Source organism: Alligator mississippiensis, chromosome 6 (genome assembly GCF_030867095.1).
Source record: "Alligator mississippiensis isolate rAllMis1 chromosome 6, rAllMis1, whole genome shotgun sequence".
Classification (NCBI taxonomy): Eukaryota; Metazoa; Chordata; order Crocodylia; family Alligatoridae; genus Alligator; species Alligator mississippiensis.
The window spans coordinates 13,931,008-15,084,440 of record NC_081829.1 but is presented as its reverse complement, the minus strand read 5'-3'; the positions used below and the strand labels follow the sequence as shown (position 1 = coordinate 15,084,440).

The following is a 1,153,433-nucleotide window of genomic DNA, read 5'->3' as shown; positions in this document are numbered from 1 at the left end:
AGGTTCAGGACTCAAAGTGCGTGGTGGAGGGAAGTCCCGAGAGAGAGAAAGAGAACATCATTGGAGAAGCGAGGGCTTGACTTGTGACTTCGCCATGACACCTACTGAAACCCTGATAGTTGAATTTCTTGTTATGAATATAATTATGTGTCTGTGTGTTGGTGCCGGCTATTATTTGATTCGATCCTTAGAGGATGAACTTATTTTGTTGTCTGAATTTATGTTTAACCGTTTAGCTTATGAACCAGTTGAGAGAGCTCGTAACGACCCAAACGACGTGCATGTGGTCTAAATTCCAGCTGTGCCATCGGCAAGGGGGCATGTCATAACCCAATGCTTTTTAGTGCCTCGGCACATTGGAATTTTCCCGCCACATGGAGCTTTCTTTGCACGGTGGATTTCTCAGCTGCAGAGAGAAAACCCCGGTGCAAAAGAGTTCCCGCCACACGTATGCAAATTTGTGTCCCACTATTGGTCAATTCTAAATTATTCCTATCTAGCGGCTAGTGATTGATTTGCTAGCCGTATAAAAGGTTAGAGCAGTTTCCGCCCAAGTTGGAGGACTCCACAACCATCTCGTGGGGAACTCTAAGTGCGCTGTGGAGCCTAGCAAACTCCGCGTGTGTCTTGGAGGAGAACTTAGGGGCCTGATCAGCCTCTAACCACTCCCCGTCATCGTGAAAATATTGACGTACCCCCATGTTGAGCGCTCGTGGAGTCGTACACCGATGACTCATCTCGGTTTGGTTCGAAGAGAGATCTCACCCCTGTGTGTTTGTGTGCAACTGTAATTCAAGCAAGTTTTCTTCCTGCACTGCGACCATCGGCAGTATAAGTAAAGCTTTCTTTATACAACCAATACGCTTCCGTGCCTAATTCTATTCCATCGTGGAAAATACCCACCTGACGGTCCGGGCTACTGACCATTGCCTTAGACCGCCCTCAGCTCTCACAGATTCAATTTGGCTGAATCCAAATCTGAAGATTCAATGCTGATTTGGAAAATGAGTGATTTGGACATAGACACAGCTTCCACATGCTTGGCAGCAAACCCAAAAGTGGACCGGAAGTAGTTCTGGTCCACTTCCGGGTCTGCTGGGGAGTGTGCTGGGGAGCCTTCCCGCACCTTCCCAGCTCAGCGATCGGCCATAGGGTGACCCCAGGTGCCCCTCCAGACCCAGGAGGCACTAGTCACTGGGCCGGGGGGGACGCGGGCCCCCCCCCCCACACACTCCCCAGTGGCCCCGGAAGTGGACCAAAAGTGTTTCTGATCCACTTCTGGATCTGCTGCCAAGCGCGCTGGGAGCCTCCTGTGCTTGTGTGGGATACTCCATGAGCCCCAGCATCGCAGCATTCACGAGCTGTCTGTTACCTAGAGGTATGTAGAAAAAAAACATTTAAAGCTGTGTCTATGTCCGAATCTCCAAATCTTTCTGAATTGATTCAGAGGGTTCCAATTCGACTCGGAGAGATTAAAGGGTCCTCCGATTCGATTTGGATTCAGAGATTTGGCCACCAAATCAGGCCGAATCTCCACCTAATTGAATCAGGGACCGAAGCTTCGCACAGACCTACTCAGCAGTCAGCATCTTGTGTAGATGTGCTCAGAGATAGGTAGAGAGAACCTCAAATTTAGGAAAACGGTCCAAAATTTTAAGAGTACAGATTTGCAGCCACTTGCTGAGGAATAGCAAGGAATCCTCTACCACTGGGAAATGTACACCCAGACTAGAAAAGATATTTCCTAGCTCAGCCACAAGCCTGAGCTCAGCAAAGAAGTGACATTGTCTGGCTTGTGTTACACAGGAGGTTAGACTAGATTATCCCAATCATCCAACGCAGGCCCTAAACTGTGAAATTAGAGCCTAAAATCTGCCCCTGTCTGCACCTATGTTCTTAACTGTGACTGTAACATGGATGAATATTAGGTGCTCACTAAAGGTTATGAAATGTTCACACATCAGCTGCAGTCAGTGAACCAGCTGGGGCTGAATTGAAGGGGGATGGGGTGAGGAGGAGGATAGAGAGAGAGAGAGAGAGAGATAGAGAAAGAGCGTGCGTGTCTTTCTACTTTACTGCCTAGTCCCTCTCTGTACAGGGTATACAGTACTAGTGAAGCTTGTCTCATATTTTTTCTTGGATGGAGCAAGTTGTGAAGGATGTACCAGCTGCATGAGGGTCATACGAGTTACAAGACACTGTCTGGTACAGATCACACTGGGTTGTCCTAACTCACACTCCCCCCTGACAACACACATGGAGCATGTAGCAATAGGCAACATGCAGAGTGCAGCCGTTCTTTCTTCTGGACTGAAGCTGCCGTACCCCAGCACACTCCCTATTCCACAGGTTGTGCAGCTTTACCTTTGCAGAGCTCCCTGCCGTGGCATTATCCACTGTGGGCATTACAGTAATCTTTAATATTCCTTTGCTTCGGCACAGCCACTAAAAAGGATCCACGGCGAGCTCTGAATTTAGCCGCCCGTCCTTAACTGATCAAGAACAGAAAAGAACTAAACTTAGAATACAACTGTGATTTACATGATTCCAGCAGAACCTCGCTAATCCGCACAGATTATAACTCCTGCTGCATGCATAGCCGCTGACTCCATTTCTTCAGGCACGGAGGAGTGGAGCGGGCTCTCTCCTGCTAGCAAGACAATACTATTCTTACAAGGAGCACTGCAGTGCATTTGCCAGCACATTATGCAAATTTTCATGAATAACCAAAGCCAGGCTGCACTTCACCAAATCTGTGAACAAGCTCCATTTTGGGAGGCAAAAGACTTGCTTTTTCTCATCATGTCTGTTCACTCACTAAATCATAATAAATACAGTCTGTCGTGATGAGCCTCCTAAACATAAATGGGAATTAGCAAGGCTCTTTTGCTTCTCTTTACTGAATGAAGAAAGACTTCAAACCCTTTGCAATGAGGCGCGCGCACACTCATGCACACACACTTTCGCTGCCCCCTCCCCCCAAGAATACATATGTGCTAGAAAATGCCAGCAGCTTAAGGGTTAATATTGTCATTTCCCCCTGTATCTGCAGCTCCTTTTCCTTTGTTGCCAGTTCACACAATCTCACCAGCAACTGAAGCCATTATTAGACTAAAATTACTTCATCTGTAGATTCTGCTTCCCCCTAGTGGAGTTAATGTTATCCCTGTAGAATTACAGCAGTTCCTGAGATTTATCAAAGATCACCTCGGCTTGCGCTTGTCTCACTTTTTAGCCTTTCGAGCAGCTTCCAAGATGCTCAGCTACAATGCCAATGAACTTGGAGGGCAAAGCAGATGCTCCCAAATGCACAAAGAGATTATTTGAAAAATAGATTTTCTTGAGGATAGACACTGGGAAGTTTTGAACAGAAAGTCATAGTTTGTTATTTACCCTCAGCGTCCAGCAAGACACTATGCAAAACTTGGAAGGATTACAGTGACTCTTAGGTTAAGCTTTGGTGGCTTTATACACCTGAATTTTTTTTAAGATTCAGGTCCTGAAGGACCTCTCAGGATCTTTTGCAGTTCTGAGGACACAATTAAATGGCGCACAATTAAATGGCACAGTACACAATTAAAATGGCATCATATTTTTTGGTATTAAAATAAATAAAGTCTCAGAAGAAGAGAGGGAGAGAATGCTTCCCTCTTTGATAAAAAAAATTTACTAGGTGTCCAGAAACAGTAGGTTGGTTTTCTTTCCATCGCAGCACCCCAAATTGGCTGTGCACAGATTAATGATTTCCTTGTGGAAGATTTCCCCATCTTGCTCAGCTTGACAAGATGTTCATGCCCAGGCCACTTTCCCAAATCGCAGCACACCTGTGGTTTTCTTGTTTCACAGGCTAGGGACAGGCATTACACATAAACCAGTTAAGTGATCAGAAACTGGTTTAAACCTGTAACAGAACAGATGTTCAGTGCACATAAACCAGTTTGAAAATGGCTGAAACTGGTTTGAGATACATCTGGTTGAATGTAGTATCAAACTTAACTGATTTAGGTCAAACCAGTGTATGCAATGTCTATCCCAGACCACAGTGTTTAAGAAGGTGAAGCTATATGGTTAGATCCTGTTGTAACCCTTCTGTAGGGCATTGGTAGGCAGCAGGAAGGGCCGGGTTCACATTTCGGGGTACCCAATGAATTATACCTGTGGCTCAAGCCCCAGCCAGAAATCTGGGAACATTTAATTTGACTGGAGTATTCCACACAGACAAATCCCCCTTCTTGCAAGCAGTATAAACCCAGAAATACAGATTTATTATCAAAACACAAAATATAAAAAAACAAAATCTTAAACACAATACGAACGTTATCGCTGCAACTACGGTGCATAAGCTGAACCTCTTTAGAGACACTTCACCCCAGCTCAGGCCCATCTGGGACTGGGGCTTCCCAAAGGGTTAGTTCCAGAGTCTACTACAAAGCTGTCTCACTATTGGGGTTCACCGCACATCGGGAAGCTGCTTGTGGTCAGCAGTTTGGTTGTGATGCCAGGGGCCCTTTGTTGCTACTGGAGAAGTGGTAGAGACCATACAGCCCTGATTTTTGCTCCCACAGAGAGGCTGAGGCTATGTGTTGGGGGTGGGGTGGGGTGGGGTGGGGTGGGAGGTAGGGCTGTGGCTCCAGCCAGCATACACACCCCACAAAATGTATGGGCTGGATTATGTGGCCTGCTGAGACAGAAACTGCAGGAAAAACTAAAAAGGGAGCCAGGTTAATTACTGGCTGCAGCTGGCCCAACCACATAGATGGGCTGGAGCAAAGGACCATCAAAAGAACAAAGGGAGAAAGCCAAGCCTATCCTCCAGGCCTGGGCTGCAGGTAGTCTGGGTCACACCGCTCCACTGGGAACATCAAACCTGCCCAAAACTGGCAGGATTAGAAACTCCCAGGTTTCTACCCTGTTTAAAAACTGCCAGGCCTAACTCCTGGGCAGTCAACCCAAGGAATCAATACCTTCTTCTCTAGTATTAATCCCTTAAAACCTCAGAAAAGGGGGGAAGATGAGGAGGAGGAAGGAGCTCCCAGACATTGAGACAATTTTTTTTTCTCTCTCTTTCTCCCTCCTCTACCCACTAGTGACGTGTAGTGAGTGCATGTGGGTGTGTGGCAGTGCACACGCTATGAAAAGGTCGCTGCTCACCACCCCGCTGCTGACACCACCAGTGGCATCTGCGGGCAGTCAGCAATCACAGCTGGCTGCTGCCGCTGTTGCCAGCCGTGTCTGCAGGTGATCGCTGACTCCTGATCGGCACACCTCACCCCCCTGCTGACGCCGCCAGCGGCATCTGTGGGAGCTCCTGCTTACCGCTGCCATGCTCCTCCCACAACCGTGCCCCAGCCCCAGCCCTCCCCCACTCCCTCCCTCCCTATGGGGACCTCAATCTACCCCCCACCAGACTTACCTGCTGGAGCTGCTCTCTGGACTGACTGACAGCCATGTGCACATACATGCACATGGCACCCCCTGTCCCACTGCCCTCCTCCTGCTCCCCACAGCCCCTTGCAGGCTGGAACTCTGCTAGTCTGCAGAGAGCTCTTCGTAAAAGTTGAAAATCTGCATGTTTCTCTGTTAAAATGAGAAATCTACATTTTTGTCAGTTAAAAGGGAATATCCACTATTTTTTCATTGTTCCATGAGAAGCAGAAATCCTGGATCCCTGGTTATCAGGTAGGATTGGCCTTCCTAAGTTGTCAAGAAAATTTACCAGTCCTGGAGCCTTATTCTTTATTCGCCTATTATGACAACAGTAGAAAGATAATATTCCCACTGCACAGCTGCAGGGCCCTGGTGGGGAGTGGGACAGAGCCAGGGATGCAGGGTAGAGCAGGGGAGGGAAACTCTTGCCGCTGCAAGCCCCACACTGCCCTGGTGAGGTGCCCCTTGCAGCAGGGTGGCAGCACAGAGTTGAGACTCTCTGCTGCTGGGTGGGCAGGGGGTGCCTCTCCAGGGCAGTGCAGGGCTTGCAGTGGCAAGGAGTTTCCCTGCTCTGCTCTGCTATGCCATGCTGGGTCCTGCCCACTGGGCTATGGAGGCCCTGTGGGGAGGGCAGCAGGGCGAGGAGCCCGAGCCTGCAGCGAGCACATCTGTACCCCCCCACCCTCCAGCTCTGCTCCAGCACTGCCGCCTGTTGGGGAGTGGGATCTGGGCTTTGTTCTCTGCTCCCTGTTGGGGCTGCAGCCTCCTGTGGGTGACAACCAGGGCTTAAACACTGCTGCAGGGGGCTGCGGACCTGGGCCCTTGGCAGTTGGGGTCCCCCTCCGGCAGGGCTTGTGGGGCAGGGGGCAAGTGTCACTAGCAGGCCTGGGGGGTGGGGCTGTGGGTGGGTAGTGAGGGGCCTGGATCTGAATCTTGGTGAGTGAAGGGGTCAGGGGGAGCTCTGATTTTCCATGATAAACCCCAAATCAAATATCAATATGTATAGCTATTTAGAATGTATTTTATTATAGTGATAGAGGCACTGGTAAGCTTCCAAATTGCTTTAAAATTGTAAATATATAAATAAAACATTGTGTTCAGTTGGTACTTATATATAGTGGTGTTTCATTTTAATTGCAGATTTGGGGTTTTTAATCGGAGAATTTGCAATTTTTATCAGAGAAACTAGGATCCCTGCTGATCACCCTGAGAGCAGTTAGCTCATCCACTTCCTTCTCAGGATTGCCCTTGTCTTACTACGTTCCTTTTTGGCAGTGGCCCTGTCAGCAAAATATTGAGCTGACCTTACAGCATACCGCAATGCCCCTCAGAACTTGTTTTAGATACAACGTGGCTTCTTTGACCAGGAAGGAAGTGAAGGCCACAACAACATGAGGATCAGAATCACAGGCTGCTAGATCATCAGTGATGAGCTAATACCAAAGATGTGGCTTCACAAGCCTAAATTAGCCAGCGTGGCTCAAGGGGTGCACAGAAGCAATGGAAAGTCCTAAAAGGGTAGCAAAGTTCCCTCACCTGGGTAGCAAGGCAAGCCAGCCCGGAGAAGAGGGCTGCAGCTGCCATTCTGGATTTGCTTTTATCTATGAAGCAAGTTGCCTACTGCTTTTGAAGCTTTACAAGTTTAGTTTTCTTAGAAACAGTCAGTGTGAGTAGCTACATCATGGAGACCTCAGACGCAGTATTCTGCCTCCTACTATTCTTCAATGTACTGAAGAAACCACACATTACAGCCACGCTCCATGTTCATCATTGTATAAAGGGGCACGATGGGATTTCCAGGCACAGAGGATATCTGCATGGGATAATCTAAATAGCTTTTATTTTAGATTAGAAAGAAAAGAACAAAACAAGAAGAAAAACGCCAGGCACACAAAATAGTGACATTTGCACAACAGACCACTCTGTGTGCAGCTCAGCTATGGCATGCTGCATGTTAATTTGACACCTAATGACAACTCCCTCCGACAACCTGCAGATTCCTAAAACTGAAAAGCTGCCATCTTCACATAAGGCATAAACACAGTGGTTGCAATGCTAAACATGGTGGGAAAGAGACAGAAGTAAAAGAGTTCCCTTCTTATTCCTGTACTGGATCAGCTCATGCTAAGAAGTATAAAAATGGACTGCTTAACAGATATAGCTCCCAGGACACTAATTAGTCAGAAAAATACATAACTCCCTGCTAAAATCCAGTGACAATGGTTCCTCTTTCCTCTCCTGGGCAGCAGTCTACAGTAGGAGGGAGGATTTCCTGTGGTCCATTTCTGATGATAGAGTGCCCGAGCCAAGCCCCCCTTGCAGATTCTCCAGTGCCTGCCATGGCTGTTCTTGCCATGCAATCTGCTGCTCAAACTATTTGGCCATGCTGCTGACCTGTTGGTCTCTGGGCCATTGTGCTCAGTGGCTCCTTTCTCTGCTTCCACTTCATTTGCTCCTCACTAGGCTTCCTACATTCTTCCCCAGATCTTTTCCTGCTCTCCCTTCTACCCCTATGGATTGACAAGCTTGTGCCCTCCAAATGTCTTAGCCCAGGGGCTGCCACCACCCTCCCTGAATCTCTTACAAATGCCATCTCAGACTCACCAGAGCTTCTGGTTTATCCTAAATCAGGCCCTCCTTCCAATTCCCTTCTTAAATCCATCTCATTATCCTACCTCACTTTTTTTCAGTCTCTGAGACTGACTTCTTATCTATTAGCACTGATCCCTAATTAGCACAGGGTACCAAGAGTCAGAATGCCTACATGCTCACCTCAGCTCTGCCACTGACTCCCTGTGGCAATATGAGCAAGTCACTTAACCTGAGTGAGTCTTAATTTACCCAGCTGAGGAATATCATTAATGTTATCTGCCTCAAAGGGTATTGCCAGGTTTAATTGCAGCTGGTACACTGCTTTAGGGTCTTTAAGTGGAAGTTGCTAGGTAAACACTGAGGATCATTAGCCACTATCACTTGTTTATTAGGGGTTGGGAGTGGCAGCCCTGGAAATAAGCACTGATAACACAGCCTTTCCCAGCAGGTGCTGCAGATTGACTAATCACAGCCCTGCCCCCACCCCCATCCTGTATTTACCAGCAGGTGTCACTGAAGTCTGCTCTGTATTTTGTTGAGGGTTTTTTTGACACAATTTCTCCTATGCTCCCTGTGTCTATTAAGAATCTAGAATCATAAAAACGCCCAAATTTTAACTCCAGCCACAGAGGCTTTGATAAATTATGGAGCACCATTGGACTCATGTCCCCAGTAAACCCCTGTGGGTGTACTGGTTGTGCAACTGAGAGGTGGATAGCAATAAAAAAAAAAAAAAAACAACATGTCAGGGGAGAGGATTGCAACTGAATCCGTATAGGCGGGACTTTCCACTACACATGGCCCTCCAGATACCTATCCATTTAGTCCCATGTGGTGATCCACACATCCAACCTGCTCATCACCAGCCATGCAGGAATAAATCCCAGTGTTTTATCTAATCAGATCATACACTGTAACAGTCTAGGAAAAAGAAGATGATGGGAAGAAGGGACTGGGATAAATTAGGAGAAATTGGGATTAGGAGTCTGTCCTCTGTCACAGTACACCCAGCTGTGCTCATCATGCTGCCTTTCCATCATCTGAGAAAAGAATTTGGTCTGATAACAACAGGATTTTACCAGGGTGGGGTCAGATTTACCTTCATGAACAGACCCCATAATCCTTAAACCTTTAGAAGTGCTAGAGTCTAAAAGCCCTTGAATGCTCCTTTTCATCTTGCTGCTTCAGAAGGGCTTTCAGGCTCCAGAGCTAACAACCTCAGCAATTCTTCTGTACCCCCTCAATTCAACTAGTCAGGGTCAAACCAATTCCCAGATTTAGGGTGAGGAAGGGATTTTTCCTCCAAGGATGGGTGCTGTGTGTGTGCTGGAGTGGAGAGTTGCCTTTCTTTGTAGTGCGAGGTATGATCCTTTTCCTCAGATCCTCTGAGCATATATTAATCAATTTTGTGTCACTGCAGTGGTAGGGCATGGCAGTGCCCACGTCTTCCCTGTTTTTGCTTGTGGCAGGTTCTAGGGTGTAATATGGAGGTGTAATATGTTCTGTGGTTCTGGTATTTGTGTAGGAAGGAAGGGTTTAAAGTGGACAATTTTTAGGATTTTTTGGGTAAATGATTACCTGCAAATGCAGAGGACAGGACTTGGTGACCCAGGAGGACCCTTCCAACCCTGAATTCCAATCCATCTAGTAAATAATGGGTAAGAGAATCACAGAACCATGGCTGGGCTGTTTGGGGCTAGCATCTCACAACCTAGGGGGAAAAAAAGCCAAAGGTACAGGTAAAAGAAATGGATCCTTTCCTTTTATGTGTCCAGGAAAGCAGTGACTGACCACTACCTCCAGAGGATGACTTTTGGCCACCAAAGTGACATGAATGTTTTGTAGTTTTACAGAGTTCAAGGCCAGAAAGGAGTTAAATTACCCACTCTGGCCTCTCAGTAAAACCAGTTATCAAGCACACACTATTACGATGTCATCTATCAATCCCAAAGGCTTGTGCTAGGACAAAAATACAGTGTGTGCCACAGGAAGAGAACAGGTAAGAAGATGTCTCCAAGGCCCCTAAAATGGTGGGGAATTGATTAGGTGAGATATGATCAGAGGACTCTCACAGTTGAACCATGGAAGACTACAAAGAGAGAAGTTTAAAGGGGCTGGGATAAATGGCATGTCAGACAATGGCATTCTAACTGTCCAGTTACGGGGTGCGAATGATGAAGTTTCCTGCCTCCAGGAGTAGAGGCAGACACTCAAAAAGCCTGAGCCTGAATTGATTCAGTCTTTGCAGGTTAGTCTAACGTGGTTAGGCTAAATCAGTTTTGTAACCAGACAAACATCCCAGAAATGCAGGCACATGCCTGCAGTAGCTCAGGCTAGAAGCCAGGGGATGCTAGAGCAGCCTTCCCTTCCCTTCCATAGGGCTGAGTTGAAGGGGGCATGGCCAGGCCCTGGCAGGATGCTATGATTAGGGAAGGGTTTCCCCCCATCCTGACCAGCCCACGTGGGAATGCTTATCACCCCTAATTCAGTGTTTATCACCCCATTAAGAAAACAACAACAGAGGGACATTACCAGCTACCTGTTGATTCTGCCTTCGTCCCATCTGCTACAGCTCGGAGGTAGCCAGCATGTGGTCTGCTAGCTAATGCTGAGAGGTGTCTGTGAGGGACAGGGGAATGCCTGCTTAACAGACAGTGGGGAGGGGGGCGAGGGAGCAGAAGCCAGGGGACACCTGCAGAGACTGCCAGAGCTGCAGCCAGGGAGCAGAGGGGAGGGACCAGCTCTGCTGGGGAGCAGAGAGCCCTACCCAGAAAGCATGCTAGGATGCTGGGGGAGTCTGATTTAATTTAAACCAACAAGGGGTCTGGGACAGATATAAACCGGTTTGCATAACCCGGTTTGAGCCAAATCACTTAAGTCTGATACTACATTCAACCAGGTTTATCTCATATTGGGGTTTCAGCCATTCTCAGACTGGTTTATGTGCACTGAACATCTGTTCTGTTATAGGTTTAAACCAGTTTCTGATCACTTAAACTGGTTTATGTATAATGTCTGTTTCTAGCCCAGGATGCAGAATGGAGAGTGGTTGGTTTGTTTCTTCCCATGCTTATGATCTTTGCTGGCTGCCACATGGGACAGGAAGGAATTTTTCTCCTCTTGTTGCCAACGCTGAGGGTTTTATTTATCTGTGCATTTATTTGCTTTCTTCAGAAGCAATGGGTATTGGGTGGGGATTTTGACTAGGCTGTGCAGATGGTCCTACTGGACTTAAAACCCAGAGGTTTCGGACTAGTGGGGGTCTTGCTCCTCTGCTCAGGGTCAGACTGATCACCCACCACATTAGGGATCAGGAAGAAATTTTACAGTGCTGTCAGGTTGGTATGGACTCTGGGGAGTTTTTGCCTTCCTCTGTAGCAGGGGCAGAGGTCCTCTTTGGATCTCTTGAGTGCATCAAAATGACTGCACACATGCAATATGTGGTGCTGGAGACCCATCTGCAAGGCTGCACACAGCACATGCACATGTTCCTCACACTGCATATTGCAGCACACACTGTCACCGCCACAAGATCCTAGACTCAGCCCGGGCCTTGGAGCAGCTCCCCGCCCAGCCACATTCCCTGCCAGCTCCATTCGGGCCGGTCTCGATGGAGACTCTGGCCCTGTGCTGTTATGGCCCTGTCACTCGTGGGGTCTTCACAGTGGAAGATCAGTGTGGGGGAGGAGGGGGTTATGGTCCCTGGGAGCCAGCCTGGGGAGGGTGCCGGCCAGGCCCTTCAGAGTTCAATACTTAAAGCAACATGACTTTAAGTATTTCTATGAGAGGGACAGGGGAAAAAGGGTGCAAATGCAAGCATTGGCCCCTGGGCACTGGAGACCCACGATACATCACTGGGTCTCCATTGAGACCTGCCAGAGCAACATAGGCAGGGGCTTCTGGGAAATGGAGTCTGGCCACCAACCAGATCCTTCATTTTGCTCAACCCTGGTATAGAAGGATCCTGATAGATTGTAAAGCTGGGCTAGAGCTAATGGGATGAAGTTCACTGCTGACAAATGCAAGGTGCTACACCTTGGAGTAATCAAGAACACAAACACAAAATAGGTGACAAGTGGCTGGAGGGCAATGCTAATGAAAAGGCTCCAGGAATCTTGGTGGATTACCAATGCTATATGAGTCTGCAACATGATGCAGGTGCACAAAAGGCAATTGTGGTTTTGGGCTGCATCAGTTGGAGCATTAGATAAAAGATGCAGGAGGTGATAGTGTCTCTTTACGTAGATAACTCTAGTTCGGCCTCATTTAGAGGACTGTGTGCAGTTATGGGGTCCATATTTTAAAGAGAATATGGAGAAGTTGGAGAGGGTCCAGAGGCCACTGACATAAATGGTAAGGGGCTTGGAAGGCATATGAGAATTTGAAAGAAACAGTCATGTTCAGCCTGTGGAAAAGGTTAAGAGGGGACATGGTAGCAGTCTTCATATATCTGCGAGGCTGCCAGAAAGAAGAGAGAGAACACCTTCCTAATTGCTGTAGAGACCAAACCATGGACCAATTGCTTGAAGTTGCAGAAAAGTGGGTTTAGAACGGGTATCAGGGAAAACTTTTTCACTGTTAGAACAGTGAGGCAGTGGAATAGAGCGTCTAGCTGTTGACCACCTCCAGCAATGGAGATTCAAGAAGCGACTGGACAAGTATTAGGCAGGGATGATCTATGAATAGCTGTGCTGGACTGTTCTAGAAAGAGTAACAATTGGAAGCCCAAGAGTGCCTTTCCTCTCCGAGGATCCCTGGGAAACAGTGAGAAGAGCTATGCAGCCTGAAGCAGGTGGATATTGGAGAGGACCATGCACTGCAGCATGAGAATGAAGCAGAAGTCCACAACTGGGTAAGTTATAAAAGAAGATTGAAGAAGCTGGATAAGTTTATGGAGAGGATACTGAAAGGGGAATTCTGGCTGTCCAGTTGGAGGAAGGTGTGTGGAGTTATGGTTGTTGTCCCTAAGTTGCAGAGCAGAATGGAGCGTGATTGTTTTTTCCATGCTTCTGGGCTTTACTGGTTGCTACATGGGGCTGAGAAGGATTTTTTTTTTTCCCTTCCTGTTGTCATGGGTTTTTATTTTTTTGCATTTCTTAGAAGCATTGTATGTTGGCTGCAGCCAAGGCTGGGGATTTTGTCTGGGGTGTGCCAATTCTCCTGCTGGGACTAAAACCAGGGTTTCCTGGCTAAAGGGTCTTGCCCCTCTACTCAGGATCAAACCCATTGCCATAAATGGGATCAAGAAGGAGCTTATCACATGGCTAGTGGGCACATCTACATGTGCAATTACTGCACACAGATACACTCTGGAGCTGATTGGTCTGAAGTGAATGTGTGCCTGGAAGCAAAAAAACCTTTGAGTATATTGAGCCCAATCGGAGTATATTGCACCCAGCTAGCAGCATCCCAGGGCTGCTCCAACCAAACTCATTGAGCTGTGGAGGGCCTGGCTGGGGCACGAGGGTGCTTCATCATGGGGCTAGCCAGCTGGTGGTCCCTCCACTGACGCACCCTCATGCCCCAGCCAGGGAGGCAGCACCCACATGCTGCCTGCTGGTGTGCCCCAGGGCTCAAAATGCCTGCATACTTTTACAGGCCTGAGGCAGGAGCTGCCATAGAGGCAGCCTAGCCCTGAGGCAGGAGCGGTGATACCTGTGTTTGCAGGTATCAAGTTTACTCAGGATCAAGGTTTTTTACTGCACAGTAAGCATGTGCACACGTGCACATGTGCGTGCTTAATGTGCAGTAAACTACACTACTGAGCAGTTAAGCGTATCGCGTAGACGTGCCCTCTGTGACTTGTTTAAAGCCAGAGATTCCCTGGCAGCGGCAGAATGAAAACCCGGGGTCAATGACTCCTTGATCCAGACAAGCCTTACTAAATGCAGAAATCTCTCAGAATAGCTGACCTGAACCTTCACCCAAATTTTAGAGTAATGGAAAGCACCTACTACACTCTTAAGGGTCAAGGCCTGTGAGTCAGTGTGAGCTGTGAAAGGTACTCACTATCTTGAAAGATCAGGTCCTGCAAGGTACAAACCTGGAAGAGACAAATTGGCTTAGAGTCTTTGGTGAAGTGGAACAAGGTTGATTTTGGCTGTGTTTACACTAGCAGTGGACTGTGCAGTTGTCACTCTGCAGTCATTTAGTACTTGGATACTTGCCTTACTGTTCAGTGCCATCACCATACAGGTTTTTTTCCTAATGCTACTATGCAGTAGCCTCTCATGTAGACACTTCCACTGAAGAGCTGGCCAACTGACTCTGATTTTGCACTGATACTAGTAGAAATCAGGTGTACTCCCACTAAGTCAGTGGAGCTACACTGGTATATGTGTAAGGTATGGGAGAACAGCTGAAAAGTGTATGCTGAAATTCTGACCTGGTCTGTGTAGTGTGCATGGCCCAGCACTGCTTGACTTGAGTTTATACCAGGCTTATAGTACTCTCACTTAAACACGCTTTAGATGAATGTGACTCTGTAGGGTTCACTTGAGTTACTCCAGCTATATTCCAGCATAAATTCTAAAGAGAGGCCACAGTTATTTAGTGCTCGCTAACAGATAGTACTATGGGACACGGTAGCATTTCCCAACGCATCTGCCTCAGCATGGTCTTGGTGCGATGTCAGACCTGGAAGAGCCTGATCTGTGTTTTTGATGAATTTGTAATTATGGTCCAGATGGCAGGAGTCAGACCTGGGTCACAACCCTAATAAAGCTGCAGGTGTAAGCAGCACGTAATGCACTCTTTTGACAGGAGCCAAAAAAAATTGCATCTGCTGCATTTGCTCTCTGCAGGTTATACTGAAAACGAGCATAGGTAAACGAGGTTAGAAGGTCAGTTTTTGCCTGTGTGAGCAGGGCACACACCTTAGCCTGCTAAACCCTACAGTGTCTTCTGCCCTTTCAGTGTGAAGCAGACTTCATCTTCCATGTCAAGGGTAGTGTTCCCCAGCAATTGGCTTCACTTCTGGCCGAGTCTCTTCAGTGAGCTGATCGGCCTCTTTGTCCCTGCTTCGGGAACAAAGTTCTCCAACAATCTCCTCATTCAAGGCTTCCAGGTGTGCATATAATGACATAGCATTGCCACCATGGGTAAATGAGTATCGTTAGAACAATTCCAAAACAGAGAGATTTTGTTGTTGTTTTTGGCCAAGTTATCTGATGTCTCCTGGGAAATTTGGGCACCCAACATCAAACCCTCTGGGCAGCTCGTACATATATCGTCTCATCAGCTTCTTTTACAATACAGGCCATTGAATTTCATCCAAGAATATTGTGTGTTTGATTAAAGCATATATTTTGGAAACATCTCAATCTTATGTACTTTTTATGGGTCAAACTCACGTTAACTTCCCACACAAAGAATCCCTGTGGCTTGTGTGATAGATAAACATATAGATAAAAACGGTAAATTCCCCCCAGCCTTTTTTTTTCTTCCTCTTGTACAACCATCAAAAAACTGGTGCCTGCCATGGTAGGTCTTGGCATTCTCTGTCTGTACCTCTTAAATTAAACAATGCAGCACTTCTTACTTATCAGCCTTGCTTTTATTGCTATCCAAGTATTGTGAGGGCTCTCTCTAGTGGTAAGATTAACACCTACTCTCCTAGTTTCTCCACAGGATGAGCATTTCACAGAAGAGGTTGCTTTTTCAGAACTGCTGAGGACACGCAGCTGCAGCTGCAGCTCCTGGGAACTGCATCTGCTCAGCAATTCTGAAAATCAAGACCACAGCATTTCTCCTTCATTGGTTTCCAAACACTTTGCAAGAATTTTAAGATCACTACACTGTTTATGTAGTTCAGCTGAACATGCGGGGGGGGGGGGGGTAGCTGTGGGGAGCTGGACAGTATTGCAGAGGCAAGGGTGTTATTTCCTAATCCAGGTAGCTGTCCTCACCCTCACTGTGATTCATTTCACTTTAACACAAGTTATTAGTCTTTCCTTTCCTCGACACAAATGCCGTCAGAGCAGTGCATCTGCTCCTGGGCGATGTAACTGTAATTCTAAAGCAGCTGAACTAAAACCAAAGGACAATTTATCTAATAGCAAGATTGCAATTAAGTGTACTAAAGGGAAACACTTACCCTTTCAGATCTAAATGGAATATAAAAGGGAAAGGCCGGGATGGGATTAGGAGAGGTCTCCTTCCTGGGTCTTCCTGCACCTTCCTCACAGAATCCAGGGGCCATGCTGAAAGTTTGGGACACCTTCCTACAATGTGGTGCCAAGAGCTCCCAGCAGTATCAAAAGCCCCGAGGTGGTGCTGAGCACTCGGACAGCTCTTCCCATACAGTGCCTCATACAGCATATATTGATTATGTCTCTGGATGTCCCATCATCCCACTGGTCACAGAGGACAGTAAGTTAACATATGGCAACCCCACAGCAGGACCATGTGAAGAAGGGGTTAAGTGCACAATTCCCCCTTTCTCTGAAAATAGATTTTTCTCTTCTCTGCCTGTAATACTGTTTATCAGCAATTGCAGGCTTTAAAATCCGTACTTTACAAGTGCAGCATAACCTGCCAGTTATAATTGGTTGAATTATGCCTCATCCCTGATGCAACTCTTGATGACTCTCAGCCAGAAAACTGATAGGAGACACCTTTATAGCTCTCTCAGAAAACACAATTATAAATGGCATTCATGCCACAGGCCCTAGGAAAGGTTAACTGTTTAGCTGCAGTTCTATAATAGGTGGGTTTTCACAGTCATTCCTCCATCTACAAAAAAAAGGCAGGGAGATCAAAAACCTTGCCAAATGAATTCAGCTGGTCACAGTAAAAAACTAAAGGTAGAATAAGATGAAGGTACTGGGCTTACTTTTTGATGGAGATCAGTTTTAGAAGCCTCTGGCCTGTAATGGTGCCTGGCAGCAAGCAGAAACTGCATTTACCCTGCTGGAGAGATGAAAGTTGGCTGTTGTGTCAATGGTAATCTGTACCACTGGCTGTAACAGGCCCATTGGGTTGGACAGCCTTGTAATATAAGGCTTTTGGGGCCTAGGGATTTGTCCCAGTTTCAGCCTCTGGTGTAGCTGCACCTGATGCAAATCTCTCATGTGGACAGGATGAAGTGCCCTGGGTTACAATTTGCATTGGTGCCACTCAGCCAATTTTCCAGCTCTTTTGCAGAGAGCAGCTTGTGTCTAAACCAGGACACAACTACAGCAGTGGTGGATGCTAGGGCAAATACAGACAAGGCCTAATAATAGAAGGAATGAAGAGTCATCGGCCCTCCCAGTGCAGAGCAACAGTTGGCACTGCGTGGGTCCTTGGGCCTCGTTTAGTCTTTGCACTTCTGTCTCGTTTCTTAGATTTTCCCTTTGAGACTGAAATGTTTTTATTAGAACCAGAAATAAACTGTGGAAGAGGCATTAACTAGTATAGAGTGAGTAAATCATTTATCCGTTGAGTGCTGTCCCAGGGGGAATATAACAGCCAGCCACTTCATCATTGCCAGAACGGGTGTCTTCAGTTCCTATGGCCTGAGCTTACCCTATACCTACTAATGGGCTCAGGTTCACTCTTAGCTAACAGCAGCCTCCACTCCATCCCTTTGGGGAAGCTGGAAGCCCAACTTGCATTTGAGGTGGGTCTGGCTTATATAACAGGCTGCCTTCAAGCTACAGTCCTGAGCACTGTTTCATAAGGTGAAGCTATCACCCAACCATACCTTATAACTACAAGTCATTCTGCATGTGGTTGGGAGATGCAAAGGGCCTGGGATGAAGGCAGATGCTAAAAGATGCAAAACCCACACAATGAAAACCAGTCAGGTTGAGTGCTAATGGTCATTTCAGCATTGTGCTTCGTCCTACATGGGGGCTGGTATCTGTCTCTTTTTCAAAATCTTTGGGTGTACCCTTGCTACTCCCTTCACTTGTGTGGTTTAAAACATGACTAGACTCAGGGCTGGAGTACAGACTCTAGGAACCGATCCTGATTTGGCCTGGAGGATGAACCAGCTGACTCAACAGGTCACCTCTACAATTTAGCAGAGAGCAGAACGTTTCAGAAGGGTGTGTTACAACCTGTTATGGGGAACAGTAGAAAATCCCCTTGTTGCCAGTGTCTTGAAGCAAAGGAAAATTATCTTTACAAAGTGCTTCAAAAATACACCTTATTGATTGGTCTGCTCTGATGGGCAAGTCGTAAATATAAATCTTTCCTGTGACATAGATTGGAGTAGGGAAGGAGCTGGCCAGTCATTAAACCCCACTGAAAGGTCTCCTTGTGACCATTATTGCTGCCAAGGAAACAGTACAGATGGAGCCCAATCTTCATCTAAACAAGACTATTATTGCTATGCCTTTTTTGACATGTGTTGTCCTGTTAGAGAAGTCTGGACTATCTGAGCAGCTGAAGGATGGGGGAGTCTTCCATTTGCTTTCCTATCTGGAAAAAGAGCTTCAGATACAGTCACAGGTTGCCATTGCTGGTGTTACTAGGCCTGTGTGAAACAGCTGGTATTCACTTTGGATTCAGATTTGGCCGATTCAGGGGACACTGATTTGATTTGGTGATTTGAATTACTGTCCTGAATCGATCCAGCTGAATCTGATTTGGATATCCAGCTGCTGCTGAATTGCTGAATCTCTGAATCACACAGGCCCCATCCCCCACCCGCTCTCAATGACTGTCCTGCCCACCCCAGCTCTCCGCTCTTTGAAAAAAGAAAGCATGGAGTCACTGACTCCTGCCTGGCTGGGGGTAATCCCTGCTGCCCCCCCCCCCCCACTGCCCCACGCCATGTGGGGGGGGCTCTACCATGAGCCCCCTAGCCCCCGCCCATTCTCCCAGCCCCACCAATGACTGCCCCACCTGCCCCAGCTGCCAGACCTTTAAACAAAAACAGAAACAAAAAAACCCTGGACTCACTGGCTGCTGCCAGGCAGGGGGGCGATCCTTGCTACCCCCCACTGCCCCACAGTGTGTGAAGGACTCTTCCATGAGCCCTCAGAAGCCCCCAGGCTGCTGCAGCAGCCAGTGAGTGGTGGCTTTTTTCTTTTTTTCACGGGGCCAGGAGCTGGGTCAGGCAGGGCAGCCACAGGGGAGGGGGACCTGGGACACTGGGCAGGGGTCCAACGGCTCATGGCAAAGCCCTTCATGCAGCGTGGGGCAGTGGGAGGTAGTGGGGATCACCCCCCCCCTCCCCACTTGGCAGCAGCTGGTGAGTGGGAGCTTCTTTAAAAGCAACTGGGAGCTGGAGCAGGCGGGGCAGCCATGGGAGGGGGTAGGAGAGCGGGCAGGAGTCCAGGGCACTGTGGGGGCTGGGGAAGCAGTCAGGGGATGGGGCCTGGCAGGGGTGCCCCCATGGTCTCCCCCACTTCCTTCAGCCCCCTCTTCCCCTGCCCCGTACTTACCAGCATGGATTCCTAGTCCAATTCCCTTCTGCAGCCAGGGGGGACTGCCCAAATCACTGATACTCTCCAAATGTTTTCCGAATCAATTTGGAGAGGTTCAAATCAATTCAGACTTTTTATTTGGTCCCCTGATTTGATTCAGATTTGGAAATTCATCACTGAATCAGGTCAAATCTCCTCCAAATCGAATCAGTACCTGAAGCTTTGCACAGCCCTACTATTCACCTGTATTCAGGGAGATGGCAGAGAAATACCTTGGGCTACTCTCCCCACAGTGGATGGAAGCCCCCATGTTTTGGCATGCTGCACTGCAGAGGGAGCAGGGGCCCTGTTCAAAACCCCTTGTTTTGAAAACATGAAAGCAACCAGCAATCTTCTTTGCACACTTTTAAAGGGACCGTGAGGACCCTGCATGCTTCACACCAAATCAGCAGGGGTGCTGATCCTTTGCCACTTCTGTGGGGTCAACAGAAGTGGCTGGTGTACCTTCCTCCCAAGATATTAGCTCCATTTACTTCTATGCTTGCTAGAGAGGCTTCTTTCATATTCCATGCAATGTAGTGGGAGTTTCTGCCTTCCAGTGTACGTATAGCTAGGTTGGCTTGGTACAACTACCAAACTTGTTAAAATTTAATTTTCCCATTCCACACTGGGATGAAAATGGATTTTTTTACAGAAAAAATAGCAAGCATAGAGGATCACCACGCACATGGGAAATCCAAGTCCTTGCTCCACCCAATTCAGAGTAGAGACTTGAACCTGGGTTTCCCACCCACCCACTATATTAACTACCAGGCTCTTAGCACTTCTGCAGCAATGGGCTGATCAGCAACTGCATTAACTGAACCTGGGCCATTCCTACAAATGATTTAGCTGTATGCAAACTAGCATTTTTGGTGAAAAAAACAGTTTTAAGAAATTCACAATCAGCTTTTCTTGCAGTCCCAAGTATCCTGGAGAGATGCCTGTCATTGGGTCATTCTTCCAGCCAAGGATATGCTATCATTGCAGCCAGCCTGTGAACATAAACAGTGTTATTCCTCTGGACTGTAGACTTCCACCTTTACTGCCTCCTTTCTTGTCCCTCCTTTACTCCCAGGTGCTGCTGACTCAGAGCACAGAGGCAGCTTGGAGCCAAACAAGCCCTGGTCTCCTCTTTTCAAACTCTCTAATATAGTCCCAGAAATGTTTATAGTCTCTCTTCTTATCCCTGACCTTCAGCTTTTATTTGCATATGTAAATTTTGTTTTATTCTAGAACTACAAGTTTCATATCAGGGCAGTTCAATCTTTATGAGGATAAAGTGTTTGCAGTGCTCTTAAGCTGCTTAACGTAAGCATGCATGTGAAAGATTAACAGCTTTATAAGTCAGAGTAGTTAAGTGACAATATAAAGAGGAAGGGAAGGGGAAAACATCATCAATCTGAAGCAGCAGTAGGACTATCTAGGACGAATTACTGAATGGAGCTTGCTGCCAAGTCCAAGGCAGGATCTCAGTCAGACCCACAAGTGACTGGTACAGGAGCCATCTCATGGGAATGAGGAAAGAGATCAGTTTAAAGGATTGCTTTCTCCAAAGTCCTTGAACTTCCAGGAAAAAGGAAACTTTCTAAATATCTATTGCTATCCTGTTCAAAGCAGACCACTGAGTGGAGGAAGGAAGGAAGGGAAAAAGGCTTTACAGAAGTAAACATATGCTTCCTAAGGCAGCTGCAAAGCCCTCTTAAATCAAAGGCAGCCCTCAGCCTGTGTGCACACCAGAAAGGTTAGCACCAAGTTGTCTTCCTCTGTACATAAATCATCTGTTGATGATGCCTAATGTCCCTTTCTCCTAATGCTATGGAATTTGCTTTTGAATGTTCTTACAGTAGACTTCATATTGAGCCAAATTCATTAAACCACCAATGGGCAGCTCAGCCAGCTTGAGAACTGAGGCAGCTTGAGAACTCCAGGGATGATGCAAAGGGAAGCAAATGCAAAGGTAGCCTGAGGATACCACTAAGGGCCATGGCACCATTTTTCATCTGGCTTACATTGTCTTCTTCTCCACTACAGTCAAAGCTACACTGAAGGTTTTAGTTGTAAAGTGTATACAAAGTATATATGGAGGAGAAGAAGGTCAGGCCAATTCTATCTAGTTTATATCTAGCATGAATTCTATCCAGTCTATCTAGCTTATTAACACAAAGGACGTATTGGACTCTATGCCTTTCACTGGACTAGAGTCATACAGCCCTCAGCAAGTTATGTAAATGTCTATGCTTCAATTTATATGCTATAGAGAGATATTAGTGCATTTTTATAGGGCAGGTGGCAGAGTATGTTATATGTGTTATTATAACATCAGAGATTCTCTGATGAAAGCATCTCTGTAAGTGTGAAATATTATGATGCAAGTGGAAATTGACCAATCAGCTCCAATCTGGCATCCCAGCCAGAAGGAACCTACCTAAATCGTGGTTTCATGGATTTCACAGTAACTGCAAAAAAAGGTGTTGTCTGCAATCTCTGCAAAATTTGGCATTGGCTGTGACTTTCTATGAAATCAACCCCCCAAAGAGCTGAAGTGAGGTAGAGAGAGAAGAGACAGCCTCTGCCAATAAGTGGTGAGGGGTGGGGCAAAGAAGGCAGTAGTGATGTAGACTGAGTGAAGGCGCCCTCTGCCAATCAGCAGTGTGGGGCAGGGCCACTGGGCAACCTTCACCAATCAGCAGTGAGGGGTAGGGCTGCCAGGAAATGCCTGCAAAATTGGCTCTGTGCACCATAAGCAGGCCTTGAAAAACCAATTGTGTCAGCACAACTTAGGTAGGTCCCTAACAATGCATCACAGCTGAACTATGTCCACAAAATAGGAAGTATGAGTCAGGGTAAAGCTCTTGAGAGCTGTTCTGGAGATGAATGAATAAAATGCAGCAACCATTTTTTGTCAATGCCAGAGCATGATGCATCTACCAGGCAGAGGAGATGGCCTTCACAATACACTCAGATGGAAACTGAGTCATCAAGCATACAATGCTTGAAAGTTGAGGATGCATTGTTCATTTAGCTATCAACTACAAGAAGCAGCTGGTGCACTTTGGCAGCCATATGGAATCCTCTATGCATTCGTCATGGATTTCCTTTCCTGGATATAAAAATCTCTCCATTGAGCTTGAAGTGAATATCAAAGGCCTCTCCTTCTGATCACAGATTATATCTTTCCCTAAAATTGTCATGCTTTTGCTAAATTAACATTTTCAGCAAAAAAAAAACCAAACAAAACATTGCTAGTTCCTACCTTTTCCTGATAATTTGCCCAAATTACCTAGAAGTCAGAGGTAAAAAAAAATACGGTCAGCTTCCTACTTCACTTAATGCACTCAAATGACACACAGCCAGCCATGTAATGGCAGTTTTTAGCACTTAATCCAAATACATTGTAGAGATTTTAGCATTCAGGTGTCTACTGATCATACTCAGTAGGTTATATTCTGTCCAGGTTTATAACATATTCACACACGTGGTTATGTTAAGCAGTTTAATGTAAGAGGCTGGGAGATGAGGGTTTGGTTGGCTCCAAGTTGCTTGCTTGGATTATTCACCTGCATATCATCCTGTAAAGCAGCAGGACTAGAGCTGGTTGAAATCTTTTTGACAGACTGTGGCAGTGCACCTTTGGCAAGTGCCAGGTAACTGATTGCAGCAGCCATTTTCAAACACAGGCCAGATATATAAAGAGGGAAGTTGGCTGCTAGTAAGGGAGGCAGTAACATCAGCTGACTGAGCTCCTGCTCAAGGACCTGGAGGTAAGGGAAGGGGCTATGGGGAGGTGGAGGCTCCTGTTGTCCTGGGCAAGACATGAAACTGCACCCTGCTGGGGAAGGGTTGCCTGGTAGGGCTCCTAGCAGTGTGGGAGCTCCCAGGAAATGCCAAGCTAGTTACCTCCCTGGTGAAAGGCAGGAAGGGGCACCTTATAACCCCAGCCTCACATCTCTGGTGGTGTTCCAGCAGAGCAGGGGGAGCCCAGGCTCGTTAGGAGCCCTGAGGCAGAGTCCAGGCCAGAGAATGGACTGGGAGCCATGCCCAGGCAGCAGGGTAAAGCCTGGGGGCATAAGCAGAGGTGCTGCGAGAGAGGGGAGATGGATAGAGAGGCCCTGAGAGCGGGTGAGTGAGCAGAGGCCCAGGGAGGGGCCAGGAGCAACGTAGGCTAACGGTTGTAGAGTTGCTCAGCAAACGTTCAGGTGAGGGCAGCAGGAGATGCCTGACAGACTGTGCCAGGACTGACTGAGGTGTGGAGAGACATGGCCGAAACTGGATGAGGCTGGGCAACATGAATGTGGCCCAGGAGAGAGGGCAGCATGAAAGAGGCTGGATGAGAGCCAGTGGAGTGAATGGGACCCTGGTGAGAATGGGGTGGTGTGAGAGTGGCCCTCCGGGGTAGTACGATAGAGCTATACCTGTGTGCTCAGTTTGCTCTGGACCTAGGCCAGAGAAGTAACACACAGTGCAACATCTGCAAGGCTTGGGGCACGTACATTATGGGAGAACTTCTTTTCATCCAAATCCAAGAAATTTGCAATACTTCCTTCTCCTACACTAGGTATTGGTATGTCCTCCTCAGATGAGTCTTAACTACCTCAGGGAGTCACCCTAGCAGGGAACTGCTAATCAGCCAAGGCCAGGGTTTCAAAAAACACTCTGCTCCCCATAGAGAGGCCAGAAGTGGTATGCATCAGATGGCTATCCTCAGACATTATTGAGGTGCCTGAATGGGAGGCCAACCTATCTGAAATATGGGCCCTGACCACCTTTGTATCCAGCCTGGGAAGCTACTGCATTCCTGCCCCTGGCTGGCTGCAAACCACTCCCCTGCTCCCATGCCCTGAAATCAAGCAGGAGCAAGTACAAATCAGAATTTTTTTTGTTCCTCATCTTTATTTTTTTTCATAATAAGCTGAATTGCAATCAATTCAATTGAGAAATCACAATAAAGCTAAAACAGTATATACATTTTTGTTTTACTCAACAATGCCATTGGTAGTCAACTGGTGAATACATTTTTTACAGTACAGCCATTGCCAGCAAATACAATACAATAGGATAAAACACCAATTCACAATATGATCCCAAGGTCCCTTGAGTAATCCCTTGATATTCCCCACAGTATTACTACTATCAAGCAACTGTTGTTGTATAATAAGTATGAGTATTCCCTTTCTCCAATCGCATGTAGTATGTCACTAGATGTGGGGTGGATGGAGGGCTGCATGGTGGGAGGGCAAGAGGGAGGGAGGCAGCCAGCCAGCCTTGTTACTGGCCCTTACTGCTAGGACAAGCCCAGTAACCAGGGTTTTGTTTTTGGTCTATATGGCATGCATGGCCAATGGGGGATGGGTGGGGTGGTTTTTTTGGAGAGCTGATCACTACACAACTTTTATAGAGTAATGGTATTACTGGAAAGTTGTAGGGTAGACTGTCCTCAGATGGAGGGAGGTCAAATGCTTGGCCAGTGCTAGTATGCAGCCAGCATTTCTTGCAAGAAAGAAGACTAAACAAACCAACTCTATAAAGACTTCAGCAATGCATTACATTGTTCTCCACCAGAAACTGGGTGGGTGGGTGGGGGAGAGGGAAGGAGGGAGGGAGGGAGGCAGGCATCCTGAGCCCCTTCCTGGTTACTGAACATGTTGCAGCAGGAAGATGGATGGGCAGGCATGGTCCCGAAGGGGACCCTTCAGGTGGGGAACCCCCAGGCATGGTCCCGAAGGGGCCCCCTCAGGTGGAGATGCATGTCCTGACTCAGCTGGCTGCCTGAGTTGGCCACACTAATATCCAGTACATAGTAACTTTCAAATTTTTGCTGGACACAAAGCTTAGGGAGGAAGGAATGCGGGAGAGGGAGAAAGAGGCAGGCAGGCAGCTACTGTTTTATGGAGGTTTTACAATATTTTATATTGTAAATGTGCAGGGGAGGAACCCCCTCCCCCCCTTCTGTTATACTACTTTCTGTTAACCTTATTTATTTAAAACCTTCCTTCCTTCCACAAGTCAGAGAAGAAACTCAAGGAGACAGAAACCTCAAGGAGACAAAGTGGCGGGTGGGTGGAAGTCAGAAGTCATGTACCCCAGACTGAATTTGTGGGGACATGGCCAGTAACCAGGAGGAGGTGAAGAAGACTATGAAATGGGCCTGCAGAACCATACTTGAGCTGATGCTTGGGCCAAAGCCAGTAAAGAAAACTTAGCCTCCTTTTGTGGCCAGGAACCATTCGAAAGTTACAGGGTGCTACAGAGAAGTGTAAGGTAGAGGTGGGCGAGTGGGGTGAAGAGCCCACAGGTATGGGCCTACTACGCGGACCCTGGGAGGGAATTTGCCAAAGGTCTTGGTCAGCAACCAAGAAGAAAGCCTCCACATTTGTGGCCAGCAACCATCCTCTAATTTCAATTCCATAATATGCTCATTAGCAAACAGAGCCAGCAACCAAGAGGAGGGCTAGAATAATATGAAATGGATCTGCAGAACTTGTGCAACTCTTTCTATACTCAAACTGAGACTCTGGCCAAAGCCTGCGAAGAAAGCCTCTGCAATTCAAGTAGTACACAGAAGAGAAGCCTCAGCAGTACTTGTGGACAGAAACCAGGAGGAGGGCAAGAATAATACGAAATGGACCTGAAGAACTTGTGCAACAATTCAAGTAGAAGAGAAGCCCTAGCAGTACTCATGGCCATAAACAATTCAAATATTAAAGTGTGCAAAGGCAAGTCATTATTATTAAGAATTATGAATTATTAAGAATGTCCGCATTTACTTTAGTACACATTCATTACACGTTTCTTTACGTGCTTATTTACAACAACCGTTGCTTGATAGTAGGCTAGTGAGGGAACTGTCACTTAATGAACATGAGTTCCCTCAATGATACACTTTATACTGCATAGTGTCCTATTGAAAATAGCCTCAGCTGCATTTGTGTCCTGGCCAGCAACAAAGGAGGAGGGAGAGAAGAAAGCCTTGCCCTCCTCCTGGAGCAGCATCAGGCTCAGAATTGGGTACTTTTCCAAAAGCCAGAAGGCCCAGCCACAGGAATAAAGGGACCTAGGGAAGAGCTTGCTCATTATTATGGCTAGTAACCAGGAGGTGGGCATCCCCCCTCGCTGCCTCCTTCTCCTGCTGAACCCCAATGCTGAGAGTCTCCACATCCAGCTTGTCACCTGCATCCTTAGAGAGAATGATGGACAGCTTGTTGTAGAAGGGAGTGATTGTGAGACCTGCCCCAGAATGAGAGTTTGCATCTTTTGCTCTGTAAAACACTATCTCCATCGTCACGTATTTCATCCTCATTCTCCATTTTGCTCCTCTCTGTCAGCAGTGGCTTCTCACCTGTCTGCACCAAGCAGGGGGGCAGGGACTGTATGGTGTTCTGTGGTCTGGAGCCTGGTGTAGCTGCTCTTTCAACACTTCACCATGGCATCCCAGGGCACTGGGTCTTTTGTACATCCTTTCATCCTGAGTTTAGCAGTCACTGGTGTTCTGATCTAATCAAGCTTGCAAACAAAAAAAACCTTGCCTACTCCTCTCCTGTTAGGCTACTCAAAACTTTTGCCACTTCAGGGAAAACAGGCTGTGCTTCTGCATTAAAATTATTTTGCACATGCAGGCAGGTAGGTATCAATCTTTGCAGCATTCTGGGCCATTGAGCAGCCATCCTAAAGTACAATGGCCTTATTTACTCCATCACTAGGTCTTTGTTGGTAAACTGGATGCTTCATCACCTTTGGGTGTTTTGACACTTACAGGTAATGACTTCACAATCCTTGGAATTTTCCCAGACCCTCTTGCAAGCCCAGCCTGAGTATAAAGGCGCCCCTCCCTCCCACCAAATTTTGCCAGCCCCCTCTCACAAATTGCTTGTGGTATTGGCCACAAACTGCTTCACCATGTCTCAGAAAGCAAAGGCCAGCAGTATGGAGCTGACGGCCCAGGAGGCTGATACCTCCAATGCCCATGGACCCAATTGGGCCCGGGAAGAACTGGAGGACTTAATAGACATTTGGTTGGAGCAAAGGATCATGGACAGGCTAGAAAGTAGGAGGAATAAGCCTGTTTATGTTGAGATGGGAAAAGGCATGCAGGTGTGAGGGCACAATCATGACTGGACCCAGGTCCAGTGCAAGATCAAGTCCCTGAGGTCAGCGTTTTACAGAGCCAAAGATGCAAACTCTCATTCTGGGGAAGGTCGCCCAATTGCAAGTATGATATCATTGGAGGTTGAAGTGGAGGCTGGTGGGGGAACAGCTGGAAACACTTCTGTTCCTCACAGAGAGAACAGTGGTAGAGAAGGGAGAAGACGAGATGAGTTGATATGATCCTTGGGCCTCCTACAGCGTTCTGGAAAAGAAAGTGGTTGGGCACCTGTTGGAGGGTCATGGAGACAGTTTGCTGAGAAGACAGGTGCAGGAAAGTTCATGGGAGGTTTCTGTGTAGACCTCATGGGAGGGGAAAATTTGCTCAAAGGCCTCAATAAGCAACATAGAGTCAAGGACTTCCTGGACTGGTGGGCAGGAGGCATGTCTACATGTATACTTATGCATGCCTAAACTTAATGCACCTTTACTTATGGTGCATTAAGGTGATTTAGGCATGCATCTACACATGGATGTGCTAATGCACATTAAGGAGCATTAAATCTGGCACAAATAGCTAAGTCACATTAACGCATGCACAGATGCACTAATGCACATTAATGCAGTGTCTAGCCATTGACAATGTTAATACGCATTAGCATGTCTACATGTGCACTAATGTAATTTAGCTATTCACACCTAAATTTGATACCTGCTTTATAAAGGTACCAAATTTAGGCTCATATAGATATATATAAAATTCACCATTATACATATAAAATTCACCATTTTAAAAGCACATTAAGGGTGCACAATATAGACATGTGCCTTAAAAATGGTGATTTTAGGCTAAGCCTACTTAAAGGGATGCACCCAGGGACAGAGAGAGTTGCAGAATGGGAGGGACAGCCTCCTCTGGCTCTAGCAATGCTGGTTGCTTTGGCTCTGTGTAATTTCTGTGTTTTTCCCCCAGCCTGAATTATGCAAGAACTTAGCTCCTCCCAACTGGCCTCCCCAGCTACTTCCCAAAGGTGGCTCCTTCAGCCTTTCCCAGCAGAGTTCTGGGGAGAAGCTCCTCCAACCTCCCTCTGCAGAAAGCAGCTTCACAGTTGGGATGGAGCATGCCACCTGCCTCCTGAAACCAGACACCTGAGGGATCACAGCATGGCTCTGGGACCTATCCACATGGGGCTGCCCGCCAGGCCTCTGCTTATTGCTGTGCTCATTCCAGGTGGTGTTTCTTTTAAACCTGTCATCATGAGACTTATGAGTCAAGTTAAATGTGTTATTGGTACTGTGTGCCTGGCTCTCTAGGAGCCTGCCTGCCCCGAGGTGGCAAGCTGCTGCTCCTTCCATTGGAGAGGATCCAAATTCACAGAATTACAATTTAATTAAATTACTCCAGCAGCTGGAGGAGAAGGAACAATACTGTGTGTGAAAAAGAAAAAATGGGATTGGCCTGCTCCTTCCTGGAAGGGTCCTTAGGAGGAAGGTGTTGGAGAGGTTTCCCTGAGGAGACTCCCTAGGTCACACAATAGGGTCAAACAAATTTCAGCGTCCTTCACCGTATTCCCTGAGCTCCTTGTAGATCTCTGTGGTAGCTTCCTACCCCTGCATGCTCCCCCAGGAGTAGGAGCCCTCCCCTACATGTGGAGGGATAAGCACAGTGGACTAATTGGGCAGTGGGCAGCTGCACTGCCCAAGGGGTAGCTTGGTGGAGATTGTCCCTTAGAGAGGATGATGGCATCCAGTGATTTGATGAGGATTCACATTTACACATCCCTGAAAGAACACCCTCACTTCCTTTATCGATGCTTCAGTGGACATGAAGCTACAAGTCCTCAGGGTAAGTCTGTTCTTATGTTCCTGCCTAGGGACAGAAGGCAAAGAGCCAGTTCCTCAACACAGCACTTGCATTTCTGAGCCCACAGTCTGTGGTCCTGATTTACTGCCTCACAGTCGCACTTGCAGGCCTGTACCACATGCACAATGGAGGCCCAATTTCAGTCTGTCTTTCAAAGTGAGAGAGAATCTGACCATGTTCTTTCCTTCCAGGTCGGTCGGTCGTGGCTCTGAATCCCACGTCTGTCCACGTTTCTTCACAGAAGTGCCAAAAGAAACACGATAAGCCTGATGTTACACACCATCTGAGGTTCTCAGACTGCCATCCTCATGGCATGTCCTCTCTGGAAGAACACAGCTGAACCCACCGGATTCTACAACTCTGGTCGATCCATCTCAGGTGGGCGCTCTCCAGGCTGCTGTGTTTGGTCCATCTCACTGGACCCATGTATTCTTAAGCCTCCCTTGGCCTAATTAGGTTAGAACAGGTGACTCTTTCCTTGCCATCTTTGGCACACTGCCTGAGCACAAGTTCTTTGGATTTTAGCCTGTCACAGAAATTAAACCTTACAACCAAGCTGCCGTAGGTCTCAGGATCAGTTCTGATCAGCCAGACTCCATAGTAACTGATACATACCCATCCCAGAGCTCTAGTTTGGTGGACACTCTTAGTTTACAATCCACATTTTAGGGACATGTGAAAGCATTCAGCAAGCCAAGCTCTGTAAGGCTTCCAAAACAAATCACTCCTTACTGTAGCTAGCATACAGATATACAGATAGATAGCACATAGATCTGTATACAATATAGGTGCCCAACTAAGTTCCTATTTCACTGTGTTCAAGTAGCTGAAAATCCATTAATGCATCTACTTTTGTAACACACTAGGAGCATCTACATGAGATGCTTTACTCGAGATTAGAGCAAATTACTGTGCAGCAAGCATCACTGTCTACACGTGCAGATGCTTACTGTGCAGTAATTTGCTCTAATCACAAGTAAATTTGCTACCTGTAAATACAAGTAGCATATTTACTCCTGATTACTTACTGTGCTATATGGCACATGTAGAGAGATGACTGGAAGCAAACTTGCTCCCAGTCAGCTGGGCAGTAAGGGGTGGGAGATTGTCCCCACCCAGGCTCTGGGGCCTTGGCAGCAAGCAGCTCCTCCAGGCAAGGAGCAATGTCCCCATGCCTTGGCAGCAGGGAACTTCCAGCCCCCACTTCCCGATCATGGAACGGAAGCTGCAGAGTGTTGCCAGCTGTAGCTCTGTGATTGCAATTGCAGAGATGGGGCTGGGAACAGGTTGGGAGCCTGAGAACAGGCTTTCCAGCCCCCAGCCCACAATCGCAGAGCAGGGGCTAGGAACTGTCTTGGTCAGGGGGAGATTCCAGTCCTGTGCCCAGGGTGCGGGGCTTTGAAAAAGCTGCAGCCAGGAGCTCACTGCTAGCTACCCCACTGGTGGATCGGGGCAGGGGTCTGGGACCTGACCCTCCCCTGCGTCTCTTTCCAAGTACTCTGTCCCCAGTCAGAGAGCTAGGACCAGGAGCTCCCTGATGCTAGGGCAGGGGGACATTGTCCCTGCCCAGGCTCCGGTGGTGGAACCCACCCTGGCAGCAGGCAGCCCCTCTGAGGGCAGGGAGCAATCACCCAGCCCCTGCCAGGAGATAGCTGTCTCCTGGCCCTGTGTTCCTTGCCAGGCTATTCAAGAGCCTGGTGATGCCATGTCACTGTCCACTCCCAAGATAACCCAGGCAAAAATGTCTGGTTTTGATGCCACTTTTGGTTTTATTTGTGAAAACTTAACAACTCTTTTTGCAATCAAAAATTCAAAACGTGTGAAATTTGTTGGGGTTTTGTTGGCAACCCAGAAACATCCCCCCCCCCCCCCAACCTAAATACAAAAATTAGCTAATTTAATTAAATTTTTCAGGGGAAAATTTTTCACCAGCCAAAATGGTTACATTTTCAGTTGCTGAAAAGCTAAACAGTCTCAGTTATGATGGGGGTTTTTACTATAATAATTGGAAAGAAATGTAAGCAATCTTTTCAGACAGTTTTACTGACCACACTCTGTGCAACTTCTGAAAAAAGGTAAACCTTGGATATGCTCGAAGTTCCATGGAAGCTTCTCCTATTATCCTTCCCATCTGCAGTGCATGATGCCTTGCCATGTGTTCACATCATTTACTCCAGTAACAAATGATGGGTCCTTAGGATGGAAGTTCATTTAGCTTCAGTGCTTCCTGCTGCAGAGTGGTGGAGGTTGGGGGAAGGGAAGGTGGGAGGGGGGCTTCATTTGTCTCTCTTGCTGCATAGTCTAAGGTAAGGTTATTTTGCCAGGCTGCAATGAAATTGAGATGAACAATTCAGCTTTTGTAGTTAGTCAGTGTGAAGTAAGACCCAACTGTCATAGAAATGTTACAAACTATACATTTAAAAATATGGAAAAGCCCATGTTAACATAGCATTTTGGCTGCACAAGTAGGATCACGCTGAGTAAATATAAAATTCAAGATTTCCATCACCACTGTTAACTCAGCCATCCTGCACTCCTTGCATTTTTTGGGATGCACAATGTAGAGCATAACTAGCAATATATCAAGCTACACAGTGACCCAGAAAATGGGAATAGAAAATACTGCAATATATAATGTGGCAAAGATAACAGTGCTGTCAGAGCTTTAACTTGTGCGGCTCTTGCAATAATACAACAAATTTCCCTGCATTTCTACAAACGAGAGAGAAAAATCACTTTCCCTTAATAACGGTAGCCTTGAAATAGCTTTAATTAGGCAGAGTGAGAATGAAAGAGCTGCTGCTATTGGGCCAGACAGTTTTAAGTAAGACTGGGTGAAAGGTCTACAACATGTGAATTGTATAGTGATGGGCAAAAATAGACAATTTTTAAATCAAAGTTTAGGAGTTTGTGAAATGCACCAAAACCCAGGGGGAAACTCTGAAAATCATTAGGCCTCAAACTTTGTTGTACCACAGAACAATCCTCAGAAGCCAGGTTTGGTGGAAGGGTTTTGCAGAGATATCTGCAATGTAGTCATGCAAATTTTCCCAGCAGCCTGTGTACAGTCTTCTTCCTAGTCAGGGAAAATATTAACTTGTCATAAAAGGGATGCAGCTGATTAGGAGATGACAACAACAATGCCCCAGAGCACTCGCTCAGGAGTGATTTTTCAAATTGCTTTTCTTTCTCCCAAGTAGACAATGTATACCCCTTCCCATGAGCAGGAAGCTGAATTAGAGTTAATGCCTTGTTCAGCAGGGTGGGGGAGGCAGGCAGTGCCCTTCCCCTGTCACACCATGACCCTTTACCACAAGAAATATGCTGGAAAAGGCATCCTTTTCTAAGAAGCGAGTAACCAGGATTTTGGAGAAAGGTGGAAATAGCAGTAGATGATCCATCTGAAAGCACTGCAGAACAGCTAACAGCCAAAACAATGTTCAGAACAGTCAACAAATAATGGGGGGGAGGTCTTGTATTTTAAGGTTACTCTGTGCAATGTCACACAATAATATACACTCCTACGATAAGGAATGTTAATAATACTCTGCTCTCTGCCAAGAATAGAGTCCCTATCTACAAACCCCACTCCTACTCAAGTGAAACAAAGGCAAATATATGAAAATAACAATCCCGGGAGCTCAGGAAGTATTTGAAGTCAGGAAAGACCAAATATTTAGCTTGCAAGGGCTAATGTATCCTGGAATGTATGGAACGCTCCAGGAGCAGCCGTCCATTGTCTAGAGGCTAGGTAGGTGGGGAATCCCTCCTACAATAGTCAGTATTCTCCCTAGCATACTCCACCACTGTCTGCCTGCACCTGGTGTATGAAGTCGAAAAATGCCCCTGTCTGGTTTCCCAGCAGCCAGGGAACACATAGCCAGGGAACTATGGTTACAGCCACAGTGTACATTCCAGGTATGAAAAGGGGGTACTCCACCTACAGGTAGGTATTAAAACCCTTGGCTCAGGTATTGCACATTCACATGGTAGCAAGCCAAGGTGTTACTGTTTTTACACCCAATAATGGCCTTGCTTGTCATGCAGTATATCTGAAGAGCTAGTAAGCCCCTCTGCACCCAGGTACACTTGCTAAGCTCACAGATCTCCACTGTGTATAAACCAATCTGGGTTCCACAAAGGCAGTAGGAAGAGAAGCTGGAACTTTATGCTATATAAAGTAGGCCTGTGCAGGCGGTTAGTATTTGGTTCGGATTCGGCAGACAGTGATTCGATTTGGTGATTCGAATCACTCCGGAATCAAATCAGCCAAATCTGCTTCAGAGATTTGGCTGCTGCTGAATCTCCAAAATAAGCCAGGCCCATGCCCTGCCCATTCTCCCAGCCAGGGTTTTTACCTCCTGCCTGCACTTATGGGTTGGGGCCTCCCATTCCTGGCTCAGGTCCTCCTAGAAGCATGCTTGGCTCTGTGGGGTCACTCCCCCAGCAGGCTTAAGCACCTCCAGAAGCTTACCTGGCCTACCCTGCTCTGATGGAAATATGGCCCACTCTAAGGTGAGGGCTGGGATTAAGGCACCTCTACTCACCTTTCACCGGGGTGGTAACTGGCCTGGCCTTTCCTGACATAACAGAATGGGCCTCAGCCAAGAAACTGAGCTCCAGATCTGGAGCGGCACATCACAGAATCCAGGGATGACTTCAGAGAGATGAGGTGGTTCATAATCATACATGAAGACCTAGTGAATGGGCTGTAGCCAATTTGGCTTTGCTCTTTCATGGGGGTGAAGATAAAATGTAGTCTCTCAGCTGGTGACTAAGAGACCGTGGTGCCTCTAGTGAACTCCATTCTCCCTTCTAGAAAGATCCTGCTTATGGGCTTGTTACAGGAGTTGTGTAATGCCACTGAACTTGTATCGCTTCCACTTGCATTAAGCAGGGAGGTCAGAGTGCAGAAGTCCTATGCCATGCTATTATTTACATCACACTTCTTTGCATAAGACTGGAATTAAATTTTCCAAAACCGAACTTGTGTTCATTTCAGTGCAGCTATTGTCAGTGAGGTTGACTGGTTCTGTTTGGTATGAGTTAAGTGCTGGCATAACAGCCTTAGCATCTGAAATCCTCAGTTTAGCTGCAACACAGGAGGAGACACTGCCAGTATTCCCCCACTCATGTCCCAGTAGGGTCAGGGCTGCCAACATCTGAACAAAACGTCCAAGCACAAGTCTTTAAATATGCTGGCAGTCTGATCTCAATGAGCAGTGGCTGGCATGTGTGGTTCCAACATTTGGCCTGTGGTTAAAACACCAGATTGGCAATCTGGATTCAGCTCCTGGCTCTCTTATAGACTCCTTGGATGACCTTGTTCAAAGTGCTGTCTCTCTGTGTCATAGTTCTCTCTCTGAAATGGGGGTAAAATCTTTCCTTTCTCTGTAGTGTCTACTTAGATGACAAGAACTGCCTCTCTCTGTGTGTCCAGCACCTCACATGAGGAGGAATTGAAGGGCTACTGTAATGCAAATAATATAACTAGATATGGCAGAATTTGATTTTTTTTACAAATTATTTTGCAGCTAGGGCTCTTCCCAGCCCGCAGTGGCCACTGTGTGTGTGTGTGTGTGTGTGTGTGTGTGTGTGCACGCGCACATGCGCGCACACGCATGTGGCACCCCCTGTCCCACATTTCCTTACCCCCCATCCTGGATTTTTTCTCCCTTACATTCCCTTTCTGTACATTTTGATGATTACCGATGGAAATATTTTTCCTTCGGTCTGTGAGTGTGCGGTGAAATCTATGTTTATTGATGTCTACCAATAAAAAGTGAATCCTGCCAAGCCTAAATATAGCATCTGTGTCACAACTGTGATCTCAGGAAATCAAAACTATGCATGAATATCTCTTCCATTACTAACCCCAATCCACAAAAGCCCATATTCTCTGCTCCACATATTTTCTCATGAAGTCACATCACTGCGAAACAATGTGAATCATGATAACAGAAGATAAATGTGCGTGCATGGATGTGCGTATGTGGGGGCATGTGTGAAAGGTGCATCAGAACGATAAAAACAAACATGGACCCAAGGATTAGACACTTGAACGGTTTTAGAGGTTGGGGGCAGTTAGGACAAACATTTTGATGTTTGCTTCAGCTAAGCTCTGTAGTAGCTGCGTGTTGACCCTGATGTTGAAAAAATGGTGTCTGGATACCAATCGCATGGAAACAAGGGGTGACATCTAGGCACCAGCTTGATAGGAGGAAACTACTGAACCTGCACCTCAACTCAGAGATGCAGGGCTATAAGAAATATGGGTGAATTGCTGGACTGAATCCCACAACAGTTCCATCTATTCTAATCTCTGGTGCCAAACAGGGGCCAACAGCAGATGCTCCAAAACAAAGTTCAGGAAGCTTGTCCTGGATGATTATGCTACAATATGCCTGTGGGTCTTCCAAGCCTTCCCCTGGCTTATGAATATATTTTTATAAAGAAAAAACAAACAACTCCCCATAGTAAGTGGAATAGATTTTGCCTGCTTTGCAAAAGTTCACCCATTGTTCAGGGCAAACTCCCCCATCCAATATAAACAATGACTCTTAAAAACATTCTCGTCCAAAACAATTGCCATGACTTTTGATGTTTTAATGGTCCTTGCTCTCCCCTACTGTTTGATCGTTATGTTTTACAATATTTTTTCCCCTTCCTAGGCAACCCTGTTCCTGCTGCCCCTGCTCTGGAATTCATGGCCTCATCATCCTCACTTCTGCATTCAATGACTTACAATGGAAAGAATTTCATGGGCTTTTATTTTGACTTAGTATTACTTCCCCCTCTTGCCTGTTTACATAGCTGCCTTTTCTTCACTAACACAACAGCTCCCCATGGAGGGTCACTGTCAGAGTTCACAGCTCACACCACAGCCACACTAAAAAAGCTCAACCCTAGTAGAGGTTACAGCCTCCCAATTAAGTGGAACATCCCTTTCCTTTCTAGGATTCCCCTTCAGAGTTTTCCGGTAGGTCACTTCTCCTCATTTGGCAATGATTGACTATGCAGCCACCCTTTTATTCGTTATTATTTTAGTAGTGCCTTCAGGCCTTCACTGGGTCAGAGCTCCATTGTGCTAGGCACTATCCACCCAGAAGGAGACAGCCCTGCACAAATGACTTGGCAATACACAAAGCAGATGGGAAAAGTTCAGCACAGAGCAGGGAAGAGACTTACCTCTAGTTGCAATTCAGGTTCTGCTGCTTCCCTAAGACATAGGCCAGTAACTTTTGAGTTTGACGTACAGCCTGTGCAATACATAGGCTATCAACACACAATTCTGCTTTAAGCGATCTTTGTAGCTCCTGGGTGACCTCTCTGGTATTGATGAGTCTGAGAGCCTATGTTTGCAGGACAGGAGAGAGGGGGTGTAGATTGGGATGAAACACTGGCATCTAAAGGGGATATAACTAGACATAAAACCACCTCAAAACCATTTCTCCTGATTTCTCCCTCTTCACCAGCATGTTTATGTAATCAGGATCTGGCTCATAACCAACCCCGTTTTCCAGACTAAGAATGCCAAAAGAAGTGTTACAAACCCCATATAGTGGTGGTTTTTTACATCCTTCAGTGGCAACACTTCAAGACAGTAGAAGATTAGTCCTGCTCTTTAGATCATCAGTACAGCATTGCCTAGAAGGCTATATTAAGTCCTGGACACCTCTAACTGAAAGGTACCAATACACTGAAAGCACCTTACAGAAAGCAAAAAAAGGGGTTGGGTTGGGAGGAAAGATTCGAAGTGGAGCTTGCCCAGTTCACAGCACTTCGTAGTCCAAATGGCAACACACTAACATTCAGGGCTGTTTGAAGCAAGTGTTCTGATTCAGTCTATCTGCAAAAGCCACAGTTAGTAGTTCACTTATGATCTAAATGTGTCCATGTCAGGAGAACTCACGTGGTTTTAATGCACCTTCCAAAATATTGGAAAAAGCTAATTAAACTATAAACATAGAACACTCCAATTTGGAATTTTCCTCTTTGCATTTTTTCTTTACCAGCTTTTGCTGATAAAGTTTTTTTATTTTTACCTGAAGACACTGAAGCTCCCAGTACACTTCCTCAGATGGAGTTCTACTCTGTACACTCTGCAGATAATGAACTTTGGAGATGCTTCCTTTAATTGATTAGGTTAGTCTAGGACCATTGGTTTAGCTTGTGTAATGGACTGTAATGTTGAATGTCATGTACTGTAATGTTGTGACATGAGCTACAGATCTCAGAAGCCTCCAGGGGACTGGAGGAAGGAACTGTAATGTGTACTACACGTCCCAGAAGACTTCAGGGGACAGGAGGAAGCAGAAAAGAAGTGACAGAGTCTGGGATGCCATGGGTGAGAGAGATGCATGGCTGGAGACTCAGAAGGAGCAAAAGAGCCAGGACTGCGAGCAGCAGCAATGAGGCTCAGCTCAAATATGGGAGCCCTGGCAGATGGCACTATAGTCGGGCCTCAATTTACATGGTTTACATTCTTGAAAAAACACCGTGCAAAAAGAAATCACGTAAAAAGATACCAAAGGTCTACGGGAAATCAGGGTTTAGCTTCCAGATGCGGATGATTTGGTGGATAAATGCCCATGCATGCGCGCAGCTGCAGTGCAACACCAGGCATTAAGGAGCAGAGCCCGGCAGCTTGGAGAGCTGTGTGCAGCTAGTAAGTCTGGTGTGGTCGAAAGGGACAGGGAGGGAAGGGGGGGGGGCAGATCAATGCCCCCCCCCCCCCCGCATGGTGAGGCAGGAGTGGAGCAGGAGTGGGATGGAGCTGTGGCTCATCTGGAGGGCATGGGGGTGGGGCAGCTCCCACTGCTGTGTGCACCCCAGGAGGGCATGGGGGGGGTGCAGCATGTGCTTCCACATGTGCATGGGGCAGGGTGGGCAGGCTGCAGCTGCAGGCTGGAGCCAGGGCTGCATCCAGCTTTTCTCGGTGGACGCTAGGCTCCGGGCGGCTGGTGGTGGTGTAGTGAGGGCACTATGTGGGGGGCTGCAGCCACCCCAAATTTTACCATAGCCCCTCCCCATAGCCCCGTTCCAGCACCACCGCCCCCCACCCTGAGCCAGCCCGCAACTGCAGCCTGCCCTGCCCCACCCTGCACAGTTCTGGGGGGCACATGCTGCCCCCATGCCCTCCCAGGGTTCACGCAGTGGTGGGAGCCACCCCCCTTGCACTCCTGGAAGAGCCACAGCTCTGTCCCGCACCCGCCCCACCCCAGCTGGGCAGCACCTGCCCCATCCCCTGCCCCTCTCCCTCCCTCACCACAGGGGACGTTGATCTTCCCTCCCCACACCCCTTTCCTATCCCCACCACTTCCACCACAACACATCACACTTACTGTCTACACAGAGCAGCGTGGTGGCGGGGGAGGTGAGAAGTGACCAGCTGATTCTAGACGCACCTGCGCATCTTTGCGACCATGCTGCACCATTTAAAAGTGAATCCGTACCATATACAAAAATATAGGGTCACAATTAATTGACTATACATAACTGAAACCGTGCAAAAAAAAAAAAATACTGAGTAAATTGAGGCCTAACTGTAAAGCATTTTTGGAACCAGAGGCTGGTTGGGAGTCCCTCCAGAGCTGTAGGAGGGCTTAAGGTTTCTCAAGTGTATATATCACAATATTAGTGTTCTCTACATGTTACCTGTTCTTGAGTGATTTCACCACAATGTCACTGTTTATTATTATCTGTTGCCTGGATCCTAAGTATATGTACCTTAATGTTAATGATTGTTTACCTGTGCCTGTCTTTTTCTCCCTAGCCCATTGGCTTGTGACTCTAATCCCCGGCATCCCCTGTATAAAAGTGTGATCTTCCCTTGTCAACTCCTTGTGCCAGTTCCTGAGGTTCTGGGGCTTAGTATGCTTGATAGCCATAAAGGGCATATCTATACATCGTGCACCAAGGCTGCTTTGCTGTGCTGTAATTACAGCACATTGGAGTAGATGTATATCAGCATCCTCATGTTGAAAAATGGCAGCAAGGGTGCTTTAACTAAAGCTCATTCAGTGAGCTTTAGTTAAAGTGCCCCTGCTGCCATTTTTTCAACGTGGGGACGCTGATACATGTGATGCTTAGTATGCTTTAATTACAGTGGCTCTTGGAGCTGCTGTAATTAAAGCACCACCCCCCTCCACCTCCTGGAGCACATGTATAAATGCCCAAAGAGATTCATTACTTCCTGTTTTCACTGCCTTGTGGAACTCACTAGGATTTTCTCTGGATAGATTCCCTTTTCACCACCACACTCAAACCTCCTGCCTCTGTTTACAGCTCACTGGGCGCATCTCCAGGAGACATTGGCTGCAGTTGACTAATTAACTGTGCAGTAAATGTCTCAGCATCTACACATGTGCCCTTATTAGGGCATATAAAACTAATAAACTCTGCACCCTCATGTGCAGTTTTTTCATGTGCAGCAGCACATGTGTAGATGCTGACCCAGCTGGCTGGGGCAAGAGGGTGTTTTAATGCCTGCTGGCTAGCCCCATGCTGAAGCACCAACATGCCTCAACCAGCTCCTCCATAGCCCATTAAGCCCAGTGGGAGAAGCCCCAGGTTGGCAGTCTGACCCTCTGGGCCCCCTGTCAGTCGGGGCTGCTGTAACCCAGCTCAGTGTGCTGTGGTCCAGGCGCACATGTAAACCATGCACCCTGGAGCTTCCTGGGAGCAATAAAGTATAGAGCAATCAACTCTGAAGTTTATTGCTGTACGTTAATGACATATGTAGACAAACTCACTGAATCTAGCCCCATTCCCACTGAAATTAAAGAACTGTTGTGCTAGGTGCTGTATACACATACCGGAAATAGGTTATTTCTGTCCCAAAAGCTTACAACCTTAGGATAACAGAGACAATAGGCAGATGCAGCAGATAGGTAAAAAAAGGAGAGGATTCTGGCCATCACAATAAACAATGCTCACAGCAAGCCAGCTGCCTAATTCTTCCAAAGCACAAACATTAACAGTAGTTAATGGCTCAGGATGAGGAAGCTGCAGTTTCTCTGTCTTATACACTCACCTAGTTCTGTTTTGTTGCATGCCAGTGACACTTGATTTAGACCCAACATCTCTTGTCCAATTCAACTCCAGGCAATGCAGCATTTTAAAGAAATATCCAGTGTTTCTGCTAATTGGGACAAAACAGGCCTGTGGGGCCTTTCCTTATTACGCTCCCTGAACAACGTTCACCGATCAGAACCAGAGATTCTACTAAGTACCTTGGGGTGGTAATTCACAAAGACAAAATAAGGAGTTTGCAGATAATTTGTCTTTTCTTCGATCCCGGAACTGTCCTGCTGAGCAACACTGGCTCTGTCCCTAATTGGCAACATTAATACAATTAAGACGATAATTTTGCCCTGATTTGCTTCTGTGTTACAAAGAATCACACTCTACATCCCTCAACGCATTTTTTCTGTGTTAAATTCTATCATTAATTCTTTCCTTTGGGCTACCAAGCAAGTCAAATCTCACCTTCAGACATCACAACCTTCTTCAGATCAGGATGCTCTCGCTCGTCCTGACTGTTACATTTTTCACACAGAAGAAGTAGAGGTCCTGGGAGAGGTAATGAAAACTATTATTTATTTGAATTTAAACACAGCATTAATGAATATCTGGTGAAAACACTGGGCATGTGGCTTCAATTAAAAACAGAATACAAAAAAGAATTACAATGTCAAAACAACATCTCATTTCTCCCTGCCCCATAGCAACCAAACACTCCAACCAGGACAAAAATTACAAATCTTGCATTCCCATTAACCAACCCCTCCTTCCTCCCCCACGGAGTCTCAGTTATCCTCTCTGGTCACCTGGTAAAACAGGTTGGGGGCTGTTGTGGGGAACTAGAATGGCTCTCCTGAGCCAATTTAGAAGGAGCCTGCAAAGAGAAAGGATGCAGTGGAGAGACTAGAATGGCACTGACAGACAGGGCCAAAGGAAGGGGGACTCAGTGATTCAGAGTAGAAGCCACATACAGAAGAGAAAGACAATCCTAAATATTGTCAAGGGCTCTGACCTAAGACCCAGAAGTGTTCAGGATTGGGATGGGAAGACATGGGGGGAGGCAGGTCAGAACTGGAACCAGGAAATATGTACAGATGGTTTATTGTATAATCTAGGTCTGCATAATTACTCGTGCCACCTGCAGTAGGCAGCGATTGCTTTTGAAATCTTTGAAATATGGGTGCTACAATTGTCCTGTGTCCCTGAAGAGGTGAGTTGAACCAGGGTGTTGATCAACCAGAGTTGATCCAGGGTGCCCACAAGGTTGGAAAGAGTTGGCTAAGCTAGTGGGGAACCAGCATTAGACTCAGGGCCTAGGCAGCCAGTATTTGGGGGTCTCAGGTTGCAGAATGGAGTGCTAGACAGAAACCAGCACTATGCTGCAGAGTCTATAGAAAGAGACAGGGTCAGAGCCTACTCAGACTCAGGAATCTTAAATCACATGAATCTAGTATGTAAGACCCAAACACAGCTGTCTGGTGAGGACACTAGTATATAGGGCTTTCCTAGAGCTGAGATGCCTGCCTTTATAGTTTGCAACATACATGAACAAGAAGGCACTATAGGCCAGAGTCTGCTACTTGTGTTAGGGACATGAGCAGACTTAATAGTGCCTGTACACGAGCCAGGAGGCCGCTCTGACACACTGTAATTACAGCCTGTCGGATAGGGTTGCCAACTCTGACTGAAGCTATTCTGGGAGATTTTTTTCCCCAACATGATGTAATGTGATTAATAGGGGTGCACCAATAGAGACTTTTTGGGCTGATACCAATGGTCAATAATTAACCAGCCATATCAGCCAATACCGATCCGATTGCTGATATGGCAGCTTGGAGAGCACGTCTGGCTGGTAAGTCTGTTGTGGGGGAAGGGGCGAGGGGGGAGGGAATGAGTTGGGAGGACAGATTGAGGCCCCTGCGATGAGGGAGGGAGTGGGGCTGGCACTGGGCCAGGGGCAGAAGAGGGCTAGGGCAGGGGCTGCAGCCACCCCAAAATTTGCTGTAGCCCCCCTCCCATCGCCACTGCTGCCTGCCCCGAGTGCAGCCCCAGCTCAATGCCCCCACTGGAAAGAGCCAGGAGCCGTTCCTGGCCCCAGCCCACAGTGGCAGCCCGCCCTCACCCCATGTGCAGATCCAGAGGCACACACATCCCATGCCTTCCCAGGGTGCATGCAGTGGCAGGAGCCACCACCCTCTCCCTGTGCCCCCTGGATGATCTGCTTGTGGCTCTGTCCTGTGCCCACCCCAGCTGTGCGGCAGCTGCCTCTGCCCTAGCCCCAGCCCCAGCCCCACTCCTTCCCTCACCACTGGGGCCTCAATGTGCCCTCCTCCCTATGCCCCTTCCCAGACAATAGACTTACCAGCCCGACCTGGCTGCTCTCCACGCTGCTGGGCTGCACTCCTGGCCACCTGCATGCTGCACTGTGGCTGTACACATGCACAGGGGATTTATCGGCAACGTTATTGGCCACATCAGCCAAAAAAAGCTGATTACTAATACTGTCAATTATCCTTATATTAGTGCCAATCCATTATGGGACCAATGTATCGAGCACCTCTAGTCATTAATTGTACTGTTCAACCTGTTCACAATATCAGTCTCCTGGATTGCTTTCAATAGTCACTTGGAGATCAATGCCAATTCTGGTAGACTCCCAGCCAATCTGAGAGGGTTGGCAACCCTAATGTTGGAGCAATCTTGATTAATCAAGCTTGCTGGAGATTGGTAATTACCATCCTCCAGCAGCCTCCACATCTTGTGTATCAGCATCTCTGTGTTTCAGAAAGGCAGCAGGGGGGCTTTAACTAAAGGCCATGTGATGAGCTTTAGATAAAGCACCCCGTCACCATTTTGAAGCCTGGGGATGCTGATACTTGAGATGCTCTGGGTGCTTTAATTAGAGCAGATCTCAGAGCTGAAGCATGTGTAAAAATGCCCAAAGTGCCTCAGTGCAACTCTATTCTACCCTGCTCGAGGCCCTGATAAACAGTTAATGCAAAAGGTGGGTGAGCCCTCCTCCTTCTCACTGCTTTTCTATGAGTCAATATTAAGGATCAAATGATGCTGTTACAAAAGTGGAAGCATCGATAGATTTTGAGGGGCATGAACATAACAGAACAGAATCACACTTGGGTACCTAAGTCCACTCATTTGCCTAATAGGTGGTATAGGATCTGGCCCTAAGTGATGCTGAAAAGCATTACATTCAAAATGGATCAAAGGAAATGTTTCTTTTTACATGATGACCAATTATCCTTCAAAACTCACTGCTATTAAGTATCGGGCAGGCCAAGAACTTGTCAAGATTAAAAAAACAGGTTAGACAGGCATATAGAAAATACAGACATTCAAGCTGGATTAGATAAAATGCAGCTAAGAAGGATCTGAATTCACCTGTTTCATGGCAATAGCTATGGGCTGCATGGGGTGGAAAAAAGCCTTTGTCTATTGGCTAAAGCCTGCCCATGAAGGCTAGTGTATTTTCTTCTGAAGCATCTGCTAGTGACCGCTGTTGGAGATATGTTAAGATGGACCCTGATCTGATCCACTATGACAATTCTTGGCCTTCAAAGGAAAGTGAATAGTTACTAAATGGTATGAACTGTCTGATAAATAAAAGTTCATGAACACTACTGATGTGTGAATTTTTCAGGAATGTCAGTGATTTCCCCAGTCATTCTTGAATGAAGAAAAGTCTGGCCGCAAACATCACACTTTAAGGCACAAAAATATTCACAGATGTTTTATTGTACACTCTGACCAGACCTATGCCTGGGTATTACTAGACCATGGGCCCAATTCTACACTCACATACACCAGTTTTGCATAAATATTCTGGCTTCAAAAAGAGCTATTCCTGATTACACCATTGTGTGAGGACGTTGGGATCCTGCATGTCAATTGTAACACTAACCACTAATATAGTATTTGCATTCAGTGCAGAAAAGCCTGTGATCTTGCATTGCATTGGAATTTGTCTCCTCCAAATCCCCCAGATAAAAATCTCAAAGAGAGGAAGCCATTGGTTTAGTTCTTCCGCCTGCCCAGCTATAACAATGATTTTCTGGAAGTCAAACAAAGGCAATGGAGATTGTCTGGAAAGATAAACATGGAACAGTCTGAACAACCAGGAAGCTTGGAGGAAATAAGTATTAAGCATGGCAAGTAAACAACACTATTTTCATTTCACATTGCAAAGGGCAAAACAAGATCCCCTTAGAGCTCCAGGAGCCTCCCGGGAGCCACCGTAACACCATTGATTGATTGTGTGGAGCCCAGCTGGAGAAAGTCCTTGGAACATTCTCTCTCCTCCTCATGCCCAAGCATTTGGCAGAGAGATTTTGCTCTCTGCTGACTATCTTCCTCATCCAGAAAGACTACTCTTTGTTGGGGGGGGTGTTGGCTAGTGATTAGACTGACAGGGAAAGAGACAATGCCATTGCACTGTATTTATTATTATTACTAAAGTAGCTCCTTGTGGCCTCAGTCAAGGATCAGGATTCTGACAGTCCCTATTCCAGAGAGCACACAATGAGAGATGTCCACAAGGCTCAATCATATGATTAACAGATCAGTGTTAAGGACTGGGGCATGGGTGGTTGGGGAGGGAAGATCACTTGATAATCAAGTTAAATCCAGGAACTGAGTTCACAGGAAGCCAGAGTTTCCAATAAGCAAGTCAAGAGGGATTAGAAGCAGGCACCAGAGTCTTTGCCCAGATAGCATACTGCTGGCTGGGGCCAGTTTTTAAAGGCTGGAGTGTGGCAGCCTGTTGCCTGTGGCTTCAAGGGACTAGTTACCCTGGCTGCCTAGTTAAGGCTGGCTGGGTCCAGGACATTGATCTGAGCTTGCTGTATGTAGGTAGGGCTTTTTTCCCTGCAACTTCACAGGATGGGTTGCCCTCATCATTCAATCAGGACTGGCTGGGCCCTCATCTGAGCTCATTACAATAAATAAAGTTAGCGGGAACAAGGTACCAGTAAAGGCATACATCTCTATATATGTAAGATGTCTCTGTGAGATAAACAGTCAGCTTATTTCCAGCCTTGCTGCTGTCTCCCATAAGTACATTCTTTTTTTTCCCCTATCTCCGTTTCTCATCTGTAAAACGAGGTTTATGATGCTCATCTTATTCATGTAACCAGAGTGCTTTGAGATCTTCACATAGGTATTACAAGACAAAGGTAGAATATGACTTCCATTTTGGGACTTTTCACAATCCTGGAGACCTGCATGATACACCCTGAGATCAACCCAGTCTGAATTGTTTATGATCAACTTCATATCCTGTGACAAGGTGCTTATTTTCTGTAAAGAGCTTGGTAATAAGAGTATTAAAAAGAAGAGGTCTTTTCCCTCTCTCCAGATGTTATCCCTGCTTTCAAGACTGGGAAGCTGAATGGTGCTGCTTTGCTCCTCTCCCATATCACAGCACAGCCAAAATACACAAGAAAGATTAAACCATTGAATGCACTGGTCTTCTGCCTTTTCTAGGCCAAATCCTATTCTTTCAGAACAAGTACCATCCCAAGCTCCCTTTCCATCTAGCTGACCTCCATGTAGCAATAGATTAAGTCAGCATGATTATGATCGCTTAAGAACTGTTTACATCATCTCCACTAAAACCCATTTCAGCATCTTTTACCCCACTCACCATGGACACAAGCGGTTTCATAGTTTCATAGCTGGTAGTGTCGGAAGGGACCTGAGCAGATCATCAAGTCCAACCCCCTGCCACAGCAGAAAAAAGTACTGGGGTCAAATGACACCCGTGAGGTGTTCATCTAACCTCCTCTTAAAGACCCCCAGGGTAGGAGCCAGAACCACTTCTCTTGGAAGTTGGTTCCAGGTCCTAGCCGCCCTGACTGTGAAGTAGTGCCTCCTGATATCTAGTCTGAATCTACCCTCTGCCAGCTTGTGACTGTTATTTCTTGTCACTCCTGGTAGTGCTCGGGGGAACAGGGACTCCCCCAATACCTGCTGGTCCCCTCTGACTAGTTTGTAACAGGCCACTAGATCCCACCTCAGCCTTCTCTTGTGGAGGCTGAACAGGTTCAGGTCCCATAGCCTCTCCTCGTAGGGCCTGTCCTGCTGTCCCCGGATCATGCAGGTGGCCCTCCTCTGGACCCTCTCCATGCTGTCAACATCTCTTCTGAAGTGCGGCGCCCAGAACTGGACGCAGTACTCCAACTGCAGCCTGACCAGTGCCACATAGAGGGGGAGGATCACCTCCTTAGACCTGCTCGAGATACATCTGTGGATGCATGACAAGGTGTGGTTGGCCTTCCTGACCACGTCCCCACACTGTCGGCCCATGTTCATTTCGGCATCAATAATGACTCCCAGATCCATTTCTGCCTCTGCACTGACGAGAAGGGAGTTCCCCAGCCTGTAGGTCTGCTGCTGGTTCTTCCTCCCCAGGTGCAGGACCTTGCACTTGTCAGTGTTGAAACCCATCCTGTTCTCATCCGCCCACCCCTGTAACCTGTCTAGGTCCAATTGCAGCCTATTCCTCCCTTCTAGCGTGCCCCCATCCCCCACATCTTAGTGTCATCAGCAGATTTGAATAGGGTGCTTTTTACCCCCTCGTCCAAGTCACTGATGAAGATGTTGAGCAGCGCGGGGCCGAGGACTGAGCCCCGGGGGACCCCACTGCCCACATCCCTCCAGGTCGAAAATGACCCGTCCACCACCAGTTGAACCCAAACCCATAAGAAGTCTCCATCTTCTCATAGCTGCCACTGTCAGAAGGTCTGAACACTGTCTTTCATCAGTGAATTTCAGCCTCACAACCAGAGCTAAATGAAAACAGGACTTTTCGGTTTATGGGAAATGTGGAGTGAGGGGAATGAGGAAGAGGTTTTCTTTTTTTTTATTGAAAATTTGGTTCTGGTCTCAATGAGACTAAAGCAATGTTTCTTCAGATTTCTAATGAAACTTCTTCGACTGCAGGTGTTTGGCAGAACAGTTACTTTCACTTCTGTGCTTAGCTGTAAAATTAACAAAAATGCTAATATCACAGGGCAGTTGTGAATGGCTTCCAGGATCTTCAGCTCTGAGGTAAGCCCACAAGCAGACCATCCCATGCCTGAAGACCTTGCAGCTTCCAGGATCCCTAGCTCTAAGACAGGCCCAAGAAGTCCATAGATCCTCAAGCCAGGGAACCCTTAGCTTCAATATCTGATCCCAGAGCAGAAACACCAAAAATGCAGGCCATCAGAATTGAATTCAACACAAGTTAATTGTATTCATGATATTTTGAATAAAACATTTTGGGCTCAATGAATCAGCATTTTCCAATAAAACTTTGTTTTATCAGAAAAGATTTTTAACCAGATCAGCTCACAGCATTCCTGGGAAACTTCATACCCATTTTACAGATGAGGAGCTGATGCACAAGGTCCATCCAGTGACTCCACTAATGGGACTCAGATCTGCTGGCTTCTACTCCAATGGTCTGGTCTCCTGATCATCTCACCCTGTCTACCCTGGCCATTGTTAACATGCATCTTGATGCAGCTTAGATCTTAAGGGCTCTTTGATGATTTAACACTAAAGAATAGAAAGACAGCTAAAAACTTATCACCCAAACCATGTGGAACGAGATGATTTCTGATACTAGAAGTGGTGTTGGTAGAGGGCTTTGTGCTACTCACACAGGGTATACATCTTGGGGTGCTATTTCAATGAAAGATCTGTGCTGCAAACAAATACTTCCTACATTAGGTCTGGGTATCTGGAAGCTGTTTTCTTAAAAATGGGCATATTTTACTGTAGAAAGAGACTGCCAAGAAGTTTGATGAACAGTGCAGACTGTTAAAGAATCACCCTGGCTCTGTGTAAAGAACTCATAGTCACAGACTAGTACAGAGAAAGAGCACCAAGAGTGGTGTTCTAGTCTTTCTTGGACATCTAAGTTACCATTTGTTGGATGACTACAGGGTATATATCATATTTGCACATCCAGGGTGTTTCTATTTCTGGACACACAGCTTGCCCATGTGGATGACTATATAGTTGTAACAGATGGCCATGCACAGTAGTAGCCATACCCCACCAGCGCATCTCTTGTGGATGCACAACAGACTTCAGCACCTGAAAAGGAAACCGACTCCACTCTGGATGCCTGCAGACATGCTGCAAGGCTTTTCCAATGCACTGTAATTACAGCCTGCTGGAGCATGGTAATTACCAAGCTGCAGCCAGCCTCCGCATCTTATGTATCAGCATCCCTGCATTTCAACATGGAGATGGGTGTACTTGAACTAAAAGTAGTGAGAAGGCTCCCTCCCACCATGCTACAGATCAGGCATGATGTGCCCTCTTTTCCTTTTAAATCTGAGCTACTAGCATAGTTCTTGAGAAAAAACAGATGGAAGGCAATGCAGAGAAGAAACTTCTACCCACTGGGAGAAAGGTCCCAGCTCAAACCCAGAGTGCCCAGCAGACAATCATGAAGCCACACCCTACATGGCTTCCTCGCTACCTTTTCATCTGATATATCTTCCACAAACCTCCCTGTTATGGCTGCCCAGCTTCAAAACAATCACCAGAAAAAGGACAGCATAATGTCTGACCTATGGCACGGTGAGTCAAGTGCTATGCTGGAAAGTCAATTTAGGGGCGGGGGGAGACTAGAACCCATAACCTCCAGCTTTCCTAGTTAAGGACTCTAGCTTTTTAGCAGGAAAAGGTAGACGCTCACACCCTTTTCATGTCATTGCTGTCAGTCTGCACACAAGGCTAGGCATCCAGAAATACAATCATGCTGGGCCCTGTAGATATCCAAATGCCCACTTAAGCAACCAGGAAAAAAATAGCATGCCATTCTAAAAGTACTGAGGGAGCATCTTATGCATTGTGAGTACCAGGGGGGATAGAGTTGATGGTGCTACCTATTAGAGAGAAGTGTAACTGTTTACATCCAGCTAAGACCATGACATCAACTCCTTGAATATCTTATTCGCAGCAAGGTGACCAGTGCCATGTTATGTCCCCTATAGCATTTTCACTCGTGGATTTTGATGGCAAAAGAACCGTTGAGATGGTCTCCTGACTGGTAAAAAAAAAATTGTGCTCTTTGTTTCTAGTCTGAATTTGTCCAGCTTCAAATTCCAACCATTGGCTTGTGTTCTGCTTCAGCTGGCTTGAAGGTCCTTCTGTTATGAATTCTCTGTTCCTTGCACTGGTACTTTCAGAGTTTAGAGTCTTCCGAAATTAGCCCTTCACCTTCTCTTTGATAAACTTGCTAAAGTAAGCTCGAGCATTTTACTGTAAGGCAAGCTTTTCAGTCTTTTAACTAAGACTGAAGAGTCTCCTGGCTGTTCTCTGAATCCCATCTAATTCATCAATATCTTCCTTGAAGTGTGGACACCAGCACTGGACATAATTTTCTGGTAGTAGCTGGAAAAACATAGCAGCAATATAGCCCTTCAACTCTTACTTGATAATCCTCTGTTTCTGCACCTAAGGATGGTATTCATGTTTTTGTCTACCACTGGGAATTCATCTTTAACTGAGTATCAGTATGACCCCTGTGCCTTTTTCAGGTTCTTGCTTCCCAAGAAAGAGTCTTCCACCCTGAAGAAATAGTCTACATGCTGTTCTAACACATGGGCCAGAATTTTGTTTCAGTTTAGGCACCCAAATGATAATTTACAGTCACATAAATGGCATTTTTGACACTTAAACACTTTGCTATTCTATTGCCACTGCAGTGCATAAGCATCCACATGGCTACTGACTATGAGCACAAGATACTCACTGGCAGGGTAGGTACGTGGCTATGTGAGCACCTATGATGGTTGTGAATAAGTCACAATATTTGGCACTTCAAAAATCTATGACTGATAGATATCAAGATACCAGACGAAGAACCTCCCATATTTTAACCCCAAGACATGAAGGATTAGGGCACTTTCACAAGAAGCAGGAGACCAAGGTTGTAGGCCTCCTTCACCCAGAACAGGTGACTATCAGACATACCAGCAAAGTACCCAATTTGGCAGGGCACAGGTCAATCATGACTGAGAGCAGGCTCTGGGTATCTTCTTGAAGCTGGCCTCCTGAGCAGCCAAGAGGGAGATATGAGGAAGAGACCATGTTAGCGTGTGGTTCCATGAGATGGATGCTGCTCGGCCACTGAGTAGCCTACAGCATACAGTCAGTAGGTGTGTGGACGCTTACACTGAATGGGTAATAGAATCACAGACTGTACAAAAGTGTCTCTTACACTGCTGGAAAACTGCCATTTGAGCACATAATGTGAAATAGGATTCTGCCCATATTATTTATTCCCATTGAATTTAGCAAGCAGATTGCTCTGTATCAGTGACCTGTCCCCTTCATTATTTATCACTCCTACAATGTTCATGCAAAATTAAAACATTTTCATGGGCATGTCTTTTTTCTAGGTCATTGAGAAAAGTGTGTAATACTATAGAGTCGAGAATCAATCCTTCTGGGACTAAAATAGAAATAAACCATCCAGATGAGCAGTTCTCATTGACAATTATATTTTGAGACCAATCTCATAGACACTTTCAAGCAAAAAAACACTTTATATAAAATCTCGGTTTTGTATTATTCCATGGTGTTAATTAATCACACTGCCATGCTGTACCAAATACTATATAGAATCATAGAAACATTGAAAAACGAACCGGGAGAGACCTGTAAGATCCTCAAGTCCGGTCCCCTGCCATGGGCAGGAGGTAATTGGGCTCAAACAAGCTCAACAATTTATTTGTCCAGCCTCCTCTTAAAGATCACCAGAGATGGTGACTGCACCACCTCTGCTGGAACTGTTTTCTAGATTCTAGTTTCCCAGACAGAAAATAAGTTTTTCCTTATGTCCAGCCAAAACTTTTCCTCAACCAGCTTGTATCCATTGCTCTGTGTCTTCTGAGGCGGGAAGGCAGGGCGGAGAGCTTTTCTGAAAAAATGTTCTCCTAGATCCTGGTGTTTTCCCTTGACATATTTGTAGGCAGCTACCAAGTCACCTCTCAGCCTTCTTTTTCTCAGGCTGAACAAACCCAGATCTTAAAGTTTCTCCTCATAGGACCCATCCCCCCAGCCCTTGATCACGCGGGTGGCCCTTCTCTGCACCCTTTCAAGCTTGTCCACAACCTTCTTGAAATGCAGTGCCCAGAACTGGACACAGTACTCCAGCTGTTGGCTCACCAACACCAAACTGAAGGGGATGAGCACTTCTCTGGATCTGTTGGCGACACATCTGCTGATGCACGCCAGAGTTTTATTTGCTCTATTGGGAACTTCATCACATTGCTGGCTCATAATCATCCTCTGGTCAATTGACACCCCTAGGTCCCTTTTGGATGCAATGCCAGCCAGTGGACCACCACCCATTAGTCTAAGTATACTTAGTACAGAATCTTAAAAAAAGATTTTAAAGGGAACTCAGGGTGTGATGTCATCTAGTCCAGCACCCTTCTCAGAGCAAGATCATCCTTGTCTAAACCAGTTTAGACAGTTTGTTTAATCTTCTCTTAAAACCCCCCATGACTGGAGACTTCAAAACCTCACTAGGTAATCTGTTACACTACAGCACCAGGATCTGGGGCAGAGAGCTCCCCATCTTCTGTGGCCCCCTGCTGCCTAGGCTAACCAGGAGCAAATTTGCTCCCAGTCAGCATCTACATGTGTGCTACTGCATAGTAGCTACTGTACTTACAGGTACTAGCTAATTGCTCAGTAGCCTAATTTACTGTGCAATAAGTGCCCCGCATATGTAAACTCTGACACATTACTGATCAGTAGATTAGTTTACTGTACAGTAAAGCAACTTGTGCAGATGTGCCCAGAGAGTAGTCTATCATTCTCTTCTCTATAACTTTTGGGCATTTAAAGATTGTTATCAAATCCTGCCTTCACTCTTCTCTCCTCCAAACTAAATAACCTGAGTTCTTCCAACCTTTCCTTGTAACTTATTTTTTTCTATACTTCTTAGCATTTTCATTGCTCTCCTTTGGATTCCAATTTCCAAATTGTCTAGATCTATCCTGAAATGCAGCCTTGCTCTGCCTGTAGAGTGCCTTCCCTTCTATCTCTCCTGCCATGCCTTGATGGAATACTAACAATATTAAGACAGAGGCTGTCCACAGGCCTTCACGTGAGCCCCAGTCTCACTGAACCCCAACTAGGGTTCCCTGGCACCCTACTGGTTCTCACTAATCCCCCAGGCCCCCTTGCTGGGCCTCACTCCTTAGCCATGCTGCCGCAGGGCATCTCAAGCCTTAGGGGCTAATTGCCTAGCTCTAATCCTTCCCTACACCACACCCCAACCCTCACAGGTGTTACAGTGATGATATTCTCCCTCCATCTACTGAGGGGAAGAGAATGACTCCCTCTACCAACAGTGTGGAGCCGTTTGCATATGGCTCGACCAGCTCCATGAGACAGAGATGGAGGTGACTTCCCCAAGGGAGAGCTGAGCAGGAGAGCCCCACAAGGAGGGAATCTGTTGGGATCACCTATGGTGACATGGATTAGAGAGGGAGAAGGGCAGTGGATTTTCTGTCTCACTATATGTGCAAGTGCTACATGGAAGTGGCCTGCTTACAGCTATGATTCAAAGATTTGAACCTTGATAACAAGAGAAATGGAGCCTGGGAGAGATAGGAGTGTGGTATGTCTTTTTTTTTTTTTTTTTTTGTCATAAAGCTGTTGGGTTTTATGGTCTGATAATAAAAGACATTTAAAACCTGGTGTTTTTCAGGACATTGCTGAGCTGGGTCATATTTTACTTTGCTTGATAGGGAGCAAAACACACACTCAAACATATGGCTACACATGAACAACTGTGTGCGTGGGATGCATGCATGCATGTGTGAATGCATACACAAACACAGCACGCACACAATCCATCTGTCTTTTAGAAGCTTCAGTTAGGAATCTTCTTGCAAGAATCACTGGCAGCCCCAGAGCATACCCCCACAATTTTAAAATTCCTGAGGTTTTAAAAATAATATGTAAGTCCTTTTTCTTTGCTCTCTGGTCTAGCAGGCTTTAAACGTCACATTACCATGCTTCCCAGGAAGGCTGAAAGCACAACTACACCACCCTCCAACCATGCTAGGGAACAGCCCCCTGCCCCCCACACTTCCCTCTACATGTACTATACCAGGAGTGCTAGGGGCCAGGTCTCATGTCAGCCCACCCACCTGTCTATGTAGGGCTGTCCACCCAGTCTCGCCTGCCACAACTTACTGTTTCTCAACCTGGTGTAAAATGTGGGAGGTTGCCCATTTAAGACCCCGATGCCTAGGGGTTTACACATGGCTCTTACCTTCCCTTACCATGTCCCATGCGTCACAGATGTCATCCAGTTTATTATTGCACCCTGGCTTCAGGCCAGGCCAAACTTGATTCACTGTTGGGCCTCTCACACACTGCCCCTTTCAGGGCCACATTCATACTGCCTTCCTCTCACTGAGGCCTCTTCCACTCTGCCCTCTTCCACAGGGCCCCTTGCACATTGCCCCTCACTGGGTCACTCCCAACCTGCCGTGCCCTGCTCGGCATTATTCCTAGTCCTGTCCCCTGTGATTATGGAGAAAAGCCCATCTCCATCCACTCTGTAATTGCCCTTCAGGAATTTGAAGACTGTTATCATATCCCCCTTAACCTTCTCTTCTTAATACTAAGTAACCCAAATTCTTTCAGCCTTTCTTAAGTCTTGCCTCCCAGACCCATGATCATCTTTGCTAGTCTGTGCTGGACTCTTTCCAAACTGTCCACATCCTTCTTGAAGTGTGGGGCTTCACCAGTGCTGAACAGAGTAGAAGAATCATATCCCTTTGCAAGTGACACTCCTGTTATTAAAACCCTGTATGTGCATCCCAAATGCAAGACTTTGCACTTTCGTATGCACTTCCACACCAAAGTAGTGTTTTGCTGTGGATCAGTGATACTCAACCAGTGTGCCATGGCACACTACGGCACTGAAGTAATTGGCTGAGCTAATTTCAGAGCCACTGGCTATCCTCTTTGAGAACTCATGGATATCATGTGAGATCATGGATGTTTAGAAAAGAGAAAACACATTTTTCCTTAAGGGAAACAAGGACGGTCTGCAGAATTACAGACCAGTCAGTTTGACCTTGCTACCTGGGAACATCATGGAGCAGGTTCTCAAGATATCTATTATGAAGTACCTGGAGCAGAACATGGTGATCAGGAACAGCCAGCATAGATTCACTAAGAGCAAGTCATGCTTGACCAACTTGATTTCCTGCTATGATAAAGGTGAAAAGTTCTGTGGAAGGGGGAAGACCAGTGGATGTGACAGACCTTTAGATTAGCAAGGCTTTTGACACTGGCATTCTCATTAACAAATTAAAGAAATAATGACAAGATGAGGATATATAACTGGTTAGATCATCATGCTCAGTGGACATGTCTACATGAGACTTTACTGTGGAGTTGCCTAATTAGCTGCACAGTAAAATGTCAGAGTCTACACATGTAGTGCTATTAAGACATAGTAAACTAATTAACTCTACCATAGGATAGTACTGTTAGATACAAGTACTATCCTACAGCAGTTATTTACTCCACCACAATGCACGTGTAGATGCTGACAGGGCTGCCTAGGGCATAAGAGTGCTTCAGTGTGGGGCTAGCCAGCAGGCACCTCCACACTGAAGCACACTCGTGCCCAAGCCAATCCCTCTACAGCATGCTGAGCTCAGGGTTGGAGCAGCCCTGGGCTTTCAGGCTCAACCCTGGCACCCCCTGCCAGCTGGGGCAGCTCCTCCCCAGCTCAGTGTGCTGCGGTCCTCGGAGCACATGTCGACGACACGCCCAGGAGAAATAAACTCCAGCATGAACTGTGCCAGAATTTATTCAGGTGCACTAATTACAAGTGTAGACACCCAGTGATCTATGCCTCAGTGGCCGCGTCTACATGAGACACTTACTGCACAGTAGCCTGATTCAAAAAGTCATTTGCCAGTACTACTGCACAATAAGTTGGGTTATGGCACATTTATTTAGTTTATACAAGTATTAAATAAATGCACAATAATAACTGCACAGTAGTGTCTTGTATAGATGCAGCCAGTATCTAGTTGGGACAAGGTATCAAGTAGGATTCCCCAGGGATCTGTCCTATATCTGGTATTGTTCAATATCATTAATGATTTGGACAATGGGATTGAGTTCACGCTTAGCAAATTTGCACATGACACCAAATTGGGTGGAGTTGTAGGCACTCTGGAGGGTAGAGGTAAAATTCAGAAGACCTGGACAAGCTAGAGAAATGTTCTTCAATCAACCAGATTAAATTTAAAAAAGACAAGTACAAAGTCCTGCACTTGAGATGGAATAATTGCATGCACAAATACAGGCTAGGGAATGATTGGCTGCAATACTGCAAAAATGGACCCCGTGGTAACAGCAGATCCTACAGTACAGCAAGTGAACAGGGGCAACAAACAGGGCAAGCAGCTCACAGGTCAGTTTGGCACCATCTCTTTGATGGGGAGCCGTTAAGGTAAGCTCTTTCTTTAATTAAGTGTAGCTAACCTACACATATTTAGTGTAAGTAGCTAAAAGTCAGCAGTTAGACCAATACTTGGGCGCTTGCTTAACTAGTCTCAAGCAAGGGAGAGTTCACTAGGCAGTGTGCTTGGAAACTCTCTCACCTTCCTTCACACTAACTTTGTGAAAGGAAGCAAGAAAAAGGGAACCATTTGTGACCAAAGAGCAGTAAACAGGCCAACTTACCGGGGAGTTTGCTACAGAAGTTCTGGTTGGAAAAGGAGCAGCAAGAGAAAGGTGGTGGATTAAGAAACCGAGAGGAATGACTGGAGGACGTTGCAATGCCAGAGCCACTGCCACTGCTGGCTATTCCTCTGCTTGCACCTGTGAGGTGTTTGTCCAGGCAACACCGCTCACTCTTGAGGCATCCAACCAGGTCCTGGTTTGGTGCTGTGGAGACTGCAGTTTGCAGCTTCCTTCCAGTGACAGCCAGATGGAGGACTGCCTGTGATGTGAGCAGTGCCTCATAGTGGTGTCCCCCAGGGACCAGGCAAGAGAGCTACAGGAGGAGATGGCAAGGCTCTGAAGCCTCCTCCACCATGAGGACTTCATCCATTCAATGCTAGAGGAGACCTCGAGGACTGTGGAGGAAGGACTGTCAGAGGTAGCACTAGAGAAGGAAAAGGACATGGACTCCCAGGAAGGCAGAATGTGGAAGCTTGTGACCTTTGGCAGCAAGCAGAAATTTTCATCTCCATTGCAGCAATTTTCCCTGAAGAACACATATGGAGCCCTGGCAACAGGGGAGAAGCAACAGGTGGTGGTGGTGTTTGGAGGCTCCTTTCTGCAGGGGATGGAGACATCCACCTGCCAGCCTGACCTGTTGTCTTGGGACATCTGTTGCTTGCCTGGAGCCTGGATCCAAGATATCATGGAAGGATTACTGAGACTCATCTGGCCCTTTGACTATTACCCCACACTGCTCATCCATGTGGCCACCAATTATACTGGCAGGGGAGACCATGGTTGAGCTTATTCAGGTCTTTTGATAATGCTTCAGGGGGTGGGTAGGGAACACATACCCCTTCTGTCTCCTTTCTTATTTGATAATATTTATGCAGGATGTGTTATACACAAAGAAAAGTTGTATGCTGATTATGACACCTCCTAAACCACACAGCAAGTTTGTTGTTCTTCAGAAGTTAATGGCATCAAGTTGTCACCCAGCTGTAAGATAGGAGGTGAAAGTGGAAAATGCAGTGAAAACAACACAAGAGCTGTTTTGCAGCACTCAGATGTAACATGGAACAAACCAAAATCCTTCAGTAAGAGTCCCCAAGAAATCATAAATAGCTAAGGTGGCATTTAGCACAGGGATCTGTCGGTGGGACAAGTTTTCAAGGCAAGTTTTCCTCATCCTTCTGGTGCTGAACCACAGAGAAATTAGATAAACTGAATATAAAACACTTCACCGTCATTCCATATCCATTCACTTTACATGAGGGTAAAGGTGACCCTAGACACAGAGCAGAAGATAATCAGGTTTAATAGATCAAATCTTCAGCAGAGGTAAATCAATATAGGGCCAGTCTACGGGGTATTTGGATAGACAGGGAGGGTCCTACTAAGGCCTTTAAAAAGCTCCCAGAAGAGTACGGAGGGAGAGGAGTATAAAACTCTGCATCCACCGAGCTCATTGGAATGGTGAGGCAGCGTCCTGCTGGGGCATAAAGATGTGAAAACCAGACAGGCACAGGCATTCAGCACTCTTTGATGAAGTTCACCTAAGCATCATGTTTGTTGTCATGCTCTTTTCCCCATCTTGGGATTGCTTACAGTAGCTGAGGGTCACAACTCAGAACAGGCACCTGGTTGGGGTCCAAAATGCAAACACCAAGGAAGGAGACAGCTGGTTGTTTGAACCATGGTGGTACCTGAAGTACTGGTTCAGTTTCACAGCTATTGTCTGGAACAGGTCCTTTCTGCACTGGTTTTCACAAGGACAGCTTGACAGTTCTTGCGATGCCTTGTCTTCAACCCAGTTTATCAAATCCATCACCTTGTTGTGTGCTTGGTGGATCACATTCTGCTGGCCTTCAAATCATGTCCGAAGCTCCATGAACTGGGTGGCATTGTCACTCTCAAACGTCACTTGATCTTGATTGTCGCCTCATCCTAAGAAATGGGGAAGTTTAAGCATGCACTGTGTTCTGGGTGTGATTTCCAGCTCCTCACTCACAAACTGCTGGTAGTGCTACATGTGTTGGTCTTGTAACGGATTATGTTGAACCATGAATTCCACCACGTAAGCACAGGCTTTGGTGGCAGTGGCACAGTGCCATGTGAGTCCCCACTTTGACTGGTGATGGACTCCCTGTACTGGACCTTACATCCTGGACAGTGCTGAAGGTTTTCTTGAAAGAAGACACCAGGCTATCCACATCAGGGAAGCGTGTGCCAGATGTCACTTACTAAGGACAGAATGTGCACATTGCAGGTGACATGAACCTCACTGCTAGCTGCCCCACCAGCTGATTGGGGCAGGGGACTGGGACCTACCCCACTCCTGCTGCCCTTTCCAAGTCCTGTGCCTCGACTGCCTGCTTGAGGCACAAGGCTGGGACCTGTCCCTGAACATGACAGTTCCCAGGCCCCACCCTGCACGCCGGGTGGAGGCTGGGCAGCTTGTTCCTTGCTCAGCTTTGCAAGCATGGAGCTGCAGGGGGAACAGGATGGGGGGCTTGTTCCCCACCCAACTCCATGCTCATGGAGCCAGGTGGAGAACAGGCTCCCCTACCCCTGCCAGCAGGGATCTCTCAGTGCCAGCTCCTTGACCATGGGGCCAGTGCTGGGAGACCCTTATCTCCCAGCCCATAGGCAACTGGCAGGGGGCGCACGGGGGTACACAGTTTCCCCCCTCCCCCCCCCCCCCCACAACGGGGCTGGTGCCCCCCCAGTGGCCGACACTGATGCTGTTGGTAGGGCTGTCGCTCCCCTGACAGGGCCACCACCGTTGGTGGCTTCTGCGGGTGCCCCCCCAGATTCAGGAGGCACCAGTCACTCATGTCCCAGCCAGAGCTCTGCGGTCATAGGGCTTGGGCTGGGAAACCCTTATTTCTCAGCATCAGCTCTATGACTGTGGAACGGTGTTGGGAGAGCCTTATCTTCCAGCCTGAGCTCCACAGTCGCAGGGTTGGGAGGCCCATATCTTCCAGCACTGGCTCCATATATTTACTTTGCAGTAAACTATGCTAATGCTAAGTTAAGCATCTCATGTAGATGTGCCCTTAGTGAAATCCAGAGCTATGCTGGATTTCCTCGACAAATCCAGAGTTACATTGCAGTTGGTATAGAAGAGTCTGCCTCCATCTGCATGCAAGGTCCCTGCAGGATACTTCCTTGTACAGTCCAGCACTGAAACATATTTGGCCATCTTGGAGGATTTCTTAATGTTCATCATCCCAGCTCCTCCTCAGGCTGCAGTATGCATGCCTGTGGGTGATTTGAAAGCTGGCCCCAAAACCCTCCCGCTTCCCTGGCAGGCCCCGGACAGGCCCCTGGACTGAGCCTACATCACCAGCTCAGCCCCTGATTTGCTCCCTCTCCCCTGCATCTCCTGCCTCCTCCTCCACTCCCTTTTCAGGGATCCAGGGCTTCCTACCCTTTTCTCTTCCTGCAACTTTGTTTTCCCTTAGCAAGCCTGCCAAAAGCACAGAGCCTGTCCTTATTTGTGGAGCCCACCATTTTTCACAGAGCCTGCCTGGAATCGCAGTTTCCACAAAATTGCACAATTGCAATTTCTGTAGGTCCCTACTCACCTGCTCAGACACTTTTATGCTCTGTTGCCAGCCCTTAATTGGGCTTTTCCTTGGTGCAATTAGGGGTTTGCATGTGTTCCAGCAGGTGGTGCTGGAGTGCAGAGACAGCCATGCATCTGCTGTCCCATGCTGGAGTCCAGATGATACACCTTCCATATCTATTAACTCCAAGAGCTGATGTGATTTCTGCCACAACAGCGTTGATTCTCAATTGTTTCCCTTAAAGCTGTTTTGTTTTGAAATGTGATTTATGATTTCTGAAGGGGAAGCACAGAGTAGGATACCCTCCTGCCAACTAGGGCAGAGGCAGCAATATACAGAACTATCAATTAGCCATCTGCAGAAGGGATGTAAACAAGCACTCAGCCATTGGGCAAGCACACAGCACCAGCTACCCAACCTAGTTTTGATCCACAGGGGCAGCATATGTATGCGGTTTTTAAATCACATTGCAGCACAGAGTGTGTAAATCTAGCTGAAGTGTTTCTTATCTCATTCAGATACTGAGGCCAAATTGGTTATACACATACACACACCCTTTGCGGGTACTCTTAATTCAATTTCAACCATATCTCTATCAGCATAATCTGCTGTCTTGATTGTGCAGCCTCAAGCTGAACTGATCTTATTAGTTTACATTACGAGACAAACCCTATTTCATTTTATGCACTTATCACTTACCTAAGTGGTGCACATAAGTGCTCATGTAACTACAGTTTTTGGTACTTATGCACTGTGTGCGATTCAGCACTACTCAACCGAGCGTGATGTTGTGTGAGAAAACAGCATTGTGCAGCTACACCTATAAGGTCAAGCAAATCCCAAAATTTTAGTGAAGCAAAGCCATAATTAGATGCTTGAGGAGAAGGGTCTTCCAACTTTTAGCACAATAACCTAATCCCTACTGGGAACTGCACCCGAAGCTCTCTAAAACTTGAGTCGCCTATTCTGTGCTGTCTTCTAGACACTCTTGTTCTTTTTTGCCCAGACCGTGGGAGAGCAACCTTCTAGGCCTCCTTGATGCATCAGCCTGCATCCTCTGCTTTCCCACGTCCAACAACCAGGCCTTGGACCAAGGCGTTGCTCAAGCCTCTCGTCAGTCCTCTTGAAAGCTGGCTCAGTAGGTAACCAAGAGAGATATGCAGGGTTAGGATGACAAGAACAAACCACAGGCTGCATGGCTCAGTGACATAGGTCCTGCCCTAGAAGGGACTAGGTTTTAGCTGGGTTCATACTCCCCATAAGACAGTATATTTACTGTTTACCAAGTTAACCTTTTGATACTCTTTACTTCAGTAAAGATTTTGATACTGTTTCCCATGGTATTCTCTAAAACAAACTGGAGGGTATATTTATTAATGACTTGGATGAGGGGGTGGAAGGCTCAATGATTAAGTTTGTGCATGATACCAAGCTGTGGGGAAATGCAGACACATCAGAAGATTGGGTTAAGATCCAGAATGACCTTGATAGATTGGATTCATGGGTGGCAAGGAATCAGATGGGGTTTAACAGGGAGAAGTGCAAGGTTCTTCTTCTGGGTAGGAAGAACCCTCACCATGATGACATGATGGGTGGTAGTCCACTGGCTGGCACAGCATCTGAACAAGACCTGGGGGTCACAATTGACTGGAAGATTAACATAAGCCAACAGTGCGATGAGGTTGCCAGACGGGCAAATAGAGCTCTGGCATGCATCAGCCAACGTGTGTCCAATAGAGCCAGGGAGGCGCTCCTTCCTCTCTGGTACTGGTGAGGCCTCAGCTGGAGTACTGTGTTCAGTTCTGGGCACTGCACTTCAAGAAGGATATGGATAAGCTTGAGAGGGTCCAAAGAAGGGTCACCCATATGATTAAGGGCCTGGAGGATAGGACCTGTGGGGAGAGACTCCGGGAACTGGGTCTGTTCAGTCTAAGTAAGAGAAGGCTGAGATTTGACTTGATACCTGCCTACAAGTACGTTAGGGGTGAGCATCAAGTTTTAGGGGAGCAACTCTTCAGGAAGGCACCTCAAGGGAGGATGAGGACCAATTGGCATAAGCTAATGAAGGGTAAATTCAGGCTGGACATAAGAAAAAACTTTTTCTCTGTAAGGGTCACCAGAATCTGGAACACGCTCCCAGCAGATGTGGTGCAGTCACCCTCATTGGAGGTGTTCAAGACACAGGCGGCTGGTAGGAGGGACATGGGGGGGGGGGCACGCTCCCCCCCTGAGATTGGCCCCCAACTTGGCACTGCTCTGGACAGGGCAGTTTTTTGCCGCACGGGCCGGCGACATGTTGGGGGGGGGGGGGGACGAGACTAAACTGTGGCACAGAAGTATAGGAGTGAATATGGGGCTTTTGGTCCACTCCCGAGTCCACTCCCAGGTCCAAAGATGAAGCCTTGGGGGACACCACTGGTCACAGAGCACCATGATGATTCGCTTCTGTTGGCCACCACTCTCTGAGTCTGGCCTCAGAGCCAATTCTCCAGCCATTGGACTGTGATGTAGCTGAGACCACAGTTGGCCAATTTTTCCAAGAGGAGATTGTGGGACACCAGATCAAAGGCCTTTTTGAAGTCCAGATATATGACATCAATCTCTTCTCCCTTGTCCAGGTGATAGGTCACCTGGTTGTAGAAGGAGATGAGATTGGTCAGGCAAGACCTACCTGCAACAAACTCATGTTGGCTGTCCCTCAGAAGTTTGCCATTAGACAGCTTGTCAAGAATGGGCTCTGATGATTTTTTTCCAGAATCTTACCTGGGATTGAGGTCAAGCTGATTGGCCTGTAGTTCCCTGGATCTACTTTCCTCCCTTTCTTGAACTGGGCACCACATTGGCCTTCTTCCAGTCTTCAGGTACTTCACTTGAGTGCTGAATTTTCAAAAATCTTGGCCAGTGGTTGGGCTATGACTCCTGACATAGCCCAACCACTCCTTAAGTACTCTGGAGTGCAATCCATCAGGGCCTGCTGACTTAAAGGCGTCCAGCCTCTCAAGGTGTTCCTTTACAAGGTCTATACTGATTCTGGTTATAATTTCACCCTCACCCTGGCCGTCCTGCATCTTGCTAGGCAAGGTGAACCCTTGGGGTTGATGAAAAACCGATGCAAAGTACCCATTAAGCAGGTTAGCTTTTTCCTGGGAATCGGTTGTCAGTTGTCTCATTTGGTTTAGCAGGGTTCCAATGTTACCCTTGCTTTTCTTCTGACACCCCAAATATCTAAAAAAGGACTTTTTATTGTCCTTGATATGTGTAGCCAGGTGGAGTTTGGTTGCAGCCTTGGCTTTCCTGGTTGTTCCCTACAGGTACGGACCAGTGCAGAGTAATCCTCCTTTCTGGTGATTCCTATCTTCCATCCTTTATAAGCCTCTCTTTTTTGATGTAGGAGGTCCACAAGTTCCCTGCTGAGCCAAGGGGGTTGCTGTGCCCTTTTGCTACCTTTCCTCCAAGATGGGATGGACATCCCTTGTGTTTCCAGGATTGCTCCCTGAGGAGTGACCACTCCTCTTGGACTCCTCTCCCTGCTGAGTCTTGGTCCCTTAGTGCCTCGACAACAAACCTCCTGAGCTTAACCAAGTCAGCTTTCCTAAAGTCGAGGCCTTCTGCATTGCTGACTGACTTGCCAGCTTTGTGATGGATAGTAAAAATGATCAGCTCATGGTCACTGTCACCCAGCTATCCATTGATTCTTAGGTCACTGACTAGGTCATCCCCTTTGACCAGTACCAGGTCCAGCAACACTTTACCTCTTGTCGGCCCATAGACTTCTTGAGTTAGGTAGAGTTCATCCACACATAAGAGGAAGCTCTGTGACTGTTCGGATTTGGCCAAGTGCTCTTCCCATGAAATGTCTGGGTAGTTGAAGTCTCCCATGACAACCAGGCACCAAGAGCATGTAGCCTCAGCCAGTTCCCTGGAGAATTCCTGGTCAATCTCTTGTTCCTGGTTAGGGGTTCTACAGTAGACTCCTACCATTGTGTACCCTGTGCCACATTCCCCATGTATTTTAACCCAGAAGGTCTCTAGTCACCCTCCCTGGGTGCCAATGTCAGCTTTCAGGGATGTGTAACTACCCTTGAAATAGAGAGCTACACCTCCACCCCTTTTATCTGCACAATCTCTCCTATACAAGGTATAGCCATCTATACCTGTGGCCCAGTCATAGGTAGAGTCCCACCAGGTCTCCATTATCCCTATGAGATCATAGTCTTTCTTGTTTAGTAGGAGGACCAGTTCATCCTGTTTCTTCCCTAAGCTCCTGGCATTGGTGTACAGACATGTAAGTGTCCCATTGGGAGTCCTAGGCTTCCTCACATTCCCAGGAGGACACCGTTCCAGGGCTGGGGTAGGAGTAGAATCCTTTGGGTGCCCTAGCCTGTTGGTTTTGTAGCAGTTGTCTAGTGGGCTTGCTTTGGTGGTTGTCCACCCATCCCCTGGCAGGCTTCGTTTAAAGCCCAGTTGAGCAGGTCAGCTATTCTGGCTGAGAAGAGCTTCCTCCCCAGTGAAGTGAGGTGAAGGCCATCTCTTCCCAGCAGATCGCTGCCTCTCCCACCAAAGAGCGGACTGTAATCGTGGAAGCTGAAGTCTTCACAATGACACCAGTGCTGCAGTCTTTGGTTGACTACCTCGATCCGTCTCTCCCTCCTCAGACCATGACCTGTAACCGGGAGGATAGAGGAAAAACCACCTGCTCCCCCAACCCCCTAAGCCCCACTCCCAGAGCCCTGTAACCATTCATGGGATTGCTCTGAGCCGTGTTATTCATGCCCACGGGGATAAGGAGCATACGGTAGTGGTCAGAGAGCTGGATAAGCTTGGGGATCCTTTCTGCCATGTCCCGGATGCAGGCTCCCAGGAGGCAGCAGACCTCCCAGGCTAGGGGGTTGGGGTGGCAGCTGCCCCCTTAGTCCCCCTCAGGAGGGAGTCTCCCACAATGACCACTCTACATTGCATCTTAAGGGGAGCAGGGATGGTAGCTATTAATGTGCCTTTCTTGACTGCAGGAGCTGACAACTCTGCAGGCTCTACTGAGGCTGCAAGAGGTGCGTCCCTAGTTGGTAGGGTAGGGTAGGGTCAGAAGGGACCTGAGCAGATCATCAAGTCTGACCCCCTGCCAGGGGCAGGAAAGAATGCTGGGGTCAAAGGACCCCAGCAAGTTGATTATCTAGCCTTCTTTTGAAGACCCCCCAGGGTAGGAGCAAGCACCACTTCTCTTGGAAGTTGGTTCCAGGTCCTAGCCACCCTGACTGTGGAGTAGTGCTTCCTGATGTCCAGACTGAACCTACTGTCCGTCAACTTATGGCCATTATTCTTAATTACTCCTGGTAGTGCTCGGAGGAACAGGGTATCTCCCGTTCCCCGCTGGTCCCCCTTGGTTAGTTTATAGATGAACATCAGATCCCCCGTCAGCCTTCTCTTGTGGAGGCTGAACAGGTTCAGGTCTCGTAGCTTCCACTCACAGGGCCTGCCTTGCTGCCCCCTGATCATGTGAGTGGCCCTCCTTTGGATCCTCTCAATGCTGTCCACATTCCTCTTGAAGTGCGGCGCCCAGAACTGGACACAGTACTCCAACTACGGCCAGACTAATGTCACATAGAGGGGGAGGATCACCTCCTTGGACCTGCTCATGATGCGTCTGTGGATGCATGACAAGGTGTGGTTGGCCCTACTGACCGCATCCTCACATTGGTGGCCTATGTTCATCTTGGAATCAATAATGACTCCAAGATCCTTTTCTGCCTCTGTGCAGATGAGAAGGGAGTTCCCCAGCCTGTAGGTCTGCTGCTGGTTCTTCCTCCCCAGGTGCACTACCTTGCACTTGTCAGTATTGACCTGTTGCAGAGCTCCAGAGGGGAGGGGACCTTGGTGAAGCAGGCCCTCGGGCCGTTGACCACCTTGATCCAACCTCCTGGCTGGACAGTGTGGGCGATCCTCAAGTCCTCCCTTATCCTGGGAGGTGATCATGGTAGACCCTCAGCCTTCACGGGGTGAAGTGACTGGGAGTAGGAATCAATCTCCTGCTTGCCATCCCTGATGGCACACAGTTTCTGGACTGTGGTCAGGAGCTCCTCAGTTTGGTGCCCTAGAGACTCCAAAGTGGAGCAGACCTCACAAGGGGAGGTGGCCATGCTCTCGGTCCCATGAGCCTGGAATCGTGCCAGGCAGCCCCTGCAGCCGACAGTCAGAGGCTCCATCTGCGTGGAGCCCAGACCATGGGTTCTGTCTGGGTGGAGGCCTCAGAAGTGCCAGAGGGGGAGGTCTCAGACTCCAAGGGGACCATTGGGGTGTGGTGTGTGCCCATCCACATTGTGCCACTGGTAGTTCAGCTACTGCCCTTGGGCCCTCCCACTCACCATCCTACACAAACTCCCGCACTGGGCCCAGAAGCGTGCCTATTTGCACGTCCTGTTTGTGAGGCTCTGGTCACATAGCTCCCTGGGGGGCTGGGTGAAGTTGGAGCCGGGGGAGGGGTGCGTGGCCCTCCTTGGCTCCACTCAGCTGCCTCCCCACAGCTGGGCTACATCCCTCCCACCATGGGCCCCTGCTTACCTCTGGTTAGGCTGGGGCTCATTGGGGGTCCTGGGGTCCTCTTGGGGAATCCTGGGCTCCCGGGGATCATGGGGGCACAAGAGGCTTCTGCCTGTGTGTCTCTCACCGGAGCCGGGGGCTGAAATGAGGTAGAGGTGATATCTTTTATTAGACCAACTAGATTTTTGAAAAAAAAAAAAAAAAATTGCAAGCTTTCAGGCACAAGCACCCTTCTTCAGGCATAGGAGAAAAGACTGTAAAAGTTCTCCTGGGTAGAAATTAAAGTTCATCATCACAGAGCCCAGAGACACTTCACCACGTAAGAAATTCCTGTGCAGAAGAGCATTCCACCCCTTTTCTCTTCTGTGAAATATGAAATATTATAACCAGAAGGAAATATGACTACATCCTGCTTGCCACCAAACAACTTCGAGGTAAACAGACTATTCCAACTTTTCCCTGAACCTAACCTGCATAAAATGAACTGTGCCAAACAGGAGATATTACCACACCTTTAACTCTCCTATGAAATACGAACTTTCATTCTACCTGGAAGAACTTTTACACTCTTTTCTTCTATGTCTGAAGATGGGTGCTTGTACCTGAAAGTTTGTAAATAAAGATTTTTTTTTTTTTTTTTTTTTTTTTTTTTGCAAAATTCTGATTCTGGGGTTTTCAACCTTTTTTGGTTGATGTGGTCGAGAAGCAGGGAGTCCCCTGGTGGCCAAGCAATGAGTGGGGGTGGGGAGGGGGAATTCCCCCAATGGGATGAGTGAAACCAGAAGTGCTGGTGGCAAAAGGGGAAGTGCTGGCAGCTTCTCCACACTGCTGCCACATACCCCCGGGGCCTTCCAAAGTACCTCCAAGAATAGGCAGTTGACAATCACCTGTACCATGAGACCTGATTCCTCTCTTTAGATGCACTTATTCACTGAACCTGGTGTGCACCTTTTGTAGTGGCCAATACCTGATGTTTGTGGAAAATACAATCCCAAGCCCCCACTTCCTCACCTGGCAAAATATATTATACAATACCTTCTCATGTCAGATCTATTCCCTGAGCTAGGATGGCAATTGGTCCATGCTCTAAAGCAGGAGAGACAGAGTTCTTGCCAGGTCTTTCTCTAAGCTGTTGTAATTACATATGTTATTCATTTATGACACTTTCAGCTCTCTGTTAATCTTAACTGAAGCTTACTGCTGCACTTGGCCTCAATCATATGTCACAGAAATGATTTCCACTGGTTAATTATACACTGCATGATAACAGGAATATAATGCTCATCCAAGGACAGGATTTCTTTTTATCCATTTTCTTACTTTCCAGTTAATGAAATGGGACTTAAGTAATTTCTAAACTCATTAAGCCACATGGTTTAAACTGTTATGACACCAGCAGAATAGAAAGCTGAAATCAGCCCCTCAAGTCACAGACATGCACCTGCACTCCAAACCATCAGTCTGATTTTCTGCAGCTGCGAATACCTGTCCAAGTTTCTACTCATGGTTCCCCAGGTCCCTGCAGTGAGCTGACCTGATTCTTCTCTCTGAACTCTTTTTTTCCCCCCTCAGAGATTTTCAGTAGAGGAAAGGCCATTCAGTCAAAGCAGATAATATTAGCTGCCTAAGGGCAGCAGTGGTAGATTTAGGACTTCTGCAGACATGGGAGAGGAGATGCAACTGCAAAGAAAAGGTGAAAACCATGTAGTGCAGGAGGCCTGAGTACCACACTAGTCAAAGGAGTGCACAGGCCTTGCAAGGACCCTCAAAGAGGAGATTCAGGGTGGGGAGAGCCATGCTCAATGTGACAGGGGAAAGACTTGGAGAAGGAGGACGACTTGGTAGCAGGACCAGGGCCAGCCCAAAAAGGCAAACAGACAAGACTAGAACAGTTTTGCTCTCTGACCACTTTCTTACCACGCCACATGGAGATGGTGAACTTGGCAGTGTTTGGTTGCTTGTGAAGCAAGGGCTGACAGCCATGCCTGACAGCCATGCCTATACTCTGCCTGTTCCTGGACTGACAGATCACTCCATCCTCAGAGCTAGATTGAGGGAAGCTGCAATGGAGGGGATCTTGTTTGGGTAGCCCTGTGCAACTACTCCCAGCAACCTGCCTTTTGGAGGTGGTACTTCTTGGGATGATGGTACCATCTGGCAGAGTGGTGTGAGCATGGCAATGCAGCCTGTATCAAACAAAAACAATGTTCATGCCTTCACACTTTCACCCAAACTCCAGCTCTTCCTAAAACAAGCCTCGTTCCAAAGCATTTGATGAACCTTTTGTTTATTTACAACCAAACTTTTCTAACATTAATAACCTCACAAGTTTGATTTTGTTACCTCCAGTTTTCCTAAGGCATCGGCAGTGAAATAAAGTGATGGACTGTTCTCACAACCCAACAGCAGAAGTAAGAAGTACTGGGAATTATTCTAATTATGCATATACACAAAGCATGCATCTCCTTCAGTCCAAATGACTTCTGTTTTCAATTATGGAAAAGAACAAATTAAGAAAGAGCAAGATGGAGTCTCTAGAAGACAGCACAGAACCAGCAACTCAAAGATTTTCAAGAGCTTCTGTTGCAGCCCCCAGCCCCTTCACAGACAGCCAAGCCATGGCACAAAGCAGGACATGACCTTTGCAAGAGAACACAGCATCTCAGGCGTAGAACTCAAATTCCCGAGCATGTCATGGAGTGTTGTATTTATTGGACCACAATGATTTCCATTGGCTGAGAGGAACTGGATTTCAAGGTTCATAACAGGAATCAGCTCCCATGGAGAATGAGACAGAAAAGGTGGTTTAACTCCCTGAAAATAAAATGTAGTCCCTGGGATATTTGGCTTCTTGCCAGCTTTTGGGATACCCAGTAACACTGACATCATGTTCCTCAAAGCAATAAACATGAGCCAAAATGCCTGGCTGATGCAGAGTGGGCCAGGGAATAGAAACATTAACTAATGGTCTTATTGGTGCCACTGCTCAGATCAGATAACACCTCTGAACACAAAGCATGAGGTATTTCCCAGCAGCATGATAGAATTTCACCTGAGTTACCCCTTCACCTCTGCCTCCTGCCAAAGAAGCTGTAGTCAGGTGTCAGACCCACCATTGTGTGCAACAACTGAAAAAATTCAGTGATATTTGCTTTCTCTTCCTGTTTTCTCAGAGCAATGCCTTTGTTTGCTAAGTTGTTTCTGACCTTTCCAAATGCTACCTCCATTTATGGGCTCCTGTTGGACTTGGCCTGCCTGGGGATTGATGCACATCAAAAACAAAGGCCTGGATGCTGCACTGGCTTCATTGTTAGTGAAAACTTTGCCAGCAAATAGAGGCAGTTTCAGTTACAACTGCTGGGTCAGCAGGAACTGGATGGTGCCTTGGAGTGCCTGTGGAGATGTGACGTTTCCAGCATATGCCCAGGGAGCTGTTTAATAAAGATCAATATGCCACTGTGTTATGCACAATGTCTGAGCAGATCTTTGTGGTTTTAGTGGTGCTTGCACTCCTGCTCTGATTTGCAGCTTCCAATGCCTTACAAAATGGGATTTACACAGTAATTCCCAAAGCCAGCTCTTTAGGCTCACATAGGAACGCAGCTCTGTGCAGAAGGAAACCTAATCTTTTACCAAATGGCAGCTGGGGTTTGCTGGCATCTTCCATATAACTGGATGCTGTGGCTGGAATGGAGAACATAACTGTAGGATTTAACGTGCAATGCATCACATTGGCATGATTCATGTCACTGGCTTGGACTGTGCTATTCGGTTGGGATTTCTGTGCTGTTGGGCAAGAGACCCGTTATCATTGGTTATTCCCATAGAAGGCGGCATTGGCTAGAGCAGTAGGGGGCTTAGGGCCAGAATTCCCGTTCTGTCCTTGGCTTTGCTCCTCAGTGAACAGGGCCAAGCAAAACATGAACTCCATGTCTCCTTGAGCGCCCTTCTGTGAAAGGGAGTGGCCATACCCACTGAGGACCTACGGTGCTTACAGAAGATACATTTTGCATGATGAAGCACCTGAAAGTGCTCCAAAGTCATAATATAACAAATGTTCATGGGTGCAGAGCACTTTTTAAATGGCCGATTATGCAACAAATAAACCCTCATTGAATGAGATATTACATGAAGGTGCTTTAGGGCAGAGCACCTTAGGGGACTTGTGTACAGGTTCCCTGCAAGGGGGCATTTTGAGCAATTCCACCCACATCCCATACACCTTTGCAGGGCTGTCACAGAGAGAAAGAGTCTTCTCCCCGCACCGCAGGGCAGGGAAGGGGGAGGAGGGAAGGAGATGCAGGATGTGGGAAGGCAGCCAGGACTGCTGTCAAGATGCTCATGCTGGGGACTGGGGACTTGGGGGGGATCCAAGCCTCTCCATCACATGTGTTCAACCCAGCTACCGCTGCTGGGGTCTTGTGGGGGAAGTCAGCCCAGGCCCATGTGGCAGAGGGGCTTGGATTCCCCACCTACTGCCCTAGCTCCTGGTGCAGCAGTCCAGGCTGCTATCAGCCAGCAGATACGTGATGAGGTGGTAGGGGTGCCCTGGCTGGCCTCCTCCAGCGAGGCACAGGAAAGACTGCAGCTTCCCTTCCCAACCAGCCTGGAGGCTGGGCAGGCCATCCCCATCCCCATGCCCTGCAAGACCATTTTGCTGGCTGTCTGCAGTGGGTCCCCATCCCCCTGTCCGAGCCCCACTACAGGAGGGAATCCCAGGGAGAGAGAACGCTCTCTCTGAGCAGGGAGGATGGGATGAGCCACTGGGCAAAGTTGGTAGACAGCTGGCAAAATTGCAATGTGGGGTGGGAGTATACTGGCCCAGGGAGCCTTTCAAGCACACTGTGAGGCATGTAACAGCACCCCTTACCTCCTGGCCTCTTCCTGTGCATGGAGGCTCAGAGCCCTCATCATCAAATGCTGAACATTTGTTAAGTTTGATCATGCTGTAACTTTAAGCACGTTGTGTGAAGCATAAACATTACGGTGTGATCAAAAGTGCCTTCCAATCACTTGTGTAAACCCTAATTATCTCAAGCTCCTTCGGATCCTTCTCTGCAAGGTGCCACTGCATAAAACACAAGGAATGGTCACTGAGGAAAATTACGCTTGTACAGAAGTAAACTCCTCCAGGTGAAGCACTGCTCTGAAATAAAGCCTGCACCTGAAGTTATGCTATCTTCATACTTGGAATATGCTACTGCAAGGGTGCTTACCCTAAAGGTCCCAAGCCAATAGGGTGGTCACAAGCACAGTATCTTTTCCCTATATTCGACAGAGATCCTTCATGGATACTGGCCAGGTAGGAGGATAATCTATGGGGTGAGGGGTTTTAGTGTGGACGAGGTGGTAAATCACCATTGCAATGTTTACTGGGATCATAGGTAAGCTACTGATTAATTCTGTGTTGACTTGAAACTAGCCCTAGAAGTGGTATCCTTACTGTCCCCATTCCTCTCCTTCACACCCTTCCTCAAAACCATCCTCCTGTCTGTTCACTTCAGTCTCTGGGCTCCCAATCCCATATAACAGTAGTTTTTAAACCTTTTTTGCCATTTCAAGTTTTCAAACCTTTGGCAAAATATTGCTGCTTGTACCCCTACATGCAACGTGTCTCTTTACATCCATTTCTTAGGAAGAGTGTTGACACTGACAGCTATGTGTGTCGACACCATTACTCACTGCACATTGACCGATCAGAAACTCTACCACTATTATTAACATTTAAGCACATACTCCTTGGCAAAGGGCTGCAAAGGTGAACCTCCATTTTAAAACCATTGCCTTCCAGCTAAAAATAATAATCAGAATGTAAATATACATGGTAGCAATATAATGACATCTATTGATTATCACAACTCCATTGTCTATTTTGCTCTCTTACCTGTTTAGTGTATCCATTTCCTTTTGTTGTATACTTTGAGTTTCATTCTTTATATACTTGTATTGTGTCTCTCACAACAGGTCTAGGTCCTGTAAGTGCTCCTGCAATACACATATGTCATTACCATTTTTGCTTAACCTGCTAGTTCTCTGTTCATATCTCCTCTAAGGTCTGTTAGGTCCATTTGCTACATATTTTTGATGTATGCTTTTTGATGGAGGGATTGTACTTCTTTTTATTTCTGTAAAGCATCATGACAAGTTATGGCGCTTTGTGTTCAGTCAGAGTCCTTGTACTGGTATGAATTAAGGTAAAATTCCTATTGACTATGCTGGAAGTTAGCTTCATTAAGTCTGCATATAAAATTAATAAGAACTAAAGGAAAATGTGTCCCAACAAGTAATGAAACCTAATGCAAACTCCTTGCCAACGTGACTTGGCTGGTATTTATTCCATTAGGAATATTCATTTTATTATGAATACATATTTATTTATTAGGGCTATTTATTTTATTAGGAATATCCTATGAAAAAGTAAAAACTTCCTTCTGCAGCTGCTCATAACATATGCAAACATCTAGTCCTGGAAGCTGGCAAATACTAACATACTGGGGATTGCACTGGACAGCATTGTGCTGCGAACTTTGTGAAATTGGTTGAGACTATCTGCAAAATGCAACGAATTTGCATATATAAATGGTGCCTTAAACTTGAAGCAACCCTTCACCCTGTTTCAGAACCTGGATTATATTTCAATGCCCAAGTGTCACTCCTCTGCAATCTAGATTCAGAGTTCCACACACTTACAAAGAAATCTCTCCAAATATCAGCCTGTTTGGATGGCTGAACCAATTGTGTTGGGCTTTGGAGGGAGCCCAGAAGACTTAGCAGATGACAGTGTGCAATATTAATGGCTATGCTGGGGTTAAGCAATGCATGCAAGGTGATATCCAAAGCAGTAGGAAGTTCTTTACCTGCAGCAACAGCCCTTCCATAAGAAACAGAACTAAAACCCTCTGGGGATGAAATCCAGCCCTAAGGAAAAGGCTAGTATAAACCCCATATACTACTAAGCCCTAGGTAAGCCTTAGAAGAATAGTAACTTGCTACTGAACTTATTTCTAGGCTCCCAGGTTAAATCCATCCCTGTCTGTAATGACTGAGAGCCATCTCAAACCTTTGAGGCTTCTTTCTTTGGATGAAATTCAATAGGCCTTGGTCCAATTCCTAGGAGCCAGATGTCCATAACAGCTGGAGCAAGGGTTTTCAACTTTTTTCTTCCTGAGGCCCCCCTAGCATGATATAAAAACTCCATGGTCCACCTTTGCCACAGCAACTGCCCAGCTCCCCAACCCACCTACAAAGCCCTGGGTGTATTAGCTGGGACTCAGCAGTGGGGAGCCTGCCCAGGCGGCCAAGGCAGCTCCTCTCCCTGCCAGGCTGGGCCAGATGGACCCCCTGAAACCTGCTTGTGTCCCTCCCGCAGGGGGCCATGGACTCCCTTAGAGGGATCAGTTGAGAACTGCTGATCTAGAGTACCATTACTGGATCCAGGTGTCAGGCTCAGTAGGCAGACTTTTCTCTCATATTTATTCTTCCGAAAAAAGAAAAAAACCCCAAAAAACCATATTGCAAGCTGTGCAGTGCCTATGGCTCACTGCTCTCTGGTGGACTGAATTTCTCTACTGCATATCATAGTCCTAATACTGCTGGCACCAGAGCAGAGGTTAGGTCTAGGACCTGCATTCGAACCTTCCTGCAGCTCTGATATTCTGAGCAACTTTTGTACCCAGCCTCATGGCTGTTATGGGTATAGAGTCAGAATCCTTCTTAGCACCAAGGTTTGGCATCCAGTCATTTAGCAATGTGATATATAATGAATTTGTCCCCAACCCAGCTGAGCTGGAAGGCAAGGATCATGTTAACAGAGGGCTTCCAAACCCTAAGCAGAGGGAAAGGTTCCTAGTCAAAGGGAATGGATCATGGGGCTCAGGAAGGAATGAGATGCTGCATGAGGACACTAGAGGCTGCCTGGGAGGAAAGGCCAAGCAGCAGGCAGCCTGGGGATCCACCTCAGAATTGCTGCTTTGAACATTATTGGAACTTTTTAAATGCATGCATAGCCTTTGCTATGGTAGCCTTTGGTAGCCCTACTAAAATCCTCATCACAACCCACAATTCTTACAGATGGCTCAACAAGGGCTAGTGTCCATGTGATCCAGTGCTGACAGCACCTCTTGAGCCTGTTTCTGAGTTGTGGAACACAGAGTTGAGACACCATTAGGAATGGCCTCACATCCTTCCTGGTTATACCCTTCAGGACAGGGGCCAGTTGTAGTATCATATACCTGGGTACTCTTTAGTAACACAGTCAACTGTAACTGCTGTACAGGAGCACACAGAGTCAGTTGGAATGAACTATATAGAGCAAATGGTGACATGAAATGGGCAGTCATGCCTCTTCCTGCTCCCTACCAAGCAAACTTGATCCCTTATCCAATATGCTATGCCATGGAGAGAAGAACCTTGGCCTCAATACTATTTGTACTTGCTCTGCTGCCCTGGATTTAGTTTGCTGATGTATTTATTGATACTAAATAGCATGTTCAGAAATCAAAAGCAAACACTCTCCAGAGTGTCCCACCCAAGTATTTACTAAGTATATGAACAGGCCAGATGCCAAGAAATGACAGAAAAAGATCATGGAGATAGGAGGATAGGAGGGAATAGAGGTCATGGGGGAGACCTGTTGTTCCTGGGCACTATGTTCAAACTAAAGTATGATACTGTTCTGCCTGAAAGGGTCAGCGGTCTGAAATAAGACTGGCACAGAAAACCAAAATGACCTGTCACAGGTCACACAGCAGTTGGTGACAGAGCCAAAGCTACAATCCAGGTGCCCTGTACCCTAAGCCAGTACCCTACTGACTGGGGCACACTGCCTTGTCTCTAGCTCATAAATGCTTTGGGCTACACACCAATTCTAACTCGGCATCTGGATAGGAGCTGGCACCTGGGGACCCTTGTTTTAGCTGGAGCTGCTACACAATAACAATTTTACTTTGTGGAAAGGACTTCCATGGATGTCAGAGGATTTTGGAAAGGCCCCTAGTGACTCAAGCTCTGATTTTGTGGCTTAGATCACATGCATGGTATGTATGTGAACACTGAGCCGAGGTAGTTTATTTATAAGGTAGAGGACACAGTACTGGACATGACTTGTCCTTCTCTATTCTGAACGGTAACCATCATGTTAGCTAGCTCATTCAGAGTTTAAACACAATGTGATTTCCTACTGAAAAATACCCCTAGAGACCATATGAGCACATTTGCACTATTATTGAGGACTCAAGATAAGGTCTCCAGTTCAAGAAAATAGCATTAATTTAACTTAGAGGGACTTCAGCAAGTAGGTCAATGCTTTCCTGAATCAGAGTCTAGGTAAGGACCAGCTAGCATGTATTTGCAGTCCATTTTTAGAGTTCCCTTTGTGTATTACAAGCCTGAGGTGCTCCTTGGTCAAGCTGCAAAAGTCAGCTAATTTTTCATTACTGTTATTCATTTAGATTATAGCAGTGTCTTACTCACAGTCATGGAGTACAAACCCATTGTAGTGGGTACTACACAAATGTAAAGATGGTCCCAGCTCGAAAGAGATTGCAATCTAATCAAAACACAGTAGACAACAAATGGGCACAAATAGATACACGGAGATAGTGAGATATTGTGGGTTAACATGATAGGCAGATGTCTCTGCACAGCAGCTACCTATCCATGGACAAGTAATTTCTGTAGTAATCATGGAGAGATTTAAAAAGGGGTCGAAGGAGGAGCATATAAGGGCTTTGCAGATATTTGTGAGATGTTTCTCCCCTGTGTGTGAGGCAGCACAGGAGAAAGCATAAAGCAGTGAGTTTGAAAATTGAACGATAGGATGATGCATGGGCTGATTGGAGCTGGAAGCTGTCCTCCCAGTACCAAAGAAGAGATGCTAAGTTGCGTGGGAATAAGATGTTAAGATAATTATTTTAGTGGTATACAGATAAAAAAAATCAGTAAAATGTTGGATAAAGATCTAAAACGAAGGATTCACTGAAGTGATTTATTGTGGGAATCCTAATGAAAGGGGGAATTTTTTTTTTAAATGTACCTAACATTTTCCATAACTTCAGCTTGCATGGGGTGGAGGCAACATTAGGTACCTCCCTTGTAATGAGATGTAGCTGACATGTAGGCATGTCTATGATTCCCTTTAATGACCTCTCAAGGCTATATTGGCTCCTCAGAGTTATGGCTTAGGGAAACTTAGGCTTTTTTTCTCAGGCAGTGAGCAAGGTGGTTTCAGAGGACAGGATAGGAATGGTTACAATTTGGCCAAAAGTCAAGGAGGATGACGCATATAATGTGCTTCTTATTAAATACACAAAACATTAAATCTGCATTCTTCTTAGTCACACTTCAGGTATCCCTTTATTTCCCAGGGCACATCTAACTGGGGACTGGCTCTTTAATTACATAGCAAATGTCATACAGATATCATCCATGCAGTAGCTAGGGCAGGTTCTTGCAAGTTACCTGGTAATTATCTTTCAACTTACAGAGTAATTCAGAGATGAATTATCATGTAATTTGCAGCCTGTAGATAGCACAATCAGGGTTCAGCTTGGAAAGCAGGCTCTATTCTTGTCTCACTGGTGCATGCAGGCAACTCTCAACAAATGCACACTTCAAAAGGAAAACAGCTCATAACCTAAGAGCTAGCCAACAGATAGGTGCTACGTAGATGAGCAGTATCTTCCAACTTACAACATGCTTCCTAATAGCAATTGCTATGTTTGGGTGCCAGCGCTCAAAGTCTTAGCTAAGAGCCAGACCATGGGAGGCTAGAGATGCACTTTGATTTTCCAGAGATGCTACCAGGCTGGAGGTAAAGAGAGGTTATACATCTTGACAGTGTGAACAGGGATATGCCTGAAAGTCATTGGGAAAAAAAAACTCTGCAGTGCAGAGTGTGAAGGAGTCACAGGGGACATGAAAAGGCTTCCACAAAAAGAGGAAGAGCAGTTTTGCAGACTCTGCCTACAGATACAAGTAGGAGTCTGCATGGAGAGTAGGTGAAAAGACAAGGACATAGAAGGCTTGCCTATACATGCATTTATGCTGACTTAAATTTACTGAGCAGTAAATTACTGCATAGTAAGTGAGAATAGGCTGGAGTCTACATGTGCAGCCATTAAAGCGCATTAATGCTGTGCATGGACTGATTTTGGATTAAAGTTAGTCCCAAATCAGTCGATACACACAATGCTACTGCTCAGTCAGTCATCTACATGTGCATTACTGCACAGTAACTAATCGGGCATAAATTTAGTAACTGCAGTATCATCTGGTATCAAATTTACACTCAAATCAGAGTAAGTCACCATATTTACTTTGCAGTACAGGTGTGCACGTGTAGATGCATGCCCATACTGTGCAGTAATTTTGGTTAATGCACAGTAAATACATACATGTAGATGTGCCCTGTATATTCTAAGTTAGTTCTTATTTGGGCATTAGGGATATATCCAACAAAGACTTAAATATTTAGGACAGGACTAAGGACCCTAACTTCACATTTCCAATGAGAAGTACCCCTGCTACTTAAACTTAGAGATGCCTAAACTCCTAAAGCACCTACTTGTTTAACTGTAATTTTCTTTTGGAATCCCTGTGATTCTCCCAGGAACTGCCCTAACTATAAGACTGCAGGCCAGGCTGACTGGAGGGGATAGGCAGTCACAATCCTCCTCTGGAAGCTGTGTCAGAGTACAGCAAAGAATTCAGGGTTCACTGGGCCAGAAAGATTGAAAGACTGCAGCCAAGTAGTTAGAGTGATCAGGTGGCAGTGGGGAGTCATGGGCTCTGGTCCCTGCTCACCACACTGTTTCTGTATTTTGCAAAAAAAAGTAATTGTTTTCCATGTGCAAAAAGTCTAAGGAGAAGGGACTAAAGATCAGGACTCCCTGTGTCCCAGCTGAATGCCCTAATCATTAAACTACAGAGTTCTTGGGGTCTCCCCCCATCCCTGAAATTAAGCTTGAATTATTTTCTGTGCAGTGCACAGCTCTAAGGGGATAAGTAGAGAATCTCCCCATACACACCAACCAGAGCCTTCAGCCTGCTGGCTAGGCGGCTCTCCTGAGCAGATGAGGTAGGCTTGCACCCCTTCAGGTTGAGGAGGGAGTTACATTTATGTCTCTTACCTGCAGACTGAGCGTGTAACTGGGTGAGGCACCATCAGCACCACCACCTCATCTGGCTGTAATTCATACTGAAAGAGAGCTCAGGGCTGTGGATTCTGAGTAGACAAAGTTGCCTAACTGCAGCCCTGACTTGGATAGTCAAGCCCAGGATAAGGGTGGAATTTAAAGCACAGCCCTGTTCTCCGGATTTCCTAAAGATGTATGCCTATGTTGTAATGCCAGAATAAACCATTGCAATCATCTAGCCTGGTTTCTTGTACAATACAGGCCCAGGAACATCACTCAGTGACTCCTGAATCAGGGCCTTGTGACACCTTACACTATAAATTGAACAAATGTTAATCAGTTTATTGTTGTTTGTCTTAGTGGAGCAGTCACACCTTAAGGCAAAAAAAAACATCTCTGGCTGTCTTTCACCTGTACAGCTGTGCCATGCCATTAGAGGCAAATTTGGTGAGCAGAGGCAGGACTAGGAGCTACGAGCAGGATGAGCTCACTGCTTGAGAACCAAGGGGCATAATCCTTTTTTTCCCATAGAACCAGGCTTTCACCGCTTGGCTGTCAATCATCTGGGCACTGCCTGAGTTCAAAGAAGGATCAGGCCCCTTGGCACCCAGGCAGTGCCTGGCCAGCCAGCAGTCCAGCTACCAGTGGTATGGGGGGGTGGGGAATGAGGGCGAGCTCTGGAAAAAAAAAAGTATTGGGCCTCCAGGACCCAGACACATGCCCCAGTGGAGTCAAGTAGCTGGACCAGAGCAGAACTTGGTGACTGCAGTACAAGGCTGGTTCCCACTGACCCCATGCTCTGCTGTACTATAGGTTCAGCCACTGGCTTCACACACCTGGCTACCCAGCAGTGGCCACGGTTGGCAGGCACCTAAAGTCCCTGAACCCCCCATAACATCTGGACAAGACTGGGCACAAGGCACAGGGTCAGCGCTTCCCATCTGGGTTGGGGATGCAGAGAGCAGGTTGGGAGGCTGGGCCACTCACAGTGGGGGCAGGAAGTCCCATCCCTGTATCTCTCCCACCCCCAAGGGTCACTGCTCCCCCTGGGCAGAGCCAGAGTTGCAGCCTTGGAGCTCACTCACTTTGTTGGGTCCTGGCAATTGAGAAACATGCCCTGGCATCCCCACTTGCCTAGACCCAGGAGGAGCCACTGCATTCTGGGATGTTGGAAGACTTCACAACTTGAGCAGAATAGCTGTCTGGACTGGCCACACCTTAATGGAACAGGAGCAAAATTAGGTGAATTAGAGATAATCCTGTCCTGGAGTGGCATCACTTTATAGTGAATAACAATTGCTTTAAATGACTTTAAGACAACTTAAAAGGTATCAACATGCAGCCAATCCAGGGGTTAAGAGGTCCAGAAGCTACCTAAACTTACTCTGTAAGGCCCTCAGTCCCATATTTTGTGGTTGATTTACAGTTACCCTCCATCATTCTGAAGAGAGTCTCAACTGGAAGGGAACTACCATGCTCACATTTGGTCCTCTACTGCTGATAACCTCAGGAGATGGGCATTGCTTCAGAGAAGGAAATACTGAAGTGAGAGCAGATAAGATAGATGCAGAAGAGAAAAAGAAACAGAGAAAAGGGAAGTGGTAAAGAGAGAAAGGCGTAAAGAAGTGGTGACCCAAAGGAACAATGAAGTGATAATGGTGACAAATGGAGTCTGCATGAGTAAAAAGTAATGAAGTCTAATTAGTACAAAAAGGCTCTATCTCCCCTTGATCTCTGTACAGCGCCATCGACAGGTTCCACAATGGATTGCGGGAAAATATGAAGTCCTGAATTTATATTCAAGCCCTGGACCATAATTAAACATCGAGTCCAGCCCTCACTTCTCAACAACTTTGGCCCACCCACGCTAGATTATGGACCTATTTATCAAGGGGACTGATGCCATGCAGATATGAATAATAGACCAGGTTAGGTTAGGCAGGGGTGGGCAAAGTCTGGTCCACAGGCTGGATCAGACCCACACTGGACTCCATTTCCCAGCAGCTGCTACACACATCACTGCAGCTGATTTCTATGGAGACGTGTGATGGTGCAGGGCCAGGGTTTCTATGGAGACCAGCCCCAGCAGTGCTGGTAGAGCAGAGAGCTGCTCTGAGGCTAGGATCTTGCAGCAGTAACAGCATGGTATGAAGCCAGGCCAAAGCTGTGATCCGCTCCCTGCATGCGTCAGGCAGGAGCATGCAGGCAGCAGATGGTGGCTTTGCCCTAGCTCTGGACCACAGTCACCACTGCAAGATCCCAGCCCCAGCCTGGAGCAATTCTCTGCCCAGCCATGCTCCTTACCAGTGCTGCTGGGGCCAGTCTCCATGAAAAACCCAACCCCACACTGTCCTGGCACTGCTGCTACTGGGGTCTGTATGGAAATCAGCCACAACAACACTGGCAAGTGCTGCTGAGTGCTGGGAAATGGAGTCTGGCTGCCAACTGGATCTGCCGTTTTGCCCACCCCTGGATTAGAGTAAAGAAACGTTAAGTTTGCTTGGTACTTTACACTACTACATCTGCTGTTCAGTTGGTGCCATATACATACAATGTAACCAAATTACACTTGCTGTGACTCCAGTCCATAGTTTAGCACTTCCCAGTGGCTGTCTTTATGTCCTCTTGTTTCATTGTAAGAATTTAATTTCACAGTGGTTAAGGCCAGAAGGGATCAATCAGACCCCCATCACAGGCCATTAGATTTCACCTAAATGCTGGTCAAGCAAGACTTTAATTCAACTTATTTTTTCTTAAAAAGCTAAATTGTGTGCTACAGGTAGAGAATAGGAGAGACCAAGGTGCCAGTTAGTTTATTTAAAAAGACATATCCAGGTGATACCAGCAGGTAAATGGCCTAAGCTGCAGAGGAAGGCAGAAAAAACAGCAAAGGCCCCTGATAATGTGACCTGGGGAGGGAGAAAAGGAGGGGCTTCCTTACTGACCCTAGGTCTGGCCATCAGCATGACACTCAGCCTGTGAACGAGATATTGCATACGGGTGTCAAATTTTCATGTGCCACTGTAATCTGAATGGTTTACCATTGAAAGAGTGCTACAGGCTAAATGGACCCTAGCTATTATATTACTGAAGTTGAAATTAGTATTAGAAAAAAGGGGTTGGGGCAAATTCATATGTGGGTTTTGTGGCCAGGCTTTGGCTGCAAGTGCCTATTGAATGACAGGCCTTATTCACACAGTGAAGAATTACCCTGTGGAATTTACTACCACAAATTTTTATCCAGGATAGGTGTTTGACAGGATTCAACAAAGGAGCATGTATGATCACAACAGCATCCAAAGTTGCAATAGGATGGAAGGAAGGAAAGGAAGGAAATAAAACAAGCAGACCAGGAATTTTGGAAGTGTATAAGATCTCTTGCATCAGGGCATAAATACAATTTGAATTAACCTTTTCTCTGCAGCAGCCTATCCTATTACTCCTGACTGAAGGATTTTTTGCAGCTCTCTCTGATGCAGTTTGGACTCGCCACCTTTGGACACAAGAGTGGACAGATCCCAGGTGGTCAGGGGGGTGTAACCACCCTACATTTCCCATAGCAATAATTTGGAATGGTCAGCTATAGATCGCAGCTAGATCCATAGTAGGCAGTCTCACTATAGGAAAGGTGTTCCCCAGATGGAAGTGGTTGAGAAACAGTTGAAGTGATTGAGACCTCAAGATGGAAGTGGTTGAGAACCATGAGTGCAAATGAACTGATTCATTTGAGATCTTCCATTAGCCAAGACTTTCCATCTGGGTCAGGAGTAATCATTGCTTCCTAACTGCTGGCTTTCTTGTATCCCCAAAGGGCTTTTGGGGATCACAGCTAATAATACTACAGACAAACTCTGGCTCTAGCTGTTCATTTAATTGTATAGTACAAAGCATCCCATAATTGCACCTTCTCTTTTTTTTCCCCTTGGGTACTTGTTTAAGTATGGAACAGCCCTTATATAAATAAAGCAGAGATTTTACTTTGTTGCAAGGGAGGGAACTATTAAGCCTGTCCAAATTACTGCATCATCAAACATGAAACTGATGGGACAAGTCTGGCCTGGTTTAGAGTGACATCATCTATCTGAGATTAGATTGGTAGTCACAGTGTCAATAGCAAAGTGTCTCTGCTGCTGTGTTGCAGACTGCTGGGGTTAATGAAGAGCCTGAGGTTTCTGTTTCCAGTGAGACAGGAGCTGTGTGTGACCTTCTGGATTTCTTTTCCTTGGCATCTGTGAAACAGGAATGGAGAGTCATTCTCCACTTGGAAATCCACCAGGCATCCTCCTACAATGTTCTGTCTAAACCTGCAAGCCCATGTCCTGACACATAAGGACAGATCAGTGGTTCATCAGCTGTGGTGGCCTTTCTACTCCCATCTGAAGCAGACCAAGTCTAATTGAGTAGCCTTCCTACAGCAATATCTAATGCTGGAACCATCCAAAAAGACTGATGCCGCAAAGAAATATGTTGGGAACGTGGCGAGGGATCACCTTTTATCCTGAGGCATAAGGATTGATGACTGGTCCTACATGGCTCAGATAACTGCACTGACTCTTCATAGACACACAACTGTTTAACCCTTCTTTAAACACAGTTAGCTGCCTGTCCCATATTAGTCCTGTAGTGGCCAAATGGATTCATAGATTCATAGATTCATAGATGTTAGGGTCGGAAGGGACCTCAATAGATCATCGAGTCCGACCCCCTGCATAGGCAGGAAAGAGTGCTGGGTTTAGATGACACTAGCTAGATGCCTATCTAACCTCCTCTTGAAGACCCCCAGGGTAGGGGAGAGCACCACCTCCCTTGGGAGCCCGTTCCAGACCTTGGCCACTCGAACTGTGAAGAAGTTCTTCCTAATGTCCAATCTAAATCTGCTCTCTGCTAGCTTGTGGCCATTATTTCTTGTAACCCCCAGAGGCGCCTTGGTGAGTAAAACCTCACCAATTCCCTTCTGTGCCCCCATGATGAACTTATAGGCAGCCCCAAGGTTGCCTCTCAACCTTCTCTTGCAGAGGCTGAAGAGGTCCAGGTGCCCTAGTTTCTCCTCATAGGGCTTCGCCTGCAAGCTCTTAACCATACGTGTGGCCCTTCTCTGGACCCTCTCCAGGTTATCCACATCCTTCTTGAAGTGCGGTGCCCAAAACTGCACGCAGTACTCCAACTGTGGTCTGACCAGCGCCACTAGGACTCCAGGATCCCTTTCCGCTTCCATGCCACCAAGCAGGTCATTTCCTAGGCAATAGGTGTGCTGGACATTTTTCCTCCCTAGGTGCAGCACTTTGCATTTCTCCTTGTTGAATTGCATTCTGTTATCTGCCCATATGTCCAACCTGTCCATGTCTGCTTGTAGTTGTTCCCTGCCCTCCGGTGTGCCCACTTCTCCCCATAGCTTTGTGTTGTCTGCAAACTTGGACAGAGTACACTTCACTCCCTCGTCCAAGTCACTGATGAAGACATTGAAGAGTATCAGTCCAAGGACCGAGCCCTGCGGGACCCCACTGCCCACACCCTTCCAGGTCGATACTGACCCATCCACTACAACTCTCTGGGTATGACCCTCTAGCCAATTTGCCACCCACCGGACTGTATAGTCATCCAAGTCACAGCCTCTTAACTTGTTCACCAGTATGGTGTGCGATACCGTATCGAAGGCCTTCCTGAAGTCTAAGTAGACAACGTCAACCCCTACTCCAGTGTCCAGGTGTTTTGTAACCTGGTCATAAAAAGAGACTATATTAGTCAGGCATGGAGTTTTGGTTATGTGACACAAAGTAACATTATGTATTTATCCATACTAAATGTGTTGCCTTTTCTTTTTTTAAGAGTTTTCTGTTGTTCTTGTGTTAATGGGAAGTGTAAATAGGACTACCAGGTTAGCATTCTTTATATCATTTTTTTATTTATGGTACTGAAAATATATCCTCACAGTTTTCCTCTCAAATTAACCAGTCCTAACCCTTTAAGCCTCTCTTTGTGTCCAGTTTCACTTCCATTAGATTGCTTAGAAACCTCTCACCTCCTTTGGACATTTTCCATTTCTGCCATTGTCCTTTTTGAGTTACGATAATTAATGCTGAGAACATAACATTGGTTCAGATAATGGCACTGCAATATTTTCTGTTTTCTTGTCTAGCCCTTTTAAATATAGTTTAACACTTGACTCATATTTTCCAGTTGCTGTATGTTGAGATGTATTCATTGACACCTCAGTATTTCCCTACATATATGATTAAATTAAAAGCTGGTGTGTTTCTCTAAGGTATCCTTTCTAGTTTAGCCACAGGTTATTGGCTTGATGCAGGAATCACTGGGCGACACTTTACAGACCGTGCCATGCAGGAACACTGAGTAAATAACCATGACATTCAAATCTGTGAGGGGGGCAGGCGCAACCCACAGGTGGGATGGGGGGTCAGACACAATGCGTGAGGGGTAGGGGGAGCAGGTATGACCTTCAAGTGGGGTGGGGGGAGCAGGCATGGCCCACAGGTGGGATGGGAGGGCAGACGCAACATGGGGGTGGGGCAGACATGACCCATGAGGGGTAGGAGGAGCAGACACAAGTGTAGTGTGGGGATCAGTGTGACCTGTGAGGGGTAGGAGGGGCAGACACAACTTGCAGGTGGGATAGGGGAAGCAGGCATGATCCATGAGGGGTGAGGAAAAAGGTACAACCTGCGAATGGGGTGGGGAGAGCAGCCATAAACTTTGATTGGGTTGGGGGGTGCAGGCATGACCCATGGGTGTAGGGACACGTGTGACACGAGGGGTAGGGGGAATAGGCATGACCCATGAGTTGTGTTGGGGGGAGCAGGTGCAACCCACGAGGGGTAGGCAGGTAGACACACCCATGGGTGGGGTGGGGGGGGCAGACATGACCCATAGGGGGTGGAGGTGTGACCATGAGGGATGGGGGGGGCAAGCGTGACCCACAAGTGGGATGGGGAGCAGGCATGACCTGCAGGTGGAGTAGAGGGGGCATGGCCCATGGGTGGGGTGGGATGGGGTGGTAGTGGTAGCGATCTGCCCCTCGCCTCTCTGGGACTTACTTGCTTGGCTCCAGCAGAAGTGAATGCTGATAAAAGTGGCTGCACCCAGAGTAGTTTGTGGGATGGGATTGAAACCATTGGCTGGGGGGGGAGCAAGAGGCCAGGGGGCAAAAAATAGACCAGTGCAAGAAGGAGCCAAGCAAGGGAAGGGGGGAGTCAAAAAAGCAGCACCAGGGCTGGGAACAGTGACTAGGTTTTCCCAACCCTGGGGCTGCACAGGGAAAGTGGACAGAAGTTCCATGCACTGGTTTGACCTAAATTGAATGAGTCTGATACTACATAGATCCAGGTTTATATTAAACTGGGTTCTGCAAATTTTAGACCAGTTTGTGTGCATGGAACTTCTGTACAGTTACAGGTTTAGACGGATTGCTGTTCACTGAAACTGGGTCTTTAAGTGCAAGGTCAGCACCAGGATGAGCTAAATTTAAACCAGGCAGCCATTTTGAATCTGATTTAACCTCCCAAATGTCTGTACTTAGCCCTACAGTTGAGATGTAATTCTTCAAAAATTTACTGCTATGCCAAACTTTACACATGTGCATAAATTCTGGTTGTACCAGTGCCCAAGTAAAATTCAGGGAATAAATTATTCACCCTGAATTATTCTTCAAGGTCCGATGTGTTTTATGAATGACTCTACCACTGCCCTGTTCACTGACTCAGGTCTACCATTTAGTTAATGTAACTGTTCCTGACACCAAAGACCAGGGTCCTTGACATATAACTTCCATATATACTGAAGAACAGTATTTTACCCTTTCCTTTGCATCTGCCCTATATAATAATAGAACTTTATCCTTCATCCTCTAATTAAGCATCCTTGACAGCATCTTGTAAGAGACTATAAGCAGCCTGTAGAAAGCACAAATAAATTATATTCTATGCTTTCTTTAATCTCTGTTTTAGTTTGTTAGCAACCAAAGAATTCAGACAACTTAAAGGGGCATCATTTACCATTGCTAAAGCCGCATTAGTTAATCACTGCTATATTCGTCTCTTCTAGGGAAGCACTTAAAAATGCTGTCTTTAATGATTTTCCCAGCTGTTTTTCCTTTTCCTGAACTTAGGTTCACTGGACTGTAATTTTTGAGATTATTCTTAGCATCTTTTTAAAACAGTTGTTTCAACACTGGCCACGTTTCAGTCCTCTGACATAAAAAGAGTAGTTGTTTTTAATTCTACATTTTATATATTTTATTCAGTAGCTCAGCTCTCTCTTTCAAATCCATGCTCCACTGTTCAACAGTACTTTGCCAGCCATACAAATAAAAGAATCCCCTTAGGGTAGGTATTTCCATTGTTCTTTGCAGTAAACAGGGAGACAAAGAGTATTTAATTTGTTTGAAATGGCTTTATTTTTAATTGAATGTTGAAATTATCTTGATATCATTATTCTAAGAGCTGAGGCTTCAAGGATAGACTCCAAATAATCCAAGGCTCAAAGTCCTAATAACTGTTCTCTTGGATTGTCCCTTAGACCCTCTATTACTGTATACTGACTCACTCCCTGGCTACCTGGTTTTGATTTTCTGAAAGGACATAGGTTCTTAGTGGTAGCAGATGGGTGCACACAGTGAGTGATTTTCAAGGACAGCTTTAAACTTTACTTTATACAAATTGTGAAAAAGAACCCATAAGACAATTCAGTGCTCAAGGCGAAGCAAGAGCCTGGAAAACCTTGCCATGTCTCTTCTTTCCTGGCCTCATTTTACAGGTAGTCACTAATGAGTAGTAGGATGTTGGAGCTGCAGACAAATCCCAGAGCTCTTTCAGCCAAATCCTACTTATACATCTAAATGCTACGTCTGCATCCAAATGTAGCTGCACAAGAAACATTTTTGACACTTACACAGATTTTAGATCCTATTTCCACCTGTGTGGCTATACTTGTCCATGTACACACCACTGTGATCATGTTCTGCCTGGATATGTCTGCAACTGCATACAAATCCTGAAAATTGTGGCCAGAGAAAAACCAAGACTAGCAACTGGTTGATGGAGGAGGGCTCTCCCACCTTCTTACCCAATAGTTACTAGGGAAGTTTCATGAAAACTGGAAATCACAGTTTCCTTGAATCTGTATCTCTCACTTCCCAGAGAAATTCTCTAACCACAAGACCACAGCTGAGTACTGTACAGGTATTGCTCAGGGTTCTCTTTACCCTTCCTCTTGAATCTGACCCACTAGGCAGGCAGAAGAGGAACAGATGTGGATAGAAGAGAGTCAGCTGGAAAGAGTGTAGTTCAGTGAGCCTGGCCCTGGTAGGGAGGGGGCAGCTCTGGGCTTCACCTGCAATGAGGTAGAAATTATCACACTGCTGTCTATCTACTATTAAATGCAAGTTGTAAAACAGCTATCAGCTTCTCTCTCCCACCTGCATGACAGAACAGGCTTGCTCTCTACAGCATGTTTTTAAGTGCTTTCTGCATCTGCTGGGGCATCTCTGGGGAACCCATTGCCCGGCTGCATTGCCAAGTCCTTCCCCAAACTCTTCTACTAAGTCCAGTATCATCTCCATGCCCATTATGCCCTAACACATCCCATGGACTCAGCAGTGGCCCTCTCTTGTAATATGTAATATAATATTTTCTTCCTTGCTTCACCACTTTTCATCTCCTCCCCAGTGGTAAAGCCCACTCCCTCTCCACCAACATCTCCTAAGCTTGTTGGTTCTTATTGTACTCAATACTCCAAAGGCCAATAGGGACAGTAAGTCCCAGTCTTATGGATCTTTCTGCTTTTATTCCATGGACTCAAGATAATGCTAGTGAGAGACCCATTTTTGTGTTCTCCTTCATAAACTAGCAGCAAAAGGAGCCACAGTCACTCTCGTATGTGACCATAATGACAGGGGTAGAATAGCAGCTGCTGTGACTAAATGAGACATTATCTATAAAGAATGGCAAATCGTCCTGTTATTGGCCATCTGCCCAGCCCTGAAGACTGGGAGGAGGAAATTCGCCAGCCATAAAAAGCAATTCATAGACAAGGGAGCCAAAATTATGCTCCTGTGCCTGTCAAAGCGCCAGATGCCCCATGTTACTACTCTGATGATGATGATTATTATTTAGAGTAGCACTCACAATGTGCTAGTAGCTTTCCAAACACTCAAGAAACACAATTCCTTCCCCAGTAAGCTCATAGTATAGGAAGAGGCGACAAACAGACAGAGGTTGGGTGAAAGAGAACAACTATAGCCAGTATATGAATTATGTATCTCAGTTCCATGTGGTCAATGAGCATGTTTACATGTGCTTTTACGTGTACCTAAACTTAAGGCACATTAGCCTAATGCTCATTAAGGTGATGTAGGCACACATCTACATGTGTATGCATTAAAGTGCACTAACGCGGGTGTGCAGACTGCCTTGGGATTATAGTTAGTCCCAAGTCAATGGAAACACACTGTGTTAATGCACATTAGCATGTCATAGATTTCATAGATTTCATAAACATTAGGGCTGGAAGGGACTTCAGATCATCGAGTCCAGCCGCCTGCCCAAAGGGCAGGAAGTCAGCTGGGGTCATAGGCTCCCAGCAAGATAAGCATCCAGTTTGCTCTTGAAGGTGTTCAATGTAGGCACTTGAACCACCTCTGGCGGCAGGCTGTTCCAGATCTTGGGGGCTCGGACAGTAAAGAAATTCTTCCTTATGTCCAGCCTGAAATGGTCTTGTAGTAGTTTATGACCATTCGACCTAGTCGTCATCCCTTGGGGCGCTCTGGTGAACAAACGTTCCCCCAGATACTGGTGGTCACCCCTGATAAACTTATAGGTGGCCATCAGATCACCCCTGAGCCTGCACTTTTCCAGGCTAAAGAGCCCCAGGGCTCTCAGCCTGTCATCATAGGGTCTGCTTCCCTGACCTCTGATCATGCGCGTGGCTCTTCTCTGGACTCTCTCAAGCTTCTCCACATCCTTTTTGAATTGTGGAGCCCAAAACTGGATGCAGTACTCCAGCTGCAGCCTCACTAAGGCTGAATACAAGGGGAGAATGACGTCCCAGGATTTGCTTGAGAAGCATCTATGGATGCAAGCCAGCGTTTTGGTCACTTTACTAGCTGCAGCATCGCACTGCAGGCTCATGTTCATCTTGTGGTCAATGATGACCCCCAAGTCTCTTTCTTCCTTAGTGCTAGCCAACATAGCACTGCCGAGCCTATAAGGATGCTGCGGGTTTTTCTTCCCAAGGTGGAGAACCTTGTGTTTATCGGCATTGAACACCATCAGATTCTCATCAGCCCACTTGCTGAGCCTGTCCAGGTCAGCCTGGATCACCCGCCTGTCTTCTGGTGTGGATGCTTTGCCCCAAAGTTTGGTGTCATCGGCGAACCTGGCCAGTCCGCTTCTGACTCCAGTGTCCACATCATTAATGAAGATGTTGAACAGTATGGGTCCAAGGACAGAGCCTTGGGGGACCCCACTGGTCACAGGACACCACGATGAGTGACTTCCATCAATTACTACCCTCTGGGTCTGACCACGGAGCCAATTTTCCAGCCAGTGGATCGTGGAGGACCCAAGGCGACAACTGGCTAGTTTCTCTAAGAGGCGATCATGGGATAACAGATAGAAGGCTTTTTTGAAGTCAAGATATATGACATCAATCTCTTCTCCCTTGTCCCGGTGATAGGTCACCTGGTCGTAGAAGGAAATGAGATTGGTCAAGCAAGACCTACTCGCAACAAACCCGTGCTGGCTATCTCTTAAGATGTTTGCGTCGGCCAGTCCATTAAGGATGGCCTCTTTAATAAACTTTTCTAAGATCTTCCCCGGGATAGAAGTCAGGCTAATGGGCCTATAGTTAGCCGGATCCACTTTCCTCCCTTTCTTGAAGATAGGCACCACATTGGCCTTCTTCCAGTCTTTGGGCACGACACCAGAGCGCCAAGAGTTTTCAAAGATCTGTGCTAGAGGCTGGGCTATGATGCTCACCAGCTCCTTGAGTACCCTGGGGTGAAGATTGTCAGGGCCGGCTGACTTGAAGGTATCCAGCTTCTCAAGATGTTCCTTCACGAAGTCAGCATTAATGGAGGGCAGGGGATCACCCTCACCCGGACTTCCCTGTCCCGTAGCGGGCATGGGCGTCCCATGGAACTGATGAAAGACTGACACAAAGTACCTATTTAATAGGTTAGCTTTTTCCTGGGCGTCAGTTGTCAGTTGCCCCATCTGGTTCAGCAGGGGTCCAATGTTGCCCCTGCTTTTCCTCCGGCTCCCCACATATCTGAAAAAGGACTTTTTATTGTCCTTGATGCTCAAAGCTAGCTGGAGTTCAGTTGCAGCCTTGGCTTTCCTGGTATGCTCCCTGCAGGACCAGACCAGTGCAGAATAATCCTCCTTGGAGGTGACTCCCATCCTCCATCCTTTGTAGGCCTTTCTTTTTAGCCTCAGGAGGTCTGCTAGGTCCCTGGAGAGCCAGGGGGGCTGCTGTGCCCTCTTGCTGCCTTTCCTCCGAGATGGAATAGACTTAGTTTGTGCATTGAGGATCGCTCCTTTGAGGAGCAACCACTCTTCTTGAACTCCCCTCTTCCTGTGGTCATGGTCCCTTAGGGCCTCACTGAAAAGTCTCCTGAGCTTGTCAAAGTCGGCTTTCCTGAAGTCAAGGACTTCCGTGTTGCTGACTGACTTGCCAGCTTTTCGGCGGATGGTGAAGGTGATCAGCTCGTTGTCGCTGTCACCCAGCTTCCCATCGATCACTAGGTCGCCGACTAGGTCATCCCCAGTAGCCAGTACCAGGTCGAGCCGCGCTTTGCCTCTCGTTGGCCCATAGACTTCTTGAGTCAGGTAGAGGTCATCCACGTACGAGAGGAAGCTTTGCGACCGCTCAGATTTAGCTGAGCGATCCTCCCATGAGATGTCCAGGTAATTGAAGTCACCCATGACAACCATGGTCCTGGAGCATGCGGCCTCAGCCAGTTCCTGGGCAAACTCCTGGTCAAGCGCAGGACTTTGGGTGGGAGGTCTGTAGTAGACTCCCACCATTGTGTCCCCTGAGCCGTGTTCCCCATGGATTTTAACCCAGAGGGTCTCCAGCCGTCCACCCTGGTCGCCAATATCGGCTTGCAGGGACGTGTAGCTTTTCTTAACATAGAGAGCTACACCCCCGCCCCTTTTATCTACATGATCCCTCCTGTACAGGGTATAGCCATCTATGCCCATGGTCCAGTCATGGGTGGAGTCCCACCAGGTCTCCGTTATCCCTATGACATCATAATTATTTGCATTGAGCAGGAGGATGAGCTCTTCCTGCTTATTCCCCAAGCTCCTGGCATTCGTGTACAAGCAGGCAAGTGTCCCCTGGGGGGCTCCTTCCTTGCCCACAGATTTTACCAGGGCTCCGGCAGGGGTGGGCTCCCTTAAGTGCCTTGAACTGCTGGCTTTGCAAGGATTGCTCAGTGGGCCAGCAGTGGCAGTAGTCCCCACCATGCCCCAGCGGGCTTAGTTTAAAGTCCGGTGGAGCAGGTCAGCCAGTCTGGCTGAGAAGAGCCTCCTCCCTAGGGAAGAGAGGTGGAGGCCATCTCTTCCCAGCTGCTCGCTGCCTCTCTCACCAAAGAGCGGGCTGTGGTCATGGAAGCCAAAGCCTTCCCGACGGCACCAGCACCGCAGTCTTTGGTTGACCACGTGGATCCTCCTGTCCCTTCTCAGCCCATAGCCTGAGACTGGGAGGATCAACGAGAACACCACCTGTGTCCCCAGACCCTTTAGCCCCGCTCTCAAATCCCTGTAGCACCTCATGACCCGGCTGGGAGTGCTCCGAGCCGTGTCATTGGTGCCCACATGAATAAGGATGTCTACACATTCGCTAATGAGATTTACTTATTTGCACATAAATTTGATATCTGCTTTATACAGGTATCAAATTTAGGCTTAAGTAGCCTAAAAACACCAATTTTAAGGCACATTAAGGGTGCACACATGTAGACATGCACCCTTAATTCACTTAAATTAATCAAATGCGCATTAAATGCTCATGTGTAGACATGCCCAGTATGGCTGATAAAGGACTTTAATGTACACATCTATCTATCTATCTATCTATCTATCTATCTATCTATCTATCTATCTATCTATCTATCTATCTATCTATATCTTATTTTGTTAAGTTATATAAGTGATATCTACCCTGTCTTCTGGGGATGGAGGCTGCCAATGATGGAATTAAGAGTACCTTTTTGAACTCTTTTTCACTTTTTTCCACATTCTATTCCATTTTAAAAGATCAACAACCAACAAATATGAGAATATACATACAAAAGGAGAATTTTGGGTGCAGTTTCAGACTATTTTGTTGACTGCAGTGTTTTACATTTGTTTTCTTCACTGTCTTCTTTTAATCAGATTTTACGGTTTCACTGTTTTTTGTTCATTAAGAACTCAAGGGTGTTTGTAGACAACATGGGGGTTTAATTCTCCCTAAACTGAAGTGGTGTTTTTTAGGACGAAGTAAACCACCCTGTCATGTATACCCATGTCAGAGCCTGATCCTTACCTGGGGAGAGTGTGCTGCTGGTGGGCAAAGCAGTCCCTGAGCTGCAGGGGAAGGAGGCTGGTGCTTCCCTCCGTGGCAGTGGCAGTCCCCACCCCGGCGGCACTGAATGTGCTTCAGAGGCTGGAATTAACGCTGAATACACGGCTGAATGCGCAAACAGCAATGCCATTAAAGCGGTGCAAAAGGCATTTAACCTACTTTAAACCCGCTAAAAAGTGTAGTCTACAAATGCCCCAAGAGGAAAACTGTGACATTACATGGAAAGGATAATTGTGATAGAATTAAAAAAAAAAAAAAATTATGAAGAAAGGATATTTTACCTTTTCACTGATATTTCACATATGCATACACAGACATATAGAGACAATTTTAGAAAGAAAAATCCTTAAGCTTTGACATTTGAAAATAGCCACACTATTTTTTTCTAAATTTGAAATAAATTCATCAGATTATTAAGATGTTAAATATTCAATTGATATTTAAATATTGATTCAATTGATATCAAATTCAACTGATATTTAACTATTCAGTTGATCAGATTATATAGGACTTTAAATATTCAATAAAAACACTTAGGGCTTTTCCTGTAGGATCTTTTTTTTTTTTCCATTGGAAGATATCAACCATTTCAAAGCAAAGAATTTTATTGAAATATGATGTTGACAGAAGTTCATTTTTAAAGGCAAAATGGGGAAAAAAGTACAGAATTTTGGAAAGAAAATATTGATTTTTGTTTTAGAATGACTTTGAATTTGAATGTTTTTATTTATATACTATAACATAAATTTTAAAATGTAGAAAGTTGAATGAAGTAATTTTGCTTTATCTAAATGAAATGTCCCCAAAATATTTGGGGAGAAAATGTTGTTTTCCTGTAACTTTCAATTTTTTATTCCATTTTGGAACAGAAAAGAGGAATACAGTAACTTTTCTTGAACCCCTCTAGCTTCTGCATCTGCATTTTTCAGACTCACTGGTATAAAGCCCCAAGGAAGTCAGTAGGTCTCTATGCAGACAGTGGTATTCTCCTACACTTAAGCAGTTGTAAACTAAAGACTTGATTTCTCTTGCCCCTGCCTCCCTCCCTCCTTCCCCTTTCCCTCCCTCCCCCTGCCCCCCAATTACCATTCTTTAGTATGCAGGTTTTAACTTGAATGTGAAAGAGCAACATTAACTGCAAGTTAGCAAACTATTGTTGTCTGTTAATTGATATATAGTCAAGTACAGAATCCTGGCTGGTTTTCTTCACCTGCACAATGGAAGAATCCCTTATTAATAGATTTAATTACTTATGTGCCTGCACTATAGACAATTTTTAGCATGCATGAATTGGCAAGAGCTAACTGGAGAGTAATTTTCTTGCAGAGAACTGTTGATCACAGAAAGTCTTCTCTTTCGTTATGTAAGAAGTATAAATGAATGTAGAAAAAAAAATAAAAATAAACTGGAGAAGCATTGGTTTTATGGCAGCAGAACCTCCCTGGCCTTCCAGTTTACATCAAACACAGAGCCCCGTCCTTTATTTTTCTAGAGCTGTGGCAGCGACCCAGAGAAGGTACTTGTGCTCTTCATCAAAATTCTTGTTCAGAAATTGAATATTTTACTATTCTAATTGAAGGTGGAATGTCCCTTTTCTTGACTGATAATTGTGGTCATAGACAGACAACTTTCTACCGCTTCTGCAAATTAATTATCCCTGCATTTGTACCAGTAGTGAGGAAATTTGACATTTTCTGGCAAAACAGAAGTTCCCAGCCTGAGAGCTGGTCTTTTGATAAAAGAATGTTGTGAGCAGAGTAAATTTTCTTTTCTCTTTATGCTGCAGGCATCCATCACTTTGCTTGTACACAAATACAAGAACACACACGGGTGAGAATATTTTTATATGACCACATTTGGTACTTTCACAGAATCTTAGAAGTTGGGAAGATAAAAACGTCTAATCCAGGGATGGATTGCCTGAGCCTCACTTGCCATAAGTGGTACAGGCAAGGCAGCCTCTGGGAATGGTATGTGGTAGATCACCGAGGGGGCAGGGACACTGCAGCAAATAGGGCAGGGAGCAAAAAGCAGAGCAGCAGATCAGGCAGAGGAAGGGGATTGGAGAAGCACTAGGGAGGGATGCAGGGCTTATCTTGTGGCATGGCTGCCAAAAAGATTGTCCCCCAGTGATCTAGACAGTGAATAGCAGCACCCAGTTTTGAAATGCATTCCCCCACCTTTTCTGTTCCTCCTACCTTGGACTGCTCTATGGCTTAAAATATCTTAGGAAGATTTGCTGTGAAAAAAAGGTGCTTAATAACTCATATATCTTTTATTAGACCAACTTAAATACTTGGAAAAACCATTTTTAAGCAAAGCTTTCGGGTTCAAAACCCTTTCATCAGGCTAAGGAAGTATCAGCAGTTGATGTGTGCTCTTCCTGGATGGAATGAAAAGTAAAGAAGCCAGGGGTTGGGCGGGTTTGCATACAAGATAGACTTCACTGACTGCCTATCTTGTACGCATACCAGCCTAGCCTCTGGCTTCTTTACTTTTCATTCCATACAGGAAGAGCACACATCAGATTCACCCAGAGAACCTTGTCTGCCTATGCCCTTAGACCAACACGGCTACGACCTACACCCCTTAATAACTCGGACACAAACCCTGCATTTACAGGGAGAAGGGCACATTTGCAGGTTTTCTACATATATGGGTTGTTTTTGTGTTCGTTTTGTTTTTCTCTGTTCTGTTCCTTTTACATATTTCATACTCTGTTGTTTTTCTGTATAGAAAACCAGTAAGAGCCAAACAAAACCTGCTGTGACGTAAAACTAACTTCACCTGACATTACTGGTAAAACCAACTTCACCACCTTACTGGTTGTGTGAGAAATCGGTAACTCCCTATCTAGTGCAATGCCTCTCTTACACAGCCAGTTCCTGTTCATCCTCTCTGTTTACTCTGGCTTATCTTTCCCTGTCTTTTCATCACTTTCTTGTTATGTTTGCTCAGTTAAGTCATTAGAACAAGTTCTCTTTCTCTCTCTCTTTCTATTCTTTTTAGCCCAAGGAGATCAACTAATCCTATGTAACCAATTTAGTATTTTGTTTGGTTAATACACCCTCCTTTCCTGTACAGGCAATGCTAAGATATTTCCATTTTAGGGTTGGTTTGCTGGAGAGGGAAGCTTAGCATTTCCAATCAGGACAGCAGCATTAGAAAGAGGAGGGAGGAAGATTTCCATTTAGGGCGCAGGCCCCCAGCTGAGGTACAGAGGTGAATAACAAATACTCCATTACCTATAACAGGCTGCCAGCACTGCCCATTATAAACATAGGGACATAGGACTGAAAGGCACCACCTGAGCTCTTAAGTTCACTCCACCAGGCCTGTACACATCTCCTGGAAACAGAGGCGTGGGGGACAGTTCTATCTGGCTGCAGCAATAGCCTGAACCTAAATCTGTGCAACTGCTTATCAACCAGCTGCCTCTCTAGGCTGTTGCACCACTGACCTCTTTTCAGGAGGTGCTTTCACAGATCAAGATCAGGAAGCAGTACTCCTGACTTCATTAGGTGGAATACCAGTTGAAAATCACTGGGTTAGACGTAGACTGTTCATCAGCTGTCCTCTTGAAACTAGCCCATTTCACCTTGTATTAACAACTCCAGAAAAGCTTGTCCCATTAAGAGGAGGGACACAGAATAGAACCAAAGACCTGCTCCTTTCAAGGGCAGCAGCTAGTCCTTTGAACCATACACCCACAAGCTTGAGCTCTTTCTCCTGGTCCTATGTTTCTCCTTCTCTTGCCCTGTCTGCAAGGGGAAGGGATGGTATAGTCAGGCAAGAGTGCTGTGAGAGAGGCCTACCACTGGGGAGCAGTTCTCTATTTTCTCTATAGAGTCAGGCCAAAACAAAGCACTTAACTATACACAAATTTATTGCTATACAAAATTAAATAAGAATAAGAGACATTAAATATCTACAGTAGAATTGGCATGTGACACCATATACAATAACATGCAATCAACACATTACACCACTTTGAGGGACTGCAAAACATAGAACAGGTGACTGGGAAGTCAGTACAGGTGATGCACAGTGCAGGCAACAATTAACCCCCCTGCGCAGATGAACATTAACACCCTGGAACAAGTAAGTCAAGGCATCAACACATTAACACATATGAGCATCAACTCAGATAAACCCAGGTAAGTTGAGATAACAATGCAACAGATGGACACAGGCAACAGTACAGGTAAGTTCATATAATAGACTGGAAACATATATAGGTAATGAGAACAGGTAAACCAATATAACCCTCCTTAAGAAATACCCATAACTATATTAACATCAACAGTATGAAGCAAACGTCAATCACAAAATATAAGGTGCACTCAGCACCCCACAGGGTGTTCCCTGGTGCCCCTCCCCTTTAGGGCCCTGGGATGTGAACATGCCCCCCCACAATGGTGGAGGGTGGAGGCTGCAGACCCTCCTTTACCAAGCTCATCTCCCCTGTGGGACCCACTTCCCCAGCAACTCATGCTCCTGCTCTGAAGCGGACAAGGCTTGGGCCCTGGTAGCCAGTCCTGCAAGGGCCTCTCTCTGGTGGTGCCTCTGGTTCCTCTCGGTGGCCTGGTGCCCCACTCTGGGCCTACCCAGCCTCCTGCTGGAGTATCCCCAATGGCCCTGTGCCTCGCACTGAGCACCCAGGGAGTTCCTACAGGAGCCGAGCCCTGACTGGTTCCGGTTCCCTGGCCTTATGCCAGGGGTCTTTTAGTTTAATGCTGAGCCAGACTGCAGGGCTCCAGCTACCCGGCCTAGAGCCAGGGCTAGTTTAAGCAGATTCAAGCTGCTCCCAGGGCCAGCTCTCCATGCGCCGATCTGTGCACTCTGTGAGGCCCCAGCAGCCTCCAACTGCTCCCAGGGCTGGCTCTCCATGCGCCAATCCATGCACTGTTAAGGCTCAGGCAGGGTCCCAATTACTGTCTTCTCTGGAGCTCCTCTCTCCTCACCATCTCTCTCCATGTCTGCCCAGCTGAGCATGCTGGGCTTTTATTTACACTGGAGACCCCACCCCGAAGTCCACTGGACCTGCAAAGCACAGTCTTCGGTCAGGTCCAGGGGCTCTTCATGCTCCCCCACCGAGCAGGGGAGGAGCAAGCCCCTCCAGGCTGTTACCTGATAGGTGGAAAAGTTCCAACAATCCGAAGTGTCCTTCTCCAAGCCTGGTTTGCCAGGCAAAAGCAGTGAGCCCACCACACTCGGTAGCAGGAGATAGAGGTTTGCCCTCCTTTCTAGGTCAGGTAGGCCTAGAACCTGTTTTGTGGTCTCTGAGAAGATATCCTAACACTAGACCTCTGGGTGAAAATGGGGGGGGGGGAGGGGGTGGCTTTTGTGTAGATAACATTTCAAGACTTACCTGGACTTAAACATGTACCCAGGCAATCCTTTTTCATCATGCAGCTTTTTTTTAGACTCATCTCAACCATATGACCAGAGCACAGGTCAACTAAGCATACTCAGTGGGAAACTGCACACTTGCATATCCAGAACTGAGACAAAACTGTGCATAAATGCCAAGAACAACAATTGCTGGATCATTCCACCCAAGCCAAGTACCCAGCCTACCACAGCCACACCTGAATGGATAGGCAGCTACTTGAGAAAGAGAAATCTAATGCACAAATGTAAGATGAAGACGGTCTGGCAAGACAGCAGTACACCAGGAAAGGTTCTTGAGGTTTGAGTGGAACACATAGTGAATGTGACTCTATAATTTGATGCTTTTACAAAAATGGTAAATCTTATTCTGAGCTGTGTTAAGATGTCTATCAAATGGAAGCAAGCAACAATATTTTTTCTACTCTACTTGGTCTGGTTTTGTGCACCACACTTTAAGAAAGATGTAGACAAATTCCAGAGTCCAAAGAAGATTAACAAGAATGATGAGATGTTTAGAGGGCGGGTTAAAGGAACTGAGTCTGTTTAGTCTAGAAAAAAGAAGAGTAAGGGGGCTGTGATAACACTCTTTCAGTAAGTAAAAAGGTATTATGAAGAGGAGAGTGATGTCTCACGGAGGTAAGACAAGAAGTTATCAACATCATTTATATCTAAAAATTTACTTTTATCACCATTATGCAGAATCCAGCAGGTCTGCACCAGGGACTTTTTACCAGATCTTTTCTTTAGTTGTACCAGGAATTGCAAACCAAATCCTAACCAACTCACGTTAAGTCATATATCTGCCCAACTCATATTAAGTCTTCCAAGATCCCAAGACATTTGGACTCACTTTACTTCTTCAGGAGAAGCAGAATAGGTTTCCATTTCCCCTTGATATTTATGCTTTATGCTGTGGAGCTTATCTGAAAATGCCTTTAAAGGGATTCTGAAGATGATATTTTTAAAAAGCAAACAAACAAAAGAAATCCCAGCTGAGCCCATTACACATTATTAAGTTAAATAACAAGGATTTTACACAGCCTGTAATTGGCTTGTAAATCTTGGTTCTAAACAGCTGCTGATCCCTGGAAAGCTTTGAAAAGCATTCTAGTCAGATGCAGTTCTGCTAATATATCACATGCATGGTGATCTTTATGCAATGAAGGGGTGTATCATAATTAATACTTCACATCTGAAGGAGGAATTAGCTGGTTATTTATCCTTGCAGATTATTTAAATTGTATGTAAACCTCCAACAAACCTGCCTGATGTGGCTAGAAATCTTTAATACCTTGTGACATTAGAAGCCTATTTCCAAGAAGGTCTTTATATGACTTTGACTATACTTGGAAGTTAATTCAGATTAAAGTAGGTTATGAATTTAAAGTAAAATAGGAGTTCCTAAATAATCACATAAAGGCATTATTACATGTTAATTTTGGGTGGTTCCTGGAGTTCTTAACCCCTGGACTGTCCCAACATAAAGACTTGAAACTAATTTTAAGCACTTGTTAGGCACCTTAAAGTTATGCTACTCCAGGGCAGGATTATCACTGATCCATGTTACCCATCTTGTGTTACACTAAGGTGTAGTCACTCTAGGTTACACTTCAGTGTAAAAACCCCACCTACTCCCTCCCTCATTGGCGCAGATTAGACCCACTGCCTGCCCCATCTCCCAGCCTCCCCAGCACCACAGATCCCCTCTTGCTGCCCCCTTGCCCACTTACTTGTGACTGACCATGCTCTCTGTCTCAGGGGAGCAGGCAGGGAAGGTTGAACCTGCGTGCTTGGCCACTGCTGCTGCTTTCTGGGCTGGGCTCAGCTCAGAGAAGAGCAGCAGCCTGGCAGTGGTATTAGTGGCCAGACAGACAGGTTAACCTTCCCTTCCTGCCCCCTGGAAAAGACAGCATGGACAACTACAAGTAAGGAGGTGGGGGTGAGGGGAGGGAAAGCCCCAGGGGTGGGGGGCAAGAAGGAAGCCTGGAATGGGAGGGGGGAGGGGGAATTCTTACCTTTCAGTCATCAAGACACCTGCTAGCTTGAACATGTGACTGGGTCAAATTCGAACTAGCACTAATACCGATCAACAGTTAAGCAGCTCACAGTGTGAAGAATAACAAGGCCCTAAACCTATCATTTGGGTTGCATATAGTACAATTTCTCTCCTTTGGTTTAATTGTTCTAGGTAGATATTACTGAATGAATCAATCAGTTATTTAACCTACTGAGCATGTAGAAGTGAAATTAACCTTTCAGGTAAGTGGGGAAGTGGGTCACCTGGAGGAAGCAGAAGCAAGATGGGGTAACAGGAGAGGCCTTCTATTCCTTCCTGAGAAAGTAGGGCACTCACCTAGTTACTTCAGGTGTCTGTACATGAATACATGGAGCCTGAGAAACAAGCAGGACGAATTGGAAGTTCTCACACAGTGCCAGAACTATGACTTGATTGGAATAACAGAGACTTGGTGGGAGCTTGCATGACTGGAGCACTGTCATGGATGGGTATAAACTGTCCAACAAGTACAGGCAGGGGAGAAGAGGAGGAGGAATTGTGCTTTATGTAAAAGAGCTGTATGGTTGCCCAGAGCTCCAGTATGAAACTGGAGACAGGCCGGTTGAAAGTCTCTGGGTTAAGGTCAGAGGGGAGAGCAACAAGGGTGATGTTGTTGTAGACTGCCAGAACAGGAGGAAGTGATGGATGAAGCTTTCTTCAAACAGCCAGTGGAAGTTTCCCAATCACAGGCCCTGATTTTCATGGGGGACTTCAAACACCATGAAATCTGCTGGGAGGGCAATACAGAGATGTATAGGCAATCAAGGAAGCTGGGGACAATTCCCTGGTGCAAGTGGTGGAGAGGTCAACTAGGGGGCTGTGATCTTAACCTGCTGCTCACAAATAGGGAAGACTAGGTGGAAAATGTAGAAGTGGTTGGCAATGTGGGCAGTAGTGACCATGAAATGATTGATTTCAGGATCCTGAGGAAAAGAAGGAAGAAAAGTGCAAAGTAAGGGCCCTGAACTTCAGAAAAGCAGATTTCTACTCACTCAGGGAATTGATGGGCAGGATTGCCTGGGAGGCCAGACTGAGGGGAAAAGGAGAGCTGGTTGTATTTTAAAGTAATCTTACCTCAGTTTTCACAGGCAAGATCAGCTCCCAGACTACTGCACGGAGCAGCACAGTTTGGAGAGAAGGTGAGCAGCCAACAGTGGTGAAATAACAGATTGCAAACTATTTAGGAAAGCTGGATGTGTATAAGTCTACGGGTCAGAATGTGATGCACCCAAAGGTGCTAAGGGAGTTTGTTGATGTGCTTGCAGAGCCACTGATCATTATCTTTGAAAACTCATAGCGATCCAGGAAGGTCATAGAGGATTGGAAAAAGGCAAGCATAGTGCTCACCTTCAAGAAAGGGAAGGAGGAGGATCTAAGAAGCTAAAGAGCGATCAAACTCACCTCAGTCCCTGGAAAAATCATAGAGCAGGTCCTCAAGGAAGTCATCTCTGAGCACTTGGAGGAGAAGGTGACTAGGAACAGTCAGCATGGATTCACCAAGGGCAAGTCATAGATTCATAGACTGTAGAGTCGGAAGGGACCACAGTGGATCATCGTGTCCAACACCCTGCCCCTGGCAGGAAAGAGGACTGAAGTCAGATGACCCCAGCCAGGTGACTATCTAGCCTCCTCTTGAAGACCTCCAAGCTAGGTGATAGCACCACCTCTCTTGGAAGCCCATTCCGGATCCTGCCCACCCTTACTGTGAAAAATGTCTTCCTAATATCTAACCTAAATCCACTCTCAACTAGTTTACACCCGTTATTCCTAGTCACTCCCTGGGGCGCCTTAGTAAACAGCGCTTCCCCTATTCCCCGTTGACTGAAGAGGCTGAAGAGATTCAGCTCTCTCAACCTCCCCTCATAAGGTCTATCATGAAGGCCACTAATCATGCGAGTGGCCCTCCTCTGGACCCTCTCGATATTCCCCGCACCCCTCTTGAAGTGCGGTACCCAAAACTGGACACAGTACTCCAACTGCGGCCTGACCAGTGCTGCATAGAGGGGGAGCATCACCTCCTTTGTTCTATTAGTCATGCACCTGCTAATGCACGACAAGGTGCGATTGGCCTTGTTGATGGCCTCATTACACTGCTGGCTCATGTTCATCTTGGAGTCAATTATGACTCCAAGATCCCTCTCTGGCTCCGAGCTGCTGAGAAGGACACTCCCCAACCTATAGGTGTGCTGGGGGTTTCTCCTTCCCAGGTGGAGTACCTTACATTTATCTTTATTAAACTGCATCCTAAGTCATGTCTTACCAACCTGATTACTTTCTACAATGAGATGACTGGCTCTGTGGATGCAGGGAGACCAGTGAATGTGATTTCCCTTGACTTTAACAAGTCTTTTGATACAGTCTCCCACAAAAGTCTCATAAGCAAGATAAGGGAGTACAGGTTGGATGAAAAGAGGATATAAAACTGTCTGGATCATCATGCTCAAAGGGTAGTAATCAATGGCTTGATGTCTAGTTGGCAGCTGGTATCAAGCGGAGTGCCCCAAGAGTCAGTCCTTGGGCCAGTTTTGTTCAATATTTTCATCAACAACCTGGAAGTTGGGATGCAGTGCACCCTTAGCAAGTTTGCAAATAACACCAAGTTAGAGGGAGTACTAAATATGCTGGAGGGTAGGGCTAGGATTCAGAGAGACCTCAACAAATTCAAGAATTGGACCGAAAAAAAAAAAATCATATGAGATTCAGTAAGGACAAGTTCGAAACTCTGCACTTATGACAGAAGAATCCCATGCACTGCTACAAGCTTGGGACTGACTGGCTAAGCAGAAGCCCTGCAGAAAAGGACTTGGGGGTTATAGTGGCCAATAAGTTGAATATGAGCCAACAGTGTGTCCTTGTTGCAAAGAAAGCTAGAGGCATACTGGGTTGTATTAGTACGAGTGTTGCCAGCAGGTTTAGGAAAGTGATCATTCCCTTCTATTCGGCACTGGTGAGGCCACATCTGGAGTACTGTGTCCAGTTTTGGGCCCCCCACTACAGAAAGGATGCAGACACATTGGAGAGACTCCAGAAAAGGGCAACAAAAATGGTTTGGGGCCTGGGGAACATGACTTCTAAGGAGAGGCTGAGGGAACTGGGCTTATTTAGTTTAGAGAAAAGAAGACTTAGAGGGGATTTAATAGCAGCCTTCAACTACCTGAAGGTTAGTTCTAAAGAGGATGGAACTAAACTGTTCTCAGTGGTGGCAGATGACAGAACAAGGGGCAATGGTCTCAAGTTGCAGCAAGAGAAGTTTAGATAAGATATTAGGAAATATTTTCTCATAAGGAGGATAGTAAAGCACAGGTTATACAGAGAAGTTGTGGAATCTCCTTCCTTGGAGGTTTTTAAGACCTCGCTAAACAAAGCCTTGGGTGGGATGATCTAGTTGGGACTGGTCCTGCTTTGAGTAGGTGGGTTGGACTAGATGACCTCCTGAGGTCCCTTCCAACCCTATTTTTCTATGGGGGCTTGTAGATGTGCCCGGAGACTGCTCAATTATGCTGTAATTACAGCACAACAAACCAGACTCGATTAAGTGAGTCTTCTGGAGCATGCTAATTAGCCAACTCCAGCCAGCCTCCAAATCCTGTGTATCAGCATCCCCATGCTTCAAAACGGTGGTGGGTGTGCTTTAAAGCTTGTTCGATGAGCTTTAGTTAAAGTGTCCCTGCTGCCATATTGAAGCACAGGGACACTGATACACGCAACACTGCAGGAGCTTTAATTAGAGCAGGTCTCAGAGCCACTCTAAGCACCCCCATCCCACCCCCAGACCACATGTAAAAAATGCCGTATTATTTTATTATATATGCATGAAAACCAATTTGTCATTGTTTGAAGCCTGAATTCTGTCTTTTAGGGTTATGTTTCTTGAAGGGCTGAAACCTGATTTCTCAGTCTGCAATGGACATTTGTTCACCTAAAAATATTCAGCAACTATTTATGAATAACTAATACATTCCTAAAAATAAGGATGAGTTAGCGAATGCCTAGCCTGTATACTGGGAAAGGAGTTAATTATGATTGGATCTGCTGAAGTGCTCTGTTAGTGGGTAAATAACCAAACAATGAAGAGCTAATTGGCCTATGTTGTCACATGAAGTGGACTCCCTGTTGTTGTGGGTGTTAAGGAGGTTCCTGAGAAAAAGACAATACACTTGGGAGAAGGTCCTGCAAAGGGAGATTCCCAAATACGTCCTGGCACAGCTGATCTGCTTCATTGGGTGAAACACACATTGCCCTGCGTTACTTCAGAACAACGGGTGACATCCTGGGATTTGGCGGGCCGGATTCTTTGTGCCCCAGGAATTCCCATGTAGGATCAGGAGGATCAGGGCCCTCAAGTCCCAGGGAGCACCTGCCAGGATTTCTGCCCTTACGGAGACACACCCAGAAAATATTGGGGCATGTCTCTATAAGCAGGGAAAGTCAGGGTTTCCCACGTACAGAGATGTGCCCCCAGGATTGCAAGAGTATGTCTCTTGCAAGTGGGGAAACCTCATTTTTTTTCTGCTTATGGAGACATGCCCCATACATTTCAGGGTGCATCTCTGGAAGCAGGAGACCCTGACTTTCCCTGCTTTCAGAGGCATGCCCCAAGAAACCCCAAGCACCTCTCTGTAAGCAAGGGAAGTTGGGCAAGCACTCCTAGGGCTTGAGGCACCCAATCCACCACAGAAATCCCTGGGGTGCACAGGATCAGGCCCCTCAAGCCACTGGAACACCTGCCCAAGGTGGCTGTAGAGTACAGGCAGCTCCAAGCTGCCCACACTTTCCCACCACAAGGCAAATAGACACCTGATGCTAAATAGTGGTGTAAATTAATATAATGTTTGTTGCAGCCACAAATTAGGGCATTTGTGATGCAACAAGGGGCATGGACATCTGTTTGCTTGGCCTTTATGCCTCCATAAAACATTTTACAGAAGCACAAAGGTGACAAAAGGTGACATCTATTTCCACCCTTAAGGATGGAGAGAAAGATAGGCAGGACAACAGCAGCCCAAGAGGCTTGAGAGAGAATGACCAGAGCTGTTTTATAGAACAGTCTGCTTGGGCTTCAGGTCAGGTGGACTCTGCCTTTTGTATGGCTTTGTACCAGTAAAGTTATTTTGTTCTAAGAAAAGCTGTCTGCTTTGCTTCCTGTGACTTTGGGTGTGTGCTGTCCTGTCAAAGAGGTACAGTCCCTCACTAGGAGCTGAACCAGAAGCTATCACTGTGAGGGGCCACAGATAACAAGGAGGGCTAGGGAAAACTCTCGTACATGCAGATATATTTAGAAGTCGCCCCCTGCAGCAGCCCCAGCCTTCCCAAAAGAATATTATAGGCATCTTTGGAATGGCATATAGAGACCTAGAGTCATCTTGGATGCCATACAAGGTGAGCAACAGGGAAGTGGCCAGGAGTTTTCATCTTGCAAATCAGAGACCTCATGCTTTTGGGTCTATTTTGGTATGATGGGACTGTCTCCAGGTTGAATGGATAGCTAGTCACAGGTAATGTTGGTATGATGGGACTGCTCCCAGGTTCAACAGGTTGCTAGTCACTGGGCGCAGCTACATATTCATTAATACACAGTAGTTAAGTTACTGTGACTTTAGTTTAGTACTTGCTTAATAAAGTACTAACTCAATGCACAGTAACTGTAGTTACTGTGCAGTAGCACTGGTGCACAGTTTTTCATCATGGCTACTGCGCAGTAGCCTAATAACACTGTGCAGTAGCTTATTAGTATGTTTTTTGACTGGCACACTACTGTGCAGTGTTACCACACAGTAAGTGTCTCGTGTAGACATGCCCACAGACAATTACAGAACCTAGTTCCAAGCCAAATGAGGTGCTCAGATACAGATAGCAGGCAGGTCACAGAGAGGTTACAGAAACACTAAGGGATTATTCAGGTTCCTTTAGGTAACTATAAGTAAGGGTATGAAACCTTGAAATATGGTACTAAATGTGTCACTGAAATGGCTGAATGACTACTGTAGGCTATATACTATGTTGAATTGTCTATTCTTGAATGTATAAGGCAAAGTAAATTCATTACAAAGAAGGTGTTAATAACCAGGCAGTAAAATAAGACATTACCAGTATTCAAACTTGTACAGTCCCAGTGGAGGATATGCACGGTACTATAGAGGAACCAAAAATGTAACAGGTTAGCCTGGGCACTGATGGACAAGGCAATGGCAGCTTCTTGCTGCTGACAATGGGGTGATACAGCCAGACAGCAGCAGCAACAGCTGTCTTTCCTCACCCCACCCCGCCCCACTTCCTTCTCCCTGCCCTTAGTTATGCTATTGAAAGAGCTACCTACTTCTGTTCTCTCCAACATGTCACCTGTGCCAGGAGATTAGCATATGACTGACACAGGAGCCAGCTTTATTGGCACTGAGCTAGCAAAGTCTTTGCCTACAGCCCATTTTATCCAGAATCTGGGTTCTTTGTGCCTCCTGAATAAAGCTGGGGAAGATTTTCCTGGTGAATACTAATGAACTGAAAAGAGCATTTTTGGAAAGAGAAAAAGTATTTATGAATTTGGGTCAATCTGACTCAAGAAAAATGTGGGGGAGGGGATCTTAAAAATTATGTTTTGTTTTGCTGTTTCCAAAAGGAAACATTTTGAACCTTTTGTTTCAATGTGGCATTTTTGTTTCCATGTGGAGCAACATTACTTTAACAAGGTTTAAGGAAGGTTAAGAAAACAAAAACAAGGAACCAAACACTTTGAGTTGATCCAAAATCCCCCCCCCCGCCTTTATTTTTTTTTTAATTTAGCGATTAAAGTACTGATGGGCAAAAGTGTGATGTGTAAGCAGGGTCTGTACCCTGGAGAGCAACAACAGCAGAGGCAGGAGCGGTGGCTGGGCTAATGGCCATGCCAGGCCAGCAGTCATTTTTGTGCCCTCTCTAAATCAATGCCTAGGGCTGATGCCCTGGTTGCCCAACCCTGAGCATGCTATTCCCGCTGAGCAACATAAAGGGTCTTGAGCAAGCATCAAAATCTGATCCAGCTGCTCTGGAGCTGGCCTCCTGCAGGAGAGGGTTGAAAATGCTTTGCACTGAGGAGTGGTAGAAAAGACATAGGGTACTTTACTTCAATTTACTCAGACTTATCAAGTCTCAAAAGAGATATAATTTATCTAGGAACCCATTTTAAACAAAGGAGATACACTGCCACTCACCACCCAGCTTCATTTAACAGGGAGTAGGTCACCATTTATCACCTCACACCACACCTTGAAGTAAGAGTATAAGGAAACAGGCCATGCTTCAGAAGTGTAAGGATAAGACATACAAGGATATATAGGGAATATAAGGATAGTAAAAAATGTTACCTCTAGTCCAACAGGACTACAGAGGTAATGGAGTAACTACTGAGTTAATGACATATGCAGGGGAGTTAAATCAGGACAGAATCTGCTGCAATACTTTAATTGCTAAATTCTCCCCTGCAAGACAAGAGAACTGCAAGGGTAGAGTAAAATACAGATAAAGTATGTCACAGAAAACATGTAAATCAGTGGTTCTTAGCCTTTTTAGATTGAAGGCACCCCTTTTTAGACTCAAGACCTTCCTCAGATAATGCCAACTCTAAACTTCCACTCATATCTTGACTATGGAAAAACAGTAGAGCAATTATTCTGTTGCAAAGAACTCAAAAAGACCACAATGGGTCAGAATATTTTTAACTCTATGGATTCCTAAATGTCTGGGTGTATCTTGTGAATCATAAGTATGCGTACACCTAAAAGGGTGCCTAATGGTGATAATATTAAGCATCACCCTGAATCACCCTTAAAAGGATCTCACAGGACTCTGGTTGAGAATCACTGATGTAGACACATCATGTGAAGGCTGGACTGTGATACCTCACTTGGGAGCCCTACTTCTGAGATGAAGAATCATGTATTTGGGTCCATCAGCCCAACATTAGCTGTTCTCTTGGCTGTGAAATGTACTGCTGTTGTGCTGATTCCCAGAGATTGTACTCAGCAATCAAATTATGGCTGGGATTCGGGGTGGCTAAGCGCCCCCATAAGAGATGAGAGTCCTCCCAGCAGCCGGGCAGAAACTGCTGTTCAGTGTGGGGGAAAAGCAGCCCCTTCCACTTGTGACTGCTGGGTGCTTTTTTCTGCAGCTGCCTGGAGCCCGCACCTGAGCTGCCCTGTGGCATCTGCCCACCGCTGCCGCTGCCATCACCACCTCCAACCCCCCACAAGAGTCAAAGTGTAATTTGAACTCTAATTATACAGTGGGAAAGAAACATGGTATCATTGCTGCTAAATGTAAAGACAAGACATTCAAGACAAGGCTACCCTCCCTGCAAGGAGCTGGGGTTTGCACAAGTCCTGAACTGCCCACTTCATAGTTTCATAGTTGGTAGGGTTGGAAGGGACCTGAGCAGATCAACAAGTCTGACCCACTGCCATGGCAGGAAAGACTACTGGGGTCAAACGACCCCAGCAAGGTGTTCATCTAGCCTCCTCTTAGAGACCCCCAGGGTAGGAGCCACTTAACCGATTGTATGCTAGAGTTGTACTAGACCCTTATGCTAACTACCCCTCCACCCGTGTGCACTTTGGGGATGTTAATCCCCAAAGGAATAAAAAGGAATAAAAACACCCATCTAAGCCATTGGGGCTGAGGTGCCAACTGGTACATACATGTGTGAGTGCTAGAGCACCCATCTGTTTCAATATAATGTTTTAGGACTACATGTAGCTATAGCATTTGTGGGTGAGGCATGTGCATTTGTGTACAAGCAGCTCTTTGTGACTATACTGTTGTCATGCATGTAAAATACATGTCTGCATTTGTTTCAATGTGGTATGTGTGTGCTTGTACTTCTGCAAACCCCTGTATAGGCGGGAGTGAAAGTACATGTTATCTATGCAGCCGAAACATGTGTTTGTTCATGTTTGTCTCAGTTTATAGATGGTAGGATATTGGCATGCTATTCGACTAGAACTTTAAATAACATTTGGAGTCTGTTCTCAGCAGCAGTTTCATTTTTATTAAACTTCAAGGTAAATACTGTTCACATATTGAAAAGCAGTCAAAAATGTCGCTGCCTGTAAAAAAAAGGAAATTTACCAGTAAAGGAGAGGGAAAAACATTGTTAAAAATAAATTAATATGTTGTTGTTGCTCTCCCTATGCTCCCTTTTTGGCTGTGTATTTCTACTCACTTCTTTCTAGGCAGTGAATATGGAACATAAGGCAATGTTTCCTCTGACTTTTAAAACGTCATTTGGATCTGCTGCTTGCTATCTGTGTTACACCCAGAGGTGTGCCAGGTGCTATGCGGTGCAGTCACAGAACATTGTCTCCGGGAACTTACAATCTAGAAGTCAGGCATGGCATGACAAAAATGGTTGAGAATATGAAGGAAATTGGGACTGGATAGGATCATACAATGATTTTCTTCACAATATACATCTTAGTGAACAATCTGGGTTCTTCGGGGGCGGGGGGAGGGCAGTGGTAGAGGAAATTTTGGTTAATGTATTAATCAATTCACTTCTTGGTTAACCATGTGATTGGGCTAAAAGTTGGGAGGGCCTTTTTCCTCCATCAAGTACCAGGTAGGTGCATAAAGGTGAAAAAAGGTTTGGCCCCTAGTTTCCACACTTGGTTCTGCTAAAGGGCAAGTTTAGCTTAGTGTAGAGATTAGTTTACTCCTCTGTAAGATAGAAGTAATGACCCCAACCCATCTCACACCTGTAATGAAAATTTCTGAAGCACTTTGAGACCATGTGGTGGAAAATGGGAGAAGGACAATACACACTTTTTGTTAACAAGGAAAGGGCTAAATTCTGCCTTGCCTTCTGGAGGAGCTCCCACACTCAATAACTCAAGGAGAATTTTTTTATAGTCTGGTATCCTATTGCTCACAAGAGTGCTAAGGAAGGATTGCATTCTGTTGTGCCATTTAGTCTTAAGGGGGCATGATTGCTTAGGAGGGGGACCGTGGCCTGTACTCAAGCTGGCATCCACAAGCATGCGCTTTACATCTTTTACTTCTTTTTGAGGTAGCAATAAGCAGAGCCTGAATTCATTGTTCACAAGAACCTTTGTGTCATATTGATTTGAAAAGACTTAGGAGATCTCCTTCCAGATTCTCTATCACAGCCAGCGGAGGAGGAAATATGGACCCCTGTAGCCAGATCTTAGATATTAGATGGAGAAGGAGCTGCTTTTCAGATGCTTTTAAGTTATATTTTTTGTGTGTTCATCATTCTTAGATGTATCTTTCCCAGATTTAGGAGGTCAAATAGCAGAAACGTGTATTTTAAAATAAATCTTTGTAAGTCACTCCAAGAAACAGTTCTACGGTTATTTCCTTTAGACACAGGGGAAGGGTTGATTTGATTTGAACGATATATGTTGGTATGCTTTGGGCAAGTGTCAGTATGGTCATAATCACAAACTGATAGCAGAGCATGGAATGGTATAATGCTGCTGTGCATTCACATGGTAAAACCTTTATTACACTACCTTGACTACGTACAGAGGGCAGAAAAAATAAAAATTGGATTCGTTTCGATGGTTAGGCTTCTTGTTTTTTCTGAATGATGAAAGCAAGTCTGGACACAATGATAACCTACATTTAGGTAGTAACTGACTTCCCAAAGGATTTCACTGTATCTTACAGTTTTGTATGCAAAGAAACCTCTTTATGTATCCATGAAATACTGGCATCTTGGGGGGGGGGGGGGGGCGGGCAAGACAGCTGTTTAAAAGTGTACAATGACATTACTCCAGAGTTTAGGACAAGCTCTGAAGAATAAAATCAACAGTGGCTGCATCTACACAAGAAACTCACTGTGCAGATTCTTACTGTGCAGTAGTGTTGCATGGCACAAAGGGTGATGCAACACTACTGCACAGTAGTAACAAGTTCCTGCACAGTCAGTGTCACCTAAAGGCTGTTTGGCGATGCTACTGTCACAGTAACGACTGTTCAGATTCTTCAGATTCGGATTCAGCCAAATCGAATTGAGGACATTGATCCGAATCAATTAATCGAATCACTGTCCCTGATTTGTGCTGAATCTGAATCTATGTAGAATGTGGCTCATTTTTCACACCTCTACTGCATATCTATTTGGGAATCAGACACGCCTATGTTCTCATGTGTCCTTTGCCACTGATTTTCTGTCTGAACATAAATGAAGCAATTCCTTATCTATAACATGAGGATACTGCTTTGTACACAATGAAGGTCAAGGGCTTGCCTATGAAGTCAAGAAGCAGTCTCATTTAGTCATGCCTTCATAGTTTTGAAGTCAGATTCATCTCCCCTAGTTAGCATTTTCTCCACTAGAGCAGTACTAAGAATAAACACATCTGCTTATATATGTAGCCTAGGTAGTACCTGGGTAAGTACTCCCCTCTCCAAATGAAGGGAGAGTTAGCAGGGCCAGTGTGCTGTGGAAGGAAACTGCAGGCTGAACCAGTTTCCCTCTGTTCCCAAAAGAGCCAGGCCAGGACTTGATAAAACTTAAATATGTACAGATTTATTATTATTACATTAAAAGATAAATATATACAATTATATAAACATTGGTACATATATTCACATATGCTATTAGCCTCAGAACCTTGTTAGATATAGATATAGATATAGATAACTGTCTATTACCCTAACAATACAAATAGGTTACAGGTAAATAGAAGGGAAGTGTCCCTTCTATTTGTGTGAGGGGGAGGTTGCATATGTGCAGGTGTTAGAAAGTAGTTCTATGTGCAAGGAGAAGGCAATCAGATATCTGTGTGGAGAGCAAAGTAGAAGGGAAAGGAGTATATGGGGGGTGGAGAAAATATGGGTAGGCACCTACCCAAATCACAATTTTTTTTTTTCACAGAAATCATAATTCAAGGCAGTTTCCACAAAAAGCAGTGCTCCCCGTGATTTTCAGTGGAATCTCTGAGGAAAAACAAACTTACTGAAAATTTAATTCTGGCTTTCAAGCGGAAGCCAGCAGTTCTCATGCTTGCTGGCACACAGAAAGGGAGCCAAGATAGCGGACACTGCCTCCTCCCTCCACTGCTGATTGGTAGAGATGGCTGTCTGCCATGTGGCCCCACCCCTCTCTACCAATCAGTGGCTAGGGTGGAACCACATGAACAGAAGCCCTCCCTGCCAATCAGTGGTGAGGTGTAGGGCCACCTGAAAGGCAGCCCTTTCAGCCAATCGGTGGCCGGGGGTGGGGTTGCTGCTGGACCCCCTCAGCCAATCAGTGGTGTGATGGGGTCTCGCCATGAAAAACCATGGAAGTGATGGCAGGTGCTATGATTGGCTCATTAAATCACCTGCCTGAATCCTCTATTTCAGTAGGTCCCTAATTATGGGTGATAGAGTCTGTGGGTAAAGGAAGAAGCTGTGCATGAAAGGGGGAGTGTGTCAGGAGGATGCATATGAAGGTGTGAGGCTGTCCATGTGACAGGGGCGGGTATATGGAGAGAGTGGGGTATATGAGGGAGCGGGTGCTATAAGGAAGAGTCAGAGTCAGAGCCTGTTAACTGTTTTCTTCTGCCCTTTCAGTCTGTCTTAGCATTTCCAGAGGGCCCCTTACCATGGTTTCTAGGCATCAAGGCCAACAGCAACCAGTGTCTCTAGGTTTTCTGTTGGATAAGAAGTCAGTCATGTCGCAATCAAATTGTGTAAATGGGTAGGCATGTTGACCCCCAGAGGTATTCTGAGAACAAAGAAAGGTTTGAAGAACCTTCCCATCAACATTAACAACTCAGAAACATAAAAGTGTAGGCAAATTTTAATAGTAAATTTAATAATGAGATACAGATAAGATATAAATGATTAAACAGCACAGGTAGGCATATCAAGCAAATGATTAAAAATCATAATATGTGCATTCTTTTAAAGAAATAATCTTATTAACTTTTGGGGGGAATTTAAAATTAATTTCTCTAAGTCCTGAAGTCTTAAAAAAACAAGTGTCCAGTCTATTAGAGAGAAGAATGTCTAACCTAGGTTTTAAATTAATTTTTACAAGAGCCCTTCTCTTGGTTCATCTTGGTTCATTTGAGCATGAACTGTAGCTTAAGGCTGCAGAGCTAAGTCTCCAAAGTAAACCCAGATTTTTATACTCTATTGCCTAGATCAATATCAATAAGCTTACACAGCCTGCAGCACAGGCCAGGTTGCAAGAAGTGGCTTGCAGCAGCAAAAGGTTGCCAACCCATGCGGTCTAAGGTGCATATACCCATTGCTTCTATCTAGACCAGTGAAAGCTCAGGGTGCACAGTATTTCTCTCAGGAGTCTTCCAGCATCCCACATGATCAGCCCTTACATGGCCAGAACAGGGATAGAATTATCTTTGTATTAAATTTCATAACCATTGGGCTGAACCATGTATAGCACATAGCACGTAGCTGTGTGTGTGACCAGGAGACTCATCCTGCCCTGATGACAGTATAGCAATGAAGTTATTAAGGTATAGGAGGTTAGCAGTAGGAATGAGGCCCAAGAATCCAGTGTGTGTAACTTAGAAATTCATTGGCATGATGCGAATCCTACTCAACTCTGACTTTTCATGCCCATCTATTCTTTGTGCACACTCAGCCCTATTTCACCCTGCATGCTTTAAAGGGGTGGCCTGGGAACACAGAGAACTTACCATAATGTGGAGGATAACCATTAGCATTGAGCTGTGCTTGTACCAACCCATCGCCTGTTTTCACACACACTGGTACCCCACAGCTTTGTGTTCCCTGCCCTCTACTGCAAAAGAAATATGCAGTTGCCATGGAAATGAAGGGATTCATTTTCAGTATTTGTCCAGCTTTTATTCCACCCGAAATGCCAATGTTTTCTGAGGTTTTTCATATCTGGCTTTTAATCCAGCTAGCCTGATAACTGAGCAAAGGTATAAATATGCATGACCTCGATCACAGCATTGCTTAGGAACCCTGTGGCATTCAGTTCTATAGGGGAGATATAATTGCCTCATAGATGAGGCTGTCCTTTCCTTTCTTGCAAACCTCTATGCATCTTCCCAAGGTTACAGCACATGAAGCAGGAATCAATGTTATTCACTTCACAGCCTTGAGTCATGCTCAGAACCAGTGCATTCTCTGCACTGAATGAGGAGGATGTCCTGTGGAACAAGATAATTTGTGGTCACATACATAAAGCCAGCACTGTAATGTGCACACACAAAGTGGCCTTAGTGATGGCATTTTCTGCCTGGCTTTGCATTCTTTATAATGTTCTTTCAAAATCTCTACATACTTGTGTAATATTTTAGGTTTTAAAAGAGAAAAATGAAAAAAAAAACAAACCCACTCCATTATGTAGCATCATAAACACACAAGCACATGCAACACATGCACACACCGTTCATCATCAGGTTGGAACTGTTAGATTCGTGGCACATCATTCTGCTACAAGAGCTAGCTGTATAACTGGTGGCAGTTTTAGGTTATCATCCTCTATGCATGCCAACGCAAGAGAGGAAAGGAATTTTTCCAGTAAATTTCACAAATATTTTCTACAATTTAGGAGTTATGAGACAGGACTCTTCAGTTTTGTTCCAGTGTCTAAAGAAGAGTATCTTCTAGTAGGCATAAAATCTTTTTCTTCAAAAATTATTTCCCTCTACCTCATCCACTTCAACTTGTCCCTCCCCTCTCTTTTCCACCCCTGGTTCCTCATCCTAGTCCCATTAATTTTAGATCTCAGTCTCCATTCTTCAGACTTTTCAACCCTAGGGCTGTATCAAGAAGCCCTAGTCTCATCCTTCTCAACTCCATGGGCTTTTCTCTTCCCACACTAGCACTTCAAGTGTCCTTGCTTAATTAGCCCCAACTACCTCCTGCCAGCTCCCAGTAAATGTCTCTTTTTCCCCTGCTGTATCCTCAACAGACACGTTTAACCACATTGCACGTGCCCCCTAGCTTCCAGGATTCCCGAGGAATTATTAGTAAAGCTGAGGAAGATGGGAATTAGTGGCAAAGTTTTAAACTGGATAAGAAACTCACTAAAGGAGAGATGATGAGTGGTGCAGTGAATTATTAGGCTGGAGGAAGGTTATTAGTGCGGATCAGTATTGTGATTATCCTGTAAAATATGAATGTCTTTGACATTAAAAAACAGGAGTATGCCAAAATTTGCTGATAGCACAACACTGGGAAACACCATCAAAACAGAAGAGGATTTGGATATCATACAGGAAGAACTGGATAGCCTTGAGGACAGACGTAATAGAAATGAGGTGAAATTCAATAGTATAAATTGCAACACCATGCATTTGGGGATTAAGAACAAAAGCTTGAGCTATAAATTAGCCAGTTAGCAACTGGAAACAGGTAAGGAGTAGGGCCTTGGTTTATTAGTTCATTACTGACTGACTATGAACCGCCTTTATGGTGTGTCTATGAAAGTTGCACACAATCCTAGGATGTATCATGTAAGGTATTTCCAGTAGCCGTAGGAAAGTACTGGTATTTTTGTACAAGATATTGGTGAGATTTCCTTTGGAATCCTATGCACAGTAGTAGTCACCATATTTAAGAAAGGTGAATTCAAAATGAATCTGGTGCAGAGAAGGGCTATGAGAATGATCAGGAGAATGGAGGATCTATCATAGGGGAGAAGACTAGAAAGGCATGACTTGTTTTGTTGAGAAAAATGAAGGCTGAGAGGAGACATGATTAAATGCAGCAGGGAGATAAGGACAGGAAAGGAGAAGATCTCCTTTGAGCTAAAGGACAATGTTGGCACAAGAATAAGCAAGTATAAACTGACCATGAATAAATTTGGTCTGGAAATTAAAAGAAAGTTCTTAACTATTACACCAGTGAAATTGTTTAACAGCCTCACAGAGAGAGAAGTAGGTCCTTGAAAACCTAAGTATATTCAAGATGAAGCTGGAGAAATGTATGAAGGGGATTATATGAGGCATTGCCTGCAATAGCAAGGGACTGGATTTGATGACAAGCAATTTACCCTATAATCCTTTCATAACTTTAAAAGAGATCATTCTAAGGTAGGAATAGACCTGTTTGTGCAGCCTGTGAGACTACAAAAATGCAAACTCCCTGGTGGAAGAAGCAATTGAAAAGACTGCAAAGCAGCATTGTACCAAGAGGATCAGCAGCCTACTAATGCTGTATGTCTTTCCACTTAAAATGGGGATCTGCGTTGATTCAAACCCACTTAGAGCACTGAAAAAAAGTCACAGTCTATTACCAACAACTGAGGACATTTTATCCAGGGCACATTATTTGTGGTGTCAAGAGCACATTCTGGCATACTGAGTGACAACCTTTGCCACAAATTTTCAGATACCAATGACTATGACTGTTTATGGGCAGCTGAGGTATTGTACTTGAAACAGAACCAGACACTAGAGGGATTCCCAGGTACCTAGTTTGTAGTTATAGAAGAAAGAGATGTCAAGGAGGAATCAGTTTGTGACCATGATACCAAGTGGTGACAACTCCTAAATAAGCAATTGAGCAATACAAAGGCTCAAGGGAGTGAAAGCAGCAGTAGGGTAGAAGCAAGTGCTAACAGTGCTAAAGCAGACTGAAAGATAGAAATTGCTTTGAAAGCCAGAACACTTGAAGGACTATAAGGTCTAACTGACTGCAATTGGCTGACAGCAAATGCCATTTAAGGTCAACAAATAGTAGCACAGAAAACAGGGCAGGGTGGCACCTTAGAAGTTAAGTTTAAAAAGATGAGTCCTGATTCTATTCCACCTACTTGGTGTGTAAGGGCCTTGTTACTCCTTATGCTGTAAGTGGAACAAATGTTAATCAGCTTAGTGTTGTTTGGCTTAGTGAAGTAGTCATACCTTAGGGCAAAAAACCATCTCTGACTGTCCTTCACCTGCACAGCTGTGACTTGCCACTAGAGCAGGATTAGGAGCTAGGGGAAGGATCAGCTCACTGCTTGAGTTCTGAAGGTCTTGATCCTTTTTTTCTCTGGAACCTGTTTCCCCCACACCAGCCCTGCCTGGGCTGCCAGCCAGCTGGGCACCACCTGAGGTCTGGAAAGAACTGGGCCCCTTGGAGGTCAGGCAGAGCCAGATTGCCTAGAAGACCAGCCAGCAGTGGGGTGGGTGGGGGTGGTGAGCTCCAGAGATAAAAAGTATCAGACCTCCAGGACACACCTGCGGCGTAGCAGCTCGAGGTTGGTTCCCACTGACCCCAGGCTCTGCCAGGCTGTGCAGTGTCTGGGGGTCAGCTCCCCTGAACTAGCTCACCTGGCAGTGGGCATGGTTGGCAGGCACTTGAAGCCCCTGAACCTCCTGTAGCAGTTGGGTGGCTCTGAGCATGGAGTGTGGGGCATGGCACTGCCCATCTGGCCTTGGGCTGCACAGAGCAGGCACAGAGGCTGCACCACCCACAGCTGCCTCCTAAGCCCAGTGGGGCAGGAAGTCCTGTCTCTGTACCCCTACCCTGGGGTAGTAGGGGGAGCTCAGGGGCTTCAGGTGCTTGCCAACCACAGCCACTACATGAGCCAGGCTGGGGGACCTGGCAGTGGGACTCTGCAAAGCCCAGCGCAGCATGGGGCCAGCAGGAATTGATCTCAAGCTACCACCTTGCAGCTGCTGAGCTCTGTCCTGCTCCAGCTACCCAGCACCAGGTCCAGGTCCAGGTCTTGGGGGCAGAGGCACCAAATAGGGGGCATGCTGTAGTGGAGCACAGGGCTGGGTGCAGGTTCAACTGTGGGCCAGCAGGAGGGGTGAGCACCAGCCTGCTGTCCCCCACAGACACTAAGGCCCGTGTCTGGCTGGGCATTTGAAGCAGCGAGTCAGTCTGGGAGGCACTGTGGCCACTAGGTGCTCCAGTACTGTGGTGCTGGATCTGCCCATTGGGAGCAAGAAAGCCGAGGTGCCGTGCCCAAACCTGCTGCACCCCAGTAACCCCACCCTGACTCAGGAGGGGCCACTGCATCCTGGAATATTGGAGGGCTTCAATTTGGGTGGAATAGCTGTGGAGAGTGGCCACACCTTTATGGAACAGGAGTAAAATTAGGCAGACTAGAGATAATCCTACCCTGGAGTGGTGGAATGAACGAATAATGAGTGCTTTAAGCCACTTAAAAAGTGTGAAAATGCAACTAAATGCAGAATCTGCCTAAAATGACCATGTAACAAGGCCCGAAGTAGACTTTTGCAAGAGACAAGAATCTCTGTGGGTGATATCTTGTATTGGAACAAGTTCATGGTTGGTATAGACATAGGCAAGCCAAGGAATAAACAGACTTAGATGCTCAACTGCAATTGTATGTCCTGCTCAGTTCCCTGAAAATCTATTTATGCATTTACTTTTGTAACACACCATCATCTGACCCTTTACATTTAGTCACAAAAAAAGAGGAGGAGGAACCCCCCCACACACTTTTTTTTTTTTTTTTTTTTTTTTGTATTAAGCTTTTGAGGAACTTGAGCAGGGTAGAACAGGATCACACTTAGGAACCTAAATCCACTTACGTGCCTAGCAGGTGGACTAGACTCTGGCCAACTGAGGCTCTTCCATGCCACTCTCCATCATATGCTACATTAAATACTCCCTCTGGCCACGAAAGGAATACATATCCCTAATGATCCACTTCTTTTTAATAATAATCCAAAAATTCCTAGACAACATTACACAAGACATTCTCTGAGATTCAAAGTGAATACAGATATTCCATGTATAGGGAAAGAGTGTGGAACAGAGAAATTGGATTCAAAAGCATTCTTATTGCTATTAGTTTGATGTTCACAAAGTGCTATGCAAGGCACAAAAGACAGTACCTTCCCCAGTGAGTTTATGTGGGCAGCTTTTGACATGAATAACACATGTAGATGCACCCATAGTCTAGGGCTGAGATAGCTTTCACAGGCCAGAGGCATCTCTCCCTGCAATGGCAGGAGCAGAGCAGGAGGAATGAAGCACTCCAGTTTCAGGAAGTGGGAGCTGAAAGAAAGGCAAAGCAGTAGATTCCCCCACCTGGAAGCATGAACTGCCCTTGTGTTCTTTATTAGTCTTATGTCATTAAATCTCCCATAAAAAAGGCTCTCCTTTCTAGGCTCTTAACTTGTTAAAATGCTGCCTGACAAAAGGGGTGATCCAGAGGGGGTGCAGCTGCCATGTAGCAGGAGCAGCTGCCAGGGGCTTTTTTAAGACCCCAAAGAAGGTAAGAATACCCTCCCTTCTATACTATGCTCAGAGGCCCATTCACTCCCTTCCCTTTCTGTCCCCTCCTATCCCTCCCTCTTCAGACTGACAATGCTACTGTTCCCACTGGTTCAAAGGTGATGAGAGCTCCTGTCCCACTCCAGCTGGGCTGCATGGAGGTTGGGCTCAGCCTGGGACAGCAGCAGCATTGGTGGTGGTGGGCAGGCAAGTTCCTCCTTCCTCCCTGGTCCCCCTGGGTGTTCCCTGCCAGCACAGGTGCAGCCAAGCGAGGAGGAACCCACCTGCTCACCACTGCTGCCACTGTTCCAGGCTGAACACAAGCCCCACACAAGTTGACTGGAGTAGTCCCTTCACCTCCAGGACACTGGGGACAGCAACAGCAGTAGGTAGGGAGGGGTGGTAAGGGGAGAGGAAGGGATGTGCCTCTGAGCAGGAAGGGGAAATAGGGGGAAGGAATTATACCTGATTTAGTAAGAAAACTGCTACTCCCATAGCATGGTCTGCCCATCTGGGTGTGATGGGGAGGGGGTGCAGCCTCCCCTGAAGTGCCACTTGCTGCTAACACCCCAGCCCCCCTTGTAAAATGCACAATTCACTTCTGTCTGCAAGTGAAATCATGAAGTGGTTAAGTGAGCTCGGACTGCTCTACACATCTTTTTCTGTTCCTCCTGTTTGCTAATTCAGAAAGTGCTGAGGGTCAAGGTCCTGGGTTCTATTCCCAGATCAGTCCCTGACTTGTTTATTTATGTCTCTGTGTCTCAATTTCCCCATCTATAAAGGGGGGCTGATAATATTTACCCACTTCAGCTGGAGAAGTACATTGAATAGGTTGTTGCATTTGTTTTTGTAATGCATTTAGAAAGTCTCAAATAAATAAATAGGAAAGGGAATTACTGCAATGCTCCCAGGAGGTCTTAACCAGCTGCAAAACTGGAGTAAGATGAAGGGAAAAGATGTGCCTACTTTCACGGTACTTCCTGTGTTCCTTTGACTCCAAGGGCAGGGCTCCTGGCCACTGTATGGCAAGAAAGATCTATGAAATGCAGTAGGAATGTAATAGGCCTGCCTGCTTTCACTGACTAAGGATTCATTTTTGGCAGGACATGGGTCTGATGACCTCAGAGGTGTTTTCCATCTGTCCTTTCTGCGGCTTCATGGTAGGATGAGACAAGAGACATTAAAAAGACATCTGAGAGAAGAACCTTTTCCATTACAGTAATAAAAAAACACTAGCTATAGCAGAGGAAAGGCTGCCAAGATTCCCCAGCTTGAAAGCCTTCATAAAACCTGCCTGTTGAGCAGCCAATATTCCCCTTACTTCAATATGTAAAGCTGCAAACATTGACAACTGTGGAACCTAATGGTTTCAGATGGGAAGCTTTGGCTTCACACCATCAACTTCTCTTCCAGAAACCTACAGAAGCATGGACAGAGGATATTAAAGTAGCCTGAACAATTCTCATGAAAAGCAGAATGGGGATGAAAACTGCAGGGGGTGGGGATCACTTTTTTTTGTCCTGGCCCTCTCCAGGAAACTTACCGTTCAGGAGCAGCTCCACTGTGCTTTATCAAAGGGGAGTAGACCACACCAGCACATCCCAGTTTTAACAATTAACCACTGATCTTTTTGTGATCATTAGACCTCTCTGCATCTATTTTTGTTCTAAGCACTCAAGGTAAAAATGTTTCCTTGAACTCACGTTCAGTTCTAGAGCAAGTCTTGACATGTTCTCAGACATTAGTGATCATTCATTTAATGTCCACATCAACATCAGTGAAAGGTCACTTGGACTTAGACCTGCCTTTGGTGCAGTTCTGTTACTGCCAACACAACAGATGTCCCAGCCCTCTTCCAAGGACAGATCCAGGATTGTGGCAAGAGGGGTGTGGGCACACCCCCTTTGACTGTGTGGCAAACATACACTGAAGAAAGCTCATGAACTTTAAGCTGACCAGCTGGTTCATGTGGGATATGGCCAGACATCCTACTTTTCATGGCTTCAGATCCCAAGGGATTAGAGGTGACGCCATTCACCTTCCTGTGGGGGCCGAGGGAGAATGGAGGATCAGGAGCCCTCGGGAGTGCTAGCTGGGGTTGCGGCTGCGATCCCGTGGCGGGCAGATGGGTACTTTCTACGCCGGAGCAGAATTAGGCACAGACGAGACACGTATCAATTGGAAAAACAGAGATGGAATTACTTACACTGTGGAGTCGTACACAGCGCAGGCAATCATATTTGCAACAATTCTAATCTCTAATCGCTAATCGAGGAGCTCTTGTAGACCGGGTAGCTCGGGTCTAACTCAGACATGCAACACGGAGGATATGTTGCAAGGCTTCGTCGACAGGGAGTCATTGGCAGGTGATCAAGCTGCCGGAGTTCCACTCCAGGGGGAATCGCGGAGTTCTCCAACTAGGGCAGAAACGCCCCTAACCTTTTATACGGCTAGCGATCCAATTGCCAGCCACCACGTGGGAAGAATTTAACATCAGCCAATCACATTATGCAAATCTGCATTTCCTTGCCGGGAACTCTATCCCCACTGGAACTCTTCACCATGCTGAGAATTCCCCTGCCTTGCCGTGCCTTGTGCTGGAAAGTTCCACTGTGTCGAGGCACTGATCCAAATCAGCTCTGACACTTCCTTGCTTCCCCTCTTCCCATCCCCCACAAATTTAGTAGTGGCAATAAAGAAGAGATGAGCTGCAGTGCTCAGCCCCTGCTTTCATGCAGCTCTGGAGCCCAGGGCTTGAGTGCCACTGCCACTCATCCTCTCTCTCCCTGTGCTCCTGAATTCAACAACGGGAGGGAGAGGGAAAGAGGAAGAAAGGGGAAGGGTGAACAGTAGCAGTGTTCACCCCCTGGGCTATGGAGCTGTGTGGAAGCAGGGGCTCTGGATAGACCCTGTACCATCCAGGTGTTGAGCTCAGAGCTCACAGCACATGAGGAGCTCTAGCAGCATCTGCACTAACATGCCACTGAGCTCAGGAAGCACAGCCAAAGTAGGGTGTAACTACTCCACTGCACCTCTATCTCTCTCAGTTCAGAGCCTCTGAATTGATTCAGAAAAAAATTGGAAAAGATTCAGAGATTTGGAAGGCCGTCTTTCAGGGGAACAGAAATTGAGAAGAGGGAGAAGGAGAGGGAGCAAGGTGGGAAAGACTGACATTTGTAGCTGGCCAGTGACTATGATCTTTCCCTGAGACCCCTTCCAGTTACAGTGCTCTGGGGGTGAGACATAGAAACAGCATATAAGCCTCTGTCTGCAGCCTTTCAGTCCCTTTTGTGAGCTGTTTCTGACTGAGAAACAGTGTCTGAAAGGTACTACTGGACTGTCTTGTTTTCCTAGTCAGTCTCCTGCTAGTTTCTGTTCTTGGAAAGGATTGGATACAACTTACTAAGTACCCTTGCCTAGAATCCATCTACCCCTCTATCCAATCCATTTATTTCAATTTATTCTTCTCCCCAAAACCTCTTATTTGTTCTTGTTATTTTTTCCCCACACACTTTAAAAGACAGCTGTATTTTCCCTGGCAGTGTGATTCATCACTGTGCAGGAAAGCACATACATTACACACGCACATACAGTAGACAGAAAAGAAGATATATTAATATTATTAATTACACACACATATACAGCAAACACAACAGAGAGGAAAAGACAGTACTAGTCAGACATACAATAATCACAGAAGAGATATTAGTTAGTTACACGCACAGAGAAAAGAAGAGATATTACAGCTGCACACACGCACATGCACGCGCGCGCACACACACACACACACACACACAGATACATTTTCCAGCACAGAAAAGATTAATATGAAGCATGCTGGAAAGGCAGGTGCCAAGTCTTCTGGCAGAGGAGGGAAAGGGGCTAGAGGACCTAGGGAGAGAGCTGCAAGTTCCCCTTCCCCCATCCAAACATAGACGCACCCTCTTTCCTGGCAGCCATGAGTCTTCTGCTACCAGTGGGAGCAAGGAGGTGGGAGCAGTACCTGCCCCTGAACCACCTCACCTAACACCAGAAATAGCCACTAGCACCAGAATTACAGTCTCCTCCACCCCAATTTCATCTCCAAGTGTAAGCCTCCCAGTGCCAGAGGAGGAGCTGGATATGGAAGCAGAAGACCTGAGTGCCCTAGCAAAAGAAACTCTGGGGAACAAGAGGGAGTCTGAGTTTGTTCTCCACACCCCTCAAAGTTCCCCTAGATCCAGGTCTCCTTCTCCAGATAGCACCTCAGAGGAGGTTGAGGTTGTGGAGGCAAGTGGCTCAGCTGAGTTGCTTCTCCTGTTGTTGTGCCTCAGCTTGCTGAGGAGGGGGATAAGGCAGGATCCACACCCTCAACCCAGAAGCGGGGTGGGTGGGTAGTGTAGTGTGGGGTCATTTTGAGGTGGCAGATGATCCCAAGTATGCTATCTGCCAGCACTGTCGAAGGCAGATCAGCCAGGGAAAGGAGGTGAAACACTTCACCACCACGGCGGTGCTGCTGCATCTCAGGAGGCAGCACACTCTTGCCCTTGCTCCTCTTCAGTGTGGTACCAGTGGGATTATGCCCAAAGAAAAGTCCCCTTCTTGCTCCAAAACCCCCATCCCCACAAAGCAGAGGCAGGACACCCTGGACTGGTGGGGGAAAGCTGAAGACAAAGCAGGGTGCATTGCAAGGCAAGTGAGGTCACCCAGAGCATTGGGGAGATGCTTGCTCTAGATGGCCAGCCCTTCTCCTTAGTTGAGTGGCCAGGGTTCAGGTGGTTCATAGCACTCATGGCCCCATCCTACCAAGTGCCTGCATGCACCACCTTTAGCAGGATGGTGGTGCCCTCCCTATATGAGGCATGAAGGGAGTACTTGAGGGAGGAGCTGCACAAGGCAGGGGTGCAGGTAGCCTTGTACTTCACCTTGGACATCTGGAGCAGCCGGGGTGGAGATCATGCCTACCTCTCCCTCACAGGGCACTGGTGTGATCTGTCAAGCCGTCAGTGGGCTCTCCTTCAAGTGGAGATGATAAATAAGTCCCACACAGTAAGGAAGACCATGGTGACCACGAAGGGCATGGTGCAGGGGTGTCTTGTTGGGCAGAGAGAGCTCACTCGCAGGGTTCATGGCCACCAACAACAGGGCCAATATGGTTGAAGTGGTCCATGATGCCAACTTTGTTGGCATCCACTGTGTGGCACACAAACTGCATCTCATAGTCAGGGACACCTTGGAGGGGGACAGGGCTGCTGGTGATGGTGCTGTCACTACTACCCAGGTTATTTCAAAATGCAGGAAGATGGCAGGCTACTTCCACTGGAGCATCAAGAGGGGCAAGATGTTGCAGGACAAACAGGCAGAGGTCAGCATCCCACATCACAAAATCATGCAGGATGTGAAGACTTGGTAGAACTCCACATAACAGATGCTGGAAAGGCTGGTGGTGCAACAGAAGGCCATCCATGAGATGGCCTTGGTCAGGGAGATTGGGAACAGCAACCCCCTTAAAGAAAAATTGGATACCATTTCCCAGATGTTGGTGATTCTCAAGCTCTTCCTTGAGGCCACTGAGACCCTCAGCACTGGCAATGCCCTCCTTAGCCAGGTGAAGTCAAATCAAGCAGCTTGAGACCAGCCATAGTCAAGCAGCTTGAGAACCAAATGGAGATGTTACAGGGGATCAATGTTCCTGGCTGGGGCAAGCTGCTTTCACCAGAGGAGCAGGCACTGGCGAAGTGGCTGAAGGAGGGCATAAAAATAATGTCTGGATCCCTTGCAGTCCAATATGGTCCAAGTGCTGGCAGGCATGTGCAACCCGAGGGTGCAGGGGAGTATATGCAGCACAAAAACCCTCAATCACTGGATGGAAGTGCTGGTGAACAGTCAGGGAGGTAGAAGGGCAGAGGCGAGGGGACATGGAAGAAGGGGATCCACTTTCCCATGACAGTACTCCCAGCACCAGCTAGTCTTCTCTACACCAGCCACTGCTAGTGTGGGCCAAGGGCATGGCTTCGATTTTGGGGTCCAGACGCACCAGACCCCAGCCTCAGGCAGGCAGTGCTGAGGCTTCAGTAGCTACCTATCTAGCCAAGGATGTGGAACTGCTGGACAGCAACCCCTTGGCCTATTGGGCAACACGCAGCCACATGTGGCAGGATCTAGCCACGGTTGCCCAGGAACACCTGCCCTGTCCACTGACTAGTGTTCCAAGTGAGAGGGTGTTCAGTATTGCTGGGGATGTTGTGACACCCCACCTCACCTCCTAGGATCCTGGTTTGGTAGAGCATCTGATGTTCCTCAAGGTGAACCTCCCACTGCTAGGGTTCTCCACACTCCACCTGCAGACCCTCCTCACTCCATCTGCTCTCAGAGCTGGAGGCAGCACTCACTTCATCACTAGCCAGCAGGGGAAGAACATGTCCCTGCTGAGCTCCCGTGCCAGGATGAACTTGGAGGTATGGGCTGGGGATGTGGGGAAGGAGAAGGCCCTAGGTCCTGGGCATGACCACTAAAATTGGACCCTGCCAGGTTCAGAAGGCCTGGTGTGACTGCCGGCAGTGCGACAGCCCCAGAAAATGCCAGGACTGAAGATTCACCTGGTGAAAGGTGCATAAGAAGTGCCTTATAACCTCCAGCCACCACATCCACACACAGTCCTGGCTGGGGAAAGCTCAGACCCCTAAGATCTTTGAGAGGCCTGAGGCTTGCTGGTTGCAGTAAAGTTGTGAGGCTCCAGGTGAGCTCAGATTAGCTACCTGGGATCCCATCTGCAACGCATGGGCTTTCAGGTTTAAAACCCTTCATCAGCCTGAGGAAGCATATAGTTTTGCTTTATTATGCTCTTCCTGGATGGAAGGAATAATAAAGAAACAAGAGGCTGGCATGCAATGCAGGCAAGAAAGCCAGTCAGTGAAAAAGGAGATGGAGATGGAGATGTCAGGGGGTGAGAGACATGCTGGGGGGGGGGATGTAGCAGTGCAGGTAAAAGTGGAGAACTACCTGGGGAGTCAGATGTTAGGCAGGTTGTAGTGTGTCATAAATCCAATGGCTATATTGAATCCATGAGTTTCTGTATGTTGGAGGTTGATGAAGTGAAGTTCGTAGGCCCATCGGTGAAAAGTGGTTTGTAAATTCCCTTTGAGTATCAGGACTGAGTACTGGAGACAGAGTGATTTTTTTGTGAGAAATGTGCCCCCACAGGTAGTTGGGTATTCTTGCCTTTGATAGATTCCGGTGCACAGTTTCTGGGGGTACTGGAGATATGTTGGCAGCTTTTGCATGTCTTGTCAGGGCATGGTCTGGATCCATTGGTGTGTTTTGGGCCATAGGAAGTTTGCTTCTGGTAATGAGGTTAGAGAGGTTTGGTGCTTGTTTGAATTTACAAACCACTTTTCACAGATGGGCCTATGAACTTCACTTCATCAACCTCCTAGATAAAGAAACTCATGGAATCAATATAGACATTGGATTTATGACACACTACAACCTGTCAGACATCTGACTCCCCAGGTACCTCTCCACTTTTACTTGCTACATCCCCATTCCCCCTGACCCCAGCCTGTCTCTCACCCCCTGACGCCTCCATTTCCAGTTTTACTGACTGGCTTCCTTGCCTGTATTACATGCCAGCCTCTGGCTTCTTTACTATTCCTTCCATCCAGGAAGAGCACACATACCAACTAGATGCTTCCTCATCCTGATGAAGGGTTTTTAAACCCAAAAGCATGCAGCAAAGAATTTCTCCAACTATTCCACTGGTCTAATAAAATATATCAGATTGACCTTAAGAGCCTTGTCTGGGCTATGTCCTTAGACCAACATAGCTACAACCTACACCCCTTAACACACACAAGTGACATGAGTTTTGCTTTCAGCAGTTTGAGGTGCAGTATTACAGAAACCCCTGCACCACTCTGGCACACCTGGCAGGTCTCCCTCACAAGGGGCGATGTATGTGGCAGGACAGGGTGGCCATTTAATGCCCCGGTCTCAGAGCTGAAGGCAACAGTTTAGTTTCTCACCAGACAGCAGGGGAAGAACATCTCCCTGCTGAGCTCCCATGCCAGGAAGTATAAGGGCTGGGGCTATATGGGGAGGAGGAGGCCCCACATCATCCTGGGCATGACCTAAAATTGCACCCTGCCAAGGTAGGGAGGAGGCCCAGGTGGTACTGCCAGTGGCACGCGAGCCCCAGGAAATGCCAGGACTATGAACCTCCCTGTTGAAAGGTGGGTAGGGGCAGGAGGCACCTGATATAACCTCCAGCCACCGCACAGTCCTGGCTGGGGAAACCCCAGACTTGTAAGATATTTGAGAGGCCCAGGGCTTACTGGTTGCATTGGAGTTGTGAAGGTGAGAACAGGGGCTACCATGCCTGCAGTTTTCACCCTGCTCTGCCTTAACACACAAATGCCTGCACCTAGCTCCTTGAAAATTGGCAGGCCTCATGCCCTCAAAAGCAGCTACCATCTTTCCTGTTTTCATCCAAATCTGCCAAAAGATGACAAAGTTATAGTTATTTAAGTGATTCCCCATTATAGTCTATGGCCGAATCTCCAAATTTCTCTGAATCAGCGCCAAATCTTCTAAAGCCAATTTGGCCAAACTGATTTGGGACAATGATCCCAATCTCTAAATTGAATCACTGTCCTCTGAATCAGCTGAATCCAAATCCGAATCAAATACTTCCCTATTTGCACAGGCCTAATAAGAAGTAGATGGGATAGGTAAGGTCACTGTCTTGTCCACTCCCTTCTCTTTAGCAGAGTGGAGAACCAGGCCAAGGGAGCTGGCCTCTCTCTTGTGAGCTCCCTTGCTGGGCAAGGCAGTGGCAAAAGTGTGGGGCACAAAAAGATTCCCTTCTTGCTTCTTTTCCAAAGGAAGGAAAGAAACCGAAGGTCAAAAGACCTGGCTTCTGGTCATGGCTTTGGCACTGAAATGCTAAGCAAACTTCATCCCTTCTGTGTGTTTCCTTCCCTAGCTGCAAATAGTGGCCAGCTCTGTGAAGTGCCATGAAGAGCTATGGAAGTTAACAGATAGGGTTTAATTTCATTATTTTTCAGGATCCCTTCTAGATCGAAAGTGTGGACTCACATACTAAGGTGCTTGAGAGAATGGGTATGCAGGAGGCAATTGGATCTGGAGCATTGGACACCCAAGATGGAAGTATAGACAGTCCTCGGACTTACGACACAATTGGTTTCTGAAAACCACGTCTTAAGTGGAAACGTTGTAACTCGGAACCAATTTTCTCACAAGAAACAATGTTATAAGTGGGGGATTGGTTCCTGAACCAAGGCCCAATACCCTGTTTTCACCAAAAATAACCCAGATTTTTGTACTCGATCAATTATAGATGAGTAATGTAGCAACATTAATGTACATATATTGTAAATAGCAATCATATTGATTTGGAAGGACTTTTTTGAGGTGACTTTGCTGGACTTTTTGAAAGGCTCTTGCTTGGACTTTTTGAAGGGTTCTTGGCTGGAGTCTTCTCAGGAGTCTTGGCTGCAGGCTTTTCTGGAGTCTTGCCTGCTTTCTTAAAGAAAGTGTCCAAGGAAGTTTGGACAGATGTTCTCCAGGGAGATGAGCGATGCAGCAAACTTGTTCGCTGGCATGGCGTTGCATCGGATCAAGTGTTGTAAAGTCGAAACTGATGTCATAAAGTTGAAACAGGGTGTCAATTTATAAACGTTGTAAGTGTGAAACATTGCAACTCAAAACGTTGTAAGTCGAGGACTACCTGTAATTACAATAGCACCAGTATTCAAAGGAGTGCAAGAAGACTGATGTCCCTATAGGAAAGGATGGGATCAGTAATGCCCCTACCATAATCCTGCTGTGTCAAGCATTCTGCAAGGAGAAAGTCATCAGCAGCTCTCCCTTCCTCCTCTCTGTTCTCTCCCCAGAGCAGAGCTTAGAGAGCAGTCACTTTTTCTACTTTTTCTTTGTAATTGTTCTTCACATGTTGTGATGATAAATCACAGTATGAAAAGATAGAAGAATGCCAGCTTTTTCTTGGGCAGCAAGGGTGCATCTAAACAAGACGCTTACTGTGCAGTAAACGCCTCAGCGTCCACACGAGTCCCTAGTCCCTATTACAGTGCATAAAACTACAAGTAAATACAAGTACTACCCTGCTGAGGAATGTTTTAATGTGCAGCAGCACATGTGTAAACGCAGTCCCAGGTGCCTGGGGCACAGGGTGCTTCAGTGCGGGGCTAGCTGGGCTGACAGGCTAACTTCCTGGGTCCCCTATCAGCCTGGACTGCTCTGACCAGGCTTCACATGCTGTGCATGAGCAATATGCTCCAGAGTTTTTGCTCCCAGGCACACATTCAAATCGCTTGACTGGGAGCAAAAAAACTCCAAAGCAAGAAGCACTGAGTTTATCTGTGTGCATTAATGGCACACTGTGAGAGGTAGATTGGCTCAGCAACTATCCCAACTCCATAGTTGATCCAATACGAGAGATCACCCTAAGAAATCCTTGCTTCTTGCATGTTATATCCATGGCAGCAGAGGCAAACTCAATAGGGTCCAGAGATAGGCTCTCCCCACCTTACAGACAATCCAGATACCCCCAAACAAAGCCTTGGTGTGGCCCTTCACAAATACTTATACGTCTCCACAGGCTTGTAGCGACCCTGTTCAATCTGGAGTTCACTGGCACGTGCAGCATGCATGATTATAAAACACATTGGCTTTTATTTTTTAAGAAGCCCTGAAGGCACCAGTGCTAATGGAAAAAACAGAACAAGAGGGAGGGCAGGGAGTGGCAGACAGATGGTCATCTCTGCAGCAGTGATGCACTTATTTGTCTAAGGGTTATGAGATCATTCTAAGAAAAATATTATCAACATAAAGGGAACAACCTCTGGCTTCTGTAATTCAGTTGAGCTGGTTTTAATTTGATTCCTCTGTTTTTTCCTTCTGTAAGTCTCTTTCTCTTTCCCACATACACATGCACATACACTCTCCCAGTCCCCTACCTCTCAGTATTCTGTAATCCTGGATAACAAACGGCATTTTGTACTGGGTTTGCATATTATGATTCCACCCAGTACTGGCATTCCCTGACCATATGGAAAAAACACATTTGTTTAGGGTGAACAGAGTGCTTCATGTATGACTCTTTATAAGAGTATTAGCTTTGTAGAGCAATAGAGGTCTGTTCAGGTTCAAGGGAAATACCATGCTTGATAAGGTGACTGCTCCATTGAATCAACTGGCTGGAAGTTGAAGTCAGTAAAGTTCAGTTTGGAAGTAAGCAACGCATTTTTAATAGGACTGGTGACTAACCACTGGTATGGATTCACAGATGTGAAGGCCACAAGGGACTGATTTGATCATCCAGTCTGAATTCCTGCATGACAGACACCAGAAAATTTCATCAAAGGATTTCTGAGACCAAGCTCATGTCTTGTGGTTGAGCTAGAATGCATCTTTCAGAAAAACACCCGGTCTCAATTCAAAGACTAACCGGGCATATCTACACATGCACTTCAATGTGCAGTAGCTTATTTTACTGTGCATTAAAGCATCACATCAAGAACACTGCTAATATGCTGACATACACTAGAATTAGTCTACTGCACATTAAGAATCACTAAAAAGGTATTCGCTTTTGCTACTGTGCATTAGGGCAGCAAATGCACCTTTATGTAGTACCTCATATTAGAGGTACTAAACTTAATGTGCAATAGCAAAAGCACATTAATGAATGTGTAGACATGCCTACTGATGGAGAATCGGTATCTCTGATTAAGATGATCCGCTGGCTAATTGTCACATGGAGTCTTTAAATCAAGACTGAATATCCTCCTAAAAACACACTATAGTTCAACCAGAAGGTGTTGGACTAGAATTAGGGATCACTGGGCACGTCTACACAAGACGTTACCGCACAGTCATTACTGTGTATTTATTTAGTACTTGTATAAGCAAGTACTAAATACATGTGCAGTAAATATAGTTACTGTACAGTAGCACTGGTGAAGGTCTTTTAAGTGATGCTACTGCACAGTCAGTGTCTCGTGTAGATGAGCCCTCTGTATTAAATGTTATACAGAATGTCAAAGATTATCATAATAGCACTTTATGGATTAAAATCTATATATCTTTTGTTTTGAGAGTGCCCACCCTAGATCTCAGGAGAAGGAGATAAGCATATTATATAGTCTGCTATGAAATTGGTCTCCCATACCCTTATATCTGCATTTAGAATCATAGAAAAATAGGGTTGGATGGGGCCTCAGGAGGTCATCTAATCCAACTGCATGCTCAAGCAGGATCATCCCTACTAAACCATCCCAGACAAGTGTTTGTCTAATCTGCTCTTTAAACTTCCAAGGATGTCGATTCTACTACCTCTCTAGGTAGTCTGTTCCTCTGCTTACTCACCCTCATGACGAGAAAGTTCTTCCTAATATTCAGCCGAAATCTGAAGATTAACATCAAATTCCCCCCTCAATCTTCTCTTTTACAGATTAAATAATCCCAGTTCCTCCCATCTTTCCTGACAGATCACATTTCCTAGGCCTTTAATAATGTTTATTGCTCTCTGATAGACTTTAATTTGCACACAGCTTTCCTGAAGTATCCTACCTAAAACTGGACACATGGCACATCTACACAAGACACTTTACTGCTCAGGAGACTAATCTACTGCACAATAAAGCACCAGAGTGGGGCATTTACTGTGCAGTAAATTAGGCTACTGTATTTACAGGTACTAGATTAACTGTGCAGTAACTACTGTTCAGTAGTAAACATGTAGGGTGAATCCAGATGAGCACGCACGTGCTCATTGTATTGTCTCAAAGCAGTTTGAGATGCTGCAAGAGTTACGCTGGAAAGAAGAAAAATGTTCCCTGCTCTGCATATTTGTAGTGCTGCCTGTACATTATATACCTGGAAATCCAGGTATAAAAAAAAAAAAAAAATGGGGAAAAAAAGCAGGGCAAGGCACAGTCCAGAAATGTGCCCTAAGGCAACCGGAGGTGGTATCCTCCACAGAGATGCTCCAGAGTGTCTATATGGTGCTCCTGTTGCCCCAGAATGCTCCCTCCACATGCAGGCCAACAGGAGTGCAGCAAGACTGCGGCATGACCTGGACCTGGCTGCCATCCGTGTAAGTAGGGACGTGGGGGTGAAGGGGCTCTGGGTGTGTGGGGGGATCGTGTGGGGATGGCGGGGCTGCTTGGGGGGCATGGGTCCCCCGCCCTGCCTCCCCCCCAGCAGCAACAACAGCGGCTGTTGGTCACTCAGGGCTACTGCTGGCAGAGCTCCCTGCAGTGTGGCATGGCTCCAGTTGCCTGGCACCCAGTGCCATCTGTGCTGCATGTTGCAGGTCAAGCCCAGCCTGACCCAGGGCCATGCACCTTGAGGCAGCACCTGGCCACTTGGGCTGTCAGTCAGGGCTTGGCACCACTCGAACAGGTTGTGCATTGCACAGCGCCAGGTCCTGCCTCCATGTGTTGGCTCCATGGAGGCAAGACCTGTCCCTGGCCAATGTTCAAGGTGCCAGGTCCCTGGGTGACAGCTTGAGAGGCCAGATCCTGCCGGAAGGCTCACAGCCCCGGGCTGGGCTAGGCCAGACTCACAACATGTGGCACAGATGGCACTGGGTACCAGGTGGCCAGAGCCATGTGGGGCTCTGCCAGCAGCAGCCCCAAGTGCCCAACAGCCACTGCTGCTGCAAGAGGGGTGGAGGTGCTGTATGCTGGGCAGGGGGGAAGGGGACCCATCCATCCTCAGCAGCCCCTCTACCCCCATACAGCCCCTCTACAATCCACCCCTAAACCTCACACCCCGAAACCACCCCCACAAACCCCTCACCCACATACCCAGCCCCATACCCCCTGCAACCTCACCCCCACAAACCCTACACCCACCCACACACCCCAGAGTTACTCCCAGTCAGCCTAGGCAGTAGGGGGAGTTGTTGTGCTTGGGTTCCCAGCCCCCACTCACTTTCTGGAATTCCCAACTCTGTGTGGCACAGAGCTGCTCTTGGGGGGCAGACGGGGGCTGGGAACCCAAAGCAGGGAAGTGCCCTGTGGCCCTCCCCACTCAGCAGGGGGGCTGGTCAGGAACTGTCCAGTGAGTGCAGCAGCTGCTGCTGAGTCCCTTGCCAAGTGAGGGGGCATGGAGCTCACTGGCAGCTGTCCAACTTGCAGGACAGCTCCTAGCAAGCACCCTGCCAAGCAGGGGACCACTTGGCAGGAAGCTCGTTGGCAGCTACGCCATGCTTGGCAGTGAACCCCCTGCTAGGCAGGGAAGCCCTGCCCAGAAGTTGTATGTCCAAATGTGCACAGGGTCAGGAGAGCTCTGCCAGCTGCAGTGGAGGCTGTCTCCCATCCTGTGCACTTCAGGTCTCATCCCAGTGTGCATGGGGCCAGGAGACAGCTGGTGCTGCAGCCAGCAGAGCTTTCCTGGCCCCATGCACATCCAGACCAGTCCTGTGTCCTTTGCCAACCCCTGGGCTAACAAACCAGGGAACCTGGAGCTTCCCTTGGCTGCTGCAGGCAGGGAGAACAGGGCAGGAGCAGCCCTATACTGAGCTGCTCCCACTGAGAGCAAATTTTCTGCCAACAGGGTGCATATGTAGACATGCTCATGGGAAAGGCTTACTGTGCAATATTTTACTATGCAGTAAGCCTAAGGCACATTAATAGCATGTGTAGACATGCCCACAGTGCTACAGGTGAGGCCTCAAAAGTGCAGCAGCCGAATCTCCAGATCAGATTCAGATGAATCAATTCAGGACAGTGATTCGAATCACCAAATCAAATCACTGTCCCCCGAATCAGCCGAATCCAAATCTGAAGCAAATACTAGCTGCTTCACATAGGCCTACTAAATAGAGAAAAAAAAAATCCCTTGATTTACAAATGAGATTCCTGCCAATGCAATCCAGTATGCTATTGGATTTTTTTTTCAAGGGCAAACTGTTGATGTATACTCAGTTTATGCTCTACTATATCTTTTCTCTAGAAGTTTTGGATATAATTTTAATGCCCTACAAAATTCCTTCTGCTTGTTAAAGTCATTTTTTAAGGACAGGGTAACAGGGGTCTAGATTTCTTGTTAGCATATTAGTTCTTTATAACTTCATATTTTTCCAAGTTATTCATATACTTACCTTGTCATCTCCATTATCCTTCCCTCTATTACATGTTATCCATGCTCAACTCTGACCTTTTCCCCAGGATGCTAATACTCTGCCAGGCTGTTGAGATAGTGACATGCTGTTTCTTGCCCAGCTGGTTCAGATGTGTTTCAATTCTGCTGCTCTATACCAATTCACTATTCATTGCTATACTCAGGCCTCCTATGTCCCTGTGATTAAATCATAGCTTATTTCTGAGACGGCACTAGTGCACCTTACCTCCTGGTTACTTTGGCCAGTCAGTTGAGATGCAAGCAATATCTTTGCACACATGTACAATTCTCAAAGTACATCAGGATTTATAGTTAGGCTATTTGGTGCTACTGTGGTAACATTAATTTCAACCTAAAACTACATTCCATTTTTTTCAGTCAGAATCTCTGCTTATTTTTTTTTGCGGCTTCAGGGTACTCTGTTTTAACTCAATAGATGCAATTCCTTCTCCCCAGGTGCAGTACTCTGCACTTGTTAAATTGCATCCTATTTGTTCTGCCCACTTTTCCAGCCTGTCCAAATCTACCTGCCCTTCTGTGTGTCTACTCTGCCCCATAATTTGGTGTAATCTTCAAATTTGGACAGTGTGCTCACCACATCGTAAAAATACCAAATTATTTTCTAAAAATCAAACATGTACTACAACATTCATTAATTTCATTAAAAAAAATATTTTGTCCTGATTTACACATGTTTCTGTAGTGTCCATAGAGGTGATAGAATAAAAGCTTAAAATGAAGTCTTACTCTTGTATAGTGTGGGAGGATGGGTATAGCTTTGTTGGTATGTGGGGTGCGGGGGAGGGTGTGGGTACCTGTATGGGATTTGTGGGGGGCGGATAGGTGTGGGGGTGCGGTTGTGTGGGGTGTGTGGATTTTGTAGGGGGCTGTGTGTGTGGAGGGAGAGTGGTTAGGGAGGGTTGTGGCTTGCATGGTGGGGGAGGGTTTGCCCACAGCCCACCTCCATGGCAGGCAGAGCCACCACCAGTCCTCCTGCAAGCCTGGGCTTCATGCTTCTGCTGGTCCTGGCCCCAGGGCACTGGCACGGGCCTCATGCTCCCACTCATGGTGCGGCCTGTCCGACTCCAGCAAACCTGAGGATTCTGCTAAATACCTTGTCACAAGGATGGAAGGACGGAAAGACAGAACCACCAGGGTACTGAGTCCGATTCCTGTATACCACAGGCCATTACACCTTGTCTGGTTATACCTATATTGAGACTTATCTTTTGCACTTGACTAAAGTATACTTTTGAACACATGAAAGCATAGAGGATCTTTTACTTCCTTTGGTTGTTTATGCCAGTGATTAATAACTTGCACTGGTAAAATTTACACCTGATTTCCCATTTGAATTTTTCTGGCTTCAGCTTTCAGACATTCGTTCTTTTATTGCTTTCCTCCTGTAATTTAAAGAGCCCTATAGTATCCTGTATCACTTGCCTGTGAAGATACATGTATAGTGCAGTTGAGTCACTTTTCAATCTAAAAAAACTAATAGAGTTCTGCAATTCTTGAGCTGCAAGGCATTTTCAACAGCCCTTTAATTACTTGGAGGCTCGCTCTCTATTCTCACAAATATTTTGGCATCCATTTGAAAATGTGAACACCAGAACTACAGGGAGTATTCTGGTATCCATCACACCAATGCTGAACACAGAAATCATTTCATAGATTCATAGATTGTAAGGCTGGAGGGGACCTCAGAAGATCATTGGGTCCAGCCCCCTGTACCAGACAGGAAAAATCCCATATTCACTACTATCCTATCTATGCAATCTGCAAAGCATTCCACTGGTAACTCACATGGGCTTATTTGTAATAACCCTAAATCCAAAATACTCCATCCTGCAGATACAATATACATTCTTGTTTTCAGATATACACATTTTTATTTGGCTAAATTAAATTAGATTATATTTGGATGTGTCCATCTTACCTACCAATTTGAATATCTCTATAAGCTTGCCCTCTCTTCATTAGTGCTTACTGGCAGGCTCATCTGTGTTGTCCACAAATCAGCAAGTATTAGTGATTTTATATTACCTATTATACAACAGGACAAATCTGAGCACTTTGGAAAATTTCCCCCCCACCACAGAGCCAGAGAAACCCACCCCAGAATAGCAACAGCCTAACAATGAGGGCATTTTCCCATTGTTTTCCCATTTTGTTTTAACTTGAATCTTGATCATCCATGTTGTCAATGGGTACTTTCTCTACTAGGCTATTTTAAGTGTTCTCTCAGTTATTTTGATTAGAACACGTCTTATCCTGAACCTGAAAAACCTTTTGAGTCAAAACTGGTACACTTTCTACAAAAAAAACCCCTTCAGTTTTGATTAATCAAAATGTTCAGGTTAGAATATTTTGGGGAAATCCCTACCAGGTATACTGTAGTCTCAAACTATTAACATGGTTTGTTTGGCAAAAATCCACTGCCCATAAAAACAGAAGATTTATATTGATTATACACCGATTCTTTATCAAATCTAATCACTATTACCCTTTTCATTATTTTTCCTGGGAGCAATGTCACAGTTAGATCATTAACATGGGTCTTGATGATATTCTTTTTAAGTATAGTGAGTTATGAGCAGTTTGTCACAAAGTATCTCATAAGTATCAGGATATCTTGTCTTCTTCACTCCAGAGTACAGCAATTAGAGAGCAGAATTCTATCTGACTTCTACTCTGTTATACTTGTACAGAGCTGTATGCTCACCCACCTAAAGTGGAGTGTGTCTAGGGAATTACTATAGACTTGATTTCTTTAAACTTTTGTATCAACACTGTCCTCTTCCAGGCAAATATGATGTGATATAGACACTGACTAGACCAAGAAATGTCAAGTGCTTATACTTGAAGCTTCCTTTACCTGGTAGAACAGCATTAGGGGTTTCTTAGAACTATAGATTATAACAGTTCTAAAAAGAGAGATTAGATACAAGTATTTCAGCAAGAAGGCCTGAACTTTTACTTAAGGAAAGAACATAAAAAGATTAGAAATAAAAAGGTTAAAAAAAAAAAAAAAAAGAAAAGAAGAAGATAAAGATTATGCCATAAGTCAGGGTAATATTTTTATATAATACACCAATAAATCTAAGTGCATACCTAAAGTTCAATAAAACAGTAAAAATACTGGGCCTGATTTTCCTCTCATTTAGAGCAGTGTAAATGACAAATAATTCCACTGAGACTAGTTTATATAAGTAGTGAATCAGTGAACCGCTAAATAAAGACTCACATCAGCAAAGGACCTTGCCCAATAATTATGAAGAAAGTCTAGTTCAAGGGCCAAAACTCCAAAAGGTCCTGATAAAAGTATCTTTATAGATGCAAGAACAAAAATGTTTGTGAGTTACATATGCAAGAGCCAGGAAAGTTGGGAAAATGCTGTTTTGCATAAAGTAGTGGTTCTCAACTTTTATGGGCTAAAGGTACCCCTCCAAAACTTGTCAAACTTTAGCATCATCCCATTTAAAAACAAATTTAAATATATTATGCATATTAAGCTATAGGCATTACTTTTTTGTATTACTAATTGATTGGGCATTATAATTATATTCACCCTGCTGTGCCATGCACCTCCTGGAGAGTCAGATCAGGAAGCAGATATGGTAGAAGCGTGCGCTTTTGCTGTAGTCCCTTTTGGTATGACTCTGTATGATGTCTCCCATGGCGCTCCCATGGAGGCAGATGGAATTGTCCCATGTGCCTCTGTTTTTAGGAAGCACGTTAGAGCTGGAGTAAGAATCAGCTGCAGAAAAAAGTTGCACTTGCTGACATTGTCTTATGTGGGCAGGTGGACCTGTTCTGCTGCAGGTCTTCCTGGTTTGGCGCTGACATGCCTCCTGAAAATGGAGGTAGACAGGCTAGTTCTACCTGGTGGCAGTAGCAGCCTGGAGATAAATCCTGCATCAGCACTGCTGATTCAACAGGCAGAATTATCCTGCATGCTGGGAAGAGCTGCAGCAGAAACAGCACTTAGTGAAGGCAGGTGGACCTGTCTGCTGCAGCTGCTTCTCAGCTCAACTAGGACATGCCTCCTGAAAATAAAGGTGCACAGGGTAATTTCAGTCTGTGGCAGCAGCAGTGCCAATGTTGCAGTACCCTGGTTGAGCACCAATGGCTTAAGGAATCAAGTCTAAATCTGCAACACCCGAAAGGGTCAGGTCATTCAGTCACAATCAATTGACTACTGAACCTAGTTTAAAGCTTGGAGTTTCTGGAGGATTGTGCCAACAGTAACAATAACATTTTTTTGGATTTTTTTCTGGCGATAAGACTTTGAAGACTGAAAAAGGGGAGTAGAACAATGTCTCCAACATGATTTTCTCAAGTGTTTTCAGGTTAAAAGTTTTAGCCTCCAGGATTTCAAACTTCAATTACTACTGAAGAACAGGGCATGTTTATACATGCAGTTAATGCACCTGAATTTTCTAGGCAGAAATCTCAGGCTCGCTGTGCTCCCAGTGGCACATCTACACCTGCCCTACTCTGCCCCACTGCAGCAGGCTGGGAAAGCTCCAGGCTCTCCTGGAGGCTGGCAGGAGACATCGGGGCTAGATCCGATCTCTACCAGGTGGGAAGAGCTGCACCAGCTTCAGGGGCACTTGTCTTCCCACCACATGGGGATCAGGACCAGTCCCGGAGGGGGGGGGGGGGGGCAGGGTGGTAAGCAGTGAGCGGTGACCATCCGCGGATGCTGGCGAGCGGTGACTGCCTGCGGACACCGGCATTGGCGGTAGCAGGTTTGAGAGGTGGTGAGCAGGGACCGCCCACAGATGCTGTGGCGGTGGCAGCAAGCAGTGATCGCCTGCAGATGCCAGTGGCAATGGCAAGGGCAACGGCGAAGGCAATGGCAGGGGGTGGCAAGCAGTGACTGCATGCAGAAGTCAGAGGTGGCATCGGCAGTGACCAATCTCTGGGCGGGGGGGCATGTGCCCTCTTGTGATGAGTTGCCTTCGTGGATTGGTACTTACAAATGGTTCATTAGACTAATTTAATGTGCAATAAGTCCTGCACATGTGTAGACAGTGTTGCTTTGTGGTGCGTTAGATTGTTCTGATGTACAGTAAAGTGTCTAGTACAGATGTGCCCATAGAGTAGGGAGTGAAATTCAAGTGTCATCTGGTCCAACTCCACGCAAAAAAGGGAATGCTAAACCATCTCAGAAAGATGCCTCTCTAGTATCTTCTGGGAAAGTTCCCATGAAAGAGAGTCTAAAACTTCCTGAAACAGCTTGTCCTGTTGCTCTGCTTTTCTTACACCTAGAAAGTTTTTCTTGAGAATTCATCTAAATTTGATTTGGGCCCTGCCCTCTGTGGCAAGGGAGAACAATGCTTGACAACTGGTAGCACATCCCTGCTTAATCTCCTTTGTCCCAAAATATACATACCTAGTTCCTTCACCCTTCCCTCATTTGGCTTGCATTGCAATCTCTTTATCCTCTTCATTACTTACCCCTGCACCCTCCCCAGTTTCTGTAATCTCTTTTTACATGGTGGCTAACACTGGAAACAATATTCCATTTGACACCTACAGCACTGAGCTGAATAGTAGTATCACCATCACCACCAAAATTATTATTTGCTTTTTTTAATGACAACTTCATATTGAGTCCATGATCCAACCTAACTACCCAATTGTTTGGGGCTGCACTATCAAGCCAATTCTTGTTCTTCTTCTTTACATGCAGCACCTTACAGATGTCTTTCTCAACTTTAATGTTGTGGTTTATAGCTCTATTCCTACAATTTATCAAGATCTCTTTGAATTTAATCCTGTGCTCCAAAGTGCTTGCAACTGTTCACAGTTTCATTTGTTGCTTTCAACAGTGGGGCAGGAAAACTAACCTTTCAGGGTCAAGATCTAAGTCCAAAACCCTCCCATGTTTGGAAATGTCCAGACATTCAGCCCATTACAAATACTGCATAATTTTCAGTACCTCTAACTGGGACCAGAGCATCAAAAGAGCTCAGTGCCCTGGAGCTGCCAAAACTCTGAATGAATTTAGCTGTTTCACTAAGTGCCAAGTAGAGTACTTTTAATAATCTCCCCTATAAATTCAGACACATAAGTGCAGAACAGCAATTCCACCCTTCTAGATGCTCTGAACATCAGTGCCTCTAACACATTCCCTCCAATTTCTAATCCATCCATTTATTAACATCAGTTGAGTAATTCATTTTTACAATTCTGGGAATTGTTGTCCTCACTAAGGAGATGTCATTGCTAGTTAATACCAAGCATCTTGGCTGCAATCTGTTTACAGATTAGTCAAGAGGATGCGAGTCTTACATTTCATACCAGACTTGGAGACAATTCTCACTGGAATTTTAGGGCACCCATACACATGATGGACCTGTACCCTGACATTGTGTGCTAATTAGCACACGTGGAACCAAACTTGATTATAAAACAATAATGGCATCTATACATGCTTTAATCTAAAGTCCTACTGCCATTTTGAAGTACAGGACACTGAATACATGTGATGCTGTAGGTGCTTTAATTAAGAGTGGCTCTCAAAGCTGCTCAAATTAAAGCCTCCCTCCCCACCTCCCTCCCCCAAGCATGTGTATAGATGCCCTTGTTGTTTGATAAGGATTTGCACAAAGCTTCCTTTGCAACATGGCTCCAGCATCTCAGAGACAATCCCTGTGTATATCCCCATAGCTGAAATCAGCTGGGGCTTGTAGGACTCAAGTGAGGTTTTTAAAGAATGACTAGCTAGTTTGGATCCATGTTGGGTGCTCAACCTGAGTGACTTGTTTTCATAGGTGAGTGGTCAGCACTTTCTATGAATCAGGCCCTTCAGAGTGTCTTAAATTTGATATTCCAAAGCAATTATGTTTTTTTAAATGTAGCCTACAACTCCAAATGCCAGAGCAGGGCATTTTCAGATTTTCAGTGAGGTAGTGTCAAGCAATCCAGTTCCTTCAATAGGAAGGAATTTATCACATCCTGAATTAGTTGACCTTCAGGACACAGGAGAAAATGAAAGTTGTTAGCAGCAAAAAGGCCTGTGCACAGTGAGCGGAGCATCTCAATCCACTTCCTACTGGGAAAGGTGCTGTCCTTGGAAGGGGCTCAGTAGCAGGACTGAGGCCCCAGGAGTGGCTATGTCCCCTATTGGGACACTTAGTTGGCTATGCCCACTTTAGCTCCTTGGGGTACCCTCCCTTTTATCTCACCTGACATGCCTTGATGTAACTAATGGTACTTAGGAAGGTTGCCCCAGGGCCCCAGTGTAAGCCTCAGTCTCTCACTACCTGTCAGCTCAAGCGCCTGGCTGGCACCCCTCTCGCTCCTCCAACAGAGTTGTGTCCCCCTGGCCTTATCTGTGCCCTAGAACAGAGATTCCCAGACTTCTTATTGCATACCCCCTTCCAGATGCCCATGTACCCCTACCAGCATACACTGTAACCCCTTAAATGCCAATTATTATTATTATAATGAAAGCCAAGACCACCATTACACAATTTCTCCCAAGCACCCCCCAGAGATGTCTTTCATACCCTCAAGAGGTACACATAGGACAGTTTGGGAACCTCTGCCCTAGAGCACAAGCCACCTTAGGGGAGATAATCATGACTTCCATCCTCCACTGTAGCCATGACCTTGCATCACGGGTGTTATTAAGACAACATCCTAGACCTTCCTAGGTGTGGTATATGGAATATACCTTTAAGAGGCCAGCAGTGGGATGACCCAGTCTCTCCCCTTGGTGCCTTTTGGGTGTGATGGTGGGTAGTTGTAGTTGTCCCTGCAAGCTGTGAGCACGTGAGTTGCCGAATCATGTTCCTAATAAAGATAAAGCTGTTTATCACCCCACTGGTCTCTGCTGAATGTTATCTCAAGCACAGACCCCAAAGGCATGGAGGTCTGAGTGAGTGCACCATCCCTGCAACCCAATGGCATAGAGTACACATTATACTAGGGCCTTCTGCCTCCTTGGCTTTTGCCCACTGTTATTCTTGCTGTCAGCCTCCAGCTATGGCCCACTTCTTCTGGCTTGGCTTTCTCAGCCTCAGCCCACTCCATATTCCATATGTCAGTCCCTGGGGCCTTGCCCTCCCCCAGTCTCTCATGTTCTCTGGGGCCCTGGCCCCTAGACTTGGGAAAGGCTGCTCCTTTTACTTGTCAGCTCCCTAACTTGATACAGCTGATTATGCACCCCTCAGTCTCCTGGGTCCCCAACTCAGATCAGGCAGTTCTGGGGCACCTTAGCCCCCTTATGATCTCTAATGCTTTCCCCTGATCCCCTGATCTCTACGGGGCTCTATGCAGGGTGCCTCTTGGGCACTCCTGTGGCCTCCATGCCACTCTTGTAGTCACAACTTGGTTTCCCAGTTTCAACTCAAATGCAACACAAACACAAGCAACTGCTTTCAACAAAAGTCTCCCCCCATTCTGGGTTTATGCCTCCCTGCAAGCCCAACCTCCCTGCCCTTCTGGCATGCATACCAAGATACCACTTTCAGTCCCTTTCTCTGAAGCTCTACTTCTGGAGCTGGGTTTATATGCTCTTAAGCACTCCCCCCTCTGGTCAGGTGACTCCCTAGTAAGGCACAGGGGTTTACCTTAGTCTTCATAGTCAGCCTGGCCCTCCCTGCTGCAGTTTAAACCAGCTACTTGAAGCCTTTACTCTCAGGCTACCTGGAATATGCCCCGCACAGCCAATTTGCTGTAGTGCAGCTGTTAGCAGCATGGCATGAAGAAACCGCGTTCTGGGTTGGACAAGACTCTGGTCAGGGATGTCCGGGGAAGTTCTCCGGTGCCACAGAGGCATGCTGTGGGGTGGCCCAAAAAGGATTTCCATTTCTAATCCCAGCCCAAAAAGTGTTCCTTATTCAAGCCATTGTCCTTAGTACAGTCACCGGGAGCGGTGTGAGGGGCAGGGCATGCTCTGAGTTGACAGCATGGCAGAGCCAAACCACGCTTTGGGCCAGACAATACTCTGGCCGGGGATGCCTGGGAGAATCTCCCAGTGTCACAGAGTCATAGAGTGGGATAGCCCAACAAGGACTTCCATTTCTAATCCCAGCCCAAAAAACAGTTCTTTATTTGAGCCATTATACTTAGAACAGTGGCTGGGGGGCTGTCAGATAGCAGCCAGGCACGGCCAAACCACATTTTGGGCTGGGCAAGTCTCTGGTCAAGGATGTCCATGACAGTCCTCTGGGGGCACAGAGGTATGCCATGGGGTGGCTGAAGAAGGATTTCTGGGTATAATCCCAACCCAAAATCCAGTTCCTTACTCAGGTCCATGTATTTAGCAGAGTGGCTAGGAGGGTGGCGTCAGTTGCCAACCTGGCACGGCCAAACCGCGCTTTCGGTCGGGCAAGTCTCTCATCAGAGATGTTCAGGAGCATTCCCCAGTGGCACAGAGACATGGGCTGGGGTGTAACAAGCAGGATTTGGGTATAATCCTAGCCCAAAATCCAGTTCCTTATTCGGGTCCATATATTTAGCACAGTGGCCGTGGTGCTGTCAGTTGGCAGCCTGGCACGGCCAAAAGGCGCTTTGGGACGGGTAAATCCCTGGTCAGAGATGTCCAGCAGAGTGCCCTGGTGGCACAGAGGTGTGTTCTGGGGTGACCCAAGCAGGATTTCTGGGTATAATCCCAGCCCCAAATCCAGTTCCTTATTTGGGCCACTTAGCACAGTGTCTGGGGGGCGGTTGACAACCTGGTGCAGCTAAACCAAGTTTTGGGCTGGGCAAGTCACTATTGAGAGATGTCCAGAAGCATCTTCCAGTGGCACAGAGACATGGTTTGGGGTGGCCCAAGAAGGGTTTCTGGGGATAATCCAAGCCCCAAACCCAGAATCCAGTTCCTTATTCGGGTCCATACACTTAGCACAGTGGCTGGGGTCCTGTCTGTTGGCAGCCTGGCACAGCTAAACCTCACTTTAGGCCAGGCAAGTCTCTGGCCACAGATGTCCAGGACAGTACCCCTGGTCTCTCAGAGGTATTCTGATGGGTGGCCCAAGCAGAATTTCTAGTCATAATCCCAGCCCGAAAGCCAGTTCCTTATTCAAACCATTGTATTTAGTAGAGTGGGCATAGGGGCTGTTAGCTGGCAGCCTGGCACAGCCAAACCGTGCTTTAGGCTGAGTAGGACTGTGGTCAGGGTTCTTCGGGACAGTCCCCCAGTGGCATCACCATGAAATTTGCGGTGGCCCAAGAAGTATTTTGCTTCATAATCCCATCCTAATCTGACCTTTGTTTAGGGCCGTGTACTTGATGTGGGATATTATTTTACATATTAAATAGTACATATGCAGAGCTAATGAAATTCTCTCTCTTTAGGATGTGGAATTCATTAATAACAAGTTTTTATTAGGTCTAGATTAGCTTTGAAAAAGGAACCGGGAACTGGGAATAAGGAATTGGGAATAAGGAACCAACTTCAGCCTCATCCCTCTTACAGGCTCTCACAGTCAGCCCTAATTAGCCCTTTATCAGCAATCTCAGCGCAGACCCCAGTTGAAGACTCATCAGATTCTTGGCTGGTGCAACTGTACAAAACTCAATTAAAATGAGCAAAGCTCAGGCCATGAGAATCCAGCCCCTAAATGCATGTCATAGCCTCTCCTCTTGCCATTAGCAGGGTCTTTGCAGAATAGAGTTCAAGCACAATGGCTTGGGATGTATACTGGATGCTTCCACTTCCATACTGACTGTGGTCGTACATGTTAAGTACCTAAATCAGTAGCTATATTGTGTGAACCCTTCATAATGACTAATTATTTATATGGCACCCTATTTTTGGGCACCTATGCTTTGAACCCAGGCCCAAATCCAGCCCTCTAGTTTGCTGAGTGGCAAAAGAGAAAGGAGGAGTAAGCACCTGTCTCGTGAGCCAACACGATTGCAGTAAGTGAGGCATCAGCTTTCTGAACATCTACAAGTGTGTCTATAGAGCCCAATACTTGAGTGACAGCCCCTTTCACATTTTATCACATTAAGTTTGTATCAAACAATCCCGATGGTAGTGTGGGGTTCTACCTAAGGTTTTGTCTTTCCTCTGCATGGTGGGCTCTTCTTTCCTCAAAACCCTTCATTCTATACTTAATAGACTGTTCTCAAGGACTTTGATCCTCAGAAATCTTCTCCCAAGCATTTGGCTCAGCGTTCATTACCTTCATATCTGTCTTGCAAACATCTTTGAACAGGAGGTAAGGATGTCTGTATGGTCTTCTTCCTGGAAAGAGATCTCCATACAAGAGATCCTCAGGTATGCAGTCATCATCCATTCTCTGCATATGACCAAAGCATCGAGGTACATACTGACTAAGAGGATGGCTACTCAGAATGTTGCCATGTTCCAAGACTTCAGGGGAGGCAACTTTGTCCCACCAGGAAATTCCTAAAATGTGGCAAAGGCAATGCAAGTAGAAGCTGCTGAAGCACTTTTCTTGAGTAGAGTACATGGTCCAGGATTTTCTGCAAGTATGATATACTTGGACCTTGGTCTTAACTGTCAGTTTGCTGTTAGTCCATAGTCACTTGCTCAGCTTGCTCATGATAGTGCAATAAGGCAAGTACAATAATACAATAAGGCCCTGTGCAATACTTTATTAGTAAATTCTTGCAGGAGGAACCACTCAAAAATCACAGAATTGTGGACCCAGGTATGAAACACTATTTAATCTAAGTGACAATATGCAGCCAGAGAACAGTTTGGAAGGTGTAATGACACTGGAAATCGCATACATCACTGTTCCTTGTGTAATTAGAAAAGTAAGGGAATAGTCTTTGATTTTGAATTGACATGAATCTGACTGTCTCTCTCAGGTCTGTGAAATGATAGTTTATTGCTAATTAAACTCCTACTGTTCTTCACCGTTACAAGGACGAGAAGCGGGATTTTTTTGTAATGTTTTATCTTCCATGGGTCTGGTTTGAAAAAGGTTATCTTGTGTCTGAAAGCTTGCCTAACATCTATCCCAGCTATATAGTCGGTCTTTAAAAGATATTACCAAACACATTTTACTCCTTGCATAGTCTCTGCACCACCATGGCTACAACCACACTACAGTACAGTGTTACTAGAAGTAAACACTGGTCTTATAGTATTTAGGTTCTTGAAAACATCCCAACCAGTCTAGCAACCAACTGGCAATGGTGTCTCAACTGGGCTGAATGTCCAACAATCATGTGCCAGGATTAACTTTCATATTAGAATAGAGCTCAATAGAGACAGGGGCCCCATGGTGTTTGGAGCTGTAAATACTCAGAGCAAAAGACTATCCCTGCTAGGATTATCCAATACACATGTATCATGACCCAAACGTCTGATTTTTTTTTGTGTGCTTCGGCACTAAGAATTATCCCCGTGGGTTTACAGCTTCATTGCACGGAGGAGTTCTGCTGCGCAGAGAACCCGCATGCAAAGGAGTGTTCCCGCCACTTTGCAGCTATCTTTGCAGGGTGCATTTCCCTTTGCAACACAGAAATGCACGGTGCAAAGATTTCCCGCTCGTCATATGCAAATTCGTGCCCCGCAATTGGCTAGTGCTAAATTATTCACACGTGGCGGCTAGCGATTGGCCTGCTAGCTGTATAAGAGGCTTGAGCAGTTTCCGCCCAAGCCGAAGAGGACTCCGCATCCATCTCGTGGGGACTCTGGGTGTGCGCGGCAGGGTAATAGAAACCCTGTGTGTCACTCAGAGGAGTTTGGCGGCCTGATCCACAGCCCACCTCTTCCCGTCTTCGAACGGAGCCTACTATAAGACGTAACGATGAGTCTAATGAGCGCTTGTCCTGGACATCCGGAGTTTGTCTGCGTGGAGCCTAGCAAGCTCCACGTGATTGTTCATGTTCTGTCTGCGTGGAGCCTTGCAACCTCCACGTGTGTTTGTGTTTTCTGTTGTAACCGCAACTCAAGCAAGTTCTCAGCCTACATCACGACCATCTCGGTGTAAGTAAACAATCTTAAAATCAACCGTTATGTGTCTGTGCCTAATTCTAGCTCGGCGACCTCCCTCTCTGACCCGGCCTGCCCGGGCTGCTGGCCACAGCCCGCGTGCAAAGCAACGAAAAGGGCCCGGGGTCTGACCCGGCCCGCACAACATGAATTCCATTTTACAAATTATTTCAAGATTTCAAGATTTAGTTTTGTTTTCATGAGGAACTGAGATTTTTGCAAGTCTTCCATGAAAACAAGTGAGTCACAGGGAAATGTGCAGTGATTAGAGCACTCATCTGAGGTATAGGGTGCAGATAGATGTGCAGATTCCTAATGTAACTAAGAACACTTTGCAGGAAGCGTTCTGAATTACAGCCATCTCCTGGAACAAACAGAAGTTCACTGTTGGCTCCAGGGGGGCAAGGAATCCAGCTGCTGCCTGCAGCCTGCAGCTGTTTTCCCCTAGCAAGGGCTCCTGCCAGACTGCAAAATTTTCAGAATGGGAGGGGGGAAAGGGAGTGGAGGGAGCTCATTCTAGGGGTTTCCCAGCCAGTGCTAGGGGGTGGAGTGGGTGAATTGGAGGGCACCCCCACCTCCGGGGTGGGGAGGGGGCTCCAAGACACATGCTCCACCCTTCAGTGGCAAATGAAAAACCCCCAAACCAAACTTCTTCCACTCCCTTCCCCCCTCCCATCCTGAAAACAGTTTGAGGCTGGGAGGCAGCACAGACAGAAGTTACAGAAGAGGCTCTATTTTGAAACACACAATAAGAGGTCATAGTTTCCCCCAAACAGCCATTTTTTAAATTGTCTGTAGCTGTATACTTGTGTTTGATCAAGGATATAATCTGCTTTCTGTGACCAGATCAGGCAAAAATTCTCATTTCTGTCTGCATCCTTAGGTTCAAGTCCATGCTTTGACTCCATGTTTCTTGCACCCTCAGTAAGCACCAGACTTTCAGCTGTTTTGGAATGGGTAACTCATTCTGTACCTTAACAGAAATCCCATCCTGGACCTGAGAAATATTTCTAACAAATAACATTTTTTTTTTAAACAATTGCTCAATTGAAAAATTCAAAACAGCTCCACTTGCTGTCCTAAAGACTAAGTAGACAAGGAGTGGGTAAAAGGAGCACAACTCATAACCTCATGCAAAAAGCCTGGGGCAGAGATGGTATCTTAACCACAGTGCCCCCTCTTGTTTCTAAGGGTTGAAACCTGATAAGCCTTCTGGGCTAGAAACATATGGTCTTCACTACCAGTGTGTAACCTGTCCTTTCTAATAATGAATAACAGGTTTCTGGGCTTGAGAGGGTTCACATATTAACAGCTTTTAAAGGCACCCATCTGTGCAGTATTCTGTACACCTAGAACAGTATTGCTTGTACTCCAGCCAGTATACCTGTGGTTTAGACACATTGCACATATTTGCCCATGAGCCATAAGGCAGGGGTGGGCAATTATTTGGTCCTGAGGGCCACATGAGTTTTGATGAGCTGTCGTGGGTGGGCTGAGTCAGCACCACCACCCCTATCTGCTACCATAACTCACCAAAACTCCCTAATGGGGCTGAGGTGGTTGGGTGGTTGAGGCTGGAATCAGGGGTTGGGTTGCTGGGCACAGACAGTTCTGCCACAGCCCCCCACTGCCTTACCAGGCTGGGGCCTGGGGCTCACTCTTTACATGCCCCTTACCTCTGGAGGGGGGTGGGGGTTTGCATGTGGTTGGGAGGACCTGTCTGGCGCTAGGTCCTGGAAGTCTACTGGGGTGAGAGGAGGAACTGCTCCCCCCTGCCTGTATCAGTGGCTCCTGCTCCTGCGTCTGCTGGGAAGGTGGCCAAGAGCTGAAACTAGAGCCTTATGCACTGGGGCAAGAGCCGCCTGGATGAAGCTGCCTGCCTGCCTGAAGTGACGCAGCATGGCAGGGGCAGGAGCAGCTTGCAGCGTGGCTGTTCCCAGTGAAGCTGCAGCCTCCAGCAGTGGTTCCTGCTCCTGCCCCTGCCTCACCGTGCCACACCACTCCTAGCAGGTGGATGGCCAGTTGTATCCAGACATGCATGCAGGGCTCTGGCTTGAGCTCCGCTTTCCACTGGAAGGCAGCCGGGAGCTGGAGTCAGAGCCCTGCATACTGGGGCAGAAGCTGACCATCTGTAGCTGCCCGCTTGCTCGCCCAGAGTGGCACAGTGCAGTATGGCAGAGGTAAGATCAGGAGCAGGAGCTGCTGCTGGAGGGTGGGGAGCAGAGCAGCATCCAGCCGCATATACGTACGCTGGCCAGGGCCAGGCTGTGGGTGCCAGCAGGAGCCCAGTGTGGGCTATTGCAGTGTGAGCTGGTGGGGCTTGGCCCCATGCCGAGTACTGTGGGGGCAGCCATGGGCCAGATCCAGACACATGGTTGGATCTGGCTTGCAGGCTGTATTTTGCCCACCCTTGTGATAAGGTAATATTTAGGTAATAAGGTACATCTGTTTAGGTAATAAGGTACATGCTTGGAACATGTGTTGCTCTCTCCTGCCTCTTTCTCTCTCAACACATCTGTCAGACTGCGTGCATGAAGTGAAATGGGAAAACAAATATTTTCCTCATTACAGAATGGGGAACACCTCAAAGCAGTATACATCAGGTGTTAGGACTTCCACTCTCATGCATCCAGAGGAAGAAGAGATCAGCCACTGTGGCAAGAGAACAGAATGGCTCTTTCAATGTGTTTTGAGCTTGAAACAGTGAAATAAAAAAAAAACACCCAAAAGGCTTCAAAATAAAACAAGGGCACTCAAAATGTTTTGAAAATTTCAAAACGTTTCGCGTTTTGAAGCCGGGCTTACTTGGCTTCAGCACTGGTCCCAGGCGGCAGTGGCAGCCTCCTTTTACCCGGCACGCAGATCTGGGGGCCTGCACCCCCAGGAGGGCTGCAGGGCTGTGCCAGACTCCTCCCAGGGGTGCAAGCCCTGGGATCTGAGAACTGGATGAGAGGAGGCTGCTGCTGCCACCTGGGACTGTCAGCAGCAGCAATCTTCCCTGGCACTTGGAGCGGGCTGTGCCCAGTGCCAGTCCCAGGCAGAAGCCTGAGCCTCGTCTCATACGGCGGGCTTGCACCCCTGGGAGGAGTCCAGCACAGCCTGGCAGCCCTCCTGGGGGTGAGAGTCCCCAGATCTGTGCCCTAGATGACAGGAAGCTCAGGCTGCCTCTCCCACCAGGGACCAGCGCTGGCCGTGGGCTGCGCCCAGGACCAGACAAGATTGCTGCTGCCACAGCCTGAGCCTCCTCTTACCTGACATACAAATCTGGGGGCCTGCACCCCCGGGAGGAGTCCAGAACATCCCCGCAGCCCTCCTGGGGGTGCGAGCCCCCAGATCTGTGCACCAGATGAGAGGAGGTTGCCGCTGCCGGCAAGTGTCAGGACTTTTGCTTTGAACAGTTTGAGGTGCAGTTTCCCAGAAACCTCTGTACCCATCTCCTTGAATCTTGGCAGGATTCATGCCCATAGAAGAGGCTACCATACCTGCAATTTTCATTCAAATCAGGAAAGAAATTACAAAGTTTTAGGCATTATCATGATTCCCCATTATAGCTTATGGGCAAAACTTGTCAAAATAGTAAAACAGTTTGGTGAACAGAGCCCAGCCCCATCCCCTGCAAGCAGCACTGGGCTCAGCACTCAGCTGGCATGGCCAGGCTCAGTGCTCGGCAGCACCACTTGCAGGGGATGGGGCTCGGCTCAGCACTTGGCTGGCATGTCCCAGGCAGGACCTCTTGCAGGAGATGGGGCTATGCGAGCTGAGAGTCAAGCCCGGCCCTAGTCCAGTCTCTTGCATGCAGCACTGGGCTCATTGCTCGGTTGGCTCGTCCCACATCCCAGGCAGCACCACTCACAGGGGATGGGGTTGTGCCAGCTGAGCACCACACCTGGTCCTGTCTGCTGCAAGCAGCGCTGCTGAGCGTTGAGCCCAGCCCTGTCCTCTGCAAGTGGCTCTGTGACATGTGTCCACTCCCTGACGTGCCCGGCCCACAGTGAGGGTGCACAACTCCTGCTTGAGAATGTAGAGAGCTGGACCCTGATAAACTGCAGTGATTCTAGGTTACTGAATGTTCCCCAGAGCACCCTTCCAGTTGAAGCCTCTCACCGATTGGGACTGCAGCAACCTACACAGTGGGAGGAAGAGGAGTAAAGAGTCACCCCTATCTCCTTCCTTCAATACGCTCAGTGCAAATAGGAATCCAGCCTCTAAAATAGAATCACTCAGCCGATTGCCAAGTATTGTCATTCACTTACAGCTCTGGTAAACTCCTGTATCTCCCTTAAACCATCCCAAATCTGCAGGTGGAGGTGGGCCTGGTCCTGTGCTGGATCTGGACCCCAGAGAGCTAGCTACTAGAAAGCAGGCAGACCCATAACAAAAGGATAGGGACTACCCCTGGGAAGTGACCATCTCAAGAGCTAGCTGCAAAGCAGCACAATGTGCAGGGGGGCAGACATCTAAGCAACCTAAAACGAAGAGCTAAACACAGGCGCACTAAGCCACGGAACAGAAGGGCAGGCTCGTCACCAAACCAAAATGGAAATTCATGTAGGTGGCTTGAGAACAACCAGACAAGAAGGGAATGGGATTTCCATCAAGACTACAAGAAAAACTACAGACCTTGATCCCTCCACTACCTAACCCGGGGACTTTTTACATGCTCTCTAAAATCCACAAACAAGGGAACCCTGGCAGACCTATCATATCCAACCATGGGACCCTAACTGAGGAAATATTAGGTTTTGTTGAACCAATCCTAAAACCACTCATCACCCACAGAGCAAGTTTTGTACAAGACACTACAGACTTTCTATGGAAACTTAAAAACATAGACCACCTTCCCAGCAACACACTCCTAGCCACCATGGACGTTACCAGCCTATATACCAATATCCCACACCAGGATGGCATCCAAGCCTGCCTTACATGTCTACAGGAACAAGATTACAACTCAGAATACAGACCCAAAGATATTACTGACCTTATACACTTCATCCTCACACACAATTTCACTTTTAATAATCACACTTCCTCCAGATGATGGGAACAGCTATGGGCACCAAAATGGCCCCACAGTATGCCAACCTTTTTATGAGCCACCTGGAAGAATACTTCCTCAGGAACTGCACCATCAAACCCTTGCTGTACTTAAGGTATATCGATGATATCTTCATCATTTGGACTGAAAACCTGCAATCTCTGATTGAGTTCCATCAGAAATTCAACAATCACCATCCCTCCATCCAACTTTCTCTAGAATACTCCAGCACCAGCATTTCCTTTTTGGACACAAGGATCAGTATCCAGAAGGGTAAAATACAGACCACAGTATACAAGAAATCCACAGACCAACATACATATCTGCACAGAACCAGCAATCACCCTAAACATACCAACAAAGCTGTGATATACAGCCAAGCCCTCAGATACCACCGCATCTGTACTGAAGAGAACACCCAGGATTTCCATCTCACCAATCTTAAAAAGGCTTTCACCCAACAAGGACACTCCTCCAGAGAGGTAGATCGCATGTTTGAAAGAGCCACCCAGATACCATGTGAAGAACAGCTGCAGTACAGAAGAAACCTCCCCACAATCGCACACCGCTGGTTATGACATATCACTCCTCCCTTTGAACCTGTACAGAAAATCCTCAAACAACTGCAACCCATACTAGAAAGAGACCCTATTCTTAAAAAGATCTTCCCAGAGCCACCCACCCTAGCCTTCAAACAAGCACTGAAGCTCGCTAACCTCATCACCAGAAGCAAACTTCCTCAAGCCCAGAACACACCAAAAGGATCCAGACCGTGCCAGGACAAGAAATGCAAAACCTGCCAACACATCTCCACCACCCCCACAATCACTACACCCCACAACAGAGCCATCAGCATCCCAGGATCTTACAGCTGCACCTCCAGAAATGTAATATATCTCATCCAATGCACCAAACGCCCTGATGGAAAATACGTAGGAGAGACCAAACAACAACTGTGCACCAGAATGAACGCACACCGGAAATCTATCAAAGACAGGAACACCCAATTACCGGTGGGGGCACATTTCTCACAAGAAAACCACTCTCTCTCCAATCTCTCAGTCCTGAGCCTCAAAGGAAACCTACAAAACACTTCCCAGAGACGAGCCTATGAACTCCACTTCATCAACCTCCTGGATACTAAAAATCATGGACTAAATAGACATTGGATTTATGACACATTATAACCTGCCTGACATCTGACTTCCCAGGTACTTCTCCATTATTCATCCCCTTTATCTCCCCCCCACCCAGCCTGTCTCTCACCCATTGACTCCTCAGTCTATATTTTCACTGGCTGCCTGTCTTGTATGCATACCAGCCCAGCCCCTGGCTTCTTTACTTTTCCTTCCATCCAGGAAGAGCACACACCAACTGCTGAAACTTCCTTAGCCTGATGATGGGTTTTTGAACCCGAAAGCTTGCTTAATAATTGTTTTCCAACTATTTAAGTTGATCTAATAAAAGATATCAGATTCACCCAAAGAACCTTGTCTGCCTGGGATTTGGGAGGCACACAAGATCAATTCCTGAACCCAGGCAGTCAGTCTGGCCCTGCAGGTAGTAGACATAGGCGTTCCTGAGTAGAATGGCTGTAGAGAGGGACTGACTGGCACCTGAGTTCCCCAGGAGATGGAAGTAAAGATCTAAGGGGGACTTACAACCTTCAAGGAAGTTATTGCCCAGTGTGAGGAGAGGTTTTTTTGTTATACAGCCAGTGGGCTCTTGTTTATGTTCAAATTAAGAACCAGAGGACGGGAGTGGCTGTAGGGGTGGAGGGAGCAATGAGTGCAGTACCACACAGGCAACCTCTACTGTAGGGCTAGGGTCCAGAGAGCTAGGGCCCAAATCAGCAGATGTGGGCTGAGGGGTCTGAGCTAGAGAAAAAAAGGGCTGAAGCTGAAAAGGCTGTAGTCTGAACAAGGTTTGAGGTCTGAGGGACCCAGCATTAGTTTGGTACACAGAAAGAGAAAGGGTGAATAGGAAAGTACCGAAAAGGGGCAGATGGGGAAGCATGGGTGTGGCTGTAGGGGGAGAAGGAGGACATGAATAGCCCTTAAGGTAATGGGTGCCCTTAGGCACTGATGGGGCTGGGGGGGGGGGGGGACGACTAGGGTTTGAAGAACAGGATGGGGGGTCACCTGGGTACAGGAGGGACCCACTGGCCACGGCAGGCTAGGGCTGCCTCTGGGGTCCTGGAGCAGCCTCCCTTCTATAATAACTGAATTCCAACCTGTCATGGCAGGTGAGAGGAAAAGGGAGGGTACCCCAAAAAAGCTGGGGTTGGGGCAGGAGCCGTGCAGCACCAAAGGACATCACAGCTGCCTCTGGGTCCAGGTCCTGCTACAGCGTGTAAACAGACATTTCATTTGTGGTGGTTCTGATTGTCCTGGGTTTTGACTTGGATCCAAACAAGAGTGACACAGCCCTTTACATAAGTAGCCCTTCTAAGCTGCTTTGATGCTCGTCTGCCAGTAGATGGCCAGAGAGCTGGCACATGGCCTGATGGGCTTGTCCCTGGAATGAATGTGAATTAATTTAAATGAGCTATGATTATCTTATAGATGCACATTTTCCAGCAATATTCTGGGAAAAGGGTTGGTACATTGTGTCCTGCATACTTCAGAGGTACATGAAGTGCAACAGTCGGTATGAATATCTATAGGATCCCAGACCAACATGCTTTCTCCTGAGAGAAATGCAACTTTTTACAGCCTTGAAGCCATTTCAGAGCTGTTAGGTTCAAATGGTTACCTGTGGATAAGGCCATCAAAGATACAAATGTAGGAAAAACACTCCAATTATAACAGCTCTTCATCCAGTTGTTACTTCATCAATCATTCTACACAGGAAGACTTCCAGTTTTTGCAGTCACTTGTATTTGATTCTTGTACTGAGTATTTAGATTGCTCTCTCCATTTATATATTACTCTGTGCATGTGCTTTCAAAGTATCTGATGAAGTGAACTTTTGCTTACAAAAGCTTATGCTGTGTATTTCTTATGCTATACATCTCTGATTTAGTCATGCTATAAGATGCAAATCTACCCTGACTTCTTCCTGACTTCAGATGAACATACTAACTAACGACCTCTTTCTTTCAGTTCTTGTGCCACCAAATCCAGAAGCCCATTTACCAGAAAAAACTGAGTAAATGTTAAGTCAAGTAGGAATCAAGTACAAATCCAGCCTGTATTTTGGTTATTTTGGAGAGGCAATGGCTACAGTTGAGGATAATAATCATGCAACATTTGGTAGTGTGTAGACAAGAAAGAAGACACCTAAAAAGATAATCACTTTCTCTGACTACTATTTATGTATAATGGTACATGGTAACACAGATGAATCTAGGATTTTGAAAGGGGGGTGCAGATGGTGTGGTTCACCATCACACATAAACACAGCACATTTTTTTTTTTTTCAGTTAGAAAGAAACTAGAACCTTTACCAATGTGCTAGGGGCGAGGATTACATTATTTAGTTTAAGATCGTAGTGAAAACAAATATATCTTTATTGGAATGTGCATTAATTTGCTACGTCATATCTTGTGTATAAAAAAGACCACAACTGTGACCCCATTGGGGAAAGGTGTGCGATGACCCACGTGTCTGCCCGCATAACCCTCTATGGGAGGTGTCCTTCATTTATCCTTTCCTCTTGTGTCTTAGGAATGTTTTCCCAAAAAGGGGAGGAAACAAAGCCCCTCTTCATTCAAACCTGAAAAGGGAGGCTCCAATAATGTAGGATCTCCTAACCTTTGGGAGATTCTCCTAGGTGTGTTTCCTGGGGCTCCACAAGGAGCTATGGTCTCAAGTTGCAGCAAGAGAAGTTTAGGTTAGGAAAAACTCTCACTAGGAGGGTGGTGAAGCACTGGAACAGCTTACCCAGAGGTTGTGGAATCTCCATCCTTGGAAGTTTTGAAGACCAAGCTAGACAATCTTGGCTGGGATGATATGATTGGGGATGGTCCAGATTTGATCGGGGGTTGGACTTGAGGACCTCCTGAGGTCCCTTCCATCCCTAATTTTCTATTATTTTATCTATAGGATAAACCACAGCAGCATGAACATGTTCTGAGCTTGAACAAAATGGCCCTGGAGTTATATCCTCCCAAGGGACCTAATCGATGCCAACTGTGGATGCATTATGACCTAATTCTTGAGATTCTGTAATACTTTGAGATATTGTAATAACTGATGATTCTGTTATTCCTTTGTCATATTAAGTAGCAGAACAATCGTTATTGGCATGCTGGTCACGTAGGTCTATGTTAAAGGGGCATTGGGCAAAACTGATTAATTAATGTAAATAGTGGACAGTTGAATCAAGCAAAAAAGGCTTTATCCCATACGCAAAAGCCTAATGGGCTGTGGTGGTATGAGAGCTAAGTCACAAAGTTGACATCCTAGAAGATGCAAATTCGAGGCCATGGCAGAAGCGCTCATGACGCAACCTGTCAGATTCCAATGAAATCTCTGAATTCTGCTAAATACCTTGTCACATGGACATGAAAAATGAAAGGAAAGCAAAGGCCTGGCTCTTCAGGTCATATGTCACATTATTCATGATGATGTGTTGAATAATATTAACTAGAAAGCTATAGGCACTGGAAAGGACAGCTAGTTTACACTCCAGCCGTGGAACTAACCTATGAAGTTGAGCAGGGTTCCTGCAGAAAAACTCTGCTGAATGATAGAGAGCTCTTTGATATTTAATTATGCCTTGTCCTTGAATTTGTCACAGGGACCTATCCTCTAGCATAGCCTGTCTTCTTGAGACATGCCTTCTTATCATTCTTTGAAACTTGCCATCTCTCTGCTGCACTGATTGACTTGACAACACTTCAGACAATATCCCACTGTCTGAGGGTGACAGCATCCTTTGAGAAAAGGAACTCCTTTGATGATAAGCTAGCATACAAACACTCCCTTGTTACTGCAGTGCATTAACAAAATCTCTACCCTTCAGGACTAGTGAAATAACAATTCCCTGAAGGCCTTAATATATACTCTTTAAAAATCATTGTCAGCTCTCACTGCATGGAAGATAGAATGAAAAAGGCTCTTGCAGACTAGACATTCGGCTCGAATTTTTCTACTCCTGCACACAACCAAAACAACATCTATGAAAGCAACCATCTAAAAAAGCTACATTGCCAAATCTTTCCAAGCATATTGGACATTTAGAATCTGTATATACACCTGTAGGAATTGCCTCATGTAGTTTATTTGTGCTAGTTATCAGAGAAATGTTGCTACCCATACTAAGCTTCATGGTCACAAGTGGCATGTTCTGAATAAAATAATAGAAAAGACACAAAGATCAATTTATCTTTGCTAAACTGTTTGCTAAACCCACTGGTACTGACGCTAAGGATTCACTTGAAGGACCCAGTGACTCCAGTAGGAATTGGAGTCAAAATACAAAGACTCAGCTGTCTGGAAAACAGCACCACCACTGCATAGTTTCATAGTTTTTTAGGGTCTGGAAAGGACCTTGCAGTTCATCGGGTCCTGCTTCCCTGCACTTGGTCAGGAAAGACTGCTGGGCCAGATAACCCCTGCAAGATGTCATTACGACATTTTTTGAAGATTGCTAGGGTGGGTGACTGTACCACCTCTGGAGGGAGCCTGTTTCAAACCCTTGGTACTCAACTTTTAAAGAAGTTTTTTCTTATGTCTAGTCTGAAGTGATCTTCAATCAGCTTGTGCCCATTATTTCTAGCCCTCCCCTGGCAGGGGGGCTTGGTGAATAGTTGGGTTTTTTTTCCCCCAGGCCCTGCTGTACTTCCCTGATATAGGCTGCCACCCAGTCCCCCCTTAGAGTCTTCTCTTCTCCAGGCTGAACATTCCTAGGTCTTTCAGCCTCTCCTCATATGACTTACTCTCTAGGCCTCTAATCATGTGTGTGGCCCTCCTTTGGACTCTCTTGAGCTTCTCCACATCCTTCCTGAAGTGTGGCACCCAGAATTGGATGCAGTACTCCAGCTGTGGACTCACCAAAGCCAAGTAAAGCAGGAGGATGACTTCTTTAGCCTTGTTCAAGATGCCTCGATAGATGCATGCCAGTGTTTGATTAGCTCTTCCTGCTACAGCATCATGTTGATGGCTCATGTTCATTTTTTATCTACCATGACACCCGGGTCTCGTTCAGTTGTGGTGCTGGCTAGCATAGCACTGCTGCGCCTGTAAGTGTGTTGTGGGTTATTTCTCCCCAGATGGACCACTTTGCATTTCTCTGTATTAAGCAACAACTGGTTAAGGTCTGCCCACCTCACAAGTCTGTCCAGGTCAACCTGTAGTGTTGATCTGTCCTGGAGCATGACCACCCTCCCCCATACTTTGGTATTGTCGGTGAACTTTACCAGTTCACATTTAATACCCGAATCCAAATCGTTGATGAATATGTTGAATAGTACTGGTCCAAATACTGAGCCCTGAGGGATGCCACTGGTCATCTCCCACTATGATGACTCAGTCCCGTCCATTGGTACTCTCGGTCATACCACAGAGCCAGTTTCCTAGTCACTGAACCATAAAGTAGCTGAGGATGCATTTTTCCAATTTAACCATGAGGACATCATAGAAGACCAGGTCAAAGGCCTTTTTGAAATCCAAGTATATGATATCAACCTCATTTCCCCTATCCAGATGGTGAGTTACCTGATCGTAGAAGGAGATGAGATTGGTCTGGCATAATCTGCTTGTAATAAAGCCATGTTGGCTATCTTTCAGAATACTACTTTGTTAGCCAGTTAGTGATGGACCCTGATTATTTTTTCCAGGATTTTACTTGGGATTGATGTCAAACTGATTGGCCTGTAATTCCTGTGGTCCTCCTTTCTCCCTTTCTTAAACACAGGCACAACACTGGCCTTCTTCCAGTCTTCTGGGACCTATTCTGAACACCATGAATCTTCAAATCATTTGGCTATAGGTTGTGCAATGACATTGGCTAGCTCTTTTAGCACTATTAGGTGTAGTTCATCTGGTCCTGCTGGTTTGTAGACATGTAGTTTTTATTATAGGTGCTCCCCCGCAAGATCTATGCTGTCACCATGATCATCCTACATCCTGTCAAGCAAGGTAGCGCCCTTGGATTGGTGGAAGACTGACATGAAGAATTCATTCAGGAGTTCGGTTTTGTCCTGAGTGCCAGTTATCAGCTGTCCCTTTTCAGTCATGAGGGGCCCTATGCTTTCCTTGTTTTTTCCCCTACTCCCTACATATCTAAAGAAGGACTTTTTGTTGTCCTTGATTTTGGTTGCCAGTTTGTATTCTGTTTGTGTTTTAGCTGTCCTGATCAGCTCCCTACAGGCACAGGTTATTGCTGTGTACTCCTTTTTGGTAGCTATTTCTGACTTCCATCACTTGTAGGCTTCTTGTTTTGATTTCAGGAGGTCCATGACTTATCTATTGAGCCAAGGGGATCTCCTAGCCCTTCTGCTGCTTTTCGTATGAAAGGGGATGGACTTCCTTAGAGTTTTTAAGGACACTTCCTTGAGGAATGAACACTCTCCTTGTACTCCTTCCTTTGTCAGACCATGGTCCCGCAGCACCTGACCAACCAATCGCCTAAGCCCATGGAAGTCAGCTTTCCTAAAATCAAGGATTTCTACTCTACTGGCCAATTTCCCTGATTTACGGTGGATGGAGAAAGTGATCATATCATGGTCACTGTCACCCGGTTTCCCTTCTATCTTTATATTGCTCACTAATTTGTCCCCTTTGGCCAGAACCAAGTCTAGGAGTGCCTTGCCCCTGATTGGCTCGTAAACTTCCTGAGTTAGATAGAGCTTCTCAATGCAATTGAGGAAGCTTTGTGAGTGACCAGATATTGCTGAGTGCTCATCCCATGAGATGTCTGGGTAGTCTTCCTAACAGGCTGCAGTCCCTGACATGCATGCCATGGTCAAAGAAGTCAAAGCCCTCACAATAGCACCATCACCAGAATCTTCTATTTACTTCTTTTATACATCTAGGACTGAGGAGAAAGCTACCTGCACCTCAGCTCCTTGAGCCCAGCCCCCAGAGCCCTGTAGTCTCTCATGACCCAGCTAGGGTTGTGTCATGACCATGTGGATGAGGAGCATGGGGTAGTGGTCAGAGGGCTGGACAGATTTTGGGATCATTTCAGCCACATCCCAGATGCAAGCCCCTGGGAAACAGCAGACCTCACAGGTTAGGGGATCAGGGTGGTAGATCATCCCTTCAGTCCCACAGAGGAGGGAGTCACCCACCACAACCACCTTATTTCTTTTCTTGGGGGGCAGGGGGCACGGCTGCCTACCTTCTTCCAGAGCTGGTGCTTCCACTGTTCAGGGCTGTCCCCAGGAGCAGGGCCTGCTTCTTGTTATCTTTACAGGATCCATCAAGCTGCTTTGCTTCTTCCTCAATAGCCCCTTCTTAGCAGAGAAGAAGCCAAACAGACTCTGAGGACCTCAGCTTCCCCTGGCCCAACCTACTGGTACATACCCAAGAACCAAGAAGGTTGCACAAATAGGCAGAAAGGAACTAAGAAGAAGCCAGGCTCTGCTGTGTCCCCCCTCTGCTACTTGGGCTCTGCTGACTTTCAAACTGTGTTGTGGATCCTGACTAGCTGGAACTGATGCCCGGAAACCTTCTGTGTCTGCTCCCACGGCAACAGAATCAGACCAGCTGGAATTCAGGGGATGTCCATGGAGACCCCACCTGCTCCTGAGAGGCACCCCAGCCCTTGTCCACCCCTGCCTTTGATCAAAGACATCAGCATTCCTTAAAACCTACTCTGATCTCAATCATCTTTCTTTCCTTCCCTACCCCTGACTGGCAGTACTACTCCACCATGCAGTCAGCCCCCACACTGAAGCACCCTCATGCCCCAGCCAGCTGGGTCAGTGTCTATATGTGCACTGCTATGTATTCTTTAGTCCGCAGCAGGGTAGTACTTGTATTTACAAGTACTGTGTTTAGAAGCACTACCCTGCTATAGAATGTATTACTTTCATGAGCCCTAATAGGACGCATGTGTAGACACTGAGATGAGTTAATTAGTTAACTATGCAGTAAATGTCTCATGTAGATGCAACCCAGGGCTCCTAATCTGGATCCATTTCCTCCCCCACTGCTGATCTTGTGCGGGCCGGGCCCCGAGCCCGCCCTCGTCGCCATGCGCGGCGGTGATTCCGATCCCATTCTGGCCGCCATGGGCAAGCCGGGGGCGAACTGGGGTCGTACCGGACCCATCTCCAGTGCACACGGGCTGTGGCCGTCAGCCCGGACATGCAGGGTGGGAGAAATCGCGGGATGATTTTGTGCACGCGAGTAGGAATTAGTCGCAGAGGCGTAACGGTTGATTGAAAAGATTGTTTACTTACACCCAAAGATGATATCTGTGTAGGCTGGATAAGTTTCCAGGCACAGCTCCTGCTTGAACCCTCATTGGAGGATTCTGGCAAAACGATTGCTCCCACGGAGTTTGCTAGGCTCCGCGGGTACGGTTAAGTTGGGTTCAAAAAATTTCCCCGGAGTTATTCAGGCTCCGCGGGTCCGATATGTTTTCCCCAGAGGTTGCTAGGCTCCGTGGGGTCCGAAATTATAAGAAAGGGATACGTCTAGGATAGCGCTCGGCGACGGGGAGAGGCGAGAAGTGAAAGCTCCATAGGCTCAGTTCATTGCCTCTCTTGCCTGCTTAGGGGAGGCGCGCTGGGTCTGCGAGGGTCCACAGTGCTTGGAGATCTTCACACAGAATCTCTCTCTCTTCCTCCCTCCTCCGGTGTTAGTGGAGTCTTCCAACTTGGGCGGAAACTACCCAAGCCTTATGTACGGCTAGCAAGCCAATCGCTAGCCGCCACGTGTGCCTAAATTAGGAGTCGGCCAATAACATGGCTTGGACCCTAATACAAATGGCGGGAACTTCTTTACAGCATGTATCACTACGATGCAAAAGAGATGCACACTGCAAGGAAGCTGTAATTTGGCGGGAAATCCCCAGTTGCACCAGAGCTCTCTCTAGCAGCAGAGAGCTCTACTATGCAAAGAAAGCGACAAATTTGGTGGGAAATAATTTAGCGGTGCCGAAGCACGCACACAAACAAAAAATCACAACTTTGGGTTGTGACAGATCTACGTCCACTTCTCTTAAGTTTTCGAATTTGCATCAGTTGGCAGCTCTTCTGCACTGCTTGGGTGCACCAAAAGGATGCTTATCAAGAGGAGGTTAGATAAGCATCTAGCTGGGTTCATCTAGACCCAGCACTCTTTCCTTCCTATGCAGGGGGTCGGACTCAATGATCTATTGAGGTCCCTTCCAACCCTAACATCTATGAATCTATGAAAAGGAGCATTAAGATACAGTTGCCTATTTTCAGTTCCTGTGATGGTGCCACAGCAACAAGGAGCAGTAACTGCAGGGAGAGTCCTGTCTTACCAGGCCCCTTGCAGGCCTGAACCATAGCATGCAAAGTACAAATTGAATTTTAGGTATTTCAGATGCCCAAATCTAACAAGTGTCTGCTAACAGAAATTCATATCCTGTTACATCTGTATTTCACCAGCACAGCAAGCAACATGTTCCCCCAGAAAGGCAGCAGCTCATCTTCAATAAAGGCAATTAATGGGGCAAAGGCCACGCAGCCAGGGGTTCTCTGTCCTCTTGAAAGGGTTAAGCAGTCCCTGTCTCCAACGTAGCCTGCACAATCCTAAGCACCCCCAAAACTAACTCACCTCTTTGTCTCCAGTCTGCATAGCCAGGAGTCCTAAAACTATTCCCCATTTAATCTCTATTCATTGTCATGTTTCTTTCTCTTCCCTGGACTCTCATGGATGACACCTGAAATCTTAGCTTTACTGAAGTGTCAACAAAGCTATTCAAGTCTCGATGATGGTGTTTAACACTGAAAAATGCAAGGTTCTCCACCTTGGGAGGAAAAACCTGCAGCATGCTTATAGGCCTGGCAGTGCTACACTGGTTAGCACTATAGATGAAAGGGACTTGTGGGTCATGATTGACCACAAGATGAACATGAGCCTGGCTTGCATCCATAAATGCTTCTCAAGCAAATTACGGGACATCATTCTGCCATTGTACTCGGCCTTGGTGAGGCTGCAGCTGGAGTACTGCGTCCAGTTTTGGGCTCCACAATTCAAAAAAGATGTGGAGAAGCTTGAGAGAGTCCAGAGAAGAGCCATGCACATGATCAGAGGTCAGGAAAACAGACCTTATGACGAGAGGCTGAGAGCCATGGGACTCTTCAGCCTGGAAAAGCATAGGCTCAGGGGCGATCTGGTGGCCACCTATAAGTTTATTAGGAGTGTTCACCAGGATCTGGGGGAATGTCTGTTCACCAAAGCGCCTCAAGGGATGTCAAGATCAAATGGTCACAAACTCCTTTGCAACCGTTTCAGACAAGACATAAGAAAGAACTTCTTTACTGTCCAAGCCCCCAAGGTTTGGAATAGACTGCCACTGGAGGTGGTTCAAGCACCCACTTTGAACACCTTCAAGAGAAATTTGGATGTTTATCTTGCTGGGATCCTATGATCCCTGCTGCCTTCCTGCCCCTGGCCAGGGGGTTGGACTCAATGATTCTCTGGGGTTCTTTCCAGCCTGAATGTCTATGAAATCTATGAAATCTTCCGCATTAACATTGTCCACACAAACACATCTCTGGGACTTCGCAGGGCCTCTATTGACCCTTCATTCTCCATACACAGGCTAATCAGGGAAACTGAGGCACGCAACAAACATAATTACAATGCAAATACATTTAAAACAAAAATATTGTAATAAAACCCATAATCTATCATCTCGCTCCTTTCTCTAAAAATGAACAAAGAAGGATCACTGGGAGCAGTGATCTAAGTTCAAGCTCCCGCTTCCATGACAAAGCACCAGCAACAACATTTGCATTGCCTTTCATGTGAATCAATTTTGTGAGAAGTGTGAATGTGTTGAACGAGGAGAGACTCTGGGAATTGGGCCTGTTTGGTCTGAGTAAGAGAGGACTGAGAGGTGACTCGGTAGCCTCCTACAAGTATGTTAGGGGTGAGCATCAAGATCTAGGGGAGCAACTCTTCAGGAAGGTACCTCAAGGGAATACAAGGACCAATGGGCATAAGCTAATAGAGGGAAAATTTAGGGTGGACATACAGATTATATTTTTCTATAAGGATTACCAGAATCTGGAACACGCTCCCAGCAGAGGTGGTGCAGTCACCATCCTGGGAGGTGGTCAAGATGAGGCTGGATAAGCACTTTGTTTAGCTTGTTTGAGCCCAATAATTTCCTGCCCATGGCAGGGGACCAGACTCGATGATCTTGCAGGTCCCTTCCGGTCCTTTGATTCTGTGATTCTATTTGAAGGAGTGAACCTAAAGTTATTTTCTGTTGAATCTGCTAATGCCAAGGCAGGTATATTTATATTTACAATATATTCTGCACTTTCCATTCTGGCAGCACATTTTTCCACACTTGTGGCTGGAGTCATTTATTTATGAATGCCTTGAACAAACATAGTAACTTCCTATAATCCTGGAGGGCCAGGTTACACCTTATCAGTGTGGTATTACTTTTCAGCTGATGTAACCAGTCCAGCGGCCAGTGATATAAGCTTAGGAATAAGATTTTAAAAAGCCAGCATCTCAAGCAGGGAGAAGCCTGAGTTAAACAAGTGGAAGCAGTGGTGTCAGGATAGGTGGATGAGTGGGGCATGAGCCTGGGTCACTGCCTAAGGTGGGGGAAATGAAGAAGGAAGGATGTCTCACCTGCTTGTCTCCAGCTCCCTTTCCCCCTGCATTTTCCAGTGGCAACAAGCAGGGCACAGGAGCACATGTCAGAGAGTAAAGTAAATTCTGGGAAACGCAGTTTTACTGAGCACTTGTGGGTCACAGCAGCAGGAGTTTGCTGCTTCTGGGGGAAGATGTCACTCATTTTTTGCATTAAAAAATAGGAGGTGCTTTTTGCCTGCTCAACGTGTGGCATCAGCAAAAAAATGAGGTGATATCTTTTGCTGCTAGATCCTAAAGTACCTCCTGAGGAGGCACCAGCTACTGGAGGGACTGCAGCACCTACCAAAAGGTGTGCAAGTGTCTACATGTACCTGGTGACAGTAGAAACCATACTGTGCTTAGCAGAGGTGGTTTAATTCTGCCAGTTCTGCTGCTGCAGAGGAGAGTTGGGTGTTGACACACTAAGTTCCGCCTGTAAAGCTCTGTAGGGTGGACTAAGCCGCAGTCATCCCTTTAGAGTGAAACCAAAATGTTCTTTTAAGGCATGACTGAAAGAGGATCTGAAAGTGGTCTCAGGCTGCCGGTTATGTAACAGCCTAGTAGTCAGAGCGGAGATGAGTAGTGCAGGGCTGGTTCATGGGCCAGGTTAATAGTGAAAGATTAGTCTGCACTCTAGATGGAGGCAACAGACCAGCCCTGCACACTAGATTTGGTGCATGGATTTAGTCCAACAAAGGCACTACACGCACCATGCTCTAGCCTGGGTCCACATGCAGCATGAAGAGTGCTTGCTGGACCAGCCCTATTCACCACAGGCAGCTCAGGTATCAGACCAGCTCTGTGTGCTATGCACAGACTAGTGAGCATCAGACTGGACTTGTGTGCTACTGGACTGACCCCACACATCACTTGTGGTGTACAAGACCAGTCCAAAATCTACTGATAGCACCATGAGCCAAATGATAGGGCTCTGCATGTCAGATTCAGTTTGTGGGCTGTATCATTGGCACACCTGAGTTAGAGGACTTGCCCAAAAAATGTCTGCTCTTGCTATCTTCTGGCTGAGGGGGCTCATAACCTCATCCTATTCCCTAGGAAAGTGTCAGATCATGAGCTAAGCTAGATGGGCATAATCTTCATGTTGAAACTGCATAGCAAAGAATGCAAGCTTGAGAGGAACTGAGAAAGGGAACAAGAGTCATCGTGCTCTCTTCTAAGTAAGGGCACTCTTCTGGGAATCCTGGCTCTCACTTTCTACTTTTAGGCCTATTTGTACATTGGGAAGTGGGAGGCTTAGATCTGAATCTGCAAAGGCCTATTTATCACCATAAGGGGCATGAACCTATGTCCACTAAGTAACTTACTGGCCTCTCTCAGGCAGGGAGGCTACAGGAAAGATGATAATTGATTCCTTGGGACTAATAATAATGAAAACAAAGACAAGAGTGGAGGTCAAAGGTTCATAACAAGAATGTCAAGGGGAGACACTGGGCAGAGCACACTGTACAGCACCCACTGGCCCTCAAATGAGTCCAAGGAGCCAGCTGACACTGCTCAGTGATACTCTGCTCAGAGACGGGAATGAACAAAGGCAAGGAAAGAGGCCCCGTGGTCGCTGGGAACCCTCCCAGCCAGAGCCTCCTTCCTGGTCAGATACATGGCCACTGACTCTGCTCAGACTGATCAGAAGAAAGTAGGGCTGAAAGAGACCTCACAAGGTCAATCAGTCTAGCCCCCTGCTCAAGGCAGGATCATCCCCAACTAAACCATCCCAGCCAAATATCTGTCTAACCTGCTCTTGAAAACTTCCAAGGAAGGAGATTGTACAGTTTCTATAGGTAGATTGTTCCAATGCTTGACCACCGTCATAGAGGTTCTAACAGTTCTGGGCACGTAGAAGTCATCGGGAGTGACATTGCTGGCAAAGATCTTAGTCACCTAAAAGTAAAAAATTAGTTAGGGGTTTAGTAGATTGAAGTTTAAGACTATGACTTAAATTCTGCCTTGGTTCTTTTATATCTACATATAATCCTTCTTGATTATTCAATATGTGGAAGTCCTAGCTCAAAGGTGGGTATTTATTTGGGTTGGCAGACCACTTAATGAGTTTTAATAACCATTGAGGGACACATTATTCTCTCCCCCTCTCCCTGTCCCTCTCTCCCAGGCATGCTACCAGTGTGAAAGTCTGAAGTCGCTCACAGCTTTAGCATGCCACCTCCCCACCCCACAGCTGGAGTCTACCCACCCGCAGCAGTAGTGCGTCCCAACTCCTCCTCCCTGACTGCTTGAGTCTGGACCCAGCAGCTACCAGCCATGGCCATAGCTGTACCAAGTGCAGTCAGCAGTATCCAGGTTAGGGCTCTAGGCATGGCAGAAGAGAGGTGAGGGGGGTGTGCTACAGCTGCAGGCTGCAACCAGCACAGAAGCCTGAACTCACCTGCAGCTGTAGCATGTCCCAACCCATGTGCCCAGAGCCCTGAGCCAGAAGATACCAGCTGTTTAGGTAGCTATGGTCTATAGTATATCAGAATATATATATTCAAGAGTAGCTTCAGTGTTAGACTTTTTACTCTGGTAGGGGGAGTTTTAGTACCTAGTTCTACCTGACACAGATACCTGCATTTGAACAGACAATAGATTCTCCCTTCTACATACAAGGAAACAGCAGTTGCTCAAGTGAATGCTGAATAAGAACAGGTGCACATCTGGTCAAATTGAGCCATACACTAGATTTAGGATCCATGTTAGGGAGCAGATTTCTACAGCTACACCAGAAAAGCAGGAAAATGTTTTTTACCGATTGTGACGGCCAGAACCAGAAGGATTAATAAGCAATAAATATGTGCTTCTTGGAGGCATTTGGTATTTTGTCTAACAGGTAATATTAGCTAATATAAAGCTTATAAGTTTGTAACCCACAAATGTAACTTGTCTGTCATAAGTTTAACCAAAATGAGAAAACTAACTGTTTGTATTAATCGTGAAACTGACTGGGCCCCAAACACGAAGCTGTAGCTGCAAGATTAGCTGACCTAACAGTTTTTGCTCAGGATTCACCCTTGATGATAAAAACTGGATTCAACTGCCTGGCACACCCAACACAATCCAGTAAAACACGTTCCAAGAAAGCATATTCAGAGAAACTTAAAAGGGTTGGGCTTAGTAATGCCAATTTCAAACCTAAAGATACTGTGTTGTAATTTGCTTATTGGATAAACCCGAGTCTAGGTAGTAACCTTTATGATAATTTTTAACACCTTTCAATCCCATAGGGTAACAGCTATAGGGCAAGATTGTAAGTGGCTCTAAAGCCAACAGATTAGCATAAGACTAGGTATAAAAAGTGCGTGCGTCAGGTGACCAGCAGGAAGGAGGGAACAGAACGGTCATTGCTGTTCCAAGCCTTGACTCTGGACTCCCGGTGTGAGTGAGGATCGGATCCTGATCAAGGGAACTTCCCCGGTAATCCCTCTAACAGCATCAGTTGGAAATGCCTGACTTCGCTGGAATCACTTGGCACGCACCTGGCATCGAGGGACTGTCGATAAGTTGCCAACCCATGTCTGTCTATCTGTTGTTTTAAACAGCCCAGTGGCTAATACCCTTGCAGTGCCCAGTTGGCCTGTGACAGAATTAATCCATCTATCTGTTATTATTATCTGTTATTATTTATTATTAGCTTTTTAATACTGCATTATTTGCTTATCACATTTATCTTACTGTTAACTGTTGTGTGTGTAAGCTACAATAAATTTGCCTTTGCTTCACGCCCAGCTTTGCCTCCTCGATTCGAAACTAAACTGAACAGCCTAGTGGCTTATACTCTCGCAGCACCCAGTTGGCCTGCAATAGAATTGATACACTCACAGTGCTCAGCTGGTCTGTGACAACAGATACAATCCTAAACCTTGACTACTCACCTGACTGTGTTACAAGAGCTCAGTGTTACTCCATATAATTCACCCTCCTGGGCAGTAAAGGGCTGGTGGGATCAGGACTGTTAAGGCTCCAGATCTGTATACAACTTTTGATCTCAACAGTATTATAAAATCTCTGCACTATCAAAAAGGTAAATTTACTGCTTGAGGAAGGGGAGCTCAAGTTGCTGGCAGAGAAAGAGCTCAAGGAGTAAGGTACAGTAGAGCAGACTACTTGCACATTCTGGCAAGAAATGTATTGTAGGAGCTGAAAATGGAGGATGAGCAACCGTTAGTGATGGGAGCAAGCTGGTTTTGCTGTCAAGCTGTTACCTCCTTGCTATTGTCATTTTATATCAAACCCAATAGTAATGTGGTGGGCACAACAGGCATAACCACTGTGATTTATCCTAAAGGAACTTCCCTGGAGAGAAATGTGAAGCACAGTGGTGAGTAGGCCAGCCTTGAAGAAGGGTTTTCTAAAGGAACAACTTGAGTCCTTGTATGCTGTGCATGTCCAGTCAGCACTGCTCCATGCTGCCTTCTCGCCCCATGGTCAAAAGTAGAAGAACAGCAGCACTGGAGAAGATCCCAAGTGCATCAGTCCTGTGAAATATTGATAGGTAAATTTTGGATTTACAGCCCTTCCCAACTATAAAAATGCCGGTGTAACAGTCATATAGTGTCATGTACTGTATCAGAACATCAATTGAACCCACTGGGGTTATCACATACTCCCATTTTAATGCAGCTACTTGAAACAAGGCATGAACAAAAAGCTATTCACCTAGTAAAAATACAATGTATCATTTCCCATTTTCTAAAAGGATAAAATGCTAAATTAATAAGAAACTGAAATTATTATGTTTTTACGGCAGTTGTTTAAATAAATGTGTATGGTGATAGTGTAACTTCAAAGTAGCAGAAAAAATTACTAAAACTACTGTAAATAGCTGACTGCATTTGGGCATCCATATAGTTGCAAATCTGTTCTAATAGGTATATCAAGTAATGAGAAAGCAGCCTGCTTTTGAAAATAACTGAAGTACAAGTGCAAAACTTGATTAAAATCAATTATTTAAATTGGTTCTTTCTACTCAGTGATTTAAAAAGCTGATTTAAATTGCCTTGATTTAAATCAATCCATCCTGGAAGAGATTAATCTTTGAAGAAAAATTACAATCCCAAATATGTTTAATTTCGATCAGTGACAGCTACAGGAGTGACTATTTCATAGCTGTATATCTTAAGTATCTGGTCAACACAGAAAAATAAAAATTAGGAGAATCTAAAGCGTATAAGCTTCTTGGGTATGAGTTATATTAGTCTAGAACAGTGTTTCTTAATCAGGCTGTTGTGTGGTGATGTGAGATTCTTATGGGAGCCACAGGTGCCATTCACTATTAGCTCTGTTAGGTGTGGATACATCCACACATAATTCAAAATATAAACCCGAAGATTTCAAATAGGAATCCATCGTGTCAAAAACATTCTGTTCTGTTGCGGTCTAAGTTCTTTACAACAGAAGAATTGCTCTGCTATTTTTCCATAGTGTAGAAATGAGTCAAAGCTAAGTGTTGGCATTTTTTGAGGGGGGTCTTGACTCCAATAAGAGGCCGTTGAGTCTAACAAAGTTGAAAACTACTGGTCTAGAATTTTGCTCAAGGGAAACAGTTAAAACTTTACTGTTTGGCTTTAAATACTAGACTAGATAAAATCAGGGGCGGGCAATGATTAGGTATTTGCATCACTAGCATAAAAGAAAGTCTCACCTCAGTAGAACCCCATCCATGGACAATGGTGCTCAGTCTTGCTGGTAGTCGAAGGATATAATTGGAGACACCCATTCTGCTCGCAGTATAGACCTTGTGAACTTCCGTTAGCTTGGAACCTTTTTAGAGATATCTGAGTGATGGGTTTCTTCCCGTGAAGCTTGCCATATATATATATATAGCCTACATGAGATGTTAACTATGCAGTATCCAAATAATACTACACAGTAGTGCATTGCAGCACAAACCGTGCTAATATGCTACTGCCCATTGTTATTAGGCTACTGATCACTAAAAGCGTCACTAAAAAGGGGTTCACCAGCACAACTGTGTGGTAACTATGGTTACTGAGCATTTATTTAGTACTTGATTATACAACTATTAAATAAATGTGCAGTAACCACTGTGCAGTAGCATCTCATGTAGACATGCCCACTGTGTACTTTTATTAAAAGCCAATTTATGCCAAACCTGTGTTGATCTCATAAATTCACCAAACCGCATTTCACAGGCCTGCCACATGCCATGCAGTTAATTTTGCAATGCAAATAAATCCCTTTTGAAAAAACAAAACAGAGCAACAAATGTAAGGGCCAGAACCCAATGGAGCTATACTGATTTAAAGTAGTTGAGTTTCTAGCTGGCCCATGTCTTTACAGATATAAAATTATAAGGAGATTAGAAATATTGCTATAAGTCCTCAAACATCAGAATTAAAGCCAACCACTGTCTGGAATTATGAAGACACTTCCATATTATGATTTGCAGTTATTCCATAACTCCTTTCTGAGGTATTTGGGTTCTTTCCCTGAAATATCTAGTATTGAACACTACGTAAAACATTATTCTGGCCTAGGTGGATCATTCTAGGATTTACAGGACCCACTGCAGGAAATAAATTGTTAGAGAGAAGGTTCAGGCTGGACATCAGGAGACATTACTTCACAGTTAGGGCTGCCAGGCTCTGGAATTACTACTCTCTCCTACCTTGGGGGTCTTCAAGAGTAGGCTGGACAGATGTTTGGTTGGGGTGATATGACCCTGGCAGCTGTTCCTGCCTTTGGCAGGGGGTTGGATCTGATGATCTGTTTAGGTCCCTTCTGACCCTAAGCACTATGATACTATGGTATGATACATAAAAAAAGTATTGAAATACTGGGGGAGGGGGGGGCGCATTACATCTTTCTTTTATTTGCTTGAGAAATTCAACCCCGGTAAGTCCCATAAGTGAGTTATGCTTAACGTTCCCTTCCCCTGGCAGCCTACTTCCATCTGACTTGACATGAACAACCCCCAAAGGGTACACTCCATCAGTGGGAATCAGTGCGCTTGTCTCTATGCAGCATCCCAACATATGACAAGTGACTGATCAAAGACAGTCTGATGAACGATTGCCAACCCAAGATTTACTACAACCTTTTTTTTCCTGACAAGAGTTTTTGCTATCAGTAATAAAAATAATAATCTGGGTTTGGCAGCCCTATATAACTGCAGCAATGGTTTTATACCCTGCTGCCCCCACCACAGGGGGGCACTACTCACCCCATATCTTAACACCCTCATTTGCACCCTGCAACATGTTAGCCTCCCATTTCACACCTCTCAACCCCCTTACCCCTGCTGGCCCTTTTCCTACTATCCTAGCAGTGACTTCCCAAAAAGCCTACCTGCAACCCAGGAGTATGGACAGAAAAGGGCACCAACAGAAGGTCTCCAGAGTGGGAGGGGTTCACAAACCACAGGGAGGCATCCTGCACGATGCTGTGCTACCCCTTGAGCACCATATGGCAATGCTCTGCTCTGTCTGTGCTTCAGTGAAGCTCCCAAAAACTAATCTCTTGCTTAGAGGGATCTTCATGGAGTAGCCAAAGCTGGACTGTTTTTATGGAGGGCTTAAATTTATTTATGGACTTTACAGACAGGCATTTTAGCCTGAATTTTTACTGGTTAGTGACTGGTGTACTGTCAAATTGCAGACCTAGTATTCTAGGCCCGAGACACAGAGACAATCCTTGTGTTAAATGGTTAACAAATAAGTCCTACACCTTTATTCATATTTTTAAACCTAATGCTGTGCTTTCACTTCCAATTTCCATTTCATCCATTGGCAAAAGAGTCCCAAACATAAACAATGCTCCTTCTGACAGAAAATGGGACTTATTTATGAAACATGGGTATGTGAACCATAGTACAAGTCGAAAGAAGATTCTTTTCTCTCCACTCCCATGACAAAAAGGAGGCATTGACCAGGGAGCAAAGCAAAGCATTGGTCTAGGCATCGGGATAGCTGGGTTCTGTTCCTAGATCTGTACCTTAGACAAGTTAATTTACCTCAACGTGCCTTTGAATTTTCACCTACCTCTTGTCTATTTAGACTGCAAGTTCTTCAGAGAAGGGAATGTCACTTGTTTTGTGTGTGTGTAATGCAGGGGTGGGCAAAATGGGGCTCGCAGGCTGCATTTGGCCCATGAAGCCATTCAATCTGGCCCATGGGGCCCCTAAAAAATTATAAAATTAATATTTCTCTGCTCTTGGTTCCTGTCAAAAATGACAGGCTGGCAGCGGGGCCGGGTTACAAGCTGGTGCTGAGCATGGGGAAAAGGGGCCCCTCGCTCGCCCCGTGGCCAGCGCCCCATGCTGTGGCCACTTGCAGCCCATGTGGGGATGCCTGTGCCTGCTCCAGACAGCCCCGTGTGCGCCTGCAGCAGGGAGTGCTGGCTGTGGCGTGGGTGATGGGCCATTTTCCCTGCACTCAGCACCAGCTTCTTCCCTGCCAGAGAGCAGGAGGTCAGGGCTGTGCGCTGCCCCCCACCTGTACCGTGGGGCTCAGGGGGTACTGGAAGTGAGTGGGCGGGGAGCCAGCGGGAGCACGAGGCCTGTACCGGTGTCCTGGGACCAGTGCCGGCGGGGCCCAGAGCAGGGCAGCAGGAGTACAGGGGTCCCGACCGGCAGGGGCTCTATGGAGCCGGGCCAGCTCCACCCTCTCCCTGCTGGTGCAGCCCCACGCAGCTCCACAGACCCCTGCCAGCCTGTGCCCCGCTCTGGGCCCCACTGGTGCTGGCCCTGGGACATTGGTCCCAAGATGGTGACCAGGGGGCAGGGCACCTGTCAAGGGGTGGGGCTACCCATGCAGCCCTCAACAGCCTGCCAAAACTGGGTAAGTGGCCCTCCGCCCAAAATAATCGCCTGCCCCGGTGTAATGTCTGGGTCAATGGAGCATGCATCTCAGTTACAACCCTTTACTGCACTAATAGTAATTAATTGTCTTCGTTGTGCAACAGTTGAGATAATGCCAGCTGTCAGATAAGAAGGATATTTTCCAGAAGACAACAGGAATTCTGATCACAAAGTCCAGTCTGGTCTTTTGCCATAGACACCATGCTATTACTTTAAGATAAAGTGTGCTGGATGTAGCTCCCAGTGGAATCAGTTACTCACTCTGTACATTTGCAACAAGCTGAAGGGAGTTATTACCCGTGGTAGGGCTCTACAGGGAAAAAGAGTGCTTCTGCACAGAAAAAAACCCCAACAACCCAAATCAAACACACAAAAGCCAGCCTCACTCTAGAATAGCCAACAGCAACCCCCTTTCCACCCCACCCCTCAAAAAAAAAAAAAATGCACCAGCAATTCTTTTTCGTTGCATGCATGGAGGTGGCAAGATATGAGGTGGTAAGATATGGAATAATAGCATTACCAACTATAGAATTAGATAATGAATGACATCGGTATACAGTGCCACTCCTCCAGATATACCAATAGCACTGAACAGTTTACTAACTGATTATAAAGCACTTTAGTCACCCGTGAAACACAGCAGCAGCTGGAGATGGATTTAGCAGTATTTAAAGAGAACACAGTATAGCGACACCCAGTTAAGGCTAACAGTAAATTTCTCAATTTGTCACAGGAAAAGAAAGCTAGCTAAGCAGAATGAACATACAGACATGACCCAACTAATTATAAAGTGACACGGTCACTACATGGTATTGGTAGCTACAGAGGGGAGCTGATTTCCAATGGTAGTGGGTACAAAAAAACATAATGAGATCCAAAGGCTGGAAGCCGAAGCTAGATAAATATAAATTAGACATGAAGATGCAATTTTGTGTTAGTGAGGTCAGTTAACTATTGAAACAACTAACTTAGCACTATAATGAATTCTTTCTCACTTTAAATATTAAAGTACAAGGCTAGATAACTTTCAAAAGCCTTAGCATAAGTTATGATCAGCGAAATTCTATAGCCTGTGTTATATAGTCAGAAGGCAGGGCACGTATGCACCTTTATAGAGTAACTAAATGAGAGATCCTTTCATGACCCCAAGTTTACTTCATCAAATGCTCTGTTAATCCAAATCACCATGGTTTTTCATGTGCTTAAAACCTATGAATGTGAAAATGGGATTTGTCCAGAACACAGCTCATTTCTTTACACCTGTATACCAACGCCACCAGTTTGATAATAATTTTCAAACTTGAATATTAAACCCAGCATAGAACACAGGGAGAGACGCAAAGCAGGGAAGGCTGAAGCAAAACTAAGGAAGTTATTCTTCCACTCTATGTTGGTGAGGCTGCAGCTGAAGTACTGAGCCCACTTCTGGTCACCACATTTCAAGAAGGATGTGGAGAAGCTTGAAAGAGTCCAGCGAAGAGCCACTTGTATGATTAGAAGCCTGAAGAGCAAGCCATACGAGAAAAGGCTGACAGATATGGGACTGTTCAGCCTAGAAAAGAGAAGACTTTGGGGGGATTTGGTGGCAGCTTACAAATATATCAGGGGAGAACATAAGAGGCCAGGTGAACAAGTATTCACCAAAGAGTCCCAGGGGAAAACCAGGAGCAAAGGTCATAAAATCCTAGAAGAAGGTTTCAGACTGGATATAAGGAAAAGCTTGTTTACAGTTTGTATGACCGGACTTTGGAATAGGCTCCCAAGAGGGGTGGTGCATGCACTTACCCTGGAGATCTTCAAAAGGAGACTGGATGCACATCTTGTTGGAGTTATTTGACCCCTGCAGTCTTTCCTATCCAGAGCGAGGGGGCTGGACCTGCTGACCTCACAAGGTCCCTTCCAGCCCTAAACTTGTGTGAGTCTGTGAAGGGGACACTAGGAAGCCCGTGTCCTCATGAATGGAACAATAGCTGCAGGTGCAGCATCTCTGTAGATGATTCTCTTCAAAAAGAGCCAATTCAGTTTTACATGCACAGAAGCCTTTTATGTTTTACCAAGTAAAAGGGTACATGAATCACTGAAGGCCAGCTTTTTTTCCACCTAATAGAAGTGTAAGTTGATTTAGGCATATAGGGTACCTGTACATAAGCAGGACACCTGCTCTGACCTGTTCTAATTAGAACGCATCAGAGCAGACTCAATTGATCAAGTCAAACAAGCTTTAGTTAAAGCATGCCCACCATCATTTTGAAATTTTATAGACATAGACATTAGGGCTGGAAGGGACCTCGGAAGATCATCGAGTCCAGCCCCCTGCCCAAAGGGCAGGAAGTCAGCTGGGGTCATAGGATCCCAGCAAGATAAGCATCCAGTTTGCTCTTGAAGGTGTTCAATGTAGGCGCTTGAACCACCTCTGGTGGCAGGCTGTTCCAGACCTTGGGGGCTCGGACAGTAAAGAAATTCTTCCTTATGTCCAGCCTGAAATGTTCTTGTAGTAGTTTATGACCATTCGACCTAGTCGTCATCCCTTGGGGCGCTCTGGTGAACAAACGTTCCCCCAGATACTGGTGGTCACCCCTGATAAACTTATAGGTGGCCATCAGATCACCCCTGAGCCTGCGCTTTTTCAGGCTAAAGAGCCCCAGGGCTCTCAGCCTGTCATCGTAGGGTCTGCTTCCCTGACCTCTGATCATGCGCGTGGCTCTTCTCTGGACTCTGTCAAGCTTCTCCACATCCTTTTTGAATTGTGGAGCCCAAAACTGGATGCAGTACTCCAGCTGCGGCCTCACTAAGGCCGAGTACAGGGGGAGAATGACGTCCTGGAATTTGCTTGAGAAGCATCTATGGATGCAAGCCAGTGTTTTGGTCACTTTACTAGCTGCAGCATCGCACTGCAGGCTCATGTTCATCTTGTGGTCAATGATGACCCCCAAGTCTCTTTCTTCCACAGTGCTAACCAACATAGCACTGCTGAGCCTATAAGGATGCTGCGGGTTTTTCTTCCCAAGGTGGAGAACCTTGCATTTATCGGCGTTGAACACCATCAGATTCTCGTCCGCCCACTTGCTGAGCCTGTCCAGGTCAGCCTGGATCACCCACCTGTCTTCTGGTGTGGATGCTTTTCCCCAAAGTTTGGTGTCATCGGCAAACTTGGTCAGTCCCCTTCTGACTCCAGTGTCCACATCATTAATGAAGATGTTGAACAGTATGGGTCCAAGGACAGAGCCTTGGGGGACCCCACTGGTCACAGGACACCACGATGAGTGACTTCCATCAATTACTACCCTCTGGGTCTGACCATGGAGCTAATTTTCCAGCCAGTGGATCGTGGAGGACCCAAGGTGACAATTGGCCAGTTTCTCCAAGAGGTGATCATGGGATATCAGATCGAAGGCTTTTTTGAAGTCAAGATATATGACATCAATCTCTTCTCCCTTGTCCAGGTGATAGGACACCTGGTCGTAGAAGGAAATGAGATTGGTCAAGCAAGACCTACCCGCAACAAACCCATGCTGGCTATCCCTTAAGATGTTGGCGTCAGCCAGTCCATTAAGGATGGCCTCTTTAATAAACTTTTCTAAGATCTTCCCCGGGATAGAAGTCAGGCTAATGGGCCTATAGTTAGCCGGATCCATTTTCCTCCTTTTCTTGAAGATAGGCACCACATTGGCCTTCTTCCAGTCTTCGGGCACTACACCAGAGCGCCAAGAGTTTTCAAAGATCCATGCTAGAGGCTGGGCTATGATGCTCGCCAGCTCCTTGAATACCCTGGGGTGAAGATTGTCAGGGCCGGCTGACTTGAAAGTATCCAGCTTCTCAAGATGTTCCTTCACAAAGTCAGCATCAATGGAGGGCAGGGGATCACCCTCACCTGGACTTCCCTGTCCCGTAGTGGGCATGAGCATCCCATGGGATTGATGAAAGACCGACGCAAAGTACCTATTTAATAGGTTGGCTTTTTCCTGGGCGTCAGTTGTCAGTTGCCCCATCTGGTTCAGCAGGGGTCCAACGTTGCCCCTGCTTTTCCTCCGGCTCCCCACATATCTGAAAAAGGACTTTTTATTGTCCTTGATGCTCAAAGCTAGTTGGAGTTCGGTTGCAGCCTTGGCTTTCCTGGTATGCTCCCTACAGGACTGGACCAGTGAAGAATAATCCTCCTTGGAGGTGACTCCCATACTCCATTCTTTGTAGGCCTTTCTTTTTAGCCTCAGGAGGTCTGCTAGGTCCCTGGAGAGCCAGGGGGGCTGCTGTGCCCTCTTGCTGCCTTTCCTCCGAGATGGAATAGACTTAGTTTGTGCATTGAGGATCGCTCCCTTGAGGAGCAACCACTCTTCTTGAACTCCCCTCTCCCCGTGGTCATGGTCACTTAGGGCCTCACTGACAAGCCTCCTGAGCTTGTCAAAGTTGGCTTTCCTGAAGTCAAGGATTTGCATGTTGCTGACTGACTTGCCAGCTTTTCGGTGGATGGTGAAGGTGATCAGCTCGTGGTAGCTGTCACCCAGCTTCCCATCGACCACTAGCTCGCCTACTAGGTCATCCCCAGTAGCCAGTACCAGGTCGAGCAGCGCTTTGCCTCTCGTTGGCCCATAGACTTCTTGAGTCAGGTAGAGGTCATCCATGCACGAGAGGAAGCTTTGCGACTGCTCAGATTTAGCTGAGCGATCCTCCCACGAGATGTCCGGGTAATTGAAGTCACCCTTGACAATCCATGACAACCATGGTCCTGGAGCATGCTGCCTCAGCCAGTTCCCGGGCAAATGGGGGGCACTGAATACACATGTTGGCATGTATGTATGTATGTGCAGGGGCCCTTCACATGTACATACACATGTACAGGCACCCATAAGTGTGATTCTATTCCACCCTGCTGACGTCTCTGAAAAAGTCAATGCAGAAGTTGAGTGAGTCCTCCTCTGATTTGTTGCTGCTTTGTGATTCAGTGTGAATGGTCAAATGACAATGTGTTACAAAAGCAGATGGATAATGGATTATTGTGGACTTAAACAGGATGGAATACAATTGCACTTTGGTGCATAAGCCCTCCACAGTGCAAGATGATGCTTGCCTAAACCATCCCAGGCACATGTTGCTTTAACCTACATTTGAAAGCTTCCAGTGAAGAAGATTCCACACTGCAAAATATAATACTTTGCCCTTTTTCTTATTGAATTTCATCCTTTTTTCTTCAAGATAATAGGTAATGGTTCTACAAACATTTCATCCAATATCTTGAGCACTCTAGAAGGACTCTCACCAGGGCCTGCTGATTTGAAAACATTCATCTTATCTAAATGATCTCCAATCTGTTCTTTCCCTGCTCTAGGCTGAGTATGTACCCCCTGTCCTTGTTAACTCAGCAGTTCATCTAGTAGTGCATTTTTGTGAAGACTGCAGTAAGAAAGTCATTAAACACTTTGTCTTTCTCTACAGCTTCCATTATTTTCTTTGCCTTTCTCATGCAATAAGGTACCTACATTTTCCTTGGTTTTCCTCTTACATCTAAGATACCTATTGAATGCTTTGTTCTTCCTTTTTTGTCCATTGCTAGCTCTATCTCAATTTGTGTCTTGGCCTTCCTAATTTTATCCCTAACCATAAACATATAGTTATCCATACACATATAGTTATCCATATAATAATCAAGCTTATGACATTTTATAAGATTACTTTTTAAATTTCAAGTTTTTGAAGAGCTCATTATTTAGCTAAGCAAATCTCCTATTATGCTGCCAGTCTTTCCATCACTTTGGGATAGCATGCTCTTGTATCCTTAATAATATCTAACAGACAACCAGCCCTTCAACAATTCAGAGGAAAAATCACTTTCTACTGAATCACTATTTCCAACAGTATTGCAGTATTCCTTACGTGGTCTTTCATCCAAACATATTCAACCAGTCCTGCTTTAGTTTATAACATTTGATAAGCCAGTTTCTTAATTAGACAACCAACCTGAGCCATTGCCTGGGATTAGGCAGGGAGAGAACTTCTTCTGAGTCACTGCATCCCATCCCTGGCCAGTGAAGGTTACTAAAAGTTCAGTCTGAATCAATAAATCTAGCTTGCTGTTAAATCTAAGCAATGTCCCTGATCCAGTGGGCTAGATCCTAGTTCACTTTCATTTGCCTAAATGGCACTTATGTAGTCATATAACAACAATTTGTGGTACTAATGTACAGTTTAAATTCTAGTTCCGCCTGTGGCAGGATACGATTGCCCTTCTGGACATGAGGAGGGACCTCAGGTCTTTTGGTCCAATCACTTGGTGGATAGGGCCACTTGTCCAAAGATCAGGAGACCCACTCCTCCAGAAAGGTTTAACCTTGCATCTCAGTGAAGTTCTCCAACCCTCAGGCCTTTATCTAGGCATTGAAACTGAAGCCTTTCTCCAACCCTTCAGAGGTGACATACTGCATCTTGAACAAACAACTATAAGATCATTTGCACTCTACTGACAACAGGGACCCAGGTTAGAAAACACAGTCTTCTCTCTTTCTCCTAGCCCTATTTATTTTTTCAATCTACCTGCACACTAGAACAGCTTCAATATGAGGGTTTAAGCTAGTTCATTGCCTGATAAATAGAGCATTTTGGTACGAGGCAGGAATATAGGCTCACACATCTTGTAAGTGAGGGGGGCATAGAACCTAGGTCTTCTTTTCACCTTCCTTTTCATCTGTCAAAGACCTACCAGTAGTACTTTTTCTACAATTGCAGTTTGGGGATTTTACCTAGCCTCTACATGTATGCTGGGTGATTCTACTCCCCTTGGCACTATACAGCCAGACCATGCTCAGAAGAGAAGTGTGGGATGAGCATGGCATGGAATCCTAACTCTTCATGTGTGCCAAAAATGCAAGTTATAGTTATGTAAGGGCTTCTCAGATGTGGGAAGATAGATTTAGATTTAGCCATGTAAGAGCAGGACTCTTCCCCACACCAGGCCTGTTACCTTTTTCTCCATACACAGACCTTCCAATAAAACCTATGCTCTCAGCAGCAGTCCTGAACCTACATATAGTAAAATCTCAGGTTGGAGAAAGAAGCCAGAGGGGCTACATCATTGAGGGGAGGGAACAATGACCACCCTTTATTCTCTCTACCATCCCATTCACTTGCCACACTATTTCCCCCTGCCTGTGCATTGAATGCTCCTGGGACATACATATACCGTAGCGTTGCCAAGCCTCCACAATTGCCCTAGGGTCTCCAGGAAGTAGAAATAATCTCCATGAGACTGCTGAGAGTCACCCAGGAGATAAATGATAGGGCATTCATTAAAATAAATATTAAATGTTGAACCAAATTTATACAGTAGTCCAGTGGGGCTTTAAAATGTATTAGCAACGTACATTTGCCTTCCTGAGTACAGTACAGTAGATCAGTCATTAATGTCAATACATCATGTGATGAAACCTCCCAGAATAGATTTAGAGTTGGCAACCCTACTACAGCGGCAGGGAGCTATGTCCCAAACCTCCAGGATGTGCAGGGGACAGAGAATGTAGCAGGGGACCCTGACCTCTACTACTGGAAGGAAGAGCAGTGGCCAGAGGCAGCCTGAGGGAGTGCAGTTTACAGGGAATACACTGCAAGGTGCAGGCTGCTCATAATTAGGTAAATGAGCAATCCCAATACAGCAAGAAAAAACCAACAGAGCAAAAGGAGTTTGCAGGGAGTCTAGCTGCAAAGAACAGCACAGCCAAAGAGCCTAAAAAGGGCCATGGGGCTGAGTCTGCAGGCAGGAGTAGATGAGATTGCTGATGCAGTAAGTAGCAACCTGGGCTGCTAACAGAAGGGCCAAGTCAGGTGACCAGAAGTGGGAGGAGAAAAGGTCCTATAAACCAGCCTGTGGACTGGATCTGGTTGGCTGTAGACTCTATTTCCCAGCTGCCCCTGCCCGCATGGCTTAGGCCACTCTCCACGGAGACCCCAGCACACCTGCATGGGAAAGCTCAGGATGGGGTTGCCATGGAGATCAGCCTCAGCTGCCCCAGCACCGTGCACAACAGAGCATCACAGGGGGCTGCTCCAGAGCCGCTGGGAACTTGGGATGAGGCAGCTTGCCCCGGAGCCAGGGCAGAGCCGCAACCTGTTTCCTGCATGCTCCAGGCAGGGGTGCACAGGCAGGGCATCACAGCACAGGAGGACATGATTAAAGCCAGTAGGGCCATGATTAATACCAGCTGCATGACTGATGCCCCCAAACCTGAGAGAGGCAGGGCTGATGGGCCTAGAGCAGAGATGGAAACGCCTTGGTTAGGCAGGGATTGGGGCCAGAATACGGGTGCCCGTGGAGCCCCCTAGGCTTGCTCTGCTCTCTGAGGGCAGCTTCCCATATCCATTAGCTGAATGTGAAAGCATGGCAGGCAAGCATAGGGAGGTGTCTTGAGAGACTAGAGGGTGTAGGACAGGGTTGGAGTGGCTGCCATGGGATGTAATGGCCATCCTCTGGAGGCAGACCCTGTCATGGGGAGACAAAGTGAGTTTTAGCAAGGCCTCCTGCATTGCTTCTGTTGCTCTGGGCAGCTGCTGCCGTCTTGCCTGGGGAGGGAGTGAATGGATGTAAGGATGCCTTGCACTACCTTCTGCATTACAATCTGTTATGTTTAACATATGAGTCAACCTGCCCAACCAGAAGGGCTGATAGACAGAGCTATGCAGAGCTCAAGCTGAGCTGCACACGGGGGAATTTCTGGGATTCATGCACTCATTAATGGGCTGTGCAGCCCTGACTAAGGAAAGCAGTCAGTAACTATGTCACAGAACTCATACTCTCTGCATGCTTGATTCCTACGTAGGCTGTCCTGGTTCACCTGAGGGCCCCCAGCTCCTGGACTTCCATGAAGGACCAGAGTTTCAGCTTCCAATACAAAAAGGTATGTGTCCCATACTAGCAGATGCAAAGAGAGTGAGTATAGTTGTAAGTACTTTCAGTTACTTGAATTGTAGTAGCATCTAGGGGCTCTTGTACACATGATGGTGGTTTAGTCCCCTAAATTGAAATAGTGGGTTTTTCATAATGACAATTAAAAACATGCTGTTTCAATGTAGAGGCTTCCATCACTGTTGAGGCAAGGGTCCCAATCTTTTTTTTTTCTCCACAGAGCCTGCCCGCCCCTGCTCTGGCCAGGGTGTGAGCTGCCAGCAGGCTGAGCAGCCCCTGAGCTGCTGGCGGGCCTAGTCCTTCCCTCTGTGGTAGTGGTACCCCCCAGTGCCACCCAGGTGGGCTACTAGTGGCCCAGGGGCTGCCCCAGATTGAGTATGGGGAACAGCTGGATCAAGCTGAGTGCTGCCTCTGAGCTGGGGCAACCCCTGGCCTGCTAGCAGCCTCTTGGTGCAGCCCCATGGGGTGCCACCACCACAGAGGGAAGGACCAGCCCCCGCTCCCCCCCTTCAGCTCAGGGGCCACTCGGCCTGCTGGCAGCTCACCCCCTGGCCACAGAAGAGGCAGGTAGGCTTTGAAGAAAAAAAAGAAGAAAAAGATTGGGCCCCCTACTGCTTCTGTCTTCATCCCACCTCTTCTGTAGCCAGAGGAGCAAACTGTCAGATTAAAGACTGCAATGTTACAAGTAGCTACATTGCAAACTACATTACATGGGGATGTGGTTTAATTTGCAGTGTAACAAACTCATCTAAAGCTCAAAAAAACCAACCAATGTGTGTAAAGCATGGCACAATTAAACCGCCAAAATGGGCAATTTTTGTCACATGTACAAGCACCCTAGGAGTCCCAGTCCTGCACATGGATCCCCTGGTGCTAGGGGTACAAAAGCAGCTCATAGACTGGATACCAGGAGCTGAATGAGACTTAATGTCTACCTAAGTCTTTAGGGATCCTCAAATAATAACTCTAAGAGGCATGGGTGTCCATGGTCCTAGTAGCTCTGCAATGTACTCCCACCCCAAGAAGGGCAGGCCCACAAGAAAGGGAGAGATCCAGAGAGCTCAAAACCCCAGACTGCTTTATTAAGTGTTCTTCCAGTGGATACCCTCTCCCCCTGTCACTTTCTGTCTCTTCTCCCGTTCTTTGCAGCAGACTGAAGCTTCCTGTGATGCGACAGCTATATGAAGAGAGCAGGCAGTAGCTGGAAAAAAAAAATCCTATATGTTGCAATCAGCCACAGCACATTCCATTGTGTTAAATCCTAGAAATGATACATTGCCGGGGAATGGGAAAGGAATGAATAAAGCCAGGTGCTGTTATGCAGTTACTCCCTGCAACCTGCCAGCTCCTGGCTCCCTTGCAGGTAATCAGACAGCATGGTAGACTGTTAGACCCAGCAGGGTCACCTCCTTGGTGGCACTGAAACAAGGACAAAATGAAGGGGATGAAGAGGAACTAGCAAGATTTCATAGCAAATGAGCCCTGGAACATCAAATCCCACAGTGAGGGAGAGCAACAAGGTTGTCAGCGTGGGCCTTGTTAGTGTTTATTCCCATGCAGCAGCCTGGCAACTGCTCAGTCCTGCCTTTCTTTAAGGCACGAGAAGCGCAGAGGTGCCCCTGAAAGTGCCCTATTTTTCCACTCTGATAACATGTCTAGCAGACAGGAGCACCGCTTTCACATATTTCCTACCTTCCTGGGATTGTAGCAAGAGAAGTAGCCAACCCAAAACCAAAGAAGGGCCTTGTCCCATCTGGCCCTTTAAATAACTTCCCTAGCTTCCAAACTGGTGCACAAATTGTGCATACCAGCACTCTTCAGGCAGCATGTCAATCATCAACCATGTACATCTCCTCTGAATCAGGCCCAAAAGAAGTGGGATCAGTCCTGCAAATCACATAAGAAGCCGGAGAGAACTACACTGACTTGTAAGCTTGAGGCCCGGTTGGGAGTTGGGGGTGTCATCCCCAGCCCACACATTCAGGACAGGTTGTCTGGCTCTGGATGTGCTCTGCCTCTGGATTCGGATTCAAGTCCTGTTTCAGAGGCTGCACCCCAAGAGTTTCACACCTGTGGAGAAGGTGGATGCTGCCCTCCTATTTTGTTCTCATCAGGAGAAAGCACTTGATGTTGCAGTCAGACCTCAGCCCCTCTAGTAGGACTTCTCCAAGGGATGTCATATGTGGATACAACAAATATGTCAAAGTTGAGAGGGGGGGGGAGGGATAGGAGGAGTAAGGAGGAGGTCAAAAATAGCTGCCATGGATACTGTTGTGTAAGGTACAGAAACTGCTTTTTGCACCTGCTCGTTTTCAGGCCATGACCCTTCCCTGGCCAGCATAAGCACTTTGAAGAGCTGAATCTGCTCTCTTTTAGCAGATGAGAGATATCATGTGCATGCACCATCCAACCTCTCACTAGGTGGGCATGACACCAACAGGAGCCTTCCTCTGTGTCTTCTGCACCCTGGAACAGCAATGCATTGTCTCAGCAGATACGTAACCAGACCTGCCTCTCCTACTTCGTTGGTGTAATGTAGCGTAGTTCCACTGGTGCAAGTGGAGGTATAATGGTATGAGTGAAAGAGATTCAAGGCTCTGGGACTTGGCTTGGGTTTGGAATGCACTGTGCATCGCTGGAGGCAAGTCCCCTAAGGTGCCTGGAGTTCTGTTGTGCTCCATTGCACAAAGACTTACCTGAACAGCACAGCAGCCTAGAAAGGGAGACTTCCCTCTGAAACAGGGTGTACAAGCCATTCTGCCATTCCTTCCAGTAAATCACATCCCCTTGGGCGATGTTTACGGGAAAAGAAAAAGGCCTTTTTCCCATCCCTCCCACACCATACCACCTTCGGCATTCTTTCACCTTCACAAAGGCACCAAGAATATTCCCTGTTCTGCCTGCTCAGCCTAGGATCTTTAAAGCACCAAGGAACCAAAAGAATAGTGGTTAGAGGAACTGTATCACTGAAGTACCTAATACTACAAGTCAGACACAACCCAAAGTGGGACTGAGAAGACTGAATCCATAGCTTCCTCCTCACAGAAGAGGGCCTGACCTGCCACACTACAGAATAGGCTGGATAGGCACCTTCTGTGAGTTTGGGCTATTTGACAGTCAAGTTTCATTGGGCTGGAAAGAGAAAAGCAAGCAAGAAAAAACATACCACTGTAGCCCAATGAGGAAGTCAGTCTCCTGGAAGGGGCAAATCCGGTGTTCTGTTCTTTGTTGCTATCAGGATTATTCCCTTTTTTAAACCAATGACTGTCTAATATAGTATCTATAAACAGCCCTGGTAGCAGGCACCTTAATTGTAGGCCTTGCAATTCCTAAGCGAAAGCATGTGCAAGGTAAGCTTTGATCTGTCTGTGACTTATCCAAAGACAAATAGGGGCATATGCAATGGCATGCTTACACCCACTTTTTGACCACCCCACAGAAGCAGCAGACAGGACTTTAAGCCCTCAAAGCAAGTAAGAAATTTCCCCTCTCCGCTTTCAGCACTGCCTCCTTTCCCCTTTGTGCTCAGCAGCACCAACCAACCCCTTCCATTCCCCCATCCCCTGCCTACTGCTGCTGCTGTCCCCGGTTGACCAAGCAGCAGGGGGAGCTCCAGAGTCACTTCTGTCCTGCTCCAGCTGGGCTACCTCAGAGTTGGGCTTAGTTGGCAACAGAGGCAGCAATGGGCAGGCTCTGCTTCTTTGCCCAGTCCACCTTAGCATTCCCTGCAAACTCAGGAGCAGGCTCAGGAAGCAGGAACTCACTCACTTCCACAGCCGTCCCTGGCCAAGCCCAGCTCCCTATGCAGCTGCTCCCTGCAGCCGTAGCTGGAACACGGCAGGAATGGCCAGGACAGAGGTAGGAGGCAAATCTCCCTAACCCCTTCCTCCACCCAGACATGTAGGTAGTAAAGGTGAGGGGCCTAGGAGGGACTCAGTTTATGGCACAAGCTGAGATTCCAGCCCTTACTTATGGATCAAACTTCTGGATCAAAATCTTTCTGCTGTAACTTTACTGAAGTCACTGTCTGCAACAGGCCCTGCATATAATCAGTTAGCTAGCTTCTTGCTGGAGTGAGAAGTTTTGAGGGAGACTGCAAGATTATAGGAGTGGACCTGGTGACCTAGCAGGTCCCTTCCAGTCCTATCTTCCTAAGAGGAATCTGACTATGGTGGCAGTGATACCTTTAGACCATGACTAAAGCCCATGGGAGTCCTTTTACTGATTTTAATAGGCTCTTTCTGAGGTTATCGCAGAAGAAAAAAATAATGGCTACTACTAGGCTGGCTGAACTATTTGGTTCCACAGTTTTGGGTGAAGGGGCACTTCAAATCACAGTTAACTCTCATCTGAATGATGAGCCCAGTTTCAGTTTCAACCACAGCAGTAGTCATTGGTGATGAAGCTTCCTATTTAAATTTTGCTGTGTCAGCAGCTAGCAACCTCCCCCAGAATTGGGGTACTTTGCAGGAACTCCTTCTATGGTTTCCCTTATACATTTCTGAGCTATGGGAGGGTAGGCTATATGCAAATAGATTTTCAAATGAATACTAAAAATGTCAGGCAAAAAAGACATTTCCGGAAAGAGTCTATGTTGACTAATACACAAGTCATGTCATATGAATGAGTTCTCCACCCAAGGGTTCATGGCACAACAGTCAGCAATGGAAAAATATACAAATAGTGGGAAGTAAGAGTGCAACCTCAGTGTCTGATTGCTTTTTGGGAACCATGAGGTCATCAACCCACATAAGTGTGCTAGGAGCCACATTTGAGGAGAACAAACAGTGATGGTTTCTGTGGAGTCAAGGGAACTTGTGTTTCAGTGGAATCTGATTTGTTGGGGTTTTTTTGCATCATCTCCATCCACATGAATTTTAAGGAGGGATCAGCATTTACAACCATGGCCAGATTCCATAAATAAATAAAGCTTGATACAATATGTGCATTAAAGACTGTGAGATGTTCAGATGCCATAGGAAAGGGAAGGGGGTGTATCTAAGACAGACAGACAGACATGGCGCTTGATGGGCAATTTTGAAAATCTCTCCCTTACCAGGCACCATGGGAGGTGCTGGGTGTTCAATGGGGCTTTACCAATATCCCACCTGGGGATCATTTGCCTCTGAATTCGGGTGTACCAGTGTCTCACACAAATATTAAACTCAATTCAGTGACTTCAGCGTTTGTCGCTAGGCTGTGAATGTTAAGAAGGAAACCCCATGAGTCACATACCTTTGCTTCCTCACACTTGACAGCTCAGTCTTTTCCAGCACCCGAGTCCAAACCTGTTGGTGTTGGTGTGTTTAGGCCTCTTTCTCACACTTTGTTAGATAAGTTTAGATTTACAGGGCCAGCAGGGCCCCTCAACAAATCAGAGGTGTGTATGTATGTGTGTGTGGGGGGGAGGAGGGGTGATAAGCTTGTGAACGTGGCAGCCAGCCCCAAGATCTGCCCGTGAAATCGGTCACCTGCCTCCTTGATTTGGGTCCCTAATTATTTACTCTCCCTCCTTTTTCAACCCTTTTAATAACTTGTCTCACATTGGACCAGACAACAGTAGCTCCTTAATACCTATGCATCACCACAACGAAGCAAGAGACAAATAAAGATGAAAGAAACACTTTCCTATTCCCACAGGCTTTTATGTACCAAATTTAAATCCACTTCAGTGAAGCGTAGGAAAGGTGGGACGGTCTGGAACAGGTGCAGCCAATTAGAAGAGTTCATTTATATAACTGTATCTCTTCACTGGGTGCATGAGGACATTGTAGTGATTATCAAAGCAATGAACTGATACATTAGAGAGACATAAATTATCAACTGGTGCCCTGTTTACTTCTCTTGCCAATGTATCTTCATCCAGACATACAGATCCTCATGGCAAGGCACCTCACTCCTGATACTCAGCTCCCACATGCCTACCCAAGCACAGACTATACCAGCATAGGCTACACTTTGTACACTTCTTTCACTGGGCTGGCATTTTGTTTCCCTTTGTGACCCTCTTCGATGCATGGGGAGCAGCCTGTGCCAAAGCTGCTGAAGGATCCTCACCATTTACCTTCTCCCCTGCAGCATTTCTGAGAGAGAGGGTACATCTCTGGATTTAGGCAATTCTAGGAAGTAAATTGTTTGCCCAACCCTAGCAGAGGCTGAACTTGAAATAGCCCAAGGAATGAAGTACAAAGAAGCTGCCTGCCGGTACTTGCTTTCCTCCTCCCCGTGCTATTGAGGTAGCAATGAAACAGGCAGGGCCCCAACATGGGAAAGCACTTGCATGATAAAATGTTGAAACACCTTTAGTTCCTTGTCTAATATTCATGGTTCATATCCACCCATACGGAAGCAGGACTGTTGACCAGAGCAGATACTCCATTGTGAATAGGATCTCTATAGGAAATAGTTATTGTAATGTATTTTCCCTTTTCAAGTGAGCTGCCAGATGGGACTCATCTTTCTGATTCAACTTTCAGAAATTGGTGAGTGCAGTTAACCTCACAAAATGTGTAGCTAGGCTGCTAGGGAGGGCTGTTGAGGAGCTAGCGGTCGTGGTCCATGTGGGTATCAATGACATGGCAAGGGTAGCAGAGCAGTCCTGGAAGCTAAATTTAGGCTGCTAGGCAGGAAGTTGAAGTTCAGGACCTCCATCATGGTAGCATTTTCAGAAATGCTTCCAGTGCCGTGCACAGGGCCAGGTAGACAGGCAAAGTTACAGAGTCTCAGTGTGTGGCTGAGACAATGGTGTAAGGAGCAAGGGTTTATTAGGAATTGGGGGACCTTTTGAAACAGGAGGATCCTGTAAAGGAGGGTTGGTCTCCACCTAAGTCAAAATGGCACCAAACTTCTAGCATGTAGCATTAAAAAGATGGTAGAGCACCTTTTAAACTGAAAATGGGGGGAATGCCAACGAGCGTGAAACAACACACAGTTCAGATTGACACACCCTACAGGGGTGAAACTATTAACAATGGGGATAAGAAACAGGGAGGGAGTGCTCAGGTCTAACACAGAGAAGACCAGCACAAACAAATACCTTTAATGACTAAAAGGCCACAGAAAAGTAGCCAACTAGGCAACAATAAAAAGTACATGTGCTTCTATACTAATGCTAGAAGTCTAAGATCAAAGGGAGGGGAACTTGAATGCTTACCAGTAAATAATGATATTGACATAACAGGCATCTGAAACATGGTGGAATGAGGAAAATCAATGGGATGATGTAATACCAGGATATAAATTATACTGGGATGATAGAATAGGTCGTATCGGTGGGGGAGTGGCATTTTACATCAGAGACAACATTGAATCATACTGGGTAAAATTTTAACCGATAAGAGAAATGCCATTTCTCTGTGGATAGAAATTCTGGGTCTCAATAGAAAAAAAATCCCCAAAACCGAAACTGTGCCTTGGGAACTATGCCTATTGACCCCCAGGCCAGGATGACATCAACAAGATCAACATGCTAAGGAGCTGAGAGAGGCTGCACCAGCAGAAAACACAGTAGTAATGGGGGACTTCAACTATCTACATATTGACTGGGTCAATCTAACATTAGGCCTGAATGGAAAGACCACGTTTCTTGACATTATAAAAGATTGCTTCCTGGAGCATTAGTTCTGGAACCTACAAGACAAAAGGCCATTCCTGACCTAGTCCTAAGTAGTACACAGAATTTGGTGCAAAGGGTAAGTGTTACTGAGCTGCTCTGCAATCGTGACCACAATGCAGTTGGGTTTGACATCCATATAGCAGGAAAGACAAGAAGAAAATCTACCACAGTAGCCTTTCACTTTAAAAATAAAGACTGCACCAAAATGAGGATGCTAGTTAGAAGTTAAAAGGGGCCCTAAGGAGGTGAAGAGTTTGCTAGCAACATGGGAATGGCTTAAGAACACTGTACTGGAGGGAAAAATCAAATGCATACCACAAATCAAAAAAAAAATGGAAAGTGGACCAAAAGAAAGTCAGCATGGTTTAATAGCAGAGTTGCAGAGGCAAGAAGTAGAAAAGGCTTCTCTCAAAGAATGTAAGTCAAATCCTAATGGGGAAAATAAAAAAGAGCATACATTCTGGCAAATCAAATATAACATTAATAAGACAAGCTAAGAAAGGGTTTGAGGAGAAGCTTGATAGAGACCAAAAGTAACAGTAAACATTTGTTTAAGTATATTAGAAGCCAAAAACCTGCCAGGGTGTCACTTGGGCCTTTAATGAGCAGAATATAAGGGCTCTAAAAGATGACAGGGCCACGGCTGAGAAAGTAAATGCATTCTTTGCATCGATCCTCACTGTAAAAGGTGTTAGGGAGATTCCCTCCTCTCAGATCCACTCCTCTCTGGGGACAAGTCAATGAGCAAAACCAAATTGAGGTTTCAGTAAATGAGGTTTTCTGAGGAAACTAATAAATTAAACAGCAGCAAACCACCAGGACCTGATGGCATTCACCATAGGGTCCTGAAGGAGCTAAGATTGGAAACTGCTGAACTCCTAAATGTACTATACAACCTATCACTAAAAAGAGCCTTGGTATCAAAGGACTAGAGGGTTGCCAATGTGCCTCATATTTAAAAAAAGACTCTAGAGGGGGTGCAGGGAACTACAGTCCAGTGAGCATAACTTCTGTTCCTAGAAACTGGTAGAAACAGTAATAAAAAAAAAAGAATTGCTCATCAAATGGATGAACATTACTTGCTGGGGAGGAATGAACATGGTTTTGCCAAAGGGAAATTGTGCTGTACCAATTTACTAGAGTTATTTGAGGGTTTCAGTAAGCAAGTGGTTTAGGACAATAGTGTTGGCATAATATATTTGGACTACCAAAAAGCCTTTGACATGATCCCCCATCAGAGCCTCTTAGTGAAGTTAGGTAGTTATGGAATTTCAGGGAATGTAGATAAGTGTAAAGTTATGAACATGGGCAAAAATAACCCAAAGTATACCTACACTTTGATGGGCTCTGTATTAGCCATGTTCCCACAGGAAAGAGATCTGAGGGTCATTGTGGCAGTTCACTAAAACTATCAGCTAAGTGTTTAACAGCTATTAAAAAGGCAAATAAAATGTTAGGAATTATTAAGAAAGGAATTATAAAGAAATTATTAAGAAAGGAATTGTTAAGAAATTATTAAGATTTATTAAGAAATTAATTTATTAAGAAATTATTAAGAAAGGAATTGTAAAGAAAACTGAAAGTATCATCATACCCTTTTATAAATCCATGGTGCATCCACACCTTGAACACTGTGCCCAGTTCTGGTCCCCACACCTCAAAAAGGATATAGAAAAACTAGAGAAGGCAAAGAGAAGGACAACAAGGATGATTAGTAGTATGAAATGGCTTCCCCGTGAGGAAAAACTAAAGAGGCTAAGCCTGTTCAATTTAGAAGAGATAGTTGAAGGGAGACCTGATACGGGTTTACAAAATACAAAATGTTGAAGAGAAAGTACATAGGGATTTATTAATTACTAGCTCACACAATACAAGAATCAGGGGTCACCAAATGAAACTAGTAGGCAGTGAGTTGAAAACTAAAAGGAAGTTTTTTTTTCATACCCTATTTAATTAAAGCACAGAACTCATTGCCACCAGATTTTGTGAAAACTGGCAGATTAGCCAGATTCAAAAAGGGTCTGGCCAAATTCTTGAGTCTGGGAGTTGGAGATGCAGCCTCTGAATCAGAACTTCCTAGTCCTTAAATCCGGGTAGCTGCAAGTAAGAGGGGAACAGTGGGAAAACCCTGGTCATACCCAGTTCACGCTCTCTTTCAGCAACCACTCTCTGCCACTGTCTGACACAGGATACTGAGCAAAATGGACCTATAGTCTGACCCAGTAAATGGCAATTCTTCTGGCATTTTTTTCTATGTGGTACCCACCTGGCATCCCATACAGTAGATATAATGCTTAGATTTGGTTATACCCAGACAAGCATAAGTGCAACTGATGTATGCCCAAGGGTGCTTGCACAGAAAATGCATGAGAACAGCAAATCTTTGGAGGGATCTTGTACAGAAGTAATAATGACCTGGAAAGCACCCCGGGGAAAATCACAGGAGGTCATTTAGGCCCCAAGGGAGTGGGTGTAGTCTTCAAGATGGCAGCAGGTTAAGCTGTTAAGCAGGCAGGATAGCTTGCTGGTGTGATTGTATGTGGTATGTTTATGCAAATGTAATAGGAGAAACATGTTTGAGCTGAGGGTGAGCTGTGTGATGAAGCCAAAGTTCCCAAACACAGGAGCAGTGAGTGGGGGAATCATTATGGACTCCTTCCAAAAGTGCAGATCAATGCAGAAAGCTCCTCCCAGTTACACTAAATGCTTCAGCCCTGATTCATCTGAAAAGCAGCCTTAGATTCAACGGCAATCACTATTGTCAAGGATTTTCATTTGAAAGGAATCCTTTCAAGACAGTGATGTGTTACAATGAGGAGATGATGCTTAGGTCCAGAGCTTGAATGATAGCAGTACTGCGGCCCCACCTCCAGTTTTTGCCAAGCTAAATAAGCTGTATTTCAAGGAGACACTGATTGTTCCCTTTTTCCCTGGTTGTAGTAGTATAGTTCCTGTAGCCATGATAAGCTTAGCATTTGAGAAAAAATAAATTTACAAGATGAGGTAATAGTTTCCATTTAATTAACTTTTATATAGTTGGGAGACTGAGGAGACAAGCTTTTGGGTTTCACTTGTGCTTCAGATCTGGAAAAGAAGCAATCAGGGTTAAAAAAACTACATGTTAGAACTTATCTTGAACTTGTACGTTACTGCAGCTGTGACTGGTTATTTCGCAGATCCAATTATTATTACTATTATTATTATTATTTAGATGTATATCCTGCCCTACCCACGCAGATTTAAAGCAGAATACAACAACAAACCGCTCATAGGATAAGACCAGAAAACTAAACCATCCCACCCATTCCCACTTCCCTGCCACCAGCAAACCCTCTAGCCCAGCGGTTCTGAACCTTTTTCAGTCGCCGTACCCCTTGGTCTCAGAGTGAGACTTCACATACTCGCTTTCATTGTCAAGACATTTTTTTAGGCCCTTCGACCTGTGTCAGACAATGTATGAAATATATCTCACCTACTCCCTGGGGGTACGTGTACCCCTGGTTCAGAACTGCTGCTCTAGCCCTTCCCAGGCAAGCTGCCCCACCCCTATTTGCATCTAGTTATACAAAACCTCTCCCACTAACTACCCCAGTCTGTGCACCCACTCCCACTCCTCTGCCTCATACCCAGAGCAGATTCCTCCTCCAAAGTCGCTGTGAAGTCCACATCCCCTCATCCTCTCAACAGGGTGTATGATTGTACCCAAAGCTCAACTCTGAACTCTATATTTTGAGCGATAAAATATTACTTCACCTCCTAAATCTTATTTCCTCCTTCCCCTTGTACTTTACATGCATTTCCTTGGCTTTCCATCTCTTCCTTACTATAAACTGGCCCAAGTTAAAATATGCAGGTGTAGATGAAGCCAGTTCTGAAAGACAATAAGCCAAGCAATTGTCACTCTGCAAGTGACAGTCTCTCCCTCCTGTTTCATAACCACTCCATGGCCTTGTGGTGGGGGAGGGAGTCAACATTGACATTGTAATGCAACAATAGCTTCAGGATAGCTGTGGTGAGGTCCATAGCACAAGGGAAATCTTTTAGGTGCAGGTTTCCTTCGCTTTATGCGGGTTCTGGATGTGCGAATTCGCTCTTATGCGATGACCCTTTTTATACCAAAAATTCGTTATATGCGAGGTAAATTCACTCTTATGCAATCAGTGTCGTGCAAGCCCGCAGTCAGCTGCTTTGTGTAGTGCACTGTGGGAATGATGCCATAGGTGGAAGAAGAAAAAATTATTTGGGGATGCTGAGGGGCTGAGTCAGGTGGTGATGCCCAAGCCAGGCTGCAGCGCTAGCCCTCATAGTGCGGCATCTCAGGAGCTGTGAGCCATGAAGCCGCCCGGTAGCAGTGCCTGCGGCCACTGCTCAGGGCAACTGGTGCCCGTACTTCTGGAGCTGCAGCTGGCCTGGGAACAGCGCAATGCCCCATCAGTACAGTTGAAGGGGTCAGTACACTCGAGGTCTTGGAACGTATCTCTATTTGTTACATTGTAAAATGGGTTGCCTTTACATGAATTTGAGTTACGAGACATTTTCCAGGAACCCATGTACGGCATTAAGTAAGGGAAACCTGTATTAGCAGTGTGCTATTACTAACAGCTCAGTTTGTGCCACCCATCCAGGTAGTGGACTAAGGCATAGCAGTCTCACTGTGCCAATTCCTTGAGTATAGACTCTGTTTTTTACTACTAACTCTGTCCTGGATGCCCTGCCATGGGCAATCTCTCACTCACTTCCACTCTGATGCTATGTGCATTAAAAATGGTACAGTGTATGCCACTTACAGGAAAAAGGCATAAATCTGCTCAGTTGCTTAATACCATGCAAACCCCAATGTTTTGCCCCTTGCTATTAGAAGCCTATAGTCCTGAAACAAAGTATATGTTACACTTAGCCCACACTAACACTGCTTAACATTGCACAGATGTAAAGTTAGATCATGCTGAGAGCAGTTGCCCATTAAATACCATTTCTTGCCTTCATTTGCTGCTAGAGGGCTGCTGTGAGAAGGGGTGTAGCTATGAGTCAGGACACATGGGATCTATCTATGATCTCAGTGGGGGAAGGAAGGCTGGGAGCAGTGTATCCTGGGATGCTGGAGGACTGCAAATTGCTCTTTAATCTCTGTGGAGAAGCTTGAAGTTACCCAAACATAGGCTAGGTAGCGTGGCCCAGACTTAGCCCTCTCCTGAAGTGCTTTGAGACACTCAGAGGGTGAGTCAATGAGCTTCAACGTGTGGATGTTTGTGTTTTAAATGCCCTTAGTATGGTCTAAGTATAATATGTAATTTCACCTTTAGAAGTTGTAATGTCATGGAAGCTAATGTTAGGTCTACTAATGCCACATCACCTGACAGCATTGTGTCCTTAATGAACAATATTACAAATAATGCTCGCTAGTTCTTGTCTTAGTGTACATTAAGTTCAGATAAGTGCACAGACTTTTTTCAGTCCCAAGGCTTTATACAGTGGAGTATGCTGTGTATGGTGCTGAACAGTGTCCTTGCCTCCAGAGATCTGCTTTCACAGAGGGGTTTTGTCTCTTTTCAGCTTTGTCTGGGCTTCACAACCCAACCATGCCATGCTGCAGTTCTGGTCAGCATGAACTCACCCCAGGCACATTTGGATCCATTTTCTTGCCTAACAAAAACAACAACATTTTATTATTTACAAACACTGAACTGCTTTTTGACCAAAATGTACTTGGTTGTGACATAAAGGAAATACAAATATAGCCTGACCCATGCTGTTCTTTCCTCTTGCTCCCCAGTAAAGGCCAGCAGAGAGCTCCTTTCCCTAAGGACACTCAATCCAACTGGGATTCTTAAGTAGTTCTGGGCCATGCTTCTCTGCAACAGTGATGCACAGGGATGCTGCGGGATGCTGATACATGAGATGTTGATACACAGGAAGCACAGGGACATTGATACATGAGACGCTCCGGGCCCTTTAATTAATGAAGCTCTTGGAGCCACTCTAATTAACGTGCACCCCCCACTCCTAGAGCATATGTATAAATGCCCTCTGGCAGCAATAACACCCTTAGTACATCAAGCACACTGGTTCATGTCTTTGCTTTCAGGATGTTCACTTCCATGTTGCCATAAGGCCTAGATTTTGGTACTTAAATTGTCTTTTTTCCACCTGTCATTAATATTTTTTTAATCAGTTAGCGAATCATGAATTTAGAGACAAATTCTCAGCAGCTAAGCAATCTATATAGGCATGGGGAAAAATTCCTTCTCTGTCACATCTGCAGCAGCTTCAGGGACATGGTCAGTCAGGCAGTCCCCGTGGCCTTCCTGGGGGGCTGGGAGAAGGCATGAAGGGAATCAGATCTTCTGGTCCCCACTACATGCAGGGAGCCCTGGGGGACCTGAACAATCTGCAGAGGTATGTAAGATGCCTAATACAGATTCAAAAAAACCCAGAGGTTCAAATATCAGCCCTTCCCTTGCAAGTCAAATTATCCCCAAACATTTCTCCTTGCTTCTGGGGGAAGACTGCCAGCACCTCCAGACCCCTCTGCAGTCTATTTACATCTCACGCTCCCATTTCCAGCAGCCCCTAAGTCTACATTTCCCAGGAAACCCTTCTAGTTGAGAGAACAAGGAGAGCAGGAGTGGATCACAGGTAGGTGAGGTGGTGTGCTCATACCCCTCCTTTGATTCCTGCCACAGGTGTAGGGAGGAAAGGCCAGGGTCCTTATCAGGGCAGGGTGGGGCAGCTGTGTGATAGAGCTGGCACAGCTCCCCTGGGCTTTCTCCAACTGGATTCTGGCCAGGCCTATGATGGCAGTGGCAGGGGGTCAAGAAGCAGTAGAATATGTGAAGGGTGAGTAGGGTGCGAACTCTGGGCACCAATTTGGAGGGGGTGCCAGACTGATGGCCCCTAGGGAACCTATGCCATGAAGGCTGCTGCAACCAGTGTATGGGAAACCTGTCCTTAGAGATTCCTGGAAGAGATTCCTGGCTGGAGGATCTTGCCCCTCCACTCAGGGTGAGAATGATTGCCATACTGGGATCAAGCAGGAACCTGACTCTATGGTCAGATTGGTATGGATTGTGGGGTTTTTTGCCTTCCTCTGTAGTGAGGAATGTGTCCCTTTCATTAGGCTCTCTCCAGTGTATTTTAACAACCTCTGCAGTCTGAAAGTTGGCTGTCATGGTCCCCCTGCTTTACCTGTGGCAGGTTAGGGTGTTATGTCTTTTGTATGAATTGACTGTATAGTTTTGCTAGGAGGATAGAAAATAAATGTGTATAGGATGGTTTGGATAAGGGTGATCTCTCCTCAGGGAGGGGGTTGGACTAGATGACCTCTAGAGGTCCCTTCCAGCCCTACTTCTCTTTGACTATGTTCTAGGCAGAATTTGGTGGGAATGGAAAGGAATATTATGCCTGCTGTGCCCAGGCCCACTGGAGAGCAGCACTGACTGCGTGACCTGACACAACTTGGCCTCCCCACACACCAGCTGCTGAGGCTGGGCTAGATGTGGATGCAGATTCTGGCTGTTCCTGCCAGGAAATGGATTCCCCACATACTGGTTGCAGCAGCCCCTGCATCACAGACTTCCCAGAGGCCACCAGTCCAATGCCCCATCCAGAGCAGCACATGAGCCGACATCCTGATCATCCCCTTAGTTACACTACTGCCCATCACCCTGCTACAGCACAAGCACCTAGAGAGTGGGGAGACCAAGCTGTGGCAGATAAGACTGCCACCTCTTTTACTGCTGTCTGGCAACTAGAAGATATTGCCCCCAGTCCACGCTGCCAGAACACAAAAGTAACTTGCTAAGTCTCTGCAGCTGCAAGCGGTGTTGGCATGTGAGGCCAGGGACACGTAGGCCCTCCCCAACTTCCTACTGGGAAAGTTAGGGAAGTGACTGCTCCATGCTCCCTCACCCACTGTTTCCACTCCTGTGGAGTGTCCTGGGTGTCTGAGCATAGGACTTATCCTGGACCTAAGGCAAGGAGCATGGACCTCCCTTTGGTGGATTGCTTTCCTGGCCCATCAGCAAAAAGTGGAGCGGGATTATGCCCTCTTTTTCAAAATCCTGAATCCACACATGGAAGAGACCAAATGCATACAGACATCTAATTCTCCTCTTCCATATTTCAGAGTTTAGTGCCTGTATTACACAGATTTTTCATTAAGATATTACACTCAGAATTGGTGTAGTATGGACCTGCAGTTTTCCCTCTTTAAAGGGGGCAGTGTATACCTTTTTAGGGTGCCCTCAGTTGGTCGGGAAACACCACACTAGTTCTGCTGCCAAGGGATCCTGTGTGGTCCAGCACTTGCCCTTTAGAAAAGATAACATTTCCCAGCTCAGCTCTTGCAGGTTACTCTCCTGGAGTGTGGAGGGAGTGGCAGCAATCTCTGCGGCAGGCTGACATTGATGGGAGCAACCTCAGACTTGTCAGAGTCATCTATATTTAGCTCCAAGCAGGTTGGAACAAAAAAGCAGGAGGACTCCTCTCATTCTCCCTTTCCCTTTGTGCTTGCCTCTGTCAAGCCTAACCTCATTTTACAGCTCCACTTAATCCTCTTCAGCCTCACAAGCTGACAGTGCATCCTCAGGAGGTGCATCAGGATAGATTTTAAACATCTGCTCATTAAAGAGATGCCAGGCTGCTGCCGAGTCACAATAATGCAAGCTGGTTGCTTTACTTTAGATGTACCTCACGGCTGTCTAGCTTCTGGGCAGCTGGGGGCCACATGCTGTGTGCATTACAGTCCTGGGAGCCACACAAGGTGCAGACTGCAGACACAGGCAGCTTGCCTTGCCAGCACCTCTCTCTCCCAGGCTCCCCCTTGCCATGCAAGAAGCTCAACATGCCCCCTAACCCCCACCACATGTACAGTGTGGGCAGCCTGGCTCCCCCCCCATTCTCAGCCCTGCATGCTGTATGGGCAGCCAACCCCATCCCCTGCAGCACAGGTATCCCAGCTTCCCCCTGCCATATGACCTCCAACCCACAAGCCCCTCCCCCCTCCCCCCCCTCGTAAAATGTAGGCAGCCCAGCTCCTACCTTTATTGCACACAGAGCAAGTAACCCAGCCCCCCCCCCCCCCCCCCGCCCCACACACACACACACAAATGTTCAGTACAGTCAGCCCGGCCCCCACTGTCACACAAGAAGCTGCAGGACCCCAGCTCCCTCCCACTCCACTGTCCCACCCCCAGGGGAAGGAAGCATCAGCTGCGGATGGAGGGGAGCCCAGGGGATTTTTGGAGTTGTTTCACACTCACTGGATGCATCTCCATGTGCATCTAAGCATAACTAAATGTAATGTACATTAAGCTAATGCGCATTAAGCAATATTGGCAGATGTCTACATGTGTAGGGACTTGGCACTAAAGTTAGTACACTTGGCACTAAAGTTAGTGCCAAGTCCCTACAGCCCTGTCATGTGCTCCTAGTAACTGGGCAAACCTGGTACTAAAGTTAATGCTACGTCACATCTATGCGTGCATTAATGTGCTTTAACTAATTGTGCCTAAATTTGATACCTGTATTTGATACCTGTATCAAATTTAGGCATGATTGGCCTAATTTCACCATTTTAAATCCACATTAAGGGTGTGTATGTATAGATGAGCACCTGTAATGTGCATTAAATTAAGCTAATGTGCATTAACTCATCTCATGTAGACACACCCACGAGCACTATAAAACCTACCTCATCTCATTTTAACCATCTCTATCATCCTTCCCTGGACCTTTTCCATCTCCAAAGAATGATAGTGACTAAATAAGACCACTGTCTTCTGGATGATGCTGTACTTATATATTTGTCAGAACATTGTTCTGATGCATCTGTGACAGGGACAAGCTTTCACACCCAGTGGAAGCACAGGTCAGCGGCCCATCTCACTCGTCTGCCACACCTTGATGTAATAGTAATAGGATGTTATTCAGGTGAAAAGCTCCCCATTTTGAACCCTGATATTTAGGGGGATATCCACAGCTCTGTTCCATCCCTACACTGTGGCCCATGCCTCACAGATGACATCCACCAGTGGTTTGCATTGGGTCTTTCATAACATATATACATGAACAGCCAAACAAACACATACTGGGCTCCACGCCCCTGGACCCCTCACTGGGACTCCACACATCGCCTCCTCACTGGGGCCTGCCAACCCCCTCTGGTTCAGGTGGCCATAGCCCTGCCTGGCCCCCTCTCAAGGTCCCTGCAGCCACAGGACCCATGCAGAGCCTGGGTACTGCTCCACGTCCCTCCAGTGACCTGGGCCCTGCCTCAGGACTCCCATGAGTCTGGGCTTCCCCTGTACCAGTTGAACCCACCAGGGATGTGGGGGCTGGGGTTATAAGGTGCCCCACACTTGTCTTTCACCAGGAAGGCGATTGGCCTGGCATTTCTTGGGGACTCTCCTGCCACAGGGAGTCCCACCACACCCCGCTTTGCCTGGTAGGGTGCAGTTTCATGTCTTACCCAGGACAAATGAGACCTCTTCCATCCCCATAGCCTCACTCTGTCCTCTGCAGTATTCCTGGCAGTGCTCAGCAGAGTGATTTTTCTCCTCTGGTGGCTGATCATGAACTACCCTCAGCTCAGGGAGCTGGGTCTTAAAATGGGCACCCTAATTAGGCACCTGCCCCTCCCTGGCCCAGTCCTTAAAGTGGCTGGCACCACCAGTGCCTTGCCACAACATCCCATTCTTTGATGTTATTATTCTCAGCTCCTCCTGTTTCTAGTATATACCATATTTTGTGGCATTGGCAGTTCAGATAAGGGGACTTGGCTTTCACTGCCAAGGTCATTCCAAAATTCAATAATACAATTTAGGCCAGTCTGAACATACATAAAATCTTGTCTGGATCTAAAAGTTCTATAAAGAATGCACCAAATGTCCTGGTTTTAAGGGAAAGGCTTTGTTGTCAGTTGTTCTGCAAGAGTCAAATGCTACATGATGATGTGCCATTGCTACTGTGCATTTAGTTTAGTACCTCTAATATGAGGTACTAACTAAATGCTCAGTAGCCGGGGCTACTGTACAGTAGTAAAAGTGCACAGTCGTTTTATAATGCCTAATGTGAAGTAGACTAATTCTACTGTGCATTAGAGCATTAACACAGCTTTTGCCATGACAAACTAATATGCAGTAGAACTAGTTTACTGTGCATTAAGCATCTCATTTAGACATGACCACTGAGGTGAATCTTTTTGGGTTAAGTACTGACTATGAATGAAATCTCTCCCCCAAGAGCCATGACATCAACAGTCCAGGCATCCCACATGATGATCAGGTCTTCAAGTAAAGCATGCTCCATATAAAATTTTATCTTATGGACTTTAAGGCTGTTTTATTCAAAAACACGTCTGAAGTCAAGGGAATTACTGCAGCATAAAAGAGATAAGGGGGGCAGAATAAGACCTTTGTATTAGAGAAGAAAAAGGCTGGAAGAAAATGAGGCAAGAGAGGATGGCAGCAAAGCAAGGCTGTCAGGCTGTGGGGGAAGGGTTTATAACCATTAACACTGCTGTCCAAACCAAGAAATGAACATAGGGCTCCTGAGTCGCTAGTACTATTCCTCAGCTGTCAGCAAATAGCTGTAAAACATGCAGATGAGCCCCATCTACTGGCAGGCCCACTGTGCTTGCTGCCAGGTGCTCCATTAGCTCAAGGGGCAGCAGTCTGTACTTTGAAGTCCCAGGGTCCTAGGCCTGACCAAAGTGAGGGTCGGGATGGCTCTAGGTGATGGCATATCTGCTTTGTCAATTTGCTTTGTAAGAGTATTAGGAAACTTCATACAGAAAAAAAGAACTTGAAGGTTCCAAGTTGGGAAATGTCACAATGAAGGGTTCCTGCAGAGCCCGAATTTAGCCTCCTTGTGCTCATGCACTATTATTTCATCACTATGATATCCATGATCACATGCTGTTTTTTTGCACAGAATCCCTGCTTGGTATCATGTTATTTGGCATAGTTATCTCTATACTGTGAGTAGTTTTATCTGGATCATTTCTTTTTTTACAGGTCATTTTCAGCCTATATCTCCCTTTCAGAAACATTCTTTCCTAGAAATATAGATACAGGTCAAGTGGGAGAAGTCTGGGTTTGGGAGGGGCAGAAGGCTGCCAAGGTAATTGTGTTTGCTCCCACCCTTATACTGCTATACACAGGCATTAAATAAAATAATAATGCAGCTCAAAAATATTCAATGTTAGCCTAATCCTCAGCAATCAGAAGAGCAGCCCCATAGAGATGTTCTCAAATTCCTTGGCAGGCCTCACACCCCCGGCTGGCTGTGTTGTGCTTTCATGTGCAGGCCAGGTACAATGTGATATGTGCTGGCAGGCACACTGCAGGGTGCTTGCTTGTCCTGGAGCTCCTCCCACCTGCCTAGTAAGATGCAAAGTAGTTTTCTCAGATGATGCTTGGGTCTGCCTGCTTTGTTCCCCACCCTGGGAGATGAAGTGGAACCAGCTGTTTCATTCCACATATGCAATGGGACTGAACCACATCTTGGTTTATAGGCTTGATAGGATGGGTGGGGGGGGAGGGGAAGGAGTGAGGTAGAAGCTATCTGAATTCACAAGGTTTCATTAGTCTCTTGTATGAAAAGGAAATCAAGTCCTAGACAAACTCTCCCATTCTCCCATGCTTAAAACTAAGCCATTCCTTACTTCTCAGCATTCTGAGTTTTGTCTCTGCCACGGGTAGCCATATTAATGTTTCTTTATGAGGTTTAGCTTTATCTGGTGTGGCACGCACTAAGTGATTATGGTTAATTTGCTACTTTTCCAAACTGCTGTATGAAATGAGTTGTTTAAAAATACCTGGCCCCCAGAAGTCTGAACAGTGCTCAATGAGACACAGTTGTGCAGCAAAATCCTTTAGAGCCTTCTAGCATCTCTGAGGATTTTTTCCAGTAATCTTAGGGCAGTGACAAAGACATTTTGTCACGTGATCAGACCCCTGAAAGTACAGCCATGCCCTGACAGAAGTGCATGGATGCAGAGTGCTTTAAAAATCCTTGGTCACATGAAAAATGAACCCTCATTTCATGAGGGTTCAGAAGAAGGTGCTCCAAAATGGAGCATCTTCATTAACTTCTGTCAGTGTGCACTGGGAGTGCAGTTGGGGTGATGCAGCCCAGCCCCACCCCCAGTGCTGTCTTCAAGGTGGGAAGAGGGGAAAGTAGGGGAGGGAGTTTGGTTTGGGGTTTTCCCAGTCTGTGCTGGAGGGTGAGGAGGATGGATTGGAACCCTCCCACCTTGGGGTGGGGGAGGGGGAGCTCCAATCCACCCATTCCCCTTACCCCAGGTTAGGCAAACCCCAGACCAAACTCCCACCACTCCCTTCCCCATTTCCACCCTAAAGATGGCACTGGAGCTGGGGGGGGGGGGGGGGGCAGCGGTAGCTGAGAGAGGCTGCAGACTGAAGCTCAATCCTACAACCCCTTTGTGCTCGCCTGGCCTTGAACAGCCCTTCACGCACTGCCTTGGCCCAAGTGGCCAGTGACAGACATACTGCTATCTCTTGTGGCCCCCGTGGTAGGTCTATAGCACCTCTTTGGCTGCCCCCAAACTCACCTGCCATGACTTTGAATGTACTACCAGTGGGGGGGTGAACTGCTGAAGGTTCCTCGGTGACTTATACTCTGTCTGACCACCGTCCATGGGGCTCCACCTTCCCTATACCCCAACCTCACGCCAACCTGCAGCGGGACACCAGGTCTTGTGGCGGCCATTCCTCCAATGCAGGTGTGTCCTCAACTCCGATGCCTGTCTTGGGTTCTGTGCACTGTGCATTCTGTCTGCGGGGGCCCGCAGACCTACTAGTTATGCCGTCCAGGCCTCAGCCCCCTCTGGGACCCCCGAGATAGGGGGAAACAAAAGAAAAAACATGAACATGGCAAAAGAAAGAAAAAAGGAAGGAAGCTACCATGCCAGCGCTCCTCTGCCTCATTCACCTCCCCATGCCAGGGGCCCCTTATAAAGCTAGGGGACTCAATTAATGCAGCCTGTGGTCCCATCACCATACTTCCTCCAACAGGGAGAAAAGGAAAAAATGGACCCGAACAAGATAAGGATATGGGTGGCCTATTGGGCTGTTCCACTGGCCCTACCACCCAGAGTCAATGGGGTCCCTTCATTGCCCCACCTTGGGAGTTTCTTTAGTTCTGCCACCACTAACCCGTCTTCCGCACCTGGTACCTGTGCCTGTTCAGGGAGATAACCCGTTGTCTCCCCTGGGTCTGCTACAGCCCCTACTTCTGGGTAGTCACTTTCTTCCTGCTGTTGAGTGCGGCTTGCAGTGCTGCTCTCCTTCAGCGTTGCCAGTAGTATCTTGCTCCCATCGCCCTTCGGTCCTTGGGGCTCAAGTCCTCCTCTGGTCTCACCGGAAGCCCCTGCCACTTCTATCACTGTTCCCCGTCTGGACTTTCCTATGCTCTGTAAGCACCGGCTATTGCCGGTGTGAAGAGCCTCTGCCGGCTCTCTTGCTTTCCCCACTCTTCCCACGGTGATCCTTTTTATTTCTGCCGGCCAGTGATTGCTTCTGACATCACCGGCTGGTCTCAGTTGAATAAAGGTGCGGCTTATAACCCACGCAGGTTCCCCTCTCTATTCCACCGGCACCATGCATCCTACTGCAGAAAAGCAAGTTTCTTGTTTCTGTGTTTTTACATCTGGCCCTTGTCACTGGAGCCCCCAGGGCATGGCTCCCCAGCCCTGTCTGCCTTCCACCTGTACCAGGCTTCAGCTCCCCTGTCAGACAGCCTTCAGGCTTTAGCCTGTTCTTCAGGCCTGAACCTATGGTGTCCTGAACCAAAGCCTCTAGCAAGGCTTAAAACATTGGTGTGCCCCTGGCATCCAGCTGTGAGTTAGCCCACAGTGCACCCCTCTGGTGCCCTGCCATAGCTTCCTCACACTCCCCTTTCAGCTATGCCCAAACTGCTGGTTGGAACTGTAACCACAGAGTAAACCCTCTGGCTAACACAAACTAAATCCCCTCTGGGTCCAAACATACACAATGCCTGCATAACAAGGCCCAGGTAATATTCCCCTTACCCAGGTAATATTCCCCTGTAGAGTAGCAGCACTATGTTTGCCTTCCTCAACATGCCCCGTTGCCAGCAATAAACTCTCCTGCAGTCCCCCTGCTCTGAAGCTCTTACCTCTGCAGCCTCCCAGGTGAAACTGACTGTGTAAGCTCAGGCTGTGAGCTTATATGCATACTAATCCCTGCCCCCTTCCGGGCAGGTGACTCAGAAACCACCACTGGCATGTTCATTCTGACCCTAAGGCCCTGTCTGCCTGCCCTTGAGGTTGCTTAGTTCTGTTTGCAGCTCTTCACCCACAAGCAGCCAAAGTGTCTGTCCCTTGTTCTTGTTACTGCTTGTGCAGGCCGAGAGTGATCCGCGGCCCTTTTAGTGCACGCAGGCTGTGGCCAGCAGCCCGGGCACGCAGGGTTGGAGAAAACGGGCTGGGAGCTATAATTAGTCATGGACGCTTAGTGGTTGATTTAAGATTGTTTACTTACACCAAAGATGGTCGTGGTGTAGGCTGGACAGTTTTCCAGGCACAGCTCCGCTTAAATCCTCGTTTGAGGATTACGACAAGTTCGCTCTCTCCCACGGAGTTGTTGAAGCTCCGCGGGTCCGTCTCCTATGGAGTTGTCGAAGCTCCGTGGGTTCATCTCTTTTTGCGCGCAGGGAGGGATACGTCTAGGAATCTATCGGCGACAGGGAGAGGCCAGAGGCTGATCAGACCTCTGTTGCCTGCTTGAAATGCGTTGGGTCTGTAAGGATCCGCAGCGCTTAGAGATCTTCACACAGTGTGAAGTCTCCTCCTGGTGTTCGTGGAGTCCTCCAACTTGGGCGGAAACCACACAAGCTCTTTATACGGCTAGCAAGCCAATCGCTAGCCGCCACATGTGCATAATTTCACACGAACCAATAATGTGGCTCGAATTTCAATACAAATGGCGGGAACTCTTTGCACCGAGCATTTCTTAGATGCAAAAAGAAATGCACCATGCAAAGAAAGCTACAAATTGGCGGGAATTCTCCTTCGCACCGGGGTTCTCTTCTGCAGCAGAAAACTCCACCGTGCAAAGAAGATGCAATTTAGCAGGAAAATAATTTAGCAGTGCCGAAGCACACACAAAAAACGACAAGCACAACTTTGGGTTGTGACACTGCTGACTTTTGGCTACAACTCAGCTAGTAGGTAGGTAGTTCCTTAGCTGCTAGCTTTCCCTAAGCCAGCTCACCTTGCTATAATTTACTGCCAAGTAACAGGAGACTTCTGGCTCCCTGGTATATCATCCCTATTCTATTATATGGGTGTGAAACTTGGATGACACACTGTAAACACCTGAAATCATTTCAATGGTTTCATAAGTAATGTCTTCAGAAAATCCTCCATATCAATTGGAAGGACAGAAGAACAAATATCAACATTCTGTCTCAAGTAAACACCACCAGCATTGAGGCCATGTCTGTATGGAACCAGTTTCATTGGACATGACAACCAGCTCCCAAAAAGGTGCTATACTCTCAACTTACTAATGGTTACCACTCTAAAGGTAGGCAAAAGAAAAGATTCAAGAACCTCAAAGGCCAATCTGAAGAAATGGAAAATTAACATTAATACATGGAAGACTCAATCACTGAATTGTCACCAATGACGCTATGATGTGCAACAAGGCACCAATCATTTCAAGTAAACTCCCTTCACTATGGAACATGAACGACGCTTGCTCTCAGTGGCTGTGGGGGCATGGCAGTGGCAGGAGCACGGCGGCGGGAGCGAGGCAGCGGTAAGCAGGAGCTCCCGCACATGCCGCTGTTGCTGTTGGTGGTGGAGGGGAGAGTGGCGAGCGACAACCAGGGGTCAGCAACCACCCACAGACACCGTTGGCAGTGTCTTTTTGTAGCGGGTGCACTGACATGCACAGGGGGTGCACGTGTACCTGCATGCACCCCCTATGCATCACCCCTGCTATGAAGGTGAATAGACAAGGGGACCAAAGGGAAAGATCTGTCACCAAACATTACCAGGATCTACTCCTTCCTCCCAGAACCAGTAGAACATGCAGATCTTGGATCAGCCTCCTCAAGTCATCAATGGGCTCACAATGTTTTCCCTATTTCTTGGAAGTCTGTCATCCTAGTACCAAGGGACTGCTGGTGATGAGCCACAAACTGTCTAGCTTGGATATCAGTAGTTTTATAACCACAACAGCACAGAGATCACCCTGGGTTCCAAAGCCACTTAAGTAAATACTCAGGTGCTTTTGTCCATGCTGAACATTGTGCTATCATGACTATACTACTAGCAATGTCAGATAAAAGCTGATCAAAGACAGATAAAAGCTGGATCAGCTATGTCTATATATGCCACAGTCATTGCACTGTAAACAAACCTTTAGCCAAGACCATACTGGATCTCTGGCAAAGCAAGGCATTGGACCCCACCGGAAGTCCACCAGTCTACCTACTAGATCTTTTTCTAATACTCCAGATGGAGGAGTAAAATGTCAGTCATCATTCAGAATGATGTATGGATCTTGAAGGTCATTGGGAAATCACAAGCCCTCAGCAGACTCTTAGTTGGATGCAAATTGCTGACTATGGTGGAAAGTAATTTGTACTGAATTACCACAGGAAACAATATGGTATTCTAGGAAGGCAATGATCACATAAATTAATTCCATGACTACCATGGTAATGATACTAAAATGTTCATATAGTAACTTTTGAGGATCCTAACACATGAATCACTCACTAACCCAGTGTTAAAATGTGGTTGCTTCTGGGTCAGAATGCAGCAGCTATAGAACAGACCATGGCAATACCATAAAAATTTAGGAGAGAAGGTTATTGTCAATGTGCTAGATCTTCTGCTGGTATAAACTGGCATAGCACCATTGTCTATTACTCTGACTTAAAATACCTTTAAAAACCTAACTTCTAGCAGCTAATTGAATTTCTAAGCAGAATTTTTGAAGGCAGACTGTAATTCCTGCTAGAATTTGGTTAAACACCATCATAATTTGGCACCCCCTCCTTCTAGAAACTACACCTAGGCTTCTTTAGGGACCATATGCAGCTTCTGTCTTTTTTCAGATGCAAGACACATTGACTTAGTTCTCATGTATAGGTGAGCATGCCATAGGACAAGTTCACACCCTGAAGGCTTGCTGCTTTCCTTGGTGGTCTTCCATCTAGGCACTGACCCAATTCAACCCTGGTTAATGTATAGGAGATGACAGACAGTTGGCTACAGCTACACAGATTCTTCTTGAATCTATTCTGAAATGCTGTGTTCAATGGCATCATGGTCTTGGTGTTTCCACATCCATTCAGAGGCTGCCTCACCCCAGCTCAGAATCCCAGAACCAGCCCAAATCAGAGTTGTCCCATTCTGAAAATTTCTCTGATGAAAAGCTTTCTCTGCCTCTAGAGGCCTTTCTTTATCATTCCTCTTCTTTCTGTTTGCCTCAAGTTGTTCACAGATGTATCCTCTTTTCCAGATTCAGCCAAGCCAGAGGCCTACTTTTCTTCAGAAGTCAGGGTAGATTTGCACCTTATAGACTAACTAAATCAGACATGCATAACATAAGCTTTTGTGAACACCACCTTCTGCCTAACTTTAGACTAACGTAGCTAACTATTTCCTTCTACTTTTCTTTAGAATCATGACTTGGGTCACAACTGCATAGGAACTATTGCACATCCCTGCAGATCAAATCACCATTGGCTGCTTGGTGGATGTCTAAGACCCACCTCATTGGATCATACATTCAGGCAGGTAATTCCATCCACAAATTGCTATGAAATCTCAAATAATAAAGAATATTGTGACACATCCAGAAAGCAGCTATCATCACCAGCAAACACTCCAGCCAGGCAGCCACAAATGGTCATAAGAAAAGAGTATGTTACAAGACAGATTTTCAGGTCCTGTTATAAAACTGGGACAAAAGCAGGAGGACAAAGATGAATTTCCAGATCTTGGGGCCACTGTAGCTCCAACTAGCTCCCACAATGCAAGTTAAAACGTTCTATCATGTACCAGCTCCTGTGACCCTAAGATGCTATTGCAGTAGCTGGGAATCAGTCAACCACAACTACTTCCTTCTCTAGGTGCTATGCAAGGGAAGAATCTGTTATGGGTGGCAAACATATAGTTGAATAAGATGTGCTATCTAAAAAAAGGCACTAGTCAGACCTATGCCCAACACTCAGGATATTCTTTGTCCTATATAGCCTATATCCATTATGGGAAATCCAGAGGAAAGAGACATTATTTGCAAATAATTCTGTCTGTTTTAGTTTTTTCTAAGCAAAGCCTAGTGCTTTTTAAGTCTACTGAACAGAGAACAATTAACTTGGCCACATGTGACTGTAACCTAGCAGAACGTTCCTGGACATGTAATGTCACATCTTAAACCTATTGTCTTAGGCCTCAAGAGTGGGAAGAGAGGGCATGTCACACTGGGAAAATGGGCATCTTTCCTCAAAAAAAATAAATGTTTCCCATATTGTCAACATCCTTAGCCCTTGTTTGAAGCAAGACCAGTTCCTGCCAATTCTGGGCCTTGGTCCATGTGGACTTGGGGGAGGAATTCTGTGTTTCAGTGCAGCTGGGGAAATATTTCTGGCTCAAGTTGTTTTAGAAACTGATGGTGATTAGTCGAAGCTGCTCAAGGCTGAAGAATGTAAGAGAGAATCCTGGATCGAGGGAATATTGGGTGGGGTGCAAATGAGGCAAAGGTGAGTGCTAGACCAATTTACGCTCATGTTATAAATTGCTTCACTTGTATACCTTTTGCCTCCTCTCCCGCACTTTGCCCAGCAATCCATCTCCTCCCAGATTTAACTCCAACATTTCAGACCCTAAAAGAGATTCAAGCAGCAGGCAATTTAATTTACTTTCTCGATTAGCCCATTAGAGAAACCGTTCCCTTCTTTCCCCACCTACCATCCCCTGAGTTGTTAACCTCCAGGCAGGGTGATATTTGGTTTGATGTCTCACAGCTCTTCAGTCAAAAACAGAAGCTTTATACTACTGGGAAGGGACTGAAGGGACACATAGCTCTTGCTCCCACCTTAAAATCTGCTTATACAGCCCTAGTAACCAAAGTATCTGAGCCTCTCCCCATCTTTTGTTAGCACATTTATCCTTACCTGCCTCTTTGAGGGCTATTATCCTCATTTAACCAGTGGGGAATGACCTACCTAGATCACACAGGAAGTCTGTGGAAAAAGGAGGAGATGCATTGAAGTCACTCAATTGTGTCTATGGCTGAATCACTGATTCTCTGAATCAGCAGTCAATCTTCAGATTTAGATTTGGCCGAATCAAATAAGGGACAGTGATACAAATCAACTAAACAAACCACTGTCCCCAATTCGGGCCAAATCCAAATCCAAATCAAATACGTCCCGCTTTGCGCACTCCTATTGTGAAGCTCTCTGATAAGGGTGGGCCTGATAAGGCCACAGAGTAGAGAATGCCCATTGCAGCACTGTAGTGTGGAAGTCAAGGAGCACCAATGTCATCTCCATAGAAGAGAGTGGACATAGCCTGTACAGGTGAAGTGAGGGGGAGGAACCACAAGCTGCCCCAAAGGGTTCTAGGATAATCTAAAACTAGACAACTTTTATGATCTCAGATAGTTATTGAAAAGTGCTTTGGAGAGTAACCCTTCTGGGGGAAGAGAAGGTTTTAGAACTGCCATGCCCTATTTTGGCTTGACTAGTCCTCAGCACAGGGAAAGATGATACAGATGAAAGATGACACAAATGAAAGATGACAAGAAAAGTATCGTGAGTTGGGGAAATGCTCTGCTTGGAGGTCAAGTGTTTCTAAAAGTCTCCAGCTGAGGTCTGCATAGCCAGTGTGGTGTTGTAAATGCTTTCCTATAATCCATATCCTATAATCCCATGTCCCATATGCCTGGAAACCCAATATATATTGTCCTTCTAGGTAAAGGGCAGCAAGCGCTCTATATTGCACCAGAAGAGATCCCTTACTGTCCATACATTTCTTTGGGGCAAATTGGCTCTCCTTTTTGAGCCTGTCAAAGAGGCTGCCTTGTATCTTTCCCTCTTTCATTATTATCTCATCTGTCTCTTCTTTCCCCACAGTCTGTTTCAAGTGGCAAAGGAACTCAGCAAATTCACATCTGATTCTACTCATCCAAACCCATAATGTCCAAGTGTGTTTAACCTTAAACTGCACAAGCTCTGATATTCTTGGATGCCTGGACTATGAACTCTGTAGCATTGTGTGCTACAGTTCCCTCAGATGTATGAGCTAAAAGAGATTAGACTTAGACACCACTTTCAAAGGAAGCTCTAGAAGAATCATAGAATCATAGGTTTGGAAGGGACCTCAGGAACTCATCTAGTCCAACCCCCTGCTCAAAGCAGGAACAGTCCTAACTATGTCATCCCAGCCAAGGTTTTGTCTAGCCAGGTCTTAAAAACCTCCAAGAATGGACTATTGCACCACCTCTCTGGGTAACCTGTTCCAGTGCATTACTACCCTCCTCATGAGGAAGTTCTTCATAATATCTAACCTAAACGTCCCTTGCTGCAACTTGAGACCATTGCTGTTTGTTCTGTCATTTGCCACCAATGAGAAAAGTTTAGCTCCATCCTCTTTGGCCTACCCTTCAGATAGCTGAAGGCTGCTATCAAATTCCCTCTCAGTCTTCTCATCTCCAGACTAAAAAAGCCCAGTTCCTTCAGCCTCTCCTCAGAAGTCATGTGCCCCTGCCTCTGGACCATTTTTGTTGCCCTCCACTGGACACTCTCTAATTTGTCCACATCCGTTCTGTAGTGGGGAGCCCAGAACTGGACACAGTACTCCAGATGTGGCCTCAACAGTGCTGAATAAAGGGAAATAATTACTTCCCTTGATATGGTAGCAACACTTCTAATAATGCAGCCCAGTATGCCATTAACCTTCTTGGCAACAAGGGCACACTGTTGTCTCATATTCAGCTCATTGTCCACTGTAACCCCTAGGTCCTTTTCTGCGAATCTGCTCTTAGCCAATCAGCCCCCAGCCTATACCGGTGCATGGGATTGTGCCATCCTAAGTACAGGATTTGTACACTTGTCCTTATGAACCTCACAAGATTTATTTTGGTCTAATCCTCCAATTTATTGAAGTCTTTCTGAAGTCCTACCCTCCAGCATATCCAAAACTCCCCCCAACTTGATGTAATTCGTGAACTTCCTGAGGGTGCACTCCATCCCTTTGTCCAGGTCATTGATGAGGCTATTGAACAAAATCAGCCCAAGGACTGACCTCTGGGGCACTCCATTGACTGACGACTCCACTCAGCTGACAACTAGACATCGAGCAATTGACTATTACTTTCTTAGTCCAATGATCTAGCCAGTTTTTATCCACATTACAGTTCACTGAGTCAACTTGCACTTTCTTAACTTGCTTGCAAGAATATTGTGGGAGACAGTATCAAAAGCCTTGCTAAAATCATGGTGTAGCATGTCCACTGCTCTCCCTGCACACAAAGAGATAGTCATCTGATCATAGAAGGCAATCAGGTTGGTCAGGCATGAATTGCCCTTGTTGAATCCATGCTGACTATTCTTAATCACCTTCTCCTCCTCCAAGTGCTTAGAAAAGGATTCCTTGAGGATCTGCTGTATGATTTTTTCTAAGGAATGATGTGTGGCTGGCTGAACTGTAGTTCTCTGGATCTTCCTTCCTCCCTTTCTTAAAAATGGGCACTGTATTTGCCCTTATCCAATCACCCAGGGCCTCTTGCAATCACCATGAGTTTTCAAAGATGATGGCCAGCAGCTCTTCAATCACATTGGCCCATAGGCCGCGGAACAGGGTGGGCCACCTGGGCTGTGGCCCAACCAACTTTTAGCATGTTAGTTTATATAACCCACAAATGCACAATTGTCATTCCTGTTAAAACTTTATAGCTATTTTTTAACTGCATAACTAGCTAAATTAATGTGCTAAACGTTAGTTGGGCCATAGCCCGGGTGGTCCACCCTGTTCCGCAGCTATGCATCGGCCAACTCTCTCAACACCATCAGGTGCATCCCATCTAGCCCCATGGACTTGTACACATCCAGGTCTTCTAAATAGTCCCTAACCTATTGTTTCACCACTGTTGGCTGCTCACCTCCTCCCCCAACTTTGCTGCCAGGTGCAGTTGTCTGGGAGGTGACCTTGCCTGTGAAGATTGAGGTGAAAAAGGTATTGAGTAGAGTCATAGTCATAGAGCCAATAGATCAGAAGGCACCTGTAAGATCATTGAGTCCAGTCCCCTGCCATAGGCAGAAGATTAAAGATCTCAAACTTCACCTCAATGAGGTGCTTATCCAGCCTCCTCTTGAACATTTCTAAGGATAGTGACTGCGCCACCTCTGCTGGGAGTGCATTTCAGGTTCTAGTTACCCTTATGGAGAAGAAGTTCTTCCTTATGTCCAGCCTAAATCTTCCCTGTATTAATTTGTGACCATTGGTCCTCATCCTCCCAAGGGGTGCCATCCTGAAGAGTTGCCCCCCCAGATCCTGGTGTTCCCCTCTGACATATTTGTAGGCAGCTAGCAAGTTTGCAGCCTCCTCTTACCAAGACTGAACAAGCCCAGCTCCTGGATTCTCTCCTCATAAGGTTTATCCTCCAGGTCCCTAATCATGCAGGTGGAGTACTTCAGCCTTTTCTGCATCCTCTGTCACTAGGTCACCACCCTCATTAAGTAAGGGACCCACACTTTCCCTGATCTTCCTCTTGTTGCTGACATACTTGTAGAAATCCTTTTTGTTACCTTTCATGTCCCTTGCTAGCTGCAGCTCCAGTTGTTTCATAGTTTCATAGTTTCATAGTTGGTAGGGTCGGAAGGGACCTGAGCAGATCATCAAGTCCGACCCCCTGCCATGGCCAGGAAAAAATGCTGGTGTCAAACGACCCCGGCAAGGTGTCTATCTAGCTTCCTTTTAAAGACCCCCAGGGTAGGAGCGAGCACCACTTCCCTTGGAAGTTGGTTCCGGATCCTACCTGCCCTGGCTGTGAAGTAATGCCTCCTGATATCTAGCCTGAATCTACTCTCCGCCAACTTATGGCCGTTATTCCTTGTTACTCCCAGTAGTGCTTGGGGGAACAGGAATCTCCCATGGCCTGCTGGTCTCCCTTGGCCAGTTTATAGATGGCCACCAGATCCCCTCTCAGCCTTGGAGGCTGAACAGGTTCAGGTCTCGTAGCCTCTCCTCGTAGGGCCTGCCTTGCTGCCCCCTGATCATGCGGGTGACCCTCCTCTGGACCCCCTTGATGTTGTCCACATCCCTCCTGAAGTGCGGCACCCAGAACTGGATGCAACACTCCAAAATTGGCCTGACCAATGTCAATTAGAGGGGGAGGATCACCTCCTTGGACCAGCTTGTGATGGATCTGTGTATGCATGACAAGGTGTGGTTAACCTTCCTGACTACATCCCCACATTGGCGACCCATCATGGTTCATCTTGGAGTCTATAATGACTCCAAGATCCTTTTCTGCCTCTGCACTGACGAAAAGGAAGTTCCCCAGCCTGTAGGTCTGCTGCTGGTTCTTTCTCCCTATGTTCAATGCTTTGCATTTGTCAGTATTGAATCCCACCTTGTTCTCATCCGCCCATCCCTCTAACCTGTTCAGATCAAATTGCAGCCTGTCCCTCCATTCTAGCTTGCCCACTTTTCCCCACATATTAGTGTCATCCCGAATTTGAACAAGGTGCTTTTCGCCCCCTCGTCCAAGTTGCTAATGAAGATGTTGAACAGTGCAGGGCCAAGGACTGAGCCCTGGGGGCCCCACTGCCCACATCCCTCCAGGTCGAAAATGCTCTATCCACCACCACTTTCTGGGTGCAGCCCTCCAACCAACTGGCGACCCATCTGACTGTGTAGGCAAAGACACTACAATCTCTTAATTTTTTAATGAGAATGTGGGGTGAGAGATATTGTTGAAGGCCTTCCTAAAGTCCAGAAAGACTACATCTACCTTTGGCTTTGGCCTTCCTGATTTCATCCACACATGCCCAAGCAATGCTCTTATACTTCTCCCTAGTTGTTGTACACATTCCCACTCCTTGTAAGCTTTCTTTTTGTATTTTAGCTCACTGAAGAGTTCCCTTCTAAGCCAATCTGGTCATCTGCCATACTTGTTTGTCTTCCTGTGCATTGGGATGGTTCATTACAGCGTCCTCAGTCAGGTTTCTTTAATGTACAGCTGGCTCTCCTGGACTTCTTTCCCACTTAGACTCACCTCTCAGGGGATCCTGCCCATCAGTTCCCTGAGGGAGTCAGTGTCTGCTTTTCTGAAGTCCAGGCTCTTTTCCCTTCCTTTCCTCAGGATCCTGAACTCAATAATTTTATGGTTGCTTCTGCCCAAGTTGCCATCTACTACTATATTCCCCACCAATTCTTCCCTATCTGTGAGCAGCAGGTCAAGAAAAATGCTGGGGTTCAGCGAGTTCCCTACGCCTGGGTCTAAGTGCCATGTAATGGACACTAAGCTTCCAGATCTACTTTTCTTCATATTATATATAAAATTAACAAACAACCTCATGCTCATTAATTTCTCATGTCACATTTCCCAAGAGGAAGGGTGACAGTGTTAATGCAGATTTCATCATGAGCAATTATATTTTCCTAAATAAATACCCCAGGGTGCATCTACACGAGACACTTTACTGCACATTAGACTAATCTAATGTGCAGTAAAGTGTCACCATCTACAAGTGTGTGAGATTTACTGTTCAGTAAATTAGGCTAATGTAACATTTGCTAGTTCAGGAAATACACATATTAAATTAATGGTGCACTAGCTAATGCACCATAGCAATTGTGTAGATGCTTACCATGAGCATTTTGCTCCTGGTCAGCCCGGGCAGCAGGGGGCCTACTGCTGAATGGCTAAGCTGTGATGTGGGGAGGAGCTGTGCTGGCTATAGGGCAGCTGTCTCCCCACCACGTAAGGATCAAGACCCATCCCAATCCCGATCCCCATGTGTCTGGGAGAACTGTCCCAGCAGCCAGGACTGCTGTGTTCAAGCCCCATGGAGATTGCATTGGGACTCAGTCTCTACATGGCCAGGAGAGCCATCCCCACTTGGTGGGGACACTGCCTACCAGCCACTTGGGGATGCCCACGTGGCTGGTAGGTAGCATCCCTGCTTAGTGGGATAGCTCCCCTGGCTATGTGGGGATTGGGACTGGTCCCTGTGCCCCATGCCAACCTGAGGGCTGGCATCTGGGAGAACCTGGACCTTGACATTTCCTGGAGTGTAGACGTGTGCGCTGGAGTGCTTTAATGAACCTGAATTTTCTGTGGAGAAATAGTACTCAGCTGCAAGTTCCTAGAGTAGAGCAGAGAACAAAAAATTGCTACTGTTACTTTAGAGCACTGTCGGGGCAATTTTCAAAGGTTCCTAAGTTACTGCAGAGTACAAAACCCATATTACAAATGATATAAACCCAAATACCACTGAATTTCAGTAAATGTTGAGCTTCAAGGTCCCTATCTTGTAGGTTACATAAGAGCTGGGACCTGAATACCTTTGAGGATCAGGGTTCAAGTGCCTTAGTCATTTTTTAAAATGAGAAATAAGCTCCCCTGTCACTTAGATGCATTTGAAAACATTTCCCTTTGTGTTTAATGTTTTCCTGAAGGTTTTCACAGTATTAGCAGTTGTATCTGTTTACACACAAACACATACCACACACACAAAATCTCAGATGCATACAATAATGAGAATAAACATGCGAAACAGTCACAACACTCAGTATCTGAGTACTTTTATCCTTGGTTTTGAAATGGGCTATTTTTTTTCATAACCTCCCTACTAAAATGAGTTAGTTTTCAAGCAAAGTCATGCCTGCCTAACATTACATGGTATCCTACATCTTGCTGCTGACTTACCATTCTCATGAACCTCGGTGAAAAATTGTGGAAGCTATAAAAATGAGCACAGCAGAATAATGCAAATCTTATGCAAAGCCCTACTATTTAAACCTCATAAATAATTACACAGCTCTCATGCACAATCTGCAAATTGTGCACCAGAAAGCCTTTCCAGTTTTCCAGCTGGTTGATACATTTGTCAAACCCTTGTGACAGGCAATGCAATTGGTTACCCATGCAAATTATATGATGACAGAAATTACAAGCATACTCAATGATAGTCTTTAATGTCCTTGCTCTCTTCTTAGAGGCCCACAGTTTGGTGTCTACCCGTCTTAGAAGTGTATACTGTGCCCATCACCATAGCGTCTGTTCTGCTTCTGTTCCCTTTCATAGTTGCAGGTACTGAAAGGGGTTTAATACCCTTCTGGGCTCAGCACTTCTCCACCATTTTACCTATAAAGTATTTAAGGTCATTGGCTATAGCAATACATATTTATAGTCATTAAGTTTTCAAGAAGCCTTTATTATTCATATGAGGGGAAATGAGAACAATGCAAAGTGTATTTGTATGTTGAGAATAAAAGTTATTGGCTTGTGGCCTGGTGAATGCTATTCATTTTCATATGTTCACCTCCTTTGGGTATGAAAAACAGTAGCTTGTAACTAACTGAAGCAGCAAGAGGTCTGAGGCAGCCTGCGTGCAGCTCCCATGATGCTGAACTGCAGCCTGCCCGGTGTATTTCCCTTTCCCTTCTTCAAGGCAGGAATTTGGAATCGTTAACCATTAACTTTGGGGTCAGCCAAAAACAAGAGCAAGAAAACAAGGGCAGTGCAGGAGAAGAGCTGGTTCTCCCTCCTCCTGCTGTGTTTATTTTCTGCTGTTAAATTTCCTCCTTTCTGAAGTGAGGCTATAGATCAGGCAGGATACTGGGGACCAGAAGAAATACAATCTACTTGGGAAAGTACTGGGGACCCACAAGAAAACCACCAGTTAATTTCAGGAATTAGAGTCAGGGTCTCTTCTTCATTAGTTCAGTGCTGGACTGAGAGAATGTCTCTTTAAGAGAATTTCCTTAACTTATTTGAAATGTAAAGGATGCATGAGCTTCAAGATATACACCTCTAAAAGATGCTGCGATACCACAGCAATGACAATATGAAGATAGACAGACGGACAGACACTGTTGTTGTTTGTGACAGTGGGCTGCCCACATTGTTTGCTCACAGACACAAGGTCACTGAGATCCTCTCCAGGATGGCTGATGTAATGGGATAGATAAATGTTAAGTAACTCCATGTTGCACCGATTGTATCAAGTTTCCATTTTCCAAGTTTGCGCGTCCCTCAGCCCACTGATTGCAAAGGCTAACAGGAGACTGCCATCCATGCGGTTGGGCTTTACCAGTGTGTCCACGAGAGTTTGTTGCACGCACAAGCCAAAACCTTTGTTTCTAGGTACAGACACTTGCCATTATCTTTTACTTTCCGGGTGAGGAGAGGTTGGGGGTGTGGGGGTGGGATCACACTGGGGGAGATCTTTAAAAAAGTAGGGCAAGCTCAGGCCGGTTTGAAACTCAGGAAATGAGCCCTCTGATGTTGATTTACATTCCTGAACAGCAGAGGTAGGATAACTCCTGGACCCACTACAACTCAGTATGAAGAAGAGAGAGTCTGAGGTGAGATACGTTATTTAATTGTAAGATGTCATAATGACAGGTTTCAAGCCAGGACATTCTATTATTATTCATACCACAGTCATGTGCACAGGCTGCACACACACAGTTACAGTCAACCCTGACCCAGACACGGGCTAAATAGACCAGATACAACAAAGCCTTGTCTTCAGTAAATTCCCTCTGCTACCAGAATTTCTACCAGCAGACAGCACCTACCACAGGGAAGCCACCAGAACACATTCACATCTGCACATCTTCTGGTGGCTCCACATAGGTCCTGCCAGCTCTGACAGAAGGAAAGTGCAAGCTAGGAAAACGCAAGGTGGCCTTTTACTCAGGGAGGTGATGGTACCCTGCTGTGGGGTTCTGCTGACAAAATGATGTAGTGCAGACCAAGCCAAAGAAAGGATGATTATTTCTGTTTTAAAGATGGGGAAGAGAGTGACAGATAAATGAAGCAATTTGCCCAGAGATGCACAAAGAATCTGTGTCAGAACTGGGAACTGAAACCGAATTGCCCCTGTCCCAGTTTAGGACCTTATACCCAGGCCCCCTTTTCATCAGTTGAACTTCAGGACTGAAGAGTTTTTTATTTATGCATATACACTTATCCTATTCTAATCTTCTGTCTTTCTTTATTATTATACTTTATAAAGAAAGTGTTTGTCAAACAAAAAGCAAAATAAGAGTATTTAAACAAACAAAAATAAACCATTGAAGAGGTTACTGGTATGTCTAAGGGCTGGAGTATCCATGTGAAATCAGCCAGAAGTCCTGAGTCCTGGAAACGTCTTGAACTTTCTGAGACTCTCAAGTGAGCTCCACAAATGACTAAGGAAGGCCTCAACATACTCCAGAAGAGAGAAACACAACAGGTTAAAAGCCACAATAAAAAATGGACTTTTGCAGCTTGTTTAATTAGTTTCTCTCCTGAACAAGCATGTGATTAGATCATTCCCTTCAAATCCACTGAAGGCAATAGCTCCGTAGGATATTTTTTTAGTATGATAATTAATTTAAGAAATAATTGCCCAACCTTGAATTTTTCTGAGTAATTAACAGCTTGTGTACCAACCAGGAATCATAATTTTCTAACCTGGCTAGGCTGAATCACTCTGTAACTGTACAGACATCCCAGATATGCTATAAGCTAAGGGGTGCTAGTGCAGCCCTCCCTTCCCTTGTAGGGTACTGAGCTGAGGGGTGTGTGACCAGGCCCAGGCAGGACACTCCGATTAGAGAGGGATTTCTCCCACTTCTGATCAGCCCAGCAGGGAATTGATAACACAGTGTTTATCACCCCTAACTCAGTGTTTACCACCCCGTTAAGAAAACAACAGAGGGACATTACCAGCTACCTGTTGATTCTTCCTTTGTCCTGTCTGCCACAGTATGCAGCGTAGCCAGCATGTGGTCTGCTAGCTAATGCTGTGTGCCTGTGTAAGCCAGAGGGGATGGGGAGGGGGTAGCAGGGATGTCTGTAGTCTGTGCCGAGATGCAGCCATGGAGCAGAGGGGAGGGGCCAGCCCTACTATGGAGCAGAAAGCCTTGCCCAGCCCAGAGAGCATGTTGGGATGCTAGGACTGTCTCATTTAACTTAAACCAGCAAGTGGTCTGGGACAGACATTGCATAAACTGTTTTGACCTGAATCAGTTAAGTCTGATACTACATTCAACCAGGTTTATCTCAAACTGGTTTATGTGCACTGAATATGTATTCTGTTACAGGTTTAAACCAGCTTCTGATCACTTAAACTGGTTTATGTGTATTGCCTGTCCCTAGCCAGGATGCTTTCACCTACAATATCTTCCTGAATCAATCACAACTTCTCCCCTTTCCTCTAAAAGGCTGCTTAGTCTCTACAAGGATTCTAATGAGTGCACTCAGTTTAACACTGTGAAGTTGAGGGTTGGCATACATGTAAATGATGATGCCAGAGCAAGAAAAGGGAGAGGACAGCATAGGAAGGAGGCAGAAAGTGATTTTAATTCCTTCTCATTGAAAGTGTGACTAATACCAGGTTGCTTACCCACTCTATGCCTTAGTTTACTCATCTGTATAACAGGTCAGTTCTGTTCTTTATTTTTGACGCAAACATTTCATAAACTATCTGTATAAAGTGCTTATAGGTCCTCCAGTTAAGGTTCTTTGCGTAAATCCAATAGCTTTTATGAAACCAACTATAATAGTTGGAAAAATTATTTGAAAGCTTTTGGGTACAAATACCCTTCATCACGCTGAGGAAGGATCTGCAGTTGGTCTGTGCTCTTCCTGGATGGAATATAAAAGAAGCCAGAGGCCAGGATGCATGGAAGAAAGTCAGTTGGTGAAAATGCAAATGGGTGAAAGACAGGTGGGAGAGAGGGGGAGGGAAATGTAGACCTGGTGATAAGTCTGGTGATAGCTGGTAAATAGTAAAGCAATTACTTGGGGTATCAGATGTCTGGCAGGTTATAATGTGTCATAAAACCAGCGCCTATGTTTAGTCCATGGTTTTTTGTATCCAGTAGGTTGATGAGGTGAAGTTCTTTGGCTCTTCTGCGAAAGGTGTTTTCTAAATTCCCTTATAGGTCTTCCAGTGCAAGATCAGCAAAAGCACCAGTTTAAGCCCCTACAACAAAGAAAAAACTCAGTATCAACTTGGAGCATTCACCTTCCCAGAGTCATAGAGCAGCTCTCGACATAGCTTAATCCATTCACTTGGGATTCAAAGCAGTCTTTGATATCACTGCTGGATATAGCTAACAGTCCTACTTCCATGCTTGTTATCAGATTGGTCCTTTGACACCGGTGTGATCCAATCTCCCTGTGCCCCTTCATTCAGCCTGCTCAGTCCCTCAGCTCCCTGCTCCACTTTGGAGCTGGTTTCCTTACTGCTACTAAATCAAGAACCTGCAACCCTATAGACACCTCTCTTTACCTCAGTGATTCCCCCTTCTATTCTGAAATGCAGCTCACCATCCCCTTCTGTTATGGTGCCTGCAACCAGCAGACTCCCAGCCAGCTCCCAGGCTGCCTTGGTGTTTACAAGCTTTATCAACTAAGTCCACCTTTTTAACTGATCACTCAGTACAAAATGCCACTAGCTAGTTTTATATGAATGATCTAATGACCCAATAAAATGTCAATAGACTGTGAGTTCCCAAGGTAGGGGCTGTGTCTTTAGTTAGGTTTTAAGGCACCATATATATCTGCAGTGCTGTCATTCTGCAGTGATAACATTATGGCATTCATGAAAGGAAATTGCATACGTAAGGTGACAGGCTATTTTTTATAATGCTATTATGGATGCCCTGCCTTATATCATGAAAAATTATTTGAAGCCAATGTCTAGCCTGATATTAGGATTTCACTTGAAAGGAAAGTGAGATGAGAGAATGACATTTCTGGAGTTCACTAAGCCAGGGGTCAGCAGCCTTTTGCCAGTGCAAAAGTGCCCAGTGGGCACTGAGGTCCGGAAGTCTCTGTTTCTTCTCCTCTGAGCACCTGGATGCTATATGCCTGATCGCTCTGCAACAAGGGTAAAATGCTGAGGAACAGCAGGCTCCATAGTGGAGGGGAGTGTTGCAGAGGAGCTGGACAGCATGACACAGCTCTGTGACACTGATCCCTCATGCTGCATTGGTCTTCTGCAGGCTATGTTAGACCTCGTCATGCTCTGCCAACCTGTGCATTAGGCTAATGTGTCTCAGACACACCAGCATGTCCCAGTGGCACAAAGAGGAGTAATGGCACTAGCATCACATGTAGCCACTCTGTAGATGTGATGCTAGCCACTCTGCATCACATCTAGCTCTGATGCCACTAGCATCACATGTAGCCACTCTGTATTTTGAGTACAACTGGATTGACTCAGAGCAGATTCAATAGGACTTAAGAGCAACATTTGAATGCAGGCCTCTGGAGCTGTAGCAAGATGACTCTGCCACTCTACCATCATACCCCTACCCAAGCCTGGGACTTCTCTGAATTAGTTCCTGGCTGAACTGGACTGTGTACATGGCAGTTTAGAACAGCATCCAACTGGATTTTAACACTGAAAATCAATTCCATCCCACCTGCCACAGACTTTTCCATCTGCATCATTCACATGCCCATCCCGCAGCTCTGTCCAACTGTTTCCCCTCCCTTTTATAAACAGTGGTCTATATTCAGTGTGTGTGTGTTGGAGGGCTAGGAGGAGTTTTGACATGACTACATTTTCCACCTATGTTGGGCTGCTTTGGCACAGGTATATATAAATGACATCACAGTGCGTGGCAAAGGTAAAGCAGACCTCTACCTCTCCCTACCATTCGCAGCTTTGCATCTTTCTTCACAGACTTGCTATGCCTGGGAGGCCTCCAGATCCTTCCTCAGCACCAGGTTCCCTTGCCATGCCCAGTTTCATTCACTACTTCTGGTTGTGAAGTCTGCATACAATACAAAAAGTCTTAAGACCATTGGTGTTAGTTCTTGGAGAAAAGGAGGAACTGAATAAATGAGTAACTTGCTGGTTTTTGCTGACCTTCACAATCCAGTTTTTGCTTTGAATACTTATGGGCAGAGGTTTTGTTTGTTTGTTTTGTTTCTTTTTGCTGGGTGAGGCCTCAACTACCTTTTGGGTAAAACAGTATTTGGCCCAGACTGGCCACCTTGCAGCAGGTTTATGTGGATTTGTACCACCATGGCATGCACTAGAGTTTGTCTTGCTGCAGACCTCTGCCTGGAAAATAAGCATATTTCTCTAACATGGGTGGATAAAGATGAAGATATTCATGTGTGAGAGGTGCTGAGATATTATAGTGATCCATTTAACAGGGCCATTAAAATCCCCCCCTAGGGCTAGATTCCAAGCTGATGTAAATTGTTGTCAGTCAGCATACATATCCTTAGAGTAATCTAATTTCAACTACTTGAATTGATGTTCTATGGAGAGAAAAAAATGGTTGAAACACATTTAAAATATGTTGGAGTATTGATCTTTGTTTAAAATAGCCTGGCAATGTAGAGTTAACAGAACCATTGTGAAAGTTGTTTCTTGTTTGTAGGCCAACCGTAAAGCTGCTTGAAATGTTTTGGAATTTAAGATTTCAACAAGAAAAACCTAGGAAAATTTTGTTGAGAAAAATGTCATGAAAGTTTTGCCCTAGTTCATGATTAGATCTGATACATTCTGTGTCTCCTGCATACACTCAGTGCTTTACTGCAGTAATTATAACATGAACCCTCCTGCAACACCTCAGGCAGCGTTGTCAGTTTTCATTCATTTCATTCAGTGCTGTGATGCTTTATCTTATAAGCAGATTCCCCCTTTCTGCCCCCATCTGCAACAAAAAAGATCACTATCTGCTAGTATACCCCATTTCCTGGGACAGTTATAGTGGAAATTGAGCCTGCTCTAGTTAACAGAATAAGGGTGTGTACAGAAGTGCTCCATGCACGTTTTACAGCACTGTAATTTAGAGCACTTTTTATAGCACTATAAAGTTACAGCGCTCTTAAATATGACAAAAGTGCAATGTTTGGTAGGGGGTGGGGAAGAGGGCCTCTAAGCCACCCTACACTTTCCAAGGTTAGGAGGCAGAGGGTATTCTGCAGCCTCCTGGGGCTTCTCCTCTAGTCAGAAATTTGACCAATGTATAGAAGTTATTTAAAGCACTGTAGAAGGCTAAAGTGCTGTAAAATACAGCATTTCAAATTTAAACATTTAACAAGGGTTAATTTAAAGCATTATACCAATTTTTAAGTGCTGTAAAGCCATGCATTTCTGTTAAGTCACGGCAATAAAGCACTTTAAATAGTTTTAAAAAGCAGTTTATGTACATGTATTATTTTTTGCTCAGTGCTGACATTGCACTTGAGATAACATCTGTCCCAAGATGTTACAGATAGGAAACAGTTATTCTTAGACTGACATGTCACTTCAAAGTAGCCCATCCCTATATAAAATGTGTATGCAAACTATTTCCCTTTAAACCTTCCCATTTTTCTTGGTAACATTTATCATTTAGCTCCTGATGTAGGAAAAAAACACCTATGTCAGAATCAATTTTGAGAACAGAGTTAAAACTTGATGTGGATTCTTAACACAAGCAGCCTAACTGGCTTACTCTGTCCATGTTAAAACATTCAAGCACTTGTACTCCAGATTTTGAAATCCCCATTTTCAAGGTTACTTTCATGCTGTTTAATAAACTCTTATCTTGTAAGCTAAAATAAGGTTGCAGGCCTGAATCCAATGCAATTGTGTTTGGGGGTTTCCTCAGCATTAGAACTGCCCTGGGACAGAACATTCAGGACCATACCCAGAGATATAATGAGGTGATGAAAACCAAGCTACTCTGAAAAACAGATTGAACCCATTTGTTTTTTTTTGTTAGTCTGCCTCCTATGACCCACAGCCCAGCTGGAGTCAAGCTGCTTTCATTCTTACTCCACTTGTGGTGTGCATCAAACACACACAAAAAAACAAGTCCAATCTCTAGCTCATATAATCTGGTATGTCAAAAGCCAATTGTATGTTATAAGCAGGAAATGTTATGGGTTTCTTGTGATTTCAATTTTTCCCTCTTCTTCAAGATGAACGTCAGATTTTTCAAAGTTTTTCATAGAAATAAACTCCCAAAAGATAAGACCATGGAATAGCCCAACTAAAGGCCTTATCACACCTTACACTGTGAGCCGCATAAATGTTAATTGTTGTTAGTATTAGCTTGGAGTTTAAAGCAGTTGTGCCCTTAATGTAGAAACTTTCTCTGATTGTCCTCCACCTGCATAGCTGTGAGTTGCCCCTAGAGGCCTGGTGATCAGGGGCAGGACTAGGATCTATAGCGGTGAGCTGCCTCTAGAGCAGTGGTTTTCAACCTGTGGTTCATGGACCCCTTAGGGTCCACAAAATATGTCTAAAGGGTCCGTGAAAGATTACTATGATCAATTGAATCAATGTGAATACCCACACTTAACATTCAAAAGGGTCCTCACCTCCATTCAAAATTTCCTAAGGAGCCCACACTTCCATTCAAATTTTTTTAGGAAATTGAAAAAAGGTTGAAAACCACTGCTTTAGAGTACTGGTAAGCCAGGACAGGCTTCTATTCCTCCTCTGTGGATGGGCATGTGAAAGATCCTGGGATACTGGAGGACTTCAACTTGGGTGACACATTTGTGGGGAGTGGCCATGCCTTAATGGGACAGAACCTGGGTAGTGCAGATCAGAGATAATCCTGTCTTGGAGTGGTGTAACTTTGAGCTGCATAACGAGTGCTTCAAACCACTTTAAGGTGTTAATATGTGGACAGTCCAAGCATTAAGAGGTCCAGAAGCTGCCCAGAATTGCTGTGCAATAAGACCCTAAATTTCTCCTGTGGAAAACAAAAATAATTCTCAGGGATTTCTCAGGAAACTTAACCAGGGTGGAATTTCTGGTCAGTGAAAGTACAGCCCCAGAGTAGCCAACAGCCTTCTGGTCTGAGCATCTAGGACATGGAAGAACCAGGTTCAGATCTGAAGTTGGCCTTCATTCTTACAAGTACATGCCCTGATTTATGAGCTATGTTCTGTTCTGAGGATGCTTGCTTTCTGGATTTCAAAATCTGGAGAAATTCTATCCTGGAGTCAAGAAATATTTCCTGATGAAAATGTCATTGAAGTTGGGTTGTTCCTCAGTTCAGATACACATTTCCCATTGAAAAACCATTTAGCTAGGAAATTCCCAGCCAGCTCTAGTAACCAATCCACACTTCTTTCTTTCAAACCAATTATTTCTGCTGGCTCCCCCTTCTGCACTGCATACCACATAATCATCTGGCTCTCACCTTCACAGCTCCCTGACCATTTATGTCCCTCTTCCTTACACAGTCCTTTGTCTCACCATATTATGATGCATGCAATTCCATGCACTTCTTCTTCCATCCCTTTCTATATAAGACACTTCCTTATTTTTCAATGCTGCTTCTAATGCTAGGAATATCTTCCTCAAAGCTATTTACATGGCCATTATCCAGAGCTCTTTCAAATGAATTCATTACACCCATAGCAAACTACCTACTGTCAATGGCCAAAACGGTTGCTTGTTAGTGATTCGGCAATATTGTTTCCCATATACTCTACAAAATGAGGCTTGTAAATTGTGTTTTTGGGCTGGATTTCCAAAAGAACTCAGAACCAGATTTTTAAGAGGTCACCTTCTACCATCTGTGAAATTCAAAAGCCCTATGCCAGCCATAGATGGGGTAGATATCACTTCACTCAGCACTGAAATGCTGGCCCGACTGGGGCAGAACAACAGAAGTATTTGACTCCTTAAAGCACCCATTCACAAGAATGTAGGGTGGGCACAGGCACCTCAGTATGAGCCAGGTTCCCAAAAGGTCCCTAAACCCAACAACAATCATTGTGACAATAGCAGTCACATTTGCAAAAAAAGTTCTTCACTGATGTGAGCAGCTCTTCTGGGAGTCTGGCCTCTTCTGTTTGGCACCGAGGCAGGATTGCAGTCTTTAGAAAATTCCAACCTGAGACAAGAGGATATACACCTAGTGTAGCTCTTGCCACCTTTGTTATCCTTCGTTCCTCCCACAAAGTGCCGATAGCTCATCCATAGGGACCTACTCAAATGCCTGAAAATGGCAGGTGGCCTCATGATCTGCCTGGAAAATTGGTTAGCCACCTCCTCAAGTTGGGTAGACCTCTACCCATCCATATCAGAATCTACAGTCCTTGGGACAGAGGATCTCTTTCATGTTATTTTTACAGCGCACCCAGCCTACCAGGGCCCTATATCTGATGAGACCCTCTGTGCATTACTGAAATAAAAATAACTCCTAATAGGAACAAACCCACACAGCCAGTGACAATCTAGGGTGGGAAGCCAGCATGCCAAGAATAGTGCTGGGATCTCAGTGTGTCTATTCCTTGGCAAGAATATTTGTGGGTGATCTCTTTTATTGGACCAAGTGTATGGTTGGTATAGACAAAAGCAAGCTTGCAGGTATCATGGGCCTCTTGGACAGAAGCAGACACAGCTGAGTTGAATAGTAAATGGGAAAAAAGTTTGTTAAGTCAGATCATTATCATCTGAAGTTCAGGGGTTTAGAAATATCAGGAAGTATCTAGGGGGCTGCAGAGGATGAGTCCCCTGGGATGATGTTTTTTTTTGCACTAGCTTAGGAAGATGTCACAGTGTGGTCTGTCTTCTTTTTTCTGTAGTTTGTAGATTTCCCACTGTAAGCTGCAAATTTAATTTTTTTTTTCCTTTGGGGAGTTTATTGGGCTATAAAAGTGAGTAAGGAAAGCCTGACCTTTACAATGAGCTGGTGACTTTCTGCCAAGACTGCTGGAGTGGCCACCCCTTCTTTTACAGCCAATGGGCCAGATCTTTGAAACCACCCCCTACTGTCCTCCTTGAAGCAATTCCTGAAAGTCCCCCAGTTATCAGAGAGAAGAGAGAGGGAGACTGGAAACATGATCTTCTTTGTTTAGTCTCAGTGAATGTGCAGCAGGAAAACACTGCCATCCTGTTTTCGAGGCGATAGCACGCAAATAAGAATGGAGGAAAAATACAGCAGCCTTCTGACAGACTATGATTAATTCTCATTGTGTCCTGAACTGAACAGATGCCAAAGGTACTGCTCAACTCTGCAGCCCGTTTCTCCCTCCCTAACTGCAAAAGGCCAGGCAGGCAGAGCCTTTTAGGGTGGTGACTGTGTGTGTCTGGAGAGGAGAGGGCATGTTCTGCGCAGCATATCCGTAAGTCACGCAAGGATGCAATCGAGGAACATGCCTGTTGCCGACTGGGCCCTTTGATTTTAAGGCCAAGGGCACACACACTGATGTAAGAGCTTTGTAAGAGGAGCTGTAGGCTGAGGAACAGTGGGGGAGGGAGCACCTGCAGGTTTTCTTCTTGAATGTTTATCCTGGTCAATACAAGGGAGCATGATTTACTTGCCTTTGTCCTACTGATAACTCTCTATACTCCCTCAGTGACAAAACCTTAGGGAATGGCTTTTCAGACCAAATTGTTCTCCTGTTGAAATATCTTCCAAGCCACTAAGGAAAACCTCACCTTGTCTGTGTAAAGTGGGTCAGACACAGAAAACTGCTCGGTCCACAGTGCAATCAGGATTCACCTGCTGGGCCCAGCCTGCATGTAAGCATCCAAGAGCACATAGAGCCACAGTGCAGCCCTCATGCACTGCTGCAAGAGGCTCTGGGAAGCAAGTCAACCCAAAAGTGGTGGAGAAGAGATGGGACCATTGGCCTGGCCCTCCCACCTCTACTTAAGAATGGCTAGAAAAGTACAGCCTGCTTCATCCTAAGGGGCAGCATTGGCAGATTCACCCCTCAAGATTTCCTGAGACAGCTTCTTCATTGTCCCTAGTGAGGGTCTGTGACCCATTTTGCACCAGGATCCCACATTTATGTTATAGCCTGGATTGCAGAGCATGGGTGCTGAACCAGAAGTAGGAGCATCTTGGGGATAAGGCACCATCTTGAGGGCCAGGAGAGGTCTGCTGTGTTCCCAGTTCCAAAAAAAAGCTTAAGGCCTCAAGAACTTGGAGGAGGTGCCTTTGCGCACCCCTAAACCGGTTTGCTAACACCTCAGGGGTGAGAGACCAAATTCTTTACAAGTCTCTGCTACTGTCTTCTGATCTTCAGCAGTTCCCCTTCCCTTCTTCCATTTGTATTCCCATTAGTAAAGTGATGACTATTTGTTCTGTTGTTTGTGCTTCCCTTATATGAATCCCTTACTCTCTCCTAGTCTCTCTTAGCTTACATGTTTTTTGGGGGGAAACTACTGTCATATGTGGTTCATCACAGTGTCTAGCACAGGGGGGCAGAGCAGAGCTGTTGGACGTAATTTGCATCCAGGAGTGCTTTAATGAGCCTGAAGTTTCTGTGGATAAGATTCAGACAAATAAATTGCACAGGTAGACATGCCTAGCATTTCCTAGCATGATTCAGTGGCTTAAAGGTGAAATCAATCAAGTTAAAGGTGTGCATGCTGAGCAATGAAGGTAGTTAGCATCAGACCAGCTCACTAGGGGCCCTGATTATAGTGGATCGGCCATCTCCTGGAGTATTTAAATCAAGCCTGGATACTTTTAAATAATGTATTCTGAGTCAGCCATACACTGTTGGCCACAGTGCAGGAACTACCAGATGACATTCCATTGCTATTGTTCTATGGAAGTTCAAGTGATTAATTATAATGGTCCCTTCTAGCCTTGAGAGCTATGAACTTTCATACCTCACTATCAGGATGCAAATGAATTGCCTGATGGCATGAGGAAAGAAACCTTCCATATCTCCTACTTGCTGTAGGAAACCCGACATTTCACAACCAGGTATGTACAATAACAATGTTTTTATCTTCCTTGGAAGTCTCAAGTATCAGTCATTAATGAATACTGCTGTAAAATGGAGGCAGATTAGATCCAGCCTGGTAGCCAGTGCTGTAGACTCTTATGTGAGTGTGCATTGGATAAAACTGTAAGTTCTAGCCTGTGAGTAAATTTACTGGGTATAAATTGGCCAGAATTAGAAACATGGAACTCACATTGTCTCCTGGTTTATATTTTGGTTTAGGAACGAGGATTTTGTAAACGGAGAATCACTCCCATCAAAAAAGATCTCTTTTACACATATAAATTCCACCAAGAAAAACAGTTAAAGGTGCACATGGGGGAACAGCCCTGTGTCATTATTACCATGTACACACACATGCAAATGCAGGAACAGCCTACCCCACTACTATCACACACACACACACAGAAACTTAAAGAGGAAACAGCCCACCACTACCGTCACCACCCACCCCTTCTATACCCTTAAGAGCAGGAAAATTTCCATTTTAAAGATCCTTCTTCTCACATTATATTTGCCACCTCTCACTAGTAGATTCCATCCCAATGTACTTCCCCAAGGCCATCACATTTTTACTATTGATTTTGATGTATTAAACTAAGAACTGAACATCTTACTGCAGTGAGCTGCCCTAAAACCAATCCTATTTAATTGCAAAGTATTTGAAACTGCACGCGTTTGTACCTCTCAATTATATTTGTGCATAGATTTGTTTTGTATGGTACATTGTATACAGAAAATTTGATTTTATTACATCACACTAAGTACATGGTAGAAAAATGATGCTGAGTGGGAACGTCTACACGAGGCGTTTACTGCATAATTGACTAATTAACTGGACAGTAAACATCACACATCTACACATGCTCCCCTATTAAACTGGAGTAAACTAATATACTCTGCTGCAGGATAGCACTTGTAAATACAAATGCTAACCTGCTGCAGAGTAAATAACTCTGCAGCAGAACACATGTAGATACTGCCCTAGCTGGCTGGGGCACAAGGGTGCTTCCATGTGGGGGCTGCCTGCATGCTAACTCTGCACTAAAGCACTCTTATGCCCCAGTCATCCCCTCCGCAGCACACTGAACCAGGGGGAGCAGCCTTGGGCTGGCAGGCTGACCCCTGCCCAGGACCCCTGCCAGTCAGGGCTGTTATGATCCAACTCAACATGCTATGCACGAATAAGCTGCGGAGCTTATTGCTCCCAAGTTTATTGCTCCTGGGCACACGTTCAAATGGTATGCTGAGGAGCAATAAACTCAGGAGCAATAAGCTCCACAGTTTATTCATGTGCATTAATTGCACATGTAGACGTGCCCAATATGTGCTAAATTTTGTGCTTCTTCTCTGTCTGGTGTATGGCTTAAAAAGGATGCTAAGATTGCAGTCCTAAGAAAATAATAGACATATTTAAAACCAGATTCTATTCCACCTATTAGATGACTATTAGATTTCCAGTCGCTGAATGATAGTTAATGCAAAAGGTGGGTGCCACCTCTTCCTCGCTGCTTTCTATGACTCAGTATTAAGGGTAACATTATAGAATCATAGAAAAATGGTGCTGGAAGGGACCCCCAGAGGTCATCTAGTCTAACCCCCTGCTTGAGGCAGGATCATCACTGTCGAAACCTTCCCATACAAATCCTTGTCTAATCCATTCCTAAAACTACACAAAAACCCTGATGCACAAGTATGAGTTATATTGCTGAAAGACACCAGAACCACCTTACCTGCCACAAGTAAAGCAGGTGGATGACAGCTGTCAGAATACTGCCACTTCAAGGGCTCAAATTTATTTGAGATATCTAAGGAAAAGAGCTATGTCTTCTATTACAGAGGAAGGAAACCCCCTCTACAGCCTGTAACCAAACCTGACCATGGGGTAAAATTCCTGCCTACCCCAAAATGTGGTGTTTGGTCTGACTGAAAAGAGATTAGGAATCTCTTGGTTTTAGTTCCAGTAGGAGCATTGGCATACCCCAGTCCAAATCCCCAGTCTTGGCTGCAGCCAATAACCAATACTTCTGAAGAAGGCAGAAACAACCCCGACACCAAATTCCTTCTTAGCTACATAGGACAACCAGAAAAGGCCAGAACAATGGGAAAAACCAAACACCCTCCATTCTGTTCTGCAACCTGGGAACAAGTATAACACACATCAAACCATCTAACTAGACAGCCAGAACTCTACTTTCTGTACCAGCTCCATATACTATCTTAGATAATGGTGTGTTACAAAAGTTGATTCATTAATGGATTTTCTGGGAATTGAGCTGGATGAAATAATATCCAATTTACATGCTAAATCCATTTAAATACTATATTGGGCATGTCTACACATGCATTTATGCTGGCTTCAATTTAGTGTGCAGTAAGTTACTATGCAATAAGGCATCTACATGTGTGTTACTGCGCAGTAACTAATTGAACATAAATTTTTACGCTCAAGTCGGCATAAGTCGCCATATTCACTGCACAGTATGAGTGCACATGTGTAGACGTGTACCCGTACTGCACACTAATTTAAGTTATTGAGCAGTAAATGCACACATGAAGATGTGCCCAATATGTGGAACAAAATCTGACCCTGAATTATTAAAAGATACAGAACTGGAGGTCAGGGTTAAGGTTAAATGACTTCAGTCCTTTGATATGGACACTGAGGGCAAGAAAAAGTTGTATGGTACATAAAGCAATTTGGGAGAGTGGAGAGTATTCTAGAGGCTGAGTGCATGTTGACAAAGAGCTAACGCCTAGAGACTGGCTTTGTGCTCAGTGTGACTGCAGCCTTACCTCACAATTTCCTTGCTTCTTAGTATTTGCACTGTTGTGAGGAAATCCACTCCAGCAAGCTTTATTTTAAGTTAGCAAACTTTGTGTAAGAGTATAAATAAATCCCTGAAACTCTCAGGGAGAGCAGGGGGAGAAACATGGGAGCATTAGTCAGCAGCACTCCAGGGGAGAGCCCTATGGCAAGAATCCGGACAGTCTCCTCCAGAGCTCATGGAAAATGCACTGTACAAAATATTTTCACAGAGCAGGAAAGTGTGGCATTCTTTACATAACAATGGCATTGTGTCACTGTCTGTGACCACAGCCGTGACTCAGGCTGTTGCTGGGGAGGAGAAGGGAGGGCATAGCAAGAAGCCTTGATGGTAGATCAGGGCTTCTGCTACTATTTGTACAATGCAGTCAGGAATTCCAAAGGAAACACAAGGCCATTGTTTTGGGTTTTTTTTTTTAAAGAACTGCTCCTGATTGATAGCCATGCAATGTAAATATTATTCCTGAGTCACGTGTGGGCAGCATGAGTGCAGAGGGCTTACATCCCGTAGCAGAGATGGATGTTTTGCCTGCCACAGCTTCTGAGGCACCTGTCTCTATGGCACTTAGCATGCAACATCTGGTTCCATTACACCATAAACTTCCCAGAGGATGATGTTCCACTGTTCTGCTCATGGGGAATTTGTAGCATCTGATCCCAAACATCATCACATACTTGAAATTAGGAAACATTGGCCATGTCTACACAAGATGATACTTTGCAGTACTTGTATAAACAAGTACTAAATAAATGTATAGTAACCCAGGTTACTGCTCAGTAGCTCCGGTGAATGCCTTTTTTGGTACTGTGCAGTCTAATACTACTGTACAGTACCATCACTTCACAGTTTTTGCCATGCGTTGCTACTGTGCAGTAGTATCAGGCTAGTGCACACTCAACGTCTCATGTAGATGCACCCATTAAGAAGCAGATCAAATGTGAACCTGTATAATTTGTGGGACAGTGAAAAGAGCCTACCTTTTTCCTGCCTTGATATCCCTGTGGAGGAGCTAAGTACATTTGATATACACAGACTCTCCTGATTATCTCCTATAACTCCTAGGATGCTGGCCACTCTCACAGAGTGGGTGTATAACACAGGGCTATCCTTGGCCCCTTTGCATGAACTGGCAGAGCTAGCCAGATATGGAGGATGAATGCTGCACTTTTGTAAGGCATGCTGAGAATGCACAATGGAAGGAAGAGTGCTACCAAAGCTTCTCCCAAGATGGTACACTGTGCTGTTATCAAGGAAAATCTATATGCTTAAGAGTTAAAGATATAATATGACACTAAATCTGAACCCCTGTGACCTATACAATTATGACAGTTTTTTTTGGGTGCAAAAAAGGACACAAGAGAAGTTGTGACTAAAACCCCTAGGGAGACAAATTAATATTAGACATCAGGAGGCATTTTGAGTAGATTGGTCAGGAGAGGGCAATAAACATAGTGGCCAATTTAGACTAGACAGTGCTTTGTGGGTGACAGCACAGTATGGTGGTAGTGGTTTACAGGGTAGATATTTGTTGGCCTAGGTTCAGCCCTGATTCTGTGAGTCTCATCTTGGGAGTTTGAGGATTCAAGGGGATGAAAACCTCTGGAGAAAGTGAAAATGGGAGAATTAAATACATCAAAGACATGAAAGGGACCAGATGAGACAGCTGCTCTTATATAGAAACAGATGGCAGAGTTTGAATATAAAAAATTAAAAGCAAGACTGATAAATATAAAATATGGACCTTGTTACACAATTTTAGAAAGCTCCTGGAGCTCTTAACCCCCGGATTTTCCACACATTAAAACCTGAAACTGTATAAGCACACTTTAGGTGGCTTACAGTTATGCTACTCCAGGGAAGGTTTATCTCTGAGCTCATTTTTATTAATGTGTGGCCACTCCCCACAGATAAGCTGCCCAAGTTACAGTCCTCCAGCATCCCAGGACACAGTGTCCCTTTCTCCACCCTCCTGTTCTGTGTGGACAGAATTTTCCACCCTGAAAACTATACTCCCTGGGGATGGTGTTTAGCACCAAGCAAAGTCCCCCTTCCACCCTGAGGGGTCTGACTTTTCCACCCCCAGGGATACAACCCCATATATACAGCCTTTAAAGTACATGCCAGCTAGCCAGATTGCAGGGTATGAATAGTTCCAGGAGTGAGGTCTAGGTCGGTGAATGTGGGGGACAAGATAGGGGGTCAGATTGTGTCCCCATGAGCTGGGACTTCCTTCTCAGGGCAAGAACAGTAGCTCCTCCAAAAATGCCTTCCCTCACCACTCCCAGCTCCCGCCTAAAGTGTGCTTAAAACTAGTTTCAGGTGTTAACCTAAGAAGAACAACCAGCACACCCCACACCACAATACCAATCCCAATTTATTAAAACATCAGACCTCCTTTCATTTATTTAAACTTTATTTATTTTTAATTCTTTTTTATTTTATCCTTCACTGGCTGACTTCCTTCATCTCCCCACCCATCCCCATTTCCTTTCCACCTCTCATTTCATTATCCATGCCCATCCTATTAACTCTCTTCCTCCTCGTTTTATGTTCTTGCCCCCACAACTTCACTTAAACCTCCCCACCTAGAGCAGGGATAGAAGCCTGTCCTGGCTCACCAGCTCTCTAGTGACAACTCACAGCTGTAGCTCCTAGTCCAATCTCTGCTCACCCGTCCTCTAGTGGCAAGTCACAGCTGTGCAGGTAGGGGAGAGTCAGAGAAGGTTTTTAGCTTTAAAATATAGCTGCTCTAAATTTGAGCTGGCTCTAACACTGATCAACATTTGAGCAGCTCGAAATGCAATGTGCAACAAGGCCCTGACTATTCAGGAAAAAAATATACCAATGAAAGGGGGATGCATTGCTAGAATTCAATACAGAAATAGAGCATGCAAACTCCCATTCATTGAGGCAAGTAAGGCAGTGAGAAGTTGGGGTCTAGCAGCTTGTGAGAAACTGAATTTAGTAAAGTGTATGCTTTCAGTAGATGAAGACACAAAGGCCATACTTCCTCATGACCCTCTTGGCCATCCTAGCCCAAATCTGGATAATCTTCATGGGAAGAAACTAAGAGCATCTATACATGTGCTCCGGGGTGGACAGGGAGCTTTAATTAGAACAGGTCTCAGAGCTGTTCTAATTAAGGCACCCACAATGTCACGTGTATACAGCATCCTGTGCTTCGAAATGGCAGTGGGAGGTCATTTGATGAGCTTTAGCTAAAGCCACCATTTTGAAACATGGGGACACTGAATACACAGGCACAGAGGCTGCTGGAGTATGCTAATTAGCACACTCCAGCAGACTCACAGCAGACTCGATTAGTCAAGTCTTCTCTGACGCATGCTAATTAGCACACATTGCAGCAGAGGTCCATCAAGCGTATAGTCTATCAAGGCATGGAGGAAAAGCTTCCCAGGAAAAAACAAATCAGAAACTGGATCTGATACTTTGGCAGTCAGAAAAAAAGTGAAACCTCTTGAACAACTCAGAGACTTACTAAAGGAGCTGCAGAAAAGAAGGAAATAGAAAAGTGAGTGGTAAAGCCTCATTTCAGAGAGACATGCTAGTAACCTCTTCTCTGTAGATGGGTATAGCTGATTTTTATATGAATTGATTTGTATACTTATTGTTGAGATGGAGAATGTAGCGATAGAAATTGGCTCATGGGTGCTAAACACCTGCTATTTTTTTCGGTGGGTGCTTGAACCCCAGAGCAGCCATGGAGTCAGTGCCTATGTTCCTAACTAAGGAGCCCGAGGAAGCTGGTGATTGGAAAGCAGTCCCTTAATTAAGTAGCTAGCTAGCTATGCTGAAGGACTGAAGAGGTTGGTTAGTGTTCCATAAATAAAGTGTGTTGTTTTCATTCTTCTCATTCATCTATACCTGAGTTTACTGAACCCAGTTATCACCACAGTAAGGATTTCACATTTATGGTAGATGAAGCAAATGCACTGGACATAATATACCTAGACTTTAGTAGGGCTTTTGATACTCCCACTGACATTCTCATAAGCAGGGATCCTGGTTTTCTCTTATTTAAACAAATCCCTAATTTTCGGTTAAAAAAAAGTAACCCCAAATCCACATTTTTCCATGATAAAATGAAACACAACTCCGTGTGTGCGTGCGTGCATGCATGCGTGCATGCGTGCGCGCGCGCATATATTTATATGTAATGGGGATTTGGGGTTACTTTTTTAAATAGATTTTTTTTAATAGAATCATAGAATCATAGAAGTAGGGTCGGAAGGGACCTTGTAGATCTTCAAGTCTGACCCCCTGCCTGGGCAGGAGGAAAACTGGCCTCAAATGACCCCAGCCAAGTAGGTATCGAGCCGCTTCTTAGAGACCCCCAGGGTAGGAGCCAGCACCACTTCCCTTGGAAGTTGGTTCCAGATCCTAGCCACCCCAACTGTGAAGTAGTTCTTACGGATGTCTAATCTGAACCTACTCTCCAACAACTTGTGGCTGTTACTCCTTGTTATCCCAGGGGGCGCTAGGGGAAACACGGTCTCCCCCAAACCCTTCTGGTCCCCCCTAGTGAATTTATAGATGGTCACCAGGTCCCCCCTCAGCCTTCTCTTGTGAAGGCTGAACAGGTTCAGGTCCCGTAGCCTCTCATTGTAGGGCCTGCCCTGCTGTCCCCAGATCATGCGGGTGGCCCCCCTCTGGACCTCTCAATGTTGTCCACACCCCTCTTGAAGTGGGGTGCCCAGAACTGGACACCGTACTCCAGCTGCGGCCTGACCAGTGTCGCATAGAGGGGGAGAATCACCTCCCTGGCCCTACTTGAGATGCACCTGTGGATGCACGATAAGGTCCGGTTAGCCCTGCCGACTGTGACCTCGCATTGTCGGCCCATGTTCATCTTGGAGTCAATGATGACTCCAAGATCCCTTTCTGCCTCCATGCTCTCAAGAAGGGAGTTTCCCATCTTATACCTGTGCTGCCGGTTACTACTGCCCAAGTGCAGCACCCTGCACTTGTCCGTATTGAAACGCATCCTGTTTTTGTTAGCCCACCCTTGCAACCTATCCAGGTCTTTCTGCAGTCTTTCCCTCCCTACTAGCATGCCCACCTCACCCCAGATTTTGGTATCATCAGCAAATTTGAACAGGTTGCTTTCCACCCCGTCGTCCAAATCACTGATAAAGAAACTGAACAGCGCCCAAGGACCGAGCCCTGGGGGACTCCACTGCCCACTTCCCCCCAGGTCGAATATGACCCGTCCACCACCACCCTCTGAGTATGACCCTTCAGCCAGTTTGCAATCCATCTGACTATGTAGGCATCGATGCCACAGTTGCCTAGTTTTTTAATGAGGATGGGGTGGGAGACAGTGTCAAAGGCCTTGCTGAAGTCCAGAAAGACTACGTCCACGGCGACACCTGCATCCAATGCTTTTGTGACCTGATTGTAAAAGGCAATCAGGTTGGTCTGACATGACCTGCCCCTAATGAAACCGTGCTGGTTCCCTTGAGCATCATCCCCGATGCCGGCCCATCACAGATGTGCTCCTTGATGATCTTCTCAAAGAGTTTCCCCAGGATTTTTTAAATAGATTTTATAGATTTTAGACTTTTTAAATAGATTTTTTTAATAGATTTTTTAAAATGAGAGAAAACCAGGAGCCCTGCTCATAAGTAAACTGGAGAAATTCGGCCAGATAGAATTATTGTTCAGTCATTACATAACTAGCCACATGGAGAGAGTAACTTTACATATCTCAGTGTCAAAATAGCAGGAGTTTTAAGGAGGTTTCTATTAAGGTTTACTTTGGATTTTATGTTTTGTAACATGTAGATTGATCACTTGGACACTGAAATAGATTGCTTTCTCTTCAAGTCGTGCATATGACACAAAACTAGAGTAGTGCGTGTGCTTCTGAACTACACATTTCCAGAAGGATTTAAGGAAATTGGAGAGGATCCAGGAGGTGAGTAACCAAGATGATAAAGGGGATGGAATGCAATCCACACAAAAAGGTTAAGGGAGCTAGGTATGTTTAGTTTGGAGAAAAAGAGATTAAAGGAGGAGGTATGATAGCAGTTTTCAAATATTTGAAAGACTGCCATAAAGAAGAGGGAGAATGAGTGTCATTATTCTTGTTGCAGACGGCAGGACATGATGCAGTGGGTTTAAACTGCAGCAAAGTAGATTGAGATTATATCTCAGAAAAAAAAGAAAACCTTCCTTAATGTGAGAACAGTAGGACAGTCTGCTTAAAGAAGTTGTAGAATCTCCTTCTTTGGAGGTTTTCAAGAAGACTGGATAGCCATCTATCCTGGGTGGTTTCAGAAGAGCGCATCCTGCATTTGTACAGGGGTTTGGATGAGATGACCTATGAGATCATGAGTCTAAAACACCTGAGAATTGAGCAGTACTCAGCCTCCTTGTATCCACATGGTGCACCCAACTGCATTTGTACTAGCATGAAATAGCCTTATATACACTTCACTCAGGGGCTTTTAATATCAAAGGTTTATGCTTATTAGCCTTTTTATTTTTAAAGTTTCATTAGAAAATATTTCTAGAGGGTGGCTGTTAGTGAAATGCAAAGGAAAATATTTGACTGGGTTTAGAACATGGTTATTAGAGTAAATTAGTAAAGAGGAGCGCAAAGGTAGAACAGTTAGGAACATTAACCTCCACTGTACCACGGGCTCAGAAATCAAGGCAGGAACTCACCAGCCCCCTGCATCAGAAGTAGCTGAAGCATGGTGCTGGAAGTTTGCAAGTTTATGCCACCATCTTCTTAGTTTTTATTCGTATGAGTTCACACCCAAGCTGGATTTCAAGTTCAAACTAATCCCAAACCTCACAGCAAAACACAAGCTAAACCAGAAAATATTTATTCTTAGTTACCTAACTGAAAAATAAATAAATAAAAGTGCTAGCAAATGTCCTAAGACTTTGGTAAGAAAAAAATCACGGCTTGAGAAACTCAGTCTAAGGCTCTGATGCTGCACACAGTTAAGCATACGCTTACTATATGGACATGAATAATTCCCTTAACCACAACAAATGTTTCGAATACTGGAATCTTAATCAGCAGAAAAGGTTTTCACTTATCTCCTGTTAGCTACCACATAGAGCAAAATCCAGACTGGCCTTTAGGCACCTCCAATTTAGGTTTGGATGATCAAAACAAGGTTAGATACTTTGGCTTCCTGCAGAGTTAATAGGAAAAATTATGTGCGTCAAAAGAGTGATGCAGAGTCCAGCCACTGAGCAAGGAGCTACATAAAGCTGATGAGGAGGAAATACAGATACAAGAAGGAGATGTCTGAATTCCTGCCCCTCTGGAGCTGATTTACCTGACTGAGGGCAGCAACCAGCCCTCTTTTGAGGATAGATGTCATGGCAGTGCAGCTGTTTACCTTTGTATAATACCATAGAGGTTACAGCACCCATGCAAGAAGAGGATACCTTACGCGGTTACATTTCTGTCCTGTGCACAAGTAGGTTTTTCCCTGCTATGGGTGCTCAGAAGAGTTCATTTATGCTATGTTATGATTCATCTCTGCCATGGAAGCACAGAAACACTGCGTAACCTTCCTCCTTCCCTCAAAAGTGTGATCAAGCAGAAGCCACACCCAGTAACTACTTGAAAGAGGTCGTGAATGCCCAGTGCTGCCTGCCCTTTTTCCTCAACACCCTAGTGGCAAGTACACCTACCCAGGATTAGTGAAGCCCAGCATCCAAGCCCACCTCCTTCAGAGTGGATTTGAATCTGATTTCCCATATCACAAGGCAACAACTTAATCACCTGGCCTCAGTCAAGGCAGTACCAAGAGCACTTTTCTGTTGAGGCCAGGCTACAGGGGGAATGAGGGAAAGGATCCTGGAAACAAAAGAAGAATAAGCAATAGGGTACCTGCTTCTATGGTTCAGGGAGACAGATGCTGTCTAGTAGTAAGGGAGTAAACCCTCGCTTCCAATACAGTTTGTGTATTTTGCATTGCATGGTCATTGGGAACATGATATAAACAGCACTGGGGGAGAGAGCAGGCTGCTTGCCATGTTGCCACACCTGCTTGAAACTACCTTCCCTATACGGAAAGGCCTCAGGGTTCCAGCTTCTTTGCTGTATGCAATTTAGAAAGTCTTGGGGTGGCAACCCACGTCTTCATGCAGAGGCCTCTTTGAAGACATGACCCAGAGTGCCTATGTGTGTCTGTGTTTAGAGAGAGGAAAACAAAGCCTAGAAGACTGGAAAGAACAAATTTCAAGGTCTTGGACTTCCCCTTCAGAATAGAAGAATGCCGACATTGGTGCGACACAGCCTTCTCCAGTGTTTTGTTACACTCCCACCTCACCTTCTAAGACACCATCTGACTTTCTCCACTGTCCAGTATCTACTGGATCCACACTTTTCTAGTGGCCTCTCTCACCACACATCCTGTTTAAACAGGAGAGTAGAGTGGATATACTAAACAATGAAATAAATTTGTTTTCAAGTGACCCAGGGCATTTTGACATGTGCTCCAAGGGTAGGGGGTGTGCTTTAATTAGAGCAGCTCTTAGACCTGCTCTAATTAAAGTGCCTGCAGTGTCTCATGTATCAGTGTCCCCAAGCTTCAAAATGATGGCAGAGGCACTTTAAAGCTTGTTGAACAAGCTTTATTTAAAGCGCCCCCACCGCTATTTTGAAGCACAGGGATGCTGATACACAAGACACAGAGGCTGGCTGGAGCACACTAATTAGCACGCTTCAGCTGAATCAATTAATTGAGTCTGCTCTGACACAATGTAATTACAGCATGTTGGAGCAGCCTCCCTGAACATGTACATGCAGACCCAGTGCCTAGCAAGTAAGACTTGCACTGATGCAATTCAACTGGATCATATCGTATCCCCTGTTCTAAAATGAAATCCTGAATAATGTTACGACTTACAGTGGTTTGACTCCAGATCTACATCTCTGTATGTGAGGCATTTGGCATTAAAAAATCATTGGGTAAAATGCATGAACTATATGAGCAGCACAGACCAGAGCCCAGAGTCCTCTCTCTTCCCAGGCAGGCCTTTTCTCCCCAGATTACACACTGATCATCCTCCTTGAGTAGTCTTCTTCTGGTCCTATGACTCTTTTCCTTTTGGCAATAAGTATCTAATCACAGGTACTTGAGGAGGACTCTTGGGTTGCTACCTGCATTGATGTCTAGTTTTCCAGGTCAGAGGAAGTCTTGCTCAGGACATGTGCCTTATGTGGCCAGAGAAAAGCAACTGGATGCTTCTTAGAACATGTTAAAATTCTTCACTGGATTGAATGGAGAGCCACATGCCTCCTGAATCACTGAGGATCACTCTTTGTAGTTATCTACGTGCTACCCATTGAAATGAATGGGAAAGCTGTGTGCACCTGCAGGGCAAAGCAAAACACACCGCTGTAAGCACATGAGCCATGTACTAGGTATCCAGTGAAAGTGCCTTTGAACTGCACATCTGCACAGACAAACAAAATGCTTTCCTGGTTCCATCAGGACCCTGCCAGCAGCTCTAATTAGATATCTACTGGGGGAAATAGAACTTAGCCCACAGTGGGTGCATCTACATGTGAACTTAACTGCACAGTAGACTAATTTGCTGTTGTGCAAAGTGTCACAGTCTACACATGCAACACTTTTAGACCACAGCAAACTAATTTGTGCCGCCATAAGATAGTACTGTTAGGGACAGTATTATCTTACTGCTGCAAAAATAACTGTGCTTAAATGCACGTGTAAATGCTGACCTGGGTGTACATTGCGCCCAGTCAGACCAGGCAGCAGGGACCAGACCCCTGCCTGCTACCTAGCTATAGGGCTCCACACACTGGGGCACTCCTGTGCCCAGCCAGCCCCTCTGCCACCCAACGCTGCCTCCTGAAGCCTGGAGCTAAACGCTTCCCTTCCCCATGCCCCACCCCCCTGGCCCTCTGCTAGCCTGGGGTTGCTCCACTTTGGCTCAAAGTGCTGCAGTCCTGGTGCAGCGTCTGCACATGTGCCCTGGACCACAGCAATATGAGCACCTATATGTACCATTAAGGCGCTGTTATAAACTCCACTGCAAACTGCACTAGAGTTTATCACATCACCTTAATGGTATGTGTAGATGCACCCAGTGTCTGATACATTCATAAAATAGTTAATTTGGAAAGCCAGCTAGAATCAGTGTTATTAGGTAAAAGGACTCTTTTTCCAACTTGGTGTTTAATTGGTTAAATGTGTTGTCTGTTTGGCAACCTGCTGAAAGTGTTGTGGGTATGGTGTCAGGTAGAAGATGCCACTGCTAGCCATTATTTTCAGTGCTTCTTAAATTTAATTGTTGTTTTTCTTATTTGTTTTCTGGTTCCTTTACTGTTATCAATCAAAGAAACTATCTCCTATGGTAAAAGATTCTGTATTTCAAAGATATCATTGTGCAATTAGCAATAAGTACTGCTTATTAAAAATACTTACCAGAAGAGTTCTGTGAATAATCTTTATTTGGTTCAGTGGCAAAACTGAAAAATCAAAATCAAAATCTGTCATTCCATATTTTCTCCCAAACTGCACAACACAGACTTCTAAAGAAACCATTCACAACAATAACCATGATCACCTGTAGTAAGTTTGGAACATCAGGCATTAAGATCAGTGATAACATGCTGAGAAAGTCTACATAAGCTAAGGCCATGAATAAGGGAAGTATATATAAGGGATACAGGTTTAGGAACCTGTTGTTGCTTTATTTTTATTTTGTTCAATTCTCTAGTTCTCTGGTGGAAGTTGTGAATTGAAGCACATAACAGACACATAAGTTTCCTAGATTCACATTGAAGCAGGCATTTAGTTCAAGGTATTCCACCATGTTGCATGGCTGAAAGATATTTTGATCGCTTGCATTATTTCCCTAGCAACAAACCCACAATTATGTGTGTATTGCTATCAGTCTTTCTCCTGACATCTTATTTCAAGGGTGAAATTAAGGTGGTTTGTTTGGAAAATTGGGTCTTAATGGGTCTTAATAGATGACAATGACCTTCTTTATCAGTAGCTGCAAATTCTACTGAAGACAAGTGCAAGCAGCTGTGTGTGGTAGCATGGGTATGTTGTCTATATGAATGTATGTTTGAGCGTGTAAATATTGTACTGTTTACCAGAATCTTTTAACTCCGACCTGCACTGCCAATGAGCTTATCTTATCTATAATGTTGATGTAAATAAATATATGTATCCAAACACGTCTGCGCCTGAGTAGCTTCTTATCAGAAGTACTTTCTTGTGCTGACCTAGTAAACCTATCAGTAATCTATTAATTTCCCAACCATAACATTTAAAAAAATAAATCCCCCCTTTTATTACCAGTGCAGTTTTGATCTGGTAAAACTTTAATTCCCAAGCATTTTTTTTTTTCCACAATGTATCTCACAAACACACCTGCCATTCTGGACTCTGCCCTCTGTGCCCAGTTATGTAATCAGATTGTATCTTCACCTGCACATACCTTTCCTAGCTAACTAGTACAAAGCCACTGAGAGACTGGAGAGAAAACAACACCAGCACAGCAGCATTTCCACTTCTCTGTACATACTTAAATTTGCAGCCAAAGGGAGGCTTACACCCGTCTGGCTTCTTAGTTCCTCCCAGCTCCTGCTCCTGCTGGTGTCTGGAGCCCTAGATGTCCCATGGAGCTGGGGTCTTTACCCTTCTGCAGGATGCAGAACATAAGGAAGTAGCCCCAGGCCCCACTTAGCCATGGCTGCCCCTCCATCCCAGTGCTAGTCAACCTAAAGAAACCATAAGAACCATGACAACATAAGAACTGCCATTTACTGGCTCACACCATAGGTTCATCTTGCCCAGTAGCCTGTGTCACACAGAGGCAGAATGGATATTGAATTGGAGAGGGGATTGGGTATGTCCAGGGTTGTTTCCATTGTTTTGCTCTCACTTGCAGCCTCCAGCACTGAAGCTAGGGACAGACATTCAAAAAGCCTGCGCTTGAATTGATTCAATCTTTGCAGGTTAGCCTAACCTGGCTAAGTTAAATCACTTTGTAACTGCATAGACATCCCAGACATGCAGGCACATGTCTGCAGAGGCTCAGGCTAGAAGCCAGGGGGTGCTAAAGCAGCTTTCCCTTCCATAATACTGAACTGAGGGGGGTGGGGAGGACATGGCCAGGCCCGGGGAGGAGGATCAGATTAGCCCAGCAGGGAAATGATACCAGTGTTTATCATCCCCTAACTCAGTGTTTACCATCCCATTAAAAAAAACAACAAAGGGACATTACCATCTACCTGTTGATTCTACCTGTTGATTCAGCATGGACCATAGCCAGCATGTGGTCTACTAGCTAATACACAGATACCTCTCACCAAGGTAGAGGGCAATTCCTGCTTAGCAGGGAGTAGTGAGGAGGGAGGAGGGGATGGGGGGGGAACAAACAGCTCTTCTTAAACAGCTTTTTCAAGGAATGACATTCAGTTACCTGTTGATCAGCTCCAAAAAGCAGGTCTGACTTGGCCATCTCCCACAGCATTAACTATAGCCAGCATGTGGTCTGCTAGTTAATGCTGAGGTGTCTGCATAAAGCAGAGGGGAGGGGGGAATAGTCCGTGCTTAGCAGGGAGAAGCCAAGCAGATGCTGCTGTACCTGCAAGTCTCTGTTGAGCTGGAGCCAGGGAGCAGAGGGGAGGGGCCAGCCCTGCTGTGGAACAGGGCCCCCCACCCAGCCCAGACAGTATGCCAGGATGCTGGGGGTGTCTGGTTTATCTTAAGGGTTTGGGACAGCCATTGCATAAACTGGTTTGAGCCAAATCAGTTAAGTCTGATACTACATTCAACCAGGTTTATCTCAAACCTGTTTCAGCCATTTTCAAACTGGTTTATGTTCACTGAATATCTGTTCTGTTATAGGTTTAAACCAGTTTCTGATCATTTAACTGGTTTATGTGTAATGTTGGTCCCTAGCCTTAAGGTCTAGGAAGTTCTGATTCAGAGGCTGTACCCCTACATCCCAGGTTCAATAGCTGCTGAGGCCCCTTTCTTCCAAAAATTTATGCAAGAATTTTTTAAATCTGACTGAACTGTCAACTTTCACAACATCCAGTGACAATGAGTTCCATACTTTAATTACACACTGGGTGTATCTACACAAGATGCTTTACTGTGTGGTAGACTAATTTACTGTGCAGTAAAGCATCACTTTGTAACTGTGCACAGGCTGTACTGTGCAGTAGATTAGCTTCATGCAGTTTTCTACTACCTGTAAATACAGGTAGATTTACCGTGCAGTAAGTATTGCACAGTTACATAGCTGATGGGGTGCAAATTGCTCCTGGTAAGCCTAGGCGGGGAGGGGAGGAGAACTCTCCCCTTCCCCAGCAGCTGCCTGCTGCCAGGGCTGGCTCTGATCATGGAAGAGTGGTGGGGAATATGTCCCCTGCCCTCACAGCAGGCAGCTCCTGGCATTCTGGGCATTAACTGCATGTATAGATACACCCAGTAGCCACATCTGCACAAGACACTATTGCCCAGTTGTTACTTGTATAAATTAGTACTAAATATATGCTCAGTAGCCCAAGTTACTGTGCAGTAACACTGGCATACACCTTTTTTTGTGATGCTACTGCACAGTAGCTTAATACTACTATGCAGTAGTGTCACATCACGGTTTTTGCCACATGACACTGCTGCGCAGTCAGCTTCTCATGTAGACATGCCCACTGTGTGAAAAAGATCTTCCTTTTAGTTTTAAACTCACTACCTATTAGTTTCATTTGGTGACCCCTGATTCTTGTATTCTGAGAGCTAGTAAATGATAAATCCTATTTACTTTCTCTTCGCCATTTAGTATTTTATAAACCTTTATCAGGTCTCTCCTCAAGCATCTATTTTCTAAACTGAATAGGCCTAGCCTCTTTAGTCTGTCCTCACATGGAAGCCCATCCATACCACGAATCATGTTTGTTGCCCTTCTCTTTATCTTCCCTAGTTCTTCTATATCTGTGGCATCCACTCTGCCACATCCACTCATCCACAGTGGCATCCGCTCTGCCACTGTGTGACACAGGCTACTTGGGCAAGATGGACCTATTACTGGTCTGACCCAGTAAGTGGCAGTTCTTATGTTCTTATGGTTTTTATGATCAGGTTGACTAGCACCGGGACGGAGGGGGAGCCCTGGCTAAGTGGAGCCTGTGGCTCCTTCCTCATGTTCTTTGGCTTGTAATGTAATAAATACAATTTTACTGTTACTTTTGTGTCTCTAACAAGTTTCTCCTCAATTTTTTTCTTAGCTTGTTTTATTACAGCTTTACATTTGATTTGCTAGAGTTGATGTTCTGTTTTATTTTCCTCTTCGGGAATTGACTTTCACCTTTGGAAAGAAGCTGTGTTTTCGTTTTTGTTTTTAACCTACTGCCTATGCAACTCTGCCATAAATCTTGCTGGGGTTTTTTGGTACACTTCCATTTTATTAATGCAAGAGAAACCCTAAAATAACCTATGGAGAAAAGAAATCCCTGCTTTATAATCTGTTCCAATAATCCCCTCCAGCTGATAGTAACCCAGAACTCATGGTTTAATGGGACAGAGCTATGAAAACACACTCTACTCACTAGCCAGTTGTGATACCAGCTAGAGGCCAGACCAGACTAGGCTTTGGAAAGCAGGAGACCTTCAAGCTATGTTCCTGGACAGCTGTGCAGAAAGCATCCCTGGTTCCATAGACTGCAGTGAAATTAAAAAGCTGGTTCCTATTTATAGTATACCTCAAAGGGCAAAATACACAGCAGGATTACACACCTTAGTCTAGAGATATGTAAATACCTTTGTTGAATACCAGATAAGATAGCAAAGTTCCTGTTCAAATAAAAGGTACCCTTTGGACATATAAACAGCCCCCAGATTTCCCTTTGCCTCACTTTTAAGAGACTTCCACAAATACAGAGCCCTTGTCAGAGTGCTACAGGAGGCCATCCTTACCATTCTGGGTGTTCTAGCTGTAACTTTTCCTACTTCTTTGTCTGTGGAAATAAGAATTTCTTTCTCATGATACCTTCTGGCAAGAGTTCAGCACTGAGAACCAAAAAAAGCAGCAAGACAACTCTTTTAGCATTCCATGTGAGGTCTTTTTCTTATAGATCCTGCTGGTGTCTGTCAGAGGGATTTCTCAGCTGTCCCTCTGCTCTCTCTCTCCAGTTGTCCACTGTATCAGCAGTGCAAAAGTGCCAGAATTAAGTGAAAGATAGTGGCCCATATTGTTCTTTGTAAATAGCTTTCCTAACTCTGGAAAAGATAAGGGCTTTTAATATCCGATCCACTTCTCTGTTTGCAAGAATGCAAAGTCCTCACCAGGCGCGTCTACAAGACATTTACTGTGCAGTTGATTAATTGACTGTGTAGTAAACGTTTTGATGTCTACACGTGTGCCCCTATTAGCGCACATGAAACTAATAAGCTTTGTAGCAGGGTGGGATTTGGAAAATACAAGTTCTGTCCTGCTGCGGAGTTTTTTTTTTTTTTTTGTGCATAGCACCATGTGTGTAAATGCTGAGCTGGGTGGCTGAGGCATAGGGTGCTTCAGTGCGGGGCTAGCCAGCAGGCAGTCCCTAAACTGAAGCACCCTCATGCCTCAGGTAGCCGCTCCACCACACATGAAGCCCAGTTGGAGCAGCCCTGGGATGGTGGGCTGACCCCTTGGGTCCCCTGCCAACCTGGGCTGCTGCAACCAGGCTCCACATGCTGCTCACAAATAAACTCCAGAGTACTATGCTTTGGAGTTCTCTGCTCCTGGGCTCATATTCAAACAGTGCACCCAGGAGCAAAAAACTCCAGAGCAATAAACTCCCAAGTTTATTTGTGTGCATTAATCACACATGTAGAGGTATCCACCAGGAAGAACTTGAGTGACCAAAGCTGTTCCTGCTAGTTTTTACTTCTAAGTATGTAAGCATTTACACACTGGGGGAATGAGCTTTAAAAACAAGCTGGCACACATTTGGAAGACGTAAACTAGGCACTTGTGAATTATGTATTTTTCAAAAGGAATTATTTATTTTGCAATGTTTGAACAGGAAAGGAGAGTGCACCAATTATGTGAGTGTGAACAAAGGAGTAAGACATCTAGGAGCGAGACATTTAGAAACAACAGAAGCCAGGGAAAAGAACCTGACAGTGACTTGGTCCCTTCATCATGATGAGGCAGAGCCAAGCTTTCACACAAGCTCCACATCAGTTGTTCACACTATCACTATCCACTTGTGGGGAGGATTTTCAAAACAGTTCTTTTCACAAAAACTGACTACATAATTTGGGGTCGAAATGGCAATTGAAAAAAAATACAGTGTTAAGTGTCACATGATACTCAAGTGCCTATATACTAATGCTAGGAGCATGGGAAACAAGCAGGATGAACTAGCGCTCCTGCTTGCAATAAACACCTATGACTTAGTGGGGCTAATGGAAACCTGGTGGGATTCATCCCACGACTGGGCAGTACATATTGAGGGTTATAGATTGTACAGAAAGGACAGGGTGGGGAAGAAAGGGGGAGGGGTTGCGCTCTATGTCAGTGAGCAATATACATCAACCCTCATCAAGACGGAATCCAAGGATGGGGAAGTAGAAGGATTGTGGGTTAGGCTACATGGGGGGCAAGGAGAAAGGGATTTGGTGGAAGGGTCTGCTACAGACCCCCACATCACGGGGAAGAAATAGATTTGGGGCTCCTGAGGCAACTCTCGGAGACCATAAAAGCTAAAGAGGCGGTAGTCATGGGGGACCTAAACTACCTGGACATCTGCTGGGAGTCACAGACAGCAAAGTCCCACCGCTCACGCAGGTTTCTAACCTGTGTACAGGACCTCCACCTGACACAGGAGGTACACAGTCCCACTATGGGGAATGCCATACTGGATCTGGTATTGGCAATGGGGGATGACATGGTAGGGGACCTACAGATCGGTAGCCATCTGGGGGACAGTGATCACCTACTAATAGAATTCACCATAAGACATTGAGTGGGTAAGGTAACTAGTAGGGTGAAAGTGCTAGACTTTAGGAAAGCTGATCTCAATGAACTCAGGCGATTAGTCAAGGACGCACTGCAGAGTAGGAGTTTTGAAGTGATGAGAGCCCAAGAAGGTTGGCTGTGCCTTAAGGAAACGATCCTTCGGGCACAAAGCAAGACGATCCCTGTGCAAGGAAAAAGAGAGAAAGGGGCCAGGAGGCTTCCCTGGCTGACCAGAAAAATCCAGGGCAGCCTAAGGGCCAAAAGGGGAGCACATAAAAAGTGGAAACAGGGAGAGATCACCAAAGATAAATATACCTCCTCTGCTCGTGCTTGTAGGGAGGCAGTTAGACTGGCCAAAGCTACCGTGGAGCTGAGGATGGCAACCCAAGTAAAAGACAACAAGAAATTGTTTTTTAGATATAATGGGAGTAAAAGGAAGGCCCAGGGAGGAATAGGACCCCTGCTAAATGGGCAGAAACAAATGGTGACAGACAGAGGGGACAAGGCTGAACTCCTCAACGAGTTCTTTGCCTCAGTGTTCCTAAGCGAGGGGCAAGACAAGTCTCTCACTGGGGTTGTAGAGAGGCAGCAGCAAGGCGCCAGACTTCCATGCATAGACCCTGAGATGGTGCAGAGTCACTTGGAAAAACTGGATGCCTTTAAGTCAGCAGGCCCGGATGAGCTCCATCCGAGGGTGCTGAAGGCACTGGCCGACATCATTGCAGAGCCACTGGCGGGAATATTTGAACGCTCGTGGCGCATGGGCCAAGTCCCGGAGGACTGGAAAAGGGCCAATGTGGTCCCCATTTTCAAGAAGGGGAGGAAGGAGGACCTGGGCAACTATAGGCCAGTCAGTCTCATCTCCATCCTTGGCAAAGTCTTTGAAAAAATTATCAAGGGTCACATTTGTGAGAGCCCGGCAGGACAAATTATGCTGAGGGGAAACCAGCACGGGTTCATGGCAGGCAGATCGTGCCTGACCAATCTAGTCTCTTTCTATGACCAGGTTATGAAATGCCTGGACACAGGAGGAGGGGTGGATGTCGTATACTTAGACTTCAGGAAGGCCTTCGATACGGTATCCCACCCCATACTGGTGAACAAGTTAAGAGGCTGTGACTTGGATGACTATACAGTCTGGTGGGTGGCGAATTGGCTGGAGGGTTGTACCCAGAGCGTCGTGGTGGATGGGTCAGTTTCGACCTGGAAGGGTGTGGGCAGTGGGGTCCCGCAGGGCTCGGTCCTTGGACCGATATTCTTTAATGTCTTCATCAGTGACTTGGATGAGGGAGTGAAATGTACTCTGTCCAAGTTTGCAGATAATACAAAGGTATGGGGAGAAGTGGACACGCCGGAGGTCAGGGAACAGCTGCAAGCAGACCTGGACAGGTTGGACAAGTGGGCAGAAAACAAGAGAATGCAGTTCAACAAGGAGAAATGCAAAGTGCTGCACCTAGGGAGGAAAAATGTCCAGCATACCTACAGCCTAGGGAATGAACTGCTGGGTGGCACGGAAGTGGAAAGGGATCTTGGAGTCCTAGTGGACTCCAAGATGAACATGAGTCGGCAGTGTGACGAAGCCATCAGAAAAGCCAATGGCACTTTATCGTGCATCAGCAGTTGCATGACGAATAGGTCCAAGGAGGTGATACTTCCCCTCTATTGGGCGCTGGTCAGACCACAGTTGGAGTACTGCGTGCAATTCTGGGCACCACACTTCAAGAAGGATGCAGATAACCTGGAGAGGGTCCAGAGAAGGGCCGTTCTTATGGTTAAGGTCCTACAGACCAAGCCCTATGAGGAGAGACTAGAGAAACTGGACCTTTTCAGCCTCCGCAAGAGAAGGTTGAGAGGCGACCTTGTGGCTGCCTATAAGTTCATCATGGGGGCACAGAAGGGAATTGGTGAGTATTTATTCACCAAGGTGCCCCCGGGGGTTACAAGAAATAATGGCCACAAGCTAGCAGAGAGCAGATTTAGATTGGACATTAGGAAGAACTTCATCACAGTTCGAGTGGCCAAGGTCTGGAACGGGCTCCCAAGGGAGGTGGTGCTCTCCCCTACCCTGGGGGTCTTCAAGAGGAGGTTAGATGAGTATCTAGCTGGGGTCATCTAGACCCAGCACTCTTTCCTGCTTATGCAGGGGGTTGGACTCAATGATCTATTGAGGTCCCTTCCGACCCTAACATCTATGAATCTATTAATCTATGATTAGTCTCTGCTCAGACCTAGATGTGGCCTATCAACATTTTTGCACAATGGTATTCTGCTTCTAAGGGAAATATTTCTGAATCCTCTTGTGAATTTTCTGCAACCCAGATGAATATCTTGTCATACACAGTGTGATACAATAGATGTTCCTGTGGAGGTTGGCCACATTTTTACATGAGGATTATCCTATACTGTAATTCTGTGCTCATGATAAAGGGCTATTTTGGGGACAATATAAAGAATGTTTATCTGTCACTTTGTATAAAGACATAAAGAATACCTTTCAACTCAGAGTCTCTTACTAGTAATCACTGATCCTGGATCCCCAGAGGATAGTTATCACCTGAATTCAAGACCTAACATTACTCCAATGGCCTAAAGTGAAAGACTTTTGATAGAAGGAAGTGGGATAGCATTCAAATACCAGCCTTGAATTCTAGTCTTACCTTTGCTACTAACATTTTTTGTCCTGAAGCTTCCCCCTTGTGCACTCTGAAGCGCAGTTTACCTTGTAAAATATGGATAACAATAATTGCCCAGAGTTAGTAAAGTGTTAATAAATCAGTGTCCATTAAGTGGCTTAAAATCACTTGAAGAGAGATCTCTTGTAACTGTAAGGCATTACTAATTATCGTATTGCAAAACATAATCTTGTTCTAATAAAAAAACCTGATCACACTAGGGTGTTCAAAGTTTAAAGTAAGAGAAGGACCTTCAGCTAGTCTAACCCTCCTTGTACTATAGAAGGGAACTGTTCAGATTGCTTCCATCTTGAGAAGGTCATAGTTTCATAGCTGGTAGGGTCAGAAGGGACCTAAGCAGATCATCAAGTCCAACCCCCTGCCACGGGCAGGAAAGAATGCTGGGGTCAAATGACCCCAGCCAGGTGATTATCTAGCCTCCTTTTGAAGACCCCCCAGGGTAGGGGTGAGCACCACTTCCCTTGGAAGTTGGTTCCAGATCCTAGCCGCCCTGACTGTGAAGTAGCGCCTCCTGATATCTAGCCTGAATCTACTCTCAGTCAACTTATAACCATTGTTCCTTGTCACTTCCAGTAGTGCTCGGAGGAACAGGGACTCTCCCTTTGCCTGCTGATCCCCCTTGGCAAGTTTATAGGTGGCCACCAGATCCCCTCTCAGCCTTCTTTTGTGGAATCTGAACAGGTTCAGGTCCTGTAGCCTCTCCCCATAGGGCCTACCCTGCTGCCTCCAGATCATGGGAGTGGCCCTCCTCTGGACCCTCTTGATGCTGTCCACATCTCTCCTGAAGTGCAGAGCCCAGAACTGGACGCAGTACTCCAACTGTAGCCTGACCAATGTTGCATAGAGGGAGAGGATCACCTCCTTGGACCTGCTCGTGATGCATCTGTGGATGCATGACAAGGTACAGTTAGCCTTCTTGACTGCATCCCCACATTGGCGGCCCATGTTCATCTTGGAATCAATAGTGACTCCAAGATCCTTTTCTGCCTCTGTGCTGACAAGAAGGGAGTTCCCCAGCCTGTAGGTATGCTTCTGGTTCTTTCTCCCCAGATGCAGTACCTTGCACTTGTCCATATTGAAACCCATCCTAGTCTCATCCACCCACCTCTGTAACCTGTCCAGATCTAGTTGTAGCCCGTCCCTCTCTTACAGCATGCTCACTTCTCCCCAAATCTTAGTGTCATCTGCGAACTTGAACAAGGTGCTTTTTACCCCCTCGTCCAAGCCACCAATGAAGATATTGATCAGTGCAGGCCTGAGGACCGAGCCCTGGGGGACCCCACTGCCCACATCCCTCCAAGTCAAAAATGACCCATCCACCAGCGCTCTCTGCGTGCGGCCCTCCAGCCAATTTGCAACCCATCTGACTGTGTAGGCATCGACACAACAGTCGCCTAATTTTTTAATGAGGATGGGGTGAGAGACAGTGTCGAACGCCTTCCTAAAGTCCAGAAAGACTATATCCACCGTGACATGTGTCCAAGGCTTTTGTGACCTGGTCGTAGAAGGCAACCAAGTTGGTCTGACAGGACCTGCCTCTAATGAACCCATGTTGATTGGCCCTAAGCATAATCTCCCCTGCTGGTCCCTTGCAGATGAGCTCCTGGATAATTTTCTCAAAAAGCTTCCCCAGGACCGAGGTAAGACTAACAGGCCTATAGTTTCCTGGGTCCTCCTTCCTCCCTTTTTTGAAAATGGGGACAACATTGGCCCTTTTCCAGTCCTCTGGCACCTCACCAGAGCACCATGAGTGCTCGTAAAGCTGTGCCGGGGTCCCGCAATGACCTCTGCCAATTCCCTAAACACTCTGGGGTGGAGATTGTCAGGACCTGCTGACTTGAGCATGTCTAGTCCCCTCGCTTCTGGGACCTCAGTGCCTCCCCAGCTAGACTCCTTACCTTATTGAAATCCACCCTCCTGAAGTCCAGGGCTGCTGCCTTGCTGCAGGCCTTTGACACCCTGCACTGGATGGTGAATTCCAGTAGGTGATAAGTGCTATTGTCCAGGTGGTCAAGCACCCGCAGTCCCCTCACTAGGTCATCGCCTGTGGCCAGGACCATGTCCAACAAGGCATTTCCCCTGTGCACATCCTGGGTTAGGTGGAGGTCCTGTAACACGGCTAGGAACCTACATGAGTGGTCAGACCTGGCTGACTGCTCTTCCCAGCAGATGTCTGGGTAGTTTAGGTCACCCATGATGACCACGTCCCTTGACTTAACTGCCTCCGCGAGGTGACCTGAGAATTCCCGGTCCAGCTCTTCCCCCGGTTAGGTGGCCTGTAGTAGACCCCCACTGTTAGGTCCCTTTCCCCCCAACCCCCTTGTATTCTGACCCAGGGTACCTCAGTCTGCCCTACCTCAGACCCAGTGTTGTTTGCTGAGGATGTGTATGAGGTCAGTGATACATTCTTGAACATGCTAAGTAGGGATATGGTGGTGGCTGGTGGCCACCCACATTGGGCTACCACTGAGGTCATAGGAAGAGAAGAAGAAGCTCTATCCTGGCAACCAAGATGGAGTGTGTGTGGATTTGGGTCCAGAGGGGTGTGTTTTGAGACTACTTTCTGTGAACAGCAGCAGGGTCACAGAGATTGTAATGGACTTTTCTATTTAAATCATTGACTGAACAGGGCTGGGGGAGCTCTGGATCCTGTTTGTAGAGAGGCATGCATCCTGCTCTGAGCACTAGCTGGGAGGAAGAAATGACACAAGCTCATTGGATCCATCCAAAGGCTACAGAGAAGGTGGATTTAATCTGTTGTGAGCCAGACTCTGAATACAAGGAGTATCAGGGATGGTGAAGCTAGTTAGCAGCTTATTCACTACCAAGGAGCAATACAATGTACATGTGTAAATATTGTGATTTCTAACATTTTCTTTGTAGGGTTTTCATTTGTAGCTTGTTGTTCATTTGATCTTGTATTTGTTATGATAGTAAAAAAATAAATTTGGATTTATTTCTTATTTTTCACTGGGGAAAATTTAATGCCAGGTATCCCACATTAGATGCTGCTGGTTTGTTTGTTTGTTTGCTTTTTATCTAATTTTTTAACATTAACATACATGAAATGAACCTAGAGCATTTGGGTATTAGGTCTTGCATAGTCACTTACAATAACCAAAGAATAATGAACTGAAGTGGCTGATAAAGCTCTGATGTAAAGAAAATAATAAAGACAGGCCAGTTTTACAGTGTAGCATGGATGGCTTGGTAAACTAAGCTTCCTTAAGCAGTGCACATTTTAATACAGCAAAATACGAAGTCATGCATCAAATAACAAAAGATCTGGGTTACTCTCACTATTCTAGTAAGGGACACTGAAAATAACTCAGGAGTCCTATCACATATATATTTTTTAAAATGTTATCAGCTATCCCTCAATATGAAGATAATGTTGTAATGTTGGGGGCGGGGGTACTGGTGAGTTTTAAGGTGGATGACGAGTCTAATCCATGCTCTGCAAGTTTTTTCACAGATATGACAAGTGGTGCCTTGGGGGAGGCACAACTGTTGGCCAGGATGTTGCATGCTTTCCTTCTTCCTCTGCCATTTCTTGATTTCCAGAGTGAGACAGTTCTCTTTGACATGGGCTGTGGCTTGATGTGTGGTGCACTCACATTGCACCTTCCTTGTACAATATAAGGGAACTGTTCAGATTGCTTCCACGGTGCACCCACATTGGGCTACCACTGAGGTCATGGGGAGAGAAGACCTGTTATCATCCAGCACTTCCTAATTTGTAGGGCTGATGCCACCCTTCTTACGGTATGCTTTCAGGGTGTCCTTGCAGCACTTCCTCTGTCCTCCACAGGTCCTCTTACCATGACTAAGTTGAGAGAAGAGGACTTGCTTTGGGAGACAAGTGTCAGCCATCTGCACACAGTGGCCAGCCCAGCAAAGTTGATGTTTCATGATCTTTGCCTCAATACTGGTTATGTTAGCTGCAGAGAAGATGCTTGCATCTGTACAGTGGTCTTCCCATCTAATGCAAAGTATCTTCCTGAGTCAAAACTGATGGAACCATTCCAGGTGCTTAAGATGGCTTTGATATTTCACCCATGTCTCACTCCAGTAGAGGAGTGTGGGGATAGTCACTACATTGTAGACTAGGATCTTAGTTTCCATCTGTGTATCTCAGTCAGCAAAGACACAGTGAAGCAGCTTTCTGAAGGATATGCTGGTACAGGAAATCCTATGTTCGATTTCTACATCAGGACTGACTGACTGGGAGAGATGACTGCCAAGGTATGGAAAATGCTTGACATTTTCCAGGGGTTCTCCACCAATGGTAAATTGTGGGGGGAGAGGGGAAGCTTGTGCTGGGGCAGGCTGATGGAGCACCTTGGTCTTCACAAAGTTAAGAGAGGCCATGATAGGCACCTGAGGAAAGGTCAGGGGTGGCCTGCAAATCGGTCTCAGTGTATGCAAGTATAACGCAGTCGTCAGAGTACTGAAGGTCAGTGATGCCAGTCTTAGTAACTTCTGCTTTGCTGTGAAGGTGCCTCAGGTTAAAAAGCTGAAAATTATTGTCCATTTGATACTCAACCCAAATTCTGGGAGGAAGACAGTCACAAATGAGAATCAAAATCACATCAAGATAGAAGGAGAAGGTACAGAGAGGTACAGAGGTTCCATCCTGAGAGGTACAGAAGGGCCCATCTGTCGCCAGGACCCTTCAGCACGAGAGGTATACTGCCTGCCCAAAGCAAAGATTCGGGATGTGACGGAGGTAATCCAGGCCAGGATCAAGCCCACCGATTAGTACCCCATGGTCCTAGTCCATGTGGGTACTAATGATGTGGCCAGGAGAACCCCCGATCACCTGATGGCGGACTACAGTGCTCTGGGCAGTGTGCTGAAGGAGTTCGGTGCACGGGTGGTATTCTCTTCCATCCTACCAGTGAACAGACGTGGAAGACGGCATGAGAACTGCATCCAAGAGACAAACTGGCGGCTTCGGCAGTGGTGTCTCGAGGCAGGCTTCGGCTTCCTGGACAATGACCCACACATTACGACAAGGGACATGCTCAGCTGGGATGGGCTTCACCTGTCCCCCAAAGGTAAGCGTGTGTTTTCTTCTAGGTTGGTGGATCTCCTCCGGCGGGCTTTAAACTAGGCTCATTGGGGGGAGGGGAAGATGAGGGCGGGGGAAGCTGTGGACCACCAAACCATGTGGCACCCACAAGGACAGCCCACCCTGAAGAAAGAGAGCATTGGGAACCTGAAAGACATGGGGAGGCCAGTACTACGGCACAGGTAAGAAACGAGAAGGTAAGAAACAATGGGCCCCTTGGGACTCGGAGCAGGGGGGCAGCAAAGGCACCAGTCGCAGGGCTCAAGTGCCTATATACTAATGCTAGGAGCATGGGGAACAAGCAGGATGAACTAGCTCTCCTGCTTGCACTAAACACCTATGACTTAGTGGGGCTAACGGAAACCTGGTGGGATTCATCCCACGACTGGGCAGTACATATTGAGGGTTATAGATTGTACAGAAAGGACAGGGTGGGGAAGAAAGGGGGAGGGGTTGCGCTCAATGTCAATGAGCAATATACGTCAACCCTCATCAAGACGGAATCCAAGGATGGGGAAGTAGAAGGATTGTGGGTTAGGCTACATGGGGGGCAAGGAGAAAGGGATTTGGTGGTAGGGGTCTGCTACAGACCCCCACATCAAGGGGAAGAAATAGATTTGGGGCTCCTGAGGCAACTCTCGGAGACCATAAAAGCTAAAGAGGCGGTAGTCATGGGGGACCTAAACTACCCGGACATCTGCTGGGAGACGCAGACAGCAAGGTCCCATCGCTCACGCAGGTTTCTAACCTGTATACAGGACCTCCACCTGACACAGGAGGTACACAGTCCCACTAGGGGGAATGCCATACTGGATCTGGTATTGGCAATGGGGGATGACATGGTAGGGGACCTACAGATCGGTAGCCATCTGGGGGACAGTGATCACTGTGGCGGCGAAGCGCCCCCACAGGCGAGTGAGGGGGAGAAGAGGGGACCAACAGACCCCAGACCCCGAGAGCAAGCCCCCAGAAGGGCATACGTACCGTCAGAGGGGCAGCAGGAGGAAGAGCCGCATCCGCGGCTGCAGCCGCGCGAGCCACCATTACGCTGGCTCTGGCAGCAGCTGTTCCCCGCGCGGCGAACAGCTGAGCCAATCCCAGCGGCCGGAGCGGCCACGGCGGGAGGATTTAAGAACGCCGGCAGAACAGGGAAGGCGCGGGAGCCAGGGAGAGAGAGCACATTTATGCTGCCCGTGCTGCAGGCTCTCGCACGGGGCAGCGAGGACCCCGCCTGCGGGTCTCAAGCAGGCAGTGTAGGCAGGAGCTGGAAGCCTGTCGCCGGCAGCCAAGCGAGAGGCAGTCAGAGGGTGCACGCCGAGGCACTCTCTCTGCGTCCTGAAGTGGCAAACGCACAGGAGGCAGGGGAGCGCCCTGCGGACGGGAGGAAAGGGGAGACAGCGGAGGCCCCAGAAGGGGGCTGGCACCAGGGGAAGCACCCACCAGCTCCCCCTGGTTCAGAGGAGTATTAACTTTAAGGAGGGAGAAAGGAGAAACCCCTCTCAGCAGGAGGGAGGACGACCGGAACCGGGGAACCGGTCAGGTGCGATCATATTGGGCCTGGCAACATCTGGACAACATCACCCAGCGGTTGGCGTGTGGACGGGGTGTAGGGGAGGCGGAGCCCCGTGGATCACCGTGTCTGGTAACCGTGAGTAACACCGTCTATCAGGAGGTCCCACCCAGGATAAAGATCTCTACTGGAGACCCCTCTGAAGGTAATCGAGTACATCCAAGTCATGGCAGGCGAGTTGAGGGGAGGGGCCACACCCCGATAGGCCACGCAGAGCGAGGCGCAGGCTCCACAATCACCTACTAATAGAATTCACCATAAGACGTCGGGTGGATAAGGTAACTAGTAGGGTGAAAGTGCTAGACTTTAGGAAAGCTGATCTCAATGAACTCAGGCGATTAGTCAAGGACACACTGCAGAGTAGGAGTTTTGAAGTGATGGGAGCCCAAGAAGGTTGGCTGTGCCTTAAGGAAATGATCCTTCGGTCACAAAGCAAGACTATCCCTGTGCGAGGTAAAAGAGGGAAAGGGGCCAGGAGGCTTCCCTGGCTGACCAGAGAAATCCAGGGCAGCCTAAGGGCCAAAAGGGGAGCACATAAAAAGTGGAAACAGGGAGAGATCACCAAAGACAAATATACCTCCTCTGCTCGTGCTTGTAGGGAGGCAGTTAGACTGGCCAAAGCTACCATGGAGCTGAGGATGGCAACCCAAGTAAAAGACAACAAGAAATTGTTTTTTAGATATATTGGGAGTAAAAGGAAGGCCCGGGGAGGAATAGGACCCCTGCTAAATGGGCAGAAACAATTGGTGACAGACATGGGGGACAAGGCTGAACTCCTCAACGAGTTCTTTGCCTCAGTGTTCCTAAGCGAGGGGCACGACAACTCTCTCACTGGGGTTGTAGAGAGGCAGCAGCAAGGCGCCAGACTTCCATGCGTAGACCCTGAGATGGTGCAGAATCAATTGGAAGAACTGGATGCCTTTAAGTCGGCAGGCCCAGATGAGCTCCATCCGAGGGTGCTGAAGGCACTGGCCGACATCATTACAGAGCCACTGGTGGGAATATTTGAACGCTCGTGGCGCATGGGCCAAGTCCCGGAGGACTGGAAAAGGGCCAATGTGGTCCCCATTTTCAAGAAGGGGAGGAAGGAGGACCTGGGCAACTATAGGCCAGTCAGTCTCACCTCCGTCCTTGGCAAAGTCTTTGAAAAAATTATCAAGGTTCACATTTGTGAGAGCCCGGCAGGACAAATTATGCTGAGGGGAAACCAGCACGGGTTCGTGGCAGGCAGATTGTGCCTGACCAATCTAGTCTCTTTTTATGACCAGGTTACGAAACGCCTGGACACAGGAGGAGGGGTGGATGTCGTATACTTAGACTTCAGGAAGGACTTTGATACGGTATCCCACCCCATACTGGTGAACAAGTTAAGAGGCTGTGATTTGGATGACTACACAGTCCGGTGGGTGGCGAATTGGCTGGAGGGTTGTACCCAGAGCGTCGTGGTAGATGGGTCGGTTTCGACCTGGAAGGGTGTGGGCAGTGGGGTCCCGCAGGGCTCGGTCCTTGGACTGATACTCTTTAATGTCTTCATCAGTGACTTGGACGAGGGAGTGAAATGTACTCTGTCCAAGTTTGCAGATGACACAAAGCTATGGGGAGAAGTGGACACGCCAGAGGGCAGGGAACAGCTGCAAGCAGACCTGGACAGGTTGGACAAGTGGGCAGAAAACAATAAAATGCAGTTCAACAAGGAGAAATGCAAAGTGCTGCACCTAGGGAAGAAAATGTCCAGCACACCTACAGCCTAGGGAATGACCTGCTGGGTGGCATGGAAGTGGAAAGGGATCTTGGAGTCCTAGTGGACTCCAAGATGAACATGAGTCGGCAGTGTGACGAAGCCATCAGAAAAGCCAATGGCACTTTATCGTGCATCAGCAGATGCATGACGAATAGGTCCAAGGAGGTGATACTTCCCCTCTATCGGGCGCTGGTCAGACCGCAGTTGGAGTACTGCATGCAATTCTGAGCACCACACTTCAAGAAGGATGCGGATAACCGGGAGAGGGTCCAGAGAAGGGCCACTCGTATGGTTAAGGGCCTGCAGACCAAGCCCTACGAGGAGAGACTAGAGAAACTGGACCTTTTCAGCCTCTGCAAGAGAAGGTTGAGAGGTGACCTTGTGGCTGCCTATAAGTTCATCACGGGGGCACAGAAGGGAATTGGTGAGTATTTATTCATCAAGGTGCCCCCGGGGGTTACAAGAAATAATGGCCACAAGCTAGCAGAGAGCAGATTTAGATTGGACATTAGGAAGAATTTCTTCACAGTTAGAGTGGCCAAGGTCTGGCACGGGCTCCCAAGGGAGGTGGTGCTCTCCCCTACCCTGGGGGTCTTCAAGAGGAGGTTAGATGAGTATCTAGCTGGGGTCATCTAGACCCAGCACTCTTTCCTGCTTATGCAGGGGGTAGGACTCGATGATCTATTGAGGTCCTTTCTGACCCTAGCATCTATGAATGAATCTATGAATGAGAAAAGTGTTGGGGCGATGATGCAGCCCTGCTTTACACTAGTACAGATGGTAAATGGGTCTGTCTCTGATCCATTGCAAAGGACTGTGGCAGTCATCCCATCATGGAGGACACTGATGAACTTCAGTGGAGAACCAAACCTAGCCAGCACCTTTCATAAGGCTTCACAATCGATGAAGTCGAAGGCCTTGGTTAGGCCAATGAAAGCCATAAACAGCTCCTGGTACTGCCTTCTACACTTCTCCTGGATTTGTCATGCAACAAAAAACATATTGGTGGTACCTAAGATGGTCTAAAGCCACACTGGGATTCTGGAAGGGTATCTTTGGCAAGGAGGAAGAGGTGATTCTGAAAGATGTGAATAAGAATCTTCCCAGCGATGAAAAGGAGGGTAATGATTTGTACTTCCCACACAGTGACTTGTCCCCTTTCTTGAAGATGGTCACAACTTTGGCATTCTTTAAGTCAGGTGAAACTTCCTTGTTAAACCATATTTTGATGAGAAGTTGGTGAAATTTTTATGCTAGTGCTGTTCCACCAGCTTTGAAGACCTCTGTGGGGATGCCATCTGGTCCTGGTGCCTTATTGTTCTTGGTCTGAGTGATGACACAGAAGACTTCTTTGAAGGGTGCAGGATCAGCAAGAAGTTCTATTACTGGGTGCTGAAGGATGCACTCAATGGTGGCAGCTGAGACCTCAGATTCACAACTGAGTAGAAATTTGAAGTGCTCCTTCCAGCGCTGCTTGATAGATACATTGACTGTGAGAAGGATGGAGCCATCCTGGGATCCCAAAGGGGGTTGGACCATTTTAACACGGCCTATGGATGGTTTTTATTGCTTGAAAGAAGCTTCTCATGTCGTGGTTGTCAGCAAAACTCCGTATCTCCAAGGCCTTCGCTTGCCACCCCTGGGTCTTGATGTCCTATAGCCTCTTCTGAACTACAGCTTTGAGCCAGGGGTAAGCCTCTCATTTTTGCTGGTTGGAGGTTTCATTTTGACAACTGCAGAATGCAGCTCTCTTCAGATGGATAAGTGCTAGGATTTTCTCATTGTTCCCATCAAACCAATCTTGGTGATGGTGAGTGGAGTATCCAATTGATTCAGTGCATGCCTTGTGAATAATTTTCTTAAGTTCCTCCCAATGTACCTGTATGTCCTTGATGTCATTGGGTAGGCCAGAGTCTCTCAGTAAGGTATTGCTGAAGAGCTTTGCATCTAGCTTAGTCTTAGAGTGCCTTGATCTTAAATCTCTTCTGCATACCTTTTGGTTGTTTACGGTGTTGTGGTGCAAGCTGCATGCCCATGATTAATCTGACTAAATGGTGGACCATTCAGCAGTCATCTGCACCTCTCAGGACTTGGGTGATATCGACATCAGTGTGATCACGGGTGCTGACAATAATATAGTCAAGAAGGTGCCAGTGATTGCAGTGTGGATGTTTCCAAGTGGTCTTATATTTGTCACTCTGTCTGAAGATTTCATAGACATTAGGGCTGGAAGGGATCTCAGAAGATCATCGAGTCCAGCCCCCTGCCCAAGGGGCAGGAAGTCAGCTGGGGTCATAGGATCCCAGCAAGATAAGCATCCAAATTTCTCTTGAAGGCATTCAATGTAGGTGCTTGAACCACCTCCAGTGGCAGGCTATTCCAGACCTTGGGGGCTCAGACAGTGAGGAAATTCTTCCTTATGTCCAGCCTGAAACGGTCTTGCAGAAGTTTATAACCATTCGGCCTTGTCATCCCTTGGGGCACTCTGGTGAACAATTGTTCCCCCAGATACTGGTGAACACCCCTGATAAACTTATAGGTGGCCATTAGCTCGCCCCTGAGCCTGCACTTTTCCAGGCTAAAGAGCCCCATAGCAATCAGCCTGTCGTCATAAGGTCCATTTTCCTGATCTCTGATCATGTGTGTGGCTCTTCTCTGGACTCTCTCAAGCTTCTCCACATCCTTTTTGAATTGTGGAGCCCAAAACTGGATGCAGTGGCAAGTGCACAAGATGGTATTCATGATGAGCAAGTCATGCTCTGCACATTTGCTGAGGAGGAAGATACCATTTGAGTTGACTTTTCCTACCCCGTCTTTCCCAATGGTGCCACTCCAGAGTTCAGTGTATGGTCCAACTCTTGTGTTGAAGTCACCTATGAGGATGAGCTTGTCTTCCTTGGCAGTGGCAGTCAGGACTGTGTCAAGAGCAGTATAGAACCATTCCTTGTTGACTTCTTCATTGCCAAGTGTGGGGGCATACACACTGATGACCGTAGCATACTGGTTGTTACTGAGTTTGAGGTGGAGAGTCATAAAGCATTTCTTAATGCCCACCGGGCATTCTGAAAGATGACTGGCAACCTTGTTCTTGATTGCAAAGTCAACCCCATGAATGCGCCTTTCCTCAGGTTACTTTTCTTTCCAAAAGAAGGTGTAGCCACCTCCTTCCTCTTTCAGCTGGCCTTCATCTGCCCAGCAGGTCTTGCTTAGGAAAGCAATATCAATGTCATATCTTGCAAGTTCTGTAGCTACTATGAGCATTCTTCTTTCAGGACACTCATTGTTCAGGGAAACCATGGGAGTGCGGACATGCCACGTGGCGAACTTCGGTACTTTATTTTGTTGGTTTTAGCCACAAGTAGAGTGATCCCGCTGGATGCATCAATCCGGCCACAGGGGTTTGAGACAGCCTATGTTTAGGGCACCTTTTCTAGACCCTTCCCCATTCAAGGTAAGCAGAGGGGATCCTAAAGAGGACTGCTCAATCACAGCCACAGCTGCTGAATTGTACAACTGTCTCAGGAAGTGCAAAATGACCATCACATGACAACCACGTACATGTAGATTTGTGACTAGGGACTCCCAGAAATGGCTGTTTGTGTCCCCACTGCAACTCATCTGTCATCACAGGACTTGGTTTGTAGGAGATGTTAACATCTGTGGCAGAGGCCTGCACATGATACTTTTTAACATGGGAAAGCCAGTGCACAAGTGACAACCACATAGGTTTGACAGGAGGGAGCCCTGAACCAAATGGCAAGGATATCCAAGACAACTGGAGACCTTCATCCCACTGCAGCCCTAACCCACCTTCACAGATGCAGAATACCATCAGGCAGAGGTGACCCAAGCAGGGTGCAGGGCCTAGGGCAAATCAGCCCATGCAGAGTCCCACCCCCACTCTGACCCTATGGGCCCTGAACCCAAAGAAGCTGCCACTGCAGCAACATCAGCAGCGGGGTTGGGGGGAGTAGCAAGTGGCTGGACATGGAGTCACTGCTCTGGCCGGCTCCGTGCCACCGCTGCTCCACCCCACCCTGCAGGGTCCCCCAAAGCGCAAGGCCCAGGGTGGTCACCCTGCTTCACGCCCCCTCCAGGGACAGCCCTGCCAGCAGGTCCTCAAAAACACCTGTTCTGCCATTGGGGTCTTCAGGAGTTTGGACCATGTTTAGTCTGGGGCTTCACCTCAAATTTATTCACCAGCAGAGACCCTACTAGGAGTACAAGACTCCATATGACATAGCTCCAAGGGTCATTGGAACACACAAGCCTCTCTACAACAATAAGGTTATGGTCCAAGTAGAGGATCATATACCTAATTCCCATTGTAAAGCTATTGCTTAGAGAGTGAATGTCATAATGAGATGTTTAAACAGCAGAATATCAGATAGCAATAAGGAGCATCATCTTTTCAAATGATGGATTTAATAAGACTATTACTAGCTACTGTACCTGAATCTGTTGTGCACACTTAAAAAAAATATGTTAAATGATTAAGAGGAGGTAAAGTGAGAAATTAAACTTTCAAACTATGTAGCTTATCCAAGACATGATATGGTCTATAAGTGTCTACAGAGAGAGAAGGTTCTGATAACAGGACTCTAACAGACAAAGACATAATGAAGTCTGGTGCTTGAAAGCTGAAGCTGGGCAAACTTTGACTATTTTTAAGAAGGTGCCCATTTTTTAGAAGGGGAGAAGGGATGAGCCAGATAACTTTAGGCCAGTCAGTCTTACCTCTATCCTTGGGAAAACACTGGAAAAAATCATTAAAGAGCGTATTTGTGAAGGCCCAGCAGGGGAAATGATGCTGAAAGGAAACTAGAATGGGTTCATCACAGGTAGATCCTACCTGACAAACATGGGTTTGTGGCGGGCAGATCGTGCCTGACCAACCTAGTCTCTTTCTATGACCAGGTTACGAAATGCCTGGACACAGGAGGAGGGGTGGATGTCGTATACTTAGACTTCAGGAAGGCCTTCGATACGGAATCCCACCCCATACTGGTGAACAAGTTAAGAGGCTGTGACATGGATGACTGCACAGTCCGGTGGGTGGCGAATTGGCTAGAGGGTCGCACCCAAAGAGTCGTGGTAGATGGGTCGGTCTCGACCTGGAAGGGTGTGGGCAGTGGGGTCCCGCAGGGTTCGGTCCTTGGACTGATACTCTTTAATGTCTTCATCAGCTACTTGGACAAGGGAGTCAAATGTACTCTGTCCAAGTTTGCAGATGACACAAAGCTATGGGGAGAAGTGGACACGCCGGAGGGCAGGGAACAGCTGCAGGCAGACCTGGATAGGTTGCACAAGTGGGCAGAAAACAACAGGATGCAGTTCAACAAGGAGAAATGCAAAGTGCTGCACCTAGGGAGGAAAAATGTCCAGCACACCTACAGCCTAGGGAATGACCTGCTGGGTGGCACAGAGGTGGAAAGGGATCTTGGAGTCCTAGTGGACTCCAAGATGAACATGAGCCGGCAGTGCGACGAAGCCATCAGAAAAGCCAATGGCACTTTATCGTGCATCAGCACATGCATGACGAATAGGTCCAGGGAGGTGATACTTCCCCTCTATCGGGCGCTGGTCAGACCGCAGTTAGAGTACTGCGTGCAATTCTGGGCGCCACACTTCAAGAAGGATGCGGATAACCTGGAGAGGGTACAGAGAAGGGCCACTCGTATGGTCAAGGGCCTGCAGACCAAGCCCTATGAGGAGAGACTAGAGAAACTGGACCTTTTCAGCCTCCGCAAGAGAAGGTTGAGAGGCGACCTTGTGGCTGCCTATAAGTTCATCACGGGGGCACAGAAGGGAATTGGTGAGTATTTATTCACCAAGGCGCCCCCGGGGGTTACAAGAAACAATGGCCACAAGCTAGCAGAGAGCAGATTTAGACTGGACATTAGGAAGAACTTCTTCACAGTCCGAGTGGCCAAGGTCTGGAACGGGCTCCCAAGGGAGGTGGTGCTCTCCCCTACCCTGGGGGTCTTCAAGAGGAGGTTAGACGAGTATCTAGCTGGGGTCATCTAGACCCAGCACTCTTTCCTGCTTATGCAGGGGGTCGGACTTGATGATCTATTGAGGTCCCTTCCGACCCTAACATCTATGAATCTATGAATCTATGAAACCTTATAGCTTTTTACGACCATGTCACACACTGCCTTGACATTGGAGCTGAGGCAGATATCATCAGCCGGACTGTAAGAAGGCCTTCGATACTGTTTTGCATCCTATTCTCATAGGGAAGCTAGCAGGCTGTAGAGTAGATGCTTACACGTCAGGTGGGTGGCAAACTGGCATAGGGATGGCACCCAAGAGTGGTGGTGGATGGGTTGTTTTCGAACTGGAAAGAGGTGGGCAGTGGTGTTCTGCAGGGGTCAGTCCTTGGACCGGTGTTATTTAATATCTTCATCAGCAATTTGGGAGAGGGTGTGGAGATCACCCTGTCCAAGTTCACAGATGACACCAAGTTATGAGACAAAGTTAACACACCAGAGGGCAGGGAGTGGATACAGGCTGATCTGGACAGGTTGAGTCAATGTGCAGAACAAAACAGGATGCAATTCAACAAAGACAAATGCAAGGTACGCCACCTAGGGAGAAGGAATCCCCAGCACACCTTTAGGTTGGGGGATGACCTCCTCAGCAGCTCAGTGGCTGAGAGGGATCTTGGAGTCATAGTTGACTCCAAGATGAACATGAGCTGACAGTGTAACGAAGCCATCAACAAAGCCAATCACACCTTATTGTACATTAGCAGATGCATGACCAATAGATAGAAGAAGGTGATGCTCACTCTCTATGCAGCATTGGTCAGGCAGCAGTTGGAGTACTGTGTCCAGTTCTGGGCATCACACTTCAAAAGGGATAAGGAAAATCTAGAGAAGGTCCAGAGGAGGGCCACTCACATGATTAGTGGCCTGCATACAAAACCCTATGAGGGGAGGTTGAGAGATCTGGATCTCTTCAGCTTTCACAAGAGACGTCTGAGGGGAGACCTTGTAGCAGCCTATAAGTTTATCAAGGGAGGACAACAGAGAGTTGGAGATACACTATTTACCAGGGCATCCCTAGGAGTAACTAGGAATAATGGGTACAAACTAGTGAAGAGTAGATTCAGGTTAGACATTAGGAAGAAATTTTTCACAGTAAGGGTGGCCAGAATCTGGAACGGGCTGCCAAGAGAGGTGGTACTATCACCTAATTTGGAGGTCTTCAGGAGGAGGCTTGATAGACAACTGGCTGGGGTCATCTGACCTTGGTCCTCTTTCCTGCCAGGGGCAGGGGGTTAGACAGGATGATCCTTTGGGGTCCCTTCCGACTCTACTATCTATGAATCTATGACTCTAGAAAGAAGTGAGTACTAAACAGTGAGGAAATTAAGCACTGGAACAAGAAAACTGCATTGCGCAGGGTAGACACCCTAAAATAGTTGTTCTTGTTGAATTTCATAGTTTCATAGTTTCATAGTTGGTAGGGTCGGAAGGGACATGAGCAGATCATGAAGTTTGACCCCCTGCCATGGCAGGAAAGAGTACTGGGGTCAAACGACCCCTGCAAGGTGTTCATCTAGCCTCCTCTTAAAGACCCCCAGGGTAGGAGCTAGCACCACTTCTCTTGGAAGTTGGTTCCAGATTCTAGCCACCCTGACCGTGAAGTAACGCCTCCTGATGTCTAGTCTGAATCTACCCTCTGCCAGCTTGTGACTGTTATTTCTAGTCACTCCTGGGAGTGCTTGGGGGAACAGGGACTCCCCCAGTGCCTGCTGGTCCCCTCTGACTAGTTTGTAAATGGCCACTAGATCCCCCCTCAGCCTTCTCTTGTGGAGGCTGAACAGGTTCAGGTCCCGTAGCCTCTCCTCATAGGGCCTGCCCTGCTGCCCCCTGATCACATGAGTGGCCCTCCTCTGGACCCACTCCATGCTATCCTCATCCCTCCTGAAGTGCAGTGCCCAGAACTGGATGCAGTACTCCAACTGCAGCCTGACCAATGTCGCATAGAGGGGGAGGATCACCTCCTTGAACCTGCTTGAGATGCATCTGTGGATGCATGACAAGGTACAATTTGCCTTCCTGACCGCGTCCCCACACTGTCGGCCCATGTTCATTTTGGCATCAATAATGACACCCAGATCCTTTTCTGCCTCTGCACTGACGAGAAGGGAGTTCCCCAGCCTGTAGGTCTGCTGCTGGTTCCTCCTTCCCAGGTGCAGCACCTTGCACTTGTCAGTGTTGAAACCCATCCTGTTCTCATCCGCCCACCCCTGTAACCTGTCCAGGTCCAATTGCAGCCTATTCCTCCTTTCTAGTGTGCCCACTTCTCCCCACATCTTAGTGTCATTTGCGAATTTGATATTGTGGGCTTAATATAGGAACCATTACAACAAAAAATGCTATCAGGGACTGTTTTTTGTTTTTGATTTTAATATCTGAGACTTTGTGATATCTTCCTTCCCTGACAAAAATTAGCTAGTCCTCTTGGAAAGGACGTGGAAACCTGTCTCTCCTAACTTCTTTTGTACTTCTGAAAAGCCTTGTTGGGTTTTGCATCTCTGCTTATGGGAGACAACCCAGACATTTCAGATTATTTATTCATTGGCAGTAGTGGTATTTATTGTGTTTACACAATAAATAGTAGTGGTATTTATAGCGTTACATGTATCATGATATAATATGATGATATCATAGGATCCAGAGTATAAAATTGGCACATTGCAACTTTGAAGTATGACTATAAATCACTTTGTCTCTTTCCTTCTTAGATGGAAAGTTGAGTTTAGGCCAAGGTATGTAAGAACTAGGCTGATCATGTGGTACTATCCCTTTACCAAAAAAAACCCAACCAAGCCCTTCCCCCTCAAAAAAACATCTGAAAGCACACCTTAATATTTTATGTACTTTCCTATTTGGTTTCTCTCTTTCATTGGTATTAAGGTCTTGAACCCACATTTTCAACGATATTTAGCTGTCTAACTTTCCCTTATTTAAGTGAGATTTAGGATTTGGTTCTGATTCAAAGCTCTCTGAAGGCAATGAAGAGATTCTCATTGACAACAAGGAAAGGCTTTTAAATCAGACATGAGTGAGAGTCAGCAATATTTTACGACTGGGCAGAAAGGGGCTTATTCTCCTATCTATTGCTTCATATACTGATATCAACAACATCATTCCTTCTGGTAACAAGGGCTTATTATCAGATATAGAGAGATAAATGAATAGTATATTATGTTTCTGGAATAATGCTGACCTTCATGGTGATGCGTATCTCAACAAAGCCTCCTAATAGTGGAATAATCTCTCAAAGGAAGTGTGAAAAGAACAAGTTTGGACATGTTTTATACTGAATTTGAAAAGTCAGAAGAGATAGTTATTTATTGTCTAAATGACAGAGATCAGAGCCATATTAGGCTAAGAGCAATGCAGACATATTCCCTGCCCCAAAGAGGTAACAGTCTACATGGTCAGGATAAGGTAGGGGAGAGGTAGAGGACCAAGAAAGGTATAGTATCTATTTTATAGAATCGGGTTTTACACAATATTTGTAATCTGATGAGTTAATATTCAGTAAGTCTTCTCTACCTCTAATCTCTAAGATCCTATAATTCAACAGAAAAGAGACTGATCCATCCCAAAGTGAAAAAGTATCAGTATTATAATTGTTGTTGGTCTTGTGAACAACATCAGACACGTAAAAGATGTGACATAGCTCACTCTATCAACTTGATGCAGGAATCACTCAGTGAAATTTTCTGATCTGTGCTCTGTAGGAAGGCAGATTATACTGGAGACTGGATTATCACTGCATTCCCTTCTGACCTTAAAGTGTCTGGGTACAAAAATACAATCAGAGAAAGGCCCAAATTACCATTTGCCTTTTCCACAGAAGGGTACCTACAAGAATATTCAACATGGCTACACAAATCAATTTTCTATATAAAACAGTCATCTTCTTGTCTCTCTATACCACGTTTGACCATTTTGTTAAATAGGCTTGTGCTCATTTATTGTCTTTGCAAGATCTTTCATTGTGCATGTGCCTTCGAGTACCAGGCATTGCAGCAGGTGTGGCATAGTCTGAGGCTCTGTGCCACAGTCACAGGTGTTTAAACTCCACTTCTCCATTGGAGTGTCTGACTCCAGGATGTAGGTGGCTGATCAAATAGTACCAGAGTTTTTCACATTAAAGTTGCAAAATAAGCTAAAATTAAGTCCAGGTCATCCTAATCAGGATGAAATTATAAGTGGCCAAATCCCCTGTCCAAATAAAAACAAAACTGCTTTTGGCAAAAATATATATACTTGGCCTAGGATTTTCAAATTAAGCTTAAGGGATTTAGGTACACAAATCCTATTAGGAGTCAGTGACTAGTGGGTGCCTAACTCCTTCTCATACCTTGAAAATTGTCATCTTAATTTTTTGTTTCACTTGCTCTTCATTTTCAGAGCCAGGCTGGTTTTATACCTCTTCCTTTGGAGCAACAGAGTGGCCCTGAGTATTAGCTCATTATTCAGAAGAGAAAGCATTGCCTAGTGATCAATCAATACCACTTCTTGCAACATCTACGTTCTCCTTGGAGGTCTTCCACTGAGGTAATAAACAGGCCCATCCTTGCTTAGTTCATGAGATTTGATAAGATCTTTGCTCAAGGTACTGTGGCTGCAGGCCAAAATTCAGTACCATTAAACCATTTTCTGCAGTATCACCTGTCTGGACTTGTCTTTATATAGAGAGTTAAGCAAAGCAATACACCCAGGTGCTAAAAAATGTATAAAAGATACTGATATTTGTCCAACACTCTCCCAAGCTCAGAAGCCCATCAATCTTCCTGGAAAGAAAGAACAGGGGCATGATTAAGAGAATGTGAAGCTCTATGAACTGATTCCTCTTCTGTTGCTGCCTCAGAAATTGAGCTTGTTGATGAAATGCTCCCCTATGTTCCCTCTAAACTACCAGTATTCCCACTGGTTCACTTTTTTCCCCACCCCAATCATCTGGAATGCAGGAGTCCGACACATACATTAATATAGATGATCAAAGAGAGAGGGAGAAAGAGGGCAGAAGTGACTAAGTTGGCAAAAGGTGGAATGCAAAAAAGCCAGCAGCAAGAACAAGGGAAGAGGCCCCAGAGAGTTTCATTTCCATCATTTCATTCCAACAGACACTCTGAAATACAGAATGTTTTCTGCCTCTGAAACTTAAAAAAAAAGAAAAAAAAAGAAAAGATAACTTACTGGCTGGCTACAATTTACAGTGACTGATCTAGGCTGTTTCCGGCGACTGAGAGATCCCATTGATGTCAGCACTGTGCCTTTTAGTTTACATCAGTTACCTCAGGACATGTCGTATTCTCCATGCAAATGAGACTCTGTGTACTGCCACAAGGATATGTCTTAATTGAACAGAACAGAGCTACCTTTCATGGTAAAAATAACCCATGTAAGACGCTAGCACTAAGGAAAGAATGTTTCCTGTTTTTAAGTAGCCAATATGTACAGCACGTGGTTTCTTGTGTTTATTCCCATCCAGGGAAATAGCTCTTACTCTTAAAGTATTTATTAAGGATGTCCTACCTACACATACACCAGGATGGGAAAGTGTTGACTGCGTGCCATATAGAAGACACCATGCAGTCGACATAAGACTGGATGTCCAGTACAGTTCATCGCAGTTGTGCAATTTTAGCCGCTTCCAATCCTCCACTGCAAGCCAAAGAGGACAAGAGTTCTGACGTGGCTGTGTTGAAATGACACTACAATGAATAGATGAGGACACTGACCTGTCCAAGATTTTCAGAGCCATGGGAAACTTGTCCTTTCCTTTATGGCACTCACAGCTCCTTGATGCTATAGAGGTCTCTTGTGCACCAATGCCTCAAAGAGCACCTTTCCATTTTACATTGTCTTCTCCCAATGACTACATCTTGCAAATATTGGCTGTGCTCCAGCAGAGGTGAGGCAAGCTCTGCTCCCTCCCACCAGAGGTTGATGACAAAAGGCAGAGTTCCACTGCATGGTAAGAGGCTACTGTTTAAGCCTGCAGAATGACCTCTCTGTTACTTACACACTGGAAACACAAGGAACAAGACTAGCTCCGTACAACAAACAAGGTTGGAAGTCTTTTTGCTTTCTCTCCACACCCTTGCACTGGTTACACACTAGTCTGAATGACTGGTGACTGAATGACTTTTTGCCTTAGACCTCAAAAAGTTCTTGAAAGAAACATAAAAGCAAGGAATTGCACAGAGATGAGATGCAGACACTAGGGAAGACAGGAGTGGGACTCTCTATGGAGAGGAAGGGTTCTTTAGGAATAAAAGAGACACTTAGCACCAACAAAGCCGGTTCTCCCTGTAATTTCCTGAACACACTTTCCTTTCATAGCCTGGACCAAGATTTTGGAATCACTGGAGCAGGAAAGAACCATTCCTATCTGCAAGTAATCTTTCAAAGTTTGCACGTAAAACCAAGTGCATGCTGGGACAAAACTTAGGTTGTTGTGGTCACAGCTATGAAAACTTGTGGCCAGGTAGGCAGTATTCAACAAGCTCTAATGCTGAATGACAGATTCGCAGACTCCTGTCCGGAGAAGCCTGCAAGGAAAATTTAACAGAGTGTATAGATTACCTTTAAATCATAGAGTTCCCATGTGATGAGTTGGCCAGGGCAGGTGTCCTGTTTCTATGAAGAAAAACAACTATCTCCTTTCATTCACAATGACCTTTATGTTAAATGGAAAGAACAAACAAGACAATAAAATCTTCAGAGGAGAGTGTGTGCATATGTGCGTCCCTTTCCAGAATTAGTACGCAATATTTGCCTGTTTCTGTAGAGGTCACTCTCCTTTGAAATTTAAAGCTGCATTCTCAGACAACAAAACTATATCTGCAGTAGTATAACTAGGGATGGGAAAGTAAGACACCAGCCCCAGGCCCAATTTAGAAGGAGCATCAGAATGGTAGGTAGCCCCCATGGAGCCTGTGCCACTGCAGCAGTAGCTTGGTTTGAAGGGATTTGCCTCTCCTCCCCCTCCTTCTCCTCCCTCTCCCAGAGAATGCCATCATTCCTAGTTTTTCTTCTGTTAAGTAGAAATATACTGCAGCATGATCTGTCCCAAGAATGTGTAAAGCTATATTTATTCAGCACCTACAAAGCCTGAACCCAAGGGCAGGGGAGTTAACCAGTTCATGCAGAGGCAAGAAGAGATGTTCAAGCCCTGAAGGGCTAGGCATATTCAAGTGTCCAGTTCATGCACATTTACATTCCTAACAGTAGGGTGTAATATAAATGAGGAAGATGGACAGACTGCTATGGATTGTAACTCAGCTACCAGCTGAAGTAGGCGTATACAGGAAGAAGAAGAGCTGCACCTGGATTCATCTGACTGCAATCTCCTTTACTTAGCCATGAATTGACACAAGATAATTATCAGCAGAAATGTCTATATGGTTCTATAATGCACTGAAAGGTTGGCCATACTAGGGAAGGGCATGCTTGGATTCACACGTAGAGAAATGTTCTGCGGCAGCAGCCATATTGGAATCTTTGCAAACTACAGGGCTCACAGTGTTAGTGGCTTCCAGTGAGCTGGGACATAAGCACCCAAAGTTGTTTCTATTTCCACACAAACAGGTCATTCCAGTCTCCGTTACTCACCTAGGATCTTAGTGTCCATAGCTTTGCAGATTGTGTTGTTAGTTGCTTCTGTATATATAGAAAGCATTGCAATGAGCATATCACACCCAGATGTAAATGAGAACATGAGCCACATGGCAAGAGATTACCAAGTTGGTGGTTTCTTTACTCCTACAAGAACTTCCATGTTCCAGTGTCGCTCTGTTGTTCTTCCTAGCTGATCAAGTCCCTTGCACTTCATCACTCCTTCAGAAGTAAATGGCCACTCTTGGAGCTGTGACCATCTTTTTGTTGTTTGTACAATACGGTGGGGTCCTGCTTGCTGTCTGTGGCTGACAGGTGCTACGTTAGCACGGACAACAATAACAACCCCATCCTTCTCTTGCATGACTGGACAAACAACCATTTGGAAATGATTAAGACATCAGAGCCTAGTTTTCTACATGTGGGGCACATCTACACATGCCTTTAAATGCAACTAAATTTAATGTGCATTAAGCTAATACATATTGAAAGATTTTTGGCAGGAGTCTAAAGGTGAAGGGATTTGGGACTAAAGTTAGTGCCAAGTCCCTGCAATCCTGCCATGTGCCTCTAGTGGCTGGGCAGACCTGGCATTAAAGTTAGTGCTAGTCATGTCTATGTGTGTGTTAATGCACTTTAATTAATCGTGCCTACATTTTTTAGCTGCATTTGTAGGTATCTAGTTTAGACTTGATTCACCTAATTTTACCATTTTTAATGTGCATTAAGGGTGTACACATGTAGACACGCGCTCATAATGCACATTAAATTAGGCTAATGCGCACTAACATGCCTTGTGTAAACATGCCTCATTGCCTAAAGTTCAGCTCATAAATTCCTGTTTAGGAATCCTATTAAGTATTTCACTTTCCCAAAGCTTAGAGTCCCTTGCAGTTATCTTGAATTTCAGAGAGAGCCTCAGGACACTCCAGATATTAGAGAATGAGGCTATTTGTAACTAATAAAGCTCCCAACCTTTAAAATCTTGCTCCAGGTACAGAGTATTATCTGTGGGGGGACACAGCCTGTGTATACTGGAAGGTGGGGGGCAGCCTCTGGTATATATGCCACAAGTGGCAGCCTTTGTCTATGGCACATGGCAGATCAGAGAGAGAACAGGCAGCACAGTGACAGACAGGGTAGAAAACTGAGCAGCTGATTGGGCAGGGAAAGGGAATCAGAGTGACACTTGGGGAGGGTGTGAGACTAATTTGTAGCATGCCTGCCAACAGTTTGGCCCCCACTGATCTGTACAAATCTTGCTTACGCATGAACAAACTATGATATATGTTAAGAAGGGGAATAAGACCTAAAAGAACAGAATAGAATGGAAGAAAGGAGATAAAATATAGGAGGAGAAAGAAAATGGGTGGGGGGATGGCAGTCCAAGAAAAGAAGGAAATGTGGTCTTCTGCATTATGCTGTGCGCCATGTCCAGGCTCCCTATTGCCCGTGCCTCTGCCCATGTTGGTTTAAGGCCTCAAGTGAAATCCAGTTTCCATGACTAGGCAGTTCCTTTCTGTTAAATCCAGGCAGTTTGGCTATTGGCTCCTCTTCTTTCCACCCTATTAGTGTTGTGAGTTAGCCTTTTGTGCTTTTTAGTAATATTCTGGATTGTGACCTGCTTCTCAGTTCTCAAAGCCTGTCACCAATCCCACCCAACAAGCACAGAGAGCCCCATAACTGGTTTGCAGTTCACCTAGATCAAATAAGAAGAACCCAAAACAGTTCAACACACCCAGGAGATTTGCTTCATGGAACCATAACAAAAATCCAATAAAAACATTAAGAGGGCAATAAACATTTATAACAGGGCAGCATTTTATTTCCCTATGGTCATCTACATGAGTGGCAGGTTTTTACTTGTCAACATAGCATTTCTGGCATTTATGTACAGGTAGCAATTCTGTTTCCTAACAATATGGATAGGTACCTATCAAATTTATGGTGGAAGTTGGCTGCACGGCAGCTCCTTTAATCTTGCTAACACTCCCCATGCACGCCTCCTTCCCTCCCCCTCCCCAACTCCCTCTTGATCTACAGGAAGGCAAAACCTGCTGTTTTAAATATGATGCCATTTTTGCCTCCTGGCTGGTCAGCAATGAGCAGCAGGGTCACCAGGGGCCCTCATCCAATGGGGGAGGGGTACATGGGGGAACCTGCAAGTTTAAAGGAGTTGTTACTTCCACCGTGAATTCGGTAGGTCCCTAAATTTGGACATGTTTGTGAGTGCACACACTATGTATGTAGAGTAGACTGCCCATGTGTAGTAGGCTATATAGTGGCTGCATACATGCCCAGTTAGATATGCATTGAGAAGAGATGCGCATACCAGTGTCCATGGCCCCAAAAGGTAGCAAACAGAAATACATGACTAGGGGGCCATTAGACTCCTATTTTATCTCCAATAGCTGAGTAGTTAATCCCCTAACTGGGAAGCCAGAGATCTGAATTCTAGGCCGTTTTTATCCAAATGGGGTTTAAGAACCAACATCTCTGACCTCTCATCACAGTGCTCTAAGCACCACACTACAGGTAGGACACTTTCTAGTGCCTTGTCCAGTCCTTCTTTGGAAGATTAGGCAATCAAGAGTGGTATGGAAATCTCTTCTATTAACCGCCAGATTGTCTACACTCCTTTATTTTATGGATTATCTTCCAAAGGGCTCTCTGAGCTACTGAAACCTGCCTTCTTGAAGGCTGTTGTCCTTATTCTGCTGCTCTTGAAATAGTGAACTCTGTCACATTACCCCTGCCAGGCCCCATCTCCTGCCTGTTCCCTCATCCCCCCCCCCCGAGCACCCTCTGAGCCCTGCCTGCCCCAGCTCCCAGCTCTTTCAAAAAAAAAAACCCCACTCACCGGTTGCTGCCAGATGGAGGAATGATTCCTGCTGCTCCCCACTGCCCCAAACCACATGGGGGCTCTGCCATGAGCCCCCCCCCCCCCCAATGGCTGCCCTGCCTGCCCCAGCTCCCAATTTAAAAAAAAAGCAAAGCCCCACACTCACTGGATGCTGCAGCAGCCTTGGGGCTTCTGGGGGCTTGTGGCAGAGCCCCCCACATAGCATGGAGCAGGGGGGACAGCGTGGATCACCCTCCCACCTGGCAGCAGCTGGTGAGTTGGAGCTTTTTTTTATAAAGAGCCAGGAGCTGGGGCTGGGAGAATGGGCAGGGGATGGGGACTTGTGACCGAGCCCCCCAAGCAGTGGGAGCCAGTGGGGGGCAGTGGGGATCACACCCCTCCTCCCCACCTGGCAGGGGCCAGTGAATACTGGGCTTTTTTTTTCAAAGGGCCAGGAGCTGGGGTCGGGCAGGGCAGCCATTGATGGGGCTGGGAGAGCAGGCAGGGGATGGGGCCGAATCAGAGATTCAGCCAGTTCGGCTGTGGTCAAATCTCTGAATTAGATTCGGCCAAATCAATTTGGAACAGTGATTTGAATCACCGTCCCCCGAATCATCTGAATCTGAAGTGAATACTAGCTGCTTTACACAGGCCTATTAAATGCTTTCACCCGCAGTACCCATGATAGAAAACAAAATCCTTAACTCCCTGCCTAAATGACTGGCAAGCTCAGCTAGCCAACAGTTTTGATCTACCAGAACCAGAGGCTGGCAACCTATGGCCCAGTGCCAGCTCCAGGTCATGGAGTGAGTGGATCCAGGCCAGAGCTGGGGAGCTTCACATTCATTATAGCTGGACAACTCAACAGTGCTGTGGCCAGGCAGCATGAAGAAGCATGGGTTGTGGGGACTGGGTCCTAGTACAAGCCCATCTCGAATTCGAGCTGGGTCAATCTGGCCTGCCAGCCAAAACCATTGCCAACCACTGTCTCACACCCTTGATCTCCCTAGCCATGTCTCTACTATATAAGGACTTCTTGTTTCCCCCCCTGACCCTAAATAAGAGAAGTGGTCAGTCAGGTATTGCTGCCCAATCAACCAGGTCCTCTGGAGGGGGTGCCTAGGCAGATCCTGTCTACCCACTGCTGTGTGGGTAACTTTAAGAGTATTATGTATAAATTGTTATGTTGGCCCAGGATTGCAGGAGGGACCAGCAGATCAGTAGGCTAAGAAGACTCTCTGAATAAACAAGCTTTATCATTCAAGAAGTTTAACTCCTCCGTCTTTTGAGAATAACACAACTGGTAACTGCAGCAGGGGTGGCAGACCTAGGTAATCTGCTGTTCTGAGGAGGCCAAAGTTCAATGGACAATAATTAGAGACAAGGCAGGGGGGTATCTGGACCCTGACATTAGCAAATCCAGTGATCCTGACCTGGTAGGGAGAGCATGTGAGTAAAAGCAGAGGATTTAGAGAAGCCCTGAGATGACAAAGGTTGGGGAGCTTTTGATACTAAAATTAGTCTTTCCTCACTAGTTTCTCTGGGCCCAACTAAGATGTCTGCAAAACCACCCACCTTGGACATTTCATCTTATCAAGGTCTCTGTGTTACTAAAATTAAAAAAGCAAGTGCAAGGGAAATAAGAGGGAAACAATCCCACATACTGTTTATGCTTGAGAAGCACAGCCTGAAACTCACCTTATCCCCAAACCAGCGATCATCTGCAAAGTGTTCCATCAGCGATAGGCAACTATCAATAAACATGCACTGCAGACAGTACTGTTGCTCTTTCCTAGAAATAGCTCATGATCCCAACTCAAAAGCCAAGGCTTATACTGAAGCAAGGGTAGGGCAGGGATGACTGAGATTGTTTTCAAAATGTTTAGGCATAAATAGCTGCTGCTGTTTTGCCAAAGTTACTAGAAGTAGATTGCAGAGGCATAGGTTGTAGCCATGCTGGTCTAAGGACATAACTAGAAGTAGATTGATAATTCGAGGAAAAAAATGGCTGAACTGCACCAGTATGTGTGAAGACAGAAGGGCAAGATGAACCTATGGTCTGACCCAATAAATGACAGTTTCTGTGTTCTTATTATGAGGCAGTAGCAGTGACAGTAATCAAAACCAGGAGTCCTGGGCCAGTTGCTTTCTTATACTTTCTTATACCTTCTACTGCAGCCATAAAGCAAAATTCATAAACTGCCCTAATATTGCATGTAAATTAGTTATAAATTTTCTGTTAAGTTTTGGAAGCTCTAACTAGGATTTGATAAGATTTTGGTTTATCAGACTCCAAATATAAGTGACATTTTGTGATATGGAGTGGGTTCTGTTTTGGGAACTGGTTGTAGAGTCATTAGGTATATAGGGTGTTTGTGTATGTGCTCCAGGAGTGGGGGGGGGGGGGGCATGCTTTAATTAGAGTGGCTCCAAGAGTTTCTGACTGTGCAGTATCCCAATCCTACTGTGCAGTACCATCGCATGGCACGATGCATGATGTGACACTATTGCCCAGTAGCATCACAAAAAGGGCGTTTGTCAGTGCCACTGCACATTAACTTGGGCTACTGCACAGTCATTTAGGACTTGTTTATAGGAGTACAGAGTCTTATGTAGGTGAATATGCTGTTCACTATGGCAGTGTGTGGATCCTGCAAGGGACAGTGAACTGGGTATGACCAGTTTTTTACACTGTTCCTCTCTCACTTACAGCCTCCAGCATTTAAAATCTGATTCAGATGCTGTATCCCTAACTCAATAGCCTCCTTGGGCAAATCAAACATGGAAAATGGAGTGCCTATAAAGAGCCAAGCTTTACCCAGGTCATATGAATAAAGTGTTTGAGGCACAAATGTATAAACCAAGATCCTGTCTGGATTGGATTTAGGCTTGACAGCATTTTTTCATTATCGAATGGCATATTCACTTATGCAAAAAATGTTATTTTTCTTGAGAAAATTTGCAAATTATTACGAAAGCAGGGGAACATCCATATTTTCATAAGGGCAAAAGTCACCCCTGTGCAGAGACTCCACCCGAAGTAATGGCTTAAGAGGCTGCAAATAAACTATGGAACACCAACACATACAGGTAGACTCCAGCAAACAAGAACTTTCTGAAAGACATACTTATTCTACCACAACCTGCAGTTCCTGTGTTATACTTGAGGTCAGACTGGGTGACTTCAACTCTTTCTGGATTTGAAACCTATGAAATATAAGAAAGTCCTATGCTTAATTCTTATTTAACTCAAGGAATTAAATATGGTGTAGACCTCATGGCTGGTTTCTGTACAGGAGTGAACTGCATCTATTTGTGAACTGGCTGAACAGACAATTCTTGACACGCAGAATATTTATTTTGAAATGTTCAAAGGAAGGAAAGAGAAACTTAGTCCAGTGCCTGCAGTTCCATGAAACCCAGACTCTGACATATAATAGAGCAGTTGATAAGAATTTCTTATTTTATTGCATGACATTCATTAACTCTGAATAACTATAAACAGTTTACAAAGCATCATTCAGAGATTGCTGTCATTGTTTCATATTTATCTTTCTGTGTCACCATAAAAATGTGTTGTGCTATAAAATAAACAGCTACATAGAGAATCACAACATAACAGGACTGTGCAGGTGGTTATTACAGGAGAATATTTCCAGCATCCCAACATGACAAGCTGTGCTATTGTGAGGTATGTAGCGCAACATAAGGGCAGATGCAGGTACTGAACCTGCATACCGTACCTTTTCCCATGACAACTCCCACTGACTTGCCCCACTCTAGCCTGGCTGCTCAGGGGCTGGGATCAGCCATTTATTGAAGTGCCAGTAAATGGACCTGATCATTATTATATGCTCTTTACTTGCACTGAGTATATGCTGAAGGAGAGATCACAGCAGTTGAGTGTCTTGCCAGGGAATGCAGTTGGAGCTCATGAAAATCTGGAATTTCTTCCTGAAAATGTTGGCATTTATTGAAGAAACAGCTCATCTAAGCAAGGGCAGATCCAGAGCAAGTGCTGTTGTGCAGTTGCACCCCGCTTTCAGACCACACTGCGGGAGCAACAGCCAAGGACTTTTTAAGTCCCTGAATCAGGTAATGATGGCAGCAGGCAGGTCCCTCCTCCCTGCATGGTCCCTCCAGATGTTCTTACCAGCCCAGGACAGTGAACCGACCTGCTGCCACCATTGCTACTACTCTCCCCAGCTGCCCCTGGATCTCCATGCAGCAATCTGGAGCTCCCCTTACCCCTGGGGTAGATGATGACAACAGCAACAGCGGATGAGGAAGGGGGGAAAAGGGATGGGAGTGGAGGAGAGAAGAGGCCCCACTGGGCATGGAGGGGAAGGAAAAGGGGCAGGGGTGGAGATGACCTGATTCAGGGACTTTCAAAAGTCCTTGGTTGCTGCTCTCACAGCATGGTCTGCCCATCCCGGTGGGGGAAGGGGAAGCTGGGAATTGGGGATGGGTGAAGCCACCTCTGCCACGCCAGTCACTGTTCCAGCCCCCAACTTTACAAAATCCTGGATCCACCCACACATCTAAATCTACTATGGAAAATTTCAGTTTTTCAGGAAAAATCAAGAAACTGAACTATTTCGGTCTAAATCCAACATATTTCCATTTGGAAATGCTGCTGTATAATACCTTGTGGGATATGTACTTAACATGCTTATCTTCCTATTCTTCTCTTTAGGTCAGGCTCCCTAGGAGGTCTACATCTCCCATGAGGCACCTTGGTCTCCCTTCTTGGAGAGCCTTTGGCCAGAATGTATCACAAGCCATCTGCCAGAAAGAGGAGAAGGTGAGGTCTACCACACAGAAAAAAAAAGAGACATGGAAACCAAACCACAATTTTGAGGCACCACAGCAATGATTCAAATAGAAATAATTAGTCTTAAATAAACTATCTTTAAAACATTCTGTCTTTTTTGCTGAAGAAGCAGTGTTTCCACAGAAAGTAGATACTTCTTATGAAAACAGAATAGTCAAAAACTCAAATTTTTGTTAGAAAAAAGTTTCAACCAAAATTTTTCAACCAGGCTGAAAGAAAATGCCATGCTATTAAATATTGTATTGGATAACATATAACTTAATAAAACAGTTCAAACTGCAATGCTAGACCCTGGCTCTCCTGCTTCCTAGATTAGTGCCTTAACCATCAGTTCTCAGGCTAATACAGGGGTATCAAACTCATTTTGACCCCATAGGCTGGATTTAGACTGCAAGGCTCCTTGTGGGCCAGATTTAGGCCGTGGGGCTCCTTGGGGTCCAGTGACCCACTTCCAGACCTGGCCCATAGGGCTTCTCACCACAGCTGCCAGATCATCTGTATGGGTACCAGCATCCAGAGAGTTATTGCTGGCACAGCTCATCCCCTGTCACTGCAGCTGACCTGCTTAAACAGCTGTTCAAGCAGCAGCAACGGTATAAAATCTGCTGCTAGCACCAGCGCCGAGAATGTTTCACTGCTAAGCAGCTGTGGCAAGAAGTCTCATGGGCTGAATGAACCACTCCATTTGCCATTTTTTTTACACCCCTGGGCTAATACATGAGTATGCCACCATTTTCTTTCAGCATTTAATACCTTGTTGTCATGGGGTTTTGCCTGACTACAATTTCAGAACTTGCACGGAAAAGTGCTGCAAACCTTCCTGCCCAGAGCACGCTCTGCTGAGTATGTTCAGTAGCCATGTGGACACTTGCATATCCACACTGCATATAAACTAGATTGCAAACTGCGTGTAAGTGCCAAAACCAGTAGTTACCCAGCTGCATAACTGCCATTTGGTCATGTAAAGTGAAATAGGATTCTGTCCTTTGTGTTTCTACTCTTTCATTGACCTATGATAGATCTCCCTGGACTTTTTCCCAGGCTTCTATGGTCTTGATTGACGTCAGTTCAATGTGCACCAGCAACCAAAAAAGCCAGTAAAATGTTGGGCATCATACAGAAGGAAACAGAACACAAAACAGAGAACATCTTCCCATTATCCAAATCTGTGGGGCATCCACATTTTGAATATTGTGATCTAGTCTCCATATCTCTTAAAGGGTACAGTAGAATTAGAAAAGGTACAGAGAAGGGCAAAAAAAATGATCAGAGATATGGAGCAATTGTCATACCAGAAAAGACTAAAGAGGGTAGGACTCTTCATTTTGGAAAGGAGAGGGCTGAGGGGGGATATGATAGAGGTCTATAAAATCATGAAGGGTGTGCACCATGTGAACAGGGAATTGTTGTGCACCAGGTCCCAGAACACTAGAAATAGGAAGCACCCACTGAAATTAGTAGGAGACAAGTTTAAAACTAATAAGGAAAAATACTTTTTTTTATGAAATACATAATTAACTTGTGGAAATCATTGTCACAGGAGGGAGTGGAGGCAGAGAGCATAGCCAGGTTAAAATATGGACTAGATAAATTCACAAATGATCAATCTATTAATAATAGCTGGTAAATGGAACAATTGCAGATGTGTCCTCTGGGAGGGTAATGGATAGGAGTAAGGTCACTCTAGATCACTGGTTCTCAATTTTTTTTTCATGGACCACTTGAAAATTGCTGAGGGTCTTAGCGGACCACTTAACCTCCATCATCAGAAAAAATAAATCAAGTGCAGGATCAAGTACAGATATTCTCGATTGTTTTGCAACCTTTCTGCAGACCACCTGAATGGAGCATGCAGACCAGTGGTGATCCGCAGACCACAGTTTGAGAACCTCTGCTCTAGATTTATCTGGTTCAAGTGTTCACTTCTGCCACTTGCAGAGCAGGATACTGCACTAGATGGACCATTCACCTGATCCTGCATGGCACTTCTTATATTCTAATGTAGGTCATTTTGTGCCACCTACAGATGTTGCTACCTCACTGTTCATTTCCTTTTCTAGCCAAATGCATGCCTATCAATATAGGAAGACTAAAAAGTGAAATTAGGTGCTTGACTAGCATTAAAAAGCCTGCTATTTTTATTGTATGTATTGTTTAAGTGTATTTCCCCCAGGAGTTGGAAGGACAAAAACAAATGAACCATTCTGTGGAGTTTTCACGTAGTATAAACAGCCATACACAAGACATGCCAAAGCAAGCATTGTGCTATGGGAGGGCAGAGTCAGTACATTCATGGATGGGTGCCCTGCTACTGTTTGCTTGAGCCATCTATCACAATTGTTTGCACTGCAAACCCTTAGAGCTTCTAGTCTCCTGACATTACTTTGGCAGGGCAGTGTGGAAGCATGGCAGATTGCATGTGCCATTTACTGTGGGACTTATACTGAGTATCAAGCAGTGTAACTAAATAACAAGCACTCTAAACCCATTTCCTAAACTGTTATCCACCACCACCAACTTCCAGTGTCATTTTTTTCTTCTCTGCAGTGCAAATTTGGAATATTATACATGTTACATGATTGTTCTGTCTTACAGCAGATTTTGTTATCAATCCTCAAGCCCATAACAGAGAAAGGAAAACTAGGATTCTCTCACTGGACATTTAGTTCCCATCCTACCTTTCCTGAAAGGAATTTTAGACAAGGGAGATGGGCACGTTGCGTTTGGAAGGGTTTGGAGCAGGCACCAGGAATGTAATGAGTGAACACATGGCTTGAATGCTAAGTGCAGGTGCAACGTATCTTAAAAGTCTCAAAAGTAATTCTCTCAAAGGACAGTCAGTTTAGTTTGACTCATATGGGATCCTTTCCTGCTATTACCCAGCATTCAGTACATGAAACACGTTGGCAGCACTCAGTCTACTGAGACCATAGCAAGGAAGACGTATGAAAAGCAAAGAGGTAGCATGGAAGGACATATACCACCAGGAATGCTGGATTTGCAGAGAAAAGCCTTTGCATGAACAGAGAAACCATGGAAGCAAGAACTGAGGTGGGTCACAAGTTTAACCATGCAGGATAAGGATGAGAAAATGAAAGGAAAACTTGTTTACTATCTCTTTGGTAAATAAAAGGACACAAGGTAGTGAGATACTGCTTCTAGGAATAATGACTGAATTACTGGAAGAGCTGATAAAAGGGTTGGATGTACACGATACAGAGATAATGCTCTTTTATAGGAAATCAAGAACCAAAATTGAAAATAGATATATTGACGGATAAATATCACTTAGATGCATGGGTACATCTAGGATTTTGAAAAGAAGGGTGCAGGTAGCGTGGTGCTTTATTGCATAACACAATTCTTATTGTCTCCAATTAAAAAGCAGCTAGAAGTTTTACTAATATGCTAAGTGCCTTGGGCTATATTATTCAGTTTTATGGTTCAAACAAAACCAAAATATAACTGCACTGTTGGCAGGGGCAGGGGGAGGCAGGGAATGACTGCTGTTTCCAGAGTGGAGCAGACACCTAGTGCCAGAGGGATTCAGCTTTTACTCTCAGGACTGACTGCAGGCAGAAAAGGTCCCCACACAAGACCCCCAGATGCTCCATCATGAACTCAAGTGATCCTCGCTGCTCTTTATTCATTGTCCCTGCCATCTCAAATGTGCCCTGGCTCCACTCTGTCCCCCATTATTTCACGTCCCCATGCTCAGTCTAGCTCCATTGTGCACCAAACCCATGAGACCCCACTGTCCCCCTCATGCCCCTCCGAGTCCAACCCTGCCCCCTCACTGCCCCCGTGAATCCACCACATCCTGCACAAACTTGTTCCTATCCATGTCTCAGCCCCCTGACCCCACGGCATCCCCTGCACACCCCTGTCCCTCACTGCAGCCCCTCACAGCCCCCTCGCCCATAGTCTCTCTTGCTCCCACCCCCCAAACCCAACTCTTCAACCTCACAACCCACCCCACCTAGCCCCAAGCCCCATCTGCCCCTCACACCTCCCTGCCCCCATGCTACCCCAGCACGTCCTCACCCTTCCCCCTCAGCCCCTTTCTCATGCAAAGCCACTTGGTGCCTCTGATCTCCCTCCCAGCCCCTCATAGCTCTCTCAAGCTCCTTCTCCTCAAACCCCCTCCCAAACAGTTCCCTGCCCTTCCCTCACAGCCCCTGACCCTGGCTCTCACTGCCCCCCATTGCTTCCCCCCTTCTCACAGTTTGCCCATAGCTGGGGTCCACTTCCCTCTACCATAACCACACAGAAACAACCAGTTAGGGTCAGGGAGGACTCCCTTTAGTCACTGTTAGTGCCCCTACCTGAGGAAAACCACCCTCTTCACCCACGCCTGCCCTCGGTGCACCACTGGTTCAGGCTCCCACAGCCTCCATCAGCTGCTGCAATGGAAGTCAAGGCAGCAACTTATCTCTTTGCCTCCCTCTGCAACTCCCTTCTGCCTCTGACTGCTTTATCACTGCACAGTTCAGGCTGTCTTCAACCCTACTCCTCTCCTCTTTGTCTCTGGTTTGTTATGGGCTCAAATCCCCTAGGAACAAAGCGACCCCATCCAGGCAGCACACCTTCATTGGACACACTGGGGGATGAGCAGAGAAACATCCCCAAGAGTAGCTAACAGACAAGATACTTGTAGAAGAAAGCGTAACTTGATTAGACAAGGTTCTTTGGGTAAACCCGATATCTTTTATTAGACCAACTCAAATAGTTGGAAAAGTTCTCCTGAGCAAGCTTTTGGGCACAAACATCCTTTGTCAGGTGAGGAAGGGTCTGCAGATAGTCAGGGCTTTTCCTGGATGGAGTGGTAAGCAGCCAGAGGCCAGCACTAAATATATACCACAGATGAGCCTATGAACTTCACTTCATCAATCTACCAGATACAAAAAAAATCACAGACTAAATATAGACATTAGATTTATGACACATTGTAACCTGCCTCACATCTGACTCCCCAGGTAAACCCTCTACATTTTACCTGCTATTCTCATTCTCATTCCCTTCCCCCACCCCATCCTTTGACTACAGGAATCAGGACTCAAGGGATAGGTGATATCTTTTATTAGACCAACTAGATTTTTGCAAAAAAATACATCTGCTTTCATTCCCCATTCCCCCACCCGCTCCTGTCTCTCACCTACTGACCACCTCCATTTATATTTTAATGAACTGGCTTTCTTGCATAGGTACTGGCCTCTGGCTGCTTTACCGCTCCATCCAGGAAGAGCACAGACCCTTCCTCAGCCTGACAAATGGTGTTTGTGCCCAAAAGCTTGCTAAGGAGAATTTTTCCAACTATTTGAGTTGGTCTAATAAAAGCTATCAGATTTACCCAAATAACCTTGTCTACCTATGTCCTTAGGCCAACACAGCTACAATCTACACCCCTGTTATTTGATTAGAGGCAGATCAAGGGTTGTTCACATCTATGCAGTGAAGAGATTAACAGAAATCAAGCAGATAATAATGAGCCATTAAGTCAATTAACTCCCTCAACTCCACCTGAATAGAAACGGGGCTGTCCCTGCCAGGCACGTTGCTTTAACCTTTCACTGGAGCAGGATTCAAAGGGAGATTTGACTGAACCTGCAAATTCCTCCTCCCCTCCCCCGCTTCTCCCTGACTTAGGTGACTTAGAGGTGAAATAGGATTTGGGCCTGAGATTGTGCTTGATATTTGCATATTTATTCAGGTGTATGAGGCTCGAAAACCCCTTAATACCATTTTGTAGGGACCAAAAAGTAGATCCAATGTTCTTCTGAGCACAGATACTAATTCTTGATAGGTCTACTTCACAGTTACGCCTGTTCTTCAAAAGTTATTCACAGCACCACGGCAGGTGCTCACCATAAGGCCTGCACACTGATAATGTCTGATGGACATTTTGAAACAAATGTTAATCCTACCTACAACAAAACAAATCAGGCAGCACAGATTAGAAATAATTAAGGAAGCACTTCCTACACAGAAGAGATACTAAAAAAAGAAACAAAATGACATAATGATTTCCTACTGAAAAATGAACATTTATAAAAATTTGAGTGCTTACAGGAGCAGGCTGATATTGCCAGATGCTTCTGATAAATCTATAGGTTTTATACTGATCATGCTGGAATAACTCTTTTTAAAATTTCTTTTTATGTTGACTTTTATATTAAAATGTCAATTTGAATATGTTATTATCTATTCACTGTGTATATACTGTAATAGAATTCAAAATAACATGATTGAACTGACACTATCAAAGTGAAAGGGCATAAGTCAGACAGGTCATTACGACTTGGCTCTCCTACCGCTACATAAACACCGAAGTCAGAAGGTTATTTGTCACGTCAAGGTATGCTACTGCTGACACAGTAGATATGTCTAGGGCGGTGTCCTGGAAGAGTGTAACCAAGCTGCACCCCAGCCAGCAGATTTAAGCAAGTACCACAGGAGTGCCCCCTGCATCTGTATAAAGGCTTAGTAAATACTTTTGCATGATTTATCCCTGATACCTCCCACTGACTCTGCCTGTTCCACTATATGCATATAAAAAGCGCTTGTCCAGGAAGCACCTGACTTTTATGTTGTTTGTTGCTCTGACTTCATAAGCCAGAGCTGAGCCCCAAATCTTTTTTGAAGTTGTAAAAAGTTTTATACCACAAAGCTCCAAACACCTATGCAACCTCCATGTAGGGGCACACACATTGTGCATGCACGCATGCCTGCAGGCTGTGAATGTGTATCCCAGGCACAGCTCCATACACCCGCACATTGCAGTTGAAATTCTGATGGGCAATACCTTATTGCTTCTGTAAGCTTACAGTCTAAGGAGTATTTACTGAACAACTGACTTGAGGTGCTCTGATTCCATCAGCTAAATCGGACCTGCCCTAGCAAGTCCTTGTCTCAGTGATCTCTCCTGGCCTATCAAAAACTTTGGTAAAAAATGGTGTTAATGACTCAGAAGGGGTTTCCTCACTGCTGCAGCAATTCAGTACACAATGCATTTGGACTTCTGCAGTGTCTGCTGAAAAAAAAGCCACTACAAGGTGGATAGACAACTGGCTCAACAGCTGCAAACAAAAAGTAATTATAAATGGATCCATGTCAGACTGGCAGGAGATTTTGAGTGGAGTCTCGCAGGAGTCTGTCCTGGGCCCAGTGTTGTTCAATGTGTTTTATAATGATTTGGATGCGGGAATAGAGACCTTCTTGAGAAGATTTGCCTTCTTGAGAAAATAGAGACCTTCTTGAGAAAAGATGACACAAAACTGGGAAGCACTGAGCCTGGTTATTTCTTTTCACCTATCTTTTAATGTGTCCTGTTTAGACCGTGAGGCCTTATTGAGCAGTTCATGGTCAGGTCCAGAAGTGCTCATTATGCCCATCTTGTCAGACCTCCTGCATAACCCTGGCCAAAGGTCTTCACCCAGTGATTTCTGTATCAAGGTCATGGTCTCTGTTTAAAGGAGCACACTAACAGCAGGACTGGACTCCTCTTCACAGGATCCTGGTTTTCATGTTTGTCTGTACAGTGCTACGGAAATAGAACAAAATGTTCATTTCAAAACAAAAATGAAAAAGGTCCCGAAAACCTGACACATTTCACTTTAATCAGTTCAAAACGAAGCCTTTCAACTTTTCAAATTAAAACTTTGTTTCATAATTATCTTCCATTCTATTTTTAAAAAATCAAAAACATATTAAAAATGGTCAAAATTGAAAAAAAAAACACCTATTTTTGTCCAAATTAAACATTGTTTGTTCCAAAAAGATTTTTTTAATTGCTAATTAATAGGAACATTTGGTTTTCCTTCAGCTCCATTTTAAACCTTCCTCTTAAACTTTCAAAACTGAGAGCTTCTCAGCACACCTTCCTTCAAAACTAAATCACCAGCCTCGGTGCCGAGGTAACTCAAGCATGTCCATTCTCAGGATATTTTCTGCACAATGCCTGACCTTTCCTCCACGCTCCCTCCTTTCTAATTTATAAACAGCACTTTAATTAGATATTTGGGTTTTTTTTTTCTTTTCTTTCCTCTAAGAACAGTCATTCAGATATGCTAGAATACAAGTGCTGCTACTTTTTTTTCCCCGCAAAGTAAAACTAATTCCAGATCACAGGGCTCAGATTTTGAAATTCACTCAGTGTCAGCAGGCAAAAGGCCTGAATCCTCACAGGTACTTCCTCCGACATCCCTAAACCAATAATAGCCTGAAAAGCACTTACATCTATTATTCTGAGCCTGCCAGAGTGATGGGAGCAAGGACCAGATGCCAGGACTCCCTAGATGAATGCCCGAACCAGCAGGCTATTGAATTTGGTCCCTTCCTGCCATCTCTCCTCTCAACTCTGTGAATCCTGAATCCATTCTCCACAGTTAAACAGGCTGGTAGTTAAATCATTCTCCCCAAAGAACCCAGGTCACCCTCTTCCTGCATGTCTGTTCCAACCATAGACTGTTACTGGGTGTTGACGCCTCCTTTTCTGCCTGTGTTTGGAAGGGAAAAGTGTGAAGCCAACACAGGGTGTGTACAGATGTGCTCTATGCACATTTTATAGCACTGCAATGTACAGGACTTTTTATAGCACTATAAAGTTACAGGGCTCTTAAACATGACAGAAGTGCAGTGTTTGGTGGGGGGTGGGGAGCTCTGAGCTTCCCTTCACTTTCCAGGCTAGGAGGTAGGGGGGCTCTCTGCAGGCTCCTAGGGCTGCAGGAGACTGCAGACAGCAGCAGACCAGTGGAGAAGGTGGAGCTGGGATGAGAGGCTTTCATCACTCAGCTTCTTATACTACCCCTGCCTCCCCCCTCCCTACCCCAGCCCTGGGAGTGGGCACCGCCTCTGCCATGAGCCAGGGCAGCAGCTCTCACCTAGCCCTGCTCAAAGCCTCTGGTCCCCAGCCACACAGGGTCTTGATGGAGGTGGGGGCAGGGGACATGTGTGTGCCTATGGATGCATGCATGCCAGGGAGCAGTAACCAAGCTCGCAAAGCCCAGGGGATACTGGCAGAACCTCCAGAAATCTGACCAGCATACTGACTTTATTTAAAACACTGTAGGTTGCTAAAGTGCTGTAAAATACAGCACTTCAAATTTAATACCTCATTTAGCAAGGGTTAATTTAAAGCACTATACTCACTTCTAAAGTGCTGTAAAACTGTACACTTCTATTAAGTCATGCCAATAAAGTACTTTAAATGGCAAAGACAACAAAACAAATCAAAAAACCTTCTGTACACACCCACAGTTTCTTGAAAAAGCAGCTGTAAATGCCCACCTCAGGAAGGGACTATAGGTTTTGGAAGCCCAATGTGTATCCTGGATTCCTGTGTTCAGCCTTTCCTTTGTCTCCCTCTAGATAGTTTTCTGCTGAACATCCAAGTCTAGACTAACACCTGATTTCAAGTTACGGCTTCCACTCTGGGATCCAAGCACCTAAAATTTAGGTGTGGCAGCACATAACAGGTAAGCAGCTAAATCTTTTATTAGGTCAAGCCCTAAGTGACTTAGTGACTGTCACATTCCAAAGTGACTTAGGCACCAGATTTTGAAAGGTATATAGAAGTCTAAAGAAAATCGGTCATTTTCATGGGAATTAGCTGCCTAGGAGGGTCTGAAAATCCCAGTAGATGCCAATGTCTTTTAAGTGCCTTTGAAAAATTGGCCCTTTATCTCTGTGTCTACATCAGAAGAAAGGGAGGTAACATTGATATGATTCCCAGTAGGAATTGGAAGAGTCAGTCCATTTAAGATGCCAAGGTGCTTGAATGCTGTAGTGATGGGCCCCTTAAGCATCCATGAGATACTGCAAATGAAGATAAATTGTGAGGTTTGGAGAAAATACAGATTCGGGAAAGATCCCTAGCAGATGTAAATCAATACTGAAGGTTTTGGAAATGGATCACTTTACACTGAGGATTTGACCCAGATGTGCACACAAGTTTTGTTTGGTTGGTTTTTTAATGAATTCTTTCCCACATGTTTTGAAGAGTGGAATTTAACAGCAATGGTTTATTTTTCTGTGGAGCTTATGGTAAAAGCCCAGTACAGCATGGGAGACACTCTGTGCCTTTTTAATGGGATGGGCAGGGCTGTAATATAAAACACTTCTTGGAAGTTTTCCACTAAGTACTCTAAGAAGTGGCTGCTGAAAAGATGTTTCCTGTATGCTCTACAGGGCCTGGGAACCTGTATGAGGGAAGGAGAGGAGACAACCAAGAAGGGGGAAGAAACAGCCAAAGGAGCGGTTCTTGAGGGGGTGTGTGTGTGTGTGTGTGTGTGTGTGTGATATAGCCCCCTGGGGATCTGATCCATGATTGGAGCACCTCCATCCAACTGCAGTGATGAGAAGGAGGGGGTTCTTCTTGGCACACCTGGCAATAGAAAAAAGTTGGGTCCAGTTTCCTAAGGATTCACTCTAACAAAACACAAGCTTGAGCCCCTACCCAAAAACCTGGGAGACTACATTATGTTATCCAGGCACCCTTGATAAACAATATTTCCCCACCCACAAGCAGTAAGTCTGAGATTGAAATCAAACAGACTTGTATTAAGGGAAAAGGGGGAAAGACTGTATAAATATGGAAAATGTAGATTAAAGATCAACAATCTTAGGTGAGACACCCTACTCCAGGGTGTCTTGGCCATACGTTTTAATATGAGTCTTTCTCTCACAGTTGAATGGGTTATCAGGAGGTAGTTAGCTAATACCCTAGCCCTTTTCACAGTAGGCTGTCCAGTCTGGAAGGAGTTCAGATTTCGGGCACTTTCCTATTTCATCCCTAAGGGACATGATGTTCCAAGGGACTCTCCCACCACCCTTAACTGAGTTTTTATTATAGCTGTTTTGTTGGGCAGTGAGGTCTTCACTGGAGCTGCTCAGCAAGGCTGTTGCTCTTCCACTTCATCTGAGCTCCCCACATCATCCCAAAGCTGCCTCTGCATCACCTTAGCTCCATGTGCTGCCTCCATGGAGCATTCAGAACCTCGCCAGGGTCTTTACTACAAAGAACGCATGTCTGGAAGGAATGCCCTTTCCCTTTCCTTGCCACGGGTCCTTTAATCTACCACTCCAGTCTGCACTGTGACTAAGGAAATGCCTTGCTCTATGCTCCAGTTCTCCTGTCTATTCATAATCCATTAGAGGTAACTATTTTAAATATATTTAAAATATAACGATACATCTCTTTTATGCCCAGAGCTGCCATATAAGTGAAACATGAGCATGGTCTATAATCCTTTACTCTCTTTCCCCACCAGATACTGGCAGAGTACCCCCTCCCACTTTTCCCAGTGGGTCCCAGTGGGACAGACTTTCACTGCATCTAGGGGACACCACCCTGAAAATCTCAGGCCCACTTGCTCCTACTACATGTGCACATGCTTAAAAATACCATGGGGCCACTTTCTGGTGCACACCCTGCCTGTTCCCAATGCCATCCTGAGGCTTTTAGGCACAAGGGTGCTCATGAAACCAGTGCTAGGTGTATGCCCAGCACTACTGTAATCAGAGGTACAAGACATTTTTTGGAACCAGTAGGTTGGGCATGTCAGTGGAAATGCCAAAATGAAGCACTATATGACCTTAGGAAAGATGAAAAGGGAGAGTGGGTGGCTAGCAGTAAATGGATGCTCTCCACTAGAAAAAAATAGCCTCTGTCTCACTGGGCTTCATCTGCTCATCTGCCCGATAGAGTTAATATACCCTCTTTTAGAAAGCAACTTGAGAACCTCCTTTGGAGGATGTATTATGAGCATTGTTGAAAAGACACTAGGTGTTGGGGACCCAGCAGATGCCAAGCTTCCTTTGAAGCAGCTGCTAAAGCCTGGCACTAGGGAGTATAGTGCTGGAAAGAGACAGAAATGGAGAACCAGGCATCTAACTAACTACATGGAGTCAGCAAAGACTACATGGAGTTATCATATCTGCAAAGAGCAGGATTGCTAGACCTCAGACCCTGTTCTCATGTTGGTAATCATACTTCGCAAACCTCTTCTCCCCCCTTCAGGTTGGGTGATAGGATGCCTTCCCCATTCCATGCCCTATTTTACATTGTTACTGTACTCCAGGACAGTGCCTTTCCCCTCAGAGCAAAGACTACTTTCTCCCAAAGCAGTTTTCACTCACTATAAGACAGCTTGTGCTAGTGGTGAAGTGCAGAAGTTAAAGCCTATTGCCACCTTCTCCCTGAACAGGACAAAAAAGGAGTAACAGAGAGAGGATGGGTAAAAATGAAAGCACTGCGGCTTTCCTAGAGATGGAAATAGCTTGAGGTGTTTCAGGGACCTATCTGACAGGGAATCCTTATTTCCTGTATCCCATGATGGGGTTCAACATTTTTGGCAGGTGTGCCCCGAGTGCCACCCGAATCCCCTTCCCCTACTTAATCTGCTTCTCTGCCCTGTGTCCCTGCCCTGTCTGTCATTCTGTTCCTGACTCCCTCCCTGATCTGCTGCATGCCACACACAGAAGCTGGATGTGGCACTTGTGGTAGATGCACTGTGGGCTGGCCACCTCTGCCTTACACAATGGAAAGGAGAAGGTATTTCAATTGGTAAAGATCCAGGTCAGACTTCAAAAGAAGTTGATGGACAGACTACAGTTCACTTTGATATCATTTGGAGCAGGTCCCAGATCCTCTGTAAATGTGGGTAGGGACTAAAAGAACAGGATCTAGCCAAAGCAAGTGAATCTCCTAGGTGAGAGAAGCAGCAGCAGACTTTGAATAGCTCAGATAAATGGCTCTTGCGATTCCTTTGCCATCAGCACCAGCTAAACTTGCCCAGCCATTCTTGTTCTAACAACTCTTTTTAGACACGGGGTGAGTCATCCCTACGTGTTTAGATACCTGCATAACTAAAGGCTAAAAAGGCAAGATGGTACACCACTGCCGTGCCAACACAAATGTCCAGGAATGAACGTCACATTCAAGAGGATGAGTAAGAGGACTCTGCAGAATAGCTTCTGAGAGCATCTCTTAGGCATTAACAGCATACTATTTTGTAACAGGGATGCATCCCTCCTCTGCCCCTGGCCACAGCTGCCTTGCCAAATATGGTGAGGATGAGGCAAAGCTGTAGAGGAAACCACAAATGTTCTAACCAACAACACCGATCTAGGGAGACTGTCCACATGTCTGTGGTGTCTCACTAGTGTGAGTTTCAGCAATACTTGTCAGCCAAGAGCCTCACAATGCTTTACCAGCATTGGTAACCAGAGCCCCACCAACCCTCAGTGTCCATGAGCACCATGACATTTAACTTATGGATGAACCAATTGAGCTAGGGACATGGCATTTGCTCAAGTGACTCAGAACTATGAATGATGCCCAGAAGTCCCCTGCTCTGACTAGGGAAACTCACTCTCTTCTCTTGAATAACAGGTGGCCCAAAGAAGAATCCAAAGGAAAGGACTTCCTTCCATCTTTCTCTTACCCCTAAACTCAGAGGGCAGCATGCGCCAGAACCACTCTGTGTTAGAGATCTCCACGTGGCTTATTTCAGAATAAGGAAAGCACCATAGAAATGGCAAATATAAAGTCTTGGCTACAGCAAAGGCTCCAAATTCAACTCAAGAAAAGAGGCACTTTGCAGCCCATTGATCATGGCCTCTTTCCATACTGGCCCAGTCCCCAGTACAATGTACAAGTGTCCTTTGTCCACTCTAACTTTTACCGAGTGGCATCATCCCAAGCAGGGGCTGCAATACCTGAGGAGTTTCAGAATACAGTGAACAGTGGCTGTATTCCCTGAGCCTAATGGATGATACAGGGCCCTAAGGATATCCCATTTCTGAGCCAACTTAAGGTGGTTTTGTGCTAGTGGTGAAGGGCAAAACAGCTTTAACATACAGGAGGATTTGCCATTTGTCTCCAAAACAGGGAGTGCTTAGTGACTCAGTACCATTCTGCACCAGAACTGGATACACAAAAAAGCAGTTGCCTCACAACTAACTGCCTACTCTTGAAAGCAGGATGTCTCCTCTGTGTTTAAAGGAGCAGTTGCTGGAGAAGAGAATGACAACATCACATTTCAGTTGCACTGCCGCAGTGTCCGCACCACACCCAGCACTTATCCTTAAGTAGCCTGGTAACCACTTCAAAAGGAAGACTGCCAGGCTCAATCCTAATACATTACAGGATTCAATCAATACTTACAGAACAAAACATACCTACTCACATCAGTTTCAGAGGCCAGAAGACACCATCAGTTCATCACACTTGACCTCCCCTGGGTCTCAGATCTGTCTAAATATCTTATAGCAGATCTGAGGACTTTAGTTAGGCCAAATTTTTATGTCCCCCAGAAGTCTAAAACTGTGCACCACAGGCAGTGAACAGGAGAAACTGAGGTGCTACCAATGCCCAGGGCCCCAGAATCAAGTGAGTCATGGTTAGAGGATCCCAGCAGGCAATCATGCACCATGTGGCAGGGCAAGGTGAAAACACAACAGAGCCCTGGTCTTGGCACAAGATACCTTCCAGCCCCATACTGGGTGATCAGCCTGACCCTAAGCATGTAAGCAGGACATACATGCCCACAAAGCACCTCCCTACACTACTTAGCATGGTGTCTCTAGCCATAGCTCATCTCCGATGCTTCAAGAAAGATTAAAAGAGAGCACAGAAGTGAAATTATGCATCAAAGAAGAGAATTCCTTCTTGACCCAATGAGCTGATTGACAGAAGCCCAGAAGCATGAGATTTTATTATAATGATTGTTTTATTGCAGAGTTGCAAATGTTATGAGCATGTTGAGATCTGAACAAGTAGTCCTGTTCTACCTGGGGCCCCACGCAGAAAGCTGATGAACAAGGAGAGACTCGGCATCTCTGCCCATCTACACAGTCTTTCTTTCAAAAGTTAATTAAATAAATGTGTTTTAGAAAGGTCTCCAACTTCACCTTCTAGTCTCCAGGTTAGCACAAGTCTACCCCCTCCCATGATTAAGTTGCTCAGTATTTGATCACCCTTGCATCTTATTTTAAGGTTGATTTTACCTAAGTTCCACTTCCAATTGTTGGATGTTGTCCTATTTTTGTTAACAACGCTGAAAAGCCCCCTGCTATTCACTATCTTCTCCATGTGTAAAAACCCAGGCACAGTATTAAGTCACCTCTGAACCTCTTCTTCAATAGGCTGAATAAGTGGAGTCTGTCATCATAAAACTTGTTTTCCAGCACCTTGATCATTTCTATCTTGCATATATGGATATAATACTTGTGTGAAACTCCAAAACTGAGGGGTTAATAATATTCCTCCTTCACCTGTCTCAGTAGCTCCTGATCCATGAACCCCATCTCCATAGAGACTAAATCTTATATCACACCTCAACAGCTTTTAGAGAACTGTTTTGTTTTGTTTTTTAAAACCTTCATTTCTCGAATTATAGTTCATTGGTCCTTATCTTAGGATAAACTCATTTAAATTCTAGTACAGTGACATCTGAGATCAAATAGCTCATAAACCATAAGTGATAGCAACATCTTCCATACTCTAGAACTTGCAAATCTACATTTCCAAGGATTCAGATTGCTGATTCTCAATTACAGAGTATTAACTGTAGGGGGAAAAAACCCTCCATGGGTCTCCAGGTCAGAATCACTCATCCTTGATCTGTGGGTAGCTGAGAGAATGATAGGTACCCAAACATTTTTTAAAGAACACAGATGATTGAGGATCACATGTGTCATTTTGTATACAACCTTGCAATGCTGAAAAGCAGAAATGAAGAAGTAGCATTTGCCATACTCCAGCATTTGCCATACTACATCAAATGCAGGAGTTGAACTCACAGGCAGCATATGCTATCCAGGTGCAAAGACTACTGTCTAGTCTCCTGCTCTACAAAGCAATCCCACTATCTAGTATTATACCGTATCCTCAGCAATGCTGTGACATGGTACATTAAATGTACTAATACTCGGATCTACGCAAAAGCTTGTTTTATAGTATATAATTTTAAGAGGTTTTAAAAATTATTTTAATGTTTTGTCTTCTCCACAGCTGGATTCATACTGTTAAAGGTAGCTTACCCTTACAGGCAGCAGGTTATAAAATAAAGTTCCAACCCATAGGTTTGAAATGCTCTAAAAATGTCTCAGACAGCTTTGCTTTAAAATATGTAGGCACAATACAAAATATATGCTGATATGGGGTGATATAGAAGTTTTATGGGCATTGGGCTGAGGATTAGTGCTTGGGCACAGAGGTTAAGATGGTGTATTTTACATATGTGTTTTATTTGCACATAGAGACAAAGAGCGTATAGACAGTCTGCACATGTATACAAAGAGAAATGGGCTGCAGGAAATTCCTTAAACCTCCAAACTTCATTTTAAAATTAAAAAAAAAAATGTACAGATTTTAGGGGGAAAGCAACACTTCAGTTATCATTCACCAGGAATTGGGCTGATATTTCAACCATGCTCCTTCCTTGATGTCATGATGGGTATTCAGGGAGTGATACTCATGCACATTAAATAATTTCCAAATATTCAAAAGAGAAATTAAAATGGGTGTGTGTATGTTAGGGGTGGGGGGAGGGAAGGAGTCAGATATTTATATATAGAAAAGAGTACTGGTTCAGCTCCATGTACAAGCTCCACTGTGAAACTTAGCCATAAAAAAACCAAAACAAAAGCAAAAAAAATTGAAAAACAAGCAAACATACTGTTTTCTTTCACAATTAGTCCACTGCTGGCTGCAAATGGGGCTTAAACCCAAGTCCTTCTGCTGAAGAGTAGAACAGCTGCCACTTGACATAGGAGTACTAGTGCTAGGTAGCAATCCTCTAATCCAGATAGATGCCTTCTCAGGTCAATGAAGCTGCCAAGGGTTTGAAGGGGCAGTAATAAATCATTTTCATTTTGGAAACAAACATAGTTACAAAATCAGTTTCAAATCACAGAAAATGTTAAACAACTGGTCACTGAGGAATTGTGGACGCATCTACACAAGACGTCAACTGTGCAGTAGCCGAAAAATACTATTATGCTACTGCACAGTACCATCACTTAAGAGATATTTACCAGCACTACTGTACAGTAACGCCAGTTACTTCACATTTATTTAGTACATGCAAATACAAGTACTAAATAAATGTGCACTAAAGACTGCACAGTAACATCTTGTGTAGACATGCCCAGTGATAACTGTTCTTCTCTCATCTGGATATTGTGGGATATCTACACCACTGCAATAGTGGTCCTTGCTCCAAGGGACTACAAGGCACTGCAACCACATCCTGCCCACATTGGCTGGAAAACTCTAAGACCAAAGTTCAGTAGCGAAGCTGCTCTGGGCTCATCTGTGGCAGGCGCTATCAAGTACACCAGAGATCAAGGGTTAAGAACAGGCACAGAGGGATAAGCCTGGAGTGGCCTCACTGCATGCATCTACAGGAGATGCTTAATGTGCAGAAGTCTAATTTTACTGCACATTAGTGCGGTGGGCAAAAGCCATGCTAATATATAGTAGATTGTCTAACGTACAATAGCATCACTAAAAAACCGTTCATCTGCACTAATGTGCAGTAGTGCTGATTACAGAGCATTAAGTTAGTACCTGTCATTACAGGTACTAAACACAATGCGCCATAATTATGGAACATTAATGAACATGTAGATGCACCCACTGATGCATTTCCAGATTTGGAGCAGGCCTTCAGATTCAGATGTAGGTGGAGTAGGGTCAGGACCTGCTGTCCCAATGATGTGAATGAGCCCTTTCATACTAAGTCAACTTCCTAAGCCAACAAAATAGCTACGTTAAAGGCAAAGGTTAAAATAGAATTTTGTAAATGGGAGCTGGTTGCAATTTTGTGTACAATGAATCTCAAATCATATTGATAGAAGGAATGAGCCCTGAAACTGTGTCCACTCTGACTCAAGACTAGAAGGCAATGCTAGGGGGACGGCCACTTACAACCCATAATTCGGGACTTACTGAAATTGCATTTTGCAGATTTCCCGTATGGCCCAGCTGCACAGTTCACCAAGGGGCAGGGGGAGGTGGGGGTATTCTGCCATACAGGCTAGCCCAAAACAGCTGCTGCTCCTGCCTCTCACTACTGATTGGCTGAAAGGGCTGCCTGTCATGCAGCGCCACCCCTCACCACCAATTGGTGACTGGTGAGGGGTGGGCCACATGACAGACAACTTTTGCAGTTAATCAACCGGGGGGGGGAAGGCAAGAAAGGGGGCAAGCCATGCAGCCATGTATGCATCCCTGAGTCTGTGGCCTGAGCCTCATGCAGCACCCAGCTACCCAGAAGTTGGACAGCCCTGGGCTAGAGGGGTGAGACTTTTTTTGTCTATACAGGCAATTCCCTCATGTTTGAAGCACATTGTGGCGGAGCACAGGGTGCTCCTGCCACTTTAAGGGCCTGGAGCTGGCAGCCTCCAGGTGCCTGATTGCGGCAGCCATTTTGAGGCCTATATAAACCAGGCAGTTTGGCTGCAAGAGGTTAGGCAGCAACATTGCCTGGCCTTAGGGCTGCTGTGAATGACCTGGAGGTAAGGGGGAGCTGCAAGGGGATGGTAGGTGGCTCCTGGTCCTGGGCATGACCTGAAACTGCACCCTGCCGGGAGTGGGTGGTCTGGTGGGGCTCTCGGTGGCGCGGGAGCCCCCAGGAAATGCCAGGCCAGTGATCACCCTGGTGAAAGGCGGGTCGGGGTGCCTTAACCCCTAGCTCCCACCACCACCGGGTGGGTGACCCCTGAGTTGGATGAGGGCCGAGAGGGCCAGTGTTAGGAGGGCCAAGAGGGCCTGTGTTTATGAGGGGCCCAGAGAGGGTGGACCCCGAGAGTGGGAGTACGGTGGGCGAGGTGCCGCGGTTGATCCTAGGAGGAAGGGAGTAGTGGCACAGTGAGGCCTGAGGAGTAGAGAGTGGCTAGAGAGACCCAGCCCGAAGGGGAGAGTCCCCTCGACTGGCCCATGCTGGGGCCAGGACCAGTGAGGGTCAAAAGGGCCGGGGCCCCACCGCGAGGGATGCCCAAGAGCTGGGGGCCTGGGGTCCCGACTGGCCTTGAGGTGGGCCAGGGCTAGGTAGCCGAAGGTTCCGGGGGAACCACACCCGAGAGGGGGACAAGGCTTCGGGAGGGTGAGGTAGCCCAGATGGCAGCGGAGTGGCCGCCTGTGTAGCGAAGATCATAGTGGGGTCTTGCATGGAAGACTCTGGGGCCCAGTGTGGGGCCGCTGAGGAAGAACACCATTGTGCCATCTGCGAGGCTTGGGCTGCGGTATTAGGGGAGGTCGGAGCCGCAGAGCGCCCCTGGGCATCGGGGCAGTCGAAGGGCAGCCTCCCGCTTAATTATCATCATAATTGAACTCCATTATCATCAAAGGCGTGGCAGGCGAGATGAGCGGGCAGTTGCCCAGAGACAGGTGGGCGGGCCATGAAGAGCTCGGCCCTGAGTAGGCCTGCTGTCACGGTGACAGGCGGACGGGCCACGGAGTTCGGCCCCAGGAGGCACCACCTGTCACACACATGAACACTGTAGGTAAAGCTTTAAATTGCTCTCTTCCCCAGTTGTGGTGGTCTTCTGGGGCCAGCTACTGTGTTGCCAGTTCAGCATTTCATGGGCAGTAACTTCAGTAAAAATTACAGAAGAAAATACTTAAAGGGCGGTGGCCATTGATAACACAGGGCAGAAACTTATCGTTTATCATCAGACAGCAAAGGCTTCCTTCAGCTGCTCGTGGTTGCTGTCCCTCAGCCACCAGACCTGCAGGCAGTGGGCATGTCTACATGTACAATTAATGAGCCTAATTTTTCTGTGCAGAAAATTCAGGTGCATTCAACTGCACCCAGGCACGTGTCTGAATGTGCAGCCACATAAGGCACATGCAGACAGGTGCAGCCATGCAGTATGCGGTGCTGCAAACATGTTTGCATCGCCACATACTGCACAGTCCAGTGTTCACTGAGCTTGCAAGGTTGTGCTCCCTGAGCGTGCACTGTGACTTTTTACCCTTGGATATCCAGGGGTCAAAAAAAAAGATAAAAAAGGCAAAAAAAAAAAAACAAAAAAAAACCTGACATGGCACATGCTCAGGCAGCATGTGCAACAGAAAAGCAGAGCTGGGCTTCCCAGAGCTGTGCTGTGGCTGCCAGCCAGGCTCCCCATGGCAGAATTGCCATGGCTGCAACCCCAGGAGGCCCCTAGGACCCCAGATAAATTTGCTGTGGCCAGCACCCAGGGCAACTTGCTGAACACATAGCACAAGTGTTCCCCAGTAGCTGTGATGGAAGGTGCCTTGGCTCTGGAGGGGTGGGGGAGGAGGAAATCTGTGGGCAGTTCCCTGTATGGCCCCTGGAGCACAGAGCTCTGCACAGCTCAGACCTGCTCCAGGGAGCAGGTGGGGAGCTGTCCCCAGCTTCCCACCCACCCCCCAGAGCTCAGGGCTAACCTGTAGTCCCTGCTGCCTGGGTTGATTGGGAGCAATTTGCTCCCAGTCAGCATCTACACATGTACTTCAGCACAGTCGTGTAATGTGCCATTTTCTATTAGTTCTATCTTCCAGTACAAAAACAACAGTGCATTAGACTAACATACTGTGCAGTAAGTCTTTGCATTTGTAGATGGTGACGCTTTACTGCCCATTTGATTAGTGTAATATGAAGTAAAGGGTCTTGTGTAGACACACCCTGTCAGAGTGCAAGCAAATCTGCGAAAACAACAACAACATTTAATTGCATTCTAGAGGCTAATTGGCTAAAATTCAAAGGTGACACAAAGAAATAGCTTTTACAGAAAGGACCAGACCTGGAGCTGCTGTTCTAACATGCCTGCTCCCTCCCAGTCTCTGCCGCTCTCTCCCTCCCTCCCCACCAAAAAGAAATAAAAATTCTGGCATGGCAGATTAAACCTAGTTTTAGACAGCAGGGTGTCAGGCTTCCAATACAGCAAAGCAGCCAAAAATGTGGAGCAAGCTAAAAGTTCTTATATGGAAAAGGCCAATCCCATGACTTGGAGAAAGCCTGACTCATGATTTTTTGACTGTTTAGTGTTGGCAGTCCTGGGAAACATAGCCAAAACCATGAAGGTAAACGGCTTTTTAGAACATTTGTGAATTGATAAAGCTTTTACAGTGTCCCCTTGTGTATGGGACCAAGTTTCACCTCTCCCCCATCTCCATGTCTTTCTCCATACTACAGCATTTATATGCAGTGAGGTCTCTTCATGCAGAGAGGTCCAGCTGTTTCTCACCCTGGAGCTCTCCCAGAGGCTCAGATCTTCTACAAAGCCCACAAAAGGCAAGTTTACAACAACCCCCCCACCCCCCCCCAGAAAACAAAAGCAGTTCAAAAAGGGGGGGGGGGGGGAATTAGGTGCTGCTTTCTTTTTCCCAGCATCATAATGGAACTAGTGAAGAACTTGATCACATCCTCGTTTAAGGACATACTGAACTCCTGCTAAACTACTTGCTGCAAGAAAACAAGATTTTCTTTGGGAAATGCCACAGAGGAGGTGCAGAAGCCACATCTGATTTTTGTTTGTATTTTGCAGCAAAAACATGGTGTCACTTCCCCTGGGCTGCCTCTGGCCCTAGGAAGAGCAGCAGGACCTTGACCTGGCAAATATTTCTATGCCCATTGCATATTTCTGACACACCCAAAATGCCTTGTAGACCAAGCCTCTGGGTGTGGTCAGGCCAGTTCTCAGCGTAAATGAAACTAGAGCAGTGTTAGACACACATGCGAGCGCCTGCACTTGAAGCAGATCAAATAAGAGTGGCACAAACTTGAGCCGGGGATTTTTGCCTCAGCACACGTGCCCAGACATGCACTTTAGTGTGGGGCAAGTTGTGTCAGTTGGGGCAAAATAAGCCTGCCCAGGTCCTCCTGGATCTGCAGCCAGGGGGGCACTAGAGCTTGGGGCCAGCACCTGTGCTGACTCCAACAGTAAACCCTCCAGAAACCTTGCCGGGTGAGCAGCTCAGGGCTACTTGCCCTCAGGAGCTTCTGAGGCCCAGCCAGTTGGCATCTGGGGACATTACCCCTTGTACCTGCTGGACTGCTGAAGCAGCCCTGATCTGGAGTAGCCCTTGCCCCCTCTATGCACTGTAGCAGTCTTGCAGTGTGGGCTGCTGCCTGGCTGTGACCTGCTGCCACACGTGACAGCATCTGCTTCCTTGGACCTGCCGTCCTATGGTTCCATGCCTGCCAGACCTGGATGGGGTGCTCCCGCTCTGCCATCTGGGCAGCTATCACCCAGAAGATGTACTCCTTGTGGTGGCCCACTCTGAACTGTCCAAGTGTGTCCTTTTGGCCCCAAATGGCCAACAGGTCAGCCACTTCATTTGCCCTCCAGCTGTGTCCCCATTGCTAGCCCTGGACAAACTCCTTTGCCTGGATCTCACCACTTGTCTCACCACCAGAGATCCTGGTGTTCCCTGTTAAAAAATTTGGCTGGACCAGATGATCTCTCAAGGTCCCTTCCTGCCCTAATGTCTATGAAATTTATGAAATCTATGAATTCATCACAGAATCAGTGCAGTTAGAGATAGAAAAGACTTGTTGGACCATCTAGTCTGTTCCTGCTGCCTCTGTTTGGCCATCATGGTGACTGTGGATGACAAGATGGCATAAAGTCACATCAAGTAAGGTTAAAGATTAGCAGTGTGGCCAGTGAACTATATGTATCTCTCATGTATACACACATACATAGTCATAGAAAAAGACACCTGCCACAGAAACATAAGTAAAAACCATGTACCCACCACGTACCACTAAACACACACCACCCAGGGATGTTAATCTGAAAAATCTTTTGAGTACAATGTTTTTTATGCATGAATGTTTCCAGCTCTGAAAAATCATAAGAAAAGAGCATTTATGACAAATCTACTTGGTAGGACCTCCCCTCTGTTGAATGTAAATGGATCTGCATGGTAGCTTCTAGTGCAAGAGATGCAGACATCTCCCCCTCATCTTCTCTCTTCTGCACACACAGAAGAACCCTGTGCAAGCAAAACAGAGAGATGAGCACAAGCTGGAGGACCCTGAATTCTAAAGGCACTAAAATGCAAGAGAGAGCAGGAAAGTCAGCCCAGAAGGAGGGTACAATACAGCACTGGCATTATCCAATCTAATACTTGTGCAGCTTGCAGTGTGCCCGAGTAGGTCTTCCTGGAACTGCATTTCCACGACCTCAGGGTTGCTGAATAACTGAAGTAAGAAACATTAGGAGTGAAGTCTCCTCCCCTGCTCTACTCTGAGAATTATATGTAGGCATTGAAAAGCCCCTAAAATTGACAGTTAATATTGCTTCTGGGATTTTCCTTGAGGACATGATCCTGCCAATGTCAGATGCAAGGCTTTGCAGGTGGAAGCTTAGGTTACAGACCAAGCCACGCATGGTTGGCTTGACACCCAGAATTTGGCTGTGGCCAGTGGTCAGCTAATATAATTTTAAATTGTAAATTCTCTAGAAACCCAAATCTCTCATTAAAATACCCAGAATAGTGTTCTTTAGCTATTAAAATGAAATGCCACTGTAGACAGATAAGTTGGGCAATGTTTGATTGATATTTTTTCAATGTTAAAGCACTTTAGAAGCCTACCAGTGCCTGTATCATCATAATAAAATTAATTCTAAATATTTATACACAAAGGGCAGGAAGTCATCTAGGGTCAGATGACCCCAGCAAGGTAAGCTTCTGGGCAATTCTTGAATGTATTCAGAGTAGGTGCTTGCACCACTGCTGGGGAGAGTCTATTCCAGACTCTGAAGACTTGGAAGGTAAGGAAGTTTTTCCTTATGTCCAGTCTAAAATGGTCTTCCAGCAGTTTGTGACTGTTGGGCCTTGTCTTCCCTCATGAACAGATATTCTCCCAGTTCCTGATGCACACCCCTTTGTACTTATAGGCTTCCATCAAGTGCCCCCTGAGCCTGCGCTTCTCCAGGATGAAGATTCCCATGGCTCTCAGCCTCTCCTCATGAAGCCTGTTCTCTTGCCCTCTGATCATGCGCGTGGCTCTCCTCTGAACTATCTCAAACTTCTCCACGTCCTTTCTAAAGTGTGGAGTCCAGAACTGGATGCAGTACTCCAGCTGCGGCCTCACCAAGGCTGAGTAAAGTGGGAGGATGACTTCTTGGGTCTTGCTTGAGATGCATCGTAGATGCAAGCCAAAGTATTATTTGCTTTGCTGGATACAGTATCGCATTGGTGGATCATGTTCATTTTGTGATCAATCATGACCCCTAAGTCTCTTTCGGATGTGATGCTAGCGAGTGTAGCATTGCCGAGCCTATAAGCATGATGTGGGGTTTTTCTCCAGAGGTGGAGCACCTTGCATTTCTCTGTGTTGAATGTCATCAGGTTTTGATCCACCCACCTTGCAAGCCTTTCTAGGTCATCCTGAATCCCCAGCCTATCCTCTAGCATGACTGCACTTCCCCATAATTTGGTGTCATCTGCAAACTTAGCCAGTCTGCTTTTGACACGTGGATCCAGGTAATTTATGAATATGATTCCAGTTCTGTGTATTATTTAGGCACTGATTAGACCTATCCAAATCATTTTTCCATATGTGGGGCTAGAATCCTCCAAATATTGTTGTAGCTGCTAAGCAGGAAGATCTTATCAAAGTAAATCAAGTAGGCATAAAAGTATCTGCTTCCTGACTGATGAGGTAGTAACCTCCTGTCAAATGTATCCTTAGAGTGGGTAATGTATAAACTTCTTACCTTTCATCCTTTCTCCAATGACTGCTGAGGCAGGTTCTTAGGGTGGGAGAATGAAGGATTTAGGTCTCTATCCAACTTGTATTTTGAAGTCCTTCAAATGCTATGTTTTTGGTCTGTCTCCCCAATAGATCGGAATTAAATTGAGTAAGGTTGATTCAGGCCAGTATTGCTGTTCCTGAATTCTCCTTTAAGAGCCTGCTGCAACTGCAGTATGTGAGCATCTCACTCATCATCATCCATCTGCCATATGACAGGTTGAATCTGAGGAGGTCTGGCTGATTGTTGGCTGTTTTAATCCTCAGGTTCCTTTGCATATGCTTCCTCCGTTTTGACCATGGGAGGCACAGCCCTATACCCAGGGTGGGAGGGGAGTGAATGAGGCACAATGAGCAGCCCCTGGGGACCCCATGCTGCTGCTTGTCCCCTCAGTTGCAGCAGCCTGAGCCCAGGCAGCTACAGGACAGTAGCATCTGCTACCTGAGTGCAGACAGCCCTAACAGGTCAGTCTTTGCTCCCCCTCCACTCCCTGCCTCCCTACCCCCACATTCCAGTTGTCAGCATAATTTCTGCCCACACACACACACACAAGCACTTGTGCCCTATCTGCTGAAAGAGCTTGCTAAGTCTCTTAAAGAAGGTCTGCTTTCATGGTTCAGGGTGCCCATGTCTCAGCTAATTGTACAGCTCTGCTCTGAACCCCTTCTAGAGTATCACCCCCTGTTTTAAAATGTAAACTCCATAACTGGACACAATAATGTTGTGTTAGGGGCTGAAAGAAGCAGTTGTGGCCAGATAGACTTAACATCATTTTCTTTTTTTGAAATGATATTTATTAACATCATTTTCTATAGGCCTAACCTGAGTCAGACTCAAAATAGTTAATGGAAACACATCTGTGTATATCCTGCCTGTGGGCCCTGTTACATGCTGCATTTTGAGCTGCTCAAATGTAGATCAGTGTTAGTGCTAGCTTGAGTCTGAAGCAGTAACACCTCAAGGCTAAAAACCTTCTTTGACTTTCCCCCATCCGCACAGATGGGACTTGCCACTGGAGGTCTGGTGAGCAGGGGCCTGACTAGGAACTACAGCTGTGAGTTCCCATCACGGTGCTGGTGGGCCAGGCTCTAGCTCTGTTTTAGGTGTGGGTATGTGAGAGATGGGTTGCAGTGGGTTGGGAACATGAAGCTGAGCAGCAGAGACTTGATGGGATGGGTAATGAAATGGGAGGTGGAAAGGAAAGGAAAAGAAAGGGGGTCAGGGAAGGGTGGAGAAAGGGTAGTGAAATGAAGGAAGTCAGCCACTGAAGGATAAAGTAAAAAGAAGTAAAAAAAAAGAAGGTGTTTTAAAAGAAATAAAAAGAAGTTAAAAAAGAAAAAAAGGTGTTTTGAAAGAAATAAAAAGGAAGTATATTAAAGAAGGTCTCATGTTTTAATAAATTGGGATTTGGGATTGGGGTGTGAGGGGTGCTGGTTATGCTTCCTGGGATGGCTGGGAAGTGGGAGTGTTGCGGGGAGGCACTTATGGGGGAGCTACTGCTCCTACCCCAGGAAGGAAGCCCCTGATCATGGGGACCTACCTTGTTTTCCCCCCAAATCTGACCTAAACCCCACTCTTGGCCCATGTGTGCCCTGTGTCCTGGCTAGCTGGCATGTGCTTTGCAGGCTATTTGCATGGGGTTGCATCCCTGGGGGTAGGAAGGGGTGGGGGAGGGAACACTGCATCCTGGGATGCTGGAGGACTGCAACTTGGGAGGCTTATCTATGGGGAGTGGCCAGACATTAATGAAAAATGAGCCGTAGTAACAGATCAGAGATAAACCTGCCCTGGAGTGGCATAATCTTAGCTGCCTTAAATGTTCTTAAAACTAGTTTCAGGTGTTAATATGTGGACAATCCAGGGGTTAGGAGCTCCAGGAACTTCCTAAAATTAATGTGTAACAAGTCCCTGTGTCTCTGGTCTAGCCTCACATCAGAGTGCAACATGGAGCCCTCTACTGTCCAGGGTCAGGACTTCAACCCCACAAATATTCCAGAGATGGTCTCAGTATCCTAGAAGTAATGGCTCTTTCCTGTTCAACCTAAGTAGTGTCCTGTTTGCACATGTACAGAGTGTTTGTCCACTTAGATTCAGCATTGCATTCAAAAACCCATGTCCATGTGGTTGCTACTGTGATCCCTAATTCCTTCTCAGAATTGATGCTTTGCCTCCATTTAACCTCCTTTCCAAGCTGTTCCCTTCCCCTTTTCACTGTTTGCCTGATTGCTAACATTTACTGCCAGACATCTCCCCCATTCTGTCTTCCTTTCATCCTCTCCACCCCAGCAGATTCTCTTTCAAATGAACAGGCCTTTGGGTCCAGTCCCATTTGCACACTGAGATTAGACTTTAGTCAGAATTTCTTGTAGAAACCACAAAATAGCAAGATAAGCTGGATGGGAGAGAGCTGCAGGTTGACTGGAACAGGCGGAAATGGGGAGGTCAGAATTGGTCAGAAAATTATGAGTGATAAAGGATCAGAAAAGGGAGAGGATCAGAGAAGAGAAATAAAGGGGATGGGAAGATCACTTGTAGGGATGGGAAGATCCAATGGCAAGCAGAGCAAGTTAGGCAAAAGCATAGCAGGACAGCCCCATGCCCTGCAGTGGTGCATAGGGCAGCATCAGCTTCTGTGTTGTCAGCTTCAGCAGCACGGCCAGCCACCAGCTTTGGCAGCAGCTATTTTTCTGCAACCTCCCCTGCTGCCTCCCCCACAAAAGGCAGTGCTTGGGGCTGCTGAGCCAGTCACCTTCTCTCAGTTATGCTACTGAAGCTGGGTAATCAATGGTTACCAGAAAGAAGGCTACACAGAGCAGGTCTAGGGAAGGCGGGCGGAAGTAGGCACATGAAGATTTGAATGGTAATGAGAGCCTGCCTGGGGAGTACATTAGCAGCTGGCCTGTCATGGGTGCTAATTTTCAGTAAAATTGGCCATGACAGAGCAAGTTCCAGAGTTAATTCTCTGATCAAACATCCTCCGAGATGTATTGCCAGGCCTGCCTGGCCTCTGTTCACATTTTGCAATTGTTTTATCACTAGGTGGGGGCTCACATATTTCCTGTCTCTCCAAATTTTTTCTTCCCTCATTACAGATATAAAAGAAAGGAGCCTCTGATCTCAAGCATTTTGGAGACAACAGTTATTTCAACACTCCTCACAGCATGCTTCCTCGAGAGGTGCAGTTAATGTAGTTGACTTCTATGCCACACTCCCCACTGCTCTCAGAAAGGCAGTGCCCAAGCACTCCCAGGGAAAGAATCGAGAAGGGCAAGAAAGAGTAATATAAGTACAGTAGGCTGTAGCTGTGCTTTACAGGTATGCATCTAGTGGTGAATGTCACCCTGGGAACCATACACAGGCAGTCCCTGAGCTCCTGTTCTCTTCCAACCTTTGCCAGGCCCAAGGCTGCCTGAGACAATCAGGGAGGTGTAGTTAACTCCCTCATGGCTCCTCCATGTCTGCTTAACTCATGTTCAGAAGGGAATGTGGCTCACACAGCACAAATTTAACAGACCGTGTTAGCTATCCAGAGCGAGGCGAGTGCTACCCCACGTGCTTGCTTGCACAGAGCTGCCCCTCTCTGCTTTGCTTACAGAGCTGGGAGCACAAAGGTGTATTCACAGCTGTGAAAAATAGCGTTCTGAAAAGGTGCAAGCCCTCCAGTAAAGCCGTGACACACATACACATGATTGCATTGCACCCTGAAGGGCTTGGAGTGAAAACCATGTTCATGAAAACCAGCTCCAACGGCTTTACCTGGAAAAAAAGAAGGGTTAGCTAATTAGCATGGCATGCAAATTGCTGCGTCGCTGGAATGTTCGAAGTTGGAGCTCATCTCAATGCCATGGGTGCAGAAGGAATGATTCGCCCCACCCTTATGAAACAGGGATGATATTGTTTCTAATGCATTTCAGTGGTTGGCTTTGTTCAGCCGTGTTGTTGCTATGCCCCTGAAGATCAGCGAGGGAACCTGGGACTGGATGGGAAGCGACACTGGTGAACAGGCTCCAAATCAGTGTTCTGGTTATGTTGTGTGTCACATACATACCTACATGAATCAACACTTGTTTATCTGGAGGTAAAAGGGCAATATGTTGCTGGTTATCTGCCATAGCAACAATTCTGTTGGGCCTACTACTCTTTGTGACAGCACTTAACCCAAAAACAAAACCAGGAAGAGACTAAGTGTTTCCACGCAACTTCCAGCACAATCAGCAGCTCTCCTCGAAAGCGGCTTTAAACAAGAAAGGGGAGAGGGGAAAAAACAATTAGCACAAAAGAGTTAAAAAAAGAGAGAGAGAGAATTCTTCCATTAATCAGGACCTTATCAGCAGAGAAAGATACAAAGCCAGGGTTTAATTGGAACTATGCAACTGTGTTTGTGCTGGTGTGCTATGCAACCAGGAATGCAGCCTGCATCCTGTTTTCTTTACTGATGAGGGAGGAATGCGTTCCATGATTCCTTGAAAAGCTGTGGTGTGTTTTCCAAAAGCTCCACGCTGGGTTTTTTAATTGTATTCAGGTTTCCTAGCTTCCTGGACAGCAGTACCATGCTTAAGGGGTTCATAAAATGCTTGCCCTGCTTAGGATATAAAAAAGGAAACTGTCTCTCCAAGGGCGACAAAAAATGCCGAGACTGTTTTTTGCACCAAAAGGTCACATTCATTTTATTTCCCTCTGTGTCTGGTTTGGTGTCTGAAGAAAAAATGGGCAGTTCCTGAAGAAGGAAGATTTACACCTCAAAAGCTGAGTCGTTCAGTATATGCTGGTCCTATACATGGCATCACATTGCCCACCTGGTTCTTGTTAGAAATGAAACGGGGGTAGCAGACACGCAAGTGCTTAATCTGGGGTCCCAATGTATTTTACAAGGTTTTAATCTCTTCATGAAGGGTGCTGAGCGCTCTCAACTCCATCCAAATTCAATATAAATTGAAGATGCTCAGCATTTTGCAGGCTCAGACCATTAGCTTATTCACTTATATCTCCAGTAGGTCATTTGGTCCGTCACAGACATAGTGTGTGCAAATTCTTTTTTCATCATCTTGCATCGGGGAAAGTCCTCTTTTGCAGCAGCTAGTTAAACCTTTATGATTTTTCTAATCTTTCCTCCTGCCTTGCAGTGATTCATTTATATTTTGGTACATCTGAATTACCCCTTCTCCCCAGTGTGGGGAAAGCTCCAAAGAGCCATTTTGTCCCGGCTCATGATCACGGCATTATATCATTACCCTTAGCATTACAAGAAAAATCTATCCAAGCTCTTCCCCCTGCATGTTCTTGATACTTTGAAGAAGTGGTTTTTTGGAGCTACTTTATTCTTTTCATTCACTTTAAAAGGATTCCTGATCACAATTTCATTTTGTCTTTTGTTATATATATGAGCAATAGTTCTTCAAGAGAGGGAGATTAACATTCTTCGACCAAATTCTGCAGGCTTTTCTTCATCCAAACTTCCATCAGCTTGTGAGGGAGTGGTGCCTGCACTTCAGGCCTGGAGCCAAAGATCTGTGAAGACCTTGCTGAGCAAAGACGTACCTTTTGTTTTATTAAGGCAAGGCCCAGGGTGCTAACCAAAGGTAGGCTGGGAGAGCTATGACAAATGCACTAGGCATTCCAGCCCAGAATAATTAAGCAGCATTCTTATTCACATCATCGCCTGGCTCTGGCATAGGTTTTATGATGCTAATTATGAAGACAGATATTACTTTTGGATTGACTCACTTGATGGGTTGATCAGCACTTTATTGTAGCCTCCAGTTATAGCACTTTTTATGACAAGCAGAAGAACTTAACTATTAGCACACTATTAGAAAATGCACTGGCAGCTGATTAAGTTGCTGAAGGTCAAAGATATTTCTCTCTATTGCTCCATGTGCACCCCCACTCCTTTGACAGAGCTGGAGGGAGATAATTCTGACTTAATAATAAAGTCACGGAGACACACCTGGCATTTGCCATCAAATCTCCCAAGACAGGGGGTTATTCTCTGTTTTAAGATCTTGTCTAAAGTGTTTTGGTCTCACTGTTGAAATGAACTCTTGGAGGTTTTCATGGGTGTATTGTAAACTACAACCCCCCCCCCCCCCAACCCATCAGGTTGATTTATTGAATCAGTTAACACATATTTCAAATAATGTGCTATTAAGGTCATAATAAACTGAATACATGGATGGGTAAGGGAAGCTCTGAGGTGCCTGTTTTTTTAAAAGCTCACTACAGTTTGAAGGGGAGCTGGGATGATTTTCTAGCCTTTGATGGTGTTACACCCTTTTCCAAGTGCCATGGTAAACCTGTCCTTTCAAAGACAAGGCATCCATGCTGTATCTCTGAGCAGCCTCATGTTTTTTTCTTTTGGAATGCACCAAGTGTGAAGTATTTTCCAATAAATTTCCAAAGGAAGGTCCCTTGATAAGGTATGTCTCAGTCTCTGTTTCCTAGTGCACAAACTAAACACTGGGCTGTGTTCTTAGCACGTGCAGAACATCTCGTAGGAACAAAGCTTGAACATTTTGAACATAAGCTCTTAAATGGGAGTTTGTTTGCCCAGTGGGGCTCCTTTGCTCCTTTTTGCCTGTGGTACTGAGAAAGATTTTTTTGTCTAAATGACAAAATGAATTAATTCCCCAATCAGTGCCCACTTCTCTTGGCAATGCATGTATCCCTGATTACATAGAGGTTATCATAAATTAAAATGGAATATGAGGCCCTGTGTCTGGAATACAGTATTATTGGCAAATAGGTTATTACCTGAGAAAAATTATAAGTTTGGAAAGCAACCAATCAGCAATCTAGGTTGGGTCCACAATTCTGAGCCATGACATAGATCTTTGCACAGCTCATTTCTTACACAGCCTATCATTATGACTACTTACTGCTGCCTCCTTTTAGCCCTCAAGGCCCCAGAACTACACTGGGGTCTATGCAGGGGCAAGGCTGCACTTTCATAGAGCTTACTTCATGGTTGGGGGTCTAAGTTTTTTTATCAGCAACAGGTAATGGATAAAAAATAGATTTTGTTATTATTTAATGTGATTGTTTAATGTGATTATACACATTTAATTTTTCTTTTCCAGTTTTCACCTTCTGAGCTTCTTATTCTCATTTATGACAAGAAGCTCAAGTGCCTAAAAACTATTTCCTTGCTAGCCTTCATCTGCCCAGACCTGGAAGGTAATGGAACTCTTATGGGCTTTCTAGCCTGAGCCAAGTGTATAGATGTTCACCTGGACTAAACCTCTGAACCATTTAAGTTTCATTGTTACCAATGTAAATTTAGGTGTGCTTAAACTGAGCGATCTTGTTGCAGATGTGCAAGGGAGGATCGGGGGGAGGGGGGTACTGTTGCACACCCCTTTGACTGTGTTGCACACATGCAATGAGCTCCTTGCCTCCAAGAGCGAGGGTGTCAGCTGCTTGTGTTTGCAGTTGGTCTCACATCCCCTACCATCTTGTTTCACATACTATCTGGGACATCTTCCTGGTCCAGCTCCTTTAATCAAAGCCCTTGTTGTAGGACTCATTTATTTGTGTAGCCTTGAAATGGTTCATACAAAATACAGTTCTAAATGTACTTTAGCACATTAATGTCCATGGGAGACATACTAGCATAGCCCTCACAGAAGAAGTCAAAGGCTGTCTTTTGAACCTCATTAAAGGCTGCAGGAAGGTTTGAAGAATGTCTGCACAGAGGTTTTCAGTCTATCCCAGTCCCTTCCTGGCTTGCTGTTCTAGTGTTATCTCCTCTAAAACCTTCTGCTGAACCAAAGTAGCCAAGTTGGAAGTGCAAATCATTTCTGATGCAGATTGAATAGTGTCTAAATAGAAGTACATATTCAGTTTCATTCCTACAGGTCTAGGTTCTAACTTCCTTGCTTCTACTGAATAGTCTCACTCCATCAGTAGCCTCACTGAAGGGAATATGGAACAAGGTGTTGGCCAACATGCATCAGGGGCTCCAAATCTGTCCTACAGTGCACATAATCCAAGTGTTTGTCAGCTAAGTAGAAACACCTTTGTTACTGAATCTTCTGCTGGAGAGAAACCAAGCGTTCTGTGCTAGGCAGAAATGTTAATAAATCATGGGGATCATTAATCATGAGAAACAACAGTTAGCCTAAAATGATACATTGGAAAACAACTCTGGCACTCTTCATCACAGTGACAAAAACAGCAGGCATCTGCTGCACTGGTCTTTTCTTTATGAAGTTTAATTATTTTGTCCCATTTCTTTTATTTTATGGATGGGAATTTTAAAATATCCTTTGGCCTTACTCATCCAATCTTGGTACTTTATGAATATTTAAATCAATAGCTCTTATCTCATCTCTTATGATTCTTACTGATACAGTCTAAAGCAGCTTTCCTTTCCTTTGCTTGTGGATATTGTGTATTAACTCTTGTTACTAACTAGGACCAAGAGCCAGATTCTCAGTAGACATTGTCATATCTCCACTGAAGTCAATGCAGCAATACTAATTTGCACTAGGAGACTGATCCAATGCCATTTGAAGTCAATGGGAGCCTTTAATGGTCATTAAAGCAGGTCCCAGAAGAGGATCTGGCCTTAGATTATTAAAAATAGCTCATGGTTTTAGGTTCCTCAGGTCTTGGATGCCCAACCTGAGGTATTTCCAGCCTGCTTTCCAAAAATGTTAACTGTCAAAGGTTCCTGTCAGAAGACTTGCTGTGCTGTATGAAGAACACTCTCTCAAGGAGATTTGCTACAGTTCAAATCCCATTGAGGTTTTCCCTGTCTATTAAATGATTTTAAGGTCAGAAGGAACCATTATTAACAAGCTAGTCTGCGCCCCGCACAAGTTGCATCAAGCCATCATCTTTCAGATGAGCCAAAACCCATTTTCAGAAATATTTAGAGCGAGAGGGGGACTCTTCCTTCCCATTATTAGCATTCATACTTACAAGACTTTGGGCTGTTCTGAAATTCTTGTTTCAATACAGGGAGGATGGGGAAGCAAGTCCACATTCAACCTAAGACCGTACTTCTGCTATGATTTATGACAGATAAATAAAAGGACAGGCCTGACAAATGCAGGCACAATAAACATTCCAAGTAATGTAGAAATCAGAAATCGTTCCAGGGGAATAAAAGAAACAAACTCATGTAGGCTTCAGCTTCCTCATTGAGCATACCTGAGGTAGGCACAGCAGAGACAGGAAGCAAAAGCAAGCCTGCCCCCCCCCATCTCCCCCTTTCGTTTCCCCCACTTTTCCTTTTCTGCTCCTCTTTTCAAGGTTATCGGGACAGCAATTTGAATGGAGAGTAGGAGAGAGGGTTACACTAGACAGGTTTGCACTAGTTTTATGTTCCTATAGATAATAGGTCTTCCATAGATAGATAGTTTCAGATGGTTGGGTGTCCTGGAATGGGAGGAGACTGGAAAGGACATGGATTATTCAAGTCTCATCAAACCTATTCCATGTCTACAGTGCTTTTTGGTCTCAGTTTCCTTGCTACAAGGCAGGGAAACAAGTAGTCTGGACCTTCACATGCAGAAATCCTGAATGTTGCACTCAGCTCAACCCAAATCTTGTGTTCTTGCTATTGCACTGTTCTGATGTGGAGAGACAAGCCTACTCCTCCTGAGGTTTCCCTGAACCACCCCAAGTATGTTTTTTCTACCCACCTCTACCAGTGAGCTGGGACCCACCTAGGACTGAAGCCTGCTCCATGACCTTTCACAAACACAGAAGTCACCCCTTATTCTTGTCTAATTTTACAGCTCCATTAGTTTCATGGTTGTAATAGGGCGGGGGGGGGGGGGGGGGCGGAGGGGAAAGGGTTCTTTTTTTTACCATTCTGCACTTTTCTGCCCCCATCACACCTTTCAGTCTTTCCCTACCGTTAAAGCCTGTCTGAGGGTTTTCCATTCCCACAAGAAATATCCATTCCCACAAGAAATGTCAACTTTTGTCATTATTTATTACAAATTAAGAATTTGCAAATTACTACCTAAAACAGAATAAAAAATAAATACACAGAACTGTTGAGATGCTACATATGATATGCAAGTGCAATAAATTATTACATTCTATGAAAGGACATTATAGACATACACAGTACTTTACAGCAGTAGTTATTTAACTGACAACATTAAACAGTGTGCAAAATTTTCCTTTGGAGAATATCCTTTCAGGATGATTTAAGCCTTCAGAAGGCCAAGAAAAGCTCTCTCTCTCCAGCTCTAGGAAGCTAATGACTTTTGTCATCATAAGTAAAACATGGAAGACGATTAATTGATCCCACTCCCCACCCCCCTTCTTTGTATGTTCAGTTGAGCCCAACTCCACACATACGCATCATCCCTTCCAAAATGGCTTGGTATCACACTGCAGTCATGCAACAATGTTTCCAGAAGTTGTTTCACATAAGTATTAACATCTGCCTTAACAAGATGCCCAGTTCATGTTCTACAGTAGAAGTTCAGCTGTGGAGGGGGAAATCTGAAGTGCACTTGAGATACAATTTCAGAGGCTTAACCTTATTTGTCTAAAAAGACAGTCTTCTAGACCATGGAAGCTAAGTTCCTCCCTTGCATCCCTCCACCACCAAGCATGGATGGACTTGGAATACTCCAGATCCAATTGTGGATTTGGTCCAAGCTGCTCTCTTCTTTAAGAGAAAGCTGATCCCTACACCAATTGCAGATATGGTGGCACATTCTTCTACTGAGCATTCATTTCACCTTATGGGCACCCACCTGGCTCCAACTTAAAAACACAAACCGCATCCAAGTTAGAATGAGGCAAAAAGTAAGCCTTTCCATGCAACTTCCCCAATAAAAGATAAAAAATAAAAATTTAAAAAGCACCTGTTGTCATTGTCCCTATCCCAGCCTCTCTTTTAATGTAGGATTTTATGCACATCAGAAGGCTGGGATTCTAGGTGAAGAGTTAAAGTTAAATGCATTTTAGTCAGCTAATTATATGCCTTGGGAGAAGAGACAGCATTTCCACCACTCAGCTTGTTCAGACGAGCAGCTTGGCTTTGCATCCAAATCCAACAGTTCCTCCCCTCCCCATGGAACTAACACAAGCCAGGGGTGACTTTATGCCTTACACACTTCTAGTGACAGACAAGATAGTAGACGAAATGCTGCTCTGCTTAAGCTTCCCCACCCATGTGCCTGAAGAGCCTGATCTGATGCACAAGGCACAGGTCCTTCTTGGATTGAAATGTGTGTTCAAAGTTAAAAGGGATCCTACTCCGTTTAAAACTTGAGCCACTCCCAGAAAATGGCCCACTTGTGACCTGCTTAGCAGCGAGGCCACAGGCTAGGTCCCTCCTCCAACCCATACCATTATACATATGAAGCCCACCCCGGCCCAAGACTTCCCATTTGTGTAGCCGCCATACTTCCCATAAATCATTTAAGAAAAGCACACAGCAATCCATATTTCACATGTATACCTTACTGTCTTTGCCAAGACAAAAGGGAATAGTGCTAAGACAAGAAACCCAAGTAGACAGTTTGTCCTCATCTACAATGGCCAGGCAAACCATGTTTGAATGCAGACAAGCTGGAACCATGTTCAAGCAGTTCAAAGGCACAATGGACCAGGCCTGTGATAAGACAGTTTTCAGTGCTGCCATATTCAGAATTGCACACCTATTTTCAGCGTCTCGACTACCCAGACAGGGCTGGCCATTTCTCTAGCAATCCAATGAAGCGTTGAGTTGGTACCTCATCAACCAGATTCCTTCTTGATCCAAGGAGCTGGATCACACCTTCACATCACATCCATGACCATGTGAAGAGAGACCCCATTTTCCCCTTTACAAGACTCTCTAGGAGTGCTGGTTTACTCAGCAGGTGTGCAGCCTCTTCTTTGCTTCTATCCCATCTCTCCTGCTTTTCCAGTTAGCCCCACTCGCTTCACACACCAGTCTCTCCTGCCACTCTTCCAGCTGCCCAGGGAGAAGCTAGTGGCACCCACAGCACTTCAAATACATCTGGTGAACAGGATTTGCACCTGTTCCTTATCTCTTTTTCTTCCAGATGCTTTTCTTCCAAGGCAACACAACTGGTTGAGCATCCTTCTGAGTGCTGTAGTGCCTTCTGGAAAGCTGGGAGTTTGAGACAGCAAGGTCCCTGCAAAGAGAAGGGACAAAACATTCAGCATCTCACTAACTGCCTCCTACAATTCAGCAACAGCCAGCACCCTTCGAGATTTGCATGGGATTTACTAGGTTCTTTTGTAAGGGAAAAAGAAATCTGGAGAAGTCTCTCATTCAATACCACTCCGGCTTTGTGCAGCTGCACATGGACAAGAGGGTGTTCTGTGTCCCCTTTCGTCTTTAGCATTACTATAAATCAGAGGTTTGCGCAGTGATTGACCAGGAGACAGAGGACAACAAAGGCAAGTACAAGTAGAAATTACTCAGGGGAGCTTTAAAATGTCATGAACTCAAATGGGTTAAGTGTGTATAAAGACAGTTACTTTATAAGAAGCCTTGCTACCCTGCTCTCAGTTACATTTTGCTCACTCCTTCTCACCTTAGTGCCTTTAGAAGATCAGACTGTGGATGTTTTGTGTCACTGCTGTGGGGGTTGTCTCCCAACTCTCCAGTACTTACTGGGAGTTTAAGGTTCCTCACAGACCTAGAAGGAAAGACACATGCATATTAACTTCTTGCTTTCGGCAGTAGGATGACACATGGAGTAACTGTTGCTTTAAAAACCACACACAAATCTAAGAGTCCAATGCATTTAAGAAAACCCCAGCAGTTAAAACCCCAACTATTTCCAATACCAGTTTACATAGTTTAGTTTCACTCAAAATTATTTCTTCCTTAACTCATGCAGTTACAAGGATTTCTCCTCATTTTTAAATTTTCCCATTTTTTTTTTTAATGGAAGCCCACTATTGTTAAATTTGCTATATACATTCTGCTTTCCACTCACTCTAAGTTAAGCACATTCTTACAATACTGTCCTACTTCAGCCTACCACAGTTACCAATTATACACTAGATATTATTTAGGTCGGGTGGGGTACTTAAAAACTAGCAGAAAGCTCCTGGGTTTTGAAACCCTGGCACCTAGTAGTACTGAGGTCTCTTTAAGAGTGTCTTTTTCTGTTATCGCAAAGCAAGCTTCATACCAAAGCAGCTGAAAGGACTGCAAATGTTTACCCCAGCCACCAGAATAACCAAGGACTGGATCTGCCAGCAAAAAATTAAGTAGTTTTTTTTGGCCTGTCAACCTTAGAGAGCTATCCAAGAGGAGGGGGAAGGAAGGAAGGTGTCTCTTCAAGAGAGGGCCATTCTGCCAACTGGTACTAGCTATTACCCCCATCACTACACAAGACAGTACTTCTTCACTTGGGCTGGGACCACAGGGGACAGAGGTAACATTGTTTCATACCAGCCAGCAAGAAGACTATTAAATGAGACTGTGCTTGTTGCAGGGGTGTAGGTTGTGCTTGTGACACTTTGCCAGGCTTTTTTGGAAAGGGTGAAAAAGCCACTAGACCAGTTCCACCTGGTTATAGGGCAGCCATCAGGGAGTCCACATGGGGACCTTACTCTAAGCCTTGTATCTCAGGCTGCCCCTTGTCTGGTAGTGGGCTGCAAGGGGATGCCACTGGTCCCAAAGTTTCCTAGAGACCCACTGGGCTTACCAAGGCTTTGCCTGGCAGAAAGTAGTGCAGATGCTGTCCTTGGAGTGCAGGCATTCACACCTGTTCAGCGATCGCTTGCGACGCCTTGGCGCGCGTCCCAAGCCGTAGGGAGCGGTGTGTCTGTTAAAAACAAAAGAAATCAAATAAGCAAGTATATTTTATTAGCAAATAGGTTTATAATGCAGTCTTGGGAAGCAGCCAAGCCAGCACTACAACAATAAAAAGCCATCTATAGACACAAGGTGAAAAAGCCAATGGTATGTCTAAAGCCTTTTAAATTCAGCTTATCTCCCCCACCTGCTACTATTCTCCAGCTCACCCCTTTGACAGGGACCATGCTATGCTTATAAAATCTAAAACAAATTAGCACATATTAGGCTGCAGGTTCAGTACTATAACCTAGGAACCTATGGACATGTTACTCGGCAATATTATAGGAACTAAGTTTCTAGTGGCATTTCCTCAAGCAGCAAGAGCTTAAAAACAAAGGACTTTCCTTTTCCCAGCATAGTTTTATATGCTTAGGAAACACTTTGGGGCCACAACAGGCTCTTTTGATCACACTACCCTTTGATATCAGTTTGAATGTGCATACATTCCCTTCCCATCTTTAAAATCACAATCCACCCTTAAAGTTCCTCCTGGAGAGCATGTGGGCATGGCGGAGACTGCCAGCTATTCTCAGAGCAAGCAGTTATTAATGATTGCACATTAGCCAGCATAATTATAGCCACACCTGAGTAAGTGTGCCTGTTTGGCTGGATATAAAGAGAGGGCTGAATGCTGCACTGAGTTTGGCTTTAATTTTTGAAGTGAGAACTCCCCAATGAAAAGACTTCAGTTCCAATTCAGCACAGCTCCAAAGATACTAGAGCTTTAAAAGGAGTGTTTGGAGTAACAGGTGCAAGCTGGGAAGCCTGCAGCAAGTTGGAGTAGTCACATTTGTTTTCTGGTTTTTAAACTACTGATCTGAAGTTTCGGCAGAATGATTGCTGGGGGAGAAACAAAGCCAGTCAAGGGGACAGCTTCCCAGCTGTCCCACTGCTTCCTTTGCAAAAACAAGGTGCTGCCAGAAGAGAGCAGCTCCAGCATCACCAAGGGACTGACACTTGCACTTCTAACTGGGGACACCAAGCAGCTTGCTGACCGAGGAGCACGGCACCCTCTCACTCTCCTCAACTCAGGCCCCACTTCAGCCAAAAGCAACCCTATGGTCGCCCCATACCACCGCGGTGCACATGCTCACCCGGGGGTGTTGACCCAGATTATATCCAGGTGACAGAAGTAGATACACTCCGTGTCCAGCCAGCTGTTGCAGGAGCATCTCTTGGTCCTCGGGTGCCCGCTGCTCGCGGCGGCCAGGTGGGACTCCCGGGGAGCCTGGCCCAGACCTGCAGCAGGGGAGAGAGGCGTGAGCCGCGGCGCCGGGCTGCGAGCTCCCTGCTCCGCCCGCGCCACAGGACGCTTCCCCCGGGGATGCAGCCGAGGTGACCCCAGGCCGGGGCGCGGGGGGCTCCCCGGGCTGCCTCCTCCCGCTCCCGCTCCCGCTCACCTCCGTGCAGCAGCGCGCCCAGGGCGACAGCCAGAGCCAAGCAGCCGGCGGGAGCCTGTGCCATCGCGGCGCCGTGCTGCGAGACGCTTCCCCGCCGCTGCCCGTGGCGCTGCTGGAGCCAGCCCGGCGCCTGGCAGGTGCTTTATAGCGCCGCGGCGTCACCCGGACACGCCCCGCCGCTCCGAGCCGCGGGGCGGGCGAAAGCAGCCGGCCACGCGGTTCCCGGGGCGTCTAGCCCATGCTGGGTCTGGAAGATGCAGGGACTGGAGCCTCAGGGCTCCGGACTCTTGAACCTCTTCGTTAACGATCTGGATCCGGGAGTCGGATGCGAACTGGGCAAATTCTGGGGGAGGGCGGTCACACCGCAGGGTTCAGGCGGTGGGCAGATCAAAACCGGAGGGCCTGCGATGCAGAGAAGTGTAAGGTGCTGCCCCTCGGTAGGAAGACCCCCAGGCTCGGCAGTGCCACGCTCGCTAGCACCACGGCCGGTCTTGATGGACCACAAGATGAACACGAGCCCTCAGTGCGATGCTGTGGCTGGCAAAGCAAACCAAACTCTGGCGTGCATCCACTGCTGCATTTCGAGCCAAACCAGGGAAGTCATCCTCCCGCTTTACTCGGCCTTAGTGAGGCTGCAGCTGGAGTGCTGCGTCCAGTTTTGGGCTCCCCACTTCAGGAAGGATGTGCACAAGCTTGAGAGAGTCCAGGGGAGAGCCACTTGCACAATCCAAGGCCTGGAGGAAAGGCTGTATGAGGAGAGGCTGAGGGACTTGGGACTCTTCAGTCTGGAAAAGAGAAGGCTCAGGGGTGACTTGGTGGCAGCCTGCAATTATATAAGAGGGGCACACCAGGACCTGGGAGAACAGCTGTTCACCAGAGCTCCCCAAGGGATAACAAAGTCTAACGGCCATAAACTCCAGCAAGGCCGCTTTAGATTAGACATAAGAAAAAAGTTCTTTGCGGTGCGAGTGTCCAGGGTCTGGAACAGACCCCTGCCCCAAGGTGGTGCAAGCATTTACTCTGGACTCATTCAAAAAACATGTGGCTGTCTTTCTTGCTGGGGTCACTTGATCCCAGCTGACTTCCTGCCTATGGCACAGAGGGAGGGATGGCCAGAGGGGTGGGGGTTGGACTCAGTGATCTCACGAGGTCCCTTCCAGCCCCTAATGTCTATGAAATCTATTAAATGACCATGCAACCCTCAGGAACATAAATGGGGAAGTGCGTGAAAATATATTCCCCTATATCCTGGATTGGTAACTGGTCAGAGCCTGGAGATGAAGCTGGGAGATGGCTTCTCCTTTTCACCATGCTGGTATATACCTAGCAAGGCTCTTTCTCTGCAGCAGGCTGGCTCAAGCATGTTGGTCCCCTCACACTCTCATTGCTCATTTGCATGCTTTGCGGGCACAGGCATGTGCGAACTGTGCAGCTACCCAGGTCTGGATAGAAAGGGGGCCTGGAAATGGTCATTTAAAAATTATTATTATCATTATCTCTGGTGAAGGGAGGCCCTATGCTGAAAGTTTGCCCAGGGCTGCCAGGAGTCTAGGTACGGTGCTGTTTGAAGCAAGGCAGAACATATATGATGAGCCACATTTGTCTCATGAATTTGCCATGTAATAACCACCACTTGTTAATTCTTCGAGGGCGGAAGGAATTTTGAACCCTCTCAAAACTCAGGTGGGAAAGAGCAAATGGTTACCAACACCCCTCAGCTATCAGTGAGACACAGCAACTTGCCATAAGGAAAAAAAGAGCGAGGAAGCTGGATGGCACCTGTGAATCAAGCTGTTCCTTAGGCATTGCCTTTAATCTGAAGTTCTTCGGTCACACACCAGAAAGCTAGAAAAAGGCTGGTCGCTTGAGGTGGGAAAGAGCTGACTTTATGCAAGATGACAATGGGTTAAAAACGCAGCCCCGTTCTGATATCTTATCTCAGCATCTGTTCAGACAAACTTTTCTTGATGTCAGTGTCTGAGTGACAACTAAGTGAGTCAACTGAGGCCTTGTCTGCCTGAGAGACATCCCCTACTTAACTTGGATAATTTCTAAGACAATTTAGTTAAATCATCACAAAAACACCCTTGTGGTCATGTAAGAAGTCTTCATTGCACTTGAGCATAACCCAGTTTCTACTGAATTTAAGATAAATTGGAATAAACCAGGCTTAAAGCAAATGTTGAGTTTCCACAAAGCCTTTCACATTGCTTTATCAATGTGAAATCAAATTTGAAATTACTCTCTAAGTAAACTCAGGACAGGTTTTTTTTGTTTTGTTTTTTGTTTGTTTTTTTTGGGGGGGGGGTTAATTTGTTTGTTTGGGGAGGTTGTGGGGGGGAGGGGTTGCTTGGGAAAGCCCTCTCCTTTTGTACCATGCCTTTCAGGATAAGCATCAAGTACTGACCACTGTGAAGGGTTGCATAATGCATGATGGATACAGGCTTTCAGGACCAAGCTTGCTACACTGTCTTAGTTGTCCCACTTAGCTTGGCAGTCCTGTGTTCCCAGATTTTAGGTTGCAGGCACTACTGGGAGTAGGCTTAACCCTAGAAACCAGGGCTAAACTCCTGCAGGACAGTTGGAGGAAGTCACACAGAACTTAGTCTAGAGTTCTCCAAGAAAGTATTTTTAAAAGCTTCTCAGGAAAGTAAATGGACTTTTTATCTGTTTATCCTGGGCTGTTTAGTTTGTATCGTTGTCATGGATCAAGAGCAAGCTGGTGCTGATAGGGTAAAACAGCATAGCCTTGCACATTAGCCAGCATAATTATAGCTACACAAAATGTAACAGCAGTAAAGCCCTTGCAACAAGATTCAAGGAAGAACAACGCAAGGCGGGAAGGGGAATTTATGGGGCAGTTGGTGTGAGCGTTAACGCCTGTTAGGTGCTGTAAGATATTTTCTGGAGGAAAAGGGAGTTTAAGGAATTCAAGCTTATTTTATGCATGCGTATGAACAAGCAAACTTCAAATTGGCTTTGTATAAGCATCATTTTGAATAAAGCTAATGCATGAGTATTCATGGGAAATGAACATAAAGCAGGTGTGGGCACAGCAGGAACAGATTTATGGTTAAATTCAAATAAATGTTTATGGGAAATAGTTGTGTCCTTGACTCAACAGTAGTGGGTGAGTGCATGATGAGAGGTGAACCACCATAGGTACTTAACAGAGCTGAATCTTTTGAGTTGGAGATGAAAAGATACGCAGATGAGGGGAAAATTGTATAGTGACCAGCAGAGGGAGGAAGGACAAAGCAGATGAGAGGGTAGCTAAATGGACAAGGAGGAAGGAGTGCTAAATAGGTGGCACCAGGGTTAGTGGGAACACAAATAAAAAAATAATGAAAATGCAAAAAGGGAAGGATAGAAGAAAACTCCAATGTGTAAGAAAAACAAGTGGAAGATCCTACAAAGGTAAAGGAGGGAAGTTTCTAAAATGACTAATCTCTACACAAATGAAGTAATCATTTTAAAGAGAATAAAGCAACACGATAGCGGCATTAAATGTTATTTACAGGCTATCGTGCCTGGTGGCCTAATAGCCATGTGATGTCAAGGTGAGGATACTATGTGAAATGACCTAATAGTTCTCCTTGGCTCTAATTTCCAGAATCCTGATTCTGCTCTCTAAAAGGAAATCTTGGAACAGGGAAGGTAAAGCCAGGGAGCCACAGCATGGCAGGTGTCTGTTCATGTTATATATCAATGTACAGAAAAGGCAATGAGGATAAATTACATCAGCGTTGTTTAAAAAACAAGAGGTTTAAGTATAGAGAACTGAGAAGGAAACAGTAGAGGCTAGAATGTGTTTGTATGAAATACAAGACTGAGCCATAGACTGAAAGCTTACCAGGGTTCAGTAACCAAAGAATCAACACGGGATTTCTTCACACCGAGACCCAGCTTGTCCCTTGGCAGAAAGGACAGTCTAAGGGCTTAAGGTGTTAAGCTGGGATGCAGAACATCTGGGCCCAGGTTTGTGCTTTGCCACAGGCTCCTGGTGTGACTTTGGGCAAGTCACTTAGAGCCAGATCCCACAGCCACAACATTCATTAGGTATCTAGATTCAGTCAAAGTCTACATTTTGGACAGCAAAGATCCCTACAGGCATGGCTACATATGCTATTAAGGGGCAGCAATGGAGTGACTGCAGCACATTGAGCTGGGTCACAGAAGCCCCGGCTGGCAGGGGGCCCTGGGAAGTCAGCCTGGCATTCTGGGACTGCTCTGGCCCCACTCAGTGTGCTGCAGAGGAGCTGACAGGGGCATGAGGGTGTTTTAGTATGAGGCTAGCAGGCAGGCATCCCCAACACTGAAGCACCCTTGTGCCCCAGCCAGCCAGTCAGCATCTACACATGTGTTGCTGTGCATGAAAAGCTCTGCAGCAGGGTAGTACTCGTATTACTTGGCCACCTTTGGCTAGGAACAAGGGTAGTGGCCAGGCAGAGGCCTGGTATGCTGCCTGGATTGATGCCAGAAGCACTGGGGGAACAGTGACAGAGCACTGGGATGGAGGAGGAATTCTTGGAGCCTGGAACAGCATCGGTGGTACTCTTGGAGAGGAGACTGACAGCTATGGAGGGGAATGTGGACCAAGAGATGAGAAGCAAATTTGAGAGCAGAAGTGAAGATTCAGAGTCTGATGGAAGATGGACGAAGGTGGGGAAGAAGAGATGAAAGAAGGAAGGAAAGAAATTTGTGGTGGGATCAGCAGTATTAGGGGAGGCTTAATTGAAGAAATCCACAATGGAAGAGTCTATTTGCCAGGAGAAGAGGAGGAGAGGAGGTCAGGAGGGAGAAATGAGGAATAAAACAGTAATTGAAAAGAAGAGGAAGACTAGTGGGAGGAATAAACCAGTTCTGAAACGAGAAAGAAGATGGGAGGAAGCAAGAGGTGGAGTGGCAGTTAATCTACACTTGAGAATAATAGCAGTTGCAACAGGGGAAGGAAAACAGAGAAGTTAAACAATGAATAGATATGAATTTATAGAAAAATATTGTTTGTAATTTTGGATGTTAAAGCAGAACATTTGAATAGCCTGGTTGCCTTTCATAACTGGCAGTCTTGGGAATTTTCATATTGGACCCGAGAAGGTTATGAGGATTTTTGGAAGACATGTAGCAGTAGAAGAACTGAAGGGGATAAATTTTATTGTGGGAGAAAAGACAAGAGAAAGGACAATAATTATTCAAATATACAAGGGCATGCTTGAGATGGGGGAGACAGAGAAATGGTTGGAGAATGATGTACAAAAATTATGTATGTTGAGAAGATACATGATAAATACTGTATATGGACAGGATCCTGGAGAGCTCAAGTGGTAGAGAAGTCCTGGTGGGATAATGCATTTGCTGCCAGTAATCCAAGCAGGGCCCAACTAGGGTTTACAACATATTTCAGACAGCCTAAACTCTGTAGCAAGTGTTGGCAGGAAGGATACCTGGCCACATACTGCTGATATACAACATGCTACAGATGTGAAGGGAAAGGGTACAGGGGGGCAGAATGCCAAAAAACACTGAAGTGTGTTATTTGCAGGAAAGAGGGGCACTTACAGCACTGATGCCCATGGCCCTTCTCAAATAAAGCTAGACCTACACAGAAGCAGCAGAGACAGGAAAGAGAAAGTGGGGAAGATGTATGAGTTGAGTCAGCATGCATGACAGTGGAGGAGACACCACAAGAAGGAAGAGCCAGGGAGGAAGAAAGCAACATTTCAGTAGGTGAAGTGGTACATCTGGCAACACAGGAGGGAGGAAAAGGAAAGATAAGTGTACCAAGTGACTGAGACAGAGGGGAGAGAAGGGAAGTGGAGAGAATGATACAGGAAGAAAAAGGAAGAGTGAGGATAGAGCAGGAGAAAGAAGAAGAGCGCCAAATTGGGAAAAAATAGAAATCACATCCTGTGAAGCTTAGAAAGAAGAAGGTGGACAAAGAGAGAGATGGGGAGGGAGATGAGCTGACGAAAAGCTCATCAGAGCTAATGTGGTCTGGGTCTAATGGAGATGGGAAGGGGGTGGGGAGTGAAAAGATGGGTGAGAGGGGAAAGGGGAACCTTTCTTAAATGTTACAGCAGTAAAACAACTGGCAAATACTATGGGGATGTGAAAAAGGGAAGGATTATAGCTGAAGGTGTCAAGCAGCAGCATAGAAGAATTGTAAAGTGGTAGAGATGTGAAATTTAATTGGACAAGCATGGCTTTATGTGTTTCATCTATAAATGTCAGAAGTGTGTTATCAGGGAACAAATGAGATAAGATTATGCCAATATTAAGTGGGGTAAAAGCAGACATAATATGTTTGCAGGAGTGTGGAGTCCCATGGGAGAGGGATTAAAAGCATTTTGTAAAGAAATGGGCATGGGGACCATCATGGCAGGCATGGTTGAATGCAAACAAAGTGAATGGAGTTGCCATTTTCATCAAGTATAAGGAAGCAGAAATGCGGCAAGTGTAAGTCATTGTGGAAAGGAGACTGTAGTGGGTGGTGGTGGAGTTTGGAAAGCAAGTATTAGAGATGTTTAATATAGACACACTAGCTGAAATAGAAGGAAGAATCACCCTGGTTAAGAAATTGGAGGTGTATGTAGGCGGAAGTAGGCAGTAAATTTTGGTGGGGGGTTTCAGTTGCATTTTTGAGGAGGGAGATAAGAGAGGGGATGGAGAGCTAGACAGCTTGTCTAGCTGAGTATCAAAGTACTGATCAATATAATAGGGAGGTTTAAAGGATGTATGAGCCACTGAGAAGGTAATTACAAGGATGGAACTGAGTGGGACACAGGTGTTAAGGACTGAATTTGTATTGACATCAAATGAGCTAAGGATTGAAAAGAAGGAGATGTTAGATGTGACCTTCAGTGATCACCAGATGCTGAGAATGGAAGTCAGTTTAGAAAAAATGAAGGCAGGAGAAAAGGGACATGGAAGTTAAATGTTCAATTATTACAAGATGAGACGACCTGTCAAGAATATATGGAACTGTATAAGGGATGGAGAACTCTGAAGAGATATTAGGAAAGCATATGGGAGTGGTGGACTATGGTAAAGAGAACAACAAGATAATTTTTTCAGAAATATTTGTCGAAGAGAAGTGAGAAAAGGGGAAGAGTTAGAAGAACTGCAGGCAAGGAAGCATGAGTTATTAAAGAAGATAGTAAGAGGAGTACAAATGAAAGAAGAACTGGAAAGCATAAAGCAATGGACTGCAGAATGGCTAAAAAGGAAAATGTATGAGGAAATATTTCTGATCAAACACCTTGCATGGAGAAGGGAAAAAGATGGCATAAGTATTTTTTGGTGTAACTGCGGAAAAGAAGGAAGGGACTGAAGGCAGCGAGAACTGAAGAAGGAATCTGAGTAGAAGAGAGTGTGAAGGTACTGGACATGATAGAGGAGTTTTATAAAGAGTTGTTAAAAAAAAGAGAAGTGGATGGTGGAAAAATGAAGGTGTTCCTGGAAGAGATAAAGGAAGGAATAGTAGAGGGAAGATCCAACAAGTGGAGGAGAAGTTAAGAATGAGAGAGGTGGAAGACTGCTTAAAAGCTTGCAAGAGAGGGCAGGTGCTGGGAAGAGATGGACATCTGGTGGAATTCTATGAAAAATGTTGGTAATGGCTAGGGACAAATATAATAGAGACATACTGGGAAATAATGTAGGGTGGGGAGATAGGGGAGGATTTTGCAGGTGTGGTAATTTTGATATTAAAGAAGGGAAAGGAAGATGTGTTAGGCCACTGGAGGCCAATAACACTTTTAAATGTAGACTATAAATTGGTGGTCAAAGTATTGTCCAAAAGAATGTGTGGCTGTTTAGTAGATGTCATACAAAAAGAACAAACATGTGCCATTCCTGAAAGAAGGATATACCAGACCCTATGGTTATTGAGAGACGTCATATCAGAGGAACATGAGAAGAAAAGAAACATGGCAATAGTTAATTTAGGCCTGGAAAAAACAACAACTTATAATAGGGTCGAACATGATTTCATGTCTGAAGTCTTGTGGAGGATGGGGTTTCCAGTGAAGATGACTGGATGGGTCAAAGTGCTATACAGTAAAGCAGGAGGTCAAGCACTGGTAAATGGGTATTTGAGTAAAGCATTCCCCATATAAACAGGGTCACCTGTCCTCCTATTATTTTGTGTGCATAATGGAGCCATTGGCACAGAGAATTCATGATGATAAGCTAATAAGTGGGGTGAAGATACAAGGAGGAGGAGAAGTTAAATGTGCATTATACGTGGATGATGCAAACATAGTGGCTCAAGACAATGTATCAAATGAGAGGGTATTGAAGCATACACAGGACTACAGTAAAGTGTCAGGGGTGAAATTAAATAAAATGAAAAGTATGTTGATGCATGTGGGGAATTAGGAGGATTTACAGAAGTTCAGACTGTAGGTGATAGAAGCTGTAATCAAGATCTTAGGTATCCTAATGGACACTGAAGGGAAAGGAACAAAGGTGTGGGAGACGTTAAGAGTGAGACAGATCATGGAGAGGTAGAAAATTATCTTTCAAGGGTAAAGTGGCTGCAGTGAAAACAGTATTCTTGCCAATCATCCTTTACACAGGAGTGGCATATTCACCATTGTGGCAACAGATAAGGAGGATACAGAGACAGATATGTGGAGTTTTTTTGGAGCGGAGGGAGTAAAAGAGAAAGGGTAGCCAAAATGGAGCTATACCAGGGGCAGGCAAAATAAGGCCTGTGGGCCACATCCGGTCTGCAGCACCCACTGATGGATTGTGGGGCAGCAGCAGCAGGTGGTGGGATTCAGGGCACCTGTGTCTGGTGCAGGCACTGGTGCCTGGCAGGGCATGGCTCTGGCCAGTGCTGTACATGGGAAAGGGAGGAGCACAGCCTACCTGGACACCTCTATTGTGGGGACTCTACACTGCACGCCTGCAGCTCACACACTTGCATTGGGAGAAGCCTTGTGCTGGAGTCAGCTGCCTTTCCCGCCCCTTGCCATGCAGGTCCCTGGACTCCAACAGGAGTGGAGGGAGCCCTGCTGCTTGCTTTCCTGCGGAGTTCAGTGCGTGGCTTCCCCTGATGCGAGTGTGGGAGCTCCAGGCATGCTGCACAGAGCCCCTGCAATAGAGGTGGCCGGACAGACTTTGCTCCTTGCCCCGTCCCACCTGCAGTGCTGGCCAGAGCCATGCCCCACCAGGCACCAGAGCCTGTGCCAGGCATGAGCACCCTGAGCACCCCCACCTGCTGCTGCTGCCAGCAGTGGGGCTGTGCACCAAGTGGGGGAGTGTGGCTGGGTTCCTACACCCCCCACCTTCCCTCACATCCTACAAACCTCACACACCCACACCCTGTCCCCACAGCCCCCATCAACATATACACACACCCCAACATACCCTATGCCCCTCACACACAGCCACACCCTCTCACAACTCCCCATACTTCCCCACCATACACCCCCCCGACCATTCATACACCCCTCCACCATACACACCCCCACCATCCACACACACACACCTCCCACCATCCACACACACAGAGTATACAAGAGTAAGGCTTTTTTGAGTTATTATGCAATCACCTCTATATAAACTATGTAAACACAAATCATTACACAATATTTTTTGTAATACATTTAACATATTTTATAGTAGGTGCTTGATTTTAGTGTATGATTTGGGGTTTTTTCTGGTTCTAAGATGGCAACCTCCTCCCTACCCACCCTCCCAGAAGGAGTATTTGGGTGGGTGGGGGTTGAGGGACTTCCAGTAGCAAAGATCAGGAGTTAGGGGGTGGAATTTTCAGTCCCAATATGGTGATCAGGGGCGAGGCAACTTTCAAGGGATGGGGCTACCCCTATGGCCCATAGCAGCCCACCAAAACTTGTTAAGCACACCTTCAGCTGAAATACTTGCCCACCCCTGAGCTATACAAAGCCAGGAAATTAGGAAAGTGTGGAATGCCAGATTTGGAACACTTTGTGTATACTTATTTTATAAGTATGTTCTGTAAAGAGATAATGGAGGGGGTGGGGAAGACTGCATGTTTCTGCTCTTACCTGGTGGAAAGAACAGTAAGAAGATGCGGCATGTACAGGGTAGAACAAACACCCCAGTGGCGTGGCAGCCACCAGCCCACTGTGCAAGGATGGACAGCTTCCTAAGGGTAAATAAAGTTGAGGGAGTGGAATTAGAGTGATTGAAAGACCATAAGGTGATTAATATGATAAGAAAGAAAAATAAGATAACAATAGTTAGGGATCTGATGGAAAGACAGATGGCAAATGTGTAGAAAGAAGTTGCAGGTCATATGAGGAGAGGCTGAAAGACTTCGGACTGTTCAGCCTGGAGAAGAGAAGACTTAGGGGGGACTTGGTGGCAGACTATAAGCATATCAGGGGAGTACATCAGGGCCTGGGGGAGCAACTGTTTACCAAGGCCCCCCAAGGGAGGACTAGAAATAATGGGTACAAACTGATTGAAAATCGCTTCAGGCTATACAAAAGGAAAACTTCTTTACAAGTTGAGTACTGAGAGTTTGGAACAGGCTCCCTCCAGAGGTGGTACAGTCACCCACCCTGGCAAACTTCAAAAAGCATCTTGATGCCCATCTTGCTGGGGTCATCTGACCCCAGAGGTCTTTTCTGCCCAAGTGCAGGAGCACAGGACCCAATATTCTGTAAGGTCCCTTCCACTTTCCACCCCTAATGAGTATGAAACTATGAAAGAAATATGGACTACATGAATGGACTGTAAGGTGGATAGAAAACTGTCTGAAGCATCAGGATCAGAGGGTGGTAATCAAGGGCTCGATGTCTAGTTGGCAGCTGGTATCAAGTGGAGTGCCCCAGGGGTCGGTACTGGAGCTGCTTTTGTTCAATACCTTGATCACTGACCTGGAAGATGGCAAAGAGTGCACCCTCAGCAAGTTTGCAGATGACACCAAGCTTGAGGGAGTAGTAGATACACTGAAGGGTAGGGTTAGGATAAGAGTGACCTAGAGAAATTGGAGGTTTGGGGCAAAAGAAATCTGATGAGGTTCAACAAGGATAACTGCAAAGTCCTGCACTTAGGACGGAACAAAACCCATGCACTGGTACAGGCTGGGGGCTGATTATTATTGTTTCACCACTGTTCGCTGCTCACCTCCTCCCCAAACTGTGTTGCCAGGTGCAACAGTCTGCAAGCTGACCTGCCTGTGAAGACTGAGGTGAAAAGGGCATTGAGAACTTCAGCTTTTTCTGCATCCTGTCACTGTGTTGCCTCCCCCGTTCAATAAGGGACCCACACTTCCCCGATCATCCACTTGTTGCTGACATACTTTCTGAAACCCTTCTTGCTACCCTTCACCTCCCTTGCTATCTGCAACTCCAGTTGCACTTTGGCCTTCCTAATTTCATCCCTGTATGCCCAAGCAATGTTCTTATATGCCTCCCTAGTTGTTTGTCCAAGTTTCCACTTACAAGCTTCCTTGTTGTGTTTTAGCTCACTGAAGAGTTCCCTGCTAAGCCAAACTGGTCTTCTGCCAGACTTGTTAGTCTTCCTGAGCATCAGAATGGTTTGTTCCTGCGCCCTCAGTAAGGTTTCTTTAAAGTACAGTCAGCTCTTCTGAATTCCTTTCCCTCTCAGACTGGCCTCCCAGGGGATCCTGCCCATCAGGTCCCTGACGAGTCAGTCTGCTTGTCTGAAGCCCAGGGTCCATACTCTGCTGCTCTCCTTCCTCCCCTTTACTCAGTAGTCTGAACTCAATCATCTTGTGCTTGCTACTGCCCAAGTAGCCATCCACTACTACATTCCCCACTGATTCCTCCGTTTGTGAGTAGCAAGTCAAGAAGAGCACGGCCCCTAGTTAGTCTCTCCAACACTTGCACCAGGAAGTTGTCCCCAACACTCCCAAAACTTCCTGGATTGCCTACTCACTGCTGTATTGCCCTCCCAGCAGATGTCAGAGTGATTGAAGTCCCCGTGAGAACCATCGCCTATGATTGGGAAACTTCTGCTAGCTGTTTAAATAAAGCCTCATCCACCACACCTTCTTGGTGCGGTAGTCTGTACACTCATCACATCACCCTTGGTGTTCTCCCCTCTGACTCTAACCCAGAAACTTTCAACAGGTCTGTCTCTGGTTTCATACTGGAGCTCTGAGCAATCATACTCCTCTTTTACATGAAGCACAACACTGTAGTCTTTTCATCACTCTTATTGCCACATCCAGTTCCCCAATTTAATCTGAATGTAAACGGAAGCCCACTGGTTGTATAATAATACTCTCATTAGACTGTGTCATGCTTCCCTTCAAGATACAAGTTCCTCATTTGCAGTTCACAAGGCATATCAATCCCCAAAGCCACCCTGCTCAACAGCTCCTCTCCCTGTCACATACAGGGCCAGACTGCCTGGCTGCCCCCCAAGCACTGGCTTTATATGCCTCTAAAGATCCACCCCTTCCTGTCAGGTGACTCTCCAGCCAGCTATATGTGTTTCCGTTTAGACCTAATGACTAGCCTGTCTTTTGCCATGGTGTCTTAGCTGAACTGCTTGCAGCTCTTTGCTCCTGGGCAGCCTAGAGGTCTACTCCCTGTGCAGCTTACTGCTGGTAGCTAGCTCTCTAGCAGTTAGTTTGCTTCCTAGCTGCTAGCCTCCATACAGCCAGCTTAGCCTGCTGCATCATCCTTTCAAGTAACAGGAGCCTCTGGCTACCTATTACACACAGCAATAGATGCAACTCATATACATCCAAGGGCACTAGTGAAACCTTGAAAGAGAAAATATTTGTCAGCCCCAACTGGCCAAACGAAAGAAAGACCAAAGGACTGTGGAGGCCATAGGGCTGGATGCTCTTCTCTTGCCTAAGGGGCTTAGGAATACTTTAATGGGGCAGTAGAAATAGGATTGCATTGTCCCACTGGGCAGCACTGTGCTGAACTAATTCAGCTCTGAGTGTCTCATCCATATCTGCAGAATTGAAGCTTTTCTTTGAAAAATTTGTTTTCTAACTTTTATGATTGCAAAGGACTACATCCAAATGGAGTAAAACATGACCTGGTGCAACATTGCTTATCTTAATGTAGTGCTGATTTTGAAATCCAAAGGTTAGTGATTGAATATTGAGCATTTTGGTACTTGATATTTAAGTATTAAGTATTTCCATTTTATTGTCCTGAGTATGCCAGGCTGATCTTGGGCTTTGAGCTGTAGCTTGGATTAAATTCCATAGAGTTTTTGACTCTTTAATACAAAGAAGCTTGCATTGCTGTCCCCATCTCTTTGGGACTTAGCAGGTATCTGGGCTGCCAATTTTTGGTATTGTTACTGGCACTAAAATCACTCAGAAAAGCATCTAAAAGAGTAGGGGAAGATATCCATGTCTCGCAACCACGGCTTCCCACAAGCCAAAGGAACAGGCACATGACAAAAAATGCTTCTGAGTTCCACATTTCAGTTTCGAGGTTGTACTGGGCCCTGCCTCATGCTGCTATTTTTCCTTTTGTTTTAACCATAAGGAGTATGTTTGTTGTTGCAAACAGCTTCAGGCAGACATGATGAACGGGACAAAGTGTCTTGAGAGAAGGGACGTCTCGTGCAGTTTTCATGATGTGCAGTGTTTAGAAGCAGGAGTGAACAAACAGGAAAATATTTTAACCATTGAGAGGAAGGATGCCGACACATACTTGACATTAGCAGAAACAATGGAATGATGTAACTGGACATAATTCTCCTAAGTAGGTGGACGCACAACATAGGACAGGACTGTAATTGCCTTTGGATATATTGGAAACATTTTTCCATAGTAAGCCAGCCCCCCCTCATCTCTCTGCCTCAACTCCCTGTTAGAAAGCACAGGAAAGCTACATTGTAAAATCAGATTTCCTTTTGGAGAACCTCCAGTGCCAACGGTCAACAATTGTAAATCACTCCTGCTCCACTGACTTCAAGAGACTTCAATGGAGCTGGATTAATTTACATCAGTTGAGGATCTGGAATCTGTACTATATACTATATAAAACAGATCACAAAAACTAGCTGTACATTTTGCATCCTCTTGTGCTCCCAGAAGTTCTGAAAAACCTCTCAAATGCCTCATTGGGGGTCCCAGTAATGTGTTCAGGGTCAAAGTGACTGCTAGGCTTGGGGTCAGGAAGGAGTTTTTTCCTCAAATTATATTGTGTGTGTGCATGGCAGAAGGCAAAGGTGTTGCCTCCCTCTCTAGCAGAGGTAATAGAGAAGTAATGGTTAAGCTGCCTCTGGATTTTGTGGTTCCAGCTCAGTGCTAGGCTCCATTTCTGCAGCAGACCCTCCCTCTCCCCCTGCCCCCCACCCCACAACTGTGATTGGATGAGGGGCCCCAGATGTCCCACCCCTCCCTGGAGATTAATAGATGGCCACCTGCCAATCTCCAGGGAGGGGCAAGACTTCCAGGGCCCCTTGGCCAATCCTCTCCTCCCTGTCTCCTCCCTTCTCCCCACTTCCCCACCCCTGGTGCTTCATGATGCCAGGGCTTCCTGCCTCTATTTGCAGCTCTTTATTATTTTCCTTGCTTACTTGCTTTTTTCATACTTTTTCGCAGGGAGAAGATTTTTTTCATGGTAGATCTCTCAAATTCACGGTTTTCACAGAAATCACAAAATCATGAATTTGGTAGATCCCTAGTAATAGTCATCTTCCTAGATTCATATGAGCTAGTTTCAGCCTACCACCAATGGGACTCTTTTCTCTCCTGCTGTCTCCCTATGGCCTATTACAGGGGATTCTTTTCTTTTTAGAAGGGGTACTTTGGGAGTCTGTTATGTAAGAGGGGTGGGGATGGATAATTTGGTTAATGTTTTAGATAAATGGCTGCTTGTGAACACAGGGGCTTGGACTTAATGGGAGTCTCCTTCCAATCCTATGTCCCTATATTTTTTATCTGTACAGGCAAATGTCCATTATCTGTCTCAGGTTTAGACCTGATTAAAAGCAGGTATAAGGCTTTGCATTTACAGGTTCAAAGGTGCTGAGCATGGCAGGAAGCTTGGAAGACCCCAGTTGTTCATGAACACCTATGTGACCAACTAGCTGTCGAATAACTTCTACCTAGTAGCCAATATAGGTCCTGAGAGTATGTACTTAACCCTCAATTCCTTAGACGTACCCATTCCCCACCTGTATCCCATTCTGCCCCAGTTTTGCAAAGAAGGGAGCAATCAGACTGGGTACTTTGGAGATTTACTTTTAGTCCCTGCAGTAAGAGCTTAACTTTGTACCTATATGCAGCTTCCATGTGCACTTTCACTGCAGCAACTTTGTGCATCCTGCAGCACACAATGAAAAGATGTGGCATCCAAATACCCATTAAATTTGCCGGCAAGGAAATTTTTTTGGCTCAGATCTACATGGTGTTTTTTTTTTTTTTTCCTGTGGTTTGCACGATCAGTTACTAAATATAGCATGAGGTGATGTTTACCTCTTTCCCAGCTTCAAAGCTTTTGTGCAGTTTTCCTTGTCTAGGAATTTTATTTAAAAATGTCCCTGTGCACTAGGGAGGCAGCATGGTCTAGTGATTTAGGCTGAGGAATTGGGAGAAAGAGTCTCTTGAGTTCCTATGGTGCGAACTTGCTGGGTGGCCTGGACACACATTTTTCTGTGCCAGGGTTTCGCCATCTGTTTTAATAAGGCTAATATTTGCCTAAACATCCTCCCTCTTGTGTTGTAAGGATTAATTAGCTCAAAATTGTACAGCATTTAGAGGAGTCAAATTGCTGCTGAAATAATAAGTATTACTCCTGCGATAGTGCAGCACTTCCATGACTGAAGCCTTCAGTTGATAGGTATCATCCAATGGCCAGTAAAGGGAAAAACTGTAATAGAGTGGTAGTTTCACTGTATTTCTCCATGTTAACCCACCTCATAGGTCCTGGTCTTGATGATAATTTGAATATGAGCAAATTTAACTGTGTTGTAATGCTGTTGAAATCACTTGAATGACCAGCAATGGACTTAGCTCAGAATAGCCATTGTAGAGAATGAGACATGTGTGGTACAAGATGACAGCTTGGCTGTCCTGAAAAACTGCATTTCCCATACAGACTGGGCACATCTACACACAACATTTACTGTGCAGTTGACTGATTAACTATATAGTAAACATCTCAGTGTCGCCCCGTGCATCCCTATTAGGATGTTGGGACACAGAGGCCTTCAGGCCTAGGTTTTGACATTTGTATTTAGCTTATGCTGCATGCTTAGCTTAGCTTGAATTATGGTCAAGACTTGCACCCAGTGAAAGAAGAAGACAGAAAAATCCTGCCCTGATTTAAAAGAAATGGGGAAGTTGGCTAACTAAATTGAATAAATATAGCCTGGGCGAAAGAGGAACTGTCAGAACAAAACCTACCCTCACCTAAGAATGAAAAAATTACATCAGAATACAAAATTCTTGTTAAGGGTAAGCATATTTGCAAACAGAAGCAAGATTATTAATATGCATTAGGAGGATGGCTTAAGCTAATTTATTTATTAAGAAAATGCAAGCTATGTGGCATAAACAGAGAGGTGAGAGAGCACACCCTTCAGAACCGACTCCTGAAAGATCCGGTCACCAATCGAAGATTCAGAACTCAGACAAAGGAGCCGAGAACCCAGGACAAGACCTCATGGACATCCAGTGATGTCGCATTTGTTAAATCTTGGAGTGGTGAGCATGTTGTCTTGCTTTTGACTAACTACAGTACTAGACTTGTAACTGCTTAGGTTATTTTGGCTTTTTTATTTAGAATTGTAGCTGTTAGGTTTTAATACATTAACATATAGTTAACAGCAACCATGCCTTAATCTCCATAGCTGGTGCAAGACCCATAATAGCATCAGGGGACATAACAGGTGCATAAAACTAATAAACTCCATGTGGCAGTGCACCTTCTGTGCCTGCCACTTTAATGGCTGGAGAAGGGAGTGGCCAGGTGGCTGATGAGGTTGGCCATTTTCAAACACAGGCAAGCTATATGAAGCCAGTAGTTGCTGCTTGCAGAGGAGAACAGCAGCGTCAGCTGGCCAAGCTACGGCTCGTGCAACACTGGAGGTAAGGGAGGGGCTGTGGGGAAGGTTGGAGGCTCCTGGTCCTGGGTAAGACCTAAAACTGCACCCTGCCAGGGAAGAGTGACCTGGTGGGGCTTCTAGTGGCATGGGAGCCCCCAGAAGATGCCAGACCAGTTACCTTTCTGGTGAAAGGTGAGTAGGGGTGCCTCATAATCCCAGCCTCACAGCCCTGGTGGTGTTCCAGCAGAGCAGGGGGAGCCCAGGCTTGGTAGGAGCCCTGAGGCAAAGCCCAGGCCAGAGGAGGGACCTGGGGCCACCCTGGGGTGTGCAGTGGGAACCAGGCAGTAGGCTCCAGAGTGGGGGCGAGGGACCCCAGAGGTCCCGAGAGTGGGCAGGAGCAAAGTAAGCTGATAGTTGAGGAATTGTTCAGCAAACACTCAGGTGAGGGTAGTGGGAGATGCTCAAAATACTACGCCAGGGCTGACTGAAGTGTGAGGAGATAAGCCCGAAGCCAGAAAGGTAGGGTGGTATGAGTGTGGCCCCAGAGAAAGGGCAGTTTGAAAGAGACTGGGTGAGAGCCGGTGGAATAAAAGGAACCCCAGTGAGAGAGGCATGAGAGTGGCCCTCTGGGGCAGCATGGAAGAGAGCTAACTGTGTGCCCAGTTTGCTCTGGACCTTGGACCAGAAAGGTAACACAAAGTAAGGGGCGATCAGAATGTGTACTAAAGTCCTAGTGATCAAGAGGGCATGAAAATGGGTAGCCTCCTGCTTAAATAACAACTGAACTTTATTTACATCAAGGTGTGGCAGGCAAGTGAAGCAACCAGGCAACCCAGAGACAGGGAGGACTGAAGGCAGAGACCAGACCATTGAGGTAACTCTGTTATACTCCACAGCAGGGTAGGACTTGTAAATACAAATAATATCCTGCTGTGGAGTTTTTTGTGTGTGCAGCAGTGCATGTGTAGGCACTGATCCAGTTGTCTGGGACATGAATGTGCTTCAGTGCTGGGGATGTCTGCCAGCTGACTCCATGCTGAAGCACACTCGTGCCCCAGCCAGCCCCTCTGCAGCACATTGAGCCCATTTGGAGCAGCCCCAGGCTGGTAGGCTGACCCCCTGGGGCCCATTCCAGCCAGGGCTTCTACAACCCGGCTCAATGTGCTGAGGTCTGGGTGCACTTGTAAACCATGTGCCCAATAACTTCCCAGGAGCAATAAGCTATGGAACAATAAACGTATTGCTCTGCAGTTTAGTGATGTGCATTAATGGCACGTGTAGATGCACCCACTGGGCACATCTACACATGTCCCTGTGGCACCACTGTTACTGCAGCATCATTTAGTACTTCCTTTTGGAAGTAAGAGTGCAGTAACAGCCCGTACTGTACCGTGCTAGCAGTGCACAGTTATTTTTAGGATAGCGAGGGAGCACATTGCTCTGGCGATGTAGGGTCACATGTAGACATGCCCACTAAGTACACAATGTGCGTCAGCATCAAAAGGCTGGTTTTGTGGAATTAGAGTAACACTTAAGGTAACACTAAGTGACACATTGCTGATATAAATGAGAAGTGAGAAGAGGAGCACTAACTGGCTCTGGGACCTCTCAAATCTATTGAATTTTCTGCTTTTGGTAGGTCTATGATCTCACCACCCAATTATGCTGAATGTCATTAGTTATTCAGTTAGTTAATTGGTTATGTAATAAAGTAAAACAAGAATCTTTTACCTTTGGTAAAAGGTCAGTACAATATTGCCATAGAGAATCCATCAAAATGATGTTGCAGCAACTCAGAACCTGTTATTTATTTATTTATTTATTTACTTTTAACCTCAGTGTTTTTACTGATGCTATCCTTGCCTAGGAGGACCCAGTTAAGCAAAATGACTGTGGAAACAGCTGTGTCATCTGAGCCCAGAAGGAACCATTTCTGAATGAAATACCAACTGAAGAGCCAGGTATTGGTTGAGCATCGTGAGCTTCCCTAGCACAGAGCTGCAGACTCTTTCCACAGCCAGCTCTGATTTCAGGAATAGACACAATTCTGCAAAAAAAAAAAATTCCAGCCCTCCAACACTTCAGACATTTGGTGAAACTTTCATCCTAAACAATTCCCCTCTCTCAAAATGCAAAGGCACCATGTTGCAGAGAGCCTAAGCTTCTAGCTTTTGCTTCACCATGAGCTAAATTCATGCTCACCTTTTTTTTCCATGGATGGAAAAGATGAGCCATAGGGAAATATTAATAGGTAAGAAAGTGTTTAGTAGAGTTAAACTGACTGTCAGTTACAGATCTATCCTGCGAGTCTGCCTGATTACATGTGCTTTCTGCCCAAAGGGCAAAAATAGTGGAGCATATGTTTAGACAAACCCTTGGAGACATTCCTTGTAAGTTGGGTGTTCGTTGGAACACTTTAATATGGATGTCTGACTACACTCCACCCTGTTTGCTGAGCTTCCGCAGACATCCAGAATGATGATTGACTTGGAATTTATAATTACAATAGGGTGTAATATAATTAATCACTACTGCTGAGCTGTCTTTTATCTCCAACTACTTTCTGATACCAAGTAAGTGCTTGAGAACAGCTTGTACACGGCAAAGAAAAAAGCAACTTCCAGCTGAAAAAAACCCTCAGCACTGTCCCAGTCAGGCAAACAGGTCCCTTTATGCTATCCTGGTATAACTACTTTTTGCAGATGAAGTCTCACATACAGCAACATTCAGCATTACAGACACAGAGGGCAGGACCAGCAGATGGCAGGTGTCCCCAGTAAGCATCCAGCTGCTGTCTGGCTACCAGCTTACATTTATTCATTTAAGTTTGCTTTTACATTTTTTGATCTGAGGATGTTTGTAGAAAATATTTGTGATCATGATATTTCAAAGATATGAGAAAGAAATCAGGCCCGCTTCAGGGGAAAAAATCAGAAAAAAGAAGATAGAAAATATATGTCACCTTTAACCCAGATTAACCCTAATTAAGGAATAGTCACCTACCTGGCTAATTATTATTTGTTTATTTAAAATGCCACCTAGATGTCAGGGCCCCAGTGTGCTACTCCCTAAAAAACTTAAGAGATAGTCCCTGCACTCACCAGCTGACTGGTAGAGCTGGAAGAAAACATTTGCATAAACCTTTTTTTCAGTGCACATTGAAGATTCAGCAACACTGAAAATGTTACTACTAAATGACTAACAAAGGGAGGCAGGCTAAGTATGTATGGTTGCTGTATAAATAAGTCGTACTATCTCAAAATAGCCTCTTCTCTGTTTACCAAGGCGTTTTACTCTGGAATGATTCATTCTGAGTCTGTTTTTTTTTTCTCCCTGTGCACTATTATCTGCAGGCCATGGTGTATCACCAGCTGATCGACCACACATAGCTGCAGTGGGGCCTCTCATACTGCCTGCAGAACGGGCTGCACTGGTGATTGGCTGTAACAGTGCATGTGCATGACAGCCTGCCCAAGAGTCTTGTCCCCACCTGCCTTTTGCATGTGTGAGACATGTTCAGAGAACACCTACCAGATCAAGCTCTGCACATGAGAAAAACTAGGGAATGCCTAGTTTGATATGCCATAGAAGGTTTGGGCACCACAGCTCCAAGCAGCTCAGCTGCATCAGGGCTCCTAAGGGCTAAATAAATAGAGGGACTTAGGCACCTAGGTACAACATTTAGGTACCCCTGAGATCCTCAAAACTCCAGTCACCTACTCATTAACACAATAGGTGACTAACAGTCTTTGACACTTAAATGTTCAGTGGCAGGTATGTGCAAAATCACCTATATCCCAGTAGATACATTAACACACATATTTTGCTCTACATTGCAAAGGTCACACATGATGTACACATCCCTGTGCTGTAAACATTTCCCATCATACTCAAACTGTACTCCTCCTTACTAAAACAATATAGATGTCCCCGTCATTTTATGACATTTAGTAAGAAATTCAGTAATGTGTTGAAGGACACATAACTGAGCAGGGACAAACACTGATAACATGGGCAAAATGGCAAACAGAGAGGGTATTTGAGAACTTCTGAATATAGACTACCACCCTCTGTTTAATTATAGGAAAACTGTATATAGTATACACCCAGAGGGTGTCTTCTCAGAAGTGTAAACTTTAGCTGGTATAATATATGTTTCTTCATACACGGTGGACAAGAGGTGCTTTTGGCTGAAAGGATTTTTATTGTAGTGTAAAAGAACAAAACAAGAAAAACAAAGGTAGTTTTCGTGAGAGAACTCTGTATGTGTCCTTTGTGACAATCTGTAATGAAATGAACACAATTTGACCTCCTGTGTCTCTAAACAGCATAGTCCTTGGAGTTTTAATCTTTTCATGTACAAAAAGAGCCATTATGCCTTTCTGGCAGCCATTCCTTCTAGATAGAGCAAAAGTGTGGAGATGGGTTATCTTTTGTGTGTGTGAAGTGAGGCATGCTAGAGGCAAATGTCTGGGAAAAGAAGGTAAGCAGAGATCTAGTGCTGCAGAAAATGCCCCAGTTGGTGGGCACTTCTCAGATTTAATATCATTGGGGAAAACTGGAATTAACTCCTGTTTCTGGTCCCACAAGCATCTTTCTTCCTTCATGTTCAAAACATGGAGCAAGGCCCACCACTTGGTTGGTGGGTGTATAAGATGTTAGATGTTGGCGGGTGTATAAGATCTCAGGTGTTAGGTGGGAATGGCAGTTAGAGGGTTTTTTTTCTCTCCAAGGGTCATTAACGATTCAGATGTGAGGAGGGTTGTTTTTCAGTGCTAGGCAGTATCCTACTTTTTTATCATTCATTACGCTTTCAACGATTTTGTTGGGCCTAAAAAGTTTAAAAAACTGGACTTCAGCTTTTTTTTTTTTTATAACAAATTATACTATCCTTGACTTTCAAGCAACTGGTGATTCAGGCTGCTTCAGTTTTAGAGCCCAGTCAGAGACTCTTCAGAGCATCTGAATATGCCACATGCTCATGGATTTAGGAAAACCAACCCAGGTAAAATGTCTCATGCTGGACAGCCAAGAACAAAAGTATCTAAAACCACCAATCCGCTTTAAAAATCTTGGCCTAATGTATGTATATTTAAGTGACCCTGAGAAAAGCCTTCAAAGTTGGCTTTGATCAGATGACCAACTATCCCTATTGCTGGAATTCAACTTTCAAAACTAGAGCCACTTCTCACTGTGTCTGCCATACCTTCACAAATAGCTGGGAATCAGCGGTCACTTTGGGTTGCTATCATCATGTCTCTAAGGCTAGGGACAGAAGTTACACATAAACCACTTGAAGTGTAGTCGATGGAAGTAGCCGATGGAAGCGAATCATTATGGTGCTCCGTGACCAGCGCTGTCCCCCAAGGCACTGTCCTTGGACCGGTTGTCTTTAACATCTTTATCAACTATGTGGACGTTGGTGTCAGAAGCACACTGGCCAAGTTCACCGATAACACTAAACTTTGGGACATAGTGTCCACACCTGAGGATAGGCTAGTGATCCAGACTGACTTGGATAAGCTTAGTAAGTGGGCAGATATAAGCCTGACAACATTATACCGAAAAATGCAAGGTATTCCACCTTGGGGAAAAAAAACCCCTGCAGCACGCTTATAGGCTCGGCAGTGCTACGCTTGCTAGCACCACTGCTGAAAGAGACTTGGGGGTCACGATTGACCACAAGATGAACATGAGCCACCAATGTGATGTCGCAGTTAGTATAGCAAGCAAAACTCTGACTTGCATCCATAGATATTTCTTGAGTAAGGCTCAGGATGTCATCCTCCCGCTGTACTCGGCCTTGTTGAGGCCACAGATGGAGTACTGCATCCAATTCTGGGCTCCACAATTCAAGAAGGATGGGGAGAAGCTTGAGATAGTCCAGAAGAGCCACACACATGATCAGAGGGCAAGAGAATAGGCCTTATGATGAGAGGCTGAAAGCCATGGGACTCTTCAACCTAGAAAAGCTCAGGCTCAGGGGTGACCTGGTGGCTGCCTATGAGTAGGTAAGGGGTGTGCATCAGGGTCTGGGGGAACATCTGTTCATCAGAGCGCCCCAAGGGATAACAAGGACCAATGGTCATAAACTCCTCCATGACCATTTTAGGCTGGCATAAGGAAAAACTTCTTTATTGTCCAAGCCCCCAAGGCCTGGAATAGACTCCCTTCAGCAGTGGTGCAAGCACATATTCTGGATTCCTGCAAGAAACATTTGGATGCTTATCTTGCTGGGATCCTATGACCCCAGTTGACTTCCTGCCCCTGGGGCAGGGGACTGGACTTGATGATTTTCAAGGTCCCTTCCAGCCCTAATGTCTATGAAATCTATGAAAGTGATCCATATGAAATCCATAACACAATACAAGTTCAGTGCACTTAAACCACTTTTAAAATGGCTGAAACTGGTTTAAGATAATCCTGGTTGGATGTAGTATCAGACTGAAGGAGGTGGTGGAGGAAACCCAGGTCTGGACTCCAGGGGGGTTTGCCTGGTGGGGGAAGCAGCCCCTCACAGGCTCTTCCCTACTGCCCACTGGAGCAGACAGCTGGGAGGGGGATGGCATAGCCAGGGGTTTAGACCCCATCCCTGACTCACACGGGACACCAGCCGGGATGAAGCAGCCCCTGCCAGTCTTTTCCCCCTGCTCTCCCTTTGGAGAGCAGGGGGCATGGCCAGGCCCCGGCTTGGGGCCGGCAAGTTAAGTTGGGGGAGGGGACATTTAAACCCCATCCCTGGCCCACACAGGACCCCAACTGCAATTTATACATGGGTCAGCATCTACATATGCATTACTGTGGGGTAAATAACTGCACAGTAGGATAGTACTTATTTACAAATACTTCCCTGCTGCAGAGTTAATTTCCTGCAACCTAATAGCATGAGGTGTTATCCATGGAGCTAACTAGAAAACTCCACAGTAAACATCTTGTGTAGACGTGCCCTGTGGTATACAGATACCTGCTGCTTGGAGCTAGGTCCAACTACCCATGTCCTGAAACCAAAAGGTTGACATTTTAACTCTGGAAGGATCCACAAATTCATTGTCCCTTGTCTGTCAGCCTTCGGGGGCTTGACTGACTGGCTGTGTCCTAAGAGCACCTAATGGATCAGGTACAACACATAGTGAAGCAGCAGGAATTGTGGGGTTTTTTTATAATGGAGACAATAAACATGCTCGGGGGCATGCGGAGTTCATGATTTGAGCTTTGGAAAAACTTCCTCTTGGACCAGAGTCATTTCCATGTCTGAGAGAGCAGATAGAAGGGAGTAGAGTAGACAAACAATGCAAAAGGGAAGAAAGTTCCTACCAGGCCAAGGGACTGAAAGTGACTGTGCCACCATCTGTGCCTGCAAGATAGGATGGTAAGCCTTGCAGCCACTGAAACTCTCAACGAAGTTCATAGTACGGGCCTAAAGTTGGGGCACTGTCTCTTTAAGAATAAATTGAGTTTAAGTTTTGCAGGCATGTCAGCAGCATTTGGGAAGAGGCTGCCATCTTCTGGAACTGCTTAGACTGAAAAACCCCATGCTTATTTGCCATTATCATCAATAATGATAAGCCATTTAGCTATTATCATAAACTCTCAAAACCATAAAAAGTGGGGCTGGAAGGGACCTCAAGAGGTCCTATAGGCCAACCCATTCCCCCCCCCTCCCTGAGGTAGTGCCAGATTATTTGCTAAATGCAGTTGTTTCAACTCTTGAGATTTCATTGCAAATGCCATGAAGCATGGTGCTATCCTGAGGCCATTTCCATGTGATAAACTCAGTGACAGCACCTTCAGCCACAGCGCACTTCCCTGGGTGGGCTGCCTCCTAAAGCCAAAACAGTATAGCACTATGACAGGGGTGAGCTAACTCGCACTGCTGAGTAACAGTACTAATTACACCCTCTGCACAGATGCACGGACACAGCTATATTACTTATGATTTAGAAAGCAGCTGACCTAGAGTAGTGCAGTGTGCTGGAGGGCACTGCCTCCGGAGACAGTAAGTATATCATGGTGGCATAACCTTAAAGATCTAACTCCTGAAGCCATATGCTGATGAAAGATCCATGCGTTTAAAAAGTAAGTTTCTAGGCTTTCTGATTGCAGAATAAAACATGAATCTCCAAGTTCCTGAATCTCCAAAGGGTAGACAGAAAAATACAGGGAGCGCCAAAAGTTCCGATTCTTAAAATGTTACAGCTTTTAAACCCATCTCAAAATGTTCAGAGAGTGCTAACTGGTGAACACGATTTGTGGTGATACAGTTAATGATTTATGGTGGTTTGTATTTTAATCTGGGATAAAAGCCTAACAACTGACTAGAGCAAGTGGATAGTTCTTGAGCTAGGCAAAATTAATCTTACACTATTCAAATTACCTCTTACCTGGCCCCCCTGTTTCATGTCTGTTGTTTTATACCTGCCTTGTGATCCAGACTTTTTTCTCCCATGGATGATACAAGGCTTGTGATAATTCAGTGCCTGCTTAAGAGCATTCTTGCATAATCTGCACATGCTTCTTTCATCTGTGATGTCCCTTGCAATAAAGAAATTACATCCCTTGGATGTAGCAAAAAGGATTCTTGCCTGAGCCTCCAAAGTTCCCCTGTAGTTGGAACCCCCCAGGATTTTTGCTGTACACTGGTACTAACTTGTCTATCTTAATCTTGGCCAAGATAGGTGACCATGCAATGAATCGCTCACTACACAACAGCCTTTGTGAAGGCTTGATGCTTGCCCTGTAGCACGTAGGGTTAGGAAAAGCCAAGGGGTGTTTTCACTGCTCCACATTCTGCTATCAAGGAGTAAATACTTCTATGTGGTCATTAAAAGAAAACAAAGTGTATTTTAACCTGCTGATATGCCAGTTTAGTTTGGCCTTGACATAAGTGTTGAGGGAGGAGAAAAGTTCTGGGGAGGACAGGCTAGATGGGAGGATTATCGCCATTGTTTTGGGAAAGGCTCTGACTCTGCAAACATTCCCTCACAGGATCGAACAAAAGCATTTTTTGTGGTAAATGCTGCTTGCCCTGAGATTCTCCTTGGCTAGCTGATATGCAAATTCACCACAGGCAGCTGGGCTGGAGGTTTGCGGTTGGCAACATTTCTGCACCAATTTTGGTTATACGTGACTCTGTGTGACTAAGCAGAAAGGAATTAGTGGGGACTCTTTGTTCTTGAAGCTCAGCTGAAATATGAACATGCTGGACTGACAAAAGCCATCTCTGCATAAAGGAAATAAGGAGATCTAGATGGTTAATGTGTGACATAATCAGCTCTCCGGGAAATGCACATCGGCAAAGTATGAAAACAATGTGCAATTGAGATAATGAATTACCATGTGCTGTGTTTACCTGGAGAAGCCTGGCATTCTCAGTGCATTGGTCTGGCACAGCTCAGTAGGGACTCAGTAGGGAACAAGGCAATGGCTTATAGCAAATCAAGCAGTACAAAACAACCAGGGGGATCACCAGAGACACTACACACAGGGTGATGATGTCCAGGGTAGAAAGAGAGTTATAGGAAGGGTGATGGTCAGGTAAGGTGACCACATATCCCACTTTCACTGGGACAGCCCAATTTAAAATACTTGTTTTGGGTATCCCATTAGTTTGATTAAATGATCACTTTTGTCCCATTTGCAGAAGGATCCCCAGGACATGTGTTTAAAAGGGACTGGTGAAAATGGGACCACCGCCACCTTCTCTCCAGAGCTGCATGCATGCCTTCTCTGCTCTCCGGCACTCCATACCTCACCCTTCCACACCCCGAATGATTCAGCATGCTCAGCTGAGACTGGAGCTCAGAGGTATGTAAGCATGTCAGAGAATGGGGGGAGTGTAGTGTCCCATTTTAACATTACACAAATATAGTCCCTCTATGGTAGGGTTAAGCTCGGGGGGGGGGGGGGGGAGGCAGGTGGAATCTGTTCCCAGAATGGTATTTTACATCTCACTCCCTCTCTACTTCTGGGAGCTTCTAGGTGTTAAGCAGTTCTTCTAGTCCAGTCCTTATTCAGGACACTAAATTGGCTGAACCATTCTGAAAATCTCATCAGGGTCATAGTTTAAAAAAAAAAAAATAGACCCTATATTCCTCCTACAACCATTCCCTGTGCAGGATACCATATTCTTCTCTTACACACCTAAGAACTATTGCTTTATGAAGATAAATAGCTGCCTTTTGTTGCCCCTGAGGGTATAGTGCAGGATGATGGGAAACCCAGCATTTCTACAGCTGGCTTACACGTTCTATCCAGCTGTTACAGGGCTTTTAGGGTCTTCAGCATCAATTAGAAATACACAGTAGTGCTATGATAGTACCAACAGTATGCTTGGCACTTCACAAACAGTAAGAAACAAGAGTTCCTACCATGACAAACTCAGTCTAACTATGGAAGGATGGCAGATGCTAGATAAACACCAAAAAATACTGCTATTTCCTGGGTTGTTTTTTTTTAAGTAGGAAGACAGCAAAGACAGCTTTTCCCACAGTATTTGGGAATTTTTGAATATGGATCAAGGGGCAGTTCCCAAAGGGGCTCTAATGCCTAAATCCAAAAATTACATCCTTAAATCCCCTACTCATTACTGTCTAACCTTGGAGGTGAGTAATTCCCTAGACTAGGGAAGTCAAAGTCATTTGTCCCTGTGGGCCAGATGTGGAACACATGGTCTGGTTAACCTGAGAGTGGCAGCAGAAGGGGTAATCCCTGTTGCTGCTGGAGCCTCTGTATTAGCAGAGCTCTGGAATTCAGGGGGTTAACACAGCTGCCCCCCCCCCCCCCTTTTCTCTTGCTGATTTTAGTTGTCAACATTAATTAAAAGACCCATATTTCATTGCAGATAAGGTGGGTGGGGTAGGAGACAAGCAGCAGTAATATTAACACCTGGGGTTCTGAAGCAGGGGTGGGCAAAATGTGGCCTGCAGGCCAGACGCGGCCCGCCATCCCATTCTATCCAACCCATGGGGCCCCTAAAAAATTTAGAAAATTAATATTTATCTGCCCCTGGGTGCATGTCATGCTGCCCGCAATGTCTTGCTAAAACTCAATATGCGGCCCTGCACCTGAAATACTTGCCTGCCCCTCTTCTGGAGCCACATCAATGTAGCAGCCTTGGCAGCTGCAGGAACAAGCACTGCAAACTGAATCTGACTCACAAAGACTCTTTGTCCAGTCCAGGATGTAGTGTTAGAAGTTATAATTTAGAGACACATTGTAATTTAGAAGGGTTGGGAATTGAAAGTTGGTCCCTTAGTTTGGTGGTAGCTGCTGCTTAGTTAAAAAGAGCCTAAGGGTCTGCTGACATTGCTTACTGTTCCACAATAAAGTTAGTTGTTTAGTTCTTCACATTCTTATATGTCTGTATTTATTGCACTTAGTGATCACCACACGTGAGAAGTGCCATGGGCTAGATGACCCACTTCCACAGGCCAGATTTAGCCTCTGGGCCGTGTGTTTGATGCCTCTGCTTTAGACACCTGTTTCCACCAGTAACCTCTCTGTGGACGTTCCTGTGCAGTTAATGTAACTGAATAAACTGTGGAGCAATTTGCTCTGTAGTAAACTATTTCCAGGCACAGTGTCTACATGTGCACCTGGGACAAAAGCAAATTGAGCCAGGGAAAAACAGTTTAGGCCAGGGCTGCCCCTGCCCAGCTTTGCCCCCTGCAGGCCCAGGTTCAAGCTGGTGATGGCACTGTGGTCTGGAGGTCTAGGGGGGCAGCCCAAATCTGGCATGAGGCACGGAGGTTCAGGCCCAGGCACTGGGTGACCATGTCAGGCAGTGAGGAGGTGGCGGGGCCATGAGGCTCTGCAGCTGCCAAGCCACATGGTTAGGCAGCAACAGGAATATAGCCCCCGTCTGGCTGGGCTGACGGCACAATTTATACTGGGGTCAGCATCTACATTTGTGTTATTAACTGTGTCTAAATGTGCAGTTGCTGTGGCACCAGTTCACTCACAAGTAAATTACGAGTAAATGGTACTGGGCAAGCATCTACACATGCAGGGAAGCTGGAGCAGATTTGCTGCCAATCTGTTCTTACATCCTAGGGCCCTGCAATGGACCCCTGCCACCACTGGGCGAGCTCCAGGCTCCAGCTGCAGCTGCCAGCCCTGCTTGCCACTTCCTGGCCAGGAGCAGTGTACCCAGCACAGGGACAGCACACGCTAGCACTCTCTTTGCTGCCTCTGCCTCCCGCCGCTCCAGGTCCTGCCCCTGGCAACAACAACCAGCACCCTGGGCTCCTGCTGGCCACCACACTGGCCCTGCTGGTCCTTCATCCTGACTGCCACCTGGCCCACAGCTGTCTTGCCCCTCCTGGCTCACCAATGTGCAGCAGTTATCTGGCAGGCAACCACACACCATCCCAGGACCGCTGCCACACACCTGCCACTGCAACCCTGTCTCCCTGGCTAGACCCCACCTCAGATGGTGGGGCACGGCAAGTGGATGCCCAGCTGGGGGCATGCCTTGGGGATGAGCTGGTGCTGCTGGCAGGTGGTGGTGTTATGGCCAGCCTTGCCTCATGGAAGGGGCTGGGGCTGTGGAGCTGGCACAGAAGGTGATGGCCAGGGTTCCCTGAGCTGCTGGTGGGGGTGCAGCCAGGGAGCTCAGTGGTTCGGGTTGGTGGATGCCCAAGGGACCCTCCCCCAGTGACATGTCACCATGGGAGCCAGGCTAGGGCAGGGGCTTGGGCAGGCCACCTGTGCTGCTGTAGACAGCATGGCTGTGGCCTGGGTCCCAGGATGCGAGGATGTCCATCAGTTGCTGTATAAAGGGCATGGACTTAAAGGGCACAGTGGGTGTCCATCACATTTTGGTTGGTGATGGCCACCCACTGTGCCCACAAGGCATTGACCTTTATGTGGCACTGCCACACCAACTGGTTTTAACCATGCTTCTGCATCTGAGCTGACAGCCCCTCACAGACATGGACATTGGAGCACCCATTCCACTCATACTGGCGCTACATCTCTGCTTCATCCCACAGCACTATGAGGTTGCCAGTCTTTTCCTGTAACCAGCTGAGAACCAGGTGGCTGGCACAGGTGTGGGCTTAGGCAAGGATCTTACCATCGTGGGTCCCACTATGGCTCTCTAGGCCTCTGCACAGCTATCCCGGTGCTGCCCAGCCAGGGAGCTGCCTGTAGCACCTAATGCAGGGGTCTAGCATGAGACTAGCAGCAGTGTGGCACAGGCAATGCCCTGCAGTAGCTACAGGATCCAGACAGGCTGCTAGGGGTGGAGCTGCAGGCAGGTGCAGCTCTCTGCAGCTGGGCCTGGTGGCTGGAGCCAGAGGCAGTCCAGCCCTGGGGTGAGAGAAGCTCCCACCCTGGAGCTCTGGGGCTAGCCTAAGAGTTACCCCCTAGTGGAAGGGCTGATCCAGGAGCAAATTTGCTCCTGGGTCACATCTACATGTGCATTACTGTACAGTAACTAATCGGGTGCAAATTTGCTACCTGCATTTGGAGGTAAAAGGGAGAAGGAGGGCTTGCTCAGCTTTTAACCCAATAGTCTAGTGCAGGGGCATCAAAGATACGGCCTGCAGGCTGGATGTGACTGGCAGAGCCCCAGCTTCCAGCCCCCAGTGATGCCTCTGGATCTCAGATTGATGTATACACCACACATGGTGCATGCTAAACCAGCCCTGATCTAAGAGCCAGCGATACAGGACACACATGGCCCCTACCCCAATCAGTCCAAAACATGTGCTGCATGCAGTGCCTGCTCCAGGACCCATGCTGCATGTGGCACCTACACTGGGCCAAACCAGAACACCCCCAGCATCCCAGATTTAGTGCCTGCAGCTCCTGGTTTAGCCAGTCCTGGGCTATGCTGCATACAGCACCTGCTCCAGCTGGTGTTGCATATGTGCTGCATGTGGCACCTGCTTTGGCAAGTTCTGTATGCACACTGCATGTGGCACTTGCGCTGGCCAGTCCAGGACATGTGTCACATGAAGCACCTACTCCAATTGACCCAGCGCAGACATCGCATGCAGCACAGCTCCTGGGCCAGCTGGAGTGGGGGCTGTTTGCAGCACAGTCCTGGACCCACCACAGCAGGTGCCATAGGTGCTGGATCTGGCACATGCAGGGTGTCCATGGGCCTGAACTGGCCTGTGAGGCTGGCCCTGCACCATCCATCTGTCCCATGGACCAGCTCCATGCCACTTATCTGACTTGGACACCCCAGGTCTAGTGGTTAGGCCACTTACCTGTATAACAACTTCCCAAGCAAGTATGATTTAGGCATTCCCTAGATCCTGTCCTTGATGTCGTTTGGCACCTTCCATTTAGTATTTCCTTGGTAAAATGGATATACAGTAGGGAGATAGTTTCTGCCCCACTGGGAGAAGTGACCAGAATCCACGCCCTCTCCCTTTTGGGGGGGGGGGGGTGGGGAGGGGTGTAGACAAGTCCTTAGTGAACCACAAGCCTCCTAGCTTGTAACAAAGTGGGAGTGATTAACTGAGACAATTGAATATTCACTCTGAACTGAGATGTTAAATGTTGTACCCCCTTGTGTTAGGGGGCTGCTGAGGGTAGGGAAAGCTCGACCTTGACCTTTCTGTGAAAGGTCACTAAATAGTCAGTAACCTAACACATTATAAATGCTCTTAGTTTTCACTGGCAAGATAGCCGTGATAAGTATAAGGCCTTTTCTCTGGGGACCTGAGGATATAAGCCCTATGGGACAGATTTTAGTCCAGAAAACTGTTGAGAAGAGTAAATGAAACATAGACAATGCTAGCAATACATAAGTCTACCCAAAGGCAAGTTGGTCCTCAGCTAGTAGCCATAGGTACAAGGATCTTTGGTCTAAGGACATAGGTAGATACGGTTCTTAGGTATAATTGGGTGTTTAAATAATAGGTGATACCCATGGTGGCTAATTATGGGTAAATATGCAGGAAGGTGGAACATGATTTTTGTACTCAGCTGGGTCTCAGGAAGACTGCAGTGGAATGATAGTAATGTGTGTACCAGGGACTAAGGTTTTTTTCACAAGGAATGTGTAATTCATAGATGTTAGGGTTGGAAGGGACTTCAGTAGGTCACCAAGTCCGACCTCCTGCCCTGGGCAGGAAAGAGTGCTGGGGTCAGACGACCCCAGCTAGGTGCTTGTCCAATCTCCTCTGGAAGACCCCCATTGTAGGGAAGAGCACCACCTCCCGTGGAAGCCAAATCCAGATTCTGGCAACCCTTACTGTGAAGAAGTTCTTTCTAATGTCCAACCTAAATCTGCTCTCCATCACTTGTGGCCATTGTTTCTACTTACTCCAGAGGGTGCCCTAGCATCTCCTATTCTCTGCTGCCCTCCCTTGATGAATTTATAGACAGCCACAAGATCACCTCTCAGTAATAGGGCAGCTTTGTTTTCTAAATGTATATTAATTGAATATTTTATGGCTGCACCCACAAAGGCTTGTTTCCTTCAATTATGCTGAGGTCACTGAAATATAGTGGTAAGCCTGATGCAGATTCAAACCTCCTTCCATTCTGGGGATCTTCAAACATGGGCCTTATTTCAGGCTAATAGCTAGAAAGAACAATAAGGACCTGCATGGGAGAGAGGCAGGATAGTCTTATGCTTATGGCATTAGATAGGGATTTTGAACCCCTAGGTTCATCTCCTAACTTTCCAGGAAGCTTCCTATATGACCTTGACCATATCACTAAGTCTCTGTGTCTCCATTTCCTATCTGCAAAATGGGAATGAGAGCAATGTCCTCTCACACAGTGGGGAGGGTTTGTGAGGTATGGTGAGGATGTGACCAGATAGGTGTCTAAACGGATGTTTTTGCTGGGGTAAGTTTTGGACTGGGCAGACACAGGGGAGGACAGTATAGAGAACCCAGTGGAGGTTTGCAAATAATTTTCCATTTAGCTCTAAGAAATGGCCTGCTGTGGCTAAACTGGTATAATCACGAACATGGATGTGTTCTTGCTCATGGGACTTCAGGTCCCCAACTGACTGAGTTCTCAGCCAGTGTCTTTGACGGTTGCCTGACGGACCCACATCCTGTCCTGCATGTCTATAAAGTGAGATCACTGTCTCTAGGTAACTACCAAATGACAACTTCTGTGTTTAGCAGCACATGCAGACCATTACCAGGTAGTTAATTTATATGAAATTAATATGAATGTGTCTCACTGGGAAAGTAAGAACATCTGAACAATTTCCCACCGAGTAAAAGGGGCAGGGCTTTCCCAGGCATCTGGTGTTCCCAGTATTTGCCCATGCATACACTCTTACTCAGCAGCAAGTGGAACCTAAACCATGGTAAATTAGTCCTCAGTGAAACAGTTTCCTTTTATCAGGAGGTAAAGCTCCAGGGTTACTAGGCAGTTACCCTGGAGGAGCCAATGTACAGAACTCTGTACCCCTTTATACTGTTCAGTAAATTGTTCTTATGTTTATATTCTCAGTCCTGGAGACAAGTTTCTGGATCACAAAAACTGTCATGACTGACAAACAAACTGACACTGAGCAAAGGCTTGATGGATGAAGACTGCACTATTTATTCTTAGGTGATAATAACTGGATTATTATGATAATCTTGTCTGCCTTTCTGTCTAACACAGACCAAGGGATCTCAGTGATTTCTGTAGTCAAGAATCTCCTATGGGTTGTCCCACCTGTGGGCACAGACAAGGCAGAAGACCTCTACACTACAGATGCTTTTGTTGGGCTCATCCTAGCCATGCAAGAAGCATTTTTAGCACTTACATAGTTTGAGATTTCATTACCCATACACTGGGCTTGTCTACAAGCATATCTGACTCCAGCACTCTTTCCTGCCTAGGCAGGGGGTCAGACTCAATGATTTGTTGAGGTCTCTTCTGACCCTGGCCTCTATGAAACTACTGTGCAGTAGTATATTAGCATGGTTTCTCCCCAGCACGCTACTGCGCAGCATTATGGTTGCTGTGCATCGTCTTGTGTAGACGTGCCCAGTATGGAGGTGTAAATGTCCTTACAGCTACTGGGCATGCTCAGTAGGACATGTACAGGCATCCACTTTCATTCATATCATAGAGAGGGAAGCCTTCCTGTGTTTTAGCACCAATAGCTGAAAGTCAGGGCACTCACCCAGATAGTAGGAGACCTGGGAGTTTTAACTTGCATCTCTCTAACACGCCTGTGTAGTGCTCCAATCAGTACACCATAGGTCAGGCATTATCCAGGCTCTTCTCCAGCCATCCTTCTGCATCCCTGTCAATTCAAGGACAGGTGAAAAGATTAGAAGAGGGGAGGAGCAGTAGTGGCACTCAGTCCAGAACTGCATGAAAGCAGTCAGATGCATACAACCGGCTGGCAGGCTCTGATCTCACTGGCATCCAGGATCTCTCTGAGGCAGATGTGCCATGCTCCCTTCAGCTGTGTAATGCATGTGCAATGAGCTGTCCTCACTGTGCATATACTATACCGCTGAAAAGCATTTGATCACACACTCCTTTCTGCAATTCTGACTTTACCCATGGCAAATCACAGTGGAAGTTAAAGCGGATTAAGCTGAATACGAGCCAGCAGTGTGCTTTTTTGTTTTGGGGTTTTTTTAGCAACAAAAGGCCAATAGCACAAGGGGCTGTAAAATTGGAGCATCACTCGCAAATCAAGGGAAGTGATTCTTGTACTCTATTAAGCACTCACTGGTGAGGTCTTAGCTGGAGTACCACATCGAGTTTTGGACTTTCCACTTCGGAAAAAGTGCAGACGAGTTAGAATCCAGTAGAGAGCAATAAAGGTGACTAGAGACCTGGGAACCATGACTTATGAGGAAAGGATGAAAGAACTAATATTATTTAGTAGGGAGTAGAAAAGAAGGAAGGGACTATTTGATAACAGCACATTTGATAATAGCCTAAAGGGTAACCACCATATGGAGGCTGAAGATAGACCGGTCTGTGGCCTCAGAGTACAGGATAAGGAGCAATAGTCTTTCATTGTGTGATGGGAAATTTAGGTTGGGTATTTAAATTCTGACTATAAGGGTGATAAGGCACTAGAACAGGCTGTGGGAGGTTTTTAAGAGCAGGTTAGACAGCCACTGGACAGAATGGTTTAGTCAGGATGATTCTTTCTTGAGCAGGGGGTTGGACTACATGACCTCCTGATGTCCCTTCCAGCTCTAGTAGTCTGTGATACTTCCACAGGTCACTCCTCACTACCCAGCATGCCTTTTTGTACCTTCAGCAGTCCCTTCTCTCCCAGGAGGCAGGTAAGGATAGTACCTTGCAGGTATGCAGTACTTTCTATATTTAAAGCACTACACAAACACTAAAGAACTCCTCCAGTACTCCAAACACAGAGGGAATGTAACATTATTGGTATTTAGATAGGTAAAAAGCAGATAAATGAAGCAACTTAGCCAAGGATACGCTGTGACTAGTGGCAGAACCAGGATTAAGACTCCCTGGATCACTAGCCAATGGTCTGAGCCACAAACAGTGAATAAGGGGCATCTGTAAATGCAGACATCACAGGGGCCTTCTAGACAGTTGGCAGACTACATGAATGTGCTGCACTGCCGCAATGTGGCTAATACAGAAACCTGTTCTTTAATACCATCCTGCACAGACATGCTTAGCACTGAGCTAGTGCCTGCCAGTCAAAGATTGTAAAACATTTTGCTGGCACTGATGAGCTAAGGCTCACACCAGGCTTGCTCAGTATTATTCACCTCCTTCGACAGATGGTGAAAGTGGGGCCCAGAGAGAGAAGTGTGCCAAAAATCCATTTCCCTTAAAACCATTGGGTGCCTATAGACATGCGGGGATGCTGCTCTGACATGCTGTAATTACGTTGGAGTAGCCTCAATTATTCAAGCCTGCTGCAGCGTGTTAATTAGTGTGCTCCAGCAGCTGCTGTGTCTCATAGTCAGTGTCCCCGCATTTCAAAATGACAGTGGGGACACTTTAACTAAAGTTTGTCAAACGAGCTTTCATTAAAGCACCCCTGCTGCCATTTTGAAGCACGGGACGTTGAATACACAAGACTGCAGGCACTTTGATGAGAGTGACTCTTGGAATCACTCTAATTAAAACCACCCCCTCCCCCCAGAGCATATGGAAAGATGCCCATTGTGAGTTTGGTCTTTGGCCTGTATGCCTTCTGGTTTATCCCAGGTCAAACTGCAGGACAGAATCCAAGTCAGAGCTAGAACCCAAATCTGCATAATACCAGGCCTGTGTTTCCACCAATAAATTATGCTTCCCTCCCTTCACAGGCTTCCTTGCAGAATCACAAAGTTCCCACATTCATGCCTACTACAATACCTACACAGTGAATTTTAGTTATCTCAGGCTTGGTGCATCTACTGCCTGTTAATGAGAACAATAATTGGACCCTCCTCATAGGCTCTGACAATGGCATTCATGCTCTTTCCATGTCTTCCAGCAGTGTCATATCTAGTGCCAAAGTCCTACACCTAGCTTTTCTTCAGCTCACTGAATTAGAGGAGGAGGAAGAAGCTTTTTCTACATTGAGAAAATGAGAGCATTTGGAGTCAAACTATTACTGGTCCCTGGGTCATGATGAGAAGCTAAGAGCAGAAACCAAAATGAAAGAATCTCAACAAGGTAAATTTTGGTCTCTAGGGAAAGGTGGGAAGCAGGAGCTCTATGGGATACTCATGTCTGCATGGCTGTTTGGCTTCTCATTCCCATTTACACTGCTCCATTGGGAACAATTTCTGTGCTTTGGATTGTAATAACACTTTGTTCTTCAAGCAAGCTGCCTTGTCTAGGTACTTCTCAGCACACTGTACCCTGCTTTGGCTCATCATGTGTGAAAGTGTGAGGCATCAGGAGGGACTGAAATGTATAAGCTGCACCTGAGAACCAAAGTATTCCACTATGAATTATAATGGGAATCATAGGCAAAGGGTCAGAAACAACAAAGTTCAACCCCAAGGCCCTTCCCATCTCTCCTTGGACTGGCTCCAGCCTCACACCTTCCAAATGTTCTGGACATATTTCATGCCAGTCTTCATCTGTATTTCCTTATCTCCGTCACTGCCCTGGGACATTCTCTCAGTGGGTCACCAATGGGAGTTTACTCTCAGTCATATATTGGCTGTCATTAAAATAATTTAATCTAATGTCCTTCAAGTCAGTTACAGATCATACACAGCCACCTTTAAAAAGAATATGCATGACTTTAGAATGAGGGTTATTAACCATTTGAACATCTTCACACGGCTTGTGGTCGAATCTTTAAAGCAGCCTGGGTGCATTTTTCTAAAAGTTCTGCTCTAGCTCACCTGAAAGTCATTGGGCCTAGTGCAATCAATAAATAAATAAATAACATTTTAAAAAAATTAAAAAGTCACTTTTTTAAGCAAGATTTAGAATTACCTTTTGTCACCTGTCCACATTTTTCATGCTTCTGCTGGACCTGATCTGTACATTGTAGCTAGTTCCTGTAGCTACAGCTCAGCTGGGGTTACCTAGATTGCCTATCAAAGACTCTTGACCTGCACTTGAGCTAGACTGCAATACTGCTTTTTGTACTCCTTCTTGAAGTTACATACTTAGGCTACTGGCTTAAAAAGATTCACTGAAGATATATATGGAGCCGCTAAACAGCATCTACAGTACACCTCAGTTGGGTTAAGGAGCTCAGTAAAGAGTTCACTGCATCACACTGTACTGTCTGTCTCCGAGTCCAGGTTGTGGAAACTATCCAAATATTTGTTGCTAGAATCTGCAGTGGAAGTGCCAAAAGAACAAGTCACTTCATGCAATGCATCTGTAGCATCAAAACAGAAGTCAGCCATCCATGCAGTGAAAACCTAAAGGGTCTGAAAGCCAAGACTCCAATTCCCTTCCTTGGAGAAACCTAACTATCCATCTAGCTTCTGTCCATCTCAAGTATCATAGGCCATGTGTAGACAAAACGAGAGGCGTGTGCGCACGACACTTGAAAGAGGGCTAAATGCTTTTGGACCATTTTAATGGTGTCGGTGTTTGCATGCCTCAGCAGCACATTGAGCATTAATTTCAGCCACTGTAGGAAAATCGGCAGTGTAATGAACCTTAAGTGACTTGGGGCACAGCAACTAACTTCAAGGAGTTTTAGTTTGTTGCCCCTACAGCCACGGAGCGAAGCACCGGGCTTCATGCAGCTCCACAGCTCTGCAGAAAGCCCCGCAAGCAGCCTGGCAGCTGCCTGGAAAAGCAGCTCCGCCCCAGAAAAGTGGCAAACCTGATCTTTTTTTTTTCCTTCCCCCTGGAGCCTGCCTGCCTGCACTGCATGAGGGCCCAGTGTTTCCCCCTGTGGCTGTGGTACCCTCCAGGATTGCCCGAGCCGAGTGCCTGTGGGCAGGTGCCACTGGGGAGGGTGTGGGGGGCACCATTGGCGCAGAGGAAAGCACCAGCCCCCCCTGCCCAGGGACCACTCCGCCCACCAGCAGCTCGCCCTCCCCTACCTACCAGAGAGGCAGACAAGTCAGCAAGGCATGTGCATCACATAGGGGTTTAATCAGCCCTAAATTGAAGCGGTGTTTTTTAAAATCCACCACTTCAATTTAGTGCCCCCCATTTCATCTACACATGCCCAGAGTATCCAAGGGCCCCAATTTAATGATATATTCTCACATGTCACCTGTGAGGGGGAACAGTGCTGTTACCTCCATTTGACATCCAGGGAACTGAGGCATAGAGGGGTAAATAACTTAACCAAGATCATGCAGGGGAATCACTACCTTGAGCCTTTTTGGGAAGGGTGGCTGCAACAGGACCAAGCCCCAGAAGTGGGGATCATGACTTTCTGATGGCCCTGTGGCTTCTGCTCTGCTTTGGCCCCAAGGTCCCTCCCTTTACTCCCATCCGCCATACCTCGATGTTCTTAAATTTAGAAAGGACGGCTGCCCTGGGACCCTAGCGTGAGCCCTAATCTCTCTTCCTGTCAGCATATCCTTCTCACTAAATTGGCCCTCCTAGCCCATATGTGCTGCTTGGGCAACAGTTACCTTATGGGCTAGGTTTATGGTCTCCAAAACTCCCCTGTAGCCAGGCCCAGGTGTCACCATTCAATCAGTTCAGTGGGCCTTTGGCCCTGGTCTCATTTCTGTCTTCTCAGGCTCTTAAGTTACTTATCAGTCTCTGCTCTTCTTGGGCTGCAGGCATCTAGCCCTAACTGCATCTCTCACAGGCACTGGGCCCTTGAACTTGTCTCGGTCTCTCTTCCTCTACTGCTAGGCCCCTGGCCCTGATTCTCACCATCTGGGCTACACTGCAGCTTGCACCTTGTCTCAGAAGCCTCAAGCCTCTCTGGCACTCTAGGACCTCCTAGTCCAGAGGTCCACTGGTTTTAACTATAACAAAAGAGTAAGCCCTCTGGCCAAAACATAAATTCGTTGCTGGGTCTGAACCCAAACCTCAGCCTCTCTGCTGACTCACAAACTTCCCCCTGCCCCAAGTCCTATTCCACTGCAAGTCGGTAGCATGCTAACTACATGGCCAGGAAAGCTCAAATGTTGCTCAGAAACTCCTCTATACTCCTGCTCTGGAGCTCTTTCTTTGGCCATTTCCAGGGTCAGGCCCTGGGTTTATATGCTTCCCCAAACCCTGCCACTTTTGGTCAGGTGCCTCCCACAGCCACCTGCAGGGGTTTCTCATTAAGGCCTGACAGCTGTTTTCCTTGGCAGCCTAAACTGCTGTTCTAGTAGCGCCCTTGTAGCCTGAACTAGGCTCTGTCCTACTGCAGAGCAGGTGGCTCTGCAACAAGCACTCATAGCCTTTGGCTTTTAGTGGTCTGTTCCCTTGAAGACAATCAGGTTATTCTGTGCAGTGTTCTCTTGATTGGCTACCGGTGTTCCTCTTCTCCTTAATGTGCCCAGGCAGAAGCTTTTCTTTGCTGCCTGTCCTCTTGCAACTAGCCTCTATTCAGCCGCCTGGGCTCCATCTGCCACAGTCTTTCCTCTTAAAGTAACAGAAACCCTAGGCTCCCTGTTAGAGTGGCATACAAATCTAAGAAGGAAGAAAAGAAAGAAAGAACTGTTTTTTTTCCCCATATATTAACAGCCTTGTTATTGCTACTCCCGCCCTTGGCCAAAGCGATAAGCCACCAGATGTTGGATTGTCAAATATTCTACTTTCACCCCTTTCTTGTATCCCTGAGGCTGCAGCAGCTTCTTTTGGAGACACAGAAGGAGGAATGTTCAGCAGGTTGAAGTGCTACTTCTGCTCAGGTGTCCTCTCATCATTAATCCTGCAAATGCCAGCATTGATGGGTCAACGCTAATGAAACCATGATGGATCTACTGCTGTAGGATAACCTCCCTATTGGCAGCCAGGTTATTAAGAATCAGGGATCATTGCCATCTAGCTGATGCTCCATACTCAATGAGTCTCATTTTGACCCATTGCAGGCATCACAAATCCCACTACAGCTTTCACTGACTGGTCTTCTTTTGCAGTCTCAGAAGAAGGGCCAAGAGCTGAATGAACCATTGGAAACTGAATTCCCGTCACCTGTTCAGAGGTTGCCTTTACAGATTAGGGCAAGGACCATGTGGGAAGAGAGTGCATAAGCACTGGTCCTTCTGTTTCTAGTACTGCCACTTAGAGAATTTTCATTGGCAATGAACCCATTTAAAGATATATTATAACATACATAAATAATTATACAAATCGCAGTTATTATGATATTTCAATAAAAACACATCTGTGCACAAGATGACAGCAACAACCCTGTCCTCCTTTATAAGCCCGTTCCCATATTTGACATTAGTGTTACTCTAATGGTATTTTTACGCACCCTCTGGGACTGAAGTGAGCAGGGAACTTTAATTAGCAGCTCTAATGAAAGCACCCAGAGCCTCTCATGTATCAGTATCCCTGCACTTCAAAATGGCAGCAGCTCATTAAATGAGCTTTAGTTAAAGCACCACTTTGAAGTATGGGAACGCTGATACATGAGAAACAGTCTGACTGGAGTGCAGTAATTACCAGGCTCCGGCAGATTCAATTAATTGAGTCTGCTTCAATGCGCTGTAATTACAGTGCATCAGAGCAGACTCTCAGCTTGTGCCTAGACACACTAACTGTTTAACTAATGGACTGATGAGTTTGGTAGGGTAAGCTCTCTGTCAAATGCTAGTAGTATATATCAAACGTTTTTGCTGAGGTATGAAATGATGAGATCAGGACTACTGACATTCACCCATGCCAAACTCCTTGTCAGTGGCCACATCTATACAGGGTGCTGACTGAGCAGTCATTACTCAGTACATCACAGCAGTACATTACAAGTACTATATGACTTCACAGTAACCCATTACTGCACAGTAGCACTGATGAATGGCTTTTTTATGACACTGACTGCGCGGCAACCAGAGAATACTGAGCAGTAGCATCGCATCACAGTTCCTGCTATGTGACACTACTGCACAGTAGTCTCTGGCTACCGCACAGTCACCATGTCCTGTAGACATGGCCAGTGAGTACTTGGGGGTTACATGTACCGGGTATGGGGAGCAAACAGGCCAGATTTTGATACCAACTATTCTAATGTGAATTGGGAGGAAAAACATTGTTTGCAGCGGGTTCAGCCTTGGGTAACTGAGTTCAGAATCTGGCCATAAGAATGCGTGACATCTGGTATTACAGATTGCGCTTGAGGCTGTGGTTTGGAGCAACTGACTCAGATGGCAACCGGCTGGCAGCCCATCAAGGAGGTTTTCTTTTGTCTTGTTTGTGGGAAGTGTAAATGAACAGAATGGAAACACTGAAGGTTTTCCTCTCCCACTTATTAGCTATCTCACTTCTATATATAGCTCCTGTTCAATTTACAACTAGTGAGCAAATAGAGTTGCATGTGGGTTATCACTCCTGTCACATTCACCTCTGATGATTACATGTTGAAATGCATTTTGTTTGTGTGCTTTATTACAGTCATGTAAGTCAAGCGTGAGGAAGGGCTGGAATGCCATACAGTTGAAACGCACAAGAGCTGAAGTGTCCGCTATCCAGTAAGGAGATACCTTGACTCATGTCAACAGTCCTGGCTACGTCAAGCAGCTACATGAATCCTAAATCACTCTTAGAACAGCAAAGCAGAACTCCAAACAAGGCATCGTGAGAAAGCACATACATACTGAGGGCTGATGTCCAACTGGTTCTGTAGGTGCCTCGGGCCAGATTCTGTTCCATCTATTAGGCATGTAAGTGGAATCACCTAAGTGTGACTCTATTCCACCCTGTTCAGGTCCCTGAAAATCTATTACTGCCTGTTTTTGTAATAAAGTATCATCTGACCCTGAAGCATGAGTCCAAAAAAGCAGTGAGAAGGAGAAGAACACACCTGCCTACCTTTAGTATTAACAGATTTTGAAGGACTCAAGCAGGATGGAATAGAATCACACTTAACTGTCTAAGGACGCTTGTACACGTGACGGGGATTTAATTCCCAAAGTTTTACTCTATTCCTCCTAAACTGAAACGGTGGGGCATAAAATAAAACCCTGAGGACTAAACCATTTAAATTATTTTCATCAAGTTACAGTGGGGGGCCTGATCCTTTTTTTTTGTCAGAGTCGGAGCCTGCTGATCGCTGGGGGGTGGGCTGGCAGTGGGCTGAGCTGCCCCTGAGCTGTGGGGGGCCCAGGTCCTTCCCTCCATGGTGGTGGCACCCCCTGGGGCTGTGTGGGTGGCTGTCTAGTGGGCCGGATGCTGCCCCAGACTGGAGGTAGCACTGAGCCTGCCCGGGGAGCGGCACCAGGCAGGCTTCCAGTGGACAGGATCAGGGATCAGTTGGATTGGGCCGAGTGTTGTCTCAGAGCTGGGGCAGCACCCGGCCCACTAGTAGCCCACTTGGGCAGCCCCACGGGATGCCACCACCACAGAGGGGAGGCCCAGGGCCCCCCAAAGCTCAGGCTGGAGCTGGAAGCCAACGGCATGCGGCAAACTTGTGGAGTGGTGGCGCACTCGGCATGGGGCATGGAGCCCCCCAAAGCACGGGGTCTGGGGCAGTTGCCCCAGTTTGCTCCCTGCCCAAGGGATGACTCTGCCTGGGGCCACCTGGGATAAGATGGCTTGTCCCTGGGGCAGCACAGAAAGATGGCAGAAGGTGGTGGGCATGGTGCATGGGGAGCTGGAAGCCCAGACCAGCTCAGGGAAACTCTGGCCCCTAAGAGTTGGGTATCTTGCACTAAAAGAGCATTCAATCTGACCACATTAAACACCCAGGATCCCTATGCGACCCATGCATACACTTTGGCAGTACTTACGAGCCACTGAGGTTCAGGTGGCTACATACCCTATAGAGTACAGACCTGTAGACACCTCCAAAAGGACATTTAGAAATTCCAAATGAAATACTAAATATAGTCCTGGTAAAAAGGACCAGAACCCCAATTCCCGCATCTCACTGGAGTGCCATAGCCCCTGGGCTACAAAAACATGTTCTCTGTTTCTTTTTTTGTTTTTTGCTTCAGCACTGTTTTTGATTTTTACATTCAATGGTTGTTAATTAAAAGAAAAAAGAAATAACTGGGAGAAGAGACTGAAACCCCTGACTTTCTTCCCAGTGGAGTGCCATAGCTTTTAGGCTACAGAGCCTGACCACTTTTTCCAACTGTCTTTTGGACCCCCGTGATTCTTGTAGTCTTGCCTGTACAGTGGTACACTTCTACAGGAGGGATGAAGGGTGTCCCCAACCAGTCTAGTCCTTTCATAGTCATTAGGCACTTCCCTGTAAAGTGAATTGTGGGTTTGAGGCCCCCTGTCACCAAGAGGGCCTTAAATTTAGCTGTTCTGATTTGGGGGCAAGTGTTCCAAACTGTAGTCTATTGGGCAAAAGGTAAGCACTGCTTCTGTCATTGCTTTATTATCTAAATTCAATGCTGTTGATGCAAGTCAGGCATGGTATAAACACGTATACCAGCAGGGGCCTCTTCAGAGACTTAGAGTCTGGTCCTTAAATTCCATCTATTCCACCTATTAAATGTGTAAGTGGACTTAGGCACTTACACCACCCTTTTCAAGTCCCTGAGAAACAGTTAATGCAAAAAGTAGTTAGATCCTCTTTCTCCTCATTGCTTTTTTGTGATTCAATATTAAGGGTGATGTAACTGTGTGTTATAAAACTATATGTATTCAGGGATTGTTAGGGAAATCACATTTAAGTTTACTTAGGGCCAGACTGTTTCCCACCTATTGGGTACATAATTGGATTTAGGCACCTAAGTATGATTCTATTCCAGACTGTTCTAGTCCCTGAAAATCCATTTTGCATCTGCTTTCTGCATCTGTCCCTTAAAACTGCGACACAGGCAGAGGCTGCTGGGAAATGGAGTCTTGCCGCAAGCTGGATCCACCATTTTGCCCACGCCTGCATTAGGCCCTATGCTCCACCTAGGTATAATACCTCAATCACTTCTGAGCATGTTCAGAAACCCCAGTATAGATGCCTCAGGAGCCCTGTGATCCAAAATGGAGGCAGCTAACAAATGTAGGTGCCTACTGAGTTTTGTGTCTTCTGGTGCAAGGCCATGATCTTTGTAATGTAGACTCTTAAACACTTCCCATCTCCTAATTAAGTATGGAGGGTCCAATTTGAATCTGACTGTCAGCCTTCACATTAATGCCTTTAACATGGTTCTGTCAGCAGGATATTTTGGGTTCTCAAGCTAGGTAACTGATGTGGTAAGAACGAGATACTAACAAAAGGTATCGGAGACTATAAACGAAACCTTTGTCTGTCTCTCAAGTCAAATCTACTCCTGGTCTTTTACTGAGGTTCCCAGAAGTTTTTTTTGTGTTTTCCTTTTATTTTTCATTTCTCTGAACTCTGGAGATGTCAATGAACCACAAAGGCTGTTCAAAGCCTTGGCACAGTAAAACCCATGGTAACCTTCTCCTATCAACCATTTACAAATGTGACCACTTAATGTCAGCTAAAAAGTCCTGCTCCATGAACCAAGCAACCCTTCCATTCAAGCTGTTCTTCCTCCTGAGCTTTTTGAGGAACCCCAAGTGCAACAGAACCTGGAACTGTGAACAGATTCCTTGTATGCTATACACATAGGTGAAAGCAACTGAAATAATAAGAAACTGCAGCTTTGGTACTAACAGCCTACTCCATCAGTGTCAATTAGGAGGAGCTACAATAAAGCCTATGGGTATGATTCAATATTGCCTCCTACTGTCTTATGCATCTGTGCAGAATAAAAGCAAAACACTGTCACATTGAATTTATAGTATTAAACCCTTGTTTCACACTTTTCAGTGGTGGGAAACCACTATGCCAAGAGCCCTAGAGCAATGGTCGTGTAAAAATACTGTGAAAGAAAAAGCAAGTTCATTGGTTTTAATACTCCTTCTTGGCTTATTTAATTTTCAGGCAAGGAGGTGGGGAATGGATTGGGATCAGTTCAAATCCTGCCTTCCCTTGGGATGACGAGACTGTCCTAGTGAATCAGAGAGATCCACATTAGATACATCTGTCCCTGCTGGAACAGAGGAACTCAAGCCTTTGCTTTGATAGAACCTAAGAGATTCAAGTGCCTGCATGCTTTAGCATGAATTTCCCTCTGTAAAAGAAGTAGGAACAATCCCTATTACTGCAGCATTTGGCAGTCGGCATCAATTAGAGCCCCACAACCTTGGTCTCTGCACTGTACCCATGAGGTGAAATAGCATGTGAGGTGATAGAGGGCAATATGGGCAGAGCCCCTGGGGGAGCAATTCACTAGGCCTGTGCAAAGCGGCTAGTATTTGCTTCGGATTTGGATTCAGCTGATTCGGGGGACAGTGATTCGATTCATTGATTCGAATCACTATCCTGAATTGATTCAGCTAAATCTGTGAATCAACCAGGCCCAACCCTGCCAGCCCGGCAATGGCTGCCTTGCCTGCCCCAGCTCCTGGCTCTTTGGAAAAAAAAAGCCCTGGGTCACTGGGTGCTGCCAGGTGGGGGGGGGGGGGAAGCATCCCGGCTTTCCCCCACTGCATGGGGGGCTTCCCTGGCCCCACCATGGGTGTCCTACCCGGACCAGCTCTGGCCCTTTAAGAAACAAAAAAACCCAACAAAAAAAAACAAGAAAAGCTGCACTCACTGTTCCTGCTGGTGGGGGGAGTGATGATCCCCGCTGGCCCCCACAGCCCTACGCCATGTGGGGGCTCTTTCATGAGCCTCCCAAAGTCCTGAGGCTGGTGCAGGAGTGGTGAGTCCTGGGGCTTTTCTCTGTTTTATTTTCTTAAATGGACAGAGCTGGCCTGGGTGGGGCACCTGTGTGGGGCTGGGGGAGTGAGGGGGACACCGGGGGCTCATGCAGAGCCCCTTATGCAGTGTGGGACAGTGGGGAGCTGGAGGAATTGCCCCCGCCCCCCAGCAGCATCTGGTGAGCACCGTGGCTTTTCTTTAAAGGGCCAGGAGCTGGGGCAGGTGGGGCAGCCATGGAGGGGGGGTGCTGGGGGAGTGGGTGGGGTTGGGGGGACTGGCAGGGGTCCCCCCATGGTCCCCCCCCCCCGTTCCTAGTACTTATCAGATCGGAGTCTATTCCAAAGATTCGGAGAGCTTTGAATTGATTCAGACCTTTAACTTGGTCCCCTGATTTGATTTAGATTCGGAGATTTGGCCACCGAATTGGGCCGAATCTCCTCCAAATGGAATCACCACCTGAAGCTTTGCACAGCCCTACAATTTACAGCATGTGGCCTGGCATGGCCCTAAGGGTCTTGTTACACCTTATTCTGTAAGCCAAACAAATATTAATCAGCTTAGTGTTGTTCGGCTTAGTGGAACAGTTGCACCTTAAGGTCACAAACCATTTCTGTCTGTCCTTCACCTGCACATCTGTGATTTGCCACTAGAGGCTTGGTAAACAGGGACAGGGCTAGGAGCTAGGTGCAGGACTGGAGCTTAAGCTCCAAGGGGCTTCCCCTGAGCCTGTCCCCCAACACCACCCCTGCCTAGGTTGCCAGCCAGCCAGCCAGGCGTTGTCTGAGCTTGAAAAAAGATTAAGCACCTCAGAGCTCAGGCAGTACCGAGCCAGCCACCAGCCCTGCCAACAAGGGAACAGGGGGGCAAGCTCTGGAAAAAAAGGCTTGGGCCCCCGGACCTGGACACACAGCTCAGTGGGGCGGGAGGCTGGAACACGATGGAGCTCACTGGATGTAGTACAGCAGCCGATGGCCAGTTCCTACTGATCCCATGCTCCTCTGGCTGTGAAGGGTCCAGCCGCCAGCTCCCCCAGCCTAGCTCACTCAGCAGCAGTCATGGTTAGCAGATGCCTGAAGCCCCTACATCCCCCATAGCAGCTGGGCAGCTCCAGGCATAGAGCATGGGGCTCAGTGATGCCTGTCTGGGCTGGGGTTGCATGGAGCAGGCAAGGATGCTGTTCCACTCACAGCTCCTTCCCGAGCCTGGTGGGGGTGGGAAGTCTCATCCCTGTACCCCCACCCCCTGAGGGGATCAGGGCCTTCAGGGGCCTTCCAGCTGTGGCCGTTGCTGGGTGGGATAGGTAGGGGGAGCCAGTGGCTGGATCCTGCACAGTTTAATGAAGCACGGGGTCAGTGGGAACTGGCTTCAGGTTGCCACACTACAGCTGCCGAGCTCTGCCATGCTTCAGCTTCCTGGCCCCACTGGGGAATATGTCCAGGTCTTAAGAGTACAAGTACAGGGCAGGATACATGCTGCAGTGGAACTGGATTGGGTACAGGTTCAACCATGGGTCAGTGGGAGGGGTGAACACCAGCCTGCTGCTCCCCAGCAGGCATCACAGCCCGCATCTGGCCCAAACATTTGGAGCAGTGGCCACTGGGTGGTCCAGAGCTGTGGCTCTGGCTCTGTCTGGCAGGAGCAGGGAGGCAGAGGCACCTTGCCGGCCTCTGCAGCATCCCAGTGTCCCCGCCCCAACTCAAGAGGGGCCACTGCATCCTGGGATGTTGGAGGATTTCAACTTGGGCGGAATAGCTATGGAGAGTGGCCACACCTTAATGGAACAGCAGCAAAATTAGGCAGACTACAGATAATTGTGCCCTGCAGTGGCATAACTTTAAAATCAAATAGTGAGTGCTTTAAGCCATTTAAAAGGTGTTAATGTGCAGCCAATCCAGGGGTTAGGAGCTCCAGAAGCTGCCTAAAATTACCATTTAACAAGGCCTTTAGCATAAATTCCTAATATTTGGTAAAGGTTTGGAGGGCAATCCAGATCCACATCCTTCATTAAATATATTCACTGTACAATCCTAGGGTAGAAGTCCCCTGAAAAGGGGCTGTCAGGTACTCCCTCACTCCAGCTGGGCTGAAGTTCACCAGATGTATTGTATCCTCTTGCTTTTTACACATGAGAACATAGTTGGAGGACAGCCTTCAAACAATAGAAACAGTTTTTCCTCCAGCCTCTGTTGAACCTCAAACCTAGTTTGGGGTTCGGTTCCTGTTTGCAAGCCATGGTTGTTCTCCCCAGAATGGGATCACCAAATCCTTGAATAGTCTGGCCTGTTTCTGACCTTCAGCTCAATCGTTCTGGTATGCGTGTGCGTGTGTGTTTCATCTGATTTGCTGTAATTCATCCATCAATGAATCCTCACCGCAAGTACTATCTCTGGCCTTATTTTCTGGATCAGCTTGCCACTCTACTTGGGCTCTCCCTGCTCATTTTTCCCTTTTAGGGGAAGAAGAGAGTGGCACTTTAAGTGTTTAATTTATTCCACATGAGTTCCCCTTCTCAATGAAGCTGATGATAATGATACTATTAACCTGTGCAGATAGGGGGAACCTAGCTGCATGCTGCATGTGTGACTCACCGCTGGCCAATAACAGCCATTGTTTTGGGCCTGCCAACAGTGCCTTAAAAGGCTGTTACCTGTGATTGTTGTGCTTGTTCTTAAACCGCAAGCCAGGAGTACTAAGGGTAAGGTGATATTACCAAGAGTCTAAAGAGGAGAAATGCTATTGTGATCTGAGGGTATCCTTGGGGCAAAGCGGTGAGTAATGGCTCCGGTACCTTCATTGCTGGGCCTTCAGCTCTTCATATTGTCTGAGACTTTTTGTCTAGGAGAGCCAGCTTGAAGAGTGAGATTCAGATCTGTATAAGGGTTAAACTGGGTTTGGTTTTGAGGTTTAATCAGATGGGCTATTGGCCAGGTACTAACATTTGAGACTCTGTCTTCTGGAACTTGCTATAAAATATGCTGTTCTTGGGATTTCTTGGCCACAGTCAAACCAGAAGCAGAGAAGTGGGCCCTTCTAGTTGTTGGATTGATACAGATCCACAGATTTAAATTAATAACACAACAAATTCCCTGTACGGCATTGGGTTGCCAGGGGCCCACGGCTGAATTTCTGGGTGTAGTCCCAACAGGCTATTCTTGTGCAGGGTGTGGGGGAAAAAGGTAGGTAGATAGAATAAACCAACCTCTCAGTTTTTTTGCATAGATCTTAATCGGGAAAACCTCCTACTGACCTCCCTGGGTGGTGATTTTGAGTAAGGAATGAGTAAAATGTGAGTAATGACCTCTAGGATTTGGCAGCCTGACAGATTTCATTGGAAATTCATAATAAATGGGAAAATCCTCAGTGAGTACACAAAGGAATAAATCCCAGCTTTCTAACTGGATTTTTTTATTATTATTATTTTATGGAAGGCATTTGGAAAATTGGTGGCAAACACTATCTTTTGCTGAATTTGCCATTTTTTATTTTATTTTTTTTAGTTTGGTATTGCTCGCTACTCTAAATGCTTTAGCCAAAACTACCCAACATATGAGCGTAGCGGCTTATTTGTCTGATCCGCAGTTGAATATTTAGCCAACCATGGTCTCCAATTTGATCAGAGTGACTTATTCTTATCAAGGATGTAAACCCGAATGACACGCTGGTATAACCCTGATTATATTATGCATGTTCAGCTATGGCAACAGTAACTATGTAGATCTTTCTACGCACACTCTCATTAGCATGCAGGTTCGGGGGGTACTTGTTTGTTTTCTCTGTTTGTGGGCTTGGGTTCACTGTTTGGGGTTAAGGTGCGCAATTGTGAAAGGCGGGCTGGTACGATTTTTGTGTCCACAGGCCCTCCATTCCAAAGCTGTGGAGTTTGTAAGGACACAAGTTACTAATAGAAAGTGATAAGATCACTGAAAGGTCAGCATTCATTGTGAAACGTGCAGAGATCTACAGTGGGTGGCTCAGCTTTTAGTACAGAAACATCCTTCGTTAATCTAAGGAACAGAAAAGACTGTGATCCATCCTTGGGTGGTTTTGTGCCTCATCATTTCTCCTTCTGACAGCAAAAGGAGATCCTGGCATATGCCTGGCTCCAGCGTGCCAGGCTGCAGCCCCTTCACCATCTCCTCGGGACCTTTCTACTGAGGGGCTGGCTGTATTTCTCCACACGCCTCTTCATTTATGTACTTCCTATCCATGGTCCCACCAAATCCCAGGACCTCCTGAATCAACCTCTTTCTTGCTCTAGCCAAGCTTGCCATCTGTTGGACCAGGAAGGAGGGTCTGGCCAGGAATCCCTGCGCCCAGTAACTATGAGACCATCATCCATCCTGTCCCTCCTCTGCACATCTCTCCGGGCAGTTTCACTGGGTGATGTCCACTGGCTCCTTGGCCTCACTTAAGGGCTAGTGAGTGCTGGCTCGTGGGCTCTGCTAGGTATCTTCCTCAGGGGATTTGTTACCAAACTTTGCTGGCTCCCATCCCCGTTTTCTTTTTAGTTGCCCCAAGATGTTAATTTGTTGCACATTTTAGTACCCTCACTCTAAAAACAAAGGAGAACTTCTAGGTTCTGAGTAGGCCTAGGCCCACTGCTGTTCATGTGTAACAAATAGGTTTGTGGCTCATCACTTTATTTAAAGGGTGCAACTCTATAAAGGTAGGTTCAGGGGAAGCCTGGTACTTGCTACAAGCTAAAAAGCTGACTGTGCATGTAGGTCAGGGTCCAAAAGAACTGGGAGGAAGAGCAGCAGCGACCCCTGGTGGGCAGTGGAGAATGCTGGCAACCCCTGGCAGCCAGAGCAGCAATCTCCGCAGCACCCTCCAGCATGTGAGTGGCAGCAACTTTGGTGCAGGTCTCCCTATGCAGCACTTTGTACTCTAACTGGTGTAGATACCTGGAGAAGAGTGGCAACCCCTGGTAGTGAAAAGCAGCAGGGTCCTTTGGGGTGGGCCTCTGTACCCAGCACCTGCCACTGTTGGCTAGCATAGGTGGTAGAGTCCCTGGACAGCAGCCCTGGGTTATTCTTCCTTCCCAATTGATTGACTTGTGTGACAGCTCCCCTAGGTTGGTTTGATTATGACTGAGACTTAACTCTTTTGGGATTCAGATAAATAATTAAGGTTGTGTGCTGGTTCTACTTTCCCCTGTGATTAAACCCCTGGCTTAATTGAACATTGCTTATGAAATTTGTTCACTTCAAAACGCCCGGTTAAATTTTTGTTTTTCTGTGTTTCTGGGTGAGGGCTCATGCCAGATTTAGAAAGCTGGTGTTAAGCCCCTGAATGTGAACGTGACCCATGTTGCTGACATCCAGGGCCTGGCATAAGGGTTACAATAGCATTACATCCTCTCTGTCAGGCCTGCAGCCTTGAGCCTAGGGCCTTGGCCTGATCAACACAGTACCTGCCACCCTTACTGCTGCTCCCAGGAGCTGGACTGGGCCTGCCTAAGACTATCAGTGTCCAGCGCTTTGCATACCCTGCCTCACCTCCTGGGACCTGATTATCTGGTTCACAAGACCCAACTAGAGGCTTGCCGTATTTAAAACCAGGAAAAGGGAGAGGAAGTGTCTAGGGCAGGGGAGGGCAAAATACAGCCTGCAGGCCAGATCCAGCCCTCTGGGCACCTTCGTCTGGCCCATGGTACCCACCAACAAACTGTATCCTGCCCAGCCCTTCTGCCCATGAAAGTGGGAGCAAGGCACCCGTGTATACACACACCTCCAACATACTATTTTGTGCCACACACTCACCCTCGTGGGCAAAAGGGCCCAGCCTGGCCAGCAGGCAGCTTCCATTCAGGGCTGCTACTGCCGCTGCTGCAGCCGCTGGGGATCTGCTTGGCTTCCCTGGCATCTTGCTTGCTCCAGGCAGCAGGCAGGGAAGCGGGGGCAGAGCTGCAGCTGAGCGGGAGCATGGGGATATGGCTGGTGGCAGAGTGGTGCCTGGGGGGGTGGCAGCACAGAGCTTGGGTGGGTAGTGGGGGGACGAGGTGTCAGGGAGGGTGTGGCGATCTCCCTCTGCCCCCCTGTACATACACTCCTCAGTGTGCAGGCCTGGCAGGTGGGGGCACTCGGGGCCTGGCAGCACGTAGCTCCAGCCAGCACTGCACATACAGTGAGTGCCCCCACTAGGCCATCTCTATTGCCAGTGCTCCCTGCCATTCACATGCAGCCCCTGCACTCGCATGGCATGGGGAGGAAGCCCCATGCACCTCTGGACCTGCATGGCAGGGGGCAAGGACGGCAGCTGACTCCAGCGCATGGAGCTTCCCTCCCAGGCAGCATGTGTGCACTGGGGAGCACCAGTGATAGAGACGGCCAGACAGGGACTGTGTCCCTCGCCACGATGTGCAGTGCTGGCCAGAGCTGCGTGCTCACTGGGTACCAACACTGGCATGAGTGCACTGAGCACCCCTGCCTGCTGCACCATGCAGGGCATGTGAGGGGCACCCTCCCCTTACACCCTACAAATGCCTCACACCCACAGCCTGCCCCCATGATCACCCACATATACACAATCCCCCATCTACTTAATGTCCCCACACACATAGCCACAACCCCCCCTCGCACCCTCACACACAATCTACAAGACTGAGTTATTATGTATGCACTTGCCTCTCTATATTGTATGCAAACACAAATAATGACAAAAAATTGTAATAAAATTAAAATATGTTATAGTAGTAGGTGTTTCTCTTTGTATGATTTGATTATTCTCCTCCCCCTTCCTAAGATGGCAACCCCACATCCCAAAAGGAGTATTTTCAGTGGGCAAGGGGAGGGATGTCCTGTGGCAAAGGTCTGCGGTTAGGTGTGGGACTTCCAGATCCAAGAGTGGGGAGGGGCTACTCATGAAGCCCTTGAAAGCTCACCTAACCTCATTACGTGGCCCTCCATCTGAAATAATTGCCCACCCCTGGTCTAGGCAATAGAGTTTCTCCTGAACTTCTGACTTTGGCACTGTAGCCCTCCAGGTTGGAACCTGGTAATCTTGATTCCCCAATCTGCTCCATGGGTCTTGCCATGCACATCCCAGCACTGAAGCTTCTCTCAAACAGAAGGGGGAAAAAGCATGCTTTTAACCTTTCCTAGCAACACAAAATTCCATAACTCAAGCCTGCTCTGTAACAGAAAAACATGTAGAAGGGAAGTGCAGTATAACATTGTATACTCCAAGACATGCTTGTTGTGAAGCTTTAGTTACTAATGCTTGTATAAATAAATAAAAATCCTTCCTAATGCTCTACTGAAAACTATGGCATCTCCTGGGCCAGATCTTTTAGGTAGCCCAGACACCTCTTTCAATAAGACAATGTTGATTAATACCAGGTAATATGCATTGAAGAAACCATATTGTTATCATTTAGCTTGCTTGGCTGCTTCACCTGAAGAAGCTCTCTTTCAGATTCAGTGAGAATACAATTAGAAATACATGTCTTGAAACCGAGACATCAGGAGTCAATGCCTGTTTAATTGTAGAAAGAAAGAACAGAAGGGACTTTTCAGATCATCAAGTATGGTCCCCTGCCATGGGCAGGAGGTAATTAGGCTCAAATGAGCTCAATGAGGTCTTTGTCCAGCCTCCTCTTGAACACCCCCAGGGATGGCAACTGCACCACCAACTGCAAGTGTGTTCGAGATTCTAGTTACCCATACAGAAAAGAAATTTTTCCGTATGTCTAGACTAAACTTTTCCTCAACTAGCTTGTGCCTTGGTCCTTGTCTTCCCAAGGGGTGCTTTTCTGAAAAGTTGCTCTCCTAGATCCTGGTGTTCTCCCTTAACATTTGTAGGAGGCTATAAAGTCACTCCTCAGCCTTTCACTCAGACTGAACAACCCAGATCCTGAAGTCCCTCCTCATAAGGCCTATTCTCCAGGCCCTTGATCATGCAGGTGGCCCTTCTCTGCACCCTTTCAAGCTTGTCCACATCCTTCTTGAAGTGCAGTGCCTAGAACTGGACGCAGTACTCCAGCTGTGGCCTCACCAACACCAAATAGAGGGGGATGAGCAGTTCTCTGGATCTGTTGGCTACACATCTGTTGATGCATGCCAGAGTTTTATTTGCTCTGTTGGCGACTTCATCACGCTGTTGGCTCATATTCATCCTCTGGTCAATTGACAGTTGCATCCCTTTCAGATGCAGTGCCAGCCAGGGGATCACTACCCGTTGTATAGATATGGTGAGGGTTCTTCCTACCCAGATGAAGGACCTGGCACTTGTCCTTATTGAACCTCATCTGATTGCATTCAGCCCATAGGACCAGCCTGTCAAGGTCACCCTGGATCTTTGTCCTGTCCTCAGATGTGCCTGTTTGTCCCCACAGCTTGGTATTATCCTCAAACTTACTCATTGCACTTCTTACTCCCTCATCCAGGTCATTGATAAAGATGTAAAAGAGCACAGGCCCAAGCACTGATCTCTGGGGGACACCACTGGAGAGAGCCCTCCAGGATGAGGCCACCCCATCAATTACCACTTACTGGGGTCGGCTGCTGAGCCAGTTGCCAATCTACCTCACTGTAGCCTGCTCTAAACCAGTACTTTCCATCTTAATTAAGAGGATTTTATAGGAAGCAGTATTAAAGGCCTTGCTGAAATCTAGGTAGATGACATCCACCTCCTGTCCCATGTCTAGTTGGTTAGTTACCTGCTCATAAAAGGACACCAGGTTTGTTGAGCATGACCTCCCATCCCCTTTAGTCCTACTCTCCAAGAACATTATTGGGTCATTAAAGCAACTGGTGTGTTCTGTAGGTGATCACTGGGAATATCTACACATGTATTTGATGCAGAACAAGTTTACTCATGAGTAAACTACTTGCAAGTGAATGGTCCCAGTCAGGCATCTACACATGCAGGAAAGTGGGAGCAGATTTCCTGCCAATGGCAGCAAGCTGCTACTGCTTCCTGGAGCCCTGTAATGGGCCCCTGCTGCAACCAGGAGGAGCTCTAGGTTCCCCTAGATATTAGCCCAGGGGCTGGAAGGGAGCACTGGGCCAGGAGATGGCTGTCTCCTGGCCAGGGCTGGGACACTGTACCATGCCTCCAGGGGCTGCCTGCTGCTGGGGCAGGGACAATGTCATCCTGCAAGGAGCTCCAAGGCCCCTGCTCTGGGATCACAGTTGGGGAGTGGAGACTGGGAGATCCTTGTCTCCCAAACCCCACTCCACCGTCATGATCAGGGGGTGGGGGACTGGGAAATGCTTATCTCCCAGCACCAGCCCCGGGACTATGGAGGTGGCATTGGGAGCTAAGGATCTCCCAATGCCAACCCCAGGGTACAGAGCTGGTGCTGGGGGCTCCCTGCTATTGGGGGCTGGGGAGTAGGGCGTGCGAAGCAGGCCCTACTCCATTTGGATTCAGCCTGAATCAGGGGCAGTGATTCGATTTTTTTGATTTGGATCACTGTCCCTGATTCGATTCGGCTGAATCTGAAGATTTGATGCTGATTCAGAGAATCAGCAATTTGGATACGGACACAGCTTTAAATGTATTTTCCACATACCTTGAAGTACCAGCGTGGCTTGTGAACGCTGCAATGCTGGGGCACGTGGAGTGTCCCACAGGGGTGCAGGGGGGCGGGGCCCTCCACATGCTCAGCAGAGAACCCAGAAGTGGACCAGAAGTGCTTCTGGTACACTTTCAGGTCTGCTGCCGAACACACTGGGGAGCCCCCTGCACTCCTGTTGGACACTGCATGTGCCCCAGCATCACAGCATTCATGAGCCGCCTGCTACCTAGAGGTATGTAGAAAAAACATTTAAAGCTGTCTCTATGTCCGGATCACTGGACATCTCTGAATCAATTTGGAGGGCTCCGATTCAATTTGGAGAGATTAAAGGGTCCTCTGATTCGATTCAGCGGCCGAATCTGAATCGGGTCGAATCTCCACCGAATCAAATTGGGGACTGAAGCTTCACACAGTCCTAATGTGTATATCTACATAGCTACACACTCAACACTGTGAAGCCTTTCTGTGATGCTCCTTGCTGTGGTATTAAGCCATGTCTTATTTATTCTAGCACAGCACTGTCATACATGGCCCTTTGCAGATAAGTTGAAAGCTGATGTCTCCACCCTAGGAACTTTTCTTTTAAATGGGAACTGTGCCAAGTAATAAAAGCAAACTATGCAAATAGGGAAAATGAAAAAAGAAATGGAAAGGGACTCTTGGGAGACTGCTAGTTACAAAAAAAAATTATGTTGGTTGCTTGGTTCTTTCTTTCTCTCTTTCTTACACCAGTGTACACACAACATAGTGGGCACATCTACACAAGACACTACTGCACAGTCATTACTGAGCATTTATTTTGTACTTTTATTTCATACTTGTTAATACATGCTCAGTAACTGGAGTTCCTGCACAGTAGCACCAGTGTATGTCTTTTAGGTGATGCTACTGCTCAGTAACTTAATAATTCTGTGCAATAGCATATTGGCACTGTCTGCTATGACACGCGATTGTGCAGTATTTTTCAGCTACTGCACAGTCAGCATCTCATGTAGATGTACCCACTAGTGCCCAAAGATACTATACCTTATTTTAGGAACATATGGTGGCTTTTAGAAAATACACAGTAAAATAAAATTCCACTAGATGGCACTTTGTAGACACACATTGCTCCCTAAGAGGCATCAGGTTTCTAGCCTCAGAAGTCCATATCACTTGAAGCACAAACCACAGGGACCTGAGGGAAATAATTCCATGGCAGGGAGCAATTAATGTCATAAACCTTGGGAGTGAAGGCTTGCTCTCTGACTTCAAGTTTTGTTTCTGTGTCATAAACCTACATGTGTCCTAAGATTGGTAAGTTGTAGTTTGCTCCCCTTCATCACTGCAGAAATGGACACTTTACTCCTCCAGCAGGTGTATCTACATGAGATGTTACTGTGGAGTAGACTAATGAGCCCCACAGTAAACATCTTGGGTCTACACATGCAGGCCTATTAGGCTGCAGGAAACTAATAAACTCCACAGCAGGATAATAATTGTAAATACAAGTACTACCCTCCTGCAGAGTGTTTTACTCCACAGCAGTGCATGTGTAGATGCTGCCATGGGTGAATGGAGCATGAGGGTGCTTCAGTGCAGGGGCTGCCTGCCATCCCTTCCACAGCATGTTGAGCTGAGTTGGAGCAGCCCTGGGCTGACAGGCTGACCCTCCTTTAGGACCTCTGGTAGCTGGGGCTGCTCTGACCTGACTCAAAGTCCTGCGGTCCTGGACTCACGTGTATATGCTATGCCCAGGAACAACACACTCCAGTGTGATAAGTGCCTGAGCTTATTGCTCTGTATTAATATGCATGTGTAAACATACCCTGTTACCTTTTGTCCCTGGATTGCGTACCGCTTTAGCAATGTCACAAACATCCTATCTGCAAAACAGATTAGCAGTATTATTTTGCCATTTTTTTTTTACAGTGGAAACCAGAGTGTGGAGAAGCAAAGGGACTGGTTCAAGTGAGACCATGGCAAGGGCTGGAAAGTCGGAGACCTTGTCTCCCATTGCAGTAAGCACTGGACCAGCATTTCAAGGGCCATGTGAATAGGGCTACTAAGAAGGTTGAGATTCTTGTTTAGCTTGCAGTTTAGCTTTACTGTGATAATTAAGACCTTGGGGTGATGATCATCCTGCTTTCACACTAGGGAGAATTATGAGGTGTCTGCCTCTTCAGAGCTGCTTCCATCCCAGAAGTTGGATGTGAGTACAGGCTCTGGAGAATAGAGAGGGATGCTGCTCCAGGCAGTATTTCTGGTGGTACCAGACTGGGGGATCCTCTGTTTCAATTTACTCCCAACACACCTTAGATCCCAAATGGAAAGATGCTTTTTCTCACCCCAGCCACTTCACTCAACATGACTTGCTGGCTTCTTGCCTGTCAGTCAAGCTTGTTGCAGGGGAGAGGTAACTCTCATGAGAGGGGGCCTGTCCCAGGCTGTCAGAGCTAGCAAAGAACAGAGGTCAGTATGGCAGTGGTTGCTGGTATATTTGAACGGTAGCATAAGGAGGGTAAGTTGAAGGTATCTTGGTGCATGTTCCTATGGGATGGAAGAAGTAGTCAGGGCTGAGTGTTCTCAGAAGTAATGTTATTCTGGACCTGCTACAGTCATGCAGAGAGGGCAGAAGGGAGGGAATGGGTGTTAGGAAAGCCTGTCTTCACCCTCTTCACATGCTTACAAGGCTGGGTTTGCACCAAGTAAAAACCAGACACGTCTCAACCTGATACTATCATGGCCATCTCTTTTCTTTGTTTCAACATCCCTGCTGGCAGGGAGAGGCCCTGCTGAGTTTACTCCCATCCCCGACATTGATGCACCATGAAACCGTGGACTGGTTCCTCTCACTTCCTTTAGCTGTGCTTCCTTTTCCCCATATGGAAGTGGGGGTGATAATAGCAATTTTAACTTCATTTTCAAGTGCCTGTGTGAAATGTTCACTTGTCCAGACGGCTGCTTTGGCAGCATGGCTGTAACTTCCCCTGTTTGACTGACAGCTTCCTGAGGCAATTTAATTAGAGAGACAAGAGAACTAGAAAAAAATATTAATGTATCTTTATACTAAATTGCTGAACAGCGCACCTTACTGGTACAGTGGTGTATTTGGGGGGGGGGGGGTGCTGCACTGCTGTGGTGATTGGTGATGCCCCCACAAACTCCCTGATCCAATCTTTTCATGTTTCATTCCTGCAAGCTCATTTTAATACCATCTGCCAGCAATCTGATCCTCTCTTATCACTCCTGTAATCCCATACATCTATTAGGCAGGCAGTGATGGAAGGGTCTCATAGCCACCTTCTCATATACAGTGCAAAACCCAGAGGGTATTCAGGCAAGGCCAGAGGGAATCTTTCCTTTAAAAACTATAATTCTGCTGGCATCAAAAATGTGCCTGGTGCACAAAAATGTCTAGGTTGGAGGGAATCAAGGCTCACATCGGGTTAGCTTCTTTTTCCTTTGCTAGGAGGAACAAAGGCTGGTGGTCATAGGAGGAGGAAGTCACCATGGTCACCTCTTAATCTGACCAAAAAGTGGAGAGTAACTGTTCTTGATCTGGATAAGTGTTCCAGGATCAGGGGACTGGGTAGGACCTCCACGTTGTTAGACTCAAGGCATCCCTCCGAAAGTGCCAGCGCTCACTTTTCACTCGTTCTTGACTACAGAAAAATAATAAAGGAATTCTTCTGTTAAAAAGGACATGGATCACAGCAGGTCAGAATGTTTTTAGTACTATGGATTCCTATTTGAAATCTTTGGGTTTATCTTGTGACTCATGTTTGCATACCTAACGGTGGTAGTATACCATGGCACCCCAGGAGACCCTTGAAAAGATCTCAAGACACCCCAGGGTGCCACTCCACCCTGGTTGAGCATCACCGGTATAGAAGAAAAGCACAGAAGCAGTACCAATTAACTGAGGAGAAAAGGGGGTGACCGAGATGGGACCTAAAGTGAAGAGAATCCCTGAGAGAAATGAAAAAAACTTCCTTGAGTTCGACTCACAGAGCCCCAACCTAGTGGTGTCCCAGGCAGGGCTGCAGCCATCCCGGAGACCCTACTAAACTAAGCACTCCCTTGCTGTGCCTACTAAATGCTGCTTTCTCTGAGTACTGCCCAGAAGCACTACAACAGAGAGCATGCAGCCTTGCAGACTGGGAATGAGAGATGGAGCCTGTTGCCATAGAAACCCACTTGGTGGGTCAGGAGTGGCTGAAACCTGGATGGTAAGGAGCAACAGGCTCGGAGCAGCTTGTGGGAGATACGCTAGGAATATCAGTGCCTTTCCCAAAGGCAGGAGTCCATGTCAGCAAAATCACTCCTGCTGTGCACACAATTTACATACCTTGTTTGCATCCTCAACAGGGAGGCCAGGAAGTAAAGAGGATAATCCAGTGGCCAAATGACAACCTTGAACTGCAGAGACTAACATTTCTTACCTTTTTTTCTGCCACAGACATTCTGTGGCCTTGGGCAAGTCACTTAGGGCTGGAGCCACAGAAGATTCAGAGGCTTAAATCCCAAATTGAGATCCAGGTCAGCTGACCTCTAAACCTCCTGTTTGCAAAATTCCCAAGGCAACTAAATGCCAGATGGTAGGCTTGCACAGAACTACCAAGTTCAGATACTGCTGAGCAAGTAAGGCCTCATACCTCAGCCAAGTGGATTCACCAGCTGTGTGTTTTCCCCCACTGAGGCTGGCTGCAAGACCCATTCCAGTAGGCATTCTTGACATGTGCCCAACTCCTAGGAAAGGTTGGAGTGAGACGGTAGTCCCTTTTCTGCAGCAGACCAGTTGACAAAGCAGCTACCTGCATGGAACAGACCTGGATACTCTCGGCGCAGCGGACTCTGAATCCACATCTCCACTGCATCCGAGCGGACCCTAACTACCAGGCTAGTCTCAGTCATGTGAGGGGGGTAGTTGCTCCTAAGTGAAATGCTGCGGCTTATTACATTTTTGGGAAAGGCCCAGGATTTCACATGAACATGGACATGACAGATGAGCAGTACATTTAAGCCTACCTTTGAGCCAACATCCCGGGGAAACACTTCTGATTTTTATGAGCTGATTGCATTTTGCTGCAGTGTTGATGGACATTTAATTTGGGCATCATGACCAGCAAGATCCAGCAGGTGGCACTGACTGATTGAGCTAAGATTTTTGTGTGCAGTTTTGGCTATTTTAATTATTCTATATTAGTCTTTAGTTCTTTGTACAGGTGTGCCTTTCTAGAAGTCAGGGGGTTTCAACCTTTTTAAGAAGTGTACTCATGGAGGCCGGATGTGGAGCAGGGGGGGATGAGCACAGGTGGTGCACAGCCAGATGCGGAGTGGCAGCTGTGCGGGGTAGTGGATGGTGGAGGCCACCGCCGCCACATGCAAGCTTCTCCCCATCCCCCACACATCTGACCAGCTGTGCGGCACCTGTACCCCCCATGGGGGGGGGGGGGTGCTGCTGCCCTGTGAGGCAGCAGTGTGGGGTGATGGGTGGTGGCACCCATGCATACCCCCTAGGGCCTTCCCATGTACCCCCCTGCTATAAATCATCTAGAGAGTATAAGTCAGCGGGCACATCTACACAAGACGCTTAATATGCAGAAGACTAATTCTACTGTGCATTAGCACAGGGGGCAAAACCCATGCTAATGCACAGTAGTATCACCAAAAAACTGTTCATCTGTGCTAATACACAGTAGTGCCAATTATGGAGCATTAAGTTAGTACCTGTTATTACAGATACTAAACTTAATGTTGCCTAATTATGGCGCATTAATGAATGTGTAGACATGCCCACTATGGGCTACATACCACACCTCTGTAAAAGCCATAACTGTCTCAAGCAAGCCCTGATGGGGCATTTGTACATGTGACGGGGGTTTAGTCCTCAGGGTTTTATTCTATGCCCCCTAAATTGAAGGTGGGTTTTTAATTTAGGAGCTTCTGTCACTGTTACAGTGAAGGACCTGATATCTTCTCCCTCTCCCCTCTCAGCTGAGCCTGCCCATGGCTGGGATGGGGGGTAGGGGGAGCAAGCTGCTGGCAGGCCGAGCAGCCCTTCAGCTGCAGGGGGTCCTGGTCCTTCTCTCCATGGTGGTGGTGCCCCCTGGGGCCACCCGAGCAGGCTGCTAGCAGGCCAGGTGCTGCCCCAGCTTGGCCACAGCACCCAGCCAGATCCATCTGTACTCTGAGCCTGCTGGGGCTGCCAGCACTGTGGACACTGTCCTCACCACTTCCCTGCTGCCTAGGACCATCCAGGAATGGGCTGGCTTGCCCCTGGGGCAGTGCATGGAGGTGGCAGGAGGGCAGCTGGGTGTGGTGGTGGCTGGAAAAGGTGGTGGGGATGATGCACAGGGTGCTGGAAGCCCACTGAGCCTGAGCTTCCGAGCCCACCCGGGCTTTCAGTACCCCATGTACCATCCCTGCCACCTTTTCCTTCTGCCAGCATACCCAGCCACCCTCCTGTTGCCTCCCTGAAGTGCCCTAGGGGCAAGTCAGCCCATTCCTGGGTGGTCCCAGGTGGTGGGAAGTCAGCAGGGACCGTGCACAGGGTCCTGGAAACCCCAGTGGGCTCAGGGAAGAGTTGGATCTGGCTGGGTGCTGTCTCTGAGCTGGGGTGCCCCAAAGGGAAGGACCAGGGCTCCCCACAGCTCTGTGGCCCCTTGGCCCACCAGCAGCTCAGCCCCCCCGCCCCCCAAGCTGTGGGAGAGGCAAGTAGGCTCTATCAAAAAAAAAAAAAAGGATCATGCTTTTTGCTGCTCCTGCCTTCAGCAACTGCCTGCACCCACCAGTCACCTGCTGCAGGGAGAAGCAGTGAGGGGCCCAATCCTTGTTTTTGGCAGAGCCTGACTGCCTCTCCTGTGGCTGAGGGGCGAGCTGTCAGATTAAAGGCTGCAATGTTACAACTGACAACATTGCAAACTAAACTAATAGGGTTGTGGTTTAGCGTGCAATGTTGCAAACTCATTTGAAACCCCAAACCTCATGCATGTGTAATGTGTGATGCTATTAAGCTACACAAAGGAAATTTGTCACGTGTACATGGTAACAATTGTCACATGTACAAGCACCCATGGTGTGTGGGAACAAGCTTGCCCTGCCAATTCATGTGCTCTGTAGGTTCCATAGATAAGAAGATGACTGTTCCCTGGACACATTTCCTCACATTCAACTAGCCAAGGGTACAATGAGACGGGCACATAGCTACATTCACAGAAACCCACACAACACACATGCAGAGTCAAAAGACACGTACACTCGCATGCTTGCACATTGTCACATAGAAGCACAGCCTCCCCTCACACGTGATGCTGCACATGATGGCACACAGACATGCAGGATAACCTGAAGTATCCCCTAGCTGTTAGGCTGCAAAGTATGGATTCAAGGGGTCCAATAACAGCACGGATGGTAACCAGTAATTGAGCTGGTGAGCAGGAGCAGTTGATAAGGAAACACATATAATGTTCTCTTCATTCACTTGATTTTTACTGGGTCAGTTGTATTTTTCTGTCACCCCTGAAGAAGGTCACTGTGATTGCTAAAAACATGCTTGATGTCTTCACAGTGCTACAGTAACTGGCATACCAGAATTATCTGCCAACAGCTGGTAAATGTGGGAAAGGAGTTTGAGGACGATTGTGATCATCTAGTCTGATCTCTTAGAAAAGGCTGGAAAATTTCATTCAGTGAACCCAAAAATATGGAGCTAGATTTTTGCAGTCCAGACATTCAACCAAATAGTCCCATGCACTGGTAAAGGCTGGGGACTGACTGGCCAAGCAGCAGCTCTGCAGGAAACAACCTGTGGGTTATAGTGGACAATAAGCTGAATATGAGACAATAGTGTGCCCCTGTTGAAAAGAAAGCTAACAGCATGCTGGGCTGCATTAGTAGGGGCATTGCCAGTAGATCAAGGGAAGTGATTATTCCCCTCTGTTCTGCACTGGTGAGGCTACACCTGGAGTACCATGTCCAATTCTGGGTTCCCCATTAGTGAAAAGATATGGACAGATTGGAGAGAGTCCAGCGGAAAGCAATGAAAGTGGTCAAGGGGCTGAGGAACATGACTTCTGGGGAGAGGCTGAGGGAACTGGGCTTATTTAGCTTGCAGAAGAGGAGACTGAAGGAGGATTTCATAGCAGACTTCAACTACGTGAAGGGAGATTAAAAAGAGGATGAGGCTAGACTCTTTTTAGTCATGGCAGATAACAAAACAAGGAGCAATGGTCTCAAGTTGCAGCAAGTGAAGTTTAGGTTAGATATAAAGAAGAACTCTCTCACTAGGAGGGTGGTAAAACACTAAAACAGGCTACCCAGAGAAGTGGTAGAATCTCCATCCTTCGAGGTTTTTAAGACCTGGCTAAACAAAGCCTTGGCTGGGATGATCTAGCTGCGGGTGTTCCTGCTTTGAGCAGGGAGTTGGACTAGATGACCCCTTGATGTCCCTTCCAACCCTGATTCTAAAGCTGATCCCCAATCTTCTCTGGTCCATGGGCAACAACTCTGGGCAACAGCCAGGACATGGGTGATATGCTTTGCACTCTCTGTCAACCTCTGTTTTCACTTTTAGTTGCTTATGGCTAGGTGGGTCTTGAGGGCACCGTAGTACCTGTGAGCCCTGGGCTAAAGAACTACTGATTTAGATTCCAAGCAGGTAGAATCAAGGGAGCCTTTGAGAAGTTCTTCCAGAGGTAAATTCCCCTCATGTTAAACTTTTCTACATTATTATTAGACATTCGCATTACTGTAGCACTGTGGTCTTCAACCTTTTTAAGTAGGAGATCACCTTTGGCATTTAAAAGCAACCCAAGATTTACCATGTGTCACTGCCATCCCACCCTCAACCCCACCCAGTAAGTAAAGCTGTGGGGAGAGAAGGGGGGTGGGAGGGGAGATCAAGGCAGACAGAGAAAAAAATATTTGGGAGCATGCCTCCCCAGCAGGTGAGTCCTACCTAGCCAGGGCCCCATTTGACTTACCCCTGCTCCAGCCTCTACAGCACTGTCCCTCATTGCAGGGGTCTCTATCTAGCCCCTGCCCCTCCCCTCCCCCATGGACTGACCTGCTGGGCTGTAGCACGTGCATTCATGCATGTGGGCACTCAGCCCCCTACCCCAGCCTCAGATCAACTCCAAAAGGCTCTGAGATCTACCAGTGGATCAAGATCCACTGGTTGGTAATCACTGCTGTAGCATGTAGGAGTGCCAGTGTGTTCATCTGTGTACAAATACAGAACAAAAATTGTGGCCCCTGCCCTGAAGAGCTTCCAGCCTTTCAGTCTGAGTTAGTCTGGCCTCACCCCCTGCCATCCAGTCTGGTGTTCCAGGTTAAAAAGCCTTCTACTCCCAGAAATTTTCCTGCATTTCGGTTGCAATGAGGTAGGCAACTGAGGCCAGGCAGGGGGTACAATGTACCGTCCCTTTCACATGCCAGGAATCAGAAGCCACTCGATCTACTACTTACTGTTAGACAGCAGAGTAAGGAGGAAACAGCTTTCTCTGATCTGGTTGTTAATATGATGTGAAAAGCACAGCAAATTTAAAACTTTTGGTTGACCAGTAGTTAGTGCCAGCCAGTGCAGACCAAGGCTGACCAGTAGTCTCCCTGGTTCCAGCCCTGGACTTCACATACACACAGCTCTGACAATTCAAGGGCAACTCCCTATATCCTTTCATCTCGTTCTTCCTTTCTGTCAAGGCCCCTCATTGCTAACATACAGTCACCACACTGTTCCTGTTCTGGACTCCCTACAAATGGCTATTCCGATGCATTTCATTATTGGCTGGTAGCACTCCACACTTTCACCTCCCCAACTCTTTCGGCATACCAGATGGCCTTATCATTCCTGTGGCAGGATACTAAGGAGAAACTGGCCTGCCAGAGGTGAAGTGAGACTTTACAGAGCTGACTTCTAGTTCAGCCTTCAGAAGCTGCTGAGATTGAAAAGGAGCTCTCTTCTGCCTCCTTTCTTATACATAGACTGCCTCTACGTGTAACTAGAGAGGCCTGTGAAGGAGGCTGCTGGACTTCAGTGATGACAGAACCACCACCAGATGGATTTAGAAGCAGTTACTGGCAGAGGTAAAGCAATTTGGAGGCTGAATACAACATGGTAAAAAGGGAGCTCCAGAGCTGCCACTAGTCAAGAGAACAGATAGGACCAGTGTAAGACTGAGCTACTCAAGATACATTAATACTGCAGCAGCTTGTCACTTTTTGTTCAACAGCTTCTCTCCACTCCGTACAACACGACTGGAGAGAGGGGTGGCAGGGGAGGCATGGTCAGAAAGAAACTGGTTTGCCAAGACACCAAAGACTCAGCAGGGCAAGCTGGTGTCCTACCTGCTGCTAGACAAACACAGCACTCTTGAAAAGTCTGACAGCTGCCTTTGGCCAGCAAATGGAGAAGTGGGCCAGGGAACCCACAGAAATAAACCCAAGCTGCTATAGCATGAGCTAACAACTCATAGCTTCTGTGCATTGGGCATAGAGAGGGCACTGTAATAATCTTTCAACAGGAGGATGCATGTGCTCAGTGAAGACCTCTTTCTTACAACTCTTACCTGCCTGCTGCATCAGTCACAAGTATTGAAATTTCCCCCTCTTACTCCTTTGCCTTGGATTGAGAGGAGTCTCTGCTCTGTTCCTTTCTTTTCCCTTTTCTCTCAAACTTCCTCTTCCTTCACCTATATTGCCAGTGGTGGATCAGAGTCCCCTCCATCCTCTTCACTGTTTGCATGGAGAGGGCTATGATTTTTGCTGTGATTCAGAAAACATTTTGAATGAGAAATCCAGCCCTTTTCCAATATGCTCTGGTTTCATGAAAACCAAGCAGAAGGCTAATTTGCCTTGGATGCTCTCAAAGACACCTGCTGGGAACAGCTCATAGGCCAGGAATATTGTTCTTCAGAGTACACACTAGGATTGTTTTTTATCTTCCTCCTTAAAAAGGGAGGAAAATGGACTGAATGTTTGTGACAGGGGAGTATGCTACAATTTTACTGGGATTTTCCTTTTCTGCAGAACCTCCTGACTAACAAAAGGACAGTGAAATATTGTGATGCTTTCAACACCGTAGTGGATATGTCTACACAAGACGTTTACTGCAGAGCTGACTATCTAGCTTCTCAGTACAGTGTCAGCATCTACATGTATGGCACTATTAGGCCAGAGTAAACTAGTTAACTCAGCCATATGATAGTGCTGCCCTATGCAAGTACTATCCTACAGTGGAATTATTTACTCCACCACGATGCAAGGCTAGATGGTGACCAGGGCTGGCTGGGGCACAAGAGTGTTATGTTTTGGGGCTGCCTGCCAGCTAACCCTTGCTGTTGCCCCCTCATGTCCCAGCCAGCCCCTCTGCAGCATGTTGAGCCAGGTCAGAGCAGTCCCAGGCTGGCAGGCTGATCCAACGGGGCCCTTGCCAGCCAGGGCTGCTCCACCCCAGCTCAGTGTGCTGTGGTCTCAGGGACATGTGTAAACACTGTGCCCAGGAGCAATAAAATCCAGTGCAAATTGCACCTCAATTCATTGCAGTTGAACTAATTTCATGTGTAAATGCACCCAGTGGGCACGTCTACATGTGACACTACATCACTGTATCAATATGCTAGGGTGATGTAGCATTCACAGGCAAAGCCTGTGATGCCACAGCTATGTTGCCATAGTGATGCGCTCCCCCATTATAGTGCACTGCTATGGTGACACACTGCATAAAAATAACCGTGTGCAACACATATGGTGCAGTATGGGTTGTTATTCCACTGTGTTTTAGTACTTCCACAAGGAAGTACTAAAAGATAGCACAGTAACAATGACACCATAGTGGCATGTATAGACACACCCATTATGTTTCAAATGGCAGTGCTAAAACCCAGAGGAGGAATAAGTCCAGAGGTGTAAAGGAAAGGAAGCGGGATATGTCTTCTCCCTTATGCCTCATTCAAGGATCTGGGTTTTCCATTTGTTGTGAAATGGTGTGAGTGGTAAAATGTGGATTAATTTTCTCCTTTAAGGAGAAAAACATGGGAAACCATGGGTTTCTCCTTGCAGGATGGCAGAGTTCCAGCATGTTGGAGCCACATGACAAACATGCCTCATATCTGGTCAGCAGCAAGGGGCAGGGCCACAGTGGGACCTCAGCCAATTAGAGGCAAGGGAGGCCCCCACCATAATCAGCCTGAGAAAATGGTGTCCATCCCTGCAATCTCCCCACAAATTCAGCCAGCCACCTCCTTGAGTTGGATAGATCCCTACTGATACATGTGTGTGTGGGGGGGGGGGGGGGGAGGGGGTGGAAATCCTCTCCCAGCCCCATAAAGCAACCAGCAAACTCCAAAAGCATAAGCAACAGCCATAGAAGAACAAAGCATAGTCTGACCAATGGAAAGATTTCACCCCCCCAAACACCGAGAAAAAGTGAGGGGGCAGAAGTGCTGCGTTCCCTTTGGAAGGACTCTCCTGGGCATTTCTTGTCCTAAAACACCACCTGGCAGTAAAGTAGGACTGAAAGGGCAGGAGGATAAAATTGTTCTGACGTGCCCTCTAGTGTATTTTACTAGTTTTAGCATAATAAGCCATTATGTGGTAAATCATGTCCACTTTACTTTTTTAGTCTTATCAGACACCTACCCTGGAGATCTTCAGAAGGAGACTGGGTGCACACCTTGCTGGGGTTATTTGACCCCAAGAGTCTTTCCTGCCTAGAGCAGGGGGGCTAGACCCAATGATCTCACGAGGTCCTAGTGTAGGGTTCTTCCAGCTCTAATCTTCTGTAAATTTGTGATTATGCTGCACCCCCCCCCCATAAGCATGCCACCAAAGACAGGAAGAGAAGCCAATAACTAACAAGGCTAACCCTGAGCACTAAAAAATGATGAGTCAGGCACCCCTAAAAATCATGAGATCATTTTAAAAGTTATGAGATTTTTGTTGTGTGTTTAAAGAATTTGATTTGCATTCTGTTTATTCACCGCCTTGATCCTGAGCCAGAAGTCATTCTTCGGTCACATTTTCTCTTGAGTCACAGTTCAAGCTTTTTTTTTTTTATTACTGCAATACAAAGGGCTGGAAAAATACTTTTTTTATTTGTTCAAGAGGTGTCAGCCAACATTCTTACATGATTGTGTTCCCAGGAACTTGGGCTTCACAAAATCAGTAAATATGAGACTCATTCTTAAAAATCACAGGATTTGGCATCACTGAAGTAAGTCTGCAGACATTTGTATGAGCACTTCCCTGCATGCCTTGATTTTTTACACATCAACCTTTCAATAGGGGGAGTGCCACAAAAAACCTTGTTATCTGCAGTTTGACAAGAGCTTGTCTACCAAGTTTTCATTGGTTATGATAGCTGGCTCCAAGGAATAGCAATGTTTCCTCTTTATATAATGTAATGAGCACATATAATGTAATTATAATGAGCATACAAGCCAATTCTGCCAGGGTAGAATATCATTTTTACAGGCTGAGCTGTGCTTTATTAGATTCTGTTCTTGTCCCCTTCAAGTACATGCTACTAGTGACAGTCTTCACTACCTTAATCTCTTTCTGGCTGGAACCAGGGGGTCCCACACCTTTTGGGTTGGGACTTTACTCTGCAGCCCCTCATTTACCTGCTATGATAACTAAATAGGTGGCAGGCCCAGCTGCTTTGGCAGCTGTAAGCTTTTGTTCTCAAGGAACCAGACTTAGAAACAGCTTGGGTATTTATTTGCCCAAAGGTATGCGGCAAGTAGAGTGAAGGGGTACAACAGCAAAATGCCTACACACCTGGGTCTTATTTAAGCTTTATTCCACTCAGCCCAGACCCCTTTTTCCAGACCTAGGACAGACGGTCAGCCCCTGTGCCACTGCCACCATCTATAGCTACGGCTGTCTGTTCCCCTCTCTTCCATTTTAGGCAGGAATCTTTAACAGTTTGTGTTACTCTGGTTCTAAGGTCTAGCTGATTGTTGGTCCCAGCCCCAGGACCACACTGGAGTCTTGAGCCAGCTCTGGTTACCCTGCCACACATTCAATTTAAGGTTTGATACAAACCAGCCACCAAAATGTTACATATTTTTTGTGGAATATTTTGTGGCTGGTTTCCCATTTTGTTGCTCCATCAGGGTTACTATTTATGAGGCCATTAACAAGGTGATCACATCTTAATCATAAGGTCTGCCAGAGTCCCAAGTGGCATGTAAGTGCAATTTTTTTGCTTAATTGCAATTCTAATTCCCCCTTTTTCTCTGGATTGCATCACCCATTTTATTTGTGTGTGTGTAAATTTCCTGCTATACTGTAAACATGTAAATTGGCCATGTGTCCACAGAGAAGCCTCACTCAAGCTATGTGCTATCTCCAGAGGAACATAGGTGCCCTCTACTCCCAGGAATTATTCTATTATCTGCACTCAGCCATCTAAACCCTGTACAGGCCCTGTATAGGCTGAAAAATGCAGTTATGGTTAGAACACAACCAGCTGGACTGGCTCTGGGTGTAACTGCTGACGTGCTTTGCAGCCTGCTCACCTGGAGCGCTTGTACTCATGATGAAAATTGCCTGTTTGTGTGATGTAATTGCATCATGCTTTACACATGTGGGTTTTTTGGTAATTTAAATTAATTTGTCATGTTGCAAACTAAACCACATCTCAATATTAGGGCTGTTCAAAGCTTTGGTCACTGATTTGATTCGGTGGAGATTCGGCCCAATTCGGCAGCTGAATCTCCAAATCCGAATAGAAGCAGGAGACCCTTTAATTTCTCCAATTTAGTCTGCTGCCGAACATGCACTCCCCCCCTCTCCCCCCCACCCTGCCCCAAATGCTCCTGTGGGATGCTCTATCTGCCCCAGCATTGCAGCATTCATGATCCATGCCTGGTACCTCGAGGTATGTAGAAAAAACAATTAAATCTGTGTCTATGGCCGAATCGCTGATTCTCTGAATCAGCATCACATCTTCAGATCTGGATTCATCCGAATTGAATCAGGACAGTGATTTGAATCAATTAATTGAATCACTGTCCCCAGTTTGGGCTGAATCTGAATCAAATATGGCCCATTTTGCACACCCCTACTCAATATATTTTAGTTTCCAACTACGCAAATAGCAACAATTCATCCATTAATCTGTCATGTGTATATGGTAATTTACTGAATGATATGTAATGAGTCCCTTTGTCCACCAGATGTTGCTACAGTTTTTGTGTAGCGAGCCACTTTGTCCACCAGAAGTCGTTTCTAATTGCAGGTACTTGTGTGCATTGGATGTTTTAGGATGTCAGGTATAGCTGCACAGACCAACATGAATCGGTATTCTGCTGGCCTGTTATTAGTATGTTATTAAATAAAGAATTCCAAGACATCGATCATTGGTTATTTTGCTTGTTGTGGTTGTTTTAAGGGCCCCAGGATGTGGTGGAGGGTTGAAGATTGGGATGTTCCCAGGCTCTTTTGGAGATCCATCAGTGTTGTTTGGATGTGTTCCGTTATGTTGGATACTGTGGTGTATGTTCTTAATTAATAACTGCTTGGCCACTGTAGCCCAGCTACACCCAGGGGTGTGCCTTGTCTGCAAGGAGAAAAGATGGTGTGGTCAGGCAAGAGTGCTACAAGAGGGGCCTGCCACTGTGGAATAGTTCCCTCTTGTCTCTATTGAGCCAGGCCAGGACAAAGCACTTAACTATATACAAATTTATTGCTATACAAAAATAAATATGAATAAGAGACATTAAATTTTTACAGTAGAATTGGTATGTGACACCATATACAATAACCTTCAATCAATACGCTGCACCACTTCAAGGGACTGCAAAACATAGAACAGGTAACTGGGAACTCAGTACAGGTGATCCTCAGGGCAGGCAATAATTAACCCACCTGAACAGATAAACATTAACACCCTGGAACAGCTAAGTCAAGGCATCAACACAGTAAACACATAGTTTCATAGTTGGTAGGGTCAGAAGGGACCTGAGGAGATCATCTAGTCCGACCCCCTGCCGTGGCAGAAAAGAATACTGGGATCAAACGACCCCGGCCAGATGTTCATCCAGCCTTCTTTTAAAGACCCCCAGGGTAGGAGCCAGCACCACTTCTTTTGGAAGTTGGTTCCAGGTCCTAGCCGCCCTGACAATGAAATAGCGCTTCCTAATGTCTAGCCTGAAACTACTCTCCGCTACCTTGTGTCCATTGTTTCTTGTAACTCCCGGGATTGCTCAGGGGAACAGGGACTCTCCCAATGCCTGCTGGTCCCCCTTGACTAGTTTGTAGACTGCCACTAGATCCCCTCTTGGCCTTCTCTTTTGGAGGCTGAGCAGGTTCAGGTCCCTCAGCCTCTGCTCATAGGGCCTGCCCTGCTGACCCCTGATCATGTAGGTGGCCCTCCTTTGGACCCTCTCCATATTGGCCACATCCCTCCTGAAGTGCGGTACTCAGAACTAGACGCAGTACTCTAGCTGTGGCCTGACCCGTGCCGCATAGAGGGGGAGGATCACCTCCTTGGACCTGCTTGAGATGCATCTCTGGATGCACGACAAGATATGGCTGGCCTTCCTGACTGCGTCCCCACACTGTCGGCCCATGTTCATTGTGGCATCAATGATGACTCCAAGATCCTTTCCTGTCTCAACATTGGTGAGAAGGGAGTTCCCCAGCCTGTAGGTGTGCTGCTGGTTCTTCCTCCCCAGGTGCACTACCCTGCACTTGTCAGTGTTGAACCCCATCCTATTCTCTTTGGCCAGCTCCTGTAACTGGTCTAGATCCACTCGCAGCCTGTTCCTTCCTACTAGCATACCCACTTCCCCCCACATCTTAGTATCATCTGTGAACTTGAACAGGGTGCTTTCTACCCCCTCGCCCAAGTCACTGATGAAGATGTTGAATAGTGCAAGCCCGAGGACTGAGCCCTGGGAACCCCACTGCCCACATTCCTCCAGGTCGAATAAGACTTATCCATCACCACCCTCTGGGTGCGGCCCTCCAGCCAGTTAGTGACCCATCTGACTGTGTAGGTGTCAACACCACTGTCTCCTAGTTTCTTACTGAGAATGCGGTGAAAGACAGTGTTGAAGGCCTTCCTGAAGCCTAGAAAGACTATCCACTGCAACACCTGCATCCAAGGACTTGGTGACCTGGTCATAGAAGGCCACCAGGTTGGTTTGATAAGACCTGGCCCTAATGAACCCATGCTGGTTGCCCCTGAGCATAACCTCCCCTGCTGGCCCTTCCCGGACATGTGCCAGGATAATTCTTTCAAAAATCTTCCCCAGGACCAAGGTAAGACTCATGGGCCTATAGTTTCCTGGGTCCTCCTTCCTCCCTTTTTTGAAGATGGAGACCACATTGGCCCTTTTCCAGTCCTCCGGCACATCACCCGAGCACCATGAGTGCTCGTAGATCTGTGCCAGAGGTCCCGCAATGACCCCTGCTAGTTCCTTCAGCACTCTGGGGTGGAGATCATCAGGACTTGCGGATTTAAATACATCTAGTCCCTCCAGAAGTTCCCTGATAAGGTCCTTATTAAACCTAGGCCTGGGTGTGCCACCCACAGGGCCCTCGGGGGGGGGGGGGCAGTGGGGGAGATATCCGGGTCCCTCCTCAGAAATACGGAGGCAATTAAATTGTTGAATATGTCAGCTTTACCGTCAGGTGAGATGACCAGATTTCCTAGCGTGTCCTGCAGAGGCCCCACATTACTTGGCACCTTCTTTTGACCTCCTATGTATTTGAAAAAGGACTTCTTGTTGTCCTTGATCTTGGTTGCTAGTCCCAGCTCCATTTCCGCCTTGGCCTTCCTGACCACCCCCCTACAATTCCATACAATGGCCTGCTGACCAGCACTTGCGTGCTGATGGTGGGGGGTGCTGTGCACTGCCCACCCACATCTCTCTCTGTCCCCTGCCTTCCATAATTCCTCAGCCTAAGACTCACTGAATACCTCCCCCCGGTCTCACAAATATTGTAGACCAGGCAGGCTGCCACAATGAAAGCCATTATGTCTCTGGCTCCACTTCAAGCCTCAAGTTCAGAGCCCTCCACCGTGCTTTTAGACAGCCAAAGGTGGATTCAAGTCATCCTGCATTTGCTGAGATGATAATTGAATGCCATCTTTTGTGGGTCAGTAACATGTCCCCCAGATGGCTTCATGAGCCAGGGCAGGACAGGCCGATCAGTCTGACCTCAGTCCTGGGTAAAATCTTTCAAAAATCTATTAAGGAGGCCATCATTTGCAAGCTGGAAACGGATAGGATGTTAAGAAGTAATCAGCATAGCTTTGTTGAGGGTAGATCATGCCTGACAAACCTTGTGTCCTTCTACAGTCACCTAACTAGCCAACTGGATGAGGGACACGTGGTGGCATGATTTATTTAAAGATGACTAAAGCCTTTGATTCTGTTTCTCATGGGATTCTCTCAAACAAGCTTGAGTGTGCTGGACTTGACCAGTCTACAGTGAGGTGGGTGGATAATTGTCTTAGAGGCCGCTCTCAGAGGGTGGTAATTGATAGGATGGCCTCATCCTAGAAGGCTGTCTCCAGTGGTATCCCCCAGGGATTGGTGCTTGGACCTGTGCTCTTTAATATATTCATTAATGACTTGGATGATGGGGTGGGAAGCTCAATGATTAAGTTTGAGGATGATAACAAGCTCTGGGGAAATGCAGGCACACTGGAGAATAGAGTCAAGATCCAGGATGACCTTGACAGGCTGAACTCATGGGCTAAATGGAATCAGATGAGGTTTACCAGGGATAAGTGCAAAGTCCTTCATCTGGGTAGGATGAACCCACACCACACCTATGATGGGTGGTGGCCCACTGGCTGGCACAGCATCTGAGCGAGACCTGGGGGTTACGATCAACCAGAAGATGACTGTAAGCCAGCAGTGCAATGAGGTTGCCAGGACAGCAAATAGAAATGTGGCGTGCATCAGCTGATGTGTGTCCAATAGATCCAGGGAGATGCTCCTACCTCAATATTTGGCACTGGTGAGGCCTCAGCTGGAGTACTGTGTCCAGTTCTGGGCGCCTTACTTCAAGAAGGACATGGATAAGCTCAAGAGGGTACAAAAAAGAGCCACCTGCATGGTCAAGGGCATGGAAGATAGGCCCTACAAGGAGAGACTTGGGGAACTGGGGCTGTTCAGTTTGTGTAAGAGAAGGCTGAGCGGTGACTTGATAGCCACCTACAAGTACATCAGGGGTGAACACCAAGGTTTGGGTGAGCAACTCTTCAGAAAGGCACCTCAAGGGAGAATGAGGACCAATGGACATAAGCTTATAGAGGGTAAGTGGGGGCACTGCAACACCCCAGATAACTGTATTGGGGACTCCGGGTGCATATTGTCCTTTCTCCATTGTGTCAGGCAGTGGCAAATTTCTAAAGACATGTACATCATGTGCACTGCCTGTCCAGCCTGTACAAATGTTAGTGAAACATCCCAAGTTATTAACTACGGCTTGGAATATCACCGAGGCAAATCCCTTCCTGTTGGTGAATAACCAGCTCATCTGTGATGGGGATAACACTGGAATGTGTGTGCTGTTCAATGCACCCATGCAGTTAGGGAACCCTGTGGCCTTGAAGCCTTCAGCAACTTCCATGGGGTTATGGAGGCAGATAAAGTTGTTTGCTGGAACATCCTGCATCAGCTGGCATGCCTTCTGTATCACCACTGTGGCCATACAGGGAACCAAGCCAAACTGGTTCCCAATGAAGTGAAGGCTGGTGGGGGTGGCCAGTTTCATGATGTCCATGGCCACCCCCTTGCCGGGTGCAATTGGGTGACGTATGACAGTCTGGTGCAATGGGGTGATGTATGACACAGTTTTCAGTGTCAGCATCAAGACTATGTTATTAAATGTGTCCCTGCTCATGTGGAACATCTCGAGTCACTGTTGATCACTCCAAGCCAACAATATGATTCACTCCCACCAGTCAGAGCTGCTCATATGGGCCCAGACCCTCTGGTTGTTGCTCTGTAGGTTGTTTCCACAGAGCCTTATCAGCTTTAATATCTGCAGCTACCTCTTGGTTCTCCCACACCACTACACTGACTATTGCTTGATATAGCCAGGCATGATTAGGTCCTTCACTGCCTTGGCAACTTCACAGAAGATTCACCATATCCTGCATTGCGGTCAGTAGCAGCATCTCTGCATTATCGAGTGCCTCTGTTCTGCAGTTAGACATCTCCAGGGCATCCAACAGCATGTGGTTCTCCTTGCTGGGGAGTTCATCAAAGCCATGCTGTTTTGCAGCATGCAACAGGGGGACTGTTTATCTCGCAGCACTACCAATGTGCATTAGGGGGGTTGGTTGAAGAGCTAGAGCTGTTGAATAGGATCATTAGCATCATAACAGCCATGCTATTTACACTTCAATTCCTACACAGCTTAGGAAGCTGTGGGCTGGTCGTAGGCTCAGCAGACTGGTTGACCAGCAGGGGGAAGCGGGTCATGTCGTGCCTGTCCTCTAAAAACTTGGGGTGTAGGATGACCCCAGAAAACCATCATATGCCCAGGGAGCAGATAATAGCATTTACCAGACCAAAGAATAGGCCCACCACAAAGTATCACCCCATTAATTTCCCCCACCCCAGAATGAGCCAGAGAAGAAATGCGGTGAGGTGCCGGTGCTATTTTTGAATAGCTCCCATTAGCACATCAACAACTATGCCAGGCATCGAGCACCAGAACCACCAAGTAATCTCGCACTCATAATGGTCTGAAATCACCCTACACCCAGTTTTGGAATAGGACAGCATTAACAGCTCTGCTCCATTTCAATGCCTAAACATACCAGGTTCCTGTAACTGGCCCTCCTCCAAAAATTTGGGGGTTTAGTGTGTTTGGTGGTACCTCCTAAAATCTGTCAAGTGCTCAGCAGTAAAAGGGGGGGGGGGGCACTGAGCAGAACACTGAATGGACAAACCCTGCTTTCTCCCTCCCTTCAGACCAAACCCACCCAGAACAGTTGAGCAATTGATAGGTGGGACAGTGTGGGGGGAGAGGGAGTGTATGTGAAGGGAGAGCTGCCAACCAAAGACTTTTGGGTGCAATTGGAAGAGAGCCATTATGATGTATTCTTCTGGACAATGGGAGACAATTTGGGGAAGGCTATAGATATCACTGGTGTTTTGTTAGAAAAGGTCATGAGCAGATTTCCATGACTGCTGGCAGTAAAACACAGTTCACACCTTAATAGTTATGCATATGTGAAATTTCAGAAAAAGGTTCTTTAAATGCATGTCTATATAATTGCTCTCAGGCTTTTCTAGACAGCATCTCATGACTCTGATCACTGCATAGCTAGGCCTGTCTTGGCTCATTTTGGCCATTAAAAAGTACTTGATGGCCATGCTGAAGAACAAGTCATGTCTGTAGGGTATGGAGTAGGAGCCAGACATATCTATAAACTGGGCCCCCAGCTGGTCCCGGAAAGAACTGAAAGATTTGATTGATATTTGGTCAGAAGAAAAGTTCCTGGAGCAGCTGGAAAATAGATTAAATAAGCCAGTCTATGCAGCCATTGCCAAGGACATGAAGGCACACAGGTTCAACTGGGATTGGACACAGTGCCACAGCAAGATCAAGGCCCTGAAATGTTGTCCTTGGCCCAATGGAAAGCACAACTCTTATTTTGGGTTAGGATGCACAATACCCCCATTTGATGACCAGCTCTCTGACATTCTTGCCAAGGATGCAGGCAAGGCTTGTCTCCATTCATTCAGGACAATGAGGGTTCTGGAGGCCACATCTAGCCAAGAGACCACAGACTGTCCTGCCACTCCCTTGGGAAACATGTCAGAGGTGGGGGGTGACTACTCACAGGAGCTGGTGGACAGGGGCAGCCAAGAAGAAGTTATCTTGACCATGCAACCAGTCTCCCTGATAAACTGGCTGCATAACACAGAGGAGGAGAAGGAGGAGGATGCATTGGATTCCTTGATGATACTGTCCCCCTTGGGCTCGTGTGACACAGCAGAAGTTCCAGAGACCCCAAGATTGGTGTCAGTGCCGGAGATGCCAGAGGATCCAAGCCTGGGGACTTGTAAGTTCCAGGGAAGGGGCACTATATTGATTGGGGAACTAGAGCAGGCATGCAATGTTTAGCTTACAATGGGGTGGATGCGCTGTGACTTATCTTAAAGTTACTTAGGTGGGTTAACTATTACTTAGTTTAGGGAGTGGGGATGACATCTTTGACCATGAACACTTTTTTTCCCCATTCCTGTTACCAGCTACAATGCCAGGTGGAAGCCAGGGACATGCATCCGAAGCGTGGACACAAGCTCACAGTGGAGCTGAGAAAATGTGTGAATTCTGCTGCAGGCAACAATGGTCCAGAGAGAGCAGATGGCGTCTTTGCTGGTGGCTGCGGAGTTGTGAGAGAATGCCGCAGATGAGTGGTAGGAGGAAATCAGGGAAGTGCTCAGAAAGTCTAAAGGAAGGGAGATGGAAAGCATGGCCAGCACAGGGGAATTCTGAAGGGATATCTTGGACAGCACAAATACATTCCTTGAGCTGGCCACATGGTGCCATGCCAATTCCAAGCAGAGCCACTAATCAGAGGGCATGATTAGAGAGGAGATCCTTAAATTCATGACCCTGGCCCCAGTCATAAGCGGCTCTGCCTTGGGACCAATCATGCTAAATCCACTAAGTTTGCCTCTATCCATGAGGTGACCCTCATTGAGACAAATATTCCTGATCAGTCCCTTGTAGCGACAACCTCAGAGACACCCACTGTTTCTGCGAGTGAGGGGTGCCCCAACTCCAGCAGGGCCAGGAGAATGCCACTACACTTCAGGGAATAAGAGGGGCATGGCCAGGAAAGAAGAGCATATCATGGGTGAGAGGTTCTTAGTTGTTACTGCTGCTGCATCCCGCATTATTTTGGTCCTGCTTAGGTTACTGTCAATAAAGTAAATGCTTTGTCCAAATTAAAATTAATTTTCATCCATTTCTGCATGCTGTAATAGGAAGGGTTGTACAGGCATGGGGAGATGGGTGATGTAAGCCAAGCCAAAGATACCCTGGCTTGCTTCAGACATTGCATTAATGAAAGAGGACACGTCTACCTCTGGACTGAAGATGGGGGTGTTTGCCCAGAATGTGAGGACCTCAAAGTACTGGGGGAGGGAGTCCATTCCACCCCCCAGGTGCCCACATGTCTCTCTGCTGGTCTCTCTTCCAGGGCGGGAGGGGTGGGACAGGGCTGTCCTGTACTTTCCCAGTGGTGTTGGTGCTGGCAGCTGACCACGGATAGCAGGGCATGGGAGCGTGGCCACCCGTGGTGCCTCCTGCCAACAGACATCCCTGGAAAGCCACCGTCACCTACAGGGACCACCATGCCTGCCCTGAATGGCTGCAGCCAGGATGCCCACCTGAGCCATGCTGCCCCTGGCTCCCCAGGGGGAGTCCGGATTGCCAGGTGCCGCATTGGCCCATAATCTGCCCCTGGTTAATGCAAGGAATATAAAACTGCTTGGCGGCTTTACACGGGCACCCAGGAGCAGTTTCATTTGCCATTAACAGCAAATGCTGGCCACCTGGTCCCAGGACTGCAGGTTCTACTCTGCAGGCAGCAGACAGCCCCAGGAAGCTGCTGCTGCCTGCAGCGATGCTCACACCCTCTCCAGATGGCTGCAGCCAGGAAGCCTGCCTGGGCCATGCTGCCTCTGGCTTCCCAGAGGGCCCCTGATTAGTGGTTTAATTTGCCTTTAAAAAGCAAATTGCAGGCACCCAGTCCCAGGACTGCAGGTTCTAGCCTGCAACATTTATTTTTGCATTCCCCCACCACAGACCCCCAGCTGACCTGCCATTTTACCAGGTTTTCTAGTTTTACCAGGTTTACTTGGCCCTCTGTGGTTCCCTGTGTCAGCTGCTGTTGATTTGGCAGTGAGAACAAAGCCATGCAGCCTAGGCTAAGTATCTGCTAATCACTCAAACTGAAAGACAGGAGTGCCCATCAAGCTTACACAAGTCCCTCCCCTAATCCCATACACTCAGAGAACATGAAGTCAAGCAAATAGAAACCTTTGTTTACATAATCAAACATAATTTCTATATTAATTATAATTTAGATAATTTAAAGAACCACAAAACAGCATTCAAATTTAAATGGCATAAGGGGATCAATTCAGCCATGGCAAGCTGAAAATAGAAGTTTCAATGGTGCAGGGTGGAGGGGAACAGTCGTTCCTCATGGTGGCTGGTTCCAGGCAAAGTCTTGGAGGATGTGCTCTGCAAAGCTATGTTTTTGTCTTTTCTTCTTTTGGAAATTTTTCGTGTTCCAAGCCAAATCAGCCAGATCAATTCTGAATCTGTGAGTCAGTTAAGAACCATAAGTGGCCCTACAACCGGCAAACATCTTCCACTCCACCTGGGGCATCAGATGTTTCCAAATCCTTTGGCAGGCATCCTATGTGCAGGCCCAAGCCTGGAGACTTGGGGTTCGGATGTCCCCAAGTTTTGCTTGCCCTCAGCTGTATAGCAAGCTAGGGAGAAGTCTCCATTTCCATAAAGTGGGCATAACGCCAAGATCTTCCCACTTGTGCAGCAAGTAGAAGGTTAACTATACATTATCTCCTCAGGTACTACCCCATGCCAGGAAAGTGGTTATCCCCCAAGTGCAACTAGGAAAACCACCTTGGTGGTCAGGGTGTTTTCCCTGCAATGTTCTGCAACTGTTGCAACTTCTGCTGGAGCCAGCAAGCCACATGTTCTGAATGGCTTGGCACCACTGGCTGGGGGGGTCTGGGGAGTTGCAATGAGGAAAACAACCTTTGGCAACCTCAGTGACCCAGACACGGTGACCCATTGACCCAGACACTGCTCCTAGGGGCCCCGTCCAACCAACCAACCAACCAACTCCCCAACCATCTGGGTCCCCATCTGTCCCTTCCCTGGCATTGGTACCAGGGTCCCTCTATCCTTGTAAGACACACTGTGCACAGGTGCCGAGCAGCTACCAGCCACAACTCCTAGCATAGTAAAGGCAATGCCCTTGGGAGACTACACTGGAGACTTGGCATGGGGTGGGGACCATGACCATCTCCTTGTCAGAGATGTTTCTTTCTGCAGTTGCTGAGAGCAGATCTGGGCTGTGAGCTGACTGCCAGGCACAAGCCTCAGGCTTAGCTCAAACCTGAAACCTCAGTTACCAGGGTGAACCAGGAAAAGCGTCTGCCCTGTTAAAACTGAAGGCCTGGTTGGGGGGAGTCCTTCACATTGGAAAAAAAATGTCATGATGTCTGCAGGCTAGAATCTGTAATCCTGGAATCAGACAGCCCCATACTGCTTTAAAAGGCAAATGAAACCATGCTCAGCAGCCCACTTGCCTGTGCAAATCAGGACTGAGGGTCAGCAGCAGGGATGCAGGGGCTGTGGCTTGGGACTAAGGGGCACCAGCATAGCCTGGGAATGAAGGGCACAGATAGAAGCCCTGGGTAAGCCAGGTATCAGCGGTGAGGGGCCAGATCCTCCTTTCAGTGGAGCCTACCGGCCTCGCCCTGCAGTTGGGGGATGAGCTGCCATAGGGCAGGGCAACCCTTGAGCTGCATAGGGGCCAGGTCCTTCCTCTGCGTGGCATAGGTTTAAAAATACTTGTAAAAAATAATGAACTTACTCAAGTGACACTTAATTACATTTATTAAATTAATTAATTAAATGCCACCAGTTTTGGTCAGCTGTACATGTCAGTGACCTGTGAGCTAGACCAGTCTTCCCAGGGAAGTGGTCCTCGCCCCTACCTTGGGCATATGCAAGAGGAGGTTGGATGATCACCTGTCTGGGGTCTTGTGAACCCAGCTTTCATTCCTGCCTGTGGCAGGGGGTCAGTCTAGATGATCTGTTCAGGTCCCTCCTGACCCTAACTACTATGAAACTATGAGGATTAGTGGTTTGGTGGTGCCCCCCATTCTAATTCAGTACCAGAGAGCTCAGTGGGGTGGATTGCTATGCAGTGGCCCCTGCAGTATTTTTCTGTGAATAGCGCACTGAAATGTACTCAGTTTAAGAGATGTCACTTGTACACAGTGACAGAATAAATTCAAACCCACCTCTTCAGTTCTGGGGGCACAGAATAAAAATGTGGGGCACTTGTACTTGTGATACCATTACTGTGTACACATGATGAAAATGTGCACCCAGCCCAATCCAACTCTTCTTTGACCCTGAGCAGCACCCAGCCCACTAGCAGCCTGGGGACCATGTTTCAGTGGCAGTGGGGTGAGCAATGGCTGCATTAACCCCTATGACTCCCTAGTACTGCTGGCCCCTCCCCTGCTGCCACTTACCCCACTGCCAGAGGTGGGTTCAAGTGAAGTAAAGGGGACCCCCCACAATCCAAATCAGGCCTGGTGGGGACAAATAGTGGACCACATAGGTCAGCTGGAATCCTAGGCAGGCAGTTTAACAATTCATTTTCTAGGCAGTGCTGTGACAGCATGGCTTCTGACCTGTGCTGGGAGTGAGTACTAGGGTCCCCCTATATGGGGCAAGGCGATGCATGGGTATCCTTGTAAGACACACTGTGCACAGGTGCTGGGCAGCTACCAGCCACAACTCCTAGCATATTAAAGACAATGCCGATGGGAGACTACACTGGAGACTTGGCATGGTGTAGGGATCATGACCATCTTCTTGTCAGAGATGTTTCTTTCTGCAGTTGCTGAGAGCAAATCTGGGCTGTGAGCTGACTGCCTGAGAGGAGAGAGGCTTAGTTATGCACTGAGTGGGCATTTTGTTACCGCTGTGGGAGGGCAAAAAATGTTTTAGCTTTGCCCTCCGTAGCCAAGGAGGTACCTACTAGTCATATAACAATGGCACTTATTTCCCCATGTTTGCTCCTCTGGGGTGAGAAGGAGGGGTGGCATGTAGTTCAGAGTTAGAGAACCAGCCTGGGGTCATGGCTTGGAAGGGGGAAAGTCTTAAAGAAAAAGACTGTTTGAAGTGAATGGGGAGGGAGGACAAGTAAGAGACTGGAAATTGAGAGATGTTCCCTAAGTTAAGCTAGTTAGTCAGAGACAGATGTAGGGGCTGCAGGGGGTAGCTTACTGCTCCTGATTAAAATCTGTTGTGTAGTTCTCCTCATCACACATGCCTGTGTTTACTGAACCCAGTGATCACTACAATTGTGAGTTATCAACATTTGTGAAACCATCAGGGCTTTGAGCCAGTCAGTTGACAGGAGGCTGAAGGCAGCATAAAGTTTTATCATGGCTGGAGCAGGAGCTGTAGAGGGATGAACATTATATGACAATGATGTGGCATGATCCTTGGCATTACACTTGACAAGTAGGACAATAACAAAAGTTCAGCCTTTCTGACAAATCCTTCTAGGCTTTTAGATCAGGGTAATTCCTTATGCAGAGCCACTCTCCTGCCAACACCCACCTATGCAGCTTCCATTCTACCTGCTTGTGATTTGTTTGATTTTAAATAGCAGTAAAAGCAACCTAGCAAAGCTACATGGTTCCTCATGCAACAGAGCTATTGACCAGTCAGACAAGACAACAGAGGTCCCCATCAGCCCCTTGACCAGTCACAGAACTTTGGTCGGCATCCCTGAGACCCCATCAAATAAAGGACTTGGACACTTTGCAAGGCCCGGAAATTTGAACCATAGCTGTGCCTGTTCCAGTGGCTCTGGCCTCCAGAGAAAACTGTGCCAGAGTCTCAGATGCAGGAACAACTGCAAGAGAGTTCCTGGACTTTTCTTCCCAATTACTCTCTCTTCTTTTCAACCCTTTTGCCCAATGAATGATGGATGAGATGGAAAGTGCTGGAGCAAGAGTCTCCACCAGGGGTTAATCTTCAGTGTCTCTGTTCTTGGCATGGAGCTGCTAGGCAGTGAAACCAGGGAGCCCAAGGAAGGGTTCCCTGGTCTTACCACAGTTGAGAGCTGAGCTGCTGGTGGTGAACTGGTGGTTAATCTCCCGGCAGCTCTGCTCACCAGGCAGTGAGACCAGGAATCCATGGAGAAGGACTTCCCTGGGCTCCCTGGACTTGCTGCAGGTAACTCCTGATGCCTCTGCTTCCAGGGCAGAGCCACTGCAAAGCAAAACTAGTAGACGTTTGGAGGGTAGGAAGGGGTAGAGAGTCTGGGAGCTGTGCAATCTGGGATGATAGAGGACTGCAAATTAAACATTTTATCTCCCCAGAGAAGATCGACAATACCCTGGAATGACCTGGGTAAAACAGATCAAAAATAACCCTCACCTGAACTGGCTTATTTTTAAAACATTTAATGGGTACATAGCATGGGTGAGTGCCCCTCTTTTACATTCCTTTATGATGGCTTAAAGGTAACCTGTAACATCAGCTTTACCCATACCAGTAGACTTGCGCACAATTACATTCCCTCAAGCCTGGCTGGTTTGGACCCCATGTCACTTCAGCGTTGTGGAGGATGCTGTTTGGCAGCATTGTCTCTGACAACTTGCTATTCAGAGTGAGGTGTAGGCAGCAGAAGGCCAGGTCTAATGGGGCTTAGTCCCCCCAAACGTTTTGTGGCAGTCAACAACAGCAGCAGCACTACGGTGCCACCGTCCCACAGCGCCTGATGCTGCTTGGTGTGTAGCCGCTCCTCCACCGCCACACACAGCACCAGCACGTGCCAGCCTCGCAACGGCCCCCCAAATAATATTTCTCCCCACCTCTTATGGAGCGAGGGACAAGCTGCTAGGCTTGGAGCTCATACTTGAGTTGTGGGGCAAAGAGACTGTCACCTTAGGACCCAAGTGTTTCAAAAGGAAATTTTAGAATCATTATGGGCAGAACTGATATGGAATTTCCTATAATACCATAACAACCCTTCCTTCCTTTGTGTGTCGATTGGTCACTGAGTTTCCCAGGAGAGACTATTCTGTTATATTAGCCAAAGAATTCTTAATATTTTGATGATAAGTTTGGCTTTGCAGAAGAGGAAATGTCTGGTCTCTGTGTCTAGAAAATAAAGGCTTTTTAGGGGGAAAGAATTTCATGGGACACCTGATTAATTTGAGCCACTCTGGAGATTTATGTAAACCAAATTGGTTCCAGGTTTTGGAAATTAATGGAGTTTAAGCTGCAGCTCTCTCCAGACAGCTCTGGCTGCCTTTAGTATATCTCTGTTTTTTAAGCATTGGAGAAATTGGGTTTCTTTCAAGGGGAAAATCATTTCTCCATCCAGTGGCTAAAGTACATACTGGAGGTGCTGGCAGTGTAGCTGGAATGTACACTGCTGCCCCCAGCCCCCAGCCAACACTTTCCTTCTTTAAGCTGTAAGAAGGGGAAAAAAGGTGTTACTGAGCTAACAAAGGCCTCAGTTTTCTTGCTATCATTTCTCTCAGACATGTCCTTGGACTCATTATCAGTAGGATCACTTGAGTGAATAGACCCATACAGGGCCTATGTATATTGTACTGCTTTGAGCTGTGCAGCTGAGGGTAGGAGGAATGCATCAGGGACCTAGGGGCACTTTTACACATGCTCAGAGGGGTGGGGGGGGGGGGTGCTTTAATAGGGGCAGCTCCGAGAACTGCTCTAATTAAAGCACCGCAGTGTCTTGTGTATCAGTGTCCCCATGCTTCAAAATGGCAGCGGGGGTATTGAACTCAAGTTTGTTGGATGAGCTTTAGATAGAGAGCCCCCACTGCCATTTTGAAGCGCAGGGGTGCTGATATACGATTCAGAGATTCAGAGATGCTAGGGTCGGAAGGGACCTCAATGGGTCATCGAGTCCGACACCCTGCCAGTGGCAGGAAAAAAATGCTGGGGTCATGTGACCTCAGCCAGGTGCTTGTCCAGGCTCTTCTTGGAAACCCCCAATGGTCTTCAAGAGATGCAGGAGGCTACTGACATGTAGTAATTGCCATGATCCAGCAGACTTGATTAATTTAGTCTGCTCCAAAGCACTGTAATTACAGCATGTCAGAGCAGCCTACACTTGTGTATAGGCACCCTTGGGGATGAAGCTGAGATGTGTCCCTGCACTAGCAGCATAAAGCCCAGCTGCTGAATCCCATAAATTATTGGAAAAACACTTGTAAACCTGCCATGCTATGAAAAAACTCACAAATCCAAACATCTTTTTAACTAAAGTGATGTCTAGCTCTTTTCATCTGGAAGTCTCAAAAGCATTCTGTAAAGGAGGGCAGTATCCTCTGCATTGACTAAAAATATAAAAGTGGAAAATGATTTCGAATGAAAGTGAGAATGAAATGATAGAGTTCATACTTTTGAGGACAGGGAGGTGTTAAACCAGCAGAATAATGATAATGGGCTTCATAAAAGCAGACTTAAAACAAAAACTAAAAAGCTCATCAACCTGGCAGGTATGATTTCTTGAGAAGATAATTTGAGGGGTAAAGAGTTCAGAAGGGTTGGCAGTTAAGGCAAGAGCCTATACTAAATGCACAACAGTAAACTGTAGGAGAAACACAGGAAGCACAGTAAGATGTCGTTATAATCTCATTAGGAACTTTTCAATTAGCTGAAATAATAACAATAATAATAATTATTAGCAGTATTATTAGTAATGATGATGATGATGTTAATAATAATAAAGCACACAAAAACTAGGCACATGGCTAAGGATGAGCATAAAGGAAAAGTACACGTAGGGGTAAAATCTGAAAGACTAAGGTGCAAAACGAATTTCAATTAGCAAGGAACAAAAAAAACCAAGAAGAGGTTCTATGCATATGTTAGAAGTAAGAGGGAAACAAAAGAAACATCCATTACTAAATGGGAAAGGAGAACAAATAATGGATGATGTTGAAACGGATGAATTAATTCAATGCCTTTTTTGTATCACTTCACAAAAAAAAGGAAGTTGGCAAAAAAGAAAGGTACTTAATATCATTAATTTTAACAAGGAAATGGGAATAGAGACTGGAGTGTGAAAAGAGCAGGGCAAAGAAGATTTAGCTTGTCTTTAGATGACCTGACCAAATTCAACCTAGAATGTTTAAGAAAGTAGTTGAAGTAATCTCTGAACCATTAGTGATAATGTTCACCAACTTGTAAAAGATGAGTGAGTTCCAGAGGTCAGAAACAGGACAAATATAGATATAGTACCTATTTTTAGAGAAGGGGAAATGGAAGACCTGAAGAATTATAGACCAGTCGGCCTAAGGTTAATTAAAAGATTTGGGAAGAAATTATTAAACAATCAGTTTGCAAGATACAAAACGAGGTGACTTGAAAACAACCAATGTGAGTTTGTCAAGACCAGATCATACCAAACCAAGTTAATTTCCTTCTTGGTAATCAGAAGGCAATCACCTTCAGATGTGGTAACTGGCTTAGTGGGTAAGAGGAAGCAATAGGTGGGATTTACCTTGATATTAGTACATGTTTGACATTGTCCCCTGCATAACAGTCTGTTGGCAAGCTAATGAGGTAATTCCCATAAGTGCGGTACACAGCTGGTTGAAAAAATCATTCTCAAAGAGCTGGGCCCAGTTCTGTAAAGCATTTTCATTATCACTTTTGATTATGGAATAATGAGTAGATTTATAAAATTAGCAGATGTTGCCAACCTGCAACAAAGGTGCGGGGCGAGGTGGAAACTGGAAGACTGGATCAGAATTTAAAATGATCTCAACAAATTGGAAAGATGGTCTGAAATCAATAATACAAAAGCCAATAAAGATAAGTGCCAAGTGTTAGGCTTTAAACGGAGAAAGCAAACACAGAATGGAGAGTATCTGGCTAGAGAGCAATGCAGGGGAAAAAAAGAGAAAAGAAAAGAAAAGGATCCAGAAGTTTTGTGGATACTAAATAGAAGTCAACAATACAATGTTGTTGCAAAACAAAAGCAGTTCTCATTTTGGGATTTATTAGCAGGAGACTCACATGTGAGTGACATGGGAAGTTCCTGTCTACTCAGTACTGGTGAGGCCTCCGCGAGAGTAATGTGCACCATTTTCAGGACCTCCCTAAAAAAGATATAGACTGGTAATTCCCAACCAGGGAGTCACATCATGAGATCCTTTTGAGGGTGCCACAATGGACGGCTCAATATTAGTACTTTTAGGTGCACAAATATTAGGGCTGTGCGAAATTTCGCCGCCAGTTTTGTTTCGACGCTATTTCGACTCATTTTGAGGTCAAAACAGCTAAATCGAAATGAAACAGATATAGTCAAAACAAAATGAGGCAAGTCGCAACTGTAACATCGATATTTCGATGTTTCGCCCATAATGGGCTATAATGGGGAAGGTCAAAACAGACTATACATTTGTCCTTTCTGGTCCAATTTGGATGAAACTTGCAGGAATGGTAGCTCCTGCAGAGGGCATGAAGCCTGCCAAATTTCAAGGAGATAGGTGCAGGGGGTTCAGGGAAACTGCACCCCAAAGTCTTGAAAGTAACTCATGTCTCGCATGTTAAGCCACAGCAAGGTCAAAACTGCAGGCATGCTAGCTCCTGCAGAGGCCACAAAGCCTGCCAAGTTTCAAGGAGGTAGGTGTAGAGGCTTGGGGGAAACTGCACCTCAAGCTGCAGACAAGCAAAACTCATGACATGGGTGATATTGTGTGTGTTAAGGTGCAGCAGGGTGAAAGCTGCAGGGATGGTAGCCCGTGCTGAGGCCACAAAGCCTGCCAGCTGTCAAGGAGATAGGTGCAGGGGCTTCTGGGTTCTGGAGCCCTGCACCTCTAGCTGCTGACAGGCAAAACCGTGTCATGGGTGCTTGTGCAAGTGACTGTGTCAGTTCTGACTGTCAGCAACTAGGGGTGGAGGCCCCAGAACCCCCCTGCACCAATCTCCTTAAAAGCTGGCAGGCTTTGTGGCCACAGCAGGCCTGTAGTTTTCACCCCCCTCTGCCCCAAGACAGACACAGTCCCAGGATTTTAAGCTACCTGTTGATTAGCTCCAAAAAAAATGTCTGCCTTGGTCATCTCCCACAGCATGGACTGTAGCCAGCATGTGGTCTGCTAGCTAATGCTGAGGTGTCTGCATAAAGCAGAGGGGAGTGGGGAATAATCCCTGCTTAGCAGGGAAAAGCCAGGCAGATGCTGCTGTGCCTGCAAGTCTCTGCTGAGCTGCAGTCAGGGAACAGAGAAAAGGGGCCAGCTCTGCTGTGGAGCAGAAAGCCCTGCCCAGCCCAGAGAGCATGCCAGGATGCTGAGGGTGTCTGATTTATCTTAAACCAGCAAAGGGTCTGGGACAGACAGTGCATAAACTGGTTTGAGACAAATCAGTTAAGTCTGATACTACATTCAACCAGGTTTATCTCAAACCAGTTGCAGCCATTTTCAAACTGGTTTATATGTACTGAACATCTGTCCTGTTATAGGTTTAAACCAGTTTCTGATCGCTTAAACCAGTTTATATACAATGTCTGTCCCTAGCCAGGGTGGTAAAACATTGGCACAAGCTTCTGTGAGATGTTGTTGAATCTCTTTCAATAGAGGTGCGCAAAAACAAGTTAGACAACATTCTCAGGGATGGTCTAGGGCAGAGGCTCCCAAACTTTTTTCTTATTGTGTACCCCCTTTCAGGTCTACAGGCTGCCCATGTACCCCTATCTGTATATGCTTTATACTTTAACCCCTTAAATGCCAATTATTATTATAATGACAATTAAATCCACCATTACACAATTTTCCCATGAACTCCCCAGAGATATCTTGCATACCCCAAGGGGTACATGTAACACAGTTTGGGAACCCCCATTCTAAGGAGACTTATTCCTTCCTGGGTTCAGGCTGTTGTACTAGTTTATCTCCTGAGATGCCGTCAAACCTCACAGGATCAAGATCTTCAACTTACAGATGAGAAACTGAGACACAGGTAGAGAAGGTACCTTGGCATCCCTCTCCCACACAGTAAAGTTCCCCACCACCCTCCTTCTAATCAGGGAAGTTATAAATAATTGGGGAAAGTTCCCAAGGAAAGGGATAAGAGAAGGTTAGTGGAGGTGCTCCACACTCCACATCCTCACACAAATAAATTGCACCAGAGAGTCATCCATGGACTGATGCCATTTCCCAGAGGCCTGATGCCACAGTACAAATTTTGATCTCTTTTGTTTGCAGAATTTGGAAAATGCCCTGATAGGGCTAAGCCAGTGAAGGGATTAATATCTGTGTATATTTAGGTTACACAGCAGACAGGAGGGTGCAGAGATATGGACTGGAGGGGCGGAGGGCAGCCTGGTCTACCATGAAGAAAACTAGTCCCCAGAACGCAGAGCTGTTTACTGCTGTAGTGCTAAATTAGGGACACAGGGAGATGTTCAGGAAGAACTTAAACCAGGTGCTTTAGTTTGGCCACTTTCCCACTGCACAACTTGCAAAGGGCTGTGACTGACTTAACTCCAGGAGTGAGCAAGGGTGAGGGTTGCCTCTTTGTTCTTACCTGGGAGGCCTTGAAAATCTCCATGCCTCATGGCAGGATGTTATTCTGTGTAGGGGGGCAGGGGGCTCATTTTCCTCCAGCTGCTTGATGCAGTATGGGAGTGAGGTTCAGACCTGTAAAAGGCCTCTCACAATCTCCTTGGCTAACAGCTCTGTTTGGAGCTGAGTGCTAGGGCTGTGCTGAGGCTTCAGACTGGGCTTCAGATCCGGAGAAGCTTTGGATGCTTCGGCATCCAAAGCAGCATGTACGGATTGAAGCGCTGGCTTCTTTAGGCTTTCCAAAGCAGTTCAGAGCTTCCGAACTGCTTCAGAAAAGCTTTGGAGCCTCTTTGGAGATCCAGCCATAGGGTATAGTGGGGAATCAATGAAATATCTATAACCTTGTTGTTTTTTGTCTGGTTTGGATTAAACTTTCAGGTGTGGTAGCCTCTGCTAATAGCATAAAGTTTGCCAAGTTTTAAGAAGTTCTGTGCAGGGGTTCTGGGGGGACTGCACCCCAAATTCTTGAAAGCAAAACTCATGTCATGTGTATGTGTTACATCACAGCGGGGTGAAAACTGCAGGGGTGGTAGCCCCTAATGAGGCCACAAAGCCCGCCAAGTTTCAAGAAGATAAGCGCAGCGGTTTGGGGGGAACTGCACCTCAAGCTACTGACAGGCAAAACTCGTGAGATTTCATAGATTTCATAGACATTAGGGCTGGAAGGGACCTCGGAAGATCTTCGAGTCCAGCCCCCCGCCCAAAGGGCAGGAAGTCAGCTGGGGTCATAGGATCCCAGCAAGATAAGCATCCAGTTTCATCTTGAAGGTGTTCAATGAAGGCGCTTGAACCAACTCCGGTGGCAGGCTGTTCCAGACCTTGGCAGCTCGGACAGTAAAGAAATTCTTCCTTATGTCCAGCCTGAAATGATCTTGAAGTAGTTTGTGACCATTCGACCTCGTCATCCCTTGGGGCGCTCTGGTGAACAAACGTTCCCCCAGATACTGGTGGTCACCCCTGATAAACGTATAGGTGGCCATCAGATCACCCCTGAGCCTGCGCTTTTCCAGGCTAAAGAGCCCCAGGGCTCTCAGCCTGTCATCGTAGGGTCTGCTTCCCTGATCTCTGATCATGCGCGTGGCTCTTCTCTGGACTCTCTCAAGCTTCTTCAAATCCTTTTTGAATTGTGGAACCCAAAACTAGACGCAGTACTCCAGCTGCGGCCTCATTAAGGCCGAGTACAGGGGGAGAATGATGTCCCGGGATTTGCTTGAGAAGCATCTATGGATGCAAGCCAGCGTTTTGGTCACCTTACTAGCCGCAGCATCGCACTGCAGGCTCATGTTCATCTTGTGGTCAATGATGACCCCCAAGTCTCTTTCTTCCATAGTGCTAACCAACATAGCACTGCCGAGCCTATAAGGATGCTGCGGGTTTTTCTTCCCAAGGTGGAGAACCTTGCATTTATCAGTGTTGAACACCATCAGATACTCGTCCGCCCACTTGCTGAGCCTGTCCAGGTCAGCCTGGATCACCCGCCTGTCTTCTGGTGTGGATGCTTTGCCCCAAAGTGTGGTGTCATCGGTGAACTTGGCCAGTCCGCTTCTGACTCCAGTGTCCACATCATTAATGAAGATGTTGAACAGTATGGGTCCAAGGACAGAGCCTTGGGGGACCCCACTGGTCACAGGACACCACGATGAGTGACTTCCATCAATTACTACCCTCTGGGTCTGACCCCGGAGCCAATTTTCCAGCCAGTGGATCGTGGAGGACCCAAGGCGACAATTGGCCAGATTCTCCAAGAGGCGATCATGGGACACCAGATTGAAGGCTTTTTTGAAGTCAAGATATACAACATCAATCTCTTCTCCCTTGTCCAGGTGATAGGTCATCTGGTTGTAGAAGGAAATTAGATTGGTCAAGCAAGACCTACCCGCAACAAATCCGTGCTGGCTATCCCTTAAGATGTTGACGTCGGCCGGTCCATTAAGGATGGATAATGATCCTGTGTGTGTTAAGGTGCAGCGGACTGAAAACTGCAGGGCTGGTGGCCCCTGCTAAGGCCATGAAGCCTGCCAGCTGTCAAGGAGATAGGTGTAGGGGGAGTCTGGCTTCTGGGGCCCTGCACCTCTGGCTGCTGACAGGCAAAACTCATGACATGGGTGACACTGTGTGTGTTAAGGCACAGTGGGGTGAAAACTGCAGGGGTGGTGGCCCCTTCTGCTGCCACGAAGCCTGCCAGGTGTTAAGGAGATGGTGCAGGGGGGTTCTGGGCCCCTGCACCCCTAGCTGCTGACAGACAAAACTCGTGACATGGGTGCTTGTGCAACTGACTGTGTCTGTCTGAGGGCAGTTGATTGTCTGTATTATTTCCTCTCCTTAGTCTGTGGTTTAGGTGTTAATCGTTGCTTATTAACTCGTTATGTAGTAGCTGGTCCCTCAGTGAATCATGATTAATTGGTAACTGGTAATACAGTAGCATTAGTAGTTGTCCCTCCCACCTCTCCCCATGCCCCAAGACAGACACAATTGCACAAGCTCCCATGTCACAAGTTTTGCCTGTCAACAGCCAGAGGTGCAGGGCCCCAGAACACAGAAGCCCTGCACCTATCTCCTTGACAGCCGTCAGGCTTCGTGGCTGCAGCAGGGGCCACCATCCCTGCAGCTGTCACCCTGCTGCGCCTTAACACACACAGGGTCATCTATGTCACAAGTTTTGCCTGTCAGCAGCTTGAGGTGTAGTTTCCCCCAAACCCCTGCACCAATCTTCTTGAAACTTGGCAGGCTTTGTGGCCTCACCAGGGGCTACCATCCCTGCAGTTTTGACTCCACTGTGGTGTAACACATACACGTGACATGAGTTTTGCTTTTAATAATTTGGGGTACAGTTTCCCCCAAACCCCTGCACCAATCTTCTTGAAACTTGACAGGTTTCATGCTCTCTCAGCAGAAGCTACCACATCTGCAAGTTTAATCCAAATGGGACAAAAAAACAACAAAGTTATATATATTTCATTGGTCCCCCATTATGCTCTATGGCTGGATCTCCGAGGTGGCTCTGAAGCTTCGGAGCCGCTTTGGTCGGATTGAAGCAGGAACCCAGTCCAGAGCTCCAGATCGGATCGCTGGCATCTGAAGCGACTGGATCCGAAGCCAGATCGAATAGCTGCCTACTTGCACAGGCCTACTGAGTGCCACAGACCGATTACAGCTGGACCATTTCCTAACTCTTTAGCTAAGGTACAGCTGAATGGGGAGGGATAAGGGCATTCAATAGAAGAAAGGCAGACATGCCCAGGATGAAGAGGAGCAACTCTCTAGAGCAGACTGAAAGCAAGCACAGAGGCAGTTGCACAGAACCTCAGCTGTTAAACTGGACATCAGGAAGGCAAACAGTTGATTTGACTTCCAAAGATGGGAAAACCACCAATGTATTATACAGAGGTTTAAACAAAGCCTCAGGCAATGCTCTGTGGGATCAGTCCTGGCCTGGCAATGGATTCAATTAGTTGATCCACTAGGCTTGTGTGTGCGCCAGATTCTGACTGTGCACCGTGCTTACCAGCAGCAGGAGTCTGCAGTGGGAGTTGACTACCCAGATTGTCTCTGCTAGCAAGTCCAGGAGAGAAGGCTCTCCAGAACCTGCCATGCCTGACACAACCGAGGGCAGAACATGGCATGGCCTGTGCATCTACATATGCAGGCAGGCACAAAAAAGCAAATTTCTCCTAGCTGGACTAGAATGTGCCTGAGAGCAGTGAGCACAGATTTATTTTTTAAAGATGTACCGATTGGTCAGATTAAAATGTTTCTGGCTGATTTGATAGGCCTAGAAAATGTAGTTTTTGGGCAGAGGGAGAGAATTTGCCTGGTTAAAAAAAAAAAAAAAGGCTGTAATATTGTCTAAGGCTTTCAAAACAAAAGTGGGACAGAGTTTTAAAATCAGAATGATTCATCATATTATCTTGTTCATATAGTGCATTTCTGCCACTAACCAAAAAGGGGGGAATCCCAGCCCCATTTAAGTCAAATGGGGTCTTATCATTCACTTCCATGTGGTCCAGATTTCATCCCTAGCATTTACCCTGTTGCAAAATTTTCACTCTACAACATCATTTCCAAAATTTCAAGTGCAAAATACTGAGAAATATGGTAGTAAAGCTGGTCTAAAGTGGTGCGGTAAAAACGCTTTGGGGATTTTTTAGTGCTGATCTCTCTGGGGTGTTGAGTGGCACTTCCATTACTTTATTCAGAATTTATTTGTTATTCTAGACCCCAAGTCTATAATTATATACAGGAAAAAATTAAAGACTGCCAGTCATGCAAATAGGGATATGTTGGGACTTTAAAATTTATTCCAACATGCTATTTTTTTAAAAATATGCTCAGACTGAGCAGACAGTCTGAGTTGTAGTAAAGGCAATATTATACTTGTAAAAACTTCTCATTCACAGTACAGATGTCATTTACAATAAGGGTCACAAACATCAAATACTGAGTATTTTTTCTTTTTTTTTTTTCTTCTTGTTTTTTTACATCAGACTCTGTGCTTTTTACCTGCATTTTTTGCACTGATATAACCATACAGACATTGCAAGATGCAAGTGTAGAAACTGGAGTTAAAATAAAATTACAGGCAAAACTAACAAATTACAGTGTATTCTGTACATATTTACAGTACCTTTTTTTTGGAATGTATTGCCATTTTAAGAACATATAGAAACTTTCTACAGACTATTCCACTTACAGAATACATACACCTTTTAGAAAAAAAGGCAAATATTTATCTTACATGAGACCATGTATATTAAATTTGTGTACACATTATTATTATTATTATTTTTACATTACATTTACTAAAGTGATCTTAAGTGCCATCATATTTCAGTAATGAAAGATTGGTTTTATGCCATCAGGACTGAATTTTTTTGTGTAAATAATTTACAATATTTGTATGTGTAAATACTGTGCAATAGATGGAGATTTTAAAAAGAGGGAAAACACACAATGAAACTATGTCATAAAATGAAAAAAAAATATCGCAAGAAGACAGTAAAAGGGCTAGATCAAATTGTACAAATTTTTTGTAGAAATAGAATTCAGTAATACCATGTGACCAAGTACATTGCTTGTTCAGATGCTATTTTTGAGGATTTATAACAAAATATTGTGACAAAGGGATCTAATTGCATCTACTTTTTGAAGATTTTCAAGTAAAATAAAATTAACTATAATGTGGCCATATGATCAAATCCCACTGCCTAGAGTTAAGAGTCCTTTGAGGCTGATTTTCAAAGGTCCAAATGTCAGTTAGCCACTTCATTCCTGTTTATTTTCTATGGGAGTTTGGTGTCTAAAAGCTATTTGAGTATTTAATGACCTCCCTATAAAGTTGTATTTAGTCAGCAAAACTGGTATGATTTTTAGTGGCATTGAGCACCTTCATCTCCTGCTGACTTTAACAGGAAATGGGAGATCTCAGTACCTTTAAATAACAGACTGTTTGCATCTAAATGCTTATCTATGGATTTAAAAGCATAGCAGAAAAGACACAGCTACTTCATCACTGTTTGAATTTCCCAATGTACTTCTTGAGTATCTGGTCAACATCCTGTACATAATTAGAGCTGATAGCTATCTACTGCAGGGCAGTATGATATATTTGGGAGCCAGAGGGCCCTTTGCTTCCATGCTGAAATGTGATGAACACTGCTCTAGCGAAGCTGGCATGTGCTTAGCTCTAAGCCCATTTAAGTTAGAGTGACTGCTCACATACATAAGTTAAGCTGATGCTTAAGTGCTGTACTAGATGAAGGCATAATGCTTGCCACTTTGCATGGTTATCCCTTAGAAGGCAAGGAAAGTCAAATTACTTTATAATGTGGACCACACCTTCCTTGAGAGATTGTCTCATGGGCACCTCCATACCACAGTGAGTAGCATTCATGGGCAGGTACAGCAATGGCTCACACGAAGCAAGAAACTCGGGGGAATATTCAGTCTGATTTATTAATGAGATAAAAAGGAAAGCCCACTGGTTGTCAGTAGGCCATTCTCCAATATCATAAATGATGCAGGAAGCTCTGAGACTTTTTTTTTTTTAAAAGTAAATTTGTTATTTTATTTTTTGACCTGGTAATGAAAAGGAAAAGTTGAATTTTGTGTTTTTAATGCACTGATTTGCATTATTAATACATTCCATCGAACATAATAGACTGAATTGCATTTGCAAAGTGCTTGTACAGATATTAACTAATTAATTCCTCAAAGTGTATGGAAGGTAAATCAAGAGCCATCATCTTACATTACAAATAGTAGGGCAGACCTAGTGGGCAATATTCAGAACATGAGCTTGCAAAGACTTCCTACTGAGTAAAGCAGTGATCGCTTAAGTTGGAAGTGCAGTACCCAATGTTTACAGGACAGGACCTTAATCTCTGATGTAGAAAGGAGCACCTCCATTTAAATCACTGGAGCTGATGGTCACATGGGCAGAATATGACCCAGAAAAGATAAGTGATTTGCTCAAGGGCACATTGTGGTTAAGAGCAGAGCTAGCATTAGACCTCGGGGATTCCAGCTGGCCAAACTAGTGCTGAAACCCAGAAGTCATGATGCCTCTCTGGGGATCCCTCTGTCCTTACTGGTCCAGAAGCTAATTAACTAACAATCATTTTGTTCTTAAATATTGCTAGGGTTCTTTTTCTGGTCCTGTTTGGGTATTTTTGCAGGCCAAAGGCACCTGCTGCATCTGGTAGAGGGAGCATGAAGCAGAGCTCCACCCCAGTTATACCTGTTGAGAGGCTGCTCTGTAAATTAATCACAATGGGAATTCAGGCCACTCTTAAGTGCTCTCAGTTTCTGCCTCTGCTTCTGATTTGTTGTACACACACACACACACACACACACACACACTCATCAGACACTGTGCAGATGAGTCCTTGGCATGGCTGGAATACTATGTGCATAGGACATAATAGCAGGGCAGGGTATGGGCACAACCATAATGCCACCCCTTTTGGCTGTGCATGTACACACACGCACACACACTGTCCATACTCTGCAGCACTGGCTGGTGGCTTATACATACGTTACAACAAAAAGGCAGAACATTCAACTCGCTCTGAGCTTATGAAAACCTAAAGGAATAAAATCACTATAAGCAACGAGCCAACAGGATCTGCATTGTTTCCATCCTGATGTGCGGACAGGTTAAGGGTTAAATTATGGTTTAAAAATAAAACAGTGTAAATTTGATCTAGCCCAAAAGGTGATGTCAAATGCACTTAATGCAACCACAATGCTGAGTGTGTAACTGCTGCATTTTTTCCTTATGTACACTTTCAATATAAAAAACAATTAAATACAAAAGATACCTTGCTGAAATAATGTTAAGACTGTGACAAAGGGGAAAGAGGAGAAAGACCCAGCAACGGCCAGGAAATTCAAAGGTGTCGCTCAACATGGAGGGACAGGATGGCTTCTTAAGACCCTGGCCATCCGTATTCTTCACAGCACATGAAAACATGTCTAACTCTCCTTATAAGACAATGATTTTGTCAAATTGAGATGCTTTTCTGAACTGGGTCCATAGGTCCTAGGCTTGACATGAGTCTGAAAGCAGGGCATGATTGCAGGATCAGGGTCACAGCTGTGCAAAAACTGGAGAGTGAAAAAGAAAATTAAATAATAGCACTAATCAGGAATGGAAGATTCAAGTACATTTTGGATTGTGGGCATTATTTTGGTCAGTGTCACAACCTTAATGTTATTTCTGTGATGTCTTCTCTTGTACTTAATTCCCTTTAAAAGGGAAGGAAAAAATTGCAGAAGATTATTAAAAAATCCATATTATTTGCCCGTGAGACGGGAACAGTTCATAGCTCATCAAGTCTGGCAAGGAAATATGTTCTCATTCAAGATTATATATATTTTTTGTAATTTTATTTTTTTTTAAAAAGTGTATTATGTACCCAATTCACTGGAACAGCTCTGAAAGAAGAAAGAACTGGTCCATATATATATATATATATATATATATATATATATATATATATATATATATATAAGGTTTTTTTGTTGTTGTTTTGTTTAAAAAATGTTTGTACAGATTCCATAGACCAGAAAACACTCTGAAATAGTAAAGAGCCTGCTGTCTATTAGGGCAAACATGGACCAAACAGTTCTGTTTAAAAAGTGTTTAACACGACAGAGTGGAATGGCTCTATCACATCTCTCCGCATTTGGTATCATATCTATTGGCAGTAGCAGCCATCACTCTGCTAGCGATGGTCATATTTAAAAATCTGCTATGGAAAACGTTACTGTGCATGCAAAACAAGCTGATTTTCAAGACATTAACCACTCAGCCATTTTCACTTTTTTTTATATGCAATACCAAAAAGGCCCCTCTACACAATATAGGCTATGAGTTTGAAACTGTTTTGTTTAAATAAATAAATAAAGTTAAACAAGACACAGAGCCACTTGTGAGTTACAAAGCCATAGGTGTGCAAATAAAACAAGCAGGAGCTAATATCTGCATCCTTTTAACTTACAAAAATGGGAGGGAGGGCAGACTGGAGTCATTTAGGCGGGGAAGATACGGCTCAGAAGAAAAAATAAACTCTGGAAGGAAATGGTTTGCAAGGCTGACATTTTACTTTCACTTTTACAACAGGAGAGGATGTTCATAGAGGGATTTTAAACCCCAGAAAATAGGGGTTTGTGGTGACACAGGCATGATTTTCGCTATAGTGGTGCAAAAGGCAGCACTATTATACTGTGCGCTTTAAGAGCAGCCCATTATGGAATGTCAATATTAAAGCAAGCACAAGAATGGCTCTTTTAAAACAATTAAACACCATTCCTAGCACTGGTTCTACATTCGATACATTCCTATTTTCTTGCAGTTAAAACTTTGAAGAAAAACTTTTTTTTTTTTGTCCCTTTTTAAAAAAGTGCTTTTTCTGGGCTCTGTGGAAGGGAGGTGTGTTTGAGAGATTTTTTTGTTTTTTTGGAGTGACATTTGCTTTCACTGCTAACAGGCCTCCCATCATAAAATAAGTGCTAGTTCTATTTACAATTGAGGGTAAACACATTTTCAAATGTAAAGCAGTTGCAACTGTTTAAAGCACAACGATAGGCAACCAGATGCAAGAAAAAAAACAAGCACTTTGCCAAAAATTAAATAAAGCATGTAATAAATATGAATCATCAACTACTGTACACAGGAGCAAGGGTTTGGTTTTTTTTAATCATTTAATCAATATAAAAAAGATTTTTTATTTTTGTTTTCAGTGCATCTTCTTCCCCCTTAAACTGCTTAACACTTTCCTTTCTGCATCTCTCAGGCCCATATTAACACACACACACCTAAATGGCAAAAAAGACAAGGTCTAACAAACCCCTTTCGAAAAAACTCTAAAAAAATATTCACAGCCTCAAACATTTTTGTACATTTCAAGCAACAAAAGGTATAGAAAAAGGCACAAGTAACTGCATACATGTGGAGATAATACCAGACTGGGACAAACAAAACCAGGAATTTTCCATGGGTTTGGTCATACACTAGAGTGCTTCTTATAAGCAATGATTATACTAAAGGAAATAGTGTTGAAAATGTCTGTTGATTTTACATAGGAAGCCTACAGGTGGAACAGATGGATGGAGGCTTAAGTACTTCCTGTATTCTCATCCACCTGTCTTTGACCTAAATCTGCGCGCTCTAAGTGTGGACTGTTTTTCCTACGGGTTCCCCCTTGATGACTTGGCTCTCCCGAGAGGTTCCTTCTCCTGACAGAGAACTGGTGGGAGTGTGAATGGCTCAACGAGGGCTCTGACAAACAGCCAGTGCTGCTACTTCTGTCCAACGTCTGTGTGGGGAAATCTGAGATGAAAGTGCAGGATGATTCAAAGTAAGTGCTTGAGCTGCCACATTGCTTCTTGCCCGTTTTTTTCAAGGGTTCTTCCCTACTTGCTGAAGGCTTTGGAGAGTGCTCATAATTTGTGCTGAGACTGTCTGTGGGAGCTGAGCAGCCTTCCTGCTCTGGGTGGCTGGGCTCAGCATACATTTTTACCCTGTATTCCTCCTGTTCTGTCTTTTGCTGAAGCTCACTAGTCCTCAATTTCTCTTCTGAGTAGCCACTGCTTTTAACCTCTGGGGACAGTGTGTATTTTGAAATCTTTGCAGCTGGGGATACCGATGTTGGTGAGGATTCTTGTGGGATCTGTGGTTCCTTTCCCCGTTCTTGAGCCTGGCTGAATTCTGTGAAGCTGCTGCTTCCATTGCCACCAGGTGCAAAATATCCTGCTTGCAGTGACACAACTGAATTGGGCACCAAACTGGAATGGGTACTTGGCCTTGCCTGGACCATCTGGATGCCCCCAATTGGAATCATAGGATATGGGGTCCTTGTTAGCTGCTGTGAATGCAACGGGAGATGGCTGAAGACATTCTCTTCCACTCGGCTCGGAGTGTGGACATGTATATCATGGGGCGCTTGCAAAGGTCTGGAGCAGACAGGCTGGGTGATGCCAGGTGAACATGTTGGGCTTCTTGGTTCTATCTTCTGCATTTGATAGGAAAAAAAAAGGGTTGGTCAGTGTGGTACAGCTGGCAGCATCAATCCACAGCATGAGTAACAAGTCACTGATTCTATTAACATCTTAGGCACCTGGCACGTTACATTTATTGTGGAATTAACAGGTTAATGGCATGATAACTTTAGACAGGCTACACATGCAAACTAATTATTGCACCAAAAAGAACGTCCAGCTACAAAAATGACCAACTAGATACAAAGATGTTGCTTGAAATATGTAAAACATTTTGTAGTTTGCAACTGAGAAAGTGACATGTTGGGTGATTGGTCTTTGCTTGGGTCCTTTGGTATCTCAAGGTGCACTGTTCCTTTGGCTGCCTCACCAGCCACTTATTTGCTGATGCTGACAATCAGCTGATTGTCAGCACTGTCATGTGGAGGGCGGGTCTCAACTTCAGGACTGAGATAGCCCCAGTCCTGATGTGAAAATGGGCTGTCAAGGGAATGGGTTGCAAGACTTGCCAGGCTCCCAGGGCCTGCTAGGAAGCTGGCAGCCTTTCCTAGGCCATAAGATTGTGGGTCACAGGGGAGCTCGGCTGAGCACATGTTTTTTATATGTTCTAGGGCAAAGAAACCCTAGGATGGGGGAGAAGTCCCTTGATCCTGGGGTCCTGGAGCCCTGGAACATCTGAAAACTACACATGTAGTTTGGTGGTCCTGGGGCTGCTGATTGTCAGACCCAGTCCCAGACAATCCGGGGTCTCAATCCTGACCTATGACTGTCTGGGTTGGGTCCAACAATCAGCTGATTGTCAGATCTGGCTCCAGAAAGCCTGGTGTCTTGAACCTGCTGGGGCAGTCTTGGGTCTATGACAATCTGTGGGATTGGGCTCGGGGTAGCTCTGTGGTTGTATGATTTGGATCAGAACAATTTTATGCCTCATTGCAAATATCATGCCTCCTGCCATGCCCATCTGGGATAAGGCATAAAATTCCTCTGATCCCAACTGCACCACTGTTTTAACATCTTCCAGGGAACTTATTGTTCTATAAAGAAATAAGCAAACCTCACACAACTGGGAGGTTCTGTTCAGAGAAAAGGGCAGCCAGAGCCACAGAATTTGGCTCTGCCAAAAACCTCCACCAGGGTTTTCATTCAGACATAGCTCTATATCAGTCTTCTCTGAAGCTCCCCATGTCATTTCTAGTACTTCCAGGTTGATTCAGATTAAAAAGACATTAGGAAGAACTATGCTTTCTATATTTCTGTATTTGAGCTTTGATGTGGCAGCGAACGAGTGACTTTTAAAAAAGTAACATATCTTAATAATCGCTACCTGCAATTAATTTTTGGATTGAGTTTCAGTTCCAAGTTATGAATTGGCTTACCTTGTGTTTTAATATATATGATATGAATATTTTATATGAATTAATTTGCATGTCCTTCACATTCAATAATTTAAAAAATCTACTATGTTCTTTTTTTCACCTCTCCATCTTTCTTTCATATACATTTCTAATTTATGCAAATGGAACAGATAAATTAGGGAGCAATAGCTGAACACTGAGAAGGGCTCCCAAGATGAGAAAGTAAAAAAAACCAACAAGTGATTCAAATAAAACATGGCCGGACATAGCATTTGAGAAGCCATTGTATGGAACAGATTCTCACTTTTGAATGACCTGTGGAGACCTGGGTGGTCCCAGGAGGTTCATTCTGTGAGAAGAGATGGGAGGGGAAGAGGGTAAAAAGGGAAAATGGGTAGCAAAAGCAGTTGATGTAAATGGACAAATAAATGTGCTGTAACACTAATGGCAGATAAAAGCCCAAATTCTTGGCCTACAAATTCTTGGTAATTTACTGCCAAGCTGCAACGTGGATTTAAAGAGAACATGAGTAGCAAAGGAGGTGTTCTGTGCAACAGCTAATAGGAGGAAAAATGATCCAGGTGGCTGCAACTGAGAGGGCAAAAGCCATGTGTAATAATCAGACCCTGGGCTCTGCAAGAAGCCTTGTGCACTAGTTAAGCTAAAACTCAGACCCTCCATTAAAGGCTTACAGTGTGGAACTTACTGGGGGGTGGGGGTGTGAGTAGAAAATCTCAGGCTACCAAGAAGGGCTGATCTAATGCAGCCCTGGTTGATCTAGGATGGATATTATATAATTGCCTGAGTCAAAGGGTGCCTTCCTTAAATTCTGGAGTTCTCACAGGTGGAACTAGGGTCTCAACTGTGGAATAAATGAAAGGAGCAGTTAACTAAGGAGATAACCAACCATTGCTGTTCTTTATCCTTAAAATGAGACATACCAACCAAAAGGAGTGTGTGTGTGTGTGTGTGTGTGTGTGCACAAATGCATGTGTGTACAATAAACCTGACCTGAAGGTTTGAGAATCCTAATTTAATTGCTTTGGGATCTTGGCACAGTAGGGGCTGCAATGGGATATTAGAAGAAGGGCTCAACTTTGTTCCATTTCCTTGTGTATGCAGTCTCTGAAGTCATAACATGGGCCATTACTTTGGATTTGAGAAAAGACAGAATGCGTTAGGTACCCTCTGAAGCATCACTTCTAGCCTATGTCTGTATAGCAAAGGGCAACTTGGTCTAAACAAGCACCCTTCAGACCTGGTTTTGTGTCTCTGTGTGTGTTTGAAGTGCCTAATATAATGAATGTTGATTATGACTAGAGCCTCTATATCAGACTGTAATAAAACTATTAACTAATGAAAACATTGGAAGAAATGATACAATGGGATTCTTTACTGCATTGCAGTGACTCCAGATTAAAGTAATTCAATGGACCATGTTTCTGACCATCACCTCTGGCAACTCCACCTCAGGTCTGAAAATCCAGCTCTATTCTTTCTGCTTTTTACTTCCTTACCAGAAAAAAAAAAAAAGATTCTGCTGCATGAACACAGGTTACAGTCTCTGTAATGACCTGCAAGAGGGAACAGGCTGTTGTTCAAATTCACGTAGCTGCTTTGGTTTGTCAGGGAAAGCAAGACCAAAAATATGTCTGTGTAGTGACCAGAGATAATGTGCAGGTGCACAAGAAGTAGACATATAGAAGAAAACAGGGTCACTTCTCAGATTATAAGCATATTTCTAGACCTTGGGTTATTATTTTGTTTGCTAAAAGCATTGTTACTCACTTAGGGCCCAATTCTGTTTTACCACTTAGACATTTAAGTGGGCTTAGGCACCTACAATGATCCTCTTCCATCCCGTTGGCTTGGGGCCAAGAAAAACAGATTATACATATGGTGGATGAGTCTTCCTCACAATCTCTGCTTTTTGTGAGATACGGCCAGATCATATTTACCCTTCACATGCCCACATGGTATATTTGTAGTAGTGCTGCATTTTGACCTTTATAAACAGTTTGAAGCTACCTTGTAGGTTGGCAGCATAGAAGAGGGAATGTGGAGCCAGAAGGAAGCACATAAGGCAGAAAGTGTATGGCTCAGTGAGTTGGGTATTATCGTGGAAAGGAGGTTGTCCTGGGCCCCTGCGCCCAATGAAAAAGAAACTTTCGCAGTGCTGTTTATCCATTTTCATCCATAAGAACTACATGCAAGGTATAATGGGCCAACTTCAGGAAGAGAGTTGTAGCCAATACTTAGCCCATAGACTGGTGGTCAGAGCACTTTGCTAGTATGCATACCTGGACAGCTGCACAGCCTGAGCACAGCCCTGCTGAGCATGTGCTTACTAGGCTAGTGTGGGCAATGATACATACCTAACATTGAGATGTGTGAGGGATAAAAAGAATCTGTCCTTTAGCCTTGAAGTCAAAGATGACAGTGCGTGCATCTACACAAGCCACTGAACAGTTGTTACTACTACACAGTTACTACTAGGCATAAGCAAGCACTAAAGGACTGTGCAGCAACCAGTGTTACTACGCAGTACCATCACCACATAGTTTTTGCCTGATGCTACTGTGCAGTAGCAACGAGCTACTGCACAGTAGCTTGGTATTACTGCACCGTATCATCGCCATGTGGTTAGTGCCTGGCAATGCTACTGTGCAGTAGCAATGAGCTACGGCACAGTATCTTGTTGCTATTGCACCATAGCGCCTCGTGTAGATGTGCCTGGTGTGTAACAAAAGCAGGCCTGTTCACATGTGTTTTTCAGGAACTTGAGCAGGTTGAAAAACAACTATAATAAAGGTGGAATAAGATCACACTTACATGCCTAAGTTCACTTAGGTATTTGACGTGTCGAATAGATGCTGGTATGTTGAATGTTGTCCTCTACTAGTTGCCCAGAGAGGCACATAGACATTTGTTATTAGTTCTAGCTATGGGAGGTTCTTTAAATGAATCCAAATTTGGGGATCTGAAGGACCAGGATGCTAATATCTGCTTTGTGGGTGCATGTCAGACTCATATAATAATTTATCTTGTTTCCTGTAGCACAAAGATTTGTCCTAAGATACTGTTCTGTAGCAGACTGAAATAGCTTTAAAGAGAGTGGAAGCTTGGGACTTAAACCTATTGACAGGGCTTACAGATATAAAAGAAAATGGAATAAAAGCCTAAATTTGTTTGAAAATGCCAGAAAGAAATAAGGTTATTGTTATCATACACATGGGTGGGGGGGAGAGGGGAACATGTTGAGGGAGGTGTTTCTTGTATCTGAGATCAGTTATTACAACAGCAGGTCTATAAGGCCTCTCTTCTTCCAGCACTGTCTTTACAGACTTGAGCTTTCTCTTACACCAGTTTCACAATAGCCAGTAGCATAATGTCTGATTTACACCAACGCAATTTATGGGGTAGTCAGATATATACTTGCTTTTATGGGAGGGTATGCTGGTAGGAATAGAGGTGGGAGATTCATCGACAAACCAAAAGATCTGATTGGTTTATGTCTCTGAAAGAAATATGCTAGCTTCCTTTACTCATGGGGTTGATGTGCTCAGGAAAGGCAAGACTAATTGTTGTGGGGACCAAATGGGGAAGGTATTAAGCTGTGCTGCAGGAGCAAGTAAGATGAAATCAGAGATATCTGAATAAATATTCCTCAACAGTTAACCAAGTGGACCTAGCTGGAAATCTGGTACTTAACAGTGGGACATCCAGACAACTATAGGCCAGTCAGTCTCACCTCCATCCTTGGCAAAGTCTTTGAAAAGATTATAAAGGCTCATATATGCAAGAGCCCAGCAGGAAAAATTATGCTGAGGGAAAACCAGCACGGGTTCATAGCAGGTAGATCATGCCTGACTAATCTAGTCTCTTTTTATGACCAGGTTTCAAAACACCTGGATGCAGGAGTAGGGGTTGGCAGCATCTACTTAGACTTCAGGAAGGCCTTAGATACGGTATCCCACCCCATACTGGTGAACAAGTTAAGAGGCTGTGACTTGGATGATTACACAGTCTGGTGGGTGGCAAATTGACTGAATCCAGACAGTGGTGGTCGACCTGGAAGGATGTGGGCAGCAGGGTCCTGCAGGGCTCGGTCCTTGGACCGATACCCTTCAATGTCTTCATCAGTGACTTGGACGAGGAAGTGAAGTGTACTCTGTCCAAGTCTGTGGATGATACAAAACTGTGGGGAGAAATGGACACACCGGAGGGCAGGGAACAACTACAGACAGACCTGGACAGGTTGGACAAATGGGCAGAAAACAATAGAATGCGATTTAACAAGGAGAAATGCAAAGTGCTGCACCTAGGGAGGAAAAATGGCCATAAGCTAGCAGAGAGCAGATTTAGACTGGACATTAGGAAGAACTTCTTCACAGTTAGAGTGGCCAAAATCTGGAACGGGCTCCCAAGGGAGGTGGTGTTCTCCCCTACCCTGGGGGTCTTCAAGAGGAGGGTAGATGGGCATCTGGCTGGGGTCATCTGACCCCAGCACTCTTTCCTGCCTATGCAGGGGGTCGGACTCAATGGTCTATTGAGGTCCCTTCCAACCCTAACATCTATGAATCTATGAATCTATAAATGGCAGCTATACACATGCAAGGAGGCTGCAGGGCATTGAAGCAGGTTCGATTAATCAAGTCTGCTGAAGCATGGAAATGAATGTGCTCCAGCAGTCTCCAGCATCACATGTATCAGCATCCCCATGCTGAAAAATGCTGGCAGCGCTTTAAACTAAAGCTCATTTGGTGAGCTTTAGTTCAAGCACCCCCCTCCACCATTTTTCAGCATGGGAGATGCACATGATGCTCCAGGTGCTTTAATTACTGTGGCTCTCAGATTAATTAAAGCACTCCCCTCCCCCCTGGCTCCCAAAGCATGTCTATAAATGCCCGAGGTCTTTTCATTGGTCCAAATCTGTTTAGATCAGTAGCAAATAAACGTGGTTAATCTCATGGCAGTTCCTGAGCATTAAGTTAGTGGTCTCAGATTCCCAAAGGACACGTGTCACTACCACAAAGCAACAACTGCCATCACCATTAAGTGGCCTCCATTAAGTGTCTCAGCAGAAAGGCCAAGGACTGATTAGGTCAAAAAGTGAAAAATCCTCCCACCCCCTCTGATGTCATCCCTTCATATGAAGTAGTAAATTTTTGCAGCCTGTCTTTTCCCCATCCTATATGTTAGGAAAGGACAACAGTTTTCAGAGCAGTCCACGTAGCGCCTCCCAGTGCATAGCATTCATTAAAAGCAATCAGAGAAAGAATTTACTAAAATGACCGTGGACTATGAACGCAGAAGAATAAGTAGTGCTTACCAATTTGGACTCATAGAGCTCTATGTTTTTGCCAAAGAACCTGTGAGGTAGAGGCATCAAAGATAACATTCCATGCTGGACTTTTAATGAGCTTTGAACCTTGTCATCTGCTGCAGATTTGCTACTACCAGGCAAGTCTTCTTTCCCTGGGGATGGATACCTAGACGGGGAATCTGAACAGCCTGGAGACAACATTTTCTTCAGTGATAAATATCTGACTGATGACATGTCTCTGCTTGGAGACAAATGCCTCACAGGAGAGACTTCTCTCTCTGGCGGGAGGTATGTTCTTGGGGATAAGTCTCTTCTTGGGGAAAGATGCCTGCTTGGAGACAGCTCAAGTCTTGGTGACACACATCTCAGTGGAGATGCCTCCCTCCTTGGGGACATGCGCTGACAAGGTGACATCCCTCTCCCTGGAGACAAGCACCTTAGTGAAGACATTTCTCCAGTGGGTGAAAAACGTTTAGGTGAAGTTTCATTTTTGGTTAACAAGTGCTTTCTGGCTAGCATTGGCCTGCTGCTGCCGCCACCACCACCAGATTCCTGGCCTGGAGACCACCTCTTTCTTGGGGAGGTGTCTTTTGAGGTTGACAGGTCCATAGCTAAGGACATCTGCTGTCTTGTGACAGATTCCCTTTCAGCAGAAGCCAGCTGTTCACTGGAGGTCAAAGCTGGCTTATGGAGACTCAAGAAGCTGTGGCAGACAACAATTCCACTGCTGTCTGCTGACCATTTTGTTTCCAGCCCTGAGGAAGAGGGTTGGTGGACCCCACCTACTTGCTGGCTGCTGGAGACAGTATCTTGTGTTAAAGACAATGCTGTCCCAGTATTTTCCTCGTGGGAAAATGGAGAGCCCCCTGAAGAGTGCATTGGAAGGGTGGTATGTTTTACTTCTGACAACTTTAAAGGTGGCTCATCTTGGCTCTCCTCTCCCTCCTCATCTTCATCATCTTCATTGTCATCATCATCATCAGATTCCTCCAAATCTGAAAACTGGTGCTCCTCAATTGGCTCAGATCCTTCCCTCCCTTCAGAATCATGGAATAGGTCTTCACTGGTTCCTGGGGGGGAAAAAAAACAGGAAAAGAACATATAAGCATGGAAAACATACACACACAGAAAATAAGTCAATTTAAATCTAAGGGCATAAAAGAGCTCTGAGTGAACTAGACAGAAAAAGGACACAACTACTGTCCAAGCTATAATCTTTGTGTCTTGATGCCTGCAACTTGACACCCTCCCCATTTGTCCCTTCAAAACATTACTGCTAAGATCATCTTTCTAGCTCATTAACCTCACACGCAGGGAAGATCCAAAGGGGGTGTGAGGTGCAGTTACACCCCCTTTCCACTGTGTAGTACACTGGGAGGCATATGGTCTTGTCACATGGGACACTTACTGGGTCAAACCATAGGTCCATCTTGCCCAGTAGCCTGTGTCACACACTGGCAGAGTAGATGCTGAAAGGCAGAGTGAACTGGCTATGATCAGAGTTTTTTCCACTTGCCTTTCTTATTTGCAGCCTCCAGCATTTAAGGGCTGGGAAATTCTGATTCAGAAGCTGTACCCCTAACTCCCAACCTCAATAGCTACTGGTGCTCAGTTCCTCCAAGAATCTGTCCAGTCCCTTTTTGAATCTGACTAATCTGTCAGCTTTCACAAAATCTGGTGGCAGTGAGTTCCACACTTGAATTACATGCTGTGTGAAAAAAGAATTTCCTTTTGTTAGTTTTAAATTTGATACCTACTAGTTTCATTTTGTAACCCTTGGTTCTTGTATTGTGTGAGAGAGTAAATAATACACCCCAATTTACTTTCTTTTTGCCATTTAGTATTTTGCAAACCCTTATCATGCTCCTCCCCCTCCCCCCTGCTGCCCCAAGCATCTCTTTTCTAAACTGAATAGGCCTAGCCTCTTCCATCTCTGCTCACTTTGAAGCTCCTCCATACTGCTAATCACCCTCGTTGCCCTTCTCTGGACCTTTTCTAGTTCTCCTAAATCCTTTTTGTGGTGTGGGGACCAGAGCTGGGTACAGTAATCAAGGTGTGGATGCACCATGGATTTATCAAAGGGCATAATGATACTTTCCATTTTGTTTACAAATCCCTAACATTTTGTCTGCCTTTTTGATGGCTGCTGAGCACTAAGCTGATGTTTTTAGCAAATTGCCCAAAATGACACCCAGATATCTTTCCTGTGTTGTAACAGCTAACATAGAGCCCATCGTAGTGTAGGTATTGTTTAGGTTATTTTTGCCCACGTGTATCACTTTACACTTATCTACATTGAAATTCACCTGCCATTTAATTTCCCACTCACTCAATGTCAGATCCTTCTGTAGTTCCTCATAGTCTGCCTTGGTCTTTATTACTTTGAATAATTTTGCGGCTGCAAGAGGGGCCAAGGCCCCTGGGGAGAGCAGCTGGCTGCGGCACAAAGCAGAGGCAGCTACTGCAACAAAGGAGGGCAAGCTGGCCATCAGGCCCAAGTGGAAATCCCTGCATGTGGCTGGGAAACCACAGGAGAGGAAGGGGTCAGGCTTTGGGGTACATACGCCCAGGGCCTGAGGTTGAGTGAGCAGTCTGTACCTGCTCCCTGAAGGGAAAGGAGTCATGGGGGGAAGGGTGGACACTACAAAGGGCAGACAGTGAGGTCAGTCTACCCTGGGGTCAGGGACTCTGAGGGCTGAAGGCTGGCCCAGAGTGCAGGAGAAAGAGGCCAGGGACCCAGAGTGCACAGGGGCCCAGAGCATGCAAGGGCAAGACAAAGCTGGAGCCTAGGAGCCAAGGTCCAGGGTAGTGGACCTGGGCTGAGGGGGACAGCCAGAATAAAAGGGCCAAGGCTGGGAAGGCTGAGGCCCAGACAGAGGTTCAAGGCTTGAAGTCCGAGAGCTGTGTTGGGGCCAGGGCGCCCCCTCCATTGAACATGGAATAACGTTTGCAAGGCATTTACAAGGCATGGGCATGGCTCCAGGGGGGGAAGGAGACCACAGATACAACCCATAAGGCAACTGGTGCTCTGAGGCACTGAGAGGGACAGAAGGCTATAACATAATGCCCAAGGGTTACCAGCCAGACAAGGTGAACAAGAGCTCACTTGGGGACCCTGGGGCAGCCTCCCTTAACAGCACAATACATCCAGCAAGGCGTGACAGACAAGGAAAAGGGAGGGCACCCCGAGGAGATGGAATGGGGAGGCAGGAGCCAGGTGGTCACTAGGGGGTGGCACGGCCACCCTTGGGGTGTGGTCCTGCTGCAGTGTCATCTGCAAATTTGGCCACCTCTCTACTCACCACCTTTTCCAGGCCATTTATGAATATGTTAAACAGCAGTGGTCCCAACACAGATCCCTGGGAGACACCACTGTTTACTTCTTTCCATCCTGAACACTGACCATTTATACTAACTCTTTGCTTTCCATCTTTGAGCCAATTTCTAATCCATGAGTGGATGTTCCCTGTAATTCTGTGACTACCTAACTTTGTTAAGACCCTCTGATGGAGGACTTTAAGAAGTCTGTATATACTAGGTCAACTGGATCACACTGAGCCAACTGCTTATTGACACCCTCAGAGAACTTTAGTAGCTTGGTGAGACATGACTTCCCATTGACAAAGCTGTGTCGATTCCTCCCCAGTAAGTAATGTTCATCCATGTGCAGAACAAATCTTTTTTTTTTTAATATCGTTTTCCCTGCATCCCCTCTAGAGCCTTTTTTTTAAATATGGGCGTGAGATTGGCAACCCTCCAGTCCTCTGGTACTGAGGCTGTTTTTAGTGATGGGTTGTATACTACAATTAGAAGTTTAGAGATTTCTGATCTGAGCTCCTTTCAGGACCCTAGGGTGAATGTCATCAGGTCGTGGTGATTTGCTACTGTTTAGGTTATCAATTGCCTCTACAATCTCATCTACAGAGACCCCAATTTAGGTCAGCTCCACTGACTTGTCCCTAGAGAGGAGGGATCTGTTGAGGGAATTTCCCAAACATCTTCCACAGTGAAGACAGATGAAAAAAATGGCAATGTCACCATCATCCTTTAGCCCCCCTTTAACACCAAACACTTTGATCCTCCAAAGGCCCAAGTGATTCCCTGGCAGGTCCACAGTTTCTAGTATACTTGAAGAAATTTTTACTGTTACCTTTGTGTCTCTAGCAAGTTTCTCCTCAAATTCTTTCTTAGCTTGTCTTACTGCAGTTTTACATTAGATTTGCCAGTGTTTAGGCTCTTTTTTTATTTTCCCCCTTAGGAACTGACTTACACCTTTTGAAATAGGCCTTTTTTCTGCTTATTGCCTCTTCAACTCTGCCATTAAATCATGCTGACTTTCTTTTGGTCCACTTTCCATTTTTTTAATTGCTGAATGCATTCGCTCTATGCCTCCCATATGTTGTTCTTAAGCTGTCCCCATGCAAGTTCTTCCCCATGCTTGCAAGTTCTTCACCTCCTTAGGGGCCTCTTTTGACTTCTAACTAGCTTCTTCATTTTGGTGTAGTCCCCCTTCTTAGAATTAAAGGCTACAGTAGTAGATTTTCTTGTCTCCCCTCCTACGTGGACATCAAACCTAATTCCACTGTGGTAACTGTCACCAAGCATCTCAGTAACACTTACACTTTGTGCCAAATCCTGTGCGCTACTTAGGACTAGGTCAGGAATGGCTTCTTCTCTCGTAGATTCCACAACTAACTGCTCAAGAAGTCTCTGCATCCCAACTTAATGCTAGATTCACCCAGTCTATCTGTGGACAGTTGAAGCCCCCATTATTACCATGTTTTCTGCTGTCACGGTCTCTCTCAACCCCATTAGCATTTCTCGCTCACTTCTGCTGTCCCAGTCTTGGGGTTGATAGTATACCCCCAAACATACTTTTTTTTTAATTGACACCTGGGATTTCTATCCATAAAGATTCCATGGTACTGCTCTTATCAGTTGAAAAATCAACCCTATTTGATTCAGTCCAGACTTTGATGTAGAATGCTACAGTATACTTTTCCTATAATAATATTCCTGTATAATTTGTATCCTGGTATTATAGCATCCCACTGACTTTCTTCATTCCACCAAGTTTCAGAGACACCTATTACATCAATACCATTATTTACTGCTAAGCATCCCAGTTCCCCCACCTTTGATCTTAGATTTCCAGCATTAATATTAAAGCATGTGTACTTTTTATTGTTGCCTGGTTGGGTACTTCTGTGTGAACTTTTATGCATTAAAGGTATTTCTTGTGTTTGTCTTCACCCTGTTTCTTATCCCCAAGGATCCAGGATCCTTCCTCCTGATGTGTGGCTTTCCTCATCCCATTGGAGGCTTGATACAGTAGAAGGGTCCCTGACTGATGTCATCATTGCTTATATTATATCTGTGGAGTAGTCTGGCAATAGTCAAACACACGTTACTAAATATGATTTGGAGATACTCCTTGTACAACAGATGGTAACTCTGCTAGGATGCAAGCACGCTAGCACATGCTTTACTGCTTCAGCATGAGGTCACTTGTGTTTTAAGTGCATTTAACACATACTGGGCACGTCTATATGTGATGCTACATAGCTCATGGCTACAGCAATGTAGTGTCAGCAGGCACAAACTGTGATACTAATGCTACGTCACCATAGTTATGAGCTACCTCATTATACTGCATTGCTATGGTAACATAGCATCTAAAAATAACTGTGTGCCACTGAGACAGTGCAGTAGTGAGTGTTACTGCGCCATCATTTGGTACTTCCAAAAGCAAGTACTAAATGATGGTGCTGTAACAACTGTGCCATGGGGGGCACGTGTAAATACACCCACTAAGTGTAATGTGTGACATGGTCCATACTGGTGGCTTCATCTCCCTGCAGCAGTGGATACCTGGGTCCCCTGTAGAAGCCATGTGGGAATTGAGCTTAGACCATGGGAGGCATGTAGGTGAGGCACAGCTGGAGCCCCTTAGCTGGTGGGGGACACCTAGGAAGAACGAAGCAAGTGCAGGAAGGGAGGACTTGCAAGCTGTCCCGTGGTTGGGGACAGCCCCAGGTGGGGATGTGGAGAGACCCAGGACCACTCATGCTCTCCTCCAGCAGGGGACTGTGGGGAGTAGATATTGGAGTGACATCCCCTGCTTTTGGCCAAGACAAAACCATCCTACAGCACCCCTGTACTCTGCCCCACCGCTCCTGCCCGTGCCTGGAGGGTACATACACATGGATGTACTCAGGCTGTGCAGCCTGAATTTCCCTGGCCTGGGGTCTGGGTGTTGCAGGGTGGGGAGAGAAGTAGCTCATTTTATAGTCCATGCCTTTTGCTGAGCCCTCCTGGAACAATGGCCAGTTTGCAGAGTGGCTCTGTGGCCAAGGCACCAGCTGATCTGGCAGGAGGAAAGAGGGCAGCTGGGGGAGCTGTTGGGCTATGGAGGGTGCAGGCTTTGGGTACCTGTGTGGAGGAGGGTCTGGGACAGTGGGAGACACTGGGACTTCCAACTCCAGCCAGAGTACCAGGCCATGCCTGGTGGAGCAGCTCAAGCTGGAGGCAGCCATGGCATGGATCAAGATTGCAGGGGGGACGCTGAACGCCTGAGAGTTTGCAGCTACCTCTGTGGTACCATTCACACCTATATACCCCCTCTTTTCAAAATCCTAGATCCACCTATGCTCACAACCCCGTCTTTTCACACCCCTATGCTGGTTCCCCATCTCCATTGCTTCAGATCCACATTTCTTCTCTTTATCTTTAAGATGGTCATGAATAAGCCCCATTTTACCTCCATGACCTAGTATTTTTGCCAAACGTGTTCTCTGTCATGAGCAGCTGCCAAATGATAAGCAAGAGATAAGCTACCTCCTTTATTTAGCCTACAACCACCCTTCTCCTCGCTGCCATTTATTTCCGATGTTGGGTTTGTCATATCTAGAGGCGGCTAACATTTGTCTTTAAAATTTTGATAGAATTTCAGATTTTACAATAAGAAAGCAAGGATTTCTCAAAAAAGACCTTTGCATTCCCACACACTCTCTCACCCCCCCCCCCATACCACTACCATCACTTTTATTTAATTTTTTTGAGATTTTGGGGTGTAGGGGCTTTTCCTGCATATCTGCAGAAGGCCTAGCACAATTAGTGCAGTAATCATTACTGTATTTTAGGTAGAGAATTATTTCAAATACAATCTACAGGTTGAAAACACCTAATCTTTATCTTCTGCTTTAACTAAAATCTGCCAGGTTGTTGCTATGTGCCCAGGTTTTGCACTATGTCGAGTAAATCTCTGCTGCATTCTAGGCTAAGCATGTCCTCACCCCTCCCTACATGATGGGAGTACAACATGCTTGCAGAAAGTGTAAGCTATATTCGGTGATGCCTGTAGGGAACAGCCGCTGGGTGTCACTAAAGCTCAACATGAATGCACCTAAGGTAGCAGTGGCTTAGTCATTAAAAGCTCATGCTCTTGAAGGGGGCTATTTGAATATCAACATTACAGGTTTCTCAGCCTCTATGGCAGGCTGCATGAAGAAAATTAACATGTTGTTGCTCACATATTTGCTAAACAACTTCAGTAGGTGAGTTCCCCGTGGTTAGTGCCTAGTGATTTCAGACACCTGCATGAAGTGCAGTGACTCAATTCAGCATTCCTGGCCTGCTTTTCCACTAGGTCAGATTAGGACACCCTGTTTCTCACCTGATGAACACCACATTCACTGAATATAGCTTTTCATTTAACGCTGCCACCCATCAACATATCAGAGCAACAGGAAAATAAAACAGAGCTAAATGTAAGGCTTGATTGTGCCTGCCTGCAGGAGACGGGGTGTTTTGTCAAAGCTGGATGTGGCCACACAGCAAGAAGCCTCCCTGCTCCAAGGAGAAAAATAACCTAATTCAGTTGATTCTGAGTCAGGGGGTCTTACTATCTGGTCACAAATATTCAGTGGGTGTCAAATACTGGGGTACAGTGGTGTGCATTTTAGTAAATATGATAATATCTCGAAAGAATCATACTGAGAAGTGCATAGTTTAAAAAGTACGGTAGTATTAGAGTGATGCTGTAGCCATAATGGTACAGGAATAATGAGAGAAGCAGGAGTGGTGCAAGGATTTTTGCCACCCCAGGCAAACTAAATGTTGTCACCCTCTCTTGTAATGTACCTGGGACCTGGCAAAGGTGAGCACAAGAGACAGCCCCATAGTGGCACTTATCCATGCTGTAGCTGCCCTGTTTGCTTCTGCACATGCCCAGATTCCTAAGGCAGCTCCCAGTGAGCATGCGTGTGGGGTCTGTGTAGTTTTTGCCTCCCTTTTTCCTCCCTACCTGTGCTACCTGGTCAGTAATCTGGTCCTGGCAAAAGGCAAGGATTTCTTAGGGTGATAGCTTTTATTGGACCCACTGTATGGTTGGAGCTAGATAAGCTTTCAAGTGCAAGACATTCTTCATCAGGTCTGAGAAATAAAAGCCAGCACAGCATAGTCTATGACTTTTACTGCTCAGACCTGATGAAGAATGTCTTGGCATGAGAAAGCTTGTCTGACTATCACAACTATGCAGTTGGCCTGATAAAAGATATCACCCTAATGAACCCAAATCCTTGTTTAAGAAGTTTCAGCTGTCTAACCAGAAAGCTTAACGATGATCATTTGACTTACATGACTAGTCACACAACATATGCACTGACTAGTTTAAATGAACAGCTTGTAACCAACAGGATGACTATTACAGAGTTAATCCTTAGAAGTACCAGTTGCGTTAGGAATCGATGGGGGAATTATGTGCAAACTCCTGAAGGCGTTCATAAAAAAGTAGTATTATAAATGAATAGTTCAACCAGTTCTAGTAAGAACCACATGAACTTCCTGCACTGAAAGGAAATCCATTCTGCAACCAGATCGGCGAGTTAATCACTTCATCTGTGGGAAGCTTTGTTATGGGGCAAAGCTTAAAACAGAAAAATGATGATAGCCAAAATGTGTCTCTGCTCATTAGCTTCCAATGGTTGTGAATCTTCACTCTATGCCATTTCGTTTCTTGGTCCTGAAAGCACAATAGATAGGCACAGACAGGAACAACAGCAAGGTCAGCATTTCAAAGCTAGAGTAACTCTAATCCATTCCCACATGGGAAGTAGTTTGGATTTGCTACACAGGGAACATTTCAACAAGTGGGACCTGGGACAGCCCCGCATGTATTTTACTGTGTCCTGCTGACATGTTCCTACTGTGTAGAAAAAAGCTTAAAGCTCAGCCAAGGGCCATTGCTTTTCATAACAGAAATCTGATTCACTGAGGGCTTTGGCACAAGTTCAATTTGTACCATTCCTAATCCATTTGCAGTGTTCCAAAGTGCAGACAGACGCATGTTCAAACCATTTGTGATGTTGCAGTTGTGAGCAACAAGTCAGAAAATTGTTCCCTTTTAGCTGAGGTTTATCTTAGGAGGGTGATGCCTTTTATAGTAACATATAACATGTGGGGTGTGCACTCCACAGAGACAATGCTACCCTCCAGCATCTCAGAAGGTACTATTCCCCAACTGCATTCACTGCTTTGGGGCAAAAATGAACACTTAAAAGACCCAACAAGCCATGAACTGGCCTATGTTGTTCAAAAGGACTTGGAGTCTATCCAGGGAAAGAGCAAGGTGGGGCCCTACCACCACCGATCTGGCTCCTCAAGCCTCAATTTAGCCACTCTGAGCCCTCCAGCCCCCCTGAGACTCAATCTCTCCCTGAGTGCTCCAGCCCCACCATGCCTGCATCCTTGGTAAGCCTGCCAGCCCTCCATGCCTCAGTTTCCCCCAGGAGCTAGGGGTGTGGGCAATGTCAGCCAGGCAGGCAATTAACACTTTCTTCTGCACTATGCTCAGAAATCAACCCAGAGAGGTGTGCTAGAACATCTGCTCAGTATCCCTCCAGTGGTGTAGTATGAGCAGTGCAGGCCCAGACTCAAAAACATGAACATGTGCCTGCTCCTGTTACCTCCCCACTTCGCTGCAGCACAACGTTTTACAAATGTAGAATGGCACCAATTGAACGTGCGCCAAGGCCCTGAATTAACTGAGACGGAGAAAGAGCAAAGGAGAAAGAGGAGGAGACGAGAAAAAGAAGACGAGAAAGGAAATGGGAACGGGAGGAGGGATATTCATGAAAATGTTTCTGGTTGGTGACACCGATCAGTGGATTTCACAGAAATATGAGCTTGGCTCTGCACTCTGTGGACACTTCTACACAAGACATTTACTGCACAGCTGCCAAATTAGCTCTGTAGTAAAGTCTTAACGTTTACATGTGCGGCCCCATTAGGCCGCAGGGCACTAATTAACTTCACCACAGGTTAGAACTGGTAAATACAAGTGCTATCATACAGCTAAGTCATTTAGTTTGCAGCAATGCACATGTAGACACTGATGGGGCTGGTTGGGGCACAAGGGTACTTCAGTGTGGGTCCTGCCTGCTGGTTAGCCTCACACTGGAGCATCCTTGTGCCCCAGCCAGCTGCTCCACAGCACATTGGGTCGGGTCAGAGCAGCCCCAAGCTGGCAGGATGAACCCCAGGGTCCCTTGCCAGCTGGGGATGCTCCAACCCAGCTCAATGTGCTGCAGTTCCAGGTGCACATTCAAACGCAGCACCGAGAAGCAATAAATTTCAATATGAACTGGATTTACTGCTCTGTGCGAATAGCACATGCAGCACCCTGTTATGCCCGCCTTATGCTAGTGTTACTCGACTGAATTCCAGGTAAAACCAAGATGAACGAGTGAAGGATCACGCTCAGATCTTCCTTTTATAGTAATGGGAAAAGTTCCCTTCTCTTGCCACGTAAGCAGAAATAAAACCATCAGGTAAAATACATCTTAAATTGAAAAATAAAATAATCCAGGTCGTTTTAGGAACTGGTGCCCTCCTGGCACCCACTTTCAAGAAAGTTCAGGGGGCTCCTCCTCACGTAGCTTGTTGCACTTGGAAGTGCTTGTTTGGAATGGGAAGAGCCCACGAAACGTCTCTCCTGATCTCTTCCTCATGCAGGAATGAATATAATCCAGGGGCGGGCAATTATTTCGGGCAGAGGGCCGCTTACTGAATTTTGGCAAGCCATCAAGGGCCGGATGACAGGCAGCCAGGGGCAGATTAATATTAATTTTCTAAATTTTATAGGGGCCCCAGGGGCCAGACAGAAGGGCCTGGTGGGCCGCATTTTGCCCACCCTTGATATAATCTCTGATTACACATGGAAAGACTCTTCTGATTCACTGCCCTGCCAGCAAGGATATTTAGGTTCTGGGATGGAGCTATGATCCTTGATTTCTCCTTAAGGCAGGTATTAAATACCTTCTGCGTTGTTTTTCCATCTCTCCATTTTTTCCCCATCTATGCACCTATCTACTCTCTCAGGACAAAAGATGGGGCTTAACTTCCTAGCTTTTTGTATGGATAAGTATCTTGGAATCCACTTAGCACTTTTGAGCACTGGGCCTCTTTAGCTGTGATGCAGAATGCTTTAACCTTGGGCAAAAGACCAGTAGCTGTTTGCTATTACTGTAATAAAGAAAAGCGGCGGGGGGGGGGGTGGCACTTTTGCATGTTCTGTCCCTGGACAGTCCCCTTCATACAAGCACAAATAGTCTTCCTCAATGTAAAGAAATGGGAACTGGATATTTTTTTGCAATTCTAAAATTACCCAGATTGCTTGCATAATGCAATAAACCCCAGACACCTAAATACATTCCAGCATGCAGCAGTGCTGCCAATATCAACAGCTGAAAAAGGACTCCATTCTGAAAGCTAATGGATTCCTACCCCTTTACTCTACTGAATTTAGGTAGGTCCTTTCCTTTACTGGGTTTAGCAGGTGTCCAAGTGTTCATTCCCAAATTGGAAGGGAGAAGTGATTTAATGGTTGGAGAAAAAGCATCCTAACAGAAACACACTCTAGCTTTCTCTGCTGACCATTCTCCCAGGTGACCCATGGGTGAAAGGCAGATTTTTAGCAGGGTTTTTTTTTTAATGCTATTTTTTTAAAAGGAGACGAAAAGCTTAGACAAACATAGCCTTCTCGTCTGCTTAGTATGTCCCTTTTCGCAAGCAAAATACCCCTGTCAGCTTACAGCCTTGAATGGCTTTAGAACCGCTCACAGGCTGTGAGGCTCACAATGCCTTACTATTAACCCTGTATGAATGCAGGAATGAATGACTGAATGAAATAATTAATGAAAGCGTTCCCTTGATTGTTTGAATTGAGCCCTTGCAGCTTACACTTATCTGTAGCATAAATAGGATTTCTGATTTGCACGTTTTCTAAAGCTGTGCCCCACTAATATGATTCATTAGTTCTCATTTACTATAATAGAAACATTTAAAATAATTTTTGAGCTTTCTGGTGTGTTGTGCAACCCAAATTTCAATAGCAACTATCCCCTTTCCGTATGTAGCTTTGATCTGAATAAGACTAGCCTACAGGTAATATAACAGCAGGGAGAGATTTTAAGACGCCATCAGCTAATCAATTATTCTAAGTGAGTTAAACTGAAGGAGGCCTCCCGCAACCTGACACTAGAGCAGACTTCTGCTGGCTGACACTTTTCCCCAGTGACTGTTGCTGGTAAATCCCCGATTGGATTTTTTTTCTAGGCATTCTCCCCACTCTTCCCTTTCCCTCTCTCTGCTTCCCTCCTCCTCCCACCCGCACCCAAAAAAAAAAAAAATACGGCAACACCCCTGCCAAATAAAGAATGAAACTGCATGATAGAAAGGCTGCTTTTTAAGACTATGACAAAAGTTGAAAGCATGGTCACATTTAAAAGAACGAAAACCATCCCCTTAGGCAACGTGACCTGCACTGCCACCAAAGGGATAAAACACCATTGTGCTTCCTCTGCTGATAGACCACCCCTTGGTACAAGGGAGAACAATGTACTTCCTTCATTAGAACGAATTGGCCTGTGTTACACTTTAAACCACATGAACAAACATCATAAGATTTCTTAAAATAAATCTCCAGGGAAAATCATCCATGTGGGGTTATTGAAATGCTCCCTTCCACCAACCCTCCACTATTTATCTACCTGGATGCTGGTCTCCTATGACAGAGATAACTGGAAATCCCTGGCTAATTGAGTCCTGTGTGTATACAGGAAGATGGATTCTGAATCTTCTTACTCTGGTGTAAATCTGCTGAAGCTAGTGGAGGTACTCGTGTAACTGGGATCAATATCTGGCCCTAGAACATGGAGGGAGTACTGGCAGAGCAGCTAAATGCATTCGGCACAAGCCAAGTAGCCAGGAACCATTAATCCCAGTTAAGAGGCTTACTCTGCATTTGACACTGGGTAGATCATGTACTCACCTATTTTCAGGATCATTTCAAACCTTAATTCATTAAACTGTGTGCAGCACTTTGAAGACAGAAAGCAGTGATCTACAGGGCAAGATATTTCAGGCACTAAGATTCTGCCACCTGAAGACATCTTTATGCTGAAATAAAATCCACCATCTCCACATAAAAAGTAAACGATAGCAATGTAGTGTCCTCAGTGCCAGTGTGAGAATGTGCATTGGGCCATAAGTGCTACAACTGCTTCATGATCCTTCAAGATGGAATGGGTTTCATTCTGCTTTAGAAAACACCATGGGTGGACTGACAGACTCTAGCTAGTGACTGAATACACCAGCCCAGAGCTGTATTTAACAGAAAAACTTCAGCACACATCCCTGCAAGAGTTAAAATTCACATGTTGTCTTTGTGACGAGTGGGTTCCCTGGGAGGTTCTGTTTCTTGACCCTTAAATAGCTCCTGTTTGGGGTAAAGTGCCAGCCAGGGCCCAGCCCCTGTGGTCTGACAATAACCACAGCAATGGTCAGATGACCTTTCTGCAAACTTAAATTCTGTTGGTTTTATGGAAGTAAGTTAGTAAACTAGCTATCTCTTTCAGAGTATCTTGGGAAAGGCATCTAGTTATTATGGGGATTGGTATTCTATAAATAGATGGATAGACAAATGTGAGGCCAAACTCTGTCTCCTTTTCTTGCTTCCTTGCAGCATAATTTTCAGCTTGCTGTATATGATTCTGAACTTACAAATAATACTGGAGGGAAACAAGCTGGGAAGCAAGAACATTTCTGGTAGCTACAGGTCCTCAGGGGATTGGGTTTGGTTACTTGCTGGCATTGCTCAGGTCCTTGCAAAGGATTTATCACTGGCAAGAAAACAGATGGACTATCTAGATCAAGGACTCCCAGGAGAGATCACAGCAACATTCAAGTATTATCCACTACAGGATGATGGGGGTGGGGGGGGAGAAAAGGGAAGGGGGCAAAAAGGTGAGTTGGCTCCATGATATGCTTGAACTGGATGTACTGTAATGCAGAGGCCAGCGTATGAAGTAATGGAGGAACATATGCATCAAGATGGTAGGAGTTACCAATACCTACCTGCTTTCAAAGGAGAACTTTAGCTTGTGGATTCATAAGAAGTACATTAAATACAACAGCTGTCTATCCTGCACTTTAAACCATGTGTGATGGGTTCAATGGGACATGCCTTCCACAAAGCAGGAGAAGATACAGACTGCAGGACTGCCCTCAGAGAACAAATACCATGTCTACTATAGGCCCGTGGAGAAATTTGCCTACTGCCTGCAAAATGGGAAGTAGGCACTACTTCCCATGCCCCAGAAATTCCCTACTCCCCTTCCAGGTAACGGTTTTGATGTCTCTGGGGAACTTGGTGTGAAGTCAATGCTAAGTTAACAATAGATTCAGACTAGACATCAGGAGGCGCTACTTCACTGTCAGGGCAGCTAGGATCTGGAACCAACTTCCAAGTGGTGCTGGCTCCTACCCTGGGGGTCTTTAAGAGGAGGTTAGATGAACACCTTGCTGGGGTCGTTTGACCCCAATAGTCTTTCCTGCCATGGCAGGGGGTCAGACTTGATGATCTGCTCAGGTCTCTTCTGACCCTACCAACTATGAAACTATGATTGGTTCACAGCATTGTCTCCAGAATTTAATCTGTTGACAACTGTTTTTATAAAAATAAAAGTGGCGCCATGTGTTTTATGAGGTTCATGTTAATCGATGGTCAGCAAACGCTTGTGGGCTGTGAGAAGCAGTCTCAATGACAGGAAAATCTAAATTGTTGGGGTAGGACAGGTGAACTGAAGGGGGAAAGGGAAAGAATACAGAGAAATAGTTGCGAGAGCTGCTTTAGTAAAGCAGGATGATTGGTGGCAGGAGGAAAAGATCCATGGTGGCACGTCACGACAGGAAAACAATATGAACGGAGAACGTCATGCTCAGCTATAACACTGGACTGAAGTACTGTTATCTACTCTAGAACAAAACCTCACCATGAAGGGAAATAGGTCTGATCTTAGAGCTTCTTCCCCTCTGCATTATAGATATTATTTATTATAGATGACAATCACAAACTTCCACAAGGAGTTTGAGAGATCTTCTGTCCCTAAAACCTTTTTCCCATTCAATCCTGCACTGAAGTATCAACCCCAAATTCTAAGGATATCACTATAGGGAATAGAACAATAATCACAACAGTATCTAACTGCTCCTGCAGTGCTTGTAATCTAACCCTCAGCAGCTGTCAGAGTTTAATCTCCAATAAGATGAGTAAAATATCTTCCTTTAGTGCCAATGGCTAAGGGCCTTGTTACATGTTATGCTGTGAGCCACACAAATGGTGACCACTTTACCGCTAGCTTGGAGTTTGGAGCAGTCATACATTTCTGGACATTTTCTTAACCCCTGGACAGTCTTCTCTGACTGTCCCCTACCTGCACAGCTGCGACTTGCCACTAGAGGCCTTATGAGCAGAGAAGTTTCTTCCAGCCCTACCTCTATGATTCTGTATCCGTCTAAAGCTGAGACTGGGAGGGCAAGTGCCTAGCTCCCCTGGGCACAGGGTGGGTGGGAGCAGACGGAGGTAAAAATCAAAGCAGCTCCCACAAAACCAAATTAGCAGCTGGCCCTTGGGACCATTTCCATGGGGCTAAAACTTGGCACTGTCTGCACTGGGGGGCCTAGTGCTCCCAGGCCTGCCAGGACAGCTGAGCTGCTCCAAGCTCCCCTTGGAGGTGGCTGTCCCTGTGATCTGGATCTGGAGCTGGTCTGTAGTTCATTGGCGGGCAGCTGCATCCACTCCAGTGTGGAGGGAGCGAAGGAAGGAGGGAAGAGGGAGCATTGCAGTGGCAGAAAGACTGGCCAAGGTGTGCCAACTCCCCCACAAGTTGCCTTCATTTCACAGCTTGGAACAGAATCGCTCCCATGTCCACACGGGCAGCAGCAGGGTCCTGTGTCTGCAGCCGAGATACACCTGCAGCCACCCTGCCCCAGAGCAGAGGCTTCTTGGCAACAAACTGTCCCCCAGCCTGCAGCAGGCACTAGTAGCTCTTGCTGTGCTACATCTGAATCAGGTGCATGGAGCAGAGCATTGCTGGAGCTGTGGGACTAGAGTTTGGGCTTTGCCGGAGCCTGGCTGGGTCTGGGGGCTCTCTAGGGCTGGTCATGCTGTCATCCACTCCTCAGGGGTTGGCAGGGAGGGAGTAGAGGGGACACAGGATCCAACAGTGGCTTCCTGCCCAGACAGGCTCAGCACTAGTGAGGAAAGGTGCCCCAGGCTACTGTTCCTGGAACTGGAGGGGTGGAGGCTGGGAAAAATAGAAAAGCTGCATCTCCAGTCTCTGGGCAGCTCCACTAAGCAGCTGGAGGTGTGAGAGCCTACAGAACAGGAGAATGGTGGAGTGACAACTGCATCCTAGGATACTGGAGGGCTTCAACTTGTGTGGCACGTCTATGGAGAGGTGGATGCCTACTAATGGAACAGCAGCTGGGCTGTGCAAATCAGAGATTATCCTGCCCTAGAGTGACCTAACTATGTGCTGCATAACAGGTGCTTAAAACCACTTTAAGGTGTTAATGTGCAGACAGTCTAGGGGTTAAGAGCTCCAGGAACACTCAAACTTGCCATGTAACAAGCCCATAAGTTTATATCAGGCTTCCTCTAGGGCCTTGTTACACCTTCTGTTGTAAGCTGCACAAATGTTAATCAGCTTAGTGGAGCAATCACACGTTAAGGCGGAAAACCAACTTGAGTGTCCCCCACTTACACAGCTTTGACTTACCACTAGAGGCTTGGTGAGCACTGGCAAGAGTAGGAGCTAGGTGCAGGGCTAGGACCTGCACACGGCCCCAGGCAGAGGCGGTACCCCATGGGAAGCAGGATGCCGGCTGAAAGCATCCTGGGCCATCCCAGGTGATACCGGGATCTGACTCGTGCAGGGGCGGGGGCACTGGGGGCTAGGAAGGGGTTGCTAGCCTTGGTGGGAGACCACATGCTTAGGGCAGGGAAGGGGCCTGGGGAACCTCCTCAGCCCAGATCCATCCTGGACTACTCCCCACAACTGTGGCAACAGCCCCCACCTTGGGGATCGTCTCCTAGCCAAATCCTGCCCGGCTACAGCACTACAACAGGGCATCCCCTCCTCAGCCAGCAGCCCCCTCCCCAGTACACCTCAGCCCCCTGCTCCAGGGGTGGGACACCTGGGGGGTGGAGGGGGATGATGGACTCCGTGCCTGTGCCCTTGCCCTGAGGGAAGGGGGTGCCTGGCATAGGGCATGGCAGAGCCTGGCTACAGAGGGAAGAGATGGAGGGAGACAGCCTCTGAGCAGGGGTATGGGAGGGTATACATGGGGGGGGGAGGGCTGGGATCTAGAGATCCCTAGTTCCCTCTGAGACCTCAAGGAAATCCCCCAGGTCCCTTGGAAACCTCCAGATCCCCAGAAGATCCCTGTAGGTCCCCAGATCTCTCTGCCGCTGGGCCCCAGCCAAGACCCCTGGTGCAGGGTCATATGGCAGTTGGTTAAAATATGGAAACTGAGATGAGCAGGCGCAGGTGCAGGTGCAGGCAGGCTCACCCAGCCTGGATGTGCCCCCCCAGAAGAGCTCCAGAAGCCACCTAAAATTCAATTGCAACAAGGCCCTTCAATCCTTTAGCTCCCTATTGGAGATTTTTCTTACCACATCCTAACATTTGTGATTCAATCACAACACAGCAGGTTTCTGATTGCAGCACCTTTCCCTGATGCCACCTTCCCCCACGGGAATGAGATCTGGTTGTCTGGGATGATTTCAATGACATTCAGCAGTAGGCACTTCAAGTCAGGACACAAACTGCTACACCAAAAGAAGCATCTGTAGTTTAGTGCGAAAATGAGAAGCTCCTGAAATGATAAGCTCTTTGAGAGGATCTCTGCATGTGTGTGTGGGTGTGTGTGGGGGGGAAGGATTGAGCACATGAGTGAGGCTAAATATGTAATTTTAAACACACTTCAGAAATGACAGAAGCAAGAAGTTTAAATGCCTGCTTCTCTGTTGAGATGTCTTGGGCACTGTCATTACTGACCCAGACTGTGCACTCTAGATTCACACCTGGAAAAGTTCTTCTACATGCACACTGGTACATCCCCTGCCATTAGTGGATCACTCATTGCCATGACACTCACCCCTGCCTCCCCTGACTTTGCAAAGACCACTCTCATGTTGGAGAGGCATGTGGAGACCAGAGAGGCCCAGTAGGAGGTTGACAACATGACCTAGGGATATATATTATTCTTCCTATAGAAATATGATAAATCTCCAAGAGTATTTTGGGAACAGCTACAGGAAAACCAAAAGAGCCATAAGTCTATCAGTCTATCAGTATTTTGGGAACAGCTACAGGAAAACCAAAAGAGCCATAAGTCTATCAGGTTCTGCAGCAAATGTGAACCTTGGGAGTCTGCATATTTGGCAATGGGTCATACATTTTCTACAGGAGAAAAATATATGCACCATAGGAAACAGAATGGGCAGATTCCTGCAAAGGAATCCTTGTAGACACTTCCTGTGTTGAGGTGACCTACCAACAGAAGAAAAGATCTGGAGCATTAACTACTAATATATTATCTTGTATTTTTATACTGCATCTCATCCCGCCTTCAAAGGCAATATTCTTAGGAGTCCCTTCACCAGGAGGAAAGCAACATTTGAAAACAGGAAGATGCTGTTATCTGGAAAATCACCAGAAGTTTATAAATGTCTGGGAAGGAAGATGTTTGTTATATGTCTCTCCCCAAAACTGAATGTGCAGCACCACGTCATCCAGCAATGCTGAAGAGCCCAGTGTTGAGACTGCAGATCAGTACTAAGAAAGAAAAGTGGAAGCACTGTATTCCATCAGAGGGTCAACTAATCCAGCATCCTACGTATGACTGTGACCAGCAATAGATATTACCACCAAAGGCAGTATGCAGATATGTAATAATCTAGAGCACCACAAAGTTCTTCTCCTAGAGCAACACTTCAGCTGAATGTTACAATCACCAAATGTCCCCTTTGAGCACTGCTGAGGCTAATACATCATTTACGGGCATTTTAGAGGACACAACTGCTGCCTGAATACCATGCATTTTGCAGCAGCAGTAGCAGGCCCCAATGTACTACAGAATCTGTACCTTCTTCAGCTTCCAGGTCCACCAGTGAAGATACCAACACACCCATCTCCTGACATTTTTTGCTGTGGGCTTTTGACTTCATATGTTTAGTCAGATTCCCTGAAATGAAACAGAACACAGGCTGGTCAGTATTTTTTTTTCTTTTTCTTTTGTAAGAGGTAACAAAACAAGTCAACAAATTTACTAGATCCTGCTGTCCGTGGTTCGGTTCTCTCTGCAGAGGCCTTACTCTCAAACAGTCCAATAGCTCATAACATGGGACTAAATCTGTTTAATTTCCTCACTACTGAATGGCACGAGTGATGAAGTCTCAAATGTGTGGCTTGCAGAGGAATTGGCATATGCTTTGCACTGTGGGCAAAAGAAACTTCCTGGGATGCTTTAGCATAGAAAAAATTAGGAAAAAATAAATAAAACAGGGAAAATAAAGGTTACTCATTAACCTAACACCTTGACCAAGCAATAATTGTTAATTCCAGCATGAGTGTCACCTGTCTGGAGACAAGATGCTGTCTGCTTTTAACATCAGGAGAGACTTGAGGTGGAGACAATTAAAGTGAAGATTCAAGGGGAAAGCTGAAAGGGGGGAAAAAAGGCACAAAGTCAAAACACAGCTGAACTGTAATGGGTTTTAGCTGACAACTATTTAGCAGCTGGATTCGACTATAGATAAAAGCGATTAGTAGATCTCACTTGGAAATGGAATTTGCATTCTGCAAAAACTTGAGGCAGGCTGCTGGGGACTAGTGGATCCCAGGGAGGTCAGCTCCGTGCTATGAGGACAGCTGGGCAGCCCAGGGAGCTGGCAGGAAAGCAGGCAGACCAACATATCTGTGGGCCTAATTCCCAATGAAAATTTAAGTTGAATCAAGATATTATACATTAGCATTTTCTGATAGAAAATTCTTCCACTGGAAAATCTCCAACCAGCTCCAGTATTTAGACAAGACTGTTGCCTGCCTCATGATGAGTGTGATCACTGTAACTGGGAATGGTTTGAGAGAAACCTAAATAGAAAAAAAAATCGGCCCCTCAACCCTGACATGGTGTCACAGTGGGCAGGACAGCTGAGATGTTCTGAGCACACTTACCTCAAAGCATGACGGTTCCCAGACTAAATCTCTAAAGTATTTTGCACCGGTGCTTAATGTTGAGAAAAATCATTAAGAAAATAGAATTTGTGCTGAATATTAGAAGAATTTGTGAAGGGTGAGATCTAGATTAGACTGTACAATGTCTTCTAAAAGGTACAATGGCTGTTGTCTGGTACATTGGAATATTTATTGCTAGCCCAGAGAAAGTTGGAATAGATATAGAATGGCAAAGAAATATATTAGAGGCCCTTTTCTGTCTCTGATTTATGTCATTCTATAAAATCACAACAATTTCCATCAGCTGATTCATGCAGCAGTTGACAGCCATACTTGCAGATAACGGAAACTCAGGAAAAGGGATTTTAGAAGGTAGGGAATGCAGATGTCAGAATAAGGAAAAGAGAATGAGAAGTGAGGTGAGAAATCATCAAGAAGAGCATTTTCCTCTTCCCCTTCTTTATTTCTGACCTTACTGATCTTCCCAACAGACTGAGCAGACTGATAGCAAGAAGGAAAAAGGTATGACCTTTCTGCATCTTCACTAAACCTTGCATAGATCTGCAGCATGAACCAATACCTAACTGTGCTTTCTAGGTTAATCGGAAAAAGAGGGCATAGCAAAGGCTCTCTCATTGGTAATACCCTACATTTAGATCAGTGACTCTCAATTTGTCAATTTGTTTTGGACCAGGACCCATTTGTAAACATCAACGGCCAGTCCCAACTCAGGGCCCTTCACTCTCTCACCCCCCCCCCCCCAGTGTGTGGGGAAGGGGGGGGGGGGGGCAAGCAGTCCCTCACAGGCTGGAACTCTGCCCGCCTGCAGGGGAAAAGCCACCGTTTCCCATGTTTTTCTCCTTTAAAGGAGAATCCATTTTTAAAGTTTGTTTGTGACCCTTTCATATTTTCTTCCAACCCACTTTGCAAGAAAGTTGAGAAAAACTGGTTTCGATCACAACAGGAACAAATTTTCTCATTTTGAGACTCTCTTCTAGATTTTGTAGTGAGGTTGGACTGTTGTAGTCATGATGGTCCAGGAAATATATGTGACAAAAAGAGTTTTGTTTCCCTTCTTCTAAATTTTGGAAATTATTTGCATTCCCTGTCAAGATAAATCTGAGAGCTTTCATTACTTTTTAATTAAAAATCACAGGGAGAGAGACACCCTCCATCCCATTATACCCAGGTACCTAATGCTTAGAACACTGACTAAGGAGGTAGGCGACCTGTTTTCAAATTCCCACGTTTGTTTTAAAGCAGGGACATGAACCCGGATCTACCACATCCTCTATGAAGCCCCTAACCACAGAGCTCTTAAGTATTCCTGGGCTCTCTTAAGCTCTCCTGTCGGAGCTTAAGCTGCGCCACTTTCTATAAAAAAATAAATACTGATTGGAGCAGAGACTTAAACCTAACTTTCCCACATCCCAGGTGAGTGCCAGCACCAACCAGCTGTAGACTCCGGCACTCTCTGGCCCAAAGAGTGTTTATTTTTACAAAGTGAAACAGCTCCTACAGAAGAGATTGAAAAAAAGAGACAGAGAAACTATAGAGTCTGGTAATTCTGGACCTTACCTAGAATGTGGGAGACATGAATTCAAGTTCCAGCTCCACTTAATATTTAATTATAGTGGAATGCCACCAGAAGGACAAATCTAAATACACTTATTCCCAACTACCCCGGAGCTTATTGGTTAGGGCATTCACTTAGGTTATGGGAAACTTGGATTCAAATCACTGCTCCAAAATTGACTGAGTGCAAATGATCTGAACCTGGGTCTCCAACATCACATGTGATTGCCTTTACCAACAAACTGCTGGCAAAAACTGAGCTTCTTCCGCTTGATGGCTTTGCCCAGAAATTTGGTTGTGAACTGGAAAAAAACCAGTTAGACAAAAGAGCTGTCCAAGACAGCCCATTCTTACAAACAGTTCCAGTGCCAAGAAATCAACATTTTCTGATGAGAACAGTTTTGTCCAATTTCCAACCTACCCCCTTTGCAAGCCAGGGTCTACAGCAGTGGTTCTCAAATGTGGTGCTGCCAAAGCCTTTCACGGTGCCATAGCATGGGCGCCACTGCTGTTGCAGTCAGCGTTGTTGCTGCCACAACTGCAACTCAGTGGAATTGTTCTATGGGCTCATGTGAAGCCAGACTGGGAAAGGGTGTGGCAAGAGCATGTGCTCCTGCCGGCATTAGGGTTATCTGATAAACCTAAAGCAACCAGGATCAGAGAGTCTGAGGCAGCCCCCACCCCACTCCCCCCCTGTCTGACCCTGCATGCTTGTCTTGGAAACAGAGATATAGCACAGCAGTGGTTCTCAACTAGGGTGAAGTCAAATATAAAAAAAAGTTAGAGACATACCCTAAATCTAGAAAAAGGCTCAGAACCACTGGTCTAGAGCAGTGGTTTTTCAACCTTTTTTTCATTTGCAGACCACCCTCCTCAAAAAAAAAAAAAAAATGAATGGAAGTGTAGGCTCCTTTGAATTGTAAGCATGGGTATTTACACACTGTTGATTGATCATAGCCATCTTTCATGGGCCCCTGAGACATAGCCTGTGGACCCAAGGGGTCCATGGACTACAGGTTGAAAACCACTGGTCTAGAGGATACTTTGGCACTATGGCTAGGGACAGACATTCAAAAAAACAAAGGCTCAATTGATTCAGTCTTTGCAGGTTAGTCTAACCTGGCTAGGCTAAATCAGTTTTGTAACCGGACCAATATCCCAGACATGCAGGCGCATATATGCAGCGGCTCAGGCTAGAAGCTGGGGGCGGGGGGGTGCAGTGCTAGAGCCACCTTCCCTTAGCTTCCACAATGCTGAACTGAGGGGGGTGTGGCCAGGTCCCAGCAGGACACTCTGATTCCCCCCCCCCCCCCCCCCCCACACACACACTTCTAAGCAGCCCAGCAGGGGCTGTTTATCACCCCTAACTCTGTGCTTATCAACTCATTGAGAAAATAAAGCCTCTCTCCATTAAGTAATGGAGCTCTTCTTAAACAGCTCTTCCAAGGAACAACATTAAGCTACCTGTTGATTAGCTCCAAAAAGCCTGTCTGCCTGTCGTCTCCCACAGCACAGACTGTAGCTAGCATGTGGTCTGCTAGCTAATGCAGGTGTCTGCGTAAGGCAGAGGGAAGGGGGGAATAATCCCTGTTTAGCAAGGAGAAACCAGGCAGATGCTCTGTGCCTGCAAGTCCCTGCTGGAGCTCTGGAGAGGGGAGGGGCCAGCCCTGCTGTGGAGCAGAGAGCCCTGCCCAGCCCAGAGAGCATGCTGGGATGCTGGGATTGTCTGGTTTAGCTTAAACCAGCAAAAGGTCGGGGACAGACATTGAATAAACTGGTTTGACACAAATCAGTTAAGTCTGATACTACATTCAACCAGGTTTATTTCAAACCAGTTCCAGCCATTTTCAAACTGGTTTATGTATACTAAACATCTGTTCTGTTACAGGTTTAAACCAGTTTCTGATCACTTAAACTGGCTTATGTGTTATGTCTGTCTCTAGCCTATGTAACCAATTTCAATAAAGTGACAATTTTCCTCCATAAATCAAACCTTGCTTGCTATTTTCAGTACAGTTTTTTCCAGGCTGAAAAAGTGACCCTGGAATGTTTAATTGCCATTGCAGTAACCCTACTTTGATTCCCTTGGTGGTTGGTTCACAGAGCAAATAACCTAGTATAAATATACAGTGTAAGCAATGGTTTGTTAGTAAGATTGCCTTCTGTGGTACCCCAGGAATTTGACAGGAATGCCAACCCTGGGCTGGAAGGAAGAGATGGAGCAGGAAACCTGACAAACATTTCACTGCCACCCTATTCCCACACTGGCTCCTGAATCCACTGTGTACACTTTCTGATAGAGACATCCAGCCTTTGCCCATAATGACAACCAGGAGACTGAAGGTTGCCATTTATTTTCATGGGATGGAGCAGACTGTAGTGACTTCCTAGCATTAATATGGAAGTGCAGATTGACATGCTCTCCATCTTTAATGTGGAGGTGCAGCCCTGGCAGTCAGGCTCCCAGGAGTGAGACTACTCCTTAGCCTGACATGTCTGTAGGCTGTATCTTGGCCACACAAGCTTTGCTTAGATCTTATTACCTGAAAGGCTAGATCAGCCAGTATGAGCTGCAGGTGCTTGTTACACCTGAAAAAACAGGGCTTCTATGGAGCCTAGTATTAGATACCCAGTATTGAAACTTCTAATTTAAATCTCTCCCTTTTTGCTATTCATTAATTCTCTTAGCATTTTTTATGAGGTAAAGGCAAATACGAACCAAAAAGTCTCTTCTATAGCTCACTGTAGTCACCTCAGGGTCTTATTTTATCTTTTTTAAACTCAGTGTCACCCCAGACAACACATTTTTGGCTGAGAAAAACTGCCTAACTCTTTTCTGAAACCATGCCATTTCATTAGTTGGGGGGATGCCACTGTCTTTGGCCACTGTCAGGTCATGCTCCCTGCACCCTCTCTCACACACTCTACTCTGCCAAGCCAAAGGTGAGACTTGGGCTGGGAGTTGAGATAAGCACTAGGATACTGCTCAGTTTTAAGACACTTCACACAATCAACTTTATATAAAATACAGAGGGGAACAACTAATATTGGATTTCATTTGCTGAGTTCCTTCTTTGTTCTTTCTTATTTTACTTTCCCCAGTCACTTCATTCTTCTTCTGCCAGACAGGGCCACACAGTGGCATAACTAGGGTTGGGGACCAGGGCAACTGCCCTGGGCACCAAGTTGGGTGAGGCAGGAAATGGCTGCTGCCCCTGTCCTATGACTGCATCAGCAACAGCACGAGCAACACTACCCTTGTGTGCCCAGGCATTCAGCCGGATCATTACACCCCCGGGGCCACATTCTGCAGCATGTACATGGGACTAAGATGTGTGCATGCAGGAATTTTGGCAATAATTTCTGAAAATGCAGCATATGGACAAATCATAGGGATTACATTTAATTGACTTTATTCTGAACACACTGGGAAGGGACTGGAACTTGTAACTTTACTGGACTATTTATTGCTAGCCCAGAAAACAGTTCTAATAGCTATGGAGTGGCAAAGGAATAGATTACATGCCCTCACAGGTCTTTTGTGTCTCCAGTTTCTATAATTCTACAAAATCATGGTTTCTATCAGCTGATTAATGTAGCACTCAATGACTGCAGTATGAGCTTGGTAGAGCAGTTGCATTGCTCTTTCTATTTGGCTCATCAGATGTTATTAGAGGTCATGCCACACTATAATAACTGATGTGCTCTCTCTTTCTTACTGCTATTCATGAGTTGAGAGAGGGGTAATTAGCAGTGTTAATCTGAAGTCAGGCAAAAGGCAGGACTGGGCGGCACCTTGATTAACCCATTCATGCTAGGAACAGTCACTGCATTTTTCCCTGGGTAAGTCGTGCCTGTGGTTTTTTTTCCCCAGAACAGAAATATACCAGGAATGGTGTGTACATATATTGCCCTTCTAATCAGTGTTTAGTGAGTGGCTGACTGCACTGTCACTCTGCCATTTTTTACCATCAATTTAATGATGCAATCCTGGGAAAACCATTTAGATGCATTTTGCCATGTCCTGGGATAAACTGTTATAGCTCTTATCCCATGAACCTTTTTAGGATTTATCCCAAGACAATGTACATGGATGTCTGAAGAACTGTGCTTTGTCCTGGGATAAAATGGCTTATCCTAGGACAAATGCAACATCTATTTGCAGACTCGGAAATGCATAAACTTTCATAGGTGACAGCCTACTTCATCAGACAATATGATGTTTAATATTATCTGTTGAAGTAGGCTGCCACCTACAAAAACTTATACATGTCTAAACAAATTAGTCTGTAAGGTGCCACTCTGTCCTTGTTTCTGCCTTTTTAACTGCTGTTGACCTAGTTCCTTGCAAGATGCTTTTTTGTCACTAGAAATAACTCAGTTGGGATAGTAGATAGGGCACAGAGAAGAAAAATATGTACGGTAATCTGACAAAATAGGAATCTATCTGATAAAATAGGGATCTATAAGCTAGGGATACTCCTAACTGGCCCATTGTCCTTCATGAGAACTGAGGGTACACTAAGAATTGCATTGCTATTAAAGGATACAACTTTAAAGGATATACAAGCTGTTGCGATACAACTGTTATATTTTCATGATTTTGTAGGGGTTTTGGTTGTAGTCATGTTGATCTAATGACACAGGCAGGCAAGGTTCTTTGAGTAGATGTGATATCTTTTATTAAACCAACTCAGCGATTTTGTAGGAATACACATGTAGAAAAACTACTTCAGCTTTGTCCCCGAGTCATTCAGTCAAAATTAGGGCAGTTTGGTTCACTTGTATCACTATAGGACAATGCAGATGTAACAATTGCAGCATAACAGTGGCTGCACACTACCAAACTGCTGCTTCTCCTCCAACCCCCTATTAAAGTGGCTAATACGTACAATGGTCCATGCCCTGGGACTCTTTGGGCCAGATTCTCAGTTTGTATAAACTAGCATAGCTCCTCTGAAGCCAACAGCTCTATGTTACTTTACACCAGTTGAGAACCTGGCTTGCTATCTTTGGCGCTATACGATAAATAATGAGATTTAGTTTTTCAAAGTTCTTGATGTTTGTTTGTTGTTTTAGGCAGCTGAAGTAATGCGGAAAGGACCAATGCTGAGGGCCCCAGACAGGCAAATTCCCAGTGAAATCTAAAGGAATTTGCCTGACCTACATGTCTGAGCAAACACTGAGTCACAGGAGAAGGGAATCACCCAGCCTGGGACACTTCCTGGCACAAAATACTCAGGTACCAGCATACTATTGCTTCTTTGGGAACAATCAAAATTAAATATGCAAAATTAAATTAAACTTAAGCATGCAAGTAGTCTTCACTGGGTGCAGCTACACATGAGAAGAGCACAACACAATAAAATCTGATATAGTTCATGCCAGAGTTTGTTGCTCCCAGGCACAGTGTTAACACATGCACCCAGGACTGCAGCACATGGAGCCAGGCAGCGCAACCCCAGCTGGCAGGGGGCCCAAGAGCTCAGCCCGTCAGCCCAGAGCTGCTCCGATCCGGCTCAGCATGCTGAGGAGGGGCTGGCTGGGGCACGAGGGTGCTACAATGAGGGGTAGCCGGCAGGCAGCATCCGCATGCACTGTAGCACCTCAATGCTTCAGCCAGCCCCGTCACCATCTACATGTGTATTGCAGTGGGATAAATAACTCTGCTGTAGGATAGTACTTATAATGGGCAGTACTAACCTATGGCACAGTTAATTTACTCCAGCCTAATTGCTCCACACATGTATATGGAGGTGCTTTACTGAGGAGCTAATTAAGCAACTCTGCAGTAAGCATCTTGTGTAGTTGCCTCCACTAAGGAATACTGGCCAACTCCAAATAAAGTAATGAATCATGGAAAATGTTCAAGCTGATATTATTGGTAAATCGGAGGTCTGACATATGGGAACACCAACAATGATTGACTCCACATACATTTACTTCAGTAAGTACCTCCTACACATTTTACTTTATTAGCTGCTTAAGACGTTATGCTGTTGCAAGGTCTTATTTCATACTTCAAGAAGCTTAAGTGCTTATTCTGCTTTAAGGCAGCTAAAACACTGGTGCTTCCTTAAATACTTTAAGCAGCTTAGCAGAGGGTGTAAGCTATTTCCTATTTAAAATAAAACTAAGAAATACATTCTATAAACTTCATTAATATAGAATTAAGGTTGTGGAACAGAAATAAAAATGTAGAAAATGAAAAAGTTAAAATTGCTAGAACAATATTAACTTGTCTGCAATGTGTGTGTGTATCTGTGTGTACACACACACAGACATGTGCATGCACATACACACATGTATAAATCTAAATCTCTACATCCACATTGCAGACAAGTTATTATTGTAACATGAACATATATTACAACATATAAACAATATTTTTACTTTTGTTAAATATAAACCTAAAATATTTCAAGGGTGGAAATCTATTTCCATTTACGTATCTAAATGGAAGTTTTCTAGCCATCTACATTCCCATTTTTGATCCGCTGTTTCTGCTTTGGCCATGAAAGCCTGAATGCCTAAACTAAGCACACTCAGTGGGGCTACAAGGTGTGCATATGTGCATACATAGCTCAAGTACACACATGGCTGAGCACAAGACCCAAAAGAAAAGTGATGCAAAAGGAGGAGGAGAAGGAGGGGAGGGAAGGGTAGCCCCAACCCCCACCATTTTAGTTCCAGGGCCTTTCTACACACCACAAAATTGGCCTTTAAAGCAGCTTAAATGCCCTTTTGCACCACTTTCATGGCATTGCTGTTTGCACTTTTGGCGGCGTATTCCGCTTTAATGGCATTGCTGTTTGCATGCTTGGCAGCATATTCCTCTTTAAATGACTTTGGTATGTAACAAGATAAAACACCTCTGAGGTGTTCTAGTTTGCTACCTAAGGCTGCTTGTACACACCACAGGGGTTTAATTTGGTTTAGTTCTCCCTAAATTGAAATGGTGGGTTTTTAAAAACACCACTTTGATTTAGGGAGAATTAAACTGAACTAAACCCTTGTGGCATGTACCTGATCCATACCTGCCTCTTTGGCCGGGGGCGGGGGGAGCTGCCGCTGGGCTGCGCAATCCCTGAGCTGAGCGGGGCTCCCCCAGGCAGCACCTGCCCACTGGCACCTGGCCCAGGTAGTCCCGGGGGGCGCCACAGCTATGGAAGGAAGCACTGTCCCCCCATGGAGGGAAGCATCAGGCCCCTGAACAGCTCAGGCAGACAGGCAGGCTCTGGGGAGGAAAAAAAAAAAAAAAGATCAGGCTCGCCGCTTTTATTTTATTTTATTTTTTCTTCAGTGCAGCCGGCCTGCATGGGCTGCCACTGGGTCCCACATCCCCTGAGCTGTGCAGGGCCTGCCAAGCCTTGAGCACGTCAGCTTCCAGCGCCCTGTGCAAGGGCTGTAGGACCTGGTGGGGGCCCATGCAGGCAGGATCCACTGAAGAAAAGAAAAAAAAAAGCGAAGAGCCTTATCTTTTTTTTCCTCCCCAGAGCCTGTCAGCCTGCCTGAGCTGTGCAGGGGCCTGGTACTTCCCTCTGCAGCTACAGGAGGGCCAGTGTTTCCCTCTGCAGATGCGGTGCCCCCCCAGGACTAACCAGGCCAGGTGCCAATGGATGGGTGCCACCTGGGGTGCCCCTGCGCAGCTCAGGGACTGCTTGGCCCAATGACAGCTGCCCCCCGGTGCCACCGAAGAGGCAGGTAAGGATCAGGTCTCCACCCTTGTGTACATGCCACAGTGGTTTAGTTCATTTTAATTCTCCCTAAATTGGAGCAGTGTTTTTAAAAACCCACCTTTTCAATTTAGCAAGAACTAAACCAAACGAAACCCCCCTGGTGTGTGCAAGCAGCCCCAGTAGCTGAGCGCTTAGGGCAATTGTCCAGGAGGCCGAAGACCCACATTCTAGGAATTCCACAGCTAGAAGGGATTTAAGTAGCAGCTCTTTGACTTCCAACTGTAGCAGATTAACTACCACACCACGGAGGAGGCAGGTTTCAGACTTTTTCTGGTGTTCATTTTTGAAGCTGAGCTGTTGCCCTTTTCCTCTAACAGTCATTGCATAAAATGGATAGAGGGCAGTGGAAAGGTTCTACCTCACCAGGAACAAGGGGTCTAAGCTAGATCTTTTCCCTTCCAGGTTAATAGCCATCTCGCTAAGCTTCCTCACCTCTGGGCTCCTTCCTCCTGACCCCAGCTTCCTCCCCTTCTTGGTTGCCTGGGGGAACAGCTTCAAAAGGAATGCCAAAAAGGGATCTGAATGATGCCTCAATTATGAGGTGCTACTTATATTACTGTGCTGAGAAGTCAGAGAGAAATACCCAAACCCCCTCTGGGGCATAGGGGAGGCTAGACCCTGGGGATTTCACTTCCTAGGTAAGTGCCCCAATCACTCAGCTCCAGAGGAAAATCTTATTCTTAAACCCTGAGTGTTTAACACTTGCTATTCTTTCCAGCCATCTACAGTTTCAAGCTGTAGATGAGTCTATGGCCACATATGAGCACAGTCAATTGAGCATGTTCAGTTTACACATACACTTTCTCTACCTGCATGCAATGGATATTTTTGGCACTTGTATCTAAAAAGCTGCCATTTCGGTGTACAAAGGAAAACAGAGTTCCATCCCAAGTGTGCAGTCCCAAGCATGCAACCTTAAGCCGTACAACATGACACTGTGCTAGGAGTCATAACTGTTTTTTTGGACTTCACGTTATTTTAATATTTCTATTATTGAAATAAATGCACATGGAGAATCATAATGATTCTACACCTAAAGGCACTCCCAAATGAAATCTACCAAGATCCAGAATACTCTCCACAAGGTAAGTCCATCCCATATATGCCATCAGAATAGGGGATATGTTCTGTGCCTTTAAGTGATGCCTGGGTCTCGCTATTATCTCTGCACAAGACTGAACATACTTCAAGCACTACTCTATTTTATATCATTGTACACTGCCTAGGATTTCAATTATTTTAAAAGCTTTGTTATTATTTTATAGAGTCATAGCTATTAAGACCGAAAGGACATTTAAGTCATCTCATCTCTCTTCCAGCGTAAGAGAGGTCATAAAATTTAATTCAGGTACTCTTGTGCAAAGTTCAATAATTGGTGTTTCATTAAAGCATGTGTTCCAGAAGGCATCACATTTGGATTTGAAAACTTCAAAATATGGGGAATCCATCACTTCCCATGGTAGTTAGTTTCTAAATTTAATATTTTTACTATTAAAAAGAAAACTGACTAGCTTCTAATTTAAATTAACCTGGCTTTCATTTCCTGCCACTGGGTTTTGTTCTGCTGTTCTCTGATAGATTAAGGGGCTTCTTAGTACCTGTTGTTCTTTCCCTATTTTTCATTTAGAAAGTTGGTTTTTTTTCACTGAAATTCTTTCATGGATTGGGGGTGATTTTCTGACTTCCAATGCCATGTGAACAACATTGCACAAGAGACTATAGATACATTTCCTCAGGATGACTTCATTTCTTAACTAACAGAACTTCTTAAACAGCGGGGAAAGGGGGTTTCATAAGAACATTGACATATTTTCCCAAACTCATAGAAAGTGCTTCAGTGTATTCAGGATGTTATGGCATCTTTTAAATCTATATATCAATCTGCTGTTTATAATTCCAGCTAATTCCTTCTTAGCTTCTAGCCAGCTGGATCTATTTTCTAGTTTCCAAGAGAGTATATAGCTGAGTCTTCTGGCCCAGTAACAATTTGTGTGATTATAACATTGCCTTTAATATTTTTTTGCACATTTCAAACATCAATACATTCAATAACTTCACTACCTGCCATGCTTTGATTTAAAGAACTGGAAACTATGGTAATTTATTAAGGGAATACTATGGCTGAGGACAAGAAGTAGTCCAGTGTCTGGAAAATGTGGATGGACTACACTATGAAATTAGCATTTTCAGATAACATGGAATTCATGTCTTTTATGAGAACACATTTTAAATTACCAAAAAGAATAGAAAATGGATGTAGAATGGAATTTTATCTGTACTGGGCCAAGCTTAGCTAATTAACATTAATCTATGATCCTGCAAAGGTTGCAGAGGGAAGGGTGGAGTGAAATGGCTGTCCCTCCACGAATGGACTTAGGGTCCTGATTCACCCCTCCGCCAATGGAGTTAGGGTCTTGATTCACATGGGAAGAAAGAAACAACTGTAGTTCCTCCATCCTCTTTTTGGAAACACATAGAGGAAAAGACTTTCCCAAACTCTCCTGTAAAAGAAAATGATCAGAGAGCAACTTCTTCTCATCTCCTTTGTGGCAAGAAAATAAATAAGAAGCTTGTTAACATCCTCCTAATAATACCCACAAAGACCATGGTAACACTTTTATTTAGTGCTTGCTAGCACCCTGAGGTACTAAATTCCCATACACTGTAAGTAAAGGTACCACATTAAAAGAAATATGTTCATCATTGGAGCAGAGGTAGACTATGTAAAATAAATCTTAAAACATCGTAAATGTAATAACATTGGTTTTGTGAATTAAAAAACAAAACACTTGTAAACTTTCTTTTAAACCAACAAGCATGCATTTCCCATGAAGGTCTGCAACCCAAGTGCAATAGCATTGGCTACATTGTCAAAAATGGAGAAAGTAAACAAATGGCACAAATAGTAAATAACTGGTACTATACCAGCTTTTATAATATAGCAAAAAACAAGTAAGCCAGAACAAACATAACAAACCACAAAAAAAACCCCACTCCCCTTACCCAAAGTCCCCCCAAATGAATTTTCTCTAGTGAGTGATTGTTATTTAAGAAAAAAAAAGGTAAAATGAACATGATTCCAAATGACTTGAGTTTTTTGAGAATTAGTTCATACTAGAGACACCTACAACAACTGAAATGAAGACAGGTCTATAGATATCCCTCTTGTGTTTACACTGAAAGCCAAAATTATGCTTGGAAACAGCTCCAACTCAGCTTGTATTTTTTCAGAGGCAATCAGGTAGCAAGCAGTCTAATAGCTGTGCCCTGCAATTAACTGAAGTCACAAAAACCGCATCTGAGAATAGAGGCTACTTATAAACCATGGCCCAGTGAGATTGGTTTAGAAGTCCAAAATGAGCTTTCTGACCATCACTTCTGCAACTTCCCCCCACCTCCTGCCGGCATCTGAAAGTCAAACTTTACTGCCCCAGACTTTTTAATTAGTCACAAAGATCTTTAAAACCTGAATGTATCTGTTGATTTAACTGCCAGCCCCCAAATCAGAGAAGAATCCGTTTTGATTTCCCATAAGTGTTTTAAAACCTCCACGTCTGCATCAGTACAGCAAGCAGCTGAGATCCAATGGTACACAACAAGTCGTTATACATAGTAAAACATTGCCCTTTTTTAGATAGCCTGTTCTCACTGTAACTTCACTTCCAGCAGAGACAATTTTCAAACAATTTCAAGGTCATTATCATGCAAATACTTTTCATAAGATTGCTGGTACACGTTCCAGCTCTTCACCTCTGTGATCTAGGCATTCATGGAAATAGAAGGGGATAGAGCAGTTTTACGTTCAGACCCACCACTTGTTTTTTATTTCGGAAGCAAGCACCTCTCTCGAAGATGAAGAAATGTTTAGACTGAGGAAAGAACTTCCAAGGTGATGTCCCATTAACAACAGCACGCTGGCATATTGTATACTGATGGTTTATACCTTTCGGAACAGCAGAGATGAAGGAAAGGAAGCTGCTGGAAAAATGGCAAGAACGATGGTTTGATCCTAGCACCCTCTGTGAAGAAAAGCCTGAGAGAAATGAGGTGGGCGATAAGAAGAGGAAGCGGCTAAAGAGAATGAGTGAATTCCCCTCTTATCCAAGGAAATCCTCAGAAAAGAACTAAAGTCAGCAGGAAGTGAAAGAAAGCAATGAATGAACAGAGAAGGAAGAGAGAGATGAGTGTGAAGAAAACCTGGGAGCTTTGCGTGCATAAGGGGAGAAGGAATTCACAGTTCAGATCTGCTGTGTACATCTGAGAGGAGAATTTGGCTTCAAATCCAGTATTTTAGCCTTCTGGAGATTAGCCATGACATTGTGCCCTACTGTCCTTACAAACAAGGCTATTAGTACTGGGTATTGTTCATTCACCATATTTAAATATTCAGGAATTTGATAGATGGGTGCACAATTGCATATTCAATTTACTGTGCTCGATTATATCCTAAACTTTGCTTGGTTGGTTATGTCTTCCAAATGAGCTACAGTTTTCTGGATATAATACAAAAGTAGCTGGAAAAGGTTACTGTTCTCTCCTAGCAGAATTGGGGAATCAGAATCAAAATCCCTAAAAAAACTGACTAATTTCTTTGTAAGGAAGAGTTTGTGGGTAACATTTTCAAAAAAAGCATTGAAGTGATTTAGGTACCTAACTCTATGGACTCCTCATGAGACTTAGCCACTTTTAAGATTGTACCATATGGGCTTGCACTGGCTCCAGTCATACAATGAAGAAGTGGAATTGGAGCTATACAGACTCTTGATGAACTGGTCACCTTCTCAGAGCACAACTGATTACAGCTGATCACATGAATCGTGATAATGATGGAGTCGGTGTGAGGGTTTGGTAGGAAAGCAGGGGGTGGGAAGGTTGTGAGTCCCTGTGTACTTCAATGAGAAGAATTTTTTAGAAAGCATGGTCTTTTGGAAAAGAGTCTATTAAGATGATGCATAATCCTCTGCAGATGCATGCAAGGAAGAAAGGCGATAATATTACAGCACAAATACTGGCTTTGAGAGCACTAGCATTAAGAGCCACCCAAAAATTATCTACAAAATGTTGGAGCCTATATTTTGAATCTCCAATCAAATGTGTTTCCTTACAGCCAGATGCTGTTGTTTTTTTAAATCACTGGCACTATTCTTCAGTCACTGTTGGAAATATGCTTCAGGACTTTTTCTTTCACAGAAAGGATGGCACAGCAGCTGTATTGCCGGCCAACTCTTCAGTGAAGTCACCACTTTATCGGCAGGACACATATGAGCTTAACTCAGTATTATTTCACTTAAAAAAATGTCAGTGAATTAGATTCCCCTTGCCCACCCCTCCAAATTGTAGGATTTTTCACAACCAGGGGAAGCCCCTTCCTTCCCTGCTACTAGTGCCCTCAGATAGATTTGACCAGTAAGCCAATGTGCTAAGAGGAGCCAGGAGCTGACTGTCTCTTACCTTTGGTTTTAAAAGCAAAGTTACAGTACTTGCAGACATATGGCCTGACGTCTGTGTGCGTGCGAATGTGTTTCTTCAGCATGCTGGGTTTCTTGCAGCGAATTCCACATTCCTCACAAACATACTTCCCTCTTCCACGGCCTCGCACATACACATACTCTTCGTTTGATTTGTACCTATGAGCAACAGGTGTCATGATAAAAAAAAAAGAATATTCCCACCTCAAAAGTTGTAACAACTTTCCTAAATTCATTCAGCACGTTATTGACACTAGAAGTGGAAGTGCTGAAGTAGCAGTATACCATTTGCCAACGATGAATAATTAGGCTAAGCATACAATACTCTGCAACTCTACAGCCCGCTTAAGTCAAAACTCCTGTCTCCCTCCTTGGAATAAGGGACTATTATCAACATCTGTCCTTGTCTCATATCCACTGAAGCAAATAGCCAGAAGTCCGAGATAAAGCCAGGTGACCTGCATCTCCTATTGCCCCCATTCACACAACCAGGCAAACATGGGGAGTCAGCGTAATCTAATTATGTGTATCACAGTCTATCACATATTCTGAAAAAATGTGAGGCATGCCACCTTCACCCATTTATTTGGCTATACCCAAAAATGTGCCCAATCTGTTACTACGTCAGCCAGAACACTGATCATAAGTGTCCTAAATAAATCTTGTTAAGATACCACCTTTGAATTTCCAAGGGACAGTGTTGAAGTCCACCTGAAAGTTACCAAGATACCATTCTGAAAACCTGCCTAGAACTGCAGAAGAGTTAGGGAAGGTGAAGACACAAGCTTATTAAAAGCATATTCAACACTTCTGCAATATTTCATGCTAATAAAGAAAATTAAAGTTCAGGGTTCCAGGTTATTTCCCCATGTGCTCAGCATCAGAAAACCAGGTGCTCCTGAAAGAATCTGATTGTACATCCTTCCTTCATATTACATATTTGTGTCTTTCCAGTCCACCCATTAGTACATAAAGGTAGCTACCATAATGGGGATTGGAGTTGTTTTTGAGAGTAATAGAAGTCATCTCCTTCCAGCAGTTCAAAAAATGGAGTTGTGTCATTTTCCATCCTCACAGCACAGGAAGTACATAGTACCATCTGACTGGTTTCATCAGATAAAAATCACCAAGAGACCACAATTTGAAAAGTGATGGATGATTTTAAGGTACCTCATTTAAGTCTCCAAAAAGGGGTCAGGTTTTCATGAAGTGCTGAACATCTGTTCTAAAAAGCAGACCCCTTAAAATGTCTGAAACTACAAACCTGAATGTGGAAAGTCCCTAGATCAGGAGTGTCAAACATACGGCCCACAGAGCTGCTTTAGTTGGCCCACCAATCTAACAGCGGGACAGGGAGTTTTGGGGCATGGCCAGCGGTGGATGGGCCCTGTTGCAGGATCTGGGGGCCCCGGAGGACATGGCCCTTAGCACTAGTAAGGCAAGGAAGGGACTGTGCAACATAAACGTCAGTTGTCCTGCAACTGTGTGCAGAGATCAACTTCAGTTACCCTCCTTTACTTGCCAGCCCCTGCCATGGCAAGTGACTGCCTGGCCAACAGTCGCTTGACCCCTGCAATCCACCAAAACATGATAGCTGCCATTGTAGCTGCTACAACCACTGCCACAGTAGCTGCGGCTGCAATAGCTGTGGTGGCTGCTGCCATGATTCCATGCTCTGGGCCAGGTCTGGACTGCATGGGACCCCTGTGATCTAGGTCTGGCACGGGCCTGAAGATGATTTGGACACCCCAGCCCTAGATCACTATTCATATTCTACCATCTTAGCCAGTAAAGCCTATTCTCAAAATTGTAACAGGAACATATTGTCAGCACTAAAGAAGAGCTGAACGGGAATGTCAGCCTGGAGTCACCTTGTCATAGATAGCTTGAGTGCTTAGATAAATGAAGGTGTGGTTAATCCTGAAAATAATATTAAATATAAAATACAGGATAATTCAAAACTGAGCAAGAAAATCATGGAAAGATCATTAATCCTTCACTGAAATAACCTTAAAATGATGGTTCAATGGCTAGGCTATTAGCTTGAAACTCCAAACGACATGGGTTTAATTCTCTGCTCTCTCACAGCCTTCTTGTGTGACCTTGGCGGAACAGGGTTAGATTCAATTTAGCTCATTATGTGCCTAGACTTAGGCCCTGGAATGCCTAAATATTAGACACCTTAAATCATGATGTTGACTGCTGGATCAAAGTAGGTACCGAGATCCCCATGAATTCAATAAAGAGACTTTAGAACTTTCTAGGTACTCTGCATAGAGAATGGGGAGCAGTAGGTGATTCAGAAAGTTGGAGGTGCCTAGGGGCATGTCTACATGAGACATTTGCCTAATTAGCTCTGCAGTAAACATCTCAGAGTCTGCATTTACAGTGCTATTAGGATGGAGTAAACTAATTCACTCGGCTGCAGGGTAGTACTTGTAAATACAATGACTATCCTACAGCAGAATGTTTTACTCCACAGCAACACACGTGTAGACCCATGTATAGGGCACAAGGGTTCTCCAGTGTGAGAGCTGCCTGCTGGCTAGCCCCACACTGGTGCCCCCTTGCAGCATGTTGAGCTGGGTTAGAGCAGCCCGGGGCTGGCAGGCTGACCACCTGGGACCTCCTACCAGCCAAGGCTTCTCTGACCCAGCTCAATGTGTTGCGGTCCCAAGTGCACATTCGAACACGGCTCCTGGGAGCAATAAACTCCAGTACAATGTGCTCCAGAGTTTATTGCTGTGCATTAATAGCATGTGTAGATGCGTCCTGGAGGGAGTGGAACAACTCTGAGCACAAAGTAGTATCTAAATTCCTGGCCCTCTCAGAAGCTTAAGTACCTGCCCCACGTGATGCATTGCAACACTGAATTATGCCTCTGAGGGCAGCTGCCTAATGGTTCCTGAGGACTGTTGTGCTGTCTACCTTCTGCAACACAGGACTAGAAAGACTTCCAGGGCCATAAAATAAAACGTATTTGTAGGTAGCCATTTAATCAAAGAACCTTTAACCTACTGGTTCAAACACTTGCCAAGCAAGTGAGTCTCCTAGATTATGGGCCTTCCTCAGCCTGAGGGGACTTAAATCTTACCTTTCTCAATTCCCAGGGGTGGTTAAGTACCCAACTATGCATTGGGCTGGTTGGGAGCAACTTCCACCCTGCTAGTTGAGGGCAAGCCACTAGGTAGCCAAGAGGCAAGATTTATGGGGTCAGATAGAGGGCCAGCAGGAAGGACCGTGTGTCTGTAGCATACTGGTTTTGGAACTGCTCTGGGATGGGTGCATTCTTGGTTCTGGCCCCTGCTGCTAAGAATGGTCATGCACTTTACAATAGAGTTACTGGTTAAAAAGCAAAAATAACCCTGGAAGGAACCAGAAGCCAGGATCCCCACCCCGAGGGGAGTTCCATAACCACTAGGCTACAAAGACATGCTGCCTCTTGCTTGCTCTCATGTTGAACCCTTGACTTATGCACTCTTGGCTGCCCTGTAGCCCGGCTTCAACAGAAGGGTTGTAGAGCTAAACTGTAGCTAAGTCCCATTTAGCTGCACAAGGAACAATTTCAATCTATCACTTAGTCTCTCTCCATCTCAATTTCCCCATCTGTAAAATGGAACTAACAAGAATTCCCTAAATCAGAGCTGTCTTATAAGTATATTAAATATGATGTATTCAGATATGTATTCAGATACCGACAGAACTATAGAAATAACTTAGATCCAGGATACACAAACTGAGGAGACAATAGGAAGGATGGGTGCCACAGAAACTCCAGTCTACTCCAGTCCATCCAGTTCTTGTAACCTAAAAGTTACTAGCAAGAAAAGGATAGGTAGTGAAATCCCACCACATGAGGCAGAATTTCATAGAGTAATTCTAATCATTCCAGTCCCATTTGCTTTAAAATGAACTGCCCGGTATGCTGAAACATGGTCTGATTCTGCAGGCCATGATCTCACCATACATTATTTTACAGGAGGTAGAAAAGGTTGGGGATATTTGGAAATGTCCCAGCTGCTTGTTTGAAACTGGGTCAAGGAGGGGTTACAGTCTTACGTGCTTTTCATTCAAAGTGCCCTACAGACATTCATTCTCATTTTTACGACATCTTTGAGATAGGTACTTAGATTGCCACTGAAATAATCACAAATACTTCTGTAAGCACTGAATGTCACCATGGTGTCTGAGGTGTAACCTACTTACTGTAAGCAATAATGGAGTAATGCCATCTACTGAGAAAGGAGACAGCACCAATAATTTTAATGGCAACAGTATATTTCAGCAGGTACTGAATCTCAGATTAGCTGGGACCTACATTAATTTTGTGCCCCCAGCATATGACACAACTGTCTCAAGTTGAGCACTCAAACTTTCAGCTGTTCACTCCACAGCTCAGAAGAGGAGCTGGGAATAAAACCCAGATGTGCTAGTCACTAGTCATTTGCTCTAACCCTTACTCCATGCTCCCTCCTGCTTTTTAGAGCGCTCTCTCTCGTTATTCTTTGGTAAGAATTCATAATATCATTTTAAAAAATGAGATTGGTCCTTATCAGCCTTGTTCTTGCACTATCCTTAATTATGGTCTCACATGGATCTGTCTGAGTGACTTCATTGTGTCCAGCAGCCCTTGTGTCAGCCTCATTAATGCTATCAAAGGCTGACTTCTCCTGGATAAAGTGACACATGATTTAATCTGAAATTACACATTACCGTTTATCTGACATTTGCTGAGGATGAGCCATTTTAGAAGAAAGCTCTTCCTCTTTGGCTGATTTACGCTCTGGGTAAAACATTTAAGGGAGGCACAGAAGGAGAAAAACAGGCATCCTAATGAAAAAAAACCAACCCTAAACATAAATCACGAAATAGCTTTGCTATAGAATGGGAAAATGATGCTCTGACCGCTTCTGAGGAAGTGATATGCTTGTGGAGATAATTGTTTCAATATGAGGCTGGTTTCTTTGCACATCTAATATGCTTGTGTGATTTGCATCAGAGAGACAAATCCATGACAAACCATTTCACTTAAAGGTTTACCCTGAACAAGGGGATGTATCTGCTCTGTAACATTTGCTGTAACCAGATTCTCTCACTATTCACACTTTAGGTTTGTGCTCCATATCCAGAATGCTGCGGAACTCATGATCAGACAAGTGACTTACATCTCCTATGGTGCCATGGTTTCAACGCTGTTCTGAGATGACTTGAAAAGAGTAAGGCTAACCTGCCACTATGCAATCTTAAGCTAATTACTGAAATAATCCTTTTAAATAAGCAAAGTGATAGATAAAGAACGAGATTACATAATGCAATTAAGAAAGTAACTCTTTCTAAAAATGTGTTTGCTAGATTCGTTTTGACTACCACAAATATGTCTCAAAACATTGGGATTTAAATAGCAATGGTATATGGTCCAGCATCATATCAATAATATGAGCCAGAAGGAGCTATTATGACCATCTGATCTGACTTACTGCAGAATTCAGACCAGACATTTCAGAGAAAGTTGCAAGAAGCCCTGCAGTGGGCACTTTTGAGATAGTATGCCCACCCATGGGAGAGCTTCCTAACCCTCCTAGCTAGATAACATAAATCATAAACATTTATGGACTTCCAGTTTTTCTGTTCAGTTTTTTAATTTTACTATTACACCTCTGGTTGTTTTTGTTAGCCGTATTAGTAGCTAATTGTTTTTGAAAAATTGATAACTCTTGGCATCAGTAATGTATTGTGCTAATGAATTCTGCAAGTTAATTGTGCATTGGGTGAAAAAGGTTTTTCTTGAATGGTTTTAAATTTGTTACCCTTTCATTTTGTTTGTTCTTTTGTACTACCTGACAGCAGTCAGAGATCTTCAAAGAATTGCCCACAATGATATTAGGTTCCTTTCCTGAGGTGATACAATTAGTTTAGAATAAAGTGAGCTGAAAAAATAATTCGAATTATTGCCTGCAGTGTACATTACTTTCCTTTTATCAACAATATATTTAATCTATCATGTTACCCATCCACCTGCCTCACTTAAGATTCCCCCTGAAGTCCTAATGTTAGTCTTTTTATGTCTTGACTAACCTAATTTATGATGTCCATTGCAAATTTTTGCCACATCACTGATCAAATCTATTTCCAGAGTTAATTAACTGAATAGGAAATGCACTACTATTATTACAATATTGAATACTAATTTGCACTTAGGAGCTCAAATCATTTAAAAATATTAATTAAGTCTTGCAACATCCTTGTATTGTTTCAATGTTACAACTGGGCACAGGAAGGCAAAAAAGACTTTCCCAAAAATCACACGGCACATCAGATTTTCCTCTTCTGTTATGTAAAACTATATGTCTCTTTTATACAGTTTTCTCTGACCTCCAATTATATTGCACAAGGAAAACGTCTCAGGTGTCACTCAGATTGGACAAGTCAAGAAAATCTTATAAATTCACAGTTACAGTTTTCTTTTGCTGGTTCTCAATTATGTCTTAGCCAGTCAAAAAAAGGCTTCAACATTAAAATAATCCCACTAGCAATGATGGACAACTCACAACTGACTCTTGTAAGACCCATTCCCCATCAGTAAGACAGAAGAGATTATAGTTACGTTCTCTTGCCCTTTAACTGTTGTTTACTTAATTTGTAAGCTTTTTTGGGCAGGGACTGTCCTCTATGTATTAGCTTACAGTCTCCAGGATCATAGGGTCCTCAATTTGACTGGGACCTCTAACTGCTACAGCAGGGGTTGTCAACCGGGGTACGTGTACTCTTGGGGTACTTTGAAAGGTCCCAGGGGGTATGTGGGGGCGGGCAGGGATGGAGCACCACCACCCCGTGCTGCTCACAGGCGCACGGCCCGGGCGGGGTGAGAGCAGGGCCACAAAGACACTGCGCTGCTGCCACTCCACCACTTGCCATGCCCCTGGTCCATGTCTGGCCATTCACCACACCCTTTGCCTCCCTCCCCCCACCACCCCGCTTGGTGTCTGGCTGCCCGCCCGCCACCCCCCTAGGGGTGCACTTACTAAAAAGGGGGTTGCCGAGGGTACACTTATTAAAAAAGGTTGAAAACCCCTGTGCTAAAGTCATAAAGAATCACATGTTCCAAAGTTGGGTAGTTGGTTTTGGCTCAAGGAGCTTCCCACAGACAGAGGAAAATTAAATCTTTCAGTAGGCTGTATTACAGCCACTAATATATCTTCAGAGCTCAGAAGCAAAATGTTTACGGAGAAAGGGCCAGTTGATACACCCATTAACCTCCTACCCCGCAAGCCAAGGCACAGGTTTCCAGTGGTTCTTACAGAAAGAAAGAAAGAAGGGGAAGCATTTGCTCTACAATGAACCCTTCTTTTGTGCTTCATATTGGGCATGGGTTTAAAATAGCAAAATGAGGCTTACTCTCTTGAGCACAACAGCGATGAGGCTCCTTAAATATTTCAGATCTTTGCCTGCTGACAATAATAGAATGGAAGAGGAGAGTGGAGACATAGCACAGAAAATGTGACAGATTGAACTTGAGACCTTGCAGCTATGACAGCATTTTTTTCAACACAAAAGATAATACAATCACTTGTAAAAACACACTTGAACTCACTATTGAAGCAGCCATTCCAAGGTTTTCATATGTACTGAAAACATACAGAACTGCATTCATAAATTTTTAAGAACTTCATGTTCCCTTGGTAGCATGGAACATTTTCTGGATGCCGGAATACTGCTTTATTCTTTCAGAATACAGTGAACTGATAAATTTGTTTGGTCCATCTACATGAAATGATAAAGCGTCGACTGCAGCTAGGGACAGACATTCCAAAAGCCTGAGCCTGAATTGATTCAATCTTTGCAGGCTAGTCTAACCTGACTAGGCTGAACTGGTTTGAAACTGGACAGACATCGTCCCTGGACTGAGGAAATTCAGGCACATGCCTGCAGTGGCTCAGGCTAGAAGCCAGGGGACACTAGAGCAGCCCTCCCTTCCCTTCTGCAGGGAGCAGAGCTGAGGGGGGTGTGGCCAGGCCCCGGCAGGACTCTTTCATTAGGGATGCCTGCCTGCACGGTCGCAGGCTTTTCCCCACTGGCTACTCATAGAGCGGGAGTGTTGCCAACCCCCAGCCCCATGCTAGCACTCTGAGGTAAGGGTGTGTGTGCAGTGCATGCATCTGTTGATGATACAGAGCTTTTCAATCTCCCTCCCTGCTTCATCATACTGTCTGCAGCAAACTGACAGGTGAGCAAGCCAGGCGGGGGGCTGATAACAGTCTTTATCACTTGATTAGCAAAACAATAGCCTCTCCCCACATTACTTCAAAATTCGTAAACAGTTTACCAAGAGACCCACTGGTTAGCTCCAAAAAGCCCTAAGCGGTCACTGTTCCGTCTGCCTATCCCAGTGACATTGGAGACACACACAGACACCTCTCAGCATTAGCTAGCACACCACATGCTGACCCGTGCTGTGGCAGAGAGGAGGAAGGAAACTGCGCTTAAGCAGTGAGGGACCGGGGGGAGGAGGGGAGCACGGGGAAGCCAGCACACCCTGCTATGCCTGCAAGTCTTGCGCTGAGCTCCAGCCCAGGAGCAGAGGGAAGGGGCCAGCCTTGCTGTGGAACAGAGAGCCCCGCCCAGACCAGAGAGCATGCTGGGATGCAGGGGGACTCTGATTTAACTTAAACCAGCAAGGAGTTTGGGACAGACATTGCATAAATCGGTTTGAGCGAAATCAGTTAAGTGTGATACTACATTCAACCAGGTTTATCTCAAACTGGTTAAAGCCATTTTCAAACTAGTTTGTGTGCACTGAACATCTGTTCTGCTACAGGTTTACTTCAATTTCTGATCACTTAAACTCGTTTATGTGTAATGTCTGTCCCTAGCCCAGAGGGCTGGGAGTCAGAAAATCCAGGTTAAATTAAATCTATTATACAGAGATGTACATTGTAAAAGAAAGTAGTGGAAACAACATGCTTAGGATAGTTAGAACAGATAGTTTAAAACAAATGAATGTGCAAAACAAAACAATTCTGTAGTGACTAGGTAGTAACAGGTCTCTTCCATCTCAATCCTAGTACTGTCCAATGGCAGAGCACTTTACTGTGCTGAAACACACATGTAGAGGATGACAGGGAGTAAATTGTGCCCAGTCAGCCCAGCCAGCCAGGGGTCTGTTCCACACTGACCTAAACTGCTGCTGTCCTGGGTGCACATGCAGACACTGTGCCTGGGAACAGTTTACTTTGGCCCGAACTGCTCCGAAGTTTATTGCATTGCATTAATTGTACATGTAGGCCACGTCCAGACATGCGTGGGTGCTTGATTCCCCGGGGATAAGTAGCAGCAGTGCACCTTGTGCTGCCAGTAGTCATCTCCGGGGAACACCTGTGCCACACATGCTCTGGCATGTGACAAATTACACCAGGTGCGTTGGGGGAGGTTGAGGCCAGCCATGGGCTAGCCCAGGCAGCCTTACCTGGGGTCCTGAGAGCCTCCCAGGGCTGCATTGTTCCTGCCATGCAGAACCTGGCTGGAAGTGGAGTCTGGCTCTGGCTAGCCAGGCTCTGGCTTTGGGTGGCGCATGCTACTACTAGGTGTGTCACTCCATCTTTTTTCAGAGCTTTTTTTGAACCCCTGGACTTCCAGGGGTCAAAAAAGCCCTCTGCACTGCTTCCTTGCAGTGCAGAGAACTAAATGTGTGGTATGTGGTGCTGCAGATGTGTCTGCCGTGCCACATATGACATGGCCATGGTCATCTGGGCACAGCCTTAGATGCACCCTTAGAGGTATTTCTATACATGAAAAATATGTTACTACCAGTGTTTCTCAGACTGCCAGGCTCTGCAGTGCCTCTAACTTTTTGTGGGGAAACCAGCTTAGGAGAAATAAAAAGGCAAGATTTATTATTTCACCTTGCTAGATTTTTTAAATTTAGTACTCAACAACTGTAGAGCAGTCTGATGCACTTTGATCATTTCACTGATAGGCCTGCTTTAGTTGAAATTTTCTGTTAAATATGTCCATGCAATAAAGAATCATGACTGTTGCCCTTAACCAGGGTAGTCCATATGGAGTACTTTCCTTTCCCTCCTACCCATGATCCACTGGAAAACATCCCATTCTAGAACATGTATCCTCATATGTGGAGGTTTAAGTAGTACTTTGCATTTAGGAGGAGCACCAGAATTGCTTTACAAGCTAAGAGTGGCCAAGTGGCATTTACTGAAACCACCAGTTGGTTTTCACATAAATCTCTGACTTAGGTTCACCATCCGTCTCTAAACACCAGTGACTTCCTGATCTCCCACGCTCATTAAAGCCATCACATGTCTCACAGCTAACTCAAACTCAGAAACAAAAACATAACCAAATTATCTTCCTTTTGGGACTCACTCCCTTGAAGTCCCCAAGCTCTCCTCTCTCCTTTTCTGTAGGGATCTCCTTCTCTGAGCCCAGCCTGGGCCAGACTGACTCCTCAGGCATGAACGCTGTTAATGTTCCTTTCCCGGCCCCACACCTTCTGGTCACCAGGCTCCTCTTCCCCAATGAGACAAAAGTGTTTTTCAATACTAATTAGCGGTGTTCCACCTCGTTGCCCACCTATCTCCAGCCTTCACCCAGAAGCTCAGCTAGTCAGTAACTCTGTTAAAGCCATTAAGGGCCCCTGTGAAAGCCTTCCAGTCAAGTCAGGTTCAGAAGAAAAAGTCTCACCATATGCATATGGCTGCTTTCCAGGTTCTTAGCAGTATAAACAATGTTTAATGCATACAACTGATAGAGCCGGGAAAAGATGCATCATAATATGCTACTAGTATTAACTTGCTCACACAAAAAAGTTCCAACATTATGTATGTGCCTTAGTGAACAGTAGTCTTGTTCTACACATTACTAATATTTCTGATGTGTTGCTATCTTGTATTAATTTACCAATCATGACGGGGAAGCCATAAATGTACATTAAAAAAGAAGATTATACTCAGGTGTTAGGTGTCACTGAGCAAGAAATATGACTAGTGTTTGAAAGCATTTCAAAATAATAGTATGATAGTATGAACAAACAGACCCCCTGCTAGATTACATCAGTATAGTTACCCAGTTAAGATATACTGGGTAGAATTATTTCACCTAGTGGACAGCCATACTACAAGTTGCAACCAACTCTAAGTTACCTGACCCAAGTGTAAGGGTGATCTGGACATGTAAGTGCTTGCATTATAGGAATAAGGAGATGTCTGTGCATCTCTGAAGGGTGATCCTATTGTAATGGTGGGGGTGGGACGGTGGTACTTATGAATCCTGAAAGCATAATAGAATGGCTTCTACACCTTAGTCAGTCAACACAGATTTGGTCATAAACTAAACATGGGTCATCCAGTACATGAAATACCATTTTTCTTGCTGCTGTTACACAAACAAATGCTGATAAATCTATGTTTGTCTAGAGGATGAACATGTAAAGTACTGAACAGGCACCAAATATTATTTCTACACTTGATGTTGCACTTTCATCCTGAAAGCTTCCACAATATTTTACATCAGAATAATTTTATCTACTAATGTACAGTCAATTCTGAGGTAGATGATAAATGTAATGCTATGCAACAATTTAAAAGAAGCATCTGAATGAAACCAGGAGAACGTTAGAGCCTTCTATGGAGTTCTTACATTTTAGCTTCATACATATATCTGTTTCCCGGGGCAGTCAAAGACTGTGTGTTAACCAGCAGGATAGTTAGCCATTTAGAAAATTACTAACATGGTGAAAGTATATGAAGTTATTTCTACCAGTTTAGAAAATCACATCAGCTGACAATTATGGGCTTACATTGATTAATGTCTACCATGTTGACTTTTCTAAATTTCCTTTCTCTATCATTTGCCATAATGCCAAAGGTAACTAGAATTAAGGAAGCTTGCTTTCTCTCGTGGGTGCGAGCATGGTAGAATGGGAAGGAATTTGATGACACTATAAAACACTGTTGCAAAAAACTGCAATAGCATAGGGGAAAAGCTACAGTACCTATGGCTTACACCATCATAGATAATTTCCTGCAAGCAGGAAATCACTATACATTTTTTTGCATTTCTTTGAACATGAAACAGTGAGAAGGAGGTACCACTACACTGTTCTATATGGTCACATACTTTTGCAGCAGCTGTCAGAGTGACCTGGGCTAAGGCTGAGTGGGTGCATACCAGCTACTTTGGAAGTGATACTATGAACCAACATGTGTGGGTAGGGCATTGTTTTAAAAGTAGATCAATGATTTCCCAGCACACTAGCAAAAATAAACAAATTAGAGGTGACAATGACACAGCTTGTACTTAGTTAAACCCCCCACTATAGCGGTTTGATAGTGTGAAATATGATATAGCAGCAGAACCAACATGCAAAAAACATTAAGTAAGGATCAGGAAACTATATCTGATCACAGCTTAAACACAGTATGCAGCTCTTTTCACTTCAAAGAGGTTGACAAACTCAAGAAAGTTGAGAAATAAAACAAGAACAACAATTAATGGATGGCAAGGATTGACTTCTGATGAAAGCTTAAAAGAACTGAAAGTCTGAAATGCTTACATTAACTAAGTGACAGTAAGAGGGTTGGGGATGTGCAAGTTGTTTGAAAACACTGAAAGAAAACTAAGGAGGGAGAGAAATTATTTATTATTTAGCACTGTATTAGGAATTGTGGGGTGAAAAACTAAGAAACAGAAAATTTAAGCTGAATATTGGAATACATCCTATTAGTAACATCTATTAGGCCTTTTCTTGACAGAGTTTTTGGTGCTGATTTAAGCTGTTCTGTCCTGATTTACACTAAAGATGCCCTATAGTAGAATAAGTTATTCCTGGAAAGTTATGGGTATAAACACCTGTACACCAGTATAGGAGTCTGTAGCAGAAGGCTGTATGTATGCCTTAACTCCATCGGTTTCAGATGGATATAGTGGAACTGTTCCAAAAAACCTGTGTGTAAATAAGCCAAATCTAACTTAGAAACTTCTTTGGTATATTAATTTTTCTTTTTTTTTTTTTTATGGCTATCCCTCAATATGAGGATATGTCTGCCCGGGGGGCGGGGGGGGGGGGGGATTACTGGTGAGTTTTAAGGTGGCTGAAGAGTCCAACCCTTGCCCTTCATGTTTTTCCACAGATATGACAAGTGGTGCCTTGGGTGGGGAGGGGGGCACAGCTGTTGGCCAGCATGTTGTGCGCTTTCCTTCCTCCTCTTCCATTTCTCAGGTTCCTGAGCAAGACGGATCTCTGTTAAGTGGGACGTGGCTTGATGTATGGTGCAGCACCATTCAGACCTGTTACTAGCCAGCTCTTCCCAATTTGTAGGGTTGATGCCACCCATCTTAAGGTATGTTTCAGGGTGTCCTTGTAGTGCTTCCTCTGTCCTCCACAGATCCTTTTACCATGCCCGAATTTAGAGAAGAAGACTCGCTTCAGGAAATAAGTGTCAGCCATCCTCACACAGTGGCCAGCCCAGTGGAGCTGATATTTCATGATCTTTGCCTCAATGTTGGTTATGTTAGCTGCAGAGAGGATGCTGGCATCTGTGCAGTGGTCTTCCCATCTAATATGGAGGATCTTCCTGAGTCAACACTGATGGAAACATTCCAGGTGCTTCAGCTGGCTTCAATATGTCACCCATGTCTCACACCCATAGAGGAGTGTGAGGATAATAACAGCATTGTAAATCAGGATCTTAGTTTCCATCTGCATATCTCGGTTGGCAAAGACACAGTGAAGCAGCTTTCCAAAGAATATGCTGGCACAGCAAACCCTATATTCAATTTCTACATCAAGACTGACTGACTAGGAGAGGTGACTGCCAAGGAATGGAAAATGCTTGACGTTTTCCAGGGGTTCTCCACCAATGGTAATTTGTCGGGGGAGGGGGTAAGCTTGTGCTGGGGCAGGCTGATGGAGCACCTTGGTCTTCCCAATGTTAAGGGAGAGTCCTAGGCTGTGATAAGCAACTGAGAAAAGGTCAAGCGTGCACTGCAGATCAGTCTCAGTGTGCGTGAGGATAATACAGTTGTCAGTTTACTGAAGGTCAGGGATACCAGTCTTGGTAACTTCTGTTTTGCTGTGAAGGTGCCAAAAGTTGAAAAGCTGATTCTCCATTCAATACTCAACCCCAATTCTTGGAGGAAGGCGGTCATGGATGAGAATCACAATCACAGCAAGATGGATGGAAAAAAAGTGTTGGGGCGATGACGCAGACCTGTGTGACACCAGTATGGATGGTAAATGGGTCTGTCTCTGATCCATTGCAAAGGACTATGGCAGTCATCCCATCATGGAGTAGCCTGAGGATACTGATGAACTTCAGTGGAGAACCAAGCCTAGCCAGCACCTTCCATAAGGCTTCACAATTGATGGAGTTGAAGGCCTTGGTTAGGTCAGTGAATGCCATAAACAGATTCTGGCAGTGTTCTCTACACTTCTCCTGGATCTGTCATGCAACAAAAATCATGTCAGTGGTACCCCAAGTTGGTCTGAAGCCACACTGGGATTCTGGAAGGACATCTTCAGCAAGGGGGAGGAGGCGATTCGGGTGCATATAAGCAAGAATCTTCCCAGTGACAAAGAGTTGGGCAATGCCTGGTAGTTCGTACACAGTGACCTGTCCCATTTCTTGAGGATGGTCACAATGTTGGCATTCTTAAGGTCAGGTGGGAATTCCTTGTTAACGCATATTTTGATGAGAAATTTTGGTGAAATTGTTGTGCTAGTGCTATTCCACCAGCTTTGAAACCCTCTGTGGGGATGCTGTCTGGGCCTGGCACTGTATTGTTCTTGGTCTGAGTGATGGCACACCAGACTTCCTTGAAGGATGGGGATCAGCATGAGGTTTTATTACTGGGCGTTGAGGGGTGTATTAATACTAGTTAGGGGTATGACTTTTTAGGATATTTTTTAACCAGCAAAAAACCCTGTAATATCAATACAATTATGCCAATATACAAATGCTGTTGGCAGTATACCTAATGTCACTCAGGAAGCAGGTACAGGATATATTAACAAAATAAAATTTGCTGCTGCAAGGTGTATCTGCCTATACCAGGAGAGTTCACAGAACAAATTTGCCAGAACAGCCATATCAGCTTTATCACAGACTTTATTAGCAAGCATTTTCTAGTATAGACTTAGCACTAGAATTTGTAGGTTTCCCAGGAAAGGCCCACTGATTAAGTTTATTCAAACTACAATGGACAAAGCAACAGCAAAAACGCAGTAAGAGAGCATCCTGGACTGGTCACCAAAAATAAACTACTTTTACCTTACAGGTGTTTCCTGCTTCTAACTGTTACATGTCAATTGAAAACTCCTTAATTCTCATCGTGACTTTCGGTAATGGCACCTGACCCTTTTATTTCATAGACAGATAGCAAGATGACAGTTATGCTCACACTGAATGTTTGGCATGCTATTATTACCACATTATGCAATTGCCACACCCTCAGTTAATTCATGTTTAATAGGCTGCTACTCTTCCATTGCAAAAGCATTAGGGCTGTGCAAAGCTTCGGGTGGTGATTCGATTTGGAGGAGATTCGGCCCGATTCAGTGGATGAATCTCGGAATCCGAATCGAATCAGGGTACCAATTTAAAAGTCGGAATCGATTCAAAGCTCCCCAAATCTTCGGCAAAGATTCAGAGAGTTTTGATGATTTGGGCAGTCCCTGGTGGCTGCAGCTCCCTGCTGCAGCCACTCCGAGCTGATAAGTACTAGGGGCAGGTGAGGGGGGACTGGCGGAGAGGAGAGGGGAGCATGGGGGAATCCCTGCCAGCCCCCCGACCCCTGCCCACTCCCCCAGCCCCCCCTGAACCCTTCCCGCTCCCCCAGCCCCCCATGGCTGCCCCCACCCGCCCCAGCTGTGTACTTTAAAAAGAACCCCCAGTGTTCACCGGGTGCTGCCGGGTCGGGGGGAGATCCCTGCTGCCCTCCACTGCCCCATGCTGCATGGGGGGCTCTGCATGAGCCCCCTTGCCCTGGCCCCTCTATGGGTGCCCCGCCTGCCAGGGTTCTGGCCCTTTAAGAGATAAAAAAAAGCTGAGAAAAGCCTGGGGACTCGCTGCTCCTGCAGAGCCCCCCACATGGTGCGGGGCAGCGGGGATCACTCCCTGCTCGCAGCAGCGCTAAGTCCCGGGGTTTCTTCAGGGTTTGTTTTTTTTCTTAAAGGGCCAGAGCTGGCCTGTGCAGGGCATTCATGAGGGGGGAGTTGTGGGGCTTGTGTAGAGTCCCCCATGCAGCATGGGTCAGTGTGGATTGCCCCCCACCCGGCAGCACTTGCTGATCCAGGGCTTTTTTCCCCTAAGTGCTGGGAGCTGGGGCGGGCAGGGCAGCTGTTGCTGGGCTGGGAGAGGGGCGGGGGACGGGCCTGGCCTGGCCTGGCTAGTTTGGAGATTCAGCTGCTGCCGAATCTCTGAATCAGATCTGGCCAGTTTGAATTAGGACAGTGATTCTAATCACCGAATTGAATCACTGTCCCCCAAATTGGCCGAATCTGAATCTGAAGCGAACACTAGCCGCTTTGCACAGGTCTAAAAAGCATCACATCAAACAGAAAAAAAATCAGAAAACAGGAAGAGATTAAATGCTTTCTGGATAACTACGTGGGCATTTGAAAGGGGACAAGTGATGGCATGGAGCCCATCAGCCCTGACTAGGAGACAGCCTTATACATAATAGAAGGCATTAACATATATTGAATTATAGCCTAACCAACAGTCTCAAAGCACCTCAGAACAGCAACAGGAGGGCCCCATTTATCCCAATAGCATCTTGTGTGATTCTATTAAAACCAATGGTTTGAAAGTTAGGGCATAATGTTATTTGATGACATTTTTCTCAAAACCTTTTGGTGAGGTGTGTATTACTTATTTGAATGTAACAGACTAGGAAAATGGGGCACAAGGTCTCAAATAAGTTCCCCAAAGTCTCATAATGATGTACTGCCAGGGCTGGAAATAGAACTCAGGAATCCTGACTTTCATTTTGCTGTTTGGATCACAGCACTTTCTAATGATAAAGCACAGTTTGAGACAAGGATTTCTTGAGCGTGAGCTCATTATATGATTAGCTGCAAGAAAAATTTCCTTCACTGAAATATGTTACTAATCCTAGTGGCCACATCTCTGGGATGTATTTCCATAGACGTGCCAGGTCTGTTAACAGTGACCAGTGCTATCGTTTAACTGTTTTTTCAAGGATCTTTAAAAACACCCCATTCAGAGAACTTTCATTAACTTCAATGTTACAGTACCAATTTACACCAGCTGAGGACCTGGCCTTATATTATTAAAACTTCCCCCGAAATGGAACCATACTGCAAAGCTCAAATTATGCTTTTTACAAGATGGATACGGTTTTAGCTTGTCAAATTTTCAGTGCAGCAGAAGTCCATGTATGCACATGTGAAATGCGCCTTCCTTCAGTTAAGAAAAATTGTAAATCCAGAGAGGTACTACAAATAACTCCACAGCATCCCACGCGTGTCTTTTATTCCTGATTTGCAGAAACGAAACCCACAAGCAACACCAAACACAAACTGGAAAATGACTCCAAAAACGTAGGATCTAAACACCTGACCAACCCCAAGGTGGCATTCACATAAGCATAAGCAAGGAACATTAAATAATTTAAACCGACAATTTCTGCAAAGACTGGGATTTAACCAAGGTGATACCTTTGCTTTCCCAAAACCCACATGCCACTTCATTCTGAGGATTTCCCCACTATGTAAATGTAATTAATTATAATAAACAAACAGTAATTAATGACGGAACTTTATTTCCTGACACCAGTCAGCTGGCTTGGATCGGAGTTACAAAAGTTAATACTCCTGTTACGTGACCAGGCCTGCATTCACTTATTCCATGGGTGTTGTTACACTGTCACATTTCTGCTTTAAATGTCAAATATAAATGCAAGAACATTTCAGGTAAGAACCACCAAAAATGAGTATAATCCATTCTCACAACATACACAGAGATCATCTAAGACTGAGATCAAGGTAGATAACCTATTTCCCTCCACCCCAAGAGATGAGATGATTTTTCTGGGCAGCTGTCACTAATTATCTCCTCTGAAACAAAATGACTCTCAGCATACATGGATGCTTCTAGTCCTCAAAACACTCCTGTCTGCAGTATGGTCTTCAGGTGCTGCAGGGAGGTAGATCCACCACCTGGAGCCTGAAAATGTCTTCTCTGAGGCTGGCTCTTGGTCGTCCTATAGGATTTATCATCACTGTGCAGAACTTGTTTGACGGCCTTGTTCAGATCTTTTGCATCTGTATGAACCTTTGTTTCATCTGGATTTATTACCATGACCACGCTGTCAGTGCACTCCTTTGGCTCCTGAATTACCTCAGTAATACTGAGTTTTACCATCCAGCCAAGTTTACTCACTCGCTGTGCCGACTGTATTTTGTACAATGCCTGTACTGGTGAAGGCACGCTGGAATCCATATTGATATGGCTAAGCATCTCCTTCCATATCTCAATCTATTCATCCCCTCATTAAATTCTTAAATACATTATTTTGTAGGTTGGTCAGCCTTGACTTCCTGTTTTGTTATTTCAAAATTTCCTGAGCACCATCAGTCACATATCTTCATTATGTGGCCAGTGTAGGAAGCAAATTTAAATGGTTATACTAACATTTTCTGACCTTTAATTTTACTGTATTTTGCAGAGATTACCTGAAATTTAGCTCCAGTGTCTAGTTCTTCCACCATCTACTTCCAACGTCACCCTTTTCCCCACCACATTTATAATAAGTTCCAGAGACGTGTGTTTCTCTATCAGGGTCATCATCTGCATTATGTTCTACAAGTCCAGGAATGTGGGGATGCGCTTTGATTTTATATTCCTTCACAACCTGTGCTCAACGCCAGCACTTTTGCCAAGTGTTAGCTTTTATTCCATGCATCATACCACACCCCTTGCGTTAGGCACTGTTATGTTATAATTACCTCCACATTTATTTCAAATAAGCTTTGTCCCTGCTGTTTAACTGGCTCTTAGATTTTAATCATCTGACTCTCTTACTTCTTTCAATGTTTGCCAACCTTTTGTTCACTTGGAAAGCACATTTTTCGGTAGCCTTGCACAACTTCATTTTTCTTAACAAAAACGGGTCCATTTCTCATGTCTACCTTGTTCTGAGCTGGTTATTGCTTATACAGGTAACACCAATAATTCAATCTTTAATTAGACCATCTAATAAGTGCTCAAATGCACATGTTAAGGCATTATTATTTAGGTTTGTGACACAACAGTCAAAGATCTCACCTGGTTGCTGATTTCTTGTAAAGAAATTGTGCCTTTCCCAAGTAACATTCTTGTTTGGCTCAAGACTTATTTGTGGGTGTCTTTATCTCTCAGGTTTCTGTCTTCTTCCTGCTTCCACAAGGATATATTGTGGATAGGCAATGTCCTGGGCATGACACAAGTAGCAGTGTCAAAGATTTCATTCTTTCTGATATTCTTACAATAGCACTTGCTGCCAGGACAATTAGAAAGTATTGTTTCCTCCTCCTCCATTTTTGTCCCAGCCTGAGGGATCCAGCTTGCTTCACTTATTCCTTTTTTGATGATTTTTTTTAAGGTTGCTCCAGACACCATGTCATAAAGGCGCAGCATTGTTATATGACTGTCCCCACTTACCTAACATGAGTCAATGTTTAAAAAAGTTTAATATCCCTGTCATGTGACAAGCTGAATAACCATTTACTCCAGTGACAACTTCTAAAGTAATGAACTCTCTCTTCTGTCACCACATCTGATACAAGGCTTGTCGGTCGCCAGCCTATTAAAAATGAATAAACATCCCATTTACAACTTACAACTCAGTGGAATATAAAAGTGGCTCTTGTGACGGGTACAAAGACAAGATGAGCAACACAAAGAATTAGAGTTGTTCTAATCACTCCTTTTACTATTTTAAATCATTTCTCTACTTTCAGTGTTTATAATCTCAAGTTAAATCACTCCATCTACAGTTGCTGACACTACTAGCGAACACAGCTAAAATGTTGCTTGTAGTCTGCTACAGCGGAGTTACAGCCCCAAAGCTATTTTCCATCTTTTCATTTTTTCAACACATGGGACTGGTGTGTGTGTCCACTATGTTCAGTCAGACCACATACTGCCTTTGGGGAGAGCACATGTAACTTGTACCCAGTGATATTTGTGGTAAGAAAACCATGTAACAGTTTTACCAAAGTATTGTCCTACTGAAACTGTCAAATTACCGTATGCAATAGAAAACAATAATTAAGACAAACACAGCCAAGGGAAACTGGAGGACCGTAGCTTAACAAAATGTGCTTTGCTGGCACTGCCACCGCTTAGGAGTTAAACAGAGCCAGAAGGCAGTTTCTGTGCCCTGCGTTGTAGCACTGCTTCGACTTGTGCAACGAGGGTACCAGCTGCTACCGGACCAAAATTGTGTGTTTTGAATCCACTTTGCATTTATATAAATGACTACAAAAGGGGCAAGATAACTGAAAATTAGGCCCACTGTACCTACTGTTGATTCACATTTTATTTAATTTACTCCAGTTGTTGAAAACAGTCTGATTGCAAGCATTGCTGGATACCACTATCTTAAACATCTACACAGACTAAATATTTGAGAAGCAGAGGCTTGATAATCCTTAGAATCATACAGGTTAAACTTGACATAGATGTATAAGCTAACCTTGTATTAATTTTATGATGAACGCAATAATACTTAAAAAAAAAATGAAATGCTGCTTTCTCCAATAGATCTCAGAACTCTTAACAAAGCTAAATAAGCAGTAGTATCATCATCATCAGCAGCAGCAGCACTAAAACAAATGCACCAAGACAGAGGTGAAGTGACTTAACCAAGTGGACATACTGAGTCAGTGTCAGAACTGGGTATAAAATCCAAACGGTCTTACTTCCAGACCTATACACTGTAGATATGGGTTGCTTTCAAAGGAAAACAGACCACAAACTCATATTAAAATAACTTGTTTTTAAACTAATGCATTCAAAAGTTAGGAAATGCCCGATGTAAGGTTGTCCATGAAATCAAAAATCTGATGTATTCACTTCACAACCAAAACAATACTCTTTTAATATATATGTAAAATTTCTACTAGGCACACCTGTAACAACCTCCCAACCCTGTACCCTTTATAATGGGTGATCCCTGAACGACCGTCCAGCTTTGCAACCAGACGAACAGCCTCTGCTACATAAACTACATAAACTATAGCTATTACACTACCCTTTGAACTTCCGTGTAGTGCTGGCAGATGCTTCTCTGGTTGCAATGCAGGCCTAGCTTTACAAAATGTTTCTGTTCATTTAATGTGTTGGAAGGTTGCCAAAACTTTCCAGAATATTGCAAGTGAAGAGAAGGGAAAAGGTGTATTTTAGGTGGTTATATTACAGCAAAAACTTTAAGGAACAAAGACAAGTAATTTTTTCTAAGGGAAGGACTTTCCTCCTGGAATTACAGGCCTGCCACAAATAATGGAGATGTCAGAGCTTTTCCGAAAAGGTTACAAGTATCTGAAAAATGCTAAGCAACCCCCACCGAAGAGTCATCACCAGCTCCCTCTATGATATCAAGCAACAGTTTAAATGATGACCTTGTTTCACTATACATTTTCACTAGATGAAATATGAAGAACTGACACCACCACAGAAATTAGTCATGTAAATAATGCAAACCAAATCCATCCCATTCATGGCTTGGCCTGGTTCATCAAGTCTGTCATCATCTCCTAAGATCTGATCCATTTTCCTACCTAGCTGTATAATGTTTTTAAAAAGGGCTTTGGATGAAAGGAAGGGATTATAATGATCTTCTAAATCCTCATTTCCACTTCCCAGATTGAAATGAATTTTGGGAGTGCTGGCAAAAGAACACAGAAAGACAAAAGTGTGGTCTAATTAAAAAAACAAATAAAGAAAACAATAACACTTCTTTTTATATTTGTCCATCATCTCCCTGAGAATTATTATATGGTAGAGGCAATTACATCTCGGGGCAACTCGGGTCATCTCTGCTTTTTCAGTCAGACTACACGGCACCAGCGCAGTAAGTGTCTTGCTGCAGTTCTAGACGTGATTTTGCTTTTCTCCTTTGGACATGCAAAAGGCTGCACCCTGATTAGAGGGTACCTGTTCATTAGGGCTGGGACTGAAGAGTAGTTGCATGTATGCTGTTGGCCATAGGAACCTCCGCCATGCTAGCTAGATGGCTTGATCGGCTCGGGCAGGACTTTGACACAGGTGTGGGGGTCTTCGGAGGAGGGTGCCGTTCTGTAGCTGGTTTGTTTTCCTTCTTAGCAGTAGAAAGCCAAGCAGTTTTGTTTTTTGTATTCCTTCAAATGCCTAAGACTTCCAGAAGCTCAAGCAAGAACACTGTGGGGAATACTGAACGTCCTTTGCTCCTTCACCAATTACATGAATACTTATCCATAAACTGCTGGAGCTATAAAAGCAATGTCCAACAGTGACTGCCATTGACAATAGTGCAAACCTCATTCAAATGGCAGCCCGGTTACGCTTTTAGAAAACATGTAGTGCCTTCATTTTAAATAATTTTGGAAATGAACCTGATACTGTGCACAGTATGAAATAACTTCTTCGGGACAAATGGTTGACTTCCAAATGTCTTCATGAGAAAGCCCAGACAACCCTATTGTCAATACCACTCAAAAAGTGAGAAGGAGGCCGGAAACTGTTTAGAGAGAGTAGTGTGTACTTATGGGGGAAACAGCCTTCCTCTGCCCCTCCCCAACATACACACGCATACACACATGCACTATTCACAGTCCTTTTAGGAAGACCTGAGAGAGTAGGAAATATGGATGTTGCCAGAATCACTAGATTTTGCATTCTTCTTTGTCGTATGCAATGCAGCAAATCATTGCAACTTGTATTTCCCCAAGCTAACCTATTACTGACCTCAAGACGTTTGGGTCTCTCTCTGTGCTATCAGAATCTTGAGAGTTTCTTCCCAGCAAACTGTTCTAAATTATACACCTTGGCTTGGAGCAGTGCTGACTTCGGGAAGACTGAGTGGAATATGTGCTGGTTCCAAAGAGTCTGACGCTTCCTTAAATGAGGCCCAACTCCCTAATGAAAAGTCAGGAATAGTAATGGCTGTAGTAGTACTATTACTACTACTGTTATTAATAATAATGGACCTGATTTATTTTTACTGCATCCCAAGCCAGGAAGCCTCCAGCTGTATAAAAAACTGCTAATAAAAATGAGCCTTAAAACACCCCGATGATAATGTGCTAGCCTAGTTCTGTCCAACTTCTAAATACAGCTCAAACTATTTGACCAGCTACGTGCCACTCACCTACAAGCCTATCAGACACATATTGTGTAGACTACATCTACGTAGATACATGCTGTGATATGTTAATTCTCCCCCAGAAACTTACTAAAGGCACCAGAGAGTCCAGAGGAGAGCCACCCGCATGATCAAAGGCCAAGAGAGCAAGCCTTACGAGTAGAGGCTGAGACACATAAGACTCTTCAACTTGGCGAAGAGAAGGCTCAGGGGGGACTTGGTGGCAGCTTATTAGTATATAAAGGGTGTGCACCAGGATCTGGGAAAACAGTTTTTCGTCAGGGCTCCCCAAGGGATAACAAGGTCTAATGGCCACAAACTTCTGGAAGGCCAATTTAGATTGGGCATGAGGAAAAACTTCTTTACAGTCCGAGTGTCCAGGGCCTGGAAAAGACTCCCGACAGGTGGTGCAAGCACCTACTCTGGACTCATTCAAAAAACTTTGGGATGCTTATCTTAGGATCATTTGACCCTAGCAGACTTCCTGCCTATGGTGGGGAGCTGGACTTGATGATTTCACAAGATCCCTTCCAGCCCCCAATGTCTATGAACCCCTTACAGCAATAGTGTCCCAGCACTGTGCCACAGGGCCCTCCCACTACAGTGTTGCAATGTGTGGATGCCCACTCCCCCACCACATAGCAGGTGCCCCAATGGTCCTCCTAGGCCCCCTGACCATGCTATGTCTCCCCACCCCCAGGGGTGGGAAGCAGAAGCAGGAGGAGGAGTCTAGAGATTCTGGCATTAGCAAGCAGGAGAGAAATGTATAGCACCTGAATCACAAGGCCAGGGACTTCAGGTTAACCCCTCAGGGGTTGAATGCAGCCCACAGACCAGCAGTTTGACAGTCCTGTGCCATCCTATGAAGGTCATGGAGGAGATGCATTTAAGAATAAACATCACTTTGCAGATGTAATATATACTAAAAAGCACTTTGTCCCAGTCTCTTTTTCTTCTTATGCTGCATGAATCAGACTGGGAACCATGATTCAAAATGCTCCTGATAGGATATCTGAGGACACTTATGAAATATTAAAATCATGGAAGGTGTAGTGGGTTGTCACTCATTTTTTATTTTTCCTGGGATTAACCGGTCCCCACAGGAAACAACATCAGTAATAAATCCAACAAATATACAAGCAACAATGAGTTAACTCAAAACCTGTGGTCCTTCCTTGGACCTGGAGAGGACAACCCCAGCTCTGTGATGCCTCCTTATCAACTCAGCCTTCCTGCTCTTCCCAGGTCCCCTCCCTGGGAGTTTTTAACTTCTTCTGGGGCCAGGCAATCATCCCCGTCAACTGGCCCTGTGCCCCTGAGCAGGCAGGCTACTACTCATTAACCTCCCCTCCCCTAACCTGCAGCTGGGCTCCTGCCTCTGAGCCATGTACCTGGCTACAGAAAGTCAAATGGCTTAATCTGCAGTCTGCGATTATCACATTCATCCATATTGCACTAGATAAGAAATAGGTAGTTTTATTATTCAATGCTCTTATTATCCTTTCTGAAGTTATACACGTAATAAGGATGGATGCGTGAAATAGCTCAAAAAAAAGATCAGTCCTACTTAAACACCAACCTTTTGTTCAATTTGGGAACTGGATGTGAGCCAAACCAATTCTTTAAACTCCCCAAAATATTAGTCATACTTTAATTATTTTTCATTTCCTGTGTTTCTGAGCTATTACTGAAGCTAGACAAGGAAATGGGAAATACCACCAAAAAAAAAATATTCCCGAGTTGGAGTGTTGTTGTAGCCACAGTCCAGGAAATGTACAAAAGGCAAGGATTTTTTGTTATATCTTTTTATTGGATTAATTGAATAGTTGGGAGAGCTGTTGGACAAGCTTTCAGGTACCAAGTGACCTTCCTTAGGTTAGAGACCTTCTCAAGCCAGAGACTTCCTAAATAACTTCAGCTCGGCTGGAAGGCAGAAGTACCAAAAATTGCATGATGAGGAACTCTATTCTCACCAGATTTTAGACCAAGTTCTATATAAGATATTTTAAAAGCTCAGGGAGGCTGCAGCAGAGCATCTGAACTCCTGTGGGTTTGTCTGCAACAATCCAAATTGGGAATCTTTAAGAACACTTAATACTAATAATATGTGAGTGCTGCCCTGAAATAACAGCCTTCTGTGAGGCATCAAGGGGCAGGCAGGGATTATAATGTGTACAGTGGCCACTAAATCTGAAAACCCTGAGGCTGTTGCCATTGATAGGATGTAGGTATTTTAGGGTTTTGTATAAGGACTTTTAAAACATGCAGCTTACAAGTCAGACGCCAGGGAGAGGATTCAAGTCTGAGATGAATGAGAGGTGAGTCTAGTCTTCAGCTCCTAGTACAGTTCCACTTACTTCAGCAGAACCGCACTAGCCACAATTTAGTCCTGCATGTCCTAAACACACACACATTACAGCTCACCAGCTTTCTCTTTCAGTCCAGATCATTTTATGAAGCTTGATATTTACCAGTGTTTTATATGTATAAAATAAAACAGGCACAAAGGATACCCTCTTAGAATTACCATATCTTAAGGAACCACCTTTCTTATGGATCCCCTGGGTTGCCAGAACAACTTCGTCTGATGTTTGATTACTTACTGTGACCCTGCGCAACTGAGTGAGTTTGTAAGGAATCAGCAGCCTTTGGATATTTAACTTCCTGACTGCACCTACACATGTTGCTAACTGAAGGTATAATTACATTATTTATTTGTTTGATTTCTATACTGCTGTCTCCAAAAAAGCTCAGGGTAGCTTACAGTAAAAACTCATAAAAGCAGATAAAATAATAAAACAATAAAACAGTTCCCCAAAGAATACTGCAAAACTTAACCCCACCTACTAACAGCTTGCCCAAATCAAAAATCTTACAAGCACTTTCAAAAGACGGCCAGGCTCAGGCTTTGGTGGACTTCAGCAGGGAGGGAGCTCCACAGCTGAGGAGAGACCACCAAGAACAACTTTCCAGGTCTTTTGGCCAGGCAAACTTGATGCACAGATGGTACCTGCAGGATGCTGTTCTTGGCTGACCTCAGGGATAAAAATTGAACATAAGGAAGGAAGTAGTCCCTTATGTATACAAGATCCAGTCCATGTAGGACTTTACAGGTCAAGACCATCACCTTGAATTACATTCAGAAAGCTATTAGAAACCAGTGCAGATTCTGGAACACTTAAATAAAATGCTCCCAGCTACCCACCCACTTCAGAAGGTGGGCCGCTGCATTCAGCACCAGCTGCAGTTTCCAGAAGGTCCTCAAGGGCAGCCCAACATAAATCACACTGCAGTAGTCTAGCCTGGAGGTTACAAAAGCATGGATGATGGCAGCCAGATCCAAATTTGAAAGACAAGGCTGCAGCCTTCCTGCCAGATGGAGTTGGTGAAGGCTGTAAAATAATGGTATATATTTAAAGGTGAAAGGTGTACAAGTAAATTTGAGAATCCATGTTCAAGAAAGGATTCAGGAGCTGTGGACCTGAGTGACTCAGGGAAAATAAACCCTATCCTCCCCAAGTCATGAGGTCTTCCAATCACCACCACCTCTGTCTTGTCTGGATATAGCTTCAGTTGGTTTCATGCACATGTAGAACTCAGGCACTGGGTAAAACCAAGACTGCAGGGCATCAGTCAGATGAAAAGAGGAGATAGAGCTGGGTCTTATTGGCATGCTGATGACACTCCCCTCTAGATCTCTGTCTGATCTCATTCAGCAACATAAGAAATACATTGAGCTCACCCATCACCACCCTTTGGGACTTCCCTATTCAGAAAGAATATCCCATATATATCCACCAGGTAACATAGATATGTTGTCAACAGTTTATGGTCAACTGTATCAAAGGCTACTGAAAGATCTCAAGGGTCAACAAGGTAAATTTTCCCATCAATCTCCAAGTGAAGATTATTGACCAAGGCCACAAGCATAGTCTCTGTGTGATGCACAGGAAGGAAGTTTTAAGGGCAGGTGGTGATCTGTGGGTCCTAAAATCCAACAGCATCCAGATAAGCCTGGAGTTGTCAGGTGACTGCCAATTAAATTACCTTTCCCAAATAGGAGGCTGTAGGCAGGGCAGGGAGTCAATATTAAGGATGCCTTTTTGGGCAGGGGCTGAACAGTTGCTGGACATCTGGCACCCAACTCTCCTGAATGGAGGCATTAAATGGACACCAGCAGTGGCCCTGGTCTCCCCCATCTGGCTTTTACAAACCAAGATGGGCATCAGTCCAATTCACAACTGGTTGCCTGCATCCCCGCTTCCCCTCCCCAAACACTTCCTCTGCGCTGGGGGGTGACAACAATTGGTCCATATGAACCAGACAAGACTGAGTTTCCCCAGCCCCAAATTCAGACTCTGCATCTAATTGGTGGTCCCCGAGCTATGCTGAATGCAAGTGTTTGTGTCTACAAAGTAGGTGGCAAACCTATTACAGTTGACTGTGGATGACTCAGTTTCCACATGGAATCCAAGTGGAGACTGTTGTCTATAATGCCAGAGACACTTTCCCCTCCTCTCCCCATCCCCCCCCCAAAATTAAGTGCTTAATGTACAACTACTTCAAATGTTCCCTGATTTCTGTGGCAGGATTTACCTGTGCTTTTGACAGGCTTTTTTGCACTTGTATAGTGATGGTTAAGGGATATTCAGTCAACAGATATTTACTCAGAAAATCTGTCTCTTATGTATATTCCATCACAACTTGTGACTTCAGTGACTGGAAAGGTTACTCTTACCCTTTTATCCTGCTTAGGAAGGTCCAATCAACTGTGCAAATGTAATGAAGTCAACAGGGCACTGCAAGTGTAACTTAAGGCAGAAACCTTATTACAAGTAAATCTGAGAAAATAAATGGCACCCAGGCTGTGCTTGTTCAAAACCCTCATCTTTTTTCTTGGAACTGGAAAGTACTGAAAATAAATCTGGAAAGCAGCCCCCAATGCTATTTTTCCAGTTACTTTTTTGCAGCTGAACTTGAAGACGGACCTCATAATCAGCAACTCCTTTTAGTTGGCACCTTGGATAGTTGCTGTCGAGAAGTTTCAATGTATAATAATATTTTAAAAATAAAATCCAAATATGCCATGAATTTGCTCTCATGTAACATAAGCAATATCTGTGCCTACGTTAAGAAAACGCTATTAGAAACTCCGAAAGACTCTTTAGTTATGGGTATTCTAACCTACAGGCTGCTAATTTTAGAAGCCATTTCTACAGATACAGTTTTATAATAACTTTAGATAATAGATCTGTGACATCACCATGTTTTCGTGAACTCGAGTGTTATGGCTAACGGTTCTCATGGGATTGCCATTTAACACAGATATCTCATACAGGTCTCACTCGCTTTGGTGGTTAACGCTCAATTTCTCAAAGATCTGCTCCCCCTCCTCCCCCTCCCCCCCACTTCAGTGCATTCCTGCTAGGGCCGCGGGATTGTGCTCGTCTGTCTGTTCCCAGACACTATGCCACACCCGCGGGTAAGATCAGAGACACATGCAGCAAAGCAGCAGGGGAGCTAAGAAGGAAGGGGTGAAACCTCTAAAACTCTTACTAGAAGGCACACCAGCAGCAAGAATTTGTCTCCAAGGAATGCTGAGTGGGTGGGAAGCAGAGACTGACTCCCTAGTTACTAATGGAAAATGCTTTGGGTTTGGCTTGAAAGAGACTGTGAAATGTTTCTCCTTGGAAAGTTTCCCATGGAAATCTCAGGGAGATAACACTAAGAGAAAAACTTTCCAATGCTAGTCTCTGAAAATGATGTAAGGCCATGGGACAACTTTAACCGAAAAAAAATGCTTTCAATGGCTCAGAGGTCTGATCATGAAACTCAGACTCTTTCATTTTTAGGTCCCCCATTCAAAATTCAGTGCAGATTGGGAATGACTGAAAGCTATTATCACAGATGCTGTTTGGATAATCCAAAGAAATGAGCTGGCAACCTCAGATGAGTTCCTAATAATTCAGTATCTATATGACATGCCTATCAACATAACTGGCACACCCTACTTGGATCATAGAGACTGAACTCCCTGCTACAATTTCTTTCTTGGTCATACTTGATGCACAATAGCAGGGCAGTGAGTTACCTCTCAGTGAGTTAGGCTGGAAACTACTTCATTTTTAAAGCCCTACTATTATACGTATTAACACAGTGCCACAGAGCCTTAGACATGAACCAGGACTGTTTTATGTCAGGCATTACACAAACACGGAACAAAAAGATGCAATCTAAGAAAATCCACAACAGCTGGATGAAGACATATAGGTGGGAAAATCAGTGAGAGGATACTGTTCACCAGAAGAGGCAGGGTAATAGCACAACAATAGCTTAACCACTGCCAAGTTCTTTTGTGGGCATCAGGACAGAAGTGAATTTAAGGAAGGTCCTGAAAAAGATAACAAGTGGTTAGTAGATGTTAAGGGGTGCTTTTCCCAAGCATTGAGACAACATAGGGGATAGCACAGATGAGCCTATCTGAAATGTAACAGTTGTGAAATGTGGATTGGCATCATAAGCTGATAAGAAGTGGGAGCTAACATTTCAGTAGTGAATGAGTCAATAGGTAGGGTGGAAATATATTGTGAAGGACCTTGGGAATGAAGATAAGCAGCTTATTTTGCTTCGCTAGAAAATGGGGAGGCTAAAGGGCACGGCAAAGGCTGACAGCCAAAGTAATCAACTAAGGTCTGATTCCACTCTACCTATTAGGGGCATAAGTGGATTTGGTTCTACCCTGCTCGAGCCCCTGTGAAAGAGTGAATGAAAAAGTTTGGCAGGTCCCCTTCCCCTGCAAAAGTAGGTACAGTAATGGATTTTCAGAATTTAAACAGGGTGGAAGAGAACTGAATATTGATGCCTGAGTCCACACAGACTGGATGTGATGACCAAGAGAAAGGCCCAATTTAAGGATGACATTCAGATGGTGACAGGATGATTGGGCAGGATGATTGTCCAGTATAACTAAGAAAATATGGTGAGGGAGAAGACCTCTGTGGCAAGATAGAGAACTGAGTTGTACTCAGACAGAAAGAATAGATTTCAGTTTGTAAAGCTTATTTTTAACAATATTTAATAACAACTTCCCAAATAATAGGTAAAATTCAGACATTTATGCATATTTTCAAGTCACTTCAGTCCTGAGTGCTTTTGGTTCACTAGGCATTCACAATTTTCCTTCATGATTTTAAGGATGAGGCATATGGATACAGGGCAGAATTCTATTTCCTTTGTGTGCCTAAATGGAAGTGTTTGAGACATGTTCATGGCCTTACCTCCACACAACGGACATGTAAGTGTGCACATGTAATTTGGGTTGCACAGTGGGTTCCATTTTGACCAGGTATATATGTATGCACCTTAGTATAAGTCCTAAAAAAAAGCAGAGGGGAAGCCTACCCATGTCTAGCATCAACAGCTGAGCGGGCAGGGTATTCACTCAAGAAGCAGAAGATCTGGGCTCCAGACCACTGTGGCAGGGCACCGTTTGTGCAGCAGCTGGCAGGTGCCTGATGCGGGCAGCCATTTGGGAGTCAGGGGCTGCTCATATAAACAGGGAAGTTCTGCTACTGAAGGCCAGGTAACAACACTGCCTGGGTGGAGGGCTGCTGATATCATCTGGAGGTAAGGGAGGAGCTGTAGGGGATGGTTAGGAGGTTCTTGGTCCTGGGTATGAGCTAAAACTGCACCCTGCCAGGAGTGGGTGGCCTGGTGGGGCCCTCAGTGGAGCGGGAACCCCCAGGAAATACCAGGCCAGTTACCACCCCAGTGAAAGGTGGGCTGGGGTGCCTTAACCCCTAGCCCCCATGACCAGGTGGGTTACCCCTTAGTTGGAGGGTTGGGAAGGTGGACCCCATGGCAAAAGAGTAAGGGCCATAGACTCAGGCCTGTCTGAGCTTCCCCTGACTGGCCCATGCTGGGGCTGGGACCAGAAGGGTCGAAGGGCCGGGGGCACGCCGCGAGGAACGCCCAAGAGCCGAAAGCCTGGGGTTCCGACCGGCCTGGAGGTGGGCCAGGGCTAGAGAGCTGAAGGTCCTGGTGGGGGGATCACACCCAAAGGGAGATCAGTTCGGGGAGCTATGGTGCCCAGTATGATGGCAGAAGAGGCCGTCTGAGGGGAGGAATCGAGGTGGGGTTCAATAGAAGGATTCTGGGGCCCAGTGTGGGGACCGGTGATAGTGGAAACATCGTGATGCCATCTGTGAGGCTTGGGCTGCGGTGTAGGAGAGGAACGGAGCTGCAGATAGTGCCTCCTGGCATCGGGGCATGAAATGGGCAGCCTCCTGCTTAATTAACATCTATTAATTAATTATAGCAACAAGGCGAGGTGGGCAAGAACGTGGGTGGTTGGCCCAGGAACAGGTGGGTGGGCCACAGCGAGATTGGCCATGAGCAGGCCCCGTTACAGCCACCTTACCCAGAGAGGGCTTGAAACTACACATCTGTGACTGCCTGGTGCAGTGCTTTAACCACTAGGCAACAGGTTAGACATTATCCAGGCTTTTCTCCAGACCTCTTTTTGAGCTGAGCCATTGCCCCTTGCATTTACAAGTCACTGGATAAAACATATGGAAGGGCATTAAGGGGGTCTGCCCCACTGGGGGCAAGGGCCCAGATTATATAACCCAGGCCTTCTCTCCAGTGACATATCCAGAGGATGCAGTGGTGTGGTTGCACTCCCTTTTCAGACTGGATCACACCGCAGGAGCCTCTGGGGATTTATATGAAGTCCTCAAAGCAGGTAAGAATCCCCCCTGCTCCTGCATGCTCAAAGGCATGTACCCTTCCCTCCCTTTCCATCACCCTGCTGCTGCTGCTTTTCTTGCTGTCCTGGAGGCAGGGTAAGCTTCAAATCTGTTCCTGCCTGCTCCAGCCAAGCCTCATAGGAGCTGGGCACAGCTTGGAGCAATGACAGCGGCAGCAGAGATGGGTAGGGGGGTTTCCCCCTCCCCAGAAACTGGCAGGGTGGGGGGAACCCATCACTGCTGCTGCTGTCGCTGAGCCCAGCCCCCAGGCAGCCTGGCTGCAACAAGCAGGAGTGACTTTGAAGCCTTCTTCAGCGTGGAAAGTAGCAGAGGCAGGTGCAGGGGTGTGGAAAAGAGAGGGAAGGATTATTCCTTGGGCACAGAAGGGAAGGCAGAGATGCTTACCTATTCTGGGAACTTTCAAAAAGTCCCTAGAGGCTCCCGTGGTGCAGTCTGTCCATACCAGTAGGCTAGAAAGGTAGGATGCTAGGAGAGCAGGTGCAGCCACCCTTGCAGTAGCGGGCTATTTCTGCACCCCACTTTGCTAAATCCTGGATCTACCCCTGCTTCTCCCTTCCTGAAGGATCCCTTCCTGAACGAGCAGCCATCTCTGTGATCTACAGGCACTCTGGCTTCCTCCTGGATACACATATCTTTGTCTCTTGGTTGCCCAGGGGGGACAACTGCAAAAGGTATGCTGAAAAAGGGTCAGGATAATGCTTAATCCAAAGCATGGTGGTTAGAGTGCTGTGCTGGGAAATCAGAGCTTGAAATTAAAGGCCTTTGCCAAGTCCCTAGCTACTCAGCTGTTCAGAGGCTTAGACATGGGAGTGCACTCCTCCTCTGATATCTAAACTAACGGGTTTCTGGCTGGTTACATTTTTGAGACTTACACCCACACACACATCCAGAATATGTATTGCACGTACAGCTGTATGACTGAGTGTGCATACTTAGTCTGTGTGTACATACTTATGTGTCTACTCTGCAAGGGAATAGGATTACAATTTGACATACTGGTAAGTGCCCTAAAGTCCACTTGGTGGCTAGAAAATTTCCATTTGTATACACAGAAGAAAACAGAATTCTGGTATCCTAATTATGATAAAATATACCTAGCTCTAAAACTCAAGTGCAACACTCTTGACAACACTAGCCTTGTGCTGGTATAAAAACTACAATAAGTGAATGGATAAACTAGCAATAAAAATGTCAAAGTCATTTTTATTAAGCACACATTTTTGCATTTAAAGTACCGGATTGCCAACAGAGTTGCTAATCTCAAAGAGACACATCACACTTGAGCTGAGAGGCCCTTAGCTGAGCTCCTATCTTCTAATGCAGTTATTTTTATGTGGTATAGTCAATCCTGTATTTCCTGAGAAACTTCCAGCTCAAATCCTTCAAGAGATTGGTCTAGGCATAAAGCACAGACCGCTCCCTGCAGCTCTGAGCCATCTTGAATGAAGCCTTCTTTCCCCTCTCATTCTCTATCAGTTTCACAACCTGGAATACCGTCTTACTCCAGTTCTGAGGATGTCTCAATTTATTGGTTCAACATGAACAGGTACCTGCAACCAGGAGGAAATTCTTTATCGGAGGGCAAACCTACTAGAAGTGCCCACATGAAAAGCATTTAGCAAGGAAATTAAAGGCTATTTCCAGGATGCTCAGGAAAATGTTCTTTGCATTAGCACATTTGGGGCAGAGAACATTCTTTAAAAAAATAGCTGATGATCAAATATCTCTGAAACTGCATGTACATTTCTGGTTTACGATCTCTCTTGCTGGATGCTGTGTGTGTATGAAAGAACCTGTCAAACATGCTGGCATATCGTGCCACAAGAATGAGGGGCAACTTGAAATGGTTTCCTAGTAAAGAATGACTTTTGAAAATAAGCATCCTCTGATTTTGTAGGTGACTGTTCACACCCACAAATAATTTACTTTTACAAAGCCAAAATTCTCTCAGACGTCCAAGACTCTTCCTCTTCAGAAATGAGAAAATGAACTCTAGGCATGTCTACATGTGCATTCATGCATCATTGCTACTGTATATTCAGTTTAGTACCTCTAAGATGAAGTACTAACTAGGGGTGTGTGAAGCGGGCCCTATTCGATTAGGATTTGGATTCTGCCCGAATCAGGGAAAGTGATTTGACTTTTTGATTCGGATCACTGTCCCCGATTTGATTCAGCCGAATCCAAATCTGAAGACTGGATGCTGATTTGGAGAATCAGTGATTAGGACATAGACAAAAGTTTTTTTCTACAGACCTTGAGGTACCAGCGCAGCTTGTGAATGCTGTGATGCTGGGGTGGATGGAGCATCCCACAGGAGTACGGGGCAGGGGCCTCCATGTGTTCAGTGGCGAATCCCAGAAGTAGACCGGAAGTACTTCCAGTCCACTTCTGGGTCCAGCAAGGAGCACTCTTGGGGGACCCCCCTACATTCCCCCCCTTCCCCACCCCCCCAGCAGCTCAGCAATCAGCCACGGGCAGACCCTGGGTGCCCCCACAGACCCAGGAGGCATGAGTTACTGAGCTGGGGGGAGGGGTTCTCCCTGGCAGACTGGGAAGTGGGCCGGAAGTGCTTCTGGTCCACTTCCGGGTCTGCTGTTGAGTGCACTGGGGAGTCCCCTGCACTTCTGTGGGACGCTCCATGCGCCCCAGCATTGCAGCATTCATGAGCCACCTGGTACCTTGAGTTATGTAGAAAAAACATTTAAAGCTGTGTTTATGTCCGAATCTCCGAATCGATTCGAAGGGTTGCAATTCAATTTGGAGAGATTAAATGATCCTCTGATTTGATTTGGATTTGGAGATTCAGCCAGTGAATCGGGCCAAATCTCAGCTGAATCGAATCGGGGATCAAAGCTTCGCAAAGCCCTAGTACTAACTAAATGCACAGTAACCAGCACTACTGCACAGTAGCACCAGCACATGGTTTTTTTCATGACACTTAATGCACAGTAGACTATTTCTACTGTGCATTAGCATGGCTTTTGCCATGAAACACTAATGCTCAGTGGAATTAGTCTACTGCGGATTAAGCATCTCATGTAGATGCACCCTCTTTCTCTGCTAAGAAAGCAGTACTTCAGGAGAAAACTCACTAAAACCTTTTGGCAAAAGTAGGGAAACGCACAGAACTTTTCTCTGGGTTTTTAGTCTTAATTTGTTAGATTTGTTTCTAAATGGGATTTTCTTAAAGTCAGGCTGATGTCTAAAGATAAGGAGACACTAACCCAACAAGAATCTGAGGCGTATCCTTCCCAGAAATCACTCTTCCTTCGCCTTAGACAAACATTTACTAGCAGAATGTTGCCAGAAACCACCAACACTTGTTGGATTGCCATGCAACTGGGAGTTCCCTTGATAGAGTCATCTGCAGCAGAGCTGGAAACCATAAAGCTGTAGACCATGAACCCATCACTCCAGATGTGACCCTCGGTACTACAGCAGCCAACAATTTCAGTGACACAACTCATACCCTTTTGAGAAAGAGCAAGAAAGCTACAGAGAATAGCTGTGAAAATAACCAGCTGCTGTTACTGCTGACATGTCATATGTCCTCCAGCATTTCTGGGACTGTGCAGGAAAGAAGGAATGTGATATTCCCTTTCGAAGCACAGGGTCTAAGTTTAAATTAGTTTAATCACTGTTATTTCAAATGGTAAAATATGTAACTCCCAAAATGTAATAATGCAAACTTTGGCAGGAGATCATTAGCTATATCATGGTTGTATAGTGCATGTAGCATGACGACAAAGTTCCCCATACAAGAAAAAGACCATATGTTTAATGTGTATCCTTATAATTTCCCCTCTGTAATTTCCCCCTTCATGCTACTGTAAGTCTGTTGTAAGTCTTGATCATTGTACATGCTTCAGTTTACTTCTATGAAGAACACAGCTGTTGTCACTGGACCTGTTTAGTTACATGTTTAGTAAATCCATGTGCAGGTGTCAACATGATCAGGGTCTCCAAAAGTAGCATAGCACTGATAATCAGGCATGCCTTCAAGGTGTCCTATATTGATAGGCTGCTGTCACCAGCACAGTACTTTTACTGCAGTCAGTTTTTGCTTTGATACTTTCATACTTCCATGGTATTGCAAAGTGATGCAAGTCATTTGCAGTGTATTAGCAGTTTCTCAATTTAATATAGGTTTGAATGGTGTAACTATATAGTAAGGCCAAAATTTTCAGTCATGGAAGCCTAAAGTGAGCTAGCTGTAGCTATCTGAAGGTACATAGATGTACCTAAATAAGAGGCCCAATTTTCAAAACTGCCAATGCCCACAATTTATTGACTTTCTGGTGGCTGTAAGTACTCAGCACTTCTCAAAATCGGGTCACTTCATTGCATGACCACCTATGAGATGAGTTGTACTAATTTCAGGCAAAGTTTGATATTTGTGTCTTTAGTCATAGTTCATTTGAATCATTATTATTAAGGGCACTTGGTAGTTACATGGCATGTTTCATATATAGAATTCAAAACAGTTTACAAATTAGGAAATATTGCAATTATTTTTTTTATTTGTACCATCATGATGTTCACAAAGAACGCAGATACAGACAGTCTCTTTGCAATCAAGAGCATTATTTCCTTTTGAAGAAGAAAGCTAGACACAGAGAAAAGCAAATTGAGAGCTGAATATAAAACCACATGTCTGTCCTACTACAGTAGAAATGGAATTCATCAGCAAGATCACTAGGCAATGAAGAAGTACTATTATCCTTTCGTAGCCCTGTGTTAAAATCTGACAGATGCTCTCTCTAACCAATTATCTTGCACTTGCATAAGATGCCACACCTCTATGAATCTTTTTGAAATCCCACCTGATATATTTATTTATCTCAGCTCTAATTATGATATGTTAGTACGTTTATCCTGCAACACAATGACCTAGTGCAGGTGATTTTTTTCCTCTAAATTGCTCACACAAATTGTACAGTTTGCTAAATTTTCCCCCTAAAGGAGTTCTCCCACAGCTCAAGTAGTAGAGCATATATATTTTTATACTGAAGGTCTTGCGTAAAAACATTTAAGGAAGGTGCTTATTTTATCTAAACTAACCTATGACTATGGGCTGCTCTGGCACTCTTCAGCCTAATGACCCAGGGTTTAGAAGCCCTCCTTCAGCCTTGTAAGGCACCTGGAACCAATACAGCTGAATCTCAAAAGAGAGGCATAAGTGCTTGGTCTCTTGTAACCTTTAAAACCACATAATTTCAGCCATTAAATAGTTTGTTTAAATAAGGATGGCAAGAAACTCACAAACACTGAAAACCGCTGGTTTTACTGCTGATCTGAAACATCTGCAAAAAATATTTAAGCTTTGAAAACTCAGCTACTGTGTTGCTAACCAAACCAAGAGTCACACAAACCAGTTCAATCATACAAGAGGCCCAGAAGAAACCAAACTAACCAACAAACAGATGATTTTATGGAAACTAGCAATACACCTCAAAATGTTTCCCCACAGTTCTCTACATGCTCAGGCAACTTTTCAGGCTCTAACTTGAATAACGTTTCTCAAGTTATATACCTGTTCCACATGAACAAATCTCCATTTGTACCCCAAAAATTCAGCTGCCATGTGCAGGAGTACTCACATAGATGCATATTCATTTGCACCCCTTCAAGAATCTGTCTGGGAGACTAGTTGGGCAGTGACCCTCATCCTCACAATGATAACTTAGGATCCCCGTTTCTAATTCATGGAAATGGAATTAAGTTTTTCATTACTTATGTGTGCATCCTTGGCCCTAGTTGATCAGGGAAGAGTAATGGTAAAGGTGCCCTCTTAGCAGAAAATTTTAGCCCCTGTGTTAGGTTTTGGACATAATGTTCCATGTATCTGTCATCATCTGTTTGGAATATTATATTTTATTGTATACGCTGAGAAAGGTGAAACTAAGGCGCAAGCTCCAGTTTATTCAGAAAATGACAGCCAAGATGATCAGTGGGACACGTCATCATGAGCACGTCCATATTTTAGTCCATTAATTAGGTCCTAATCCATTCCCTTTGCCGATTCAAAGTGCTTGACCTGATTTTTAGAGCCAAGGGGCTCAATTGCATCAAAAACTGTGTCTCCATCCAATGACTATGCAAAACAGCTAAACCACTCTGGTACAATACTTCCAACCAAAACAAAATGAGGACTAAGAATAAGATCTAAAGTATTATTAGTGAAGAGGCCTGTCAGGCCGACAGCCTTCAACTCAGAGCCTTGGTCTGACCAGTGAAGTGTCTACTCTAAACTGCTGTTGGTCCCAGATCCTGGATTGCGTCTGCCTTAAAGCTTCAGCAGTGCCCAAGGCTCTGCCCATTTCCTGATAACTAAGTGGCTGGCTCCTGTCACTTAACACTCTACTCCACCCTACATAAGACCAAGGAGAGGAACGGGAAGTGTCTGGACAGCAGGGCTTTTCCTGACTTTAGACTGCATCTCTGGTAGCTCTGCCTGCTTCCTGACATCCTGGTTTCCTGACTTGGCTTGCTTGTAAAGTTTGTTCTCTGTTTGACTTCTTGGTTTCCTAATTGTACAGTATCTGGCTTGTCCCTGAATTCTGCTTGCTTTCTCTGACTCTGGTTGGTACCCCTACCCATGGGTGAATCTAGGATTTTAAAAACTGGGGGAAGATGATGTAGTACACCATCACATATAGCACAATGCACTTTTTTTTTCTAGTTAAAGATAAACTAGATGCTTTACTAACATGCTAGGGGCTCAGAACTGTATTATTTAGTTTAAGATAAAAGCAAAAGCAAATATAACTATTGGAATGTGCACTCATTTGGTAGATTATATATAAAGTTTAAGAAAATACAACAAACTAGGCAGGAAATAGTCACAATAGTCAAACGATATTGTGCCATTAGTCCTGTAGTCATTATAATGTCTTTAGTCCTGTAGTCACTATAATTAAATGTATGTCTCTTATTCATATTCATAAAATAAAATCTAGCCTTCTGGAGCATCTTGGCAGTGCCTTCAATACTTCTCTCTCCGTCACTTCCATACCTAAATTAAGATTACTATACCTGAGTTAAGGGATTGAACTAGAGCTAAAAACAGTCTGCAGGGCTGTGGAATCAAAGAGAAACATTACTGTAATGGCTAACAGGCATCACAATTGCAAAAGAAAGGATGACTTGAGTAATGGAACATCAAGACCATTAAAAAGGTCACTGCTAGGACAGAAGAAGGGTAGGTCCAAACCCCGTGTAGCAGAGAACCATAGAAACCAGATCTCAAATACGCTGGGCAAGCGCTGGAAACAGCTGGCTATTTGAGGAGAAGGCTTGAGGCAGACACAGACATGGCCTTTGTCACCATAACTTATTTTTTGGTGGCACCAAACCCAAACAAACAGATCTCCATACCACTTGTTGCACCACAAATGCCCCAAATTTGGGGCTGCAACATAGGTGGTATTAATTTGTGTTGCCTTGCTGCAGCAAACATCTGTTAGGTTTATGGTGGGAGTGCGTGGTCAGCCTGAAGTTGCCTGTGCTCTCCAGCTGCCTCAGGCAGGTAGGTATTCCCTGGGCTTCAGGGGCCCAAATCCTGCACACTCTGGGAAGTCCCATTTCCTAGGAATGCAGGATAAGTGTCCTGAACCACCTGCCTGGGTTCCTCCACTTGCAATTCCCCAGGTGCCTGTCAATACAATATACAGAAATATACAATAGGTAAAAAACACAACAAAAAAATTAATGCGGCTCCATAGCGTCTTCTGAAACAACGAGTCACAAAATAACAGAGCTCTGGTTCTCTCCACATTCAAAGCTTGAGGAAAGAGCTTAACAGTCCCAGGTGTAATCCTCCTCATTACTATTAGTATGCTCACCTACCTTATTCTATCATTTTAGTATATGATCGCCTTTTGTAGGCAGGAAACTAAGCAAAAACAGGGTTTCCTTTTAAAAAAAATGCTTAAACAAATTAGGAACCTTAAACTGTGGTAAGCAGAAGAAAATGCTTTCTAACTCTAAGTTGTTACTTGTAATTTATTTTCAATGGTGTTTAGGCTCCTGGTTAAGTCAATTTATGAAAATGGGATTTAGGCACTTTTAATACATCACTCAGACCTCTACTGCTATATTAATGCAGAATTGATCCCCAGAATTTCACATCACATTTTGTTACTTGGGTTTCCTATTTTCTAACATTTTACCAACTATAACATCAAGTATTGAATTTTGGAAGATTAAAAAAAATGAAGCATTATATTAAAATTTCCCTTAGAATAGGTCAATCTCTTTATAAGCAATGTTTCCATCCTCCGAAAAGCAACAGGCCAGAGAAAGAAGTCCCATAAAAGTCAGTTCAGAACTACATTCTTAAAGTCCTCTTCCCCTTACTTAGGAGAGGGCCTAGCAGGATGTCAAGTTTCTAATTGATTGTACAGTACTCAGAATTTACCACATTAACTGGTACCTATAAATTACACTTCGTATTAGAACAGGCTGCCCTGATGTGCAGATGCTAAATTGGCTAATCCTAAATAAATCTGGTAAAAACCTTTGCCTTCTAAAATTTTCCACTAAATTTATTGTACAGACTGTCTCATTGAATTGATAATATGAGAAGCCTATAATTTTGATGTTTGCCCCAAGCACATGAAGCATTCTGCTAACATGGAGACCTTATTATTCCAGACATTTGGCTCATATTGAACAGACTCAAAATAAGACACAATCCATCAAGTCTGTGAATATAAAAAAAGTAGAACGACAGGCTGAGTGATCACAGACATACTAAAGCATTTAATAAGGATTCTTTTATATTTGTAGCTTTGAAAGTTTTCTTTTGACACGGGAGAGTGTCCAGCTAGTCTATTAACTTTTATTAAATGGAAACTTATATTAGCCTGGAAAAAACATTTATTCTTACCAAGGAGAAGGTGTGTGCAGGATAAGAAACACACACACATGCCCCAGTAACTCAAAACATGCATGGGTATGCATGGTTTCCATTGCCATGAACATATATACCACCGCTCTTTTTATCTTGGAGTCATCTTTAATTCTTCATTATTCTTTTCCCTTCACCTGCCAACATTTATCAATTCTTCTTCCTCATTTTGATCAAATATCTCACTGTCCTCTTCTGTTCTAACTAACCTGTCCCACCTTGATTGTTGCAACTTCCTCCATCTAATTCCTGCCTCTGTTCTCGTCTATGAAAAATATAGCTGCCAAAATTGTCTGCCCTGCTATTTTTTAATTTGAAATCCTAGATTGGTTTCCCCTAACACACGTTATCTGCTATATATTTCTAACGCTTGCCTTTGGGATCTTGTCCAACCCTACCCCAACTAACACCTTGAATCTCAGTGTTTGTCCTCCCCTACATGCTCTGCTTTACTCCACCAATGCCACTGGTCTAAGAACACTGTCCAGGTTCCAGTCCCTGCTGCCTACACTGGTTTATACATTTTGTTCAATGACTAAAATGCAAAATGCATAAATAATTCCTGAACTAGGACTCAGAACCACCCCCTGCCAGAGGAGGTCCCTCAGCATGGGCTACAGAGTCATGCTTCCTTTTGCTTGGCCTCTGTCTGGGCCCTGATTAGAGACAATGAAATCTAAGGGAACTGCATGAGGAGGATATATGTATTTGTGTGTGTGTGTGGGGGGGGGGGGTATATATAACAGCACACATGGCTACATCACATGGGATTAGAATTTTTTTTATATATAGTCAAGAATAAAAAAAACACTGCATGAAAATCAGCTGAGGTTACTAAGGAACTGCAATGCCAGACTTCAAATTTACAGAAAAGCCACATTCCTACATATATCATTTTTCTTGTGAGGTAAAGAAGCACCATTATCAGCATTTGTCAGTGGGGAACTGAGGCATGGAGAGGTTAAGAGATACATCAAAGGTCATAGCAAATTCGCAGCAGGGCAGGAACATGACTCCCCGTCTTCCAAGCTGTAGGCTAGTGCTCTCCTGCACATCTGCCAACCTGCTAGCAGTGAACAGGACTGACTTGTCCAGCATGCTGCGCCCCATTCTCCATTATTTCTGTGTTCCTTCTGACACCTCCCTTTTCAGACTCTGCATATCATGGAGCATGGTTTCCTTCTAGAGTGAGCTAAGCACCTGGGAGTGTCACCATCAACCCATACAGGGTAACTGGAACATCACATTCATATGCTTTGTTTTTATATTTGTAAATAATATAGTGTAGGAGAAAGGAGATTAATAGCCCTGGATACTAAAGCACCTACCCCCAGAACTGGAAGAGCAATGCAAGCTACCCTGCCAGCTACCAGTGTTTCCTAAGGAGTAACCTGGAGGCATCCCTTCTCATTCTATACTCATGGCCTCTTCTGTCTTTATTTTCTCCCATTTTAACCCAAAGCAAATACAGCCAGCTCCCTTTTCCATGGAAGAAAAAGGGCAAAATGCCACAAAGAACTGAAAGAAAAATTACTATAATCTTCCAGGCAGTGTTGCCTTTAGATGGAATTGTGCCTTCTTACCAGATAAGAAAGGCATACAGCCCCCAGGTCCCTCACATTTGCATCATACCAGGGAATTCCCATGAACAAATGGTATCGATTACAAAAGTGATTCAGCACCACAGTCACCATTCAGGATGAGAGAAATCCCTACAGATAAGGTGAGTATCTACTGCAAGGTCAGAGAGGAAACAGTAGATAATATTTTTATAAGAGATGGTTGTGGAAAATTAACATTGAGCTGCATTGTGGAATTGGGCCAAAGATGATGTATCAAGAAAGCAAACTGGCTGGACAGAGGAAACATTGTTAATGCATTAGAAAAGAGAAAGAAAAGAGGAAAGAAAACCAGACAATAACCCAGGCTAAATTCTTCTGCATTTGTCTAATTTCCTGGAGAAACAGGAATAAGCTCCAGACTGCTTTCCAATTGACATGTGAAAGGAGTTGCATAGTCAAGGCAGGAAATGTGGGGGGAGGAGGAGGCAATAAAAAGTCTTATTAAAGTGTATTAAGCTTTTTAAAAGACATTAAAAAACTGAGCTTTGTAGCCCATCTCTGCAGTTGGCAAGCATGTTTACCCTTATTTTACAGAGAGAGAAACTGAAACTTGGAAAATAGATTTGTCCAAAATCATGGTGAGTTATGAAGCAAGCACAGAATCCCAGATTCCTGAGTCACGGTTCTCTGCTCTAACCACTGTTGTACACTCTCTTGAGAACATGTTTAGGAACAAGGAACAACTTGTTCAGGACTACTCAGTAAAAACACAGTTGGTATTAAAGAAAAGCCTTCTTTAGCATCAGCAGCCATAGGCACATGGAGGCATTATTCACACTCAGAGCCAGAGAGGAGGCGGCAGAGGAAATGCCAAGCAACAAAGCACACAAGTCATGAATGACGTGTGTTTGTCTGCACTTGTGCATCCACCTGCATTAATGCTAGGAAGACTATTCAAAACAGTGTAAATTCCAACTGCTTAACAACACTATTCACAGAACAGCCAACAATGACATTAAAGCCAGAATGGTGTCAGCATTTAAGCTCCAAGCTCTAGCAGAAAGCAACAGTGTTTTGGAGTATGGAGGCTCAGTAATGGTTATGCAACATGCTGCTGCATCACAAATTAATAACTTGTTTTAAAAGTTAATAACCTGAGATTGTTTCTTAAATGAGTTCTTGACACACAGGCACCATCACCAAGTGAGTGGCAGTTCTGGTGAGTGACATTGTTACAGCTAGAGCTACCCCACAGTCTACCTGGAAATGAAAACCAGGGCCTTGTTGCACCTTATGCTGTCAGATGAATAAATATTAATTGGTTTAATTTTGTTCGGTTTAGTGGAGCAGTTACACCTTAAGTCGAAAAACCATCTCTGGGGAAAAAACAATTCACCTGCACAACTGTGACTTGCCACTAAAAGCGTGGTGAACAGGGACAGGACTAGGAGCTAAGGAGCTAAGGGCAGGACCAGCTCTTTTCCCAGCCAGCCAGCAGCAGCTCAGGGTAGTAAGTGGCAGAGAAAAAAAAGGATTGGGCTCCCAGGATGCAGACACATCCCAGCAGGGCTGGGTGACTGGAGCAGGGTAGAGCTTAGCCACTGCGGCACGGCCGTGCAAGTCTGGTTCCTGCTGACCCCAGTCTCCGCTAGGCTGTACAGGGTCCAGCCACTGGCTTCCTCTGCCTGGCTCATTGTGATTGGCAGTCACCTGATGCCCCTAAACTTGTAACAGACAGGAGGCTCTGGGCATGGAGCAAGAGGCTCGGCAGTGCCCGTTCAGGCATGGGCAGAACACAGCAGGCAGGGAGGCTGTGCCACTCACAGCCATCTCCCAAACTCGGTGGGGGTGGGAAGTCCTGTCCCTGTACCCCCCCCCGTCAGGCAAGCTAGGTGGGGGGAGCTGGTGGATGGAGACTGCAATGCCCAGCAGAGCACGAGGTCAGTGGGAACCAGGCTTGGGCTGCTGTGTTGCAGCCACTGAGCTCCACCCTGCTTCAGACACCTGGATCCATCAGGGCACGTGTCCAGGTTCTGGGGGTGCAGGCACCTGATGGATGACATGCTGCAGTGGAGTCCAGGGCTGGGTGCAGGTTCAACTGTGGGTCAGCAGGTGGGGTGAACACCAGCTTGCCAGTCAGGCCTAGGCATTCAGAGAAGGAAGCCAGTCCAGGAGGCACCACACTTGCTGAGCACTCCATAGCTGCGGTGCTGCCTCTGCCCAGCAGGATCAGTCAGGCAGAGGTGCCATGCCTGGCCCCGCTGCACCCCAGCATCCCCACTGTGACTCAGGATGGGGCCACTGCATCCTGGGATGGTGGTGGACTTCAACTTGGGCAGACTAGCTCTGAAGAGTTAATGGAACAGGAGCAAAATTAGGCAGAATGAAGGTAATTCTGCCCTGGAGTGGTATAACTTTAAGCTACTTAAAAGGTGTTAATATGCAGCCAGTCCAGAGGTTAAAAGCTCCAGAAGCCACCTAAAATTACTGTGTAACAAGGCCTCTAGTTACCTCTCCATGACAAAGGGCCTTGGCTACATGTTACTTTTAGACAGCTTCTGGGGGTCTTAAGCGCTGGACTGTCTGCACGTTAATACCATTAAGTAGCTTAAAACACTTGTTATGCAGCTCAAAGTTATGCTAATCCTGCCCTGGAGTATCTCTGATCCACACAATGCAGCTCCTGTTCCATTAATGTGCGGTCAGTCCTCACAGATGTGCCACCCAAGCTGAAGTCCTCCAGTATCCCAGGATGCAGTGGCCCCTTCCCACCCGCCCTGTTTTCTATGGACACCTCACCCCCACCCGCCAATCAGCCCACCACCACATGGGTGTTATGTGGCAGGGCTGATCCCTCTCTCTTCCCCAACCCACCATCTTCATCCCTGCAGGTCCCTCTCAACACCAGTCAAAAGGTAAGTGCAGCACTTTGCATTTTGCCTGCCAGACTTCCTGCAATCCCCACCATCCCCGTCTCCCATAAAAGTTCCTCTCCCTCCCTTCTTAGTGCTGACCCAGCCTTCTAGCTGGAGACTCTGAGCCACGCAGTGCACCGTTTTTAACGAGAGCTCATCCAAGCCGCACACACACCTGGCAATTGCTGATCCAACCTCTCCCACTCCTTTCCAAGCCTACCCATCTTCTCTCATTCTGCTGAGTGCCACCTGCTCTGATCGAGTTTCCCCTCTCAGCTGGTGGCCTTGGCAAGCATCAGGGATGTTCAGCCTGGCCAGGAGGCTGAAGTACCTGCCACCCCATCCCAGAGCAGCAGCTTCTCTGGCAGCAGGCTGCCCTCCACCCTGCAGCAGCCAGGTTGTGCATGAATCCAGTGCATGGAGGAGGGTGCTGCTGGAGCCATAGGGATGGAGCTCAGTAACTAGCAGGAAAGGAAAGGAGCAAGCTGTGGCCTTAGAAGCATAGGGAATCACTGAGAAGTAGGGCTGGAAGGAACCTCCCTGCTTACCAGGCCTCCAGTGGCAAGTCACGGCTGCGCAGCTAGGTAAAGTCCAAGAAGGTTTCTAGACTTAAAAGTGCGACTGCTCCAAACTCCAAGCTAGCACCAAGCTGATCAAAATTTGTGCAGCTCGAAGTAACATGTAACCAGGCCCAAAGAGATTTTCATCTAAGAAATCTAGTCAGCTACTCACAATGAACACACACACACGTGCACATGCACACACACTTAAATGTACAGAGCTGGATTTCCAAATTGGTTACATGTGTGGTTTTCTTTGTGTGTGCCCTCTAGCTCTCTCTGCACTTTCAGATTTCCCACTTTTCTCTTCTTTTTGTATTCTGCTTCCTGCCTTGTACTACATTGCCCTTGCTCCTGGAACTGACTTCCTGTACAGAGCTTTGTAAAAACAGACTGGGGGGGCAGTTCTGAATAACTGAAAATTTTAAGCAGAGCAGAGTTGTCAATATTTACTTGAGGTTAATATCTTGTTTAACCTAAAATGCTTCCCTTTTGAGCTTTAAAAGAAAGACTGAAATAAACAGAAATAAATTTCAAATGGAAAAGCTTGATATGACCTAATTTTTTTCACTTAAGTGCAAAGGATAAAAATCAAAAAATTTTTTGGTTGACCCCAGTCCTTATGCTGTATTTTCTGAATTCCTCCATCAAATACACCCTCTTGCTGCCTGCAAACCCACTGCTTCAAACAATCCCTCTTCTCTTCGGGTCAGTATATGCAAGTCACAGACTCTCTTCTCTTGTATTAGTGTCCTGTATCTTGTCTTATTTGGATTAGAAACGCCTTGGGCTTAAAAAATCCCTAGTTTATGTTCTGTAAGCACAGCATAAACTCATGATACTCAAAAGAGGCCTGAGAAATAACCATATGTCCTCCCTTACTGAATGGCATGCCTCCAGTCCCCACTATCCCAGCACTGTTCACAAGGTGAAATTGTAAGGAAGATTAGCGCTGTGATTGTTTAGGAGATGCCAAAACTTCTATTCGCTTTTATTAAAAGGGGAATTTACCAGAATCCTTTTAACAGAGAATAGGACATCACTTACTTATGCTAAGGTCCCCGAAGAGGCGTCAGTTTTGGATTAACTTGTTTTTTTGTAATGAGTAACAAACTGAAAAACAACAAACAAACAAACCGACAGAAACTCCCCCCCTTTCTCCCCACCACCCAAAAATACGAAGCTCAAGACTCCATAAAAACATTTCAGCACTGAGCAGAGTGTTGATATATTAATTCTTCCATTAATTCCAGCAGGTGGTGTGCATATACTTCCTCCAAAAATCTTAGGCAATGATAGGCAATGATAGCAAATCTCCTATTCTTCATATTTTAAGGTAAATTATCATTTGAAAGACACTAGCCATATCATTTTTGAGCAGCACCACCTCCTCAACACTTTTTCTGTTGCTTTCTTGTCTTTTAAGGAAACAGGCACAGCAAAACTTCTAAAAATAGCCCATCAAGAAGGATTACTGTTTGTGTACGAGGTGTTGTCTGAAACTCTAAAGCCCACATTTTCAAAAATGTTCACAATGACATATTTAAATCTAGATTTGCAGAGGTACTGAGCATTTACAGAGCTAATGAATGGAACATAGCCACGTAAGCTCAGCAACTCTGAAAGTCAGACTTTTCCCGAATCTGGTGGCAGCCAAAATTCATGAGCATTAATCGTTTGGATCATTTCCCTAACTGAAAAATTAAGCTCTCTACTCACAGGAACCTCTCCCCTCCTCCAGCGTAGTTTTCACATTAATTAAACTTAGAAAAGCCCGTTTCACCTAATATTTAGAATGCAAAATATTATAATAGGAATAACTCCCAGTGTATGCACATTACAAACAAATCAATAATTAACTTGCTCACCACTTCACAGATACGCAATACCTCATTCTAGCACTCGGCTGAGAAGTGGACTGAGACTGCTGAGTGAGATTTATCAGATTTGCAGAATGAGAATTAGCAATGTTCTCATGTGGATAGTAATTTCCCACGCACACAATAGTATTTTTGTGTGTTATACTGACGTCAGATGTGTCAGATTCCTCCTTCTCCGCGGATACATGGCTCATTATGTGCTCAAGCCAATGTCCCTGGGAAAACCACTCCTTTCAAAATAAACAGGGTAAATTCCTAGAACTCACCTAAGCAGCAAAGGAAACCCCCTGAGTGAATTGGATTCCATGTGCAGGGTTAGAGTTGCATATTGTGAAATTTGCTTACTTAAATGGGAGGTTTTCTCTGGGGTAATCAGATATGTGTATTGTTGTGCCAGGGATTTTCCATGAGGTGTGTGTCAGCCAGTATTGGAACTGCAGCTTTCACAGTCTGTCATATAACTGGGATGAGATCACCAAGGAGAGGCCAATCACAGATCCTAGGCCAATGCACAAAGGCAAGAAGTCACGGGGGTGGAGGGGCTTCTGAAAGGAATTTCTTTAAAATGAATGCATGAATTAGCAATGTTGAAATCTCATAAAACACCCTCAAGCTCTCCCCATTTTCCCTACAACAGAAAGATGTAGGCTGGGTTAGACAGATGTATGACCCCATCATAGTTACAATCCCATATTCAGTCTCATAACATGGGAGCTGGAAGACAGTGCTACAAAGCAGTGCTCTGCATTTCAACGGAGGGACTTTCTGCACAACTAAAAGTTTGACTCTCACCCAGACCTCTAATTACTTGTACTGCACAAGGATGAAAATGCTGTGGGCTGGGAATGAATTCTTCCAGGAAGACTTTTGCTTTTTCAAGGGAGCCCTGGGTGGGATAGCGTGTTTACAGGGAAATTATGACCTTGATTTAGAACTGATGACGCTACAGCCATCTGTTGTTTTACTGATGTGTTACTGTCCTAAGCAGACTGGATAAAGGAATTAAAATAGGAAAAACAGTGACCCTCAACAAGGACTTGAATCCTGACTTATACCAAATCAACTCACAAAATTTTGTAAGAGAAAGAACACAGACACCATTTCCTTGACAACTCAAGACACGGTAAACTAAAATGTGGTAGACTGACTCTTCTTCCACTAAAATCTATTTAAATCAAACTCCACTGAAGTTAATGGCATTACATTAGTGTAAATACTGGTTAGAAGAAAAAAAAAAGAGAGGAGAATATAATTAAATGTATCAAGTTAACACACACAGGTATATATTGGGAGTAGCTAAACCGAAGTCAAAGGAGCTGTGCATTTTGTTTTTAAGGGGTTCATATGAGAGGAGAATTAGGCCAAATATGCTAGCAAGTGGCTTTTCATAGGAGATAAAATAAAGGTTAAACTGTAACAATCAGATAACAGAAAAGCCAACGTTTGTCTTCACTGGGCGCATCTACATGTGCCCCCCACAGCACAATTGATACTGAGCCATCATTTAGTACTTGCTTTAGGAAGTACTAAAAGATGGCGCACGGTTATTTTTAGCAGCTACGGCGCCATAGCAATGCACTATAACAAGGTAGCTCGTCGCTACGGCAACATAGTGTCAGCATCACAGTTTGTGCCCTCTAATACTACATCACTATAGCAATGAGCTACGCTGCCATAGCACGTTGCTACAGCAATGTAGCATCTCATGTAGATGCGCCCCCTTTGTCCAGAATTCACCTCTATCTTCCTCTTTTATGAAGCATCCATTTTTATGTAATGTTCTTGTAGACATCTAAAATAAATGCTATCAGTTTTAACTTGCTTAGATCTCGGTATTATCCTCCCCAGTGCAATTGATCAGGTGCAATAAGCCAACTGATGGACACTAATAAAGTGCAGAGTAGTTGGTCATGAAACAGAAGACGATATATTGACCATAACTACTCCTAATAATATTAGATTTCATCTTGAAAACATTAATGCACAGTAAACAGGTAGGGTTTCTCTGACAAAATTATGATACCATCATAGATCTCACTTTCAAACCAAGTCGATATCTATCTACCGCTTCACGATGTAAGGTTTCAAAATGGGTAAGATGCCTCTGAAATACCAAAGTGTATTGAGGAAGGTGACACAGAACCACTGTGGCAACACAACAGTTCTTCCAAACTAACACTGGCCAGTTTGACCTTCAAAGATCATTTTTACAGTTCCAAACCACAAAAATATTCCTCAGTGAAAGACCACATGGATATTTCTATTAGCTCCTTATGGAGTACAAACTCTGAGCTGGCTGCTTCATGCAGCTGACTTCCAGTGACATTATATGAAGAGTAGTAACTGTGCAGGTAGCTAGTCTCTGCAGTCAAAATAGCATCAGCGGGGATGTCTACATGAGACGCTGACTGTTCAATAGGCTGATGCAGCTCCACAGACAACGTTGTATGGCAAAAACTGTGCCAAGATGCTACTGCACAGTAGTATTAGGCTACTGTGAAGTGGCATCACTGAAAAGGCATCCGCTGACGTTACTACACAATAACTTCAGTTAATATGCATTTATTTCGTATTTCCTCATACAAGTACTAAATAAATGTTTAGTAACCACTGCACAGTAGCATCTTGTGTAGATGCTCCCAGTATTACAGAAAGGCTCACACATAGAATATGCTTGCTTGTATGTTGGGTTGTTGTCATATGTACCTTTAACTATTTTAAATGAGGAAGGAATCATTGCTCAGGAGTAGGTATCATTTTCTCCACTATAAACATACATCAAACTGCTTCTATAGTGGTATAGGTGAGCTAAACTGTTGTAACTTTAACATTGTTTGAAATAGGGAAAAGTTACAATGGTTTCACTGAACTGAGTTCTTATTCTGACTGCTGATAACACTTCATGATACTGATTACTGTGCTGCTACTTATAGAGACGAAACTGAGACCAATCAGCTGTGTCCACACATGCAGGCAGGTACGGTTTGTGTCCACACATGCAGGCACAAACTTCTCTGTGGTGTCACAAACAGCATCTGTCACATGTTAAACCATGTGTGGCACTGCTAATTTGCAGTGCAGGGGAAAAATTCACTAGTGGGATTTCCCATTAGCAGAAAAATACCTTGGAAAAAAGGAGTGCAAAGCACACGGAAATAGCACGCGCCAGGACAAATGAGACCCCATACTGAGGCACACTGTGGCCCAGCAGTGTGCCCCAAGATGCAGGAGCAGGCAGCCCTGGGTTGGCTGTTCCCCTGCCTCCATTTGCCTCAGCATGGGGGCTGCACTACAGAGCTCCTGTGCTGAGGCACATGGAGATGGAGCAGCTGGGGAAGTCTGCTGGGTTGCCTACTCCTACTTTCCCACTGGCTGGGGCACAGGGTGCCACAGCACATCCCCCCTCCCAGCACAATGAGCCCAGCTGGGAGCAGAGAGTAGCTGGGAGCAGGCAGTTTACTCACAGCAGAACAATGTATCCTGCCACAAAGGGCATGTGCAGGGGCATGCACTGCAGCAAAAATTAGCGGCACAAATTTGTAGTGGCACAAATTTGTTCCGCTACTATTTGTGCTGCTGCTGCAAGCATACATCCCTACTCCTCTCGATTAGGCCATCATATCCCAAAAGGGCCATTTTTGGTCACTTCCAAGCTGATGTAAATCTGAAGGTGAACACTTACGCCCCCATATCTGGATTCTGAAACCAACTTTGAATACAGATTGAACGGGAGTATATGTCACTATACAAGATCCATAGAAAGTAGATTCTAAATCAGATGTTCTAGGTCAAGTAATGTAGAGCTCTCATTAGGAAACGTATGTGCTCAAAAAGTCCACCTGAGCATAAAGAACAAGCCAAGCAGCCCACCAATCTTTCAGATCAAATGGGGAGACATCTACGAATAAAGAGTGATACTTGAGGCAGGCAGAGCAGTCAACTCCAAGGGATCCCTTTTAGGGTGCGAGTCTAGTTAATTTTCTTGTCCTGTAAAACTGGCTAGTGGGTGGGATGGGAGCTGGAGTTTTGTCTTTTTTACCCCTGTTCGCTAGCCAGGCACTAAAATTCAAATTGGCTGGACACAGCAGTGAATACAACAGCAGAAGGGGAGCAGAGCTAGTAATGTCAACCTTGTCACAACGAAAAATGTAGTAAAGCTAAATGGCGAAGCCAGAGAGCATGGCAATACACAAGAGTGCTGGCAGCAGCAGTGAGAACGAGAAAGGATTTTAAGGAAGTCAAAAGACTGCTAAGAGAAACAGAGAGAGCTAGCAAGAGATGGATTAAGCTCAGTCTTTGCAGAAGCATTTGGAATTGCTTTGCTGTGAACTCCTCTGGCTGACCCAGAAGAAGCATAGAAACACTCCTAAAAGATCTAAAACCAACGAGACCTAGCCAGAAGGTTGGATCTGGCTCATACTCAGTCAGGCTGGGCTGAAGATGTGGGAGAACATGAATAACTTCTTAGGAATAGTTTTGTTTGTAACTAAATTCAGACAACTATTTTCCAGGAAGACAAGAAGGAGAGGTGTTCTGGCTGGTAAAATATCTTGTATAAAGTACTATGAACTAGTGGAGCTCTCTGGCAGGCTTGTCACTGCACTGACAGAAAGTGTTTTGAGAGAGGACAGATGGATACATCTTAAAGCCTGATGGGGCTAAATTGTTCAGTAGCTGTACCTGCTTTATAAGAGACACTGACCACCAGGTGCTTCCAGAGGTGGACTGCCTTCCTTTGTCTGAGCTCAGAGTGGTTCCTTTTCCATATCAATTGAGGGATAATATTTTAGTACCCCATTCTGATGTACTATTACATTACTGAACAGCTTTGATACTAAGCACCTGCCATTGTCTTTTCTACATGTAGTATAATCATTTCTTTTAAGTTAATTCTAGTGACATTTTTAAAAAAATGTAAGTTCAGGATAATATCATATTTTCTCACATAATGCATGCACCTTTTCCCCAAAAAACAAGTGCTGAAAATTAAAATGCACATTATATGTGAGAACTGTGGTAAGTGTAGGTTCTGCAGCTTACTGGATGAAACTGGAAGTAAAATCTGCAGCCATCCACAGGGAGCAGAACAATGAGCAGGACTTAGCTCCCTAGCTACTGCAACTCATTTGCTTCCTACAAGGAAAATCTTTTTGTCTTCATTTCTCCTTTGAAAAAAACAAAGTGCATATTATATTCTGGGACATGTTGCATGCAAGAAAATACAGTATATTCCTTGATGTTATATGCAGTTGAAAGTTTACTTTGTTTTGTGCTGTAAAGAATTTATAGTTAAGATCACATGGCTGAGAGAATCCATGTCATTTCGCCTGGTGAATGGAAAGGGACACTTGCAGTTCATTTCCCCTTTATTAGCAAAATGTTTTTCAGAGTGGAATCCTTTTGCAATAGGCCACACTGACAGAGTGCCTCCCACCCTGAATGGAGGAGGCGGCAGTGAGGAGACCATCTGAGCAGAATTCCTCTGTGCCGTTCCTTGCACAAACCTCATTGACTTTGTCTAATGCAAGGTGAACTTCAGACACTCAAACTTTGGCCCTACTTACTCATGAGAAGCAAGGAATCTAATTGCCAGGACTCTACATGCTCCTGTGCGGTATCTCCATTGCAGGAGGAAACAACATGTGGATAACGGAGGCTCTCCTTGGGATTAAGATAGTAAAATACAAGGATCGCACAGGCAGATGAACTTATTCACTACATAAGGATAATCCTAACATAAAGTACTCAATTCACCCACCGTTTTTCCTTTCCTGCTATACCTAGCCAGCCCCCTAATTCAGTGCTAGATAATAAAGTCTGTGCAAGTTACTATCCAGGGCACTCACCATTTCATAAGCAGAAAGATGTAGTTAGCAGTGTTAGGTCTGAAGTCCGGCAGAAGGTAGGGCAGAAATGGACCTTATATTTATTTAAGTCTGCAAGGTGAATCTCTACCCTTCCTTCATCATTACATGTATTATTTGTTTACTGTTCTGTTCTTTATCTGAATCTACCATTTGCTGTTGCTGCCTATAAGTATACAAGCTTCACTTGTAAATCTGAGTGAATACTTTGATCCAAGGGATATATTGTTCAGTCAGAGCATACTTTCATAAACCTCATTTTGTCTTTTTGATTTTAAATTTAGATCAAATTTAAATTTTTAAAAGACAAGAAAATATCTACAGGTAACAACAGGGAGAAAAAGGCACAAGCCCTGATGCAACAAAGTGATGTCCTACCAGAAAAACCCAAGAGAACTTACTGGTACTCAGAAGGTTTGCTATATTGTGCTCTGAATTTCTGAAGTATCTTTTTTTTCCCCTTGAAATATACAGGAAATAGGATCTGTAACTGTATCAATTTGATATACTATTTATTAATAACAGTTACAGATGTCAAGAGATGGAAATATTAATCCAGTGCAAGAATGATTGCTGAATCACCTTGAAGTAAGAGTACAATAAAGTAAAAATTTAGCACTTGCACTCTTTTGGTTGGAGTTACTTTAGTGAACTAATCAAACAGATGGATAGGAATAAAAACAAGTATATATAATGCAAGTATATAAAATGCAATCCATCCTTCCTCTTCCACCAAAAACATCCCGGAACCAAAAGAGATTATTCAGAATATTAGAAACCTTATTCTGAGTTGAAGGCTCTGAAAAGAACTAGTAAATATCCATCATCTTCTATAGAATAACAGCTGCAGGAAACATCTATGCTCTTCAGCTGTCTCCACTCAACCACCTGCAGAGAGGACCTAATGAGTTGCTTGCTAACTTGAAAGCAAACTCAGGAAAGAAATTTAATTCATCTTGAATTACATGCAGCTCTTTAGGGGTCACTTTAGTTAAAAGTGCCTGAGGTAAGGTAGAAGGAGAATGGCTGAAATCCATCTACGCTTGGCCATCCTGTGCTGAAAACAACATGATGACTTTACTGACTTGACTTTGTTTTTACTGATAGGTCTCATGCAACTGGCAGAAATGAATGTCTGAAAAAATATGAGATACTTACCCTCCTTCAAAGATCTTGATCCTGGCAGGCTCCCCTCTTTTGGTTATGGGAGCATCTTCCTCTGATTTTCCTCTTTTATCCTCTTCTTTCTCAGCTCTAGTTACATCTTTTCGACCTTCACTGGAAAGGAGTGAAGGCAAATGAACCTACCTCCCCGAAAGAGTAAAAGAATCAGTGATTACACATTTTCAATGGCTCTAGAAAAGTAAAAAAACATTCATACAGCAGGCTCCCACAGAAGGAAACCTACCATACATGCTGTTGACTACCATGACTAAAAGTTTGGTAATCAGGACTTACATTTTAAACATGGCCTCTGATTTTGGATCTTGCTCCTTGTTTTTTGTCATGCCTTATTTACACTGACCTCTTAAGAGCAGGGGATGTGGTGTAGATATTTTAAAAGTACCATATACATTAAGAGCAATATAAATGTTATAACAATAGTAATTAATTCACATTTAAGAATCATATTCCTCTTATAAGGTGGGTCAGTATGGGTATCCTCATTTTAACAACTGAGAGACTGAGGTATAGGAGACTAAGTGTTGTGTCTTGGGTCACACTACGAGTGTGTGGCACAGCCAAGGCTAGAATGCAGAACACTACACTTCTAGCTCATCCTTCTATCTTTAGAGTTACCTCCCACCCCCTCCATGGACTACACAAATTACTGGGAAAGATACACATGCAAATACATTTGAACTCAACCTCTAGTATTTTTCTTCAGAAACCTGCATTGTAGTCATATATACTTTTTCTTTATGAACCACTGTTTACTGAGAATTCTTAGGTGACTTCCCTTCCCCAAAAGCAATATTAAGCAAAGTCTCAGTACAAATGTTCACAAATGGGCCAGCAAAAACTGTTTGGCTCCCAAGTTCTTAGAGTGAAGCTTTCTTTTCTTTTCACTGACAAGTCTGTGCCCCTTTTGCTAAAAAAAAAAAAAAAATGAAAGGCAGACGCACACTGAGATGCTATGTAGCAAGACTTCATAATGTATGATGTTTATGCCATGCAGCCCTATGTCTGTCTGTACTAAGACAGTTAATCTCATCTAAGAAAAGCAAGACTGCATCTAGGATGAATGCAAGGAAATTAAATGAAATCTTAGTGACTAAACAGATAGGATCTCATGAAACAACTTGCTTCATATGACGCACACAGTTCTGAATGTGAAAATTTGAGTGTGGCTTTATCATTTATCCTCTGATGCAGCAGTTTGAGAAGGCTGAATTTTTGCATACTTTATTTAGAAGCTCAAAGGCCACCATCCATAGCAATGGAAGTCAGTAAGGGGAAAACACGACTTCAGGGAAAACTATTTCTACTAATACTCCCCTCTCCTACTCCATGGACTCAAAATATGCTCTTAAAGATCCACAGACAAGGTAACCCTGGAAGACCCATCATATCCAACTGTGGTACCTTCACTGAAAAGCTAACAGGATTCATTGCAACTATCCTGAAACTAGTTGTCACTTAAATAACATTTTTTCTGCAGGACACAATAGACTTCCTCAACACAATACAGATCCTTAGTCACCGCCCTCAGAAAACCATGTTTACAACTATCAATGTCACCAGCTTTTATACCAGCATCCCACACTGTGAAGGCACAGCTCCCTGCCTGAAATACCTATGAGAGTGTGGATCATACAAATCATCCACTTCATCCTCACCCACAACAACTTCATTTTCAACCACTGACGCTTCCTCCAAACCATAGGCACAGCAAACTATATGCACAAAGACAGCCCTTCAGTAAGCCACACTCTTCATGAGCTTCTCCATGAGTCTCCCCATTTGTAAAGGAGTGAAAAGTGCCACAAACCATGTTTTGGCTTCTTTGACTATGGGATGTTGTTCCAAGAAGGACTGCTAGGAAGAGATGGGATCCACCTGACAAAGAGAGGGAAGAACGTCTTCGCAGACAGGCTCCCTAACCTAATGAGGAGGGCTTTAAACTAGGTTTGCCAGGGGATGGAGGCCAAATCCCTGAGGTAAGTAAGTATGGAAATGGGTGACCTGGAGGAAACAAGCAAGAGGGGGCAACTAGGGGAGGCTTTCTCATTCTTCCTGAAAAAATAGGGCAATCAGCTAGTTACCTCAAATGTCTGTACACAGCCTGGGAAACAAGCAGGAAGAACTGGAAGTCCTTTCACAGTACCAGAACTATGATGTGACTTGAATAACAGAGACTTGGTGGGATAGTTTGCATGACTGGAGCGCTGTCACGGATGGGTATAAACTGTCCAAAACGTATAGGCAGGGGAGAAGTGGAGGGGGAGTTGTGTTTTCTGCAAACGAGCTGTATGATTGCTGAGAGCTCTAGTATGAAACTGGAGATAGGCCTGTTGAAAGTCTCTGGGTTAGAGTCAGAGGGGAGAGCAACAAGGGTGATGTCATGGTGGGTGTCTGCTATAGACCACTAGGTCAGGAGGATGAAGTAGATGAGGCTTTCTTCAAACAGCTAGCGCAAGTTTCCCAAATCACAGGTCATGGTTCCCATGGGGGACTTCAGTCACCCTGACATCTGCTGGGATGGCAATACAATAGTGCACAGGAAATCCAGACAGATTTTGGAGAGTGTTGGGGACAACTCCCTGGTGCAATTGTTGGAGAGGCCAACTAATGGCCATACTCTTCTTGACCTGCTTCTCACAAGCAAGGAAGAATAGGTGGGGACTGCAGTGGTGGATGACAACTTGGGCAATAGTGACCACAAGATAACTGAATTCATGATCCTGAGGAAAGGAAGGATGGAGAGCAGCAGAGTAAGGACCTTGGACTTCAGAAAAGCAGACTTTGACTTGCTCAGGGAACTGATCGGTAGGATCCCCTGGGAGGCCAGTCTGATGGGGAAAGGAGTCCAGGAAAGCTGGCTGAATTTTAAAGAAACCTTACTGGGGATACAGGAATGAACTATCCCGATGTGCAGGAAGACTAGCAAGTCTGGCAGAAGACAAGCTTGGCTTAGCAGGGAACTCTTCAGTGAGCTAAAATGGAAAAAAGGAAGTAGAAACTTGGACAAACAACTAGGGAGGAGTATCAGAGTCTCTCTCAAGCATACAGGGATGAAGTCAGGAAGGCCAGAGCACAATTGGAGTTGCAGCTAGCAACAGATGTGAAAGGTAACAAGAAGGGTTTGTACTTGTTGTCAGGCCTAGACAAACTGGAGGACTGGACTCAAAAAAAGGTCATGAAATTCAATAAGACAAGGTCAAAGTCCTGCACTTAAGATGAAACAATCCCATGCACCAGTACAGCCTGGGGACTGACTGGCTAAGAAAGGGACCTGGGGATGACAGTGGACAAGAAGCTGAATATGAGCCAACAGTGTGCCCTTATGAAGAAGGCTAGCAGCATATTGCATTAGTAGGACCACTCTTGCTGGTCCCATACTCTCAGCTTCTCAGTAGGCTCCTGGACCATTCCCTGGGTCTCTAGGAACCTCTTCCTCCCTTTAGTTCCTCCTCAACCCTCCTGATAGCTTCATTTGTCCTCTCTGTGGTGGTGCTCCACAGCTGCAGTCCTCCTGCAGCGGTGTTCTCAGCAGGCTTCAGATCTTACTGCTGGGCTTACCTGCTATAAGCCCAACCATCCTCTTGAGTCAGGTGACCCAACCTAGCCTCACCTGTGGGCTCCCTGGGTCAGCTGACTCATGATTAGCCCTGGCCCACACCTGCCAGCAGCTTCACAGGCTGCCTCACCCCTGCCACACTAAGCAGCTTTCTGAGTTGCCAGGAATACACTCCACCTTATCTTGACCAGTAACCTGGATATTAAAAGGCTAAACTTAAAATTTCACTTGCACTAAACACCTCATCAAAATCACTTATGTATTTGTCACTAGGTCAATGTATCTCCATTGAAATAATCCTAGTTTATTTGCACCAGTTAACTAAGCTAAGTTGTTTTCTAGGTGAATGATGCACTTACACCAGAAATGTAAATTTTACATAAAAATGTAAAATGCAAATGTATCTAAATTGTCATAAACTCCTTAATGTACATCTGGTCTTAATTTTTAAGGTCTCAGCTAAAAATGTTTTGAGTCTCTTTGGGGTAAACCATATGTAATGTACTGGTATACATGCTGGTATACCAACATGCAGGATTAAAACCTAAATAATTCTGTCTAGATTTTAACCTATGACTTCAGGGTTATAAATACTTTAAACCCCATACTGAGGTCATCCTCCTCAATGCAACCTAAAAGCACTACTAGGCATTCGTAAATGCCCACATCTCATATCAAATTCAGAAGAAGTGTGGATGCTCTACCTTTTTCAGAATGAAACCCACAATGTGTATAGCGCTTTTAACTATTATCCTTTGGGAGTAAAGATGAAATCTAAAATAATTATTATTATTATAATAGATACATAATTCTCTATCTCTTGATTCCCTGAAATGCCATCCTTGGGATATCTGCACTGAGTAGAAATAAAGACACACTGAAATACTGCATCTCTAATGTGGATTTCAAGGTATATTTATAAGGAGCAGCAGCAGAAATTATGATAAATTCAATACTCAGAGTTCACTTTGTGATTCAGAAATAAAATGAACAATCCATCAGTATAAATTGCCATGAAATGAGCAAAATTGCAAAATCTTTAGAGCAGTTCTGTTTGCTAATATACATGATCACGACCTGGGTTAAGAGGGATTTGTGTGGTTTTGCACCAATAAAAAACAGTAACAAGATCTGCTCTTACACACTTCCCAGCATCAAAACTAGGGGAAAAGCATCATGAAATAATCCATAGCATCTTCTCTAGAGCCTTGGGCCCATGTGGTAGCTCAAGGACTTTAATGGGGCCCTGCACAGGTAAAATAGCTGACAACCTTCTGGTATAATTCAATAAGAACTGAAAACTGCTGTCTTCTTTCCATTAACTCTCCAAACAGTGTAGAGCCACATGTGCAAAGGTTTTAAAGCCTCAAAATGAGATGGGTGCCTAGTGTAGCGGGATATACAAATGCAGCTGCATCAAGCACATAAATCCCTAGTTATAGACACTTCTGAAAATCCTAGTACATGTGTTTCTGCAACTTTAGGTGACTAAATACCTGTGTAATCTGGCCTTTAAAGCTATTAAGTGTTCAGCTCCCCTTTTGATAAATATAGGATAGGTAGATTATAGTCAGAATCTCATTATCTGAAACATCCCAGTTGATTTAGCGTCTTTTTTATTAATAATATGCAAAACATAAGGAATTCAATAAGCATTTATCTATAAAAGTGCTATTTCAGAAAGGCAAGTTTATGTGTAATTTTTGTGGCCAAGTATGTTCTTACATGAGGGTGATCACCAGATTAATAGAAACTGAACTATAGAAAAAATACTGTCATGCCATAGAGGAGTCTTGCATTCTTTTGTCTTATACTGTGTTTTATGTTTTCACTCAGGAAATCCCAGTAAGAGCAAGTACTCTGCAAAGTGATGCACCTAGCAGTCTTTACTAAACTAAATCCATTACTTGCTAATTCTTCCTTCTCCCGCCCTGACCCACACAAATATAATAGGAGAAAAATAAATCATTTTCTTACCTCAGTCATTTTTGGCTTCCTGGAGCTGGACGGTACGAGCCTGCCTGACTCTGGACGTGGAGCTGTAGCCATGGTGTAGGTTTCTTTGCTCACCTTCTGCTTGGACCTCAGGAGCGAGAGGGCTGCTTTAGTGGATATACCTGGTAGATTGGGATTATACAAGCTAATACACCAGCTGGCATACACTGAGGACCTTCGGTCAACTTGCTGGATATGATTTGGCTTTATGTAGTTTAAATAGCACCAACTGACATTAGTGGTTGTGTGGAGACTGGGGAACTGCAGTACCTTCTTCATGTCTGTACCTTCTTGAGACTTCATTGCACTTTGAGTTGCATCTGATTGAGGTGCAGGACTCGGAGGGTTTGGTGGGAGATGCTCCGCCAGCTCTTTGGAATCTTCCTTCTTTACTGTCTGCAAAGGGGCCTTGCTGCGGAGCTGCTTGCCACCTGGCTGCTTGTACTCCTCCAGTGCCTCAAAACTTGAAGCACCTGAATGGGGCAAGGCTGGCTGCAAATTACTTGGTATTTCCTTTGGCTCTGACTGCTCCAAGGATAAATTAGGTGGAGTTTCTACCTCGACTCTGCCTTGGCTCTCTGCCAGAAAGTGAGATGTGTCCTGCTTTTTTCCTTCCTCTATTGTACCAGGTGGTTTCACCACTTCTAGCTTTTCTTCCACTTCAGACACTTCTTCCTCTTTCACTCTTTTCTGCTGCTGTGTTTCCATTGTAAGCTCCAAGCTACCAGCTGGAGACAACATCCGCTTGCTTCCACTGACTGTTGATGGGCCCCCTTCTAATCCCAGGACACTTTCTGATGGGGATGTGAGTGGCATATAGCCTTTCCTTTCTGGCAATGGTAATGGCACTCTCAAGTATGGACTCTGGAAGATGCTCCTCTGATCCTCTGTGATCATCTGTGCCAAATCAAAACCTATTCCATGGACATCAGCACTGCAGACCAGAGTGCTCTTGGGCTGGCGATCATCAAATTTTGGAAGGACAATAGAAGATGAACTACACTGCGACTGGGTGACAAGGATCTGAGAGAGAGTTGTGTACATCGCGCTCCCATATGATGGCATGTTAGTCTGAATGCGAACAGGGACTACGAGCGATACCATAGGATCGACACGTGTGGGGACCACAAGCTGAGACGTGGAGGCTGACACTGAAGGGCTTGTCGTGCAGGTCAAAGGATGTAATCCAGTGTCAGGGCTGAACTGTGTGCATGGGGAAAGGCTGGAGGTCCCTGCTGGTGGAAATAAACTGGATTTGAGCTGTGGCAAATGGCTGCTGGCTTCCCCTGGCAACTGGAGGGCAAACTGAGACTGGAGAGGCAGAAAGAATGCAGAAGGGATTGGTGAGGAGCTGGGGTAATTCACAGGGAGGAATGAAGGGTGTTGCCTGAATGGCACCTCGGCTGGGTGTGCCATCAATGGAGGGGCAATGTGCAGCTGGCCTGGGTGGAGAAGAGCTTGCTGGAGAGGAAGCGGTGGTGTCTGAAATATAGAGGGAGGAATCTGAGGCATCGTAAATTGAGCAGAGAGGATGTCAGACATGGTTTGAGTGGCAAAGAGCTCTGCAGACTGCGCTGGCTGTGGCAGAATATGCTGGTAGGGGAAGAGAGAGACTTGAGGGGACATGTACTGTTTTTCATGCAGTGCTAGCTGTGGTACTGGATGATGGAGCACCTGCAGAGTTTCAGTGTACGGCTGGCTGTATGCTGGCGGAGGGCTGTCTTTTGGCTGACTCTTATCAGTTGAATAGCCACCGTGTGAGGATAAAGAGGATGAAGATGTAGGTTGATGGGGCAGACTTGTGGCAGGAGATTTACTGGAAGAAGGCAACGGTTCTTCTGTCTCTTGCCGTCCTTTTGGGGCTGGGTCTGGTTCATGCTCTGGATGCCTGGTGAGAGATGCTTGCCTAACCAGAAAACACTTCCTTCTCTCCTGTGGAGTTGAAGAGACTGAAGGACCAGGTGCTGACGCAGAAGTGGATGACAAGCTCCCATAGTCAAATGATTTACTGCGTGTCTCTGACATCTGTGAAGTGTGGGACACGTTAGGGGTCTGCTCGGAAGCAGATCTTCGCATTTCCCTGGAATGATGATGGTGGGTTGGTACCGTCAACATGTGAGAGCCTATGCCTAGAGGTTTCATATGGGATTCAGAGGACTGGCTGGTCATCTCTGACTTACTGTATTCTTCACGATCAAATGAAATGGAATGGGTGGAGCCATGGGATATACTGCTTTCCTGACTTGGGCTTCTTGTGAGAGATACTGACTCAAAACTGGACTCTCCAGAAGACTGAGCCATTTCTGCCAGCCGAAGCCTTTTCTTTTTCGGTGGAAGTTTTTCTGCAGGAAGTTGGGACAGTGTTTGGCTTCTCTGGGGCCACTGAAATTCTTCCGTTTTTTCCACCTCTTTAGGAGGAGGCTCAGGCTCATTTTCTGGTCTATCAGGCTCTTCAGTGACCAGAATTTCAGGGACCTGGATGTTGGGTTGGCGTACCAGCTTTGGCTGCAGGGAATGAGATGGTCGGCTGTGTTGTGGTGCTGACTGAGATGAGTACTGCGATAAAGGCTTTTCTTCTTCTAAGCCACTCAGCTGTTCTATAGAGTCTGACTTCTCAAAGGAACTTGTATGCTGGATGACAGATATCTCTTTTGAGGTTGTTCTTCTCTCTTTGCCTTCTGTACTAGAAGCTGTTTTTGTAGTCCTGGAGTGAAAGCCTGTGCTGACCTCAGAAGGTGGTATGGATTTACCTGGATCTGCTGGTGACTTGATAGATTCACGGGTTAAGTTCAAAGCAACATCAGATGATGCTCGACTTGCAAACTGACTTAATGATCCACTGCTGGAGGAGGGAGTTTCAGAAACCTCAAAAGCTGGGGGGTCCTCATCATCACCAAGACTCTTCTCTTTCCGTCTTTTTCTGAGTGGAGTGAGTTCCAAGCTGGTCCCTAGCTTGTAATGCATCATTTGTGGCCAGGAATCAGGATCCACAACATTTTTCTCAGTTTCTGAAGAGGTATGAGAGCTAGAAGAACGAGACTTGGAGATCTGAAGTTCTGAACAGTAATATTTTTTATGGGCTTCATAATTATCCCTTTTCTTGTACCGAGCACCACATATATTGCATTCATACATGAACCCTTTCACTTTCTGTCCCTTCCTTGACTTTTTGGTAACATCGCTTTCCTTGGATTCCTGTTCCTCAGCAGGTTTAGAAACAGTTTCTTTGCTTATTGAGCTAACTTCCTCTGAACCATATTCCACTCCCAGAGGTAGCTCAATAGCCGGCTGTCGTTTTAGCATTCGAGGGTGTGAAGAAAACACTTGGCTGCGACTTACGACATCAGGCTCCATGATGTGGTCATCAAATGAGTAACTACCTCTAAAAGTATGAGGGGAGCTTATAGTGCATGCAGCAGAAGGCATTGAGTGGCTTCTTAGAAGAGGCACTGTCTCTGTGGCACTGTGGGATTGCTGAAGTGATAACAATGATTGTTCAGGCTTAATTTTTTCACCATGGGATGCTAATGATTTTGATGCATCCAACTGGCTACTGGAACTAGACTTGATATCAAATTGAAATGGTTCTCTATATACACTAGACTTTGGAGATTCAATGCTGCTACGTCTAGATAATGAACTTCTTCTAGGCTTAACACTATCTATTTCACTGGTATCTACAACAGCTTCATTAATTGTGATTAGCTTAGTGATGTGTTCAATAACCTGTGTTCTAGGCACAGACAACGGTACCATGCTAGGTTTATCTTCAGTAGACAGGTGTGGAAACCCCGGGGTCGTAGTTGCAGATAACATTGCAGTCCTTTGTCCAATTCTCCCACATTTCCCAAAAATAATTTCTGCATAAGATTTTGCATTTGTATTTGGTGGGCTGATTTGCTGTTCTGCACTTTCTGATCGTGAGAAGTAGCCGGACTCTGTACTCCCTTTGCTCCCAGGGCTAAGAAAAGCCTGCTCATCTATCACCTTCTTCCTTTCACTTAATCGGAGTGCAAGCTTCTGTTTTATTGTATGTGTATCTTCAGATTTATGGCTCAAAGCATGGTCTGATGATGGCTCCACAAACTGGGTGCTGTCTTCAAGAGACTGAGACATACTGGAATGGGATAATGAACACCGGTCATGGCTCGAACCCTGACTTCCTGCACTGTACAAACTACTAGATAACAGAGTGTGCTTTTGCCTGGGAGATAGCTCTACTGAATGACCTGACATTGTACCTGTCTCATCTTCTGAATCTGTACTTTCTCCTTCAGTAGGCTCTTCAAATTCCTCCCCACCAATCCTTTCCATTTCCAAGCTGGAAGGATACATCTCTCCTCCCATTCCTGAAGCCAGCCCAGCTTTTATTCTATGCGCATGAGACTTCCTATGTTTATACAAATTACTCTTAGTCTTAAAAGAAAAGCCACATGGAATGCAAGGGTATGGGCGCTCACCCGTGTGCGACCTGATATGTTTTTGGAGCACACTTGGTTTTGCACAAGGTCTGCTGCAGTACTGGCAAATGTATTTGCCTGGCTTCTGAGGTTTCTTTTCCTTCTTGTGCACTTCCTCAGTTTGTTTTAAGGAAACTTGGGGAGGACGAGGAATAAAGACTTTCTGAATGGACGGCATGTCCTCTCCAGGAATGATTGGTGAATGGGAAGGTATGAGCTGACCAGGATGAGAATGAAGTCCAGTTGACGAAAAAGAGCTGGAGGGACCAGGTCTTGCTGGATCTACTAGCTGCCATGTGGGCCCTTCAAGGGCATGCTCTGGTTTTCCAGGAGACATAAATGCTGGTGACAGCGGATGCTGCTGAAGCTGTGAAACGTGGGAAGGATGTTCAAAAGAGGAAGGCTTGGGTTGTTTCTGATGTCCAGTTTTCTCCTGAGATTCCTCTCTTGGAATCGGCAAAGAACCAGAAAAGTGCTGCTGCGATATGATGTCACAGAGGGGGGGTCCTTGCGAAGAAGCAGAGCTGCCCTGATACGTAGCTGCAGATGTAATACTGGTTTGGAAAACCTCTCCTTTGGTAAGCCTCTTCCTTGGACTTTCTTCCGCCTTTTTTGTGCTCTTCTGGCTTTGTTCAGGATCCATGACCTTAAAAAGGGTCTCTGAATGCTATTTTGGGAAGGTTTTGGCAGGCTTCATTTACGAATAATAAAGGTCTCCTCTGTAGATTCCCTGCTTTGCCTGCATTTGCTATAAAACTGGAGCCACCAAGAGATGGTTGTTGATTTAAGATTTTACTAAAGTGTCACTAGTTGCTATTTGATTCAAAAAAAATGTTTCAGGGTCAATAAAGTTCACATTGGTAACACATGACAAACTACTTCAAAGAGAGAAAACTTTCCGAAACTTTTAGTCCAAATATTTTCCTTGTGAACTTGGTTAAGGCTTTAAACCTTGCCATTTTATTTCAGTTGACAGTGGCAAGCCTTCAAAGTCAAGAAGCAACCCACAATGTGTCTCTTGTTTGTTATGCAAACCTTTGAAAACTTGAGACTTTAGTGCTCATCTCATAATCATCTTTTTTCCTTTGCAAGGAAAATAACACTGAATGGTGTGTGTTCTTCTTGTCTTCGTGCTCCTCACTTTTGGGTTCAAAGGCCGCCAAAAAATATATCCCACATTTCTGTAATTACACCAACCAAGAAAAAGACACACACACAAAAATTACTGCAGCATTCATATTTAAAATAACTAGATAGTCATACTTGTAAAAGATAACAGTATACATTGCACACAAAAGAAAAATCATAGTATTTCATAGTCTAATAAAAGATATTGCATCCCAAAGAACCTTGCCTGCCTTGGTATTTCAACAAATTCTTACCAATTTTTGGACATAATATTTAGTAGTAATCTAAATGTTACTCTTGTGAAAACTGAAAGAGCTGTTCTGTTTTTAATATACCCAGGTCCAGGCCAAGTAACAATAAGTGAAAATGAGGGACACAAATAACCTGAAATCTAATCAGCTTTAAACAAATGGTTTAAAAGTCATTTCAGAACCTACATCTATCTGACCCCAGACCTCTGCCAGGCTTCATGGTGTTACAGTCATTTTCTGATCTAATTGGTAATAGAGAAGAAACCGTGAAATCAAACTATATACAAAGAGCTGCCAAATGCTACAAATAAATTGGCTTAAAAAAATCAAGAAAAATATCTTTATTTCTCAACTTCTAATAAGACGCAATAATTGTAGGTGTCCCTTGTAATGCCAGCAACTAAAAAAAGGCATATATGATGTTTTTACTAAGTGGATCAGGCTCTTTTAATTCCTTGAAATCATTTTCCTAAGGGATAACAAGGAAGGGTCATTCCCCATATGTCCCATAGGAGGTGCTCAAACTGGCATTTAGTGCCATACAGTGTAAATTCCAGACTGATGGACCTGCTGATATGAACATCTCATTGTAGACTGTGATAACATTGCTTAGCTTCTTACCCTTGAAAACTTAACTCTAGCAGACCATAATCTCATATCCATATACATTAACATAACTTATTTACATATAATGTTTTAAGAACTGTGGGCATATGAATGTGTAAACTAGCAGGGACACCTCACTTTAAGGTTCTTCATCATTCTTCTTGGCAAGTACACCCTATCAGTGCAATCCTTTTTATAGTCCTGGACATTTCCCAATCTCTCTGTTCTTTCAATAAGTACCGTAATTCACAATGACTTACATCCAAGTTTATTATAAAGTAATAGAAAGGCTTGTCTAACAGGCAGGAGTTCCATCTTTCTTCAGAAGTGAATGCCTGTACATGTCAGGATAAGGACAGAACTTGGCTCACTGAGTTTTCAGTAGGTCACAGGATACTAAGGACTAATTCAGCTCTTTTGGAGCATGCCTCCAAGAACCTTTCCCATCACTAGGGACAAGTGCACTGATGCTATTCCAGAACCTCCCCCCGACTCTAAATATTATGAATGGAAGATAAATCTCTCTCCCAATTTCAATATCTCTGTGTGGTTCATATTCTGAATCTGTGGGCTGCAATTTTTTTAACTTGAGTGTTTAAATTAGTCGCCTAGGTAAGAAGGCTGATTGTATACAAAAAGGAACCTTTTTAATATTAAACCTGAACATGAAACGACATTAACCTACTGAATTTGTTGACAGCTGAAAGTTAGCACTGAGGACATCTAAAGGCTGCTTTGAAATAGCAGAGTTTCTCAGAGAGATAGGAGAGAAAATACCCATGAAACATCCATGAAAAGCAGGAGCTGTCTGTCTTAGGACTTTGTTACACATTAATTTTAGGTGGCTCAGGGAGCTCTTAACCCCTGGAGTTAGTTGGGTTGGACATCTATTATGATATGTAAAGGATGGACATTGATTACGATGTGTAAACTAGTTTAAAGTACACTTTAGGCATCTTAAAGTTACACCACTGCAAGGCAGGTTTATCTCTCATCCGTGTTATCCAGCTCATGTTCGTTGAATGTGTAGGCACTCTCCAGAGATAAGCCACCCAAGTTTTAGTCCTCCAGCATCCCAGGATTCAGTGTTTCTTCCCCTCACCCTCCCATTCTGTGTGGACAATTCACAGCTGCAGCTCCTAATCAGGTCCCTGCTCACCAGCCCTCCAGTGGCAAGTCACAGCTGTACAGGTCAGAGACAGGTTTTTAGCCTGAATGTGCAACTACTCTAAACTCCAACTAACACTAACACTGGTCAGCATTTGAGAAGGTTAAAGAGTAATTTGTAACAAGGCCCTTAAGTAAAGGCAATTAGCACATACAATTTACAGTGACGTAGAATGGAAGCCCCTTTTCATTTCCATGTACTGCAATGCAAATCTTTCATCCTGAAGTAAACCTAAAATAATGTCTCATTACAAGGAGCTTCCATTTATTTTAATATGACATCTTAATCTGAATGTTGCTAAGTAAGAGTGATCCAGCCCGGGGCACATGGAACATGTTTGCATGCAAGTAAAGCATAAACAGTGCTGAGCTAGATGGGGGTTTCCATCTGCATTCCTGAGAGTATGGCCCACACCAGTCCTAAACTCACTGCTGAAAATGAGGCAGCAAAAGTTTGCTTAGCAGAAGATTGTGTATTAACTGAAGAGTGTATTAGTTAACATTAAAGGAAACACTTTTTCTCTAGACAGAACCTATGTGAAATGGCAACCAATGATTTCTAGCTTTTTACTGCTGTGCACACAGGATTACACTAACCATTTCTACCTCGTTTGCTGCCCATGCATTCTGCTCATACTTGAGTTAGAGTTTCACAAGCTTCCAGTGCATGCTTAGCACCATGGAAAATAATCTCAAACTGATAAGGATACTTAGATTTATTTAAAGGTTTGTTCCTCACATCTAAGTAAAACTGGCCACAGCTACACAAGATGCTGACTGTGCAGTCATTGCTGCACAGTCATCAAGTACTTGTATAAACACATACTAAATGATTGTGCAGTAACCCGAGTTACTACGCAATAGCGCCAATGAATGGCTTTTCTGTGACACTGATGGCACAGTAGACTAAGACTACTGCACAGTAACATCACATCACGGTTTCTGCCATGTGATGCTACTGCACAGTCAGCACCTTGTGTAAACATGGCCACTTACAAGTAAATGTAAGACTAAGACTGTCTATGCCCAGACCCTCCCATTAGTCAGCTCAGTCAGAAATCGCACAATTCTTAGAAGAGTTGAAGATTAACAATGGGATCTTTTCACATGTATCACCATTATCTGGAGTAATTTCTAACTTACACAAGTGTGTTTCAGTTTTGTCACAGCTGCCCCTCTGTGATGCCGTCATGCCAACAAATTCTGGGGGAACAGAACATTATTTTAGTCACCGACCTGTCAACAGGTTCACATTTGCAGTGCACAGATGCATCGTAAGAGTGTGAACGGAAAATGCTAAAAGTGAAAGTAACAGATGCAGGTCTCAGGCTTCCAAAAATCAGAATCAATTCCAAGGTGATTTCTATGCTTTAGTTAATACCCTGCATGCATTTCCAACACCAGTTGATGTCATTCTTCAGAATTAAAGAAAGTTCAATAACAGAAGCTATAACATGACCTTTTGTTTAAAATCAGTGCTCGATGCCCAGAATATCAGTACAGTTCAGTTTACTAAAAGAAAGTGATGAGTAAATTATCTCTTCCACTTGCTCAGACACATGCATTTAAAACTTTCCACCACAACATTTTGCAATAGGCCTGAAAAGCAAGTTAGAATTTTGTTTCTTTCTGTCTGCTGTGATCCACCTCTGTGCATAATGCCTTCCTTAGGATTGGGTGTAAGATTTAGAGATGATATAGTGTGTCGTTCCAAATATTTGGGCTACCACCTATTTCCCGTGATGAAAAAGGGTACACCAGTGGCTTAACCTTATTTCATCTGAAAGCACCTAAGTGATACATAATGGCATAAGAGCAGTTTTTGACACTTACACAGAGCTTGGATTCAATTTGCAATTGTGTTGCTGCGCTTGCCCTATGCTTCCCTTCTAAGTATGCTCAGAAGCCTCCACTCGGGCTGCACAGATTCCAAAGCAGAATAAAGTCAGCATGGGTTGCCCGTAATTCTGCGCAAGTCCCCAAAACATTAATATTAGAAAAATCATGGCTAGAAGGCACTTAGCATTAGAAAGAGCAGAGGGAATTTCCAACTTCACAGCTCAATATTTAGGCCTTAGAGTGATGTAGCCATGTTAGTCCAGGAATTATGTAAGAAGTAAGGATTTCTTAGGGTGATATCTTTTACTGGACCAACTGCATAGTTTGCATAGAATTAGACAAGCTTTTGATTGCAAAACATTCTTCATGTTGCACTCGAAAGTCTGTCTAACCCCATCCCAACTATGCAGTTAGTCCAGTAAGAGCTATAACCTTAAGAAACCCTTGCCTTTCAACATGGGCATATTCCCAGGGAGTGGAAGATATATACTCTATGCCCCCCTTGCCTAAAGAGAGTTTGTAACTGTAACTTTCTAGCAAGGTTCTTGAAACAGCAGGCCATAGTGTTTGTATACCCTCTTGCCCTCCTCTTAAAGCTGGCCCATTGTGCAGCCAAGAAGAGGAATATATGTGATGCCAGGAAGAGGAGAAGCCAGAGCGTGTGGTTCAGTGAGGCAGACACTGCTATGGAAGGGGGGAGACCTTAGGTTTGGGTCCTGTCCCTTATCGTCCATGTCCTGGGAATTACCCTACTGCTATTTATCCATTCAAGCCAATAATATTAAGTGCAAGTTGCAGAAAAGCTACTGGAGGCAGGGGCCCAAACCCTTTTTTCAGGACAGTATTCACCTCACTTCTCTCAGCCTTGCTCCTTGCCTCCTGGCCCCACAACTCTTGCCTTTTGGCTTCCTAATTGGTGAGCTTCAAGAGATTGGAGGCATGGACTTCCTAGGTGAGAGGTTCTCAATCTTTTCTTTACATGGGAGACCCCCCCCCCCTCCCAAATCTCTTTTGCAAATTGAGAGGCATCCCATTAAAAAAAAATAATTTATTATGGGGCTTATCTACTTGAAGATGGATTGGGGAAGAGGAGGAACAGCCAACAGAGAAGAGCCTGCACTGCAGTGAGTGGGGGCAGGAAGAGTGAGGAGGGAAGAGCCTGTGCTTAATTTATCTCCTCCCTGCCAGCAGCACCCTTCAAAGGCTGTCACAGCACCCCAGGGCTCCAGGGCACCTGGTTGAGAATCACTACCCATGGCTGGGTGATTCAAGCACTTTGCTGGGTGGTAAGAGAAACAGGTTCAAACCCCTTGTATGAAAGGGTGTGCTGATACCTGATACTAGGCAAGTATTGGGCTAAAAGGGGATTATTAAGAAGAGAATTGTAAACAAAACAGAAAGTTCATTATGCCCCTTTATAAATCCATGGTGCATCCACACCTTGAATACTGTGCCCAATTCTGGTCCCAGTACTTCTCAAAAAGTATATAGAAGAACTAGAGAAGGTCCAGAGAAGAGCAACAAGGGCAATTATCAATATAGAGGGGCTTCCATATGGGGAGAGACTGAAGAAACTAGGCCTATTCAGTTTAGAAAAGAGACACTTGAAAGGGAACATAATACAGGTTTACAAAATACTAAATGGTAAATAGAAAGTAAATGGGGATTTATTATTTACTATCTCTCACACAACGCAAGAACAATGAAAAAAGGAACAAGAATATGTTAGATACAATTTTCTAACATACAGCAGCATCAGAGGCTTTCCCTCAACCTCAATTCCTTTTTGCTTTAGGAAAGGGTGAAACAGAGGGGACGTACCATCAACATTACATTATATCAGTGGAGGACAGGTGTAACAAGTCTTGTTTCTTTATCTTTCCATCTTCAGCTAACAAGTGCTTTGTGCATTACGTTTCATTTCTTCTTCTTTGTCCTCCCTGACATAGCATTTATTCTGTACCACTTTCTGGAATAATTAACAAACATTACATCACTGTGGATGCATCTACATGAGATACTGACTGCACAGAAGCCAAAAAATAGTGTGCAGTAGCATGACACAGCACAGACGGTGCTAATACGCTACTGCAAAGTATTATTAGGCTACTGCACAGTAGCATCACCTAAAAGACATTCGCCAGTGCTAGTGCACAGTATCTCCAGTTACTGCACATTTATTTAGTACTTGCAAATACACCAGCACTAAATAAATGCGCAGTAATGACTGCGCAGTAGTGTCTCATGTAGATGTGCCCTGAGAAGCAGAACACTAGCAATACAACTTCAGCAGACCTTTAAGAAACCTTGATGGTTTTAAGACAACTGTGTCCCAGCAGCAACATAGCTAATGTTGCGTTTTTGTGGGCAAATCTGAAATACAGCTATATTATTTTGTTTAGTTTCGAAGCCTTATTGGCTATATGGGTGTTTTGTAACTTTCTCAAAAAGCAACTTCTGGGAAGTTCATTTGAAGCAGGATAGAGTACATCTGAACAGAACCAAACTTTTCCATTAACAATCACAAATATAAAGGATGACATTCTGGTCCCAGTGAAATCCACGGCAAAATTTCCATTGATTTCAACAGGATCAGATGTTTGCTCAAAAGTTTAAAAAAATACTTTGAAATGATCTTCTAAATAGCTTTGTGCACAGTTTGTATTCAAAACTCCCTCACAATGACTCAAATTCATCCCTTTGTTGGGGATAGGAGTCCTTTAGCTGTCTTCAAACTTGCCTAGGCCCTGAAAAACAGGGTCTAGGAAGGATTCATATAACGCTATGCCTCATGCTTACTCCTCCAAAGGGAAGAACGTTACTGTAACCACACATGCAAACAAGCTGCTGGCCACATTGCTTTGGGGCTGAAACCCATGGTGAGCATGACAAGAAGTGCTAGAGGCTGCAAGTCCCGGCTGTCAGCTTGATCATCAGGATGGGAATTCCATTGAAAATACACTTAAAGGCACCAGGGCTTTTTCCGTTTCCTTTTTTGCCTCCAGAATTTATTTCTTAAAAGGGGTTCCTGAAAACCTGTGACCGCTGACATTTTGTCCGTTGTTTTCAGTTCAGATTGAAAACACAGACACCTAATTAAACTCTTTCTTCAAAACACTGGAGATGGCAAAACTCCGGTTGCAGGAATGCACAGAGGGGAGGAATATTTTTTTCATATATTAGGTCCTGTTTCAATTACACCAAGACCCATCCTGATTAGTAGGCGGTTCTCCCAGTGGAAACAGGGCCTCTGCTATATGTATTCCAGTGGAGCATTCATAATAAGCAAGCATTGCTTCTGAATAAAGTTCACAGGTCAAGGAGAGAATTTTATTCTCCCCTCCCAATATAATAAAGTAAATTGAAAGCACACACTTTCTCATTTTTATGACACCTTAGATGATATTTTCATACAAACATGATATAGAAGCTATGAATAAAGGATATGGAAATGCAATTGCAGGATCTGTCATTACTTTCATTGCATATCCCTTGTAATTGTTGCCTGCTTGTACTTTGGCTGATGGGAAATGTGCTACCTTAGACTTTCAAAATAAAGTGTGTGTGACAGAGAGAGATTTAAAATCTACACAGTGATCAGTGTCTCATAGTGCAACTCCTATCTTTACTTTCTGTACCAGGACTCAATAGTTTGAGTTAAACAAACCTGCATAGTGTTAAATTAGTTACAACATTGATAGTACTTATCAGGTAAATGTTTCCCAAATATCAGTTTGAAATCTCGGACAAAAAAAAAAAAGTTCCCCACCAAAGAGAAGTCCTATTGTCAGCTCATGGTATCTTGTGCAGGGTGGAAAATACATCCAATATAAATCATGAAGGGAAAACAAGGATTACTTACAGTGGGTTTAATCTTCTGTAATGTTGACGGTATGTCTCCTTTATTTGTCCAGGATTTAATTCAGTCTGCAAAAAGAACACCACACTGTAACCTTTAAACAAATATATTAAAATGCCATCTCAGCAGTGTTAGCATAGGACTTACATCAGGTGTCCTGATGCAACGGATTGCCTGGTAACAGAAACAGTACACAAACCCAGTCCCAACAGCTGGAGAAGTCCTTAGTGACTTAGTTAACCTCACTCAGCAAGTTCATTATGATGGTGACGGGCATGTTCATTGTAAAGTGCATCACTATGGATTATTTCTTCTGCCTGTGTGAGGGGAAGCAGTATAGTTGGCATCAGCCATAGGCATGAGGCAGATCACAGCTCCAGGCAGATGCAGCAGAGATGAGCTGGAAGCCTGCGACATTCCAATGTGGATTTGCATTCTGTTCAGATCACGGTTATTCAGTTCCTGGATTCGGGTTCCACAGCTATCCCCTAAGGCTAAGGATGTCTAGGTCTGGGGTTTTGTTTCGAGGTCACTTCTAACTCTGAGTAAACTGAGTCAATCTCCATCTGATTCATTCTTGAGTACTCATACTACTCCCAGAATGAATGTACTGATTTATACCACTTATTTTCAAGGATCATACTTAGACAAAGGAAAGAAAGGCTTAAAATGCACTCCCCTTCAGAAAACTGGATGCAAAAATGGCATAAGGAGGCTCTAAATAGGTTCTGCATGTTGATAAAAAAAAAAAAAAATCTTCGCAAAAACTAGCACTGCAATTTCCCCCTGGGGTTGAGGTTCTTAGTCCATACATCACTACTGAGATCACATGCCAACTTCTCCCTCAGTGACTTCTAAATACCCCCATCACCCTCAAATTCTTGCCTCAGCTTTACCTGTGCAAGAGGATGGAAATTTTGGAGCTGAGTTTGCAGAATTATAAACTACATGCAAGTCAAAATGATATATAGATCCCTCTCCCATAAGTTCTGCATAACTAAAAGAAGAAAATAATAATGCTTTTGTTTAGTAAGCCAATATACCATATATAACTAATTACATGTAGATATTGGCCATGTCTACATGAGACACTGACTGCACAGTAGCCTGAGCCTACTGAATAAAAGTGTCACATGGCAGCAACCATGATCCAACGCTACTGTGCAGTATCTCAGGCTACTGCACAGTCAGTGTCACAAAAAAGCTGTTCATTGATGCTACTGTGCAGTAACTCAGATTACTGCACAATCATTTAATACTTGTTTATACAACTACTAAATGACTGTGCACTAATGACTATGCAATCAGTGTCTCCTGTAGACACGACCTCTGACCAAGATTTTGGTCCCCCTAATTTTCATGCATCCAATTTAAGAAATTGCAAAAGCTTAGCATTTGAATAGCTTATCCCTAGTTTAGCACTCAAATGTTGAAGCCAACACTTGAAAGTCTTGGTTGGAGAGAATAATCCTACATACAGGTACACAAGTGATACAACCACTAAAGGCAAAGGGTAGCTGGGGGGGCAGCAGAACAACAAGCAAGTTTAACAAACAGCTCAACAGCTCAACAAGCAAGTTTAACAAACGAGGACTTATTTGGCTAAGGAGGGTTGTTTTTTTTATAGTCACTTTTCAAAGAACCATAGATTAAAGATAAAGATTTTCCCTTAACTGCTTTGGCTATTCCTACAATAAATTTTCCTATTTCCTACTATCATCCCACTCAGAAATCCCAAACGACATAAGAGGAAATTAAACAGAACCACCTCAAAAGTCATTATAAAAAAAATAAAATAAAGCAGTTGTCTGACGTGTTCCCATCTGACAACTCAGAACCATGCCCCAGAGACTTTTTCTAAGGCATCTTCTTGTATTTAAACTTCTCAGCCAGTTAGCAAAAGGAGCTATCAGTATGTTGTCAGTAAAGGAGTTGTCATTCTTTTATGAATGGAAATAACCAAAACTGAGACTAGGCAATAAACTACACTCAGCACTGAAGAAATAAATTACCTTGAATATTGAATTAATTTGCTAATTACATTTACAAATATTTTCTTGAATTGTTATTCATGCTGGTTAAAAGGTTTGAAATGTTTATTTCCTTTCTCAAAGTCAAACTGCAGACATCATTGTCTGCTACAAGCATAGCTTCAAGGAATTCCCACATCTCTATAACAACAGAATAATAAACTGTTATATCACATTTTACTTCTTAAAAACTGGACAATAAATAATGGTATATGGATAATATGATCTGCATTTGTGTACCATATATTGGCAGATCAAAGATATAAAAATCCTTGATACAGTCTAATCACATACCGCATCTTGGGCATATCTACATGTGGTTACTGCACATTTATTTAGTACTTGTATAATCAAGTACTAAATAAATGTGCAGTAACTGGAGTTGCTGCACAACAGTGCTGGCAAATGCCTTTAGGCTACTTCAGGTAGCCTAATAATATTACACAGTAACGTATTAGTACTGTTGGAGCTGTGACGCACTACTGTTCAGTCAGCATCTCATATAGATGCGCCCCCTGAGGACTAAACACTGCTTTCTAACTTATGTAGTGGCTTTGACTTAAGATCTCAAAGTATCTGATACATAGCAATAAAACTTCAAAGCAACTTTCCTAGTCTAGCTAACCCTTACTGTCTCTGTCTCTGCTTGACAGATGATGGAACTGAGACATGGAAATACCAAATGATCTGGCTCAGTGTTGCACAGTGCGTTAACAGGAGAATCAAGAACAGAGCTTAAAACTCATGACTCCTTGTGCTGTGCTTCAACTTGAGACTCTGGTGCCTCCATGCTTGCCCACTGAAAGACTGCAGCTAGCACAAATCACTGTCTTTCTCTGGGCTACAAAAATCCCAAGGCACTTAATCCCTTGCATCCCTAAAGGGACAGTACATATTCATACACAACTAGCAATACCCACATTGTTGGCCTTCACTTAATGGTGCACAAATGACTTCTTTTTTAAATGAATAGCAAAATCAATACTGGCCTACTAGGGAGTATTTATGTGGTGCAGAAAAGTGCCATGCTCATACCTTGCGCTTTTACGGTATTACATGTAAACCAATAGGATCTCCTCTGTCCAGATGCAAACCACACTTTCTGGTTGAGTGTCCCAGCACAGTGCTGCCTTATGCCATATAAATTGACCCTTTGATACCTCTAACTCAGGTTTTGATAAGCCTAACAATTAGGCCCCAGACCCCAGAAAGATGATTCAAAGAAACAGAGTTAGGTTCCCAGGCTGCCCAAACAGTCAGGTAACTGCCTCCAAAGTGTGATTCAGAGAGTTCACACAATTCAGAGAGCCATGGGAGAAGCCCCCATGGATGCCCTGCCCAGTCTCATCCCCCACTCAGCCCCAGCCTAGTATCAGCACTGTTAAAAAAAGAAAAAGCCCCACACTCAGCGGCAGTGGCAGTGGCGGTGGCGGCTCTGGGGTCACGTGGCACAGCCCCCCAGCACAGGCCCCACTCCCTGCTCCCCCCCACCATGGCTGCCCCTCCCAGCCCCAGCATCCTGGCAATTAAAAAAAACCAAACCCAGCTCCACACTCACCAGCAGCAGGATTAGTGATTGGGGCCTCTGGGTGCTCGTGGCAGAGCCTCCTGTGCAGCGCGGATTGGCAGGGATTGCCCCCGCCGCCTGGCACCCGCGCAGCAACTGCCCCATGGTGCAGGTGCAGCATGGCTCCGCAGGGTGCACTGCCTGGGAGCTGGGGCCACTGGGGCTGAGCGCTGCCGGGCTCCAGCTGATATGTGCAGCCACCCCAGCTCTCAGACAGCATGCGGCGCTCTGCTGAGCAGCACTGCACACGCGTCATTCGGCAGCTGCCACGTGGGTGCCAAGTGGAGGTTGGGGAGATCCCCACTGCCCCACACTATTGGGGGGGGGGGGGGGGGCTCTGCCACAAGTGCCCAGTGGTCCCAATTGCTACTCTGCCAGACCTGGGGAGTGCAGGGCTTTATTTTTTTTTTTTTTTTTTTTTTTTAAATGCCAAGAGGCTGGGCCAGGCAGGGGATGGGGCTGGGCAGGGCAGCCATGGGGGCTTCTCCCATGGATCCTCCAGCTGTGCCTGTCTCTGCTCCAGAGGAGGGAGCCGCGGGGGCTCTGCCTTGCTGCTGCTTGCCCAGCTGAAGGTAGCTGTCAGCTGCCTGTTTAGTCTATGGCCGAATTGCCAGTTCAGCCAAAGCTTTTCCAAAGATTTTCCAAATTGATTCAGACGCTTCGAATCAATTCAGAGCTTTTACTTGGTCTCCCCATTCGATTCGGATTCAGAGATTCAGTCCCCAAATCGGGCCGAATCTCCTCCGAATCGAATCAGCTACTGAAGCGTCACATAGCCCTACTAGTCTGTTCTGGAGTTTATTAGTAGATAAGGGCACATGTGTGGACACTGAGATTTTTACTACAGAGCTAATTAGACAGCTCTGCAGTAAGCATCTCATGTAGATGCACCCACTAAGAACTTTTTTTTTTATCCATAAAGTGCCATATTTGTGTAGCACCTTGCCATAGATTGGTTTACAGGACTTGGTTGGGGGCCTGTATTTCTGGACTCTGTATTTAGTGACTGCAAAGTTATGAATAAGAGAAAAGATTAGATAAATATTATTTCTTGGTTCTACATAGGATTGCTGAGCTATGGCACCCTAAATAAAAGAGTAAGAAACAAGCAGAAGTAACTATGTCCTCTGTTGCCATAAATGGCAAAGGGAAAAATATAAGTGCAATAATCCACTGACCCATGCACAAATTGAGTGTATTGATTTGAAGGTTGAAGTAAAGCCAAAAAATGTTCCTTCCCCTCCCTCTAACCTCTTTTAAAAGTGTTACCAGTTGGTTCTAGGGCTTCCCATACGCTGCTTACCACAAACACATGTTTTCTGTTTCTCTTAGAAAGAAGCGGCACTGTGAGAAGACTGGAGGCAGGGAGGGGAATGGATCAGAGTTGTGTGGGAAAAGGCTCTGGACGTGAAAGAGCTCCATAATACTCTGTCAGACAGTCATGTGAAGATAGGGTGTAAAATTACAAATACAGGGATCTCTATCCCAGGCAAGCACCCACGACAATACATGCAGGCAGGAAGCTCAACACAGCAGGAAGCTTCTTGACATGCTACTCAGGGCCAGTCAACGTACTCTATACATCAGATCTTCACCGCCATGTGACCTGAGCTATGCATTCAGACTGCCGTCGTCCTCAAGTGTGGCTTTCAGATCTCACTTTTATCCAGAGAATCAGAGACCTGCATATTCGTTTAGGCTTTATCCTTTATTTTTGATGTTTGAATGTTAGAAAATAAAAATGGAAGTTTATGAACTGCTTTTCAATTTTTTTTTTTAACATGGCAAGTCGGTACATATGTTAAAACCACAAATTTAAGAATTCAAAGCACTTCAAATAAGGCTTGATTCTTCTCTCTACCAATTTCACATTAATGCAACTTCTATTGAGTTACAAAGTCTTTATAAAATTGAGGTAAAAAATAAGGAATTAAGCAATAGAGATTTGGGTTTAATCTCCCACTCAGCTACCAAGTTTCTAGCATAAACTGGGGCAAATCATTTAGGACCATAACCTATTTCACTTTTTAGGTATCTAGATGGACCTAGGTGACTAAGTGCAATTTTATTCCACCCTGTTTAAGTTTCTGAGAATCCATTAATGTATTATTTTTGTAACTCACCATCATCTGACCCTTCTTTCCCATGTCCTTGTTCTTGTGACAAGGCATTGAGCAGAATTTGCAGATTCACTGGAATCTGACATGGGTCACACTGTAAGCACTTAAGCTACGGCCTCAAACTTGCCACCTCTGGGCTGTCAACCATGCACCTTAGCACCCCGACAACCCCAGACCCCATCTGACACTTCAGACTGAATCAAAAAAGGTAGTGACAAAGAGGAGGAACCACCTACCTTTTGTATATACAGTTTTTCAGGAATTTGAGCTACCATAGACCACTTACGTACCCAATAGGTGGAACAAAACCTGACCCATAAACTGTTCACTGCTTCAGATCACCCTTTGTAATAAGAGGACAATACATCCCTATTTTACAGGTGTGTTTTGTGCATAAAAATACATTAATGAGCGAGATGTACTGCAGACACAACAGTGAAGGTGGCCATACGAACACAGATTTGGTGGACTAAATGCTTCCTAAAAGTCTCTTTTCTATGTAAGCAATTCTTGTAGTTGTCAAAATAGTGTGATGGGAGATGAAATGGTCTTTGTAATCATGAATGGAAGGAAAGAGGTCCAGGATGTAATGACAGAAATTGTAATTTGGAGACATTCCCTTACTTGGAAGACTACATAGGCTAGGACTTGGGAGATGGTTCCTTGGGGCAGAGATTGAAGGACTGCAGAAGCTTGCTACCTGCTCAACAAATAAAACTTGCTTTTTGGGCCTCATTCATGTTTACTGAACATGAATTTACTGTGTTTACTGAACCCAGTGATCAACATACAGGAGATACTCTATTCAAATACAGCTCCTCCCTGACTGTAATAAGATAAGTTTTTCCTGTTATTGAAAGCAAACTTTTCCTCATTTTTTACTCAGATTCAATGTGAGCTCTTTAACTTCCTTTCTCACCTCTCCACAAAATGAATGGTTTAGCAGTTTCCACTGCCACATGACCAGATAGAAGGAAAGCAAATTTGCATTTTGCCAGTATGACACATACAAATGGTTATCCTGCTTTCATAACTTAGAGCAACTTTTCCAAACACAGAAGCCTTTCGGTCCAAACAGACTAATTGTAGCAAAATATGCATTTTTCAAGTCAAAGATGCCAAGAAATATAACCAATTGAAATAGAAGAACAAAGAAACAAATTCATAGCAGCCACACAATTGTCACATCATGGTTGCACAAGCATAAAATACAAGCTGTCTCCCCAGTAAAACTCAGATATAGGAGTAGTGCTAGGAGATACCTTTTTTTAATATGTTCTTATCAGAACAACAGAGATGACTTGTCAGGTTAGATCCAGTCTTAATACCAGGCCACAGTTTTGGCTCATTCACCTCATTGTTAAAATGCAGTACTCGCGGGTCACAGCTACATAAAATGCTTTGCTGTTCATTAGACTAATCTAATGCACAGTAAAGTGTCACTGTCTACACATGCATGGGACTTACTGCACAGTAAATTAGGCTAGTGCACTATTTGCTAGTACCAACAAGTAAAGGTATTAGATTAACTGTTCATTAGCTACTATTCACTAGCACAAGCGTAGATGCTGATTGTAAGCAATTTGCTACCAGTCAGCCCAGGACATGAAGAATACATGCCCCCCGGTGGCTGGGGGGGTATGGCAGTGGTGGGAGCGTGGCAGCAGTGGCAGGAGCATGATGACAGTGGCAGGAGCTCCTGCAGATGCCACCAGCACTGTCAGCAGGGGTAGAGAGTGCCCACCAGCGGTGTTGGCGGGGCGGGGGGAGTGACGAGCAGCACCCTTTTTGTAGGGGGTGCACCACCACACTCGGGGTGCACATGCACCCGCATGCACCTCCTACGTGTCACCTGTGGCCCAGGCAGCAGGGGGCCCACTGCTGCCTGGCTAAGCTCCAATGCTGGAGGAGCTGTGCTGGCTGTAGGTACAGCTGTCTCCCTACCACATGGGGATCAGGACCCACCCCAATCCCCAAGTGGCCAGTAGAGCTGTCCTGGCAGCCAGGATTGCTGAGTCCCAGCCACATGGAGATTGGGTCAGAACCTGATCCCCTCGTGGCATGGACAGCCATTCTCACTCTGCGGGGATGCTGCTTGCCCGCCACATGGATCCCCATGTGACACTCCCTGTTCCCACATGACTGGCAGGTGGCATCCCCAACAAACAGGAATGGCTCACCCAGCCAGAACCAGCCCCTGTGCCCCCTGCCAGCTTCAGGGCTGGTACCTGGGGAACCTGGAGCTCCCCCTGGCTGCTGCAGGGGGGCAGAGCAGGGCAGAAGCAGCCCTGGACTGCCCCTACAGCAGTAAGGCGCAATTTGCTCTCAAGGAGATTGCATGTGTAGACATGTGCCTTGGAGCATCTTAATGAGCCTGAATTGTCTGTGAAGAAAATTCAGGTGTATTTTAATTGCACGTGTAGAGATGCCCACTCTGTGTTTCTGTCAGAGACACCTCAGTGTGCTATCAACACACCAGGAGCTCAGCGTACTTTAGCAGGACCCCCTCAAAACTGGCGCAGTTGTGTACATATACTCTCAGGGGAACAGAAGGCTCCCTTAATGTACTTTCCTCACTAGGATTTGAACTCCTGCTTCTGCAGAAGGGAAAAGAAATGCAGTGCACCAGTCATTTTATGCTCCAAGATGAATTCTTCTTAGGTATAATGAACCTAATTGTGGTTCTTTGCAAGCAACGCTAAAGAAAATCAAGTTCGCTAGTGTTTTATAAGATGACCCTCAAGAAGGCTTATGGCTGTGAAGCAGGATTATTTTGTGCGTCTCAGAGGCTCCTCCAGATTACTGTTAAAAATGTTGCCACTTTCACTTCCTATGCACAGACATGAGATTTCATTTACTCACTGGAGTGAAAAGTGATTAGCAAACTAATATTTTGGAAGTACTGCTGAGTAATGACACTTTCAGAATTCATCAGAATTAAAATCTCCAGCCCTGCCAAAGCCAACAGCCCTCACCAAAACTAGCTACTGGTGAGATGATGACTCTTTCTAAGCTAATGTGTCTTGCATACATCTAAAGCAATAATTGCCTTTCCCTGATAATAATATATTCTCCCCTGCTGAGACTTATGGTTATCCTCATGTATTGTGAAACCTTCCAAAATGTTTTCATATAGTTTCAAACCGCAGGAGTGAAAAAAGAACAGGACAACAACAGTTCAGATAGAGTTTAGGATTTCTGTTAGATCTCTTAATTGCAGGGTGAATCAGCAGGGAGTGAGGTTTTAGTCAATACTATGGTCCCTGTTTGTATGGATAGCAAGATTTGGAAAGATCAGCTAAAAATGGTTTTTCTTCACCCTTTCCTGACATATCAGTGAACCTACCCTCAAATATTATTTTTCCTTTCTTAGACAAAAATATATTTTATACAAAAATTCTTCTAGAGACCTTCCTTAGATCAAAGGTCCTTCAACACAGCTTTCTACCTTCTACTTTTCACACTGTATATACCAGTGTTATATCCCAGTTCACTGCTGACAAGTGAACTGGGATGTAACAAACATTTGTTTTTTGAATCAAAGCCCCAGACTGTACAAAATTATGAGATATAAAAGAGTCAGTGGCCAGTGGGCAGGTCAGTAGCAGCAAAAAGTAATAATAATTTCTCTGTTCTTTGCCAAATATTTTCCAGTAGTTTGCTCATGTCTATTTAATGGTCTCCAGTGATGAGCTGCCCATTCAAGCAGCATAAAACTTATAAAGATGATGCAGAGAAGGCTGAAGTATTTAATGACTTTCTTACTTCAGTCTTCACAAATAGGGGTAGTTACCAGATGATAAGTGCAGTTGGCAGCAAAGACAGTGAAGGAGTCAAAACACCTAGAGTAACAGCAAAACAGGCTATGGATTACTTAGAAAAACTAGATGCTTTCAAGTTGGTGGGGCTGGATGGGATGCATATTAGGGTACTGAAGGAATTGGCTGAGGTAATTTCAGAGACATTACCTTTCCCCTTGAGAACTTTTGGAGGACAGGTGAGGTCCCAGATGATTGGAAAAGGACAAATGTAGTACCTATCTTTAAAGATGGAAAGGAGGAGCTCGGGAATCTCAGACCAATCAATCTGACCTTGATACCTAGAAAGATCATGGAGCAGGTCCTCAAGGAATATATTGTGAAGCACCTTGAGGAGAAAAACGTGATTAGGAACAGCTAGCATGGATTCACCAAGAGCAAGTCATTCCTGAACAAACTGATTTCCTTCCATAAAAGGTGACAGGCTCCTAGATGGGGGAGAACAGTGGATGTGATGTACTGTGTCTCACAAAATTCTCATTAACAAGCTAAGGAAATACTGACTAGGTAAAGTACTGTAATGTGGATATGTAACTGGTTGGATCACTACTCAACAAGTAGTCCTCAATGTCTCAATGTCTAGTTAGGATGAGATATGAAGAGGTTTGTCCCGGGTCCAGTTGTGCTCAAGATCTTTATTAGTTATATGGATGATGGGAATGACTGCATGCTTAGCAAACCTGAGGATGAGACCAACTTGGGTGGAGTTGCAGATACTCTGGAGGGCAGGGCTAGGATCCAAAATTAATTGGCCATACTGGAAAAATGATCCACAATCAACCAAATAAAATTCAACGAGGACAAGTACAAAATCCTGCGCTTGGGATGGAATAACTGCAGGCATAAATACAGACTGGGGAATGACTGGCTAAGCTGTAGTCTGCAGACAAAGACCTGGAAGGTAACAGTTGACCATAAGATGAGTATAAGCCAACAGTTTGCTCTTGTTGCAAAAAAGACGAACAGTATACTGGGTTGTATTAACAGGAGTGTCACTTGGAAATAAAGGGAAGTGATTCTACTGCTCTATTCAGCAATGGTGAGACTTCACCTGGAACACTGTATCCACTTTTGGGCCCCACACTTCAAGAAGGATGTGGACAAACTGGAAAGAGTTCAATGGAAAAAAGCAAAAATTATCTGAGGCCTGGGCAGCACGATTTATGAGGAAAGGTTGAAAGAAGGAGTGTTATTTAGTCTAGAAAAGAGAAGACTGTGGGGGACATTTTATAACAGTGTTCAAGTACCTGAAGGGTAATTCCAAAAAGGATGGAGATATCTCTGTGGCCATAGGAGAAACAACTAATATCAAGAGCTTCAGCAGGGGAAATTTAGGTTGGAGATTAGGTGGAACTTTCTGACTTGATGGTCAAACACTGGAATATATTACCTGGTGAATCTATGGACTTTCCATCCCTGGAAATTTTCAAAAGCAGGTGGGACAGATACTTGCATGGAATGGTTTAGTCGGGGACAATACTGCTTTGAGCAGGGGGCTGGACAAGGTCGTATTGTGAGGTCCTTTCCAGCCCTACATTCCTATGATCCTAAGATAGTGAGAGGCAGGGATTTCTATGGGTGAATTCTTTTCTTGGACCAATTGCATGGTTGGGACAGACTTAGACAAGCTTATGAATGCAATGCAGATGGTCCAGTAAAACATATCACCCACAAAAATCCTTGCCTCACATATTTCCTGGACCTTCATGGCTACAACATCATTCAACACTACCATAAGGCCTCCAAGGTTTTCCTGCACATGGATATAGAGCAATCTCTGCAAGTAGATTTAAATTGGCTGTTTTCAAATTTTTTGATGGAACCAACTGGCTTAGCCTTCTCCAGTTCTGCACATCAGGGGCAGCACTGGACAGACGTCTACATGAACTAACTTCTTGCATGCCATTCATCAGCTGAGTTAGTATCTCTAATTTCCTTTTCATTTGATTTTGCATTCCATGGACTTCCTGGGAGCAGTGAGCAGTATTCTCTACAGGCTTTGTCAGTGCTTGTTAGCTGTATTGTTTTATTCAGCCTTTAATTTTCCTACACTCAGTTGCTGAAGTGGTTTAGGCAGATCAGTAAAATCAGTAGAGTCAGTAAAATGAGAAATCTTGGCACGCTTAATAAAAATGAAAAAACAAGTCTGCATGTAGCTGGTTCCAGTACTGATTTGAAATGTAAGCCAGGAGCATTCAAATAATGCGGTACTGGTTGACCAGATGATAATGCAGGCCAGGTGTCATTCTGTCCCTTAGCAGGGTTTGTCACTCTTCAGTCAAAGATATGACTCAGTTTACACCAATGATGAATTTTGGGACCTATTAGGGGGTCATTACTGTAGCCTCCAGGGCACAGCAAGTTGAGTGGACTGAACAAAAAGAAAGGGGTATTTGGAGACCATGAAAATGGTTTAAAAAAAAGTTTAAAATTCAAATTCCAACTCTGTTTCTTGATAATTTCGTTCTGCAAGCTATTATACAGACTGTTTTCTGTCTCATTAACAACAAAACATAAGCAATTAGGCAAAACGCAATAAAACTTAAGCAAAATAAAATTAAAACAGTCTCCAAGATTATTTTATAACCGCACTAAAATGACAAATTTCTCTCTCAAGCAGAAATCACAAAACACTGCAGGTTTCCTATGTATAGAGATATTACCATATTTACTCAAATATAAGACAGTCCAATTTATTAGATTCTATATATGGAAAATGCATACATTTGTTATAATTTTCCAGGTATAGAATCTACTTATTGGAGGCTTTCCTTGAATTTGTTCCCCTCCCACTGCTATAACATGGAATATAAATCTGGGGGGGGTCAGGTAGCTCTCCTGTCCTCTGCTTCCCCTCCCAACTTCTCTTTATTGTCAGACCATGTTCTCCCTGAGCACATGGAAGTGAAGGGCAAATTTGAAAACATTGACCTTGCCTACCTGAGGCTTCTCTGTGGCCTCCACCCAGACAGAGGTCATGGGGTGGCTGGAGTCCCCCTGCCCCCCGGCCTGCGGGGGATGCCCCACAGGGCCGGGGGGCAGGGATTGGGGGTCCCCATACCTGTCCTGAAGGCGCCCGTCTTAGGGCCCTGGAGGCGCAGGTGAGGGAGCTCCAGGAGGAGGTTAGCAGGCTGAGGGGAATCAGGGAGACGGAGGATGAAATTGATGGTTATTTCCTTTCCCTGCAGGGCCATGCACCCAAGGAAGAAGCACCCCGGGAGGTGTCCTCCACTGCAGAGTGGCAGACGGTCACATCCAGAACCAGGGCTGCTCGCAGCAAAGCAGTACCGGTTCCTCCAGTCCAGCTGGAGAACAGATACGAGGCCCTGGCAACACTGCACGAGAAGGGAGGAGGGGAGGAAACCTCCAGAGAGGAGGCAACTCCACACTCTTCATGCTCCGAACAGGATGAAGGAGCTAAGCAGACCTGGAGGAGAAAACGTCGAGTGATCGTCGTAGGCGACTCCATCCTGAGGGGTACGGAGGGTCCCATCTGTCACCAGGACCCCTCAACATGTGATGTCTACTGCCTGCCCAGAGCAAAGATTCAGGATGTGATGGGGATGATCCAGGCCATGATCCAGCCCACCAATTACTACCCCAAGGTCCTAATCCATGTGGGTACTAATGATGCGGCCAGGAGAAGCCGTGATCACCTGATGATGGACTACCATGCTCTGAGGGATGTGCTGAGGGAGATAGGGGCACAGGTGGTATTCTCCTCTGTCCTACCAGTGAGCGGACATGGAAGACGACATGAGACCTGCATCAGAGGGACCAACTGGTGGTTTCGGGAATGGTGTCTCAAGGCAGGCTTTGGCTTCCTAGACAACGACCCACACATCATGATGAGAGACATGCTCGGGTGGGATGGGCTTCACTTTTCTCCCAAAGGTAGGCGTGTTCTCTTCTAGGTTAGTGGATCTCCTCCCTCGGGTTTTAAACTAGGCTTGTTGAGGGAAGGGGAAGATGAGGGTAGAGGAAGACTTGGACCACTAAACCAAGCGACACCCACAAGAACAGCCTAGCCTAGACCAACAACAAACAGAACAAATACCCAGGTAAGCAACAGGGGCCCAGGCAGTAATGAGATTAGGGGGCAGTGCACACATCTTCAGGAGGCCTCAAATGCCTCTACACAAATGCTCGTAGTATGGGGAACAAGCAGGAGGAACTTATCCTCCTGCTAGCTGACACCAAGCCAGACATAGTGGGGCTCACAGAAACGTGGTAGGACCCAATGCACGACTGGGCGGTGAATATCAAGGGCTATAGGCTGTACAGGAGGGACAGGACAGGGAAGAAATGTAGGGGTGTGGTGCTCTACATCAAGGAGGAATACACATCCTCATCAAGTAGCACAAGGTCAGATGAGGGGCACACTGAAGTGCTCTGGGTTAGATACAAGGAAGTCAAGGGGAAAGGGTCTTAACGGTGGGGGTCTACTACAGACCACCCAACCAAGGGTAAGAGCTAGACTGGGAATTCTTAAGTCAGCTCACAGAGGTAGTCAGGTCAAAAGACGTGGTCATCATGGGTGACCTGAACTTTCCAGGCATCTGCTGGGAAGAACAGTCAGCCAGGTCTGACCGCTCGCGTAGGTTCCTAGCCAAAATACAAGACCTCCATCTAACCCAGGAGGTGCACAGCCCCACCAGGGAAGACGCCTTGTTGGACCTGGTCCTGGCCACAGGCAACGACCTCATGAGGGAGCTGCAGGTGCTCGACCACCTGGGCGACAGCGATCATCGCCTGCTAGAATTCACCATCCAGCGCAAGGTGGCAAAAGCCGGCAGCAAGGAAGCAGCTCTGGACTTAAGGAGGGTGGACTTCAATGAGGTAAGGAGAATAGTCAGGGAGGTACTGAGCTCCCGGAGGGGAGGGGAATCGGGTGTCCAAGAAGAGTGGTCGTTCCTTAAGGAGACGATCCTCTAAGCCCAAAGGGAGGTAATCCCAACACAGATCAAAGGGGGCAAGAGAGCGCAAAAGCCCCCGTGGCTCACCAAAAGCATACCAGAACATCTCCTAGCTAAATGGGAGGTGTACACCCAATGGAAGGGAGGGGCCATCACCAGGGAGGACTATACCTCAGTTGCTCGGGACTGTATGGGGGGCAGTCAGGAAGGCCAAAGCGGAGATGGAACTGGGACTAGCTACCCAGATGAAGGACAAAAAGAAGTCCTTTTTTAAATACACAGGGGGCAAAAAGAAGGTACTGGCTAATGTGGGGCCTCTGCAAGACACGCTAGGAAATCTGGTCGTCGCACCAGACGACAAAGCTGACCTATTTAACAATTTCTTTGCGTCCATTTTCCTGAGCAGGTACCAGATCAGCCCACCCACCGGGACCCGCTCAGGCCCCAGGGGAGGTGCACCCAGGCCTAGGGTCAGTGAGGATCTAGTCAAGGAACTTCTGGAGGGACTGGATCTATTTAAATCAGCTGGTCCTGACGATCTCCACCCCAGAGTGCTGCAGGAATTAGCAGAGGTCATTATGGGACCCCTGGTACAGCTTTATGAGCACTCGTGGTGCTCTGGTGTGGTGCCAGAGGACTGCAAAAGGGCCAATGTGGTTCCCATTTTCAAAAAAGGGAGGAAGGAGGACCCAGGAAACTATAGGCCAGTTAGTCTCACCTTGATCCTGGGTAAACTTTTTGTGAGAATTATCTTGGCGCATGTCCGTGAGGGGCCAGCAGAGGAGGTTATGCTTAGGGGCAACCAACATGGGTTCATCAGAGGCAGGCCCTATCAGACCAACCTGGTGGCCTTCTATGACCAGGTCACAAAATCCTTAGACGCAGGGGTAGCAGTGGACGTAGTCTTTCTAGACTTTAGGAAGGCCTTCGACACTGTCTCTCACCCCATTCTCATTAAAAAACTAGGGACTGTGGCATCGACACCTACACAGTCAAATGGGTCACTAACTGGCTGGAGGGCTGCACCCAGACGGTGGTGGTGGATGAGTCATTTTCGACCTGGAGGGATGTGGGCCATGGGGTCCCCCAGGGCTTGGTCCTCGGACCCGCACTGTTCAACATCTTCATCAGTGACTTGGATGAGGGGGTAAAAAGCACCCTGTTCAAATTTGCTGACGACACTAAGATGTGGGGGGATGTGAGCACACTAGAAGGGAGGAATAGGCTGCAATCAGACCTAGACAGGTTACAGGAGTGGGCGGATGAGAACAGGATGGGTTTCAACATTGACAAGTGCAAGGTGCTGCACCTGGGGAGGAAGAACCAGCAGCAGACCTACAGGCTGGGGAACTCCCTTCTGTCAGTGCAGAGGCAGAAACGGATCTGGGAGTCATTATTGATGCCAAAATGAACATTGGCCAACAGTGTGGGGACGCAGTCAGGAAGGCCAACCACACCTTGTCATGCACCCACAGATGCATCTCGAGCAGGTCCAAGGAGGTGATCCTCCCCCTCTATGTGGCACTGGTCAGGCTGCAGTTGGAGTACTGCGTCCAGTTCTGGACGCTGCACTTCAGGAGGGATGTGGACAACTTGGAGTGGGTCCAGAGGAGGGCCACTTGCATGATCAGAGGGCAGTAAGGCAGGCCCTATGAAGAGAGGCTACAGGACCTGAACCTGTTCAGCCTCCACAAGAAAAGGCTGAGGGGGGATCTAGTGGCCATTTACACACTAGTCAGGGGGGACCAGCAGGTACTGGGGGAGTTCCTGTTCCCCTAAGCACTCCCAGGAGCGACAAGGAATAACGGTCACAAGCTGGCAGAGGGTAATTCAGACTAGACATCAGGAGGTGCTACTTCACTGTCAGGGCAGCTAGGATCTGGAACCAACTTCCAAGAAGTGGTGCTGGCTCCTACCTTGGGGGTCTTTAAGAGGAGGCTAGATGAACACCTTGCTGGGGTCGTTTGACCCCACTACTTTTTCCTGCCATGGCAGGGGGTCAGACTTGATGATGTGCTCAGGTCCCTTCCTACACTACCAACTATGAAATAAACTTACTCATAGTAATTTGCTTTACAGGTATCCATCAACTTAGTTCATCCAGAATTGATGTATTTTTCCTGTTTTGAAACTGCTGCAAGTTTTAGCATATGTACTTCATAAATATACTTTTAAGCAGCACTTTTGTATCTATTTATATGTGGTACAAATTATGCAAGATATTAGCCCAAAGCCAAATGTTCACAATTTACCATACAGTTCCTTGGGCTGAGCCCCAGAAAAAGATCAACAGTTTCAAGCCATGGTGACCCTACAACTCAGCATGTGTGTGTATTCCAGATACCCACCACAAAGTTTCCATGTGCTCATTAGCCTCAACTCATGACAGCAACCAGGTGTTTTTGTCATGAGTCCTGGGATCCCCCACAAATATATATGAAGATAAGGTACAGAGCAACCTGGTCCCACTTCACCTCACAGAGGGAAGGGCCACACTAATTTTATGCAACAGGCTGAGAGACGGGGCATTCTGGGTGAACTGTTTCAGGCCTCTTTGGTGATGTTTGACAGACAGTTAAGGCTGGTGAAGAAAAAGGAATCACTGAAAATGGGAAAGAAAGGTACAGCTCAACTGTGGGAATGAAGCAGAAGTGTAGTTAGTGTAGTCAATCACCAAGACTTGGAAAAGATTCAGTACTGAGGGGAACTGCACAAAATAAACAGTAGCATTTTCAGATGGGTTTCGTTAGCCTATACTTATGGTAGAAATCTGCTACCTTAACATCAGAGAAAGAGATCAACAAAGCATCAGGATGGCAGGAGTGAAGGAGGGAAACCCAAAGCTGAAAACAATGGCAGTGGTCGATCACTACCAGAAACTACAAAGAGAAATCATAGAATCACAAAAAATTAGGGTTGGAAAGGACCTCAGGAGGTCATCTAGTCCAACCCCCTGCTCAAAGCAAGACCATCCCCAACTAGATCATGTTTATAAAAGCTTTGTCTAGCCTCTAGCCGGGTCTTAAAAACCTCCAAGGATGGAGCTTGCATCACCTCTCTGGGTAACCTGTTCCAGTGTTTTACTATCCTCCTAGAGAAAAAAAAAATGTTCCTAATATCTAACATAAACTTTCCTTGGTGCAACTTCAGCCCATAGCTCCTTGCTCTGTCATCTGCCACTCCTGAGAACAGTCCAGCTCCATCCTCTTTTGAACCACCCTTCAGGTAGTTGAAGGCAGCTATTGAATCCCCTCTCAGTCTTCTCTTCTCCAGACTAAATAAGCCCAATTCCCTCAGCCTATCCTCAGAAGTCATGTCCCTCAGCCCCCTCACCATTTGTGTTACCTTCTGCTGGACTCTCTCCAATTTGTCCATATCCCTTCTGTAGTGGGAGGCCCAAAACTGAACACAGTACTCCAGATCTGGCCTCACCAGTGCTGAAGAGAGGGGAAGAATCTTCCCCTTGACCTACTGGCAGCACACCTACCAATGCAGCCCAGAATGCCATTAGATTTGGCAACAAGGGCACACTGTTGGCTCATATTCAGCTTAATGTCCACTATAACCCCCAGGTCCTGAAGAGCAAAATAAAGGTCTAGACACAGAAGGATGGTGGATAAAGGTAGACAAATGGAGAGAAAAGAATACAGCAAAGATACAGACAGAAGCACCACCAGAGACAGCAACAGAGGCAGCAGCAAAGAAGGTGGAGGTGAGAGAGACAAGGCCAGAGGAGCAGAGGAGAGTGGGAGGGAGAGTGGGAGCAGCTGGAGAAGGATCATCGAGAGAGTGATGAAAGTTCAGCTCACTAGGAACAGCATGGTGAGAAGATATGGAAGAGACACTGCGAGATGCCAGTCTGGAGTGGAGACTATGGATAATGGCAACATTAACCAGTTATGGGGTGCAGAAGGAATCGACAATGAACAGATATGGTTTTGTGAAGATTTTGTGAAGAAGGTACTTTCTGAGATACTGGGAGGTGCAGGCAGAACATCTCACTAGCATGGTCACTTCCTCCAACTGAAAGACATGGCAACTGATTTATTGGAACAAAGAAGTGTAGGACAAATATGAAGAGAAATATGGAGAGGAAGGGGGGAGGCAGGAATTAAAAGGATTAAAGTTCGTAGCAGCAGAACAGTCAAGGGAAAGAGTGATCATTGTCTGAATGCATACAGATGTATTTGAAGCAGAAGACACAGAAAGAGGTGTGGAAAAATATGTGCAAAGAGTTCTGTGGGTAAAGAAAGTGAGGGACGAATATGGTATTTGGATGGGATCTTGGAGGACTCAAGCAGTGTTTAAAAAAAGAACAAATTGGAGCCCAGGTGGGGTGTAGCACCTCCTGTCAGTGGCCCAGATAGAGCCAGATTGGGATTGTACAATATACCATGGGCAACCAAAGCTATCTAGCAGATGCATGAAGGAAGGGCACCTGGATACACACTGTCCCCTCACAGTGTTATAGGTTTGAAGGGATGGGACACAGAGCAGCAGAGTGCCAGGGGTTCATAAAATGTACCATTTTCTGGGGGTGGAGGGGACAGACACTTGTACTGTACGTACCCAACAGCTTTTGCAACCAAAATCAGATCCCTGAGCAACTACAAGAATCAGAAAGGGACAGCATAGAACAGGAAAAGGGAAAGACCAAGATAAAAATGGTAGAGAAGGCTCCACAGCAGGTGAGGCAGAGATGGGGGGAAGTGGATTCTCTCTAATAGAGACTGCACAAGAGAGAACCGGGGACAAATGGAAGGGGAGGAGGGAACAGTAAACAAAGGATCAAAATGCATGGAAGTGTGGGAAGGGAAGAAGGAAGAAACTTGGCAGACAGCAGAAGTGGAGATAGAGTAAGCAAAAGAGCCAAAGGGACAGGCAGGGAATGAAAGAAAGTGCAAGGACGGAAATTTGATGAAGAGGGAGGCAAGTTGGAGTCAGAGGTAGAGAGTAGCTTCCTGCCATTAACTCCCCTGGGCTCCAGGCCAAAGTGAGGGTGTGTGGAAAGGGGGGAGTGGTGGAGAGGTGGGAAAACAAGTAAAGGCAGACACAATCTCCCTACAAGAATGTGGGATACCAGGAGAAAGGGATTATAAGTGCTTTGGGGTGAAAAAAAGGTGGAGATGGGACCTGTCCTCATGGTCAGGGACAAGTGAAAACAAAGTAGTTGGAGTCGCAATACTATTCAAGAAACCAGAGGTGAAAGTAAAGCAGGTGGAAAACATCATGAGTGGCAAACTGCAGAGAATTGTATTATCAGTCAGTGGAACAGAATTAGAAGTTTTCAACGTATATGAACCCCTAGAGTGGGAAGGAAGGGAAGTTCTGCCTAGAAAGCAGGCAGCTGATGTTGTCAGAGGGAGATCGCAGATAATAGCAGGGGACTTCAATTGCGTAATAGAAGCAGGTGACAGAACAGGAGCAGTGGAAGATGGAACTTTAGACAGTTCATACAGATTTTTAACAAATATAATTAAAGAAGAGTCACTAAGAGATGTGTAAGCAGGGAAGAAAGTTTTCACTAGAACTGACCCCAGTGGAAAGAAACAATCACAAATGAGCTTTGTATTTGTATCAAAAGGAACAGAGATTAGGAAGAAAGAAACCATAAGTGTGGCATTTAGTGATCACTCAATGCTGAAGGTAGAAATGAGTCTTGGTAAGAGCCCCATAAGGGGAAGAGGAATGTGGAAGTTAAATGTGTGATTAGTGCAAGATGAGATGTGCCAAGCATACATAAGACATTAAGAGCAGAGTACCAGTAAATGGAGGATGATGGTGAAGAAGAGGAAGGAAGAATTCTTCAGAAAGGAAGGTCGAAGAACCATGGGAAAAAAGAGCAAAAGATCTTACAGAACTGCAAAGAAAGATGCAGAAGCTGCTAAAGGAAGCCACAGAAGGAAGACAGGTACAAGAAAAACTAGAAGAAACAAGGCAAGAAATAGAAAGCTGGTTTAAAAAAAGGTGAGGGAAAAATATTTTTAGTGCAAGCACCCTGGCTGGCAGAAAACAAAGAGTGCTTACTTTTCAGCTACAGAAAAGAAGCTGACAGGGGAATTAGAAGTGGTGTGGGAAGAAGGTGGTACCCAGGTGGAAAAGCAGGAGGAGGTGTGAGAGGCAATGCGAAGAACAAGTGAAGATGGTGTGGGGAGTGGCAGTGGGTAAACAACTAAAACATACTGACCTAGCATGGATGGGTGTAAGAAATATCTTGCTGGTGAGAGAGGTTCAACACAGACGGGGCTTGATGAGTCCATCAAGGTGCCCAAAGGAGAGGTATATGGAAGAAGAAACTGTGGGATGTGCTTTGGGAGTGTACATATGCAAAGGTGGTGTGGGAAACGGTCTGATGCTTTATGAATGTCACCAAAATAAACCTGTTAATGGGGGAGATGGTACTATATGGACTCATACAAAAGAAACCAAAGGAAATCTTAATAAGGACTTTATTAGCATGTTTTAAAAGTAGTTGATGGAAAGTAAGAAACCTCTTGGTTTTTAAGGGATTGGCTTTCACTGAAAGAGAGTGCCTGAAACTGGGGCTGCATGAACTGAAATACGACAGTGATCATATTATATGTTATATGAAGGATCCTCTCCATGGACTGCTGCCTTGATGGGGTGGAGAGGCTTGCATGTCCTGATGACCCTAAGAGCAACACCGTCAGGAGCCTTATGCTCCTGGTAGGGTCACCGATGGTGGTAAGTCAAAGGTGAAGTATCAGATAAAGAGCAGTCCAACACAACAGAAAGACCTCAACGGTGGAGCAGGTGGATGGAGAAGGCATACTTCTTAACACCTGCAAAAGTGGATAAAGGCTGTAATGAAAGTGTAACCCCAGTAGTCTTGGATCTCCAAGCCACTGAACACAGGTTTCACCTCCACTAAGATTCATGTGGTTGCCAATGTGCAACACTCTCCTCATGTAAAACAAGTTGCACGCAGGCTTCTCCCACTGGTCCAACATGTACTACAATACGGACTCATCTACAACCCTTTGACCTGTGGGAGTGATCAATGATCATCCTCAACCTTGAGGGATTGCCAATGACAATTTCAGTAAGTGTAGAATGAAGTGTGATGTGTGTTCTTAATAAAATTTGTAAATTAAAAAAAAAGGTTCCCATCAATATGTTTGCCCAATATGGGCCATATGTTTTATAGTCATGCTCAGTATTGACTGTATTTAATCAACTTGATAGTTGGTTTCCATTACTGAGTACATGCTGCTTTTAGCGCAAGGTTTATTGTAAACAATTCATTTAATAAGGTTTCCTTGTGTTCAAATATAAGACAAAGGGCTTTTTTCCCCCATTCTGAAGGGGAAAAACCCTTGTCTTGTATTCTAGTAAATATATCTGGTATTTGAGTAACTACGGTAGTATGAGGAAGGGCACAGAATGTGTCCATGTAAAATAGTGGATCATAATTGGGGTGTGGTTCTCCATTGACCTGAACCTTGTTTTGTCATCTAGCCTAGTGTAAAAGAAGTATAAATCACCACTTTTCTGATTTGTTAAACTCTCCTAGTTTGGCTATAAAAAAACTTTGCAAAGTAAATAACAATGTCTTTGTCAACTGGGCTCCACACTTTAGAAAAGACATGGAAAAGCTTGAGAGCGTCCAGAGGAGAGCCATGTGCATGATTAGAGGTTAAGAAGCTGAGCAGCATGGGACTCTTCAGCCTGGAGAAGAAAAGGCTCGGGGGGACTTGGTGGCAGCCTATAAGTACAAAGGGGTGTGCATCAGGAACTGGGAGACATCTGTTTATCAGAGCACCCCAAGGGAAGACAAGGCCTAACCATCACAAACTGCTGGAAGACTGTTTTAGACTGGACATTAGGAAAAACTTCTTTACCATCTGAGTCTCCAAAGTCTGGAATAGACTCCCTGCAGAAGTGGTTCAAGCACTTATTTTGGATACCTTCAAGAAATGTTTGGATGCTTATCTTTCTGGGGTCATCTGACCCCAGGTGACTTCCTGCCCTTTGGGGCAGATCATTGGGGCTGGAACCAATGATCTCACAAGGTCTCTTCCAGCCCTAATATCTATGAAATCTATGAAAATTAGGGCCTAAATGTATCTGCTTGTGCATATATTATACACTAGGCCTGTGCAAAGTGGCTAGTATTTGCTTCGGATTTGACCGATTTGGAGGACAGGGATTCGATCTGATGATTCGAATCACTGTCCTGAATCAATCTGGCCAAATCTGATCCAGACATTTGGCCGCCATCATATCAGCCCAATCTTTGAATTGAACAGGCCCCATCACCCACCCGCTCTCCCAGCCCCATCAGTGGCTGCTCTACCTGGCCCCAGCATCCCGGCACTTTAAAAAAAAAATAAAAAGTTACTCACCAGCTGCTGTCAGGTGGGGGGGCGATTCCTGCTCACCCCCACTGCCCTGCACTGTGTGGGAGGCCCTGCCACAAGCCCTCAGAGGCCCTGCTGGCTGCTGCAGCAGCCAGTGAGTGTGGGGCTTTTTTTTTTTTTTTTTTTTTTTTAAGCACCAGGATGCTGAGGCCGGGCAGGGCGACCATGGACAGGGCTGGGAAAGCGGGCAAGGGTCGGGGGATGGGACCTGGTGGGGGTCCCCCCATGGTCCCTTTGCCCCGCCCCCGACTTACCAACACGGAGTCCAGGTCCAGCTCCCTGCAACGGCAAGTGGGGGCTGCCCAAACTGCCAAATCTCTGAAGCTTTTCCAAATCAATTTGGAGGCTTCTAATAGATTTGGACCTTTTTATTGGTCTCCTGATTCAATTCGGATTCAAAGATTCAGCCACCAAAACAGGCCAAATCTCCTCCAGATCAAATTGGCCACCCAAGCTTCACACAGACCTATAATACACACACCAGTATTGAATGAAACTCAAAACATTCAGTTTCAGTTGACTAAGTATCCAAAAGTGTGTAACTACCTTCAGCTACAAATTTGGGATCCGATCCCAAAATGTGGGTCCACAATGAAGGGGGTTTGTAGGATTGTGCCCCGCTGGTCCGCAAATTTGGGGACATGAATTTTCATGTAAAACATCTCACCTCCTTGCTTCCAGCTAGGGGGAAGAGAAAGGGTGAAAATACTTAACAAATGGAAAATTCAAAGTAGGACCCAAATATTAAGTAAAGGCACAATGACCTTTTTGCTTCTCCAAACTATTTTATCCACTCTTCCTTTAAAATATTTTCCCTTTCCAAGTCAGGGCTGATAAAAGGACATCCTTGCATCACTACCTACAATTCACTGCTTTTAGAACTTGTAATGTCCAATTTTGGCCAACACATGGGTAATTAAACCAGGGGAGTCCAGAACTCAGAGCATAAGATCTTACAGCTGGAGCTAATAGAAAGCTCTGCAGTTGCCGGCTATAAAAGCCTACAATCTGTATGAATGGGCAAAAAGGAGGACCGGTAATTCATAATAGAAGGGTATGTTTTCATAATATTATATTAGTGGCCTAACTTTATTTCAATTAGCCCACACACATGTATTTTTCCCTTTAGAATTTTTTGCTTTACATATATTATTAAAGAAAATATATCTGATAAAACCCAAATACCCATAGGTCCTTGTCATTTTATCCCTTTGATGAAAAAAGTAAAACATTTTTTGCAAACTCTTTAAGATCACAAAGGCATTTGTTTGGCCAGATCTGAAATGCCAGCGACTGGCAAAGGTGAGAGTCACCTGAAAACCAGATTGGAAAATGTAAAGCATTCTGTTAGAAATGTAGGTTACTGAAATGAAAAAAAATGAAAATTGTGCATTTGCTGCTCTGCTCATGCAAGCCACAGTCGACTTGGCTCCTTGCAGAGATGACTGACTGGCCTGCTCACCACAGCATTCCTTAGCAGCTTAGGCAAAACCAACATGAGCCCTGCTGAAAGTTTCCATAGAAAATAATATTAAAAGCATTCCTTCTTTGGGCTTGATGCTTTCTTCTTGGGGGGAACAGGGAAAGGGAAATAGAGAAGGCAGGTGCTGCAAACTTCCACATACCTCCCGCTGGAAATGAGAGATTATCTTTTTTACTGCCTGGCTTCTACAAAATTCATTCCCTTGCCATAGAGCTAACACTTAGATCAGCTAGAGGCAGAACCATCTATCATACCAGCTCTCCTCGGGGAAAACTACCACTACAGCCAATGGGGTCTTGCCAGAGTGAGGACTGAATAACTGAGAGGAGAAAAGTGAGAGGATAAAACCACAAAGCCTCAAGAAAGGAGGCCAGGAAGAGAACGATTAGCCAGCAAACCTGGGACTACAATTCTGGTTCCTTTATTTCCAGAACCTGACCCCTAACACTTGAACTAAGAGATCTACGACGCCAGCAATACAAGCAATCTCTTTTTCCTCTTTATGATGGCGCCATTACAACCATCCCTAATTATGCATGTCTATATGCAGGAGCGGTGAAATAGTCATTTTCTTCCATGAGGTAGTGTTGCTATCTCTCTTTCCAACTTTTTTTTATAATTATTATTTCCAAAATTACTGGTGTGATCTATTTGGTCTACATAAGTACACCTAGGCTAGAAAGTTCGAGCCAGAGCAAAACAGTTGGCTTATTTTCTCCACAGAAAAAAAAAAAAAATACTCTCATATTTTCCCCTCACTTTTACAGACCACTCAGCAGAGCACAGAGCCCTCAAAGTGGATAATCTCCTGCTGCTGTGGACTGTCTACAATCATTCATACCACTCCAACCAGGCCTCAGGAGCTAAGCAGGGTTAGATGGGAGGTCAGTATTTTGCTAGTGGCCCTTAAGGAAATCTGGGTGATGTAGAATTAGGAAACAGTTTTCCTAAGCTGAGGGAAAGATATACTCATACCAACAGGATGGTTAGGTTGCTGGAAGTGCTGTCTTTTGACTGTTAAGGTTTCCATTTCCCTTTTCATAAACTGTGGATATTAACCTTAGCGTAATGTTTCAATTCTACTTCAGTCAACCACAGTCTGCAATTTCCATCACACTTTCTGTTGGATGGGTGATTTTTCCTTACTTCATATCTTAAAACAATGTTTAATACAGTTACATGCTCAATACAGTGGCCATCTTTCATAGATTTATAAATGTTAGGGGCTGGAAGGGACCTTCCAAGATCGGGGCCAGCCCCCTTGCACCTGGGCAGGAAAAACTGCTGGGGTTTGATGACCCCAGCAAAGTGAACGTCAAGACACTTTTTGAAGATCACCAGGGTGGGTGACTGTACTACCTCTGAGGAGAGTCTGTTCCAGACACTTGGCACTTGACTTGTAAAGAAGTTTTTCCTCGTGTCCAATCCGAAGCGATCTTCAATCAGTTTGTGCCCATTGTATCTTGTCCTCCCCTGGGATGCCTTGATGTACAGATGCTCCCCCAGGCCATGATGTGTTCCCCTAAAATACTTATAGTCTGCCACTAAGTCTCCTCTGAGTCTTCTCTTCTCCAGGCTGAACAGTCCCAAGTCTTTCAGCTTCTCCTTGTATGATTTGCTCTCCAGACCTCTGATAATGTGTGTAGCCCTCCTTTGGACTCTCTCAAGCTTCTCTACATCCTTCCTAAAGTGCGGCACCCAAAACTGGATGCAGTACTCCAGCTGCGGTTTCACCAAGGCCGAGCAGAGCAGGAGGATGACATCCTTAGTCTTGCTCAAGATGCATCAGTAGATGCATGTCAGTGTTTGATTAACTCTGCCAGCTACGGCATTGCATTTGTGGTACATGTTCATTCTGTGGTCTATCGTGACACCCAAGTCTTGTTCAATTGTGGTGCTGGCAAGCGGAGCACTGCCAAGCCTGTAAGTGTGTTGCAGATTATTTCTTTCCAGACGGAGCACTTTATATTTCTCCATGTTACACATCATCAGGTTAAGATCCTCCCACCTTGTGAGCCTGTCCAGATCAGCCTGTATTGCTACCCTGTCCTCGAGCATGACCACACACCCCCATAATCTGGTGTCCTCCATGAACTTTGCCAGTTTGCTTTAAATCCCTGAATCCAAATCATTGATCAACATATTGAAAAGCACCGGTCTGAGTACTGAACCCTGAGGGATGCCACTGGTCAGTGGCAGCAGCACTATGAGGATGGGGAGTACTGATGGTGGCTGCATGGCTCCAGCTCCAGTGCCAGAGCGGGCAGCGGCAGCAGTGGTGTCTGAGGTGGAAAAAGCCTCACTCAGAGCTAAGCTCCATTAGCACAGCACTGCTGCAAAATGTTGCTGACCCCTGGTCTAGTGCTATAGTAATTCATACTTGCAAGGTAAAAATATTACTTTTTAATGGCAGCAACAATAACAAAGTATGGTGTTGTGCAAGTACAAGGAGATTTTGGATCTTGTGTAAGCACCAGGACAGTGTAAAACCCTGCAATCTCACTCAGAATTATCCAACAAAGAAAGCTTTTCCACTGAATCATGCTGCAGACAATACAGTTCTTCCTGGCCTGGCTGGGGAAAAAAAGGGGGGGAAAAAAGACAGAAAAAGCAAAATAGGGAGGAAAATGGTCCTATTATTCCCCAAAGGCAATAGAGAGACTCTAATCCCAACACCAGGCTGGCAAACCTCTATTTACAGAAACAGTCTTGGCTTGTTAAAGTCTTGGCTTGTTAAAAGCACACCTTTTACATTTATCTTTATTTGGTCACATAACAGAACTGGAAAAAAAACACAAAAACCATGCTGTACTTGGGAGCAAGTGCTTGCTTGTCCCCAGTGCCAGTCCATGTCTTGAAAAGCTTCCTTGATAAAATCTTCACCATGTTTTCACTTCCTAGTGGGGGAATTGGTACAGGAATCAGTTTAATTAAGCAAACTTTTCTCAAGATAAATATTTTTTAAGTCAATCTGGGGTTGTTGAAAAGTGCTGGATTGACAGCTCTGAAGACTGAAGTTCCACTACAGATCAGGTACATACATCATACAGCACAGACAGAAATGACATTTTTGCCTGATCTGGCCCCTGAAAGTGCTCTACAGCTGTGACCAAACAGAAGTGCACAGCTGCAAAGCATTTTAAAAGCATCTGATCCTGCGGAAATCTGAACCCTTCACTTTGGGACACACACGCACACACACACACACACACACACACTCCAATCCACCCACCCCACTCTCCAGCGCTAACTGAGGAACCCCTACAACTATCTCCCCTCTGCTTCCTTCCCCCCTCCCATTCTGAAAACAGCAACCCAGCTGGGAGGGAGGAGGGGTCATTGCTAGGGGAAGCAAGCTTCAGGGTGGCAGTCAGCAGCTGGATTCCACAGCAGCACCCTGTCCCCCTCGTCCCCCCCCCGATCCAACAGTGAACTTCTGTCTGGCCCAGGGAACCACTTTAACTCAGAACGCTTTCTGCAACTCATTGCGAGCTACAGCAGGGAGCTGCTCTCCTGTCTGCCCCCAGGGACAGCAATCCTCCACCTACTGTGTTCCTCAAATCTTCTTTTGGAGGGACTAAATGTATTCGACATATACACATTTTGAACCCTAACAACATTGCTGTTGATAAAGAGTGTATTGCAATTCACAGGTAAGACACAATGTGTAGAGAATATACCTCTTATTACAGTCAAGTGCTGGTCCTGCTATAGTTCAAAGCAATGGCACTTAGTTAAGAAGGCAATTATCACATTTAAGATTCAAAATCAGAATAAAAAAGGCTGAGCCAAGTCACAAAAAGGTAGGAATAATTTTAAAGTAAGCAAAATATATGTTTCTTCAAAAAAGAAAAAACACAACTGAGTTTCAAGGTAATGTTGTTAACTTCGTAGGAAGAAAAGAATCAAGTCTGAACTGTGTTTTTCGCCCCCTTGTCATCACAAATTCTACAAAACTCTCTTGTACGTGGACACAAAAATACACCTTGTGCGAGTGAAATGGAGCAGTATTTAATGAAAAACAGAATGTATTTTGGTTAATTTCCAGGTGATTGGTCTCCTATTAACAGATACTTCTTGTAGACGAATGAAAATATTTATGTAGAGACCCCATCAGCAGTGTGTCCACCTCTTCCTGTTTTTGTTCCTCATAAACCAGTCCCCAGAGGAACCTGCAGTACCACCACTCGTTGCGGAAATGAAGGAAAATACATGGCAGTTTTTGCTATATTTTCACCACCCTAGTCAGAATTGTACCTGAATCACAGAGTTTTCATTCATTAGATGAAATATTGATCAGAACTCTCCTGTCCCCACACCCTAACTCCTAGACAATGCTCAATTCAGAAATGCAGTTACATAAAGTACCGCACTATACACCTGCAGGTTTCAACAGGTTGGCACACATCTATTTGTATTTCTCATTTGTATCAAACTCTCTTTTCAAAGTAATGCCTGGGATCTGCAATATTTTGCCAATAAGCATTTACTGCTTGTTTTTGTTTTTTTCATAAGACAGTTAACTCTCCATCATACAATATCAAGCAGAGCTAAGCCACACGCACACTGACATCACACATTCCTTTTCCTGATGAGCTGCCCAATAGGGCTATGCGAAGCTTTGGTCCCCGATTCAATTCGGTAGAGATTTGGCCCGATTCAGTGGCCAAATCTCTGAATCCCAATTGAATCAGAGGACCCTTTAATCTCTCCAAATCAAATCGGAATCCTCCAAATCGATTCAGAGAGATTCGGAAAGATCCGGGGATTCGGACAGAGAGACAGCTTTAATTGATTTTTCTACATAACTCCAGGTAGCAGGCAGCTCGTGAACATTGCGATGCTGGGGCACATGGAGCATCCCACAGGAGTGTGGGGGGCTCCCCAGCGTGCTCAGCAGCAGACCCAGAAGTGGACCAGAAGCACTTCCGGCCCACTTCAGGTCTGCTGGGGAGCGTGCTGGGGGCCCCCCCTGCCCTCTCCCTGGCTCGGCAACTGATGCCTCCTGGGTCAGGGTGGGCGGGCACCCAGGGTCCCCTCGTGGCTGATCACTGAGCTGGAGGAGCACGGGGTGGGGGGGGTGGGGAGGGGAGGGGAGGGGAGGGCATGCATGCTCCCCTGCGGACCTGGAAGTGGACCAGAAGTACTTCTGGTTCACTTCCAGGTTTGCCATGAAGCACATGGAGGCCCCCCCCCACACACACACACACCTGTGGGGTACTCCGTGTGCCTCAGTATCACAGAGTTCACAAGCCATGCCTGTTACCTCAAGGTATGTAAAAAAAACTTTTAAAGCTGTCTATGGCCGAATCGCTGATTCTCCAAATCAGCATCGACTCTTCAGATTCAGATTTGGTTGAATGAAATCAGAGGTGGTGATCCGAAACAATTAATCAAATCACTGTCCCCGATTCAGGAGCAATCAAAATTGAATAGGGCCCGCTTCACACACCCCTACTGCCCAACTATTTGTGAAAATCATTTTCTTGACTTGCGCTGGCATTTCAATGAACAATTAAATGTGCACAGTGAAGGAATCTGTGGAAGGAAAGGAAAGCTGGGCAGTATCTAAATTAATGTGCCATCAAATTACAGATGGGGAGTCCTAGCTCTGCAAATCAAAAGGGAAAATGGTCTTCCCATGATCTCAACATCAACTAGCAACAAGATGAAAAAAGCAGAGTTACTTTCGTATACCAAGAACTGCTGTATCATGATGATTTTAGCTAAGCTATCAGGAAAATCAGACCATAACACACATTTGGAGAATCTCACCTTTCCACTGATGTGCAGCCCTGCTTTCATTCCTAATAAACTAGATAGAATTTACTTATAACTGCTAATGGATCAAGATCTAGTATACACTCTTATTAAGAAAAGAGCTTTTACTAGAGATCATAGTGATTCACATCTCCAAAGTGTCATAGCACTTCACAACTGATCCAATCAGTATGCTGGGTAAGAATAACTCTGAGGCAATATAGGTTACACATTTTAAAAATACTGAGACACTTGAACCTCTAAAAAATCTGGCCCCTAAATCCTAAGGAGGTGGCAGATATCACTGAGGGTATAGTCATCAAAGAAATCTGATGGCCTTAACTCTGTGTTAGGCTGCTGACTCTCTGTGAAGTTTACCCAGTGTTGGTTTGGTTTGGTTTTTTTTAAGTAGAATTAAAATGTATCCAACAGAAATAATTGAAGGGATTCTTAAGAACACTTTAGAGTTGGCTGCAGTTGCTAGGAGTTGGTTGGCCAGTAGGGTTCCCCCCCGCCTTTTTTTTTTTACATTTAAATGGAAACAAATTTCCCTTTTCCAAATGGATTCAGAATGTAGTTCTAGAAGCTGCAGGGGGTCTAGAGCTTTAGGATTACTGCCTGTAATGGCACCTCCTGCTTTGCAACAATTTCAAAGACTGGAATGTCTTGAAAACCCACTTAAGGTGATATCTCCTATGGCTTAAATTGCCAACAGATTACCAGAGCCATTATCTTAATGGAAACAACAAACATTTTGCTCAGGGACTATAAAGCTCACCAAGAGCCTCACACTTAACTTTCCTGGGGGAAAAAAAAAAAAAAAAAACTAAACTAAAAAATAGAAAAAAAAAAAGCAAGCTATACCTTTGTGTAAAAAGAGGATATATTTCATGAGCAATAATTTCCTTTTACAAATATGCATAATCTGGATGAGAAGCAAGGAGAAAAGCCCCCCCACCTCCCCCTTTTCTTCCTTAAGGGATGGGCGGGATGCCTGGGGCCCCTTAACCAATCGGAGGCATTGGAGGCCCTCTTGCCCCTCCCTGGAGATTGACAGATGGCCATCTATCAATCTCCTGGGAGGAGAGGGACTTCCAGGCCCCCTCAGCCACAGGCATGGGGGGGCCCACTGCATTCCATTGCAAAAATGGTAACTGGTGCCATGCTTGAACTGAGAAACAAGGGGCAGCCATTGCAAATTAGATAGGTCCCTACCTATAACCCAACTCAAAGCTAAGGCACCAGCTTGCCAGTATGTGGTGCTGTAGGAGCGATGTAGATACCAGCATAGTCAATGCCCCTAGTCTGGTCCTAAAGACCACACTTGACAATATTGCGCCTTTAGCCAGAGCACCATTATCTCAGAAACCTACAGTTATGTGATCCAGTGCTGTCATCCTTTACCCACCCAATATGGTAAAAAATAAAATAAAATAAAATAAAAATAAAAATAAAATAAAAGGAGAATATTTAATCAATCCATTAATCATCTGAGTAAAAAATAAACCACTTGTGAAGAAACGGTTGCAATTGTGACCTCCATTATTTACAAAAAGATGACTACACCTCCCTATTTTACAGAGTTTTTCCACATTCACTCACAACCGTGCAGGGCTAAGAAAGAAGAAAGTGCCAAATATATGTGACCTTTGATTAGAGAGAAGGCATTCCCAGAGGTGAGCAATGATTTGATAACGCAGGTGGAAGCGAGAAATGGGCAAGTACTTTCTACAATTAACTTGGCAAAGACTGAACTGTAGTGCAGCAAAGAGAAGTCACGCAACCCAGCACAACCAAAGATTACAAGACTTCCCATAATGAAATTTTAACCAAGAAGGATGAAGACCCCAGTACATGGCACAAATGTGTTACAACTTTCATATTAAAAACAAAAGCAAAGCAGGGGCCCTGAATGCTTAGATAAATGCAAATGCATATCCTTCTGAAAAACCTCTCAGGCCCTCCCTAGCCAAGTGCCAAGGTCTGCTGAATCTTCCTATATGCCATCTGGGCTTCAGGTACATACTAGAGAAAAATAAGCTATTGATAGTGGGAGAATTTGACAATCTTTGCATTTTCCTATGCCTGAGGAAGGGTGAGGGTACCCAAAAGCTTGCAAATATATCAAATATTTTGTTGGTCTAAGAAAAGATATCACCTCTGCCATGAATTCCGATTCCTCTAGCTCCTGACAGTAACATGCATCTGGGGTAGCTCGGCTCACATATACCAGGTTGACGCTGAATCAGAATTAGTGATCACATAAGACAATTAGTATCCTGAACTTCTCGGGAATAGCCATTTACACAGAGATTAAAAGGAAAGTTTTCAAAATGTGATTGCATTATATCATGGGGAATTCATAGATTAATAGCAGATATCATAATCGTGCAGTCTGACCTCTTGCATAACACAGACCACAGAATCCCTCCTACTAGTTTCTACATCTAAGTATCAAAATCCTTTAGTGACAGGACCACAGTATGAGCTCCTGTTCAATGTATTATTTACTATTCACCCACATCATGTACAATAACAATGCACTTAGATACATTTATCCACCATATAAAATGTGACCTACATTCTTATTTCCTAGATCCATGACCTTGTGTTTGGCGGTATTAAAACATGTTGCAGAGAAAAATGCAATTTACCAAATGTTATAGATTGGTCTGTATAACTGACCTTTCCTTATTATAATATGTTTGTCACCTGCAAACTTTATCAGAAATAAAACACTCTTTTTTCCAGATTATCGATTATTGAATAGTACTGGGTTGAGAAGAGATCCCTACAAACACTCCTATCTGATGATTACCACTTGAAATTTATTTGCGATCACAGAAATATATTTTAACTCAAGTGACTTAAACTGACCTAAGGACAAGGCGTTCTGTGAAAAGTAATTTCTATTCAGTCATCCTTCAGAACATCTAACACAGACTTCCCAGCTGCAATTGTTTTGGGGACAATCAACAACTATGACATGGTGGAGTAGCTACCCCTGAGCAACAGTCATCAGAGGCCAGAAACCATACTGATTCTTTCCAGTCTTTTAGTCCTCTTATACTGAGGATTGCACCAGTAAGGCATATATTTAAAACTCAGCCCCTGTTTCTGGGTGACATTAGAGTACTGCATTTCCAAATGGCCTATCAAGGTTCGTTTTTATTATTTTTTTCCTGCAGACCGTAACTTTTTAAATGATTATCTTTAAAATTCCTTTCAGTAGAGAAGCTCTTCTTATCAGGCATGATAATCACAGATTGTGAAACGCTTGAGGCCAAAGACTGCAGCAATGCAAACCTCAGCAGAGGGCTTCTCTAGCCTCCTTATTAGCTCCTGTATGCCTACGAGTCCAAACCTTGGAATGGTGTGCAGGGCGTTCTGTTTTCAAATCTATGTTCCAGTTACTTAAAGAAACAATAAATTTGCAAGAATATTATTGTAGTAATAGAATGAATCTAAGTCAAAGAAAACAAATTTGGTAGTTTAACATTCAATGCAGCTGGTCTGTACTCACTATTTTAAAAGGTACTTATGAAAAGCTGAATGTAGATGGAGTAGCAGAAGCAGTTCCAGAGCTGTTTTACTCAACAGTTACTAGGAACTGTTTTACTAGAAGACACTGTATAAATATTTTGCTAAACTGAAAAAGGAGGAAACTAACCCGGCCTTGGGCTGACATATGTCGTGATCGGTTCCCAGGCACAATGCTCAATGAGTGCTATTATGTGAAAGGGTGTTTATTTCACATTGCAAAGCAGTTGCCAGAACACACAACCACCCATCTTACCCAATGGCCCTGAAGGCTGCCACAGAGAAACTCCTCTTAGAAAGAGAATGAGATGACTATGTGAAAATTAACTCTTTGATGGGAAGAGGGGATCTTCCCCGTGACCCTCAGCATCCAACACAAGAAGCCTGTGGAGCAGAACTATATCCATCTAAAGTTAAGGAGATTTGCAAAATGATACCTTGGGTATCCCAATGGAGCCAATCTAAAGTAGTTTAATTCTACCGACTCTGAGGAAAAGGGCAGACAAAGCCCTAGCGCTACCTGGTCTAACATTCACACAGCTTGGCTAGAGGTGCTCCTTGTACTCTGCTGCTGCGGAAAACCAGGAACATGCCCATAAACAGACACTCAGACCCCACAGTCAAGGACTGTATTAAAATGGGGCCGAGCGAAATGTAATGGTACTACAGGAAGACAGAAGAGGACAATGGGAAAGAAATGGCAGAGATCATCTGATGGAGAGGGGTCTGGCATAGACTTTTTCAATAGCAGACCCTCTGAGAAAGGCAGTGGCTAGGGGTACAGGTATAGAGATATGTGCGTGGCATGCAGTTGCGCAGTGCAAACTGTGTAATGGGTTTTTAGTGTGCTTTGAGCTGCCAAGTGAACCATAAGGGTCACTTGGTAGAGTGTTGGAGGTGGATTTAGATATATATGTATATATTTTATTTTAATTTCTTTTTTGAAAAAAAAAAAAAAGATGCTCTGCTGATATTCTCATTCCATATATTGCCGAATGATGTACTACATAAAGATGTTGGAAATGTCAACATAATAACATGGAACTGATTTAGCAAAACTCAGCATCTTGTGGGGCGGGGGCGGGGGCGGGGGGAGAGTTAGCTTTCACTCCAGTTGTCATTTTCTTCATGAAGGGAAATGAAGGCTGTATCAGGATAAATTAGGGGGAAAAAATCCTTAACTTAGAGAACTCTGTATTTAATACAGTTTTAAACAATACAAAGAAAGGGCCAAATGAAACGTCAAGAAAACAAGAGCTATGTAGATTATGAGAACTATTATGAGTGTACTTAGCTGGATTTACACCAGTGTAGCTACTATCTTTAATGCAATTTTTCAGCTTTATATAGCTGTAAGTAGTCAGAATCAGGACCAAGAATAACCTTGATTCTGGACTTTACTTGTTCATTTATACAGCAGTTTTAATGTCAGAATTTGAAAGCACTCTTCAAATATGAACTGATCCTCAACAACCCAGTGAAGTAGGTATATTCCCCCTCCCCCACATTACAGATGGAAAACCTAAAGCAGAGAAAGGTGAAGTAATTGGCCTAGCACCATAGTGAGCTGGTATGAGAGCACAAAGCAAAGCTCCCAGGATCTTATTCTGTCTGCCTTTATTGCAGTCTTTCCATTGTAAGAATCACACTGCAAATGAGCAATACACCTCCTCACCCAACCTGCTTATGCCCCATCTCTCATACAGTGTCTTTTCCTGTGGATACATGATTAAGCAATGTGTCCCATGGGAAGAAAAGTTTAGAACCTAGCAATTGTTAGCTTCTACAAAAAACGGTGAAAAGATCAGTTTCCTTCAATAGAAAATACAGAACAGCAATACCGAATACAGAGTCCTAGCAACAGAGGAGGAGCACATTACATTGGTGGAAGACACCATGCCAAGCCTCCCCAAGGTTGGGAGGATTGAAACCACTGCTTTCAAGAGAAAGAGATGGGTGATGGTTGTTGGAGACTCCCGTCTGGGGTTACAGATGTATATCCAACTCCCAGCCCGACCTTTTGTCTAGGGAGGTCTGCTGCTTGCCTGAAGCCCAGATCTGAGATGTCACAGAAGAATTACTGACGCTCATCTGGCCCTCTGACTATTACCCCATGCTGCTCATCCATGTGGGCACTAATGATACTGCCAGGGATGACCCTGAGCAAGATCAAAAGTGACTACAGGGCTCTGGGTGCAAAGCTGAATGGGGCAGGAGCTCAGGTGGTGTTGTCCTTGATCCTTCCAGTCAAGGGGAAGGGTGTGAGCAGATCAATGTATGGCTGCACAGATGGTGTCACCAGCAGGGCTTTGGCTTCTTCAACCATGGGATGCTGTTCCAAGAAGAAGGATTACTAGGAAGAGATGGGATCCAACTGACAAAGACAGGGAAGAGCATCCTCACTAACCTAATAAAGAGGGCTTTAAACTAGGTTCACCGTAGGATGGAGACCAAAGCCCTGAGGTAAGTGGGGAAGTGGGAGACCTGGAGGAAGCACAAACAGGAGGGGGCAACAGAGGAAGCCTTTTCATTCTTCCTGAGAAAGAAGGGCAATTAGCTAACTACCTCAGGTGTATGTACTCAAAGGCGCAGAGCCTGGGAAACAAACAGGAAGAACTGGAAGTCCTTGCACAGTCATGGCACTATGATGTGACTGGAGTAACAGAGACTTGGGATAGCAGCTCACATGACTGGGGCACTGACATGGACGAGTATAAAATGTTCAGGAAGAACAGGCAGGGGAGAAGAAGAGGAGGAGTTTCGCTTCGTGCAAAAGAGCTGTATGATTGCTCAGAGCTCTAGTATGAAACTGGAGATAGGCCTGTTGAGAGTCTCTGGGTTAGGGTCAGAGGGGAGAGCAACAAGGGTGATGACATGGTGCAGGTCTGCTATAGACCCCCAGTCCAAGAGGATGAGGTAGATGAGGCTTTCTTCAAACAGCTAATGAAAAATCATGGAGCAGGTCCTCAAGGCATCTATAGCTAAGTACCTGAAGCAGAAGAAGGTGACTGATTAGAAACAGTCAGCATGGATTCACCAAGGACCTTCTATTTTGAGTGACTGGTTGTGTGAATGCAGGAAGAGCAGTGGATGTAATATGAAAGCCTTGCTAAGCCCTAGGTATATGACTTGGGGTTCTCGAAACCCACAACAATCTCAAAAGCGACCTAAGGAAGTATGGGTTGGATGGGCAGACTGTAAGGTGGATAGAAAACTGGCTGGATCATCCAGCTCAGACGTGAGCAGTCAATGGTTTGATTTCTATTGGGCAGCCAGTATCAAATGGAGAGCCCCAGGCATCAGTCCTGGAATTGGTTTTGTTCAATTTCTTCATCAATGACCTGGAAGATGGGATGGAGTGAACATTCAGCAAGTTTGCAGATGGCACCAAGCTGTGGGGAGCTGTAGATACACTGGAAGGTAGGACTAGGATTCAGAATGACTTAGACAAATTGGAGGATTGGGCCAAAAGAATCTCATGAGGTTCAACAAGGACAAATGCAAAGTCCTGCACTTAGGACAGAACAATCCCATGCACCAGTACAGGCTGGGGGCTGACTGGCTGGGCAGCAGCTCTGTAGAAAAGGACCTGGGGTTTACAGACAAAGTAAGCAGTTCCTGAAACAGGGGGTCAGAGCACGTGAAAGTCCTAGGTCATCAGCCCCACAAAAATGCAGTGATAATGGGTGAATTCAGACCCAGAAGTGGGGTCACTGCAAAAAAAGATATATTAGTAGCAGTATGTCTTACAAAATTGTGGGACTTGCAGTCGCTGTCACTGAGATAACAACACTCTACAATAGACATAAAAGACCAACAGCAACTGATTGCTATTATACTAGTCCAGTAAGGACACTGGAGATACCATAGCTTCTTTAATTCCACTCCTCCCCAGTTTCCCTGTTTTATTTCACTCTCAACCTCCTTATCTGCAACTGCCCAGTATGTCCTATCTGACTACATGGTCTTTGCACCCTATTGCCCGTATTTTTTCACAGTGACCAAATTCTGCATCTGAGCTTCACTGTTAGTCGTTTATGTGGGGCTGATGGAAAACTGCATAACCTGGACTGAGGGCAGAGAGCAGGCTTCTCTGCAGGGTGCTCCACCTGCTTGAAACTCCCTCCCTGTGGGGCTGGAATAGATATCCAGGCTGTGCTATTTGCAACGAAGTGTAAAACAGACTTGGACAGCCCTAGTACAATACTATCACTTCCAAGCATACCAAGTAGGGACAACTTAGTTGTATAGAACTGAACTGTAGCCCCAAAGGCAAATATTTAGCCAGGTACATGAGATTGATGCTGTTACGTGAGGTGCCACAGAATGTCACTGGGTGACTTTTACACCTTAAGACTGCATAAGTGTGACTTACATATCTTAGCAGTAAAATAGAATTGTGCCCAGAAAGTCTGCTATTGTGCTCTCTTCCCCTAATGTCTGTGGAAAAAGGCTGATGGTACTAACAATTAACCTACCTGGTATATGCTTAGCCATTCACCTAAGTGTTTGGTTTTGGTTTTTTTTCCTGGGCTCTACAAGGAAAGTTCAATTTCTTTTTATGAATCATATTAAGAAAAAAGTTCTAATTTAAAAAAAATGATGTCACGATACAAATGTGTGCAGGAACTTATTTTAAGAAGCAGCTTTAAATAGTGCATTTGTTCCCTTGCTAAAAACATTGCTTCTCTATTTTGGTAAAAGGATGACATCAGAGCAATGACACTCATGAGGAGAAGTACTTGGTATTCTGTACTGGGACTCCAACACACAGGTGAGCAAGGGGGACAAAATCTGGCTGGAAAAGCAAAGGAAGGAAACCTGCAATTGGTGTTAACACTTCATTCCCAATGTAATGAGAGATCAAGCTTCATAGAGAAGAAGAGGAAGGAGAAGGGGTGAGAGAGACAGAGATGCTTTTGGAAATAATAAAGCTCCTCCCACTAAAATGTGCAAGGGAAAACCTGTGTAAAACTTTGGGAAAAGAACTTCAAGGTACATGACAGTTATCACTGAATGGGAGATGTAAGTTCATGAAGAATAGACGTGTGATTTAAAATCCCACTTGATACTGGAAAACTAGTCCTTTATGCACAGGATTTTGATTCGTGTAGCAGTGGTGTACTTTGCCATACCCATAAGGTTACTAAAAGTAAAAAGAAAATAAAAAAGCAGCTATAGATGCTAGTACATTCACTTACAAACACATGCACACACACCGTCAACATGATGGAAGTGTTCTCTGTTCTGAATTTCAAACTGATTTCTAATCAGTTCAGGTTACAAGTGCATGATAGCTCACATATAATTTTTTTTTAGATATCTACTGAAAACTAGTCAAGACTAAGGGCCTCATGAAATCTCTCCTTCACGGTTACTAAATGAAGACAAACCAAGACAGTTATTTTTTTTACTGATAATATGAAAACTTTAGACTGACATCCAAATTGACGTGTTTTTACTGATACGTATTTTACATAATTGAAATGTTTTTGCCAGGCTCTGAACAATGACCAGTTTCAAATTCAGGGATTAACATCAACCATAGTAAAAAAGTTTGGGCGACAGTAAAAAGTACGTAGATTTATATTAAAAACAAAAACAAAAATCTTGGGTGGGCAACCTTGTTTGACTGCACAAATGATGTTACACCATGCTATCCAAAACCCAGGAGTCCCCTATTCACCTTATACTCTGATACCCCCAAATGTACCTCATATTGCAGTACTACCCCTTCCATTTCCCAGCCTTACCCCTTCCATCCTCTCCCTCCCTGCTTTGGCCCAGACCTCCCCAAAGAAGGACTACTGTATGCCTCCCTGCAACAGTAGTGTTACAGGCAGGTGACAGGATGCAGGGGCAGAAGCGCGTAGCCAGGGTAGGGCATCTACAACAACTCCGGTGAACTACCAAGCCCTGAGAGAGTGCGCCCTGAAGAGTGCTGTGCTTCTATTCAGGCACCATGTAGCACTGCTCTGCTCTATCTCGGTCTGTCCATCAAACTCCTGGTTGCTTAGTTTTTTGTTTTTGGGTTTGTTTGTTTGTTTGTTTTTTTTACAAACAGCTCCATCTTTTTTTTACTGACTTTACAGCAAGGTATTTTTAGCCTTGGTTTTTAAATTTATGGACAGCTGGCAACCCTGATACCATCTGGCATGGGTATATGTATTCAGTTTGGTGACAACTGTGTGCTTTGCCCTGCCAGTAAAGCTATTCACCTGAAAATTGAGGAGGGAAATGCTCTTGAGACCAATTTTACAATATAGAATAGCGGGAGACACTGGGCATATCTACACATGCAATTAATGCCCCCCCCCCCAACTGCCCCGCACATAAACAAACATCTGAACGTGCACCTGTCAGAAGCAAACTGGCTCCCATTCGAAGTGCTTAAGTCTACAGCTGCTCCTGCCCTGGTGTACCCCCCTGCAGCAGCCAGGGGGATCTCCAGGCTCTGCCGGGTGCCAGCCCCAATCTAGCAGGAAGCATAGGGGCTGGTCCTGATCTCCCTAGGGTAGGAGAAGAGCTGATGTGTCCCAATCTCCATGTGGCTGGCAGGCAGCATCCTGCAAGGCTAGGACACCTCTCCCTGCCACCTGTGGCCCCCTGCTGCCTAGGCTGACTGAGAGCAATCTGCATTAGCATTAGTTTAATGCAATGATTTCTAGTACCTGTATCTATAGGTACTAGAAAATGGTGCATTAGACTAATCTACTACACTGTAATTGTTGCACATGTGTAGATGGTGATGCTTCACATTAGATTAGTCTAATACACAGTAAAGCATGTCATGTAGACACACCCACTGACTTCTAACAGGAAAATCCAAAGGATTATGTTTCAGTGGGTGCATCTACATGTGCAATTCATTCACAGTAGGATTACTGCACAGTAAAATAAGGTGCCATAAGATGTGGCAGAGAGCACATCTACATGTGTGCTCTATTAGGTGCAGATTTCCACCCAACAGGAGCAGCCCTGGGCTGCTCCTGCCTTGCTTTGCCCCCTTGCACCAGTCAGTGGCAGCTCCTGGCTCCTCTAGGTGCCAGCCTGAGGGCTGGCAGAGGGCATGGAGGCCAGTCCTAATGTACATGGGGCCAGAAGACATCTGCCCCTGCAGCCAGCACAACTCTTCTGGCACAGGACAGGAGACAGCTGCACCTGCAGCCAGGACATCTCTCTCAGCCCTGTGCAAATTGGGATCCTCCCAGTGTGAATGGGCTGGGAGACAGCTGCACCTGCAACTGGCACAGCTCCCTCCCTCCCCACCATAGCTGGCACAGCCCCCCCGCATCAGGACTTAGCCAGAGAGCAGTGGCCCCCTGATGCCTGGGCTGACTAGGAGCAAAACTGCTCCTGATCAGCATCTACATATGCGCTACTGTGCATTACCTAATGCACTGTTTATCTAGGACCTGTATGTGTTGTTACTAGCAAACAGTGCATTGGATTAATTTAATGTGCAGTAAATCTAGCACACAATTAAATGGTTAATCTTTACCATGCCTTGGATCAGTCTAATGCATAGTAAAGCATCTTGTGTAGATGTGCCCAGCAATACCAGCATTTTGCAGTATTGTGAAGCCAGGTTAAGGAAGGAGAAATTAAATTATTAGATAGACAAAGAGTCACAGTAAGCTTGACAAGCAACCAGGGAAAAAAAAACAAAAACAAAACTGTGAAGGGGGCAGTTCACTACTTCACAAGGCTGTTGCCAGTTGGTCTATGGCATAAAAGATTCAAAGCAAATTCCTAGTGGTTAGCATCTACACATGTGCTACTGTGCAGTAAATAATGTGCCATTAATCTAGTACCTGTATTTGTTGGTACTAGCAAATGGCACATTAGCCTAATTTACTGTGTAGTAAGTCCCAATACATGTGTAGATGCTGACATTTTACTGTGCATTAAATTAGTCTAATGCACAACAAAGCATCTCATGCACCCCCTGAAGTCTAATGCCTGTTAGTAGGACAAAGCTAGGACTGGTGACTAGAAATGAGGCCTGTTTGAAAGGATTAGTATATGGGCAGTTGACACATCTGCACTTGGTGGTGAAGGATAGATTTGCAGGCACAGAAAATACGAGAGAAGATAAAGAATTAAAGGTTATCATTGATTGTAATAGCAAATGCTGTATATTTCATATTGAAACTAAAATCAGTCAATTATGTAAAACAGGATACAACTATTACTAAAATGTTAAAGATTTTAAACAAAATTCTTTAGCCAGTATAACTTTGTTCTACATAACAACAGTCAGATAGACACTTCATCACAATTAATCTGATTAGCACTAATGCACAGGTAAAGGCTCTTTACTGGTAAAAACACTTTCCTTTGCCACCCCTAGAAGAATTCCCAGCATGCAGACATCCAAGCTGTTTGATACCTCCTCTCTACAGAGCCCAGCTAGGAAGCCCACATAATCCAATTATGCCTGGAAGTGAATTTTAACAACTCTTTAATTTCCATATGCTAAATCCATTTCAAAAGGCAATGAATAAATACAAAATCATTTAAAGTTAAGTACTCCCTGGAAGGATGCTTGTAACTTCTTTCCTCTTGCCACCCTGCCTTCATGTAGTTGGATTCCTTCCAACTGCTGATATCTGTGCTTTGATTGCATGGACTCTGATTGATTAGCAAGCTTCTGTAATGTTAGGGAGCTCTATTGAGACAGAACCAAGAGGTCTTGGTTTTATAGCAAAATTTCTTTCCGACTCACTTCTAAGCATTGGGAAGGTTCTGCCTCTTTCTCTCTAAGTGGGGGTATGGTACTCTTGACCGCATGGCACAGGCAGGCTGGAAGGCCTATTGTGTTTTTGTTGATAAAACCCTTTGAGATTCCCAGATGAAAGAAAACTTATTGTTACTACCTAGGATCAAATTTCCAGAAATGGTGGATTTCAGCTGGGATTAATTTTATATATTTAGGTGCACTTATTTATTTTTTAAAATTCTGCTAACATGATGCCTTCCATGAGAGAGAAGCAGGAAACTGTTTGCTGTGTTCACCTGCAATTGATTAATTTTGGGCTCGCTCTGCAGTTTGGTTATTATTCCTTATTTTTTAAGCACTGACTGTTACATAGAAAAAAAACTGAGACAGTGTACAGTATTTTTTTTTTTCTCTGTGGCCAGTATCTGGCCCCCGCCCCACTGCATCATGAAGTAGAAACTTGACCCATAAAGCTTTGTTTGTGAAACCCCATGGAAAATCATAAATCTTGAAAAATTACATCCTTCAGCCTCTCTGCCAAAATGAACTTGCATGACGCTCTGCTGACATTCAGAGACGTGTCTGAGCCAAGAAAAAGACACAAATCTTCTCATAATGAAATGGATGATGAATATTCACTGCAAAGCCCCACCCAATCAAACACCTTCCCACCATCACTCAAAACCACCATTGCGTTTTACAGCCTACAAAAGACATTGCATTTGGCTGTGCCCCAAATACTAAGATTCACTAATAAACCTGGAAGGGTGGTTTCTAATTTTTTTAAAAAAGGAAGGAAAACTGAAACAAATAACCAATGTCAGCTTGCTGGTTTCTCCAAAAAGGCACTGTTGCTATCCACTGAAATGCCCGGCTTTATGCAGATTTCATATTTTCACTGACTGTTTAGATCAGGGCTATCAAAGATCCGGGTCATGAAGCCGTGACATCTAGCCCCTGGGGCTCTTGAAGGGACCTGAAATTCAGGGGCAAGGTAAGTGTGAACAAAGCCCACTGCTGAAATCCATGGTATGTAGTGTACTGGGGATCCATTTTCATGGTGGCGGGGCAAGAAACAGTTGTATTAATCCCCGTGGCTCCCTGAGCTAATATAACACTGTTCACTTCACCATTGCAGCTGCTTGTCCCACTGCCAGAAGTGGGTCCAGATCTAGTTTGTCTGGATCCAGGCTGTAGAGAGCCCTACAGCCTGGATCTAGCCTGGGGGCCAAGCCTTGGTCCAGTCTTGCCTGCCTGAGGCACAATACTGGCTTAAAAAGACCAGAGGTTTTGACAACACCTAGATTTTTTGACAATGAGTAAATATCTCTATTATGACACCATCTTGAAGTCTCAACAGAAGCTGTGTCACCACTATGCTAGGTACTTAGTAAGAGACAGAAAAACTTACAGACAAGACAGAAGAAGGAAGTATTACTGTAGCAAAGATATACATGGGAACTGAAGACCTGAGAAATTAACTTGCCAAGGCCATACAGAGAACCTGTGGAGGAACTCAAAAGTGAAACAAGATTGCCCAAGCCACAGACTAATGCTGTACCCTCAAGACAATCCTTTCACCCACAAGGACAAAACCACTGCTCTGAAGAATGAAATATCAACAGGGTGGAGGTGTAAGTGAAACATTAGAGCACATTTCACTTCCATGGAGTGCAGCAGTATGTACAAAAGGGTATCCATCCCATTTTATTTTTAAACAAATCTGCCTTCCTACACTGCATACAAAATATTCCCTTGTTATCTCTAGGTGAGAGATTGGAATGTAAATGATCAGAGAACTAATTTCTCATTAAAAGTAACAAATAATGATGTACAGAATAACGATGGGGCTGGAGGGCGTGAGTTTGTCTCTAATCACAGTAAATGTGGGAAGTTTGATGGCTCATGAGTGAGTATAAATATTTTTAGCATTTTGCCTGAGTATAAAAATAAATATAAAATAATGTACTCTTCCAATTGTCCCTCTTGTTGACAGCCTCAGCACAGAGGCCTTAGCTGGGTCCTTACCTGGTCTGGCAACAAACACCTCAGCTTCCTCCCAGTGGTCAGTTGTCAATCGGATATAGCTTTCCCACTAAACCAGACAAGCCTCTCTTTCCTGGATAAAACAAAAAAACAAAAAATCAATCTCAAGTCTGTGTAACCTTCTTCCCAAATTCCAGGACACTGAAAGGGGCTTCCTTCCTCTATCTTTCCTGGGAAAGCCTAACCATAACCCAGTGCCCACTCCAAATCTCAAGCTCACACTACTAGTGTTGTCCCAGATACTGCCTATTGTGTCAAAAACTAGCAGTAATTCCGTCCCAGGGCAGTCAATACAGATGCTTTCATCAAAATTAAATTTGCATTTAAAAAGGGAAGAGAAGATAAAGCATACAATATTTCAGAAGAGTACGTCACTGTGCCCCATAACAATGCCAGATAATGCTTACACTAGTTTATCAGGGCATGTCAGTTCGTGCTAGGAAGCACTGCCGTGAACATGCATTTGTCCCGCCTACTAGCCCCTACACCATGAGTGCTAAATGCCTTTTAAAAAAAAAGTTATACAATCACATGCTGGTATGTGCCCAGGTGCACCCACTGTCGCTCTACGGGAGGCAATGTGACATATTAGATAGAGTGTGTTTTCATGACAGCAAGCTTTCGGGTTCAAATACCCGAAAGCTTGCTTAATAACTATTCTCCAACTATTTGGGTTGGTCTAATAAAAGATATCAAATTCACCCAAGGAACTTTGTCTGCCTATGTCCTTAGCCCAACATGGCTACAACCTAAACCCCTGTTTTCATGACAGTACACTTGGCACCATATGACAGTGCATACTGGGTTCATCTCTCCAAGCATACACTGGCTCCTATGCCAATGCCAGCTACTCCTTCCCTGCTGTAGGACAAACCCCTACAGTTCACAAACAACTGCTCAGCCTCTCAAAAAACACTTCTAATCACAAAGAAACCACTAGAATACCAACCAAATAAAAGCTGTAAATACTGAATCTATGATTCTTAAAAGCAACCCCCCTCCCCCCCCCCCCCCCCAAAAAAAAAACAGGACTAGATGGACCTCCTGCGTCACTGAGTCCAGCCCCCATCTGATCAGCTTTCCTTTCATGCTATCTTGGACACCCTGGGATCTCAATCCTTATATTGTTTTATTTAGGGATCATCCTGTGAAATAATAGGCAAGTTTCTACTCATAAATCACACCAGCCTCACAAGAAAGGCATCTGCCCCACCTGAGATTTGAACCAGGAACTACAGATAAAAAGGCAGCATCCACCCAAAACACTAGAGATAAAGGAGTTATTATCTTTTTTTTCCCTAGAAGACTGTAACAACGCCTTCCATCTTTTGGCAATGACACTATGAAAGGAGTCTGAACATCAAATAAAAATATATAGCAGGGCAAGACCATCTCAGATGAGCCAGGGAGATGGTGTAGCCTCCTGAAACCTTACACCTCTTCTCCCAGAATAAATTAGCATTTGCAGCTACTCCAGACAGCTCACTGTACTGGCCGCGTGTTCTTCGGGAATTTGGAACAGAGATTTTTGAATACCTCTAGTTTTAGAAATAACATGCAAAGGGGACCTGTGTGTGATGCTCATGGCCAAAAAGCAGGGGCAGAACCAAGCAGGTGCAGTGGTGCAGACTCCCTTTTCCACCATTGCTGCTGCTGTTCCTGGCTGGTCCGAGAGCGGGTAGAGGCCCAGAACCACTTTTGTCTTGCTTCAGCCACAGGCTGCTGCTATGCAGGGTGCCAGGCTTGGCAGAGGTTTCTCCTTCCAGGAGCTGCTTCCTGCCCTCCCCTCCTCCCATAGGTATCCCCCACTGGCTGGGAGCAGGCCCTGGAAGGAGAAATCTACACACCACCGCTGCTGTCCCTGCTGATGCAGGCATGAGGGGAGCTGCAGAACCACTCCTGACCTGGTCCTGCCCCGTGCTGAGGGGGAGCAGCTCTTGGGCTCCACTGGGGACAGTGGCAGCAGTGTGCAGGTTATTCCTTTCAGCACCTGCTCCCAACCAGAGGGGAGCACCGCAGGGAAGGGGGAGCTGAGCATGGAACGGGTGCTTGAAGGAGGATATTGCATGCTACTACCACACCTCCAGCCAAGCCTGATTCCCCAGCTGGAGCAGATTGGGAATGGCTCCGTTTCCTCCCACCTTCCCACTCAGCCGGTGACAGCAGCAGCGATGTCGGCAGGCGGCAGGCCCCCGTCTTCATGCACCTGCTCCCTGCCCAGCTCCCTGATGTCCTGCACCAACTTGGGGACTCCAGCCACATTTCACCCCATCCCTCCTTGAGCTTCACCACCACTCCTTAGCAAATCCTGGATCCATCCATATCAACAGAAGAGAAGAGCTGTTATAATAAAACAGCATTCACTTTGTTGTGCTGCTTTTACCAAACAGGGCTTTTTAGTAATCATTTTATTGTCTTTGTTCATTTGATTTATCTTCCAAGTGGCAAGCAGTAGCCTATGCACTGCTAGAAGCTCCACAGGTTAGAGATCCCTCACAAACCCAAGATGCCAGCTGTGGTGTGACAAATGAGATTTTGGGCCTGATGCTGATAACTTTACCCAAGGTACAGGATTCCCATTGATTTTAGTCAGAATTTAGCTGCACCGGGAATACAGGCTGTCTTTGAAACAATTATATTAATGATATAAATGAAAGCAAGTAATAGAGACATTTATCTGGCTCAATACATGAAACAGGAGATGAGACTGCTATCTTTGCAAGTGGACAATGCCACTAGCAAATCGCTACCAGAGTGCAGACAGAGGTAATGATTATATTGATACAGACCACCCTATAGCAATACCCATGTGGCAAAACCTTTCTAACCAGCTCTGCTTCCTTCATGGTTAAAGTTACAGATATTTAATTCACTGTATTGCTACAGGAGTGTGCAGACATAGCAGTCACATCCTAACAGTTGCTGTGCTCTCTCAAAAGGCAACTCCCCTGTCCTTTTAAAAAGGTTAAAAGTTACATCTGGTCAGCCTCAGACTATGTAGCATAGACAGAACAAACGCATGTTGTCAGTCCTGGCAAAGTGGCATTGTTAATGATACAGTTATTCTTTAAAAAATGTACTAACAATTAAAACTAGGAATTATAAAGCGGTGCTAACTGATGTTTCACCTTTTTTGCAATTTGCTGCCTGCTTATACTTAATTCAGTTTGGGGACTATATCCATGATATTCCTGCCATACCCTTGGACAAATTAGCACAAGTCAAGAAGCAGTGAAAGCAGATCAAAAATATTCCAAGTTTCTTTCAACAGAAAACTTCGATTTGTGGAAACTGAAACTGTTTGTGAAAAGGGGGCAGTTTCAACAAGTCTCTCAATTTGAAAAATAGTTTTATAAAGGCTGACATTACAGAAGTGACTTGTTTTGATATTTTCCAAATGGGGAAAAAAAAATCCTTTTTAAATTGAAAATACCTTTTTTACTCAAACTCAGGACAAGGTTTTCTTTCCCATTTAACATAAGGAAAAATGCCCCTCATCTTGGAGGACACAGAAAACTGGACAAGAAAGAGCAAACCCATAGAACGCATCCAGACAAGCGTACACATAAGATTTGTGGCACCACAGACCCATCGGCGGTGCCACGAATTGCACTTGCCACACATTGCATGTGCCGCACATGCAGGTGTTCATCACGCTGCTAATTTGCAGCACAGTGGGTTTTTTGACACCCACTGAATTTCTGCCAGAGAAAAGTGGCATGGCACATATGGCAGCAGCATGTGCCACCCAAAACCAGAGCCTGGTCAGCTAGAGCCATGCTCTGGCTGCCAGCCAGGCTCAACATGCCTGGATTGCTACGGCTGGAGCCCCAGGAGGCAATCAAAACCCCAGGTGAGGCTGCTGGAGCCAGCACGGGTACTGGCCTCAGCCTCAACTACCCCACCCAGGGCAACTTGCCACACACCAGAGCGCACGTGGAGGGGCATTCTCCAAGGACAAGTAGCAACAGCACAAATATGTGCCACTGCCATTTGTCCCCGGGAACATGTTCCTGCTCATCTAGACGCGCCCTCTGGGTCTTTGGCAGCAGTTCCTAGCCCTTGGTAAAGACAGGGGCTAAGCTAATGTATCACCAAATCATGCAATAGAGCAGTGGCTCTCAGTCAGGATGTTGGGGCAGTGAGAGGTGCCACCAGATCCTCTGAAGGGTGCCTCAAGCTGGGAGAAGATAAGCAAGTAAGTGCAGGCTCAGGCTTGTCCCTGCCTGGATGATTTCCCCCCTCCCCACTGTCCAACCACTCTGCAAGGAGGTAAGTGGTGTAATATATAAATTATTTTGTGAATCAAGTGGCATCCAATTACAATCTAAAAAGACTGAGAATTACTGCAGCAGCAGTTTGCCTAAGAAGGAAAAAAAATCCTTTCCACTCATACATGTGCTATTTCATCCTACTGACAGAAGGGAACTGGAAAGGAAAAAGCCATCCTGAGCATAATTATATCAGTACATGTAGGGTTATGGAAAAAAGCATCTCATGAACCTAAAACAAGAACATTAAATATTATAAAGTAGCAAGAACATAACAGATACATCGAGATGAGCACAGATGTGCAGTATGCCACGCCACAGTCCTGTCTGCAGCACTGCACATGCCACATATGCAGGTGTTCCCCACACTGCTAATTTCCAGTGGGGTTGACACTGGGAGATCCCGGTGTCAAACCCCCCCCCCGCACCTTAGAAAACCAGGGCAGCACACATGACAGCAGCGTGCGCTGCCCAAAACTGGAGCCTGGCCAGCTGGAGCCACACAGACTCCAACTGCTGGCCAGGCTCCCTGCTCTGGATTGTTGCGGCTACAGCCCCTGGAGGCCCTCAGGACCCCAGATAAGGCTGCTGGGCCAGCACAATTGCTGGCTCTACCCAATTCAGGGCAACATGCTGTACACCAGAGCGCATGTGCAGTTGTTTCCTGGGAACAAGCAGCAGTGGCATATATTGTGCCACTGCTGTTTGCCCCCAGGGAAACGCACGTTCCTGCTCATGGGGACATGCCCAACATCTTCAAAGCTCTTTTCCCCCTCTCCTTAGTATAATAGCAGACGCATATTCCAGCATATTTTTTTGTGCAATTTTTGACTGGCTTTATAGTTTGATAAAAAATGAATCAGAACTAATTAACATCAGTATCAAGATTAAAACCATGTCGAACCAAGATTCTGTTGCCTTGTATGGAATTATACTAAACCCTACATAATGAATGATTGACTAAAACTATCATATGGCTCCAAGAGCTTGACTGTATTGGGTTAGGGGGTTCAAAAATAAGTCCTGCTCTCGAAAGCAGAGTTTGACATTTACTACCAGTCCTATCCCACTGTAGCACCTAAACAACCCCTGTAAGCTGCTTCTCAGTTTTAGGCAGGCCAATTAAAAGTTTGTCATCATTCAGCTATATTTTTTTAAGTTCCTAGAAGGGAAACAAGCTACAAAAAAAGCTTGAAAAGCTTTGGTATATGGCAAGTGAGGTATATTTTTAAGAAGCGATATTGCAATCCACAGAAACATCTAAAGAGAAAAAATAAGCGTGAAAAAGCATGGAGCTCTAACACTAGAAGTAGAATTGAGAGAGAAGTTTATCTCCTTTTTCTTTCACACATAAATCACTGTCCTTATCAGCCTTAAAATTCCTAGGCATTTGCTCACAATTTCGAAACTAATAATTATCAAGTATGTGTTTTTTTCTGTATGGCCAAGAAGAGTGGGACTCTCTCTTTCTCATCCTCTGGGAATTTGCTTAGCAGGCTCCTGCAAGCTCTTGTCAAGTTTCTCAGTGAACGGAGAGGTTTACAAATCTGTTAATCATCCTACTGTGGGGGGTAACTGGCATCTCCTAGACCAGAAACTCTTGAGTCTTTCCAGCCTGGCAGAAATCCATAAATCTGACTCTTTAGTCTAGACTACATAGGAAATAACTGCAGTGTAACAAATAAGGACCCTGTCTGAGGTCCCTCACAAAAGCAGCAATCCCATTTAAGCATTCACCCACCAACAAGTTTTATATGCTCTTTTAAAATGGCAAAATTGCAAATGCAACGTGTAACATGTTTGGATGGAAATAAGTGATAGAATCCATGAAAGGGGCAGTTAGTAGGCCTGTGCGAGTAGGCAGCTATTCGATCCGGCCGGTTTGGGTGCCAGTGATCCGATCTGGAGCTCTGGACCGGGTTTCCGCTTCGATCCAGGAACTCACTGAGTTGGTGGTTATGCCCTCTTCTAGAAGGGTAAAGAGTCTCCTTGTTCTCTGAGCTGCCGACCTCCTGCTCATGGGGTCTCGCTCAGTGGACCGACATCAATATTGTGTCACCTGAGTTCCTGAGCCACAACTGCAGTGTGGTAGTCTGTGCATTCACTATTAGGATTATCCATGAGGGATCTGATGTTCCAGGTCCTGAAACTGTGTGTTTCCATTGATTTTGACCAAAGTAAAAGTGATCCCTTTGGATGCAATTATCCAGTCAGGAAAAAGGTAAGCAGATTATGTTTCGATAAGCAAAGTGAACCCTGAAGAGGGTTTCTCAGTCACAGTTACCATTGCCGAATCACACTCCTACCTCATCTAAGTGCTAAATGACCTTTTTAAAATTGCTGTCTTCATGCCAGTTCATGACTAAGAGCTTCCAGGATATCGCAATCCTGCTCCTGTCGTCACTAGCTAGTTGTCAAAGGGCTTGAAAAATGTGCTGGAAAAGCCACTTTCGTGGAAGATTCCTGCGTGTGATTTCTTTTGCCACGGGGAAGCCACTGCACATCAACTTCTATATGGCTCTTGACGGAACAGGACCTTGATCCAATGGCAAGAAGGCCAAGACAACTGGAGATCTTGTTCTGCTGCAGCCTTTGTCCGCATTCGCAGCTGTTGAGATCCTAACATCTTTTTCCGCCAGCTTCGCTGTTGAGAGCATATAGACCCATGGCTGGGGGCTGAATAGGCTTATTATAATGGTGACCTGTACTCACCATGTCATAACACCATCAAAGGAGAAATGTGGCTTTCCAGGAGGGAAAGCATTGCCATCTGTTATCCCCACCATATCCTGGTGGTGCTGCCACTGTTTGGTCCATGAGTGCTTATTCTTCAGAATTACCCCTGCTTATTCTGCTGCTAACCTTCCCTGGAGGTCATTCCACTCTCCGCCACCTGTGGATATGTTGGATAGCAGTACAGCTCTGACACCTGAAGGGGATTCCAGAGAAGACGGAGCTAAACACTTCTCAGTGGTGGCAGATAACATAACAAGGAGCAATGGTCTCAAATTGCAGCAAGGAAAGTTTAATTAGATATTATGAAAAACTCTCTCACCGGGAGGGTAGTGAAGCACTGGAACAGGCTACGTTGTGGAATCTCCATCTTTAGAGGTTTTTAAGACCTGGGTAGACAAAGCCTTGGCTGGGATGATCTAGTTGGGGATGGTCCTGCTTTAAGCAGGGGTTGGACTAGATGACTTCCTGGGATCCCATCCAAACCTAATTTTCTATGATTCTATGAATCTCCAGCATTTGCCTTCATTATCTATTTTCAGTAGCATCCATAATATTCTAGAAGGATTTTAAACATACAAGAAAGGGTGATCCTCACCCTAAAGAGGTCACTATCTAAGAATAGATGGACAGATAGTTGAACAAAGCTTAGGAAAAGGGAGTATCTTATGTAATTTAGTCTTTTTTACTCTCCTTCAAACAAATTAAAAGTACCCTTCTGAATCAGAAGGAACAGGGCAAGGATATCTTATGAGTCTGGATGAGTACTCCACTGGATATAAAAATGCATTTACTTGCAACCTAATTATTGAAAGAGAAGTCTTAAAAAGGGAGAATAATCCTTGAGCCCCTGCTGCTGAAGAACTAAGACTATTGTTAAGGTAGTCATTTAAACTGTAGAGTAAAAAGGTCATTAATCAGATGCACTGAGTAGTTTATTAGCCTAAAATGCTTTACTTACCTTCCCAGTAGTCCCATCTGGAAGATTTCAACCTGCATACTAAGAAATCTTCCATACTTAAAGTGACCATGAGAAAGCTAACAAGAGACTTCCTGTCACACTAGCAATATGACTGAAGAGATCACAAATTTTACAAACTACTGGAAAATGCTGTGCATTAGCACTTGGAGCACAGAAGATCTACTCTTTTATTTTCATAGGTAATAGAACTAGAAATATGTGGAATTACCTCACCCATGCAGTCTGTGCCTCTAACATTTGCAAGACTGCTCCTTACCATTTTTCCAGGTTTACCAACCCAGGGCTGCTCCAACGCACCTCCACCTGCTGTGGAGTGGCTGGCGGGGACACAAAGGTGCCTGCTGGCTGAACCACTCTCGTGCCCCAGCCAGCCCCATCACCATCTACACATGTGTTGCAGTGCATGAACCAATGCTGCCGTAGTACTTGTATTTAACTGGACTACCCTGTGGCAGCATCTGTCTACTGTGGCCTAATAGGGTAACACATGTAGACAGTGCTGTTTTACTGAAGAGCTAATGAGTCAGCTCTGCAGTAAATGTCTTGTATAGATACACCCTCCTGGTCCTAGTTGAGTATGCTGAACATAAATCCCTTAATCTGTTTGGCCTAAAAATAAGGTTTGTCACAATTAATAGTCTGATAACTCAAACTCCTGAGTTGTACTGGACATAACTGGTGAATAAATTTGACAAGTTATGGAAGTATTGAAAGTATGGAAGTAAATGAAAGCCACACTTCAGCACTGAATATCATGATATATCATAATTTCTTGACTCTCTTTTCAGAGCAACTTCAGATGTTAGCAATCACTATGCCAGGCACATTCCTTTAGTTTTTTTACCTGAAGAACTACAAAAAAAAATTATTGTTCAAATAAAGCATTAGGAAATTACCGAAAGGTTTAAATTTAAACCATGACAAGGAACCATCAGACAATTTGTACAGAGCACAGTTGTTATTTGTACGCACCAGAGTAAAGCAGTAATTCCCTTCAGCACAGAGAAATTCTGCTGCGCTTTTGCTGGATGACACACAAAGGAACCACAAATGCACACCCTGAAGCAGACAAATAGCTGATGCAAACAGAAAACAATGCAGAAAAGGAAGTTATTCTGTAGGGCAATTACTTTGTTCTTACAGGGGCGTTTTTGGTACCTCTTTCCATAGAACGTTTCCACTCCTGTTATTTAAATTAAACTTAACATGCATTTCTGTCTCAAGCCCATGAAGCTATTCGGCAAGTGCTCTGCTGAAAATCAGTACAATGAAAATAACACTGTGTTCAGTTCCAGGTATCTGGTACCAGAAAGATTGCAAAGAATTAAGAGAAATAGAGTCAGTGAGTTTAATTTATGAGGGAATATGGAAAGAGCTAAAAACATGTAGAGTAACTTTGCTAAATAATGACTATTAGAGGCTGGCTAATATCTGAAGAATGAAGGCACTAAGCAGAAAGAAGAAATATCCCAGGCTATCTATTGCAGATATATCTAGGCCTAATGGGGTAATACTGAGTAAAGCAAAATGGGCGATGAATATCAGGAAAAACCTTAACAAAGCTTCTAGCAGGTGGTTGCAGCCCCATCATTTGAGACTACACTAGACAAAGTGCTACCTACTGTGCAATGGCAAACTCTCCTTTTGTGAGGCAGGTATATTTCAATGACACTTTCTTCAATTTCTAGCGTCTGTGATCACAATCCTAAAGACTGTAATCCGAAAAACCCCTCCCAAGGAAGGTTTATCATTTGGGTTAGAAGATCAGAACTGAAATCTGTGAATATTCAAAATCTCTCTGCCCTCTGTGCGCTCATGCAAGCCTTACCCACAGGTGGCTGAAAGTTAAGGAAACTTTCACTTGCTGGAACAGCAAACCAAAGGGTGCAAAGCATAGAAAATATACTTCCTGTTTGATATTTACCATCTACCTTCAAATACACTAAAGGGGTTACATTTTACATGCTTCAAAATTCTTGTGGAAAAATGACTCATAGGAGGACAGCAAGCATGCATCACTATAAAATATTGAACATAATTGGCCTGTCTGCTACAGACTGAAAAATATAAAAAACAAGCTAACTGAACCAATGTTTTTCTCTTGATTCAGAAAGTCACTATTGGCCATTTGGTGAACAGATGTCAACAATGTAATTCAGGTACTACATTTAATTCTCTGCAAATTATTAAGTGGTATTTAATTCTATTTTTATTGTGGTGGTTCCCATCAATTCCCTCCCATCAGCCCAACTGGGCTGAGCAGAATAATGTGTATTTTGAGCAAACAAAGCGTATGAAGCTAAAGCTACAACTTTTAAAAAGGAAGAGAAAAACAAATAGCAAAATATTTAATTATTTTCAAACAATGCTCAAGATTTTGGTCCTGTGGGCCAGATGAATGGCATGGGGCCCATCTGTGAGACAGACTAGGCCACATGCTGCCACCTTCACCCCAGGATTGGGCCCTGGGATCCCATGCTATCCCTGCCTGGCACTGCATGCCAGGATTAGGCCCCAAAGCCCCACAACACTCCCTCCCGGTCCTGCATGCCAGGATTGGGCTTTGGGCCCTGCGCTGCTCCCACCTGGCCCTGTGTGCCAGGATCAGGTCCTGAGCTGCTCTGTGCATTTGATCTAGTGCATAGGGTCATGGCCTACAGGGTTCCCCCAAGACTTGAGGGGAGCTCTGTGAGCCAGATGACACACCACTGGGGACCAGAACTGGTCCATAGGCCAAGGATTGAGCACTCCTGGATTAAAATGTTATCGCTCTACAGTTGGTCTCGTGTATTTACCCTGCCATTGACAGAAATAAACCTAAAACTAAACCCAAAAGTCTGAAATTAACTTTGGGGCCTTTTTTGAGTTACAGCTCTGACTCTTTCAGCCCAGACTTCTCTTAACCTAATACACAGCCCTCTTAGAAATGGAGTGGAGGAGTAGAGTGAAAAGTCCAAAAAGGCAATAGCCCCATTCCTTGGGAACAAAATTTTAAATGGACAAAATATTTCTCTTGGAGTGCCTTGTCTACTAGTAAAACAGCCTTTTTTTTTTTTTTTTGCAAATGATGCCAACCTTCAATTTTAAATGAATCAGGGCTCATGGTAGAGGTGATATCTTTTATTACGGCAAGAAAATTTTTGCAAAAACATGTCTTTAATTGCAAGCTTTCGGCCACAAAACACCCTTGATCAGGCATCGGAGAAAAGATTGTAAAAGTTCTCCTGGGTAGAAATGAAAGTTCCATGTTAAATGACCCTTTTATCCAAAGGAAGATTGATCATCAGCATTTGTCCCTATTACTGTTGTCCTTCACATCTAATTCCTTTTTTCCATACTTTGGAAAGCTTGATGTAAAAGATGAGCAAATATTATTTTTTTCCCCAATATACAGGTGGTAAAATGTTGGGGAAATGATTTACTCGAAATCACCCAATGAACTAGGATTATAAAGGCAGATTGCTGTATCCCAGACCATTTCTCTAATTGCCAGGCCAGACATGACTCTAGAGGTGTTTCATATGTTCACAGAATTTGAGGCCAAGAAGGTCCATTTTACTATCTAGTCTGATGTCCTGAACACTGCAGGCCATTTAATTTCACAAAGCTACCCCAAAACAAACCTGGCAACTTTTTTGTGAAACCAAAGCATTTCAGTGTTTAGGAAACTAAACCACTACATGTGCTAGTCAGAAGAGACTAAGCAGCTGTTAATCCCTAAGGCATCCCCAGTGGTAGGGAATTTATTAGGTGAAAAATGTCCCAAGAGCTAGAGAAAGCCCAAGTATCAGAGCCTGAATCTGAGGAATTGTGAACACTTGAAAAAACCAAGGAGTTCACTGGGCATTGCAGATGCTCATAACCATCTGATTATGGCCAGAGCTGGGATTTAAAAAGTTAACAATCAGAATCCTTCAAACGGCCCTTGATATAGGCCAGCAAATGGCCATTCCTTATCTGTGTGTCGATACTTCCTTTCCCAGCACAACCAAGTACTCTAGGAAATCACAGGAAACAAAACCAGTGATGGACTCTAAATTAAAAGCTCAATAAATAATTAAATGCTACAGGTCAGTGCATTGTATGAATATGTCAATGCTATTTTCCTCCCTTCTGTTAATCAGAGGAGGCTCTGTTTCAATGGTGGATGAAGTGATTGTGTAAGACTCATATTTCATACTACTGCCTTGATGCCCATATTGGGTGCTATGTAAATCAATAATAATAAATCATTTGTAGCACACTGTAAAGACATTAAGAGTGTTAAGCAAACAGAATGTCTCCAGAGATCTGAAAACAAAATAAGAAGCTGGTCTGAGTAACTTATTAAAGCATTTATTAAAATGCATACTCGCAAAACATCAAATATGTATAGCACAGATGAAACCTCCTTTCCTCTTTCCGGTATCAGCCTCTCCACAATTTCCAGTAAGAAAAAGCACTCTTGAGCACCATATAGAAAATACACACTACAAGCAAAGCAACCCAGCTTATCTGGCTATTGTAACTCTTTGTCTTCCCCTGCCTATATGCTTCCTTCCCTTTGATCTCCATCTCTGATTGCAATCTCTGTTTTCATTTCTCTGTACAGCCCCTCATACTCTCTGGATTCTATGCAGATCATAACTAGCAAATAAATGGTAATGATAGCAAAAGAGCAGTAAGTAGGCTATGAACAACTTTCTCCTATATCTAGTAAGGCTGTGCAAAGCTTTGGTCCCTAATTTGATTCAGCGGAGATTTGGCCCAATTCGGTGGGCAAATCTCTGAATCTGAAACGAATCAGAGGACCCTTTAATCTCTCCAAATAGAATCTGAACCCTCCGAATTGATTCAGAGAGAGTTGGAAAGATTCGGTGATTTGGACATAGACACAGCTTTAAATGTTTTTTCTACATACCTCTAGGCAGCAGGGGCTTGTAAATGCCGTGATGCTGGGGTGCATGGAGCATCTCACAGGAGTGCGGGTGGCTCCCCAGCATCCTCGGCAGCAGACCCAGAAGCGGACTAGAAGCACTTCTGGTCCACTTCTAGGTTCGCCGCTGAGCACGCGGGGGTCCCCCCATACTCCTGTGGGCCACTCCATCTGTCCCAGCATCACAGCATTCTCGAGCTATGCCTGGTACTTCGAGGTATGTAGAAAAGACATTTAAAGTTGTGTCTATGTCTGAATCGCTGATTTTCCAAATCAGTATCGAATCTTCAGATCTGGATTCAGCTGAATCGAATCGGGGACAGTGATCTGAATCAACAAATCGAATCACTGTCCATTCGGGCCGAATTCAAATCCATTTCACACGCACCTAATATCTAGCCACTAGGAGTTTCTTGTGCCTTCCTCTGATACCCATGTTCTTTCACAGCATCTGATGAAGAAAGCTGTGGCTCACAAAAATGTATTCATCTCCAATTCAGTTAGTCTATAATGTGTGCCTCTACCTTGTCTTCTGTCTGGTACATCTGAAAAGTGATCATTGCCAGAGATGGGATACTAACCTAGAGGAATCCCTGGTCTGATCCAGCCTCTCACTTTCTTCCTATGTTCTTAAAAAAAAAGATAGAATATAACCAACCTCTAGGGTGGTCCTTGGCAACTGCATGACAGGGCATAACAATATCACAAAATAGGTTAAGACAGGAAGAAAAGATGCACCTTTATACAGGAGGAAATACAGAAATGATCTTGCTCAGACTATTTGAACCAGGGCTAACATCTGTCACTTGTGAGAAGTATCAGGGTTCATCAACGCTGTAGTGGCCCCAAGTAAGTGGGCGAGACTGCTGTTTTATGTTATTTCTGTAAAACTGGTTTTGAAGTTCCTTGGAACACTTCCTGATTTGAAAATGGAATCCTGCCAGCTTTATCACTAGAAAGAAGCTGAGCTACAGGTTACACCAGAGGTAGCCAACCTGTGGCACGGGTAGCCGGTGTGTGTGGCACATGGCAAACTGGGCAGAGAGTAGAAAGAAGAGCAGCAGTCTGAGCAGGGTAGGGGGCATCAGAATGGCACATGGGGATGCTATGACTTAATTTGTGGCACATCTGCCAAAGAAGTTGGCCCCCATCGAGTTACACTCTGTACTGAAGGTGTCAGCAGCACTTATTATTACTTGTGATACCCCTGCTGTTCTGATGAGAAAAGCCACCAGCGCAGCATGCAATGGGTATTCCTCCTGACATAGACATTGTGAAAAAGAAGCAGGAGTGCCCAGCAGAGAGACTGACTGTGATAGGAGCCAGCAGATTGCACCCATCAGGAATCAACAGAAGCAGTAGAATGAATAGTTAGCCTGCTTTGAACTTTTGGCATGTGAATTTGCAATGAACCGGCTTTCGAGTTAAATCAACCAGATACTAGCGTATATAACTGCACACCTAGTTTATATCCTGGTCCTTTTTTCTATATGTTTATTGATTTAAAAGCATTATACAAGTAGCAAAACCCTGGCCACAGCGGAAAACTTATGTATGTATGCCATACACGAGTGAGTCTGTCCAGAGCTAAGATGGAGACAATAATCTTCTCCATGTCAAGGCTCAGGAGCAACAACAGAGTCACAAATGATGCATGCTCCTGGTGGCTGGGAGGGGCGCAGAGGGAGGGAGTGCAGCAGCGGTAAGTGGGAACTCCCGCAGATGCCACTGGTGTGGGAAGGGGTGGGAGGGGTGGTCGGCAACCACCCACAGATGCTGCTGGCAGTGTTGGCAGCAGGGGGGAAGGGGGTGGCAAGCAGTGATTGCCCGCAGGTCCCGCTGGCAGTGCCTTTTTGTAGGGTGTGGACCGCTATGCTCAGGAGGTGCATGTGCACCTGTGTGCACCCCCTACGCATCGCCCTTGAATAGAGTCATTCTTTTACTATGCAAGCATAGGCAGAGGGAGAAAAAATTATTTGGGAGGGCTGAGCCCAAAGGCCCCCCTGATCTGTGTGTGGGGCAGAGGCGGCTGCAGCTGCGTGCTATGCTTTGCACCCCACTGGAGCTGTCCAAAGTGTGGTGTGATGCCACGTGTGTCCCACTGCTCAGCAGGCAGGGGGTGTGCCACAGCCCAGTGGTGGCTGCCTTCACCCCACACACAGATAGGGGGGTAACGTGCCCCCCAGGCCTCCACCAGGGCTTGCACAGCAGCAGGAGCCCCCTGCATCGCTGGACAAGCCGCCCGGGCTCCAACTGTCCCACTACCTGGCACGGCCGGGACCCTATTCACCCCAGCCCCTGCCCCTGTCTCGTTCCCTTCCCTACTGCGAGAGCCTCAATCTGCCCCCCCCCCCCCCCATTCCCCTTCACAGACTTGACTGGTATTTGCCAGCCATGCTGTGCAGACAGTGATCCATGTGCCAGGCTGCAATCCTGGCTGTGTATGCGCCCCTCCCCACCCCTGCTGCAGCTGCCCAGCACCTGCATCTGGGCTGCCTTGTAGTCCTACCCACTGCCCCGCATTGGGAGGACTGAGCTCTGGCCTTCCACCACCTATGGTTGCAAGCTCACAACAATGGACTCCATGGACATGGAATAAATGCTTGATGGCTCATGCACTGGCTCCGCCCTGCCTGCCAATCCTTGCTGCACAGTGGCAGACACAAAGTATTCTGGGAGCTGAGTATCACAGCATGCAGCCTTCCTAGATCTGGCCATCCCCTACAAAGTGAAACCATGCTCCTTCTATCCCACTAAGGCCACTGGTGGTTACAGCTGGGCAGGACATTCACCCCTCTAGCCCACCAGACATACAGGGCGCACCTACAAAGTGCTAATTTAAGGCACATTACCATTTTTAAGGTGCATTAAGGGCATAAGTCTACACGTGAGAGCCCTTAATGTGCCTTAAAAATGGTGATTTTAGGCTATTTGTGCCTAAATTTGATACCTGCAAGAGCAGGTATCAAATTTAGGTGCAAATACTAAAGCACTTTAATGCATGTGTAGACGTGCTAAGGCACATTAACGCTGTGTAGGTCAGTTTGCACACTGCATTAATGCATCTTAATGTTTGCATGTGTAGGCAAATGTGCATTAAGTTTAGACACGTGTAAAAGCACATGTGGACACGCTCACAGTGGCCTAAGCTAATAGAGCCTAAAGTAATACTTTGATTAAAATCTTTAAAAGCCTGTAAATCCTAGTATTTCCCTAATTTAAGACTGAATGTGTCACTTTTTTGCATATGACTTTAGATATATAAACTTTTTCCTTTCTTCTTTTAGCTATCAGTTAGAAGATTCCACATCCCCCTTCCCATCTTATCTTAGTGTTTCAGAACGTTTAAGTAACAGCACAGCACTGACGAGTCCAAACACAAAACAGCCCCTTTCTAATCCATTTGGGTGCTTTTGGATGCTATTTCCTATCAGTGACTTAGCTGTTTCTTGATTCCATTATAAATGCAGCCATGAAAAATCTCCTGAAAACACTGTTCCCAATTAACATTAGCCCCTCTGAAATCAGTATCATGGCCACTTGCTTAACATATTTCTCCCTAGAAGAACTTACAGTGTTTTTTTTTTTATAACAGTTTCCACAGTAATTATAGGAAAAGCAGCAGTGCCAGAAATAGTACTGTTAAATGGAAAACATCCCCTGCACTTGCTTTCACACACACACAAACCCTCTTACATACAGATCAAACAGCTACTCTCCAACACCAGGATCCATCATTTTGAAGCCTTGGAATAGCACAGGCACTGGTGCCTACACTTGGCAAAGAAAGAGCCCCCACATCAATCCCTTGTCCATCCCTTACATGCCAGGTATAAACTGAATTACTGATCTGTAGTGGATTCTAAGTGTGTATACATATGTATAAACACACACATATATACATACAAACACATGTGTGAACTTAAGTGTAATGGGTCACCAATAACAGTCTTTCAACAGCAGTTTCCCACACATTATAGACAATCTATTTCACCAAACAGGTATGGACCAAAGCACCAATGTGAAGGGCATTTTGTCCCCGACATAAAACTGCCATGGAAGCAGTACATATCCAAGAACTACAAAAAAAGAAAAAGAAAAAGAACTCTCCCTCAGCAATTTAATTTATTTAAGTATTTGAATCTTATAACACACAGAGCTGCAGTTTCCTTTCTGATGAAGACACTCCCAGATGAAATGATGCCTGCATTTTTGGCACATTCCAGGTGCAGACAGAAGTAACAATTTTCTCCTGATCTGACTCCTGAAAGTGCTCTAAAGCCATGACCAAACACAAGTGCATGGCTGCACAGTGCTTTAAAAGTGCCCAATCCTGTGACAATGAGGGTTCAGATGAAGGCGCTCCAAAGTGGAGCATCTTCATTAACTTCTGTCTGAACTACACCAGGAGCAGGGCTCAGCTGATGCAGCCCAGCGCTGCTCCCAGCACTGTTTCCAGAATGGAAGGGGCGGGGGGCAAAGGAAGCTTGTTCTGGGGGTTGCCCAGCTGGCACTGGAGGGTGGGGCAGGTAGATTGGACCCTCCACTCCTCCCCCCACACACACACCAACACATCTGGACACAACCTTGGGTGTGTGGAGGGGGCTCCAATCCACCTAAAACCCCACTCCAGCGTGGCTGGGGAAACCCCAGAATAGACCTCCCTTCCCTGCCTTCTCCCACTCCCTTCCTGAGGCATAGGAGACATAACAGGAGCTGGGGGTGGGGGAGAGGGTTAAGCCAGGAGATGAGGTTGAAGAGAAGAAGCTGCCTCTCTCCCTGGATCAGCTCCAAATTGAATCTCAATCCTCCACCCTCCCAACCCAACAGCTAACGTCTGTTGGGTCAGAAGGATGAGTCTAACACGTAGCACTTTCTGTGAAATGCCACGAGTTAGACCCAGGAGCTGTACTTCTGTCAGAGCTTTCTCTCACTCGCATGCATATGCACATGCAGTAACTCCCTCACAACTCCTTGCTGCAGGTACTGTAGCTCTGTTAATACAAATGAACAGAGCCTGGGGGTGCAGATATGCCTGTTACAGCCAGCAGTTCTGTGCATAAAGCAAAGTTTCTCATTTTTAGTGTTTATATACCAAAAATAAAAGATAATTTTCAGCAAATACTTTTTCAGGTTCAGTGAATACCCTTACCATGTTTAAAGTGTCCTACTGATTAATTTCTCCCATAAAGGCTGATAAAAAGAAAATAAATCCACTTTTCAAATTTAAATTAGATTTTTGCTTGCTGAGATCTCTCCTAGTCACCTCCAGATCAGTATTATGTGCTTTCTTGTTTCACTCTCTCACACCTGTTGCACTTCTTTAACTCTCTTGTAAGGCCCTCTAGACAGAAACCTTCTCTATTTGCTCTGAAAGCCGCGTGAGCCACTTTTGGTCACCCTACTGAAAACGGAAGCTGAGTCTGACACCTTTAATATTCATATCACTGGCACTTTCCCTCAACTTCTTTAAAGATCTAAGACCTACATAATATATAATAAAACCAAAAAAGCAGACTTTTCCCTGGCAAAAGTGAGCAGCAAAGCATTACCTTTGGGGTTATAACAATTGGGCAATAATGGTGTCAGCCTTCAATCCTTCACCATATCTGAGTATAACATCATCTATTTATGGTGAACATGAAGAACACTGAGGATATATATTTAATAAGTCTCTACTGAATAAACATTCCTGTTTCACAACAATGCAAAACACAGCAATGTCACTTCAGGGCACTGCACTGTTTGTGATGCAACACGGTTATATTTTAAGGGCCAGTGTGTGCCACTGAAATACAAACTGCCCGGAGGCAGGGGGTTGGAGGGGGAGAGAAGGGGGGCAGGGATTGCCTTGCATCCTGCTGCAGCTCCTGGGGTGGCTTACATGCAGATGCTAAAAAGAAACAGTCCCTGCATTCTGGAGCGCTCGTGAACGACAATTCAGGCTAGTTCGTGCACAGGGAGTGTAGGGAAAAGGCTGCTCCTGGCCTTCTCCATACTGCGTGCATCCATGGAACTGCCAGCTGCAACTAGGCCCTGAATTAGGAAATTAAATTTAGCATCTTTTTCCAAACTGTTTGCCGCAGTTAGTTGCTGTTGCACACTGTAAAACAACATAAAAATAAGTACAGCCTGGGACTGCAGTACTTTACAAGCTGTTGTGAATGAAGCCTGGCTTCCCCGTGTGGAAGTTGAGGCACAGACTTTGTCTCCCTGGGGAAGCCGACTGGAGGAGGTTTTACAGAAAACCCATTCCAGAATAACGCCCACTATGGACATCCTGTTCCAGAATTAAAACAACTCCTATTTCAGCAAAAAGTGTTTACTTACTGGACCCACTCTGGCCAATTTTCCCATGTTCATAAAGTCGGAGTGGGGAAATGACTTACCCACATTCACACTACAAGTCTCTGGCACACAAGCTCAACCAAAACATGTTAGTTTAATGCTGGAAATCCTCTGGCCTGATTTAAATAAGAGATAAGACTAGATGGATATATATGCAGGTCCCTTTTGGTCTTGAACTCTTTGAGCTAGGAAAAATGATAAAGATCTTTTGAAGCTTATGTCCTTGCCATACCCATATCATGCCAAAGTCTGTCTTAAAGCACCTGCACTTTCCCATCTCCCTTGATCTTCAGCCAGGGAAAAGCAAATTTCTCTCAGGGTTTTATTCCTTCAGCTCTGAGAAAGAAACAAAAGAAATACTTGAGTGTTATGAGCAGACTGGTGGGAAATACCTGAACCCAAATGCCTTTCTGTGCTTAGGAAAGTGCCACATTTTCTATAATCTGGTGTTTGCTCTTGGTTCTTGTTTGACCTTCCATTGCACTATTTTATTCAAAGGTCTCTAGTTTTTCAAAAGAGGAACTGCATTTTAAAAGGCAACAAATAAGCCAATAAAACCTAATTTTTGTCTCTACAACCTATAAAGCCTATTATATTTGAGCAGAAAAACATCATGTAAATCTAAACAAATAAATGTACAGTGCTAAGTTGCTGGCTCAGGTTCAATTAAAGACTTCCAGCACCTGTTTCCCCTTGTACAAAAAACAAAACAAAACAAAAAAACCCTCCTCTCCTAACACAAGCCTTCCCAGGAGAACCCAGTCTGGCGGTGCTTAGTCTAGTGGATCATTCTTTTCCCTAAATAGTGGGATTCCCAGACACGAGGACAGTTAACAGTACTATTTTTTTTTTCCTTTTCTGTTTTAAAGGACAGGTGACAGATCCACAGCTGGTGTAAACAGCCACAGTACTTGTAATGTGAAGGGAGCTCTGCAGATTTACACCAGCTGAGAATCTAGCCCTCTATCAACTCTAATCCTCCTGCATTAGACATGATGCTGTCTTGGATGCACTAACCAGTGACTGAGTGCTAGTTTGGCTGTGATTATCTAGCTGAAAAGAAGAGAGAAACTGTAGGGTGTTTTGTTTTATTTAGATACTGTTTTCTTCCTAGCAATTATTTTAGGAAGCCTATGAGCTTTGCAAAAACATTTTTTATTTGAACTCCTGAATTTTCTCATTTTTGTCTTATCTTTACTTTTTCTACTTTATTTTTTTTTCCAATTAAGATTACTGTGTTTCCTCAGAAGGAAACAAAAACAAGAAAATAGAATAAAGGGCAGGAGGAAGTGAATGAAACCTGTGGGTAGCTATTTAAAGAGTCTGTGATGCCTCATGGAAAACCATGAAACACATTCCATCTACCAGCGGTTCTGTTGCTCCAGCCTTGGCTCCGTTTTTTGCTTCCCTTGGATTATTTCTTGTGAGAGCTATGGGTCTAGAAACAAGCTCTCTATTTCCTGATTGTCCATCCTTTCATACGGCTCTTTCCCCAACTGTTGCTGGGATCTGTTTTGTAATGTGAAGTAATTTCCATAGCTCCTGCAAGAGATGGCACTACCAGGCTGGAATTTCAGCATTTTGGGGCTTGGTGAAAGGTAAATAGAGACCAATAAGAAACAGAGACGCAGTCTGCAAGGAAGACTACAGAGTGAGACAGCAAAATGCAGAACCCTGGAGCTTTGACAGACCTGCCAAGTGTCAAGCCTGCATTGCACGTGACACTCGCTTTTGGCAGCTCTACCTGCATAGCTGGTAAGCAAAGTTTATGAGAGATACACCCCCTCCTGCAGCCTAGAAAAGAAGCAATGGGCCCTAAGCCAGGTGACCAAGGTCATGTCCAGATGTGCATGGACATTTTGTTCCCTGGGGACAGCTAGTGGTGGCACACTTTGCACTACCACTAGCTATCCCCAGGATTTGCCTGTGCCACGCAGCAAGTTACTCCGGGTGGGGTAGGGGAGGCTAGGGCCAACACTGGGCTGGCCCCAGTAGCCTTATCTGGGGTCCTGGGGGCCTCCTGGGACTACAGCAGCAGCTATCCTGCCGTGCGGAGCCTGCCTGGCCGTGGAGCTTGGCTCCAGCCAGCCAGGTTCCAGCTTTGGGTGGCACACAGTGCTGCCAAGTGCGCTGCTCCGCTTTCTTTTTCGGCAGGTTTTTTTGACCACTGGATATCTGGGGGTCAAAAAACATTTCTATACTGCTCCCTTGCAGCACAGAGAACAACTGAACATAATGCACAGCCATGCTCGTCTGGACACGGCCCAGAAGTCCTACTTCTAGCTCATCTCCTGAATGCTATTAATAACTCTTTGTATTTCACAGCCTATACTACTAAACAAATCCTTGCATCTCTACCATATTAGGCCAGTATCTTTCCTGTATTTTGCAAATGAGATAAGTAAGAAATTATGCAGGCTTACTTCTGGTAAGGGGTGAGGCAGAACCAAGGTTAAATCCAAATCTTACTTTGCCACACTACCAAATCATGCACTTGCCTAGCCTGCCTTTAACCACAAGACCACACTTAGAGCCAAGAACATAACTCTAGGCTCCTGGTACCTGCTGCCTCATAAATAGTTGTACAAACCACTGTTAAAGTATATGTCACTCATTCTCTATAGCTAAACCCACTTAGAAAATAACTGCCTGTTTCATCATCAAGTTACTCCTGTAGTGGCAAAAAAATAAGGGTTTGCTCTGGCTCTAAGGTTCAAGATCTATTTACAATTCTCATGGAAAATAATATGAAACTGTATACTTAGCAATTCCTCCTGAGGTCTGCAAGTGAGCTACTTATCCTGCGATACAGACTTGCCAAGAAACACAAGAGTGGTACTTCCCTCTGGTGCTCCCTACCAGGTATGTGGCAATAGAGGTTCCTGGCTGGATGTAGGAGCATGGTAAAAAGAGCTTATTGAGCTAGTATATTTAAAATCTGGGTTCCTGGGGAAACATCCACTTCGCATTGACTTGGATTCTGCTAATTTTCTTTGATTTCACTCAAAGTCTGCTCACAGAACACCAGGCACACTCTGATCTTGCTGCTTCCTGGGGTAACATATTAAAAATTCAAATGTAACATCTAGATCCTGCTAGACCCAGCCAATCTGTGGCTACAACTCCAAGAATCCCAGAGCCTGCAAATCTAGTTGCTTTCAGTCCGCCAAATTAATATGGACCCCAGCATTTCAGAACAAACATGGTGCAATCCTGGATTGCGGAAATTTTTCTAGATCTTTTAAGGTCTGCAGGAGGGGCAGGAAAAGGGCCAGATGACGTTGGCAGAAGAGAAGACTCGGAGCTACAAGTCATGGAGCTGCCGGAACTGGTCACATTTGCCCAGAAACATATCCTCCCCCTCTTCCCTGCCAACCTGCCTCCCCCTTTAAAGTTTACTATAAGGTTAAAGACAGCATTTCCTGAACTCACAGTTTGCCACTTACACTGATGTACTTGTGCTCTTTAAAACTCCAAGCCAGATTCTCCCCTGCCTTGCATCTCATCTCATTATTTACATCTGTGCAAAGTGAATGTAAAATGCTACCTCACTCACCCACACCAGCCATAGCATTTTACATTCACTCTGCCCAGAAGTGAGTGACTGCACAAGCTGCAAGACAGCATGGAATGAGGATCCTGATGCTCAACGAATGCCCATTTTTGAAGTGTGGGTACAACTTGATCTTGCTAATATTTTCCTTCAACTGACCCCTGTATGAAAGCTGCTGAATGGTTTTCACTCACACTCTCCAAAAGAAAAGCACCTCAATTCAGAAAGCTTTGTGCAACACCAAAGAGGGAGTTAGAAAGAATATATTTAGACAGTCTTAGCTAGATTCGTTATTATTGCTCCTGCTCAGGAAAAAGCTTCTCAGAAATTTTCCATATAACATGGCTGGCTCTGAACACTAAAAAAAAAAAATATATCTTCTGCTCATCTTCCTCTGCCATGCAGAGATCAGTCTCTGCCCTGAAGAGCACATAAACCTGTTTGCGCAAGGACAGCTTGCTCACACTGTGGCTATGGAAAGTTTTGTGCATAGAGAAATGGGACAGCATGCTGAGGGCATGGTTAGGTTCAAGTACCTGGGAAAGCCAATACTATGCTATCTGCATCTGGCCTGGACTTAAGGGGGGGTGGGGAAGGGTGGTTTGGGATACTGTCAGTACCTTTCTAGCAGAAATGGTAAGAGGTGGTAGGGAGCGAAGGTTTGCTGCACATTTATTCTCATGAGTGCTTTTGATTGGGTGAAAAAATCTCCCAGTCTCTTTAACATGTGCTCTTCCTAACACACAAGGCTTTCTTTGACTCGTGTTAAAAGACTCGTTTATGCAGAGATGCAATTAGAGCAGGGTTGGATACAAATCTTCTGATTACTGTAATGATTATACTGACTGAAATCCTGATTAGCAGGCAAAGGGAATGACTGGCTGGTTAATTCTCATTTGCGCAGCAGTGAGAAGGTTGATAGCAACCTCTTACAAGGTGGTCTCAGCAGGAGAGCTTAGCCCAGGAGAGGGAGGACACATGAGGAATCTTTCACTCCAACAGGGCCAGGCTAACAAACTAAAGGTAGGAAAAACTCAGCGAGCGTGCGGAGTAGAACAGAGGAAAAGAATAAACAAGGCCCCCCAGCATCATAACTGCCTTAGCTGACTGCAGATCCCAGCAGAGCCATAAAGAGCTGCTAAAAAGCAACCTTTTTAGGCTAAGGACAGACAGACAAAAAAACCCGAGGCTAAATCAACTAAATCTTTGCAGGTTAGTCTAAATTGCATAGATTGAACTGATAAGCAAGTGAACAGGATTTACTTTTGATTCCAGAAATGCATACACATGCCTGCAGTGGCTCAAACCAGAAGCTGGGGGGCACTAGAGCATGCCTCCCTGCTCAGCTGAAGGCTAGCCCACCCACCCTTCGAGGAAGGGGCTTGCAGGGGAGGTGTAAAGCATCCTGGGATGCTGGGGAACTGGGAGTTAACTTGAGTCTCGATGGGATCTGGGACAGAAGTTCAGTAAACTGATTTAACCTAAATCAGTTTGATACTACATCCATCCAGATTTATCTTAAATCGGTTTTGACCATTTTGAAAGTGGTTTAAGCATGCTGAACTTGTGTTGTGTTACAGATTGGAACTGGCTTCTGATCATTTATATCAGTTTGTGTGTAATTTCTGTCCCTAGTCTCAATGCTGGATAAAAACAGTGTTTAAATTTAAAAAAATACTTACTTTCCTTTTCAGAATGTATTTTAAGTGTGAGCCCATTTTTAAGAAAGCAACCACTAGAAGACGATTTAGAAATGACAAATCCACCAAAATACAATTTGAATTCAACAGGTGCAGCCAGACATAACCAGGAGTTATAAAGGCAATACTCCTCTGAGTACAGAGTCAGCAAGAACTTGAAGACTGGAGCATCGAAGAAATTAAAAGTAAATGAGCTATTTCAGTGCAAAAGGACTTTGCCCAACATAACCATGGGAATTCACCAGAGACATGCTGCAGGGAGTTCCCAGGAGTCCCTGCTAAAGATCGGCCACTAAACTAAAGGGATGGTTTGGGTGATTTCCCAAACCCTGAGAAATCCTTACACTCTCTGGTTACTGCTAAAAGTATCCAAGATAGAGATGCTTTAATCCTGTGAGCTCAGAAAATATTTCTCAGTTGCGCTTTTTTAGTTTTTATGTTTGAAATAAAAGTTAGGTATTTCAAAATGTTTTCTCAGTGGACTCATTCCTATATATCCCCCAGAAGTCCTATATGCATGATCTCACATATGCACACACACACACGTGTGCGCACACACCCGCGCACACACTGCAAACTACACATGCTGAACACTGTGCTATTCTCCTGAAAGCCTCTGTATATTTTTCAAGAGTAAACTCCAAACATTTCTGAGTTTGTCTGCCCCACAATTCTGCCTCCCTCCTTGGTTATGGCCATGAGAACGTGATTTTGCCTACATGGGAAAACAAACGAGCAGTGTCTGCAGTCCCTTTCTCCATTTTGTCTGTCACAAAAACAGCTGGGACAGATTTAAGGAGCGAGGAAAGAAATGTCGTGGGAGCTCCCTGTTAAAATATGGAGAATACAAGAGATGCAGCAGTGGCCAAGAGTATATCTGTATACAAACCTTTCTTAAATATATTATAAATGTCACTGAGACATCAGAAATATACCCGCTGTAGATTAAGATTATTTTAATCTGTAACAGTGGATGTAATGTAATTCAATCCACTTTCTTTACACTTCGGCCAATCGGCATGGAAATAAATGTGTGTTCAACAGGTGCAGAACATTTTCTAATAGAGGAGGCTGGGGAAGCACCAATATATATGAGAGTGTCTGAGGACATGTAGAAAATTGCTGCAAGGACAACTGTAACTTGCTTGCACTTTCACCAGCACTGTACTTAATTAAGAATTGAAATGCTAGCTTTCCATTTTTGATACACAAATAGAGATTCCCTGTTAATGTCCCCTGTCCCAGTCACCCCCCCCCCCACACACACACACACTTTCCTTAATAATGACGAAAGTGAATTTTGTGGTGAAGGAAGAGGCCATGTCACAAGCCTTGTAGAAAGAAGACCTCTATTCACAGAAGAGAGACAGCGAAGAGAGCACAGAGGATGGAGATATACATTTCCCTTATGCATCACTGCTAGGGCTGAGAAGGGAATTTGATCCTGCTGGCTAGGCCCACTCGGTCCTGAGCCTGTCTGCTGAGGCTGCCAACTGGGTGGGGGTTACAATTAATGTTACTATTGTGGTTTTTGTTTCTCCACCCATCCAGTCAGATGATAACTGAGATGCTTCCATTCTCCCATTATGTTTCTACACAAACTGCTGTTGTATTCCTATAGGGAGTCTGAATTCTGACCATACTGCATATATGTGGGAAACAGAATGTAAAGTTTCTAAACTGTTGAGGATGTGTAAACAAAGCCCAACACAACAGCCTCCAATGAACATTAACAGGCCTTTTCTGCTTCATGCTCTCAAGGGAACCCAAAAAACCTAGCAAGAGGAATCAGGACAAGAGGCACAGGGATATCAAAGTATCTGGTGGCCTGCTTTCCAGATGCTGAAGACTAAAAGTGTCCCTGCCTACTGACACTAGTAATTTTCAGATACCTGTCCAGTAAAAGCTAGCAAGCCATGAGTTTGAATTCTGTTGGTCACACTACACATTTTTATGTCAACTGCCACAATCATTTTCACGTGCCAGAGTATAACTTGGCAGAATTGCCAAAACGCTCTCCTGATAGCTGCACAGTGAATTCCAAACCTCAATGGCTAAAAAATTTGAGAAGATACACAGCCCTTTCCAGCAACCTCTTACATGAAATAAAAAAGCATACATTTGCATGCAGGAACTCAATTCATGTCTGCAGTTCAGATCACACCTCTGGGTATATCACAGACATTATTAATTTCCATCAAGAAGGATTAAGAAACTTAAATCATTAGTGTTCATTTTCTCAGTCTTAATGCATTCTAAAACTGCCTTATTTAATGCTGATGTGCAGATGTTAATCTGCAATGAAACACTTAAAAAGATAAAACACCCAACTGGTTACCCCAGTTAAAGGCCCACCTATCTTGCAGATATCTCTGCACGTATTGTCCCAATCTAGCAGGGTTTTTCCTTCTCTTTTTTTATACTCTAATCTTAGAAAGTCAGTCTGATGCAAAGCTGTCCTCCAGCACCTTGTTAAAAGAGCCTGCACACAACCATCAGATGTCACACAACAACATCCTTATCGTGTCCCACTTCTACTAATAAAGAAGAAAATAAAAGCCATTCTGGATCAATGTCTCCTAAAACAACCAGTGACCCTCCCAGTGCCACCAGTGCCAGTCCCAAGCAGAACTCCTCGAGAACATCAATTAAAGATACACTGCCATTAACATTCAAACTGCAGCTTATTTATCTGCCAGCACTGGTGCCTGGGCTGCCTGGCGAAGAATCAAGAGAAACAAGCTCTTCGTGTATACAGTATACAGTAGTCCTACATCCAGTAACTCCTGGTTACTCATTAGAGTGACCTCATCAGGGAGACATGCCTGAGTGGTACAAGTGCCCTTAATTGACTCTGGCCTAATTTGCTGTGCTTCCCCCCGCCCGCCCCTCTCTGTTTTGATCATAGCTGATAAGAAGAGAAAAACACCACTGTATGTTCATTGTTCAGAAGGAAGCAATCGGGATTTCATTACCTGCAGAGACTCTGTTCCCATGCCCCCTGTACTGCAGCCTTCTTTCTCTCATGACTCTGTCTTGTAAGAGGTAGGAACCCTGAGACTTCAGGGGGATGTTCTGACTGGCTGTAATAGAAAAGGTTATTTTTAAAGCTCCTTATTTGGGCAGTGATGTAAAGGGAAGTTGTTCAGTCAGCACCACCCACTTTTTTCCATTCACTACACATTGTTTCCTGTTGTCAAGCAGCTGCTGTAGCTTTCAGTACAGACAAGGGAATCCTTCAGCCCTTGGCTGGCTGTCAGGCATTGCACAACTTAATAGTGTGTTATTGAGACACTCCTCTCCGGGGCCAAAGTGCTTATGTTCTTATCAGACATGTCTTCCTTTAAAACTATCGCTAACAACTCTTTCCGGCTTGACCATAGACATTGGGATAAAAATGTCAGGCGGTCTTTCCCTTTCTCTTTCTCTCTCCCTCCGTCAGAACGGCTTCCTTCTCCTCTGCCGGGCCGAGCGCGGACGCGAACCTGCCCTCGTGTCCCCAGAGCCGGGCGCGAGGCGGGGGAGGATGAGGTTTCCTCTCACTCAAAGCCTCTCCGTGCTTCCGAGCTGCGCGGTGGGTGTGAGCTAACAGGACAGCGCGCGGGGCTGCAGAGTTTCCCAGCACCAATCGCTCGCCAAAGCAAGCAGCTCCCACAGCTGTGGGGCCGGGGCAGCTCCTGCCAGGGGACCCCGTGACACAACCCCTGCGGGCGGCGGCATCGCTCCCCGGCGCGGGGCGGAGCGCTCGGCTCGTGCGCCCGCCTGCCCCACGCACCCGCCCGGGGGACGCGGCTGGCAGCCCGCAGCAGGCCCCGGGCCGGGCTGTGCAGCGCCCCGCAGCCGCTCCCCTCCTCCTCCTCCTCCTCCTCCTCCTCCTCCGCCGGCGGCACATGATGCCGCTCTCGCCCTGGCTCTTTCCCCTCCGGCGCAGCCCAGCCTGCAGCCGCGATGAGCTCCGGGCGCCGGGACTGACCGAGACCGAGACCGCTCCGCTCCCGGCTCCCGCGCCGCCGCCGCCGCGCGCTGGGCTCGGCTCGGCTCGGCTCGGCTCAGCCCGGCCGGCCCGGCCCGGCCCGGGGAAGTGACTCACTGCCCCGCGGGGGCGGGGAAGCGGCGCCAACCACGCGGCTTGCGGGCACTGCTGGCTGCCCCGCGAGGACCTGCCCTGTGCCCCCCGCCCGCTCCTTCTCCAGCAGGTGGGGAGGTGTGCGGGGGTGACAGTGCCCCGCACACCTTTTACTGGTGTGCGTGGGAATGCCCCTGGGGTAGGCTCGTGCATGAAGTTGTGCTCCTGGCCCGGGCTGGCATGGAGCGGGCACAGGTTTCTGAACAACCCGAGTGAGGCGGGCCCTCCTGGGTGTGCAGGTCCACGCTAAAGCCCATCTTTAACTGTGCGGAGTAGGGCAAGGGCCTCGCCGTGGGCCCCCTCCACTTTGCTTTGCACCTAGGCATTCGTGTCATGGGTAACGGCAAGATGAAGGTCACTGCCCCTCTCCTACACAACCTGCATTGGTCCCTTCGCTCTTTGAGGGACTGGGGACAGAGTTTCTTCTGAGCCGGTGTAACTGGATAGGCCTCTGGACTCCTCCTCAGAGGGAGGGAGAGGAAGGTTACAGGGATCATTTGCATCAAGACTGACCATTTCATTCTCCAGGTGAAAGGCAACACACACATTCCTGAGTTCACAGCACGGCACCTGCACTGTTGGGACCATAGGGACATTACCTGCCTCAAAGGACGACTTTTCACCTCCACATCCTAGCTCATGACACATACAGTTTATTGTTGGGCAATGCAGCAAGGGAACTTGTACCAGTCTCCAGCGTCCCACTGCTGAACTGCACAAGTAACTCAAGCTGAATTGCTTGCTCTGTACTTTGTTTAGCTGGTGTTTACCCTCAAGTGGGCTAAATGCCAGGTCCATAGGGTAAGCACGGACGCCTAATTCTGTAACATTGGGAGGCACCATGAGGCTGTGACAGGTTTCGCTCCTTCTCGATGAATCAGGGAGGGGAAGAGCCTCTTGGGAGGAGCCCAAGTCTGAAGCAATTAACATTTGGTCACGTTGGTCCTGAAACTACATTCGCTGCAGCCAGCAATGCTGCTGGCAGTGCTGTCAGCCCTGAGCATTCAATGAGAGCACTATGCTCCTTGTAAAAGCAGAGCAGCAACCTCTTGGGCTTCAAGTATCAGAATATTGCTAGCGCATCGTGATCGCACATCTGCTTTGGCGGAGGCAAGACAGCCTTAATCTAGTCAGACTTCCAGTTTCATTTTCAGTTAGAATTTATCTGTTAAAGCTTTCACAGCCGTGACACAGCGATGACACCAATTTAGTTCTTCCACAGAATTTCTGAATGGAAACGTTAGCTTGTGAAAAATGCCGGGTGTAATCCACATATCAAAACTGCGGGATACATGCTTGGCTGATTTTACTGTGAGCCCGTAGTCCATGCTCAGCAAACCACTCGGCCTGGATTTGAGGCATGTAATGAGTAATGTCCAAACTCACCTCTATTCCTGGCTCAACACTGCAGTGCCTTGGGGTTTATTAATGAGTCTAAAATACTAGCACAACATAAACTATAGCCTAAGCTTCCTCCCCAGCATAGGGAGTTCCTAAAGTTCCCACCCCCTGCCACTGCAGAGTGGCCAAGGTGCAAAAACCACAGCATTAATTGCCTCTCAGCCACTCGGAAATGGGGGAGTGTGGGGGGGAGGATGCACAGTTTAAAGAGTAAGATTAAATGTGCAGCTGTGCCTTGAACTTCAGCCATGATTTAGGTAGGTCCCTACCTATAAGGGGTTTAAGCCTGCATCTCTCCAACTTCCCAAAATAGTGCTCTAACCATCAGACCACAGATTAGATGCTAGCTACTAGTTCCTCCTCCTACCTCTAACACTTGTTACTCTCAGATTTTGCCTGGCTACAATGTTGGGACCTGCTGGTACACTTGCACAGTACTTGCTCACTCATGTATATTCATATAGAGTTGGGTACCTGCCTGGCCAGAGTGCAGCTCATGTTCAGGAGCCACCTGGACACTTGTGCGTCCATACTGCATGGGGAATAGCATTGCAAACTGTGCATGAGTGGTACAAATGGCAGTTATATGGTAAGTGCCAGCTGGGTACATAAAGTGTAATATGATTTTGCCGTAAGTGTTACTTTGCTATGAGAGATGTGCCTGTAAGACAAGCAAGATCTGCACAAGCAGTGTTTGTTTGGTGATGGCAATGGTTTTTCAGGGATTGTTTTTATTTGCTCCTGAACAATGTCAGGTTTCCAATATGGTGGATATCATGTATGGACTCAAACCTCTGAATGATTTCAGAGGACAAAACAAGACAACTTAGTTTGAATCCAGGCAGCTGTAGGGAAGGTGCATTTTTTGTTTTGTTTTTTGTTTGGTTGGTTTTATGTTTCCCCTCAAACAACAGGACTAGTTTTGCCTCCAGTGCAGGATCTAGACTGTGGGTACAATAATACTGCTGGTTAGGGGTGTGGGGCTTTTTTTTAATGATAGCTTTATGCTGGTAAAACCCATTATGGACACACTTTCACCAACTTGTTTCTGTCAGTGTAATTTGTATTGTTCCAGGACTTAGTATATGGTTCACTGGCAAAAACATTCCTCTTTTGGTGTCTGTTCCATTTACATGAAGGAGGTTTCCTAACATGGCTATGCCAGTAGAGCTTCACTGGAAAACCTTTCCTACTGTAGTCAAGGCTAAACAAAGTAGCCTTACTTAAAAAAAAATACTTGCCAAGTTTGAGTTTACATCACCCCCATACTTCATACCACTGGAGTATAACCAAGAAGTCACCTACCAGTAATGAAGATATGTGAGGTCCCTATGATGGAAAGAATGACTCTGACAAGCAGAGGAGGAACTTAACAGGATGTGCTTGTCTGAGTGAATGTCAACAGAGTTGTAGTTGAACTCAGTAAACATAGAGCTGCTTTTCAAGAGAGGTAATGACTGGAAACCTGCTACCAAAACATCAGTTTGGCCTGTCTCCAATCCAACACAGAATAACTTCATACATAATGGGTGTGTCTACACATGCTATTCGTGTGAATGAACAAACTCTGGAGCTTATTGCTCCCACATGCTACATCAGGTGCTGTCCAAGAGTGTAGCATGTTGAACCGGGTCAGAGCAGCCCTGGCTGGCAGGAGGCCTGGGAGTTACCAGCCATCCCGGGATGCTCCCATCAGCTCAGCATGCTGCAGAGGGGCTGGCCAGGGCACAAAGGTGCTTCAGTGTGGGGCTGGCTGGCAGCCCCTGAACTGAAGCACCCTTATGCCCCAGCCAGCTGGGGCAGGATCTACACATGCACTGCCATGGAGTTTTTTGCTCTGCAATGCCCCCCCCCCCCCCCAAAAAAAACAACAAAAAAACAAGAATAAAACAAACATTTTTTTTAGTTTAAACAGTTTACTCTGGCCTCATAGGAGTGCACATGTAGATGTGCAATGTTTACTGTGCAGCTAATTAGTCAACAGTGCAGTAAATGTGTTGTGTAGGTGTGTCCAATGAATCCCTACCACACCTCAGTACTGGAAAAGATAAAACAGCAGCCACTGTATAGTATAAATATACTTTCTATATGTGTCCTATTTCCTCAGTAATCCTGTCTCAGACTCTGAATTTCAAATTAGCTTCTCTCAGCCCTAGCAGGCATAGCCTTCAAGATACAGGTGGTTCATGCTTCATTTACATATGGTGCCCTCTCTGTTTCTCAAATGGATTCACACGTGGTACAGTGACTTCGTGAGAATTGCATATATTTACTAATACAACACATTCACTTCATTTGTCTCCTCAAAGAGGGGTAATTGGCAAAGCCACTTTCATTTGCATCATACGGCTCGAGCCAGAAAAACACTAAAGATAGTAAAATAAAAAGGAAACTACTGTTCAGCACGTGATTTGGTAAACGGTAAAAACCGCACGTCTTTTTCCTTCTATTGCTTTTTCTATATCAAACTGGCTCCCTTTGCGGGTCAAACGATTATTTTTCCCAGTAGCCACAGTTGCAAACACCACCTGGTAGCTGAACGTCCATCTCTGTATATTAAAATCACTTTAAAAAAAGAGATTGCATCTTGAACTTAGTTGGAGTTCATATCGCTCTGTGCTAGAACAGAAACCAGATCACTCCCCCAGAGCTAACACAGGCCTGCAAAGGCAATAGGAATAAGAATCTATGTATGGCAGTGGAAGTAGTAGCCCAATGTATACATTCCTAATTTGTATACTAATACAATGTATTAGTAGCCCTATACCCCAAGGGGGCAGAGAGAGCAGAGATGGTCAGCAGTCCCTCCTCCAACTCTAACTGCACATTAGTATTTGGATATGCACAGAATAAATGTGATGCAGCTCACAAGAGTATATATAAAATTATGAGGGCACATGAGAAAAGCAGATATAATGGTCAACACATTGTACTGTGGACCCCTAGGCAGCACATGAAAACTAAGTTGTATCCCTGTCACTTTGTAAATGTCTCAGGTTTCATGGTAATGCAGCTAGTAGAAATAATTTAATTAAATAAGATACCATATTTACTCAATATAAGACAAGGCTTTCTTCCCATCAATAAACATAGGGGAAAAAAGGCCCTCATCTTATATTTGCACACAAGGAAACCTCATTAAAGACATTGTCTATCATTAAATTGATGCCAAAGGCAGTATGTGCTCATGAAATGGAAACTACCTATGAACCTGATTGAATGCAGCCAACATTAAACATGACTATAAAACTCATGGCCCATATTGGGCAAACATATTGATGGGAACCTTTTTTTTATTTACAAAATGTTATTAAAAGCACACTTATCACCCTACACTTACAAATCTTCACATATTGAGCCTCCTTGTTTTATCAACACTTCATACAAAATACAACATATCAAAAACACACAACTACATATATCAAGCCCTTAAACAACACAGCTCAACTTCCTACAAAAAAAACCTTTTGCAGAACTCTTTTTTTCATACAGAAACCTATGAAAAACTATTACCCCAGTAACCACCTGAAACTCTCCATCCTTCCCATCAGTCCTCTCTGTTGGTTCAGTAAAACAAGTGTATCCATTCCTTTTTCCTCCACTTCTTCTCCACCTCTTACTCTCTGATCTCCTTGTCCCAGTAAATGTAGTATTTCAGTTCATGCAGCCCCATCTTTAGGCATTCTCTTTCAATGAAATCAGACTCCTTCAAAACCCAGAGGTTTCTTACTTTCTATAGTTTTAAAACATGCTAATAAAGTTCTTAATAATGTTTCCTCTGGTCCCTTTGGTATGAGTGCATATAGTACCACCTCCTGCGCTAGCTGCAACAGGTTCATTTTGGTGACATTCAGAAAGGAGCACAACCTTTCCCACACACATTTTGCATATGTACACTCCCAAAACGCCTAGTCCACCCTTTCTTCTTCCCTGCATCTCTCCCTTGGGCACCTAGATAAGCTCGCCAAGCCCCATCTGCATTGCACCTCTCTCACCGACACAATATATCTTACAATAATCCAGCATGTTCCCCTTTTAGTTGTTTACTCGCCACCGCTCCCCATACCTTCTTCACTTATCCTTCTATGAAGTTTCCCATCAACTCTATCCTTTCTGTCTCCCTTACCACTTTCACAAATTTCTTATGAACTTTCAGGATGCCCAGCCCTACCTTCCCTATTTTATACCTCTGCATGAAACCTTCAATCCTGATATAATGAATCAGCAGTTGCCATGCCCATGGACTCTTCAGAGGGGTTTGATATACTCCCCATTTCCTCAAAATTGCAGCTGCACGAAATCAGGTGATATGCGCTGCTTTCCCTTCTCCATCTGTTACAGCCTTGCATACTGCACTCACATATTTCACATAGACAAACAATCCCAAGTCTGGCAGTCCCCATCCCCACAATCTCTCTTGCTTTGTACAGTTCAGATGTAGCCAACCTTTCTCTTTTGGCAGTCCAGATGAACACGCATATTTCCCTCTGTACTTTTGCTATCTGCTGCCACATCGGTGGGAATACATTTCCTGTATATTGAATAATTGACAGTAGCACAGTCTTAAGTGCCACTACTTTTCCGGTAAAAGACAGTGTTTTTCAGACCATAACCAAACTACTTCCTGTATACTTGCCCTCACCTTTTCTCATGCTGTATTACCTTTCCCTTGGCATGCATAGGCACCCCTAGTACTTTAATTTCTCTCTCTCTCATTTGAAGGCTTAATTTCTCCAAGTCCCTCCAGTTCCCCACTCCCGTTATGGTGACTTTTGATCTATTTATTTTAGCCCCTGTTGCTTCTCCATACTCTGATGTATGCTTTAGCACCCAAAAGTCTCTCTCTAACTACTACATTTATATCATACTTTTACATTCGTTTTACCTCTCCCCCTCCTTGCATCTCTATTCTGCTTATGACCTCATCTTTTCTTATTGTTTGTGCTAATGGTTCCATTTCACACATAATAGTCGTGGCAACAGGCGGCACCCTGTATGGATTTTAAAGGTCCCGCTTAGGTGCCCATTAATTTGGACTTGACTCTCTGCTTCACTATACAATAAACTTATCCAACATACATATTTCTTTGGGAACCCCATTTTTCCTAACACCTCAAATATATAATTGTGATCCACTTTGTCATATGCTTGTTCTAAATCTAGGTTTGCTATAACTGTGTTTGTTTTCCATTTGGCTGGGATGATGTAGTTGGGAACGGTCCTGCTTTGAGCATGGGTTTGGACACTGGGACCTCCTGAGGTCCCTTCCAACCCTCATTTTCTATGATTCTATGGTTCTCTCTTGGATGTGGGACAGTGTATCTTTGATGGCTTTGGAGATCCTTCTACCTGGTATTGCACTTACTTGGTCTTCATGTATTATCTTCTGGAGGTTTTTCCTCATCCTCAAAGTCAGCATCTTGGCCATTAACTTACAGTCCATATTAAGGAGTGCAATTAGTCTCCAATTTCTCAAGAGTTCCTTCTCCCCTTTTTTGAAAAGTAAGATCACAATGCTTTTTGTAAAATCTTTCCCTGCTTATCCTGGTTCCACAATTTCCTCGAACACTTCCACTATAACCCTACCTATCCATGTCCAAAACTTCTATTAAAATGCCATAGGTAGTTTGTCTGCTTCTGGTGAGTTCCCTCTTTTAAAAGTTTCTAAGTGCTTCCCCAGCTTCCCTTTTAAGCTGATCTTTTCTTTCATCTACTTTGCTTCCTTCTCCCGTACTTTCTCTTTAATCTCTTCCATGAAATCCTTCATCTTCTTGGTGCCTGTTTCCTTTTTCTGGTATAGTTCTTCATAACATCTTCTCATTGCTTGCAACACCTCTTCCTGCTTTTCTACTAAAGCACTGCCTTCTTCTGCACTGCTTTAATCTCTCCTTTTGCCACCTTCACTCTGGTCAAAAAGCACCAGGACCACTCTTCATTTTCTCCCACCCACGGTGCTTGTGCTAAAAAATATTTTCTCTCCATCTTCCTTTTAAACCTTTCTAACTCTTGACTTGTTTCTTCTAGCTCTTCTCATACCTGTCTTCCTTCTGTGGCTTCCTTTAGCAGTCCCTGCATCTTTTGTTGCAGGTCTCTCAGCTCTTTCATTCTTTTCCTTTCAGTTTTTGGCCTTGCTTCCTGAAGAATTTTCTCGTCCTCTTCTTCACCATCATCCCATCACCATCTCTTCACCACCATCACCATTTCTTTTCATCTTGTAACAGCCACACATGTAACTTCCACAGTCCCTTCCCTCTCATGGGGCTCTTACTAAGACTCATTTCCACCTTCAGCATCTGGTGGTGACTAAAAGCCACATGTATGGTCTTTCTTCCTTATCCCTATTCCTTTTTATACAAACACAAAGTTAATTCTTGATTGTTTCTTTCCTGTGGAGTCTGTTCTAGTGAAAACTTTCTCCCCTGCCCACACATCCTAGTGACTCTTCTTTTATTATATTTGTTAACAGTCTAGATGAGCTGTTTAAAGCTCCATTTCCTCCTTTCCCTGCTCTGTCACCCACGTCGATTATACAATTGAAATCCCCTGCTATTATACAGTCTCCCTCTGACCATGTAAACGGCTAGATTTCTAAACAGTGCATTCCTTCCCTCCCTCTCTGGTGGTGCATATACACTGAACATTTCTAATTCTGTTCTCCTGACTAATAGTATCATTCATTGCAATATGCCACTGGTGACTTCTACCTGCTTTGCTCTCAGCTCTGAGTCCTTGAAAAATTTTGCTACCCCCGCTGCTTTGTTCTCATTTGTCCCTAGCCACCAAGATGATCCCATCTCCACCTTTTCTCAAAGTGTTTATAATCCCTTTTCCCTGGTATACCATATTCTTACAGGCAGACTATGTCTGCCCTTACTTGGTTCAACACTGGTTCAATCTGTTCCCATCTTTCCCTTGCTGAGATACTCCTGACGTTAAGCAAAACTATTGTCAATGCTATCTATTCTTGTTTTAAAATGAGTGTGCCTGTCCCTCTAAGGCTCACCTGTGCTACTGCTCAGGATGGTCGATTCCTCCCCCTCCCTCACTCGCACTCCTGACCTTTGCAAGCTGCTGGATTGCTCTTGCATTTAGGAAGGCTTCCATACTCTCGCATCCCTGCCACTGCCCACCCTCTGCTCTCCACTCTAGGCTGAAGCCCAGAGCCCGTAGCAGCAGGAAACTACTCTCTGGCTCTTCCTCTGACTCACCTCCCTCATTATCAGGTTTCTTATTCCTGGTCTTCAACCCCTGAGTTTTCTTTCTTTTCTTGGCCTGTCTCTCTGGTTCTTTCTCTTGCTCCATCTCCATTTCTGTTGTCTGTGGGCTGTCTTCTCTCTTCCCCAACCTCACCTCCATGTCTGAGCTGTTTGTTATTCCCACCTTCCATCCCACGTCATCTTCTATCTCCTCTTGCACTGCCTCAATCACAGAAAATTTCCCCCCCCCCCCTTCTCTTTTTCACCCACCTGCAGGGTTTCTTCTACCAGTTCTACCTCAGTGTCCAACCCCTCCTCTCCTCCTCCCAGTTGTGCTGTTCCTCAGGGTGTCTGACTATACTTGCAAGGGCTTTGGGCACCTACAATAAACTGTCTCTCCCCCTTAAAGTAGTGCATTTTAGGGACTCCTGGCACTCTGCTGCTCTATGCCCCATTCCTTCACATCTGTAGCACGCTGTGAGGGGACAGTGTGTGGACAGGTTCCCCTCTTTCCACATTTGCTACACTATTTTGGTTGCCCATGGTATATTATCAAACCCCAGTGTGCCCTGATCTGGATCAATGACAGGAGGTGCAGTACCCCATCCTGGCTCCACTAGTCTGATTGTGCCCTCCAAGACACCTTCCAGATACGATATTTGTCCCTTACTTTCTCTACTGACATGACCGTTTGGACATACTTTTCCATCCACCTTTCTGTCTTCTGCCTCTAGTAAATCCATGTAGATTCAAATTATAACCACTCTCTCTTTTAACTTTTCCCCTGCTGTGAACTTTATCCCTCCTAATTCCTCCCTCCCACATTTCTCTTTATATTTCTTCCAAAAGTTCTCATACCCTTCTTCATCGCAATAAGTCAATTCCCAAGTCTTTCAGTTGAAGAAAGCAATCAGGCTGGTCAGTTGTTCCGCCTGCATCTCCAAAACCTCAAACAGTACCTTTTTCAGGAAATCATATCTGTTCCTTGTTGATCCCGTCTCCTTCCCATTGCCAGTTAAAGTTGCCTTTGTCCACAGCTCTGCTCCTCTCTAGCTTCTCTTAGTGTCTCTTCTGTGTTTTCCTGTTGTGCCAGTCCTGGTGGGCCAGCCTGCTGTCATGCTCCTGCCATCCTGTGCTTCTCACACATGTACCTTCTCCGGCTTTGCCTCCTGCTCTCCTCTGCTCCTGCCTTCCTTCTTGTGTTGTCACTCTCATCGTTGCTGCCTCTGCCACTGCTCCCATTGTTACCTTCTTTCTTCTTTTCTTCTCCACCTTCATCCACTCTCCATCCGTCTCCAGATCTTCATTTCCACTCTTCAACTCTTTTTTCACCTCCTTCTTGCTTGCCACCACTGTCACTGTTTTGAGCTTCAGGTCTCCCTCTTCCATTCCTTATACCACAATGCTTTGTTGATCTCTGTCTCTGCCTGCAAGGCACAGTTCAGGCTTTCAAGGCTGATGGGAATTATTTTTAAAGCATTTTTTTGTGGTCCAAGCCAAATCAGCCAAATCAACTCCAAAGCCATGAGTCAGTTCAGAACATACATGGCCCTACAACTGGCAAACATCCTCTACCCCCATCAGGGGCTTCAGATGTTTCCAATGTCTTTTGGTGGGCATCCTATGTGCAGGCCCAAGCCTGGAGACTTGGGGTTTGGATGCCCCCGAGTTTTGCTTGCCCTCAGTCATATGGTCGCAGGAGCAAGCTAGGGAGGAGCCTCCCATTTCAATAAAGTGGGCTTAAACCCCAACACCTCGGTGGGTACTAAACCACACCAGAAGAGCAGTTACCCCCTGGGCGCTTATGGAAACATAGCCAAATGGGGCAAACATCACCAAATGAGGCCCAAACAGTTCACACAGAATGCCCTCTCTCTCAGCCTATCACATATCATTAGTGTGCCCCAGCCCTCCAATGAGGTGGTCCCAGACCAGGCTGCCCAGCACCTCATCTGCATATACATTTTTGCAGGATCCCAGGACTCAGGATGAGAAGAACTGGTTGCCATCATGACTGGAGGGCTAGTTAGCACATAGACTCTTTGTGGGGGTGTATCTGGAGCACACACAGGCAAGGTGCATCAGTTCTAGATTAACTAAATCTATGGGTACCTGTAAAGTAAATTACTACAGGTAGGTTTATTTCAAGGTAAATGTTTTCAAAGTTTCCCCTCGTTTCCATGTACTTGAGGAAATCAGGGTCTGACAGTAAGGAGGGTGATAAGGGGCTTCAGGGGGGAGAATCTAGGTGGGGGAGCAGAGGGCAACGGGACTACTTGACCCCCCCCCAGTTTTATTTTCCATGCTGTAGCAGTAGGAGGGGGACAAAATCAAGGTAAACCTCCAATAACTGAGATTGTATGCCCAGAAAATTATAAGAATGATACGAATGTTCATACATAGAATCTAATTATCTGGGGGTCATTTTATATTTTAATAAATACAGTAGGTAGACAGACAAACCAAAAATATCTCTTTGAAGGAGATAAGGTTCTATTTTCCTTTCTTGCGCATAGGAATATGCTGAAAGTGGGCTGTTGGGAACCGCTTGTTAAAATTCCACGTCCTAGTAGGAGTAATCTCTTTGCTTCTGATGGGAATCATCACCCCTCCTATGATATATCATCCCAACCTGAGAGGACTTAACCCAGCAATGCATAAAAATGGTAGCAAAAAGCTAACTGTTGTCCCTAGAACGCACCACTCTGCACAAGGCATCAGCTCCTTTCAAAACATTCTCCAGGGGAAGATACTATAGATTGTCTCTAGCAAATATTATTCTCCCTTTCCAAGTTGTCTAAATGGATCTTTGTGCTATACCGTCCATATAATTCAGTATATTTTTCAGTTCAATGGTATAAATATCCCCACTGAACTGCAATTAATACAAATGTGTTTGCCCAGTGGCCATGGCTTTGCCTCTTCCTTGGCAGGGAGAAAATATTTTTGTTTAAAATGGAAAAATAAATGGAAAGATTTCCCAATGACTCTCCTCTCCTGTCTGCAACATAAAGGACACATTGAGTTTAATTCAGGTTAAAGGTGAACAGTGTTGTGGGAGCTCCATTAAAACACCGGCACCACTCCTCGTCCTCTAAGAAGAAAATCATCCACAATTAACTATTACAGTTAAAATAATCACATTTATTTCATGTTTGATTGATAATTTTGTTTCCCTTTAAACTTTTTAACCAGTTGATCAGTTGAGCTACCTGTCCAGGAGATATCTCCACATGCCCTTAGCATAGGGGTGGGCAAAGTCTGACCCACGAGCCAGATCGGGCCTGCAGCAGACTCCATTCCCAGCAGCCCCTGCCCATGTCACTGCAGCCAGTTTCCATGGAGAACCCAGGAGCAGTGGGGCCATCACAGTACGGGGCCAGGGTTTCCATGGAGACCGGCCCCAGCAGTGCTGGAGGGGTGCATGGCTGGGCGGGGAGCTGTTCTGGGGTCGGGATCTTGCGGTGGTGGCAGCGTGGTCCAGGGCAGGGCACGCAGGCAGCAGATTGTGGCTGTGCCCTGGTAAGGCATGCAGGCAGTGGATTGCAGCTCTGCCCCAGCTCCAGACCACGCTGCCACTGCTCCGCTGCAAGATCCCTGCCCCGGTCCCAGAGCAGCTCCCCACCCACTCACGCTCCCTGCCAGTGCTGCTGGGGCCAGTCTCCATAGAAACCTTGGCCCCACGCTGTCATGACCCCACCACTCCTGGGGTCTCCATGGAAACTGGCCGCAGCGATGTGGGCAGGGGCTGCTGGGAAATGGAGTCTGGCCTCTGGCCAGATCCACCATTTTGCCTACCCCTGCCTTAGCCAGTCCTGCTCTCCTCACCCCCACCCAGGAAGTACCCCCACAAAAAAACCCAAATTGGCTTGCAGACCTTTTTAAAGCTCTTTACAATGTGTCAAGTTGCATTTTACCTCTTCCATTTTGAGCCTCTGCAAATTTTTCCTAGATCTATGATCTAGTGCAGTATGATTGCAAGCCAATTTCCAAAATTGTTGTCTACAGAAGCACATTCTGGTGCCTTGCACAGTTCTGATTGGTCACATGCTTCTAAGTAGGAAAAGCAGTTTCCAACTGCTAAATTACTTTAACAGAAGTTAAACATACATCAGTACATTATTAATGTTACTTTTCCATATGAGCAATTGCTGCAGTTGCCACTGGAATGCCCTGATATTTGGAACAGGAAAAGAAATTTCCAAAAGATAATGCCTTCAGTAAGGCTTGGGACCTCCTGGGTTTTCTTTTTAGCTCTTCCACTAATCCACCGTGCACCTTTGAACAAGTATCTTAATTTCTTTATGTGTCATGGTTTCCTGTATGCAAAACAGGTCTAATACTAGTAGCACAGCTAGGGAAGGGCAAGCAGGCATGAGCCCTGGCATTGACTTAGAGGAAGATGCCCTCAAGGTCCCCTCTCCTGGCCTGCTCCACTTCCCAAACCCGGTGGGAACTCTCAGGGCTGTGTTGCATGAGGCACTTAGTACATAATAAAGTTAGAACATGTTAAAGTTTGAATCTGCTCTGAGTAGTAGCCTGGTAATGCTTACTACAATCTCATAATATGCACAGCTCACACGTGGTGCAAGCAGTGAATGTTTTGTTTCAATTACTGAATCCTGCCAGTGCCCTGCATCAGAGCCACTTAGACTTGGTCCAGGGCTTGGACCAACACTCAGCTGATTTTCAGTGGCCGCCTTGGGACCACACTGGCGTCAACTGAAAAATCCTGTTTCAACCTGGGGCTGGGATTCACAATCTGTGGATTATGGGTCTCAGCCCCAGGACCACAACTGATTGTAGTGTCTTTGTAGAACAATCTGACGTTAGCTCAACACATGTTACTTAACATAATTTGGAGACACTCCTCACTGGAAAAGGTGTAACTTTGCTATGATGTGATACAAGTGCACTTAGCACATGTTATCCTGCTTGAATGCACAGACACTTGCATTTTAAGTACATTTAACACATGCTGAGTGTCATGTGGACATGGCCTTAATACCTCCTAATGTTCCCCTCTCTCTGTTGCTCCATCCATACTCCTTGCCCTGCAGCCTTGTGTTACTGTTTTTTTCCCACTTTAAAACATTTTTTTTTTTTCCCTCCTTCTCTTTTGGGACTCTGTCACTCACTTAGTCCCACTACTGAATTTGGCTCTGTAAATTGTCTCTTAGCCTGCATATTCCATGCAGAGAGAGTGAGAAAGTAGCCCTCAGCAGAGAGCAGGAAGGACTATGGTCCTGCGGAGTGGGAGAGAAAGAGAACACAACACTGGAAAAAACAGAAGTGTCCACTGGGAGAGAGGGAGAGGTGCGGGCATGCCTGCCAAGTTGCTCAGGCTGCAAATGTTACTAGTTATGCTTTTGTCTAATACAATTTAGTGATCTCTGAGAGATTTATGGAGGCTTTGATTGTAAGGATGCCTTTTGGTCTTCAGAAGGGATCATCCAAGTTCAGGCTATCACAACAATGTTTCCAAGCTGGAAGAGAAGACTAAAACTCAGGGCTTCAATCCTATATTCCTAGTTTGGGGAAGTTTGGGAGACTGGTAGGAATCAGAATCAGAGGTGAACATTTTAAAACCCACCTAAGTGGCTAATAGGGACTGGATTTTTAAAGGTATTTCGGCACCTGAACTTAAAGATAGGTGGCTGGTGGGATTTTCAGAAGTACCAAACTACTCAACTCCCAGTCAATAAACTCATCTAGAGCACCCAGATCCTTTTGAAAATATCACTAGTCACCTATCTCCATCTCTAAATGTCTAAACACCTTTAAAAATCTTGCTGAAGAAGTTTCATTTTCAGCTACTTTTGAAAACTGGTGTTTGATGCCTAAGATGCCTTTTAAAATTTTACTTTAGGTCTCCTGGATTTTATTCTCAGTTCTAATACAGAATTGCTATATGATCTTAGGCAAACCATGACCTTGCTCGGTCTCAGTCTGTTCATCTCTAGAATGGGAATAATGATGTCACCTGTATACCAAGGGTGATCTAATAATTAATACTTTGAAGTACTCAGAATTTCCAATTAAAAATGTCACTGCAAAGTATTACTATTCCAATGCTTACATTAGAAGACACACGTCCTGGTTAGTAACAGGCAGGAGGAGTCATTATGCTAATTTTAGACATAGCATCTGCTCAATGTTAACGCTGAAACTTTGTCTCAAAAATAATTTAAATGATTTTTCTTCTGAATTGGTCTTTATCAGACAAGATGTTCAGAGTAGAAATGATAGCAAATGTCTTTTGTACCAGAGTAACTAAAGTGAATACAGGTGTTATGCTATGGTGAAAAATATTACCTTCCAGAGGTTACTGCATTTTATCAAAAGAACTAATGCTGAGTAAAATATCCAAACTGATAATCTTGCTGCCTCATTGGCATTTTTCCAGCTGTCAGGTGTTATAGACTAGCTACACTTTTGTCTCCTCTCTGGTTTTTCTTTCTGAGTGCATCCCCTGTCAAGTGTCAGACCCTCTGCCTTTTCCTATCCTAGGAGTGGGGTCATAACATTCACCCACTCCTAGGCTGGGTTCCAAATATCAACCAAGTTCACCCGGCCAGCCCAACTGAATTTGAAACCCACTGCTCTCCCTTTCTGGAATCTGCAATCAGTAATATATATAATGATCAGGCAGCCTTTTTAAACCCAAGCAATTTTTTTAACCGTAAAAAAAATTAAGTACAAAGTAGTTAAAAAACAACAGGCTATACTCTGATCTATCTTACCCAGAGCCCTACCATCCTCTGATGGAGCCCAGAGCATACTGCATTCTTCAGATACACTAGTAACCGCCTGTGTCAGTCTGATTGCCTTGAACAGTTACATAAATAGCTTCCCCCTTTTGGAGGGAAAGTCTTTATAAATCCATTGATCTGGTTCCTGGGTCTTGTTCCTGCTTGCCAAGAGCAGTTCTGTAAATTAGGTAAACCCAGTAAACAGAATCTTCAAAGCTGTTATTTTGGGCATTAACCCTTACCTACACATAAATATTTAATGGTGTTAGACCAGTCTTCTTTCCTTCCTGCTTGTTTTCCTTATTAACCCTCCTATTAAACCAAATCAACATATTCATATGGTAAAAATCTTAATCATCAGGTCAGCAAATAGATTTTTCCATAAATTATTATAGAACAGGGCAGTGCACAACAAGCACAAGGATTTTTCTCCCTTGCAATGTTTATTTTGCCACAATAAATTGGATTATTCTGTTTACTGGGAATTCATAATAGAAATATTCAGAATAGTGAGGCATTTTTCTAGCAGGAGCTTGAAGAATTCTACAGAATACTAACAACTGAAACTTAGTAGTTAAATTCAAAATCTGACCTAACTTAAACTTGTTGAAGTAAAATTGAGCAGAGAAAATCCTTAAAGACCTGTACTAAAGATAGATAGATAGATAGATAGATAGATAGATAGATAGATAGATAGATAGATAGATAGATAGATAGATAGATAGATAGATAGATAGATAGATAGATAGATAGCATGCTGGCATCCTTTAAGATAAAGCATGCTGAAGAACTAGGCATTATTAAAAAATATAACATTGCTTACACAGCCAGTTTGCCTAATGCTGATACTGTCCATAGTTTTCAAATAATTATTTATGACATTGAAGTCACTACTTGTCTTCAGTGTGTCTCCTGCTTAAATTCACTTCACCATAAAAAAATACATGTTCAGAAATCCTGATCTGGATGCCAGGGACTAGACACAAGGCAGGGGATGCTGCTATTATGAATTTAGGAGTCCTCAGAACAGCAGAAGGATAACTCTTACCAAAACTGCAACATATTCTCTATAGCCAAACCATTCCCTGAACCCATCGGACAGAGCAGACTACAAATAACCCATACAAATCAACTGTAATTATTATAAAGCATTAAAGCACAAAGGCCTCAGCATCAATAAGCAATAAAAAGAAAGAAACAATAACTAACAATAAAAATCCTCCTATGAAATTCTCAATGCACAGGGGAAGCAACAGCAAAAATTTTCCTCCCCCAGAAACTAGTGGAATTAGAAAGAAACAAAGGGCTTGACCTGACACCAGTCTCAATGCATTTGCTCACAGTGTATATCAGAGCAAATGAGAACAGAATAAGGGTCCACAATGTTGCACTTTGGTTTTACCTGGTAGAGCTTACCACCTGGCCAACAACCAGCATCAACAAGTAGTCCAGGCAGAGCTGCCTGATCCAGAACGCCCATGCCTACCAGAAGGAACTCAATGCTGCAAGGCTGAACTGGTCGAGCGAGCAAAATCAAAATGAATTCTGTAGTGCTGTACATGCTGTTTAAACTCAGAGGGGCACACAGTGATGGGATTGTATTATACTGAATACTATACTCAATAAGAACAATACAAGGTTGAATATACAATTGGGTTTACCCTTTTAATAGGCTTGAGGTGAAACCATCAACCCAGGACCTTTACACAGAAGCAAAGTGGCCAGCTTCCAGTACCATTAGTACTTCTATGGTTTCTAATTCATTTATATGTAAGTCTGTATGCTATTTGTTTCCAATAGCCAGACATTTATTGGACAGTTTCAGTAAAATATGAGGGCAACATTTTCTGTTTGCGTATACTAGTGTATTTATTTATGCCCCAGAGACAAGATTAAATTGACCAAATGTGATCACCTAATGGTAAGACCTCAGCAAACAATCATCTACTTTCTCCATCAGCAGAGACAACATACTGCCATATTTGCAGTTATGGGGGGAAGGGGGTGCCTGATGTGAGCTCCTCCTGGTATAAAGGAAAAGAGCGAGCTACCTCCTTTGGCTGGGCATTGCAAGTTAAGACCTTTAACTTCTGGTACTTGCTTCCATCCTATATCCAGAAAAGCTCAAGTTTGTCAGCCTCAGGTCAAGCTGGAAGTTGTGTCCTTTCTTCCTGGCCTGTGGGGAGTTGGGATTGGGTTGAGGGACTTGGAAAAGTATGCATGCAGGGTAGGTTAATTTCCCTTATATTTATGCTGTTGATCAATTATTTGATTTGGCTGAACTGCCAAGTTGTTTTATTTGTTTAGTGTATTTTTAAGAGAGTACCACAGCCATTGGATAAGTATTCTTGTATTATATTTTGTAAATAAATAAATATGGATGGCAACTCTACTGACAATGTGTCTGTTGGTTTCCACTGAGTACTTTGGGATCGAACTTGGTCCAATGTTCCCTAATGAATTTAAATAGGATATAGATTAAAGAACAATTTGTCTAGAAGAGAAACGCAAATAATTAACAGCAGCAGCAGCAATTACTGTTACACCTTCCTTCCAAAGTGCTGGGAAGAATGGGCGTAAGTCATGGATTGTCTGAAGCTAAGTTGATCTCATGTCTACCCCACTAGAATCCAAGATGCTGAGAAACCTACAATCACCAATCTGGTTCTTCCAAATCCAATCAGATACAATCAGAAACTGTAAACTGCTGAAACCACAGGCATCAGCAATATGTGTTTAGACTGGAACTCTGCAAACAGCTGTACTGTGAAACTATCTGCTAACAAACTGGAAATTTGGGGGGGAGAATATTATAGTTATGAACAGAACGGTGACATACACGCTACTGTCGTTTGCATTCATTACTGTACATTAGTTCGTTTATCCTTTCATGTTCTAGAGAAACTTGCAGCATTTTCATTTCAGTGTCTCTTTGGGCTCAGAATTAGCTATTTAAAATTTATTAGCAAATTGTGCCCTTTTAATGAATTTCAGTAACACACAAAGCATTGAAGGTGCTGCATACTGCAGCTAAATGGAACAGGACTTTGGGGGGAGCACAAGACCACTAAAAGTGCTAGTGGCTATTGATGGGATGAAGGAGGTTTAGGACAAAGTGAGCCAAGTTTTCAAAACATATTAAGTGACCTCAGCAACAGTTCAGCAACACAGAGCGAAGCATGCATATTGCAAAATAATTCAGGTAACTCTAGTATATAGAGGGTGGCAAAATACAGAAACATCCTTCTGAATTCAATTAAGGATTAGCAAAATAGAACAAATAACTTCTGGAGGCATCAAGCATTATTCTAAAGTTAGGCTGAGTTGGGTTTTGCATTTTTTTTAAAAGAAAGGATTCAAAATTTTTGCAATATATAAAAATCCACAACACCCTCTCCCAGTTTACAGCATTTAATTTTTTGGTATGAAAAGAATTTTCTGATAATTTTACAGCTGTTAATTAGCTGTTGCGTTTAAATCAATTGTAGGATCAGTTCCATTTAATATATCAGTCTCTTCTTTATTCCAACTACTCTATTATTAAAGTAATATATATTTTTCAGCCTTTCTGTATAGGTAAACTTCAGTGAAAGTGTGTACATAAGTTATATGGGGGAGGGGCGGGGGGTATAATTAACCAGTCATTAACGGGGGTTGTCTCTATCTGTTATGTTTTTATAGGCTACTCAGGGTCAGGTCAACAGCTCAGGTAACTTGTAAGTGGGGTCACTGTGATATGACATTAGAAATAAATCAACCAGTCACTGGCTATAACGAATCAGTGGCACAAAGAAGACTGATTTTTTTAAAGGTTCTGGACAGCCACAATAGCTTGAGCAAAAGTGGTTGAAATGCTTTTAAGGCACTGCTGTCTCAGCTGATTCTACTGTTCAATGACAGCACTGCAGTGCAGATTCAGACAGGGGCAAAAGGGAAACCCTTAAAGTCCTAAATCAAAAGGGTTTGGGAATTGGTCTTCCTGTAGCTCTCTTTTCCCAGATTCCTTGTCTCTGGATCACAGACCTCTACGGTAATAAGACATTTATGAATTATGGACTAGGTTGAGCAGTACATTGGCTACTTTGCATTGTTCTAATATGCTAGGGATTTCTCCTTAGAAAATCATTTTGTTAAAAAAAGGTTGATTTTAAATATTTTCAAATAGAGATATCACATGGAAGCATTCTATGGGCTTATTGCATCTTGCTTATATATATGTGTAAGTTTCTTCATTAGATAGCTAGATAGACAGATAGACAGCTTGCTAGATGGATAATGAAGAAACTTACAGGAAAAAGTAAACCTGTATTTTGAAGCAGTGAAACCTGGGAGTAGCCATTAGTAAATTAAGGATAAAAAAAAATACAGGGATGTTGTAACCAAGCATTATAAACCCAGGAAATTAAGAGTTCAGGTTATACTTAAAAAATCTGAACATAGAAACATGCAGGGAAGGCACTCACAAAGCCTCAACTCCAACCTTTATTGATGCCATGTAATAAACATGCAATTATAATTTTAGATTTTGTGGTTCTAGGTTAAACATACAGAAGGGAAAGAAGAGGAAGAATAAGGCAACACCAAGAGAGTTAACCTAGCAACTCTGCAGAACATCCTTGGTAGTAATCATGGAAAGTTAGAATGACAAACAGCTTAAAACAGTCACGCCACCTGATAGTTTAAATGCCGGTGCTGATTAACTGAAATGCTCATATAAGGCTACATGTTCTCCTTGCAACATCTAGTACCACGCTGGTTAACATGTCTGGTTCTCAAATACTTGGAAGCAGGATTTTTTCATTTAATCTTCAGATTCCCAGAGATCCATTACTTTTCAATCTCAATGGCTAGAATTTGACAAGATGATCAAAGAGTTAACCCTGCAGTACAGAACAGGGCTGTGCAACTGGCAGCCTCTGAGCTGAATCCAGCCTGTGAAGGGTTAATATGTGGCCTGTGGGCTCCCACCCAGTTGCCACTCCCCACGTTGCTCCAGCTGCTATGGAGCAGTAGGTGGGCTCTCAGGTATAGGAAAGAACACCGGAGGCCCAGTGAGTTTGCTGCCACATGGCAAGACCAACAGAGGTAATTGGTCAGGGGCTTCCACTCCCAGTAGTGGGGGCGGTATTGCCTTGTGGTGGTGCCAGTGCAAAGGAGGACTCATGCTGCTCATGTGGCAGTGGTTGCGGGGGTGGGGAGTATTGCTTGTGCAATGGTAGAGATGGAGGGAAGGGTTCGCCTACATGGTGGTGGCAGCAGGACGGGGCCACAAGGCAGTAGCAATGTGGAGCTTGTGCTCCTTGTGTGATGGGGGAGCTGTGGGCAGAGGAGGTCCTGGGGAACTTGTGCAGCTGCCATGGCAAACAGTCTGTGTGGTGTGCAGCCAGCAGCCTGTGACCTGTGTGGCATTTGGCCCCAGCTTCTCTGTAGTTGGACACCTCTGATATAGAAGATTTCAATGATTTGTAAAAGATTGCACTTCGTCACTGGGTAGCATTTGACAGTAACATTTCAACTGACTATTTCTTATACTATAAGCTGCACAAATGTTAATCAGCTTAGTGTTGTTCAGCTTAGCAGAGCAGTCACACCCAAAGGTGAAAAACTATCTCTGACTGTCTATCACCTGCACAGCTATAACTTGCAACTAGAGCAATGGTTCCTAACCTTTTTTTACTGTGGCCCGCTGCTGGAAGCGAAGTGCAGCAGCAGCAGCAGTGGCAACAGCCCTGGGGGCGGGAGAGCTCCCGGCATGCCGTGTGGCTCGTCCTTTGCGTGCGGCACTGCCGGCATTGCCCCGCGTCCCTCATTTGGATCATGACACGAGGTTGGGAACTGCTGTACTAGAGGACTGGTGAACAGGGGCATGACTAGGAGCCTATGGACACTTTTACATATGCGCCAGGAGTGAGGGGGTGGTGCTTTAATTAGAGTGGCTCTGAGAGCTGCTCTAATTAAAATGACACAGTATTTCATATATCAGCATCCGCATGCTTCAAAATGGCAGTGGGGACACTCAAACTAAAGCTCATTCAATGAGCTTAATTTCAAGCAACCTTGCTACCATGTTGAAGTGCAAAGACCCTCATTGTCAGAATAGCCCGCAGGTCAGGGTACTCAGCTAAAATGTGGAGCAGTTGGTTTCTAGTGCCTTCTCTGTCTGATTCAAGCCAGGGACTATCCAAGAGTCCTCAAAAACACTCTTCTGGACACAAACTTATGCCAAAAATGGCAAGTTATTCCAAAAAGTTCACATTTCAGTAAACTGACTTTTTTCTACCTAAATATGAACCCCATATTCCAGTGCCAAACAAAGATCTGTCATGACTCTCTGGGCCACAGAGTGGGTTAGGATTTCAGAAAGACTGATGGATCCTCAAACAACATGTGTTCCTTTCTGAACTGGGAGTGATGCTGATGTGACCACCAGAATGAATCTGTTACTGAGGTTTTAGCAGTAGTCTGTGAGCCTGGGAGAATAATTTGGATCTCATTCACTGATCTGAGCCCTGTGGACGTCCTCTATGCACAGTCCAGGTGAGTCGGCTGGGAATGGGATTTGAAGTGGAGATATCAAACCAAGGCAGATGCAAAAATAGTACAAGTAAACTCATATTTTAAGAAGTTGGGAAGGAACTGAGTTTAGCGGGTGCTATCATTGTCACTAATCCACCTTACCTTGGTGTTTCAGTCACTCAGGGGGTTCCCCTGCATAGGCTCCACCTCTGATGGCTCATTCACTAGCATTTGAACTATATGAGGATGCTGTTCTTATCTTGCATTGTAGAAATCTCATGTTAATTCTCAGGTTAATTCTTCATGTATGAAACTTCAGTTCTTTTCCAAGATGCCAGTTCATAATGTGCTTACTTTGTATACATTTTTTACTGCTGCTTTAATTTTATTGCTCAGTTTAACCTTGTGTCAAGGTCATACATTTCAATAATATACTGCATTCAGTTATTTTATTGAGGGAGGAAGGGAAATGAATTACATCTTAGCCTTTTTTTTTCTGCCTCTCAAATTGCCTTTTCTGTCCCAAAAGGTAAGAAGAACAAGCTTTGATGTTTTGCTTTAGTTCAGACTTCTCCAGGGTTGCTATACAATTGAAAGTGAAGAACATTTATCTGCATCAGTGCAATGACACCCAAGGCCAATGATCCAACATGAGACTTGGAGATTTCTGACCGACAAAGCTTCTGGGTCATGCATTTACCAGTTACTATTAAATTAAATACAGTTTTAGGACCCAGAACTCATATATCCACACATGCACACAGCCAATTTTGGAGGATAGTGCATTTAAAACACTCTTGCTCAGAGTTATGCTAAGGTTCCCATAAAAGCTCTCAAGCACAATGGGCACAACTACATGTTGCCCTATGGTGATGTTGCTATGGCACCATGCTTTAGGACTTCCTTTTTGAAGTCCTAAAGCATGGTGCAGCATAGGTGGTTACTGCGCTGTGCGCACAGTTCATGGCTAGATCTCACTGCTGTGTCACTGTAGCAGAAGCATGCCACTTCGGCGACATAGCTGGCAATCACGTGCAGACCCACGTGATTGCTATGTTGCCATCTCCCATTGCTACGTTGCCATAGGGCGATGCGTAGGTGGGCCAATGTTATTTTATTCTGAAAACCTTTTGTAATCTCCTCCTGTAATACCTTAGACACCCCAACCATGACGCATCACATGGTCTAAATATAAAATCAATGCTTCAAACTCAGGAGGCCGGGAGAAGAGATTCAGAAAGGCAAGATTGTCTGAAAATACATATTTGAGCTGTCAAGCACATATGGTGACCAAGTGAAAGAGCACATTTCTGAAGCACTTGATTTATTTCTAGATACAAAGAGACAGGAGAGGCACACAGTGGATTTTAAGATGGAAAGGTATTACGATATATCAGGTTTTCATTTTGCCTATCTCCTGAAAGGAAAAGAATCCCAGTGAGGTTAATTTAAATAGTAAGTTATATTTCCCATTCTCTCAATTTCCCCTTCTCCCTTATGGCTGGATGGCAGATGCTATACTGACACTTACCTCTGAGCTAGGAGAATGGAGAAGGGGCTTCTATTGGAGACAAGCCAGAGTCATACTCTGGGGAGGACTAGGCAAAGGAGAGTGAAATTTTGGGAGCTTTTTGATTTTCTTCTACAAAGATTCATAGATATTTTAAACTAGAAAATGCAGTTCCTAATGCGTAGGAAGACCCAGCACAAGATAAAGAATAGACTATAAAAATCTATTCCTCCCCCTGTGCCTTAGCCTTCCCTTCTTACTGTCCAAGGTTGTGTTAAAAACACCGTTTCTAGTTGATACAAAACAATGGCTCCTGGGTTATAAGGCTGAATAAATAGTAAGTGTATCTGGCAAATGGTGTGTTTTTAAAGCCAGATAACACCTGTGAGAACTATATATTAAAAAATAGCCCATTTATAGCCTCCATTCAGGAGTTTCCACTCCAGATAACTGTGCATCCAGCTTAGCAAATGCTTAGGTGATAGCAAACATTCCCAACTCTCTGTAGATGTTTAAAAGATTAGCTAGAAACAGGGATTTTTTATGTTTTCAATTCAGCAGGGAAAGAACTCCTAAATTTTTCCTTCAAGGGCTTAAATCTCAGTAATTATAGGATACAGTCATACAGTGTATGCTGGCTGGAATATCTACCCTCGCTGCCAGGAAAGCAGGTCAATTACCAGTAATGTACCACATCACCGAGAGAGAAGGCTGGTTTGAATTCTGCTCAATTAGTGCTAAACCTCTTTTGGAACAGAAAGGTAAACTGAGCTAATACAGCTATGCAAGACTTAATATTTCAGCACTGAGCTTAGGCAGCAAAGGTTTAGTTGCTGAAAAAGCAGAGATCAATATAGTTTTGGCCCCAAAGCAACTTCACTTTAGGCCAACCTAGTAGAGTGCTCAGCCCTCTCTGCTCCCACTTAAGACCCAGATTCAGAAAAAAAAACCTCCATATCTATTTAAGAATAGGCTTAACGTTCATCATGCCTTCATGTGCTATCCAGGTTTGAGGCTTGTAAGGGGTTATGGATTCCTGCCATTCACATGACTATTTTAACGAGTGAGGTATAAAAAGAAACGCGGAGCCAGTGCTACCAGAGCTGCAAAGGTCTGTGGAGGCTAATGCCTGGTATTTAAAATCCTTAGTTCTGGTTTTGAGTTAGTATTGCTGGAAACAACCTGTAGTTGTGACTTTGTTTGCCCAGGTGGGAAGTCTGCCCAGCAGCTCCCAGGACCCAAATCAGAGGGAGGTGGGAGAATGAAGCCTCTCTTTCAGTTAGTGTTATTTGCTATAAATATCAATACATAAAAAAGAGTTTACAATCTAGACTGACAGAGTACCTAAAAGGAGGATGCTGCAATACAGGCAAAGGTAAGAGAAAGATGATACTGAGAGGACAAGATGAACAGGCTACATGCCCTGGGAGACTAGAGCAAATGTCCAGAAGGAAGCTAAGAAATACTGGCTCGATCCTCTCCTGCATGAGGAACCAGTTAGTGCAAGCAGGGGTGCTGTCAATGAACTGGTCACAGCCACCTGATACTCAAGCTGTCCTGGCCTCTACCCTAGCAGAATTCAGAGTAGAAAACAACCTGTTATGGTCCCTAGGAGCCTATACACCAGTAGACAATTGGTAGAGTCCAGATCACCCTGCCCTAGCCTAGATGTACCCCTTCAAACCCCTTATGTGCCCTGTATGCCAAAGTGCATGGAGCGAATTGACACAAGAGACAATTACATTGCTTGAGAGCTCCCTTATGCCAGGGGGAATTCTCAGTGGCTAGTTGGATCCAGTTCTGTCATTGTGCACCACCTAGCAGCACAAAGAGCACTGTATCAACAGAGCATATCTGGTTCATAGTATTTATTACAGTATGTGATTGGGTGGTTTTTATGCTACCATAATCCAGGCAAATATGTTACCTTTCTCTCCTTTTGCTGTGTGGATTCAGTTGAATGTTGGAGCTAAGAGACTAGTTTTATTAAACAAAGACGGAGATTGGAACGTAGACACAACTGAGGCCATCATTTCTCTGGGATGTGCTCTCACAAAGGCCCCCGTTGGGAGCTATAAGCAATTTTAGAACCCAGGAAGAGCACATGTATATCCATGCACTTCAGGTGTTTCTCTCTCTCTGAAAACAATCATAGAATCACAGAAAATTAGGGCTGGAAGGGACCTCAAGAGGTCATCTAGTCCAACCCTCTTCTCAAAGCAGGGCCCCCACCAACTAAATCATCCCAACCAAAGCTTTGTCTAGCTGGGTCTTGAAAACCTCCAAGGATGGAGCTTGCATCACCTTTCTGGGTAACTTGGTCCAGTGTTTTACTACCCTCCTAGTGAGAAAATGCTTCCTAGTATCTAACCTAAACTTCCCTTGTAACCTGAGACCAGTGAGAACAGTCTAGCTCCATCCTCTTTCAAACCCCTCTGTAGGTAGTTGAAGGCTGTTACTAAATCCCTTATTAGTCTTCTCTTCTTCAAAGTAAATAAGCCCAATTCCCACAGCTACTCCTCATAAGTCATGTCCCCCAGGCTTCTCATCATTTTTGTTGCCCCCCTCTGGACTCTCTCCAATTTGTTCACATCCTGTCTGTAGTGGGGGCTCCAAAACTGAACATAGTACTTCAGTCGTGGCCTCACCAGTGCTGAATAGAGGGGAGGCATCACTTTCCTTGACCTTCTGGAAACACTCCTACCAATGCAGCCCAGTAGCCATTAGCCTTCTTCACAACAGGGGCACACTGCTGGCCCATATTTAACTTACTGTCCACCGTAACCCCCAGGTCCATTTTAGCAGACCTGCTGCCCATCCAGTCAGCCCCCAGCCTCTACTGGTGCATGGGATTGTTCTGTCATAGGTGTAGGACTTTGCACTTGTCCTTGTTGAACCTCATGAAATTTCTTTTGGCCCAGTCCTCCAATTTGTCTAGGGCACTGAATCCTAGCCCTACCCACCAGTGTATCTACCACTCCCTCCAGCTCAGTGTCATCTGCAAACTTGCTGAGGGTGCACTTCATTCCATCTTCCAGGTAATTAATGAAGATATTGAACAAAACCAGCCCCAGGGCGGATCCCCAGGGCACTCCACTTGATACCAGCTGCCAACTAGATATCGAGCCATTGACTACTACTCTCTGAGCCCAATGCTCCAGCCAATTTCTATCCACCTTACAGTCTATTCATCCAGCCCATACTTCCTTAGCTTGCCTGCAAGAATGTTGTGGGAGACTATCAAAGCCTTGCTAAAATCAAGGTACACCACATCCACTGGCCTCCCTGTGTCCACAGAGCCAGTCATCTTATCATAGAAGGCAATGATATGATAAGATGGTCAGGTTGGTCAGGCATGACTTGCCTTGGTGATTCCATGCAGGTTGTTCCTAATCAACTTCTTCTCCAAGTACTTAGAAATGGATTCCTTGAGGATCTGCTCCATGATTTCTCCAGGGACTGAGGTGAGGTTGACTGGTCTGCAGTTCCCTGGATTCTCCTTTTTCTCTTTCTTAAATATGGGCACTATATTTGCCCTTTTCCAATCATCTGGGACCTCTCCCAATTGCCAGGAGCTTTCAAAGATGATTGCCACTGGCTCTGCAGTCACATCAGCCAATTCCCTCAGTACCCTTAGGTGCATCCCATCTGGCCGTATGGACTTCTGTATGTCCAGATTTTCTGAATAGTCCCTAACCAAATCATTTTTAAATAGAGCAGGACAGCATAATGTCTGAGCTTTCAAAGCAATGCACTGTCAAGTATTCATATGCATCTCACCAGGTGCCAAAGCAGCATAAATAAAACCCACAAGCAGCATGTTTGCTTACCTTTCACCACTGCCAGAATTTACGGTGGCATAGAATTGATTAAAGTGAGAGAAGAATCAAATTCAAATTCTGCTTGGATCCAGAATATAAATACAAGGCAGCTTTTTAGTTAGAGAATGATCATCCCTTTTTCTTTTCCTCTTTGGGTTTCACTGGGGTGAACTCTAACACTAAGCAGGGATTGTGAAATCCCAGGAAGACTGTGAGGTCTTTGGCAGCCAGCTTTCTTGGCTGGCTCACTTCTCTAGCCTTTCTTATAAAGGTCAAGAGCAAAGCAGCTGAAGGCCAGAAACTGAGTGATTTGCAAAGCTCTGGGTTCAGATGTTCACAGATAGACCACTGCAAAAACTCTGGGTACAGCTCTGAAAGTACCCAAAAGTTGACACATTCTTCCACTTTGCTAGATACCATATGAATGGCATGGTGAGCTTAAATGTCACAATTACTCTTAGAAATGCCTCAGTTGACTTGCTACTAGCGAAAATATGTCTACAGCCGTACTGCTGCATGTAGGATATCAAAACTGCCATAATGAACCAGGCCATTCGTTCTGCAACTGTTTTCAACAGTAATTAGTACCAGATGACTCAGAGGAACATGCAAACCCAAAATGTATTAGCAGGAATAAGAGAGAGGTTTCTTCCTACCCATAGGCAGCTGCATCGTGTCCTGAAATCTGAGGTTGATATTTCTTATGCATGGCCTCTTTTGGTGCTTTGGGAAAGGAGTAAAAAGAGCTTGTCCTCCTATTCATTTCAATTCTGTGCTCACCTACATGCATCTTTTTTCTCTGAAATGGTAAAGTAGTTACGCTGACTACTGCAAGCATTTCAAAGTGAGTCATTTTTTAAATGTTTCATTGATTTCATAGAGTTCCTCCATTGCATCTAAATTAATATTGACAAAAACTCAAATGCTCCACACACATCAATCTCTGTAGTGTCTCAAGAACAGTTTTGGGGAGACTCTGAATTTACATGCTGAAGAAATTCTTCACATGCAGGTTTCACATAGGCTACTATGCTGCCACAATGAATGGACTACGAGGTGTTGTGGCCTTTGGAACATGAAAGGATAGGTCCAATCATAATAGCAAGACTCTACACAGCTGTTTTCAGACACACTCACCCCATTAGTGTAATACTGGAATTATACATATGTGGGCGGTTTCCCACTGGCTCCCTCTTATTAGAATGGCAGGACAATACAGAGTATGTTTCACATCAAGGCTAATCATGAGCAACTGATTTCACTACGGATCTCTTATTACCATAATGGAAAGATTGCATATATGTGTTGTTTAAAATCAGCTCTCTCAATCAATTCTATTGGCTATCCAAGTGCACTTCTGGTTTCATAGTAGCCTCCCCTGCTAATGTTCAAAGTTTAAAAATCACTTCTATTTTTCACTCAATACATTTAAATACAAGTATTAATTTAAAAAAGGAACATTTAAAACACAAAGCCTACTTAATATGAAATAAGGTGGTTGAATTCCATTTTTAAAGTAACATTTTTTTATACATATTACTGCAGAACTGTCCAGCAGGCAACCTGAGGGCTACGTGTGGCCTCCATGGGGTTAAGTTCAGGCACCCTGGCTCTTGCCTGGCCACTGCTCCCCCTATCACTGGCTGCAACAGCACTCCTCCTCAAGTCCCTGGGCACTCCTCCTCTCCCCTGGCTCCTGCTTCCTGCCCCTGCCCCAGCCATGGGGGTTCCCCACAGCATGAAGCCTACGGGCCAGCAGCGTTCCCTGGTGCAGCATGTGTGGCATGCAGCTCCTGTTGGTATGGCCCACATGACATGTGCCCCCAGCCACTTAAAAGTTAGACAGCCCTGTATTACAGCAAGAAATACATTTACATGGAATTAAAAGGGGTTCAACTATTGAAATGCCATTAAACTTTTTTCTGCCAACTCTAAGCAACACAGAACAAACAGCTGACTTACTCTGACCAACCCACCCCTGAAGACATTTATAGGAATCTTTGAGTTCAGATATTAGTGTTTGCAGTATGCATATAGAAGTGTACATTTTGACCTTAATCTGTAGTGTACAGCATATTCTTGTACACATTTCCAGTGAGCTCACTTCTAAAGGACTTCAGTAGTTTCTCCTGCTGAAGTTTCCGCTGAAACATTTTGTACACTATCAATAAGACTTGGTCTGTTGTGACCTAATATTTCTCAGAATACCATATTTTCCTCACATATAGAATGCTCCTTCCCACCAAATATTAGGGTACCAGGGCCATGTGTATTAAGTGGGGAAGCTGATTTTCTGCTTGGGGTTGATTCCTGCTGTACAATGCAGCAGGTTTGGTATTACTGTTCAGGCAGCTGAGGAATACATTTGACTTAATGGATCATTGCTCTTCACTCTACAGGTATTAACAGTTGTCTCTCCTCTTTAATGTTCTTGATGTTCCATTACTCAAACTACTCTTTCTTTGTGCAATTTTTCTGTCTGCTAGCTGCTCCTGGTCTCTCTCTTCACAGCCCCTTTACATTCTTTTTCTCAGACTCTTCAGCTGTCCAGCACAGACTCTTTAGCTCTTTTTCAAAATCATAATCCATCCATAGAGACCAGTCTTCTGCACCTAGGAATTCAGCTTTAGTTATGTAGGAAAGAGAGGATGAATCAACTAAAGTTTAGCTTTTGAATAACTGGAAAAATCCTTTTGCTCATTCTGCCTTTCAAAAACAAGGGTCATTTAATGTTTGGGGGCATGCTGTGTGAGGGAAAAAATACAGTATTTTTATAAGCATATAAAGCATAAGCATATAACCACTATAGGCAGAATCATGGTTGCTCTGGTTTTATTATTGTTTTTCAGTGCATGTGAATGTATTTATTGACTTTTATGTATGAAAGTAACTACGTGTTAAGGAAAAAATCTGATAGAGTTTCCATTCACAATTTCCTACATTTTTGCTGCTTCTGGGTTTGGTTGGGTTTTTCTTGCTTTTGTTTATGTTTTGTTTGTTTTGAGTGGGAGTGGAACTCTGTATGCATAGAGTTCATCAAGTTTAAATTCATGTTAACATAATATACACTAGCAAATTGCCTGTCAAGAATGATGGGTGGCAGGGACACAAGCCCACATCTTGTTCCCCCCAGCCTTTGGGTCCAGGCCCATTGCACCCCTCTCTGGTTCAGATCCAGGCCCATTCCCCCACCTCCCTCCTGCCAATTTGGGTCTGAGCCTATTCTCCCCCTCGCCCCCACCACTAGTTTGGGTCTGGGCCCGTTCCCCCTCCTCCCCCATGCTGCACCCCTAGAGGAGCTGCTCGGCTCCGATTGTGCCAAAACCTGGCATAGCCAGGGCCCCAGTCACTGTGAATGGGGCCCCGGCTGAGCTGGATCATGGGAAAATCAGAGCGCCATGGCTCATCCAGGGGTGCGGCCCATGGAACCCATCTGGGCATGGGGCAAGGGTGGGCTGCAGCTGCAGGCTGCGCTCAGCCTCTGCTCCGTGCATCACAGCTGCTGCATTGACAGCCATGCAGTGCAGCGCCATGTGCCTTGCTGTCCAGCCCACCCAGCAGTGGGACTCATGTGGTGCCGCACCACTGCGAATGCAGTGGCAGCCAGGCACAGAGCAGAGGCTGCATGCAGTCTGCAGCTGCATCCTGCTCTTGCCCCATGCACAGACTGAGAGGCCATGGGCCCCCCCTTGGCTCCCCAATGCCACCCCAGACGGGCTGCCAGGCTCTGATTGCCCCATGACCCAGCCCATCTGGGGTCCAGTCACTGTGAATGGGGCCCCAGCTGGGTCGGGTCATAAGGCAATCAAACCCAGTGGCTTATCTAGGGGCACAGCATGGGAGAGCCAAAGGGGGGCATGTGCCCCACTCCCCTGCTTCCTCCCATGTCAAGCCAAATGCACTCCCCTCCCACACACACACCCCTCTCGCTGCTCCACCCTGCTCCAGCTCCCAGGAAGAGGGGCAAAGAAGCTTGCACATGGTGGCTGTAGCCACCACTTCATGCCCCAATATATACCTCTTTAGTTTGAAGGTCTGAATATACATTAACATGCACCTTTATTGGCTTGTAACAACTTACAAAAGCTCAAGAAACAATGAGATGATAAGACCACAGAGGTATGTACAACTGAAACTGTATCTTATTTTTCCCTGATGAGCCTTCTTAGCAAAGTGATTTGCTGATTTTTGCTAGTTTAGGTTCCAATGGATCTTCACTGGCTAAAGGCCAAAAAGACAAAGACTAAAAATGCCAAAGTACATTCTGAAGTTACTGTGTGTTTTAGTATTATGATGAATCACCATTATAATATCATTAGTTTAGCTGTAGTAGTTAGAATCAGACCAAATAAAAGAAGACCCCCTCAGTGCAAGCAGATGTTCTGCTGTCTATGTGAAATATTGCTCCTCCAACTCAGTTCTAAGTGTTGGACTTATAAATCTCACAGAAACTCAGGATGCAGCCTGATATACTGTGCACAGCCAGAAAATTCATGTAAAAGAGCTGATAAATTTAGAAGAAAATAATCCTTTGGAATGTTTTCTGCACTAATATACATTTTAACTTTCCAAACCCCTGGGAGAGGTTTGTACATAAACTTGCTGAGCTGCTCAGTGCAATATGAGTTGGCATCTTGGGAAAGGCTGCTAAAAATAGGTCCTTGGGTCACCACAGCAAAATACTCAGCTAGGCACGAAACTATTTTAGAGCTAGTGGAATCTGAACCCCATTCTTATCCCCCAAATCCTTGTCCTGGTATTTCAACAGACAGATGGATGCAAACCTTTGCATTAGAAATTTGATGAATTTTCCTTCTTCCATCCTCATGTCTCCTTTCTACCCCACTTCAAAATCTTTTTCCTTCCCTATGCCTTTTTCTTCAACTCAGTCAAACAGGTCTCTTTGTAGTTCTGATCCCATTCATAACAAAGGTGCCCACCCTTCAGTCAAATCCACAGGGCAGACCTCTGGGCTTTGGTTGTACCTAATAGTTCAGAGCAAAGAATAGTATTAATTATTAGGATTGTGTGAAATTTTGGTCCCTGATTTGATTCAGTGGAGATTTAACCCCCAATTCGATGGCTGAATCTCCAAATCTGAATCGAATCAGAAGGCCCTTTAATCTCTCCAAATCAAATCAGAACCCTCCAAATTGATTTGGAGAGATTCGGAAAGATTTAGCAATTCGGACATAGACACAGGTTTAAATGATTTTTCTACATACCTCTAGGTAACAGGCGGCTCATGAATGCTGTGATTCTGGGGTGCATGGAGTGTCCCACAGGAGCATGGCGGGGGGGGGGGGGGGGGGGGGGGGGGGGGGGGCAGCACGCTCAGCAGCAGACCCAGAAGTGGACCAGAAGCACTTCCGGTCCACTGAGGAGCGAGCTAGTACCTTGAGGTATGTAGAAAAAACATTTAAAGCTGTGTCTATGTCCAAATTGATGAATCAGCATCGAATCTTCAGATTTGGATTCAGCTGAATAGAATTGGGGACGGTGATCTAAATCAACAAATTGGGTCACTGTCCCCAATTCAGGCCGAACCTGAATCAAAAAGGGCCCATTTTGCACACCCCTATTAATTATATGCTGCCATTTAGAGATTCAAAAATACTAAGTAAACCTCACAAATTCCCTGTGAAAAAGGTATTATCAGTAGTCTGTTTATAGAAAATTTAGCAACTATTGGCTGAGCCAATGAGGATGGCAGGAGAAATTGCTACTTAGGAAGGTAGGACTAGATTCAAAAAGACATGAGGTAAGGCAGCCTTCATCAAAAAATATATGCTTATAACAAAATCTCTGACCAAGAGGTTAGCATTGGCTTAAGGAAGTGGCACGTCATTTTAAAAACATTATGCATCTACCGTGATGAACAATGGTGTCTTTGAAGAACAGTTCTAGGCCACCCTCGAGAGGTTTGTCTAGAGTCTCAGCTGCACATGCTCAGTAGTTATGTGCACACACCTAGAATAGGATCGCAAACTCTGTAAAGATGCCAAAAATGGCAACTACATGGTTAGGTAAAATAGTATCTAGCACTGTACATGCCTATGATGAACATGCCCTCACTATGGTCTAGATTCTGCGTTGCACTCAAGTGAGCCCACTCAAGTCAATGGGATCCCATTTGAGGGGAGGGGGTTACAACAGCACATTCTTGACCTATGTTACATTTAAGAAACAAGACTTCAGGTTTCAGAGGTGGGTGACAAAAATAATAAGGATTTAGAAGTCAAGACATATGAAGAGAGGTTGATGGAAATAGGCATATTCAGGTTATGGAAAAGGCACTTAAGAGGGGACATGATAGCAGTGAGAGCAGAACATGGACCAATGGCTTGAAGTTGCAATAAAGTAGGTTTAGATTTAGGCTGACCATTTAGAAATCTTGGAAATTCAGGACACTGCCTTCTCCCCTCTCCCTCACACTCTCACAAGTTGGCAGGGGCAGGGTTGCAAGTTGGGCAGGCAGCAGTCCCTGCTTGTCTGCCTGCAAAGTGCTCTGCTCCAACTCTTGGCCAGACTGTGCACCATGCCCCTGCATTTATGGGATCCCCATTTTAATTCTCAGCAGCTGGCCAGTACCAGCCTCTGAAATCTGGGACTGTCCCAGCTAAATCAGGAAATACGGTCACTCTGTTTACACTGAATATCACTGAATATAAACTTCTTCACTGTTAGAAAACAGTGGAATAGAAGCAGATTGCCCAGGGAAGTTGTGGAATCTCTGTCATGGAGGACGTTCACAAAGAAGCTACATAAGCCTTGGTCAGGGAAGATCTAGGACTAGCTACGTCTATCCTCTACCCTAGATATTTCCCATGTTTCTGAGCTTTGCTGATCATCATCTAGAGCTGGAAATTATTTTTTCCCCCTCCTTTTCCTACACATGTCAGGGTTTTGTGTTTTTTTCAGTATTTCTTTTTTTTGCCTTCCTTAGAAGTAATGGGTGAGGCAGCAGCCAAGGCTGGAGATTTTGACTGGGATGCACCAATACTTCTGCTAAAACTAAAACCCAGAGTTTCCTGGCTAGATGGTCTTGCTCTTCCACTCAGAGTCAGATCAGTCACCACATTTGCAGCCAGGAAGGAATTTTTCCCTATGGTCAGATTGGTTTGGACTGTTGGGGTTTTGCCTTCCTCCGCTGTGAAGGGTATTGCCCTCTTCATTGGATCTCTTAGGTATATTTTAACAACCCTTGAAGCAGCAGGACACTGGTTACTAGGGCTGTGTGAACAGGGAAGCATTTGATTCAGATTCAGCCAATTTGGATGACAGTGATTCAATTTGGTGATTCAGAGATTCGGCACTGCCCGGCCCCATCCTCCTGGCACTTTGAAAAAAGAAGAAGAAAAAAAAAAAAGCCCTGCATTCACTGACTGCAGCAATGAGGATCAGGGCCTCTGAGGGCTTGTGATAGAGCCCCTTGTGCAGTGCAGGGAAGTGGGGGGCAGCGAAGATCTCCCTCCCCACCCCTGCCTGACACCCATGTGGCAGCTACCCCATGGCACGGGTGCAGCGCAGCTCGGCAGAGCACTGTGCAGTGTCTGGGAGCTGCATACTGTCTGGGAGCTGGGACCACTGGGGCTAAGCGGTGCTGGGCTCTGGCTGACTGCGGGAGCCACCCCAGCTCCCAGACAGTGAACGGCACCCTGACAAGCTGCACTGTACTCACACCATGTGACAGCTGCTGCATGGGTGCCAGGTGTGGGGGGGTGATCCCCGTTGCCCCCCACTGCCCTGTGCTGCATGAAGGGGCACTACCATGAGCCCTTAGAGGCCCCAATCACTGCTGCAGCCGATGAGTGTGGGGCTGGGCCTGGGTGGGGCTGGGCAGGACAGCCATGGGGGCCTCTCTTGCAGCTCCCCCTGCCTGGGAGGAGGCAAGGACAGCTGGAGGAGCCATGGGAGAACCCTAGCTGCCCGGCTGTGCCTGCTTCTCCTTGGCTGATCCAAATCTCCGAATGTCTCCAAATCTTTTCCAAATCGATTCAGAGGCTTCAGATTTGACTTGGACCTTTTAATGTGTCTCCCGATTCAATTCAGATTTGGAGATTCAGTCGTTGAATCGGGCTGAATCGCCTCCAAATTGAATCGGCGACTGAAGCTTCGCACAGCCCTACTGGTTACTGTTGACCCTCTGCTTTACCTCTGAAAGGTTAGTGTGCTATGCCTTGTGGTTGTGTGACAGGATAGACTGCGTAGTTTTAGTAACAGGTTAGACAAGGATTTGCATGCAATGATTTTGATAGTGATGACCCTGCCTAAGGCAGGAGGTTGGACTAGATGACCTCCAGAGCTTCCTTCCAGTCTTACTTGTCTGTTATTCTATAAGATGGTCTTCTCCAGGCTGGCTCTGAGCTCATCTGCAGAAGAGATTTTCTGAAAGCTGAAGGCATTTATAAGACCTTACCTGAATAAGACCTTGACTGTGGGCAGATGCTATATATCTAGACGTACCTCTCTCGTATGGTTACATGGAACCTATGGTCACTAAGGCTTATGTCTGCAAAGGGTCATAATGGCAAGAGCTGCCAGTCCCAGTACACTTATAATATATGAGCTCTGGACTGAAATGAGTAGAGAGGTGCATAGGAGGGGAGCACTCACAGATTTAATCTGCAAACAACATGCCAGAAGCTACAAATTTAACTCCAGAAAATGTTACAAGAAAAATCTCAATGATTACTTACTTAGTCCTCACACAAAATTAAAGGCAGTCCAGTAAAAACACAACCTTATCCCGGTAAGAAATCATCCACACATTTTAATGTGCCACCTGCATATACTGCTCAAATCTACAAGGTCCTGAATATAAACAGACAGCCCTTTCCTGGCTGTTAAAAGGAACACTACCTCAGCTTGTTCTCAGAGCAAGCCAAAATTATAGCTGTTCGGAGATCAGAAGCATTTTAGGGTGGGACGCTTTTTCCCCTCTCTTCTTTTTACAGTGTTTGTAGCTTTTATGAATAAGGCCTTCATTGTACCCAGACCCCAGAAACGACAGCCTCAGAGGATAGGCTAAAATTAGTATTAAGTATGCTCTTGAAGCTGTCAGAAAAAAAAAAGATTCCTGTGTGTTACAAATTCTGTATGAACAGCAGCATCCCTGGAAAGGCTCTGCTCTTTGCTGAACCTTTTGTTACAGGGTTAATTGCTTTGTATATATGCACCATACACATTTGGTTCCTTGTCTGCAGGATTACCTATTCCTGCAGGGTGCTGCATGTTAACGGGCTCCAGCACGCACCTTTCTGACCAGATTGCTCTCTGTACGCCAAGAAAATTTCACGAAGCAATTGTTTGAGTAATTAATATCCTGCATTTACATCTCGAAAAGTCCCAAAGCCTTCTAAAGGGAGAAAATACAGAATTTACATCTCCTGTTAACCAAAAGCCGCTGTGCCAGGAGAGGAGGGGTGACATGTAGCACAGGCCCATGGGAATGCCAGGTGAAAATTCTTCTTTCTTCCTAGATAAAGACAGTGAGTGTCAGGAACAGGTGCACATGCATACTTCACCCAGAACACAATGAAGACCGATCCACGGCATGTCTATTTTGTCACTGCTTTGCCCAGGTTCCTGATATTTGGTTCTCTTTTATTTGTGACAGGTGGACACATAGCCTCAGCTGATATGTCACAAAGTCATGGCCTTTTTGTGACCTGAGAAAGAGTTAGGCAAGACTCTAGACAGGAGGTATATGCATCCCACTAAGCTCTTCAGCAAGCAGAGGCTGGACTGAAGCACAGTAACCAGTTACAATGTCCAGGTGCTCAAAAAACCAAATGACCAAGATAACAGCTGGATAGACTACGCACACACAATGCAGTCTGAAAAGCTCAGGGCTATACTCCAGGCAGCCCAACTAAAAGCTCTTCTAAGAGCGCCGTGGTGAGCGCTGTGGGTATTTAACCAATAAAAATGAAGGATGGCAGCAACAATGAAAACCAGCTGCTATACAAGCCCTCCTTCCCCTTCCCAACTTTTACTTACATTTCATCTAGTTTGCTTTGATTCCAGGGTTTAATAAAATTTAATCCCAGCATGTCTGGTATTAATTAATTAGATCTCATTCCAGGCTACAGTGCCAATTTCTACAAATATACTTGTACTTACAGAAGGGTTCAGAGACGAACTGTATCTATACCACAAGCAGGACTGGCTCCAATCCCCATCAGAAAGCAAAAAGGCCAATTCCACTGCATGGAAAGATTTATTTTAAAGATATTTTAATGAATCTGTCTCTTTAATTTCCTTTGCCCTCCTCCCTCTACCCACCCCCCAAGAAAGGCCTCTACAGCTAAAACTGGGTGTACTCTGTATATCACAAACTCAACCTTTTTCTAAAGTCTGTTATACTCTGAAGTAGTCCCAAAGATCCAACAATGAAACAATAATCAAAAAAGTGGACAAAGGAGGAGCTATAGTTATCCTCAACCATGAAGACCACATCAATGAGGCCAACAGACAATTCTCTGACACCAACTACTGTGAAGAATTCAGGAAGGACACCACACCAATATTCACTCTGGAACTGGAAAATACTATTCAGCCTCACCACTGGACTAAGTTAGATTTCAAGTCAAGCAGACCCTTTCTTTACCTTGCTGCAATAGGAGCCTCTATAGCTTTGCTCAGTTCTGGCATAGCAGTTAGGCTATTGACAGGAAAATCCTCACGTGCATACCATGGTCTCTGTATGTGCTGATTGTACATTTAGGTCAGTCTAAAAGACTTTCCTTTCAGTCCATTAAAGTCTACTCCAATTGCTGGTTCTCAACCAGATGTAATATTCCAGCATGCAAAGCTGATGCCCAGACTGAATATCACAAAGCACCTAACGAACCGAGAGGGGCTGTTTATAACCTACAAGTGAGTATAAACTTTGCACAAGAGTTTAATCTTATTATATCCTCCTCTTTGAGATGCAAAACAATATTTATAAAATCCATCTAAAACTATAACATAAATATTTCAAACAGAAATTAGCCGGTTTCCTCATGTAGTCTAATTCCATGTGGATACACAGACCATGCTGGCTTGTCAGACTAAAGCAAGATCCAGTGACAACAGCAGGGCTGGACTTCATGGGGATTGTTAAAAGACTGGTTTAAAGTAGTTTAATCTCTTGGAAAGTGCCCATACAAATAGCACTGGGGGTAACCACATCACAATATTTATTGTCTCCACATTTCTTTAACTCTGTTGCATTCAAACGCCGGGTAAAACAACTAAACAAAAAACTGCCAGATTACAAAGTTCCCCTGAGATCTAACATGCAAGCTGAGTTTTTTCCCTCTTGCATATCAATACCAGCAATAAAAGTCTTGCAGGTAAAATAATGCCCTCCGTGATACAGCTGCTACCCCAGAGCACATCTACATGAGATGTTTAATGTGGAGCTTCCTGATTAACTCCCCAGTAAAGTCTGTCTACACGTGCAGCTCTAGTAGGCTGTAGAAAGCTAATAAATGCCACCATAGGTTAGTACTTGTAAATACAAGTACTATCCTGCAGCAGTGTTATTTACTGCACAACAATGCACGTGTAGACACTGATGGGGCTGGCTGGGGCATGGAGGTGCTTCAGTGCAGGGGGGCTGCTTTCCAGCTAGTTTCTCACTGAAGCACCCTCATTCCCCATCCAGTCCCTCTGTAGCATGTTGAGCCAGGGGGGAGCAACCTGGGGCTGACAGGCTAACCTCCCCCTCCACCCCCCAGCTAGTCGGGGCTGCTCTGACCCAGCTCAATGTGCTCTGGTCCTGGGCTCACATGTAAATGTGGCACTTAGCAGTGCAATAGCACTGGAGTTTATTGTTTTGCATTAATTGCATGTGTAGATGCACCTCCAGTCTCCTTATTGGGTTTGTACAGTTTTAACTGTCTTAATTATTTCTATGGATGACACACAAGGGAGGACAGACTCCACCACTTTTTCCCCTGAGTACTTGTTCTGGCTCTGAAGTGCCAGCAGGAAGAAGCAGCATGAAAAATGTATTTTTTTGTCATTAAAGTTAGAAGTACTCCAAGTTGTAGTAGGGTTGGAGTGCTATTGTAGCCATGATGGTCCAGGAAACATCTGAGAGTTGTGGCGTTCTGAGATCTTTTACTGGACCAATTGTATAGTTGTGGGAGCTGCTGAACATGTTTTTATTCATCAAGTGCCCTTCCTCAAGTCTCCAGGGGCAGATCTGCTGAGTAGAAAAGAGCAAGGTTCACTGCTAGAAGAATTCTCTTCCTCTAGTGGGTGTGCAAAGTGCAGCTTGTGAAAAATTCTGAGTTACCCAAGAAAGGTGTAGGAACGATGCTATTACCCCCAATGGGCCTAAGTTGCCCCATTACAGGAATAGGGAGACATCTGCATGTCTCCAGAGGATGATCATATCCTTATGTACCCTGTGGGGGTAATAAAATCACTCCTATGCTTAAGCCAAGCAACTCAAGGTGGTTGTCCACCAAGTGAAAGAGAATTCTGCCCTTAGTGACCGCATTCTAATGTGATGCCGTCCTGGCTACTCAACCTCTTAGCATGCCTATCGTAAGGCTTCATTTTGTAACTTTAAGCTATTCCAGTTGTGTCCTTTTCCTTAGCAACTCACCTTAACACAGAGATTCACCCAGTATATGCCTGGGGACTAAACCCTACTAAATGGTACCACTCAATGCAGGAATTCATATTCCTTGAAGCTGATTAGTGATGCCTTAGTGCAGGTAAGATCCCAAGGTGGATTTCATATATTCTGCAATGCAGCTGCAGACCCTGAGGATTAATAAGAGATCTAGACAACACTGGATTGTTTGCTTGTGGGAATGATGATCCAACAAAAAACAGAAAGATTTGCTGCTGTCCCTGATGAATCTGGTTAGTGGGAGGCAGAGGAGGAACTTACTCCTACAGCTTCCCTGGCACATTTTGCACAGACTGCAGCATCTGCCCTGTCTCACAATCATAGATAGGAAATCATGTTCCATGTTATCTAATCCACCCCTGCCAATGTGAGACCGTACCTTGCAGTACATTTTCTTCCAGAGCTTCAGCATCTGCCTCTCCTGCTTATGCTCCTAGTGTAACTGCAGCACCTTCCCATGTATTGGCTGCTGGTAATGCTAACATTAACTGCACCATCTGCCTCAGCCCTGCCGGCTTCTCACCCACCTCTGCTATGAGTACAACATGTATGCAGCTATTAAATGGAAGAAGTCAAGCACTCTCTTAGGTGTAGTTAGAGGGTAGTCTTTTTCTGTCATCCATTTTACCTTAACCATTGCCCTTTATCTCTTCCTTTTCACTGATGAGCAAATTAACCCTCCCTCTGAGTCTCCCTCCAACCCCAAAAGGATGAAGTTCCTTTTGGTCCAAAGTAAATAGTCACCAAGGGTAATCTTAACCAAGATTAGGCTTTTTCCTCTCCGGTTCACTTTCTCCTCAATCTCATTTCTAATAAGCACGACACAATGCTGATTATTCTCCAAACCATGACAAAGCCAGAAGAATGAGACTTTTTACTTTCATCTCTCCCCAACCTCTCCTTTCTCTATGAACAATTCAGAGAAGGGTATGCTGAAGGGCTCATCTGAGAAAGCGATGGACACAGTTGTAAAAAAAACGGGTAGAAATAGAGAGCCGGAGCTCCTAGGAAATGGAGGATATATTCTGATATACCACTGTTTGTTCTACATCACTCCATGTGTAGTTATTTAAGGCCGATGTCATAAACTTCTCATTAGTTTTGCCCACTGTGCAAGGTAGGGACAATAATAAAATACAGGTGTTTACAAAACAGGTTCAAGTTTATGCAATTCCCCTTATTTCTCTCTCCACCTGCCAATTACTTTTTTTACTTGGGTCCCAGATCAAAAATAAAAAGGAAGGATTGCAGAAAAGGATGGAAATGGACGTGTAGACAGAGAGATGGATAGATGGATAGACAGAACAGCAGATGAATACATTAACCTGTCACCATTGGGAACTGATTTCTGAATCCAGAGACGGCTGAAGAAATACATCAGTCTTAGACACTTCTTAAATTAAAGAAGTGATATAATGAGCTATAAGCTCTAGTGGAATGAGAGGATATCTACTGATGAAGTCTGCCCTATGCTCATGCTGGAGAGATACACCTGCTGCTTGTAGAGTGAAAAATCTGTCCTCTTCAATTATTGCTCATTGACAAGACAAAAAGACTTAGCATGCCTCAGTCACTAAACCAGTACAGCATGGAGCTGCTATGCTTCTAGGAAAAGCAACACTCTTGCTCTGACCACAGTCACATTGCTTCCAGGCCAAAGGCTTCTCTCCAAGAAAGATTGCTGCTTTCGCTTCTTCTTCAGCAACAATTACAGACAGCCTGTGTCTTTTTCTCCCCCAACCTTAACCTTCTAAATGGCTTTCAGTGTTATCCACTCAGCCTGAAAATGATACCTCACTGCCCATCCAATACCATCTCTTTTTAACAATGAAAGGAAACTAAGGTTGTGGAACTACAAAATACTGTTATCTCTCTGATACCCACACCTTGGCTCCAAAGACACCAGTAAATTGCCAGGGACATACATCTCTGCAGCTAAACCATATGTTTCAAAATGATGAGCAATTAACAGCATTTGTCTTTCAAGGACCCAGTTAATCTTTCTTGTATGAGCCAAGTAATTCAAATTCATTAAAAACATAAGAGTACAAAATCCATTGGGGATGTTCTCCCAATTGAAAAAAAAAAGGTGTTTGTGGCCAGTATTAATGTTGCGTTCCATGAAGCCTTCCCATGATAAGGATCTATAAGGACATTATACAATGAATTCATTTTTATGAATGGAAGTTAGGCAAGCATTGCCACTGTTTTATAGATGGGGAAACTGAGGTATAGAGAAACTCAATGGTTTTGTACAGTTGCACTATGAGTTAACAAGAGTTAACAAGAGAACATTGTTTTCCTGAGTCCCTATCCCTTGTTCTGACCCTATACCCACTATTCCCTTCCCTTCACCTAAGAAAGAGCAAGCTCTCTATTTATAGAAAGATTTAAAAAAAGGATGTTCCCACCTCCCATGCACTGATTGTACAAGTGGGCTTTCAGTCATCTTTACTGCTTCAGACAAAGAACGTACTTGTTAGCTCTGGATACAAGCCGACAACTTCAGCGCTGTGAAATACTCTGCTGAAAAATCCAAACATCCCCCTTACCGCAGCTAGAGAAAATTATATCTTCCATTGGTTACAAAACTATGTGGTGTAAGATGGGGGAATCATAGACTTGACCATTATGCTCTAATATTTTCTCATTCCATTTCCAAACTTTAGGCAACTTATAAGCAGGTTAAACCTGTGGGAAGATCTGAGGAGCCCATATAGTTAGACTTCCTAGACAACTTCTGCTGTCTGTGAGAGATGCAGTGTCTACCGTTTTCATTTTTAATTTGAATCTCTGCAGCAATTTCTGGGAAAACACCAGGTCACCCATTGCTATATTCCAGTCTAATCTCACAGACTCAGGAGGAAGATATCCAACACCACCTTTATCTTTATTGGAGCAGTCACAAGCATACAAAACCCAAAGGCAAGAAATTAAAAATTCAAACAGGAAATAAGGATCTAATTGTAACAGTAAAAGTCATTAACTGTTGGAACAACTTCCTGAGGGCTGAGCTGGATTCTCCATCACTTGAGGTCTTTAAATTGAGATTGGATGTCATTCTAAAAGATTGTAGAGATGTAAGAGCAGATTACCATAATGTGGCATTACAGCCTTAAAATGTGTGATTCTTTGGCGCTAGAGAGCTAATGCAATAGAGGCTCCCATTTCACTCTATTGTAGGGGCTAACGCTTTGGCCCTAATCAGTAGCAGGTGGTCTACTCTCGCTCTCATGCCTGACATTGTGTAGTTATTTCTGGTTACAGAAAAGTCAAAATGAAGGGGAAAATACTAGCTGGCTTTTCAGTACATTCCCAGGGCTTTGCCTGAACTCACAGCTACATACATTGCTTTCTGCTTCCAGATCACAAAGAGTGATGGGGTAGCCACGATTATATTGCTAAAAAGAAGCAGACTGACTGCTGTGACTGCTATACGGGACAATGAGTAAATCTAACCTACATCACTGAAAGCACTCTTCGAGCTAAGCACCACTCTCCTCAGCTCCCAGGTAGGTACAGAGTGATACCAGCAGTTTCTCTAGAATTAAGGCTGCTAACTGGGTGCTCCCCACCTCATCTTATTCCACTAGATTTTGGCCTGAAATGTCCCTGTTTTGGAACAGATATTCTTGGATAGGAAGTAAAAGGGAAAAAAAAAAAGTCTTAAATAAATTGGATGAACCAGCTCTGGGTATGGGACTTAGAAAAATTACAAGTTTTTTATATTAGGGAAGAGTTCTGATCTTTGCCCACCTATAACTCTAAAAACGCTCCCGTTCAAAGATGTTAATGCGAGCTAACACATAACAACAGTTTGTCAAACTTTTGTTTAAAAAATAAAAGACTGTTTTAGGTCAAAGTTCTAAGTATTATATGAACTTCATGAACCATTGCTGGCAAAGGTTACAATCCATCCTAAGACTGCAAGAAGTACAAGGAGGCTATAACAAGCACCCTTTTAAAAAGCAGTCCTTCTGCCCAGAGACCTAAAAGAGTTGTGCCCGGGCTGGCTAGGATGGGATATGCATAAAAATAAACCGGGGGATAAGGACATTAGCAAAAAATGGTGGTTCAGGATAAAGAAGAAAGGTAAAACCCAACGAGAATGGAGGCCTGATTCCTTAGTACACAAGGAATCTTTTCCCAAAAAAACCAAACCCAAACACCCTTACTGATACCTCCTCCTGGAATTAAAAGTCCTCCAGCATTCAGCGTCACAAGATATCAGTGAAGACAAAGCTACAACCAGTTGGGGCAGACACCAGAAACCCTCATGTAACAACATCAGGAAACAACCACATAGGTTCTTGGCCTCAGACAGATGCACTCCTATAGTATACTGAATGCTTTCTTAGAAACCCTGCTGCTTGACCCTAGAATGAGATGTCTGACTGATTTATTCAGTTTTTCCAACCCAGAAGAGCAGATCCACAATGTTATTTACCCAGCGTCATTATTGTGGAAAGATACAAGCTCACACAAAGCATGCAACAGTCCAAATGACCTCCAAGTCTCTTACCTGTAGAAATACAGCTACTTATTCATTTCTTTGAAGTTTCAGTAATACTCCGGCATCAATATTGTGATTTATGAAAGGAAGTCTGCAGGGAGAAGCAAGAGAGAAGTCAAAATGTAGCTTCCCTTTGAATCAGAAAATAACACATGTGAGTGAACCATGTTAAAATCACCAACATACATACACTGTCCACACATCCGTGCTAGTTACTTCGGCCACTCACACACCTTCACTGAACCCGTCACCTCCAGTGTGCCATACGCTTTTTCTTCCTCCCTCCACCGTGCTTTTTTCACTCACTTCTGTCTTTTTTTTTTCATTCTGCTCAATTTTTTCCTTACTTTTTCAGTGGATTATTTCCCTGCCCCATAGTCTCTCCATGTGGAACATGAATTCAGTAGCATTTCAGGTAGCACTGAACTTTTGAAACTTCACTGTTTGAGGGAGTATTAAATGAGGCTACCCAAGCCTACCTGCACCTAGTCTGAAGGCTCATTCTGATTCTGTTATTGTAGGGTTCTGTTTTTTTTCATGGGGTCAGAAATATTTGATCTGAAATATGTTTAAAGAATGTCATAGAGATCCAGACATTTTATTTATGTTTAAAATGATTCATTTGCAGCCATGGAAAGATAGGATGAAACCTCTGGAAAAAAACTGAGCAAGAACAAAGAACAAGGTGGTAATAGGCTTTTGCCTCATCTAAAAAAGGTGATGGTTTCCTGTAGCTGGTAGAGCACCTATAGTGCAGCTTGCAGTGAAGATGTAACCACTGTGACCTGTATAGCACGTTAAGGTGGAGAGATGAGGACTAGGGCGATATCTGCACATCTCCAGAGAGCAATCCCATTCCTTCAATGGGGGCCTTTACATGCCCAGAGGATGTAACAGAATAATTTCTATACTTTAAACGAGAAACTCAGAGTTGGTCTCAAGCTGAACTTTTGTTGTCCATTAGGTAAAAGAGAAGTCTGCCCTTTGTGTGTAAGTATAGACGTTGGGTGGAAGTTTGGGAGAGGAGAGGAATCCAGTTTGTTAGAAAGAGGCACAGGAAAAGCAAGAGACTTGTCGGTTTGCATTACCTTAGTGTTATGCACTTGTTTGTTCCCCTCATTATAAGGATTACTTAAAATCAGGCAATTATTCAAGACTAAGGAGCTAAACTTGAATAGAAAACAGTTATGAAAACGTACACAAGAAAATAGCTTTCCAAAGGCTTTTAAGGACAGATGCTAAATACAGATCTACAATGCAATATGGTTTCAAGAAAAAAAGCAGCACAAGAAAGCTTCTGACAGCTGCTATTGTGTAATGTGAATAAGAGCGCCTTCTGACAGCCTCTGCAGAAGAGCACTGTTGCAGCAGCATACTAAACCTGCCAGGCAGTGTCACATCAGCTGGATTTGCACTCTAGCATAGCCACGCTTGTTAGAGCAGATGTGGTGTTGCTCTAACCAACACTGATAATCTTCAGGAAAGGTGGAGCAGAGATTGGAGAAGTGTACAGGAAAGCAGTTTCACAGGCGTGTGTGTGAATGAAAGACAGAAAGAGATTGTAACCAGTAGAAATCTATAAAAAATGTCAGAGGCAACGTAAGATTTGCCCTTGTACAACTCCTATTATCTTAGGATTTCTGCTCTCTTTATAGGTATTCATTCTCACAAGCCTCTGTGAAGCAGGCAAATTATATCTGCTTTATGGATGTGGAAACTGAGGAACAAAACGCTACAGTATCTTACCTAAGGTCAGACAAGAGGACTGAGCTAGAGCCAAAAATAAAACCTAGTATTTTTAACCTTAGGTCTTATGTTCTGATTTTTTCATTGTTCTTTATAGGTGCTTCTCTACCACTCACCATCTTGAAAATAGATTAAAGGACCTATTGGACACTGAATGCTCTTTCTTTATTCGAAGGTTTTTTTTCCACAGTGTATATGTCCATGCACAAATACAGGGGCATTAGCATGTTGTTAAGAAGTATGCACAATGGTCATCACAAACATACTCAAACACACTTACTTGACAGAGCTAAACACAAGCATTGAAAATATATTTTAAGCCACCATGAGCAAAGAACTGAGACATTTGTTTTGAAGGAAAATGCTACCATAAAAGAATAACAAAAGGGGAACAAGTTAAAAAGAGATTACAGTATTTAATCTTGCAACTGTCTCTTAAGGAAAAGTTCTACTCAATTTAACATGGATGAAAACAAGAGGATTATTTTACTAAACATGTTAACAAGCCATAGGCCTTATGTAAAATGAGATCTTTTAAAACTGTTTTAAAATCATCCTTTGGAATTCTGTATCACAAATAAGATTCTCGTAAAATATATAGAAAATCCCAAAAAATCCCACCTAGAAAGTACCCACTTTTTGTTAAATTCTATCAGACTTCATTTGTCCCTTTCATTAAAATAAGTATACCCAAAGGTCTTACAATTATTTAGGAGGAAATCAAATCTCTATAGTGTTCTACACTTAATAACATTCCCACCCACAACAACTCTGTTCTTAGAGAACTATCAGTATGCATGAAATGCCAGAAAATATTTATTGAAAAAAAAGTGTTGATCTACTACAAGCAGTGAAAAGTGTATTGAATATAATAAATGAAAATATAAAACTTGTGCTTTCCTCAAGTACAATAGTTTTGTTTCCAGAAGTCTTAAGAGGTTTGTTTCTTAAATGTCCCAGACGAAATTCAGATTGTTCCTTTTATTTACAGTTAACAGTTAAGTCCTTTCACTTGGGACAGAATCCTGTTCTCAAAGTAAATCTAATATTCTATATTTTTCTCTGTTCATATGAAGGATAAAGGTCTATCTAAGTGATTCAGACACTATCAATGCCATTGTGAAGGACACACTTACAAAAATTAGAAACCAAACTACAGATGCAGATGTATGAGCCTGCACAGGGACACTCAGACCTCAATATGCTTGCAGAATATAATATCAGATAGAAGACAAATACTAAAGCCATCCAAAGTTTAAGCAGAAAGCTTTCTGTGTTTTATCTTATAGTGCTGCGTACTGACAAGAAGTCTCATGAATAAAATTACCAGTGCATTACATCTCAATGGGACTTTTACAGTAATTTTTAAAAGGCTCTTAGTGAAAGCAGTTAACAACAACAGTAACAACAATTCTGCTACTGCTATTAGTAATACTTTGTGGCATGGTTGTATAATGCCAAGCATCTGATCATCTGAAACCAGTTCCAAAACACTATTTAGCCTTACAGTGCAGCTGTGAAGTAAACATTATTATACCAGACATACCGAAAACTAAGCTAAGACAATACTGAAAGAATAAGTGACTTGCCAAAGAGTTCATGGCAATTCATTGGCAGAAAAGAGAAGAATTAAGGAACTCCTGGTCTAACTATCTGATCATATCCCCTGTGAATGTATGGACCAGAATCTGTGATTATTGGTTTTCATGCTCCACTGGCCTAAATACGAAATACCAAGGAATGAATGTTCAGCTCATCTGATAACTTGATTGGCTTGACTCTGACCATGGACATGAGAGCTCAGCCATATGAAACACTCATAACAATGGAGGGTTCCATTAAGGCCGTATAGGAGATGAAAAAATGCATTTAGTTTTTAATTACATTCCTGAGCAGTTTGTAACTATCTCCAATTTCCTTCCCCGTTTGGATAGGGCACTTTGGAGAGGGGCTATGGGCCTTCAGATATCAGGAAGAGATGTAACCTCTTGTCTGAGTTCTTGCAGAGACCATACCTGGCACAGATGATACTCATAAATGGAGTAGGAATTATATGTTAAAGGAGTCCCTCATGGCTTGCTTTGCTCTGTTGTTCTGTGCACATAAAACTTGACTTTAGTGCACACACAGACAACCAGCCATTCAAAGGTAAGCAGCAATACTTGGCACTTACCTAGTATTATGTACCTGTCAACTTTCCAAAGAGAAAACAACAAGATATCTGCCAGAGCCTCCCTGCTAAAGCTGGCATCACTGGCAGGTATTTTTTCCTAGAATCAGGCACAGCTAAACTCAGCAAGAGATGGAAAATATTCAACATTTCTCCTTAACAGCCCTGTCCCAAGCCATCTTTGTTTTCTTTCCTTCTGTCCCTTCTTTCTCCTCCAAGCAGTTTAGTCCAGTGGAGAGGAACCTACGGCGGAAGCAGATGAGTTGGGTTATGCTCCCAGCTTTCTCCCTTTTCCATGACATGGACTTAGTGACTTCCCCTCATTGGATATGTCAATGTTGTTCAATGTTTCAGTTTATTTCTGTCTTGTGTGTGCCTGGGTTGTGTGATCTCTCTCCCCATAGCCCTCCCTCCACTGCAGGTCAACCACCTTGGTCCTCTCCATTTTCCTTCCAATTATGATTTTAGGAACATATGGCGTCATGAGCCCTAGTGCAGGAGTTCACTACAATTATTATCCCCATTTTAGACCTAAGGGGTCTTTGACACAGGCCGAAGTATGACTCGCCCAAGCCCACGCAAGGTGTCAGTGCTGCACCAGAGTTAGATCACTGGTTCAATGCAGTACCTCTATTGCAACTGGTGCATTTAATTCCATGAATGTTGTGCAATACATGCAAGCTGAGACAGGCACTGTTTAGGAAGCGCATGGAAAATCTGGCTCTAGTACAGTGTTGTTCTATTTTACCTTCTTTACTGCTTGAAAAACATTTGGCCGTTACTAAAGGGAGCAAGGCTAGACACATGCATTACAGTGTGTTCCAGAAATAGCACAAACTGGCTTGCACAATTTTGAAACTAAAAAGCTTCCTTTTAGCTTGGCAGCCTATCTCTTTCCATGGAGCAGCTCTGCAGAGGGCAAACTGGCTTTGGGACTCTGGCTTTGTATGAATCATCATAGGAAGATTTCCTGATTTTGAATGCAAGTGATTCAAGTGCAAGGGGTTTCATACCCTTTCACTAGCTGCCAAGCTTTGTACATCTTATGCAAACTATTTAATTAGCTAGCTACATTTATACTGGAAAACATGGGTTTAGGGTGTAACAAAAGTAGAGCAGTCTCTGTGGCTGGTGCTGTTCTTGACCCCTGTGTAAGTATATAGTGGTTAGTAAAATGTGTGCTATTCAGTTTGTGTTGATAAAAGCCACCACAAGTTTGATATGGGAAAAAAACCCTCATAATATAGACAGGATTCAAACAGGATGCCTATGCATTCAAAATCTGTACTTCCTTAGCTATGCTTTCAGGACTGTAGACTGCCATAAGGATTGTTACACCTCTAGGAATGAGGTGGCTTTCTGGAAGAGTACATTTATTAATTCAAGTTCTGCAGTTTACACAAATGGGATCTTCTACTCTGGACACTGGAGAAAAAAAACAGCAAACTCTCTCTGGTGTGACTCTCACCAGCACTCAAGTTTATGAACTGCACAGCAACAGCACAGAGCAGAATAGCTGAGATGAGAACCTGTGGTCTCCCAGCACCACATCTTGTCCTAGGCCAAATTTTCCTTTCAGTGACCTTCATGCCCACTCTTTAGTTAAGTGTCCCATGCCTGTTAAAAGGATAGATGCCATTGGTCTAAACACAAACATGGAAAATGTTCCTATTAATCAAAAAAGTATAGCATTCTAAATTCATTGCTTACAGATATGTAACTATTTTAAGAAATAACATTATTGAAGACCCCTTGCACTAATTTAGAAGTGGGATCTATATGAATAGTAACTATCTACAAATAGAACGACCTGTTTTTTTTTTCCAAAAAGGTAAGGTTACAAATGAAAACACTCAAGCTTTAGGAAATGCCAGAACTAAGCTTGCCCACAAAGCTACAGATCAGCCCCTGCATTGACTACAAGCTATAATTACATGATCACATACTATTTCCTTGCCTTACCTGTAGTCAGCACAGCTTGAACTGAGGGTAAGGTGAGGCAGCACAGACTCCCATTGATAGCAAAGTTGGCAGGTTAGCTGCTAGGCAGACCAACAGCTTCAGGGTGACATGGCATACGTTGTGCTGGGGAGTCATGGAGCTATTGGTGAAGAACCACTGTAATGGTGGATATCCAGTTTATGGATCCGGCTTCTGCCTCTGATACCACAATGCGGTCTAGGGATCAGAGCAATGTTCTGAATGGTTGACACTACTTTCTGACTTACTAGGTACTTAACCTCTATTCCCAAATCTGCCAGAAGCAACCTTCAAGAACCTCTCACATTTCATTATTTGAAATGAAACAGAAAGGAGCAAAAGCAAACCAACTCTCGGAAGGTGATGTGACTCTCACCAGCACTCAAGTTTATGAACTGCACAGCAACAGCACAGAGCAGAATAGCTGAGATGAGAACCTATGGTATCCCAGCACCACACCTTGTCCTAGGCTAAAGCTTGCTTTAGAGGGAAGGCACACAAACTCCCTCTATAGCTCTCTCACAGACCTACATTCATGGAAGATGCAAACAGGGGTGAAAGAATTAGCAAGCATACAGATGCCCTGCAAAACGCAGGATTTGGCAGGTCTGCCTCTTTTCGTTCCAGCAGCCTTGGCAACAGAACCATGGAAATTCCCCTCCTTTGAGTCAGAGGTGTAATCATAGCCCCTCTATCTTTTAAGCCAAAAGGGAGGGGAAGATCCAACGTAGAACAGGAGTTCAATCTACAACTGCAGCCAAACACTCCTGATTAGGAATCACAGTACAAGTGAATTCACCAAAGCCACTCTAATCTTTACAGCTAGAAGGCAAGCCTTTCTCACTTTCAAGACCCACCTGTGCCTAGCTCTGTTTTTAGACAATATCAGATTTTTGCCTTGCAAGCTACCATAGGCAATCCTTTTAGGCCCTATTGTTCTCCGGCAAGACTTTTTATCAAATTGGGTTATGGGCTCCAGGTCACACGAGTCATCATCTGTGATTTATAATTTATCAGTATCTGGTGATGTCATAGGTTTTTTCTGGTGCTGTTGTTTAACTCCGTTGTTTCTGTGTCAGTGAAGAAATGGGACATGGGTGGGGACAAGAAAAGCAATATTTAAATTTGAGCCTTTTCACCATCTTCGCTGAAGTATCAAGGCAGAATGAGATGGGTCGCTTCAGACATCAAAAGAACAGATGAAGCCTTAGATGCAGCCCTGTGTACCTCTCCTCAGGGGGGATTTACTGTCCCTTCTCATATAATGAATCCAGACATTTTCCCTAAGAGACTTGCTTTGGAGCCTTTTGCACAAGAGATCAAAAGCACCCGCTTGCCTCCTGGACAGCAGTACAACTTTGCTGTTTCGCGATCTGAAAAAACGACTTCTACAGTTAAAAAATAAATAAATAAATAAATAAATAATATATATATATATATATATATATATATAGGGCGGTTGTTATAGTAACAAAGGTTTCACCATGTATATATGTTTTATAGACTCCAAACTAGGTTGTCATAGGCAACCAGTCTCAGTGCTGAAGTTTAACTCAAGTTTCCTTCTTGCCCAGTGTTTTTTGAGCCATCAGCAGGCAGCAGAGATGGAGATGGGACACCAGTACACGTCCTGATATTTACTTTTGGTGACAGTTCCTGACTGATTGAATACTCAGAGCAGTCATGCACAACTGATTCTGCTCCTTAAGAGGAGGGTAATTTTCTTTATCCCATCGGTTCTGTCCTCCTCACAGGTTGCCATAGCACCTTACCCCAGCTGGGTAACACTAGTCCATGGCTCCCTCCCAAACAGATGGCTTTATGGAAGGTCCAAAAATAATTTAATCCACTTGCTTATGAGCTTTTAGTCTCCTTTGCTGATTGGCAGACTCTCCAGGGACCACCAGCAGAAGCAGATGGTCCAGACATGAGATCAGAGCAGGAGGCTGAGGCAGTTGATCGATTGATTTGAGTGTAAGGCTCAGTAACCTCATTTGGTATAAGCATGTCCATCAGTACTTGCCAAGCAGGGACACACAGTGACAGCAGTGCAGGTGTTTGAGTGGAAAGGCTAAGGAAAGATAAAAAGTTTGGCTCCATTTTTTAATACACATTTCCCAGTCCTGCCAGATTATAAGATTTACTACCCTTGCATTGTTCTGTGTGTGCCAGGTGGCTGCTGGGTTGTGTGTCTGCTCCATGGGAGAATCCAGGATTTTATAAAGGAGCTGCAGGGGCAGTGACTGGCACTTTGGGGGTGGCTGCACGCCAGCTCCGACCCACCAGAACAAGCTGACCATGCCAGGGTGCAGCAGGCAGGGACTTTTTATGTACCCAAATAGGGTAAGAACACCCCTCACCTCATCACCCACTCCTTTCCCCTCTGTGGTCAGTGGTACCTTTCCTCCCTTCTCCTCTCGCCCTTCCCCTCCCTCACCCATCATTGCTGCTTTCCCCATTGTCTGCAGCTGCCCCAGGGCTGGAGGAAGCTCTAAAGCCAGCCCTGCCCCATTCCAGCCAGTCGGTATGGGAAGCCAGGCTCAGCCAGGGACACCAGCAGCAGCAGTGTTGGCAGGGGTCCCCCTCCCCGAGCCTTCTCCGGAGTGGTGGGGAACACCCAGGGGGACTGGGCAGGGAGGAGGAACCATCTTGCCACCACTGCTGTGCCCAGCTGAGCCTGGCTTCCTGTGCAGCCCAATTAAAGAGAGACAGGAGTGGCTCTGGGGCTCCCCTTGCCCCAGAAACAATAGGGCCAGCCAGAGACAGTGACAGGGGCAGTAGCAGGCAGGGGAGGGGGGCGATGGGAAGGGAAGGGAAGGGAGAGAAGGAAAGGTATTGTTGATGGGACAGGAGGTATGGGGATACCAAGGCAGGGGGGATTCTCACCTAGTTCAGGGACTTAAAGCAGTCCCTGGCTGCTGCTTCCATGGTGTGGTCTGAAACGGGTGAGTGACTGCACTGGTGCAACCCCTCTGGATCCACCCCTGGCCAATTAATCCCCCTAACAAACTCAGAGGCAGGAAGTGGTAAAGCAGAACAATTTAGCAACCACTACTGGAAGAAAGAAAAAGAGAAGCTCATAGGAAATCAAATGACAAATGCACTTCTGGCAGATTCCTTAAGTGATAGTACCGCATACAAATAAATCTGTGGTTCTCTGTGGCTGCCAAGCTAACACAGCTTGTCCCGTTCCCCATGAACAAAACGCCAGATAAAAGGCAGGGGCAGGCTTATTTCCCGTCTCCATTCCTGTAAGCCTGCATGGTTTAGACAAGCTGATCCTGTTCAGTGTACATCAGTAAAAAAGAAAATAGGAGGCAATAGGCATGTTTACATGTGCATTAATGTGTCAGTGCTACTGTGCATTAAGTTTAGTACCTCTAATATCAGGTACTACATAAATGTGCAGTAGCTGGCAGTAATGCACAGTAGCAACTGTGCACAGTCTTTTTTGTGATAATTAATGCACAGTAGACTAATTTGCTATGCATTAGCACATTAGCACATTTTTTGCTATGATGAGCTAATGGGCATAGAAGTAGTCTACTGAGCATTAAGCATCTCATGTAGATGCCCCCAAGTAAAAAAAGTAACTAAAACTGAAGGGAGTAAACACCCACGTGGGGAGGAATTACTTTGAGGATAGGAGGAATGAAACTACGTAAGTGAATATTTAGACCAAATATTAAGAAAACTTCCTTCAACTGAGATCTCTGACATTATAGAAAGAAACCCTGAGGGAAGTGGTGGGAGACACATTAGCACATTTAACACTGGACTGGACAAAACAACAGAAAATGTACTGTGTGAATCAACTGAGCATTAGCCCCAGAGATACCAGGTAGATCACACATTATATGCCTCTCCATTTCTAATTGCTGTGATTCTATTATCTCTTTTCCACAGCATTCTTTACAACAAAGCTGATTTTTCATTCTCATTTATTTCTAGAGGTAACCCTATCTTCACCAACAATGTTAGCAAATAAACACTGAAGAAGTGTAAGCTCAAACTTCTTTTCCCCTTGCTTTTATGTCTGTCCATTCTAAGGCAGGTCCTTTGATGGTATAAACTGGTATATCTCCACTTGTGCCAGTAGAGTCTAAAGCTGTTTTATACCAGCTCAGGCTTACTTTCTATTTTAAATGTGTCTTGAATTTCCTTTTTGCTTTTTCTTGATGCATTTACTGTTGGTGAAAGGTGCTGCATTGACACCCGCTTGCCACTGCTGCTGCCTCTGCTGTCTCAGGGGCAGGTGGATCTCCAGAGTTACTTCTGCCCTGCTCCAGGTAGGCTCCATGGGGAGCCTGGCTCATCCAGGGACAGCAGCAGCAGGTGGGTTACCCCTCCATGAGCCTACCGTCAGGCTGATGGGGAATACCAGGGGGTAGCAGGCAGGCAGGCCCTCCAACATTGCTGTCCTAGACTGAGTCCATTCCCTGCACAGCCCAGCTGGAGGGAGAGCAGGAGCAGCTTTGGAGCTCCCCCAGGCCCTGGGGCAGCTGGGGACAACAGCAGTGGAGGGCAAGGGAAAGGGAGGGGAGGTACCACTGAGCACAGAGAGGAAGCAAGGGAGGAATTCTTATCTGCTTCAGGTATTTAAAAATATTCTCTGGTTGCTGCTCCTGTGGCATGGTCTGAAAGGGGAGGGGTTCTACCATGCCACTGCACCCACCCTGGATCTGTCCCTGGGTTGGGACTGCAGTCACAGGTGTGATTGTAGCATGAACAGACATGTTCAAACTAGCTTAGCCTAAAACCAATAGCAGTGTAGCCGTGGTAGCATAGATTTCAGCACAGGCCATCTCAGGAGGTAAGCCGGGGTTCCTGAGGAGCTTGTACAGCCTGCACTGAAGCTCATGACATTGTGGCTGCAGTACTGTTGTCATCAGAGCAAGCTAAATTACAGCTACCTTAGATGAATTTCCATGTGGTGCAATTACACCTCAGGATTGCAGTGTAGACGTACCCATGGACAGCTGTGGAGTGAGAAACAAGCTGAAACTCACTCGCCCATTTCCCCTCCCCTCCCTTGCCCTCTGCTCATCATCCCAAACCACCAGCTCCCAACCTCCAAGAAGTGAAGAGCAACTTGCTAGCAAAATAACATCTGGAACAGTTGACTCTTCAGATGTGCTTCCCCGAAGCTGTGAATTACTCCAGCATGCATGCGTACACGCGCGTATGTGTGCGTGTATGTGTACATAGCTTGTAAAATATTAGGACAATATTTTGTTCTTTCTAGCTATGGAAATAACAAGGCTGTTGGCCTAGAGTAGACAGATTTTACATTTATTACCTGTGCCCTGAACCAGTCATTTCTCTCTTCCAATACTCATTATTTTTCTTAAGGTTCAAAATGGAATATTTTCCCAGCACAGCATTACTAAAAGAACGAATGCTGGGCAGCACATGCACATACATATTTGGAGAGTTGTCTGAGAACAGGTACTTAATCAAACTTTCAGGCATGTGCCCATGTATATATGCACCTGCACGCATATACACAGGTGCGTGCACGTGTACGCACACACACACACACACACACACATTCGAGTAATTCACAGCTTTGGAGAAGTGTATCTGAAGAGACAACTGTTTAAGGTGTTATTTTGCTAACAAGTTGCTGTTCACTTCTTGGAGGTTGGGAGCTGGTGGTATGGGAGGATTAGCAGAGGATAAGGGATGGGATGGGATACTGCACACCTGTCAACGCTAATTTACAGGTGGCAATTTGTGGCGTGCAGCTCAGCTATTCAGCTTCCTGCTTTTGCTTTTGGCTGAATTAATGGTCTAGGAGCAGCAAACAGTGCTCGGTCAGAGAGGGTAGTAGCAGCCTTGCTTACTGTTGGATTTACAACATGGTTTGTTTACGACTATTCTGGGATGCACTGTGGGTAACAGGAGAAGCCAAAAGGATGACGACTTATATTTTTGTCTGAGCCTTTTTTTAAGGACTTATTCTTGTCCTCTCATAAAAATAAACTGGCAGGTAGTAAATGTACTAGGCAATCCTTAGAAGTACAGTGTGGAACCTTTTAGACCCTGTATCTGCTGTAATAAGGTATAATCCCTAAAACAGTTTTCATTAGGAACTAGACTGGTTATTGCATGTAGTTGATACGGACTGGGTAATTTTAGCAATTCATGAAGTGCCAGAGGATGACAACATTTTTGAAGCAGAGATGTCTGAACAAATGGATGGATGTTGCCAGTTACCTCTTTCCTCACTGGACAGCGCAGACATAATGGCAGCAAAATGCATTACCATGTGTTCATAAACTAAAATTCCTTTAGTTATGTGTAGTACTTAGAGTTTTTTACAAATAAAACGGTCATGAAAGTGTTCATAACATTAGTTGTTCTGCTCCTTTATTTTTTAATCCGCAGAGCAGCGGCGCTATAAGAAATGGAATACTTGAGCATTAAGTGTGTGTTACAATGCTGTTTTATACAGCAGCAAAGTGATTAATTAAAATTTACAAGAGTAATCCAAATGCCTAAGCATGTTTCTTGGCAGCTGTCCCTGTTGCCCAGTGCCAATAACATCTTAAACTAATAACAACCTCAAAGTTGACCTTTGGGAGCTGCAAAGAGTCTCCCTTAAAACCCTCTGTAACCGGAGAAGAAAGGAGATAGCCAATTCTTCAGGAAAAATAAAACACATAAATATAGCAATAACTAGGATCTTTGGGCTCCACTGGGAATAGTGCTTTCCTCAGTCACAAAAAAATCCAGCCAAAAACCCTGTATTATTACCTATTGTGCTGCATTACTGAAAGCACAGTGTGAGAGAGTAAGAAAGACACAGACTAGTTCATATCCAGTATCTGAACTCTGAGATGCTGGCAACTTTCAACTACCATTACAGTTAAAGTTGTATCAGGCATCTTCTAGAAGTAAGATAGTGGCTAAATATTTCTTCAAAAAGTCCAAAGGGATGCTTGCATTGATTATGCTGTGCCTCCTCTCAGACCTAAAATCCATTGCAAAAAATTATTCAATAACTTTTAAAACTTCAGGCCATTTTTTGAAAAATAAAATAACAAATTTTTAAGGGCCATAGTCAGATCTAGTCAGTCACTAGGGTAAATCTGGAATATGTCTATTAACTTAAAACAAGCTGATCCAGAATAAATCCATAGTTATGCCAGACATACATGGGTATCATTGATCAGAATCCTATTCCACCTTTCTGCATCTAAAGGCTCCTATTATACATGCACGTGAAGCCTGCTCTGACATGCTAGAAATCCAGCACACCAGAGCAGACTCAATTAATGCAGTCTGCTGGAGCACAAAAACTGATGTGTTTCAGCAGCCTTACACATCAAGTGTATCAGTGCCACCACGCATCTCCAGGCTGAAAAAAAGGCAGCGGGGCACTTTGAAATAAAACATGTTCAATGAGCTTTAGCTCAAAGCACCCCACTGCAATTTTTTTCAGTGTGGGCACATGTGGCGATGCTGATACATGTGATGCATGGGCGCTTTTAATCAGTGCAGCTCATTTATTAAAGCACCCGGTACCCGTCCTACAGCACATGTAAAAGTGCCCTAATTGACTTTTAGATTTAATTTCTACCTGCAGCAGAGTAGGATTGCCCAGATATGTGCACAAACCAGAGTTCTCTCCGTTCCGGGACAATGAACACATCACTGAGTTACATACTTCCAGAGATGTGGGTTTTCTGGAAAATTTTGAATCGGAAAATTTTCTGGAAATTTTTCCAAAGCCCTAAATAGAGCGTGATCTGATTTAGCATGTTTATTTGACTTACATTTAGTAAGCAAAACTAAAAAATTACTCCGTGTTAATTTTATGTCCCAATAGCCGCAGGTATTTGAACTGAAGTATTTGATTAGGAAAAAAATTAAATAAACACACTTAATGTGGCTTAAATGTTATGTTCAAACAAATTCAAAGCTTTATGTGGAAAGAAATTATTTTTATTTAAAAATGTAAAGACAATACACAACAGGATGTGCTTCCCTTAAATTGCTTGTTTAAATTTAAAAAAAAAGGGAGGCACTGAAAACTGTTGGCACATTAATTTTCTCACACTTAAAGAACTGTGCATGATATGCCATGCTTTGGTTTTGATTTGACCTGCACAGCCAATTAAGTGAATTCATAACTTGATTTTTGGTTTGGATTATTATGTGAGTGCATTTACCCTCCTGTTTACAAATCAATAAAACATATATGTACTCTCTCGCACATTTCCTAGGGATAATCACCTGAAAAACATTCATTACAACTTTGAAATTGCCAAGCTTGCCTAATATTGTATTGGCATCCATTCATTGTTACTAATGAATTTTATGAAACAATTTATAGAAATGGAAAATTTCCCATGGAAAAATAAAGCACTGGAAAATTTTCCAGAAAATTTTCCGCCCCACACCTCTGCATACTTCCTCTGGTTGGATGCCTTCCTCACTGTCTCAGATATCTTTAGCTCTTAAAAGCTCACTTGGCCAGCTTTAAGAGGATGTCCAGAGCATCTTCTGAATAATGCTTAGCTCATAACTGGGTAGCTAGGGCACTTTTATGGAAAAAGGAAGATGTAGGTTCAAAAACCCTATAGGTTACTGGGGCTTAGAGCCTAGGTCTCTAATTCCCTATGTAAATGCCCTAACCACAAGGTTATAGGACCAATATGCGAGGGCCCATAGCCTTTAGTCACTAATTGTGACTAAGGGTTTCTAGAATCTCCCCAGAACCCATGCAGCCTCTTGGGCACAGCAGTCACAGCTGCTATACATGTGGAAACAGGATCTAAACTCTGTTAGCGCCAAAATTGCATTTAGGTGGCTATCTAAGTGCCACTCAAACACAGAAAGGTAGAAAAGGATTTCACCCTCTGTCTACAAATCCTTCCTTCTTTTCAAAGCCAATGTGAAATGATTAATCCTGGTTAATTTTGTATATATTCTTGTATCCACAGTATTTAATTCTGCAGATATTGCACTAAATGTGACATTAATTGAAGTCCATGGCTTGTGAAAGATCATTAAAAATAGAGGATAACATTTTCAAACCGTGATATGTAAAGATAGACATTTTTTGGTGTGGATTTGACTTCAGTAGGAGCAGTGAATGCTTTTCACCTCTTATAATCAGGCCATTTAGTTACAGAATTACATGGATAAAGGCTTGCAAAATAGAGTGCCCAAAACTGAACTCCTAGCTCATTATAGGGTCATCTATTTCAAAAGTGAAGACAATAACAAGTGAAATTTGGTAGGAAATTTGCTCCATGTTCCCATCGGTACATTTACTGACTGTCAGTAAAAAAATCAGGCTAAAATGGCTGTCAGTAAAGTCCATAATAAACTTCATCTGTCAATAAAAACACTAAGCAGTTGTAGCTTGATTAAAGCCTCAACGGATAGAGCTTATCAGCATCATCTGGTGTCTGAGCAGGGATGCAGCACCCTTCAAGGAGCCTTCTTTCACCAGTGTGCTGCTGTTGCATCTCAGGCTGCCTGTAATGCTGCTAGGTTACAGATAGGCTTCTTTGCAGGGGTCGTGCTGGGATAGGGAAAGTGGGGTTGGCAGGGGTAAGCCTGGAGGATGGGCTATGGGGGGAAGCATGGTGCAGAGTGCAGTTAAGGCATCAATGTGTGGGCGTAAGTGCGGTACCCCAGGTAGGAGGAAGGTTCAGCACAAAATAAAACCATTGCTGCAGCCAGGGAAGGCCAACCCAAGAAAATGTTTTTTTTACTGGAAACTTATATTGACAACCAAACTTATTTTTTTTTCCTATGGTTCATGTTAATACCCTAAATTTGAACCCAGCCCCTCTAACTGGTGCCTGGCAGTAGGGCAGGGCTTGGCAGAAGAGTTACATTAACATTAGGTAAAACATTTATCAGTAAAAACATGTACAAGTAAAAAAAGTTTGGCTGTCAGTAAAAAGCTTACAGATTATCATAATTTTTTTGCTTCCTTGGATTGGCAACCCCGGTCACATCTCTCTCTAGTGGTGGACTCACATAAAGGATTACAACCTGCTTTGTATTACCTCTGTGGGCACATCTACACATGCATAAATGTGCTGTGGTTACTGCAGGTAATAGCAGGTACTAACTAAATATGCAGTAACCGGTGCTACTATGCAGTACCACTGGCTCACACCTTTTAAGTGATGCTAACGGAGCATTAAACTAATTCCACTGCACTGTAGTGCAATAGCATGATTTTTAGCATGACACGCTAACGTGTGGTAGAATTAGTCTACTATGCATTTAATGTGTCTTGTAGACGCACCCTGTATGTGGTAGAAACCTGCACCTAGAGTCTAAAGCTGTTGGTTTTACAGTCCTACTCTTTTGCCTTTATAAACTCCTTGGGAAATGATATTCAAACCCCTACAATTAAAGAATGTGTATGTTGCTAAGTTAAGAAATGCCAGCATTATGGGTGGCTGCACACTTCTAATTTGGTCCCCTAGCATGTAAGCATTATGATATTTTGTTTACCCGATTCCACACTATTTCATCCTATACTATAGGATCCTTGCCTTATTTAGCATGTCAAAATATGTTTGAGAGGAGGAGGGAAGAAGGGAAATCTAGTAAAAACATTTTTGTGATGTTCAAGATCAGTCTAACAGCTAGAAAGTAGGGCTGTGCAAAGCTTCGATCCATGATTCAATCTGGCGGAGATTCGGCCCAATTCAGCGGCCAAAACTCCAAATCCAAATTGAATCGGAGGACTCTTTAATCTCTCTGAGTTGAATCAGAACCCTCCAAATTGATTTGGAGAGATTGGGAAAGATTCAGACATAGAGACAGCTTTATTTATTTTTTTGCTACATCCCTCTAGATAGCAGGTAGGTCATGAGTGCCTGTGATGCTGGCGCACAAGGAGTGTCCCACAGAAGCACGGGGAGGCTCCCCAGCCTGCTCGGCAGCAGACCCAGAAATGGACTAGAAGCACTTCAGGTCCACTTCCGGATCCACCAGGGAGCATGTGGGAGGCCCCCCTGCACCCTCCTGTTTGAGTGACTGATGCCTCCTGGGTCTGGGGGGGCACCTGGGGTCCCCCTGCGGCCCATCACCAAGACAGGGAAGGTGTAGGGGGATCCACAGCATGCTCCCCAGCAGACGTGGAAGTGGACCAGAAGTACTTATTCCACACTCCTGTGGGACGCTCCATCCGCCCCAGCATCGCAGTGATCACGAGCTGCGCCTGCTACCTCAAGGTATGTAGAAAAAACTTTTAGAGCTGTGTCTATGTCCAAATTGCTGATTCTCTGAATCAGCATTGAATCTTCAGATTTGGATTTGGCCTAATCGAAGCAGGGACAGTGTCAAATCAAACCACTGTCCCTGATTCAGGCTGAATCCAAAATAAATAGGGCTTGCTTTGCACACCCCTACTAGAAAGGTCAAGGCAGGGTAGAAGAGCACTTTATAGACTAACTGTATCACAGGTAAGCCACAGTTTAGTATCTGCTTAGAGGTGAGCTGTGGCTCACAAAGTTATCTATCTCTGTTATATAACAGTTAACCTATACAGTGCACCTTTACCCTGCCTTCTGCCTGACTTCAGACTAACACAGCTAACTACGTCTCTCAGCTAGAAGGTTCTGATGTTCTTTAAAAGTGTTTTTTAAATATAATAATATATAAATCGCTAGTCTAATCCAAAATTGATCTTCCTTACTAATCAACTGTAGAGTGTTTTTAAAGGCATAAAACATGGGATGTGTTGAGCAAAAGGGGTTGACCCCTGGCCAAATACAGGCTTTTCCCTTGTGGGGTTTTAACTCTTTCCCTGCCACTCATAAGCTATGGCTGTATTACAAGTGATATTTTTGCAAAGGTAATGTAGCAGAGACATGGTCTTCTCAGAGTTCAGGTTTTGTCCATAATTTCCCCAACTGAAGGAGGAGTGTGTGGCTCAGTGAGGTGGATATAACCCTGACAGGGGGAGGGGCCTTGTCCCTGCCTCAGTGACTTTTCTGCACCTTGCATTTAACATTTAACAAGTAAACAGCAGTAGGAGATTTTCTGTCCAACTGAGAAGCGGCCACTATCCACACACTCCTCTGTTCCATAGCAGCATCCCTCTCCTGGGCTACCCTCCCTCTGGCTTGTGTGGCTCCTCAGCCTCCTCATATCTTCTCATTCTGGTTGACCAATGGTCAACTTCAAGAGAAGGACTGAAGGATGCTCCAGGCGGTGCCTGGCCAATAGCCTGGTGGTTACAGAACTTTTCTGTGAAATGGGAGATACAGGTTCAAACTCTCTCTGAACGGGGGAGTAAGAGCTAGAACCTGAACCTCCCGTGCCTCGAGTAGATGCCTAACAATTATGCTAAAAGATGGGACACTTCCCAACACCCCAGGTATCAAAGGTTGCGGTTTTTTTAACTAATGTTTTGAGGACTTGAGTGCATGCCTGAATGCCTGGAGCTGTGTAACTGCTACTTAAGTTCACAAAAAGAGTAATAGGGTTTGGCATTCTAAGTGGAAGTTGCAATAATATTTATTTCATAATACAAGCAAACAAACAGTCTGTCTGGAACATAGACAGTCCCTGCCACCCGGGCATGTTAATAAGATTCACAAACATGGATTTAACTAAACATATTTCTCCCAGAGGCTACCAAAGTTTTTTACACTGGTGGTCAACAATATTTTCTGACAGTGGGATGAAAAGGTCCAGATCAGGTCCAAGGTAGGCTGGCACTAGGACTTAGCTGCAGACACCACTCCCACTTTCCCATGTCTGGGTGAACCCCACAGTTGCCAAATACCTCTAAAGCTACAGCTTTATCGGCAGGATCCAATAGCTCCACCAGATGAATCGGGCCTCCAGGTCATAGCTTGCTGACCCATTTTACACAGTGATGCTGAAATACATTAACACCATCAATCTGTACTGTCTTATTGTAACAGGGAGCCTGGGGCTTCTGTTACTTTAAGGAGAGAAATGGAAGCAGATGGAGCCCAGAGAGCTGAACAGGGGCTAGCCAGGAGTGGGAAGGCAGCAAAGAAACACTGTTGCCTGGGCAGGGAGCTGCCCATTAGAGTGAGAGCCAGTTAGGAGAGCTGGTTGCAAGGGAATAGGCAGTTAAGGACACATGGCTATGACTGCCAATTGCAAAGCTAGCTGCTCTGCAATAGGACACTAAGTCAGAGCCTGGCCTGGGGCAGCAAGGGGTTGCTAGAGCAGAGGTGGTAAGCTGCCATGATAACCAGCCATCAAGCCCTAATGAGAAAATCCTGCAAGGCAGGAGCATCATCTGACTGGAAGAGGCAGGGCTTAGGCAGTATAAAAGCCTAGGACCTGAGCCAGGGTAGTCAGTATGGCCCTGCAAGCAAAACAGTTCCTGGTCAGGAAGACTGCAGGAGGATGCCTAGCTGACTCCTGAGTTGCCCTGGGCCTGGCAGTAAGAAGCTGATGGATTATAATGGAATACTACCCATAGCAAGGGGAAGCCCTGCTACATACAGGCAGTAAGCCACTGTTGATGTTTGCACTTGGTGCGGGCTTAGTTTGTGTTACAGTCAGTGGGCTTGTTCTTTCATTGCAGTTTATGCTGGTGGTTTGAGTTTCATAGATTCATAGATTGTAGAGTCTGAAGGGACCACAATGGATCATCGTGTTTCACCCCCTGCCTCTGGCAGGAAAGGGGACTGAGGTCAAACGACCCCAGCCAGATGCCTATCAAGCCTCCTCTTGAAGACCTCCAAGTTAGGTGATAGCACCACCTCTCTTGGAAGCCCATTCCATTCTGGCCATCCTTACTGAGTTGGGTCTATTAGGGGTGGTACAGAGGTCCCAATAGTGCCTGTGGGCATGAAAGCATTTTGAGCCCCACCAAAGCTGGAGGCCCAGGGCACAGGGCAGGCAAAGCCAAAGCAGGTTTACTGTCCAGGCCAGGGAGGAGATGGGGCCAGGGGCTCCCAACAGAGCCAAAGCAGGCTCAGTGCCCCAAGACAAGGCAGAGATGGGGCCAGGAGGCCCAGGACTAAAGTATATGAGACAAGAATTGGAGACCAGAAGCCAGGTCCAGCAGTGGGCTCGGGTTAGGAGGCCCAGCTAGAGAAAAGGGGCAGAAACTGAGAAAGCAGAGGCCTCAACAAGGGACTGATTGTACAGCAACCTCTGCGAGGTGTGGGCATAGCCATAGGGGAGGTAAGAGGCTATAAGTAGCCTTTAAGGTGACAGGTGCCCTGGTGGGCAAGCACAGGTCAGGAGAGCCCACTTAACCAGAGAGGGGCAGAACTGAGACTAGCAGGGTTTGGGAGGGATCCACTGGCAGCCAGAAAAATTGGGCTCACTCTAGGACCCTTAGGCAGCTGACCTGTTGATCAAACAAATGCATGGGGATGTGGCAGGTAAGTGAGAAGGGGAAGAAACCCTAGAACTTGAGCAGAGCAAGGATTTTGTGGTCACTGGAAGGTGTCACGGCCGCCCCTGGAACCTGAACCTTGCTACACCTATGTTGAATCTTTTTCTTATTTCACTCTGCTACTAGACCTTACCTGGACAAAGGCATAACTAACTAGTAATTTTTGTGCTCTGGGAAGAGATGCAGGGTGTGTGGAGGGGGTGACTGTATCAGACCCCTGAGGGCTGGCAGTGGGGAGGAAGGGTGGAAAAGGCAATGAGTGCCTGAGGGTGGTACCTGATAGCTGCTGCTGCTCCTGTCAGAGCTGGCAACAGCCTGGCTTCAACTGAAGATGGGGCTGCACAGCTGCCAGGCTAGGGCTAGGACCAGCTCTATACAGCCTACCAGGCTGGGGCTGCAGGGGTGTGGGCTCTCCAGGGGCCACCATTCTGGCACCCCCCACCCTTACATTGGTGCCTAGGGTCCATCCCCATAGCTATATTGCTGCAACTGGCCCCCCTACTTCCAGCTGAAGTTCTCTAATCTTATCCTCAGATCTTCTATCTATGTGTACTTTACTAGTTTACCACAAATTATCTTTTCCCCGCATCTTTAATATTTGAAATAAACTGAACACAAAGCCAATCTCTTCACAACATTCAAACGTTTTCATTTCCTGCCCTCTTCCACTGAACCCCAGATCATAAATAAGAAACACTATTGCACTGGGCACACTAGGATTGCTGTAGATGCACATTAAAACCCCACTCCGCACTAGCTCAGTAGCTGATGGCTGCCTGTACCCTCTTTGCTGCAATTACAGGTACAAGTACTATTGTTGGTATTTATCACTCTGTTACTGTTACAAGGGCATTGTGTCAGGAGACCCATTTAAGCTCTATTATAACTCCTTTTGACTGACAGGCAGAGAGTAATAAGTGTCACTGCCTGTGGAAGGCCAGACACAAGGGAAGCTCTAAATAGACCTGTCAGGGAGATGCTAAAGAGACTAATACATCAACCAAATCAGTGCCCAATATATTAAATTGTTTTATCTACCAACTCTTCAATTATAAATATTTACCAAAGCCTGACAACTGTAATGTTAGTAGGTAATAGGCTTATTCTTCATGTATTCTTCATAATTAATTATAATGACCAGTCAAAGTGGTCTGATTTCCTGGATTTTATTTTGGGGGGGAGGAAAAGCAGCAGAGTGGTCCCAGGGCTCTAAATACTTTGGTAGCTGACAAAGGACTAGAGAATTTGAGTTGCTTTCCAAAGGAAAGAAGAGTGCTTTGGAGCGATGAATTTGTGTGTTGTTATGGGAACTAGCAACACAGACGATGCCCCAAAGGAGCACTGAAGAATGTCTATGGAAGGATTATAAAGTAGCACGGACAAAGGCATTTGTAATAGGTAAGGATTTCGCCAAAACTGTATGACAATCGGTAATACAACCGTCATAGTGAACAGTCTATGGGCCAGCCAGAATCCATATTGTATGCAACACATCAGACCTAATTTATGTGACTAGAATCCTTGAATTAGGCAGCACTGTCCTGCATCCTCAGCCTTCAGTCTATCAGGGGGCCCTCTCATTGTGTATTTATTTTGACAACAAACCTTCTTCAGTTTTCACTGTTCTAAAACTTCTAGTTTCACTGTGCTGAACACTTCTTGTGAGCAGAGCACCTGGAGGTGCTGACATCTGGGCTGGACACATTTGAGAGTTTGGCACACACAAATGTGCAAGAGTCAGTGTTATTTTTGGAAGGCAATCAAAGTGTTTGGTTCTGCAAAGGGACATGTCCCCTGTACTCAACTCCTTGCTGCACCATGGCTGATGGAACTTCAGTTTAGAAGACGGGGGGTTAAAATCCTCATTCCCTCCTTGGGCTAATCTTGCAAAAAATTAACTGCCTTGTTTTTACCCCAAACTACTACATCCATCAATGTCTGAGAAGCAAATTGGATCGCTATTTCAGAGGAATGGACCTGCATCATAGTTAACTAACTGTGCTGTAATGGCCAGAGCCATTCGCATCTCTCAGAACTGCTAGTTTAGGCTGTCTGCAGACTCAGGCAGGCAATACTACTGCAACAGTTCTATATATTAGAGGTTTTCTTGGCATCCATGAGGAATAGACACCTATTTATTTTAAATAGAAAGATTACATTTAGGATTGGTAATATCATCCAAAATTTCATGGTGGTGTTTTTTGTATGGCAATGTACAGAACTGACTAAGCAAAAAGAGCTATTGTACTCTTTATCATATTACCATATTTTCTTGAATATAGCTGGAACTATTTATTTTATTTATTTATTTACAGCTGCTGAAAATTGGTGTGTTTTAGGGAAGGAAATGTGATGATAGTAGTTTCTGCAGCTTGAGCCTCTGCACATGCAGCATAGGGGGCAGGATGGGGTAGGGAGGGGCTGGGGGGGTTCCCTAGCTGCTGGCTGTAGGCACTTTTTATTTTCCCTGGGAAAGGATAAGGCTGCAGAAGCTGCTACTGACTCAGCAGGAGCCTCTGTATTTCTAAAACTGCTGGGGCAGAAGCTTCTGCTAAATCAGCTGGACAGGCCCTCTGCTGACCTAGTAGGCACTACAAGCTGCCCATCTAGCTTGCCTCAAGAAGATAAGAGGTGACAGGTGATTTGGCTCAGCCAGCAACATCTGTGTCATCCTGCAGCTAGGGGTTTAACAGCCAGCTACAATGTTTTGCTCCTCTCCCCTCCTTTCCACCCCCCATTGCAGCTCCCTGTGTTTTCCCTGGGAAAATAACATGCTTACCAGTATTTTCAAGGAATGATCTTCCCTCCCTCCCCACTTTTATTGTGCCTTGCAAAAACAAGGTGCATATGTTATTTGGGGGCAAGTTTATATACAAGAAAACATGGTGTATGCTATACAGATCATAAGAGAAACACAGACATAACTGATGCTAGAACAATTTATAGTTTAGAAAAAGGAAGGGAGGGGTCTGAAAGTCTCAAGTGATGCTGAAGAACTCTAGCAGATATATTTTACTGACTAAACGGGGGATATGATATATTGATCATGTTGGCCAAAAACTGTTCCAAGAATCTGGACAGATGTATTCCGTCAGAGAGAATCTAGCATGGATGCAGATCACAACAGATCAGGGCAAGTAAATGACCAGTCAAAAAGGGGAAGAAGTTTCATGTTTTCTCACATGCTGCCCTTCGTGTTTGGAAGCTCCCATAAATATTCCAAGCTACCTCCTTGTCCACCTTCAAATCACACTTCAAAATTCTTCTTTGCCATGATACGCTTGCAAAAATCTTAACAGCAGCATGCCACTAGTAAACTGAAAGGCAGATTTTTCTATTTCCCTATCTGTGGGTCCACCAGTTGTTTCTTGTCTCATCTAGATTGTAAACTCTCTGGGGCAGAGAACATTTTTATTCTGTGTTTGTACAACTTATAGTATAGTGGAGTCCTGCTAAAGCATTTTAATAGTTCCAGTGCTAATGAATGCAGTTCTCCTGTGTTCTGTTTTTGTCTTTCTCACGGAGGAGTTGTGTATTGATTCTTGAGAAAGAAGGTGTTACAACCTTAATGAGCTGCTAGTCTAGGGATGCATCTGAATGTAATTTCATTCCTTCTCAGGGTTTCTTCATCTTGATTTCTGTTTGAAAGAAAAGAGCTTTAAGAATTATAGAGCAAATTTGCATGACTGGCTTCTGTTACTATCTAGAAGTCCTCTCCTAGTTTAGACTAGAATGACATTTGTTTTAACTTGTAACCTTCAACATGCCAAAAACTTACATGGCTATATATGGGTGTGCAAAGTGGGCCCTATTTGATTCAGATTCAGCCTGAATCGGGGACAGTGATTTGATTAACTGATTTGGATCATACTCCCTGATTTGATTCAGCCAAATCTGAATCTGAAGATTCGATGCCGATTCAGAGACTCAGCGATTTGGACACAGACATAGCTTTAAATGTTTTTTCTACATACCTTGAGGTACCAGCACAGCTTGTGAATGTTGTGATGCTGGAGCACATGGAGTGTCTCACAGGAGTGCAGGGAGGCCCTCCACATGCTCAGCAGTGAACCTGAAAGTGGACCAGAAGTACTTTCAGGTCTGCTGGGGAGTGTGCTGGGCTTCCCTGCCCACCCTCCCAGCTTGGTGATCAGCCACAGGGTGACCCTGGGTGCCCCCTCAGACCCAGGAGGCACCAGTCACTAGGGCAGGGGGGCATGGGGAGACCCCCAGTGTGCTCCCCAGCAGACCCAGAAGCGGACTGAAAGTACTTCTGGTCCACTTCCAGGTCTGCTGCCGAGTGTGCTGAGGACGCCCCCATGCTTCTGTGGTCCACTCCATACACCTCAGCATTGCAGCATTCATGAGCCACCTGCTACCTAGAGGTATGTAGAAAAAACATCTAAAGCTGTGTCTGTCTGAATATCTCCAAATTGATTTGGAGGGTTCTGATTCAATTCAGATTCGGAGATTTGGCTGCCGAAGTCGGCTGAATCTCTGCCAAATCAAATCGGAGACCAAAGCTTCACACAATCCTAATGGCTGCATAGACTTAACAAGATGTGGAGCATTCTCTGCAATAAAATGTATCAGCAGCAGCCCCTCAGAAAGCCTATTTACCTGTAAATAAAGTAGAAGTGTAGGATGATGAACAAATATTTTCCATTATAAATTATCCTCACTAGAGCTTGGAATATACAGTGAAGCATCATGGGGTTGTAACATAGTACTTTCGTTTTGCATTTACTAGTGTTTCCCTGGAACATCTTACCTAGACTCTATCTGTGTATTACTTCAGATGGTAATACAAACCCTGTGCTGTACTTTCTCTCCAGAAATGCTTACAGTGTACAGAAGTTTTGTTCTCAGCTTCATGTTAGCTTGAAACAGTTTATCTAAGTTATTCTCATCTTTCTCATCCAAGATGCTGGGCCTCTATCTTTCTCTTAGGCTTCTTCCTGATGCTCCTAGTTTTACCATTGATGGATAAGCATAGAAACTTAGTCAGGAAGCAAGAGTGGAAGCCTTAGCAAAGTTCTCAGGAAGAAGATGGGACAGTAAGTTAGATACCTAAAGTGTTTATATACTAATGTAAGAAGAATGGGGAACAAATAGGAAGAACCAGCAAACTTAGGGTGTTTATAGATTTGTTCCAGAAGCCAGGGGGATAGGGGGGAGCACTTCAATTAGCACAGCTCTGAGAGTCGCGCTAATTAAAAGCTCCAGTAGCATCATTTGTATCACTGTCCCTGTGCTGAAAAATGGTGGCAGTGAACTTTGAACTAAAGCTCGTCAAATGAGCTTCAGTTTAAAGTGTCCTGCTGCCATTTTTTCACCGCAGGGATGCTGATGCATGGGACTCTCTAGGAGCTTTTAATTAGTGCAGCTCTCAGAACTAAAGCTCATCAAATGAGCTTTAGTTTAAAGCGCCCCACAGCCAGTTTTTAGTGTGGGGGCACTGATACACATGACACTGGAATCTGCTGGAGCACAGTAATTGCCATGATCCAGCAGACTCGATTAATCAAATCTTCTCCAATGCACTGGAATTCCAGCATGTCTGAGCAGCCTCCCTGTATGTGTATAGGAGGTGTTAGGGTTCTAGTACAATCACAGAATTATGCTGTAATTAGGATTACAGAGACATAGTGGACTAATTAATATGACTGGAGTAGGGTCATGAATGGGAACATAAAGATGGGGGGGGGGAAAGGAACTGTTGCCCTATATATAAAGGTGATGTACACATGTTCTGAGGTGCAGCATGAAGTGGAAGGTAGGCCTGTTGAAAGGTCAGAGGGGAGAGCTGCAGGGGTGGGCGATGTCATGGTGGATATCTGCTATGAGCCTCTAAATCAAGAGGAGGTGGATGAGGCCTTCTTTAAACAACTGATGGAACTGCCAAATCACAGGACTTGATTCTCATCTGCTGGAAGGGAAACACAGGAGTGCACAATCAATCCAGCAGATACTTGGAGTGTGTTGGGGATACATTTTTTTGATACAGATGATAGACAGGCCAACTAGGGTGAAAGCTCTTACCGATTAATTGCTCAAAAAACAGGGAAAAAATCTATTGAGAATGTGAAGGTGTAAGGCAACTTGAGTGAAACAATCACAAACTGACCGAGTTGAAGATCCTAAGGGGGGAAGGAAGGAGAGGAGCAGAATAAATCACTGGAATTTAGAAAAGCAAACTTGGAACTAGTGGGCAATATCCCCTGAGAAGCAACTCTGAGGTAAAGAAGAGCAGAGGAAGTGACATACCTTGACTTTAGCAAGGCTTTTAACACATTGTCCCATGACATTCTCGTTAAGAAGCTAACGAGACGGACCAGACAAAAGTACCATAATGTGGATACATAACTGGTTTGATCATTGTTCTCAATGAGTAATCATAAAGACTTCAATGTCTAGTTGAGAGTAGGTATTAAGTGGGGTTCCCCAGGGGTCTGTCCTGGGTCTGGTACCATTTAATATCATTAATTATTTGGATGACGGGACAGAGTGCATATCTATCTAGCAAATCTGTAGATGATACAAAGTTGGGTGGAGTTGCATACACTGTCACAAGCAGGGCTAGGATCAAGGATGACTTGGACAGACTGGAAAAATGGTCTGCAGTCAACAAGATGAGACAAGTAAAAAGTCCTGCACTTGGGACAGAATAGTTGTATGCACAAATACAGACCATGGAGTGATTGGCTAGGCTGCACTACTACAGAGAAGGACCTTAGTGTTAGAGTGAAGCATAAATTGAATAAGAGCCAACAGCATGCTCTTCATAGTTTCATAGTAGTTAGGGGTCAGAAGCGACCTGAACAGATCATCTAGTCTGACCCCCCCCCCCCCCCGCCACTGGCAGGAGCACATGCTGGGATCACACGACCCTAGACAGGTGTTTGTCCAACTTCTTTTTGAATTTACCCAAGGTAGGAGCGAGGACCACCTCCCTAGGAAGGTGGTTCCAGATCCTAGCCACCCTAACAGTGAAATAGTGCCTCCTAATCTCTAACCGGAACCTATTCTCCAGCAGCTTCTGGCCATTGTTCCTTGTCACTCCAGGTGCTGCTGGGGGGAATAGGGCCCTTCCTATTTGCTGCTGATCTCCACTAACGAGTTTGTAGGCAGCCACCAAATCCCACCTCAGCCTCCGCTTACTGAGGCTGAACAGGTTCAGGTCCCTCAGCCACTCCTCATAGGGCCTGCCCTGTTGCCCTCCAACCAAGTGGGTGGCCCTCCTCTGAACCCTCTCAAGGCAAGCCACATCCTTCTTAAAGTGCGGTGCCCAGAACTGGACGCAGTACTCCAATTGTGGCCTGACCAGTGTTGCATAGAAGGGGAGTATCGCCTCTCTGGACTGGCTTGAGATTCATCTTTGGATGCACGACAAGGTGCGGTTGGCTTTGCTGGCTGCGGTCTGGCATTGGCGGCTCATGTTCAACTTGGAGTCAATAATGACTCCAAGATCTCTTTCTGCTTCTGTGCTCACAAGGGGGGAGCTCCCCAGCTTGTATGTATGCTATGGATTCCTTCTCCCCAGATGCAGCACCCTGCATTTATCTACATTCAACCCCATCCTATTACCATCTCCCCACTTCTATAGTCTGTCTAAATCTAATTGCAGCCTCTCTCTCCCTTCAAGCATGCCTACCTCTCCCCACATCTTGGTGTCATCGGCAAACTTGGACAACGTGTTTTCCACCCCTTCGTCCAAGTTGCTGATGAAGATGTTGAACAGTGTAGGCCCCAGGACCGAGCCCTGGGGGACCCCAATATTCACATCCGGCCAGGTCAAGTATGACCCGTCCACCACCACCACTCTCTGGGTGTGCCCCATCAGCCAATTTTTGACCCATCCAACTGTGTAGGCATCAATGCCACAGTCGCTCAATTTATTAATGAGAATGGGGTGAGAGACAGTGTCAAAGGCCTTCTTAAAATCCAGAAAGACTACATCCATGGCAACACCATCATCCAGGGATTTAGTTACCTGGTCATAAAAGGCCATCAGGTTGGTGTGGCAGGACCTGCCTTTGAACCCATGTTGATTTCCCCTGGGCATGATCTCTCCTGCTGGCCCCTCACAGATGTGATCCTTGATAATTATTTCAAGGATTTTCCCAAAGACTGATGTGAGGCTTATGGGCCTATAGTTTCCCAGGTCCTCCTTTCTCCCTTTCTTATAAATGGGGACCACATTAGCTAGTTTCCAATCTTCGGGCACCTCTTGGTTCAGGAGAAAAAAAGCGAACAGAATACTTGGCTCTATCAGTAGGAATCTTAATGGCAAATCAAGGGGAGTGATTCAGCACTACTGAGGCCTCACCTGGAGCAATTTGTCCATTCCTCGTGAAGTGTGGGGCCAAAAACTGGACAGATTGAAGAGAGTTCAGCACAGTGACAAAAGTTGTCAGGGGTTTAGGAAGCAAGGATTATGAGAAAAGGCTGAAAGACCTAGGGTTATTTAGTCTGGAGAAAAGAAGACTGAGGCGGATTTGATAACAGTCTTCAAATTTACCTGAAGGTTGATTATAGAGAAGATGGGGGTGGGATTTTTCTCAGTGGCCATAAGGGACATAACTAGGAGCAATGGTTTCAAAGGGCAGCAGATTAAATCTAGGTTGCAGATTAGGAGGAACTTTCTGATTATGGGGGTGGTCATGTATGGGAAGAGCCTACCTCAAGAATCTCCTTTTTTGGAAATTTGCAAGAGCAGGTTGCATAGACACTTGGCACAAATGGTTTAGTGACGGACAATCCTGCCTCGAGTAGGTGGCTAAACTTGACCTTGTGAAGTCCTTTCCAGCTTTACTTTTCTATGATCCTAAGCATGTGCTGTATATGTTGTACTGCAAGTATTTTCCACAGCTCCCTCCCTTTCCTTACACAAAGCTAGAGCTCCCACATAGCCAAATTGCTCATGAGCTCCAGCCTGACTTTCTCAGTCAGCTGTCAGGACCTGAGTATCTCCTTACCTAGCTCCATTCTCCACGTCCCCGTATTATTGGAGCTTCCTCTAAATGAAGCTCTCATCGCCTGTGCTTCTTATAACTCTCCTCTACTCCAACCACCCAAATAAAAAGATGGAGGACACTGCCTCCTTTGTTTCCACAAAGCATCCGCCTTAAAACTATGAGTGTGTTTTGTTAGGGGAAACCCCCAAGTATGTCCTTACCTATCTGCCCATGCACATGTGCATCAAGACCAAAAATTGATCTTTGAGTTTGCAACCCCAGTGGCCTCCTTAAAGCACTTTGGAGACTGATGCCTTGAGGGCAATGCCCCCAGAGCAGCCTCACAGACTCAGTTCTGGGTTTGGCATGAGCAAGTGGGAACAGGTGGGTAGAGCGTGCCCTGTAGCATCTCTTCCAGGGCTCATTGCAGTACAGACATATCCTATGTACTTTGTAAGAGTTCAAAACCATCACAGATGGGGACAACTAACTGAAGCTGCATAAATTCTTCTCACATATTCCACAGGAGTGGGCCTCCTTTCTGACTTGAGGTGGTGACTGCAATTGTTCATTATCCATGTCTTATTCTTAGCCTCCCTATTATTGTCATTAAGTTATCCGGTTCTCCTCAGTTTCAATGGGGTTCTTTTCTGATGTGAATACTTGTCCTGGGAGCCAGACCATTACTCAGTGGTTGATGAAACGATGACAGTGCTGAACAGCTACAGCTCACAAGCAAGTTGAACTAGATTACAAACCAATGACAGTGAAAGTCCCTATAGTGACTTACCAATTCCCTGAGCATGCACCAAGACAAGTTTCCTAAAAGGCCAAATTCACTTCTGCAGAGAGGAATGGCATCCATCTATATTTTACTCCCTCTTGCACTCCTAACCCGTTATTAGGCCGTCCAATCGGTGAGACCCAAGGTGCTTGTGTGTGTGTGTGTGTGTGTGTGTGTGTGTGTGTGTGTGTGTGTGTGTGTGTGTAAAAGCACGCAGCCTGCTTCTTTTACCCCTGTTCCTCGGAGCCTCTCAAGGTTGTTTCCACAGCCCTCGGGTCTCTGCAAGTGCCTCCTTCTCCTGCTGTTTTTGAAGTTTTAAAAATAAGTGTAATACCTCACTGCTGTCTCCTTGGAAACTTGAAATTAAAATATGTTCCTTTCCAAGGTAGCTTTCAGTGTGTTTTGGGCATGCATAGGTTTATTTCACTGGTTTGTTAATTCAGACTGGCTCAGTAGCACCTGCTTGTTACTATAGATTGCTTGTGAGTGCCACTTCTTTATTGCATGTATACTCATGAGTGTTGCACTGGGGACAAAGGACTTTTTCTTATTATATGAAGGATTTTAAAGAAATGCCTAGAAGTAAAGAAGTGTTAGGGCTATGATAGAGGAGGTAACTTTGGCTGGCCAATATCAACTGTGCTCCACAGTAATATTTTGTTTTTGCCAGGTACTTTTAGCCCAAGAAAATACATTGCAATTTTTTTAAAACTCCATAGTTAATATTTAGAGAGACAAATGCGAGTAAAAGGTACGAACTGTTACACTCTTGTTAGCAGTATCTTAGTTCGGAAGAAAAAACAAGAGTCTTCAGTCTAGTCCTTGTGAGTAGAACAGCTGTCAGGAAACTTGAGTGCTTTCTCTTGAACAGGCTTCAGGTTGCGCTGAACAGGACAGTAAGGTGTCACTTTTGGCATTGATTCCATCTTGATTCGAACCATTACACCGTAGTAAAACTGAACCACTGTGGACGTAGGTAATAAACTACTCTCTTTGACACAGCAGGTACTGTGAATGAAGGAGACCAAAAGAACAACATAAGCCTGCCCAAGATATTATTTGCACTGATCAATATCTGCAAGGATCTGAAGCACAACTTTGATTTTCTCTTTTTAATGATGAACAAGCAGAAGCTGCCAGCACGCATTCCTTGTCCTGCGGTTGATCCCCATCTGACTGAAAAGTCAAGCAATCCACACTTAGTAAATATAGCAATGCCCCTTTTGTTTCCAAACCAGGTTTGTATTTATTCCAAAAACACAAAACAAAAGGAATGAAAGACAGACAGGGGTCCATCTGACTTTTTGGCAATCCCTGGATGAAGGAGGCACTTCCAACGCTGCCTTTCTAAAGCAACCCTTTGTAAAGACTGGAGGATGGGAAAAATAAGTTGTAATTAGAGTCTAATGAATCAGCACCAGTTGTCTAGCCAACAGTGCATCAGCTCCCTCCCATGTGCTATTTAATGGCTCAGTAGTCTTTTCGTCATGCAAGGGCAGCACACGGGGGAATTCATGCTCGCTGCCCCCACAGATGTTTTCCCTTACTCTTGCTGCCTAGGATTAGCCTCAGTTCCTCTCTAGACACAGCCAAAACTGGACACAAGGTTACCAGCCAGGACAGTCCAGGAAATCAATAAAATCTAGTAGTTTTCTGCAATCAGTTCACCTGGAAATAGAATAAAGTCCCTCTATAGACGCCATCTAACACAGCTGTAACAGCCTATTGAAGTCCTGAGGGGGACTTTAAAAGTAGGGCATACTTCCAGGGTGTGACCAGATTCAGTGGAAACAGTTCCATGACAACCATTTGAACCATACAGGGCAGTATTCATTTATCAAATTTCCAAGAAATACAACCATTCCTTCTGCAAACACCCAAAGCATTGCTCCATGAAACTTGGTCCCGTTAAACCAGGGAGCCAACTTCTGTGGCATGGGGCAAATTCTATGGCTAATTGCACAGCTGCAGACTCATGGAATATTTGGGCAGTGTTTATAGGGAGAACACCAGATACAAATGACTCTTCACATTAGCAGTATGTCTGCTAACTTGCACTACGAGGGCTGTTGTAGTTGTTCTGGTAGGAATGGCGAGCAGATGAGATGTATCCAGTAATCTGACAAAATTACTGGTGTTTCATAATGGGAGTAAAGGGCCTCTTGATGACCCCCAATCATATTTTCTAGGTTTGTAAGGAATAAACTGCCTGTTGTAGCAGCCAAAACTTCACATCTGAGTGTCAAGCACATCAGTGATTAAAGCTTCACAGGCCAAATTATACATTAAACTTGTGCAACTCCCCGGGTTCAAACAGTTCTTATGTGAAATAGGGATAAATGACTTGAAACTAGTACACAACTAATTGAATTTGGGTTCATTTTTATTTTATTTTATGGTGGATACACAAGGCCAGGAAGTTTTTATCAACAACTATAGTGGAAGCAGTTTGTTTTGCTTTTCTTTAACATTAAAAACCACAAGGATATCCAGCCTTGTCATCCTTCTTTTGATGTAGATCACGTTGGACTAGAAGAGAAATGGAGGAGGAAATTTCTTAGTGCTTAAACGAAGGGGCAAGGGTATGTTAAAACTTTAACAAAGGCAACAATTTTCCTAAATCTCTGTCTAGCCTTTAAGTTAAATTGGTATTGACAGAATACAAACCAAATACAAAGAGATTTAAACAGTCTGAATAAAAGACACTTATTCAGGTTTCCCTTTCTCTTTAATCTTACTAGTTTTCCAGTCATCTGTAGATTCTTTCAGGAAAAAAAACCAAAACAGGGCAGACAAAACTTGTATTTATGCAAAAATGTGCAGATTTAAATATGGTGCACAGACATGTCAAACATTTAGGACACATTTATATATCATCAAGAAAAGCCACCAAATGCAGTTTTGAAACTTTGCAAGTTATCCTGGCATGAAGCAATTTGCAGATGCATGAAACCACTATCATAATATAATCAAAGTAGCTCCTCCCAAGCGGTCTAAACAAACTTCTTACTGGTTCTCAAGTCCATCTGTTTGGGCATGAGCATGAGCGAAAAAGATGCTATCAGTCACACTTATTTAATAAGATGCAATAATGAGAAATCAGGCTTGTTTAGCTGAGTTCTCAAGGGGCACTGCAGAAGCTACTGAAAAGCCCAGAAATGAGCACCACTGCTTATTTCATCCCATTAACATTCCACACCAGAAGAACTCTGCTGCAGGGAAAATGAAGCAAGCATGAAATGGCACAAAGCAGAATATTCAGCAATGTCAGGGGAAGGAGCACTTCATTTGTCAGTCTTCCTTTGTTTTATTCGTAGATTTACTCAGAGATCATTGGAAACTACCCTGTGTGCAAATCTCAGGACCTGGGACTATTCTTGTTCTGTCCTGAAAAACTTTCTGACCTGATATTGCAGATTCATATTTTCCTATTAAATGTCCATTATTCTGGGAAGGGGAGCAGGAGAGACAGAAAGCAATGCTGGAATAATGGGCATGTGGATTCAGGGTCCAGAACAGTGCAGAGTATTAAACCCATACTTTCTGCAAGCTAATTTTTTTTTTAGTGCTTGTTATCATTTTACATCATTGTGGCCATGCCTACATGAGATGCTGACTGCACAGTTACTACTGTGCTTCGTTTAATACTTGTATAAGCAAGTACTAAATGACAGCACAGTAACTTGAGTTACCATGCAGTAGTGCCAACGAATGTCTTTTGTGACACTACTGTGCTGTAGCCCAAGACTACTGTACAGTAACATTAAGTCGCAGATTCTGCCACATAACACTACTGTGCAGTAGTCTCGGGGTACTGTGCAGTTAGCGTCTCATGTAGACACAGCCTGTCACTCCAGTAACTGGCGGAATTACTTTTTATTTACAGCAGCACAATTCACATAAGAATCAGGCTAATGAAATTTGGTGTCAATTATTGCATGCATCTTTCTGTGCTCTCGACATTTTAAAGACCTATTTTATCTATATCACAAAATTGTGTGTAAAATATTATCTAGCATGGCACATTATGCAATGCACTAGATCTAGCTGACCAAAGGGCACAAGATCCATGTCATTTTTTTCATCTATTAATATTCTCAAGTATACAACGGGACTAACACAGAGGAGGGTTTGCTTTGATTTCATGGCCCATCATGTATTTTGTACTATTCTGAGAACTGGTCAGAAGAAGGAAGATTACAATGAGGGTTTCTTTGTCACAGCAAGCTTTTTGGAAGGAGATTAGGACATGTAACACCTAAAGTGGGTTGGAATCAGAGAGGGGATGAATTCTCCTTTCTGTTCCCTTCCTTTTTTTTGATCCATCATCTTTTAGTCCCAGCTTGCTGCAGTATAAGGGAGGTGACCTGAGAATCATGCACCGGAGGTGTGCAGATCTCTCCTTAGTACTAGCATGGGGCATGTACATGCTTAGAGGGGGCAAGAGAATTGCTTCTACACTTTAACTGGGTAAATCAGTCACTTGCAAACTGGACTTTGCTCACACACTAGGTAAAAGATAAGTATGCCTTTATTCTACAACATTTCCTATTAACATATATGAGTGTACATGTAAAAGGAGGTGCTACTCTACATGAGTAACAATATCATAATCTGGCCCTTAATTGGGGGGACAGTAAAAAAATTGGGAAAATATTGATATTACCTTTTATGGATATTATATGCGAGTCTGTTAGCCTGCTCAGTTGCATAGTGTGGACTGCCTGATGGCAGCATTAATCTAAAGAAAACTGTAAAAGGTTGTTAAAGCAGCTAACAGGAAAGATAAAGCAATGTTACAAGCAAAAGAGCAAGTATTCAGCTTCAAATGCAGTTATACAGCAAGGCTGGACTAGCAACTAGGTGCAGAAGTTCTCTGTCAGGATACAGTTACTCTTCCCAAAGCTGATTTGGGGGTAAAAAGAAGCATCAGGGCTCACATTAAAAATGGAAAAGAAGCAGGGTTGTCATAAACTAGGCAAAGCTGACAGGCTGCACAAAAATGCGCACACATGCTCCCAAAAATTCTTGCATAGTCCACACTCAGTTGGACATGCTGAATCAATCACAGGCTGTTATCAACTCAATGGGTTTGCTAACAGTTTCTGGTGCAAGTGTGAGGGACTTGCACAATTACATGCCAAAATACGTCAGTATTTTGAGAATACATGAGAAGTGCCCAGTTAGCTTCACAAAAGGACTGTGGTGCAGCCAGCCCTGTAGTCATATCAGGGGTTTGTGCAGATGTCACTTTTTCATATGTCACACCATTTTTATAATTTATTAATCCAATCTGCTGTACTTGAGTGCCCTGCAGTTATAATATGGCAAATGAAGTATTATTAATCATAACAATGATAACAAAAGTAATAATAATAGTAATCATAATTATAATAATAAAAAAGTAGAAGTAGAAGCCACAACGGCAATAACATTCTGTTGTAATAATAAAGGTAACATAAGGCTAGGACCCTGCGTCCTTCGAGGGCTTTGACAGTACTTTGCTCCCCTTGAAGATATTGATGTAATATTATTTTCTAACACCCTTAATTTCCTTTCAATTCATTGTTCATGGGAGCAAGCCCATTTTTCCCATAAAAACACAAGAAAAGCTCAGTGACAGGAGGATGAAGGAAGTCTGTGCTATTCACCATCCACCCAGCCACCCACATGCTATCTTAATTCATCAGCAGACAAAGCCAGCTCTTTGTCTTTGCAGCTCCCTCTATGCCATTCATTCATGGTGAGATATCGCTCCCAGTAATCAGAGCCTGCCTATGGGGGGTGGGGGGGGGAGAAAAACATCTAATCAGGCTTTAGACTTAGTCCCATTGTCAAAAAGACAGCTCTTTTTTCAAAAAGATTTATATATGTAATGATGGTTGACATAGATCTCTGTTAAGCATGCTTCCTATGCAAAGCTAAAGGGATCTAATGTAATAGATAGCATGATTTTTAATTTATTTGTAAATTATCTCTTGCTCCTGTAATGCATCTTATAGCAAATTATATAATACATAGGAAAAAGGGACTACCAAGTACCATAATTTAACTCTTGTTGTAATCCCTGCACCATTGTTTAATGCTAGTTTTAATCCCTGCACTTCTGAGTACTTTGCTCTCCTATGCACAATGAACCATGTATGTGACTTGTAACAGTTAAGGGGTTAATTGCTAACCAGTATTCTAATATACTTAATAATAGCAGGTGGTTATTAAGAATTCCAGACATCTTTTTACCTGCTTAGCCTAGAATGATGTTAATTATGATGATAAACTTGCTATATTCACTAGTTGCCTTCTCTTGACATCTGTAGAGTTCTGCAAATTACTCTTTGCATCAAGCTTTTAATTGCAATTATAATAAAAACAGCAGTGGTGGTGAAATCATTCATCTCTGTTTTAGAAACAAGCCAAACTTAAACTCTTCCTAAAACTTACTTATTTGTTCATAGTTAAGTTTGTGGGACTCCATCCCCTATCTTATGGGGGGAAATGTTTGCATGGACTCTGGCATTGGCACTAAAGCCAGGACATCATAGATACAGACCTGAAAAAGACTTACTGGCCTCAATCCTTGGCAGAAGCCAAAGAATACACTCCACAAATCAGGAAGAAGCTGCAAAAATAATTTTAAGTCACCTTTGATCCTGAGTCAGTTTTGTGCCAGCTAGACCCACAACCTAAATAAGAGTAGGCAAAATACACTTTAAGTTATACCAGTTTCCAAAGGTCTGAAATGGCAGCCAGAATTTTTGGGGCACAGGAAACCGCGGCCATAATCACCAGTGTCAACCACAGGAAGAGATGTGATGTAAGGGCCATTATACTGGCCCTGTGCCACTGGAAGGTCCCCTTCAAAGGACAATCTTGCAACATAGCATACCTCCTTTAAAGTTTCTTTCAGCCAGGTGTTAATGCAAAGCAGTTCTAACAAAGCCAAGGATCAGGTTATTAGATTTTTAAAAGAACAACAATCTTAGCACACAGGAATAAGAGCAGCTGATATAATATAGCCAATCCTGGCCTACTCCGAGGCATGCTTAACTGTTATACGATGTATGCACAACACTGAGAGGCTTTTAGTACATATAGTCATTTAAGTCATTGTTACCTACAGCACATTTTCTAGCATTCTTGTTTTAATTGGATCAAGCACTGGGACTTCCACCATTTCCTGTGGAAGACTATTCCACAGTCTAGTAGAAATCAGTGCCAGAGCACATTTGTCTGACAACACTTGCCAGAGGGAGCATTTGGGAATAGGAGGAGGTATCTAGTAAACTTTCACAAGGATCAACTATTATTATATTATTATTATTTCTACCAGGAGTAGTAGTATTACAAAAAATAAATAGGGTTAATGACAGTTAAGCCAGCTACTGTACACATCCCAGAAGTTCAAAAATGTAACAGCTTCCAAATAAGAATTTAAAGGGAAAACATGCTGAGAAGTAAGAAATTGTATAATGGAAGACAAATAACAGTGATAATAGAATCGTGTGTCCAGTTTTTGACCCCACACTTCAAGAGAGATCTGGACAGATTGGAAAGAGTTCAGCACAGAGGAAAAAAATTACTAAGGGCCTTCCAAGCAAGACTTATGAGGAGAGGCTGAAAGAACTAAGGTTGTTTAGTCTAGAGAAGAGAAGACTGACAGGGGATTTGATAACAGTCTTCAAATGCCTAGTGGGTGACTACAGAGAGGATAGAGATTGGCTTTTCTCTGTGGCCACAGGGGACAGGAATAAGAGCAATGGACTCAAGATGCAGCAGAAAAATATTAGGCTGTAGATTAAGAGGAACTTTCTGTCTATGAGGGTGGTCAACCATTAAAACAAGCTATCCAGAGAAGCTGTGGAATTTCCACCCTTGGAAACTATCAAGAGCAGGCTGGATAGATACTTGGCCGGGATAATTTAGTCAGGGATGATCCTGCCTTGAGCAGGGGCCTGGACTAGATGGCTTCATGAGGTCCTATCTGGTCCTACTTTCCAATGACCCTAAAAAGGGATATCTAATTCTAAGCAGTGTTGTTCTACTTACCAGATACATAGTCACATGCGAGACATAATTCATGTCCTATAAGCTTATCGTCTTCGTGTTACAAAAGACTCAAAAGTGCTTTAGACACTTCATTCATGATTTTTAAAAGTAGGCATTCTGATTTCTTATTATTTGATAAGAATAAGGGCAATCTGAACCAACTAAATATGAAAAAAATGAGGTATCATGTCAGTTTAATTTTGGTTTTGTATTTTGCCAACACCTTTTAGTAATAAGGTTTAAAACTTCCACCACAATAAAACTAATAAAAAACCAGCAAAAAATAAACTAAAATTTAAAAAAAAATCAAACAACTCTGCCATGCCTAGATCAATACTGTCTTTACATGCAAGAATGAGTAACTGTATTATGATAGGGTTATACAACTGAACTGATGTCTAGGTTATGGTTGATGATGGAGAGAATCCAGTGGAGGGCAACAAAAATGGTTAGAGGGCTGAGGCACATGACTTATGAGGAGAGGCTGAGGGAATGAGGCATATTTAGTCTGGAAAAGAAAAGTCTGAGGTGGGGTATGGCAGTGCACCTTTGGTGCCTGCCGCTTAAAGTGCTGGGAGCAGGAAGCCAGCAGGTGCTTGATGACGGTGGCCATTTTAGAGCCCTGCTGTCAGGGCTGGTGGCAGCAGTCTGCTGCCAGCAGCTGGGGAGGTAACATCTGACTGAGCTGCTCCTGGAACATCTTGGAAGCAAGGGTAGGAGCTATGGGGATGGCAGGAGGCTCCTGATCCTGGGCATGACTTGAAACTGCACCCTGCCAGGAAGCGGGGTCTGGCAGGTCTGTTTGTGGTGGGACATCCCCTAAGAAATACCAGATCAGTTACCCCCCTTCCCCCACAGTGAAAGGTGGGTAGGGGCGCCTTAATCCCAGCCTCCACCAACCGGTGGGTTATTGTAAGAGCAGGGTGGGGCCAGGTGCACCTATGGAGAGGCATCTGAGACCAGTAGGGGTGTAGGACCCCGGAGGCCCCAGAGTGGGGATAAAAGTTGTGTCAGGCCCACCCAGAGTAGGATGCCTGAAGGACTGGGCATTGGAGGGTGCAGAGTAGGGCTGCTGAGGGTGGCTTGAGGGGCTGCATTGGGAGGCGTACTGAGTAGGGCTGCAAGGGCAGTTTGAAGGGCAGTAAATGGGCCAACCCCCATGAGTGAGACTAGGAACAAGTTGCCCGGTGAAGGGGCAGAGTCAGCCTAGTGTTAGGCACAAGGAAAGGCCACAGAGCAGGAGAGCTTGAGTGAAGTGAAGCTGCTGTGTGTGCCATGCCAGAGTGAGATGAGCCAAGCCTGATGGTCCAAAGGGGGTTGCTCAAGGAAGCAGGGCAGTAGAGAGTGACCCAGTGATGAATAGAGTGCTAGAGGCCCCTGTGAGAGAGGGGCACAGTGAGTAGGAGTATGTAAGAGGCCCAACAGTGGAATTAGTTTGCCCTGGCCTGAAGCCAGGGAGTAATACCAACCTGGATGCCATCTGTGAGGCATGGGCCACAGTGTGGTGGAGGTATGAAACCATGGATATTGCCCCCTGGCATTGGGCCAAGGAATGGGAAGCCTCCTGCTTATGTTACCAACTAGAACATCAAGTCGTGGCAGGAGAGATGGGGCAGACTGCCCTAGACAGGTGGGTAGGCTGGCATGAGACCTGGCTCTGGGGCAGCCCCCTGTCACAGGGGGATTTAATAGCAGCCTTCAAATACCTGAAGGTTGGTTCCAAAGAGGATGGAGCTAGACTGCTCTCAGTGGTGGAAGATGACAGAACAAGGAGCAACACTCTCAAACTGCAGCAAAGGAAGTTTAGATTATATATTAGGAAAAAAACTCTCTCACTAGGAGGGTAGTAAAGCACTGGAACAAGTTACCCAGAGAGGTTGTGGGATCTCCATCCTTGGAGTTTTTTAAGACCTGGCTAGACAAAGCCTTGCCTGGAATGATCTAGATGAGGATGGTCCTACTTTGAGCAGGAGGTTGGACTAGATGACCTCCTGAGGTCCCTTCCAATGCTAATTTTCTATTATGCTAAGATTCTATGATTCTATGTACCCTACATTAATTAAAGTCCTATATGCAAGTACCTATTACTTCCTGGGGAAAAGAAAGGATTCTTTCAGAAAAAAAATGTGGGTGAGTGAGACAGGTTATTTTTAGTCAAAAGGGGTTTTTTTTGCATCTAGTTATGCAAGTGTCCTTATAAGTGTTATCCTTATCTTTCCTTCAAAGTCTCAGCTGATTGCAGTCTGGCTTGGTTGACTCCCATCCCATCCATTTCAGTAGTGGCTGGGTGATTTTCCTTTATGCCTCAGATATTTGAGCCATCCTTCATTGGGCATGTCTACATGTGTGCTTTAATCCACAGTAGTTTATTTTATTGAGCATTAAAGTGGCATGTAGAAAACCATGCTATTACGCTAATGCACAGTAAAATAAACTACTGAGCATTAAGCATCACCTAGAAAACATGCGCTTGAGCTAGGGGATGCACATTCATTTAGTACCTCAGGCTTCCTGTACAGAAGCAGGGAGACTGTTCAGACATGCTGGAATTCTACCATGTTTGAGCACTCTATTAATCAAGTCTTCTAGAGCATGGCAATTACTTTGTTCCAGCAGCCTCCTGCGTCTTGTGCATCAGCATTCCAGCTCTTAAAAATGGCAGAAGCACTTTAAACTAAAGCTTATCCAATGAGTTTAGTTCAAGCACTCTGCTGCCATTTTTAAGCACTGAGACACTGATACATGAGACATGGAGGCACGTTAATTAGAGCAGCCCTCAGAGCACCCTCTCCACTGCCGAAAGATATGTAAAAGTGCCCTCACATTGGAGGTATTAAATTTAATGCGCATTAGGAAAAGTGCATTAATGCATGTGTAGATGTGTCCATTGAATCACGTAACTTCCTTTCCAAAACCAAATTAAACTAGGACTTTTGGGCCAGGTTGTTAAAGCTGTTAGTTAATTTCTACACCAATGCAGGTTCCAGATGAGAGTAAAGGTTTGGTAAGGAATGTCCTCAAGTAACTCCCAAAGCCTCATGGGAACATGAAATAGCTTGTTTTTCATGTCCCTTTTCTAAGGATTGGATTTCCCTGGTGGCACTTTTGAGACGCTCTCATTGAATCAGAAATCATTTGCAATTAGAGGCCCTTTGATAAAACAAAGTAATGCCTAACTATTTTCTTTAATCTCACTACTGCTATAATCTGCTGGATTCTGGATTCAGAATTAGCATGGCGTCTAAACCACAGATGGATTCCTCATACCCATAGAATAAATCGGGTAAGAATGTCACAGCGTCCACCTTTTGATATATGCTTTAATGTGGCAATTGAGCACTACCATCATGGCATCATGTAGGTCAGAGAAGAAATAAAAGTGTACACCCCCCATATGCCAGTACCTCTACTCTTTAAGTGCAGTTGTCCTCTGAAAATGGATTATAAACACGGCTAGTGAAAATTAAAATCCAGCTTAGTGTCTTAAAGACCAGCTGGGATTTTCTTCTAGCCTATTGCTCATCACCAGTAGTAGAGGTTCTGCCCTCAGTGTCATAAGAACGATCCAAATCTCTTGAGATTCTTCACTCAGTCACACTTGCACAGCTCTTTTACTTCAGTATGGTTACCTAGGTGAAACTGAGGATAGAAAATCATCTTGCACCTGGAAATGCTAAACAGTGCTGTTGGATGACGGAGCCAGGATGGAATCTACTTTGTTCTCCTTTATCTGTGTTGATTCAGCAGATCTAACAACAGTAAATTGTTCTAAAAAATGTCCTTTTGGCAGTAAAGAAACAACATGTGACTTGGATCACCCAGGAAGCAGGTCCGTTGAGTAAGAAAGTAGTCATTTAACATAGCCAACTCTGAGAGTGGAACTAGACTTTAAAATATATTCTCCGTATTCTTCTCTAGTTGTGATTCAAATAAATCAGAAGAAAGGGCTTCCATCACTTCCTTTGAGAGACTATTAATTAGTTAATAGGACTTATTGCTAGACTGCTCTTCCTGGTATCTGATTCAAAATTTACTTTCATTTAATTTCTTGTGATATCAAGACAATTCTCTTTTCTTGCTGGTTTTACAAACAAACCCACAAACATGGTGAAATTAAGTGGTGAAAAGTGGAAATAACTTACTCTGGGTTCCTTCTACAGTCTATAACAATGAACTTGCAGCTTGACAAGCTGCTTACACCCTGCAGTACTTCACATGCAAACTAAACATGTGCATTGTGCTCATTTTTGAGCACTTGATGCTTTTATAGATTGTATCATGTAATATAGGGTTGTGCAAAGCTTCAGATGGTGATTCGATTTGGAGGAGATTCGGCCTGATTTGGTGGCTGAATCTCCAAATATGAATCAAATTAAGGGACCAATTAAAAAGTCTGAATAGATTCATAGTTCTCTGAATCTTCAGAAAAGATTCAGAGAGCTTTGATGATTTGGGCAGTCCCTGGTGGGGGCAGCAGGGAGCTGCAGCTGATTCCAAGCTGGTAAGTATTAGGGGCAGGGGAGGGGGAAGGGGACCATGCAGGGACCCCTGCCAGCCCCCCTTCCCCAGCACCCCCACTCCCCCCTCCCCCAGTCCCCCAACAGCTGCTCCCCCTCCACCCCCTGAAGCTCCCAGTGCTTTAAAGAAAAGCTCCGGTGCTCATCAGGTGCTGCTGGGTGGTGGTGGTGGGGGGAGGAGTGATCCCCACTACCCTCCACTGCCCCATGCCACACTGGAGGCTCTGCACGAGCCCCCCAATGCCCCCCCCTCCAGCCCCCCCCACGGCTGTCCCGTCCGAGCCAGCTCTGGCCCTTTAAGAAAAACAAAAAAAAAGAGAAAAGCCCCAGGACTCACCACTCCTGCAGCGGCCTTGGCCTTGAGGCTCTAGGGGGCTCATGCAGAGCCTCCCACATAGTGTGGGGCAATGTGGGCCAGTGGAGATAGTATCCTGCTGGCATGAGCAGGATGCAATCCTTAAAGGGTTGGGGGTGGCCTGGGCCGGGTACCTGTGGGGGGCTGGGGATGTAAGGGGGGTTGAGGGGCTGACAGAGTTCCCCCATGCAGTGTGGGCCAGTGGGAGGAAGCAGGGATGCCCCCCCCCTCCCCCCCCGCCCAGCAGCACCCAGTGAGCTGGGGCTTTTTTTTCCCCAAAGAGCTGGGGCAGATGGGGCAGCCATTGCTGGGCTGGGGGGGGATGGGCCTGGCTGCTTCAGAGATTCAGCAGTAGCCAAATCTCCAAATCAGATTTGGGACAGTGATTTGAATCACCGAATTGAATCACTGTCCCCCGAACTGGCCGAATCCGAAGCGAATACTAGCTGCTTCGCACAAGCCTAATGTAATACTAGTATTCAGTAGACAGGAGGAAAAAGAAAATAGGAGAAGCCTGGAGTAAGAAAAATGTATAGCAGTTTGAAAAAACTAAAACCCTGTTGTGCCAAAAGTGTTGATTTTCTGCTACATGGCAGAAAACAATAATTTAAAATTCAGACAGAAAGAATTTGTTCTGGGTAGTTTAACATACAGTGCTAAATCCATTCCCAATGTCCAGCTTGACTTAATTTGAGGTACAACAGGGCCCATGCCTATAATTAATTCACATTCATTTTAGATTTCTTTGTTGGTTATGAATATTGTTGCATTGAAAGACATTATTGGATACCATTTAGCTACAGTAGCCACATCAGCAAAAGAAATGACCTAAATACTATGCAAATGTGAAATACACTTTAGTAAATCAATGATACTATTAAATCTACCCAGGGGGTGCATCTACATGTGCGCTTTAATGCACAGTAGCCTATATAACTGCACATTAAAGCATCACGTAAAAAAGCATGCTAATACGCTAATATGCAATAAAAATACACTACTTTGCATTAAGCATCACTAAAAAAGCATGCACTTTTGCTACTGTGGATTAGGGCAGCTTAATGCACATTTATTTAGTACCTCACATTAGAGGTGCCTGCAAATCCATGCCCTTTATGTGGCAGCTGACTGACATCCTTGCACCTCAGAACCCAGGCCACACTCATGCTATGTACTACAGCATGGGCGGGCCTGCCTGAACTCCTGCTCCAGCCTGGCACCTGTGGTGACATGTCACTGGGGAGGGCCCCTCAGGCCACCAGCAGCCCATCCTACTGAGCTCCCCACCCCCAGCCTCCACCAGCAGCTCAGGGCTTGGGCCAGCACCTGTCCGAACATCTGCATGACCTCAGCCCCAGTCATGAGGCAGCCAGCCATGTCACCCCCAGCCACCAGCAGCACTAGCTCCTCTCCAGGGGGAGCCCCTGCCTGGGTACCTACATGCCACACCCCATCACCTGACAAGTCTGCAGGGATCTGCATGCCAGGGCACAGAGAAGGCATGGGGAGGGACTGGCCCATGGTGCTCCCCTGGAGAGGTCCTTCAAGGAGGGCAGGAACACAGGCAGTTCCTCATCCGAGTCATCCAGGAGCTCTGTGTCCCCTAAGCCTGAGCACCATAGGTTTGGAAGCAGCACAGGAGACAGGCTGCCTGCAGGAGAAGGGAGGTGTGTCAAGTCTGGAGCCATGTTAGCAGGTGCTGCCAGGAGACTGGCCTGGCCTGGCCTAGCAAGGGGATGGGGGCAACAGGGTGCCTGTGGCTAGCACCCAGTGGCCTACCAAACCCAGAGGAGCAAGCAGAGATGTGAGACTTGGCCAGTTGCCACCTGGGCCCAGACAACTTACCATGGTCCCTGGGCACCCATGCATGCATGACCCCCAATCTGCACATGGGACCCTGGTACAGAGAATCTTAACTCGGAAGTGTTACACTCTCAAAAAGAGCTGCTTTCTTATGGCTCTGCAAGCCCTGCAGCTGCATGCAGGGGAGAGGCCACAGTTAGCAGCCAGGATGTGGCCTCAGGGTCATTGCCATCCATGGATGTGGCCCTACGGATGTCCCAGGTCAGCAGGAGGAGGACCGAGGGCCGGATCCTCCTCTTGGGCCGGCTTGTGACACCTGCAGAGGACTGGTTTGAAGACATGCAGATGTGGCAAGCAGAGAACATCATTCACCAGGACACCAGGTGATGGGTGGAGGACATTGCCCATGAGGATGCATGGGATTGAGTGGACCAAGAGTTCAGGGCACAGCTTCTGCCCCTGAAGCAGAAGCATGTGGAGGCCCTCTGGGAAAAGGGTGTTCTTGTGATCAGGGCACTGGAGGCCATGGAGGAGGACCACCAGGTGCTGGACACCATCCTGGCCCTGCCAGTCACTTTCATGCTGTCCACTGCCCTGCCCCTGACCATAGATCTGTTTCCCCTGGCAGCTGGCCATCACCCAGCAGCAGTCCCCCCTGTGGGCCTGGGAAGAGGTCCAGCACTGCCTCCACTGGCCAGGAGCCAATGCCCTGGCCTCCACCTGAGGTCCCCCACCACTCAGCCCCTATGCCTGGGCCCAGGCCCACCATTCATCCTGGCTCCACGTAGGTGCAGAGCCAGAGCTGCCTGCAATGGGGCCAGGACTGTGCACTGGCCTTGCTGGATCTGGCTACCAGCTGCCAGAGGAGAACTGCCTGCACCAGGGGACCAGCAGTGAGCCCCCTGTCCACCAGGCTTGCTGTAGCATGTGCACCCATAGATGAACAGCCAGAGGCCAGGGTGCTGGCTGCTTGTCCCTAGGCTCTGTCCTCTAGGCACCCCCACCCCATGGCTACCCACCCCAAGAGGGCATGCACACACAGGCCAATTGGTATATAGTTCACAGGGGGAAGAGGGTATTTTATTGTTGGTGGGTAGGACGGGTGATGGCTTTGGAGTTGGAGATGGCGAGGGGAAAGGGGGGTCTGTTGTGAAGGCAATAAAGTGTTTTTCTGAGAACTGTCTGCAGTGAGTGTGGTGCTGGGAGTGGGAGGTGGGAGGTGGGTCTGTGGATGGCTATCCAGTTGGGCTACAGTGGGGAGTGCAGGAAGAGGTGGTCAGCCAGTGCCTCTCATACTCGGTGTCATGGCCCCCACTGGCAGCTGTGCAGTTTGCCCAGGGCCTTGGTGGCAGAGGCCAGCAACATGTCCAGCAGGAGCCCAGGGCACTGGGTATTCCTGCCAGGGTCAGGGGCTGGAGCAGGTATGGTACAGGGAGCTAGAGGCCCTGGCCTCTGCATGCTGCTCCTGGCCAGAAAAGCCGCTGGCCAGGGAGCAGGGCTGCCTTTTAAAGATGGCTGCTGGTAGGTGCAGCCAGAGCCTCAAGCTCCCCCTGGTGGCAGCAGGTGCCCATTGTAGGGCCCCAGAAAGCAGGAGCAGTTTGTTGCAAATCTGCTCCCAGGTGCTTGTGTGTGTAGATGCTTGCCCAGGAGCATTTACTTGTAGTTTACTCACAAGTAAACTGGTCCCAGATCAAATGCATGTGTAGATGCACCCACTCTTCACACATCCTACAATTTTCTTTCCTTTTTTTTTAAAACCTGTACTATGTACTGAATAGAAGGTTTTACTAAAATGTGAATAGTGATATCTAACCTTAGGAGTTAAAGTTTATTTAAAATCCAGTTAGTACGTAAGGATAGTTCAAATTGCCCTATTAGTATATAATAATTAGTATATATCAATGAATACAAGAGGACCCTCCAATAATTAGATTCTATATATGGAAAATGTATACATTTGTTATAATTTTCCAGGCATAGAATCTAATTATTGAAAGTTTGCCTTGAATCTGTACCTCTCTACAGCAGAGAAAATACATCTAGGGGTCAGATAACTCCCTTGCCCCCTGCCCCCACCAACTTTATCTCCCCTGCAGCTCCTTCTCCCTCCTTTTCTGTGAGACATTGCTTTCCCTAAGAACATGGAAGTGAGGGGCACATTTGAAAACATTCCCCTTGAGATAAATTTATATTTAGTAATTTGCTTTACAAGCATCTGTAGACTTAGCTCATCCAGAAATTATGGATTTTGCCTTTTTTGAAATGGCTGCAAGTTTTAGCACAGGTATTCCGTAATTATACTTTTAAGCAGTGTTTTTGTACCTACTTATGTATGATACAAACTATGCATCTTATTAGCCAAAACCAAGAGGCTCATGATTTATCATATTGTTCACCAGGCTGTGCCCCTACAGAGTCTACGATGTTTCAAGCCATGGTGACCCCACATCTCAGTGCTACTCAGTATATATGTATGTACACCAGATGCTCCTAAGAAAGGATCCATGTGCTAAATACCTCCTCCCCCCCAATCATGACTGAGAGTCTTGGGATTCTCTAAAAATGTGTATGCAGATGAGGCATAAGGCAATTTAGTCTGGCTCTACCTCATTGGAGGATAGAGACACACTAATCATTTACAATAGACTAAGAGAGGGGGCATTCTGTGTGACCTGTTTGAAGCTGATTTGGTGATGCTTACCAGATGTTTAAAGGCTAATGAAGAAACAGAAACTGTTTAAAATGGGAAAGAAAGGTGCAGATCATCTGTGAAGTGAAGAGGAAGTAAAAGTGTATGCAATGTAGTGGCTCACCATAAGGAGTTGGCACTGAAATGCACTGTGCATAATGGGCACTAGCATACATCTTCTTCAGATGACTTGCCTTAACTTATCCTTGGGGTAGGTTTCCATCAGCAGCATAGCTTGTCAGCCACTTTTGGCTAAGATCAAGTGAAGGCTATGAGGATTTTGGAAGATGTATATGGTAGTAGATAAGAGAGAAGAACTGAAGGGGATAAGATTTATTGTGGGAGAAAAAACAAGAGAAAGGACAATAATTATTTGAATGGACACGGGCATGCTTGAGATGGGGAGATAGAGAAATAGTTGGAGAATTATGTAAAAAAAGTTATGTATGTTGAGAAAATACATGGTAAATACTGTATATGGACACGATCATGGAGAGCTCAAGTGGTAATGAGGGCAGATGAGAGGAGTCCTGGTGGCATAATGCATTTACCACCAGTCATCCAAGTAGGGCCACACTGTGAGTTTACAGTATATTTTGAACAGCCTAAACTCTGTAGCAAGGGTGGGCAGGAAGGACACCTGGCCTCATACCACTGGTATACAATATGCTACAGATGTGAAGAAAGAGGTCACAGAGCGGCAAGGTGACAAGAAATACTGAAGTGTGTTATTTGTATGCAAGAAGGACACTTATGGTGGCAATGCCCATGGTCCTTCTCAAATAAAGCTAGATCTACAGAGAAGCAGCAGAGACAAGAAAGGGAAAGTGGGGAAGAAGATATTAGAACACATGACAATGGAGGAGATGCCATAAGAAGGAAGAGCCAGGGAGGAAGAGAGTGAAATGTCAGTAGGTGAAGTGGCACAGCTGGCAACAGAGGAGGGAAAAGAAGGAAAGATAAGTGGAACAAGTGACTTTGAGACAGAGGAAAGACAAGGGAAAGAGGTGAGAACAATATAAGAAGCAGCAGCAGGAGTGAGGATAGAACAGGAGAAAAAAAAAAGAGCGCCAAATTGGGAAAAGAAAGAAATCACCTGCCATGAAGCTTAGAAAAAAGAAAGAAAACAGAGAGGGGGGAAATGAGATGAGTTGACAAAAAAGTTCATCGGAGCTAATATGGTCTGGGACTAAGGGAGAGGGGAAAGGGGAGGAGAGGGAAGTGGAAAGATGTGAGAGAAGGGAAATGGGAACCTTTCTTTAATGTTAAAGTGATAAGAACAACTAGCAAAGGCTATAGGGATGCAAAGAGGGGGAGGATTAGAACTGACGGTGTCAAGCAGCAGCATGGAAGAATCATAAAGTGGTAGAGATGGGAAATTTAAATGGACAAGCATGACTTTGCATATTGCATCTATAAATGTTAGAAGTGTGTTATGAAGGAAGAGGTAGGATGAGATTATGCCAATATTGAGTGGGGTAAAAAAGGACATAATATAGTTACAGAACTGTAGAATCCCATGGTAGAGGAATTAAAAGCGTTTTGTAAAGAGATGGGGATGGGGACCATCATGATGGGCATGGCCGGATGCAAAAAAAAGCAGCTGGAGTCACGATTTTGCTCAAAATGGAGTGTGAAAAGAAAGTGCTAGATATTTTTAATATACATGCATCGGCTGAAAAACAAGGAAGGATCACCCTGTTTAAGAAGTTAGAGGTGTACGTAGAAGGAGGTGGGCAGCAAATTCCTTGTGGAAGATATCAATTGCATTATCAAGGAGGGGGATGGAGGAGAGGGAGAGCTAGACAGCTTGTCCAAAGTACTGATTAATATAATGAGAGAGAGAGGTTTAAAGGAAGTATGAGCCAGTGGGAAGGTGATTATGAGGATGGAACCAATTGGGAGACAGGTGTGAAGAACTGATTTTATATTAACATCAAATGGGCTAGGGACGGGAAAGAAGGAGATCTTAGATGTGACCTTCAGCAATCACCGGATGCTGAGAATGGCAGTGAGTTTAGAAAAAAGCAAAGGCAGGGGGAAAGGGATGTGAAAGTTAAATATTCAATTATTACAAGATGAGAATACCTGTCATGAATATGTGAAACTGTATAAAGGATGGAGGACTCTGAGGAGATACTACAAACATGTCTGGGAGTGGTAGACTAAGATAAAAAGAAGAACAAGAGAATTTTTCAGAAATATGAGAAAAAAGTAAGAGAAGCAAGGAAGAGGTTGGAATAGTTAGAAGAACTGCAAGCAAGGAAGCAGGAATTATTAAAGGAGGCAGTAAGAGGAATATAAGTGAAAGAAGAACTGAAAAACATAAAGCAATGGACTGCAGAATGGTTGACAAGGAAAACAGATGAGAAAAACTTTCTGACCAGAGCAACTTGGGTGGAGAAGGGGGGAGGATGGTATAAGTATTTTTCTGTGAAATTGAGGAAAAGAAAGGAGGAACTGAAAGCAATGAGGCCTGAAGAAGAAATCTGCGTGAAAGACAGGGTGGAAGTGTTGGATGTGGCGGCAGAGTTTTATAAAAAGCTGTACAAAAGAGGTGGAGAGGATGGAAGAAAAATGAAGGTGTTCCTTGAGGAGATAGAGGAAGGAATAGAGGATGGAAAGAAACAAAAATTGGAGAAGCTAAGTATGAGAGAAGTAGAGGACAGCTTAAAAGTTTGCAAGAGCGGCAACGTGCTGGGAAGAGATGGATTTCCGGTGGAATTTTATGAAAATATTTGGCAATGGCCGAGGACAAATATAATAGAGACATACACAGAAATAATGTAGGGTAGAGAGACAGGGAAGGATTCTGCAGAAGGTGTGGTAATTTTGATATTTAAGAAAAGAAAAGAAGATGTGTTAGGCAACTGGAGGCTAATAACTCTTTAAAATGTGAACTACAAAGTGATGGCAAAAGTATTGGCCTAAAGAATTCATAGATTCATAGATGTTAGGGCTGGAAGGGACCTCAAAGATCATCAAGTCTAGCCCCCTGCCCCAGGGGCAGGAAGTCAGCTAGGGTCAAAGGATCCCAGCCAGATAAGCATTCAAGCGTTTCGTGAATGAGTCCAGAGTAGGTGCCTGGCACCACTTCTGGAGGGAGTCTATTCCAGGTCTTGGGGGCTTGGACAGCAAAGAATTTTTTTCTTATGTCCAGCCTAAAATGGTCTTAGAGGAATTTATGACCTTTGGTCCTTGTTTTTCCTTGGGGCGCTCTGGTGAACAGATGTTCTCCCAGGTCCTGATATACACCCCGGATATACTTATAAGCAGCCACCAGGCCACCTCTGAGCCTGCACTTTTCCAGGCTGAAGAGTCCCATGGCTCTCAGCCTCTCTTCATAAGCTCTGTTTTCCTGACCTCTAATCATGTGTGTGGCTCTCCTCTGGACTCTCTCAAGCTTCTCGACATCCTTCTTGAATTGTAGAGCCCAGAACTGGAGGCAGTATTCCAGCTGTAACCTCACCGAGGCCGAGTACAGCGGGAGGATGACATCCTGAGATATACTTGAGAAGCATCTATGGATGCAAGCCAGAGTTTTGTTTGCTTTACCAGCCACATCATTGCATTGGTGGCTCATGTTCATCTTGTGGTCAATCATGATCCCCTAGTCTCTTTCAGCAGTGGTGCTAGCAAGCATATCAGTGCCGAGCCTGTAAGTATGCTGCGGGATTTGTTTTTGCTGAGGTGGAGTACCTTACATTTATCAGTATTGAATGGCATCAGGTTTGTATCCGCCCACTTACAAAGTTTATCCAAGTCAGCCTGGATCACTAGCCTGTCCTCAGGTGTGGACGCTATGCCCCAAAGTTTAGTGTCATCAGCAAACTTAGCCAGTGTGCTTCTGACACCAATGTCCACATTATTGATAAAGATGTTAAAGAGAACCGGTTCAAGGACAGAGCTTTGGGGGATGCCACTGGTCATGGAGCACCATAATGATTCGCAACCATCGATCACTAATCTCTGGGTCTGACCTCAGAGCCAATTTCCCAGCCATTGGACTGTGGTGTAGCCAAGGCCACAGTTGGCCAATTTTTCCATGAGGAGGTCATGGGACACCAGATCAAAAGCTTTTTTAAAGACCAGATATATGATGTCAATCTCTTCTCCCTTGTCCGGGTGATATGTCAGCTGGTCATTGAAGGAGATGAGATTGGTCAGGCAAGACCTACCCACAACAAACCTGTGCTGGCTGTCCCTCAGGATGTTGCCCTCAGCCAGCTTATCCAGAATGGTCTCCTTGATAATTTTCTCCAGAATCTTACCGGCGATTGAGGTCAAGTTGATTGGCCTGTAATTCCTGGGATCTACTTTCCGTCCTTTCTTGAAGATGGGTGCCACATTGGCCTTCTTCCAGTCTTCAGGTACTTCACCTGAGTGCCACGAGTTTTCAAATATTTTTGCCAATGATTAGGCTATGACACCTGCCAGCTCCTTGAGTACTCTAGGGTGTAATCTGTCAGGACCACCTGACTTGAAGGTGTCCAGCCTGTCAAGGTGATCCTTTACTAGATCAACACCGATGCTGGGTATAAATACATCCTCACCCTGGCTGTCCTGCATCTTGCTAGGCAGGGCGGTACCATTGGACTGATGAAAGACTGATGCAGAGTACCCATTAAGCAGATTGGCCTTTTCCTGGGTGTTGGTTACCAGCTGTCCCATTTGGTTCAGCAGGGGTCCAATGTTGCCCTTGCTTTTTTTCTGACTCCCTACATATCTGAAAAAGGACTTTTTGTTATCCTTGATATGTGAAGCCAGATGGAGCAGCCTTGGCTTTCCTGATCTGCTCCCTGCAGGTACGGACCAGTGCTGAGTACTCCTCCTTTGTGGTAATTCTAGTCTTCTATCCTTTAGAAGTCTCTCTTTTGAGGCGTAGGAGGTCCTCAATTTCCCTGCTGAGCCAAGGGGGTTGCTGCACCGTTTTGCTACCCTTCCTCCGAGATGGGATGGCCATCCCTTGTGCTGTCAGGATCGCTCCCTTGGGGAGTGACCACTCCTCTTCCTGTTGAGTCATGGTCCCTTAGGGCCTCAACAACGAGCCTCCTAAGCTTGTCAAAGGCAACTTTCCTGAAGTCGAGGACTTCTGTATTGCTGACCAACTTGCCAGCTTTGTGATGGAAAGTAAAGGTGATCAGCTTGTGGTCACTATCACCCAGCTTTCCATCAATTCTTAGGTCACTGACTAGGTCATCCCCTTTGGCCAGTACCAGGTCCAGAAACACTTTACCTCTTGTCGGCCCATAGACTTCTTGAATCAGGTAGAGCTCATCCATGCACGTGAGGAAGCTTTGCAACTGATCAGATTTGGCCGAGTGCTCTTCCCATGAGATGTCTGGGTAGTTAAAGTCTCCCATGACAACCATGCACTGAGAGCATGCAGCCTCAGCCAGTTCTCTGGAGAATTCCTGGTCTAGGTCTTGTTTCTGGTTAGGAAGTCTGTGGTAGACTCCTACCATGATGTCCTCTGTGCCACATTCCCCATGTACTTTAACCCAGAGCGACTCCAGTTGTCCTTCCTGGGTGCCACTGTCAATTTGGAGGGACATGTAGCTGTTCTTGACATAGAGAGCTACACCCCCACCCCTTTTATCTGTATGATCTCACCTGTAGAGGGAATAGCCATCTATACCTGTGGCCCAGTCATATGTGGAATCCCACCAGGTCTCCGTTATTCCTATGAGATCATAGTCATTCTTGTTTAGCAGGAGGACCAGTTCCTCCTGTTTATTCCCCAAGCTCCTGGCACTGGTGTACAGGCAGGTAAGTATCCCATTGGGGGCCCCTGCCTTCCCTACAGATTGTTCTGGGGCTAAGGTACAGATTGTTCTGGGGCTAAGGTAGAGGTGAGTTCCTTTAAGTGCCTTAGCTTGTGCGATTTACAAAGGTTGCCCAGTGGACTTGCAGTGGAAGTAATGTGTGACTGTTTACCAGATGTGATGCAAAAAGAAGAAACAGTGTGCCATTTCTGAGTGGAGGATATCCCCACCCTATGGTAAATGAGAGATGTTATATCAGATGTGTAAGAGAGGGAAAAATATGGTAATGACGACTCTAGACTTGGAAAAATCTTATGATAGAGTTGAACATGGTTTCATGTTTGAAGTATTGTGGAGGATGGGGTTTCCGGTGACGATGATCAGGTGCGTCAAAGTGGTATACAGTAAAGCAGGAAGTCAAGTACTGGTAAATAGGTACTTGAGCAAACCATTCCCCAAATAGGGGTAAGACTGATTTGCCCACTGTCCCCCTATCTTTTTGTGTACACGATAGAGCCATTGGCACAGAGAATTCATGATGGTAAGTGGTGTGAAGATACCAGGAGGGGGAAGAAATTAAATATACATTATACACGGTGAACATAGTGGCTCAGGACAATGCATCAATCGAAAGGGTATTGAAGCATACTGAGGACTAGAGTGAAGTGTCAGGGGTGAAATTAAATAAGATGAAAAGTATGTTGATGAGTGTGGGGAATTGGGAGAATTGACAGAAGTTTGGGCTGTGAGTGGTAGAAGGTATAATCAAGATCTTGAGAATCTCTATGGACACCGAAGGGAAAGGAACAAAGGCATAGGAGAAATTTGAGAAAAGTGAGAGATTTTAGGATTGTGGAGTGGTAGAAAGTTATCTTTCAAAGGTAAAGTGGCTGTAGTGAAAACAGTGCTCTTGCTGATCATCCTTTACATGGGAGTGGTGTATCCGCCACTGGCATCAGACAAGGAGAGTAGAGGCAGATATGTGGGGGGGAGGGGAGAAAATAAAAGAGAAAGGGTAGCCAGAATAGAGCTGTTCAAAGCCAGGGAATTAGGAAGTTGTGGAATGCCAGATTTGGAAAGCTTTGTGTGTACTTACTGTATATGTGTGTTCTGCAAAGAGATAATGGAGGGGGTGAGGGAGACCACATGTTTCTGCTGTTACCTGGCAGGAAGATTTTTAGAAGATGGGGCATGTATGGGGGAGAATGGAAAAAGTCACGGGCATGGTGGCCACTGGCCCGCTATTTGAACCTTGAGAGAGTGGGATTAGAGTGCTTGAAAGATTCCAGGAAGGTGATTAATGTGATAAGAAAGAAAGATAAAATGACAATAGTTGAGGACCAGACAGAAAGGCATATGGCAAATGTGTGGAAAGAAGTGAAAGGAGAACATTTGGTTAATATATGGATGATGATACAGAGCATTCTTTCTGTCAGGGGCATTCAGTATCAGTAGGGTTTGGTAAGATGGGCAATGTGTCCAAGAGAGGGATGTGGGGCTGAGGAATCTGTACTGCATGTATTTTGGAACTGCCCTTTTGTGCAAGGGGTATAGGAGGGGGTATGTTGATTTTTGAGGCAATTGATATGAACTGTGACAACATAGGAAATGGTGTTGTATGGGTTTATGCCCAAAGGTCTGGAGACACAGAGACTGAGAACCAGACTACTTTGTGTGACAGTAGCAATATGGAAGGTGACAAACCTTCTGTTGGTCAAGGGACTGGCTTTCACCAGAAGAGATGACACGGAGTTAACAATATATGAATTGAAATACTATGTGGATCAAGATATGGACAAGATGGGGAAGCAGAAGGAAGAGAAGAGATGGAGGAAAGAAGCATGGTGGTGTTTCTTCCAAAGGAACAAAGGGACAGAGTGAAAGTTATTACTCCTTCCTGGTTTGAGGAGTTGTGGGAGAGGTTAGCGTGTTAATGGTGAAAAGGGGTATAATAAGAACAAGGTATAGCTGTAGGGGAGGTTATCAAGTTTTGTGTTAATGTAGTTTCTTTTAGTTGTTTTGTAATAATTTTAAAAAAAGGTTCCCATCCGCATCTCGGCCTTTTGGCTAAGATCAAACATTTTTTTGGCACTAAGGGGAGGGTATTAGGTAGGGTGGCCATCATAGAGGACATTCTGGTTTTCTGCTCTTCTGTTCTCTATTATACAAAACCTGACACATAAAGGAGTCCGGTTTCGTATCAGTAGAGGACAGAGGACAACCGGACTGCCCTCTATGATGGCCACCCTGGTGTCAGGGCTGGCTCTGGCCCTCCCAGTGCCATCCTGGTATCGCAGTACCTCCAGGTCTGGTGCCAGTTCCCTTTGGAGGAGAAACCTGCCCATTTTTTCAGGTGATTTGGTGATGCTTACCAGACATTTCCATATACAGTATTTATATACCATCCATATATAGTATTTATCATGTATTTTCTCAATATACATAACTTTTTGTACATAATTCTCCAACTATTTCTCTATCTCCCCATCTCAAGCATGTCCATTCAAAAAAAAAGTTCCTCTTAGTATGTTTGCCCCATATGGGCCATGTGTTGTATATAGTCATACTCAGTGTTAGCTGCATTTAATCAACTTCATAGTTGTTTTCTGTTACTCAGCACATACTGCTTTTGGTAGCAGTTTAATGATAGACAGTATATTTAATGAGGTTTCCTTGTAGGCAGATATAAGATAAGGGGCCTTTTTCCCCTATGGGGGAAAAATAAATCTCATTTTCTATTTGAGTAAATATTGTACTGTTTTACACTTCTCTAAAAATAATTTAATTTACTAACATACTACCCAATTGTCTACACTTAGCAGGTCCTTCTGAAGTTACATTCTAATATGGACTTGATTAACCTAAAGAAATTTATTGATCATTAAATCGTTACTCAAAGCTCGCTCTTACACACACACACACACACACACACACACACCATTTCTTATCTGCATCCTTTTGGAACCCCAAGATAAACTTTTTTTCAGTTTAGGAAATCGACTATTTATTCCTAATTCTTATTTTCTACTCTTTTCCAACTTTCTCATGATGTTACTTAATTTCCTTATAGTTTTAGTCTGAGAAACTCACCATATCACAGGCTTTTGGAAGACCACAAATTCTAATCTAGTGGTTCCCCTTTATCTACAAGTATGCTGATTTCTTAACAAAATTTAAAAATATTAGACAAAAATAGACTAAAGTCATCTGGGTTTCTCTCTGTCAAGGCAGACTCATCCACATGGTTTGTAATTTTATCTTTAATTACTTTTTCAACTAATTTATGTGACCGACTCTCTGGTCCATAATTTGGGATCATCTCCTCGAACTCTTTTAAAGAGAGTTACCAAATGTGCTACCTTCCAGTTCTCCAGTACAGAATGGCAGAAATTGTATATTTGTGTTAATAGCTCAGCCACTGCTTTCTTTAAATGACTTCAGGATTCTTGGATGAATACCATAGTCCTGCTGACTAATTTCAGTTGAAATCATCATTTTGTTCCAACACCTCCTCTTCAGATATCTCAATGTCTGACAGACCCTAATCTTCATTATCTACAAGGAAAAGCTCTGGGGGAGTAGGTATCTCTGGCTTGTCCTCTGAAACTAAAATAACGTTTAAACATTTCAGATGGGTTTTCCTGTGCTACTAATTACTATTTCAATATAAACTTATTTTGACTTGTGATATTTAAGGTCGGTATTTGGTTCAAATGACTCATTAGGAGAAATGCATCAGCCAGGCAAAGCAGAGGTTACATTCTCATTTTTTATCAACTGTACAAGTTTCTACCCACAGTGATATTCTGGGTTGCATGCGCAAGGAGAAATTAGAAGTCCACAGGAGCAAGGAGATCAGAACATGCAGTGGAGAACCACAATGTAGACCACAAAGAAGAGAATTTTAGTCAGCTATTGATTGCTCTGAAATGTAAAGGGTGTGCACTGATAAGACTAATACACTTGATAGATGAGTTTATAAGCCTAGTTTATAAGGCTAATACACTTGATATATTTCAGTGCCAGATGCTCAGAGAAAAAGAACGGATCATTCCTCTGTCATTATCATGTATCTATAGAAAACCTAGCTACAGCCTCCCAATTTTTTAACAGTACAGTATATTACTATCATTACGAAGTACGTATAGAGTCTGTATCTGTGCTTCTTTAATAAACATATATACACACAGTTTGCTTGCTTTGGCATCTAAAAACCATTTCTGAGAAAAAGCTGATTCAGAGAACAGAGGAAGGTCTTGATGATTTCATCTGAGATCAGGCTTGCTGTGTATTGCAAAACACATTACTACTGGAAGATACATTCTGTACCTCCCTTAACAGCATAGCTCTCTGGTGTTTAGAGTAAGCATTTCCCAACAGTAAATACTTATGAGAAAAATGTTCAGGACTAGTTATTGAATCCCCAGATTGACAAACACAATTTTGCAGGAAGGCTGCCTCCTAGAAAATAAAATGCACACCTTAGTCCAATAGTAACAGCATTGTACAGTGTCATAATCACATGCTCCACAAACATTTTCTGAAAATGAAGTCATTTCCATTGCCGAAAAGCACATGAGACATCTGTTCCCATAAGTTTAGCATGAATTTTGTGCTGCACTAAGAAACTTGGAAGAGGGGTACTATTCTAGTTATGACTTTTGAGGACGGATACTAGCTTTCTCTGTCTCAAAACACAAATTCTCTGATAAAACCAGTTCTCAGATTAAAACCCCCTAAATCCATGTTTTTCTGCCATTAAAATGAAACACCACTATATATATATATATATATATATATATATATACACACACACACACACACACACACATATATATACACGCACACACACATATACATGCACACACACATCAGTTGAACACACTGTTTTATTGATATATTTATAATTTTAAAACAATTTGGAAGCCTACCAGTTCCTCAGTCATTACATTAAAAACATTCTAAATACCAATATATTTTGGTGTTTGATTGTGCTTTTTTTCCCCCCCAATCATGAAAAGTCCATGTTCCCCCTGCCTCCTTCACTCACCAGGACATGGGTCCAGCTATGGCTTTCCCCACTGCTGCTTTGTAGCACTGAGAAACCCTGATATGCCAGTGTCCTACCCCTACCCGTGCCATTACCTTCGACTCCCAGGCCACAGCCCACTCCTGGGCCTGTAACTCCCTACCCATAGCCTCTCAAACCCCAGCCCTGCTGGTGCATCTCACTCCCTACCTGCAGCCCCCTGTCCCTGCTGGTGCCCCTCACTCCTAAGCCACAGCCCCCTGCCCCGCCCCCCACCCTGCCAGAGGGGGTCCCCAGCTGCCAAGGCTATGGGACCATCCTGTCCATTCCCTGCTCTGTGGGCATCAGCCACAGCCAGTCAGCTGTGCCCAAGCCCCGGATGCCATGTGTGTGGGAGGCCCCTCCCCGCTCTGCCCGTGGGTGGCACAACCAGAGCAGAGCGGAGCTTGTATTGGGTGGAGGAAGGATACGGGGCTCCCTGCCTTACTGCCCTTCCTCTGGGGGTCTCCTGGACCCTGCGTGGGAGGGTGGAGCAAGGGAGGAAGACTCAGGGCTGCTGCTGCCACTACTACCTCCAGGAGCCTCATGCCAGCTGTGCTGCTATGGTGAGGTGTCCCCTGCCCACTCAGCAGCAGTGTGGGGACACAACTCTAAGTCTCTGCTGCCACCCCTGGTGCTGCTGGGCAGGCAGGGGGTCCCTGGACATGGCAGTGTGGTTGGCATAGGGATCCCAGCAGCAGTGGCACCAGTGAGCCTCCCAACCCTGCACATCCCTCCCATACTGGGTCCTGCCTGTTGGGCCACGGAGGTAGCCAGGCTGCAGTCCCATGCTCCACTGTAGTCACACCAATCGGGGGGGGCGGGGGGGCATGTGCCCCCAACATGTTGTGGGGAGCCGGCCACTCCACCAGCCCCTGTCACTCCATACCAATCCCCAGCCAGGCCCTACAGCTGCACATTCCCAACCCAGCCCTGGGCAACATCCTGGCTGGGCAGAGCCTCTAGCCCCAGCCCCAACCGCCAACCCTGCCCCACTCCCTCCCTTACCATGTCTGCCGGTGCCTCAATCTGCTCACCCACTCCCCACATTACCTATGTGTGCCCCTCCCCTGGCCATGCATCGCCTCTGCTCTCTGCCCCCTAGACTCGCCTGCGGGAGCTGCTCTCCACTGCTGCCTGGGGCTGTGTGTGTGTATACATGCAAGTGGTGCCCCAGCGTCCCACTCCCCCCAACACCACGTAGGCTGGAACTCTGTCAGCCTACAAGAGGAAACCTATGATTTCCTGCATTTTTCACCTTTAAATGAGAACATTCATGATTTTCTTCTTTAAAGGAGAAAATCCACATTTTTCACAGCAAATGGAAAACTCCAGATCCTTTCTTATTAGAGACCAAGTTCAAAGACAAAGGTGAGAAAATATATTCTATCATTCCTTTCCATGAAGGAGTATTCCTTACTTTGAAGAGTAAAACCTATATAATTACTCTGTATAAATTAACTGCCACATCAGTTTTTTTTTTCTCTTAAAGAGGACTTTTTAACAAGAAAAAAGCTTTCAAATGTACTAGATGTGAAACAAAATGGTATTTATTAAGGGTATGTGAAGTAGGCCCTATTCGATTTGGATTCGGCCCGAATCAGGGACAGTGATTCGATTCGTTGTTTTGGATCACTGTCCCCGATTCGATTCGGCTGGATCCAAATCTGAAGACTCAATGCTGATTTGGAGAATCAATGATTCAGCCATAGACACGTTTTTTCTACATACCTTGAGGTACCAGCGTATCTTGTCAACACTGTGATGCTGGGGTGGATGGAGCGTCCCACAGGGGTGTGGGGGAGCCCTCCATGGGCTCAGCACAGAACCCGAAAGTGGACCAGAAATACTTCTGGTCCACTTCCGGGTCAACCAGGAAGTGTGCTGGGGGCCCCCCCAACCCCTCCCCCGACTCAGCGATCAGCCATGGGGGGACCCCAGGTGCCCCCCAGACCCAGGAAGCACCAGCCGCTAAGCTGGGGAATGCAGGGGGGGCCCCCAGTGTGTCCCCATGGCAGACCCAGAAGTGCTTCTGGTTCACCTCTGGGTCTACTGCTGAGTGCGCTGGGGAGCTCCCCACACTTCTTTGGGACACTCCATGCACCCCAGCATCACAGACACTCATGACCTACCTGCTACCTAGAGGTATGTAGAAGAGACATTTAAAGCTGGATCTATGTCCAAATCACTGAATCTTTCTGAATCTCTCCGATTCGATTCAGATTCAGAGATTTGGCCACTGAGTTGGGCTGCATCTCCACCAAATCAAATCAGGGAGCGAAGCTTTGCACAGCCCTAGTATTTATTCTCTGGACTTGTAAAAGAGCCCATCCAAATGAACCCATCCAAAATATATCATCCAAAATATATCATCTCAAGCAGCTTCTTGACATATCCCATCATTTTCACAATTAGCTTATGGTACAGTTAAAGGCTCACTTTCAATAGTAAAAACCTGCAAAAACTACTGCAGATCTTTGCTTTATACAGAGAAATTAGAGGAGTTTTAAAGGTCAACACAGGTTCCATCAGACCAAGATACAAGCAAGTCCCAGAGCTATAGGTTCCCTGACAAGAGATTTTTAGCTAGGGGCTACTAGCTATTGTGCCTGTAAGAATCATAACGGATAGAAATACAGACATGAATGTGAATGTACTGAAAAAGCTACAGCCTATGTTTTCCTGACAACCTTCCTAATGGCCTCTTACACAGCTGGTGGAAGGGGGACAAGGCAGAAATGTGCATCAGAGAGTTCTTGGAGGAGAGGAGCACTGCACTCCCTTTCTGGGATCTGAGGCAGCAAGTCCAAAAACCCATCATCCCCTACGAGAGACTGCAAAACTCCTGTGTTATCAAATGCAGCCAATCGATCTATATGACCAGCACAGACACAGCTGATCAAACATAAAAGTTGCTATACTAGCTGGTGTTCTTATCCTGCTTTGTACTGCAGTGAAGACACAAGGAAGATCCCTACAGAGCATCTTGCAAGATCCCTGCTGCCTGATCTGAAAAATATCTCAATCTGGACTCAACTGACCCCACGAAGAGAGGGTTTTTTGCATGCAGTGTCATTTGTGAATCACAATCACGCTCATGGCAACAGGCTGTTATAATTAAAAAAAAAAAAAAATCAGAATGACAACGTCACCACAAGCCTCAGTAGGATGAAAATAACTTGGGTTGCAAGAGAAACCTATTCAGAGAAAGCGTGAGCCCTAAAAGGGAACTTTAAATAAGTGACAATATAAATAGCTTTATAAATGTTCCTCCCCCCACACTCCCATGTGGTTTCCACTGGGTGATAGCTGCTCTATAAGAAACTTCATATTAGCTCAATGCAGCAGCATCTCACTTGTAAATCTTCCTTACTTGCTTTTTAAAAATCAAGGAAAGCTGCCACCAAAAGGTTACCATAAGGTCAGACTGCCCAATGGCCATCCTGGATGCAGAGACCATCTCGGCACTTGCTAATCTCCTGCACCCTCTGCCTGTATTGTGACATTTATAACCTCCACAGTCTCTGTTCTCCACTGACAACACCAGGCAGATAATTAGAATAAAAGGCTAAGCTGCAGTAAAAAGCATTTTAAACACTAAAAAAGCAGTTAAAGGCTTTCTGTGCTATATATCACCACTCATCTGCAGTATCAGTATGTCAGCGTCTGTCTGCCACAAACATTAGTCCACAAAAAACAAAGGAGTAAATCAATGGACTTGTACACCCAGGCATATTATCTCTGAGAACACTACATGGATACAAAGCCCCCTCTTCATTTGTTCAGCCAAATCCAATCACTCTGCTTACATGGCAATGTTATAGGATGAATTATCTTGCAAGGACCTCCGTATATCATCCTATAATCTTGTATACATATGACAGCAGTTATCATATATCTTGGCATCCAAGCAGTTTGCTGCCCTGGTTATTGGCAATTTTCATATTCATTTATTTTTAAATGCCCAATATTTCTTCCTGCTGCATCTCCCACCTTTAGAAGTATTTGTTTGAATTTACCTCCCTGCTGTGATGTCCATTTTGGTTGCTATTAGTGGCACTGAGAGCATGACACTGTATCACTTTAAACCTAATTGGATAAGAGGTCACTGAACTCATTCCCAAAAGATAACTGTACAAACACTCATGTCCTTGGGCTCTGACAGACATTGATGCGTAGCATATTTAGAACGGAGAGGGTAGCAATTTCTCTAAAACCATCTCATAGCTTTTACCCTGTGAACCTGCTTTCACTCTGGATGCCAGGTAAGTAGCCAGGTTAAATGAGTCTCTGCTAACTGTTTTTAATATGCTCTTCAGCTGAATAATCTATGCTCCAATGTTTTTCTGAATGGGTACAGCCCTTACCGATAACTAGCCTCCATTTCACTCACCTTCACTTCAGAGCATCCCTCAGAAACAATGCAACACAGCAAAGAGCCGTTAATTCCACCCCTTTCACTTGACACCATTTTTTTTAATGTCAGGGACCAATCAGGGATCACTACATTTATTACCATTTTTATTTGAATATAAACCAAACTCTAAGGTTACGCGTTAGTAATTAGTCCTGACCTACGCTGTGGTTAATCGCCTTTATATGGCAAACTTCCCATTGACAGAAGCTAAGCTGCCGGAATTTAACTGATCACAGAAAAACCCACTTATGCTTTGGAGGGAATTCACTGGTGTTCATTTTTTCACCACTTCCAAAGAAACTAAGCTATTTTTTTTTTTTTTTGTGATTCTATTTACCCTGTCTGAATTCACTCAAAGATAAGTCCAGAGATACAACTGAAAGCTTTGTTTTATTTCCAATTTTTCATCTTTACATGCACACACCCACCCACGTGTGTTCGAGAGTCCTATTTAGAGAAAGGTGAATGAAAAGAATGAGTTTTACATAATGACGTGTGAGGGGAGAAAAAGGAAGTTGGACTCGCTAAAATTAGAAAGTGCTTACGCCCCCAAAGGCGGCTGCTTCAGCCCACGCATTTCATCATGAGTAGGCGCTCAGCTATATTTAACTTCTGCAAGAAATGTTTGACTTGAGTTGGGACACAGAAAACCCCACCAGGATGTGGTCAAAGAGAAGGGAAGTTCACAAGATGTGATCTCTAACTGACATCACTTGAAGCACAACTGAAACTCATATGCTTTATGTTTTTTTATGTATAAAGTTCCTCAAAAAAAAAAAAAAGGTAGTTCTTACAAAGTAGTTCTTACACAACTATCTGAATCAATACGGCAACAGTAAATTCAGTTCTGCAGCTGATTTAGCTTCTAAATGACTATGGCCAAATCCTGTACCGTATGCTTGTTCAGAGTGTCTCCATAAAGAAGTAGGATAAGGAGATTAAACGAAGGAACAGCAGCCACTCTGGAAGCATCAAGGCAATATGCTTTACATGGACTTGCCAACTCCATGTGGTAGAAATGACTGGTGCCAGAATCCAGGCACAGATCTGCCTACCTTGCATCCAGCCTCCCTCCCTGCATAGAAAAGAGCCCCAGAAGAGGTGAGTTCTGCTTTGTGCAGGGCAGAGAGCATGGACTCCAGGAAATCTGCTCATTTCCCCAGTGAAATGGAAGCACACAAGATGCAAAGCAGCCACACTTCTCTAAACTCAAGAGAAAATAGTGATCAGGTTTAGCCCCTCTGCTCTAACAGACATAAATGTGTCATGCACAGACCAGCTCTGTGTAGGAGTGGAGTATGAGTATCAGTTTTAACAAACTTTTTTTTTTTTTCCCCATGTGGGGAGAAACAGCCCATAAAGAAACCCTGATAACCAAATGAGTGATCTCTAAAGTTAATTAGAGATGACATAAGTGGAGGAAAGGCACAGTAAGACTTAGGAAGTGGGGGAGTATTGGCCGGTTTCGCAAGTGTCACAGTTCTCCAACAGAATGACCAATGGACTCCAAAGGAAAGAGGAACCAAGACAGAGTCAGGTGACTCGAACCAAAATCTTGGCAGGGAGAATACTAATAAAAACATTCAGTCTTTTACTTGAAAATTGAAAAATGCTTTACTAATATCCTTGAAAGAAGCCTCATAACATTCTTATAAAGTGGACATTTATCATCAGGGATCCTAGTTTTCTCCGAATAAAAAACAAAACAACACCCCCTCCCCCCCCCCCCCCGGGCAATTTTCAGTTAAAAAAAGTAACCCTAAATCCACATTTTCCCATGATTTGAGCGAAACACCACTAATATATATATATATATATATATATATATATATATATATATATACACACACATATATAAAGAAAAAGATGGCAGGCTACTGAAAAGGTAAGTCTGAGATCACAGCCTGAGACCTTTTCAATTTGCTGTCCCTTTATTGCTTGGAAAAGGAGAATGTGCAACAGCAAAAGTCACTGAAAATCCATTCTCAGAGCATAGATAACCTCCCTGCCCTGCATCTCTGGAAACCTGAGTGCGTACTCCATCCTATCTTAACGTGCCTCTTCTGTGTCGTGGAAGAGCTAGCTCCAGGGAAAAAAAAATATGCTTTTTCTCATGGAATCACTTTAGGCCTCTCTGTTGAGAGGAATTAGACAGTCAGTGGTGATGTTGGCTTTTGTGATATGGGCACCAACCTCTGAATCTGAAGTCAGTATCTTTTGACAAATGTGACTGAACAACTATCAGATGATAATGTCTTTAGATGACTACTGAACAAGATACATGTCTAATTGACAGCTTAAGCTTAGAAGCCTAAAAAAGAGCTATTAATCCTCTTTACTCACCTCTGCAAGCCAGCCCAGCTGCTCCTTATCCTCCTCATTTCTCTATCACTGGCTACAAATAGACATTATTTTTGCTGTAGGATCAGTTGTGCCAGGATGTGTCCTGGCACAGCTGATCCAGTTGGCTGGCAGGTACAGATGTTGCCCAGGGCCACTGTGCAGCAGGATCAGGCCCCTGCTGCTCCTGGGAGCTTCATGGGCCTGGTCTTGTGGGACAATGGCCCCGGGTGCTTGACCTCAACCTGGGGTACATGTCTGCAAGCACGGAGCAGGGAATCCCAAGGGATGAAATGCATCCCCCCAGAATCACCTGTCCGGGCCCGCAGGAGAACATAGGGCAACGGGGGATCACATAACTAAACAGACATTCAGTGTGATAAAGCAGCACAGACTGTTAATAGGAATCATCACTTACATTTTTGGGCACTTGGGATGTTACAAAAGGCAAGGATGTCTGTTTGCTCACATTTTGTGTCGCCATCATTTTTTTATTGAATGATAAAGGCAACATCTGTTTCCAGCCACTGTAGGCAACATCATTATCCTGCCTGTCCCACAGACTTGGCATCAGCTTTGATTCAGACTTTTCTCTAGGTCCTTGCATCCAGGCTGTAACTGAACCTGGCGGATACTCTATGCCATCTGAGTCTTTCCTAAGCATGCATATAGCTAAAACTCTCACTTAAGCTCTCATCATCTCAAGCCTCAATTACTGAAAGATCCTTTTCTCAGCCGTTGAAAAAAGTAAACTTGTCCTGCCACACATCTAGAATGGGGCTGCCAAGGCCATTTTCTTAACATGTCACTTTGACTATATCACCCCTTTCTTTACATCCCTCCAGGGGTGGCCCCAGCCTCTTCCCGATGGGGGAGCTAAGGTGGGCTAGACAGAAAACTGGGGGTGGGGCCGTGCTATACATTGTTCAGCCAAATTTACCTATTCATTTTTTTAACAATACCCACTTAAGGCACTGTACCTCTGTGGACTGCGGGCAGAAGCAGGGTGGGCTCAGCTGTGCAGGGTAGGCAGCAGCAGCCCAGGGGGAGAAGCAGGGGGCTTGGGCAGAGGCAGTGCTGGGAAGGGTTGCTAGGGGGGACTAAGGTGAATTTTGGTGTGAACATAGCCTCCCTAAGGCCCCCCCCAGCTCCAACAGCACCCCTGCTTCCCTCCATGCCTCCCTCTCCTCAATCACTTCTAACATACACTGCTTGTCTTCACTTTGAAGACCCACCTCAGCAAATACCCACCCCGCCCATTATCATTGTTCAAATCTCAGTTCCTGCCTCTGCACCATGATACCAACTACTATCAGTCACTCACTTGTCAAACAAGCATCTTTAAGATTAATACTTCCTACACTTGACAATAATTAAAAACATTAATAATAATATTACCAGTAGCACCATGAGCGATCCAATCTCCATGCATGACTGAGGTAAGTGCTTACCTACCTATGTGCAGAGCTGCTCCCTGTTCTTGAAGGCTATGTTGAAGAATACATAGCACACAAGATTCTCAAAGTGCAGTATGCAGTGGCATCATTCCCCTGACAAATGGGTAAGACTATTTATCCCATTTTATAGTGAAAGGAAAGAAGGGCTGTGATGTTTAAAAGACATAAATGAAAGACAGTGGCTGCATCTACATGTGCACTTTACAGTGGAATAGACTAACGAGTTGAAAAGTAAAGTGCCACCATCTACACATGCACCAGTATTTGTCCAGGACAGTACTATCTGATGGTGCAGTAATAAACTAGGATTAAACATATGTGTGGATGCTGACTGCAGGTGTAAATTGTGACCGGTCATCCCACCACCAGAGGGCCAGACTCCTGCCTGCTGAATAGCCACATGGCTCCATATTTTCAGCACCTTTGTGCCCGAGCCAGCACTTCCGCCACCTGCCACCACCCAGAGCCCAGGGCAGAGCAGGGTCTATGAAGGTAAGTTCATTTGAATAGAAGCTTCATGTACAAAGGAGGCTGCCAGATTAATTCCTGGGTTCCTAGTTTAAGTATTTCCAATTATTCACTATGAGCATAATTCTATTTCATACAGTGGATGACCAAAGTGCATTCAATGACCAGCTCTAAGTTGCCCAACCAAGGCCGACTCCCTGAGCAAGTGCCCTAGGATAAAATATGTAATGGCTCACCTCCACCTTCATCATACTTTGGCAAGTTATGAGTGCATTTGGTTGATCCTGTTCTGCCAGAGATGGAACCAGAATGGTAGTTCTCAAACTTTTTAGACACAAGGCACTCATTGGAAAATGCCACCTCTTAGTTTTCACTTGATTTTTACTACAGAAATATATTGAAGCAATTTCTTCTACTGAAAAGAATTCAGAAAGATGACAACAGGTCAGAATGCTTTTAACACTATGGATTCTATTTGAAATCTCTCTTGTGAATCATGTTTGCACATCTAACAATGCTAACATTGCACAGCACCCTGCAGCACCCCTGAAAGATTTCAAGGCACACCAGGGTGCCCTGGCATCCTGGTTCAGAATCACTGAACTAGAATGTATAATCCACCAAAGTGCCAATAATTACACTTACAGGGATGTGTAAGTGGCACTTAGGTGCAAAATAGGATTAAACCCTACTTTTCTCTATCTGCAATTCACAACACTTAGTCTCACTTCAGAAGGTAGCTGCAGCATAGGTTTCTGAAGACAGGCCCTCTTTCTTCTGTTGGCCCACACAGTAGTGATTAGAGCACTCCCCTAGGAAATGAAGACCCCTCAGCTCAATCTTGTTTTCTAGGAGCATATCCTAATGACCTAAAAATAGGTTTGGGAAATGCAAGGTTGTAAATGTCATGGGCCCTGAAGGAGAGCAAGCAAGATGAAGTCAGTTTCTTTAGCTAGCTTGGAGATAAAGGGACTGCCTGGAGAGGAGGGAGTCACGTCTCAATGGTCTCAAGTTGCAGCCAGGGAAGTTTAGGTTAGATATTACGACAAATTTTCTTAGTAGAAGGGTAGTAAAACACTGGAAAAGGTTACCCAGAGAGGTGGTGGAAGCTCTATACTTGGGGGGTTTCAAAACACAGCTAGACAAAGCTTTGGCCTGGATGATCTAGTGGGGATGGTCCTCTTTGAGCAGGGGGTTGGACTCGAGGACCTCCTGAGGTCTCTGCCAACCCTACCTTTCTATGATTCTATGTTTTTATGTGTTTTAGTCCCTGTTTCCTGCACTGTCTATATATTACACAATACACAGACACTGGTTGAAAGACAGAAATAAGTTTGGCAGGAGGATAAAAACGCTGACCTGCCCCCCTCACTGGGGACTGCCTAACTAAGAGTCTACAGAAGACTGGTTCTTGCTTGTTCCCAGCTTTGTTGGTATATTTTGCACTACATAGTCATTGGTTGCAAAACGAACTTCAGAGAAAAGACTTGAAACCTGGGCTCCACCCTCCCAGAGGAAGTTAGCTAACCACTAGGCTCCAGAGGAAGTGTCTTAAGCTGGTTGTGCATTTTGCAGCCTACCGTCACTGGCTGAAAAACAGAAATAAGCCTGGCTGGAACTCAGAATCCCCGCACCCGAGGAAATGCCCTAACCACTAGGCTCTAGAGGGAGGCCCCTTCTCGATTGTTCTCTTTCTGGCCACGTGACATGTGAACATGTCTGTGGACAGTGGCTCATCTCTGACAGGAAGGGTGCTCTTGCCAAACCAGCCTTGTGGTTAGGGCAGTCTCTTGGGGAATAGGGAATTTAGGGTCTTGTTCCTTGCTGGGGGTGGGGAGGAGGAGGCAGTCTAGAAAGTAGGTCTCCCCTTGTTTTAGAGAAGTGCCTTAACCATTAGGTCATTGGTGGGCAGCATGGCTGCTACCATACTGTTGATCTAACTGATTTGTGGGCTTTTCCAGTGTATCAGCAGGGCCCTCTCTAGGGGATCTGGCAGCATTTGTCTGCCTCCTGGGGCCAATCTGAATCACTCCAGAGCCTAGAGGGAGTTAGCTGCCAAAGCGTATGCTTTGGTTTGCTTCTGATCAGGTTTATATGTCTAAGTGTGGTCACTCAGGGACCCCTTCAGTCCCAAAAGGGAGGTGGAAAGTTGTTTTGGGTTCATAAGGAGTTTCTAGGGTGCTGGTGTCAGGCCAGTTGGTATCTTTCCTTAGGTTTCCACTAAAATGACTACTGCAGTGGTTCTCAGCCTTTTTAGACTCCAGGCACCCCTCCTATGACTCAAGGCAACCCTTGGAAAAGGCCACTCATTTCCTGACTACAGAAAAAGTAACAGAGCAATTCTTCTGATGCAAGAAATTCAGAAGGACCACAACAGGGTAGAATGGTTTTTAGCACAATGGATTCCTACTTGAACTCTCTGGGTGTGTCCAGACAAGCGTGCATGTTCAGGGGCGTGTGTTTCCTGCAGCACAAATAGCAACGGCACATATTTTTGTCACTGCTATTTGTCCCAGGACATGACCCAAAACATGGGCTCTGGCATGTGGCAAATTGACCCAGGTGGGGTAGGGGAGGCTGAAGCCAGTACCTATGCTGGCCCCAGCAGCCTTACCTGGGGTCCTTGGGACCTCCTATGGCAGCAGTGGTGCTGATCCAGTCACTTAGAGCCCGTCCAGCAGCCAGAGCATGCCTCTGGCTGGCCAGGCTCCATTTCTGGAGGCACATACTGCTGCCATGTGTGTCATATTGCTTTTTTAGTGGTGGTTTTTTGTTGTTTTTTTTTACACTAGGATCTCCTGGTGTCAGATTTTGGCACCACACTGCAAATTACCACTACAGCAAACAGGTGCACATGAACCGCATGTGGCACCTCCAACAAATTTGAGGCACCGCAAACTGCATGTGCACACTCATCTGGACGTGCCCTTTGGGTTTATCTTGTGAGTTGCATAGGTGGCTGCACACACCTAATACAGCACAGCACAGCACACTGTGGCACCTGTAAAAGGATCTTATGCCACCCGAGGGTGTGGTAACACACTGGTTAAGAATCATTGGACTACTAAAATAATTTGAGCCTGACCCCAACTGCACACAAGGGAAGTGAGTTTGTGTGCACTTCATAGCCTGTATTGTTGAGCAAGACTTCACATCTCTCTTAGCTGGGCATGATGGATTTCATGGGGTTTTTTTTCATTTTGGATTTTAAACAACTATTTCATTTAATTCACAGAACAAGAATGTATTCTGATTAGGATTTACAGTTAAAAACCTTGCAAAATGCCAATTTTGAGGCAACATGCAATAATGTACAAGTGTTCGAAGTTTTGCTCATTTATTATACATTTTAACATTAAGCATCAGTGGTAACTGATATGGGCAGATGGTTGAGAAAACCTGTAAAACTTTATTCTCTAAGTATTTAAACTCTGTAAGGGAGTGAACTGAAGTCTTAAAGATAGAACTGTGTCCTTGAACAATGAATGAACTTACCAGCTAACTTGGACTGAAGAAGTTTGGGGGACACTTTAAGTTTTAGTTCTTGATACAGTCTTATCTGTTGCCAGAAAACAAGGAATAAGCTTCAAAACTATTCAGTTTCACATTGACAAACCTGACCTGTGCATAAGACTGTTTTACAAAATCTGGAGTAAAGCAAAAATGGTGTTTCTAAGCTAAGCTGTTTCTGAAAAGTCAATTGACAAAATAGGGTAGGGGAAAAAAACTTTAAAGAAACCACCTCTTGTTTGCTAGTGACATGTTTGTAAATTATGTAGCCTATATACACAATCTAAATTTGGACACCATTATCTCCTGATCAAACACTTTACATGGGGGGAAAATGTACACAAAAACTTTCCTGAAGTGTTCAGAAGTGAGGCAGGATGCATGTGGTAAAATCAGATTAATAATGGAAAGCTGCAAACTTAACCTCAGAGAGACCTAGACTCTTAAAAGTTGTCTTCTCAGAGAGGAAAACTAATCTGTTTCAGCCTCGTATTCTTTCTAGCTCTTTTAAATTGAATTATTCACTCAAGGCCAAAAATATGTTCTGGTTTTTGCCAGAGCTATGGGTTTTTACCAATATTATGTTCCAATGAAAACCAGAGCCATTACCTCATAAATGTTTCCACAGCTGCTCATGATGTCTGCTGAATTAAACAAGGTCATGTATAAGACACCAGTGCACCTTATTCCTTGGATAGTCTCAAAATAAAATGAGAATTTCTTTAGGGCGCTATAGGTTTTTTCCGTGTCACTGATACTCCTAGTCCTCTTTTGTCCTGTAGTTTGGAGATGATTTGACCTTTCCAAAATTACCTCTTGATTTTGTATATTCTGATTCTTCCTTCTGACTGTTTCCATCATGCTTCTGTTGTGAAATGGTAGGAGAATTGGGGAGGAAGCATCTGGTTTCTTTCAGTGGTGACTAGGAGAGCTCCTCCGCCAATTGCTGTAATTGGGAGATATGCTGTGGTTGCTTCTGAACAACCAGAGCCCTGCTCTGGTCTCATTCTAACACTGATAATTGGAGCAGACATTGCAAAAATCAGCAATGAGCTAGAATCCTAGAAAAGAAGTCATGTCCCGTCCTTCACTTCAAGTCATGTAGCTTCAGTGTGGGACAGATTTAGGTGGTGGCCCTACAACTGTGTGTTTTGGGGGATATCCAGAAGTCCACGAACTGTTGTTGTTGAACTTTTTTGACCAATTCTAAATTAACTGCAAAAAAATAAATAAATAAAAAGGACCCCCTCCCAAAAAAACGACCACCCCAAAACCAAACCAAACAAAAAAGAACAATCTTACAGAAATGTGGGGAAGAGAAGTGGAAGGGGAAAACTGACAGACAGTTATACTGCACCCAAATCAGATATGGGGAAATATAAGCTAATAGCCTCTCAATGACCTGAAAAGATGATTAGAAATAAAATAATTGAAACAAAGGAGAAAGATAGATAGAAGAAGCACAGATGAACAAATGATTTTTGATAAAGTCCAAGCCCATTTTCAAGGCTAGATCGCACCGGGGTGGGAGTCAGCCCAGCTGCATTGACTTCCAATCCCCCATGCTAGATCAGGCCGGGGGCACGGAGTCAGCCCAGCTGGGCTGACTTCCCATCCCCAGCAAAACATCAAAACAGCTTCAAAACAGCCTTTCTGTTTTCACAGAATGGAACGGAACAGCTGTTTTGAATCGAAATGAAATTTGCAACAAAACGCTTTTCCGTCAAACCATCAAAATGAAATGGTGCCATTTTGCACAGCCCTATTTATTTGTAACCACACTTTCAGGTTGTGCTATATTTCTCAGTTATCTGACTTCTGCAGTGGTAGATCAAATGTAGCCTTCTGTCAGCTTCTCTCCCCTCCATCCTACATTTCCCTAATTTCTTGATTGAAAGAAACTTTACCTAAGACAAAAAAAATATACAATATTTGAAGGCAAAACCATATACTGCTCACCAGCAGGCACCTTGCATAAAATCCTAATCCTACTGAAGTCAATTGTATTTTTACCATTGACTTTGATGGGGGTGAGAATTTTAACATGCTGTTATTGCTATCAACTAAGGCTTTGCCTCAGTCTATCTGAAATAATAAGTAATAGCAAATTGTAAGTCTCTATGGATTACTGATGGTGGTGGGGAAATAGTGTGGGGCAGCCATACTCAATCCCAAGCATATTCATGATTGTGTGAACAATCAGGCTGGCATTGATTTACTACTTATCTCCATCCTGAATGGATATAATTTTGGGTACATACGTCAAATCCTTATAGGGCGTGTTGTTTTTCAAAGTCAATCAATAAGACTAACTGGCTATTTTGTCACACTAAAGCAGCTGGATTACATGTGGAAAAGCAGGAATCTCAAGATTCTCATTATGTTATCTATTTCACAGGTAAGTATCGAGTCTTACCTAATTTAGCTCCTATCCACTTCCCTGTAAAATAAAATGCTGTGATGCCAAGATAGAATCTGTGTGCATTCTAATCTTAATTTTCTCTTGTAAAATCACTAAAGGTGACCCTTATCTATGGTATAAAACTGAAATTGAGCATTCTTCAGTTCATCCAAAGATTTGAATATTTTTATGCCCTTTAAGAATTTGCTGTACTGATCGGACCTCTAAAAGTAAAAGATAACGGATTCTTTGCAATAGTATCTGGGCAAAGGATTCCCAGAAAGTAGTTTCCAGACCTTGAGACATAACTATACAATCACCATTCGAAGAGCCAGTACTTTGTGAAGGGTGAAAATGTTCCCGCTTTCCGAATAATCAAGTGGGTTATTCATATTATGTAGAAACATATGCTGAAAATAAAAATGTAAAAACTAAAAGTTTTCCACATGATCAATGAATTCACCACTATGCAGTTTAACTTGTTTAATCAAATTAGGAAAACACCCTTATAAAGGTATCTGATAATACCAATTATTATTATTACACCCCAACAAAAAGCAAAGTTAGAGTTGAAGATACATACCAGGAGTTTGTGAGTATATACTGACTTTCTAAAATGCTAAAATAAAAAAAAGAAAAAAAAAGAAAATCCAGAATGAAGGTTGAACTTCTCAAACATGAACTAACTCAGACATGTATGACAACTATGACTTTAACTGTCTCCCCTTTTAATATCAAACATACAGTTTGCCCAAATAAAGTATGATGAATGCAAATAATAAGCTTCGGAAATTTTTTTTAAATTAAAGTTGCCTTTATAAATGTGCTTTAGTTTGTTGTTTAGAGGTATTTAAGACCCAGATAGACAAAGCCTTAGCTGGGTTGATCTAGTTGGGGATGGAGGGGGCTGAACTAGATGGCCTCCTGAGGTCTTTTCCAATCCTAATTTTCTCTGATTCTATGGTATCTGTGCTTTGGTAGGGTCTGGCATTTAAGTAAGGATCCATAATTTTTTCTGTCTTTGGTTCTTCAAAAAGCCAACACAGCAGATACTTTTTTTAAAACAGTTGTCATCTGCCTGAAGGATTAGGATGGAAACCAATTTTAGGTATTTATAAGCAAAGCAAATTGCATCAGAATGTAATGTGCTGTAAATTACTCATGCCCCATTGCTAGTGTAACTTAAAACTGGCCTATTTGCATATTATAGCCAGTTTGCAAAACAAAATAATGCTACTGATATGAACAACTAGTAACGTTGTGCCTCTCCTTTCTTGGGGGTCTCTTGTCTTGGTCCTCTTTCTTGGCACAGTTTTTGACGTATGCAGGACAGGTAATTTACTGCTTCAGATTTCAGGAAATCTGGATGGGCAGGGTCTGCAGAGAACAAGGGGCTTGATGAGGAAGGATATTAGGGCAGGAGCTGTCTCCTTTCTGACAAGCCTTCAGAAATCTGCAGGCATGAGGAACCTCTGATAAGCTCAAAGAGGCATATGCCCCTTTCTGCAGAGCCTAGATTTCCTAGCCTTAGGCTGGAAAAAATGTCTGTAGTCCATTGGTAATCTTCCCCTTTCAGTACACTTCAAGATCTCTCTCTGGGAGCTACAGAATTAGCATTGGAATTAGATGAGGGTCATATTTAGTCTGCTAAGATGTCTAATAGGGCTGTGCAAAATTTCGCCGGCTGATTCGTTTCAACACTGTTTCAACTCATTTCAAGCTTGAAACAGCGAAATCGAAATGAAACAAAGGGCTTTGAAACAGCATCAAAACAAAACGAGGCTAGTCGAAATGTTTTAAGTTTTGAAGCAGCCAGTAGCCGGGTAGTGGGAGACAGGAGAGAACCAGGGCTGAGCTCCCAGTAGCTCTGGAGCCCCACGTGGCTCAGCGGTGTGGGGAGCACAGCCCTGGCTCTCCCCACCTCCTGCGGCTGCACTGCGGGAAGACAGGCTGCGGGAAGCTGACGGCAGCACAGGAGAAGGGAACTGAGCCCAGGCTCAGTTCCCCTCCCCAGTGCTGTGATCGGGTTGGGGAAGGAAGCTGAACCCGATCACTCAGTTCCCCTCCCCAGCCCTACAGCTGGGCTGGGGAAAGGGACTCAGCTCAGCTGGGCTCAGTTCCCTTGCCCAGCTCCCCGTCCCAGGCGGCAGCACCCAGCTTCCCTCCCTCATCTTGCAGTCAGATCGGGGCCTGCAACCCCGGGATGACTGGCGCAGCCCCCGCAGCCCTCCAGGGGTTGCAGACCCCCGATCTGCCTGCCAGATGAGAGGCTGTTTCGAGCTTCCCCATTATAACCTATGGGCAAAACTGAAAACAGCGTCAAAACGGCATCACCATTTCGACAAAACGAAACGGAACAGCAGTTTCGAATCTAAATGAAATTTGAAACGAAATGTTGTTCTGTCAAAACCTCGAAATGGCAGTCAAACTGGAATGGTACCGTTTCGTACAGCTCTAATGTCTAAGGGGCACCTGCACAGTTTTAGAGGACCAAATTCTATTCCACCTTTACGTGACCGAATTGTATTTACATAGCTGCTCGAGTTCAACTTTTGGTATTTACAAAGAGTTTATATTTTTATTTCTACCTGCGTAGCTATGCTTGTCCTGTGATACCCTTTTAAGAATACTCACGACTGTGCAGACTCCAAGGTAGAAGGGAATCACATGCGTTTGTGTGGGACTCCCTAGAATTTAATTGGAGAAAACCTGTATTTCATATGGCCATGGATTAGGGCCTAAGGGCATGTGTAGATGAAAAGGGGGCCCTAAATTGAAGCAGTGAGTTTTTAAAAATACCGCCTCAATTTAGGGTGAAGTAAACCCCTATATTGTGTACACCTGTGTCTTACCTGCCTCTCCGGCGGTCAGGAGGGGAGGACGAGCTGCCGGTGGGCAGAGCAGTCCCTGGGCTGTGGGGGAGGTGCTTCCCTGCACAGGCTGCCTGCACAGTCTCTGAGCTGCGCAGAGCCCAGTGCTTTGCTCCGTGGCTGTAGGGCAGGAAACTAAAACTCCTCGGGGGTGTTTTAATTTGCTGCACCCCAAAGTCATTTAAGGTACATTATTCCACTGAATGTGCTACAGTGGCTAGAATTAATGTGCAATATGCTGCCGATACATGCAAACACCAGCACCATTAAAGTGATGCAAAAGCATTTAACCCACTTTAAAGTGTTACGCACACATGCCCCTCGTTTTGTCTACACATGACCTAAGGCCCTGGCTCCTGCCTCTAGTGAGGCACAAACTTCTGTCTATCCATTTTATACAAAAAAAAAAAGCCACTGAGGGCACTTCCCTTCCAGGGCAGTATTTCTTTCATGGAAACACGTTTGTTCTTCAAACCCAGGCCCCACATATCTGCCCCTCTTGGCTATCCTGGGAGCCAGCTTCAAGAGGAGGGATGGAGCATTCTCTGGGCAATACTTAGTCCATAGTTTGCTGATTTAAACACTTTGCAGGAAGTGGAAAGTTCAAATTCAAACAACACTGGACAAGGGGGCCTAAAACCTTGCTTTTATACAGCAACTTAAGTGGCACTAAGGTGCATATGGGTGAGATGGGATTTGGATTTAGGGGTCTAAATCATCAAATATGATTCTAAATTCCTCTGCATTTTATCCAGCAAATATTCAATGTCAAAATATGTAAAGAACCTTGTGGGCAGAGGCCAAAAACTCTCCCCCCCCCAGAAGTGCCTTTCTCACTGGGCAACAGAGGCAGGCTCCCTCTGGTATGCTCTCCTTCTGGCTCCACAACTCTTGCATTCCTTTCTGCAAGTGCTCCAGATTTAACAGGATGCATCAAGGATGTCCTCAACCTTGCCTAACCCAAAGCCTGATGTTTAGGGCAATTTTCTGCAAAGCAAGAGATATAGGTTCACATTCCTTCATCTCAAATTAGGCTGCCTTCCATTTTCTGGACCAGTACCCTGCCACTAGCCCATCAGACAAATAGCATAAAATGGGTGTTTATTCCTTCTCACTTTACATGGAAGTCTATGTTCCTGTCATTGGTATGAGTTCAGGCACTTACCCCATGTGATCTAATAATGAAGCCCTGGTGCTTGGAAAAAATCAGCGAATACATTATCAATTAGTTCAAATGGGCTGGGATTTTACTTGTAGTATTATCTTTAAAACCAAAAGATTAGACATCCAGTGTTCCTTTGATACTATGTCCTCAGGTCTCCAGAATCCGTTTCATAGTGGCATGCCACACATAGAAGTTAATTTTTGTAATTAGTTTTTAAGCAGATACTTTTTTATCTTAGAGACAGAATCCCAGCTAAATATGTCTAGTGATTGTATTCTGATCTCTGCTATTTTCTCTGTTTGGCAAAGAGTAGGGAAAATGTAAAAATCTTTTTGATCTCTGGTGAAGACCTCTGTGTGTATAACCAAGTAATTTAGGAAGCTCTTATCCAGTATACTTAATAATTTGACGAACTGTTTTACCTTGGTTCCAGACATAATCTATACATTTTAAAGCTAATCTGAATTTTCAATTAAATATTACATGAGAGGTTTGAATCTGGGCCTATAAAGCAAACTCAGAAGTCTATTTTCATATTTCACAAGATAAACCAGCAGTAACTCATTGTAAGAAAGAGCAACCACTTGCTTGTGTGCTGAAGCTGAGGTCAGGATACTATTCTTCAATCTACTTCCATTCCTCATGTTAGAAGGTCTCCTCGTGCTTGGCACAGTTCTGAAAACATTTTTTCTAGGATCAATTACTGTACTGCCTACAGGTCAGATTTTCTGTACTACTTTCCCATTTTCAGATCAACAAGAATATTTGCACCCCTTTTCTCATTCAACACTTTGGAGGCAGACTCATCATAACTCGTTACTACAGACATGAGTGTGACACCATGGAAGATAATGACTACCATCCAAATGGAATTTGCTAGGTGCAGTTAAAAAGTTACTTAAAATAGGTGCGAGTTTGTTGCATCGCACTGGCCCTAGTTCAGCTTTACTACATTTATAAGTACAAAAAGCAGCTATTTTTTCCCTGTCCCTCCTGTAAATGTAACAAGCAATAGGAGAATGAGACCAGGATCTTTGTGGCCAATACCTCACCACTTTACAATGAAGACTCTACACAGTAAATTCTGCTCTTGTGTAATCTGAATTGTCTTTGAAGGGGCTTCTGGTATAAGGACTCCTGGTATTTAACTGAGGACAAAAGTTGGTCCAGCAATGAGAGCTTGTGCCCTGATTGTCAAACTTGGCTCTCTCTCTTCTCCCATTTGATTCAATAGGTCTTGAGAGGGCTTGGCACCTGTGAACACCATGAAGCACAAAACAGAACAATATCTGGCTGAATCCCCCAGAAGTGCTCTGGATCTGAGAGCCTAACAGGAATTAATATTAGTGCAGTGGGGACCCACCTTTTTCACAGGTGTGCCATAAATTAGCCCCGCACTTTCCCCAAGTCCCACTCTCATCCCCTTCAGGCCCAATCCTCTGTTCTGCTTTTTGCTGTTAGCCCTGTGCTCCCTCGAGGCTGGCCACTCCTGCATTAGTGAAACTTATTTTGATTGCCAAAGTCAGTAGATCTGATTCTGAACACTCTCAGAATCTGAAGAGCAAGAATGTGCCATGTTACAAAATCTATCAAACCTTAGAGCACCTATAATGAAACAAGGCTCTCCATAGCATTACTAGACCTTCATTACATATGATGGGGATATGGCTTTAGGGGATACAAAAACCACCACAAGCACTTTTATCCAGATGCTCTACTACTTGGAGAAACTTAATAAAAATATAAGGGTCACTGCATCCTATATTCAATGTGACATAACAAAACTTCAGATTAGATTATTCCAGTGCTCTTTGGTGTCACTATCTGAAAAGACTGCCTCAAACATATTACTGATTACTAGCTAAGCCCATAATCTGCCACCCTTATTCATTCTGGACATGTATACATGAGACGTTTACTGCAGAGCTGGCTAATTAGCTCCACAGTAAATATCTTGCATCTATAGATGCAGTGCTAATAGGCAGAAGTAAACTAATTAACTCCGCAGCAGGATAGTACTTGTAAATACTGTATCTATTTACACTTGTAAATAAAAGTACTATCCTGTATCCTCCAATTCATGTGCAGTAGGGCTGTGCAAAGCTTTGGGTGCTGATTCAATTTGGAGGAGATACGGCCCGATTCAGTAACTGAATCTCCAAATCTGAATCAAATCAGGGGACCAATAAAAAGGTCCAAATCAATTCAAAGCACAATGATTCAGGCAGTCCCCGCCTTCTGCATCAGGGAGCTGGAGCCAGACTCGCAGCTGGGAGGAAGGAACCATGGCGGGACCCCTGCCAGGCCCCATCCCCTTCCTGCTCCCCCAGACCACTGCCCAAGCCCCCCCATGGCTGCCCTGCCTGCCCCAGCTCCCAGTGCTTTAAAAAATAGTCCCTACTCATCAGGTGCCACTTGGCAGGGGCACGATCCCCCGCTGCTCCATGCTGCATGGGGGGCTCTACACGAGGCCCCCCAACTACCCTCCTGCTGTTCCAGCCCCCCCCCCCCCCCATGGCTGCCCTGCCCACCCCAGCTCTGGACCTTTAAGAACCCCCCTCACCAAAAAAACCCTGGGACTTTCCAGCTTCTGCAGCGGCCTCAGGACTTGGTCAGCCAATGGAAGAGCCCCCACATGGTGCAGGGCAGTGGGGGGCAGTGGGGATTATGCCCCCACCCAGCAGCATCCGGTGAGTCAGGGCTATTTTTTTCTCCAAAGTGCCGGGAGCTGGGGCAGGCGGGACAGTCATTGCCGGGCTGGGAGAGTGAGTGGGGGATGTGCCTGGGTGATTCAGAGATTCAGCATCAGCAGACACTGGGCAGGCTGTCTGGGGCATGAGGGTGCTTCAGTGTGGGGGCTGAGTGCTGGCTAACCCCGCAATGGAGAACCCTTGTGTCCCAGCCAGCCCCGTTGCAGCACGTTGAGCTGGGTCAGAGGATCCCTGGGCTGGCAAGCTGCCACCCCAGTTTCCCTGCCAGCATGGGCTGCTCCAACATGGCTTTATGTGCTGTGCTCCCAGGAGCACATGCAAATGCAGTATCTGGGGAAGCAATAAACTCCAGCGCAAAAAGCGCTGGAGTTTATTGCTTCAATTTAATTGCACGTATAGATGCGCCCACCTAGTAGAGCAGCTCTAGGTGTTCCACCAGAAATACGTGGGCTGCTCTTGAAGTAAACCACTAAATCTGAGTAAAGGTGACAGAATCTGGTCAGGTGTAATTGAGCAGTTGGCCATATCCACAGTTTGTGCATCCTTGCTATGTAGCATGTATTACCTCCCACAACTTATTCACATTTTGGTACTAGATTTTAACTTGTATCCTGTACTCCAAACCCTTGCTTTCCCATTGAGCCTTGGGAGATGAAGACATGGGCACACCAAAATGTAGATTATTTTACTGAACATGTGGAACACACACAATCACTTCCAGGAAGCCTGTTGGCCTATGTGTACTATGGTGAAAAACAAGAACAAAGATAGAAACACATATGACACTAGCATTTTTATCATCAAAGTTTGCCATGGGCATTGCACCTAGTAGAGAGGCTTAGCTTACTTGTTAATATGGCTGTAAATTGGAACGATTTGGGCAGTTTGCCACTTTGCATGAAAAAAAATCTGACAAAGATGCCCTTGTGTATATTTGCTTATTCCTATCCTATTTATAACATTTGCTATGAATGGAGTAGCCAGTGTATGGTCTCTGGGGAGTTGTTTGATGGTTATAAGAGATATTTTTAGATGAAAATTTAGACTCACAAGGGATAAAGTGGCCCCTCAGGTTGGCACTCCCTCTTGTCACTCACCCTTTCATGAGTCTTACAACTCCCACCTGATTTCTGCAAGACACCATCCTTGAATTCTTTGGCAGCTTTAAAAAAAAATACTTCCCTTTGTTGCAGGGCAAGGTAGAGGGGCCCCTTAGAGACTAACTTGTTCAGAGAGGCATACGTTTTTATAGGCAATGGCCTGTTTCACCTTACTTGTGAGGTGCCACCCTACCCTGCCTTCTACTTGATTTCAGATTAAGATGGCTAACTACCTTTTTATGTGCCTGTTGCAACTACATTCATGATTTTTTTGGAGAAGGGGGAAGAGAACTGCATGAAACTGTAGAGAGTAGTTCTACTCCAACCCTTTCCTTTTACATGAACCTCCCAAAAAAACTAGTTGAATTCAAAAGGCTTGGGGGGGGGGGGGGGAAACGCAACATATTTGAAGGGGTACCTGGTTATACTGTCTCAGACTAAACAAGAAAAAACATGTTAATCTAGTACATGGAGAGCCTGAATGGACAGGGGGACATGTGGAGCACATGACCTTCAAGAGGCAGAGAGTATAGCACCACCTTGCATACCTATAAGTTTCACTAAAAGATGGCTTCAATTTCCATTTTCAAATAAACAAACATTTTCACAATTTCCAGTCCCCAAATTTACTTCATACCAAATTGAATATGGCCACCAGATTCCAAATACTGCATGTGTTGGCTGCGAAAATTGTCTTCCTGTCAACATTTCCTGGAAAATAAATTCTGCTTTGTGTAGTGGCATGGAAGAAAATTAAGATTTTGGACACTTTCTGAATTTCTTGTAATTTTTGCCAACAAATTTTGCACCCAGAGAACCTCCCCTCAGCTCCCCAAACAAATATACATCTACAAGGAGTTTCATTAGTAACAGATACAAAATTTAACAATGAAGTGGCCTGATCCTTTGGTCATTTAAGAGGACGTTTCCATTAAGATGAGTGGTGAAAAAAAAACAGACTACCTGCCACAAAAATTACGTGGTGCTATTGTAAAGAAGGAACTTTCTTCTACTTCACTGCCCTTCTGCATGTGCTGCCCATTACAAGATCACATTTTTGTCTCCTTTTCAGGCGTGACTTCAGTTTTGTAAGACAAAATAAAAGGATATCACCTACTGTTCTTTGGTCAAGTTGGTCACCTGATACCCTTCAAGACTAGTAGAGTACCAGAGTGCTTTGTAAAAATTGTAGTCTTTGCCTGTCACCAGGTTACAGTTTGAAGAATGCACTTTGCTACTCATAGGAATGTTTCTGGAAGAGGAGTCTCTCTCCTTTTTTATTATTAATTGTGTTTCCAGTGTTGAGCAGTACTAGCAGACTGTTCTCTCTCCAAGTGTGCTGGGTTTGCAACTATATACGAATGCTGTCAGTGCTATGACATGGATGGCCATAGGATCTGGGCAAAAGCCAGAGGTAGAGAGGACAAACCAATTCCACGGACGAGCCCAATCAGGAAAGGAGGGAGTCAAGTGAAGTCTACAAGTAAGCCAAGCCAGAAAACCAGTCAGTCAAGAAGCAAGCAAGTTGACAGAATCTAGGATCAGGAAAAACTATGTTCTCCAGACACTTGCTTCCTTTTCTGGTCTTATTTCCATGGTCTTTTCCCCCTGGTCTTATGTAAGGGAAGGGGAAGGTCAGGTGACAGGAACCAGCTGCACAGATATCAGGCAGTGGGCAGCATCTTGGGCGCTGATGGATGCTTAAGGCAGGCCCCATTCAACTTCTGGAAATAGAAACAGGGTGGCAGGATGGGGTGTATGGCTGTGCTGGTCAGGGCAAGGCCCTGGGATAAAGACTACAAACCTAACAGTTTGTGTGTGCTCCTGCTCCCAGTAAAATCCATGGAGAAATTGCATTGATTTCAATGGGAGTTGGTTAGACCCAGCAAGTCTAAAAATACCTCTGTGAGTTAAGTATTATCATTCCCATTTTCCAGATGGAGAATCTAGATCACAGACTGAGTAAATGACTAGCACCAATGCGTAATGTAAATATGTGACAGAACTACACATAACAGCTACTTCCTGTTTCTACAATCTAGTGTAAAAAGCATCTCTTTCACTATTTGCTCACAGTCAAATACAGAGAATCAAGTTTCTGGAAAGTCAATTAACCAGAGGTTTTGTATTAAAAAAAACAAACAATTAGCTTGGGGTTGGGTTTTGCTTGTTGAGTTTCGGAAGACTACAGAGTACTATATGTTCATTTCTTGTTGGGTTTTTCTACTATTTGGTGTACAGTAGAGTAATTAAAATATAGTTTTCAGCACTTAATACTGTGGCACTTGATTATGTAGAAAAATTGATTATTCAATAATGGCACTAATTATTTTGGCTAATCAATGTTAAATAAATAGAAAATATTATTTTCCCTCTTCCAACCACACAAACACCACACAAAATTCTCTTTTTTTTTTTTTTTTCTTTTTTTGTAAAGTGCTAAGAGAGGGCCTTGGTTCTTGGCCATGATTCCAGTTATTATTGAAACACAAGTATGTAATAACAATAGAATGGTCTATAAATGTAAATAATAATAATAAAAATAACAGCAATATCATTATTTGTCATCAATATCATTATTATGAGTAATCATAAAATAAGATCATCTAGTATGGGTAGAAATACATGAGCAATTTCATGATGGATCACCAAGGCACAGAACACAGATTTGAAGTAGATTCTTGGTAATCAGCTAGTTTGCGAAATATTCAAACCTTGTGAGCAAAACTTAAACTCAGGCATATTTATTTTTAATCACAAACTTATAAACCACGAGAAATGTATCTGAAAGTAAAACTCCTAGTCAAGAAGTCTTAATCTGTCACAGAAAATCTGTCACCCCTGTGTCCCCAAAATAGGATCAAAATAAACAAACAAGTAACCATAATGGTCTCTTTAAGGGAGTGCCACTCAGTACAACTATGGCACCCATGCAACCCCAGCATAATGAAGGCTTGGGACATGTCCTTTTCTTTTCCTTTGTGCACTGTACAAAGAGTGTTGTATAACTAATAGCAAATTTAGTTAATAGATCTCAGAAGGATAAAATGAAATCATTGTACCGAGCATTGAAGATAATGCCTGTGGGTGTGTTTGAGACACATTTCTACTGCATTTAGTCCAGCAGTGAGCAGTACACTGAGTAGGCATCACACAGAAGAAAAGCATGAGTGGCCTGCAGAAACAGAATACAGCAATGTATTATACCTTTTTTCCATAAGTGAGAAAAATAGCCTCTCTGTCTAAATACTAGAAAACATATCTCACAATAGACTGTAAGGACAACCAGAGCAAATTTCAAGTCATAAACTAGATATTGCTGAGCCCTTTCAATTCCTATTGAAATCATAGAATCATAGAAAATTAGGGTTGGAAGGGACCTCAGGAGGTCATCTAGTCCAAATTCCTGCTCAAAGCAGGACCATCCCCAACTAGAGCATCCCAGCCAAAGCTTTGTCTAGCTGGGTCTTAAAAACCTCCAAAGATGGAGATTCCATAACCTCATTGGGTAACCTATTACTGTGTTTTACTGCCTCCCCACACCCCAAGTGAGAAAATTCTTCCTAATATCTAACCTAAAGTTCCCTTGCTGCAACTTGAGACCATTGCTCCTTGTTCAGTCATCTGCCACCACTGAGAACAGTCTAACTCCATCCTCTTTTGAACCCCCTTCAGGTAGTTGAAGGCTACTATTAAATCCCCTCTCAGTCTTCTCTTCTTCAGACTAAGAAAGTCTAGTTCCCTCAACCTCTCCTCGTAAGTCATGTGTCCCAGCCTCCTCACCATTTTTGTTGCCCTCCACTGGACTCTCTCCAATTTGTCAACATCCTTTCTATAGTGGGAGGCCCAAAACTGAACACAGTACTCCAGATGTGGCTTCACCAGGGCTGAAAAGAGGGGAATAATCACTTCCATTGACCTACTGACCTATACCTACAAATGCAGCCCAGTATGCCATTAGCCTTTTTTGCAACAAGGGCACACTGTTGACTCATATTCAGCTTATTGTCTAGTATAACTCTCAGGTCCCTTTCTGCAGAGTTGCTGCCCAACCAGTCAGCCCCCAGCCTATACTGGTGCATGGGATTGTTCTGTCCTAAAGTTCAGGACTTTGCACTTGTCCTTGTTCAGCCTCAGGAGATTTATTTTGGCCCAATCCTCCAATTTGTCTAAGTCACTCTGAATCACAGCCCTACCCACCAGTGTATCTACTACCCCCCACCAACTTGGTGTCATCTGTAAACTTGTTGAGGGTGCACTCTATGCCATTTTTCAGGTCGTTGATGAAGATATTGAACAAAACTGGCCCTAGGACCAACCCCTGTATCACTACTCTTGATACCAGCTGCCAACTAGATATAGAGTCATTGATTAATACCCTCTGAGCCTGATGCTCCAGCCAGTTTTCTATCCACCTTACAGTCCATCCATCCCATGCTTCCCTAGCTTGCTTGTAAGAATGGACTTCAGCAAGGCCTTTGACACTGTCGACCACCCCATCCTCATTAAAAAACTAGGCGACTGTGGCATCGATGCCTACACAGTCAGATGGATTGCTAATTGGCTGAAGGGTTGTACTCAGAGGGTGGTGGTGGACGGGTCATATTCGACCTGGGAGGAAGTGGGCAGTGGAGCCTGCCAGGGCTCGGTCCTTGGGCCCGCACTGTTCAATTTCTTTATCAGCGATTTGGACGATGGGGTGAAAAGCAACCTGTTCAAATTTGCTGACGATACCAAAATTTGGGGTGAGATGGGCACGCTAGTAGGGAGGGAAAGACTGCAGAAAGACCTGGATAGGTTGCAAGGGTGGGCTAACAAAAACAGGATGCATTTCAATACGGACAAGTGTAGGGTGCTGCACTTGGGCAGTAGTAACTGGCAGCACACTTATAAGATGGGAAACTCCCTTCTTGAGAGCATGGAGGCAGAAAGGGATCTTGGAGTCATCATTGACTCCAAGATGAACGTGGGCCGACAATGCGAGGTCACGGTCGGCAGGGCTAACCGGACCTTATCATGCATCCACAGGTGCATCTCAAGTAGGGCCAGGGAGGTGATCCTCCCCCTCTACGTGACACTGGTCAGGCCACAGCTGGAGTACTGTGTCCAGTTCTGGGCACCCCACTTCAAGAGGGATGTGGACAACATTGAGAGGGTCCAGAGGAGGGCCACCCGTATGATCCAGGGACAGCAGGGCAGACCCTACACTGAGAGGCTACGGGACCTGAACCTATTCAGCCTTCACAAGAGAAGGCTGAGGGGGGACCTTGTGACCGTCTATAAACTCACTAGGGGGGACCAGAAGGGGTTGGGGGAGACCTTGTTTCCCCTAGCGCCCCCTGGGATAACAAGGAATAACGGCCACAAGTTGTTGGAGAGTAGGTTCAGATTAGACATCTGTAGGAACTACTTCACAGTCAGGGTGGCTAGGATCTGGAACCAACTTCCAAGGGAAGTGGTGCTGGCTCCTACCCTGGGGGTCTTTAAGAAGCGGCTCGATGCCTACCTGGCTGAGTTCACTTGAGCCCAGTTTCCCTCCTGCCCAGGCAGGGGGTCAGACTTGAAGATCTACAAGGTCCCTTCCGAACCTACTTCTATGATTCTATGATGTTCTGGAAGACCATATCAAAAGCTTTTCTAAAATCAAGGTACAGCACATCCACTGGTCTCCCCACATCCACAGTGTCAAACATCTCAACATAGAAGGCAATCAGGCTGGTCAGGCATGACTTGCCCTTGGTGAATCCATGCTGGCTGTTCCTAATCACCTTCTTCTCCTCCAAGTGCTTAGAAATGGATTCTTTGAGGATCTGTTCCATGATCTTTCCAGGACCTGAGGTGAGGCCTTCAAATCTGAAGTTCCCTGGATCCTCCTTCTTGCCTTTTTTAAAGATGGGCATTATGTTTGCCCTTTTCCAATCATCCAGGCTCTCTCCTGATTTCCATGAGTTTTCAGAGATGATGGCCAGTGGCTCTGCAATCTCATCACCCAACTCTCTCAGCACCCTTATGCATATCCCACCTGGCCCCATGGACTTGTATATGTCTCTTCTAAACAGCTCCTAACCTGTTCTTTGTCTGCAGTTGGCTGCTCACCTCCTCCCCTCTGCCCAGTGCAGTAGTCTGGGAGCTGACCTTGCCTGTGAAGACTGAAAGGAAATAGGCACTGAGCACTTCAGCCTTTTCTGCATCCTCTGTCCCAAGTTTGCCTCCCCCATTCAGTAAGGGACCCATACTTTCCCTGATCTTCCCCTTTCTTCTCCATCCTTCCTTTCTTCAGGATCCTGAACTCAATCATCTCATGGTCACTGCTGCCCAAGATGACTTACACTACTATATTCCCCACCAATTAACCCCTATTTGTGAGTAGCAGGTCAAGAGTAGCACGGCCCCTAGTTGGCTGCTTCAGCACTTGCACCAGGAAGTTGTCCCCAACACTTTCTAAAAACTTCCTGGACTGTCTGCACACTGCTGTATTGTTTTCCCAGTAGAAGTCAGGATGATCTAAGTGCTCCATAAGAACCAGGGCTTGTGACTGGAAAACTTCCACTAGCTGTTCAAAGAAAGCTTCATCCACCACTTCCTCCTGGACTGGTGGTCTATAGCACACACCCACTATAATAGCACATTGGAGCAGCCTCACTGCTGATGTATAGGCACCCTTAGTCTAGGAACTATGTCCAACTGTCTCCCACCTACACAGCTGTGACTTGCACCTAGCGGTCTGGTGAGTTGTGGGGGTGGAGGGGCAGGACTAGGAGCTGTAGCTGTGAATTGCCACTAGAGGGCTGGTGAGCCAAGACAGGCTCGTATCTATGCTCTACAGGTGGGGTGTGAAAGATCCTGGGATAATGAAGGACTTCAACTTGGGGGACACATCTGCGGGTAGCATGGATCAAAGATAATCCTGCCCTGGCGTGGCGTAGGTTCGAGCTGCACAATGAGTGCTTAAAACCACCTGAAGGTGTTAATGTGCAGACCATCCAGGGGTTAAGAGTTCCAGCAGCCACCCAAAATTACTGTGTAACAAGGCCCAAAGGTTCTCAGCACCTTGCTGAATCAGTTTCAATTCCAAAAATACATTTTGTATAAATCTATGGGCAGAACTTAAAGGGCTGAACTGTAAGATTAGTTTAATACTGTGGGACAGAAGTGGGTAACTTTTTTGCCACTGTGGGTTGCTGTTTGCAACCCAGCTCCTACCATAGCCTGCACCCCTACACCTCTCTGGTGATCAGTAGATGTTGTGAAGAGAACAGACAGAAAAAGGTAGGTGCTAGGACCTTGGAGATGCCACCTCTGCTGCACCAAAGAGAACAAATGGAATGTAGCAGCAATAGGACCCTGAGGATGCCTCCTTTGCAGCCATGGCTGGACCCTGCTGTTGATTTCCTGAGCTGCTGCAGGAAGGATCCAGTTTCTTCACAAGCTGGATCTAGCCCATGGGCTACAGGGTGCCAACCCATGCTATAGGAAATACAATCCTCACCTTTTTATTTGAGCCCCTCATCCAAACCTACTTTATTCATGAAACATCTAAAAAATAATCCAGAGTCAATAATCCAGGGAGTTATGTCAAAATATATATATCTTATATATTAGTTATATTAAAAAACTTTCATGTTAGGAGGCTGTGCCTTTTCCCTGTGCATAATATCTGACCTACAATATCCTTGGAGATGGGGCAGTTTCTCTACAGTATCCTGGGTGGGGGGTATACTTGTAAGAAATGAACTGAGAGTTCCTTAAGGACAAGGACCATCTTCCTTTAGATCTATACAGCGCCAAGTATAGTGACAAATGCTTGAAAAGGAATATCATTGGGCAAATCTACATGAGACATTTATTGCACAGTTGACTAATTCGCTGCACAGCAACTGTCTTGGTGCGCACACGTGTGCTCCTATTAGGCTGCAGTAAACTAATTACTCTGCAGCGTGAAAGTACTAGTAAATACATACTATCCTGCTGATGAGTGAAAAATTCCACAGCAGTGCAAATGTAGACACCGCCTGGCTGGCTGGGGCACAAGGGTGCTTCAGTGCCCCTCTGCAGCACACTGAGCTGGAGGGAGCAGCTCCAGGCTGGCAGGCTGACCTCCAGGGCATCTTGCCAGCCAGAGCTGCCCTGCCCACGCTTCCTGTGCTGTGCCTGAGTTAACTGTGAAGCTTATTGCTCCAGAATTAATTACTTCCAGGCACACATTCAAACTGTACCCAGGAGCAATTAACTCCGGAGCAATAAACTGTTATTCAGGTGCCATAATTACACGTGTAGACACACCTAATGACCAGCAAACAAATGCTGTGGATAATTCTGAATGGTTTGTGTCATCCATGAATCCCTTAGGGCCCTTAAAAGATGACCTCATCCCTTCCCCCCCCCCCCCCCCCCCCCGACCACGAAAGCACTGAATTTTGTCTGCTTGACAAAGTCAGACAAATCAAACAGAACTCAGGAAAAATTCCCAAGTATGCCCACAGAGTTCATCAGCAGAGTGACGCTTACAAGAAGTAGCATAGCACCAACCTTCGAAATGAGTATAAAACAAAATATTTAACACTTAAGTGATTCTTGGCTTAGCTTCCAAAGGAGCTCTGGCTACTGCCTCCCCTGTGGCATGGTAGCTACTCCACTGTGCTGGAAAGTCAGGGAGGTGGAAGCACAATCCCCTTCAGCAGTGTGGCTTCCTGCTGCCCTTCGAATAGCACTGGATTCCCTAGTGCTGTTCTGCTGCCCATGAAACAGCAGTGGGGAACCTGGTGCTATTCAAAGTGTGGTGGGAAGCAGAGCTGTTCTTGGGGGCCCCGAGGCCAGAATACTGGTGCTTGCAGGAGTGGGGCTTCTCCCGGGGTGATCAGATCATGGGCAAGAGCTGATTGGCAGGACGGGGCAGGGAGTAGCCCCTAGGGCAGGGGTGGGCAAAATGCAGCCTGGGGGCTGGATGCAGCCCGCCAGGCCATTCTATCTGGCCCATGGGGCTCCAAAAAAATTTAGAAAATTAATATTTATCTGCCCCTGGCTGCCTGTCATGCAGCCCTCGATGGCTTGCTAAAACTGAGTAAGCACCCTCCGCCCGAAATAATTGCCCACCCCTGCCCTAGGGCCTGGACACAGACACCCCCTGCCCAGTCCCCCTGATCTGGGACCAGGAAGGAAGTAGCAGACCTGGGCACACTGACAATTTGCTGGTCAGGCTGTGAGGAAGCCAGACACTCTCTGCCTCCAGACTGCAGGACACTGGGGGGTCCTAGGGACCCCTCTTACACCACAGGTAAGCATACAGGCATTTCACACGGCACTGGAAAACTTTCCATATCAGGGAAGTTGCTCTTAGAAAAATACAGCAGGTTATGGCAGAAGTATTAGGTTTATCCTGCCACAAACTACATGATTATCTGTATAATACTCCTGGCACCAGGAAAACGGCAGTTTCCCCAGCATAAATGTAACCCTGGTCCACGGCCTTGGTCTACTTATGCCTCAAATAGAAGGAAAAGGATCTGGCCCCTGTTGAACAGTTAAGTTGCATATTATGTTTTTATTCCCAGCTGCATGAATGTAACCCTTAGAAATACGTTTCCAGTGAGAATGCCTACGATCCTTCCTTTGAAATTTTCTCTTTGGGAAAATTCTTCAGTATCTGATTACAAATTCCGTTCTCCGACCATTCTACAAGTCAATCCATTTTCTGTGATAGTCACAGGAGGGCAAGCCTAAAAGGTCATGAACATTTAAACATTCAAACCAATATTTATTCAAAAATGTTTGTCAATATTCACCTTGCTCTGTAATTTTCCTTTTCATAGTTGTGCAGTTTAGTTAATGCAAGGAACATGTGTTCAGAATCTCAGGGCAAAAAGGCTGTATATGACAAAATATTATTACTGCTATTAATATATGCCTCCTTATTGATCAACATCAAGAAAAGTTGGAGCCAGCTGACTTGGGTTCCAGTTTAGTTGGATTCATACTTATACTGCAAGTCATTTGCCCGAATTAGAACGACAGGGTTTGACCCACCAGGTGGAACCTCCATGGGTCACCAACATTTTAATATTCTACAACAAATGAAGTGTATATCATTCCTACCTGCCAGTCCTCTGAGTTTGCTGAATACTCTGTGTCATAACATGTGGGAGGAAGCAAACAGACAATAAAAGACAAGAAATGTATGTGTTAGGAGCTAAAATTGTATAGTAAAAGTAAGGAGTGGAACAGAGACTTTATGGTAATTGGAAGACTAGCTTTCACTAGCATTTCATTTCAACTCCAGCTGCCAAATACAAGTCAGGCTAGGTTAGTCTAGGTTAGTGATCCACAGTATAGTAATTTATAGTTTTAGTCATTCACAATGTAACAAGGGTACCTTCCCACACATTTCATTCAGTATTATATAAGGACCATAGCCACTTCTCTTGTAAAGCAACCCAGCTGAAGGACAAAATGGCTCTTTTCTTCTTTGCTCACCACTGTGAATTTTGAATACAGTGTGCTCAATTGAGGCACACAGACTTGGGACTGGGAAAAGACCGTGCACATACCCAAACTTATTGTAAACAATCGATGCTTATCAAGCAGCCTGCGCTGTAGGGACTGTGGGATCAGCATTGCTGAAACAAACCAGCTCCTTCAATATCAGAAACCTGGCACATGAAACTGCTCTAAAATACCTTGAAAGTGAGGGGAACTGACTCGCTCCTGTCATTTTCAAGGCATCTAATCACAGGCCTTTCACAGCTGCTTCCTCTTCACTGTTGCTGGTGAAGTTAAACTGAAAGCAATTAGTTACAAAACAGCCAGTTACCACAGTGTATAGTTAAGAAGAATACATGGAAATTACAAAGCATGCAGCAGAGATGAAAAATACTATGTACTTAAGTCAGGGGTGCACAATCTCTAGCCTGTGGGCCAGAACCTGCCCACAGAGCCATGTCATTCAGCCCACAGAGCTCTTCACAGGTCTGGAAATATGGTGGCAAGGGAGTGGTGGCAGCATTAATTATTATGCTGCTCTCCTTCTGCCAACATTTCCAGACTCATGGGGAGCCCTGTAGACCAAATAAAGTGGTCCTACCCCAGAGCACAGAGTGGCTGTGGCCAGATCCCAGAGCATAGGGTCAGGCCAGCACATGGCTGGATCTAAATGTGTGAGGTCTTGCTGGTGCATGGCTGCTCCTGGGCCTGCAGAGTTGGGCTGATGTACAGCTGGTTGTACTTTCATGTGACCACACGAACTGTGTCAGGTTGGTGCACCCATGGACTGTCTCCACATGCCAACCCTGAATACAATTCAGGCCTCAGACCAACTCCACACCACTCATTTGGCTTGGGCATCACTGACTTAAGTGGTTAATGCAGTCAATTGATAAGCAGATAACTGGACTTTATCACAATGTAAACCAGCAGCAGCAGCCTGAAACAATCTGGTACAGGTTTGAGATGGGCCTGTGGTCTGACCCAGCCACCATCACTCCTGCGACTTTCCCCTGCTGCCACTTCTCGCCACCCGCTGTCTCTGGCATGGGTACAACTCCCAGTCTCATGGCCTTAGTGCAGGTTCTCGCTATCCAGCCCCAGCACAAGTGCAGGTGAAACCCCTCTACCACCAAAGCACTCTGGTTCCACAGGCCTGATCCAGTGGCCCATATCTTAGTAATCCCTGATGTAAGGGCTAGGCAATAAATTGGGACTGGCTGGGCACATTTACACAAGATACTATGTCACCGTAGCAATGCAGTACTGTGATGTAATATTGGCTGGCACAAACTGTGATGCCACAGCTATATCACCATAGCAACACACTACCTCGCTATAGCACATTGTTTAAAGCACAATAGCGGTTAAAAATAAGAGTGCGCTGCAGGCATGGCACAGCACAGGCTGTTACTGTGCCATCATTTAGCAGTTGCAAAAGGAACTACTAAAATGATGGTGCAGTAACAACAGCGCCATGGGGCACGTGTAGACACACCTGCTTTGTATTTGTGTTACTCAGTTAAACAAATTATGTATGAATCCAGGATGCATGTAAATTAAATACACTGTATTAGCTAAATGAAAGGACTGGGAATGCAGGATATGCATTCTTTTTTTCTAGTGCTGCCTCAGACTCACAGTGAGGTAGCACTGGAAAAATAAAATAACTTTGTATTCCCAGTCCTTTTCCAGTTTATTTCTACAATAGCTGTCCAGTGGCACCACTATTTATGTACCTCTCAGAGATGTTGAGATTTCATTAATTAGGGCATATAAGTTCCTGATAGTATATCAGGAAAGGTGCAAGAGAGTACCGAAGATATTTTTCTTCTGTAAGAGTACAAAATAATTACCCTCCCTGCTCTACTGTAATGGGACCAGCAATGCATTGACCACAATACAAACATTATATTCCATACTAGACTTACACAGCCTGCCACCCAAGTAGATCTATTATGCTACCTATGTGTACAGCTGAGGCATCTATCCCCTTCCTTATTGAGTAAAAGCATCATTTCACCAGCATATCTGTCCTGCTGAACGTATCTGATCGGTTCTTCTTAAGAGATAATAGTCCAATATCAATAGAGAAGTGACCCCAATAAAACTCGCTTTCCTCAGGCCACCAGAACGAACATGAAAAACTATCCTAAAAATACAAGTCAAACACTGCAAGCAATGAGGGCACCTAAGCCTACTGGCACCTGTCCTAGTAAATCTGACTATACTGTAAGTATTAACAGGAAAGTTCCCTGATCTACATTTTTGCCTCTGCGGTAGCTAAAGTAAATAAATACATAAAAACATAATGTTTATTTTAACTTAACAGTTCAGGAGAGATAGGGGGAAAAAGGAAGCTAAGTTTCTGTAGTTTCACTGGAAATAAATCAAACCAAATTTTAAAGTCTGATCCAAAGAAAACTTGGAGTTTAAGCTATACTGAATACTCCAAACAAACGGACAATATTCTGAATGGAATGCAGATGTGCTTCTGCCTACCTTTTCTGAAGAAGTAAAAAATAGTTTTTATTTTACTGTACTCAAGATTTAGTATTTGGGAAGGTATTTTGCTTCTTTTGCTCTTGTCTCAACCTGTTTACTGAACTGACATCAAGTTAAATATTTGTAGGCGTTTTATAGATTTAAAATCATGGAAAACCCCTTAGCTGCGATATGTTTTCTTTGGCCATCTTGCTGACTGGCATCTTCTGCATAGATCAGGTGCAACTGGTAGATTTGAGGTTTTGCTCTTGCCATCCTTTTTAAATGATGGATTTAGGGCTGATTTAGAACCGTGTAATCCCAAAGTAAACTGAAAGTTAATGTCCCATGAGTACCAACCTGATTGATAGAGCACTGGGGGCACACATCCACACTCATTGTTCAGAGCTGGACATGAAGACTTTACTGCTATGGGAAGAGTTGCAGGTGGGAATGCATACACACACGTTTCTGGGCGAGGCCTGGCACCTGCAAGCCTGATAGTGCCAGATGTATATAAATCTCCCCTGAGCTACACTCTTCTGTCTGGTTTTACTCTAAAACCAGATGGTGACAAACACTGTCCATCATCATCTGCACTTCTACCCCACATACACATGCTCTTCTCCACCCCCCTCACTATGCCCTCATTCCCAGCTAAGCATTAAAAAAAAAAAGGCTAGGAAATGTATACACAACAAACTTGCTTGTAAAGCAATTCATGCTGTTATACACACAAAAGATTTGACATAAATCCACAAAAAGAAGGAAAGAAAATGTCAAGCCATCTAACAGTACAAACCTACTTCTCTGCCCATAAGCACATAATTTATTATTACCATAACTTTTGAACAGCAACAGCCCACAGTTCTTCTGCCTAAATCCATCTACCAGGGATGTGGTTTATTTTCTGCCAACATAAATAACTGCCACATCAAATATCTGCATTGATTAGTACTAAGGAAAAATAATCCCATAGTAGGTATGCAGAAAGCGCAAAGATGAGTGATGAATGAGTAAGACCTTTATTGTACACCTCTCCTTCATATAATCCATAAAGGCTATGAGAAAAAAAATATACTACAAATGTTTTAGATAACTTTTTAAACTTTTCATGAGCTATTTTTTGTATTTGTTAGCATGAAAACTTAGCTCACATTAACTCAAATACACTGTGCAGTGTTGAAAGACAAATAGAATTAATTCATGTAAAACAGCCCTATATTACCTAAAACAGAATTGATAGGCCTGATAGCTTGAGCCCTTTCAGGGCCAGAAGTAAATACTGTGTGTCCACTGGGAAGCTAGAAAATTCACCCTTCCCTCTTTACAGTTCAAAGCACCTATATTTCTTTAAATAGTCCCAGGTTTCACTGCACTGGTGTTTTTTTATACAAAGAAAACCTGATGTTGGCCAGTACTGAATCTTACCCAAGATGGACCACAAGCTGGGTTAATTTGGCAGGAGAAGAAAAACGTTTCTCTGGCAATTGATTTGAAAAACACCCAGTGGCTATCTCAAAATGCCAGAATCAGTCCTAGGGAGACAGATGAGTGGGCAAGTGATATGGTCATAGGTAAGTGATAAATGGCATCTAGAAACCAAGTTAATGTTCAATTCCTGTAGTCTACTCACCTGTTAGTTAGCAACAACTGAAATACTTTCTATGTGCAATTCTCTATCCTCCATTAAGTTACTTCTGCCATCAAAACAGCATTATCCACTATTTTTATTTAAGTGTCTATTGTTTGTGATGTTTCCTTAAACTCTTAAAAAAACATTTTTTTTTTCATACAAATGTTGCACTTTTAGATTTACCAAAAGCTAGATCCTTTAATCAGTGAATAATTTTACTGACATAAAACAGCACGGCTTAAAGGATCAGGCCCTTTCATCTTTTCCCCTTGGAAAATGTGGATTTTCCTTGTTTTAGGGGAGTGGGGGCAGGGGAGGTTGTTTCTATTATGTTTTCAAAATGAGGAAGTGGCCTATTTTACTGAAAAGAGAGGTCATAAGTCTATTGGAATATTTTTCTTATTCAGAAGCAGCAGCTATTGGGAACCAAGTGTGGTCCGAGTATTAAATCAAGTGTAGCATAAACAAAGGAAAAAGGAAAAGAAAAAAGAAAAACAATCTGCTAGCCCAGCGCCCCCAGGATCACATCATACTGGGACTGACACGCGAGAATGCACCCCCCCAGCCAGTCGCAGTGACCCAACAGGTACAAGTCCAGAGCTTCGTCGGCTATGGGAAACACGGGGATCTCAGACCCACAGGAACAGCCTGATTAAAACAAGAGGAAAAGGCTGGCCCAGACTGACAGATGAGGAGCCTGAGAAGAGAAAAGGGACCGGCCCATCTCAGGAGGACTTATTTCCATAAGATAAACAGGGAAATAGCAAAGGAGACATCAGAGAACTTTGTTCATATACCCAAGGGTTCAGAAATCCCTTGAAAGGCAAAATAAATGCTCAACAGCTGCAGTTTTTGTGGTAAAACAACAGGAAGGTTATACCAACACTTTGTGAGGACACAGGAGGAATAAAATCAATACAACTCAAGAGCTTTATAAAGGGGATGCTTAATTATTCCATCTTGCACACAGGTTTGCTCCTCAGAGATCAATGCACACTAGCAACTTTGGAGATGTCAGCATAATTCACAACAATAGGAACAGGGCTGTGGGTTCATATCCTGAGACAGGCCAGTAGGGGGAACTCCCTTATTGGATTTCAGATATGTCATACCAAAAGTAAGTGGAGGGCCAGGACTTTCTGTTGGCAGGAATAACATAACAGTGCTTAGAAAAGGACAGACAAAGAGGTATATTGTCCTCTCCAAAGGGAAACTCCCCACTGTTTTTCTATGCAGAATAGAGCAGATGGGCACTGATAACACCCACTAGGCCTGAGGAAATTCACACCATGAAGTAAGCCATCTGTGCTTTATCTTACCATGGCACCACCTCCATCCCCTCTCAGATGCAGTGCATTTATATGTTTTGAATGGATGTGTGGCTTAGCAAGAGACAGGAGGACTTGAGCCACATGGATTATTTCCACATAAAGTAATGCTGTTCAGGCCAGCAATAAATGCACCTGACTAGAGATGATGGGGTGTGGGAGACCGAGGGAAGAAATGACAGGCTGCTCAGACATGAAGGGGGCTGTCTGTCTAGCTTTGAATGACCAATCTGGAAAAATAAACTAGGATTAATTAATATGTATATACCAGAAACACCCAGAGTTTCCATTCAAGGTATTCCATAAGAAGATTTGCTGCCTAGCCAACATCACTTGCAAGCAAAACAGAAATAAGGGGACTAAGGGATGCAATAAGATACAAACACACACACACACATGCACACGCAAAAGCAAGAGGCACTAGATAGTATGGCACCTGGAGCTCTATCTGTACATCAGCTGTCATCGGTGATGCTGTAGCTATGGGATTCACCTCTGTGTGCAGGACTGACTGAGTCTAAAATTCAAGGTTATGGAGTAACCTTGAAACTGTGATGCACATCACAGAGGTGGGCAAAATACAGCTTATGGACCAAATCTGGCCCACCAACTGATTCCATCTGGCCCGTAGTGGGACCCGCAGCCCCACCTGGCCCAAGCATGGAAGGCAGCTCAACTTGTGGCCTGTGCACCCAGTCCTGCTGCCCCCAGGCACATGGCAGAATGGGGGCAGCAGTGGTCAGGTTTGGCTTCCTGTCAGCACCTACGACAGCAGCTCACTCTGCCTGGCTGCCAGTGCCAGCCCACCCTGCACCCACCAGCAGGGATACTGTATGGAGTGGGTGGGAGGGCAGGAGACAAGTCTGGGACCCGCACGGGCTGGACATGGTAGATGTGATATTGCTACGGGTGGGAAGTGACATCTGGGAAGAGGACAGGTGAAGCTGGGGCTAAGATCATGGGGTGGTGACAGCCCAGGACCAGGGCCTGGTGGCCAAACCACGATCCACTCCCTGTACACCTCTGCTCATTGAACCTGCTCCTGCCACAGGGACGTGCAGAGAGTGGATACCAGTCCCAGCCTGCCCATGGCCCCATCCCTTCCGCCCAGCCAAGAATGTCCTGCCCACAGGAGTCCCAGGCCTGTCTCCAAAGAGACCCAGCCAGCCCGCCTGCACACTTCTCCTGGCACTCCCAGCCCAGGACACAGGGCAGATGGGCCCAGGGCTGAAAACAATCAATTCTCCCCACCGAGTCTGGGTCAGGACACCCTCCCTGCTGCACCAGGCCAAGTCAGCAGCCCACCTCCCCTCCAGTTCCCCAGCACACAGCAGCTTACCAAAGCTCCTTAAGTGGCCCTCCAGCACAAGTAATTGTTGGCTCCTGGTGTAAACTGATCCAACCATATCTGTCTGAGTTTGTAGAGAGCCTGAAGCAATACTGCTAAGGGATAAGATCTACCCCATTACACTTAGTCAGGGCTCAGCAGATTCGGTGACACACAACCAGGTCCACTATACTTCATTGTGTTTCCTAGCCAGTCAAGGATCTGCCGGCAGTTACTTTTGTTCTAAAGCTTTCTCCATGAGCAGTTAATTTTATTACAGTACAATGTTCCATGCAGCCAGGGAGCAGAGGGTTGGAGAGGAAAAAAAGTCAAACTTGTATTCAGAGAACAAGAGCTGGCTGGAGGCCAGCACACCACGATTAGGCCCAAGCAGCTAGAGATATGCTACTGATTCTAACTCCAGGTTTTCTCACTTCCTTGGCAAACACGTTGAGGAAGATTATGAGCAAGACCACCTGAATAATGTCTTTTGATCTGAGGCTTGGGAAATGAAGCTGAGCCCCCTAGGGAGCAAAAGGACATAACATTGTGGAAAAAAAAAAAATCAATCATTCTCGAAAATAATCACTGGCTTATTTAACATCAGTGAGTATCTTCCATTATAACCCACTGAAACACCTTCCTGCCTGCAGGGGCCAGAATGGGGAGACACTATTTTTGGTGGTAGTATAACTTAATGGTACTGAATTTAGTCCTAGTGTGCCATGAAGAACATGGGGCCTTGACTACAGGTAAAGTAAAATGAGACGGAGAAAGGTTCCTGAAAAATCAATACAAAATAAAGCATATTTACCTTAGAAGGCAAAACCACTCTAAAGAACAAAAGAAGCTGGAATCCAATAGTGTGCAGTTTGGAATCAGTTTCTCCCATATCTGGACACAAACTGAAAAAAAAAGTGGGAAAGGGAACCTTGAAGAATCAAGTCAGAAAAAAGCCTGTATCTGGTCATGCATGATGTAGTTATAGGATAGCTTACTAGAGTTTACATCTCTTGTCTTAATGCAGATTTACATTAAATATAATGAACTTCATGATAGGTGATACCTGATGCAGTTGTGATACTAACACTATAAATATTGATGCATCAGCAGCACACCCATGATACAGTTATTGAGATTACTTTAAAAAAATTAATAAAATGAATTCCTGAGAGGGGATGGGTTAAAGTATGCCCATTTGTGTTTAAATATTTCACTAAGACATGATTTCCAAACTAAAATATTTTTTTAAAGGCAAAATATGCCCCAGTATGACTGTGGTGACTTCAGTGTTTACATTAGGAGTGTAGACCATTATTCTTATGGAAGCAGAGACTCCCTATGCCCGAAGAAGGGTGATTACGCCTGAAAGCTTGCAAAGAACTTTTTTCCAACTACTCAGTTGATCTAATAAAAAAAAGATCACATCTACCCAAAGAACCTTGCCTGCATTATTTCTTTTTAAATTCTTTTTGTTCTTACTTCTTTTTATTTTATTCTTAAGTGGCTGACTTCCTTCATTTTACCACCCGTCCCTCATCCCAACTGCCTCTCCACCTCCCAGTTCATTACCTACACCTATTCCATTAACTCCCTGCCTCTCAGCTTCATGTTCCTGCCCCCACCAATTCATCCCAACCTAAAGCAGGAATAGACTGCTCTGGCAACTCACAGCTATAGCTGCTCATCAACAGGGATCCGGGTTTTCTGTTCCCCGCAGAAAAACTGGAGTAAACCATGGATTTTACCTTTTACAAGAGAAAAATGCAGATTTCTCATTTTATTACCGAACCCCAGGGTTTTTGCAGTTTTGGGACGAGCCCTCTGTAGACCGGCAGATTTTCAGCCTGCAGGGTGCTGGGAGGGAGCGGGAGGAGGGCGATCAGGCAGGGGCCGCCATGTGCACATACATGTATGTGGCCCTAGGCTGTCTCAAGAGCAGCCCCCACAGGTAAGCGGGGGTGGGGAAATTGAGCTCCTGTAGGGAGGGAGTGGGGCAGGGATGGGGCTGGGATTGGGGCTGCTGGCCAACTAGGCAGCGCATGGGGCTTGGGACCCAGAGCCACAATGAGTGGCTGCAGGGCCCCAGGGGGGTGCAGGATGGGGCTGCGGGTGGCTTGTTTGGGGGGTGGGTCTGGCTCCCCGCCCCTGTGTGCACTCCCAGGGGGAAAGGGGGACCCGTGCCCTCAAAATCTGTGTGCATGGTGGGCATGGGCTGCAGACACAGGCTCCCCACTACTGTCCTCACCCATGGCCTCCACGACCCAGCACAGCAGGGAACAGCAGAGCCACACAGAGAAGCTGCTTGTCACTGCGAGCTCTGCGCTGCCCTGGTGATGCCCCTCTGTGCACAGGGCAGATTTGAGGGGCTGCCCCCACTGCAGCCACATGCACATGGGGCACATCGCCAGGGCAGCACAGAGCTCACAGTGACAAGCAGCTTCTTCATGCAGGTCCACTGTTCCCTGCCACCCCGAGTCATACCCACCAGGCTGCGGAGGCCCCAGGTGTGGGCAACAGCAGGGAGCCCAAGCCCACAGCCTGCTCCTGCCCCCACCCCCACCCATTGCACAGGTCTGGTGGGGTGCTGCCAACATGGGTCCCTGGCCCTGTAGCCCTATAGGCCTGGCAGCTGGGCCCCCCCTCCAGCAGTGCTGGGGTGGGGGCAGAGGGTTGTGGGGGGGCGAGAGGCACCAGCAGGGCTGGGGGGCATGTGGGAGGAGGGAGTGAGGGGCACCAGCAGGGCCAAGGGGATGGGGTTGGGGGGGGGGGGAGAGTGAGGGGCACCAACAGGGCCGGGGGCTGTGGGAAATCTTTAATTTTAATCACAGATTTGGGGGGGGGTGTTATCAGAGAATCTGCAATTTTTTAATCAAGGAAAACCAGGATCCCGGCTCATCCGGCCCCCACGCATCAGCCCTCTAGTGGCAAATTGCAGCTGTGCAGGTGGGAGACTTTCAGAGGTTTTTAGCCTTTAACATGCAGCTGTTCTTAACTCGAGCTAGCACCAACACGGATCAACATTTGAGCAGCTCAAAGTGCAATATGTAACAAGGCCGTCAGGAAGGTTTCCATTCTGTTTACCCTCATGTGTAATGTGCATGTGATGCTCCTGGCAGAGGCAGAAGGCAGACTGCAATATCATCAGGGTCTGGCTGAGCTACAGACTTGGATAAGAACCAGCCAGCTGATGCTCAGTCTAAGCAAGATGGAGACAATACTGACTAGATCATCTGGAAACTGGTCTGTCCTCAGGTTTTTAAAGGAAATTCAGTCTTTGCCTCTTCATAGCATTAGAAGATGCATTAGTGGTCAGAAACATTTTATCCTTTAACAAGTAGTTCTATTGCAGACCCTATGCCTCCTCCTCTTTCACTCTATGACTGTAATATGTAGTAACAGTCAATGAGGTGTTTCGTAACTTTAAATCCCTGTACAACTATTTTGAATCTCAGTTCATCACACTCTGACACCCAAAGAAAAGGACACAATGCTCCATTATACAAAGAGAAGTTGTTTTTATCTCTTCCTGTCCAAGGAAGCTTGAAATGTGATGCACCAAACATCTAAAACCAAGAAGGCGGCAAAATAGAAAACTATATTTCACTCACAAGATGTCTAATGCAAAGTTGCCAGCAAACTTCAGATATACATAGCCAGGGTCAGGGAGACATTCAACTCTACACGTGTAGATACGTAGCTCTGCACATGAGTGCACTTGATCGAGCCCCTGATGCCAAGGTGTTTATGCATATTACACAATAACTCTTTAATATTACACATTAACTTAATATCAAATGCACCACAAACACTGATGTATTTCTGGAGCCATGGCATTTTAAGTCTTTCTAGATGGCATGTTAGAAGTAGGCGGTAGGATATGGCCCTTGAGAGATGTATTACTGCAAATGGGAGGAAATTTTGGCCTGGGGTGGACTGAAAACAAATGGTTCCCAAATCTTTAGCTTGCCCAGTCCATCCTCCTGTGTAAGGTGGGTATGTGGTGAAATGTGCACAGGAGGAGTTCGACCTCAGTGGAAAGTCAGCTTCTCTCCACAAGGTGGAGTGGACTAGTGAGAGAGGGCTGGAGACTGCTGAATATTTTACATGCATGAACTTTGAGATTTGCTACTACCAACCCAGCAGAGTTTCTTTTCCTTTCTCTAAATGCGGGCATGTACTCCTTCCTGTTACAGATTCCAACTTACGTCTTACAAAAATAAGGAAATCTGGGACACTGACACCCTGCCCCCCCACCCACCTAGATCAAACCCAGGCAGAAGGAGTAATGCCCAGCTCAGCTTGTCCCCTGCCTCCAGCCACTGCTCAGGAGGACTCCAAAGGGTAACAAAATACAAGTTCACTTGGGTGGTGCCACACACACACACACACACACACACACACACACACACACGGGCAGCCTGCACTGACAGTAGCACTCCCACCCCACCCTACCCCAGCTGGTCCCCTCCGCAGGCAGGAAGAATGGTGCTCAGCCCAGCCTGCCCCCTGCCTCCAGCCACTACTCAAGTGGAGGCAGCCAAGCAGTGCAGACAGGGTGGCACCAATCCAGTATTTTTGTTTCCATTTTCACCAACCAGCTGGGATGCCGGGATGGCCTAAGAAATCGAGAACTGTCCCAGCCAAACCAGGACGTATGATCATGCTACTCAAAAGACTTTCTTATATGAAGAAATACTGTAATGAGGATTGCTACTCCAAGGCTTTCCAAACAGTGCAGTTTAGACATCTATTGCAGCCCCACACAGAGGGAGTTTCAAACGTATGGGACATCATGGGAAGAAGCTTGCTCTCTGCCTCCAGTGCTATTTATGCAGGTTTCCCGACAGCAGTAACATGCACATAGACTGGTGGAGAGAGGGGCTTGCTTTCCCCCAGCCAGGGCAGCAGTCGCATTGAAGCTAGGCAACCACCTAGCCAGGGTCGTTTGACCCCAGCATCCTTTCCTGCCCATGGCAGGGGGTTGGACTTGATGATCTGCTTAGGTCCCTCCTGACCCTACCAACTATGAAACTTTCCTGAATGACAGTCCCGTTTGCTTGTTCCCCTTCTGTCCTCATTATTCTCTCTCTCTCTCTCTCTCTCTCTCTCTCTCTCTCTCTCATCACAGCTCAATGGACAGGACTAGGAGCTCTCACTCTTCCTAGACTTGTGGTCTAGTGACCTGGGCACTGCCCTGCATAATGAGAGATCAGGTCCCATCCTTCAAAAAGAGAAGGCGGGTCTAGGACCTGGGTTTCCTAGGCGCCTGACCTTCTAGGCAAAAGGCAGGCACCACTGCTGTTCCCAGAAGTAGTGTTTGCTTGATGCAGAGTAGGAAACTGTCATTAGTTGCAGCTTCTAGCCATCAACAATTTAAGAAGTTTGTGCCGCCTTACTGTGCAATCCAGGTTGGCATCAAGTGACTGGAACCCAAATGGAATTGCATGCCTTTGAAACTCCTTCCAAGTATCCAGAATAATTGCATAGAGTGAAAATGTAGTCAGCGTAAGGCAGGCATTTTAGCAGGGTTTAGGCTACTATAGAAAGCGAAGTCAAATATCCTTGGTAACTTAGGTACCTAAGAACTGCATGTCACTCCCATATTTAAGGAGAAATCTGCCCTTAAACTACAACTTAAATTCTAGCTCTTGAGGAACTCTATCCATATCTATTCTGTATATTCTGTGATGTAGGGATACCCGAGCTAGCCATAAACAAGCTAGCCCAAGTACTGGAAACAATCTAGCAATGGCTGCAGGGAACTGTGGGCTAATTTACATAGTTTCTCAGCAGCCTATGCAAAGTTTCATGTTGCTGTAGCTAGATGGTTTCCAGTAACCAAGCTAAGTCATTTACAGCTCATTTGGGTGTCAATGCTATAAAATTATCTGCAGCATTAGCATAATCTAAAAAGAAATCCTAGCATACACTACAGAAAATGTCACCTTCGCAATTTGTGCTATAGTCCTTTTTTTTTTTTTTGTATTCTCCAATTAATAACACAAACAAGACATTTAAGTATTGTGGAATAAAAGGGAGCTGGAAGAGTAAGGTTTCTCTCTGACAAATCTATAATCCTCTCCTTCACCTTGGCTTTACTGACTTGAGTCAGCCTTGGGAGCTTGCCTTAAAAATGGCATAATTCCAAGTATTTCCATCATCCAAAAGAAGACTTTACATTTTAAAAAAGTCCAAAAGATCAACAAAGAACGGGGTAGTGACTTTCCAAGCCAATGTGTGTAGGAACAAATGTATGTAAGACTTCAACATTTAAACTACATTTCTCACATGGCCCTTTCTCACTACATCCAAAGTAATCAAGGATAGGTAATTAAGGAATGGTATTACTTGGAACTGGATCTTACACGCAGTTGAGGAGCATAGCAGAACACACTGCTGCCTGGAGTGGATTGCACAAGTCCACAGATTCACCGCTGTTAGTAAAAACAACGGAGAAGAAAACTAACAATATTTTTCAGTGGAAATCCAGGGCATTTGCTAGTTAGGGCTTCCAGTGGCCTAGGTCCAAATCACAAGCTACTCAGCACGAAACTGTCAATAGTTAGGAATAGATTATTTGTCCTCACCTCATGCTACAGTGTCCTTGGGATTTCTCCAAGTGCCCCAAAAGCAGAGGTAACCGCCTGAATAGCTCTGTTCCAAGTCGTTTTCAATTTTCGTTCCTTCTTTTTTCAAACTACTATTCATGCATGGGTCAGTAGCCACTGAAAGTTACGGACAGGTGATAGCTTTTCTTTAAGTCCTGCATGATTATCTCAATCCAGTTCCCATTAACCTGGCGCTCAGAAACCCAGCAGTCTCACCAGAGGGCAAAGAAGGAACTCCATGACCCCTACAGGTGGACACACGGGGATCAATTTGGACACTAACAGATAAGACAAGATGTGTGACAGTCTTATGTTACTGTTGCCCCTTCTGTCTGTCTCTCTGCTAAGGAAGTCTGGCAACTTTTACCAGCTCTCAGCAAAAATACAAAGAGAAAGCAGTGAGTAATGCCCTGAATAGTCACTGTAGTCCCTCTAACAACTACAAGTTATAAAAAGAAATGCAAGCCAGAAGACATCTAACACAGCAAACAACAGCAGCAAATATTATTCATTAGTCACCCTGGCTCACTTTACAATGTAATGCTCAGTAACCTCTGTGCTGGCAGGTAATCAGAGCTCCAATTTGAAAGAGGTTGCTGCAACTGTGATGCAGAAATAATAAGGCACAATGTCATCTTAGTAGCCCACTTGAAGACAGGAAGTGTGTGGGGTCTGGAATGCACCACAGGTACAAAATGCAGACACCCACGAGTTTTGCAATAAACAGGAAACCATATAACCAGTATAAAAAAAAACAGAAGAGACAGAAAAAAATAAAACGTCGAAAAACCCAGTCGCTCAGATTTTTCTGCCTGCCTCTTCGATGCTGAGCATTTCATAAGTTGTTGTTTTCCCATTGTTGAAGATTGTTTTTTTCTAAGAAAGTTCACGGCCACTTCCTCTCATCACCAAGGAACAAGCTCGTTTGCTTGGCAAATCTGGCATTCATTAGCAGTTGAAGAGTCTTTATCTTTCTCAGTGCCACTAGCCATTTAATTCGGTCTGCAGCATCAGACTGGAGGAGGAGAGTTTCTTGGTCTGAACAGCATTTTCCAGTGTACATCACTGTGCACTTGATCTAAAACACATATCAGCAACTGCATCAAAACTGCTGAACAACAAGCTGGACATTAAAGACCTGAGACAGCAGAAAATCTTTTTAGTGCTTTGTGCTTCACAACACCCTGTTCTAGTAGAAGTCACGCAGGTTAAGAGGCATGGAAAGAAAGGCTAGAGAAACTCATGCTCCTGAATTGCAAAATCAGGTATACTTCTGGGATACCCTAGTCTCTCTCAATTTTGCAAAAGGACTTTTGCTGCTCCTCTTCTCATTTGCTATTTCATTTGCTTTTGAGGGAGTGCTGGGAATGCACCTAGAAATATTGAGTCCATTTTGTGTTTCCCTCTTTACCCATCAAGCGCAGTCAGTCAAATGGCCACTGCCAGGCTACAATACTTCTTTAAAAAAATTCCAATGGTGACAACAACTAAAAACAGGAAAAAAACACATGTTTCTCATGTCAGGATAGCAGAGCTTGCAACAAGCACATTTACAGCATTGCCTGAAGATATTTCCGTAAGTTGGATGCTGTATGGAGTCTGCGTCTTCTCTGCTGAGACAGCACAGCAGTAGCTTAAGGGGCAGCAGAAAATTGCACCTGCTAGCAAGAAAGACGCAGCCCCTCAAAATAGGAAGCAACCAAAAGGCAGCAAAGTACTCTAATGAAGCTTCTTCAGAGACCTTACACTTTTCCACCCCATTAACATCTGAACAACTTGAAATGTATTTGTTTTACTTTTATTTTTCCTCTCACGTCGACTTAAGAAAAAAGTTCTCATGGGCAACATACCATGCCTGCAAAAGTTCCTACTTTTCCTTCTACACATCATCATGCTTCCAGGCTGATTTCAACTACCAGCTGTAGGATTGCTGGTTAAGGTAGGATTACTGGCCAGGGCTGACCCTAGGGGATGCGGGGCCCCTTTAACACCATGGGGGGCCAATGGGACTCCTGCAAAGGCATGGCATTGGCTGTTGTCTCCCCCAAGCCTGGTGGGTGGGGGGTCTTCATTCTTTGTCTGTGGCTCAGGGTAGAGCCACCACCACCAGGCAGACCCCATGGGAGAGGCCTCAGCCACTCCTCCTGGCTCTGCGGGGCCCCCCAGTGCATGGGGCCTGGGACCTGGGGTAGACGCCCCCATTCGCTGTACCCTAGGGATGACCCTGAGGTAGGCCATAGTTACACTAAACTACAGTAAGTTAATGGGCTGAAAAAAAGTCTAAGAGAAAGGGGGCTCGTGACTGCTGAATGAACCAATAAGAAATTCAAAGAAGGGAGTAAAAAAACAGCAGGTGAAAAACCTGAGGACAAATGTAAAGAGTAAGAACTCACTAATGAGGGAGAAATAACAAGAAAATGAAGTGCAGATGTGTAAATTTGTAAAAGAAACAAGTAGAGATGAACATCTTGATAGAGAGAGACAAGAATTGGTATGAACCAGGAAGGCGGGAGACGCGGAGCAGTACTCCAGTGTCAATACAGGGGGTCGTGAGACCTGTCCGTCGAAGTGACTTAAAGAAGCATGGGCTGCACGTCATGAGTCACAACATGTCAAGGGCAAGCTTCTTAAGCTGGATGGACTATTAATCAGACCAACTGGTGTACTGTCCAAGGACGATAAACCTTTCTGAGCTTTTGTCACTGAACTCGGATTCCAGATTTTCTTTTCTGCATCACCTTTTGGCATCTGGGAGACTGCTTGCTAGCGTCAGCCTTCCAGAACACGCAGACCTCAGCAGCCTGCGTACTGAACACGACAAGAACAAGATACCACCTGAGAAAACACTCCTTATGCCCCAAAATAATACCAGTTATTCCTGCAGAAAGGTATAAATCAGATTGCTGCACAGTGGCCATGTCTACGAAACACTGACAGCACAGTCATTACTGCGGAGTCATTTTATACTGTGTTTATGCAAGTACTAAATGTCTACGCAGCAACCAGAGTTACTGCTCAGTAGCATCACTGAACGGCTTTTTCGTGATGCTGACTGGGCAGTACCCCAAGACGACTGTGCAGTAGTGTTGTGTCACGCTTTCTGCCACGTGACACTACTGCACAAGCACCATGGGCTATTGCACAGTTAGTGTCACATGTAGACCCTGCCAGTGTCATACAAATGATACCACACTGGATTTTGTTTCTTTTCTGATTTAGCACCAAGCTCTAGAATGTTTGGTCCACGAAATAAGATGGAAAGTTAGGAAATAAAGACTGAAATAATTCCTAGATGTGGCACAACAGTGAGGGAAGCACATGCAATCCCTATTTCTCATCTGCAGCTTTTCCCCTGTCCTGCCCTCAACCAAACTGCCCCATCTGCTGTAGGACTTTTTTCAAGTTTAGGCTGAATTTTGGTTGGGGTGGGTGGAGTGTAATTCTGCAATTCCTATGTGTGTTTTAAACAAGGAAGCGGCGTGCTCAGTAAGACCCTGTTCTATTCAAATGCACCAAAGGTTTGATAAACATGGTTTTCCTGAAAAGCAACATATTGCATATAGCAAGCAAAAGAAAGGGATCACACTGAGTTTGAATAGTGCAGGATCCAGGGTCTCATCAAGGACTGGAATATTTTACACTGCAAATGCACCCTCCACCCCCAATTTGTGCACAGTAGTATTTCTAAACAAAAATTCCCAGATCCCAGCCTCTTAGAAGGACTTTTGAAGAGTAGTAGCCACATGCTTCTATCTCCCTATCTCATTCAACATTATTATTACCTTCATACAGCTCTCAAAAGCATGCTTGAGACTCTATAGAACAAATATAAAGACAAAATTTCTGCTCCAAAGAATTTATAGTCTAAGAAGCAGATTCACTAATTTGTTTCAGCCACTTTGTGCTACTCCATAGACACACAGCAGTCATAAACCTAACTCAGTCCATAGTTGTTTTGTGTTACCAATATACAAAGCAACTAGAGCACGCGTGAATCTTTGAGAAGCAGTCCATATAAATAACATTCATCACTGGGTGCATCTACACATGCACTTTAATGCACAGAATATTATACTGAACATTAAAACATCACATTCATCAAAAATCATGGCATTACACTAATGTGCAGTAAAATAGTCTACTGAGCACTAAGCGTCACTAAAAAGCCTGCAAATGAACTACTGTGCATTAGCGCAGCCTAATGCACATTCATTTTGTACCTCACACTGGAGTAACAACTGAGCAGTCAGCATCTCATGTAGAAACGGCCCCTGCGTTGCAAACTGATACTAGGTGGAAAATATCTTTGAGGTTCCACTGCAAATCATGCTTTAAGGTGAACAAGGAATTTCAACTTACTTAGCTTCTGGATGAAACTTATGTTGAACTTCTGTGTATTTGCCAAAAGTTATAAGGAGTAGAAGAGCCACATCATAGTGAACAGACTCTATGATAACCAGGGATCCTGGTTTTTGGTTATTTAAAGAAATCCCCAATTTTCAGTTAAAAAAGTAACCCCAAATCCACATTTTTCTGTGATTTAAATGAAATACCACTAATATAGACATAGATATGAGAGATATATAAAGAGATCTGTATATATAGATATATATCTGTGTATAGATATACATAGATATCTATATATTAGTGATGTTTCATTTAAATATCATAAAAAAAATGTGAATTTGGGGTTATTTTTTTTTAATAAAAAAAATTGGGTATTTTTGTAAATCAGAGAAAACCGGGATCAGTGATAACCCCTCAGAGGATCACCCCTCTCACCAGCCAAAAATCTAGGTAAACTGCAGTACAAACCATGGTGTTTGAGAGAATCTCAGAAAAAGAAGTGTATACCGCCCATTGCCACCTTGCCATGAAGAATCAGGAGGGGCACAGCCAGGAGGGAAGTGGGGAGCAAATATTGAAATTCCCTGCTCTGAATAGGCAGGGAGTGGGTTTTGGAGGAGGTTGCCAGACCTATGGGAAAGCAGGGGGAAATCACTGGCCCAGGAGCAGATAAAAGGAATGGAGGCTGCATTAAGAGAAAAGTCAAGAGCAGAGCAGAGGGAAGCAGGCTATCCATGTCCATGTTCATTTTTTCTTAACAAATGAAGGATAAACTATTATGACACTGTACATGATATCTACTGTCCATTGCCAAATGTCACGAAGACTCAGCAGGAAATCAGGCACTGAAGAATCAGTGCTGACATTCAATGTCATAAGGACCTTACAGATAGGTTTCTCTTGATAATCCTGCTTGGAGCTCTTCATTAACGTTGTTTGTACTATGACAACATGCTATGTATTAAGCAATGTGCAGACCTGCCCCTTGCCTGAAGATCTAATAACGTCAAATGACAAAAACAATCAAGGCAGGTACACAGCATGCAAGCAGAGTGGTTACAGCCTGCCATTGCATGCAGTTGGTTAATTCCAGGTCCACAAACTTTTCAGGGTGAGAACTATATCCTCCTTTGGATGCAGGTGCCCAGTGCACTGAGGGCAATAGTTGCATACCAGAAACCTCGACAATACAGTGCTGTTATTAGTTTCTGATTCACCTCTTGGCTGGAAACCCAAATTGTTAACTAGTGTGTACATCTATACATGCACTTTGATGCGCAGTAGCCTATTTTTACTGCGCATTAAAGTGTCACGTCAAAAACCACGCTAATACGCTAGTGATAATACGGCATTTTAAGAGTCACTAAAAAAAAAAAAGTGTGCTTTCTCTACAGTGCATTAGGGCATCCTAACGTGCATTTATTTGGTATCTCACATTAGAGGTACTAAATTTAATGTGCAGTAGCAAAAGCACATTAATGAATGTGTAGACGCACCCAGTGATTTTTATATTCTGTCTTTAAGTTCATTCAAATCTTGGAAAAGCCTATTCTGTTAATGAGCATCTCTACTGCCACTGTCCTCTATTAGTCCAGCCTTTTGCCTTGAATACCCTTCACACGTCCTGCTTCCCTTTACATACACTGCTATTCTAACAGCAAATAGGAATTCAAGCAGATTACTGAGGTGGCAGAGACCCTACCTATCCCAGTTTCCACCTGAACTGACAGTCACAAAGATTTCCAGAGATTTCTGGACTTGTAGTAGGTGGCACTCCCAACCCCAATGATTTAGCCATCTAGGTTTTTTCAGTCCTTTCCCTTACCTGATCCTTCAATCAATTAATCCATTTTCTAAGAAGCCTCCCTCTATAACAGTCTGTACTGCTCCTTCCTCCTGCCCCTGGTGCTGTTCTCTTCTCCTTTCGGGGGGAAAAAAATGAATGCTCCCCAACCCCTAAATCTGGTTCTTTCTTAAAGAGACACTCCACCTAGGAAAAAGCACAGAGGGCTCCAGTCTAGACAATACTCCTGGGATGGGAGGAGAGGTTGTGGAGACACCATGGGACCCCAAAATGCCTTTTAACTTAAGTCCAGCTTCTCTGGTTTCTAATTTGATCTTTTAGTGACAGCACAATTGGCGTGAAAGCTGTTCTGTCTGGGACAGGTTACGTTTGGGAGTTTAATTAGGTCCTTTCTTGCCAGATGAGTGGGAGACTTGCCCACGAAGCCTCTGGCTGCCCTGGCAATACACCTCTCTTTCTATCTGCACGTTCTGTGTGAGCGAATCCTTCTGTCAAACGTAACACAGATTGGTAACTGCCAATTTGTTTACTTAATCAGATGCAGAGTGATTCTGCGGCTGTGGAAAGGTTTCTATTCCAAGCAGTCAGACAGTAATTAAACGGCATGACCCACACACCCTCAATTACAGCAAGTCTACACAAGGGTCTGTTTACCAGGTCAGTTAACCAGCAATTATGGAACCTTTCACTGAGGACTCAAACCAGCAACACTCTTCAGAAATATTTTCTTTTCTTTTGGAAGTAAGAAAGGCGTATTCTGTTACTGTCCCAGTTTGTTAAAGGGCCACTGCCAAACTTAGGAAAATGATCCTAATATTTTATCCAAATCATCTCAAAGCACCTGTATTCTGTATCATTTCACCTATTTCACCTTGAACATGAAAACTGTAAAGTCTTACAACATAAAAGAGAATGAGCCAGCCCTTTATTTGATTGGGAAGCCTCCAAGGATTCCTGCCATTACAGGGCTATCAAACTGGTGGCCCATGAGCCAAGTCCAGACCATGAAGGGTTAACTTGTGACACACACACACACACACACACACACACACACACACACACACACACACACACACTTTCTCTCTCTCCCCCTCTTCTCCAGCCCCTGGGCTCCCAGTCCAGGTACCTCTCTTCCTATTGTTCTCCTGCTGCTCTTGCTGAGGTTCACAGGCTCTTCCATCCACAGGTGGGACAATATAGTCAATGTGGTGGTGGGGAGGTGCCTGCTGCACAGCATGCCACACCAGTGGCCAACAGGAGAAGAATGTCTGCTCGCACATGTTGTAAGGCCCAGGGGACATGTGACCCCTTGCAGCTTAGAAGTTGGACAGCCCTTGTCAGGGACTCTGAGCAATCAGGCCAACCTGAACCAAATTCTGCAGCAGCCACACCTGCAGCAAGCCCCAGGTATTTAACTCTGCCCCAGTTTAGGAGCAGCAAGCATCCTCATTGGCTGCTGGGAGCACTACCTATCCATTTAGCACCAGCTAGGATCCTGCATCTGCAGGTCAGTCAACAGTTCTTCTGTGGCAGCCTCCTGCTTCCTGACCCTGGTTTTCAATTTTGGACTTTGCCCCATGGATTGCTGTCCAGATTCATTCTCAGTATCTGACCCCCATATCCTGACCCTGGACTGTATCTTGGACTCTCCTTCTGGATCTGTCACCTGCTCTTTGACCCAGCCCCAAGCCCTTCCATCCCTTGATGGCCTAACAATTATGCCAGACTGCCTGAACCCCGGTGCCTTATCCTCCTGACCTATGATATGTCAGAAAGCGGCCTTGTAATAGCAGGGGTGCTCTCTCTCTGCTGAGCCAATGCTTCATCACGTTGCTGGGAAGCACCTTCCTGATTGGGGTACAATTTAGACTTTGTAAATCCTAGATCTCTTGAGCTTGGTATAATACTACCCTATATCACCATTACTAGTGGAATGAGCCAGGAAGCTTAAAACAATAGTCCCTAGATTTAAATCCATGAATATAGTGACCAAAAGTCAGTAGAGCTATAGAGCTAAATCCTGATTCAGCCACTAGATGTCTAACACACAACTGTTGGAAAAGCCTTGATGCTTATTAGAATATGGGGCCTCTGACACATTTATTGTGCAATTAATTGGTTAAAAGTGGTCAATCAGCCACAAAGATGTTGCCTGAAAACTGTAAAACATTTGTAAGCTAGTTTCTATGAAGCTTACGTGTGGCATGTCACTCATAAGGTGATAGTGTTTGGCCAGGTTCTCCAGCACCCTAGGGTAGACTGCTCTCCATCCTTATCCATGCACCCCTTCCTGCAAAGGGGCTCTCTGTGACTCATGATGGACTCTGCTGCCCCAGGGTACCTCAGCAAGAAATATTATAACTCACCACCCCTCCCTTTCCCCAACCAGCCTTCATAGCCACTACTTTAAAGAACCTTTATCACCTCTCACGTGAAGCAAAGTGTAAATAGATACTCAACATGACATAGATTCATAGATGTTAGGGTTGGAAGGGACCTCAAAAGATCATCGAGTCCGACCCCCTGCATAGGCAGGAAAGAGTGCTGGGTCTAGATGACCCCAGCTAGATGCCTATCCAACCTCCTCTTGAAGACCCCCAGGGTAGGGGAGAGCACCACCTCCCTTGGGAGCCCGTTCCAGACCTTGGCCACTCGAACTGTGAAGAAGTTCTTCCTAATGTCCAGTCTAAATCTGCTCTATGCTAGCTTGTGGCCATTATTTCTTGTAACCCCCGGGGGCGCCTTGGTGAATAAAACCTCGCCAATTCCCTTCTGTGCCCCCGTGATGAACTTATAGGCAGCCACAAGGTCACCTCTCAACCTTCTCTTGCGGAGGCTGAAAGGGTCCAGGTTCTCTAGTCTCTCCTCATAGGGCTTGGCCTGCAAGCCCTTAACTATATGAGTGGCCCTTCTCTGGACCCTCTCCAGGTTATCCGCATCCCTCTTGAAGTGCGGTGCCCAGAATTGCACGCAGTACACCAACTGCGGTCTGACCAGCGCCCGATAGAGGGGAAGTATCACCTCCTTGGACCTATTTGTCATGCATCTGCTGATGCACGATTAAGTGCCATTAGCTTTTCTGATGGCTTCGTCACACTGCCGACTCATGTTCATCTTGGAGTCCACATGCTTTACTTACTCGCAGTAGTAATCTAAGAGAGGAAGAATGATTTTCTTGGAAAGCTCCATGTGGGAACAAGTTGGGGAGCAAGGAAAAACACATGCAAAAAAGCATTTCTAGGAGAGTTCAAGGCCCACTGCTCCTGACCCACTCTTTGGTGTCCAAGACCAGGGGCACTTTGATTGTATGCCCTGTTCTGCCCCAGGATCTTTAGACTCACACATCATAGGCATTTATACACATACATTTGTGTCCTGTGACATGCCAGAGATCCACTGCTTCAGAGCAGATTCAATTAATCAAGTATGCTCCGCACGCGAGCTGACGTGCACTGCGCTGCATTGCATTCAGTTGTATAAGTGGTGAAATGCATGTCAGCGCACAAAAAAAGGCAGCGGTGCATTTTTTTAACTAAAGCACCTTCTATGTGTTTTAGTTTAAAACCGCGCCACCACCATTTTCTCAGCACTGACATGCATTTCACCTTTAATACAGCTACATGCATCACAGTGCCCGGCACTTTTCAAAGTGCCCGGTGCTACGATACTCACTTGTGTAAAAATGCCCATCAAACCAGAGTGCCTGAAGCTGAAAGCTATGTAGAAGATATGATTGTGAGGACCTTGCATTCCCTTCTTCTTGAAGCTGGCCCACTAGGCAAACAAGAGAAGAAGACTCACAGGCTAAGAAGGAAAGCAAGCAACGGGGATCTTTAGCCCAGGAAAAAAGGGAAGAAACCTTTCATTTTTGCCCTTTCCTCCAAGGGTATTTATGCATTTTACCCAATGACTCTTTAGTGCCAAGTTACAACAGACACTGACATCTACCTGGAGTTCTACCACTGTAAAACCTGGAAACAGTCTGGATTACATTTTAGTAACAGAGGGCAGGATCTGCCTCAAGAGATTGGCACCAGTACAAGTGGGAGGGGACTCTAACTTGCAGGCCCCAGGTGATCTGAAACAAACGGAACCCAATCCAGGTGTGCAAGCCAGGTGTGCAGTGAGAGATATCAAAGGGGAAGTGTGATTTCATGAGAGAGTTGATAATGCAGTGAGACAATCAGTGTCCCATTTCAAGAGGTAGACTGGTGACAGAGGGCTGAAAACTGCTCATGATTGTACACATGCGGGCTCTCTTATTTCTGAAAGAAAAAGTCAACAGTCTTGAGGTTTGGTACAACCAATCACCCGGGCTTCCTTTTCCCTCATTATGAATTTAGGCACATGCTCCTTTCTGTTAGAGGACTGTGCCGTGTCTTCCAAGAGGCCTCTCCTTCATGAAGTACTGTAATGAGGACTGCCACTCAAATGATTTCCAAACAACACAGTCCGTATCCATAAGGGTTATGGAACGACTTAGACACATAATGATCGTGTGAGTTCAACTGACATTTCTTAGCAGTAAAAGAGAATTTTGTCCACAGCATCTTGACCTTGGGGCACAGGGTGCTTTTCTGTAACTTGACTGAAGGCTGCTGTTTGGATGGAGTGACCATTTTGGAGGGCTATGCAGCCGTGATTAAATATGATGCATATGCCCTGAGGCTGGCAAAGACGACACATTTTTAAAAATGAGATGCAGAAATGTCTGCATGTATAATACCCATGCTGGACTAAAAAGCCTGGAGACAGAGGGCCGCAGTTGCAGATGCTACAAGTATCTGTAATTGCCACCAATGCCACAGCAACATTCATAGTGGGGTTCGCAGAACCACCAGCAATTGCAGAGCTGGAGCCAGAAGCTGCCTGCTGCTGGAGCAGAGGGACATTGTCCCAGCTGGGCTTTGAAGCTTGGAGCCCGCCCTTAGGTCTATCATTCATTTATATGTGTGGAACTCAGCTTTTCAACAGAACTGAGGAATACTGATGAGGCTGTTAGGACAATGTCGGTATTTAAACCCATGGCTGTATGGAAGCCAGGGATGCAATTCAGGCACTTGTATCTCTCTGACACCATAGCCAATTTTTATAAAATATGAATTAAATGCAGAGTGGACCCATGACAGTAAGAGGAATCGATGAAAGACACATTCATTCACAGGGCTTCAACACTACATACTGAGTTGGAAAGGAACATGTTGACATTTTTGAGCTGAAATTGTCACAAAAAATGCTGATAATATTAAAGCATGAGATGATAGGGGGTTAGCCATCCAAATGCACTACTTTCACTAATACAGTGTCACAATTAAGCCCTTTTAGCCGTCAGCTGCAAATATTACATTAAGTTTAAATATTACACTAACCTGGCAGGCAGAGAGCCAGAAAGATCAACAGATATATTAGTTAGGCAGGCAGACATATGAACATCTTTGGTGTAAAAAAAATGTGTCTGCAAAGTAACAGATGTGGGGACCAAAGTCCATAACAATACAACAGCCAAATTACACTAATGACTTGAAGGTCATTCAAACAGTCACAGGAAACAAATTATATCCACATGCCAATGGTGCCTGGCCAGTCAGGAAACCAGAGACGATGCTAACCTTTTCTATTCTCCTCCTTCTGGAACAGTCCTCTCCCAAGAATTTTTTTAAGTTACATTTAGAAAAACTTTCCATACATCTTATACCAGAAAAGTCCAAAAAACAGGTAACTGCCATGGAAACAACTATATATGAATAATACCACCCCCCCCCCCCCATCCCAACCCTGCAGATGTGGATTTAAATGTATTCTAAGATTACAGCAGGCCAAACTCTTATAGATATTCTGATGCTAAAGAGAAATAGGGTGAGTTATTTTACTAATAAAAGGTCTCATTGCATATGGGGGAATAGAGTAGCTAACCAGGAATCGAGACACCTAGACACTGTTTTCATATCTTCCACTGTTTCATTATTTAACATTTGGCAAGTAATTGCCTACCTATCTCAGTTGCCCCATCTTTAAAAAAAGGATAATGATACTCACCCACCTTTGTGATCCACTTTGAGATCAATGGATGAAAAATGCTAATTACTATTAATATTTATAGTAGTGGAACCAAACGCTGTAATTATATAACATTCTGGAGCAAAGCTCTAAAACAATGCAGCTATATAACAGTATCTTATCGTTGTCTATATCTCTGTGTGTCTGGATCTTTTTATATACATGTGGCTCTATTTCAAGATACCTGTCAATGAAAAAAAAAAAGGATAGGGAGTTGCACCAAAATTCTGACAAGGCATTAAATAAAAGACAGGTATGGCAGGATCCACCGATTGCTAAATAAATCTATTCTACCAGGGTTTCCAGTAGTGCCTGTATTACTACATCCCCCCCCCCCCCCCCCACACACACACACAAATGCATTCACTTTTCTCAAAACTAACTGTACAAATGACTCAGTGCCAAAGAAAAAAGAAAAGTGCTCTTTATTTGTGGCATCTTGCATCAATGGGCACTTTATATTAAAACCAAGGCACATGCTTTCCAAACTTAGAAGCTGCGGGGAAAAAAAAGTCTTCGTCCTTTATTCGGTAACACTTTGATAACCTCTCTGAGTTGGCCAAAAGACCCTGCTGGACCACTTGGGGAATGACAGGTGAGGAAATATTCTCTACAAATGAGCTTGTCTAGAAAGGGTCAAATTGAGATAGTTTCTTAACCAGGAGACTAAATAAACTTGCATAACAGCAAACCAAAGTGCTACTACTATAAAGTTCAATCCTACACCACCCCAATGCTGGGGAGTTTAGTGGGAGAGGGAAGGAATTTGTGTTATATAATCAATGACACTGTTGTAGTTTGGACCTGAGATTCAACTTTCCTACTATTGTTTGAGCTATGTGATGAATGGTCTTCAAAATTCTAAGAGCCACTTTTTCAGAGGATTTGGCCACAAAAAATCTAAATATACTGACAACACAGACAAAAATCTTTGATTATCAAGTTTCTTAGAGCAGATCTAAACACAGAAAAAAATCATAATTTATAAGAATACAGAGTTTAATGGGGTGGGAGGGCACAGAGTATGATGACCATTGCAGACCAGAGAGAAGCAGGGAAAACCAGATATAGGTAAGGAGAAAAGGCTTACCTTCCCAGGGTACTGCTGCCACTGCTGTAGCCACTTCCGCAGCTGCAACCTTGTGGCTGGGTTCCATGCGAGCTGGTGCCCTGTTCACTGCCTTCCCCTCTACCCCATATACATATATTGGACATAAGGCTGCAAGGCTCCTGGGGGTATGGGAATAGCACCCTTCTGCTCACTCCACTTGCCTCCCTCCCTCTAGATCAAGAGTAGGCAACCCCCAACATGCGTGCCAGAGCATGGCATGCAAAGGCACTTTGTTTTGCATGCACACCTCAGGACAGATCACAGGGGAGCTGTGAGGGGCCCAAGTCTTGTTATTATAGGGCAGCCTAGCCCCTTCCCCACTATCTGCCTAGAGGCACATGTGCATCCACCAGCAGCAGTGACCTGAGCTGGGGTGCCACACACCCTGGTGCAGCTACTTGCAGCCTCCATGAGGCCTGTTGTGAGTAACCTGGGCTCCATGGCCAGCACGTGCACCTTGGGGCAGACAGTGGGGAAAGATTCAGGGTTGCATTGCCACAACAAGGATAAGGCCCTTTGCAGCTCCTCTGCCATCTGCCCCTGGCATGCCAGCATCTTACAAGTTGAGTTTGCAGGTATCTTTGTCACTCTGTCCAAAAATGTTTATAACCCCTTCTCTAGATATACACTTGGTGTGACACTGCCTCCTGTGGCTGGGCAGAAGCAGCACAGGACTGCCACTGTAATGGCAAAGACTCCTAGCAGGGTGATATCCCCGTTCCCCCTCTTAATGCCCCAGGTGAGTATGCATATTCCACATGGCAAAGGAGTCTTCAATCCAGTGTGAAGTTAGAAAATATATCCATACATTTTAAATACCTTCAACTCTTTGATGAGCAAAACAAATACAATAATAGGATCAGATCTTCCCAACACTGGCTAATAGATATACAGTATAATAGGTTACAACAATAAGTGTTCCCTTTGACTTAAGTAGGAAGGATTGTAGTTACATCTATTATAACCAATAGCAAATATTTCCCAGGTCAAGAACTTACAGTGTTAAGTTGGTTTTGCTGTTTGGTTTCTCAAGACCTCTGAGTTGATTTTCAGTGGTTTACCTTCCTACTATTTGTTTGCAGTGTTTGAATACTTCCTTCCCTACCATCTTTGCCATTTTTCAGTTTGGCAAATGATGCTTACTGCTTTTCATCCACCTGTTTCAACTATTTCTCCTGATACTCATCAGCTCTTCAAAATGAGAAACCTTATAGAAGAGGGAATATCAGTCAAGTGTTGCTCTGTGCACTTGGTACACAGCACAGGGTAACGTAGCTTTGTGCAATGCTCTTCTCCCATGACACAAGTGTCAGTGCAGATGTCCCTGATCATGCCACCACAGTTCTGGGAAGACGTTTCTTAAAGGACTTTGACTGGTCTGTGATTCTGTAGCTGCAGACCAGTTATACTGAAGGTCTGTATCAAAGAATGGCAAGTGCCTTTCCATGTAATGTAAACCTGAAGGCACTCATCTTCTCAGCTGGTGTACCTTTAATATTAATTTGTTTTCTAAATAAATAACCCCTGTTTGTACTAGGTCTGCCTCCTAATTTACTGATTATACCTGAATATAAGCTTACCCTGATTACAAGAAGACCTGTTCCCCCCCCTCCCCCCCAATAATTAGATTCTATATTTGGAAGGTTTATAAATTTGATTTAATTTTCCAGGTATGGAATCTAAATATTGGAGGTTTGTTTTGAATTGGTCTCCCTCCCACTGCTACAGCAGGGAAAATGAATCTGGGGGTCAGGTAGCCCCTTCACCATCTGTTCCCACCAATTACTTCCCCTTGCATTGGTAGGTCTGTTGCCACCAGGTCAAGGGAAGTGATTATTCCCCTCTATTCAGCACTGGTGAGGCCACAGCTGCAGTTCTGTGCAGCTACAGAACTGTGGTCAGTTCACCTCCACCCCAGCTAGAGAAAGGATGTGGACAAATTGGAGAGGATCCAGCAGAAGGCAACAAAATTGGGGAGGGGATGGGTGGACATGACTTAAGAGGAAAGGCTGAGGGAATTGGGCTTATTTAGTATGGAGAAGAGAAGACTGAGGAGGGATTTCATAGCAGCCTTCAACTACCTGAAGCAGGGTTCAAAAGAAGATGGAGCTGAACTGTGCTCAGTGGTGACAGATGACAGAACAAGGAGCAATGGTTTCAAGTTGCAGCAAGGGGACTTTAGGTTACATATCAGGAAGAATTTTTCTCACTAGGAGGGTAGTAAAACACTGGAACAGGTTACCCACAGGTAGTGCACTTTCCGTCTTTGGAGGTTTTCAAGACTGAACTACACAGAGCTTTGGCTAGGATGATCTGGCTGGGGCTGCTCATGCTTTGAGCAGGGAATTGGACTAGATGACCTCCTGAGGATTCTTCCAACCCTAATTTTCTATGATACCCCCCCTTAACTGTCAGATCCTGGTCTCCCTAAGCACATGGAAGGAAGAGCAAATTTGGAAGAAAAAAAAACAACAACCTTGAAATAAACATAGCTGCAGTAATTTGCATATAGTACCCATATACTTTAGCACCTCTAATATGAAGTACTAACTAGGGCCGTGCAAAGCAGGCCCTATTCAATTTGCATTCGCATTCAGCCTGAATCAGGGAAAGTGATTCAATTTATTGATTCGGACCACTGTCCCTGATTCAATTCAGACAAATTCTATTCTGAAGATTCAATGCTGATTTAGAAAATCAGCGATTCAGACATAGTTACAGCTTTAAAATTTTTTTCTACATACCTCAAGGTACCAGCGCAGCTTGTGATCACTGTGATGCTGGGGCAGAGGGAGCGTCCCACAGGAGCATGTGGGGGCCCTCCACATAATAAGTGCTGAACCCAGAAGTGGACCACTGTACTTCAAGTCCACTTCCGGGTCCACCGGGGGACGCCCTGGGGACCCCCCCATCCCCCCGCACCTCCCTGGCTTGGCAATCAGCCATGGGGGGGACCCCGGGTGGCCCCCCCGCAGACCCAGGAGGCACCAGTCACTGAGCCAAGGGTGCACGGGGGTCCCCCCAGCACACTCCCCGGCAGACCCAGAAGTGGACTGGAAGTGCTTCTGGTCCACTTTCGGGTCTGCTGCTAAGTGTGCTGGAGAGCCCCCGTGGCAGTCCCTTCTGACTGCCGCTGCCACTGGCCCCAGCACCATGGTACTGGTGGGGACCCAGGCACACAGCCCTCACCCCAGCCTGCCCTGTGCCCACACCAGATTCAACCTGGTGGAGTGGACAAGCTTCAAACCAGCCAGAACCTACACGCACAGCCCCAACCCCAGCCTGCCCTGTGCTTGCTCCAGACTTGCCCACCCATGCTGAGCAGTGGCAGTGGCAACAGCCACGCAGAAGCTGCTGTTCACTGTGGGGGAAGAGCAGCCCCTCCCATTCACCACAGCTGGAGCCTTCTTCAGCCTTCTCCCATTCATCCTTCTTGCTGGAGCCACCCAGAGCCTGCACCTGGGCTGCCCTTTGGCTCCTCTGCACTGCCACTGCTGCCCCACTGGGTGGCCTGGAGGCAGCGGTGGCAGTGCTGAGGAGCCACAGGGCAGCCTACATGTGGGCTCCAGGTAGCTGCAGCAAGAAGGGCCCAGCAGCGATGAAGGGGAGGGGCCGCTTTCCTCCAAACTGAACAGCAGCTTTTGCCTGGCTGCCACCACCACCACTGCTGCTGCTCAGTGTGGGTGGGAGAGTCTGGAGCAGGCACAGCATGGACCAGGTCGGGGCTGTGCTTATGGGTTCCAGTTGGTTTTGAGCTGGTCCGTTCTGCTGGGTCAAGTCCGGGACAGGTGCACAGTAACCTGCTGTCAAAGCTGTGTGCCCGGATCCCTACCAGTGCCAAAGGGCCAGGACCAGAGTCAATGGAAGCTGGAAAGAGGCACTACTACCTGGGCTGTCTAGAAAGGCAGTCCAGCTGCAGAGTTGCCCCAGCCCTGCTGTGTGCCCAGGGGGTAGTGGGTCGTGCCATGGGCCAGACAGCATCCAGGCCAGGTGGGACTAAGGGACCCACCATGGACAAAGCAAAGTCTGTCCATGGGCAGGATCTGGCCCATGGGCCATACTTTTCCCACTCCTGTACTATATGGACTCATAGCAAAGGGACCAGAGGAAACATTATGAACGTTATTAGCATGTTTTAAAACAAGTTTATGGAAAGTAAGAAACCTCTGGTTTTGAAAGAGAATGCCTGAAGTTGGGGTTGCGCGGTAGGGCTCTTGTGGTACCTGCCACGTTAAGAGGTCAGGCAGCCTGTGAAGCCACCAGCAAGCGTAGGCCAGGGTTGATTGGGAGTCAGCTGACCAAGGGAGCCTGCAGGTGAGGCTAGGCCTAATAAAGGGAGTCATCTGCAGGGATCCTGGTTTTCTCTGATTTAAAAACGCTCAAATTTTCGGTTAAAAAAAGTAATCCCAAATCCATTAAATGAAACACCACTAACATATATATATTAGTGGCATTTCATTTAAAAAAATCACAAGAAATGTAGATTTGGGGTTCCTTTTTTTTTTTTTAAACCAAAAAATGGGATTTTTTTTTTTTTAAAAATCAGAGACAACCAGTATCCCTGGTCATCTGACTCAGGAGGAGGACTGGTAAAAGCCCAGGCCCTGCTTATAAAGCAGGTATAAGCCCAGGCCCTGTGAGAAGCAGTAAGATCTGGAGCCTGCTGAAAAAACACCACCTCCACAGAAGGACTACAGCTCTGGAGCACCACCACCGAGAGGACAGCTGAAGCAGTCTGGAGGGTTGAGGAGGAACTAAGGGGCTGCAAGAGGTTCCTAGGGACCTGAGCTAAGGGCTAGGATCATAAGATCTATTGTGAGGCCTGGGGGAGCACAGATTAAGGAGCTCAGCACAGAAGACCTACTGTGGGTCCAGGTTACGCCCAGGCAGAGGGGATCAGTATAAGAGACCTACTGAGGGACCCAAGAGAGTAGACCTTTGAGTGAGCGTGGGCTAGCAGGATGGAGGGCCAATCCTAGCAGAATCTCACTGGCCTGGCAACAGGGCTAGAGTCCAGGGAAGGGCCAACAGGTTCAACAACTACCACCCTTTGATCAGATTCTGATAGGGTAGGAGTTCTAGTCTAGTCCCAAGATGATGGCCGGGGAGGTGGGGGTGGGGAAAGGGTACTTGTCAAGAGCCAGGACTTAACAGTTTGACAAAAGGCATACCCTTGAGGCCCTTAACAGCTCACCAAAACTTGTTAAGTGGCCCTCCAGCCAAAATAATTGCCCACCCCTGTTTTAGAGAGAAGCTTTGACCACAATTTTTATGGAATCACATAAGGCTGAAAATTCAGTTTGGAAGCCTCCATTCATACTCTCTTCAGCCCGACATTCCTCTGGTGTCCTTACCCACCTTGTCTTCCTCCGAATCCTCACAGACCCTGTTATCACTCCTGTTTGTATCGCACCTCATTCCCCTGCTCCATTTCCAGTCCCTAACCTTTACTGTCCCGTCTCCTGTCCCCACTCCCTTCCCTGCTTCCACAAAGCTTCTTGTTCGCTTGCAGTCTTCTACCACATCTCTTCCTTTCTTCGCAGTGCTAGCATCTGTCGCTCATTCTCCATCCTTCTGCCAAATCCAGTTTTCTTTACCAGTCCCCACACCTCCTTGCTCCCAATTTTTCCTTCTTATCCCAGAAGTATCCTACAACTCACCACATTTTCTTATCTCTCAACTCACCACATTTTCTCTTGCCTTCTATTTTTCTCTCTGGCCCCAACTTCCCTGCATTATCAGCACCATTCTCCATCTTTCATATTCTTACACTTCCATGGCTTCCCCTATTCTAACCCTCATTTACCCTTGCTCTAATCTCTGTCCTTATCCCCCTCCATATTCCATTGTCTAGTCTACATCGTGTGACTGCTCAGGAAACAGTGTGATGGGGTTGAAGTGGAGGTAAGAGTCAAAGACTGCTGCTGATCTGAAAGCAGCTGTGAAAGGGTTAATCCCAGGATTCCCTCCCTCCTGCTTGTCAGCTTCTCTATGGAACATCAAGCCTCTTGCAGCATGGCCTGGATACATATACATATGCTATTAGCCTGGAGCAATAAACTCCACGGCATATCGTGCTGGGGTTATTGCTCCCAGGCACTGTGTTTACACGTACACCTGGGACTGCAGTACTTTGAGCTGGGTCACAACATCCCCAGCTAGCACAGGACTAAGGGAGTGAGCCCAACAGCCTGGGGCTGCTTCAACCTGGCTCAACATGCTGCAGAGGAACTGGCTGTGGCACAGGGGTGCTCCAGTGTGGGGCTAGCTGGCAGACAACCTCTGTACTGAAACACCCTCATGCCCTAGCCAGCCCTGTCAGCATCTACGCATATGTTGCTGCACACTGAAGAACTACAAGTGGCAAGATAGCACTTGTATTTATAAGTACTAATCTGTGGCAGAATGAATTAGTTTCCTGCAGCCTGATAGGGCTGCACATGTAGACAGTGCAACGTTACTGCAGGGCTAATTAGGCAGCTTTGCGGTAAACGTCATATGTACATACACCACCTGTCCAAGAAAAAGCCAGACCTAGGCCAGATCTCAGCTACACAGTTCATCCAGTAAAAGATATTGCAAAAATCCTTGCTTCTTGCAAAACTCATAATAATGTCTTATGAACTGATAGCTCCCTTTTTTCTTCTGGCAGGGAATAATTCCACTCTTTTGGTTTTGTTTAGATTCTGGGTGCAACGCTCATTTTCCATTAGTTTGTAATAATTTTTTTAAAAGGTGATGAAAAACTTTAGGTAAAAAACAACAACGATCACTTTAACAATAATTATTTTAAACATTTCCCTCGCTGTATGCTACTGAATCAAGCAATTGATAACTCCCAAGTATGAAATCTAATACAGGTCTGTGTTCAACTCATATTTCTATACAACAGATCATTACAAAAAATGGTCTCTGCATGGTAGTTGTTCATGGGATAACCTCATTTTGCAATCATCCAAGGCCAGTCCACAGGGTCAGAAAACTATTTAATTACACATTGGTTTATATAAAAATGCTGAAGAAATTTTTTTTTTAAATCTGCTACTCCCACTAAAACAGCACGTTTCTGGACAGATCCTGCAGTCCATTTAGTTACTATTGTATCCAAAGCCAAGCCAGCAAATAAAAACCAAGGCTCTTTTACTAAGATCTGGCAGCAAGACAAAGACTTACTCAAAAAATAATCATGTTACAATATTAACCTTTGATTTTGTACTCAATCAGCAACAAAAACTATTATTATTACATTATTATTACTACTACTACATTATTATGCTTGATATTGCCTACAGCAATTATATTATTAAAACAAAGTCAGATTGTAAGGCATGGCAAGAGAAGTTTAGTGAAAATATCTGTATTTGCACAGGCTATCAAAGCAGTAAAAAGGTAACCCTATAGGAAAGACATACATTCATTTCTAAGATTCAGCATTCTTCAGTTAGGTTAACAGCAGGTAAATGTCTATAAAGAAAACAAAAATCATCCTCAGCTGCAAATAAGACAAAGGAAATGGTGTAATCATACATCCTTAGTTAATTTTAGGATAACATCATGAGACATCTCACAAACACTACAGCTATAAGCCCATTTCATGTGTCAAACTTACCCTGCTCCCACCCCCCAAAAGTCAAATCTGGACCACAGGGCTCCTTGTAGGCTGGATCCAGATGTACCATTGGGGTAAATGAGAGGGTGAGCAGCCACAACAGCAGAGGTGGTGGTGGTAGCAAGGCAAGCAACAGAGGGGTTAAATGTAGCTACAGCTACCTCTTCATCAGCAGCAAATGTGCCCAATGGAATTTCATGCCCTGGGGTTGAACCTGTATCTTGCTGACTTCCTAGCATAGCTAATGATTATGCAGCTGCCTCTCCAGCCCTATAAAGCTAAACTGCTACACCAATGGATGGAGTGCAAGGGGGGGATGTTCAGGACCACTGCGAACAAAGGTCCAGGTTCGAATCCAAGGACACTGCCCTTCCACAGAAGCAACCCTCTCACTGAGCCACACACCCTCCAACTTGCTCTCTTTCTCCTGGCCCCACATATCCCCCTCTCTCTTGGCTGCCAAGAAGGTCACTTTCAAAAAGAGGTCTGGAGATGGGACTGGAGAGTGACTGAATTGTGTCCTCTTGGTTAAAGCACAGTGCTAAAAGCAGAAGTTACGGGCTCAAATCCCCTCTGATTTAGGGGGGGTTTAGAAACAAGGTCTCCAAATTCTTGGATGAGAGCTCTAACTGCAAGGCCATTGGGATAAAACACTGGAGGACCCCCTCTAGCATCTAACAAAGGCTGGGGATAGATTTTTTTCCCCAATTACATTTCTGGGGATAATGCTCAGGCCTGTTTGTGCAAATGAAATCACATGCCTGCCCAACAAGAGCACAGCCAAGGGCGGTGATTCTCAATCAGGGTGCCATGGCACCTCAGGGTGCTGTGAGACCATTCCAAAGATGCTGCAGCACCCAGTCCCTGTGCCAGAAAGAAAATGGTATATCCTCTCCCTGCCTGGTGCCGAGTGCCCCAAGATACTAAGGAAAAGTGGCATCCACAGCTGCTCCCTGCCCCACAGCAGCCTCCACCCAGGTCACACCTCTATTTCCAGGAGCACACTCTTCTGTACACCCACCCACACACACACCGAGGCAGATACAGAGCCACACTTTTCAGCCAAGCTCATGCCCAGATGCTCCCATGCTTTTGGGATCAGCAGAAAAGGCTGTCAGGGCATTTGGCTCTGGTCACTAGCATGAGAATCATTGGAACAGCAGCTGCAGCAGCAGGGGGCCATGATTGCCCCCTCAGGTGCAGATCCAGGGAAAAGAAGAGGCCCACATGTAAATAAAGCAGGGCATGGTGGGATGCAGTCCTGCCCTTGCCACCTTCACCTGGAACCATCCTAATTTTAGCTGTTTCTCCACAGGGTGCTACTATATTCCAGAATGTATTTATTTATTTTTGGGGGGGAGGGCAGAGGGGGGGAATCATGAGGTTAAAAGGGTTGAGAACCACTGGCCTCATGCATATACTCAGTAGTCATGTGCACATTTGTGCATCTATACTGTTCATGAAGTAGGACTGCAAATGGTTCATAAATGCCAGCAGTGGCCATTATGTTGTTGAGTAACTTGTTTGATCATGTAAAGTACAATTAGGATTCTGCCCTGCATGGTTTTTTTAGGGAACTAAACACATGCAACTCTAACCTATTTTTAAAAGGCAATTGTGAGTGATCATGGTCTCCGAAAGTGTTTTCCAGTTTTTCTCAATTTTAGAGATCTGAAAAAAAGAAAAAAAAAAGTGTACATCCAATGGAAAAATGGTTTGGGATCCAGAGAAGAGTATGCTCATGAGGCCAGGATCAGTAAACACAAGACAAGGAAAGCCAAGGCATCCATGGAAGTCAAGCTGGTGACTGAAATTAAAGATGACAAAAAAAATCCTTTTATAGGTACATAGGGAGGAAGAAAAAAAAAATCAAGCTCCACTGTGGCACCCCTATAGAACAGAGGGGAAACCCACATTTGACCCCCGTGAAAAGGCAGAGCTCCTCAACAATTACTTTGCATCAGTATTCCTGAAACCAGGTGAGAACTGGTTGCCAGACCAGGAGCACAGAGAATACGGCAATGACAGCGGTCCTCATAAAGCCAGTCCAGAACAGGTAAAGATACTAGGAGATCAATTAGACATTTTCAAGTTAGCTGGTCCAGACGACCTTCACCCGAGAGTGCTGATAGATCTGACTGAGCTCATAGAGGTGCCTCTGGCAAGGCTGTTCAAGGAATCATGGAACTCAGGTGTTGTCCCTAATGACTGGAAGAAGGCAAACATGGTACCCATCTTTAAAAAGGGAAACAGGGATAACTTTGCCAACTATAGACCAGTCAGTCTGACTTCAGTCCTGGGGAAAAATCTTTGAAAAAAAATTGTCAAGGAGAACATCACCCACAAACTTACATCTGGTGGGGTACTGAGAAGTACCAGGCATAACTTTGTAGAGGGGAGGTCATGCCTAAACAACCTGGTACCTGACCATGTAACTAACCACCTGGTTATGGGACAGGAGGTGGATGTCATCTACCTAGATTTCAGCAAGGTCTTTGATGCTGTTTCCTCTCAGTTAAGTTGGAGAGTTCTGGCCTAGACCAGGTTACAGTGAGGTGGGTTGGGAACTGGCTCAGCGGCCAATCACAATGAGCCTTGATTGATGGGGTGGCCTCATCCTGGAAGGTCATCTCCAGTGGTGTACCCCAGGGATCAGTGCTCGGACCCGTGCTCTTTAATATCTTTATTAATGACTTGGATGAGGGAGTGAAAAGAGCAATGATTAAGTTTGCGGATAATACCCAACTGTGGGGACAAGAGAACAGGTCAAGGATTCAGGAAGACCTAAACAGGCTGGTCCTATGGGCTGAACAAAACCAAATGAGGTTCAATAGGGACAAATGCTGAGTCCTTCATCTGGGTAGGAAGAACCCTCACCATATCTATACAATGGGTGGTGGACCACTGGCTGGCACTGCATCCAAAAGGGACCTGGGGGTATCAATTGACCAGAAGACGAATATGAGCTCAGTGCGATGAAGTCATCAACAGAGCAAACAAAACTCTGGCATGCAGCAGCCAATGTCTCCTCAACAGATCCATAGAGGTTCTCCTCCCCCTCTATTCAGTGTGGGTGAGGCCACAGCTGGAGTACTGCATCCAGTTCTTGGCACCACACTTCAAAAAGGATGTGGACAAGCTTGAAAGGGTGCAGAGAAGGGCAACCCACATGGTCAAGGGCCTGGGGGACAGGCCCTATGAGCAGAGACTTTGGGATCTAGGACTGTTCAGCCTGAGCAGAAGAAGGCTGAGAGGTGACTTGATAGCTGCCTATAAATATGTCAAGGGAGAACACCAGGACCTAAGTGAACAACTTTTCAGAACTCCTCCTCCCACCCAGGAAGATGCAGACCAAGGGGCACAAGCTAGTTGAGGAAAAGTTTCAGCTGGATATAAGAAAAAATTATTTTCTGTATGGGTAACTAGAATCTGGAACACACTTCCAGCAGAGGTGGAACCCTTAATATGCATCACAGACACCAACAAGGGGAACAGCAGCCGACCAGTGGTCTGTGCCAATATGGTAAAAGGACACTTGGAGGGACTGGACGTATTCAAATCACTGGGACCAGAGGGACTCCACCCATGGGTAATGAAGGAGTTGGTGAGTGTCATAGCTGAATCACTGGCAAGGATATATGGGCACTCATGGTGCTCAGGTCAGGTCCCAGAGGATTGGAAGAGGGCCAGTGTCATCCCAATCTTTAAGAAGGGGAGGAAGAAGGATCCAGGGACCTATAGACCGGTCAGCCTTACCTCTATCCCAGGGAAAATCCTAGAAAAAAATATCAAGGAACACATCTGTGGAAGCCCGCTGGCTAATGTGATGTGAAGGGGTAACCAACACGGGCTTGTTTAGTCAGGCAGGACCTGCCTGCTATTAGTTTCTTTTTATAAGGCCACCAAATGTTTAGATGCAGGAGTCAAGGTGGATGCTATCTATCTGGACTTCAAGAAGGCCTTTGACATGGTATCCCATACCATCCTTATTAATAAACTGAGATTTGCCTTGGATGATTATACAGTAGAACGGGTAGCAAACTGACTCAGGGGTCACACTCAGAAGGTGGTGGTGGATGGGTCAGTGTCAACCTGGAAAGGTGTGTGCGGTGGAGCCCCACAGGGCTCAGTTCTGGAGCCGATGCTGTTCAACATCTTCATCAGTGATCTGGACAAGGGGGTGGGAAGCATTCTGTCCAAATTTGTGGAAAATGACACAAAATTTTGGGGTGAAGCTAACACCCTGGAGAGGAGGAACCAGATCCAGGCTGACCTCAACAGGTTGGGGAAGTGGGCAGAGAGAAACAGGATGCAATTCAATATGGACAAGTGCAAGGTGCTGTATCTAGGGAGAAAAAACTGCCATCGTACCTATAAGCTGGGGGGTGACCTTCTCAGCATCACTGAGGCAGGAAAATATCTTGGAGTCACTGTTGACTCCAGGATGAACATGAGTCACCAATGTGATGAAATAATCAGCAAAGCAAATCGCACCTTGTCGTGCATCCGTAGGCGCTTCACAAACAGGTCCGGGGAGGTGATTCTCCCTCTCTATGCAGCACTGGTCAGACCACAGCTGGAGTAGTGTGTCTAATGCTGGACACCGCAGTTCGAGTGGGATGTGGACAACCTGGAGAGGGTCCAAAGAAGAGCTACTTGTCTGATTGGAGGCCTGCAGGGAAGGCCCTACAAGGAAAGGCTAAGGGACCTTAACCTTTTCAGCCTCTCCAAGAGAAGGTTGAGAGGGGACCTTGTGGCAGCGTAAAAAAAAAAAACTCATAAGGGAGGAGCAACACGAAGTAAGCGATGATCTGTTTACCAGGGCACCCCCTGGAACAACAAGGAACAGTGGCCATAAGCTATTGGAGAGTAGGTTTAGACTGGACATTAGAAAAAACTTCTTCACATTCAGGGTTGCCAGGATCTGGAGTGGGCTTCCAAGGGAGGCAGTGCTTGCCCCATCCTTGGGGGGTCTTCAAGAGGAGACTGGACAGACACCTGGCTGGGATCACACGACCCCAGGTTTGGTGAGCCTTTTCTTGCCTGCCAGCAGCAGGGGGTTGAAATAAATGGCCCACTGAGGTCCCTTCTGACCCTAGAATCGATGAATCAAAGGCATCAAGTGTTTTAAAGCAGTGTTTTTTCAGTCTTTATTTATTAGAAAACGTTTGGGCTGTTTGTTTCTTACTACGGGTATCAGAAGCATTGCTGCTCTAAAACAATGGGCTCTTAGTTAACATGAAAATATCTAAGTGAACTTCTCTACCTGGCCTCTAGCAAACACCAGTCTAAGAATCTCTTTAAGACTGGTGGGCATTCAGGTAAAAGAGACGCTACCCCCCCCCCCCATTAATAAAAATGTATTAGAAGAACAAACTTCCAAGACCCTTACCTACCAGAATTTAATTCATTTAAAGTAGCCCTTTTTGCAGGAATCATCTGATAACTATGTCCAGCTCTGTTTAAAATATGAGATACGTCACTTTTAACAAAATCTGTGAGAAGGAGAGAAAGATTATTTGGTTTGGTTTGTTAGGGGCAGATGTATAATATTTATAGGAAAGTTAAAACCACAGAACTCCTCATTCACACTGAAGTACAGGTGTCAGAAATGCAATGGGTCAAAGGCCAAATAGAGTAATAACTGTCACTTCATCAAGTCATAGCAGAAATATGCCAGAGCCCCTGCCCAGACACAAGCCATAGAGAAATGCCAGGGTATGAGAAAGATGAAGATACACATTTAATTAAATGCTGTCCTTCCCAGGCAAGGAGAGCTAACATCCCATAATCATTCCACACACCAATGAGTCTGAAATGGGCTCTCAAGGGAAAGGTTTAAATACACAGCACAGGTTTCTTTATTAACCAGAAGGAAAAATAGATTCTTAAAGTGTGTTTTTAATGAGTAAAGTTTCCAGTTTAATTTCCAACATGGACTTGCAACATCACTCTGAGATAATCCAATCTAATTTGTAAGACTACCTCTAATGACCCACAGAACTCACTCTGATCAATGAGGATTGCTAACTACACAGCAAGCCTACATACTGCAGGTCCCATTACTTTATATTTTGGACAGCAAACCATATAATTTTTTTTTTTGCAAGTATTCCTTCCCACCTATAAATAATCCACCAAATCAACATCTCTCTGTCAGCTTTTTTAAAAACACAGTTCATTCTGGTGGCTAGATACAGAGAGCCTGTCTACCCAGTGGCAGGCAAAATTAAAGCTTCTCTCACTGCCTGGCCCATGTACCACAGACTTGGCATAGAAGGTGTGTGCAGGGTTCAGTCTCAGGGTCCCAGTCCGTGGTTGCCAAGTAGGGAGTCAGCTTCAGCTGTGATGACTTTTTGTAATGCACGTGGTTCCCCCAGGAAGCACAGAGACATCAAAAACTCATTCCACAAAAGGCCAAAATGATGAGTTTCTAGTACTTTATCAAGCTGGGACAATAAATAATCAATATTTAAAGACTTAATAAGTACACACACAGGGAGCACCTTACACTTACAATATAAGCATTAAAATAGGAGTGTTATTGCATATATTGCAGTAGGAGGAATATCAAGGCTCTAGCTATATTAAATGGATCAATCAATCAATCAATCAATCAATCCTCACAACACAGCTATTATCCAGATGTTTTACAAGATTCAGAACAGTTGAATGATTTGCCTAACAGCACAATTTAAATTTTTTAGGGGTCCACACATGAAAACATGTTGAAAACCCCTGTCCTAGTGAATTGTCCCAGTGTAGGAAAGAGCTCATGCTAGCTTACATGCCCAGAGTAAATCCTGCCTGCCACTTCTGCAAAAGTGCAGCAGCTGCCACAATCAGGGCCTTAGACCATAAGATCTTCAATTGAAGACTGCACAGCATCCAGCACATATTTGAGTGTTGAAGAAAATAAATAAATAAATCAAAATCACTGTCCCCACTACCACCCAAGATGAGAACATCTTTCTACAAACAGATGGCCTATTCAGAAATCATATAAAGATCTCTGCTAAATGTTAATAAAGATATTTCTATTTGGGGAAACAGCACAGCTTTCCTCTCTGACTTGCTCACCTGGCACTGTGAGACCCCCTCTGCACACTGAGCAGCAAACAGAACTGGAAATAACTCAGCCTAAGCAAATGCATTTGAAAAACAGCCTTTGAATAATTATCATGGAATCAGAAACATTAGAGATGAAAAAGCTAGTCTTCCCGCTGGTCAAAGAATTTATCTGATTAGTGAGGAATTTATCCGGTTACTGATTTCCTGCTAAAGAACCCTCTAAGTCCAATATATTTAGTGGGAAATTTTTAAGGAAAAAAAAAACAAAAAAGAAGAAGAAAAAGAGAAAGCCATCAATACAAGAGGCAGATTCCTGGCTCACAGCCTGACTCCCTGGGGACACACAGCTGGTGGTTACCACTGTCTTGATTCTCCTGTCTGGATCCAGGAGGAATATCTGATCCTGAACAGCTGGGGGATTCTTTCCTAGACTGAGAGGACTGGGTTGGACTTGCAGCCTTGTACAACATCACATCCTGCTCCGTTCAGGAAACGACAAGGCTTTGTCTCCCGAGAAAGCACAGACAGAAGTTGGCTGACACTCTTCACTGCAAGAGAAAGTTCCAAGGAAGTTAGCTTCTTTCCTAGCTTCCTGACATTTTGGCAGTTAATTTCCTTTATACAGAAAAGAACAAACCAGCAGGAGGTTTCTGTTCAGTCGCAGTAGCTTTTCCACATAGCAAAATGTGTTCAAGCCCCAGCAGACATTGTAACCTCAGGCAGCACACAGCATGCTGTCCTCCGAAGGTCACCCCTGACATCAGTCACAGCTGCTCCCGTTTCAGGACTCAGTTGACTCTGAAATGTAGAAACTGTGGGCTCCTCCTACTGTTGAGACACAGAAGCTTCTTCTGTCTTCCCCTTTCTTCCGACGTGTGTGCATTGCAGAGCCCTTGCACTAGGCTGTGCAGGTATAGAAGTCTCACTCCATCCCCCACCCTTCAGCGCTCTCCCACGCATACACTGGCCCTCCAGATCCACTTGCCGGAGGATCAGGAGGAAAGACCAAACTCCAGGCCTGCTACATTGTGTAGACTCCAGACAGCAAAGCCATCTCACAGCCAGTGTAGCACTGACACTCTTCCATCTGCTGCTTGTGATGAGCACTTCAGAAGATGCCAGGATTTTTATCAGCACCTGTTCCAGCTGAGTGCTATACAAAGTAGAACAGCTTAGGAAACAACACATCTCTGCTGTGCAAAGAGAAGAAGAAACAGGAAGGTTAAAAAAAAAACAAAACTGGAGCAGCAGTTCCAAGACAGGCTGTGTTACCTTGAAGCAATTTTTAAAAATCCTGCAAAATGTATTTTCTAAACCCAGTGCCGTGCTGTGATCTTCTCTTTCATTTTTCTCCACAGGCTTAAACATTCAAGACATAACTAAAGAGTGATGCAAGGTCTTTGTGTATGAGGCTGCCTGTGCGTATCTGTTCCAGCTCAGAAGTGAGAAAACTTGGACATAAAGATGGTTGATGATCTCAAGGCAGCGTTATGGCAGTTAGGTGTCCAAACTACAACAGAGCTAGTAGGAATTGGCAGTTCTGCTAACAGACTCAGAAGAGAGGCCAGTTTCAGGGAACATGAATTCCCATATCCTCTCCAAACCAGGAGTACAGAGTATGTTAAGAACATAATTCCCTGGGGAGAAACTTAAAAAGGCTATTATTGCACCAGAATATCAGTTTAACCTGTGACATCTGAAAGCATCTGTGTTTAACAACATTGTTAAACCTTCCCTTCCCCGCCCCACACATTTTTGTACTAGGAAAAAAAAAAAAAAGTTTTCATCCAGGAAGTTGTACCAATATATAGTGATTTAAATATATTGGCATGATTATAAGTAGAACATTTTCTGATACAGAAAAAAGTTTATTAAAAGAACTAGGGTGTCCCCAGCTTTCTCAAACAGAGGATTTATCAACCAGCTATTTTTGTCCACTACAACTTTACCATACCTTCTTATCTAACCACTACTTCCCCAAAAACTGTAATGCACAGGTCAGTTTGAAGGGGAATAAAGCTGCATCTGGAATACATCCAGTGTCTACATAGGTCTGTGGTGTTAATGTCAATAAATGGGCCTCAAAAGTCAAAGTTGTTAATAGGGCCCTGTCACTGTACAATACTAAACAGGTAAACATGATTGGGTATTTTGACTTTGGCCTGCTTAGTACAATGGCAACACTCACCATTAGCTATTTCACTACCTTTCAATAAAGTTACATAAAACGATAGAAAAATTAAGTTATTTGATATCCAGAGGATTAAAGGAACAACAATCCTTTTCACTGCTAATACATGATACTTATTATGACAGCACATAATACATGTAAGTGTCACATAGGTGTATAAGTCATTCACTACTGTTCTACTTTGCTTTACAACCGAGTCTGAATCACATATAGACCCTAATATCTCAGATAGTTGCAATTTCACTCTGCATGGCTAAGTCTGTCCCTATTGCTCATTTTCAGAGGCAATTCAGTCCTGTGCCAGATATATCTAACTGCATTGCAGTTAGACACATCTTCATTGCAGTTCAGGTTTACCATGGATAAACAGATGTTCTTTGTAAACACTTGGAACTGGAGGCAATCAAAAGGTAGGACTATAGACCACCTAGTGGCCTGCTCACTTACAGGAGAACCATGTACCGACGAGACCCTTGCTAAGGCTACAAATCAAACAATAGTATGTGTCTGTTTTTTAACTCAAATTTGAACATGGTGACAGGACATGAAGCTGAAGGAGGAGGAGCTATGACTAGTGGCTGTTTGATGTTGGGGTTTGCATTTTACACTGGCCAGCATCCCAGTCGTTGAAGCACCTACCTAGGACTGGAAATTCTAGAAGAAACTAGGACTTAGACTCACCTTTCCTAAGATGATTTTAACTCTTACTTCTTAAATCATGAGAAAATAACCAAGCCAAAAGGTAAGGCAGGACTGAAGGCATCTTCCTGTTGAACATAGGCCATTGGACAACCAAGAGGCACAACCCTAATGAGATATACATGGCTGCAGTTTGGGAGGCATTTGTATCCCATTGAAAATACAACCATGTCTACATACTAAAGTAAATTACCTCTCTGATTATCATTGTGTAAGCTAGGATTTTGCCAGAAATTATACATTAGGGGCTAAATTCTGTATCGCCTTTATGTGCACAAGTGGCTCTTGCATAGTCACATAACTGAATTTTTGGCATATACACAGCTTTTAGATTCTGTTTCAACCCGTGGCAAACTAAGAACCTCCAAGTATTTGTGGAATTGCCCAAAGTAAAAACAGAGGAGGAGGGCTCTTTCATCATTTAGCCAGATAGCATAGTGAGTCATGCATTTAACAAGGGACTGGGAAATCTGGGTTTTAGCACCCGTGCCTCCAAGGTGGTTTGAACCTACATGCCTCACTTCCCAATGAAGTGCTCTAACTACCATGCTTATGGATTGCACTGAGTATCCATGCTCCAGCCCTCTGCTTGAAGCCATCTCAATGGGCAGTCAAGATGGAAAGATATGCAGGGCTAACGAGGAGGACAAAAGTAAGTCAGAGGTAGTATGTGGCTCAGTGATGTCCATACTGTCCTGCAAAGTGTATGTGAGGGGAGCTTTGTTGTCTAGCCCTTGCTCCTTAGTTGGTGAAACTCTCCCACTGCTGTCTATCCATCTTATGCAGCAAATATGAGAAGAAAGTGCAAAAAACTACTGATGTCACACAGTCATTCCTTATAGTTTTTCTTCAACTAAAATTTTGGGGACTTACCCACTGTTGTACATATACCAAGGAAATTATATTCTACCCTGGACCGTACACAGCTCGAGCAAGACCTTCTGAGCATTTCAGAAAGAAAGTGCAAGGTGAGGGTAGGTATGTAGGTAGAAACAGAATCTAAACTCTGAATAAGTGCCAACATAGCGTAACTGGCTATGTAAGTGCCAATTCAGCAAGAAAGGTGAAATAAGATTTGGCATCAGCTGTCTAGAGGGTGAGACAGAATTTAAAATTTGTTAAAACTGAACATTTTAAGGATAATATTTTTTAACAGCATCTCTTTCTCTTTACTCCCTGAGAGCCTTTATGAGGAAAGCCCCTTGTTTACCAATATTTCAGCTGATGTTAAAGTTGATAATTACTTCCCTTTTGGGGGAAATGAAAAAGATTTAGTTGACATAGGGTAGATATATTTTTTGTTGTCATTGTTGTTAAGTCTGGTCTACTTCCTTGAAGACAAAACAAGATAAACACACAAAAAAGGGAAGGGGAAAGAACAGCAAATATAGAAAATGCAGTTTCTGTCTTTGATGTTGACTCTTCTTCCAGCCTCATTCCTGTAAAAATATGGGCCCAGTACATGGTTCTTTTCTCTGGGTGCATCTACACATGTGCTTTACTGAGGCCTTGACTAATTAACTCCTCAGTAAAGCATCACTGTTTACATGTGTGCTGGCATTAGGGCGCAATAAAATAATTAACTCTGCCAGGAACAGTATTACCTTATGGCGGAGTAACTAACTGTACTGGAAAACACACGTAGATGGGGACAGGGGCTGGCTGGGGCACAAGGGTGCTAAAGTGCAGAGGCTGCCTGCCACCAGCCACATAGCTCCTCAGGTTCTGCACCCTTGTGCCTCTCAGCTGGGCACCCTGCTACTTAACACTGCCACCCAAAACCCAAGGAAGATCCCACCCATATCCTCTGCCAGCCTAGGGCTGCTCCATCCTGGCTCAAACTGCTGCAGTCCTGGAGGCACGTGTAGACTCTTTGCCCGGGAGCAGTTAACTCCAGTGCAAACAGCTCCAGAGTTGATTGTGTCATATTAATTTTGCAAGGTGATGCACCCAGTGAGACCGAGAATTCTTACACCAACATCTGGCTGTTTGAAGCTTTGTTTTTAACTACTGCTCTGGTAACTGGCTCATAACAGTGTTGCATAAGGTCAGTCTTGCCTGGATAGACCATACTCTTATTAAAGAGAAGCAAACATAGAAAAATAAGAAAGAAGAAATAAGGCAAGGAAGGAAAAAAGATATTTGAGGGGAAGGGGACAGCAGTTATTTAAGACTCACACTCCAGGTTCTCTCACTACTAAGCCAAAGCTCATGACCCTTAAAATGTCATCTACATTCCTTTCTCTGGCCCAGCCTTATTGGAACATTTTGCAGAATCTGAATGGGTAAAACCCAGCTGTGTTGCAGTGGTTCCTGAGGTCCCAAATACCACGGGGGTGGCAGCCTTGACAGTGACACTTGCTCCTTTTAGTTTTCCTATTTCCACACAAAAAGTGTGGAATGATGGTTGAAATATTCCCTCTCTTCATTATTTGTCTCATCAGATAGGCCAAATTTCTAATACATCAATTTAGGTCCATTCTCTCACTTTGTTTAGCAGTCATGATCTTAAAACCATCTTCAGGTAGTGTTAGCAGACCTTTGTGTTTGGATCATACTAGTCTATCTGCCTTGAAATTTTGTTGACTTGTATAAAGTGTTATGTAGTGGGGTGAATTGGAGTTTGATTGCCTTGAATAAATTAGAAGATAGGTCTCTGCACAACACGCCTCTGTAGGACTAATATATGCCTAAGTCAGTATACCAATATACATATATCAATACCAATATGTGCTTATGTCATATAAGCTACTGACACTACTAGAAATAAGGCTCAGAAAACAAAATTTAATGACTGCATAACATAAAAGAGCACCACTTAATCTAGTGGCAATGTATTGTAGACAAGTCATGGATACAGGAAATGGATCAGTGGTAAGAAAGATTAGATTCAATGACTCCACGTGGCAGGAAGTGAACACTGATAAAATATGCCATTCCCATATAGACATTTCAAATGTGTTGACTGACTGAAAGCACTGCTACAGAAAAGAGAATAGCCCCGAAGTCCATATCAGCTACAAAGCCAGCATGGCAGTAAGAGTAATATTCTTTTAAACAAGAAGGGGGATGCTAAGGGTGGCTTGCTAAAGACCATCTTTTCTTCCCACGGTCAAGAAATGTGCCCTAGAAAGAAAAAAACCCTCTCACACATGTCTCTTTCAACACACCTCTCGGCAGATGTGCAAAACTGTGTTGTTCATGTGCATACTCAAAATAACCTGAACAGTGATTTTCATCTTCACTGTTCTGTGCAAAGAACTCTTGAAGAAGATTCTGTCCTGAAGGTTTGGAACATTACTAGTTAAAATATGCCTATTACTGCTATTATTTAAAATCATCTTGTTCACTGAGAAAACTTAAAACTCCCTGCATCTATCAAAATATCAAAGCAAATTTAAATCCCAAATCACCAAACTTGAAAAAATGGACCTCCCCACTCCTAAAACTCTAAATCATGTTCTTTATATCCAGTGAAAACTTGGCCCTTCTGATAGTTTCTAAATTTTGCTTCAGACACTGTCCCAAGAAACTACAGGCCAACACTGACAGCTAACTGGAATGGGTTTACATACATGCATTTGTGGAGGATTGTTTTATCTGTTCACATGTCCATCCCAGATTAGTTTTTACAGTTAATCTGCAAGTGATTTCCACCCCTCCCCCTAGCAGACTATATCAGTATCACATCATGGTAATGTTGTAGTAGGTGTCTGCTACAGACCACCAGACTACAAGAATGAGGCTTTTTTGAAAAAGCTAGCAGAATTTTCCTGATCACAGGCCCTGGTTACCATGGGGGACTTCAATCACCCTGACATCTGCTGGGAGGGCAACACAACAGCGAACAGGAAGCTTTTGGAGTGTGTTGGGGATGACTTCCTGGCACAAGTGTTGGAGAGACCAACTAGGGGTCATGCTCTTCTTGACCTGATGCTCACAACCAGAGAAGAACTGGTGGGGAATGTAGTAATGGATGGCAACTTGGGCAGCAGTGACCATGAAATGATAGAGTTAATTGAGGAAAGGACAATGTTCAATGTTCAATGACAGGACCTTGAGGAAAGGAAGGATGGCGAGTAGCAGAGTAAGGACCCTTGACTACAGAAAAGCAGACTTTGACTCATCCAGGGAACTGATGTGCAGGATCCCCTAGCAGGCCAGACTGAGGGGGAAAGAAGTCCAGGAGAGCAGGGTGTACTTCAAAGAAACCTTACTGAGGGCACAGGAATAAAACATCTCAATGTGAAGGAAGATTAGCAAGTATGGCAAGTGACCAGCTGGGCTTAGCAGGGAACTCTTCACTAAGCTAAAACACAAAAAGGAAGCTTACAAGTAGAAACTTGGACAAACAACTAGGGAGGAGTACAAGAGTACAACTGGAGTTGTAGCTAGCAAGGGACATGAAGGGTAACAAGAAGGATTTCTACAAGTATGTCAGCAACAAGAAGATCAGAGAAAGTGTAGGTTCCTTACTGAATGGGGAAGGCAACCCAGGGGCAGATGATGCGGAAAAGGCTGAAGTACTCAATGCCTTTTTTACCTCATTCTTCATAAGAAAAGTCAGTTTGGGGAGGAGGCGAGCAGCCAACAGTGGCAAAAGAAAAGGTTAGGGACTATTTAGAAAGGGTTTATGTGTACAAGTCCATGGGACCAGACATGATGCACCTGAGAGTGCCTAGGTTGTTGGCCAATGTGATTGCAGTGCCACTGGCAATTATCTTTGAAAAGTTGTGTTGACTGGGACAGGTCAACAGTCAACTGGAAAAGGGCAAATATAGTGCCCATCTTTAAGAAAGGCAAGAAGAAGGATCTGGGGAGCTACAGACTGGTCAGCCTTACCTCATTCCCTGAAAAAATCATGGAGCAGGTCCTCAAGAAGTCCTTTTCTAAGCACTTGGAGTAGAAAAAGGTGATGAGGATAAGTCAGTATGGATTGAGCAAGGGCAAGTAATGCCTGACCAACCTGACTGCCTTCTATGATGAGGTGCCTGGCTCTATGGATGTGGGAACAGCAGTGGATGTGAGATACCTTGACTTTAGCAAGGTTTTTGATATGCTCTCCCACAACATTCTTACAAGTGAGCTAAGGAAGTCTGGGTTGGAAGAGTGGACTGCAAGGTGGATAGAAAACTGGATGGATCATCAAAATGAAACAGTAATAATCAATGGTTCAATATCTAGTTGGCTGCTAGTATCTAGTGGAGTGCCTTAGGGGTTGGTCCTGGGACTGATTTTTTTTCTATATCTTCATCAATTGCATGGAAGATGGGACGGAGAGCACCTTCAGCATGTTGGTGGGAATAGTAGATATGCTGAAGAGTAGGGCTAGATGACAGAAAGACTTCAACAATTTGGAGAATTGAACCAAAAGAAATGTCTTGAGGTTTAATAAGGGCATGTGCAAAGTCCTGCACTTAGGATGAAACAATCCCATACACTTGTACAGGCCGGGGACTGCCTGGCTAAGCAGCAGCTCTGCAGAAAAGGACCTGGGGGTTACAGTAAACAATAAGTTGAATATGAGCCAAATGGTGTTTACTTGTTGCAAAGAAGTCTAAAATAATACAGGGCTGCTTTAGTAGGAGTGTTGCCAGCAGATGGAGGGAAGTGATTGTTTCCATCTATTCAGCACTGTTGAGTCCACATCTGGAGAACTGGATCTAGTTTTGGGTCCCCTGCTACAAAAAGGATATGGACAAATAGGAGACAGTTCAGCAGAAGGCAATGAAAATGTGACTGAAGAGGAGAGGATGAGGGAGCTGGGCTTATTTAGACTGGAGAAGAGAAGACTGAGAGGGGATTTAATAGTAGCCTTCAACTACCTAAAGGGGGGTTCAAAAGAGGATGGGGCTGGACTGTTCCCAGTAGTGGCAGATGACAGAACAAGGAGCAGTGGTCTCAAGTTGCAGCAAGGGAGTTTTAAGTTAGATATTAAGAAAACCTCTCTCACTAGAAGAGTAGTAAAGCACTGGAACATGTTACCCAGAGAGGTGATGGAGACTCCATCCTTGGAGGTTTTTAAGACCTGGGTAGACAAAGCCTTGGCTGGGATGATCTTGTTTGGGATGGTCCTGCTTTGAGGACCCTAATTTTCAATGATTCTCCTATCTATAAGCAATATTCTTATAGACCATTATAACTTCAATTTTCTCCCTTTCATCCCATTATTATTAGTTATACAAATCTGAATAACCCTGAATACTTCTTTCCTCTGGATATATATCCATCTAAATAAACATAACATCTTAAAACAGTACCTATTGCGCATTTACAAAAATGTAACTATTTTATCTTTTGAATCTTTTGTTATTAGTATCTAATTATTTTATCTAATTGTTTTTATCTTAACTATTTTGCTGCCATATCAATCTATGTCTAACTTATTTTCTGCTGTCCTTCCTAGGTCTATGTTTGTGATACTGTTTTTACCTTCTACTGAAAAAACTGTTTTCAATTATTTTCTCTCTCAGATACATTGCTGTTTACTTTTTCTTAATGCATCTTGCTGTTTTCTACCCATATTTCGAAGTATCTAGATTCCATTGCATAATTTCCTTGTCATCACTGTTGTTTTTTAATATTTCCTAGCTTGGTGTCAGTAGGAGCTTAAATTAATGTGCCATTTATCCCTTCTTGTAGACCCTTAATCATGTTGCTAAATAAATCAGTAATTAAACTGTTCATGTAAAGTTAAATCTGAATGCTAAGTACAATGTGAATTTCTTCAAATGACATGTTTAAAACCTTGCCTTATTGCATGCATAATTGCTTCATAGACAGTAGTTAACATTTTCCTCCCTTCTTCAAAATTTACATTGGAAAACACAATAAATGGGAAAAAAAAATAAACAGGTCAAAGTTATATTAAATGTTCTTCTACTTTTATTAAAACAAACTGAGAGGCTGCTAGCTTGACACCACTCATATATGTGTTGTGTGAATGAAATTTTAGTATTCCTGCCACTGTATATATAATAATTAATAGTTCACAGTGGTTTGCTAAAAAAATAAAGAAAAAATAGGAGGAGTAGAATTTAAAGAGATTAGAAGAATGGCTTCTTGATTTTAGGAAGTCTTGTTCGAAGACAGCCTGCATTCTCAGTGCAGCTCAAATTCCCTTTTCTTTAACTGTGTTTGGGATATACATGGGTATTTCAGAAACTAATGGCAGAATGGCTACCCATGGTGAATGTCTGTGACAAAGTGGGAAGCGACACAGCAGCGGTGAACACCGATAGTAGGACTGTCAAACACACCCATTGTTTATGACTACGTAGAGAAGTGACATGGCTCAGTACATGATCACTACACGGAAAATAATTCTAATTTCAAAATTGCTGATACTTTCTGAAACACTTTTGTATATGTTCTAAGGTGAACTTTGAAAGCTTGGTTTTGGGGCCTCTTGTATATAAATAGGCATAAAACACTGTTGATATCATAAGTGGATTAGTTAGGAACTCTAGGCCTCCCATTACAACATTTTTGGAAGCTTTGAACAGAAAAAAAAAGTTGTTGAAACTGTTAGAGTGTTTTACAAGATAGGAAGCTATGCTGTACTGACAGTCATATTGCAGGTCTCCCTGTTACTAGGTGTGGTGCCATGCATTACAGTAAATGGCATTAACTCACATGCAGTGCTTTCTAAGGACCCCAGCAGACATTATGTTTGTCATGGTCTATATGCCAGTTTCCAACAACATAAAGTAAACAGCCAGAAGTTCCAGCTATTCGTTGTTGGATAAAAATGGAAGGTCTGCCCTCAGAATGACCAAGCCCATGTTCTGATAGCCACAGCAAGAAGCCCCATTCCTTCCACTAGAACACAGGCAAGAGCCACCTGCCCCATAGGAAGACCTGGAGCAGCCCTGATCCCTGCAGGGTGGGTGGCAACTACTAAAGCTACCTCTGCCCTGTAGGAACCCTGCGAACAAGGGTTGTTCCTGGGTGTCCCACAGGGCAGGGGACCACTTTTCTCTGCAGCAGCATTCACAGTCTCAGGCTGCCTGGGTCTGCGTTTACACATGCATTAACATGCTTTAGTTAATGCACATTAAATTTAGTGCCTCAAGGTGCCTATACACAAGAAGGGAGGCTGCTCCAACATGCTGTAATTCCAGCACATCACAGCAACTCAATTAGTTGAGTCTGCTGGAGTGTGGCAATTACCAGGCCCCAGCAGCCTCCTGCATCTCATGTATCAGTGTCCCCATGCTTCAAAATGGTGACAGGGACACTTTATCTAAAACTTGTCAAACAGTCTCCGAGAGCCACTGTAATTAAGACCCTGCTCCCCTCCACCACCACTCCTGGAGCACAAGTATAAATGCCCTCCATTGTGAGGTACCAGGAAAATGTGCATTCACCTATCTTAATGTGCATTAGCTAAAGAGCACACTTTTTAGTGATGCTTAATGCACATTAGCCTATTTTAATGTGCATTAACTAAATAGCACAGGTTTTTCTAGTGATGCTTTAATGCACATTAAAATAGATCAATGCACATTAAAACATATGTGTAGCCTTGTCCTGGGAGGCCTTTAAACGTGTGGAACAACAGGCAGCGTGAGACCAGAGAACACCACCCCAGGGGAACTGCCTGACAGCCGGGAACTTTAAAGTGCTACCAAGCAGCCCAAGACCAGCTCAGGCAAGCTGCCAGGAGCCAGGAACTTTAAAGGGCTCATGGTCAGTCCAAAACCAGGGAATAATGATAAAGTAGTGGTCTCTGGTCTCGACCAGCTGGTGCCACAGCACCAACAGCTTATCAGGCAAGCCTACAAATGAGCTTGTCCTTCTAAGGAACTGAAGAGCAGCTCTCCATCACCCCCTTGGCTGGAGAAGCCACCTTTGTGGCAGCTTTGTTGCACTCCAGACAGGGGCCATGCATGTGCACATAGCCCTCTATTTTCTGTAGTGCTACAAACAAAATTAACATCCCTCAAAGGCCTAAGTAAGCATTATAGGTATACAGCAGTAAACTATGACTAGACGGGTGTATTTGCATGAGATGCTATGTCTCCATAGCAATGCACTATGGCAACATAGTGTCAGCAGGCACAAACCATGACAGCACAGATACATGGCTGTAGCAACACATTCCCTTGCTGTAGCACATCGCTACAGCGATGTAGCAGCTAAAAATAACCATGCACCGCTGGCACGGTGCAGTAACAACTGTTTCATAGATTCATAGATGTTAGGATTGGAAGGGACCTCAATAGATCATCGAGTCTGACACCCTGAATAGGTAGGAAAGAGTGCTGGGTTTAGATGACCCCAGCTAGATGCCTATCTAACCTCCTGAAGACCCCTAGGGTAGGGGAGAGCACCACCTCCCTTGGGAGCCCGTTCCAGACCTTGACCACTCGAACTGTGAAGAAGTTCTTCCTAATGTCCAGTCTAAATCTGCTCTCTGCTAGCTTGTGGCCATTATTTCTTGTAACCCCCAGGGGCGCCTTGGTGAGTAAAGCCTCACCAATTCCCTTCTGTGCCCCCATGATTAACTTATAGCAGCCACAAGGTCGCCTCTCAACCTTCTCTTGCAGAGGCTGAAGAGGTCCAGGTGCCCTAGTCTCTCCTCATAAGGCTTCGCCTGCAAGCCCTTAACCATACGAGTGGCCCTTCTCTGGGCCTTCTCCAGGTTATCCACATCTCTCTTGAAGTGTGGCACCCAAAACTGCACGCAGTATTCCAACTGCAGTCTGCCCAGCGCCCAATAGAGGGGAATCATCACCTCCTTGGATCTGTTCATCATGCAGCTGCTGATGCACGATAAAGTGCCATTAGCTTTTCTGATGACTTCGTCACACTGATGACTCAAGTTCATCTTGGAGTCCACTAGGACTCCAAGATCCCTTTCTGCTTCCGTGCCTCCAAGCAGGTCATTTCCTAGGCAGTAGGTATGCTAGACATTTTTCCTCCCTAGGTGCAGCACTTTGCATTTCTCCTTGTTGAACTGCATTCTGTTGTTTTCCGCCCATTTGTCCAACCTGTCCAGGTCTGCTTGTAGATGTTCCCTGCCCTCTGGCATGTCCACTTCTCCCCACAGTTTTGTGTCATCCACAAACTTGGACAGAGTACACTTCACTCCCTCGTCCAAGTAGCTGATGAAGACATTGAAGAGTATCGGTCCAAGGACTGAGCCCTACAGGACCCCACTGCCCACACCCTTCCAGGTCGATACCGACCCATCCACCACAACTCTGGGTATGACCCTCTAGCCAATTCGCCACCCACCGGACTGTGTAGTCATCCAAGTCACAGCCTCTTAACTTGTTCACCAGTATGGTGTGGGATACCGTATCGAAGGCCTTCCTGAAGTCTAAGTAAACGACATCAACCCCTACTCCAGCATCCAGGTGTTTTGTAACCTGGTCATAAAAAGAGACTAGATTAGTCAGGCATGATCTACCTGCTAGGAACCCGTGCTGGTTTCCCCACAGCATAATTTTTCCTGCCGGGCAAAATGTGATCCTTGATAATTTTTTCAAAGACTTTGCCAAGGATGGAGGTGAGACTGACTGGCCTATAGTTGCCTGGGTCCTCCTTCCTCCCCTTCTTGAAAATGGCCCTTTTCCAGTCTTCTGGGACCTGGCCCATGTGCCACGAGTGTTCAAATATTCCCGCCAGTGGCTGCGCAATGACATCAGCCAGTGCCTTCAGTACCCTCAGATGGAGCTCATCTGGGCCTGCCAACTTAAACGCATCCAGTTCCTCCAAGTGCCTCTGCACCATCTCAGGGTCTACGCCTGGTAGTCTGGCATCCTGCTGCTGCCTCTCTACAATCCCAGTGAGAGCCTTGTCTTGCCCCTCACTTAGGAACACTGAGGCAAATAACTCATTGAGGAGTTCAGCCTTGTCCCCCCTGTCTGTTACCAATTGCTTCTGCCCATTTAGTAGAGGTCCTATTCCACCCTGGGCCTTCCTTTTACTCCCTATATATCTAACGAACAATTTTTTTGTCATCCTTAACTTGGGATGCCATCCTCAGCTCCATGGTAGCTTTGGCCTGTCTAACTGCCTCCCTACAAGCACGAGCAGAGGAGGTATACTCCTCTTTAGTAATCTCTCCCTGTTTCCACTTTTTATATGCCCCCCTTTTAGCCCGTAGACTGCTCTGTTATTGCACCATCATTTAGTACTTCCTAAAAGAAGTATTAAACTTCCTAAAGAAATGACGACGCAGTAACAACGGTACCGTAGGGGCACAAATGGATGCTGCGAATTCCAAAAGTATAAAAAATGTCCTTCTCTACAACTTGGATTTGATTACCATTTCAAAAACTCAACATAGAGTTCAGAATATTTTGTCCTACCAGAAACTTTCATTTCCACTTGTGCCCTGGGCTAATGTGGGGTTGTAGGATTTGCCCTTCCCGGCAGCAGGTGAAAACCAGTCAAGCCCATTTCCCTTCAGTTTGAGGCATTCCACAGCCCTCAGACAAGCGAGGTGTACTCAACATACTCTGAGCTAAAGAAAAACCGAATCAGAGTGGCTAGAACAACCACAGAGAAACCAATTTCTCCCAGCATCACGCTCATATATGCCAAGTAGGACTAGAAAGGACTCCCAGTTTAGTGCAGGAGGACAATCATGAACAATATGGGCAGACTAAAGCACCATTCTTCACACAAAGTGGGTGCCTGTCCAGCCCAGAAAGGTGCGGCTTTAAAAAAAAAACATGTGGAGAGCTCGTTACAGAAGTCAATAACCATTCATGGTGAAGAACTATAGTCCGTCTTAGAGATATTGTTTGTGAATGCCTCCCTTCACCAAATTGTCCCTTCACCAACCCTTTTAGTGTTGCTTAGCATTTATGAATGTAACCCATTTCTGAAGTGACTAAGAGGGGAGAGCAGAGAATATGAAATACTGATTGGTGAATACCAGGTAAATTCAGCACTCCTCTTTTTTTCTTCCTCATAATACAAGGGAAAGTTGTTATCCAATAAACCTTATAAAACATATTTCAAACCAATTTTAAAAATCCTTTTAAAATATTTTCATAACACATGACCAACATACGGAACTCACTGTCACAGCATAACGTTAAAACAAAGAATTCAGAAAAAAAAATCAAAACAGGATTATTGGAATAATTATTATAATAATCCCATACTTATATGGGAAAAGAAAACACCTCCAATTACACTATGCCAGAGGACATTAGCTAGCCACTAGATGACAGTATCCTATTGTATAAACTGTCCAATCTGGGGCTTCTTGCATTTTCATCTTCCTCTGAAGCATCTTTTACTAACCAGTTTTGAAGACAGGATATTGGATAAAACAAATCACATCAGTGTGCTCCAGTATGGGACTGGGTATAACATATAGGGTGCATCTGCACAAGATGATTTGCTGTGCATCAGATTACTCTAGCACGCAATAAAGCGTCACTGTCTATACATGTGTGGCACTTACTGCGCAGTAAATTAACCTAATGGGCTATTTGCTAGTACTAACACATACAGGTACTGGATAAATGGTGCGTTAAGTGCCCCGCCCCTGCAGGCATGTGACAGCCAACACTGACACCAGAACCCTCAGCTCCAGCTGACCGTCCAAGGCCCCTGGCAGCAGCTCCCATGGCAGGCTCCCTGACACCAGAGACAGTGTCCTGGGGCCCCAACTGGACAGAGCAGGAGACCCAGACCTCATTGTGATCTGGGCACTGCAGAGGTCCATAGGGAGTTTGGCCAGGTCACCAGGGCAAATACCCACATCTACCTCAGCCATGTCAGATGACGTGCAGGAGCTCAGCCACCAGTGCTCTGGCCTTCAGTGCCACATGAAGGTCAAGGCCCTGCGGGCCCACTGAGTCTGAATCATGGACCAATTATTGGTCCAGGGCTGCCTGCAGGTCAATGCTCTTCATGCAACAGCTGAACCAGATGCTGGCCCTGGGGGACCCTGGCAAGGCCTGCCATATGTATTCCAACACAGGTGGGCTGACACAGCCTACACCATGGCCTAGCAAGGAGGAGGACTCAGCAGGGAAGGACTCTTCAGGGCACCAGCTCCAGGTCCTGGCATGCTCCCCAGCCACAACCTCACCTGGCAGCTCAGGCAGCCTGTGCCATTACTTCCCTGGCTACTCCACCAGTGGACCCCGAGAGAAGGACAGGCCAAGGATGGTCCCAGCAGCAAGCACCTCCATCTCCTCCCTGGATGGGGCCACTGCCCAGGCAGCCAAGCGCAATGCCTCTGCATCCTGGGACACAGCAGGAAGCTTTACCACCTAGCCACCACCAGGGAGGGTCAGACCACTGGGACTGCCTGCCATGCCCATCCAGTAAGCCCTGCAGAGGGAGAAAGGTCAGGAGGAAAAGGGGGTGACACAGCCACCAGTGCCCACACCAGTTCACTCACACACCTACAGCCTGCACATCTGGAGCCAGGGGCCCTGCACAGGGGGATGCCCCTCCTCCCCTTTCACCCTGGCTGACCAAGCTCCAGCCCTGCCCACTGGACCACCCCCCATCCCACAACACATAGGGAGGCAGGCCAGGACTTTCTTGGTGAGTGGCCAGCAGCTTCCCAGCTAGGCAGCCAAGGGCCTGTCACATGCAGAAAAACTCGCCAATGGCAACGGCAAGCCCCTCAGCCACAGGGGTCAGGCACCCATAGCACAGGGAGAGAGACCACTCCAGGTGTCAGCACATGTTGTGGAGAAGCACAAGCTTGTCTGGGGCACTGTTGAAGCTCAGGGTCTCACACCATGTTCTCACCTGTCCCCGGGGCACCATGGTGATCAGCAGCAGCAGGGCATAATGGGTTGAGCACCCTTCAGTGAGCTCAGACATCTCACTGTGGTGCCCCTGGGGGACTCTGACCAAGGACATGCTCAGGGCACAGGTCACATGTGGCAGGGGCCCTGGCCTGGGGTGCCTCTCCAGAGAAGGCTACCAAGGAGAGGGGGTGGGCATCACCAACTCTGCATCCCAGCTGTGGGCCAGGCAGCATGGAAGCAAACTGCCTGCCCTGTAGGAAGGAGAAGTGGGGAGAGTTGGTCTGGATCCACTATGCCAGCTGCCAGCAGGAGTCAGCCCTGGTCCAGCCTGGGTAGCAGACAGGGAAGACAGGTTGCCTACAGCAAGTGGCAAACATCCCACTTGCCCTGCACTGTGGAAGCAGAGACAGAGGGCTCAGATGGTGGCCACCTGTGGAAGGGCCCGCTTGGCCTGTGCAAGCAGAACCGCCAAACTGAAGGCAGAAAGCACATAGCCCCTCAGTACACTGCATGTTCTCTCTGAAATGTTGCATATGCACACAAAGAGTCTCTCTGTGCTTGCTCTGAAGCCCTAACAGCTGCGCACAAGGGAGAACCACCAGCTGCTGGCAGAGATGCGGCTTCAAGGACACCACCATGTTGTGGAGGGGAAGAAAAAAAAATTGGTGTTTGGAAACTGTCCAGTCTGCATGGTCTTGGGAGCAACTGTGGACCTTGGGTTTATGGGCAGCTGACCAGGTGATTTATTGTGTGGGGTGGATTAGATGATCCACCAGTGCTTCATGCACAGTGCCCTGGCCTCTGCTGCCAGGTGTGCAGCTTGCCCAGGGTCTTAGGGGGTGAAGGGCATCATGGGTACTGCTGCCGTAGCTAGCACTCCCAGTGCCAGGCATCCTTTGCTCACTGTGCCTCCATGCAGGCCTCAAGGAAGTTCTCCTTCCAGGCCTCTCAGATGTTGTGCGGCATGCAGGCTGCAACAATGATCATGGGGATGTTGGGCTCAATAAACTCTAGGCAGGTGGTAAGGGTGCATCCAGCATCTCCTGAGGTGACTGAAGGTGCAGTCAACCAGTGCGTGACTCTGGCCAAGATACCAATTGAAGTGTGCCTGGTATGCCCAGTGTAGGGGTACAAGTCCCATGACAGTAGCAGGTAGGTAAGGCTTCTGATGAGGAGGGACAGGATGGTCATGTCATCCAGCTGCAGGCCTAGAACACTGGGCGAGAAAGCTGTCAGTGCAGAGTTCTGGAAAATCTGCGTGTCATGGGTCCTGCCAGCTCAGCTGGTGCAGATATTTGTGAAGGTATCTCAGTGGTCCACCAAGGCCTGCAGCACAATGGAGTGGAAGCCCCGCCGGCTCTACTAGGGGTGGTCCACCCAAGGTGGGCAGGTGACAGGGATGTGTGGACCATTCAGGGCCCCAGTGCATCATGGGAAGCTGAGGGCTCTGAAGCCCACCACAACCTCCAGCAGGTCAATGACCCAGAGCACACAGCATGACCCAGAACATCCTGGAGGGTGCCGCAAATATCCAGGATGGTTCATCTCCCTGGTGGTCACCTTGCCCACCCCAAAAAAGTAGCCAACACACTGAAGGCTGGCAGGTGTGATGAGCTTGAGGAGGGTGATGGCCACCCAGGTCTCCGGCAGGTGCAGGGTGGTGGGCTGGTACTCCAGATGCAGGCTGAGCTGCTGCATGATCTCCTGGAACATGGCCAAGGTTATCCAGAATAAATCCAGTCACTGGTTGTCATCCCAGGTGTGCTGGATGATGCGATGCCACCAGTCCCAGCTGCTGGGGCCAAAGCCCGAGTACCTCATCGATGGCAGCCACAGCAGCATCCATGTCAATATCATCCGTGTCCCTGCCACAGTCCAGGAGGTGGCTCGGGGGCTGGTTGCTGATAGCACAGGGGTGGCAGGGCACAGGGTGAGCCCTGTGCCCAGGTGCATAGCTGCATACCAGGGTGGGGCAGATTGCAGCTGCAATGACCATCACCTTTCCCTAGTGGGCTGCAATGCCGAGTGTGGCAAGCACAGTGAACACCGCAATAAGCAAAAGCCCGTGGTGCTGGTTGTTGCTGCTGGGTTCGAGGTGAGAACCAGCCATGGTATGCTGGGCCCGGGCTCTAAGAGGACAGCACCCTGGAGGACAGTATCAGCAGGTTGCAGACTGCTCCAAGCCAAAGAAGCATGTGGCCAGGGAACAAGGCATGGGGTAGCCTCTTAAAGAGTGCCCCTAGCACCTGGGCAGCTGTGGCCAGGGCCTGGAGTTCCCTCTGGCTGCTACAGGGGGGCAGAGCAGGGCAGGAGCAACCCTGGACGCGACTACTCCAATTGGGTGCAAATCTGTGCCTGCCGGAAAGGCTATGTGAAGCTTTGGTCCTTGATTCGATTCGACGGAGATTCGGCCATATTCGATTGCCGAATCTGAATCGAATCACCGGACCCTTTAATCTCTCTGAATCGAATTGGAACCCTCTGAAATGATTCGGACAGATTTGGAGATTCAGAATAGACACAGCTTTAAATGTTTTTTCTACATACCTCTAGGTAGCAGGTGGCTTGTGAATGCTGTTATGTTGAGGCAGATGGAGTGTCCCACAGGAGTGCGGGGGGCTCTCCAGCACGCTTGACAGAAGACCCGGAAGTGGATCAGAAGCACTTCCAAACCACTTCAGGTCCATTGTGGATTGCACAGGGCCCCCCTCCCTCTGCATCCCCCTGGCTCGGTGACTGGTGTCTCCTGGGTCTGGGTGGGGGGCACCTGGGGTCCCCCTGTGGCTGATCGCTGAGCCAGGAGGGGTGTGGAGGGCCCCTCAGCATGCTCCTTGGCAGACCTGGAAGTACTTCCAGTCCACCTTCAGGATTGCCGCCGAGCACGTGCCCCCCACTGCGCTCCTGTGGGATGCTCCATCTGCCCCACCATCGCAGCATTCATGAGCTGCGCCCAATACCTAGAGGCATGTAGAGAGAAAAAAAAAAAAAAAAAGTTTAAAGCCATGTTTATTGCTGAATTGCTTATTGTCTGAATCAGCATCTAATCTTCAGATTCAGCCTAACTGAAATCAGGGACAGTGATCTGAATCAACGAATGAGACATTAGGAAGAACTTCTTCACAGTTCGAGTGGCCAAGGTCTGGAACGGGCTCCCAAGGGAGGTGGTGCTCTCCCCTACCCTGGGGGTCTTCAAAAGGAGGTTAGACGAGTATCTAGCTGGGGTCATTTAGACCCAACACTCTTTCCTGCTTATGCAGGGGGTCGGACTTGATGATCTATTGAGGTCCCTTCCGACCCTAACATCTATGAATCTATGAATCTATGAATCAAATTCAGGGTGAATCTGAATCAATTACGGCCAGTTTCACACATCCCTACTGACGGGTATACATGTAGATGCATCCCAAGATTAATATGTTTGAATTTACTGTGCAGTAACGTTCAGGTGCATTAACTGCATGTATAGATGCACCCAGAATCGATACGTCCAGTGTCGATTGTTAGAATGAGCTTACCTAGTCATTTATGCTGCAAAAGCTGAAAAATGTTTAACTGTACTCTCACTTATAAAGCCAATAACTGATCTTCAAAAGAATGTAGTGGTGTATCAGGCAATGGCAAACCAGAGCTCAAGAGAACCTTTCATCATTGCATTAACTAGATTAGCCTTATTTATAGAATCATAGAAAAATAGGGCTGGAAAGACCTCAGGAGGTCTAGTCCAACGCCCCGTTCAATGCAGGACCCTGGTCTAAACTGACCTAGACAAATGTTTGTCTAAAATCTTGCTCTCAAAAAAGGCCAAGTATGGAAATTCCACAGCCTCTCTAGGTAGTCTGTTCCAAAGATGAACCACTCTCATAGTTTTCTTCCTAATATCCAATCTAACTTTCCCTAGTTGCAATTTAAGACCACTGCTCTGTTCTATGCCGTGCAAGCAAAAGAAGAGTCCACTACCATCTTCTTAATAACAACCCTTGAGGTATTTCAAGACTGTTATCAAATGCCCTCAACAACTTTTTCTTTTCCAAACTAAATTGTCCTGGTTCTCTCAGCCCTTCTCCCAAGTCATGTTTCCCAGACTTCTACCTGACCCATCCCAATTTGTCCATTTCCTTCTTGAAGTGTGGAACACAAAACTGGACCTGGTACTCCAGGTAAGGCCTCACCAATGTGGAATAGAGCATAAAAAAAAAAAAAAAATCCACTTCACTTGACTTGTAAAGCGACAGTCCTTTTGATGCAGCCCAGTATGCCATTGGCATTTTTTTGTTGCTGTTGCAATGAACGCAACATTGACTCATATTCAGTTCATGGCCCACTATAAGAATCCCACATCCTTTTCTGTTGTATTGCAGTCTAGCCACTTGTTCCCCAGTTTGCATTTGTGCACGTGATTGTCCTGCACTAAGTGCAAGACTTTGCATGTGTCCTTGTTGAATTTAATTTAAATAATTTTGGACTATTTTCCAGATTATCAAAGTCATTATGACTCTTAATCCTATACTTTAAAGTATCTACACTTCCACCCAGTTTGGTGTCATCCGCAGATCTGTTATAAATGACTTTTCCATCTTTTCCTAAGATGCTGCTAATAACAAAGTGCTACAGTATTTTTATTTTAAAAAAATTGTAATAAAATGTATTCATACATTCCAATTCATACTAAAGCACTTCCTAGCTCCCTCAACCTTGTTAAATTGTTCTCAAGGAAACCAGGCTTCATTGATTCTTCTACCAGACTATATTCTTACTAGGAATGAATTTAGATAACTTAGTCTTATGGTCCCGAGGTATTGCTATAAACAGCACAAGTCAATCTTGCTTCCTTGTTGATAAACTGCAAGGATGGTTACTAGGGCTGTGCAAAGCTTCAGGTGGCAATTCGAGTCCGAGGAGATTCAGCCTGATTTGGTGGCCAAATCTCCAAATCTGAATTGAATCAGGGGACCAATTTAAAGCTCCGAATTGATTCAAAGCTCCCCAAATGTTCAGCAAAAATTCAGAGAGTTTTGATGATTCAGGCAGTCACTGGTGGCTGCAGCAGGGAGCTACAGTCACTCCAAGCTAGTAAGTACTAGGGGTGGGACCCCTGCCAGCCCCGCAACACCCGCCTGCTCCCCAGCCTCCCCCCGGCCCCCATGGTTGCCCTGCCTGCCCCAGCTCGGTACCTTAAAGAAAAGCCCCAGTGCTCACCAAGTGGGGGGCAATCCCCACTGCATGGGGGGCTCTGCAAGTTAATAACAACAGCAACAACAACAGACTGCTGCAGTATTCGTAACTAAATTTGTGGTTATTAAATACCAATTACTAGAAATACATAGTAATCTTCCAACATGCTACAATCAAAGGGCTCGAAGTTTCTCAAAGAAAATGGCTAAACAATATGTTGCAAAGCATTGCAATAAAAGGTCTGATGTTGTATATCACGCCCAAGATGCACACTGAAGTCTACAGAGTTTTGCCTGAGTAATGATGCCCAAAGCAAGGAACCACAGAACAGAGGCAAACAAACCATGGTGACACTTGAACACCTTCACCACCAACCACAGCATTATAATGGGGGGAAAAAAAAACAAGCCATCAGCCATTTAAGAAGGGGGATATTTCAAGAGGGCAGTAACTGTTACATTCAATTTTTGTGTGTGGACAAGCCAGGGATGATACAAGTATAGCAAAACTACTCCAACTTTAAAGCTTGGTGAAAGAGTGTTATAAAGTTGGAGCAGTTATACTACACTTGTATCATCCTGGGCTTGTCCACACGCAACACTTAGAACATAAAATTTCTTGCTCTTTTAAAATGTTCCCCTTTTGAAACAGCTTCAAATGTATGTGTCAAAACCCAGAGATATACTTTGGGATATCTGGAAGAGAGGGAGAAGTTCCATAGTGATCCTCCTTGCAGAGATATGAAAGCCAAAAAGAAAACTTTGTAATAGAAATGGGAACACTGAGGTTGCAGTGAACTGTCACCACCTGCTGGCTGAAAAACAACTATCCTGACCCTTTGAATTGGCCCAGGGAGCAATACAGAACAGGGTGGGCAACCTATGGACCATGAAGACTTTGGCTCTGGCCCACAGAGCTGTGCCTTTGGTAGCATTCAGCTACAGGAGGCTCTCCTTCACCATACTGTACTGCAGTCAGGTGCCCAAGGCTTAGGTAGGGAGCTCTGCCATTGTCATGCTGCAGTCAGGTGGCATGGGCTCTGATGGAAGGGGCTTTTACTACACTGCACTGTAGCTGGACAGCAGAGAGATGCAGTAGCCACAGCTACTTCCTGGTATCCACCTGTCTAGCTCAAGCTAAGTCATAGCAGCCCCCCACCAAAAAACACTGCAGACTTTGTTATTTTTGACCATGTAACTATTTGCAAGAAGCTCTCCATGGATTCAAAATAATCTAGAGAGGCTGCCAAGCAGCCAGGGATAAATTATTCATGAATGGCCTGATTTTACATGTGTAGTGCATATAGCTCAACAGTTCAACATATATCACTGAGCAGTTGTTTTGTAAAGAAAGCAAAATAGTCACAGAATAAAAGTTTAAAAATGAAGTAAAATACATTCTACTGTATGTCAAAAATGAACAAACAAGCAAGCAACCTTGTATCAATCATGCCTGTGCTCCCCACAAACTTCAGCAGCAATGCCTCTTCTGACAAGTAATTTATCTTTATGCAACTTTCTTCAGATTGGCTTCTTCTCCCTTTGCAATTCCCAGCCTTTTCTGATACTCTTGGAAACCCATCTGATTTCACTCCCTTTCTGTACATCAGGGTCTGGAACCTGCATTAATTTTATTTTGGCAACAGGTTTCATATTAACATATTAAAGATAAAATAATATTTTGCAAATTGCTCTTTCTGGTTGCTCAAGAAATCCCACCAACACTCCATAAGAGTGAAAGTTACTATTTAAAAACCACTACTGACAAATATTACCAGCAGCCCAGTTAAATAACAAAAGTTTATAAAAGACCTTACCTAGTTAGGGTTAACATGCTCCTTCACTGCTAAATCCCATTCAGAGGGAAACACAAGAAAAAGAAAGAACCAATTTAAGGAAGCAGAGCCCCCCAAGAATAGTGCTCAGGAGAGCAGAGTTTGACAGATCTGTAGCCTTTACAAATATGCTAGTAGAGGGGTACTCCACCCTCAGCCCGCCGGCCAGATCCAGCCCCCAGCATCATAACATCCAGCCTGCACAGCTCCACACAGATCCAAAAATTTGGCAGTGGGGGAATAGTGGAACCACTCCCATCACTGACAAATTTCTGGACTCATAAGGAGCCCCTGGGCTGGATAATCTAGCTCTGTATGCTATACTGGGTGCACAGGGCAGCATGGAGCCCAATTCCAGAACACAGGACCCACTCCTGATACATGGGATCAAAGCAGGGCCCAATCCTGGCACTTGGGGCTCTGCAACACCCCTGTCTGGATCACAGACACAACCCTGGTGTGTGGGGATTGGGCTCCATGTGGCCTTAGCTAATCTAGGCATGTGTGGAAACAGCACAGAGCCCAAACCTGGTGTCTGGGGCCCAATCCAGCCTGTGGACCAGCCCTGCATCACTATTCTAGGAAACTGGATTGAAGTGAAATTTTCCTGTTAATGCAAATGGTACCAATGTGATAAGACTAGAAACTGAAGTTCCCTTCCTGAGGGGTTCCAATCATGGTTTCTGAGTAAGGCATGAAAGCAATATTCCAATATTGGCTCCACCTTGAAAAGTGACCCTAAAAAAAACACCTACCATGGGAACTCCATACATATTGCCTCTCACTGCCTGTGAATCAAATGTATTCAAGTTAAAGGCAAATTTTAAAAATAAGGTAAAGTATTAAACAAGGGTAAACATGATTTCTTTAGTCAATACAGTAAGTATACAAGTGTCTAAATTTACAGAAGAGGCAATATTTACCCCAGTGCAGAGGGCAGCATAAACTTTAAGTACTGCTTAAATCCCCCTTCAATCCTCAAAGGGGCAAATTTAACCCCCAAAGCAGATATTTTAAGAAATTAGTGGCCATTTCCTCAATCTCTTTTCAGAGAAGGGCACTTAAGTTTGATTCTACACTTGCTTACATATTAATTGCATTAATGTTAATGGGCTTACTCCTAAATGTACACCTTTACAAGAGGACAATCAGGCCTTTATTCTTTATAGACTTAATTTTTCTGAAAATTTAGCTAGAGGAAAGATATAATGAACCTAGTGGTAGCAAAAGCTGTTGCCTCATGTGCCCACCAGTGAGCATAAAGCCCACCTGAAAATACCACCATGGTTTCTCTGCTTCTTCTGCCAGCGCGTTTGTTTGTCATCAAGGGGCATCACCTTTGGAAACCATTCAGGCCTGATTTGACCACACTGAAAAGCAACTCCTGGCTACACTAATATAGCTGTGTCAGGAAAGCCTCCAGAGGGAAAAAAAAATGTTTTTGCTAACTTGGCTATACTTTCTCCAAGAAGACAAAGCTAAACCAACAGAAGTCTCTGATATTTTCCCACCCCAAGATGGCACAGCTATACTGACATGACTTTGCAGCAAATGTCAAACCCTACTAGCATCAACAGAAGCACGCTAGTTTTAACCCAAGAATACTTAAACTGGCTTTTCAGTAAAAGCTGGTCATATTCTACAACCAGTTCTCATAGGAAGCAGCAGTTACTCATGCAAGGAGACCCAATGAAATCAATAAGGTCAAGGGGCTTCAAATGACAATGAAGAGGTTGGCATCTGGCTCAGTAGAATTACTTACATTAGCAACTGCTATTCAGACAAAATAAAGGATGCCAGAAATGAATTTCAATACAGGGAACATTTGAATACTATGTATATAAACCATTGTCCCACTGTTACTCCAACAGCCCGCAAAAATACATTAGGAAAATGACAAAAGTATTGTTGACAAGCGCCATACAGGTAAGCACAGACTGCTACAATATATTAGGTTGCCGCTGTTTTTGCTTGGCAAATAAATACTGCTCTTACGAGAGATCAGGAAAGACATCACACACACATTTCTAGAAAACTCCTGAAGGGGCAACTCTTTGGTGCCTGTTTCTACAAGCTGAAGAACTATAAAAAACTGGACGAAAATATCACTAGGGAAACATGACATTGTTCATTGTGTCACTTCAAGTTCATTGAACAACAGATGCTATCAAACACAGGCTACAACACTGAGCGCCTTATATTGTTGCTACTGCACATAACTGGGTTTAAAAAAAAACAAGACATGCTCAATGAATACAAGGAAGAAAACTGTCCAACAAGGGTTACTACTCTAGCGGCTTTCAAACATTAATGCAGATATGTCAAATTCTCAACTTTGTAAACAGTGCTGATGTGAGCATATCTGAGACTACAAGGAAGCAGATTCAAATCAAATGCAAATAGGAGTCAGAGGCAATGCATTCTGAAAAAAAAATAAATAAATGTCAGTGTGGGGCTCAGTTAAACTTTGAAAAATGTGGATTCCATTGGACCATGCAGGATTCCATACAAGGAGGTCAGTGTGCTCCTCCAAAGCATTGTAATGCTGGATGAGTGGCTTAAATCAACAATTCTTAACCAGGGTACCACAGGACCCTGGCATGCCATGAGATCTTTTTAAGGGTAAAGGCATGCTGCACAATTTTAGCACCGTTAGGGGTTCAAAACCTATAGATGATTCACAAGATAAACCGAGAGATTTCAAATAGGAATCTATCTGTCGTGTCAAAACCATTCTGGGTAGTTGTGGTCTTTCCAAGTTCTTTGCAACAGAAGAATTGCTGTATTATTTTTCCATAGTCAAGAAATGAGTGAGAGTTAAGAGCTGGCATTTTTCAAGGGGTGTCTTTTGTCTAAACAGGGAGGATTTGAGTCTAAAAACGCTGAGAACAAATGAACTAAGTGCTCCTCACTTATTTTGCAGGAGTCCTTGATGTGTTCTTGTATTTGAGTGGAGAGGTTGCCTGTTCATTTAGGTTCCCAAAGCACCTGAAACTAGCATTGTTGCTCAAGTGTATATACATACTGGGCAGACTTCTTTTTTCACTCAGCTCTCCAATTTGCATGTCTACAATCCCACCACTATCTGTAACTTTCTGATCATATCTACAACACTGTGCAAGAAAACGTGGGGCCATTTTTTTTCTCATTTTATATAAGTACTAAATATATTGCTATGCAATTGCAGTTCCTGTGTAAACAGGAACAACAGATTAAATAATAACTATGCATCAAGTTATTAAAAGTGAATATACCAAGAAGAAAATAAACCCACTACTATGAGTCAGGACAGCAGGCAGGTTAAATTGTTCTAAGCCGACTCCTGTTACTGAGTGGGCCTGGCTGCCAGTGACCTAACTACCATCAGGACTGGGCAAAATACAGCCACTGGGCAGATCCAGCCTGAGGGGGGATTTTATCTGGCCTGTGGCAAGTCCCTACCAGGAGCAGGCAATTATTTTGGGCAGAGGGCTGCTTACTGAGTTTTGGCAAGCCATTGAAGACTGCATGACAGGCAGCTCAGGGCAGATTAATATTAATTTTCTAAATTTTTTAGGGGCCCTGTGGGCTGGATAGAATGGCCTGGTGGGCCACATTCGGCCCTTGGGCCGCATTTTGCCCACCCCTGTGGCCTAAGCCCTGCCCAGCCCAGGCGCAAAGGGCAACCTAGGCTATGGTGTGGGTGGCCGGTCCTGCTGTCCCAGGACACATAGTGGAGCTGGGGTGGCACAGCATAGCGGCTGGACTCTGCTTCCACTCTTTCTGACTGGCACTGCCAGTGTTACTGCCACCACTGGACCCAGATCTGCTACCCAGGCACTCAGGCCTATCCACCATGCACTCACTGCTGGAGGCACTGGGCAGGTGGGCAGGGTCTCCATGGAGATTGGCCTAGGATCCCCACAGGCAGGGTATGCTCAGCCAGAGGGATGGGACAGTGCTGAAGGTGGGCCAGGAGCACCATCCGGGAACAGGATAAATCTGTGGGGCTAGGGCAGGGCCCAGGGGCATACCTGGTCTAGAACAGCTCACCAAAACTCTCTATGTGGCCCTCCAGCCCAAATAATGTCTCACCTTTGTCCTAGGTGGTCCCAGCTGTCTGCAAGAGTGTGGCTTCCTACTTATAAACATGGCCCACGTTACTTTCTGTGTTCCTGATCCCCTGGGTTGTAACCTTCTAGGGCCAAGTTCCAACCACCTATGTCCTGTTTGTACCCCTGACATCCAATACAAGACTGGTGTGAGGTTTTAAATGGTCCTAAATCACAGCCACAAAGGTATAATCAAGGGAAGTTATTATTTATTTCCTTCTATTCAGCACTGGTGAGGCCAAATCCGGAGCACTGTGTTCAGTTTTGGGCTGCACACTACAAAAATGATGTGGACAAATTGGAGAGAGAGTCTAGCAGAGGGCGAGGGGGCTGGGGCACATGAATTATGAAGGAAGACTGGGGGAACTGGGCTTATTTAGTCTAGAGAAGAGGAGACTTAATAGCAGTCTTCAACTACCGGAAGGGGCTTCTAAGGAGGCTGGATCTGGACTGTTCTCAGTGGTGGCAGATAACAGAACAAGGAGCAATGGTCACAAGTTGCAGCAAGGGAACTTTAGATTAGACATTAGGAAAAACCTTCTGACTAGGAGGGTAGTAAAGCACTGGAACAGGTTACCCAGAGAGGTTGTGGGATCTCCATCCTTGGAGGTTTTTAAAAGTTGGCTAGACAAAGCTTTGGCTGGGATGATCTAGATGAGGATAGTCCTGCTTTGAGCAGGAGGTTGGACTAGATGACCTTGTGAGGTCCCTTCCAACTCTAACTTCCTGTGATTCTAGATCCTCCTCTGCCCTGGCAGTGCTGTTCTCAACTGAGTGGAGCTGGTCTGGCTTCAGAAGATCTCTGAACAGGAAAATGACTCCATTTTCTTTCATAGTGTACCTCAAATAAGACATGCACCTTTGTTTTTGCAAAGTGGAATGAAAACAAAAAACATCTTCCTTTATAAATACTGGTAGCAATGGTGTTTTTGCAGGGAAAACACTGGCATTGCGATGGCAGGGAAAAAAAAAAAAAATCTGTGGTTCCTCTCTTAAACCCTTAGCTCATGGTCATGGTGCCCACCCTGCTTGAAAAGTGGGGGCCAGGCAGTTCAGCTGCAGCAGAGTTGGACCCTCAGCTGACTGCCACTGGCTGAGCTAACTGCTCAGCTCCATGCATTGAGCTGGGTGGGCAAGAAGCAGTACCTGCCAAGTGAGCTGAAGACCCACCATGCTCAAAAAACAGGGTGAGGAAATTTAGCTGGTGCAAGATCAGGCCCTCTGCTTCCTGTGCTTCCTTATTTAAGACACATACCCCTAGCAGCTAATGGTGTATGTTGTGCACAAGTAAATACAGTATCAAATGATATAGAACTTCTATAGTGATCTCTACATCACATGTGAAAATAGTAACTCCTAAGTTTTACAGCCCAGCCATAGCATAGGAAAGATGTCATGGCACCAAGGTAGTTAATGGCTTCATTCGTTATCTCAGTTTGTATGGAGTGCTCCCTGGTCATGAACAAGAAACACAGCAGATGCAGCTTTTGTCTGGAGTGCTGTTTAAGGTTGTTTGGACTCGCAGAACCCTCTGTGTTTTGCATTCTGGCTACCTTAGAGATTTGCAGCCACCCAACTTAATGGATACACTCTATTTCCACTTGGCTCTGTGAGGTTTGGTGACATGAGTTTAGACAGACTTAATGTATCGGTATCAAAGGTGATATCAAACAAACTGTTACAATAACTGAACTACAGAAATTCAGGTCTAAAAAAGGGACCTCAGGAGGTCATCTAATCCAACCCTCTGGTCAGGGCAGGACCATCTGCAACTAGGTCATCCCAGCCAAAGCTTAGTCTCCTCCAAGGATGGAGACTGCACAACCTCTCTGGATAGTCTGTTCCAGTGCTTCACTTTCCTCCTAGTGAGAACATGTTTTTCTAATATCTAACCTAAACCTCCCTTGCTGCAACTGGAGCCCATTGCTCCTTGTTCTGTTATCTGCCACCACTGAGAAAAGTCCAGCTTCATCCTCTTTGGAACCGCCCTTCAGGTAGTTGAAGGGGTCTATTCCATCTTCTCTCAGGCATCTCTTCTCAAGACTTAATAAGTCTAGTTTTTATTTCTTTTCTTCCATTTTCCCCTCATCATCTCCTTCTTTCTTCTCCCCTTCTCCCCCACAATGAACCTGTTACATCTGCATGATTCTGTGGCAATACAATCACAGGAACAATCAATTCAATTTTAAACCCCGCTTCATTTAGGGGGATTTAGCTTGCTTGTATTGCTACAGGATCATGCAAATATAATCATTAAAGCATAACAGATGCTGCGTGCTCCTGAAAGCAGCTCCTCAACCCCTTTTAAAGAGACTAAAATGTATGTTTTTTCATACTCTGAAATAGAAGCTCTGGCTCTTACTCCTAAGGGGATGGAGTACTTTCAACTCCCGTTGTCTCCAGCAGGAATTGTAACCATACAGCAACTCCTGAGGTCAGTCTGTTAATGACTGCTTTAGGTAGACATCCCAATTGAATTAGATAGACAGGCTACAGCAGGCTCACCTCTGAATCTCTCTCTCTCATTTGAAAAATCAAAACATTGGCAAGTCTGTGGGTTTTAGTACAAAAATATGACTCCACGCAAAAATAAAAGATTAATAATAATTATGGGGATAAATAACATTTTCTTTCCATGAGAAGGGAGTTACCTGTGCAGCACCACTGAACAGTACCATGTTCAACCTCCCCACACACGATTGAGCATTAACTCCAAAATTGATTTCCCACCTAAACAGATGAAGGTGTTGCAATGCTTTCCCCCCCCCCCCCCTTCTCCTTCTTCTTCTCTTTAATACATAAAAGCTGGTTGTTAAGTACTCTTCAAAGGAAGCTTAAACCACCACAGAAATGACTAATATGTTTTCTCATGTTGAGGTCAAGATTCACATTGGGAGAGCTTGTGAAAAATTACATTAAAATAAGATGCGCTACGAACAGCATTAAAGAGCAGAAAAAATGTAGTAAAATATATCACTGCCAGCATGATGCATTTTTTTATTTTAAAATAATATTGAAACAAATACATTGTCAATATTTTGTTTTGGCTTTTGATAAAAATATGCTATTACATGTGGCAATAATAAGTTCTGCTTCTAGTAAGTGAGGAAACTAATGAGTTAGACCCTGAACAAGAGCTGAAACAACATGAGACCACTTGCCATCTCTGCTATAGATTTGGGGTGCAGACAGAAGTTACATTTGTTGCATGACTGGCCCCCTGAAAGCACACTACAGCCATACTATGGCATGCATGCATGGCTGCAGAGCACTTTTAAAGCCCCCCGCCCAAGCTGTCCGCAGTAAGGGAGAGGTGAGGGGGGAGGAGGATTGAGCTGTTGGCTAGTGTTTGCCCAACCTGAGCTGGGTGCAGGGGGTACTGCCCGGCCTAAGCTGGAGTGGGGGGTGGACTGGCCCACACCTCCAAGCCCCCTCCTCTAGTCCAGGCCAGGCAAACCCCCTGCAGCAACTTGCTCCCTCTCCCCTGCTCTTTCTGGAGACAGCCCAAAGCCAGGGGGTGGGGGAGAGAAGTGGCTCCTCAGCTGTAGGCAGGCTCCTGCAGGCAGGTTCAATCCTCCTTCTCATCCCCGACCCAACAGGCAAACATCTGCTGGGTCATGGTGGGGGTGCCCTAACTCAGGGTGCTTTATGTAAAGTAAGAGCCTGTACATCTGTCAGCACTATCTGTTCCTTGTTTATAGCCTGTCTAGGGATAATCTGTTTCCAACTTTCACTGCCTTCAGTGAGCCTGGAGGGCATTTACCACCTTGGTGGATGAGGATGTCAGCATAGCGATCTGTTTGTATTGCAACAATGCTAACAGGGCACCAATTTATGAGCATCTAGTACAAAACCTGTCCTTGATCTAAATAGTTTGCAATCCACAGTAAGACAAGAAACAGGTAAATGAAATAAACAGATGAAGGGACACGTGCAAGAGGCAAGCAGGTTATCCTACAGTAAGCAGTGGGTTCAGCCCAACAGCTCTCCAGTCATTAAGTTGAGGCTTACAACATTAGAGCCCAGAAGATTTATTTTTCAACAACTTGATTTTTTTTTTAATTGGCTGCCTGGCTACAGTCCACTGAGGTCAGCTGGGTACAAGAGTAGCAGTGACAGAAAGGGGGGTGACCACGCTGCCTCCCCTCCTTCCCCCACATCTGCCCCCCGGTGCATTTAGTCTAGCAGGGATGCATGGCTGATCTGTTCTTAACCTACTAGAGAGTTAAGAACCAACCTAGTCTGGGATAGTGTTAACAATATGCTATGATAAAGAGAATACTGAGAGAAATAGGTATAATTTTAGGTTGAGAAGCTAGTTAGGAAAAAACAGAATAACTTGCTTCAGTTCTCTCTCTCTCTTTTTCCATGAAATGTCCCAGGATCTCAAACATGCAAGGCTTCTCATGATGTATCAGTTTTAAACACCTGGATGCCTGAGAGGCTGGCTCTTCCTCCACCTCTCCCCATACTGTCCTGTTTTGCATCTGCAGGGACAAACAAGAGGAGACTAATATCTAGACTTGTGAAACACCTGCTGCTCTGGAAATCGGGATTCGATCTGCTTTCACCAAGAAAGAAAAAAGGAAAAGAATACAGGAAAAAATGAAAGAAACAAGGCACATCAGGGAGCAGCAAGAAATAACTGCTAAGAAATGGAGAGGATGGCAGCATATTGACCATGTAACTACAAATGAGAAATTTGTAAGAGTCCCTCCTTTCTAAAGGCCACCTCCCAACATCCTTGCAAATTGTTTTTTTACATTAATCCCTAATATATTATCTCACTGGAAAGAACACCTATGATGAGTATCTCAGCAATTCCCCTTAGGTAACACTATAGCATACAAAGTTAAAGGATCCAGAATATGGGCCAACAGGCAAAGGGCAAAACCTAATCTCTTCTCAAGAAACTGATATCAAAGAGCCAAAGGGTCTTGGATGGTTTCCTCCAAGTAGGGGCTTGCAAGTGGGTTAGCATGTCTGCTGCTGTGCAGGTGAGCTTTTCTCCATCCATAAATGGGCTTAGGATTCTGCAGCCTCACTGTTTGCCTCTGCTCCTTTGACAGCCTCTCAGTCCATCCTCATAGCACAAAATAATACTTCTTGGTCCAAATAAACAAATAAATGCATAAAGCAAGCCTTTAGCCTTTCCTCAGGCACCAGGAAGGGGCCCTTCACCTCTAGCCTTTCCTAAAGCTGAGCTCTACTGGATTTCAATCTGTTCCCTGTCCACAAACTTCTCCTTTCCCCAGCTCAAACTCCTTGCTCTCTCCCCCTTTGGGCTCTTAACTGCCAGCTAATTCCCCACAGCTGGGCTTGTACTCCAAGGCTGTTTGCTTCCCTTAACAAGGCCAAACTGCCTGTTACAGCAAAACAAAATAAAAGGTTGCATGTGTAGGAGAGGCTCTAGCATAGACAGGCCAGGAATCACAGTAGTGGAAATGGAGTTCTGTATTAGACTGTCAAACTTCAAGGATTTCTTAATGCACGTTTACTAGAGATTCAAATATTCAATGAATGTCCTACTTTCATTGTTAGGCTTGCCCAAAGAGCACCACAAAGAAAGTCACATGAAAAGAAAGTTGCAGCCAAAATGGCAGGATCTGAGTGTTTGGACAGACTCTGAAATATTTCCAAGTGAGGTACTTCAGAAAGGAAACATTTCAGGCAAGGGGCACATGTACGCTCTTCTCTGCAGGAATGCTTACAAATGTTGTAGCCTCCTCTAGTGCCAAGTCTGGGAAGTTGAGGGGATGGGAGAGGGGAGAGGTAAGTAGGGGTAGAAGCAATCAAGGGAACAGCAGGGCTAGGAGCTTCCACATCTCTTTTCTCCCCTTTGGAAGGGACAGTTTGAGGGGATTGGGGCTGTAGAGCCTTGCTCTTGCTCTGGTCTCAGGCCCAACTCCAACTCCCAAGCATTGTTCTCTTACTCCTGTGTGCTGTCACTTGTGATTTTGGAAGTGTTTCACTTGTAGTGTCTCATTTAAATATTTTGCAATGTTTGGGCCATTTTTGGAGTTTCAAAGGTCTTATACCATATACAACTGGGCTTTGAAATATCTTGAAGGTGCTTGGAAGAATATGGACACATGTAACAAAACCTAAGAGACAGAATCAACCCAACACATAAGATTCTTGGCTTCCAAACCATGGTTTAGGCTGCACTGAGTGAAGAGTTGAGTTTTCCATTCTACCTAATTTACTGTGCAAAACAATCCTTCAGTGACCACTGGGAAGCAATGGATAAAGGGAGCGAGCAGGGGCAGCAAACAGGGCTGTTTGCAAGCAGTTTGCTGGGAGCAAGAGGAAGAAGGGAAAGAGGAAGACAAACCAGGCACCACATCCTGCTCCAAGAAGGTCAACGATTCAGGCCTGCTTCTGTGTTTGGTTTGGGGGGATGCGTTTTTGAGTATGTGTTTTGAGCAGCTAGGAGCGTTCCTAGTTGGTTGATCGATGCCCATTTCTGACAAAAGCTGTAACAATGGGACAGAGCCAGTCCAGACCCAGGAGGGTATAAAAGGAGACACCCTGAACAACCAGGGAGCACATGAACAGGGGCAGCAAACAGGGCAGGTCACAAGCAAGTTTGCTGCCCCCGTCTTTGAAGGGTAAACCTTAAAGTAAGTTTTTTTTTAAATGAAGAGTAACTAACCTACATATGTTTAGTGTGAGTAGCTAAAACTCAGCAGTTAGACCAATACTTAAGCCCCTTGTTTAACTAGAGCCAAGAGTGAGTGGGAGTTCAATAGGGAGTTTGCCTGAAAACCTCTCTTTCACCTTCCTTCACTGTAAGCTTGGTAAAAGAAATGGTAAGGATGATGCAATGCCAGAGTCATTGCCACTGCCTACTCTTTTCTCCATTTGCACCTTTGAGGTGTCTGTGCAGGCAGGCTTCCACCCACATCCTGGTTTGGCATGGTAGACACTGTGGCTTGCAAGTTCTTTCCAGTGACAGCCAGGTGGGGGAGTGCCTGTGGTGTGAGTATTTCCTCCTGGCGGTGTCCCTCAAGAAGCAGGCAAGAGAGCTACAGGAGGAAGTGGCAAGGCTCTGAAGCATCCTTCGCCTTGAGGACTTCATCAATTTGGTGGTGGAGGAGACCTCTAAGGACTTCAGAGGAAGAACCACCAGAGAAAATGCTGGAGAAGGAAGAGCACATGGACTCCCAAGAAGCTAGAAGCTTTTGACTTCTGACAGCAAGCAGAAGTCTTCATCTCTACCTGCAGCAGTCTGCCTGGAGAATAAATATAGAGCCCTAGCAACAAAGGAAAAGGAGCATGGTCTAATGGTGGAAGAGGCCAGGCTAGGACTCCCCAAGGTTGGAAGGGCTGAAACAACTATTAAAAATAGGAATCATTGGGTGGGGGTGGTTGGAGTCTCCCTTCTGTGCAGGATGGAGGCATTCATCTTCGGGTCTGACCTGTTGTCTCAGGAGGTCTACTGCTTTCCTGGGGCCCAAATCTGAGATGTCACAGAAGGATTACTGAGACTTATCCAACCCTCTGACTACTACCCTATGCTACTCATCCATGTGGGCACCAATGATGCTGCCAGAAGTGACCCTGATGAGATTGAAAAGTGACTACAGGGTTTTGGGTGCAAGGGTGAAGGGGACAGGGGCTTAGGAGGCGTTCTTCTTAATCTTTCCAGTCAAGGGGAAGGACCCAAGCAGGAGCAGACATCCTGCAGATCAGTGCATGGCTACACAGATGGTGTTGCTGGAGGGGTTTTGGCTTCTTGGACCATGGGATGTTGTTCCAAGGATTGTCAGGAAGAGATGGGATACACCTGATGAAAAGAGGAAAGAGCATCTTCATAGGCAGGATCGCTAACCTAATGCAGGAGGGCTTTAAACTCGCTTCATCATGGGAAGGAAGACCAAAGCCCTGAGGTAAGTGGGAAAGCAGGTGACCTGGCAGAAGCACAAGCAAGAATGGGCAACAGGGGAGGCCTTCTCAGTCTTCCTGAGAAATCAGGGCAATTGGCTGGTTACCGCAGGTGTCTGTACATGAATGCACTGTCCCTGGGAAACAAGCAGGAAGGACTGGAACTCCTACCACAGTCCCAGAACTATGATACGACTGGAATAACAAAGACATGATGGGAGCTCATGTGACTGGAGCACCATCATGGATGGGTATAAACTGTTCAAAGAAAGCGGTTGCTCTTCATGTATAAGAGCTGTATGATTGCTAACAGCTCTAGTATGAAACTGGAAAAAGACCTGTGGAAAGTCTCTGAGTTAGGGTCAGAGGGGAGAGCAACAAGGCTGGTGCCTGCTATAGGCCACCAGACCAGACCAGGAAGCACAGAAAGTTAGGATTGGAAGGGACCTCAGGAGATCATCTAGTCCAACCCTCTGCTCCAAGCAGGACCATCTCCAACTAGATCGTCCCATCCAAAGCTTTGTCTAGCCAGGTCTTAAAAACCTCCAATGATGGAAATTCCATCACGTGCCTGTGTAACCTGCTCCAGTGTTTTACTAGCCTCCTAGTGAGAAAGTTCTTCCTAATATCTAATCTAAATATCCCTTGCTGCAACTTGAGATCATTGCTCCTTGTTCTGCCACTCCTTTGTAGTATGGGGGCTAAAAGGAACACAGTACTCCAGATGTGGCCTCACCAGTACTGAATAGAGGGGAAGAATCACTTCCCTTGACCTACTGGCATCACACCTACCAATGCAGCCCAGTATGCCATTAGCCTTCTTGGCAACAAGGGCACACTGTTGGCTCATATTTAGCTAATTGTCCACTGAAACCCCCAGGTCCTTTTCTGCAGAGCTGCTGCCCAGCCAGTCAGCCCCCAGCCTGTACTGGTGCATGGGATTGTTCTGCCCTAAGCGCAGGACTTTGCACTTGTCCTTGTTGAACCTCATGAGATTTTTTTTGGCCCAATCCTCCAGTTGGTCTAAGTCACTCTGAATCCTCCAACGTATCTACTGCTCTCCCCAGCTTGGTATCATCTGTAAACTTGCTGAGGGTGCACTCTAAGCCATCTTCCAGGTTGTTGATGAAGACATTGAACAAAACTAGCCCCAGGACCAACCCCTGGGGCACTCCATTTGATACCAGCTGCCAACTAGACATCAAGCCATTTATTACTATTCTCTGAGTCTGATGCTCCAGCCAAATTTAATAAATAGAAAATGTATAATTCCTAATGTTTTTATAGACTCATTAATCTCATTACTTTTTCCAAATTAGAAAACAATTAAAAAAATTGTACAAAATCGTTTAGTGCTTTCAGGTTTCTTTCCTGACAATCGTGTTTTTGGTACTTTTGTGACAAAATATATCACTGTGTGTACCCAAACAGCACTTACCTAGCCACATAACTGCTGATTTTGTACTTACACATAGTTTGCAATCCTATTCTGCCTGCAGTGTGGATCCACAAGCATCCATGCAATGTGGATCTGCAAGCATTTATCTGGCTACTCAGTAAGCTGCACTTTGGCCTGGCAGGTGTGCAGCTGAATATACATGTACCTGAATGAGTATAAGTCTTGAAATTGTGAGTGGGCAAAAAAAATGAACAGATGAAGACAAGCTGATTGAGAAAGTCCTATTTGCCCATGATTCTGGGAGCCTAAGGTCTAAAACAACACATAGCAATCAAAAAAGAAGAGAAAAATGTAAACCACTTCTTTTTGCATTTCACACAAAGGTAGTCCCAGATTATGCTGTGGTCACTAGGACACCAATCCATGTACGTCTGCTCATTCTCTAGTTCCATGAGACATCTGTCCCGTGCACTCTTGATGACACCTATAATTTTGTTTCTTTAATAAATCCGGCATAAAATGCCTTAGGCAGGACTAGGTCAAGCATGTTCCTGGATCCCTGCAAGCCCGTTCACTTGGGCCTCCCTTCTAGTTTTGATCATTTGCTCTCCACTGATGAAAATCAGCTATATATGGCTTTCCAAGTTGTGAAAAACCTTAGAAGGGTGTTTTCATATCCAGTTACTGTTTTCAGAGTGCTTCAGATGCAAAATGCGAAGCACTCTAACTAAATACAGACAGTCAAAAAGCCCAAAGCTGAATCGATTCAATCTTTGCATGTTAGTCTAAGCTGCACAGATTGAACTGATAAGTGAGTGAACAGACATTCACTTTTGATTCCAGAAATGCAGCCACATATCTGTAGTGGCCCAGGCCAGAAGCCGGGGAAGTGCTAGAGCACACCTCCCTGCTCGGCTGGAGCAGACAGCTTGGACCAAGGCTAGCACACCCACCCTGTGAAGGGGTTTGTGGGGGAGGTGCAAAGCATCCTGGGATGCTCGGGGACTGTGAGTTCATTTGAATCTGGAGGGAATCTGGGACAGACGTTCAATAAACTGATTTAACCTAAATCAGTTACGTCTGATACTACATCCATCCAGGTTAATCTTAAACGGATTTCAGCCGTTTTGAAAGTGGTTTATGTGCACTGAACTTCTGTTGTATTACAAATTTGAACTGGTTTCTAATTACAGTGGAGTCGCATCATATGCGCATTTAACTTACGCAAATTCAACTATATGCGGGGTGGGAGGCGGGGCAGGGGCTTAAGTTTGCAAGCAGTGCTGCTGCTTACCTGGAGGCCCATTATAGCGGTGATGGCCACTGCTTCCAAAACCTCCCGCCGTCAACCTGGAGCCGTGCCCGAAGCTGTGTGGCCGGCCGCTGGGCAGCAGCAGCAGCATGGTGGTGGCCGGGTGGCACGTAGTCATCCCCAACACCACCCCACGCTGCACCGCTGCCACTGGCTACACAGCTCCAAGCACGGCTCCATGGCAGCGGCGGGAGGTTTTGGAGGCAGAGGCAGTCACCGCTGGCACGGTAATTTTGACTATACGCGATTTTCGCCTTACGCGCCGACTTTAGAATCTAACCCCCGCTTAAGATGTGACTCCGCTGTAGTCATACTGCAAGGTGTAATTTCTGTCCCCAGCCTCTGAAAACAAAATGTCGAGGCCTAACTAACATCACAACTAGAAGAGCTGTAATATTATATAGAAGATATTAGAGCGGTTTGGTTTGGTTTGGTTTGGTTAAAGACGGAAAGAAAAGGAAGCTGCCTTCCTGGGATGAAAATACAACCAAACCCCAATGATATAAACCCAAATGATATTTAAAACTTGTAAGACATTTCACACCCACTAATCATTCTAGCAAAGAGAGAGGGAAAATACTGGTACCTTACTAGTTATTATATTTTGCACTTTTGGGCAGTATTCCAAAATGCTGAATGTAGGTCACTCATGTTACAGGTTTTAAAATGCTGTTGCAAACACTAGGCACATACAACTCAAGTGATAATGCCTGCATTTAACCAGAGTACACAAACTATGACAAGCTTTTCTGGACATATTGCCTATTTTAATGGAACTTAGAGCTTTCTTCAGTCTGGCTCCAGTCCTCCAGCATCAGTCTAATACCCTCTCCACACCCCACCCCTCCTTTAGCTATAACTCCTAGTAGGATTGTAATGACCAGGCTTTTGATTCCTCCCTCCAGCCAAACCAAGAACTCCTTGACACAGCTCCTATTTTCATTAATACCCCCAAAAGAGATGAAGAAAATGATCATCTGATTTGTTTCCTCACTAATTATTAAATACATGGAAAAGTTACACAATTGAAATCCCAATTATTCTGGCACTCCCTTTCCTGCTGTCCACAGTACAAAGCCTGAGAGAAAAGCATGTATGAGGCATTCTCTGCTCAATGCTAGTGAGGGACTATGCTGAGGTAGCAGGGTCAACATAGAGCATTGGGGAGCTTTCCACTTTGCCCCTTCTTCATATGCTTTGTGCAGTGCACTCCCTCGACGCAGGCTAGCATATCCCCAGGGCACTGAGAGGATAAAGGAGCTATGTAAAATGACAGCTATTATGCTCTACATCTCCCTAATTATTCATCTGATATGTTCATGCTGCATGACTAAACACCTCCCAGAACTGTTATGTCTAACTCCTTTTAAGGTTGGTTTTATTTATTTGTTTTGGTTAAATGTGCTCATCCATAGCTCTGGAAAAATGGAAAATATATAATAATGAAAGAAACATGCATGTAAACAGTATGCAAGAAACATGGATGAATGATAAAAAAAAGATAGGCACACAGATCTGTAAAGCATGATTTTTAATAATGTCCAGCACTAAGGGCTTGCTTTTACAGCATTGTTGGCTCAAGGCAGGACTTGAGTTTTGCAGCTAGCTTCTGCCTGCCATCCATGCAAAAAAATTACGACTCAAGTAAAGTGGAGCTTTCAGCTTCTGCCAGCTAGCCAGCTTATTGGAGAATGAGTCAAAGTTTAAATGAGGCTGATGCTTAGGCTAATAATGCATCAACTAGGCTTACAATTCATCAGCTGCTAATCCAATCCGTGTGTAGCTCACATGTTGATTCACAGTACAGGCTAGTTTGAGTGCAATAATCCACTACCGTGAAGTTAAGTCCCACAAGACCTTCTAAACCCCATAAACTATTCCATCTAAAACACACTCACCCTCCACTCATTGTCTCATAGCTCACAGTGCCCACCGCACAAAGTCAAGAAAATCCCTAGGACAACAAAGAGGTTCTCAAACACTGCTTTAGAACAATGTCTACAGCAATTCCAATATCTGGAGCTCAACACACACTGTAAGGCTTCAGCTTTGGACAAATTGAACTTAACTGCTTTAAAAGGGTGATGGGGAACTGACTTTGGGAAGGTCACATCAACAGTTACAATACAAGTTTTCCATCTGTAAGATCAGGCAGCCATGCAGCGAGCTAAATCCCTGTAACTAACACAGAAAGAAACAGGTTTTACCTACTGGTACCACTACAGAAGCACACAGATGTAATAGTTACACGGTAACAGTTTATATCAGTGTCTTCTGATATTGATACAGTTGCTATTCAAAGATACTCTGGACTCCTAAGAATGCAAATAGCCACAAAATGGGATTTTCAAAAGTCTCTAAGCAAGTTAGGCAGCTAACTTGCCTGGGCACTTAAAAATTCCTCTAGGAGCTTCTTCGCATCTGTAGACACCCTTGAAAATATGGATCTAAATGACTTGCCCAAGAAGCTAGTGGCAGTACTGAATAAAGCCCGACGCTCACTCCCTGTGCTAACCACTAAACAATGTACCTTTGTGCTTTCACTAACTACCCTTCCAGAGGCACTTTCAAGCCAATCTACCAAGTATTTTCAGAGAAGATGGCTCTGACTTTGGTATTCTATTGAATGAAAGAGCCTCTTTCTGCCCAGGTCATCTAGAGTTAAGGGTCCATAAAGATCATGGAGTTCCCAATTCAAAGAACCAAATAAAGAAATACATAAATGAAATCTAGAGACACTCTCTGAAACTATTAAATATAGCCAGCTTCCTGTAATCCTCCAAGAAGTGTAAATAACTATACCAATAGTAGTTCAGATGGTCCTTTTGTAAGACAGCTCTGTTAAATGTTACTCGTATCTTCACTTTCTAGATTTAAAACTTCTGGTGGTTCTAACATGCGCAGAGAGCAAAGGGAAGGAAGCAACTGGAAGTTGCTCACCGTATAAGAATTTCTGTCCTTTTTAACAAAGCTTCTCCCATCTATCTGCTCTTTCTTGGAAACCTACAATTAAAATGCTATCAGGATAATTTTGAAGAGCAACAGGAAAGTAGAATCCATCAACACAAAATTCACTCTTGACCAGCGGAAAAAAGATCGTCCTTTCATCCCCAGCCACTTCCACTTGCTCCCCATCTATTTCAGAGCCCAATTCAGAACTATACTTCTTGGTTTTAAAGTCCTCCAGGAAACTGCTCCCACTAACTTGACAGAACTGCCCTCTCCCTACTCCTCTCATCTGGCACTTGCCTCTGTTCTGTCCCTCTGTATGCTCTCGGCACCATTAGCACCTCTATTTTGCAGCTCCCACCATTTGGGCAGCATCTCTATATCTATGCATCTCAATGCCTTACCTGGAATAATCTGATTTCTGAATCAGTATTTATTCTTTGTAATAGAAAAGTGATATTCAATACAACACCATTCAGCAAGGTTCATCCCAGATTACAGCTACCAATCCAATGGCATATAACATCAAAGCAAAGATGCATTTAGATTCATAGATGCTAGCGATTGGAAGGGACCTCATGAGATCATCAGGCCCAGACCCCCTGAGCTTGGGCAGGAAAGACTGCTGGCATCAGATGACCCCAGCAAGGTGAGCGTCCAGATGTTTTTTTGAAGATTTACAGAGTAGATGATTGTACCACCTCTGGGGGGAGTCCGTTCCAGACCCTGGACACTTGAACCATAAAGAAGATTTTCCATATGTTCAATCTAAAGCAATCCTTTAGCAATTTATGATCATTATTCCTTGTCTTCTCCTGGGGTGAACAGATGCTCCCCCAGGCCCTGATGTGTGCCCCTTATATACTTATAGGCTGCCACCAATTCCCCTCCAAGTCTTCTCTTCTCCAGGCTGAACTCTCCCCAGCAGCTCTTCCTAAGCCCCCTCCTTCCAGTAGGGGAGCCAGGGCCAGGAGCTCTCAGTGGTGGAGCCTGCCCCAGCAGCAGGCAGCTTCTGGGGGCAGGAAACAATCTCCCAGTCCCCAGCAGGAGACAGCTGCCTCCTGGCTCTGTGCTGTCTGCCACCCCTTGGGCTAGCACCCAGGGGGAGCCTAGAGCTCTCCCTGGCTGCTGCAGGAGGCTGGTACAGGGCCGGTGGGGGTGGGAGCAGACTGCTGCCATGAGCAGCAAATTTGTTTTCACATCCCTGCACGTGTAGACACCTGCCTGGAGTGAATTTACTCTAAAAGTAAATTACTCTAGAGTAAACCCACCCTGGAGCATTTGCACGTGTAGACTGAAAATCTACATCTTTGTCTCATACATTGGTCATGGCCTGCTGCTTATGCCTGGTGCTTACTGTTACATCAGGCATAGAACTTCCTACTCCACAAACGGACTATTCCTTGAGGTCCAATTCAGCAACCATTACATGCAATGACACTTACTCATTAGAGTAGTCCCAGTGAATTTAGTTGATGAATATCTATTACCTAAATATTCTCCATAATAAGACACTTAGCCACAACTTAGTGCAGTTAGCCACCTTATCTGTTAAAAAAAAAAAGGATGTTTCAGTTGGTATATTAATATGTAAAAGGAGTAGTAGTAATAGTGTTAAAAAGCAACCACTTATGCCTTAAGGTTGAATTGAATTTTGCACTTAAAAGCAGGGATTATATTTCATTGTTATGCATAAAAATACAGCATCTCCTCCTCAAAGTTTGAAGTGCTTACTCTTTGAATACCAAATAATTTTATGAGACTGTATAACTCAATATGTTTATTCGTTTGAATTCTAATTACTTTTTTAAATGGTTATAGGTCAGATGTCATAAAAATGTGTAGGGATGTTATCCCAGGGATTTTCTGCCTGGCCAAATAAACTTAGACCTCAGGCTTATAAGTGCCACCCAAACTTTTCAAATTCTACCAATATAATGCATTGCTGGGAGGAAGGTGTGTGTGGGGGGGGGGGGGGGGGCAAGGCGAGGCAGAATGAATGATACAAGATTTACTACATCATATTGCAGAAAGGCATTAAATATTAAAATAAAAGACTATTTTTGTTTCTCTACCAAAGTCACTAGAATCTGTAGCCAAGCTAACCATATCACATGAAATAGTAATTGAATGAGATAACTTACAAAACTTTTCTGCTTTTCTCAATACAGTTTCTAATTTCTCTCTTTAAAATATATGAACAAATCCCAGTGGTGTACAACTAGAGAGACTGCATTCAAATCACCATTTCACAGCATATGTGCCTTTTCAGAAAATTGCATGCATATACGCGATAGCACATTTGTAAAGTGATAATTAGTGACAGACTTGTTATGAATATTCCAAATAACATTTCTCTCCAAAACAGCCTATGTCAACAAAGGGCAACATTTTGAAGAGCCAGGAATAATTAGGAAGCATTTATGGGGAAAAAATTAGCAAATGGCAGCAAAAAACTTAAATAAGTTAAACTAACCAAAATACCATCCTTTAGAAATGCACAGCCATGCATCTGTCAGAGGCAGGTGCCACCCACAAGGGATGCACCACCATGCTCAGGGCGTGCACATGCACCCACATGCACTCCCTAAGCGTGGCCAATGCTCCTGAGAGATGCTTGTGGCCCTGTAATTGGGGCTAGATCCAACAAAAAATTTAAGCACCTATACATAATGTGCTACAATACACCTAACATTTAGGCACCTGCTCCATGGAGACAAGGCTAGATGCCCAGCTATGAATGGTGAAAGTTAAATGCCTCAGAGGTGATATCCAAACCTGCATGCTGAATGGGCAGCCAACTTGAGGTCGTCAACAGGAAAATGCTAAACACTATGGTGCATCTGGACTCCCTCCCCTCTCTAGAGCTTAGGCACCTTGGATGGTTTTACACATGGGAGCACTTCAATTAGAGTGGCTTTCTTAATTAAAACACCCACAGCATCTCATGTATCAGCGCCCCTGTGTTTCAAAATACTGGCAAGGGCGCTTTAACTTAATCTTTAACAAGCTTTAGTTAAAGTGCCCCCGCCACCATTTGGAAGTGTGGGGACACTGATACATGAGATACAGAGGTTGCTGGATTGCACTACTTAGCATGCTCCAGCAGACTTGATTGAGTCTGCTCCAACATGCTCCAATTACAGCACATAGGAACAACCTCCCCACGCATCTACAGACACATCTTAGGCTCTCTGTCTTGAACTTGAGTACAAGCATGGTAGGGAGGTAGGTGAATGCTGCAACTTTTGTCCTGACCTGGAATCAGGGTTGGATGTGCAGCTGCTAGATACCTGCCCTTCCCTCCCTTTTGATGTCTCTCCCCCTGCTATAGTCTCTGTTCCTCCACCACCTTCCCCACAGCTGCCTCTGCCCTCCCTTCCCTACCGCTGCCCCCCACATGAGGCCCCCACTGCTTCTACCCACCCCCCAGCCTACCTCCCCACCACTTCTGTATCTCCGTCTCCTCCCCACTGCTTATCTTCTGGCTCTGGCCCTGGCCCTGTTACAGTCTACGGCACAAAGCACATATTTGCTCTGGCCCCAGGCCAGCCATGCAGCAACCAAAGCTGGAGCTGCTGCTGCCTCAACCACTGCTGTATGGCCAGGCTGGGGCCAGAGCATCTATGTGCACTGTGCTTCAGGCTAGAGGAAGCAGAGCCAGAGGGTAAGCAGCAGCAAGGAGGCAGGGGGAGGTTCAGTGGCTGGCAGTGGGTGGGGTTGAGAAGGCAGCAGCAGGGTAGCAGGTGGCAGAGGTGGCAGGGGGCAAAAATTTTGGGGGGAAGAGGCAGCACAGAGAGGAGGCAGCAGAGAGGCCCAGATAGGGGGGCAGCCACAAGGGGTTGCAGGCATGACAGAGCATGCACTGGGGCATGCAGGTACTGGGGCAGGGTGATATTGGGAGGAGGGATAGGCAGCAGGGACAAGGGGCAGGGGGGGTCAGGCCACTTGACTCCCAAGCTGCCTGTCCCCCTGCTACTGCTTGCATTAGTGTGGGGGATGGATTTAAGATGACCTTCCAATAATTAGAGGCTGTACATGGAAAATAGTAACAAAGTTGTACATTTTTCATGTATAGCATGTAATTATTGAGGAAGTCTTCTTAAATTCATAACCATCTTGGATTTGAGTAAATATAGTAATCCTCATCTCCCAGTTCCTGTGTGAGTCCATAAACTATTAGAGAGGCAAGGAATTTTAAGTCTCTTTTATTGTCAGAACCACGTAAGTGGAAGAGCTGTTGGACAAGCTTTCAGGTATTAAGCTTGTCCCAGCTATAAAGCTGGTTCAATAAAAGAGATCACAAAAATATCCTCAACTCTCATACATTTCCTGGGTGACCACAACTGCAATGGTACTCCAGCCATTCTAAACCATTAGACTACCCTCTAAAAGTCTGGCAGTAGTACCTCCCCCTCTTGTTATGTTTTAAAAATAAGGTTATTAAATTGCATTTTAAGAGGGGCCGGATCCAGTCAGCGTGTGTTAAACTGAGGCTTCTGAGCAGGTATTTTGCAGATTATAATGTTTAAATTAGGTGCTTGTAGAACACTTAGGTCTTGTTTAGGTACCGATGCCCCTTCTTGGATCTGACGCCATATCTCACTTGGGTGCATCTACATAAGACGCTTACTGAAGAGTAGACTAATTAGCTCTGTAGTAAGGATTACATGTCTACAACCCTTATTAGACTGGAGTAAACTAATTAATTGTGCAGCAGGATAGTGCTTGTAAATACACACATGTAGACTGCTGACTAACCCTACCCTGGGGCATCCTCATGTCCCAGCCAGCCCCTCTGCAGCACATTGAGCTGCGGAGTGAGCACCCCAGGTTGGTAGGCTGAGCCCTGTGGATGCTCTGACCTGGCTCAACATGTTGTGGTCCCAGGCACGTGTTCAAACAACATGCCCAGGAGCAATAAACTAATGCATAATAAGTGCTGGAGTGTTTTGCTTTGTATTAATTGCACGTGTAGATGCACCCATTTACTTGCAGATTACTTCTTTTATTCCATGATATTGCAACTTTAAAAATGAGATAGGGTACTCAAGCCCATTCATTTAATCAGGTAAGGTATTTGGGTAGAATTCCTGACTCTGGAATCCACTCTCCAGCTCGACGCAACACAGCCCATTATTGTGATCATACTGATTCTGTTTGAAAAACATTGTTCTTCCAGGATTTTTTAAGATGTTTGGGTGGGGAAAAAAAAAGCAGGAAATAGGTTATTATGATAAAGGCTGCGGTATTCTCCATGTTGATGATCAGAAAGGCTTATCTCATAGGAAGTCTGGTGTTGAAAGGTAATGATGCATTTTGCATTATGATATGATTTTTGGTTTTAATTGTATGCCACTTAGGAAGGTACAATTAAAAGCTGGGGGCGGGGGAACAAGTAGAAGGAAAAAAAACCCTTTGGGACTGGAAGAAGCTTGAGTTGTTGGGGAAGGGAGAGGCAGACTAGCTTGGCAGGAGACATCCTCTTACTCTCATGGCAGATTAACATTTGTGGGGAATGTATTAATATTTATCAGAAATGGCCTTAAAACTGAAGTTCAAAAACCTCAATCATATTTTATAATCCAAATGACTATACTGAGCACAGTATGGCCGTAACATATTCTTTCCCCACCCTATCACACCCCACCTATTTTTTTTTTTTTATTCTCACAGAGTAATTGAAAGGAAGTTGAGGCTTTGGCTTTACCCACAGCAGACAAATGATGCATTCTGAAATCAAAAGTAAAGGAGCTGGAAAAGACTGAGCAGGCTTCTTGCTATTCATGTCAGGTGAGACGAGTCATTTCTGCCATAAAACATTAGAAAAAAAAATCTTTTAAGGATTCATAAAAATACTAAACATGCATTAAAGGCTGTTAAAAGCAGAGGTTTGCAATTAGCAGTTTTAGGGTATTACTAATGTGTAGCTATAATGAAACCACCATGGATTTTAAGCATTATTTTTTTCAGCTATACTGGTAATTTTCTACTTTAAAGTTAAAACTGAGTGTGTTGGTAGTAACAGAGAAAACTGACTAGGAAGGCATAACACAATCTGCAAATTCCTGAGCCAGATGGTACAACTTTGCTCCAGATCAATTGCTGTCCCTTGTTATCCTCAAATGCCCCCAAAACTCAAATGTATATCAAGAGATAAATGCATTATCATATTTTTTAATTTTGTAGAAACTGCTTATATTCCATTATTAAAAGTCCCCCCCCCAAATCAGGACAGTTAAAAGGACTACAGAGAATGTTACTAGGAATAGCAGCAAAATGTCCCACTGGGTTCAGATGTTGATTGTACTGTACTAAGTTGTTATGGAATAAAGAGAATGACTTCAGAAATTAAAACTGTTTTACTTCTGCAGTGACTGCAAAACTATGCAATCATTTAATTCAGTATTCCTCACCTGGACAGGGAAGGGTGGTATGAATCTTTAAGATGTGCCATGCAGGGCAGGAGCAGGCTCCGAGTAATAAACTTTCTCCCCTCTCATCCTCTTGTGGGACAATGTCCTCAGTTTGGGTTTTTTTGGTTGGTTGGTTGTTTCTTTTTTAAACTCAGGCTGCTGAAAACCACCCACTGTTATATTCTCTATTTTCTCGCTACTTCTGCACTCTTTCCAGTGCTCATTATTGACCATAACCTCTTCTAATCCTAAGAGGCAACTAAACTATTATTCACCTATTTAGTAATAAAGCATCTTAGGACTTTGCAAGTCATTTCAGGTAGACAGAAGGCACGGCAGATTTGCACCTTATAGACTAACTAAACCAAAGCTGCATAAGCGTTTGTAAGCAGCATTAAGCTGCTGCTTATGAAAATGTATGCATTTTTTTATTTAGCTGGTGTATAAGGTACAAATCTGCACTGGTTTCTTCCTGACTTCAGACTAATATGGCTAACTACTTCTCTCTGCTCAATTCAGGCAGAACCATAAATAGAACCTAGCTAGCCGAGATACAGAGCCTTTTGAAATTAATGTGCCAAATCTGTGCTAACTACAACCACTGTTCTAATTTCAAGACCATACTCGTCTCTCACAGTCAGGAACTGAACCCCGAATCCAGCATCACACTACTGAGAGAAACAGAATGAAGGCTGTAAGCATTAATTCTGGCATTCCTAGAATATTTAACCTTGTAACCATAATGTCTTTTAATCCATTGCAACAGATATACAAGGCCTCTTCACATTAGCACTAACTAGGGGCCTAGAAGCCTCAAATTAATGTTAATATTTGAGTCCCACCTAGGTCCATTGATTTTCAAAGTTGTCCCTATTTAGTGGAAGTTTGGTGGGCTTTAAAATTAAGGGAATTTTTGTGATTCTCACTTCCTGATTTTGCCCCTCAAACTTTCTACCATGTTTTGAAAAAAATCGACAAACTTAGCGTAGTGCTAAAGAAATGCCTGAGCTCTTGGAAAAGCCATACTAGTGACTCTAAAGCAGAAATGTCAAAGATAGAGCCCCTGGAGCCACATCATCTGGCCTGTAATGGCTCCTACAGGGTAGGGACAGACATTACACAAGCTGGTTTAAGTGATTAGAAACTGGTTAACCTGTAACAGAACAGATGTTCAGTGCACATAAACCAGCTTGAAAATGGCTGAAATTGGTTTGAGATAAACCTGGTCAAATGTAATATCAGACTTAATCTGGTCTGATCCAAAATCAGTTATGCAATGTCTGTCCCAGACCCTTTGCTGGTTTAAGCTAAACAAGACACCCCCAGCATCCCAGCATGCTCTTTGGACTGGGTAGGGCTCTCTGCTCCACAGCAGGACTTGCCCCTCCCCTCCACTCCCTGGCCAGAGCTCTGGCAGAGACTTGCAGGCACAGTAAGGTCTGCTGGCTCAGACCTTAAAGTGGCAGGCACCAACAGTGCCCTGCCACACTGTCCCTGATTCAATTAGGCCAAAGCCAAATCTGAAACTTCGATGCTGATTTGGAGAAGCAGCGATTCAAACATAGACACAACTTTAAAAGTTTTTTCTACATACCTTGAGGTAGCTCGTGATCGCTGTGATGCTGGGGTGCATGGAGCTCCCACAGGAGTGCAGGCCCCCCCCTCACTTCTGTGGGACACTCTACATGCCCCAGCATTGCAGCAATCATGAGCCATGCATGCTACCTCAAGGTGCATAGAAAAAGAAATGTTTAAAGCTATGTCTATGTCCGAATCTCCAAATCTTTCTGAATTGATTCAGAAAGTTCTGATTTGATTTGGAGAGATTAAAGGGTCCTCTGATCGACTCAGATTCAGAGATTTGGCCACCGCTTAGGGCTTTTTGGAGGTAATCAACAGCTCAGATGGTAATGTTCCTGCATTCCTTCCTTTAGAAAAAAGCTGTTTAAAAAGAGCTTGTAATGAGTGAGGCTTTGTTTTCTGATGGGGTGTTAAATGCTGTTAGCAGAGCTGATAAATGCTCTGTTATCAAGGGGAGTGGGGGACCCTTCGCTAATCACAGCATCCTGCCGGGGTTTGGCCATGCCCTCCTCAGCTCAGCTCAGCCCTGTGCAAAGGGAGGGAGGCCTGCTCTAGCACCCTTTGGTTTCTAGCCTGAGCCACTGCAGGCATGCGCCTACACTTATGCGATATCCGTTTGGTTACAAAACTGACTTATCCTAGCCAGGTTAGACTAACTTGCAAAGATTGACTCAATTCAGGCTCAGGCTTTTTGAATGTCTGTCCCTAGCCACAAGGGCCAGGAACTGTGGGGTAGATTGAACAAAGGTAGGGCCCAAAGCCAAATTCTGGCATACAAAGTCCTGTTGGGGTTGCATGTCAATAGGGCAACTGAAGGCTGTATTAACCCCCAACATGGAAATATAATTAGCTGTATATGCCTGAAGTCAAGTAGAAGGCAGGGTAGCATTGTACCTTATAAACTAACTAAATCAGAGATGCATAAGATTTCATCAGCAGCAGCTTAACTCATCAGATGCTTAACCCTCATAGCTCCCAGACATTGCTCAGCCCACTACTGCAATCACTCACTGCAGCTCCAGAGGTGGGTCCAGATTTGGCCTGTGAGAAGCCCCATGCTCTGGATCTGACCTGAGGAAGCCAAGGGAGTTTGACATCCCTGCTCTAGAGGATGTTCTCTCAGATCTAGGATGAGACATACTGGGGGAGGGGAGAATTTTCAGTGCAAGTAAGCAGAGAGTTTTATTCCCTAGTTCATTCGAAAATACATCTACAGGTATTGCATTTTCCTCTGTGAAGTAAAGTTTATGGTCACATGAAAACGTAATAGGAATGCCAACTAATTCAATGATTTCACACATATAGCATGATGTTATGCATTGCAGCACCAGACACTGTGAACCACAAGGATTTCTTGGACTTTAGTAAATGAAGATCAAGTAACACTTGTCCAAGCTCTCCAGCCTTACAAGGTTAGGAAAATAAAACTAGTTTGATTTAATAGTTCAAGATGATATTGATCTGTAAGTGATATAAACAGTTTTCCCCAAAGTATTAAATCTTCAATTATCCAATTGTATTTAGACTGCCACCTCTCATTAACCGAACTCTCAGAAATAAAATCCCCTTCTGAGAAGGATCCACTCTTATAAGCCCATTTGCTGTCTAAATCTATACCATCAGCAAGTATTGACTCCAAAGCATAAGCCCATACCATGCAAATCCTAAGAGACCCTACTTTAGGTAACAGGCACCATGCCGTGCAGTCACTTGCATAACTATTTAATGGCCCCACCTCTGAGAAATTCCAGATGGATTGTCTTAGTTTTGACAAAATCAACATCATGCTTTTCACAAGGAACTAACCATGAGCTCTTTAAAAACAGCATTTTCTGTTTACAAACCACCATACAAATTAGTTAGTTATTTCTCCAGGAACTTCTGTGAAATGGATCCATGTCATCTCCATGACACACAGTCCAGTGAAATTAAGTGGCTACCAGGAAGGCAGTATGCATCTCAGCATTTCATCATATATAAACTGAGATAGTGACTATACATGAAATCTGAAATCATGCAGAATTAAACGATGCCCATAGGTGGAAAGTGGAAGGTAGTTGAGTCACATTATCTGCATTGTGTGCAGATATTTAAAGCAAAACACAGAGGTTTCATAGTTCTGTAGTTGTTAGGGGCTGGAAGGGACCTTACAGATCATTGGGTCCAGCTTCCCTACACTTGGGCAGGAAAGACTGCTGGGATCAGATGACTCCAGCAAGATGGGCATCAAGAAGTTTTTGAAGATCGCCAGGGTGGGTGACTGTACCACTTTTTGGGAGGAGCCTGTTCCAAACCCTCAGTACTCAACTTATAAAGTTCTTCCTTTTGTCTAGCCTGAAGCAATCCTCAATCAGCTTGTGCCCATTATTTCTTGTCCTCCCCTGTGGGGCTTTTGTGAACAGATGCTCCCCCAGGCCCTAATTTACATCCTTGATATACTTGTAGGCTGCCAACAAGTCCTCTCTGAAACTTCTCTTCTCCAGGCTGAACAGTCCCAAGTCTTTCAGCCTCTCCTCGTATTACCTGATCTCTAGGCCTCTACTCATGTGTGTGGCCCTCCTTTGGACTCTCCTGAGCTTCTCCACATCCTTTCTGAAGTGTGACACCCAGAACTGGATGCAGTACTCCAGCTGTGGACTCACCAAGGCCAAGTAGAAATGGAGGATGACATCCTTAGCCTTGCTCAAGATGCCTCGATAGATGCATGCCAGTGTTTGATTAGCTCTGCCACCTACAACATTGCATCGGTGGCTCGTGTTCATTTTGTTGTGCATCACCCAGGTCTCGTTCAGATGTGGTGCTAGCAAGCATAGTACTGCTGAGACTGTAAGTGTGTTGTGGACTATTTCTCCCCAAATGGAGCACTTTACATTTCTCTGTTTTAACATCAGGTTGAGGTCCACTCACCTTGCAAGCTGTTCTAGGTCAGCCTGTAGTGCCAGCCTGTCCTGGAGCGTGACCATGCTCCCCCATAGTTTGATGTCATCAGTGAACTTTGCCAGTTCACTCTTAATACCCGAATGCAAATCGTTGATGAACGTTGAAAACAGGTTAAGGGACACATTAAAGACACCTCAGTTTTTGGCTGCCCAAACCGGAAAGCCTGAAGATCAAGCCCATTGGTGTGTAATTTTTGGGTACTCAGAGACTGACACACACAAAATCATAAGTAACTTTTGAAATTCCCAGAGTTTGCTATTATGGGCATTAGTTTCTATATCTTATAATGTGGTCAGTATAATTAGTATGTTCCTATTGTACTACATAGGAATGCCGTGATGTTTTTATAGATACTGTTTAATTTTTCATTATACAAAATACAGATAATTACTAAAGTTATTTAGTCATATAGAGGAGGGAAATATATTTTGGGACCTCCTGGCTCCCAACCCTGTGTTTAATCTACTATACTATATAACTTTTGGAGCACTTGTAAGAAAGCTTAATGCAAATTTCCAGGCCTAGGGACTGGCACTACAGTGACTTACCTTCTGGACAGTTGTTACAAAGGCTGCAGAGGCCATGTGTGCTTCCTAAATACTGCACTATAGTAAAGCATTTAGGAAGTGTTCATCAGACTGATACAAGCTTTTCACAGTCAGTGCGCCGTGATGTTCGCAATATAAACAGAGCCTTTGATAACTAACTTTCTTGTCAGTTGTCACAACACTGGTTAAAGGTACAGTCCTCACCAAAGCCAGCTGAAGTTTCTAGCCCAATCATTCTCAACCAGGGTGCCATGTCACCCTGGACTTCTATGAGACCCTTCTCAGGGTTGTGTGATACCATGCAATATAAACACTGTTTAGGTGAACAAACACCTAAAGATGACTCACAAGATAAACTTGGAGATTTGAAATAGGAATCCATAGGGTCAAAAACGTTCTGACCTCTTGTGGTCTGAGTTCTTTGCAACAGAAGCATTGTACAATTATTTTTCCACAGACAAAACATGAGAGCACTCTAAGAGCTGGCATTGTCTGAAGAGCGTCGGGAGTCTAAACAAGTTGTGAATGACTGTTCTAGGCCAAACTGCTTTGGAGTTGGGTTGTATTAGGACAATTCCCAAAGCGAGCACCTCATATTTTTAATCCCAGCGTAGCTCTAAATACTTCGTCTCCTTTATGCTTTCCTGAAAAAATTCCCATGAAAAATTATGATAGATAGAGATATTTTCCTAGCAGCAAAGTATTCCTTTTGTTGATTTACTAAAAAAGTTCATTTTTGCTGTCTAATAGCCCAGCCCAGCTTGCAATTCTGCCCTGGTCTGGGCAAGTTATGGGAAAATCAACTGCAATAATCTCTGTGCTCCTGTCCCTCTCAGCACTTCAACAGAGCATATTTCTTTTTAGTCATAAGGATTTGAATAAAATAGGCAATTCAGTGGAGCCTACGCACACAGTTCACTGGGAGTTCATTTTAACTCATCTGAACTGCTTTACCTGTCATGTGAAACAGAAGAATAAGAAAAAAAGGAAACAAACATGTTACAGTGAGCTTTTTTTCCCCCCCCGGTGTGTTTATCAAAGCATTCTGTATGGGCCCTAATATGCCCCTCATTGGGTCTCTTCCCTTTCCCGAATAAAAGAATAGTGCAGAAAGCCATAGGAAAGAATGCTTTATAGGCAAAATAATGTGTTTTTCCTCCCCTCCATCATTGTCCACTAGCAAAAAGAGAAAACAAGGTGAGCAAACACATCTCAACTGTAATGTGTCTTGTACCATGTTCATGAGAGCTGGCATAGCAATGTCAGTCACCCTCTCCTGGCACCAGGAAAAAATTCACTGCCACCCAGCGAGAAGTCCTTTTGAAGGAACAATGTCATTGCCTTTCTTAGGATTCCTTCAGAGAGAAGCAGCTTTACATCTTTGTTGGAGGGCCTGTGGGCAGGAGTCACTCTGGGGAAAGAAATACTGAATTTGTACAGCCCCTGACCAGTGCCATCCCAGCTGATACCCTTGCCAGGGCCTGACCCCCTAGAGACACATTCCCGAGGAAGGTCACTCTCTTTTCTGCTACAATAACTTCCATCTTTGATACTGCACACGGTGAAATAAGATTCTGCCCTACCGGACCAGAAAGCCCATGCTCTTTATTCACAGGGCAGCAGCATACATGGCAACACTACATGCAAGATAGTGAAGAACAGACATATATATAAACCCAGGCCAAAAGTCTCTCTCAGAGGCTTTCCTGACTCATTATCCCCTCTCCAAGAAGCCTGCATAAAAGACCCAGAAGTTCTCAGCTACATTTGAAAGCAAAGCTACTTTGTACACTGTCAGATATCCCAAACTGTAATTTTGAATTTACTATAAACTATCAGACCGACCCTCAGCTCTACCAATATTTCCAGAAGACAGAGGTAAAATCCTGACAGGTGAGCATCATTGAATACAATGGAAAGAGGTCACATTAATGAGTCATTTAGATGTCATGCTAAAATATACTATCACCAAATATCTTCCTCTGGGTTTCACACAGACCCCCACATTTATAAAGAGACAATTAATTTTAGTTTTTAAATTAATGGTGCAAACCCTCAAGATTTTACCATGACTATCCCAATATTACATGTTTTCTTGGCAGCGCAGGTACTAGAGTCCTGTGATTATGTGAGAATTTCAGGTTTCACTGGGAGAGGAGAAAAGCCTGAAAACTTCTACCCTAAGTGTTGTAAAAACATAAGGCAAGTCATAAGTTTCCAAAATTTATTATTATTTAAAAGCTGATGCTTTTCGAGGTAACGTCATGATTCAAGGGGATCTGACTAGCGATTATTTTAATGCTGGAGACCGGCAATGCTGTTAAGCATTGAGGTACAGAAAAGCAATTGAGATGAATTTTGGAAGTGCAGAATGAAATGAGAGGAAAGAAACTCTAGGTGAGATAATCTTCTGAGAACTGATTTCACGGATGTAGCCAGTGCAGCACAAGTACTATCATTTCTAAGTAGCGCAAAGCAGGTTGTAAGTGGCTGTGACATATTAACATTTAAAAACACAAAGTGCACTCCTAATCATCACAGTATCCGAAAAGCATCAGCAAACTGGGATAATTCAAGGCAGAACAACATAAACAATGCTGAGGCCAGAGAAGCTGGTTTAAGAGAGGAAATTATGAGCTAAATGCAAATAATATTCATGAATGAGCCAAAACAATCTTAGCCAAGAATGCTTGTCTCTGCAGGGTCTAATTTCCATCTCTGGATGTGGTAGGGGAATTTCCTTCCATATTTTTGAAGATAGTGATATATTCAAAAGTTTGGGACCGCCCAATAGAAAGTAACATTTTGAGTAGCTCTATTTAAAGGAATTGGTTGTTTACCTGCTATACTTTCTTTAATACCTCATCTCCTCTCCAGTCGGTGAAGTCTCTGCCCTCCAGTTTTCTTGTGCATCCTAGCTGTTTACTGCACAGTGCTTCTTTTCTCTTCTTTTCCCTTCCCTTGGTACGCTCTTCTGTTACCTCTCTTCTTTTCTTCCATTCTCTCCCACCTGGATCCTCCTTTCTTTAATGACTCCTCTCTAATGGGGTTGGTTCTTCCTGGTTTGGTGCCATGCAGGGAAGCAGTGTGAAACATGCCTTTGCCTGACCTCACCATTACCCACTCACAGCAGTGCGACTGGGGGTTGGGGAGTGAGACGTGAGACATGAGACCCAGGTGTGAATTTAGAGGGGGTGCCAGAATAGCAGCCCTTGGGAAACCCACTTTGTAGCATTAATATTCAGGGTCTTTGAGTCGGCAGTGAAAACCATGTGGGGGTGAGTGGGGTATGAGCCTGAGCTGCTAAGAGGGCTCCTGGAAGGGAGTTATTAGGGCTTGAAGCTTTGGTCATGAGAAGCTGGGGCAGGAGCCCCCCCTCTCTACTTGGAGAGATGCTGCTGCTGGTGTGGCCACCAGCCAAGCTGTTAATTTGGCTGGGTGCAGAGACCCTTGACATCCCCACATCCACTTTTCTTACTGCTGCTTTCAGCATTTCAAGTCACTGCTATGGACAGTAATTGGCAGTGGTAGCAGCTGCAGCAGAGGGTGAAAGCAGGTTCATAAAGCTGGCAGCTGTGACATTCACCACGTATCACCTGACTGTGCCAACACCTCCCCCTGCAGAAGTAACTATTTCTTGCTGGCCCAGGACAAAACCTACTAGTTACACCTCTGCTTTGAATCTCCAGGGTCAGGCAATGCTCTCTCTCTAGGTACTCCTCCTCGTCCCCCCCCCTCTAGCATCTTTGCCCAGGGCACTAAAATTGCTTCTTACACCTCTATTCGCTAGTTGGCCCCTCCAGTGCATTATTTAAGTCCATTACCATTTCCAAGAGTTTTGCACAGGGAGAGGTAATGTGCGTATCCAGAACTTAACCAAAATTAAGAAGGCCAAGAAAAATAATCACATTTTCACTGAGATCCAAGCTTGCAATGATTTAAATGCACAGTCAGAAAATAAATATTAGTCTTCCCCTTTCAACAGCCCCTCACCTCCAACCCAATAAATATGTACATCAGAATCAGACAGAATTGGGTTGATTCCTGCTTTTCCACCAACAGCTGGTACTTCTAATTTTGACATTAAGCAGCATGGCTCAAGGGATCAATCCCACCAGGGGAATGAGCCCCTTCAGTTCTCACTAACTTTGATGGGAGTTTTGGTGTCAGGCCATAGCTACACTGCCTTTAAAGATACATATCTCCAAGTATCTAAAGACTATACACACTGAAAAGGGAAGAGCACGATTTAGAATTGGGTTGGGGTAGTAATTTTTATTCACAGTTAAGTGCTAACTTTGCTAAACATTGTACCTAAGCAGTTAGTACTGCTCTCCTCTTCACTGTGGTATTTTTAAGGTGCATACCTTAAAAAAATTCATATCCATGGGCTCTATGCCCCCAGGTTTACAAAATTAAATTAAAACAGGAAAATGTGGGCTGAATATCAGGTAGTGAGATATATTAATTAATTTCCAAAGAGCAACAGTGGAAACTCCATTCTGTGAATCACTTAAAACCAAACAGGACAAAATATTTGAACTTAAGCTGCAGGGACACCAACCTTGGTGGGGGGCAAAGGATGACCTAATAGTTCTTTTTTCATCTCTAAACTTTTACTGTGCTTTCCATTTTCTACTGATTACACATCGATGACATTCTTATTCCCATTGCCCTTTTTCAGTGATTTCATCACAAACGGTTATTCAGTACTTCTGACACAGGAAACTGAGGATAAATGAAAACTCATCCTCTTATGCCACTTCAGCAAAGAAACAGTTGCACAAAATTCTTCCCTTTTCCAAAAGAGACACAGAAGCTGAGGCAATAGATTGAAATGTATAACAAATGTCTCTACTAGGGTCACTACTAGACTTCTTGGACAGGGTTACGAAGACAGCATAGGACATACATGTGTGTGCATGCAGAATAATGACTTGGAAGACATTTCTATTTTGGGTTTTTTGTTAATTTTTATATTTATTTTGGACTGTACATTACTGTTTATGAATCTATAAATAACCACCATGGGAGTTTACTTTCCCAGCTGCCCCAGACATTATCAGGTTGTGTGTAGTTTCCACACAACCAGGCAAACAACCTGTTTTTGGTCAGCACAACCCTTCACAATTACTCTCCACCAGCTTGCTTATTTGGGCTCAGTTCCACTCCTTTCCCTGACTTAGCCATTCACTTTTCTCTCTCTGCTAAAGAGGAGATTGTTCCTAAGAAATTTGCAAGAACATTTACTTTCTCCAAAAACAAACCTGCCAAAATTTCCACAATACTCGCTCATTAAGTATGTTTCCATTTTTAACAAACTGTCAGAGCTCCCATCAAAACATTATTCCTATTCACAATAGGAACAATAGGATGAATAGCTCAGAAGCCACTGAAGACAAGATGTGCTCATGATAACTAAGGGCCTTGTTACATACTAGTTTTAGGAAGCTCCTGGAGCTCTTAATCCTTAGATTGTCCACACATTAACACCTGAAACTAGTTAGAAGCATGCTTTAGGTGGCTTAAAGCTATGCCACTCTCCACAGATGAGCTGCTCAAGTTGCAGACCTCCAGCATCCCAGGATGCAGTCCCTCCTCCCCTTCTCTTCTGTTCTATGTGGACAAACTTTCCATCCCCTGAATTCTGCTGCCCAGTGGGCAGTTCTGGCACCAAGCCAATGCCACTGGGGATGTGACCCCTGCCACACCTCCCCCCAGGGTCCTTCCATGCAAACAGCCTGCAGAATACATGCTATGCCAGCTGCTGGGCACAGAGGGGTCCAGGAGTGGGGTTTAGCAGGGTGGAAGGGCAACAAGGTAGCAAGGAAGATGAGGTCCCCATGAGATTATGCTTCCTTCCCAGGGTAGAGGCAATTGCTCTACCAAAAGTGCCTTCCCTCACTGCTCCCACCTCCCAGCCACCCCAGGAAGCACAACCAGCACTCCCACACCCCAATTCCAAATCTGAATTTATTAAAACATGAGATCTTCTTTATTTTCTCTTTTGAATTTTTTTCCTTCTTTTTACTTTGATCTTCAGCTGCTGACCTCCTTCATTTTACCACCCTTCCCCCACCCCCATTTCCTTTCCAGCTCCTATTTTATTACCCACCCCAATCCCATTAACTCTCTGCCCCCTAGCTTCATGCCCCCCAACTCATCTCTCATACACCCCCACCTACAGCACTGGTAAAAGCTTGTCCTCCTTGTTCATCATCCCTGTAGTGGCAACTCACAGCTGTAGGCCATGTGTAGACGAAACGAGAGGCGCGTTTGCACAACACTTTCAAGTGGGCAACATGCTTTTGCACTGCTTTAATGGTGTCAGTGTTTGCACACCTCAGCAGTGTATTGCACATTAATTCCAGCTGCTGTAGGAAATTTGGTGGTGTAATGCACCTTAAAGGACTTGGGCTGTAGCAAACTAAAACTCTGCTGCCTCTACAGCCATGGAACAAAGCATCAGGCTCTGTGCAGCTCCATGGCCCTGCAGGAAGCCCTGCAGACAACCTAGCAGCAGCCCAGGAAAGCAGCTCCACCCCAGAAAAGTGGTGAGCCTGATCTTCCCCCACCCAACCCTGCCTGCCTGAGCTGCACGGGGGCCCAGTGCTTCCCTCCACAGCTGTGGTGCCCCCCCAGAATTGCCTGAGCCAAGTGCCTGTGGGTGGGTGCCACCTGGGTGGGGGGTGCAGCTGCTGTGGAGGGAAGCACTGCCCACCCCTGCATCCCAGGGACTGCTCCACCTGCCAGCAGCTCATCCTCCCCTCCCCACCAGAGAGGCAGGTAAGTCAGCAGGGTGTGTGCACAACATGGAGGTTTAATCAGCTCTAAATTGAAGCGGTGTTTTTTAAAACTCACCACTTTAATTTAGGGCCCCTGTTTCATCTACATATGCCTGTAGGTCCTAGTTAGGCCCCAAAGCTCCAGCTGTCTAGTGGCAAGTCACAGCTATGGAGGTGGGGGACAGTCAGAAAAGGTTTTTAGCCTTAAGGTATGACTGCTGCAAACTCAAACTAGTGCTAGCATCCCTCAACATTTGAGCAGCTCAAAGTGCAACATGTAACCAAATCAGAAGTCAGCGAGGAGGTCAAAATTTGAATCTACCAGTTGGGAATTTTCACTTGGTCCATAACATGGTAAAACAATTTTCATGGGGGCTATTGTTGCTGTTTGGAAGGGCATGCTGAATACAGCTGGAGAACTCAGGATTTGCAGAGATGTGGGAATTGCAGGGTATCAAAGACATTGGACTGTTTGGGAAATGAGTTTCAGATAACTGAGGTTCAAGTAAAAAGAAACTGTTTTCCACCAATTGTGTTGTACTGGGTTTTGATTCCTAGGCCAAAAACAATTTTCATTTACTGTTGAGAAATTCATTAAAAACAGTGTCATGTGCCAGTAAGCTGCCTTCCTACCTCTGCTGTTTGATCCTATAGTCACAAAGTTTGATGTTTTTAAATATGCAGCCAACATCCAGTTTCAGACTAAGCATTCAGGGTTTCGGGCAGGACTAAGATAAGAGCATGAAATGACACCAGTGAAGTGGGTCCTAATATTTTTTTCCTCAGTGACAGAAACTGCTGCCAGAACTGCTTTCACTGTTGAATGTCACAGCTTAGAAGACAAGAACTGAATAGATACTTAACTCCTGTCTTCTTCCTAGATGTGACTGATCCCTGTAAATTGGGGCCATCGTGCATTTTGGACACCACGGAGAAGCCCATTTTGCCCATGCTACAGCTGTTTTTCCAAGGGAGGACTTCAGCTCACAAACCAGTATTTGGATCACAGTAAAAATAAGGCTGACTTAGTTCTGCTGTCAAAGAGGAAACGAGAGAGAAAGCTTTCTGTCATTCCAAGTCAATTTTTAAAAGCTCACAAAAAATATGATGTGGGGTCCTTTTGTAGCCTTACTGCCTTTTTTCAGACAAAAATTCTAGTTACTAACCTACCAAAAGACAGCTGCAAATCCGGCTTGACTTCCTGTGAAGTGGGAGCCGAGCAATTTTACCTGTGTACAGCTAATATTCTCTGCAACAGGCTACAGGCAGGAGGAAGTATGTACAAATTAATTACCTGCCTGAGGCAACCTGATATTTTTCTTAACTAGGTCATATAAACTGTAGCAAACCACTCTCTGTCTCCCTCTCCCCTTGAAAAAATACCAAGTTGCAAGCTTAATGAACTCAGATTTCTTCCAAAAATAGTTTTCTTAGGTCTAGTCTACAGCTTCCACTGTCATCTAAGACACTTGTTTTGGCTGTAAAAAAGGGACAATGTCAAGTGTGTTTAGGTCCAATACATGACTAACCTTAAATTGTTCTAAGTGATAAAGAATAGGGATTATTAGATCCTTTGATGGATTAGCAGCCAGCTCCAGAGCTCTTTCATTTCAAGGTCACAAATTTGTTGTCAGGCCCAGCTAATTTTTATTACCATGTGAGTCTGATCATTTAAACCTGTTTTTTTCAGAGCTTGGCACCATATATTATTTTGCAACAGTGCAAAGTGGGAATAAAACTGTACTAAATCATAATGAAATAATTTTATCTTCACTTCCTAAGTGAGGAAATAATGACAAATGGTGCAAAGCAGTGGGAAATCAAATGCTTAGGGTGTGTCCCCACCAGCACACACATTTCCCTGGGGACAAACAGCAGCAGCAAATGTGTGTGTGTGCCACTGCTATTTGTCCCCATGCACACCCTTGGATGCATGCTGTGTTGCATGGCAAATTGCCCTGGGTGCTGGCCCCAGCAACTTTACCTGGAGTCCCAGGGGCCTCCTTGGGCTGCAGAGGTGGTGATCCAGGTGCACAAAGCCTGGCTGGCAGCTTCTGGAGAGCCTGGTTTTTGTTTTGGACAGAGCATGCTGCTAGCACATGTGCTGCCTCACTCTTTGGGGCACATTTGTTTTAGATGCTAGGATTTCCTGGTATCTAATATTGCTCCCATGCAGCAAACGTGCACCATGGTGAATAGATTAATACGTGCTGTGTGCATTTTGCAGCATCTCAAAAGACTTTAAACACACACACGTTAAAATGTCAAGTCAGTGTCTCAGTGATAGTGGTAGTAGCATTTGACTTTACAGCCGCTTGAATAAGGTGAAGACTCCTCAGCTGGAACTCTTCTGCCTCCCTCAGTGCACCAGAGCATCAGCTTGATAACTTCTAGACATGCTGAGAACCTCAATCTTTTTTGTCTTAGGCTTTTGGGAAGAGGGTTATTTGCTTTCCTAGAATAATGAATTTCTGGCCCATGATCAGGTTGTGAGTTTGGCTTTAAGTGGCTCAGTGTGCTTTTTTAAAATTAATGTGGATTTTAAATCTGAAAGGAGCCACCTTGGGATGGGCCCTTCAGCTCTGTATTTCATCAGCTGAAATAAGCAAAATAAAAAATCTAGCAGGGGCAGGGTATGTTTTATAAACCTGAGAAAGGAATGCCTCATACTAATCAACCAGACACTATGAGTGATGATTAATCAGAGGAAACTTGACAGATTCCCAGGCCAACAAATATTGACAATAGTGACTGTAATGTGATTTCTCAAATATAGTGCCAGGGCTATACACCAGGAGGTTGGGAAGAAATCATTCCAAGGTCCCTCAAGACCTCATTGTGAAAAAGTCACAAGGGTAAAAAACGGCATGAAGAATGTCATTCTCTGGTATAATCTCATACCAAGTGTCAGACCTGCCACGTATCACTCATTTGGAGATTCGCTCACCCATTCCGGATCTGTTTGAAGACATTATGTTCTTTAGAGTTTTGCTTGGATCCAAGAGGCATTGAAAATAGCCATCCTTGACTGACTGTTGCAAAGTCTCATACACTGCATTTCTCATAATTTGGGGAGTACTGAAGGGTTCTGTCCAAAAGACAGGATACCTCATAAATGCATAGGACACTAATGCAGCCAACTACAGTATATACACACCTTACTTAATACTCTTCTAAAAGAAGGCTGCACAGAGTTTGCTCTTCGTAAATAGATTTGTGAAATCTTTACTCGCTCATGCAAACGTGCACTTGCTCGCTCTCTGTTACACCACTGCCCTCTGCAGGGTGGAATCAGAAATTATTAGTTGTGTGTCATGTCAGCCAAACAAAAATCTTCTTATAGCTTGAGAGGTAAGGGCACAAGATAGGGTGAAGAAGAATCTAAATTTTATCTTTAATAATAAAGTTCAAGTGACAAAAGACAAGACAAGTGACAACAAGGCATATAGCATTAAAACAAGTTGCTAGTAAAGTCACTAGTAACTACAGTTTTGTTATACTGTCCAAGTTATAAGTCCTTTTATGTTTGTTTTATGGCAGTAAGGATGTTGTCAAGAGTTCTTGAAGGAAATTATGAGAGTTGATGACAAGGGAAGACAGAAGAATGTGAAAAATGAAGCAATTATCTTATCATTAAGAAAAATGTAAATATACTGCCTGTTATAGTTAGTTGTCTTGGATCAAAACTGAAAATAGTTACCAGGAGGCAAGCTAGATGTCAGTTCATCAAAGTCAACAGCTGTTAATAATATCACTGAGGCTTTATGAACTCGCCCTCCAAAAACTGCCGGATTTCCTCTTTTCAACAAGAGGTCCTGTTAGGTCAAATTTGAGTATAATCCTTGCACGATTTTTGAGTTGTACAAGGGCAATACACAAGCACTGTGCATTTGATTGTGTCTCCCTCTAATGGCTAGTCTGAATACCAATACCAACTTGCTGTTTACTCACAGATAACTGAGTTAACATTTTAGTTTAAATGCAAGATGCTTGTGCTTTTAGAAATTCACAATTTAAATCTCCACTGATTAGAATCATATAAAATTAGGGTCGGAAGGGACCTCAGGAGGTCATCTAGTCCAACCATTAGAAATGGTGCCAACCTGCATATGGTGACAAGTCTGCTAGACAAGCGCAAAAAAACCTAGAAATCGATAAAGTGAGCTTTTTTTCTATTACAAAAATACAGTTGAACCAACTTTTCCCAATGTTTTATATCAAATTCACCTTCAGGCTTCATCAAAAAAGACTGGTTAGGAAGTTAAGTGCGGCTGAAAATAAGGGGTTAGGGAAGAGCTACAAGGTTCATTTCTGACAACTGCTATAATTTAACAAAAAAAAAAAGAAAAGTCCCCTTGAATGCGTAAATGTACTTCAAATTTATCTTTAATTGAAAAAGAGCTTGAATGAAAACTAGCTGCTTAACAATAGTTAATAACTATGTTTTCTACCAATCAGCACAGAGCGCTCCATCAGCCTGGTAAATGCATGTTTGGCAAGAAGTAATTTTTCATAATTTTCAAAATGACAGTCTGAGGAGGTATCCGTTCCCAAGAAAGACCATCAGTAAGGCATCTAAACAAAAGCCCTTTTTAAGGAAATGGCTTTCTAAGGAAATACAGCAGACATGCAAGTCATGACTTGTAGTTGCATCTAGTTGTGGTAGTTGCACGCACACGGGATAATTAAGGGCAGGAAAAGACCTATGCAGCACTTAGGCCCAGAGTGTTGGTCCACCCCAGGTAACAAAACATAGGAGCCTATCCCTATTGACTTACCATGACAATTAAGTTCTTTTGGCCTTACGATATTGGACAAACCAACTCTTACACACATTTAAAAATCTGGGTCTGAAGACCAATAGTGAGGCTGTGTATTAAAGCCATATGTAGTATGACAGAGAGCTGGGCAAATTGTTTTTATCTCATCTATTTTATGAATGACACCATATGCTTTTTTAAAAAAGATTCATTTTGGATTAAACAGATACAATTTTTTTTTCAGCCCAGCAAACATTCTGAAGAAACTGAGGTTTGAGTCACCCTGAAATCAATTGTATTTCAGTTCAGTCCTATATATATATAAATAAATCTTTCACAGTTCTAGCAACTCCCAGGGGGTGTCACTTTGTGCTACGCAGGTCACACAAAACAATTCTTGGGTAGTATGAAGTGGGTCCATGCATGGGCAGATCCAGGGGGATGTGGGAACAGCAACTGGCACTGCATGGGTAGCTGCACTCCTGCTCCCAGCTTTCTCTCCCTATAACCACGATGGGCAACCCAGGCTGAAGAAGCCTTGTCTAATCCCCCAGGGGGTCACTGCCAGTGCAGGAGCAATGTTAGGGAGAAGGAACCTGCCCCACACTGTCCACAGCTGAGTCCAGCTCTCCATGGAGCAGGGCAGGAGTGGCTCTGGCGCTCACCCCCAGAGTAGCCAAAGACAGTAGGAACAGATGTATTGGTGAGCACAGGAGGGAGAGATGTGGAGGAGAGGCGAGGTGCCACAAAGCATGCAGGAGACAGGAGGGAAGGGAATGCTGAGGGAGTTCTTACCTATTTCAGGAACTTTATAAAACTTCCCAGTTGCTGCTGTCATTGTCAGCGGCCCTAAGCAGCAGCCCAGCCAGGACTAATTGCCTAGTTGGCAAACCTGCCTGAAACTCTAACCCTGGTTCATTAGCCCCGCACTGGCTGATCAAACAGCTGGCCACCCTTAGGGCTTCCTACTGAGTGCTGAGGAGAGCAGCCTCCCAACTTAAGTCCACCTGTGGCAGCAGACTGCAAGCTAGCCCACAATTCTGTCCAAATGTGTGCTGTAGGAAGCCTCCCTAAATCATTGCTCAGACGCTTGTCAGCTGAAATCAGGTGCACACTTGATCTCTGCCAGAGAGGCTGGGGAGGGATCCTCAGCATCTATAGTAAGGGGCAATGGAGGAGGAAACAGCAGCAGCAGCATTCTGGATATGCATCCCTCCTCCTCACCCCCCCAGGCAGGGGGAGCATGTCCAGCAGCTTGGCAGATGGAAATGGACATGACATTGGCAAATGAGGGGCAAGAAATGGTAGCAGATGACCCTGGGCTAGATGATGAATGGAGGTAGTGAATTAACAGCTGGCGATGACAAAGGATGAGGAATGGCGGTGGATCAACAGACAGCGGCAATTGGAAGACAGTCCATGGCAGGACATGAGTGACCCATGGCAAATGGAGGATGGAACATGTCAGGTAGAGAGCAATTTTTAGCTGACAGAGGATGGAGCATGGCAGGAGGAGAGTCTATGGTGGGGAGTAGCAGACAGTGAACAATTTTGGGAAAGATACCAAGAGTAACAAAACAGACGGGAACTAAAGTGGACAAAGTCTATGCGTTCAGAGAATGTGAGAGAATGGGCGGTCATGATCAGAATATTCTCTGACCTAGTTCAAGTGGCAGATGTGGAAACAGGGTTAGAAATGTGTTGTGAGGATGGATTTTGTGGACAAAGTGCAGGACATTTTTGGCATATGGACAGGAACATAGGGCTCATTTGACGAGCTTTATGGGGAGGCTGCTGGAGTATGCCAGTTAATCAAGTCTGCTCCAATGCACCATAATTACAGCACATTGGAGTAGCATCCCCACACATCTACCGGCATCCTTGGAGGGTGAGGTGTTACTGGACGCAGACCCAGTGAACACAGGAGGGGTCCAACATTTGCCCGTGATGATCACACTAAGCATACATCGCAGATATGTGATTTACTTTGGGCAACCCAAAGTATGCAGCAAATGCAGGGAGACAAGATACCTGGCACTCTAGTGCCATCACACCATCTATGTGAGGAGAAAGGGCACATGGCAGGGGAGTGCCAGGGTAAAATGAAATGTAATTTGTGTGGGGTAAAGGTATGTATTTCAGATATATCTCAAGTCCTATGGGAAGAGGACAAGACTCCCAAAGGCAGCACAAAAAGAGGAACTGAGGACAGAAAAAAGGAAGAAGAGACAAAGCTGGTGGAAGGGACCACTAAGGAGAAGGAAACAGCCTTGCTTGAGGTCAACATAAAAGAAAGGTGGCTCAAAGAGTGCAAAAGCTGGGGGAGGAAATAGAAATAGAAGATATCGGTGGAGTAGAAAACAATGAGGGGAGTGAAACCAGGAAGAAGGGTGAGCAAGAGCAGAAGAGGGAAGCGATGGAAGTGGGAGAGTCAGAGGAGGAGTGGGAAGAAATAGCAAAACAGGCAGGAAAGAGGAAGAAAAAGAGGGAAAAGGGAAGAAACCCAAGAGAAGCAGAGATGGGAATGGAGAAGGAGGTTGCAGGGGGAAGCAAGAGATGTCATCTGTTTCCATCCCTGAATTCGCGGCAGAGATGCAGGAGAAGGAGAGCACTAACGAAGTGGAAGTGTTTTTAGATAACTGAGGAGTCAAATACTTTGAGGTAGCAGTGGAAATATCATTAATAGAGGAACAGAATAGCTCAAATCAGTAGGGATATTATATTGCATTTTTAGTGATGCCTGTAACAGTGTCATCACTGAATGTGAGAAGTGTTTGTAGTCAGAAGCAGTAGGACCAGGTGGAGCCCATCCTGGCCCAAGTGAAAGCAGATGTCTTGTGCTTGCAAGAGTACATACTGCCGGGTAACCCAGCCTATGGCAGTTTTGAGAGGAGGTAGAAGTGAGAGACCCCATGGTGGTCAGAAACCCAGAGGAATATTATGGATTGGTAATTTTAATCTATGCCCCCAGGTGAAAATGGTGAAAGTGGAGGAAGTCATTAGTGGCCAACTGTTGCATATGCTGGTGGAAGAAAGGGGGAAAAGAAATAGAAAATTTTAATGTCTACCTCTGTCTGGAAAGAGGGGTCAGGTGTCAGCTCTTTAGGAAACTGGCAATTTGTATGATGAGTGAAAGGTCCCAGATGGCAGCAGGGGATATTAACTGTAAAACTGAGATGAGGGATGGAGAAAAAGGAGGAGGGGCTTGGATCGTTATGATTGTTGCTTATTAATATTTTAAAAGAGGAAGTTTTAAAAGATAGTCAGGAGAGAGAAACAGTGGCAACAAGTAGATCCTATAATGCAGGTATGCTCTCACATTGATTTTGCTTCTTTCTCAAAGGATTTTAAAGTGGCAAAAAGAAGGGGGGCAAAGCAGCATGAGGGGTGGGAGCCATGGAAATTAAATATGCAGTTGTTGGAGAAGGTGTGTGAGGATTTTGGAGAACTGTATGGGGTTGGCAAATGCTTAAAATCTGTTTTAAAACTCAGTGGGAATGGTGGCAGTCAGTAAAACAGAAAGCAAGTGAACTTTTTTTTATGGTCGAGGGGCATGGAAGGAGGATTTTAAAAGACTGCAGCGTAGGCTACAGTATCTTTTTGAACAGACAGAGCTGGGATGGGACATGAAGGAAGAACTGGATGCCTTGAGAAGGGTCTTGAAGGAGTGGTTTTTTAACTAAAGAAAAGAAGTGTTTAGCAGGTATTCAATGAGTGAAGAAGGGAAAAGGCTGGTCCTACTACTTCATCCAGGTGAAGAAGAGCGGAGGGGACCTGACTGCTATGATAGGAAAGTGGGGAGCAGGAATAGAAAGCCAGGAGGAGGGGATGGAGGTGGCCCAAAAGTTTTATGCTTGATTGTACTACAGGAGGGAAGAGGAGGAGGTGCAATTGCAGAGTTTTATGATGGAGGTAGAGATGAAAGTGATGAAGGAGGATTTTAATAAAAGCAGGAGAATGCTTGAAGAATGCTTTTAAGAAGGGTAAACCCCAGGGGCAGATGGCCTGCCAGCTGAATTTTACCTAAGGTTTTGAAACTTGGTATGGCCAGACCTGACTGAAGTCTTAAGGAGGTCTTATGAGACAGGACAGTGAGCACGAATTTTAACATGGGAGTGGCTGTTTGTTTTATTATGTGGGGACTCTCTGTCTTGCTCTTTGTATAAATGGAGACCCATAATGCTTTTAAATGCCAATTACAGGAGTTTAGAACAAGTGCTACCTTTATGGATATAAAAGGATTGGCAGACGTTATACATGAAGATCAGACATGCGTAGTGCTAGGGCAGTATACTGCACATTCATTAAGAAAGATAAAAATGCTGCAACTTATTGTAAGGATATAAAGTTGAACATAGCCCTTATGAATTTAGCATAGGCATATGATACACTGGCACTCGAGCTTTTAATTAAGGTTTGGACATGATGGGTTTCCCTAGCAGGTGGGTGAGTTGGATCAAGATTTTATATATTGACTAGCAAAATGCCCATCATGAATGACAGGAGGGGGTAGCATGCTCTCCATCCCACTCCGGGTTGTGCCCTGCTCCATCCCCTGTCCCCACCACTCTGCATGAGGGGTGGTGGCATGTGCTTGCATGGTGTGGCGCAGGGAGTGGCCACAGTGCGGGGCGTGGCTGCAGGTTGTGGTGCAGGGCACGCCGGGGGGGGGGGGGAGCCTGGTACATGGCTGCGTGGGGGGCAGTAGTGTGTGGCTGTGGGGGATGGTGCAGGAAGCAGCCACAGCACTGGGGTGTGGGGAATGCCCACCAGCTGTGGCCTCATGGCAGCCCCAGGGTGTGGTGTGGGGCATGTAGCACATGGGGGGGCATGGTGCTTGGCCACAGGGCATAGTGTGGGGAGTGTCCATGGCACAGGGGATGCCCGCAGGCAGCGCCCACGTGGTGTGAGGAGCGGCCCCACGGTGTGGCACAGGGGGGCATGGCACATGGGGGCATGGCATGTGGCAGGTGGGTGCAGGGAAGGATGGCGAGGGGCTGCAGGTCATGGCTTGGGGAGCGCCTGCCAGCTGTGGCCATGTGGCATGGGCAGTGATGCCGGGGTGTGGTGCAGGGCATTGGTGGGGCGTGGCGTGTGGCTGAGTGGTGGGGGTGGCACGCAGCCAAGGGGAGTGGCATGGCATGGGGAGCACCCGCCAGCTGCGTGTCATGGGGCACAGCCCTGGGGTGTAGTGCAGGGCACGTGTGGGGGCATTATGCACTGCCACAGGATGCTGCACACCATGCCCCTCCCTCCCCATGCCCAGTGCACCTTCTGGCCACAGCAGCAGTCTCTCTCCCGGGGTTGGGGGGCAGGGAAGGATGCGGTCACAGAGTGCTGTGTGGGGAGCAGGTGTGGGGGCGCACCCCATGGCCATGTGCTGTAGCTAGCGGGCACTGCCCACGCACCCCCACACTGGCTCCCCTTGCACCCACATGCCATGCCCTACATCCACCCCCCCCCACCCCCCCAATGCTTGTGGCTGCAGTACAGGTGGCAGCCAAGGAAATTAAACTTTTGGGGATTTTATTTGACAGAAGGATGACAGGAGACTAGGAATGGGAAAAGATCTGAAAGAGAGTTTGATAGGTACTGTGTCTGTGGTCAGAGGGAGTTTTATCGTGTGGGGGATGGATGGCAGCAGTTAAAGCCATGGTATTTTATTATTTATAAAGCCAATTATTTTATATGGAGGCATAGTATTCCCCCCAGTGTGGAAACAGGCCACAAAGATTCAAAGGGAGATCTGCTTGTTTTTAGGAAGGTCATGAGAAACTGGTTGGCATGGTTGAAACTTTTTAAATAGAGCCTGGTGAGAGGATAACAACTCCTGGGTTCAGACCTATTTGTGCCTGCAAATTATATGAGTGCATTTTTCTGAGCTATGGTTGAAGGGGACATGAAGTCTAGATGTCTTATTCAATATTGTGAGGGTTTGCCCAGGATGTAGGTGACTGGGCCTGCAGATGGACCCTGAGGCATAACTAGGGGGTCAGCAGGACAAGGGCATGGACTACTGGAGCACTGTGTTGGGGCCTGAGTCGGCAGAGCAAGGAGCATGGGACCCAGTTCCTGGAAAGCCAAGATGGGGGATACGTAACCTGAGGTCAGGAGTCAGAGAGCTGGTGTCAAGTTCCAAGCAAAATCTGAGGTCAGGATCAAGGAAGTCAAGCTGAGTTGGGATACCAGGAAAACCAGAGATAAAAAGCCAGCACCGAGTTTCAGGGGAGATCCAAGATCAGGGTCAGGAAAGCCAAAGCCAGGGTCAGAAGTCAGGAGAACCAGGGAGAACCATGAAAGCGAGGCTTGCCGGAACAGACTGCAGCTGTGTCAAAGTGTGCGAGAGAGCATGTTAAAGTACTTCTCCCTAATGTAGCCACTTCTTCCCCTTCACTTATAAACCAGGTGCATAGAGTTAAAACCCAGTAGGGGAAGATCATGGTGAACCATTTTAAAGCTTGTTTAAAATAAAAATACATTATTAGAAGACCTTATCCTGGAATCAGACCTGAAGACATCTATTCCTGCACATAAATGAACTCCAGTAGTCCATGCCCGTCCTGCTGACCCCCTAGTTATGCCTCAGGGTCCATCTGCAGGCCCAGTCACCTATGAATCTATAAAGGAATCCAATTGCAGGCTGGAGATCTTAGGCCACAGACATAAAAAGATTGGAAGGGACTTCCAGTTGCACTGCAACTTTTGTACTTTACACAAGTGCTAATGTTACAGGGCGATCAAACATAACAGACTTTCGGGGTTCAGTGGTTGGGATTCAGAGTTTTCATGCAATAGTCCATGCACTTGCAGCATGCTCTGCAGACTCCCCTAGGCTACAGGAGAGTGCCCAGAAAGGCTAGCCATATCCCTGCCCCCAGGCTGTCAGTGACAGCCTTTCATCTGAGCCCCACATCCTGGCTTGGGAGAGGGAAGCGAGGGGAGGAGGTCTCTACCAGGTAGCAAGAAGCCACATTCCCAGCTGGGATTTCCATGTGCATGTGTGTGTTTAGGGGGGGGCTCTCTCAGGGTGGAGGCACCCACCCCAGAGTGCCATCTGTCACTGGGGACACACTGGTAGAGACCCTCACACCCCCAATCGCTAGGCTGTCAATATTAGAAAAGAAAGTGTGTCCCATTTAACATGCTGGTGTATTATTTTTAAAATCCCATTCAAGATCTCTCATATGAAAGACACATATGCTCCTGTAGTCCTAGCCTTTTAATAGCACTGCCTGTCCCAACAGGAGCTCAGTAATATTCAGTGGAATTCACCCTGCAGGGTGAGAAATGCTTCATTAGACAGGAAGAAAATTAAAAAGACAATACTCTAAATATAAGGGGAAGAAGTTTTAGGCAGGGATGCAAGCTGACAGTCAAGCGGCACGTCTACACATACAATTAATTTGAAGCAATAAACTCTGGTACTTATTGCACCGGAGTTGATTGCTGCCAAGCACCATTTCCATGTGCACGCAGGACCGCATCACATTGAGCTGGGTCAGCGTAGCCCCAGCTAGCAGGGAGCCTGGGTGAACCTGCCAGCCTGGGGCTGCTATGACCCAGCTCAATGTGGTGTGGAGGGGCTGGGTCACAGAGGTGTTCCAGTACAGGGCTAGCTGGCAGGCAGTCCCTTCACTGAAGTACCCTCAGGCCTCAGCTAGCCACATCAGCATCTACAGATGCACTGCTGCAGAGTAAAAAACTCCATAGCAGGATATTACTTGTATTTACAAGTACTACCCTGCTGCAAAGTTAATTAGTTTTCTGTGGTCTAATCAGGCTGCATGTGCAGACATGAGATTTTTACTGTGGAACTGATTAGTTTACTTTGAAGTAGAGGTCTCGTGTAGATGAGCTGAGTATTTAAAGCAAGGCCTCAAACGTTGCATGTTTTGAAGGGCAGGGGAAATTCATCCCATTGGTATTAACCTGCATCCAGGATTATAAATATTCTTCCTGATACCGAAGTACTGAAATGAGAGATTTCAGAGTTCTGTCCCCAGATCTTTCTGCTGCTCAGTGTAGTATAACAGGACCACTGAGGGTTTCTTCCCTAACCTCATTATTACCTTCCATTTTTCTATACTAAATGGCCTAAGCCTCTTATCTGCCCCATGCTCTGAGCCTATGCAAATAGGACTAATAAAAGCAAGGGATTCTCATTATGGTACTAATCTCTTCTTAAAACATGGTTGCAGATTTTTTTTTTTTCTCATTCTGAGCACCAGGGAACAGCCTGGGAAGAGAGAGTTGTGCATCCTGAAAGGTGAAGGCGGAAACGTGTTGGCCAACAAAAAAACAGCCAGCAGAACCTCTCTCAAACTCTTGGAGGTCACCAGCTTCATCTAGCCCATCCAAAGCCAATGCTAAGAGGTATTTTCAGGGGAGCCAAATAAACATGCCTTGCATCTTTGGCCTGTATAGATCTACAAACCAGAATTCAAGTTTCAGCTTTTAATGACCCTAAAGCAAATCTCAGCTTAAAAACACTATGTCACACTAGGCTCTATGTGCAAACAGTGGGGAAACCCAGTTTCAATCCGGTTTCTAAGAAAAAATCATAAATAAGTCCTGGGTCACCCTTCTAATACTCCAACTCCACATCAGGATAACTTCTCAAAGCTTCTGTGCTGACCACTTGACCTATGGTACATCTTGCTGTGAGTCAGTCTAGCAGTATAGCTTTACACTGCTCACCCAACAAACTATGGGGAATTCTACTGTGTAGCTTGATGAATGCTGAACTGGACAACACTGGTGTTTTAAAACTGCTTTCTCTAACAGGTCAGATGTAGCCAATATGGGTACATCCACACATGCAAGCATGTGCGCTTGAAGTGTCCCAAAGGGGTTTGAGACGCTGCAAGAGGCACGTGCAGGCTCGTCTGGATGCACCCTATGGTAGTAAAAACATTAGTGGCACACTTTTTTTGTTTTTTTTTTACCTAGTGTTACTAACATCAGTTGTGAATTATAAGTCTGAAGCTTGCAAGTTTCAGTAAGAAAATATGTGACAGTGGATCTTAGGCCTGCACTAAGATGACCCAGTTCAAAGGGACATAGTTGAAAATAGTCCTTCAACCTGCATATCTCTATATATGACCATAAGTAATCTCATTTGTTTTATATATAAACTATACATTATTAATGTTTATTAGCAGATGGGTTATTGGAATGGATGTTGAGGATTTCTGATCCAATGGTTAAAGCAGGTGGAACTGGGAGTCTCAATCCCCAAGTTCTGTTCCCAGGTCTTCCACTGAGTGACTGCAGGCATGCCATTTCACCTCACTATATCTGGGGTTCCCTATGTGTGTATGTCAGTTATTATATAGACCTTGCACATAACAGGGTTGTGAGACTTCAGGCTTGTTAATGCCTTTGAAGTTCTTGATTTAAAAAAAAAAAAAAAAGTTACTGTGGTGCAAAACCAAAACCTTTATTTTACTAATAAAAGCTTGAGATAAAGAATGTATTTTCATGTAACTTAGTCAACTTGCTTCTGATCTCCTGAGATTGTAACAATGTTATTCATGTTCCTCTATTTATGTAGTAAAGACTGATCTTTTCAATGTAATTGTTTGGTTCAAGCTATCTAATATGCAGAGGGAGTTTCTTTTCTCTCCCCTAACCACTTTCTCCTCCTACCCCCAACCCACACACACACTTAAAAAAAAAAAAAAATCTGACAGCAAGCATATAGATACAAGAGGCAGTCTGAAGAAGTCCCATTTATCCTTGAACCTGGCTCTGTAATGCAGAAATTTTGAGCTGCCAGCTAAAATAGATCAGATCTAGCGCATTTTAAACAGAACTGTCTTTTTACACAGAGTTCTCAATATACATTGCCATGCACTGCTGCACCTACAGGGCCAGACGTTTGCCACATTCGCTGCCCATCAATCAGTATTTTGATAATCAGATAATGATACACTTCAAATAACTACTTAATCTGGTTCCTAGGAAAGTTTTACATAGATTAAGAAGGACACAACATCTCCTTGTCCAGTTACAGGGGACAGCTAGATCTGTGGCTAATGTGCCAAACCCTCCTCCTTATTTGTCCGTGATTCAAACCCTAACCTGAACACAGTAAAACTGGGCAAGATCTTTCACCTAAGTCTAGACCAAATTTAGCTTGTGCTATTGCTCAGTCTCAACTGAACCTGGTATTGACTGGAACCTATGCATTTAAGTTCCACTGAAGGGCATATGGGTATTAAGTAAGTGCAGTCCATTTATCAATCTGGAAAACTTGGGGTAATCAATCGGGTAAACCAGCTTTAACACATCTGTAAATTGTGCAAAGATGCACTGCATACGTAAGAATAACCAAGAAATAGGTGATTTTCGATGGGTCAGGGCCAGTTTTGGCATGCCATAAGAATGTATTTTTTAATCATGTTTTCATTTTCAGTAGTCAAGCAGAAAACAGTTAGTAAAAAACCTATGACAACAGCAAGATGGGCCCCAAATCTACAATTTCTCTTCACTTGCATACAGCCTCACTGACAGCGAGTACTGAGAGAGATTCAGCTCCCCAATCTAACTCATGGTGCTTTACAGAAAGTGCCACAAGTTAAATCACTCCTCCCCCGCAACCCAACAGAGAACATTTGAGGTGGGCAGAGTGGATTGGGGCCCCCCTTCCAAGGTGCGGGGCTCCAATCCACCCCCCCCCCCACACACACACCTCTACTGCAGGCTGGGCAAACCCCAGCCCAAGCTCCCTCTCCTTTTTCTCCCCTCCTCCCATTGTGTAGACAGCACTGGAACTGTGGCTGGGCTGATCGGCCCAGCTGCCCAGGCAGACAGAAGTTAATGAAGGTACTCTGCTTTGGAATGCCCTCATCTGAACCAACATATAATGAAGGTTAATTTGTCATGCGACTGGGGACTTTTAAAGTACTCTGCAGCCATGCACTTCTGTCAGGGCACAGCTGTACTGCACTTTCAAAAGACCAATTATGCAACAAATATCACTTCTGTCTGCGCCCAATAAACCTGTGCACACATACATGCAGGAATGGGGCCTTATTTATTAAGAATCATTCATTTTTAAACTTTAAATAAAAAGTTTAAAGATTTTATTTTTATAATAGTGGCACCTTTCTAGGTCAAACCATTTTTTCAGTCAATCTTGAAACATTCAAATAAAAATGTAAATGAAATTATATCTAACACTACTACAAAAACCTCTGTATTTTCCATTTTTATTTAGATGTTTTTCTATCTTTCTCCCATTTTCAGGTGTTGAGAGGGATATATCATTTCTCTTTCAGCAATAAAATTTCAGAGAGAGCCAACTTTTCCACTTCACTCAAGGCAATTATAACTTTCTGTTCACCAAAACAGGGCTGAGGCTTCTATACAAGAAGCATGCAGGATGTGTGTCATAGAATCACAGAAAGTTAGGGTTGGAAGGAACCTCAAGAGGTCATTTAGTCCAACCCCCTGCTCAAAGCAGGACCATCCCCAACTAGATCATCCCAGTCAAAGCTTTGTTCAGCCGAGTTTTGAAACCTCTAAGATGGAGCTTCCACCACCTCTCCGGGTAACCTGTTCCAGTGTTTTACTAGCTTTCTAGTGAGAAAATTCTTACTAATATCTACCCTAAAGTCCCCTTGCTGCAACTTGAGACCATTGCTCCTTGTTCTGTCATCTGTGACCACTGAGAAAAGTCTAGCTCCATCCTCTTTTGAACCCCCCTTCAGGTAGTTGAAGGCTGCTATTAAATCCCCTCTAAGTCTTCCCTTCTCTAGACTAAATAAGCCCAGTTCCCTCAGTCTTTCCTCGTAAGTCATACACGCCAGCCCACTCATCATTTTTGTTGTTCTCCACTGGACTCTCTCCAGTTTGTCCACATCCTTTCTGTAGTGAGGGGAGGCGGGGGGGGGGGGGGGGGGTTGGGAAGGACCAAGCACAGTACTGCAATGATCTGGATGTGTGGGTGAGAAGCACAATAGCAAAGTTCATTGATGACAATAAGATGTAGGGAAATGCGACCATGCATCAAGGTAGGCTGATGATTCAGGTGGACCTAGACAGATTAATTAGATGGATGGACCAGAACCAGATGCTGTTCAACACTGAGAAGTGTAAAGGGCTCTATCTGGGGAGAAAAAAACTGCAACAAATTTACAGGCTTGGTGGTACTACACTACTTAGCATCATATCTGAAAGGGATCTGGGGATCATAATTGACCATAAAATGAATATGAGCCACCAGTGTGATGCTACAGGTAGCAGAGCAAACGATACTCTGGTATGCATCAACCTATTAATCTCAAGCAAAACTAGAGAAGTTATTTGTCCACTCTACTCAGCATTGGTGAGGCTGCAGCTGGAGTACTGCATCCAGTTCTGGGAGCCACACTTCAAGAAGGATGGGGACAAGCTTGAGAGAGTCCAAAGAAGAGCCACTGATATGATTAGAGGCCTGAAGAGCAAGCCATATGAGTAAAAGCTGACAAATATCAAATAAAGTCTTTTCTGTTCATCCTAGAAAAGAGAAGACTTTAGGGAGATTTGTGGCAGCTTACAAATATATCAAGGGTAAGCATCAGCAGCTAAGTGAACAACTATGCACTGAAGCATCCCAGAGAAAAAAACAGAAGTAACAGTCATAAACTCCTAGAAGGTTTCAGACTGGATATAAGGAGAAACTTCTTCATGGTTCATGTAACCAGACTCTGGAATAGACTCTCAGCAGGAGTGGTGCAGACACCTACCCTGGAGATCTTCAAAAGGACACTGGATGCACACCTTGCTGGTGTTATTGAACCGCAGCAGTCTTTCCTGCCCAGAGCAGGGGGGCTGGACCCAATGATATCACAAGGTCCCTTCCAGCCCTAAACTTCTGTGAATCTGAAATGTGGCCTCACCAGTATTGAATAGAAGGGGATAGCCACTACTGGCAACACACCTATCAATGCAGCCCAGAATGCCATTAGCCTTCTTGGCAGCAAGGGCACACTGCTGGTTTATATTCAGCTTATTGTTCGCTGTACCCCCCAGGTCTTTGTCTGCAGAGCTGATGCCCAGACAGTCAGTCCGCAGCCTGTACTGGTGCATGGGATTGTTCCATCCTCAGTGCAGGACATTGTACTTGTCTTTGTTGAACCTCATGAGAATTTTTTTGGCCCAATCCTCCAATTTGTCTAGTCACTCTAAATCCCAGCCCTCACCTCCAGCGTATCTACTACCCCCCCCCCCATTGGGTGTCATTTGCAAACTTGCTGAGGCTGCGCTCTAGGCCTCTGCAAAGTGGCTAGTATTCACTTCAGATTCAGATTCGGCCGATTTGGGGGACAGTAATTTGATTTGAATCACTGTTCCTATTCGATTCTGCTTAATCTGATTTGAAGATTCGGCTGCTGCTGAATCTCCGAATCAGCCAAGCCAGGCCCATCCCCCACCCCTTTCCCAGCCCAGCAATGGCTGCCCCACCTGCCCCAGCTCCCCACACTTGTTAAAAATAAGTCCCAACTCAGCAGGTCCTGCCAGGCAGGGGGCGATCCCCACTGCCCGACACTGCATGGGGGGCTCTGCATGAGCCCCCTGCCCCCCCATGGGTGGACCACCTAGGCCAGCTCCAGCCCTTCAAGAAAAAGAAAACCCCCCAAAAACCCCAAACTCACTGCTCCTGCCAGTGGGGAGTGATCCTTGCTGCCTCCCCCTGCCCCACACCACATGAGGGGCTCTGCATGAGCCCCCAAAGCATGAGGCTGGAGCGGTGAGTCCCGGGGTTCTTCTTGGGTTTTTTTTTTTCCTTAAAGGGCCAAAGCTGGCCCTGGCAGGGTACCCATGGGGGGGTTGGGGGAGCAGGGGGGTTCAGGGGGCTTGTGCAGAGCCCCCATGCAACATGGGGCAGTGGGGGCAGCAGGGATTGCTCCCTTGCCTGGCAGCACCCAGTGAGCACTGGGGCTTTTTTTTAGAGCTGGGAGCTGGGGTGACCAGGGGCAACCACTTGGGGGCTGGGGCAGCAGGCAGGGGTTGGGGGGATTGGGGGAGTGATAGGGGCTGAGGGGGCTGGCAGGGGTCCCCCCATGGTCTCCTCCCCCAGCCCCCACCTACCTTGCCCCTAGTACTTACTAGGTCAGAGTCTGGGGACTACCCGAGTAATCAAAGCTCTCCAAATCTTTTCCGAAGATTCGGAGAGCTTTGAATCAATTTGGACCTTTATATTGGTCCCGATTCAATTTGGATTCGGTGATTCGGCCACCAAATTGGACCAAATCTCCTCCGAGTTGAATCACCACCCAAAGTTTCGCACAGCCCTAGTGCACTCTTTAACATCTTCCAGGCTGTTGATGAAGACATTAAACAAAACCAGCCCAAGGACTGATCCCTGGGGCACTTGATACCGGCTGCCAACAAGCCATTATTTACTATTCCCTGAGCCTGATGCTCCAGCCAGTTTTCTATCCACCTTACAGATCATTCATCCAGCACATACTTCTTTAACTTGCCTGTGAGAATAGTTTCCTAGTTTATCAAAAACCTTGCTAAAATCAAGCTACAGCACATCCACCCGTCTCCCCGCATCCACAGAGCCAGTCACCTCGTCATAGAAGGTTCATAGAAGGGTTGGTCAGGCATGACTTGCCCCTGGTGAATCCATGATGCCTCTTCCTAATCACCTTTTTCTCTTCCAAGTACTTAGCAATGGATTCCTTGAGGATCTGCTCCATGATTTTTCCAGGAACTGAAGGGAGGCTGATTGGCCTGTAGTTCCCCAGATCCTCCTTTTTCGCTTTCTTAAATATGGGCACTATGTTTGCCTTTTTCCTATCATCTGGGGCCTCTCCTGATCACCATGAGTTTTCCAAGATGATGGCCAATAGCCCTGCAATCACACCAGCCAATTCCCTCAGCACCCTTGGGTGCATCCCATCCATCCCCATGGACTTGTACATGTCAAGCTTTTCTAAATATTCCCTAACCTGTTCTTTCAGCACTGAGGGATGCTCACCTCCTCCCCAAACTGTGCTGCCGAGTTTCTTCTACTTGTAGAAACCTTTATTGTTACCCATCTTGTCCCTTGCTAGCTATAACTCCAGTTGCTCTTTGGCCTTCCTGACTTCATCTCTGCATGCCCGAGCAATGCTCTTACACTCCTCCCTAGATATTTGTCCAAGTTTCCACTTCTTATAAGCTTCCTTTTTGTGATTTAGTTTATTGAAGAGTTTCCTGCTAAGCCAAGCTGGTCTTCTGCCATACACGCTAATCTTCCTGCGCATCAGGATGGTTTGTTCCTGCACTCTCAGTAAGGCTTCTTTGAAGCACAGACAGCTCTCCTGGATTCCTCTCCTCCTCAGACTGGCTTCCCAGGGGATCCTGTCCATGAGTTCCCTGAGCAAGTTGAAGTCTGCTTTTCTGAAGTCCAGGGTCCTTACTCTACTGCTCGTCATACTTCCTTTCCTCAGGATCCTGAACTGTATCGTTTCATGATCACTACTGCCCAAATTGCCATCCGCTGTGTCCCAGGGGAGCGGGGATGCCGGGAGAACCCCGTGGCGGCAAAGGGGTCCGCTTACCTCCCGCAGGGCCGGAGGAGCCGAAGGGAGTCCACGCGCCGGCACAGCCGGCACGGGTCATCAGCCGGGCGTTTATCTGGCTGCGGCTGAGCAGCAGGGGCAGGGCACGCCTGCCAGGAGAAACAAAAGGCAGCCCCGCCGAGGCAATGGGGTGGCTGAGAGGAGAAAGCTGGAGCACAGAGCCCCAGCGAGTTGGGGATCAGCCGCCGCCCGCAGAGTGCGGGACAGCACAAGGAGAAGGCAGAGACGTCTGCGAGCAATGAGGCGGAGAAACCGGGAGCAGCACGAGGAGGGGAGGAGTCAGCTCCGTAAGTTGGAACACAGCCAGCGGGGAAGCGGGCAACCGAGGCGGCAGCAGGGTCGGCAGCAGCGCCCAGAGAGGGGCCGACTGCACCCCGCACCACAGAGTCGACGGCGAGGGTAACCGCGGCGTAAGCTATTGGAGCAGCAAAGAGGCCAGCCACATCCCAGGGAAGGAGGGATCAAGTCAGCATCCCTACTGGGGGTATACCCGGTCCGAAGACCGCTGTTGATGGCCACGTGGAGTGAGGCAAGAGAGGACAAGCCAAGAACGGGTTAGAGGCCAGAATAGGAAGACCCTAAGGTGGTGAATGGCTGGGGTGTAGGGGAGGACAGAGCCCCGAGAGTACCCGCGGAGGAGCGCGCCGGCGCCGGGGTACACCCCAAGGGAAGACCCCCCACTGAAGGCGTCATCAAAGTCGTGGCAGGTGAGTTCTGGGGTCCCCCTTGATACCAGTTGGGGTAAACTCCGGGGCGCACTAGCAAAGCCTGGGTGCGCGAGATCTTGGGCCCGGGCGAAGGCGGCGCGTGAACTCCTGGTGGAACTGAGGTGGGTACACACTGCTACACTGTTTGTGAGCAACAGGTCAAGAAGAGCATGGCCCCTAGTTGGTCTCTCCAGCACTTGTACCAGGAAGTCGTCCCCAACACTCTCCAAAAACTTTCTAGATTGCCTGCTCACTGCTGTATTGCCCTCCCAGCAGATGTCAGGGTGATTGAAGTCCCCCATGAGAACCAGAATTGGGAAACTTCCACTGTCTGTTTGAAGAAAGCCTCATCTACTACCTCCTCTTGGTCTGGTGGCCTATAGCAAACCCCTACCATGACATCACCCTTGTTGCTCTCCCCTCTGAGAGCAACAATCATGTTGCTGTCCAAACAGTCATGATGCCACAGACTAGATCACATAAGTATTCCAAAGTATATGTGAATACATATTAAATCGTATGCTGGATAAAGAGAAACACCACTAATATAAAACTCCCACTTAATCAGAAATTCTCTGTTTAAAAGTACTGAGCTTTCCTTTCACAAAACAAATTTACCAGCATTTCCTGGGTATTTTTTAAATATTATTAGTCTGTGACTGTTCAAAAAGAATTTTCCACACTTTGAACACATGCTGTGTTTAAAGGCTTGGAGACCCTTTTTAATTTGAAAAGGGCACTACCAGAAAACAGAGACACTTGAAAGGAGCAGCACACAGGAGATATTAAAATGAAAGTGGTGGATTGCCTTTGAAGGGCTCTAATATTTTCAAATCTGCACATGCCTTGATAGACAATGGCAGGTCAGTCAGGATGTGTGGCTTGACATTTCTGTTGGCCACAGATGACTTCTTTTATCCAGTTTTTTTTTTAAACTTGGCAGAAGGCAGGGTAGATTTGAACCTTATAAACTAACTAAATCAGAGATACACAAGCTTATGTAAGCAACAGCTTACTTCTTCAGATGTTATCTGATGCTATTAAAACTGTACAGTGATTTCAGATGCAGAAACCTCTTAACATCTATAAATATTACAATTGTCTACTTCAAAACACTCCATTTTTCAACAAATTTGTATGCAAAACATTCTGAGACCTTGACATTTACTATATCTAATCTGCCAAGCTGTCTTTTCCTCTCTCTCCTTGTGTAAGACATTCTGGGGCATGTCTTCTTTGCAAGAAAAACTTCTGTTTTCAAGGCTGCTTTGCGAAGACTTTCCAAATAGCACAGTCTGGGAATCCACATTGCATTTGAATGCATCTATAATGCAGCTGAATTGCAATGGATTGTAAGAGGAGTTGGACACCTCCCAGACAACAGTGAATCACTTCCGAACATATGTAGTAGAGACACAGTTCCTTGTACAGAATCAAACTGCAGCCATGTGCTTGTGATTCAGGCTGCTACATGAAGCAAAACAGAATGACATTGGGTGGCTTAGCTATCTAGAAACTGTACCACATATGCACCTTAGCACTGAAACAGAATTTTGCCCATAATGAACATGTTAATCAGGACCTCATTCTAAACTTGGCACCTTCTGCAGCACATGGAATCATCAAAAAGTTGGGCTGGAAGAGATCTCCATAGGTCATTCAGTCTAATCCCCTATATGCGGCAGGATCATCTCTATCTAAACTATCCAAACTATCCCATTCAAGTCCTTGCCCAACCTATTCTTAAAGGTATGCAATCAACCCTGTTGCACAACCACAAGACATATTGCCCAAAGGCAACTAAAGCACCTTACTCTACCACAGGTAAAGCAGGAAGACAAGGGTGGTATGTGTCCCGCTGCCAAAAGCATTATTAAAATGCAGTTGAGAGATGAAAGCGAAAACTCCCATAGTCTGTATCGTTCTGACTATGGGATAAAATTCCTTCCTGATCCCAAATGTGGTGATTGGTTGGACCCTGAATTATTGGAGGGCAAGACCCTTTAACCAGAAACCTCCAGGATTTAGTCCCAGAAAAAAAAAATTGGCACACTCCAGTCAAAATCCTCAGTGTTGGCTGCAGCCAACATCCAGTGCTTCTAAGGAAGGCAAAATGAACATCCTGACTGTTGTAGCAACATTTTCTTCCTGGCCCTACATGGCAACCAGCAAGGCCCAGAAGCATAGGTAAACCAAATCCCCTCCATTCTGCTCCACAACCTGGGGACAGCAGGCATGACTCCATACATTACACTCCCTTACTGAAAAGCCAGAACTCCTCTTTCTGTACTCCCTCCATAAACTTATCCCAGCTCCTTCAATCATCTTTCATAACTAAACCAGTTGTGGACTTCAGTTTTATCCTCCTGCTGCTGCGCATAGACCTCTACAATATGCACCTACTTTAGGCTGCAGAGCTCTTGTTATCTCCCAGAAATCTGTGGGGGGAGAGGAGGGGCAGAGGGAGTTCCTGAGCTTCTAACTGTTGCTCTTTACAGAGCACTCCAGGCATAACTATTAGAACTATGTGAAGCTTCGGTCTCTGATTCGATTTGGCGGAGATTCGGCCCGATTCAGGGACCGAATCTCTGAATCCGAATTGAATCAGAGCCCCCTTTAATCTCTCTGAATTGAATCGGAACCCTCTGAATCGATTCAGAGAGGTTCGGAAAGATTCGGAGATTCAGGCATAGACACAGCTTTAAATGATTTTTCTACATACCTCTAGGCATCAGGGGCTGTGAGTGCTGCGATGCTGGGGCGCATGGAGCATCCCACAGAAGCATGGGGGGGTCCCCAGCGTGATCACCAGCAGACCCTCCTCCTGCTGTCCCCCGGCTCAGTGACTGGTGCCTCCTGGGTCGGGCGGGGGGGGGGCATCTGTAGTCCCCCTGGGGCCGATTGCCAAGCTGGGGGGACACGGGCGCCCCCCCTGCATGCTCCATGGCGGACCCAGAAGCAGACTGGAAGTATTTCTGGTCCACTTCTGGGTTTGCCGCTGAGCACATGGGGGCCCCTCGCTCTTCTGTGGGACGCTCCATCCGCCCCAGCATCTCAGTGTTCACGAGCCACGCCTGGTACCTCAAGGTATGTAGAAAAAACATTTAAAGCTGTGTCTGTGTTCGAATCGCTGATTCTGTGAATCAGCGTCGAATCTTCAGATGCAGATTCAGCTGAATCGAATCGGGGACAGTGATCTGAATCAACAAATCGAATCACTGTCCCTGATTCGGGCTGAATCCAAATCCTAATCGAATATGGCCCATTTTGCACACCCCTAATAACTATTACTAGATCATCCCTGATTAATGCTTATTCAAACTCTTCTTGAAAACCTCCAGTGACGGCGATTCTAGAACTTCCCCAGGCATCTAGTTCACCACCACACTGTTCTAACACTGAGGAAGTTTTCTCTGATATTCCTTTCAAACATTTTGCAGCAAGTGTTTCCTAGTGAGTTATCTTCCCTGCTTTCCTGAAACAACAGGGATTGCCCTAAACGTATTTTATTCAAGTGCTGACTTAGCCTAATGCTTCTTTAGTTTACAAGATCAGACAAGATTATAGTCTGTAGTTGCATTGTATCTGATGGCTCCACAGTAACCAGAGGAAGAGTTAGGCTGAAAAAAGCTGAGACTTTCTTTTATTCAAAAATTCATCGAAGATTTAAAATGCCTTTGTGGGAGATCATGCAGAATTTGTAGGGCTCAGTTTCTTCAGCAGTGGGTGTATCCCACATAATACTTTGCAACCTTTTTCATGGTTCATCCTTAAAACACCACCATGAATACTTTTCTGACATTTAAATTTTGAAGCCATTACTTTGTATTAGCTACTTTTAAGGTATTTTTAAGAGTCCCGTTAAAAAAAAAATAGTGGCACCTCCTAACGAGTCTTAGTGAAGAGGAATAATTAAAGATTTATCATCAAACATTTGCAAAGTATAAGAATAAATGCTATTTCTCAGTCTCAGAAAAAAAACTGCAATAGTCATATGAGCATTGTATATACTAAATTAACACAAGTCATCCAGATATGATGAAGGAGATGCCCAGGTCTTGGCCTTTCCTAAAACCCTTCTGAGTCCCAAACCAGATCTGCACAGCATGTTAAGACCTTACTACTCCAAACACCAGCAATGGAATTTCTAAGTAAAAGAATACACTGTTTTAATGTTGCTTTATGTTGTGTTAATTCAGGCAGAAAAAATGCATAATACTAGTATAAATGTCAACAAGGATCAGATATTAGAACAGTAAGGTTGATAAGAATAACTGGGATTTATGTAGATATAGAGGATGTCTAAAAAATAAAGAAATATATTATACATAGGGAGAGCAAAGGAAAATAAATGATCTCTGTAAGGGAAAGCACACCAGAAATAGTATGGGATGAATTCAACGATATAGAATCCAAAACAGGATATTCACACATTATTCAAGCAGCATGACTGTTTGTTTCAATGACAGAATATATTTCAAAGACACATAAACAGCAGATACATTATTTCCCATAAAAAAAACAAAGACAAAGCAATTTATTTTTGAACAAGAAAGACAAATGAATCTGCTTTCTGAATATGCAAAATGTATTTGCAAACTTCTATTAAGAATTACTTATCAGATCCAAATGCTATCAATATATTTGGCACTCTAGACATGTAAATAACAAAACCATATTAATATCTTGCATATAAATATCTTTGGTTCCTTAATTAATATGACATCTATAAGGACATGGAATGTGGTTGATGATAAGACAGATCAGAAGATTGCTGGTATATACAATCCCTTCTTCAGTACCTGATTATTCACCAAAACATACTGCAAATCAAAACCATACCTTTACAGGTGTCTTCAATGTAAGGACAAAGTAGGCATAGACAAAAGAAGCCATGCTGATCCCCTGGCAAGGGGAAGTAAATCTGTTACAGAGTTCATAGCATTACTAATGACTTATGGGACCATTCTTGTCTTGCAGAAGTCAATATGTAAGCAATGGAGTCCAACATGCAGGGCACTAGGTCAGGAAGCAAGAGACATGGATTTTATTCCACGTTTTGCCACTAACCAACCATGAAACCCAGTTCCCCTCTCAGAGCTTCCTATAACTCTCCCATGTTTGCCCTGTCTATTCAGATTGTAAATTCTCCAGGACAGGAAGACTGATATATAGCCTCTAAAGGCATTGTTACACTTTCCCACATGTTAAATGCTTTTAAAACAGGAGTGTCCACATGTTAACGCAGAAAAAGATGAGCTAAGTGCCCTCTGAACATCTCAAAGATATAGATATCTTCAAGGGAGAATTATCTCCAAATGATGTTAAGCAGCTCGTGTCGTAGTAATGTCAGACTGCTCCATGGGGCTAGTAACAATTTGCAGTCCTCGGTCTCCCAGGATGCACTGCTCCCAGGTCCCTGGGATCCCTGATGTGGATGAAATATCATTCAGAACTCTGCTCCCTCAGATTGGCAGAAAGCCAGGGAGAGCAAGGCAGCCACAGGTGAGTGGGGAGCCATGTGGAGGCAGAGGGAAGTGAGTGGGGAGCTGCCGGAGAGTCGTGAGTTAGCTGTGAGGGGAGGGAGGCAGGTGAGTGGGGAGCTGGTGGGGCAGCCAGGTCATCTGGGAGCTACCAGGGTGCTGCAGGATGCCAGGGGGAGATGCAGGTGAGCAGGGAGCCACTGGAGAGCCAGAGAGCTGGGCATCCCTGGCAGGTGGCAGCTCCTACCAACACCCCCACTCACCAGCCCCCAGTGTGCATGTTACAGAAGGTATTATCACTTAACAGGTGATTGCTTACAGAATGTGCTAACTATAATACTGCCTAACATTCCTTGGAGTTAGCACATGTAACAACACCCTTCTGCCTGTCTTCAGATTAACACAGCTAACTACCACACTTTACTACGTGTGTGCACTATGAGTATGAAGCCTTTAGGCACTGTTGTCATAAGAACAATAATTCAAGGCAGATCCAGGATTTTGTAAATGGAGGTTTGGGAGCAGTGACTGGTGCTGCAGAGGTAGCTTCCCCCCCACTTCCAGCTTTCCCCCAACACTCATACGGGCAGACCATGCTATAAAAGCAGCAACTGGGGACTTTTTATAACAGTGGTGACACATAGGGGGTACACGGGGTGCATGTGCACCCCCTGAGAGCGCCAGGGCACCCCCTGGCTGGCTGTGCTTGCCGCTCAGGTGATGGTTGGGGGGTGGGGACAGGCGGGAGGGCTGGTGCCCCCCAGCGAGCGCTGGCTGGGGAATGGGAATTCTGCAACCACTTTGCAACTGGCTGCAGGCCCCCCGCCCCTCTCCCATCAGTGAGATTGGCCGCAGGGGTACCTCACCCCTAGTCACTGACTGGTTGCCCATGTTTTATAAGTCCCTGAATAAGGTAAGGATCTCCTTCTGTACTTTCAGCACCCCATCTCATTGCTTCCCCCTGTCTCCAGCTGCCCCAAAGATAGAGAGAACTCCAGAGCTGCTGCTGCCCCACTCCATTTGGGCTGTGCAGGGAGCCAGGCTCAGCTGGGGACAGTGGCAGTGGTGGCAGGCAGATATCCCCTGAACCTACTCCTGGGCTAGCAGTGAATACCCCAGGCAGGGCCAGATTATGACATGCTGGGGCCCTAAGCTAGGGGTTCCCAATTTTTCAGTTCAGCAAACTGTGGAGCCCCATGGCTGAAATTTCTGGCCAGAACACAGGTAAAGATACTTCCAAGCCCCAGGCAGGGGGGTGGACCCAAACCTCAACCATAGCTGCCACAGGCCTTGTGGGAAGAGTCATGGCCTCTCCACCCTGCTCTGCTAAGCTGCAGTTTGCTTGTCCACAGTCACTTCCGGTCCGGCAGTGGAACCTTTGCAGCCCAGGGGTTGGCTTATAGGCATAATGTGAGGTCCTAAGCTGAAGCTTTTGTAGCTTATGCCTAAATCTGGCACTGACCCCAGGGATAGGGCAGGGAGGAGGAGGCTGCCCCATGCCACCACTGCTGCTGTCCCCAACTGAGCCCAGCTCCCTGCACAACCCTGCTAGAATGGAGCAGGGGTTGCTCTAGAGCTCGCCCTGCCCCCAGGGCAGCCAAACAGTGACGACAGAGGCAGAAGCAGGTGAGGGAAGGGTGTAAGGGTAATGAAAGTGCTGCTGAGCATGGAGGGGATGGGAAACAAGGGGGCGCTAAGAGGGGGACAGGGGTTCTTACCTGATTTGGGTACTTAAAAAAATCTCTGGATGCTGCTCCCACCGCTTAGTCTGAAAAAGGAGTGTAACTATGCCACTAAACCCCGCCTCTGGATCCAGCTCTAGAAACATCCCATCAAAGTGATAACATTCTTCCTTTGCCTCCAATGCAGCAAATTGATGTGGAGCAAGTTGATCACATAGCCCTGCTAAATACCCTATAATCAGTGTGCTGAATAATCTGTTCTAGGTAAAGGGCTTAGGACCTCAGCAGGAATGCCAACATGCCAAGCTATTAATGACTTAAGATCTTAAAAAGTGACCCAAGCATTCATGCAGTTGTCATTTGTGCATTGCTTTGCTTAAATTCAAGGAACCAGGGCTGTGCATAGTACTTTGCAGAACTGGGCAAAGCCTAACTAACTAATCTGCCAGTGTATGGAATAAACAAGCCAAGCTGCTATGTGATCAACAAGAATTCTCAGAAGCTTCTTACAAATATCACTGATAAAGCTATCAAGCTGGCAGACAGATTGTGGCACCAAAATGCTAAATAAAATCTTTTAACGGAATGACGTGTTAACCAGCAAATTTCCAGCTTTCTTTAGAAAAGAGAAATAGAGAAGTATGATGAGATAACTGGCTCTGTGGATGTAGGGAAAGCAGTGGATGTGATATACCTTGACTTTAGCAAGGCTTTTGATATGGTCTCCCACAGCATTCTTACAAGCAAGCTAAGGAAGTATGGGTTGCATGAATGGACTGTAAGGTGCTAGAAAGCTGGCTGGATCAACGGGCTCAATGGGTAGTGAATAGGGGCTCATTGTCTAGTTGGTAGCTGGTATCATGTATAGTGCCCCAGGGGTTGGTCCCAGGGCTCATTTTTTTATTAACTATATTTTTATTAACTATCTAGAAAGTAGCATAGAGTGCACCCTCAGCTAGTTCATGGATTACACCAAGCTGGGGGAAGTAGTAGATACGCTGGAGGGTAGGGTTAGGATTCAGAGTGACCTAGACAAATTGGAGAATTGAGACAAGAAAAATCTCATGAAGTTCAACAAGGACAAGGGAGGACTCAGTAGTCTCCCATGCTGTCCAGCCAGGGGGTTGGATCAAGGTGGTCAAGGGCCCCAAGGCCTGCCACACCAAGGTCCCCGCCCCGCTGGAGTTTTGCAACAGGTACGAACCTCTTGCAGCCCCAGCAGAGCCTGCTAAGTTGCCAGCTCATGCAGGCAACATAGGCTCAACTGTAGCTACTGCCCCTGTTCTCCCTAAGACAAAATGCTAAGTGTTTTTCGTGGGAGACTGCATCCTGAGGGGGACTGAGGGGGCAATCTGCTGCCCCGACCCCTTAGCTTAGGATGTCTGCTTCCCGGAAGCCTGTACATGAGACATTGCAGAGAAGATCCCTTAGCCCCTCCGGCCCACTGACTACTACCCTATGCTCCTGATCCATGTGGGCACAAATTGCATGGCTTGGAGCACTCCCAGCCAGGTCATGAAGTGCTACAGGGATTTGAGAGCGGGGCTAGAGTGGTTGGGGGTGCAGGTGGTGTTTCTTCAATCCTCCCAGTCTCGGGCTACAGGCTGAGAAGGGAGAGGAGGATTGAGATAGTAAACCAAAGACTGTGGCACTGGTGTCATCGGGAAGGCTTCAGCTTCCATGACCACAGTCTGCTCTTTGGTGAGAGAGGGAGTGAGCTGCTGGGAAGGGACAGCCTCAAAAGGGCCCCAAAAGGAACACTTGCCTGCCTGTACACAAATGCCAGGAGCTTGGGGAATAAACAGGAGGAACTTGTCCTCCTGCTTAACGCAAATAATTATGATGTCATAGGGATAATGGAGACCTGGTGGGACTCCACTCATGACTGGGCCACAGGTATAGATGGCTATACCCTGTACAGGAGAGAGTGAGGGGACAAAAGGGGCGGGGGTATAGCTCCTTATGTCAAGGAAAGCTATGCATCCCTGCAAGCCAATATTGGTACCCAGGGTGGACAACTGGAGACCCTCTGGGTTAAAATCCATGGGGAACACCGCACAGGGGACACAATGGTGGGAGTCAGACCTGCTACCCAGGATCAAGAGCTTGATCAGGAGTTCACCAGGGAATTGGCTGAGGCCGCATGATCCTGGTGCATGGTTGTCATGGGAGACTTCAACTATCCAGACATCTCATGGGAAGAGCACTTGGCCAAATCTGAATGGTCGCAAAGCTTTCTCTCATGCGTGGATGAGCTCTATCTGACGCAAGAAGTCTACGGGCCAATGAGAGGTAAAGCGCTGCTCGACCTGGTTCTGGCAACAGGGGACGACCTAATCAGTGACCTAACAATCGAAAGGAAGCTGGGTGACCGTGACCACAAGCTGATCACCTTCACCATCCACCATAAAGCTGGCAAGTCAGTCAGCAATACAGAAGTCCTCAACTTCAGGAAAGCTGATTTGACAAGTTCAGAAGGCTTGTCAGAGAGGCCCTGAGGGACCACGACCCAAAGAGGAGGGGAGTTCAGGAAGAGTTGTTGCTTCTCAAGGAAGTGATCCTGGATGCACAAGCTAAGTCTATTCTGTCTCGGAGGAACGGCAGCAAAAGGGCACAGCAGCCCCCTTGGCTCTGCAGGGAACTAGCGGACCTCCTGCATCTAAAAAGAAAGACCTACAAAGAATGGAGGACTGGATCCAACTCCAAGGAGGAATACTCTGCACTGATCCGGGCCTGCAGGGAGTGAACCAGGAAAGCCAAGGCTGCGATGGAACTCCAACTAGCTACAAGTATCAAAAACAATAAAAAGTCCTTTTTTAGATATGTGGGGAGCCAGAGGAAAAGCAAGGGTAACATTGGACCCCTGCTAAACCAGATGGGACAACTGACAACCAATGCCCAGGAAAAAGCCAACTTGCTAGATGGGTACTTTGCATTGGTTTTTCACCAGTCCCAAGGGACACCCCTGCCAATTACAGGATGGGAACACCTGGGTGAGGGTGATTCTTTACCCTCCATCAATGCTGACCTTGTGAAGGAACACCTTTAGAGGCTGGACACCTTGAAGTCAGCTGGTCTGAGAACTCCTGGAGCTCTGGTGAGGTGCCCAAAGATTGGAAGAAGGCCACTTTGGTGCCTATCTTTAAGAAAAGGAAGAAAGTGGATCCGGCAAACTACAGGCCTATCAGCCTGACCTCTACCCCGGGGAAAGTCTTAGAAAAGATGATCAAAGAGGCCATTCTTAACGGACTGGCCAATGGCAACATCCTGAGGGATAGCCAGCATGGGTTTGTTGTGGGTAGGTCTTGCTTGACTAATCTTATTTCCTTTTACAACCAGGTGACCTATCACCTGGCCAAGGGTGAAGAGATTGATGTTGTATATCTTGACTTTAAAAAAGCCTTCGATCTGGTATCCCATGATCACCTCTTGGCAAAACTGGATAACTGTGGCCTCGGCTTCATCACATTCCGCTGGCTGGGGAATTGGCTCCGTGGTCAGACTCAGGGGATGATGGTTGACGGAAGTCAATCATCGTGGTGCCCTGTAACCAGCGGGGTCCCCCAAGGCTCTGTCCTTGGGCCAACACTATTCAACATCTTCATTAATGATGTGAACATTGGTGTCAGAAGTGGACTGGCCAAGTTCGCTGATGACACCAAACTTTGGGGTAAAGCATCCACACCAGATGACAGAAGGGCAATCCAGGCTGACCTTGACAAGCTCAGGAAATGGGCAGATGAGAACCTGATGGTGTTTAACACCGATAAATGCAAGGTTCTCCACCTTGGGAAGAAAAACCTGTAGCATGCTCATAGGCTTGGCAGTGCTACGCTGGCTAGCACTATGGACGAAAAGGACTTGGGTGTCATGACTGACCACAAGATGAACATGAGCCATCAATGTGATGCTGCAGCTAGTAAAGCAAGCAAAATGCTGGCTTGCATCCATAGATGCTTCTCAAGCAAATCCCAGGATATTACTCTCCCGTTGTACTCGGCCTTGGTGAGGCTGCAGCTGGAGTACTGTGTCCAGTTTTGGGCTCCACAATTCAAAAAGGATGTGGAGAAGCTCAAGAGAGTCCAGAGGAGAGCCACACACATGATCAGAGGTCAAGAAAACAGACCTTATGATGAGAGGCTCAGAGCTATAGGACTCTTCAGCCTGAAAAAGTGCAGGCTCAGGTGATCTGGTGGCTGCCTATAAATTTATAAGGGGTGTTCACCAGGATCTGGTGAAATGTCTGTTCACCAGAGCGCCCCAAGGGGTGACAAGGTTGAATGGTCACAAACTCCTCCATGATCGTTCAGGCTGGACAGAAAGAGGAACTTCTTTACTGTCCAAGCCCCCAAGGCCTGGAATAGACTGCCGCCGTAGGTGGTTCAAGCACCTACTTTGAATGCCTTGAAGAGAAATTTGGATGTTTATCTTGCTGGGATCTTAAGACCCCTGCTGACTTCCTGCCCCTGGGGCAGAGGGCTGAACTTGATGGTCTTCTGAGGTCCCTTACAGCCCTAATGTCTATGAATCTATGAATCTAAGTGCAAAGTCCTGCACTTCGGACTGAAGAATCCTATGCACCAGTACAGGCTTGGTACCAACTAGATAAGCAGCAGCTCTGCAAAAAAGGACCTACGGGTTACAACGGAAAAGAAGCTGGATGTGAGTCAACAGTATGCACTTGCTGCCAAGAGGGCTAACAGCATACTGGGCTGCATTTGTAGGAGTGTTGCCAACAGATTGAGGGACATAAATATTCCTCTCTATTCTGCGCTGGTGAGGCCACATCTTGAGTACTGTGTCCAGTTTTGGGCCCCCTACTACAGAAAGGATGTGGACAAGTTGGAGAGAGTCTAGTGGAAGGCAACAAAAGCGGTTAGGGGGTGGGCCACATAACTTACGAGGAGAGGCTGAGGAAAATGGGCTTATTTAGTCTGCAGAAGAGAAGACTGAGGGGGATTTGATAGTAGCCTTTAACTACCTGAAGGGTGGTTCCAAAAAGGGGGGACCTAGACTGTTCTCAGTGATGGCAGATAACAGAACAGGGAGCGATGGTCTCAAGTTGCAGCAAGGGAGATTTAAATTGGATATTAGGAAAAGCTTTCTCACTAGGAGGATGATGAAGCACTGGAATGGACTGCCTAGAGAGGTGGTAGAGTATCCAACCTTGGAGGTTTTGAAGGCGTAACTTGACAAAGTCCTGGCTCTGGGGATGGCTTTGCTTTGAGCAAGGGGTTGGACTAGATGACCTCCAGAGATTCCTTCCAGCCCTAATTTTTCTATGATTCTATGATTTCTTAGTAGATTAAGGAAAGGCTGAAAATGAGAATAGAATCATACATGGAAAGCCTTTTAAAAAAATGCTTAGCAAAGCCTATCAAATGTCTGCAATATTTATAGAAATAATGTTTAATGGCAGACTGTAACAGGGCACCCACTATGGTACCTGTTACTGGGAAAAAATGGATACAGCACCCAGAAAGAGAAGAAACCTTACCTGGATCTGGACCAAGGCGGGACTGCATGGATCATTGGAAACACAGGTGTTCCCAATGGAGTTCTGCCCAGGCTCTGGCAAAGGAGCATTTGGGAGCCAGGCCAGGGTGGACTGACTCCCAGGGGAGGAGCTGGAAGGTAAAAGGGGCATGGGTGGGGAAGACCAGGCTCCCTGGGGCAGGGAACTGCTGGGGCAACAGGGACCATGCCAAATGGTGGAGAGGGAACCAGAGCTATATCTGGCCAGAAAACTGAAACAGAATCGAGTATGCAGGTACTTACCTAAGGTTGGGAGGTGGCGACAATGCCCTTGGCAAGGAAGTGAGCAGCTGCATTTGTAAGTGACAAATCAAGGAGGGGCGTCTCCTGCGGAAAGTAAAGACAGAAGAAGCCAGTTCACAGAGCAGAGGGGATAGGGATCATTCCCCTCCCTCTCTGAAGGAGTCCTGGGAAGGGTGGACTCCATGAGGAATGGTAATTAAGAAGGTGTAGGTCCACATTGAGAGGGGCGGGTGGATGCTGGGACCCTGAAGACACAAAGGCCAGTCATTAAGAACCACTGTTGAACAGCTGGCTGCTCACTAGTAATCATGGAGGGCTGTGAAGAGAACAACCCGAACCCAAGGGAAAGCAGAGGAATGCAATCCCACTATAGGCAACAGAGGCAAGCCAGTTAAAGAGATAGCTGGAAGGTTGCAATCTCAGGATCAATCAGAGGAAGAGAGAGAGAGAGAGAAAGAGAGAGTGCCCAGAGAGGCACAGATGCCTGGAACATCATAGATGTGATCAGGACAGGGTGAAGGGGATGGAGGAGCCCTGTGAAGAAACCCATGGTCACTACCCAGATACTTACTAGGAAGGTCACCTCCCAATCTCTGTTCTTTCTATATATGTATCTATTTTCCATCAAGGTATGGCAGGTGAGTAAAGAAGGACAGCAGAACTAAAAGCCAGATAGCAACTATGACACCAGGGATACCAGCACGACTTGTACACAGACACTCAATTAAGGGGATATTTTGCTGCTTTAAAATGCCTGCTGTTTTTGTTATCTTCTGGGACTAACTTTTTCACTTGGCATAAAATGATAGAAGTCTAAAAAAGTTTAGTGAAAAGTGCATTCAGAACTTCCCTTGTTAAGAATTACAAATGTTTATTGGCATTTCTCCTGTTTCCAGATTGAAGAAACCAGTTTTTGCATACTTGTTTATCTGCTAATCTGAATATTCAAAAGAGGCAAGGATGTCTTCATAGTTTCATTTCTGCTTGAAATGAGGATTTTGGACATGCAAGTTTGATCCCCAGTTGGACAAGATCATCCCTTGATCTCTCCCTCCCAGCCTTATTTCTGTCTATAATAAGACATCCTCTTATGAAAAAATAGACATCCTCTTATGAAAAAAAGCATGAAAGTCTCTATTACCTAGCTCAATATATTGTAATGGGGACCATAACCAGAGCATCTAAGTATTTCTCGTGTAGAAGACTACCAACTATGGATAACCCTAGTTAGTGCTCTTCATGAAGCCTTTCTATGCTCTGATGATATGCATCTTTGCTGTGGCCCAATGTCATTTCATTCAAAGGGAAAAGTTTTTCACAATGTCCTAAATGCGATCAGATTCTGGAATGACTCATTATCCTCTGGAATTTTTTTCTTTAGTGACATCCTCCCATCTCAACATCTCATACATGTTATCCTGAGTACTGTCCATGAGTACTGCACCTGTCATATGTGCAGATTCAACCCCCAGTGGAGAAGAGATCTGACCCAGTGGTCACTTTCAGGTCAGGAGCAATCCCTGTACTTGCAATGGAAGCAGGCAAAGGTAGAGTGGAGCATGGAGTTGAAAATCTTATGAGAGCCTTGCCTAGAAGACCGGGCCAGGTACACTTTTAATCAGCTGGAGTTTTTGCCTTGTTTCTCAATTTATCTTCACATAATGAATTAAAATAATCCAGTGTGAAGGTAAAAATGCAAAGATTGCTGTTGCCAAACCCCTGTCTGTGAAGAGAAGACAAAAAGCCCCAGTAAAATAAAGGATGAAGAAGACTTTTTGTCACTGATGCTACCTGATCACCTAGATTCAGGGATGAGTCAGAAAGGACCCTGAGGGGGCACATCACTTTGACAAGCAGAATGAAGACTGGAGGGAATCCTAGGTAGTTCTGCAATATGTTTCTCCCTTTCAACTAGCATCACTTCAGTATTGGCAGCTTAAGTCTGAGGCAGCTGCTTCTCATCTAGAAGATTAATATTTGTAAACACAGTGACCTCTCAACTGTAGCATATAGTGTGCATAAATAAGTAGATTATAGACAGTTGTCAGCTTACCATTGGCAGTATTATTAGCAACTGGTGTCGTGTAGAGGTAGGACAGGAGAGAGGAGATAAAATAGTGTAGGAAGAAGACCACCATTTTCTGTGTCCAGTTGGAAAGAAAGTGCTTCTTCATCTGCTTCAGCTATGTCACACAGGTAGTTTAGTAGTACCGTATATTTTATTATGCCACAAATAGCAGAAATCTCTAATGGTGAAAGCATGGATTTACTGCCCATATCTCTGGACCATGGGAGAGTTATCTTATAGTGCTAGGAGAGCACCCTACATGCTGTGCTCTTCTCTGAAATCCATCTGTACAGCTCCCATAATATTGATAAATGGCAGATGCTGTTGGAGCTTGATTCTCATTGCTTCTATGATTTTGTCTAGAAAGAGGATTTTGGATGCAGGGACATAAGTTGGAGAAGTCTTCAGCATGTAATGTCTTTTTAAAGAGTGAACAGTTGGGTGAAAGCTACTGATTTTCATTTGACATATCAAATACTGTGTATTGTATTTGGATATATACAAACTATCCCAAGTTGCTGCAGTTTGCACAATGGACCTAGAAGCCAATATTTTTCATCCAAAATAAGTATAAACTTTTTATCTTTATTTGCAAAAATCCTGGAGTTCAATTTTGCTCAGTAACAACATTATTTTTAATGACCTGTTTTACTCCAGAGGGCATCATAATAGAAGGATCTGAAATGTCACATATCTATAACATCTCCTCCAAATTCGCATGTTTCTCAAAATAGCACTTGGCCTCTTGATTAGATGATTTTCAAACAGGGGGTCAAGGATCATATAAGATTATATATAATCTTACACAGAACATCTGTGGGCATGTCTACATATGCATTTACACTGACTTGTTTACTGAGCAGTAAATTACAGTGCAGTAAGTGGGAATAGGCCAGCATCTACAGATGCAGGTGTTAAAGCACATTAATGCTGTATGCGGGCTGAATTGGGACTCAAGTTAGTCCCAAGTCAGTTCACACACACAGCATTACTGTGCAGTAAGATGTCTACACGTGCATTACTGTGCAGTAAAAGTGTGTAAAGCAGGCCCTATTTGGTTCGGATTCAGCCCAAATTGGGGACGGTGATTCAATTAGTTGATTCAGATCACTGTCCCCGATTCAATTTGGCTGAATCTGAAGATTCAATGCTGATTTGGAGAATCAGCAATTTGGACATAGACACAGCTTTAAATGTTTTTTCTACATACCTTGAGGTACCAGGCATGGCTTGTGAATGCTGCGACACTGGGGTAGATGGAGGTTCCCACAGGAGCGCCCCCCCCCCTCCGCAACCCCCACATGCTTAGCGGTGAACCCGGAAAGTACTTCTGTCTGTCAGCCACGGAGGTGTGGGGGGTCCTCCTGGCACGCTTTCTGGAGGACCCTGAAGTGGACCAGAAGTGCTTCTGGTCCACTTCGGAGTCTGCTGCTGAGCACGCTGGGGAGCCCCCTGCGCTTCTGTGGAACGCTCCATGTGCCCCATCATTGCAGCATTCATGAGCCACCTGCTACCTAGAGGTATGTAGAAAAACTTTTAAAGTTGTGTCTATGTCCAAATCGCCAAATCTTTCCAAATCGATTCAGAGGGTTCCGATTCAATTTGGAGAGATTAAAGCATCCTCTGATTTGATTCAGATTTGGAGATTTAGCCACTGAATCAGGCCAAATCTCAGCTGCATCAATTCAGGGACCAAAGCTTTGCATAGCCCTACTGTACAGTAACTAATCAGGTGTAAATTTGATACCTGCATAAGTCGTCACGTTTACTGCACAGTACAGAAGTGCATGTATAGACATACGCCCATGCTGTGCAGTAACTTTGCTTACTGCACGGTAAATGCATACATGTAGACATGCCCACTTAGTGCTACAGGAATAGCTAGACCATACTGTAGCCTGAGTTAATTAAAGCTGACCCGTGCTTGGGACACAATAGATAGAAGTGCTGATCCAGAATAGAAGCTATCAGCATGAGGATCTTTTCTGGTTCAGAATCCTATCCTTGGCATAATCCAAGAGCTTTACCAAGTCCTATTTAGCCTCAGGAGGGAGCAAGGGCACTCAGCACCCTGCAGAAGGTATATGCACTTTGATATAATCTTTAATTGCTTGAACTTGGACTAGCTTTTCTGCATGCTCCCTTCCTCATTTGGTATATGGAATACAGCCACAAGGCAGCAGAATAAATGCTGCAGGCGTAACTATAAATATGGCATTTGCAACCAAAATAAAATTTTGTTACCTTACTTTATTTTTCTTCCTCCCTCTCATACTTACCTGATCATGCTGGTAATGAAATATAATATTCAGAATACAAAATGAAGCACACAGTCGCATTGACAGAGAAGATACTATACTGCATGCGAACAGCTGTCTCAGTTCCATACCACAGTAAAAAGAGTTCACAGGGCAGGAGCAACATTATGCTAATTGGCAATTCATTTCAACTTTCTCTTCAGAAATATTACATATACCTGCTGTGTTTCCATGGAACAAAGCTATTGCATATTGAAATAAATCCTTTTGATAGGAAAGGACTGGATTAACCCTGTATAATCATTTCATTTGTAGACCCTAAGCAAGAATGCCATTGTTTTTTGTTTTCCAGGTATGCAGGTTCTCAGGAGAGCCTAAAAATAAACCTAGCAACCCCATGCCCACCACATAACATGCACGCACACACACACACACACACACACACACACAAACTAATTTATGAACAAGCTTTTAGAAATGAAAACAGCACTTACTCCATTCCTGTAGTACCTAGAGACTTGAGGACAGTCACAGACTATGAACAGATGCTGAGAGCAAAGCCAATGCATGAAATCATGACTTATACAACCAGGCAACAGTATCCTAGTAAAATCATGCCATACCATGCAAACTGAGATATCTCAGGTAGCATTGCTATATATATATGTTCAGCTCTTTATGGAAAATCCACAAAAGTAACACGAGCTTGTTATGGCCAGTTACTTTTTAAAAAAAAAGTAAATACATGCATTCAAGCTATTTATTGCATTTGTTCTTTAGTGAGGTACTTTGATCTCCAACCCAAAAACAAGCAAGCAGCTGAGTCTAGCCTATGGGCACAGTAGCAGGGGTTGTTCTGATACACAGCATGGAAAGGCAATTCTTCAACATATTGCTGACATGCCCCCCTGAAGCAGAGAGGGCAGGGAGAGGGGTTATTGCCCCCTCCCTCCGGTGTCTGGCAGAGGGGGCAGGAGGGGGCTTATTTTGCCACTTGCTCCATGAATGGAGCGACCAGGGGAGGCGGCTGTCGGGGTGGACAGGCCCCGCTGCAGTCCCCTGGAGACAGTAGGGGGAGAGGGGGAAATAACCCCCCTCCCTGCCCTCTCTGTCTCAGGGGCCATGTCACCCAGCATCCCCTGGCCGTGGCGCTGCAACAACGAGGAGGGAGTGCCTGGCAGACCCTAGCCCAGGTCCATGTGGGTGGGACAGGGCAGGGGGAATTAAACCCCTTCCCTGGCCAGTTCACTTTGAGCTGCTGCCAGGGCTGGCCATGCCTCCCAGCACAGCTGAGGGCTGCTCTAACACCCGTGGCTCCTGGCCTGAGCAACTGTAGGCATGTGCCTGCATTTCCTCCATCCGGAGGGAATGTCTGACCAGTTGCAAACTGATTCAATCTAGGCAGGTTAGACTAACCTGCAAAGATTGAAACAATTCAGGCTCTGCCTTTTTGAATGTCTGTCCCTAGCCCCAGGGTGCTCATAGCACATAGATTGTAAGGCCAGAAGGGACCTCAGAAGATCATCGGGTCCAGCCCCCTGCACCAAGCAGGAAAGATACCTGGGGGCCAGGTGACCCCACTAAGGCAACTGTATAGTATCCTCTTGAAGACGCTGCATGCACCATGCCCCTTTTTTAGCAGCAGGGGTTTTTTACACTGGGATTTCCCAGTGTCAAAAAAACTGCCACACTGCAAATTAGCAGCACAGTGAACAGGTGCTTGTGCAACGTGTGTACTTTGTGGTGCCTCAAATGGGGCTTGCCACACGGCTGGGAAATATCATATTGCCAAATGACTAATTTATTATGTGTAAGGCAACTGTATTTTCTGTTTTACATAATCGCCCTATGACAGGAAAAGCTGCAGCCTTCACATAATTGGAAGGAAATATAAAAAGTTTGGGGTGTGGGATAATAAAGGGTAGGACAACTTCAATGCCAGTCTAAGGAGGATGTTCACTAAGCTACAAGTCCACCATAAGTTCCAGTCTCAGCTCTTCCACTTCTGCTTGTTAATATTTCTGTGCCTTTCACAACCCTTATAATGACCAAAGGCCTCATATTTCTATACTTGGGAAGGTTTTTATCATTCATCAAATCCACAAACTTGACTGAAAGACCCTTCAAACTTTGGCAGAGTTTTAGAAGAAATATGCCAAGTTTTCCTAAACTACAATACCATAGTAAGGCTCTGTAGCATCATTTGGTAGCCAGAAGTTTATGAGCCTGCTACTGCAGCTACCCTGGGAAATCACTGGTCAAGCTTACCTGCAAGACAGTTGTGCTTTAACATGCAGAGGTCATAGGTTCAGCCCCTGTAAGTGACCCAAAACAGGTGCCATTACATACAGCTATGCCATGTAACCAGTCAGCCACGATCTCTTCTTTCCCTAAGAGACCTGGTGCAATAATTTCCATTCTAGTTTTACAGGAAAATGTTTTGCGCTTTCTGTCTGTACATGAGATTAATTCACAATGAAGTAAACCATATAGTCACTCCTGCACCTGAACTAGAAACAGGCTGAGCTGTGATTCTGAAGTTTATTACTTCAGACCTTGCTGTTGACCCTTAAGGGGTGGGGGTGTTGTTGTTGAATAAATAGATGGCACAACTAGTGCTGCTGATTGTTTTAATTGTTCATTGCTTTCTCTAATTTAGCCCTGTTCTAAAGTGCCTGTGAGTTTGTCAAACTTTAATCATTTGGGTGAAATTTCCCATGGTAGGGCTGTGCCTCAAGCTGAGTTTTTTGGGAAAGTTTCAGTTGAAATAATTTAGTCATTTCCAAGAATAATGGTAGGAAAAAGTAAATAGTTTTGTCCATATTAAAAACCAAAACTAAATAAAACATTTTATATCTGTTTCTTTAAGATGCACCAGCATTTCCATTCTATAAAGTAGAGATTTGAAATTTGAAGGGGAACTACTTTTGTGTCAGGGATGTACCTTGGCCCCCCTCTGAACTTTGGGTCCTTTACACACCTCTCGAAATATCTCGCACGGCACATGCTGAGTGGAGATTTGCTAGACTGGCAGCTACATTCTCTCAAGATTATGTCTGCATTGAGCATCCCTTATCTTCTTTCCTCCCCACAGAGCAGCTCTAGACCCTGAGTGAGTTGCTTTGTGAAAGCATGTGCCTTGTGGATAAAGAACTGTGAAATTTTGGGAAGGAAAACCAGCAGACAAATCATCAGACACAAATGAAAGTTGGAAACCATCAGAGAAAACTTTGGGATGAGGCTTAAGAAGTGGAGGTGACGCATAGCACTGAATGCGTTAAGGATAGCAGACAGTCTAGAACAACAGGAATTGAAGGGTCTAAAGCAGTGCTTCTCAAACTATCTGATGTGGCAGACCGGCAATTTTTTTTTCCAGTGGGCCAGGGACTAGTGCCCGGTTCAGCCGGTGGCAGCAACTGCGTGTAACAGCGCTATGCAAATGCGCGACCGGCTGTTTCTTCCTCTTTCCTCACCTCGCACGATGTGACGTCACCTGGAGTGTTGGAACGTACGAACTGTGGCGCTATGACATATTAATGCTATGCTTCTGAAAATATATTTCTTTCTTTCCTGGCAACTCGCTGCGGACCAGCGACTGGTGGCTCGCGGACCGGCAGCGGTCCGCCGACCACCATTTTGAGAAGCACTGGTCTAAAGGACACAAACAGTGACTACATAGGTCATCCTGGTAGAATCCTTTGTGCTGCATGCTACTATGTGTCCTTAGGTGAGCAGCTTTTTTCAGTAGTATTAACCTATTTAGCATCTATGCCAGGGATTGGCAAAGTCCAGCCCATGGGCTGGATCCGGTTGGCAGTGGACTCCATTTCCCAGCCACCCCTGCATAAGGCTGGGGCCAGTCTCCATGGAGACTCCAGCCACAGCTGCACATGAAAGCTCAAGGCTGGGACTGCCATGGAGATCAGCCCTAGCCATGCTGGCAGGGCACATGGCAGAGCAGGGCAAGGGGCTGTTCCAGAGCTACTGAGATCTTGCAATGGGGGTGGCTTGTTCCATAGCCAGAGCAGAGCCATGATCTGTAGCCTGCATGCTCTGGGCAGGGGCTCACAGCCAGGGGATCACGGCTCTGTGCCTGCTCTAGACCAGACTGTCACTGCGGCAAGGAGCTGAGGCAAAGCTGCGATTCCCTGCCTACACACCCCTGCCTAGAGCATTCAGGCTGCAGATCACGGCTCTGCTCTGGCTGTGGAACAAGCTTCCCCCATTGCAAGATCTCAGTAGTTCTGGAGCAGCCCCTTGCCCTGCTCTGCCATGTGCCCTGCCAGCACGGCTGGGGCTGATCTCCATGGCAATCCCAGCCTTGAGCTTTCATGTGCAGCTGTGGCTGGAGTCTCCATGGAGACTGGCCCCAGCCTTATGCAGGGATGGCTGGGAAATGGAGTCCGGCTGCCAGCCAGATTGGCCATTTTGCCCACCCCTGATCTATGCTGTGAGATTGCATCAGATCATCATGAAGAATCTCCTCTTTTTTCTGGCGTGTTACATCAAGTAAAATAGGGAATGTCATCAGGATCTGAGGTGACAGGCTCACTAGGAGAGAGTATCAGAACTGTCTATGCCAGGCTGGAGGATCCTGATCCTTTCAAGTTATGTCTGAGGTTTCTTAAGATCTTTGGCATTAAGAAGACCAGGGGCTAGGTACATATTTGAGTCCATGAGATGAGGAAGGCATCTAACAGAGAACCTGGACTCAGCCCCCCAATCTGAGAAGGTCTTTTCATTAGGATACTCTATGGGCCTGGCGAATGATGCAGCGTGATCATGTGATATGGGAATGAATACTCCGGATCAGAGGTAAACAACTTCTTGGCAAAAGGAAACTGGCATACTCCTCCCTACCTGTTGACATTAAATATTGCTGTTTAGTTGTCTGCCCTGACTTGAACTGTCAGTCTACACCTACAGGTTAGAAACGCTGTGCATGTTAGATTAATTCTTTGGAGCTCTAGTACATTTACCTGGAAGTGAGTCAGGTGAGGAATCCAGAGACCCCATAAAAAAGCAGGGAAACCTCCATATTTCCATAATTCTTCGGTGGGAATAGGTGAAGTAAGAGACACTCCTCTGCATACCTAAAGAGGATCCCTCTATCAACTGAATGTTGAGAGAACCCCTCAGGCAACCAGTTCCGTCAAGTCTGTGTAATGTCTATTTGGTAGCCGCACAGATTTAAACTAGCCTTATATGCACCGCAGGGAAAGTCTGGTAGTCTGTGTGACATTCATAAGTGAAACCACGTGATGGAAAAAAGTATATCAATTTTTTACAGACATTGAGAATAAGCTTGCTGATGGTTGGCAAGATCCACTTATGTACTCAGTCTATCTTGTGTAACAAAGGCCTGCCCCAGGGGTGGCCATGATGCCCCCTGGTGGTCACTTAGCCTCTGTTTCACTGTGTTCTCTAGGCCACCACCCCTTCTGTTCGCTGCCCCGCCTTGATGTAAATATGTATTTAGAAACAGGAGGCTGCCCCAGGGAGCCCTGAGCAAGAGCCCATCCATTCACAAGCTACAGTCTAATTGCTCAACAACTTAAGTGCTAATTTTGTGACCTCCTCATCTCCCTTTCTAGCCATGCCCAAGCCTCACAGATGTAACCAATCAATCAAGTCATGCCCTACTTCCATGATCTGCTCTATTCCCAGGCTCACTCAATTCAATGGGCACTCAGCCCCCAGTCTACTATCTCTCTCTCTGCATTTCCCTGGGTGTTGAGCTCTCTAGCCCCATCTCTGCCCCTCTCTGGGTGCTGGGCTCTGTGTAGCCCCATCTCTAATCCTTCGTCTGCCTTGCTTCTGTGCTCTGATCCTACCTCCAGGCCTATTACAATCTCTAGGCCCTATTCCTGGTCTCTGGCCCTGCTGGGACCTCCAACCACCTCTATGTGTCCCAGTGGACATGGTGTAAAGGGTGGTTAGAGCCACATAATAAGCCCTTAAAGGAATGAACACAGACTACCTGTGTTCATGAAAGGACATCTGACTTGGGAAGCCCTAGGGCAGTCTCTTTTTCTAAAAGAGAACATCAAGATGTGGCAGGTGAGGGGATGGAGAGATTGCCCAAATAGACAGCAGGTTGACAAGGGCTGAGGGGGCTCCAGGGGCCTCCCAGTCACCCCTGGAGCTGAACTCTGTTACACTGGTGACTTGTCTTGGTGTTGTCGAAAGAACAAAAGGTAGACCTTTGGTCTGGTACTGGGAGTTTCCCCACTTGGAATGTCATGTATTTCCTGGATGAACTGATACGTGAAAATATGTGCCTTGCAAATCAAGAGCTGTGGACCAGTACTGGAGAATCTAACAATAAAATACTACCATCCTGGGTTACCATCCTGAAGATGTGGATGAAGTTGTTGAGTCATCTAAAATCCTGAACTCTGCCCTAAGCCCTTCTCCCTCCTTCTTTAGGAACAGAGTAATACCTCTTCCCTCTGAATTCCTAAGGCTATGAGTTGTAGAAATTAGCTCACTTCTTGCTGAAATGGTCTCTTATGAAGAAAAACAGGAAGTGTAGAGGAAAGTCTCCAAAACTAAATGGCATTTCCTTCTCTGCTGATTTCTAAGGTCTACTGGTCCGAGGTGATCTGGTTCCAGGCCTCCTGAAAATAAAAAAAAGTGGTTGCTAAAAGAGCTAAACTTTCCAAATGGTTCTCAGTCCAATTTATTGAGTATCTGGCAAATTCGAGGCAGTGCATTTGCTAGACAGGATGAATAGCTGTAAAATTAAAGGTGGGAAGTTGCCACCAGCTTTTTTTTTTCACCCCAGATGATTCAAGTGATCTGTCTTGAACATAGAAGCAGGGAGAGGGACTCTCACTAGTATAAAACTATGATCCTTCTAGGCACTGCTGTATCAACCTCCACAAAACCCAAATTATCTAATGAATCATTTGACTGTGTGCAGGCCTCTATGAGTTTTGAGGCTGAAGACGTTAGAACCTTTGAGCGTGAAGTCCTTTATTGTGATCTGATCTCATTTATGATCCCTGAAGATTTGAAACAAGAAGTTCTGTTAAGACTAATGGAGTGACCGCCGCTTTTGTTACTGCGTTTGACACATTGAACACCACCTGTGAAGGCCTACAGGCCACCAGCAGACACCCACGGGCAACAGAACTTAAATTCTTTGCTGCTGTGCTAAGAGTGTTTTTCAATTAAGATACTTTGTTCCAGTTTAAGTAACTGTATTTTGCTAAGGAGGGTTGGGTTTATTACCAATATGAATATATAAACTTGATTAATGGTTCTTTTTTCCTGCCAAATAAACCTCATTTTGGCAACTTTCTCTCTCAATGTTGTTTTCAACAGCCATTGTGGTCTGAACCACTTGTCAACAGCAGCTGCAATCAAGGATTCCAGGAGAAGGTAAATGTAGAAATACCGAAACCAAGTTGAAGGCACCTGATGATGAATGACTTTTTTTTTCACATTTGATGATGAATGTCTTTTTTTTTTGCTGAGGTGGAAGCTACATATGCTGGAGTCTGCCAAAGATATTTTATTGATTCAAATAGCCCCTGAAGAACTATCATAGCCTATCTTTCAGGCATTCTTTTTATGCAAAACACTGGGCAGTGCAATATTTTCCTGTTACTATTTATATCTTGTTTTCAAGGGTGTCTACCATGCAGCACAGAAGTTCCTGGAAAAAAAAAAATTATTCACCTGGTTGGTTAGTGGGCACTAGTGTTCTGTCTGGGGAGGATGATTAAATGGATGATGGAATTAGCTCTTCCTCTTGGTAAGATTTATGCCCGGTGCCCTCTGTATGTAACGAGTAGCGTTATGTGATTCTGCAGACAAAGGACATGCTTCCCCTTGCAGATGCAGTGTAGCTTGATTTCCTTGTTGTTCCCAAAAAGTCCAATAGCATCAGAATGGATCACCATAGGGACTGGGTTCTTGGGCCACAGGGACCGGCGCCAGGGTGAATGTTACTCACTATATCCCTGTAAGAAGGCAATCTTCCCTTCCACCATAGCCGCTTAATTCTAGACTGGCACCAGCTGCAGGCACAGAGCTGACCAACTGCAAAGCTGGGTGGGCAAAGTATATAAACTCAAGCCCCCCATTTGGGCCCTAGATGTTCAACGTCCCATACCCTGTAGCAGCTCAGCCTTTCTCTAGCCCTGCTACTGCCCTGGACACCAGGACCTTGTCCTGTTTACCTGGATGACAAAAATGGGTATCGCTTTGCATTAGGCAGGTGACTAACTCCTTGGTTTTGACCTCTTTGGTACAACCTTGGCCCCTGATCTGCATTCTCTGCAAGCTCAGATATTTTGTTAACCCCATGCTCCTCAAAACTGTGTATGCCCCCATCCTTATAATCCTCTAGGATCACTGCCTGCAGGACCTAGTGCTAGATTCCTGCATGACTAGGACAGAGGCGTGTAGGCAGATGATGCTTCCCTGATATGTTACAAAGCAATGACAGAAAAACTATACTTCTCCTGTAGTGTTAGGACTATTCTAAAGAGGTAAACCCTCCCACATTTTTCAGGACTGAAGAGGCAGATGGTACCCTCGTGGTGTCAGTAGTCAGTGGGTGTGTCTAAATGAGATGCTGTACTGTGAAATAAGCATGTGCATCTACGTGTGCACATGCTTACTGCACAGTAAACCTCACTAATCGGGAGTAAATTTGCTACCTGCAAATGCAAGTAGCCAATTTACTTGCAATTACTAACTGCCCAGGAGCGCTCGTGTAGATGCCTGACCACGGTTAGCCAGCCACCAGGTGGTGGGAGATTGCTCCCTGCCCCCAGGAACTGCCTGCTGTTGGGGTGAGCTCCACCACCGGAGCCCAGGCAGGGACTATGTCCCTCTGCTCTGGCAGCAGGGAGCTTCAAACCCCCCACTCCAAGATCACAAGGGGGAGGGGTTGGGGCTTGGAGATCCTCATCTTCCAGCTCCCGCTTTGCCATCACAATCGGGAATCAGGGGGCTGGAAGATCCTTATCTCCCAATGCCAGCTCTGTGACCGTGGGGCCGGTGCTGGGAGATTCTTATCTCCCAATGTCGGCCCTTCATTCAGGGAACTGGCAATGGGAGATAAGCTGGTGAATCCTAAACAGCCTGAGGTTGTATAAGAGGTCCAAATGCTCAGCTCAACCAGGAGGATGTCAGGAGCTGAACTTCAGGCACGTACAAAGTCTTGGACATGTGAGTGTTCCTGTGAATTGCTTTCTTGGAGCGGCACCCACATTTGATCTAAGCCTATTTTAGGTGGCTAGGTTCCTTTATGAATCTTGCCCCTTACCATGCTCAGATTCCTCATTGTGTACTTGTAATTCAGTCAACAGCTGTCAAATGTGAATTAGCATGAAGGACTGGAAATGAGAATGGGGCTGGAAAAGGCAGCTGCTAAGACCAACTTGAACAAAAAGCAGATACTAAGGAGAAGCCCTTCTCACCTTTGACTCTAAACACTACTGACCTTTGAAAATTTGTCATAACTAAAAGGTATTTCCCAGTATAAAACTCTTTCAAACTCTTTTGTGATGAAAATAGGTGTTATGAAAACCACAGTTGTGCACTCCCTTGCTTTACTGTTCTTACTGGTGTGACTGGGTAGGGCGAGCAGTTCTTAGACATCAGCAGCATAGCATCCTCTGATGTTAAGGTATTTTCATTGCACGTTTTGGGATGTGGAATCAGGTAAAAGGGCATCTTTTCAAAGTGGCTACTATGTGTCTAGGGGCTCCAATTAGATTATTTCTGAAGAGCATAGATTCACTTTCAGACTGCCACGTTTTCCAGTTTACCTTCTGCCTTCCAAGCAGGAGAATCTTGTAGTGGTTTAAATCAATCTGGGCTGTGCTCCTGCCTCCCTGCTATTCATACAGTCTCCTCTTTGTACTTCTTACCAAACCTTCCTGCTTGCAGAGTCCCTTATTTGCTTTCTGCCCTCAGCTCTGTGCCTCACTTTTTGCACAGAACTTATTCCAGCATGTCAAACTCAGGCTTCCCCATTCACATGCTCCTTGTCCTCCCAGAAATGCTCCTATTGAACCCAACTCTCCCTTTTTTTAATCTCTCACAGACCTAATCTTATCTCAGACCCCTTCCAAATGAGCCTTTCTTTCTCTCTACAGTCACAGCTGTTTCACATTTGATTACTGAGTTACTTCCACTGGAAGTGAAACTAAACCCAGCCAGTAGCCTTGGATGCAAATCATGTGGAGATGTCTACTTTATTTTCTGTACCAATATTCTCTCTTGAAATGATGCTAATAACTAATCCTATGTCATGTTTAAAAGAAGGCTGTGAACTTCATCAATTACTTAGCAAAGATTAAATACAAGGCACCACATTCAAGTAAAGCTGTTGAGACCATATTAAAAGCAGATTTGTTATAGCACAGCAGAGCCTCTCTCTGTCACTTTGAGATCTTCACATCACCAGTTTATAGAACTGCAAAATATTATTTCAAAGTCTCCATGTACAGAGATGCTTGTTTAGATGCTTGCTTGCTCGCTTGCACTCTCACATGGGTGCATGCATGCACACATACACACACAAATATATTTACTCGGGATAGCTGTAGTAGCACAAGAACTGCATATAGAAGGGTTTTTCCTCTCTTCCACCTCCTTTTTGTATTTTTTTCTTGCCCTTGAGAGACCTTCGATTAATTTTGCAGCCACCAAATGCATTGAGAATGAAACTCCAGCAGCAGGCAGGTTTCAAGGTCTCAATGTACCAGACACAGTCTGACTCAGGGGTGGGGGAACCAAGAACAAGAAGATTTCTGACCCATTAAGCATCCATAACTCTTTTCTATTGGGGCTTTTAGACGTAACAGCAAATGAAGGGAAAAAAGCAAAACACTGCAACAGCCATTCACCCTGGACGCTGCATCGTCCTCAGCTTTGAAAGGGCATGAAACCAGAACACTACCCTCTGTTGCCTGTGCACAATAGCAGTCCTTTGCCAAGTAAATGCCTGAAGCAGCGTTGCTGCCTGTCACACCCAGCGGGTGCTGTTTATGGGCAGAGCCAGTTAAGGCGCTTCTGAGAAAAAGCAAAGTGGCGGGGGAAGGAGAGAGCAATGAAAAAGAGAAAACAAGGGAAAAACATTCCCTGCATTGGAAAATGAAACTTAATAGACAGTAGTGCTCATGAGTGTGACCACACCTTTGACAGAAACCCCTCTTTATTACTGGTGGGCAACTGTATTTTTATCTTGTGGCTTTCTGTTTTTGCAGACACATTCCAGCACAAAACCAGAGACAATACGCACCACTGAACAGCAGAGTTTATTTTAAGGAATGTAACATTTTCCTATGAGGATGCTTTATTTGCATCTGCTGCAGGAAGCAGTAAAATGGCAGGTATGTTTCCACAGAGCTCAAAGACCAAAAGCAAAATGCACAATGGAACGAAAAATTCTTTTGTCTTGCAAATTTCTGCTCACTGTACTAGAAAAGAAAAAAGGAAAAGAGGGGGGTTTCCCCCTAGGCATATTTTCAATCTTCTCAGTCCTGCAGATGCTTGAGACCTAGTTTGCCAGGAAGAAGATTCATGCCCACCAGCTGAACAAGGTAACAGTCACAGTCTGGAGGGGAACTGTTATTCCATATTTGCATGCATGTAAAATTTCTAATTGCTACCATGACATGCTGTACCTTGCAGGAAGCATGTGTTTCAGAAATACCCTGTAACAAACTATTTTTGTTGAGGCCCATCTCAGGCGCTCAGAGCCTTACTAATTGGGAGGATAGATAGAGAATCCAGGTACATAATTGAGGAGGGGTAAGGATGAAGCAGGGCACCAGCTCTGGTTGCTGACTTGGGGCAGGGTGGCCGGAGGGAGGAGGTGAGCAGTATATAAAAAAAATAGAAGCTGCTGACACTGCCCCAGGTACTGCCACTGTCCAAGGTGCAAAACCGCCCAGTTATGCCTCTGCAAGTAATTGTAAACAGCTGACCCAACAAAGTATTCAAGATGCAATTTGTTTAATCTGCACAAGCTTCTTCAGCACGCTGGAACCCTGTCAACTTGGCTTCCAAACCTCAAGTTTCCCGCTGTAATTATTTATCTGAATGATCACTACACCTAGAGTCACAAAACAGTGAACTTCCCAATCAGATAACACTGTTAAAATAAAGGCCTTAGTAGTCCACTATGTTGTACCTTTCCTATTCACTTGTATTAGTGCAACAATAGGTTAAAAACACTCTCAGCAATTTGGCTATTTTCACCCATTGTGCCCTCACTCTGTCCAGGTGTAAAGGACAGAAAACAACAAAAAAAGTAACACGCTGAAAAATCAGGTCCAAACTTCTCACCTTGCAAAGACAGAATATTTCAAATGTAAGCATTTAAAAGGAAATGCCTTTTTAAAACAAATGTATTATTACCTTGAGGTAATTACCTACATTAAGTAAGCATAATTATCACTGCCATAAGATCATATTAATCAACTTAACAGGCTTTAAAAAAGAATGAAACATTTATATGAATAAACAAATCATCTGGCATTATATATTACATTATACTTTTATATATATTTATATATTATATATAATGTTTATATATATTGCTTGTGTGTGTGTGTGTGTGTGTGTGTGTGTGTGTGTATCATTACATCACTAAGGATTAAAAAAGCAAGCACTAGCTTCCTGCAAGAAATTCCCCTGTGATAGAAAATTTGCCTAAAAAGCTTCTTGACCAAAAAAGCCTATTTTGTCAAATTGGAAATTTTGCAGGAAACATTAGTTTTCTACAAAGTCTTCAGATTTCAGTAATAATAAAAAACACCTAGCTCACAGAATTTTCAAAAATATTTTGTTTTGTGGCAACCATAAATGGAAACGTCACAGCAAGTTATGCAAACTCTTTAGATTCTGGCAAACACTTTTAGCCAGCCAAATGAACATTTCTGGTTGCAAATAAATTATCAGTATTTAAATGTCCTGTTTTTCAACCCCCAAATGAAAAGTTCTATAGAAAACTTTCACTGAAACCTAAAAGATTTGAGTTTTACCTACATTTTTTCAGGGCAACTATTTCTTGGCCTGCTCTATTCTGACAGGTAGTTTATTCCATAATGGTCTAACTTTGGGCACTCTTGGAACTTTTTGTCAAGCTCAGAGAAGGCTAGAGCAAGCACTCGCTGTACTTGGTATTGCTGTTCCCATCTTTTTATTTTACTGAGGCAAGTCAGTCTCCCAGTTCTTGTTATACACATGCACGTATCACTATCACTGGAGCATCCAGACACTTGTATCTATTTCTGACTGAAACAACCACGGTGCTCCTGACTGGCTAACAGTTGTGTATGTGCTATATTTTTTGCTACCTTGCGACCCCAACGTTTTCTTGCTCGTTTCTCTCACATGGCTGTTCTCCCTTGGCTTTTAGACTGTAAACTTGTGCAGGAAGCGACTGTTATTTACTGCATATTTGCATAGCTCCAAGAACAATGGAGCCTTAATACAACTGGCCTCTAGCACTGCAATGTAAATAGCAGGTAAATAATAATTTCTGCCTGGCTTTCAGAAACAGGTAAAAGTTCCATGTAACCTTAGAAAAAATGTAAACCACAAAATGCATGGCTTGTCCACACAAATACCCCTAAAATAGGTAACATATCAGCCAAGATTCTTCGATTTACAAGCAACAATGCCAAATTCCAAATTTCCATCAAATTCCATAAATACCAAATTCTACTAAATGTACAGCTTACAGTGTCCACCTCCCATATATCCTTCCCCCACAATATTTGCTTGCCACAACCAAAAGGAAATAGATGTCTTAAAATAACTGTCTTATGTATTATATACATATGTGCTTCAGCTCTCTGCCTGGACCTAATATCTACAAGGGGTCTCCCGTTAACTAACAAGGGTCGTGAGGCTCTACCATATAATATTCAAGGCTTGCTACACACACAAATGAAAAGGCTACTCAACTGCATAATCAGGGCTGCCTCTGAATGTACCTTCAATTCATTTTCACAAAGTACACTGGACATGGAAATGCAAGCTACACAAAACCTTTTTCTTACAGCAGTCCAGCAGAGATAATATTGTTACGCTTTACCAACACAAGTACTCCTTCCAAGGGAGATTCTCAAATAAGGAAACCAGCCAGCGAGATGGATAGTTTCATACCAAACCACACTTAATTACTTATATGATCATAAAACATAAGATACAAAACAATAGGTTTGTTTGTAAAGATATGGGAAAAGGGTAGGTTTCCTTAGGACTCCTGTACTGCATGTTGAGAGCACCAAGACACTTTCTTACTGCCAGCAAGGCTTTTAAGTATCTTTACAGATATTGCTTTGCCTTAGCGCTCAGAAAGAAATCACAGTGGTTGGGTGCTTGTAAGTGACTGCACCCAGTTAGGGAGATGTGGGGATGGAATTACTAGAGCAGGGGATCCTAGGGCAGGGGTGAGAGGGGCAGCCCAGGCCATGGTGTGTGTGGCCTGTGCTGCTGCCCCTGGCCACGCAGTGGGGCTGGGGCAGTGTGGTGGCCAGACTCGTTTCCCGGAAGCCCTGGCAGCAGCAGCTCCTTCCAGCTCCCAGTCTCTGCTGACCCCATTGCCTACATACCCTAGCCCATTCACCCCGCAGCTGCCCCCAGGGGTGCCACAGCAGGCAGGAAGAGTCTCCATGTAGACCAATCCCGAGACCCATGTGGCAGGGTGCATGGCTGGGATGGGGCCATGGGCAGGCAGGGAGTGACATCTGGGAGAGGGTAAGGCAGGAAAGGCTGGGATCAGGGTCGAGATTGCAGGGTGGTGACAGCATAGGGCCAGGGCCCAAGACACAGTCACAATCCAGTGCCCACATGTCCTGTGATGGGCACCAGTTCTGTGGGCAGGGGCATGTGGTGAGTGAATTGCAGCTCTGCCCTGGGATCTGGCCCTGTGCTGTCACAGCCCCACAATCCTGATCCTAGCCGAGGCCCTGGTCCCACCCACCTGCCCTGCTCTTGGATTCTTCTTCCCACGTGCCCACTTGCCCACAACCCCATCCCATCCACCTGGTCACATGCCCTGCCTGCGTGGGTCCCAGGCCAGTCTCTGTGGAGACCCCAGGATCACCGGGCAGCGGCAGTGCAGAGCCGGGGCCTGGGGTAAAGCCGCGATCCACTTTTCGCATGCTGCTGTCCATCATTGGGGCATACGGGAAGTGGATTGCAGCTCTGCCCCAGGCTCTAGATTATGCTGTCTCTGTCCAATGATCCTAATCCCAGCCCTGGACCTGGCCCTGCCTCTGCTTGCCCGTCTTGCTCCCAGATACCACTCCCTGCCTGCTGCAGCCCCATCCCATGCACCTGGCCGAGTGCAAGGCGGAGCCACTTAGGGAGTTTTGGTGAGCTGGTGTGGGCCAGGGAGGGAACTGACCCGTCACAGGAGGACAAGGGTGACCTAGCCCATGACAGCTCACCAAAACTCCCTAAGTGGCCCTCCAACCCAAATAACTGCAGATCCCCGTACTACAGGCTGTCCTTTCGGCAGGTTTACACATCTCATTTAGTCCTGTAGTCATACATCTCCTGTACAAAACAGGATGTCAGTATTTGACAGAACCACTGAAGAGAAAATGGTTCAAGGCATTCCAGCCTGAAGTTCAGATTTGCTAAAATGACATTGCACACACAGGGCAAAACTCTACTGTATCCACTAGAAGGTAACGTCTACTTTAACCCACAGGAGCACACAGATCTCCCCTTCATTTCAATGGGCAACTCTTAAAGGTCTCTAGAGAGAGATCCTTGGATACCTAGGAGGCACATCATTCCCCACTCAACCCAATAGGGAATTTTAAGTTGTGCTAAGCCAAGATTATCTGCCCATAGCTCTATTTCTAGATCACATATTGCACGTGAGTCTTAGTAGGACTCCTGACCTGAACAGCTAGATACCTGTGCAGATAGTAGCATTAAAGTCCTTCATCGTAAATAACCTAGTGGTTAGAGCACTGGCCTAGACTATAGGAGACCTGAGTTCTCCAGTGGCAAAAAGGAGGGAGTTTCAAGCAGGTGGAAAAACAAAGCAAGAAGCTGCTCTCTGTCCCAAAGCTCTTTATTCAGTTTTCCCAATGACTCTGTAAAATAGCATGTAGGAGCAACCATGGGAGCACAGGCTCACTTCCCCCATACTAGGGCACAATCAACTTCTCTGAGCCAGTCAGACTATCTTTTCTGTTTTTCTTCTGTCCCTAAGATGCTTTCCACTTTGGCTCAACAGGAGGGGGCTTTCAGCCCTGTCTGGCACGGGGCCTGGTGATTAGATGGCTACCCTCTGATAGGGGAAAGTCCGATTTCAAATCCTCTCAGGGGAGGTAAGCCTGGAACTTGCATCTTCTAAGTCTCCTCTCTTCTGGCTAAGCACTCGAACAACTAAGCAGCTGGGCAAAAAGTGAGGCACATACAACAGTATCAAACAGTTAATGTTTGTGGTTTTTGGCAGAGTGTATGCATAAATTCTCTGTGTCCAGGCAAATCTGAATTGCAACAGAGCACAAATGGATTTAGACACTTCCAGTTAGCAGTGAATCACTTTGAGCATATATAATGTTGACAAAATTAGTTTTAGAGGACAGGATGCTACTGTGTTAAGGTAGGGGTATCAAACAGATGGCCCACGGAGCTGTTCCCTCTGGCTTGTATGGCTCCTGGTGAGCCAGGGGATTTCATGGTGGAGACAGCAGGGAGTAGGACCTGCTGTATAATCTGGGGTCAGGGGGCCTCATTGGGCATGGGTGTCAGCAGCAAGGGCTGTGCCAGGAGAGCCCTGCTTACTTGTTGCCACTTGCCCTGCCACTGCCACCACTGCTGCTTGCTCCATGGCTGCCAGGTTTGGATCCAACTCATAAGGAGTCCCATGTTCCAGATCTGGCCCAGGACACAGGATGGGTTTGACTCCTCTGGTGTAAGACACTTAGCCCTGCACATGCGATTCTTATGTGAGGGGAAGTGGAATGTCTTTGGGTGCCTTAGATGCCTAAAAACTGTGTGCTGGTTGGTTGTAGCTGCATTGGTCTAAGGGCATACACAGGTGAGGCTGTTATGGGTAGATCTTTGGGTTTGTGCCCGACAGCTTGCAAAGAACATTTTTTTCCAACTATTTAGTTAGTCTAATAAAAGAGATCACATCTACCCAAAGACCCTTGCCTAAAAGCTATGGGACATGTATGTGTCTTAGCAGTGAAACAGAAGCCTGTCCTTAAAGGCAACTGAAGTCGTATAAAACGCACAGCTCCAGTTCACAAATCTAGCTCCTTATTTAGAAAGTTCAGCTACAGCTGTTCACAGCCTTACCTAATCCTGCTTGTGGGGTTATGGGTGCTAGCAACATCTGCTACCACTTGCATATCTCTGCGCACTGACTGCTATTTCCAGCAGCCGGAGGTCCACACTGCTCAGTGGATCGCTGCATCTGAGTTGCTATAGTACTGGTGCCAGCCAGGCTTCCTACAGTGTGTGCGGGTCATGCTGTTCTCTCTGTACCAAAGCCCATACTTCACCTAAATCCTCTCTGGCCCAGGGCCCATGGATCAAAGTCAGCTCTTGAATGTAGATCTCTGGAGTCATTGTGTAACTCACTGCTGCCGTGGCAACCGGCTAACCACTGACAGCAAAACAGGCTTAACAAGAGGAGTCAGACTCTCCACGAAGCTCCAAGCACTTTGTGAGGTATGAAGGTCCAGTACACCAGAAAAGTAACAGAGATCAAATGTGTGAAATGCAGAACCAACAAAGAGCAACGGCCGCATTCAGAGCCATTTCATGAGAAAACGATACTCCTAGAATGGCCGAGATGGCGCAATATGTGGATTGTGCAGCTGAAGAAGAGGAAAGCAAGTCGCAGAAGCACGATGAAGCCATTTATACTGTCCAGTTACGCAAATACTAAGCAAGTTTCTGCTTCCATTGAAATCGGCGGTAAAATTCCCACAGGTCTTGGGAGGAAAAGGATCAGACCCATTATTCCCAAGATTAAAACCCAGCAAAATAAAAAGGCATTTATTGTTTTTTGATTCTGTGTAATCTTTACCAGTCCCATGTCCAGTATTCTGCAAAAGCCACAGCTCTTCTGAGTACATTGAATCTGGAATAGACCTCAGGGCAGTGACAGGACTTGGATCAGAAAAAATCCATCCTGGGTCTTCTATACTATCCCATGATATTAATTATGACCTTATGAACAAAAAAAAAAAGACAGATGAAAAACCCTTTGAATTCATGGGAACCTGAGTAATGTCATGTTGAGATTACCCACTGGTCTGTCACTTCAGCTTCTTGCCTATGGTAATGGCAAATATCTGACTGTTCAGAAGAGGGCAAAGCACTCTATAATGCACCTGGCCTGTGCAGGATACAGGCTGCTGGAAAGAAATTGCTCCCTAAGCTTTGCAGCATCCAGTCAATACCCTGGAACACAAGGTCTGATTATTCCCATCTTTCTATATATGACTATAAATATTGGTAGAAGGCATGGTAGATTTGCACCTTCTGGATTAAGTCAGAGATACATAGCATATTCTATAAATATTGGACCTGACCCTCATCCAGAGGATGTCAATGGGAGTAGCACTGTGCCTAGTGATGGTAAAATGTATTAGATCTAATTTTAAGTGCAAGCATACTAGGAGATTCTGCCCTCTGCAGCAGTGAATCCCGTACACTTGCTCTATGCTGTTCTGTAAAATATTTTCTTTCATTGCTACTAAATTCATGGCCCATTGATGCCACTGAGTGACCACTCAGCATGGTGGCATAGCCAAAAAGAATGGAATGAGTTTTGGGGTTTTTATTTTGTTTATTTGTGGGGTTTTTTTTCATTTACACTCTTCATACACCTGAAGATCTCAAACACCTACTTTCCAGTTTATACATTTGTACCATACACAATTTAAACATTGCACCATGTTTAGCAAGTGGCCATGCACTAATTCACACAGCTGAAGGAGGGAGAGAGAGAAAACACTTCCAGGTGTACAAGTAACATCAGAAACACTTCTAGCTTCCTTCCCTGCCTGTCAGGTTTTTTTTCTCCCATAAGCAAGCAGAATGGGAGATTAAACCACTTTCTCTTCGAGATAGCAATTGTAGGCTGTGTTTTGTCCTTACTTCCAAACACTTGTGCAGCTCTTTATTAAAACAACTTCAGTTATACTCACTGTTTCCACTGATTCTCTTAGCAATATGGTTCACTCATTAATTGCTGTGAAAAGAAACTCCACCTAAATTCCTTAAGTCTATAAATTTGTGTTCATCTCTAACCCAGTAACTAAGGGAAATTACTTGTATTTTCTTCACTTCAGAATCTGGCAAAACCCCGGTCAGGACTGCTCCCACTCAGTCTATCTTTTTTTTTTTTTTTTTGGATGGTTTCTTTAATCGTTTCTCTAATAAGATGAAGTGTCTGTATGAACTATACAATGTCCCATTCTCATTACTAGAGAAAACAGATACAAAGACTGGAAGTACAATACATGACTTTAATATGGGAGGACATTAAAAGATACAAAACCATGTTTGCATTCACCCTAATTGGGCTGCAAATAGCCCTGAGAAAAGTCTTCAGCAAAACTCCATTTATGTTATGGAATATGGAAGGAAAGCACAGATGCTGCAGTGTCAAGGGACTTATGCATATAACTATACAGATCTTGCCCTCCGAACAGCTAGATACTCACTGTAGTAACCCCTCTGCAGTTCTTGGAAACCTTCCCTTACCTTCCCCTGCTCTTCACAGTTCTTGTGGCAGTTGCCCAAGTTCCACATATTGTCAGAACATGACTCTACATTTTATATATTTGCTTTACTTTATACATTCGTGTGTACATATACCTGTCCATACATCTGGGCTTATATATACACACTCAACACTTAGAGCTTTCTAAGAATTCAGGAAGGAACACCAAGTTGCTGACTAAGTCTCCAAACAAACAAGTAGAAAGAGCCTTAGCAAAGAGCTGAGAGCTGGAAATGCATCTGTTACTACTTACCAAAATCTATTAATGTTACAGGTCCTTTGCTGCTACCAGTGCTTCACAGTTATCATGTTTAGCAACTGACCACACACACACACACACACACACACACACACACACACACACACTAATTGACACAGTTAAAGACAAGAGAGAGAAAACACTTTCTACTCTGCATGTAGCATCAGAAACATTCTAGCTTCCTTCCCTGTCTGTCATTATGCAAATATCTGTTTTCAACAGTTGAGGAAACAAGGTCCAAAATGCACCACTGCTTCAATTATACAGTGAAAGTTTTGGTGTAAACTGTATTGGCCCCCAGTTGGAAAAGCACTTAGACTTTGCTTAAGCTCCCCATTCATAACTGCATTTAAGCAACGCTTACAATTTAGCACATATTTAAGTACTGTCCTGAATAAAGATGTATTCCTAAATCATGGCCTTTACCAGGGAAACTGCATCTCTGAGGTACAGTGAATCTGAGACACTAAAGCAGTGATTCTCAGCCTGGGTGCCTCCACCCTGGGGTGCTGTCTGACCCTTTGAAGGGTGTCCTGAGGTATGAGGAGCTAAGCACATAAACACAGGATCAGGCTTGTCCCTATCTAGCCAATACTCCACCCTCACTGCCTGGCTCCCTCTGCAAGGAGGTAACCACTGTAATATATTAATTTAGTTTTAAAATTAGTTGCTGCTCAATTCACAATAATTATGGAGCAGTGCTCTGAGTCCAGTGAGAGGTGCCTTGAGTCCAGAAAGGCTGAGAACTTATCTGAGCTAAGTAAAGTGTATTGCTGCATCTGGAAAAGTCCAAAGTCTCTATGTTTTCTTCTCATTTCAGACAGGGTCTGTGAATTGTTTTACGTGCCCTACAATGCCTATGTTGTCTCCCTGAAGCAGGTGCATCATGTCCATTGAGCATGCAGTCGATTTTCACCTATCTTCCAACTTTTAGGTCCTAGTCATGTAATGAGATGCACTCAGGCAGACCCCCAGGCTCACTCAAAACCTCTGTGAAGCTGTATGTAGAAGGAACAGAGGTCCTCCAAACCAGTTGTGGCCTTAGGTTTCGGATGCTATAAGTGAGCATGGGCATATTTGTAGGCGTCTAAGGACAAAGAGAGTTTCATATTATTGAGTTATATTTTGTTGTTTAATTTGTTTTTTGCTTTGCACTGTAGTTGAATGAGTTGCTTCATCCTCTCACATTCGACTCTTATTCAGAGGCAGAAGAAGCGCACATCCGGGAGTCCACAGAGCTTCCTACTACACCCCTCTTCCACAGGCAAACCACTCTCCATCCTCTTTTCCATCCTTCCCCCTATTTCAGTTGGATCTCCAAGGAGGTGCCCATTCACAGAGGGATTATAATGGAATGGTAAGTCATTTAAAGAGGTAAATGGATAAGAGATACCTTTAGGGAGCATGTCTGAATAAACTCACCTGGTCTGTTAGACCTTTTCTGATTTGAGGTATGTGAGATACGCTGCTGAGGCAAGAGCGGGGCACCTGTGGCAGTGCCCAGCGAAGTATATTCATGAATGCAGCAGGGTGATGTACATCTGTTGGGTAATAGACATTAGACAACCACCAACATGGTTGTTTACACGTCTTTAGAAAAATCCCAGAAATGCAAGAGAAAAAAAAATACAACTGACATTGGTTGTAGTAACATTGTGTTTCCCACTATACTGTTACGAACATTGAAGGAATGGAGACAAGGAGGTATTTCAGAATGAGGGAGTGGTAGAGGGAAACAGGCAAATCTGCTTTAGCTGCTTCATCCCTGCCTTGAACAGAGAGCTGGGGGTTTGGCAGGCTGAGACAGCTCTGGGGTCTGCCTGCAGCTACTTGGGCAGGTAAAGTTAACAAGGCTTTGAAATGTCAAAGCTGTCACTAAAGAATAACCAGGCAATTCTGGGATTGCCCTGGACTGATCAACTTCATAAGTACAGCTGGAACATCGACACTTACTGCTGTCTAGCTCTGTATCAATGTAGACTTACATAGGAAGATTTGTTGAAGATAGATAGGGTCAGTCCAAATCCTAGAATGTATCTGAACTGGGTGATAGCAATTCTGAGAGAAGATGAGTGGATGCTACAGGCCTGGAGGGCAGTCCAAAACTGAGGCTGTAGAAGGAATAGTAGCAGAAATCCAATGCCTTATAATGCTTCAAAAGGGAATGAAAAGCAGTGACACATACTGGTCTGCCAGATTATATGTGGTTTGTATTTTTCCAGCCAAAAGGGAAATAACTAGCTTTAAAATGACACTGCTGTTCATTGCCCTGGTTCACCTGGGATTTACCCAGCTGCAATGTGTTTATACTGCTAGCAAAGTTAATCTGACCTCCCTGGACCAGACATTTTAAAGGACAAAAGGTAATTTATTTATTATGAAGTGGAGACCTGGATGTGTAGTCTGTAGGCCAAGAACTAAGGCTAGGATTGAATCTATAGCATTTTGTAACTTCATGGCACTAAGGACACATCGCATTTCTGTGCAGATTGTTGCCGGTTTATAAAAAAACCCCAAGTTATAAAAGACCACAACAATCACACTATTTAATAGGCAGATTTCAAAATACAAAAGCACATATTTTAATACAGATGTGGTAACTGAAAGTCATGTCCTGCTATACATATCTGCCAAGACTTTAGGATCCTTTTTTTTTTTTCCTCTCCTCAGATAATACCGCAGATACTAAAACAACATCTTTTTCTATTTTGAATGTTAGAGGTACTGTCTACTATGTCAGGAAAATTTAGGATTTGACAGATGTTTCATCTTCAGATAAAAACTCAGGGCACATCTGGATGAGCATGGCCATGCAGTATGTGTTGCCGGAAACTTGTCTGCAGCGCCGTGTACCGCACAGTCAGGCATTCTCTGTGCTGCAAGGGCACGCTGCCCGTGCGTGTGCTGCTCCAGTTTTTTCCATGGGTTTTTTTGACCCCTGGGAGTCAAAAAACCCCTGTGGGGGAAAAAACCCAGCAGCACATGCTTGAGCAGCGCTTGCTAATGAAAAGGAAAGCCAGGCCACTCACAGCCACACTGCAGCTGCTGGTTAGGCTCTGCACTGCAGGACTGTGGACGCTGCAGCCCCAGGAGGCCCCCAGGACCCTAGGTAAGGCTGCTAGGGCCAACACAATGCTGGCCCCAGCCTCTCCTACCACCCTTGGGGTAACTTCCCATGAGCCAAAGTGTGCATGGCACAGGCATTCCCTGGGGACAAATACCTGTGGGGCAAGGTGCGCTGCTGCTACTTGTCCCCAGGGAATCAAACGTCTAGGCTCGTGTGGGCGCACCCTCAAATGCTGTTTTTTCTGGATAATAAATACATTCATTTATTAAGTTAATAAAGTGCACAACCCATATCACAAGTAGCTGTGCTATAGCTAATCAGTGTTAACAATTTAGGATTCTATAGTAACCAAACAATAACAAATGTGAATGCATAATGACCAAAAAACTCCCCAAAATAAACTATGTCCAGATATTTCTAGAAAATAAACTGAAATCTACTTTTAACTATTTTAACATACATTTATAAGAATCTTTGGGGAACTAAAAATTACGAATATCTTAAAAATATTTTCATTTCCCGGTATCTGAAGTCTCTTATCTTTGTTTCAGCCTATAAAATATCCTTTGGTTGTTATAAAACTCTGTGTGTGTGTGTGTGTGTGTGTGTGTGTGTGTGTGCGCGCGCGCGCACGTGTGCGTGTGCGCGTGCCCGCACACATGCAGCTTAATTTTATGCAACATGAATAGAAAGGTTAGTATTTCAAATGGAAGAGCTGATCCACACAATGAATGAAGACTTCAAATTGCTTACCAGTTGAAGCCTTTACCATGTGCTGTAACATTTTTCCCCCCATTTCTTTGGTTCTGTTTCAGTTTTATTATATATAATAACTGAGCATGAAGTTTAAGGTTAATACTAATTTACATATTCTGTGAAAAAGAAGACACACACAGTTTTTTTGGTGTGATTTAACATTGCTATCATGCTCCTACTAAAGATAAATTTTACCTTGACTGGCCAAAGCAGCATCAGCAGAAGTGGGTTTGTAGAATGCAGAAGATCTGAAGTGCTTACATACTGCCTACAGACTGAGGACCTTATTACATGGTAATTTTTGGTGGCTTCTGGAGCTCTTAGCCCCTGGATTGGCTGCAGGTCAACACCTTTAAGTGGCTTAAAGTACTCATTATTCAGCTTAAAGTTACACAAATCCAGGGCAGGATTATCTCTAGTTTGTCTAATTTTGTTCCTGTTGTGTTAAGGTGTGGCCACTTTCCACAGCTATTCTGCCCAAACTGAAGTCCTCCAGGATCCTGTGCTCTGTGCCCAGAACCACTCAGCTGCTCTGGGGACAGGAAGGGTCAGGGGTTTCTGGTGCCTGCTAACCATGGCCACAACCAGACAAACCAGGTGGAGACAGCCAACAGCCAGACCTTGCACAGCCCAGGGGAGTGTGTGGTCAGTGGGAACCCGCTTTGGGCTGCCATGCTACAACCACTGAGCTCCACCCCGTTCCAGCCATCAAGCCCCACCGGGGCATGTGTCCAGGTCCCAGGGGCCTGATCCTTTTTTTTCTCTGGAGCTCACCCCCTGCACCACTGCCAGTAAGGTTGCCGGCCAGCCAGGAGCCCTCTGATTCATTATTTTCAATTGTAACACAGACTGTAAAGCAGGAATTCTCAACCAGGACACCAGAGTGCCCTGGGCGGCTGTGAAATCCTGTTAAGTGTTCCATGGGGTGTCGTACAATATTAGTACTATGAAATGTGTAAACACCAACTCATGATTCACAAGATAAACTCAAAGATTTCAAATAAGAATCCACAGTGTCAAAAACGCTCTGACCTGTTATTGTCTTTCTGAGTTCTTTGTAACAAAAGAATTGCTTTATTATTTTTCCTTAGTCAAAAACCAGTGAAAGGTAAGCACTGGCATTTTTTGAGGTGCTTTTAGTCAGATGAGGGGTGCTTTGAACCTAACAAGGGATGCCTTGAGTTTAAAGCAGCTCACTACTATAAAGTGTCACAATGCTCCGAGGAAATGCAAACGAATGTAGGTTCAGCCTTTGAGTACTGGCATTTCTGGATCTGAAATTCTGCATCTAACTTAAATGCAAAAATCAAAAAATCAAAACCCTGACTGAAAAAACCCATCCCTACAGACCCTATATTGGGAATAGATGGATTGTATATGAAGTATATTTACAGCGGCAGAAATGATAGAGGAAGTATGCCTCCATTAAAACATTGATGAAAAATAGAAAATGCGGAAAATGTAAAAGTTAAGTGTAAATGTGCAGCATGAACTCACTCCCTATGTATTCATGATTAGAGTATTTAATTGCTTGGTCACATACTTCTCTTTAAACAACAACCGATAGTATTTTCAGAGGAGTAAAAGGAGTCAGGCACACACATTTCAAAGAACAGTTAATCCTTTAGGGTCCTTTGAAATTCTCAGCCATAAAGAAACTATATTAATTTCTCTACATTAGATATACTGGAGCATCCAAAATGCAGTCTCACATGGGAATGCATGGTGTATTCATAGGTAAATACACAGTGAATACTCATAAAGGGGGCAGAGTTAAGTTTGTATCTTCAACCTTTCTGTTTGTTTACTCTCTCATGCATAAATGTCCAACTTTGGAAAACAAAAGTTATGGAACCGCCATCTCTTCCAGTGGTGTATAAGTTGGCAAAGGCCAACCGGTGCCAAATAGTGTCAGTGTGAAGCCATAGAGGAAGGGCCAGATTCTGTTCCCCCTGTTAGTTGTGTACTTGGACGTAGGAACCCAAGTACAATTCTATTTCTCTATTCAACACTGTCTGCAAAAACTCCTCCTTACTGCTTTTTTCAGTTTGATTTTAAGAGTCAGATGATATGTGTTACAAATGCAGATGTATCAATCAATTTTCAGATGCTTAGAACAGGGTGCAAAAGAATTGCACTTAGGTGCCTAAAAGGAGAGGCTGGCCGGACAGCCCTTGTGCGTGATGGTCTGGCAGGATATATTGCTGACAACAACCCCTAGGAGTGCTTTGTTCCAAAATAAAAATAAATTCCTTTTTTTTTTACACTTTAAATCTGTGTCTGGCTACAGAGGCATGTGGTATTGCAGATGATGGGGGGGCGGAAGGGAATATGGTCAGGGGAAGAGAGTGGAAATCTGGACTGGGCTAGGGGTTTGCTGCTTCCAGACTGAGCTGTTTGGGGGAGGGGGGCATTACGCACTGTCACCCACATGTGAATGAGCTTCCTGGGTGGGGGGGAACAGTACAAGCTGAACAGCAACCCGTATTTTGAAACATATTGCAAAAACATTTATAGAACAATTCACAACACACCTCCAAAAGCTGTATGTGGCACTACACAAACAGATTGATGGTGTACCCGGGCAGGGAACAGGCGGGTTCCAATGGGAGTCCCCATTGGAAACTGTATGAAGATCAGTGAGCCTGGGCGTGCTGGGAAATGTAGTCCACAAAGACCAAACAAAAAAAAAATCCAGAAGACCTCACCACCACCAACATCGACAGCAATCGCCAATCAACCGGGTGGGAACAGACACCCGCCCACCCACTACTCTTATGATAAAGCAATTATGAAGCAGCTATAGTTAATGAAAAAAAAACAACCCATGTATTTGTAGCATGGTGGGATGGAAAGGGAAAGGAGAGGGATGGAGGATTCATGTGGCTTGTCTTTGGGATTGGGACAGGGTCTTTGGGATTGTGCACTGATGGAGAGAGACCAGACCGAATGAGCATAGGCGGGTGCAAGTGACAAGGATTTTGGGGTGACCATGACCGTGCCCAGGGGAAACCGCCAGTGAGAGTCAGGGCTGCCCAGTGAGAGTCCAGGGGCAGGCACTGGGGAGCCCAGGTGGTTCACATGCGCCTCCTGCTGTAATACATTAGGAAAGACATTCTAGGGGGTAAATTGGTATTTGACTCCCTCTCCTAAAATCTGAGGGGAATGACACATGGGGGCTTAACTCGCTCGAAAGCGCCCTTCATGCAAATGCGAACGCCATATTGTGCAAACAAAAATGCACTGCACCAAAAAAAAGTTGCATTAAAATTTACAGGCAGTCTACATTCATTCCTGTGTCATCTACACATGCCTGTAGTCTACTTAGATGTCCAATAGATGGAACAAAATCTGCACCAAGTAGATTTAACATGTGCCACTCAACCAAAGCTGAGAATGGCCAATTTTTGTAGTAAAGCCTTAGATCTGTTTAAGTTATTTAAGACAATCTAAGTCGTTATATTGGCACAAGCTATTTAAAATGATCTAAGGCTTTAGATTGGCTTAAGCTGCTTATAAAGCTTTAAGGCTTTAAAAAGGTTTCAACTGTTAAAAAATATTTCCAAAACAGCATTTTGGGGTAACTGCAAGGGGTCTGTAGATGCCTATACTACTATAAGGGTGTTTTTAAAAGATTACACTTGCAGGTATTCTACATATACAGGAATATAAATGTACATTTTGTCTTCAATATTAAGAGATAAAGTCAACCTCCAGTCTATTAGGATGAAGCTACAAGTACTCAGCTTACTAATATTTTTAATTTATATGAGTTGTTTTTGATGATTGCTGTTTTCTGGTTAGAGAATTGAAAACTTTTCTCCCTTTGTGTCCTGTTTTTTTGTTTTGTTTTTTTTAATGGGAAATTAAATGTAAAAGCTATCAACACAACATTAAGCTGCACAGCTAAACAATCAGAAGCCAAGAAGCATGGCCGATATATAAATATTTGGCCAGTGCTCAATGGTAGCAAGAAGGCCTGGGCTCAGTCTGTTCAGGTATTCTTTTCTCGACTAAATAAAGCAAAACCCAATTCCCCACCCAGAGCCATACCCCTTCTTCTGCCTTTATGGAGTCATAATATAGCTTGGCTGGTTACTGTGGCAGGTGGTTGCTGTCCACTTGAAAGCACTAAGAGTGCCTGGAAACATAGAACTACCTTTTACTTCATGAAAAGAGATCTAAAAAATAATCACAACAATACATACACACACGCACACACACACACACACACACACACACACACACGCACCTATGTACAGTAAAATGAGCAAAAACTAGCCTGAGTATTAGCAGTATGGCCAACCCTAGAGTTATAGGTATTGACTTTCTGGCTTGTTAAGATCCAAAACTCTTAATCAGACAGTAACCCTCGTTCACCTGTCCAATTAAACTCTATAAGTAGTTACTGAGGTGTTACGAGACTGTTGCTGTCCTCAGTTGCCCACTCCAGCCCAGCAAAATCCCACATCATTAGGTTCTGCTCGAACATGCTCCACTTCTGCAATATCAGCTCTATTTCTGCTGGTCTGGTGAGGCTCCGTTCTGAAGTTCAGCTCTTCATTGCCACGATTAGTCTGGGTACTGGGAAGTCAGCTTTGCATCACTGCTGTTGGCCTGAATGGGTTTGCTGGAAATTCAACACAACACCTCCAGGCCATTCACAGTCCTCTGCAAAAACAGCTCTTTGGTTCTGACACTAGTTCAGCCTAGCCGGATCCAGCCTACTGCACACAGAGTTCAAATCTTCTAGTAAGGAACTCAGTTGAAAACCCAGCCTTTGGTGAGAATGCCTGTTCCCTGGCTTAAGGATAGAGTCTCTTTCCACCTCTTGATAACCTTGAATCTCATTACCAAGCCAGAGATTACTATTTGGAAAAATCAAGATAATTCACTTACTCTACCACATGTCTTGAATTATACTTACGTCCTTTCATAAAGCCTGTTCTAATAATGATCTATTATGATTTATGTAGTCAGCACATAGACAAACTCCAGCTAAGGCCACAACGCAGTACATGGAATTATGCATAAACTTCATTATGACTAATGTAAATATGAGTGGCCAGAGCTGATTTTTTTTCCTGTTTTTGTCCTGTTCGAGGCAGAAATGTTCATGCTTTTAATACTTCTAGTCCTTGAGCTTGCAGTTACATTTGAACAAATATCCTATTTTTCCCCATTTTCTCAAATGCACGATGTTAAAGTTTAATTCTCCACTCTCATACACACAAGCATAAAGCTATGCCATTCCCGTCAACATCAAAAGTATTTCATTGCATGAAGATTATCATCAATATATATTATGGATGGTTGTAGAAAATACTATATTGCATCAATTCTGAGAAAAATATATAGTCAGAGTTGAGATAACTTATTCCACCTAAACTCTTACATATCCTGACTTGTTTGTTTTGCCATGCAACCTTAAAAATAATTTAACACAGACTTATTTTATTTTATTTTAGCTTTCATTTTATGCTGTTTCATTATCTGGAACCAGCTATTCAGGCATAGAGAGAAAAAAAGTCTTCTTCATAACCAAGTCCTTTCCCTTCCCCCATCTCCTGAATTGAGAATATGCTTCCTTGTATACCATTTACATACAGGAGCAACATTCACAATGATAAATGCTCGGGAGAACATAAATGACCAATAAAGAACACTTCCTTGTAAGAGCTGGTCAGATTAGCAACAGGAGCAGGCCCACCTTTAGAAACCTACATTACATAGTTAGACAAGGAAAGAATAACCCTCTATGCAATAATCAGCCTATATTCTTTTCAGTAAGCAGTGAGAGAGAGAAAAACTATTGTGGCAATATTTCCCATTGCTGTATGGAATTCCCATCAGCGTCAAATAATGATCCCATCTAAAGATCTCATTGTAACTTAAAAACAGTTATTCAAGGCTTGCAAAATCTCTGTGAAAAAGGTCCGGTTGCACTTGGAGACACTAAGCTCTGAAGCATTTTGCCTTTTGTCTGACTGGCAGTTGCGGATAGAGCCAAAGTGTTCTGGCCTGACCACTAGACAATATTTCCTTCAACCGTGGAAGTTTTACATCTAGCTCTTCCCATAGCATGTATCCTGTAGTCTTTACTACTTCAGATGCTGGAAGGAATCAAAGAGCAAAATTAGAGCCAATGATATTTTGATGCATCTCTTCAATGATGTAACTTAGCAATGAAAATTCATGGTGTATAAATCAGAGTCAGTGCTTATATGCAGCTTTGTCATGACCCCCTTCACTCTTACGTTAATAAGCTGCATTCCAATTAAATTAGGTACTCTGGGAATATAGTCATTTTCCTGGTGTTCCTATAAAAGTTTGTTTTCCAGAACACACTGATTTACAGTGTCTTTCACATACATTTGCATTTGACCTAGTGGTCAGCTTGAAGAAACACTGATCAGTGCCAGTTGACACGGACCATTGAAAATGAGAACACAGAAATACGAATTCTGTAAAAGAGGGGTGAACTAAATGACGGCTTCCACCACTCAGCATTACTGCCTCTGGCACGGACATTTACTCAAACAAAATCAAACATGCAAAAAAGTGTCACAACTCCATGCTGCGTGTACTGCTTGGAAAAAAAGAATCTCATACCACTAAATGCACCGCTACCCCTGAACTATTTAATAACACCATTATTGGAACTGTTGTCAAATACTGCTAAAACTGTAAGCTATCAGATCTATGGCAAAGTTCAAAAGTGCACTTCCCTGCAGTCCCCAGACTCTTCCACACATCATTCTTCCCTACAGGCTGTGAATTCAGTGAGTGAAAATTATTATCAGTGTGTAATTTTTCTAAAGCATTTCTGAAGGTCTTTCATGTGTATCATCTATTATGTATATTATGCTGTCCCTAGGGATCCAAGTGGGAGCTTGTGCCACTAGACGCTTTAAATATGTAGAAAAATGTGTAGAAAAATATATAGTCAATACCTGTCCCCAACAGTTTATAACTAGTTAGACAAAATGGGCAATAGATGGAAAAAAAGAAACATTCTCTCCTTTTCTTGGTGGGTATCTGAGGCACAGAAAGTAAGCAGCTTGACCAAGGTTATATAGAAAGAGCCAGTAATTGAACCCAGTTCTGATTCTGAAAGCACAATTCTTCTACCTTTTCACACTACCTTTACGCTTCCCAAATAACAGTAATAATAACATATTGCCAGTCATATTTTTATGCGTGAGTATAAACCCCCCAGTGTCATACATTTTCCTTCCCTTTAAAGTGCTGGTAACATTTATGGGGTGTGTAAATAATCAAAGACTCATGTCTACCGACATACATAGCAAGATTTATTGAACCAAGAAGTCAATATTTTTTTCTCAAGGGATGATACATTTGGATAATCCACTGAAATAAGCAGTAATTCTCTTGTGTTATTATGTGTAACACTGAGGAACATGTGTAAGTATGGTTCAGCTAACCTCAGAGTCTTCCAAAGCTTCTGACTAGCAATTAACAGGTTTGAAGTGCACAAAGGAAAATGTGACATTTCTTACCAAACATAAAAAAAACCATTTGGGGTGCAATTTTCCTAAGTGCTTTTTAACTTAGAAATACAAATCCCATTGCCTATGAGCAATACTCATGTTTTTAAGCCACTTAGGGCACACTGAGAATTTTACCCTTGCACTTTGGAGTTTCTAATAAAAATTGAGTGTACCATAAGCCATAAGAAATTCAGATTCAAATCTCAACTTTCTCTAACTTAAAAGGTCCTCATAGGCTCCATGGCAGAATCATTATGGAATCATTTGATTCCATAATGATCATGATTATTTAGCTGTGAAGATTTACAAATAATTTTACTAACAGAGAAACAAAGGATATATTTCATGCCCAAACAAATACAAGAGAAACAAATATCAGAAAGCTCACAGGAAAACCCTTGACCCTGTTGAACTCCATGATGGGCATAGAAGTGTTGGCTGATATCTGGAGATATTAACACTTCCTTCTTTTTCTGCGAAGCATGCCATTGTCTCTCTTCACAGGCCAAAATGTATGTATTAATAGTGCTAATACAGTGACACCTTCTTGAAACCTCAGACCAACAGTTTTGCTGGCCATATATCCATGTACCCTGAAAGATAATGTGCTATGCACAGGCTACCATGTTCTCTTTATTACTCTCAAACCAGTTTCAGAACCTATGACACTCCAATCAGTGCAGTCAAATTGCCTGAGCGACCTGACTCATAAATCTCAAATTTCAATTTGGTCTCTTAAAATGATATATTTTATATTGGGAATCCAAATGTGCCATGAACACACAATAATCCCTTTATCTGACACCAGCTTGAGATGCATCAGACTCATCATTCCCACAAGTAATATATAAAGAAATTATATTGTGAGGGATTATAAAACCTTTGATTTTAATTTTGATTAAAATCTATGCTTTTTCAAGCTGTACCTGCTTTGTCAGCATGTGTGCTTTGATTAGTAATGATGACGCATGCCCGATCTAGCAATTGATTCATGGCAAAATGACACCCACATTATTTTTCAAAAAAAGTGAGTGAAGAAGATTGGTCGAACTGTTCTGGAATTGAAAACCATAAAATTTCACCTGATTATGCAGCACCGAGTACTGAACTAAACTACAGTTGCCTAAGATATCTTACTTTCCCATTACGTTCATAATCCACCATACACTAAGACTGGAAAATGTTTGTCTGAAAATTTTCGAAAAATTATAAAGCAGGGAAGTATAATGGGAAAATCCTCATGTGCAACTAGACCTAAAGTGGTTGCTAATGTGGCCATTATCATAAAATGTGATCCAGGTGGTATTTTCACGTAGGCTGGAGGCAGGACTTTATCTAGAGAGACCACAAGATGAAGAATTGGGGCAGAAGCATGTTTCACTTTATGTACCAAAATAGCACTTACCCAGGCTCATAATTGCCAGTTGTAGTCCTTTTGCGATGCTATTCCAAGTACAGTGTGGACACAAAAGTCTCTACAGCTAGGGACAAATATTCAAAAAGCCTGATCCTGAATTGATTCAATCTTTACAGGTTAGTTTAACCTGGCTAGGCTAAACTGATTTGTAACTGCATGGACATCCCCTCTGGACTGAAAAAAAAACAGGCACATGCCTGCGGTGGCTCAGGCTAGAAGCCCCTCTTCATTAGTTCAAACGCTTCTTAAACAGCTTTTCCAATGAAGGACATTACCAACTACCTGCTGATTAGCTCCAAATAGCCTGTCTGCCTTTGTTATCTCCCACAGCAGGTACTGTAGCCAGCATGTTGTCTGTTAGCTAATGCTGAGAGGTGTCTGTATAAAGCAGGGGTGATGGGGAATAATCTCTACTTAGCAGGGAGAAACCAGGCAGATGCCTGCAGTCTCTGCTGGAGCTCCAGCCAGGGAGCAGAGGGGATGGGCCAGCCCTGCTGTGGAGCAGAGAGCCCAGCCCAGCCCAGAAAGCATGCCAGGATGCTGGGTAGTCTGGTTTATTTTAAACCATCAAGGGGTCTGGAAAAGACGTTGCATAAACCAGTTTGACCCACATCAGTTAAGTCTGATACTACATTCAAGAAGGTTTATTTCAAACCAGTTTCAGCCAGCTGTTTTCAAACTGGTTTATGTGCACTGAATATCTGTTCTGTTACAGGTTTAAACTAGTTTCTGATCACTTAAATCACTTTGTGTGTAATGTTTGTCCCTACCCCACAGGGCTCCTGAATACATACAGTAGGCTATACTGTATCCAGGCTAGCATGGTCCTGAGCCTGACCCGTGGTCCAGTGGTTAGAAACCTATGCTGAGGAAGTGAAGCAATGCAGGTACAAACCATCTCTGGGGGCCTGGAACCTGGACTCCAGGGCTGCATCTACATGAGACACTGAGTGAGCAGTAGCCTGAGATTTCTGTACAGTAGTGTCACGTGGCAAAAACTATGATGCTACTGTGCAGTAGCATCAAAAAAAAAATAGGGCTGTGCAAAGCTTCGGTCACTGATTCAATCTGGTGGAGATTCAGCCTGATTTAGCGGCCAAAACTCTGAATCCAAATTGAATCAGGAAACTTTTTAATCTCTCCGAATTGAATCAGAATCCTCCAAATTGATTCGGAGAGATTTGAAAAGATTCAATGATTCAGACACAGACACGGCTTTAAACGTTTTTTTCTACATACCTCAAGGTACCAGGTGGCTCGTGAATGCTGAATTGAATCAGGACAGTGATCCAAATCAACAAATAGAATCACTGTCCCTGATTTGGGCTGAATCTGAATTGAATACGGCCCATTTCACACACCCCTAACAAAAAAGCCATTCATCAGTGCTACTGTACAGTAATTTGGGTTACTACGCTGTCATTTAGTGCTGGTTTATACAAGTAGTAAATGAGTGCACACTAATGACTTTGCAGTCAGGGTCTCATGTAGATGCAGCTCAGGAGCCTGGAATATGCTTCCTAGATGAATTCTCTAACAACAAAGCTACTGAGCTAAAAATCCTCCCCACCTGGTTTTTGGTATGGCCCATGCTACATATCCTCACTGCACAAGGAATTGGATAGTAAACTGAGTGGCAAACATGAGAGTTATGGGCTTGGAGTGTAAAGTGAAATGGGATTCTGTCTTTCGTGCTGTTGGCTATAATGAATAGGTGAACTGGAAATAATCTATGGTTGAGCCTTCAGTGAACAAGTGGAGTTTGTGGGGGTTCGTATTTCTTATTCACAATATTTTTGAGGAAAGATGAGAATGCTTACAAGCCAGTCTGGTTCTTGGGCTGGGGCTAGAAAGGATATGGTTGTAAAGTTGGTATTGTTTTTGGAATATGCATTATGATATTTTATACACAAACATTTTATTCAAGAGATGCTAATACTTATCAGGTTTCCCTTAACTGTTTATTTCTAAACTTAAAAGAAAGAATCATTCTAACAATACCATGCCATAGCATACACAGATTCTGTTTAAATTCCAATTATAACTAATGTTAAACCATTTTTGTTTTAAATGTATATACATTCTGAAAGCCTTTATCTGAGATCATCATGGTCATGATATCCTGGATGGAGCAGATATGCCTTTGCAACTAACATTTCAAAGGAAAGGTGAATTTAGAAATGGCTATTACTTAACATCAGTTTGTAAAAATCAGGATAGAGTCATTTGCTTAGATTAGTACTGGTTCTGAAAGTGTGATCTGTGAACTATTATCATTGGCCCAGGGTTCTTTCTGCTAGGTCATGAAGAGTTGTCTGGTCATGTGATGCTTATTCTTTTATGTTTTTACTTGGTAACTTCCTTGAAAACATACATTCAAATACTTCTCAAATGCCACTCTTCCACATAAGCAGTAGCTATAGTTGTCAACAGAGATGTAAAACCATAAATGGGAAGGACTGTATCTGAGAGGTAATCTACTAAATAATTATGCATGATGTGACAAAGCTAGGAAAGCTCAGAGTTAAACAGTCTGATTGGTTAACATTGTTCCAGCCGTCAGTAATATAAACGACACCCAAAACTTTCTGAATCATCACATAACTATTTTGTAACCAATCAAGGACCAGAATTTCTCTTACAAATGTAACAATGATTGTTTATAAAATAAAACACATTCCTCCATGCATTTTTTTTTTTATGTCTGGTGGTGATTGTCTGGTGAATATCCAGTTAGGAAAAAAATAGCAAGCACTCTTTTCTACTACAGCTACTTTCAGTTGGGCCCCCTCATTTCTATTCTCAGATTGCCAATAACTGATGCGGATCTTGGCCAAGACAGTTGCCTCCTCTTTCTTTTATTTTCAATATAGCATTAAAAAAAATAAAACCATACCATCTTCTTTCCCACTAGCAGTTACACAGTTAACAGTTAGTAAGACCAGAGCTGAATTAATTCATATGTTAAAATAGTTGGTACGCTTTCATTCTCAACATAAAAGACTCCGGTCCTTTCAAAGCTCCAGATAACAAGGTTTGGGCCTATGTCAATTCTGACATCCTCATTGGAGTGAGACTGGTAATCTTCAAACATGGTTAAACAGCACACAACCTTCTGTCTGAATCTGTCTTCATTACAAACAAACTACAGGCCACAGTGCCTAGAGTCATGAAAAACTAAATCCAATAGCATATATTGTTCTTGTTCCTTGGTGCATCCACGCTAAGGCCATGTTCAGATGACTGCAGATGTTTGTTTCCCCAGTAGTAGTGGCACATCTGGTGCCGCTGCCGCTTGTCTCCAGGGAACGCTTATGCCATGTGCATTTTGGCACATGGCAGATTGCCTCAGGTCAGGTAGGGGAAGCTCTGGCCAGCAACTGTACTGGCTCCAACAGCCTTACCTGAGGTCCTGGGGGCCTCCCAAGGCTGCAGCCACGGCAGGAAGGCTGGCCAGGAGCTGGCATGTGGCTCCGGCCAGCCAAGCTCTACTTTTGGGCAGTGTGCACAGCTGCCATGCATGCCACCCTGCTTTCTTTTTTTTATTAGCATGGTTTGGGTTTTTTTACTCTGGGATCTGCCAGGGTCAACCCCCCTCCCCAATGCTGCAGGGTAACCGCACTGGGAATGCCTGCATGTGCGGTGTGTGGTGCCACAGACAGGTCTGCAGTGCCACACATCAGACCCCTACATTCATCTAGACACAGCCTAAGGGATGACACATTCATTTCCCAAACTATCGATAGGTACTTAGTTTGACTACTGAGAAAACCAGGTGTTTTTAGCTACAAATCAGTATAAGCTTGTTTTTATTTTCACCAGTTTAGGAGAAAGTGACATGCTCCCAGCTGGTCCAATTACAGATGATGGTTTTAGGTCAATATTATATTACTGTTTTTTCTGGCACAGTTCCCTGCTTCACCAGATTCATTTAAAGAGTTAAAAACCTGAGAGTCCTAGTAGTTACTGAATCAAATTCAAATCTTGAATTAAGCTAATAAACACATGATAGAACTAGATATTGCACTCTCTACATCGTGACTTCCTATAGAATTTAGAAAACATATTTGGCATGTTCACAAAATGTTTTGATTTTCCTAGAAAGTATCTTATTTTATGTAAGTATATTTAAGGGAATAACCATCATTTTGTCCAACAAACAGAAACGGTATTAGGACATTGGAGAATATCAGGCCTACATGGAATATGCACGTACAGCAATTTTATGAACATTGTTACCTATTACACTATTACCTGGGAGACTCAAGTACTGAATCATCCCAGTCGCACTGTGATGTATGACAAGGCATTGATAATTTAAAGCAAACTCATCTCACTACGGAGGTGTATAGGTGAGAGACACAAAGGGAAAGAGTTATGACATGACATCACCAGGATCTACTCCTTCCCAGAACTATTTGCCACGTCTTCGGTTGAACACGCGGATCTCAAATTGGCCTCCCCAGTCATCTACAGACTCGCTGATGACTTCCCTATTTGCTGGAAGACTATCGTTCTTATATTGAAGGACTGCCACTGCCGCCGATAACCCAAAAGACCAGCAGTCTTCTTTGAGGCTGTGAGGCTGCTCTGTGACATTGTCCCTTGGTACAGTCAGAGTGATGGTCTCTACTCCTGTCTTTCATTTTCCTTTCCTAGAAGTTGAATAATTATAATAAATCTGATTCATAAAATGCCTTTCATTCCCACAGAACTTTAGAAACTACACACAGAAGATGCAAATTACTTTATATCTACTGCCACCACTGAGGTGAAACAAGATAGCTATTTAACAGCGCACAGTTATACTGTGCAACCTTTTACAACAGGCAGGGAAGTTCATTGTGTCCTACTGAAACTCCATGTAGAGTTTGGGAGGAACAATGAGGTGTCCAAACTAGAAATTGGCTGGAATGATAAATTTGCTCTATTTTTGCAATAAAAGCTTTTAAAGGAGAGACAAAGACCTGGACCGTACATTTGTCAGCAGCTTGTCACCCTGACACCAGGATGAAGAAATGATCTTGAGAAGACTCAATAGGAAAACCGTCCTCTATTGACTCACTAAAACCAATCACCTGCAACTGTTTAGGTCTCATTTGGAGATCTGCCATGTTAACTCTGTCTCAGTGGCACCAACAGCCCCTACCAGTCCAACTATACTGAGGTTTCAAGGCTGGAAATAAACATGGCTCTCTCATAAGGTAACTCTTCATATGATAAGCTGAGAAAATAGGTTTCTCAAAACAAAAGCATATACAAACCCTCTTTATTCAAGCCCCCTTGAATGGAAACAAATGTTGTAAATAATCTATTACATAGCAGAGCTGATATTTTAATTCATTGTCTCAGTAGTGGTCCTAGTAAAACCAGTGACAGACTCTTGTCCCTGCAGAAACATTGCTACACAACTGGCTGATCTGAGGTATATTAATTCATTATGGGTGAAGGCAAGCTTTGTTGAAATGCAAGCCATATATCTTCTTCTCAAAGTACGAACTTGGTGCGTTACGAGTTTGTGTTAGGATTTGTAGTTGCCACTTCCAGAAGATGAATGGGAATGGAAATGGGAAGAGAGGTGTATACATACAAAGACTCTGCTGAAACAGCTCCTAAAATCTGCAGGGTTAGACCAACCAAACTGAGGAAGAAGTTGAGCAGGTAAAGAGCTGGTAAAACAGTAGTTCATGTCAACTCAGATTTGCAGTAAGTTAATAAGAGCAAGAAACAGAACTTGTAGAAATATGTTTTGTAGGATCAACGTAATCAGGGAGCCAAAAATTCATTTCAGTTATGCTGTGCTTTATTGACTCTACAGCCATGAATTCCTAATTAAAGTAATTGATGAGGGGAGACTGCATATATATATTTATATATATATATGGTAAGGGATGCTTCACATCTGTCAAACTAGATATCTATTTTTTCTTGGGGTGTTTGTATGAAATAATCATGTACCGAATGTGCTGAACATTCTTAACTTTTATGATTAATCAGTGGTAAACTTCTTATAGACCTCTTCCTTAATAACTGATCCAAAAAAACCCAACCTAGCATTTGTACAATAGGCACTTATACTATGTCACATACAAAAACATACATAACTAATGTTTACAAATGGACTTTAACACATGAAGAAATATATCCAGATGTCTATAATAACAGCTACATTTTGCCCTCAGAGATCATCCGACTGAAGTAAATGGAAGCTCAAACATACAGCTGAGGAAATAATTTGGCCCTAACAGAGCCCACTGCAGTCACTGCTGCAATTCCAGTCTTGCAGTTCTGTGAAACACAGCAGAAAATCCAGTGCACGGACAAGAAACACAGCCAGGTACTGCATGAGGCTGCTGTAAACCATCTGCAGAACTCGGTCACCTGTGTCTATAACAATTGCCCGCCAAAATCTATGAAAGCAATAGCTCATAGCAAAAAACAAACCGAGGAAGCTAACAAAATCCGAAAACTGACTGGATTCAAAGACTAAATGCAAATATAATTTGGCAGCATATTAGGAGACTTGCCAGTGATCTGGCTTTGTGTAGGAAGGGATTCAGTTATGATCGGACATATGTCTGTTAAAATGCGGGATGTGGCAAACCCTTTTTTTTGTGTGTATATATATATATCAAATGTAACATCAGTTAGTAGGTATTGGCATTCACCAGAGACAGAGCATAAATACCAGACATGAAAACAGAGTAGGGCCTTTGCATACCCACTCAGCATAGCTGTGAAAGATGGCACAATGCTGGCACTAGCAGGATGAGGCAACCTAGAGAGCAACATGTCCATTTTTACTGAATGCAATGGTCAGAATAACTGAAAGGGGACAATATCTCCATTCAGTAGCATATATATCTTACACTGAACCAACGGACAAGGCATTTGCATTCCACTCCCACTGGCCTCCGTTCCGCAAGTAAAATCCTGCCACTTTCTGAGAAAATGAACTTGCTGTCAGTCGGCGATGAATTCATGCGACAGGCAAAGCTAATTACAACAGAGCAAGCAGCAAAATCCACGTCTGAGCATGGCACAGACAGGGTTACACTCTTGATGTATGCTGATTGACACTGCTAAGGTTACTTCAGGCTCACAGATCTCGCCCATCACGCCATGCACAGCAGTGAGCTCAGCCCACCCAGGGAATACACAGACTAACACACACACTCACGCACACACCAGCACAGCCCAACAGACACGGTCTCAACAGCAACCTGACACCTTTCATAAGGAAAGCACAAGCAAAATGGAATCTCACTGCACTGTTTTCCAACAGTAGCTATAATAAAAAAAGATAGCACCACAGACATATACATGCAGAATACAAAAAACCCCAGACCTACCTTTGCTGTGTAACGGCAGGCAGCTTCCAGACTGTTTTGGCTTAGGGACTGTTCCCTTCTTTATGAAATGTTCTGATCAGCCAATGCTATTTGCATTCTTTCATTAGCACCTGTTTCAAGTAAGGGAGGAGAAAGCTCATTATGAGAAAAGCTTCCTTTTAAAATAGTAAGACTAGATACACTTTGCCAAATAATAATCATGCTAATAATAAAACATGTACATTAAAGCCCCAAAGTAGGCTGTTTAATAATGGGAGATTCTGCAGGTTGTGAGCATGCTCCAGCCAGAACAAATCCTTCCTCTGTTATTCCTCTGAATAAAAATAAACCACGATCAAGAAACCCAAACGGAAGCTTCCTCCTAGAATCCCTGCTGCTGAAAAATATGCAATAAATTCAGTCTGAAGATGCAGAATCTAATCAGCAGCTGTTTTCTAGATCCAAAGCCAGCCAAAGCCTCTCTTGTCTTTCCCCACTATGAGTCTAGGCCTTTTTGAAAAGGGTTTTAACCTTTTAAAGATACAGTACACCAATTATCACTTGTGTAGAGCTGTCAAAAAAAAATCAGCCACATAGCCCAAGAAGCAGGAAGAAATATGGTTCAGTCTGGTGACCTTTCCATATCAATCCTATTATTGACATAGCAGACTTTAAAAATGTGGGGTTTTTTTTCCCTTCTGGTAATAATAATAAACTGACATATTTCCCATTCAGCTGCTAAATACAAGCATAGTCATTACGAAAATAAATCTCCACGCTACACACTGCATAAGCATCCTACAGCTTCTCATTATTTTGTTGCTCCTGAATCTTTGAAAGAAACAGTTGCTGTATCAGCCACTTTTCCCCATTTGGTGAGATAGGGTTAATTATATTCAGCGAACGCCCCTGTCAAGTGCTTACCATCAAAACTCCAAGGAACAGACTGCAAAGTTTTAAATGAGCAGTTTCTGGCACAGTAATAAAGCATTCTTCCAAAAAAAAAAAAATGTTTTATTTTTTTTTAAACAAAAACAACAACCACTAAAAAAAAAAAAAAAAAACAACCCTCAGTTTAAAGGCTCAAGCAATTACATTCATGGTATAATTCCACAGCTCATTTTTTAAAGAAGAAAACGATGAGCCAGCTAAAGCTCTTTAGATCGTAGTCCTGGTTCTGTTTAGCAAAAAAAGAAACCCCAAGAAACAAACCAAACAACAGATCTCCCAGAGCGGGGAGAAAAAACAAACTGATGCACTGAGTGTACTTCTAGGAAAACAATTGCAGCCATCCATGGCAGACACACATGTACAGTGCATTCATACAGCAGCCACATGCTTCTCCCCTACTGACATACATTATTCAGCCCACCTGAGTGGCAGTCGTAGCAGCATCCTCAGTGGCTAGTGAATAATAGCTTCTCCCCAGGGTGCTGTAATTTAGCGCCCAGCATTCTTCTGTGTAGTGTATAGTCCTCTATCTGCAAACCCTGTCAGACAAACCATTGGAATCAAGCAGGACTCTTCCTCCCCCCTCTCCCTGCCTCCCCCCCCCCCCCTCCACACACTTTCTCTTCCTCCCTCCCCCTTCTACAGCTCCTCAGCAGAAAATTATCATATTTCATGTGTCTGTCGTTGCTCCAGCTAGCTGCCTGTTCTCGCCAATTGGCTGGGCACTTGCAACCGGAAATGTCAACAGCAGTACAGCATCAGTGCTGGCTCTCCACAACGCAGCCTCAACAGCCTGAGCTCAGCAAGATCTGTGCAAGGCGCTCACTGCGAGACTCACTCCTCTCCCAGACTGTGTCAGGTCTATGACAAGCCAAAGCAGGGAGATTTCCAAAGGCCCCTGGAAAAAAAACAAAACCCGCAGCAAAAGCCCTCAGCCCAGGAGGGGAGGCTTTGAAAGCTGTCTTAGAGTCTGATGCAAATGAGGGAGTCACCATCCAAATGAGAAAAAGGCTTGTGTTTTTCTCTATTTCCCCTGCTCTCAACCTCCCTGGCTCCCAGACTGCTCTCAGAAGCAAGCAGACTGCTTCCCACCAGCTGCTGAAGGAGAAGGAGGGTCATTGTGGTTCTCTTTCTATTAGGGGGATGGGGTTGCAAGTAGAGACCAGAGATCTCACCCCTTCTTGTAATCTGTGGTTCTTGGATGTTTCAAAGGGATTTGGACCTGATCTGGCTAATTTGACATGGGACACAAAAAATTTTCCTTAAAAAAAATAAAAAAATAAAATATCTATATATCTATAGATATAGATATCTGTTTCTGAGATGCTTTTGCGTCTCAAGCATGTTGTGTTTCTGTTGCTCCAAACTCCCAATGTAGCATTGGAGATGTTTTTTTTATGAAAGAGGGATTTTTGCATATAAAGAAATCCAGTTGTTTCAGAGTCTCAGTAGTTTTTTTTTTTCCCCCTCACCTGAAGTTGTAGCAGGTTAAACAATAATTTACAATTAATAATCTATGAATTCAATTAAAATAATTTTACCTGACAAACATCACAATATCCTTTCATGCGTTGTTGAAAATGCTGTATTTTTATCAGCCAATTGTTCTTTTACAAATACTTTGCTGCAAATATTTTCAATGCAAACTATCAAGAGTAGCTATTCAGAAAATGTAAGATTATTTGTTTTCCAAATGGATGGTTTATAACAATTAGCCATTGCAGGAAATGGTGAACTTTACAATCAAATATATAATTTAGTTGGGTGTTTTTGGCAACTCCCCAAATTTCAAATTCACTTTTAGCAAGTGAATCTCAAGTGGAAAAATCTATCTAGGCATTTGCTCACAACCTAGGTATCGGTATCAGTGGTTTCCACATAGACATGGATTCACAACATTGTCTAGTTCATGCTCATCTACTCATCCTCTCACTACAAATGAATGGAATTGGAATATAATAGCTTACATTTTATCTGCTTCTTTGCACTTAACTTTATTAATGTTTACTATTATTATTATTATGGCTGTGCTGGGAAAGACATAAGGTGAAGACATGAACCTAACATTTTTCCCTTAAAATGGCAGTACATATATTCATTTTTTGTGTTTATAAAGTCTGAATACTCAGACTTTTGATTAAACAAATTAGCAAACAGAGAAATTGAAATTTAATTCAAATTTTCCATTATTTTCTAAGGTGTAAAATATTATTCTCTAATAATAGATTCATAGATTGGAAGGCCAGAAGGGACCTCGGAAGATCATTGGGTCCATCCCCCTGCACTAGGCAGGAAAAAATAACTGGGGGTCAGGTGACCCCAGGGAGGTGACTGTCTAGTCTCCTCTTGAAGATTTCCAAGGTAGGTGATTGCACCACCTCTGGAGGGAGCTTATTCCACAATCCGGACACCCTGACTGTGAAGAAGTTTTTTCTAATGTTGAGCCTGAACATTTCCTAATGTTGAACTCACTTTCAGGAGTTTGTGGCCATTACTCCTAGTATTCCCCTTGGGTGCCCTGGTGAACAGTTGCTCACTGAGCCCTTGATGTACTCCCCTAGCGGTAAGCTGCTACCAGGTACCCTCTCAGCCTTCTTTTCCTCAGGCTGAAGAGTCCCAGGTCCCTCAGACTTTCCTCAAATGGCATGTAAGACTCTGATCATATGGGTGGCTCTTCTTTGGACTCTCTCAAGCTTGTTCATGTTCTTGTTAAAGTGTGGTGCCCAGAAGTGGACGCAGTACTCCAGCTGCAGTCTCACCAGTGTCGAGTAGGGTGGAAGAATCACCTCCTTGGTTTTGCTGGAGATGCATTGATTGAGTATTATTTGCCCTACTGGCTACAGCATCACACTGCCAGCTTACATTCATATTGTGGTCTATTATTACCCCAAAGTCCCTTTTATTCAAGGTGCTAGTCAGTTTGGTGCCACCAAGCCTATAGGTGTGTTGGGGGTTGCTCGTCCCAAGGTGGAGCACTTTACATTTCTCGACATTGAGCTTCATCAGATTCCAATCCACCCAACTTGCAAGCCTGTCTAGGTCTGCCTGTAACTGAAGCCTGTCTTCAAGGGTGACTATGCTCCCCCATAACTTGGTGTCATCCGTGAACTTGGCCAGTGAGCTCTTCATCCCCACATCCAAATCATTAATAAAGATGTTGAAAAGTACCAGACCGAGCACCGACCCCTGCAGGACACCGCTGCTCACTTCTTGTCAGGATGACCTGTTCACTACGACTCTCTGGGTTCTATCCTGTAGCCAGTTTCTCACCCACCTGACTGTCTCAGAGTTAAGCCCACAGTCCTCCAATTTTCTCATGAGAACATCATGAGATACTAGATCAAAGGCCTTTTGGAAGTCTAGGTATACAATGTCAACCTGCTGTCTCATGTCCAGGTGGTGAGTTACCTGGTCATAGAAGGAGATGACCTGCCCACAACAAAGCTACGCTGGCTGTTGTTCAGCATCTTACCTTCTGCAAACTTATTGCAGATAGACTCCTGGATGAACTTTTCTAGGATTTTCCCTGAGATGAAAGTTATTGGCTGATTGGCTTATTGTTATCTGGGTCCTCCCTTCTTATGGATAGGCACAACATTGGCCCTCTTCCAGTCCTCAGGGACTTCTCTAGAGCACCCCAACTTCTGGAAGAGTTTTGCCAAGGGTGCTACAATGACTTTGGCCAACTCCTTCATAGGAATTAGATAAAGGTACAGTATCATAAATACAACATTCTGGTGATAATGCTTTGTATATCAATCTTACAGGACCTTTCAGATGAGGTGACTATGTTCATATTATAGGTAAGAAAACTGAGACCCAAGGACATTGGGAGGGTTGTCCAAGGTTATACAACATATATGGAGTACACCTGGAAAGGGAGTCTAGGCTTCCTACCTCCGTATATCCCTAGATGATTCTGTCTCCCATCAAATGAGAAAAAAACATTTGGGAGACAGAAGATAACTTAAGCAAAGTTATTCTCTTTGAATGCACATTTGCCTTGAAAAAATGACCAAAGGATGCAGGGGAAAATGTCTACAACCTCAATAGAATTGTATAGTCACAAATCATTGTTCAACGTTTCCAATCAGTAACAGATAAGGCAACAGTAGAAATATGTTAGACAAACAGTTCATATTTTAAAGTTCACTGTGTCTTATGCGGACAGAATTTTTTTTTATCTGTCACAAAAACTTAAGGAAATTTTAATTCAGCATTTGTAGATCAGCTTATGATGCCCATAGCTCTCTAGTGACCAAGACATGATGAACAATTTAATGACCTAGTGAGTGGAACATTAATAGCATGTAAAAGTTGAGAACATCACTGCACTTCAGTGCAAAGGTGGCAAGTAGAAACCACAGAGACTTTATCTTACCCTCTTACAAACAGCCCTGAATTTCAGTCTTTTTGTCACACCAGGAAGCATGTTCAGCCCAGAGAGCAATGTGCTCATCTAAGAGGAACTTGGCAGGCTCCATTTCAAACAAAGTTCAGTGCCCTCTGTCTCCTTTTGTTAGGAAAAGTGCTTTGGCACAGCAGACACTTATCACCACTGTGTGTCACTGTAGGCAGGGAAACAAATGTGGTGTGAGGGAAGAAAGTAAGATAATCAGACTGCTAAACCAAATACATTCTCCCAGTCCACAGTGCACATTACTATATGTACTTACTTCCCCTTTACACTGCAACAAGAAGCCTTAAACCAGGCTATTCCATCACCTACACAACTGAAAGTCTAGGAAAGGCCAGAAGCCAGTGCAAAGGAACAGACACGCTCAGGTTTATCTACACAACACAATGAAACACCATATAGAGATACCCAAGCTACTTCTGAATGACCCAGCTGGGGCACTGGAAGAGGAGGCACAGCAAATCTAAGTAGCTCAGGCAGAGTTGTACTAAGGTGGCTACATTGCTTCCAGTTCTGGAGCTTGCTCAAGCATCTCTATGTGGCACTGCATTATGCTGCATAGCTTTGCACCTGTGACCTTTTTTTTAGGCAAGACTATTTTTCTGGGTTTCATTTTCCCCATCCATAAATCAATAATAAAATGGCAGGAAAGTATGGTGGGATTTATTTAAGTCTTCTAAGTCCACGGTTAGACACTGAAATAAGTGGCCTATTTTTCAAAAGTGCTGAGCAATCCAAGATGTAAATAGGAAATGTAGGGTGCTTGGTACTCAGGTCGCTCAAATGGGTAAATCCATAAATTATGATGCCAGAAGGGACCACTGGGAACCTTTAATCTGACCTCTTGCATAACACAGGACGTAGGACTTCCCTGATTTAATTCCTGTTTGGAATAGAGCCTTCTCTGTCAGATGCTATGAATGGACTTGCAGAGAGCAGAAGTACTAAAAAGAAAGGAATTCCTTATCATTTCTATAAAGCTGTCACTCAGCTCTCAAAAGACACCATCCATATAACCCATTAATGAATGCTTTATTCTTTTCTATTTAGTACTTCTGCTCTCCATTCATAGCATCTGATGAAGCAGTCTGCAACCTCCAAAAGCTCATGCTTCTTTGAACAAGTTAGTCTATAAGGTGCCAAACTGCCCTGCCTCCTGCCTAATTTGGCTAACATGGCTAACCATCAGCGCTGTGCAAAATTTCGCTGGCAATTTCATTTCAACGTTGTTTCAACTCATTTCAAGCTTGAAACACCGAAATCAAAACAAAACAGAGAGCTTCCAAACAGCCTTGAAAGGAAATGAGGCAAGTCAAACGCTTCTGAATTTTTGAAATGTTTTGAGTTTCAAAGCTCAAGCTGGGCTTGCCTGCAGGGAAACAGAAACTAAGGTAAGGCAAGGGGCAGGGGGAAGGGGGGGAAAGGCAGGGAAGGACTGCTCTCATTATTGACTGTGTAGCTGGCCAGTGACTGTCATCCTTTCCTGAGGTCCCCTCCAATCCCAGTGCTCTGGGGGAGGGATGGAAAAACTGCATAAAAGGCAGCATTGTTTGAACTACCCTGCTTTCTGCCTTGGTGTCAGTTGAGTGAGGGTACACCTTACACACACAGTGTCACCCACCCATGTCACAAGTTTTGCCTGTCAGCAGCTAGAGGTGCAGGGCCCCAGAACCCAGAAGCCCCTGAACCTATCTCCTTGACAGCTGGCAGGCTTCGTGGCCACAGCAGGGGCTACCATCCCTGCAGCTATCACCCCGCTGTGCCTTAACACACGCAGTGTCACCCATGGCACGAGTTTTGCTTCTCTGCAGCTTGAGGTGCAGTTTCCCCCAAACCCCTACACCTATCTCCTTGAAACTTGGCAGGCTTCATGCTCTCAGAAGGGGCTACTATTCCTGCAAGTTTCATCCAAATTAGGCTAAAAATGACAAATTTATAAGCTATTTCGAGATTCCCCATTATAGCCTATGAGCAAAACGTCGAATGAATGGAAGAGTTTCGAATTGAAATGAAATTCGAAATGAAACGCCGTTCCGTTGAAACGCAAGTCGAAACAGAATGGTGCCATTTTGCACAGCCCTGCTTTCACTCCCATTTTGAAACCAATAAGTTAGCTGGTGTTTTTATCCATTTAATTGTGTGCCATCATTCTGGGTACCAAGTCAAATGCCTTAGAGCAGGGGTGAGCAAAATGATGGATCTGGCCAGTGGCAAGACTCCATTTTCCAGCAGCCTGCATCACTGCTTCTGGTTTCCATGGAGACCCTAGCAGCAGCAGGGCCATGGCAGTGCAGGGCCAGGGTTTCCATGGAGTCTGGCCCCAGCAGCACTGGCAAGGCATGCAGCTCAGCAGGGAGCTGTGGTCGAGGTTGGGATCTTGCAGCAGTGACAGTGTAGTCTGGAGCCAGGGCAGAGCTGCAATCTGCTGCCTGTGGGCAGTGGATCACAGTTCTGCCCTGTCTCTGGACCATGTTGGCACTGCCACAAGATATGGCCCCGGAGCAGCTCCCCACCCAACTGAACACCATGCCAGTACTGCTGGGGCTGGTCTGCATGGAAACCCTGGCTCCGTGCTGCCAGGCCCTGCTGCTGCTGGGGTCTCCATGGAAACCAGCTGCAGTCATGCGGGCAGGGGGCGCTGGGAAATGCAGTTCACCACAGACCCAAGTTGGCCCTTGAGCCAGACTTTGCCCGTGCCTACTTTATAGGGATGTAAGCACGTTCCTTAAAAAATAAAATCAAAGTATACACTTCCCAGTCAAACTTTGGTGAAACTGGTCCATTCCCACACAAAAGGTTTGATTTCAACAATTTAGCATTTTCCCAATGAAAAACTTTCACTTGAAAAATTCCTGACCATCTGTGATGCCAATTTAGATTACAGGTGCCCACAAGAGAACCTGTATTAAAATTTAGTCCATACTATGGAAACGTTGCACCTCAGATTTGAAAGACAGATTATAAAAGCAGGCTAAAATAGCAAGTTTGCCTACTAAATTCTATTTTTGCATGTACAGCTGTTTATAAGGGAAGGGATAGAATGCTTTGTCATTTCAAAGCTACGGAGTTTGGTCAGTGAGATAAAGAGATGGTACCTTAACAAAAATTAACCACCTTGATGTATACAATGAAAAGCCCATTTAAAAGATGCCCAATGTTTTTAATAACATTTTCAGCAAATATTAAATAATCTAGGATTTCCCAGATTTCTTGCAGGTCTTCCCACAACAGCATGGGCTACACTTGATTTCATGTCGCTTGCATTTTTTATCAGGACACCCTGACTCAAGAGGCTGCGCTTGCGGGGGGTTTTCCCCATTTCTAATTGATTCATTCTGTTGGAGGTTTTGAACGTGACATTTAATATACATTTGAATCTGAAAAATGCTCTTCAATAAAAGGCATATAAGACTCCACATTTCTGCTCCTTGGCTGATTGCATATTAAACCAGCTCATTTCACATGCAAAAAAGTTGTTGTATTTCTTTTCAGCTGCCAGTACCTCTAACTCCCCTGGGCTCTGACAACCAAGCTGGGTTCTTTCCTTCTTGCATATCAACATCAGTAATAAGATTCTACAAAGTCAAATTATGCCCCCAGAGACCTGTGGTACCATCTTCACTGCCATGCAGGGACCTAATAAATTTATAATAAATTAAGTTCTCCATGCTCTTCCATACAACTAGCATTTCATTCTGTATTGCCCCTTTGACCCGAAAAGGTGACGAAGAGAACTCTAGGTAATATGCAGGGAGACAGGTGAAACAGCCATGCATGAAGGAACTGGTCGGTGGGTTATTGTACATCCAAATAACACAGAGTTCCCACTGCCAATGGAGGTGATGGGAATCTTCACCGCTCTGTTGGAGGCCAGAGTCCTCATGGTTTATGCTCTGGAGATTTTTGGTCAGAGCATTGTGTGGGAAATTGTCCCTGCCTTCAGGAAGGATGATGGCAGAAGCTTTCATTTCTCTTTATCTGGTGTTCATAACATGAGTGACTGGTGCCTCCTGAATCTCGGGGGGCACCTGCAGAAGCTGCCAACAGCGGTGGCCCTATCAGGGGGGGCACCTGACCTACTGACAGCATCAGTGTTGACCGTCAATGGGGCACCATCCCCGTCGGGGGGGGCACATGCACCCCCATGCATCCCTTATCAGTTGCCCATGGTTCATAACATGGCTTTGTAGCCTCAAAAAAACTGCTGGCCCTCCTGACTGTGAGGGTTTGACTAACCAGTGCCATTGCACACCCTACATTGGACTAACTCATTAATCTTTGTTTCAGGGATGCACCAACTCTGTCAGCATCAAATGAAAGTCCATGTCCAGTTGCTAGGAAAGGTACTGCCACAGTCCCATGGTTGATTGTAGAAATTTGGGAGAAGAACTGTTTTTTCTTTTGTATTTGTACTGTAGCCAGCACAATAGAGCTTTGACCATGGTGGGAGCTTCAAGGCACTACCACAACACATAGTCTTAATTAAATAACAACAGAAAAACACATCCTAAGCAGGGCTTGTAACATGTAAGGTAGCTGATATATGAGGGGATGTGTCCACAAGGTAGTCTCAGAGAATCCTGCAGGCACCCAAAGCCTTGTCACTGCCAGATGGCTCTTTTAATCCTTTGTTTCTTCTGCTTGTGCCTGCTCAGGGGATAAGTGCTATAAATATGAGGGCACCTATGGGACAAACAGAAACACAAGTAGTGTCACCTATCTAGCACAATGATGGGGCAGCGCCACACATCAGTCATGGAAGTTGCAACAATAGGGCTTCTGAAAGTACTGCCTGCTGGTTAGTGAGATCCTGAAACTCCATGAACAGCTATTGAGACATTTTCATAGCTAAAAGTCAGGGGAGATCTGAACATGTTTAGATAACTGGACCAGTTTATAGGACTAAGCTATTTTCTGCTACATCTGAATCAATTGTGTGCATTTTACTGCCTGCTCCAAACTCCAATATCCCAGCTGTAAGACAGATGTAAACCAATCCAAATTCCAAAGCAGATTAGTTTGTACAACCAAGCAGAAGGAGGGCCCAGGTGTATTATTAAGGTAAAGGGGGATGCAATAGGTTAGAGTGAGGGTAAGGATCATCTAGTGATTGATTAAGCCCCCTCCTGGAATTTGGGAGACACAGGGTCAAACCTTTGTTCTTCCAGCATATGACCTTGGAAAAATACTTGAAACTGTAACACTCAAACTTATTTAGATATCTAACTCCAACTGAATCAATACCTTTGAGGTTTGAGGTCTTTATTTCTTTGTGCCTCAGTTTCCCTTCTATAAAATTGAGATGCTGACATTTCTCTACCACACAGGGGTGTGTCCGGATGAAAATATTAAAGACTGCATGGTACTCAAATGTGCTGCAAATCTGTCTGCAGCACCACAAACCACACACTTTGCACATACATGCATTTGCCTCACTGCTAATTAGCAGGGGGTTTTTTGACATGCGGAGATCCCAGTGTCAAATAAAAACACGCCCCCAAAAAAGCGGGGCTGTGCACATGGCTGCAGCATGTGCTGCCTGAAACTGGAACCTGGCTAGCCAGAGCCACACTGCTAGCCAGGCTCTGTGTACTCCAGTTGCTGCTGCTGCAGCCCCAGGACATCCCCAGGTTCCCAAGTAAGGTTACTGGGGCCACATGGCCCCAGCTGCACCTACCCCACCCAAGGAGATTTGCTGCCCGCCAAAGCACGCATGCAGTGGCATGCCTGGGGACAACTAGGAATAGCATAAATGTATGCCACTGCTATGTGTCCCCAGGGAAACACATATTTCTGCTCATAGGGATGCACCCATAGGTACTTAACACAGAAACTCCAAAGCATCATTAGGAAGAACCTGAGCTAACCGTTTTACCTTTTGTTTCTTAACAATTAGGAAATAATTACAATAGGTTACCCCAGGGTAAATCCAATGGACTATCCCAAAGTGTATGCCAGGGCTAAATGCAATAGCACAACCTGGGGAGAAATAAGAAGGTTCACAGAGGAAGCCAGTCCTATGTCATCATAATTATCCTGTCACATGTCAGAAAGAAGGCAGGGCAGGGTGGTGTCTACAACAAAGCTACCTGTCATATTTCAGTGAGCTTTTTTTTTCAGCCCTTTGCCTCCTTTATTAGACAAAGTCCTCCAAACAAGGGTAATTCCCTGCTATCTTTTCTACAAACAGTTGTTATAGACCTACCTGTGATTCCCATTACCATCCTTCATCCTTTGTTTTAGGAACAGAATATACACACAAGTATGCACCCCTTTACTGAATGCACATGAATTAGGGATCTTGATGAATGGAAAGCAAACATTTGCAAATATTCCTAACATTTGGATTATTACTTCTACCTAGTTCTCAATTAAGTAAAAAATAAAGTCACGATCTGGCACCCATTAAACCCCAAAGTTTCTCAGGTCAGTTCTAAATTATTTGAGCTAGGGTTTTTCTTTCTTTGTCCCATGTCCATCAACTTGGAGCAGCCCTTTGCCTAATTTCACAACCTAGCATGCCTTTTCCAGGTGACCAAGCAAATAAGAATAAACCACAAAAGAGATGCCTGAATTGCAAGCTCCACCCCACATGAATATACTAGCTACACAATCATGAAATACCCCTACATATGGATAGCTCTGTTCTCAAGTCACAGTTTTTGGTAAATAAACAATAATAATACTTTCTATTTTGGCATCTTTCATCTGAACATCTCAACTTAATTCCCATGCAGTCCCTTTAAAGTAATTGTGAAAAGAACCCAGGAGTTCTTATTCCTAACCACCACAAGCTAACCACTAGACCAAACTTTTCCCTCAATGGAAATGATAAAATTGTTAAATGCTTGTTTCTGACCTCCATTTCAGCTAAAATGCCTATTAAACTATGGCTTGGGGGCAATCACAATGGTTGGGAATAGTGGGGTTAAAGAGGTCATCTGATTTAAAATTAACCTATTTCTTGAATTACAACAGTGTAGTGAAATGTGGCTTGTTGTACATAGATGGATTCAGTTTCATTTCTGGCCTACACCCACTTAGAAAAGATTTACAAAACATCTCTCAGCAATAGAACATTTTTAATTTGTCTTTTGTTCTTGTCTACTGGAAAACTCCATCTAATTCTTTTACAATACATACAGGATAGTCTGTAGGGCTGTGCAGAGCTTTGGGTGGTGATTCAATTCGGAGGAGGTTCGGCCCAATTCGGTGGCTGAATCTCTGAATCCAAATCGAATCAGGGGACCAATTTAAAGGTCTGAATCAATTCAAAGCTCTCTCATTCTTTGGAAAAGGTTCGGAGAGCTTTGATGATTTGGGCGCAGCTGACTCTGAGCTTGTAAGTACTAGGGGCAGGGGAGGAGGGCTGGGGGAGGGAGGAGGGGACCATGGGGGAACCCCTGCCAGCCCCCCTGACCCTTCTGCTCCCTCAGCCTCCCCCCAATGGCTGCCCCCCCACTCGGTATTTTAAAGAAAAGCCCCAGTGATCCCCACTGCCCCCCCACTGCCCCACACTGCATGGGGGGCTCTGCCATGAGTCCCCCAACCCCCCCGTTCCCCTGCCCACCCCCCCCCCAGGGTGCCCTGCCCAGCCCAGCTTCAGCCCTTCCCTTTAAGAAAAAATGGAGAAAAGCCTCAGGACTCACCCCTCCTGCAGCAGCCTCAGGGCTTTGGAGGCTCATACAGAGCCCCCCATGTGGCATGGGGCAGTGGGGGCCAGCAGAGATCACCCCCCCACTGGCAGGAGTGGTGAGTTCAAATTTTTTTCTGTTTTTTTTTTCTTATAGGGCCGAAGTTGGGGCAAGCGGGGCACCCACGGGGAAGGGGCTGGGGAAGTGAGGGGAGGGTTGGGGGGCTTATGCAATGGGGGGCAGTGCAGGGCAGCAGGGACTGCCCCCCCCCACCTGGCAGTACCCATTGAGCTGTGGCTTTTTTTTCCCAAGAGCCAGAAGCTGGATCAGACAGAGCAGCCATTGCTGGACTGGCTGGGATGGGTCTGCTGATTCGGAGATTTGGCAGCAGCCAAATCTCCAAATCAGGTTCAGCTGAATTGAATCGGGACAGTGATTCAATCACCGGATCGAATCACTGTCCCCCAAATCAGCTGAATCCAAAGCAAATACTAACCACTTCACACAGGCCTAATGGTCTGCTATCTCACTAGAAGAATCCATATTAAACCAGCCACAGACAATAACCTCATGCCATTCGGTACAGGAAGCATCATAATCTGCAGTGCATTACAGGTCTAAAAAAATCTACCTAATGCTAAAGAGTCTCTAGCTGTTAAGCTACTACTTAACTACAGTAATTCACCATGAAGTCTCTCCCACAGCAAGGCAGTTGTTTTCACTTTCTAATAATGAGCACGTGACTCAGACATTTAATGAGTTCCCGGAATAACTGAACCAAAGGAAAAAAAAACCTACAAGAAGTTTTAGCGCCCAGGGAGGAAAAATCATAATTAACATAGTGAATGGACAAAAGAATAAAATAAGGCTGAGGGTGATTATAAAATCATTTAGATGGAATAGCAAGTGCTATTGCTTGCATTTCTCAAAGGGTTTTATAAGCATGACAAGAGGCAGGAGTCCTTGTGGTAAGTACCTGAGGTTTTAAACCGCTCTTTTCCCATTATCTCCCTATATCACAGGGAATGTTGGTCCTTAGCTTAGGATTCAACAAAGGGATTTGATTAATTACTTTAAAAAAGCAGCACCTTTCCACTGCGGATGTTAAAGCATTTTACAGATGGTAATGAAGCATCATTACTTTCATTAACTTCACTTCAAAAACATGCAGAGGCACTCCAAGTATTAGTGATTTGCCCAATACCCAGTCAGCCAAGGCCCCCTCCCCATGCCCCCTCACACACAAAACAGGGATCACAGTCGGAGGAGCATGCCCCGGGAGCCAGGAGGAACCGGGCATGGGCATTTTGCCCACGGTGGAACAATATGTCTGATAACAAATTGTACATGCAGGGGCATGCACTGTGGCACAAAGTAGCAGCACAAATCCGTGCCACTACTATTTGCTCCATTGCAAATTCACGCCCCTGCTCATATGTCCAACATTAGGCACCTAGCTTCAGGAGGATGGTTGAAAGCACTGAAAGAGAAAGGTGACATTATAGCTTATTGGTTAGGATATGCATCAGGGAATGGGAGAGCCATGTGTTCTCATTCCTGCTTTCAGGGTTATTTCTGGTTTTTATGCAATGACTGTAGAATGCATAAATAGCCCTGGAAGCAGAGAATGGAAACCAGGCTTTTGCCCTCAGCTTCTGCACTCAAGAATTAGGGCTCTATGACTCAAAGTTCTGAGTGCCAAGTGGCTCAGCATCAACAGGGTCTCCTATGCAGACACAACACAATTTAAGTGGGAGCTAGTCTCTTTGTTGCTCAGACTATAGCAGCATTTCTCAACCCATGGGTCATGACCCAAAAGTGGGTCGCAAGAATATGAAAGGGTTGCAAACACTTTAAAAATGGATTAACTTTAAAAATTGATTCTCCTTTAAAGGAGAAAAACATGGGAAACTGGCTTTTCTCTTGCAGGCTGGCAGAGTTCCAGCCTGTGAGTGGCTGCTCGGTCTCCCCGCACCCCCCCACCCCACACACTGCAGGGCTGGGTGGGAGGCAGTGGGTCAGCAGTGAGGGATACTGGGTTGAGACTGGCCATTGACATTTACAGATGAGTCCTGAACCAAAAAAGGTTGAGAACCACTGGACTAGAGTGTTTCTGTGCTTCTACAGAAGCCTAAGTTTGGGCATGTAGGGAACTTTGCTGGAGCAATGGTATTCTACTTTAGTCCTGTTTAGGTCCCGAGTTTATTGGATCTTATCCACAGTGCTTTCCTGTGTTTATCCAAAATTATGCCTAATCTCTAATACAAATATTAAGACAGCTACAAATGGTCCCTCAAATGCCAGAGAAATAGTACCACTTAGTACCTACATTGCCCATGCCAACACGGTCAGCTAAACAAACCTCCTCTGTCTTCTGTCTAGGTCACAGTTTCTGGTCAGAGTTAATTGTAGCCCCTCATGCGTACCTTCTTAGGTCTCAGGCTTCTGCCATCTCTTTCATGACAGGCACCCACCTTCCTCTCACTTTTGTCTGGGTTCAAGGGGCTGCCCTGCATTTTCCTGTGATATCTCAGTAGATGGACTTTTGTTCGTTTCCTATATTCTGGTTCACTCAGCCAATGACAGGGTCAACCATTCACCAGCCAATTTTCATAAAGCAAAGTACTAATTATTCAGACTAAAAACTTTACAGAGAAAACCTGTCATAAGACAACAGACTGTTTGTATGTGTGTCTGGCTTACAAGGCAGTCACCCTGTTTCAGCTAGAGACTGTTAGAACTGAAATATCTCATACCCACTCACACAATCATGTGATTAGAGCAAAGAAATAAACTCTGGCACAGTTTGTGTGCCAGGGACCAGAGCAGTTTGAGCTGGGACGGAGCAGCCCCACGCTGGCAGGAGGCCCAGGGGATCAGCCCCGGGCTCCAGGTGGCAACGTCGGTTGGTGGAGGGGCTGGGTGGGACATGAGTGTTCAAGTGCAGGGCTAGATGGCAGGCAGCTCCCACACTATAGCACCCTTGTGCCCCAGCCAGCCCTGTCACTGTCTACACCTGCACTGCAGCAGCATAATTTACTCTGCCATAGGATAGCACTTGTCTTGGACAATACTGGCACAAAACTGGCATATAGTAGGAAACCTGCACTTACCTCATCTTTCTACCCACCTTCCCAGGGACAGAGGAATGGAAGGTGTGCACAAAATATCTACTTCATATTTTTGCAGAAAAGCATGTGCTTGCTTTGGGCCAACTCAGAGTTCAGCACAAGAGAAGGGCGCAGCTGATATTGATATCATCCTTCACATAGCAAATGATGGTTATTTAAGGAAAGCGATTCAGCTCATTACTCAGAGCCCAAAATATTTTGGTGTCTTGCAGGTGAGAGTCCTGTATGCTCTGTGGTAAGCTGGATCTCATACTATGATGGCATAATATCATAGGATCACTGGAAAGTAAGGTTAGAAGGGACCTCATGGGTGCATCTACATGAGATGCTTTATTGTGCAGTAGATTAATCTACTGTACAGTAGAGCATCACCATGTAACCACGCACAGAAGCTACCCCACCATTAATTAGGCTAATGCAGGGTTTTCTACTACTTGTAAAGGCAGGCAGTACATTAACTACACATTAGCAACTGCACAAAGTGTACATGTAGATGCTGATTGGCAGCAATTTGCTCCCAGTCAGCCAAGGCACTGGGGGCCTGCTGCTGTCTGGCTATGGCCCTACCACATGAGATCAGGACTGTTTTGATCCCCACGTGGCCAGGAGAATTGTTACTGCTGTGTCCCATGCACATGGGGATCAGGTCAGGACTGATCCCCACCCTGATTTGGACAGTGCCTGGCAGGCACATGGGGATCAGGAGAGTCCCAATCTGCCTGTGGATAGGAGAGGCATCCCCTCACCCTGCACACACACTGCCTGGCAGCCATCTGGGGATCAGGACCCTCCCAATCCCCAAGTGGCCACCAAAGGCATTCTGCAGGATGATCAGGGCCTGGGAACCCATTCCCTACTCACCCCCCAGAGCAGCTCCACATGGCACAGAGCTGGCTGCTCTGGGGAGCAGGCAGGGGCTGGGTTCCCAGTCCCAGCTCCCCCTCCAAAGCAGCCAGCTCTGCACAGAGCTGCTGCAGGGGGTGGGTGGAGGCAGGTTGCTGGCAAGCTCCATGCCAAGCTGGACAGATGCTGGCAAGCCTTGTCCCATCCCGCCCCCCCCCCCCCCCCCACCTTCTGGCAGAAAACTTGCCAGCAGCTGCCTCACGCCTAGGACAGCTCCCAGCAAATCCCCTTCCTGGGGGGGTTCATAGAGCAAGTCCTGAAGGAATCCATTTCTTTGCTGGACTCTTTCCAATTTGTCCACAACCTTCTTGAGATGTGGGGCTCAAAACTAGATACAGAACACCAGGTGAGGCCTCACTAGCAGTGAATGAAGTAGAAGAAGCACTTCCCTTGATTTGCAAATGATGTACCTGTAAATTAAACCCAGTATACTATTGGCCTCCTTTGCAACAAGAGCACACTGTTGGCTCATATTCAACTTATGATCTACTATAAATCACCATGTCCTTCTCTCCACTACAGCTGCCTAACCAGTTATCCCCCAGTTTGTATGTATGCATACATTTATTCCATCCCAAGTGGAGGGTTTTCCACTTGTCTATGTTGAATTTCATCTAATGATTGTGGATCATATTTCCAATCTATCCACATCATTTGGGATCCTAGCTCTGCCTTGCAGAGTCTCTGTAGCTCCACCCAGCTTGGTGTCATCTGCCAATTTGCTAAATATGCACTCAATCCTATCATTCAGATCATTAATCAAGATGTTAAATAATATCAGACCCAGGACAGATAAAAGGTGGGTTAGATTTTCTTCCCCCAGAAAATCATCCCTAGATCAGCCCAAATTCCAGAGGCACTGGAGATCTCCTCTCTTTAAGCTGTGCATCTGTGTGCTACTTCTCTTTGAGATACCTTACACAATTATCCCAGTGTTTCTAATTCTGAGACACTGCTATTCAGACATGGTAGTGTCATGTACTCACACCAGACAGATGTAAATGAGAATACAAGGTGCAAGGGAATGGAGAACTGGTTCCCAGGTTTCCAAAATCTTTAGATCTTTCCATTTTGCTGATGTGTGCTTGTTTTGTAGGTATGTTCATGTCCTGAGAATATAAACATTTACATAGGGTTAAGCTATCCTGTAGCCCAACTTCTGGCCTTACTATGGAGTTCAGAACATCTCACCATGTCTCCCTTTAGTTAGACTAAATCATACCACTGACACCACGGGAAGAATTTGACTCCCAATATCTTTTAAACACCTGTTGTTAGTATCCAGATCACTTTGAATTAAGTTTTTGCCTTGGTATTTTTATTTGCGCAATTGTGAATGAAATCAAACCAAAAGACAGACATATTAAATGTGGAACCCAGGGCCCCTTTGCACATGCAGGTAAAGGTGCAATGGGATCTAATGCATGATCCACACAATCACACCTCCTGCCATGCCCCATATGCAAGGAAGGAGGTGTGATTGTGGGATTGCACATTAGATCCCATTGTGCCTTATTGCCAGTGCAGCAGCAGGGGTCCCAGCCAAAGGGGTGCATCATCACACAGCTGGTGTGATCTCCCAGCTGTGAAGCACCCCTGAGGCTAGATCACAGCAGCAATGATCTCGCCACCTTGGAGAGTTCCACACACCCCTGCAGCTGTGAGACCACACTAGCTACGATCTCTGAGCCATGGGGGTACTCCACGCACTCCCAGGACTGACAGATCACAGCCATGCCCCATGGCTTCTGGGATCCAATATCCTGCAGCTGCCAGGTACTGCTAGGGCTGAGAGTCCCCTCAGTTGCAAGACTCCCAACTCTGGCTGGGTATGGTGCTCTCTTGTGTCTGGGAACCTGGTCACCTGATAGGTCTCCCAGCTGCCAGGGAAACTCTGATACACACACAGATTAAAGCTGGATAGCAACCAACCATAAAGTTAGTGCACATTTAAAGGTCTAACTTTATAGCTGGTTGGACCTTTTTATGGTATTAGATGTTTTGCACATGTAGGTGGTCTCAGTTAATTGCACAATACCTGTAATACATAGAAGGGGCCCCAATATCATTTTAAATATGTGCAAATGCTTCTCCCTATAGCCAACAAGGACTAAATCACATTTAAAACTTCATGGGTGTGTCCAGACAAGCATGAACATTCGGTTCCCTGAGGACAAGTAGTGGTGGCACACCTTGAGCTGCACCTCAAGCTGCACCTCAAGCTGTGGACAGGCAAAATTCGTGACATTGATGACCTTGTGTGTGTTAAGCCACAGTGGGCTGAAAACTGTAGAGGTGATGGCCCCTGATGAGGCCACAAAGCCTGCCAAGTTTCAAGGAGATAGGTGCAGGGGTTTGGGGGGAACTGCAACTCAAGTTGCGGACAAGCAAAACTCATGACGTAGGTGATACTGCTTGTGTTAAGGCTCAGTGGGGTGACAGCTGCAGGGATGGTGGCCCCTGCTGTGGCCACGACACCTGCCAGCTATTGAGGAGATTGGTGCAGGGGGGTTCTGGGGCCCTGCACCCTAGCTGCTGACAGACAAAACTCGTGACCTGGGTACTTGTGCAACTCACTGTGTCTGTCTTGGGCCAGTTAATTGTCTGTATTGATTATTTCCTCTCCTTAGTCTGTGGTTTGTAGGTGGTAATTAGGTGTTAACGAGTTAAGTAGCAAGGACTCATGTCACTAGTTTTGCCTGTCAGCAGCTAGGCATGCAGGGCCCCACAGGCCCAACATGCTCCCATGGATGGGGGGCCCTGGAACCCAGAAGCTCTGCACCTATCACCTTGAAACTTGGCAGGCTTTGTGGTCTCACCAGGGGCTACTACCCCTGCAGTTTTGACTCCACTGTGGCTTAACACATACACGTGACATGAGTTTTGCTTTCAAGAATTTGGGGTACAGTTCCCCCCAAACATCTGAACCAATTTTCTTGAAACTTGGCAGGCTTTATGGTCTCAGCAGGAGCTACCATATCTGCAAGTTTCATCTAAATCAGACAACAAACAACAAAGTTATAGATATTTGATTGATTCCCTGTTATACACTATGGCTGGATCTCCAAGGCGGCTCCGAAGCTTCGGAGCCGCTTCGGACGGATCGAAGTGGGAACCCGGTTTGAAGCTCCAGACCAGATCTGAAGCCAGGCCGAATAGCTGCCTACTCACACAGGCTTACTGCAGACATGTTTGCGGTGCCACATATGACATAGCTGCGCTCATTTGGACGTGGCCTATGTGTCTAAGTGCATGTACACAGTTGTGCAAGTGCAATTTTTGGCTGTGATGTACAGTTTGGATTCTGTAAGCATTTATTTACTTGTGCTTGTCTTGTACTTCCATATCAAGTATGCTTAGAAGGCCCCATTATGTCTGCATAGACTTCTGAAAGAAATAGCCCCAGAACCAGCAAAATCACAGGGTCATCTCCCAACAAGGAGAGTGATAGTTCTTTGTAGGAGGTGCAAATGAACACATGAGATCCATTTGGTTTCTTATATGTCTTCAACAGTTTGGGCTTGATACCACACTGGTGTCAATTGTGATTGTGGCCCTGAGGAGCCACTTTGGAAGCAATATGCTCATTGACAATTGGGTTGTAGTGACTAATCTGGGTGTTCTTGTTGCCCCAGATGTAATGGACCTCCTTGCCATATGCTCACCTCCGGTTGGTAGACTGTTTTTCAGACACAGAGGAAACTGGTGCTGACATTCTGGATGCAGGCTGCTGTTACTACTCTTCAGAAAGCTCCTTGACAATATCCTGTTACAGAAGAGACAGAGTCCTTGTTGTGGGTGTCCAGCAATATGAGGGCGTAACATGGCTCTGTGCTGGGCAGGAAATAGTAGAGGTCACACACTGGGCAGTTCTGTGACCCTATGAAGTTCAACATGATTACCAGAGGTGGCTCCTTGGACCAATGCAAAGTGGGAAACAGAGAACTACAGGATACCAGAAGACTGAACAATTCTCCGTCATGCTCTGCTGGAGGATACAAAAGTGACATAAAGCACTTCCATTTTTTCTAAGGTCATTTTTGAAGCACTTCAGTGGCTGAATACATCTGTACCTTCACCTTCTGGAACACTTCAAAGGTACTTGGAACATTTAAAACATTACATGCCTTCGGGAGATTTCTCTTTACAGAGCTGATATTTATCAGTTGCTTGGTTGGAAATCATCTTCTGGTAAGTAATTTTCCACCTCCTTTCCCATTCTGCACATGACAGTCAAACACCACTACTTCTCCCACCCACCTCAAATGCAGCTCACAGATATCCTCATGGGTTTAAGTATTAAAATTAAGATACCAATTATTGGTGTAGCAATTGAAAACATTTAAGTACCAAATTTGATTTCACTTCTATGTGTCAGTGACACTTGTGCATTCAAATGTAGCTGTAAAAGTGCCAAAAATGGCACTTTATGTAAGTTTTAGATCTTATTCCCTTCTGTCCCATACTTATTCCCCTTATTGTCCTATACTTGCCCTTATGAGCATGCTCAAAAAGTAGCACTATGGCCACGTGTGCTCTGTGGTGGAATAGAGTCACCCAGGGTACATATGCAACTGCATGTAAATCCATGAAAGTGTATTCAGAGAAAAAAAAAAATATTAGTGCCTATCTGGAGGAGAAGATCAACCCTTTTACTGTTTAAAGGTACTTGCTGAGGGAAGGCCTGCATTCTAGGCCCTTGCCCAAATGGGAGTTGAACCTGTACCTCTCTCTCCAGCAAAGAGTTCTAAGCAGAAGCCCTGGGCCAAGGCATTATCCAGAGGACCATCCAGCTCTCCTCCTGAAGCTTGCTTGTTAGGCACTGTAACACATCAGGGTCCTGGGGTGGCTGTGACACTTTCTGGGGGCTCTGCAACTGTGTCCTGCTCTGCTCCTCGGGCACCTTCCTGTCTCTCCTGCCATGCCTTGATGATCTTTATAATATATGGGGAGGCTGCCCACAGGCCTTTACTAGGCCTCAGTCTCACTGGTCCCTGGCTGGGCCTCTGCAGTCTCAGGACCCTGGCAAGGCCTCTGCAGTCAGCTGTGCCCAGCAGGGCACCTAAAGCCTTAAGAGCTAATTGCATGACTCCAAATCCTTCCCTTTACCATGCCCCATGCCTCTCAGGTGTTACAGGTATGTTGTCCCTCTGTTGGTCTTCTGACTCCTTGGCTGCTGCCCCTTTAATCTAGCTAGGCCTTCTAACCTGGACCCACTGAATTGGACCTGGTTTTGAGGCATTAGCTTCATTTGTCCCTTCCAGTCACTGGGCCCTGGGCCCCTGTCTGCCTGGCCCCTTGCCCCTGTGTGGCTGCACCCCCTGGCAGAGCTCAAGGCAGTTGAGTGCTCCCCTGGGCTCTAATGAGGCCTCCGCTTCCCCTTATAGCCTCATCCCAAGCCACCAGTTGAAACAACAACATAAATCATAAGCCCCTGGGCTATAACATAAACCACAATGGAGAAAGAAGCCCTCTGCCCCTTTACAAGGGCAAACCTTCTTTCACTCTTAGGCCAGCATGCCTCCTAGCCTGGCTCCTTTCGAGCTTTTCGAGCCTAAACCTTCCTGTAAGCAGCAAAGTGGACCGGTGTCCCTTCTCCTTGGTGACACCACCACTGGCATCTGCAGATGGTCTGCACTTGCCGCTCACCACCCCCCACCGCTGAGGCTGCTGCTGGCATCTGTGGGTAGTCACCATTCGCCACCGATGCTGCCGCCTACAAATGGTGCCCCCCCCAATCTTGGGAGGCAGCAGTCATTAAGGAGTGAGATACTAACCTCCTACAAGCTGGACAACAGCTGGGATAAAGGGACCTAGTACTAAGGTCCGTTTTCAGTCCCCTTTAGTGCAGGTAGTAAAGGCCCATGTCTTTGGAGATGAAAAGCAAGATATCTACTACTGACTTCCCAACGTGAAGTGTAATTTTTACAATAATTATATTTGCTGCCTGAAGTCTACAGATTTGTTAAAAATGATCTTATCATTTTAATCTGGAGTGGGAATAAGAACATTAAAAGTCCTATTGGGGGACCTTTTTTTAAAGCCCAATTAGCCTTTTGTTACTAGGCATTTAATTACACCCAGAATCCAGTGCACTGTGCAGAAAAACAAGGCTGCTTATTTACAACCCAACTGGTGGAAGGAAGAATATTCTGTGTGTCTTTGTGTTGTGCTCTTGCAGTACAGATAAATGTAATGATGTATTGATATCAAAGGATACCCATAAGAACTGTTAAAATACACATTATATCTGCATGATTATATAGCACCATGATTCTCAACCAGGGTGCCATTAAATCCTTATAAAAGGTGTGCTGAGGTGCTGCACAATATTAGCACTGCTAGGTGCACAAACACAAAATAAACTCAGAGATTTCAAATAGAAATCCATAGTGTCAAAAAAAATTCTTGCCTTTTGTGGGATTTCTGGCACCATTAAGTGCCACTCCTCTGCTGCCAAATTTCCAGACTAAAAGCAGGAGCCCTACAGCTGGATAGCATGGCCCTGCATACTAGATTGGATGTGCAACATGCAGCTCCCCTCTTGAGGCCATCCTCTGCCACATGGTAGGGGGAGAGGTGGCTTCAGGGGCTTGTGTGCCCCGTGCTGGCCCCTCACGGTCTACGTGCAACCTGCAAACTTTGAGTTAGACAGCCCTGCTTTAGTATATGACAGAGGTTAACTAGGATAATGCACACATACTGGGAGGATGCCTGCTAGCATAGCAGGTAAACACAGGTATAGAGGTTAATAGGGCATAGGACTTGAAAAGATCTCCTGAATCATCAATTCCAGTTTTCTGATATCCTAGGTAACCACCTTCATATAATACATTCATAAAATTATCAAGTTCCATCTTAAAGCTAATTAGGTTTTCTCCCAAATCTAGAAAGGAAGTGGAAAACTCTTCCAAAACTTCACTGCTCCGATACCTTCTTCTAATTTCCAGCCTAAATTTATTCATGACTATCTTATATCCATTTGATATTGTACCAATATTGTTCTTTGATTTAAATAGCTTTTCTCTCCTAAGCCTTTGTTATGCTAGATGAAACAAGTCAATCCTTTTTAGTCTCCTCCTTAAATCACTGTAGCAGCCATTCCTTGTATTTCTTGCAATCTGAATTCCTTTTTCTTAAACATGAATAATCATAATATTCCAGAGATCCCACCAGTGTCTTGTACAATAACATTAATAAATCCTTATCTCTCCTGGAAATGTCTTTTTGACATACCTGAGCATCAAATTTTCCTTTTACATAACCACATAGCATCAGTGTCTCATAATTGTACTAGAACAGATTAATACACTTACATCTTTTATCTACCTTTTCATTTCCAGTTTATGATCTTCCATCTTATAGCAGAAATTCTTGCTTTTGGTTCTGAAGTGCATAATCGTGGACTTTTTCAGATATATTTAATTCAATCTCAATTACTCTAGTCTTCAAGGTCATCAGTTCTTCTTGCATGATATTCCAGTTCTCCTCTGTGTTAATGATGCCTTCCCCATTTGTATCATCAGTGCCTTCTCACTTTTCATGGCAAGGGTACTAAAGATAATATTGAATAGGATTGTTTCCAAAATCAATCCTTGAGAGACTCAGTCTTCCTCCACCCCAGCCATTCTTTTTTCACTGCATTTCAGCCCATTCTGATATCCCCTGTAGCCAGAGTCTATCTTGTCTTACAACCCTAGTGGTAAAGACAAAACTGAGAGGTCTCAAACACAAGACGCCTGAGGTCTCATTTTTAGAAGTACTGAGGACCCTCCACTGCAAATGAAACAAGTACAAGCTGTGATTTGAACATATATGGTTCTTTGTTTTCTTTTGAAAAATCAGACCACAAACATCTTGAACTGTCCACCCAAACTTTGTGTATACATTTGACATTAATGAGTTTGTCTTGGTTCCCGCCAAATAAAATGGATATAATACCAACTTCCTCATAAAATTATTGAACAGTTGTTTGTGAAGTATTTACATACTGCAGTGATGAATCACAGAAAGTCCTAGGGGGAAATTAGTAACTAATAATTATTCAAACAGGGTTTGAATAGTGGGAAGTACTTCAGGTAGGGAACCACATATTGGATAATAAGTACAAAACAAAATATTGAAAAGCTAGTCATTCAGTAAGAAATGTCCATCTTGTACATTGTCTGTGGCAGAGCTCCTGTGGAAAAAATCCATGTAATCATGTAATTAAATACTGTATAATACCCTCACTGCTCACATTTCTTAACTTTAAAGTGCTTGACTTTGCAACTGTAATGCTTTAGCTAACAACAGGGTTTTCAACCCTTTTTAAGGAGTGTACTCCTTGTGGTGGTGGTGGTGGCTGGACGTGGAGAGGGGGAAAGTGGGTGGCGGCAGCCAGACACAGAGCAGGGGGATAGGGGTGGCAGCAGCCAGATGCGAAGCGGGGCGGGGTGGCGGCAGCCAAACGCAGAGAGGTTGGGGTGGCAGCAGACATGAAGCAGGTGGGGTGGGGGTGGCCAGATGCAGAGCGGGGGGAGGGACTTGCACATGGTGGTGGCATGGGGTGGTGGATAGCAGTGGCAGTTGATGCATGCAAGCTTCTGTCTCCGCGTCTGGCTGGCTGGGCAGCACCTGTGCACCCCACAGAGGGGAGCCGCTGCCCTCACCCTCCCCTGGCCCTGCTCCGGGGAGGCGGTGGTGTGGGCTGGTGGGTGGCAGCACTCCATCCCCGCCTGCCCACGCATACCCCCTAGCACCTTTCCAAGTACCCCCAGCGGCACACATACCTCTAGTTGACAGCCAACCTCTAGTTGGTGTCAGAACCCAAAGTTGTGAGTTTTTGTTTGTGTGTGCTTTGGCAACGCTAAATTATGTTCCCGCAAAAATTGCAGCTTCCTTGCACGGTGGAGTTCTCTGCTGCTGGAGAGAACTCCGGAGCAATGGGGAATTTCCCGCCAGATTTGCAGCTTCTTTGCATGGTGCATTTCTTTTGCATCTCAGAGATGCACGGTGCAAAGGAGTTCCCGCCATTTGTATTCAGATTCGCGCCACATTATTGGACAACTCTAATATAGGCATACGTGGTGGCTAGCTATTGGCTTGCTAACCGTACAAAAGGCTTGGGTGGTTTCCGCCCAAGTCGGAGAGAGAGGAAAACTGGAGAGAGACAGAACTCGCCAGGAGGAGGAGACTTCGCGCTGTGTGAAGATCTCTAAGCGATGTGGACCCTTACGGACCCAACGCGCCTCTCAAGCAGGCAACAGAGGTCTAAATAGCCTTTGGCCTCTCCCCGTCACCGAGCGCAATCCTAGACGTATCCCTTTCCTATATACCCAATTTTCGAACCCACGGAGCCTTAACAACTCCGAGGCCTGGGAACCGAACAGAGCCCACGGAGCTTCGACAACTCCGTGGGAAAGAATTGCTGAACCCACGGAGCCTAAACAACTCCAGGGCCAAGGAACCAAATTTGTCGTAGTCCTCCAACGAGGATTTAAGCGGAGCTGTGCCTGGAAAGCTGTCCAGCCTACACCACTACCATCTTTTGGTGTAAGTAAACAATCTTTTAATCAACCACTACACGTCCGTAATCAATTCTAGTTCGCCGCGGTCTTCTCCGGCCCCGCGTGCCTGGGCTGCTGGCCACAGCCCGCGTGCGCAAAGACGAGCCCCGGCTCGCCCCCGGTTGGCCCGCACAGTTGGCTTAAAACAGTAAAACTTCTGCTATCACAGCAGTGAAGTGAAAGAAAAATATAAGTAAAAACAGTGCTTAGTGTTTTCAAATTCATCCCACTAACAAACATTATAGACAGAAAGAAGATTTACTGAGGATAAAGATTTACTGAGGGCTTAACTGTTCACTTTATGGACATAATTCAAATGTGCCTAGAGTTGATGCTAAGTAAAATTTTGGGGACTTTCCTGCAATAGGATGTGCAGGGTTGTGTTGAAAATACTCTATGCTCTTAGCAGTTTTCTGGCAAGATAATAGACTCTTCAGAGATCTGCAAGCATGAGAAGGCCAAAATTTGCTCCAAATGAAAATTCCTTTTCTCAGAATCTTCTAAATTTCCTTGGGAAGTCTGTGTCTCGTTTTGTAGCAGAGGCCAGAATAAAAATGATTTATATACATATAAATATTATTAATTTTTATGTAAAATTTATTTTCATTAGGAGGCCTCAAAGCCCTGCAAAAGAAGGTTAGTGTCATTATCACCATTTTCAGAGAAGGCGAAGCTGAGTTGCAAAGTAGATTCATAGATGCTAGGGTCAGAAGGGACCTCAACAGATCATCAAGTCCAACCCTCTGCCTAGGCAGGAAAGAGTGCTGGGGTCAGATGTGCCTTCCTTTTACTCCCTACATATCTAAAAAAAGACTTTTTGTTGTCTTTAATTTGTGTTGCCAGCCTCAGCTCCATAGTTGCTTTGGCCTTTCTCACTACCTCCCTGCTAGTGTGGGCCAAGTAGGTGTACTCCTTGGTAGCTTCCCCCTGCTTCCACCGCCTATATGCCTTCTTTTTTGCCCTTAGGCTCCCTTGGCTTTCCCTGTTTAGCCAAGGGCATTTTTTGACTCCTTTCCCCCTTTTCCCTTCTACTGAGATAGTCTCCCTCTGTGCTCAAAGGATCACTTCCTTTAGGAACGACCACCCTTCCTGGACTCCCATCCTGCCAATACTCTTCTCCTGCAGTGCATCATTGACTAGACTCCTAAGCACACTGAAGTTGCCTTCCTAAAGTCAAGCACTTCCACCCTACTAGTTATCTTACCCACCCTACGCCATATGGTGAATTCGACTGATTGGTGGTCACTGTCCCCAAGGTGACCACGAACCTGCAGCTCTCCTACCAGGTCCTCCCCCATAGCCAACACCAAGTCCATTAAGGCATTCCACCTAGTGGGACTGTATACCTCCTGCATTGGGTGAAGGTCCTGCATGCAACTTAGAACCTACATGAACGGTTGGATTTGGCAGACTGCTCCTCTTAGCAGATGTCAGGGTAGTTTAGGTCCCCCATGACAACCATGTCCCTAGACTGTACAGCCTCTAAGAGCTGCCTCAAGAATTCCAAGTCTAGCTCTTCCTCTTGATGTGGTGGTCTATAGCAGACCCCCACCACCAAGTCCCTTTCCCCCTGACCTCCATGTATCCTAACCCCCAATGTCTCAACTTTCTCCTCTTCTGATCCCATTTTGATTAGGGTAGATGTATAATGCTCCTTTACATAGCGAGCAACCCCACCCCCTTCCCCCCCTACTCTGTCTCTTCTGTACAAAATGTAGCCCTCAATGTGTACCACCCAGTCATGGGTAGGGTCCCACCAGGTTTCGGTTAGCTCCACTAAATCAAAGTTACTATCTACAAGCAGAAGTACAAGTTCTTCCTGCTTGCTCCCCATTCTCCTAGCATTAGTATAGAGGCACTTGAGCCCTCTGAATGGTGCCTTTGATGCCCCCCCTTCCCCCATTCTAATGCCCAAAGGGCCCCTTGGTACTTACCTGGGGTGTACTGCTGCATGTTTCGCAATTTGTAGGTTTTAGCCTCTCTCCATTTCCTGCCTCCCCATCCCCCGTCGTACTTAGTTTAAAGCCCAATGTAGGAGGTCAGCCAACCTGTAAGAAAAGAGACTTACCTTTTGTGGACAGATGAAGCCCATCACATCCCAGGAGGGCCCTTGCACGAAAGTGCAGATCATAGTCTAGGAAGCCAAAACCTGCACAATGGCACCAACTCCGGAGCCTCGGCTTGACTTCCCTGAAATAGGTGACGTGATGCCTACTAAGACCACTGACCAGGAGTATCAACAAGTAGACCACCTGCACCCCCCGCCTTCCTAAGTCTGGTCCCACAGAGCCCTATAGTTACTCATGATATGGTCTGGACTACTCCTGGCCGCATCATTTCTTCCCACGTGGATGAAGATCATGGGATAGTTGTTAGAGGGCTGGATGAGGTCAGGAATTCTCACCGTGATGCCCCTGATCCTGACTCTGGGCAGGCAGCAGACCTCACGCACTGTGGGATCTGGATGACATGTGGGTCCCTCTGTTCCTCTCAGCAAGGAGTTGCCCACAATGATGACGCAGCATAGAAAAGTAGCAAAGTGACTTGACCAGGGTTACTGTGAGCAAGACATCTGGAATTATCAGCAGGTATTCTGAGCTCCAGTCTAATGTACTAGACACTATGCTATAACATATCTCATAGAGCAGGATTGTCTAATTTACCCTGTACCCAGGCCAAATCCATATTATGTGGCTCCTTACGGAACAAATTTAGAGTTTACATCAGTGGGGCAAGCAACTGAGATGAAAGAGCCAACAGCTGTGGTAGCAGTACCAGAGATGGGCTGGCAACAGAGCCAGCATGACAAGGAATGGAGTATGCATGAGAAGGCCAGCAGTGGCATGCCAGCAGTGGCAGGGCAAGTAGCAATGAAGCAAGTACAGTTGTGTTGGCACAGCTGTTGCTTATTCCCTTGCTGCTGATGGCCATGCTCAACAGGGCTTGATGGTCATGGATTTTGCAGCAGGCTCTACCCCCTGCTAATCCCAGCCCTGAATTTCCTGGCCCACCAAGAGCCCCACAATCTGGAGGGAATGTCTCAGTAGGCCAGATCTGGCCTGTGGGCCATATATTTGACACCTGTGCTATAGAGGTTATAGAAGATATGGTATCCACATCATTCACATATGTACTCTACTAAAGACATACTCCATCACAGTAAAAAACATGGATGCCATTTTGAAGTATTGTGTAGACAGACATGGAATTAGTAAACTTCCTTTTTAGAATCATAGATAAATAGGGCTGAGTGTCCAGGAAGTCATTTAATCCAACTCCCTGCTCAAGGCAGGAATATCTTCATCTAAATCAATTTAACAGAGTGTCAGTCTAGCCTGCACTTAAAAACTTCATGAATGGAGATCCACAACCTCTGTAAATAATCCATTCCATTGCTTAATCAGTCCTTCCTAATACCCAGACCAAATTTCCTTCTTGCAAGTTAAAACTGTTATTTTTGTCCTGTCCTCTGTGGACACAAAGAATAGCCTATCACCATCTGCTTTATGATAGCCCCTTTTGTATTTGAAGATGGTTATCACACCCCACTTCAGTAATATCTTCTCCTGGCTAAATTTTACTAGCTGTTCCAGCCTTTCCTGGTAAACGATGTTTTCTAGACCTCTAGACATACTTTTGTTCTCCACCGGACTTTGAACATGGTACTCCAGATAAGGCCTCAGCAGTGGTGAATAGAGTGGAATAATCACTTCCTGTGACTTGTATCAGATGTTCCTATTAATACTTTACAGTATCCTGTTGGCATTTTGTGTAAAGATAACACACTGTTGACTCACATTCAGAACCAGGTTCTTCTCTGTTGTGCTGCAGTTTAGAGTCATTTAACAATATGTATTTGTACACTTGATTTTTTCTAACTAACTTTGAACTGGTCCTTACTAAATGTCATCTGTTTCATTCCAGACCATTTCTTCAGTTTATTAAGAAAGTGGTGCTTCAGGTTGAATTGTCCCCTGCATGACAAGATCAGGCCTCATACTGTCTCTGCCCATCCCACATAAGCCCCCACATGCTGAGACAGGGTCCTGGTGCCCTGTGTAGGCCCTACATGGCCCCATGCAGTGCTCAGGGCCACACATCTTGCCCACAGGGGTCCACATGGATCCCAAAATTTGGTAGCAGGGGAGCGGTGCCATTGCTCCCCACTGCCAATTTTTTGGGTGTAAGGAGTGCCCCACAGGCTGAATGACAGAGCTATGGGGGCTGGATCTGGCCTGTGGGGATTGAGCATCTCTGTATTAAGGTAATTTTGAATCCTAATTCTGTCCTCTGAAAGCAGCTGCTACCCTATCCAGTTTAGTGTCATCTGCAAATGTACTCAGTGTACCACTAACTTCCATTCTCTGAGCTATTAATGAAGATATTAAATAGGTCTGGACGCAGGACAAACTCTGGGGAGAAACACCCCATTAATAGCTTTTCCCAACTAAACACTGAGCCATTGATGACTCCTCTTTGAGCACAGTGATCCAAGGTTATGTGCTTACATTAAAGCAACTTCACTTAGACTATATTTTCTTTACCTCCTTATGAGAATCTCCTAGGAGACAGTGTCAAAAGCCTTGCTGAAGTCAAGGCACATCATACCCACTGTTCTCCCTATCCAGAAAGTATATCACCCTGTTATGGAAGAAATCTGCTATTACCCCTTAAAAAGTAGGCATTTTTCAGTCTGCTTGCCCTTGCCAATTATTATTAAAAAATGCTTTTCATCAGAGGGTCTCAAGGCATTTGAAGAAAGTAAGAAGTTCTAATATTTTGGCACCACATTTTATTAGTTTTCACTATATAAAACTGTAGACAATAGTTTTGTATCTAAAAATGATTCCAGGCAGACAGATGTCAACCTAGTTAGTCTAAATTGTATAACTCCCAAGTGCAGATGGCATTATACTGGTAAAAAGGTGTTTTATAATAGATCTTTCCTGTACAGGAATGAGACTAACCTGAACCAGCACAGGGTGCTTGTATATCAGTATAACTGTGTTTACACTAGGACTGGCACTAGTGTATTTGTAAAAAATAAAAATCAATCCCCTGACTGGCATAGTTATACTGGTAGAGCCTGAGCAGTTTGAGATAATCTGATTCCTGAGTGACTGGTGTGTCTCAGGGCCCCTCTACACATACAGGTAAATGTGCAATGGGATCTAATGTGCAATCCACACAATCATGCCTCCTATCATGACACACATGCATGACAGCAGGTGTGGTTGTGGGATTGTGCATTATATTCCATGACACCTTCCTGCCGGTGCAGGGGAACACAATCCTGAGCTCTCCCTAAGCTGGCAAGAAGCAAGCTGCTGCGGCTGGGAGCCCCCTCAGAGGACAGGTTCCCAGCTGTGCAGGTGCCCTATGCACCCCCGCAGCTAGAACACACAGCTGCGGCCACCTCCCCACCCTGGGAGTGTGTGAAGCCCTCCGGGCTGGGAGACTGCAGCAGCCAGTCTCCTGCACTCTCCCAGGCATGGAGATGTGTGAAGCCCTAGGGGCTGGGATATCACAGCTGCTGCCATCTCCCAGGGATTTCACACACTCCTGAGACTGGAAGGCTGCAGCAGCTGCAAACTCCCAGCCCAGGGGCTCCATCCATCCCTGGGGCTGGAAGGTTGCAGCTGTGCCATGGCTTCCAGCTGGGTCCCAGTATAAGGAGGCGCACTGCTGTCACACAGCATCCACAGCTGTGAGACTCTGGGTTCCTGTGCTGCCAGGACTTAGAGTCAGCAGCTGCTGGCACTGAGAGTCCCGAGTTAGTTGCAGGACTTTCAGCCCCAGCTGGGCATGGTGCATCCTTGTGGCAGGGAGCCCCATCAGCTTATGGCACTCCCAGCTTCAGTGGTGACCCTGCTACACATGCAAATTAAAGCTCAAGTGCAACTAGCTATCAAGTTATTACACATTTTTGAGGTCAAACATTATAGCTGGTTGGAGCTTTTTATGGTGTGACAGGTACTTTGTATATGTAGCTGTTCTCAAGCTAATTGAACAATTAACCAGTTAATTCCACAATACCTGTAATGTGTAAAGGGGGCCTCATTTAACCAACACATTTCAACCATGCTATAACTAGATGTCCTGATGCAATTTAATCATCAGGCATAAGACAAAGTGTTGCATCCAGCTAGGATGAAGCCTTCATATTTTTGTCTCTGCAACAGTTGCTGTGCTTTGCAAAAACAATGTAGTAACTAAAAGATTTCATTTCCTATAAATAGCTTCCATGTCCCTGAAATTTTACCATGTAACCTGCTTAGCACCGAATTTGATTCAGTGTTGCCTATCTGGAGAGTTCTTGTCCAAGTTTTGATCCAGCCCCTTCTGTGAAATCTTAGGAGATCCCAGACCAAGGCAGATATGGTAACTGTTTAGTTAGTTCATAAGAAAGTAGGCTGACAATCTTCCAGGCAAGCCTCTACTATTCAACCCTACTTGGTGATTTTAGGAAGTACACTGTTATTGTTTGGGTCCCAGACTTCCCAAAATACAGATGTTAAAAGGTAGCAACAAACTCTTGAGACTGGAAGTCTCTTTTTTCGACTGTAAAGAAAAAAATAATCTTATTTAAACTATTGCGTGAACTGATAGCAGATTTTTAATTACTATTCTGTTGTCCACAGGATGTTATCACTTTTCTATTTAGGATTAAATTGGAATTAGGACACAGCTATTAATCTGAAAATCAGAAATTACTCTGGGGAGAAAACAGATTCCACTCTTGAACTCTTGCATTTGGTGGGGAATTGAGAGCAACAAAAGAATTCCAGACTAGCTGAACAAAGTCCTCTCTGTCAAAATTCTTACTGCTATCTAGATAAGTGTGCAAAGAGGTTATAGTCGTGCTAGCAGAGTTGCTTCAACAAAATTGCTTGGGTGATTATCATATGAGCAAAGATCTGCTAGGTTTTCAGAGCAGCAGTGTAAACACTTTTTATTTGTGCCATGCCCACCTATGACTTTGTGTAAAACAGCTATAATTATTGCAATTGATTTATTTAAGGAGAAACAATGCAAAGCTAAAACAATGGTACTTTTTTCCAACTTGGAATTCAAGCTCCTGCAGGTCACTGTGTCATACTTAATATCAGTGCTTACATCAGTGTTAACAATAATGTTTGAGTTCAACTTTTTTCTTATTTATATATGCTTAGACATTCATTAATATATAAGCATCACTCAATATATGAGCTTTGCCCGTACCTCCCCAAAACAAGAATTTGCAAATAGTGAATTTTTGCAAAACCAAGGAAAGTTTCACAAAGTATTTCTTTATTCTTAGAATGTTTGATAGATAAAGCAAGAAACTAGCTGAATGATGTTTTTCAACTGTCTGTTCCACCAGTAAATTTATATAAACTACAGCAAGAACATGACAAGCTGCAGTACAAAGGGAGGGCAATATTTTGACAGGTGTCCCATACATCTCATATAGGAAATTTAATCCCAAAATAGGAAAAATAGGATTTTGGCACCTGCACTGAGTTTAGGAATGAAGTGCATAACTCTATGAGGCAAGATAGTGGCTGGCTACCATAGGAGATACAAACTACATGACAGAGAACATTTTGGTGCAGAGCAGGTTTATTTTCCCGTTCAAAAGTTACTACGTTAACAAATACGTTCTGGTGTCACATGATGGCTTTATATTCAGTCACTGCCATCATTGCCCTCTTTTTCTACCTTAAAAAGTTTCACAACATTTCTTGATCAACAGCTGTCTTTTCCACGTGAATTATTATGTTTAAATGTCTGAAAAAACACTAACAGTACAAAAGCCATGCAAAATGCAAATGTATCTTCAAGTTCAGTTACTGTACTCACTTGATGGGTGCAGATAGAAATCACATTTGTTGTGTGATCAGCTCCTTGAAAATGCTCTAAAGCCATGCTTTAACAGAAGAGCATGGCTGCAGAACCCTCTAATCACATGACAAATTACCCCTTATTGTATAAGGGTTCATATGAAGACGCTCCAAAGCAGAGATAGCCTAGTGAACAGTGTGGCAGCATAGTGACAGCAAGCTCCAGAGGAGAGTGAGAGTCCCAAGTGAGACCCCAGAGCATGGGCCAGTGTGAAGCACTGTGCAATATGGATGTCACCTGCAAGGCATGGGACAGAGTACAGGGGAGGATGGAGCTGTGTGTAATGCCCTAGGCATCAGGACATTAAATGGGCATCAGGACAGTAATGGGAAGTCTCCTGTATTGAACATCAAGTTTATTTCAACAAGTTGTGGCAGGAAAGACAGGGCAGACTGCACTAGACAGAGGGACAGGCCAGTATGGTGACTGGCCATGAGTTGGCTCATTTGTTGCAGTGCCCAATATGCTCAGAATTTAGAAGGCTTTCTTGTCTCCAAATGAAAATTTCAGTTTTTTCCGTCTCCTGGTCTAAGCTGGTAAAACCAACGCAGTGTGCCAAAGGTTTGTGCCATTCCATAACCAAGGGTAAGATTACATGTTAGAGTTAACAAGTGCTAATTCTAAGGAATGCTAGGCTGTGTCAAGGTTAACTATGCTAGTGATCAGTCACATGTCTGAGGTTAACACCCTCTCTAATGTGTACTACTCAAACCTGCTGCTAGAGGGGTGACAGGGGTATGGCTAGGGGCTGCAAGTCTGCTCCATGCCTGCCCTGCTCACCAGCCCTATAGCCACAGTATAGACCAGGGAGAGAGGGAGAGAAAGGGGTCCTCCTGTGCTGCTTGGATAATCTCTTCCCACCTCCAGTTCTCTGTCCATAATAAAACAGAGTAGGAAGAAACCACTCCTCACTTCAAGCCAGTGTGTCATGGGGGAAAAAGAGAATTCATTCTCCTCCCCTCCTGCTGAATGTACCTTGCCATATTACTTGTTGTAGAACTAAGGCTTTGTAATGGAGACATCTGGTCCCTGTATCATACCTGCTCCAGCATAACAATGCTTTCAAGCTGTTTTAGTGGTGGAGAAATTAATATTCAAATTAAAATAATACCTTCAAAATCTTCTCACTGTCTGAACCATAAGTTTATCCTCTGAAATTACAAAGAAATTGGGAACCTGGATGTGCCATTTGGCTTTGCTCTCTCTCTCTCTCTCTCTTGGAAAAGGTAGTTAGCCACGTTAATCAGAAGTCAAGGTAGGTTTGCACCTTCTAGACTAAATTAGAGATGCATAAGCTGTCTTAAACAGCAGCTAACTTCATCAGATGCTAAGAAAGGACTCTCTTATTATGATTTAGTTAGTTGACAAGGTACAAATCTACCCTGCCTTCTCTGTCTTGGAAACAGCAAAGAAAACCCCAAGCAAAGTACCACTCACCATGAGCAATAGCTGTGAAGAAGGCCACTCATCAAGGCCTGCCAAGAGAAGTGGCTATCTTTCATCACCACCAAAAACTAAACAACTACAAACCTTTATGTGGCCCTTTTTCTTACCATCCATAGAGGAGGGTGGGAGAGAATAAAAGAAACTTTGATCTGGCTCAATATCATTTTCCAAATAAATATACAGTGCAGTCTCACAAACTTCTCTCATAGACTGAGTTTAGCATACACCGAAAGGAGTCTCAGTCATACCAATTCCTGGTTTTTATCGCAATATTTGTTGCTTTACGCCACAGTTCCTGGACATAACTGACTACATGAAAACCTCATCTTACACTTACAAAAAGAAAAGATTCAGCCTTTGTGAAGTGAATCTTGAAGAAACTAGGTTATTTATTCATAACCGCCAGTAATATCTAGATAAATTCGACCTGGACTTTAATAGCTCCCACCTCAGAATCAAGCTGGCCCTTGAATACTCCATGTAGCAAATTCATTTTTGGGCACCATTGTGAAACTGCAATAGCCACATCACCAACATATTGTCTTGGAAACCAACTGACTGTCACAGCTACCTCCATGCCATCAGCTTACATTCTACCGCTAGAGTAATTGTCAAGTCAAGCTCTATGTCAGGGGTTGGCAACACGTTTGGGCTGAGTGCCAAAAAACCCTGCAACCTGGACTTGGAAGATGTTGTCATGCCAGGGGCAGACAATGAGGGGCAGCTCAGGTTCTGGGCAGGCCCCTGCCACATGCCACAGAGCCTGGGCTGTTTGCAGCAGGCAGCCAGGAGCCTGCAAGTGGTTGCACTGAGGTCCAGAGTCCTGGCCTAGCTTGTTGATAGTAGCAGCTGCACAGATGCCTTGGGAAATATGATGGGGAAGGGGCTGGGGCTGCAGTTCCTCTAGCCCCTTCCTCTGCCCCATGGCATATATTCAGCCACCACCCAACCACAGTGCCAAGCCAGGGCCCTGGACCTTCGTGCAGTTGCTTGCAGCCTGCCTGCTGCCAGCAGCCCAGGATCTGTGGTGGTGGCAGCTGAATGTGCATCTCAGGGTACACGGCAGGGAAGGGGCCAGGTTACAATGACCTAAGCCCCTTCCCCACTGTTCACCCCGAGGCACGCATTCAGCTGCCACCAATCAGAGCCAAGTTAGAGCTCCAGACTGTAGTGCACTGGTTACAGCTGCCCATCACACCTGGCCCAGGCAGGTGATGCCAGCCACAGAGCCTGGGCTGCTTGCAGCAGGGCTTGCAGCCTCCCCACCACCTGCTGTGAACAGCCTGGGCTCTGTGGTGCCCCAAGCCTGGGCAACTGCCCCGAGCCTGGGCTGGCTGTAGTGTGCCAAGCAAAATAGCTTCACGTGCCATGCTTTGGCACATGTACCAGGTGTAGCTGACCCCTGCTCTATGTTATAACTTCGTATGCTCTGATTTCACCAATTGGGATACACAGCGTACAGATCTGGAACAGGTCTTCACACACTTACATTGGTGGCAGCAGCAGTCCCTTAATGATCTCTACTATTCTTCATTGATGGGTCTTGAGGTGACTTAAGAGTCCAATCCTTGAACCACAGACCCAGCCGCAGAAGTTGCAGATCTTTCTGCAAGGGAGAGTAAGTTGTAGGCTAGGAGTTCTCTCCTTTTCCTTCCTCCATTCTCTTACAATACAACCCCAAAACCATAACCACTCAAATTAACAGAACCAGACTCAGACCTCACTTTGATCCGCTGCAGTACCAACCCCATAATAAGGACAACAAAATCCCTCTGGTTGTCATCATAGTTTCATAGTTGGTAGGGTCGGAAGGGACCTGAGCAGATCATTAAGTCCGATCCCCTGCCATGGCAGGAAAAAGTACTGGGGTCAAACGACCCCTGCAAGGTGTTCGTCTAACCTCTTAAAGACCCCCAGGGTAGGAGCCAGCACCACTTCACTTGGAAGTTGGTTCCAGATCCTAGCTGCCTGACAGTGAAGTAGCACCTCCTGATGTCTAGCCTGAATCTACCCTCTGCCAGCTTGTGACTGTTATTTCTAGTCACTCTTGGTAGTGCTCGGGGGAACAGGGACAACCCCAGTGCCTGCTGGTCCCCTCTGACTAGTTTGTAACAGGCCACTAGATCCCCCCTCAGCCTTCTCTTGTGGAGGCTGAACAGGTTCAGGTCCCTTAGCCTCTCCTTGTAGGGCCTGTCCTGCTGTCCCCTGATCGTGTGAGTGGCCCTCCTCTGGACCCTCTCAATGCTGTCCACATCCCTTCTGAAGTGCTGAAGTGCGGCGCCCAGAACTGGACACAGAACTCCAACTGCAGCCTGACCAGTGCCACATAGAGGGGGAGGATCACCTCCTTGGACCTGCTCGAGATGCATCTGTGGATGCATGACAAGGTGTGGTTGGCCTTCCTGACTGTGTCCCCACACTGTCGGCCCATGTTCATTTTGGCATCAATAATGACTCCAAGTTCCTTTTCTACCTCTGCACTGATGAGAAGGGAGTTCCCCAGCCTGTAGGTCTGCTGCTGGTTCTTCCTCCCCCAGGTGCAGCACCTTACACTTGTCAGTGTTGAAACCCATCCTGTTCTCATCCGCCCACCCCTGTAACCTGTCTAGGTCTGATTGCAGCCTATTCCTCCCTTCTAGTCTGCCCACATCCCCCCACATCTTAGTGTCGTCAGCAAATTTGAACAGGGTGCTTTTTCCCCCCTCGTCCAAGTCACTGATAGAGATGTTGAACAGTGCGGGTCCAAGGACTGAGCCCTGGGAGACCCCACTGCCCACATCCCTCCAGGTCGAAAATGCCCCATCCACCACCACTCTCTGGGTGCGGCCCTCCAGCCTGTTAGTGACCCATTTGACTGTGTAGGTGTCAACACCACAGTACCCTAGTTTTTAATGAGAATGGGGTGAGAGACAGTGTCGAAGGCCATCCTAAAGTCCAGAAAGACTACATCCACTGCTACCCCTGCGTCTAAGGATTTTGTGACCTGGTCATAGAAGGCCACCAGGTTGGTCTGACAGGACCTGCCTCTAATGAACCCATGCTGACTGCCCCTAAGCATAATTTCCCCTGCTGGCCCCTCATGGACAAGCGCCGGGATAATTCTCTCAAAAAGCTTACCCAGGATCGAGGTAAGACTAACTGGCCTATAGTTTCCTGGTTCCTCCTTCCTCCCTTTTTGTGAAAATGGGAACCACATTGACCCTTTTCCAGTCCCCTGGCACCACACCAGAGCACCACGAGTGCTTGTAAAGCTGTGCCAGGGGTCCTGCAGTGATCTCCGCTAATTCCCTCAGCACTCTGGGGTGTAGATCGTCAGGACCAGCTGATTTAAATACGTCCAGTCCCTCCAGAAGTTCCCTGAGGCCTAGGTGCGCCTCCCCCGGCGGGGGTCCCGGCGGACGAGCTGATCTGGTCCCTGCCCATCAACAGTCCTCATCTTGAAAACTCTGTATACATCATTAATGAACTCCAGCCTGTTCTGGAAAATGACAGCCATCTCAAGCTAGATTTAGGGGGTAAACCAGACCTGGCTTACAGCCCCTAAATCCCAACCTCAAACAATGTCTCTGCAGCAACAGACTGCCTAACTCCAGTTCTCACCAAGACACCACACCTCGCTACAGACCCAAATTACAGCTCTGCCCCTTCAACACAAACTGCTCACAGGCTGCTCACTGACACAACTGATTTGCATATTCCCATATTACATCCTGCTACAGTTATTCACCATGTGCCTCTGGGTACCAGATGTGATGCCTGGTTACCACAAAGTCATTTCTCAGACTCCAAGGGTGCGTACACACATGCAGGCATGTCCGCTTGCAGCAGCTCAAATAGGAACAGCACAAATTTGAGCTGGGGATTTTTGCCTCAGTGCACATGCCTGGACAGGCACTTTGGTATGGGGCAAGTTGTGCCACTTGTGGCAAAATAACCCTGCCCAGTTCCTCCCAGATCTGCAGCCAGGGGGAACTAGAGCCTGGGGCCAGCACCTGTGCTGGCTCCAGCAGTATAAAAACTAGGGCTGTGCGAAACAGCACCATTTCATTTTGACTTCCATTTCAATGGGACAGTGTTTCGTTTCAAGTTCTGTTTAATTTTGAAACCACTGTTCCATTTCGTTTTGTCGAAACTGTTTCGCTGTTTCGACGTTTCACCCATAGGCTATAATGGGGAACCACAAAACTGCCTATAACTTTGTCAGTTCTTGCCTGATTCAGATGGTAGCTACTCCTGAGGCCATGAAGCCTGCCAAGTTTCAAGGACATAGATGCAGGGGTTTCTGGGAAACTGCACCTCAAATTCTTGAAAGCAAAACTTGTGTCACGTGTGTGTGTTAAGGTGCAGCAGGGTGAAAACTGCAGGGATGGTAGCCCCTGCTGAGGCCATGAAGTCTGCAACTTTTCAAGGAGATAGTTGCAGGGGTTTCTAGAAAACTGCACCTCAGGCCTCTGGCAAGCAAAACTCATGATTTGGTGGAGTAAACTAATTAGCTCTGCACTAAATACCTTGGTGGTCTCCTCTGTCAGCAGGCAATGTCATCATTTTGGGGAACCTAACTCATGATGTTTATTTGTCTAGAATTAGTACTGCTGGGGATGTGCATTCACTGTAGCTCCTTGGATCCTTAGTTTGTAAACTGAGGAATATAGTCTGCAGTGCAAAGGAAACACTAGTCATGCTTACACGTGTATATTAATATGACACAAACTCCAACACTTATTGTACCAAAGTTTATTGCTCCTAGGCACAGCATTTACATGTGTGCCTTGTACCACAACACATCGAGGGTGGCAGAGAGTCCGGGGTGGGGTAGAGGGGGACAGCCTGCTAGCCCAGGGCTGCTCCAGCCTAGCTCAATGTGCTGTGGAGGGCCTGGCTGGGCATAAGGGTGCTCCAGTATGGGGCTATCCCCAGCCAGTCACATCAGTGTATACAAGTGCACTGCTATGTAGTAAAAAAAAAAAACTCCACAGCAAGATAAGTACTTTATTTATAAGTACAGTAAAAGCTGTGTTAACCGGCATTTTACTAACTGGAATACTCTATGAACTGGGATTTCCAATATCCCCCAATACAAACCCTCCCTTTAGCAACTTGCCGAGTCTATCCGACATGTGCATGCACATCCAGTATTTGCACTACGAGTATGGCGCTGTCTTCTGTATAACTTGCAGATGACCAGAATTTTTAGATAACTGGCACCCCTCTTACCCCATGCATGCCAGATAACAAAGCTTTTACTGAACTACCCTGCTGCAGAGTTTATTACTTTACTCCAACATAATAGCCCTGGAGATACAGACACCAAGGTATTTACTGCAGAGCTAATTAGTCTACTACACAGTAAACATCTAGTGTAGATACACTAGGTATAGGAAATTAGTCTGACTCCAAACCCTGATCTATTTAAATTCCTGGGGCCAGTGGCATAACAAGCAGAGATGGTGCCTGAGGTAAACCCTGTAGAAGAGCAGGAGGGGAGAAGGGGGGGCAGTTCTGAGAGCAGGGGAGGGGCATAGTTCTGAGAGCAGAGGGGGTGGAGCAGTTGTCTTACCCATGCAGGGAACTACGGGCACTTGTAAATGTGGCAGAATTTTAGTCCTTAGGGTTGCATTCTATGCCCCCTAAATTAAAACGGTGAGTTTTTAATTGAAACGGTGCATTTTATTTTTCTGTCACCATGTATATGTTATTGTCCTGATGGCTGCAGACACCTGCTGAAGACAGAAGCGGCAAGGGCCCAATTTTTTTTTTTTTCAGGTGGAGTTTGCCCACCCCTCATGTGACCAGGGGACCATTAATCTGAGTCATTAATCTGTCAGATCACCCTTCGGCTGTGGGAGAAGTGGGCAGGCTCCCCAGAAAAAATAAAAAAGGATCAGGTCCCTCACTGCTTCTGCCTTCAGCAGGCATCTGTAGCAGGATACCTGGGGCCACCAAGGAATGGGTTCACTTAGATTTCATAGACATTAGGGCTGGAAGGGACCTCGGAAGATCATCAAGTCCAGCCCACTGCCCGAGGGGCAGGAAGTCAGCTGGGGTCATAGGATCCCAGCAAGATAAGCATCCAAATTTCTCTTGAAGGCGTTCAATGTAGGTGCTTGAACCATCTCCGATGGCAGGCTATTCCAGACCTTGGGGGCTCGGACAGTAAAGAAATTCTTCCTTATGTCCAGCCTGAAACAGTCTTGCAGGAGTTTATAACCATTCAACCTTGTCATTCCTTGGGGCACTCTGGTGAATGATCGTTCTCCCAGATCCTGGTGAACACCCCTGATAAACTTATAGGTGGCCATCAGATTGCCCCTGAGCCTGTGCTTTTCCAGGCTAAAGAGCCCCATAGCTCTCAGTCTGTCATCATAAGGTCTGGTTTCCTGACCTCTGATCATGCGCATGGCTCTTCTCTGGATTCTTTCAAGCTTCTCCATGTCCTTTTTGAATTGAGAAGCCCAAAACTGGATGCAGTACTCCAGCTGTGGCCTCACCGAGGCTGAGTACAATAGGAGAATGACATCCTGGGATTTGCTTGAGAAACATCTATGGATGCAAGCCAGCATTTTGCTCGCTTTACTAGCTGCAGCATCACACTGAAGGCTCATATTCATCTTGTGGTCAGTCATGACCCCCATGTCCCTTTCATCCTTAGTGCTAACCAGCATAGCACTGCCGAGCCTATAAGGATGTTACAGGTTTTTCCTCCCAAGGGTGACAGAACCTTGCATTTTTTGGTGTTAAACACCATCAGGTTCTTGTCTGCCCATTTCCTGAGCCTTTCAAGGTCAGCCTGGATTGCCCTCCTGTCCTCAGGTGTGGATGCTTTACCCCAGAGTTTGGTATCATCGGTTCACTTGGTGAGTCCGCTTCTAATACCAATGTTCACATCATTAATGAATATGTTGAACAAACTTGCTCATGGGGCAGTGTGGGGAGGTGGCAGGAGGGCAGCTGCATGTGCTGGTGGCTGGACAAGGCGGCGGGGATAGTACACAGGGTGCTGCAAGCCCAGGCGGGTTCATGGAAGCTAGTAGTCTTCCCAGGTGGCCCTGCACCCCGTGCACTGTCCCCACTGCCTTCTCCAGCTGCCAGCACACCCAGATGCCCTCCTGCCACCTCCCCATGCTGCTCCAGGGGCAAGCCATCCCATTCCCAGCCCAAAGTGTCCTGCCAGCTGCAGGAGCCTGCTGAAGGTAGAAGTGATGTGGAGCCTGATCCTTTTTTCTGTGGAGCCTGCCCACCTCTCCCATAGCCAGGGGGTGAGCTGACTAATGACCACAATGTTCCAAGTTGCAACATTGCAAACTGAACTACATCTCAATGTTTGTAATGATGCAAACTCATTTATAACCCCCAAAACTCGCATACGTGTAATGTGTGATGTGATTAAGCCACACAAATGGAAATTTTTATCACATGTGCATCATGACATGTACAAGTGCCCTACTAACCAGTCCTCCTTCCATGACACCACCACATGCTCTGCCATCCCTCACTGTTCCTCTTAAAGCAGAAGCAACAGCAACATCAAGGAACTGTTTCAGAGTTTCTGGCATTGGTAGGCTGCTGGGGTGCAGACTCCACAGGAGTGAGGGGTGACTTCAGTGTCCCTTCTAACCTAGCATCCAAGGTGGGTGTCCCTCTTGCCCCCTCCCCATTTATGCTACCACTTGGGGCAAAATCCTTTCTCCACTAAAATCTCTGAGGCCTTGTAGAGAGAGGCATAAGTAACATATTTGCTCCCTATCAAAACCCTGCTGGGGATTGGGAACCAGAGTGCTGAGCACCAGGAAGCAAAGGGGAGAGGTCACAGTGATCAGTTTTTCCTGCCTTAGGGACTCAAAGACAGAGGTATAACGAAACAGGCAACTGTTTGGGTTAGTGGGATGCATGGGGGCAGCAGCGACTTCTGATTGTTCCTATGCAGCCAATGCAATTGTGTGACTGATGTGCCAGCTGATATCTCCCCCCACCCCCCAGCCCAAATTGGCATCCAGAGCTGCTTCCCTGATCATCCCACCCTCCTCATCTCAAAGACCCTGGATGCTCCAGTCACATCTGCCTATGCCTGTTGCTACTGCTGTTGCAGCAACAGCTGCTAAAGCAGCATGGTGTCTTTTCACTTGGCTGCCATGTCATGGTGCAGGACTACTGCTGTGGTGGCAAAGGCTCCCTTGGGGAACTGTTATTGTGATGCCCTGTTCGCCCATCTCTAGTCACAATGCTGTTTATTTATTATGGTCACAAACAATGTAAGTACAAAAATAGCCATTATGCAGCTGGGTAAGTGTCATTTGGGTGCATAAAATGAAGTAGCCCTTAATGTTTGTCTGCATTAAATACAATGATAAGGAACCCAATTGTATCCCTGTGGTTTCCCCATATTGTTCATATTACATAGAGAGCAATAGCACAACAGGGAGAAGACTTGTTTGTTATTCCAGTTTCCCTGTAAACTAAGGTTGGAGGTGCCAATCCAGTTCCAACTATACAAACTGGCACCTTTGCAGGAGTCTCAGCAAAAGGCTATACATTGCTACTTACCTCAAGGATGCTCTTGATTTTCAGATGTTCTGTGACTACCGCTTAGAACAGTTTTACCCTCTCCAAATTTAGTTCACCCCAGCAAATTGACAGCATGTGGTCATGTAATGAAGTCCTAGATGACATCAAACTGAAAGGTAGCTACTCTTGACTATCCCTTTTTCCCTGAGGGGGCTCTTCCAGGACTGAGAAACATTAGCAAAGAGGCAATGACTAGGATATGCCTAGACTGCAGACAGAAGTACTCATACCCTAGTTTAGAGCTATCAGTCTGGCACCTCTTACCAACAGCAGTACTTTTGAGTTTATCTCAGTCTGCTTCTTTCTCAGTAGGAGCAAGTGAACTGGGCAAGCAACTTGCAAGCAGTGCACTGGAAGCAAGAGGTGGAAAGAGACCAGGCACCAGATCCAGCTCGAGGAAGATGAGTGAGCCAGGGCTGCCTGTGTGTTTGGTTTGCTGAATATTTGTTGCGTAGGCTGTGTGTGTTTTGGGCATGTGCTTTGAGCAGCTGGAAGTGCTTCTAGCTGAGTGATTACCAGGTGATTGCTGCCTGTGTCTGACAAAAGCCCTAACAAGGGTGGGGGAGGCAGTCCAGGCCCAGCAGGCTGTAAAAGGAGACTCCCTGAGCAACCAGGGAGTGTGTGAATAAGGTAGCTGGGCCACATGATTTCTGAGAAGAGGCTGAGGGAACTGGGCTTATTTAGTTTGGAGAAGAGAAGGTTTGGGGTGGAAGGGGATTTGATAGTAGCCTTCAACTACCTGAAGGGGAGTTCAAAAGAGGATGGTGTTAGACTGTTCTCAGTGGTAGCAGATGATAGAACAAGAAGCAATTGTCCCAAGTTGCAGAAAGGGAAGTTTAGTTTCTATATTAGGAAAAACTTTTTCACTAGAAGGGTAGTAAAGCATTGGAATGGGTTACCCAGAGAGATGGTGAAATCTCCACCCTTAGGGCTAGGGGCAGACATTTAAAAAGCCTGATCCTGAATTGATTCAATATTTGCAGGTTAGTCTAACCTGGCTAGGCTGAACTGTTTTGTAACTGCACAGACATCCACTTTGGACTGAGAAAATGCAGGCACATGCCTGCAGTGGCTCAGGCTATAATCCATCCTTCCCATCTACAATGCTGAACTGGGCCGGGGGGACGGCAGGATGGCCAGGCCCTCACAAGATGCTCTGACTAGGGAGGGGTTCCCCCCCATTGATAACAGAGCATTCATCGTCTCTGTTATCATCATTTAACACCGCATTAGATAACAAATGCTCTCTCATTAGTTCAAGCTCTTCTTAAACAACTTTTTTACAAGGAAGGGAACATTCCAAGGAGGGACATTACCAGCTACCTGTTGATTAGTTCCAAAAAGCCCTAAGCCAACACTGTTCTATCTGCCCTGGTCCTGTCTGCTTTACACAGATATCTCCAGCACTAGCTGGCATACCACATGCTGGCTACAGTCTGTGCTATGGGAGAGAGGTGGGGGAAACCCTGCTTAAGCAGAGTGTGTGGAGAGGGGAGGGGAGGAGGGGCAGGGGAAGCTGCTGTGCTGGCAAGTCTTTGCTGGACCTCCAGCCAGGAAGCAGAGGGGAGGGGCCAACTCAGCTCTCTGGAGCAAAGAGCCCAGCCCAGCACAGAAAGCATTCCAGGATGCTGGGGGATTTTAATTTAACTTAAACCATGAATGGGTCTGGGACAGACATTGCATAAACTGGTTTGACCCAAATCATAGTTTCATAGTAGCTGGGGTCAGGAGGGACCTGAACAGATCATCTAGCCTGACCCCCTGCCACAGGCAGAAATGAATGCTGGGTTCACAAGACCCCAGAAAGGTGATCGTCCAACCTCCTCTTGAATTTGCCCAAGGTAAGGGCAAGGACCACTTCCCTGGGAAGTTGGTTCCAGATTTTGGCCACCCTAACTTTAAAATATTGCCTTCTGATCTCTAACCTAAACCTATTCTCCATCAACTTATTACCATTGTTCCTTGTCACCCCAGGTGGTGCTGGGGAGAAAAGGGCTCTATCTATTTGCTGTTGATCTCCCCTGATGAGCTTGTAAGCAGCCACTAGGTCCCCCCTCAGCCTCCTGTTGCTGAGGCTGAACAGGTTCATGTCCTTCAGTCTTTCCTCGTAGGGCCTGTTCTACTGCCCTCTCACCAAGCGGGTGGCCCTCCTCTGAACCCTCTCCATGCTGGCCACATCCCTTTTGAAGTGCGGCGCCCGGTACTGGACGCAGTACTCCAACCGTGGCCTGACCAAAGTCGCATAGAGGGGGAGTATCACCTCTCTGGACCAGCTTGAGATGCATCTTTGGATGCATGACTAGGTATGGCTGGCCTTGCTGGCTGCAGTCTGGCATTGGCAGCTCAATAATGACTCCAAGATCCCTTTCCACCTCTGTGCTTTCAAGAAGGAAACTCCCCAGCCTGTATGTATGCTGTGGATTCCTTCTCCCAAGGTGCAGCACCCTGAATTTATCTACGTTGAACCCCATCCTATTCTCATCTGCCCACTTTTGTAGTCTGTCTAAATCTAGTTGCAGCCTCTCTCGCCCTTCAAGTGTGTCCACCTCGACCCACATCTTACTGTCATCAGCAAATTTGGAGTTAAATCAGTTAAGTCTGATACTACATTCAACCAGGTTTATCTCAAAGTAGTTTCAACAATTTTCAAACTGGTTTATGTGTACTGAATGTCTTTTCTGTTTATGTGTACTGAATGACTTTTCTGTTACAGGATTAAATGAATTTCTGATCACTTAAACCAGTTTACGTGTAATGTCTGTCCCTAGCCATCAGATTTTTAAAACTTGGCTAGACAAAGCTTGGGTGGGATGATCTAGTTAGAGATGTTCCTGCTGTGGGCAGGGGATTGGACTAGATGAGATCCTGAGGTCCCTTCCAATGCTAATTTTCTATGATTTAAAGTGAATATTCTACTTGTATCTTGAAACTCTGATGTAAGAACTTGTTTGGGATTTACTGATTAAATGGAATCCCTTGTAGAGAAACCCTTATGGACTGAATGGGAAGAATAAACAGGGGTTTATATTGAGTTCACTATATTGGTCCATTATTGCCACATTCCCAGTGTCCTCTTCTGCTATGTATTGCTATTAGGATTTCTCATTAAGATTCCCATCTGAAACTTTGTTTTCTAGCACAGGTCTTATGATTTTAAAAGAAATGGTGGAACAAGAAATCATCCACAAACTAGACTGTTTTATATATGTCTTAATAGGTTAAGAATTTGTTATCTCTATATATCTGGATTACCTTTTGTAACCCTTTTTGTTCCTATAGGCTCTTTGCTTGTATGCTTCTCCCAGCACTGTCCCTCTCTCCCTGCCTCTTCCTCTTCCCTCCCACCTTTTGTATTCAAATCACTTACTCTACTTCCTACACTGCTCTATGCTGTCCTTTCACAGCATCTGAGGAAGTGAGCTCAAGTTCACAAAAGCTTATGGTCTCTGTATGTATCTTATATAAGGTGCACATCTACCCTGCCTTCTTCCAAAGAAAATGTTGCCTACTGGGATGATTTTGCAGTGCATGTATTATACAGAGGGGCCTCCATCTTGTGTCTGTTAGGAAGATGAGGTCAAGGAAGGAAGGTTTATTCTACTCTTCCCTAGCTGCTAGCACCTACACATCCAAACTGGAGAGAGTCGTGAACTAGCCCCAGGCCTGTTTATGCAGGGGTTGGAGTAGTGCCAACACAAACCCCAAGCCATGTTTACGAATGGCCATACTTTTTTACCTTGTGATTATACTACTATTTCTGTAGCAAGTGCTGGTGACAGCTGAAGACCAGAAAACCTTGCAGAATGATAAATAGACATGGCAACTCTGTAGCACAAGTCACTTATCTCTAGCACCTCTCTCAGGCCTGCAGAAGAGGGAGGACTTGATAATTGGTGCTAGAGATGAGGCCAGAGCAGCCCTATGTGTTTACATGCTGGAAACAGAAGTTTCAGCGGACTCAGGTGGGAGTGGGCTCAGCCTCATAATGCCACTAACAGGGTATAGACAAACGGTGATTGAAATATCCAATGACCTGTAATATACCAGTGGTGAGAGTGAATGATCTAATGGTTCCTCCTGACGTTAAACTCTGTGAACTATGACACTCTGTGTTTAACAATGTGTGTGTTTCTTCTTGGTTAATGTTATGTCTAATATACATCCTCTTCCTTCCCATAACCCAAAAGTACGAGAAGAATAGTCTGGCTCCAAGTGCTCCTGTAAATTCTTGGCTCTCTGTTAGACCTGATCCTTCACTACCTTGTACAGTGATTGACACCAGCACAAAGTGAATGAAACACACCATTATGTTGATTAAATAGGATTCTACATCCATATGGCGCAGACGTGGATGGTTTGCACAAGATACAAGCTAAGAGAATATGACAGTCTGCATCTTTCCAGTCCATGTAAATACCTCCCCTCACCCTGGTTTCCTATTGCCGTTATTAAAGTTTCAGTCCACGTTACGACACAGCTGCCAGTAAATACAAATTAAGATTCTACAATGTTATAAGGTTTTCTTATATGCTGGCACTTGTTTAATTATCCTATTCTGATTCAGTACATTTTCCGTAGTCATTTAAAGCAGTATTGAAATTATCTTGATTTTATTTTTTAATCCTTAGCCCCTTTGACTCGTCATCCCCTGTCAATGCTGTGTGTTGTATTCATTAGGCCTGTGCGAAGTGGCCAGTATTCACTTCGGATTTGGCCGATTTGGGGGACAGTGATTCGATTTGGTGATTCAAAACACAGTCCTGAATTGATTCCTCTGAATCTGGTTCAGAGATTCAGCTGCTGCCAAATTTCGGAAACTCTAAATCAGCCAGACCCATCCCCTGCCTGCTCTCCCAGCCTGGCAATGGCTGCTCCACCCACGCCATCTCCCTGCACTTTGAAAGAAAAAAAAAAAAGGCCCAACTTAGCTGGTGCTGCCGGGCAGTGGGGCAATCCCTGCTGCCTCCCACTGAATGAGGGGCTCTGCATGAACCCCCCCGGCCCCCCGCCACTATCCCAGGCCCCCCCATGGCTACCCCGCAGGCCTCAGCTCCAGCCCTTTAAGAAAAAAAATGAACCCCCCCCCACTGGACTCACCAGTTCTTGCCTGAAGGGAGGTGATCTCCACTGCCCCCCGGTGCCCCATGCCATGTGGAAGCTCTTCCACAAGCCCCACAAAGCCCTGAGGCTGCTGAAAGAGCAATGAGTCCTGTTTTGTTTTGTTTTCTTAAAGGCTCGGAGCTGGGGCAGGCAAGGGAACCATGGGGGGGCTGGGGAAGTTGAGGGGTCATTGGGGAGCTTGCACAGCATGGGGAAGTGGGGGGGGGGCAGCAGGGATTGTCCCCCGCCTGGCAACACCCAGTGATGAGGGGCTTTTATTTAAAGCACCAGGAGCTGGGGTGGCCAGGGCAGCCATGGGGGGTGCTGGGGGAGCAGGCAGAGGTCGGAGGGGCTAGGGGAGCAGGGAGAGGATGGGGCTGGCAGGGGTCCCCCATGGCCTCCTCCTCCAGCCCCCTCTTCCCCGCCCTCTACTTACCAGCATGGAGTCCAGCTGTAGCTCCCTTCTGCAGCCACCAGGGACTGCCCAAATCATTGAAGATCTCCAATTCTTTTCCTAAGATTCGGAGAGCTTCAAATCGATTTGGACCTTTTTATTGGTCCCCTGATTCAATTCGGATTTGGAGATTCGGCCACCAAATTGGGCCGAATCTCCTCTGAATCCAACCAGCATCTGAAGCTTCACACAGCCCTAGTATTCATGCATGTGAAAAGATGATTTTTGAGGGGTGTTATTTAACTTCTTCCCTTGTTAGAAATGCCCTTAACTAAAAACTATCTTCCTCAGGTGTTAATGAGTCTGTTACTGGCTCTTTCTTGGCTAGGACTTCTTTCAGTAGAGCACATTCTGCCAAACTGGTGCTCTCCTGACAGCTACTAAATTAATACTGTGTTTTGTCTGAACATGTGGTTAGACTCAGTTGACCTCATGGACTGCTCTCTTGGTAATTCCATAGCAAATCTGCTCAGCATTTTCTATTTTGCAGTGCTGCAAAAACTAGCCTGAAAATTTATTCTGATTCTTTCTGCTACTTACATCATCAACTATAAAACTTCTGCCAACTGAAACATAAGTGTTTCTGATATAGGAGGCAGAATAGAGTCCTGTTTACTTTCCCACAGCTGCATTGGTTCTGTAATGCCAATAGAAGTCAAATGCTGTGTCTGGAAAGTAAGAAGATATGACTAATTATTTGCAAACTGTCATTATACTGACTATAGCATCATGCTGCTTTCTGCCAGGACACTCAAAGCCAAAACCTGTTCATCTTACTCACATGAGCTATGTCACTGATGTCTATAAAGCTAATCATGTAGTAAAATGAGCAGGATCTGGCCCTCAGGATTAACTTCAACTCAAGCACCTGATACAATACTGACAGGCTTTGTGGCAGTGGACAAATCGATTTGCTATTGTGTATAATATGAGGGCAGTAGTGATATATGACTCCACAGGGTCATGAGGCTTACTTCATGTTTGTATAGCACTTTGAAGATATAAGGGGCTGTAAATACCATTATCCCATAAAATATTCTTTCTATCTAATCCCGCCAATATTATGTTAACATTCACTCTTGCAGTTTTATTTCTTTCCAGGATGGGATTACCGGTATTGTCTGGTCTGTCTCTCATAACATGGCTAAAATTTATTTTCTGCCATCCTTTCATTTCACCTAATTACAATTGCATAGAATTCCTCCTATTAATCTACAGTATTTAAATTATCTACTTCTTGTCCATTTCTTTTAGAAATCAAGGTTTCATTCTCACTACCTACTGGGTAAAATCTCTTATTACTTTCTTTCTTTCCAAACAGACTCAGTCATTCAAGCAGCTGAGTCAGCACAATCCTGTTACTGAGGCAGAGACCAGGACTCAGGAGACAGGCATTCTTCTCCACAATCTTCTACAGCACCACTGTGTAACTTTATTGTCTCACCTTTGCAATCAATAACACGAGGATATTTCCCTCTCAGATGTATTGCTAAGTTTAAATCACTAACGTTTGCAAGATTTTGAGATGAAGGTCCCAGTTTCTCCGTAAGTAACAAAACAAGGGAAAACATACTTAGGGAGGTAACCAAAAAGGAACAGACTATTTCTAAGCGTTCCAGGTAAAATGTTTAACTATTAGGGCCTTATTATCCCTTATGCTGTGAACCATATAAATGTTAGTGCTAGCTTGGAGTTTGGAGCAGTCACATCCTTGGTCTAGAAACCTTCTCTGACTGTCCCCACCACTTGCACAGCTGTGACTTGCCACTAAAGTTGAGAAGGGGCAGGACTAGGAGCTGTGAGTTGCCACTAGAAAGTGGCAGAGCCAGGACAGGCTTCTATCCCTTCTCTATGGGCAGGAGTATGAGAGATCCTGGGAAACTGGAGGACTTCAACTTGGGCAGCACATCTGTGGGGAGTGGCCGCACCTTACTGGAAAAGGAGCCTGTAGTGTGGATCAGAGAGAATCCTGCCTTGGAGTATAACAAGTGCTTAACACCACTTTAAGGTGTTAATGTGTAGACAGTCCAGGGGTTAAGAGCTCCAGGATCCACTCAAAATTATTGGGCATGTATACACGTATGAGCACTGATCCTTGTAATCTATTACTGTACGACAGCAATACAAATTAAGGAAATGTTTGTGTGCTATTCTTTGATCATGCTGAAGGACAAAGCTTGCAAAGATCCCACAGCTATGGTGGGATCACCATATGAGTTTGGGATATCCATTAAATACAGAGTTAGGTTCAGAATCTGGAAAGACCAGTCTCTATTTTCCTTTATCGAAAGGAGATGTGAAGTTAGTCATTTAACAGATTAATTTAGTTCCAATCTCTTCATTTTTAATAGTACCATTTAAATAAAACAACTAGAACCCTGTCTTTTATGGTTGTCAGGAGAAACATAAGCTGCAAGTTGTATGCAAACCACAGAGGAAGTATTTTAATTTCCAACATGCAATGTTTCTTCCAACTTAAAATAATGAGTGTAGCCTGTTCTGCTCCCAGAAGCCACAAAGTCTGTAGTGTTCTGACATGTTACCGTATCAAGAGGTGTGAGGGACGTAACACAGAGTACCCTTTCTATTTGCTGCATTTGAGCAATTAACACACTCCTCTAGGAAAGGTGTTTTAGTAGGTTCTCAACTTCATTACATTTTACTAGTTTTTATAGTAAATGTATGTGTTGGGTTTCTTGGTTTGTTGTTGTTTTACATGAAATTACTGAATTCTTTCAAACTGCTTTAAAGTGTAGTTCTGTTCTGAAAGTGACTTAGGAAGAACATGGTGAAGTTTTCCATTAAATCTTCTCAGCTAACAAGAGAAGACATGTTATATTTGTTTTCAGCAGCTAACCCTGCAAATTTACCCCAGAGTCTGGGATGGGAATGGGTCTCTCTCACTGCTGCACCATCAAGAACAAAGGTTCTTCACATGACTCTTAGCTGTCAATTTTGTTCATGTATTAGCCTGAACATAGTCCAATGCGTTCTGTCTTAACTGTGTTGACCCAGTAAAGTAAGCAGATCTGATGTTTAATACAGGTCTTTCAAGAAAGAAAATGTTTTACTCAGAGATGCATTTTAAAGACCTTGGCTTGGGAGAACTGAACGGCTAAGAGAATTGGGCATGGGCTGCATGTTTAATTTTTAGCAGTCTTTTAACCTCTGTCAACAAATTCGAATCTTTCAGATATCACTAATGAACCAAAGGAATTTCTACTGGGTGCTGGTTCAATATACTGCACAAATTGCTTGGTGAGTCTTAGTTTAGTTCCTAATAAAAAGATAGCATAACATAAAGCACTGTCATGACTGCATCTAAATGGCCCATAGCTGACAGTCCCAGGGAAAAAGGCCAGACTGTTTCTAGACAAGAACCCTCTTATCCCTTGCTATATAGTAGATTCATCCAGGTCAGAGATGGGGTACATTGGTGGAAGGGAAAGATATGGGATAAATACAGGACTTCAGTTTCAAGGACATCCATTTGGCACATTTCACCAGCATTTGAAATACAGGCAACCCTTGCTTAACGCTGTTTCACTTAGCACTATTTCACTATAACACTTGTTTTACATTGATACCTGATTCCACCTAGCGCTCAGCGAGTGTCATTATAACGCTCATGGTTGCCATCTTGGTTCATCAAAAACTTTCGGTTTCACTTAAGGCTCTTTCCACTTACTTCTTTTTTTGGGAACCAATTAAGAGCGCTAAGTGGGGGTTGCCTGTAATAACGTTCCACCAGAGTTTCAGGAATGCACAATTACTATCATTTGATTTATTTAATTTTTTTAATTCTTCCTTCCCCCCACCCCATTCCCACATTCAGGTCTGATGTATACTCCAGGTGCTAGTCATCATTGCAACTGCCATAATAAAAAACACATAAAACACATAAATATGGGTCTCCACAGAAAAATGGAAACAAATTGCGTTTCCTTATAATGGCTCCAAAGCAGAATAGTTATTGTAAAAGTCAGAGGAAGAGAACCCTAGACAGTGCTCAGCTGTATAGTTAGCTTGCTAGCCGTTCACCTCCAGAAAGTTGAGTTTAATTTTCACTTATGGTCCAAGCAGGATATAATTTGGTTTCCTCCTAGTTCCCAGTGGACATTTTGTCCATATCACAAAATATACAGTTAAATATAACTAGCAACCTTTATTCAGGAGAGACCAAAGCTGGAATAACAGGGAATGTTACAGGTTACAACTATTACATTCCCTGTTAGAGAGAGAGAGAGAGCTAACCAAGTGCCTGACTGCATTATGTTTAGCTCTAGCCAATGCCATTAGCAATTCACTGTCATGAATATCACTCGCTCAAAAGTGTCATGATAGGGGAGGAAGAAAAGAATGTAATTCTCAGGAATGTCACATAAACCATCCTTGGTTGCATTTTTTAACATTTGCCTATAATAGCTAAACAAGGCTTTTTAAGAGAGATCCACATTAAGTCTTTGGGGGTTCTGGCAGAAGTACCAGGCTTAGCGTGAAAGTTATTCCTTCAATATGTATTTAAATGTTCGTAGTAAAAAGTGCTTTGGGTCTGCCTTTTAGTTAATTTTCATATACTTAGAATGAAACAAGCCTCTTTTATTCATACTTGTCAAAGGTCCAAGGTGTCAGACAGACAGGACTAAATCCAAGCCAAACTTAAAAAAGAAATAAATAAAATAAGCAGTGTAGACTACTCTGATCTCCCATTTCAAAACTGTGCTGTAGTCTGGAAAAGAGCTGGTAACCCAGAAGAGAGGAACCAACTGCAGCTGCTACCAGCAAGACAAAAGAATATGGAGAAACCTGCCCACTTGCTTGAGAAGGAGAAACTGGACATAAATGTCCTGCATCTGGACTGGCTATCATTTGCCTGCCTGACAGCTGAGAGCTCATCCTTCTATCTATACAGGTGACACCCACAGCACAAAAAGGCTGACTGTGCTCCAGCAAGGATGTGCACGCTGTGCTCAACATCCTTCTCTATTGTGCTCTTTATTTACTCTGGTTACACTGTACATTAGTGATCAGGATATTCTGCCTGTGGCATCCACCAGGCTGTCTGCACAGATGAAAAGGTTGTCATTTGAGTAGCACACTATTTGCCATTTCCCAAGAAGCAATCAGTCCATATGCAGTTTTTGACTTCAATGTCAGCTTTTGTCTCTCTGACATGGGGTCAATCAGAAATGAGGAGCAGTTGGCCTTGGTTTTGAAAGATGATTTGGGTAACATCACTTTTCTGTGGGTGTTGTTACCAGGGATCCTGGTTTTCTCTGATTTAAAAAAAAAAATCCCCAATTTTGAGTTAAAAAAGTAACCCCAAATCCACATTTTTCTGTGATTTAAATGAAACTCCACTAATATATTGGGGTTTGTTTGGTTTTTTTTAAATCAAAGAAAACCAGCATCCCTGGTTATTACACATTCAAGATTGCACCTACTAATTCTAAGGAATGCCAGGTGGTACTAAAGTTACCAGATTCAAGTTAAGGGTAAAGCTCTGACTTCTGCTAGAGCACAAGTGAGTAGGGGCATAGGTAAGAGCTGTCAAGTTGGCCATGTGGCTGCACAGCTCTGGCTCTCCAATGGCTCCCTTCTCACCTGCCCCCTTCCCTCCCAACCTCCTGCCTTGTGACTTCCTAGTGACTTCCTGCTCACCTGTGCCCCTGCCACAGATTTCCACTGACCCACAGCTGCCTGGCTCTCCCCAGCTCTCTGTCAGTTTGGGGCAGGGGAGTTCTGGAGGACCACAAATTCCTGGTATTGGCTTTGTGGAGCAGACCTATGTTACTGCAACACAAGCTGCCTAGCACCAGGAGGAGAAAACCCTTGCCTGAGGAGGTGTAACTTTGAGACACACTAATGGCACTTAGCTCATGTTTTCCTGCCTTAACACACAAACCTTCTCATCTGGAGAGCATTTAACATGTGGAAAAGGTAACATTTAACAACACCCTGTGTTAAGAGGGCACATTCCTAATGTGAAGAACTACCTCTTGTATCAGTTGGCTCTGCTGGTGCATAAAGTTTGGGGAAAGGTATTAGCAGAATCCTCTCTTAGATTAGGTAAGTAACCTTCCCAAGATTTTCTCTGTCAAAGCAGCCATGTCACTTTAAGCTACAGCAGGGTTGTCCAACTCATGGCCTTCAAGGGGTACCTGATGGGCTGCCACTACTCCCTGCACTGCTCCTTCTGCTGATGCTGGGGTCTGCAGACTTCCCCTCCCTGTTTCAGCTTCCGTGTCTTGCCCCTGCCCCTTAGGCTGGGAAGCCTGCACAGCCCATTCACCAGAACAGCCAAGGAGTTTGCTCATCCCAAGTAACTGAGGGGGAGGCAGGCCCTTTGCAGTCCAGAAGCTGGACCACCCTAAACTAGAGTATAGAAGTAGCATCTTTGCCACTGAATGCTTGACCATGATCTTTAAATTGCCCTCCACATTTTTAGTGAGAAGCTGGTTATCTGTGGCCATTGTGTTGCCTTCCAGATATTTTTCCAATGTCCCCAGCCATTCTAGACCAGAAGTGGCCATCCTCTGGCATGGGTACCACAAGTGGCATGGGCAACCTCTTTGTGGCATGTGGCAGATCACGGAGGGGGCAGGCAGCACTGCAGCAAATAGGGCAAGAAGCAGAAAGCAGCAAATTGGACAGGGAGCACAGGGGTGGGGGAGCAGAAAGCAGAGCAGCAGATCACATGGAGGGAAGGGGATTAGTGGCACATGAGGAAGTTGTGGGGCTCATTTGTGGCATACCTGCCAAAAATGTTGGCCCTCCCTATGCTAGAACAATACATTCACACAGGAAAAGCCCAGAAAAGCAATATAGCTATCTCATTGACTAGGTCCTTTACAGTGTTCATAAACTTTTTTAGAGATCATTAGTTGTTGATTAGTACAGAGTAGCCCCACACTCAAGAGGAAGACCTCAGATTACTTTGATTTTTCTTACCTATTGGGGCACATTGAGGTAAGCCTGCACGTGCCTCTTGTGGCATCTGAAAGGAGTTTGAGATGGCACAAGATGCATGCCAGGAACAAAAAAGTGTTCCCTGTGATGCATATTTGCAGTGCAGGCTCAAAATTTGATACTTGGCAATCCAGAACCCACCCCCCCCAAAAAAAAAAAACAAACCAAAAAACAAAACTTAATGGCAAAAAAGCAGGGCAAGGCATGGTACAAGACAATGCCTGGAGGCAACCCAGAGAAGGAGTCCTCCAGACAGACACTCTGGTATCAGACCAGAGCATCTCTATGGCTGCCCTCTATGGCCAGATGTTTGGAGCACTTTGCTAAGTAGCTGGAGGTATAGAGCAAAACCCTCAAGGTGGGTCTTAGATCTTGGGTTGTTTTCCTCTAGGGAATATTCCTTAATAGCCATAATACTATTGGGCTAAGAGGTGGAAGGTTTGTCCTCTTCCCAACACCTTCCTGCAGACATGCATGCAGGGCAATCCTGTTCATGACAAGTGGAAGTATAGAAAACTATGTAAGTGTCAAAAATTGCTGTTATGGAGCTACACAAATTCCACTCAGGAGCATGAAGGTAAAATAGGACTTCAAGGGATAAACATTACACAAGAGCCACTTACACATCTTAGAAGAGAAATAGGATCATGGGCTTTATCTCTAGATATTTCAAATATCAATTTTACAGATGAGTGTACATTTATTTAGATGCTTGATTTTTACATGTTTTATAATACAAGAAATGATGACATTCATATTTATTAGGTGATAATTTTTACTTATGATTTGTGTCAAACTGCTTTTGGATATAAACTGGAACTCAATTAAAGCTGAACATAAGCAGCATTTTAATTTTTTTATAAATTAACAAAAAATGACCTAAAATGTTCTGGATGCATAAGGAAAAAATGTTAGTTTATCAAAACATGTTTTTAGATTAGAAATAAAAAAAATATTAACTGTTGCTAGTGAACTGACAGGTAATTTCTGGTCAGCATGCACTATATTTTGATAAGTGCTTAAAGGTATTATCCAAAGTGATTAAGAAAGTTATGTGCATAATTCCTATTAAAAACAATGGGAGTTTGATGCATTGCATGCCTAGCTAAAGGAGTTGCTGGCGGGGGGAGGAGGGGGGTGTCAAATACCTATCAGCATCTTTAGGTGCAAAAGTACTTTTGAAAATCTGAAAATCCTTCAAGTTTCAAAATTAGCAGGCCTCATCCTTTCATAGCAAGCTTTTATTCCTAGATTTTGTTCAACTTCCATCAGTTTTTCAGTGTAGAATGAAATGGTCCAAATCAGGAAAATAATCTCTTTGCACCTGTAAGGTACACTGAAACCAAAAGTAATTAAACCAAAAGTTTTCAGTACAACCAGAGCTGAAAATACTTACATTTGGAAAAAAAAAAATGTAAATCCTAGCATTTGCTGAATTGTATAGACTGAAAATAATGTAGATACCTAATCAGAACATGGTACAGAGTATTAATAAAGCTTGAGCTGACCTCAAAATCTGAAGCTGATTTGTCCCTGATTCTGTATAAAAGTTAGGAGCACCAACCTCTAATTCTGTAAAATGTAAGGAAGATTCACTGGTGAAACTTATTTTGGTAGTTTATATAACTTATTTCAAAAGATTAACGTCAAAGCCAGATTCAGATTTGGAAATCTGGCACCTTAAACTTAGGTACAGTAGAATCTGGCGATAGGTGCCTAAATTCCAACTAATAAGTGTCTAAGTGGATTTAGGTACTTAAATATGATTATATTCCACCTGGATCAAGTCCCTGAACACCCATTAATGCATCTACTTTTGCAATATGCCACCATCTGACACTTAAGGTAAAAACACAAACAAGTGAGGAGAAAGACCCAGGCACCTTTTGCAGTTACTCCTTTTCAGGAACTCAAATAGGGTGGAATGCACTTGGGTGCCTAGGTGCCTATGGCCATTGATATACCTAATATGAGGAATAGAATCTGCCCCCTAAATCACAAAGAGCTATACAGAATCCCCCAGTTCCTGCAACTACACAACTCATTAGTCTCAAATTATTGCAAAAATCCCTAAGCAGCTGCACGTAGTCTATGGACATGCATTCAGTTCCAGCACTAAGAAATTCTTAAACATAGGAGGGTTAAAGCTACAAGGAAATGCTTCCCCCATGGCTGCTTGCAGAGCTCTGGGGTGACCCTGGCCTCTGGGGCTAGGGACAGACATTACGCATAAACCGGTTTAAGTGATCAGAGACTGGTTTAAATCTGTAACAGAACAGATTTTCAGTGCACATAAACCAGTTTGAAAATGGCTGAAAACAGTTTGAGATAAGCCTGGTTGAATGTCGTATCAGACTTAACTGATTTGACTCTAACTGGTTTATGCAATGTCTGTCCCAGACCCCTTGCTGGTTTAAATTAAACCAGACTCCCCTCAGCATCCTGGCATGCTCTCTGGGCTGGGTGAGGCTCTCTGCTCCACAGCAGGGATAACCCCTCCCCTCTGCTCCCTCCCTGCAGCTCCAGCAGAGACTTTCTGGCACAGAGTATCTCTGCCTGGATTCTCCCTGCTAAGCAGGGATTATTCCCCCCACCCCTCTGCCTTACACAGACACCTCAACATTGGCTAACAGACCACATGCTGGCTACAGTCCATGCTGTGGGAGACTGTGGCAGGGCACTGTTGGTGCCTGCCACTTTAAGGGCTAGGTCAGGCATCTAGCAGGTGCATGATGGCAGCAGTCATTTCAAGAACCTAGTAGATAAAGGCTGCAGTCTGTTGCTGCCAGTCAGGCAGAAACATTGCCTAGCTGAGCTGCAGCAGGAACAACACTAGAGGTAAAGGCAAGAGCTTGTGGGGATGGATAGGAAGCTCTTAGTTCAGGGCATGACCTAAAACTGCACCCTGCCAGGGATGGGTGGCCTGGTGGGGCTCATAGTGGTGTGGGAGCCCCCAGGAAATGCCAGGCCCATTACCCGCCCCCGATGAAAGGTGGGTAGGGGTGCCTTAACACCAGCCCCCGCATCCTAGTAGGTAACCTGGCAAGGAGGTCGGCAGGAACAAAGTGGGTCTAGAGGGGGGCAAGGTGCCCAGAGCAAATGAGGGGCAAAGAGCCCAGAGTTTGGGAAGGGGTGTGGAGCCTAGCAAGGGGCATAGAGCCTAGTGAGAGGCAAGGAGCCAAGAGGCTAGGAGCCCTGACTGTGTGTGAGTGGGGCAAGGAGCCCAGTATGAGTGAGCGACATGGAGCCCAATGAGAGAGGCCAGAGATAGGGGCCTGGATATGGTTACAACTTGTGGATGCCATCTGTGAGGCTTGGGCTGAAGTGTACAGGAGGAACAGAGCTGCAGATAGTGCCCCTGGCATCAGGGCAGTAATGGGCAGTCTCCCGCATTATACCAACAGTTTTTGGAAACAACAAAGTCATGGCAGGAAAAACTGGGCAGATGGCCCATAAAAACAGGTGGGCGGGCCGGCATGAGATCTGGCCCGAGCTTGTCCCCTGTTACAGAGACAACAAAGGCAGACAGGCTTTTTGGAGTAAATCAACAGGTAACTGGTAATGTCGTTTCTTGGAAAAGCCATTTAAGAAGAACTTGGACAGAGGCTTTGTTTTCTTAATGAGTTGATGCACACTGAGTTAGGGCTGATAAACATTCCCTTCTGGGCTGCTGGGGGGGTGGGGGTGGGGAATAATCAAAGCATCCTGCCAGGGCCTGGCCACATCCCCCTCAGCTCAGCACTGTGAAGCAAAGGAAGAGCTGCTCTAGCACCCTCCCCCACCCCCTGGATTCTAGCCTGAGCCACTGCAGGCATGTGCCTGCACTTCTAGAATAGAAACAGAAAATCTATCCACCTCCAAATCAGTTCAAGCTTTGCAAGTTAGATTAACCTGCAAAGATTGAATCAATTCAGGCTTAGGCTTTTTGAATGTCTGTCCCTAGCCTAGAAGGGGTAGGGGGCATTTCCCCATGGCTGGAACCAACCTGGAGAGCCCCAGAAAGGTTCCAACTGAAGCACTTTGGCCTCCTACTCCATGCACAAGAGTGAGACAGCTGCTGTGGTTTGAGTCTTCCCAGGGCCTGCTGGGTCAGTTCAAGAGGAAGGGAAATGCCCCTCAGCCCATGGCACAAACCAAGGTGACCCTTGTCTGTTTGAGTGTGAGGCAGAGCAGAACAGCATGATCTATCCTGTTTGGGTTGGGCCACAGGGAAATACCACCCCCTTCCCACTTTCTTCCCACCCACATATAACCACAGGATGGCCCAGAGTTGTACACAGGGCAAAAAGAGATTTGCCTGTAGCTGGAGCTATCTCAGAGCCCCGGAATGGTCCAAACCTCAGGAGAACACCTCCCTCTCGCCTGGTCCTGCCTATCAGCTGATCAACTTTTCTATAAATTTGGAGATCTGGGTTCCAGATTCTCCTTAGCCTGAGGGACTTGACCTGCTAAGAGGCTGTACTAACCACCACACTACAGAACAGCTTGAATGTGGGGCAGTCTTTATCCCTTCTGTTGAATGTAGACCATTGTATAGCCAACAACATAAGAATGAGGCCAGAAGAAGAAGCAGCAAGAGAGATCAGATCTCAGTGAACTAGTAGTGAAGACACTCCACTAGGAAAGTGAAGCCTGGGTTCTGGTCCCTGTCTTCAGATTTATTTCTGTGTTTTAATCTAATTAGCATCTAATGTAAACCGTATAAACAGATCAGGGAGTAGGACCTTAGATAGGCAGCTACCTTCAGAATAAAGTTTGTTTCAAATATTAATTATTATTTATCATTTATATTAGTATAGCTAATAAAAAATCAACTGCCCTTTGTGTCAGGCACTGTACACACAAATACAAAATAATTAAGAACCCTTACCTTGCAGAAATTAGGTCTATAGTGTATTTTACCCTATACACCAAAATGACACGTGTGTAGCTGTGTTATGGTGGTTTTTGGCACCTATGCACAGTTTAGATTTTGAATTTGCCCTCTCACCTTTTAGCCTCAAAGCCCAGTGGCTAGGGTACTTCTCGGGGGAGAGGAGACCTAGGTTATTGGCCCCACTCACCCAGAGAGGGTCTCAATTTGCTTCCCAGAAACATCCTCTAACCACCAGGTTAGGCTGAGACTTGGGAAAGATCCCAAGTCTACTGATTCCCAGGCAATTTACACTTTTTTGTGTATTTCTCAGTGTTTTCTCTCCCTCCTTTTGCAGGCTGGATTGGGAAAAAAAACCATGAGGACAGTGGTCAGCCACCCCACTTAAATGAACTCCAGGAAATACTGACTTGCCTCTCCATCCTAAATGCAGTTTCCTGCTTCTGCTGCTACACCCTTTCAGGGGTTGCAGTGTACTTTTCCCATGCTAGCTCTGCAGGCTCCACTTACAGAAGGTCATGAGTTGGGAAATATGCACAGCTCCACCTCCTGTCTCCTCTAAACTGCCTTGTAGCGGGGCATCATATCTTCCCTGAAGATTAGGAAAGGACAAGGCTCTTTAATTCTGTACTGCACAGAGCCTGCAGTTCTGCTGGCCTTTCCATATGCTGTGCAAGTGAAGAAAATGCTCTTTATGCCGTCCTCAACCCCACCCATTCCCCCTGCATACCTGTGCCACCATTTGTTCAAGCAGAATTTAGTATCTTTTTCTGTATGTAGTTTGCGACATTCCAAATTCACTTTCATTATTGTATTTATTTATCAATGTTGCCTCAGTTTTTTTCTTTATATACAATACATTTTGCATTTGTGTTATCTAGCTTGGTTGCAATTAATCTGGTGAATTATGGCATATGGTATTGCTTCAATTCCTATCTTGGATTAGTGCATAAAGACATCCAAGTGCCTATCATGAGATTAACTATGAAATATGCTGTTTGAGAACATGTATGTCAGCATGAAGAATCCAATAAATGTTTTTGTTAAAAATAGCACAAGAGGTACAAATATAAAATAAGAGAATACCTTTAAAATTTTTCAGATAATTACAACAAAGTTTTCCCACCAGTTACAAAGTAAGCTCTACTCTATATTTAACTGATTTTTTTTTTCTTTTGCTTAAAATTTAAGTGATAGACTTTAATCTCTTTAATTGTGTTTAATTATGGTGGTCCTTTTTCTGTTTTTCAAAATTACAGTAGTTTAGGATTACATTATTTTAAGATAACACAAAATAACGGAGGAAAAATACACAATAAAGATAAACTATATGAATGTTAATGTTTTTTAATTGTCTTTGTATAGTCAGAAAAAACGAATACAGTAAAAGGAAACAAGTCAATAGAGGTAAAAAAAACCCCCACATTCATTACTCTTTTTGAGAAAATGATAAAGCAGCAAGATGCCGCCTAGCAACAGTTCTTAAACCCATTCCCATTAACTTTCCCATTAACTTTATCAAAGTCTAAACATGAGAATGCTATAGAGAAAAATAATTTGTAGCTGTCTTGTTCAACCCACATAAGAATGAAAGAAAGCAGGGCTATCCAACTTCTAAGCAATGCTAACAAAACCAGACATGCTAGATGGTTTTTAAAAAGGATTCTCAGCAAAGGTCTGGAAAAAATACTTGAGTTTGATCTACATGGTTTGTATAGCTTCCTCAGTAATGGTAGGTTCGTGAGAGATTCCCCATGTTGTCAAGTACAGAGGGAGCAAGATCTGGCTCTTTCCCATGCCTATGGCTAAGAATTTGAATATGTAATAGAAACCTAATATTGCTTTAAAATATTTTCTAAAAGGTAAATCTAGCATTCCTAGTGTGTCCTTGCTATGAGAGAGTGTTACCACATTTTTAATGTAATAAGAAAGTTTTGTTCCCTTTTCTTCACAGTGGCTAAATATGGCCTTGAAAATAACTGGTGAATTTGGTACCTCAAATGTTTAAATAATACACAACTGTATTTTCCTATTTGAAATAACCCCTGTTCCCAGAATCATATGAATACTGATAATTATGCTGATAGGACTTTTTCTAAATTTCTATTGTTTTAGAGATCACAAGTTATTACTCTGAATAACATCTTGATAACTTCACTGCTGTCTATGATTTGTACTATTTATGCACAAACAATACTTAATGCATGCAAGATTGTGGTGTCTTACAATGGCACGGCAGTTAGTGCCGCTCTTTTCAACACTGCCCTCATTCCAAAGTCGTTATAAAATGAATAGCAAAGACGATATTTTCAGAAATAAAATCAGTCCCACAAAATCTCATCCTATGGTGAAATATTATTTTGCTTAAACATTTTTTATTGCACTGGAAACTGAAGAAAAATTAACGTAATTTTTCAGCTGCAGGACAAAGCAATAACTTATATGTATATTAGATATTGCTGTATCCCTTGTAATTTAAAAATGTTATACATGAAGACTTACAAAACTTTTTTTTTTAATTTATGAATCAAATTGTTGATGATGATATAGATATTTTTTTCTGTTTAATGAAATGTGACTCTTCCAGTGATTCTCAACCAGAGTGCTGCGACACCCTAGGGTGCCATGAGATCCTTGCACAAGTGTTGCAGAATGCCTCATAAGCAGGGATCCTGGTTTTCTCTGTTAAAAATCCCAACATTCTCTGATTAACGTCCCCCAAATCCACATTTTTCCATGATTGAAATGAAATGCCTATATATATATATATATATATATCAGCTGACCACAATGTTTTATTTGTGTGTGTGTGTGTGTGTATGTGTGTGTGTATATATATATATATATATGCAAAGTTGTGCCCCTCCCTCACCCCCACTGTAGCACAGCATAGGTGACATGTAAGTGCTGACACTGGGGGGGGGGGAGGGGGAAACTCTGCACTGCTGCCGCTGCCCCTGCTGCTGCCAGGTAGGCAGGGGGCGCCTCATCTTGGCAGCCATGGTGACACTGCTTGTATGGGGATCCCAGTAGTGGTGGCAGCACCAAGTCTCCCTGCCCTGCTATGCCCTCCTGCACTGGGTCCTGCCTGCTGGGCCCTGGAGGTAGCTCCTGCCTTTTGCTGGTTTGGGTAGGTTGCAGCCCTGTGCCCCTGCTGTCAGCCCAGAAATCTAAGGGAGCATGTGCCTCCACCCCCTTTTTTGTTAAAAAAGTGTCACAGTACCTGTGGTGGGGTAGGCTGGAATTCATGCAGTGGTTAGATCTCCAGCCACTAGCTGCTGATGTTCTGTACCTGGGCTGTAAGAGGTCTAACAGCCAGAATCTGCATCATGGGAGCCAGCAGGAACAGTGATAATGTTTGGGCTGGCAGGGCAGCTGAGCCAGCAGTTCTTGTGCTGTGTGACCTCTAAGGATGCCTCCAGACAAGTGCACACATGTGCTTTGTGGTGCCTCAAAGGCTTTTGAGATGCCGCAAAATGCACATGGTACATGTGAAAAGGTTCTCTATGCTGCATGTTTGCAATGTGCAGCCAAAATTAGATACAGCAAAAGCCCTGTTATCAGGCATTTTACTAACCAGAATACTCTATTCACTGGAATTCTGGTCAGTTAATTAAAAAATATGGTTTTCAAAAAGTGGGGTGATGCACATGGCTCCAGCGTGTACCACCTGAAACTGGAGCTTGGCTGGCCACAGCCATGCTGTGGCTACTGGCCCAGCTCTGTGTACCCAGATTGCTGCCACTGCAGCCCAGGTACTGGCCCCAGTCTCCCCTACCCCACCTTTGGCAATTTGCCATGTGCTAGAGCACGCATGCAGGGGTATTCCCTGGGGACAAGTAACAACTATGTGCCACTGCTATTTGTCCCCAGGGAAATGCACGTGCAGGCTCACTTGGACATGCCCTTAGTGGTCACCCAGTCCTGGTATGCCAGTCACCAAGCAATGGATGGGTAATACTGGGTATGTCTACATGAGACATTTACTGTGCATTACCCTAATAACACTGTGCAGTAGCATGGTGGTCACAAATCATGCTAATAGTCTACTGCGCAGTGTTATTAGGTGAATGTGCAGTAAGCATCATGAAAAACCCATGTGTTGGTGCAACTGCACAGTAACTCTAGTTACTGTGCATTTAGTTAGTGCTTTAGTAAGGTAGTACTAAACTAAATGTGCAGTACCTGAGGAGCATTAATGAACATGTAGATGCGCCCACTGGGTATTAGACTGCAAGTACTAGATAACTGAGCTTCAGCATCGGCAGGTGTGGACCATAATGCCACCAGTACTGTGCAGTAGCAACAAAGTACTGCACGGTAGCAGGTTGCTATTGCACAGTAGGGTCAGAAAATGACCCATGTGGCACCGGGACTGCACAGTACCAATGGTTACTGCACAGTTAGTCACTAGTGTAGACACGCCCAATGAGAACAAGGTCAAGGTTGGAAAGTATGTCTTGTTACTGTCCTGACGTATGGGAGCTAGAACCGTGACCTATCTAGTCAACCTTAGCTGCTGTATGCTAAGAACTTTTATACACGTGATCCAGGAGGCAGGGGGTGCACTTTAATTGGAGCAGTTCTTGGAGCCGCTCTAAGTAAAACACCCAGAGTGTCATGTATACTAGTGTCCCCATGCTGAAAAATGGTGGCAGGGGTGCTTTAACTAAAGCTCATCCAGGGAACTTTAGTTAAAGTGCCCCAGCTACCATTTTTCAGCATGGGAATGCTGATACAAATGATGCTGGAGTCTGCTGGAGCACGGTAATTACCATGCACCAACAGACTCAATTAATAGACTGTGCTCCAACTCACTGTAATTACAGTGTGGTGGAGCAGCCTTGATGCATGTGTATACGTGGCCTGAGATATTAGATTTGGCCAATGTATAGTGATACGTGGCAGTCTGTCAGAAGGGAGGATGAAAGTGTGTATGCAGACAGAAAGTGGCATTTTGGTGACGTCTTTTCCAAAGGAAAAGGGTTTTGTGTTTTGTTTTGTTTTTAACATCGAGCAACTTTCATGTGAAAAATTGTACACAGATTGTAATTAGCACTAAATCCCTGTGAGTTTAAATAAAGCATCTTTAATACTCATGAGAACCAGGAATTTCTTAATAGAGCTAAGTTGTGACTTGAACTGTATGCACACACAAGAAAGCAGTAAGTTCATTCATGTCCCAATGGAGGCTAGGCAGACCATGAGTTTATGCCCACAGAGGTAAGCTTATTTTGTCCCCCAGCCTAAAGCAAGTGTCAAGAAGCAGGCAGGAGAAATCAAACCCAGGCTTAATGGCATCATGAAATTAGAGAAAATTAAGGTTAGAAGGTAGCTCAGGAGATCATCTATTCCAACCCCCTGCTCAAAACAGGACCATCCCCAATCAGATCATCCCAACCAAGGTTTTTACTAGCCGAGTCAAAAAAAGGATGAGGATTCCACCACCTCTCTGGGTAACCTGTTCCAATACTTTACTACCCTTCCTAATATCCAACCCAAACTTCCCTTGCTACAGCCCAAGACCATTGCTCCTTGTTCTGTCATCTGCCACTGCTAAGAACAGGCTAGCTCCATCCTCTCTGCAAAAAACCTTAGGCAGTTGAAGACTGCTATTAAATCCCCCTTCAGTTCACTCCTCTGCAGATCAAACAAGCCCAGTTCCCTCAGCCTCTCCTCATAAGTCATGGACTCCAGCCACCCTGAGTATTTTCGTTGCCCTCCACTGGACTCTCTCCAATTTGACCACATCCTTTCTGTAGTGGGGGGCCCTAAACTGAACCCAGTACTCCAGATGTGGCCTCACCAGTGCTGAACAGAGGGGAAGAATCACTTCCCTTCACCTGCTGGCAACACTCCTATTGGTGCAGCCCAGTATGCCAGTAGCCTTCTTGGCAACAAGGGCACACTGTCGGCTCATATTCAGCTTGTTGTCCACTGTAACCCCCAGGTCCTTTTCTGCAGAGCTGCTGCTTAGCCAATCAGTGCCCAGACTATACTGATGCATTTCAGCTTACTGTAGCTAGTATAGGACAGTAGCAAATTGCTTCCCCACTCCCCTCAGGAGCAAGAAAATAGGAGAGGAATTATGACCCATGGGTGTAAATAAAGATTATCTCCTGGAATTAATTCTGGGGAGGTGCAATTTACACACTGCTCTTTGTTCAGGGGCATACCAAAAGTTACAATCTAGAGCCTGGGAAGCAAAGGTGGGGAATATGTCTTTCCAATGTCTTTTATGCCCAAAGAATATGCTTTGTGGGAAGCACAGAACATCACTGGAAGTATTGATATGTTAAGTTTCAGTTACTCGGCTGTTTTATCATGAATTCTAGGAAGGTGGGAATGTGTTCAGGTGTTTTCTCTTTCCAAAAAGACATGGGGCCTGTCCTCATTTACCACCTTAGAAAAAGCCTGCTGCTGCTCTCCCCACAAATGAGTTGCCCTAAATTGGAGGTTCTTATTTTCACAGACAGCTGGCTGGTCACATGGTGGTGGCTTCTCCTCCTCCTCCTCCTACCAGCTGGCAAACTGCATTAAAATACAGCTTAAAATACACTACTTTCTCAATGTCACTCTTCCACATAAACAGTGCTGTCATTGCCACAAGATTATCACATAATTTCAGGTTGTCCGAGCAACAATCTCTGAATGTAGGCCATTCTATGAAAAATATTGAGAATCTTTGACTCGATAATATTTTTGGGACAATAAATTTAATATGAAGATCAAGTCAATACTGAAAAACTGTGCATTCTCGTGGCCTAAATCATTGTCCTTCCTTACTTCATTTCAGTATTGTTCTGCTTTCACTGGATTACTTTTAAAATTAGACATGAATCCAGAAAGAGATCTGATGAGATTCTTGACAAATGTAATGGATCCCCTTGTGAAACTGAGGTCTAATGCTAAGAAGTACAAATATGGGTTCAACCTATACCAGCCCCTGCATGCCCTCACTGCAGGCCAGGCACCGCGGGAGTGGACACATGCCACAGCTCTGCTCAGAGGGGGGGAATAGGCTCAGCACTTGGTTGACGTGGCCCAGGTGCACCATTTGCGGGGGATGGGACCAGGCTCAGCAGACAGCCGAGTGGCGTCTCCATGGTGATAGCAAGGCGTCCAGGCGATGCTTGGGCTGGGCCTGGGTCCCATGGCCTCCAGCAACAGGGATGCCATCTTGTGGTAGGTGAAGAAGGCCATTTCAGATCAGGGCTGGGCAAGGGTTTAGCTGGGGCCAGAGCCAGGCTGGGGTAGCACTGGGGTGGAGGTCAAAAATATTGATATGGTATATAAATCAAAGTGGAAATTTAAAGGTGAATATTTTGGCTTCAAACCTCAACATATACACTGTGAAATATGGTAACTCTTTCTCAGTAAAGTTGACATAATATGACATAAGGTACCCCCCAAAAAACTGAGGGACTCAAATGAAACATCCATTTAAATAACTTCCATCTAATAATCTTTGAGACTAAGGATTCCCAGTATTTCCCACTTACAATAATGCTAGAAGACCTAATTCTATAAACTTGAATTTTAGCTACCACATTTCACTGTGTACAGGTCCATGTGGTATATAAGTTGACCCCATTTTTCTGATCCAAAAAGGAACAAGGACTCAAACCAGGTTTTAAAATACAAATTCTTTAAGTCATCTACGTAAATGGAGGCTAAGTTATTTCTCAAAGTATTTTTGAAGAAGTAATTTGTTAGAATGCCCTTTTAGTTTAGTATGTTGTAACAGAGTTTAAGATAAAGGCAGCCCAGCCAGAGAGCACTGCTGGGTAGGTAGGGCACAGCACCTGCCAGTTGCTAGGGCAACAGGGCTAATGAGGCAATTAGCAGCCAGCCCAGGCAGTCACCTGACCAGAAATAGGCAGAGCCCTGGGAGCACATACACCTGGGGTTTGGGCTGGCAAACCACTCTAGCCCTGCTGGCTGCAGCATTAGGTGGTCCTGCCCAAGAGAACCACCCAGGGACACCACTCAGGCCGCTTTGCTGCTTGCAGGAAGGCTTAGGCTTGAGGAGCTCACAAGGATCCAGGCTGTGGGGCAAGTTGGCCCAAACGTGAAAGAAAGTTTGCCCTCTTCAAGGAGCAGAGGAATGCTTCTATTGCTGTGGTTTACGTTACAGCCCAGGGGCTTATGATTTATGTTGCTGTTTCTATTGGTGGTTTGGGATGAGGTTGGAAAGGAAGGTACAGAGGCCTCATTAGTGCCCAGGGGGCACTCTACTGCCAGACCCGGGCTCAAGGCTTAAATGCTTATTGGGCCCATAGTGGGCAGAGTGCAAGGTGCAGCCACTCAGGAGTCCAGGGCCCAGCAGACAGGGGCCTGGGGCCCAGTGACAGAAGGGACAAGCAGAGTTAGAGCCTCAAAGTCAGGTTTGATTCAGTAGGTCTAGGCTAGAAGACATAGCTAGATTAAAGGGGCGGAGGCCCCACAGAGGGAACAACAGTTCTGTAACACCTACAAGGCATGGGGCATGGTAAAAGAAAGGATTTGGAGCCACGCAATTAGCCCTTAAGGCTTTGGATGCCCTGCCAGGGACACTTGACTACAGAGGCCTAGCCAAGGGCCTGGGACCAGTGAGGACTAGTTGTGCACCAGGGACTCTACTGGGGGTTCGGTAGAACCGGAGCTATGCAAAGTCTGGGGGCAGCCTCCCTATTCATTTATATTTCCATCAAGGCATGGCAGAAGAGACAGGAGGGAGCTCTAGGAGCAGAGCAGGGCATGGTCACAGAGCCTCCAGGGGCATCACAGACACTCCTGGGGCCCTGAGGTGTTACATATGCAAAATCTAAAATTATTTTGAAATATTGAAATGAGATAGATCACTTCAGTAGTATGTGTAAGTGCAAATATTTTGGGCTTGGTTTCAGTTCCCATTTGGTTTGGTATTTAAATCAATGCAAGGATGGACAAACTCACTCAGGCTTTTGAGCGAAATAAAACCTGAACTTTGGTTAAAGCACAAAACCGTCTTCCAAAATACTGCTTACTCTCGTTTTGCATTATAGGTGAGAGCACTGATTGGGTATCATGCAAGTATTCAAATCACAGGCTAAATAAGGCTTCTAAAGAAAGATCCCTGTTCTCGGCACAGAGTTGATTATTATAATAACTGCAAAAGCAAGATGCTGAGGCATTTCACTCAGTCTTTGTGCCAATATTGTTTTGTTTTGCTTAGTTTGAAGAGGGGTATTCGGGGCAGTGGGAGAGGAGATCAGATGTTTACTCACCAAAATTGCTCCCATAGGCACAAAATGATAAATGTGATCTGCATCCATTCTAACAGCACAAAAAAAAATCATTCTTAGGAGTTCCTAGGTTTCTTGTATGTGTAAGTTTCATCGGTTTGTTCAGAATGATGTCTGGGCTTTTACATAGCATGAAAACCCTACTTGAAAAAACCTTTTCTGTTTACCTTGTCAAAATACATACCCCCTCGTGCCTTCAGTGGGGCCTATTTTGTTTATAAAACACTAGAACATTCAACAAAATGGACAATGCATATGCAGGACCCAGATTTTTTTTCTACACTAGAACTACCTTGTTAAGAAAAAAAAAATCCATATTAAAAGAATATTAAGGTTGTAAAATCAAGGTCTCAAAAGTTAGGGAATGCTAGAAGGAAAGCTGCCTACACAACTCTAAATCAGCCTCCTAGGCAATATCATAATCTTTATGCACTTTAATTACATTATCATTAGTTTTCCACAGGAAAAGAGACAGTGCTTACTGGATCAGCAGTTATATAATAGTCTGCCTTATCCACATTATTCAGTGTGTGGCTCCATTCACTATACTGTACACTATCTTAAAACTTGCTCAGAAAGCAGAATTATTGACTTCCTTATGGGCTTTTCTGTGGCAGTCAGCACTACAGCTTTTGAGTGTTTCATAAATTCTTTCATAAGAACTGAGGCACTGTAAGATTAACATAAAAACAATTATTAATTTTGGGCATCCAGGCTGAGAGGAATTTTTAGAGTTCAGGGGCATGTCTACACATGCACAGTTCCTGCACAGTAATTGAATTACTGCGCAGTACAGCCACGTGTCTACATGTGTGTGCCCGTACTGCGCAGCAACTATGGCAACTTACACCAACTTGGGCATAAATTTGCTACCGTCATGGTGCAGGTAGCAAATTTACACCCAAGTAGTTACTGCACAGTAAGGCACATGTAGATGCCTTACTGAACAGTAAGCCTGTGTGTGTGTGGACTGATTTGGGACTAACTTTCCCAAAGTCCCAAGTCAGTCCCCACACAGAGTTACTGAGCTGTAATGCCTGTACGTTTAGATGTTGGCATAAAAACACTTACTGCACAGTAAATGCATGTGTAGACTTGCCCACTATGTAACACCTTGCAAGAAGTAGGGTGACAGAGCAGTTATCTCACTATGAATCTGCAGGTAGGAGTTTGAACCTCATTTCATTCTCCCACCAATGGCCATCATGCTCCTTTGACCCCATTGTAAATCCTACTTGGTCATTGTGGCAGGGCACCTTTGGTGCCTGTCACTTTAAGCGCCAGAACAGGCAGCGGAGCACCTTGCAGGTGGCTTCACTCCCAATCAGGGGTCACATGGCCAGCAGGAGACTTCCTGATTGGGAAGTGGGACCAGCTGCCTGATATAAGAGCAGTCCCTGAGTAGGGCCAACAGTTTGTTGCAAGCAGCTGGAGTGGGGAACATTGCCCAGCTGGAGCTGCTGCTCACATAACAACTTGGAGGTACAGGGCAGGAACTATGGGGATGGCAGGAGGTTCCTGGTCCTGGGGCACTACCTAAAACTATACCCTGCTGGGTCTGGATGGTGTGGTGAGGCTGCTGGTGGTGGGGCAGTCCTCAGGAAATGCCACATCTGTGCCTCCCCAGTGAGGGGTGAGTACACGGTGCCTACACCCAGCCACTCTCCTGCCATACTCAATCCAACACTTCCCTGAGTCTGCCTGAGCTTCCAGTGCCCCATGCACTGTCCCCACTGCCTTCTCTGGCCATTCAGCAAACCCAGCCACCCTCCTGCTGCCTTCCCACTCTGCCCCAAAGGAAAGCCAGCCTGTTCCCGGGCAGCCCCAAGTGTCTTGTCAGCTGTTGGCACCTGCTGAAGGCAGAAGTGGGGAGGGGCTTGATCCTTTTTTTTTTCCCCATAAAGCCTGCCCACCTCTCCCATGGCCAGGGAGCAAGCTGCTAGCAGGCTGAGTGGCCCTTGAGCTGTGGGGGGCCCTGGTACTTATCTCTGCAGTGGCAGTGCCCCCCCGGGGCCACCCAGGTGGGCTGCTGGTGGGCCAGCTGCTGCCTTAGCTCAGTGTTGGGGAAGAGTTGGATTGGGCCGGGTGCTGCCTCTGAGCTGGAGAAGCACCTGGCCCATTACCAGCCCACCTGGGGGTGCCACCACCATGGACAGAAGGACCATGGCTCCCCACAGCTCAGGGGCCACTTAGCCTGCCAGCAGCTCTCTCCCCACCTTGAGGTAAGCTCTGGCTCTGACCAAAAAAAAAAGGATCAGCCCCTCACTATAACATGATGGGAAAATTGAAAGAGTTTAGTTCCCTGTGCCCCACTGTTTCAATTTAGGGGGCATAGAATAAAACCCTGAGAACTAAACCCCCGTCATGTGTACAAGTGCCCCTACAGGCCAGTCACCTTCACTGCACAATCATGGTTCATTCTCATGAACCACAAATCATGGCTGATGGCTTCCCTCAAAGGCTGAAGAACAAGATGATAAATGAAAACTCCACCATGGTTCATCCTGGGACTCTTAAGTAAATCTCATGATTTTAGGAGTGTGTGACTGACACTATTCAAATGCTTAGACCTGGCAGTACTGTGGCAGCCACCTTTCACTTGAAAGCTAACAGACAATTTATAATGAGAACATTGTTCACCAAAGGGGAAGAATGTAGCATACTGTGTTACTGGCAAGGGACATCAAAGATCATTACAGCAAATGTCCTTAGCTCTTTTTCAACCATCAGAGGAAATCACTGCTCTGCTTTTTAAAGTCATATCTAATATGTCTTTACACAGTAGTAAGTGGTTTCTTCATCTTGAAAGACTGAAAACCTGAATATCCCAGTACAATGTGGACATGCAGTTTAAAGTGACTAGTTATTGCAAGTTTGATGTTTCCAGCACTTACCCATGTCCAGCATAATCATTAGCCATGGAACATGTTGGAAGGTTAAACCCATCCAGTCAAAATTATGTTAAGTGCTTGACCTCACTGCAAAAGAGCCAGTTTGAAGTTGTGGTTCCCAGTCCTATTGTACATAGGATATACTGATACTGTTGTATCAGTTTCCGGTAATATCTAGCACAAAACCATTAAGTCCAACTGGAAAACCAAAATCTGGTTCTACTATGACGGCAAAAGATAGAAATAACATCATGAAGTTTCGTGTTTAATTTTTGATGACTCCAGATCACATCCCCTCAGTTTCCAAGTAAAAAGGTTGCTTTGTTTCTCTAACTTCTAGTCTTGCAAATACCATCTAAGATGCAAAAATTAAGCTGAGTTCTTTCTGGTTTATAAATCAGCAATAGCAGGGGTGTTAAAGGCAGGCCCACTGGCCAGATCCAACCCACAGGATCCTATCATTTGGCCTGTGGTGCTGGCCATCGGTCTTGGTGTGGACCCAAACACCGCATGCAGTGCACACTGGTTTTTCCCTACATTCTGCATGCCAGGATACAGGGCTAGGGCAGGCAAGTGCTACACAGGGCCAGTGCAGGACCCATGATGCAGGAAGTGCCCACTCCAAATTAGCCCCACACTGGGATCCAGGGCCAGTCTGCAGGCCCAATCGAACCCACAGACCATCCTCATGCCATTCATCCAGTCTGCAGGGCCTGAAGAGTTTGACATCTCTGATCAACAATAAAGATTTTGCAACTAGCACATGGTTAACAGGTCTACTGACAATTCATGAAGCAAAACAAAACCTGGCTCCCTCTCCCAAAGCTGCTCTTTCTTTTCTGGGGCAGCAGAAATAGGGGAAAAAGTAAAGCCTTGATTTAGTCAATGAACTCAGCAGAGCAGTAATGCCACAACTTCTGGGATTTTTCACAAGTCTCAGGACTTTGGAATTTTACTTGAGACTGGAATTTTGAAAACACACCGGCAGCATTGGATTTCAAGCTGAGTTAGAACAGATGCTGCATTTTTGGCTCCAGCCATTAGACAGTATTGCTGGTAGCTTAAGTAGCAAAGGTAGGGCTGCAGTTCAGGCTGTCCCGCCAGAACTGCACCTGCTGTCCAGCTGCTTTTGCTTTCATCCCAGATTTGTGCCACCTGTACAGAGAGTGGAATGGTTGCCTAGAAGCAAGACAGAGCAAGCTAGACAGGCAACACCTATACACTTCCTTCAAGCCCCATGTGCACCCATATAATGCTAAAATGGGGAGAAAGACTGCTGGGGAAAGCAGAGGAGGAGGAGGAGTCTAAATGCTGGTCTCTAGTTCTACCTCATTCCCCTACCAGCTGTCCTGCTTCTGAAATTCTACATAGGGCAAGACAAGAAACAAGGGCAACACTGGGGGAAGGGGGAACCAGAAAGGGATTGAACCCTGGTAATGCTAGCACCAAGCATTCAAATATAACGAGACATCAAAAATATAAGAATAAAAAATTGTAATGTATTTGGGGTTTTCTTCAGCTATAGTTTGAGCCTTAAGAATGAACTTGGGTCATGTTTTTAAACTTTCTCCATAACTATAAGAGCCAAAAACTTTTATTTTAATGCAAGCTGGAAGTCCTGGTCACATGACTCCAGGAGCAGAGGCTTTAAGGAAAACATCCACATTGTAAATCACAATAAAAGTACAATAATTGGCAACACTGGTGTTCAGAGAGTGAGAAGCAGCTGACAAAGGGCAAGGACAGAGTTGGAGATGGGGTATGTCTACATGTGCTATGAATGCAAAGCAATAAACTCTGGTGCATATTGTGTCAGATTGTACTGCTTCTGGATGCTGCATTTACATGTGCACCTGGGACTATAGCACATTGAGCTGGGTTGGAGCAGCTCCAGTTGGCAGGGTGTCCAGGGTCAGCCTGCCAACCCATGGCTGGTCCAATCCAATTCAATGTGCTGTGTAGGGGCTGGCTGGGGTACAAGGGTGCTCCAATTCAGGGCTAGCCAGCAGTTAACCCCGTGCTGAAGCACCCTTGTGCCCCAGCCAGCCCCATCAGCATCTACACACGTGTTGCTGCACATTAAAGAAATCTGCAGCAGGATACTACTTTTATTTACAAGTGGAGTCAGTTAGTTTCCTACAACCTAATAGGGATGCATGTGTAGGCAGCTAATTGGGCAACTCCATAGTAAGTGTCCTGTATAGACTTCCCAGGAGGAAGAAGAAGGCAGGTAGCAGCACTGTAGAGAGGGAGCTGGGTCAACGATCTGAAATGCAACAGAGGGAGCTACTGCAGAACAGAGAAGTGTGGGGAAGTGTCCTTTCCCACACATCAGAAATAAAAGGCAAAAATGTCTCAAAGTGCAGTCAGGAACTGTGGTTGTTAGCATGAAAGGAATGTCTTGGTTTATAAGGCATTATTTAGTTGTCAGGATGCATAAACCTACATGACAACATGTATGTATATATTTTCCATACATTAAAGCTTTTTTCCATAAAAATGCATTCCAAATCGAACAGAACAGGCAGAGTAAAACAAATTCCCACCTTGCACTCTGCAAAATTTAAAAACAACCTTTTAAAAAAAATCTAGCTGCCAAATTTCAGTCTTGAGAGTCACATTTATACCTAGATGAGTATTTACTGTGAAACTGAAGTCTTACAGTGCCTACACATTAGTCAGAGGAGTGCTTTAAAGTACATACAGTAAATAATAATGATTGTCAGCCTCTTCAATTTTTATAGTTTACTAAACAGATACACCAGGTAGTTTAATGTAGTGGCTACACAGAGTATAACAGCTTAATGCAGTTTGATATTTATCACAGCAGGTTAACCATAAAAATACTATTTATGCTAATGGGTATTCTAATCAGGGCAGCTTCTAAACAAGAGTTGACAATTTACCCACTTCACTCTCCTACCAGCACTATTTATTAATGATGCTGGATTGTAGCTCAAACAGCAGGGAAACTAATTTCTTGATTCAAACAGCAAGCAATGGTACTTTAAGAGAAATAAATCATTCAGGATTTATGTAAATTAATATATTTGCTGCTTCTTTAGTGTTGTTCAGATTTCTCCATCACTGCCTAGGCAATATGGTTTCTTCCTGGCTATAACACAGAATAGAGGGGGACCCTGGGTTAGCAATCCTAGTTTGCTGCTATTTCAGCTAGCCATACCATATCATTTTGTTTGCCAGTTTATTAAGTTCCACGTAAAAAAATGGTTAGCTTTTTCCTCCCACTTAACACAGGGCTTTTCTGGAACCTGATTTTGCTGTTGGAGTCAGAATTTTTCTTTCCTAATTTCCGACCAAAACTTGTTCATGACCAGACAGATGTCAAGTCTTTTTTTGGTTTGTAACAAAGCTTTTACCTGAAGACATACAAGCTTAGTACGAGTCTCACTATACCATCTTTGTGAGATTACAATTCAGTTGGCATCTGAACAAGAGAGACAGTTACTAGCTAACGGCATGGCAACAAGCAAGGCTTCCTGCTACCTAAATGAAAAGCTGTGATTTCGTGCAACAGTGCAATCCAGATAAGGTATGTTATGGGCAGCCTTTGACATACCAAGGCATGTGTTAAATGCTGCATTAGCTCTATAGAGGAGGGCAGTGGAGGGGAAAAGTACTGAGTATTCAGTATTCAAGGCTCCAGCCCTGTGACAGCAGGGATCTGCCTGGCCAGGCTGGCTAAGCGCGGCGGCCCGGGGGCAGCCGCCACCTCTCCCCATGTTCCCCAAACTTTAGGAATCCTGCTGCCCTCCTCTTTTCATCCCTGCCCACCCAGCTCTTTCCTGATGAGTGAACAGAATGATTTAAAGCAGGTATGATTTATTGATTTATGAATATTTACACTTTATGTTCTGAAATGTGATTTTATAAAACTTTTAATAGTATACTGTCATTACTAAATTGTCTGTCCCTCCCCAGGCCTCTAATTTTGCACAATCCTGAAAATTTTACCTGATAAAAATTGAAACAAAGGCTTAAAAAATAAACACTGATTTAGCTATCAAAATTATTAAAAATAAAAATTGAATACTGCTAAGCCTAACTATAAGCCATAGTGTTTGCAACAAAGTTGTCACATCTATTCACCCGAGATTTCCATGAACAAATGTTAGTCTAATTTTCAGCTGCAGATTCAAAGGTATTTGAACATTAGGTTGAAGCAAGGCAGTCTGGGTGTTAGGGACCAGAATAGCCTGCCCCCACACAGCCTTGCTGGCCAGCTGGGGATGTGAGGCTAGCTGTGCCAGCACTCTGCCTGACTAGGGCAACAGAGTAATATTTAAGCCCACTTTAAACACTAGCTGGTCCAAGCCGCTTGTCACAGTCCCTCAGTGTAGACATTTACTCAAAACTTCCATGGTCTTGTCTTGTCTCTGCGTATCCACTAAAGTTGTCCCAGGCATAGTGTCTCAAGAAAACAGGGAACCCTAACTCCTTCTGACTCTGAGATCCTGGCTTTTCAGTCCCTGAGCCTCCCTGGTTTTCTGTGGCCCCGCCTCAAGAAGCTGCCTTCCACTTCAGCTCCCAAGAGAGGGACTTTACCTCTTGGTAGAAAGAATAAGTACAACCCAAAGATCCAAAGAGTAAATTAGACAGTTCTCTTCAATAAAGGCATTTACTGCATCAAAGGCCACTAGCCAGAGGTTCTCTGCCTCCTATCAAAGGATTAAGCATTCCCTCTGTCCCCAGTCCAGTCCACGTGGCCCTGACCACACCCAAAGTTGGCTCAGCTGTTCTCTCTCTAGTCCATACAGCCATGAGCCCCAACCTTCTTGGCTGATTCCCTTCAACAGATTCTTCCCTTCAGCTAACACTCTGCTTTCTTGAGGCTGACTGGTCCTCTCAGTCTCCTTCCCTTGAGACCTGTGGGGCATCTCTTCCAAAAGACAAGTAGCAAACCAACCCGAAGCATCAACATAGCTATTCAAGTCCTTTGTTGCTAGAACTCCATCTCTTCTTGTCCCAGGAAGCTCTATTAATAGCAGAGACCCTATTAACCCTTCTTTCCCCATGTGCACCTAGTGGGGAAACTGAGGCATGCAACCCACATTATTACAACACGAACACAGTTACAATAGAAATATTACAATAAAAATCATAGTCTCCTGCTTCCTGGCCTCGTGAGTCTTGTTTCCCTGATTTTGGCTCTTGATCTTTGGCTTGCTTTTCATTCCAATCCTTGGCCTTAATCATTGGGTAGGACCACCATGTCCTAGTCTTCTACATCTTGACCAACCTTGTACAAAAGCTGGGGGGGGGGGGGGAAGGGGGGCAGTTAACTGCTTCCAACATGGAATATGCCAAAATAAGGGAGCCTGATGAGTGCTCTGCATAGTCAACAAAAGCAAAGGTTATCTTGTGGGCACAAGTCACTGCATTATAGGTGCAACCGTCCCACCCAGTAATAACTACAGTACCAAAATATTCCAGTACCAAATAAACCAGGATAGCCACAACATCTGTGGGTTCTTCAAATCAGCACTGATTAATATTTCTGCTTCAAGCTCAAACACACCCTACTGATCACATCAGGGTGAGACCTAGTCTTCTAGCCAAGAAAGCTCATGCTTTGCCTAGTTGCTCTGGAAAAATCAGTCACACTTATGAACTAACCAGGGTATTTTCTTTAGGCCATGTCCATGATTTTGACAATCCCAACCATTCACAAGTAAGATAAACTGCATTAGAAACTCTGTGACAGGAATGCTGCCCAGTCACTAGCCATGCCATGGAATCCCAGCATCTCATTTTGGTCACTGATGGGTGTAAAGGTACCCAGTGATCATTTCTAGCTGGGGACTAAATAAGTCAATCAAGGATGAGCTGGGCTGGACACAATATTCCCCTGATCTAGACATTAGAATAGCTACTAGTAAGTAAGCTGCTGACTGCATGATGTGACAGCTGTCTTGGAGCTTGTAACAGGTACCGTTTCCGAGTTTAGCCAAACGGTTACCTGCTCTCCTGTTCCTGCGGCAACCACCCACCTTCTTGTCTGCCATGCCTTGATGTTAATTAATTAGTTGATATTAATTAGTGGGAGGCTGCCATTCTCCGGCCCCGTTGCTAGGGGGCGCTATCTGCAGCTCCTTTCCTTCCCCAATACCGCAGCCCAAGCCTCGCAGGTGTAATTACCATTGTCGCTATCCTTTGCTGCCCCTTCCTGGGGCTTTCTGGGTCCAACTTGGGCCCCCCTACAATGCGGCCCCCTATCAGGGGCTCCCAGTGCCCAAACTTGGGCTTCAATCATGCACCCTCTTCCTCTGGGGTCGCTAGGCCCATGCTGGGCTTCCTAATAATACTGCCCCCTCTCTGGGGCTCGCTGCGCCTAACAATACTGCCCCCTCTCTGGGGCTCGCTGCACCCACGTTGGGCTTCTCAAATGGCTGTCCCCTTCCTGGGGCTCGTTGCGCCCAACCAGGGCTTCTCTAAGTTGTCCCCTTCTTGGGGCTTGTCACGCCTGCACTGGGCTTCTCAATCATGTCCCCTCTCTGGGGCTCACCACGCCCACACTAGGCTTCTCAAAACACCCCTTCTCTGGGCCTGGGGTCTAAGCACCCTGTAAGCTGTGCCCTCCTGGGCACCGGGGTCCTCACACTCCATTGTGAGTCCCCGATGAGGCCTCCTCCAACCCCTTATAGCCTCACCCAAACCACCGGTGTTATAACAACAACAAAACACAAACTTGAGCCTCCTGGCTATAAATCAAACATAAGCCGTCTGGCTACAACAACATTGCTCCAGCATCTTGGAGCTGCTGTTAGCAATACCTCCAGTCAGAGCTCCTGCCTCTCTGGCTGCTGGCAGGGAACTGCCTCAGGCCTCTGCTTTTTGGCTTTATAAGGGCCAGGCCCTGCCCCTTCCGGTCAGCTGACTCTCATTAGTTGCCCCAGCAACCCACAGCTGTGCTCCCTGATCACCGCTAGGGCTCCTTCTCTAGCAGTTTTTCTTTCCTCAGGCACAGGGCACCCCAGTGCTCTGTGACAGAGCTGATGGGAGGTTACAATTTTTGCATTGTTTTTGATAGGAGTTCTTTAATTTTGTCAGAGTTATATTCCTAATCTCATTGGCCTACTACACACAAATTAGTGGACAGATGTCACATACATGTGCATTTAATGAGTATGAATAAATTTCAGAGCTTATTGCTCTAGAGTTCACTGCTCCTAGGTGTGTTGTTTGAATGTGCACCCAGCCCACAGCATGTTGAGCCAGTTCAGAGTAGTTCCAGCTGGCAGGGAGCCCAGGGTATTAGTCTGCCAGCCTGGGGCTGCTCCCCCCACGTTCAAAATGTTGCTAAATTGTCTGCCCCCAGATCATTCTTTCACTCTACTTTTTTATGACTGTCAGGGCATTCGGGGTGGGGGGAGGGAGAGGGGGACGGGAGGGCAGATTGAGACCTCCACAGTGCAGGAGGGAGAGGGGCGGGAACAAATGATTCACCCCTGCCTCTGCCCTGCTCCCTCCTGCACTGTAGGGATTGTCCCACAACCCAGTCGGTGAATGGGGCCCTGGCTGAGCTTAGTCGTGGGAAAATTGGATCCCGGTGGCTTGTCCAGAGGGCGGCATGGGAGAGCCAAGGAGACATTATGTGGCCCCCCAAACTGTGTATGGGGCAAGGGTGGGCGGCTGCTGCAGGCTAGGATCTGCTCCCTGCCTCTGCGGCTCACTGCCGCTGCTTTGAAAGCAGTGTGGCAAGGCTCCGTGTGTGTCCTGCCACTGGGCAGGTTGGGTAGTGAGGCAGGCCAGTCTCAGTACCACCAGCACCCACCCCAAGCGCAGTATGGTCCCCCACTCCTGCTAGGAACCGCCCAATGCTGCCCTGGCCCCAGCCTACACCAGCAGCGCGCCCTGCACCACACAGATCCAGGAGCATGTGTCCCCAATGCCTCCTGGGATGTGTGCAGCAGTGGGAGCTGCCACCCCTCCCCGCACTCCCCAGACAAGCTGTAGCTTCGTTGCATGCCCCACCCCACCTCGGCTGTGCAGGGCCTGGTGGGGTGAGCGCAGGGATTCCAGGGGCTCCGTCCCCTCCAGCCTGGCAGTGCAGCTGAAGCTAGCCCCACTCCGGTCCCTGGCTCCCTGCCCCCATCAGGTGGTGTAGGGCCAAGGCCAGGGCTGGTGTGGGGCTGGGAGGCAGCAGATTCATTGGCACGGGGTGCCAGTGCCAGGCAATGACCCTGGGTGCAGGGGAAGGGGTGTCCCCATGGGCACAGCCAGCCCTAAACCTGATCCTGATCCCAGTCCTGGCTCAACTCCACTCCCCCCAATCCCTGCCCAGTCTCATCCCTACACCCTCCCCACTCTCCCCACCCTTTCCCCACAAACCTTCCTGCCTGGAGAGGTGCATGCATACATGCATGCACGTGCTCAGCCCCTGCCCCCATCCCCCCCCACCAAAAAAAAGTGTCTGCCTCCGCCTATGCCCTTGACCTGACCTCTCTGGTGCCACATCAGTGGGGAGGGACCCTCAGGCCTTCAGTGTCCCACCCCACCCTCCTCTCCGGCTGCTGCATCCATTGGCAGCTTCAGGAGCCCTGGCCAGTGGCTGCCTCACCCTCAGCACAGCCCCAGAGCCAGCCATAAGGAGTGGCCGGTCATGACACCGCTGGCTGCCAGCAATGCTGCATTGGTAAGTCTTGCATTGGAGGAGGGCCCTTCTAGTCCTTGTCCCTGCCCTTGCCCCCAGTCCTGGCTCCCGATCCCTGCCCCTGGTCCACCCACAGTCCCCTCGCACCTGGGCCCCCACCCACACACCACACAGGAGGCAGGACACAGTTCAGAACTTTATTCAACAGCCTGTGTCCCCACAGCTGGGTGGGCACAGGCCTTTCACATGCTGAGGAAGACATCAATGCTAGCAGCAATGTCCTCCTTAGCAGTGGAGGGCAAGGATGTATAGCTGCCACAGGTAGCCTTCCAGGTGGTGTGGTGCAGGACAAGTGCTGGCAGCCATGTGGCTGGAGGCTGGAGCTCCCCGCAGTGGTCAAAGGGGCATATGGCAGGGTTGCAGGGACTTGGCACTAATTTTAGTGCCAAGTGTCTGCATGTGTAGACACATACAAAAATTGCTTTATGTACATTAGCTTCATGTGTATTACATTTAGGCACACTTATTTGTACATGTAGATGCATCCAAAGAAAATAATCTTCCATTTCACTATGGCTGGGGGAAACATGGTCCTGAGGAGTGATCATAGGAACCTGTAAAACTGTCCTTGCACAAAACCTTGTATGGCTTTCTGTAAGAAACACCCTGCCAAAACAACATCAAAGTTCCCAGAAGTCACCTTAAAAAGAGTTTAGGAGTATTGTTAGAAATAGCAACAAAGGGATGTGGCTGGGCAAGCAGGGCAAGGCAGAAGTGCCACCTGGATCATGATCACAAACAAACAGCTGCCAACAGTAGCAGTTTTTCTGTCCCTCAACTCACCCCACATCAAGCTGGTACCTTCAATGATACTTCAGTGATAAAATATATACCAGTATGTTCAATCCTCATTTACGTTGACATAAATCTAGAACGCTTAAACAAAAAAAAAATCACATACGATTAGGATAACTTCCTTTTGAATAGTAATTTCACATCCAAACTGGAATCATGCTGTCATATTATCCAATAATATTGTATGCTAGCATGCGGCACACAGCTAACTACCTCTCTTAAGCAGCTAAGTACCAATTGGGAGTTGAGAGCACTTGCTGCTTCACAGAATAGGGACCCTGTTCCTTCACAAGGAAAGAAAGACCAGGCTGCTAAAATACAAATGGGTTTTGGAACAGGAGAAATTACTTAGGTTATCTGCAAATACTCTGCATCTTTGTTTTTTAGTGTGGTCTTCACTGTGGCAAGAGAAGGTACAAGAAGCTTTAGGAGAGAAAGAAGGAGGACAGGAGTATGAAGAATTCCAGCATAGGATCAAAATGATAGATCCACACAGGCATTAGCTTTTGTTATTGTCTATCAGAAAAAATCTGTTTTCCTAAAATTGAATCTGAGATTGTAGGGTTGATGTATATGCAGTGTTGATTTATTACTGGAATAAAACAGCATTCATAGCCAAAGCCTCATTTCAAGGACTGTGGACCTTATTCTCCAGTGCTCTGTATTTTATGTAATTATTTCTGTCATTCAAAAGTAGGTGTCAAATATTTATCTTTCTGACCTAATAGCAGTTTCCACGCACCAAAATGACTGCTTGTTTTCAAAGTTACTTTCATAGCTATGCAAGTTAGGAATTCAATTTATTTCTTAAAACACTTAGATTCTAGAGCAAGGGTGGGCAATTATTTTGGCTGGAGAGCCACTAAACGAGTTTTGGTGAGCTGTTGAGGGCTGAAAGGGTAGCCCCACTCCCTGGTTGCCATATTGGGACTGGAACTCTTGCTCCTAACCCCTGACCTTTGCCACCAGAAGTCCCTCCCCTTGCCCTGGAAGTATTCCTTTTGGGAGGGGGGTTGCCCTCTTAATACCAGAAAAAAAACACCAAATCATATACTAAAAAAGTCAAATATCAACTATTACTTATTTTAATTTTATTTAAAGAAAAATTGTCCTGATTTATTTGTGTTTGCATAGCATATCTAGAGGCAATTGCATAAAAGCTCAACATACAGTATTACTCCTATATATTGTATGTAGGGGGTAAAGGGGGTATGGTTGGGCAATAGGTGGAGTGTGGGAGGGGTGTGGGATGTGGGTATGGTGAATGGTTTAGAGTGGGGTGTGGGTGTGGAGGGGTGTGGGTTATGTGGTTGGGGTGTGGGGGTGTGGGAGGGTGTAAGTATGTGGGGGTTATGGTAGGGGTGTGGGGGCACTGTGGGAGGGTGTGGATATATTTGGGGGTATGATGAGGGGTAGGGTGTGTGGGATGGTGTGGGTGCATCTGTGTTGGGAGGGTCACAGTCCCTGAAGTGTGTGAGTCCCTGGAACTGCATGTGGTGGCAGTGAGCAGGACCAACCCCACCCCAGCCCCACAGCGTGCAGCACCCTGTACTCCCACTCCAGTCCCTGGCCACAGGTGGTGGCAGAGTGCAGGGCCAGCCCCACCCAGCCCCATAACATGCAGGCCCTGCCCAAATCCCTGGCTGCACATGGTGGCAGCATGCAGGGCCAGCCCTACCCAACCCCATAGTGCTCCTGCCTGAGTCTCCAGCTGCACATGGTGCCAGTGTGCAGGGTCAGCTCCACCTGGTCTTATATTGCAGCTCCCGCCCAAATGGAACACATTGACTCAAGGAATGACTGAGCTCAACCCTGAACTTCCAGATTTACATCTCTCTAAGATCCACTTAATGCTGACTTTGCTTGTACAGCTATACCTGCATCCTATAGCAGCAAAGCATTCCTACTGTGGAAGAGGCTTATACCAGCAAAATCAGCATTTTTCTGGTACATGTTACTCCAAGACAGGGTCCAAGCTTTCTAACTTGGGTTTCTCCCAGTGAGGACACTATCCATTTCACTGAGCCTCTCTCTCTCTCGCTCTCTCTCTCTCTCTCTTTGGGCACCATATCTCCATCTCTTGGTCATCCAGGGGTCCAGTTTCAAGAAGAGGGCTGGAGGTTGCCATGAAGTGGTTAGAGTTGGGGTTTTTTACCTGACATAGGTATACCACCAAAATGCCTATATAGACACAAATTTACAGTCAAGAAAGTCCTTTTTGTCAGTCATGTAACTGGGTTAAGCCATATTAGAAAAAACATCTTATTGATAAAACCTGCATCTCTGTAAGTCGGGAAGCTAAGCAGTGTAGTTTTAACAGTATATCTGTACCATCGAACCTTTTCAAGACCAGAAAAGGACAGAGTGCCTACCTCCATAACCCTAAACCTGCAAACACCTAGTATAAAATACCTGGCAGTAAAAAAAACAAACCAGTTCTAGAGATCTAGTTGTATTGCTCACGTCTATGCACACAACTTCCTCAAATTTCAGTTTGCAACTGTGTCTGAAATATTTAAATTTATTCAGACTTTTCTCCTGAGCACTCAAATTGGTGATTGTTCCAACATTAACAGATGCAATTTGTGACTGTACATTTAAGGTAGCCTTGCAAAACTTGATTCAACCAGGAAAAGTAATCACTTTGTCATTAAATACAATGAATCTTTCATCCTTGCTGATAATGTAAAAAGCCGGTGAATAGATTTTTGAGTCTGAGCAGGTAAATGTTCATTCTAATTTTTCAAGGCTGGGTTAAGGGCATTATGAGTGGGTATGTTCCCCCCTTTAAAGTGAAAAAAATCAGTGTAAGCAGAACACAAAACTTAACATGCATTTGTATGCATACCTGCATGTGCAGGCAGTTGTACTCAAATTGTAAGCTATTTATTTAGGACAAGGAACTTGTCTTCAAAGCTGTCTATAAAGTACATAGCATACTGATGGCACTGTACAAATAAATAAAAAATAAACGATGAAATAACAACACCGCTTTGGAGCACAGAGAGGTCAAGGCAGCCCATTAGTTTGCAATACCTTCATTGCTATCTCAGAAGGCAGCAATTCTGAAAGTTCTAATATGTTCAGTCAAAAATGGCTTTCAATACATAGCTGCAAATAGCTACTTTGCTATATCTTGAACACTGCTTGAGACTCAAGTGGTTTATGAATAACCGAGTACCTGATTCCACACAAACTCAGAGGCCTTTTATGGCTGCACTGGAGACCGAAGACAGTTTTCTGCACTTGTACATCTCTCTGCAAACTCTAATGTTACTCTACTGTAACAAAGGATTTTACTGTGAGTGCTACAATATTAGGTACTAGGTATCATGTTTTTCTCAAAATTCCAGCTGCTAGAATCATTTTATGAGAAAAATCCATGTGGTCATCAAAAAAAGAGGGCAAAAGTTCATTTTAGCACTCATATTTATAGAAAAATCATAGAGAAGCAGAGCTAGTTCATTCTTAGGAACTCAAAATCAAGAAAGAAATCAAATAAAAGGATCTAGTATTTATCATTTTTCATATATATATATATATATAAATTTATTATTATATATTATTTATTATATATTATTTTAAGCCAGTCTCACAATGTCAGAGACCTGACTTGTGATTTTTTTTTTTTACTATTAATGCAAATTTAACACCTGAGGTTGGCAACACTCATGTTTCAGGAAAGGCAGGGCTGCAGAGAGTAACTAACCAAACGTAAAAATATTCATAACGCTAGAGTTGCACCCAATTGAGGGGACCAAAGGCTGTTCCCATCCTTATACAGATAAAAGTACAGGAGAACCAGTATGTTTCTATTTTGTGGGAAGGGCAGAACAGAAACACAACCCATTGAAGTACAGTTGATTGGTTAGGACTTGGGGATTGCAACAGTGCCAGCTGTCACTATGAAATCCCTTAACCTCCACGAAGAAAGCATGCATGGGTTTCCTTTGATCTAACACAAACCCTAGCACTAGTAGATTTGAAAGATGTCAGACATTTTAAACAAAAAGCTTCCACATTGCCAATCCTAAGCATTCAAAGGCAATGAGTCAGGCCCTGAAATCATGAAACTATTGTAAAAATCCTGAGATTACTTTTAAATAACACACTGACGTTCGCTCTCTTTATCTTTGGATTTTTCAGCCCTTATGTTATATGTGAAAGCACTGACTGAAAGCCAGGAGAACTAGTAATTTATTTTTTATTTAATTAAGGCTAAGATTCTTATGTAGTTGCATATTCAAGAGGTGAGCCTTTGAAAAACTCACCGAATGTCATGAAACTTTTGCTAAAAATCATGAGCTTTGACCATAATGAAGGTTACTGCATTCTCTCCAATCCTGGTAGAGTTCAGGGAGGGAAGGCAAGTACAGCAATGAACCTGAAACAACAGTAAGAATCTTAGATTAGTAACATGAACAAAAACTTGAAGTGTTCTCAAGAGAAATGCTATAAAAAAGGTCAAAAGGCTGAAAGTTCAGGTTAATGAAGCTCTGTCAGAATCCTGCTTTACTATCAGTATTTAACTGTCAGATGGAGACACTAATGAGTAAATGCAAATGACTCAGAGCTGGAACAAAATCTTGGTAAAAAGAATTAAGGGGGTTGGAGAGGTTTCTCAGGTCTAAGCTGCCCCACAAAAATCAGTGAAGGAAACTAATAATAATGAGGTGTCAGTGTCAGACCTCAAGGATATTGTACTATACACATTTACCACTTCATTCAAGATCAACAAAGAAAATGTTAGTGCCTATAAGAGAGGATTTATTAACTTTTTGTAGTGATGCTGACCTGTAGATATTAGAACATCAGTTTGAAGGAAAAGGAAAGGGAAAAGGGGGTGCTAATTTGAAAGCACTATAAGAGACTGCAGAAACTTTTCATTTCAAATGTACTTGAATTAAGGGATGTCTGACTTGGAAGGACCCATTAAGAACTAAAGGCAATCTGCACAACTAATACATTCACTAACTTCAGAATATAAAGGAAATGAGGCATAGTGAGAGATGGCAACGATTATATATTTTGCAATCTGATCTTATGAATAGTAAAATACTAACTTCCTAACCACTCCTCATTCAAGTAAAATAATGCAACTTCAGGGTTGCACATCACCTAAATTCCTGTCAACCATGAGAGGGTATTACATTTGTAATTGTATGCAGTCATACCAATGGCAAACACAGGTACAAATCACACTTAGGAAATAAACAAAGGTCCCAAAGTTATTGCAATGTAAATATGTTGAAGAATAAAACTACAGCTCTTCACGGGTTACCAAACATAAAAAGATTCAAGAAAATGAACAGACTTTAAGTTGACACTCATATTTAAGCAGCTCATATTAGACATACAGTTTGTACCTAAATCCAAGACAACTTAAATTTAAGAGCACCCAATAAGTAGATTCTATACATGGAACAACTATAAACTTATTATAACTTTCCATGTATACATTCTAATAATTGGAGGGTTCTCTTAAATCCATCCCCCTCTTCCCTTCCCACTGCTGCAATGGGGCAAACAGTGAGAGAGGGACAGGTAGTGACAGGGGTCCTGGGTCAGAGCCAGAGTTGGGACTGGAGCACCTGCCACCACCACTGCTACTGCTGCTGCTGCTATGTGGCCAAATGGGGGCCAGAGCAATCATGTGCTCCGTACTGCAGGCCAGAGCAAGGCAAGATCTGGGGCCATATGGTAAATGGCAGCAGGGATTGGGGGGCCCATGGCAGTGAAGAAGCAGGTGGGAACAGTGGTTGCGGCTCCAATTTAAATTTGGAACCCAGGTGAGGGACAGAGTCAAAGCTATAGTTCTCAGTCTCTTTTCAATAAACTATTTCTTAGGGCTGTGCAAAGCTTCAGTCCCTGATTTGATTCGGCGGAGATTCGGCCTGTTTCGGTAGCTGAATCTCTGAATCTGAATCAAATCAAAGGACCCTTTAATCTCTCTGAATCAAGTCAGAACCCTCCAAATCAATTCAGAGAGATTCAGAAAGAGTGGGCGATTTGGACATAGAGACAGCTTTACATGTTTTTTCTACATACCTCTAGATAACAGGAGCTCATAAGTGCTGTGATGCTGGGGCACATGGAGCATCCCACAGAAGCATGGGAAGCTCCTCAGCACGCTTGGCAGCAGACCCAGAAGTGGACCAGAAGCACTTCCGGTCCACCAGGGAGCGTGCAGGACTCCCCCCTGCAACCACCAGCTTGGTGACTTGTGCCTCCTGGGTCTGGGTGGCACCCGGGGTCCTCCTGTGGCTGATCGCCAAGCCAGGGAGGTGCAGGGGGACCCCCCAGCATGCTCTCTGGCAGACAAAGAAGTGGACTGTAAGTACTTCTGGTCCACTTCTGGGTTCACCACCAAGCACATGGAGGGCCCCTCTGCACTCCTGTGGGATGCTCCATGCACTCCAGCATCACAGCAATCACAAGCCACACTGGTACATCAAGGTATGTAGAAAAAACTTTTAATGCTGTATCTGTGTCCAAATCGCTGATTCTCTGAACCAGCATCGAATCTTAAGATTTGGATTCAGCCGAATCAAATCAGAATAGTGATCCAAATCAACAAATCAAATCACTGTCTCTGATTCGGGCCAAATCTGAATCGAATAGGGCCTGCTTCACGTACCCCTACTATTTGTGTGTTTTTCACAACCCTTTTTACTTATCTCCAAACTGTTTTCAATGGGCATGTCTACACATGTATTTACACCCACCTGAACGTAATGTGTCTTTGATTAAGGTACATTAAGATGATTTAGGTGCACATCAACATGTGGATGTGCTATTGACTATTAAGGTACATTAAATTTAGGCGCAAATAGCTAATTTGCATTAGTACATGTGCAGACATGCTAATGCTCATTAACACAGTGTGTATTCATTGACTCACACCACATTACTGCTCATTAGTATGTGTACATGTGTGCTAATGCAACTTAGGTAATCCTAAATTTATGATACCTGCTCTATGCAGGTATCAAATTTAGGCTGACATAGCCTTAAATCACCATTTTTAAGGCACATTAAGGGTGTGCACATGTAGACACATGCCCTGAACATGTCTTAAAAATGGTGATTTTAGGCTAAGCCCGCTTAAAAGAGTCAAGTGTAGATGTGCCTGATGTGTTTTACATGAATTAAAAGAACGTTAATATTTACATAAAATGCCATACCATACAAAATTACAAAGTGCAAACCATTGTTATATGATGGTTTCTCAAATGCATTGCTTCTAATCTATGTTGGGAAGGGAGAAGCAAATTAAAAACATTGCCATTTTAAGCTCCTCTGAGATCATGGCTTTTCCCTGGGAGTTTCTAGCAACAAATCATATCCTTTTTCAACATGTATATTATGGTTTACATGATTATATTGGAGATTTCTGTGCTTAGGAAAGAAAATAGCTTTACATCTCAAGGAAAAGACGAGAGTTTTTGAGGACTTGGTGTAAGGCCTCATAAGCCTTTAAAAAAAGAATAAAATCATTTACTTAATGTTTGCAATAAATCTTCTTTTTTTAGAGAAAAAGGCAAAGTGAATTAAGTATCTTTGAACACTAGAATCCCTGGATATGCTATTACTACACATGGGTAGTTGCACTGCCAGCTTTCCCCACAGCATCTACTACAAATACTTTCTATGACCCATTCTGTGCTTAGTTTTCTAACTGACAGATAGCACTAACAGTTACAATTACTTTTTGTTACACAAACACCTGGGTACAGGCCACTAACACATTTAACACAGATCACCAATGAATCCTCAGATGACAGGGAATTTCAGTCATTACAAACATGGGCCAATTTTGACCAATGATCAAGTGTGAAAGTCTATCACACTGCAATCTTCCAACTCATTCATCTTTTCTCTAAGGATGATAACCCCTACCCTAGGAAAATGTCTGTGTGGTCTCCTACATGGCACTGAAGAAGTATTCATGAAGCTGGGCCTTTCTCCACCCAACTTCAAGGAGAGAGACAGTCAAAAAGGAGGCAGGGAAGAAAAAGAAAGGAGAGAAGAGGAACAGCAGCCAGAGTCTGAACAAAACTATTTCCCTTGCCCTGCTGGTTAAACAGCAGCTGAGGACTTTTAAAGATATCTACAAGAGTGACGGGAACCAGAGGTCCCAGGGCAGGTGTTAGGGAGGGTGGGAGGGACGAGTGGAGGGTGCTGAAAGGGAACGCGCAGTCTCCAAAGATCCCATGGCAGGGCAGATGGTGGGAAGGAGAGAGAAGGAAGTGTTCGTTGGAGGACAACTGGAAGCTGCTGGAGAGACACCAGCCATGGAGAAGCCTCACACACAGCATGAGAAAGAATTTCTGGACCTATGTGGAGCCCCAGGCATCCAATCCCATCACACAGCGCAGTAAAGGAGAGGAGTGGGGACACCAAGCTCTAATCTCAGTGTGGATGGCAGGAGAGGACAGGAGGGGATGGCACTGGTCCCCAGGACCCAATCCCAGCATGTGGGAGGCAGGATGGGACAGTGCTAGGCTGGGATCCAATCCCAGCGTGTGGTGACAAGAGGAGGTAGTGCCAGGCCCCCAGATTGCAAACTCAGGGTGTGGCATGCAGGATGGGATGGCCAGGTCCCCAGGGCCCCAATCCCATCACAGAAGGGATGCAAGGGTGTAGCATGGAGCCACTAAGCCCCAATCCTGGCATGTGGGGCAGTGAGAGGGTAGTGTCAGGCTTCAGGGCCCAGTCTTGCCCACAGACTGGCTTTGTATCAATCTTTTCTCCTATGGGCCAAAAAGTTGAGCACCACTGATATACATGCATCAGTAACAGAGTATACCACATACCTCTCATTTTGGGTTCAAGGCCATGAGTGCACATCAAGAAAAAGACACACCTCAATTGGCTTTTAACTGAAATCTAAGTAAAAGCAGAAGCTCGGTCCCAAAATCATTCTACCCTTGAAATTTCCACTGAAACCATGGGAGACTATAGTTCAGACTAATGGCAGGGAAGAGTTGAATTACATGAAATATCTTCCTTGCAACTATAGATATTTAAAAACTTATTACGGCCACAATTTTAAATCTAAATTTAGAATTATTTTTAGATGCTATATAGTGTATATAAAGTTCTTATATCAGTTACTGGAAATAATTTTGGGCTTCCCTGTTCCTTGTTTACTTATGTATCTGTGCGAAGTGATCTAACAATACCAGCTCTGAATATGCTATTTACTCTTACTAACAATAGCATTTTATGCCCATGTTTCACAAATGCAAACAAGGTAAAAAAATCAGGCCTTTACAATACATATGTATATGAAACCTGTAGTAAAGACTAGGGCTTATCTTTGGCAGAAGTGTCTTTTAAAGGAACCATGCAAAATCATCCTTGTACATGCATTACACAGCAAAACTCTTTTTAAGGCCCAAGAATACCATAATAAGAAGTACTAAATATGCCCTTCACAAACTGTGTTGACATCTGGATTTCCATACTTCTTAATTTAATGACTTTGGAAGTTTTATTGTCTGTATGACAGAACTAAGATACCAAAGCGACTGGCTCTGGAAGGAACTTAATGCTCCCTCAAATGAACCAGGAACCTTACAGCCTATTCACTGTCAGAAGCAGTAAAAAACCACTTGGTATTTGAATCCTGAATTTAATTATAGGTTATATTCTATTGCTATTTATAGCCCAACATTCAGTGCTTTACTCCCATTTTTTCTTGTTTTATCCTCTTCTCTCACTCATTGTCTTTTTTTGTTTCCATTTTTTTCTTACTTACAACATTTTGTTTTCTCACTTGTCTCTTAGCATACACTAGTACCCACATTTTACCCTTTCATTCAACTACTTCTTTCAACTAAAAGCTTAGTTTAAAAATTTTCACTTATGAGGAGAGAACACTGGTGTTACGATCTAATAATAATGAAATTGTTGTGAAATGCTTGTATTCATCATCAACAAGACCAGTGGGTCCCAACCTTTTTGGCAGGCATGCCACAAGCTAAGACTTGTCCCCACCCCAAATATCACTCCCATCCACTTTCCCTACCTGATCTGCTGGTGGTCAAAGTGGAGCTCCTAAATGAATTCTTTGCATCTGTGTTCCTGGACACGAATACAAGCATGCATCCCAATGGGACTTTAGGTAAGCACGAGATAGATACCAACCCACCAACTGTTAGTGCTGATCTAGTAAAGGGGCACCTGGAGGGGTTGGATGTATTTAAGTCAACAGGCCCTGATGATCTTCATCCTAGGGTACTTAGGAAATTAGCTAGAGTCATAGCAGATCCACTGGCACAACTGTTTGAGCACTCGTGGTGCTCAGGACAGGTCCTGAAGGATTGGAAAATATGGTCCCTATTTTCAAGAAAGGGAGGAAGGAGGAACCAGGTAACTAGAGACCAGTTAGCCTCACCTCTATCCTTGGCAAGACCTTTGAGAAAATTGTTAAGAATCACATTTGTGAGGGACCAGTGGTTAAAATAATGCTAAGGGGCAACCAGCATGGGTTCACAGCAGGCAGATCCTGCCTGACTAACCTGGTTTCTATTTATGATCAGGTCACAAAATGCTTAGATGAAGGAATAGAGGTAGATGTTATTTAATTAGATTTTAAAAAGGCCTTTGACACAATGTCGCACCCAGTTCTTATAAATAAACTAAACAGTTGCAATGCGATTATTACACAGTCCAGCGGGTGGAAAATTAGCTTATGGGGCACACACACAGAGTAGTGCTGGATGGGTTGGTTTCTACCTGGACAAATGTGGGCAGTGGAGTCCTCCAAGGCTCTGTCCTGGGACCAGTACTGTTCAATATAGATTTCATAGACGTTAGGGCTAGAAGGAACCTTGGAAGATCATTGAGTCCAAACCCCTGCCTGAGGGGCAGGAAGTCATCTGGGGTCATAGGATCCCAGCAAGTTAAGCATCCAAATTTCTCTTGAAGGCGTTCAATGTAGGTGCTTGAACCACCTCTGATGGCAGACTATTCCAGACCTTGGGGCCTTGGACAGTAAAGAAATTCTTCCTTATGTATGTCCAGCCTGAAACGGTCTTGCAGGAGTTTATAACCATTCGACCTTGTCATTCCTTGGGGAGCTCTGGTGAACAATCGTTTCCCCAGATACTGATGGTCACCCCTGATAAACTCATAGGTGGCCAGCAGATCACCCCTGAGCCTGTGCTTTTCCAGGCTAAAGAGCCTCATAGCTCTCAGCCTGTCGTCATAAGGTCTGTTTTCCTGACCTCTGATCATGCGTGTGGCTCTTCTCTGGACTCTCTCAAGCTTCTCCACATCCTTTTTAAATTGTGGAGCCCAAAACTGGACGCAATACCCTAGCTGTGGCCTCACCAAGGCCATGTACTGAATGACGTCCTGGGATTTGCTTGAGAAGCATCTATGGATGCAAGCCAGTGTTTTGCTTGCTTTACTAGCAGCAGCATCACGCTGAAGGCTCATGTTCATCTTGTGGTCAATGATGACCCCCAAGTCTCTTTCTTCCGTAGTACTAACCAGCATAGCACTGCCGAGTCTATAAGCATGCTGCAGGTTTTTCCTCCCAAGGTGGAGAACCTTGCATTTTTCAGTGTTAAACACCATGAGGTTCTCATCTGCCCATTTCCTGAGCCTGTCAAGGTCAGCCTGGATCGCCCTCCTGTCCTCAAGTGTGGAGGCTTTACCCCAGAGTTTGGTATCGTTGGTGAACTTGGCCAGTCCGCTTCTGACTCCAATGTCCACATAATTAATGAAGATGTTGAACAATATAGGTCCAAGGACAGAGCCTTGGGGGACCCCACTAGTCACAAGGCACCGTGACGATTGACTTCCGTCAACCACCACACTCTGGGTCCAACCACAGAGCCAGTTCCCCAGCTAGTGGATTGTGGTGGACCCAAGGCCGCAGTTGGCCAGTTTTACCAAGAGGTGATCATGGGATACCAGATAGAAGGCTTTTTAAAATCAAGATATATGACATTAATCTCCACTCCCTTGTCCAGGTGATAGGTCACCTGGTTGTAAAAGGAAATAAGATTGGTCAAGCAAGACCTACACACAACAAACCAGTGCTGGCTATCCCTTAGAAAGTTGCCGTTGGCCAGTCTGTTAAGAATGGCCTCTTTAATAATCTTTTCTAAGACCTTGCCCAGGATAGAGGTCAGGTTGATGGGCCTCTAGTTTGCCAGATCCACTTTCTTCACTTACTTGAAGATAGGTACCACTTTGGCCTTCATTAGTGACTTGGATGAGGGAGTAGAAAGCACTCTGTCCAAGTTTGCAGACAACACCAAACTATGGGGGGAGGTAAACAGGTTAGAGAGCAGGGGGCAAATCCTGGTGGATTTGGACAGGCTGGGGAAGTGGGTGGAACAGAATAGGATGCAGTTTAACAAAGATAGGTGCCATGTGTTGCACCTAGTGACGAAGAATCATCAACACTCCTATAGCCTGGGAGGTACCATGCTCAATAGCACAACTGCAGACAGTTATCTCAGAGTCATAGTTGCCTCCCAAATGAACATGACTCACCAATGTGATGAAGTAATAAGTAAAGCTAACCACACTCTTTCTTGTATAAGTAGATGCATCACAAACAAGGCTAGGGAGGTGATACTTCCCCTTTATGCGGCATTGGTCAGGCCACAGCTGGAGAACTACATCTGTTTTTGGCGCCGCACTTCACGAGGGATATAGATAACCTGGAAAGGGTTCAGAGGAGGGCCACCCATCTGGTTAAAGGCTTACAGAAAAAACCCTATGAGGACCAATTGAGGGACTGGAATCTCTTCAGACTCCACAAGAGAAGGCTGAGAGGTGATCTTTTGGCCATCTACAAACTCATCAGGGGGGACAGCAGGAAATAGGGTTTACCAGGGCACCCATCGGGGTAACAAGAAACAATGGCCACAAACTGAAGGAGAGCAAATTTAGATTGGACATCAGGAAAAAAAAAAATTATGGTGAGGGTTGCCAAAATATGAAATAAGCTTCCAAGGGAGGTGGTGCTGTCCCCTTCCTTGGAGGTATCAAAGAGATTGGACAAATACCTGGCTGGGGTCATCTGACTACAGCACTCTTTCCTGCCCAGGGCAGCATTTGGTAACAAAAGCAAATAGCAATTGGCATTTTTACCCTTTTTCTTTAATAAAGCATGATTTCTGAAGATCAAGGCTTTCTTCTTAATGATAACAGAGCTTATGTAATTAAGCCTAAATTCTATGTAAACAATTTATATTACGTAACGAAAAAATGTGGATAGGACATTTCAAAAGCAAGGCCTGCTTCTAAAATGCAGGTTGCTGATGATATTTGTCTCTTTAAAGAAGCAGGACAGATTTTTCTCCAGCCAAGAGTTTAACAAAGTGAAGTGCTAAAGAAGTTAAACAGTGAGCTCATCAGACTGCTGACAGATTCAGTGTTTCTTGCAGCTTGTCATTTTCTTGTCTAACTGATTTATCAACGTTTCCTGCTAAAATCAGAAACGGAAGACAATTACAATTACATTTCATGGTCTGAAATGTTAACTTTTAACTTCTTTTCCCCACCCCAACGTTTTAGACATTGATAGAGAAATTTCTTTGACTAGTGGTAGCTTCCAGTTTTCATGAAGGCATCGTGTCTCTGAAAAACTGAACTCAGCAGGAGGATGTTAGGTAGCCACATTGCACTTCCTAACCTATGTAATGACCCAACTCTACTACAAACCTTGAAAATAGAGAGCTTTGCTGAAAAGGCAAATAAACTGCACGCACACAAGACAGAAAGAAAAAGCATAGCAGCAGGATTGAATTGTTTTAAAAAGTTATAAGAACTATTATTTTAATATAATTTTTAAAAATCCATGTGTCTATAGAACTCCTCCCCACACATACTTCATACGTTCTTTACAACAACAACAGCAACAGCAAGTATCATTTGAGGAAGAAGACAGCCAGACGCAGAAGATGGAGCACCTCGCCAAAAGTCACCCAGGAGGTCAGCAACAAGGAAATGTATCTTGACTTTCCTACCCACCGTGCCATGTTGCTATTCCACTTTAACTTTAAGATGGGATTTTTGTCTGTGCGTGACAGAATTTGACTATTCCCCTACAGTACTAGAAAGCCAAACCACAGCGCTATCTTGTTGCAGCTACCAGGAAATTATACTATTAAGCAAAAGTGAAACTGTCTGGCCTCAGTTCATTAGCCAAGCTCAGCAAAGCGCAGGATGGAATCAGAGTAAATGGGAAGAGTATTAATAAGCTCTAATTTTATCATCTAAGGAACAAGGATGATTAAATAATGAGCTATTACAGCAACAGTTTGCCTTTAAAGACATGATAGAATATATTCTGAAAAATGAATAGCCTACCTCAGTTAATGGGAACCATTGCAAGGGAAATGAATGCATCAGAAGGGTCTACAAAAAGGTCCTAGACTATATACTTGTATCGTAAGTCCTTTTGAGGCAGGAATTGTCTAGTAGTGGCTAAAGTAAACTGCCAGCGCTTTAGAAATCATACCGTAAGATGAAATAGAATTTATAAGTGGCTAGACCAGCATGTGCTTTTGATTGATATTGCTGCCATGGACATCAGCAATGCCAACCCCTCATTTGTATCCACAGTTCAAGAGTGATCTTATAATATTTTCTATAAATATGCATTTTCAAGACACAGACATCGCCCTCTGGTGTATGCAGAGATTTAAGTTAGTAAGCAGATTTATTACAATGTTGCCCTAGCAACAGCCTGGAGGCTGACATAATTTTGTGTAAGTTTCTCAGGTTTAAAAAAAGTGCCAATGCATCAAAATGCAAACGTTATGTCCTCCTGAAAAGGTTATTTAAGGTAAAGGCTGTATATCATTCCTGTAACTCCAGGTAAAAAATTATGAAACAGGATATAATGCTTTTAGCCAGGGTACCTATACATGTACTCCAGGGTGAGGGGCAGTGTTTTAATTAGAGCGGCTCTTAGGAGCTGCTCTAATTAAAACACCTACAGCTTCTTGTGCATTCAGCATCCCACATTTCAAAATGGTGGCAGGGGCACTTTACTTAACTAAAGCTCATTTGATGAGTGCCCCCACTGCCATTTTGAAATGCCGGATGCTGAATACATGAGACGCTGCAGCACACTGGAGCATTCAGATGCAACAGACTCAGTTAATTTAGTCTGTTCCAATGTATTCTAATCAGAACACATTGGAGCAAGTGTAGTAGTGCCCTAAGTTTTTAGACATATATTGAGTTATCAATTTCACTAATTTCTAAAGGCACATTAAAATGGGCAGGCTCTCTCCTACCCAAAATGGGCTTTATTTTCTCTGAAAAGCAAGCTGTATTCACTACCTAGTAATATAAAAATGTGGTATTATAATGAAATAAAAATATAGCCACGCTGCACACCCTACTTTAAAAAAAAAGCAACTGCTCCTGTTTCTAAACAAAAGAGTGCTTCCACCTCTCCCTCCACAAACAGAGACTAAAGCTCCTAAAAGGGATCCTTAAAGGAAGCTTTAATAAGACACTTTTTATCATCACTCCAAAGAAGAGAAATTGGGATGATATACAAACTATTTTTATTAGCATTCATTTCCAGCACCTCTACCACCCAGGACAAAAATCATAGATTTCATAAATTTCATAGATGTTTATGGCTGGAAGGGACCTTAGTAGGTCATCAAGTCTGACCCCCTGCCCTGGGCAGGAAAGAGCACTGAGGTCAGGTGACCCCAGCCAGGTGCTTGTCCAGTCTTCTCTTAAAGACCTCCAAGGTAGGAGAGAGCACCACCTCCCCTGGAAGCCCATTCCAGATTCTGGTAACCCTTACCATAAAGAAGCTCTTCCTGATATCTAATCTAAATCTGCTGTCTGTCAGTTTGTGGCCATTGTTTCTAGTAAATCCAAGGGATGCCCTGGTAAACAGAGTGTCTCCTATTACTTGTTGTCCTGCCCTGACAAATTTGTAGATGGCCACTAGATCCACTCTCAGCCTTCTCTTGTAGAGGCTGAAAAGATCCAGGTCTCTCTAGGGTAAACTAAAATCAGTAAACTCTGTCAGAGAACCAGGCTGATACCTTGCCAGAAGCTGGAAAAACATCAGGTTCCGGATAACAGAACATTTACCTCTATTTTCTAAAAAAAGGTCCCAACATACAAGTCTCAAACCTAATCCAAGCACTCCATGCTGGGAATCAAAGCCCTCCCAGCTTCTAAATCCATGCTTAAGCAGGAGGGCAGTAAAATATCAGTTTAGATTTGCACGGGTATATTTTAGGGGTGTATGGAGCAGGCCCTATTCGATTTGGATTCAGATTTGGCCCAAATCAGGGACAGTGATTTGGTTTATTGATTTGGATCACTGTCCCTGATTCGATTCAGCCGAATCCAAATCTAAAGATTTGATGCTGATTCAGACATAGATACAGCTTTAAAAGTTTTTTCTACGTACCTTGAAGTAGCAGGCATGGCTCATGATTGCTGCAATGCTGTGGCGCACGGAGCATCCCACAAGGGGTGGGGGGGAGGGTCCACATGCTTAGCAGCAAACCAGGAAGTGGACCTGAAGTACTTCCAGTCCACTTCTGAGTCTGCCAGGGAGCATGCTGCCTGCCCCCCCCCATCCACCTGGCTCAGCAATCAGCCACGGGCGGACTCCGGGTGCACCCCTTTTGACCCAGGAGGCACCAGTTGCTGCACCAGGGGGGCATGGGGGGCCCCCCAGCACAGTCCTCAGCAGACCTGGAAGTGGACCAGAAGTGCTTCAGGTCCATTCCAGGTCTGCTGCCAAGCACTCTAGGGAGCCCCCCATGCTTCTGTGGGACGCTCCATGTGCCCCAGCATTGCAGCGATCATGAGCCCCTGGTACCTAGAGGTATGTAGAAAAACGTTTAAAGCAGGATCTACATCTGAATCTCCAAGTCTTTCCGAATCTTTCCAAACCAATTTGGGGGGTTCCAATTCAATTCAGAGAGATGAAAGGGTCTCCTGATTCGATTTGGATTTGGAGATTCGGCCACCAAATCAAGCCGAATCTCCGCCGAAACGAATCAGGGACCGAAGCTTCACATAGCCCTAGTATATTTGCCATTTCTTTGAGGATCCATATCAGGTGAGTGCAAAAAGGTAGAGAGATTTTGAAAACAGGCATGCAATAGCTAATAGCCGTTACTAACAGAAATCCTTGAAAACTCTTTAAATTTGTTTCTCTAAGTTTCTGTGACAGAAATCATCAGTTTCTATTTATTTGGATCTCTTCATTAACTGAATTAAATGAAAGACTAAGCACAACAATATGGGGAATGGTATGCTACAGAAAGTTCAGAAGACAAATGAGTAACTTGAGCTCCAAGAACAGCAGATGCAGGGACTGACAGTTTAACAGAAGGGTGCAATGGATTTGGTAGCAGTTCTGGAGAACTCGTTGCGCTACTGCTGATGCTGTATCTTCACTCAACAGTCCAAAGTGGTGCTGAATAAAACCTGAGTCAGTTTCTAGGGTGGTAAGTTGGTGGTTACCTCAGCAGCAGCATGTTCTCTGCCAAGCTGTGGCTGCAAAAAAGACCATAAACAGAGACTTGTTCAGCTTCCCAGCCAGAGAAAGGATTAAATAAAATACAATGCAAACAAGACTAGCTCTTAGAAGACTGACTAGTAAGCTTTAAACCCAGATGAGTAATAACGAGAAGACTTTAAGACAGATAGCTATGGTAGCCACTGGTGACAAGTCTGGTGAGTCTCAGTCCAGTTCCCAGATGAGAGATCTTTGATTTATATCTCCAGTGACCTCTTTATTAGCAGTGTAAGTGGAGAAAAATGCATAGTCTATGGAAACTAAGCTTGTTTTTCCATCTTACTGATGGTACTTCTTGGTCAGGGCTAAGATAAGAGGAAGATGAAGTTCCTAGTACATGGGGCCACAGCATTTAAGTCTCCAAGGGCACATCTACATGAGATGTGTTACTGCACATTAGCCTAATTTAATGTGCATTATGGGTGCACATCTGCACATGCGCACCCTTAATGCACATTTAAAATGGTGAAATTAGGCTAATCACCCCTAAATTTGATACCTGCAAATGCAGCACGTATCAAATTTAGGTGTGATTAGTTAAAGTGCATTAACGCACATGTAGATGTGACCTGGTACTAACTTCAGTGCTGGATCTGCCCAGCCACTAGAGGCACACGGCAGGGTTACAGGAACTTGGCACTAACCTTAGTGCCAAGTCCCTGCATGCATAGACGCCTGCCAAAATTACTTAATATGCATTAAATTTAGTCATGCTTAAATATTCATGTAGATGCACCCCAAAACTATTTATCCAATGCTAACATTACAAATATTTTAAATGTGGGCATCCAGATTTTTTAGCATATTTCCTATTAAAATATATTTTCCCACATAGGCTTTTAATTCAGCACCACATAACTTCAAGTTGCATCAGAACTGGCAAACTGGCCAAAAATCAATTGGCATAAATCTTGTTCTTTTGAAGGTAAATTGATACATCCAATCAGCTTTTCTTTCATACCAAAAAAAACCCTGCCCTTTAAAACCAGTATGCCAGAGGCTCAGGAAAAAAAATCTTCCCCACATTACAGAAATATAAAAAAGCCACATACTAGAGTAACCCTGAGCATTTATTCATCAAGTACTGGCTGCTAACCAACAGGTAAATACATACACATGAAACTGAAGTAACAAGAAGCCTCATCTCTAGGAATGGAAGTAAAAGCTTTTAAAAGTGTTTTACAAAGTGAACTGTGATAACCAAATCATGGTCACAGTACTTTGGAAGGAGCCCAAGTCTTCTAAACAAGCACAGCAAGATAACAGAAGTGGATGCGAGGAAGAAAGGGAGGGGGGAGGAAAGTGTAAGTCTGTTTGTTTAGTTTATCTGTCTTTATAAAAGGAGAGTTAATATTAAATACCACCATTTATGCAGAAGAAAGCAAAGCTTGGCTATAAAAACCTGAAATGTTTAAAGGTTAGGTTAATTTGAGCATGTAGATATGAAGAGAATTATACCCTGGAATTTCCTCTCTGTTGGAACCAACTAAAGTTATATGCAACAGCAAACAATCTCTGAAACAGTGAAGACATGCATCCTCTCTCATGGCTAGAGGTTGGGACGGGGGAGGAACCATCCCTGATCTCCATAACCTTCAGCAATGTGGACAAAACCATCATATTCACTGTTCTGTAATGAAGTATACTGCTGCCAACTCTGCATATAACCACATGCCAGTGTCATATATGCAGGTCTTAGCACACTTGAGGATAGCAAATGCGTCTCTGCCATATTCCCTTGTCCAAATCAGTATGACCATTTGCAGAAAGGGAATAAACCAGAAAACAAGACCCAAATATGAGAAGAATTTCTCACTGCAAATTCACATGACTGTGCTTTTTCAGTAGTTCAATCGTTCTCCTAACCAGCCTTGGTAAATTGGACTTTCCTGTTCCAGTTTAGTTCCAGCCATGGCAGATGAAATAGACACAAGTTACTCGATCCCTTTCATTTGTACATCTACTGCCAATTACTGGTATTACTATTTGCAAGCTTTCCAGTCATACAACAAAATTCTCTGTCTAGTCAAAACAAGGAACTCTTCTGAACAGTTCCAACCTGACTCCAGTCCGATTCTTTTCTCTGCATTATTGCACATTAGAAATACAACAATCCTCTAGGAAGCAAGGTGAATTGATATCTGTTAACACTTTGAGGGCTGGTCCACAGCTATGAAGTATGCTATTATGTTATGTTATTTCAAGAATCTCCCTCAAAAAAATGCCTGTACATAAAATGCAAAGTCTTGTAGACAATCCAGACACAGGATTTAGGAGTTAATACAACCCAAATGGCAATATATGCATAAGCCCTATTCCCCATCATGTGTATTGTATTGATCTACTGCCTCTTCAAGAATGACATGAATGGGTTTCAGAAAGACTATATATGATCACGCCAATGTGTACTCACAGACAGGACTGAGATAGAAAGGGACAGGCAGAAAAATGGATGGAAACACTAGTTCTAGTATCAGGTGAATGCTAGGTTTCAAAATTCTGTGTGTAATTGTCAATCATGCAAGCTAAGCATGACTAGGCACGCATGAGAAACTGAATAGAATCAAGGATATTATAGGAGTCAGTTGCTAAGATGACCTAACACACTCCTAACACACAGTCAAAAGAGAACTAGGAACCCAGAATAGTGTAAAAACCCCAAACTGCAAGTAGCCAGGTTGTAACCATATTGATCTAGAGGCAAAAGGAATCAAAACTTGTGGAAGAGGTGGTATCTTTTATTAGTGTTGTCCTTCATGAGTGAAGACGACTATATCCAGCGTGGGGGGGGGGGGGGGGGGGGGGGGAAGAAGAGTGAAAAAAAATGGTTAAGAAACAGGGAGAGAGAAAGGAGAAAAGAAGTAAAAAGGAGGAAAAAGAGAGAGAAAAGAGAATGGAGAGGGGTGGAGGCTAAGTCACCTGGGTGACTTATAAGCCTGATATTTGCCCTGATAATCTGTTGCAGCAGGAGCAGGAAAGTGATGAGGACTGGATATGAGAAGTTTTCATTTTCCTGGCCACGCGTTTCTTCATTGCTTCTGCCATGCGTTGCTGTTTGAAGGCCAGTGCTCTGTTCTGGATTGATAACCTCCAGAATGGACAGTCACAAGTGAGCTATTTGCTCCCACAACTCTAGGTTGATGCTGAAACTCTTTAAGAACCTTTAGGGTGTCCTTGTACTGCTTCTTTGGTATGCCATGGTAGCATATTCGATTTGACAGTTTGCTGTAGAAGATTTTCTTTGGCAGGCAAGTGTTGGTCATTCTTAAAAGGTAGCCAGCCCATCTTAGCTGCACCCGTTTCTGTAGAGTGTGAATATTGGGAAAAGCTGATCTTCTGAGCACCTCGGTGTCCACATCTTGCCCTACCACTTGATCTTTAGTATCTTTCACAGACAGCACAGGTGGAAGTGGTTTTGTTTCTTGACATGATGCTGGTAGACGGTCCAGGTTTCGCAGGCATAGAGGGTCAGGAGAATGATAGCTTTGTATACTTTCAATTTCATTGACATTATAATGCTTCTGCGGTCCCAGACTAATTGACAGAGTCTGCCAAAGGCCACACTAGCCTTCGCTAGTCTCGTATCTTCGTCATAGATGTGGACAGCTGAGGAGAGCATGCTACCTAGATAGACAAACTTGTCAACCATCAACAGTTGTTGGCCTTTAACTGAGATGTTTGGTTCCTGGAGTGTTGTGCCAGTTGCAGGTTGAAACATCACTTTGGTCTTCTTCATGTTAATAGTGGGTCTGAAGTTGTTGCAAGCTGATGAGAATAGGTCCATGTTCTGTTGCGTGTCAGCCTGTTTGCCTGCACATAACGCGTAGTCATCAGTGAAAAAGAAGTCACGAAGCATGGCTGTCTGGACTTTGGAACTCGCTTGGAGCCTGCACAGGTTGAAGATGTCTCTATCAAAATGGTAACTCATCCCCATACCAAGCTCATCATCTTGGAAGGCATCTAGCAGCATGGCAGACAATACCATACTGAAGAGGGTAGGTGTGAACACACAACCCTGCTTGATGCCATTTTTGACTGGAAAGAGGTCAGAGCATTTGCCATTTGCAAGGACACATGCCATCATGCCATCATGGAACTATCGAACCATACTGAATTTTCTGGGGCATCCATACTTCTTCATGATTTCCCAGAGGCCTTCATGGTTGACCATGGTGAAGGCTTTGGTTAGGTTGATGACTGTGAGAAGAAGGTTAACATTCTCTTCCTGGCACTTTTCTTGAAGCTGTCAGGCCGCAAACACCATGTCTGGCCAGGGTGATGTGAAGCAGACAATGTTTGAGGCACCTTTTCTAGCCCCTTCCTCATGCTAGGAGGTGAGCAGCCCAGTCATGAATAGGCTTGCTCAGTCACTCAGGGGGCTGCCAAGTTCTACTGCTGCTTCTGTCTAGTGGGAAGCAACCCAAACCCCTGAGCCACCTGTGTGCAGGTTTGCAGCTACAGCTTCCGGTGTGTCCACACCTGCTGCTTTGTCACTGGCCCATCACCACAGAGCTTGTGCTGGATGTGTGTTGCGCAGGATTTAGATTTAAGTAAAGAAGAGTTGCACAGCGTTGGTCTTACTCTCTCGTTTGAGCCAAGTGGTAACCAGTGGCAGAACAGTGTTAAGACGGCTGGAGATTGGCCCAGATGTGGTGGATGATCAAGACATCATTTGTGCCTTGTCCTGCTCTGTGGGATCCACTGTACCGCCATCATGGCCATTGGACCATACAAGGGTCTCGTCTGCCCAGGCAGCTGGAGTCAGACTTTGCATGCAGGGATAGGCATGTCCCTATCTCCCTAGAGGTCTAAGATTGACCGAGTACCCTCACTTGGTTTGGCCTGCCCATCAAGGTGGTTTACCAAGGTGTGACCGCTGTCACATGCAGACAGCTACTTGGAGCCACAGGTGAGAGTTGAGTGCTGGTGAGGACCAACAGAGGAAGAGTCACTCAGGTGAGCATGATGTACTCTTTCTCTGTAGGTGCTACCTTTCCCAGGTACCCCAGACACCCCAACTCTTTTATTATAGTTAACCCTAATCTTTTATTAAATCAACTAGGTATTTGCAAACAAATTATTATTTTTTTGCTTGCAAAGCTGCAAGTAGTTAACTTCCATAGGGCCAAACCATTTGTGACTATTAAACATTATTTATTATTATTTATCTCCATCAATGACACTTCATCTACATTCTCCTTAGTTTCAATAAGTTAGGGTTTTCTAAATGGTCTCTATAGAAATATTATGAGCTTCCCCACAATTCTCCTTCCCCCAAACTAGAGAAGTGCAGCAATTCCTGTGTGTGTAGCTGAAGTATTACGAATCAGAGGTATCAGCTAAATTAAATATTAGATAGAATTTTCATGAAGGTTGTTTTATTTCCTTCATTGCAGTTCACCTTCTAATATGAGTGTTAAATATGATAAATGCAAAAACTAGGTTAATGGAAAATTAACATTTAAATATTCATAAATCAAAGCAGGTGAGAGTCAAAAGTTTGATCAAACAACCCTAAGTCTGACCCATGTGCAAATAAATATATACCTAGAATATTTAGTTATGTAATTGCATGCCTTTTTCCAAATCTAAAAATGATTTCTCTTCCTAAGAACAGATTTAGCCAAGACAACACGCTATTAAGTAACTGAGGGGGGAAAAACACTCAAAAATCATATTCTGAACACACTGTAGGTAGAAGTAAAAGTGTTCTAAAAAGTGTAACTTCTCAGCATTCAGATACCTTATCATTTTCAGTATTAGACGTCCAATCAGTTTCACCTTAGTTTACTTTGTTTTATAAAAGCTGTTTGAAACCTTACCTTGGACACTTGATTTCTCAATTTAAAACTTGGCTGAAATGTTCATTTGTGGAGGAGAATAAAGCTGATTAAACTTTTGCCAATTTCCATTCTACGACATATTTCCCAGCTTCAAGAAGTCTCTCACACTCTTAGGTATACAATTTTCAAATTCTCCTTATTTTGTTACATGGACATGCATACATACAAACATCCAAAGAGACTTCCTGCTTATTTGAAGACGATGACTCAAACCTTATTGCACCTTCAGACAATGGTTAGCTAGCATCACTTGTGCATGCTTTAGATCAGTGCAGGCAATTATTTGGTCTGGAGCGCCACTTAAGGAGTTTTGGTGAGGTGTTTCAAGCCAGGTTAGGGGGTGCTGACCCAGCCCAGTGGGGGCATGGGGAGGGGGGGGTTGGTACTGACCTGGCTTAGTAGGGAGGGGAGATGGGGGCAATTGATCCTATCCAGCCCTGGGCCACTCCACCCAGCACCTATCACTGGGGGCGCCAGATGAAGTAGGAGGGTGGGCAGGGTCTCCATGGAAGCTGGCCCAGGACCCCCGTGGACAGGGAGCACTCAGCTAGGTGGATGGGATGGAGCTGCGGTTGGGCAGGGAGCAGCATCTGTGAATGGGAGGGGTGGGCTGGCAGGGGCCAGATCCAGATCATGAGGCAGTGACAGTGGGAGCTGGACATCCCTGCCTGCAGAATCAACGCCCATTGCAGGAATGCAGAAAGTGGATTGCCTGGTCCCTGGCCCCACCCTGTCACTACCCCATGATCCCAGCCTTGGCCCTGACCATGGCCCTGCTACCAGGCACCACTCCCTGCCTGCCCGCAGCCCCATCGCATCCACCTGGCTGAGCACACCTTGTCTGTGAGCATCCTGGGCTGGTCTCCATGAGAACCCTGTCCACCCGCCCACTCCACCCAGCCCCCTGGTGGTGTGTGCTGGTTGGACAGGCCAGGGTACCTGGACAGCGGGGCCAGGTCCGGCGCTGGTGGCAGAGACACTAGAAGTGGCAGCCGGGCAGAGTGAGCCACACCCACGGGGTCTGCCAGGAAGCTGAGTCCAGCCACTGTGCCGCTTCCACCCCACCATGTGTCCGGGCAGTGGGACTGGCTGTATGTGCCACAGCCCACGTTGACCCCTGTGCCTCGGCTGAGCAGGGCCAAAGGACCCGTCGCAGGCTGGATAGACTTCCTGAGTGGGCTGGATCCTGCCTGCAGGCCGTATTTTGCCTACCCCTGCTTTAGATCCTATTTTCACATATTTAATCAGACTCCTTTTTTTGAGCAGGCCCAGAAGGGATCTACTTTGGCCATTACTGCAATCCTATTTCATTCCCCAGAAAACAAGTGGGGCCCAGAATCTTGTCCTTCCATTGCCCTGGCAAGTGCCCAAACCACAAGGCTACTGGCCTAAAAGGTGGGTGGGTAGGTCCTCCTCCACCTCTATGGTCCCCAAAAGTATTTCAAACAAAATAAACTCAAGGTTGTTAGAGTTTGACCACATGCCTCAATTACAACCAGGGAACATGAACATCTAGTGACCCTACAGCAGGAGTGTCTAACATATGGGCTACTAAAAATTGGGGGTATGAGTAAGGGGCATGGCCTGCCACCAAAACTGGGGCTAATTGAACATGGCTGGCAGAAGCAAGGTGGTGAAGAAGGGCTGTGCTGACACAGCCCTGTTCACACTGTAACCACTTGGACACCTTCCATGTCTACACCCCCACTGCTGCCTGATCCACAGATCCAGCCTGGTAGGAGTTCTGACAGTCCAGAGCTGGCCCAGGATCTGGGGTGAATTTGATACCCCTGCCCTAGAGAAATTAGGACATATAGCTTTAATTAGGGTGCAAAATATCTCCCCCGACAGTTTTTAGACAATAGTGCACATAAAGATCTTCTACACGTGAACTGTATGTAAATAAATTCCTGAGTCTGCAGCTGGTGTGGTGCAGTAACTGGGGAACTGCTGCAGCTCATAAAGTTTGCCAAAGATCAGCAGAGTAAAAGATACCACCACTTGGTTCAAGAAAAACCAGAAAGGAATCAGTAAAACTGAGAGTTCTTAAAACATTCTTAAGTAGCTCTTGGTTCTTTTGGAAAAGAAAAAAATCAGAGTTATTGGGGCCCTACTAGCAACTAAAATGAAATGGGATGCCGCAGAAAAAGCCATTGCTACAATTCTCAGTACCAAGGGGTTTGTCCCTGTGCCTTTCATACCCCAGATTCCTCTTCTATATTTACTTCTAGCCATTTGGTTTATCCCACCAGATGCCAGGTGCCTGGGACGTCTTCAATATCTGACAACATTAATAACTGGTTTGCTATAACAAATGATGTCCAACATTCATTGAGATATATAACAAGCATGGCTTATAAAATCCATTGAAAAAGTTATAAGCAGCACACTTCATAAGAACATTTGAGGACAATAAAAACAAAAAGAGGATCAAGAGAAGAAAACTGAACAGCATTTTTTAAATTTAAATTATTGATACTTCTCTCATGCCCAGCTACAAGTCTTCATTTTTGAGGAATAAATACAATTCATTTCCTCCAACTTGTTCTGTTTTCCAGTCAATAATCTAAACATTTTCCCAAATCCTATAATATGAATTTAAATTAGGAGAATGGCACAAATGACTCTACACATGGTTTTAATGCTTTCCTGAAGCAAAACAATTCCTGATGAGCTTTTCCTTATGTATAACTTTGTAATTTTGTTTTAGAGAGAGCTTACCAAAGTACTAAAACACAAAAAGAAAATAATTTCAATATATGTATTCCTTCCGGAGGTTAACTTTAAATTAAATTTTATCCTCTAATGCACTATAAGATTATCCTTTTCACTACATGTTAAACGTTTACAGGCATTTGCATAGAAACTACTCAACTGCATTTAAATGTTTAGTCTGGGACAGAAAAAGTGTATTCTCTTTATAAGCCTATCTTCCTTAACACATAGCCTTTCAGTTAAAGTAACCTATCTGCAGAATATAGACATTCTAATTAGCAACATATGCTAATATGTTGGCTGGAATTTTATCTTCAACAATATTTTAATTGGCATAAGACTCCTTTGATTTTGAACAAACTTTTAACTAGATAGCTTACTAAGTTGCTAACACAGTTTGACTTAGGAATTTTTGTGGTCTGAAACTTGTTCAAAGAAGGACTTAGTTAAAATTATCTTATAAAGTTGGTCTGGAACATAAATTTGCAGTGGCACCATAACCACTACAGCTACTATTTGGGGTAGGACATGGAGACATCTGTAAAGAGATTTAAAAAAGAAAAAGGAATGATCACCACAGCCCAGTCACATTGCAACAACTCTCACGGGATAAAAAGTAAGTCTAAGCCTTTCACAGTAGTTATCTGTAAACAAGGTGAGTTAGGAGCCTCTATTATAAAATAGCTTCTAATATAATAATGCTCCCAATAAATAGCTGCTTCTTCAATAAAAGTACAATTATCACAGTACCAGTACCAGTAACAGAGCACAAGTATTATAGAAATAGGATTAAATCTGAATTAACTATGCAGTGGTAGAAGAGACCCCATTTTCTGACCCAGTCTCAACTGGTTGCTAATTAAGTCCACTAGGAGAGGATGCCCCAGGGCTGGGCCAGTCACAGTGTAGCCAGTACAAAATACATGGGGTTTGCATTTATGAGGGGCAGGGGGAGCAAGTGAGTGCAACAGCATGTGCAGGAGAGGCTGTGTGTGTGCAAGGCTGCCAGCCAGTGAGGAAACCCCCAGGATGCCCCACACGTGGCTCTAGCAGAGCTCCTTACTTGACCTTCGTTTTTCCAGCTTTTCTTTCATGGAGGCCCAGGCTCTGCTGCACTCCCGAGTGTGATCTCAGCTCACCCTCCATCTCCCGCAGCTCACAACCTTTGGAAACAGACCAAGGAAAAGCCCCCGCTCCCCCAAAGCACAACGCTGCCAGCCCTGAGTGGAGAAGGTGCTTTAAGAGGCCACAAGGCTTTGCGCTTGGGCACAAGGGGTGATGAACAGGGGTGGTGAGCTCCTACTGCTGTTCCCCTGGGTGCTGGGACACAGAAGCCAAGAGATACTCAGCACTGCCGCCTCGCCATCAAGGGGCAGTGGCCCCGAGCCCCACAGGGAAGGAAGACAGAACCAGATGGGAGAAGCAGGAGAGCGCCTGAGACCCAGGCAGGGCAGCGGGAGCCCCAGGTGCCTCTTTGATCCAGGGGAAGGCAGAACAGGCACTGTGGCTTGCAGACTTCAGCAGTGCCCTGTGCCCAGATAGCATCATAGGGACATGGCCAGGCAGGGATGGGGCCACCTCTGCCAGGCTTGTGCAGTTCAGCTGAAGGGTCAGGGATGTACCTGGCCTGCCCCATGCTCTAGAGGGTTCCTGGTGTGTCTTGCAGTGTCAGGATGGTGCCTAGGAGTGAAGTGATAGTAGACCATGCTAACGGTACCTAAACCACTGGGCATGCAGAAGCCTGCAAATGGCTGAGTGCCCTCTGAGTTTCTCCTTTCAGGCAAGGGTAACTCTATGCCATTGCTACCTAACTCTAACTGTTAGGGTAACTTCTGTCTGCTCCATAGATATAAAAGAAACAATTTTGCAGTCCTCTAGTATCCCAGAATGCACTACTCCCAGCCCTTTCCCCCAGCAGAGACAGTCAGGTGTTGTGTCTCCTAGCCACACCCACAGGTTCACCACCCCCCTAGTGGCAAGTCAGAGCTGTGCAAGCAAAAAATGGCATTAACTCTTAAGAGATAGCTGCTCACAACACATTCAAACATTAACACCTCTTAGTCCACAGACTTAGTAAGATATAAGTTGGGGGTAGGCAAAATATGTGCTGTGGGCTAGATCCAGGCCACCAGATGACTGGACCTGGCCCATGGCTGCCCCGCAGTACTTCACATGGCAAGGGCAAGATCAGGAAAAGGGGTCACCACTGGAGGCAGGGGGAGGAGAGCAGCACACAGCCGGGCCATGAACGCTGGTGGAAGTGCAATGTGGACTTCCCTGGTGTGAGTGGGCAGGGCTCAGCCCTGCTCATGCCGCGGCAGTCTGTGCTGGGCTCCTGCTGGTGCCCACAGCCTGGCCCTGGCCAACACATAGTTTCCAGCAGACTGTTCCCAGTGCAGCTGCAGCCAAATGCTGCCCCCAGCAGTGGTTCCTCCTCCTGATCTTGTCCTGCCGCACTGCGCCATCCCACACCACACCTCTCCAGGTGAACAGCTTCTACCAGGTGGCTCCTGCCCCAGCATGTAGGGCTCTGGCTCCAGCTCCCAGCTGCTTCCCACTGGAAGGTGGCCAGGAGCTGAGACTGAAGCCCCGCACACCTGCCAGGAGTGGTACAGCATGGTGTGGCACGAGAGGGAGGAGAAGCTGCTGCTGGAGGCAGAGGGTGCAGAGCAGCACCTGGCTAGCTGCACCTGCACCAGAAACAGCCCACTGGAAGCTGCTCCTACCCCTGCCATGCTGTGCCATACCATTCCAGGCAAACAGTTTCAGCCAGGCAGTTCCTGCCTCAGCACACGGGGCTACGGCTTCAGTTCACAGCTACTTTCCCAGGAGCTGGCACCAGAGCCACACACAGTGGGACAGGAGCTGCACAGCTGAAGCTGCTTATTCAGAGCAGTGTGGTGCCGTGAGGCAAGGGCAAGATCAGGAAAAGGGGTCACCACTGGAGGCAGGGGGAGGAGAGCAGCACACAGCCGGGCCATGAACGCTGGTGGAAGTGCAATGTGGACTTCCCTGGTGTGAGTGGGCAGGGCTCAGCCCTATGCAGAGTGCTGCAGGGGCAGCACAGACCGAACTGCCTGGGTGAGCTCTGCTGCACATACCCCCCACCCCCTCTCTCCTCACCCATGGCAGGCTCCTGAGACCTAGAGTCAAGGCAACGCCCCATCCACACACACACACACACACACACACACACACACACGTGTGCCCCTCCCACCCATTCCCCCCACACCCAAGAGGGCAGAGGTATGTGATCCCAGCCTCACTTGCCCCTCCACCTCTTGAACACTGCTCCCTGCCCACCCTCAGGTGGTTTTGGTGAGTTGTTGTGGGGGTGGGATATTGACCCAGCCCACAGCTGATCATCAAAACACCCCATGTGGCCCTTAGCCCAAATAATTGCCCACCCCTGATCTAAGTGAACATGGGTCCAGTGAGACCAGCCTCATTGCTTGGAAAGCCATATATATATATGGGTTAAAACAAAAGAGCTTGGATTTAGTAGATAAACTGCTACCAGTGGGGAATGGGGCAAGGTAATAGCCAAGGTGCAGTCATTTTTAAGGGAGAAACCAAAGGAGATGACAGCAGTGGCCTGGGACTCTTCCTCCTTTTCTCCTTTCCCAGCCTGCTGTGGCCAATGAGTAAGAAGCCTCACCAAAAGGGGAGGGATTAAAACAAGCGGTAGGCAGAGAAGAAAAGAGAAATGTCTTCTTCTTGAGGGTGAGGAGGGACCCAAGACCCAAATAATCTCAAAGGAGTGAAGTAAACAGCAGGGATCCATCCCTCCTGGTGGCACTGAATGAACAAATACGGAAGAAACTAAAGAGGATAGGAGTGAAGGAGCCCCAGGAAGATATGAAGAGCAGCTGTGGCGGGTGAGGGAAGAGACACAAAATAACTGAGGAAGAAACGGTTGTAGCAAACCTGTCTCTTCTCACAAAGAGAAGAGGACTCCCTGGGCTGGGAGGATCAGGGAAGTGGGAGAGGGGGGTCTCCTTCCTCCAGATGGGAAGTAATGGAGGAAAGTAAAAACACCACAATAAAAAGCAAATCAATATGCAAAACAGATGAGGACTCAGGTGGAGGGAAGGCCTGGCCACTGTCCCTCTGCCAGCAGCAAGACCTTACCTTCCCAACAGCATCAACCTGGCTCGACAGCAGAAAGACCTGTCCAGAAAGTGGAATGGATAGGAACAACCACTTTGAATTCTCAAGTAATCTGTTCTCAGAATAGGCATGGAGCATTAACAGGGAGGAGAGGTGTGAAAGTGCTGATCTGAAAAGCCCATCCCTAGGGTCAAAAAGGTAGTTAAATTAATATGGTCCATTGAATCCCTGCCTTCTTCGGAGGTTCCCAGAAATGGACCAGCCACAGCTTTAGGTGGTGGCATTTTGGAATATGTTAATACGTGATGCCTGGAAAATAGACTGAGGCTAACATATAGCCATCTTACAGTAATGGCATCCTGACCTAGCAATGTTCTCTGCATGAGCAGGCCCTTGAATCTGCATGAAATCCCATTAACTTCATCATTCCCAGCCTCTGCTCAATGAAAATCAGCTGTTCATGGAGCAGTGGCTGTTAGTCTATTCCTGCTCTGTTAGTTGCCCTTGGATTTCCATCTTGCAAAAACTTCTGAAAGGAGGAGAATTGTGTTTCTGGAAGACTTCTGACGTCTGAACATGCCAGTGGTTCAATTCATGTGGTATACAACCTGGTTTTTAATATCAGACTAATTACAATTGTGCCAAGTGAGGTCAGATCTGTGAGAACTTTAGATATTGTAAACAGAGGTATTGGATGTCTTTGAAGGCTTGCCCACGGGTGGGAAGTTTTCAGCAAACTATGATTCTGCACACAAACTCTAGCAGAATATTTAATTGTGTCCACATGGCCAGCTGTTACCTATGCTTTTCTCAATTGGTGCATATAAGCAATACTGACCTTCCCCCTAAACTGGAAGTTCAACATTCTGGGCAAATATCCCATAGTACTTTGTTCCACTCCTGGGCTCTAATCATTCTGGGATTACAAGAAGCCAATAGAATTCAAAGACTTTGGGTTAAAATACCAAATTACCATGATTACTCTACCAACACCCCACAATTCATAGGCTGCTTGTGAGCCAGCTCCATTTTCAAACCGTTTTCAGCCAGCATGAAGAAAATGCTGATCTACACCATAACTCGTGACAGCCATTAGTACACAGATGTTGCTGTTTGCAATCTCACCGTCAGATAGCAATTGCTTTGGAAGCCACACTCCACAAAGCTGCTCAAGTTTGGACAGAGGAGGGAGAGGACAAAATTGAGTAAATTCTTGTCCATGAATTAGTGGGAGCTACTTGACATGGAGAAATGCTATTTCTAGGCTTAGGAAATTGGCACTGGCTGATGCTGAAAAAGAACAGTAATGCAGTCCTGGCATCACTGGTAGTGGTGGGAGAATTTCAGGATGACAAACCCAGGTTCCCAGAGATCTGCACAGATTTCACCATGGAACTGCAGGGACTGTACACCAGCATGATAATTCTTCTTGGTGGGGAAGAGCATGTGTCCATCAGTGTCAGGAATTTCATCACATTCGATCACTTCTGATCCGTAGCTGACTAATTTGGTGGTTGGTAGATCAGCTATTGGAGTTGTTGCCATGGTGGTGTATGCTACTGTAAAGAATGGACAGATGCCTAGGGTCATAATGCTTGATAATGCATAGCACAGACTTATTATTAGTGAATTTGCACTGCTGGAGTTCTCTCTGTCCCATGCTCTTTGCCCTCATAACAGGCCTCAAAGTTTATAAATGGGAAGGAGTTGTTCTGCCTGGTACTTCAGCATGTGCTTGATCACTAGTATTATGTGTGTGGTGGTCTGGTAAGGTCCACACTGCTACTATTTTTAGAAAGTCATGTCTGGTTGCATTAATGAAAAAAAAATGAACTTTTGATCCCAGGACTCTGATAGATGTGTATAGTGTTGTGATTGCCATTGTCATTCAGCTCATCCTTTCCTCCTCTAGAGTCTGAAGCCCTTTAAAGAGCTTGTGAGCAGGAGAAAGGAAGTGTTCAACTATTCCTTGAATAGCTGTAGAATGACAGTAAGGCATATGTTTTGAAGGCTGAAAAGGAAAAGACAAAGAAGAATTCAATCGAGTAATATCTTCCTTGTAATAACTGCTTGTTTGCAGAGTACCTATAAGAGCAAGGGAAAGAGCCTGGCTGATAGGTGGGAGGAGAGGATAGAGAAATTTTGGAACATTATGAATGGCTGGAGAGGCTTCCTCCACAAACTACACCAATTTGTTAGAGCTACAGGGTCAGGGATACCTTTTGCTCCTAGCTTGAGAGCAGGAACTGAAATGTGATTTCATTAGACATCCCGGCAGGGTTCCATGAATCTGTCTATATGGATTTTATGAAATGTAAGTCTGTTATGCTTTTCTGAAGGATTTGTGCCAGGATTTTAGGAAATAACATTTTATTAATTTTATGGGAAATGTGTAATCTTATAAAGCTTTATTGAGCTTTTGCCAGAGATGGCATTTATTGAGCCGCAAATAGTGCCAGTAGTAAAAAAAAATTGAATTCTACTAACTTTCCCCCCACCCCAAGTTAAACCACAACATAAAACAGAACCTATCAGTGAAATGCTCCACCTTGCTTTCACAGGTGATGTGCAAGCTACAGCAATTTAATGCAGTGTCACAGTTCAGATGTGAAGCACATGCCTAGAACGCTGCACCTGTGTACTGTGCTGGTCACCACTGTGTGCAAGTATTAGGGGGGTGTGAAACAGGTCGTATTCGATTCAGATTCAGACCGATTCGGGGGACAGTGGTTCGATTCGTTGATTCAGATCACTCTCCCGATTTGATTCAGCTAAATCTGAATCTGAAGATTCAATGCTGATTTGGAGACTCAGCAATCTGGCCATAGACACAGTTTTAAATGTTTTTTCTACATAACTCGAGGTCCCCAGCATGGCTTGTGAGTGCTGCGATGCTGGGGTGGATGGAGTGTCCCACAGGAGGGTGGTGGGGGCAGGGGGGCATGTGCTTGGCAGTGGACCCAATAGGGCACTGGAAGTACTTCTGATCCACTTCCATGTCAACTGCCGAGTGTGCGGGGGACCCCCCCTCTGCCCCCACCCCCAGCTTGGTGATCAGTTATGTGGGGACCCTGGGTGCCCCTCCAGACCCATGAGGCACCAGTTGCTGAGCCAGGGAGTGGGGGGGTCCACCGCCGAACGCTGTAGGGACCCCGCCACACTCCCGTGGGAGGCTCCATCCGCCCCACCATCTCAGCGTTCACAAGCCGCCTGGTACCCTGAGGTATGCAGGAAAAACATTTCAAACTGTGTCTATCTCCAAATCATCAAATCTCTCCAAATTGATTTGGAGACATTAAAGGGTCTCTTGATTAAATTCAGATTCAGAGATTTGGCTGCTGAATAGTGGCTATGGCCCTGGGTGAGAACATTTCATTTCAAGGGAATATTTCACTATAGTCTGCTTCTGCACTGGCTCCAGCAGCTGATTCTATATTATTTCCCTATCTTTCTTGGTGCCACCCCTTATCAATTGTTCATCCTCTTTCTTCAGTGAAACTTTCTCCACTTCCCTGGCATCTTCTAGAACACAGGCATGAGGTTTCACTTCTTCCTTTTCTTGCCTGGGAAATTAGTCAGGGGTCCTGAGATTGATAAGGCTGTAGGGCTACAGCATATCAGGTGTCAGAGGTTGGGAGAACTGAGAAACAAAATAAATACATATTGTACTAATTCCAGTCTTCATGACAATAGTGACACAATGTTGGTTTTCCCCTCAGTTTTGGAAGACTTTCCATAGCCTCTTTCTAGTCTGGAAGAAGTTGGAGATACTAAGATAATTTCCTCATTATTTCTCCTTTGCAGAGAAGCCCTATTCTAATCCTAGGCAGGTGGCTGGTGAGAATGGATGAAGATCAGAGTTTAGAGATATTTGCATAGGTAGAAGTGGGACTTTTCCAGGCATAGGTTAGTCATTCCAGGTGAACCTCTGCAGGCATTCTACATACTGAGAGGTGTTACTCCATTCCTAATGCAAGTCATAAAGGAACAGAAAAAAGCTTGTTCCAAAAAAAAAACCCAATATGCAAAGTAGAAGAAAAGGTTCCCCCAGAGCTGCTGGAAGGACAGCACTTCTTGTACAGGCAGCTCGCAAAAGGCTGATTTGCCTTGCAGTGTTCATGAGCTATATCGTAAATCCTGTTTTATGTCCCCTGCAGATGCGCACAAAGCACATTGTGAATTAACAGAATTTGGCACTAATTGTTTTGAAGTGAAGTGCTAAACACTGTTGAGAGTCAGATTACAACTAGCTGAGGGCTTTATAATCCATGCACATTTTTCGATGTCTCACTTTGTAAAATATACGTCATAAAATGCTAAGGTAGCTGAATGTTCAGCCCAGATTGTGAAGCACAGTGATTTTTATATTGTCTCATTTTTCCTGTGTCTGATGTTGCATTAAACCTATTTGCATTAACAGGGGCAGCACATAAGGGGTGCACGTGTACCCCCTAAGAGTACCAGCGCACCCCCTGTCAGGCCGCACTCCCTGTGTAGCCAGCGGGCAGGGGGGCAGGCAAGCACCGGCTGGGGAGCAGGGCTGCCAGCAAAACCGGATGCAACTGCTTCCGGAAATGGCCACAGAGCTGTGAGTGAGAGTGATCTCACTGTGAGTGAGATCGGCGCCCCCGCAGTCAGTGGGATCAGCTGCTGGGACCCCCCACCCCAGCCAGTGGAAACAGCCACTGGGCGACCCCCCCCGGTCACTGACTCGAGAGGTACCAGACACCCATGTGCGTTAAAAGGCTTTTTTTTTCCCCCTTTAAAGCCACTGTGGTGCCAGTTGACCAGTTAAAGTATTTGGGGTCTTGTGGCAGCTAACAAGAAGGGCACAGAAAAGCAAGGGGATAAAAATAAGGGTGGTTGAGGAGTAGATATCAGCATGGCTGGGACCTGTAGAATATGAAAATATCAAGGACCTAACTGCTGCACAGCTGAAATTCCCTAAGGTAGAGCCCATACTAAGCACAGAGATGAATACATTCAGAAAGGCTACTAGCTCTTATCCATTCAAAACGTTGGCACCCAGAGAGCACCTGGAAGTAGTCTATGCTGTTTTTTTGCACTATAGTTCATAATACTTTCTGACAGAAATTCCTTCCTCAGTATTTTCATACCAGGTATATGCTTCGGTTGTGGATCTCTTTCAGGATCTGACACAGGAAAGAGATCCTTTATTTTCTGAGTATATCTCCGTCATATAAGAGTCCTGGCTGGGCTTGGAGTCTGCACTCTTTTTGGAGACTTTGGTGCTATCCATGGTGTACCAGGCTTCGATGATGCCCTGCCTTGCAAAAATCAAACCCAGCTTCTTTAAAATAGGGACAGGTACGTGGAGTACTGCCAGTGATCTTGCTCCTCTGATTGGGATTTTTCTGTTCAGGCTGGAGTTCCTTTCTTTGCCCTAAACAAAAAAGCTCTTGGGTCAGAGGCGATATCTTTTATTAGACCAACTAAATAGTAGCAAAAAAATGTCTTCCTTTGCAAGCTTTTGGGTACACACACCCTTCGTCAGGCTGAGGAGAATTCATAGATTATAAAAGTTCTCTTAGGTAGAAAAGAAACTTCATTTTTTTTTGCACAGGGGAGGTAGAGGGTGGAAGTGTATTTTCCCTGGGCACCTCTGAGTCCTTTTGTGAGAGTGATGCTCTGTGTTGTTCAGATTAGGCTGGCTTCTTCCCTGGAGGTGTCCAACGTCAGACAGGGAGGCAAAAATTTCTTTCTTGATTAGCAATGAAGCTAACATTTCCAAATGGCTAAAATATGATATCCTCCATGTTTCAGGGATCTATGTTATAGCCATGTTGGTCTGAGAAATTGAGATAAACAAAGCTTTTATATCAGAGTCAATAATTTTATCTTTCTTTGCCTTGACATTGAGCAGTGTTCAATAAGTGACCCCTCCCAGCCATTTGCTTTGCTCTCTTCTTGTGCATCTTTGAATTATGATCACTGCTGTTCAATTAGGACTGAACCATCTTCTCTTTCCTGATCACAGGGAAATCACTGACCTCTACATGCACAAGGCATGGCTACATAATGGAACCTGGCAGTGCATGGGATTCCAGGATTGTATAATTGCCAATGGAGTGATCCTCTGAATGCCAGCATTTAAAAGGGAGGTTAAATGCCATCATTATAACCCCTGAATAGTAGAGGGCACACTAGTAGGTTGAGCCTCATGTGAAGTGTTACAATGTGGGATAGCACTGCTATCTTTCTTCCGGGAGCAGCAAAATGAATTGGAAAAGTATGCGTCCATGCAAACATTTCCATGCTGTTGTCTTAAATTGAATGTAAATCACTTGCAAAGGGGATTATCCAATTTGTAAAATCTAGTTACGTAATTTGAAAGGATAATTATATTGTGTGGACACAGGGCATTTTCGAAAACTGTTAAACCCATCTTTCCCTGCCTTTTTAGATAAGCCCTTGCACAAGACATAAGCCAGACTAATTTTCAGGCTTCCTTTTTCCATATTAAATTCCAGGATTGTTAGAGCACCTCTGTATCACTTTTTATGGCTTGGCATTCAAGTATCTTTGTTACAGTGGTTTTTATTGTGTAGTATTTTCTCAATTGAACGGCCATTCAAATGACACAACAGAACATTAAAATTGTCCTGTAGAAGTACTTGTCCACAATGCACTTCATGGAAAGTACCATTCAGTTCAAGGGACAGTTGTTGTAACAGAGCGGAAGGTTGAAAACAGCAAGATCGAAGGAAGGAAAGAAATAAAAAAATCATATTACTCTCTCGTTACCTTGCATAACAGTTAGCGATGGTGACTCTAGGGCTAGGTACAGACATTCTGGGAGGTTGGGAAGATTTCATTGCATTAAAAATGGCCACCCAGTTTGACTTAGTTTGCTCAGGTGCGGACCTTACACTTAGAACCTTAGTTAGGTCAATCTAAGTGCAAACAGTACAGAAGTTCGGGAACTTTAGATCAAACTAAAAATGGCTGACCTAATCTAATTTAACCCTACCACAAGGTAGTCTAACTTAGATGGTGTCTGGCAAGGCCAGTCTAATTGAACTTCAGTACGGCTCCTAAGGCTGGGAAAGCCCATCCACTGGCCCCAACCCCAGGGCTGAACTTTTCTTATGTGCCCCCTGAGACTGGGCTATTTGTAGCTCTCATGGCCCCTTCCCCCATTCCCCAGACAGACAACCCCCTTACCCCCCGCTGCAGACTAATCAGACCCCCAGGCCCGTTAATCCTGCAAGCTGCTCCTGGTGCTGGTTTTTACCAGCAGTCACCAGTGCTGGGAACTGGAAGTAAATTGGGGTGGGGGTGGAGTGGGTTGGATTGTGGGGGGTTGGTTCACTGGGGGGTTGTTTATTTGGGGGTAAGGAAGCTAAAACTAGCCCCAGATCCTGAGGGAGGGGAGAGAGACCCCCCACCAAACCCCCAAGGAGCCACTAGCCCCCTGCCCCCAGTCCTGCCAACCCCCCAGCCCTGGAGCTGCCAGTCCCCATCAATTCTGACAAATCTTCTCGAATCCCACCAACTCCCTTGCAGACTCCACTTGCCCCCGTGATACCTCTGAAGCCCCCTGTGGACCCTGGTTGCCCCCTGACTCCCCCAGTCCCCACCACTAGCTCCCTGATCCCTACCTTAGATTGGGTGGCCATTTTTAACTCAGTCTAACCCACTGTAACCTCCCTGAATGTCTATACATACCCTAGACCAGATATTTGTAAACTTTTTTTTAGTGGAAACCACATCTTAATTCAGGGGTTTTCCTCTGGACACCTTTGCATAAGCTACCGTTGCTCCTATTTATAATTGCATAAAAACACGTGTAGACCCATTTACATTTTTTCCAGAGTTAGGGATGTGTACAAAGTTGTGTATAATCAATATTATAAACACATCAGTGACAAAAAATCGTTCCCATAAAATATTTCATCCTTTGGCCACAGGTTGCTATTTGATAAGCACAATGAGTAAAGCCTTACCCTATTGAATTCAATAGGTGTTTTGCCATTAATTTCAATGGAGCAAAGATTTAACTTACTAGCTTTTTTCCTTTGCCATCTCCCATAATGCCACTCACATGTTGTTGTTTAACTTCTGTAGGTCACATGATAGAGTGTATTTGGTAGTGTGTCATGGTAGAACCACCAAAGTATAGTTATACCTCATTTCCTTAAAACAATTACATTTAATTTGCTGAATGGTGATGCTTACTAATGGTGCAAAATGAATTTAATTGAAGACTGAAGTATTCTTCAGCCTTAATGTAATATGTGGAGACAGAAAGAGCTGGTGGACTCATTATGGTACTGTGAGATATGGCTTTTTAGTTCTTGTCCCAGCTTCACAGGTTTGGACAATTCACTTAACCTTTCTGCCTGATTGCTTTGGGGCCACAAATGGTGATCCAGTGGCATAAGTGAAGGAAGAATCAGGCCATTCTCTGCAAAGAAAGCATCACAATACCTTACTTCCCTTGGGTGTTATGAAGTTTAGTCAGTTAAAAGCTGCTAAGTGCTATGAGAGTATTCAACATAACGATAATATGTCCATTTCACTTTAAAGTAGATGTTTGCAAAGTCTCTCTGAGGTCTGTCTTCCTTGCCTTTTCCTAACCAGGACATTACCTTCTATAAAAATGTTTGCCTTATTTTTAGGATATATATGGCATGTAACTGCTGTTTAATATTGTAATCCAAAGTGCTGCAGAAAGCAGTCATATATCTTCACAGCAACTGTCATATTCCTGAATAGTAATCACATATCTTATGAATGTGCAACTACAAAATGTATGCTTTATGATGCATTTGCCTCTTAGAAATAAGAAATATGTTGTGGCAGAGCACCTTTGGTGCCTGCCACTTTAAGGGCTGGGAGTAGGCAGCCGGCAGGTGCTTGATGAAGGCAGCCATTTTAAAACCCAGCTCTCAAGGCTGGGGCAGCAGTTTTGCTGCTAGCAGCTGTGGAGGTAACATAAGGTTGAGCTGCTGCTCATGGAACATCTTGGAAGTAAGGGCAGGAGCTATGGGGATGGCAGGAGACTCCTGGTCCTGGGCATGGCCTAAAACTGCACCCTGCTGGGAAGGTGGGGGGGGGGGGGGTCTGGTGGGGCTGTTTGTAGTGGAACAGACCCCAAGAAATGCCAGGCCAATTACCTCCCTGGTGTAAGGTGGGTAGAGGACCTTAACCCCAGCCCCCACCATCTGTTGGGTAGTATAGAGAGTTGTAGTAGGGGCCAGGCATGTTTATAGGGAAGTACCTGAGCCCAACAGTGGTGTGAGAACTTGCAGGCCCCAGAGGGGGTGGTATTAGTGTGTGGTCCCACATAGAGTAGGGTGCAGTATGGCACCTGAAGGACTGTGCTAGTGGGGTGCAGAGTAGGGCTGCAGAGGGTGACTTAAAGGGCAGTACATGGGCCATTCCCAAGTGTGAGAATGTGAAACCCAGTGAGGAGCTAGGGGCAGAAGCAGCCTGGAATCGGCACAAGCTTATGATACGTAGAATAGGTGAACTCACAGGATCCGAAGTGGCAGTGTGGTAGTGCCGGAGAGTGAGTAGTGAAGCCTGAACCCCCAAAAGGGTTTCTCAAGGGGAGCAAGGGCACTAGAGAGTGGCCCAGTAATGGGCAGTATGTTAGAGGCCCCAGTGAGAAGGGAGAAGCATGAGTCGGTGTGTATGAAAGAGGCCAACAAAGCAGATGAGTACTGGCTGAGGCTAGCGGGCCATCCAGTGAGGGGCTCCTGGGATGCCAGTGGAATGAAACCCAACTTGAATTGCAATGGGATCCGGTACAGATATTCATTGAAGTGCTCTAACCTAAAAGAACGTTAGTCTGATACCACATCCATCCAGGTCTATCTTAGAGCGGGATGCACCATTTTTAAAGTGCTGCATGTGAAGTGAACTTCTTTTTGGTTACAACTCTAGAGCACTTTCTGAGTGCCTATTGCGTAATGAGTGTAACATCTGTACACAGCCTACGTCTGTGGCCAGGGTTGGTGCTTCACTCGCCCATCCACAGTTATGCTACTGCAACAACATGTGGCTTTTCTCAGAAGGGTAGTGTATTCCTGCTCTGGGGGCTGGCAGTCTGAAATCAAATGAAAATTTAGTCTCAGTTAATTGTTCACACAAGGAAGTGGAGGCCTCTAATATTAGAAAGTGTGATTATTTATTTGGCGGGGGGGCTGTCTCTGAATTGTGTTATAACTCTGAAATAGATGCAAATGGATTAATGACACACAGGGCATCATTTCCTCTTGTGGGTGAAACACTACGGGCACAGAATGAAGTGACAATTTTTGCCCAATCTAGCCACAGAAAGCAGTCTATAGCTGTGACCAAACAGTAAGTTCATGGCTGTAGACCACGTAAAAAATAGCCAATCTGGTGAAACTGTGAACTCTCTTTGTATAAGGAATTGGATGAAAACATTTCAAAACACAACATCTTCTGTAACTTCTGAGCTCCCTCTCCTCCCTTTCCTTTCTCCGATTCTGGAACAGGGACAGGCTGGGAAAGAGGAAGGATCATTGCTTGGGGAAACTGGCTGCAAACTCCCAGCTGGCAGCTGCCTTCCCCCTGTAACCAACAGTGAACTTCTGTTTGGTCCAGGGGATCATTGTAACTCAGAATGTTTCCTGCAAAGCATTTTCAGTTACAGCAGAGAGTTGCACTTCTATCTGCACCCTATAGATTACAGAGTGCATTGAATAAGGAATTCAGGCACCTTGAATTTGGCAGTGCCTTTTTAACAGCAAAGACACTGTATTACACATATGCAGAAATAAAAGCAGAACTTTATATATATATAATCACAATATTTATATACACATGTGACAGGGGGCCTTCCTGGGGCTAGATCTCATGTTAATCCACCCAGTCTGCCCTGAGTCTCCTGCCATGACTTCAATCTTTCTCTGATATGTTAAGCAGCTTGCTGCCCATACACTGCTCCAATGCCGGGGGGTACTATCCACAGCTCCACACCTCCCCTACCCCATGGCTCATGCCTCACAGATGGCATCCAGATTGGTATTCCTCCCCAGTTTGAGGCCAGGACAAACTTATTCCTCTGTTGGCCTCTTTCATACATACTGACATGCACTGCCTCCCTTTGAGATGCTGCAAGAGGCACATGGAGGAATGAAAAAAAGTTTGGGCAAAATTAGACCCCTGGATATCCAGGGGTCAAAAATATATCCCAGGTAAAAAAAGTGGGGCAGGCAATCTGGGAGTCAGTTCTCCAAGAGAGATGCTCTGGTTTCTGGCCAAACTATCTCTATGGTGCTCCTGCTGCCCCAGCATGCGGGGCATGAACACTTACCGTGCTGGGGCAAGCAGACAGATGGCAAGGATTGGGACCTGGGAGCAGTCACAGGGAAGTAGGGACATGGGGATTCATAGAGTCATAGATTGTACAGTCAGGAGGGACCACAAAGGATCATCGTATCTGAGCTCCTGCCCCTGGCAGGAAAGAGGACCGAGGTCAGATGACCCCAGCCAGGTGTCCAGCAAACCTCCTCTTGAAGACCTCCAAGTTAGGTGATAGTACCACCTCTTTTGGAAGTCCATTCCAGATTCTGGCCACCCTTACTGTAAAAAAAAAAAGAAAAAAAAAATTCTTCCTAATGTCTAACCTGAATCTACTCTCCACTAGTTCGCACCCCTTATTCCTAGTTACTCCTTGGGGTGCTCTGGTAAATAGCGCATCTTCAATTCCCTGTTGACCTCCCTTAATAAACTGATAGGTGGCTACAAGGTCTCTTCTCAGACATCTCTTGTGAAGGCTGAAGTGATCCAGATCCCTCAACCTCTCCTCCTAGGGTCTTTCATAGAGGCCACTAATCATGCGAGTGGCCTTCCTCTGAACCCTCTCCAGATTCTCCATGTCCCTCTTGAAGTAAGGCACCCAAAACTGGACCCAGTACTCTAACTGCAGCCTGACCAGTGCTGCATAGAGAGGGAGCATCACCTTCCTCGATCTGTTGGTCATGCATCTGCTAATGCACGACAAGGTGCGATTGGCCTTGTTGATGACTTCATTACACTGCCAGCTCATGTTCATCTTGGAGTCAACTATGGTTCCAAGAACCCTCTCAGCTGCTGAGGAGGTCATCCCCCAACCTAAAGGTGTGCTGGGGATTCCTCCTTCCTCGGTGGAGTACCTTGAATTTATCTTTGTTAAATTGCATCCTATTTTGTTGTGCCCATTGATCCAACCTGTCCAGATTGGCCTGTATCTTCTCCCTGCCCTCCAGTGTGTTAACTTTGCCCCATAACTTGGTATCACCTGCAAACTTGGAGAGGGTGCTCTCCACACCTTCATCCAAATTGCTGATGAAGATATTAAAGGACTGAACCCTGCGGGACCCCACTACCCACCTCCTTCTAGGCCAAGAACAACCCATCCACCACCACTCTCTGGGTGCAGTCCCTAGCCAGTTGGCCACCCACCTGGCTGTGTAGGCATCCACTCCACAGCCTGCTAGCTTCCCTATGAGAATAGGATGCGAAATTGTGTCGAAGGCCTTCTTAAAGTCCAGGTAGATGACATCAGCCTCAGCTCCTGTGTCAAGGCAGGGATGGGGGTTTTATGGGTGTGGGTGGCCACGGGGAGTGGCTGGGGGGGATATCTGGGGTGTAGGGAGTGGCGGGGGGGATGTGTGGTCTGTGGGTGGGTTTGGGGAGGGGCTTGAGCAGGGGCTGCTGCATACTTGCCCCAGCACCCACTACCAGCAGCATCAGGCAGGGCAGCTGTGCCCCAGCTACAACAATAGCTGGCAGCAATGCACTGCTGCAGGACCTGGGCTTTATACATACTGAACAGAGCTGACCTGGGTCCAGTGTTGTGTTGCTGCTGGCTTTGTACATGCTGAACAGAGCCACTAGTACATCCGGTGTGTGGGGTGCAGGTGGGTTGGGTGTGTGCATATGGAGGCTTCCCCCCTGCCTGCTTCCTGCCATGTGGCTAAGACCAACCCCTCCACTGGCAGTGCCGGGGGAAGGGTGAGCTCAGCACTGCCTGCCTGGTGTGCAGCGCTGTGAAAGGCAGGGAATCAGCTGCCACTGCCAGCAGCAAGAGAGGGGAAGGGGGACAGCTGAGCCGGCATCACTAGCTCTCTGAGTCTGTGTCTACTGCTGATTCCTTCTCCTGTCCATAGCTGTTTGCCTGTCAGGGCTTGGAGTAGCAAGCTCCTTCACAACAGAAAGGAGTTTGAGATGTTGCAAGATGTACGTGCGCACTTGTCTGGATGCACCCTTGGAGATCATTAGTTTCCAGATCTTTGTGTTTTTGTTCTATCCCTTAGCCCCAGGACCTTTCTTATCCATAGCTGAATCCAAAGAATGATGTACCTGTCATTCTGTATAGCTAAAGAAATTCTAAGGTGCAATCATGTCTGGAAGCACACATGCGTTAGAAAAGTCATTTTGATCATGTATCAAGATCATTTAGAATTAATTAGTGGGCCATTCCTAATAATCCTAAAATACCACCCGAGGATGTAAAAGTTCCATAAACTGTAATATTGGAAGTACAATAATACAGATTGGCTGTACTGAGATGAAAAGGCCCTTAATCTTCCACACTAATGGGTTTCAGAATGATCGGTGACTCTTGCTTGCTTTTTAAGCAGGAAGACATCCATAATTCTGAGATTTATTAATTTTTTTTTAAAGTGCTGAAGCTGACAGACTCAAACTGGGGTCTCTTAAAAATCACTTCCTTAATTATTATAAAACAGCTTGAGAATAGCTTTAAGATGTCTCTATTTACAAGAAAAAAAAAAGTTCAACATCTTAAATCTTCTAGCAGGACTCCCTATTATTTGGAAAATTACCAGAGGCTGGGTTATTTCCCCACTCCTGACCCTCCCTCCCATGCATCCTATTTTCATTATAGAATGAAAATGAAACTACATGTAGCATTCTGTAATATGTAGTATACTTTTGTAATATGAGTTGCAAGTCTAATTTAGAACAATATAAATCAACTTTTTTGTTCTTTGGTACAAGATGATGAAAAGAATGAGTAGTTTGTTGTTAAATTAAAAAGCATCTGTAAGTGATAATTCAACTCTTAATAGTTTACATGGTATATATTTGGTTTCTCTATGATATGGAAAAGATTGCCCTAGTTTTATCTATTATTGAGACCCAAATAGAATCTTTGCCACTCAGACTTGAGTATTTGAGCATCTCTCTTCTGTGGAAGTCTGCCCATCACCACTGAAGGTGAATTGGAAAGAGCTGCTTTTGTCTTGATCCTGCTACTTCTCCTGAACTTCTGCTTAAGGTTACTTTTATGATCCCAGGGTAGAGAACTTCTGTTACTTTTATGATCCCAGGGTAGAGAATAAGGCCCAGGAACAGCTTAAATACAGGATAAGCACAACTTGGGGATTTAGCTGGCCCTATATTTAGGGATGCATGTCAAGTAGGTGGGGCTTCATGCAGAAAAGCTGGTAACTTCCTCAGGATCTGTGGGAGGCCAGGATCATGTATACAGAGGCTACATGTTCCTATGTTGGTTCTGGCACTGGTGGTTTCTTAACATCTTTTGAGGACAATCCCGTTGGAGCCACTGACTCCCTCTGGCCACAACCTTGGAAGACATCCGTTTAGTCTGTATTCATTTTCCTAGCTACTTTCCAAGGGATCGAGACAGGCTGTTGCTTTGCCTCTGGCTCAATACTTCCCTGTCTCCTGTGCCGAACCTTGATTCTACATCCTTTATCTCTATGGACACTGGACAATATGAGCTCCGGTTACAAGGACCAGGGAGCAGGGAAATGGCACTATAAAACTACATAGAGGAGAGATCTCTGCTTGGATGAACCACCGTAGTTTCTGGAATATATTATCATAAAAGTAGACAATGATGGGGACTCAAATCCCAGTATTTGCATAAGTTAACCCAGTTACTAAGACAAAGGCAGTTTCCCAGTATATACTTACAGATGCCTGCTTGCCCGATTACCTATGCACATGTTGCTTCTATGTGTTTACAACACATCTTTTCTGTTTTTCAGAGGTCACTATTTTATTTAAGTCACTTGCTGCTGCTTTTGGTTCCCACTGAAGGTCATTCTAGCTAAATGGAAGCTTCATTTAGATTCTAAATTCTTCATTGAGCCTCATCCCCTGTTCACTTGTCCCAGCCTAAAAGAATAAAACTACTGAAAGTCTGTAAGATGCAACATAAAATGATTAGCATATAAGCTTCTATGTGCTAATCAGAGCCATTGGAGAGGAAGGTACGCTTTAAAGTCCCCTATGTATACTGGTTAAGCAGCTAAGATAAAGGGACTTTTTATGTACACTGTATTGGGATTTTCAGTGTAGCATGAAAGCCTGCAGAATTTGTTCACAGAAAGCTCATATTTGCAGAGTATGGCACTAAATGTTATTGAAAAATGCCTTTGTTTCCCAAAGCATCACTATTATTTGAAGGAGTAAACAAAAATAGCACCAGCCTCAGACTCTGGAGGGCTCTAAAACTTTATCTGGGAAATAAGGAATCCTGTTCCACAACTTGAAATTATGATTCATGTTTCTTTTTCTATCCCTGAAGCAGTTCAGTGACATAAAATGTGAAACTAAGTGTGCTATTTCCACTTCTTTCCATTTAAAAGGTCTCATTTTTGTTCTTAATGAGTTTCTCTAGCCCCATAACAGCTTTAACATGTCAGAGCTAATAGAAACTCTCCACCATAGGGTGCCTTCAAAATATTCACAGACTTTAATCCAATCTTACTGCTTTGCAAGGCCTACACATTTTTTCATCCAGAAGTAGCATTCTAGGGCCAGACATAGCAGAGGATTTTAAGCATGTGTTTATGTCCAACCCCATTCAGCAAAAGACTCAAAGCATATGCTTATGTCCCATGGAAGCCAAGAGTAGTTAAATACCTTCTTGAGATTAAACATTTGCTTATGTGCTTTGCAGAATTGGGATGCAAGGGATCTTTCCCTTTCAATTCAATTCAATAAAAAGGTTTCTTCTTATGGAGCTGGATCAAGTTCTGAAAAATTGGCTCTGACTCTGATCTTACACCAGTTTTGCAGCTTAAATAAAATGAGCTGTGGACATCTCCTTTATGTGTGTCCCTGTGCCTTCGGTTGCACTTCTGAACTTCCTGGAAACACAGCTCCTTATGCTGGAAGCATACAAAAGTAGAACCAGATATAATTTATTACAGTTAAAGCTGGTATCACCAGGTTGCCCATTATTTATAAGACCATGTTTTCAGGTTGCCCATCATTTATAAGACCACATTTGAAGTTGCTTATGGAAGTTGCTTATGACATTGCCAAATTTTGGTTTAAGCATGTTAAAAAATAGTTTTAAAGTTATTTTGATGAGAAGCTCAGGAACCGCAAGTTGAAAACACTTGCTTCAAAATATGAAGAGCAGAGGTTGCCCCTGACATCAAGGACATGCCTTTTGCTGCACCCATGAAAAGCTGCCCTAATTTGGATAAGTGACAAAACTTTGAAAATTCTCAGTTGGCACGTGGTCAGTCGAGACTTATTTGAGTTTGGCAGCCAGCCACTGAAGATTCTAGCGGCAATGAACATACCTCGGCTCAGGTCCTGCCAAGTCTGAGCAGGGTCTGTAATTACTCCTTCCACCTGCCAGCAGTCACCACAGCACTACATGAAGGAACAGAGCAGGAAGACTGTCTTTCCTATGTTTTCAGCGTTCTCTGATCCCATGAATGGATCCAATATTTACTAAAAGGGGCAGGAGGGAGGTTTGAAACATTGCCCTTTACATTATGGGGGGATGGAGGTGAGGTGTGACTGGAGCCCTTGGTTCAGTGGGGAACACCAGGGAGCCAGACAGGGAGCAGGTGCACAAAGTGAGGGGAAATGCCCCCTGCCAACACCACTACTACTATCATCAGCTGACTTGGAGGGGGGAGCAGAGCAGCTCCCGATCTGCTCCAGCCACGGGTTGAGGGCAGCAGCTACATGGGAAGCTGGGCTTGGCTGGAAACAGCAGTGATAGCTCACATTTCGTCCTTCCAGCACCTGCTCCTTGCCTGTCCAACCCTCCTACCCCCATCCCTACAGCTGTTCCTCCTGGCCAGGATTGGCACTGGAAGGAGGAACTTGCATACCGTTGCCGCTGTCCAAGCAGAGCACAATTCCCATGCAGCTGGCCCCACAACCCAGGGCTAGTATGGGTCAAGAGTGCTTTTAGGGCTCTCCTGCACCTGAGTCAGTCTGGGACAACAGCAGCATCATGCAGCTCCTTCCTTCTGCCACCTGTTCCTGGCCAACAGGAGACACCTTCTGGGGAGTAATGGGCAGGGAGCAGGTGCTAGAAGGAGGAATTTGCATGCTGCTGCCATTGTCCCCTGCTGAGCCACATGCATACATGATTTCAGCCTGCTGCTGGAGCAAGGCAGGAGTGGCTCTGGGGTTCCCCCTTTATCTGGATCAGCCAGAGTCAGTGCATCCACAGTGCCACACCCCACCCTGAAACCACCACTGCCTGCCCTTGTATCCAGGCAGCAGAGGTACAATATCTACCTGACCTGAATGCAGGGTCAGACAAGAGATAGCCAGGGGTGTCACTGTAGATGACAGCGGAGGGACTGGATTGAACAAGAAGTCCAGGGAAAAAGAAGCTGGCATTGGGAACCAGCAGAGGGAAGAATGGTGAAATGGTAGGACAGGATGCTGAGGAGAAAGGAAGATGAAAGCAGTAGTGGAGAAAAGAGTTTGGTCAAGAGAGCAAACCAGGAAAAGACCTGAATTCAGATGGGCAGCCTGGAGGGACAAACTAGGATTGGTTGGATAAGAAAACAGTGACTGAGGTGAAGCAGACAAGGGGAGAAACCACGGGTCTCAGCAGGACACATGGAGGAGACAGAATAAGTAGGGGTTGGATTCGAGAGGGAAAAGGGAAATAAGACTGTAACAACTGCACGCTTCTTCTGCAGAAACTGGAACAAACCCAAGATTCCAGAATCGCACCACTTCTCTGCTGTCAGCAAATAGATGTGAAACCCACTGGCAAACTGTCTCTCATTTCCACCCCCCGCCCCCTCCACTGACTGGCCCGCAAAGAAGATGAATTTCTACTATTGCTACTATTGCCAAACTCAGTTGGCTAAAATGGTAGATTTCTGCTGCTTATGTCAAGATTCCAACCCTGTTGATCCTTGTGGAAATCACTTATGATTAGAGTGACCATATGGGACCATGGGAAATCCAGGGCACTGCTCTGCCCCACTCCCTCCCCCACCCCTCCCAAGTCAGAAGTACTGCTGCTGGCAGAGACAGAGCAGCATAGTGCGCCAGGCAGGTGAGTTGCAGCAGTAAAAAATAAAATGTAATTAACTGTGTTTTTATTGTAATTTGAATTGCACCACTGTAAACAATGTAATAATGTTGATAGCCACTGAAAAATTCTGATAATATGATCTTTTTATGGAAAAAAATTGCCCAGGAACATGAACCAGACCAAACTGCTGTTACACTTTGCAGTCACTGTTCTCTTTCATCTCACAGCCTTCCTCATCTCAGGACCCAATCCACTGGTATTTCTTAAAGGAATGTATCTTCTCCAAGACAGACTTGTCATTTTCAACTTTTAGTAAAATTCCAGGCAGTTCTCATCAAAATTCACTTTGATACTCAGCAAAGCAGCAATCATAGGTACACTGAGATGGCTCGACTCTGCTGACAACAGTTTTTTTTCATTTGTGAAAACACTCTTTCCACTGGAGCAGATGTCCCTGATACACTAAGAGCACGTTCAACCAAAAGCCAAATACTAACTGTTGGTATGACAGTACAGCTGAAATGATTTGAGTATCTCAACCCAACAGTTTTCTCATGAGATCTTTCTACCTCTGTTCTTTGTTTGCCTTCCACATAAATCCTCAAGGCACAAAATTAATCAAAAAGACCATCAACATTTATCGGCCTGCTTAATGATTCAGCATCAAATCTCTTGTGTACAAACTCATACGACATCTCAAGATTATTCCATTCAGGGCAGAGGTCAAGGTTTGTCAAATCAAATGAGGAAGCACTATCAAAAGAATCTTCCCAAAGCATCAGATAATTTGTGGTGCAGTCATAAAACTGAAGGATGCATCTGAGCAAGTAATCTTTGTTTGTTTCTCCTAAGTGGCTCATTTCTTCTCCTGCATTAACTGTCACAAATTTCAACATTTTTCTGTTGACCAGTTTTGTCTTCAGTAATTGCAACTCTTGATGCTTCAGAAGCTGATGTAGACTGTCATTTCATGTGTTGGATAGCTTATGTAAAATTCTCCAACTGACTATGCACCAACAGCAACCAAAATTTCCTGCATTTATTTCTGAAGAAATTAAGAATCGGAGTTGAACATTTAAGCTAATTGATTACATATGCTTTCAAGGGCTCGTGCATTTTAAGAAGATGCTGTATTACTGGAAGCAATGGCAAAACACGTGTGTTATTGTGCTGAAGCAGAATTTTATAGACAACATCAGCTTGGTCACAGAATTCATGCAATTCAATTACAGCAGAGGTGGACAAAATATGGCCCATGGGCTGGATGTGGCCCATCAGGGGGCTTTGTCCAGTCAGCAGTGGGTCCCTTGGTCTTGCCTGGCCCAAGCACTGTCAGACAGTGGTGCATCCTGCCACCTCCTTGCTCCTGACTCCACAGGGCTGCAAACTAGTGCTGTGCAAAATCAGCCCTATTCAATTTGGATTTGGATTTGGCCCGAATCAGAGACAGTGATTTGATCCATTGATATGGATCACTGCCCCGATTCGATTCAGCCAAGTCCAGGTCTGAAGATTCAATGCTGATTTGGTGAATCAGCAATTCGGACACAGGCACAGTTTTTAAAGTTTTTTTTTCTACATACCTTGAGGTAGCCGGCATGGCTCGTGATTGCTGCAGTGCTCGGGTGGATGGAGCATCCCACAGGAGCGCAGGGGACTCTCCAGCATGCTCATCAGTGAACCTTGAAGTGGACCAGAATTATTTCCAGTGCACTTCTGGGCCTGCTGCCCCCTCTCCCCCAGCTCAGCAATCAGCGACAGGGGGACCCCAGGTACCTCCCCAGACCCAGGAAGCACCAGTTGCCAAGCTGGAGAGGCATAGCGGGTCCCCCCATGCGCTGCCTGGCAGACCCAGAACTGGACCGGAAGTGCTTCTGGTCCACTTCTGGGTCTGCTGCCGAGCATACTGGGAGCCCCCACATGCTTCTGAGGGATGCTGCATCTGCCCCAGCACTGCAGCGTTCAGAGCCCCTGCTACCTACAGGTATGTAGAAAAAACATTTAAAGCTGCATCTACATCTGAGTCACCGAATCTCTCTGAATTGATTCAGAAGGTTCCAAATTGATTTGGAGAGATTAAAGGGTCCTCTGATTTGATTCAGATTTGGCCACTGAATTGGGCCAATTCTCCACCAAATTGAAGCAGGGACTGAAGCTTCGCACAGCCCTACTGCAAACTTGTATCGTGTACAGTGGAGTCAGTCAGGGCCAGCCTTAGGGGTAGGCAATGTGGGTGACCTCCCAGGCCCCTTCTCTCTCCATCTCACACACACGCAAGCAGCCCATCCTTAGGAGAAACCGAGTTGGGCGTGTGAAGGCAAGGTCAGTGGCACCGAACTGGGACATTGGTTTGAATTTTCACCTACCAGCCAGGATGCTGGGCCAGCCTACGAAATCTGGAACTGTCTGGAAACTGGGATGTATGATCACCCGACTTATGCCTCAGATTGGAATTTGTGACGTTTCTGTTTGTTTCTTTTTAAAAAAAATCGGAGTGTCGTCACACGGGCTGGGAGGCTGCTCCAATGTGCTGTAACTACACGTCAGAGCAGGCTCAATTAATCAAGTCTGCTGGACTGTGGTAATCACCACGCTCCAGCCAACCTCTGTGTCTCGTGTATCAGTGTCCCTGCACTTCAAAATGGCAGCAGGGGCAATTTAACTAAAGCTTGCTTGACAAGCTTTAAATAAAGTGCTTGCGACAGCCGCTCTAATTAAAGCACCAACCCCTCCTCGGAGTACATGTAACGCTACACCTACACACAAACACATACAACTATATTATGACAATGTTAAGGCTGCAAAGGCAAGCGCTCCAAAGAAAATGCTGGAGTTACAGTTGCCTGTGCAGTAAATATGAAGTCAAAAGAGGTACTGGGTAGACAAAACATACTCTGATTCAGTCCTGTCTTTATTTTAACTGGAGAGGAGGCTTTTTTGCAAAGCAAAGGTCTGAATTTCAGACAGTGTTGCCCCTGCTTCATAATTAATGGTGTAGATTACTCATTGCTAACAGTTAGTTAAGAGGACGTAGTGAATGTTATCCTTGTTCTCAACAAAATAGCATGCATTTGGAAAATACTTACTTTTCCTCCTCCTCCTAGTAAATCTATATGTGGGGCTTGCTGGTTGGAATTCCTATTTTTCAGCTGGTCCATTTTGGGCTTGAATGGCTCTGAGGTTTCACGTTGAAGATGGGAAACTTGCACTCTGTGGCTTAGGGTATGTGAATGTAGAAACCAGGGAATTTTCACTCTGACCCCAAATTATATAGTTCCAACATGTCTGATTTATTCAGACAGTGTCTGTGTCAGAATTGATCCATATAATACCAAGATAGATCTTTTTTTTGGCAGGTTCTCCTGACCATTGTATCTTGGAAAACACTAACTGAAGACAGAAAGCTTGAGTGAAAAGAAAAATGGTAATTGTACAGTAGGCCATTCCTAACATAACTGGTAAACTTAGAGACCTTGGACTTTTATGATTTATTTATAATCTAGGGAAAATGCCTATGATTTAAATCAAAAGCCCAACAATTCAGCAATGGGCAATTAGGGGCATCAGTAAAATTAGACATTTCCAAGGAATGCCTTTTGTTTTCTTTCTATTATCTCTATTCACTGTTGAGCATTAAAGCCATATAACATATCTTACTCTGTTCTCTGACTTCTTCTATTGGAAAGAAATCCAGTTTGCAATGTCAGATTGTAAAATTCTGAGCATTTATAAAGCCTACACTAAGCAACTCATGTGCCATTTGACATCTTGTGTTGGAAGGCTACGGACATTACTGTACTTGCATGAATACAAGAGAACCCTGAATGTCATATGACTTCCCAATAGTTAGATTCTACACACAGAGCATTTATAAGCTTATTATAATTTTCCAAGTGTGGAATCTAATTAATGGAGGAGCATCTTAAATTCCCCACACACACTATTGCAGGTGGTGGGGGGAGAGGAGATGAGGGTGATGGTAATGGGACAGGCAGTGGCGGGGGGGGGGGGTGAGGGCAGGCGGTGAGAGAGGCAGGCACCTTGCCCTCTGCCACCTGCCCCCCCCACTTATCACCCACATTGTACCTCCCACTCCCCCACAGCCTCAGACTCCCCTGTTTCCCCTTTCCCTTGTTCTCCCTTTAATCCTGCTCTGTGCTGTTCTGCTCCCCACAGCCTCAGGTCCCTACCCTCCTTTCCTCCCATCTCCACCCCAAAGTCTCTCCCCCCACAACCTGTCCCTCACTCCCTTACCTTTGTTCCAAACCAGTAGCCTCAGTCCCTGCTACAGCACAGGGCATGGAGCATGGCTCCAGCTGGGCCCTATAGCAGTGGTGCAAAGCCAGCACTGCTGCTACAGGGCCGAGCAGGAATATGTGCTCCATGCTACAGGCTGTAGTGAGGACGGAGCCTGCTGGTGCTGAGCAAAAGTGAAGAGGAATAGGGAAAAGTGGTGTGTGGGGCGGAGGCTAGGGGCTGCAGGGGAGCTGTGGTAGAGTGTGCAGAGGCAGCAGAAGAGCAGGCAGCAACTGTGCGTCAGCTCTGGCTCTGGCCCCAACCCTCGTTTGGGGCTGGAGCCACAGCAGCTGTCTACCTGAGCTTCCCCTGTGCCACCTGCACTGTCCCTGCCCCTTCCCCTTCCCTGCTTCATGCTTGTTTGCAAGGCAAGGGGCTTTTTTCCTCATGTCAAATGCGGGGGAAAAAACCCCTCACCTTCTAATTGAGTTAATATGGTTAGTTGTTGGGTATAGGATTGCATCTTTCCTAGATAGTCAGTAGGCCTGTGCGAAGTGGCTAGTATTTGCTTTGGATTTGGATTCAGCTGATTCGGGGGACAGTGGTTCAATTTGGTGAGTCAAATCGCTGTCCAGATTCAATTCAGCTGAATCTGATTTGGAGATCTGGCTGCTGCCAAATCTCTGAATCAGCCAGGCCTATCCCCCCTAGCCCAGCAATGGCTGTCCCGCCCACCCAAGCTCCCGGCTCTTTGGGAAAAAAAAAAAAGGCCCGGAGCTAACCAGGTGCTGCTGGGTGGGGGAAGATTTTCCAAAGATTCGGAGAGCTTTGAATCAATTTGGACCTTTTAAATTGGTCCCCTGATTCAATTCAGATTCGGAGATTCGGCCACCGAATCAGGCTGAATCTCCTCCAAATCGAATCACCGCCTGAAGCTTCGCACAGCCCTAATAGGTGATAATTATCTCCTTTCACTACGGTCAGTAGCCTGATATTTGAAACAGTATGTGAAAATAAGTCAGGCAGGAGATCAATTAGGTTATTTTTCTGGTCACTAATTGAATTCCTGTCAAAAATCAAAACATTAATGATGTTCCCAGTGACTACAACAGTCAGTTCATACTAATTACTGCCTTGTATGCCCTCTCATGGTAAAGATTGGGTTTTTAAAGGCTAAGTCCAGACATTCAGGGGTGTTAGGGGGAGGTTAAATGGATTCAAAATGGTAGCCTGATATCAGGTAAGTTAGGATGGGTGGGGTTAGCTGGTGGGGTCCAGCAGGCAGGAGGGGATCGGGGGTCTGCTGGGGGAGGTGCAAACCATGGGTGTGGTGGGAGGTGCAGGCACAACACATGGGTGGGATAGAAGGGGCAATTGTGTCCCGTGGGTGGGGTGGAAGGCAGGTGCACCCACAGGTGAGGTAGGGGGGCAGCATGACTTTTATTTAAAATCTGAAATTTAACTGCAAAATAAAAAACAGAAAAATATAAAATGCCCCAAGTAGTAAAAATAAATTCTCAAAATTAAAAGGAAATATTTTAAGTTATTCAAAGAAATTGCTCCAATTATTCAAAGACATTTTTTTTTTCAGATTTTTGAGGGTCACTTTTTGGTCCAGTTGAGGACAGAACATTTTTTGTATGTCTCAAAAATTTTGATGTGATAGGAAAACAGTTTCCTGCATAGTCCTTGTTCTGACAAATACATTTTTAGCTGCTGATGTAATTAATTGCTTTCATGAATGTGTTTATGTCTCCTGCCATTGGGTGATCTCAGTCTCTAGCATTAGAGAAATTTGTCTTGAGCTCATGCGGTAAGGCCACTGTTTTTTATGCTAAAGCTCCTGGGTTCAATCCCCATTGAGGAAAGTGGCATTTCTTTCACTTAACCATGATTAATTACACTAAGACGTTTCGGCTCCAGTCCTGCTGAGGACAGAACCAACATATGCATAGCTTTATATGTGAATTGTGAACATGTCTGTGGTACAGCCGGTGTACTTAGAATTTCACACGTGCTTAAGTCTTTGTAGGACGGAGGTCAGTGGCCCTCATCCTGTGAAGTGCCAAGTCCCATCAACTGCCATGGAAGTCAGTGGGAAGGTGAGAGTGCTCTGTATGTCTCAGGTAGCATCTTGCAGAATATAGGTTTACATTACCGACCAACGGGTCTCAGCCTATGGCTCATGGAGCTACTTGTGTCAGAATGACGGAGCATCTGTCAGTGCACAAGTAGCGACACTTCCTGCTGCAGTGACTGCAGCCCAGTTAGGGGCTATTTTAAGGTTTCCAGATGCTTTTCTGGCCAGCTGAATTGTTTCTCTGCACCTTATTTGGCTGCTTCATATTTTTATCAGGTTCACTAGCTATCAATTCCTCTGCGTTCAGATCTACAGATGATCCCCAAAGCAGAGAGGAAACTGCACACAAAAGACAGGGGTTTTGATGAGATGACCCTTAAGATCCCTTCCAACCCTATGATTCTGTGACATAAAAGCAAAGAAAAATTAATATAAGAAACCTTCTCACCAAACAAGCAGCCTAGGTACAAAAAGCAGGGGGAGAAGGGGGTTCCAAGCATTTAATGCAAATTTGCATATTAATGCAAATTTATTGTGATACTGCTTTGTTAATAGTGTTATTCTATTAATTGTTAATGTAATGTACACTCTTATTACTGCAGTGAAGAAAGGAGCCTGGGGATGGGGCTCAGTAAGAAGCCATGGGGACATCCAGATGTTGTCCAGAAAGTCCTGCTTATTTACAGAGGTACACAGGAATGGCAGTCTAAATAAAATGCTTAAACCTACTCGAGTAATAATTTTTAACTTGTAATCACTAACACATTTTAAATATTTGCAAAGGGCTGTAGGTTGTTCTACTGGGCAATTGTAGACTTTCTAATAAATAGATTTAAAGCTGTCATTGCAACAATGGTAGAATCACTAATACAAAAAAGAACACAAATTTATTATATCAGTCCTATAAACTTTACCAAAGTGCTCCCCACCTCTCCCCCCCCAGGCACACAGGGTTGTTATTAACTGTAAAATACAGGATTAATGTATCAAAATTGAGGGAAGAACAGAATCAAATAATTAATGAAACTGCACAAGAAATAAATCATTCCAACTTGGTCAGTTCTGTTTTTTTGGAAAGGGATATTAGCTTACCACTGCTTCTTGCAGAACACCAATAACTGATGCTCATCTCCTTCACATAAGCATAAATCAGGGATCACACTAATGTGATACCATATTTCCCCACATACCACATGCACACCGTTCCCCCAGATATTAGCCTTCCAAATTGGTTTACATAACTTCAGCAGGAAAGATTATAGTATTCCTGGAATGGAAACATGGAGATTTTGTAAAATTGATTTTGCTTTTTTTTCCCTTCACCCTGATCTTCCCCTCTTTCCCCCCCAAATGGTGGTAGGGAGGAAGTGACAGAGTCTAGTCTTCAGGAGCAGCTCCAGGTTAAACCCTTTTAGAGTTAAACTGGAGCGGGGGCAGAGCCTAATCTTCAGGTTACTCATTTACCCTCCCTTTTCTGCCCAGGGAACAGCAGCCAATTCACTGGTGAAAATGTTAAAACTATAGCTTTTGTCTGACCAGGAAAAGGAGGATGATTGAGCTACAGATTAGGAGCAGGGAAACAGTCATTCAGCTGTAACTCTGGAAAAAAAAAATTTTTTTTCTTCATTCTTCCTTCCCAAAAGCAAGGTACATGTCTTACTTGGGGGCACGTGTCATGCAAAAAAAATATATATAGTATTAGAGAGCAGAAACAGTTGCCAAGGGCTCCAGTCCCACAAGCACATGCACATGTGTGTAACTTAAACCATGTAGAAAGTCCAAGCAAACATGGGGCTGCTTGAATTCTTAGATGTACACAAATACTTTATTTAGTCTCCTTGAAAATCCCAGCCATAAGGGAGTTTAGGTGCTCAGCTCCCATTAAATTGGGCACCCAGGGTTCCTTGCTGTGCAGGGAGCCGACTCCAATGCACTGGATTTCCAGTGCGTTGGAGCAGGCTCAATTAACTGAGTCTGCTGGAGCATGGAAAATAACACGCTCCAGCAGCCTCCCACATCACATGTATCAGCGTCCCCATGCTGCAAAATGGCAGTGGGGTGCTTTGAACTAAAGCTCATTCGATGACTTTAGTTCAAAGCACCCCACTGCCATTTTTCAGTGCTGGGGATGCTGATACACATGATATTCAGGCACTTCTAATTAGTGTGGCTCCCTAACGAAAGCCCCGCTCCTGGAGCACATGTAAAAATGCCCCAGCTTGCAAAGGCCTCTGAAAACTCTCAGTTTAAGTGGCTTGCTGACCAGAGGACTAAGTAGATAGTACTTTGCAGGTCTGAGCCCATAATGCTTGGCTGCTAGGCAAATTCAAGCTGACAAAGATGAAGCTTGATGTTCGGTTTGGCACTTGCATAACTTGGGCTCAGCTTACAATGTTACTGAAGTTCTTGTGATTTCAGTAATCAGCAATGGGCTAAATCCTCCAGCCACATCTCAGGCAAGATTCCAGTTTTGACATCAGGGGGAACTAGTCTTGTGTGGAGGCTCAGGGGTCTGGCTCTCTCGAGTAAAGTACTGAGGATACTTTTTTTTGGCTTCAGAACAACTGGAATGAGCAAAAAAGTAAATCTGAAGCTGCGGGGAAGTAAACTGTTGACGCGTTAGTTCTAAACATTTTATTGCTTTTCATTTCCATATTCAAAGCTTGGGGGAAAGTCTGTGTTTTCCGTTTTTCTTTCTTGTAAAATAAAATATTTTCTAATTTAAAAAAATTAAGTCATTTTCAGCAACTATGTAACGTAGCTGAGAAATTTTAGAATTACTCTGACAACATTTGGGCCAAAATCAAGCTTCCTGAGATAAAAAGGGCAAAGCTGTTCAGAAGTTATTCTTAATTTTGGATGCCTCCCTGATTAAATAAAATACCTAGTTTGGGTCAGACTTTATATTCAGTTTCCATTTGTAAATAGTTCATAGAAGTTAGCAAGTAAACAGGGGTTATTTAACTGATAGAGATGGTTAAAGAATCCAACAAGCCAGTAAGTTACTTCTTACCACCTTTAATACCTTCCTCAGATGTACTTCTAACACAACACACACTTATGTTTGTACCATGCTTAAAACATCTTTTAATCACTGTTTCTGTATACATTTCTATAAACAGAACTTCAGAAACACGTGGCCTGAATTTAAAACACCTTTACGGGGCCTGATTTTTACAGCATAGGTGCTTGGTGTGTTCTCTCGCTCTCTCTCACTCTCTCTCTCAAAATCAGGCCTTTCCAGAGAGGAAGCGTAAAATATGGAGCCCTGAGGTATCGCATGGGGATTTTGCTGGAAACATGAGTAGGGAGAGGGACTGGGGATCTTCCAGGTGGGGCCTTTGGTAGGGCTTCTGGCCTTGTCCTAATACAGGTATCTCAAAACCTCTGACACAAAGAATGATTAGTCACTTTTGAAATTCTTGACTAAGCTGCCATTGACACCAGTAGAAATCCCACAAGCAGAATAAGTATATGATTGGCACTGGCTCACGTTCTCTAAGAGGTGATATGAAAACTAAAGGCACAGTCTCCCCTATCGCACTTGGTCTTGGTCCAAAGACTGGGCTTAAGGAAATGCCTTAGTCTTGATAGGTTCCAATATTATAATCATTTCTCCACTTGAAGAATATTCAATTCCAGGAACTCAGAGTGCTTTACAAGCATTAAGCCATATAGTGCCCTGAAAGCAAGGTATAATTGGAAGGTGTTATCTTCCCCACCTTACCAGGAAATTGAGATATTGAGAAGTGAAGTGACTTGTCCAAATCACCCAGCACCCCCCTTGGAAGAGCTGGGAATAGAACTCACATTCCTATTTTTATTCACCAACCACTAACACCACCTCTGTTTTTGTAACAAAAGGCAATTTTAGTTTCAGACGTCTGCATTTCCTTCTAATCTAGCTCATCTCCAACAGGATTCCTTCTCTTGGGAAAACTAGCCCTCCCTTTAGCTTTCCAAGAAGTGTGGTTTTCTAATTTTGTGTTTTATAGATATAGTAAGAATTGGGGGCGGGGGGGGGGGGTAGGGTAGGAATCTCTTCTTTTTTTGCTCTTGAGACGAATGGTTTCCCCTGCCTGACAGAGCCATATTTATATTGGCATCACTAAAAGGCATCCTATAACATTGAAGTGGCATCTTTGATTGTAATAATTCCTTTGCAGTGGACAGATTTTGCTTTTAAAGCCCATTCCCATTCTGTGCTGGTTTTGCATGTCTCTCTGCCTCCAGAACAACGTTTATGCACAGCGAAGAAAAATGACACATTTTCCTAATCAAAATTCATAAACTTCTTTGAAATCAGAATTTGCATGGAAGGAAGCCTGAGCCCTTCTTTCCAAACAATGGAAATTCACTGGTTCAGAGCTAGCAGAGCCTTCAGGCTATAGGACAGGGGTCAGATTCTGTTATATTATTCACACCAAGTAGGAACTTACTAACCAATGTACCAAGATTAGCAGCCACACTTCTGCAGTAAAGCAGTACAGTGAACACCAGCAAGGATGATAGAGCAAAATTTAGAAATAGATATGACCTCATGAGCATTCTTCTAGGCTTGCAGAATTGTTTCTAATTGTACATTTTGCAACTGTTTTTATACCATCCAGTTTTAAATTCTGTATTGTGATCTCCTGGACCTTAAAAGTGTTATCAGCCGATCAATGTAACACAGCCAAAATGGATTTAGAAACAAGAGCAGACAACACCAATTCTCTAAATCCCAAACTGAATACATAAGCACTGCCCATGATGAAATGGAGCAAGGAGACCCACGGGAGAAATTGCTGCATCAGATAATGCTAAGGAGCATCACCATGCTAATGTGCCCTGCTTACTCAGTCCTGCCAACTCTTTCATATGTGCTGAAAACCCCCAAAAAGGACATGTAACTGTTTTTGGTGCAGGCCCAGGGAGGCCAGCACTAGTTTGAGAAGCTATGTGACATTTTTTCATTATGCTGTACATGGAAAGTTGGAGCAAATGAGCATGATGGATTTTCACGATGGCACTTCGTAGCACTATTCAACATGATATAGATTTGCTTAAGGGCCCTTGCCTTTGCAGACAAGCACTACGTTTCTGTCCTGACAATTACAGAGGGTGGCAGACCTAAGCCCTCAAGAGGCTGCTTCAACATTGTACCAAGTGACAGCCAGAAGCTCAAAGAAAATATTGGTGGGACACTTCTAGAAGAGGCACTGAAGGCCAGTTCCTTCCACTCCTAAGTTTTTGAGGCTTTTAAGAAAATTGCCAGGGCTATGCAGTGCCATTACTTCATCAAGAACAGACCATCACTCTGAGGCTGGGTATTTTGGGAGGGAAAATATTTACAAACCTGTTGGGTTTTTTCATGATTCTTTTTTCCTGACTTCAGTGAAATCAAAGACAAAACTCCCATTATTTTAAATGAGGCCTGGATTGCACCATCTATGTCTAGGACCCTAAGTTGTCAGTTGGCATCATGTCGTATAAAATTGTTAGATCACAACATATCATCCATTAAATAAAGACGAAGAAACATCCCTGAACGTTGTAGCTATCTCTTGTATTTATATAGTACCTTTCAAAAGGAAGGTTCACACACTATCTGGGAAAGCGGGTATATTGGTAGGGACCTACCGAATTCATGCTGGAAGTAGAGTGTGCGGTGGCTCCATTAATCTTGCATGTTTCCGCGTGCACACCTCGCCCCTTGCACCCCACCCTGCTGATTAGCAGGGCACCCTACTGCTCCCTCTTGATGAGCAGGGAAGCTAAAACTGCAGTTTTAACCATGGCACCTTTTTGCCTCCCCGCTAGTCAGTCAGCATAGCAGGGTCATCCGGGGCCCCTGGTCAGTCAGTAGTAGGAAGCAAAAATGGCACCATATTTAAAACCGCAGTTTTCACCTCCCCTCTAATCAGAAACAAGCTGCAAGCAGGGCACCTCAATTGGGGGGGGGGGGGGGGGGGGGGGAAGAGTGGCGCAGGGGATCTGCAAGATTAAAGGAGCCACAGAGCACCCCACTTCTGCCATGAATCTGGTAGGACCCTATTTATTGGGAACCTAAAAGTTTTCTTTAAAAAAGAGTAAATGTCTAACCCTCGTGGTTGCAAAGAAACCTTGGAAAGGTGAAGCAACGTATCATAAAGGCTCAAGCCAAAAAGGAAAGGAAAGGAACCCAACACTGATTATTTTCCTTAAACCCCCGTGATTTTTTAAAACAATGTCATGATTCTGGGACAGCCAGTATCATGCTTTTCTTAAAGTTCAGGACTGGCAAATTTGCTCTGTTACCACTTCTACCAGACCTGTCAGCCCCAGCACCACTAATAGCATTGCTGATGGCCAGCAGAGCATACATGGGCAGAGAAGGAGAATGATGAAGTTTAATGGGAATCCACATCTTATTTTAGGCTAAGTATAAGTTGTAGCTCTTGGAAATTTGTAAGTATAAAAACCAAATGACATTCAGTGACTAAAAATGTACCACTGCTTTGCCACCACAACCAGAATGGCATCTGCAAGAACCACCCACTCTATCCCACAAAAGAAACATGACCCCAGCAGAATCCCCCTCACCAGACAAGGGGAGCAGCCAGAGGTCAAGACATCCTCTAAGGACCTTGCTTTGCCACTGTAATATGGCAGGCACTCAGATACTATAGCAATGGGCACCAATACAAAACTCTAAATGAGCTGCTAGATTTCTCCTAACACGGAGAAGGAGCACAGTCCTGCACTGGAGCCAACTGTGTGCTACCCACACTGAGAAATCAGGCCAGCATTTCGGATTTAAAGCTGGTTTAGCTGAAAGAGAACTTGCCATTTTTCTGTTTCCCTATGGATTGATGCAGGAATCACTGGATGATTCCACGGGAGGAAATCAGATTAGATGATCATAATGATCTCTTCTCACCTAAAAATCTATGCATGTTTCACCACGTGAATTTAATTAAGCTTAATGACCTTCATTTGTGAAATGTGCATTAAGTGACCGCACAGCAGAAGTAGAATTCCTTTTCAAACTTTCAGCTCGTCCTCTAGGCTTCTACATAGATACTGCAGGACTACTTCCCCCACAAAATACCATATTTCCTCATATAAAGCATACACAAAATACAGCAGCTTGGAAGTTTAGTGAACACTGTATGTGAAAAATAGGGTAAGAGCAGTTTATGCCAGTTAGGAGCAAAAGTGAATGTAAAATATTCACACAGAGACTTAAAGAGTGAACAGGTGTGGCTCCTTATCTGTTGCTACTCAGGGCATGTCTACGTATGCACTTTAATGAGCATTAGCCTATTTTAATACCCATTAAAGCATCATTAAAAAAACCTGTGTTCTTAAATGCATATTAAAATAGGCTAATGTGCATTCTTCAAGTATCCCTCAGTACGAGGATGATGTCTGCTGAGGGGGAGATTATTGGTGAGTTTTAAGATGGCTAAGGAGTCCAATCCATGATCTGCAAGTTTTTTTCCACAGATATGACAGGTGGTGCGTTGGGGGGGGGGGGGGGGGGGGGCACAGCTGTTGGTCAGGATGTTATATGCTCTACTTCCCACATTGCTGTTTCTTGGCTTCCTGAGCAAGACAGTTCTCTTCAAAGTGGGCTGTAGCCTGATGTACGGTGCACTGCCCTTGAGACCTGTTACCAGCCAGCACTTCCCAGTCTGTAAGGTTGATGCCAGCCTTAAGGCATACTTTCGGGATGTCCTTAATAGGACTTGCTTCAGGAGATGAGTGTCAGCCATCCGCACACAGTGGCCAGCCCAGAGGAGTAGATGTTTCATGATCTTTACCTCAGTGCTGGTTATGTTAGTTATAAAGAGGACGCTGGCATTGGTGCAGTGGTTCATAGATTCATAGATGTTAGGGTCGGAAGGGACCTCAATAGATCATCGAGTCCAACCCCCTGAATAGGCAGGAAAGAGTGCTGGGTTCAGGTGACCCCAGCCAGATGCCCATCTAACCTCCTCTTGAAGACCCCCAGGGTAGGGGAGAGCACCACCTCCCTTGGGAGCCCATTCCAGACCTTGGCCACTCGAACTGTGAAGAAGTTCTTCCTAATGTCCAATCTAAATCTGCTCTATGCTAGCTTATGGCCATTATTTCTTGTGACCCCCAGGGGTGCCTTGGTGAGTAGAGCCTCACCAATTCCCTTCTGCACCCCCATGACAAATTTATAGGCAACCACAAGGTCACCTCTCAACCTTCTCTTGAGGAGGCTGAAGAGGTCCAGGTGCCCTAGTCTCTCCTCGTAGGGCTTGGCCTGCAAGCCCTTAACCATACGTGTGGCCCTTCTCTGGACCCTCTCCAGGTTATCCACATCCCTCTTGAAGTGTGGCGCCCAAAACTGGACGCAGCACTCCAACTGCGGTCTGACCAGCACCCGATAGAGGGGAAGTATCACTTCCTTGGCTCTGTTTGTCATGCATCTGCTGATGCACGAAAAAGTTCAGTTAGCTTTTCTGATGACTTCGTCACACTGATGACTCACATTCATCTTGGAGTCCACTAGAACTCCGAGATCCTTTTCCACTTCCGTGCTATCGACCAGGTCATTTCCTAGGCAGTAGGTATGCTGGACATTTTTCCTCCCTAGGTGCAGCACTTTGCATTTCTCCTTGTTAAATTGCATTCTATTGTTTTCTGCCCACTTGTCCAACCTGTCCAGGTCTGCTTGTAGTTGTTCTCTGCCCTCCAGTGTGTCCACTGCTCCTGACAGTTTTATATCATCGGCAAACTTGGACAGAATACACTTCACTCCCTCGTCCAAGTCACTGATGAAGACATTGAAGAGTATCGGTACAAGGACTGAGCCCTGCGGGACCCCACTGCCCACATCCTTCCAGGTTGATACCGACCCATCCACCACCACACTCTGGGTATGACCCTCTAGTCAATTTGCCACCCACCGGACTGTGTAATCATCCACTGGACTGTGTAATCATCCAAGTCACAGCCTCTTAACTTGTTCACCAGTATGGATTGGGATACTTTATCAAAGGCCTTCCTGAAGTCTAAGTAGACAATGTCAACCCCTACTCCTGCGTCCAGGCGTTTTGTAACCTGGTCGTAAAAAGAGACTAGATTAGTCAGGCATGATCTACCTGCTACGAACCTGTGCTGGTTTCCCCTCAGCATAATTTTTCCTGCTGGGCTCTTGCATATATGAGCCTTAATAATCTTTTCAAAGACTTCAAATCTTTTCCAAGGATGGAGGTGAGACTGACTGGCCTATAGTTGCCTGGATCCTCTTTCCTCCCCTTCTTGAAAATAGGGACCACATTGGCCCTTTTCCAGTCCTCCGGGACCTGGCCTGTGCGCCACGAGTGTTCAAATATTCTTGCCAATGGCTGTGCAATGACATCAGCCAGTGCCTTCAGTACCCTCGGATGGAGCTCATCTGCACCTGCTGACTTAAATACATCCAGTTCTTCCAAGTGACTCTGCACCATCTCAGGGTCTACGCTTGGTAGTCTGGTGCCTTGCTGTTGTCTCTCTACAATCCCATTGTGAGACTTGTCTTGCCCCTTGTTTAGGAGCACTGAGGCAAAGAACTCATTGAGGAGTTCAGCCTTGTCCCCCCTGTCTGTGACCAATTGCTTTTGTCCATTCAGTAGCGGTCCTATTCCACCCTGGGCCTTTCTTTTACTCCCTACATAGCTGAAAAACAATTTTTTGTTATCCTTAACTTGGGATGCCATCCTCAGCTCCATGGTAGCTTTGGCCTTTCTAACTGCCTCCCTACAACTGCAAGCTGAGGAGGCATACTCCTCTTTAGTAATCTCTCCCTGTTTCCACTGCTTATATGCCCCCTTTTTTGCCCTTAGGCTGCTCTGGATTTCTCTGGTCAGCCAGGGAAGCCTCTTTCCCCCCTTTCCCCCACATTGGGATCATCTCCCTCTGTGCTCAAAGGTTCGTTTCCTTAAGGCACAGCCACCCTTCCTGGGCTTCCATCTCACCAAATCTCTTACTCTGCAGTGCGTCATTGACTAAATGCCTGAGCTCGCTGAAGTCAGCCTTCCTAAAGTCTAGCACTTCTACCCTACTAGTTACCTTTCCCACTCTACGCCTTATGATGAATTCTATTATTTGGTGGTCACTGTCCCACAGGTGACCACTGATCTGTAGGTCCCCTACCATGTCATCCCCTGTTGCCAATACCAGATTCAGTAAGGCATTCCCCCTAGTGGGACCATGTACCTCCTGCATCAGGTGGAGGTCCTGTACACAGGATAGGAACCTGTGTGAATGGTGAGAATTTGCTGTCTGTGCCTTTCAGCAGGTGTCAGGGTAGTTTATGTCCCCCATGACTACCGCCTCCCTAGCCTTTATGATCTCCAAGAGCTGCCTCAGGAGTTCCGAATCTAGTTCTTCCCCTTGGTGTGGGGGTCTATAGCAGACCCCTACCACCAAATCTCTTTCCCCTTGACCTCCATGTATCCTAACCCACAATCCTTTTACTTTCTTCTCCAATTCCATTTTGATAAGGGTCGATGTATAATGCTCCTTGACATAGAGCACAACCCCTCCCCCTCTCCTCCCCACTCTATCCTTTCTGTACAGCTTATAGCCCTCAATGTGTACCGCCCAGTCGTGGGTAGAGTCCCACCAGGTTTCTGTTAACCCCACTAAGTTGTAAGTGTTTTCTGCAAGCAGGAGTGCTAGTTCATTCTGCTTGTTCCCCATGCTCCTAGCATTAGTGTATAGGCACTTGAGCCCTGTGACTGGTGCCTTTATTGCCCCCCTGGCTCTGATGCCCAATGGGCCCCTTATTGCTTACCTGCTTATTGCTTACCTATGCTGTACTGCTGTCCATCCCATGGATTGCAGGATCCTGATGTTCTCCTTCTTCTGCCTCCCCGTCCCCTGTCTGAGCTAGTTTAAAGCCCGACGTAGGAGATCAGCCAACCTGTTAGAGAAAAGACTTTTACTTTTCCCTGAGAGGTGAAATCCATCATGACCCAGGAAGTCCCTTGCCAGGAAGTGTGGATTGTGGTCCAGGAAGCCAAATCTTGCACTATGGCACCAACTCCTGAGCCGCAGGTTGACCTCTCTGATGCAGGCGCTATGATGCCTACTGCAACTTCTGACCGGGAGGATGGACAAGAAGACCACCTGCACCCCCATCTCTCTAAGCCTGGCCCTCAGAGCCCTGTAGTCACCCATGACACGGTCAGGACTACTCCTGGCCGTGTCATTGGTCCCCACATGGATGAGGACCATGGGATGGTAGTCTGATGGTCTTCCCATCTAATGCAAAGGATCTTCCGGAGGCAACACTGACGGAGCCATTCCAGGTGCTTAAGAGGGCTTTGACATGTCACTCACAACTCACATACATAGAGGAGCATGGAGATAACCACTGCATTGTAGACCAGGATCTTATTTTACATCTGCAGATCTTGGCCAGCAAAGACACAGCAAAGCAGCTTTCCAAAGGATATGCTGGCACAGTGAATCCTATGCTTGATTTCTACATGAAGACTGATTGACTGGGAGAGGTGGCTGCCAAGGTATGGGAAATACTTGACGTTTTCCAGGGGTTCTCCACCAATGGTTATTTGTGGGGGCAGAGGGCAGCTTGTGCTGGGGAAGGCTGATGGAGCACCTTGGTCTTCCCAATATTAAGGGAGAGTCCCACGCTATGATAGGCACCGGAAAAAAGGTCAAGGACTGTAGATCGGTCTCAGTGTGTGTGAAGATAACACAGTCATCAGCAGACTGAAGGTCAGTGATGCATTACTGAAGGTTGCTGACCTTTAGTAATGCACATTAAGTGTCACTTAAAAACTGTCCTCTTATTTAATTCACATCAAGACTGGTTAATGTGCATTTTCCTCACAATGGAGGTACTAGATTTAATTTCCATTAACTAAAGTGTGCTAATGCACATGTAGATGTGCCCACTTATTACAAGGAAAGATTTTTCTTTCTCCACTTTTCAAAAACAAAGAGAATATTTTGTTCTGGGGTATGCTTTTTGCAAGAAGATATGCTATTTCCTAGCAGGTAGAGTGATGTCACATAAGCTAATGGTCTTCAATTATGCCTTTCCACTTATGAAAGTTGAAAGCTTATCCTACACAGGTATATAGATATTGAGAACTATTCTTTCACCACCCAAAGACGCATAATATGGTAGAAAGTTTCTTATTTTTGATTCCCCATATTGAGTCAGTATTTAATAAAGCAGGGAGTCATAGTTCCTCTCTGTGATTCTGCTCAGGTACTGAAGCACCACCTGCTCAGTACAGTTTGGCCCCAGACCTAGCAAGGCCAAAACTCCTCCAGCATCTGTCCAAGGCAACTTCTCTTGTAAGGAGGCAGTGGAAGCCATATGCATTCATATTCACAGCCCTGTGATAGCATAAGCAGAATAATGCTGTTTAAGCTTTGATGTGGGAGCAGGGTTGATTTCTGCCAAGGAAAAGAAAAGATTGTGGAGAGGGAAGTGCTGCAGATCAGACCCCAGGAAGAAGGCAGTAGATGGAGGATTAGTTGCAGAGAGAAGAGTAGCAGGTATTAATGCCACTAGCAAAGGGGAAAATAAGAAGTCCAGCTTGAGGTTAAAGATGACATTATATCTGGAGAAAGGGGTCACATGAAGGCAAGAGCTAAAAACAGAAAAGTATTGGCCTGTGAGAAAAACCTCACCTTCCTGGACTGAGCCCTTTGGGTAAGGTTGTGTGAAGTGCCCAGCACACACTTTGGTACTACCTGATCATTTACTTGTTATATTTCAATAGCATCCAACAGTCACAAAACAGGACTGGGTCCCGTTTTACTAAGTTCTGTCCAGACACAAAGCAAGACACGGTCCCTGCCATAAAGAGATTGCAGTAGGAGGACCAAATTCTTAGCTGGTGTCAGTCAATGGGACTCCAAATATTGGTTTTCATCCTTAGGGACCCCAAAGCCCTTCACAACCACAGACTCACATCACCTACCAGGATGTATAGTTCACAAACATTTATGACCAGGAGTGCAAAAGAACTGAATTAATAGGAGGAGTTTAGGATGGCAGGAGAGTTTCCCAATATTGGGATTTGATTAGGGTTAACTTTTCTTCTACTGCAAGAAGGTCCACAAAAGGTTTTGTTGGGGCAGGATTTAGTGTAGTCTATTCTGACTAGCTCAGATGGTAGAGCATGAGTTTCTTAATTTCAGGGTCATGGGTTCAAGCCCCATGTTGGGCATGTGGTACCTTTATGCTTAGTTGGCTAGCATTGTATTTTCTTTAACCTAGTTGCATTCCCCTCCTCACCCCCATCCCGCTTATATTAGTCCCTCTCTCTGGCACTCTGTATTTCCCTACTGGCTTTGTCATCTTTTTGGTTCATGACTCTTAACATCCACTAATAAAATTAATTCTGTCCCTTCTACAGTTGGCTGGGCCAGCCCTTGGGCAAGCCTCCACTGCAATCAGAGGTAGGATTGCAGCACTTGTAGCCACACCCAAAACTAACCTTATCTAATTATCAAATGGAGTTTACCTTAATCTAACTAGCTCAAGTCCCAATAACAGCATAGTCATAGCAGCAGTGGGATCAGTGCAGGGGATATAAGCTCACCAGGGACTCTCAGTACTGGGACTTCTAGCCATGCTGAACTCTGTGGGCAGGGCGCTGCGATGCTTGTAGTTGTATAAGTGGCAAAATGCACGTCAGCACTGAGAAAATGGTAGCAGTGAACTATGAACTAAAACACATTAGAGATGCTTTAGTTCAGAAGTGCACCGCCACCATTTTCTGCACACTGACACGCATTTTGCCTCTTATACAACTGCGTGCGGCACAGTGCAGTTCACCTCAGCTCGTGTGTGGAGCAGACTTGATTAATCAAGTCTACTCTAAGCGGCAGATCTCCGGTGTGTCATGGACAGAAAAGTATGTGTATAAATACCCTGTGTCAGCTGCATCCTTGCTACTGGGAGGCTGAACTAGCTAGGGTCAAACTAGTCTGCATATGTCCGCCTATGCTTCAATCACACCTCTGATTGCAGTATGTATGTCCTGAGAGAGACTGATGAATTTGCTTGCCTGCAGATCTTAAAGGAATCTCTCTACTGTCCAAGGTGAAGGATCTAAGTTAGTTAGAAGTGCAACCTACTGAGGGAGAAAGGCAAAAAGCAGTCAGAGCCAGACAGAACGCGTACACTGCTCTCTCTACATGCATCAGGCACTCTGCAATGCACATGAATTGTCTGGTCATAGCATGCAATGCAGACACCAGTCAGAGTTAACATACAGAGCAGGTTTTTCTCTCTGGAGCAGAGAGAAGGAAATGATCTTTAAAAATACAAAGATGATGAGGAAATGATTAAGAAATGCCAGGGTCTTCATGAACTTGTACATTGCGGCAAGCCCTGTAACCATAATATGCAATCAACTGTTTAATGTCCGTCTGCATTTATCTAAGTAGGTTACTTACCAGTAATTCCAAAGCCAATTTTTGCTGACATCAGTAAATTAATAAAGATCTGCCTGCTTAAACATCCTCGTAAGGGAAGGTATAATAGATTGTTCTGGGCTTATGCAGCTAATTGGATTAGAGAGAAATAATATTATGATTCTGGAGTAATGAGTTACCAAATCAGTTGCTCCTGGCAGAAAGGGCTGCAGAGGCATTATGACAGTGAGAGCACAGTCTCTTTGCAAAATCTCACTCTGTGTTTGACTGGGAACCAATGACATGCCTTGGGTGTGGGGAAAAAAGCCCCTGGGTTAATACTGATCTCATGTGCAAATGGAGAATAAAAGTGCAACTCCTTTGTACAACCACCTGATTTTCATTGGGTTCATTTAGATCAGGATCAGGCCTCATGAGTTTCCTTTAATTTAGTATATATTCTGAAATCCCCAAGACTCTAGACCAGGGATATGCAATTATTTGGGCTGGTGGGCCACTTGATGAGTTTTGGTGAGCTTGTTAAGGGCCACACCTAGCTCTCTCTCTCTCTCTCTGTAGACTAGCAGCTGCTGTATCCATACTTGAGGCGGGGGCAGGGTGTCCTACAACTGCGGGTAGGTTCGGAGTTCTGATTGTATGCGGGTGGCAGCCCCGGTCCAGAGACAGAGTACTTGGCATGTCAGAAGCAACCCTGGCCACCCAGCATGTTGGATCCAGCCCGCGGGCCATATTGTGCCCACCCCTACTGTAGACCATGCCCCTCTGCAGCACACATTTCCTGCACAGAGGCAGCATTAGAATGTGATCTTTCAGTTCTGCTGTTTGCTTTTCCCATGCACAGTCTACAGTAAACCTGCTGCTTGAAAATTAAAGGACTTCTTGCCACATAGGATTCTGGCTGCAGTGGACTGTGCCTCACTTGCATATGGCACAAATTCAAAACCACTCATAGCTTATTCTCACAACACTACCAAAAGCCACAAGTACTCATATCATCTGTTATTCGCATTTTACAGGTAAGTTGATGCAGAGAGGTGAAATGTACTGGCCCATTCGTAAAGTGACAAGTAGCCAGTAATAAAACCAAGGAATCTGAACTCTTGGGTCCTTGCTATTACTATAGGCCACACGCTCTCAAATTGACAGGACCACAAGTCAGGATTCCTGCCTCCCAGCCCCCTGATTTGATTACTAAACCAACAGGCCAGCAATACCCAACCCAGCACAAAGAAATGTTTCATGAACATCCATTTTTAAGTTGATAATAAAAATAAATAGACATAATGACCTGCGTTGATTATTGACTGCTATCATTAAAGGTAAAATAGCAAATCATTATTTCCAGTGTTGTTCTCAAGCTTGATATGGGAGTTTGCTTTAACATAATACTCAGCATTTGGAAACATGATAATGCTTTAAGTGTATGTCTCAAAGCTTTCATTTCAGCAGTCATGAAAGTTATTATCAACAGGACAAGTACTCAGAAAATTTCACAGCAGTCTAAGGGTTATTCATGCGCAGACTTGAATCATAAGTCCACACACCCCAGATATCTGGATTCTGGTCATAGACTATACTTTCAAGGCTATTTTTCAAACACACTGCAGGTTAAAATTAGGTAGTTCATAATTTACTAGTCACACAATCAGCATTAATTGGTAACTTTCCCTTGTGGAATAAAAAGAAAAGTACCAAAAGCTCCTTTAGGAGAATGGTAGCTAATTCACAGATTTCTGTTATTAACATTTTCTCTCTTTGGAAGTGTGATTGTTCCAAATATACATTGTTATCAGCAGAGCTCTCACAGGAAAGGTTTGTAATGCCTTCTAGTTGTGTGTGTGCACGTACATATATGCCTGTATAATTTGGATGTGTTCTGTTTAAAAATATTTCATAAGCTTTGAAAACACTTGTCTTTCTGCAGAAAGGTCATTTATTGCTGTCTCATTCACACAGGAGCTATCATGTGGCATATTTTTCATATCTCACTGGAACTCTTTATACATATACTGAGTTTCTGGGGAAAATATTTCCCAGAAACTTCTGGTAGCCATTTATGATGAATTGGTAGAAGATGTTTAATTTAAATAAGCAACTCTCATAAAGGAAGCTCTGTAGAGTTCTTGGACTGTTGTCAAAGAATTTCAGCTTAAAGGACATACTATTAAATGCACATAAAACACCTTGAAAGCTGTGTAGTCCTTCACCTTTTTCTTGGCAGTGCAAAGAGCCCTGATGGCAAAAGACACTTGGGAAAGCTCCTTATTTTCCATGGTAGGGGACCTTCTGTTCATTTGAGCTTGTCGTAAATGAGGTAGTGTCAGGAAAAATGTGATCCTACAGTTATTCTCTCAAGTTGAACTTAGCAGTTTCCAGGGAGTCAATGTCAATTGCTGCCTGAAAAGGATTTTTTTCCCACCAAATGTGAAAATTATGGCCTAGCATAATGAAAAAAAATATGTCCTTGTTCATTCATTTTGAGTGCTGTTCCTTCATGCTGGAGGAGCATCACAAAGTCCTGAAAAGACTAAGCTAGTGGGCCACATAAGTTACTGATTTTCCTTTACCAAATGTTGGGCTCTCATGATGTGGTGGTCTTTTGTACCTGAATAGATTAAATTGTTATTCAGGACAGGAACTGTTTCGATTACAAATTGCTTACAGACTACATCATGATGATGGTGTCTTTGAAAGTACACTTGCTATATAATTAACCATCTCCAGATTATTTAAAATGGTTGAGTGGACTATCTATTTTGAAAAGAACTTGGTGAGGTAATCAACTGTGTTTCTTTGCCAAGGATATTACACTATATAATCAACACACAAAACCCTCTTTCCTGTTCTAGATGCATGCAGCAAAATGTAGCTTTATTTAATTTCTTTTTGAGATTGTGATTGTAATTTCTACCTGACCATGTGAAACCTTATCTTGGGTTAATATGAAGCATCTTTTAGGAGCAAACAGCAGATAACAGCACATCATAGCACCCCACTGGCTGCCTGATGGTCTCCAAACAACACCAAGGTCCAGCTTCTTTAAAGCCACTGAAAATGCCAAAGTTGAACTGTCTTCCCTTGGACTCCACTGTCCTCCCTTGGGACTACATCTTTTTCTCTCCGGCTTTCTCAGACCTTCACTTTTTCTCCTCTGGCCCAGTCATCCACACTTACAACCAAACTGTTGATCTTACAGTGCCTAACAAGGACTATGAGCTTAGTTGATCCCAGAGTGAACACGTCCAGCCCTTGGGAGGGAGGGGGTGTAGTCTGGAGCTTCTTCCCAGATCAGAATGCAGCCAAATTTGACCCCTTCAAAAAATATAATCCAGGACCCAGTTTTCAGCACAAACTTTTCTCCAATACTCTAATGCAGGATTGGGCAACTATTTCAGCTGGAGGGCCACTTAATGAGTTCTGGTGAGCTGTTGAGGGCCATACATGTAAACTCTTATGGAAGATATACTTTTAACAACTTAGAGATTAAAAAACATATCATATACTAAAAACCAAACATCTACTATAATGTATTTTAATTTTATTTCAAAAAATAAAGTTTGTCCTGATTTATGTGTTTTGACTAGTGTATATAGAGGCAATTGCATAATAGCTCAAAATAAAGTATCGTTCTTGTATATTGTGCATGTGTGGGTCTGTGGGGGGGTATGGGGGTGTATATGTGTGGATGAGGAGCTGCCTGAGTGCTAGGTCCTGAGAGCTGCTTGGGGATGAGGGAGGAGGTGGGGCCAGGAGTGCCCAGGCAGTGCAGATGCAGGTGCAGATGCAGTCCATGACTGCCCCTGCAGCACTCCTAATGAGGCTGAACCCCACCCTCTCCCACCCAGGGTAGCTCACGCCATGCTCCCACCTGCACCCATCAGCCCCGGCCCCGGCCCCGGCCCCGGCCAGTGTGCACTGCTTCCCAGCAAGGCAGCTTTCAGTGCAACTGCAGATACTGCTCCCCCTGCCTCCAAAAGCTCCTCCTCCTCCTGCCCCTCCTGTGCTTCTCCAGGCATGGGGAGAAACTTCAGCTGGGAGGCTCCTGCCCCAGTGTGTGGGGCTCTAGCTCCCAGCCACCCTCCACCCACTTGGCCACCTGCAGGTGGCTGCTTATTGTGTTGGGTGGGTGGAGTGGGTTGAAAGTGGCTGGGAGCTGCAACTAGAGCTCTACCTGCTGGAGCAGGAGCCACCCAGCTGCAGCTCCCCGCCCTCACCCAGAGTGGTGTAGTAAGGGCAGGAAGTGCCACTGGAGGGGGGGGAGGGCAAGACATGCCTGGGTAGCTACAGCCACACCAGGAGCAGCTCCACTGGGAAGCTGTGCTCACTAGCCAGGGCCAGGCCTGCAAGCACGGGCAGGAGCATGGCACAGGTAGGAGCGGATGGGGCTTGGCCCCATGCAGAGCACAATTGAGGCAGCTGGGCTGGATATATCAATTGGTGGTTGCCCACCTGCGGGCCAGATCCAGTCAGTTGATAGGCCAGATCCAGCCCACAGGCCATATTTTGTCCAGCCCTGCTGTCATGAGATCTACTCAATCTCAGGATTTTCTTGAACACTTATCACAATATTTAAATTTTGGCACCTTTAGTCATAGCTATGATTAAAAATAGCCTTGTCTGAAAGAGATGACTCCAGCTAAGGAGGGCCCTTTGTGCATAAATGCTGTGCAGTTCTCAACAGAGTGACATTCAGCTGTGCTTGTGTGTTTTGAGGGTTTAGATAAAGTGGTAGTACATGAACTTTGCATTGAACACCTGCAGCAGGGTGAATGAATCTTTGTGGTTGTATCTGGCACGTAGAGATCATGGCAACAAGCTTGTACTCCTTACTCAATAGTTCATGCCCCGGATGGTTTAGAGACATCCCCAGTTATAGAAGCAGGAGAGCAGGGAAGCGAGAGAGAATGGTACTTGTAGGTGAGATGTGGAGAGGCAAAAGGGTCTGTGAAATGAAAAGAAATAGTCAAAGGCAGACAGGAAACAGTTCTTTTAGCAAAAGCAGTAAAAGAACAGGGAGGAAGTAAAGCTACGAAGAGGAAGGGGAGCATAGTTTCATAGTTTCATAGTGCTTAGGGTCGGAAGGGACCTAAACAGGTCCGACTCCCTGCCCTGGGCAGGAATGGGTGTCGCAGTCATATTACCCCAGCCAGATCATATCACCCCAGCCAAATATTTGTCCAGCAGAGATGGGAAAACCCTAGGAAGCAGTTCAGTTCTGAACAGAAAGCTGAAATAAATACTCCTATTAATGCCTATGGGCCTGTGATATTCCCCTAAAAGATTCACATGGAATAGGAGGTAGACTCTGAATTTGATGCAGGCAAATGCTTTCCTTTCCTCGTGGTCAGTTCCTGTTTGCTAAAACCAGCGCCCCAGGTGAACATTACACACAAGACACATTTAACCAGTTAATCGCACCTTAAGGGGATAAGCCTGCCACATGTTCAGGGGATACACGGCACAATAAAACCGCAAACAAACTAAAAAGTTATTCCACAAAATATGTGGAATAACTTTGTGTCTAGTTTCTATTGTCCCTTGAACTGAACATGTGGCAGAGCCATCCTGGGGCTCAAGCCCCAGAGCAGTCCTGATCAGCTGACTGTTGGCTGGCAGGGACTGCATCAGATTTCAAGCCCCAGGACAGTCCCTGCCAGCTGATGATCAGTTGATAGGAACTGCCTTGGGCCTCGAATCCCTGGTGTGGCCCCTGCCAGCCAACAGCAGATCAGGATGGCCCCAGGGGTTGGAATCTGGTCCTGCTGATAATCAGCTGATTGGGATCACTCCAGGGTTTGAGCCTTGGGTCAGTCCTGTTAGCAACCAGCTGATCATCAGCTGGCTCTGGGGACCACACATGGGCTCAAACCTGCGCCATGGGTCCCCAGAGCCAACCAGCAATCAGCTGATCGTTGGGCACCCAACTTGCCAGTACAGACGGAGCCTGAGATCATGATGGTTCCCCTTCCACTGGCAATATGGCATGATTGGGATCTGATCCCACAATTGCACCTCCTGCCAAGTGTGTGACATGGCCAGAGGCACGATTATTGGGATCATGGATTAGATCCCATGGTACCTTCAAATTACCATCTGCCAGGGTCCTCGGAGTGACGGGGACTCCCTAGCATGATCTTCTCCTGTGTCCTGGAGAGATACCATAGAAAGGTAACCAAGCAGAACAGGAATGGGCACTTCAGCTTTGAAGGTCTGATGTTCTTTGGGACATGCATTCATGTAAGCATAGACTGTAACAGGATATGAGAATTAAGGGATTGAATCTGGGGAGTCACACACAGGAACTGTGGATTCATTACCCTGCTTCCCCTAACCTCTGTCACCTGGGTATCACTACTTCCATTTTGAGCTATGGAAAATAGATAGAGCCCTGCTTGAGGATTTGGAAAGTGTCTCACACATTGTCACAAACAACAACCCACACTATCACTAAGAGAAGTTGCTGCCCCAACTTCAATGTCCCCAGCCTGGCAATTTTAAAATAGGCCCAGTTTCACATGTATTAACCAGTGCAGGCTAACAAATGTTGGTGCCCAGGAGAATAAAAGGCAACTTAACAACTGGCCACCATAATTCTAAACAGTCATTTGCTTAATTAGTATTCTGTTCAGTTTGACACCAGGGACTCGTTCAATAGCTTTGCAAAATTCAATAGAAGCAGGCTTCTAACAAACATGGATCAGAGAATATATCTGAAAGGGACACCGGCACTGTGCTTTGTTTGGAAAAGCAAGGTAAATGGAAGGAAACTTAATCTCTCTCCATTCCAAAAGCCAGTGTCCTACTGGCTAAATACTCTTGCTTCAAATCCAAAAATAATCAACACTTGTGGTTAGCTTCAAACTGGACTTGTATTTCCATTAGTAAAGGACTAAGTGCTAGATCCTCTGTGGGTCTGCTCTGATTTATGCCACTGGAGAAGCTGGTCTTAACTAACTAAAAACTTATTCTCCTGCTGGGATGTGGCTCCATGAGATCTGGATCTAAATCAAGTCTGCTGCTTTGTTTTTAGACTTCTTGTGAAAAAAAAGAAATATAATAGTGCTCAGATCATTCAAGGACTGCATGCCAAAGACTTAGGCCTGACCCCTCTTACAGGTGGTAAAGCAGAGCTGTATCACACACCAACACTTAGACCACACGGCTTGAATGGAAATAACCTTCCTTCACCAGCACCTGGAAGGACTGGACAGTGCTGCCCTCCATCAGGATAGGGTATAGAGGGGAAATATGAATCCTACTGTTCTTTGTACATTTAGGAAGCTGCACAGATGGCTTTCTGATTTGTGCATGCCCAAGTGATTGGGATATCAATGATACAGGGCTCCCCACTCTGCTTTCACCCTTAAGGTACTGGCTACAGAGGAGAAAACTGGTGTAAGTCTCCTCCCTTTCCCATCCAACTGCTGGAAGTGGGTGACAGCAGGGAAGAATAGTGTCTGTCTTTGGTATAGCTTTACGGATTTGGCATTAACCACTTTGCATACACACGCAGTAGTTCTGTGATCTGTCTGGCATCTTCTCCAGCTTTAATCAATCTGTGTTGGAAGTCACATAACTGTTCTGGGATGGTTTATACTGGCATAAGTTTCATGTAAATGCATTCCTATTTTTTGATTGATTTACTGCTTCTGGCAGCCTTGCCACTGGTATTGCACCCAATTTTGCTCCGTATCTGGATCATATTGTCCTTTTAAATGTGTATGCTCCATTGTTCCAAGATTGTCTTGGTTAGATGTCAACACCCCAAAGCCTATGAGTTGCCTCCTTTTCTGCTCTCTCTGCTGGTGGAGAGTCAGATGACAGCTAGCATCTCCAACCAATCCCTCTGTTGAGGACTATAAGTGGCTGGTGTTAGGGTCATCTGAGGTCACAGGACACCAAGCTTTTCTTGCCTTACTTATGCTACATGCTACCCTGTTGTATCTCAGGCCATTCTCAATGTAAGCCTCTTAATGAATAGCTCTTTGCATTGTACCAGGTCTTCCAAACAACTTCTTTCAACATTAGCAACATTTTCCTTCCAGTGACAGATTTCTGGTCTAACCAGTCAGTTAGATTTCTTGAAATTAAATTTACGGTAAAAGAAAAAAAGAAAAAATATATTTTCACAAAGCTACTTACAGTCTAGATTATTTGGAAGTAGCAATCCTAGAAAAAACAATCCCTGTGACTGACTGATTCCCTATGGGGCTTTGTCTGCCTCATTAGTTTCTGCCTGACATCAGTTGGCTCAACTTTCATTGTAGAGTTTGAATACCAGCAGCTTCCAAACCATACAATCCGAGTCACCATCCTAAAAAGTTACAGCTGCAAACTATAGACACAAGTCCAGTAAATAACACTGAGGAGGCAGCAACTTGCATTCTAAGGGCCAGATTTAACCTTGGTGTAAATTCTGCAGGAGTCAAGGAGAGTTGTATCCACTTACCCCAAGGGTGAATTTAGCCTTGTATTTTAACAGATGTAAGGGATTATTCTGAAGCATGATGTCACATAGACTCGGCAGATTCAGATTACTGGGGGGTCAAGCAAATATAACTTGCAGGTTTGATCTGTGTGGATTCCCTGCCTGGTCCTACGTGTACTTTGAATGTCAAAGTCAAACTGTCTGTAAAAATCAGTTCATAAGCTGCCAACCAAAATACTACAGGTGAAATTCTGTTCCTTTCTGGTTGTTCAAGTGGTCATTTTTTTGGTCTCTTATATGGCATGTTTGGCATTTACTTGCCAGTAGAATTCTTATTTCTGGGTGCATGGCCCTGCACATGTAGATGAATATAGTCGTACACATATAGACTTTGCATGTGCAATAGGCTATGGACTTCCAGTGGACGTAGTTGGGCGTGGGCATGTACACCCCTTGTGGCTACATAGTGGTGTCTATGGCAGGAGTAGCAGGTGAGATGCCTAAGCAAAAGAAGAACCATACCATATTTTAGCCCAAGTATCTGAGTGGATAGGATATTCACCTGGAAAGCTAGAGGTCTAGGTTTTAGCCCCTGCTTCACCCACAAGGGGTTTGAACTGGTGTCGCTCTGATCTTCTAGCACAGTGCTGTAACCAAAGAGGTTTAGTGCACAGTAGGGGTGTGCGAAGTGGGCCCTATTCGATTCGGATTCGGCCCAAATCGGGGCAGTGATTTGATTAACTGATTTGGATCACTGTCCCTGATTCGATTCAGACAAATCTGAATCTGAAGATTCGATACTGATTCGGAGAATCAGCGATTCAGACATAGACACAGCTTTAAATGTTTTTTCTACTTACCTTGAGGTACCAAGTGCGGCTTGTGAACGCTGTGATGCTGGGGCGGATGGAGCATCCCACAGGAGTGCAGGAGGGGTCCTTGGCAGTGAACCCGGAAGTGGACCGGAAGTACTTCCGGTCCACTTCTGGGTCTTCCAGGGAGCACATGCCCCCCCCCCCCTGCATCCCCCAGGCTCAGCAATTGGCTGCGGGGGGGACCCCGGGTGAGCCCCCCCAGACCCAGGAGGCACCAGTCACCGAGTCTGGGAGGCACAGGGGAATTCCCCGTGTGCTCTCCAGTGGACTCGGAACTGGACTGGTAGTGCTTCTGGTCCACTGAGTGCGCTGGGGACCCCCACCCCACCGCTTCTATGGGACACTCCATGCCAAGTGCCCCAGCTTCACAGCACTCATGAGCCCCTGCTACCTAGAGGTAAGTAGAAAAAACATTTAAAGCCCTGTCTATTTAGCCAGTGCGAAGCAGCTAGTATTCACTTCAGATTCGGCTGATTTGGGGGACAGTGATTCGATTCAGTGACTGGGTGATTTGAATCACCATCCCAAATCGATTCAGCCAAATCTGATTCGGAGATTCGGCTGCTGTTGAATCTCCGAATCAGCCAGGCCCACCCCCCCCCCCCCCCAGCCTGACGATGGCTGGCCCACTCACCCCAGCTCCCGGCTTTTGGGGGAAAAAAAGCACCGACTCAGCAAGTAGTGCTGGGCAGGGGGTGATCCCCACTGACCCCCACTGCCCTACGCTGCATGGGTGGCCCTGCATGAGTCCCCCAGCCTCCCCACGGGTGCCCTGTCTGGGACAGCTCCAGCCCTTTAAGAAGAAAAAAACAACCAAAAACGCCCCGCACACACCATTCCTGCCAGTAAGGGGTAATCCCTGCTACCCAGTGCCTTGTGGGAGGCTCTACACAAGACCCGGAGGCCACTGCAGGAGCAGTGAGTCCTGGGATTTTCCTCCATTTTTTTTTCTTAAAGGTCCAGAGCTGGCTCAGGTGGGGCACCTGTGGTGGGGTTGGAGGAGTGAGGGGAGGCAAGGGGGCTTGTGCAGACCTCCCTCCATGCAGCATGGGGCAGTAGGGGGCAGCAGGGATCGCCCCCCTGCCTGGCACCACCCAATGAACACTGGGGCTTTTCTTTAAAAGGCTGGGAGCTGGGGTAGATGGGGGAAGCCATGGGAGGGGCCGGGCAGCAGGCGGGGGAAGAGGGGGCCGGGGGAGTGGGGGAGCTGGCAGGGGTCCCCCCATGGTCCCCTCCCCCAGCCCCCTCTCCTCCACACCTAGTACTTACCAGCTTGGAGTCAGCTGCAGCTCCCTGCTGCAGCCACCAGGGACTGCCTGAATCATTAAAGCTCTCCAAATCTTTTACCAAAGATTCGGAGAGCTTTGAATTGATTCAGACCTTTAAATTGGTCCCCTGATTCAATTCAGATTTGGAGATTCAGCCACCAAATTGGGCCTAATCTCCTCCGAATCGAATCACCACCCGAAGCTTCGCATGGCCCTACTGTCTATATCTGAATCGCTGAATCTTTCCAAATCTCTCTGAATCGATTTGAAGGGTTCCAATTTGACTCAGAGAGATTATGGGTCCTTTGATTCAATTCAGATTCAGAAATTCAGCCACTGAATCAGGCCAAATCTCCGCCGAATCAAATCAGGGACCAAAGCTTCGCACAGCCCTACGGCACAGCTCTGGTAAGGAACATTTTGGGGTGGTTCACTGTGAGCATACTTTTCTGTAAATACTTCCTGTAAATAGTTCATAAACTGGACACCTATATTGCCTGTTCACCCCAGGGGTAGACTGAAATCTGGGTTTAGCAGCAAGGTGCAGAGACTGCTTTCTGATTGGTTCCCTATAACATTATGCTTCATTTTATTTAACTGGGTGAGTATTAATTGCTGGGTTAATATCAAAGTTTTGTAAAAGTTTTGTTACAAATGTTGATGATTGGGCCAGAGGAGAAAGAGTAAGGCTCTGAGATACCTGGAGAGAAAAAAAAAAAGCATAGTCCCAGGGAAGACAGTGGAGTCCAAGGGAAGACAGGGAGAACTGCAGCAGCACAATGAAGACTGGAGCTGTGTTGTCTGCTGTGCTGTTTGGGACATTGGTATGCTGACTTCCCCCTTCTCTTTTTGAAGAGGAAAACACCTTTCTTCCCAGGAGTGGACCAGAAAGGAGGAGCTCTCTGAGGTGCCCGTAATATGGATCACCAGGGAAGCCAGGGACAAAGAAGAGCCAGCATCTCAAAACCAGCAGCTTGCCCCTTGTGAAGTCATGGCAGGGCTGGCTTCAGGATGGTCCTGAAGGAGGGAGGCTGAACAAGGCTTTCTGGAGAGTCCCAAGGCAGAGATACCCCTCAAACATGACTGAACTGTGACACCATGCCACCTGGGAGGCATCACCAAAGACCTTCTGTGGCACTCCTTTTGAAGCTGTCTCTCTGGGTAGTCAGGAAAGGGAGGTATGGGGGAGATTTGTAAGGCCAGAAGGAAGAGAGCAAACCAGAGTATGTGTGATTCAGTGGGGTGACTGCTGACCTGAAAGGGCATTGGTTCTGGGTGTTAGCCTACAGCCTTGCTCCCAGTAAGGTAGAAACACCCCCCTGCACTGTTCTCTGCACATTTTTTCCAATTATTATTAAATGCAAAGTCCAGAGGCTCAGCTTTAAAAGGCACACTGAAGAAGGGCTTGAATGATGTGGTGTGGTGGCCAGAGTGCTGTGCTGAAATGTTAGAAAAACCCAGGTTCAGACCTCCTCTGGGTTACTGTCTAGCCCAGAGCTTTCCAGTTGGTGTTCTGGTGGCTGCCTCTCCTGCTGCCACGTAGAGGGGGTCTGGGGTCTGCATGCTGCCAGTGCAGCCTGAGAAGCAGAGGGCTATGTGCTGCCAGCATGGGGCAGGGTTCCACATGCCACCAGTGCAACCCTCATGGCGAGGGAAGGGCGGAGTGTGCCACTGGTGCAGCTCACGATGGCGCTGCTTGGACAGCCATACTCTAGCCATTTGCTCCTGAAACTAAAACCTGGCAGGGCACCTCCTCCGTTTTGTTGCCAGAATGTACAGCAAGTCTACATCCTTTGTGCAGGGCTGTGTGTCCAGGAATAGAAGTCCTATCTGTGCGCAAGTGCCAAAAATACCATGTAGATGACCAAAAAATGGCCACTGGGACAACCAGGAAGGAATCGAATTTTACCTTAATAGCTGATCTCCTTCTAGGTATTTGTGGATTTAGCCCCACCGCCCTTCTGGGAAGTAAGGCAGCATTATCACTCCTAACCTACAGAAGGAGGAGCTCTGGCACAAAGATGTCAAGTGAATTGCCCAAAGCCAGGCAAGGAATTGGCGGTACAGTCAGAAACAGAATGCAGCATTGCTGAATCCCCATCCTGTGTCTAGAGCCTGAGACCATCCTTCCACCCAAAACAAATGCCATACAAAACCCAGTCAAAACTTCCAACATTCAGCTGTGAAGCTTCCCTTCTGTTATTTCCTCAACAGAGTCTGTTGTAGGGCTGGAACTAACCCTACTCCATATGGAATACACCATATCCCATAGCCCCCAATCCCTGGAATCCCCCATGATCCACAAAAATAGCAGTGAAAGTAGTTGGAAGCCCTACCATTCCTTGCCAAACCTGGAGGCTCCATTAATGCAGTTCCATGAGAACCTTTTTACAAAGACTCCCTTGCACCCTGCTAAGTACAGTGGGCTGAAAGCAGGTAATGCAGCGTCCACATATGCTTCCTAGATCTAGTAACACAAAGGAGAGAACAATGTTTCAGAGGCCACTCATTCATTCACAATCCATTTGCAAGTTCTCATGGGATCTCATGGGGAACAGTCCGGCACACACCAGGTCAGCAAAAGGCATCTTCAGGTTGCCTCAGAGGAAAGATGGTCAAACGACAACATCTTTTTGTAGAGAGCAAATCAAACTGAATCCAAAGTAGGATTTAGCCTCTTTGTGCCTAGCTATTAGGCGTATTCAGTGGTGTAAAATACATGAGTAAAGATCCATCCACACCATGGCTCAGAGGCTGCAACCTATAGGCCAGCTGCTGAAAGGCAGCTCATTGACAAACAGAAATTTGGACAGGTGGAAGCCATTCATACTGTTTTGATCTTTCCAGTAAATACCTGGACCAACAGCTTTGCCTCCAGGTCTCATTGCAAGTGCAGGTGTTCCACAGGAGAGCACAGCCTGACTCTTGTCAGTGGTGTCACAGGATTTGTAATAGTGGAGTGTCCCTCAACTGAAGGACACCTTGTGGTAAGGTGCTGCCCTGGCACATGCCCTCACTGTGGCACAGCATGTTGCTGCAGGCATTCGCCTGTCTCCTCCAGATCTTTAGACAATTTGTAACAGGGTGCTATCAGGCCAGCTAGTTGATCTCCCACTTGGCTTCAACACCCCCCTGTCCTTTGATTTCTTACCTGCCATGCCTTGTTGGGCTTTTTTGAGGCAAAGGGGAAATGCGCACCCAGGGGAGAATTCCTCCCAGCTGTTCCTTTTCCAGGGCTCCTCCTCCCCGTCACCCTGGTCCATCACTCATTCCCGATAGTTGTCACTCTTGCTTTTCGAAGTTCACTCTCTCTATTCTATGGGTCTTACGGGCACAAGGATTTCCCCCAGGTAGGTCCTAATCCAGTAAGAATTCCCCAAATACGAGTCCCACAACTTAAAACCACAACTCCATCTTTTCTTAGACTTTTCCAAAGACTTCTATGTCACAACACAAAATGGGCCTCCCGGCCTAGGGTTTCCCAGCCCCAAGATTCTCACCCTCACTTAATTCCACATGTGGGGGTGGGGGTTGTCTCACCACGTCCTCTGAATAGCCCCTGTACCACCAGGGCTCTGTTAATTCACTCCTCACTCTTTGTATTAAGTAGGGCCGGTCCCTTCCCAAGTCTTTCCAGTGTTGGCCCAATATGGCTTGGACTAGTTAACCCCCTCAACATACAGAATTCAGTCTTTGTGTAACCTAACCCAATGATCCTCCAAAGACTTAAAATATTAATGTTAAAGGTCTGATGAGGGTGGAGCAGCTAAATGCCCACTCTCCAGTTCCTTCCCCATGACAGGATTCTTCTTTTCTTTTCCTGGGACAGGGTCACTGCTTGGCCATCAGGCTCGAGATGGAGCACCTGTGCTCCTCTAAGAATCCAGGCCACGTTCTTACCACCAGGACATCTCTTCAGCAGCTACAGCCAGCACTTCTGGACTTATGGATCTGATCTGCACCTCTGTGCAGACTCTCCCATGGTCCTTCCCCTGTCCCAGGGGAGCCGGCCAGTCCTTTTATAAGGGTAGGGTCTGTACTCCTCCCCCAAACTTCTTTCCTGAGATATTGCTGTCCTACTGGGTTACAGTGGAGTTCCTTGTCTCAGTGTCCTTCATGTCCTCAGCACCTTGGTGGTGGCAGGATCTTTTCCCCGGTTTCTCCACAGTGAGCAACCCAGGCCTCTGTGCTGGTCTCCTGCACTACCCCCTGTCTCACCCCTTTCTGAGGGCATTCTCCCTCTTCTGTTTTCCACCGTCCTTCTCTCTGAGCAGCCCAGAACTCCTGGGGTCTTCTGGTATTCCGCTTTTCCCCCACTGGGCCAGGAGATGGCAGATTTAAAGGGCCCATGTCTGTGGCTATGACTCTTTGCCACCGGACTTCTGGGCCGGGCTCACTGGTGGAGGTGAGCATAGTGGGGCTAGAACCCAGCTCCCTGTCACACAAGTAGAGCATTTAAGCTAATAGTTAACTTCCTGGGGCCTAGGTTTGCTGGGAAAGCTGAGGTAGATCACCACTGTCCCACACAGTCTTCATGGCTGGCTCTGCGTGCTTGCTGCAGGTTCCTTAGTCTTGTTCCTGCCACCCCCTGGCATTCTGCCTGTGACTTAGGGGGTGCTTCTGGAAGGAGTAGCTTGAGACAGCTCTCCTGCTGTCCTTTCCCCCAAGTGCTGGCTTCCAGGGTTTTCTACCTGTAAGCTTTCTAGCGTCTCTCTCTCTATCCCTTTCTTCAGGCCATGGGGGTCAGAGGTCTTATTCTTTAAGACGATCATACGGACATAGGAAGTTAGGGTTGGAAGGGACCTCAGGAAGTCATCTAGTCCAACCCCCTGCTCAAAGGAGGACCAGCCCCAACAACATCATCCCACCCGAGGCTTTGTCTAGCCAGGGCTTAAAAAGCTCCACGGATGGAGACACCACAACTTTTCTGGGTAACCTGTTCCAGCATTTTATGATCTTCCTAGTGAGAAAGTTTTTCCTAATATCTAACCTAAACTTTGCTTGCTGCAACTTAAGACCATTGCTCCTTGTTCTGTCATCTGTCACCACTGAGAATAGTCCAGATCCATCCTCTCTGCAACCACCCCTCAGACAGTTGAAGGCTGCTAGTAAATCCTCTCTCAGTCTTCTCTAGACTAAATAAGCCTAGTTCCCTCAGCTTCTCCTCACAAGTTAGGTCCCCAGCCGTCTTTGTTGTCCTCCACTGGACTCTCTCCAATTGATCCACATCCTTTCTGTAGTGGGAGGCCCAAAACTAGACAAAGCATTCCAGATGTGGCCTCACCAGTGCAGAAGGAAATGATCACTTCATTTGATCTGCTGGCATCACTCCTACCAGTGCAGCTCAGTGTGCTGTTATCCATCTTGGCAACAAAGTCACCCTGTTGGCTCATATTAAGCTTATTGTCCACTGTAACCCCCAGGTCCTTTTCTACAGAGCTGCTGCCTAGCCAGTCAGTTCCCAGCTGGTACCGGTACATGGGTTTGCTATTATGTACTTTATTAACTCAAAGACAAATGAACCACTCACCCTGCTTTCATAGCATGGAGATCCCCCAAATTATTAATCCTACATGCCTCTGTTTAACTCCTAACATTTGATATGCTTTTGGTGAATTAAGCATGAAGGCCAGCAATGCTAGGACTGCAGAGTGTGTCTATGAAGCATGATGCAGTGATGTACAAAGATATTCCAAGCTTGCTATGAATGCACCAGCTCTAAACCCAGAAACATCATCTTTGCATTAGGATGACACTGGGCTTTGGCTAATTAAATCTATTGAGAGGAAAGGTTTACTAACCCAGGCATTGTGCTGTGCTGATATATATTCTACTTCTGGTTCTGAAGCTTGCACATGCAAAGCAAGCTTGGGGCATGTCTGCATAGTACTGTGTTCACCAGAGAGGCATACTCACAGACTCTGAAGGGCCTACAGCAGAGGGAAGCAGTGTCACAACCAGAGGCCAGGAAAACATTAGCTACTGTAATGCACCTTGATCCATAATGAATCCATTCTTCACCCTGCACAATGGGTCTGATGTCCCTACACATTTCAGAGAAGAAAAGCTCTTCATCACATTTAAATGCAGGGTTTTCTCATTAGAATTTAATTTGCACCGATATAGAGAAAATTATCATGTCAGCACAGAGAAAAGAAACAGAGATTGGGTAATTCAGGAGGAAAGAGGCCTTTTGATAAATTGTACTGAGCACTTTTATCTCCATAGGCTTAAATAAGGATTTGGATTAGAGGGGTTTATGCATGGCTTTATAATTATCCATTGTGGAAAGGATAGATTGCCCCAATGAAAGTGCAGTCTCCTTCCCATTTCTTTCTAAACAGCTGTGTTGTTGCCATGACAACCCCCATTAAAACAAAAAGCCAAAAACAAAAATATATTTTAATTAATCCTTGAAAAATCTAAGACGTGTGACAAATTTTAAATAAGAGGCATTGATATCTATTTGTATCCTCATGTGAATTAGTTTTTTGCATTTTTTTCCACTGCTGTTAAATCTCACCACAACACTTCTAGGGGCCCTATTCAGTCTGAAAAATAGCCAGTCCCCTATGGCCACATCCACCTGGGAACTTGCATTTTCCCCGTATGTATAAAGCAGCCCAAGCCTAATACCCACAGGGACAGACATTACATTAGCCCCTTTCCACGCATCCTGATCTTGCTTTAACCAAAGACTTTCTCCAGTTAAAGTACTTTAAAGGCTCCAGTTACAATGATAGGTGAGAACATTACAGCCTATGTATCTTCATCACACTTCTGGGAGGCAGAGAAGGGCCATTCACCCCATTTTACAGAAAAGGTAGTGACGCATAGAGAGATCAAGTGAAGGACTCCTGTGCCAGTGGAAGAGAAATAAAATAAACCTAAGAAGCCTACTGTCCAAGGCTGAGCGCCAGACTAGCTAGGCCTAGCCATCCTTCTTCCATGCTAGTCTGCACATGTCTTTCTACCCTTCTGTCTTCCTCTGTTGTTTATGCTGTGGGATGTCTAGATCTGATGCTTTGTTCACTGAAGTTGCTTCTTTTTCCTTTCTCATCTCTTCCTGTTCATTGTTCTAATCATCTGCTTCCTTGAACATCTAACTCTTTTGTAAAGACAGATGTTTAATAATTGTTCTGTGTCTGCTCTGGTTGTTTCTTTCTTCTCATTGCTCATGCTCCCACATAATTTGAAGAGGGACTTTTTTTCTTTCATAGACGGCCTTGCACAGAGACCATGAATTACAGAACTCCATCCTTTTGATGTGTCTGCTGCTTTGGGCTATTTTCTATGTCTTTTTATTTTCTGTTCTACTTGAAGGGGACCATCTTATTCAAGGGGCAGAAGGCAATGCTCAGAAGTTCAACTAGTCCTTGGGAAATTAACAGCATTCCAGCAAATTTACCAAATGTTCCTTTGCTTTTGTAACCCATCAAAAATGCCTGTCTCATCCTTTCCAATTCGTCTGCCACAAGAGGGTTGAAAAACTTATTGCTCATACTGCCAGCAAAGTTGCTGTTGTTGTGCGGCAGTAGAGATCTATGTAACAGTGCCACATTCAAATCCTACTGCTGACCCACAACTGTATTGAGCAGGTTCAAAAACGGACTGGATAAACTCATGGAGGATAGGTCCATTAGTAGGTATCAGATATGATATTTAAGGGTACAAGCTCAAATTTGTACTTCCAGGCCTCTGGATGCTACACGGGGAGAGTCAGAGGATTGATTGTTCTTGATATGCCCCATATAAATACTCCACACTTTGCCACCGTAAGAGGCAGGATACTGGACTAAATGGACCCCATAAGGCATTTCTCTATAGTCTCCATAATGTATTATTCATTTCCTCTGGCAGCAAGGTCACGGGTAAAATCAAAGCTTGTACTGCCAATTTAGGAAAAAAATGCCTTATGAATGACATTGGGAGATATACACCCCTCCATCACCTCTAAAGTATTTTAAACCAATTGCTTATGTGTTCAGAAGAGCCAGTTTATGCAGACCATCTTTTTGTGTTTTGGATGGTGTTTCCAGATCTATCTAAGCATCTCGTTCTCCTTTTCACTGGTGCCTGTTCCATGCTTTCATTTCAAAAAGGAGAAGTTCTTGGCCGCAAGAGAACTGTAACCATAAACGTTATTAGGGCATGAAACCCCTGACAGCTGGACTATATTGGGTGATTTTGGACACAAATGCTAAAGAAGTGTGGATGTGCCTCTATGTAACTGCTTTCATTTTAGTACTGAACAGGAGTGCAGTCAACTGTGAGCTTGTCCTGGGTCTGGGATCTGATTAGTATAAAGGACAATGTAGTACACTCAGCAGGATGCCATCACTGGACAGCAGAAGCTGAATTTTTGGCTGGCCTTAACTAGCCTAGCATCTTGGCCCTCAGAAGTGCCAGCTGGCCTCAGATGACAAATGGTTAGTCAACAGCTGGTGAAACAGCATCAGACCCAGCACAATATAAAGGGATTGGCAATCTTGCCTCAAGCAAACTCTCACAAATAGAAAAGCAGCCCCAGACTTCAGACTGAGGGTACAGGACAGTGGGCTGAAGAAGCTTGGAACAGAACAGCTGGCAGACACAGTTCTTCCTTCACTTCCCCACTGCTGCCTATCACTGCTCCTAAAGTTGCGTGCTTTTGCTGCTGCCAAAGCACCTCCAATCTTGTTTTATTCAGGTGTTATTTTAGAACCTGCTTAAGCCTTCTTTAATGCTTCCAGAGTGAGCTCAGGAGCCACTAAGTAGGTCACAATCTGGTTCCACATTAAGGGCATTTTTTCCTTCGGTCTTGAGACTGCTTGGCTTTGACAGATTGTGTACCAGTGATTGGCTGCTCTGACAACACTGGAATGCAAACAGATGCAACAACTAGATCTTACAGAAGTAACAGGCTGCCACAGAGCCTTCCTAATGGATCTCAGAGTACCTTTTATTGACAGTTTGTGATAGTGGGCAGAAACATATCAGTTATCCTTCCTGCTGAATGAAGAAGAACTACAGACCATACATATGTAGGACCTCTTTTCTACCACTGAAATGCAGCCTGCTCTGGAGTTAAACCCAGGGTGTGATTTCCCAGCACAAGTAACAAATGTGCAACTGCAAGTGTTCTCAACTTGTGGGTTGAAAGAATGGGTTAGAAAGAGGCACTGAGGTTTTGACTGTGGTCTTCCTGGCACACAGTAGGCCATAATTAACAGATGATTCCTGGCTAGATGAGGTGGGAGACAGGGTGGTCACCAAAAGGGGAACATTAAGACCTGCCAAGACAACTGAGACTGAGCTGGAAGAACAGTTTCTTGGGCAGAATCCAGGGTGGTGTTGGATTTAGGTTGGTTAGAATTTGATACAAAGGATGTTACCTACCCTGCCATAGGAAAGTGCCATGAGATCTTTCTCAAATCCAAGGTCACCACCAACCAACACAAGAACACCCAAGACATTGTCAATACAGAGGTACATGAGTGCCATCTACTCAGCTACAAAAAACATTTTCATTATGATGCTAGTGCCCAGTGCTGCCTCTCTGTGCATCAGTCTGTCCAGCTCATGCTCAGTCTGTAAGAATTGATGAAGGGCCGCTGCAAGTAGCATGGTCGTCAAATAACTCACTGTTAAAATAGCAGCTCACTGTGAGGGCAGTCTTTGGACTAAAGCACTGGTTGACCTCAGGAAGTCTGAGTTTTGTTCCCAGCCTTACCAGATTCCCATGAGCATGTGGCACATCAAAGAACCTCTCTGAGCCACCTGCAAAATGGCGATAATTATTCTAATCTATCTCGTGAGTGTTATGAGGATAAAGGCAGACAAGGTTCCTTGGGTGAATTTGATATCTTTTATTAGACTAATCCAAATAGTTGGAGAATAGTTATTAAGCAAGCTTTCGGGTTCAAAAACCCTTTTTCAGGCTAAGGAAGTTTCAGCAGTTGGTGTGTGCTCTTCCTGGATGGAATGAAAAGTAAAGAAGCCTACATTTGTATTTGGGTGGTGCTGACACACCACTACACAGAAAAGCCTATAAAAAAATACAAGACATATTACCTATGATTCTGGCAACACAGATCTGTTGGGCAGACACACTACAATATAGATCAGGGAAGGACAGTCTAAAGGCTTGTTGGGCCACATTTTTAGCTGGTATAAAACAGCCATTTTGAATTATAGCCTGTTTGTCTACCAGTCAGTTCCTCCAGGTGTTGATATGGATCCTGAATTAGAAAATGAGACAGCTCCCTCCGCTTCCTTCTGTCTTCCTGCTCTGTCACTAAAACGAAGGCTTGTAGGTTCTTCAAGAGTCTAGAAGAATGGCAAGAAAGGCTTTCATGAGAAAGAAAGCCTTGGCAAGATGATGGGTTTGACACTTGGCTTTGATGAGGCAAAGTTAGTAGCTGTTCTTAATTTTCCTGGTTGTGATCCCATAGTCCTTTGAATGTTCTGTCTACTATGGTCACAAACCTACACATAATAGTTGACAGCAATATCATTCCAGTGGACAAGCTGCAGCCACTCAGAGAGAATCAAGATCAGGTGGCTAAGAATAGTTACCAAGGCTCTCCTTGAAAATCAGAACAGCAACCTTAATTTTGACTCCATGATAAGAGCAGGGCAAATAATATTATAGTGCTAGGAACACACAAGACGGTTAAACAAGATGGTAAAAACCTTCTCAAATAATGTTATAGAGATGCAATAGGGAGTTGGGATATATACAGTCTTTTGCCAGTGCATTATTTTCTCATAGAATTAGTTTCATTCACTAGGCAAAAGAAGAATCTGCTGCAGCCTAGGGGTGTGCAAAGTGGGCCCTACTGAATTTGGATTTGGATTCAGCCTGAACCAGGGACAGTGATTCGATCCATTGATTCAGATCACTGTTCCTGATTCGGTTTGGCTGAGTCTAAATCTGAAGATTCGATGCTTATTTGGAGAATCAGCGATTCAGACATAGACACAGCTTTAAATATTTTTTTCTACATACCTCAAGGTACTGAAGAGGCTCATGAACATTGCAATGCTGGGGGAGATGGAGTGTCCCACAGGGGTGCAGGGGGCCCCTCCATGTGCTCGGTGGCAAACCCAGAAATGGACCGGAACTACTTCCGATCCACTTCTGGGTTCACTGGGGAGCACAGTGGGGGGCCCCCCCTGTGCCTCCCCAGCTCGGCAGTTGCCCACAGGGGAACCCCGGGTGCCCCCCCAGATCCAGGAGGCACCAGTCGCTGAGCCGGGAGGATGTGGGGGGGGGGCCCTCCTGGGGGGGCCCTCCCATGCTCTCCCCGGTGGACTCGGAAGTGGGCCAAAAGTGCTTCTGGTCCACTTCTGGGACTGCTGCTGAGCGCACTGCGGAGTCCTCCACGCACCTGTGGGACACTTCATGTGCCCCAGCATCGCAGCATTCATGAGCATTCTTGGGGATAGCTCTGTCAGGCCTTCGGTCAGCACAGATGTAGTTAGGGATCTTCTGGAAGGGCTGGACATTTTTAAACCTGCAGGTCCAGATGCCCTCCACCCAAGGGTGTTGAGGGAGCTGTCAGGGGTCATCATGGAGCCCTTGGCCCGGCATTATGAGCATTCGTGGTCATCTGGCCAGGTGCCGAAGGATTGGAAACTAGCTAATGTGGTCCCAATTTTTAAGAAAAGGAGGAAGGAGGACCCAAGTAACTATAGGCCCGTAAGCCTCACTTTGGTGCTTAGGAAGATCTTGGAGAAAATCATCAAGGAGCACATGTGGGGGGCCAGCAGGGGAGATCGTGCTCAGGGGCAATCAGCATGGGTTCATCAAAGGCAGGTCCTGCCTGACCAACCTGATTGCTTTTTATTACCAAGTAACTAAATCCTTGGATGATGGTGTCACCATGGACATAGTCTTTCTAGACTTTAAGGCGGCCTTTGGCACTGTCTCTCACCCCATCCTCATCAATAAATTAAGTGTCTGTGGCATTGATGCCTACACAGTTGGATGGGTAAAAAATTGGCTGATGGAGCGCACCCAGAGAGTAGTGGTGGACAGGTTGTACTAAACCTGGTGAGATGTGAGCAGTGGGGTCCCACAGGGTTCAGTCCTTGGGCCCGCACTGTTTAACATCTTCATCAGCAACTTGGACAAGGGGGTTGAAAGCATGTTGTCCAAGTTTGCTGATGACACTAAGATGTGGGGCAAGGTGGGCACACTTGAAGGGAGAGAGAGGCTGCAACTAGATTTAGACAGACTACAAAAGTGGGCAGATGAGAATAGAATGGGGTTCAATGTAGACAAGTGCAGGTTGTTGCACCTTGGGAGAAGGACTCCACAGCATACATACAGGCTGGGGAGTTCCCTTCTTGAAAACAGAGGCAGAAATTGATCTTGGAGTCATTATTGACTCCAAGATGAACATGACCCGCCAATGCCAGACCACAGCTGGCAAGGCCAGCCATACCTTGTCATGCATCCAAAGATTCATCTCAAAGTGGTCCAGAGAAGTGATACTCCCCCTCTATGCGACACTGGTCAGGCCGCAATTGGAGTATTGTGTCCAGTACTGGGCACCGCACTTCAAAAGGGATGTGGCCAGCCTGGAGAGAGTTCAGAGGAGGGCCACCTGCTTGCAGGAAAGGCCCTACGAGGAGAGACTGAAGGACCTGAACCTGTTCAGCCTCGACAAGAGGAGGCTGAGGGGGGACCTGGTGGCTGCCTACAAGCTCATTAGGGGAGATCATCAGCAAGTAGGATAGGTTTAGGTTAGAGATCAGAAGGCAATATTTTACAGTTAGGGCGGCCAGAATCTGGAACCAACTTTCCAGGGAAGTGGTCCTTGCCCCTACCTTGGGCAAATTCAAAAAGAGGTTAGATGATCACCTGTCTGGGGTCTTGTGAACCCAGCATTCATTCCAGCCTGTGGCAGGGGGTCAGGCTAGATGATCTGTTCAGGTCCCTCCTGATCCTAGCTACCTTGAAACTATGAAACTATGAGCCACCTGGTACCTAGAGGTATGTAGAAAAAACAGTTGAAGCTGTGTCTATGTCCAAATTGCTGAATCTTTCTGAATCTCTCTGAATCGATTCAGCGGGTTCTGATTCAATTCGGAGAAATTCAAGGGTCCTCTGATTCAGTTTGGATTCAGAGATTCAGCCACCGAATAAGGCCAGATCTCCACCAGATTGAATCAGGGACCCAAGCTTCGCACAGCCCTACTGCAGCCTTCTTACCTCAGCTTTTGAAGCACTTTATTTTTTTAAACAGCAATTAAAAATAATAATAAAAACCTCACAAAAATTTCCAGCTCCAATTAGGTTCATTTGTGCTCAAGTGCTCTGTCCCAAAGTAAATCTGGACATGATTTGAAGCTGGATAGATAAAGAGATTAGCTCTCAAATGTATGTTTTGGCTTTGAAAACTGCAAAACAGCATGGCTTTTATTATTAACTAATCATTAGAATGAATGACACAGAGACAGAATAATTGTTGGTCATATCTGATAGATGATGTTTATTAAGAAATAAATGTTTATTTTACTTGATGTAAACAAAATGCATGAAGGATTGCTGTTGCATATAGGATGAGAGGATTTTTTCTTTCCTCTAGAGACATGACTGATCTCACTCGCCACAATCTTTCCATGCATACATTTAATAAATTTCCTTCTATCTTTTGTGGTCACAGTGTTGAGATGAGTTATTTTCCACTAAGGTATCAGAAAGTATGATGCAGATACAACACACATATTAAGGTAATATATAGTAGTATAAGAGTGATGTTGTAGCTGTGATAGTCACAAATTATGCAAGAAGCAAGAATTTTTGAGGGTGGTATCTTTTATTGGACCAACTGTGTAGTTAGCATAAAGTTAGACAAGCTTTCAAATGCAAGACATTCTTCATCCTGAAAGCTTGTCTAAATTTATTCAAACTATATAGTTGGTCCAATAAAAGATATCACCTTAAGAAATCCTTCCCTTTAAGGTAATACATGGCAGTTACAGCTAGCTAGATTCATAGTTCATCAAGCAATCTTCCATAGGTGGTTTTAAAATACATCCTGCTTATTAATAGAAATTATACATGAGATCATTGTAAGAAAAGGCTGGATTAGTACTAATGGGCCAGATGCTTAGCTAATGTAAATCTTTGTGGCTTCCTTGACTTCAGCAACATACAGTTCTTCATCCTATCTTACACAGATTCTGATGCCGTCACCATCACCATGACACCTGAGCAACTTCCAATTATGCATTAAGTGAAGTGATTAACATTGCTCAGGTGTGTGTCTTTTTTCTAGTACTCTTCCCTTTTTATAACTTTAGTGCATTCAGTCAGTAAGGGAAAAATGCTATATTGCCTTTACATGAAATAAGTCCCTATCTCCCACCACCACCCCCGCCCCAATGGGGAAGATACTATCCTATTGCTATCTATCCTTTTATTCAATGAATATCAAATGCAAGCTGCAAAAAAGCCAGAGAGTTGGGACCAGAACTCCTCTAAAATCACATCAGTCTTATTGAGCTGCCTTCCCTCTTCTCCTCCTGACCCCCACATATCTTACACACTTAGCTGCCCCCAGGAGCAGTTACTAGAAGCGAAAGGGAGGGCCTCATGGGTAGCACGTACTCCATGACCTGATGACTAGCACACTATTAGAAAGTGGGAGATGCAGATTCAAATTCTATCAGAGTGAGAGGGGCTGAGAGCCTGTCTCCCCAACTCCCTATACAAGTGCTTTAACCACTAGACTACTGTGCTACCAACTCAGGAGGGGAGGACACTTTCCTCCTTCAGTATTAAAGTCACTATCTGTGATTATGCTCTGACCAGATTTTCAGAGAGTTACAGAGCCTTACAGATGTGCTCATGTCTGTCTACTCCACCACAGACCTACCTGATCAGAGTGTGACCTTCTAGGCATACTTAGAAACATAGGTCAAATGTAGCTACACAAATAGAGACAGACATAAATTGTGTTTAAATGCCAAAAACGTCACTTAAATAGTAGGACGATGCAAAGCTTCGGACCGCAATTCAGATTAGGAAAAGATTCAGACGATTCGGAGGCCAAACCTGCACGTCTGAATCGAATCGCTAGCAGCTTTTGGTTTTCTGAATCGATTTGGAAAAGATTTGGAAAAGATTTGGCGATTCAGAGGGCTGTCTGTTTGGGGAAACGGAAACTTAGAAGAGTGAAGGGGAGTTGGGGGGGGGGCAGGCGGAAAAGAGGGGAGGACTGACATGTCTAGGTGGCCAGTAAGCATGATTTCTCTCTGACTGCCATTCCAATTACAGTGTCTGGGGGGGAGGAGGGACATAGAAACAGCATAAAAGCCTCTGTGTGCAGGCTTGCTGTGCCTTTTGTGACCTGGTTTTGTCTGAGCAACAGCATCAGAAAGGTACTGTGCTGCCTGGCTTGCTTCACAGTCAGCATTTGCAACCTGCCTGCTCCTTTTTGTTGTTAGAAAGGATTGGATAGGATTTAGCTTAGCTTAGCTTACACTCTCTTTACTTAATACTATCCAATTCATTTCTTTCAATTTATATTTGCTCTCTTTTTTTTTTTTTTTTGCAAACTTTGAAAAAAGAAAGCTCAGTGTTTTCCCTGCCAGCGTGATCCATCACTGTGCAGGGAGGCACACAGATTGCACACACACACATATAATATACACACATACAAGAAGGAAAATCAGATTTTCATAGGAGAAGAAGAGAGTTAGATTATATATAGTAGTTATTAGTTATTAATATTATTATAGTTAGTTTACACAGAGACTGAAGACAACACAGAAGTCAGATTCAGATGGAGACTAACACAGAACTCAGGGTCTTAGAAGAAGGAGATATATCATTTTAGGTACACATTACAGCACAGAAGAAGAACAAGAAGTACAGTAGTAATTACATATTCACATTAATGGAACATCACAGAAGAAGACACCATATATAGTTATTAATAATCAAAGCAGAATTCAGTGCACGCACACAACACAGGGGGAATAAAACACACAACGGAGTCACACTCCACGTTCAGAATTCATAAAAAATAAACACATCCCAGCAGAGAAGAAGACAGACAGCGCACATTTTTTACATAGTTCTTAATACTTATTACTGAATCAATCAAACAATCAAAGAAGAGTCCAGTGCACACACACAACACACACGGAATAAAACATACAACACAAAAGGAATGACACACACACACCTTTTGCAGCACAGGAAAAATTAATATGAAGTGTGCTGGAAAGGCAGGTGCCAGGTCCTCTGGCAGGGGAGGGAGAGGGGGTAGGGCGAGAGCTAGAGCTGCAAGTCCCGTTGCCCCGCCCCCCAAACAAACATGGACGCATTCTCTTCCCAAGCAGCCATGACGCTTCTGCTGCCAGTGGAAGCAAGGAGGTGGGAGCAGTGTCTACACCTGATGTCCCTGCACCTGCACCACCTCCCCTCAGTCCAGAAATAGCACCAACAGTGAAATCACTGTCTCCTCCACCCCAATGTCATCTCTCAGTGTGAGCCTCCCACTGCCAGAAGAGGAGCTGGAGCTGGAACCAGGGGTGCTGAGCGCCCTGGCTCAAGCAATTCTGGGGACCGAGGGGGGAATCAGAGTTTGTGCTCCACACCCCTCAAACTTCCCCTAGACCCAGGTCTCCTCTGGAAAGCAGCACCTCAGAGGAGTTTAAAGTTGTGGAGGCAAGTGGCTCAGCTGAGGCACCACCTTTAGCAAGATGGTGGTGCCCGCCCTGTATGAAGCATGCAGGGAGTACTTGACGGAGGAGCTGCACAAGGCAGGGCCGCAGGTAGCCTTGTACTTCACCTCCAACATCTGGAGCAGCCAGGGTGGCGATCATGCCTACCTCTCCTTCACAGGGCGCTGGTGCAATCAGTCAGGCCGTTGGTGGGCTCTCCTCCAAGCCAAGGTGCTGGAGGAGTCCCACACAGCAAGGAAGATTATGGGGGCCATGAACCACATGGTGCAGGGGTGGCTCATTGGGCAGGCCGAGCTTGCCCGCAGGTTCATGGTCACCAACAACAGGGCCAATATGGTGAAGCCTGTCCGTGATGCCAACTTTGTTGGCATCTGCTGTGTGGCACACAGGCTGCACCTCATAGTCTGGGATGCCTTGGAGGGGGACAGGGCTGCTGGTGATGGCGCCGCCACCACTACTGCTACAAGCCAGGTGATTTCAAAATGCAGGAAGGTGGCAGGCTACTTCCACTGCAGCATCAAGGGGGGCAAGATACTGTAGGAGAAACAGGCAGAGCTGAGCATCCCGCAGCACAAAATCATGCAGGTTGTGGAGACTTGGTTGCACTCCACATACCTGATGCTTGAAAGGCTGGTGGAGCAACAAAAGGCCATCCATGAGAAGGCCTTGCTTGCGGAGATTGGGATCAGTGGCCCCCTGAACAGAGCTGAGTGGGGTACCATCTTTAAGATCTTGGTGGTCCTCAAGCCCTTCCTTGAGGCCACCAAGACCCTTAGCCCTGGCGATGCCCTCCTCAGCCAGGTGATCCCCCTAGTGAGGGAAGTGGAGAACCAAATGGAGAAGTTCCAGGGGATCAATGTTCCTGGCTGGGGCAGGCCACTGTCACCAGATGTGCAGGCACTGGTGTGGCAGCTAAAGAAGGGCATCAGGAGATGGCTGGATCCCTTGTGGTCCAGTACGGTCCACATGATGGCAGGCATGTGTGACCTGAGGGTGAAGGGGAGCATGTGCACTGGCAGCACCAAAACCCTCGATCACTGGACATAGGTGCTGGTCAACAAAGTCAGGGAGGCCAAAGTGCAGAGGCAAGGGGATGTGGAAGAGGGGGATCTACTTTCCCATGCCAGCATTCCCAGCACCAGCACCAGCCAGTCTCCTCCATGCCAGCCACTGCCAATGTGGGCCATGGGCATGGCTTCAATGCTGGGGTCCAAACGCACCAGAGCCCAGCCTTGGGCAGGTAGCACCAAGGCTTCGGTGGCTACCTATCTCGCTGGGGATGTGGAGTCACTGGACTGCAACCCCTTGGCCTACTGGGCAAGCCACAGCCAGATGTGGCAGGATCTGGCCACGGTTGCCTGGCAACACTTGTTCTATCCACCAACCAGTGTTCCAAGCGAGAGGGTGTTCAGCATTGCTGGGGACGTTGTGACACCCCACCATACCTGCTTGGATCCTGCTTTGGTGGAGCAGCTGGTGTTCCTAAAGGTGAACCTCCCACTGCTGGGGTTCCCCAAGCTCCACCTGCAGATGGACTGAGTGCCACCCTCCTCACTCAGTCTGCACCAATTTCCTTTTTTGGTTTTTTTAAAAGCCAAGTAATGCCCTGCTCTCAGCTGGAGGGGGCACTAACTGCATCACCAGCCAGCAGGGAAAGAGCATGTCTCTGCTGAGCTCATTCCCCTGCCTGGACAAACTTGGAGGTATGGGATTGGGGCTGTGGGGAAGGAGGAGGCCCAGGTCTTGGGCATGACCACTAAAACTGCACCCTGCCAGGGTAGGGAGACCTGGTGGGACTGCTGGTGGTGCGGCAGCCCTGTAAATGCCAGGACCAATGATCCCCTGGTGAAAGGCGGGTAGGAAGCACCATCACCTCCAGCTAATGCATGCATGCACACAGTTCTGGCTGAAGAATGCCCAGACCTGTCACACCTTTGACAGGCCTGACACTTGCTGGTTGCAGTGCAGCTGTGAGGCTCCCGGTGAGCTCAGCTTAGCTGCCTGGGATGACAGCTTTGGGATTGAAAATCCCTTTGTCAAGCTGAGGAAGTACCTGCAATTGGTCCTGGATGGAAGGAATAGTAAGGAAGCTAAAGGCTGGCCTGGCACACAATGCAGGCAAGAAAGCCAGTCAGTTACAATGGAAATGGAGGCATCAGGGGGTGAGGGACAGGCTGGGGTGGGGGATGACGAGGGGAAAGGGGGATGTAGCAGTGCAGGTAAAAGTGCAGAGGTACCTGGGGCAGTGGGGAGTCAGATGTCCGGCAGGTCTCGGTGTGTCAGAATTCCACTGTCTAATCTATATTGAGTCCATGAGTTTCTGTACCTAGGAGCCTGATGAAGTGAAGTTCATAGGCCTGGCTGTGAAAAGTGGTTTGCATTGTAATTTGTTCCCTCTCAGGATCAGGCCTGAAAGACTGGAGGCAGAGTGTTTTTTTGATGAGGCATGTGCCCCCAGAGGTAGTTGGGTATTGTTGTCTTTGATAGATTCTGGTGTGCAGTTTGTGGGGGTACTGGAGATAGTTGGCAGGTTTTGTTTTTTGAGCTGTAGGAAGTTGGCTTCAGTTCTGGTGATGAGGTTAGGTGCTTGTTTGAATGTACAAACCACTTTTCAGAGCTGGGCCTATGAACTGCACTTCATCAGCCTCCTAGGTAGTAGGTACAGAAACTCATGGACTCAATATACACAGTGGAGTTCTGGCACACTGCAACCGGCCAGACATCTGACACCCCAGGCACCTCTGCACTTTTACTTGCGCTGCTACATCCCCATTTCCTCCCCCACACCCTCACCGCAGCCTGTACCTCACCCCCTGATGCCTCCATTTCCATTTTCACTGACTGGCTTTCTTTCCTGCATTGCTGGCCAGGCCAGCCTCTGTCTTCTTCACTATTCCTTACATGCAGGACCAACTGCAGGTACTTCCTCGGCCTGACAAAGGGGTTTTCAACCGAAAACCTTCCTAAGATATATATTTTTAGTATTCCTTTTTTTTTTTCATAAGAAACATAAAAACACAAGACATAAACATAGACATAAAAACATATAAACACATGGACATAAAAACACAAGATAAGCCATCACACACCATGAGTAACATCATATATCCAACACAACACAATATTTTTACTTCTTGCTGTCAATTCCTTTATTAAAAAAAAGGCTCTGTGACATTTCTGTTTGGGTACCTTCGATGCTGCTGCTGATGCTACTGGTGTTGAGCCAGCTATATTATTTTGACCTGCCGTCGTTTACAGTGGTGGACTGGACTGAGGCTGTAGGGGAGGAGGAGGCCTCACTGGGGCACACTGCCATGTTGTGCAGAGGCCCCAGCACCAGTGGGGCTGCACCTGAACACAAATACACACATACACACACACACACAGAGTTGAACAGTGAGGGCACACCTTAACAGACATGCTAGAGAAGAAGCAGCTCCTACTTGAGAGAAAAGAAGGGCTCTCTGACAGTCTGGCTACCTGTGATGCTGCTGGTGCTACTGCTAGTGCTCAGTCAGTCACTAAGTTATTTTACCTATTGTCATGTATAGTGGTGGACCGGGCTGAGGCTGTAGGGGAGGAAGAGACCTCAGTGGGGCACACTACCGTGTTGTGTAGAGGCCCCAGTGCCAGTGTGGGCACACCTTAACACACACACAGTGTCACCCACCCACATCACAAATTGTGCCTGTTAGTAGCCAGAGGTGCAGGGCCCCAAAAGCCATACTCCCCCTGAACCTGTCACTTTGAAACTTGGCAGGCTTTGTGGCCTCAACAGGGGCTACCGTTCATGCAGTTTTCATCCTGCTGTGCCTTAACACACACACACACACACACATACACACACACACACACTGTCACCTATGTCACAAGTTTTGCTTGTCAGCAGCTTGCAGGTGAGGTGCAGTTTCCTACAAATCCCTACACCTATCTCCTTAAAACTTGGCAGGCTTTGTGGCCTCAGCAGGGGCTATCATCTGTGAAGTTTTCACCACACTGTGGTGTAACACACACAAGTGACATGAGTTTTGCTTTTAAGATTTTGAGGTGTACTATCCCAGAAACCCCTGTATTTATCTCCTTGAAACTTGGCAGACTTCATGTTCTCCACAGCAGATACCGTTTCTGAAAGTTTCACCCAAATCAGACAAAAAACAACAAAGTTATAGATATTTCATTGATTCCCCATTTTATCCTATGGCTGAATCTCTGAATCAGCTCCGAAGCTTCAGAGCCGATTCGGCCAAATCGAAGCGGTAAACTGAGTCAGAGCTCCGAATAGAATCACTGGCATCCAAATTGGCTGAATCTGAACCCAAATCAAATAGTTCCCTATTCACACAGGCCTATTAAATAGCTGCATAACTGGCACTTAGGTACATAAAGCTGAAATATCATTTAACCCTACATTGAGAGTTGCTGCTCTCCCAAGAGAAACCATGAGTGTAAAGATGTTCAGTCTTCTTCTAAGGTAAAAATGACCACTCTTGGAGAAAAAGGCTGCTCTTGGAACAACCAGATTTAAATCACTCCCAGGAAGTTTTCTCCTGGGAGAACAAATGTCTGTACAAGTCATGACTCCTTTCAGAAGAGAACATAGTCCTCCAGCATTCCTTTCCCTTCCCCGCAAGGTACACAGTGTGTCACTCACTGGACTCTGCTGCTCCAGCAGGGAACAAAACATGATCCTTCACAATCCCCACATTGTGCTGAAGGGAAACACAGGCTGACCATGGGCAGTCTAGTTCAGTCAATCAGGGCTGCCATATGCACTGTTGTCATCTGCCTACCTGAAGCGGGCACTGAAGTGTGTGCACACAGGGCCCCCTGGCTGCACAGTGTCAGCACCACAAGGTCTCCAGTATTCAGGGTCTCATCATTTGAATGTCTGTACTTGCAGTTCTGGGTAAGTTTCTCTACCAGGAGAGTAAATCTGGGAGAATTTGTATGTGCGTATACAGCCTAGGTTTCAGTCAAATCCTTGGAGTATAATGGCAAGTGGAAAACAAACCAAAAAACAAACAAACAACGCCCAAGGAACAGTGATTTAAGAGTGGCTGACACCTCTCCAGCCCCTTGCAGGGTGCAACTCTGCCAGCCTGCAAGGAGAAAGCCACTGTTTCCTGTGTTTTTCTCCTTTAAAGGAGAAAATCCAGGTTTTTCTCCTTAAAATGAGAAAAATGGGGTTTTAATACTTTTTCCATGGTGAATGGAAAACCCAGATCCCTGCTTATGAGACCCAGCCATGGTTCTCCTAACCATATCCCACAAATACTGCCTGACCTCTCTGCCCTGATCCAGTTGTTCTGGCTAGTTCTATAGGTTCCACAATATAAATGAATGCTTTCCGATATGCTACACCTGATCATGTTCTCACAAGTTTCTCATCAGACTGTAGTTTCATTGTTTCATTGCATTGTCTGGGAGTACAACTGTCATGCTGGGTAATAGGTAGCCAAATCTGAGGATCACTTCAGGGTTAGGAAAAGCAGCCAAGGTCCGAGGGGTGTGTGTCAAGCCAGAGTGTAGGGAAACCAGGAAGCCAGAAGCCAGGAAATCCATCCAGAGAACTGAGTCAGAGATCCAGAGAGCCAGGCAGAACCCAAAGGCAGAAGGCTAGCCAGGTCAGATACCCAGGAAACCAAACCAAAATTGGGTCAGGAATCTGAAGAGTTAGACCAATCTTGGGGTCTGTGAGCAAGTCAGGTCAGGTATCCAGAGTTGGGAAACTAGTAGCAGCACAAGCCAAGAGTGCAGCAGACAGGTACAGGATTGAACCTTGTTTCCCAGACACTTCCTTTTCCAGGTCAGGGGTTTATACTGGAAGGGGTGAAGGGTCACCTGATCTAGGCTGGCCACTCCAGGGCAGGGAGTGGGTGTGTAGTTATGCCTAGCTAGAGTGTTCTGACCACCTATGTCTGCCCCAATGTCCTGCATGTCATTTGTATGCTTCTTTTGCCTTTTTCAGATGGACTTTTGGCTCCTTTTGGAGTTCCTGCATGTGTTGTACCTGGTCTAGAGCTGCAAAGTTATTGGAGGTGATGGGTAGAGCAGAGTGTAGCTGGGGGTGGAGACTGAGAGCTTTTGCTTTACAGAAGTACTATATGTTCTTGTGGTCTATATGGACCTGCATCTTGTGCCGCGCTCCTTCCAAGTAATACTACCATTCCCTGAAGGTCATGTGGATAGCCAGGAATTCATGATCCAGGATCTCATAATTCTGTTCTGGGGTACGTTTTCATGAAAAAAATTGCAGGGCTATAGAGGTTTGTTCTAGGACCTATTGTTGGGAGAGCACTGCACTGATAGTGATGCTAGATACATCCATTTCTACCACAAATGGCAGGGCATGGTCCAGATGAGTGAGCACAGAAGCAGAGGTGAAGGCCTGTTTCAGCTGTTCAAATGCTTGCTGCGCCTCTCTGGACCAACAGAACTGGAGATTCGTATGCAGTTGCATAGTGAGGGGGCTTACTATTTGGACAAAGGTGGTGATAAATCTGCATTAAAGGTTCACAAACCCTAGGAATCTTTGAAGTTCTTTGATATTCTGGGGGGCTTTCCATTTGCAGATGGCCTGAACCTTCTAAGGATCCATCTTCAGGCCTTCAGAGGATAACACAAATCCAAGGAACTTGATCATTGTTTGGATGCACTTCTCTAATTTTGCAAATAAGCCATTTTGGCGCAGACTTCCCAGCCCTGTTCAGACATGTGTTGCATGTTAGTTAGGGTCCTCTGAGTAGAGCAGTATGTTATCAAGGTAGGCAATTACAAACTGGTTCAGTTGGTCTCATAGCAAGTTGTTAATGAAATGTTGGAAAGTAGTTAAGGTGTTAGTGAATCTGAAGGGTGTACCTAGGTATTTGAAGTGCCCATACTGGATTCTAAAAGTGGTTGTCAACTGATCCCCAGCATGGATCTAAACTAGATTATGAGGCATCCTGAAGATCAATTTTAGTGAAGATGCAAGCTGTTTTGAGCCGATCAAGCAGCTCCAGGATGAGAGGCAAAGGTATTAATTACAAATGATAATCTGATTGTCTGGTAATCAAGCAGACAAGGTTCTTTGGGTAAATTTGATATCTTTTATTAAACAGACTCAAATAGTTGGAAAAATTCTCCTTAGCAAGCTTTCGGGTTCAAATACCCTTTGTCACACAAGAAAGTCAGTCAGTGAAGATGGAAATTGAGGAGTCAGTGGGCGAGAGGCAGGCTGGAAGGGGTGGAAAAAGGGGTGAATGTAGCAGAAAATAGTGGAGAATTATCTGGGGAGTCAGATGTCAGGCAAGTTATGTGTCATAAATCCAATGTCTATATTTAGTCCATGATTTTTTGTATCCAATAGGTTGATGAAGTGAAGTTCGTAGGCTTGTCTATGGAAAGTCTTTTGTAAATTCCCTTTGAGGATTAGAACTGAGAGATTGGAGAGAGAGTGGTTTTCTTGTGAGAAATGTGCCCCCGATGGTCATTAGGTATTCTTGTCTTTAATAGATTTCCAGTGTGTGTTCGTTCTGGTACACAGTTGTTGTTTTGTCTCTCCAACATATTTTCCATCAGGACATTTGGTGCATTGGATGAGATCTCACACATTATAACTTGCCTGACATCTGACTCCCCAGGTACCTATCCACTATTTACCTGCTACCTTCATCCCTGTCTCTCACACACTGACTCCTCAATTTACTTCTTCACTGACTAGCTTTCTTGCATGCATACCAGCCTCTGGCTTCTTTACTATTCATTCCATCCAGGAAGAGCACATACCAACTGCAGATGCTTCCTCAGCCTGACAAAGAATATTTAAACCCGAAAGCTTGCTAAGAATTTTCCAACTATTTGGGTTGGTCTAATAAAAGATATCAGATTTACCCAAAGAACCTTGTCTGCCTATGTCCTAAGACCACACAGCTACAACCTACACCTCTGGTAATCAATGCATAGGTGGAGACTCCCATACTTCTTTTTAATGAACAGGATGGGAGTTCCTGCAGGTGAGGTGGACCTGCATATAAATCCCCAGGCTAGATTCTCATCTAAATGTTCACAGAGGGTGAAGAGTTTGAGCTCCACTATAGTATAAATACGCCTCACTGGAATTTTCACTCCAGGCTACAGATCAATAGGACAATCATAATCCCAATGAGGAGAAAGAATGTCTTCATTTTTCCTTTCAAAAGACATCTTCAAACTCCTGATATTTTCTAGATAACTTGACTTTGGATTCTGGAGATGGCACCTCCTGGGCAGTTGTAACAGGCAGGCCTCCAGCTTGGATCATTAGGTAGTTTGTTGCCCAGGATTTCCAACAGTATTATTGGTAATAGTCTGAGTTAAGATGGACCTCCCAGGCTTTCAACCTGATTAGTGGGTCAGAGAGTGCAATTCAGGGAAACCCCAGAAACAAAGGGGAATGTGTGTGGGGAGCAAATAACTCCAAAGTATATGGTCTCCCAGTGCCCAAGGAGATTCATCCCCTCAGTGGTAGTTTTCTACCCGATAGGTCCTGAAGCCAGGGATAAACCATCTATGGTCTCTATTGTTTCAGGTTTTTACTGCTGCCTTAGTCAATCCAGGCAGCTGGATCAATGAACGCATTGAATTCTGAGGTTGGTTCCACCCAAGCCAGTTCATCCTAAATTTCCTCCCACAGGCCCCAGTGGAAATAATGGAGTTGGACTGCCTCATTCCACTGGATATCTGCTGCATAGGAGTGACAGAGAGAAGTATAAGCCATGATAGAACTTTCCTCTTGACACAGGGACCACAATGCAATTTCTGCCATCCGGGCTAGGTGAGGAACTCTGAACGTGGTCATGAATCCCCTGAGGAAACTCCCCAATCTTGGAGGACTGGACTTTTGCACTCCACTAAGGGTGTGGCCCAATTCAGGACCTCTTCTGTTAAGAGGCTAATCATTAGGCTCACCCTTGCTGAGTCTCAGGAGTTGAGCTTGCATGGGCTAAAAAATATGTAGCATTGGACCAGGAACCTGCAGAAGCAGAGCCAGTCGCCATAGTACCTCTTTAGTATGGTATAGGTAGGCAGAGTTCCAGGTGAGGAGGCTGATGCATGGAAACTTTGCTGCAAAGCCGCTAGACCTGGGTCCAAATAAATTGGTTCACAGTCAAGATCTAACCTTCTACAACTGCCAGACCTGATCTTCTAGAACTTGCTGGACAGAGGCTATCTGCACCAGCTGATATGGCCCAAGTGGGGGTGGGGGACCCAGTACTGAGTTTGCTTCCATGCCAAGCCCCCTTTGCCCCATGTGGAGGTCTGGGCAACTTGTTATGCTGAGTTGTAGGCAACCAGGTCTGGGGATCACCTTAGGTTCAGGAGAAGCAGCTGAGGTCCAAGGGGAATGTGTCAAGTTGGAGTGTAGGGAAGCTGGGAAGCCAGAAACCAGGAGATCCATCCAGGGAGTAAGAAATCCAAAGGGTTAGGCAGTGTCCTAGGTCAGGAGGCTAGCTGTGTCAGGTATCCAGGAAATCAAACCAGAATTGGGTCAGGTATCCAGTCAGGCCAAACTCAGAGTCCATGAGCAAGGCAGGTCAAGTATCTAGAGAATATGTCAGGAAGCCAGTAGCAGCACAAACACAGCAAGCAGCAGCCTGAATAGAGTTGAACCTTGTTGCCTAGACACTTCCTCTTCCCGGTCGGATTTATATTAGAAGGGGTGAAGGGTCAGCAAGCTAAGCTGGTTGCTGCAGTAGCAGGGAGTGGGTGTGGGTTTCGGCCCAGCTAGAGGGCTCTGGACACCCATGTCTACCCCAGTGTTCTGGTGGAGGTGGGAGACTGGTATGAGCAGCCATGCCATACGGGCCAGGACCCTGGATTCAAGGCCACAGCTTGACAACAGCTTGCCTCAGAATTAACACCTGGCAGAATGCAATCATTAATTGCTTAAAGCCACTGCAGTCCACAGTGTTATGCCAGAGATACATTTACAGACACCACCAGCAAGATGGCCTAGATAGTTACTCCTATTACAAAGAGGCAGTATGGGCTAGGGGATAGTACACTGGACTAGAATTCAGAAGCCTTGAATTCTTTCCTTACCACTGCCACTGGCCTGTTGGTTGAACTTGGTCATAGCGTTTCCCTGAAATAAAGTTCCTCTCTCTGTAAAATGAACATACCTAAAATGACATCTTTTGTAAAATTCTTTGAGATTTGCTAATGAAAAGTACTGTGTCAAAAGACTGCTGATCTTATCTACGTGCCTGTTTCTATCTGAGTAACATCTCACGCTTGCCACAATTTTGCATTTTGTTATATAACTGGCAGTTCCTTTCAAATCTCTTCAGGTTTCAAGGTTTGATGTAAGCAGCCTTCAGAAGAGAAAAATATGAAACACAGGCATTGGCTTGTGAGATTCAAAAGGAAACACAGAGCTGAGATATAGCAGCAAATGGACAAAAAGCAATCAAACAATACAAACAGCTTCTTGGCAGGGCCAGCTGTGCTCCAACTTCATATACAAGGGCCTCTATATTTAAGGCTTCTGAGGCACTTCATTGCTTCAGGCACCGGTAGCTTGTGCTGTTTGCTTGCAGGAAATAATAATTGGAGATACGCTTCTCATGCTGAATATAAAATAGATCATAACAGTGTTTAGTTATATAACAATCCTCACCATTGCAGGTTCTCAGCCAGCAGGGTAGGGAGAAATGTGGTGACCTTTTGATAGTGGCCCATCAAGAGAGTTATGTAACTAAATTAAGTCTTGCCCTGCTCCTGTTTGTGGATGTTACAAGAGACACTGTGGCTGACACTTGCAGATCAGCTGGAAAATATGTATTACAACAAATAATGGATCATAGCATTATGTCATGCTCCTTGTAGGCTTTACCCATGCAAGCAACTTTTTGAAGTTGGTAGGAGTGTCCATGAGAATGTATCAGAATCAGTTTTTTAAAAAGTGATTGGGAGATCTGATTCATTCTCCTGAAAAAAAACCTGTAGCTTTTCCATCCAGTGCAGCAATATACTTAAGACTTTCATGAAAATCCCTCCATAACTAGAGACATACCCAAATTGTGATTGAATGTACTTCGCAGAAATCGGGAAACTGGGAACTGTGAAATACTTGGGATGAAAAGAAAAAGCTTACTAAAAATAAATTGCTTGCTCCTTAATGGAAGGCAGCAGTCCTTCTGGCCATGCAGCCCACCTGGGGGAAAGGTGGAGGGAGGCTGCTGGCACAAAGGTGAGCAGGCAAGATAGCTGCCACCCCTACCCTTCACTACTGAAGAAGCAGCCCTGCCCCTCTCCACCAATCAGCATTGAGGGGTGGGATCCCTGGCACACAGCCTTTTCAGCCAATCAGTGGCAAATGGCGGGGTCTGTATGAAGCACAGCCCTCTCTACCAATCAGCAGTGGGGAAGACCCACTGGGGCTCCTTGGCCAGTCACAGACATGGGGAGGCTCTGACCATGATAAGTCCTCAAAAATGGTAGCCAGCCCTGCAATCTGCCTGCAAAATTGGCTGGCTGCCTCCTTGAGCTGGGTAGACCCTGATCCATAGCTTAATTCCATCTACTCTAGGTTTCATTTTATGTTTTTTCTGCATTTGGTGAACTAGTGGTCCAACCTGGTATGGCATTTCTGATCTGCCTAACAGTCATTCGTTCACCATCATAATAGAGAATGCATGAAGTAGATGTTTTTCCTATTTGATACAAATGGTATATGTTATACTTTTGTGATGGACCCGGCACTGCTCTACTCTGTTTAATGAGTAAAGCATGGTGACATGGTTTATTGAGATGTTTGCTGTAGAACTATCTTAGGGGGGAAAAAAAAAGCAGAAAGGAAAAAGAGTAATTCTAGATCAAATACTGCAGAGAAAACCCTTGGTGATTTATTAGTGGATGTGGCAGAGCCAAACAGACCTTAGGAACATCATTGGACCTCCAACAGAACCTACCAAACTAGTTTTGGGCTTTTAGGGAGACAGAGAGAGAAAAAAGAAAGAGAGAAAGAAAGGACGGGGTGAGAAAGCAAAAAACTCAGGCTGGATAAAAAGTGACTTTTGCTTTCTTTCAGTGACAGGTGGTTGCTGTAAGAGGCAGTTATTGCTCAGTAGCATCCTGATACCTCCTACGGCATTTGAAGAAGTCAAGCTTTCCTATAGCTGGTAAAACTTGAGGTAAGATAGGCCTGCATATAGTAAGTCTATTGTTTTAAAATCCTTTTTTTTTTAATCTTGAGTTTCATTCCATAGTTTGGTTAAAGAAGGCTGTCAGATCACTTCATCTTACAGGATCACAGACTGCCAAAGGGAAAACCTAGAGCGGGGGTTGTCAACTGGGGGTATGCGTACCACCAGGGGTACTTGGAAAGGGGTTAAGGGGTATGTGCGGGACTTTTTCAGGCTCTGGGGTCTGGGAGCATGGCCACCTCCCCTTGTGAGGTCTGGTCCCTTTTGGGGTCTCTAGTACACCAGCTCCAGCCCGCAGTCCAGCGACTGTGTGCCATCAGGGATGGTGAGTGGGAGATAGACTCCTACTGCCAGGCCCTTCTCTCCCGGGAGGCAGAGGGTAGACCACAGTCACCCTCCAGAGCAAGGGAGGACTCAGGGACCTCCCATTCTGTCCAGCCAAAGGGTTGGACCAAGGTGGCCAAGGGCCCCAAGGCCTGCACACCAAGGTCCTCACCCCACTGGAGCTTTGCAATAGGTATGAACCTGTTGCAGCCCCAGCAGAGCCTGATAAGTTGCCAGCTCCTGCAGGCAACACAGGGTCAACTGTAGCTACTGCCCCGGCTCTCTCTAAGACAAAATGCCAAGTGTTTATCATGGGAGACTCCATCCTGAGAGGGACTGAGGGGGCAATCTGCTGCCCCGACCCCTTGGCCTCGGAAGTCTGCTGCTTTCCGGGAGCCCGAATCCAAGACATTGCAGAGAAGATCCCTGAGCTCCTCCGGCCCACTGACCACTACCCTATGCTCCTTATCCATGTGGACACCAATGACACAGCTTGGAGCACTCCCAGCTGGGTTATGAAGCACTACAGGGATTTGGGAGCAGCACTTAAGGGGTTGGGGGAACAGTGGTATGTTCCTCGATCTTCCCAGTCTCAGGCTATGGGCTGGGGAGGGAGAGGAGTATTCAGGTAGTGAACCAAAAACTGTGGCATTGGTGTCATTGGGAAGGCTTTGGCTTCCATGACCACAGTCCGCTCTTCCGTGAGAGAGGCAGTAAGCTGCTGGGAAGGGATGGCCTCCACCTCTCTCTGCTGGGGAGGAGGATCTTCTCAGCCAGACTGGCTGACCTGCTCCACTGGGCTTTAAACTAAGCCCGCCGGCAGATGGGGGGACTACTGCCACTGCTGGCCCACTGAGCAACCCTTGCAAAGCCAGCAGGCCAAGGCACTTAAGGGAGTTCACTCTGCCCCTGCCCTGGAGTGAGCTGTAGGCAAGGCAAGGGCCCTCAAAGGGATACCGGCCTGCCTGTACACAAATGCCAGGAGCTTGGGGAATAAACAGGAGGATCTGGTCCTCCTGCTAAACACAAATAACTATGATGTCATAGGGACAATGGAGACCTGGTGGAACTCTACCCATGACTGGACCACAGGTAGATGGCAATACTCTGTATACAGGAGGGATTGAGTGGGCAAAAGGGGCGGGGGTATAGATCTCTATGTCAAGGAAAGCTACGCATCCCTGCAAGCCAACATCGGCACCCAAGGTGGCTGACTGGAGACCCTCTAGGTTAAAATCCATGGGGAACGCAGAACAGGGGACACAATGGTGGGAGTCTACTACAGACCTCCTGCCCATGATCAAGAGCTTGACCAGGAGTTCACCAGGGCAATGGCTGAGGCTGTACACTCCTGGTGCATGGCTGTCATGGGAGAATTCAACTACCCAGACATCTTGTGGGAAGAGTGCTCGGCCAGATCTGAGGGGTCACAAAGCTTTCTCTCGTGCTTGGATGAGCTCTATCTGACACAGGAAGTCTACGGGCTGATGAGAGGTAAAGCGCTGCTCGACCTGGTTCTGGCAATGGGGGATGACCTAACCAGCAACTTAATGATCAAAGGGAAGCTGGGTGACAGTGACCACGAGCTGATCACCTTCACCATCCACTGTAAAGCTGGCAAGTCAGTCAGCAATAGTCCTCAGCTTCAGGAAAACTGACTTTAACAAGCTCAGGAGGCTTGTCAATGAGGCCCTAAAGGCCACAACCCAAAGGGGAGGGGAATTCAGGATGAGTGGTTGCTCCTCAAAGGAGCAATCCTGGATACAAAATCAAAGTCTATTCTGTCTCGTAGGAAAGGCAGCAAAAGGACACAGCAACCCCCTTGGCTCTCCAGGGAACTAGCGGACCTCTTGCATTTAAAAAGACAGATCTATGAAGGATGGAGGACTGGATCCACCTCCAAGGAGGAATACTCTGCACTGGTCCGGACCTGCAGGGAGCGAACCAGGAAAGCCAAGGCTGTGATGGAACTCCAACTAGCTACAAGTATCAAGAACAATAAAAAGTCCTTTTTTAGATATGTTGGGAGCCTGAGGAAAAGCAAGGGCAACATTGGACCCCTGCTAAACCTGATGGGACAACTAACAACTGACACCCAGGAAAAAGCCAACTTGCTAAATGGGTACTTTGTGTTGGTCTTTCACCAGTCCCATGGGATGCCCCTGCCCATTACAAGATAGGGATGGCCGGGTGAGGGAGTTTCCTTACCCTCCATCAATGCTGACCTCGTGAAGGAACACCTTGAAAGGCTGGACAACTTCAAGTCAGCCGGCCCTGACAGTCTATACTCCAGGGTACTCAAGGAGCTGGCCAGCATCATAGCTCAGCCCCTGGCACGTATCTTTGAGAACTCCTGGAGCTCTGGTGAAGTGCCCAAAGATTGGAAGAAAGCCAATTTGGTGCCTATCTTTAAGAAAGGGAAGAAAGTGGATCTGGCAAACTATAGGCCCATCAGCCTGACCTCTATCCCAGGGAAGGTCTTAGAAAAGAACATCAAAGAGGCCACTCTTAACAGACTGGCTGATGGCAACATCCTGAGGGATAGCCAGCATGGATTTGTTGCAGGTAGGTCTTGCTTGACCAATCTTACTTCCTTTTATGACCAGGTGACCTATCACCTGGATGAGGGAGAAGAGATTGATGTCATATATCTTGACTTTAAAAAAGCCTTCGATCTGGTATCTCATGACCACCTCTTGGCAAAACTGGCTAACTGTGGCCTCAGCCTCACCATGATCTGCTGGCTGGGGAACTGTCTCTGTGGTCGGACCCAGAGGGTGGTGGTTGATGGAAGTCAATCGTTGTGGTGCGCTGTGACCAATGGGATCCCTCAAGGCTCTGTCCTAGGGTCTATACTTTCTAACATCTTCATCAATGATGTAGACATTGGTATCAGAAGTGGACTGTCCAAGTTCACCGATGACACCAAACTCTGGGGCAAAGCATCCACACCTGAGGACAGGAGGGTGATCCAGGCTGACCTTGACAGGCTCAGGAAATGGGCGGATGAGAACCTGATGGTGTTTAACACTGAAAAATGCAAGGTTCTCACCCTTGGGAGGAAAAACCTACAGCATGCTTATAGGCTCGGCAGTGCTATGCTGGCTAGCACTATGGATGAAAGGGACTTGGGGGTCATAATTGATCACAAGATGAACATGAGCCTTCAGTGTGATGCTGCTGCTAGTAAAGCAAGCAAAATGCTGGCTTGCACCCATAGATGTCATTCTCCCATTGTACTTGGCCTTGGTGAGGCCGCAGCTGGAGTACTGCGCCCAGTTTTGGGCTCCGCAATTCAAAAAGGATGTGGAGACGCTTGGGAGAGTCCAGAGGAGAGCCATGCGTATGATCAGAGGTTAGGAAAACAGACCTTATGAAGAGAGGCTGAGAGCCATGGGACCCTTCAGCCTGGAAAAGCGCAGGCTCAGAGGTGATCTGGTAGCCACCTATAAGTTTATCAGGGGTGCTCACCAGGATCTGGGGGAACGTCTGTTCACCAGAGTGCCCCAAGGGATGACAAGGTCGAATGGTCACAAACTCCTCCATGACCATTTCAGGCTGGACATAAAGAAGAACTTCCTTACTGTCCAACCCTCCAAGGTTTGGAATAGACTGCCACCGGAGGTGGTTCAAGCACCTACTTTGAATGCCTTCAAGAGACATATGGATGTCTATCTTGCTGGGATCCTATGATCCTTGCTGACTTCCTGCCCCTGGGGCAGGGGGCTGGACTCGATGATCTTCCAAGGTCCCTTCCAGCCCTAATGTCTATGAAATCTATAACATCTACTACAGGGGAAGGAGCAGTGCAAGTCCTGATTTCCTGAGGGTAAACTAAGACAGGTGCTATTCTTGGGCATGCAGGGATGAAATCTAAAAGGCCAAAGGGCAACTGGAGTTGCAGCTAGGAAGGAACATGAAGGGTCAAAAGAGGGGTTTCGCCAAGTATTTAACTAACAAGAGGAAGGTCAGGGAATGTGTGGGCCCTTACTGAATAGGGGAGGCAGCCCAGTGACAGATGATGCAGAAAAGGCTGAAGTACTCAATGCCTTTTTCACCTCAGTCTTCACAGGCAAGGTCAGCTCCCAGACTACTGCACCTGGCAGCACAGTTAGGGGTGGAAGTGAGCAGCCACCAGAGGCAAAAGAACAGGTTAGGGACTATTAAAGCTAGCTGTGTACAAGTCCATTGGGCCAGACATGATGCACCTGAGGGTGCTCAGGGAGTTGGCTGATGTGATTGTAGTGCCATTGGCCATTATCTTTGGAAACTCATGGTGATTGGGAGAGGTCCCAGATGATTGAAAAAGAGCAAATATAGTACCCATCTTTAAGAAAGGGAAGAAGGGGGATCTGGGGAACTACAGACTAGTCAGCCTCACCTCAGTACCTGGAAAAATCATGAAAGAGGTTCTCAAGAAATCCATTTCTAAGCACTTGGAGGAGAAGGTGATTAGGAATAGTCAGCATGGATTCACCAAGGGCAATTATACCTGACCAACCTGATTGCCTTCTATGATGAAGTGACTGCCTCTGTGGATGTGGGAAGAGTTGTCGATGTGATATACCTTGACTTTTGATACAGCCTCCCAAAAGATTCATGCAAGGAAGCTATGGAAGTATGGGTTGAATGAATGAAGTGTAAGGTGGATAGAAAACACTGGCTATATTGTCAGGCTTAAAGGATAGTAAACTATGGCTTGATGTCTAGGTGGCAGCTGGTATCAAGTGGAGTACCCCAGTGGTCAGTCCTGGGGCCATTTTTATTCAATATCTTCATCAATAACCTGGAGGATGGGATGGAGTGCACCCTCAGCAAGTTTGCAGATGACACCAACCAGGGGGGAGTAGTAGATAGGATGGAGGGTAGAGCTAGGATTCAAAGAGACCTCAACAAACTGGAGGATTGGACCACAAGAAATCTCATGAGATTCAGTAAGGACAAGTGCAAAGTCCTGCATGTAGAATGGAACAATCCCATGCATCACTACAGGCTGGGGACCAACTGGCTAAGCAGCAGCTCTGCAGAAAGGGACCTGGGGGTTACAGTGGACAGTAAGCTGAATATGAGCCAACAGTGTGCCCTTGTTGTGAAGAAGGCTAAACACCTACTGGGCTGCATTAATAGAAGTGTTTCCAGTAGATTAAAGGAAAAGATTCTTTCCCTGTACTTGGCATTGGTGAGGCCACATCAGGAATACTGTGTTCAGTGTTGAGCCTCCCACTACAGAAAAGATGCAGGCAAAGTGGAGAGAGTCCAGCAGAAAGCAATGAAAATGGTTAGGGGTCTGGGGAACATAACTTGTGAGGAGAGGCTGAGGGAGCTGGGCTTATTTAGTCTGCAGAAGAGAAGACTGAGGTGGGATTTAATAGCATCCTTCAACTACCTGAAGGGGGTTCCAAAGAGGATGGAGCTAGACTGTTCTCAGTGGTGGCAGATGACAGAACAAGAAGCAATGGTCTCAAGTTGCAACAAGGGAAGTTTAGGTTAGATATTAGGAAGAATCTCCTCACTAGGAGGGCAGTAAACCACTGGAACAGGTTACCCACAGAGATGATTGTATCACCAAGGTTTTTAAGACCCAGCTAGACAAAGCTTTGGCTGGGATGTTCTAGTTGGGGATGGTCCTGCATTGAGTGGGGGGTTGAACTAAATGACCTCCTGAGGTCCCTTCCAACCCTAATTTTCCATGATTCTGTAATTCTGTACGACACCTGGCTAATATTATTTATTGTGCAGCAGGGTCTACATGCTAGATGCTGAACAACTACATAGTAAGACGCCCAAGAGCACAGTCTGAATATGAAAGTCAGACAAAGAGTAAGCATAGATGAAGCACAGGTCAAAAAGCAAGTTTAGTGGCCTAACCAGAAATAGAACCTGTTTCTCCCAAGTGTCAAGTCAGTTCCCTGACTACTAAGCCAGACTATTTCTCTGCTACTTGTATCCTAAAACACAATGAGAAAAATACTGCACTGCAGAGAGACTGTTGAAGGCTGGTTCCAAAGGTTTTTGTATTGGTGGAATGAGTCCCACTGCCTTTGGCTCAGACTCCTGGTTTGGATTAAAACAAGTTCCTTAGGATTTCAGCACGGACCTCTTCATTATGATTACAGATCCTGGCCATTGCTTGTAGAGAAATTTTAACAATTATATACACTCTCAATTTTTTTCTGAAAAGTTTAATATTTATCTCTGTAGTCAAACAAACTGAAGTCAGGGGCACTTGTATGTGTGATGATGTCACGATGTACACATGATGAAAATTTCCCTTTGTGTGGCTTAACGGTGTCACACATTACAAGTATGCGAGTTTTGGGGCTTAGAATGAGTTTGCATCATTTCAAACTAAACTACATCCCGATGTAGTTTAGTTTGGAACAACATTGCAGCCATTAGTCAGCTCGCTCCCCAGCCATGGGAGAGGCAGGCAGACTCCACAGAAAAAAAGGATTGGCCCTTTGCCACTTCTGCCTTCAGCAGGCTCCTGCAGCTGGCAGGATGCCTGAGGCCGCCTGGGAATGAGCTGGCTTGCCCCTGGGGCAGCACAGGGAGGTGGCAGGAGGGCAGCTGGGTGTACTGGCAGCTGGAGAATGTGGTGGGGATGGTGCACGGGGTGTGGAGCAGCCCAGGTGGGCGGCTAACTTCCCTGAGCCCACCCGGGCTTCCAGAGCCCCATGCACCATCCCTGCCACCTTCTCTGGCTGCCAGCACACCCAGCCACCCTCCTGCTGCCTCCCCGTGCTGTCCCAGGGGCAAGCCAGCCCATTCCTGGGCAGCCTCAGATATCCTGCTGGCCGCAGGAGCCTGCTGAAGGCAGAAGTGGTGAGGGACCTGATTCTTTTTTTCTGTAGAGCCTGCCTGCCTCTCCTGCAGCCAAGGGGTGATCTGATGAACTAATGGCATAGATTCATGGACCCGCAGCTGCAGGAGAGGTGGGCAGGCTCCTCCAAAAAAAATAAAAGAAAAAGGATTAGGCCCCTTGCCACTTCTGCTTTCAGCAGGCACCTGTGGCCACCAGGACAATAATGTACATACAGTGAAAGAAAAATAAAATCCACCTTTTCAATAAAAACTCACTATTTCAATTTTGGGGCATAGAATGCAACCCTAAGGACTAAACCCCTGTCACATGTACAAGTGTCCAGGGGCTTTGAAAAGTATAAGGATCTTATTCTGGCTGGTTTTTTTCTAATACAAAATGAGAAGTTTTGGGTGATAAACGAAAATTTACTGCATTAAATTCACAGCTGCCTCCTAAAGCAAGGTTTGCTGACTATGGCATACGATAGGTTTAAAATACAAATTGTAAGAATGATAATAGGGATAAATAGCCACCCTCAACATTATTGCTGCAAGCCCAGAGATACACTCCTGAGGAAGGCTGGGTGAAATATTTTCAACAAATAATAAAATCATTGAAAAATGGAGCTTTGACAGCCTGAAAAGTTCACAAATGTGCATTATATTTTGTGAAGTTTTGACCAAAACTAACAGGAAAAAAATGAGAATATTAGAACACTTCTTTTAAACATTCTTGAAACAAAATGTTTCATTTCAGAAATACTAAAATGTTTTGTTTCAATTTTTTTTTCAACTTCAGTTCAAAATAGCCTTTTTTATTTAAAAAAGTTTCCTAAATGTGAATAAGGGGTTTTAAATAATACAAAAATAAGGCAGACCATTTTGTTTTGGGTTGAATAAAATACCTTGGATTGTGTCTTTGTTTCAATGATAGTCCTCCAGGCCCGAATTGCTGTTTTGGTTCAATTTGAATCGATTTTTATCTGATTTTTCAGTCCAGCCATATAACTAAAAAATCTACTACAGGCAGTCCTCAGACTTATGACACAATTGGTTCCTGAAAACCACGTCTTAAGTCAAAACATTGTAACTCAGAACCAATATTCCCATAGGAAACAATGTTATAAATCGGGGATTGTTCCTGAACCAAGGTCCAATACCCTATTTTCACCAAAAATACTCCAGAATTTTATACTCGATCAATTATAGATGAGTAATATAGCTACATTAACGTATTTATAACGTAAATAGCAATCATACTGATTTGGAAGGACTTTTTGAGGCGACTTTGCTGGACTTTTTGAAGGGCTCTTGTTTAGACTTTTTGAAGGGTTCTTGGCTTCTCAGGAGTCTCAGCTGCAGGTTTTTCTGGAGTCTTGTCTGCTTTCTTAAAGAAAGTGTCCAAGGAATTTTGAACAGATGTTCTCCAGGGAGATGGGTGATGCAGCAAACTTGTTCACTGGTGTGGCGTTGTGTCAGATCAAGCGTTGTAAAGTCAAAACTGACATCAGAAAGTTGAAACAGGCTGTCAATTTATAAACGTTGTAATTGTGAAACGTTGTAACTCAAAACATTATAAGTCGGGGACTGCCCGTACTGGAATGGAGATAAGGAGATCTGCTACTGGCAAAGAAATAGCAGCGAGACAGTCTGAAATGAACTGACTTAGAGGAGTAGATAAAAGAAGCATCTGACATGTAGATTGTTCTCAGCTATCTCAAGGCTTTGTCTCCATCAGAACAATCCATGGGGAAGCAGGGCAGGACTGGCACTTGGTTCAGTCACTACTCAAATATGACGAGGAAAGGAGTGGCACTTTTTCCTAATTATTGAATATAGTTTCTGAAACCATTTGAAGGAATATCCAGATAAATTCTATTATCAAAGTTTAGCCAGACTTCTGACAAATTCTGGCTGTATTTCTGTCTAGTGTTAACAGTGCTTGCATTATACTACACATCTCCATACCACAATATCCCAAAGTGCTCCAAATGCATAAGCCAGTTTTTATCCCGAAATACGTAACACCTAATGAAGCCCAGGAGATCCCCTGCATTTGTATATGTAACTGTCTGGAGGAGTTTTCAGGCCTGTAAAGAGAAAATGCTATGTCAATGGCATCTTAAAAAGGCCACTTCAGCCTGAAAACCTGTTATAAGGATGTAACAGCATAAGTACAAAATCTACACGCCTATCATTGACCATGTTAATAATAATGAAGACATTTGGGCTGTAAAACGTTATATAAATGCCAGTTTCCCTGCTTTTGGAGCTCTATAGGTTACAGTGAAATTACTACATCAGAAACATTTCTGAGCTGATTTCTGAGCTGATGTCCCCCTACCTCCTGGCCTGTGGGGTATCCCCAGCAGGGCCGGGGGGGGCAGAGATTGGGGGCCCCCACACCTATCCAGCAGGTGCCCGTCTTAGGGCTCTGGAGGCTCAGGTGAGGGAGCTCCGGGAGGAGGTTAGCAGGCTGAGGGGGATCAGGGAGGTGGAGGACGAAACTGATAGTTATTTCCTTTCCCTGCAGGCCCAGGCACCAAAGGAAGAAGCACCCCGGGGAATACCCTCCACAGCAGAGTGGCAGACAGTCACAGCCAGGACCGGAGCAGCACACAGCAAACCAGTACCAGCTTCTCCAGTCTGACTGGTGAACAGGTACGAGGCCCTGGCGACCCTGCAGGAGATGGAAGGGGAGGAGGACACCCTTGAGCAAGAAGAAACACCACGTTCTTCACACTCCAAACAGATCAAGAGATCCACGATGATCCAGAGGAGGAGGCGACGAGTGCTCGTCATAGGAGACTCCATCCTGAGAGGTACGGAAGGACCCATCTGTCGCCAGGACCCCTCGGCACGAGAGGTATGCTGCCTCCCTGGAGCAAAGATTCGGGATGTGACGGAGGTAATCCAGGCCAGGATCAAGCCCACCGATTACTACCCCATGGTCCTAGTCCATGTGGGTACTAATGATGCGGCCAGGAGAACCCCCGATCACCTGATGGCGGACTACTGTGCTCTGGGTGGCGTGCTGAAGGAGTTCGGTGCCCAGGTGGTTTTCTCTTCCATCCTACCAGTGACCGGACGAGGAAGACGGCAGGAGAACTGCATCAGAGAGACCAACTGGCGGCTTCGGCAGTGGTGTCTCGAGGCAGGCTTCGGCTTCCTGGACAATGACCCGCACATCACGACGAGGGACATGCTCAGCTGGGATGGGCTTCACCTGTCCCCCAAAGGTAAGTGTGTGTCTTCTACTAGGTTGGCGGATCTCCTCCGGCGGGCTTTAAACTAGGCTCATCGGGGGGAGGAGAGTACGAGGGCAGGGGAAGCTGTGGACCACCAAACCATGTGGCACCCACAAGGACAGCCCAGCCTGAAGAAGGAGAACATTGGAAATCTGAAAGCCATGGGGAGGCCAGCACTACAGAACAGGTAAGAAACAAGAAGGTAAGAAACAATGGGCCCCTTGGGACTCGGAGCGGGGGGGCAGCAAAGGCACCAGTCGCAGGGCTCAAGTGCCTATATACTAATGCTAGGAGCATGGGAAACAAGCAGGATGAACTAGCGCTCCTGCTTGCACTAAACACCTATGACTTAGTGGGGATAACGGAGACCTGGTGGGATTCATCCCATGACTGGGCGGTACATATTGAGGGCTATAGATTGTACAGAAAGGACAGGTCGGGGAAGAAAGGGGGGGGGGGTTGCACTTTATCTCAGTGAGCAATATACATCAACCCTCATCAAAACAGAAACCGAGGTTGAGGAAGTAGAAGGATTGTAGGTTAGGCTACATGGGGGGCAAGGAGAAAGGGATTTGGTGGTAGGGGTCTGCTACAGACCCCCACACCAAGGGGAAGAAATAGATGCGGGGCTCCTGAGGCAACTCTCGGAGACCATAAAAGCTAAAAAGGCGGTAGTCATGGGGGACCTAAACTACCCAGACATCTGCTGGGAGACGCAGACAGCGAGGTCCCATCGCTCACGCAGGTTTCTAACCTGTGTACAGGACCTCCACCTGACACAGGAGGTGCATGGTCCCACTAGGGGGAATGCCATACTGGATCTGGTATTGGCAACGGGAGATGACATGATAGGGGACCTCCAGATGGGTAGCCATTTGGGAGACAGTGATCACCTTATATTAGAATTCAACATAAGACGGCGAGTGGGTAAGGTAACTAGTAGGGTGAAAGTGCTAGACTTTAGGAAAGCTGATCTCATTGCACTCAGGCGATTAGTCAAGGAAGCACTGCAGAGTAGGAGTTTTGATGGGATGGGAGCCCAAGAAGGGTGGCTGTGCCTAAAGGAAACGATCCTTCGGGCACAAAGCATGACGATCCCCGAGCGAGGGAAAGAGGCCAGGAGGCTTCCATGGCTGACCAGAGAAATCCAGAGCAGCCTAAGGGCCAAAAGGGGAGCACATAAAAAGTGGAAACAGGGTGAGATCACTAAAGATGAATATACCTCCTCTGCTCGTGCTTGTAGGGAGGCAGTTAGGCGGGCCAAGGCTACCATGGAGCTGAGGATGGCAACCCAAGTAAAGGACAACAAGAAATTGTTTTTTAGATATATTGGGAGTAAAAGGAAGGCCCAGGGAGGAATAGGACCCCTGCTAAATGGGCAGAAACAATTGGTGACAGACAGGGGGGACAAGGCTGAACTCCTCAACGAGTTCTTTGCCTCAGTGTTCCTAAGCGAGGGACACGACAAGTCTCTCACTGGGGTTGTAGAGAGGCAGCAGCAAGGCGCCAGACTTCCATGCGTAGATCCTGAGGTGGTGCAGAGTCACTTGGAAGAACTGGATGCCTTTAAGTCAGCAGGCCCGGATGGGCTCCATCCGAGGGTACTGAAGGCACTGGCCGACATCATTGCAGAGCCACTGGCGGGAATATTCGAATGCTCATGGCACACGGGCCAAATCCCAGAAGACTGGAAAAGGGCTAACGTGGTCCCCATTTTCAAAAAGGGGAGGAAGGAGGACCTGGGCAATTATAGGCCGGTCAGTCTCACCTCCATCCTTGGTAAAGTCTTTGAAAAAATTATCAAGGCTCACATTTGTGAGAGCCCGGCAAATTATGCTGAGGGGAAACCAGCATGGGTTTGTGGCGGGAAGATCGTGCCTGACCAACCTAGTCTCTTTCTATGACCAGGTTACGAAACGCCTGGACACAGTAGGAGGGGTGGATGTCGTATACTTAGACTTCAGGAAGGCCTTCGATACGGTATCCCACCCCATACTGGTGAACAAGTTAAGAGGCTGTGATGTGGATGACTGCACGGTCCGGTGGGTGGCAAATTGGCTAGAGGGTCGCACCCAAAGAGTCGTGGTAGATGGGTCGGTCTCGACCTGGAAGGGTGTGGGCAGTGGGGTCCCGCAGGGCTCGGTCCTTGGACCGATACTCTTTGATGTCTTCATCAGCGACTTGGACGAGGGAGTCAAATGTACTCTGTCCAAGTTTGCAGACGACACAAAGCTATGGGGAGAAGTGGACACGCCGGAGGGCAGGGAACAGCTGCAGGCAGACCTGGATAGGTTGCACAAGTGGGCAGAAAACAACAGGATGCAGTTCAACAAGGAGAAATGCAAAGTGCTGCACCTAGGGAGGAAAAATGTCCAGCACACCTACAGCCTAGGGAATGACCTGCTGGGTGGCACAGAGGTGGAAAGGGATCTTGGAGTCCTAGTGGACTCCAAGATGAACATGAGCCGGCAGTGTGACGAAGCCATCAGAAAAGCCAATGGCACTTTATCGTGCATCAGCAGATGCATGACAAATAGGTCCAGGGAGGCGATACTTCCCCTCTATCGGGCGTTGGTCAGACTGCAGTTGGAGTACTGCGTGCAATTCTGGGCGCCACACTTCAAGAAGGATGCGGATAACCTGGAGAGGGTCCAGAGAAGGGCCACTCATATGGTTAAGGGCCTGCAGACCAAGCCCTACGAGGAGAGACTAGAGAAACTGGACCTTTTCAGCCTCCGCAAGAGAAGGTTGAGAGGCGACCTTGTGGCTGCCTATAAGTTCATCACGGGGGCACAGAAGGGAATTGGTGAGGATTTATTCACCAAGGCGCCCCCGGGGGTTACAAGAAACAATGGCCACAAGCTAGCAGAGAGCAGATTTAGACTGGACATTAGGAAGAACTTCTTCACAGTTCGAGTGGCCAAGGTCTGGAACGGGCTCCCAAGGGAGGTGGTGCTCTCCCCTACCCTGGGGGTCTTCAAGAGGAGGTTAGACGAGTATCTAGCTGGGGTCATCTAGACCCAGCACTCTTTCCTGCTTATGCAGGGGGTCGGACTTGATGATCTATTGAGGTCCCTTCCGACCCTAACATCTATGAAACTATGAAACTATGAAATTTGGTTCTATATATTTGAAGCATTTTACCAAGACTTTCTAACTGACTTTTAGTTAACTGACAGGCATTTGAGGCAGACAGACAGGTATATATTGATATTTCTACTGTCAAGATGGTTAGAAAATGGAAAGCAGGGGTTAAACCAGTGGCTCCCAACCTTCTTCACTGAACCATTGGAAATGGGGTCCATGTACTCAGCAACTAATGTGCTGATGTCAAACTCCTACTTTGCTCTTCCTATTAACCTCTGTTTTAACTTTTTAATCTCTTGTGTTTACGAAAGAAAATGAAGGTTATCATGTGTGACAGGTTGTTCTGAAACGAAGTATGGGAACCACTGGATTAAATCATCTGCTGAAGACCATGCAGTAAATCAGTGGCACAGCTGGGGATGAATCTAGGTCTCCTGCCTCCTAGACTAGCCCATGTGTGATCCTGATGCTCATACAGAATTAAATGTTTTTTACAGCCTAACAAAGGGAGAAAAGCAGTGGGAGAGAAGCCTGATTTTCTGTTGAAACCTCTGTTTATGAATATGTGCACAGAGAAGGGAGGGGTATTTGGAAATGCCTCGAGGCACTAGGAGGTGGTGGTACTGGGCTTGCTCAGCAGCTGTCCCCATTCTGTATACTTGTGATTGGGCTTATTGGTAGTATTCCCAAGTAGTTTCATTTCTTTTGTAGCCCAGGTAACTTGGGTATCTACTCCCCTTCTCTAATTGAAGGGGATTGTTAGCTGGCAGGTGTGCTGTGGGGTGGGAACTGCAGACCGCTCAGTTTCCCTCCGTCCCTATAGAACCAGGCCAGGACAGTCAGGGGACTTCATTATATACACATGTATTTACATTAACTTATCACAAGGGAAAGGACCATGGATAGAAACATATGTACAATGTATATATATATTTATAAGATATCCAAATCAGTAACATAAACAATACCCTCTGGGTAAATGGAATAAAACCTTATACCAGTGCTCCAGATACAGGTAAGTCACAGGTAAGTATCTGATCTGAAACAGATAAACCCCAAAGATAAACTCAATCCCGAGGGGAAACCCCAATGCCCTTGGGCTTTTCCCAAGCCCTACAAAGAAGCTGGTAACTTTAGGGGGGGGGGGGCCTCTCAGTGGGACCTCCCCTTTCAGGAGTCCTTAACTAACCAGGGGGGACTCCCCCTCCCCTGTGGGAATCCTCTTTTCCCTGCAACTCACAGCTCCCAGGCCTCGAGGGTGGTCCTTATCCTCTGTGCCAGCTGCAGTGGGCTTTGGGGTGGAGGGCGAGGGTCGCTGTCCCCTGGAACAGGGCTAGGCTATGCAGGGCTTCTGGGGCCTCTGGCTTGGCCCTGTTGGTTGGCTCAGTAGCCCGATCACCGTCTGGCTCTCTGGACTCAACCTTTTGCTATGGGTTGGAGGCCTGGGCTGCACTGTGCAGCACCAGGCTCGGTCCGCTCCCGGACCGTCCGTGCAGCGCCTCCTGCACCGAGCTCCCAGCCTCGTTCCGGAGGTTGAGGACCTGGGCCACCCAAACGCTCCAAAAGTCCTACTCCATGCACCATCCTGTGCACCGTGTCTTGGGCTGCACGCCAGAGGTTGCAGATCTGAGCCACCTCATGCAGCTCCCAGGGGCTGGATGCTGTGTGCCGTGCTGCACACCGAAAGCCTAGCTGCTAGAGCCGATGGAAGTCTTCAGGGACGCTTCTGGGCTACTGCTTTGCCCTGCTGAGCAGCTCTCCTCAGCACTTCTAAGTCCCGGTCTCCTCTCTTCTTTCTCCTGTATGTGCTCCCCCATGCTGGGCATGTAGCTCTTTTTATATGCGCCAGGGCTCTGCCCCTGAAGTCTTTCAGACCTGAGTGTTGCAGTCTTCAATCAGGTCCACAGGGCGGGGTAAATGGGACTCCTCTCCCCCTCCTCTCAGGAAAGGGGCATGACTTTCCTCTCCCCCTCCCCTCAGGAAAGGGGCATGACTGAACTCTTCTTGCTGCCTCCTGATTGGGGGATGAGCTCCACCAATCAAAACAACAAGATTTCAAGCCTGGGACTCAACCCAAGCTCCAAAAGGCAAGCCTGCTACACTTTAATACGTCCATTAAGGTCCATTAAATATCTATTAATTCTAAGTAATTCTTGTAATATAAACTGATATTATGAATGTAATGTAAGCATAGTATCAGTTATGTGAAGGCTCCATTATTTTTCAGTTTTCCCTTTCCTTTGCTTGTAAGCAGACCTGCACAAAACTACAGAACATTTTCCTATGAACAGAATTCACTTTGATGATATTAGTAATGCTTTTATTCCATTTACAGGAACGTGTGTTAGGAACTTCTTGGTCATAGGACTAGTTTGTGAAAAGGAAAGACTTGTCATCACCTGTGAAAATAAATATTCACTCAAAGTTTCATGTCAAAAGTGATTGTGTGGTCAGCTTGAAATGATTGTCAAAGACCAGAAGCAATGCCAGGTGACTTGGGTAAGCGACCACACATCTGACTGTCACAGACCTAATGAATACTTACTGCAGACAATTTTCTAAGCAACCCATGAACCAGGGATTTATTTGCAGTAAGCAACTTGCTGTGCAACTGAATAATAAACAGAATCATAAAAATTGTGTCCTCTTGACAAACTGTTAGCAAGAAAAGGAGCTGAATTTACTTAAAGAGCTCTGAGAGACAAACTGTTGGCCTGCCTCTGTTCACTCATGGCATGGGTAAGATTCTTTGTGGTTAGGAACATTGTTGCCAGGCCCTGGCCCAGCGGTCAAGGCCAATGTGGCCAAAGGGTGAGTTACTGTGTTTGCATCAGGATTACAGAGAAGAAAGAGTTACTTTCATTGGTCACATAGCTCATTCCGTTGCAGAGTCATTCCTTTCATTCCATTAAATCATTTGTTTGGTCCACTTTCAAATTTCCCAAGTGATGGGACTTGCACTGAGCTGTCCTGGGACACTATTCCACAGTCTGATGTGCTTCACAAATATTTTATTTCCCAATACTTTTAGCCTAAATTTCCCTTTGCTGAATTTCATCCCATTAATTATAGCTTTGTCACCTCAAATGACCCTAAGTGATTCCTCGTTCTCTCCTTGGTGCTTAGCATTTATGCCCTTCAGACACTTGTAGACAGTTATCATGCCCCTTTAGTTGTCACTTAGCCAAATGAGATATGTTTAGGTCTTTTAATCTTCCTTGTAAATCAGTCCCTCTAGTCCCTGAAGCATTCTCACTACTCTTCTCTGAATTCCTTCCAATTTATCAACATCACTTTCATAATGAAGTGTCTGTAAATGAATGCACAATTTTATGTTCTGCCACAGTGATCAGCAAAATAACAAACACGATGAATCTAAAAAACTTTTCCTTAAGTATTTTAAGACTAGCTCCAAACTATTCAGCTGTCAATGCAGTTCCTCATGCATTCTTTCCTTATGGACATGTGTGTCATGGTATAGCCAAGGTCAAAGGTTTATCCAAAGCCTAAGTGTCCCATCAGGCTAACATGGTTAAGGCATATTAGTTTCTAAAGCCTAGGACAAACGGAATGGTATGACTACCATTATGTCTGGCTGTCTTAGCAACCTTCACCCAAAAGACCTGTAAGAATTTATAGCTAGGTCAACATGGAGGAATTGGGTACAAGTCGGGAAGTACTGTCTCTATATCTACAGCATTCACAACTATATCAGCACATCTGCTGCAGTGCCATGCATACCAAAATTGGAACGATATCTAGAAAATTAGCAAAACCTCTGCACAAAGGTGACACATGGTATGGACACACTTCTTTATCACATAGCAGCCATATAATCCGTGCCATTAACTTTACTGTAAAATCACAACATTACTGTAACCTGTGTATTTACCTTACTATATTTTGCAAACTAGTTGGTTTCTACTGACATTTTCTTTTTGAACCCTGTAAGATCACAGGATTGATGTTTATTTAGTAGAAATGGTTGAAGTATTGCATTGCTCCTGATGCTTCTTTCAGGAAGGAAGGAAGGAAGATAAGGACAAGCATGAAATCAGCATATATGGAAAAAGGTGAGGATGGAGAAATTCTACACAGAAGCTAGCTAAATTAATTATTTATATATTCACTATTGCTATAGTGTTGGAACTTTCCAGTCCTTTAATAAGGTATTGAAATGAATTGGTGTTAGGAACTAATCATCTTTAAGACACTGACTTAGCAACCTGCATAAGGCCAATGAGGGAACTGAGCCTAACGTACAGGAGAGCACCATAACATCCCATTGTACATCTTATCAACACACATCAACTGAAACTGGGCCCTAAACCTCTCATCTCACACCAAGCCCCACATTTCCTCTCACCGCCATGCTTGCTCATTACTAATGTGTTTGACTTCATGTGCATCATCAGATTCTTGGCTCATGTCTCACCCCAGGCTTAGCACCACTGGTAGGAGTGGGGACCGAGAAGCCTGTTTTCCCTTCAGTGTCTTTTTGGCATCTTCACCCTCTACCTCCTGAGGTCCCTGGTTCTCTGCCAAAAGATTTATCTCTGTACTATTCCTTTTCTCCTCCTACAATAGGTTCATGTCCCTCCCCAACTATGAGATCTTTCCCTCTCTCCTTTTTTGATATCAATCTACCACTTTCTCTTGGCCCCTCTACTTGATTTTTACCTACCCCCGCCCCTCCCCCACCAGGCCCCAGTCTCTTGTCTCTCTGTTCCCTTGTCTCATAGATTCATAAATTCATATCTATGAATGAGTCTCATGTGGACCCTCTTCTCCCCTTTGTCTCTGAAACTACCTCTTCAAGGCCCACCTGTTTTTTCTATCATCTCCCTCTGCCCTAGCCTTGCCACCCAGAGGAAAGAGGAGAGTAGGGCCTGGGATCACTGCTGGAGGCGCTAGCAGACTCCACCTCTTCCCTGCTCTCTCCTTTTGAACTGAAAAGCTCCATTCTGGCTCCCTTCCGCTCAGTGTGATGGTGCTGACAAAGCAGAAGAGTCCTGGCAGAGTGTGCATAGCTGATGGAAGGCACTTAGCCCTCCCACACCATCAGCAGCTAGCAGTTCACCTTCCCTATGCAAGTGGAAGAGTCAGGAGTTCTGGAGGCCAGCAGGGGAATCAGCTCCAGTAAGTGAGCCTTCCTCTCCAGGCAGACTTTTTGTGCATACTGCCATGTGGAAGTTGCCCCTTCTTGGTACAGCAGATATGCAGAAACCTGTGACTGACAGGAAGGCAGGCAGATGGCACCCCCCCCCCCCTTCTTCCCCTCCTTCCCCACCATTGCAGAGGAAAACACAAAGTGTCTCATGTCAAGAAAATCCCTGTGCCTAGTAGCATCTGATTTGCATGAGCACACAATGCAAACAAGATGTATCTGGAAGTGTTTTGCTGCCACTTCAGTAAATAAAAGCAGGTCCTTTCATCATTTTAAGTGGCTCATTTGTCATCCAGAGATATCTGGAATTCAACAGGACAATAAGCCTCAGCGCTCGTCTTGGCACGACTCTGCTTTGACCTGCCAAATGCACTCAGGTCAGCTAGCTGATGGCTCATACAACACTCAGGCCAGATGGAGATCATTCTGTACCCAGTGGAGGGTAGAGAGTGAGCAATCCCCACATCCCCCTTCCAGAGAATTCACTAACTTGACGGGTGTGTTCTGTTCTGTAGCAACATCTTTCAAGACGACAAGGAAGGCAATGTCCTTGTGTCACTGTCATGCTGATCATGGAGTTGCCACTGTCTTGCCTGCCACTGTGACTTGTTACACAATCAGATGACAAGCACAGGGCTGGAGCAGAGCTGTCAGAAGCTAGTCTCTTAACTTCAGGTTAAACCCAAATCCCATCAGTGCCCTGAGCTGGCAGGAGTTTCAGAAACAGCAGTCACTGAGGCTTCGTTTTACTGTAATCAGCTGCAGTGGCCAGAGGAGGTGGGTCAGTGGTGGAGGTGGTGAGTCAAGAGCCTGTGGGCCAGGTGTCTGCTTGCCTGTGGCAAAGGTGGCACAACTGGTGGCGGCAGCAGACCAAAATGGTTGTGGGGCAAGGGAGGATGTGTTGGCAGCATAGTCCTGACTCACTTGCTTGCAGCTGACATCTATGTCCAATGGGGCCCTGGGACCTCACATTCAATGGCAAGCCCCATTCCCTGCTAAACATGTTCCAGCTCACAGGCCACATGTTGGACATCCCTGGTCTACACTATGGGGCTGCTGCCACTTTAGTTAAGGTAACAGAGCACCTTGGAATAGAAACAGCTCTGCTGACAGGCAAGTATATTTGCAACCAGAATTACAACAGTCCTCCTGCATAACAGAAGCATTGCCAACAGAAGTTGCCTTCTGACTGGAGAGCCATGTCCACTGCAGAGTTTTGCAAACAGAGATATGTGGGTTGTGGAGTGTGAATTTTTCACACCCAGTGTAGAAATGCTGGGAGAACTTCATAGCACACACAGTCTATGCCTCCCCAAGATGGGAATCCATAGAGATAACTGTAAGCTGGACCATCTGCTGATTTGGGGGGTGTTTGTTTATAGGTTTATACCACCAATTAAAACAATAAATCCTCAAGATAAAAGAACATGGGTAGTAACATGATAATGGATTAAATCTGCAATACAAATATTTTCTCCAGCAGTGCCACTTCTACATGGGATGTCATTACCTTTCACAGGCTAAGAAGCATCAAGCCTACATTGATTTTACATGGGGGGTGATTTTACATGGAAGATGTTGCTATAAGAAATGCTCTGTGTGTAATTCAATGTTTTGTGCCTTTTGCTTTGTCTTCTGCTGAAGGAGGTACCATCTTTTGGATGAAAAGTCAATTGAGGTCCTCTCCCATAGGCACAGAGGTATGACATGATTGGAATAACAGAGACTTGGTGGGATAGTTCACATGACTGGAGCAGTGTCATGAATGGGTACAAAATGTTCAGGAAGGACAGACAGGGAAGAACAGGAGGAGGAGTTGCAATTTATGTAAAAGAGCCATATGATTGCTCAGCGCTCCAGTATGAAACTGGAGACAGGCCTGTTGAAAGTCTGTAGGTTAAGGTTAGAGGAGAGAGCAACAAGGACAATGTCGTAGTGAGTGTCTGCTATAGACTACTAGTTCAGGAGGAGATGTTGGATGAGGCTTTCTTCAAACAGCTAGCGCAAGTTTTCCAATCACAGGCCCTGTTTCTCGTGGGGAATTTCAGTCACCCTGACATCTGCTGGGAGGTCAATACAGCAGTACACAGGTAATGTAGGAAGTTTTTGGAGAGTGTTGGGGACAACCTACTAGTGCAAGTGCTGGAGTGGCCAACTAGGGGTTGTGCTCTTCTTGACCCGCTGCTCACAAACAGGGAAGAATTGGCAGGGAATGTAGTAATGGATAGCAACTTGGGCAGCAGTGACCATGAGATGATAGAGTTTAGGATCCTGAGGAAAGGAAGGATGGAGAGCAGCAGAGTAAGGACCCTGGACTTTAGGAAAGCAGACTTTGACTCATTCAGGGAACTCCTGGGCAGGATCCCTTGGAAAGCCAGACTGAGGGGAAGAGGAGACCAGGAGAGCTGGCTGTATTTAAAAGAAGCTTTACTAAGAGTGCAGAAAAAAATAATCCAGAAGGAGGACTAGCAAATATGGCAGAAGACCAGTTTGGCTTAGCAGGGAACTCTTCATTAATCTAAATCACAAAAAGGAAGCTATAAGAGGTGGAAACCTGGACAAATAACCAGGGAAGAATATAAGAGCATTGCTCAGGCATGTAGGGATGAAGTCAGAAAAGCCAAAGTGCAATTGGAGTTGGAGCTAGCAAGGGATGTGAAAGGTAACAAGAAGGGTTTCTACAAGTATGTCGGTAGCAAGAGGAGGATCAGGGAAAGTGTGGGTCCCTTACTGAACGGGGGAGGCAACCTTGTGACAGAGAATGCAGAAAAGGCTGAAGTGCTCAATGCCTTCTTTACCTTAGTCTTCCCAAGCAAGGTCAGCTCCAAGGTTACTGCACCAGGCAGTACAGTTTGGGAAGGAAGTGAGCAGCCAACAGTGGCAAAAGAACAGGTTAGGGACTACTTAGAGAAGCTGGACATATACAAGGCCGTGGGGCCAGATGGGGTGCACCTGAGGGTGCTGAGGGAATTGGCTGAGAAGACTACAGAGCCACTGGCCATCATCTTTGAAAACGTATGGCAATCAGGAGAAGTCCTGGATTATTGGAAAAAGGCAAACATAGTGCCCATCTTTAAGAAAGGGAAAAAGGAGAATCCAGGGAACTACAGACCAGTCAGCCTTACCTCAGTTCCTAGAAAAATCATGGAGAAGATCCTCAAAGAATCCATTTCTAAGCACTTGGAGAAGAACGTGATTAGGAACAGTCAGCATGAATTAATCGGGGGCAAGTCATGCTTGACCAACCTGATTGCCTTCTATGACAAAGTGACTGGCTCTGTGGATGCAGGGAGACCAGTGGATGTGGCATACCTTGATTTTAGCATGGCTTTTGATATGGTCTGCCACAACATGCTTGCAGGCAAGCTAAGGAAACATGGGGTGGATGAATGGACTGTAAGGTAGATAGAAAAGTGGCTGAAGCATCAGGCTCAGAGAATAGTAATCAATGGCTTAATGTTTAGTTGGCAGCCAGTATCAAGTGGAGTGCCCCAGTGGTTTGTCCTGGGACCAGTTTTGTTCAATGTCTTCATCAACAACCTGGAAGATGGCTTAAAGTGCACCCTCAGCAAGTTTGCAGATGACACCAAGCTGGGGGGAGTAGTAGATACACTGAAAGGTAGTGCTAGGATACAAAGTGACCTAGACAAATTGGAGGATTGGACGAAAAGAAATTTCATGAGGTTCAACAAGGACAAGTGCAAAGTTTCACACTTGGGATGGAACAATCCCATGCACCAGTACAGGCTGGGTGCTGACTGGCTGGGCAGGAGCTCTGCAGAAAAGGACCTGGGGATTACAGTGGACAATAAGCTAAATATAAGCCGACAGGGTGCCCTTGTTGCCAAGCAGGCTAATGGCATACTGGGCTGCATTAGTAGGAGTGTTGCCAGTAGGTTGAGGAAAGTGATTCTTCCCCTCTATTCAGCATTGGTGAGGCCACATCTGGAGTACTGTGTTCAGTTTTGGGCCCCCCACTACAGAAAGGATGTGGACAAATTGGAAAGAGACCACCGGAGGGCAACAAAAATGATGAGGGGGCTGGGGGACATGAGTTATGAGGAAAGACTGAGGGAACTGGGCTTATTTAATCTAAAGAAGAGGAAACTGGGAGGGGATTTAATAGCAGCCTTCAGCTACCTGAAGGAGGGTTCAAAAAAGAATGGAGCTGGGCTGTTCTCAGTGGTAGCAGATGACAGAACAAGGGGCAATGGTCTCAAGTTGCAGCAAAAGAAGTTTAGGTTAGATATTAGGAAGAATTTTCTCACTAGAAGGGTAGTAAAACACTGTAACAGGTTACCCCGAGAGGTGGTGGAATCTCCATCCTCAGAGATTTTAAAGTCCTGGCTAGACAAAGCCTTGGCTGGGATTATCTAGTTGAGGACGGTCCTGCTTTGAGCAGGGGGTTGGACTAGATGACCTCCTGTAGTCCCTTCCAACCCTAATTTTCTATGATGCTATGATTGTTGGAACACATCTTGTTTGTTGTCTGATTTTTTTAATGTAGAGTATATATTTCTCTTTCCTCCTTTGAGCTTCAGATTATTCTTTCATAATTAAATAAGATGCTATTCGTGATTGAGTCAGTAATATTCTCTTCCTTGCAGCATTGCAAGAGCCATTTATAACTGACAAAGGAATGAGCTAGTAGTTGGAATAGGTGAGGACATCTCTCCATTTTTCCAGGCAGTTCACCATGGCATACAATTCCACATAGCTCCTAACATATCAGTACGAACATCTCCTATTGAAAAGGAAGATTTGACACCCCTACAGCTCTCCTATTGCTTCTTGTAAGAGTCGGGGTGTTTAAGAAAAAGTGGGCCCGGTTGGTACTTGGTTTAGCAAGTACTAAATGACTGTGCAGTCCTCACTGGAACTGCACAGGCCCGGTGGCACATGGGTGGTTTTCAACCCTATTGTATAGTAGTGGCGTTGCATGGTTATTGGTTACTGCCTGCCAATGCTACACCACCACAACTCATCACTACAGTGATATAGCGTTTTGTGTAGACGCTCCCACTATGGTTCATTGGGAAGGGTAGTGGAACTCAAGAGCTTTAGCCTCTTGAGACAGACCCAACAACGCAATTGCAACCAAAGAATACCAACTCAACCTATTAGGATACAACTGTTAAATCTGCATGAGTTTGTAGGGAGACAAATGTAGCAAACTTGGTTCAAATTTAAGGCTGCTTCATCCAGTGTCAAAGTTGGGGTGATTTAGCATCCTTGTATTGTCACAGGCCACATGCAGACATAGCAGTTAAATTGTAACAGCTGCCACACACTCCAGAGCAGCAGCCCTCCCTCCCCTTTTAAAACAGCTAAATATACATGTCTCTGTATCCTTACTTGCATCACTTACAAGTATCCTTACTTGTACTCCCTTCCCCTCCCCCTTCCCAGCACCACCTTGGAATTGCTGATCCTTCCTGGCCCCAACCCTCTATAGCTGGAACTGAAGGGGAATTCCTTCACCTATTATAATTAGCAGGCCCCTTATTATCTCTGCTGGCTAAGCCACTGAGAACAACACTGCAAGTACATACAAATTTCACTAATGCTGTGGAGGTTAGTTAGAACCTTAAAATAGTTCATGTTCTTCCTTAAGGGATGTACACAACTACATGGAGACTGCACAAGAGTGTAGTCGCACACCAGATAGCTGTGTATGAGCAGCCAATGAGGAAGTACCTGTGTGTTTGTGTGTGTGCATTTCTGACAACCATTTCGCATGAATCTCATAGTGACAGGATGTTGCAGAGAATGAGGGAGATCTATATTATTTTGTCTAAATTTGTCCTAGTTTCCAGTTTTGATGCTCTCTTGTAAGCAAAACGGAGATAAAGCACAGGAGGCTAAGATGTAGAAGCAGGAACCCAAGTAATGACTAGAAGAATTCTATCACTGAGGGAGATATCAAGGATCCTTAAGAGAATAACTGGGGAGCTATTAAGTGGAAAATACCTATTCGTTCCTCTATAACTAAGCTGACAGCCTTTTTTTCCCCATCTGATGCCCACTCTAAGAAAAGAAGAATACTAAATCTCTTAAACACTGTTTAAGATAGGGGGAAAGGGAGAAGAGGGTTGGAGTGACCAGCAACTACTTGGAGAGTGTGGGAGGCAATGCTCTATGGAAGACATTCTGGGCTAAGGTTTCCTTTAAGGTGCTCACATGCGCAGCCGCACACAACTAAAAGTCTGGCCACACACAGCCTTTGCAAGGCCACGCACCGGGAGAGGAGCTGAAGGTAAGCTCCAAGGTGAGGTGGGGGTGGGGGCCTGGTGCAGGCTCTGCCAGCTCCGGGGAATTGCTCTGCTCCCCCACAGCGCCTCGGGGAGCGAGGAGGCACATGGTGTCAGGGCTGGGGAGTGGAGCAGTTCCCCAGAGCTGGCAAAGCCTCACTCAGGGCAGTCAGGGGCTCCACCCTGAGGTGAGGCAAGGCAGGGATGGAGGCTGGGGCTGGGGGCTGGCACGAGCTCTGCCAGTTTGGAGGAACTGCTCTGCAGGCTCCACTGGCTCTGGGAAAGTGCTCCACTCCCTGGCCCTGATGCCGTGCCTCCTTGCTCCCCAAGGTGATGCAGGGGAGTGGAGCAGTTCCCTGGAGCCAGCAGAGCCCGCACCAACCCCTGGCTCCAGCCTCCAGGCCCTGGCCCCAGCCCCGGCCCCCAGCCCCTGGCCCCAGCCCCCAGCCTCCCAGCCCCAGCCCCAGCCTCCCGGCCCCAGACTCCGGCCCCTGGCCCCAGCCTCCAGTCTCCCAGCCCCAGCCCCCAGTCCCTGGCCAGAGCCTCCAGCCTCTGGCCCCAGCCCCCAGCCCCCAGCCCCTAGCCCCTGGCCTCCAGCCCCAACCCCCTTTGGTAAGTGTCCCATGCTGGACCGAAGTGGCACATTCATGGACCACGTGGTACGCTCATGGACCGCTACTCCTTTAGAGGGAACATTGCTCTGGGCTGGAGAAGACAGACTGTTTGCTGCATTTTCTCTGACTCCCAAACTATCTTGAAGAGGCATAACAAAGCAGCTGGGTGCCCAAAGAAGTGGGATACATGGGGGCAGTGATGACTTCTGGCTGCTGCCATGCTGCCAACATGATTGGCACCTGAAGTTGGAGCCTGCCCCAGTCACCTCACCCTAGTTACACTACTGGCACCCGGCCTGAGCAAAACTTACCAGGGCTTACAAGATAAGAGTTAGATAAGACTCAGGTATGTAGACTGTTGTTTTAATCCCTCTCCTTACTTACTCTTCACTCTTGGATGAATAAAAAAATAGTCTATATTGATTTAAGGTCACTGTTACCATCTGGTCACAGGTCCCTGGAGAAAAGTTTCTCACAACTGCTAAATGCAGATGGCTGGTCATGATATCATGCTTGGGAAACAGGGGGATTGCAACCTAGAAAAGCAATCTATGAATGCTGGAGCCATGGGATCCCACCCTTCATAGAGATGAAGGGAAGCAAGCCATGTTACCTTGGGTGTGCATCCCAGAAGAATTGTCAGGGGGCACAAACTCCAGCTCCCCCTCAGAACCATGACAGATGTGCTGATATTCTCATAGCAACTCTAATTCTAGAGTGATCAATGATACACTTTTTTGTTCAAGGGCTATACCTGGGTTGGTGGATACCTTTAAAAGTGGGGAGTGCCCCTATCATTGTAGCTAGGAAGGTAGGATTCCTTTTACTGGGAAATCTGGACCCACGAGCTCAATTCCCAGAACCTGAACAAAGTACAGGCAGAAACCTGAGTCATTCTTTTTGTTTCCATTTCCAAGTTGGCAGGCCAGACCAATACACAAGGTAGGGCTTGTTAATTTATTTGCTTTCAACACAGATTTCCAGTTCTCCTGTCCAAAGGCCACTTAATTATTAGTCTGAGAGGCAGAGTGCTGCTTGGAGATACAAAAGGTTTGGAAGTGCATAAACTGCCTTTTATCTCATTGTTGCAGCAACATCATTGGGAACAGTGGGCAGCTTTATGCTCCAGATCTCAGGATGTATGAACTGAGCGTTCAGCACTTGGAAGAGGGGTATAAGTTGGGGCAGAGGCATGAGCAGAAGCAAGCATCTGAACAAGGCCATTTTTGAGTCCTACAGAACCATCTGCCCCATTATGTCTGATGTTGGCTCTATAAAACTGGGAAGTTGTAAGCAGAAAGGAGGTGTAATATAGATAGCAGAGGGAGCTGGACAGTAAACTATTAACAGCACCTCTGCATCATGTCCCTGGTGATTTCAGGGAAGGATGCTCTCAAAAGCACACCCAGCTCACATTTGCAGGTTCCAAACAGGGTCATGCAGTAGTGACATTGCTTTGGGGGAGTCCTCCATGGCCTCTCTCAAAAGCTCTGTTTCCAACCTACTAGGGCACAGCCATAAGGGTGTCTTCATCACAACTTGGCTGCTGCATTTCTGGGTTTGGTATGTGTGAGGAGCTGATGGTCAGGTCACGCTCCAGAGCATCTCTCTCTAAGATTTCTGGGCTAGGGACAGACATTTCACATTAACTGGTTTAAGTGATCAGAAACTGGTTTAAACCTGCAACAGAACATAAGTTCAGTGCACATAAACCAGTTTCAACATGGTTGAAACTAGTTTAAAATAAACCTGGTTGAATGTAGTATCAGACTTAACTGATTTAGGTCAAACCAGTTTAAAGAACTTCTGTCCCAGACCCCTTCCTGGTTCAAGTTAAATCACAGTCCTCCAGCATCCCAGCATGCTTTGCAGACCTGGGATGGGATGGGGTGTCTGCTGGAGCAGAGCAGGGTTGGCCCCACCCCTCTGCTCTCTAGCTGAAGCAGCTGGCCATGCCCCACTCAACTCAGTTTCCCTCCAGCCTGAAGGGAAGCGAGGGCTCACTCTAGTGCCCCCCAGCTTCTATCCTGAGCCACTGCAGGCATGTGTCTGTATTTCCAAAATCAAAAATGAATGTCTATTCACTTGCTTGTTGGTTCAATCTATGCAGGTTACTCTAACCTGCAAAGATTGAATCAGTTCACGCTCAGGATTTTTGAATGTCTCTACTTAGCCCTGGAGACACAGATAGACCCTATATACCCTTTCCTTTATAATGCCACACTTCAGCCTATAATCCAGTCTAACAAGTTAGGGGACAGAGGACAACAGACCACAGGAACTGGTTAAGAGTCGCAGTGTGGCTTAGGGTCTTTGAAGCATAACTGGACACAAAGCAGCAAGCCACTCCCATGAAATGAAGTAAGCTGTCCAAACAGCTGCAGTTCAGAAAGAGGCCAAACCCTGCAACATTGCCAGAGCCTGACAATACATGATCAATGTGCATTTTAATGTTCAATGGTTGATGTCAAAAAGAATTCAGCTAAAGGCAGGAAGAGAAACACAAGGAATACAATGGCAGCCTTGCAGGGAGCAAGCACTATGACTAATGCAGCTACCTTCTGAGTAATGCTTTAACTGAAACATAAATAACAAATTCATTTCAGTGCTTCAGAAGTACAGAGTGGAGCCCCTCTGTTTAGACAAAACCAGACCTCTGTGTTTAATGACAAGAACATCCGTGCAAATTTTTATTGCTTACTGAAAGGGTTATAAAACTCCCTAAGGTTAGGAAATAAACTTTAGAGCTGATTTATGGCCTGGTGACACAGACAGTTCAGTGCTCATTTACTTACATTTCAGTTAGGCATTGCAAGAAATGATACAGGTTGCTCACCAGAAGATGCTTTTCCCTTGGAGTCAGAGCTCAGCTTAGTATCTAGTGTGGTCCTAGGAGACAAATTGTTCCTGGAGGTTTGAATGAGAGAGAAAACCCAGGGCTTGAACTCTGTGTTAATTTAAGATCCCATGTCATTTTTGTTTTGCAAGATAGTTGTGTGGGGCCAAAAATCAGTGTCTTTAGGCCTCCCTACCTCTTTAGTGGACAGCAGGGCTGTGCGAAATGGCACCATTCTGTTTCTCCTTGAGTTTCGAGGTTTCAATGGAACAGCGTTTTGTATCAAATGTCATTTTGATTCGAAACAGCTGTTCCATTTTACTTCATTGAAACAGTTAGGCTGTTTCAACTCTGTTTCAATGTTTCACTAGATCCACCAGGGCTGGGAAGTCAGCCCAGTTGGGTTGACTTCCCACCCCCGGCCAGATCTAGTTCCCTACCCTGAACTCTCTTCCTTCCCCATCTGCCCCACCCCACTCTCCCCAGATAGAGGAAGAAAGGCCACTGCTGTGACACTTGGGTGGTTTTGCACTTCAGCGTGTTGAGTCAGAAAACACGTGAAAACAAGAGAACCTATATAAAAGGCTTTGAAGTAAGTTTTTGCTGAAAGCAGACATATTTCTTCCCTTAACTATAAAGTACAACTAAACTGGAGTAGGCCAGGGATACCGTGGAGAACAGGAAGGTTGCAGAGAAAATGACATCTGTGTGAAGAACAGAAAAAGGAGGATACAGAGCTGTGGAGGGAACGGCAGGTGAGTGTGGGATGTGAAGGCTGCATTTTTCAAGGTGATAGGGAAAAAGGTCTCTGAGTAAGGAGCTGCTGATGACAAAGAGAGTATGACTAGAAAGACCTGGCAAAGAGTCCATGAAGGACATGCTTCACTTTCCAGAACTGATGCTATTGGCAAAGTCAGGACTGTTAAAATGCTGCTGGCTGGTATGAATAAGAGGGGGAGAGAAACTGAAGAATTCAAATGTAGCTTGGATCAAGCTGATTCAAAGACAGTTGACCATTTTCTAATTCTCTCTTCACTAATGGAGTCCTAGCAGTTTGTGGGCAATATTCTTGGATGTGGCTACTTGCTTACAGATTTTGTTTAGAAAGGGCAGTGGTAGGAGAAGCAGGAAAGCACAATTAGGTGCTTGAGGAGAGTATATGGTTTTGATACAGAGGCCAAATGTTTTGGACATGAACACTTTTAACTGGGTGGTCCTAAAAACAGATAATATATCCAATTGGAACAAATGTCTTGGTTATATAACATAGGTTTTTTATTACTTGTCAGGGATACATGCAGACTTGTAAAAGGGGCAACATTACTTGTCAAGGACACACATGGAATTGCAGCCCTGGAGGACAAAACATATTGGGACATCAGCAGCTTTGCGGCATCTCTATTTAATGAATATAATCCTAGTTGAATCGTAGTAACCTTGTTGCTAGAACAGCATCCAGCAATCCCAACCACAGCCAGACTCTGTACATGATTTCTTGTTTATTGCTGCTTCCTTGAGTCTTTGTTCTTAAATCCTTGACTCAAGGCAGACAGTTTGAATGCATTTCTTTCAGATCTGCGTCAGTGGTTTACTCAACGGGTTGGCAAACATCATAAACATCCTTGTGTAATTGTCACTGGTAGCAGTATGCATATCATCTGGATATAAACTGGATGCTCTCAGATGTCCAATCATGTGAGGTACAAACAGTTGCTTTATTTCTGAGTTGGGTTATCTGAACCATTAAGCACGTTGGTAATCTTGTTTTTAATTGTCTCCATAGGACTTCCTGAAAGAAGGAATAAATTCTGCATTTTTTTATTGTTTTCAGGAGTAATTAGAAGCTTTTACTGGTTTCCGTCCTTTCTATTTGCTATCTTTCTGCTATGAAATATGAAGCAATAGCAACACATTAGCACTGTTTGTCTCCTGCTTCCCTCTCTATTTTATTATAAGATATAATGTAGATTGAATAGATATTATAATAACGTGTACATACATGCACCTGCACAGACACATACAAGCCGCTGCATCTTACTAAGAAGAACAAAATTCACCCGGGAACTGTGGGACTGCAGAGTAATTGATGGTTTTGCTGCATTGTGGCTAAGTCTGGGATACTCAGAGTAACATCATAATTTCTGAGTGTGCTGGAGCTAAGCCCCATACATGAGTTCTACATAAACCAGCAAGAGCAAGAGAAGACCTGCAGAAATCCCAGAAAAGTGTCGTCTGGATTTTCATACTCACAGAATTCATGATTGTGGAGCCCAGAGATAAGACCTGAGCAGGGGCAATGTTCCCTTTCCAACCTCAAGACCTGAGCAGTATTTACAAAGCAGGGAAATATTTCCCTATGCCCTCCATCTCATTTGGATCTACGGCAAGTCTCCCAAAACAGGATTTTTATGGCTATAGTAACAGTACAAAAGCAGGACCTCTGCCTTCATCAGCCTAAAGATTTTGAGGTGAAAAATCAGCATGTTTAGTGTTTTTTGAGTATCCTGACAATTTTTCCATCCTGCTTTGTACTTTCATAGTTTCATAATTGTTAGGTGCTGGAAGGGACCTTACAAATCATCAGGTCCTGCCCCCCCTGCACTTGGGCAGGAAAGACTGCTGGGATCAGATGACCCCAGGAAGCTGGGCATCCAAGACACTCTTTGAAGACTGCCAGGGTGGGTGACTGTACCTCCTCTGGGGAGAGCCTGTTTCAAACCCTCAGCACTGGACTTGTAAGGCAGGTTTTCCTTATGTCCAGCCTGAAGCAATCTTCAATCAGTACGTGCCCATTATTTCTTGTATTCCCCTGGTGGGGCCTTAGTGAATAGATGCTCCCCCAAGCCCTGATATGCACCCCTTTGTGGTTTGCTTGGGTAAAGTCAAAGCAGTTTGAGATGTCACAAGAGGCACATTGGGAACAAAAAAATATTCCCTGCATTGCATATTTGCAGCATGGGTTCTAAATTTGATAGCTGAAAATCCAGGTATCAAAAAAACAAAACAAAAAAACAGTGAAAAAAAAGTGGCGCAGAACATGGTCCCGTAGCATGCCCTGAAGCAACTGGAAGCTGAGTCCTCCAGAGAGACACCCTGGCAGCTGGCCAAAACATCTCTATGGCTGCCTCTTGCCCCAGTGCTCCAGCACACTGCCTCAGCATGCAGGGCAAACAGGAGAAGGGCAAGGCAGAAGTGTGACCCAGCCCTGGGCTCTGTCCCAGGTAAGTAAGGACTGGGGGTGGGGGGGGCTGTGAGGGGGTGGGGAACTGTGGCTGGGTGGGTGAGGGAGGGACTGGGAGTGGGAGGGAGACCGTGTGGGTGGGGGGACTGCTCAGGAGGGGTGGGTTTCCCCCAACATGGCCCACAACCCCCCTGCAGCAGCAGCAGCTGTGGCCCGCTGCTGGCAGAGCCGCCCCACAGTGTAGCATGGCACAGCCCCAGGTGCCTGCCACCTGGCACTACCTGTGCCACGTCATGTGGGCCCGGCCCAGGGGTGTGTGCCTTTGGGCAGGACCGAGTCACTTTTGCTGTCACCTGGGGTCCTGCAACTACTTGCAGGGGTGCGCAGTAGGGTCATGTGAAGTTTTGGGTACTGATTCAATGTGTAGGAGATTCGGCCCGATTCAGTGGCTGAATCTCCGAATCTGAATCAAATCAGGGGACCAATTTAAAGGTCCAAATTGATTCAAAGATCTCCAAATCGATTTGGAAAATATTCGGAGAACTTCGGCAATTCAAATAGTCCCTGCAGGCTGCAGCAGGGAGCTGGACCTGACTAGTTGTTTCGCACAAGCCTACTGTGCACCCTGGCACCATGCCAGGTCCTGCCTCTGTGGAGCTGGGCCATCAGGAGAGGTGGTGGGCAAACGATATCACCCAGGGTGGAGGCATGGCACTGGGTGGAGCATGAGTATTGGGCTGAGCTCCTGGCCCTAGAGTGGGAGTGCCCATAGGTCCTGTGGGCCCAAAACAAAATTCTGGGCTGGGGAGTGGAGGCCACGGGTGAGGACCACCAGACCCTGGATTCCATCTTGGGCCTGGTGATCTTATGCATGCCGCCCCCTGATCGCCCCCCCCATCCCTAGCCCTGCAGGCCCCCTCGAAGCCAGTTGCCACCCCACATCAGGCCCCTGCCTCGGCTAGGAAGGAGGTCCTCCACCACCTCCCACCCACAGAAGCCCCTGGCCTGGCTGCAGGTCTGCTGCCACCCACCTGGGCCCAGGCCTGCCACTTGGCCTAGCTCCATGAGGGTGCAGATCCAGAGATTCCTAGAGCAACGCCAGAACTGGACAGTAGCCCTGCTGGGTCTAGACTCTGCCAGCCAGAGAGGGAGCCACCTACAGCACAGAAGCACCAACCGCCATCACCCCTGGATGAGACCCTTACCTGCCACAACTGCTGTGGCCCCTGGACCCATGGGGGAACAGCCTGAGGCTTGGGTGCTTGCCACCTGCCACCAGGCTCTGCCCCCTAGGCACCCCCACACCATGGCCCCCCACTCTGGGACACAAAAACACAGACTCTTGTAAATAGTTTTGAAACTGGGAAGAGGGGTTTTTTTCAATTGTTGGTGGGTGGGGAGGGGCTCTGTTGGGGAAGGAGGAGGAAGGGGGCTCTGTTTTGGGGAGGTGGGGAAGGGAGAAGGGATTGGGGAAGTGAACTGAGAGTGCAATAAATATTTCTTGTTTGAGCATGTGCCTGGCACGAGATTGATGCTGGGGATGGGTAGGGGGTCTGTGAGCAATGGGGCAGGCAGGCTAAAAGTTGGGAGTGCTTCATGAGGTGGTCCGCTAGAGGCTCCCACACCTGGTACCCTGGGCCCCACTGGCAGGTGTGCAACTCTCCTGGGGCCTGGGCATGGGGACCTGCCACTGCTGCTTGAACTGCAACTCATGTTCCTGCTGCCAGGCCACCTCTGCCTCCTGCACCTCCTCTGCCCAGGCCTTGCAGAACAAATGTCCCCAAGCTTTGCATATATTGTGCAACACACACGCTGCTATGATGACCCAGGAGAGGTTGTTTTTAGCCACTTCGAGGCAGGCAGTAAGAAGGCACCAGCAGCCTCTGAGGCGGCTCAACAAGGGTGCAGGTTCAGCCCAGGCACTGATTACAATGGGCCTGGCAGGGGTCCAGGTGGCTGGTGTAGGGCCTCATCAGCTAGGGCAACAGCTGGTATGCAGGGTCCCCGATGAGCAGGGGTGGAACAATGATGGCATCCAGCTGCAAGTCCTCCATCCCCAGTCTCCACCAGTGCAGCCAATCCAGAGTTTCTGAACATGTGGGCATCGGGTGTGCTGCCCGCCCAGCCTGCGCTCAGGTCTGTGGAGGTACCCTGGTAGTCTACAACTGCCTGCAGAATCATGGAGTGGAACCCGCTAAGGCTATAACAGTGTTGGTCTTTGTGGGGCGGCCAGGTCACTGGGATATGGGTGCCATCCAGGGCCCCAATACACTGAGGGAACCCCAGGGCATGAAACCTTGCCACCACCACCTTGGGGTCACAGACACAGAGAACAGTATCCACTAGCATGTCCTGGAAGGTACCACACACCTCCAGGATAGCCTCCCTGCTGGTGACTTTGACCATGCCGAACAAGTGCCCAGTTGGGCAATGGCAGTCCCAGTGGTGGCCTGGAGTCCCTTGTCGGTGCTGCTGGTGGCAGCAGCTGCATGGTGGTGGGGGCCCTGGGAGGACGTGCTTCCATACACATACAGGTGGTTACTTCATGTGGGAGAGCCGGGCAGGTCAAGACAACTATGGGCCAGCAAGGTGACCGAGGTGGCAAGAGGATTGGGGG

The 1,153,433-nt window shown here is 45.2% G+C and overlaps 2 protein-coding genes and 2 long non-coding RNA genes across 8 annotated transcripts; 2 read left to right on the top strand and 2 right to left on the bottom strand.

Moving 5' to 3' along the window:
* Positions 1–317,588: 317,588 nt before the first annotated feature.
* Positions 317,589–322,987, bottom strand: EDN2 (endothelin 2). Its single transcript, XM_006274122.4, has 5 exons — positions 322,860–322,987; positions 322,554–322,698; positions 321,308–321,427; positions 320,183–320,287; positions 317,589–319,777 (listed from the first exon to the last, which is right to left on the bottom strand). Exons 1-5 carry the CDS (start codon positions 322,921–322,923, stop codon positions 319,666–319,668), a joined length of 546 nt encoding a protein of 181 aa, XP_006274184.1. The 5' UTR covers positions 322,924–322,987; the 3' UTR covers positions 317,589–319,665.
* Positions 322,988–349,239: 26,252 nt separating this feature from the next.
* Positions 349,240–367,992, top strand: LOC109283542 (uncharacterized). Its single transcript, XR_002090741.2, has 5 exons — positions 349,240–349,382; positions 349,489–349,652; positions 358,011–358,075; positions 359,254–359,435; positions 364,755–367,992. It is a non-coding gene; the product is annotated as an uncharacterized LOC109283542 (long non-coding RNA).
* A 49,198-nt stretch (positions 367,993–417,190) lies between these two features.
* Positions 417,191–929,224, bottom strand: HIVEP3 (HIVEP zinc finger 3). Of its 5 annotated transcripts, XM_059729649.1 has the most exons (14): positions 928,736–929,224; positions 928,540–928,657; positions 927,189–927,298; positions 755,445–755,535; positions 656,696–656,777; positions 583,695–583,785; positions 539,333–539,397; positions 534,775–534,834; positions 526,002–531,660; positions 520,442–520,587; positions 465,443–465,618; positions 449,587–449,685; positions 430,102–431,165; positions 417,191–423,428 (listed from the first exon to the last, which is right to left on the bottom strand). In XM_059729649.1, the coding sequence occupies exons 9-14, from the start codon at positions 531,120–531,122 to the stop codon at positions 422,532–422,534; spliced, it is 7,503 nt and encodes a 2,500-aa protein (XP_059585632.1). In that variant the 5' UTR covers positions 531,123–531,660; positions 534,775–534,834; positions 539,333–539,397; positions 583,695–583,785; positions 656,696–656,777; positions 755,445–755,535; positions 927,189–927,298; positions 928,540–928,657; positions 928,736–929,224; the 3' UTR covers positions 417,191–422,531. The 5 variants fall into 5 exon arrangements, with proteins under 5 accessions (XP_059585632.1, XP_059585631.1, XP_059585633.1 ...); XM_059729648.1 differs by lacking the exon at positions 928,736–929,224 and having other exon boundaries at positions 928,540–928,692; XM_059729650.1 differs by lacking the exons at positions 755,445–755,535; positions 928,736–929,224 and having other exon boundaries at positions 928,540–928,692.
* On the top strand, positions 834,111–849,750 carry LOC109283539 (uncharacterized). Its single transcript, XR_002090738.2, has 3 exons — positions 834,111–834,180; positions 836,190–836,306; positions 849,665–849,750. It is a non-coding gene; the product is annotated as an uncharacterized LOC109283539 (long non-coding RNA).
* Positions 929,225–1,153,433: the final 224,209 nt, after the last annotated feature.

Excerpts from the sequence above, each read along its gene's own strand:
- EDN2 (XM_006274122.4), bottom strand. The coding sequence starts at position 322,923 with ATGGCACAGGCTCCCGCCGGCTGCTTGGCTCTGGCTGTCGCCCTGGGC. Across the intron at positions 322,699-322,859 it reads GGGCGCGCTGCTGCACGGAG|GTCTGGGCCAGGCTCCCCGG; the intron begins GTGAGCGGGAGC and ends CCCCTGCTGCAG. Across the intron at positions 319,778-320,182 it reads GATCTTCTAAAGGCACTAAG|GGACCTTGCTGTCTCAAACT; the intron begins GTGAGAAGGAGT and ends TTCTCTTTGCAG.
- HIVEP3 (XM_059729649.1), bottom strand. The coding sequence starts at position 531,122 with ATGGATCCTGAACAAAGCCAGAAGAGCACAAAAAAGGCGGAAGAAAGT. Across the intron at positions 465,619-520,441 it reads ATCAAGATCTTTGAAGGAGG|GTACAAATCAAACGAAGAGT; the intron begins GTAAGTATCTCA and ends TGTTGCTCATAG. Across the intron at positions 423,429-430,101 it reads AGCTCTATGAGTCCAAATTG|AAGATAGAACCAAGAAGCCC; the intron begins GTAAGCACTACT and ends TATCAAATGCAG.